This window comes from Seriola aureovittata, chromosome 14 (genome assembly GCF_021018895.1).
Source record: "Seriola aureovittata isolate HTS-2021-v1 ecotype China chromosome 14, ASM2101889v1, whole genome shotgun sequence".
Taxonomy (NCBI): domain Eukaryota; kingdom Metazoa; phylum Chordata; class Actinopteri; order Carangiformes; family Carangidae; genus Seriola; species Seriola aureovittata.
Genome location: NC_079377.1, coordinates 6,954,139 through 8,073,589, shown reverse-complemented (window position 1 = coordinate 8,073,589; position 1,119,451 = coordinate 6,954,139). Strand labels below are relative to the sequence as shown.

The 1,119,451-nt window shown below is 41.1% G+C and overlaps 36 protein-coding genes, 3 long non-coding RNA genes, 1 other non-coding gene and 1 pseudogene across 61 annotated transcripts; 20 read left to right on the top strand and 21 right to left on the bottom strand.

Annotated features, from left to right (window-relative positions):
* Window positions 1-2,817: 2,817 nt before the first annotated feature.
* ggps1 (geranylgeranyl diphosphate synthase 1) lies at window positions 2,818-14,118 on the bottom strand. 3 transcript variants are annotated; one of them, XM_056394708.1, is made up of 4 exons: window positions 13,982-14,118; window positions 11,092-11,189; window positions 9,976-10,046; window positions 2,818-4,529 (listed from the first exon to the last, which is right to left on the bottom strand). In XM_056394708.1, the coding sequence occupies exons 1-4, from the start codon at window positions 14,050-14,052 to the stop codon at window positions 3,726-3,728; spliced, it is 1,044 nt and encodes a 347-aa protein (XP_056250683.1). In that variant the 5' UTR covers window positions 14,053-14,118; the 3' UTR covers window positions 2,818-3,725. The 3 variants fall into 3 exon arrangements, with proteins under 3 accessions (XP_056250683.1, XP_056250684.1, XP_056250685.1); XM_056394709.1 differs by lacking the exon at window positions 13,982-14,118 and adding an exon at window positions 13,540-13,923; XM_056394710.1 differs by lacking the exon at window positions 13,982-14,118 and adding an exon at window positions 13,540-13,923 and having other exon boundaries at window positions 11,092-11,184.
* Window positions 14,119-14,283: 165 nt separating this feature from the next.
* arid4b (AT-rich interaction domain 4B) lies at window positions 14,284-57,529 on the top strand. Of its 3 annotated transcripts, none has more exons than XM_056394706.1 (24): window positions 14,284-14,487; window positions 16,750-16,798; window positions 26,839-26,949; window positions 30,608-30,673; window positions 31,046-31,136; window positions 33,600-33,679; window positions 34,027-34,118; window positions 37,576-37,717; window positions 39,113-39,192; window positions 42,380-42,456; window positions 44,797-44,945; window positions 45,042-45,114; window positions 45,852-45,946; window positions 46,082-46,179; window positions 46,477-46,675; window positions 46,814-47,016; window positions 50,153-50,335; window positions 51,349-51,433; window positions 51,523-51,658; window positions 51,872-53,104; window positions 53,260-53,370; window positions 53,583-53,807; window positions 54,134-54,280; window positions 55,239-57,529. In XM_056394706.1, exons 2-24 carry the CDS (start codon window positions 16,793-16,795, stop codon window positions 55,391-55,393), a joined length of 3,837 nt encoding a protein of 1,278 aa, XP_056250681.1. In that variant the 5' UTR covers window positions 14,284-14,487; window positions 16,750-16,792; the 3' UTR covers window positions 55,394-57,529. The 3 variants fall into 3 exon arrangements, with proteins under 3 accessions (XP_056250681.1, XP_056250680.1, XP_056250682.1); XM_056394705.1 differs by having other exon boundaries at window positions 14,285-14,487; window positions 51,523-51,730; XM_056394707.1 differs by lacking the exon at window positions 50,153-50,335 and having other exon boundaries at window positions 14,286-14,487; window positions 51,523-51,730.
* Window positions 57,530-58,367: 838 nt separating this feature from the next.
* On the top strand, window positions 58,368-60,290 carry tomm20a (translocase of outer mitochondrial membrane 20). The gene is made up of 5 exons (XM_056395626.1): window positions 58,368-58,554; window positions 58,893-58,939; window positions 59,037-59,118; window positions 59,214-59,356; window positions 59,678-60,290. Exons 1-5 carry the CDS (start codon window positions 58,431-58,433, stop codon window positions 59,720-59,722), a joined length of 441 nt encoding a protein of 146 aa, XP_056251601.1. The 5' UTR covers window positions 58,368-58,430; the 3' UTR covers window positions 59,723-60,290.
* Window positions 59,418-59,552, top strand: LOC130181915 (small nucleolar RNA SNORA14). The gene has a single exon (XR_008829641.1). It is a non-coding gene; the product is annotated as a small nucleolar RNA SNORA14 (small nucleolar RNA).
* A 25,127-nt stretch (window positions 60,291-85,417) lies between the features above and the next one.
* Window positions 85,418-88,018, top strand: irf2bp2a (interferon regulatory factor 2 binding protein 2a). Its single transcript, XM_056395901.1, has 2 exons — window positions 85,418-86,582; window positions 86,899-88,018. The coding sequence occupies exons 1-2, from the start codon at window positions 85,748-85,750 to the stop codon at window positions 87,615-87,617; spliced, it is 1,554 nt and encodes a 517-aa protein (XP_056251876.1). The 5' UTR covers window positions 85,418-85,747; the 3' UTR covers window positions 87,618-88,018.
* Window positions 88,019-158,790: 70,772 nt separating this feature from the next.
* On the bottom strand, window positions 158,791-174,753 carry LOC130181665 (uncharacterized; annotated as a pseudogene).
* A 1,573-nt stretch (window positions 174,754-176,326) lies between these two features.
* On the bottom strand, window positions 176,327-183,990 carry LOC130181000 (interferon-induced, double-stranded RNA-activated protein kinase-like). The gene is made up of 17 exons (XM_056394720.1): window positions 183,723-183,990; window positions 182,498-182,636; window positions 182,234-182,388; window positions 181,929-182,147; window positions 181,678-181,810; window positions 181,318-181,385; window positions 181,148-181,238; window positions 180,741-180,805; window positions 180,555-180,645; window positions 180,268-180,326; window positions 179,992-180,111; window positions 179,760-179,888; window positions 179,451-179,655; window positions 178,949-179,092; window positions 177,696-177,797; window positions 177,309-177,371; window positions 176,327-177,014 (listed from the first exon to the last, which is right to left on the bottom strand). Exons 1-17 carry the CDS (start codon window positions 183,830-183,832, stop codon window positions 176,880-176,882), a joined length of 2,028 nt encoding a protein of 675 aa, XP_056250695.1. The 5' UTR covers window positions 183,833-183,990; the 3' UTR covers window positions 176,327-176,879.
* A 1,050-nt stretch (window positions 183,991-185,040) lies between these two features.
* Window positions 185,041-193,937, bottom strand: eif2ak2 (eukaryotic translation initiation factor 2-alpha kinase 2). 2 transcript variants are annotated; one of them, XM_056394719.1, is made up of 19 exons: window positions 193,659-193,931; window positions 192,639-192,765; window positions 192,367-192,521; window positions 192,159-192,282; window positions 191,935-192,008; window positions 191,698-191,847; window positions 191,471-191,603; window positions 190,637-190,704; window positions 190,461-190,551; window positions 189,986-190,029; window positions 189,865-189,907; window positions 189,694-189,770; window positions 189,455-189,574; window positions 189,196-189,324; window positions 188,904-189,120; window positions 188,585-188,728; window positions 186,719-186,820; window positions 186,405-186,467; window positions 185,041-186,028 (listed from the first exon to the last, which is right to left on the bottom strand). In XM_056394719.1, exons 1-19 carry the CDS (start codon window positions 193,763-193,765, stop codon window positions 185,891-185,893), a joined length of 2,106 nt encoding a protein of 701 aa, XP_056250694.1. In that variant the 5' UTR covers window positions 193,766-193,931; the 3' UTR covers window positions 185,041-185,890. The 2 variants fall into 2 exon arrangements, with proteins under 2 accessions (XP_056250694.1, XP_056250693.1); XM_056394718.1 differs by having other exon boundaries at window positions 192,367-192,765; window positions 193,659-193,937.
* A 766-nt stretch (window positions 193,938-194,703) lies between these two features.
* On the bottom strand, window positions 194,704-196,882 carry gpatch11 (G patch domain containing 11). Its single transcript, XM_056395726.1, has 8 exons — window positions 196,734-196,882; window positions 196,331-196,557; window positions 196,203-196,244; window positions 195,984-196,104; window positions 195,808-195,898; window positions 195,534-195,659; window positions 195,175-195,256; window positions 194,704-195,060 (listed from the first exon to the last, which is right to left on the bottom strand). The coding sequence occupies exons 1-8, from the start codon at window positions 196,781-196,783 to the stop codon at window positions 195,005-195,007; spliced, it is 795 nt and encodes a 264-aa protein (XP_056251701.1). The 5' UTR covers window positions 196,784-196,882; the 3' UTR covers window positions 194,704-195,004.
* Window positions 196,883-197,102: 220 nt separating this feature from the next.
* On the top strand, window positions 197,103-216,081 carry heatr5b (HEAT repeat containing 5B). 3 transcript variants are annotated; one of them, XM_056395610.1, is made up of 36 exons: window positions 197,103-197,140; window positions 197,659-197,823; window positions 197,911-198,122; window positions 198,679-198,787; window positions 198,920-199,069; window positions 199,775-199,946; window positions 200,036-200,193; window positions 200,284-200,578; window positions 202,853-203,008; window positions 203,289-203,539; window positions 203,665-203,776; window positions 203,877-204,029; window positions 204,118-204,217; window positions 204,410-204,519; window positions 204,607-204,770; window positions 204,963-205,138; window positions 205,333-205,438; window positions 205,548-205,738; window positions 206,026-206,185; window positions 206,448-206,637; window positions 206,853-207,022; window positions 207,114-207,261; window positions 207,362-207,541; window positions 207,686-207,940; window positions 208,732-208,913; window positions 209,022-209,090; window positions 210,127-210,306; window positions 210,400-210,640; window positions 210,992-211,228; window positions 211,413-211,540; window positions 212,229-212,373; window positions 212,598-212,870; window positions 213,235-213,459; window positions 213,587-213,738; window positions 213,875-214,088; window positions 214,801-216,081. In XM_056395610.1, exons 2-36 carry the CDS (start codon window positions 197,698-197,700, stop codon window positions 215,106-215,108), a joined length of 6,198 nt encoding a protein of 2,065 aa, XP_056251585.1. In that variant the 5' UTR covers window positions 197,103-197,140; window positions 197,659-197,697; the 3' UTR covers window positions 215,109-216,081. The 3 variants fall into 3 exon arrangements, with proteins under 3 accessions (XP_056251585.1, XP_056251587.1, XP_056251584.1); XM_056395612.1 differs by lacking the exon at window positions 197,103-197,140 and adding an exon at window positions 197,199-197,375 and having other exon boundaries at window positions 200,284-200,533; XM_056395609.1 differs by lacking the exon at window positions 197,103-197,140 and adding an exon at window positions 197,199-197,375.
* Window positions 216,082-216,307: 226 nt separating this feature from the next.
* LOC130181416 (striatin-like) lies at window positions 216,308-242,751 on the top strand. Of its 2 annotated transcripts, XM_056395629.1 has the most exons (17): window positions 216,308-216,655; window positions 228,223-228,326; window positions 230,901-230,974; window positions 233,225-233,303; window positions 234,127-234,291; window positions 234,873-235,008; window positions 235,099-235,261; window positions 236,149-236,259; window positions 237,595-237,732; window positions 237,841-237,977; window positions 238,663-238,838; window positions 239,460-239,507; window positions 239,604-239,725; window positions 239,816-239,983; window positions 240,077-240,217; window positions 240,787-240,975; window positions 241,163-242,751. In XM_056395629.1, the coding sequence occupies exons 1-17, from the start codon at window positions 216,443-216,445 to the stop codon at window positions 241,330-241,332; spliced, it is 2,334 nt and encodes a 777-aa protein (XP_056251604.1). In that variant the 5' UTR covers window positions 216,308-216,442; the 3' UTR covers window positions 241,333-242,751. The 2 variants fall into 2 exon arrangements, with proteins under 2 accessions (XP_056251604.1, XP_056251605.1); XM_056395630.1 differs by lacking the exon at window positions 236,149-236,259 and having other exon boundaries at window positions 216,309-216,655.
* A 705-nt stretch (window positions 242,752-243,456) lies between these two features.
* vit (vitrin) lies at window positions 243,457-263,754 on the bottom strand. 6 transcript variants are annotated; one of them, XM_056395919.1, is made up of 23 exons: window positions 263,045-263,752; window positions 258,560-258,642; window positions 258,262-258,327; window positions 257,373-257,529; window positions 257,155-257,288; window positions 256,996-257,073; window positions 256,264-256,464; window positions 255,552-255,590; window positions 255,089-255,127; window positions 254,941-254,991; window positions 254,236-254,298; window positions 253,648-253,710; window positions 251,450-251,524; window positions 251,065-251,130; window positions 250,567-250,629; window positions 248,962-249,024; window positions 248,632-248,679; window positions 247,993-248,058; window positions 247,224-247,371; window positions 247,036-247,139; window positions 245,940-246,166; window positions 245,346-245,859; window positions 243,457-245,006 (listed from the first exon to the last, which is right to left on the bottom strand). In XM_056395919.1, the coding sequence occupies exons 2-23, from the start codon at window positions 258,591-258,593 to the stop codon at window positions 244,828-244,830; spliced, it is 2,478 nt and encodes an 825-aa protein (XP_056251894.1). In that variant the 5' UTR covers window positions 258,594-258,642; window positions 263,045-263,752; the 3' UTR covers window positions 243,457-244,827. The 6 variants fall into 6 exon arrangements, with proteins under 6 accessions (XP_056251894.1, XP_056251896.1, XP_056251895.1 ...); XM_056395921.1 differs by lacking the exon at window positions 250,567-250,629 and having other exon boundaries at window positions 263,045-263,754; XM_056395920.1 differs by lacking the exon at window positions 255,552-255,590.
* An 839-nt stretch (window positions 263,755-264,593) lies between these two features.
* On the bottom strand, window positions 264,594-271,561 carry LOC130181636 (opsin-5-like). The gene is made up of 6 exons (XM_056395994.1): window positions 271,414-271,561; window positions 268,846-269,051; window positions 266,725-266,824; window positions 265,620-265,724; window positions 265,310-265,533; window positions 264,594-265,189 (listed from the first exon to the last, which is right to left on the bottom strand). Exons 1-6 carry the CDS (start codon window positions 271,550-271,552, stop codon window positions 264,719-264,721), a joined length of 1,245 nt encoding a protein of 414 aa, XP_056251969.1. The 5' UTR covers window positions 271,553-271,561; the 3' UTR covers window positions 264,594-264,718.
* A 13,022-nt stretch (window positions 271,562-284,583) lies between these two features.
* On the bottom strand, window positions 284,584-288,878 carry spast (spastin). Of its 2 annotated transcripts, none has more exons than XM_056396319.1 (16): window positions 288,591-288,878; window positions 288,420-288,503; window positions 288,249-288,332; window positions 288,023-288,147; window positions 287,768-287,901; window positions 287,562-287,655; window positions 287,407-287,481; window positions 287,200-287,271; window positions 287,018-287,093; window positions 286,826-286,917; window positions 286,639-286,718; window positions 286,489-286,531; window positions 286,294-286,373; window positions 286,137-286,207; window positions 285,995-286,035; window positions 284,584-285,881 (listed from the first exon to the last, which is right to left on the bottom strand). In XM_056396319.1, the coding sequence occupies exons 1-16, from the start codon at window positions 288,706-288,708 to the stop codon at window positions 285,756-285,758; spliced, it is 1,395 nt and encodes a 464-aa protein (XP_056252294.1). In that variant the 5' UTR covers window positions 288,709-288,878; the 3' UTR covers window positions 284,584-285,755. The 2 variants fall into 2 exon arrangements, with proteins under 2 accessions (XP_056252294.1, XP_056252295.1); XM_056396320.1 differs by having other exon boundaries at window positions 288,249-288,329.
* Window positions 288,879-291,108: 2,230 nt separating this feature from the next.
* memo1 (mediator of cell motility 1) lies at window positions 291,109-298,863 on the top strand. Its single transcript, XM_056396267.1, has 9 exons — window positions 291,109-291,569; window positions 292,909-292,990; window positions 293,090-293,158; window positions 293,329-293,441; window positions 293,947-294,058; window positions 294,554-294,696; window positions 294,860-294,936; window positions 295,512-295,616; window positions 296,186-298,863. Exons 1-9 carry the CDS (start codon window positions 291,509-291,511, stop codon window positions 296,315-296,317), a joined length of 894 nt encoding a protein of 297 aa, XP_056252242.1. The 5' UTR covers window positions 291,109-291,508; the 3' UTR covers window positions 296,318-298,863.
* A 102-nt stretch (window positions 298,864-298,965) lies between these two features.
* On the top strand, window positions 298,966-303,089 carry srd5a2b (steroid-5-alpha-reductase, alpha polypeptide 2b). 2 transcript variants are annotated; one of them, XM_056396269.1, is made up of 5 exons: window positions 298,966-300,769; window positions 301,667-301,830; window positions 301,928-302,029; window positions 302,113-302,263; window positions 302,391-303,089. In XM_056396269.1, exons 1-5 carry the CDS (start codon window positions 300,495-300,497, stop codon window positions 302,455-302,457), a joined length of 759 nt encoding a protein of 252 aa, XP_056252244.1. In that variant the 5' UTR covers window positions 298,966-300,494; the 3' UTR covers window positions 302,458-303,089. The 2 variants fall into 2 exon arrangements, with proteins under 2 accessions (XP_056252244.1, XP_056252243.1); XM_056396268.1 differs by having other exon boundaries at window positions 302,113-303,089.
* A 127-nt stretch (window positions 303,090-303,216) lies between these two features.
* mkks (MKKS centrosomal shuttling protein) lies at window positions 303,217-306,147 on the bottom strand. The gene is made up of 4 exons (XM_056396264.1): window positions 304,972-306,147; window positions 304,430-304,611; window positions 303,950-304,060; window positions 303,217-303,851 (listed from the first exon to the last, which is right to left on the bottom strand). Exons 1-4 carry the CDS (start codon window positions 305,954-305,956, stop codon window positions 303,423-303,425), a joined length of 1,707 nt encoding a protein of 568 aa, XP_056252239.1. The 5' UTR covers window positions 305,957-306,147; the 3' UTR covers window positions 303,217-303,422.
* Window positions 306,148-306,418: 271 nt separating this feature from the next.
* slx4ip (SLX4 interacting protein) lies at window positions 306,419-338,308 on the top strand. The gene is made up of 8 exons (XM_056396265.1): window positions 306,419-306,658; window positions 307,284-307,342; window positions 314,077-314,166; window positions 314,503-314,629; window positions 325,453-325,530; window positions 327,419-327,507; window positions 335,440-335,546; window positions 335,642-338,308. The coding sequence occupies exons 2-8, from the start codon at window positions 307,316-307,318 to the stop codon at window positions 336,411-336,413; spliced, it is 1,290 nt and encodes a 429-aa protein (XP_056252240.1). The 5' UTR covers window positions 306,419-306,658; window positions 307,284-307,315; the 3' UTR covers window positions 336,414-338,308.
* Window positions 338,100-365,599, bottom strand: jag1b (jagged canonical Notch ligand 1b). The gene is made up of 26 exons (XM_056396263.1): window positions 365,273-365,599; window positions 364,668-364,973; window positions 357,755-357,806; window positions 355,116-355,373; window positions 354,622-354,682; window positions 352,222-352,352; window positions 352,006-352,125; window positions 350,255-350,368; window positions 350,053-350,166; window positions 349,845-349,958; window positions 349,364-349,410; window positions 348,678-348,851; window positions 348,053-348,203; window positions 346,917-347,081; window positions 346,655-346,768; window positions 346,435-346,548; window positions 346,147-346,260; window positions 345,615-345,731; window positions 344,786-344,813; window positions 344,246-344,331; window positions 343,535-343,648; window positions 343,336-343,445; window positions 341,770-342,009; window positions 341,031-341,162; window positions 340,614-340,755; window positions 338,100-340,020 (listed from the first exon to the last, which is right to left on the bottom strand). Exons 1-26 carry the CDS (start codon window positions 365,327-365,329, stop codon window positions 339,545-339,547), a joined length of 3,651 nt encoding a protein of 1,216 aa, XP_056252238.1. The 5' UTR covers window positions 365,330-365,599; the 3' UTR covers window positions 338,100-339,544.
* A 75,228-nt stretch (window positions 365,600-440,827) lies between these two features.
* LOC130181066 (uncharacterized) lies at window positions 440,828-441,357 on the top strand. Its single transcript, XM_056394818.1, has 2 exons — window positions 440,828-440,991; window positions 441,189-441,357. Exons 1-2 carry the CDS (start codon window positions 440,846-440,848, stop codon window positions 441,334-441,336), a joined length of 294 nt encoding a protein of 97 aa, XP_056250793.1. The 5' UTR covers window positions 440,828-440,845; the 3' UTR covers window positions 441,337-441,357.
* Window positions 441,358-443,224: 1,867 nt separating this feature from the next.
* On the bottom strand, window positions 443,225-534,402 carry LOC130181514 (uncharacterized). 2 transcript variants are annotated; one of them, XR_008829582.1, is made up of 6 exons: window positions 533,619-534,402; window positions 531,534-531,608; window positions 523,589-523,744; window positions 511,952-512,106; window positions 509,703-509,784; window positions 443,225-443,339 (listed from the first exon to the last, which is right to left on the bottom strand). It is a non-coding gene; the product is annotated as an uncharacterized LOC130181514 (long non-coding RNA). The 2 variants fall into 2 exon arrangements; XR_008829583.1 differs by lacking the exon at window positions 443,225-443,339 and adding an exon at window positions 498,256-498,392.
* On the top strand, window positions 475,257-482,992 carry LOC130181513 (BTB/POZ domain-containing protein 3). Its single transcript, XM_056395779.1, has 4 exons — window positions 475,257-476,211; window positions 477,619-477,709; window positions 479,755-479,873; window positions 480,609-482,992. The coding sequence occupies exons 1-4, from the start codon at window positions 475,901-475,903 to the stop codon at window positions 481,639-481,641; spliced, it is 1,554 nt and encodes a 517-aa protein (XP_056251754.1). The 5' UTR covers window positions 475,257-475,900; the 3' UTR covers window positions 481,642-482,992.
* sptlc3 (serine palmitoyltransferase, long chain base subunit 3) lies at window positions 532,273-553,668 on the top strand. Its single transcript, XM_056395778.1, has 12 exons — window positions 532,273-532,572; window positions 534,424-534,615; window positions 535,452-535,606; window positions 536,668-536,816; window positions 540,253-540,377; window positions 542,271-542,364; window positions 544,592-544,697; window positions 546,061-546,280; window positions 548,985-549,111; window positions 550,959-551,094; window positions 552,696-552,825; window positions 552,986-553,668. The coding sequence occupies exons 1-12, from the start codon at window positions 532,471-532,473 to the stop codon at window positions 553,097-553,099; spliced, it is 1,650 nt and encodes a 549-aa protein (XP_056251753.1). The 5' UTR covers window positions 532,273-532,470; the 3' UTR covers window positions 553,100-553,668.
* Window positions 553,669-557,347: 3,679 nt separating this feature from the next.
* On the top strand, window positions 557,348-569,328 carry ism1 (isthmin 1). The gene is made up of 6 exons (XM_056394576.1): window positions 557,348-558,365; window positions 564,266-564,469; window positions 565,326-565,605; window positions 567,212-567,355; window positions 567,437-567,526; window positions 567,876-569,328. Exons 1-6 carry the CDS (start codon window positions 558,234-558,236, stop codon window positions 568,391-568,393), a joined length of 1,368 nt encoding a protein of 455 aa, XP_056250551.1. The 5' UTR covers window positions 557,348-558,233; the 3' UTR covers window positions 568,394-569,328.
* A 4,354-nt stretch (window positions 569,329-573,682) lies between these two features.
* tasp1 (taspase, threonine aspartase, 1) lies at window positions 573,683-601,331 on the bottom strand. The gene is made up of 14 exons (XM_056396075.1): window positions 601,148-601,331; window positions 599,982-600,186; window positions 599,790-599,857; window positions 598,490-598,558; window positions 597,792-597,912; window positions 596,996-597,080; window positions 596,841-596,920; window positions 596,592-596,698; window positions 593,047-593,166; window positions 591,129-591,207; window positions 585,591-585,701; window positions 583,149-583,256; window positions 581,985-582,058; window positions 573,683-574,955 (listed from the first exon to the last, which is right to left on the bottom strand). The coding sequence occupies exons 2-14, from the start codon at window positions 600,142-600,144 to the stop codon at window positions 574,863-574,865; spliced, it is 1,278 nt and encodes a 425-aa protein (XP_056252050.1). The 5' UTR covers window positions 600,145-600,186; window positions 601,148-601,331; the 3' UTR covers window positions 573,683-574,862.
* Window positions 601,332-608,853: 7,522 nt separating this feature from the next.
* Window positions 608,854-1,005,117, top strand: macrod2 (mono-ADP ribosylhydrolase 2). Of its 2 annotated transcripts, XM_056395623.1 has the most exons (18): window positions 608,854-609,056; window positions 612,763-612,864; window positions 615,733-615,846; window positions 725,506-725,535; window positions 768,541-768,657; window positions 879,969-880,090; window positions 906,735-906,765; window positions 917,827-917,900; window positions 967,798-967,876; window positions 975,102-975,140; window positions 976,828-976,887; window positions 982,036-982,074; window positions 982,497-982,544; window positions 983,945-984,091; window positions 984,774-984,848; window positions 998,610-998,648; window positions 998,999-999,070; window positions 1,003,763-1,005,117. In XM_056395623.1, the coding sequence occupies exons 1-18, from the start codon at window positions 609,020-609,022 to the stop codon at window positions 1,003,783-1,003,785; spliced, it is 1,248 nt and encodes a 415-aa protein (XP_056251598.1). In that variant the 5' UTR covers window positions 608,854-609,019; the 3' UTR covers window positions 1,003,786-1,005,117. The 2 variants fall into 2 exon arrangements, with proteins under 2 accessions (XP_056251598.1, XP_056251599.1); XM_056395624.1 differs by lacking the exon at window positions 998,999-999,070.
* Window positions 675,927-686,707, bottom strand: flrt3 (fibronectin leucine rich transmembrane 3). The gene is made up of 3 exons (XM_056395622.1): window positions 686,343-686,707; window positions 680,384-681,102; window positions 675,927-679,087 (listed from the first exon to the last, which is right to left on the bottom strand). Exon 3 carries the CDS (start codon window positions 679,043-679,045, stop codon window positions 677,093-677,095), a length of 1,953 nt encoding a protein of 650 aa, XP_056251597.1. The 5' UTR covers window positions 679,046-679,087; window positions 680,384-681,102; window positions 686,343-686,707; the 3' UTR covers window positions 675,927-677,092.
* LOC130181412 (uncharacterized) lies at window positions 880,202-886,956 on the bottom strand. The gene is made up of 3 exons (XR_008829568.1): window positions 886,824-886,956; window positions 880,755-880,839; window positions 880,202-880,667 (listed from the first exon to the last, which is right to left on the bottom strand). It is a non-coding gene; the product is annotated as an uncharacterized LOC130181412 (long non-coding RNA).
* A 12,778-nt stretch (window positions 1,005,118-1,017,895) lies between the features above and the next one.
* LOC130181411 (uncharacterized) lies at window positions 1,017,896-1,019,326 on the bottom strand. Its single transcript, XR_008829567.1, has 2 exons — window positions 1,019,230-1,019,326; window positions 1,017,896-1,018,360 (listed from the first exon to the last, which is right to left on the bottom strand). It is a non-coding gene; the product is annotated as an uncharacterized LOC130181411 (long non-coding RNA).
* Window positions 1,019,327-1,026,062: 6,736 nt separating this feature from the next.
* Window positions 1,026,063-1,051,123, bottom strand: kif16bb (kinesin family member 16Bb). The gene is made up of 20 exons (XM_056396029.1): window positions 1,051,077-1,051,123; window positions 1,050,931-1,050,994; window positions 1,050,724-1,050,834; window positions 1,050,485-1,050,601; window positions 1,049,613-1,049,710; window positions 1,047,837-1,047,952; window positions 1,047,594-1,047,736; window positions 1,047,100-1,047,268; window positions 1,046,309-1,046,437; window positions 1,045,935-1,046,110; window positions 1,045,750-1,045,815; window positions 1,045,604-1,045,663; window positions 1,039,392-1,039,511; window positions 1,039,177-1,039,228; window positions 1,038,938-1,039,075; window positions 1,037,530-1,037,612; window positions 1,035,161-1,035,249; window positions 1,030,515-1,030,688; window positions 1,029,605-1,029,695; window positions 1,026,063-1,028,866 (listed from the first exon to the last, which is right to left on the bottom strand). Exons 1-20 carry the CDS (start codon window positions 1,051,121-1,051,123, stop codon window positions 1,026,620-1,026,622), a joined length of 4,290 nt encoding a protein of 1,429 aa, XP_056252004.1. The 3' UTR covers window positions 1,026,063-1,026,619.
* Window positions 1,051,124-1,052,076: 953 nt separating this feature from the next.
* Window positions 1,052,077-1,054,550, top strand: mad2l1bp (MAD2L1 binding protein). The gene is made up of 3 exons (XM_056396100.1): window positions 1,052,077-1,052,440; window positions 1,053,311-1,053,594; window positions 1,053,698-1,054,550. The coding sequence occupies exons 1-3, from the start codon at window positions 1,052,086-1,052,088 to the stop codon at window positions 1,054,223-1,054,225; spliced, it is 1,167 nt and encodes a 388-aa protein (XP_056252075.1). The 5' UTR covers window positions 1,052,077-1,052,085; the 3' UTR covers window positions 1,054,226-1,054,550.
* Window positions 1,054,551-1,054,592: 42 nt separating this feature from the next.
* ephx5 (epoxide hydrolase 5) lies at window positions 1,054,593-1,057,760 on the bottom strand. Its single transcript, XM_056396099.1, has 10 exons — window positions 1,057,628-1,057,760; window positions 1,057,459-1,057,526; window positions 1,057,131-1,057,344; window positions 1,056,829-1,057,009; window positions 1,056,495-1,056,704; window positions 1,056,291-1,056,420; window positions 1,055,759-1,055,970; window positions 1,055,456-1,055,564; window positions 1,055,203-1,055,328; window positions 1,054,593-1,055,089 (listed from the first exon to the last, which is right to left on the bottom strand). Exons 2-10 carry the CDS (start codon window positions 1,057,479-1,057,481, stop codon window positions 1,054,873-1,054,875), a joined length of 1,422 nt encoding a protein of 473 aa, XP_056252074.1. The 5' UTR covers window positions 1,057,482-1,057,526; window positions 1,057,628-1,057,760; the 3' UTR covers window positions 1,054,593-1,054,872.
* Window positions 1,057,761-1,057,841: 81 nt separating this feature from the next.
* On the top strand, window positions 1,057,842-1,059,906 carry cst3 (cystatin C (amyloid angiopathy and cerebral hemorrhage)). Its single transcript, XM_056396101.1, has 3 exons — window positions 1,057,842-1,058,108; window positions 1,058,850-1,058,960; window positions 1,059,499-1,059,906. The coding sequence occupies exons 1-3, from the start codon at window positions 1,057,911-1,057,913 to the stop codon at window positions 1,059,571-1,059,573; spliced, it is 384 nt and encodes a 127-aa protein (XP_056252076.1). The 5' UTR covers window positions 1,057,842-1,057,910; the 3' UTR covers window positions 1,059,574-1,059,906.
* Window positions 1,059,907-1,060,431: 525 nt separating this feature from the next.
* On the top strand, window positions 1,060,432-1,062,463 carry LOC130181787 (glycine N-acyltransferase-like protein 3). 2 transcript variants are annotated; one of them, XM_056396202.1, is made up of 5 exons: window positions 1,060,432-1,060,672; window positions 1,060,767-1,060,847; window positions 1,060,966-1,061,086; window positions 1,061,715-1,061,847; window positions 1,061,967-1,062,463. In XM_056396202.1, the coding sequence occupies exons 1-5, from the start codon at window positions 1,060,598-1,060,600 to the stop codon at window positions 1,062,364-1,062,366; spliced, it is 810 nt and encodes a 269-aa protein (XP_056252177.1). In that variant the 5' UTR covers window positions 1,060,432-1,060,597; the 3' UTR covers window positions 1,062,367-1,062,463. The 2 variants fall into 2 exon arrangements, with proteins under 2 accessions (XP_056252177.1, XP_056252176.1); XM_056396201.1 differs by having other exon boundaries at window positions 1,060,433-1,060,672; window positions 1,060,767-1,060,874.
* A 137-nt stretch (window positions 1,062,464-1,062,600) lies between these two features.
* Window positions 1,062,601-1,065,139, top strand: si:dkey-76k16.6 (uncharacterized protein LOC566817 homolog). Of its 2 annotated transcripts, XM_056396203.1 has the most exons (4): window positions 1,062,601-1,063,417; window positions 1,063,510-1,063,618; window positions 1,064,482-1,064,608; window positions 1,064,723-1,065,139. In XM_056396203.1, the coding sequence occupies exons 2-4, from the start codon at window positions 1,063,558-1,063,560 to the stop codon at window positions 1,065,126-1,065,128; spliced, it is 594 nt and encodes a 197-aa protein (XP_056252178.1). In that variant the 5' UTR covers window positions 1,062,601-1,063,417; window positions 1,063,510-1,063,557; the 3' UTR covers window positions 1,065,129-1,065,139. The 2 variants fall into 2 exon arrangements, with proteins under 2 accessions (XP_056252178.1, XP_056252179.1); XM_056396204.1 differs by lacking the exons at window positions 1,062,601-1,063,417; window positions 1,063,510-1,063,618 and having other exon boundaries at window positions 1,063,637-1,064,608.
* A 157-nt stretch (window positions 1,065,140-1,065,296) lies between these two features.
* Window positions 1,065,297-1,067,433, bottom strand: mgme1 (mitochondrial genome maintenance exonuclease 1). Its single transcript, XM_056396200.1, has 5 exons — window positions 1,066,749-1,067,433; window positions 1,066,398-1,066,635; window positions 1,066,162-1,066,294; window positions 1,065,823-1,065,953; window positions 1,065,297-1,065,434 (listed from the first exon to the last, which is right to left on the bottom strand). Exons 1-5 carry the CDS (start codon window positions 1,067,266-1,067,268, stop codon window positions 1,065,395-1,065,397), a joined length of 1,062 nt encoding a protein of 353 aa, XP_056252175.1. The 5' UTR covers window positions 1,067,269-1,067,433; the 3' UTR covers window positions 1,065,297-1,065,394.
* A 398-nt stretch (window positions 1,067,434-1,067,831) lies between these two features.
* On the top strand, window positions 1,067,832-1,076,787 carry snx5 (sorting nexin 5). The gene is made up of 13 exons (XM_056396084.1): window positions 1,067,832-1,067,999; window positions 1,069,554-1,069,658; window positions 1,069,782-1,069,892; window positions 1,070,163-1,070,284; window positions 1,070,401-1,070,524; window positions 1,070,927-1,071,022; window positions 1,071,132-1,071,237; window positions 1,071,397-1,071,472; window positions 1,071,659-1,071,698; window positions 1,071,801-1,071,887; window positions 1,072,455-1,072,614; window positions 1,072,706-1,072,791; window positions 1,075,371-1,076,787. Exons 1-13 carry the CDS (start codon window positions 1,067,964-1,067,966, stop codon window positions 1,075,419-1,075,421), a joined length of 1,200 nt encoding a protein of 399 aa, XP_056252059.1. The 5' UTR covers window positions 1,067,832-1,067,963; the 3' UTR covers window positions 1,075,422-1,076,787.
* A 4,135-nt stretch (window positions 1,076,788-1,080,922) lies between these two features.
* rrbp1a (ribosome binding protein 1a) lies at window positions 1,080,923-1,095,343 on the top strand. 3 transcript variants are annotated; one of them, XM_056395327.1, is made up of 27 exons: window positions 1,080,923-1,081,115; window positions 1,083,911-1,084,952; window positions 1,086,112-1,086,266; window positions 1,086,390-1,086,512; window positions 1,087,311-1,087,463; window positions 1,087,713-1,087,831; window positions 1,088,022-1,088,175; window positions 1,089,344-1,089,482; window positions 1,089,647-1,089,831; window positions 1,089,925-1,089,965; window positions 1,090,064-1,090,139; window positions 1,090,293-1,090,330; window positions 1,090,439-1,090,520; window positions 1,090,608-1,090,648; window positions 1,090,742-1,090,811; window positions 1,090,905-1,090,994; window positions 1,091,092-1,091,178; window positions 1,091,264-1,091,353; window positions 1,091,486-1,091,578; window positions 1,091,693-1,091,743; window positions 1,091,829-1,091,909; window positions 1,092,365-1,092,448; window positions 1,092,692-1,092,769; window positions 1,093,432-1,093,515; window positions 1,093,645-1,093,743; window positions 1,094,560-1,094,703; window positions 1,094,814-1,095,343. In XM_056395327.1, the coding sequence occupies exons 2-27, from the start codon at window positions 1,083,929-1,083,931 to the stop codon at window positions 1,094,850-1,094,852; spliced, it is 3,420 nt and encodes a 1,139-aa protein (XP_056251302.1). In that variant the 5' UTR covers window positions 1,080,923-1,081,115; window positions 1,083,911-1,083,928; the 3' UTR covers window positions 1,094,853-1,095,343. The 3 variants fall into 3 exon arrangements, with proteins under 3 accessions (XP_056251302.1, XP_056251301.1, XP_056251303.1); XM_056395326.1 differs by having other exon boundaries at window positions 1,090,902-1,090,994; XM_056395328.1 differs by lacking the exon at window positions 1,092,692-1,092,769 and having other exon boundaries at window positions 1,090,902-1,090,994.
* A 1,460-nt stretch (window positions 1,095,344-1,096,803) lies between these two features.
* cfl1l (cofilin 1 (non-muscle), like) lies at window positions 1,096,804-1,099,404 on the bottom strand. The gene is made up of 4 exons (XM_056395329.1): window positions 1,099,261-1,099,404; window positions 1,097,846-1,098,132; window positions 1,097,582-1,097,658; window positions 1,096,804-1,097,437 (listed from the first exon to the last, which is right to left on the bottom strand). The coding sequence occupies exons 1-4, from the start codon at window positions 1,099,360-1,099,362 to the stop codon at window positions 1,097,301-1,097,303; spliced, it is 603 nt and encodes a 200-aa protein (XP_056251304.1). The 5' UTR covers window positions 1,099,363-1,099,404; the 3' UTR covers window positions 1,096,804-1,097,300.
* A 3,889-nt stretch (window positions 1,099,405-1,103,293) lies between these two features.
* On the bottom strand, window positions 1,103,294-1,109,799 carry LOC130181717 (calpain-2 catalytic subunit-like). The gene is made up of 21 exons (XM_056396096.1): window positions 1,109,460-1,109,799; window positions 1,109,125-1,109,194; window positions 1,108,440-1,108,558; window positions 1,108,217-1,108,350; window positions 1,107,966-1,108,134; window positions 1,107,779-1,107,862; window positions 1,107,478-1,107,563; window positions 1,106,572-1,106,646; window positions 1,106,084-1,106,244; window positions 1,105,825-1,105,994; window positions 1,105,700-1,105,711; window positions 1,105,341-1,105,552; window positions 1,105,224-1,105,260; window positions 1,105,068-1,105,133; window positions 1,104,923-1,104,980; window positions 1,104,756-1,104,820; window positions 1,104,253-1,104,321; window positions 1,104,065-1,104,143; window positions 1,103,823-1,103,939; window positions 1,103,673-1,103,731; window positions 1,103,294-1,103,582 (listed from the first exon to the last, which is right to left on the bottom strand). The coding sequence occupies exons 1-21, from the start codon at window positions 1,109,772-1,109,774 to the stop codon at window positions 1,103,559-1,103,561; spliced, it is 2,181 nt and encodes a 726-aa protein (XP_056252071.1). The 5' UTR covers window positions 1,109,775-1,109,799; the 3' UTR covers window positions 1,103,294-1,103,558.
* A 354-nt stretch (window positions 1,109,800-1,110,153) lies between these two features.
* LOC130181718 (calpain-2 catalytic subunit-like) lies at window positions 1,110,154-1,116,715 on the bottom strand. Its single transcript, XM_056396097.1, has 21 exons — window positions 1,116,377-1,116,715; window positions 1,115,662-1,115,731; window positions 1,115,340-1,115,458; window positions 1,114,876-1,115,009; window positions 1,114,602-1,114,770; window positions 1,114,409-1,114,492; window positions 1,114,246-1,114,331; window positions 1,114,080-1,114,154; window positions 1,113,762-1,113,922; window positions 1,113,506-1,113,675; window positions 1,113,384-1,113,395; window positions 1,112,997-1,113,208; window positions 1,112,770-1,112,806; window positions 1,112,020-1,112,085; window positions 1,111,866-1,111,923; window positions 1,111,710-1,111,774; window positions 1,111,439-1,111,507; window positions 1,111,275-1,111,353; window positions 1,110,662-1,110,778; window positions 1,110,487-1,110,545; window positions 1,110,154-1,110,401 (listed from the first exon to the last, which is right to left on the bottom strand). Exons 1-21 carry the CDS (start codon window positions 1,116,611-1,116,613, stop codon window positions 1,110,378-1,110,380), a joined length of 2,103 nt encoding a protein of 700 aa, XP_056252072.1. The 5' UTR covers window positions 1,116,614-1,116,715; the 3' UTR covers window positions 1,110,154-1,110,377.
* Between the last annotated feature and the right edge of the window lie 2,736 nt (window positions 1,116,716-1,119,451).

Genomic DNA, 1,119,451 nt, shown 5'->3' with positions numbered 1-1,119,451 from the left:
TGCAGATAATCACACACGTCTTTGACAAAGTGATGCAACCAGAGTGAATCATGGAGCTTCATAAGCTCACTTGACCCTTGCTGCAGCATCATGGCAGATTTACTATGATACTATTTGTGAGAGATAATTAGCGCAGTCATTACCGAACCATTACTGACAATTATTCTGTCTTAAGAGGATCATGAATTAGCTCATCGGCCTGATGATGAGATTCTTGGAAACCACTCAGTCATTCGGTGTAACCTGATGCAACACCATAAATAGAGGAAATGTCACGATGTCAGTGAAATGAATGCAGTTGCCCTCGGTTCAACATTCAAGGATTACTCCAGAAATGTAATATTGCACTTGCACAAGGTTGGAAGACTCACAAGAGGCAGATTAAAAAAAAAAAAAAAAGAATTGATGCAGCAAAAGACGAGACGTAGTATGGGTCAAGCTCCAAAAACACTGGAGCCTACATTTCCCATAATGCAGCTCAATCAGGGTTATTTTCTCAGACTTTTGAAAGCTTGCTCTAGAGCTACAGATAATATTGTCCACAGGCTGTGTAGCACCTCCCATGATGAATAAACTGAACTACAAGTGTAAAATAGCTGGAGTGTCCTTTAATCAGTTTACAGTCAGAAGACGGTTTCATGAAGGCTTCAATGATCGCAGGTAGAAACAAGTGAGTACTTTGTTATTCCTCTTTATCCCCAATGGGACATGAGGGCGCACTGAGGTTTTTACAGATACCTGAGTGCCGGCAGAATTATGCATGAGAACGTGTTGTTCTGGGAACACTGACATGAATCTGATAACCACACTGGCATGAATATTGTAAAGTGAAGGAAGCTTTTCATGAAGCCCAGGCTTCAAGTCATATTACAGGATAATACATTTTGATTTTCAACAACAAATGCTATGAAAAGACCAAATCAACAATGAAACAAGAACTGTCTGTGTATCCAACATCCTACTGCCACTGATGCTAGTGCACCACATCTGGGACTGAAAATAGTATCCAACAAGTGTCCAGCTGTTTTAGGAGTTACTCAAAGAAAGAAAGTATATATTTGTGACCCACTTAAATAATATCATTAGGAATGAATGAGTGTGGACGGTTAACAGCATACAGGCAGGGGAAGTTGTAAAGTGTTAAGGGAGGGACCAAAGTGACAAAAGTATAGAGTATAACCTGCCGCCTAATCTGTAAATGTAGCTGGGAACAAATGAGTGATTCTGTCCACATCTTTCCTGGAACATGGTTCAATATGTAGACCAGTTTAAGTCACAGTGAAAGGGAGTTTTGTTGGTGGTTTTCTGCAGAGGATCTTGTAAATCAATAAAATATCCTGCCAGTTGCTCCAGTGGAGCGTCTCAGCAGCCCCACAGTAAAGGACTGCATTTGTTCTCGCAGCTCTGAGGTGTAAATGTGTAAAACTGTACATCAGTCAAACAAGGTGCACCTGAAAAAAAAAACATCAGTCTCAAAAAACTTTACCCAAGTAAGTAGTTTTAAAAATGTAACTGACTCAAGAAAGTGAAATTTCAGTTCAGCAGAATCACCAAAAGGACAGAAATCAGTGAAGGTGTACAAACACAGCAGCATCTATTTACATTCTCATCAATTTTGTTGTTGCCACAAGAATATTTATGAAATATCCACTGGAGTGCTACCAAGAAACACAAATGTGTAAAGCGCAGCCCAGTGATAAATAATCCAAAGCTTGCAGAGGATGAGGGAGACAGTGAGTGAGCCATGTCGCTCTTCACACAAAAGCTATTCTGTTTTGCTCTCAAACAGAACTCAGACACTGTGGGTGGAGAAAATCAATCTTGTCAACCTAGAGAGTGGGAGAGAAGAAATGAGAACCGTGAGAGGCTTTGATTATTGTGATGGACTTAAGTCAGCTCTGCAAGAGCCACTTCATACGTCTCGCGCTGTTTATCAAATCAGAAATGCATTTGCACCGTATTTCCCTGCACTTGTGGCTGCTTAGACGGAAAATTAGTGAAAGAACCGGTCCCCTAGATTTTCAAGAATTTGACATTTTGATGAATAGATGTATTTTCAGCGAAGCCACAATTCAATCCAACAGACACACAATTAATTGAATTGCAGCTGTCAAGAGCAAGAGCTTCAGTGAGTCAACAGCGCTGTCTGGGACAGATAGCCTCTGTCCGCAGGGCTGCGCCTCTTTTCAGCAGCTGAGGAAAAACTCACAATAGTATTAACAGAAGAAGCAGATAATACAGGATTTAGATGACTGGTGCCCTGTATTTCAGTCCAAAGTCGCAGCACAGACACCAACCGCATCCTTAGCAACCACCCTGTGTGAGTATTCAGTCAAGGTTCCTCAAAACAAAACGCAGGCAATTCTGTAATAACTTGCATCATTCTCGCCTCGCCTCTGCGCCTGTACTGATCAAGATGCAGTTGCAAAAGTATCACACACGGCTCTGGTGCAACAGGAGCTTATGATTAAATATACTACACATAATGATGGCTCAGGGTTTTGCAATGGTAGGGCCATGTGTGTATGTGGAGGGTAAATGTTTAGGAGTCTGATCCTACATAAGACATCAGGTCCAGTTTAGGAAGACGCCCATAACTACAGTAAACAGGCAGAAAAACACTCATACAAACAACTTTGTGTTGGTCATTTCTTGATTTTTGGTTACACCCATGTGCTCAGTAGATGGTGCTGCTCCCCGGAGAAGAGTCCCTCCTTCCCCCCCATCACGTTAAACGTGCTCATTTCAAAACAACCACACCAGCCTTGCCACAGGCAGGTGTGGAGTTTTGTTTCAGAAGTGCGACAAGCCCAGAGGTTATCCTTAAAGGTTTTTTTATTCGATAAATCCAAATGAGTTCATAAGTGCAGCACAGTGTCTACCTCCAAATATCAAAACTGAGTCAGCGAAATAAAATATTACAGACGTGACGAGCTGTGCTGATTCTGAACCAGATGGAAACACTGTCTGCAACAAACCAAAGCATCAACACAGTATTCATATACAGCCGAGCATAAACAACGTGAGTGCTACTTTGCATATAATACCAGCATGTTACATAAGAAGTGGACAAGTGAGTTGCAGAAGTCTTTTCTGTAGGATTGGCACTCTGGCAGCTTAATGATTAATCACACACTCGAGACAGACATCCACATCTTATTTTAAATAGGGACTTCAGAAATAACACCCAGCTTTCACACGGCCCTAGATAAAATAATACATTTCAATGTGGTAGCAAAACATAAAAAAATACATTTATATGCACCGTATCACACATCAAAAGGAAGGCTTTTAAGCTTTTTTTGCCATCTTGTTATTTTTTCATTTTCACAAAAGCAAACCTTAAATCAGAACAATTTTCCATTTTCCACTTTCTATTTTAATTCATTTCTTCCACTGACTGCACAGATACACCGAGATACAAAAATTGGTAATGTGTACTTTGTTTAAGCAACACTTGAAGAAAGCCATCTAGCACACAAAAGATAAAGGCGACATTTGGGGCTGCTTTGCTGTATCACAGCTGCTAAATGCAGTCAAAGCTGTCTACCAGAATTCAAGTATTCACGTTCAATGATGAATTGTGCCTCATTAAAGTGGTTCGTGATTGTAACATACAGTTTGTGTGTTGTCCTTTTTGAGAAATGTGTACGTCTGCATCAGTATTATTAGCAAAGCTTCTGTGTTAGTAAGAGTGTGCAGGGCGAGTGTGCAGGTGGATGAGGTCAGTGGTTTTGGCTGGAGTGTGGCTCAGTACTGGACTCTGCCGTGGCTTCAGCCTTTTTATGCATTTCGCTGAGGTGTTTGATCAGGTTCTCCAGTTGAGGGTTTCCCCCCAAGTCCGCGATGAGATGGTAGGCATCTTTCTCCAGGTCACGCAGAGTCTGGCGGGTGTAGGCAAAGGAGCCAACTTTCTCCAAGTAGTCCACACAGTATCGTTTGATGTCTATGTTCTCTGTGCGCTGCCTCAAGATGTTCTGCACCTGGGTGCTCTCCGGACGCACCCATATGGCATGAATGGTGATGAAAGAGAACTTGCCCTCAGTAAGGTCCTCGCAGAAGCTTTTGTTCTCACTGTACTCAAGGGAATGCAGGTTGCAGTAGTCGTCTCGGATCTGGAAGAAGAGACCCAGCGTGTCCAGAAGGGGTTTCAGGTCCTGTTTCCAATCGGAGAAGAGCTGCATCAGACCCACAGCCAAGCCAAAGAGCCCTCCGGTTTTCTGCAGCACCATGTTGCGGTACTCCTGCTCAGTGGGACAGGTGTAGCTGTCCCTCCAGTGGATGTCCATGCCCTGGCCACGGTGCAGCTCCAGCAGCTGCCGGGTAAAAACCTGCACAGCCTCGGGGTGCTCTAGGGTCAGCACCTTCTCTAAACCCAAGAAATAGACGTAGTTGGCTGAGTTGATAACAGAGGGAATACCGTAGATGCTGTGGGCCACAGGGAAGCCTCGCCGCAGCTTGGAGCTGTCCTCAATGTCATCTATGAGCAAGCTGGCGTTGTGCAGCATCTCAGTCACCTCGATGATCACCTGAACATGACACAAACAAATCCATGAATAAAAACATGTAGGCTTTTTTTAAATGTTACGATTACTAACATTATTGTCAAGGCCATCAAAATCAAAGCAAAAGAAATACTTTAAAAAGGAAGAAACTTACTTTCATTACTCATGAACTAGTAACAGACACGGTAACAGGTTCTTGGGAGCTCTGTGTAAATTATGCATTACAACTTGCATACAGCAGAGGGTGCCATGTCTACACTCTTGTTCCACTAGTAAGTCTTCCTCAGCAGTCAAAATAGTTGTAGAAACAAACCCGACACGTCTATCAGGTCCACCCTAAAACTCAACACTAAAAAGTGTTGTGCCAGAGAGAGAGAGAAACTGTGGCTTGATGAGCTCAGAGGAAGTGTAGTTACATGGTTGACACTGTAAAGCTTAGTGCACTTTCACCTCCTCTAAAGACAGCATGACAAGGGCTGAGGACTTAACCTTACAGCCATGATGATACGTGTACTGACAAACCCCAACAGCTTTCAAACAATATGAGCCTGTATCAACCATAACACACATGCACATGCTTTGAGTCATGGGTATTGTACAAAAACATGTGGTACACGGATACTCTGCCTGCTGAACTGATATCAGATAACTGCGGTAGTCATTCAACAGTGACGCAAACGGCCATCGTTTGCCATCTTCAATCTGATAACCAAAAATGGCTTCGTTTCAGGCCCATGTTTGACACAAAACACCCAGGGTTGCCCATCAGGTGTCCGCTGTCCTGAGTTGGCAGTGCAGCCTGCTGGAGTGGCTCTGCTGATTTAAAAGACAAGTGGTGTGGCCTGGTAATGAAAGCTGTTTGTATGGGGCTGGGGAGCACAAAGAGAGGCTCAGTGGGTCAGGCAGATGGCCAAGGCTGGGCCAGTTGAGCAGTTTATCCGCCAAACACAACCTTTCCCTCGGCAGGGTCCCGACACTCGCTCACCCTGCAACCTCAGTGAGCCACTCACAAGAGAGGGGGGTTGTTAGCTACCATGAATACTCACATGAATGAGAAAGTGGAATATTACATAGACAAAAACACACTTGAGGATTCACAGGTCTAACAGACAAACAAGCAAACAGAAGTCTTTGAGAATTACAATTTCCTGGCAGGGGAAGGGAACAAGGGCACAATCAAGACAAGATTTGAAATTCACATCAACAACAGTCTCAGATCATAACAACAGCAGCTATCAAACCCAAACACAGGCACCAACAGTTTTCAAGTTTTGGACTTTGTGTCTGGGTCCTCCAAGGAATCTAATTAGTCGGCCTGTTGCTGTATAATGCTGCTGTTTCAGTGCTGAGTGCCTTCACTGCTTTGCAAGACTTCATTGATTATCACCAGAGGTTATTGACACAGAAACTCACTCTGTTTGCCAAAGCTACAATCAGTGATCCATTGAGAATGCAGAGACTCCTTCACAACAAACGAGTGTACTGAGTCCAATATAATGAGGGGAAATAACTCTGAAACAGACAAGTCAGTTATGCGCACGCATAAGTCTGTCTCAGTTAGAGGGACTACAGTAGATGCTAACCACCACAGGCATACCCAAGTCAGATGGCAGGACTGTTGAAGTCTGGCCAAGGGTTTAAAATGGTCATGCATGCGATCACACAACACACCTACTGGATTCATTCAAAATTTCTGTCTCATTCATGTGGGACAGCAGTTCTGGTGAGCAAATATAAGAAACTATGACAGATGTCCCACCAGTTTTTGTAAAACTCTCAGGAAGCCACATCATAATCTTAATCTGGGATTTATGTTTTGTGTGTTTGTTTTTTAATGTCGTTTGTTGATGCCCTAGTCCTGCTCTTTGTCTTCATCAATTGTCTTGCATTGTTTTTGTCACAATGTGGATAATGGAGCTCCTACCTAATAAACTAATTGACAATGTGGGGTTTTGTAGTGGAGATGTGTCAGCTCACTGGAAACAAACATCATCTTCACTGTCATCATGAAAAAATACACTTTTATGAAATAAAATATTAATATTTAGAGAGGAAAACAGAGGAGCTATTTCATACAGCAGAGCTCATATATCTAATGAGTGTGACTGTTGCTTAGGCCGTCATCAACTAACTAATGTGATCACAAGATGACATGTGTCAGGATCTGTCAGGCTAACTACTGCAGCTAAACTATTTTCCTGGGGAAAACCCCTACAATACAAATGTATTACAAATGTACTGTCTAGCTTGATCCAGCCTTCACTGCAACACAATCTGCTGCTGTCACAACTTCTTATCTGCTCCATGTGATGATAATCCTCTACCAAATTTCAGGTTTTATGCAGGAATCTGACCTTATTACAGTGTCCAGTAGTTACGAGTTGCTACACATCATATTTAATACGCTAACCTGCCACTCATAACCTAGTTATATTCCCATGGAGGCAGCAACATTATAGTCTCACCCTGCATTAGTCACATTAAAACCTACAAGAAGCCCTGAGCTCGAGGCAGCAGACATTCTCATGAATGGCACATGTTGTTAAAATAAGAGACAGAAGACTGTAAATAAAAGCTAACCTTTCTGCATTGTCAGAGAGAACAAGAGGGAGACAGCCAGCTAAAGGTTGCAAGGCAACTGATGTGTACAAGGGGAATTTCCCAAACCTCCACCTGTGCTGTACTACACAGCACAGAAGCACATATGGGGCCTGATAAAAAATGCACTGCCAAATGAATGAGACAGTGTGCCACTGTCGCTGCCTCCTTCTATCTGAAGGCATGGTTGTTTCCATGGCGGCGACTTCTTGGCAGCAGTGTGCTAATGATGATGAGAGGAGTGCTCTCAGTCTGCATGATGGGTTCAGCAGGAGTTTACAGAGCTGCTACACAGAGAGGGAGAGAGCGGGGGAGACAGAGGAAGCCACGGGGGGAGACAGTTCTTTGATATGTGAGGTAGATTAAACCTCAACTACCTGCTGTACAATAACAAGGAAATTCTGTCTGAAGTGAAATTATCAGGAGAACAAAAGTAGATTTGGACACAATCTGCATATGAATGTAGGCAACAAATCTACATCAAAAAACTGATCAGTCAAACTCCAGGGTAACATGTCGTTGTAGCCTCAAGGAGCACATGCACTCCTTAATTGAAAATGTCAGCATTTCAGTCAAGAAACGCAGCTGCATGTAATGTCAAAATAATAAAAAATGCCACTTGAGTCGCGCCTTTTTAATTTTTTGCAAACTGAATTCACTCATTTGAAGACATACAACCCACTGTGGGGATGAAATGACCAAAGGAGAGGGATCATAAAATATTCAGGGAGACCTGTTGAACATCAAACCTAATGAGACCTGACAGACTCAGCACTTAGCATGCTGCACCGTGAAAGTTATGTACATTCAGAAAACACAGAAAACACAGATTAGTCCTCATATCATCATCAGTGGACAAGGGACCAGTCACTACAATGCTTATGCTATCAGTATAATAAGGGGATATTGGCAAGGGTCCTGTTCAATAAAATAAATAAATCCTAAATCTTTAAATTTGAAATGAATATGACTGAGGAAAAGCAGGAATGTCAGTCATCCTGCTATCTGTATATGTGCTTCAATATGTCTGTTACAATATTGTCAGGCAGCCTCCAAGAATATATTAAAAGATGGTAATGGATGAGTGGAGGTGTAGATGTGAATCATGCTAATCACAAGAAGCTGAAAAAGCAGTAGTCCCTCAATGGAGATTAATGTGGGTGCAGTATATCTTAAATACAAAACAAATAATCCATCAATGCTTTCAAATATTTCATTCTCACAACCATTTACATGCCCCATCTGGAATATGGTGTATAGTAAAACAATTAACTACCATTTTCATTTACCCATTTTCATTCAATGCATAAAGTAAGAATGGTCCAATATTGTATAAAGCGAGATTTCCATGTTTTTTCATTATAAAGCAAGTCAAGGTTTTATATTAATACTGTGAAAGTATCAAAGCCTCAGTCCACAGAGAAATGCACACAGCCTGTATTCAGAAACTGAGCCTTAAAACAAGCTGGCAGGACTTCTTGAACTTTGTGATGTCACATGACCGGCATGCAGACAAACCCATAAAGACACAGACGTGTCCAGAATGTGAGCATCAAAGCAGGACACAGAAACTGATGAGAGTGAAAATACAGTGGAGTGAATTCAGTAAATAAAGCCCTAAACATTATGGCATGCAAGCTCTTATCTACACATAGTGATGTTTTCATTTTTTTAATGATGACAATTGAAAATTAATTTTGATAGCTTTTGACCTTATTCTGTTGTATAGTACTTCATTTTAGACAATAATTGCACTGTCACTGTTTTACTTTCCCTTTGTTTTACTATGTTTTAACATAATTTTGAGAAATGCTCTTAATGATATTATTAAGTAAAGTTATCATTAATGTGCCACCACTGAGCAACTTGAAAGCCGTGTATGAGTAGACACCTTGAAATGAAACAGTAGATATAACAGCTACCTTGTCAGAAAGGGCCTTTTCAAAATTAAGAAAAAAGAACAAACAGTGTTCAGTGTGATAGTTTGAATAATCATAATACTAATGATTTAGGATTTAGGAAGCAAAACACATCAGTTTCCCAATTAGTGACTTTTCTGACAATATAAACGACAGACATTTTGACATTTCATTCAGTCTGAAGCTGCAATTTTATGTAAATTGTTCCTTAATCTTTTTTCAAGTTTAATAGGAGCTCTCTGTGCTGTACTGGAGGTGGGGGCTGCATCATAAAAATGGTCTGGTAAAATACTAAAGAAATGATAACAAAACACAACACAAGATGCCCTGATCTGACACAGCTCAGCATTGTGAAGTCACTTCAACCTAAGTCCAAACACCCAAAATGTCTGATGGGCTCACTTGTTCCCCAACAGCCATTCACCAGAGCAACACCAGAGCTTTCTGAATCGCTCACAATCATCTCTTAAAACTGCTTATCTAATGACTACATGTAATGTAAACGGGTCAGCTAGCAGTGACAAACCTACGAATTACTGTATCACCAAACTCTGCACCATAAACACCATCTACACAGGCAAATCCCACTTCAATGATTCAAGATATCATCAATAAGGGAAAGCTGCTGTTTTAACCTGGAGATCAAACAAACATAGAAAAGGGAAACTATTTTTGGAAGTGTTGCTCCGCCTTTTTAATTTCATTTCACTTGATCCTCAGCCACATTAACAACCTCCTGTGATAAATCATGGATGCTCTGAGCTATACACCCAAGTTTTACATTTACAATCAGTTAGGAACAACTCACTCTGACAAAACACTCTGGCTGCATTACAAAATAAATTGCCTGTTTGAGATGAGCAGGGCATCATTTCACCTTCCTGCACCCATCTGCAACAATAAACATCGGATGAGTCTGAATGTTAAGAGGCTTGAAATGGCAGATTTCTCACCTGCAGTTTGTCCTCTGGAACATTGAGCCAGTGGTTAAATGCCTGGGCGAGTTTTTTCCTCACCTGCTTTCCTGAGAAGGGAGCAGAAAACAAAAGTTCAGTCATTTTAATAATCATACATATGTACTATAGTATGCAAATGAAAGGGAAAAAGATAACCTGCAATTGCATCCTCCACAATGACTATTGTTGCAAATCATAAGCTCATTCTATGTTAAAAAAAAAAAAGGGTCTTACTGTGGAAGCTTTATAGTTATAACTATACGTATTACTAAACTATGACAAAAAATCCCAGTAGTTTCTTTTAATAAAAATGTCTGTTGCAAGACATCAAAATGATCATGTGTTATGAGCCTGAATGACACAGTGACACTGCTACAAAGGAAACATTACCAGACTCCATGGACTTGTCCCATTTACTCAGTTGAAATTGTGCTGTTAGGTCACTCACTTCTCCACTGACAAAAAATGACTGAAAAACTGAGGAAACAAATAAAGATGGCCTCCTAACAGAAGCTAATGAGCGGTTGGTCAAGAGAAATTAGACTCAACAACACTGGGATGTTAAACACGCACAGAGCTATGCACAGCTTATTGATGGGTATTAGAACTCTAATTTCTCAATACTATAAATACAAAAATTATATTTTATATTATTTGGATTTAGTCATTTTCAAATCATTGCCTACAGTTTCTATAGTGAAATGTTAAAATGAAAACCACATAATTTAGGCCTTGACAACATAATATCTGTAACATATTGAAACCATACGCTGCTGTCAAAATACAGATTTGAAATTTAAGCACCACTTTAGTCAGTCATGTTTGCATTTCAAATGTACAATGAAAAACAAAATGTAGTTTAGTTCAAACTGAACTAAATGTGTTACAATGGATGAATTTAATGCCCTTAAATTTCAAGTTGTTTTTTCTCTGTGATTTGTGTACAGCCCTTCATCATTTTAGGAATAATGTCAATGCCCTGACATGGTGTGACTAACAGGAAGTGAGCTCTAGGGATTTATCAGCAGCATACATGTATTTTGATGACCTCTCAGCTGCATGTCTGTATGTCTCCACCTCTTCCTGCTGTCAGTGACAATGAAAAAGACTCACCTGGCAGTTGCAACAAGTACTTGTACGGCTCCAGCAGAATTCGCTCGGTGGCTGCTTCTGAGTCCCCCTCCATTGCTTCAAATTTACACAAATCTATACTGGAGGACAAAGATAACAAAAAGTGTTGTTTGTCAGTATGTGTATATCCTGTGTTTTGCAGCCTCATTGACTTTTTATAACACTGTCCAATATAAAGTAGATCTAGGAAGGCAATTTGTTTTGAAGATGTCAGACTCTTTTAAATGCCCTTTTGATTGTTTTTAATGTTTTACAAAGATGTATTAATTCACATATGGCAATTGACTGGTTCATAGAAAGTGAAAGAAATTAATTGTATTCAGTTTCACACATCTGGAGCTACAAAATAGAAATATTTGTCTAGGTGTGAAACACCTAGACGAATATTACAAAAAAATACTATATGAGGCCACATGTGTTCTGTAGTTTTCTAGTTTGAAGGAAATGTAAGAAAATTGAAAAACTATTAAGAGGCTATTTGAAAGTTTTCTCTGCCACCAAACAGGGTTTTTGTAAGGGTTAAAAGATTTTCAACATCCATTTTACATCTTCAAGATGTCTTTTTTATGTATATTCACATAACAGAAAAACATCACTACCCAAAAATATGAACCATCAAAAAATTGACAACCCCACACCCTAAAGTAAGAGATCAGATAATGTAAGAGAACACAGGTGGCTTTCTGATCTGGTGTAGTCAGTCATCCCTCTAGCCTATCAGAAATAGATAGAAATAATGGCAATATTATTGTTCTCTGGTGTTTAAAAGTTTGGTAAAAACTTGAGAATACAAAAGTACTGAAGAAATATATTAGTCTAATTGATGCCTGTGTTATTTGGCAGCTCCAAAAGTAAAGCTGGCCCTTCACTGACAGATTGGGGAACCAGTGTTAAGTAGACAGAGCTGTTATAGAAGAAATAGCAGGAATGTGTGTGAACATGACAGGAACAATGTCAGACTCGAAGGCCAGCTCGGGGTAAGTGACATCCGATATATAACTGCAAGATCCTGCTACACACTTAGCAGCATAATACACCAAAACTCTGCGGATATCATTTGCGAGTAATACTTTTGCCCACTTTGCATTTTTCCTTTAAATAACCATATAATTGAGATACAGGGAACGCAAAAACTTATGTGCCGCTTATAAAGCTTTACATTAATAAAACTAGGTCAAAACCTTGTATATGGCTGGACTGCATATGCTCAATGTGTGAAATTCAGGATGCATTTAAAAACTGTTGCTGAATCGCTGTAAACACATCATGTCATATTTGCATTCTGCATACTGTCAGTTGGTTTCAGCCCTTTGTTTGCTTCTCTCTTTGGAAACTCCAACTTAGTCACATGGCATTCAAATGACCAATGGTGGAACTTTGACCACACAAATCTATCACTCAGTCAGTCAGGGACATTTGTGATTATAGGGCTGGTCCTGCTGGTGTGGTCCAGCCAAAAATGCTCTAATTCATCTAAACCAAACAAGAAAATGAAAGGTTTAGACAAATCTTATGAAACACTTCCATGGCGTAATAAACTGCGTGCCTGATGTATGTGCAGAGCAATGAAATCTGCTTGCGCATGGTTACACACTAATCACATGACTGGATAAGTTAAAACAGTCACATTGCTGGTGAATCACAGAGAAGTGTAGCAATAAGAACAGCAAGGTTTGGTTGTCCGTGGCAGCTACTGATCATAATATTCACAGTCAAAAAATCCTCTACTCTTTACACAGGATGGCAATTTAGGTTTAATTTCATAAAATTACAAAACACATAATTTACATCCAGTCACATGAGACCTGTAAGCCTATCAAACTGATCTATCTTGAAAAAAATCATATTAGGGAATTAGATTCACTGCCTGTAATGAAAGGCTAATGCACAGCTATATCATCATTAAATTATCAGACTGGCATGACATTTTCTATAAAATAACACAATGTGGTATTCAATTTCCACCAAGTTACAGTACAGAGGCACTGATCCCTTGTTGGGTAATATTATTTACTGAGTCATTGCTTTTGAAAAGCTAGATAAAGAGTTACTAGATTAATAGGTACTATCCAACACAGTCCTGCAGTAAACTTCATATATTAGTAATGTGGTGTGCAATATAACTCAATCATGCTGAACATTATTTGTTGAAAAACAAACTGTGAATCTGAAAAAGGCTGAGACCATTTTCCCATTCGCACAAAATTACGAGGGTCAAGGTTTTGAAAAAAGACGCTTCAAGTGTTTGTAGTGTGTTTTTCCATCATGTAGACAATGTGCATCCCTTTAAGTGGAAACTTAAAAGACAATGTTAATGAAGTTTGATTTATAGTGACCCAAATTCAACATACATAGCAAAGCTTTAAAAAATTAAAATGCGTCTGTGACAAGCTGCCAATTTCCTTCCTTTCCTTCCTTAACTCCACCCACCTTTGCTGCGTTATGTCGGTCGCTGACTAGCCGGTCCTGTATTCCTGTTAGCCAGGCTGCTACTTAGCTAGCGTTAGCAGGCTAACATAAACGCACTGGTATACCACCGCTGAGCATTTCTTTCTTTCTTTTTCAAATTAAAAACTTCTTCTTTAACGCTGGTCATCCGAGGCACACCATATTAATGTCATATCCACACTTTCATATCATTTTTAGGTCCTTGTGTTACTGGCCAACTCAACGGATGCTATGCTAGGCAACGACGGTTACTGCTGTTCACTGTACAGACACTTTTCAGTACAAGCTAGTTTTGATGAGGCACATATATATGCTTCAGCTTCATTACAGAGCAGGCGCAGAGTAGGTGCGGAATGTAACATGGGTGCCTCGGACACTGTGTGTTGCAGTTATATTTCATCATGGCCCGGTAAACTCTCCCTACCTGTTTGGAAAACGGAAAAACGCGGCTCCGTGTTGTCGGGTCAGTCTGTGAAACATATCGAACACACCCATGTGTTCTAAAGCTAGGGTTGTAGTTTTTCAGCATTTTTTCTCTCGGTATTGTGACAACCACCCAGTAAGATTACTTCGTACACTTCACCATACATATTTTACTCCCAGATCAGCCAATCCTGTGCTGCTAAGGCGGTTCCCTTCACTGTGCCATCCAATAGGCGAGTGTGCCTTTGGGAGAGGTGGGGTTAATCTGGCCGTCAATCACTCTCAGGAGGCGGGGAAAGGATCACAGAAAGAGCTAGGCTAGAGGAGCTACTCAACAAGACAAACAGCAGCGCTCTGCGAAAACGACTTTTACCCATCCGCATCCAACATCAACCGGGGGCTAACGGACGACGTTAAAACCTGTCAGATTTCTCACATAAATGTTCCTATGGATTACTAATACACTTTCGTCGAAAAACAGAAGTGTTTCTCAACTTGACGGCATAGGTAAGCCTGCTTTTGTTCCGCAAAGCCATCGCTATTTTGAACATTTTTACTAGCTTGCTTCCCTGCTGCTACCAAGCCAACCTTGACGTTAGCTAACTTGTTAACTAATGCTGTGATGTGTTTAGGGGGGATTTAAGGAAATGAATGAATTAGGCTGCTGGGCAGCAAAAAGCTGACGGTCGAGAATACAGGGTAAACTTGGTCAGCTCAATAACAAAGTTATGCTGTAGCCAGCCAAATTAAGCTGATGAGCACAGTGAAAGGTTATGCTACTCCTGGGTTGAATAGTTTCAACCCTGCTGGACGAGCACCGGGGTGTTGTGTTGTTGAGCGGAGGAATCCTCGGAGAGGTTGTCGTCGAGCAGCGCCTGTCATGGTGATCCTTAATAGCCGTCAAAAGTGATATTACACGAAGCCATTGGCGACCTGTATAAGCTTGACATCGCTGCGGGATGTGATTTATCGAGCAGCGACTGATCGGTGTAGTTTCACAGGTAAATTGCATTGTCAGGCTTTTCTTTTGTGCCACCAGTATCGTTAGCTTCTCTCGATTGACTTGTCCAGTCTAGGTTGGAGCAGATGGGCTACCTTGTGTCAAGATCTCACCCGTTTGATCAGTTGTGGTATTATAACCAAATGCGAGGTGGACTATTTTCCTTCTGCTGGAGAGGACTTGTGTTATTCTCAGTGTTGTGCGTGCGTGACCAGTATTTTGCACATTTCCGTAACAGGCAACATCCCCGATGATAAACTGACTAGGCAGGAATCATTACTGAAGATGTTTAAATGGGTTGAATGCTTTAGTTAACCGCGGTAGCAGCATTTAGCACTAGAGGAAAGACGGCCGATGCTCGGGCTGTTTGTGTGCATATTGTTGCTGGTGGTCAGTCACTCACTTGCAGCGGCTGGTCTAGCAAATTGTGTGGGGCGGATGACATTGTATCCTCCGTGATCATTCGCTGTGACTAAGAGCCACAAATGAGGGCTGCGACCTTGGCTTATCTTATAACAATAAAATGTTGTAGGTATTAATGCGATGTCGCTGCGTTACAGGTCTTCCTCTAGCTTGACCTTGTTGCGAACCGTTCCGTCGACTTGTTTCTTTGTCAGAGGCAACCTCACTCAGCGTTACTCAGTGAACAGTCAGCGAAATGCCAGACCAGTCGATAAAGAGAACATTTTGTGTAGGAAGAAAGTGACTTTCAGTGGGGCTGCACGGTCGATCCCTCACTTCGTTCAACTTGACGCTGTTACCACGCCACGGCTTTAACGTGTCATTCCTCTAAAGGTCTGGTTTGGTGGCTGTGTTGTCTGCCCATAAGCAAGTGTTATTATCGCTCTATTTTTGCTGTCGAGTGTACTCTCCGCAGAGAGCAGCGCACCGAGACAAGGGAGAGAAGCGAAAACGAAATTGAACGATCTCGGAGCAGTTTTTCTGTAAAAAGAAAAAAAAGAAACATAAATAAAAAAAACCAAGAGATTCGTCTCCGACAGAGAAATGGCTCAAACATGGGCAGGTGAATTGCGACCACCGATCCCGCAATTTACAGTGTTTGTGCGCTGGAGTGTTCTCCTTCTTAGCCGACTGTCAGCTACAGAAATGGCGTCATCCTCTGCTGTAGTGTTGCTATAGTCAGTGCAGTGCAGACAGCGGGCACACCACGCTGCCGTACTCAAAAGACCCGGGCCCCGTGCGGGTTTTGCAGGACACTTCATCCTATACTGCTACATTATCCGTGTATTTGTGTCGCCCGAGAGAGGAAGTCGTCTCACTGGCCAGCGACTAGTTACTTTGTGTTTGCTCGCCCTTCGTAGCCACAAGCCAAGTCTGGCTGCTGACTGACTGACTACAGCACACTGGGCATTACATAAACGGCTTTGAGGGCTCTGCGAATGAGAGTGATCAGCCTGCCACGGTTTACTTTACAACACGGATATTGTTGGGAATGTGGCTCGAAAGCTCGAGCACACACACCATTAGCCTTTTGTATTAGTTGGGATTATTTAAGCAAATGGCCTTTAAACTTTTCTTTAATCAAGTAAAGCTTCAATTCTGGAGGAAACCCGCAATCCCTGAGAGGAGATTTCTTGTGTTTTTTTCCCAAGCAATGTAAAGAGTGCATCTACCGCCCAGCTTTTTCATGGCATCCAGCAGTGTAGCAGAAGAAGTGATGTCATCATAACATAAACGTGTCTTGTTGTGGCAGACTGAAGTTGGCACTATCTGTGATGCCTAACAGCTTCTTCAACCTCTGTTTTCAGCCTCAGCTTCGTTACACTGGTCACCTAGAGGACTCATTGAGAGATGAAGGTATGTTCATTCATTTTTTTCTTGCATGTGTTTAATGCCACAGGAAACTCAGTCACTCCATCACTTCTGCTTCTGCATATCCAGTCTCTGCTCATTTTCATCTAACTCCTGTATAAACATGCCTCATCAAGGCAAATCAAACATAAATGTTGAATGTAATATCAATATTTTATATGCAGGGTTTCATCCGTTTGTTCTCATGAATAAGGCTAGTGTGAACTTGTACTAAGTGTCAATTTTGATCTGTTCAAACAAAGGGAGGCAAGTGTCTTGGACATAAGCCAAAGTAATAGGTTCATTTGATAAGCATGACACTCAGCTGTATTTGCAAATACAATTTGGGAACTGTAATTTTGATATTATGCTTTTTGGTTTATGCTCTGTTATTGAATTAAATGCTGAGATAAGGCCTGGGCATGTTTTGATATATCTGACTTCCATTTTAAAGACTGCTTCATAGAGAGTGTCTGATGTTAATACATGGTAAAAGTATGGTGCATAGTAATATAAGAATAAATGAGCTGTGAAATTCACAAAATATTCAAAAGCTCTGGCGTTGTTTCCTTCACCCTTATTCAATTTGTAAAAGTCACAGCTGTCATATTTTTTTGGGAAATAGGCTGTGATGCAAGCTGTTTATTCTTTTCTTATAGTTTGAATGGATCACAGTTGTGACTGTTGCTATTCCTGCAGGCTGTTGTGTCTTAATTTGTTGTTTGTTGCCATGTATATAGAGTCATAACTTTGCAAAGTTGTTTCACTTTTAAATTAATTGGTGTGATGTACAGAAATTTAGACAAGAGCGTGTAGTTTTAGTCACATTTTTTACTGAGCAACCATTGCATGTAGTTTAACAGGATCCTGGGGAAAAGAATAAAGCGAGTAGAAGATGTGAGGTGGTTTGATAAGCTATGTGATTGGAGAGTTGGTATTAGACAAATTAAAAGCGGCTCTGGTAATGATTTGTAGTCTGCCACTTTTCCTCTAATGGTGTTATGCTTATTGTGGTTAATCAAACTATACCACTGCCCATTAATAGACATGCTAGCAGTCTACCAAAATATCCAATTAAATAGTGCAAAATTGCACCTCAACACATCATGTGATGTGAAAATAACTGCCAACATTTTATTTATTTGTTTATTAGCTACATTATAAATGTGGTCCAAACCAAGTAAGATGAGGAAATCTGGTACAAAGCTTTACTTTTTCTCGACTTCAGAACCATTTCTGTGGCCTGCATTAATACTTGTCATACTAGTAATGATGACTTGAACTGCATGATGATTTGTGGTTATGCAATGAGTTGTTTGTTTCACAGAAAGGCAATGACATTCTGATTGTCGTGGCTAGAAATGCATTTCAATGAACAGAGCATCCAAGGCAAAGAAAAAAAAAAGGGGTTAGCAGACACCTTCTAATTCACACCTTATCCTGCCTGTGCTGCTTTAATTTCCTACAAGTGTCTACTTGAATAAAGCTTAATATATGAAAATTCATTAAACAGTTTCTGTTAGTGCCTGTGACCCTTTAGCAGTTATTATTCTCTCCAGATGAATTGCAGTAACCTTATATTAGATGATTATTAGGCTTGCATTGGCTTATCCACATAACCGCTGACAGGAGTGAAGCACTCCCATTTACATTTCTGGTTTAATGTTGTAGCATTTGTTGTTTTCATACCGCTCTGAGTCGCCTGTCTCCACTGATGCTTGAGGGGTGCTCACTCATTTTACTACTCCTACTATATAGGAGCATCTGCTCAATATATAAAACTGTAAATCATTCTGTAACTAGGACAGCTTTTCATTATATTCACTTGCATTTCATGTCTCTTTGGCTTAAGGTCCACAGCTTTTCTTCATCAACTGCAAACACTGTTTATAGTATGTGCTGGATAAAACACTTTCACATAAGACACCATAAAAGTGGACAATATCATGTAGATGCTTTATATGCTGGAATAAAGAAAGTTCTGAATTGAGCAGAAGTAATCTGATGCACTCAACTGTCGCGCTCTGTCTATGACCTTGGTAACCTAGACAAGATTTAATTAAAACGTCTCAAGTCTCAAGACCAGCAGTCCAAGCCCATACTAAATATTCTACCATTTCAGATTCAAGCACAGTCTCCTAATGTCCATGGCATCTGTCCACTCTATCCATTCATTAATAACATAATAGCTAAGTCCACATGCATGAAATTGTGTGCTAAGACGGTGTCACTTCCCATTAATACTCAAAACAAAACCATACACAACAACAACCAGAATTTTGACTTACCTTATACACAGGGGTTACAAATTAAGGAATTTAAATAAAGAAAAGCCCAACATAAAGTGCCCTTATAAGGTGTTGGATCACCACCAGAACAGCTTGAATCCTTGAATCAATGAAACCGTGCCATTGATTCTCCGAACTCTACTGGAGGGATGAACACCATTCTTCCAAAAGCCATTCCCTCATTTGGTGTTTTGATGCTGGTAGTGGAGAGCGCTGTCTCACACATTGGTCCAAAATCTCCCATAGGTGTTCAATTGGGTTGAGATCTGGTGACTGTAAAGCCTATAGGATATGATTCAGATAATTTTAATATTCATCAAACCATTCAGTGACCCCTAGTGAACCTTCCCTCTAAGGGTACAAGTGGACGCAAACTGTGCCAGCCAAATGCCCCGCCACTGCATAACAGACCCACCAGATCCCGTCACCGTAGGGGTCAAGAATCCAGGCCTGTACTGTTCTCTTGGTGCATGCCACACAAGCAGTCACCCACTTGTGGAAAGTATGGTGAAGGATGACTCATCTGACCGTATCACTTTTTTCCACATCTCTGTAGACCAGTGTCTATGGTTTTTGCCTCACTCTCACTTGTGCATTCATCTTTGTAATGAGGGGTTTATGCACTGCAACCCTACTATAATATCCCTCTTTATGTAATTGTCAACACACTGTTCTTGCTGACACAGCTTGATCACGTTGTTGCATTGACATTTTCAGTCACCGGAGGATGAGTTGACTGTTTTTGTTTATCCTTACCTATCACGCCGATGCACAAGCATCACAGTCCTCAAATGTGCCATGTCAACCACATTTTCCATTCCTGTTTAATGACGTCTTTCCCATAGATCTAAATACAGGTGTCACTTTAGTCACTGGTTCCGCTGAAACACTGGCCTGTTGAGCCGTCTTTGTGACTGAAACTCCTGCCATCTGTGCCCCAACAATGAACCCTCTTTCAAAGTCACTTAGATCTTTTCCTCTTTCCTTCCTTTTGATACAGAATGAAAATGAACTGTGCCTGCTCAGCACTTTTATACCTACCACAGAGCATGATGGGATGTTAACTGCTTAATTGTACCACACAGTGCACCTGTGTGGAAGTTGTATACATTATGTTTTTCCACTTATTTATTCAGGTTTTTCTTGAATTTGTCACCCATCTGGTTTGACTACAGTATGCTGTGTTGTAGTTAAATTAAAGGGGCACTCCACAGATTTTACCCATGAAGTTTAGTGTACTTGTCATGAGGAGTACTAGTACTAGCATGCAGAAACATTTGTATAATATCTTCTGTGGCTTTAGAGGAAAAATAACCCTGATGATGTCATCAGAGTTATCTTAGCTTAGACTTCAATTTAAAACACAAAGCGTGAGTTACAAACTGCAGCTGTGAAGTTTGTAAGAATTTAGAAAGCATGGGCGGTCTACTGAAAGAGTGGCAAGAGTAGGAAATCAGTATTTCTGGAGCTTAACCCATGCTAGAGACTAAAATTCACGATATCTCGGCCTCTGCTGCTTCAATTGACCATTCTGTTCATAATGTGTGTCTTATGAATTCCCCTGGCATATGGTAGAGCATTACTAAAGTGCAGGGGTGCTCTTTTAAGCAATTGCCTATCCAGAGCTGCTACCTGTAGAACTGTGAAATACATGCTTGAAGTGAGGAGATAAGTTCTCAGTCCATTTACCTGCTGGCTGAATTGTAGATATTTCATTGGTGTTGGATGTTCAAGCCATCAAAGGTAACATAATAGTATTTAAATGTCAATTAAAAGAAAGTACCGAGGCCACATTGCAAGAAAGAGAGAGCTGCAACTCATTCAGAAGGCATATGCAACTTGAGTCATGGAGTTATCCACGAGTCTGAGGCCACATGTTTAGTAAACGATCAGGATTGCTTGTTCAAAAGTTGTTATCATCATTCAAAATTCAAACGTGGAATTTTTATTAAAATCTTTTAAAGTTCTGCGCTCAGGTGTTATTGATCCTGCAGGAGGAGTGGATTTGTTGGACTGCCCTAAATATTGGGGAACAAGTGCGTAAACAAAAGGTATTAAGATTGTTATTTTTTTTTCTTCTTGTTTAAAGCTGCCATGGCATTGCCAAGGCAACTCCTGCTGAAGCCCCAGTCACTGGAATTGTGGTGACTCTGGTTTGGACAAAGAGGTGATTCACAGCAGGATTATTGTACATGTGAGCCAGGCTGGGAGGGAGCTTAATTCTTTCCTGCATGCCTCTTGCATGTTCCTTTGTTCGGCCTACAAGCCTATTCATTATAACACAATATAATGGTCAAAAACTATTGTTTATAATATTTCAGTAATGCTGCCCAGTGTCTGAATGGTCTTCTTAAAAGGTGCACTTTTACATGCTTATGCAGATATCAGTAATTCTCACAATGAAAACAATGAAAATCATTTGTGACACAGAAAGCTAGTACACTTGGTTTTATTTTTTTGATTTAGACTGAGTTATGTCAACCTGTTTCCACCACCCTAACCTGGTAAAACTGCTGTATATTTGTTATTTTTATAACATTATCTAGCATTGTTGTGTAACTTTAAACATACCAACATGCGATAGTGACTGCATGTGTGTCATTTTAGCTTTAAGAAGACTGGATTCAATTCTGGGCAAAAGCAACGGTAAAACAGGAAACGCAGATTTTTTTAAAACTAAGAATGCAGTGAGGTGAATTGTTGGTGTGAAAATAATACACAAACCGAAAATAGCAAGGTGCGGATGGTAGCGAGCTTTCCCTGTAATTTCAGTTGTGTGTTGGCTGTTAATCTTATCTGCTTTTACATCATCTCTGCATCAGCTCTGAGTTATGCTAATTATTAGTTATTAGCAGCTGTGGAAGAAGTAGTCAGATGCTTTGAAATAGCAATACTCCAGTAAAAATGCAGCCGTTTATTCCAAATATACAAGTACTATAAGAAAAATGTACTTAAAATATCAAAAGTAAAAGTACTCATTATGCAGAGTGAATCCTGTCAGATGTTATGTTTTCGCATATTGATTTCTTATTACTGACACATTCAAATATAAGCAGCATTTTAAGTACATGCAGAACAAATTCCAACTCGCTGCTATGCTGGAGTTTCATCAATAGTAGTGTGTCATTATATAAAGTGATCATATAAGTGCCTGCACACCCCAAGTCCACCCACACATACTTATGATGCTGAAGTGAACCTCTTCTCAGGTCAGTGTGGGCGTGTACAAAATGTGCTTGATTGACATCTATCTAACCCTTCTTTTCATTTAGTTGTTCCTGCCACATTATCATTTTAATTAGTGCATAGACTTTGACAAAATTACTTAATCCCCTGCATAGCTACACCTAACTCACACCATAACATGTCTGATGAAGATCATCTGGAAATGACAATCTGAACAATTGCAGGCTGTAAACAGGCACGAGACTCATCGTGATAATATTGTTACTACTCTATGGCCATGCAAATTTGTATGCCGGAGTTCGGCAAGTGGGAACTTGTGAATCAGCTGGAGCCGGTCGCACTGGAAACGTTGAATGTGACAGTCACATTGGCAGTGAGTGAGAGGCAGGAGAAATCTTTGCAGAGACTGGTGCAAGTGTGAAACGGCCTCTGGTCTGTTGAACAAATGACCAGCGATTCCTTGAGCCCCTCCCTGATGACAGATATAAAATGAGGCCATACACTATTGTGAATTACAATCCACGGTTTACACATAGTACGCCACAACTGTTCCATCAGTGCTTTTTTTTTTTATCCTGCAGCTTTAACCTTTTGATGGTTGCCAGGAAATGCCTTTTTTTACTGAGCTTTGGAATAAAAATGCTATAGTCACTCAGGCTGTCCAAGAAATGCTCTATAAGCAGCAGCTTATTTTCAACTAGCGCTCTGTAGAGTTGGCTGTTAAATTTTTCATGACCTGAGAGTCTTTGTTGAACAGAAACGGATCTCATTCTGCTGTTGCCAGTGTCACTCCAGTATATTTTGTTTTGGTAAAGCTGGAATGATTTCAAAGCTCTGACTGAATGTGGCAGCCTCGCCTGTTTTGTTCCTCGGACTAGAAAGGCTTAAATACTGAGTAGGCTTTGGATCACTTGTAATCAGTGAGGTGCTAGTACTGTTTAAATTGTCTGTGATCTAACAGCCAGGGCAGACGCACTTTATGGCCAACAAACCTGCTGCGCCATCAGCTCTGGCACTTGTTTTAGTTGGTTCCTTTGAGGTGAGGGAAAAGGCTTTTATAGCATGAATAAATTTCAGTGTTATCTCATGTGATAGCTGTGCATGTTAGACTGATATCCAAGTAGATCATCCTTTTAATTACTACACGTACTTTTTTTTTTTCTTCTCTCAGATGTGATGCATTTAATCCAAGTCGAGCTACAGTTTTTTGGACAGTTTAGGTTTGTTTCTTTCCATGCCAGCTGCAGGTGCGTTTTGTCACCCTGTGCCAAGTCACATTTGTATGTGTTTAATCAAGCACGTGTGCCTGGAGAGTATTTTCCACATCACTGGCACGAGGTGAATAGCCAGAAAGCTGGTCTTGATTGTACTACTCCTATTACCATTTCATTGACTTTAGCATGCAGTAGCAGAATTGGCACCTGAGGCTTTTGATAGATACTGCTCTGCTCTTTTTATGACAGAATCTTAGGTGAGCGCAGCCCTTGTTAAGTGCATGGTGTTATTTGGAGATGGCGGAAAGGATGTTACACTTCCCACGGGCACAGAAATTCCAGTTCTCTGACCTTAGTCATCTTGATTGGTTGGTTTTTTTATTTTATTTTATTTTTTTTTGGGTGTGGGGGGAAACTGTCTGTCGCTCAGTGCCAGCAGGAGCAATGAAAATAAGAAGTAGCCAATGTTTTGCTGCAGACAGCTGTAGGCGAAATGGCAATCCAATCCAAAGAATGGAATCTTCTTTCATAGTTTTAGCTGAATGCGGGGAGGCGGGGCATTATCAGTGGAAACAACAATCCCTCCTCTATTTGTGTTGGCATGTGAGCGTGACAAATGTAAATCTGGCCACAGTAGTGAGTTATCACCCCTGCCTTGTTAAGTTGGCGTGGTTTGGCAGCCACAGCTGTCAAGATAACCCAAGCTGCCCTTTCTAACTCACTGGTGGGACTCCTCTTTTCAGTAGAAGGAATGAACAGGCTTAGAGTCCTGGAAGCAAAGGGAGACAAGGACCAGTATGAAAGAGGAGCTGGAACAGCGGTTTACACAGCGGCGGTCCAGCTTTGTGTTGCGGCCATGACTGCCAAGAGCGTTGGTTAGCCGGTCGAAATGGCTGCTGCGTCATGTAAACCTGGTCTGGCGAGGGCAGCTAGTGCTGAGGCCAGACTGCGCTAAAGACTAATGAGGTGTTTATCTGAGAGGCAGGGAGGCTGAAGTGAGCTGGACCCTGCTCCTGAGTCCCATCTGTCAGAATCCCAGAGACGGTGGAGATGAGGCACGCTGTCGTGGCTTGACTGTGACGAGCTCATGGCCCTCTTAACACAGAGGATGCAATTTGTCGACCTGTTAACAAACACGTTTGTGTGCTGTTTTTTGTATTTGTAGTCAGTTTGAGTTAGGTTTTCAATGGATTAGTGTTTGCGTAGTGCACAGAGCTCCACATCAGCAGGAGTTAAGTGTACAAAGACTTTTCACAGCACAAGATAAAATGTGAACAATGAAGAAAACAGAGAATCCCAACAATTCTTTTTTCCACAGAGCTGGGCTGGATTACGGTTGGCAAGAAACCATACTTATTTTTAGTACTGAGCTCTGTAGATACTTCTACTTTTTGATATCAGTTGGAGGATCCTAGTTGCAAGGCAGCCAGACTCTGGTTGTCCTGCATCATAATTTGGCAGACAGTGAATGTAGTAGTAGTCGTCATCTGCCTATCCAGATAATCTTCACCTCTGTTGATGTTTCAAAATGAAATATTATCACATTCTTTAGCGTGTGGCCCAAAATTGCCATATGCTTTATTTGTCTGTCAGATAAGATTAATGAGGGATATGAAACCCTCGTGTTTTTAATCATATTGCTATTCCACCCATTACTCCAGTTTATCAGGAAGGGCATCATTTTGCCCCTGCATGTGCAGGGAATTTAATGTCCTTAATGTTACAGTGTGTGTAGTAGAGAGAGGAGTGTCGGTGTGAACAGCCTCTATCTTCAAGTTCACATGCAGTATCCAGTCAGTGGATTGGATACTGTGCGAGAGGTGTCTTGCACTTGCAAAATGTATCTGAAATAGAGGTAAATAAGCTATTTGTCTTTTTTTTCCCTCCAGAGCTACTTTGCTTCTGCTGATACACTCCATCAATGTGGAACTCCTCTATAAAACTGTTGGCTGCTGTTTATAGTTTTTTTTTTTTTTTTTTTCATGCCACTCAAGGGTTAGCTCATGTGCAATAAGACATTAGGAACAGTTTTCAAGTGTTTGCACGAAGGCGGTAGGTCATATTGACAGCTGGCGTACCCCCTGGGTTGCAATAAATAAAAGACCTGACTTGGATAAGGAGTTGTGAAGTTGATAAAACCAGCCACAGGAGCGGACTGCTTTTTGGCAAACAAAAATGTTAAACCTGCAAACAGTTAAAACACGACAAACGTCTCGTATTCACACGTGGACTTTTCAGTCCTTCAAGTTGTTTGGTCATGGCACAAGTATGTGCCACGAAGGCCTACAGCAGCTGGTGTCAGTGATTAGTTCCCCCTCACTGATCTGAGTGCTGCTCAACGCTGGTGTTGTTTTTAGTTGGAATGGCAACCTGCACACTCTTTGCCCTCCTTGTGGGAACAGTGAGCAGATATTATGAATGTAGACACGCCCCCTAAGATTTGTGATTGTAAAAAAAACATGCTAGAGTTGACATATTTTAGTGAGTCTTACAAGTAACAAACTCTCATCTCTCTGTAGTGATTTTGTAGATAATCTGATGTTGAATTGTTAAGGAGCTTATTCATTGCACTGGGCATTACTACATTTCATTCATTTATCCAGAAAGTAAGAATATGTGTTTTCTTGTTCAGCGCACTGCAAAAAAAAAAACTGTAGTTTAGCACATGAGAGGAGGAGCTGAAGTTTTCCTCAACTAACACTTGATTTAAAACCTGCAGTCAGAAGTCTGGGCCAAGTGCACATATGACATATTGCAGCTGGTCTTGATGTGTCCTGTCAGCAGGAAGTGTGGCCCACTTTGGCTCTTATTCTAGAAAGATGTCTAAATATACCACTGTTAGATTAGGTTTTCTCTCCAGCCTCAGTCAAAACCTCTCAGTAAATTCATCTCTGCACTACATGAACCTCAAACATCGTCTGCCCTCACCCACACACTGAAAGTCTGTTTTCTCTGTGTACCCTACCCTCTGCAAATCTGTTCTTGAGGGTGGGGGGGTTGATAAACATCCAATGATGACACAAGATGGTGCTATGTGTTTCGGATAGCTTCTTCTTTGTAGTCATCAAAGCAGTAGTGAAGTGGCCTTTTTGTTTGCTCCCTCAGAGGCTTGTTTTCCAATACCCAGAGCAGATGGTATGTGTTTTCCATGGATGAATCACTGAGCCGGGTGGGTTTTGCGTTGCTGGCCTAGACGATGTGAAGCTTGTATGTGTGTCCTCCTACTTTAGCCCTTGAGAATACACCTGTGTCAGTAATATATATATATATGTATATATGTATATATATGTATGTATGTATAAAATAAAAAAGCTTTGAACTCACTGGTTTTGTGTTTTGTTTTCTTTTATTTCCTCAGACTCTGGAGGAGCCCCCCTACTTGACAGTAGGGACTGATGTGAGTGCCAAGTACAGAGGGGCTTTCTGCGAGGCCAAGATTAAGACTGCCAAGAGGCTAGTCAAGGCCAAGGTAAGTGACATTTCAAAGTGCTCATGATCCAAAATTAAAAATGTATTGTCTGTCTGTATTATGTGTGAAGTGGAATGCAGCGGGGCCGGGGGCTCTTGTCTTTGTTTGATCACACAGCTCAGCTTTATTGTACGTCTGGAGCGGTTCGATCGGAAATGGCCACATTTCAAAGACACTGTCCAAAACATTCCTGTAGAGACCGGGCTGTTGGGATGATTAGAAGGTGTTCATATCAGAATTATTCAGAAAATGTGCTTTTAAATTATTTTATTGTCTCTGATGTTGCCAAAAATCCAGCTGTGTCACTCACACGCTGGAGCACTACCAACAGGTTTAGGTTGTCAGTACTGCTCATACAGTTAAAACACTGATCAGGAGCTCCAGCTGTGACAGTTGCAGGGTCTGGCTTATCCCACCAGGTACCCATCATGTCCTCAGGCGCCCCCCTTGCCCGCAGCGTCCACATTTCCCCATTGGTTTTATGCCTTGCTGATGAAGGCATTGCATGGTGCACGTAGTACAGTATCTCATTTCCCAGTGGGACCGGAGCATCTGGATAATACAATAGAGACAGATCGCTTGTCTCTCGTTCTGCTAGTGTGTGTGGGAGGAACAAAGATTGGATGCTGGCTTTTTCACTGAGTCAGTGCACTATAGTTCCCCCTGTAGAGACAAAAGAGCAGCGATGTTCTGCCATTCCGGCTCACCAGCTGAAATCATCAAATGATGTGCCGTTTTGTCTCATGGACAAACAACATGACAAAATATACCATGTGATGTTTTTAGTTTAAATAATATGGGCTAAAATGAAGCTAACAGGACAGTCTTGGCTCATAAATTAGTTACCATACTAATTGGCTGAGTGTGCGGTTTGTTTTTGAGTAGCTGTAATGTGAGTGTGAGCTCTGTTACACAAACGTTGAAACATGGCAATTATTCAGTTGTTGTTGTGAATCTTCCACTGTAATGAATTCCTCTTTAGATCTTTGCTTCATTAATCCCCGTCTGCTTGTTTAACAAAGTTGAAGGTTGCAGCATATGGGGCTCGTCTCTTTTGAGTGATTTTAAGACTGTGAAAAGATCTGTGTGATATTGTTAATTATGATGATGATCTATACAAGAGGACCTGTCACTTACCACCGTGTCTGCATCGCTTACTGTGAAAGGTTCAGCACACTTATATTATGATCAGTCATGACTACCCTGTGGCAGAGTAACAAGCATAGTGTCAAAACATGAATGCTGCATGTCAGGCCCAAAATGCTACATGTTGATTGTGCAATTTTAGTAGGTTTTCCTGCAGAATGCCTGTGTTAAAAAAAAAAAAAAATCTCTTAAATGAACATTGAAAAGTACAATCCTATTTTCAAAAAGCAGATCTCTGTCTGCATGAAACTAAATTTAAGGAATTAATTTAATTGTTAGAGCCTCTGCTGCTTCACCAGGTGACTTCAGATTTGTTATTGTGGTAATGTTAATACTGAGGTAATGTTGTGTTTTCCAAAAGGCAGCAAGCAGCTGCACCTTTAAGTTTTCCATCCGTGGCAATGAATTCCAAATGCTTCCATATGTTATTTCTCAGATGGTTTAGTGTCATTATAATCCGCTGAGCTCAAATGCTAGTTTCCTCCATTTTGCATGATGTGAAACTTTGAATTGGGTCAGATCATTACAAATCAAATATTATCTTTTTTTTTATGCTCAAGCACTAGTTCACTTAAAGCAAATGGAGTAAATTGTGTTTTGAATTTTCAACTAGACAGCATGTGAAATCAGAGCAGGAGAAAGCTTCATTATGTGAGGTAGAAAGGAAACTGCAGTTGCTGTTTATTTTTGTCTGAGCTGTCACAAATGCAGTCGGTGCTTGTTGTTAGCTGGGGATCACGTCCTTTCACTGTTTATTGCCAGAGTACACCTCTGCTGTCAAATTTGCTTGAATAAATCAAGATCGCAGTTCACTTTACATCGCTGTATTAAATAAACAGAAACATAACAGTCCCGCGTTTTCAGATTGTAAAAATACTCAGTAACCATTTTGAATTTAGTCTAGTGAAACAACCTGCAGCTCAGTAATATTTTTAGGCTTTTCATAAGAGGGAATCTTGTGATATAATGGGCTGTGAGCTCCCGATAAAAACCCATTTACATCACATAAAATGCTTGACTACAGCCCTCTTTTATCAGAAATATGGTTTCATATCTTATTCCAATATTTGTTGTTAGGTCTAAGTGGTTGTACAGTTTGTGTGTACAGTTACAGACCCCTGCAGGAACCAAGCTCACAGTTAGGAGGTGTTGATGCTCTGTAGCTGGGTCTCTGGATAGCTAGAGTCACCCTCCCTCTGTGTGTGGAGCCTCCTGCCTGTCCCCGTGAGGAAAGGGATTCCTTTATTCCACCGGGCAGGAATGTCATTATCTCCATAACTGACGAAACGCTGCCTCCGGATGCTTTTTTATTCCTTTCTCTTCCCCTCTTATTTTATGACCCAACAATCCAGCGGCATCTTACAATATGTATTTCTTTCATTCATTGTCTTGATCCTGCCATCACAGCGAGACTTTGATTGGTGTTTCTGCTGTTGTTATATTTGAAACTGACTCGAGAGAGCGTCGTCTGAATTCGTCACCTGCGGGCTTGTTCTCTGAGATGGGGTGCTTAACATCTTTTTGTGCCCTTGTATAGTGGTTGAATTCTAAAGTAAATCACAGTCAATAAAAGTGAAGCCATTTCTCCATTATAATTATGTTACTATTTTACTAGCACACATTCTCAAAAATTACTTTAATTTCCCTCAGGAAAGAAAAAAGAAGCACATGAGCACTTTGATATATAAAGCAGGGAGGGGCATTTGTAATACTAAACAGCTTCTGTGCTCCTGGCTGCTTTGACACTTTTCACACATGCTTCCTTGGAAAATCTGTGACACTAAATGGCTGCAAGTGTGTGTGTGTGTGTGTGTGTGTGTTTGTGTGTTTGTGTGTGTGTGTGTGTGTGTGTGTGTGTGTGTGTGTGTGTGTGTGTGTGTGTGTGTGTGTGTGTGTGTGTGTGTGTGTGTGTTTGTGTGTATATATATGTGTGTGTGTGTGTGTGTGTGTGTGTGTGTGTGTGTGTATATATATATGTGTGTATATATGTGTGTGTGTGTGTGTGTGTGTGTGCAAGTCTGCCTTGTGGTGTTTTCTGTCACTCAGTGTTGCCAGGTCGCCATGCAGATGCAAGATTACCACAGCGTGATCAGATTATGATCTACCATGGCTCACTCAGGGGAGGCTGCAGATGCAGAGAGAGAGGGGGGATGGTCAGTTAGTGTAGCCCCAAACATTCACAACAGAAATCCACCACAGTTGGTTGCCAGCAGTCGCTAGTTGGTGGTGCCAGAAATGAACCATAGTATTTAATATTGGCACACATGCCTGCTGTCTGATGACACCGAGAACTCTTTTACTCGCATGTTATCTCAAACCTGTAACAAACCCGTCTGGCTGAAAGAGTCCATCACTGTAATCAGTGTATCACAGTTATAAAGTCCAGCAGCGTTAGCAGGGACAGGCTTCCCCTGTGAAGTGGAAGATTGATGTGGCCCGGTCAGGCCTGTGGGGAGTTGTTTGTTTATTCTCATTACTGATTCTCCTCCCCTGTTGCCTCCCCCTTCCACAGGTGACCTTTAAACCAGATCTCTCCACAGCTGAGGTCCATGATGAAAACATCAAAGGACCCCTAAAGGTAAGGCAGGAAAGATGGCAGAGATTGATGTTGTGCTACAGTTAGATGGAGTTGTCATAACAGACGTATTGGCATTTATTACACTTAATTATATTGTTATTTGTAATTTTGTCTAAGTCACATTTATTTTTCTTTAGTTCTGCTTAATTTTGTATCAAATCTAATCACCTCCTGCTCTAACAGAGTGAATGCAGAAAAAGCTCAAGAGCACTGGTCAATGAAGCATTCGCTCTGAAATTTAATTTCAGTCAATAAGGGTTTTCGTAGCAGCAATATGATCGCCTCGTTACTTGAAAAAAAAAAACATCATTAGGAATTAATAAAAGTTAGCATAGTGGCATGCCAGATAACAGCAGTGAATCTGTCCAACAGGTAGGTGCTGTTGTGGAGGTGAAGAATCAGGATGGAGTTTACCAGGAGGCCACAATCAACAAGCTGACCGATGCCAGTATATATACTGTCGGTAAGTCAACAACAAACCGCCTGCTCTTCCTCCTCTCTCATAGACTTGTGCTCTCCCTACAGATAGCTTGTAAAAACATGTTTGTGTACAATGAAAATTCCAAAGGGTTTTCAGGGTTTGTGTTTTCCTTTGCTGAAGCATTATACGTTATGTTGTTGCAAGGACCATCTTCCATAGTTGATATCTCACAGCGCACTGTTTGTTGTGGGGGTGTGTGGATGGGGGGCGTGGTGGTGTATGCTGTTCAGGTTGTGAAGCCTCTTGAGGTAAATTTGTGATTTGTGATACTGAAACACAGAAACACTGTGCTGAGCCTTACCTGCCCAGATTCATCAAACCATCAATCCAGACCATTTCTGTTGTTTGTTTGTTTGTTTGTTTATTTAAATGTACACTGCACAGACATTATGTTGCCATGTAAATATTTTTCAAAATACCCTCCAGTCCAAAGCAACTAACACTGAAGTAATGGACAAGACAAACTAATAAAACCATTTAATAAAGAACAAATGATGAGTTTTAAAAATACTTAAACGCAACAGTCCTGGTGAACAACAAAAAAGTTCATTTTGTTTTGTTTGGGGTTTTTTTTTTGCAGTTTTTTTCTTCAGAATTTAACTTGAGCCAACTTTAGAGGTTGATTGGGCTATACCAGAAGACTGTTAGTCATGCCGCCACAGGGGGGTGTGGAGGGAAAGTTCCTGTGAATATCATTATCCCTGATGTCCATCACAAATAAACATCAATAAATCTGCTCAGGAATCATAGAATTAAGCTCCTCATTACTGCAGAATTGCCTGAATTGACATCACATTTTTCAGGTTTTCTTCAGTATCAAAGGATATCCATGGGCACAGTGCAAACGCGAACAGCTTATAACAAATCCAGCATGCTTTTAGTGGTGCAGGTTAGCCAAAGTGTAAAGAAATATATGTTGTCCTCCCTGTTTACATTCCCTAAAAGTCGCTGTTCTAAATCTTAGAGCATGATTATTCCCTCAAATATATATTTTTGACTGTAATAACTAGGGCTGAACAATTAATTGCCACAACATACCATAAATGAAGCAATGTAGTGCTGCAGAGATGCCCTCAAGGGAACATGCTATTTTGATACATGACACAACAAAAATCACATCATCATCATTTTTATATTTATTTTTAGGTGAAAGGGAAAATACAAAAAATACCATTTCAACTGAAATTATGACTCATATCTCAATATCTGCCAAAAATAATCGCAATAAGATTTTCTTTGCAAATCGTTCCGCCCTTGTAATGAGGCTCAGAATGTCCCGTTCACATATACAGATGTTTATAGTTTTGTTTGAAATGGGGACCCACAGCGGCAGACACTGAAAACCCCTGTGCTAGACTATGATATGTCACAAGTAAGCAGTGCTGGTAAATTCTGCATGCAGTGCTGCAGCTAATGATAATTTTAGCTGCGCCCCTTATCATTATTTATTTTTTTTTTTAAATAATGGATTAATCGTTTGGTCTGTGAAATGTCGAAGAAAAAAAAAAAGTGAAAAAATGCAGATCACAGTTCCCCAGAGCCCAAGGTGACATCCTCAAGTTGCTTGTATTGTCAATAACATTTCAATCCTCAGAGATATTCAGTTTGCTATTACAAAGATTAAAGCAGCAAATAGTCATTTTTGAGAAGCTGGAACCAGCAAAGTTGTGGGATTTTTTTTTTTTGTTTTTTTTTCGAAAAATGAAATTGAGTATTAAAACTGCTCTACTTTCAAATGTACACAGTCACTGTGTTGGATAATCCAAAGCATTCAGTGTAGAGGCTGCCGCTCAGATCTGCAGTCTCTCAGCACCTGTTTGTCGCTTGCGAGTGCCCATGGGGGTTTCCCCTGTCTCGAAAACACTCGTCTTTTCATTCATCAGTGAAAAAAAAAAAAACATAAGTCACCGCTGAAGGTACCTCAAGTGTTTTCCCCTCGTCGTTGTCGCCGATCACATTTGAGCAATGAGGAATGCAATTTAAGGATGTGCACATCTGGGTTAGTCCTTGGGAGCGATGTGGCTGTTCAAGTGAAAGGAAGGTTCATTGAGTTCCTTTAATATGATATATATTAATATTATTATCATTATATAAAGTGTTATTTGATGTGGGTGCTTATTGTAAACATCTGTGGAAATTTAATATCAGTTTATGCATCAGATGCTTCCCCATGTCCCTTTATTTTTAGTCTCTGTCTCACAGAGGATCCTTGAAGCTCTAACAGAGCTGTGAGCTGCAGCGACTCTGTCACTGCCTGCTGGAGTTTCTATCTAAGCCTTAAAAGACGAGCATAATTTGTTTTTAACATATCATAAAGAGAGCAGACATTTTGTAACTGAGTGAGTGTGTGTGTGTGTGTGTGTGTGTGTGTGTGTGTGTGTGTGTGTGTTGGTGGACTCCTGGCCTACATACAGCAGCCTAATAGTTTCTCTCTCATCTCTGCAGTGTTTGACGATGGCGATGAGAAGACCCTGAGGCGTTCCTCTCTCTGCCTGAAAGGAGCGCGTCACTTTGCAGAGAGCGAGGCGAGTATTGTGCTGTCCTGCAGTTCTCGCAGCTTTCTAGGGAAACGATTCTCATTTTATAGTTTTTATTTAGTCACCAGCAGTCTCACATCTCTACTCACTGTCCTCAAATTAACATGCTGCTTATGAATGGCCCCATATTAGCATTGAGCAGTTAGCTGTGAAATATTTCCAGGAAATGTAAACTGATATCACAGCAAAGTGCTGGGTGTATCCCTCTGTTTGTAACTGATGAAATCCCATGAAAGGAATTTCTTCAAGGTGTACTGTATAAATCTTTTGTCTTCCAATTTAGTGTCTGACAAGGTGGCACTGAGGTTCTTTGCTGTTGTTTGTCTCCCCCGCAGACACTCGACAGACTCCCCCTCACCAACCCCGAGCACTTTGGCACACCTGTCATGGGCAAGAAGGGAAACCGCGGCCGACGATCAAACCCGATGTGAGTATCGTCCTCCGCCTCTGTACGTCCTGCAGGGCTCATATCAAACTTAATATATGAGAGGTCTGTGAAGCCGGCGGGGAGGGATTTTCTCTGCCGATCCACAGTCATCAGTAACAGGCTCCCCCATTTCTAAGTGTGCTGACAGCAGTTGAACTGAAAGATTTACTCTCATCTCATCCCCTCATAAACAGCCCCTGAGGCCGAGGAGAGGACGGCCTACTCACTTCTTTCAGTTCCTTAATCACACCGGGCTTGGTTGTGTGTGTGTGTGTGTGTGTGTGTGTGTGTGTGTGTGTGTGTGTGTGTGTGTGTGTGTGTGTGTGTGTGTGTGTGTGTGTGTGTGTGTGTGTGTGTGTGTACTGGAGAGTAAAGTGTGAGCACGACATGGTCCTGCTGAATGTTATCTCTTTTTTTTTTTTTTTTTTTTTTTTACCTCTCCTTTGACTCAAATGTTCCAGTGGGTGTTTTATGTTCTGATGTGCCTACTCCTGGTAGACTGCAGAGTTTTCATCAGGGAATAAGAACTGCTGAAGGTTTTTTTTGGCACTGGATATAATTGTGGCTTCACTCTGTTATAAAGAGGACACTCTGCTGCATAATCTCATTCTCTGACACCCATTGCTAATGGCACTCAGAGAAAAGTCAATATTACTCTAAACATTGATGCAATATTGACTTGGAGCATTCCCAGCTGCACATTAGCACCTTGGACCAGTTGTCTTCCTGTGCACTAATAGTCTTAACTGTTGAATAACAAGGACTGACAGTGCGGCACAGATTGAGATTAAAACAGCTACATTTCTTGTTGTTATCGTTGTCTTCTGTTTAAAGGAATTTTGGGAATTATACTAATTTGCTTCCTTGATGAGAGTTAGATGTGTGATCTGATGTCTGAATCGTGAAGACAGGAAACAGGGAGAGACAGGTAGCCTGCTTCTGCCAAGAGGTAACACATTATATCTTGTTTGTCAATCGTGAGGTTGCCAGGCAACCAGCAGAGAGACCAAGAAGTCGCTGCTCCAGGCCAAAAAATAGTCCCAACAGATAACCCAACATGTCTTTTTTTGTACTTATTAAACAAATGACATATCACATGTTGATTACTGAGCTTTAGAGGTGCTGGTTGGGGAGGTTTTTTTTTACCTTGTGGATAAAGTCAGACTTGCTGTATCCCCCTGTTTCCAGTCTTCATGCTAAGCTAAGCTAACCACCTGCCGCCTAGGGCTGGACGATGTGGCCAAAAAAATGTTATCACGATAAATTTTGATAGGGATGATAATTGATCGTTTTTGATAAAGACCAAGAGAAAAATAGATGTTTTGTCATACAGTGTTGTTGCTGAGTACCTCTCCATCGTGGGCTGCCTGTGGGTTGTTCCTTGAGATGCAGCAGTTGTTGGTCATGACTGATGACATGTTGCGTAATCCGAAGGGTGGAAGCAGCTATGAGGATACAATATGTTTGTTGTATTCCCGCTCTTGGTCAGGGCCGTTTGCCTGCCCAGTTTACACACAATGTTGTTCTGATATTGATTAGACTTAAAGAAAAAAACTGCCAAACTGGTCAGCTGACCCGTCCTTTTTGATAACGGTTTCCTCAGCAGCTGCATTCCTTTTTCTCACTCCACGCTTCTGTTGTTGTTGGTGCAGCCAAACAACACACCTGCTGAATGATTGGTTGTTTGTCACTCATAGCACGCTCCATTATCAGGGGATATGATAGGCTGTGTTTGTGAGCCAGGCAGGGAGCACACTTGGGATTTATTCATACAACCGATAAGATATCCGACTTTCTATTAAATAATTCTCATCTTGCTATTGATGAAGTGTCTATAGCCGGTACATACCACTATCATTTCATCGCTGCCTCTGGCTTCATAGTTAACATACAGACATGGGTGGTATCAATCTTTTCATCTAGAAAGTGAATAAGTATATTCCTCAAAATGTCAAACTGTGCTTTTAATTTACTGTCGTAAAGTAAGGGTAACTGTTCAATACTCATTCCTCGTTAAGTTGCTACAGTACTTTGTTTATGTCTTTGATTCACATCACAGCTTTGTTGTTGTTGTTGTTGTTCTTGTAGTAGTAGTAGCAGCCTGGCTGATTTACTGCTCTTGAGTTGTGCCAGACAGTGTGTGTGTGTGTGTGTGTGTGTGTGTGTGTGTGTGTGTGTGTGTGTGTGTGTGTGTGTGTGTGTGTGTGTGTGTGTGTGTGTGTGTGTGTGTGTGTGTGTGTGTGTGTGTGTGTGTGTGTGTGTGTGTGTGTGTGTGTGTGTGTGTGTGTGTGTGTGTGTGTGTGTGTGTGTGTGTGTGTGTGTGTGTGTGTGTGTGTGTGTGTGTGTGTGTGTGTGTGTGTGTGTGTGTGTGTGTGTGTGTGTGTGTGTGTGTGTGTGTGTGTGTGTGTGTGTGTGTGTGTGTGTGTGTGTGTGTGTACATATATGCACATAGAGCTGTTCTCAGAACAGGACTAGCGAGGCATAAAAAGAGGACAGAGGATCTGTTTGCCTGCTGGTGCTGCTTGCATGATCGCTGGCTGTCTGTCTCCTCACCGTAGTCGGGGCTCTGCCTCAGCATTAGGATGACTGTCAGGCAGCAGAGATTGAGCCGGCTCATCAATACACTGATCCTAATGAGTGAGCTTATCAGTAGAGCGGACCTTATGTTTTACTGTGCTACATAATGATAAGACTAGAAGCTTTTCAGATGGTTTTGTTGTTAGTTGGAGACCTTTGATGTTTTCTAGCTAACGGCAGTTAAATGAAAAGATGATTGGTCAGTGGAAATCTGTATTGAGAAAACCGGCACACAGAATTTTGTTTCCCTAACCCGGTTATATATGAGTGTGGATTTAATATGAAAAGCCAATATCTTTGCAGCGCTGTGAGCAACCAGAATATTTTTCTTTCTTTCCACTACACTCCTGTGTAAAAATGGAGATAAGTTGGCAGCACTTTTCACAGTCTAATGTCAATACTTTCAACATTAAATGTGATTATGTTCAGGGACATCAACCAGTCCCCATTGTTGGAGAACAGATTTTGATGACATTTAATAGTTTATAACTAACTGCAGCTGGAGACTGGCACAGGTTTGTGTTCATCCAGCAACTATGAATTGACTCAACCACTTTCATACATTATTATGAAATGGAGTGGTGTCTATTTTTACCAGGGCTACAACTAATGAATATAAAATATATAAAATATTATAAAAATATTACAATTTCATAAAGCCCAAAGGGGACCGAAAACCCACAGACAAGAACCTAAAAATAATGTTTTAAATCACATTAGAAAAGCAGCAAATTCTCACAACTGTGAAACTGCAACTAAGGAACGTTTCACACGGTGATAGCTTATTGCACTAAACTCTGTATGAAATGAACTGAATGAAAAAGTATCTATACCTTTCAAAAGTGCAGTCCGTCAGGTAAACTGTCCTTTTCTCCCACAGTCAAGAAGAAGAGTTGTCATCATCTTCCAGTGAGGAAGAGGAGAGCGATCAGCGGCAGAATGAGGATCTGTTCGGCAAAGTGGTCTGTGTGGAGGGGGTCGCCACCGGCGACAAAAAGAAGACCACGTGGTATCCTGCTCTGGTGAGCTAAAAGTCTCCCTTCCTTCACTGCTCTCGGCTCCATCACTGTGGAAAAACAGGGAGCACTGCTGCTGGTCTTCTAGTACACTCACAGCATTGTGCCGTTTCATCTAAACGCCTGCTTATGTAACCTCAGCACACTGCAGGATTACTGTATTGCATTTCATCCACCATGAAATGCTGCAAATATGCATGTTGTTGCAGTTACAATAGCTGGTTTCTATAAATAAGAGAAACTTTCTGCAGCAGCTGCCTGACTTCTGTAGATTGAAGAATTTCAGAGAGCAGCTCGACTCTTATTTTAGAGGGGAATGATATGACTTGTTTTCCCTGATGTGTGCAACAGTGCTGCACAAACACTGGTTAGATGTTTTCAGTCTGTTCCAACCCATTTCTCTCCACCCAGCCTTAACTCTCAGCCACTGTTCGCACACAATGAAATGGTGACAGGCGTTGTTTGTTTATGTAAGTGTTAAAAGTATAACTGAGAGAATGGGAGAGGGTGGGGAAAGCTGTCCCTTTAACAGTGTAGTCAGCAGGGCCCCGCCTCCAGGGTTTGTTGTTCTTGGCTGGCTGTGGACTGAGCTCCATGCTGCCTCCCTGTGACAGCCCAGAGAAGTACATTACACAGTAGCCTGTCATTGTTTACACTGTGACCATATGGCAGAGGGGTGGAGTAGTACTCTGGTAGATGTTTCACATCTGTAACAAACTGTGTGCTCTGTTCTTAAATGTCCTAATTAAACAAAAGTCAAAGGAAACAGGTCTGTCTGTGTGAGCTCAGTGCTTTCATTTGCAGCTCAGCATATGCGTCAAAAAGGGAAATGATGTCACAGAGCAAACGTGAGTCATAGCGGTCAAGTAAAAGCATCATCCACCCTGCCTGTGTGTGTGTGTGTGTGTGTGTGTGTGTGTGTGTGTGTGTGTGTGTGTGTGTGTGTGTGTGTGTGTGTGTGTGTGTGTGTGTGTGTGTGTGTGTGTGTGTGCAGCATACACAGAGAGAGTGTGAGCAAGAAGGCAGAGTCCTGTTGGAAATCAGATCTCCATAACGGCAGTGCTGCCTCCTCTGGGTTAGACCCTGGCACTGGAACTGGAACAAGTCTCGTTGTTGTGTTCCTCAACTCCAGTAAATAGCAGCAGCACATGCTGCCTGCCCCCCCACCCCCACCCCGCACACATCACTCCTCATCTCTCCCGCCTCTTTGTCTTTGTTTCGTAGACACCATATTTTGTAATCCATCAGCGTGGCCTTTTGCTGAAACTACTTCAGTCATTGACTCATACTCTGACACCCCCCTCCCCTCCCTTCCCCTCACACACACACTCACATATACACACATACACACAGTACCACCCCGTCTGACCTATTAACTGTCTCTTGTTTCTATGCAACAAGGTTATCTCCCCGGACTGTCATGAAGACGTGACTATGAAGAAGGACAACATCTTCGTCCGTTCTTTCAAGGATGGAAAATTGTGAGTCATTACTAATGTGCTAAAAAACACTTTTGTGAAGCAGCGCTGCATTAATGATTATCAGTAGGTTTTTGTATTGTAATATTGACATGATTAATAAATTAATAAATGATGTTTTCCGCTAAATATTAATCAGTAAAGGTCTGATTTGTGCTCACTGATTTGTGATTTGTAGCCAAGAAAAAAAAAAAAATAAGTGGAATTCAATTCACAGCAAGGGGAAAAACAAGCAATCTTTTGATAAAAAACATACACAGCAAATGATTGGCGTCTTCACTGATAAATAACCTAAGTTGTCCCTTGATTATTTTTCTTTAAATCTATTAATCAACCTCTCATTTAGTACCAGTGTAAAACATCCCCCTTAGGAGTCTTTGAATAAGTGGTTTTTAATGGGATACATGTGCAGTGAACCTTTGCATGAGGATGAAGCACATGCACAGGGAAATGCTTGTGCACTCTATTACACACAATATGCATGATATGAGGATAATATTTGCAAATATATTAGACAATTTTATTTATTTATTTATTTTGCTTCTCCTTGCCTTTTTATATATTAATACTTCCAGTATTGTAATGTGGTTCCCACTCATAACAAACGTCTGTTTTACAACTATTCTGACTAACTTGACTAATTAATAGTGCATGTTTAAAAAACGTATTAAAATATCTATGGTACACTTATAGAATATAAACTCTCCGAACAAGAGTTGAGATGTGCTGGGTTTTGTTGTTTTTATTTGTCCTCGGGCTGTTAGTTACTGGTGAGGTAAGGTGTGTTGCTTCCCCGCAGCCTGCCCACGGCGTGGAACCACACAGCCGGATTGTTTTATCTGTGGCAAAGATACGAATAAATCCAGTCAGGAGTCTGCGCTCAGCTGGTCGTTTAGAAGCAGGCCGTAGCCCACACTCAAATTAATCTGGTGTTTGCTCGCCGCTCCAAAGGACTACCTTACTGTCTGTTTGAATTCCACTGGCGATATAGCAGCCTTGAGTCTGCGTTCCTTTTATAGATATCCAGCGTAACTCATCAGCATGACCCTTAATCTGCAGCTGGGGACGTATTCGTAGCACAGGAAGTCTTATCGCTTGTATTTTGGCTAATAGTCAGGTGAAGGGTATAGTCGATGAGGCGGATAAGATAAAGAATGATGAATCAGAGAAGAAGCGGGAGTCATATACTAGTTAAGTATTTCCTCTCTGGTGCCCTGTGATGGTTTTTGTTGCAAATTAAATCACTCGGTAGCCTTAGTCTTCCTTTCTGCTTTGTAGCAATTTGATTTCACTCGGTGAAATCAGCATAGTGTATCCAAGAGTGGACGCAAGAAATAATCATTTAAGACGTCGGAAAATCCATATCATTGTTAATGAGATTTTCAGGTTTGTTTTTGCTCCAATCCTTTGGCTTTTATGTGGATGGAATAACAAAGATGAGAAAGGCTGATCATTACTGTTACCCGTGTGTGATGTGATGTATCACTCTGATCCATCAGGCATGTCTCTTTGTGTAATGTGACAGTTCGATCAATCACAGATCTTGCAAGGGGTCCATGCAGAGACAAATTTATAGTAAGACAGAACACAGCTTTTTAACACAGTTCACCACATGTATAGTTTTTCACATGCGTCAACACCAACTCCAGACTGTCTATACCCTCTTTTCAGCAATGTTACAGCTCCATTCCCTTCAGCCTTTTGTGTGCATACACTGTTTTCAAGTGCTTTTCCACACAGACCCACACACACAGACTCCACTTGTCATTGTTTGTTATTGTACTTTTTATCATTTATGTCAGCCTCTTCTTGTCTATTATTACCAAGTTATTCTAACTCACTGCTCCCTGTGTGATTTTTGTTTATTGAAGAGGGGTCACATCCATAAGCCATGTGACCTCTGCTGCACCGCGCCGGGATCAGCGTGTTCACTTTCCTCTCGAGAGCGTGGTATTGTTAGTGATAACCATTCAGCGTGCCTTTCAAAAACAATGGCTTCGGAAAACTTTTTTTATTTATTTATTTTTTAAGGGATAACAAGGTCATATCCAGAGGGGAGACGGGAGTTGTCAGGAAGTGGTTATTCTTATTTAGTCAGATCTGGTTACCGTAGTAACAATGGAAACAGACGCTGTTGCTGTTTTGTTTTTTTTGGCTGGCTGGCAAACTTGTCAGTGCCATTGACGTGCACAGAAAAAAATACAGCTCGATCATTGTGTGAGGGTTTGTAACTCAGACTTTCAGAATCAGCGAAACAAAACGAGGCTCCAAACTGCATGTCCGTGTCATGTTTACAGCTGAAACAATTAGTTGAGTCATTGATTAAATAATAATTAAACTCTGACCCATGCTAGCAGCATGGCTTTAGGGATGACAACGCTGGATGTTGAGTCAGTTGTGTGTGTGTGTGTGTGTGTACATACATGTACATGCACAGAGTGGGTCCAAAAGTCTGAGACCACTTCCCCATTCAGCTTCAGCTCTTTTAGTGCTAATTCACTCTTATTCTTGTTCATCTTTTTGGAAAATAATCTTTGCACCATTTGTATACACACAAGTGCGTTGGTGAACCAGTGGCACGCTAATAACACACCCAACACAATTGTAGAAATTTATAGGAAATATCATTGGATCAAGCTGTTTGTTTTCTATGAGCTGGATTAGCTACAATGAACTGTTGATTTAAATTCACTTCATGGCAAATCTAGTCATTGGATCAGCTCAGCTGCCTACAGATCCCACAGAAAATCGTCTCTCTGGCACAGCAGCCAACTGCTTTCAGCTTACAAGCTCCACTGATCCATCTATCTGCCAAATCACCGACACTTTGCCCAGCTGCTGCAGAGATGTTGCAAGAAAATGGGCTGTGAATGCAGTGATGACTGTTCATGTCTGCTCACATTTTGAGGTTGTTGTTGGTGCTGTGCTGTAACTTTAGAAAGTTCAAGGGCACATCTGTCTCTGATGTGTGTTTGAATTAACAAGATTTTAGGGTGGTTTGTCTTTGCTGCTGCATATTTTACTTTTATAATTGTCCTTTTGATTCAGGAAAACAAAATTCTGCATAGATTTTTGCTTGCGAACTACTTTTACTTACAGTCATAGAACCTTGGTGTAGGAACATTCAGTACACTATCATCCACACTATCATTTTTGAACACATTTTAATCAGAGTGTCTGTGTTTTGCAGTTACATGGTGCTGCGAAAGGACGTCCGCGAGATGAACAGCGATTGTCCTCCAAAAGCCGATGCAGGGCTCAAACCAGGTGAGTTCACAGTAAAGCTTTGAGAGGTGAATCTTACAGCATGGGTGCATCGCGAGTATCTAGTCTCCAACATCTGTGAGTTGGTCTGGGTGTTGACACACTTGGCAGGAAACGCTCAGAGAGTGGGTTACAGCGAGGCAGACTGGAGAAAGAGAAGTTTTGTTTTTGTTCTGGGGAATGCAGCGGTGGAGAGTGTCTGTCACTGTGGAGTCTATTTTTGTTTGAAGTCCTCATCAGGCTTTTTATATAGTGCCCCCGTTTTTCTGCTGCAGTACTCTTACTCTCTCATAATTACAGTTAGGAGACAGCTTTGTGTTATCCCAGTCTTGGTATTCACAGGTGGTTGACTCACAACTCTGATATTTTCCGCATTACAAAAGCGTAAAACAAGCATCTGCCAAGGTGGTTAGATGCTACTTAAACCCACCTGTGACATTGTGGCTGAATGCTTCTGCTGCTCTGCATCAATGCAAATGCTCCTGACAGATTTCCATGCTGCTTTCTTCCATTGCTGCTTTTTTTCATGTTTATGTCAAACTGTGTTTTTGTATACAGGTCTATTACTTTCAGAGGTTAAACAATAACAGTTGTATTAACTTCTCTTTAGCAAAGGAGTGTTTATAAAGCAGTACTCATTGACGGTTTTAATATTTAGTATTCAGACCCCTTTCCTTTTTTCACATTTTTTTTGCAGCCTCATGCTAAAATTGCTTCAAAAAATGCTTAATTTTTTCTCTCATCAATCTACACTCAATATCCTACAATGACAAAGTAAAAACAGAACTTTATAAATGTTATAAGTTATTGATGTTATAACATTGACATAAGTATTCAGACGCTTTGGTGCGACACTTTAGCCCAGGTGCCTCCCATTTCTCTTGATCATCTTTGAGATGTTTGTACACCTTGATTGGAGTCCACCTGTGGTCAGTTCATCTGATTGGACATGATTTGGAAAGATATACATCTGTCGATATAAGGTCAAAGGAACTGCCTGCAGAGCTCAGAGACAGGGTTGTGTCGAGGCACGGATCTGGGGAAGGATACAAAAAGTTTCTGTTGCATTGAAAGAGCACAGTGACCTCCATAATTTCTTAATGGAAGAAGTTTGGAACAACCAAGCCTCTTCCTAGTGCCGGCCGCCTGGCGATTGTGAGTAATTGGGGAGAAGGGCCTTGGTCAGAGAGGTGACCAAGAACCTGACAGTCACTCTGGCTGAGCTCCTGTGTGGAGATGGAGTGACTGCGGTGATGGTTGCCCCTCTGGAAGTTTCTTCCAACGATCTGGGCTTTATGGCAGAGTGGCCAGTGGCCTCAGGTCTAAGTGTCATGTCTGGAGGAAACCAGGCACCGGTCATCATCTGCCCAGCACCGTCCTGACGATGAAACGTGGTGGGCGATCGTGCTGTGGGGTTGTTTTTCAGCGGCAGGGAGTTTGAGACTGGTCAGGGTTCAGGGATATCTGAAAGGAGCAAAAATACACAGATATCCTTAGTGAAAACCTGGTGCAGAGCACCACCTCAGACTGCGCCATAGGTTCACCTTCCAACGGGACAATGACTCTAAGCCCACAGCCAAGACAATGCAGGCTTGGCTCCGGGACAACTCTGAATGTCCTCAAGTGGCCTAGCCAGAACCCTGACTTGAACCCAATCAAACATCTCTGGAGAGACCTGAAAATGGTCTGTCTCCAACCAACCTGAAAGACAGAAACGACAACCTGCAGAGAAAAATGGCAGAAACTCCTCAAATCCAGGTCTGCAAAGCTCATCGCATCACACCCAAGAAAACTCGAGGCTGTAATTGCTGTGAAAGGTGCTTCAACTATGTACTGACTAAAGAGTCTGAATACTTAATACTCAACGGGATATTTCACTTTTTAACTTCAATTTGCTAAAATTCAGTTTTTGCTTTGTCATTATGGGATATTGAGAGTAGATTGATTGTTTGATTGGGTCACTACTGGGATCACACCCCACACCAGTGGCAGATGTTATGAGGTTTAAATAAAAGAAGGAAAGCCTTATATTTAGAATATCAACCTTGAGTTCTGTTGATTCATCACATCGTTTATACTTCATGTGCAAGATGTGAAGAGCGATCTGATTCAAAAATCTTATCTGTGTTTACTTAGCCTGGAAATGATTCTGTCTTTGAAAAATGATCCGGCTTGAGTTTTACAAGCTCAGTTTTCTAGATAACAGCGGCAGGGAATGATGGGCAGCGCTTACTGTGTGTGGTTAACATGTTATAATGCATTTTCTGTGTGTATGTGTGTGTGTGTGTGTGTGTGTGTGCGTGTGTGCGTGTGTGCGTGTGTGCGTGCGTGTGTGTGTGACAGCGCTGGACGCAGCCCTCGAGTTCCAGCAGCAGCTGGTCGTTCCCAGCACCTGGAAGACAGAAGTCAAAGAGGAAAGTTCGAGCAGTGAGGAGGATGATGAGGATGAAGAGGAGGAGCAGGAGGAAGATGCCAGCGGAGAAGAGGAGGAGGTAATGGTGTGAGCCGTGCACATGCTCTTATCTCTTCAACCTCAGAGTAAAAAAAAAAAAAAAGCTCCTCAAACTGTCCTGTTTCCTCTCTTGCAGGAGGAAGTGGAGCCGTTCCCAGAGGAGAGGGAGAACTTTCTGCAGCAGCTCTACAAGTTCATGGAGGACAGGGGTGAGTCCACAGAGCCGATGTTTACGGACACATTTCATTCCTCTTAAACGTGTCTTTAAATGCAGTACGTTTAGGGCTTTGCTTTAGGTGCAGCTTTGAAATGAAATACAGTGACAAATTCTTCACACTCAAGAGAAAAAAAAATCTGTATTTTCTGCCTTTTATGCCACATCTCTTACAATCCCAAGTCTGTACCCATATCTCATTGAGCTCTACAGCCTTTCAGTTGTCTAGATAACTCTAATATTGATCATGTGTAGTTTCATAACTTGAAGAGCAATGATGGAAAGTAGAAATACTCAGCTCAAGAAATCTGAGGTACCTTTACTTGACTTGAGTATTTCTTTTTCATGCTACTTCATAAATATGATGAACTGTTATTAAACTGTTGATAGAAATCAAATTAAAAGTACAAAAAATAGTTACAATTAGCCCATTTATATTTATATATTTAAAATTAATTTAAATATATATGATGTAATATAAAATATATTCGTATAAAGATTTATATTTATTATGTATTGTATTTTATTTTTTAAATTTATATAAAATGAATATTTTTCCTGCATTATGAGAACTTTTACTTTTGATACATTTTGCTAATAATACTTGCAGACTGAATTTATTCCATCACTGTTGAAAATCAGTTCCATGTAGCTTTATAAAAAATTCAGCACTGCCTCACTCCGTCTAATTGTATCTACCATGTCAACCCGCTCTGCGTATCTCCTGCTCAGGAACCCCCATCAACAAGCGGCCTGTCCTGGGCTACAGGAACCTGAACCTGTTCAAGCTCTACAGGCTGGTGCACAAGCTGGGAGGCTTTGACAACGTGAGTGCCGCTTTGACAGCAATTCCTCTTAGTGTGGCTCCATGCTAAGAGGAATTGTCTCTTAGTGTCAAAACTCGTCTCGTTTGACGTTGACTGACTGCAGAACTGTCTTCTTCTGTGTCCATGTTTGAGCAGATTGAAAGTGGCTCCGTTTGGAAGCAAGTCTATCAGGATCTGGGGATCCCTGTGCTTAACTCAGCCGCTGGCTACAATGTCAAATGTGCTTACCGCAAGTACGTACAGGTGCTGCCTCCACAGCTCCTCAAAGCTTTTATCTCAGTCTGGCAGATTGTTTTGTTTCTGTAGTTTTTTTTGACCAAAACTGACATACTGTTTGTACCTGCTTTACTTTTTAATGGCCATTTTTAATACATTGCTTCCTTCTTTTAGCAAACTCTTCAAGAACAAATTGACTTTTTATCTTTGCATTAACTCTTAGCAGTGCAGGTGTGTTTGATGTTTGAGAGGAGCAGTGAAGTTACACAGGGCGCTCTTCTGGCTATGTTGACGAGGAATGTGTTATCATGCAGGTACTTGTATGGATTTGAGGAATACTGCACTTCCACTGCCATCACCTTCAGGATGGACCTCCCTTTGAAGCAGGCTCCCAAGGGGGAGGTGAAGCCTGAGGGGGAGGCAGGAGGAGCAGCTCCCGCGTCCTCCAGCTCAGAGGAGCAGAAAGCCCAGGCGGACGGAGAGCCTTGCAGTGCTCAGTCTGTAGTCTGCAAGGTGCATTCCCCTAATTTTTTATAATTATTTAAAAAAATAAACTGTGCTTTTCTTATGTTTACCCAAACCTTTACTTTAAAGTAATTACTGCAGACCACCCATATATGTGTTTATATTAAAAGCATCCCTCTCCCTTAGGAGGAGAAACCCGATTTGACCCGAAACAAAATGGAGTCGGAACCATCAAAAACGGAGGGAAAGGACAGCACGAACGACGAGGACGACGAAGAGGACGCTGCCCACAAGGGAGATGCAGACGAGGGCTCATCGACAGCTCACCTCGGAGCTGAGAACATGAAACAGGAGTGTGACGAGGAGCAAGAGAGCAAGGACAACTCTGGGTAGGTGGTCTGAAAGGATGGTCCCTCCACCAGGGTGGTAAAAAAAAAGAAATGTATGTGTGTATATGTATATGTATATGTATATATATATATATATAATATATATATATATATATATATATATATATATATATGTATACACATATATCCTCATGGCATAAACGCAAGCTCCATGCAGGGCCCCCTGCAGGGCCCCTCATGGTGAAGCTGTGTTGATATTTAATCTGGCCTTCAGTATTTCAAAAGTTGCTCCAGACAAAAAGACCTGAGGCGTTCACTTTCCTTGGTGGCTGTAAAAACCTAAAAGACCATTGGCAGATGAGAAGCAGTGATCCTTCTGACCTTAATGATACTAATACGCAATATACCCACAATCCACCTCTACCTGCTAACCAGAGAGAGGCAAGCGCTCCTCTCTCTCTCTCTTCTAACTAAGCTCTTACCCACTGCCCTCTGTGCTATTATTATTTCTTGCGGCTTAGTCGGCATCAGCTGGCAGAGACATCTTAGAGCACCAAAGCCTGACTGCTACCTTTCACCTGGCATGTCATGCTGTGCTCTCTCTCTCTGTCTCTCTCTCTGTCTCTCTCTCCCCCTGTCTCTCTCTCTCTCTCTCTCTTTCCCTCTCCCTCTCTGTCTGTCTGTCTCTCTCCCTGGCTGGGACTGTTTGACCGTGGCCAGCCTCAGCTCATTCAATGCACACAACATGGCTGTGCTCTTCTTGATTTCTCCCCTTTCCTGAATTCTTTATCTCTGTCTCTCTGACCCCTCTTCCTGTCTTCTCTCTCATTTTTTGGCTTTTTGATGTTCAGCTTTATTAAATGTTCCATGTGTGTGTGTGTGAGTGAGTGAGTGAGTGAGAGAGTGAGTGTGTGTGTGTATGTGTGTGTGTTGTCACTGATGCATTAGCACACTAGATGCAAGATAGTGCTTCAGAGGCAGTAACCTTTTAGAGGAAAAAAGGAACTTAATGTGTTGATACATGTTTGTTCTGGGTAGTTGAATTGTTTGGTCTCAGTTAGATGTCGCTTTCCCCCCCCGACTGTTTCCTGTCTGGAGCTTCTAAGCCAGTGTTCTCTGTTGAGTTTAGCGCTGTGTTTGTTCACCCTCCAGTTTGACACTGTGTGTTGAGGTTGTTTGTGGTACTGGGGACCGGCTCGAAGCCGTCATTCTTAGTTTGCTGCTTACTGCTCTACTGTTTTTTGTTTTGTTTTTTTTGTTGTTTTTTTGTGTGTGTGTCGAACTGAAGGATCCTCCAACCTTACAATATCCTGATCATACGTCATTGCTCTTAGTATCCCTCTCTGTGTAGTCTTTTTTTTTTTTTATCACCCATGGCTGCGGGCACACATACCGTAGGATGCCGATCACCATCACATGAGGACTCTCTGACAGAGGTTCCCCGATCCTTTGGTTTGTCGGCATGAGTGGTCCTCGCAGATGACGTGAGGGTTTACAGATTCACACAGGCTGGTGTGATCTGATCTAATCTGAGCTTTCCTCATGATTTCAAACCTGTTTGACGTCTATAGCCTGTTCCCTGGATCACATTTTCATTCCAGCGGCGGACTCTGTGTGCAGCCGATGAGAGCTAGTTTACAGTGCGCTTAAATGAGAAAATTATGTTTTAATTCATATTAATGATGGTAATTAATTATATAGAGAGAAACTTGTTCTGCAGCAATTGTTAAACTACTGCCTGAGTGCTATTTACGTTTTACCTTTTTTCTCTTGATGAAGCGCACTCAGCTCCAGCTGTGTTGAAAAAACTCCACAGCCTTTCTTTGTGGCTTCTCGGTGCATATTGATACGAGTAGATTAAGTTTCATTACTCTGGTTCTGAGGAATTTATAGGTCTGGATATAAGTGATGCTTTTGGATCATTTCTGTTGGGCTTAGACAGACTGACGTTTATTTTCATTATTGATTAATCTGCTGGGGTTTTTTTTATTTTTTAATTAATCGATGAATCGTGTTTTCTATAGAAAACACCAGAAACGCCCATCAAAAGCTCCAAGAGCCTCAGGTGGCTTCATCAGATGTGGTGTTTTGTCCAAACCCCAAAAAAATAAATGTAAAGACACATGTGAGAACCAGGAAGCAACTAACATTTGGTTGAAAATCACTTAAATGAGTAATAAATTATAAAAAAAAAAAAAAAAAAAAAAAGATTATCTTCTGACTAATTTACGCAGCTCTAAATTAGTTCTATCTCTGTGTGTGTGTTATAACCTATCTGTGCTCATTTGTGTTTCATGGCCATATTGTCACTGCGGGGTGGAGATGGTCTATGAAACTGATCACGTGCAGTGTGTCTTCAACATCAGTTGCCTTTTAGTCGTGAGGGTGGTCCCAGTTTCTCCAGCTGTCACACTTGGACGGCAGCACAGATGAGTGCACCTCCCTCAGTGCGGCCCGTTGAAAATGAGCTGTCGGCAGAAAAGCACGCGCTCTGAGGAGCAGTTTAGGTATGAGAGGGCTCGTGTGGGGCACTGTGACCAAATTGGATCTCGCAGCCATGCTTCCTCTCAACGCTGTGGCCTCGCTTTAAGTTGCCGCCCTGCCTGCCAAGTTGTGCTTTGCCGTGCTAACCTGCCCCTGTGGCCCCTGCGCCTAAACCACTTACTGGCACTACTGCACCGCCCGTACACCCTCCAGCTTCGACATCTCCTGACTGTTTCCCACTAGCTCCTCCTTGTGGCTGCTTTGTTTCTTACAGTGTGTGTGTGTGAATGAGAATCCCAAGTATGTTGTTGTGTGGATACGGGGTTAGATAGAATAACAGTAGTGTTATTTCCCATGCAAGATGATTGATTTTTGCCATGAAAGAATGATGTTTTATCTGCTGAAACACTGCACTGTTCTTTGTCTGGCTTACTGTTAATGATTCAGTTGTTTATCCTGCAGTTTGCTGTAGGTTACACTGGTCTAGGACAAAAAAGGAAAGTTTATGTTTCTGTATAGTTAAGGGCCTAGTGTTGTAACGGGATATGGCAGGCAAGGGTGGAGCAAATTAATTAGAAAACAGGCCTTCAAGCAGCAGGCAGTGAGTTGGGTGGGTGGCTGTGGGTGGGGCTCTGTGGTGTTCAATGGGGGCAGCCTAGGGCCAGGAAGTGCTGAACTGTTTTTCTTGCAGGGATGACAGCAGTCAGGAGGGGGAGGAGGGGGAGGAGTTTGAGTGTTACCCCCCGGGGATGAAGGTGCAGGTGAGGTATGGGCGAGGCCGCAATCTGAAGACGTACGAGGCCACTGTGAAAGAGGCAGACGTGGAGGGGGGAGAGGTGCTCTACCTGGTGCACTACTGTGGCTGGAACGTCAGGTAAGACAGGACCTGGGGAGAAATCACCTAACGTCTATATTCACCCTAAAAAAAAAAAAAAAAGAAAAGAAAAGAAAAAAAAAAAAGAAAAAGACATCTCTTAACCTTCAATTCAGCTCACGGGATCACCGCTACATGGGTATCCCCGCAGCAGTAACACATCCCTTCCTCACAATTCTGCTTCATCTAATCCAGTCCCATGGTCAGCACTCTGATTATGGAGAGCACTGGGCCATCTAGTGGCAGAAACAGAACTGAGTTTTGGGTCGGTGTGGATCACTCCTCAGCTTCCCTCACTCAGTTTTGACTGAATCCCCTGTCTGTCTGTCCCCCAGCTGTCTGTCTCTCTACCAAAAATCTGCAGACAGGCTGAGCTTTTACCAATTTAACTCTGGAGTTAACCAACCACTGGTTCTGGTTAAGCAATTTTTTTAGATCCTGCACTATGGTATTTGAATGTGAGCTACCCTTCTCTGAATTCTCTGAAAGGCCAACCAAAGTGCTGCTACACTCACCTCTACCTCTCAACCCTCTCCCCCCTCCCCAGTGGGTCAGGGTTAATGCAGTGTTAAGTAGAGTGTTAGGGTACCATGACACAGAGGTTAACTAGTGCAATCAGCATTTCATTGTCTCAATGTTGTTGTGTGGTCCTCTAGCACTCTATAAAAGACAGTGGGATGTTCTCTGCATTGTGTCTGTCGTGTGTGATGTCGTGAAACTTTTCATTTTCCTCATACGACACAAGTAGCACCCTTGGTACTGTCGGAACTTTGTTGAATATGATTTGTGTGGTGGTCGGTGTTAATATTGTTTCTTTCTTCATCGTAAAGGTTTGTCTTTTTCCACATAACACCATGGGATTTCTTCCTTTGCTGTTGAGGCTTATTGTGTCACAGCAACATGTTGGGGTCAGACAGTAGAGGTGTCTGTGTGGTGGGTGGTGTGAGAGACTTTAAGCTCCTTTCAAAGTCCTGAATGATGAAATTGTCTCTTGTCTTTGTACTTGATTTTAGATATGATGAATGGATCAAAGCAGACAAGATTGTGCGCCCCGCCAATAAGAATGTACCAAAAATAAAGCACCGCAAAAAAATAAAGGTACGAGTTTTGTGGAGTTGCAACTTTTTCAGCTTAAGCCTGGTTCAGTGTTATGACGTGAATGACTGACTGTGTTGAAATTCTGACAGAACAAAGCTGAGAGGGAGCGAGACAGGTTGGAGAGGCTGAATGACAGAGAAGTCCTCGGCCCGTCGGCCAACACCAACCGCGTCCCACGCTCCAAATGTGGCCTGAGTCAGGATGTCTTTTCCAAGATGGACGAGGGTGAGGACAAAGGGACTCAGCAGTCTCCAGTCAAGTCTATAGAAATTACTTCTATCCTCAATGGCCTGCAAGGTAGCAACACTCATTAGCGTGTAGTCCTCATGCACACTTACAGCAGATTAGGACTGTTTGACTCTGACTGTTTGAAGTGGTTTATTTATGTCGGTTAATATCCTGCTGAAACTAACAGACACTCTGTCTTGTTTGCCTCAGCGTCTGAGATGTCCACAGATGAAAGTGAGCATGAGGATGAGGAGGGAGAGCATAATGAAGAGGATCGCCCAGGTTGCAGAGGCAGCCTCAGAAAGACCCCACCAGAGCCGGCGCAAACATCAGAGCGTTGGGAGAGCGGGACTCCACCTGCAGGATCCAAATCTTCTCCGGTCTCGGGAAAGAGCCAGGATTCAGCGAGTGCAGAGAGCGCCGACGTCGCAAAACGCAGAAGTCAACCTGAGTTAGAGGGAGAGGTGAGCACCAGGAAGAGAAAGTCTGACGGTGCAGCAGAGAGGACCCCAAAGGGCCAATCCAAAGCTAAGACGAGGACCACCAGGAGTGCTGACTGGTTACCTGGAGGCTCTCCCAGGAAGCTGGAGGAAAGAGCGGCCGGGCCCGGGGACGAGAGGGGGGCGTCGTCAAACAGCAGTTCAGACGAAGAGGGTGCAGCGCAGGCCGAGTCCCAGGCTGAGGAAGGTCAGCGAAGTCGCCCAAAAACCAAAGGTTCCCCTTCTAAGAAGTACAACGGGATGAAGGAGAAGACCAAAACTGGCAGACAAGCGGGGTTCTGGGAGATTCCTGAAAAGAGGGCCAAGACGTCTGGGAACGCAGAGGAAAGGCCGGCTGTCCGCTCTAAAGGACAAAAGGATGTGTGGTCCAGCATCCAGGCCCAGTGGCCAAAGAAAACTCTGAAAGAGTTGTTCTCTGACTCGGACACAGAGGCCGCCAATTCTCCTCCCCCACCTGTACCCTCATGTCTGGAGGAGCCGAGTGTCGAACAGGACGCGGGACCTGAGGACGAAGCGTCAGAGGAGCCGATGGAGAACGACAAACTACAGGAGTTTCCGAGCAGTGGCAGTAACTCTGTACTCAACACGCCACCAACGACGCCCGAGTCCCCCTTGGGAGGAGGCAGCGCTGTGGAAGACTCGGGTCAAGCGCAGCCTTCCTCCCCGCCGCCGTCCACACCCCCCGCCTTGCCTTCAGAGCCGGTTTCTGACGCTCTTCCCCCAGGACCCATACAGGAGGAGGTGGCGGGTGGGCGCAGTGAGACGGACAGCAGCACGGTAGAAGTGGAGAGTCTGGGTGGGGAGCTGCAAGACCTCCCTCAGGATGAAGGGGCAGGTTCCCCCTCAAAGGTGTTTGACGTCAGCCTCTCTTGCAACAGCAGCAGCAGCTGCAGCTTAGAGCTGAGCAGCAGCAGCCAACAGGAGAGCGAGCAGAAGTCCAAAGGTACAAATAATAGCAAATGTTACTCTATCAAGGGTTTTTCAAAGAGAGAATTCATTATTTTTTTTCAGGATGGAATACTACAGAAATACACATCGACAACTCACTCATTTCACAGTCTGCCTGTTCCCTCACCATTTTTCCCTTTTCCTTTGTAGCGTCTGTGAGTCAAAAGCGGCAGAAAGAATCACAGACAGGTGGAGCCTCAAAGAAACACAAGCCAAACCGCAAGAGCCTAGGTGTGCCTCCCAAAAAGAATAGGAAAACAGGTGAGGAGAGCTGCAGAAAGAATTGCTGACACCCTGCTAGCCTTCCTGTTTCCAATCCCAGCAGCACCGTTATCAGCTGTGGGATTTCTGTTTCATATTTACTCATTTCCTGACATGGTGTCACAGGCTTCGGGTGGAAAAGGAAATTAGATTTTACCCGATCATTGTCCATCATTGTCCATCTTTTTCCAATCTTTGTTGTCTTCTCTCAGCCAACAGCAGTGACAGTGAAGACCAGTCTGTTGTTGAGGGCGCTGCCAAATCAACTGCCTCTAAGAGCAACGCATCAGACGTGAAGGCCGCCACCTCGCCCAAGTGTCACGGACGATCCCCCCCCTCGAGCCATAAGTACCACAAGCAGGGCGACGCCGACCACGGCCAGCACCGAGACACCCATGGAAGATCGCCACGTGTGTACAAGTGGAGCTTCCAGATGTGTAAGTGTCACATGGCCAAGTCATCTTTTATTCCACTTTGAAAACACCAGACAATTTGACTTTTTCATCAGGTCCCATTCAAATAGTCAAAGTCAGGATCTTCTTTCAGTCTAATTAAAAAGTTGAACAACTTTTTTTTTTTTACTTTGTGTTAATTTTTTTAAAAGTTGACTTGGGTGTACTGCGCCTTTAATTTAGCACCTCTTTTCCATTCTGTTGACTAAAGTTGAATTTTATCTACGTTTTTTGTCATCAGTGTGTAAATGTGTTTCTGCCCTATTTACACTAAAACCCTAAAAAACACCCATCATTTGTGTTGCACCTAGCTGACCTGGAGAAGATGAGCAGTCTGGAGAGGATTTCGTTTCTTCAGGAGAAGCTGCAGGACATCAGGAACCACTACCTCTCCCTCAAGTCTGAGGTTGCCTCTATTGACAGACGACGAAAACGCATGAAGAAGAAGGAACGGGAAAGTGAGTGAGCTCTTTGTTACCTTGCCATTACAGATAACTAGGATTGAGCTGCACCACCTATCATTAACTCCATTCTTAATTTTGTGTATCAGCGCCTTCCTATGTTTTTAGTAACTGTGAGCCAATTCCATACTAGTGATTTACTGAATCTGGTTGCACCATTAAAGGCTAGTAAATACCATATAATATAGTATAAAATATGTGTTTGCAGAGTTAGTGATTGTGCAGTTTACAATGAGTGTCAAATATCAGATTATGCAAACCTAGCAAATGTTACTTGATTTGTGATTGCCATAACGTTTTTGTATTATGCAGTATGTTGGTGCTAATTTAGAATATATATATCTTTGTCTTATGTTTGGGGGATAGTCATGCTCTAGGATTTGGAACCAGGGTTCCCATAATGCCCGGTTTACATCCCACAAACCAGTACCAGTTACACTTTGGGAAATTGGCACTATTAAAGCTATGCCGAATGAGCTATTAGCAGTTCCACTTGTATGTACAGACAACTGTCACAGGATTACTTTGATACTTAAGAAAACTTAAAAATATGATGATTCTCAGGCAACTTCTGAGAGCATCTTTTTTGTAAGAGTTTATAGATTTGTGGATGTTTATTCACAGTGCACTTTGAGTATAATGGTGTCTTCAGAAAGTGTAAGTTATTCTGAATTTTTAACAGTGTCTGTGTGCTCAGGTTTGACTGAGTTATATTCAGAGTGGGAGACTATGTTCAGCCCCCCTGGCTGCTCTGATCTATGTAACAGTTGCACCTGATGGGTACTGGGTGTAAATATTTAGCAACAACTCATCTGTTAGTAACAACTAATTTGGATTGTGCAACCAATCACTTGCATTATAACGAGTGTAAGATTAAACTTGAAAAGACCTGTGTGCTCTCTCCATCTACATGCCTCAAAACTGAACCCAACCAAATCTTGATTGTGTTTCCCAGGCACGGTGGCTGCGTCCTCTTCATCCTCCTCCTCCTCCTCCTCACCGTCCTCCAGCTCACTGACTGCTGCAGTCATGCTGACACTGGCCGACCCACCGGTGTCGTCCTCATCCTCCTCCTCTCAGAACTCTGGGGTATCAGTGGAGTGCAGGTGACAGGACAAACCAGCAAGGAACCACCGCACCAAGCACTTAACCAGCACCCTGGGGTCGCCGCCCCCATTCCCTTCCAACAGAACGGACAACTCAACCTACATACTGTAACTACTGGGGCACAAAAACCAGACCAGAGACAAAAAAAAACAAAACAAGAAACAAGCACTATTTTCTATTGACAACTGTTTCCTTGGCAAGCTAATGGCACTTAAGTGCACTTTTATGAAGATTGTGTAGGGGGATGAAATTTGTCAAAAAATATTCAAAATTGTCTTTTGCGCTCTCCTTAATTGAACATTTATAAGAATTGTTTTTGCAAGCAATAATTGTTTCCATTTGATAAAGCTGTACTGGTAAGGGATGATTTCCAGTGAAGACCCCTCTGTGCTCTGTCCTCATAGCTCAGCATGGTGCTGCCTGTGCTCGCCATGTTATCATGGGGAATTAAGAGGAACACTGCCACATTGGCATTAAGGGTGTGTGAAATGTAACTTTGCCACGTTTCTCTGTCCACCCTCATTAAAAAGGCCTTTGTGTGGTTAAACCTCAAGCGGTTGATGACGCTCTTCTCATGTACAGGCTCCGAGGTCCTGTACATGTTTCCATTGATTCATATATGTGGTGTTAGAGAGGGTTTCAGACCATCATAGGTCCACTGACAGCCTCAGTGGATGAATATGGAATGATACTGTAGTGCCTTTTTGTTCTTTTCCATGGGGCACTTTGAGAAAGGACAGCACTTTTGTTCCTGATCCTCTTCTCAAATGAGAGGGTCAGCTGGAATAATGTGTCCCTTACAAAAGACTGGAGAATGCTGTATGAGTGAGCAGGCAGTGAAGGGCTGAGTCTGACAGATAATGGTGGTTTTTATCAGCATATGGTAATATTTAAGAATTGTAAAAGCAAGAACTCCTAAACTGGAACACCTGTAATCTACTACTGAATACTCATCCAGCTTGGTTACAACTATTGAGTTTGGCAGTATAAAATGTGCAATGATGAAGCTGGTGAATGCAATGGTCACATTACTTCACTTCATCAGCCTTTTAAAAGCCCATCTGCTTTATTTTTATTATGTTTTCATCACCCATACAACCCCCTCCCCCCAGTCCCATCGTCTTCACTGAAGATTTGATGGTGCAAATCTGCAACTGGATCAAGTTAACTTGAAGGTCGCCACAGGAGGTATTTACAGCATCAATTCAGTACTGCAGAACACATGAATGAAGCTGAATTCCACGTTTGCAGTGTTTCACACAACATGACATGTTATTTAACTCCATTAAGCTCCATTAAAGAAAACAACGCATCACTTTCTAATTCTCCTCATGATCAATAATGACATGCCAGCTTCTTCTCATACTCATCCCTACCAAAAACGTTTGGTTCTGTTTCCTGTACTATGACCAGATTAAAGGTAAAGATATTGTAAATGTGCATTTATATCATAAAGTGACGTATGCGTATACATTTCTGAAGACATCTCCAGTGTTTCCTTTGTATAGACCCCCTACTGTATGATAACCTGAAGTTGCGTTTTGTTTGGCACTTGTATGTAATTGTATGCTTTTGTTATACATTTGTATATTGAGAAGTGTTTTGAGTCAAGCTATTTAATATCTTGCACTGTTAATAACATGTACTTTTCTGTACAGACAGTTTTACGGTTTTAACTGTAGTTTGAGTGTAAATACTGAGGGTTACAGCATGTTTGTTCTCCCCCTTTGTCCTCATTCTTTTCTCTTGTAGGAACAGATTTCTTTGAGTTTGTTTATGTCGTTCTGTTCTGCCTCTTTCATCAGTTTCAGTAGTCATTTATTTTTCTTTCTTCCTCTTTTTTTTAATTTCATGTTTTGCTTTAGTTTGTATTCTGTTTTGTTTTTCTATAGCTTACGCTTGTAAGAGGAGAATGGTGGTTTTTGGATGTGGCTGATCTATGGCCTGAAGCTAAAGCTGTATGAACCTGTATATGGAAAATGGTCTGATCATAGATAAAGAGAAAGTAATGGAGCTTATTGAAAAATGCTCAATAGTATTTATTAGGCTCATCTGATGATGGTCATTGTGTAATTTATTGTAAAAATGTAAGCAAAGCAGAAGCCTCTGTTTGAAATAAATGCCATAGTTTGTGAAGTACTCAGTGTGTCTGCTGCCATCAGTGGGGAAACCTTTACTCAAGCACTGTACTGAGGTATTTTTTTATTTTACTTGAATATTGCTAGTTTATTATACTTCTACTTTTGCTCTTACTACTTTACAGCAGGAATATATTGAACTTTTGACTCCACTACCTTTATTCGACTAATATATTTACAGTATAGTGAAATAATGTAATTATTTTGCAGATAGTTTCTACATATAAAACATGAAAAGTTTATAAAATGTGATGTATTGTTAAAGATTAACGACCCAACAGTACATATAAAGTAAAGTTCGCAACTACAAGTAGTTGAAATGATCTCCACCTTGACCAAACATAATATTAAAATCCTGCCGGCACATCGTAGAATTCAGAATTAGAACTGCTTTTGTTTTTGATAATTAAAGTGCATTTTGTTCATGATACTTTTGTGTTTAAACACATATTCGAGATAAAATATTATACTGTACTACTAGCACTCCATGAATCCCACGTTACCGCCATCTCTGAGCCCTATTATTGTGGGTAATTAAAGGTTTGATGTGTGGTAAAATTTGATTAAACAAATTAATTTGGGAATAAACACCGTGTAAGCACAGTATTAGCTAAAGTAATTATGCTGTTAACGCGGGGCACTTTGACACAGACCCTCTTCAACATAGTGAAACTGCTTTTAGTCAATGCTGTGTTATTTTGTGAGTGTGTGAATGGTATTTATTCATATTTACCAGTGAAAAATATGATTCTCATCATATTAATACAGAATATCTGGATGTGACGCTTGTAAACGTCGACATTACGTCTTGCGTCATGATTACGTACTTCCTTTGCAATGTGCTAGCTGCTAGCTGGCTAGCCTTCCCTGCTGCGTGCCGTGTCCATGAGTAGTTTCCAGGTATGATGAGCGGCAAGACGAGCGCGGTAGTTGCCGGGGTGTGCGGAGCCCTTTTCGTCGCATACTGTATTTATTTTGACAGAAAGCGACGGAGCGACCCTCACTTCAAGGAAAAGCTACGTGAACGTAAGTGTGTGAGCCTGAGGGAGCAGGGAAAGTGTTAGTTCAGCAGTCCAGTCACAGCAGCGGGAGCATGTTAGCTTCCTCCATGTGGCACACACATAACCCGGACATTTTATCAAACACTATACTGAATGATATATCTTCTTTCTAATACACATAGCGTATAGAGTATTCATGTGTAAACTAAGTTAATTTTCCTCAGCTATGTCGCAGTTGATAGGTCAGTCGTGGATGGAGCGTGCTTTAGCTAGCAGCTCAACTTGTGACCATGTGTTTGTCGTTTGGTTCAACAGTTAACTAAACATACCAACATCATCTAAAACCACTTTTTTTCCACACAGGTAGACGAAAGCAAAAAGTTTCCAGTGACAGGTCTGGACTGGCAAAGGTAGGATGAAATGGCAAACCATTAATTTCAGATGATTTTTGTTTCTTCCTGAGGCCTAAGTGTGAATTTCTGACCCCGTGGTTTGTTGACTTTGAAGCTGCCTGACCTGAAGGACGCGGAAGCTGTTCAGAAATTCTTTCTGGAGGAAATCCAGCTGGGAGAGGAGCTTTTGTCACAAGGTTAGAGAAATTAAGCCAGCCAACGGTTCTTCTCATGATTTCCAGCCCCATGTTCTCCTTTTAAGGATTGTTTTCGAAAATGTTTTCTAATTCAGGTGAATTTGAGAAAGGAGTGGACCACTTGACCAATGCGATTGCAGTATGCGGTCAGCCTCAGCAGCTGCTTCAAGTTCTCCAGCAGACGCTGCCGCCTCCAGTCTTCCAGATGCTGCTCACCAAACTGCCCACCATCAGCCAGGTGAGGATATACCCTGCATCTCCTGTTTTATTTATAAATTTAGTGTGATGGTTTGGTGGCGGAGCATCCTTAGTAAACCCCCCAGTTGCGTTTTGTGGTCTCTGGGACAAGAAAGGGTGCAAGATCAATCTTAGAATTATCCAAAGCTGAGAGCCATGTGTCAGTAGCTCTTGGCTATTTCACCTCTAAGACAGAACATTACAAATAACAACTGCTTGTTGATTTGTTGAAACTGTCAGACATAAAGTTGCTGTTCTTAAATTGCTGCCATTAATTTTTTTGGCACAACCTCTGAAAGATCTTTTTTTTTCTGTTTTTCAGCGAATCATCAGCTCTCAGTCTTTAACAGAAGATGACGTCGAATGAATGTGTGTGGAAGCTATTACTATTCCGTAATGGGATTTCGGACACTGATATTTGTGCACTGTTTGGTACGTGTGACTGCTGGTGTGTGTGAGTTGTGAGCCTGATTTATCACACAGTTCTGTGGACATGGAGCCCCCTCTGTCACAGCACTCCGAGGTTGAAGAACTTTGTCAAGGTTACGTTTCTGGGAAATGTTAAATACATTCCATCTTTATTACATGGTTCCCACCACATCTCATGTTTTCTAGCATTCTGTTTATTCTATTTATTTCCCTAAAAAGTTATGATCTTTTTGGGGGTGTGGGCGGGGGGGGGGTTTGCTGATATGTTATGTACAAAATAAGAAAAACAGTATGTAGATGATTTGTTACATATTGCTGTGCAGTTGATATACATGTGAAATGTGTGTAAGACTCTCTACACTAAACAGAACACTTGTTTGTGGATTATTGCCATTAAGTTCTGACATTGTTCTTGTATGTCGGTTAAATGTTATTTTTATATTCCAGCCTTTCATAGCTGGACATATTTTTCTGTTTAAACTCCCACAATAAAACATGAAAACACAGTTGGAGGCTCTGAGTTTCCATTTGCCAGTAGATGGCAGTAGCAATGCACAAGAAAAAAAAATGCATGTACAGTTTTGAAATATGGAGTGTGGGCAGTTTTTATCTGCTTGGAGAGCTGGAGAATCATTTTGCTGAATGGAAAGCGTAATGTGCGTAATTCAAAAGTAAATATAGCTCACAACTTTTTTTCAATAGAAAAGAAATATCAAGATGTTAAATAACATGGAGGAAGGGAATGTAAACTAATCTCATGAGTCTTTATTGCCAGGAACCATACATGTAGGTATGTTAGATAAATTGGAGGAGAACAAAAAACCTTGAATCTTGACCTTCAACATGTTCATGAATCCTTGACACTGGTTAATAAAATACAGATACTGCTAAAACAAAGTTAAATTGCCATCCTGAGAGTATGGTATTTCTGTTTCCAACTAGTATTGAAACACATGAGACTGTGTGGGTGCACTAAGCCACGGTGTCTTCATTGTGAATGGCGTTATTGTGTTTGCAGGAGAGTGAAAGTGGAGCAGCTCGTAGGGGAAGGGAGTAGGTCTGCTTGAAAGTGTGTCTCTTGGAAGACAAATAGAGCTGTAATTATTTTTATCCCTGTCTGCAGCTGTTTTTCTAACGGCTCTGGCCCAAGCAGCCCGGGCCTTGAGGTTGCCAGGAATTGAGAGCAGGGGGAAAATAGTTTTTCTACATTAGGAATGAAAAATGAAAATTGAACAGGGGCCCAGAAATGTCGAGTGAAGACTAAATGGTAGACACTGTTCCATTTTCCATTAACTCATGCGCTCGCTCTGCAGTCTTTTCTTCAGCACTCCTGCTATTTTGCCATTTGGGGGAAATGGAGAAGCCTGACAAGAGGTCTGCAGAGTGGTCTGGCCTGGAGCGTGTGTGTGTGGGTGTGCACGTGCGCACGCGCACACCCACACACAGAAGAAGTGGCTCGTTGTTAATCTGGCCTTTGGGGAGGCAAAGGAGAAAAATAACAGACTATGTTGGAGGCCAGAAGCTGGAGCAGTGGTCTGCTGCTGGCACTGGAGGTAGGAACAGGTTCAGACCCCTCCACACACACACACACACACACACACACACACACACACACACACAGCGTATCACTGGCCTGCTTCTCCTGTAAATAAACACTCAGCTGCTGGCTGTGTGCTGTGTCCCCTGCAGACTGGAGAGAGCTGAGGGGTCACTGAAGGATTCCAGATCAGTGCTGCCTGCTCTGAATGCAGTAAACCAAGTGAAACACACTTTGACACAAGGCCATGACGTGCTTCATTTCAGCATGACACAGCAAATCTTTTGTTTTAGTCTAAGACAGAGCCTGCTCTGTGTCCCAAGTGCTCAGTAGAATCTTAATGTAGTCTATTAGGTGTTTGTTCTACTTCTTTTGACTTAACGTCATTCTTTTAATTGCATTCCTGCTCTATTTGAGTCTGTATGAATGGATTATGAGTCAGCTCTTCATATCTGATGAAGCAGACGGGAAGAAAATGGGGAAAATAGAGAATCTCCCTCCTCTTGTGCAGTAGGGGGCACTGTGGCTCCAGGCAGTATTTGCAGACTCCTATGCTCTTCCACTGAAGGACAACTGAATGGAGTGAGCTGAGAGACTAACAGTTCCAGTTGACAGCAATAACAATGGCTGTGCCTGCAGCACAGCGACCATGTGCTCGGGAGAAACGATTTTTTAACAGTTTGTAATCCTTTTTTCCTAATGTGCTCGCGATGACAGATGCACCCTGTTAATTCATTACAGGTGCAGGAAATAACCCGTTACTGGAGGAAACATTAAAATCCCAGGATGTAGGCATAGAGACCAGCTAGGACCAAAGGAGTCTGACTGCCATTGTAATTTGTTTGCATGGATTGTGACTGTATGTCAAATGTTGTATTGGGAATATTATAATCAGTTGAGCTTCACAACTCATTACTGGAAATCCTGTCAACAAATGATCCACAGCAATAATAACCTTTATTTTGTTATCACAGTTTGTGAGTTTGAATGTCAAAGCTTTATTGCTGCTCTGTATACCAAGTGCATATACACAGATTGGGTATGTGACCGGTGGACTTGTCTTGTTATGTAGGAGCAGCTGTGTTTGAGAGTTTAAAGCAGCCAGAAATAACTGTGTTGTATGTGGTTGCTATGGCAGCTTCACGTAGCTCTGCAAAGCAGCAGACTCTCTGCTGCACTGGTCCACATTTGAGATCCTCCGAGTGTTACCTCTGAGCAGTAACTTCGCAGGGAGGCATTTGTAGCTCGTATAGCTTCCTGATCACTGGATCATCAGGTGGAGGCGTCCACAGAGGCCTGTGAGTCCTCTTGTGTCCTTGTTTTGGAACATGTTTTCTCACCGCCTGATGATGCTTAGAGTCGCACTGTCTGTGCCCTGTTGCTGATGTCATGGCTGTGGTGCCAGAGTCTGCAGCCTACTGTATGTTGTCATGGAGAGGGCAGGCTGGGGAGAAATATGAGACATGTCCAGACTGTGCCAGCAGCTATAATAAAGACTGCTGCTCTCTTCTGCACTGCCACTTGTGTGCACAGCAGCAACACAGTATATTAATTACCCAGCGTCTCCTCTGTGTCATTCACCAGTGAGGGAAAGAAGGAGAAAAATTTCCAAAGCACGTCCTAAAAATAAAGCAGCACTGTACGTGCTCAGAGTATTAACTTCCACACAGATGACCCATTTTTCCATCTCAAAGGGTCTGTGGATGGGTGGAAAAAAAGAGAGGGGGGGGCGAAGAGAGAGGGGAGGCAGCAGTGGAGCCAATCACGTGAATCTAAAGCAGGCTACACATCCTGGCGGCTTTCTCTTCCTCTTTGGGGCAATGCCTTACTGTCTTTTGTTTTTCCATTCCTCTGCTGCTCCCGTGGTAATTGAACTTGTACCGCTGCCCTTCCTCCATGCAGGTTTCGTCCCTCCCCCATGTGTAGCCTAACCAGTTGCTAAGCTACACAGCTCTGTTGTTTACATTCCCTGTGTGTGTGAGCTACAGGGTGTGGACAGCACCCCCCCCCCCCCCCCCCCCCGCACCCGCCCCCAACCACCCTGACTGCTTCTCTCTAATGTCATCCTGCCCCCCCACCCTGCCCACAGTCTCCACCTATCTCCTCATCACTAGATCCCTGATTAGGCTGAAATTCAATAGCCCTACTCTGCCAGAGAGAAGTAAGTGCATCACATGACCTGTGAATTCCTGTTTACGTTGGATGGTTTTGATATTTTGGTCTTGTAACGAGCGTGTCTGCAGGGGGGAGGGTGCAGAGTATAATAGCAGCAGAGCTGAATGAGAGAAAAAAAATATATCACTCAGCATCAGTTCTCATCCTGTCATCTGTCATCAGCATTATCTGTGCAATGTAGGCTAGGAGTGAAACTAGAAGAGGGAAGTGACATAAACACTGAACAGGAGGGCGAAGTAGGGGTTAACCAAGCAGACTGTGTGCACAGTTATTTTTTCCCCCACTCTCTCTCTCTCTCTCTCTCTCTCTCTCTCTGATCTGCCTTCCTGTCTCAAAGGCAGTGCAGTGCAGTGGCTTTGAAAATCATGAGAGAGTCAGACAGGCTTGTTTTGCATACTGTAGGTCTCCTGCATTGACTTGTAGCAAATCCCTGCCCTCGGGAGGCATGTCAGAGGGGATTAATGGGAGGGCCGGGGCCTCACAGAGTTTCCCATTGACGCAGCCTAGCCCTGCACTGTATTCTCATCCCGCAGAGTGAGAAAAGAACAAGCAGGTGGGGTGGTGGTGGTGGTGGTGGTGGAGGGGAGGATTTAGCTTGTGTGTGCAATGTGTGTGTCAGTGTGCGGGGGGTGGGGGGTGGGGGGGTATTATACAGTGGTGTTATGTCCCTCTGCCCTGATTCTTTTGAGCTGAGCTGCAGGGAGGGGAGGAGAGTGTAAATAATGTATTTGGAGCGGTGGGGTAGAGGGAGCTGGAGCTTGACCGAGCTCAGAGCAGGGAAGGGAAGGAACGGGTTGAGCGGCCATGCTGCTGCGCAGGAAACCGGGGGCTGGAGGGGGTGTACAATGAGGGATGGGGGGGGCAGTACAAGCTACAACAACCCTGCTGTAGTGCTCTGGGGAATGTGGAGCCTCCGCAAGAATGAAGCAATCCTCTACTTCCGCTCTGCTCTCTCAGTTTTACCAAGACAAGTAGTTTGCTTCTGCAGATTGCCATTAATAATGCAATATTAATAATAATGTGGTAATTTGAAATGCTACTTCACAGCAGGCCTGGAGCTGGTAGAGATTTGGATGAGCAAAGCAAGCTGGAAACTGGAAATCAGTCCTCAGGCTGCAGAACAGGACAACATATAGAAGTCTCCACACAGTAATCCGGGCTGAAATGTGCTTTTTAAACTAATAGGTTCAACATTTTGGGAAATACATTTACTTGATTTGAAACTAAACAGCAGCAGGTTAGCTTAGCTTAGCATAAAACTAGCCAGCTAGCCTGAGTCTGTCCAAAAGTTACCAAACAGAAAATAAAGTATATTTTTGTATTGCATCATTTGCAGAAATTTAACTGCTGAATGATTTGTGTTTATATGCTCCAAACTTTCAATGTACCAACTGTATAGACATTAGCTGTAAGCTAGCAATGCACGCACCAACTATGCTTGTGGCAGTGTGTCTGCATCCAGCTCAGCTCCTGACTGAACTTCAGTTATCTCCCTCCAATCTCTCTCATTTTTATTTCACTTTCCATTTTCCTGTGTGTTTATGAAGCTGATTCATAGATGGAAAATTTTCACTCAAGTTGAACCATTATCAGCCTCAGAGGACGCGTCAGTTTGTGGTGCCCTGTGCAAATCAGCATCAAATTGTGTCATTCCCTAGATTTTCTGCCTTCTTCTCTGAGCATGCAGTTAAGCGCACTAATTAACATGATATATATGGTTTGTTCACCGAAGCCAAAGTATGAAAATGCCATGTCTATGGCGGTTGTGTACTGGATTATATAATGACTGTATAGTGCTGTGTTGAAGTCTATTTCTACTATGAACCTGAACCCAAACCCAAACCCAAAACTTTAACCCTTGGTGCTGATAGACTGATTTTACTCATTTTGTATGGAGCCAGGTTAGCTGTTTGTGCTAAGCTAAGCTAACCAGTTGCTGCCTGTAGCCTCATATTGGGAGTACAGACATGTGAGTGGTATCAATCTTCTCATCAAACTCTTGGTAAGAAAGCAAATAATAATATTTCCTAAAATGTTGAACTATCCCTCTATGGCTCCCCTCCTTGTGATGAAACCGTTCACTTACATTACTATACCATCAGCCTTTAATTTCTCTCCTTATCTCCCCGTGTTGTTCTCTGCTCCCTCTCCCCTGGTGTTCCAGCTTTTTTCTTTCTCCCACACCTGCTATGTTTTATGGGAACGATAAAGGGGACCTCAACCTTGAAACATGATAGAGCAACCCCAACTCCCACAACTACAATCATCTGAAAAAGAAAAATAAGATCACTGCTTCTCTCCTTTTCACACAATGTAACCTTGGTGTAACTTTTGTATTTTATCATCTTTTATTGGGCTCGCACAACTCTGTTGCCGTATCACCCTGTGTAGCTCGGCAGCTACAGCCCACTCGTTCACCCGAGAACTACAAAGTGGGTTTGACGCCTTGCATCTTGTGTAACCACGGTCTTTGAAGACTTTGGCTTTGAGCTCTGTGTCTCATCAATTCCCTACGCAAAGATAAATTTGAATCTGAGGCGAGCACATAAGGGGGTAGCTTATCTGCCCCACTCGTTTAATGTTATTCATTCATGCACACTATTTTTATGACAGGCCGTGCATGCAGAACTATTTTACATTTTTTTGTTGTTTATGTAACCATCTTCCGTCTGCAGCATGGATGTGTGTGTGTGTGTGCATGCTTAGAGGCAGTACAGCAACTTCTTAACTTCACATGAGAGACAGGAAGCACTGCTTGCTTTTGTAGGATGCATGAAGAGTGAGGGACCCCTTGATACATTAAAGCCATAGTTTGTAATGTTCTGCATGAAAGTTAAAAGCTGTCATAGGGGGGGGGGGGAAACAGATCACAAGTCTGGCCAGTCCTGGGTCTTTCTGGGTCGTGCTTTGATGTTAATTCACGCCTCAACGTGAGGGAGAGCATCATGCAGAAAATAGAGTGAAACAGATACCACCCCCCCACCCCCACCCCCCCATTTCTAGCCGCACCATAAAGTGAGTGGTACTTATCACAGCAAATTCCTGACTTATTTGTCATCTGGGGCTGTGGATTTGTCACATCAAATCTGCTTTTCTCAATGAACTGGGGAGGGAGATTACAGACTCATAGTCAGCGAGATAATAACGGCGAGTCGCGTTTTGACTCTCAAATGAAAGTCCTCAAGAGGATGATGCAGAGAATAGAGCCACGTCGTACGCGGCATCTGATTCTCACGCTACGACTGAAGCTCTTTCTCTGTCCATCTGGAAATATGATTTTCTTCTGCCCCCAATCCATCTGAAATACCGGTCGGCCTTGCAATTGTTCGGTGAACCTAAGCTGCCGAGCCACACCACTCTTTCCAATTCTTCGGCCCAGCCAGAAAATCCTCTTCAAGCCTGGCTGATCCACCGTGCAGCTCAATTCACTATCAGTGTAAGATGAGAGCAAGGAACCAGTTGTTAGTCCCTTCTCTCTGTCTGATCACCTTACACGTAATTGATTGGACTGTTCGCACAATGTTTCCCCCATTTCATCTTTTACATTTCAGTCCTCAGTTATTATTATTATTTCAGCATCGTGCCATGTGAGCTCACAGTAACAGATTCCTAGTTTGCTTAGAGATTCAACTGAGCTACATCTAATATCCTCCATATGACCTATTTTACACTAAAGCCTTGATCTCCCTCCATGTTTGTTTTTTGAGTCTATTTGCAGCTCCTCTGATGATTTGATATTATTCCCTAAAATATGAGCGACTTGTTATGTTTGTTTTCAAACCACAGCTCTACTTTCATTAGCATATAAAAGGCTTTTTTGATATCCTTATCCAGTTTGAGGTATTTCTCTCCATAAATTATTTCACAGGGAAGGGGAGTCAATCAGACTGATAAGTTCTTTACCATTTAGTTTCACCCAGAAAGCACGCATTCTTGGACTTGATTTGAATTTAATGGTCCTGTAGATGATTAATGAATCAATTATTGGATACAGCATCTGATCTCTGGGTGGTTGCAGCAGAGACACTGACAGCTTTTCAAATTGAAAGAAGCATAATCGTTATGGAGAGTCGCCCACTGCCAACTCAATGTGCTCCTGTAATTATAAATGCATGAAATAATTAACAAACAACTCCACGGTTGAAGTTGTTACATGTCGGGTCATTTAGGGTCAGCAGCAAGTGACTGGAGGAGAGTGGAGCTCGCAGATGATAGCACTTTGTCTGATAAGGGCGGCAACACAGATTGAGTTAATCTTGTAGCGAGAAATGCATTGTAGGCTTTTAGTGCGGATGACGCTCAGTGTGAGGCCTCTCACTCATATAGCTCAGTGAAAAGCTCACTGAAAGCACACACCACCACCACTACCATCCACCCACCCCCACCCCCCCAGCTCCATTCTTCCAGAGGGACAGCTTGTTGACATCCATTAGGAGGTTTCCCAGCACTGAGCCAGGCCAGGAAAGAGGGCTAATGATGTAATTCCCTGAGAGATGACATTAAAATGTCAAAGTGCCGCAGCTGACATCATCCATTTAGCACACATTTTCCAATAATATACATTTGTCTTCCTTTTTTCCTTCCCTCAGCTTTCCTTCCTAGAAACTGGAGCTCCCCACCCATCCCAGTGCCTCCAGGCTCTACTTAGGTGTGCAGCCACACGATGGAGGACAGACTGGAATAAGGGGGATATCATCAAACCATCAAACCGTGTCTTCCCCCGCAGCTATAAATGCCCTGCTCCAGAAAACAATGTTTTGAGCAGGCTATGTGTGTCGTGTTTCATTTATCCCTACCCTTTTTTTTAAGCTTCAGCCGATGCCAATTCATCTTGTCTGCACAACAAAGACCCTCACGCTCGCAATGCTCATTCCTCCACCTCTTTTACGATTCCTTCCACATGTGGGATTGGCCTCTGGGTGATTTTAAGGTTAGCTATCTGTATTTATTCTCTAAAAAGTGTGATCCCATCTGATTTTAATAGTTTTAAGATGTGTAACAGAATGAAGAGAACATCTTGTACAAATTGCATTACCTACCTGCCAGCACGCTGCAAGAACCGTGTCGTTCACACTGGTCAACAAACATGCTGTTTTTCAGAGAAAATGTAGAATCTGAATTATATTTCTAGCAGGGAGACTTGACAGCCCTCTATTCTTCAGCCCAGTAAGTGGGCAGGCTTAGACTTCAATAATGGATGCTTGAAGGCAGAGTAAGTAGACGTGAACTGGAAGCAGAGAAGGGGGCTGCACCTCACTCAATAATGAATCAATTGATCCCCCTGCAGATGATGGATCAGGTTGCTATGACGACAGATGCACTGTTATCCGGAGCATGGAGAAGTGGTTTGTTTCCCAGAGCTATACACTGGAGGCTGTGAGTGGATCTTGGCTGTAAATGTATGGTGAAGCAGGATGTGATTAATAAAAGAAGCGAATAAACAGAAAAAATATTAAGAGGTGGATTAATGCAGCCAGATGGATTTTCTCCCATGAGGAATTACTGTGCAGATCAGAAATCCGTCATATCATGGTGTACAATTCCAAATCTATTTTCCTCTATTTTTTATTTTATTTCATTATTTTTACCACGAACACAGATGTAAAGATGCCGCAGGTGCATTTGATTATATTGGCAATCAGTCCCTCGTTGATTAACCGGGGGCGTTCCTCCTTTGACGGATGTCTTAGCGCCGAGTCGGAGCTGAATACACATGTGGGTTTTATTGTGCATGTAGCGCTGCCTTCTGAAAAACCAACATGTTTACCGTGTCTGCATATGTGCGTTCTGTTGCCGTGGCAACGTGGCTGATGCTGGGTCCAGCTGGGACCGTGTTGCCAAGTAACAGCTGAGTTATGAGAGTGGAAGAGAGGAGCGTGGGCACTGTTAGGGGGGTGGGGGGGGGGGGGGGGTAGTGGGTGGAAGGAGCAACGAGGAGGATACAAGGACTTCTACAAAGACGGCAGCGAGCAACAAAGACTGGAAGCAGGAGGGGGAAAACATCTCTGAGGGTAAAAAGGGGAAAAAAAGTGTTTATTTAGGTTAGAGCTCTGGGTTGAAAAATAAGATGTTTTTCATCTCATTCTGCGCCTTCCTGCCAGAGAATATTAATACTTGGGTGCAGCACAAAGCATCTCTAGTCTTTGGAAAAGGCACACAGACAAATTAATCCATGCCAGGAACATAAGCGATGTGCTCCATGCTAAACAGCAGCAGCAGCAGCAGCATCTCTGATGATTCCTTTCATGAACAGAAAATTGGAGTAATGAGTGCAGCGTTGTGTGTGCAGAGGCCTGGCTGTGCTGACCCTGCCTCTAACATGACTACACAGAAGGCACGTTGCCTGTAATGACTCACAAGCAGGCAGAAATATCGGAAACAGTCCAGCTCCAAAGCCCTCAGCTGTAAACGATCGTGTGTCCTTGTAGTCCAGGAGGCTCAGGCGTGGAGCTGCAGCGAGTGGCCTGCTGTTGAGTCAGCACTGGTTTAGCATACATCCAGACAGGGAAGGTTACAATGAACTCACTCCAGAGTTTCATGGTTGTGCTGCAGAAATACGGCCTGTAATCCATTAAGTTGAATGAACGGTTAATGGTTTGTGATAACAGCAGCTGGTCTTGTTTTTCAGCTGCTGTGAGGATTGACAGGTGACACCCATGAAATCCCATCTGTGTGTAAGATGATTAAAGGCAACGGATCACAGTATGTTCTTACTATCTCCTCATCTGACCTGCTCATTCACGCAGATTTCCTCTCATGAATCATTTTGGACCCGACCTTAAATCTGCTCCCTCGTCCCGCTCACAACATGATTATGCAGTTTTGCCGTCATATCAGTGTTGTCTCAGGCTCCTGGCTCAAATTATTTTGTCCGTGCTCATTAAGAACACATTTTTCTGTCTTCCACCGGCTGAGCAGTCTGATTTGTTGTCATGGAAACTGATCATGAAGTGCCTCGGTGCTTCATTTGGGACTAATTGTCATCCCCAAACAAACACGCATGCTCTCAGCCTCACACGCTCGCTGCTGAAATCACAGAATTTGTCGCTCTCTTTGTTATAATATTCTCATGCTCCAGTACTTCTCAACAATAAACCTAAACCACAAAAGCCCCTGAAATCCTGCACAGGAGTGAGTGGAATAGCTGAAAACAACAATCTCTACCAAACAACACAGCTATTGAAGTCCCTGGAACCGTTCCCTCGCTGCTTGCTTCAAATATGCTTGATGAATTTTCCACCACATCACTCTGGGAGATGTGAAATTTGACGCTCGGTGCATGACTGACACATTCAGTCCTCAGCTAAAGGGTGCGTTAAGTGAGATGTCAAAGATCAGAAGACATTGTGTCCTTCCAGATTTGTGCAGTTCAGGAATTACAGGTGGAAACAGGGCGAACCAGAAAAACAAAAACAATGGAGCCAACGTGGCCTCGTGCTTTATATAACAGAGCTTGCCTGTGGCGATTGTGCAATGCGGTGCAGTTGTCTGGGCTGATGTAAACAGAGCCTTAGTGCCTCTGGAGGCTCAGCCATGTGCCTTGATGCAGCAGTTATGGGCACATGCCCTACTTTCATAAATCAGAGCTGGAAAAAAAAAAAAGAAAAAAGGAAACAGCGTGAGGGGAGAGGAGGGAGGAGGAGTGGTGAGAGGAGATGCCGAGTGAGCAGGAGAGGGAGGGAGAAAGAGATTTTTTGAGGGAGGGGGGGGGGGGGGTGGTGGTGGCTGAACAAGGCTCATATTGATGTTCCAAACACAGCTGCAAGCGTCAGCTGACTAGCTGGCCTGGAAGCAGCCCCAAGCTCTCCCTCCTGCCTTTATCAGCTTACACTGTGACCTTTCTCTCTCCACTGGAATAGATCCCCACCCCACTCCCTCCACTCCCCCCACTCCCTCCATATCTGGCCCTTTACCACGCACTGTCCACACAGCCCTGATGACTCCGGACCCTGTCTGTCCTCTCTGACATCTGACTTCTGCCGAGGTTTTTTTTTTTTTTGTATCTGCGTGCCTCCAGAAACACTGGCTCTTTTTTCGGCGCATCAGCACTTTCATTTGTCTCACATGGCTTGGTTTTCAAGCCTCACCCCTAGCTCTTACACAACTCACCATGAAGTCACTGTTACTCCTCACGTCCGCGCCCGATGGTGGAGGATAAAGAGAGAGTGATGATGAAGGGCTCGGTTACTTTGCAAATACATGTCAGTTCAGCAGGATTGTGAGGCAACGTGCAGTCCTCCTGTGTCAGATTTCAGCAAAGTGTTCCTCGAAACAAACACAGAAAGGAGGATTTGGATGCTGCGCTTAAGCTGACAGCTCAGGTTTAGACATATTTAGTGAACCTGAAGTTAGCAACAGTTCGGGGTGAGTTTGAAGCAGCAGCTGTCGTCGAGAGTCTGTCCCTTAGGGGCAGTAATCAGCAGAGGTAACTGTCAATCACAGGTCTGCAGGCCTCATGGGCTTTTTCTCAGAAAGACGCCCCCTCGTTGCACACACACACACACACATAACACATAACACACCTCCCCTTGATGACGCTGTTCAAGTGTTACTGGATAGTGTTTCTATGAGAGCTGTCCACCCACACACACACACACTCACATACACACACACAGCAGTGCCTCTTTCCCCTCCCCTCCCAACTGTTTGCAGGAAACACTCATCCTTCTCTGGAGATGTCGCTCGCGGCGTCTCATGCACTCATAAATCCTCGGCTCCTTTCTGGGAAACGAAGGGCTTGAAAGACACATACATACACACACTGGGAAGGGAGAAGTGGTGGGGTAAGGGAGGGAGGAAGGGAGGTGGTGGTGGGGGACACAAAACACAGCTTGCCAAGTATATCTCTGCTGGAGAGGTTGGATTGAGTGTCTGCCTTCTGTGGGAGGCAAATAAGGAGCATATTCTTCGCTTCCACGGTTACTGTGTGAGAATCCGAGACACTGCGGTATCCAGGCAGACCTCAGCGATACCCAAAACATCACAGGAATGAGAAGTGTTTGGCGGTGGAGGACAAAGAGGGACGGATGGAGGGAGCAAATAAGAGGGAAGGCAAAGAGAAAGAATAGAGGCGTTTAAAGGCAGCCATCGCAGGCTTCAAATGTCAGTCAGCTCCCGGTTAGACAATGGAACACAGCTGTTGCTGAGCTTTGAACTGCAGCTGTCTGTCTTTTGTTGGCAATATTTCTGTGTACATGTGGTCACGGGTTGTGTTTGAACATGGGGCTGCTATAAAGTATTACAGAGAGATTAGTGTGTACAATATTCAAATGCAAGAGGGTGGATCGAGGTCACGGGGCGTCGCAGAGAGACACATGAGTAGCTGGCGTGTATGTCTGATGTTCCTTATTTAGACACCCTCAAGCAAGAAGCAGAGATGAGCAGGGGTGGGGTGGCAGAGAGGCTGCGCTGCCCAGTCTGGAGTGGGCTGTAATGGTTTGGGGTTGAGGGTCAAACAGGGGGAGGGAGATGAAGGACAAAGCTGCGAAAGGACATCTCACTCACTACAAAAAAAGAAAAAAAAAATCTGCATCTGATAGAGGGTTGAGAGACAAATCTGGAAATGAAATTCGATTGCCTCTCTTGGCGGGTTCGTGACTGGGACGGCCGCAGTGCCCGTCACGCCTGAAAACTCCTTCAAGTGCCTCATTATCAGTGTCATCTGTGGATCATTGGAGAACATCTCATCCTCATCTCAGCTTCTTTTTGATCATCCTCCAGACAATGCGCCATTAGGCCTGGGCTGATTTTCTAAAGCACAGCTCAATTACTCAAGGGTGGACTCATTATCATATCAGAAAGCACAGGCGTGACTCTGCAAATAAAAGAACACATTAAGACTCTCCCTCCGAACTCCCCCCTCCACAATATGTTTCAATTATTCATATAATGTAAGAGTGTAGCAGATAAAACATAATCATACCTTGATTTGCGCTCAGCCAAGAAAATTAACTTTTTTTTTTCTCACTTGAACACACTGTTCTTTTTTTCGTTTTACTCGAGCTGGTGGAATAAGTGAGCTCACCAGCTTTGTCGCACACAGACCATTAAGTGGCCCGACAACACGCCTCAGCATCAATATGCCTTAAATGTCACTTTTCACGCTACACCATTTTGTCACAGTAGTTAAGTGTGCCACCCTGGGTGCCTAGTCAGCGCCTGCTCAACTATACAAGGCAAGGCTCCTCAATTATTCATAAGAGGGAAAACACACACACACACACATGTGGTCTCACTTTGCATGTGTGTGTGTGTGTGTGTGTGTTTGTGTGTGTGTGTTTGTGTGACTATCCGGAGACAGATGATATCATTCCCCCAGAAATGGTGCTTCTTGTTTTGGCTTTTATAGTGAAACAGGGTTGATGAACTATCACACAGTTCAACAATGAAAATGTCAGTCAGCGCCGTTCATCCTTAAAAAATGCCACCAGCAGCCATCACGATAAATCAAGGCACCTCAGCCCGTGTGGATCAGATGAGTCAGCACTACATTACAGGAATTTGGATGGAGGAAAGGAACCAGAATATAAGCTCTTCTGCTTTCAAGTGTTGCGTGCGGCGAGGTTAGAAGATGAGGAGTTGTAAACTTCAGCTGGACTAGGGAGGGAGTTTCCCTGAATAATATATCAGCTCTTGGATTCAACCTCTGTCTTACTATTTTTTTGCATGCATGAGTAAATTCCTATGCGTGCCTGTCTGCCTGCTGCAGTGTAGGGCTCTGTGTCGCTGCTCTACATAAAGAATGTGTGAATATGTGTGTATGTGTGTGTGTGTGTGTCAGCCGCTGACTTTGTGTTCATTCCACAGTAAATTGATCTGGCTGCTCACTAGACTGGATGGAAAAGGGCCCGGGGCGAGAAGTGCACACTGCATCAGCAGATGGGAGAGCCCACTGTGTTGCCATCACACGGCATTCCTCCTCACTGGGCATGCTCAGTGGGCCACGCCCCACACACACACACACACACACACACACACACACAACACACACACACACACACACACACACACACACACACCCCAACCCCTTCCCTCCCTCCCTCCCAGGGCCTGTTTGAACCAGTCAGTCGGAGGTGGCGGTGGCGGCTCTCTCTCTTGTTTCTCATCTGACCTTCAAAGCCAGGCATGGGGACAGTAGGTTGACAGGGGAGGAAGGGAGGAGGGGTGGTGTTTTTTTTTTTTTTTGTTTTTTTTTAAAAAGCTCTTTGGGTATCAGGGCTGATCTGTCACTCATTATTTCCACTCTGTGCTTTTGCCCTGTCATGGCCCTCTGAGAAGCATGCAACAAGCCAGGGCCTTGCACACAGAGCTCGCAGAGGCTTCATAATGGGTAGCTATCAGACCAGATAACACAATCTAACACAACCTATCAACAGCTTATAGGTGTCATGACCCAAAGTTGTGAATTTCAGGAAGTGGAATCATTTTAGTCACTGTGCGATTCACTTACGTAAGCTGTGCAAGCTGATAAAATAAAAACAGTCATTTATTTAAATTAAGTCTTGCATATTAAACAGGTGTATAATTAGAAGGTGCAGAAATCCTGTGAGACGTTTTCAGCTGAAAAGTGTAAATAAATGCAGGAGCTTGGTTCCTGAACTCATACCAGCAGTAGTCTAATATCTCAAGTTGTGCCAGGATCTCATTCACAACAAACTGGATGTGAATAAAAAATATAAAACCACTGCACATACGGAATATCACTGTGAGTATAGTTTATGAGTTGCATCATTTTGTGGTGTCCCACACCCCCTGAAAACACCATAGGTTACACATCATCAACATTATCATTGCACACAGCCTGCTGACAATGCAGAGAACTGAATCACAAGCCTCCATGAGTCACATGGCATGCTACAAACAGAGAGACCTTTTTTTTTTTTTTTTTTTTTTCTCTCTCAAATCTAAATCCCTCAGGCTTTTTACACACTCTGTCTTTGTCTTGCTACCACATTCTGCTTGTCTCTGGTCCTTCCGTCTTTGTTCGCTCCCCTCTCTGACTTGCACAGCCGGCTTCCTGTTTATGTCAGGCGAGCATCAAGCCAATCAGCTGTGAAGGCTGTGATCCTCCTCGTAGCTATTTACTACCCTGTGGTCTGTTTTAAAAAAAGACTGAAAACGAGCTAAACTTGGTGCAGGCTGCTGAGTAAGCAGACACGCAAAGCTCTAATCAGAGTCCACAGCTGACCTATATACATCTCTGCCCCTCTGCTTGTGAAAGTGTGCATCTCTGCCGGTGTGTTTTTGTGTTTCTGAGCTGCGCTGCTGCTGCTCACTCGGTGAAGTATTCGTCTATTTGCTTATCGTGTTTCTCACAGCGCAGCAGGATCTGCACGCTGACACTTTTTTGTTGCCGCTGAGGGCTGGAATGTGCTGGTTTGCAACTTTTGAAGATAACAAAGCAGCGTGAGGCGGCGGCGTGTAAACTTTGGATGAGGTCACGGTCCGCCAACACAGCACGCTGTGACATGAGAGGGGATTTTGTTCTGGATTCTCCCTCCGTGGTGTCATACCTTTGCTCTGTTTCTCTGTTGCCTTGTTTGCTCCGTGCGCATTTCACATTACAATTGCAGGTTATCAAAACTGCCAGCCTTAGCTCACGTCGGTTATTATATGGTTGGAGTGCGGTGTAGACTGTATTCGAAAACAACAGGAATAGACTATGTGGAGCGTGCAGAGGCCTGCTCATGAGTCCAGCCTGTGCCAGCTTTCTCGCAGTTCACAGAGCACTATAAATCTGTTAGACAGGGAGAAAATATAATCAGGGCTTTGCTGGGGCATTCGAGTTCACTGCAGGCATTACATGAGTACTAATGCCTGATTCAACACTGGCTCTGGCAAACATGCCTGACATTCAGTGTTTACACCCCTCAATGAAAGCTGCTAGTCAGACAGTCTGATAGCTCGGCCTGGAAATTAGATTCAGGAAGTCATGAGATTTCCAGGTGGCTTGGCTTTCCTAGAATTGTTAAGCAGGGATTTTTCAAAGCGTTGCCAACACACATTAAAGCGAAGACACCCTTCTGTAAAGAATTACACAGATATGTTTCCTATTCTCATAGCACATGGCAACGTCTAAATCCAAGAAACAAATGGAGAACACTTTTTAAAATGCAGCCCTGCTGAGCACATGAATAAATACGCCTCCTCTCAAATGATATTACTGGCAAAGAAAAAAAAAAAACCACATCTGAGTCAAAATAGTAGAAGAAGACTGGAGACCTTTTCAGAGAGAAGAGGTTTCTTGGTACCATCATTTGGAGCAGAGAAATGCATGAATAATGAATCTGTGCTGAACTCCTGCTGAACCCTCTGCACCAGCACCAAGCTCAGAGATCAGCACCACATGACATCCAACACACACGCACGTACGCATGCACGAACGCACGCACCCAGTGACCTCTGCAAAGCTCCAAACATGCGAGGCAACCTGCTGTGGAGTATTGTGTCTGCTGTGTGAATCATTACATTGTACTGCACCTGGCTGCAGTTAGAGAGAGAGAGAGAGGGGGCTTCTCCTTTGATAAACCTGACGACTGTTGGGAGGCCGAGGAGGATGCAGTCAGTCGAAGTGGAAAGATAAATACAAACTGCCGACCAACCGGTGCTGGAGCGGTTAAAGCTCCCGCCCTTTTGGCAGCTGAAGTGTGTCTGTGTGTATGTGTGTGTGTGTGTGTGTGTGTTTTTGTGCAAGCGGTTCAATGTTTAACCCTTGTGTCAACAGCTTGCATGTGTCACAACAGCATTCCTGTGAGGCGCTCGTCTTGTGACAGAGCAGTTTCATAATGGGAGCACTGCTCTGCTCCGACGGCCCGCATGCATTGCTTTGTGGCAGGAGCTTTGTGCTGGGTGTAGGATGACATGTGGCCTGACGAGTTTCGCGTCCCGGCATGTTGTGTGTTTGTGTGTTAATGGGAAGAGAGGTGAGGCGGTGAATAGCTGCGTTAACTACTTTAAACACACACACCCTGTTTACCCAGAATCAGACTCTCCCTCTTCCTCTCTGCTGTAAATGGTTAACTTGGCAAGGATCATGTGAGAGCTGGAGCTTTTTTTTTTTTTTTTTTCTGTAGTTACATGAGAGGTGAACTTTGCTCTTCTTGTTGTTAGGCAACAGCATTTTTGATCAGAGCGATTTTATCATGTGAGGAGAAACGGAGAGTACAGAGCACGTCACACAGAGCAGGAAGCAGGACATAAATAAGCTCTCGGCTAAGATGAGCAAAGTAGATAGTGTACATGTGAGTGTGGAAATAGGGGAAGGTGGTGTGTTCAGGGCAACCCTGGGTGTAGCATGAGTTGTCTGTCAGTGTGAAACCATTTCCGCTTCAAGGCTGTCTGGCCCCTCCCTCCCATTGTGTGGCAACACAGTGTAGGTGAACTTTATCCTGCTTAGTTGAGAGAAAGAGCATTCAAATGAGCACAGAGCAAGGTCATGTTACACATCTGTGTGCCTGCTCAACAATCTGGGTCCCATCACCTACCAGAGGGAGGGGGGGGGGGAAGTAATCACAACCTTTCATATGGTAAAACAGCTTGAAAGCAGCCTCTGCCCAAACCTGTCTGTTGACTGTGTAGAACAACCCCAATATACACCCAGTGTCACATTACCATCACAAACTGAAATCACAAAGATAACACAGGCCACACCCAGCTCAACGTGCCCTTTGGTCAGACAGGTTTTCCTGCAAACACACGGTGTGAGATGGCTTCCTATCAGCAGCGTGCTTGTAGTCGTTACAAATTTGCACAATACATCATATCACCTCATGCTTATCAGGCTTCTTCAAGGGCACTGAACTTTCCCACCACGCTGCCTCCGCTCTGTCCTTCTGTATCCCTCTGGGACTTTGCTGTTGCGTCAAGGCTCTCCTATTCATCCTGTGTACTTCCCACAGTATTACTTTGCCACTTCAGCAGAGCTTGTTGTGGTGACTATGACTAAACTATCCACAATGTGCCTGTTGGGCATAATGAGTGTGTGTATGACAACATCTATCATTTTCTTTGTTGCAAAACTAGTGTGAGGTAATGTGATCTTAAGTTCCTAAATAAAGGCTGTCACCACTTTCATTTGTATTAAAAAAAAAGGGCTCAAATGTATAAAAACACTGGGATATATTTAATATGTTTAAGGATAATTCCATGTGTCTTATTTTTGGAGTTTCCATCATTCCTATCAGTAGCTAAAAATAACATTTTACTCACAAGGGCTGTCAAAAGAAATCTTTGAACAAAGTTGAACTAGCACATAATTTGTTTGAATGAATTCAAACGCAGCCTACGCATAAAATAAACTGTAGATGTAATGTTGCTCTCTCTATTCGTGGTGTCTCGGATCATCCAAATGACAAGCTAACATTACCCTAAAGTAGGGAGTTGCATTTTACGAAGACAGCAAACTTACTTATTTTTATCCACAGTCTTTCCATCTACTGTGCTGAATCCAAATCGCTTCTCTCTGATGGTTTGTTGTTGTTTTTCTACTTTCTGGTTTTCTCCATTTCGCGTTAGTAAAGACAACAGGGTTGTAATGGGTCAGATGGGGCACAGCCTGCTACACCTAAAGTACACACTGAGAGTTTTAAATGTGAATAGTTCACTGCAGATTGAATCCTTTTTTTTTTTTTTTTTAAGTTTAACCAAATGTATTTGGGGACAACATTGACAAATAGGGAAAAAACAAACATTAACACAACAAAAATGACCATTATTGCTTCAAACTGAACATCCAACACGACCAGCTTCTTGGTTCAGCTTTGAGCTAATGTACCTGTCAAAGTTGTGAATATAGAGATCATCTCTGACAGTATCAGTACTCTCACTTTCGATTTTGCATTCAAATATAATCTTACAGATGATCTGGATATGCAAATTTTGACTAGTTTTCAGCCTGTTTGACTGCTAACCGCTTTCCCTGTCAGACTTTGTTGCAGCAATGTCGCCATGTTCCAGACTTGAGCGATTACTGTTGTGAGAGCAGTGTTATCAAAACAGATAGATACCAATGAAAATATGACACAAGTTGCAATAAACTATGATTATTATCCTTTACCGTCTCTTGGCTGCCCTTGAATTCACATACACAGAGTTGTACTTGTGATTGCAGCTCTATTTTCTATTTCAGCTCTTCACATGGAGCTGTTTTCTGACAAGAAAGGGATGTGAGGCATCATGTGCCCAGATGCGTAGACACTGTTGTTAAGGGGACTTTATCACACAAGATAAGGGTGGGGGTGGGGGGTCGGGGGGTGTGGCGGCACTCCTCATCTTCTTCCTTCCCGTCTTTTGCCGCGGCAGGAGGCTGAATGTGACAACTGATGCTCCCCAGCTGCTCAGGAGCCAGGCCCGCAAAACCACAGGCGGATAATGAATGCCACACCATCGTGACAACTTGCACTTTTATGGAAAGGGAAGGAAGGACATCTCTGGCACAGATGCTCGCAGTGTACGATGAAACATCCTCCATAAACCAGAAAATCAAAGAGAGGGCAGTGAAGCATCTGTGGAATCTGTGACAGGAACCTTGGCTAATTTATGGCCACTACCAAAAAAGGCCTGTTTCCAAGTAAATGTTTTCAGGCTTAATTGCGGGAAATCTGCAGAAATATCACTTTCCGAACGTAACCAGAACATTACAGCTGCTTTAATCTATGATCCTCCTCATCTGAATTAGCCACATGTTATCTATGAACATGTTTCCCCCAAAATGAGGTTTTCCAATTAGGTCACTGTTTGCTATTCTTGGTTTCCCTTCCTCTCACAGCCATGTTATTTTGTATTCTATACCTCACAGAAATTACTCTGTATATCCTTCTTGCTTTCAAGGCAAACGTTACTAGAAAAGGAGCCGCTTTGATCTCCTTCCAACAGCAACCCCAAAATATCTTCTAAGTGAAGGAGTAATAAATATGCATGTTCACACACACTTGTATGTATTATTTAACAGGGTTTTATGCAACTGTTTGGCTGAGAGAATTAATATATACAAAGGAGTTGATACAAATCACGTGGGCACTGACAGAAAAGGACAGCAGGAATGTGAAAATGAAAAATGCCCACACTTGAATATAGTATGGCATCCTCTGCACCAGCAAACTGAGCCTGAACGCTGTGTTAACTGCTGTGCCTGGGATGTCAGAGTCCATTTTCTAGCGAGGCAGCTCAAAAATAAACAGGAGCTCCGGCAATAAATAAGCCTACTTTGGGGAAAGGTTTTATTTTGGCTCAGAGGAAGAGGTTACATAACACATAAAATACTCCTCATTCTTTTTGGTTCAACTAGAAAAAGGAAAGAAATATAACCTCTGTTGAATAGAGATGCTGGGGGAAGAAAAAAAAACCTTGCAATGTGTCCAAATATAAATATCCCTCTAACACATATTCACACTTACTGTACATACATATTCATACAATGTATTACAAAGAGCTTCGTGATGTCTCGGGTCCCTCTGCGGTTTGCATGAGGATCAATCAAGGTGTAAGAAGAGAAGAGCTGTACAGAAACTAGTGCTGTAGGAGTTGTTCTGGACGACGCTGTCCTTCTGGGAATTATGAATATATGTGAGACAAGGCAGCTGAATGACATTTAGAAAATTTCATCTGAGTCGCTCACAAAGCTGGAATGACTGCACAGTTCAGTTCGGCATGCTAAACATAACAAGTATGAGTCAGGCGTGAAATGGCCTTTTATGGACAATAAATAAGATGCCATTTATACGTGCAGGTAATGATATGCATACTAATAGTAGCTTATGAATTGGACCACCCACCATCAAATACACCTATCAAACCACTATATGGGTTGTTATTGCTACAGAAAACGTCAGTGTCTGGCTGGGGCTGCACATATATGTAAATATATATATATATATATATATATATATATATATATATATATATATGAATACATGTGTATATATATAGGCTACATAGACGGGGGTTTCCACCGGACAGGAAATGATGTCACCACCTCACAATGCATGCATGCTCACGTAAGTGCAACATTACAGAAGCAAAGTTCAGGTCTTTCTGTTCCTGGTTGCCAAAATTGAATCTGTGCTGCAAGCCACTGAAACTACCTTCTGTTTAAAAATGGATGTGAAAACAATTGCATTCATTTACATTTTTTTCTGTGGGGATTTTTTATTTTTTTTTCCTCCACTTTCCCCTCTCAGCCCTCTGCTATTTACTTAAGTCGTCTGTCCCTTGACAAGCCCGGCAGATTAAGGGGATATGTTGCCATTTTGTTTTTTTTCTAAATGGATACACATGTGGCACATCTGGGTCCAAGCCTGACTCATTACTCACTTTTTTATGTTCCATTCTCTGCAGCCATGGCAACTGCTGCATGTTTGGCAGAAAGCTTTTGAAGGCAGTGGAAAAAGAGAGAGAGAAAGAGAGAGAGAGAGCGCGAGAGAGAGAGCCAAGGGAGGGAACATAAAGGGAGAGCGAGAGAGGGAGGGAGAGCGAGCAAGCTCTCAGTAGTTGGCCTACATCCAGTGTAATCATGCCATGGAGCCGAAATGAGGCCTTTGGCAGCACACCAGGTTTCTGAGAACAAAGATGTGAGCTTCTAATGTTGGCGGTGGGGCCTGCTTGGCATCCTTTGCCATTTCCCAGCAGCCCTTGCCTTGGCCGACTGCCAACACCACCACCACCCCCACCCCCACCCTCACCCCCCCCACCCCCCTGCTGGGACTGCAAAGAGGATCAGAATAAAGAGAGAGACTTGTTTTTCACTCGCCTCTTGCTCTGGCCCAATGACATCACCTCTGCAGCCTCCAGCCCCCAGATTCCAGCCGCCCAGCACATTTTTCCCTTTCGCCGGAGACCCTCCATTTTATTTGAATTCCACCATTTTATACCTACATCAAAGTCGACTCCTTACAATCCCAGTTTGTATGTTTTCATTTGAGCCTTTTGTGCACATGCTGCTCATAATTCCCCCTGCTCTGCACACTCTGCAACCAGAACAGAAAATCAATCCATTCAGAAAATCAATAAATCATATCGAGGCTAACGTTTCATTAAAAAACAGGAAGCAGCTAAAATGACAGATGGAAGCTTTGACATTATCTTTCTGAGCTCCCAAAATTTTATCTGAGCTCTAATCCACACGGTGCAAATCTGTGGCTATAAATAGCACCGTAAACAGGATATATATGGTAGTTGGGGTACAGTGATAATCTCCATGGTTACCTCTCCCTGTTACATATACAGGGACTCTCTAAAGTGTGCACATTAGTCCTTACATTCACTCTCGTCTGCCACTGTGCTCAGCTATTAATCTCAAAAGTAGGTCACTACGGCAGATGCTTAACTTCACTTATACGTCCTCACACTGTCCTGTTATAACCTCCTTTTATGTCCGTGCAACATGTTACAGTCTAGTTCGGTGCTCGCCTCAGCACTTGTTCTAAAGAGGTTATATAACATAAATATTGGTGGGGAGAAAGAGAGAAAAGACTCGGAAAACATCCAGTGATGTGGGCCGCTTAGGCAGAAAACTTCAGAGAGAATTTGTAATGGTTCACTTCCATGAATAAAAGATGGCCAATATAAAATTTAACAGACTCAGAAAGCGATAGAACAAAAATAACGTCATCTCATCAGGCCTGTGAGGCTGTCACTTGCTGGGTATTCCCCTGGCCGTCACCTACCTCTCACTCTTTATTTAGCTATACTGCTCGTCTCAATTTACATACCCTTCCGAAAAAAAAAGTTCAGAGAGCAGCATTATACAGATACTCCATCTGGTTTAGTGGCTACACTTAAATGAGATGGCCGTCAGCTGGGTCACACTGTGGTGATTTTACTGTATACATGGTTCATATTGCCAATCAGAGCCATCTGTGCATGTCTGGCTTCCTGTCAGACCTTTGTCGCCTCTGTTCACAACAACTCTGCCTTTGCTTTGAAGCCACTGCGGCATTTTTTTTTCTTCCTTTTTTTAATCAATGGATCTTCCTATTATAGAATCAGGTCATTTAGGATTTAATTGAATCTCAGCATGCCTCCGTCTTGCATAATAGTGTGTAGCTATTTGCTTGCACAAACATCAGCTGAGTGGAAACCAAAGGATCAAAGCATTAGGCAACTGTTTCCCACCAATCTTAAGCAAAGAATCTGTTTATTTTGCCCCTCATAACAGTCACTTCCTAACTGTGTCATAAAGCCTAACAGCACTTCCTAGTGTTGTTCGCCCACCAAGGACTGAGACTGAGAGAAAGCAGTGATGGGAAACGGTGTGTTAATACAGTAGTTTACAGTCAGATAAAGACTGAGGGCGTTAAAACCTTGTGACGTCTGTGGATGTTCTACAGGGACTGTTATTGTCTAGTATTGTCAGGTGTTCTCATTCATGTGTTGGTTGCGTTACAACAATAATCATGTAATATCTTATGGCAACTGTACAATAATTATATGTGCTTGGTGGCAACGGGTGAGCAATGTAACTGCTTTACTTTGTTGTTGGAAAGAAGAAAAGCCTCATGCCACAGTGCGTGATCACAGCCGCGGGCAGGGAGCCAAGTGGCCTGATGTCCCCTAGAAGGGTGAGGCGGATGAGGGTACGTGACTAAACATCTTGCTTCCTCTTTCCAACATCACATGGACTTGCACAAACATATCCTGCTTTGTGTCTGCAGGTTTCAGACGCATTGCCTCACCCAAAGCCCGAGGCTGAGCTGCAATGAGTTGGAATGAGACCAGATGAGAGGGAGGAATCTGAACTACTGGGACACTCCTCCAGTTCAAACCTACACTTTTACTTCAGGGGATTTTGGCAGGGTTTTTGCTATACGACCTGTTTTCCATCATGTAAAACACACAACACGAGAGTGCAGTCATTAATCTTACTACACCTCTCAGACTAACACTTCTTATTGTGCTTTCATTTGGAGCTGCTTGATTGTTAATTTACTTTTTTTTTTTTTTTTTATAGTGTGTGAATGGCTGATTCATCCCGGTGTCATTTCAGTTAGTGGGTGACTGACTGTTCAGTGCACTAGAATAAAATGTGGGCAGAGCTATATTCATGCTGTTACCCCGATCCATTCAAGTTTACAACACACTGGCTGGAAATCCCCACCTCATGACAGAGCTTCCTGGTTACAGGCTAATGGAGGCGCCTTTTTTCTTTCCTTTTTATATTAACACTGCAAGGAAAATATTATCTAACCGCTGCTAAAACCCCTGGTCAGTACATGATGACTTCATGCTGGCAAACTGACACACAAAATGAGCAGCAGCGAAAAAATGTGGGCAGTAAAAACCCTCTGTTAATCCTAAAATATTCCCCATAAATAATTTTTACGCCTCTATAACAAAAAAAGATGTTGTCTATTAGTGCTGCACCACATTTTTTTTAAAGATTATATTTCTACAAATTGCCATTGGATTACAGTAGCCTAGTTATTTTTCCTAGGGTCGACCCACCTCATTCATTGCACAGCAGTAGTAGTAGCAGCTCATGGCGTCGAGGCGCTGTGCATTGAGAAAAACAAGCTGCAGCGAGCGTTTTTCAGCCTGAGCCGCTCTGAATTTAGGACAAAGCAGCAGTCAACTGGAGGAGCTGGAGAGTCTCTTTTTATTATTATTCCCCTGGCGGTCTGTTGCCAACCTACAGCCACATTTTTTTTCTTAAATAAAAAGCTCTTACTAGTCGCTGGTATCGACGGACCCGGAGTCATATTTTTTGCAGGTTTGATGAGAATAATAATAATAATACTGAGAGCTGTGGGTTATTCCCTTCGGTCGGAGGCGGCGGTGAGGCTGAAGTGGGCGCAGTTTTGGCAGAGGTTCAAGTGATTAAATTAAAATTAAATAAATAAATAAATAAAAAAAAGCCGTGAGTGACAGAGGCTGCAGTAAACTGGGGGGAGAGGACGGAGGAGGCGGAGGAGGAGGAGGGGGGGTGTCTGTCGAAGAAATCAAGTCAATAGAAACTGAAGTGGAAGCAGGCGTTTAGAGCTCCGTGGTGACGTCACTGCTCCACATTGAGCCAGTAGTAGAGAGTCAGTGGAGATAGATAGAGGAGCGCCGTAGTAAAGTACACACTGACATGAACTTCTCCCTCTAAAACTTCAACCGTGTTGCTCTAAAAGTCGGGAGAGGACGAGTTGGTGTGTGTTTTTTTTTTTCGACGAACGGAACTTGCTCTTTATTCGCTTTTAAAGGGAGCCCGGAGGAAAAGCAGGAGAAGGAAGACAACATTTTGGGTTTCTTTTCGGGGGGTCGACGACGAGCGCTATGTCGTCCGCGGCGGTCGCTGCTTCTTCCAGGAGGCAGTCGTGTTATTTATGCGACTTGCCCCGCATGCCGTGGGCCATGATCTGGGATTTTACCGAGCCCGTCTGCAGGGGATGTGTCAACTACGAAGGAGCAGACCGCATTGAGTTTGTCATCGAGACGGCCCGGCAGCTCAAGAGGGCTCACGGGTTTCAGGAGGGCAGATCTCCCGGGCCGGGGAAGTCGCAGCTCTCCGGGAAAGAGATCCAGGCGATTAACCACGCTGCGGCGGGAGACCCCGGTTCCCGGCCGCCGCAGCCCCTGGACCGCTACCCGCTCTCCTCCGACCGCCCGCCCAGGCTGGGTCCTGAGTATCAGTCTGGCAGGCAGGCGAACGGCATTCCCGTCCCCAATGGATTTCCTAAGCCTGACGAGCCACCGGAGCTGAACCGGCAGAGCCCCAACCCGCGCAGGAATAGCACGGTGCCCCCGAATCTAGTGCCTTTGGTTAACGGGAACATGCCCCCGGTGCACGCCGTCAACGGTAGACCGGGCCAGATGGGGCTTCCCTCCGCACTGGCGGCAGGTAGTCCCGCCGACCTGGGCAAGAGACCCGCCTCGGTCTCCAGCACCGAGCACGACAGAGAGGTGAAGGAGAAGCACAGACCGGACAGTCTCACGCCGGAGATCTCCGAGAGCCACAAAAACAGGGCAGACCCGGACTGGATGGGCAAGGGCAAAACGGTGAGGGACCTGATGGCTCTGCACACTTTCGACAACAGGTTCAAGAAAGACCATGCGGCCATGCAACAAAGGGTTATGAGCTATGAGGCCAGCGCCACGGCTTCCAAGTCAGGTAAGCATCCAGCAGTGTTTAAATTCAAGGATATATTTTTTTTGCAGTTTTCATTTTTTCCTGTAATCTTTTTTTAACCGAGTCAAGCTCAGGGAGGGGTTAATAATGAACAAAATATAAACGTAGTATCATGTCTGCAACATCTAAGCTGAATAAATTATTTTTTTTACTTAGTTGTTGTGTTTGTTATTATTGCTTCGTAGCCTGTGGTGCAGCAGGGAGCAGCAAAAATGCATGTCTCCCTTCCAGTGTAATTGTTGATCCTTGTCTGAGCTGTGCAACTCAACTATTTTGTTTAACCCTTTCCCACCTCCAGACAGAGGAAAACACCCCCGCAGCATGAAGAGAAAAGCTTCTCCTGAACCAGAGGGAGAGGGGACAGCTGCCAAGCTCAATGGAGAAGGACAGCAGTGGTTACCAGCACCTACTGATGGACTGAAATTGCCTTCAGTTCCCCCGCCAAGCTTTGCCTCTCCCCCCTCCACTATATCCCCCCACTCTCGCACCACCCCACCTGAGGCAGCCCAGAATGGCCAGTCCCCCATGGCTGCACTCATCATGGCGGCAGACAATGCAGGTGGGAACAGCTCCCCCAAGGACGGCAACCAAGTCCACTCCACCACCCGGAGGAACAGCAGCAGTCCCCTGTCGCCGTCCTCCATGAATCAGAGGAGGCTGGCGCAGAGAGATGCATCTGGTGCAGGTACCCCCCACGTGCCAGGCATGGACCAAGTGCACCCCCAAAGCATTCCGGACTCCTCGGTACCCGGCAGCATACCCCTGTGCTGCACGCTGTGCCACGAGCGTTTGGAGGACACACACTTTGTTCAGTGCCCGTCTGTGCCCTCTCACAAGTTCTGCTTCCCGTGCTCGAGGGAAAGCATAAAGCAGCAAGGTGCCACAGGTGAAGTGTACTGTCCCAGTGGAGAGAAATGTCCCCTGGTTGGCTCGAACGTACCATGGGCTTTCATGCAAGGAGAAATCGCCACCATCCTTGCAGGAGATGTCAAAGTAAAAAAGGAGAGGGACCCTTGATTTTGTTTGAACACTTCTTTGGGGAGGGGAAGCAAAAATATGAGTATAAATATATAAATATCACATACATACCATTCAAACAAACTAACGGACTTGTACATATTGGACCCAAGGGAAGAGTATACTTCGTAAACATGGTTGTATAATTTTTGATTTTTGAATACATTGTGTTTCTATATTTTTGAAGATAAAGGTATGTACTCATTATAATGGACTACGTTCCTCTTTGTTGATGTTTAACAAAACTCTTGATGTACTTCTAGGTCTGGTGGCAGTTCCTGTTTAACGTAGAATGTGACTAATGCTACTCTACGAGCACTTGGCAAAACTGAAATGCTTTTAGCTGTACTTGTATGCACTTGTTTAAAAATTGCCAAATACAATTTCTGATCTTGTATGAACTTATTGTCTGAGCTTGCTTCATTTGAGTGATTAAGTTACACAGGACTGTGGACAGATGATGAGATAGGGCTCTCTGCTCTGATATGCAGGCTTGTTGTGACGGCTCAGGAGACTTGATTTACGCTGCACAACATAAGTAGGCTACTGTTTCAAAGCTGCAGAACGGCAGCTTCTCTGCACACAAGATCTCTCATGATTCGTGGAAAAGCATGGTTGGGGGGGGCTGGGGGGGGGGCACAAACACATTGTTCCCAATTTGCTCCAGTATGTGCATCACTGTAACTGATTGCAGCGGACAGAGAGAGAGGTGCCAAGTCATGTTCAGTCAGCTGGAATCTTGTTGAGTCAGTAATGTGAGAAAGTGCATGATTGTCAACATGATACCATAGTGTAACCATGTTGTGTAACCTCAAATTAGGACTTTTGCTGAAATTAGCCAGTCTGAATAACATGCTCAGTTTTTATACTGGCGCCACATATTTTGTGAACTGTGTTCTGACGTTATAAATGTGTGAAGGTTTTTATTTCAGGCAAACCGAAATCATACTTTTGATTCACTAAGCAGTCGATCAAATCACAAATTATGAATAAAGTCGGTGTTACAAACTATCTCTCAGCATGAAGTAGGTACATCAGCACTGCAGCAACACCCCCTAAGCTTTCAGTTTGTGACACTATCGCTGATACGACAACACTCTCCCACATGCTAAGAGCAGGTTTTCTGCCTCGGTATGCAACGTGTGCTCCTGTTGGAGTAAACAATAACACTGTTGCTGCCTTAAATACCAACCTCGGCCCATATCTCTTCAGATGCAAATTTAATTGTTGCAGATTCATGGCGGCACAGCCATAAAAACAGCAATTCTGTCTCCGTAATGGCTAGCAGGGAGCCAGACTCATCTCTACAAGCGATGAGCGCCTTATGGGGTCGTTAAGTGACAAATTGCAGTTACTGTGTCTGCAAAAGAGAAGCAATCTAAAGACTGTTTTTTTTTTTTGTTGGTTTTTTTTGTTTTTTTTTGCTTCGGTCAGACAAACAACTCTCACTCCCTTGCAGCAAGTGGAGGATAATATCTAGTAAAGAGGGGGACTCGGTGTAGTAGCCGGTTGCGTAATTATTGGAGGCATAATCTGCTTCCTGCCCATGTTTTATCAGGCTGTCAGTGCATCCCCTAAAATTCAGCAAGAGCTCGCATCCAAAAGCAGAGTAGTCTGTTTTTTTTTTTTTTGGGGTAATGAAAGGCCCACAGTGGCTCTCTTGGTGGCCATGAAATCTGTTCATCAGCTGGGGATTTATTGGCCTCACTGCACTGACAGATGCGTTTTAAATGTATTTTAATAGGCACCTCAAAGTCTTGACAGGGAGTACCCACTCTTTAATAAGCTATGTGGTGTCCTGATTAACTGATTGATTCATAATGTTGAATGGAAACATAACCTTTGCACCCCACTGTTTAGCCAACTGAGAGGGGCACGGATAATTATTGTCTCCTAATTGAGAAGGCTATAAAAGGGAGTCATGGACAAAATGAACTCCTAACAAAACATTCAGAGCGAATAACAGCTTCTCCTATGTGGTTTGAAAGCTGATAGCCTTTGACTGACACAAACCTGTTTTTCATGAGTGCACATTTTGAAGACAGCTGTTTGTTTGTAATGCTTTTCCGTTCTCTGGAAAGTTATCTTATCAGTTGGACTTTAAAACGAGAAACGCAGCCCAGTTTGATCAAGGGTAACACTTTGCTGTGCTCGTTTACAACACACCCACTCCATATTCCATCTTACATACTGTTCTGAGATTTTTTTTTTATTATTAGTCGGCTCTTTGACCTACTTGTTCCTTATGACAGTGTCCTGGGAGCCAAATTGAGATTGCTTCATCTGAGGATGTCAGAGACCAGAGCCAGAGTTTTCGTAACCTGACATAAAGTTATGATGCACTCAGGCACAAAAGGACATTTCTCTCTCTCCTCATAAAGATTCATCACAGCACTGCCAATACCTGTTTGTTCAGTGCTGACTAAAATAGCCTGCGTCCGTATCTAATACAGCGATAATGTGTCCCTGGAAGTGGCTCTGTCATAACACAACGCTCTGGTGTTGCATAGTTACCGGGGAAATCGGTGCACAGCAGATGCTCCGGTGCAGCAAGTCGATTCATATGCAGGAGATAACATTATGGAGAGATCTCGGTAAACAACCAGCTTGCGAAGACAAGGTCACACAGAGTTGATGGCACAAAGTTCAGCTTTAATTTTTCGGATTATATATTTTTTTGTTTATATTGCTACTTGAGTGAAACGTCTCCTCTGTTTCCAGTATAATCATGTAAGAGCCATTTGTGGTTAATGACTCACAGGCTTTCATTTTGTTTACTTATAAGAACCTTCAGGGACTTTTAATGGTTAAGCTTCTTCTTATGGGACAAACATTGTTTGACTTTGATGTGCTCTTACCCTGGAACTATTTTATAGAAAACCTCGTAAGACATGTCATCTGAGGCTGAGCCAGGTGAAGTCCAGGTGAAACTGATATCACCTCAGGCAAAGATTCATTTTGATCTCTCCACCTTCCGCTTTTTGATTAGAGTAGTTTTTATTTCTAAAGCTACAGTACAGTCTAGTTTACAGTCACATGTAGTCTGCAGGATTAAATCCAAGTATTTGATGTTCCAGTTGTGAAATATCTCTCCACCCCAGACTTTGCTTATCAGACTGCTGCTGCAACACACTGACTAATCAATGGTCATAATGAAAATCCCTCATTGACTGACTGATTTACTTGACATAGTGCTGTTAATCAAGCTAAGTGAAAGGCAATAACAGATAGGTGAAGATGGAAGTTTAATGGTTAACTCAACTGACGGCTGGTATGCGGCGTTACACAAAGATGTGATAGTAAAGCCATAATTGGGTTGGTCAGAGTTCATATTTGTTGTCTTTGGAGCATGAAGCTAGTTTTCTCTAGGACCCGCCTGCTCAGTAAGCATGTGTTTGATGTTTCTGGTTCAGTTACGCTGCCTCAGTATTGATAATATTAAGAAATACTGTCTATAAACGATAACTGCATTTACAGACAGTAATTTCTCCAGCAAACCGTGACACTTATGCTGACAGCATCTACACTGAGGAGCGCTCGAAAATTCTAATCCTTAGGCATTTATTTTACATTAACATGTTGAATACAGTCCAGTGGGTGGGTGGGTGGGTGGGTGGAGGGAAGGCCTGTGTGGGAGACAGAGAAGCACTCAGTGTAGCCAGCTGTTTCACTAATGAATCTATGTTTAGCACAATAAATCAAAAGGCATACTCGTGCTGCTGTAATCCCCCTGAAAGCAAGCGGAGACAGGGACGCGCCAAAAGGAGAATCTGGTCCACATTTCTCCGCTCCCCAGTATAACTGATCCGCTTGGTTAATTTTAGACCTGTCAGGGAAAACAAGGTCACAGCAAATGTTGTATTGAGGACACGCTCGGATCTGCCTCTTTTTCTTTTCATCAATCAAAGTTTCCCTTTGGAGTTGGGCTCGGGCTCCTGTGAGACTAGTAATGACGGTTTCTCTTCTCAGCGCTGGGGGAGAAGCTGGAGCTCCAACCAGCAATTAGGAGGAGCACAGCTGAATCCGCAGGATGTGTAAAATTTCCCTTCTGATTCTTGGCTTGGTCCAGAGAGGGGGGTTTACATCTGACTGGCCTGGCCTGTTTACCATGAAGGCCTGCAAAGTTAAGATGATTACAATGCTGAGTGCCAGATTTGCCTTCTCTCAGACTGGTATGAGACCCAATTACTGCAGAAGGCCTATGAAGTGTTTTGTGCTTTCTCTGCTGGAGTTCAGCGAGTTTGGATCTTTTTTATATTGCAGTTTAGTAGTTTTCTGTGTAGAGCATTGAACAGACACAAAAACAGTGTGTTTAAGAGGTTGCACAAACACAATGAATATTTTCACTGTGTTTTTAACATATTTTAGAGACATTTCTTTTCTTTTTTTTCCCCCTTTTTTCCCCCTTTTCCATCACCTTGTCCTTAATGTTTGCCTCTGCATCTCTTTTAATGTACCGCCATCATACTTAGTGAACCTGATTTTCCATTTTCTCTTGCGATCGAAGATCTGGGTCTGCCTTATCTTTCCATCCTTCCCTTTTTCTCTCTGACTGGCGGTTACGCTCACCCTCTCAATATTCCTGTATTCCTCCTCTCTGCTGTGGTGTTGCTGTGAATCAAGTCTGTGAAATGGAAATGAGGACTCTCTCGCTCTCTCACTCTCAGCCTCCCTCTCTTTCCAGACATCAAAACGAGGCTATGCCTCCAATGTTTTTCTCAGATCTTGGAGTGCTGCCAAATCTTATAAGTGGAGCAGAGAGAGAGAGAGAGAGAGAGAGAGGTGGAGGAAGAGAGTGAGCAGAATGCAGAGGAAGGAGAGGGGGCGCAGGACAAAAAGATGAAAGGAGAGGGGATGAAAAATGAACGAGGGAAAGAGGCAATGTGAGAGATGAGGACAAAGCATGTGACTGATCCAAGAGCATTTGGGCTTTTTTTCATATTATAGCCGAGCCCAGCACAATCCCTCTTTTTTCTGCTGAGCAACTACTCCTAGCTTCTGGCTCAGGATCAGCTGATAAGATGGCGTGCTGCTAGTGGGCTAAATGAAAAATAGGAGGTGAGAGAGGGGAGTGTTGTCTCCTGCAATCGAGGATATTCGCATTCGGTAGATAACAATGTGGATGTAGAATACGGCCCATGAGGGGCTCTACATTTGTGAAATTTGTCATCTAAAAATATAGAGAGATTGAATTGTGTTAAATAATAGTCATGACTTCCCTTTTTCTCTGGCTGAACTCCCTCCAGACGTATATTTTGGGCCTCTGGGAGGGGCATGCCAGTCACAGTAGTAAGAAGCTTGTTGCCACCTCTGACATGCCGAGCTAAAGTTAGATTTAGCTGTCAATATGAGCCGTGCTAAAAGTAAACATGCGAGCAGCGAGCACAGCTTTGCTCTGGAAGGATCCTCAGCCAGCTGCTCTGCTGTAGACCGGCAAATCACAAATGAAATACAGCTCATCAACATGCAGTGTGTACTCAGAAAGACAGTCAGACAGACCTTTTCAAAAACACTGATGCAATCATTGTGATTGACTGTCTGCTGGTGTGCTGCTCAGAAATGCTATCTTCCTCTGTACGGTCGGTGAATGGGCCTTTGGCTGAGCTGTCAGCTTCATGGTGGTTGTTGTGTGTGTAGCGTATGTGTGTAATGTCATGGGGTGGGGGGTGGGGGGGTAGCAGGTGACTGTCTGTCCCTCTGCACCCCCGAGGTGCTTGTTTAGTCAGCTGAGAGCCTGGATTCAAATGGATGTGATGGCTCGTGAGGGCCATCTGTGCACAACCCTTTTAAGCTGAATAACAACACAAAGCCCATGTAGGGAAAATGCAGAATGTGCCTGAAGTCACGATACGGGGGTTAAGCAGATCATTTAAAATAATGGGCTGGTACAGAGATTCATGTTAGGATAAAAAAGGAAACAAAACAGCCACAGTGAAACGATGCAGTAAAAATGTTTTAGCTGACCATCTGAATGCGGAAACTATCTTTGCTTTGCTGGTGTGTGTCTGTGAAGGGCCGGACGAGGGGACGGGCTGGTGGGCTGATGAATGGCTCGGTTTCTGGGGTGTGTCAGCAAATCTGCGGTGATGTATTATGGGATGCTCATTTCCTCCTGTCCCTGTCTGTTCTTCACTCGCTCCTCCGTAGGGCCTCAGTCACGGACAATTATCATCAGTTCAAGCTGGGACACAGCGCTCAGTGTCTGCATGCAAAGAAATCAGCTGCCTCCACACCACAACCGCACAATTAAACTTTCACCATCACGTTGCCAAACAACAGAGCACCACAAAAAAAATAAAGAAATAAAGAAATGTCTGAGACAACTTTTATGTGCCGCATGGATCCAGGATTCCACAGAGATCCTCATTGTGTTTTACATCACCTTTCATCTCCTTGAAGGCATACAGTTGTCAGAAGATAAGAACAACACTTAGATATTCTGTCACTTTTGTTTTTATCTGGGAATACGTTGTGTGTGCATCCCCCCCCCCCCCCCCCCCACACACACACACACACACATAAGCACATGCACACTAATACCCATCCACAAACCCTGCTGTAGTTTCTTTGTATGTTACATAACTGTGAGTGGGAGCTATTTCTCCTCTGAGTGCTAATGTTGTTGTCAATCAAGGCTTTATAGTGGCAGCCACTGCACAATCTCTACAGAGGCAGAATAAAGCTTTTATCGCCTTTGTTCACTCTCCCTTGCCAGTCAAAGTCTTCCATTCTCCAGTTTCTACCTCCACCACCTTGTTCCTCCCTCTCTTTGTGTCTACGTTTTTTTTTCTTTCTTTCTTTCTTTCTTTTTTTTTTTTTTGGAAATAATTTTCTTGAGAAGTGTTTACGTTGTCCTCCAGCCATGGAACATTTGAGTTGGAGTTATGGAGCGAGAGGAGGTCAGGTCAGCAGAGAGAACAAGCAGGGACTGTGTTTGACAGGTGTGTGCTATTATTGGAGCCGGTGACTTCGAGTGTATTACACAACCGTGTTGCTCGGACAGGTTTATTTAGACCGTTAGCAGAGCTTTCGGAGTATCTGATAACTCAGGCAGAGCATGTCACAACAGGTGTCAGGGGGATAATGGTACAGTAAATAAGAGAAGGGGTTTTTTTATAGCTCAAGGTTGATCGCAAATTTGGAGCGCTCGGAGAAAGCAATTTAATTCTGCGGTACTGGCACAAAGGCGATCCAGTTGGTTGGATCCAACAAAAGCACGCTTGTATTTAGCCATCATCAAATAAAGTATGCTAATGACAGGTTGTGTTTGATATACTGTATACATGTCTGCTGCTCTGTAATGATATAATCACAGAGCAGAGGCAGCAGCCGCTCCCCTCCCTTGTCCTCCTCTTTGGCTGGAATGTGCAGGGGTAGAAAAATGATCCAGTGTCATCCGGAGTGATGGAAGCTTCTCTGTTGAGCCAGAGGGATATGTTCAGAGGAGGGAAGGGAGGAGGGGGGTGGTGGGGGGGGGAGCGGATATTTCTGGTTGAGTGTGAGTTTGAGTAAGTCCGGGCACCAAGCCAAGCATGCCGATGGAGGGGAAGGGAGGGGCGGGAGGGTTTCGGAGAGAGAAAGGAGAGAGATAGAAACCCTTTTGGGCTGGCACACTGTCAGCCTCACTAGCACACAGCTGCTTCTGGAAAATTCTGCACCCTGCCCTACTAAACCACCAGGCATGACATGAATAACAAGAATGGCCTAGCCGTCAACAGCGGATACTTTTTCTTTTGACGTGGGCCCAACAGACTGGTACAAATGCCCTGGTCTTGCACATAGTGGAAAAGTCAACAATGAAGGGGACACCGGGGCACAATGTGGAAATGAAATCCCGGGTTTAGAAGGCTTTGTCTGGACAAGGACGCGGTTGACACAGACCCTGAGGGCTTTGGAAAAGGCTGTGTAACAAAATGCCAACTGATGTGTTTTGATGGGGTTACTTGCTCACCAGCCAGTCACTAATTGGAGAGTAAGAACCCACTAAATTTCTTTCAGTCAGCATGGTGCTTTTGCAAATTTCCTTTCCGAGCAGCATGTGTCATTTATGTCCTTGTGCGAAGACAGCACTTGAGAAGGCACATACTAGCTGGTATGAGTTGCCATGTTTCTAACATGGTCAGTCAACACCTGCCCCAGGTCTAAGTACAGCCTTACCGGCAGTGTGTGAGTGTTGCTCTGCAGATGAGATAATGCTAGCCCTTATCCGTCCATGAGGTTGTTAGCCATGCACAGCCCTCCCTGGTGTTGACATTTCCCTGCCCAACCTGTCTGAACACATAGGGCCATTGAAGCTCCTCTCAGGCTGTCTGTATCCATGGCTGATAAAGAGGTGAGTCACCCGCTCATCTATCCCGCTCTCCTCCTCCTCTGCCTGGCAATACTCTTAGTCTTAACCCCCATCATCCTCGTTCACAAGGCCTTATGTGTACATCCAGCACATGGTGGATTGTATAAATAGCAGCGACCGCATGGCTCGCCGCTGACACCTGACATTTTCATGCCCCAGCAAGCCGCTGATACATTTGGCGCTTGGCACGCATTCTTCTCCCGGGTTTATCCATCTGTTGATGTAGAGCCCAACCCCCCAGCCACTACTATGTTCTCGTAACATAACACGAGGCTCGCCTTTCCCTCTATTCATCTTAACATGCGAGCATTGCATGGCACAGACTTCGCCCCTCCCTCCTCCATGTTTTTCTCTGCCTCTTACTCGCTCTCCTTCCCCGTCGTGCTGTCTTTCTTTCCCTCTCTCTGCCTAACACCCCCCCCGACAAACACACACACACACACACACACACACACACACACACACACACACACACACACACACGCACACCACACAATCCACCCAAGTCATTAGTCTTCAGATTGGCGTTCAGCTGGTCTCAGAAACCCACCAAGATGGAGAACAAGAAAATGAAATGGGAATTGCGTGAAGCTGGAGTGATAGTGCTGGCAAAAGACAGAATGTGAGATTGTGTGCAGGCAGGGTGCTTCCTGGCTGCCTGCCAACTTCCAGCAGCAGCACTGCAGCATGTCAATATGCCCGTTGCCAGGGAAACAGGGAGAGCACACACAGTAACAGCCCATAGAAAACCTTATCGTTACACTTTGTTCCCTTTTCTTTTGCATCTAAAATGCTCAATAAAATTGTATTCCTCTCCTGTCCAGCGGACAGTGTCATCAGGAGGGCATGATTCAGATGGAGTTCATGTTAAACCCCCCGTCCCCCTGTACAGAGACCTGAGCCAACCAGTAGGAGTCGCTAGTAGTACAACGACATAGAAATGATCCCTCACCGGGTTCCCACCATCACAGCCACTTGTGTTCACAGAACACAAAATCAAACCCTAAGTGTTGTTACGGACAAATTGATTTTTGGTCTTTACAGTAACAGCCTGAAAGGTTCCACAGTCACAGGTTCTGTATTTTCAGCCATGTAGGAGTTAGTTCCGGGGGAAAAAGGAGCCTCCAAAAGCAAATGTTATTCTTAGAGGTCATGCACACCATTACCATACATACATTGTTTAAAAAAGAAAATTCATTAATGTCTTTGACAGAATAAATACACGTAATTTCCTTATTTAAACACAAGTCTCTTCATAATAAAAACATGTCCTTCATAGGCTTTGCAGGGTGTGAATATCTGTGTCCTCACTGCACATGTTATCAGGTTGGTGACTGTACCCTGCAGCAAACATCCTGGCTGTGAGTTATTACTGGCAGGTCTATACTCCTCCATCAGGCATTGTGAAAGAATGACCTCAGATACATCAGGCAGCGCAGTGGCACTGTTGCAAAGTCACTACTTGCAACATAATTCATGTGTTTTAGTCTGTTGAGCCACAGAGCAACACAGCAACCTAATAAGTCTGTCTGAAGCTATGACCTTGATCAAAGATGCCTGCACTATGTCTTTGCAGATACAATCATTATTTGTATTTTTCATTTAATAAATAGAAAGTTAAAAAATATACAGTATATGTCACTGTTTCATTTGTGCTGTGATATAATCATTCCTTAAACGCCTATATTGGACTCCATTGAAAGCAAATACTTTGAAACACAAGGTGTCCAAAGTGACACGAGCAAGAAATTGCAAGCCTTTTATCTCTCTACATGCTCTCAGCTCTATGTGTATTGTGGCTCTTTACCGATAGGCCATGATTTTCAAATAAATGAATGAATACAAAATGAATGTTATGTGTCTCATGGGTATACATTGTAAAAATGTAAATATGTTTGAACATAGCATTTCACAATTTAATAACCCGATAGTAACCTAATACACACATATTACAGTGTCTTTTTTCGTTCGGGTGAGTATTTCTGTGTAGCAGAAGGACAGCTAAAGGACAACTGTCAGCCACACCTAGCCTGGCACTCTTATCCAAGTCTGGCTCCGTCTGTGTTCGTATCACTGGAGGGGAAAGGGGGTGTGCCAACTATAGCACCTTAGTACTTTTCAGAACTCTATCTGTGCCTGTGAGTGGCCTAACAGCTGCTGCTGCAGTGTCTGAGCTTGCTCGGGGATGCAGATGAAAGTGCTGATGTGTCCTGTTATTTTGGGTTGTGTGGTGCCCTGGGGGCCAAGGAATTTTTGGAGGAGACTGGGCAAGATTGTTGGGGGGGGTGGGGCTGTGCCCAGAGGGGATCTTAACCGAGAGTTTCTCCCAGAATGCAATGTGACCCTCATTGCCACATGGCACTGTGGGAATCCTGAGGGGGTGTGGAATTGCTGACAGTACCAAGCTGAGCGATGGGCACAGACATGAGCACAAAGATTGGACGTGCTCTCTGTGATGATTGGCGGTATTTCTGGCTGTCTTTTGTACTTGATGGGAAGGGCTGCTGATGGCCTGTCATACTTGGAGGATAAGTTTTACCCATTATTTGATCCTAGCTACACTTTATCTTGAGTTTCAAAACTCATTCTTGACACTGAAGACAAAAGTAATTCACCTCAAAGTGAATTTAGTAATCCATTACCACATAATCTTCATCAGCAGATGGAGTTTGAACACTGAATACGAACATGGAGGAGCAATAGAATCTTGTATAACAAGGCTATCAATATTACTGCAATTTTATACTAGCCCTGCAATTGAATTAGCGTGATTGTTATTGTGATTACCATATTCAAGATTCAGAGATATGAAAATAGCAATATATAAGTACCAGAATATGCAAAACAACAACATAAAATATACTGTATGCACAACCTACATACTGGTAACAATAATAGATAATATGAAACTCAATTAGAAGTAAAACTTAATGGGCCAACAGGCTGGGGCTAGCTGTTTAGCAAGCTATCTTCAGTAGAAGTAATGAAGTGATAGGAATAGGAACAAAAGAGGATGGTTGCTTTCCACAACTGGAGACAGCTCTAGGTGAGTAAAGGAATGAAGTTTGATGAAGCTGACATCATAGGCTGTGTAGCAATAGCAAAACTTACAAATAGCTACTTTAAAGTTAAAGCATTGTTTACAAAATGATTCACTGAACTATACAGTGTATTTCCTCAGGCAAGTTACAGTGGGCGGTCTGTAATTGTGCCACTTTTATATCATTAGTTGGTTCCTCAACTTGCTCCCTTAAATAAAAATAGAAATTTAAGAAATTCCTCATCTTATGTGACATTTCTCAGTGACTGATGATATACAAATATCTGAGGAACAAAGAAATGCTTTTCACAGGCTATTGTGGCGGCAGTACTGTTACTGTGACAGTCTGTCTTATTGACTTGTAATGCTGGTATTACAGGAATTTTAACTCATTCTGCTCGATCTAACTTACTCTACATCTGTTAGAAGCAGCTGCTACATGCCTGAAATGTTAATGTCAAATATCATACCACCATTAACACTCTCTGCTGGCTGCAAATGTTATCATAGATCTTTGCACAGACATTACGCTCCCCACTTCCATTCACCTCACACGTGGGAGTAATCTTGCAACCCGTTTGGCTTGGCATATGAGAGAAAGATGCCATGTCATTTACTTAATTACACATCCCCCGTGGCTCACACCTTGAAAACTACTTGATTTATTTGGTTGCCACTTACTGGAAATTGTCCAGGATTCCCAGTGTCTTCTCGTTCTGTACTTCATCAGGAAAGCCTCATCCATGTACAATATGACACTATATTAATTAAGAGGGATACTCACAGATTGCTCCATAAATCATTTTCCCCACACATTTTCATGCTTGGTCTAACATTGCAATTTGCATCTTGTTCCCCTCATAACAGTGAAAAGGCAGTAGACGTGTGAAGGCAACAGCTTCATTGTCATGTTATCCTCAAAGGAGTTTGACCATAACCTTCGAAGGATGGATAACTGTGCTGACTCACTGATGTTGTTTTCCCCGACATCTGGGATATTAAAGAGGCAGTTATTGAAAATGAAAGTCATGATGCAAATTTCTACCTCTAACTAAATCCCAAAGAGTCACTTTAAGTTCTTTCCACAGCAGACCTGTATAGGACATATTGATCAGTTTTTTTATTTGATTTGTGCACGAATAAAATACATTAATTAATCTTGTGAATAGAGATGCCTTTACCCATATAGTCTGTGTTTGTGTGTGTGTGTGTGTGTGTGTGAGTGTGTGTGTGTCTGTGTGTTTGTGTGTTTGTGCTTGTGTGTGTGCGTGTGCATTAAGCGCATTAAGCATTGTGATTTCAGCACTGGGACATAAAGCCTAATTTTCTCCTTCAATCAGATGACAAAGCTTTGGTTACAATATTGCTTATTATATTGTGTCAATGTCGGTTCAGTTCAGTGGAGATCTGAATCACGTGACTGTATGTAGACAAAGGCCCGAATCAGACCACTTTGTTATTTTAGCCGTTCATGTGATCAGCACTCCAACACCAAAGAGCCACTCTCGGTCTCACCCCCCACCTCCAGTCCTCTGCAGACCGGCACAGAGAGAGTCTGTTACCAGAGAAACAAAGGTCAGTGTACTGTGTCGTCACATTTTCAACTCACAGGACGAGTCTTGAAAGAGAAAAAAAAGGCTGCAAACAAACATCCTTTGTCTTTGGCAAAATAAGACAGCGTTTGTTGTTGCGCTCCAGGCTGTGATGTCATTGTCATGGTTCATCCTCTCTGTGACCTCTGGGCCGATGATTCTCAAATAGCTTTATCACAACCCACAAATGCAAACATGCATGCATTCATCTAATATCACAAAAATAGATCAGTGAGTTCACTGTTCTCTGAATCTGGTCTTTTTTCCCCAGTGGGAAGCTGTGCTACATAGACTCTCTGCTTGCTGGAGCTGCACAAAACTCTATGATCTGTGCGGTATTGTCTGGAGTACCCTCATTATCTGAGGCAGAGGAGAAGCCGAGAGACATAAAACTGATTATATTGCAAGAAAGTACTTTGACATTTTACAGTTAACTCTTTAAATCACAGTGTGCCTGTAGACTGCAACAGCTCTTTCACACAGGAAACTGTGAACTCCTAATGCAGCCGACCTTTTATGATGTAAGAGATGTAATCCTCATGATAGATGCATCAGGCTTTGGCCTTGGGCTGCTCTGAATGTTCTACTCCCTTAAGGCCTAGCAGGCTAAACGGGCCAAAGCAGGCCCCATCAATACACAACCCAGCAACACTCTGGATCACCCCGACCGCTGCAATTAATCTTGGCCTTGTAACAAGTTGACAGGCCTTTATCTGAACGACAAACAAAACAGGCACTTTACCGCCTGACGACGATGGTGGGGGCCAGATGTTAATTTGGCTGTAGTTCTGCAGTTATTATCCTAATAAGTGAGGTTGCACATTGCCTTTACCTGAGATTAAAAATTCAAATGCAGTGTGATCAAAGTGGGATTACTCTGCTAAACTTGGTGCAACAAGAGAAGGGGTGGAATGAATGTTGGAAAAAATATGTATATTCACCTCCTTCTTTAAGGCTTGTTAATGTAATTCATTCAGGAAAGGATGTTTTTTGTTGACCTTATTATCATGCTAGTCAGTTTTAATTTACAGCAAACACTTAGGGTGAAAACGACCTGAAAGAGGTTTGTAACATCACAATCACAGAATAAAACTGACTTCCTTTTTCTGAAAGGCATAATCACACATTTTGGAAAATATGCTTATTTGCTTTCTTGCCCAGTGCTAGATGAAAAGATTGTTACACGTCTGACGTCTGTATGTTAAATATGAATACAGTCAGAAGACAGTTAGCTTAATTTAGCACAATGACTAAAAGCAAAGGAAAACAGCTAGCCTGGCTCTGTGTAAAGCTAGAAAAAGCCTATCAGCACCACTAAAGTTCACATATTAACTCACTAATTTACTTGTTTGTTTAATCTTTACAAAAAACAAAGTATAAAATAACAACTTGCAGTTTCACTGTGGGTTGTGTGTATTTCTTGGGTGGGAGCAGTGACTTTCTGGACAGAGCCATGCTAGCTGTTTCTCCCTGCTTTCATTCTTTATGCTAAACTAAGCTAACCGTCTGATATAGGCTACAGTAAGAGCAGCATCAATCTCTTCATCTAACTCGTGGCAAGAAAGCGACAAAAGTGTATTTTCGAAAATGTCAAACTATTCTTTTAAGTCTTTGAATTTGAATACTTGATAACTCAGTGGCTAGTTAGCTAGCAAGCTTAGCTCCCTGAACAAGTTTTAAGGAAACAAGTGGAAATACTGTGGTTATGTAAAAATGTCTACCTGACACAGTCAAATGCTGCTGACCAGCAGTGGTGGCCAAGGAGCTAGACCTTTATGGATGACAGAGGCAGCTGTATCTGACACATCCTAAACTATATCTTCACTACCTTTATCATATCTGGCAAAGTCGAGTCACGTCAGCTGAAGGATTGCATGACTTTGAAAAGTCACATTTATTGAAGTAGGCTGTGCCATTTAAAGTAACCCTTCCAGTTTTATGTAAATCAGATTTTTAAATTAGCTCCCACAATGAGCTGCCATCAGACTGGAGAACAGCCCATGACCTGCTTTGAATACAGTACAATTCAATGCAATGGGGCTTAATTGTGCATTGTTTCCTGGATTCATACTATGCTTTGAACTCATTAAAATGTGATTCGCTGTAATGGGTGCCACGTCTAGCGCATAATCAGCTGAGTACACTATGATTCAAGAGATTGCATAACCTCTGTATTTCATGAGACGTCTTAGGTATTGCCTCATTCTTGTGTGTTTACAGAGGGAGTGTATGAGGAATGCAGCCGTGAGTCAGCACAGAGGAATGGCAGCGAAAGTCAGGATGAGACAGAGGTTGAATTATACAAGAGGATGTTTGAAAGAAAGAGTTAACGTCATAGGTCCAGTATGTTCTAATAAATTCCCAATGGATGCCTTAGGGCTGTTATGTAGCTTTGCTCTCTGTCATGAAGAAAGCTGTGTTGATTTGCTAAAATTGACCATGTGTGCAGTTCATAAATTGTGTGCAGGTAAGAAATAATAGCTCTCATATTAACAGGCATTGAGAGAGATTGATAAAATCCCCACAAGCAGTCTGATGGCCTTTATTATGTACCCATAAATGGGTTGGCCCCTTGTAATGCTAATCTTGAGCTATGCAGCATTAATTTGATCTGTCTTGAATGAGGCAGATCAAAATCAAAACTGGAGAACAAAAAAGAGCAGCAGTGGTCATCAGGATACAGTCCAGTTGTGTTATTACTGAGGGGCTGAAACCATGAGCGACACATTTAGCTGACATGGACATCTTATTTTCTGCATTATTATTTCCTTCAAACGCAATGTACTGTTGGATATCTCCAACTGGGGATTGAGAATTATGTCATCCTGTCATATTACTGCAAGCCAGATCTATTTTTGACAAAACAATCCAAACTCACGGTTCACTAATCTGCGCTGGAGCTTTCTACTGTATCACATGGACTTCATCAGTTTGCTCAGTTGTCATGGAGATGGACCAGCTCAGTAGCTTCTAATAATGATGTCAAGTAAAGATCAGACTACAGTCAATAACAGTTACTGAGCTCGCATGCCAAAACATCTATCTTCAACAATTGAATGAAAACTATTTCATATGGTTGAAAGCTATGGACTAAGCTGGTAAGTAGACCTTTAGTTGTTATTGTTTTCTCAAATTTGCACGGTCAAGAAGCGTGGAGGTTTAGCCTGCTAATTATGAGTAAATGTAATTAATTATGACCGCTTTCTATTCACATTTCAAGCATTTTGTACATGTATCTTTGTTTTCTTTTTGATATTATGTAAGATATATTTATTGCTTTTTCTTTATTTTTGACTATTTTGCAGTATACTCCTACACTTATGAATCTGTGGCACTTGTGGGGCTAATGTAACATTATGGGTTTGCTCTCTTATTAAAATGCATGATCATGTTCACTTGAAACAAGGGGATTCAGCAGCTGTATAATCATAACACACTATATATGCATAAATATTTGTTTTTGAATCTTTAATCGATTTTGTGTGTACTGGTAATGCTGTTTTGTTGAAATTGTTGTTATGGTGTTTAAATGTCAGTAAAAGTGACTACAGCACAGTACAAATAGGACAAAATGAAAAGAACTTGTCCTTATGAGACTGTTGTGACCACAAGGCTAGTGCAGCCACATCAAGTACAAAGACAGAAAACTTACCTTCATCTTGCTGCCCTCAACACGACAAAATAGTGTTATGTCAGCGCTCAGAGAAATAGCAGTAAATTGGGAAGCAGAGAGGTACAAAGGGGGGGGGGGGGGGGGGGGGGGGGGGCTCTGAGATTCAGGCTGTACCTGAGGCATGGAGGGGTACATCATTATTCAGAGCAGCGCTTTGATGTTGAGGCTGGGTGGATCCCAGGGAGCAGGCAAGAAGCAGTTCTAATTAAAACAGTAACAATGCAGCCCGAGTCGCCCTGCAGAAACGGGGTCTTTGAAGAGTCACTGAATGCCCCATTTAGTGCCGGCTGCCCATAGATAACAGCAGATATTACACTGACGGACTCTTAGGCCTCTGTCGCAAAATGTGTATTTTTTGCCACATTTTATAAGGAATTTTCCTCTGCGTGTGTGTGTGTGCGCGTGCCCGGTGAGTTCTCGGTGTCCTACTTTCTGGTTTCTTTGGTGGCGTTGTGGGCCTGACAGGAGTGACAGATTGAGATGGGCTGCTGGTACTCAGAGGCCAGGCGAAGACAGGAAAGCCTGGGGGATCTTGGTATGACAGGTAGACAGAGGAGAGACAGAACTTCATTATAACTGTAGCAGAGGGGAGAGGTTGAATATCAAATTAGTGTCCCCAATCAACACTAGAAAGATGTTTCTGCTTTCATATTTTTTATTCTAATACATTCTACTCATAAAAACCCAAAATTCAGATTCAACAAAGCCCAATATAATCCAAAATTTCCCTCATCTCATCATGTTGATAGTGCTGTTTCCCGGCTTGTATAACTCAGATTTTCCCCTTGTCCGCCAAGCATGTTTACGTCTCTCCTCATATCTACAGAGGCATATTGCAGTGAAAGGCACAAGTGGGCTGTAGAGAGAGCTGAGTGATGCTCTGAGACAGCAGCAGTTCAAAGAGACTGTCTGCATAGAGAGAAGGGTCTAATTTTAACTTGGAGACAGAGGGGCTCATGAAACAGCTCTTCGTCTGACTACAGCTCAATTATTCATCAACACAAGAAGTCTCTCAACTAAAAAGCCTGACACGTTATTCATTCCCCCTCTTCTCCCATGCTGTTTCATTCAGACACAATACCAGCCACCCACACACAGACAAAAGCTACCCACCCTACCCTCATCTTGAACCATACAGTGCCCTCCAGAAATGCAGGCATGCTTTGCTGAAGATGAGTCAAAAACACACATAATGAGGTGTGTGCTGCGCTGAGGAATTTTACAAATTCATGTTTTCAAAATGCAAAGGCAGTACTTCATAAAAGTGAACTTGTATTTTGAAAGTCAAAATAAAATAATGTCATAAGCCTCAACTGCAACCACATTTATTCCCACAAATTTCAACAGATTTTTTTTTATTTGTTTCCAAATCAGTTTGGTTTATTCTTTACTCTGGTTCATTGTGAATTATTCTGTTGACTAAATAATGTCAAGCTGTTGATGGTGGCTGTAACCTTGAAAGCATAAACACAAGCCTACCCCTCTCTATTTTTGTAACTCTAAACAAAGATCTATCATTTTCACAAGTGATCAGGATATGTAACCAAAGTCAGAGTTAAGGAAGTGCTTTAGGTGTGGGTGCTTTGCCTGATGACTCATTTTCTGTTTTGAACAAGTAGCAGCAGGCATCATCTCTGACAGATGACCAGTAATGTGACTCCAAGCTGACTCCACCATAACTTGTCATGTAATAGGAGAAATTACATAACGAAGCAAAGTTTCCAATCACTCAGTTGTCTTTTTCCAGAGTCCTGAGTATTAAAGCTTGGGCTGTCATAAATTGTCTGTTGCTACTGGAGTAGTGACACTCTGGAGGATACAGCTGAGCAGTATTTTCTTATCTCCGTAACGGCAAATCAGAGAGGCCATAAATCATTTCACTAATATAAATTTGGTCTTCTGTGCTAAGTTGCAGCTTTTAAAATCCCACCAGGCTTCAAACCAGATTCCCTCCAGTTATACTTGTTGAGTTCTCTAAAGTTACAGAAAACACTCCAGACCTATTTCTGATTATTCAACATGGAGGTTAAAAGCATCAACTATGCCAGGTCCTATGACTGCAGCTGCACATAAATAAGTGCTGTGTGACAGGGCTGTGACCGATTTGGAAATAACTTGTTGACCTTCACCCAAACAGCTAAAGATTCCTGGTCAGCACAAGCAACAGCTCGTCCCTAAGCCCTCTGACTGGTGTGCCGATGCAGCAGTCTGAACCTGTTGAATGTTGGTAATAAGTTTATGGCTTTGGAAGTCGTTGGGTGGCCTTAGGTAAGCAGTGCAACCCCAGGCAATCTGGGAGGGGATTTGAGCCTGCTGTGATAATGACACCATTTTAAGACCCATCCAGACAAGCTGACAAATTAATGCTGAAGCTGTGTGTTCATGTTGACTAGCGACTCTAAGGCAAACACTGATAAACACATGACTCTGCCTCTCTAATGGACAGTGACAGAATGATGATGTGTGTGAATTTATGTTTCATTTTAAGAGCTAATACCATACCCAGTGAGGACTGAAGAGGCTTTGTGTAAATATCTCACTCACTATGCCAGACATATTTTATTTGTTTTCAGCAACAGACAACAAATCCAAGTGTGGGTGCATAAATCTGCAGGATCAATAGAGAAAATACAATAACCCATCCTCAGTATTATTGCTCTGCAGTAAGTACTTCCCTGAACATTTTTCATCATGAAAACAGATTTATCATCCATTTCCCTGCCATCGCAATTTATAATACTGCTGAACTTTGCGGTGTGTTTGCGTTAATGTGGACAGCCTGGCTGGATTTAGAATGACCTAAGTCTATCTGTGACAGGCAGCAGGTGCTGTATATCATGTAGCGAGGGAGATAGGGCTAGCTAAAGACAGTCAGGTGTGGTGCTGTTTGTAGATAAGGCCACAGAGGCTAACATTAGCATCTGACACGAGGAAAGAAAAACTGTGGTTTCTGTTGCTCTGGAACATTGGCTGTGGAGATTGAGGTGATTTCCGAAACTTATCTGCTCTGGATATATATGTCAGCTTTAATACAGGTGGTCAAAAAGTCAGGAAAACACTTACATTTGATAGTTCTCCCTCAAAAAGGGATGGGTTGTTGGAGTTTGGAGGATAGTCTTTCCAAAATCAAAACAGCTGATACTGGAAGCTATCAAACTTTAGGCTAACATTAGCATCTGTGTCTTTTAATTGAATTTGAGGATGTTTACATTGAAGCAGCCTCAGCAAACAGTGAACGTTAGTTTTCATCCTAAAAGCCTTTGGTCTGTAACATTAAAAACTCAAAATAAAATATATTACTCCCATATAATAACTAGGACGAACTAGCGTCTACGTGCTTTTTCCTTATTTACATGTCCTCGACATTAGCTGGTAAGGATGGCTTTTGCCCGTCTTTGCACAATAGTATGTATGTAGCCATTAAGTGCATATTTACGATGTCTTTAACAAGATTTGTAAATTCATTTTAAATTAGTGAGCTGTTGAAAAGTCAGCCAGAGGCACAATTTCACCAACTCATGGAGCTAATGTTAACTTAATTAGCATGTTAACTACAGCTGATAAAATCTGTAGTTGTCATTTCAGCCGGTAAAATTAATGTTTGCTGGATATAAATTAGGAGCTGGCTTTAGTCTACCTCTGACTGAAATCGAAGAGCCATTAAAAACAAAATGCTACTGATTAGTTTTGTGTGGTATATTGGCCACCATTTGTAAACTGCGCTTGCGCCGTAGCCGAACAAAAAACAAATGGTCATTTGTAACATCTCCATCATCTGGAAAGCTGAGGTCATGAATAATGTCCCTTCTTATCTTGCCACTTTGAGATGGTGTGGGTGGATACCGTTTTTTTTTCCGAGCAGGAAGCAGATAGACTGCGGGACATTGTGACAGGGATGGACCACAGAACACTCCAAAGTTTCCTGGCAGCATGGAAACAGCAGGGCACCCCCGCTCTTCCCAGCTTCGAGTCGCTATCTGCTGTCTGTCTCTCTGGTGGCCTGGATAAACGTGTCACGGCACGGAAGACTCTGCCAACACCCTTCAGCCTCACAGCCACCTCCACCTACTAAATTGTGTGTTCTCCTGACAAGAATATGTCATCTCACATGCTGATGACACGATTTCGCCTCGCAGATATTAACGTTTGTGAGCGTCATAAAATGACTTTGATGTCTCACCCCCCATTTGCAGCACGACAGGAGTTCATCCGTAGTTTTGTTCCCGCACAAGTTTGTTTTTCCTGTGTCGAATCCTATGTGATGGTTTGGCAAAAAAAAAAAAAAAAAAAAAAAACTCTGAGCAATGCATCATCCCTTTAGAAGCTGAATGCAGTGCCAGGCAAGCTAAGTATTTGGCCGTAGGCAGTAAAGGCAAGAAACTTCTTTTTTGCTTAGTGAAATAAGCAAACTCAAAAGACACAGCATTAATTATTCACCCTCCCTACCAGTCTGGCATTCTGATTGTGACTGGAGGTGGTTACAGGGTATCAGTAAGGTTGCAGAATAGTATTTTTATATAGTTGTTGCTATAATATCTTTGCTGCCAAGAAATATGGGCCTCTATGATGTGTAAACCGCCTGCAGGGCATCAAAATGAATGGTAATAATTCTTGTGGAGAGAATGCAGCCTATTTCATGAGCCACTCCCCTGGAAGGAAAGACAAGGAAATTACTGGTCTCATTATTTTGTGAATGACATTGATGGTCATTTTGTTTCCCTACTTAAATTAAGTAGCGCAGGACTGATTACTGGGTAAGGCTAGAGATGGTTTGCACTATCCGTGCACTTATTTAACTAAGAGACAGAAATACAGAGATAGAGATGTAGAGACTGATACTTGAAAGAAGGGCGTTGGCCTTTCTGGTTTGATTACAGGTGAGCTGGTTTGTCAGTCTCCCTGCCAAAACAAGCAGCTTTGAACTCCCGAGGGCTGAGCTTGGAAAGCTACCAGTGACTGATCACACTTTGTGGAACTGTGCTTGTGGCGTGGTTGTGAGCCAGCCCAACACAGTCATCTTTGTTTTGTTGGTGCACAACATTAAAATACCATTGTACGCTAGTCATATTATTGCTGCGGTATTACTGCAGCGAAACATCAGAATGTGATCTAGTGCAACAGCTGCCGTGACACAGTTTGTGGAGGGCAGAGTTGACTCACTCCACAGCCAAGGTGGACTTGATTGAATTATAAAAGCTATTTACAGCCTTCAATGACAGTAACAACCTAAGGCAAATAATGAGCTTATCCACTATTCCACGGCTCACACAGGCATAGTTTTTCAGGACAGGGCCAGACAAATACACATCCCATTGGTAAAACGTTGCAGCAGCACTTCCAGCAGAATCAGTTCAAGACTTTCCTGTGGTGTGGAGGTGTCGGTAGTATTGGCAGGCCTGCACAGAGAGGGGTGCACTGTGAAAACTGGCATGTTGACGCTTTCATGCCACTGTCACGCTGTTCACAAGGTGCCCAGGAGGAGTGTCACAACGCATTCTTCTCACTTAGTAGAGCATGTCCCTGTCACACTCTGGGTTGCCGTACTCAGACGGCATTCCCCTCCTGCCATCTGTCGCTGGTATTATAGTCGCATGCGATAGTTATTCAAGTCACCCAGGTTCAAGCTTTTCCCGGAAGTGGCTACATGCTTTACTGTGGTATGCTGATTCCACAAAAACAACAGTAATCTTCTCTTTGATATTAAATGCGTATGACCAGATTATTTTTTGGGGCGGAGGTAGTGGACATGTGTCCAAAATATCTTTGGTTTTAACTCAATCCACCAAACATCCTGAATGTGGTTATGATGAAAAATGCCAGCTGGAAGTCATGATAAGAAACACAAACAAGCTCCAGCACTTGATGGTCTCAAACCACCAACTTCATAATAATCTGTACAAGAACAGTCTCAAAAGGATAATAATGTTTTCCTATTAACAGGTTACTTATCATTGACTCCAGTTAAAACACTGGAGGGGACAAAGAGGAAGTCCTTGTATAGTAGTTAATGTGTCAACCCACAGTGACTGAGTGCCGCCTGGCACTGGCTTTTGTGACAGTGTTATTAGCACAACGTTTGTCATGTTACGGTTTCTTAACCAATGTGTTTCAACCCCTTGACCCCTCCACCCCCACCCGCCCAAACAGTCTCAGAAGCTGTTGAGAAGAAGGCACCACATGGTACGCTACACACAGCACATGGTTTCAGTTACGACCAAGCTGTACCATAGTTTTTAGGATAAGCTGCATACGCAACCTCTACAATGCCATATCATAAATATAAGCAGGGTGAAAGGTATGAAAATCCTCCACATCTTATACCAGTGTTTCATGCGGTCACACAGATGCTGTTTCCATTCATTTGCAAATGGTTGGTTGTGTTTGGTGATGTGATCTGCTCATGTGACACGGTTATGTGAGTCACAGGAAGTGGGTAAAGGGTGAAATTTAGTGCCAAGAACTTTAATTATCACAGAATCATTACTGTCAGAGTGAGAGATGTCAACATAAATACTCTTAACTGAAACTGAATGTGTGCACTTTAATTTCATGCCACACAAGTTACCTGAAGTCTACATCATTAAATTTCAAATATACATTATAAATATTAGTTCACATGGGACCAATTAAGGCATAATTCCATTTCTTGTACAAAGACAAGGAGATATTTTTTTATTTATGTTGCAATCCCTCGCCTGTTTTGTCGGTCTGACACGTCAGCTGCAGCAGAACATTGGTTAGCTATACACACCACACATAAAAGCAAAGTGTATATACAAAGCCTAATTGCAATGAGGACTTAAAAGGCTGCAGCTCAGTGGAGATGGCAGAATATATGATGTGATGGGTGCATAAATCAGAGATAGAGAAAATGCATTATGCCCAGTTCAGAGAGGATGGACATCATTTGTCTACTTCCATTTGGAGTCCAGGCACTCAAGGCAATTTGACTGTAGTGTTTCTCTTCAGAGAGCATCCATTAGTTATTGGCAGAATAGCTCCGGGCCAATAAAACACATTGACTTCCACCTTTGCATCCTATTTCCTCTCCTGTCCGAACCTTTTGATGGTTCATGCTCTTCTATTACATTTTATTTCATTCGGCATGAAACCAGGAGGGGTGTTTTCTGTGGAGCTTTTGGTAGTGTTTAAAGCGAACACAAACCACATCTGGGACTGCTGCTAAAGTGTTCATGAGTGGCTTTTTGGATGGTAAAAAAGAATAATTTGATGTGTCACCTTGAAGATGGCAGTTGACAGCTGTTCCATGCACGAGCTGGGCTTAATTGGTGGGAAAATTAGCCTGACCTTGACTGCGGCGGCGCGGCCGACGAGTCTGCCTGCCACTTGAAATGACATTGTTGTAATTTTCGACAGCAGCGAGCAAACACTCTGAGCATTAATTATATGGTGGAATGTGCCGTGGTGCAACGGACGCACACAGTGAATACTTATGTAAGCTGTCGCTCCAGTCTCCATAGTAACCCGCAGCATTCTAACACATGCCTCCTCCGATCTACCTCCCCTGAAGTGGGCTGTTTCCATAGAAACCAGGCAGCTGCCTTTGATGATGGCTCTCATGAAATGACACCCGCTGATAACGCTGGCTCCTCCGAGTCTCCGAGAGGGAGGATGGATGGATGGATGGGCGGATGGGTGGCGGTGGTGCTGGGATTGCAGAGAGAAATTATGTAGAAAGAGAAAGTGAAAGACAATTATTTCTTACAGAAACTGAGTCACATAACCACAGCATAGCTCGCTTCTCTTTCCCAGCTGGAGTGGTTTACCTGGCAGCAGAGCAGACAGTGACAGGAACACCAGGAACCAGATGAGGCAAAGCAGAGACGGCTCTCAGCCACACCACGACTGGCATGAAGCTCTTCATGCCTCAAGTTGATTCATGTGTCATAAAATAAAATAAAAAAAGTGTCATCAAATTTTTGTTCCTTGGCTGCAGGGTAAGGGAAATGATTCAAGTGAGGTTCATGCACCACCATCTACCTCACTCTTTTATCTACTTCTTCAAACATACAAGTGTCTGAGTGTCAGAATACTTTCCTCCTCCTCTTTGCATCCGTGCCATTTTCTCTGCAGGCATTTGGCAGAGGCAATACAACCCACATTATCCATTGCAACGCTTTTTGACCCTCCTTTTATATGAGTGTACCTATCATGGGCGAGAGATCCTGTTGCATCAGCAGCAAACTGTTTGTGGTTAGAAGTGACTGTTATTCATTACTGTTTTGCAACATCCTTGAATAACCAGATACCGTTTCGTGGCAATCCTAACTGAAATTGGCACTGAATCGACTCCTCCTCCCGTTAGCTGTAAACCTTGCAGCATGGGTTTAGCAGGCGCAGTCTGTGTGTCAGTGGGCAGATGAAATTCTAACCTGAATGTGTGTCTCCTGCCTGTAGGCTAATGCAGCCTGCACGCTGTTCGCTGGGTGTAGAAAATAGCTTTGGCACCGGCAAGCAGATCAAAGTGATCAGACAAGTAATCCCCCATGAGTCAGAAGGGAACCAGCTTGGGGGAGGGGATGTGTGTGTGTCTATGTGTGTGTCTATGTATGTGAGAGGGGGGGGGAGGCCAGAGCAGCTTTCTTATTTCATCACTCTCCCTTATTCACATGGACAGATAAGAGGCAAGTGCCTGTGTGTATTTTTGTTTATAAGTGTTCAGACACATGAAGTCCTCCTCCAGTATTTCAATTTGATCTTCCTGTAAGGTAACTTTGAAGTTAAAGGGTATTTTCGCTTTGACTGGATCAGAAAATCACCCACTGAACACTGTAATTTCCCCTTGTGATGAGAGCCAGCTGTGTCACTACATGTCTCACTCTGAGCCAGGGCATATTCAGCAACTGCGCGTCGCTCGTTTCAAACATGAATCTAATGGGCCCGATTATCTTGTGTTTCTGAAACTGAGATCTATCACTCTCACAAGCCAAATGGTCTAACCGCAGTGACACAGACGTTACCAGTTTGTGGTAATGCATCATGATGGAGATCAAATGTACACCCCCGAGAGAGAACGAAAGGAAAAAAGAAAGAAAAAGCAAGAAAACAAATCCGAGCATGTAAGAACAAGAGCAATAACTCACCAACACAAAAAATGTGATTTAGATTTAAGCTTGGCTACATATCTTCACCACACACTGCGTTCAGTCAACTTTCATTAACGCCGTCAAGCAGAAGGCAGCACTCAGCGCTGCCCTCTCGACTGATATGTCACTGATATTTAAGATGTATGGCTTCTCTCTTCGCTCGGAGATGATTGTAAACTTGTGAAATTTTAATAGTGAGGCTGAGACACTTTCTAATAATTAAAAAAAAAAAAAAAAGGTTTCTGAGAGTCCTCTGTTGTTCCTTTGTGTCTGGATTAGCTGGTAATGAAGAAATGTCATTAGCCAGTCGACTCACTGGGAATTTCACAGCGCGCGTGTGTGTGTGTGACAGAGAGAGAGAGAAAGAGAGAGATTGTGTGACTTCAGGTCTCAGCATTTTGAGGGAAGTGTTTTGATGTTTGGTATGACTCACATTTCCCTCAATATATCACACTCAGTGGGTGTACTCGCTTTCCCTCAGCAATAACTAGTCAGACATTGAGGGCGGTTTAAAGCACAGGTGCAAGTGAAAGTATTATCCAGACAGCAGCAGAGCCAGTCAGGGTAGGATGATGTTTGTTGGGGCTTTATGCCAAAGAGGAAGTTATTCTGCTCTCGAAGGCATGGTTGTGAAAATACAGTACACTTACACAGATGGCCACGATGAGTCATGTCACAAGGCTTCCTCCTTTTCTGCAAGATAATCCTCATCAATTAGCTCTATTGTCAGCCGGCTTTCCACACTGCTGAAATTGATGCCTGAGCACTCGGCGGCAGAGAATCTGGGCCTCTTTTTCCTTTGAACGGTGACTCACCCGTCGGGGAAGAAAAATCTTTGATTGTTGGAGCTTTTCTCTTCAGTGAGTTTAGATGATTTATTTACGAAGCCGCAGGCATTCGCAGCTAAACCCTCCCACCGTGTACTGTCATGAATAAAGACGCAGTTGCATCACAGTGGTTTTCATCAGTTAAAAGGCACACCCAAAGGGGTATAAAAACTGCACTTGTGGGAAAGACGGTGAACGGGCTCTTACCTGTCCTTGTCCTGTTTTTAGTGTTTGAATCAGGCTTTGCCTTTATGGTATCAGTGACAGGAACTGGATACAGCCACAGATATTCTGAGGCAGATGTGCTGCTGGAAACGTTATCCCTGTCTCCAGCACATACAAAGACACACACTAGTTCAAATACAAAAGGAGCTCAGTGAAAAAAGACTCAACAGCGAGCCTAATATATCATTTCCTGTACTAAATTTTACCTTTGAACCTAATGTGTAGTGATACGTCTGACTGGTGTGCTACAGAAAGGTCAGAAAAACAATACAATTAGACAATGTGTCACTCACATGACATGTTTTCACAAGATTTCTACCTCATGACCCCATCGCCAAGAACTGGCACAAAGTGTTACTAAATGTTTGTTTATATCGCAAATCTTTCCTTTTCTGGTCTATTTCACCTACTTTAAGTCAAGTTGTGCAACTGTTTTCATAAATCAATATTTTTCATGAAAACTTAAGATGTATAATGTGAGACATATTGCTTATAGTGATGAAACCCACAATTGAATTATCACCCGACTGTGTTGTTCCCCCGCAGCTCAACAGTGGGTTTTAGTGTCTTTGAGCTCATTGTTTTGGTTTTTATGGCACACAGCTTTTGTTTTGGTTCACTTTCACTTCATTAGCCTTGTTTTCCAGATGTTTCCAGCTGTTTTCACAGTAAAGGCTCTGATGAATGGCAGACAACAGACAAAGTTAGTGGAAATTGGAATGATAAATTTGTTAGATGTTGAGACACACAAATAATGCTAATGTAGCTGTCTGCTGGATGTGTAAATGTGTCAACTGTTCATCAAGGTGATCATGTGTCAGTTGTACTGTTTACAACAAAAGTGGCCAAAAGAAAAAAAAAAGTTGAAGCTTTAAGCTTTGTCTTTTGCTAGAAGTTTTTGTCCCTGAGCACATACAGGAACAACAAAAAGAAATGTTGAATATGCAAAACAACAACAAAACTTTAAATAAAAAGTCAGACTGTGGTAGTGGTAAAGGGGAGAGAACACAGTTTAAACACAGTTGATTATGAATAAGTAGGAATTCATCAACGTGACTGAAGCTATGGTATGAAACTGGAATGAGGTTTGGGAGGATGAGACCAAATTTTAAAATGGAAAGACGACAGCACCCTCTTCCTCTTTGTTAATCATAATTGCAGTGTACTGCATTTGTAAATATTCCTGCAGGGGTAGGTGTGTAATTCATTGTGACTTATAGTCTGTCTCTGCTATGGAATCTGTGAATGGTACAAATGCATGTGTTGTTGTGGTGTGAATAACACTTACATCATGATGTAGGTGTGTGACAGAGAAGAGCTTTGCTATACAAGAAATGAGGACACTGCATCTGTTCACTGCTGAAAGTGGGACAGCTTCAATAACTTAGTGCATGCATGATATCAGGCTGCGTTTTCTCCTCAGGCAGCACAATTTTTTTTTTTTTTGAGCACAACTTCTTGTCTGCTTCATATGTACAGAAGCCTTGAAAATAATCTGCAGGGCACAGGAACGATGTCGAATTTCTGAGGGTTGTTTCTGTTGATTCAGGGGAAAATCCATTTTACAGCATGTGCAGCCAGCCAAGTGTCCAATTAGTGCTATAAGAATTTTTTTTTTCCTCATCGAGGCAGAATTGGAATTACATTCTGTGAATTCTGGAGCCGTCCTTGCCAAGGTCTGACACGAGGGAATCAATGACTTCACTGAAATATCAAACTGTGTCATAAATTATAGTGTTTTATTGCCTACAACCTTGATCCGGCGGAGTGAGGCAATTTCACCATCTTTGCTGTTGAAGATGAGCCGCGGCACTCAGCTGCACTCCTGCGGATATTCAAATAATTGCCCTCAGCTCTGTGTGAAAGAGAGAATGAATTTGAATAATGTATTGCAATGGGAGTGAGGCCACAAGGCCTCCGAGGTCGTAAATTCTGCTGCTACATCAGCTCAGCCCACGGGAACGGGAGGCACACAGGGTTGTTTATAAAATGCCCTTGGAAAAATGAGTCTAATCCCCAGCCAAACCGTAAGCCATGGGGAGAGCATTAGATAACCCACAAGCTGCAGAGTAATGAGAGTAATGAGGGAGATGGAGAAGCAGAGCCAGGACAGAGAGAATGCATCCATTTATTGGCTGTATGCTCTGATTGCCCAGACCATTTGAGACAAACTGGAGCCTGACACAGTGCTGGAGTCCATTTCGTCTGATCAGCAGCAATAAGCGCTTTCCACAGCCAGTGAGTGCTCCAGGCCTGCCGCAGCCATACATCATGCACATTGTCTAACCACTCGAATTATGTCTGTTTATCCAGCATCAACATCAGTGATCCATTGTGACTGCAAGTGTATACATGTTGACTTTCAAACATGACAGTCTTGACCCACAGATATCAGATTCTAACTACAAATGTAGCTGTAACACTGATACTAACGTCGTTTTTGGAAGATATAACAGCAGTGAAAGTGAAAGTGTGCTTTCCCTTAGACGACAGAAATAAATAGAAACAAAAAAAATTAATTGTTTCCTGTTTCCCAAAATGTGTCTCCTGTTACCACCCAACCTCTGTTTTCACACTGCCAACAGCTCTATCCCCCTGCTAGGTGAGCGCTAGCTGCAATGCAAATGATGCTGCCGTGATAGCTTACACATCTAACAGTGTTAGAACGTGATCCGGTGCTGAGGTCGATGACGCACACGAGCTCAACTGCAGCCAACTTTTCTGTTCAAACACAACATTTCTTTTATTTTGTAAAGGATAAATGTACTTTCAGCATATTATTCCTCACATAGCTTGTGGTGTAAACCACAGTACTACTCCATCACAAGAGAGTACAGAAAAGCAAACAAAGCCTTCTTACTCTTTCTCTCTCTCTCACAGACACACACACACACACACACACACACACGCACGGCATAACAGACCGACCTACCAGACCCAGATTCCCCAGCTCCCCTTGATGTCTCATTAGAAGCAAAAGCAAGCTTCCTCCTATTTAGCCAAAAATGAGAGGGGATGGGGGCGTGTGTGCTTTTTTGGATAGGGTTGTCCTAAAGGGTACTTTTGCAGAGTGCAAGTGAGCCGTGGGGCTGGCTGGCTGGCTGGCTGCAGTGTTATTGTCTCCAGAAGGGTTCCTGTAAATGAGGGCTGCCTGCCGCTGTATCCCCCCCAGCCTTCTTCTGGCAGCCCTCCCCATAAAGCCTGGGTGACGGAGCAGGTAATAAAGGGCCTGAACGCAATGAGTCAGCACTTTAGCCTCCATTTAATTTCATCTGAATGCAGCGCTGACCCCCTCTCCCCCCCATGCACTCCTCTCCCTTCCCTCTCTGCAGTAGACTTAACCCATTCCTGCCTCCTGTGTCAGGCTTAAATTATATAGTAGCCCTGTCAAACCTGCAGAGCAAACACTGTCTCATGGCCATGTGGTTTTTTTATAAACTGCATCCCCCCGTCACCTCCAAAAAAATGCCGGTAAATCAGTTCCATCCTTTGTTGTTCTTGGTATGTAAACCTCACCATGCTGACAGTGAGTGTTGGTGTTGGAGAAGCAGAGGCGGGGTCTAGGAAGGGAATGTAGGCTACACATTCCTTTCCTAGGAGCTGTCTGAGCACAAGCAAACACTGCTGCACAATCAGACCAGGATTTCCGCCATTCCACAGCGTGCGCCAGACTCTTTGAGTTTTCCTCTCACTTCGCACGAACCCCCAGCTCTGATCCCCGCTGACGCTCGCAGCTCCCAGTCTTGCATGACGTGCGACTTTCCACCCCTAAAACTGATCCATCTCCTTCCATTAAAATGATTGCCTGGCCGCTGCACTTTGTTCTGCATCTGAATGATGAATCTTTCCAGACCAGATGCTATTCAGAATGTGAGTCACGCCTAAATATGCACACTCAGTCAAACTTACAGTGTTTGTTTTTACGTCCAACATCCTGCACCTACAGTCTGCGGATACTTTTACAATGTGGGTGTGTTCCAGTTCCAGTTTTTACTCTATACAACACTTGCATAGATCCTTCGTCATCCAATGTCTAATTATGGTTTGTCCCTGTGCTGTTCCCTGTTCTGCTCCACTGGGCTCTCTCATTTTTACTTATTGTTTGTACTGTTTCCTGGGAAGGAGGGATGACATTGTCCAGACCTCCTCTCTCTCTCTTCTCTCTTCCCGCTTCTCCGCCTTCCATGATAACTCTCTTTTTCTCTTTCTCTCTCCCTCTCTTCTTCCTCCTCCCCATTTCCAGCTCTCTGCCTTTGTGTCTCATGCAGCTGCAGTACAATAACAGTGTTTGAGTGCAACAGTCCAGACAGGACTTTAGTTTAAATAAGCACCCCCGGGGCAATGTAATAACCCAACAACCCCCTGTCCCACTCTCCCAGTCAGTCCTTCAGCACTGGGGCCTGCTCCACAATACATTCCTCCTCATGCACCCTGCCAGCCGTTCAGCCAGCCAGTCAGCCAGGCAGCCAAACCACCATAGGAAAAATACAGAGCATGGAACTGTGATTCACAGCCCTGATATAGAATATCACCTCCTCCCTTCTCCCGAGTCCAACAGCTGGTTTCCTGGAAGCAGACTTGTGCGGTGGGAGTTCGGGTCAGGGAGGGAAGACAGTGGAATCAAGGAGGCCCCGACTGTGCTCCATCAAAGGCCTCTCTTTTCACATCTGCAGCTCCCCGCCGCAGTGTTGCAACATCCTCACGAGTAGCATGTGTTTATACAAAGGGGAAAACATGCATTGTAGAAAAACAAGGTTTGACGTAAGGCAGGTTATCTCATAATGACATCAGTTAAGGTCTTGGTTTTCACATCCCTGAAAGCTTGTAGGTGAAAAGGTGAAATGGAGGTGGGTGTGTTTCTTTCTCCAGCTGTCAGAGATACATGACTTATGCCGTTAGAGAGATGCACACAAGGTTGCCCGTATTGTTGGTGATCTGGAAATTATTAGCTTATCAATGACTACGACCATCAACTACATGTCTAAATTGTCATTGTAATTGCTAGCATCTAACCGTGACAATATATCCCTCTGACAATAAACCCTAATTTATCCAAACCCCCCAGGGATCTATGTCATCCATGACAATAAAAGAATCATTTCACTTAAATAGGCCACAGAGTCATTTTTCCTTTGATACATGGTTTAAAAAGTGTTCCTCTGCAATTTTTATATTTGCAAGAAGAGTGCCCTTAACCTACTTTAGAGAGCATGTCAAGTCATATGTCTCTGTGGCCTTTCCTGTCTACACAATGACCCTTGAGTAGAGGAGAAGAATAGGAGCAGGGCTCACTTCCCTCCTGTGCATGAACAGCCTAATTTAGGAAAGCGTGTCAGTGTGAACCTTTGTCACATTGCCGGGCTCAGAATACCCATTGTTCCCTTGATAGAGTCATTCCACTTAGAAAGGGCTTTTAAGAGTGCAAAGAATATCTTGCATCCTGCGCCCGCACAGACACATCTGCATTTGTATTCATGCACCGGGCGAATTAGTGCACACATACTGGCGGGACCACTCGCTCATACCCGCACACACATGCATGATATAGGGAGATTAAGAATGGAAGTAGGCTAGCATGAGATCATGCATGCTCTGGCTCATTAGGTACATTTAATATAGTCTGCCTGGAAAGCCATCTGTTCCAGGCGGATGGTGCCAGATATGATGTGATGCTGGCAGCCATAGTTGTTCCTGTTTACCATTTTAAAAGATGGTTGTTATGTGGTAAGGCTAGACTATAGTCTGAAAACTCCTCTCATAAAAAGATTCAATAGGGAATCCAAGGTTTCTATCCCCCAAATCAAGGAGCGTTTTGTTGCATAAAAGTTTTATTAGATTTGTGCAGAAAATAAGCAATAAGAAGTAAGAAATATGCTATATACTTCCTGGAGTTTTCATTGGTTTGCCAAATTGTCAATAGACAGGCTAGATCCTTCCCTGTTTCCAGTCTTTATGCTAAGCTAAGCAAAGGTAAACTAACCAGCTTTTGACAATAACTACATATTTTCCATACAGACATGAGAGTGGTATCAATCATCTCATGTAACGCTACTCCTATAAACCGCTAGCAGAGAGGAGAGCTACACTCCTGTGTCTCGGAAGTCTGAAGTAACTCAATTTCAGCTAACCCAGGTAAAACTGTTTTATTTTGACATTTCTCTTGTTTTGTATCTGTGTATGTTTCTTTAGCGTGAATGTTGAAAAAGAGAATATGTGTGTGATTTTAATTATGCTCTAACGTGTCAGTAATATGTCAGTTTAGTTAAAGCTAACTGTTAGCTAGCCAATTAGTTAACCCTCTAAATTACTGAGGTGAAAATTTCAAGCTTCCTGCAGTGTTAGTATAATATAAATAAACTAGGTTGGGCACCAACCAGCATATGGTTGTGCTGTAGAAATGGCTTCATGATTGTGACATGTTTTATTTCAGTAAAGTGGCTCGGCTAACACTGATGCTAGCTAACAATAGCGGTACCGGTAAGCTAGCCAAGGTGGGAGCTGAGAGGGCTATCTCTTATTGTATTCATGTTAGATGTGTAATGTTACTAAAAGTTATTCAAATAAGATGCATTTTGCTAACTCTCTTTGAAACATACCAAATATGAATGTATGGACTATAAATGCTGTGTAAACAAAGCTGGCCAAACATGTTTCAGTTAATTTAAGTACATCCTCTATGTATGAGTTCTAAGATACACTGTATATATTTAAATACAAATATCAAATTGAGTTTGGTCAGCGCATCAGGAGGTGTTTCATATCTCTGAAAGTCTGTGTGTTGTCTGTATGGCTGTATTTTTGTGTGTGTGTGTGTCACTGCAGCAGGATAAGTGTGTGTGCTTGCGAATCCGCAGAGACAGAAAGCCCCCGTGCCGCTTTGCAGTTGCCAGTAGCCCCCCTCTTCTCATCTCTGGCTGGGAGGGTCTTGGGGATTAACTTTCCACTTCTCTGATCCACTTTTCCACAGAGCCAATAGCTATGCAGGTCTGGAAATGTGTTATGTGGCTGGGTGAGACAAAAATCAAGGCCAATTCCAAAATAATTTATGACCCCTGTCTCAAGGTTATTTCTGTTCTTTACCTTTGCTGCCTATTCATTTGGATGACCTCATCTCCATTATGAGTCTTGCCGTAAACAAGGACATCATTTAAATTCAGAGGACGTTTGTTATTATACAGATAACGTGACTTTGCTTCACAAATACAGTCATCCAACATATTTCCGAGTTTCTCACTGTTCCTCGCATTAAAATTCATCTCGTATTTATTACATAAGCATGTTTTGCATATTTCCATTAGGTTTTTGTTTTCACGCTCCATTCCAAATCACAGTAATTGCTTCCTCTTCTTGTCTTTTTGAGTCTGAAGAGATTACGCTCTGCAGCTGCAAATGATTTTGTTTTACAATTGGAAGGGGAATCCAAAATTAGGATGGATGAATACATAGTGACAAAACTGAAGTTTCATACTACATTTTCACCTCAAGCTACGACAGCACTTAATGCACTGCGGTTTATTAGCACAGTATATCTCGGATTTCAGGGAGCACTGTAAGATTTCAGGAGAGCGTCATTCAAACCGCAGGGTAGAGATATAAAATGGTGAGTCCTTTAGGAGACAGGATTGAAAGCCTCCATCAAGGCAGCCAGAGAGGAGGGAGCTGAGGTATTCCTTTGAAGTGGGTGGCTCAGATATTAAATAATTGAGTTGTAGGAGATTAAAGTTTCAGAAGCTAATTTGGCCCCCTCCGCGTCCTGTCACTCAGGGGCTCGAAGAGTCTGCAGCCTGCAGACGACTGGTGAATAAGTGTGACTCACTTCCTGTGTGTGGCTAGGCTGGAGAAACCCTATATCTGTGGCAGAGTGAAACAGGAAGTTCATCCAGGGCACACTCTGTGTCTCTGACTCAGAGTGAGGGTGACGCCATTTTTGCTGTCCGAGTTTTCAGGAATCCAATCCTCCATGTGCTCCAGCAACAAAGCGGCACAGAGAGGTTTCACTTCCCCTCGTTTTTTTTCTCCCCCTCACAAACACTATAGTTGCTGACAGCTGAACTGTTATGTGGAAAGAAGTTCATTTGCTGATGCAAGAGGAATACGTTGCTTGTGTAAGCCTGGATTTCAGTGTTATTTAGATGCAAGGGTTTCGGTTTCTGTCACTGCGTGCTGACGGAGAGGCTGAACAGCCTTGAGGTGAAAGCTCCGTTATTTTTGTCTTGAATGTGCCTCTCAGCTGACATTGAAACCTAATTTTCAAGCACCTTGAGGATGACACTGCCCAAGTGGTAAAGTAATTGATATGTATGAGGGCATATAAACACAAGCACATTGTCTTTGAGGACAAACAACAGACTCTGTTGAAGGAGGTGTAAGGACATAGTGGTGAATTACCTCTCCAGCTTTCTTTTCTGTCTGTCTCTGTGTGACTTAATGCTAGTGCAGTGGCGCCACAGCAGGCCAGAAGCCTTCCACAATGACTCAAACCCCTGCAGCGATAATGAAAAAGAACAACTCCATCTTCTTGCACCTATAAATTGGCTGGATAATGCCTCGGTGTGAGTGGCTGTAGATTTGTTTTCCTGAGTCTTTAACCTTGCAAAGATGTCAAGATGAATCAGACTTACAGTAGATGTGGCCCAACTGAGGCCTGACTTGTCTCTATGGCTTTGAAATATGAGACTCAAACGTCTGGTTCTGCAGCTCTATCCATGGCCCTGAGCTCATACTCCCAGCACTTTTGTTTACATGTCCTCTTTGGAAAATTGTTCAACAAACCAAATATGTGGTATCCACTCACCTTGTATATTCAAATCTCCTCCAGTGACATCATGTTAGTTCAACAGTCAGTGTGAACACTTATAGCATCCTACCCCTGGAGTATTTGTATTGCTTGGTGTAAAGCTCCTGTCACCTGGGCCAATAATATGTTTTGACTGTCAAGGGTCAGAGTTAGCTCAGGGCGGTGTTGCTATGTTGCAGGGAAAAACAGGCCTCCCGTTGTCATGTGGGCCAGAGGGCTGCTGGGATGGAGAGCCAAAGCCCTGCGGTGAGATCAGTTTATGGAGGAGGACTATGTTTAAGAATGAGCCCCTGTGGGCTGTTTACGCCGTGCTGAACCAGCATTACTCTCATCTAGCTGGAGGAAAAACAAATAAAGCTTATAAACTGAAGCAAAAAAACACATTATTACGGCTGTCTCGCTGTATTATTGCTAGTTGCTGTCAGTTGCATCATATACAAGACAAAGTGCATGTCACTTTGTATTTTGTAAGTGTGTTTACAATTTGACAGAACCAAATATGCTATGGAGGTATTTTATTGTGTTTCTGCATATTAATTGGAATTTAAAGCCTTTATTGAAATTATAGGAGATGTTTTGGCGTGTGTGTGAATAGATGTGCAACATTCTTTTAGAAATTTACACAAATCCATTGAAAAAAATCAATTCAAGAACTCATGATCTCACATTCAGTCTTAGAGCTCTTAAAACTATTATATTAAACTATCAAGTATTAAACTAATGAATGACCTCTTTAATCTGTTTTTTTTTTTATATCCAACTTCTACTAATATTAAAGGCCCAATATCAGAGCCATGAGAAATGTATATATGCATTGAAATGCTTTTATGAACAAAACCAGGTTCAATAAATACACACACAAACACAGAGGAAATTGGCAAATAGCTCCAGACATTTATTCATTTTCTGCCCAAAATGCCACTGATGAAACAGCAGAGCTGTCGAATATCAGTCACCAAGGAAATGTAAGCATCAGCTCCAGATAAACACACAATATTATGACTAAAACAACAATACTAACAACAAACACAGGGGTAGCCTTCAGCGAGGAGCCACGGCCCCTCACCTGCATCCCCCTTCTGTTCATCTTGAAAACTTTACTGCGCCTCACGAAAAAAGAAAAACAGCCAAAGGGCTCCTGTGTTGTTTTCAGCAAGGCACTTAAAACTACCTCTGTCACTTTACCTCTCGCGTTTACTCCACTGAGATAATGTTTTCTCTGCCTCCAGGGATGATCTCTAGGTTGAACCCTACAGATGAAAGAGAGCAGTGTGACGACAGGTGAGAAAAAAAGAAGAGCAAACACGACTTGGCGGGGAGTTTTTAGTGGTGGCAGCTAAACAAAAGGCCCACAGCAACGTAGATCCCTCCCTCCTCTGGTATGGTGGCCAGGCATGCTGGAGCTCTGTCTGCGTCTGTGCTCCTGTGCAGACTAGCTCCACTTTAGCTGCAGGCTAAGAGGGAGCAACGGTGGACAGGGTGTGTCTGCTTACCATGGAAGCAGGTGGGCAGACTGCACTCAGAGGTGGGGAGGGGGGAGGGAGTGAAGAAGAGCAGGTGGTGTGGTGCCACTGGCTTGCTCCAAGCAGCCACGGAGTGCAGGGTTGACGTGACACCACCGCTACATGGCCACATTTAGTCAAGCCCCTCACCTCTTCAACAGGGGAGACAATGTCCAAATATGTCCTTTCAAAGCTACTATGAGTATAACCTCTTTCAGGTATATCTGGGTTGTGTAACCATCTGTACTGTTACACATTCAAAATTTTACTTGAGTTAAAGTACAGAAGTCTAATGAGCAAACTGTACTTACAGTATATATGTATGGATACTGGATTTTACTGTTGTCGTTTGTTGAGGACCTAGTTTTACTTTATATTAAGTCCATTGGCTCCAACCTAAGGGTCGGGTCCCCTTCCAAAGGATAACAAGATAAATCTGAGGGATCATGAGATGATAAATGGGAGGTAAAAAGAAAAAAACAAAGTTTTGAAAAGCATATTTCCTTTTTTCGGGAAATAGTTTGGTCATTTTATCTGTTTGGGAATGAAACAATTATCTAAATGAAGCCATCTGAGAAGTTCAAAGAAGAAATGTCTCAATGCTAAAAACTCATAGCCTTGTGAAACTATCAGGGCCCAAAAGAAAGATGGGAAATAAATGAACAGAATTGTTTTAATCTTTAACAATGTATTGTATCTCTGAAGATCATCCAATGTTTTGTATGTCAAATCTTAATGTTAAAAGTAACTATTAAATTAAGTGTTACATAAGTGTAGATGAGCTAAAAGTATTATATTTCCCTCTGACATGTAGGTGTCAAAACATGGAAATACAAGTACATTATAATTGTCATTAAGTAAATGTATTTAGTTATTTTTCACTACCTCATATGAATCCTTGCAGATTTAAGAACATATCCTGTATATTTTTCAAGGTAATGCTTCCCCTTTGGTCACTTTATACGAGACATTTTTTTTTCCAGAGGTTGTCCCAGATATCTGGCAATGTTTGATCTAGGCCAGCTCCACAGCAGGGTAGCCAAGGGGAAACCAGGGAGCCAAGTTAACTAGTTCATGTCAGTCATCAACTTATTTTAACAGATATAGGCTGCATTTACTGTGGAAAAAAAAAAAAGAAATAAGGCTGCTACTTCCATGAAGAGTTTCTAGTTAAAAACACTTCATGACCTGTTTTCAATAAGACACTCTCACATTGCAGAACGATTTTTCTGACACTAAGCAGCTTACTTTGTATATATTCATTTACATTCATTTTTCCGTGGCGTTTGCCAGGTCAAGAAAAAAAGATAGTGAAGTTCAGGCTGGGGCTAAACAAAGCAGCCGCTGTCATAAGCCATCAAATTCTAATAAGGCATAACCTAGTCCTGGGTGGGCGAGGGAAGCCGCTGTTTTTCTGCTATTTCCATTTATAGACTGCACCAACAAGCCCCCTGGGAGATTGCTCGCCATGACTCATGTCTCCAGTGCTTCTGGTCCAGACTGTACCCCCGCCTTTGAGCACCACTGCATTTTTTTTTCTTTTTTTACCCTGTAGCTCGCTTTGTGTTTATCTCAAGTTTCTTATTTTCATTATTTGTTCAGTATTTTTCTGCCTTTGCTTTCATTCATGCCAGATAAAGCCTTTTAAGCCTGCACAGAGAATCTGACAAAAAGAGAAAGAGAGGAGGGAATAAATGGGAGGAGCGAAGCGAGAGGGTCAGACCAGCCACGGTAGCTGATGATGAAAGCGATAAGTGGGCTAAATCAGTCCCATGTAAATAGAAGCTATACAGTACAGACGGCGGCCATTTCCCAGAACTGTTGTTGTGGTGAAACGGCAGCGTCAATATGGGGGGATGTCTCTGTCTGCCTTTCCCAGCACAGCAGCCTGCAGGCTTTTCACTATCACGTGGTGTGCTTGTCGTCCCCCCCACCCCCACCCCCCAACCCCTCCTCTCTTTGGTTTTATTCCAGTCACGGCAACCCTCCCCCTCACCACCACCACCACCCCTCTCTCCCTCCATCCCGCCCCACCCCTTCTGTGCTCTGTCAGGTCACCCGCCTTGTTTGTTCAGATGGAACAGAAGAGGAAATGAAAGCTCTGAGTCCACTGTTAACCCATTCCTGGGACTCTTTGCCCCAGTATTGTGTGCATTCCTGCTATTTTTCACCTTGTTGTTTCCCTTCTTTTATGATGATTTGCATCTATATCAGGACACAGTAATCACCTTTGTTTCTTCTCTAGTACGGTATGGGGGAAAATAACCTGCACAGTTGATGCAGCTAAAAATACAAGCAAATCTCAGCTGCTCCAAAGAGGATAGGGTGAAAAAGCTGCACCACATTCAAAGATAATAACTGTGGTCTACTTAATATGCAGCTTGCAATATTCATGCATGTATGACTTCACTGGAAAACTGCTGCGTCAGTGTCTAGCTGAAGATAAAGTCATATCCCTCCCTTGTTCTGTTTGTTACGGTTCACACTTCCTCAAATATGACCTGCCCTGTTCGTACACTGTAATAACATGTGTGCGGGGATGCATGTGTGAGCCTCATGTTTATCCTCGGGTCTGCCACGTTCTTGCTTGGTTACTATGCAACCAAGTCAGAACAACATGGACACCACAGTAGCTGAATGGCCATTTTGGGTAAAAGCTCTCTGCAATAATAAACAGCTTCTGGCACAGAGAGGTTGTTTTCCAGCTGCTGATCGGTGCCAAAATACAGAATTAACTGCAATACCATTTACTGCTGTGGAAAAACATCAGCCGTCCAAACCCACATACCTTCAGAGGCTTTGAACAGCTTGTAATCCCTCAGCAGCTAGATGGCTCTCAGAAACAAGCCTGCCGAAGCTCCTGCCAAAGAAATTACTGCACAGTTATAGTGTTACGTTCCTATAAACTAAAGTGTTCTCTCCTCACTCTGTTGGAGAGCGTTTTTCAGAGGACAGAAAAGTAATTGCGTGAGCTTAAATTTCTGCTTTTTATCTCAACTTGGCCACAGCTGGCTATTGTGTTCGCTGGGAGCCCGGAGATGTCTTTACATGGGGAAGATAAGCCGTAGAAGCATAAAACAGCTGCCTTGGATTTTTACAATGCTGGGGCAGGAATGCTTCATGCTTATTTTGAAGTGGCTCCAAAGATATTTGGAGCGATTTGAGGCGAGATCAACTGAACTTTACCCTCTCTCAGAGGAAGGGAAGAGAAACAGAGACCCCGCTGCTGCCAGAATCTGTGAGGCTCAAATGAATTTAGAATTAGACAAAGTGAGGCTGTATGGTCAAACATTACCGTCCTGTGGGTCGCTCGTTTATTCACGTGTTTCATCTTAAACCACCAGTTATGTTCTGCCAATTATCTCTTATGGGCTTGAATCAGTGAAAGCATATGTGAGTGCAGCTTGTGCAAACTGTCAAGGCTACAGTTTGTGCTGAGTTGTGACTATAAGGGCCACGCTGTGTTAGCCTTGCGTTGACATGTCATCATCATGGCCTCCATGACCACTATGCCAGGTTTCTTGGAATCACTGGGAACATGACTATTTTTCCTGGCTGCAGGCCACGTTAAACAGATCAGTCACAGAGTGTGTATTGTAATTGAATCAAATAAACAGGATAAGCTGGTCGGTAAACAGTGGAAGGAGGGCAGGGCGTTGCAGGAGATCTCAGGCGTCTCAGGTGCTGTTGCACCCCCGCTGTCGAGGCAGGAAGTTTGTCTAGGTCGACCACGCTGCTGTCAGCGGGCCCCCGTCCACATGCACTGTAATGCACACAAGCTGAACAAGCAGCTTGGTGTTACACTTTCATACACGCACGTGCAAAGTTCTGATTCCGGTAAATACAAAAACATGTCGTGATATTACATAACAAATTGTATAATGTGATCACAACTGGCCTTCAAACAGTGGCACGGGTGTTACAACCTAAACGAAAGTACAGAAATGAGATTGGTATCAATCTTTTCATCTAACTCAACTTTCTAACTTGACAAGAAAAATCTCAAAATGCAAAAACTATCCCTTTAATAAAAACAGAAGAAGACACCGGGCACCTTCTAGACATTTAAAATATAGGCCTACTGTACATGCCAGTTTGACTCTAGTTAGCTTAAAATAGCATCAGGTTAGCTGCTCTTTGTCAGATTCCTACAGTTTACCCCAGTAAACATCACTCCTCTTGTGCTAATTACAGTATATTTAGCTGTAAGCTCTTGTCAGGTCTTAGAAATGGCTGTGAGTATTTTGAACAGAACCACTGCTTGTTACAGTCAAGTGTAGTCCCTGTTTGGATCTAATTTAGAGGCCTTTATGGTTGTTTTTGAGATGCCAGCTACTAATTTTGAAGTTAGTTGAGAGTATTGAACAAAAGGTTGGAGAAGTGAAGTGAAAATCCTTGATCTTACTGGACAGAATGGAAAGGGTCAGAGGTCATGATCCTGCCCGAGGGCACAGAGAAGGTCATCTTTGTGATTTGTGGATAAATACATGATGCCATTGTGCCCTGGGCTGCATCCAGGCAGGATTTCAATCTGCAGCCGCTCAACTTCCACCTCCTCAACCCCCCCCCCCCCCCCCTACCTCCTCAACCCCCACCCCCACCCCCACCCGGCCTCTGTGATCAGTGGGCCTGGGCTGTTGTGACTGGGCCAGTCTGACAGATAGACCATGATGAGAGTCAAGGCTGAAAGCCAGGCTCTGTGACTGCGGGGCCAGGCCAGGGATGATGCAGGCTCAGGGAAACAGAGAGCATTGTGGACAGCCCTGGCTCCGGCCCTGGGGCCCCCCCCAAGCCCCTCCTGTCCCTCGGAGCACTTCCTGCCTCTGTCATTCTACCAGCAAATCCAATCCCTGATCAAAGGCCAAGGAGAAAAAAGGGGAAGAGAAGAGAGAGGAGACAGAGAAGTGAAAAGGGCGAGGGAGATTGACGTGCGTGTTGGGGGGAAAAGGGAGAAAACAACAAGCCACTCTTTATCTGACAGGGGAGGCAGCTGCTCTGGCCGGGGCACCTGTGTGCCTGCTGCCTCCCAGGCTGACGCCAAGCTCCGCCCTAGCGCCCACCAGTGCCAGACCCATGAAAAGTTGCCATAGCAACCCCCCCAGCCCCCAGTCTGAAATAAACAACCTTTCAACCTCATCTGAGGAGGGTAACCTTTAGATGATCTGTGGGCAGGCTGAGGTTACGCTGGCATCACCAACATGAATAATTACACCTCTGCCAGGTTCACATGGCACCTCCTTTATGTGTAATATCTGTTTGTGGAAAATTAAAATTAGAAGTGCTCAGTTTCTGAAGGCAAAAGAGGGAACCCACCTGTTCCTGTGCCTGCCCGAGGCAACACAGAAATCCTGCAGGACTCAGGCAGCACCATTGTTTGAAGGCAATTACGCAGACCAGATTAAAAATCGGCTATCATTGAGCAGATGTCCGGGCTCTCTCTCCCTGTTCGGGGGGAAATCTTATTACATCTCACCAGCCAGGGTATGGACAGTGGAACCCTTTCCTTAGGATTGGATATGTCCTCTCTGTTTAGAGTCTACACACACACACACACACACACACACACACACACACACACACACACGCTCACCGGTGTAGAGGACAAGGCTTGTGGTTCTAAGCAGAAGTGACATCCCATTCATTTGAGCTGGTCAGGGTCTGATGTCCCCCATCTTATCTTACAAGGCTTAGCGCTGTGAAATGACATTGGCCCAGCTCCAGCAAAGACCAATGCAGTGGCTAGCATCGCTGAAGCTGGCTGACTTTGCACCGCGCACACACACACACACACACACACACACACACACCACACACACACACACACACGCTCACCGGTGTAGAGGACAAGGCTTGTGGTTCTAAGCAGAAGTGACATCCCATTCATTTGAGCTGGTCAGGGTCTGATGTCCCCCATCTTATCTTACAAGGCTTAGCGCTGTGAAATGACATTGGCCCAGCTCCAGCAAAGACCAATGCAGTGGCTAGCATCGCTGAAGCTGGCTGACTTTGCACCGCGCACACACACACACACACACACACACACACACACACACACACACACACACACCTACAGCGATGCTCGGCTGTCTGTCTGCAGCTTAAAACTGTGTTATGGTTAAATGCCGCCATTCAGTATCATTTCACAGCTGTTAATGTTCCGAAGCGGTCACTGTCTGTCATTGCTAAAAATACCCCTGACAAGAGCTCACACGTCACACATGAAGCTGAACTAGTCAAGTAATATGAGTTGATTGCTTGAGTTGATTGGTGATATGAAATTGAACAAGTACACTTCAAATGTTAACTTGATCAAGTGAATATAAAGCAGGCCAAGATTGCTGGGCTCACTTAGTTGATAAAAATTTTCCAGAAAATGAATTCGCCTGAATACGTACAGTTTGTTTTCTCAGCTCGTGTTGTTAGTGGTCACTTGCTGGTAATGATGCTGCAGGATGAGCAGACGGTCGTGATGGTAAACACACTCACAGCAGTTAGAATCTTTCATGTGCAGAACATGTGACACACTTGCCTTCATTAGTTTTCCTGTTAGGAATGAAAAGATGTGCAAATATATGGATGAAGACAGAGGATCCAGGCACATGCAGATACACAGTCATATTCACACAGTATGTACAGAATGATCACATCCACTTACTTTATGTATGGAGGCCATGTATACGCTTCCCGTGTGTGGATAGCTTGGGTGTGCACGCATTGAACAGTCTGTGAGGCAGAACACGAAACGGAGCGAGTAAAAACAGATGACATTTTAACAATATGTGGCGTGCTCACCAGCATCGCACCATATCATTTGACTGGAGGTAACACATGAAATCTTGTCGGTGCAGCCACACTTTAGCTTGCCCTCCATGTCAGCAGTGTCATCTGGCCGGCTTTGTCCGTGTCTGTTCGTTTTAAGATTTTACTCTTTCATCCCCCTTCATTTAATCTTCTCGCCCATCATGTTTCCATGCAGGGTGGGTTCACAGGGACGAGTGGAGTGTTGGAGAGAGGATGATTGATACCGGCGGTCTGGCAGCTCTTATACAATGTGGAGCAGTGAGCATGCGGCGCCAAAAGATGATAGAGGTGGCATATGATAAACGAACAGGTGATGAAATGAGGCCTTTGAAGGGAAACTATTTCTGTTCCTAACTCAACCCTTCATTATCTACTTTTTTTGTTTTAGAGGCCGAAAAACAATCTTCAAATGGTGTCGAGTGGGATTTCTCATTTGGTCCTAACATGAAGTAAAAGCTGTGAAAAGATGCTCACATAAAAACACCAAACCCAGTTTTACCCGTCTGAACATCACTGACAACACTGTTTGACTTTATTCACACTCACTCTTTGCTTCATCACATTCTCTTGATTGCTGAATAAATCTGCCTGGGCATTGCTTGTGCTCTGCGTAGTCCATTAATATTCCAATCATCTTCTATATCAGATAAAGGGGAGAGACAGACTCCTCTTCATCTCTCAAAACACCAGCTGTGCGAGAGCCGTGAGACATCCACACATGCACATAGAGCTGTAAACAGAGCGCTGCAGACACATTAATAGATTCATACATGCAGGCAAACTTATATAATTGAGGAGTTTGCAGGCAGTGGCATCAATTTTGCATGGTGTTCATCGTGCATGATTCACAACGTGCACAGGCTCTTGTTTCTTTCCTTAGATGAATTCACAAATTTCAACTCGAGGCACCTGCACACTATTGGAAAAGAGAAAAAACGGGGAGGAAGTGAGCGCCTACATGGGCAGATATCACCTCCTGCACTCAGATGGGTGTTGATATGCTGCTGGCACCCCCAACAGTCCCCTCTTTCATAGCCTACTCATCTCCCCCATCCTCCAGCCAACCCTTCATTTCTCAGAGTCTCTCTGTCACTCACGCTCCACACTATCCTTGTGTTTTCCCCCCTCAAATTCAAGTAACTGCAGTGGAGCAGTAGTTTTACCCCATGCCCCTGGGCTTTGCTGGTCCCTGCTCCTCTAAAGCGATTAGTCACTCAGGCATCGAGTGGACGAAGAGTCTGGAAGCTTCTGATAGAGGACCGCTCGCAGCCCGAGTGACAACCTCAAGGACGTTGTAGTGTTGTTGTTGCTGTTTGTTGCAGATGTTTATGTGGAGGGCTGCGTGAGAGTGTCCAGCTCCTGGGGGTCGAGTCGAGGCAGCGAGCCATGGTAATTACATGCCACTCGTCACAGTGCTTTCTCTCTCTGCCCCGGCCATCGCCAGCAAAAAGCTAACAGCTTGTGTGTTATCTTCGTAATGATTCACCCATCAGTTCACATGGACACAGCACTCTCCTGTCTCCCTGCACACCAAACACTCATCCCATGCTCTTGCATGAATTCACCCACTGCACAGCTAAATTTAAATACATGGATACAGCCTTGTATGTGCAGCTCAGTGTCAAAAATATTGGACTCCATTTCCCTTCTAAATTTTGATTTTCTGCACTCAAGTGCCTCATTTACTTATGTTTAAGATCAGCTAGACGAATCTGAAATACAAACCTATCGGAGTGCATCTTAGCACACACAGGGTAAATTGGTAAGGTTGCTGAGCAATACAGTGGGTTACCTTGTTTCCCAGGAAACAACAAAATCCAATTAAAGGAGTCCATGAACCATAGCAACATGTGGTAAACACAGCATGGCACCGCCGCGAGGTTGTTATTCAATCATCAGAAGTAAAACAAACAATTACTGCAGAGTGACCCTAATGCAGGAACAAATGAGAATTTATGCATGAGGAAGCGTGGGTTGGGAATGGAAGTGATTCATCCCTCATACACGTCGGCAAGAGACTGCTAGAGCTCCTTATTCACAAGAATAATGATAATACTGATGAGACAAGCATTGTGAGGAATTTATTATTTTGCTGTCTAAATGTCTTTCATGTTCAGGACAAAGCATTTCCAGTGGTTTTACATATCAAAGAGAATCCACTGTATTGTTGTTATCAGGATTGATGGAGGTATGTTACCCATGTTAATTAACTGATGCTAATTGTGTGGATGAATAAATTATAATCAAAAGGGCGACATCTTAGGGCTGATTCATTTTTCATAATACCTCATCTATTTCTTTTCTATGATATTTTATTTTTAAATGTTAAGGAGGTTTAACATCTTGGGGAGGACGGCTGACTGTAGGTGGACGGCAGATGTGGCAGCTATCATGAAATATCAACACCTGGAGAATTAGCTGATAAGAATTCATACATCCCCACCTCTTAAATGACACCCTCAGTATAGATCACCTACACAGGCGGATGTGTATTCTCATCACAGGCTGTGGTGGTGATGAGGAATCCATATGACTGGTAGAAATCACTGTAATTTTATGGAAGAATCACATTTCAAAGCTGGCTCACTCTCCCAGTTGCCATGGGAACAGTCTAACAGAGTAAGGGTTAGAAGACTGGATGGACGGACAGAATTAATCCAGGAAACATTTATCTATACTGCACGTTGCTTTGTTTCCCCTTTATTTAACATTCATGAGCAGAATATGAACACTTAATAAATGGTTTGTGACACTGTATAATGTGGTTGTAAACAGACATATGGACATTTTAAGCTCAGATTAAAAAAAAAAATTATAAAAGTGTTTGTCTGCAAGGAATTCAAAACTGATATATATTATATTTAACATTTGATTACTCTGTATAATGTAGCTGTGTGATTACAGACGTTAACAAATCTTATCCATGCAGTTAGCAGTATGCTACAGGAGCTTTTTGGGAAATAAGGATGAGGGGAGGACAACATGAAGAAGTGGGCTCGTAGTTAGCTTAGCAAACAAAGATAGGTTAGCATTAGCTAAAGTGTTACAGAGTTCAGCGACAGGCTTTGCTGTTTGTGGCTACAACAACAATCATGTTAAACTAAATTTGTAGCTTATTAAAGACTGAATGTAAACCAAAGAACAAAAAGGGCAAAATGTGCCCGACCTTATTACGACAGAAGCACTGATATTTTCATTTCAGAGCATTTTGTTTCAGACTGCTTCACCGTCAGCAGCAAAGGAATGAACAGAGCAGCTAAATTGTATCTTATCCAAGGCCGTCCTCCCATCCCTCAGCTGTAGAAGGCAGAGGTATGATCACATTATCCTGTTTAAGGGGGCACGTTATGTTCCCACAGAAAAAGAGTGTGTTATTATGGTGGCCCTGAGAGCTCAGCACACTGCAAAACAAACAAAACACACGAGATTAGACAAAACACAAGCAAATTCAGAAAACATCTTCACATGTGCTGCAAATACTCAGAAGACAAGCAAATACAGAAACGACAATGGAAGTGACCCAAGTGAGTCCCAGCCAGGTTCGTCACCTTTTTGTGTCCCTTCCGTTGCTGTTCTTGTGTTTTGTGTATTTGCATGTATTTTTTTAAGTTGCAGTGCGTTGTTCTCTCAGGGCCACCGTATGTTATATGTAGGAATTATATAGATATAGTGCATATCAGCACATTTGGAAGTGGAAGACTAAACATGGACAAACATCCTAAAAAGTACTGGTGAGCCAATATCTTGTGAAAATGCTGCACACTCATCATGTCATCATGTCATGATGCCCGCTACATATTTTCTGTATTTGGCTGATAGCATCGCTAGTGAGTTAGCAGCCAGATGGCCTGTGCGCCACTAGAGCTGACTCACAGTAACTGGTAGCGTAGGCTTTTCTCTCCACTACAGGCTGTTAATGGTGCTATTCAGAGCCACGGTCAGGTGCTTCTCCCTTTCCCCTGATATACCGAGTTTAGCAGAATGGCGGCGAGATGATTAAATCTTGTGTTGCAGAAATGTTGCACAGGGTAAGAGATTGCCTGTGTACAGCTGAGCTGATGCTGTGTGTGATTGAGTTGTCCTTGTGATTGGAACCCCCCCCCCCCCCCCCTTCATCTTGAGACTGGTTGTGGCTTGTAACCATGGCGACAGCTGGTCTTGTTACCTGCTTAGAGGGGGTAGGAGGGGAGCTCGTGACTTCGAAGATTGTGTTACTAGCCACGGCGGATGGAGAGCGGTCAAGTTGGGGGAAGGGGGGACTTCACACAAAGGCCATACTGTTCTCTGCACATCCATTCACTGCTCGAGCAGCCAGTGAGGGAAACCAGATCAATAGCATGAAGTAGTTGATTAAAGTAACTCAATATTATGACTTAAGTTTCCAGAGATGCTTTTAGGGCGAGCTGAGAGCTGCCATATCAGCTCTCTGTCTATCTCTCGTGTAAGCAGACGGAATCATTGCTAAGCTCCACAAACCATGGATAAACACAGGATTGACTTCATCGCTCCCAACGGGAATCCTAGTGACACACATTTACCTCAGCCTCATATAACCGTCATATAGCTTACATGGAGAGGGGGCAACAGAGTAGCAGGTTTCATTAATTGTACACATAAAAATTACAACGAGTCACAGCCTCAAACAAACCATCTTTGAATTGCTTTGGTGTTTTCTCTCATTAGGCTCACTAATTTTTCACTCATCTGTTTGTGGAGTCGCAGTATGTACCTCGCCCTGACTAGTCTGACTTCAAGGCCCCCTTTGGTCTTTATTTACACACTGACTTATTATTGAGAGGCTGCTTTACACAGAGAAGTAATTAATTTTTGACTAATGATGTGCCAGTTGCTTGACAACAGCAATTACATCTTAATGAGTGAAAAGCTTAGTGTCAAATGATTGAGATGCAGCTGGATTGGTGCTAAATAGCTTTTAAGCCCTCAGAAAAGCCAATAGTGACAACATGCGCGGGCTTAAATACACATTTCATCTTCAAACATTATCTTGTAGGGTTGTGATTTATGTGGAGGCACTAAAGTCTGCGCTCAGCGAGTTATGCATTATATAAATGATTGAAGAGCTGTGTTTAAAACCTGAAGCCTGAAGGACAGCAGACAGAGTAAAATCTTTAAGGACACAGTTTTCTGAGCTGTTCAAACGTGCTAGTAGGACTGTCGGAAGCTCACCTTTGTGTTTTCTGTGTGGTTTACTTTCAGCGGAGTGAGCTCAACACTGAACACTGAAACTGTACATTCACTCAGCGCTGAGCAGCTGCGCAAATGGCCTCAGGTTTCCCCTAGAAACAGGCCAACGCATTCCAGAGACGCATCAATGGGATTTGTTGTTATGATGGAGCGAGGCTGGCAGTGGCCAGATTTGGAAGGACTGTTGCCATGGAGACCACTCGAAGGGCCAAAAGCAGCTGTAGACAGTCAGCTGATGCCCTTTGGGTAAATCCTTTCAAACATGATTTGCTTACTTCTTTATTTATTTATTTCCCTTTCAGCTTAGAGAAAGCCCCTCACGATGCACAAATTGCCTCCGCCATTTTGTATCCAGTGAGAGGATGTAGGTGGAGAGCTGCAATGTGACACACTATCTGAATTTAACCAACAAGCTTCACATCAAAATATATGATTGTGGCGCATAAAAGTATGATACATCATTACAGAGCCGCAATAATTAGCTGATTAATCGATTACTCGCTCAACAGAGTCAATCCGTAAAAAAACTAAAAAACGAAAATTCATTGCTTGAGTCGCCTATGAAGTAAAAATGCCACACACTGGTTCCAGTTAAATGTGAGTATTTTGTGCTTTTCTCTGTTTTCAATCATTGTAAATTGATTATATGAAGTGAAATCTGAAGTTGTCACTTAAGGCGCTTTATAGACAAAACAATGACTCAATACTGAAAATAATTAGTTGCAGCCCTACATCACTACTCTTCCAGCCTCTGGAAAAAGAGGCCTTCTGTTTCCAAGCCCACTTCCTTGCGTTACACTCCACGATAATGTATTCAGCATGTCACCATGTGAGTCACATGTTGCGTGTGTTATACGGGCCGTCTCTGTCGAACAGGCCGGTGTCTGTGTGAGCGCTGGTGAATTGGACCCGTTTGAACAGATAATGCGGGCCAGCACGTCAAAGAGGACAACGTGATCTTTTCTGGTCCGGAAGAGAGTGTGTAACACTATCTGCAGCTTAAATGGAGCGAGACAAAGAGTCAGGGGATCGTCATGTATCACCACTGCCCCTATCCTGCAGGAGACAACAGTGGGTGTGTGTCATGGCTCGGTTTCCATTAGCTTTTTTGTGCAAGTCATGATATTCTTACACCATGTCATCCGACCTCGCCTTATTATCAGTGATTATCATGCTACAACCAAGATGGGAGCAATGTTATGTAGCCTTACAACCCACCTGCATTTTATTTCAGGAGCAGCCAGAATATTTTCCAACCTTCACGTCATGGCTGCAGGTGATCATTCTAAACAAAGTAGGGAAATTTTGCTGAGCATGTTTGAATGTTGGGGAGTTTACTCAGGTAATCCTCATTTGTTTATAGCTGGTGAAACTCAGGTCATCACAGGTGAGACATACATTGTCTGCCAGCAGCACTGTTTACTCTTCAAACACTGCGGTAAACAGGTGTGTCTCTGTGTAACTTCAGTTTTTGGGTCATTGTAGTTTGAAATGAAAGTTAATGTGTTTCTGACAAATGGTATCACATCAAACAATCCCACAAACCTCGTGGTCATCGCCTGGTCTATAGGAGAGGCATTTTAAACATATGACATTCGAACCTTACAGCAGTGAAAGGTTGACGTGTGTGTGGGTTTGTGCATGTGTGCACGTTTGCGCTGCAACTAATCCGGCTCTCCTTACCTCGCTCTACCAGTAATCGTGGGAAAGAATGCAGCTCCTCTACTGTACTTGTTTTCCTTTGTGTCGGAGGTGTGGCCGGGTCATTATGTGGAGCGCTGCCACTGCTTCTCATGACAGTCGTGCCTCCCAGGTGTCACCTCTCCAGATTATCGTGTTGATACTGTAATGGGGAAAGACTCCATAACAACTCGGAGCTGGAGTGACCTCATTTGCCTCAGGAGGTTCACAGCATACAGCTGTGGTTTCTCTTTACATTCATCATTGTGCTCCGAAACGATAATTAGCATGAAAGATGATTCAGATGGAGCTGGTCCAGCTTCCCTGTCAGTAACAGAAATTACTAGCATCTTATTGCTAGAACCTTTTTGTTGTTGGTTTAATGATGTAGATCATTAAACTGGAGCCAACCTGAACATACTGAGTGCATGAAATTGCTGATATTGATCCTGTTCATCAACAGCCCTTTTTTACACTGATTTCCTGCTGCTTTTATAAACATGACACAAAGTAAACCCATTTGAGGAGCGTGACACTACAATTCAAACACGTTTTTTAGTTTGTACAAGTGCTTTCGCAACTTGCTCTTCAGTTCTCTTCTGTACACATCAGCAAAAGGCCCCAGAAGGATAGATGCTGACCACTTGGCTGAGGTTTGGTAGGGCTCTGCCACATTTGGGCCCATTTAAAGCAATGTTTCCCAGTCCTCAGCAGCTGCTTTCCATCTAGTGGCATTTTCCTTGTCTACCCCCCCACCCCAACGCCATCCACCCTCCACCACCACTATCCCCTCTTTCTTCACGTCAAACTTGGCAGGCAAGTTTACACTCTGATTTTCAAAGCCGCCCTGTTCTCTGTCAAATGTTGCGTGGCAACATCAAACGCTCTGCCGGACAGAGCCTTCCTGGGATTCCAGCGTGGTGGGCGGATAATTGGAGGCAGGCCTCAGCGGATCTGGCAGATGTGTGATGAGTTTTACTGGAGCGTTGTTTTTTTTTTTTTTGGTGTGTATGTGTGCGTGGGGTGGGGGGGTGAGAGACGGGTTTTAGAGGGAAAACATAAGGGCTTTCTTTGTTGTTGTTCCCTGCTCCCCCCCCACCCCCTTATGTTGGCCACAGGGCCATCTTATTGGCCCAGTGGCCAAGTGAGGGCTGAGTGTGGCAGTAAACATTGCATACAGACACGATATCTGAACCCAGCATGTGGAATTTGATGTCTTAGGTCTGACTCACAAAGCCTTTAAGCCTCCAAACATTTCCACATGTCCTGTGCTTTTTCTCTCTTTCACTTTTTTTGGAAGCTGCTTTTTTTCTGTTAGTTTTGCAAGAAACACCCAGATAATTACTGGGCACTCTTGTCTGGGGGTTGACCGCAAGTTTGGATGAAGGTCACTGCAGTTGCTGTCAAACATATAGTGATTACAAAGACGCTCAGGAATTCCCCCCCTTTTCCCTCCACCCGCTCTCCCCACTGTAAAAGCAGGAATGCTGGACTTGGATTCTTAGCTTTCCCGTCCATCCATCATTGAGCAAGCATAACAGGGACCCAGACCAGCTCCTCCCAAGCCAAGGGTGGGCTTCCACTGAAAGTGCAAGAGGCCAGGGCTCAGTGGAGGGCTGCGGAGAGGGAAGAGAGGATGGGGGGGTCGCTGGGCTCGGGAAATTGTTAGACAGAGAGGGAAATGGACAAAGGGAAAAAAAGACATGCAGACAGAGTTCCAAGAAAAAAAAAGAATGAAACGCAGCCCTCCCATGTTTTTGTTCAGTCCCTCGGGCTCATGCAGACAGTATTAAGTTTAATTTTTTTTCTTTTAACACAGGAAGGCGGTGCAGATGTTCCTAAGAGCAGGCCTGCGGTTTCCCTGTTTTCCTTTTTCTAGTCTGTTCCTGGCTCTCCAGTGTTGCCAAGGCGCTCCCTTACTCGGTGCTGGCGTTTTTGTTTTTCCTGAGAGTGGGGCTCCAACAGGAGGGTCATCTCCAGGCCAGCTCCAAATGAGAAATAGTTGGCCAGCTGCCCTGGCGGCCGCTCAAATCCGCCCTTTTGAAAAGATTACTGTGCTGCTGCTGCCGCCGCCTCCTGTGGGGCATGCCAGATCTGCTGAGGGGAGAGGAATGTGCAGGAGGGCTGGAGGAGGGAGGGAGCGGAGAGGAGAGGAGGGTACCGGGGGGCCACATTTCATTCGACCTCTTTCAGAAAGTTTTTCTCATTACTTTTCTTCTCCCTCTCCTCCTCAAATGTTTCAATTTCTGCTGTGCAGAACAGGCCGTGGACTGTTCCCAAATAAAACCTGACAGGGTTTTTCCACCCAGCCAAGAGCTGTGTGACACAGTCCAGTTCTGCTGCCCCCCTCCCCTGGTTGTCTTTTGGCTGCTTGTTTTTGTTTCTTAGGGACTAGTGATGAATGATCGATTGATAGCGTTAAGGCCCACTGTGGGACTGCCGCAGGCTATCTCTGCTAAGCTGCTTTGCCTGATAGGCTGCTGACTGTGGAGACTCCAAAGCCAGAGCAATAAAAGTTGATTTGTGGGGGCATTGTGAGAAGCCCCAGACACTTAAGAGAGGTGTGCATGTCTCCTCTGGCCTGTCACAATCAATACTACCCCACCACCGCTGGACCTCTCTGTCTCCACCGTGTTTACTCTTAAATAATGCATCACACTCGCGCACAAATACCTTCCATTCACACTAGGGATGGAGGCCATTAGCCGTGGCCATGTGGAACAATGAAATACAGCCTCCGCGTCCTCTTTCTTTTTATACCACCAGCAGATAGAGCATTGAGTGCTTCTGCAAGGCATCATTTCAGTGCTGCCTGACCTAATTGAACAACCTCAACATCCAATCTTTTCAGGCTCAGATTACACACCCGCCTAGTTTCAGCTCGGATTAACCTCTGAAAAGAACTCTATAACAATTAGTGGAACAATGGAGATGAAAGGCCTAGCCGGAGCTAGGTTGTCTGAACCTGACATATTTTGCCCCTCTTAACAGTACGCCCCGAGAGGACACATGCTTCCATGTTGTATTTAGGAAAACAGTTATAACAGTATATAAAATGGTATGTTAACAAGCTGTCGAGCAAAAGGAAACACTTCTCTCCCATTATATATTACTGTTTATAATATTCTTAGCGATCGTGTTTCTGGAGACTTTGATAAATGCTGAGTAATTACATCAGTGCTGCGCTATAAGAATGTTGGAGCCTCCCCAGGGATCATTAACTGCTGACGGATTTGGAGTGATGAGGCCTTGGTGGGTGGTCCTTATCTGAGAGTCAGGAAACTGGGCCAGACCCATAAACACCCCACTCACCACAGAGGAAGCACCCGTGTATGGAGACCACACCCTAAGTTGCTGTAAACCTTGGCTGTGCCCAAAATATAAGAAAAAAGGGCTTGAAGCTTCGTCCAAATCTCCGACTCTCACGGCGCTCCTGGGAGCAGCCGAGGCAGAGAAAACAACAACCCAGCTTGGTTTAATTTGCGAGACTGGTCTGTTCCAGTAAACATCAGCGCGCATGCAGGCAGAGTCAGAGCACTGCTATCAGTGTGTCTGCTCCACGCTGACACTATAAGAAGAGCGGTGTGTGTGTGTGTTCCTGAGTCACATCATCTGCTTAGCAACACGCACGCTGGGGAGAGCAGGACAGAGCGATGTGATTGGGGGAGACCAGGACCCTCAGGACACCGAGCGTTAATTGCAAAGCTGTTTTTCTCCTCCATTTTTAACAGATGCAATACGCCAGCCACAGAAAAGAGGTTGCATAACAGGATTTTACAGTAGATACCCCTCCTCCTCTGTGGCTCTCCCTCCATTTCCATCCTTTTCGCCTCCCCCCACCCACCCACTTCCTACCAACTCCATCTCTTCCTCTCCATCCTCTCATAACAGCTAGAGCTGAGCCAGATGGTTCTGATGCCATTTTAAAGATTACAGACAAAAGAGGGAAATGTTCTGGTATTTTGTTTACACTGCAGCTGGTGTAGGAAATGCTTTCTTTTTGTGTGTGTGTGTGTATTTGTGACACAAATGAAAAATCCTTTGTTAATTGGTTTGGAGGCAGTGTTGTTGACCTGACTGGGGTCTTTGGCAGTCGTGACAAAGAGCTCAGTGTGGCCAGCCTTTGTGCTGCAGAGCTGGAAGAGCCGTTTCCATATTGGGACAATATGCGCCGCGACCTCTGACCCTGCTCAGAGGCGGCGGCTAGAGAGCACTTGGAGATTTGCTATCCAGAAAACACAAAGCATACCAGACTCACACACATCCACAAATAAGAGAAACAGAGAACATGTTGGCACAGGCAGACAAACGCACACATGCACACCAACTGTTACTTTTCGTTCGTCAACCCTCCGGGCCAAAAATGACACATGCAAGCGTTTTGCTGTCTGACGGGGGCAGGGCAGACTTGGCTGGGGGAGCTGAGAATATTTGCAACACATACACACACAGACTGGTGATCTCACTCTGTAAGGGAAGGCGAACATGAAATATTTGTTGCCACAGGGCCAAGAGAGAGAGAGAGCGTGTGTGTGTGTGTGTGTGTGTGTGTGTGTGTGTGTTGGGGGGGGGGCAATCAGCATGAGGGGGTGGGATTTGTTGTGCTTTGTGGGAGATGGGAGTGGGAATTAGACATAGCTGTTGTATGACTTTTTGTTCAGTACAGTTTCCACATCGGTCCCAGAGAAAACAAAGAAGAATTACGCAATGCTGTTACTCAACCCTAATTTCATGTGAGCACCAGGAAAAGGACTGTACTGTGTTCCAGGGCGTGCGTACATGAACAATGAATATACGAGCTATAAAGGACGTCTGCTTTAGCACAAAACATTTCCCTTGCTCGATCTGATTGGTGTGCGCCTCTACTGTGCTGCACTTTCACTTTGTGCACGCATGCATGTTCATGTGTGAGAGTGAGTGCATGTCCCCATATCAGAGGAACACTCTCTTATGCACTCTGCATGTTTGAATGACTACATCTGCCATCCACAATAACCCTTGCAGTGATGTCCAGTGCGCAGAGTTTGTTCTGATGTTTGTGTGCTTGCTGAGCGAGGGTGAGGGGAGGATAGTCCAGAAATAGAAACGTTTCATGAAAACATCAGAATGGAGAATCACTTCACTGTAAAGGCCAGTTTCATAAACGCCCTGGAGGAACCAAGGCTTGTCTGTTCCATTTGAGCTCCCTTTTTGCCCTAATTCATTTCTGCAACTCGAATGTATTTAACCCAATGTCAGTTTTGACTACCCTCGCTCTCTTATCCCAGCCTTTTCTCCTGTCAGGTCATGTTTGTTACAAAAGAATTGAGTGCTCTTTTTTTTTTTTTTTTTTTTTTTTTTTGCCTGGGAAGTGCTGTTAACATCAGAGCTATGATGGTGACTGAGTTACAGTAAGTGAGGCAGTAATCTTCTTGCTGTTGAGTGCCAGTCAGGAGAGGGGAGCACGGCCGTGAGTAAACAAGGTGTGGCTCTGTTGAGATGATTTTCCGAGGAAATTCATTTCCTCGTCCAATCAGTCTCTGACTCACTCTGTTTTTGAGGACTCTCCTAGGATTTGTGTGCAACACTGACAGCAGCCCGGTCTCAGAGCCTTTTCTGGCAGGATGCTTTGAAATAGACTTGTCAGGGCTCAGGGCACAACAGACAATGTTTATGTAAGTGGTCAAAAATAGGCAGCACATTTTGTCATGTCTAACGTTAGTCATGAGTTCACCAACGCTCTCAGCACAGCATCGAGCGACGTTTCAATGTGGCTGCTACTTTTTGTTTTCTGAATGACAAGACTAAGATTTACAGCCATGCTAGCAGCCCTGTGAGGCTGTGCTTAGGCATTCTGAGGCTATGAGCTAAATGCTAATATCAGCTTACTAACTTGCTCACAATGACAACGCTAACATGCTGATATTTAGCATGTTCACGGTCATATTAGCATTTGATAATTAGCACTAAACACGAAGTACACCAAAATATAGAGCACATAAGGATTCATCCTCAGGGGGCCACAGACATCTGTAATCTAGTGTGTGTCTACACCAGATTTCATGGCAATGCATCAAACAGTTGCAGAGATATTTCATACAAGACCACAAAAGTCAGTGGTGCTGGATGAAAAGTCAGAGGTTCAATATCGACAGTAGGATTCATCCTCTGGGGACCATGAATGTTTGTATCATATTTTACAGCAATCCATTCAATAGTTGTTGATATATTTCAAATCAGTGAACCAGCAAACCAAGACAGCCCTCACAAGAGCCACATTTAGCCACGCTAGCATAGCTACAAATGCACAGCATCCACCATATCCACTATTCCCTATATAATGTCCCATTTCACTTACTAAGCATTATGGCGGATACTGTGGTGAGTCAAGTGCAAAACTAGCACATATTTCGTAACATGAATGAACAGCAGCTTCTGACAAATTCACACGGGGCTTTATTATTGCACAGCCAGCCAGTAAATTCCACAGGGATGTCTCTGCTGACCTAACATAATGCCCCTTTCATCATATACATATATTGAATATGTAAACTGTCCCACGCCTACAATGCTCTGCATCTTGAATAATGTGAAAGCCATACACTGCGAGCAGTTAATCATTGGGATGTCCTCACTGGCATACAGACAGACAGGCACAACGACACAGATACAAGCCCTAACATATAAATGCACTGTCTGTGAGGTTTGGCATTGGCTGTGTACCTTATTGAGCCCATGTGTATTTGTTCCAAACTAGACACTAAACACTAGAGCTAAGCTAATCCTCATAGAGGACTCTGTGCTTTGTTAAATAGTGAATCCAAAACTGTCTCCACTCACCCTTTACCCACACAACCTGCTAACCCAGCTCGGCTCCAGCCTGAACACTGGATCAATGTATATACAGATCAATAGGCTTATTAGAGCTGCAGTTGAGTGGTGAACAAAGCCGATTAGCCGTGTCTCCACAGCATGCCCCCCCAGGTTGAAGAGAAACAGAGAAAAGGTCACCAGTCACAAGGTCGTTGCGCCCTGCGGCTGCTGGTTGTACATACTAAGGCGACCCTCACTCACTCAGCACATATGATTAATAGAATTAGACTCTGGGAAACATTGATCAGCACTCTCTGTGCTCGCTCTGATACATCCAAAACTCCCATTGATTTTTAATCATATTTAGCTCCCATTTGGAACAATGCTTGTACTGCTGCCAGCACTAATGTTTGAAGGAACCACTTGAACCCCAGATTTGCAGTTATATAAAAAGTAGTTAGAAAATAAGTCTACGTCTAGCTTTGTTCCTAGAGTTTCCCGTCAGTGTTTTAAAGGTCAATGAGTGCAATAAGCCTTCATTTGTGACTATTCCTGTAGACGCCTGAGGCTGAGCAGTGAGGTGCGAGTGGATGGCGTGTCTATGAAGAAAGTAATGTTCTCCAGTCAAAGGATATGCCATGAATGGAGTCGCAGCTTGGCTCATTTTTGTTACCTTTTTTTACCAAAGAACATGTGTGAAAACCTGACTGCCAAAAAGACACTCAGGACTTTGTGAGTTCTGTCTCTATAGGTGGTGTAAGACTGCATACATAGAGGGAATGAAAGAGGTGTATTCATGCCTTCAGGGTAATTTCATGATGATGGGAACCAGGGGCCTTATAAATCTTTTCAATCAGCAAATGGGCTTTCGGTGACTAACATGATCATTCTTTAGGATGTACACTGGATTACTTAACAGCTTATTTGTTTAAATTCAAGTGTACTTATTGATTAGATTGAATCAGGTATAAATTAAATTCTAAATAAATAGTTTGTAAGGTGGTTAACGTTCGAAAATAGACAAAATAAACACTGTGGCTTTCATGTGAAAACAGAGATGACTGTGTTTAATTGGAAAAGTAACTTTCCCAAGACTTTCACATGTGTAACTACTGCCCTAAGACTGAAAATGAATGGGCTGCTCTCTCTTCTTTTCCACAGAGATATAGGACTTGTGTTTTGATCCCCCCGCCTTGTGAATGGAAGCTCTCTGCAGTATACTCCGTATCCTGAAACCCAGTACTAATGGGGGGAGTAGAACTGTCTTGCTCGGCTCTGACCCCACACACAAAGGCCAGCTTTGACTGGGAGGCTTGTAATGAGTTGGAGGTGGGAGTGGAGCAGAGGCCAGGGGAATATCTGATGACTAAGAGGCTGTGAACGCCACTGTACATGACTGTGTGATTAATGAATGCAGCATCATCACAGATTGGCCTTCACCCAACGCTCTGAGATCATCACCTCCACTCAAGTCTCTGTGTTACAGTGTGGAATAGACCAGATTACTCTAAATAAGGAAATGTATACTTAAACATGTGGATTATTTCCTCCCAGTTAAGCAAACTTGCATGTTATCTGGATAGTTTTTAAATCAGTGAGGGGGGCTGTAGTCTGCGGATATTGATCTGGAGCCTTATGTCTTGTGTGCTGGCTCAGGGTTTATTTGCAGCTGCTGTTACTGGAAATGGATCCCTGGAGCGATCTGGATTCAGCTGATCCAATTAAACACTGTGAATAATTGATCTGACAGTGAAACTGAGCCCTGTCACATGGGAGCTGTGACATCATCATTTAAGGGTTGAAGCCCTTACTCCTGTGCAGCTGGACTGCCCCGGGTCGTTTGTTCCACAATCAGTCCACTGTATCTGATTACTGCCTGTGAAGGACACAAAGCAGACCATGAGGACAGAAGGGGAGGTTACACTGGCATTATCACGCTCAGCAAGACTGTACAAAGACAACAGACTCACTGATAGCCGGGGCCCGGAAACTCACAAGATTGTCACATGTTGTCATCTGCAAATCTGAACCCACTAAACTGAGAGGAATTAAGTTTTGATTTCATCTGGTTATAATGCTGAAGTTGAAGTTATTTTGTATTTTTAAAAGATCTTTCTTTGTTTCTTTTTACTGTCCTTATTTATCTCTCATTTAGGGTCTGCACAAGCTGGGCTGCATTGCGTGCTACAAAAGCCATTCCCAAACAAGACCTCCATGTGAACCAGATGGACTCTGCGTGGGTCGATTATCTTCCTGGCCATGAAATAAGGTGCAAATAGGAGCCATCTTTGACCCTGGCCTTGGAGGAAGCTTAGATTGTAATATCTAATGAAACCCCTCCAGAGAGCTCTGCTCCTGCCTCTCGCCACCTTTTCATCTAGATCTGCACCACAAATGAGAAAAGGAGGCTGTTGAACATCCAACATCTTGTCTGAATTAGACTCGAACCCTTGGGCAGGAACGGGGGGAGGCCCGCTCTCCATGTCTCCCCTCAGTTTCTCACGGAGGGAGGAAAGGGTGTGGGGTCCCGTTTATAGCTGACTCTCATTCTGCAAACATTTTGCTGGGTTGGCACTTCTGATTTGGTCATAATGAACTCATAGGCCTGATGAAATCATGTGTTTTCTCCACACATGGCCACACAGTCATTGTGCATCACTGTGTAATGTCCAGGTTTGTTAAGCGGCACTATTGTTGTAGGAAGTCTAGAGACTCATCAACTGAGTATGATTAAGACAAAAGCATGACTAGTTTGTCCACAGCAGGTGTTTGGTTGATGGTTCCACTATTATTCATTCAACTTATTCCTCTGGTCAAAAAGGACAATATTTTACTACTAAAATCATAAAAATGCTAGTGGCCCAACATGTTTGCATAAATATTAGTTTTGGGAAATATGCTTGTTCACTTCTGAGAGGAGTTAGATGAAAATATTGTTACATCTCTCTTGTCTTTGGCTGAAGTATGTAGCTAAAGTTAGCTAGCCTGATAATCAGACTGGAATGCCATTTCATTTCAGTTCTCTCATTCAGCATGGTATTGCATTCATGTTGGTCTTTTTCTTGTTTGGGATGAGGCGCTGGGATTTAGTTTTTTACTCTATCCAACCAATATCCATCCCACAGACCACAAACCAGTTATCTTCTTGATACCTAATCATAACCTCACACTAATCTAAACTCAGGAGCTGACCATCAAGTTGAGCTTCTAACCAGGGGCAGAGCCAGACACTTAAAATATTTGGGCTTATACCAAACTTTAGGGGCCTAAAATGAAACCATTACACCGAAAATAAAACCGTCACATTTTGTGTCAAGCCTGAAAGCTCCGCCAGTTGTCGGGCGACCTACGGGTGGCAATATTTCTCCAGTAGCTAGAAGAGCTCCATTGGTTTTGCCAGTCCAGTCAGAGAGACTGAGGGGAAATTAAACCAAGCTGAAGTTATATAATAAAATTAATGAAAGATGGGTTTGGGGAAAACATCCAGGGCTGGAGCCCTATAGTTCGCCCCTTTGCTCTGCCTATGCTTCTAACACTGATTATATGCAAATTCACAGCAATAACTACTTAAGCTTAAGCTACTAAATAAAAGCTAGCCAACAGCAGGAGTTTGCTGTTAAAATCGTCCTGGGTTGTCTCCACTCCAGTAAAACTGCCAATCTACCTGAAGAGCAGATGAACTCTATTCAAGTATGCTTAATTTTTCCTCTGTGGAGAAGATTGGAGATTGGCAAAAGCAAATATGGACGTGCCCACACATTTCCCCATGAATTGAGTCATTGGAACTTCATGCGGGCAATGAGGGGACCCTGTCAGTTAATTAGAAGAGGGTGGTGACGGCTCCATCCATCACCTTACGTTTTCTTTCACCCCGAGACCAAGTCCAGTTGGAACATTTCCCTCATCTGTCAAACCGGAGAACATTTCCAACTGCAAAGACCACCGTTGAGTGGAGACCTGGAATGAAATCTTTTGAGCAACACACTGACATGAGCTCGACCTCCCAGGAAAGGTCATGCAGAGTTTCCATGGCAACAGGGAACACCACCAGTATGTTAAAAAGCTAGTCAGGAGGGGTGTAAGGGGCGTCTAAACTGAATCCATGGCTGCGGAATTTCAGTGGGTGGGTGCGGACGCAAGTTGAATATTAAAATATTCTCTCTAAATGAAGTCGGAGTAGCTGTGCCTCTATTCATTACACCACTCTGATGTTCCATAACCATTAACATCTGTTAAAGCTCAATACGCACCACGACACATCCAGCTCTCTGGACAAGGAGGGTATTTTTAGACATGTACTCATTAGTGCTGAGAGATCATTTGTAATGAAGGACGGGAGGGGAGAAGGAGGCCAATAACACAGTGAAAAATGGTATCCATATTCAAATACCTGAGGAGCGAGTGGGTTTAACTGGTGGTGAAAAGAGCGGAGGTGAGATGTGAGGGGCAGGCCAATCAAAGATTTTGAGGAGAGCGATGCAATAAAATAGTCAGGGCAAGGTCAAGAAAATTATACAGCACATTACACATTATCTAAATGCTTCTAGCTCTGCTTCTAAAACATAGACAACATATGTAACCTCTAACTAATTACATATGCTAATAAAACTGCTATGTGCCCTGGACCGGGATCAGACCTATTGTTCTCGCAGGGATCAACATTCCTCCAGTAATTCAGCCATAATTCATATGAGCTCGTCAGTTCTATTAGCAGAGCGGCTATCATTCAGAATCACGCATAGTATCGATTAATGGACTCTCCTCACTGAGAACCATTCAGTTATTCCTCTTTGAAATGATATACATCCTGCAGTCAACATGTACCGTATTTCCTGTTTTGGTCATACAATGGAGGTATTGAATTGTGCGACTGTTATCTGTTTTTCTATAATGGGATTCTGATTTAATTCACTGCAGCAGCGAAAGTGCCATGCAATCCGTCTCCTTCTCCAGGTAGAGGTTAGATTGGATAAGAATATAGTGCCATTGTCTTACAAAGTGAGGACATAAACACAGATAGGGGTGGTAGACAGCCCACTTCCCTCCTCCTTTGGCTCTTAAAGTGGGGTGTAGCCTGATACAACAGTGCCCCCTAGAGGACACACTATAGATAGTCAATGTGTCTGTGTACTTGAAGCAAACCATGGGCAAATCCAGGTGTTTTTACAAACTGAAGATTATTTAGTATACAATGTTTATGTAATGTCATTAGCATGGTGCACTTAATTCAACATTTGTCTAATTACCAGATGCTGTGCTGAATGCTAAAAGTGTCAAAGTGAAATATAACCGAGCCAATAAAAAAAAAGCACAAAAGTGCAGGAAAAGCCATGCAGTCCAAATATGCTTCTGCGTGCCCCAGTCTTGTCCCACCAGGCTGGAGCTGTCAACGGCAAAACAGAAAAACACAATGGATTGATGGAGGAACTCATTTGCCAGAGCGGCCTTTGCTGCCACACAATTAGCAGCAGAACAGTGGGCGCACCAAATATCCAAGTGCCACTCCACAGGGATGCCAACTTGGTCTATGGCTCGAAATGGGGGTGGCCAATTTGGCCGGTGACTTCACTGGAGTGTGAGCCCAGTCATTGTCCTCACAGGCAGCCAGCAGATGGGGGAGAAACATAGCCAGGTGCTAAGAAGGACAGTCGCTGATGGAGTAATAATAACATAATATCAGTATTAATATTTATTCATGATTGGAAATGATAACATCTGATGAAATCCAGCTCGATCACCAGTGTGCAGTCTTCACTCTGCCAGCTCATGTTTTGACGCAGACTGTGTTTTGCCTTGGAAATATACATTAATATACAATATATATGTATAAATGTGTATATGTGTACATTGTATATTGCTCATCATCATTAGTATTTAACAACAAAAGTGAATGGTAGCAAAAAAGTGGACAGAATCTAGTTAGTCTGTTAAACTAGTTTTTTTCTATATGTATATACAGTATATAAATACATACATATATATATAAGGTATATATATATATATATATATATATATACACACACACACATATATATATGTATATATATATAAGGTGTATATATATAAGGTGTGTATATATATATGTGTGTGTGTATGTTTGTATGTATGTATATATATATTTGTTTTTGGTTTTTTGGGGGTTTTTTTCTTCTTCTTTTTTCATGTACTGTATGTGTATTAGCCTTCAAAGAGTAATTTGTCATTTTGGGAAGTGCACTTATTTGTTTTCCTGCTGAGGTTGAGTTTGTTACCTTTGAACAGAGCCAAGCGAGCTGTTTCATTCTTTCCAGTCTTAATGCTAAGCTAACTGGCTGCTGGCTCTAGCTATACAGATATGAGAGTGGTGTCCATCTTCATATCTACTTCTGAACTATTAAGCAGATATGCGTGCTTCCCAAAATGTTGAACTATAGATTTGAAAAACAACTATTGGTTGGGCAAAGAGATGTCATATGGTGAGCTCATGTGTTAAAAGAAGGTACAGATGCATTGGTCCTTGAAATACTATAAAGAAATGGATGTGATGTCAGGAATCAATAAGCCACCATCGATTACTGCATCTCCCAGCCATGAGATAATGTACAGCACGGGAAAAGCTCTTAGGGACGACATTATCTGTAATGTTCTCCGCAGAATGACATGCCTGTAATGCCAAAGCAGAGCATGTGCTCATAGGGAAAAAGAGTTGATAGTGCCTACAGACCGCGCTGAAAAAAAACCCAGAAAAAATGCAGATGACAGAATGGCAAGTGTGATTCAGACCTCAGGGTGTTGATTTCTGGGAAAGCGGCTCAGGAGGCTGGAAGTACGAAGACAGATGGCCACATGATGCACCGATTCCCCTATGAAGCTTCACACACAACATGAAATCCATTTATGAGATGGCTCTGTGAGCGTAATGCCACTAATTTGGGTCTGATGAAGAACACAGGAGCCGAGTGCCAGCAACTGGGACTTTAAACCATCCCTAAAAGGATTTTTGAGAGCCCAGATGTGCTGTGCATTGAATTTGATTCAACTGTGTTTATCCCCGCAGGGGCTTTTAAAAGGACATCTCATCAGGTTATATACAGTATACAGACAGTTTTTAGACAACAGAAATGTGAGTGATTGCACTATGTTAGTGAACCAGTAGCATGAAGCTTTGAAAATGCCCAAATATTCATTACATCAACCAAAAAGTACAGTATTGAGGTCCTTTGCTTGAACATTTCCATTTCTGCTACTTTACACTAAATTATTGTACTTTATAAATAAAATATAATCAACAAATAAGTTGATATATTAACATAGGTTGAGACTTTATTAATCTTCGATTAGAAATTCACAAGCTACCCCACAGTATATAACAACATTAGGCTCCCCTTGACCCGCTGCGACATTAAAGTGATGTACACATTTATGCATCAGTAATTGTAGTTTCATAATATAGTATAGCCTACGTTATTTTGAAATGGCCCATTCTGCACAACATCATAAGAAAACTTGCAATCAGGCACAACTGCCCTCTTGCTAACTGCTGACACACTGAACTTTATCTTACAAAGGATTCACTGACTTTGACTGGTATTGATTTTGTGGCGGTACCAGACAGAACAGGCTTCTTTCCAATAAGGATCAATACAGGTGTCTAGGGGAGGCATTTTCTATTAATGGAGCCGTGATGAAGCCCAACTCCCCAACCTCTCTCCTTGTAATGAATTCATTATATTGTGTTTTTACTCATACTCAAATATCCAGACTCAAATATCTCAGCAAAGTTCTGTTAAATAAATGGCTAATGTTAGCATGCTAACAGGCTAAACTAAGATTGGTTTACTTAAACATTTCAGCTACTTAGCATCATCATGTTAGCATTGTCACTGTGAGCATGTTAGCATACTAATGCTACCATTTAGCTTAGAAGTGCTGCCAAACAGCTGCTAGCATGTCTGTAAACGCTTAGTCTTCTTTCAAAAAACAATTAGCTCGAATTTTTGAGAAACATCCACAAGGTAGAAGGATTAACTTTATTTGTAAAGGATGAAAAAGATGAAAAAGATGTTCATGGCAAAAAGAGGACAAAATGGTGAACCATGTGACTGATGGACATTGATGATGAAATGCTTACATGTTTAAGCAGTCACATGTTTTCATGATACCCCACCAGGAAAGAGAAAATCCAGATTTAAAAAAAAAAGACCATTTAAAATTCATCTTTGAAACATGTAGCCTGAAGTGACCTTTCATTTAAATGCTACCAAACTCACTCAGGCAGAAAAGAGGTTTAACAGCTCTCAAACACAAGACAGGCGGGCTGATTGCAGAGAAGGAGGCAGAGTGTGTCTGCTTTTAGAGGCTGTGTTGGCTTGAGTGAAGCCAAACTGGACACAAATCATCTGGAGCACCATCCAGAGGGGTGGGCGTGAGGGTGGGTGGGAAAGCAGAGCAGATAAAACGAATCCTAAAAAGCTCCTGGCAGCTGAATAAAACAGCCCCAAAGGCTGTCTGTCATGGCATGGTGTTCAAGCGTTGGCCTCCTCTTTCTGTTTCTGGCTTTGTTCATGTCCTGGTTTCACAGCACTTTCATCTCCCACCCTATCCTCTCCCATAGGTGCCTGTGTAATTACTACTGACACAAAGAGGAAGAGGCAAACATGAAACCGCAAACATTACAAAAGTAATTAATTCCTGTCGATTCATTCTATCTTTCAGTTCATTTGCTGGTTTGATGCGTTTGCCTTTTTCTGTCTTATTTCTCTGCAGCCTTGCTAAAAAAAAAAACAGTGCTTTGGGCTCAGTTAATCACCACTGCCATCATACTGCATGAATTTACTGTCACTTATCATTTAAATTATGCAATGAAGTCACCTTGCCTGATCCTGCTGAATATTCTAATTTCTAGATTATAAACGCTCCACCATAGAGCCTCTAATAGCACACAGAGCATGAATCGTCTCTCGTAGCTTCAGTCTGCAGGAGCAGGTGTAGAAGTAGATGCCTCCTCCTGAATCATTTAAAAGCAATAAAAATTGTTACTTCACAGTCTTTCAGAGAACCGCCTGTTGCTTAGTATTTACTGTAATTATGATAACAGCAATGATGAGGGTGTTCAGATGTCTCTGTCCTTGATTTGATGATTTGGGGGTTGCAGTGAGTACATATTGTAACCCTCAGCTCTAAATCCTGTCACAGAGTAAGACAAACTCCGACACCAAGTGTGCAGTTTATATTTCTTCACAGAGCACCATGGGACCTGTTTAAGTGAATCCTTTTTTCTCTCTTACTTCTTTGTATTGCCTCCTGAGAGATCCGCACTAACATCATGATTGCATCACATCACATCTTTCCTGTGGGCATGAAATCGGCACAACAGCTGGGCTGTCAGAAGGTGTCATTTTTGCAAAAGAAAATAGGGGAATAACTGGCTGCAGAACATTTCAGACGATCCTCCTGAAACACTGCCGGCTCCCCTGCTGCTCTGCAATGAACTGCTGAACTCCGGATGGGGCTGACTCTTTGACTTATTAAAGATTTAGCAGGTGGGTCTGCTGTCGTGCCCTTGACCTTCAAAGCTGCAGGGTGCGGCCGTGACTATATGAAGACAGTGAGCGTTTGGGGATTTGAAGGGACAGAAAGCTGACAAACAACTTTGCTGGCTTTGCCAGTCGACAGCGTTGGCAGACTGTCAACAGAGAGAATGCAATATCATTTGTAGTAAATTACCAGCCCACACAAAGTGACACAAGGCAGCGTAAGTCAAGTTGTTCTGACAGCTACTTCAGCTGCCACACAGAGCACACATCTGCCAAGAAAAGTGCTCACACCCTCACACACATGCGTTTCGCTTACCCACATGTGCCAATAAATGAAAGAAAACACACCAACACAGAAATGTCAAATTTTCCCTCTTTTCTGTTGATGTAAGAAAACAACAATGCATTTGCATTGGACAAAATTTACACGTCATTTGAAAACAGAGTATTTCTTTATGGAATAATGGTTGGGAAATTTAATTTAAATTAATCATGTGGTTGCTACATTTGATCATATTTTAGCATGAACTTATGCTTGTAAAAATTTTCTTGAATCAAGTTAGAAACTGTAGTTTTGGCGTTCAAATGTTTAATTTTAATTTCTTTAAACAAATTATATTTTCTTGCATCAAATGGAGCCTCCTCCCTACTTTAATGAAATATACAATACAAGATAAATTTAAGATGAATGAGATTAAACATAGTGCCTTATCATAGAGGGAAATGTGTTTACATCAACTACATCAGTCAGACTGACAAGACAAACCAGGAGTGTCAGGAGAAAAAGTCTACCCGGCAGTGATAAACAACAGCAGCTAACCAAAGATCTTGTGATGTGAAAATATTATCTCTTCCGTCTGACAAGCCTATTCTCAAGAGACAGTGTTTTTTTGTTTTTTTTAAGGGAGTAAATATAAGTGAGAAAGAATATTGTAATATATGAACAAATATTTGGCTGACGTGGAGTAAAGTTAGCCAAGTCTCTTGTCTCTGATGTACAGTGCTATTAATGTAGAGCAGCTGGGAGCGAAATTAGTTTTATGTAACTAGAGTACAGGAGCCTGGGGGAGGATGCACAGTGTTGTGGAGAGGACCTGATCTCCTCTGCTGACTGGAGCTGAATCAGGTGGATCTGAGGAAACACAGCTCAGATACACAGGCTGAATTAAATTACAATGCCTTGACAGGGAAAGTGACAGCAGGTCTTTTTTTTTTCTTCCTCATAAGAAATTTGTTGCTGTTCATTTATATACAAAAAGTAACTTTCACAAGGCCAATCTATTTTAAACACTTAAACATTTTTTCAAAACATCTTGTTGTCACCACTAACATGTTGCTTCACAACTTTTAATTGGGGTGACCTTGTGATCAGAATGCAATAAAAATATCTGGGCTAACTGTGGATTTGACATCAGCACCACAACACACCACCAACCTCGGAAAATTGTGACAAGACACCAGATATAAAGTGTTTAATTTTGTCATGTTTCATAAGGCTGCCTGGAAATTAGAAAAGAAAATATCTGAAACTCTGAAATGGTGAGTCGTCATGTGAAGTTTAAAAATCGGTTAAAACATGTAAAATCACTGGTATAGTGGTCCTTTAAACAACACTGTCAGTGTTCCTCAGGCGGAGTGGACAGCGGCAGGATGTGGTTCTGGAGAAGTGGAAAGTCCAGAGTAAAAGCCAAGTGAGGCCTGCAGCGAGGCGCAGCATGTGGTCATGCTCCAGTAAACCGGAGTTCACTGGAGGTTAAGTGGGCTATAGCTTAACAACAGAAACTTCTGAGATCTATGCACAGCCAGGGAAAATACTCTCTGACAACTGACGTGTATTGCTGTCATTTCGATTTTGATGTCTGCTGGTGGGCCGTGGATTCAAGATTCAGGACCTTTTTTGTTACATGCAACATGCAACATAGTACAGGTGCAGTGAAATGTTTTGTCCCTGATAGCCTGTGCTAACTCTAAAAAGTAATAAGAGAACTAAACTATACAACCAGAAATGTGGAAGCAATAATAGAAGTAATATACTGTAACATGTATCTAACTGTCAGACAGAGTGATATCCCTGAGTGTACTGTAATAGATGGAGAGAGGAACATGTACCCTTTTCTGTTTAACAGTCTGATTGTGTGCGGACAGAAGCTCTTACAGAGTCTTTGATGCTGCAGAGTCGCCTGTCTGACTTCAGCAGCTAGAACAGTTTATTACTGGGGCGACCGGAGTCCCTGGGGACCCTGAGAGCCCTGACCAGACACTGCCTGGTGTAGATGTCTTGAAGGGCAGGGAGTTTAGTTTTGTCTCTGCAGCAAGGCTGATTCCTAAAGCACACGGAGCAGAGCAAACTCTGTCGCCGCTTCTGCAACGAGGCTACACACAGAGTAATCGTTTGCTCCGACCCCTGGGACGTCGGGGAGACACTCCACTGCTGTGCTCCTGACTGGCGAGTCCATTTTACCCTCGGCTACACGGTCCAGGCCACCGACTAAAGCACCGCTTCAGTGCCCACACTGCTCTCAGAGGAAGTGACCTCAATACATCCAATAACCCTGCTCGCACAAGCACGACAGCTGTGGTAGATTGGAAACACTCCCGGTTTCTTATCTTAGATGCTGCTAAAATGAGAGAGTACATTGTTTTGGTGGTGTAAATGTCAAGGGAAGAATGATTCAGAGTTTCTTCATGCAGTTTATATCTAGATGACATCTTCAAATAAAAAGCAGGCAAATGTTTGTAATTATTGAGGAAGTGAAATAATATTTAACCAAATTAAACTGAATTTTGACTATCACATAAATATAACCAAACTTGGCACACTTTGTCTCCGAAGAACTCTGAAAGAGCAGCAGGCTAAACCCACAAAATGTGTTCTGTATAGGGAGGATAAGGTTATCGTGGTAGTACAAGTGGTTTATTTCTGCAGCTTTTTCTCTCCTTACAGCTTCTGCCACCATCAGATTTTTACAGGGTGTCTAAGAGGCAGGGCCATGACTGATGAGACAAAAATCAACCAGTTTAATCAGTCTACATGAAGACTGTCAGTCCACCTACAGCCTCTATTCATGGAAAGTAGGCAAATGTTATGGCTCTTTGCAGTGATAGGTGAGTTACCATACTGAGCCACAGGAGCTGATTTGTGCTGATTATCGGGGCCTATGTGACTGCGTGCGCCACTGCCAGGTGATTGTGTGGGATCCTGCATTTGGCACTTGTTACTGTTGTTTTCCACAGAGATGCTAATCATCCAGCATGCGCCGGAGGCATGATTAAATGTCACACGGCTCCCTCGGTTTTGGCCCTCTCACTGTGAATAAACCTCTCACCCACAGGCTGAGTCTGGAGGGCTGGAGTCTGCAGCCACGCTCTGAGCAGCCTGAGCCACGCAGAGCCACAGCTCCCCCTACAGGTCACTGTAGGAAAGACAACAACAGCATGTCTCAGCATTTCAAACTGAGCGATTTATACATGGATGATACATTTGTTCTTTTAGTTTTTGATTTAATGAGTGTTGAAGAGTTTGTTTGGGAAATGGCAGATAAATTGTTGTTTCACTTGTACCTAAACGCAACTGTTTTTACTACTAAATTACTACCGGTATATTGTGTATTTCTCGTTTCTCTTACGATGTTACCTTTATCAAATAAGTCATCAGACAGCAATTTTGGGAAGCTGAATTGTGCCATAAACTGTACATAAAAAAAATGAAAAGGCGAGACTGCCCTCATGTGGTGAATCCAACTGTAAATCATGGGGCCATCTTGATCATGGGAAAACTGCGGCCTCAGAAGAGCCAAATTGTGCCTTTCTTTGTACTTAAAGTGAAAATATGTACATTTTCATCAGTGTATCTGTGCAACAGTTGGCGAGTAGGTTGGCAGATTTCAGGCCGTGTGCAATATTCTTGTGAAATGCTCACAGGAAAGCAGTGTATGAATTCTGGGAGTGTCAGAAAATGGACAGAATTGGGGAAGAAGGCTGAAGTGATATTATGATAAAGTGCCCATGGTGTGCATTATGCTGCATCTAAGTAACTTGACACAGGAAGCTATACAACATAGGCACTATCATTTTGACATCACATTTTAATCACAGTAACCAAGACGGAGTCAGGAGATTTATAAAAGACTCAGAGGCAACACATAACAAAACATAATGTAATAATAAAATCAGAAATTGCACATGTGGGCTGACAATACATGAGTTATATTACATAACTGCATAAATACATGAGTTATATTACATAACTCATGTATTGCAAATGGCAAAGCAAAGCAAACGGCAGTGCACATGTGTATGACAGATAAACATTTCATTTACTGATGGTAAGCCTTTAACAAATATAAACAAACACTGTACAGACAGGGATGTATTCATTTTAAGGATATGCTCAACATGACTACAATAATCAAAATGAATTTAATTCCAAACCTCATCAAACTACACATTTCTCATATTTAATTATCCAGTAACAAACTCCTAAAAAAACAAGAGCTAAGAAATCTCTATATACACAGGCAGTAAAGTCAACAACATTCATTCTTCAAGCTCCCTCTCACATCTTATTGGCAGACATGATAACTAACATATTCCAGTCACAGCACGTAATTCTGCTCAACTCCCAGCACATAATCAGCTATACTTTTCAGGGCTACTTTGTGCATGCACTTTGACTGGCAACACCCCCAGATCCTTGTAGTGTAATCCAAAAATCACACATACATGTGGTTTTAAAAAATTACATGCAAGAACTGTAGCATTTTCTTTTTTTTAAACAAATGCTTCAATTCTTCAAAAGAGCCTCCAGAGTCCAACCAGCAGACTCATCATCAAGTATTAAAAGAAAACTAAGCCAGCATGAAACATTTAATTTTCTTCTGAAATTCATGAGACAAGTTGTATCTTTATTTAGCCTCAGTCCCAACAGCATTGCACAATACTCAACGAACTGTAGAGATCCCTTTCAGACATTAAAACAGACCACCTACCAAGTACATGTATGGGACATGATATAAAATAAATTGCCATGATTTATTTATTTTTGTTCCTCTGTTGATCAGACAGTCCTGCTGCCGCGACGTGCTAAGGCTCGAGTGTTGAGTCTTTGAGTGCAGTGTTCCAGGTCTGTCTTGAGCCGATGTGCTTCAGGTCGGTCTTCTGGCTTCACACTCAGCATTAACCTTATGATGATGTACTGCAATAATAATAATAATAATAAAAAAATCATCATTATCATCATCAACATAGTAAAAATAAAGAACAGCCACAGAAAAAAACATCCAGATAGATAGATACTTTATTTTGACATTTTTAATAAATTAAATTTTAACGGCTGATTGCAATATTCCTCAAATACTGTCATATAATACATATTTTTTTCCATTACTGAAGCAACATTCCTGTTTTTGGCTCAACAGATGGAGAACTGTGATAGCAGTTCAAACACCAGTATGTCCCACCTGCCCTGTTAGTGAACATCGGCAGTAAACCGACACCCCCTTTACAAGCAGGTGAAGTAACCAGGTTACAGTCAGCTCTCCCCAGTAAGCTGATTTCTCATGTCACGTCATGTAAAAGACAAACCTGGTTTCTTTAAGTAGCGAAGGGGATTAGAGAAACAGTTTCCCCACTTTTAATATTTGTTGATCCAGGAAGATTTGAGTTGCGAGTGCTACAGCTCATACATTAATCAATTATTTCACTTTCTGAACATGAGGTGTTGATGTGATGCGCAGTAAAATTCTGATGTATTTTGATTGGCTGTCAGCGTTTCTATCATTCATCAAATCCCAAAAATATTGTTGTTGCCGTTACAGTGTGGACTCCGCCATGAGTGTCCTTGAGTGATGATTTTTAAACGATATATTTATGGTTATTGTTCTTGGTGTGGACGGCCCTTTGCTCCACCTCTAACCATAACCACTACTTGCCTAAACTTAAGCTTAACCTAACCTTAAAACATGTCTTCATCTTAAAGACAAGACACACATGATAAAGACGGAGCTGACACGCTCAGTAAACACACTCTCATTAACATACTGATGGTTCTACTGCAAGTACATTCACAAAATGTTGACATACCTCTTCAGGAAAGCTGCTTGAAAACTCTTGGGGAAGTTTCTGTCTTCTGGCGTCACCCCAAATCTGGAAGTCATGCAGCGACAAAAAGGGCTTGACACATCTGATACGTTGCTCAATTATTTCTTTAAATCATTTACAAAGATATCTAATGAAAATGCCTGGTACCATATAAATGAACTTAAACAATTAACAACATAGCCAGGTATTAATGACACACTAAGTTCAATTTTGTATTGTAAACAACTCACCAGCTCTCTTTCATGACCAGTGTAGATTTTCCAAAGAAGTTCAAAGAATATCAGCCCCAAAGCAAAAATGTCAACCTTTCGGTCATAAGTCGTCTCACTCTTCTGTCGTAAAACCAGAACACAGCACATTAACAAAAGGCACGAGGCAGCTTAATGTTTCTCCTTATTCACCATATGTTAAAAATAAGCACTTATAGGTCACTGTGTGCAAATAATCCAATAGGATTAACTAAATCAATACGAGTAGTTGCTGTGTTTTTCTTTTAAATTGTAAAGCACTTTGAGCTGCATTGTTTGCATGAAAGGTGCTATATAAATTAATTCATTCAATAGCTAATGGAGCCATTGCTGTATTTGTTTTAACGTCATTATATCACATTAAATCCAACCTAAAGACGGGCAAAAGTGATTAGAACCTTACTAAAAATTTATTTTTTCTTCAGTGAAGTTGCTATGAAAATGATAACACACTCCAAGGTGCGACATTTACTGCTACCTGCTTTCACCACAGGATACCTTTAATGTCCCCCTTTGACAACCAGTATTTAATAATACTGAGGAAACGAACATCCATACAGACTATCTCACCTGCTCAGGAGCCATGTAAGACGGGGTTCCTTTGTACACTGTTCTCTCCATCACGTTGTCAGCATCGTCATCATTCTCTGCAGTGACCAGACCAAAGTCTCCAATCTTCACTTTTCCATCTCGTCCAAACATGATGTTGGCAGGCTAACCAGAGGAAAGACATAGAAGAGACAATGATGTAGCTTCACGACTGATGGGATGTAATAAATTATTTTATCCACTTCCTCTCACCTTCAGGTCTCTGTGGATGAACAACTTGGAGTGAATGTACTCGACTCCACGGACTATTTGCAGAGCAATGGTCAGGCTTTCCTGTCTTCTCTTTGAGTTTCGCTGTTTCATGTTCCTCTCATTTATCCAGTCCTTAAGTGTTGTGGTCTCACACAACTCCATCTGAATATAGAGGAACTTTGTAGATGAATTACTGGAAGACCTAGAAAATTAAGAAAAGACATAAGTGCATTAACACACCTCATATAGTGAGTAAGGATTTTAAAGAGCAACTTAACACCTGTTGTAAATTTCATCTTAGTTTAACTTTTCACCTTGCTGTGGTGATGTACAGGTGAACCCCACAACCCCCTGATACACTTATCAGTGATGCTGGGTGTAACTTTCTACCATAGGTTCCTATGGGCTGTTCTATAAATGCGGATCTGTGTGCACGTCCCATCAAATGGATCCGTGTCAATGAAGCGTTTCAGAGATGAAGAGAACTTACTGTGCTTCTCCTGGACAGGTAACAGGCGCATACCACTTAGGCTCAGTCCTTACCTCAGTGGCCATGGGTTGGAAACGGCCCGTGGCCCTTTGCTGCATCTCATCCCCTCTCTCTCTCCCTGACCATCCAGTCACTCTCTGACTGCCCCTATCCAATTAAAGGCAAAAACTGCCCAAAAAGTAAGTATGAAGATCGGAAGATGGGCTCTTTTTACAATGGTTGCATGCTGGATCTATGTCTGGGAATCTCTCCGACAACTTCTCTTTAGTCCAGTGCAGTATTACACACCGTAATAGTCCATGCCTTGCACGTATAGAGGAGGTGTGGACTTGTTTTAATATAGTATCCCAACTTTTGTCTGTTATGTTCTCACCCAGGTCCTGCTCCCATCTATGTCTAATGGTGGTGAGGGAAGAATTTCTTAAGGCTTTAAGTTAGTCTTTAATAAGTAGATGAGACTTACTGTGATGTGCTGCAGCTGTCATCTGAATTGTCCAATTGGTACCCCGAATCCTCCACCCAACACGAGTAGAATCGGACGATGTTGTGGTGATGGAGGTCCGACAGTGCCCTCACCTCTCGTAGAGCTTTCTTGTTCCTGAGGAGTGAAGAAAACAGCTGTTAAAACCTCTTAACTTGTCTTGCACTGCATCTGAAATAGTTACATCACACGATAAAAAAACGTTGTATACTTGACTTACTCTTTACAGGGGACAATCTTTACAGCATAAAACTTCCCCAACAGTTTCTGTTTTGCCTTGAAGACACAACCAAAGGCTCCTCTGCCGATCCGCTCTATGGAGTCAAATTCTGACGTAAATGTTTTACTGTTGAAGGAAAAGATGAGAAGATAAATATATGCCATTCTGATTGTAGATCAATTTTTGGGATAGACCCAAAGTAAACATATTAACATGCTAATTTTAAAATCCAGTGTTTAAACTTTCCATACCTGGAGGTTTCTGATGACGTTGATGTCCTCTCACTCAGACCTGTTCCTGTGTTCATTTCTTCAGGAATCATCACATCCTTCATCAACAAAACAAATCATGATTTAGAGCTTATACTGTAGAAAAAAACTACTATACTATTGAATTGATTCCAATCCCCAGTAGTCACTATACCTGTTTGCTGTTCTGACTGGTGTTTTGAAAATCTGCTGCATATCTAAGAAGATATAAAAAATTATTAGCAGCAATAATATCATTTTGTGATCTTTGTGCCATAATATTTGGTGAAATATTATGTACTGTAACTTTAAGGTGAGTCTGATGATGGACTTACTCTCTTCTGGGCTTCACATCAGGATGTTCCTTTGTAATTGGAAGAAAAATGGTGCCAGTAAAAATTAAACAACATTTTAGAGACATACCAAGACAAATCAAAATGTCTTTATCATAAAAATAATCAAAAGTTTTGTTTGCTCTAAATAATCATTCCCATAATAATCTTCAACCACATGATATCATTTCATCTTATACAGAGAATAGTCTGAAGCATCAAATCATCATAATTACACATCAAGGGCTTAAACAAAACCCAGTGTTTAGCCCCTTTAGGGGAATGTAATCCTAGTGTTTTAACTTCCAGTATCATGTAGAGTGAAGATTAGAAAGTGAAGTGAACAGACCTGAACCATGCAATGGTTTGATGAATCGCTGAAAGCAACGCAGTCACTTGTAGTTGTTGCCACACTTTTTGATTTTGTGTCACAGAACTCCCTTTTGACGATACAAAGAGAGACATTAGTAAAATATGTGACATATGTTTGTCAAACCTGTTTGACTCTCACATTATTCAGTGTCTTACAGTTTAGTTTGTGGTGTGGAGCGCTTGGTTAGGGCACCGTCATCACATACAGAGCGACAGAGGGACACCTGAAACACATGGAGTCTTAAACTTCTGCATTGTTTTATTTTTCATAGTGGTTTTCAGAATAATATCTTGGTTTGTATATGTTACAAAAAGGAATTTCAAAATAAAAAGCTGAAGTTTTTAGGGTGTAGTTCTCTACAGCAACAAATTTGGTGGCTATTCTCAATTCTTCAGGAAAAAAAAATACAATGCGGATGTTGACAGATTACTAATGTGACCATAAAGCTTATGTGAATATATTAAAAGTACAGGAAATAGTCCAAGTTTAACTGTTCCTGTAGAACAGTCAGGCCAGCTGAGCTACATTTTGTTTGGCTTCGTACCCTCAGATATAGAGAATTATTATTTTTTCCTTTTTATTCTTGATTACTATTTAGTAGACTAAACTGTGGCCTGTATATTTTTGGTTCACGTCTTTACTTTGTTACAGACACCTTCATCATTTAGAACATCATAATCCACACAAGCACCTCAATGTTTACAATTTCTGCAATTTTCTAGTGCTTCATACAGTATATGCCAGGAGAGACTGGTGTGTATTACAACTCACCTCTGTAGCATATACATCACATACAAGGGGCGCTGCCTCCTCCTTGGCTTCCTTCTTGGTTTTCCCAGAGGCAGCCGTGTACTTATCACCAGCCACAAAGCTACAGCATTTAAAATTAGACAATCTTTTTTCAATACATTTTTGAGCGCAGACTAAACAAGTACAAAGTAATTAGGATGAATGTGGACACTTACGGAGTAGCATTATTTGGTCCTGGTCTTGATTTCACAGACTTCATAGGCACCATGCTCCTCTGACCATATTCATTGAGACAGGAAGGTTTAGCGATACTTTTCTGATAAACTTGTTCCGTAGGATTTTTTGCCACATTTTCTGATGCATTTTCACACTGAAAGAAAAAATAAAGTTTACTCTATTTAGCAACTACTGCAATCTTTCAGGATAAACAAACCGATTAATCAAACATGCTTCCGTTTATGGTTTTCCACATGTGACCATACAATTAAAAAAGATGAATATTCATACCATCGGCCTATGATTTTCTTTCTCACTCAAACCTCTCAGTGCACTTTTAGCTGCATTCTGCTTGGCTTTCTTTTTGCTCTCCCCCACACCATTAGGAAAGTCTTGGCCATTGACCACGGCCCTCAGGACGAAGCTGGTGAAGAGTTGTTCAAATCTGTAGTTATTGATGATGATGGTGACATGCGCGCGCACACACACACACACACACACACACACACACACACACACACACACACACACACACACACACACCACAGCTGTGTGCTACAGCTCTCTTTAGTGTTAGTGCTTTTCTATTTGTGGATTTTGTTTATTTTCCCGCATATTTACTTATCTCACTTTACATTTTATTGTTTGGATGTACTTTTATCTCTTTGTGTAACTGTAACATTACACAAAACTTCGTGCAGTTAATTATCACTGAAAAAACAGATGAAACTCCTACTACACCGTACAATCAAAACATGACTTATACTTTCTGATGACCAAACCAATATCTATTTTAAAACTGAAAATAAAATTGTCAGACATTTCACAAACTTTTCAGGAGTTTGTATGGAGTAAATCTTATATTGTCGTCACAGTCTGGTGCACCGGGCTCTCCCTGACCCTCTTCACCGGATGAAGTGCATGCTGCATGCAAACTCGCATAGACAGCCACCTACAACGACCATGCAGGTATGTAGGAACCGTACTGTGCTGTAGGAACCGTACTGTGCTGTAGGAACCGTACTGTGCTATAGGAACCGTACTGTGCTGTAGGAACCGTACTGTGCGGTAGGAACCGTACTGTGCTGTAGGAACCGATAAGCTGAACCGAATTTTTTTTTTTTTTTTTTTTCGGTTCCCGGTTCTTAGCATTTTGATACCGGTTGTAATTTGAAAAAGTGTTTTTAAACAGTATGTTTCTGGGGTTGCAGGAAAGAGAAGCTTAAAATATAACGAAGTTTAGCAGGTGCGTGTCTGGTAAACATCCGCTGGACATACTTCTGCATGAGGGACCGAGTGGGAAATTAAAATGGCCTCAACTCACCTTTGAGGACATTCCGGTCCCTCGGGGGCAGCGGCCTCAAACTTCAGCTCTGAGCCTGTTCGTCGTGCATGCTCCTTTAGTTTAGCTACATAGTTTTTTCTTCCCATCCCGAATCGTAAAAAACACCCTGAGTGCACAAACTGGTGAACGAGGCACAAGCACTAGTTGTGTCACTGCTGCAGTTCCTTCCGTCAGATTTAAAGTTCGCTCTTCTTTCTCTTTCGCCTCCCCCTCCTCCTTTCACTCACCATCTTCCTCTTCTTTTATTAGTGGTTGGCATTATCGCCCCCAACTGGTATGGAGTGTATGTGTTTATCAGACTGTCTAATCACACATAAAAAAAATAAAAACTCATATTTTTTCAATCAAATTAGTTACTCTAAGATACTGTTATATGATTCAATAACAATCATTCAAGTTCTTTTGTAGTAGATCTATTAAATCAAATCAATATTTTGAATCGTATGCCTTCTGTCTGACTCACATTTCTGACAGTGTAGGATAAAATGCCTGTTTCTTCGTGTCCACAGTAATCACGAAGAAACAGCCTGTATTTTTTCCTGCCTGTATTTTGTTTACCAGTTTAAAAAAGTATACTGTTTAGTCCAGTGTGTCCAAATCTGACTCTTGAAATTACTGTCTCATTCATCCTGGTCCTTCCTGCTCACCTCATCTCTCCCACTTTTCTTAGAGCTCTGTAAAACCATCGTCCTTTTCTTTCTTCATCCCATTTCTTTTGCCACCTTTCCTTCAATCTTTGCTTCATAATGCCCTTGATGTCTGACAGGCAGAAATCATTATGATTACGTTTTGTGGCCTCGTTTGCAACCTTATCTGACATTTGATTTCCTTTGATGCGAATATGTACCAATAACCACAAAAATATTACTGTAAACCCCCTCACTTGAATTCTGTATGTTTGCAGTATTGCCAGCTTTTCTCCAGTGTACATTAAACTTCCTTATTTATACTTTTTCCTACTCCTACTTTATTTATTAAACTCTGTGATGCATCTGTATTGATCTTGATGTAACTATGGTAACTATTCATATAAGCCTGTATGGTATGTGAATATAAACTCCTTACCGTTGTTCTTCCTTTCTAACAACGTAAAATCTACTGTGGTGTCTGGAAGTATCCAAGGTGGTATTGCTGGCCTGACCTTTAAAGTCATATATACTGACACTTAATGTTTTACTGATGAAGCTGTATGCTGCCTGTACAGAGCCAATGTGTCTACATACAAACTAGCAACTGTAAATAAAATACCATTTTTCCCAGGATAATCATTATTTTATTTTCCAGCTTCACATAGTCAATACAAAGCAAAGGCTGTATTGTGACATCACTTAAAATACATTTACACAACAAATAAAAACATTTAATAAAAAGTCAGCTGTTGACACTGAAATTACCCCCCACATGATTATTTAGAGCAAAGATGTTAATTAATGTAAAAGTCCCTTTTTAAAATCATGATACAATAGATTTTTATCTTTCATTGATGTTCCTGTCTACATGTTGAAGTGTCCCCAAACCGCCAACCATTACCATAGGTATGTGAGTATGTGTGAGTAACTGAACGTGAGGCCTTGTGAGGCGCTTTGTACAGATCTCAGGTTAAAGTGCTATAAAGCAAACATACATCATATCATTTCATGAAATAACAGACATCAGATGCGACAGATTTTCATCATCTTCTATGATTTCTTACTTGATTTATCTTTTGTGATTATCAGACAGTGACATTTTGCTGATGCATAGTTTTTAGTGCGTTGAGCCATTGATCCAGCTCTGCCTTCAGTCTACTTGCTTCAGGTCGGGTTTCTGGCCTCAGACTAAGCATTGATGTAATCATTCGTTTCTGCAAAAAACAGCAACAACATCATCATCTCCTGAGAGCAGGAAATGTTGCAGTCATACTGCAACATTTCTGAAAATCCACTACACAGAATTCCCCACACATGAACTTTGCTCAGTCAATGGACCAATGTAAATCTTTTTAAACTGAGATTGAAAGCATCAACATCAACATCAGTGTGCAGCTTGATATTTGACAATATCCACATACACAGCAACAGTTCTGTTCTGACTCCTCATACTTTGAGGCTTTAGAGATGGGTGACTGTTGTAACAGTGCAAACGCATGTACACCGCCCTGTGGGAAATACTCTTTCATGTGGCATGGAAGACAGTTAGGATAAAAAGTATATGAGTCACCTACCTCTTGGGGAAAAGTTATACCAAACTGTTTTGGGAACTTCTGAATTCTGGCATCCTTAAAAACCTGGTGTTTATGCAGTGATAAAAGGATGAAAGAACATGTTAGTTAGCTTGAGATACAATCATGATTCAAATCATGCTGTATTGAACATTGCAAATAAATACAAGAAAGATCAAATAAGACTTTAGATACACAACAAAGTTCCATCATATCTGATATATACACAGATTTTTGTAAGTACTATATTGAAAAGAAATCAGCCAGTGGTGTAAAGTTAGCTGCTTTTGTATATAACAGATATAACCGTGTAACATGGTAACTTTGTCGAGTCATTTGTCACACTTATACATACATACTTATACTTATACACACCACTACTCTTTCATGGCCAGAGGAGAGTTTCCAAAGAAGTTCAAAGTAAATCAGCCCCAAAGCAAATATGTCCACTTTTCGGTTGTAGGTCGTCTCACTCTCCTGTGATAAAATAAAAATGCAGTATTAACAAGTGTCACTACAGCAGCCTAATATGTCCCCTTAATGATCTCACATTAACAGATTAAACTCAATAGTTACTCTTATAAGGTAAATAAAGCTAACTCAGTGTCTCTGTTTGCATTTACAGTAACATTTTAAAATAAAGGCCTAAAGGCTGTAAACACTGCAACTACCACTGATATATAAAGTCAGTAAAGATGGGAATCACATTATTATTTTATAAATATACCAGCATATTTTACTAAAATGTGCTGTTGTAATACGATGTAATAGCTCTCAGTGCCCACAGTGAAGACAGGTGATGGGGAGACACACGGCGAGTGTTGAATTTGTTGTACAACAGAATAAGAACAGGAGAAGTTATGACTGGATAAGCAGTGAGAGAGAGAATTGGATGCTCTGGGTGGGAAACTGGGACAACTGATAAGTATGGTGGGCATAGATGGTAGTAGTAGGTTTGTAGACTACTAGTAACAGATAACTTAACCCAGCCTGTAAATGTAAGTGCAAGCACAAGCATTTAAAAACAATAATACAAAAGGATCAAATGCCAATGTCAACGTCTACCATCTCACTTGTTCAGGAGCCATGTAAGATAAGGTTCCTGTTTTATATGTCCTCTCCATCAGCTTTTCATCATCGTCATCAGCCTCAGCAGTGACTAGACCAAAGTCCCCAATCTTCACTTCTCCATCCCGTCCAAACATGATGTTAGGAGGCTAACCAGAGAAAGCAAAAGGGGCAATTAAAACTAATTGACACCAAGCTCCTTGAATGACGCACAATAAGAAATGATCTGGTCAGCTTAGTAACTGTTGGAAAATCAAAAATTCACCACTCATAAACCCAACATGACATGAATTTTGTCACAAAAATTAGACAAATTCATAAGTTTATTTAAGTGACTTCAGGTGGGGTTTCTTTCCATCCTGACTGAATTTATCAACAGAAAATGTTGGTGGTGAGAATCAACATTCATCAATAAACGGCAGCACACAGCAACACATCTTAAGTCGACTTTGTCTCACCTTCAGATCCCTGTGGATGAGATTTTTGGAGTGGATGTACTCGACTCCACTGACTATTTGTAGAGCAATGGTTAGACCTTCTTCTCCTCTCTTGGAGGCTTCCAGCGTCATCTCATTCCTCTCATGTATCCAGCCTTTAAGTGTTTTGTTGTCACATAATTCCATCATAATGTATAGGAACTGTGGCGATGAATTACTGACAGACCTAAAAAAGAAAAAATTGGTGAGATATCACACTTCTATTTTTAGTAAATAAGAATAGTAACATATTAAGTGTGGATGAGACTTACTGAGAACTGTTTGTTGAACTGTGGTCTTTGTACTCTGTATCCTCTGTCCAACAATGGTAGTATCGAACAATGTTCTGGTGTTGAAACTCTGATAATGCCTTCACCTCTCGCAGAGCTTTTCTGATCAAAGAATTGCATGAAAATTAGTTAATAAAACTATCCTGCAATGCATCTGTTACTGAAATGTCACTGTACTTGTACAAATAAATGCTGAAATGTACACTGAAAAGTTGCACTGCATCTTGCACAGACTTACTCATTACTACGGACAATCTTGATGGCGTAATACTTGTTCGACAGTTTTTGTCTTACTTTGTAAACACAACCAAAGCCTCCTTTGCCAAGACCCTTTATGCTATCAAAGTCTGATGTAAATCTGTAGAAGTTGACAAAATAGTTTAGACATGAAGGTAAAAAGAAGCAAGGAAAACAATAATGTCTTGTACACAACCTGCAAAAGTGTACATATGTTTGTACACTCACACACACACACACACACACACATATACTGTACATACTGTGTGTGTGTGTGTATAAATACACACACACACACTTTTGCAGGTTGTTATAAATAAGCTAGTATTGTAGTTTTTTCATACCTTGACTGGATTGATGTATTACCCATACTCCTGTTTTCGACAGCAGCCTTAGAGAATAAAATAAATACATGATATGGATTTACTATGTTGAAAAAAACTCCATCTGAATTACTAAGAATAGCTGGCCTGCAGTCTTGTGCCCTGCTCTGACTATAAGGTTGGATGTAGACATTTCATCCATGTCAAGTTGCTACAGCGACTGTCTTTTAGAGCAACTCTCTGCATATTACAAGTAGTTGTTAGTATTGCATTTACAAGAACTTAAAGAAAGGTCCACACTCTGTAACTACTTTATGCAGTTTTAATGAGATATCCACCAGTGATGTTTCAAGCTCCATATTCTTGGAGGATGAACTTTTCTTTTAACTGTCAGTTCGTTATGATTTTAGAGAAATAACAGACCTGATCCTCAGTTGGGTTTGATAAATCTGTGATTGCAGAGTCATTTCTACTCGATGCCACGCTTGGTGACTCCCTTGAAGAAAACAATGAGAGACACAATTTGCTTTGCTTTACTATAAATTCTAAAATCTGCTTAAATACTAGTGTCATTGAGGAGACTTACAGTGAAGATGGTGCTGATGAACTGGTTGGTGCATCACTTCCAGACCCAGTTGACCATAAGGGCTCCTACAGCACACAAAATGTGTTTGGTTGTTACAATGTAAATGCTCCAAAGATAATGGTGTACAGTACACTGTTTAATGTCAGACATAATTAATTAGTTAATATTATATTTCACCTTAATAGAAAAATTTTAATTTTTCATCATGGTAAATGACAGATACAGTATGCAAAAGCAGCTGGTGATAGAATCTGCTGCACCACTGTTAGTATGAGCCAATATTATTAACTACACTCTTTCTCTCTCACAGCAAAAAAGAACAAATGACCACTGACTGGTTTAAATGTTTTTGTGATAAGGGCTTTTAAAATATAAGCATGCATGCTGTGGTGACTGTGCTGAGACACCTGACTCAACAACTGCTGCAGAAAGCCAGTCTGAGCAACACAGACCCAAACCAAACTTTCTCGCTTTATAAATAGTGCTCGTTATGAGTGTAGGCTTAATCATGAGAGAACAAACCTGAGCCCTGGAAGGGTTCGATGAATCTCTGAATACTATTGATTCACTTGTACTGATTGGCTCGCTTAGTGATGATGATTCACTGGGGTCCCTGGCAGAATACAATGACGGACATAGGGACAGACTTCTCAGTATTTAGTACATTGATAGTACAGGTATACAGTTCTGCTCTCCTACCAATGTCACTGAGTGCTTACTGTGTAGTTGATGGGGCAGAGGCAGATGGTGCACCATCTTCGGACACTGCGGACCTGAAGGACACCTAAAATGCACAGAAAAGGTGTTTAACGTAATGTTAAAAATAATCATTTAATGTGAATTTCACCTCAGTGAAACCATTTCATTCAAGTGAAGCTGGTTTTGAGGTGGGCTGCTGCCATTGCTAATATGAGCCATTACCACTAACTATAGTTTTCTGAAGAAAAATCTTCTATTATTCTGCCGAATTATATTTTGATGACACAGAGGGAGTAGAAAATATTAAATACCTGGCTGTCCCAGTCAGACTGTTCTTGAAGAGCAGACCAGGCCAGCTGAGCTGCATTTTGTTTGGCTTCCTTGATACCCTTACCCTCAGCCACAGGGTACTCCTTGTTGTCGATCACTAATTTGTAGAAAAATCTGTGCAGGCAGAGAGGAAATGTTTACACCATTTTTTTAAGATTTCTCTCTCACATCTATCAAGGGTTTTCATACAGTGTCTCTAGTGTCTATTCAGGTTACAGTGATTCAGTCGTACTCACTGGGGGCTATGTGGTGGACCGCATCTTCTCTCTAAGATGTAATCATGGGAACGCTTTGTTTTCTGACAGTAGTGGTTGACAATTCCAATGAAATTTGTCTTTGTAAAGCTGCTGTCTTTGGAGTTCACACTCAGGCCTCTTGTCTTAGTACTGTAATAAACAAGTAACATTTCACATTGATGGAGACATCAAAATTAAACCATGCATTGCCTTTGTGATACACTCACCAGATATCAGAAACATCCTGAGTTAATGCCTCATGTTGCTGACCAGATGTACTGTTGTAATTCTCATCTGCAGTCTGGGGAAAAAATGTGCAATTTTGAGATGGTTCACAGTAGACTGTGGCCTGCTGAGTATGTCACACATTGTAACACAGTATGTTTTTACTGTAGGTCTATGATTCAGTACTGGTGTGTATCAATATTAACTCACCTCTGTAGTTTTACTGCCATGTATCACATCATATACAAGCTTTGCTGCTTCCTCCTTGGCTTCCCTCTTTGTACTTCCAGAGACAGCTGGGTACTCCTTATCACCAACCACAAAGCTGCAACATCTAATATGACCAAAAACTTTTATTTAATGCATCTTTAAATGCTAACAAAATACCTAAGAATTTGGATGTAGTTTGCATGCTTACTGAACAGTATTATTTGGTCCCGGTCTGGTTGACTCCACAGCCCTTATAGTCAGCCTGTTCTTCTGACCATATTGATTGAGCCAACATATATAGTTGATGTTACTGATACTTGTCTGAAGAACTGGTGCAGTGGAAGCTTCTGTTCCATTTGTCTGTCAAAATAATAGCAAATATACATCAAGGAGACATATGCCACAAATTAGTCTTTTCCTTTTTAATACCTACAATTCAACACGCTCTAAGAGGAACAATAATCTTACTAAGTCCGCTGAGTCCTGGTGTTTGTTCTCCAACAAGCAGTTCAGGGCATTTTTAGCAGCATTTTGCTTTGCTTCTTTCTTGCTCTTCCCCACACCGTCTGGGTAGCCTTTACCGTTTAAGACTGCCCTCTTGCTGAATCTGTGGAGCAATCGTCACATCAGCTGGGGAGTGGTTTAAATTACATAAATCAGCACATTGCCAGTTTCAGCCTGTAGGAAGTAACATTTGAAGTCATCATCTAGGGATGTTCAAACAGCCTTGTTCAGTTATATCTATAGAGTAACTATAACACTGCTTTTATTCAAACTTTTGCTCAAGTCTTTCCATTTTGTGCAATTTTATACCTCTCCTCTGTCACCTGACAATTTACTATGCACATTACAAATAAACATTTTACAGAGCACATATTATCCCAGCCATGTTATCTGTTGCTATAAGAGACACATTAACGTACATGGAAAAAATCTCTTATTGCTGTGAGTACAAAGTTGTGAGAATCCTACATTACTTCATACATTTGTTGTATATTTAGTTTCAAGATATTTTAAGAGTTTTCTAATGTACCAGGCCTCCTGCTGAAATGTAATGAAGATTAGCTGCTTTGCTGTGGGTATCATGCCACCCAGAGAGACTCACCATATTGGTGGAGCATGACTACGGCAGAATAATGTTCTTAGATATGTATAACACGGATACAGGCATGTATTCAACTTACGTTTTAGCATGGTCAGGACCAAAAGAGCCAACGTCGTCATAGTGCAGTTCATAGCCTCTTCTCTGTGCATGCTCGTTTAGCTTAGCTACGTGGTCTCCAGTTGCCATTATAAATGACGCAGCAGATTTTACGCTTAAATTACATTAAAAAAATGGACGAACAAAGTACAGAGCTCAGTGCTCCCGTCTCTCCCCTTCCCTCGTCCGTCTGACTCCTCGGTCTGCGCACATATACGGCTCCTCTTTCGGTTCAGCTGACTTCAGACACCTTTAAGTTTCGATTCCTTCATAATTCACGGAGATGGCTCAACTGTATCAGAACTATCGAAACTGAAACTGGGAAAAATGGAGGAAATGTATCAGTATGTGTTATCAATAATGTCCCTTCAATAATTTTATTATATGTTGAAAGAAATTAAATGTCCAGTGGTGTGTACAGAATATGTCATGGTCGGGGGGCAACGTTTTGAAGAGGGGCACCTCCTCAGGGTACAGCAAAGTCCCAGCAGGGCTGAACTTCCACTGAAGCCATGGGTGCACCCAGTGTGGGTGAAAGGTGAAAGGTGCAGAAACACTTATATTTCATATTTTGACAGGTGTCATGTACAGAGTCATGTTAACCTACTTATAATTATATTTTATTATAACATTGCATTCTGCAGTTAGCTATATGTACTAGTGTGGTAATGGTAGTGTTTATTAGCCTACTACTTATTTATATTATTATGGTGGTTAACATTAGCCAATTTATTTGCCACTGTAGGTTGAAATTGACAGTTATAATGTTGTGATGAGATGGGGGTTTAAAGTCTAATGGTTATTAAAGGTAATCCTGACCATAAGTCTCTATGGTAGTAGTGGGGGCCAAATTCTCTGACCAACTATATGAACTAAAATCAGGGTTAAAAAGATATTGAGCTTGTAAAGTGATGCTCACAAATAATACCAAAGTTGTAAATCAGCCTTTGTAAACCTGTTAATTAAATATACATGAGAAATGTAAGTTTGTTCATGTGTAGAAAAGTTTTTGTAAAAAAAAAAAGAAAAGAAAAGAAAAAAAGACTCAATAAGTGAACAACTGCTGCTGATTCTGTGATTGTGACTGGTTGTAATTGTGATTAGACTATGGGCATGGCTGCAAATATGGGCACTGCTGTTGCTGAGTATGTGTGTGGTTGTTGCTGTGGTTGTTTTGATTAGCAAGGCTGACAGGTTTTTCATGTAACGAACCTACATGCCAGTATCCATTGATATGGTTGAGTAGGCTGAACATTATGGTAATGCTATTGCTCAACTCCTGTGTATTTTATCACATGTATCATATGTGACAGAAGCACCAGGTTCAGATCCTGGGTGTACTGGATTTTACAATGCTGACTTGGCCACTGTTACTAAATGTAGTAAGAGTAACCAGCAAGTCACAGCCACAACTACCCTAGCAATTGCGATTAGCCACGACAATAGCTACAGCCACGGTTAGCCACAGCCACGACATTAACTACAACCATAACCACAGTAATAGCCGTGTGCCCACTTTTTCTGTGGTTGCAATCAGTGGCTGCAGTCATAGCACAGCTTTCCTCCTGTTGACCAACCATGGGGCATGGCACTTAAACTGGACAAACAAAGGCACAGAAGTGTCCCATTAAGACACACACCTATTCTGGGTAAATAGATATGATGTCACCCTCTGCTGTTCTCTCATGGAGTAATTTCTGTTGACATTTCCTCGGCATTTGTAGCTGTTGCCAGAGGAGTACAAGTCGAGTTGCAAAGTCCTATGTGCAAGTCCTCATTTTTGTGACTGGAATCCAATTCAAGTCCAGGTCTCAAGTCTACAGCTTTGGAGCTCTGGTAATATACAGAGCTCAGCACATCTACTAACAGCTCACCCAAGGCCTGAGTTTTGTATACACATGTAAATCCCATATACATAATAATGATAAGGTAATATGATTTATTTTTTTGAAAGACAACATTCATATTGTATTGGATGGTACATAAATGCTGCAGTGTCATCTTTGAACATTCTGGCGTACCGTGGAATTGTACACCTGCAGCAGAAACTCTCAAGCAGCTGTATGCCACCTGTAGAACAGGCTGCCAGGCTGTCTACATACAAAGTAATAACTGTAAATAAATTACCATTTTGGAGAAATCGAAATCATCTTAGTGTTTGATTTCATGTTTCATTCCATGATTATAAAACCCATTACATTAGCATTTCTTTTGACATGGTCCATTATTCACAGGTTTAATGATACGACCCTGTGTCTGGAGTTTGAAGTGTCCTTTAGAAAAACACAGGATGCCAAGCTGCCATCCATGGCCATCGGTCAGGGTACAGCTTTATGTTAAGTGTAGTACATTAAAGATTTTATAAGGAAATGATATTAAAAACAGTTTATCACATAATTCCATGAAAATACAGACATCAGAAGAGACAGATTTCCAGAATTGCCTATGACGTATCACAAGCCTTGGTGATAATCAGACAATTACTTTTTCCTGACACATATGTTGAGCATTGAGCGTCTGAGCCCACTTTTCCAGGTCGGCCTTTAGTGCACTTGCTTCAGGTCGCTCCTCTGGCTTCACACACAACATTGACATGATTATTTGGTTCTGAAAAAAAAACATAAGAAGAACAGCTAATGAGAGCTCTTTACTATTAATAATAAATGCAATACACTGCAAAATTTTTGAAGCTTTTGAAATTGAGACTGCTGTTTTCTCAAATCATTATCATCTGTTCTACTTGACATTTGACCAACAATTGTAAAAGTGCAAACCCGTGCCTCAAACTCTCCACAGCCTTTTTCAAATAAAGACTGGCACTGGGACTCAGTGGTAAATACTGCCTCATATGGCAAATAAATCAGTTGTTATAATACGAATATCAGAAGAACATAATGGTACCTCTTGAGGAAACTTCAATGAAAACTCTTCAGGAAGCATCTGACTTCTGGCATTACTCAAAATCTAGTATGATAGTATGATAAAATGAAGAGATAAAGTATTAGTTGGCTTGAAAAAACAAACAAACAAACAAAAACTAATAATTGCAACAGCGCTGTTGCAATTGAATACAAGAAATATTAAGAAAGACAGAAAAACAGTAAGTGCAATCTATCCTGTGCTTTTGATACTTACTGAAAAGACATTAAACTCTAATAAATAGCAGGTTTCTTATGTGTATGCAACTGACAGAAGCCTACAGTATAATGCTAACATTGTAATGGCAGGTTGCAAGTGAACCTTTTATACAGTTTACAGCATATTGTTACATTCTGTATAAACGCTCACCACTCCTCTTTCATGGCCAGTAGAGAGGTTCCAAAGTAGTTCAAAGTATATCAATCCCAAAGCAAATATGTCCACTTTCCGGTCATACATTGTATTGCTCCTCTGTCATAAAACAAGAACACAGTATAAAAATAGGCACTTCAGAAACCTTACATATACCCTAAATCAGCATCATAGTTTAAATGAACTAGTTATACTTAGATTTCACAGTTAAACTAAAATGATGTCCTATTGGCCTAAAAGCTGTAAAGACAAGCACCATTTGGGATGAGGGGTTTATGCAACTTTCCAAGATTGTAGTATTATCATACACCAACTTATTTTTCACACTGTATGGAAGCTCTTTCTTCCAGGGGTTGTATTCACAAAACATCCTAAGGCTAAAAGTAGCTCCTACCTGGGTGAGGTAGCAGAAACTCCCAAAACTGAGGGGCATGTCAGGCTGAGGGGATTACATATGCTGAATCACTAGGACCTGCTCACTATCAGTCAGCTGATGCAGGTGTGTCTTGTTGCACCAGTGTTTTGGAATAAAACAATGATGGATAGCTTTTAAAAGCATATTCGATGATCGAGGTAATTAAGATCCAATCGGCTCACCAACAAATCAAAACGATCCATCAACACCTGAGATGATGGTTCGCTCAACTCTACACTGCTTCAATACTTGCTTGTTGCCCTGTGTATTAATAAATGGTAACTACACCGGTCACCTGTCAACCAATCACTGTAGACATAGTGATTAAGTTAATTCATTAAACATGATGTCATTTATAGCAACAGGGTCAGCCCCACACTTTCTCATAGGACTTCTCTCAGTCCTAAAGCAAAAGTGACACTGTAATTTAGTCTTAATATTTCTAAAGTTTAAACTCTTATGAACTTATTTAGGAGGACTCCTAGAGGTAAGATCAGGTCTTTTGTGAATACGGCCCCTTGCATTTAAGTGCCTACTTAAGGATGCAGATGAGACAAAGTGTAATCAGCCAGACGAAAAGGTGGAACTATTGCAATCTGGCACCGTTTGAGTTTGTGATGATGGGGAAAACATTTTCAAACATAGAGGAATGTGTTTTTTAACAGGAAAACAGGAGATTTTGTGACTTGAAAGAATGTCGGGAGAGGTCCGTGAACCTTGTTATAATTAGGGAAAACCAGGACCAGTGGTGGGCATAAGGTAGCACCGAGGGTATTAAAAGAAAAAAAAATAATATAGAAGAATCAAAAGTGAATGCCAACAAAGACAATCTCACTTGTTCAGGAGCCATGTAAGATATGGTTCCTGTTTCATCTGTTCTCTCAGTCTGGTTTTCATCGTCGTCATCAGCCTCTGCAGTGACCAGACCAAAGTCTCCAATCTTCACTTTTCCATCCCGTCCAAACATGATGTTAGCAGGCTAACCATTGAAAAACAAAAGAAGCAGTGATTTTAAATATAAATCCAAGCTCAATAGTATGTGACCCACCCCACAATGAGGAATACTACTATAGTAATGTGTAATAAATGAGTCATTGTAGGGTTAAAGAGTGGGAGTTAAATTCGTCTCTGTTTTAGGAACTTAAATCTCAGTTTCCCTCAGCTCAAGGTTAACAAACTCAGTTTTAACTAAACCTGTGTTCTGGTAGACATGAACAAAAGTTTGAGCAGAAGTTACTACACGGTAAGATAAATATCTAAATTGTCAGTATGTACCAGAGTGAACTAGCCCAATACACTGGATCAACCTTGTCATGGCCTGTACTCTTGGGTCTCACCTTCAGGTCTCTGTGGATGAGCTTCTTGGAGTGAATGCATTCGACTCCACTGACAATTTGCTGGACAATGGGTAGACTTTCTTCTCTTCTCTTTGACTCTTGTACAGTTTCCTCATTCTTCTCATTTATCCAGTCTTTCAGTGTGTTGGTCTCACACAACTCCATCTTAATATAGAGGAACTTGTGTGATGAATTAGTGCTAGACCTAGAAAAGTAAGATTAGAAATCTCGTAAGATCACATTAAATTCATACAATATTTAGTAAATAAATGCAGTAGAGCAAAGATTTAAACAAGCAGACAGACTTACTGAGTAGTGCTGCAACTGCCAACTGTACTGTCCCAATGATATTCTGAGTCCTCCAACCAACAATTGTAGTATCTAACAATATTACAGTGAAGGATGTCTTCTAATGCAGTCACCTCTCGTAGAGCTTTTCTGATCAAAAGAAGTACAAAAAAATGGCTCAGTTATTGATGCATTACTTACACAAAATTTGCTGGAGTGCACACTGAAAACTTACTGAGCATACATGACTTACTCTTTACTGCGGACAACCTTTACAGCATAACACTTGTCCATCAGTTTTTCTCTTGCTTTGTAAACATGACCAAAACCTCCTTTAGCAAGACACTCTATAGAGTCGAAGTCTGAAGACAACCTGTTAGGATTAACACATCTGTTTGGATAAAAATGTAAAACAAAAATGTCCTCGTGGTTGTACCTGAGTTATTGTGAGAAACTCTAGAAACTACAATTATGTAAAATTTTGACCATATAAATATAAGTATAAAAACATGTTAAAATTGTTCAATACCTTGACAGGGTTGTCGTCTCATTTGGTTTGTTTTCAATATTTTTGTTTTCGACAGCATCCTGAAAAAATTTAATAAAAAGATGACTTCACGCTCCACCACTTTTCCACTTTTACAGCAATTTGGAATTTTATATATTTCTTGACTGCATGAACTTAAATTTCTTGCTCCTATGACACTACTTATTCGATGGGTCTTTCTACACACATAAAAAGCAGAATATACTGAAGAAGGTTGTTTATGTTTGAATTTTGTCAGAGTTGCTAGGATAATAAGCAAAATTACAAACCTGTTCTTTGGAAGGATTTGAAGAATCTGTAAAGATTACTGATTCACTTGTACCCGTTGGCATGCTTTGTGATGATGTTTCAAGAGACTCCCTTAGAGAATACAATGAGGGACATGAGTACAGCTTTCTTTGTAATGACCTCAACCACCTGCTTTAATAGGCTACTAGTATCAATAAGTGACTTACAGTGAAGATGGTGCCGACAACCTGGTTGGTGGACTGTCAACGGACACAGCTGACCTGAGGGGCATCTAAAATACAAAACAATGAAATAAAGTAAAATTCAACTTTTATAATGTAGCATGTTCCAAAGTATATTATTCACCCTGTAGCAGCCCTGCTTGACAATAACGTCACTTCAGAAAAACAAGTTTCATTTTTTTTCATGTCAAACCACAGATATGCAAAAGTAGCTGGTCTTAGGATCTGCTGCCACCACTATAGATACAGTTTTCTCTTATTAATATGGTGGCACAAGAACATAAAAGAAAAAAGCACTGCAAAAGTAGATACACCCTGATCCCTGACTATTCACTGCAAAAAGCCAGTGCCATGTTTTATTCTGAAAACAAAGAACATAAAAATGAAGAGACCTGAGCTTCAGGGGGGTTCGATGAATCCGTGAATATTGCTGATTCACTTGTACTCCTTGAAATGATTTGGGATGATGCGTTAGTGGACTCCCTTGGAATTACAAAGAAAGAAGTTAGATCAGAACAGTATTAAACTACCATCTGCTCTGTGTGTGTCAGTGTGTGCTTACAGTGTCATTGTTGGTGATGGCATCATTGTTGCTGCACTATCTTCTGACACTGTTGACCTGAAGGACACCTAAAATGAACAAAATAAGTGCTACTATTAATGAGTTGAGATAATTTCAATCCTATGAAAAGAGAAAAGAGCTGCTTGAAGGGCTTTCAAAATAAGATTAGGTACAGTAGTGAATATGTTTCAAACAAACATAGTCAACAGTCTACATTCTGCTTCAGTGACATATACAAACTGTATTTAATGTTTAAAAAAGGAATACAACATTAATCTTATGCATATTGAAAATCAACTTAAGTGATATACTAAAAAACATATTTTAACATTTAAAAAAAGAACAGAAACTATGAAGTACCTTGCCATCCCAGTCTGACTGTTCCTGAAGAGCAAACCAGGCCAGCTGAGCTGCAGTTTGTCTGGCCTCCGTGATAGTCTTTCCTTTACCCACAGGGTAATCCTTGCCATTGATCATTAATTTGTAAAAAAATCTGTGTAGGCAGGAAGGAAAATTAAGGATCTGAATAATGTACACTCTTATATCACTCAAAAGTCAGTGAAGTGTGCCTGTAGCTTATAATCACGGTGCAGAAGTTCAATTATACTTACTCAGGGAGTTCTGGACCGCTTCTTTTCTCTTCAATAAAATTGTAGATTCGGCGTGTTTTCTGACAGTATTCGATGACTAATGAAATGAAATTTGTCCCTCTGTTTTTAGGCTTCACTCCTAAGCTCAGACACACAAGCTTGGCTGCTTTCTTCTTAGCCTCCTTCTTGGTTCTCGCAGATGCAGCTGGGTACTCCTTATCACCAACCTTGAACCTACATCTAATATCATAAAAAACTTGATTAATCTTAAAATGGAAACAAAAATAGATTAAATAAATTATTTACAATGCAATGTAGAGACTTACAGAAACCAGGTACTTGATTGCACTGCTATTGACTCCGTAGACTCTATAGTGACCTTGTTCTTAAGCCCATACTCATAGAGCAGGCCTATGTAGTCGGTATCAGAGATACTTGTCTGATAAAGTAATGAAGTAGTATTTTCAGCAGCATTTTCTGTCTGTCAAGAAAACAACAAAACCATCAATGAGATTTGCACTATAAACTGGCCTTTTGATTACAGACAATCCAATATGGTGTAGTTCAGCAAAGAGAGATGATAATCTTACAGATTCAGCCGGGTCCTGTTGTTGTGTCCTCGACAAATATCTCAGGGTAATTTCAGCTGCATTCTTTTTGGCTTCCTTCTTACTCTTCCCTTCGGCATTCCCATAGACTTTACCATTCAGGACTGCTGTTATGATAAATCTGAAGAGGAATTGTCAAAAGGTTTGGTTATACATGGAGATTGACTTGCGGTGATGTTGGCGGTGGTGCTACACCACTTACAGTAAGAGTTGGTACTATCATATTACTTTATATTTCTCCTCTGCTACACACTGTATGGAAGCCTATAAGGGACTATATTCAAATGATAATATAAACTTGAAAATGAAAATGTAATTCCAAAATAGCATTATAATTTTCCACGCATGTATGTGGTATTTCAGTAAAAATGAAAATGCAAATTAGATTATTGCATTTTTATTTTGAATATAGTCCCTTATAGGCTTCAACACTACATAGAACAAACAAACAATGGAGATTTAAAAAACAAGGAGTCATGGAATCTTCTTCTAATGTACATTTTTGACTCATCTAGCAGCCGAACATATTTGAGATGTTCTTTCTGCAATGGAAACCAAATATTGTTCACTAAGTTCGTCCCAACACTGTTGTGAAAGTTCCCACAGATTATTGTGTAGCACTTGCAGGTTGCTTTGCATTCACCTTCTGTCCAGGTCATCCCACACCAGCTCCATGGGGTTCAAGTCTGGGGACTGTGCTGTTCTTCCACCAACTTAAAGCCACTGTCTAGTTTTGGTCTTGCAATGTCTTGGGTCATTATCATCATTACATTTACTGTTACTGCTGCTATACTTTATGAACACACATGGTCACGAATGTGGCCTTATGGCACTTATGCTTAAACGTTCTTACTTTCGCTGGTTAGTATTATTTTGTGCAATTGTGAAAACCTGAAAATCTAGTGGATGGGTATGTGCGTTAAATATATCATACAGTAACCTCTTTTTTACTATTGTGGTATAAAGTAATTCGATTTTAAAGTATCAACTTAACAGTACAGCTGCATGGTTTTTGTTTGTTTATTTCATAGCCTATGTTTACTGTGGCTGTTATATTCAATCATCACCACCCGCAGTATCACCAAGCCAAGTTCAGAGACCTCTGACCCACTCACTTCTTAGCAGGTGAAGCACGATTATGGCAGGATAAACATCGTTTATGTGTAAAGCTTAGTGAAGTTAGTACCAAAACTCTTATCCGACTTACGTTTTATCATGGTCAGGGCCATAAGAGCGAATCTCGTCAAATCTCAGCAACGAGCGTGTTCTCCGCGCATGATCGTGAAGTTCAGAAACGAAATCTCTCGTTTCCATCATAAATGGCGAAATGACGAAGTTCAAAACTACATAAAAATTACATATCTGAAAGAAAAGCTTACATTACTCCTCCCTTCCTGGTTTCTATCTAAACCTTGCTTCGAAGCCCGCGTCACTGCGCAATTTTTTCTAATTCATCTGCGTCTACCAATCTTAAGTTTCGATTTCTCTGAATGACGGTCATGACCACACCTTCATTATTCATAAACCACGGACACGGAAACTGCACTGTCAAACTCAAACGTCTAACAAGTGGAAATCACATTGGTTAAATTAGTTATTAAAAAGGTGTTAAGCATTATGAAGGTATGAAAACAACATTGACTTCAGAGCGATTAATATGCTCCCCTTTCTGACAGGCTGAAAAAAAAATTATTATTATTTTGCTAGTCGTCCATTTCTGCTATGGCATGTACAGAATTTCTCTGGGGCAAGGAAAAACATTTTAAAAAGGTGGCATCTCAAATGCGTGGTTAGGGAGGGTTCACTTTCACCCCAAGGTGCTGTCCTTTGGGCCAAAGGGGCACTGGCATTTGACTTGAGGCAGCAAAAATTAACCACAGGGATGTCCCATTCATGCTTTTGTTGAGAAAAGTTGATAACATGTTACAAGATGGCACATCATTGATTCATTAAACGCTGCCTACCATGTGAATATACCTGGGTTTCCTGCTCTGGGGCCCATCGAAGACTCAAGTCCTTGTTTGGCTGAGCTGACTTCCTGCTGACACCCCACAAGATTTGACTCAAGCCAAGTGGCCCCATCAGAGTCTCAAACCTAATTGTTATGGAAGTAGACCAATTTTTTCTTTCCGTTTAGTAAAGTATATGCACAGCACAGGACACAGACTACCTGAATTCCAGCAAGTGTCTCCCACAGTGTCTTCTTACTCCAAGCGTCACTGGTCTGTTGGCAACTATTTACTGAAAGCTCACAGCTTTGTGTTGGTGTTTAATTAGGTTCACATATAAATACAGACAAATGTGCAGCACACCAACCTCCTTGCTTTCAGGTTTCATTTCCATCTCAGGCATTGGCCCCTAACACAAATAACCATGGTTTTGGACTTACTTGATTATACCAATAGTGTTAAACAGTAAAATAACAAAGGTCGTCAGTTTTCAGTTACTGTATGCCGAGCCAGTTGATCTCGGTGTATTTACAGTTTCAATCATAACAATTGGAGAAGAAAAAGGGAAAACTTCAGTGTCATTTAACATTTAATGAGAAACCAGCCTGATCAAATACAAGGTAGCCCAACTGGGTCGACAACCGACACAACGCACCCTGTACACATGAATGGCACAAAAATAATTTACTCAAGGGGCTGGTCAAGAATTTCGATTGGACATGATGGCTCACATTGTGACAAAGGCCCTGTTCACACATGGCAGTAACAGGTGTCTTAAGTGATCCGATCACAAGTGGACAGCTTGTGTGTGAGTGTGAATGAACCCGACACATTGAGGTCCGAGTGCATATGGCTACATTCTTTTAGTAGTGTGTACTTGAATGTGTCTTGGGCCACATTGAAGGACCACCTACTCAAATGACATCTCATTTGTCTCTCTATAGTTTCATAATGAAACAAAAATATTTTTACATTTCTGTGTGTTTCCCATACATTGATTTTCTGTGTGGCGCCCATTTGTTTTTAACTATTTCAAATGGCTAAAACCTCATTTCATTGTAGAGCTGTGCACAGCACATTGATTTGCTCAGCCCCTCCTTGCCCTGCTCTTGCTCACAAACACATTGACAACTGACCAATCTGTCATAGTACTAATCCAAGACATGGGATTTTATTAAAACTGAATGTGGAGATAATTCAATTTGTTTAATTCACTGATTATAAAATGAACTACTTTATGTGCCTTTTCCCATCAAGTTTCCATAATCATGATTAATAATGTCCCATTAAATCATTAAAACACAATTCTTAAAAGAGACCGATACAAATTAATGTATGAATTGTTATGTATTATGTAACATAACACTAAATAAATAGTCAAGCTTGTGACAACTGATGCGTTTGTTTCTAACCCTCCCTGTAACAATCAGACACTCTTACTGTCTCGTTGCATATTTTTTAACTCATGGAGTACATGACCGTACTCTTCCAGGTCTGACTTTAGTTTACTTGCTTCAGGTCGTTCTTCTGGCTTCACATGCAGCATTGACTTTATAATTTGGTTCTGCAATGAAACAAAAACAAAATCTACATAAGAGATCATCATAATATCAATTCATGCTTTTGTTGTTTACTAAAGATCCAATCTACAGTATTTCCTGCATTTGGACAACTAAGCAATGCAAATCTTTTAAACTGAGATTACCTCTTTCCCCCAAAACTATCAACAGTCCTGCTTGATATTTTACATGATTGACATACAACATTAAACAGTCCTGTTTTTCCCCTTTGAGGTTCTACAGATGGGTGAATGATAATAATAATGCAAATCCCTGCACCTCAATCTCAGTTCTGTCCGATTAGGTTCAATTACAAGTGACCTTCACCCTATGGGAAATACTGTTTCATGTTTCAAGTAAATTAAAAAAATATTGATGTACCTCTTTGGGAAAATTGTGTGAAAACCCTTGAGGAAGTTTCTGGCTTCTGGCATCGTCCCAAATCTGGTAATTATGAAATGGTAAAAAATGAGGAAGAACATGTAACAGGCCTTACAAAAACTGATAAGATGTCCAGTAGTTTTCTTTTGAAATTTACAATTTAATAAATAATATTAACCAACAAGATAAACACTCCCCTGGTATCTGATAAAATGCCCGGTGTTGTACCAACGTTTGAAACAACAACAATTATTAACATAGCAATTTATTGACATTTACAGCAGAACTTTGGATTGTGTCTGGGAAAAACTCACCACTTTCCTCTCATGGCCAGTAGAGAGGTTCCAGAGAAGTTCAAAATATATCAGCCCCAAAGCAAATATGTCCACTTTTCGGTCATAGGTGCTCTTGCTCTTCTGTCATAAAACAAGAACACAATATCTGTGCAGTGAAACCTGCATCCTTCACATTCACTTCTTCCATTAACTATGGCAATCAAAGAGAATTCATGGAGCCATGGTTAAGTTTGTAAGTACACTTTGTTTCAATCTTCATGACTGCCAGAAAATGTATCAATTTGTTTTACAGAATGGGGAGATTTTCATCCAAGTTACGATACACAACGAACACAATCTGTTCAAACTAATAACGCACAAATCTTTGTACTGTTCTTGTCCATATTGAAATTGTAATTCAAACATTCACAGTGGAGGTTGGAAAAAGTATGTGAAACCCTCGGCGAATGGCATTAACAAAAGCTAATTGGAGTCAGGAGTTATCAAACTTGGAGTCCAACCAAACAAACCAGATTGGAGGTGTGGGTTAGAGCTACTTTGACTTATAAAAAACACTTAAGCATTTTGAGTTTGCTATTCACAAGAAACATCTGTTGAAATGAAATATGCCTCGCAAATGAGAGATCTCACAAGACTTATGATTAAGAACTGTTGATTTGCATAAAGTTGAGAGGGTAACAGTCATCTCAAAGAGCTCAGATATTCATCAGTCCACAGTTAAATACAAACTGTATATAAATGGAGATGATGTAGTTCTCTGGACACTCGGCCTACAAGTGGACAAGTAGTAATCTGGGAAAACTGGGAAAAGGAGTTGACTTTGAGGGACAGAAGTTCATCATGTGTCTCTCTTTTGTTTTTGTTTTTTTTTACACAGGAAAACACCTTGTGTTACCTTATGGCATCTAAAACCTGAAGGAGAGCTGATTGAAGGCATTCCCAAAAGGGCAAAAGCTGCCTCAGAACTGTTATTTCTATTCTGATGAAACCAACCAAGTGGTCTTCTTTGAAAGTGGCTTTGAGCTGCAGTCAGTACAAGCATTATCGGACAGTCCCTGGCACAGGTGTTCAATTCCAGGGCAAGTGGGACATTCATCGCAAATATCATCTAGTCGATTGTGACTTCATCTAAGGTTGCGTATCTGTGGCCCTTTTCAGATCAGGTATTAACATGTTAATATGTTCACACCTGCCTTTAAAATGCGTCTCCACATGCGTCTCGATTGACCACTTGTGATCGGATTTCACTTCCCTGCTTTATATGCAAATAAAAACGTATGTGTTGCTGTTTTTAGCTAATTGACAGACGGGTCCATTATCAGTGTGCTTGCATGTATGTGTATGTGAGTGAGAAAGAGTGAGAGAAAGCGCTTGTGAATGAGAGAGACAGAGAGCGGGGCATGTAGGGGTTGAGCGAATTAATGCGCTGTGCACAGGTCTAATAATAAAATAAAGTTTTATCCATTTGAAACACAAAAATACTTTCTGTTCATTATGAAACTTTGACGGGACTAAACTGTACAACAGTAAACAGTAGGCGGTCCTTCAATGTGGCCAGCACACATTTGCGTTCACACTGCTAAAAGTTTGTGGACATGTGGCCCAGACCATCTCTGAATGTGTTGTGAGTGATGGGATCTCAAATGCGTCCTCAATGCAGCTTGGGTGCGTTCACACCTGTACTTAGAGCTGTCCACTTGAATCACCCGAGACAAATTTTAATGCCAGGTCTCAACAGGGCCTCTGACAGTCAGGAAGACTGAAACAAAAACCAGCTTAATAAAGCAGTGCTGTACATCACCATGAGTGCTCAAGAAGGGGTACCTTACCAACCGATATTTGATAGGACAGAAGAAACTAAAATTTACACCAGTTTAGACTCACCTGCTCAGGAGCCATGTAAGACGGGGTTCCTTTGTACACTGATCTCTCCATCACGTTCTCAGCATCGTCATCATTCTCTGCAGTCACCAGACCAAAGTCTCCAATCTTCACTTCTCCACCTCGCCCAAACATGATGTTGGCAGGCTAACCAGAGGAAAGACGTATTTATTCATTTATTTATTTGGATCCCCATTAGCCACTACCAAGGCAGCAACTACTACTACTCTTCCTGGGGTCCACTCAAATAAACATTACACCATAACACCAAACAATAATGTAATTAAGGTAATAAATTATGATTTTATCCACTTCCTCTCACCTTCAGGTCTCTATGGATGAACATCCTGGAGTGAATGTAGTCGACTCCACAGACTATTTGCTGAGCAATGGTCAGACTGTCTTCTCTTCTTTTGGAGTCTCGCCGAGATTTTTTCACATTCTGAATGTTCCTCTCATCTATCCACACTCTGAGTGTTCTGAGGTCACACAACTCCATCTGAATATAGAGGAACTTTGCAGATGAATTACTGGTCGACCTAGAAAAGAAAATAAGAATGATATACCTCCAGTAAAGTAAACAGAACAGAGCACAGTAGAGAAAAGAGACTTACTGTGAAGTACTGCCACTGTCAGCTGTATCGTCCCATTGGTACTCTGAATCTTCCATCCAACATGTGAAGTATCGAACAATATTGCAGTGATGGAGGTCAGATAATGCTCCCACCTCTCGTAGAGCTTTTCTGATCCAATGAAAAACAAGAACTTGGCTCACTTAGTAATACTTTATACATATCTTGCACTGCATCTGAAATTATTTTTTCATAAAAACACTATGCAATGCTCATCAAAAAAGATAAATACTGGACTTACTCTTTGCAGCGGACAATCTTTACAGCATAAAACTTCCCCAGCAGTTTTTGTTTTGCCTTGAAAACACGACCAAAGGCTCCTTTGCCGAGGCGCTCTATGGAGTCAAATTCTGATGTAAATCTGAGATAAAGATAAAGTGTTGTTGGGGCAAGAAGTTGAAAATATAATACGACTTTCTGACTGTATATAGACCACACACAAACTAAAAGCAACAAAAGCACTGAAAACATTTTCCATACCTTGAGATTACTGACTGGGTGGTTGTTTTCTCACTCAGACTATTTCCTGCATTCTTGCCACTGAAATTGACTATTTCCTTAATTAATAAAATAAAGACATGAGATAGAGATTAAAAGGACAAACAAAAACCAACAAAATGACCTGGCATCATTTGTATCTTCTTACTTTACCTCTTTGCTGTGTTTGCGGGCATTTGGGAAATTTGCTGCGAGTCTAACAAGACAACAACGATTATAATGAGCAATAACATCAGGTAAAATGTGTACTGCAGCTTTACAGTGGATGGCTTACCTTATTTTGGGCTTCACATCAGGACTTTGATCCTTCCTTTGATCCTGATAGAGTCAGTTATACAGTATTTTAGCATACGTGCTTTCAGAATCCATTATATGAGGCCAACAGTCCTCCTCAACCATTTAAAGAGCTCAGAGTGCAATGCAAAAAAAGTGATTTGTTTTAGAGGTGCGCAGAGAACAAGAGTAACTTGGATGACATTACTGATACACTCTTGGTCTTTTAACACCTGCTTCCTTGTTTGTCTCTCATCCAATACATGTATAATCCTCAAGTTACTGACGGTTACTTTTTTCTGGTAATTTATTAATCAATTTATGGCATTGGAATAAACAAGGCCAGATAAGTAAAACTGATTTGACTTTAAGAGTGAATTAAAGCAACTTGATATACAATGACTTCTGCACTAACCTGAGCATTACACACTGACCAACCAGGAGGGGATTAGAGGATTACAAAGGGAATAACAGACCTTATCCTTGAGAAGATTCGATGGACTGGTGAAAACAGCTGAGTCACTTGTAATTGGCGGTATGCCTTTTGATTGTGCATCACGAGACTCCCTTGGAGAATACAGTAAGACAAATTAGTAGAATATTCTCTACATTAAACATTACCATGTGTTGTACTCTTCAGGCAGTGCCTTACGGTGTGCTTGGTAGTGTGGGCGGTTTGGCTGGTCCGCCATCATCAGACACAGCTGACCAGAAAGTTATCTGAAAGCACAAAGGAAGTGTTCAGCTGTTACACAGTGCCATGTTTTATAGTAATTGATGCTCCCGGGAATGAGGTGCAACAGTGGTGTAGCATTAATAGGATATTATGAACAATCTTTATTTTTTTATGAAATCAAACCACAGATATCTTAAAGAACCTCACTGCATGACTGAATCTAGGAACCGCCTCTTTAAAAGTGTTTTTTTTTTACTAAAGTGTTGGTCATTATTTCTTTCATCACACGGTAACATTGAATTATTTTATACAAAGCAGTAGTTCCAATACTAAAAATAAATCCACAGCACCCATTCATAAAGAATTTTTTCATGGCCAGCTCATCTCAGCTTCTGTTGGGGACTCTTCTTAAAAATTCACAATAAAAGAATTGAAGTATGCGAATCCTGCTGCACCCTTGGCTCATCCTTACGGTACCTCAGAGTGATTATGATCAACACCTGCATTGTGAAACTATGGTACGTGTAGTTTGCAAAATGACAGTTACAACATAGCATAGGTAAGTGATTTAAATGGTCACACAGCTTTAAATGCTTCACCAGACCGCAACAATCATGCTGACGTATGTGACACATGTTGTAAAAATTTTTGAATTTGGCGGAAGGGTTAGATAAGAGAAAACAGAAAAACACGTAAGCGTTGGTAAAAGTAGGTAAGAGCCTCTGGAGAAACATGACACAAACAAACATACTAGGTGGCATATTAAAAACCATAATTCATCATACAAAAACAACAAAAAATATCAAATACCTTGCTGTCCCAATCAGACTGTTCTTGAAGAGCAGACCAGGCCAGCTGAGCTGCATTTTGTTTGGCTTCCTTGATACTCTTACCCTCAGCCACAGGGTACTCCTTGTCGTTGATCACTAATTTGTAGAAAAATCTGTGCAGGCAGAGAGGAAATGTTTACACCATTTTGTCAAGATTTCTCTCTCACATCTATCAAGGGTTTTCATACAGTGTACAGTCGTACTCACTGGGGGCTATGTGATGGACCACATCTTCTCTCTAAGATGTAATCATGGGAGCGCTTTGTTTTCTGACAATAGTGGTTGACAATTCCAATGAAATTAGTCTCTGAAAAGCTTCCACCTTCTGTCTTTACACTCAAGTCTTTTGTCTTATCACTGTAATGCCAAGACAAATTAGACATTAATTAAAAATTGTAAGAACCAAACAAAATGAAATCATACATTGCCACTGTTTGTTCTCACCAGATTTCTGACACATTTTGTTTCAAATCCTCCCTTTGCTGATTTGACGTGGCACTGCATTTCTCATCTTCAGTCTTCAAAACAAAAAAATATGGTTTTATTATGATTCAGTGATTGGAGTGTGGCCAACATTGGAAAAATCTACTGGAACAATTATTACAATTATCTGAACTTTTCCAGTGCTTTGATGAGGGAGGGAGAAACTAGCATGTATTACAACTCACCTCTATAGTTTTACTGCCATGTATCACATCATGTACAAGCTTTGCTGCTTCCTCCTTGGCTTCCCTCCTTGTATTTCCAGAGACAGCTGGGTACTCCTTATCACCAACCACAAAGCTGCAACATCTAATATGACAAAAAACCTTTATTTAATGCATCTTTAAATGGTAACAAAATACCTAAGAATATGGATGTAGTTTGGATGCTTACTGAATAGCATTACTTGGTCCCAGTCTGGTTGACTCCACAGCCCTTATAGTCAGCCTGTTCTTCTGACCATATTCATTGAGCCAACATATATAGTTGGTGTTACTGATACTCGTCTGAAGAACTGTTGAAGTGGCCGTTTCTGCTACATTTTCTGTCTGTCGAGAAAACAACAAACGTATCAAGGAGACATGCGATGTGAGTTTGTCTTCTATACTGTAGAATACAAAAATCGACACATGCAGCAGATACATAAAGCGGTACATTAATCTTACAAAGTCAGATGGTTCCTCCAGCAGGCCTCTTAGGGCATTTTTAGCTGCGTTCTGTTTGGCTTCCTTCTTGTTCTTCCCCACGCCATCAGGATACACCTTCCCATTCAAGACCGCTCTCACGGTGAATCTGTGGAGAAATTATAAGATGTTATATGATGCTAGAATGTAGTGTGATGGAGGATGCATTACAAAGACATAAAGCTGCACACTTAGTTAATATGTCCAAAGGTAAAGTTATAAACTTGACATAGTTCGCGACTCCCTTAGGCCCTCATTGGGAAACCAGAGAGGCAGCAATGCTGGTATGAAGTCATTTATTTTATTTTATGTGAACAATACATGTGTGTATTACTATTGAATGCATTTTCTTTTCAGCAAAGGACATGGTTACCGTCTGAAAATTTTAACTACTGGTGTCAATACAATGCCTGAGCTCTTTTTCAATATTTAAGTTCAGTCAATACTCAATAATACTGAGGCTCACAACCCTTGCATCTATTACAGCCTGTTTTTGAAGTGGTGTTGCAACCAAACCCTATTCCTCAACTTTTTCCTATTGCTTTTTATTCCACAGAGATTTTCAATGTGCAGAAAGTAATAACTATTGTCTCAGTGCAATTTTGATGAAATATAATGTAACTTGGTGTTACATCAACTGCATGAGTGCTTTAAATGTGGTAACAGATTCGTGGGAACACACTGAGAAAGTATAAACATACTGTATCTGGGTAAACTGAATTACCTGAAATCAACATATAGAAAACACCTATGATATGATAATCACATATATATGCACACATACATGTCAGTATGTACGTGACATTGTGCATCGAAATGTTAAGATGCTATCCATTTATTCAACAGGGGTCTGTTCTATTCAAGCCCCCGCCGATCTTTTCTATAGACCCCCCATGAGCTGTGTCCTTAATAAGGATTGAACTGAATTGAAATAATAAGTTTGTGCCGTTCATGCATGAATTTGCAGGTCGTGAATCCCAGCAGACAATTGATTAAACTCACGTTCTGATGTGGTCAGGGCCAACAGCTCCAACGTCCTCAAAAATCAGCAGCGAGCGTGTTCTCTGTGCAAACTCGTTTAGTTTGGCTACGCAGTTTTCCGTTGCCATTGTAAACAGACAAACTCAAATTACATAATGTATGGAAATGTCAGAATAGTACATCTTTTCCGTTTTCGTCTCACTCTACCTCCATGTTTTCGTAAGGCTGGGCCCGCTTTCGATGAAGTCTACGCCAGCAGTTAAGTTTCGTTTTCACGGTAAACGTCACAAAACATGGTGCCTTCAAATGATGTCTGAAATATCAAAACTGGTTCAGCAAACGTGAATGCCGCCGCCATAGATAAAATATAACACTACAACATAACACTAAAATGTGTGTCGTAAAGAAATGGAGACCTTTTAGTATAACTAAGTTAGCTAAGTTAGCTTCTGGCTGGTAGCCATTAACTCACTATATAGCAATTTGGTAAGAAACTAATTCTGTCAATAATTATTTTTGATTTATATTTTAAATAACGTTTAACTAACATCTTATCAAATGTATGTTTTTCTGGCTGCTTGAAATGTCTGTAGTTTGAATAAAATATGCGCCTACCTGTTCCTGATCAATACGCTTATTTTGATGGTATTCAACAACTACAGTTCCCAGAAAGCTTAATTATTGCGCCTACCAGTAAGACTCATGGGAGGTGTAGTTAATGATACAAAACGCTTGTTTCATGTTTTAGCACTTCAGAGACGCAAATGAAATAAACTAACTAATTTAAGTGGTATCTAATGTTTGACGAAGAAACTTTCAAACTAACTAAAAGGCAGCCATAGTGCATTTATCAGATACAAGATATTCTCATTTTCTGCTATGAACAATGTTACTGAAATCCAGTGATGACACCAGAGGATATTGAAATTAGTAATAATTGTAAGACTCACAACTATGTTGGAGTTAAAACTTATAATGGCATCTTGTATTTGGTTAGTAATTCAAACCCAATGTGTTTTACTGTATAATAAGTTGCTAAAATAAAACATTACATAAGGTAACAAGGTAGAAGTCTTAAAACATTTAATGAAAACACAGCTTTTAGAAATATAAATACTAAAAAGGTATCATGAATTTCCCACAGGATTTCTTAATGAAAAAAATGAAGACAACACACCCACAAACAGCATGTTCTTCCAGAGACAGACAGCAGATTCAAATGGGATGATTAATCAATCTTCCTCCAATTCTGATCACTTTATTGCCTTTGCTGCTTTTTATAGTATAATGAGCCTGTTGTAAAATGCTGTCTGCATATTTGTAACTGCGTTTTCACTAGTTGGTACTACATATGCTTTTTATCAAGTTCAGTCGTGATCTGCTGCTGTATCCCCAGGACAGTTAGAGCACAGGTCGTCTTCATCTGTAAAAAAAAACAACAACCAAAAAACAAAACTAAATCCAAAATTATACAAAATATACCAGCAAAGGCAATAAAACAACAATAAAACTATGGCCATGTTGTTGTCACTCTTACCATTATAGGTGGTCCCACACCATATGCAGTAAAAATGGATTCCTCTCAAATACGATGTCAAAATTTGCAGTTTATCAAAGGACTGTAATAGAGAGGAACATATTATACTGGATTAATCATCACTGACATCTACTGAATTTCTTGCATGATATGCCAGTATACTGCATATTCTATACTAGCAGAATCTGCTATTATACACAAGTCCCCCCCCTTTAAAAAAATTTTACAAATTCATATCACACAAAATGTAAATGAAATTAAATATTATAAGATTATATACTTATTTCCTATACTTGCCAATATGAAAACATGAGAAAGATACAATAAATCATTAAAGACAAACAAAACTTAATACTCACGGTTAATTCCACAATCTCCTTTTCTTCTTCTTCTTCCTCCTCCTCCTCCTCCTCATCGTGACTAGCTTCTTCGTCATCAGCATCTTCTTTTGGCCAGTACCAGTATTCTCTGGGGACAGTGATGCCCTGAAATATAAAGAGAAAACCAATCTCTCTTCTGTGATATTGTTTCTGTATTAATCTATGGTAATTTTCCTGGCATGTTTTTGTTAATTCCCATTGCAGAGTACTGTGATGTCCTGATGAGTCTGTGCTATGTCAAAATCCTTCGAACCTTCTGACTGTCAAGCTGCTCACAGGCTCGCTGACTCCTTCTGAGATCTCCTTCAATCTTACGCTCCTCTCTCTCTGACCTTACTCTTGACCTGGAATAAAAAAAACCTGAAGATTACACACACTGACTATGAAACATCTGGTATAGTGCATTTCACAGACAGCTGCAAACTTCACCTAAAGTCTTCCAGAGATTGGGTCTCATTCTGTTGTTTGACTTGTACTTTCTGTCGATAGTGTTCAAGTTCCTCCTCTGCTTTTCTTTTCTTCACCTCTTCCATTCCAATGCCACCTCTGTCTGATTCAGCATACACAGAAAAGTACATGGTAAGCCATTGATTGGATTGCATGTTCTTACCAAACACTTTAAATAAAAAAAACAAATATATTTCCCACCAGTTTTGATGTTTAGAGGAATGGGATCGACCCTCCCAGCTCCTGAAGAGGTAGCACAGATTAACATTAATAAATGCAAGTAGTGCAAAACATGAAAAATTAGACACATCAGTAAGCCAGAAACTTGCCCTTCTTCCCGAGTCCTTGGCCAGCTTTGTAGCCCATTTTCTGCAGAAGTGCAAATCCCTTGTTCTCATTGCTGATTGAGCTCTGTAAAGCTGCTTCTCGACTTTCCGTCTCTTGCTCCTTGTAGGTTTTCTGTCGGTTTTTAATGTTCTTCTCCTTTGCCTGCGTCTCCCTCTTCATTGCTGCTTTTACCCGCCTCACCATGCTGACTCCTGGTTTCACATCTTGTCTGACAGACAGAGAAACATTGGGAGAGTAATTGGGATAACAATACAGTGATAGCTATTCTGAAAGTAAACTTCTACTCTTATATTTTCATAGCTGACACCACAGGACTGTAAACTCCATCACAATTTCGACATCCCCGGGTTTTAATACAGAACTGTAGAAACATAAAACACTTACATTTTACTGAGAAAAGCATCAGACATATAGTCCTCTTCCTCATCAGACATTATGGCCGCGCCAAAAGAGGTGAAAGTATAGAAAACAACACCTGCAGCTAATACTTAACTATCCGGTTGAGCCGTTTTAATTGCTTCTCTTATGTTTGGTTCGTTCAAAGATACATTCCGTGTAGCTACAAGGTACACATAAAGTCTGAAGTTCCGGAAAATAATTCAGAAGAAAGTATGTAATTTGAGTGCACATAGACAAGTAGAAAAAAATGTTACCCATAATGTGTCACAATTTTTGTTTGTTATATTAAAGCTGCATTTTTTGCGTATTATTTCATTGGTTTCACATCGGAATGACTTTAATGCGACACCGCCGATACTCGTCGTCATTCATCCTGGGTTATCGAGACACAGGTAGGATGAACAGTTTGGCTACGTATATCCCGTAGTTCAGGAAGGTGTTGTTGTGGAGGTGGTTTTGAACATTTGAATGTTTTAAAATATGACGATAGATGGCTGACGTTCAGTCTGGATGAGAGTGTGTAGTCGGAGTTCAGCTTGTTCCTCGTAGGAACTAGCTAGCTTAGTTTGCTAACTCGCTCGCCTATCAACAGCTGGAAGGAGGCAGCTGTCAACACAGAACAGCAAGGTGTTAACGCTATCCAGCTTTAACGTTTCAGTTTGTGACATTTTAAAAGATAAATTAGTCTGGGGTTAATAACGTTTAAACCACTGACAGCTGCTGTAACTTTGTAACTATTTGTGTCTTTGCACAAACCTTATAAAGTCATTGTAAGGACGGCAAATGTCCACAGAGCTTTAGTAACTCAAATATTGTTACAATTCTTTCTAGGTGATAGCTAATCTCATAGGAAGGGGCGAATATTAGAGACATGTACTGACAAGGCACATCCCCTAATGTAACATTACAGAGGCGAGGTTGTACAGCACTGTGTCAAAAGGTCTTCGCCATGGAGCTGGCTCACAGTCTGCTGCTCAATGAAGATGCCTTGGCCCAGATCACTGAAGCAAAGAGGCCTGTCTTCATCTTTGAGTGGCTCCGCTTCTTGGATAAAGTGCTTGTTGCTGCAAATAAGGTGACTGTTCGGATTTTTAGCTTAGTTTTTCTGAGTGAGTTTCATGGGAAGTAGTTTGTAACTTTATTTTGTGTGTGTGGCTGGCAGGTGGATGTGAAAGAGAAGCAGAAGAAGCTGGTTGAGCAGCTGACAGGACTTATCAGCAGTGCCCCTGGACCACCAACAAGAAAACTGTTGGCCAAAAATCTTGCCACCCTTTACAGCATCGGCGATACCTTCACAGTTTTCCAGACTCTGGACAAATGCAATGACATCATCAAAAGCAAAGATGACACACCTGCATACTTGCCAACAAAACTGTAAGATCCCATAATCACAGCTGTATGTTTTTACATAGGCTTTTTGAAAAATTGAGTATATATAAGATTATACACATTTGCGTATATATAAGCTGATCACCACTGCTTTCAGAGTTGCAGGCATACACTGTAGGCCCACCTTCAAGGTTATCAGGGTTAAACCAAAGGTTAATCTGCAGAATGACATTTCATATTTAAAGGGGGGGATTAAGGATACATGAGCAGATATTATGCTGTTTTTCAGTGGCTGAAGCAGCATAAGTGTTGTCCTGCAGGGTTTTATCCATCATTCATTTATACCTGCTTGTTTCTACACAGACAGAGGTAGACTGTGAGGCAATATGGGGCACATACAGGTGTCAGTACCTCCTTGCTAAACCCTAAGACACAGTGTTTTAGTATAGATGATAATGTGTTTGAAGCTTTGAGGTTAAATCTAACTCATGATGCAGATGGTTGATTTTGAGTTCTCATTTGGTTATTTCATTGCATTTTTTATCAAATAATTTGAAGTGATCTGTAATTGTTTTAAAGCATACAGTAACTTTTCTTACAGTGCTGCAGTGGCATGTGTTGGAGCTTTTTATGAGAAGATGGGCAGGATGCTGGGAAGCTCCTTTCCGGACACAATTAATAATCTTTTGAAGGCATTAAAGAGTGCAGAGGTAAGACTTGTGCAAAATTAGGAAATGGAACTGATGTAGGAAGAATAAAGGATAACAAGAGATTTCCTATTCAGAAACTGGTGTGACATCTATTTTAATACTCTTATTTTCATCTTTACTTTGTTGATCTAGTCTCAAGGCAGAGGAGAGATCCTCCTCAGCCTGCAGAAGGTGCTCAGTGGTCTGGGCGGGGCTGCAGCTTCATGTCACAGAGATATCTACAAGAATGCCCGCTCTCTACTCACAGACAGGTCCATGGCTGTACGCTGTATGGTAGCAAAGGTTGGTCTCAGAAAAATGTCTAAATTGAGATTTAAAGGATTTAACAACAAGTACAGTAGAATTAGTAGGTGTGGTCATTATTATGCTCCATACTGTGAAGGTTCCTTGCACTGGTGGAGGATTCTTACAAAGCCTAGAAGCAAGCTCAGACCTTTTCTCTCAAAAACAAACGTTACTCCAAAAATGAGGATCTTTTATGTTCCTAATGTGTTGAGACCCTTTTAGGGGATTGTACTGCAATATCCAAGACTCCACTTCATGCTCCTCTCATAAAGATGAAGGGACCAGGTGATATCTTGAGCTCATTGTTTTGGCAACCTTTAGGTTAATTCCTGTAGGAAATAAGTAAAGCCATGTCATTCTGAGCACAAAAATACCTTTGACTTGAACTGTAGGTTTGTGCTGTGTCATTCGTGTTGACCAAACTCAGATGTGTTGCACAAAGACAATTTCCTGTTTAGAAAACATGACACCAATTGTACCGTATAAATGTGACTGCGCCCTGTATATGTAATGATATGTAGAGTGTGAACTGAGCATCTACATTGTTTGTATGCATCATTGGTATATGTATATTATGTAAAATCAGTCAATCATTTTATTTGCTCTTAAAGGACAGTTGGTTGTGCAGCAGTGAAACAAAAAAGATGTTTCCTGTACACACGCAATGTAAATGTTAATGAACTTTATTCTCCTCTTGGTTAGTGCCTGTTGGAGCTGCAGAATGAGGCAGTATTCATGTGGACCACAGAACTGGAGAACATGGCCACGTTGTGTTTTAAGGCCTTGGAAGGATCCAACTATGGCGTTCGGGTAGCAGTGGCCAAACTGCTGGGGACAGTCATGGCTACTGCTTTGATGCCCAAACAAGCAGCTGGTAGGTTAAACAGTTGATTTGTGTCTTTCATGTCAGGTAGATTAGCTCACCACTTTTGTTCTTCACTATCTCAAATCTGTTTTCCTCAGTGATGCGTCAGAATGTGAAGCGGGCCACTCTGGAGGAGGTGCTGGAGCTAATGGCCACTGGATTTCTGCGTGGTGGATCTGGCTTCCTCAAGAGTGGAGGGGAGATGTTGAAGGGGGGAGGCTCCGTCAGCAGGGAGGTGCGGGTGGGCGTCACACAGGTGAGCGGATTTCTCAAAAATAAATGAAAACCTGATCCCGCATTGTCTGACTCAACCACTTCACACAAAATCTTTCTTCATCCTCCTCAGGCCTACGTTGTGTTTGTGACCACACTTGGTGGTCAGTGGCTGGAGCGCAACTTTGCCACATTCCTGTCCCACGTTTTGGACCTGGTCTCTCACCCGCGGGCCACGCAGACACACGTTGAGGCTGTGTACTCACGCCGCTGTGTCTCCTTCATGCTTCGTGCCACCCTGGGGGGCTTACTTGGAGAGAAAGCACAAATTGCAGCCGGCAAAGAAATCTGCCAAGCAATCAGCAAGCAAATGAGGGCTGTGGGTAAGGAGGATGGGGGGGAAATATCACGGTTCAGAGCATTGCAGAGTAAGTACTCATCCATTATTATCACTTTTAATTCACCCTTCATTCAGTTTCTAAAATTCTTGCATGGTTTTACGCTTGTGCTGTATATGGAGATGGGTTTTATTTCCTGTCTTGTGTTGTGTGAGGAGATGGCTTCTCCTTTTTCTGCTTTCTTTCTTTCTTTCTTTCTTTCTGCTCTTGCTTCTTTCTTCATATCTCTTTTTAACCACAGGCAGCATCATAATGTCAGTAACATTTCCATCGCCAGCTCAGCATTTGAGTTACCCATGCTTGCATTATTGCATACCCTTCATAGCTGTTTGCCTGTGAATTTATTTTTTGTTATTGCATTACAATCCCTGAGGAGCAGAAAACATAACTCTTTCTGACTGTTGACATGTGGCTGACACCAGCAGAAAAACTGCATGTGCCACTATACTCACAGACACATAGTAGGAAGAAGCCATTTCCCCCTTACAGCATTAACAAATAATATTTACTCCTTATGTTTGTCTATCATTTATTTTAGTTCCACTTTTTCTGCTCCACAACAACGCATCAATCATTTTACAATCACCTTTATCTCATTCATAAGGGATGATTCTTACTCTGATTTGCTTTGCAACCTTTAAACTATCGTACATTTTGTTAAAACTACATTCTTTTGTTCTCATTGATGTTAACACTGAATTTGAAATAGATGTTGAATGTTGGTGTCTCTCAAGACATGGTCCTGGGCACTTCATCGTTCACTCTGTACTTACTGCACTTCGTAGCTTTTCCAACCAGCTGGATCTATGAGACTTCTTGAAATGAGAAATGTCAGATTTCCAAGTCACTAAAAGTGACTTGGTCACTTGGTAAAAGTGTCAATAAAAGTGACTTGGAAAATGTTTTCCTGGTGCCACAATGGAAGTGGGACGTCCTAGTGTATGTTCCCCTCTGTATTCTACAGTCAGATCCCTGTATGCAAAGTTGTGTGGGAAAAAAAACATGACTGCCACAGTTCAAGAAGCAGCTTTAAATCTCTTCCTAAAGTCATTTAATCCACGTTTTCCTTATGTGTGATCTCTCTTGACTGTTTAGAGCTCTGAGGATTTCAGTTCTTCAAAAACAGTCTCATCAGCAATTTTATTAACTTTCGTACATTTTTTCTATAAAAAGAATCCTCAGAGCTCTGAGTTTTTGGTGCATACACTACCAGGCGAAAGTTTAAGAACACCCCCATTTTTCAAGTCCAGTGAATGTAAACTTCATAGAAAAGAGGCCTTTTCAGGGATTAACAAATTGGTTAACATACAGCAAACAAATCCTACAGGTGCCCAAACTTTTGCCTTACAAACCCTCTGTCTGGAACAAACTGTGTTACTACATCCTCAGGACAATACACTACTGCTTGAAGTAGTTTCTATAACTTTGTATTAGTGATGAGAAAAAGACGAGTAACAAAGGAAGACAGACTGGTTGGTCAGGGGTCGATCCTACAGCAAGATAATGACCCCAGACAATAGAATAAAAGAACCAGATTGTGGCTTCAAATGATGGAAGACCAGCAAAGTGTCCAGACTTAAAAACCCCATGGAGATGGTTTGGGATGAACTGGACAGAAGTCGAAAATTAAGCAACCTACAAGTGCAAGACATTTGTGGGAACTATTGCGACTTCTAGGATGAACTTCCTGAACAATGTTTGAACGCCACAAATGTGTTCGGCTGCTAGGTGTGTCAAAAAAATCAGATTAAATTTAGAAGATTCTATGATTTTTTGCTTTTAAAATCTTCAATTATTTATTTGTTCTACGCTTTAATTTCAGGAACACTGAGACATTGAATTATGTAAATTCAAGGAACAGCTGGGAGAATGAAGGTGTTCTGAAACCTTTCACTGGCAGTGTAAAGCAGCTTCTGTATTGTGACGTAGTTCTGTAGTTGATGATGATGTGTGACAGCAATGCATGGCCTAGTGTGGTCAGTCAGTTATGCAATTACAAGCCACAGTTTATTATTAAACTAATAGATCCTGAAGATAATAGTTGTTACCTTTCTATGTTTTTGAGAAAATATCAATCTGAGTTACTATTGACTGCTGCCTACCTTATCCATCAATGCTGCACACATTCTGAATCATGAGTTAAGTAACAAATGATTATACTTCAAAAGTGTGAAACTTAGTAATGACTTGGAAAACATTTGAAGCTTATTAATAACTTATCAATAAATTGTTGCCAGGATTTTTGATGTTGTTCAACTGCATTTTATTCTTGCATGTTTCTCTCTTTGTGCTTCGTTCTTCCAGAGGCAGTTGTGAATGACATCAGTGGAGAGAACAAGGCAGGGGCAGCTGACGTCTCTGCCAGTCAGCATGTTATGGTGTGCGCATTGAAAGAACTGGGCAGTCTAGTTCAGAGTTTGAGTGCCACAGCTTCACCGCTCATCCAGGAGCCTTCTATAGGTGAGACACATAAGATATGAAATAGGTAAAAATAGGACATGCTTTTCATTGCTCTTAAGTTTCTATACACACAAGCTGGGTTTACACAGATGACAATACTTCTAATTTGCTCACTTAATCAACATAATTGACATCCGAACATCTTTTGTAACTTCGGTAATGTGTAAATCTAACATCCACCTCTTTTACCAACTGAAAGGATAAAGTACTCACTACAGTTGGAAGCTGGAAGACTGAATTCATTCATAACTTAAAACGTATTTCATATTCTTTCCCCCAGGACTTCTTGAGACTGTGACTTCAGTGCTGCTGCACCCAAGCATGGCAGCTCGTTTGGCGGCTGCATGGTGCCTGCGCTGCGTTGCCGTGGCCCTGCCCTATCAGTTGACCCCACTGCTGGACCGCTGCGCAGAGAGAATTAACAACCTGAAGAGTTCACCTGAAGCTGTGAGCGGCTACAGCTTTGCGATGGCCGCTCTGCTGGGAGGCGTACACCAGTGCCCGCTCGGTATCCCCCACTCCAAGGGCAAGGTGTGTAGCCTCTAATGAGACTCTGATCAATAACTGAATCACTTCTCTGTTTAGTTTCTGTTTATCACCCTTTGACTGACTTCTTGTACCAGCCTCACTGATTTCCCTGTGTTGTTTTCTTGTAGTTGGTGGTGAGTATAGCTGAAGACCTCCTGCGGACAGCAGCTCAGAACAGTCGACTATCCCTGCAGCGCACTCAGGCTGGATGGCTTCTGTTAGGGGCCCTCATGACTCTGGGTGAGCCTCCCAGACATTGCTTATCTCTTGGCTTTGATTTGTCAGCATTTCTGTCTCCCTCTCGCCACCAACATGGTCGCTACATTGTGTTTGTGCCTAGGTCCCGCCCTCGTTCGCTATCACCTCCCGAAGATGCTGCTGCTGTGGAGGAATGTGTTTCCTCGCTCCCAGAAGGAGCTGGAGGCAGAAAAGGCCAGAGGAGACTCCTTCACCTGGCAGGTCACCCTGGAGGGCCGAGCTGGAGCGCTGTGCGGTACGTAAACACCTTCCTGTTTACCTTCACGCTCTGTAATGTCAGCAGACACAGTTTTGACCAACTCTCCTGTTCCTTTGGTCTGTAGCCATGCGCAGCTTTGTGGCCCACTGTCCTGAGCTTCTCACAGAAGATGTGATCCGTAGACTGATGACTCCCATTGAATGTGCCATGACCATGATGTCTCAGTGAGTGTGATGCTTTTAATCATGACGGTCTGTTACAGATATAAAAACAGAGGTATTTCGTGTTTGTTTGCAGGATTTCACAATTTTCGTAGACAGTTCATCAATCCTGTCATGCGATAAGTATTTTCTGCTTTTCTTTCATTGTTGTGTGATTATACATCTAATGATTGTTATTATTTAATCCTCTGTCAGTGTCCCTGCCATCATTAAGGTCCATGGTGCTCATCTGAAAGCAAGTGCGGCGATGGTGAGGCTCAGGTTGTACGACATTTTGGCTCTACTGCCTCCCAAGACCTACGAAGGTAACAGAGTAACTTCAGCATTTTTTTCCCACAGATGTTCAGAACATTTATAAAAGGTTTTTGAAACCCTGTAATTTTCTTGTGTAGGCAGTTTCAATGCCCTCCTGAGGGAGCTGGTGGCTGAGTTCACGTTGACTGACAACTCAGCAAACACCACCACCTCTTTGCTGCGCTCTCTCTGTCACTATGACGACAGTGTGCTCATGGGCTCCTGGCTACAGGAGACTGACCACAAGTCCATAGAGGATCAAGTAAGTAAAAACCTCTAAATAAATGTAGATTATTTTTGTGTGTGGTTGTGTTTGTACAAAGGATATTTGGACAGAAATCCTGATTATCTTGTGTTAATTGGTTAACAACAACGATCTCCACTATTATTATCTAATTTTCTGTTTGGTCTGTGCTATTGTTGTTAATATTACTACATTACTGTTCCCAAACAGCTGCAGCCCAACAGTGCGTCTGGCAGCGGAGCTCTGGAACATGATCCCTCCTCCATCTACCTGCGTGTCCCCGTAGGCGAGGCCATCCCAGGGCCTCTCCCTTTGGGTGTGTCTGTCATCGACGCCTCTGTGGCTCTGTTCGGTGTGGTTTTCCCCCATGTCTCCTTCAAACACAGGTGAGAAGTTTAGTTGAAATTTTAAAAAGTAGTTTATCTTTATATTTGCAACATGGCAAACATTTCGCAGTATTTCATCGTGATTTCTTTGTTCTCATGTTGGTTTATTGTTTATTTATAGTCCCTGCTGCACTATGAATCTTTGTGCCATGCTTGTTTGTAATAAATTCTTCCTGACTTTGTGTGTGATTCAGGCTGCAGATGCTCGACCACTTTGCAGAGTGTATAAAGCAGGCTAAAGGTGTTCGACAGCAGGCGGTCCAACTGAACATCTTTACTGCAGTGCTTAGTGCCCTCAAGGTGAGAAAAGTTACTTTACACCCTCTTAGGACAGGAATTTCACATTTTATGGTTCAGTTAATATATACAATGAGAAATAATTTATCTCTTTCGTTCTTCCTGACTGAAGGGTTTGGCCGAGAACAAGAGTACTCTGGGGCCAGAGGAGGTGCGTAAGTCGGCCCTAGCCCTGGTGATGGGAGCTTTGGACAATCCTAATCCCATCCTGCGCTGTGCTGCTGGGGAGGCCCTGGGTAGGATGGCTCAGGTGGTGGGAGAGGCTACCTTCATCGCCAGAATGGCACAGACCAGCTTTGACAAGTAGGCATTTCATATTTGCATTACGTGTTTGTTTTTGTTGTTGTTTTTTTATCTCTGTTTTTTCTGTTACTTCTTCTGTTAAGATCAAGGAAGACTTGGTCAACTCACCCTCATTTTAATCAGTAAAACAGTAAAAAACTGTTTTTTAAATGTTTTATTGGAGGTCAAATATGTTTTCAGGAAGATAATAGTTTCAGTCGTTGATTGTTATTACTCTATATTGAACTACCTCTCTGTCCTTGACTTTAACCATATGATCCATATCTCTCCTCCTCCTCTATTTCCAGACTGAAGTCGGCCCGTGATGTAGTTTCAAGGACAGGCCATTCATTGGCTCTCGGCTGCCTGCATCGATATGTTGGAGGAATTGGCTCAGGCCAGCACTTAAAGACCAGTGTCAGCATCCTATTGGCTCTGGCTCAGGATGGGTCCTCTCATGAAGTGCAGGTACAGTGAATTACTCGGGAGAAATGTTAGAATCCACTCACAGTTATAAAAATAGAGTTGAGTTGTAGCGGTTTGAATTATCTTTTTGTCCCTTAGCTTCCTCTGTCGAAACTGGATTATAATTTGGTTAACTTGGATGTTGTTTTTTTGTATTGTATTTAATTTCTAAGCATCATTACATAAAAAAACCATCAGGCTTTGTTTCATCATTCATACTTTAAATGTTACTAATTCAGATATTGTCTACACTTTGTTTTGTCAGACATGGGCTTTGCACTCTCTGGCTCTGATCGTGGACTCCAGTGGTCCCATGTACAGAGGCTACGTGGAGCCCACACTGTCCCTGGTGCTCACTCTCCTCCTCACTGTGCCCCCATCTCACACAGAGGTGCACCAGTGTTTGGGCCGCTGCCTGGGAGCTCTCATCACCACTGTGGGACCAGAATTACAGGGTAACTGTGGCAGAAACAACATCACTGTATCACTGACTCTCTCATTTGACTCCTATGTGCCATGTAAATGTACCCTTTCCTGGCCAGCAGATGGCAATGTAACACACTACAGGCAACTGAAGCAGAATTAGAAACATACTGTGTATCCCCTAACTGCTAAAAAATGCTGTTTCATTTTTGTCTCTCCTGCTAATCTGTGTTCCTGGCATTGCTAGGAAATGGAGCCACTATCTCCACCATCCGCTCGTCCTGCCTGGTTGGTTGTGCCATAATGCAGGACCACTCTGACTCCCTTGTGCAGGCAGCTGCCATATCATGTCTGCAACAGCTGCACATGTTTGCTCCACGCCATGTCAACCTGTCCAGCCTGGTGCCCTGTCTCTGTGTAAGAGATGAGTTTCAAACTACAAGCATGGTACTTATAGTTTGTCTTAATCTTTATCATAATTTCCTACTGTGCTATGGGATCCCTGCAGGTGCACCTGTGCAGCTCTCACCTGTTGCTGCGTCGTGCTGCTGTGGCCTGCCTGAGACAGCTCGCCCAGAGAGAGGCTGCGGAGGTCTGTGAGTACGCCATGAGCCTGGCGAAGAGAGCAGGAGACAGCAAAGACAACACTGCAATCAGTGAGTACAAATTGTGAACCAGACAAGAGCATTGTGTTTAGTTCTTATACCTCAATGAGACACGGTCACTCTTCCGTTGTTGTCTTTGTCCCTGGTTCAGATCTGAACATCACAGAGACCGGGCTGGAGGGTGTTCTGTTTGGCATGCTGGATCGGGAGACCGACAGGAAGCTGTGTTCTGATATCCATGACACACTGGGCCACATGCTGTCATCTCTTGCTGTGGAAAAGCTTTCTCATTGGCTGAAACTCTGCAAGGATGTGCTGGCAGCAACTACAGGTAAATCTACAAAGCAACAAAATATGATGCATTACCATTTTCTATCTCTGAGGAAATTAAGACTGGAACAGAAAAGAAAGTTAAGTAGAAGATGAGTCAAGTCGGTGACAGCCCATCCAAACAACAGTCCATCTTCTCATTCAGATGTAGGCGGAGCTGTTGCATTTGAGGTGGAAAAGGATGAGGAAGACTCCGAGAAGAAAGACGAGATGGACGATGACACCATGTTCACAGGCCTGGGTGAAGACGACAAGTCCAAGCCTTCGGTGGCTCCACGCTGGGTGACACGGGTGTTTGCCGCCGACTGCTTGTGCCGCATCATCCTGCTGTGTGAGAATGCAGACAAAACCCACTTCGACCTGGCAGCTGCCCGCTCTGCACAAGCCAAGAACCCCAAAGGTACCACTCACCGTGCTGCCAGAACAGAGTAGCTCGGAGTTCACTTAAGGATTTGTGATTGATTTATGCCACCTGTGATCTTTTGTTGGTCCAACAAAATGAGGTTTATTTTTTGGGTTGAGTTTATACAGTCTATCTTTTTGCAATCCCCAGGCAGTTCTAGTGTCAGCTCCTGAAGAAGCTCATTCATGTGCTTTTATGTAAAGATAGAACCAAGCTAGAGATGAATCAGCAATAGAGGGAGGGATTTTTTTCACAGTGACAGATAAAGGAGCCAGTATTTATATAAGCTCCTTGGAAATAAGGAAGCATTTTACAGGCTAGACAGTAAGAGCACAGTCTAGTGATTTTGCAGCTCTGAAAGGAGCTAAGCCAAATTTAGTGACTGGGATTGAGTGGATGGTTGGTCTGCAGGTTGGTGTGTCCAACTAATCCCCTGAAAGGTGCACTTCAGCTAAAACTCAATTAAAACTCAGCCTCAAGGTCGATATCCGGTTTCTTTTGAATCACTGCAAGCACACTCTGGAAACTGAGTTGGCGTGTCCATCTGTATTTAATCTTCAATTCATCATTCTCACTAAGAGGAAGCAAACACAAAGACCTTGGAGGCAATAATTGTACCTTCTTGTAAGGATTACTAAAGCAAATATTAAACAATGAATGTCAAATGTTGAACACAATTTTTACTTTCTGATTGTGTAATGTGGCTGCTCACCCAGGTCACAATCTTTATAATGATTAGATATGTTTTTCTATTTCTCACACAATGTGTTTTTTTCCCGCCCATCCAGGAGATCTGTTGGTGATCCATTTGTCTGACCTCATCCGCATGGCCTTCATGGCGGCGACAGACCACAGTAACCAGCTGAGGATGGCTGGCCTGCAGGCCCTGGAGGACATAATTAAAAAGTTTGCATCCGTACCAGAGCCTGAGTTCCCGGGGCACGTTATCCTGGAACAATACCAGGCCAATGTGAGTCAAGAACACATCAAATTGCATTATGGTGCAAAACTGATAGTGACAGAGCAAGTGTGAAACAAACTGAAAAAGTGAACTTTTGCCAATCATGTATGCATTTAGGTCGGAGCTGCCCTCAGACCTGCATTTTCACCTGATACACCGTCTGACATAACAGCTAAGGCGTGCCAGGTAAGACAAAAATATTAAGAGGAGAATTTTACAACTAAATTTGTTCACACTTCTCCTTTGATGTTCATTGAAAAAACTCTGTCTGAAGTGTGCACTACAGAAATGCAAAGACGCCATTAGCACCCAGCAACTAGATGTTTGGGCAGTAACATTCATGCATTAGAACAGCTGCCTTTGCATATTATCCATATATTCTGATGATGTTGGAGGCCTTTTGTAGCAGCAAGACTACAATAGCAGTTAATTACCACTGTACAGTGAGTCATCGCCCCCTTAGAACCCAGCAGTGTCAAATGTTCTGCCTTAACACTCTTTGACTTATCTGACTGATATGAAGAATGAGTGACAGGGGGAAATAACAAACATGCCTGTCAGCAGTATTATTAAAAACCGTTCTCTCTTTGACATTCCCCTTCGTGTCTCTGGCTGGGAGTTTGTGCCCCTTGAAACTATTTCTGGTCTTTCTGAAGGCCAAAAGCGTGATCTCAGAGTTAGAATGATTAACTCAAGAGAAAAACAAAATAAATATCCATAACACCGTGTATCCTCAAGGTGTGTGTTAAAAGCAGATATACACAACTAAAACACTATTTTACATGTACCGATGGAACTGTAGAGTTATATGACATTAGGTACTGAGAGATGTGAATATAATTTGAATGAGCAAATAGGTAGTAAGGTGTCTTAAGTATATTTCCATCATCACACATTTGTAATTCTCCTGAAAGACTCAGACTCCTGCCCTTGGCCATCTGTCACTCTAGTAGCAGTTCTTCTCAAATGCATGTAATCTTATAAATGTGTGCTCCATTTGTGCAGCCCTGACATGTCAATCCTCTTTATTAATATCTGTTCCTTGACACCGCCACCTCTTTTAATGGCATGTGTGATGGCTAATCAACCTTGAGTGCTCTGTTATATAATTTAGATTTTTTAATGTTTCTCAAGAGCTGGAAGAGAGGTAATCACTAAAAGGTCTGAAAGGCAATTAGTTACATAATTATGTATTACCTTGACCCTTTTTTTGTGACTACAGGTGTGTAGTACGTGGATTGGTAGTGGCGTAGTCAGTGACCTCAATGACCTGCGGCGGGTCCACAACCTGCTTGTGTCATCGCTGGACAAGGTGCAGGCTGGGAAAGGTTCATCCAGTCAGCTGTACAGTGAGAGTGCCACCACGATGGAGAAACTGGCTGTGCTGAAAGCGTGGGCTGAGGTGAGACTGAGGACCCTGATCAGAGCACTGTCCCACATTTGTTACACTGCATATGATGTACACTATTTTACACACACTGGCTTCCTTTCTCAGGTGTACGTGGTGGCGATGAAGATCAAGAAAGAGGCCGAGTCTAAGCCTGCCAAGCCACTCCGAAGCGGGGACGACGATGAGGATGAGGAGGATCTGGGCGCTGGCGTGCTTCCACCCGACAGTCTCATTACATTGGTGCAGCCAGAGCTGCCCTCACTGAGCCGCCTGTGGCTGGCCATGCTGCGAGACTACGCTCTGCTCACTCTGCCTGCTGAGTTCTCCAGTCAGCTGCCTGCCGACGGTACAAGACAGATTTTCGCCTACCAAATACTGAATATAACTTAGAAATGTTTAATTTTAAACTAGACATTTTCCAATTTTCTATGTTTTATTTGATATCTGAATCAAATCTTTTTATATGTTTGGACATGTGTAGATCACATGATGTACGCTTGCAGTATTTCTAATAGAACATGGCTCACACAAGCAGAGTTCTTTGCTCTACTTTTGGTCCTATAAAATTGGAGATTATATTCTCCAGAAAACTACTACTACTCCTGGAGTATTGTCAAGTAGACATTTGGATTACATGTAGATTATATATTTGTACAAATGTAAAAGTATTTTCCTGCTATTGTGTGTCTGTGTTCAGGTGGAGCTTTTTATACTCCTGAGACTATAGACACAGCAAGGCTCCACTACCGCAGCTCTTGGGCCCCTGTCCTGCATGCCGTGGCCCTTTGGCTGAGCAGCACCGGGTTTGGAGTTGGTGAAGAGAAGGAACAGGTCCCATCAGCTCTCTCCAAGGCTCCTGCCCTCGCTCAAGGAGCCCCCTCCACCACAAAGAACTTTGAGGAGTCGGTCAAAGACAGGATGCATCTAATGTTGGGTAAAGAGACACATAGCCGTCATTTGTGGTGTAGAGCAGTAACAGTATTTTGCTGTGCTCAGGAGGAGCACCTAATATACACAGACTTAAAACAAGCAAAGAGGAGCTGAGGGTGTAAGCAGATGAGAGCAATAAAGAAAATAGCATGAACACACCCAAAGTGTTTTTGTGTTCTGTCTCTCAGGTGTCAGTATAGAGTTTCTTTGCTTCCCCCGACCCGAGGAGCCCATGGAACACGTGATGTCCTGCCTGCAGGCGCTGTACACTTTGCTAGAATCTCCTTGTGCTAAGACCCATATCGCAGAGGACCAGGTAAAGACAAGTCAGAGTGCAGAAATTACAGATGTAAAGAAGAGAGATTTGAATTTTGTTTTAAAATGTATACAACATTACACATTTAATATTCAATAGTCAATTTGTGTCTGTATTTTAGGAAATACAATTTGTATTTGCTTATTTCGATTTTGGAATCTGTTTTTTCAAACCTGTTAGTTTAGTTTAGTTTACTATTAAGAACAGTATTACTGTCATATGTTGACCAAAGTTCAAACACTGCATGAACCAAAATCACAAATTCAGCTGGCAGAGCACACATTTCAAGCATTGTTGATTGCAGATTTGCTTTTACAAAATATCAAATAAGACACAGCAGATTTTATGTATGTCCTCGGTTATTTACACCGTGCAGTAATTATTTCATCTAGTCTAGTTCAAGTGAATGGGAAAGTGGTCTCTGACTTTTGGACACTGTATTTACCAGCAACTGATCACCATCCCAATGCATTATCTGGTGAATATGACAAACACATTTACTTTGTTTGATTAAATTATTGACGGCCGCATAAGGGATAATGGGATACTGAAGGCTTCAAAAGACACGTGTGGTTGCGCTCTACAAATTTGTAAAAAAAAAAAAGAAGGTTGTATTTCTCAGCTGCATTTGAATATCAGTGTTCACATTCTCACAGTGACATTGCTGTAATTATTATTTCTGTTGTAGCTGTTGGCAGTGGAGCTCCTGAACGTACTCCACAGGCTGCTGTTGACCCGGGACCCTCCTGCTGTCCAGCTCCAGGTCACTGCTGTTGTACAGGAGACCATCAGGGCTGCACAGGACCATCTGCAGCAACAGAGGACCAGCAAGGGTCAGCAACTTACACATCCTACATGATACTGCATTACATTACAATTAAATACTGTTATATTCTGAAAACACAAACTCACCATGGTGTTTTGCGTCATCTAAAAGATGACCTAATAAAAGAGTGTCAATATAAATATAAAGTGATTTAAATATTTTATTCATAGTACAGTTGTTTCAGATATTTGGCTGTTTGAGTGAACTGGGTCACTGTGATATTTCGCCCAGGCAAAGAGGAAGAAGGCGAGAAAGACTCAAAGTCCAGTCTAGGGGAAGGAGGAGACACAGGGGAGCTCGTCCCTGGCAAGTCTCTAGTGTTTGCAGCAATGGAGCTGCTCGTGTTCATCCTGGTCCGGCACTTACCACAGCTTAATACACGTGTGAAGGAGTCACCCAGCCATGTGCCGCTAAGGCCTCAGCGACTACCCGACGAAAGCGCACGCCTGGTGGCAAACACAGTTTCCATCTTGGCAGAACTGCCCTCGCTCTGCTCTCCTGCTGGTGAGGCCCGAGGCAAACTGCAGCCACACACTCACACCATGCAAAATATGCAACAAAAGACAAATAGAAGAGATTATCCTCTTTTCATCTTTTCTGTACAATCACAGTACATAATAATACCAAGTCTGCCCCAGCTTTGATAAATTTTTAGAGCAATTTGACTTCCTGTTCTGCACTGAGTGTCACTAAAAAACCTTGTTCTACTGTGGTTTCTTTGTGCCTTTCAATTCTCAGATGGTATTATAAACTGCTATATGCATTTGTATGAGATTAAGAGTAAGTATGAATATTATTAGCATAGCAATGTGGTGTTCACTGAAATGATAGCCCAATTCTCACTGTTTTTTTTTCTCCATCTTTACAGGAAGCATGACTATCTTACCTACGGTGCTCTTCCTAATCACCGGGGTGCTGAGGGAAACTGCAGTTAAGACTTCTGACAACTCGGTGCCTTTGCCTGTGTCAGCTGCCCTGCAGGGCATCAAGACCATCATCACCTCCCCACTGGCGCGGGTTGAGAGCATGCAGACACAGTGGACTGGCCTTGTGAGGAGCAGCCTGGCATCTGTGCTGGAGTACTCGCAGCCAGGTAAGCAAAAAACAAGCAGATATTTGACCGTGACCTCTGGCCTTTCTGTGGAGGAGACGAGAAACAGAAAAAAGTATTGTTTCATTACTCACTCATAGTACGCTTGCGTGTTTGTGTATTTCTGCAGATGAGTCCAGGCCTGACATGGATGAGGTCAGTATGTTGACAGCGATTACACTCTTCCTGCTGTCTGCTGGCAGTGAACTTGTAGGAGTGACGGTCCTGCAGAAGGGCTGCATGGACCGCTTCCGAAACGGCCTGAACTCTAGTGATCCAGGGGTAAGCACCTATGTGTACAAATGACAGTGAGAGAGACTGAGAATCTCAACCTGGGCAAATTTTAATTGCCTAAAAAAGGTGTACTAAGATGTGTGTTGCCAATGTAAATGAGTGATTTCATTTTTTTTTGCCACAGGTTCAGGCCCGGTGTTACCAGCTGCTGTTGTCAGTATTTCAGCACTCCAGCCGTGCCCTGTCGACCCCGTACATCCACGCTCTGGCTCCACTCATGGTGGAGAAGCTCAAGGCAGTGGAGCGCAGTCGGCCAGGGACTGCTGCCGAGCTGCAGGCTGTGCAGGAGGGCATCAGGGTCCTGGAGAATCTGGTGGGCATGGGTGAAGAGCAGAACCGTAAGTATGCCTCTGCCTAATGGACCACTAAAGCACCGTATGTGTTCCATCAAAGTGTTTTGCTCCATTAAAGTAGGTCTCTTAAAGTATATAGCTCAGTGCCTTTGATTGTGTGCTGTCAAAGATCAGAACAATTGTGCATTAAATGCTAAATTTAGAATCCCTGTACTGGTTTACTGTTAATATTGATCACATTATGCTATCTTATATATGCAATATTATGTACTGACATTTAAAAAAAATATTTTTTGTTTCCCCAGTTACCTTGTTGTTGCTTTTTCATGTTTTCTTGTTTTTATAATAAAGCAAGTAGCACTGCATACTTACACAAACTGTAGTTAATATTTGTGTTTCATTAAGTGGAGGTGGACTGTAGTTCATTCTAGGTTTGTTATTCAAACAATTTTGTGGTTATTTGAGGTGCAGCTGGTGGTTAGGTATGATTAAGCTCTGATGAGTTTCGGAGAAGTACTCTCACATATTGTAGCTGTGTTGCTTTGTTGTTACCTTGACTTATTCAGAGAAATGACATGACATTGAGATGAAATTTGAAAATGTGTTGAATTGATCTGCCAGAGCCTTTTGCTGACCACTGTCTCATTTAGAGTGGTGCCTCATGCATCTGGTGTAGGAGTATTGGGTTAGATATGAGGCCCCAGTTCAGTTCAGCTCAGTCTTTTCTAACGTCTCATTGTCTTTATGTGTTTAATAGGGGTGCAGTTGCTGGCTCTTCTTGTACCAACTCTCGTCTCCTACCTTTTGGATGAAAACGCCATCTCCTCTGCGCCCCAAGTCTCCAAAGGTCTGCATGATTTTGCCCTTCAAAATTTAATGCGGATTGGCCCCCTCTATCCAGCTGCCTTCAAGATAGTAATTGGTGCAGCACCTGAGCTTAAAACCCGTCTGGAATCTGCTATACGGGCCAACCAGGCCAGCAGCAAAGCCAAAGCTGCAGCCAGGCAAGCTCAGCCAACTGTGCAAGCCGCACCAACCATCAAACTCAAGACGAGTTTCTTCTGAACACTCCAAAAATGCACTGTACACTCTCACAGCCTAATTTAAAGTTGTCTTTTATTGGTTTATTGTACTTTCTGTCAACAGAATTCCACATGCCACATCTGTAACAACTGCATTTTCATAAATGTATTTATTTATTCTACATCTCATCTTTGTGTTTGATGAATGGGAACTCTTTCTGAAGTCAAGGAGGCAATTATGTAAATATCATTGAAAAGCCTTTGAATGTTCACTATAAAAAACCTCACTTTAAAATCCGTAGGAATTATTGATTGTGTGAATGTATCATTTAAAGACTTGATGCACATTTATAAAGGGACACAATTTACATTTTTGTTTTTCCCGTAGGCTCTTTTCTTTTTCCTGATCTTGTTTTTTTTTTGTCTGGTCATCATCCCTCACTATCCAAAAGTTGATGTTTATTGTGCCATTTTCCTCTTTGTATCACCATGAGCATAACAGTTATTTTATTCCAATCATGGTGTTTGTGTAATGGAGCTGGTTTAGTATATGGCCTTAGGGTCTGCTAATTGTTACTTATGGGTGTTTCTTTCTTTCTTTTTGTTTGTTTTGAAAAGGTGTTTTGCTCTTAAATTATGTTGTAAACATTCCCACCACGTTATCTAAAACAAAACTGGAAATTAGTTTTGATCATTATTTTTGAGCCCAAAATGAGATTTTATTAAAACCAATTAAATATTAAAATCATCAGGCTTTTCAAATTGCTTTTAAGCAGAAATCTTCTCCCAGAGACAGTTAATTTGTCTACTGATAAATGGAGGAATACTACATCACTTAGTGTATGAGCTGCATATCATACTGTTAGTTGTTTTGCTTTTAAGTGATTATGATCCATAGATATGTGTAATAGCTTGAGCATCAGCCGCCACCACAAATTGGAAGATTTGTTGAAATGGCCCTATGTCATATTCCACTCTCATTTCTTTGACATGTGAATAAAGTTACTTTGAACTCACTCTGCTGTTGCTTGTAATTGGTTGCACATTTTTAGCCGATGGTTGAACCCATTTTCTGGAATAAATACCGATGCAGCATCTGCAACAGAATGCTCAGCTGATGTTTCCTGTCCGGGTAAAATAAACAAGGAGAGTGTTCCTCCGGCGAGTCTGGGTGCCTGAATCGAGCGCCCCCAGCAAACATGCTGTGGGCGTGGCCGTTGATACTGACGTCATTCAATGACAGCTAGCTGTCAGAAAGTGAGTTCATTCCCCCGAGCCGAGCAGACGGAACGCCGTCGATAGGTTTTTGCCCTTCCGTTGATATCTAGCACCCCGGCTCAGCGAGACAACGGACAGACCTTTCCACCGAGCCCGGCCATGGACGAACAGGCGGGGCCCGGCGTGTTCTTCAACAACAATAACAACTCCGTTTTACCCGGCGGTGGGAAAGGACCGCTGCCCGATGGCGACGCTGGGGAGGCGGCTAGGGCGCAGTACAGTATCCCGGGGATCTTGCACTTCCTGCAGCACGAATGGGCCCGCTTCGAAGTCGAGAGAGCACAATGGGAGGTGGAGCGGGCCGAATTACAGGTAAAACCCACCACATTTAATGTATACAGGACCACATATTAATGGCACTACCGGGGCCTTTCTAGTAACTCGCGTTGAGTTTCTGTGTTTGATTGTTCGGGTTACCAGGCTAGCTTGTTAGCTTTAGCTCAGGAGCTAAAGCAGCTGCAGCGCCCCCGACCCGACTGCACGACGACTGTTTGAGACCTCTTTACAGTGACTGAAACCACTAAACTTGCTTGCTGCCTTGAGCAGTTTAAAGAAAGACTATTTTAGCATGATTATACAATAACGGGTGTGATTAAACGTCCAACCGATAGCTACAATTATTAGCAGAGTAGTTTAAGTGCAGTGCAACAGCGTTGTGTGAAAAAACACAAAACGGCTAACCTTACCTGCCTACTTATAGCTAAATGTATAGCACCCCGCCTTGATTTTTTTAGTGCACTTTATCTCTAAATCCAGAAAAAAATGTGGTGGAGGAAAAGTAGTAGTTTTCTTAAAAGCTTTGGCCTCTTGAGAGCTCTCGTTGCTGACAAACAGCATACATCACAAACGAGACTGTGGACTCATTATGTCTTGTTTATGAATGTGATCATAAGCTAGCTGCTATGTCACTGCCACTCCTGGATAAAAGAAAATGAAAAATGCTGTCGTGTCTGTTATGGTCACAGTGCTTTACTTTGTCTTATTAATTGGTCCACTCTTTTGATAGTATATCTGACCCTTTCCTGATTGCCAAACAACTCAAATATTCAGCTATTAATGCGCTTTAAGAGGGCAACAGGTTTAACTGCTGCCAACTACAATTTTCTAAAGCTGACAAAAACTGGAGCCAAAAACATTAAACTGGAGCGCTTAATGCATGTTTAGTTTGCTTAACTATGAGTTCATGTCTATTCACTTTGAAATCCTTGTTTTGTTGTGGTTACTAGTCCTTCAAGAATTGCAACTTTCTCTCCATCAAGTTTTAATTTGATTTGAGCTTTATTCTTACCCCTTGTATGATGATGATTGTAATCTTGTACTGATCATATTGTAGGTGAATATGTTATCCCCTGGTGGCTTTTCTTTTGGATCAATGTTTACAATATTTGAAGCCCTGTGATTTTTATGTTTGTGGATGTAGCTAATCCTAAATTGAGAAAGAAACTGTCATCAATAGCCTACATAACAGATTCTTTGTACTCTAAATATCTACAGTTTTTTTTTTTTTTCGTTCCATCATTTTAACCCAGTTGTAGGGCCACTGTTGTTGGATCACAGAGAAGAGCCAACACTGACTTTCGGGGTTTGATAGCAGGCAGCTCCATTGACAGACTGACCTCAGCTAACAAAGAGACGGGAGGGAGACACTGCATTGTTTTCGGATTGGTCATGTATACCCTGATCAGTGTAGTAGGGTTTTGACTCATCACTCTCATGCAGCACTTTCAGTCTGGCCTGTGTATTAAGCTTCCTGTCTGCTGTCATGAAGCAAGCTTATCAGCGAAGCAGCAGCAACTGCGGCAAAGCACAGTGAGGTTGCCAAATGGCTTATTGGGTGGTTTGTTTGTGGCGGCAAAATGGTGCGCGCTCAATTTGTGTTCTCATTTTTATTGCATCTAATCCTAAACGTGATGCTGGTTGATGTTTTGAAAATCCTTTGACCTCCAGTAGACTCTTTACTCATAATTGTACTCTCATCACTGGGGCACAGGAGTAGAACATCTTTCGGTGCTGTGCTGCACTTTGCCAGAGCAATAATGATGAATTAAGTGTTGAAAAGCTCTGAAAATGTACATGGGATTTAACCTTGTTATGTCCTTGTGGGATGTGTACATATGGCAGACATATCCAGTACTTTTACCTGTAGAGGGTATTGGATTAATGTACAGTAAAGAGACCACAATGAGGAAGAAATAGAGTCACTGAAATGAACATAAATAGGCATAAATGAAATGCTGTATGGGGCATAGAGCTTTAGGGGTGTTCATCATCATTTCCACACATGTGTTTTAATCACAGAATCAAAACTGGCATGTTTATATTGCATATTTTAAGGAGGTGCAATATATGCTTTCATTTAAAAGCCCTTTAAGAATGTACACAAAGCGATTTCACAACCCAGTGAATACTTAGTCTCCTCCCAGGATTTTTTTTCTCGTTAGTTGTACAGACATTGAATGGAAAACAGTTGAAGCTGTGTTTTATGTTGCTGTTTGGGAGGAAGGAGAACTCCAGGGCTTGTAGGAATGTCGTCCAGCCAGCCTGTTAGGTCATGCTCAGAGCCACTCCTCTCTACTGGAGCAGTACAGAAACTGTACTGTACATTCCCGACTTGTCCTGCTGATGTGCAGTGTCTGTGTAATGCATAGGCTGCTGTCATTCATGATTAGACTCCAGTGGAGTAGTCATTGACAATCAATTGATTGACTTAATCAAGCTGATTTGCTTAGCGAGTGATAGGTTACAGCTCTAGTCATTCTGTCACGTTATCTCGGTAATGAAAGTAACTAGGGCTCCAACTAACGATTATTTTATTAGCACTTATTCAGTTCATTCTTAATTGTTGAAAGAAAGAAAGAAAATAGTGGAAATGGCTTTTACACATCTTCACTTTGTTAGTATTGTCTGACGGTCTAAAACCAAAAGATATTCAGTTTACAATTATTAAACGAAACAACTGAAGCTAGAACAAGTGAATTTCTGTCATTTTTGCTTGATAAATGACTCATTCATTATTGATTAATTGAGTGATATCGCAGAATCACAGTTTCAGAGAAAACCAGCAAATATTCACATTTCCGAAGCTAAAAGCAGAAAGAGTAATTTTTGCTTAAGGAAAGACTTAAGCAATGAGAAGAAGGTATGATTATTTGTCAAAATAGCTGTTGATTACTTTTCTGTCAATCTACTGTTTCAATTAATTGACTCATCATTTCAGCTTTAATTAATTGATTATCAATATGGTTGTTGATTAATTTCCCATTGAATCCTTGAACAATTATTTTACTTATTAGTAACTGTATTTAGACGATAAAACTACGTGATGGGTCAGTCCAATTTGTTGGGGTTTCAGGTTTGATTAGGGCGAGTGTATTTATTTAATTAGCAGTATATGCACAGCATGCTGCAGTTAAACAGTATGTGTTTTTGCTTTACACGTCTGCAGAGATTTATGACTTAATATGTAACAGTGGAAGTCGGTACATTGTACCTAAGCGAAATTTGATTTTGTATACCTTTTGCCTTTTTGCAATGTATATCTATTAGAAGCACCCCTCATATGAATATTGTGATATTGATCTATTGATGTCACCCTGCCATTCTGATTAGCACATATCTTTTCTGGGCCTGATGACTGAGGTTGAGTCGAGTTACGCCCTGTGCAGGCCAGGCAGTGCTCCAGTGTGCTTCATCAGCCCTCCAGTTATGGGGAAATCCCTGCTCCATAGGGTATCTCCTTGCCAGAAGTATCTGTCAGCAGCCATAATTTGACACCGGGAGAAGGTTGAAGGTGACTCAGGGTGTAAGGTGGCTTCATGTTGGTGCACACTGAAACCTGGACCCAGTTATCTTCATGGGCTAGAAGCGTCCCTTGTATTTTTCTAAAGGAAAAGCTTTTAACAGGAACAAGATTATGTGGCCCATGTTATTCGATTACTTCTCTCCATGTCCAACTGTGGAGCAGCCTAGAATTATTCTGCCTCAGTTAGATGACTTATTACTGTGATCTCATGTTTACTTTCACTAATGGCAAAGCCTGAGGCATATTTAGCTCAATGGTGCAGCGAAAAGAAGGACGGAACCACGCACAAACATACACATACCGTGGCATTCAGCAATTCAGAAGTGGGAGTCACCGCCATTCTTCAGTCGATACTACATCGACCCCCATGCTGCAGTTATTTTTGCCTTCTCAGTGTGCACCTCAGAGTGGGAAAGTACAAAAAAGCTGAGCATACGCTTCCTCACCAAAAAATTTAAGATGTAGTTACTCACTCATCGTTGCTCTCAGGTAGTGACAAAGACATCAAGGGTCTAGAAATCTTAAAAAAATACCAATTCACATAGAGACTAATTGTACACAACAGCTCACATCCTTCCTCACGTAACCAGTGTGTACAGCACACCACAAAGAATCAGCCCTGTCCTCAGTCAGTGGTTTAAGGCAGACTGTATTAATGTTCAACAGAAACTCGACAAAGACAATTACTGCAGCTCAATCAAATATTCATTGTGTACAGATAATAGTAAGTAGTTGAAATGGGTTTGTGTTTTTCCTCTTAGAAAGCCTGGAGGGAGCCATGTTTATTAACTAAAGCTTGGTCCTCTGAGCTTTGCTCCACTGTCCCCATTGGACTCGCACCAGAGCCTCTCTGTGCTCTAGAGCTGCCTTGTCCGCCTGTTAATTCCCCTTTCCTTCCTCCATTCACACTTACAGCCTTCGTCTGTCTACGTGGGTGTGCGGGACAGCTGCCTGGTTGTGCCACAAAGTTGCCTGCCTCCCCCAGTTTTACAGTAAATCTGAGGTCGCCGGTCTGTCAGAGTTGTAAATTGGAGTACTCACCAGATCAAACTGCTGTTGTCTCAGTGTGATGTAATCTGGTTTGCTGGTATTCACACTTTGTGATGGCACAGCAGTGTTTTTTTTTTTGTTTTGTTTTGTTTTTTTTGCTTTAAAGTAAATGGATACTCCCATACTCCTACATATTCTATCCATCAACATGTCTACATGTTGTATGTAATTACACTGTGCAACTTTTCCTTTTTGGATATGACTGGATCATTTGGGAAAAAATATATATCAGCATCATACTAATTTTTTTCATTTCTAGTAATACAGTGTCTGCACAAATTATATAATTTTATTCTACACCATTATCAACATCTATAAAAATCAAAAAATGTGATGAAGATGGGTTAATGTTTACAAGACATGCCGCATAACAACGTCCTTGGTTGGAATCCAGCCATGGACCATTTTCTTGTCATACCATTCTCTCTCTCCCCCACATTTCCTGTCCCTCTCTTCACTCATAATTGTCCAATAAAGGCAAAACCATGACAAATAAATAATTAAATGAAAAGAGTCTAAAAATGTTAAGAATGATCTTTCTTATCTAGAGTTATCAGAATCAACACAAGGCCTCTTAATGCTGAAGATTTGATGCTTAGTTCTGCTCCTCTGTGGATGTGTTAAAAAAGTGAAATTATTCATTAAGACAGTCTGTGAGAAGAATTGATATGGTCACCTGAAGCCAAAAAGTGAAGTCAGAGTCCTGTTTGACAGGCCTGCCATGCCAGAGAGACAGGACAGGCCAAAGGGCGCCAGCTGCCTCCTTGCTGCCTCTCTTGGTGGTTGACCGCCTTTTATTGGAAGAAAATGTCTCTGTCTGCGCCTGTTCTGTTTCTCTGAATTCATATTCTGAAATAGAGCATTTTACTAGCTCTGTCTGAGATGCTTGCCCGCATCAATATAAATGCAGTCTGTTAATAAACTACACAAATGCACATTTTTGCGGATGCTGGCTCGTTACTGGGAGGATTTGATTTTGCACCAAACAGAAACAAACCTACCACATTTTTACAACATCAGACTTGTCATCTTTATAAATTATATTTCTCCCTTCTCCAGTAAAACTTTACTCTAGATTGGTAAGATGTTGTTTCATCATGGTTCTGCCAGGACCACACCTTACAGTCACACTAGCCGTTTGTCAGAGAAAATGCTGATGTTGAAAAATGTAGCTCTTTGCCTGCATATGTGAGTGTGTGCATGTGCGCCATGAGCCTTATGTAATATTAATGCAGCAACATGGGATGCAGCACCCTTGTCCTCAAGAAGCCCAACATAGTGCCTTTGTTTGCACCCCCTGTGAGGTAGCACCGCAGTGTCAACTTGATGCGAGCTGTGTGACGGCAGAGTGTAAAATGAAGCTCATGTGGAAACTCGTGATGAGATGAAAACAACAAATCTGTGTCTGTTAAAATTCAGGAAAAGAGAGATGATGTATTTTTGACTGGGAGGAATTTCCGGCCGTATAAGGGTTTTCTTTTGTTTTCTGTTTACTGTACAAGACGCAGCTTGGCTCAGTCCAGATAACCGAGCAGTAATCTTTACTAAATCACAGTTTGAGCAAATCACTGTTTCACCCTGACCCTCTGAGCAATCCTGAATCTGTGCCCGCGAACATGAGCTGCGTGGATGTGCAGCGTCTGCATTTGAAGGAATAAGCTCCAGCCATGATCACAGGTCCTCAGTATTTCACACTGTAACTCCCTGCCTCTGTGGCTCTGCAGGAGCAAAATGGAACAATGGACTAAACTTAGCAGCTTGTGTGATACCCAGACCCGACAGTCAGATGATTGTGTAGAATGTGAACATACAATCAGTATGGAGCCTTTTTTTCAGATGCTCTCCAAGACAGAATGTGGTTGTGGAAAGACGACCAGTTGTATTTAAGTGTAAACACTTAAATTAGCCCCACCATCTTGAGCAGGGGAGGAGGTCAAGAGACAGCTGGGTGTGAAACCAGAGTAGCTACTGAAGTTCCTCAAGGAGGGGGAAAAAGATAAAACACCTGAACTCAACCTTTTATTTACAAATCAGTCATCATAGTCACAATCAGCTCGGTGCAACTAAGGGTGGGCAGAATTATGTTTCATGTTACTGTGAGACAGTATAAATATGTGTACCATCAGAAATATTGCCCTACCATTGTTACTGTGGTTGCTGTTCCTTTAATATCTCTTGACGTGTTTGACCATTGCTGGCTATGTTGCAAATCAGTGAGTGGGTTTGCTATATGGCAGTATTGGATTTTATGGGGGGTTTTTTGCATCAGTGCAATGATGAACTGTGATTCTTCATGTATTTTATTTGCTGGGTTTGCCTCAATAAAGGCCTTGGAAAGTGTTAAAATTTACAAAGGTCTAATGTACAGTTCCAGTCAAAAGTCTGAACACACTTTGCCATTCACTTGAATGGTAAAGTTTTGACCTTCATACTTTTACACTTTGTGAAAAAGTATCAAAAAGTGAAGACCAGAAGTCCAGAAAATGTATTATATCAGGATATATACCAATGTTGTGATATAATATAACATTTATTGGGATTGAGGATTTTATTCATACCACCCAACCCTCAAATAATGTTTTCAGGCAGGTTCAAGCAGATTGAACAGAAAAGCAACAATCTCTTGAGACTGCTTGAATGCCTTAGTTAAATTTATTTCATTGTATGTAAAAAAAAACCCCAAAACTAATGAAATAGAACCAGGACAGTTTTCACAGCAACATATTATATGACCTTTAAGGAAACCCATATGTTTCCCTTCCCAATATTATTATTATTATTATTAGAATGATGATTACATACATTTATCAATGGTAATGTTGTTGTTTTGGCAAATATATTGTAAGTGGCCATATATATTCATGGTGAAACCTACCTGAAGTGAGCTTTTTTTTGCCAGAAAGAGGTTATATTGATCTGCAGTGATGTTTTCTATCAACAAATACACTGCTGTGTCCGTGTTACAGCAGTCTCCAGCACCTCAGTCTTGCTTCTGTTGTTTTGCTGCATTTTTTTCTGTTGCTTCTAGTGTAATGGCATGCGTGGAATGTACTTGGCTAGTTATCAGGTTGGCCATCATGGTGCTCATTGGTTTGTGGTAACTGTGAGAGTAAACCCGGTGTTCGCTGAAAGAAAGGTTGTTTGCATTGTAAATGTGGGATTTACACCAGTTCTTTCCCCACTTCGGCTCTGGCCACGGTCGAAGGCCCGGCGTGTGTGACCATTTTGTTTGTGTGTAGGCCCTGAGGTTGTATGAGTATCCGCTGAATTTCTTTTTCAAATGGAGTGAGCTCAGTCTTGCCGCTGAGACGTATTGGATTTTTCACAGTGTTCACTCTGTCTAGATTAAATGGCCTCATTGTGTTGTAGATGTCTTTGGCGATGATGCAGAACAAGTGTGGAAGAAAACATGTCTGGAATTCACAAATCTCAGACTGTAATGTCTTCGCTATGTATAAATAGCTGGGATATCGTTGATAGTCATCATACATTCATTGACTGGAAATTTGAATTGACAAGTTCCTGTGTAGTAATCCACTGCCAACAATGTGTGGTTAAATAGTCTGCATGTTAACTAAAAGATGAAAAAATAAACCTTTTCTCCTGCTTAGATTGAAACCCGGCAAACTTAAATGACATCGACCTAAATGGTGCGGAAAAGGACATAAAACTTTTAGCAGTTTTATGTGGTTGTCTGTGTTTCAGATTGTGGTTTAGTATCACTGGAAGCTGCTGTTAGTCCATTTTTCCGTTTACTAATTTAAATAAGAGTAGAAAATCGAATCCTAAACTAGAATTGACTATATGCCAAAGCAGAAGGTACTGTGACCAACTTTCTTACCTGATCTTACCAGAATTTTAGCCAGCGGCTGGAGTTTGTTTTCCTCCATAGCCTGTCTGTTCTGCCTCCTTTTCCTGTCTCTGAAAGGTCCTGCGCTCTGAGATGGATGCCCCATTCTACATGTCTCTTACTCAGGCGGACTAAGGAGCCCTTATCCAGCAGCCCAATAATGCAGTCAGTGTGAGGCTGGGAATTAAATGCTTCCTGTGTCTCTTTATGGCCCAAGTTGACTCACTGCATTCCTCCCAAGGTTAATGTTTGATGGAGGAGAGATGGTGAGCCAGAGATTCACAGAGCAGCACTCTTCTCTATCTCTGGCACCGCAGGACGCCGGGGCTCCCTGGGCCAGTGCTTCATGTGGATAAGGAAGTGAATGGGCGCTCACTATCTCAATCAACACAGATGTACAGTTTTCATCTACAGTGAAAAATGAGCCAGTGTGCAATCTCTGTTTTTGAAATGTGAGGTGCTAGACCGAGTGAGTCCAAAATAACAACCTATCAAGCTGTTCTTACACTTTGTCATTGTTGTGGATATGACATTCTTGAGGTAGGGCTTTAATGTGTGACCAGGCCTTCGCTCTCACTGTGGGAATAAGTGAGATGTTTTTCCTGTTGAAGAAATCGTGGCACTTTTCTGCTTAGCGATGTTTCAACATTCGATTCCAAAAGATCGACCGTGTTCAGCTTGACATAGAGACATTTAATGGAAAATAGCCCTGCAATTAGCCTAATGAGGTATCTTTAGGTTTTGCGGCCCAATTGCATGCAATACTGTGGCAGTGCCCCAAGGCAGTGGTCCTCACTGATATTTGGATTGGAGCCACTTTAGCCAGAGTAAGTTATTTTGGGAGCCGCACAGTCTGGCCCAATCCAAACAGTGATAATTTTCCATATGCAATATTTTCCTTAATGCCTTATTTGTGCCCCTCTATGTGCCTCCTCTGAGATCCTCCAAAGACAGCACAAAGTTAATTATAACTCAGTTGTCATCTACACCACTTTTTTCCTCCTGTCATGTCTAAAAACATTCTTTTTAATCCAGGACACATAGTCATTTTCTTCAGGTAAAAAGATTAATGGCTGACTCACTCACATGACGACTGGGGCTTTTGCCCTGCTCCACGTTACTGTAACTGAGCTTATAAATGCACCAAAGGCCTTTTCCTGAAGTTCAGCCTGTTTTGGGTTTGTGTGTTAACGCTCAATGACACAGGTTCTAGGATGTGGGAAGTTGGATGCATACTAAATGTTGTTAACAATGTTGTCAATCCTTAATGCATTAGTATAGATCCAGATCAGGGTAGATGCACATTAAGCAGGATAAATAAGGAATTGGAGAATATGTAGATGTAATAGGTAGCGTGATGTATGTGCTGTGCTGACCCACCGTTCAAGAGCATCAATAGTTGGCATCTACGCAGACTGTTAGCATATGACTGGTGCCAACTAAACTTGGTGATGGACCAGTACTCTAAATCCTAAGGGCACTGGAGCTATAGCAGGAAAGTTTCTCTGCGGAGAACTGTGTATGGTAAGAAATGCTGTTATTAATACGAGGCAGATTGAAGTACTGTTGTGACTCATAGTTGCAGGCACCAGCAGCGCTACTTGCTATCCGTGTGAAACTGTGATCCAGCCCACTCACACTCGCACCATCCTTTGCATGTAGAGTGAAAGGCAGGGAATCAAGTCAATATTCATTCCCCTTTTAAGATTTTAACTCATGGTTTTAGACCTTGACTCATACCCAAGAGAAATTTTCTTTTTCAAGTTAGACAGGAGCAGTTTGGCTTATCCTTTAACCTTATTTGAAATGAGTCTACCATCTCTCCACTGCTCTTCTGTGGTTCATAGTTTCGGTTTGTTTGCCATTTGTTTTAATCCAATCTATCCAGTTACTCTGTCATCTTCTACTAACGAACTACAGAGTGGCACATAGATTCACCTCTTATGCTCATTGTCTTGGTGGTAAATTTCAACAACTAAGATGGTCTCTAAGAGAGTGTAATTTTGATCAAGTGTGTAAATAGAAACAACAGCGTGCTTATCCTCCTTTCTGTAAACAACACAGCCTTAAGAGACTTTAGCAGCTTCTGCAGCCAGTCTTCACATCGGTGTAACCCTTAAAACACTGGATGGATTGTGGACAGATTTTGTTGTGTTTGATCTTGGTTTCTCTCTGACCCACATGTAGTGGATGACAACTTCATAAGCATGCAATACACTCTAAGGACAAATGTAAAGCTTCAAGCAAAACAAAAGTTATTTCATTTTTATTGTGCAACATAAAATATATGAAAATGGATAATTACTCGTTTGTTATTAGGTGATTTTTCTTTAGCACCACCTAAATTTAACCAGGATTTTACAGTACAAAGCCGCATAAAGCCAAAAGGTAGTAAATACATATTCGTTAATAATAGAGTTAAGACCAGAATCTGTTTTACCATACAACAATTATTATGCCATAGAAATTTATAATTTTCAAAAACAAAAAAGAGCAAAAAAACATGTACAATTTGCAAGAACTGCAAGTGACAATGGGCAGAGAAAATATTAAGACCAGATAAAGATTGTTTTTTTTGTTTGTTTGTTTTTTTTCATTTGTAAGATATAATACTTTTAATGCATGATCAATTTTTGCTCAATGTGTGATCCTCTCTGCACTGTATACTACACAGTGAGCTAACCTATACCACTCTCATTACAAGCGAGCATATGCATGCACACGCGCATGTATATGTATATGTATATGTGTGTGTGGTACTCAGCAATGTAATGTAATGCTGACTCAGACTGAATGCGTCAACAGCTGCTGCCTGTTACTGAGGAGAGACAGTGCTGTGCAGAGGGAAGGGATTTTGGAGGAGGGAGGGGCAGGGGACAGTTGATGTGTGGGAGAGTGAGTAGGTTAGATTAAAATAGAATAGTACAGATTGGCTTTTTATTTCCCATCATGCCACGCATATTGATTTGACATCATCCTATTTCAGTCTGAACAGAAGCACTTGTTCTTAGATGTTGCCTCATTGAGGTTGTCTTTTAAGTCAAATCTTTGTTGCTAGCTAGTTCAAATCTAAGATGCCAAAACACCGGAAACGCTGACTCTATTTATAAAAGCAACTACTGTAAGTCTCTTACTACTTTAAAATGTGACCTGACAATCCTATTTTTGTGTTTTCAGGCCCAAATCGCCTTCCTGCAGGGGGAGAGGAAAGGCCAGGAGAACTTGAAGAAAGACCTTGTGAGGAGGATCAAAATGCTGGAGTACGCGCTGAAGCAAGAGAGGTGAGTGCCTTTACTGCCCTCTGCTGCTGCAGCCCACCCACAGAGGACACAAAGACGCCACCTAGTCTGCAACATCTGTAGTGATTGCTCCTAAAAATAAATTCCTGCCTCTGAGAAATACAGAAATGGAGAATGTGGCAGTGTTAGATTCTTGCAGGTCAACAAATCAACATCTGCAGCAGCTACAAAGAGCTAGCACACTTCAGAGTGCAGCTCTCTGCACATCTCTACTATAATAAAGTTGCTAGCGTCGTTGCTCCGTCTTGTTTATGCTCTATGCGTACGAGTCAGATGTCTCAGCTGGTGTCAGCAGAGGCAGTAATGGAGTGAGAGTACCAGAGAGATTCCCCCGAGTCCAGCTTGTATGATGTCTCCGGACGAGAGCATGTGCTGGCAGGAAGGCTTTGTCTGCTGTGAGATGCTGATGACTCTGCAACCTCCTCAGTAGAAGGATGGGACAGGAAAGGAGGAGAGAGGAATCCTCCCTCCACCCGAGACGAGGTCACCGTCGCAGTTTGCTTTCTCCAGCAAACCAGAAGAATGACATTGTTCTCATACTCATGTTCACCGGCCCATCACCATCACACAAAATGTCCCAGTGGTAGTGGTGGTGATACATTTTGCCTTCCTCCTGGACGCATGGCTGCACCCTAGAACAGAGATATATTGGTGATTTAAACATGTCTCTGTTAATGTATCTCTAAGCCACTGAGCGTATCGTTCAAACAGACTCTGACAAAGTGGCCCTCTGCAAAACTGAGCAAATGATCATTTATTTTAGACACGTGAAGTATTTATGACAAGTGTTTCTATCAGCGTAGCTCAGGATGAATTATTAAAGGGTAATTCCAGATTATGGCACCTTGGGTCTTAATTATGTTGTGTACACAGTTTTCCTATGTAATGAGGGATTATTATTAACATTTCAGGTGTGATCACTGTCAGTTTTATCTCTAAATGAAGCTTGTAACTTGTGTTTCTTGCCAAGTCGGCGTTAACTTGTGATGAAACAGAATTATCCTTCTAATGTTAGTCAAATGTAGATGTTAGATGTAGCTCACACTTTGACCGCTCCCTTGTGTGATTTTAATGGTGTCTGTTTGTAACCGAGCTATCCAGTCACTGTCTCCTCCCTCAACACCAACCACAGAGGATACTTAAGATACTTAACTGCTCTGCGGCCGACAGGAGAAGAGTCTGGTTGTGATAGACAACTACAAGCTGGGAATGTGTGGAATTCTATGAATACAAAGCAAAGCATTGCTGAAATTAGCTCAAGCAATCAGCAGAGTCCTCCCTGAATAAGTGAAGGTTAAAAATAGAAAAACGAAAACTGGGATGAGTAAGAAATGAAAGTGAGTGGCTGCAGGTATTTAATTTGAGCTGGGAGATTGACTAGGATAATGAGAGCTTTAACACAACTGAGTTAGACAGGTGTCAAAATAGGTTAGTGCTCTGTCGTTCCTCCAGTCAGCTCAGCAGTTAGTTAAATTTTTCCCTCCTGTTCTCTGCGAGGAGCATCTTCATTAGGTTTGTTAAGTATGGAGTCTTCCTCTGGCTGTTTGTAGTGAATATTTTTCTACTTTTCTCCACTGAGGTCACTGCAGACTCTGCCTCAGGAGCAACACTCTTAACCCAGAATTACTACCACTTTCCCCAGTTGCTAAGCAACAGGTCATGTCTCCAAGGGTATCTGAAAGCAATATCAGAAATGGCTTTCTGTATGTAGGATGTACCCAATTTAAAAAGAATTTGGTTTTGATGGTGGTTGCTTCCTCTGGATCATGAGGGGAGCAGTGTGGTGGGGGATGTAGTGTGAGGAAGGTGTGTAAGCTCTCCTGGTGCCATATTGACTAATCACTCATATGGATCTGTGTGCAGCCGTTGAGAGAAACGGCATCTCAGTGTTGCAAAGGCTGAAACAGACAAAAGCCACACATTACTATTTTCTATATGTTGTATGTCATTTATATCAGTCTTCAAAATGCTGGTGAATTTTCTTTTTTAGAGAATCACCTTTAAATTGAATCATATTGTGACTGCATGTGTAATTACACTTTTCTTGTCTGAATTCATAATTCACGATTAAGCAAAATTTTAGTTTTTGTTTTTCATGTGTGATGAGTCTGATGATAAGTTTATTGCATGAGCATCAATTTGATGATCTTGTATGTGATGTTTCATACATTTGCTGCTACAGCTACAATGATCAACAGAAAATTAAATGTGAATATTTGCTAATTTTCTTAGTTTTCTATGACAGTAAATGTAATATCTTATCTGAATATCAAAAAATGATGAAATTAATTGCTAGTTGCAGTTCTGTTTTCTTTATAATGATGCATACTTCTATCTAGAAATATTCCTTTTAATGTTGTGATTTCAACCCTGAATCTGTCCAACAAGCTAGTGTGTTTGAAGTAGAAGTAGAGCAAGTTGCAGTTGTGATGACTTTCAACTCCTAAACAGATGCTGCTTATAATGAGTCTTTAAAATAGCTTCTTCTTGGACCTTTTTGATCAGCCCTGTTTGCTTATTTGTCGGCCTCCATCTTTTTTTTTTCTTTACTTCCAGAGCAAAGTACCACAAGTTAAAATATGGGACAGAGTTAAATCAAGGCGACATGAAGCCTCCGAGCTACGACTCTGGTAAGTCTATGGAGGTTCGAGCAGCCAACTCCACCTCTTCATACTAAATCACTGTGATTGTTGATTTCACATACCTCAAGTGACAGGACTGTTACACATGTGAAGGCTGCATTCATGTTGAATCTTGTTTGCTTCGATAGATTCTTCACAGTGTCCTTTCCCAAATGCTGAAAGAATACCATGGATGTTATGGATATACTGTACAAATATTAAGCTACTTGAAGAGTCAGCGAATAACAAGTGATCGAAGTGCTTTAAAATATTCAAGCATGCATGACAGTAGATGTGAGACACAAAAGTATGGTACATACCTTTCACTTTAATTACTGATGAAGACACCCACAATAAAGGGTTGGTTCACCCAAAATACAAATTTGTTTAACGTGCTACTAGTGGTATCTATCCACGGAGCCATGCAGGTAGTTATGCTCTATTTATCCAGGTCTTGGATATTTCTGTCTCCACCCAAATACAATGGAGATGAGTTGAATTTAAGAGAGTTCAACACAGCTGTTTCCAGAAAAGGTGTCCTTATTATTCCGTATAATCCACAGAGTTGTCAACATCTTTTTAAAGGGACTGTCTATTTTGTAGAAAGTAGTTCCAAAGAAAGCCATTGATCCAAGAAACAGGAGAGAAATATTATAGATTTTTATTGTAGTCAGTGAACAGAGAATGAATGAATTAACAATTTTTTAAAGCAAAAATGCCAAACATTTCCTGGTTCCAGCCTCTCAGTTGTGAGAATTTGCTGGTTTTGTTTTAGGTTTGAGGTAGTAAACTGAATCTCTTCGGGTTTCTGACAATTTAAGGACATCATTGGACTGTAGGAACACAGTTTCCCCATTTTCTGTTCTATAAACAAAATCCCATTCTGAACAATCAGAATCACGCTCTGAAACCTCCAGGTGGAAAGCAAATAAATGCAAGTTGTGGTGGGAGTGTTTTATCAAAAACTCTCTGCATGGCTATATACCACAAGTGGTAAAGTAGAGGTCAGACAGACACAAAGTCTGCTTAAATGCAGCTTGAACTACTTTATCCATTCAAATTTTAACGATGTAAACCATTGCTCTCACTCTTTAGTTTTCACCCTTTCCATTACAGTACCCTGTCTTACCCCAGTATCACTCCTGCATCAGTGCACTACATGTTCTTGGTTATATTATTGTAGTTTAATTGGCCTCTCATGTTCAAGTCCTCTGCCATCATTAAGTCAGATTGCGATATTTCCTCTCCTCTCTCCTCATCTCTATTCATGAAGGCTGTTCAAAGCACCCCAGCCCTTGAAGTGTTGATGAATGAGGGGAGGTGAGGGGGAGAGGTGTTAGGTGGAGGCGTTGGAAGAGGGGAAGACATGGAGTGGGAGGTGTTGCTCCTGTGGTGGCGCACCTGCCCGCTCCTCACCCTTTTGAATTAGACATGACCCACTTTTTGAGGCGCCCACGTCTCTCTGCCCCTCCAAATCAACCCCTCAACACACATACGCAAACACACACTCTCCCCCTATCTAAATCTTATTAACACGTCTCTCTGCCCCGTGCAAAATTCCCAGCTGAATCGCGAGTGGGGTGCTGACGTTGTTGGATATCAAAGTGAGCTTTGAATCCCATCATTGTTTGTTTTGTCAGAGCTGTAGACAGTCATAAAAAGTATGCGTTGTTCTGGATGCTGCAGGCACAGATGCACGTCCTTGCTCTTTTTAGTATGTCATGGGACACGGTCGGAGCAGAATCCAGCCATTTTGAAGGTGTTGGAATGCATCATTAAACATCAGATGTCTAGTTTTAGTATCAAGAACAAGCTGTTGCTAATGAGCTTTGAATCTCCTTTCTGTTTCTGTTGCTAGTGCTGTTGTTTACACAGTTTTATTGGGGTAATAATTACCCATTGGGATGTACATACTTGGATTGACGCTATTTATTAACGTTGCACATGTTGACAAGTAAAAACTCGGCTCAAAATCCAACCATGAACAACAGTAAAAGGTGACTGGAGTGAATGTACTATTAGTACCCGTGGACGCAGCTGTTGCAAAAATGTCACTGTCACAATTTAAAGAGAAGTAGTATGCTCCTCTATTTAACTCTAATCCACTGTTGACTTACTGGTAGCAGCTAAGCGCTGGTGTGTGGAGTTGCCGGGATGCTGTAATGCAGGAATGTTCTGGTCGTGTTTACAGAGTGGAAATAATGTCAGAGGCTTTGCTGTCTGTGGAGCCCTGATTTGTGTCCTTCTCTTCTCCTCCAGATGAGGCCAATGAGAATGAGACTTCTGGGTCACTCAACAATCAGCTGTCCTGGAAACAAGGCCGTCAGCTCCTCAGACAGTAAGTGGACATGTTTTTATCCTTGTGTGACAGTCTTCAATCCAGAAATCGAAACCGCTGCACTAAAAAGACCTGTATGAAATTACCAGTATGTTGACTTGCCCCTGGTTACATTCCTCTGCAGTAGTATTGTCACTTGTGTCAGAGTAACGGGTTTTGTGAACTGTGGCCCAAAAAAAACAGTGGGAAAGAGCTCCCTCACATGGGCAGTAGCAGTTATTACCTGCTCTCTGTTTTTTGCTTTGTATTTTTTTCTGGTGTACCCAGAAGGCTCAGGAAAGTTTGGTAATCATATCATCCTAGTCTTTAGTCAGTCTGCGTAAATAAACCAGGCTCCAACCTTTATCCCAGACACCATCAGACAGCCTCACACATCATCTGCCTCAACATGCCGGCTGATGAGGCTGCCAGTTTATTCTTGATTCTCTGTCAGGGGACAGATCAATAAAGTGCTAAGAAACCCCTCCCTTTCAGTCAGTCACCCACTCAGTTTGCTAGAGCTTCTTCTTGCATTCCTACTGGGTAGGTGTAATATTTGATGAGTAGCTCCTCTTGCCTCAGCAGAGCTGATACTGTTAACTAGACCAATGCCAGAGGACATGACACAATTCACAGTAACAAGTAATTGACTCCCCCTCATCTTTGATTCTATCAAAGTCTTGACAATAAATTTAATGCAGTAACTTAATTGTCTTTTTGCAACATCATTAAACTCCTCTACAATGCCTCTGCACTTTTTTGGCACATTTCACCACACAAATTAGACTTTAAATGTTTGATTAAGCCAATACAAGCTGGTTTGAGTTCATTTACCTTGTTCCAGGTACCTGCAGGAAGTGGGCTACACAGACACCATCTTAGATGTAAAGTCACAGCGGGTCCGAGCACTGCTAGGACTAGCCGGGGATGGAGGTGGGCGGACAGGTGAACGGACCAGTACTGAACCTTTGGTCAATGGGACAGACTCGAAGGGCATGGGCACCAGAGGGTGAGTACGCTCTTCTATGGGTGCCTGTAGACTGCAAAATTTCAAGATTACAGTCTGTGAGAGACTCTTTCAGGTTTTTCCTTTAATTGTGTGTCATCTAATGTCTTATTCTGATTTGTTGCTTTGTAAATATGAATCGTAACAGTCACTCTGTGGGGTTTTGGTCTTATATTTCTAACAATGTCGCACTTTGTCACAGCCCGTCTCTGATTCCTGAAGCTCTAAATCAGCTTTTTGTGGATGTGTATAACAGTCCAGTCTACGACCACCATTTGTGATTGACATCCAAAACTTTCACCACCCAAAATTCCACAAAGTGGCCTTAAAACACAAGCACACCAACCTTGTAAATGTGTGTTGCATTTAAGCGTGATGGATGAATCATTTAGGATACCACATGTTTTTTTTTTTTTTTTTTTTGTTTTTTTGTTTTTTAGTGATGCTGTAACATAACACACCGATGTGATGGTGGACAGAAAAAGCCTGAATTTGAAAAGTTGAAATACAGCATTGTAACAGCAGTTACATATGGTTAGTTATTGTTATTCGTGTATGTCAATGCCTTTGTCATTCCTCAACAGGAAAGCTGAGCTCTCTGACACGAGCGCTGTTCTTGAGGCCTTCAAGTTCATTGAGAATGCAGCTGCTGAGTTCAGTGATGAAGATGAGGAAGAGGATAGCGAGGGGAAAGACAGGACTCATGTGGAGTCCAGGACAGTAAGAAAAACCTTGCCTTCTGCGTTCACACAAAGTCCATTAAAAGTTGTTCCTGTACTATTAATAATGGCCTTCAATATTTTCCCCCAGATCTTGAGAAAGAAGACGCCGTCATCATCGTCGCCGGCCAGTATGGACACCACTGAGGACCCTGACACCGAGGAGGCACTGAAGGGCTTTGACTTCCTGTCCAGCCCTGACGAGATGGACACTTCGCCAGAGTCCAGAGGCACTGGGGATGGCACAGACTGGGGTGAGTCACAGACCAGTCGAGAACAGTGTTGGAATTGAATTAAAAGTACTATCTAGACACTACAGATACAGTTATAGCACCTACAATATCAAACTGTTAATTTATTTTCTCTTGCGCAATGATGAGCCTGTTTTTTTCTACAAATACAATATGTAACTGTTAGAGCAGTGTAAGTACACCGAAAAGCTTGCTAATTATTTGATGCTGTAATGTTCCTGTTTCTCTAAATTTGGCTTCTCATAGTTTGGTGACTGTTCATGGAGTACTCGTCATTCATATATCATGCTGTGGTCATAAATCATGATGTTTGGAGTTTCTCTGTTTAACCCATAGTGTGTTATCTCTTCCACTGTGTGTTCCCATAGCCAGCCCGTGACCACAATGTCTCTTCCACTCCTGTGTGTCGTCAAATCAACCTGATTCCCTTTGAGTCTTAGACTAAAGCGAGAAAAAATGGGTTTAATATCATGCTGAGGCTTGTTTTTGTATTTGAACGTGGGTTTGAGGGTCTGAGTCATGTGTATACAAAAATCTGACGATCACAAAGATTTCATGGTGAGGATTTTATGATTGGATTTTTCATGCCTCAGAATCCAAATGTTCAAATGAAAGAACTCCCCACATGGTATTAACTTCCCTCCCACCACTCTTCCAGTAGAAAAGAAATCTTGTACAGATTAAATGAGATGGCTGTGATTGCTGCTCCCAATAATAATGAGTCTAATATCACTGAGGTGGTGAAAGAAGCCTACAGCTCTCCTTGAGGCTTGAGAAACCTCCAGGAGAGTAGGAGTCTGAGAGAGGTCTCCACCCTGCCAGGCCACTCAGGCCTCGACCAGGGCAGTTCCTCAACAGCCTCTCGGTCTGGTTTTGTTCCCCCTGTGTAGAGAAGGACGAGCAAGGTCCCATTTCTGAGGCCTGGGACGTGGACCCGGGCCTGATAACCAAACTCAAGGAGCAGTACAGAAAGGAGCGCAAGGGGAAAAAGGGGGTGAAGAGTAAGTCCTGTCAGGCGCTGCTGCCTCCCTCCCTCCTCCTCCTCCTCCTCTCTCTGTAGAGCCTGACTTTCAGCCAAAAGGCCTCAAATCAAAAACAAAACATTTTCACTGTGTTTCTCATCTCCTTCTCTAGCTGCTCCTTATTATGCCTCTGTCCTCTTGTCTGTCACTTCATACTCAGTGTGTCTTGTTTTCTGCTGCAATGTACTGCACAGACAAAATCTGTCACCATTATCGTCGCTTGATGCATGTTTTTCTTTTCATGTTTAAATGTTTTCATTTATATTCACTCCATCTTGTCCACACTGTCAAAAGATTAATGTGAAAGTTAGTCATGATGACTCGTCCATCTGTGTCCCATCTGGGCTAGCTCTGGTCTACACAGTCATCTGTTTCCTACATCAATATCTTCTCCAGTCACAATGAGATAATTATCATTATCTCCATCCTCATCTGTCAACCATGTTGATACTACAGTAATAAGTATTTTTCTGCAGTTGTAAAGTGATTGCAATTAAAAGCTTTTACAGTGACTCAGTGAAGTGACTCAGCTGAATACTACTGCTCTCAGAATAACAGCCCACTTCAGACTCATTCAGCGGCTGAGGGCTCTTAGATTCTACATTTACGAGGCCCAAGCTCTGCGTTACTGCTGCTTTTTTTTATTCTTACTGTGATTGAGTCAGTCTCATCTCACTTTCTTCTTTTTACACCTCACTTCCTCCTCCTTCTCTGGTTTTATCTATTTTGGTTCTTCACGCTGGATTGGTGGTTTATCGCTGTTGTGGGTGTGTGGAGGAGATCATCAGGAGATGTGTTTGGGATTTTATTTATTTATTTATTTTCAGGCTTTGTACCTTTCGTGTACTGTATTTCTTTGCACTGGGGTTAAGGTTTTATTCGAAGGGCCCACATGTTAAAATGCTTGGAATAAAAAGATAAACATCCACAGTCACATCATATGCTGGTTAAGTGAATGATTCAGCCTGGGCTCAGAAAATCAGAAAATCAGAAAATCCAGCTCCAGCTGCTGAATTGCTCTCTCCACGCAGCCCACACCAAGAGATAAACCTTTTCTGCCTCTTGAACTCACCTAACAAGGATTCTGCTGCTGACCTCCCTTAATTTTCTTTTCTTTTACATCTATAATTTATTAATTTACTTTCTTCCCTTTCAGTGCTGCTTTCCGTCCATATGCTTTCTGTTTTCTCTTTTTCAGCTCGTACTCAGTTAATAAAATATTATATTATTTCAATACTTTTTGCTTCTTTTTTTCCCCTCCGCTCTCCATCGCTGTATGCCTGTTTGGTAACACTTTTGACCTGACTTAAATAGGGCCAAACCGGTCCAAGCTGCAGGACATGCTGGCTAACCTGAGAGATGCAGAGGACTTGTCCCACATGCAGCCTCCATCCACCCCCCAATCCCGGCCCAACGTGGTCCGCGAGCACGACGGGAACCGACCAGATGAAGGTGCTCGCGCGAAAATACCAGCAGATTGAAACAATGACATGAACTCTTTGTTAGACTGTCGACAGTGGTTGTGTATTTAGTTATTTTACATACTTGCTCTGTCCCCAGTTGAGGCGCTGACCTTCCCACCCACCTCAGGGAAGTCTTTCATCATGGGCACAGATGAGGCCATGGAGAGCGAGCTGGGCCTGGGGGAGCTGGCTGGACTCACCGTGGCCAACGAGGCTGACAGCCTGGCATACGATGTGAGTAGGGAAAGGCGGAATATATTTTAAAAGCCACGGGACCATTTCTCTAAAGGAAAACTGTTTTTGTTCATGTTATCATTGGAGCCTTATGAGAAGCAACCATCCCACCTCCCTCCTCTAATCCACAACAATTTTACCACAGTCACATCATATGCTGGAAACTTGCCATTTGTGTCTCAAACAGCTATTTTTATAGTCGTGTCACAGGAAGCGGCTTTGAAAAGGTAGCACTGGGAGATATCAGTTATTTTTTGATATCATATTAACAACAGTAATGTCACATGGCTAAAAAAATACACCTGACTAGGTTGTGGCGTGCTTTTTTAAACAAGGCTTATTTTGGTGTGATGGCAGGCTTTTACAGAAAAGTAGTTAAAGGGTCGAAGGAATTAGCACTAATGAAGAATTGGTATTAAATAAGTCATAAAAATCCTTCCTTTTTAATCACTAAAAGACAGAAAATTTTAATCTCACTTTTCCCAACGTTATGATCCATTAATGTATTATGTTGTACTATTTTGTTACTATTGAAAATTAACACCAGCTCACTAAGTACTAAACCTGGTATCTGAGTCAGAACTTAGCTGAACATTGTGCTGTAGCTCAGTTCAGAACTACTGATCACTTGTATTAAAGCTGCTGAAGACGGATGTTGAGCTCTGATGAGGTGTCCTCTCCCCAGATTGGCAACAATAAAGATGCCATGAGAAAAACGTGGAATCCCAAATTTACTCTGCGGAGCCATTTTGATGGGATTCGTGCTCTGGTCTTCCACCCAGTGGAGCCCGTCCTGGTCACCGCCTCGGAGGACCACACGCTTAAGATGTGGAACCTGCAAAAGACCGCTCCTGCCAAAAAGTAAGAATATCTTCACACTCAATGAACACCTCCAAGGATGTTTTCAAAACACACTACTCCTGATCTCTTATTGATTTCTACTGTCAGTTTCATTTTTGTTTTTCGAAAGCAAAACGACAATTTTAGACTTACTACTGTATCGACTAGGTGTCCAATCCTCCGTCATCTTCTCTGTTAGAGACACTAACAGACAGCAGGGTAGTGTGTGTAGTGTGTGTAATGTATAGTGAGCATCAGTGGAAAGAAAATCTCTGTCGTTTGATTGCACCCGTAAGTATTATAGCTCATTTTGTTGCTGCGCTGTCACACGATTCAGCTACAGGAAACTGTCCCCATGTGACAAAGAACTGAGAAAACTGCTTCACAAGACTCATTATGTCACATCACAACTCTGCAGCCTGCACACCATCTGTAGTGATGGGTTTATTTTTAGAGCCTGGAGTCATTTTAAAGTTAAGGGTATTGTGACTATAACAATAAAAAGGCAATTAATGGAACAGTGGTCAACAAATTGTCCATCCATTTATAGCTTTATTCAGTTTAATTACTTTGAAACACAAGAATTAGGTTCTGCTTTTTGGTTTTGTATGTTAGATTAATGAACATGCTCTTTGCCCACAGGAGTACATCATTAGATGTTGAGCCCATCTACACTTTCAGGGCCCACAGGTAAAAACATTGCACATATATAAGACAGTTTTTTCTGTTTTACTTTTGGTTTAATAGACGAGATATTATGATAATTCATCATTATTTAAACCACAGGGGGGCTGTACTGAGCGTGGTGATGAGCAGTACAGGGGAGCAGTGTTTCAGCGGAGGGGTTGACGGAACTATTCAGTGCTGGAACACCCCCAATCCCAACATCGACCCCTACGACTCCTACGGTAACAGTTTAAGGTCATGTGTTTTGTTTACATCTGGGGATTTTCGAATCGAACCGACTGACTTGAGTTTTCTTGTGTTTTCTGTGACAGACCCATCAGTGCTGCGTGGAGCGCTGAGTGGACACACTGACTCTGTTTGGGGTTTGGTGTACAGCAGCGCCCACCAGCGCCTCCTCTCCTGCTCTGCAGACGGGACTGTGAGACTGTGGGACGCCAACACCACCTCCCCCGCCCTCGCAGTATTCAACGAAAACAAAAGTACTGACTTGAGTCATGTGTCCTGATTTTTCATTTTTCAAAATGGTAAATGATTCGTGGAGCATAAATTTCTCTGTTTTTTCTCTGCATTAGAACTAGGAGTTCCCTCCTCTGTAGACCTGGTGTGCAGTGAACCAGCCCACCTGGTCACATCCTTCACAAACGGGCAGATCGGCCTTTTCAACATGGAGACCCGCCAGCTGGTCCTCAGTCTGGAGTCCAATTTAGAGCCAGGTAGGTTGATCAGTGGATCACTAACAGTGGCTAAACTGGGTTAAACCTAATGCTTTTCGGTGAACTGCAGTGCTGCTTGAACTGAGAAACTGAAAGAACTGAAAAACACCCAGAAGCAGCAGTCAGACATCTCCTTTGATTTCCAGACTAACAATCGTAAAACATGTTCAACACTTGTTGAATTCAGTCATAATGCTGAAGTAGAGTCAGTTGGTGCTGTCAGAAGACTTGAGTAAAATGTAGCAGCAGCTGTGGTAAAGAAAATAATCATTAGCTGACACATTCTCTTAACCAATGTTTCCATTTTCCATTTGTTTGGAGATTCGATTCACAAATTCCAGGTCAGCTCACTGATGCAGTTCTCAAGTTTTAAGACTTAATGCTGCGTGTCATAACAATGTTTAGCTTATCTGTCCATTGTTAGTAACTTGTTTACCAGAACATACTCATCATCAGGGGTTGCCACAAAGTTATCCACACATGGAATATAATATTTCCACAGATGAGATATTTGGTGATAGTCACTACCCGTTATGTGAAGGCTTATGTGCTTGTCTGTTTTTCACCAGGCACTCCCTGTCAGATCAATAAGGTCCTCAGCCACCCGACTCTTCCCATCACCATCACAGCTCAGGAGGACAGACACATCAAGTTCTTTGACAACAACAGCGGGAAGCTGATTCACTCCATGGTGGCTCACCTGGACGCTGTCACCAGCTTAGCTGTAGATCCCAATGGTCTTTATCTCATGTCGGGCAGTAAGTATCTCTTTTAACCAGCTTAACAGCAGTTCATTGATAGATGTCCACATCTTAATCTTCCATGCTGGTTTTTATATCCACTTGGGCATTGTTCTTCTGAATACTACAAACTACCTCTTTTTTTCCATGTTCCATGAATTGCAGTTCTCCTTGTGCCACTTACAACTGCCCATCTCCTCCACAGGTCATGACTGCTCTATCCGCCTGTGGAACCTGGAGAGTAAAACCTGCATCCAGGAGTTCACAGCTCACAGAAAGAAGTTTGAGGAGTCGATCCATGATGTTGCGTTTCATCCGTCTAAATGCTACATCGCCAGCGCCGGCGCAGACGCTCTCGCCAAGGTGTTTGTATGACGCGGAGCTGCGTCTCTCCCTGCAGCCCCGCTCTCTGACTCAGCCTCCCATGATCAGGGACCAATAGAGACACAGCAGGGGAAGGGCCTTCAGGCATGGGTCCAGTCCCACCTCACACAGCCCACTGGTTTCCTGTCGGACTGGCAGACTATGTAGCCGCTAGCCTCAAACAGGACATGACTCTCCATAGAAAGGGTCGGCAGGGAGGCCAGTCAGGAGGAGAACTGTTCTCTAGTCCCCCATCTACCATCCAGGCAGGCCTGGGTGTGACAGGCTACAGCGCCCCCTGCTGACAGACTAAAACTTAACCTCCATAGCTAGGAGGCTCAGGACAAGTGTTAAAGAGTGTGGAGTGGAGAAATGAGGTTTCAAGCCGGTCTTCTGCCCCTGTAACTTCACGCTCACCCCAAATCCCTCGGGCCCTCGACCTTCCCTCTCAGACAAACCAAGGTGCGGGCCCTTAACTCCAAGTCAGGTTTTGTGTTGTGTTGTTCCAGAAACGTGGGGTACTGAAGGCTTCCTGGAGCTGTCGTGGAAGCCTCTCACTTCTTCTTCTCTGCTTCCCAGACTGACTCTGCTTGCTGGCCTGCCTTTATTTTCCTTTTTAAAACACGTATTGACAAATGTGCCTTTGCTTTAAAAGGTCTTGAAATTGTTATTTTAACAAGCTTGTTTTGGGGAACAGGGAGGGAGGGGACAGCGGAGAAATGGAGCTGGTTGTCACAATGTTGTCAATTTTAACATTGGATGTAAAATTACAAATGCTTATAATAAACAAAATATATATTCAGTCTTAAAAAATTACTGTGCAGCGTGAGTTTGAGTGCTCCTTTTTCATAAGTGTGGTTGGGGAATCAATTTTGTGCATATCAAGGCAAAGCTGGTAGATACAGACCATTAACTATAATGCCTGTTTGTTAGATTCAAGTAATTGTACACTTCAGAAGTAAGATTACAAACATATGTGTCCAAAGTAAACCATCTTGGTTATATAATTACAATTCAGACTTGGTTCTAGATGTCCATTTTAGGAATAACTAATTGATTTTGGCCAGTTTGCTCTTGTTTGAATTGAATGGCTTGTACTGTATGTAGTTTTCCCCAATTGTGTGGACATGCTTGACTACAGTGTGATGTATCATGTCCAGATATTTACAGTAGTCCAGTGTTTAGCAGGAAATTAGTGCAGTACTGTAAGACTGTTTGAAACAATGAGTTAAGCATCCAACATGGAGGGAAGAGAAATGTCCTGCAGATTCCAGTTTATTGTAAACTGTGTGAGGAGGAAACGATCCTGGGTGAAAAAACAAATCAATCAAGATATTGTACATGTAGAGTACAGCTTCAAATGAGCCATTTTCTCAGTCACTGGTTTGTATATGAAAGTATGTTCAAAATAAAACCTGCTGTAAAATATTACCTGGGCTCTGAGGTTGGTCATTTGACAATTGTGGCAGCTGTTTGCAACTCTGCAGAAAACAAACGTGATCATCAATCATGGATTTAGTGAGTTACGCTGTGGGCTATAACCTGACACCTATATTTTAACGCTTCCGCACTGTCGGCAGTCAGGGCCGGAGGCATTATTTTTTCGGGTTGTACGTCCATACGTCCATCTCATTCTTGTGTGTGATATCTCAGTAACGCCTCAAGGATGAACTGATGAGAATTTGGTGTTCAAAGGTCAAAAGGTCAATGTCCCTGTGACATTGTAATGTTCTGCAAAAACACTTCTGGTCATTATTCAACACTTACTCCGGACGGAGTGATTGTGGCCACATTTCCTGAGTTGTGGTCGGCTGTTAGAGGCGTACAACTGTGACGTGGTAATTCTAGTTTAGCCTTTATTTGTTTACTTATTTGTTTTATTTGTTTATTTTAGCACGCTGGTATTAAAGATATGCTGAATTAGCTATTAGCAGCTCCTGTTTGCACTGTACCCAAAGATAAACAGGCATTGCATTGCATTACTTTGACACTGAAGATAACCTTTGACACTATGGACAACTTTCGCAATGGACATAATATAATGAAATCCTCTGTCACACTGAATCTAAAAGATGTGCATCATGTCTCTTAGCAACTGGACAGACAAAATATTCAGGAGAAAACAGACACTTTAAGTTCTCTTAATTTTCTTTATTTTATTAAAAATTGCAAAAAAAAAATATTGATCAATTATCTGAACATTATTAGCGAAAGGCTTTTAATATGCATATGTACAAACAGGACATAACAGAGAAAATCATAAATACTCTTTAAACAAAACAGAAATGCCTGCAATGTTAGAAGCAACCACTCAATTAGAAAACCAGAGCGACTAGATGAATTGCTTTCATTCCTGAGAAGCAAGTTTAACATCCGCCATCACTCTGTTCAAAGATATCCAAGCTCCTCTTTCCTCACTTCTAACACAAGTCCACTTCCTTGTTGCTGACTTGAGCTTCGTTTTTACCTTCCACTAACATACAGCTCCATTATCATAGAGAGGAACTTTAACAATGTCCCTACTAACAAATCTCTCCTATTAGGAAGATCAAAATGCACCGTTTCTAAGAAAGTATATCCTCTTGACAGAGAATTGTATATAAAGCACCGTATTATTAAGTTTATGAAGTATGTTAAGCCAAAAGAGGAAGTGCTAGGCATGCTTTAAATCTACATCTCTCTGCAAGCACCATATCCCAGTAAGGCAGCTTTATATTTGTTAATCAGTCTGGTCCCACGTCCTAGTAAGGCACCCTTTATGAAGCTTCTAAAAGTTGCACGTAAGGGATTTATTAATGCAAATAAATCATTTACTTTAAGTATGAAGTTGCCAAGTTGTGAGAAATTTCCCTTTGGCTCCTCCAGCATGTCTCTTGCTTTTACCAGCTTCTAGATACAAATTCAATCAATCAAATATGTAGTTAGTGAACACTGACAAGTTGTTAACAGATTAATTTTGGTCCAGATGTTCTGCAGTTCCTTTCCAGAAGGTCAGAGGTCAAACAGTACATTGGTAATTTGCATGATAAAAAAGAAATTCAAAATGAGGATTAACACTATATAAATGACTTAAAACTGATCTTCAAAGCAATAGTGAATTATTTTTAAAACTCTTATTTACAACTTGCCTTTTAAAAGGTGACTTAATAGAAAGTGGTACCATCATTTTAAATGACTAGGAATACTCTGTTCTCTTTATGGCACCAACAGAGAACAACTGGCGCCACATGAGATGTCAGTATGTCACTGTGTTATGCAAACCCTTTACTACTAGCACCATTTGTATATTTGGGACCAGATGCTGATTGACTTAAAGATTTGATTTGTCCAAACCCACAATCCTCACGTAAATTCAGAACCCCTCCCTGCTCAAATACGGGGGGGCTGCAGCCAATCCAGCACCACCATCTGTTTCAACAGAGTGAGTAAATTTACAATCAGCGCTCTGTTGAGACGGCCCTCGATCAAGATGTCCCTCTTTACACCTCCCCCTCCACACGTCCGTCCTCAGTTTCTGGGCTGGGAATTGAATTCCTGGCAGATGTTGTGGATGATCTTGGGTACAAATTTGTAGAGGTTGTCAAACTCGTCCACAAAGAAAGAGTGCTCCTTGTCGGGGTCGGTGGCGATGTACTCCAGCTCGTCCTGGGCTGCCCAGGCGATGCCGATGGAGTAGGCGATCACACCTGGATCACAGGGAGGGACAGCAGATTACACACACACACACACACACACACACACACACACACACACACACACACACACACACACACACAGGCTTCACATGTGTTTGTCACATCAAACACACACTGCATGACACCTCACTGTGGACTGACAAAATCAAGACGTAACTTCAAAGTGTTAAGGGGCTAAAACACAAGTTTTTAGATTATTATCATTTATTTTACTTTGTTCAGTGAGGTTTGAAAATGATTTTTAGATGTAGGACAGGGTCAGTGCTTGACTTGACCATATCTGCCTAAAATCCCCTTGTTTTTCAGATTGTGTTGTGGTTGACCTCTTACCTTGGCTGTGGACAGCCAGGGCAGGTGCCTTGACGTCATCATAGGAGCGGCCGTCTGTAATGACAATCATGATCTTGCGTTTGTTGGGTTTGGATTTGCTGAAGAGCTGCTCTGCGGCGTAAGTGATGGCAGCACCAGTGCTGGTCCCACCGCTCCAGTAGTTGATGCGTTTGATGGCGTTCAGCAGCTCGGCCTTGTTGTTGTACTGGCCGAAGGCAAACTCCAGCCTCTGCTCGTAGGTGTACTGCACAGCTCCCACCCGCGTGTCCGTGTCAGAGATCTCAAACTCCCGTGTGACGTTGGCCACAAACTGCAGCACGGTGCGGAAGTTGCCGGTTCCCACACTGCTGGAGCCATCGATGACAAAGGCGATGTCGTTGGCGTTGAGGCAGGTTTTGCTGCACATCAGGCGGTCTGTGTCGCACACTCTCTTCACCAGGGGCTGCACGGTCTTCCTCAGGGCAAACCAGCTGGTCACAGGCAGGGAATAGAAGCCGTTTGTCCGACACACAGCCTGTGGGATGAAAGACACACTGTGTTTCACACTGGCACGTTTTAATGAAGCACTCACACATCTCTGTGATAATACTCCACCTTGTCAACAAAGTTGGCCTCAACCAGGTTCTGTTTCTCATTGTCGTCAGGGCCCTCGATGGTGACAAAGAATATGTTGATGCCAGACTCCCGAGCGAGCCGAGACGCCTCCTCCACCTTGTCTGTGGGCCAGCCGTCCACCAGCACCACGGCCACGTTAGGAGCTCCCCCTCGGTTTCCATTGGCATCACTGAAGTACTGCTTATTGATGTAGGAGAGGGCCTTTCCTGTCAGGACACCAGAGGGCAGCAGGGAGACAGTTACACTTCATGAACAGGTCAGTGGTTGAAACACAGACATAAGAGGTAAGACAAGTAGAGCCAGTCTGTTATTCACAAAGTTGTTACTGAACATATGAATAAAAATACACATGGACTGCAGAATATGAAATTAAACAAAAAGGCATTTGAAAAATGTATACTTTTAGTGATCGTGTGATCGTTACATACATTCAGTGGACTGAGATGTTTTTCCTGACCAACATACATAATGTGTTATTCTAAAAAAAAACTACTGTATGCAACACAAAACTTGACATTGTAGCCTGTGTCTCTATGTAAAGTGAAATGTTTTATTTGTATACTGTCACAGAAACAGTGCATCCCTATCATTTAGCCCGTCATAGTTTTGTTGGTGGTCTAAACAATGGCAGAACAGGAGAGTCTCTGTTGGGGACTATAGAAGATTTTGCAACCACTCACACTGTCGTATGATTAGAAAGCGCTTCAAGGAAAACACAAATAACACATATTTGTATCAGTATGCAAAATTTAGCAAGTCATAAAGACACATGTGGCAGTGGGTGCATGCTGACGCACTAACCAACGCAGAAAAACAGCACTTGTCGTCTGAAAGTTGGCCCCCGTGGGCTGGTAAAACCAAGAGCTATTTGGTCAGAGCAGAGGAAAAACATGGCTTACAGAAGCAGGACTGTAATTTAGCTAGCAGTGTCTCGCGGCAAATTTAGATTTAATTCTATCCTAGCATGTGAAAATGTGCCTGGGTAGTAAACCATGCGATAATTGCACCCCTTTCCCTTTCACACTTGTGTTTGTAGGCATTTACAGTAGCTGGCAGCTAACAGCGGGTCACTCACCCACATTGGAAAGGCCTCCCTTCTGCACAATCTTATCTATGGCTGACTTCAGCTCTCTGGAGTTGGAGTGACTCCTCAGACTGATCTCTGTCACAGGGTCATCCCTTCAGACAAAACAAGAGGCAATCACATTATGTTTTCCTATCTAAAAATGGTACATAATAACACAACAAGAAAATTGAGGTTACCCATATTGGATGATGCCCATCATGGGTCCGGCCATGCCCACGTTGATGGTCTGAGCCACCTCAGCCAGGAAGTCCTTCTGAATCTTAAAACGCCGCTTCCCAATGCTCCAGCTCCCGTCCATCAGGAAGGCCAGGTCCACCTTACAATCTGCAGAAACACAACACACCACAAGGTTACTGCAGTTTCAGTCACGTGTTTGCTATTGCATTTGTCATCACTTGAATACCTAATACGTGAAATCTGAACATTTTAAACTTTGAACTTTGACAATCTGCAGCAGTAGTAGCAAAAAAGTAAATGCAAAAATTGAAGGTACCATGTAGAGTTTTTGTAGCAGTTTTTGCCAGTGGGCCACATTTTGTTTATGTTGTACAAACACATGATACATTTCTGCCAGAGTTATCATGCTCCTCCACTGATTGACTTATGTAAAATGTAAACAACGCAATTTAATGCAATTCAAAAAAAGCGTCTTTTCAAATGTTTTATGAGGAATTAAATCTATTTAACACAATATGTAAGCCTCAGTGATACATACAATGTGTTTCAGTGAGAAGGAAAGAAACTAAATTTAGTTTTTTGTTTACAGAAAAAAATTTACAGGGTACCTTTAATGCATGCCAGAGATCTTGTCGTGGGGACACTGAAATGAATACTCCACCTTCCACCAGGATTGTCAAAATCTTGCAATAATTCATCATCTAAAAGCTGCAATAATGAAATATAAATTCTACACATAGTAGCTCTAAATTTGTATGTGGGACATACTTGTGTTTCCCTGTGACACAGGCTCAGGTGATCTGGGTACAGGCTCTTGCTCCTTCAAACTGAAGCCTGAAAATGGAGAAACACATAAATCTTTAAAGCAGAAATCAGCTGAAATGTATGTCTTTAGTTTTCATACTGTAAAGAAAAAATTTAATACATTTTACTGGACATTTTGTGTCCTTTAATATTCCCACCAACAGTTTCTATATGCAATGGTGGACAGAAAGTTCAATTGTAATTACCTTTTCACCATCTAAGGCACTTTAATCATTACTGTCATGGAAATATATCCTGCTACATTTTCTACTGTCTTACTACAAATGAGGAAAAAAGGTCGACGTTGGCAGAAGCAAATTGAAAGAAATTTGCGGCTGCCCACTTTGCAAGGATCCCAAACGTCAGCCAGTATTTGTTGTGGCAAAAATTATGGCGAACAGGAACTGATTTTACCCTCAAGCAACCATGCCATTTGGTTTTAACTTCAAATCCCTTCAATTACAGGCTGGGCAGAAACCCACATGCTTTTCCTTGGATAGCCTTGGTTTGGTTTGTACTTACAGTCAGAAATTAAGAGTTACTGGCAAAGTGTCTGTTTTGGGGGCCGGAAAGAGTAGCATATTGCAGCGCAAGCTATCTTACCTGATTCATAAAGGTTTGCCTCTGGCTTCCAGGCATCCACTGGCTCCACTGCGTAGATAATACCATAAAAGCTCAGCGTTAGCACATTCCTCCCACAAAGCAGCAAGTAGCTACCGACACTCACCATGGTAACTACGCAAAAAGTTTGATTTCTTTGTCATAAATTGAAAATACTGCAACTTTTTTTGTAAGCTCTACTCTACTCTACTAGGCAGCTGAAGAGAAATAAAAAAAAAAAAAGGATTGCTTTAAAGATGCTGTTTGGCGTGTCCAAGCTGACGCCTTCCTGGATACAAACAGGTGTTAGTAGCCATAGTAACCACTGCTCACCTCGAGTATGGGTTGTGTCCAGTGGCGTCTTACGGTTGACATCTGAGTCAGTGGATCGGGGCGCTAAAAGTGAAGACACTATCAACACACACTGACACACGACACATGTGAAACAAATGTAAACATAGGCCATCAAGGGATTACAACCTGCTCCCATTGACTGCAAGTTTCATTTGGGTGGATGTGTGGTGGTATTTTTGTGGTGCAGGTTTGAAATGGCGCAACCACTTGGTTTTTCAAACCATGTCCTTCTGCTTGGATTTGGATTCTCTGTCGTGTCATCAAACACATGGCACCATGGCCTATAATCTGCTTTTTGCATGGCCTTTTGTGTCTTGTCAGTGGGCCATATTGTAGTGGTTTGTATTTTTTCAGTGTGGAGGCTGTGACTAAAGATAAATCAAATGCCTTTCTTTCCAGAGTAGGCTATTTAGATGAATAGTTTTGGGAAATACAGTTGTTTGCTGTTTTGCATAGAGTTAGATGATAGCACTCTCAAGCCCTTGTACTGAGTAAGGAGCGAGGACTAGGATCTGATTAACCTAGTTTAGCATAGAGACTTGAACCAGGAGGCAAGAGCTACTGTGGCTTTGTCCAGCAACCTCTACTCAGTCTAGACGCCCCATATTGACTTGCAGTCGCTTTGGACTGACCCAAAGCACATTTTTACATTTCAACTGTTGAACACTGGTAACTGCAGTGATTGAGCTGACACAAAAGCATGACCTCTACTTCAGTAGTGTGCCTGGAAGCATCCCATGAAGTCATAAACAGAGCAATTAGCTAAAGCTGCTGCTGCATTGCTGTTTGTGTAGACATTGTGTAAAGCTCACTGATAAACTCTTTGTATCTCTTAATCTGTACAGAAAAACCAACGTGTAAAGACAATAAGTAATGGGCAGCTGTGGTTTAGGAAGTAGAGCGGGTTGTCCACTAATTAGAAGGTCTGTGGTTCGATCCCCGGCTCCTCCAGGCTGCATGTCGAAGTGTCCTTGGGCAAGATACTGAACCCCACATTGCCCCTGATGGCTGTTCCAACAGTGTATGAATGGGTGAATGTGGCAAGTATTTGAGTGGTCAGTAAGACTAGAAAAGCGCTGTATAAGTGCAAGTCCATTTACCAAAAGTAGGCAGACCTTTGGACCGAGCCATGCTAGCTGTTTCCCCCTGGTTCCAGTCTTGGTGCTGGCTGTAACTCATTTAACTCTTGGCAATCAGATAAGCAAATTTACCATACTGCCAAACTATTCCTTTAATCGTCATGGCCCAATTCTCAACTAGCTAGAATGGATAGATTCCTTCTTATTAGTGTTAGGGCATATTCTCCATATCTAACAGCATTAGACAATGGACAGGAAAGAAGTCAAATCAAAAGTCAAAATGGCACAATTTGTGTTTTTAATTTAATTTAAACACTAAATGAAACAGGAAAAACAAATAAAACTAGTCCTGTGTCAGAAAACATAAGGATGTGGTCATGTCTGGGAAGTGTTGCGTCACTGGGAAAAAAAAACAGTTTTACATCTACAACCCACACATATGACACATAAAGCCTGGAGCCCAGGACCTGTTAGTTCCCAGTAAAGAGAATAGGAAAACACTTACGGTACGGTCCAAAGTTATAATACCAGCGCTCATACTCTGAGATATCAGGCCTGTGATCGGGAGCTAGAGGAGGATGTTTTGAAACCTGTTAGTATTCCCACAATGAACTTGAGAGAGAAAAGCACATGTTTCCATGGTTGTGATTGGTCACATGTGTTTCCCAACCAATCCCACACCAGTGAAAGCAACGGCTTTTGTGCAGAATTATCAGAGCCTCTCTCACATGCCACCTACATTACGCTCATTTGTTCCACACTTCACAGCAATTTCTCATATGGCAGGCAGATGGCATGTAAACACAATGTCCTGGGAGACAGTGCATGTACTTACATATGGCACCAATTCAACACATATACAGTACATGTTCAGCAGATACCAAACTGTATCAACCATGCACATGCAACTTGAATGGATACAAGGTGTAGTAACCTTCCACAGTGAATGGGGGCAGTACACACCAAACTGTCATGTGCTTGTCCGGGAGGGAGTTTGACTTACCTGTGATCTCAGGAGTGTCTGTCTCGCTCCACGTGTATCCTGAGTCTGGAACTGCATAACTAATATCTGGATGTACAGCAGAGAAGGTGGAGGCATCAGCAACTACAAGGGTTAAATTTAGGGTGCTGAAATTTTCAAAGTAGCTCTTATTGATCCCCATAGGCAAAGCAAACTCTATTCATAAGGCCACATTGTTGGCATCGGATTATTAAATTAAAGGCTTAGATTGAGTGAAACCTGGAAAGCTTTTAGAAAAGAAAACCTTTCATCACAAATCTTGCAGCCATATCAGATTTACCTTAGTTCATCTGAGCATTAATCAAATACCTTGCGTTATTGATGCGTTTAAGATTTGCTAAAAGAATGATGAGCGATTCTTTGATACCTGCTGGTCGTCGAGCTCCAGGGAACCAATCAGGTCGAGGAAAGGAGGGGGGCGCCCAATCCCTTCTGGGAAAAGCTGTGCAGGGGAAGATTAGAAAGCTGCGTTCAGGACAAGCACCAAGGAGAATCATACTTGTGACCTCCACTCAACCTGCCACGTTGTTAGTGGGGTATGCACAAGATGTTCGGCCTTGAGTCAGACACTAAACATACAGTCGACTAAAGGTTTTTTTAGTGAAGCCTTTCTCTTTCTACCTGAATGGTAGAGAGACAGAGGAAGGAGGTCAACTCTCTGGGTAAATGTAAATGCGTTTCTCACTTTACTGATTTCTACCTGCTGCAGTCAGATTCCATCAGGCAGTTTAATCGACCAGACTCTCGCACGGCAAGAGGTTAATTGAAATGTGATTGAAGTGTAGAAGCCCAAACAGCTGAGCAAAACCATAACAGTGCATTGCATCTGTCTAAACTGACTGAGCCATGACAACACACTTCTGTTAACCCCTCCCCGCGGTGGATGGGTAGTTACACAAACACACAGCCTGTGCTCTGAGGTTCCCATCGAGTGGCAGCTAGCGAGCAGGGCCTTTGTTGACTGGGACGGGCTGGAAGAGCGCAGCCAGCCGCCCAGTCAAGCGTGGGAGTATTATTCTAAAGTTGGTGTCAAACCAGGGACAGTGTAGATAGTAGGACGCAGAGATTAGTCTAATCTGCTGCTGGTCAAAGGCGCAGCGCCATAGAGCAGACAGCAGTGTTGTTTTTTTTCTGATGAAACAGGTGCTTTAAAAGGATTGAGTTTAACTCTCCCAATCATAGCCACTTCAGTGATCACTGCGGGCACAAGGTCAGACTGGGAATGGGGACACTGATCCTCACCTTGGGTTGGAGCTCACGCTACAATATGTCTGCAGGAGTGTATGCAGTCTCTCTGAAGTTTATATAAAACCAAATTTGTACTCTTACACCAACACAGAGAACCAACGATCCGAATCTGGACACTTTTTACGTAGGCTTTTGTGGTTGTCAAGTAAGCATATCCCATCACAAATGCGAGGCTAAACAGGATCGTAACATTTCCAGAAAGCTGAGCAATAACTTTGAACATCTGTTTGGGGCAGCCGGGTGGCAAAGCAACAGGGGATAAAACCCCTCATCTCATAAATCAGAGTTCATGACACTGACGTCTCCAAGCATCCACTCTGCTGGAGTGTCCTTGAGAGAGACACTGAATCGCTGCCGGCTCCAGGGGCGCTGCTGTGTAGCTGATCCTGACCTGTAACCTGTGACCTCAAGCATAAAGAATTTCCCTGAGGGCATCAATAAAGTATCACATTATCATCCACAAGCCGCAGATCTGAGTGGCTGTTCTCAGCGCTGATCAGACATTACTATGACACATGTCTTGACAGTAACTGGTCAGTCAGATAAATGATGCACTGGCTTAAACAGCTCACACTGTATTTTAGGAATCATATCATACAATCAAGCATCATTGAAACGGATATGTTTCTGTCTTATTTTAGGGATCCATGGTTTTGCATTCCACAGAAGCAAAAACAGAAGCGCATTCCTCAGTGAGCCAAACCTCGCCTGGTTTGAATGGCTACAGCTTTCTATTCCTGACAGGACCCAGATCCTGCAGCACTGTGGACTGGATCATGCGTCTCTCTGGGAGCAACACAGGGCCACTTGGTGCTGCTGCTTTCATCTCATTCTCTGCAAGCATTTACAAGGGAGGGGAAGAGGCCAGACCAGATGGGATCTGTCATAAGATGTTATTACAGTACTGACAGAGCGCGTTTCTCATCGTGGCCTTATCTAAAAGAGAAAGTTGAGAGCCCTTTGCTGTCTCAGACATAGTGGAGATGTGGCACAAGATGAATTCTGGATAATAATATCACATCGTCCCTCGTCTTTGAGGCATATCGACATACTTACTACTCAATTTATCACGTCGGCTACAGTGAAAGTTGAGTATCTTCTTGTATTTCCGCCTGTCGTTTATAGAGGGCCGACTATGCATTGAACCAAAGCATCCCACAGAAGGTAAACATTAGTGCAGCTTTATAAAACATTTCAACCAGGGTTTTATTGCCCTAGTTGTTCCCCTGTTTGATCAGACCCGTCTACTTCTCTACGTCAGTGAGTGTGTCTGCTTGTGCAGTGTGAGCACTCCCACCAGGATCTGGAGATACTTACCGGGGTTGGACTGGCTCATGGTTGGAGTCCGCTCGGGCGGGGCCGGCTGAACCCTGTTAAAAGCTGTTTGTAGCAATGAGAAACAGGCAGATAGGAATAGAGGGGAAAAAGAAGAGAGAGGGGGGGCAAAAGAGAGCTTCAGGTCTGGGGCTCCATCCGCAAATGCAGCCCAGCTGTTTTGCTTTGAGAGGAGCTGAAGGCATTTTGTCCGCAGCATGATATCAAAAACAAACGGATATATGCTGGGCGTATTTACAGGCCTTAACTCGGCTTCATTTGCCTCTTTTCATCTCGGAAAATGAAAACATGAATAAGAGGATGTGCTTGATGACAGAGAACAGCGATCATCGTGAAAGGAATGTGAAATGGATTAGTGGTGACCCTGGGGTGACGATCACAGGGGCTTATGGGTGTGGACACGAGGGGTCAGACTTACAGCGGCTACGTCTCCTGGATTCTTGTTCCAACAAAGACTAAAAACAAAAATCTGTCCCCCTCTTCTGCCCTTGACCCGCATTCCCTCTCAGTCCCACCTCATCTGCCTGTTAGTTACTCTCTTTGCTGGTGTGTGTTAATGATGAGGCTGACCTGGGCCTACTGGAGAGGATAGCTGTCTCCTCATAGCCGACCCTGCCTCTGGTCTGCGCAGACCTGGGACCAAAGTTTGGGAAACAGTGATATTATGAGATATTATGAAATAACATTCAGCAGTTTACTTTCACTGACATATGAAAAAAGAATATATTATCTATTGTGTGATGACCATAACACAGTGCACAGTGATATAATGTGTACGTTTTATAACGGCAGACAGCCGACACACTCGAGTATTGATGAACATATGACGTGTAGGACAAAACTATAAAATCAGATCTGTGCATCAAATAAGATCAGTGACAACGTTAGGATTAACAAGCTTCTAAGTTAGTGTAGACAGATTTAAGGACCACACAGGCAGCGTTATCAGTGTGGCCACCTCTTCGGTCCAGACGGAATCTCTACAGGTAATAAATGCTCGACAATACAGAGCGAATACAGTTGAATCCTGTATTTCAGGGATGTTATACTCTAAACAGAACTTGGGCTTCTCCAGAACATTCTGGTCTGGCCCTGTGTTAGCAGACTAGCAACATGTTGTTTAAAGCAGCTGCGCACAAACAGAACAGAGATGCCATGCAGAGTTTATGTACATGAGTAGAGGGAAGAAAAAAAAAAAGAAAAGAACAGTAGGAAATTTCTGGCAATCAAAAGTTAGAACGGAAAAGGACACATGAAGATGAAAGCTCGGTTTACCTGCACTGGTTCGATGTGGGAATCTATTCGGAAAGGCACTTCCTCTGAATACTTTGAAGAAATGCCATGGTTTAGTTCAACGTGAATTGTTGTATTTGGTGTAAAGGACTTTCCGAGAGCTGCAGAATCAGTGAGCGTGTTGACATACCTTGGCTGGGACTCTTTCCTTGACCATTTTGTGACTGTCCTATACCAATAACACAATGTGGGCAAATTTAGACAAAAATCTTTGTTTACATGTAAAGTTGCTACAAAAAAATAGCAAATTCAACATAAGTTTTGGTTTAAGCATAAACCAATAGCCCAGGTCATGGCCTTACTGTTTTAAGTTTTTTTTTTTGCTTAAAACAAGTGAGCTGAACTGATTTCACTTACTAAAATACACAAGTTGTGTCGGTAATAATGACAAACTTGCTTTGAAAACAGGACCAGCGATACCTTTAATACAGAATACATGCTGAATCCTGATGCGCACTATTCCCAAAGGACCGATGTGAAGCAAAACACCCCACATATTCCTGCACACCCCGAGTGTTAAGCAACACCACGGCACCCCTTCATGCCACCAAGAAAACCCCTGTGTTGATCCCTGTTCGCATCGCTTCACTTACTTGCAGCTGCCACAGAGGCAAGGTACGGGTGACTGCTGCCTAGATAGAAGAAAGAGAAATGGAGTGCCAATATGGAGAGGAGAGAGATAATGTTACAGAGACAGAATGGTTGGGCGGTTGTCCGGCACACAGCCCATCTCATTTACACACATACCTTAAGATACTGCAGCATTGTCTACTCCCTGTAGCTGCATTTCATCCAAAACGGGACAGATGATTACAGTCTGATAATGTCCTCATTTAATAAGAGTGATGAAAGGTCTGGTGATCACGCGTACAAGTTAAATCAGTCAGTCGAGCAACTGAACACCAACGTACCGTCATTTCATCACAGAGCGGCTGTAATTTGTTATAATTGCAGCTGTGACTTGTAATTACCAGCCACAATTTACCGGCCACAATCATTCATCTTCATCACTCTTCATCAAGCGTTCATTTTCACACAAATGAACGCTTGTCCTGGCAAAAAAAAAAACAGTGATTCAAGTTACGAGATCCCAATGTTGTTAGTTCGACATCAGCGAGGCGGCACACTGGCTGCAGTGGATCTTCTGTGTGGATTGGTTTTACTGGATCATTAACAGCAGCTAGCATCCAAGTAAACACACAATCCTCTACATAACATACATGGATCCACTGGCTTAGAAGAAAGACTCAGCTGTTTGTACATGTATGTATGTATGTATGTATGTGAAAAGGAGGTTTAAATCACCTGCATCCCTGACTTTGTGCAGAGCAGCTCGAGCTTTGGCAGTGGTGGGTGGTGGTGGAGGTGTGTTGGTGGTGGTGGTGGGAGCTGGTGTGGTGGTGGAAGTGGTGGTGGTGGGTTCAGGTGTTGTAGTTGTGGTGGGTTCGGGTGCGGTTGCTGTTGGCAGCACCGTGGTAACCACGGGGGATTTGGCCTCCTTTTGACCTGTAAGGAGACGACAGGTGAAGGCGGACGTGTAGAAGATGAATGGGCGAGGAGGAAGAGCGTCTTCAGTTACCGCTCTGTCGTAATGCATTCTTCACATTCTTCACTAGAATACAGTGCACCGACTCCTCATTCAACCTGAGTGAAGTTCAACATGCAGGAGTCAAGAACAGGGATGTCTATCTAGTAACCTTTTGTCCCCAGAAAAGCTGGTAGTGTCTAGATGTCTAGGTCTGGATCGTCTTTCTCTGAATATATTTCAGTTTGAAATAGAAGTCCTAAATACATGTCGACATATAGTGATTGAAATGCTGTTAAAATAACAATTATATACAGTCTAGACATCCAAAGGTTTTGCTCAGTTTGAACCAAGAATCAACAAATCGGTGCGTATTGGGCCCTAATCAGAAAGATCTTATCATCGTGAAACACTGGGCATCTGCGGACCCACTCCATGACAAAGTGATGCACCACAATCCATATTCACATAAAAAAACAAATGTGGGAGTGTAAGAACAACCCTCCTCTCACTTGTCTTCACGTAGGTTGGTCTTGAAGGGACGTAGTCCAGGGCAGATGGGTAGATGACTCCTTTCTTGGGCTTCCCCACTGAAACAGAAACAGAGCCATCTGTTGGAGGGCTACTTCTGAAGAACTGTGCTTCACATTGTTCACGTCATCATTTAATACCTGAGACGACAAATGACTCCCTCCACTTCGGCAGAGACAGAGAGCGCACCCCGTTGGAGTTACTGCCTTTGTAGATATTCTGCCCGGCCATCTTCCTCACGATCACCTTTCCGCCCGTGTTGGTGATGACGCCACTACGGACACAAAACTTTTCATCAGATACATCCCTGGAGAGACTCACACAAGCTCTATCTCATGTCCACCTCTCCACTGTTTACCTGTGGATGGCTGCATTGCAGATGCTGGAGATGGAGGCGAACACTCCTGTCCCATAAACCTGCTGTTTTGTCTCTTTACAGTGTGCAGGACATCTGACTATGAACTCTGGGAGGTTGATCTTTCCCGCTCTGACATCGCACTCTATGTCTGGAACAGCTGTGGAGGGAGGGGGAAGAAGAGCAACGTGGTTCAACACAGGTCAAGAAACTACAACCACAACTATGGTGATAATCAAATAATTGTTTAAGTTATTTTCCAAGCAAAAATGCTGAACATGCTCAAGGTCCAATCAGTGGACAGTCTCCGAATGTGTCCAGTTATAAATATATCAATAGTCAGGCGGATAAAACAAGCAATTAAGTTATATCACTTTGGGCTTTGGGAAATAATTAAAAGCCTTAACGGGGTTTCAGCATGTCGTTATGAACTTCTTCGGCCTGCCAATCAATTATATATATATATATATATATATATATATATATATATATATATATATATATATGTATATATTTATACATATACATATATATATATATACACTGTTGCTCATAAAGTTGGAATAAAATATTTTTTACCTCTTTCCATGAAATGATTGTGACAATGTGATTTATTCTTGACAGATAAAGTGTATATCTTCTCAAAACTTTAGAAGTCAATCTCTTCCAAAGTGATTTCTGATGCATTTAAATAGGAATAAACAGAGGATTGTGTCTGAAAACAAAATAATTCCAACTTTATGGGCAACAGTGTGTATATATATATATATATATTTTTTGTAAGCTTTTGCATTGTGGTTTTAGAGAGAGTCGCCTGCAGTGGAGAGAGCCGGTGGAGACAATAATACTGGGACTGTCGGAGATTACAGGCTTGCATGTTGATGTTGTCTACCTTGCTTTGGCTTCTTGTTCTTTGATCCGTTAGGCTTGGCCCAGCAAGCACAGGACAGGAGGAGCGCTGCGGGTGAGGCAGAGGGAATTTCACATAATAGCAGACAAAGTAACATAATCATCAGAGTGTTTACTGTACACACAGGACTTCTACGCTGCTGTTTGATGGTGTGAATGTAGAGAAAATTGATTCTGAAGGAGACTGCACCCAGAGTATTTTGGAAATATAACACATTGTAGTCAGGGGTCATATATTTAAAAGCAGCGTACTCCTGCAGTGACACAGACGGGCTGCTCACCGAGGCAGATGGCTGTGACTGATGCTCTGATCATGATGGGTGGTGCGCTGGTTCAGCAGGTCGGCCAGATGTCCTTGTACAACCTCAGATAGAGAGAGAGAGAGAGAGAGAGAGGGAGAGAGAGAGAGAGCAGAATTTCATCTCATGAAACCCATTTCCTGCTTCCTGCTTACTCGCTGAAAGTAACGCTGGACATTTTTGTCAACATTTCTGAGAGTGACAAGTGTTGTTGAGTCAGCTGGAAACAAGACAGAGTAAACTTGTGCCACTGGGATACACTTTCCAGAGATTTCGGGATAAACAGCAGGCAGGCAGTGAACAGGGAACCACACAAAGGGCTGCATGACTCATCTGGTGAATGTGGCCAATTAAATACATAGAAAAAATTTTCAGCGGCACACATTGTTGTGTTGATTGTTTGGGTCAATGTCTCTTGTTCCACTTGAGTTACAAAAGGGTGAAAGAGTTTGCCAGAAGCTCAACAGTGAACATCTGGACTCCGAGACAAAACTGTATGTCAAAGTCCTCCCACTAATATCTGTGGATCTGTGGAGTCAGACTCAATTAGAGAGCACACACAGACATAATTTAATGTGTAAGGAATGGGGAACTGGGTCAGATGGTCCCTTTGTTTGACACCAACAACCACATCAAGCTGGATCCGAGTTGAAATACAGTCTGTTTACAGTAGACAGAACATTTCTTTCTTTGCCTGTCATTCAGAGTCAAAAGTTGTACCCATGTAAACATATAAATCAAAGTGGAACCCTGTGTTAACAAGAACGCAAGTGGGTCGGCGAGATGTCATTCCAGACGCCGCAGGTCTGTCCTGGTAATGAGGAGAACGCTGGTGAGAACTAGAACAGCACAGTCTGAATTAAAAGTCTTATTACACAGACTGGAGGATGAACTACTCATGTGTGAGCCACTCCAGTCCCTGCTGAGGGACGGAGCTCCTGACTGGGGAGGTGATGACTGAGGCCTCCCTGTTAACAGAGGAATGCTGCACCTCCCACGACGGCGGCGTCATGTCGCTGTCACTGCCGCCACACGCCAGCAGGTTTAATGTGATAAAGTGGGAACATGTGATCATACAGTGACCTCTGATCTCTGACTGACATTTACTTCTTCACTTTCAGTACCACTCTCATGTCCGTGCAGTAAATATGAAGCCAATTGAAGCTACAGCCACCAGCCAGTTTGGTTATTATATTATTATGGATATTATGAATTATTATGACCCGGCCAAATTCACTCAATTAATGAAAGAGGGAGAGGCTGTTTAGGAAAAAAAAAAGTCATATTAACAGAAAACAACAGCAGCTAGCCTGGCTCTGTCCATGGGTAACACAATCCGCCTGAGCTGTGCTTCAGTCATGAGAGAGGTGTCAATCTTCTCATCTAACTTTTGCAAGAAAACGAGAGATATTTCCCAAAATGTGAAAACTGTTCTTTAAAAATCAAGAGTGAATCACCAACTGTTTCCTGAACAATAGCATCCTGTGCGGCATCTCCTTCGTATTGGTATAAAGTGCCACAGTTCTGCTGGTAAACATTAGTGTGTGGTTTAATGATGTAACTTAAGAGGATTTGGGGGGATCACTTATGTCCCTGCACAGTTCTCAATTGTAACTTCCAACTTTATGAAAACACAGTGCAAACACAAAATATCATGTTAAGGTAAAAAAAATGAAATACAACAGCAGTTGGTGGTGATAGGACTTTCCCCGCTGCAGCTCTACATTTTTATCTGACATTCATGAGCACTGACATGATTTTTCCACAGTGTTGTGCTTTGACAGGCAGGGAGATCACTGCTGCACAGTCAGGACTACAATTTGTCCTCGCGGGGGAAGAAAGCTGAGGTTGGGAACAAGCCGGGACAGATATGTACATCTACAGTAGAAGAGACAGACCTGCAGCATAGGAGAGGTGAGTCAGCATGCTCCACCGGATAAAGCAAACTACAAAGCTGATCTGTCATTCACCTGCGAGGAAACCTTAACTGTTAACACCATGTTCTCCGGTGTAGAGCTGCTTTCAGCAGGCAAATACTGCAAAAGAAGTCTTTGTTTATAACGACCACTGAGGCCTTTAAGAGAGGTTTGACATCACTGTAGGAAAAACTGAAATGTGCAAAAAAAAAAAAAAAAAAAAGACAATAATTTAAGACCTCTTAATTTGTGTTCTCAGCTTGAGCCTCTAAATGCCTCTTTCTCCAAGAAATGAAACGCAGGGCAAATGATATCCTTTGACAAACACTGTGGGGAGTTTCCTGTACAGTAGATAATAGATCCTGAGGGGACTTGCAGAAACACACACACACACACACACACCACACACACACACACACACACACACACACACACACACACACACCAAACATCCAACCAAAGTAACCAAAAATAAACAGAGATCTGGGATAACTTATCACATGCTCAGATAGCTTTGAAAAATGCCTCGGTATGTGAAGGCTTTCAGACTCACCACTTACCACCCCCATGAATCACAGACGGGGGCGGGTTACTTGCTGTGTAGGTGTTGTATATTTTGCATACACCTGTGTTAAACTTTAGATAAGGCGTGGGTTGTACCTATAGCACAGCTCCGGCTCGCCTCTGTGATGATATCTGCTATATTTTCCACCGTACTGAGCATCTAGAACATCTAATTTACAGCAGGGTGGGGTCACAAATCAAACAAACCGACAACATGCTGAGAGTTAACTGTGAGAACCCGTATATAAAAAAATGAGTCAAGTGATTTCACAGCCACTGCAAAAGATGAAAGGTTTTTTTTGCAGGGACCTCAGTCACTTTGTGGAGACCCCAGCAGCTCAGACAGGTCACATAGTTCTAGGAATTAAAACGCAACTCAATTCAGGATAACATTCTCACTACAACGTGGATTACACACACAAAACAATGTTAACTACGATTACACAAGGCCAAGCTGTCTTGCACAAAGGAGCCTACAGCGAAATGAACATTTTCAGCCCCTGCGGGCAAATTGTTTCTGATGCATAAGCACCAGAAATCTGATAATGGCGGATGAGAATCCCACCTGGAAGGAGTGTCACAGGTATAGAGTGGCTATAATGCAAACAGGATGTACAGTGGCTGCCTGTGCCTATTTCAAAGGCCAGCACACTGTGGGTTCTCAAAGCATGGGCAGACCACACACACTTGTGACTGCTGCACCCTAGTCTGAGAGGTTCTTAAGAGCAGTCTCAAATAAGCACTGATAATACGCTGAAGTATAACATTATTTCACATTTTTACCCCTAAAATGTTTTGCTTCCATCAAGCTCCCTGCATTTCAGCAGCACATACACACACACATTCCTTGTCTGGGGTGGCCACTGTAAATGCAATGAGGCAAAGAACTGAAGGGGACTGAGGCTTTATTTGAGTATCATAACCAGCTGTGAGCTTTGTTTCGCCTTGGTCCGGAGAGATGGCGTGCCTGAAGCGAGACAGTGTTTACACACACCCTGTGCCAGGGAGTGTTAAATCCCAGCTTTCACAGGTGTCAGAGTCATACTGTAAGCACGGTAGATGTGCCAAATGTTATAACAAGCCAACTAAAGAACCACTGGAGAGATCAGACACAGGAGAGCCAACATGTCTCTACAAGGTCAGTCCCATAACCTTTTTGCTGCTGCTGGGACACTATTTGTTTATCAAGCACAGAACAGGCTGAATTGCTTTAATTCTTGGCACCAGCTTCAGTGCAAGCCAGAGCCTGTAGTCTGCTGCTGGACATATTGTATGTACACCACCTGTGCTTAATTAGGCTCTTTCAAACCATACAGTAATGTCAGGGAGAATACACAGAAAATGTCAAACATAATGTACAAGAAATTAAAGCCAAAGTGGAGGAATTCAACTCTAGGGCTTCCTGCTTAGTACACTGGGAAAATGAGACATTTCAAAATAAAGGCTTAGGCAACCTGATGGAAAAGCTGGCTAATTGTCCACGGATCATTTTTTTTTTTTTTTTTTTAATCAGAAGTACCCTACAGCATGAATGAGTATGACAAGACCAAATTCATTCAGAGAAATCCTTCACTTAAGGAAAGAGGAAGGCGCTGTTTACTAAAAAGGAAAAAAAAAAAAGTTAAATAAACAGAAAGTTAAACAAACACTGAATATAAGCAACAGTGCGCTTGTTTGATCAGCCTGTCACATCTCACAAGCTCAGCTGAAATGAACCAGAGCCATACATTTTTAAAAGAAAAAAGAGAACTAAAAGTAAAAACGCAAAATCCTAATGTGGCGTTGATTAAAATTCCCCACACCCCTGACCATTAAAACTAAAATGCGCTTATACGCCATGGACACCAATTACGCGCAATTACGCATCATTTAAAAAGTGAATAATTCATTCACGCCACGCAGCAGCAAACACAAAATCCTCCAGTTCACGTGAGGAGCTTCTCTGCTCAGAACCATCATCTCCGTGAGGCAGTGAAGGTGAACTTACCTGAGAAGGGAAAATAATCCTCCAGGCGTTAGAAAAAAGTAATTCCCTGCGCAGTTTCTCCTCACTCTTTCATTGAAAGCAGCACGGACCAGGGTGTGTGTGTGTGCGAGCACTGAGCTGTTCCACCTGGACTTTTACTCCTGCATGATCGGAGCGCTCATTAAAAGTGGAGAACGGGACGGGGCCAGAGTTTCCCCTCTTTGCCCGTCCCACTTCAGACTCCCAGCTCTTCACCCAGGCAGAAGAAGATCAGTACCCCGGGGCCATCAGGAGAGGATGCAAGGAGCTGGCACATTGTAGCGGAGCGGTGCAAACATATTTGTGTGTGTTTTTTTATGATAGAAAAAGCCAACACACACTTTCATATTGTTTAGTATGTCCAAAAGAAAGATAAGCTTCACATTGGTACTTTAAGCTGCATCTTTTCTGTTATGTAAGGGAGGAAAAACAAGCTATGGTTCTGTTTATCTGCTCTGCAACTCACTCATCCCATCCTCTGACTGAGGAATAAAACAACCAAGTCTCTCAAGTCAACTCTCTCCACAGCAATCACTCCTCCTCCACCAAATAAACCAATAAACACCTGTTTGGGAAACAGACACTGCAAGTCACATCCACTGTCACTTTGGGGTTTGTGGCTTTTGTCTGCTGCTGCTGTGGTCTACAGTACATGTGCACCCCCCACAGCCTCTCCTAATACACACACACACACACACACACATGCACACAACCACAACCACAATCCTACTTCCACCTCTGCTACTCTTACAGGGAGAGCCTGTTGGTTTATGCAGATTGGCACCCAAGCTGCTGCTATTATCCACTATGTGGATGGTTCTGCTGAAGCTGCCTGCCATTTTGATTTAAAGGTCTTAAGGGCTGCTGTAAAAGGAGCTCATTGTGTGTGCGATTATGGTCTTTGTAGAAAAGCAAAAAAAAAAAAAAAAACTCACCTCAGGAACTTTTTTAAAGCTTAAACCTTCATGGCTCAAGTAGATAATTGCCTATTGATGTTGCTTGAAAAAAAAAGATCAGGTGCTATTTCAGGGTTGCTCATTTTTCTTTCAACAGTGCCCTTAGCCTGAAAGCTTGTCGAGAGAGAAAAGTTGCCCTGATTTAGCACACCCATGAACTGATGGAAGAGTTTTCACAGTTTTCAGTAAAAAAAAATAAAGCTGCCTCGCTGCCACTGCTCCTGCCTGCTTTTCACTGACCAGCCTGATGGATGAAGATGTAAAATGACCCATTTCTACAGTCTGCCAATGTGGGATATGCGGGAGATCTGATGGCATGAGCGCTCTCATGGGCGGCAGGGGAAATGGCAGAAATCTGTGCCATCACACGCTTCAGCTGAGTCAAGGACATTTCAGCATTTCCAGATGTTATTGTGAATCTCTAGTCTCGCTACATCACTGACTGCACATTTCATCAGCTAGATACACTCTGACAAGATTCAGACATCGCACTGCTCCACACTATACAGTATGTTGCCGTTACTAATTCGGATTGTATGAGTCTTTGTAAGAGCTGGAAATGAAAACTCTTTTCAACACATGTGAAACAGAAAATAATTTATTAACACAGGTCACACGTAAAGTTCATTAACATGGGTAAGACCAAAAAATACAAAAATACTCTCAATCTCCCCTTGTAATTCCAGTATGGGAACAGTCCTCATAGCCTGTCACACCAGTACTCTGATGTCTCGATGTGTGAGGGCACATTGATGTGGAAGACCCCCTGTGTGTTGGATGGAGGGGTCTGAGGGGGGCTGTTGACCCCTGAGTCACTGTCAGGATTCGATTTGTTCAGCTCTCCCACTGCGTATTTCGCCTCCAGCTTCTTCACCGGAAGTGCTGCGGGTGAGGGCGTGGCCTCGGCCTTGGGTTTGATGTTTTTAAAGTGCTGCAGACGCACCACCTCCCTGCGCTCTCTCGTGCACGGCAGCAGCACAGAGATGTCCTGGCGGAATTTGGAGCTCATGCCGAAGTAGATGAGCGGGTTGTAGAAGCTGGCAGACTTGGCGAAGAGACGGGTGATGATGCTGGTTGTGCTTGGCACATGGAAGCCCCAGGCCGACCACATAGACACCACTGCATATGGCGACCAGGCCATGATGAAAGCAGTGCAGATTACAATGGAAATCTAGAGAGGAACATGAGGGAACACTTGTTAGGAGTGGCATTACGTCTCATTTTACTTTTACAATCAAGTCTTTCCAATAACAACCTCAGAAATCAACTTTTTTCTCTCCTAGTCGCCTACCCTTGTGACATCTCTCTCCACCTTCCTTTGGCGGGTGGTGAGGAAACCGTCAGCTGACATGGCATTAGTGCTTTTCACTGTCTTGATGATGGAGACGTAGGAGAAGAGCATGATCATCACAGGGATGAAAAAGCAAAAGATGAGGATGGAGATGATGTAGGACTTGTAGATGGTGGAGTAATTGGCTTTGGACCAGTCCACCTCGCAGGTGCCGTAACCTCGATCTAAGGAAGAGAAGACACAGAAGTCAGACCAAAAGCTGTAAGTCTTCTACTTCTGTCCTCTATTTGGTCAGTGTTTGAGAACAGACCTGTGTAGCTGCCCCAGCCCAGCAGTGGAGCAGCAGACCAAAACATCGCTCCAGTCCAAATGCAGATGAGTGACACAGCGATGGTGTTTATGCTGATGCAGAAAGCTGCATGAACACACAACAAGGAACATGAATACAATATAATATTCCCATATTCCTGAAACAGCTGTTTGATTGTCTTCACTTTAAAAAGGTTAAGTGTTCTGACTTTGGCAAACACGGGACAGAAAAAGTGAGAGGCACTTAAAGATCCAGCATTCTTGACTTGTTATGAATGTCAAGACTGTGACATTCATTGAACAATGAGGTCTTTTCTTATATTGACAGCCTTTGAGAACTTCTGTGACTGAAAAGAACCTCTATTGACAAAGTACACATAGCTTTGTGTTCACGGCACGAAAAAAAAAAAAATCAGTCAGTCTGCTCTATTTCCAAGGACTGCTGGCATATCTTATGTCAATATAACATACACTACGTGCTGTACAAGGATGACAGCCAGTATACAATACCTTTGTTGCTATGGGTTACTAGCTGCTTTACCTTAGTATTGCTTTACCTGCACTGGTTAACCTGAAGGTTTTACTGGCCTTAATTAATTTAATTTGGACCTAAAACCAACACAGCAATTTCTTCTGCATGTGGATCAATATCTGTTGCCATCTGCAGTAGTTGCAACAGTTAATGATACCCCACGTCCCACCGATGTTCATGTTTAACTGCCAATGTAAAAAAAACAACCTACACAGCTTTATATAGTTTGTGTTTTATGAAAAACCACAAACATGGTAAACATTCTTCTCACACACTGACAACAGACACAGTTGCTCAACCTAATTTCCATATAATTAAGACATTCCTGTTGCACCCAAAATAGAAAATGTCACCTCAAATTAACTTAATGACATGTTGGTGAAATGTAAATGAAATTGCTGGAGACAAGTGGTAGTTATTTCCACAGCTGAAGTCAGTAATAAGGTTTCATTAGCACTGAAAAACACACTTTTTTCTGTCAGATAAGAGCTGCTGGAATGTGAGGAAGGCAGAAACGCTGGTCTGACGTTTGCTTTATGTTCTCTCACTTGAATTCACGGGGGTTCGGTCTGACCTTTGTTTGGGTGGCATCCCTTTATGTATCTGGTGACGCTGATAACGGTCAAGGTGTTGATGCTCGCGAGGCCGAAGAGCAGCGTGAAGAAGCCGTCTACCTGGAAGCAGACACAGAGAGAGAGAGAAGGAATGAGAGAGAGAGAGTGGTGAATCATGACGTGACATCTTTAAAATGTCAATCAAGCCTCAGGGTGTGTATTGATTGCCTGCCTAATTGTTCCAGACCTTTGTCTGTTCCGTTTGCTTTGCCTTGGACTTTATCAGATAGAGACGAGATGGAGAGCTCTTCCTGCCTTCTGGCCAATATGTTCCTGCCCAAAAGCATTTCCCTTTATTTAAAAAACAAAACTTGCATTAAAATGGAAACTCACTAAAGCTGTTGATAGATTTTACTTTGAATGACTGCCTAATACGTTAAACCAGGAAGCCTTTTAGCATTCAGTTCATTATTTGGGAAGACAAGCTTTTAATACCAGCTCTCCTTAAAGGGAATTATACTGCTTTGTTTCATTCTGGCTCCAACTGTGTGACACCCAGCTCCCTGCTGTGCCGTTTCCAGGTGACATGCATCACTTAAGGTCTCTCACTGATTACTTTCTTGAGCTTCCTTAGTCCTTAATCCTATTACTGTCACTCATCACGTTTTTTCGCCCTCACATTTGGCAGATTACTGGACTGCCAATGTCTAGATCAATATGATTTTGAATTCAGCACTCGTCTATCGTACATTTTCTGTTCTCATAAGAATTTAGGACTAGGCACAAAAAGACGACGACTTTTTTGAAATGATGTGATTTGCTCTTCACGGCTCATCTTGCAGAATAGTGTTTCACCTCTGCCTCTGGCTTGGCTCACAGAAAAGGACGTGGATTTTGAACAAGCATCAGAAAAGAAGAAGAGTATATTTATACACCTTGTACACTGGTTTGGCAGTTCTCTTTCTGTATTCCCCTTTGCAACATCAAAGGGTTGCATAAGGCTCTATCATATTCAATAATATCCTGTCCCATAGGGTGCAAAACACCAGGATCTGGCCCAACTTGCAACTGTTCGTGTCCCATCATGCTCTGTGCAGTAATCTGCTAATGCTTCTCACATGCCTGTCTCCTTCGCCTTTCTTTTCCTTCCCTCCTCTATTTCTGTCACTTCTCACTTTTCCCTCATTTACTTCCCTCCCTCTCTCAGAAGAAGGTGAAATGAGAGGGACGTAGTACTATCCCAATATCTCTCCTTCACCTGAGATTGGATGTCTGAGAGATGAGATCACCTCAGTTGGTGTACTGAAGTCTAAGAGCGGCAGAGCTCCGTTTACAGTGTCTCGACCGCTCAGATTTTGGGGTTTCGCTTCTGAGACTGAAAGTGTTTTGGTTACACCAGCTTGTTTTCGCATGATTCCTCAGAGAGTTCACTGACTGCAGCACGGATATCACGGTTTCCACCACAGCTAGCCTTGAGCAAGAAAAATACCCTGGATGAATTCCAAGCTCAAGTATGACAACTATTTCATTTCAAGCTGAGGCTGCAGGAGGAGGAAAACAGAAATGAACAGTACATCTTAGGAATTACACACAATAGCTCATCTTTGAATTTAATGCAAATTATATGTTATAAATCAGCAACATATGAGCATCTGATTAAATAATGCAACAAATTTCTGACCTGCAGCTCTTATTTGATTCCTGTTTGGATGTTGACAGGTGCCACGCTGCTAGTTTCTCCCATTTAAAGGCCTCCACAGTGGTAATCTTATTATAGATTTAACCTCCAGCCCACATGGCTTCCAGCATAATCCCTTGCAGATACACATTCACACGCATACTCACTTTACTGTGAGACTTCCACAGATTCTTTTAATGTACTTCAGTAATTGGGATTGGCCAAAGAGAGCAGATGCATAGCTACATGCATGTTTTTTGCAACTCTGCACCGTCATCACTTTCAAACCTTTTCAAACCAACATTACTGGGATTTGATTAATTATTAATGCTGCAAATTGTACCACAGTTTAAGATTTGGTGGGAAATGTGATAGGATATATACAATATTATTAAAAAGTAAACAAATGACTCTTTTAAATGAAATTCTTTTACATCAAGTATTGTCTTGGTGTGGCTTTTACCTGGCAGGTCCAGATCCAGGTGATCAAATATCCATCATCCTTGAAGATATTGAATATTTCTAGGATCCCTCTGGAGTAGCCGAATACTGAGATACTGGCATCAGAGATGGCAAGATTTAAAGTGAGGAAGTCTGTTGGCTGAAGTGAGGCTCGCTGTCTGTACAGCACAAACATCACCAAACTGTTTCCAAACCAGGACAGCCATCCTATGGAGAGACATACACACAGACCACACATTTCATATCAGCAGAGATGTCATCTTATGTTATGTTATGTTAGTAATAGTAGTGCTATAAGAGTAAGTATAGTATAGTAGATTGTAGCAGTGTGAACCACATCATTTTAAAGTTTAGTATTCACGAGTGGAATCTATCATATAGTGTCATTTAGTAAAGTATAGTATAGTATAGTATAGTAAAGTATAGTATAGTATAGTATAGTAAAGTATAGTATAGTATAGTATAGTATAGTATAGTATAGTATAGTATAGTAAAGTACAGTATAGTATAGTATAGTATAGTATAGTATAGTATAGTATAAGTATAGTATAGTATAGTATAGTATAGTAAAGTACAGTATAGTATAGTATAGTATAGTACAGTATAGTACAGTATAGTAAAGTATAGTATAGTAAAGTATAGTAAAGTATAGTATAGTATAGTACAGTATAGTACAGTATAGTATAGTATAGTAAGGTATAGTATAGTAAAGTATAGTATAGTATAGTACAGTATAGTACAGTATAGTATAGTATAGTATAGTACAGTATAGTACAGTATAGTATAGTATAGTATAGTATAGTATAATATAGTAAAGTATAGTAAAGTATAGTATAGTATAGTACAGTATAGTACAGTATAGTACAGTATAGTACAGTATAGTATAGTATAGTATAAGTATAGTAAAGTATAGTATAGTATAGTATAAGTATAGTATAGTATAGTATAGTAAAGTACAGTATAGTATAGTATAGTATAGTATAGTATAGTAAAGTATAGTATAGTATAGTATAGTATAGTATAGTAAAGTACAGTATAGTATAGTATAGTATAGTACAGTATAGTACAGTATAGTAAAGTATAGTATAGTAAAGTATAGTAAAGTATAGTATAGTATAGTACAGTATAGTACAGTATAGTATAGTATAGTAAGGTATAGTATAGTAAAGTATAGTAATAGTATAGTACAGTATAGTACAGTATAGTATAGTATAGTATAGTACAGTATAGTACAGTATAGTATAGTATAGTATAGTATAATATAGTAAAGTATAGTAAAGTATAGTATAGTATAGTACAGTATAGTACAGTATAGTACAGTATAGTATAGTATAGTATAGTATAGTAAAGTATAGTAAAGTATAGTATAGTATAGTATAGTATAGTACAGTATAGTACAGTATAGTATAGTATAGCATAGTATAGTATAGTATAGTAAGATATAGTAAAGTATAGTATAGTATAGTAAAGTATAGTATAGTATAGTATAGTATAGTATAGTACAGTATAGTATAGTATAGTATAGTACAGTATAGTACAGTATAGTATAGTATAGCATAGTATAGTATAGTATAGTAAGATATAGTAAAGTATAGTATAGTATAGTAAAGTATAGTATAGTATAGTATAGTATAGTATAGTATAGTACAGTATAGTATAGTATAGTATAGTATAGTAGTACAGAGCAGATAGTATTGTGGATGGTATAGTAAAGTCAACAGAGTGGAGTGTAGTAGAGGAGAGTGCAGCACAGTTCAGCAGTAGAGAAGATTAGAGTAGCACAGTAGAGCAGAGGTGAGCAGTACAGGTGAGTGGTAGAGTAGAATATAGTAGAGAAGAGAAAAGCATTTTAAATTACAGAGTGTTATAAGGTGTTGGGTTGTACTGTTGCTGGTTCCTGATCTTGATCATTGTGCTAGCTGCTAAAGTACTGGGCAAAATGTAATAATAATAGTACAGAGACTAGAATAGAGTAAGTTCAGAGTTAAATCATCTTTCTCTGGAGTTAGATAACAGTGGCAATAAGCCAAGAGAATACCTTCCCCTTTTATAACTCAGTGTGTGTTACTGACTGATTCCCACGACTGCATTGGGCCGACAGAGAAACAGTGTCACCAACACAAACCAAACTGTCTGAGTGAGCGGTGGACTGGCCTTTGGAAACAGGAGGAACAACAGCTGTTTTTGTTGACAAGACTTAAACAATGTGTGACTTTTTCCTGTTACTATTTGACCTTAGGGATTTAAAGGACAAATTCATTTCCGAGGGTGTATTGTTATTTTTCACTACAGAGTTTTGGAAGTCAGAACAATTTTGAGGGGCACTATTTCAAGTATTTTGTCAGTAGTCCATGTACAGTATGGCATTCCACCGTTTGCAGTGGTATAAATGGATGTTATAATGTTTTTGACATGGTCATTCTCAAGGAGAATTCAGACGTTATTCCTTATATTCCCATGTGTGCACTACAATATTTCTCCTCCAAAGTATAGTAAAATTATGAAAATGCAACACTCCAACCCTACAATTCAAGTTTTACTGCAGTCCAGTATATGATGGTCGACTTACCCAACACTAACAGGTAGACTCCAATGATAGTCTCTCCTTGTTCGGACAGAGGAGGGTCTGTATGCAGAGTACTGAGGTTATTATTCCTCCATGGAATATTCACAACCTTCAGAGGAAAACCCTTCAATGTTATTTCCATGGCCTGAGTTTCGATGCATGAATCCTTGCTGTCGTCTACAGTGGCTCTGCTCTCTTCGGCTCTCGACAGACACTCCTGTTACACCAGTAGGGATGACCGGTCACTTCATGTTAAATCCAGCTTAGACACAGTCACTAATACCCCACAACTCACTGTCCAAATGATTGCAGCTGTAATCCTATCTATTTCTTAACAACTAAGCAGATAGAGATTTTGGGTGGAAATCCTAACCAACAGGGAAATGTCCAGTCAGCTAATGGAAATCATTTTTGGAGGGGTTTCATTTAGCTCAAATTAAATAATGTCCTATACGACTCATCTCATATGAAGACACCATAGGGCTCTCGGCAGAGTCCAAAACAACTACTACACTACTAAATATGTCACTAAGTTTCATTCTCTTATTTCACTGGAACATTTTAAAAGGTTGTACTTATGTAATAGCAATCACACTTGCAAACACTTTTCTTAATGTAAAAAAATATAATCTATGTCTGTGAATTATCTGGATCTGTGCTTAAACTTTATATGTTTTTTTTTCACTCAGGTCTCTTGAAAAAAAGATCCCGATCTCAATGAGACTACCTGTTTCAATACAGGATTCACACAAAAATTATGGAAGCATGTGTGCAGTGTTGCTGTACTATATATGGTCTGGCAACAATTTACATCATCCTAGCCGTTCAAAAAATATCCCTTTGTACTTTGAACATAACTCCTGCACCAATGACAGTGAGCCGGCACCTCCTCTCCAGAGACATGTTCTAGTTTTCACTAATCACTTCCATTTAGAAAAGGTCATGCAGGTGATTACTTCAGTCCTGACTGCACTTAGCTTCAATGCAAAGCTCATTCGTCTAACTGCACACTGAGGCCAGAGGTATCATATTAAGTATAATTAAGTTAGTGACCTAATGTGTGCACTGACATTTTCACTGTGCTCTGATGCCAGTGTGAGAGCATCTGGCACTTTTACAGTGTCCAATATGATTTACAGTAGAACACGCAGGAACAAAGAAGGCCAACTAAGAAATAGGAGGGTTTATGGGAATTGTGGCAACACATGTTGATACAATTTTATTAATTATAATCCTTTTGTTCTGTGTAAATGTACACTAGCACAACACCCCCCTTCCTCCATCCCTCTCCTCTTCACAGTGAGCTTTTCTGTGGCAACACACCTACTGAAGGGGTAACCCGAACCGCCCCCCTCAGTCTGTGTTTAGATCACAGTGTGCACCTTGTTTCTCTCCTCTGGCTGCCACAGAGCCGCTCTGCTGGCCCTCAGGATGTGGAGGGAAGGGTTGCTCCTGCTGCCAGATGCCTCGGTGCTTCCGAGTCCTCCTCATCAAGCCCTTTCTTTCAGCCTCTGAAAGCCAGTCCGGAGAGAGAGAGAGAGAGAGAGGGAAAGAGAGAGACGAAGCTGAGGGAAAAGTGAACCCCTGACCTCAACTGTCACCCGTCCAGCAGCAAACACTGAACCCAGTCATCGCTCACCCCCACCTTCATCCCAGAGACGCCACATAACGCAGGTTCGGCTCAGCAGTGAGCCCTGTGTGTGCTGCCCACAGTGACACAGAGGTTTTCTGATGCCTCTGTGGTATGAGTCTTCTGGTTAAAGCAAAATAATGTGATAATGGTTGTGGGAGGCATCATGCAGAAACGTCACGGTACAATGACGCTGCTCACAAGCGATAGTGCCAGATGTTGAGGTGTTAGTCTTCGCTGCATGACAGGTTTTATTGTTTGTAATGCAAAGTCTTGAAATTGTTGTTAATGTAATTTTCATGAATGGTCTTCATACCTACAGGAATCTGGCATGCCATCATCTCACAGAGAAAGTTAGGAGATTAGACTGTTTGGCAGCACGCGAGCAGCGTTTGTCGTGCTGTCAGTGTTGAGGACAGCTGCTACTGAGATTACACTGCGGCTAAGCTAACTGGTCGAAGGCCAGATAAGAACCTGCATTCAGCAGGTCTGTGACGAGCCGACATGAGAAAATGCAGCCTTACACATTTTTACATTATGAGGTTTGCTCAGCTAAGTGTAAAGCAGTGACGTGTACTGCACACTGTACAACGCTCAGGTGTCAACACATTACAGGAAGACATCAAGATTGGCTTAGTTCTTGCTCGTATGCTTTGGCATGTATGTGTGTGAAGCTTGGCGATCACGGTGCAGCCACAGTAGGCCACTGTATCATTAGGCTTATGATGATTACACTTTCCTTCTCTCTCTCTCTCTCTCTCGCACTCTCTCTCTGTGTCAAGTGAAGTCTGGGATGTGAGGTCAAAAGCTCACAATTTTCCAAATGGAAAATCACAGACACAGATACTATTATGGAGGTGTGTGTTAAAGGCTACGAGCTGTCTGAGGGCAACAAAGCCTCTCTTCACAGAGGACATACACCAGGTCAAGAGACCAATACAGAATCTGCTTTAAAAAAGGTCTACACACTTTCTCTCTCCCTGTCACTGAGCGAGAGGCACAGGGACCACTTGTATGAAGGCTCTACACAGTGTGGAGGTAAATGGCTTGCCTGTCATTTTTTGGGTCAATCTGTGCATGATTTTGGTAAAGGACGTCTCTCACAGCAATGCATTTTTCTATGCCTCCTTGTAGCCATTACAGCTATTGAAAGACACAGAATGTCAGCCAACTTAGTCCACAGTTGTCTACAGGAAATTTGACATGAATCTGGCTTTTAGTATGCTGTTCCGGAAATAGCTGGTGAACGTTAACAATACACTCATCAACTTTTTGCTCATTTTTATAAACAGGGAAGCTAATTTCAACAAGGAACGTCCAGCTGGCCGACAGGTGAACACGGCAAAGGTCCAGTAACAAAACTCTATAAACCACCTCTGCCTGCCTACAACATGTTCACACCTCCTTCTCAAAGGGTTTGAAACTCTTTGGGCTATCAGTTCACAATAGTGAGGAATTCATTGTTATTCACCACAGGACAACCTTTCATGTTACTGTGTAAGCTTGATGATACATCATAGCACATTGGAGGTCCACAGGAAAACTCCACATTCCTGTGAGCTGATGGGTCTGCAGATATAATTTGAATGAGATGGATATTAAACACCAACATTGTCAAGTAAGACCAGGACAGTGTGATAACTCCACTCCACAGATTCGTGGTACAGCTCTTGGACTTGTGAAATGTTCCTCGTGAGGCAAAGTTTTCTGAAATCCCTCAGTGAAGCCCACAGTTCATGCAGTGACTTTACCACAGGTACAAAGACTGGACTGTTTTTCCTCTTCCCTCTTGCACCAAAACAGTTCTGTGCCTTGACAAGGAAAGCTTGCAGTCACAGAGATTGTTGCTTAAATATAATTATTTAAAAGCAAGTGCGCGGCATTACAGAGCTTTAGTTTTTCTGTCCAGTTGAGCTTTATGAAATTGCTCACAGGAAAAGAGCACTTTATATTACTGGTCTTATCTGCAACTATTATATTCAGGAGAAAGGGGCTGCACTGTTGTTTGAAATGCTTTTTGGATAATACCTTATAATAAACCCCATAGGAACAGAAGATGAATGGTTCAGTATGCATTTAAAAGCAAATGAACACAGCCTCTGTGTCGAGCGATGTGGATTGGTTTTGTGGCTCAAGATCTTTGGCTCAGAACCACTTGCAAACATTTATTTGGGCACTGGGTCCACTTTGCAATTTCTCCTCCAGAGTGTGTTTGTTTAAGCAGGTAACTTATGTAAGTAGGTCTCATTTAGGGTTGAATACACACCTTTCCCGCAGGGGTCTGCACATCAGTCTTGACATGAGGAGATATTTTGCCAAAATATAGATGCGGAAATGTAAAATCCGCAAATAAAACACTACATCCTGTTGGGATATGGACACAATCGGATGCAGAAAAAATTGATCGTTTGCAAGGGCAAACTAAAGCACACTCACACCTTCCAAGGATTTCCAAGGATCTTTAAATTGACACCCTTTCTGCCTGGCCAACTGTCTGATGTCTAGTCTGTGGCTTTTGCTTCCAGTGGAGCTTACCTGAAGTAGCTGGCAGCCTTAAAGCACTGTTTGGCACAGTTGGGAGAGTATAGATAGCTCTTAGCTCTGGCCTCTTTGGTTTGAGTGAAAGGTTTGTGCTCTGACACTGGACCCTGGATATACTCCTCAGGCCTTCCGGGGACTGAGGAGATTAGTGACCTTGCTCCTCTGAGAAGCTACAGCTGCAGGAGCCTGACAAACTGACAACCTATCACACTGCAGCTCTCTTTGGACATCTCGAGGGAAGTCCACCTGTCCCCCAACCTGATGTGTTGCAACACATGGGGGCGTCTCTGCCGATGGTGGAAAGGAGTAAACAAGCTTGAAACTGTCAGTCAGGATCAAAGTCACATCAAACGAGCATTTCAAATCCCCTTAAAAAAGCGTGACCCCATTAACAGCAAAGATGTTATGTGCTGTCCTGACACACTATCAGGGTCGGTGAGGTGACCCGAGTGTGACAGGAGGTTAGTGGGCTGCGCCATCATCCTCTCCCTCGGCAAAAACTTGTTATCCTTAACGATAACACTCTCTCACTACTCCTGATGACCCATGACACATGCTCGTTTGGGCCTCATTAAGAAGGAAGAAGGCAACTTTTAAAATGACCTGCTGCCCGCTGGCTGAATGTGGCCCCTTCAAGGCCCCTTTAAAGCCCTTGGTTATCAGTTATTGAATTTCAGATGTAGTTTTAAATGTTTCAGGGATGTAGAACATTATGAAATGTGAATGCACTAGACCAACTGAATCCCCTCACTCATGCTACTGGAAAGTCCATTGAATTATGCATTGCACTTATCATGCACATATCCCTGCATGCTTTAGATGTCAGGCAGCAAATCCCTGATTAACACAGGTTGCTACTCATAACAACAGGTGATTTAAAGCAATAGCTCAACATTTTAGGAGACATACTAATACACTTTCTTTCTGAGAACTTTTATATCTTTTTGGTAAATATGAATCTATTGCCAGCAGCTGGTTAGCTTATTAGCTTAGCATAAAGAGTGGAAACAGTCATCTTAGCACTGTCCTAAGATAAATAGTTGCCAGACAATCAGTGGACCCTCAACAAAGTTATTATTCCCAGCCAAGATATAGTGTGGCACAAAACCCCCTCATATGTCGTTGATTTTGCACTTTTTTGTAAAGATTAAATAAATGACATATAATGTGTTAATTTGTGAACTTAAGAGGTGCTGGTTGGCAGATTTATTTCGTCCTCGAAGCAACTCAGGCTAGCTGTTTCCCTCTGTTTCCAGTCTTTATCCTAAGCTAAGATAGCTTCATATTTACACAGGCATGAGAGAAATATCTTCTCATGTAACCTTCACCAAGGAAATGAATGAGCTTATATCCCAAAATGTCAGACTTTTCTACGTTTTAATCGTCTAGCAAATGAAAATCAGGACATACAAATCATGAGGCCATTGTGCCGCATCATGGAAAACCCAATACATGTTGCCTACTGTTTATTGATTTCACAAAGCTCTACTGATCCCCCTGGATAAAATAGGTCATTGCAGTGACAGAGATAGATAGTAGAGGGATACAGACCAGTGCAGAAAAAGTGCATTCAAGGCTGCAGCACTAGCTGTTCACATTGTGACTGGCTTTATGGAGTATCACATACTATATACAATACTTACTAGATGTCTTAAAGCTTTAGTCATGAAAATGTGTTTAAACATGGATGTAAGATTACTTTTCAGTATGTCCTTGCTCATGTTGTATGTCCTTAAAAACAAGTTAAAAATGCGCATGATGCACAGAGATGGACAGATGCCCAGAGTCAAAGTCTTTTCTCGCCAACTCAGCTCTATGTGTGGGAGTTCAACCTTCTGAGGCCTGCTCTCACTTAAATTGAAGGGTTTCCCTGACCACCTGGACAACATACCAGACAGTCCGTATAGTGACTCACTCAGCCGTTCAACGTCCAGCTGCAGAACACCTGGCAAGATCTGGGCTTCCACTTAAAATACCAGTCACATGGTAGTGTATGTTAACAGTGTGTGTGCTTCATACAACAGCTGAGCCAATAGATAAAAACAGACACTGTGCTGATCCCCCCTATCTCAATTAAAATCTGTCTAACCGTCTCTCATTACAGTCTGTTTTGAAATGCAGCAAAAATTTACCTGTCTCATTAATCAGGGAAGCAACACCACATAAAAACCTGGACTGCCATAAATCTGAGTGATAAAAGGAGAGTGAGGAATGAAACAATAAATTTACTCATCCTTTGAGGATGCCGGTGACATGTCCCATAAATAACGCTTCCTGATATTACATCACACTAATCTGATCATAGGTTAGCAACTTATTCTCTTTGTTTCTCCTAGCATTGCACATGTGAAAGAGTGATAGCAGCATGCTAACAGCTTGAGCCTGGGTGCAATAGAGGGCAATTAGCTGCTGCAGCTTCTTAAACCTGCAATAACTGAATTTAGGCCACTTACTGAGTAACATTATCATCCGTTTGGAGTCATGCTTCTGGACACCTAGCGAATATTAGCTCTCTTATAGTTCTTTTTTTTGTCTCTTGCCACTCCTGAGGGAAATATCTGACTCTTTAGCTGCTAAATGCGCCACTATGTTCACCAGCTACATACAAACTGTGTCTGCTGTTTCGTGCTGAGCAGTTGATGTAGAAAGGGTTTGGAGCTTTTTCGCTATTTGCAACACTGTGAGAGCAGTGAGAGAGGTTCAAACAATGAGCTGAAAGACTCTGTGTAGCTCCATGAAGCCAGCTGTAGATTCTGGTGATGAATCTCAGGTTGTTCATCACTGCAAGCGACGCCTATTCAAACTGTCACATTGTTAAAGGTGTTAAAAATATCCTCATTAATAAAGTTAATCTAATCTAATCTAATCTAATCTAATTATCACAGAAAATAGCCACACATGACACAAGCGTTCCCTCTTCCATGTTTTTTAATGCTGTAATAACACGTTTTGTGGCTTCCAAGCTTGGATGGCTGTGCAATATGATGTCAGTTATCAGTAGCAGCGCCGGTTGCATTGCAGCAGTTAATTAATAACACTCTACTGTAAATTATACAGTGATTTACACAGGATGCTGCAATGGTGCACATTAAACTTTATAACCCTTGGTGCTGTGCTACCCTATGATATCTCAAAATCTCCATCTGAAGCATCTAATAATCACTGCAGTCATTTACTGGCCCAGGTTTTCTTCCTGCTCTGTATGAGGTAATTTCTCAAATGGCATCAATTTGAAAGTAATTTCCAGATGCAGCTTTTCCTGTGAGTCAGTGCTCGTACATTTCTGTTCAGTGACATACAGTATGTGTTCAGTTTTCTCCCTGACATATGCAGCGCAGGAGAAATTCAGTGTTTCTCAGAAAATCACCATGTAAGTTGATGTGATGGATTTCCAAAACACCATCCTCAAAGTGACACCCCCTTGCCCGTCCCATCCCCCCAGCAGACTCATCATGGTCGTGTGCTGTGAATAAGGAGACCTCTGTTTTACAGGTCATGTGACAGAGGTCAAGGTCTGCTCCTTGACTGGGCGCTCCTAGGGAACAAGAACAGCTTCAAGGCCCCGGCTACATCACAGTATGATCCAGCAGTAAGACTTTCTATTATGGCATCCAGTCCTGGTAATACAAGTTCTTCAAAGCAGTGGGGCCAGGAATATAAATATGTTTGCATGTGTAAGTCATGAATGTTGACCCCAAGAGAATCGTCTTAATAACTTCAAGTGAGAGCCACGAAATGCAACAGGATACCACAAAGTAAAGATTTACAAAACACCACAAATTGTGTGATGTGTGTGTTATGTCGTGAGTAGTGCTGTGAGACCCTGCGAGATGCTGTAGGACACAGAGAGATGAAAGAGCTCCGGGCCTGTTCCTGGGCGTGTGGCCAAGAAAATCTGTTTTGAAACATCCTGATGGAACTAAACCTCCCAGTAAACTCATTTCATCAGGACGTCTTTGATAGATTTTGATTTTCCACAAAAATGGATCAAAAGCTTCATAACAAGATAAACAGGGACACATGACATCTTCCAGTGACATTAAAATTGGCTTCTATCAGAGGGAATACACAGTGTTAAAAGTCTGAGCTTCTGTGTCTTTGTTCTTAAGGTTTTATTGATGTTAATTTCATTGAAGCGAAGTTGTATTGCACATTTCACATGTATAAATAAGCTCCCTAAGTACAGTATGTTTTATTCAAGTCGCTGAAGGAGGCTTACAGAGTGCACGTCAACATGTTCAGATCTGCAAACCTGTGACTCTGCAAACTGCTTTAGTCCTTTCAGGTCTATTGCTAATACCAAGGCAGGAATGTGTGTTTTAAATGTGTGCTTAACGCTCTCAATACCTGCCACAGCAAATTATATTCAAAAGACCTACATTTAATTGCTTTCATCTTTGTACACATACCTATCCCACCACATACAAAAGCGTGTTTTGATAAGAGCAGCTGTGCGTGTTTTGTGATCCTAAGTTTATAGACTTAGAAACACATTAGCAAGGATCTCAAGATATTATTTTGTCAAGAAGAGCAGATTTGTTTATTGATGGTGCTTCTGTTCCAGCTCAGTCAGTTTGGTGTGATCAGGTTCAGTTTTTAGCCATGGTAGCTTTGCGGCTCTAGGGACGGCAACATCAGTTGGTTGGTCCACTACTGTGGTCCTGATTGACAACCATTGAGTCAGTGACTATTAAATATTGATTCACATGAGGTTTTATAGAGGCATTCATGGTCCCTAGAGGCCCTGATCTTTCCTCGTGTGCCTTCATAAGGTTGATATTTTTGGTTTTCAGTGAAATATCTTGACATTAGATTAGATTAGATTAGATTAGATTAGATTAGATTAGATAAACTTTATTTATCCCACAACTGGGAAATTCATTTACCACAGCAGAAAAATAAACATCTATAGAATAAAACATCTATGGAAATATATGAAATATACAACAAAAGTATACCAAATATACACTAATAAATACATCTACACAATAAATTCTAATGACTTTGATGATCCTTTTCATCTAGTGCTATCATCAGGCCAACATTTCAATTTGTCCAATCATTTGATTTATGAATACCTGCAGTGATAACATTTTAGCCTTACTTTGTGTTTAGTGATCATTAGCGAATGTCACTGTTAACTCAGATGGCGAACATGGTGAGCATTACCTGCTAAACGGTGGCATTTTAGCACTGTTTTTGTGAGCATGTTCTCACAGTCTGGCCTTTTAGTGCTTTAAGTGGACATGGCTATAAAGAGGTGATAATTTGGGACTCTTGGCACTGTCCTGTGTGAGTTCACTAAAAGTGCAACTGAAGGTCATCATCACTGTCAGTTGAACACACCTGCCAAGTGACTATAACAAAGGCTATGACAAACACCACCTATAATATAATATATAATATGATCATCATCCGATCACCTTTTTTGAAGTATTAAATGTAATCCTGGACTCTAAGGGCAGGGTTTACACTAATCAAGAAGTGTGAGACAGGAATGGGCCGGTTGTCTGCACAGTGAACCTGACCGGGGTCAGAGGTGGAGCTTAACCACCACTCTTGTCCTCACATGAATGACCCAAGGGAAGGGCAAAAAAGAGATAAAAAGGGGAGGACAAGGTTAGTGGGGAAGCAGAATGACAAACAGACAGACATTATTCTTGTGAAAACTCAGTCCTCACTGCACTTTCACTTTTCATCAAGTGTTTTGGCTGCACATGAGTTGAAGGAATGCACCGCGGGGCAGCCTGCAGCTCACCCTGACAGCGCACCATTCCCCTCAGCATCGTCTCTCTACCCCTCCCCGCATCAAGACCACGTCCTAACATGTACACCTCAGTCCAAATTCAATATGTATCCTGAGCATCATCTAAGGAGGATATTTGCCCATCAATGTTCTCCTCCATTAATAGATGCATGTTGCCTTATTTAGTTTTTTACGCAAATCATATGTGATGTTTTGTCTAGAGGGCCATCCAGATGTGAGACGTTTTTAGAGACATGTTGATGAACTGAATTGACTGATGTCAAGTCTAATACATCTGCACAATATCTATGAAGTCAAAGACAAGGGCTTGGCTCCTGTAACCTCAAGGAGGTAACTGAGATGAATGGCTTTGCAGGTCATGTGCAGGCTTGACAGAGTTCACTCTCCTCTGTCCACCTCTGTCTTTTACAGCTTTGTGGCTGCAGGCTACAATGGGAGAGAAATACATGAGCTTAACTTGGTTCATTTCAAGGCATGCAGACATAAGATAAATCTGCAAAGAGCATTTAAAGAGAAAAAAAAGCCCCACTTTATCCAAAATCCCCCATGGGCTCAAGCAACCTTATCCCTCTGTTGATCAATCATCTACATACATGCTACAACCTTTTTTAAAACTGCTGCTTTTCCGCAAGCTGTTTCCTTCCTACACCTTGTGAAAAAGGTGTTGGCCTCCCAAATTAGATAGTGAAGCTGTAAGACCAGCTATTACTGACCTTACCACAGACCTATCTCTCTGCTAGAATGAAAATTTAACAGTCAGGTGGTTACCGTAAACGCTTTCCACGAATACAAATAGGAAGCAAAAACAAACATCTCCTCGGGGCTCCTCATGAGCCAGATGCATGTATACTACTCTCATTTTAGCTTCACTAGATTGCCTCGTGAGCTGAGAGTGGATGGCATACTTTCACAATTCCCATTGCTTACACGTCTCACATCTGACCATCATTTCGATTTAAAATTATGTAGCACTAGCTAAGAGCACTAACTAAAGCCCACTGATTAAGTGATAAAAAAAAAAAAGTAATGAGAGTCTGCTAACTTCCTCAGGAATATGATGATGTCAATGATTTTAGACAAAGAGCTGTGTGATACTTTTGGGGAAAAGCTGAATGAGAAGATTGACTACACTCTCATGTCTGTACAGTTAACCATCCTTTGTTTAGCATTAAGATGGGAAAACCCCCCAAAAATGAAATGAAACAACAACATGTTGTTTTACAGTGTTACCTTTGGACAGAGCCAGGCTAGCTGTTTCCCTCAGGATACAGGCTCTATACTGAGCTAATCTAACCGGCTGCTGGCTGTAGCGTCATATTTACTGAACAGACATGACAGTGGTAATGATGTTCTTGTCAAACTCTTGGCAAGAAAGCGAAAGAGCTTATTTTCCAAAACACTGAACTATTCCTATAAACCTTCCTCAAAGCTGAGGCTGATCCAGCAACAAGCCCATGTTCACATACATATATATGTACATATATGAATACCAACACCCCATTTTTTCCACTCACACACACCCACTGATACACACACCCTAAATAAACAGTGAGTAAGAAAAATAAATTTGCTCATAAAAGACAGATGTTGCCATTGGATACATGATTAGACTTGGCTTCTTGCCTCCCATGAGAGAGAAAGATAACACTCCCATGGTAAATGAACTTATGTACTGGGTGTGCAGGCCAGTGGAACAGTAGCAGCCAGTGCTGGAAAGTGGACCCAACTCAACCCTGAAGGCTTTCCACTGTGTAAGCCCTGAATAACATATTTAAACCAAGGGTGATAAAAGGGCCAAATCCCAAATTTTGAAGGAAATCCCTTTCCACCAGCTCAACAATTTACAATCAGGCTTTTCTTAAAAATACTTAAGCTGCAGAGCCAATCTCCAACATGGTGCTGCACACAGTCAGTGCAGTGTCTTTTGGTCTTTTACCATCTAATGTAACACTGTAAGGTAGAACAACTCACAAATTATATCCAGTTTACAATTAATACCCCCACAAACTCAAAGAATAATCCCTGCAGCCTTAAAGTGAGACACGTGCGCTCAGTATAACAAAACCCTCTCATCCACATACTGTTTTCATAATGGGCCACTTGAAGAAACACTCACAGACTGTTTGCTCAGTCAGTGAGAGGTCTTCACTGTGTTGACTATTATTTTACTCTCTACAGGGTGGGCTATTTCACTGGAGGTATCAAATGATCACCTATTCTGTTTTCCCTTGAGTGGATGTAGTGGTCAGAGCATCAATGAGCCACTGTGGAGGTGCAGGACTCTGACACGCAACCAAAAAGGGAAGCTGTCAATCAAAAACAAGGTTTGAACCACCTCAATAATACTGTCTTCTGTCAGTTATAAAATTTAATGCACATTGTGTACATATGATAAGTAATCTTGACTGTAATTACAGGTTGTATTAAAAGAAATTGCTTGTAAGAATGCTGATATGAGGTGATTAGTTCACTTTACCACCTGTAGGCACATATTTTATACTCAGACATGTAAGGTGAAAGGTGGGAAAATAACATGACTAAATAAATGGCCTGTCATAAAGACCATTTGTTGACTGTGCAGGATGCGTTCAGTCAGGAGCAAACAGAGAAAAAAAAGGTGATGACTAAACCCTAACCCCTAACACTCTCCATTCCTGTCTGGCGTCATGAAAGAGACTCTTCAGTCGTGACAAGTTAAAAAACACACTCCAGCCAACATCTCTCCCCTGAGGGAAAGAGAGTAGTCCTAGGTGTGGTTGCAGCTCCGGGATAGAGACTTTTTTCTTTATTTATTCTCGTGATAACTTCAAGCTTGGAGGACAAGCTTGAAAAACTTTAATTGCAGAAAATGTTTGCATCTGCAGAGTCTGTAAACATCTGTAGGAACAGATGATGCAGCTGCTGGGCCACATAAACCACAGGCAACACCACCAGCTGACCATAGGAAGGGCCTTTGGAGAAGAGGTGGAATTTCAGTGAAATTTTTTAGTGCACTGAAATAAAGATGAATGACTGACCAGAAGCATTCACTAAGCTTGAATTACCCATGCCCCGACAGCTGGTGACCCCTGTCCGAGCTGAGTCTCCGACCTTGACCATAGTGCTGCATAATGTAACTTCACTTATCAACGCTGTGACTTTTTTCCCCGAGGCTCTGACTAACCCCAACCCTCACTACCATGACATACTCAAAACTTCAAACTTAATTTAATCGATCATTCAACTTGACAGTCAACACAGCAGAACACAGCCTTTATTTTCATTAATAGCAATTTATTGCATTACACACATCTGTGGTTGCAGGCTAAATAACTCTTAAAAAAAATAAAAAATAAATAAATCTTCAACTTGAAGCCACAGGAAGTGCACATGAAATGCAAAACCCACACTGCAGCACCATCTGCCTACAAGAGTGAACGAGTCAGAGAAACACCAAGTCTTCCCAGGTCTGTCCCAGATGTAAATTAGGAAATATGTGTTTTGGAACTTTCTTTTTCTCTCTAAAAAAATGTTTATCTTGTATGTGTTTGTCTTTATCAAAAGCAAATGAGAATATACTCATAGAGCTTTTCTTCTTTCTTTTCTGGGATACCTCAAAGCGACAACCCTTACCAATATTATTTTATGGGAATAGCAATAAAAGTAGCCATTAAGTGTACACTTTAATGAGTTCATTTATTGATGCATGAGGAAACTGGGAGATCATTACTTCTGCTCAATGAAATACTTTTAACTAAATGTCATAATTATTTCTGAAAAAAAAATGAGGTAACAATAATTAGTTCCAACTTTCAAATACAAGTTTTTGTATCTACAAACAAGGAGTGCAAATGGAAAAACCTTTATAATACAAAAGCACCATATGGCAAATATTCTCCCAATTATTGTCACTCTTGCATGTGTACAAGTACAGAGAGCACTTGGTGATCAATACCATCAACAAGTCATTACATCAGGTAATGAATGGATGTGTGAAGTAATCTAAACCGGTGAGGTTATGTCAGGATTTACAGAAACTTGCTGCCCTCTTGAGGCAAGAGAAAGATGATTTGGAAATTTTGCAGGACATTCTTGAGAATAAATAATGTAATTTCAAGTAGAAAGACAGTGTTTTAGGAGTTCAATAATACAGTAAAGAAACGTATTAGCAAAGCCTTTCCAGAAAAGAGGAAATTTACCCATAATGCTTTCAAATGTCATAATATTTATACATTATATCCATAAGGCTTTACCAACCGACAAAGGGTTCGAAAAATTTAATTTATTGGTCCCAAATTGGGACGTGAAAATTTTATTTTCGTGCGACCCTAATCCTTTCCCATATAAAAGATAGGAATCCACTTATTGATTTATTTTCAGTGTTTTTTTGTTCGTTTGTTTTTTTAAATAGTCGATGAACAATAAAGTTCAAAAAGCTGTTGTGTCACCAAAATCTTTGTTCCATTTAGTATACATGCTAAGAGTAGCTGGGTTAACACTGGGCTTGATGCGCTTCAGGGAATCCTCAAAGTCTTTCATCTTTATGTTACGCATCTGTGAATGAACACAAGAGCATAATTATATGGATAACACAATTAAATAATGGTAAATGAGTATAAAGGAGATATATCTGCAATACTGCGAGTAATTTATCGGCATTATCTCACCTCATTAGCAGCCATATACCGGACTTGGTCTGGTCCCAACTCTGTGAGAGATTTCACAATAAAAATCAATCCGATCGAGCCCATCATGGAGGCCAAAGTATGAGTACATGATCAATACAATAATGTGACAAATAGATCGTACCTCTAATCGGCCCGAGTGCAGCATCTTTGGCTAATGAGGTCAAATCACTTCCTGAGTATCCTGCAGTCAGTCTGTCAAGTTGCATATCCAGGAATTAATGCAAAGTCACATTAAAATGACTTTGTAAAGGCTGTGTGGTGTGTAAATATGAACTCACTTTGCAAGACTGGACAGCTCATTTTTGCTCAGTGGATTCCCATGCTTTCCCAAAAGATTTTTCATCAGTGTGAATCTTGTCTGGAGGAACAAGAGTTACATAATATAACTTAATGAAATGGGATAAAAATAGGGAAAGATCACATTTCGAAGCTAACAAAAGACTGTAGTGTATTAAATCCTCTACAGTAAATACCTGCTCATCTGGCAATCCCACATAGACTCTCTTTGCAAAGCGCCTGTAGATAGAAACAAGAGGAAAATGGTGGTAACCTTGTATAAAAAAACAAAACAAAAAACAATGACTGTATTGTTACTACTATGCATGTAGGATGGTATAATATACCTCAGTACTGCTTCATCGAGCTCCTGAGGCCTGTTGGTTGCGCCCATTACGAGGACCCTTTCATCCCCCCCTGACTGCACCTAAAACCAAGAGGTACTGTTGTGAAAACACCACCAGTGCTCTATGAAATAAGTGACTTACACACCTCAAAGATGGTTCATTATCAGATTTCAGAGGCTGCACTTACCCCATCAAACTCAATGAGGAACTCAGTTTTTAGTCGACGAGAGGCATCATTTTCTCCCTCCCTCCTTTCACAAAGCAAGCTGTCCACTTCATCTGAGTGTCAAATAAAAATTGAGAGGTCTCTTTATGAGCTGAAATCCGGGGGTAAATTACTGTTTGGGGCACATCTACTCTATAATAGAGTCATACAAACCGATAAAGATGACAGAGGGCTGTAATTCTCTGGCAACTGCAAAAAGTGCTCGTACAAGCTTTTCACCTTCTCCCACCTGTGATGGAGATCACAAGAAAGGTTAAAAAAAACACACACACACACACACACACAACACTAAATTTAGTGTAGTGTCAAGACCTAAAGAGAAAGTGTTTTCTTACATATTTAGAGGTCAAACTGGCAGCGCTGATGTTGAAGAATGTTGCATTTGACTCAGCGGCAACTGCTCTGGCCTTGTAAGAGGAAGAAAAGGCCGTGATTCAGTCGATATCACTGAGACAAGACTATCAAGAGCTATAGGCAAATGATAAAGCACAGTTTGGTCTGAGTGAAGTGGTTTGTTGTGTTGGAAAGAATGCTCAACTTACCAGCATGGTTTTCCCATTTCCAGGTGGGCCAAATAAAAGCAAACCACGTGCCGGAGCTCTCAGGCCAGTAAAGAGCTAAAAGGCAAATGGCATGTGAATAACAGTATAACAGGAAAATCTGAAATAGCAGGGACAAAATTTTTATAAGTGATCACCTCTGGTCTTAAGGCAGGTAGGATCACAATCTCTTGTAATGCTTGCTTGGCCAGATCCTGTCCAGCAATGTCTCCAAAGGATACAGACGCTCCACTACAATGAACAGAGCAAACTTCTTTAACTGCAGCACGTTTCTTTCTTTTTTTTTTTTCCACATGTCAATGATGGCAGAATTTACAAGAGTTACAGTATTGCTTTTAAATACCTGTCAACAATTTCATTCAGAATCAAGTTGGCCAGTTTGCTGTCCACATTCTTGAAGTTTTTCAAATCCCTCTTTGGTGGCTGTTTCGCCGCTGCAGGTTTTCCATTTTGAACCTTTGACATTCGTGGGGTCACCTTCGCAGGAACAAAAATATCCCCAAAGCATTATACACTTCAGCAGAAGCAGACATCTTGAAAGAACATACAACTGGACAAGAAGATGCGCACACACACACACACACACACACACACACACCTTTGGATCAGTGGATCTAGGTCTGACAGCAGAGGAGGGCCTGATGTTACCAGGTACTGCAGGCTGGCTTTTAGGTACAGGTTTTGGTTGTGGATTATTCCTCCTTTTAGATGCAAGTGTTGCCTCTGTGAAACAAGGACAGTATTGATATCCCCAGTTTGTATGACATGAACAACACTAATGTGGTCTAGACTTTAAGATGTCAGACAACCAAGATGCCACCTACCTAAAAGGGCGAGCCTGTCTTTTGCCATGGTGAGATTGTTGACCATTTTGTCTTGAAGTCTCTTTGCTCGCTCTCGATCTCCTACTAACAAAACATGGAGAATTGGGCTAAGGCATGTCAACAGTGCACATCATATACATCTGGGTGTTTTGTTGTTGTTTTTTTTGTTACCTTGTGGCGTGATCTCCACTGCAATACCCTTTTCAAGCTCAGAAATACCTCTCTTGTACCACTGCACAGCCTCCTCCTTCTCACCTGTCATCAGAGGGGACGGGGTGTTTATGAAGAGCTGTCACACACAACAACACATCGGCTAATCGCTCAGAAACGCAGCAAACAAACCTGTATCATCTTCGTCGATCCTTAATGCTTTCGATATATATTCAAACGCCTGCTTATGGTAGTTTCTGATAACTTCGCCGCTGTCTTTGCCTTTACTTGCGTTCATTTTGACCGACATCGCGATACTGTCTCCTTATTCTCAGAGTAAGCCACCTATAAAAAAAGGATACGGTGAAATGTACCTAGTCAGTCTTTTTGTCACATATGTAACAATAATAATGGCTCCTCATCACTACACAAACATTTCCAACGCCAACTTCCGCAATTCCGTGTGTTCGCCGTACGCTCGATGACAGTCTTCTTGTTTGAGGTTTAATGGCGGTGAGCAAACAATGAACAGTTGCATTACCGCCACCAACTGGTGTGGAGTGTGAATCACAATGTCTAATATTTACAATATAAAGGGGGGGGGGGGGGGGGGGGGGGGGGGAATATGGAAAATGATTTGACTCAGCCGCTTTGGTTCTGCCTCATATTCCTGAGTATAACATGCTCTACTGTTTCTTCTTGCCCACAGTCACAAACGCCTGTATTATGTTTACTGTTTTATATTTGAATAGTGTACTGTTTAGTCCAGTGTGTCCAAATCTAAGTCTTGATATAATGGTCTCATCTCTCCTGGGCCTTCCTACACACTTCATTTCTCCCACTTTTCTTTGACCTCTATAAAATTACCATCCTTTCCCCTCCTCCTCCTTTCAGTCCACTGCATCGCTTTGTGTTGGGTGATCATGACTATATGGTCTTGTAAATGAACCCAGTAATTCAGTGATAGCTGTGTCCTCATTTCCAATGGTGCTTGCTGCTGATCTCACACCACACAACCATAATATAATATTGATCCAATTAATCCACTGTATATGGCCTTCAAAGCAGTTCCATCTGCTCTAGTAATTTCGTACATTTGTCAACAACTTTCTGAACATGTACAACCCATGAAATTTCTTTGATTAAACCATATCTCTGAAAAGAGTGTTTCTTGGTAACGCTCCCTAACCTCTCTCCCTGAAGAGTACCTGGCTGCAGACACCATGGCAGGCAGCCACAACAGGCACTGCTGTCACTGCCTGAGCCGTACCGGAAACCTGCAGGAAATCATATGACCTCAGCAGGTCTTAGTCTTTTTCTGTGAAGTAGCACCACATGGATTTAAAAAAAAAAAAAATGTATATGACTCTCAGCACTTACACTGCATCCTCTGTTGCCAAAAATCTAAATTAACCTAGATATTGTGTTAGAATACAGACATCTTTCATGTTCAGGTGCACAGGCAGACAGAGGTGCAGGCAAACTAGTCCAGAAGGGCTGGACAAAGGTTAGGTCAAAAGAAACTAAAGAAGTAAGTAAACCACAAGTACTAACATTGGAGGAGATGTGACTGGAAGACACACAAGGGCTGGAAATGGTGATGTGAAACGACAGGAGAGTTAAGTGAAAAATAAATAAAACAGGAAATACCGCAATAATTTATTTTGCACAAATGAACACCAGGAGACATGGTTTTCTAAGAAACAGACAGTAACAAATATTCACTTTTACACAATGCAGAAAAATCTTTTTTGGGGATCAGAGGTCCTCCCCTATTTAAACAGTTCATTGTCTATGGCACTTGACAACTTCCTTCTCCCAACACTATTCTTTGTACAGCAAAGAAAAACACAAGGGACTAAGACAGTGCTCCAAAATGATGAGTGAAAAGCATAAAACATTTATATAGACACAAAAGGCAAACTGTGGTCTTCTCCCATGTAAAAAAAAAAAAAACAACTGCCACATAAGATAGCCTTATTAGTGTGTTTTTAGACTTTTGGTCTATGATGTTTTGCAGTGGGAAGTTGTGGAGTTGTGTGACTCAGCCTTGTCCACAATAAAGTGGACTGGAATAACCCTTGAAAAGTTATAATTTTCTGGAACAGATTTGCATTAAATAATAGAACCCCCATCTACTAAAATGATCGGTGATAATATATTGACCATCTCTATAGAGATTTGACATATAGTGGGCCTTTGACTGTTATGTTTTCCTATCTCACTTTTCCCATCCTAGTTTATAAGTTTTTTGTGTATTGCAAAAAGATCGATTTCGAATAATCACAGTTAATATGTTCATAGATTACAAAGAATAAACTGTGAGGAAAGATTTTCATTTTCAACGATGTTAAAAGATGATTAATGGTCTTTCTAAATAGAGAAAACAAGGGCTTAGTTGTCCGGCTACTCAGTACTAAGTTGCTTCTGTCATCATTTTAATGTAATGGCAAACACCACTTTTCTCTTGTGAGAGGAGCACGCAGATGACATTTGGTTGACAGCACACGGACAGCCCTGCTTCCATTGGCAGACTGTACCCGCTCACCTGGCGGGCAGAGCAATTTCATGACCAAACTATCATCTTAGTAACGGCCACGCCTCCTGGATTTTTAAACGAATCAATTTGTGTTTGCTAATCCAACAACCAATCAAAACGCTCTGACGTGACTGTGATTACCGTATCAGAGACGCCCCATACCTGGCTCGACAGACAACCCAGTAATCCTCAGATCTGGCTGTGACAGCTACTGCTCTTGGTTTTGCTCTCCTGGCTGTTCAGTGTTAGCACATTACAATATTTGTAGTTTGTGCCTTTTCAAATTTGCATGATACCTTTGCCAGTGTCTAACTGTCTAACAAACTCACCGTTAGCTGCTCTCTCTGGCTAACTTCATAACCGGTAACAACACAGAAGCCAGCTGACGGAGCACTGATCTTGTTAGCCTGCTTTCCCAGCTGTCTCTCCAGTCGGACTGCCCTTTGTCTTTACAAGCAAGTGAGCTGGCAGGCGTTGTTTCTTCTCTGGGTTAGCGAACGCCGGCTCTTGCAATTTTATTTTTCGCCTGACAAGGGTTAAGCAGACCAAGATAGGCGGCTTGGGAACCAAGATGTCGAACCGAGCTGTGTGCAGAGAAGCAAGTCACGCCGGGAGCTGGTACTCTGCTTCGGGTAACTGTCAACAGAGCACCGTCGGCGTTAGCACGCTGTATGCTAGCTGGCTGGTGTTTTTTCTCATGGCAGTGTATTGAATTGTTTTTGTTGTTTTTATTTTGTATAACCTTCATTATCTTGAGATGAAAAACGGTCGAGTTCATGTCTTGCCATAGGGGACGGTGATAACAAACGTTAGGGTTGTAACGGTAATCCAGTTGATGAAAAGTCGGCTAGCTAAAATATAGCTTGTATTGACTGCCTCGTCTGTTATCCCATTTGGTGCAGGGTTGGTTTGAGCTTATTCAGCTTTTCCTCCTCGGGTAGTCGATTGAAATGTTTCTAAACAAACTGACATCTGCTGCTCAGCATTTTTGACAAGCAATCATCTCAACAATAGCTAACTTGGCTAATAATGCAGAACTTCCTGGCCTACCTGCTGTCTGACCAGATTATACATTTCCGTAACAGCTTGACAGGAACTGTTTTAACTGAAGCTGCCATTATTGTTATGGTCTTCTTGGTGGTCTCTGACCCTGACTCTCCTTAGTGTAGAAATACTACCTGCCATGAAACAAAGGACTGAGTAGGGCAGGGCAGAAAATTGGTTCGTGTTGCACCCCTTCCCCCATTTCACTGGCTAGCCGCTAGTTTCTTTCTTTTAAACCCTGCAAGGCTGTCTGGCTGTCATTTATAAGCTTACCTCACGGCATTGTTAGTAAAAATCGTTTTCAACAGACCACATACATTAGTTAAAACACTACAGAAAGCTTTATATAAACAATAATATGTCCATAAACTCATCTAAAGGTTGCGCTAACGTAACCTCCCCCCCTCGATGTCCTTGTTCATTTTTTTTTTTTTTTTTTTTTTTTTACAACACTAATTATATCAGTTGTTTGTTTTTCCTTCAGATTTAATTATAGAATCATAAAGCTACCTTTGATTGATGTTGACATAATGTCAGCAGCTGTGGACACTGGTAGAGAGTAACACTGGTGGTTTGTACAGTAAAACCGGGCAGTGTGTTCCATTACAACCACAGTAGCATGTTTATAATCTCACTCCATTGGAATTATTACAGTGACATAATGATACCAAAATTACCTTGATCTTAGTGTTCTATGCTTGTGGCTGTCCTGTATCTATCAAATCCTATTTGTATTGATCAGACAATTATGTTTTTAGTGTTATTGGTTAGTGCTGACCCACTATGTCATTCTTAGTCTTGTGGGGAGGCGTAGAGAGAGCAGTATGAGTTGCTGGCTCATCTTTAATAACCTTTAATGATCAGAAATAAAATTATTTTTTAAATTGTTTTTTTTGTTTGTTTTCTTTTTAAATTCTACCTATTCAGGATCCCAGCTGAATGCACAACTAGAGGGCTGGCTGTCCCAAGCACAGTCCACGATCAGACCTGCTAGAGCCATCATAGCGCCGTAAGCACATGTTGACAATTGGAAGGAAAGATAAAATGAGCATGTCAAATGACATCTGTGATGCCATCTCATTCCACTTTGACATGTTTATGTTTGCAGACATGCTGGTTATACCTACTGTGGTGCTTGTGCAGCATATGCCTACAAGCAGGTTGATCCTTCTATTACGTGAGTCATTCTGTTTTTTGTCTCTTTTCCTTACTCAAGAAAATGCTTTGTGTGACTGTTTCTTATCTTACATTAACTTCCACAGAATGAACAGATGTTAGTTTAGATAGTAGAATATAGTACCAGCGGTGTTTCTGAAAGGAGTGAGATAAAGTCCTGTTGCCCTTCAGTCGTAGGGTGTTCATCCTGGGACCTTCACACCATGTGCCCCTCTCCCGCTGTGCCCTGTCACCTGCAGACATCTATAGAACACCTCTCTATGACCTGAGAATCGACCAGAAGGGTATTTACTGTTTTCACTCCTTGCAATTTGATTTTTACTTTTTTCTGTGTTTGTTGCTCAGTCCCACATGTAAACACATTATAACCGGTCAGTTATTTAGGAGGGTATTTCAATTGTGATGTGAGGGAGTGACATAACCACAGTTCGGTCTAGGTTTTAGTGTTTTTCAGTCATTTTAGAACCCTGTACTTAAAAAAGGTGTAAAAATACAACCATAGAGGTTTGTTAGGCCCTTTCTTTATCTTGATTGTTCTAGTCTAGCCTGAATAGAGCTCTAACATGCTGACCTCAAGCAGTCTTGGGAGGTGATACACTTTTAATGATCCTCGAGGGACCAGACAGTTCCCTGACTCTTAGGATAAAAGGCTTTCTCAATGATGAGGTTTCACTCAGCTAGGCACTTGTCAGGATTCCCAATTTAAATGATCTCCAAAAGGGTCTTTATCAGAAGACATGGCCATGATAACATGCAAAAATTAAAGTGAAACTCACCTGTGTTTTACAGTTTATGCTGACCTCTGGAAAACTGGGTTGTTTGAGCGGATGACTCTGCAGACAGATGAAGATGAGCACAGTATTGAAATGCACTTGCCTTACACTGCTAAAGCCATGGAGAGGTAATGCACATAGGAGTGAAACTATACACTTACTATAAACTGGTTTCACAGAATGAAGCTTTTATCATTATCATTGACCAAACAAGAAAACAGTGCAAAAGATCTTTCTATACATTCTGTAAACCCATACTGGTGCAGGGACTCATAGAAAGTATGATATGCATAATTGATATAGCCTTCTGTTAGGTTGGAAGGAGTCAGAGGCAATTTCTTGGTTCAGAAAAGCAGGGATGAGGTAATATGAGGTGAAGTTCATTAGCTCAAGACATATTGTCCTTACGACTTTCACTAAAACCCGTTGAAAAACATTAGTAATGTAGATGTATGAAGGGTATAAAGGTGCAACTCACTAGTGAGTTTTCCCATTACTTTTCACTGATGGATGCTCTTATTGTATTAATGCTGATTTTATTTCCACCTGTGCCCCTTGGACACAATTTTGACAGAGAGGTGCAGTTGTACCATAGTTTTTAATTCAATAATCTGATGTTGCAGCCACAAAGACGAGTTTAGCATCGTCCCTGTGCTTGTGGGAGCCCTGAGCGAATCTAAGGAACAGGAATATGGGAAGCTGCTCAGCAAGTATCTGGCAGACCCCTCCAACCTTTTCATCATCTCATCTGACTTCTGCCACTGGGGTAGGTACTGATGAATAAAAATCAATGAAAATAACACCCACTCTCTGAGATTATCCTGTTAATAAAAGTATAGTTTGTGATCTCAGGATAATTCTGCCCCAAATGTCATAAATGTGACATACCTGTGTCCAGCTTTGTTCTGATGTCCATTTCTCTTTTGAAGGTCAACGGTTCCGTTACACATACTACGATGAATCTCAAGGGGAGATCTACAGGTCTATTGAGCATCTTGATAAAATGGTAACCACAGAGATATGTGTGACTGTCATCAGCCACATGCACAACTGTTATGATAATGCAGTGCAGGACATATTAATATGACATTAATGTTACCATGACACCCATAATACTTGTACGAACAATAGCATTGGCATTTTAAATACTTCGTGTGCCCTTAATGTGACTGTATACTTCAATGTAGCTGCTACAAATATATAATTTTTCAGGAAGTTTAAAATACAGAGAGGCACAGAGAAAATGTGATTATTATAATTCTTGTGATAAGGCTTTTTTTCTTGAACACACAGCTTCCAGGAAGTACTGCTATTATATTACAAAATACTTGAATGTAAAGTAAACATAAATTCATTGACACATGCAATATAACAACAAAACAGTTTTAAAACATGGGAAGTAGTTGTCCTCCTTTATCTATAATGGCATAGAACAGCAGATTCAAAATTTGAAAAATAATTAGTTTTAATGTAATTTCTCTTTGAAAATAACCTACCTATAAAATAATAAGTTTTAGGATAGTCATGTCTTTATCTAAGATATATAAATGTTTGTTCCACTTTTTCTCTCTGCTTGTGAAGGGGATGGGTATTATAGAGCAGCTGGATCCCATGTCTTTCACCAACTACTTGAAGAAGTACCGCAACACCATCTGTGGGCGTCACCCAATTGGAGTGCTGCTAAATGTACGTACCACAGAAGAAGAGACTGTTGTTTATAAGTACTTAACATGGTTGATGGTGGTTCAGTTGACTGAACGTAGTAACTAAGTTGCTAGGCTTCAGCATCAAGCCTTCTGTTCTCATACAGTGCAAAAGCTTGTAATGACAACGGTGGCATATTGAACACCCAGAATTATTTGTAATTTTCGATACAACGGGTCCTTGATTTCAGACGGTGGTCAAAAAAAGCAGCTTCTTGTTTACTTCTCTCATTTCTGTCATTTGGCTGGCAGAAATGACAGCTGTTGCAAGATTATTCTTCCATCTGTAACATTCACTACATTCTGCTAAAAGACTGAGGCTAAAGCTGCATGTCCAAAGCAAAAAATAAAGAATTAGAATTGATCATGTATTTCAATGTATAGTTAGTTAGTCCTAGTATTTTAAGTATGAAAAGGAAACTGTTATTTTATTTAAGATAACCTGTAACCTGTGTCATGACAATGGGACGCTGTCCTTATCTGTGTGTGTAATTACGCTTGGCGTGACACAAGGTATGAATCAATGACCAAGTGGATGTTTTTATTTTGCAGGCTGTGGCTGAGCTGAGGAAGTCTGGTTTAGAAATGAACTTCACTTTCCTGAACTACGCCCAGTCAAGTGAGTGCAGGAACTGGCAGGACAGCTCTGTGAGTTACGCTGCCGGGGCACTCATCGTTCATTGAGGTTGACATTGAGGCAGGGGCCACAGCAGCGCCACCGCCATGTCCTTACTATCTATCGCCATAACCTGACCCAGACACCATCCCTCTCACCCAACCCCAAGTTACGCCCACTATTTGCAGGAAGGACCTAGACACTCGAAGCCAATACAGTCTTCTTTCTCTGTCTCTCCCTCAACTCTCCTCCGCCTTTCTCCACCCTCCTCTCGGTTTGAAGTGTGTCTCAGAGCTTTTGGTTGATACATTTTGCTTGAAGTGCAGTTTTGAGAGTATGTTGGAGCAAATGGTTTGAGGAGATAGGACGAGTGCGCATTCATTTGGCTCAGCGTATGCGTCGGGAAGGGGAAATCTTATTGGGGTTTTTGCAAGGACTGTAGCTGTCCTCTTAGTCCCTTTTTGTTTTTCCTGACAAACGATGGATTTGAGTTGTAATGCAATCTTTACGTTTGGACTCTTGGCAATTTGTGCTCATGTAATTCGCCTCAGAAAAGGAAAGAAAAATAAAACTGCAGATCTTGATGGAGAATACTGAAATGTTGCCAGATGAAAATGAAATGAGTGTTTTGATTGATTGCTTTAAGCTACATGCAATTAAAATTTTGAGAACAGTGTCATACTACCGTCGCTAACATATATTGTAGTTGCTAACAAAGGGCTACACCCAACAACGTTCACTAACCCCCTGTACAAAACCAAAAACATTATTACTCTTATATTAGTTTATTAAATATTATCTTTTATTCATATTCTGTTCCTTTTTATTTCTCCCTTTAGTAGTGTTATTATACTTGATAGTATTTACTCAAGTAGTGTGTAGATTTGAACAGAAGCAGTGTTGTCAGTTAAGCTCGAAAGCCAGTAACATGGTTTGCCTGTTAAATTAGTGTATGCAACACTGCTCCCAGATTCCAGTTATGTGCTTGTAGCATTATAGATATGTTTTGCTGGGGCTAGACTGCAGTTATGGGTGCCACAGAAATGTAATCTAAGCTGGATACTGTGTAAATGACTAACACTTTAGTCTTTGTTTACACCACCACCATGAATCCCTGTAGTTATTGAATTGTCAGTATAGAAGACTGATGCTAGACTGGTAGAAAATGTCTTTTGTTACACATTCAGTTCTGTGAGAGCAAGTTTTGGGTTTTTTTTTTTTTTTTTTTGTTTTTTGGTGGTAAAGGCCTAGATGGTCTGCTTAAATGGTAGGAACTGTTACTAAATCTATTCACTTGGGAGTAATTTACAGCTCTTTTTGTTAATATGTTTTGAAGAATGCCAAATGTTATTGGGAAGATTTAAGCCTTCATCCTTATTTACAGGTTTGTTCCCCAGTTTTGTTACTTCTCTGTGAATGAGAATTCACTTCAAAATTATGGTTGGCAGTAGGATGATTAATTAGATGAGGTGAGCTAGAGATGGCCCATGTTTTAAGATCAGCACAAAGTCATAATGATTTAAGGTTTGATTATCTACCCAGAAAAGTGACAGATGTTGCTCCTTGCTCTATTTTGGATTAAATGGATGTGAATATGTTAAGAAACATTAATATTTCCATTATGAAATGTCAAGCAAAAAAATTGCAGTTATTAACAAAAGAAAAGAAAATTTTACTGTCTTTTTCCAAGTTATTTGCTGTGTAGTACGCTGCCTGAAATACTCCTGTAATATGTGTGATGATGATGTACAAAACCTGAATGCAAAAACCTGATGATTCATAGTGGCAGTATAGGCTTTCGGTGACAGTATGATATAGGCAGCACACGATGTCTGCTGTCCTGTCGTTTGAGATTTGAACATCACTTATCACTGACTGACTTTTGCTGCTGAATACAAGTATTCCCATTGAAATGATGCAGTCCTTTAACATCGGTCCCCCTCTCTTGGCACCATAAGCATTAAGCAACTGTTAATATCTGGTTGCATCGAGTGAGCACAGACTGAAAGATGAATCCCCGACTCACTTGACCTCTGACGTTAATTTAAAGGAAACTAGTAAAGCATGACACACTGTGCTATTGTGCCTTTTATCACTGTTGCACATATACATTTAAAACGTATTCTCACTTTTAGTCTTATTTTAGAATGTGTACTTTCAGTTCTTTGTTTTTCCACATGTACCCTCTCCCTTGCCGAGTACCCAACAATGTCTCCAGCTCACCCAGCACTCCAGGAGTGTGTGACCTGTCCCTCATCTGTTGGTCTGAAATGGCACCAACTGTTATCTCCTTTCTCCAGCAGGGAGTGGTGTTCAGTTTTCTCCACCTCACCTCATTCCTGTAGAGAGAGAGAGAGACAAAGGCTGAACCTCAACACTGTTCATTTTGTGTTTATGGATCTTTGTTTGTCTTTTAGAAATGGTTTTTGTATTATCTTCTTTTTTCTTGCTTAGAGAATGGGAACTTACACGTCACAAACCTAAAATATACTACTTAACTACTCCCTAAATGGAGTTGTTTTGATCTCAGGTTCCACTGACAAAGCATCCCAAAAGGCTCTTCAGATAAGGCCGAGGATTCATGTTACAAAACAAGTAAAATGTACTGAAAGCATGTGTGCTCTGGTGTCTTGTTCTTCAAGTATTTACAATCACACAAAATATTGACTTGGTTTTTAATCACTGTCTTCAATCAATATGTTTACTCCTCTAAAGGTGCAAAAGATTAATAACCAAATATATTTTTTAGCACTGCAGAAGTTGGGACATGGGCGTTTGGTTGTAAACAGTGCAGTGCTGCATATTGTATACTGCTAAAGTAGACATCCTGGTTAGGATAAATATTTACTATTTTTATCCAGTGTCAATTTACAGTGGAGACACAGTGGAAACATCACCAGCAGAGGGAGCTTCGTGGCTGGAGGAATATTGGTTTTTATTATTTATTATTAGGTACACCTAGCTAATATTAATGCAGGCTAATACAACAGTCCTGCAATAAGTCCTCCCTTCATGAAGATTATAATGTTCAGTTTTTGTTGCAACTATTTTAGAGAAGTGTTGACTCAACTGTATGGTCATTTTGGAGGATGTTGTTTACAGTGCTGTTGATCTGTGTTATACGGAGAGGAGTTTGTAATTTTGTCTACCCCATCTATATCAGTGAGGGTAAATATCACAAACAAGCTGAATCAACACCTTTACAAACAGTTTATTTCATCTCTTAAAAAAATTAAATCTGACCACTGACATCAAATAACAATCAGTATAACTGACTTCTGTGTATTGCAACTGACAATAATGAATTTGGACGCTGGGACATCCATACATAAGGATACAATACACAATAAGTCCACCCAAATGCCGCTGCCTTCAAAATGACTTTCTCTCTTCAGACAGACCAGCATCAGCTGGAGGCAGGAGGCTGTATAAGCTGAGGTTGACAAGAAAAACTCAAAAAGGAAAAAAAAAAAATCAATAAAATAGTTCAGTTTGTTTTCATATAATGCATAAACACAGGTCACAAGATACAGAATCTCCCTGTAGTAATTATCAGATTGTTACAAATGCCTGTACATTCATTGTTCAATCTATATTCAGTTGCTGTGTAATGTTTTCAGTGAGTCATCCAGGAAAGGCAGTGCTCAGATCAGGAAGAACAGGTTACTGTCTTGATGAGTAAAGCTAATAGTTTTGCCTTTACTGTGGCCCAATTTGACTGAATCACATTCATTTCACTATTGTACTCCCAATTACACTGGGTTGTACATTTCAAACCACAAAGAAATTAAAGAACTTGTTTGAGCACTGTACCAAACAATTATCTATGGATTATGTAGTACATGCACATGCATGTGCACATGCAAATCTATTGACAAGTAAAGCCACACAGTTTGATATTGGTGCAGATGCTGCTGTGTGTCTGTAAACAAGATTGACAGGCAGAGCAGGTATGTAGCAACGGACTATGGCTCCGATTGTAGGGAAATTCAGTATTTGCATCAGGGCTTGCATTACAAGGTGGAGAAGATAATCATAACCTCACCTCTCTCAGTATTAGTACCAAGGCTGTGACAAAGAGAGCAGTCTCATGTTTCAGCAGGCTGACACTCCTCTCTCTTTGCTTTGGGAGGAGTCAGAGAGGCTTTTTAGAGCCATTTAACTTTATACAGACGCTTAAAGATTAGTTTATGAGCAGAAGAAATCACTGCAACACTCACTGGCCCTGAGGCGAGGACCTGCAAGATGCACTGCTATGAGGACTTGGTCAACTGTCTCAGCTGTGGGATCATCCTGATAGGACTCGGGCACTTGGTCCATCACAGGAAGACGCAAACCTCCTATGGGCGCCATATGGTACTCTCTCCTCCAGCAAGGACAGTCCCAGCCAGACTAGCCTGGTTCCTCCAGGAGATACCAGCTCTCCTGGCGCCCCTACTTTTAATGTTTACCTCACACAAACCCTCCATTACGGGGAAGCACCTGCTGCTTGGGACCTTTTGCACGCACTACTTTCAAAGGTAAACGCAGAGACATGAGCCTGGGGTTGGGGTGGTTTGATGTGTATGTGAAGGGAAGTGTGATAATGTACTTTAAGATACATGAGAGTGATCAGTGTTTTTGGAGTTATGCACACCCCCCATTCAATCAAAATACAAAAGAAAGATTAAAATGTCCGGTTTTTCACATTTGACTTACAAATTTCATTTTGCTGTTTCAGTTTAACGCACTGATTTGATGAGGTTCATAGTTTTTCTCATTTATTGATGTATTTAGCTTTATATTGTCTTGTGCCTACACAATAATATCATACATATTTCAGATTGAGTTATTTTGTTATATTTGTCTTAAATTTACTCAGCCTGTTTGAGTACAGGGTATTGTATTGTTTGGCTACTGTTCACTGTATTCATATATTTATTTATTGATCCACCAGTGTAACATGAAACAAACTATACATTTTCTTAGTTATAACTCCTATTTTTAATGGACAGTTGCAGTCCATCATTTTGTGTTTCTGACAGAAAACAACAAAATGTGTTACTACCATCTTTTATCATTATTCTGCCAGTGTACCTACAGCTACTAGATGTAGCCTATTCAGCCACTTTTTAAGTGAAAGCAAGAGCCAAACACTTTCAGGTGGCCACTGGAAAAAGGAGCTTTGAAAATGAGATCTCCTGTTGTTATAATCTGAAGGCTAAAGTGCTGTGAGGAATGCATTCGTAACCACCCATGACGAGTTGGGCTTAATGGAACCTTTTTGCCTGCACTTAAATGCAAAACGATTTTTTCAGAATACCTCCACCTGGTTGTAAAATATGTTCTTTGCCAATGCTATAGAGCATAGGAGGAAAAGCACAATTATTCTGTCCTCTTACCACCTACTGTACCTACTATTTCCTTTCCAATCATAGGACATTTGTCTATTCCCTACTGACCAGAGGAAGGCCTTTCCCACTGGGTGTGATGGTGGCAGCAGGTTTCTTCTGCACTCTGAATGGTTTCCTGCAGGGACACTACCTGCTGCACTGTGCTCACTTTGATGAAGAATGGTCAGCTGACTATCGCTGTAAAACTGGTAGGAGCAGTATCTATTCTTTCCAGAGGAACTGTTTCAGTCCATTTGTGTGCTTTATACATTAAGCCAGCCATGTACAAGTCAGTGTTTCTTCTAGGTTTAGTGCTGTTTTACGTTGGAATGGCCATCAATATACACAGTGACTATATTCTTCGTAACCTGAGGAAACCAGGAGAAGTAAGTTACAAGATTCCTACAGGTAAGAAACCAGAGATGACACATCAGTTAACTTCCATTGGTTCTGTACTCATAGTGACCTGCGGTCTTCTTCCTCTCCTGCAGGAGGTCTGTTTGAATATGTGTCTGGTGCCAACTACTTAGGAGAGATCGTGGAGTGGTTTGGCTTTGCTGTGGCCACCTGGTCTCTTCCAGCCCTCTCATTTGCTGTCTTTAGCCTGAGTTTCATTGGACCAAGAGCCTATTACCATCACAGGTGCCTAAGACATTCCCAAAACGCTGAGCAGTCCTGTCACAGTACATTAATACTCCCCTGTCAAACTTATCCAACTTTGCCATATTCAATTTCTGAGTGATAGTTTTCATCTCCCCCTCTGTTACAGGTTTTATCAAAAGAAATTCAAAGACTATCCCAAGTTACGAAAGGCTTTAATTCCATTCATCTTCTGAGAGAAAAAGCACCTGGCGGTCATCTTGTAAGGGCAGACAATGATTGAACCAACAGCAGAAGGAATCTGCACTCATTTTACTTCTCACTTGGTGAACTTGGTGCACACAAGAAGAGATTGTGTGAGGAGAAATAAAGTTATCCAAATAGTAGATGTGCAATAATCAAAGTAACATATATAACAAATAACACATCTCTGTACAGTGACTGTAAGTTGGTTCAGAAATCACCAGATGTGGTCTGTCACAGTGTCTACACCATGTCATAGAGCACTGTGAACAGTTATGGTGTTAGGGTGGAACATTTGATTGCCTGTGGTTAGACTTTTTATTTACATAGCTGTTTATCTGTCAGTTTATCTTACCAGTCAGCAAGTTCAGACTGGTCATTTTTTGGATTCAGCAAAATGTAATGGAAAAAAAGGGCGGAAAATTCCAACAGAAAAATGCTGGTAGTTTGTTGGTGCTGTACTGGCAACAAAATATGTGTCAGCATCTGTTGCAGCACCCCCTGGTGCTGAACAAAGGCCACTGCAGCAGAAACATTCTGACTTGTAATGGTGAAGGGTTGATGAATTGTTCCATAGAAGCTGAAGTCTTTTGATTCATTACACTTGCATACTCCCTCAGAAATCATTTAAAGGTAATTTTAAATTGTTAAAGTGTAATTGGTTGGCAGTGTAGATGAGATGAGTGGTGAATTAGAAATGTAGTTTTGGATAGCCTGTATCGACTACCAAATTCACAAAACAGTGACAGTAATCAGTGAATAGAAATCTGCATTTATTAGTAACATTACTGACAAAATGGTCAGTGACTTAACATAAAGGTTAAGCATAAGACCACACCAAAGGATAGAGACAAGACATTCCCAGTGGCTACTGTCTAATCTGTATTATGCCTTTGAAAAGTAAAACAGCATTCATTCCCCTCTTTAAACCCAAATCCATCACTAGACAAAATTTCTACTAGTTCACATCTTGAATTATATATCTTACATCTAGTGCAAGATTAGCAGTTTCTACAGCCACTTGCAACGCATTGAGTTTAGCTGTGAAGGAGTCCAGCACACACGGCTGCACAGTAGTGTCTCTACACAGGGATGCAGGTGAGAACTCTGAGTATTTAGTGTTTAGATAAGTCCACTTCTTACTTGGGCTACTTTCCATCAGGCCACAGCCACAGAAGCCCAAGCTATCCTCCACGCATCCTGTCATGGCATCTGCAGGGAGGGTCCAGTGATGAGCATAAATCAGATCGATTAAAGAACTCTCGCCATTGTGCTCCAGCGCTTTGGCTACAGACTCCAGAGAGCGGCAGAATCCCTCCATGCCACGAAGGTACTCTGTCTGTGTGCATCCTAATACCGATGCTGTCTCTGTTACTTCATTCACGCTCTAAGATGAAAATATTGCATAATCAAGACACGTTATAATGAGATTGCTGTGAAAATATGTGAAATCAATAAATTCAGACTGGTTTTATTGGATCTCACCTTGTGTCTGACGTAAGCAGCTAAGTGGGTCTCGGTACACCCACCTCCAAGTAATGCAGAGGGCTCCCTTAGGGTGAGCCTCAACACATGTTCCGTCTTCTGGCACACCACCTTTAACAGACACATAAATGGACATTACGCATTAATGGACATTGCAAGCTGATATCTGTGTGTAATAATTCCCCCGTGGGGACAAATAAAGTTTATTGAATTGACAAGCATTTGTAGGCGTTTTAAAATACGTTTAAAAAATATCTGAGGCAAGTTGATGGATGCTTTTATCAAAAATGCTGTAGAAGAATGTAATCTCTTCTTCCCCTGGTTCAGTTAGTTAAAGACTTCACCAACTGTGCTTTATGGGGCCATATATTATTAATTATATTTCATCTTTACTGAATAATATTTGGTGCAGATAGTAGATTTTAGTGGGAAGGAGATACACATGATGATATGAATTGAATACTCCACACTTTATTTTACCTTCAGCTCACTTAGCATTGTCTCGTTCCTGTGGCAGAGGACCATTGTGCAGATTGCTGACTCCCCAGGAGCATGTAAATGCAGCATTGTCTTGGATCCAAACTGCCTAATAGTGAGATCCCTCACTTTCCCGTACGCCTTGGCTGGGAGTGTGGCATGTAATGTGGCCACAGGTTGAGCACCTATTTGTTAAAATAGATATGAAACACGATCTCAGATACAGAGCAGAGTAATTAAAGTACAAGTTAGACTATACTCATGTAGCACACATTCCCCTCAAGTAGCTTCAAAGTTGGAAAATTCTTTTACATTGATATAACATTTGCTTATTCCAGTGTTTCCTTGGCTAAAGTTAATGTTCATCACACATATATAAAGTGAAATAACTATTTTCATTGCTGTAATATTACATCAGATAAATTACTGCAACATTATACTCTTTGTAATGACCTTGACCACTATTACAAATTAACTTTTGTCTTTACAACATGAATCTGCAATGATAAATCTGCTGACAGGTTGATGCCTACATGGAGGCCTACCTGTCAGCTGAATAAGTGGCTCCATGAGAGTGATTCCCAGTCTCTCTATCACAATGATGCCTTGACTCCTCAAGTATTGCTGTAGGACTGGGTGGATGACCTTCTGGCATACAAAGAGCTTCACCTCATCTTTAACCACCTGCTTGCCGAGCTCCAGGAGTTGATCCAGGATCAGTGAGTCTGTGTCTGCTCCCAAATGCACCTCAATTATCCCATCTCCTAGTTCAGAAAGGTCTCCGGCAAGGGATGCACTGAACAACACTGTACACAGTGGATTTGCATTCAGGTTCTCTGCCTTGTTGAGGCAAAGCACATCCGTAATGTCCAACAGTAAACCTGGAAACACTGTAGAGTTTAGCACAGAATGGCCTTCAACAGAGACAGTCACTGTCTTGCCCAGTGTGACTGTACCTGGGCTGCCACAAGGAACTGTGAGCAAAAAAGCTTGCACAGCCAACTTGCTGATGTGAAGTGTCTCCTGCTGTGTTAACACACATGCTGGTTTGCTGGATATAATACTGCGAGCTAATGTGACCAGGTTCTGGCTGCTGCAGAAGTCAAGCTTCACTTTGCAACCACAGTCGTCTTCTTGTAGGTAACTGACGCACAGACCCAGCAAGTGCTTGTTCAGTCTGATAGCCACATTTCCTCTGATACCAGATTGCTTTGCTTGCTCAATAAGAGCCAAACAAAGAACAGCAGCAAATAAACCACAGTCACTGAAACGAGAAACGTGGTTGAGAATCGAGGTTTTTATCAGATTGACAAAAGGCTGTGAGGAGGAGATGGCTGGAAGGAGAACTGAGGAGGACGAGGTGGTAACGACGTGCCCTCCGATGTTGTTATGAACCTGTTTTAGTCTACCTGTCGGACCAAAGCAAGATGTCAGAAGCTTCCTCAGCAAATTAAGTTTGTTACAAATATCAGTGTTGTCCAGTGGTAGATCCGTACAAAGAGATGGAGATTTCTTGACAAGTCGAGACATCACTTACGCAGTAATTTCCTGAAGCAATGGCAAAGCAGGTTCAGTTTTGGAGCATTTTAAATCGCTTGGCATGACGTTAAACACTGAGTTTACTTGAAACGAAATATAAGCGACCATGGTGTCATTTTGGAATCTTCTGCGAAATTCGATAGAAAACGCTACGTTTGGTGCTTCAATGTTAAGCGCCTTTGCTCGCCAACACTCTGATAGTGATACTTACACCATTGCCTGACCAAAATGACACACTTTTATTCACATTAAACCTATATGTAGTATAATAAAACAAACCAATCAATATTAATTTCATTTATAGTAGCTATTGTTCGCTGAAGTAATATTTAGGTACGATTCGGCAACGTATAATTTCGAGATTAATACAGGCTTTTTCAATATGCAACTCGTTTCCATGGTAGTGGTCAGAGCGTTCGGTCCTAGCGGGGGCCTATTCAATCAAGAGTCGCATTCTCTCACAAATCTCTAGAAATTGTTGCTGTCAAGACAGAAAACCAAAAACTTTATAACTTCAGGCTCCAGATGGACGACAAATTCACAACTCAGTGTTTCTGAAGTATTTTTTGACAGAAGCCTGCCGCTGAAAGCTCCGACTCAGACTTGGGGGCTTTGCAGTTGTAGGACTACAAACGGAATGTGACGTCATCTCCTGCAACCCTCTCGCTTGACAAACATTCAAAACTCTTGGCGGTATGAAAAGTCTTTTTAATTTTAATGAACTTACACAACGATATACCGAACATAGTTGTATATAATGCTATTGTAGTGTAATTGATGTGGCATTTGTGTCTTAACGTTAGCGCTACCCTGGTGTTTCTTAGCAGTAAATCAAGCTCAGCTGTTAAGATGACTGCTAAACTTCTCGATACTATTAAAACATCACGTAGCAACAACCATTTAAATCATGTCGATCCGCTCAACTTGTCTATAGTAGAGTGAAGTAATGTCAAAGCATATTATGTTAACATTAACTAACAATTGTTAGCTGATAATTGTTTCACCATCAAAATGACTAACATTACAGTATATTGCGTTTAGAAGAACCCTAATAAATACCTATGAGAAACTGAATACTGTGTCCTACTAAGTAATTAATGCAACATATGAATATAAAGGTAAGATCGCTATTAACTAGGTTAAGTGTGGAGCACCACAGACACTGCATATGTGTCTATGATAAACCAGAGAGTGTTATTTTCTTAGCAGGGCGGTAAACTAAGTCTCCAATTATTATATGTTGCCTTTGATGAATGATCATTGGAGAGAGTTGTTTGTAGGCTACCATGTGTAATCCATGACTATACTCTTGTTTCAGGTGAAACTCAGACTGCTGTGTTCTTCGCAGGGATGGCTCCTCTCAAAGTTGTCATTAAGGTAAGTGAAAACGAGTCCCTTGGCCCTTGTAATGCAGTGTTGTATTAGATTCATATACGGTGTATCATAGTGTTAAATAGTATTGTGTTATATTAAAACGTTCGATATGTATCCAAGAAAATATGTTGAGTTATCATATTTAACATATTTGTCTTTTTGAAGTGTTTTGGACAAGTTCTGTAAGACTTTTAAGTTTTCCAAGCTGTACCCTTGTTACCTCATAAAACCCGGTGTTAAGTTAGAGTTATTTAGCTATTCCAGTTTGGCATGGCCACATCCAGCAAAGGGGGATGGTCTAATCACACAAAAAATGTTGACTTAACAAGAGTAAAAGCTTATCATCCAAACATCTGTTAATCATATTCTTTAGTATCTTGTGAACATGTACATATGTCATATGCTATAAAATATCTTGTGTCTGAGCAAATGGGGCTTTTGGGTGCCTTTAACTGACCACAAAACCTCATAATTACTTTTAAGAAAAATGTTTTACCACTTACGCACAAGATGCTGAAGAATAAAGAGTAAGATGAATCTGCATTTCATTAAGGCTTTTCAGCTTCTATTTTCAGCATTCATGATAAACAAGTATGTTTGTGCTTCTCCCAGACAGTAGAACTGCTTCACACACTACTTCCTGCAAGTTATTATGGTCTTAAAACTCTGAAAAGCTGTTGTGCAGTTGGGGAATATATGCTTGCTTCTGTAACATTTACAGTGTTGCCTATCTTCATGCTTTTGTCCTCCTCAGTAGCAAATGATTTGGCCACTAGGGGGAGGTACAGACACGTGTCAACTGTCTTACCTCCACATTCTAATGTTGTTATTCATCCTTTAGAAGACGTTTCTAGTCACCTTTTGCAAATCTCGACTGACTGCCTCCCTCAGAGCCTTTTGTCAATGGACGCTGACACAGAACAGAGGAAACTCATTCTATTAAAAAGCCAAGCTGTTCATCCTGAGTCTGATGCTCTGTCAGGAATAATGCACATCAGATGTTTTTGTTAAGTGCAGGGAAAGCCGCTGGTCTCTCTTTTGTTGATGTTTCATTTATTGAGAGTTTTGGACGAGGGCTGCAGACATTTGCGCTGATCTCTCACATCCTCCATAATGCCATGTGTGCCTAGTTGACCAGATATTGCATTCACTCCCTTTATTTGTTTCATATGCATGCCTTCATACAGGCTACTACACCAACCCCCTCAGTTGGTTGTGGGAGAGTAAAACCCTGGAGGTTCACGGAAGGTTCCTTCCCACTGGGCACATAATGATACTGTTGTGTCACGCTGCCTGAGAAAATGCACACAGCCTCTACCATGTTTAACCAGCTAACCACAAACAATTATGTTAGAAGGGATCATTCCAAACAATTGCATTTAAGGCGCTACCCTGGGCTCGTCTTTTGCAAAACAAACACCACCATCCCCCATGTTTTGTAATGAATGAATTAACTTCTCAGAATATTGAGGAACAGAAATTTGCACAGAAACACTGATGTCACAAAGACATGTTGCAAATTGTGTTTGCCAGCTTACACAGGGAGCGAGGATTATTAAAGCAATTATGAGTAATGTTTTTGGATTCACCATGCCATGTTTAGTAGGCTGTGCAGCAGTTTGTTTTATGATCCTTTCTCCTAAAATGTTTTCAAAGCAGCTCCCTCCCTGTTCTGTGGAACTGCAGGAGGTGCTGGTATGCTCCTTCTTAAATAGGCTTAGACTGTATAGTGACCTGCCACTTCTCAGACCTCCTGAAAAGGGCCCGCAGGCTAAAACACTGATCCACTGAAGCGCTTGCTTTCTGCCAAGACATTACCGCTGCAGACCCCTGCAATCTGCCTTCTATTAGCAACATGCACTGCTGACTTTCTAACCATCTAATGTTGTAGGCTGAGACAGAGACCAAAGTGTTTTTTAAGAATAAAAAGTTTTGAGGTATCACAGAGCAGTTTAATGTCAGAGGTTTATGTGCTGTTTAGTGTTGTTGTCACTCTGTAGATGAGCTCATATCGGACCACACATCATGCTTCTGTACAAAATCATTGCAGTCTGATTAGAAGCATTTTGACACTTTCCAACTTGGGGAATCTTTCACATGAGTAGGTGACGGGTGTAAAAAAAGAAAATCTCCCTTTCATGTCAGCTCTGCCCTACATTGGCATACAGAATTCACATTTCCTAATGAGGCCAAACACTTCTCAAGCCTGCTATTTCTGACTGTCTACCAGTTTCTCAAGGGTTGGACCGCCTGAGTTTTGTTTGCCGTGTGTTACCTGGAGATATTCCTGTCTGTTCTTGCTGCTGGAATTCCTCTCCTGGGTTGTGTCTCTTTTTTTATCATCAAATAAAGAAGACTCAGGTGTGCTAACATTCACCTGAATGAAGGGAGCTTTGCACAAAAAACACTTCCGCGCACTATCTGTAAATAACATTCGCCTCAGTAATAATCAAGTCTCAAGCTTCACTGCTCAGTGTCTGGCAGTTTGAAAAATTGGAAAACAGAAATGTCTTTTTTTTTTTTTTTAAAGGGGAAACCCAGGTGACTCACAGCACAGAGAGAGCAGGGAACGAGGCAAATAAAGCCTGAGAGCAAGGTTGTCACACCCACAGAACTAAAGAGCTCCCCTGGGTTCTTTGCAGACTTGCAGGAAAGAGAGAAAGTCAGAAAAAGAGAGAGACAAAGGGAGAGTGGGAGAGATGCAAGTTTTATTGAGTGAGACCGCATCTGCTGCCCCTTCTCTCCCAATGTAAACATCTGTGGCTGGTTAGTGTTAGCCTCTGAGCTAAGTGCAGTCCGAGCAGGTCTGGTTCTTATACGGCGCGATAGCAATGGCAAAGGGCAGCGAGGTGGGGAGGCGGGTGAAGCTCCTCATATAGTTTGGGCCCCGTGCCCAACTTGGAGCAGCACAGGCGGGAGGATGGAGAGCTGGGTCTGGGAGAGAGATAAGGGAAGGTAGAGAGTGTTTTGGGAACTGAGAGTGATATAGACCAGAGCTCTGAAGACCAGAAAAGGAAAAGAAGCCATCAGTGAGTCTGAGTCAGGAGTTGCTTATTTGCAGACAGGCAATATAAAGTATATATAGAGGATTATTTTAATGTGCTGTGGATTGTGGGCAACTTCTCTCTCAAAATGTTTTTGTCTTTGTTAACCCTTTTTTTTTTTTTTTTTTTTTTTTTTTTACTGCAGGCCATAGTGATCGGAGTGGGGCAGTGGGGAGAATTAGGATAGAGAAGTTGAGCTTAGCCTGCAGGAAGACTCAGTCCCATTCATTCAGTGTGTGACAGCACACAAAAGATGGCACAATAAAGGATTTGGTATTAAGTAGCACTCCTTGCTGCCTCTCATTCAGCCTTCAGCTTCTGTTCATAACTCTAAAAGCCCTGTGCAAGACGGAGAACAAAACAGTGCTGGCCCACTTTACTATGTATGAAAAGAATAACTTCCTCTAGAACTTGGCCCTTTATCAAACCTTTCTTTCCAACAACAGCGACAGTTGCTCAGAGTATCGCCTTAAATGTGTCAAAGTAAAGTACACAAAATAGGATAGCTTCAATGAGCACACTGGATTTTTAGATACTTTCAGATTACTTTGCTCAAGGAAGACAGGGTTCTTGTGGTCTGTATTGCTGCCTCTACAAAGTATTAGGCCGCCTGCAGAGATCTCACTAAAGAGGGACCATAGCTGGGCTATATGGGGGGGATACGAGGAGGTCATAGTTCATGGCAGAGTTCAGCTTAGAGATCCACTGGTCACTCTTTGTGCTGGGAGTTGACGAATTTAGACCACATGATGTGAATGTGGTCAGAGCCTTTGTGTAAAATTAGATTCTCCTGCTTTTTTTGTCTTATCTGCCACACTCGACACATATGGCCTTTGTAAAAGCTCTGGTAGCTGCACCTAAACAGCACAGCCTGGACTCGAGGATTGACACTTTAGAGGGAAATTTGCACCTCCAGCAAGCTGCGAATTTTGCTGGGCAAATTAATTGTTTTCTCATTAGTGTGATTGCATTACTTTGCATTCCTGACAAAATTCCCCATTCCCGGGAAGCTCAGGGCATCACATGCTGTTTTTGGGGCAGACCAATGTTTGTCATTTAGGTTCCGTTCCCAGTCGAGTCTTGTCTGCTGTTCTAATGTGATAAAAGGAAGTTAGTCTAAGGCTCGCTAGATGTCTGGCTTTCAGCCCAAAGCACACTCAATCAGAAGCTCAGAAACCACTTCAGGAGATTCACCCTGCTGTGCCTCTCCGTAAGGACCGCGCTCTAAACCTTATACTGCCCCCTTTGTTCCAAGATACTGATCAAATTAACCTTGTGTTGCTCTTCAGAGCTCCCATTAGGTTGTGTAATTGTGAGCCATGTACAGTACCCTCGAAGACTGATCTTGTGGTCAGGATTTTCACGCATGTTGGGAGCAGAATATTAGAAACGGCCCTCACTGTAGTCAGATGCCACACCACCGTTACCGATGACTACATATTCACCGTGGAAGTGAATTAACCTTTCCCCGACACACTGTCGACCAAAACTGAACATTACAAGTTAAGGATTCATCGTAGGGGTCATTATACCTGATGAACTGGTAACTCAGGCACAGTGGTATATTTCCTATATCCATCTGTAAAGCCATTCTTAGGTCCCAAAAGACAAAAACTCAAGTCAGGATACCAACACACATCCAGCATGTGTCAAGTCCAACCCCAAGAAACCACTGTGGGGGCTTGTCTTTTTATTCGTCCCTGTTTGGATTGACAAGGTCTTGACCCTCTGTTGCTAGGCTTTCCCACACACTGGTAATTGTTGGAGGCAGTCAGCTGAGGCCACCAGTCATCCGTGGACTGAAGTGAGACAAAGGGCAGGAGGATGGAGAGAATACTTATAAGGATGAGCTGATACTGACAGGCAACATGCACATATTTTATACACGAGGAGCTGGCGCATAAAGGGGGGCTCTGTTCTGGTCCTTGCCATTTCTGCTTTTGTGAAAATGTTTTTGTACAACAATGTTTGCAATTCTTTCCTTTACAATAATCTTTACGCAAAGTGCCACTGTGTTTTGTACAGAGAATATTTACTGTTAAGCAATTTTTCTATTTTTGTGGTTAACGCATCTTGATTGTTTGGACTTTTGGACTCTTGTAATCTCTTGACTCATTCTCACATAAGGGACAGATGAGTCAGAGGATCACAGACTAATGCATTGTTTTCGTAAGAGACTTAGAATAACATTAATTTCCCATTAGTCTTGGTGACACTGATGCTGAGACATACTTTAGTATAAGTTGACACACATTAGCTGGTGAGGACTTGACATGTTCTGCAGAAAAGGCTGGGACTAAAATTGACTGAAACATTCCCTCATCAGTCATATGGTGGCGCCCTCTCCTCTAGTTGACCTGCAAGTAGAAGCAAGGAAGCAGCTTCACTTCAATTATTATTTACAGAAAGACAATGAGAAAGGGAAATGCTTTTATGGGAGAAAAAAAAATGATTTGCTCTGAGCCAGCACATAGGTTTTTAATGTCAGTGAACAGTTATTAAAACCTTTAATGTCCTGCTTTAAAAGAAGGAGCTAAGCTAACTCATTCCAAAGATGAGGGGCAGACATCTGGACAGTTTTTGGATTTGGGAGGTATAGACTTGTGTCCAGAATTAGGACCTAAGTAGCAGCGGCCTTTCCCTACACACCCTGTTCATTCATTCTCTCGTGTCATCCTCAGAGCGAGGCCGTAGGAACGTCCCTCAAGTCTGGGTTGTAGAATTTAGTCATTCTGTCTGTAATACTTCAGCCCAGGGGACGAGACTCAAAACAAAGCTTTTAGTGTGTATAAGTATTCCCTATTACTAAATGAATAACCCCTTCTGTTTGTACACCCTCTATTCCAGTTCTACACTGTGAGCCTGAAATCAGTGTCTGGCTTTGTCTTTGTAAGACTCTGTGTTTTTTGCCCCATTCAGTTGAATGCTTTTTGGTTCATTATCACTCTGGGTTTTTGGGCAGTACTTGTTGCTCCTCTGTGTCATGTTGTGGGTGGTCTCAGTCCATCCATTACTTCCTTGTCCAGGGAGAGGCGAAGTTCACACGAGACCCACATCCATTTGCTCTCTGCAGCGGGCAGCTTTTGCACTCATGTGTAAACCATAATCAGGCTAGCCTGAGAAAGATGTAACAGCAACTTAACCAGCCACGGCATTTCTGGCCTCCCTGTCCCTTGTAGCTTATTGTCGCTGACACGATGACGTAGTGCTTCAGGAATCCACTCTGCAGCTACTCAGCTTTCTACACCACTCAAAAGTTGTAGTGCAGAAGTGCAGAGGCATGGAGTGCTTTAGGGTAGATCTGAGTTTTATCACTTCTCTTGTACAAAGTGGCATAATCCTCATTTATGTGGTACATCTCTAGACTTTTTTTGTGCAGCCTGATGTGACCTGAGGGCAGTGATTGCATCGCAAAGCTTATAGAACAAGAAAATACTTTTTACGCTGAGAGAGGGGAAATGTGAGGAGACAGGCAGGACCATACTATTTTGTAAAGAGATTGGTAGAAAGATGGCTAGACAGAGGAACAGGAGGGAGGGGACTTGCTGTGAGAGGCCTGGGGTGATGTTTGGGGACATAGGGGGTCGTTGCGGTTTGTCTCGCTGTCAATCACCCACACTCTGATTTCCTTTGTTGTCTTTGAGCTCAATGCCCCTCAGCAACCTGTGGCTGTCCTTCCTCTTTGTGTTACAGTGTGGGAACTTTGCTGTGCTGGTGGATCTCCACGTTCTGCCCCTGGGCGGCCAAGAGGACGCCAGCTGGTTTACTACGGGCCACATCGAGGTACAGACACAGGCAGAAGGGCGTGTGTGTGAATAAGTGTGTGAGTGAATATATGGCTTCTGTTCTGCTGGGGGCCTTTTCAAAAGACAGCAATAGCGTGGAATCTAAAATGACTTTGAGCTTTCTGTCTTTTCTTCTTAGGGGGTTTCATTGTTGCAAAACTGTTCCCATCTCTCCACCTAGCCACTTGTGGAGTTAGTTGCCTTACAAGGACTTGTCCTGTTGTTTTCCTGTGCTCATCATTAATATTTATTTTTAAAGTCAGATCAAAGCTTTTGTTCTCTTAACGGTCCAACAACATGTCACTGTACTGAAATATCTCCACACTGTTTGTAGGAGGTTACAGCCCTGGTTCGAGATGCTGTTGACCAGAGGGTTAAGCAGTACACAGAGTCCCTCCACAATAGAAGACAGCTCAAACAGAAGAAGGAGCTGGCACCTGCCTCAGCCTTTTTTGTGAAAGGTAACACACCATCTTGTGACCCCCATTACACTGCACCAGAGCCAAGTATTCTGGGTATTTATTGTGATATGCTTTATTTCTGTGTGATCCATTATTGTGTATAACATTGGCTTCTCTGTGTGTTTACTTGAAGCATTAATTCAAATTGTTATTTGGTAATGACTACAAGTTATGTTTATTCTGTTTTGAATTCCCTGTTGCTCATTCCTGTGGAATGCAGTCATCTTTGTCTCCCCTTTCCTTGTCTTAGGTGTGTCTGTCATCAACTCCTGAATAAGTAAAATGATTTACTTTGGCTATGAACTCAAAACCATTATTTATTCACTTGGCAGTCAGTGCAGAGATATGGCTGTGTGCATGGAGTTGAGCCATTGAGCTCTGTGAGCAGGATGGGAATGGAGTTATAAAACGGTCAAAAAAATATTTCAAGGCTACCTTTTTGAGGGGAGTGTGGGTGGAAAGACAACAGAACTAGTTGGGACATGGTGACTATCTACGCCCAGGGTGTGGCCTGTGACGCCAAGAGTTGATACAGGTTTTCATATTGTGTTGCACTGTTAAACTTGGCACGTCTTGGATTCATTTGTACATGCAAATATTGTTAATGTTTGTTACGCTTCCAGTTAATATGGTGTTGGCACACCTGTGTTGATCTGCACTTGTGCTCAACTGGATGACACTAAAAAAAAGTTGCCCTGACACATACACACATACACACATGCAACCAATACACACACAGAGAAATATCAATACATTAGGTGCCAGTGGGAATAAGTTGATTGAATTTTTTATTTATTTATTTATTTTATTTGTCCAATAAGAGCACATTCCCCAGCCACCCACACACATGTCTTTGAAGCACTGTAAGCCTAGTTTCACAGGAACCCCCAGCTGTGTGTTGTAAGGCAGAAAGGTTTGTCACAGGTAGCACTTAAGGGCAGTTAAACTGGGCCCACTCAGCGGGGCAGGCCTGACTGTGAGAGTGGGATTACAGGGCAGTCGGCCTCATAAAGTTTCTCCTATGGCTGCAGCTCTGCCTCTCACGCTACTCCCCTCCACTTAAGTCCTCTCATCCTCTTAAACAGTGTATTCCAATTTTTACTTCATACACAGATGCACTTATACACGTTACCCAACTTTTGTCATTTTCTTAATAAACAAATAGTCAATATAAGCGGGTACACATGCATGAAAGCAGGGGCTCATGCACATCCGAACCAGTGAGAATCAAAAGGAGCGATAGTGTGTTGGAGGGATATATCCTCCCCTTGGGCTAGGTGTGAACAGGCTGACAGTGTAAGGTTACTGAAAAGCCTGACGCATATTCCCCATGACAGACTGAGGATAGACAGACATCTCTAATGATGGAGATCACAGACTGAGGCTCCACATACACACTTACACGCACACATACACATACACTCCACTGCTGCATGAACAAGGGGACTATCAGTGTTTCAGCAGTGAAATATGCATGTAAAAATGATTAAGCTCCTTGCAACTCTGCCAAAAGGAATGTAACCAGTGGAACATGACTCCATACCATATCGATGAAATTTCCCCCTCTCAGAACATGAAAAGGTATAGTGCCTCAAACAGGCCTACACAGTTCATGTGCTGTAGTCCTATTAAAGTCTTAAGTGAGTGTAATGACATTCTTGGTCTTTTCATTGTCCCATGTGAGGGAGGCAGCAGAGCAGTAAAGGTGGAGACTGTGACTGTGAGAAGAGAGCAGGCAGGCAGGCAGGAGCCATAAAAAGAGGAGGACAGACTATAGGCTTAGGGAGGGAAGCACAGCAAACCTCAGGGTGGGTATTAAGTATTGGGGTCATCTGTTCTGCAAGCAGGTCAAATGCTAACCTGCTAATCCTCACAGGACTTTCAGACTGTCCATAGCAGTGAGTGGAAGCTGGCTTTCTGCATGTATCTGCTTCGACAGAAGACCTTTTTGCATCTGTGTGTCTGTGTGCAGCTTTATGTTATTTGAGAGCAGAATAAAGCTGGATATCCTGGAGAGAGACGTGCATGTGCTGGAACACGTGTATATTGTTGCATATAGAGAAAGGTGTCAGGCAGGGTACTGCTGGTTGTCTAGGCCAAGAATAGGCGGATGGAGTGTGGTGCTATGTGTGGGATGGTATGGGAGGGGGACTGTGGGTCTTGAATGAGGCGGTGTTTGAGCTGGTGCCAGTGTGAAATCACAGGGGCTTCCGCCAACAGACAGCCGTAAGAACAGCGTAACAGCCTCAGCTGTTGGCACTTCAAATGAGCCATCAACAGCTTTTAACATTCCAAGGCCCTTCAGTGCAAGTGTTTGTATCTGAGTTATCTCTATGGGTTATTGTATTTATGTACTTATGGTGTGTTGGGTGTATATGTGTGTGTATAGCACCCAGTGAACATGTCAGAGATGGGCTTATCCCATGTCTTCTGCCAACATAAATCCAAGTCATTTCTTCAAATCTTAGCTGCAGAGGCCAATTTCCAACTGTCAGCCCCGAACCCCCCCCTCTAATTTTTTTTTTTTACCCAGGCTACTTGAGACTTCATGATTAGCTCATAGTGATGTGATTTATTTATGTTTTTAGAGAGATGAACAGAGGGAACTTTTCCCACCAAATATTTTGGCTCTGGACAAGCAGAGTGGACATGCTAGACTTTAGAAGCTTGGGAGAGGCCTCTTGCATTCTCCCTGGTAGACCGTGTTGAACACACCCACATTTCTCAGAGTAATTACAGATTGAAAATAAGCGGATAATAGGTTCTCTGTGCTTTGACAAATATACATTTTATCCTTTACGACAAAAAGAGTGTCACAGTTATCTTCTTGAAAAGGCCAGTGCTCTGCAGAAGACCTGTTCATGTCAGACACGGTCCTCTTGGACAACACAACATGCTGCACAGGCTGCCCAAGAGATTGTTGTTTATTGTGTATGTTGTTAGACATTACCAGTATACTTTTGATTTTTGCATTAGATTAGCTCTTGTGTATTTCCAGTGCTGATTGTGCACTATCTTGATTTTAATTTGCTCTAGTGTTGCTTTAACTCGAGGAGAAATTAATATGGCAGTTCATAATGGGCTATATATTTGTGTGTATGTGTAGAGTGTAAACTGAGAAGGTCCATTTTACATGGATTTAGTTAACATGCCATTTCAAACTGCCAAAGCACATTACCAGATGTCTTACGTCTACTGTTGGTATTGATACAGCCACATGGATCTCTCCATCTTATGCTGAGCTTGGGTATTGTTGAACCTGGGTTTTGAGAGTCCTCCTACCAGTCAAGAGTTAGAGGAGCCCTGGCGAAGTGGTACCTAGAGTCCATTTTAGCCCATGGCAGAGTTGGTTCCTTCTTCCTCTCCCTGCACAGGTGCCAGGGCTTAGAGGGAGGGAACACCTGCCAGCCTGTTTCCCCATGGCCACGGCAGGCTGGAGAGGCATTTTCCCAGGCTCCCCAGATGAATGGTCACTAATAGCCGTGGGAGAGGGCTTTGCGAGTGCTGCACAGTGTACCACTGACTCCTCTTGGCAGCCCCATGAAGGGGGCTTAAGGCAGCCTGGCCATGGCCATTGCGGGAAAAGCACAAGTGTTGCTGGATTGCTTTACTGTTGGAGAATGTGTTTACGAATGACCATCTCCCTCCCAATGAAGAATGCGGAGGATGTGTAGAGACTAAAAGGGAGATGGTTAATTTTTGCTTTGCCCTGTCATAGATTTAGCTTTGTTTGGCTTCTCTGGCACTTTGAGGGCCTGCAGCCCCAGGCTAAAACAGTTTATCAAATTTGGAAAAGCTTTTCAGTCGAAATGCGAATGAGTCTTTCTGTGTACAAAACACACAAACATATAAACCATTACATTACATTTTAGGGAGAATCAATTATGGCAACTTTTCAGCCTCCTGTTGTGACAGTTCACAGCAACTTTCTGATCATTTTGTAGTGACAACCTGTATTAACCCACCTTGTTCCTTCTCAGTGCTACCGTAGCTATTCCTATTTATGAGAGTGGCTGTTATGTGGGGACTGATCTGTAAATAGAGAGGCATGCCTGTGGCAGAGTTACCTGCCCTGCTCTGTGTTACTGGGCGTGAGGCAGGCTGGGATTAAGGCGAGTGGGAAATGGAGACCTGTGACAGGAACAAAGGAATTCCAAGGCCCAGGCTGGAAATGGATCCTGATCAGAGTAGCCGCTCCAGCCAGCCTGCCCCTCTCCCTGCTCGCCCTCCCTCCCCTTGCCCCTGCTGGGCAACCCCCTACCCCCTGGTGCTTTGTGGTGTTGCTGTGGCTCTTTAAATCCTTGCTGTAAGCCCCCGTCCTTACTCAGCAGCAACACATAGGACAGTCTGACTCCACTGTTAACCCCCCTTCTCTTTTTTGTCCTTTACATTTTTGCGCATTTATGCACCCTCTCCTCTCCTCTCCTCTCCTTTCCTCTCCTCTCTTCTCCTCTCCTTTCCTCTCTCCTCTCTCCTCTCCTCTCCTCTCCTCTCCTCTCCTCTCTCCACTCTCCTCTCCTCTCCTGTGTCCTCCATGTCTGCTCGTCTCTGCTCTCCTCATGTCGTCTCTTCATGTTTTCTCACTTTCTCTCCTTCTCCCTCTCCGCAGGGTCAGCTGCAGTCTCTTAGGACACAACCGCAATCCCCGCCATAGCTGTCACACCACACTCTGTTCCCATATAATTAGGGCCTCAGCCTGAGCCTGAGCACGGATCACATTCATGTGACTGTTCCCCTTTACCACAATCTGGTCTGGGAGACGGCACACACTCTCTTGAACTCATGCTAAGTGTTCAGCATGACCAGAGTGCCTTGTTTCAGGAATTACTGAAACATTTCCGAGGATATTGTTGTTTTTCTCTGCCCTTTCCTTCACTTCAAAAGAAATGGGCCTTTGTCACATGCTCTTGTGAGCTGTATGGTTTTCCTGTGGGCAGGTGTCATCCTAGTGCAGACTGCCAAATTTGCCTTGTGTTGTCAGGAAAGGCCTAGGAAGGCAACAAAAGCAGCACAGTTTAATTGTAGTCATTAATGTTTTCCAGGCCTTTTGTTTGCACAAGGACAGTGTGTTACATCTTTTAAAAATAACAATAAAATTCCGAACTTTTTTTCCCTCTTTTCCTCATCGTCTTACTCGCCCATTATTATTAGACACAGGTAGCAAAACCTAGATAGAATCGCCATGTGTGCCATGGTTCATGTGTTTGGATTTATAAACACAGGCTAGCAGATTTACAGAGGACCCAGCAAGCAGAGACAGCCTGCTTCCAATGAGACATCTGAGTTTTAAAGGGCCAGCACAGTGCATAGCTCAAGTCCACAAACTGCTCTGCATTACATTAATCCAAAGGAGCTCAATGCAGAATAAGCAGTTTGCATCTTCCTCATTCTGATTGTTCTTTAATATAAACAGAGGCAGCACTTTGAGAGAGAGATTTGTGGCCTCTTGGGCTAATTAAGATATAATGATGATTGAATGTGACATTTTGTATTGTGACTGCATTTTCTCTCATCAGATTATGTTTCTGAGAAATAGATTTTTTTCCCTTGATAATTGTTCTGCGCTCCAAAATGCTCCCCACCACTTTAGTCACATGCTGCATTATGGGTTGGCCTGAGCTACCATGCTGCGGCGTATTTTGTAACTGCGATGAAGGGGTCACCCAAATGTTAAATTGAACACTCATGTGCAAATATTGTTTCAGGTGGACGTTGTGCAGGATGATAAGGCACAGTGCTCTGCTACGGCCGTAGTTACAGTTACACACAGAGAGTGATGTCCTTCCAGGAAAGCCCCCACTTACATATGGGTAACTTCCTCATGCTCTCTCATCCTTCACCACTCCACCCCTCTCTCTCGCTCTAAGCCCCAACTCTCCACCCACACTTGAGGACAGAGGGAGGGGGTCCACATCAAAGCAGAGATGTCAAAAGAGCAGAAGTCTCAGGCACTGATGTCTGACTGTCCTGCTGATTCGACTCCTGTTCATAAAGGGGTTTGCGTGGGAATTGCACTTCTCCTGACATACAGTCACCACATTTACATGCACACTAGAAGCACGGTTAATGAGAGAAGTCAGGTTACTGCAGGAAATTGGAGAATGCCTTACATGCACTGCAATAACCCGGTTACAGTAAAGTCTGCGTTTACATGCAGCTGGTGGGTAATCAGATTTCTCCTCTTGTTTTCTCGCCATGTTTTTGAACCAGTGTTGCCATAATTTTTGTGTAATAATGATATATAATACTACTGCTGAGTTTTTTTTTTTTTTTTTTTTTTCATTTTTGGTGGAAACATTTGGACTAACTGAGTGAAAGGCCTCTCATTTTTTCCTTATTGTGCACAAGCCTAAATTTGAAAAAGAATCCTCTGTTCATCTGTGGAAACTGTCTTATTTAGACTTATTTACTGCAGTTTTGATTTTAGTCAGACTTTGGATTTAACTATATTGTATACAAGGAGACATGGCTGCAAGTTATCATCTTTCCCTGCACTGTGTTAAACTGGTTTCTTTTCATACCTTACCCCTATTATAGAAATCTGATTTCTCTTTGACATGACTTCAATGAAATCAGGTTACTACTTAGTTAGCTTAAGCTTAGGGTAACAAGGTAACTTAAGTGCGTATAAAAGCACGGAGAGAACACCTCGTTTAGTTACCACCTCTGTGGTCAGACCTCTCCATGGCCGGGACCTGCGTAAGTCAGAGCAGAAATGCTTATGGATTCCTGCATGAGTCACAACAGCACAGGCCGTCAGGAATGCAGGTTGTGAGAGGTTCTGTTTTCTATAGCTTTTTTAATGATCTCCTCAGGATATGACTGAAGTTAATGAAGTCTTTTCCATGGGGACTTACCTTTGACCCTGGTCTGAATGCTTCTCACCCCTGTCTTTTCCATTTTACAGTTCTAGTCACTCTGGATGCCTTTTGGTTTGTTGACTTTTCTTTCCTCTCATTGTTTTCCCAGGAAGTGGTGAAAGCTGCAGGGATGTGTGTGTGTGTGTGCGTGTGTGTGTGTCTCTCAAAAGTACAGTATTCCAGCCTTGGCACCAGCCCTCTGGAGTTTCTTTTTTCTATAGTTGTATTTTACAAGATCGTAGAAGTCACTCTATATAAGCAGTTACAATATTATCTACCACATTTCTGAAAACATGGCGAGCTAGCTTGTTTACTGTTTGATTTGACCTGTCATAATATTGTTGTGCATTGGGTTTCAAAGCAATTAAGCAGGAACATCCTCTCTTGAAGGTAATACAAATGAAACTCTTGAAAGTCTCTTCTCTGCAGATTTGTGTATTGCACCACTGTGGGCCACAGTTGCCACAGAAAGGGGCCACTCATTCCCAGGGGAGGCACCGGCAAACTGTTTGTTAGAGAGAAACATGAATGTAAGCTTAGCACGAGAGAACCTGGGCAGAGGGCCAAGAGCAACTCTGCGCTGTGCAGGACGTTATAAAGTTGGAGCAACAGCTGATGTCTCAGGCCATGGTGTTGCACTGGTTCCCAACTCTGTATCCAGACATCCCTGTCAAAGTTGTCCTGGGAATTGGCAGGCTCAACCCACCAGGGAAAGCAATGAGAATAGTTGTAGAGCTAAATATGAGGCTAAAGAGTCCAACAGACTAAATCAAAGCTTCTAAAAACATAGAAAGCCATGAGTGTGCAATGAAAGATGCTGGATTCCTGCACTAGAATGGGCAGGGAATACAAAACAGAGATACGGATCTGCATTCCTCTCTGGGTAGACATCCAGAATGGACGATAGATGACCACTGCTTTGCTATTTAAAGAATGACAAAATATCGAAATGTTTTTCCAATAAAGGAATGCTGCTATTGTTAACTACAACCATGCTCTACATACCAATAAAGTGTGTTTGTGCAATTTCCCTTTGGGATTAATGAAGCAATCTATTTGAAGCTTGTTGGCTTTTCCATTATTATAACATACTTCATGTACATCAAGTATTAATGGGACAAAACTCCAAAGACCCCAGCTCTGAAGACAGACCAGTGAGGTGCTACAGTAATAAATGTGCTCATTAACGTTAACATGCGTCTCCTGGTCCATCCTGTCCAGTGCATTAAAATGACAACCTTTTAGTTGTTTTGTCTCTGTAATCCAATACATTGGATCTGTAGTAAAATAATGACCATGAACTTAAAGTACCAACATACAGCTTTAAATTCAAGGTGTTTACATCCAGCTTAGAACAACTGTATAGTAATTGTAGCCACTTTACACTTACTACCCCCCAGTTTTACGGGGTCAAACTAATTTTGTAATTGGCTGCTCAAATGTGTCTTGAGAAATTGCGTTTCATTTGATTGTTTTTTTGCACACTGCGAACAAAAGTTAATGATTTTACATCTGCTGTTGTTGGTCATCCTGCAGCAGGACATTGATCTTAAACTTACAGCCAAACAACCTAAGGGTGGTTTTTAGAGCTTAACAGTGGAATGTTTATGAGTGGCCATGTCAATCACCTGACCTCATTCCAACATGTGTCTCACTCGCTGAAGACAAGACTTAAGCCCCCAAAGCCCACCAAACAACCAAAAACTGAAGATGGGTGCATTAGGGGCTTGAAGAGCTTCACTATGGAAGGTACTAAGTTGATTTCAGTGTCTAATACCCTTCAGGTAACACTGACTGCAACGGATTTGTTACCAAAATACTAAAAACACGAATCAAACATGGATGTAAACACCCTCAAATTTAAGCTGAGAGTTAGAACTTTATCATCATAATCATTGTTTTCTTGCAAATCCATTTTGATGGGGTACAACAAAAAATGTGTCATTGTTATTATCTGTGCAGACTGCGCTGTACTTACAGACTTACAGGGATACCTGGCGCCTCGTTTGACAAAACACTTTTATTCATAACATAATTATTCTTGTTTCCCATTTATCATCCACCAAACACTGTCACGTGGCCCCTCTGTTGCAAGACAGGGGATCTTAATCCCAGGCCACAGCTCTTGGAGCCAGACTGATTTTCTGCCGTCACAACTGGTTAAATGCTTTGATTTTATATCCCAGGCATAATAATTAGCCCCTACAATTGAAAATAATAGGACCTGAAGAAGAAGACTAACAGTCACTGACAAGCACTGTTACCGTTCGTGATGTGTCTTGCTGGAAGATTTTAATGTATGCTCACAAATCTTGACAAAACTGTTGAACTTGTCAATTTTGCCAGAGGCTAAAAGTGTTACAGCCTCTCACTTGGGTAAAAGTACTAATCCTATAAGCTTCACAAAAACGTTGATTGTAATTGATAGTGGCATAGAAGCAAACAGGTATCCATATTTCAAAAGCCTTTCATTTTAATGGAGTTTAGGATGTATCCTTACTTGAGTGACTGATTGTTTCATTAATTCATTTGTTCATTCATTTATGTTTGCAGCTATTTTGTTAACTGAAATATTGACCCTGGTAGCGAATTCAGCCACAAGAACAGAGAAAACAAAAGCAGCGATGGTGCCATTAATCACTGGTCAGTGAACTTAACTGTATACCTGTGACAGTTTTGTGGCAAACCGTCTCTGTAATTGCATGTCATTATCCAAGGAATCACAAGACGGCTCCTTTTTGAAGACGATAATTAGATGCTTCGAGTTGAAGTTGAGATGACATCAGCGAACAGAGAAAGGGGAAAAAATTCACACAAGCACCTTCACACTTGTTCTGCTCTGTGTGGTCTACGTTCACCTGAACACACCACATACTCGTCCCAGTTATAGATCAACTTTTGGAGGAGACTTTTGCAAAGTTTTTTTGTGTCTTGTCAGTGTTGTTGCCAATGGGTGAAAACCTCCCCTCTTCCAAAATGTCAGCTTTTCAAAAACCAAGACAGACTTGTCTTTGACTTGATGACAGTTTACATCTGACATTATCCAGGAAGTTCTGAAAGAGCCTTGAGTGCAAGAGGTCAGGATGTTCTCAAACTATGGATGACATGTAATCCTTTAATTGAAGTTAAATACAAAAAATCCCCATAGTTAGCATTTAATGAGGTGTTCACATGACAACAGCAATATGAGAACACCAAATAAGAATAAGAAATAATAGAAAGGTGGTTAAGTCATGTATAGTTTTACAGTCACTGTATCAAGAAGAGGAAAAAGGTACAAAAAAGGTACCAATGGGTGAGCAGGCTCTGTCAGCTTCCCAGCACTGTTGTCTTGTTTACAAAGAACAACTCGATAGCGTGTTAGCCAGACCCTTGCTTTTAGTCAACAAATTCCTACCAGATTAGGCAACAGGCCACTTCTTCTGCCCAGCACATCTGACATACCATGACAAACATTCCATGACAAACAGAGCAGAGGCTCGGGCCATAGTTTCTCTGCTTGCGTCAAACTGGGAGGTCAGTTAAATTAAAACAGAACGAACAGTTTCTCACTCTATAAACCAGTTAGCTGCTTTTGTAGTATGCAGGGCCCTTACCATGAACATTCAGCTGTCAGTATGTCTGTCCTGCTTCTGCAGTATGTGGTGGAGTGCCAGTGCTGGAACTCACATGAAGGGCTTTATACTGGATCAAAATATTTGCATACTGTGCCCTTTGATTAACCACTTTATCTCATGTAGGAATAACATTTGCATGACCAGAAAATGATTTGAATGGCAACAGCGGCTGTTTTGTGTCATGATGGTAAATTGAATAAATTGTAATCAGTGTATCAGGGAATGACAGTGGACACAGTGTCTGTGGTGGCACTGATTAAGCCTTTGAAATGGTGTCACATGTACAGCTCTTCCTGCTCTTCCTCACTGCCATCTGTATTTCTGTTTTGTTGGGGGTTTTTTTTAGGGAAAAAGTTCAACCTGGTTGCCAATTTTCTGAAGCGGCACTACAACCTCAGATGTATTGTCAAGCAGCTCTATGGAGGTATGTAACCTACATGTTTTCAGTGAATCAATTCCCAGTAAAATGAATCAGAAATAGACATCTCTATGGCTCATACTCAGCCAAATTTCCCACAGAAAGAGCAAGTCATCTGTGGTTTGCATGTTGATTTTTCTCCCCCTCACTTGTTTTTATGTCCTGTCCCTACCTGCTCGGGGTGTTGTTGAGAACAGGCAGCCATTAAGTGGTTCCCTTGAGAGGCTACTGAGAGTGGGAGAGAGAGAGATTGGAGGGCTGTCTATGGAGGGCAGTGAGAATCTATCTCCATGGCCCATCTAGTGCCTGTGACCCTTGGCCACCTTTTCATGGGACCAACATGGCTCCCTTCCTGTCAGTAAAGTTAATATCTGCTCCCTGGGGGCCTGGATGTTAAAGCAATGCTGACCTGCTGCAGACTGAGATGATGGCTTCTCTCAGCAGGTCCGTTACACATCAAATTAGACCCAGTCTCCTGGGGACAAAGGTTGTGTAATGTGGTCCACTGAGTTAACAGTACGTAGTGGTCAGGTCATGTAAAAATTTAAAAAGCAATAAAACGGATCTTTATTCTAATTGGCCAGTTATATATTTCAGATGTTTTAAGACTACAAGGCTAAAACACAATGGGACTTTTAAAAACTTTTTTATTATGGTCAGAATACTGGTTTATTATCTGATTTATCTTATTTTCATTTCACCTCAAAACAAAATGTTGAAAGAAATGAACAAAACTCGAGTAGTTTTTCTGTTCTCACTCCATAACTAATGGGGCAGAAAACTGTAAAGTTTGTTCTGAGGCCAACTACAAAAAGGGCCACTGTTTTATCAAGATCAAAACAGTTAATACAATTTGGTGGTTACATCTGCCCATTAGATTATGAGATCTAATTTGTGTAAACTCGTGTAAAGCATGAATTTGCTAAGTATATTATATTGCAGCCTTCTGTGAGGTTTCTATGTATTTTTAAGTGTAAGAGTGAAAAGTGTGGTCTGATAGTGGCCTGAGAATTCATCTTCAGAGGCCAAGAATTTCCACAGTAAATTCCATCTGTCAAGTAGTTGTTGAACAATCAGTCACCATCCACACCCACCCAGTGACACAGACATCTGTAGTCTTCTTCGTTACATGCTACGCACAAGGTATACATACATTAATACAAGTGTGTGGTGAGTTGTGTGCATGCATTGGCTGTGTTTATAAACCACTAATCCACACAACTGAACCAAAACCAGTGTATTTAAAAAAAATGGCCACTGTGGAGGAATATGAGCTTTTACAGACTAAAGTCAACACTGCTGCAAAACCTTTGAAGTGGTTCAAGGATGCAAGATGAAGTGTTTTCGTATTTTGACAATGTTCCTGTTCGCTTGGTCATGCAGGAAGTTACTTCTTCATCAGTAGTTTCTACTGCATCAGTATTTTTCATGAAGTGAAATTAAATTTTGGATTTGTTTTCTTTACACATACGAGTCTATGTAACAGGCCATAGGTCAGATATTGGCCAGTGTGGTTGTCCAGTTGAGATGATGTGTTGAGCTCAGTTCATCTGGAGAGTTTACGGATTATTAGATTTATTACAATAATTTAATCCTTTTATTGTTGTAAATGATCCTTGCTTTTGAACCCGATGAAACAGTCATTCTTCCCAGGAGCCATTGTTAATATAAAATTTTGGAATATTTCATGGTGTTTACACGGCTCATAAAGGTCAGCAGTTATCTGTAAATGGCCATTTTCTTTCTTGGTCTGAGGGATAGTAAATACTTGGTGTTTGTAGATGTATTGTCAATCCTCCACCACAAATCCCTCTGTCTGATTTTGATTCATAATTAGAGGTGAGCCCACGTTATTAACTAGCATGGCCTGTACTGTTTCTTTGCCTGCCTTCAGATTTGCACGTGTTTCCTGAGCGATATGTTGTGTGTGTGAGCTGTCCAGAGGATGCCTCAGCACACCATGGAAACCCGAGCCTGGCCGCAGTGAGTGCTGTTTATACTCCTCTATTTCCTCTTCCAGTCGCCTGGCAAAAAGTCCTGCATGGGTCTGTGTGTTATTATAGGGATGTGTTGCCAAATTGTGCTCTCACTGTATATATGCTGATCCTCTTTATGTGAGGGGGTGGGCGCCTAGTGAGTGAGAGGGAAAGAGGATGACAGGGGGCTGGGTCGACTGAGGTGGGGTCCAAAGCTGCAGAGTCACCCTCTGCTCCCAGATTCTCCAAATTCACCCCAGCTATAGTTTTAGTAGTTTTTTATTTGTCAAACTCAAACATTGGATTGTTGTAAACCTCAGTTATTGATTAGACAGAAAATTTAGCCAAGAGTTATTTTGTACACTTTAGCTCTGGGGAAAGTCCAGATACTTCTAGAAGTTTCACACACTCAAGATCAGTTTTGAAAAGATGTGGCAGGAAACAGCAAAAAGCAGATTTTTTCCTACATTTATATAAGCTCATTGTGGCTTATATTAAAGTCATGGTTTTGTCTGATCTTTAACCACCTCACTCTACATGTAAACACAATATACGGTTAATGTAATATATCATTAATATATCATAATCTCCATTACACAGCATTTCATCGTTCAAGAAAACTACAACACTCTTCATCATTTTGTTTTAAGTTCATTGTTTGGGTTTTTAATATGTTTGTTTGCTGTCAGATGTCATAAGCCTTGATTTATTGGATAAAGTTGGGGTCAGTGGGTATTTCCCTCTAAGAGTCCTTGCTGTGTATATCATGCTGTATTCTTGCCCATGGCATAAGACCTACTACTGTAGTTCTTTTTTCTCCTTCCATATTACAGACAACTATCCTTTGGTCAGTGCTCACTTGATCCCAAACTCCCAAGAGTATTCTGGGAAATAGTGGTGGAGCCTCTCACCTTGGCACTCACATCAAGGACAGACAACTCTCCCATCACATCCCATGATCAGTGACCCGCTGTTTTTCTATGGGGTTTTAGCTATTGTTTCCCTTTGAAATGTCTCTGCACTCTCCACAGTTTGGCTTCCAATGAAAGCAGCGATTGTAATATTTTTAGTGGAGCAACACAGTCGTCAGTGAAAAGTTCAGATTGTGTAACCAATTTTCCAGTTCAAGGAGGCATTGCTGTCGATTGCGTTCCTCTCCTCAGGATGTGGTTCTTTGGGCTCATACAGTACAAGCACTGGGAATTGGAGGGTGGGAGTCTTGCGGTGGAGCTCTCACTAGCCCAGCCTCGAGCGCGGTTTGTAAGGGAAAGATACCAGACGGCAAGGCTGAAGTTTTTCACATGACAAAAACAATTATTTGTTTACATCCCTTGCTCTGTTTTAATTTGTCAGTTAGGGAGTTTTTGCCATTTTAATGTTGCCAAGAAAGTCAGAAATCTAAATGAAAAAAGTTTATGGTGAGTCACAGCTGATGTAAGTCATAATAATGTTGCTGTCTAAAAATAATGGGGTTTTTGGAGTTCTTTGTCAAAGTTGGTCATATGTTAAAGAAGGGGTCTTTTATCCCACAAGTCTTGACAGCACGAGCCTGCTAGTCCCAGCAAAATGCCACGTTTCCCTGTATTTAGGGAGGTTTCGGTTTTGTTGTTAGGATTCAGTTTGTGTGACTTGTTGAACAAAAATTCTTAACCGCAGTGGAAATGTAGACTCATCAAATTAGCACTTCTTATAAGGTCAAGGGGTTATGTTGTGAGGGAACTAAGGTGACATCATGGTTGGCCTTATGTCCTGTGAAAACCAGTGTCTCACTCCCACACTTGAGTGTGCTGTATGTTTCTTGTATACTGTGTTCCCTTATTAGTCATATTTTCAGCTGTGGTTTAGTTAGAAGAGGAGATGGTGAGATTTAGTCATTTCCAGTACAGAGTGTAGAAGGAACTAGGATGACATTTATTATTGAGTTGCAATACTTAAAGTCAATACACAAAGTTACATATTGGTGTTGAGACTACAGTTTATACGGTAGATGTTTTGTGCAGATTTACCACATCTCATCTGAAACAGCATTAAAGGATCTATTTGTAAGTTTTGCAATTGCAACATAGCCTGCGTTAGCATTAACAGCTGTTTAGTTACTAGTCTAGATGAAACATTGGAGGTTCAACGTCAAACTTCAACACAAATGTTAACTCTTAGCAAAACTCTTAGAAAGTTAGCATGCTAACCAGCTAGCCCTGGCCCGTCTCATAACTTTCCTATAGCGACTCACTGTAGCCTCCAGTCTGTCCTAAAGACATAGTGCTGCTTAAAGGGCGTTTTATAACCTCTTGTCTTGTAAACGCAACAATGACTGAAACTCTTGTAAGGCGACAATCACCACCACCTCCTGGCAAGAAACCATGTTCAGTGGCAGAGACAACTTAGAAATAGCCCCTTTAAGAACCATCAAATTAAAATGAAACTCTGAATGCTAACACAGAGCAATCGAATTTGTCGTTACAATTAATTATTTTTGTTTCAATCATCAAATGAACACCTGTAATGTGTGGGGGGTTGCTCACCCAACTCTGCAGTACCCCTCAACTCTACAAAGTATTTGTCTGATGAAGTGTTTTCAGCACATTGTTTTGGTTTTATTTCTCACAGCTTTCATCAGTGCCATTTTCAGCATTATAACTGTTATAATATATATATATATATATATATATATATATATATATATATATCTGCCTGATGTTCTTGGTCTTTTACAACCTAGAAACCTAGAACTGACTGCTGGTCTGCAGAGGTAAGGCCATTTAAACTACTATGTTTGCATGAGACAGTGGGAAGCAAACAAAAGGCATCTCTTAGGCAATGTTATCTTTTTTTCTTGACATTTGAAGATTCGTGTCCTTCATAAAAAGCTGCTCCTACTGCGAGTCAGCACCAACAGTGAGGAGGGCAGCATGGGAAGGAAGAGCTAGTGTTTAGGATTGTGGCCGTTGTTTTCTAGTCAGGCACAGAGTGGGCAGCTGAGGTGAGTGGCGTGCTGGGCCGCAGAAGTTTGGATCAAAGGCAGAGCAGATGTGTTTCCAGTCCCCCCCCCCCCTTCTGAGATCTGGACAAGCCTGTGTGTTTACTCATGACCTCAGCACGCCTCTGTTCTTCACAGCTCGCAACAGCTAGCAGCAGCGCTTTCCCAAGCGTCCAGTGTGTCTGCTGATCTCCCCTGCACCTAGGCCAAATACATGGCTATAATCTCTTACACTACATGATCATGTCCCTTCACTACAACCTGTTTTAAGCTGCTTTCACTCATTTGCATGAACTGAGTCAAAACAGTCAACAGCTTGTCTTAATCCTTACACATGGGTGGATCCAAAGACTTTTGTCATTGGTCATGGATAAGAACTCTTGTCTATTTTAGACAAGTATGTGCCCATGCATGTTTGTTGACTTTGTTGCAGGGAAGATGTGGTGAGCTTAGACAAACAGGGCATGTTTCCTCTGTGGGAGTAGGGTGGTTGGAGGGTGAGGGGTGGAATTTGTGGACTCGTTTCACGAACATCTCTGCAGGAGGTATTTCAGTCCTGACAGTTAAATAGAGTTGCTTTTTTTGGTGCCTGTTAGAGGGTTTTTTATACTTAGTTATGCCATCATAAAGCTGTTCAAAGGCTTTTGAGTGGAAAGAATTATTCTATTTGTTATAACTTGAGTAGTTTGAGGGATTCAAGCATTTCAAGTGGTATAAATCATTATTTTTGTGACAGATGAATGAATAACCGGCTTGATGGCATCTCACTGGCTTTGTGAGTTAGGTGAGATACAAAGTCATAAGTATTAGGAGTAATCCAAGAACAAACAATCCGACTTCTACTGTGGCAGCAAATATGAGTTGATGGTTGATTGGAGCTTTCCCTATTGACATTTTCAATTAAAAGTTTGCAGTCTCCATGATGGGTTGAGAAAGGTCTCTGACCTTTTTTGGCTTTTGAAAATCCTTGCAAAACCCATTGGATAAACTGAAAAATGCATGGTCATTAAACTGCAAAAAGCTTTTTTTCTTCTTGATTCTTTAAAAAAACAGAATGTTTTCACTCACAAGAGTTGTTATTGTTTTATAGATTTTATATGGAAAAACTCCACTATATGCCAATATAGCTTAAGATAGTAAAATACAGTAAACAATGTCTTAAAGAGAGTCTGTCATCCTGCAAAAGTGGAGTATTTTAGACCACTCAGAGACCGTTTGGCTGTATCATTGCATTACTTTCAAGTACAGCTGCATTAAAAGATAACCTACATAATCTTCCTATCTGTGTTCATTCCCTGTATTTTATGGAGCCTGTAGTTGGTTATCTTTTTGAAGTTGTTTCCAGGAGTCATTCAGAGTTGGGGCAAGCTATGAGATTCTGTACTGGTATCCTCTTAAACCAGATGATTCATTCTCTCTGTTCTTTCTGCCCTTATGCCAGGCTTATCTCTATAATCTGACATCCAGATGTGCTGTCTTGTTGCAGCTCCTGTGGTGGAACCATGTTGTTTTGGAGGCTCCGGAGCTGGGGAGGGCACTGTTAGTCTACTCTACATGTTGCATCATGAGAAGTGTTTTGCAGCTTTGTGTGGGGGCGAGCAGACTGACTGGCGGTGGGGGGGTTAAATCCTCGTAGCTGAGGGAGAGGTGGTAGCGGTGGTGGGTAGACGTTCTTATTTACCACCATCCCTCCCTCCTTTTCCATGGGACTTTCTCCAGCCAGTTGCAGTTTGCATCATTCTGCACAAGATTAGGCCACCTCGTTCCCACACAATACTTACTGTTTTATCCACATAGCTTGTGATAATACTAATGTTCATACACCGCCTCTCTTTCTCCCCCTCTCTATCATCAATCCCTCAACTTTCTTCTCTGGTCGCTATACACAGAATGTCCGACCTCTGGACCCCTGGACCCCCGGACCCCCCAATGATAATAATTTATGCAACATCGCGTTCTATCTATATTTCTTTTTCTACTAGCTATGCATGTCCAGCCTCTTCCTTTCTCCATGCTTACAACTTTCCATCCCTCTGTTCCTTCACTCTCTTTTTCACTCTTTTGAAGTTGTGCCGACAGGGACAGAAAGGAACTAAACTTTCCCAGAGAACCTCCCATCGGCTTCTTGTTGATTTTTCTTTCAAGTTCATTTTCAAACAGCATTTATTCATATTAAGCAGATGAAAAATACATCTCAAGGCATTACAATGCAAATGAATGGCACCCACATCTTTCACAGAATTGTTGTCTTTGGGGTGGGTGTGTGACTGCGTAGGCAAATGCAAGTTTGTATGTGTGTCACTGTCCCAATTCCAAATCCACGGCCAGCTGTAGCTCTGGGTATAACAGAGTAAAGACTGAACCTCTGCCCACACTGGAGCGTGACTCCATCTCTACACAAAGGGCGGCCTGTGGAGGACTTCCTGTGTGAGGATTCTTGTGTTTGTGGGCATGCTGGAGAGACCGTTGAGGTCAGGCAATATGACACTGGGGGGTACCTCCTCTTTTGTTGTGCTCCCCCCTAAACGCTTTCTCTTATTCATTCTGTAGTATCTTGTCCCTTGTTTCTTGTCGTCTCCGCCTCCTTCCCTGCTGCCCAGCCTCCTTATTCACTCCCCTCCCTTAGTCTGGCCTCTTTATCCGTCCACCACACCACAGACCAGAGTGCTGTTTCTACGTCTCAACACCCAGCGCAAAGCCACAATACCCCAGCTTGCCCTTGCAGCTTGGGACAATTACTCCTTCCGCCTTGTGTGTCGGGTCATGCGTTGTCACTGGTATCATGACATGCGGGAGAGGATATTAATGATTTTTTTCCTCTGTGTTCACAGCAACTGGTGGATGCCAGAACTTACCACATTGGCTTTCCCTGACTTAGAGTACACATTGATCATTTTACCAACCAGTTTATAGAATAGTAATGATCTGAAAAATGGCTGATATTAAATAAACATAGTGGCCACAGCCTCGAATTTTCCAAGATTTAACTTCTGTCTGGTTGTATTTTCCCACTGCAGCAGTCTATAGAGTTTTTAGCCATGCTAGCGGCATGGCTCTATGGACGGCAGTGTCATTCAGTTCACTTTGATTCAGATTGAAATATCTTAACAACTACTGGGGTGATTGGCACAGAATTTGGTATACACATTCATGGTGGCCAGAGGATGATTAGGATTCACTTTAGTGAACCCCTGACCTTTCATCTCGCACCACCAGCAGGTCAGAGTTTTCACTTATCAGTGAAATATCACAACATCTACATTATGGATTGGAACAATCTTTTGTACAGACACTCAAGTCCTCAGAGTATGAATCCTACAAACAAAGTGGTGCTGGCCTCACTTCTTCCAGCTGCACCATGACGTTGATATTTGAGTGAACTGTCTCAATAACTATGGGATAGATTGCCATGAAACTTAGTATACACGTTCATGTCCTCCTCAGAGTGAACTAAAAATGCCTTGACTTTTCACCTAGTGATCAGGTCAAAATTTCAGTTTGTCCAACACATTGGTCCATGGCCAAATCCCTTCAAAACTAGTGACATTTACACAAGCCTCAGCTGTAACATTGCGTTCAGTGCCAATTAGTGTGCTAACGTGCTAATGATAGTTACATTAGTAAACACCATGCCTGCTAAACATCAGCATGTTAGTGTTGTCATTGTGAGCATGTTAGCATGCTGATGCCCACCACTATGTTTCAGTACAGCTTGAGCATAGAGCTGCTAGCATCACTGTAGAGTCTTCAGTCATGACGCTCTTCACCTGTATGCTGCTCATGCTGTTTAAAGTGTACTTTGACTTCGGCTCAGTCTCTGAACCAGAACTACCCTGAAACTGCCCCAGCAACTTTTTGATGCAGTTAATTTACAATAAATTGGCAGACTCTCAACCTTTAGGTTCTGCTCAATTGACCACCAGCGTCTCTTGTTCTCTCATAAACCCAGAGTCTGTTCTAGGTCTGCCAAGGAAAAGACCTGTGATTAACCTTCGTTAGTGGCCTGTTGAGGGCACACGTTGGTGAGATCCAATCTTTTGCCTGTTCCTCGTTCTGCCTCAGAGGCTCCCGTTAATATGTGTCTGTGTTGAAATTTCAACCATATTAGCTGACTTGCTTTTTTCACAGAAGCTTAAGTGTATAGTGGCATATGGAGTAAAGCTTTTACACCTCGATGATGATGTTCAATGACATTGTCAGAATGGTGGTTGTTGAGAGTGAAGCGAGGGATTCTTCCTGTCCAGATTTTTCCAGTCTATTTGTGTGTAAACCAGTGAACCTGCAACTCAAAGTGCTGCTGCAGTCTACCAACCATGAGGCTACTTCCACTAACTTGTTTATATCTTGTCCGTAGTCCTCTGAGATGCTTCTTACTCTATTTTTGCATGTTTCCATTCCCATGCCTCCACTGCATTTTTCCTCTGCTTTGCTCCATCGTCTTAATAATGAGCCTTCTTTAATCACTGTTTTAACTTGTCAACGTGGTTTCACCGTTTAGTAATTCTGCCTCAGGCTGAAAGCATCACTCCAAGCGTCAGACAGCAGTGACTATGAAACACACATCACACTATGACAAGTCGGTGATTATTTTCTGAAGCCTTTGAGGTGGTTGCTCTGGATAGTATTAAGTGGGGGACTAATTCTTTGCACCATCTGGGGAGTAACTAAGTGTCTCTGATTCATTATAAGAAGCATTCTTCTTGTACTGTCTCATAGTTCAAATAGGGGGGGCAATCACTATATAGAATTCAGGAGAGTCAGAAAAGAATAAATGTATATCACTATCAAATTTTAACTTTTAAATGTATTGATTATAGTATGATTTTTACAGCAGTGTGGGGATTGTTTTTTAATGTTTAGTAATGCTAGATGATGACAGCAGTCTGCTGTGGATCCAAACCTTTGCATCGGATGCCAGGAATAATATTTTTTGTTTACACCGATTCTGTTTGTCCTCTCCAGACTGAGCTGAGTGAACTAAGCAGATCAGAATATTTTTCCAGAGTGGGAGAAACCCAAGAGGCTTTAAACAGCCCCACAAAAACAAAGAAGACTGTGCTTCAAAAGATGTAAGTATGATCTAATGCAGAACTTTCCAGCCCCACCAGTCAGAGAGGACACTCAAGTATCTGTTCATATCCGCTTCTCCTTTTAACTTTTTCAGAGCCAAACAAGCTAGTGTCCAGCAAGAGCTCCGTGGTTCCAGTATGGGGGAGCAGCAAATTGACCAGAGAGCCTGTCCCAAAGACCAAAGAGGGGAACTTAAAGCTGAATCAACCCCAACAGAGTCCAGTTCTGGACAGAAGCCCCCCCCAGAGGCAGACTACGAGGTGCCTTGTCCCAGTGCCTTAGCTGAAGCCATGGCTCAGATTAGGACTACTCGAAAGCATGGCCTGACGCAGGAGCAGCAGACTGAGAATAGTCCTCCAGACAACATCAACCCAAATGGGGCCTCAGCAGTTTTCTGGCAACAAGAAATCAGTCAGGAGACCAGCAAGAGGTGCAAGCTGAGCAACGCAGGGGAAGACCCTCACCCACAGAGGGCCAACGGGACGTGCCTTGGAAGACCTCCAGCCACAATGCAAACTCACTCCACCGAGTGCTCCACACAAACATCCAAGCATGACCTTCTTCCTCCGCCGCCCCTTCCTCCAGTCGAAGCCAAGGCTGAGTCCAAGGCTTTCCCAGTCTCCAAGTGTAAGAAAACCACACTGGAAGTAGAGCTGCTTACTCCAGGGAAACGGGCCCAGAGGCTCCCCCTCACAAGCAATAACACGGCACAGACAAACCAAAACAGGCTGGCCGCAAGTCTGAGGGGCCTATCTGTCAACCCTGCATCCTCAGGCTCCTCTATTAGTTCCAGATCCACACTCGGAGAGGAGGGGAGAGAAAATGTGCCCAGAACCTCTAGATTACGACGGCTGAAGAGGTCCTGAGGGGGAGAGACGAGCTACAGTAAAGATGCCTGACGCCACACAGATAGAGATGATATTGTGTCAGGCTACATGTTTACCCCATGCAGACTCCTCAGATGACTTGCATTTGTACATGTCACATTTTACTACAATATCTGGTGTTTTCACATGTGCTGTGTACACACACGCACGCACGCACACACACACACACACACACACACACACACACACACACACACACACACACACACACACACACACACACACACACACACACACACACACACACACACACGGAGAGATCAAATGAACACATATTATGGCAATTGATACACAAGCGTTTGAGTTACGCTTTGTCAAATACTTGAAACAGACTTTGCCTCCACCCATAAGTAGTGGTGGTCAAGAGAGGCTCGCAAATGAAAGTCAAAAACCTTTAATTGGAGTTTAGATTTGGTTTTGTGTTAAAGATTGGGGATTTCAGACAGGCAGGAGCCATGCAGTACGTCATGGCTTTCAGTCTGAAATACTGGCTCCTATGTGTCTGAAAACTGTCCAGTTTCCCCACTGAAGCTCTGGTGTGATTGATTGCTGTTTCCAGATTTATTTCATCACTCTGTTCTCAAATATGTCTTTTCGTAGTTAGATTTCATTCATATGCAATTTGCTCAATGCTTAGTCGCTAAGTACCTGAAATGTATATTTAAATTTGAGGCTATTATGCAGCTTTTATATTGAACTTGAACCAAATATGTGTGGGTATATGAGCAGCATTGAAGTATTAGTGGTTTTATCCGGGACGTCTACAGTATCACAGGTTAAAGTGGAGCTGCTGTCGTCGCCCCAACACTCGACGGGGCTGTTCTCGTCTCTCAGCTGGCCCAGGCCTGGAGAGAGTATGGGGCAACTAGGGGCCAACAATCATTTGTAGGATGATGTATGATAACATAATGTTGCCTGAATACATGAATCCTAGTTTATTTTTTATTTTACTGAGAAGACATTTTATCATATAAATAAATGTTTTTTTTCCCAGGAAAAAAAAAAATCTCTGAATATTTGTGGAAATATGAAAACAGGCTGAAGACTCTGGAAGCAGCCAGCATGAAGTAACATGTAGATCCCCGAGCATTGTTTTTTTCATACAGTCCAGACTGGCTGATGACAGTGAAAGTCTGTCCAACAAGTGATGTTTCTAATAAATCAGCTCATCATCATAGTAACCTGAGATGAGTCCCCGCTGAAGCCAGTTCTGTTCTTATCAAGGCAGGGACAATATGGTGGATTCTTGAAACTGACCCCAATGTTTTAAGTCCTAATATGTTTAAGGTCAGTCTCAAGAGGTGTTGATAACCTCCTGCATTGGCTCTAATCCTTTTTAACAGATTCTGCAGAAGAGTACATCTTAAAATCAGTTCAACTCCACAACTTGAAAGGTTTTAGTTAAGCCTGCTACTTAAACCAGACCAAACAAGGGAAACATTGTCTGTGCATCATGAGGAGAAACAGTATTTTTGTCTCCTGGATTGACTTAATATGAGGACGGCTTGCTACAATGTAATTAGCTGTAAACACATTTGGACAGAGACCTTGCTCAAGTCTATGATGCCTCTCCAGCAGCAGTTCCCACGCCAGCTGCATGAGAAACCTTTCAAATGCTCAGACATGTTTGGCTTGATGTGTCACAGACAGACTCTGCACTCGCTCTCCAGAACAAAGACAACTTTAATTCTCTTTTCATACAAAATATTTAATAAATATGACTTTCAAAAATATATTGCCAGATCAACACATAATTCTCAAGTTCATAACACAAAGTCAAAAATAGGACAAAATGTTGCCATGATCTCAAAGGGTTTACAAATGAGATAAAACATGTTTGTCTTTAAGAGCCTCATTTTTTTTTTTTTTTTAAAGAAACAAATGTGCACAGAAACAGAGCAGACTCTTGCAGAGCAAGGCAGTGTATATTGTCTGATTCTACAGTGTTCCCATTGCCCCCCTACTGTTTCAAGTACTCATGGTCTAGCTTATGATAGTACGCTGACTAAAGCAGATGGGAATTTTGGCGTGTCTGTATTGATGTGACTTGCATTGCAAGTTGGTGGATTGTGACAGCCTTTGAAATGTCAATGGGTTAAACTGAAGCTGCTGAAGGATTTTTGTTCCCTTACGTGTTTATCCATTAGTGGCAAGCAATATGTCTGCCACCATGTCCATCCCTCGCAGCAGCCGTGATCTTTTGTTGTCCTAACCTCACTTGCCTTCAATCAAGGTCCTGGCAACAAGTAATGAAATGTCAAATGTGTGGAAAACAAACAAAAGGATTTCTTTCAGGCCCCAAGTGCCTATCTTTTGTCTTCTTTGAAATTTGGCTTTTATAAAATGTGTTGGAAAAAAAAAAGAATTAAGTCACTGAAAGAAATGGTAGGCTTCCACAGCTATCAAAACCTTCAAACTAGACATAAATAAAAAGGAATGATATCTTAAGGCTCTTGATTATTAAGTTAATAAATCAAATATACACAATGATTAATAAAAAAAAATGTACATATCTACACGTTCTAAATCGACACATAAATTCTTCATATCGGCAGCAACTGCTGACATTGAACCCTTCCCTCCCCCTCCCCCACCCCACCCAAAAAATAAAAATAAATAATAAAGTTGATCTTTTTTTCTCATTTGACAGTTGCTGAAGTCTAAAGCTGAAAAGGCACTTTCTCCAAACGGAACTAGAAAGAATTCAAACACATACTAAAAATAATTAGCTCTAGTGTTGAACACGTCGGGTAGTTTTAGTCATTGTACAACAATTACACCAGGAGCCCCTTCCATGTGTCCACTAATTTAAAAAAAAAAGAGAAAAAAAAAGAAAAAGGGAAATGAAATGCATAGGAAGACACTTTTGCAGCTAGTTCTACAGTGAAATGTATACCAGTGCCTTGTGTTTCCAGCCAACCAAAGCAACTGTCACTGCCAGTGTAAGCCAGCTTGTCAAAACTTAAATTAACACGGGGAATATCTGAAAATACTGTGGGGTCTCGACTGACATGACAGTTTACTAACTACACATGCCAAAGCTCCCCTGTTTCACCCACCACCGGGGTGTGAAGGCGTAAGGCTTGGTTGCACAGCAACACAGCTGTCTGCTATACAATGTAGTCCATCCTGTTTATGCTGTTTGCTGTCTCCAAGTCTCTGTTGTCCTGTTTATTAGTCCAATTAGGATGTTTGGATGTGGAGTTGGGGTTGGAGATGGGCGTCTTCTCGTCCCTCTCCACCAGTGTGTATGCTGGCTGTTTGGCAAAGCGGCCCTTCTGCAAGTGCCTCTCCTTGTCGTCCTCATCCCCCTCGGGATGATTTGTCCTTATTTTGGCAATGATGGAGTTCTTGTTTTCGTAGTCTTTGATGGCCACCGTGAGACCCACGTGCTTCTCTATAGGGTTCTTGATCTGGTTGAGCTGCTCCCGCACGTTGTTGGTCGTGTTGTCCTCTGAGCCAGCGGGCGACGTCCCGTTGTGGTTGCTCTGTTTCCGCCGGCGGCGCATGCACCACAGCAAAATGGAGACCAGCACGAGGACCCAGATGACAATAAAGACGGAGCTGAGGAGGGGCACAAGGTAGTCTGATGGAAGAAGACAGTCACAGGTTAAAGAGATGCCTCAAATGGAAAAGAATTAGGCCCCAGTTATACAATTCACAATAGGTTTTATTATATTACTACGTCAAGCTTGCTAAGTCATTAGCATGCTTTTGCCAGTGCAACCTGACCTCTGAGCCCTGAACAAGGGAGGAGGCTGCTTCTATTTGGCCGTGGCGGCAGTCTGCTGTCACCGTGTTGATGAATGGCGGACACATGCGGGAGTCATACTAAGAGTCCAGCCAGTCTCAGTACGAGCCAATCTGAAGCCACGTAGCCAAGCAGCTCTGCTCTTTTCCATTGAATTCCTGGCTCGGCTCTTTTTAAGCTCCATTGCAACTGCCATGAGATGGCAGACCTGGACGGCCCGATTTGTGTGGGAGGGTTAGGAATTATTTTTCATACATGCATATTTTTCTTTGGTGCTTTTCTGTCGTTTTCAGGCCTTGGCTCTATCTCATCTGATCCTTTCAAAAGCGGAAAAAAAGCAAATCCTCCCACCTATTTCTACTCATGCAAGTGTGTGCAAGTCTGGAAAACTTCAAAAGCAGCAACCAGAGTTTGGAGGTGGTTCATACCAGTTTTGCTGGGGCTTGGCACGCGCACTTCTGCAATGGCGGAGATGATGGTGTTGTTCCCGTTGCGTTTGCTAACAAGGTCGATTATCCTGTCTGTGATCTCTTTAATGGGGCTCCGGTCCAAGCGACGGTCGTCAGTGGACTGGAAGTGCCAGGAAGAAAGAGAGGTTCGAAATGTCAAATCAGATTTGGTTCAAGTTGCATCTCGTCTGCCACTGATTGTGTTTACATGCTGTCAAACTGATGACACAAAACATCCAAACCTAAATCACCACATATCACTTATTAGAGCACGTCTTAGTGCTGCTAAGACTGCACGCTGCAGGCTATAAATCAACAAGGAATTTTTTTCTTTGAGTGAGCATTAATAGCGGCAGACAAACACATGGCAGACTGAGTGAGGGAGGAGGCACTTACGATGCAGACGTGGATCTCGTTGCTGGCTGAGAATGAGGGGTCACAGGCTATGGACACAGAATGCTCCAAGGAGAAATTCTTCACTACGTACAAGTGCCTCAGCTGCTTGCACACTTCCTCCACAGTCAGGCCCTGGACAGGAAGAAGAAATGAAGCAAATGTTAGCACACATGGAAAAATGGAGAGCAATCAAGGAGAAAAAGGAAGAGCTAGGACTGGATTTTGGCAGAAGGTTTAACATGCTATCTGGTTTGGGATCCACCTCATTTAGATTAAAGACCACAGGCTCTTATGCTTGTCACTATCTGCTGTCATGCTTGTTAAGCAACTGGCGAGTGGTGATCCTGTGCGGCGACAGAGTCGCCAGTGGTCCTGTTTAGCTCAAATCCATATGATCTTCAAATTAATCTCGCAGTGCGGTGGGGTTAAGAGGGGGTTGGCATGAGCTGCGAAGTCATGAATGCATGATTTTCAGGAAGACCAAAACTTGGATGCAGACAGAAATATCCACCATTTTTTCATCCTGGAGCACATTTAAATACATGAGTGAATTGTTTCAGAGACAAGGAGACAAGAAATCTTTTAGCCCAGGAGAGACGGTTGAGCACGTCTGAGGACCTGATCATTCACAGTTTGATGCTCCCATACATTTCAGGGTGGTGGTGGAGGAGAGGCATGAAAAATGACCCCAGGACCCCTTTAATTCAACTTCCCCCTTCCTGGTGCCTAGGTAACTCACTCGAGGCATGATCTCCTTGTTGAAGGTGAAGGTGATGTTGGCGCAGCTGTTGTCCTGGTAACTGGAGCTAGGGTGGCATTTGGTGGGAGTCGGGGGAGGGTTGGAGCGCCAGCACTCTCCAAAGTCGGGGCAGGGCTTCACAAAGCAGTGGCTCTCCTTGATGGGGATGCAGCTCTGACCTGAAGGACACCCGCCTCGACCTTTGGCACCCAGTTTGCATGACGTAGGGCCACACCACATCTGGAGAGAAACACATAACAGTGTTGAGATAATGTCACAGACTGTTCTTTAAATGAAACAAAAACAAACAGGACTAGGGGCTGATGATACTCTTAAGCCTTCTAACAGCGTGGCTCTAGAGATGCCACTTTGGTCCAGACTAAAATATCTCAACAGCTAAGGAATTGATTTCCATAGAATTTTGTGCAGACATTCATGGTTCCCACAGGATAATTCACAGTGGTGATTGTTAGTGATGCCTTGACTTCTGTTGGGATTGGGATTCTGTTTGCCCCATTCTTTGGTTGATGATGAAATACCTCTTAAACTAAAATGCTAAATTAAATAGCGCTAGCATGTTAGCAAAGTCAGTGCTGACGTTAGCATTTACTTCAAAGCACCAGTGTCTAATTACATTCCCTCAGTCCCACTGGCATGGCTGTGGACACTTGTCATGTTCTGACAAATAAAGAAGCCACACAACGATTTACTGTACATACAAATCAGTTAGTAGCTGTTGTGTGTTGTTGATTATTATCTGTCAACTCATGAAAATCTGCAGCCAAACACATTAAAATCTTCGACACTCTCACACACACTCATTTGTCCAGACGTTTAAAACCAGATTTTGGCATTTGATAGTTCACACTTCTATGGTACCAACTGACATGTGTCTGTAGCACTGAGCACCAGAGTTTAACAACCCTAGCCCTGAACAGGACTGTTGACTGGAATGGAATCAGTGACACCAGTTTTTCCCAGTCAAGGATATTAGAAGCTTTGTAAAGATTCATTTTTCTCTTCTGACAGTATGGCAAAACCCACATATGTTTGTTCCCATATCAGACTATGTTTAGCATGGCAGCCTACACCTTACAGGACTAGATCATTTTCACCCCATGAAAGCCTTTTCTTCCTGGGGGAGCTGTATCAGTGAGGCCCCATTGTTCATCTGGTGGGTTAAACAAGCATGATAATGACAGCACTACTTCAGGCCTTTACTGTATCTCATCTTCAATGCGACTTCTGAGCCGGCCTCTGACCCCTATTTTCACACAGTGTCATTGTGTTTCTTTTCAAAACAAATTGCATCATGTCAGTACAGAATTTGACTCCACCCTGTGACGTGTGTTGTGGCCCAACATGGCCCTACCTGAGATCTGGATTTAGGAGTCTAATACGCAACCACCCACGCAGCCATTGAGTCTGTCGCTGTTTGTTACAGTTATTCTCCACAGCCCTACTCCCATTAGTAAACAATGACATCATGTGCTTCACAGCTGTACAGAGCCATCATAAACACTTCACTTTTGCAGTAATACATTTAGTTAGTTCGTTTAGACAAACCTTTGTGCACACAACTTTCCCATTGGAACAGTGGCAAGTGTTGCAGTCTTCGTCCCATTTGACTCCATCAAGCCTGAATTGTCCGTTGACAGAGCAAGGTCTTCTTGTCACTGTTAAATACAACCACAGTGTTAGAAATATACCAGAAATGGTGTGTTTGTTATCAGGGTGTCCCATATGGACTCTTGAGGACTTGTACCTTCTTGACAGTGGGGCCCCGTCCTGTCTGATGGACACAAGCAGCGATATCCGTTGATCTCATCCACACAAGTGGAGCCAAAGGCACATGGAGAGGACTGGCACTCATTAATATCTGTCAGGGGGAGAGCGAGAGGTAAGAAATGGCTCCTTTATGAAATAAAGAGCACAGCCAGACAGCACACAAATATTGGGTTAAGCAGTCAGCACACAAATCTAATTCCTGGGCTAAATTCACTGAGGTCATGTGTCATTTGAACAGTGCGTACACATACGCACCAGTTAATAAAAAACAAGCAAACATGCTTTAAATCAGCCCTGGACATTTTGCCCCATGCAGCTTTATTAAAAGCAGCATCATTAGCAGGTATGCAGGAGCTAAAGGCTGGACTTAGCAGAACAAAGGGTTTGCAATGGGAAAGAATGTGGCCATCTGAAAGCCTTTAAGAGGGAAAACAATCTGTGTAATCAGTGTCAGAGAGCATGGCTGATTAGCTGTTGGCCTGCTAAGCCGGTTTCCCCCGGGGACAGCAGCAGGGCCCAGTGAGGTGACACCGAAATGGCTCGGCCTGGCCCGCAGCCCAGTGCACAGATAATTGGCTGACTAGACCTTCCATTTAGAGCGACTGGGACGGTCCCGCGGCCCAGGCCTGCTCTAACTGACGGCTCAAACAGGGATCAGGGAGGAGCGGGAGGCAGGGTTAATACTCACTGATCCGACAGTCTGGACCCGCGAAGCCTGGGGCGCACTCGCAGCGGTACCAGTTATCCCCATCCACGCATGTTCCGCTGTTGTAGCTGCAGGAAGAAAAAGAAAAAGAAAAAAGAGAGAGCGAGACTTCAGTTTGTATCTCAGGATACCCCCCGGCTTACAGACTGACGTCTATCCATGTTTTTTTGTTTATTTTTTATATCGAGCCATTTCAGGCTGGAATTTTCTCACCAGTCAACATATAATGACCATTCTCAAAGGCAATTAAGGCAATCAGACTTGTTCTTTTTATTGGACAAGTTTGTATGGGGTTGGGAGTGAGCTCCAGTGGTGTGTGGTTAAATAGGAGTGAAGCCTGGGAGTTCACAAAAGAGGGTTAGCTGATTGCATCCCAGGAATGACATGGAAGGGCGTGTGCCTGGTTCTCAGCAGAGAGCCGCTGAGAGAGAAAGCCTGCAGGTGAGAAACCACGACGCAGGAGGAGAAGCCTGTTTACATGTATCTAACTAAATCTACAGGAAATGTTAAGCTTCCACTTACCATGGGTGGGGACTGCAGTCATTGGTATCTGAAAGAGAAAAAAAAAAAAAAGAGAGAAAGAGACAGAGAGTAGTCAGTGTGTGTGTTTTCTCTCTCATGTATGAGTGTTTAGTGCAGATGACAGCACAGAGCACGTCTGAGCTTGCGTGTGCAGAGGCGTGTTGGGCTGGTCAGGCCTGGACTGATTACTCTGCCTTATTAACAACACAGAGCAGACAACCGAGTCAACTTGCACTCTTTATATTAAAAAAAAAAAAAAAAAAAAAAAGAAAGAAGAAAGAGTTCCAGCCCCCCCCACAACCACCATCACCCCTGCCGCCCCCACCTACAACACCTCCACACCCACATTCCCGGCCTCGGTGTTTCTCCCTTAAAAAAGTCGGGGGAATTTATGTTTTGGAGTACATGTGTACAGGGCAGGGATCCCAGTGAAGCCAGGGAAATGGAGGAGGGCTGTAGAACAAGCCGACATGTCACTGTTTGGACAGGAATGTGACGACGAGAGGGGAGAGAGGGGTGTGTGTTGGATGAAGAGGAGAAGGAGGAGGAGTAGGAGGAGGAGTGGGGAGGGGGGAAACATCTGTCTCCACTTTCCTGAGCCCCTTTCTCCCTCCTCCTCCTCCTCCTCTCATGGCCGGCAGGGAGAAAAGAAATAAAAAAAAAAAAAAATAAAAAAAAAAAAGGTACAGATTCAAGAAAGGATGAGAGTCAGATTTAATCAGATGCAGGACTTCACCTCTGCACTAGGTAGCAAGACGTTTATCATCATTTAATAGCCATAACTGTCCACTGTTATCCTTTCTATCACTCTCCCTTAAAGAGCACTTACTCTGGGTGCACGTGGGACCCTCCCAGCCTTCCTTGCACACACAGGTGAACGACTCCCCGGCCACCACACAGGTACCGCCGTTCTCACACGGGTTCGGCAGACAGCTGGAGTTTTTGGCTGAGAGAGAGAAAGAGAGAAACAGAAAAGTATAGCTTTTGTCAGTGACTTTTCTCCAGCATTGCAGAGAATTATCAGCGCAATAAGAAACCTTAAAAAATAGCCACAGGAGACGGCTGTTGGTTTGGCTTTTGGATTTCCGCTTCCTCCAAGGAGGATCTGCATTCCACGACTTGCAAGTGCATTGTCAGTGCAATCAGTAATTTTAAGTGGATATCTGTCAGCGCTCACAGGAGAGGGAGAAATGGGTGAGGAGGGAGCGCTGACAGACTGAAGGGATAAAAACTGTTTACGGACCTCATGGATCTGACAGATCTGATTAATATCTGAGACAAGACGAGGGCTCTCCCACAAAGTTATTTTCTGTGTGTATATATGAAAGATTGAACCAAAACAGTGACAGTGTGTGACTCACCTATGTTACACGTTGTACCCTCCCACCCTGGAGAACATGTGCACTGGAATGTGTCGACTTCATCGTGGCAGGTGCCTCCATTGTTGCATGTGGCTTCATCGCACTGACTTTCGCCTGGGAGGGACAATTTGAAATCTTAGGGTTGTTTCAAATGTGCACTCACGTGACTCTTAATAAACACACACTATATAGAGGATTGGGTAATTATATACAGCACATACCATCAGCCTGCACAGACAGACTACACATGTGAAAAAAAAAAAAAAAAGGAAAAAATTAATCTCTTACGGGAGTGGCACGTCTTTCCCTTCCAGCCATTCTTGCACTCGCAGAAGAAATCAGTCACCAGGTCTCGACACGTCCCTCCATTATGACAGGGGTTGGTGCTGCAGTCATCAATGTCTGGTGGAGACATGGTTGGGTGATTTACACATCACATATCAAACACTTTTATGACTGATGTTGGAGCATGGATTGAACAGAGCCGTGAAGCAGCAGTCCTACTCACTGATCTCGCAGTGGTCGCCCTCCCAGCCGTCCCCGCAAATGCACTGGTACACACTGACTTTGTCGATGCAGGTGCCTCCATTGTGGCATGGGTTACTCTCACAGTCGTTGATGTCTGAAATTATTTTTTGTAAAAAAAAAAAAAAAAAAAAAAAAAAAAAAAGGAGGGCGGAAGAGACGAGAAAGATGTAAGATTGAGAATGTTTCTTGATATATCGTGATCAGTTGTGCCTTGTATTCTGTACTGTGTGTGAAATACTTACTCTCATGACAGTAGGTGCCTCTGAAACCCTCCTGGCATTCGCAGCTGAACTGGCCTCCGGCCTGGCTCCGGCACCGGCCGTGAGGTCCACACACATTCGACGAAATGTAGCGCTCTCCTCCCGGCGTGCTGTTGGATGCCACTGCAACTGTGCAGCTGTCAATCACTGCGGAAATAAGAGGCAGTTACAAACAACTGGTGAAGCCTGTTTGTAAAAACACTTTCCAAATCATAAACTGCGGTTTGTGTCTTCCAGATGATAAGTAGGAATGGGAATGTAGCTCATTGCTTGTATTCAAATTAAGAGTTATGCAACAATCTACTTGTCAATACTAAATAAGGAGCATAATAGACAAACAGTGAGCAAGAGAGAGGATGAGTAAAAGTCCTTTACAGATAATAATGCCAACAAGTCAGTGAAAACTTCCCATTCCCTGAGGAAAACAGTATCGGTGTAAGAATGTGAAAAAACATTGAATGATAGGATAAACAGTGATATGCTGTTATGCTTTCATAAGCAATTCAGAGCGATCTTTTTCACTCTGCACTGAAATCCCTTCCTTTCCCCCTGTCTGATCAGGTTAACAGCGCAGGGTGAATTTTCTCCCCTGTAATCACTTAATTCTTGCCAAGAGCAGAGAGAATCTCACCGTCTGGTATATCTGACTCCGTGGTTGGTCCACTCACTCAGTTACACACACACACACACACACACACACACACACACACACACACACACACAAAAATGTGCGCACTCATTGAGGGGGAAAAAGAAAAGGTAGCCCACCAAGTCATTACCAAGAACACACACAGTGCTATCAGCCTTTTGCCAGATTTTCAGCGAACTCAGAGGAGGGGAGAATCACTGGAAAAGCTTTGCTGAGGAGATGGAGGGGGGCATTCTTCAAGGGAGCTACACTCAAAAAAAACTGTTCACCTTGGCCAAGAAACTTCAGCGCACAAAACTAAAATATAGGTATCGCCCTCATGGGAAAAGTGTGGGCAAAATGCTCAGGGAAACGGTGAAGACCTGGGCTTATTCAGCATTTCACTACAGCACGCAGCACAGATCACCTTTCAGAAAATGTTCTGGAAAAAGAGTGAAAAGCTTGTGGTTGCTGCCTGCAGGAGACGTACCTTTACACGTGGTGGTGCGACAGTGGTCTTTGAGGTGAGAGCAGTTTTTGCCCTCGTAGTCCTCCGGGCAAGCGCAGTAGTAGTCAGTGGCCAGGTTGAAGCAGGGTGCGCCATTCTGACACGGGTTGGGCGAGCAGTAATCGATATCCAGCTAGGGCAGAAAGGTATTGAATAGAGAGAGTGAACCTGATAGCTGACATAGTTTCAGCTACACTAAACAGAGCAGAACCCACAGCATCCTCCCTACAGGCTGTGCCAGGAAATAACACACGCACAGTGCTTGGAGGAAGGGGAAAAACAAGGCAGAGACATAGGAGCCGTCCTCTGAGTCTGGGCTTCAGCACTGAGGAATGTATCCCGCTGCAGCCAGGAGCAGCTTCAACAAAGCACTCCCTTTTAAGAAGGAAGACTGTGGAACAACAGCGATTTAAGAGGGTGGGGCAGGGAAACTTTACAACGAACCCAAAGATACAGCAATGCTGGCAGACAGGGAGCTGGCGGTGGTGGGGTGGGGGTAAGGGCTGAAGATGCTAAACGATAGCAGGGAGGATGCATGAATGTGTCCTTAATTATGTGTGGGATGGTGGGGTGGGGTGGGGTGGGGTGGGGGGAGATCGTGTCTCACCTGGCAGAGATTTCCTGAGAAGCCGGCAAGACACAGGCACTGGAAGCCGTTCACTTCGTCCTGACAGCGGCCGCCGTTCAGACATGGCGAGCTCGCACACTCATCGATATCTCTTTCACAGTGCTCGCCGGAGAAGCCAGGGGGGCACATGCAACGGTAGCCGTTTACCAAGTCCTGGGAGGGAGGGAGGGAGGAAGGGAGGGAGAGAAAGAGAGAGAGAGGAACCAGGGTTAACCTCATGCAGCCACAAATTTAATTAACGGTTTTGACAGGGTGGGGTCCAAACAATAACTGTCAAACCAGGGAACAGAACGAAGAGTGAGGCTGAGAGAGGGGGGGTGGGGGGGTGCGACAAGTTATCACAGCTTTGCATTTATTTCAACACATTTTCCTGGCACGGGCTCAACACAATAATGTTTATGGTAATTTAATCTGGTGTGGTCAAAGAACTTGTGTGTCCCTCCCTTAGAAACCCCTCTGAACCCACTCCCCTCAGATTTGATTTCAGAGAGGAATTCCACAACAACTCCTCTATCAGTTTGCAGGGAACAGTTTACTGCAGCTATTTATACAACCGCTGTAAATGTCTCAGACTTCAACAACAACAAAAGAAAAAGAACACAATTAAGCAAACAAACAAGCAGTGATACCAGATAAAGCTGGTCGGTTTTTGACCCGACACGTACCTTGCAAGTTCCCCCATTCTGGCACTGGTCCTTGCAGTCGTTTATATCTGCACGGGAAAACAAATCTGAGGATTAATTCTGAACAGCTTGACTAAATAGTCTGTCTTTGAAAACAAGTCTGTGCTTTATGTTTCCCATGCTAGGGGCCTTTAAAAACATTGTCGGAGCTAGAGAGCGCCCTGCAAGATTTGGATAACGTGGCTGCAGAATCAGTGCAACAGAGTATTGAGCAATCCTGTCTGCTGCCAAGTGAAACTAGTGCTGGGATTGTTTTGAACCGCCTCTAATCACCACAGCTTGGCCACACACAGGGCTAATAATGATACAGCAGATTCGTCCAACTTGTTTGCTTTACGTCTTCATGTTACAGGCTTTAATTCAGGCTGCACTGAAAGGACACAAAGAAGGCAACGAAATAAAAGGAGGCTGGAGCCGGACAGGTGTCCCGCTCCACAGCTGCTGCTGATGGCCTTCAACTCACTGATGTCGCAGTTCTGCCCCGTCCAACCAGGGACGCACTCACAGAAGTATCCACCAATCAGGTTGCGGCACGAGTTGGCATTGACACAGGGCTTGCTATCACACTCATTGGCATCTAGAGAGGGAGAGAAGAGGGTTAGCGGCATTTGCGGCATTTGCATGAGCGGTTGACGGACGGGACGTGGTGGGAAATGGTCGGGGTGGCTCACCTATCAAACATGTCTTCCCTGTCCACTGCGAGGGACAGTGACACCGGTAACTGTTGACCTGATCCTGGCAGGTGCCTCCGTGGTTACAGGGGTTTGGAGAGCAGTCGTCAACATCTGTGCGAGAGAATTCAACCGTGGTTATTCAATATATTTTCTATGAGAGTGCTGACATTTAATGGGTGCAGGTTGAGTCGATTCTTACTGATAGTGCAGGACGGGCCGCTCCACCCAGGCGCACACTGACATTCGTAGCCTTGACTTGTTTCTGAGCAGCTCCCTCCATTAGAGCATGGATTTGACAGACAGGCATGTTCCGCTGGAACGAGAAAGACAGTTTTACAAACAGATCATGCACACACAACCTCGAGAGTCATTTTAAGAAGGAAAAACCGCTCTTGGATAATGCTGTCACTTATTTCGTGATTAAATCTTAACTACAAAACATATCTTGTGTTGAACAAACTGCCTGACATTTGCCTTACTCTTCACAAGAAAACAAAATCAGATGTAAGAATGCATTTCAGCTTCCGACTCATCCCTGGAAGAAGCTCTCATTCCTCTCCCCGGGACCACTCTGTCGGCAGAACACACCAAGGGGTCAACTCCTCAACTCCTTCCCTCACCCATCACCCCCCCCCCCTCCTTCTCCTCTACCCAAAAGCCCGCTCAAATCCCCCCCCCCCCCCCCACTCGCATTACCCGCCCGGAAGACCACACCACCAGGAAATCATCTTTCATGCTAAGTTGACCTGACCAACGCACCGTGACTTCCCTCTGACTCCCCGCCATTCTTCTTCTGAGAGGCGGCACAAGATGAGAGAGTGGCGGGAGGGAGAGGGAAAGGGGGGGGGGGGGGGCTCAGCATTGGAGTTTCTCCTTTATGGATGAGTCAAGGATGAGTGGGTCCCAAATGAATCAAAAATGAATGATTGACTGGGAATAAGTGGGCGGTTGGAGGTGATCGGTGGACAGCTCTTTGTATGCCATGGGGAGGAGGGGAGCGGAGAGGATGCAGCGCTGCACCCTGGGGCCTCTGTGTTACAATAGCCCAGCGTATCCCCTGGTCTGCAGACCTCCTGTTACGAAGGGCACGGTTTCCTGACATCTCTGCAGTTAAGCTGTCAGCACCATGCGAGGCTCAGATTTAATGAGGAAAAAACCATCATCTCCATGGCAAGTGTTCGCAGCAGCTGAACCTTAGCACCACACCCATATGTCTGGAGTGCCTGAGGAGTGAAGGGATGACCTGCCCCTGGAGATCAAATTGGTGGATTACCTGACTTGGGGGCCACTCATGCTGGAGTGGAAACCGATTATTGCCAAGTTACCACCTCCTCTGATTACAAACTGAAGGCACCTCTGACCTTTTGTCTGCTGCCTCAGTGAGCCCTCGACCATACTGCAAGCATGAGTTTGGGAATCTTGGAGCTGCTTTGCTTCATTTTGTTTGACAAAAATTATTCAAACTAAGATTCAGCCTTAGCCACTTGAATTCCTCCGGTCACTGACCTAAAAATTCAAGTAGCCTTAACGGGGTAGACTGACAATTTAGTGTTGCACTTCAACAAATGTGGGGACTTGCGGTGGGCAGTTAAAACAAAGAATGGTCAAAAGTGAAGCAGCAGTGGCCAAAATATCCTGACTTTTATTCCATTTTATGAGTCAAGCTCATTGGATCCTATACTTCCCACAATGCACCTCAATAGCATCTTGTACTAAACCCTCCACAACTGGGATTTGGAGTTGGAAAGTTCAACTCCAAATCGCAGTTCATTAAAGACTTAAAGCTTTAAGATCAATCCGAGATATTAAACAAATCATGCTCCTCATGATGAGTAAACTGAACTTCATCTGTAAAATTAAGTGCCTTTTTAAAGAGCAATAACAATAGCAATAACTTAGCATGGAAAAAGAGAGCTAGGAGTTATCTTACTGAGCATCACTGCCACTCACCTCTCTCACAGTTGGCACCAGAGTAACCTTCAGCGCAGGTACATTGGTATTTGTCAGGTCCTGTGTTGATACATGTCCCTCCATTCAGGCATGGCTGGTGAGTGCCACAGTAGTTCAGATCTGGGAAAGGAGTGTTTCACAAAGCTTTAGTTTGTTTTGACACAACACGGGCCACTCCTACACCGACAGCAACTGAAATAAGAGAAAGGAATGAACCTTTATCACAAAGGTGGCCGCCCCAGTTGGTGTCGCACAGGCACTGCCAGGGCTCTACACAGGTGCCATGTACACAGCCTGGGTGGGGGATGCACTTGTCACAGTACTGGCCCTGCCAGCCATAGAGACACCTGGAAGACACAGAGAGAGCCAAGCCATCAGCCACAGAAGTGGGTCTTTAATTAAAATTGAGCCCAAATACAAAAACACACTCCACAGTGACACGTGCACAACATTCAGGATAATTCACAACAAAAAAGACTGAAGTCTGATAATCCCCGTGGTATCTGAAAATGCTAATATCTTAATCTTCTGTTTATTCCAAATTCCTTCACAAGCAGTACAGCGATAATCTGAACTTAATGAAGTACACATCGGTGTATACAGCATGGTGCTGCACAAATGAAACAAACAAAGAGGCAGTATTCTTGCACTCAACTGGGCTGCATCTTAAAAGACCACAAATGAATCTTAAGTAGCAGGGTGTTTATGCAACAGCTTTTAAACAATACTCGGGGACAGGGAAACAGAGGAGTATTTAGCATTTTACCAAACAAAAAAAAACAAAACACTAAATTACAGTTCCAATGGGACCTTTAGCACGGCTAACATTAGCATGCGGCCAGACGCTCCCTTTAACAACACTCTGCCTGTGGCTTGGCACTGGCAACATCCTTGCAGAGAGGAGTGTTCAGCCCTCCTCTCAGCTATTACACTGCTGATCATCCTGGTTCCCATGAGGCAAGAGTCAGGCCTGTGCCCCAAGGCCGAGGAGGGGAACACAGCCTGCTGACCACCGAAATGTCCAGGTCCATAATTACACTGATAATGCTGCCCTTTTCTTCCTGGGCTCCATAATTAGGACGGCAATCCAGCCTGACTGATAAGTCTGCTCTTTAAAAGGTGGTGAAGTGGCGATACAGTTGCTGCTGTGGAGCCGAGCGACAGGAAACATAGTGTCCCTCTGGGGGAGCAGCAGGCTGATTAGCCCCAAGAAACGGATGGACTGTAAAAATAAACGCGGTGGTTAAGTAAACCTCAGTCTGTGATTAAAGAGGCTATTCTTAAAAGTGTGCTAATCCCTTCCATGAGAAGCAGAGCAAGATTCCCCAGCAGGATCCCAAATCATTTACAGTTATTACACAGCCAAATTACTGGGGAATGTGACATTACATTGTGCAGCACTGCTGATGCACATAAAGATTTTAACCCTCAATATGAAAACAGGCCTCTTTTAAAAATCTGTATGTTGTGGCTGTGCAGTTAATGCTTTTCAATGCAGGTCTCTACTGTGGCAATCCTGGTCCACAGGTGCACTGTTATTACTCTATTAGTAAAAATGAAAGCTGTGGCCAACATTAAAAACTGCAGCTAAAAAAGGAAATCCCACGGTGCATCATTAGCTGTGGTTCTGCTGCCATAAAGTCAGCAGAGGCTCGGCTAGGCTGCCCTAGCATGCAGCCAACGTTGCCATGTACTGCTGTTGTTTAAAACACAACAGCCCAATGATGGGAAAGTACTCACTGACTACAACAGTAGCAGAGCTTGCTTGGAGAGTTTGTTGGCACACAACATATAAACAGTTAAACCCAGAGCTTTAAATATAGCCACACCTGTGCAGAGACTAAAGCAATTCAACCTCTTGTTCTGCCAGTGGCCACACAAGCACTTACAAGAAACCTGATGATGTCAAAAGCTTGGGAAAAAAAACAAAGCTGGTGCACAGAATGAACAAACCTGATCGTCCTTGTGCTTGATTTATGGCCAAATCAGACAACTAAGAAAGCAACCAAAGCCTGAGCTGTGGGAAGAGTCGGACAGTGCAGGACCTGCTCCAGGATGAGGAAGAGATACAACCGTGACTGCACACAATGCCCCAACTCTGATATCCATCTACGCCTGGCTTTTCCTCTGGCTGTGTGCATAAACAGCATTAGGAAGCCATTAGCTGCACAAACAATACACTTTAAGGCTCATCCGTATGTTACACACGATTTGACTGATAACGCTCGCCTCATTGGAGGGAAACGCATAGGCTACATTTCAAAACATGGAGCCTTGGCAGTATGAGCCTCTCCTTTCTCCAGACTGGCAGCTCCAGTCAAAAGCCCCACAAGAGATTTACAAGCAGCTCAGACTGCATCTCTGCTGAAGCCTGCATGCTGATAAGTCTCTTGGCCAGTAAGCCAAGCACGTACAGGGAAAGATCTGTGCCATGACAGAAACGGTGCTTGGACACAAACACTACATATCTGAATGATCCACACCACAGGCTTCTGGCACTGGCCTCCATAGTAAGTGAAGGCACTTGAATAAAGCATGTTTGACATTTCACGGGATAAAAATACAATAAAACCATTGATACCAGACTAATAAATCATACAGAGCAGCCTCACTTACTTGCATCCACCTGGCTCCTTACATGAACCATGTTCAGTGCTGCAGCCTTGTCGACATATAGCTAGAAGAGGAAGAAGAAGAATTTTACTGCCTGGTAACTAGATTCAAACTTAGCTCCGTTTTCTAGCACATTTTAATTATAGCAGTAAATGATATAATTACTACCCTCTATGACATTTCAGCCTGTGAGAATAAATACAGCTGGTGACAAACAAAGAAGCTGGCCCCGCCATAAAACACAGTAAAATATTTAAGAAGCTGAGGCCCTGTTGATGATGGTTTCTTCTAGGTCACACAGGCAATGAGATTTATTTGAATGGAAAGGGAAAGAGGAAAACATGAGAGTTCAGAGACAAAGTCTTCCATTCAATGCAAAACACACGACAGACACTGTATCAGCATGAATCACAGATTACAGTCTGGCTAGAAGACTCACTCGTACTCATAAATACTCAGACTGTCTCAAACGGATCTGTGGTCTCAGCAGGGCTTACCTGTGTTGCAGTCAGGTCCGGACCAGCCTTCCAGACAGGTCTTGTTTCCATTGTAGTCGCATGTGTAATGGCCAAAGAACTCATCCCTGGGCCGGCAAAACTTGTTGCAGCCGAAGCCATAGTAGTGCTCGTCACAGCTGACACGGATCTGGTACTCAAACTGGCCCACGGGGCCGTTGTGAGTCAGCTTCTGCCAGTGTGGGCTGGGGTTGATCATGCCAGAATGAGAGGCTTTCTCTATCAACTTCCCATCTGCACCTGAAACATCAGAGATCAAAGAACAAGATCAACCTTCTCTGTAAAAATTCTTTTAAGAAATCAGAAATTTTTGTAGAAAGTTTGAGCTGGGGAGAGGAGAGTGGAATGCAGCATCCTACATTGCACATTTGGGAGTTGCGATGTTCTCCATGATCATACAGTGGGAACCAAAAAATGCTTACACAAATTGCAGAAGATCTCTGAGATAGCACATTGTATATAATTAAAATCAACTTTGTGTGCAAGAGAGGAAGAAAAGTACAAGGAGGAAATGCAGAAAAAAGGATAAGACTGCCTGTAATGAGCACTCTGAACTGCTTTTTTTCTCACGCTCCCTCTCCAACTCTCCCTGGATGGCTTCTGATTCTCAGGTTTACAGCTTGAGGACATTACTGGTCTCAGATGCTGCCTTTCGCATCTGCTCAGGCGAGGACAGAACCGCAGCCACCATAAATTACACTGTGTGGACACCGATGCCACAGTCACTGCTGGGAAGCCTGCCAGTGTGCCATCAGCACTTTTTTTTCAAGCTGCCTTTCTCACATACATTCTTGTACTAACAGCAAGTCAACTCTTTGTCACACACTCACAAGAATCTATCTACACTTCAGAAGGGGAGCAAAGGCCCAGCTGACGCTGTGATTGTGCAACACTTACACTTACAAACACACAGACTTGGACCCAGAAACAGACTTATTTTCATGTCAAACATGAAGAGGTCAAGCCTCTGTCAAATGGGCAAGGACTGACCTGGGAGCCAAGGCCTGTAATGAGCTTCACACACAGAGCAAACACACTCGAACTGAGCAAACACGCTCAGCCCAATCTCCAGACACTACACTGTTCACATACATACATACATACAAGCCCTGCGCTTTAACACCACTCATTCACCCGCACATGTAGCACTCGCTACTTGATATCTAAATCTTCCACCTGGGAGAGAATGAAAAATGTGTCACAGCCGTTATTTACTGTGCTGACACGAGCAGAGGTGGCTGACCGTTGGGTGAATCGCTCCTCTGTGTAGTATGATGCAATGCAATGCAGTACGGGATGGACCCGCTGTCATTTATTTACTGTGCTGTGGTGTGTAAAGAGGGGTTGGGGGGGGCACTGAAATCACAGTGCCTGGTAACTTTTCGCAGTGGTCTGGAATCCAGATCTGAACTGTGTAGCATTTCTCTACCAACTGCTGGCCTGCAGTGTCAGGAGTAGCACATCCTTACTACCTGCTGCCGAGCTCGGGGCTAAACATAAATCAGACGAGCTTTACAGAGATCAGAGAGGTCATCGTCAAGCATTAAATTAATTTTATACAGAGAAAATCCAAACTTTTAAGCCGCACAAAAGGGACTACTTTTCTCGAACACTGGACAGACACTGATAAAGTATTCTGGAGCAGAACTTCAAAAATGTTGGGGCTTGCGAATTTACAACTAAAGTATAAAAAACTAAAACCAGGCTTTTTACTTTGATGAGGAGTCAAAGTAAATCAAATATCAGTCAGGATGGTCACAACATATAAAAGGTAGCAAAGCTGTGAGCTAGCCTGGTGGAGCTCAGAGGGGCTTAACCAGCATTGACTGTGTACATTCAGGGGGCTTTTCACACCAATGCCCTAATAGCTCTCTGGGGAGCGGCAAATACAGCAGAAAAGGCCGAAACCTTGCTGACCTCGAACAGACCTGCATAAACAAGCATGGGATAAGGCCCTCCCTCAGCTGGAATCATCGTGCTGTCGCCAATCGGAGCACCGACCAGCAGGAACCCCGGCATAGTTAAGGGTAGAAACCAAACCTGGCAACCAGAATTTAGATTCAGCATGTTGCCACCATGTTCTCCCCACATTCATGGCCAGTCTTCAAACAGTAACCTAAAATGTCTTCCACCGCACAGACTGTGAGCTCAGACTGCAGCCCACCTGTACCAGAGGTGGCTTTAACCTAAGGGACAGCATGGCGCAGAGGCTGCAGCACCCCGCATTGTGACAGCAGGCTGGTTGCAGGGTCGGGCGGGGCGGCCGGATGAACTCTGTGTTTCACGCTTCAGTGACAGTGAGACGGTGTGACCCCGACCCCGGCTGGCAGCACCTGCCATCAGTCATCGGCCAAATGAAAACATTTTCATAGTCCTCTACCTCGCCAGACTTCCTTCTCTCTGTCTGCCCCGCCACCCGTCTTCCCTGTCCCCACTTCTGCTGCTTCTTCCTCCCCTTCACTTCCATGTCCTGCTCTCCCGCCTTACAGGCACCTGTCAACAGGAAGAATAAACTTCCTTTTCTGACCCTCAACACTACTCCTCCCAGACGTTGCCTTGAAGAAGGGGGAAGGAGAAAAGAGAGGTGAAGGCAGGATGGAGATGCCACACTCAATACTCACCACTGGTTTCATTGTTGAAGTCCAAGGCTTCCACTATCAATGTGTAGGATCTCTGAGGAAGACAAGGCAGAAGTGTTAGCCAAGAGCAGGATCATCAAGCAATCACTGCATCATAAAACAAAACTACAAACATTAACAGTCAATGATTAGGTGATAAATATTCTGTAAAACTTATTGACTGTGCAGAGAACTGCAGTTGACAGTCCATTGTTTGTTAGGAACAATGCAAACTAACTTGTAGGGGGTTCTCGCACATGTTTCCCCTTTAACAAATATCACATAAACATAAATCACCTTATCAACAGTCAGACTTGCTGTTTAACGAGCAAAGGGAAGAGCTTATTTTCCTAGTTTTCAATACTTTAAGCCACAGGAAAAAAAAAAAAAAAAAAAAAAAAAGAGAATACAAAGCCAAGACTTTCCCCCCTTTCCAGTGACTTCACCAGCGTTGCCAATGAGGTTTCATCTCCCTCTCATTGAGTTAGCTTACAATAAGGCCTAGCATAGGAGCTGCTAACTGTTAACCTATAACAATGGTCCCGTTGATCTGATTAAGAGAGGATAAGCTTGCGGTGGGGCAGAGGTCTCTGCATCGCAGCGATTAGGATGACAGACATGGGCAGTGGTGTGGTCTAGCTGGACACCCACCCAGCAGGAGGGCGTCTGATGCACAGAAAAACGAGGCTAGCAGAGCGGGCCTGCACAGGGCAGACTGTCGAGTAATGACTGGAATAAGTCAAAATAAAGAATAGCACATAGAAAAGGATACTTTCACCCCACAATGCCAAAAATGTGTCTTCATCTCAGCCATGGTAACCTTGCGCTCTTTAGAAACAGCTTTCCCTCCCAATACAGTTTTTCCACATGTTTAGAAAATGTGGCGAGTGAAGTCGGTGGATGATTTCCAATGTTCTGAGAAAGCACATAGTTGGTTTTTGTTTTGCAATGTATATGGGATTTTCAATTTCACGCTAATTTATAAACCTCTAACTGAGTGCTATGAATGCTGTGAACAGTTCAGGCGGCTCAAGTGCCTTTTAGGCAAACTCAAGACGGGCAGAAGAAAAAGAACAGGAGTGTATGTGACGGATGGTGAGACAGAATAAAATTTGCGGGAAAGGAGAGACAGCGAGAGACTGAATGAGTGCTACACTCTGGAGGGCCTGTCTTGATTTCAGCACTCCCGAAAACGCTTTGTCTGATTCAGGGTCGGTAGCGCTCACACCAATATCAGCTTACACATTCACAGTGGCCTGTGCCACAGTCATGAGGGAGCGAACAATGTGTCTGCGAGCGCGAACGACGGACTCAGAGGGAAAGTATGCGATTGTGAGAAAGTGTAATCCACTTACAGTGTTGGAGCATCCACTAGAAACACCTAGCAGCACTGCTTGGAGGCATTTCAGAAATTCTGCATTGCTCCTGTGCCACTCTTCACTGCGATGGCTTCATGGTAAACAAATCTGCTCAAAAGGAAAACCCCTGTTCGCTTTCTACAGAAAGAATGAGGAGGGTATGACTCACTCCTGAAGCTTTTTTTTTCATGGCTTTACCTTGTTTTGTCAGCCATCTTCCCAGGAACTATTTGTCTCATCCTGTGCCAGGACTTCACTGCAATCAGGGAAGCTATTATTTGAAATGCAGTGCTCATCACCAACACAGGCAGGGAAGTAGATTCTCACTCAGAAATGGCTGCAATCACTTGACATGGAACTTAAGTCAGTGGTAATGTGATACCTAATCATCTATTACTAAAACCCAACCTACAGCTAGTTATATTAATACTAGGATCAAGAGTCCATTAAGCAGTATCATGTTAATGCTTTGGTGTTTTTCCAGCTTGTACAACTGCACTTGAATGCATCACCCTAGTATCTGCACTCCCAACTGCATGTCCACTTAGACTTTTGAAACATTTTTGTTTGGGGCAAATCTATTTGAGAAAAAAAACCCCACATATATGTCACAGAGCGGTTTCAGCCACGAGCTAATCCAAAAAATAGGAACTCAAATGCAACATCACTGTGGTCACATGAACTCAGTGTATTATCTTTCTCTTAAAATGTCTTAAATTAGTCATCAATGCAACATTTCATTGAAATGGTTGTGACTAATATGAGAAACTAAGTAAAAAAAACAAACCACAAAAACAACTTATAACTGCTAGAATTTGTACTCTACTCCAGTTAAATCACCCTTCAGTGACCTCTTGAACAATCGGAACATTTTTGAACAGAACATTATCATTTAACAGGCGGCTACAATAAGACAACAAGTCTGGTCCACCTGCTACACAGCAAGACTTCACACTGTGTCCAGGACTGGTGGGGAAAAAACAATCACTAAATCACTTTGTGGTGGATTGTTGTCAAGAGGGATAAAGTTTAATGAGTTATTGGCCGATTCCTATAAAAGTAGATCTACAAAAACACAACAACACACCCATTTCTTGCATGATTTGGACTTGCCTCAACATGGAAGCTATTGCAGCACTGTGATCATCATCGCCACTGACTAATCATGCATTTGTCCCATATTCCCATGATTAAAGGACCACACCAAAGAACATAAAAAAAGACTGGCACACTCAATGTTCCTGTATCACAGGACATCAAGTAAAATGTCATAATGGCTTGATCTAACAAGTAGCCTCGCCATTATTGGGATGTTTAGTTCCAGACCAAATAACTGCTCCCAGAGAGTGAGATACTGCCCGACTCCTCATTCACTAACACTCCATAACTCCTCTGCAGTTATCAACTTGGAAACGTCTGCCACTGCCAGGTTCACTTTTCCCAGGCTCCCAGCTGACTCACAACTTCTCTTTGAACTACAGAGCACATTCTCACACACTCTCCCACACACACACACACGCACATGTGCACGAGCACGCACGCACACACACACGTCCAAGTGCAATAAGTGTGGCCATATGTCTTCTTATCTTTCTTGGCCAAGTAGACACTGTCCAACAGACAAGCAACATAAGCGATAAAGATCATTCCAGTTCGAATCACAATGACTTGCCAAAAAACACTACTGAATCTTCTCAGTAGGGGAATTTTCCCAATACACACACACACACACACACACACACACACACACACACACACACACGCTTCTCAGCCTGCCCTCAAATGAAAATGGAGCCCTCTGATGTATCATTACAAGGAAATCTTACAAAATAAAAGGAGAGGTATGTCTCACAGAATAACAGGCAAAAGCCAAAGGTCTAAATAAAGGCAAGGCACAACAGATTAGACCGGTGTAGGCCTCCACTCAGCACAGAGGAAATGTAAACAGTCTAGTCAAAGAGATGTTGACCTTCTGTATCAGTTTTCCTGAGTCAATCACTTCAATAGTATCAAACTGAGATCTATCCAATGATTGGGAGAGCTAAGTAGCACACCCTGTTTGCCATAAAACCCGAGGCTCAGTCACGAAAAGACGACTCACACAATCACCTTCAAACCCACTTAATGCAATGATGGACTGGAAGGAAGCATTGCAGTGTTTGCCAAGAGATTTCCATCTCAACACGAGCTGAAGAAAGACTGTTGTACAATCAACAGCTTATTAAATATCCTGTAAAAGGTACATCAGCCTGTGATACAACAGAACCTCAGCCCGAGGAAAGAATCTCACCTTTTGCCAACTAAAACAAAAGACAAAGCAAACAGATTTTGGATCTCTCACAAGGCAAACAAGATCAAAACATGAACCCGGGACCAGGAATGAAAGTCATATCAAGCATTTAACTAAACAAGCAGCCAGTCATCTGTGCCTTGCAAGGGTCACTGGCCATTAAGGGAAACAAAAACAAGGCACAGGTGATCCCAATTAAATGTATTTTCGATGCATGTCACGTTTCCATAGAGCTTGAAACAACTCTGATAAGCAGCAAAGCATGAGAACATTATGTAACGTCACACTGACACAACAAGTACACTGAGAAAGTTCTTGTTAAAGCAGAAGACAGACAGAGAGAGAGAGAGAGAGAGAACACATTTCTTTTCCCTTTCACTGAAGTAATTTGCACTTAACTGCCACATCAGAGGAGACTATATAAAACAAACATGTCATTACTCCCGCAGCTGCCGGCAGCGCTTACCCTCAAGGCTGAGCTGACTATTGTTCTGCGACTCACCTGATCCAAGTTCTCAGACAGCTCCGACTTGTCAACAAATCAATCATTCCAACACATCCCGGGTCAGAGAGGACATGCCAGCATTGTGTTAAGGGAAAGATGGAGGAAAGTAATGCTATAAAACAGAGGCATAATGAAATCAGATACGGGGATAGTTAGGCTGCCAGATCAACTAAAGCTTGAGATGAATTGCCCAAGAAAGAGGATAGTTGTCAAGGGAGCAGATTAGTGCTTATAAAGGATCGACCCGATCCAATTAAAAAAAGGTCTTCTCTTTTCTTGTATCGGTGTGACATGGGCAAATATGCTGAGGTGGCCACAGAGGCTAGGTCACAGCTTGCCCGAGAGCCAACTTCATCAGTGCTGAGTCTACTACAACTGCTTCCTGTTGCTTGCCCTGCACTGGCATTACAGCTGCACTGCCTCTATTATGCTCTGTAATCCTCACTGTAGTCACTGAGGGCACACTATTGTCCCTGCTTGATACACTGTGTGAGCCTGGGTAGCTGGGCCCTCACTTCTCTGTGGAATAAAAGCACGAAGCAGACGGTTGAATCCATACAGCGCTCTAAAACGCAGATGTGCTCATGTTAAAGATGCCCCCAGCCGACGGCATTCGGCTAGACGCCGGGCTCTTGCCCTACCTGATCTAAGCACATGTGTGTAGCCTCATTAAGTGCAGCAGTTACTGTGGGTGGCAAGGTTAAAGCGATGAAATGCCTGGGGTCCAACCGAGCGTGACTTAAACAAAGCCCTTGGCCTGGACAAGAGGCCAACTTCATGCAGCTCACAAGAGAGGATGGTGGGGGGGGGGGGCTTCATGAACTCGGAGTACCCAACAACCCAGTTGCACCACACTGCCATCTGTCCACAACAGCCAATCAACTTATGAAAAGGACAAAGAGTGATATCATACCTAACCTGACGATTGTTAATGTGCACTGAAGTAAAGCACTTGGAGTGAAGGATGAGAGAACTTAACGAGCGGCTCTGTCTTTTACCAAATCCCAGCCTGGGCCCGGCACTTGTATTAAAATGAGTTCATCTAAACCTGAGATATCTTAGCTGACCCACTAACTAAACAGAAGTTGAACAGAAAAAATGTAATGCTGCAAAACTTTTACTATATTTCATTGGCTAGTTTCAATGCATCTGCTGTTGACAATAACATTCTTCACTGGCTTAAAGGCCATTTTTAGAGGGAAGTATCCAAATTATCAGCGTGTAAGAAAAGACATCTGAGTGAAGCTAGAACAGACCTCAAACTTGAAATGGCACCAGTTTTCATTTCAATGTCAACAAGTGCTGTTTTCAAGTAGGAATGATTTTCAACCCAATAAGATGAAACTAATCTGGCTGTGAGCGTTCATGCCAACTTAGTGTTGCCATAGTGTGAACATAAACAGAAACCTTTGTCTTTTAAAAAAGGTGTGAGGCGCCAGTGTCTAAGTGGAGGGTAAATAAAAAATATGGACCATATCAAATTGCATGCTACCCTGCTGAGAACATTGTTTTACTGGCTATCAGATCATAGGGAAAACACAAATCCAAATGATCTACTCTGCCCCACAGGTAACAAAAGTAACACACACAGAGAGAGAGAGAGAGAGAGAGAGAGAGAGAGAGAGAGAGAGAGAGAGAGAGAGAGAGAGAGAGAGAGAGAGAGAGAGAAATGTATGATGTGAAAGGAAATTATGATCTTCCAGTTCTTTCACTTATTCTGGCTGTTTGAAGCCATCGCTGCAAAAGAACTTCCATCAAGATTGAGGTAAAAATAGCCTTGATGTAATTGGACACACACATACCAGTAGACTGTGCCTTTCACCCATCAGGCACAGTGGAGGAGTTTGCGGGCCAAGCTGTGGGGCCAGTCAGTCTGTGCACAGTCCTACTTTTTTCACTCCATCGAAATGTGCTCCAGCACGACAAATCATATCTCTTGCAGAGCTACAACACTCCCACAGGCCTGTCCGGCCAATTTATTTACTCTATGAAGAAGAGCTGACACTTGAGGAAACCAGAAAGTAGGGTTTCGCTTTGGAGTTACTGTACTGTGCAACATGAGCAGCTGCCAGGGAGGCAGAGGAGGAGAAAGTCTGTGAGACTGCAGCTCATCCAACTTTTTATCTGTTGAATCGTGCCAGGCAAGGGGAAAATATTTATGGAGGAACATTTCAAGAAGGCTTTGTATAAAGCAGTATCCAACCAATTTATACAAGATAATGGAGTTTTTAAAGGGGAACGAACTAAAAATGTATCTCTCGAAAATATTTGATTTTATTGAAACTGATCGGTTTCTGGTGGTTTAAATTAAATGTAGCTCATAATTTACCCACTTTTTTTTTTCTTTTTTTCCATTGCATGGTTACACAAGCCTATTTCTGAGAACTGAGGTTTTACAATGATTAAATATGTATGCAGAGTAGTTTCAGCACATTATTTAGACAGAACAGACAGCTCTGGGTCTGATGGAGAAAAATACCTGCAGCTGGTTAATTGGCGCAGATAATGAGGAGATCAGGGGGTCCTCCCTCAAAAGGATAATTCACAGAGAGCTAACAACCAAAAGAGAAACGCATTCTTTCTTTGTTGTGCTTTCTATCCGCGTTTTGGGGGGCGAGAATGACTGACGGACAGTAATTGCACAGAATTGCCCTGCAAACAGACATTTTCTCTCATTTTTTTTTCCATTTGGAGAAGCGCGTCGGGAATAACAGAAAGTTGTTTTTTTTTTTGTTTTTTTTTTTTTCTAACTCTCCAACTCACCGGCCAGGCAAAACTGAAGGGCAAAACTATCCTGGATTTGTCATTCCTGACAGAGCTCTTGAAAGAAAAGGTATTCCCTCCCAGGACAGGCGTAGATCCCATTCCGAAGCTGCAGGGCCCTGCAGCAGAAACTCTCGACTGGTATTCCTTCAGGCAAACTTTAAAAAACGTATCGCACTCGTCCTGTGTGCATTTTCTATCCGCCGTGTTCCGTGAGCCGTCACAACACATGCCGTTCAGCAACCCTCCGTTCACATTGTGCATCGATAAGATTTGCAGCTCGAATTGTCCAGATCCCTCTGACACCTGTTGGAGAAAGAACAGTGAATGCAATGAACAACTTTGACCTCATTATATTATAGATATATATAGATATTTTTTTTAAATAATGTTTAATATTACAGGGGCTGTTTTGCCGCTGGTCACTCTACATTATTTGCACTTGCAACAGGCTAACTGTGGACACAACTTTGCATGAGGCAGGGTTACATGTAACGTTAGCATAGCCGTGCACATACAACGCGGCACACATGTAATCAAAGTACATCCAGACAGCTGAAGAGAGCGACCCTTCCCGCCGCTTCCCCCCCATGTAGTCCACGTACCTTCACGAGAAAGCAGAGTAAAAAGGCAGCAACGACTGAGCCCCGTCTCAAAATCATGCCTCCGGACTGCTGTTGCCACTCGTTTGTACTAGTCGTCTGGCCGACACACGGCACCAGAGCTCTCCTCTGCTTTAAACATGCACGAGTGGGAAACAACACTTTGATCAGCGGAGCACAGGTTCCCGATTCATAGGAGACCTCTTCCTCGTATGTCCCGCAACCTCTCCGAGCGTCTGCTCTTCTTCCTTATCCGACAGTTTCCACTTGTTGCTGAAGAAAGTTTACACAGTAGCCATGCGGCAGCGGAGCCCACTGCTGACTGACTGACTGACTGACTGACTGACTGTTGGGCCGAGCAGGAGCTGGCTACACAAGTTCAACAGAGAGGGGAGTGTCTCCGGAGCCATGTGCCTCCATATTCATGAGCAGAGCGCAGTGAGCCCGCCCCTCTCACGATATGAGGATAATCATCATACTCTCAAGATTGCTTTCTAAAGACTCTTTGGCAGTGATGTGTTGGAAAATAACAGTGGAACTAAACTATGGCCTGCAGTCATATTGATAATCATAAGTCATCACAACCACAAACCCAAACATAAATGAATTATATTTTCAGACAAGCATCAATTTATACCTCTCCCCTCCTTTAAGAGATCCCATCATCCTGCATCCTGCATTAGTTGCATACTATACTCACCACAATTTATACTATTGTTTTACCTCATAAAGATTTATGGCAGCTTAAAAGGTTGATAGACCAAGTGTAACGGGTTTTACTCTCCTCTACATTTGTGCCATTGGGTAACGCTCTAAATCATCTAGATTACAAAATGAGCTTGCATCAAGGCCAGTCGCTGAGCCAAGGGCATTTAGTCAAATGCATGGTATGTTAGACATCTTTCTTCATGTAGTGCAAGCCTTGGAGAATGAGCATTAAATTCCAGAGTCAAGAATGTTCAGTATATCTACACATTGTCTGCATATTTTTTCTGATTTAAAAATGTTTATTATTTTATTTTAATCTATTTTTTTTTATATCTGAAATCTAAATACACTCTGAATGTGAAAGCCAACAACATGATGGTGTCAGGAGTGCACACAACAGTGCCCCAGAGTGGCAGCCCTGCAGGTTTTATGCCTGCTTGAGGAATGTCACGCATTTTAAATGACTTGCAATCTACTGCCGTTTCCAACAATCAACCTCTAGTTTATGGTTAAACATAATGGATGTACCAGGTCTGATGTTGGTGTGAGTGAAAGCCCTGCAGACCAGATTATTTTATTGATGTGGCCACAGAAAATACACTGACAGACTGCTGAAAGATATTATTTCCCCCAGTATCCTTATGGTGTCGAAGGGCAATTGCGACCAGGTGTATCTCTGCAAGAAGGTAATCTGTGAAGTGGATCAGCGACTGCACACACACATTCACAGGAGAGGATGAGAACCGCCCTCAGCCCCTGTGGTTAGTGATTTGTGTGGACCAATTACACAGGTCATTCAATGGGTCACAATCAAGGAAACACAGTCGGGAACTGCGGCACTGTAGAAAGAGGAGTGTATCAATCAGTAACTATGTAACGTTTCACCATCACACTTTAATTGCCGTTTATGAGGCTGTCACACGTCTCACTTGTATGCATTTGAATCGGATAAGCAGCTCACTATTTTTGTTAGAAGCCATATAAGCAACTAAGGTGCAGTTCGTTTTTTTTCCACTGAAGCAGCAAAGCTTATCTTATCTTTAGCTCAGGCGCCTCAGTGACACCAAGATGTGGATGGTAACTTCTGCAGGGATAGCTCAGATTGTTTAGTAGATGTAGTAGTAGGTGTAGTATTAGGGTAAAGTGTATTCATATTCAAAGAGGGAAGCTACTGAGTGTTATTTCCACCATCTTAAATCACTGCTGTCAAAATTCAGACGTCACGTTTCCTGTGGTTGAACTTCAAGATGAAAGGTACCGCTTCCTCCCCGCCCGCCTCAGCCGCTGAACTGATAGGGATCTCAGGTTACAGGCCTCACTGAAATGCTCTCTCTGGGTAATTAGGGTTAATTGGAGAATTTTTTAACCCAAGGGAGCATTTTTTTTGTTGCCTTGATGGCAAAAGCTAAAATTGAGTCTAGAGATTGTAGATGCTTTGGGGTGGGGGGATGTGAAAGGATCCCGTCTGCCGTGCCCCCATGACCTGCCCAGAGGTGATGCTTGTGTTGAGAAGATGACTGAGGTGGGGGAGAGCAGTCGTGGTACTGAAGTTCAATGAAAAGAAACCATGAGATAGATATATGATCCAAATGGATTATTCTAATCAAGAGAACAAATAATTTTTATGTCATGTTTTTCTGAGGGAAAATGTCCATATGTCCGTGTTTACACATGATGTCCATAACGTGCACACAAATTAAAATGTGTTTTAAGACAGATATCCTCTGTCTATATCTTTGGAAAAACCTTATTTTGCATTTGCAGATAACATGTTGTCTAGGATAGGCTAAGGACGGATGCCTCCATGCTTTATGCAGCTCTTCCCCTTGATTCTCCCTGTCTATCGTACAGCTAATAGGTATCTAAGCAGCGTGTTCACTGTTCCCTATAAGCATGACCTATAGTTGTCATGGAGCACAGACAGGGTTTCTCCTCTGAGGCCATGGTGCTAATCTCCTGCAGCCTTAATGTGATTATGGTAATGATCACACAAATGACCCCTTGGCTTTGGGGGATCCATGGTTCACACATTCTCACACACAGGCTGCACAGGCACTGTGACTCCACTGGCCTGCATACGAGACCACCAGACTGAGCCAGTCCTGGTGGCCTGCTCCTGTTCTTCTGTCCTCGCTGGGCTTGGAAGAGTGGAGTGAATGACCAAATAAATTCCAGCCGCCAACAAAAGAGCTGAACGGCCATGAGAGAGATGGATATCTTTTGTTGTCTGACACCCAATGCCGTATTCCAATCCAATTACCTCAGCCTTTTGCAACCCCTGCTATCGCAGTGCATGGCATTGAAGCCTGCCTGAATTCAGACTCGGACCCCTAACAAGAATGTGGTGGATTAGGTGCTTAGTGAGAGCATTCCCTTCCCCCCTACATTTACTAAACTCTGTGGAGCACTCTCCCCTAAAAAGATTTAGAACTACCAGCCATCTATTTAAAATCTTATCCCATTTGTTTTAATGTCATTACTGTCTGGTTCCCAAAGACAGAGAACAGAACAAATTTCCCACTGCATTCTTGTATGGCCAAAAGTGACGTGGTTGTGTTGTTTCAACAAGGACTTCTATTGTGGACAGTCAACAGCGAGAGACTAGAAAGCACCGTGTGACAGAGTAAAGATGGATTTACTCTTCTGCGTCAGGGCGTGGCGGAAGTGACGTATGTATCAGCCGCCACACCTTTTCAAAAATGTATCCACACATCAGGGCGACCACAGGAGCTGTGGTCCGTCAGCTGGGGCCACTTGAGTATTCTCCTACTTGTTTCTGCTTCCGGTTGAGGTTGTTGATAGTGAAGACAATGTGGAGCTAGTTTAAAGTCTGCCTCCAATCAGAAATGTGGTTTGCTTATTGTTGTTTCATCTGGATGTTTGACCTTCACTGTGCACAATAATGTGTGCAGAGTTTGACACTAGAAGGCTGTTTTCACATGCATCTGCTGAAGTTTATCTGTGCTCACCTTAAAGGAGCTATTTGTAAGTTTTTGCTGTTACAACATAGCCAACATTAGCGTTAACAACTGTTTTCTTACCAGTCTAGAAGAAATGTTACAAGTTCTCTATCAAACTTCATTCCTTTACTTGCCAAGAGCAGCCTCTACCACTGCTCTTGTTTTGCTTCTATTTCTATCACTTCTTTTCTTCTACTGAAGTTAGCATGCTAACCAGCTAGCTCCAGCCTGGTCTGCCTGTCTCATCACTTTTCAATCATAGTGTCCAGTCTGCCGCGAAGAAGTAGCACTGCTCTGAGGACGTGTTATAACCTCCTGTAAACGCAACAATGGCTGTAGCTCTTGGCAAGACTGGTAAGTGAACAGCTGTTAATGCTAACATTAAAAAATTCAAAATATTGCTAAAATAATGTATAAAATACAATGTGTTGTTAAAAAGTAAACAAGTAGTTCTCAAGTTAGTTAGGAGACATTTTCCCTCTAAACTTCTCTCTACATGGTTTCATTTAAATTATTATTTGAGGCCTAAAGGGTAAAAGTCTAAATATTATTTAAAAAACTAAGGTTAGAGAAAAGTCCAAAAAATAAAAACAGATTACTTACAGTTACTTTCCACTTGTTTTCTCCACTTTCATCTCCCATTAATCATCTCATGTCAGATTCATCTTGACCCTTTGGAGGGGCCCAACCCCCAAGTTGTGAACCACTGGACTAAACTACTCTGTGTATACAGTACTTAAAACTAGCTCCACCAACTACAACGGTAAAATGCTGCATACACATTGATATATTGGTATTAATAATGTAATTTATTGCAATGCATCATGGGCAAATTTACTGAGTAGTTTTACTTTTAACACTTTAAGTAAATTTAGCTGATAATACTTATGTACTTTTACTTAGCAGGACTTTAAATACAACATTTTTACTTTTAATGGCATATTTTTTTACAATGTAAAATTAGTACTTCTACTGAAGTGAAGCAAATACACGGTATATTTTGTGATTTTGTGACATTTCCAGTGAAAGCTCCATCCTCACCACATTTGCATCTCTCAATCACAAAGCGAATGAAAGCATGTAAAGCTTTACAGTGAATGCACTCGGCCCTGTACTGTTCAACTCATCTATCTGGTGCTGTGGTGGCGCTACGGCGATGGACCGCTACACAGCCGGAAAGCCAGAGATGTGTGAGCATAAAAAAAAAATATGATGAGTTAATGAATTTACAAAGTAAAGCTTGTCTATCTGTGTGTGAGTGAACGACGTGTGGGATGAAAAAGCACATGTGAGGAGGAGATGGGTGTTCAAGCCACTACGGAGCAGAAAGGGAGGATTTCAGTGTACAGTCCATTTAAGAGTATCACAGTGTTTACACGGTGTGTTTATGGGAGCTGCTTTTACAGAACGTGTTACAGATGGTATCAACAATCGTCACTCGGATAAATATTATTTTCTGCTGTTAAAGGTGGCCGCTTTGTTATTTTCAACATTTATTCGAAAGCCTGTACTGTGAGGTGATGGTATTTTGATGTCTGAGTGTGGATGTGGAAAGTACCTCAATGTGGTTAGTGCACAGGGAGTCCAGCTGCTATGTGGAGGTTAAGTAAAAATTGGATTATAGAGGGTTAGGTTGAGAGCATGGGTTTTGATTTTCATTGGTTCAAACTGTGCTTAATTGCTGTGGTGATGCTGTGGGTGACTCATTTATGTCATGTTTATTCTAGTTGTCTTTCTTTCTTTCTTTTTTTTCTTCCCAAAGTGGTGCTGTGTATGTCAGTGACACCGAGGAGCTACAGGGATTTGTACACGGTTACTTTTCACGTCAACAGCATCATAAGAACCGACTGGACCAGCACTCTGAGAAAGCGCACATGTGTCAGGTTAAGAAGCTGTGAATGGATCATCAGTCTGTGTGTGTCCTCGCACATCCTTAATGGCCAGGGAGGTGTTTGATCCTCTGAGGGGAGGGGAGGCCTGAGGGCTGCAGTCAGTGAAACAAATCAGATTATCCCTGCTTAGGCTAGTAGCCTACTACTCATCAGCGTAGCATTTCCACCTGGCTAACAATACCAGGTCTCATACTGCTGAGCTGTCCCTTGTGATCATGTGATTAAGTGATTTGTGTGTAAGTGTACAATATGTCATAGCGGAGGAGAGTCAGATCTGTGTTTGATTAGATTTGTCCTCGCAGTGGAAAAGGTACTCTGAGACTAAAGTGGAATGGTGAGGAATGTTTACAGCTTAAATCATTGATCAACGAGACAATCTCTCAGGTGGGAGGATGTAAACTATTCAGGCAGGGAGATTAGATCCTTTGCCCATCACAACATCCGAGGTGGTCTCCCAAAGTTAGGAGGGCCTCAGGATCAGTGAGTTAGAACAGTGCTCTCCTCAAAGAGGATATTGGCCCTCACTAGAGGTGAGTGTGGCTAATTACCTGAACTTCCTATGTGGAGGAGGTGACACTGATAAAACTCTTCCTCTCTTTTGTCCCTGTTTGTTGATCACATTACACTGTATCATGGATACATACACCGGATCATGCAGGCGAGTGTCAGAGGAAAGAAAGAGAGACGATCATTCCTCTTATTGCAAACTCTCAGAAGAATGACCTGTAGACTTGAAGAAGAGAACAAGTCCATAAGCCCAGTCAAAACCATGTCCATTGCCAGCCTTGAAGGAAAATATTGATGCTGGCAAAGTCTTGACGTCCCTTGCACCATGACGTAGCGGTTTTTCCATGACACATTTGATGATTGCTTCCAAATGGGCCTGTCAGTTTTAATATAGGCGACCCTGCATTTCACTTTCCTCTAAAGTAAACAAAATCCACCAGCTCTCCCACACACACACACACACACACACACACAGAATGTGTGATCACACACCAGGAATGAGTCTTGAGATAGAACAGGCATTTGCTCGCTGATATATGTTTTCATGTTCAATCTTCTCACTCTTAAATGAGGCAGTTTGAATTGATGTGGTTTTTGTAAGTTTGCAGATTGTAGGCCACAGTGTTATTTCAGGAAACTGGATGTAATTCCATGATATGACAGTAAAAACTAGTATTTGGTGGTAGGAAAAAAAAAGATGAACAATATGAGTTTTAAATTCAATAGAAGAGGCCTGTCAGAATGTTTACTTTACACTTTTCCTCACGGTAATAAATTAAAACATAGTCCAAGTGTGCTTTGTTAATTTTATACGACAATAAACCTTTTTTCTTGTCATATTTAGTGCTGGGCTTAGACCCAATGCCAACATTTAGTGAGTCAATATACTGACAATTAGATTATACAGTGTCAACTAACAAGGGAAGGACAATATTCAGTTTGTTTATAGACATGTGTGTGACTGCGCTGCAGGAGAAGGGGAACAGGCACACAGAGTGGAAATATGTGGGAACAGCTCACTTACAAGACACACGGCAAAGCTGAATATTGGACGGGTCCACTTCACTGGAGCATGTCAACTACCTGTTAATGTTGAACTAATGAGTCTACTTTCATTCCCATTGTGGCTGTGCTGCTAGTTTAAAAGATCTGACACATGATGTAAATCACCATGTGTAACACTTTTTTTTTTTCATTCTATTTTGTGTCTGCACACACACGCACACACACACACACACACACACACACACACACACACACACACACACACAAGGGTGAGCTATTAAACAAACTTGCAGCTGAATTGATATGCAGCCTCGGCCAAGTTTTAGAAAGCTGCAATACTAACATGTGACTGTTAATTTTTTTGGCTTGAGCTGATAGACTTTAACTTCATCCTGCATTGTAGACAAATTACATATTTTTCAGACAGTTTGTAAAGACAAAGAAAATGTTACGCTTCTGTTCTGTCTGTACAAAAGGAGCAGTGACACATGATCAATGATAAACCTCAGTATGGTTAAATTTCACTATGGTTTAATAGGCAGCAGGAGTGTTTTATTGCCATCCCTTTTTTTTTTTCTTGGCCGTGACTCTCAATATGCTGTGTGAAGTAGTCATAAAGCTGTCAGTAGGAGAAATATTTTCCACACAGCACGATGATAAAAAGCATGTAGGCAATGTATGCGTGGGTGTCATACAGACAACATACTGTAACGTGTAATACTTTTTCAAATTATCAGTTTGGCTCATTGGATCCAAAACTGAAGGCTGCTTGTGTTGTCGGTGTGGAAATGTAGAAAAGTAACAAATAAACAAATGATCTCGTTAGACTGCATGGAGGATTACACTTCTACAGTTTTCTTGCTGTTGTCTTCCTGTTTTTGTTTATCTGAGCTAAACCTGAATAGAGTCAAAGGTTTTAGTCAGTCAGTTACACACAAGTTGAGTTCAAAAGGCATGTGCTCAAAGAGCTATTTAGATGTTAATATAACTAGGTAAACAGAAGATACTGGGGAAAAAACAATCTGCACAATGAAGAATAAAAAAATTATCCCCCCGCTCCTATCTTGTTACCAGTTCTTCTTTGGCTTTAACTCTCACTCTTGAAGTATTTTGAAACCCTCCATGTTGTCTGCAGCTGAACATGTTGGCGTCATGATTTTGTTTCCTACATCACGTGAAGGCAGGGAAATTCTGTGCACAACAGCACTGCCTCCAAGAAATCAGGAAAAGTGAGAAATGGGGATGTTCAGGCTCATAATTTCCTTCTTCTTATACCTCAGGGCATTCCAGTGGTTGTGGGTGGGAATAAAGTAGACACCCAGAAAAGAAGCTGGTTAGGCTGCCTACACAGGTACAAAAAAAAAAAAAAAAGGTGGAGAGCTGCAAAGTTTGCCAATATCCTGCTCTCTTGAATTAAGCCAAATATAGACACTTGAATGTGTTTAAAAGCCTGAAACATGTTGCTATTTCTTTATTTATAGCACTGTCAGACTAAACATCCAATCAGCTTTAAGTGTGAGAACAAGTCTTGCCTTTTGAACTCAGGTCAGAAAGAGGATACCTCTGCATGGTTGGCAGACCCGTGGCCCTTTGAAGAGGTGTCGGTTTGCAACAAACTGGCATCTCTGCCTGGTTCAGTCCTCTTGCTGTTACTCCACATTAAATGATCCAAAACAACAAAGCAAAATGTTCCCAAAAAAAAAATATATTAAACTATTGATAAGCAGAAATAACAGTCAGCAAATTCAAAATCTGACAAGTCTGGACCTACTAATAGGATGATTCAAAGTTTCAGGTTACGCACATTAAACTTTTAAGTGAAAGTAGTTTTGGGAAGAGAAGCTAAAAGATGGGGGCTGTAGATCACATAGAGGACAGTGCATGGAGGAGCTTCACAAACCATTTAACAGTGTAAATATATGACTTCTGAAAAGGCTTGGCTGCTGTAATGCCCTACACTGATGAGACATATTGCTCTTTTAATATATTGCATATGTTTTCATACACATATACGTGAACAATGTCGAGTGTGACAGTGTAGCTGTGGCTTACTGCATGATGTCTGGGGCTATAGCCAGGCTGGCAGAGGCAGACAGTGTTTTGACATGAGGGTGCCTGTCTGTCACTGGCTGAGTCGACTTGTGCTGAAAGAGAGCGAACCGCTGGCAAGTCTCGCTGGATCTGTGAATCAAGGTCAGCACAGCAGAAGGGGCCCAGTGTTTTCTTGATTCACTGACAGACACAGCTAACTCTGTTTATGATGACGGCTAAACAAAAACAGTCTGGAAACCATAGACTCCAAATCTTGTTTTAATTATTTTTATTTGATAATGTTTTTCATTGTGACCCAATCAGAATCCCTGAATACATTTTAATGTGGTGTGCAAATCTCCCTCGGTGCATTATGCTTTATGTAAATCAAGGAGGGAAAAAAAAGGAGATCTTTTGTGTCAGCACATCTGACACTCCTTTGTGCTAACTTAAAGGCTTGTCTCGTGAAATCATGCTTCACCGCTATTGTGGACATGTGGCTTGTACACGTTCATTATGAGGAGCTTGCGAGTGACATGATGTTAGCTCTTAGGGTTGAAAGTGAGAGGTTGTGCTCATTAGCAGGCTTAGAATGAGTCCCGCTCTGGGACCAGTCTGTCCAGTCCTGACACTAAGCCTTCACAATCCTGTCTGCCATGCAAAAAATAAATGAATTAAGGACAACATGAGCATTTAGTCATGGCAACTGGACGCTACTAGCAAGTTTCCTTGCCAACTTATAAAAAAAAAAAAAAACACACACACACAAAAACTTCATATTAATTCTGGCTCAATTAATACAGAGTGCATTCATGTTAACCAGCAATCATTACGCTCCAATGATCTAAAGGCCATTGTCAGACAGGCACTTGAAGAAGTCTTTTGTGTAACAGAAGAATGGCAAAGTGACCCCCGGCAGAGCAGAGCAAGGCCAGGAAGACGTTTCTTCAGCCCCACCGCCCGCTCCCCTCAGCAGCCTGGAGTAAAATTTCAGGGTCCAAGTGGCCATGAGTGTTGCTGAGTGATAGGCAGAGAGAGCAGACCCTAAACCCAATAGCTTTGATGATTGAAACAAAACACAGAGTCCCCCCAGACTATAGCCTGCAGGGCTGTGACTAAGCACGCCGTCATGCTTGCATGAGGGTTGCAGCCTCCAAAGTTTGAGTATACTGTATGTGCACCTTTTCTTACCCTGCGTGTTTAGTCTAGATTTGTGTACTTAGAAACTAGAAAACTGGAAACTTGACAGGCTCTAATATAGAGTCCACTATCATCAATCAACATTAGCTGCAGTTGCCTCATTGACAACGAGGAGAAGACCAGACAGTCTTGACGATGACAGTGATTTTGCGAGGCCAAAGGTGAATCTGCTGGGTCACAATTATTTGACCTTCTATGAAATAAAATGCTCTTTTTGTGAATCAGCTCCATCATCTCCATTCATTCCTTGTCTCCTCTCCAATCCAGGGAGTGTGGTGTTCTTATACCCACAGAATCCATAGTGAGGTGGTGCAAATCACTATGACACAGGTGGCTGGGGTTGGTGCCTTGTGTTGCCACGTGCTGTTAAGTTTAGTTTAAGCTAAAAAGGTTAGTCATGCGTCAAATCAGTGTTGATGTTTTTTCTATTTAACCAAGACCATGATCTTTCCCTAACCATAACCAAGTGCGTAAACCAAGTCATTAAAACCTTAGTTAGGGAAAGAATGTAACACAATTTGCAAGCTTACTGTGAAAGTTTCAGTCCAACAAAACAGGTCCCTTAAAAGCAGGATGATAATTTGTCAGTTTCAGTTACTTCATGACAGCAACAGATTGTCATGATGCACCAGAGTTAGAGAAAACTAATATGATGATCTTTTGTAATTTTGTTGCAACTCCCTCTGAATATTTAACAGTATAGTTGATGCATTTTTTTGGCCAGTGAAATATTTGTTTACCCAACACATGGATGTGAATAATGTTTTCAATATTTTGAGCCATAAACCATGTCCTGTGGGTGTGTTTCCCATAGGTGTGGCGACCAGTAGTCAGCTGGTTGTGGCTGTTGAGGCAAGTGGCTGCAATGTTTGGAAATCATAACACCATAATAAAAGCATTACCAAGAAAAAGCAGTACCGAGAAAAAAAAAAAAGCAGTGTTGCATGTCTTTACCTCTGACTCATGCTGCATGTTCATTCAAAGTATACACCTTATCCACATAGGTGGAAGGGGGAGGGGGGAGACATAATGGTAATAGTGATAAGGATCTTGCTGACTCACAGTGAAAAGTTGAATATTCTTTATGTTGAGCAGTCTCAAAAAACAATTGTGTTCCCTACAGAAAAAAGACACTTTTACTTTACTTTTATCATTTTTTGGTCATGTAAGGTAGAAAAAAGACACAATATAACAGTGTTGAGACCTCAAGATTGCATTTGATCTTTACAGAGATTATTTATATGACTGTTTTATGATCTGCCATCATTACATTTAAGCTTTGGTGAGCTTTGAGTTTAAAGGGGCTAATTGTACGTTTTCTCTGCTGCCGGGAGTGGTGGTGATGGTCGCTTGACAAGAGCTTCAGCCATCGTTGTCTTTATAATACAAGAGGTTATAATATGCCCTCTGAGCAGCGCTTTGTCTTCAGGGCAGATTGGAGGCTGCAGTGGGTCGCTATCGGAAAGTGACGAGACAGGGCTAGCTGGTTAGCGTGCTAACTTCTGTAGAAGAAAAGACCTGATAGAGACAAGAGTTAACATCGGTGGTGCTTTCCACCAATGGAGACAGCTCTTGGTGAGTAAAGGAATGAAGTTTGATGCTGAACTCGAACATTTCTTCTAGACCAGTAAATAAACAGCTGTTAATGCTAACGTTGGCTTTATAGCAATCGCAAAACTTACAAATAGCTCCTTTAAAAAAAACCCAACTTGGTTAAAGTTAGTAATGGACTGAGAACAATGCCTATCTTAAGGCAAAGGTTGACTGTTGGTAGTCAGTCAGTTGGTTGAAAATTCAGTGTTGGAAGTGAACAGTTCGCAGATGTTTTCAATATAAATGCTTCCTTGTTATGTGAATAAAAGAAACATCTGGGCAGCATGATGTTTGTGCAAACAAATGATATCAACACAATTTTTCTCAAAGGTATCACCAATCTGAATTTTGCTTTTCTGAATTGTAACTCTTTGACATGGTTGCAGTATATGCCCTGTTATTAAATGACTAATGTTCTAATGTTCAATATCAAAGGTTCAACAAATCTGGATCTCTTTGATGGTTAAAGAGAAAAAAGAGAATGACACTTTCAACTTCACGTCTTCAGGAAGTAAGAGAGAGAGAAAACACTGGATGGCAAAATGTTCCAGGTTCATGGGATGTGTGTTAATCTGCTGTTGCTCAGTCAAAGAGCAGATAGCGGCTACCTCTCATTTTATTACCCTTTTGAAACATGCTCAAGAGTATTATGTTATCAAACTGGGAAAAGGGAGGGAGTGCACCGACAGCTGAACAAAGGCAATGCAAACAGCTGTGCCAGTGCAAACAACAGTCAGATTATTTGCGAGTGAAAAGTTAGGCAGGCTGCGCTAACATAATACTGCCATCAAATCATAGCAGCCATAAAGTGCTCTCCAGCTGTGTCTCTATATAGATTTGGTATTTTTATTCTTCTTCTGCATTTTTCAAGAGTTGACAGTTGTATTGGATTGAGATTGTTCATTAAACCAGATTGTAGTCCTCGGTAACAAACCCTGATTAGTTGAATATCCCACTCAGCTGAATGACAATGGCTTTGCCTCATGTCTGCTCAAATGCACTCAGAGGACGGTTTGCAGAGTCGATAGTTTCTCACTTGAGGTGGCTGGCTGCAGTAGGAGGATCAGTGTTGATACAGCTGATCTCTGTTATTCCAAGTGAAATATATGGCCCTGTTTGTTTTCAGAGATAGACCCAATGCTTTGCTTCAAGTTTATATTTATCTATCGAGGGAAATATGTCAGTGCAGATCCAGTTTGTACTTTTTACACAGCCGCTTCTCCTCATTCTGCTACTAAAAAAGAATGAACCTGCATGTGTTTTTATTACATTCAAAGGTTTAGCTAAGTGCCATTCTTCTTAATGAAAAGGATTATATATCACATTCTGTTCAAACATCTTTCTTCACATTATTTAAGGTAAAAACAGAGCAAAAGCGCCTTAATTACACACAGTTATCTCCCTGTGAACTGCATATGATTAGAGGTGCTGGATTTTATGAGCCATGTTCCAAAGATATGATCATATAACCTACAGTGTTCTGCGCTGTATAAAAATGACACCCCTCGACACCCTGAAGGTGTTGAAAAAGTGCCAGTAACAGTAGAAAGCAGTAATTTTAGAGTTGCGTGCAAGAGACAATACCTTGTGGGGCTGCTGCTCACCCATGTGATGGATTTCCCCTCAAGAAGGTTTGATTGGTATCTATTAGTGGGGAAAACACGAAAATGACTAAAAGCATTGTTCAATACTCTTGGCAGGAATCAAGGTAAAGCTTTCTGCTGGAGAACTCTCAGCAGACTAATGTTACAACCAGAGAAAATGCTGTTGAGATGTATTCAGATGCAACGATAAAGAATTATGGGAATATTATTGCTTTGAAATTTCATAGGACAAATTGGTCTTTGCATTTACTCGCACACAATGTGGTTTGCACACTTAACACGATATTCAGGTTAGATCTTGGAGCATGTGGTTGAAGTAATGGTATTACCTCAGTGGTGCATGAGGCAATACAGTATTCCTCTACGTCTTTGGAGGGAAGGGGAAGTCCCCACGTCTGTGTGCTGTTTGACTGGACTGGTTGAGTAATGCAGCCTGGGATTAGGTGGAGCAGCCTCACAGCAGCAAACCCTCCCTCACACTGATCTGTCTGGACCCATACAAGTGAACGGCTGGATCAGAACCACAGCTGGCCTGTGTCCGTCCACTGTGTAAAACCATTCATACACCAGTGTTAAAGCTGGAACATTCATGTGTTAAGTAGTTATACATGAACAAATAAACAAGATTTACTATACATCATCAACCCTTGCCAAATATATACGAGAAAACATGTTTTTGTCATCTGATTTATGTTCACTGGCAATGTTTTGCTCTCATGCAGGAGGAGGTAACATTCATATACCACTGAGAATTCAGCATGACAATAAAACGTGTAATTGCAGTGTTGCCAGGATAAAACGCCAATGCAAATTAGATGGTTATGAACAAAATTTTAAGGAGACTTGACATTAATGCCTCGTGCCTCAGTGTGTACATTTCTAATTCCCCTGTCAGCCACAACATGGCTTTTGAATGAGCAAGTTTCCACCTGTTTTATGAGCTTTTTAAATTTTTTGTAAGAAAACTTGACTGGAAATGCCATTCAGGTTGCGAGGATAAGAAATCTGCATTTGCAAAAACAAAGATTTGCAGAATGTAAGATCTTCATTCCAAAGTCACAGCAAAGCTAGTGGTGCTCATTTTGTCAATTTTGTTGCAGGAGCCTCTGAATGTTTTTTTTTTTTTTTTTAAAGTATATTTTTTTGGGCTTTTTTTTTATGCCTTTATTTGACAGGACAGTAGAGAGACAGGAAATGGGGAGGCAGAGAGGGGGAATGACATGCAGTAAAGGCCGTCCGATGCGGGACTCGAGCTGGGGCCGACTGCAGCGAGGATTGTAGCCTCTACACATGGGGCGCCTGCTTAGACCACTACGCCACACGACGCCCCAGCCTCTGAATGTTTAACGGAAGTTGATGGATTTTTTTTTGGCCAGTGAAATATTTGTTTACCCGACACACGGATGTGAAGAATGCTTTCACATTTTGAGGTATAAACCATGTCCTGTGGCTGGATTTCCTATAGGTGTGGTGACCAGCAGACAGATGGGTTGTGGCTGTTGAGGCTAGTGGCCGCAATGTTGGGAAATCATAGCACAGTAACACATGCAGAAAGCAGTGTGAAGCAAAAAAGAAAAAACAGCAATGACCGGCGTTTCTTTAACATGAGGCCTCATGCCTCATGCTAATTCAAGGTTGACAGCTTATCAAGATAAGCGGGACGTTGGGGTGGGAAAGAAGAGGAGGAGAACTAATGATAATAATGATAAGGATCTTGCTGATGGACAGTCAAAAATTGGACATTCTTACGTCTTACTAAGCAGCTTATCATTATGTTTCATATAAATAAAAAGTACTTTGCTACAAAGATTTTGAATATAACTTTACACATTTTAGTACATTAAAACACAAAAACCAACCTCCCCATTATTGTGACTGCAAACATATTTTAGTGCACTGACTTTCCAGACGCACTCCACACAGAATGTGCCCGAGCTCCACCATATCAAATCTAATACGACATGGAGCACTAATTTGGTTAAAATGAATTACAATGCTTCATTGCATCAAAGCATCAGAATATATCAGTGGCAGAAAAACAAGTCACTATGTAATATGTCAACATTAAATCATTAGACAGATGTTGAGGGTGGCAGTTTAAAAGCACACTTAAAAAATGATTAATGCTGGGATGTGTCAGCATGAGAATTAATGAGCAATCCAATCATATACGTGGTTAAACAACCCGCCAAAGACCTAGAACACCCCTCATTTAGTGTTGAAAGTCAGCAGCAAATATGTGACAGCTCCCTCCCATCTTCATTGCTATCTTGCAACATCTCAATGAGAAAACTAATCAAGCTGTAATTTACAAATGCGCAATTGTGTATACGAAGAACTGTGATTAATGTGTGACACAAAGAAGGGGCGAGGAGCAAACTATGCAGAGCATCTCGATAAAACCTTCTTTGATTGTATATACTGTACAACTGGGACTTGTCACAAACTGTATTTTTCATGAAGTAGGTGGACACTGAAGGAGGCGTGAACTACTCCACTAACTCTGCACCAATCGGCTGTATGTTACTGGGTGGAAATTGGCTGTATATTATCAAAAGATTACAATCTAAGCTGTGCGGTGTGTGCGTGTAATTCATGCCATATCCTGCGAGGGCCTCAAGTTAAACAGGCAGACTTAAGCTACATGAGGGAGACTTCAGTCACTGTGAGGCACCATCAAGATACAGAGGAGAATTCGCTGCTGGCAGTCGTTCGTGAATGACATTAGTTTAGACGGACGTGGAGCAGCAATTATTGAGAAAATGTGTTCGTTACAGTTTGTGGGGTTTTCGGTTTGAGAGGTGTTTGGATTAAGAAATCACATTGTTATTAAAGATTTTAGTGTAGTGTAGACTGAGGTGATGGATTGGGTGTGTGTGGCACACAGCTGGTTGGTGTGTTTCCTAAGGCAGCAGCGGCAGCCTCTCTGGGGTGTCTACGGTCTAGTGTCCTTGGAAAGGCTCAGCTGGACTCCCACATTCATGCCCAGGCCTCAGTCCCAGCATGCAGCAGTGTGGAGTGACAGATTGAAATGCTGAGGAAAGTGTTTAACCCCTGCCACCCCTCAAATGAACCACCTTGTGTCCCATTTCCTAAAGGATCTTGAGAACATATTTATTGGAGTGGGGCTTTATTTGGGCTCAGTCACAGTGTTTAGCTGGATGGTTTAGGATAGGGTAGGGTTTAGGTTTCAATCTTCAGGTTTGGGCTAGTAAAGAAAAGAAAAACTTAACCCCTTAATTGTCATCACTTTTTAAGTAAGACAATATAAACAATAATGATAGTGCAACTATATTTTTTGCATTTTTCAAAACAGTATAAAACTGTTTTTGGACATATTTGTGGAAACAGCTTCTAAGATTTATGCTTTACATCTGGAGGTTGATGTTGCTAGGAGACACACTGTCTACTTTCATGGTGTTATGCTGACTGGACAATGCTATAATATCTACCCTATGAATGCTGATATAAGATGTTTTGCCAACAAACACACATAGCATTGGCTATCAGCCTTTTAAAATCATTACCATTTAAAACGTCTGTCCCTCTACAACATTAAACACACCCAAGAGATAAGACCAGAGCACAGGCAGAGTAGCTATGGGAACTACCTTCCTCCTGAGCTGGTGGACAGCCAAAACATCCATTAAGTTTTTGCAAGTACCGACTCCATCAGTGTCTTTACTGTTTCCTTCAGTGTCACTTGTGCGGCTGGTCCCAGCGGATAAGTCGAAACCTGAATTTCTTTCCCAGTCACTGTGTGGGAACTCAGCTTGAACCGGAACTGTCTTTTCTCCTCGTTGATGTGTAAGTAACACATCATGTTGCGATCGCTAGCTGGCTTATGGAAAGCATTGGCGTCATGCATATCATGGCAAAGTGGAAGCCAGCAATCTAGGCTAACTAGCATCCCGTCAGTGCACATTATTACTGATTCCCACTAGATATTACTTTTTGTTTGTATAAGTGAATTTTAATTTCATTCTGACTTTAAAGAAACATAAAACAGTAAATGACAGATGCACCTTCTCCCCCGGGTGTTGCTGAACAACACAGGATAAGGATGAAACTACATCTTTGACCTGATCTTAGTGCCAACCCTAACCAGAAAAGGAGGAAATGCACTGTTGTTCAGGGATAATGACCCTTTTCTCTACAGATTTTCAGATCTCTTAAAGGCTCCCAAGCTGCCAATCAGCACCTGATTAACACCAAAGGCCTCTCCATTTCCCCTCCCTGCTTTCATCTCTACAGTCATCTACCCTCTGAGTGAAATGGAGACTGTGGACTTGTCAAAACCGAGTCTGTGGACAGTCTGCATCTTGTTATTAGCACCTCAACAGGTTTTACTGAAGCCAAGAAGGAATAAAACTTAGGCGTGCTCAGTCGTCTGTGTTTTCTTCCCCCCATTTCTCCTCAAAGCTCACAGCGGCAAGGAAATGATCATCATGCTTCATCATAACCCCATTGTGGTTCTTTTGAAAAACATTCAAACCAGCTCTTAAATTCGGTTATTTTTTTTGACCTTTCTATCTACTCAACATGATTGCTTTGAACTTGATTGTCAAAAAAAGAGAAATTGAATCTGATCCACTCAAATGCTTTTCACTGACAACTGAAGAAAATCCTCCCAGGTTAATGATAGGTCAGCACTGAATGAGGAACTTAGGCCTATACATTTACAGAGTCCCGAGAGAGGGGCTATCTGATGGTTCATCTGGCTAGCAGGTATAATAGGACTGGGTCACAGGTGAGCCACAGATGGTACATGCTTGTGTATCAGTGTGTCTAGATCTTAATGGTCCCAGTGATTCATAAACTACTGTTGAAGTTCTGGAGGCTTATATTTCACAGAAACAGGTGACTTACAGTTCTTAACTTTCTTAATTTCCACATGGACCATACATTGTTTATGATTGCAGAGTTCCAGCTAATTTTAAAGTAAAACACACAACCCTAATCAGATTTAGATTCTGATTTAAATGCTTATATGGAATTCATACAACTCTTACATGCAGCCCATAAATGAGAAGTTGATTTGTCTGATCTCAAAGGTGAAAGGTTTTCAGTGTCTCTGATATCTGTGGTGCCTTGGAGAGAAAAAGAGATACTAAAACCATTGCCCTAGTCAACAAAAATCTGTGTCATTCTTCTTCCAAAGCCGCATTGAAATGGTCCTTAAAGCAAGAATGTAACTTTTCCTGAACAGCAGCCACTACAGTAACAAGTGGCAATCATGTGATAATGCTAAATGCTAAAACCTACAGTAACGGTAGCACAAGTGGAGAAGAGTTACACTGCAATATCTGTCTAAAGTTTGCTAACAGTTGCCACCATTAGCTAACAGTCATACAAGGCCATGTAAGGCTGTAGATGCACCCATGAGTTCATTAAATTGATCAAAGGTGCGTTTTATTACTTATGAATTAAACTTTTCATCTGTAAGAGGAAGAATGTTTTGTTTCTTCTTTCAAATTTTACATGGTTTCACTTTAAAGCTAAAAAGCTAAACAATAGATCAGAGCTACTATGGTCAAATTTCAGTGGCTCAATATTAATTACAGATTTGTTTATGCAGCCCCATGTAACCAAAGTCACTTCAAAAGTTAAAAACACACATTTTTGAAGAAAGATGTCATGTTTTTTATGTTGTCTGTATTGCAGTATTACCATATGTGATGTCTGCTCCATAAAAACCTTGTCAAAGTATGTGCAAAGATGTAGGACCACAGAAAAACTCACACAAACTGAGTGATATTTCTGATGACAAGGCACTTTCTGTAGGTTTCCCACATTCAGCTGTATTAGGAGCATGTTTATTTGAGTCCAGCTCAACAACACATACATACAGTATTTTATTACTAAGGCATCGCCATAGGACTTTCAGGGGAGATTTGGGGTGTGCTTTCAGGAAAACACAACCACTTATTAAAGTCTAGACGCAACATAAAACCATCAGAAGTCTTGGAGTAAGCACTCACAGGCTCTCATGGACAGGACTGTCAGTGTCTGCTCAGCCACGTTGCTTTTCTGCTGCTTTGGAAGCATAAAACAACTTTTTTTGAGGCTTGCCCAAGTTGACTTGTGCTATTTACAACTCTTAACGCATAGTTTTTTACTGATAATTTACTTCGCAGCAGAGCCAAGACATTCCACAATATCCAGAGGTCTCCCACCTGCAGCACCGTGAAGCTATCCAAGCTAGATTTACAAGCTCTGAAACTGCATTTTCATGGCTAAACCTGCATGCAGAGAAAAATAAACCTGCAGGCAGGGTTCAAGGGAGAAAGAAACCTTTGGTTTTAAAATAATTTCCTGTCCCACCATCTCCTACAGGTGAGGGCACGGAGAGCTGTATCCTCCGCACAACGGATTCTCTCAGAGTTTAAACAGATCATCCTAATATCATTAGAATTAGTCCAGAAAGGAGGAGCTTATTTCGGAGTCTCAGGAAACGCTGCAGTAATTAATTTGTGAGCTTCTTATGTAATGTAAATGCTTGTCAACTTTTTGATGATGTTGTCACATTCGAACCTGAAGTTCACCTTACAAAAGAGAAAAGAGATTATTCTACAAATAAAGTGCATCTGACGAGTCCGTGAGTACGAGTCTTCGGAGTTCGACTCGCCATGGTGATAACCATGACTTTGTGACCTTGAACAAAAGGGGGAGAAACTTTGAGGGCTGTTTGCCTCAGCTTCAGCCCATATCTTGACATTCAAAGAGAAATCGTGAGCACTTTTGGAATGAAAGCATTTCTCTAATCTTTTAGCAAGACATTGAGATAGAGAACATAGCAAGGTGAAAGGAATGGGGCTGCCTGTGTCTGTGCACAGGAACAGGTCTCAGGAGTCCGGAGGTCTGGCCCACTCTTCAAATGGCACAGTGTTTGTTGGGGAATGTGCAATTATGGAGGCCAGGCCTTTGATCCAGGTTTTCCATCAGGGCTAAATTGTCCTCACATTGAGCGCTGCAGTGTATCCTTGGGCACTCCTTTATATTCTGCTGCTCTTTCATGTGCACCCCTCTGGAACTCAAAGCATCCCCTCTTGAAAAGTGAGCTTGGGCCCGTCCATGCTCCAGTGCGGTAAGGGAAAAAACTGGCCATTACATCTATGTGTGTGCAAATGACCATACGCTATGTAAAGAGTCATCTTATAGAAAGAGTTAGGGGTTTGTTTGCAAAATCAAATTCCACCAAACTGGAAGAATCTCGCTCAGGCTCGAAAGATGGTCTTAAAACATACAAGAAGCCCCTCTGTACTGCCAGAGCAGCGTATTACTCATCGTTAATAGACGAAAATAAAAATCGCCCTCAGTTTCTTATCAGCACTTTGGCCAGGCTGAAAAAAGAGTGATAGCTCTATTGCTCCATGTATTCCTATAGCTCACAGTAGTAATGACTTCAATGAGCTTCTTTAATGATAAAATTCTATGAGACAAAATTCTGCCCTCAACTGGCACTGTTTTATCTTCGAACACAGGAACCTTAGATAGAGCTGTAAAACCAGATATATATTTAGACAGTTTTTCTCCCATCGACCTTCATGAACTAACTTCAACGATTTCCTCATTTAAATCCTCAAGCTGTCTCTTAGGCCCCATGATAACAAGGCTGTTAAAGGAAGTTTTACCCTTAGTTAGCACCTCTTTACGAGATTGATCAATCTGTCTTTATTAACAAGCTGTGTTCCACAGTCCTTTGAAGTAGCTGTAATTAAACCTGCTCTTAAAAAGCCAATTATTGATCCAGGAGGTTTAGCCAACTATAGGCCTATATCTAACCTTCCCTTTCTATCTAAGATCCTTGAGAAAATAGTGGCCAATCAGATGTGTTACTTTCCACAGAACAATCAGCCAGGATTTAGGGTGCATCAGCGCACAGAGACAGCATTGGTGAAAGTTAAAAATGACCTCCTAATTTTGTCGGACAAAGGACTTGTCTCTGCACTTGTCCTCTTAAATCTTAGTGCTGCATTTGATACCATTGACCATCACATCCTATTAAAGAGACTGGAACATTTAATTGGCATTAAAGGAACTGCACTAAGCTGGTTTAAGTCCTATTTATCAGATCGTTTTCAGTTTGTACACATAAACTGTGAATCCTCCATGCACGCAAAAGTTAGTCACAGAGCTTTGCAGGGTTCTAGTCACGATATATATGCTTCCTTTAGGCAATGTTATTAGGAAACACTCAATAAACTTCCATTGTTATGCAGATGATGCGGAACTATGTTAATCAATGAAGCCAGACTAAACCAATAAGTTATGTTAAATTCAAGTATGCATTACCGACATAAAGACCTGGATTACCCACATTTTTCTGTTATTAAACTCATGCAAAACTGAACTTATTGAACTTGGTCCCAGAAACAAATTATGTTACAGTATAATGACTCGGCTTGCCCTCCAGCACAACCGTAAGGAATCTGCGAGTTATATCATATCAGGATGTGTCCTTTAATTTGCACATAAAACTTTTTTCACCTATCTAACACTGTGAAAATCAGGCATATCCTGTCTCAAAAAGATGCAGAAAAACTAGAGCATTTGTTACTTCCAGGCTGGATTATTGCAATTCCTTATTGTCAGGCTGCTTCAACAAGTCTCTCGAGACTCTCCATCTGATCCAGGATGCTGCTGCATGTATTCACAGGAGCTAGGAAAAGAGATCATATTTCTCCCATATTAACTTCTCTGTTATTGGCTCCCTGTAAAACCCAGAATAGAATTCAAAATCCCTTCTCCTCACCTACAAAGCCCTCATATCTTAAAGAGCTCATAGTACACTGTTACCCACTATGCAGGCTGACTTCTAAAGTCTCAAACAGTAGAAAAGGCTGCAGAGCCTTCAGCTGTCAGGAACTCTCTCTGTAACCATCTTCCAGTTTGGAAGACAGTTTTTCCACGTTGAAGATAAGCCTTAAAACTTCTCTTCTTGATAAAGCTTATAGTTCGGGCCGTCTGAGGCTTGTCTTGAACCATCCTTTAGTTCTGCTGCTAACGACCTAGACGGTCAGGTGACTTCCCATGATGCACAGAGCTCCTTCCTCCTCCTCTCCATCTCCATCCCATTAACAGATGTTACTAACTTGGCTTCTCCTGTCTCCTGTAATGTTGTGTTTTCTCCTCTCTCTCGCTTCATGTTGCATTCTGCAGGTATTTCTGCCTCTCGATCCATGACTGCAGGCCACCTACTGCCCCCATGATCCTGCCCAACACCCACTGCTACAAGTTTACTCTTATTATTATTTCTACACAATTCTATGTGGAACTTGCATTGTGTTATGTTTTCTTTCCTCCCGCTCTCTCTCTCTCTCTTTCTCCACCCAAACACCCAGAGCCCAGTTCTGCTTGAGGTTTCTTCCCGTTGAAAGGAAGTTTTTTCTTGCTACTGTCACCAAGTGCTTGCTCATAGTGGAATGTTGGGTCTCTGTAAATAATACTGCAAAGAGTTCAGAATGCCTGCTCTATATGAAAAGTTTGTTATGTCAGTTTCAATTTGGCACTATATAAATAAAATTGACGTGACATGACTTGTGTAGGAGGCGAGTTGTGTGGTAAAACAGATTATATAAATGCTGGTGTACATGGTTATGTTTGGATGGATTGAATTTCATATTGCATGTGTTTAAGTATGTGGAAGAAATGTTTGTGACAGGAAGTTTGTGTGCCTGCACTTGCGTGTGTTTGAGTCTTTGATTGTGATTCTTTCCACATGCTCTCATGTGTTATCTGTCCTCCTCGTAATAACTACCACCTCTGTCAGATTAACTACAGGGACTTTCTCTCCTTCTTTTTTCCTCTAGTGACCTTAGTTACTCCTTTTTCTGCTAACATCAAGGTTGAATGCCTCTTATGCTTTCTTCTAAAGGATTCTTTCACACACTTAATGTACTTTGAATTCATATGAGGAATCATCAAGACTATTAAAAGCCTGTGGACACACCAGATCATTAGATTGGTTCCCTAACAAGATGGAGATTATGTACTCTCCTCTCTGTGCGTCCACATGTGACTTAATCGTGTGACATGACACTACAAGTAATGCTCTATAATAATCAACTGCAAAGTGAGACCAGATGTTTTATAAGGAAGTAAAATAACAGTGCCTGTAGAGGTGTTTCACTGGAATGTTTTTCACATGAGTGTTGTACGCTTTCATTTAGAGTCATTTGCGGTCTAAACTTGCTGTAACTGTGTGTACGTTGGAAAACTTTACTCTGAAGTCTACATGCATCTGCAGAGGAATAAAAACATTTCTTGAGTCCATCAAACCGTGAATAATGCAGAGTTTGATCCAAAGCGTCCCTGAGAGAAATTAAGTATTGGTGTCTTTTCTGCACAAAAACAGTTCAGAGGAATGATTTAGTCTTTCAGGAAAACTGGCCAAAAGTAATAGCTCTTTAAGTGTTGAACTTAAAATTGTACTGTCTCCAGACATGCATCATCATCACAGCAAAAGCAATGAATCTAAAACTAAGGCATCGTCCCACTGAAGATATTTTAAGTCTTATGTTTGACAACCCATGCTAGTGGCATAGCTCAGTATAGGTCTGTCTGTCTATTAGATGGATTGCCATGAAATTTCGTACAGACAATCCTGGTCCCAGGAGCGTAAATCCCAACGATCGCAGTGGTCCCCCGACATTATCTTTAGCACCACCGTGAGCTTGTATTTTTTTGCTTTTTTGCAAAAGCTATTAGTCACAGCCATCGATTGGATGAATTGCCATGAAATTTGGTACAGACATTAATATCCCCCTCAGGATGAGCCGTAATAACTTGGTGATCTCTTAAATTTTGATCTAGGCCCATCATCAGTTAAAAATTTCAATTTGCTCAATATTTTAATTTCTAACCAAACACCTGCAAAACTAATGACATCATCACTTTGTGGTTGGTAACAATTAGTAAATGTTACCATGCCAACACTTTAAAATGAAATGATGAGCATGGTAAACATTATGCCTTTACCATGCTAGCATGGCTGTAGACTCTTGAACTTGTGTCTTTATTAAGAAACACTATGCTGGGATGCCCTGGTGGCTCACCTAGTAGAGCGCATATCACATAAGCTTGGTCCTTGCCACAGTGACATGGGTTTGAATCCAGCCCGGGCCTTTTGATGCATGTCTTCTACTCTCTCTCGCCAACTTTCCTGTCAATCGCTCACTGTTTCTATCACAATAAAGGCAAAAACTGCCCCAAAAAATGACTTAAATAAAAAAAGAAAAGAGAAACAACATGCCCATTCATGAAGCTGTACATAGCTTAACTGAGGCATCTGTTTGTCTGAGGCGTTACTGTGGCACTGTCCTCTAAAAAAAGAACACAAATGAGTGAATCATGATGTTTTTCTATAGGTGTGTCAATGTACTGTACATAGCTGAAAGCTGAGTACACATGGCTCCAAATGTGACAGGCTTCTACTTGTTATACACATAAGCGTTTTATTATTTTATTCGTATTACTTACCTCTGCAATTTTAAGGATGAGGACACCATGTGCCAGAGGGATGGCTTCTTGGTTTGTAATCATAGTTTCTACTGATAATAAGCCACTGTGCCCCTCTGTTTTTCCCCACATGATGTTTCTTTCAAGCCTTTGTAATGAGCTGACAGTGATAACTAATGGTGTCCAAAGAATTAAAGTTTTAAGAGTTTAGCTAGAATACCTACGGAGGAACTCACAGCTCAACAGAAGGTTTGGGGAAATTACTAGGTTTCATATTTCATCTACTTCCTGTGGTTAAGGTAATAGCTTAATCCCAGAGTCCCCCACACTGTATCAGGCCCCTGCACCCCGACCCCAACCAGTTCAACTGCTCTTGCAGTTTGGAAGACCTCAGCTATTGAGCTGTGTTGAGCTGCTGTGTTAAATAGCTGCAGGAATGTGTTTTAAGTGGTCTGTGCGTTTTGGATGAGGCCAGGCCAGGCTCCGCACTTAAACCCCCCACCCTCTTCCATCTCCACTGGCGAGGTGCCAGGCTCTGCTACAGGGTGGTGGGTCCCCTCTGAAGGTGATGGTGTGAGAGTGTGGGTGCGTTACGAGCATGTTGGTGAGGTCGACCATTCGTTAGTGGCTCGCATTGTGGTGAGGAGCGCTCTGACGTGATGTCTCCTGTCTCTGAAGTCTGGGCCCTTGTGCTGTGTTCACTGTCACTCAACTCCAAAATAAACATGTACAGTATCTTCTGTACACCCAGAGACCGCGGGTAACCTGCACCATGTCTCAGAATATCCACTTGGCCCTTTAATAGATTTTTACTGTGCTTTATCTACCGCCAGCTGCTCATTACACTCTCCAGACAGTATACTGCAACAGAGGAGTCAAGATGGAGAACTTTACGTTTTATCACTCAGGGGAACAAGCCACCATGAGTATTAAATAACAATTAAATGAGTCAGACATCCCTTTTTGTCGCACAAACTTCAGTTGACAGTGAGACAGTCTCATCTTGTTTGAATTTACCATTGCAGCCGCAGACCAAAAGAAATCCTTGATGCCTCTGCTGTTGCACTGAAGGTTTTAGGAAGCGTGAGTAGAAAGGGATATTTCAATCCTATGAGACACATTCCCTTCTGATAAAAATGTATTACCACAGACAAAGGGAGGTGCTTGGTAGAATTAGATCGGACTGGGACTGGTGCCGATGAGAGCTTGGCTGGCTGCCCTGGAAAGCCACACATGAGTGTATTTAATTGCCAGACAGACCAGAATAATTCTTCCATAATCTGAATTTATACAGTTACTTGAGTGGGGCCATAACACGCTGACAGTGTGTGTTGGATATCAAGACAGAGTGCCTGGTGCACATCAGTAGATGCAGAGAAAAAGAAAGACAGATAATGTGGGTATTGTCAAGTCAAAGGGACCCATCACTGCACCAGTGACTGTAATAGCCGTGAACAAGCACTCCTTCAGAGCCGACCTTCCACGTCTCCGTGAGACAGCGTCAGGGAGACATAAAAACGTCCCTCAGCCCTTGACAGAGCGCACTTGTCTGGGGACAGCTTTTCAATCTGGTTATCTAGTGAAATGCAGACGTGCGAGGGCCTCTCTGTGCCCTGCAAAGTCAGTGGTAGGAGTGAGAGTGGCCTTGCTTCCTCTCAAGGGTCTTCTGAGAGTCACATTCATTTGAGACCTCCTGTCATGAAAAGAGGATAGACAAGTGTGTATGTGTGTGTGTGTGTGTGTGTGGGGGGGGGGGTTATTTCTTTGTGCATGTTAGGGCATCTGTATATATGTGTGTGTGTGTGTGTGTGCATGTGTGTCTGGGTTATTTCTTTTTGCATGTTAGGGCATCTGTATATGTGTGTGTGTGTGTGTGTGTGTGTGTGCATGTGTGTGTGTGTGTGTGTGTGTGCATGTGTGTGTGTGTGTGTGTGTGTGTCTGGTAAAGTGTCAACATCTTCAGTGAATGATAGATACCTCCAGTAAAGTCAACACTCCCCCACCCCCAAAGTGTCCCTGTGTTTTTCCTTGACCCTTTCAAGAGGTCGCCTTGCCTTGTTGCATCTGTCCCACTCTGGAGACACTCAAGGAGAGCGAGTGCTTTTTAAAAGGCAGGGAGCAAGGCTAGGCTTCTCTTCCAGTTGTAGATCTTTTATGCCTGCATGGCTCCGGCCTTGAAGAGCCATGAAGGATTATTCTGTGTGGTCCAAACTTTCCCTGATGACAAGTCTGTCAATGCAACCTTAATCTGTAAGTTCCTTCAAGTCCATCTAAACATGATTCTTGGGGCAAAATTTTTAAAACTATTTAAATTAATGGTTGGCTAAAAGAACATGTTCCTCATTTAGATTAGATGATATTCAGTGATAGTCAGAATCCCACCTTCTGGCACTTCCGAAATCCTCAAAGACTTCTCAGAGCGACTTGGAAAGTATTTTATTTCCTTTTTAACTTCAGTTATTTACATAAAGAGCTGCAGGAGGACATTTATATTAGTTTTAGTTTGTTATGTATTTCATTTTCTTTGAGCAAGCTGAAAGAAAAGAAAGTGGTTTAAATATTGCATAGATTACTGTAATTTGATTTCAGTTTCCCTTGCGCATATCTGTGATGCAGGTTAGGTTTTCATCTTAAATCTAGTGGCCACAGACTTTGGCAGAATGAATTTGTCTTATATCATTTAGCCTGCCATCTTCCAAATGTAATTTTACTAAACATGGGTTGCTTCGCTGTGAAATTGAGAGTTTTGAATCTGTGGGTAAGTCTTGTCATCTGGAAAGTACATAATAGAAGTCCATCTGCAGGTCCATCTGCTATCTACATCCAGCCCATGCACGACATTAGATACTATCTTCCGGATGAGGTGGATGTGTTTTTGGTTTGGAGGCAATCTGATGATTTTTTGACTTATTGAATGTATTCTCTCCTTGACCACGGGGTATGTTTTCATCCGTCTGTCTTTTCTGTGTGATGAGTGGTCTGGCCCCAAGTGAGCAGTAAGTTCTTGTCATTGCTGAAGGCGATGCACGGTACATACAGCAGAGCCAAGTCTAGCTGTTATTGCCAAACAACAGCTATTCTACAGTCTGTATGTTCAACTGAAGGTGAAGGATACACAAGCACGCATATATGCCTCCCCCCTCATGCATTTTCAGTACCAATCTCTCCCCTGAGTATCAGTCCTAATTAGAGCTCACTACCTCAGGTGGCAAATCAGTAACATAATCCCATCCAGAATCACGACTAATTGAAGTTGGGTGACCAGGGGTGACTCTGAAGCTGAGCTTTTCCAATACAAATTGATTTAGCCCACCATCAGGCAATTGCATAATAAGAAACACAACCTTGCCAGTTCAATAACAAATTCAATTGCAAGCTTCCCATCTCCAAAACACTAATGATACAACTCTGGAAATATCAAATATACTAGATATTCTTATTATTCTATTATTATGGTTAGCCATGAAATTGCAAACTGTAACACAGAATTTTCCAGGGTTGTATAAGTACATGATAAATGTGGATGACACATACAATAGCTTGGATCTTGGAAACTTGCAGCATGGAGCAGAAACTTGATGCCTCAGTTGTGAAGTGATGGGCTGGACGCTGCAGAGGAACCCCCTGCTTGGAAGCAATTTAGGCTGAAGAGATGCACTCAAAGTCATCTGTCTGTGGCCCGCAACAAAGGCGGAATGGGCTTAGCAGCGATAGCCTTTCAGACTACTAACCCTCTCGTCCCTGCAGAAATGTTACTGACTTTCTTTCTTAAGCTAATGATGACACAAAGAGATTTATTTCTTCTCTGAATTCAGACTGTGTCATAAGGCTGTGTGTAGTCTGTATGAGTCAGGAGAATTATTCATGTCGCTAGACGATAAAGGGATTTCCAAATACACAATGCAATTCTCATCTGCGATGAGACTAATACCTTCTGTTTGCGTGGTTGAATTATAAAAGGGCAAGGACAAGAAGCAACAGCACATGAAGGCAAACATAACACATAAAGGATTGTGGAATGTTTTAATTACAGTAATTTGGATGAGGAATTACATGCGGCTACTGTGCTCTGGGTGAAATGTACTGTATGCACTCCATGGCTGGGCTATCATTAGTGAATGCGTGGGAGAACCTTCTCAGCACGGAGCTGACCTCACACTGTAATCAAATGGATCCATAGGTTAATAAATATTCACTGCCTGGGAGCAAAACAAAGGCGGTTCGCAACCTTCTAAAGCTACTTCTAAATCCCTGCTTTATTATCATGGAAACTGTTTGTGCTTTGTCTGCTGTAATAGTTTTGCCACAGTGTCTGGCAGCCCTGATGTGTTGTATGACAGTGTCAGAGTTTAAAATCGGTCACAGGATGTCGGGCTGTGAGAAATCTGCCTATGAGAGAATACATGAAAGCGAAGGAGGGTACTGTGGTTGACAAAACTACATATTGTGATAGAGATTGAGAGAATGAGGACACGATCGAGGAAACGGGAGAGAGGAGGGGAGAGTTCAACAGTGAGGGAGTTAGTGGGGAGGGCAGAGGGAGGGATAAAAGCAGGAGGCCCAGACAGGCTAGAACAAGAAAGCAAAGAAAAATATCTAATTGGAATCAAGTATCCTGACAGAGTGCGTGGGCGACTGAATTCCGCAAAGCGTGCTGCTTTTCCACTTGCAAAAAAGAAGTGCGAGTGTTAGACAGAAAGGAGGAACAAAAATAATTGAAAATCCCCTTTGCATTTGAGTAATTGTATTTCTGGGCGGGTTCGGTTAAGACAAATGATAGAAGGGTGTGGAGGTCAGCCACAACAGCATTTCCATTTCAGACTCCTCTTCGCTAACAGGCGTTAGAAACCATACTGCCTGTGTGGTTGGCTTTCACAGAGGAAATGCTACCCGATGACAAACTGAAACAACTAATTAAATTTCCAATTTCTAATGAATCCTAACTGGAGTGTGTGTTTCCGTGTGTGTCTGGAAGTGTGTTCCTGCGAGGAAGGATGGAAGGGGTCAAAGGGCACTGCTGCCTTTTAAGGGGTCAGTTTCTGAGACTGCTTTCTCTGATTCTATAGTCTCTGCTGTTCATCTGGAAAAATACTGAGGTTTGATTTGTAGGGTTATTCCTGAGCACATATATCTTTGGATTCAATTCATGACTCCAAGTGGGGGAGACTATTTAAATGATGTGAAAAAAGAAGCACTTGACCAGAACGTTGGAGGTGAATCATAACTCATTGCATTCTAAACTACTTACTTAAAGGAATAACTCCACATTTTGGCAAATGCGCTTATTTGCTTTCTTCTCGAGCAACAAGTCCTATAAACTGAGCAACCATATACAGTAGGTCGTTTGTTCCAACCCTCTGAAACGACCCATAGGAATATCTCCTGAAATAGTGGCCGTAGGTGACCCTAGTCACCATGGTTACCATAATAAATGGTCATGGCTTGGTTAGGTTAAGGCACAATCATGAATTGGTTAGGTTTAGGAAAAGATCGTGGTTTGGGTTAAAATAAGTACTTCCTTAAGATTAGATGAATTTTGTTGTCATGGTTACAATAATAACAACATAATAACAACCTTTACGGTCATGGATAAAAGACACAACATAAACTGCTGGTTTTACATGGGAATTGAACACTGGGCTCCTGTGTGAAATTAATTTGTTCCGTTGATCCGTCCATCCATCCCAACCTCATAACATGAACTTTGTCACTCTGTGTTTTACGTCAGCAGATTTTTTTCTTTGCTCCTGTCATGATTACTACGGCCGCTAGATGATTGATACCACTCTCATGTCTTTCCACTAAATATAAAGCTAGTGACTATAACTTTAGACTTATCTGACAGACATGAGAGTCAAGAACGTGAGAGAAAATTTTGCAAGAACTCACAGCCTCATTTCTGTTTTGACCTGTATGCGCATGTATACCGTAGATGATCATTGCTGAGCTTATGATCCTGCATGGCACATTCATATCTCTTCACACATTCCCTCATGTGGTTAAAAGTAGATCAAGGAAACGATATCTCAGCCAAAGGAATGATCTACTCTCTGTCCGTTGACCTTTGCGTGTCCAAGGTAAAAGCTTGCAGTTTGCTTCCAAGACTTGGTGAGGGACTTGGGGCCCCCGCAGACACTCTGCCTGACCACCAGGCAGAACCACAGGATATAGCTTTACACATGACATATCGCGAAGGAAGCTGGCCAGATTTAAGCATGATATGCATGTCAGTGTTTTTCTTTTTTTTTCCTGGGTTTCTGTTATAACTGATGAAAATCAATCCGTGGATGTTTTCCCATCACACTGTACTGTGCTGTTATTCCTGCTGTGTGGGCTTCCCCTTCAGAGTCCTCTGGTGGAGCACCATGGTTCTCTGGTTTAGGAGTTGAGACACAATGCGCTCTCTCTCTCTCTCTGTCTCTTACTCGTTTTCTTTCTTGTTCTCTTGAACACAAAGCTCCTTGAGAGGGAAGTTTGTGTTCTACTTTGGTGGCTTGCTGCACCCCCACCCCACCAAATAACACATGTAATACAGATGAGTGTGGAGAGAGAAAAGGGTGGGTGGGACTTTGCAATATTAATGTATGACCCCCCCCAAAGCATTTTGGGGCCACCCGGGCAAATACCAACCGCAAGGTGACAGAAACTGAAAGTGTTTAAGCAGTTTAGTTGGAATGATTGAAGCTGTGTCAATATTCAAGATAGCAACTGCTTTAACTTTTGCAAAGGTTATAAACATCATGAAAATTAGTATGAATCTTTGCCCCAAGTTCTATATTTACAATATACTGTAATGTGTGAAGTGCAGTATAATGGCAGCCAACTGTATTTCTACTTTGGTTATATTATGTCTTAATTAGTCCCACTACTGCTGTAATTAGTGGTTGGAAGAGCAGAGACATTGTTAGTTCGGAGTGACGTTGGTGCAGTAGGAGTCACATCTGTAACCATAAAACATTCCAAACAAATAAGGCTCAGAGTAATTTTTTCCCACATATTTCTTAAATGGAACACCAGGTCTTGCCCCCCCACATACATCCCACCACCTGTGACAGGGGGGAGTGATCGGGGACCACTTTGAGAGTGTAATTGAAAACCTAAGGCTCTCTCTGCGGTGGACACGCTATTTGAGACTCACAGGGCACAGAGGGAAACTTAACTCCAGTTATTGTTCGCTGTATAACCATAATCACGGGAACACCCTTTCTCACTATAAAGTCAAAAATAGTGGTATGAAGTGAGAGTCCTCTGCTGGTAAAAATGCATTACATGGAATATAGAGTTATTTGTGGACCTTGTGGTTAGTTGGTAAAAACAAAGAAAAAAAAAAACTGACTGGAAACCTAGTGTATTGCAGCAGCTCTGTGGGGCCACTTGTGCCCCAGCTGCAGACAGGAGGACATTTTTCATTAGAGACAGTGTTGTTGCTGCATTGTTCTGCAGCGTATCTACACTTGACATTCAACTCTAGCCGCGAGGCAGGGTGTACCTCCCTTTCTCTCAAAGCATCTCAGCCGAACACTCTCATCCTGACACACCCCTTAAAGCATAAACATTAGGAGATTCCAGGCTGATAGCTAGACAGTCCTTTTCTGGAAAGGCCATCCCTCACAGTCCATTCATCCTGTTCAGTCAAAGGTGAATGCAAAGCCTTTGGATGCCGGTTGTAAGTCATGGCGTGGCTGGGAGACATAAAGGCACTTAACAACTCATTTAATCCCTTTTTGTTAAATACTCTACCTGTACAATAGAGTACATGACTCTGGTGCAGATTTACTTTTGATCAATTACTATCTTTTCTTTCAGTCTCTGAACACCAATGATTTTATTTTTGTAAGCCACAAAAAATATTTTCTTGACACATGGATTATTAGCAATAATGCTAATAACATGCTGACCTACCCACTGACCACAATAGATAGTAGACAGTAGTACTTTAGCCCCCTGAAAAATAGTCATATTTCACTGGAAATTCAGATAGAATGCATAGAAAATCTTGCTTTTGTAAACATCTATAAATCCATTATATAATATAATACAGTCTCAATAGAGATATTAGGATCTAGTGATCTTTTGACACTGACTCAAGACACAGCCATTCAGCCTTTTATGCCCATGTGGCCACCCAAAATGTGCCCTCAAGGCATGCATAGCAGCAGACCACAGCTCCATGCAGTGTTAAATAATGTCACCTGTGCTGTGATGACACATCATTGACCAGTCCATGTTTTCCATCTGCTACGATGGGAAAGAGAATATTTTTGTGGGATGATCATCAGATGTGTTACACTTAAACAGAAAAACCTGCCTGATGTTTCTTGTGAATGCCCTCGTCCCTTACAGTGTAAATAGAAACCCTGCTGCTGATCATTCCTCTGTGGTATGCCAGTCTCAATTCTACTGGTTTATTATGATGTTTTTTCAGTCTACACCTTTCTCATGATGAATATTTTAGTGGCATAAAATAAAGTGACTTTTGGGTCAGTTGCATTGGGACTGAATTTAAAGGAGCTATTTGCAAGTTTTGCTATTGCTCCATAGCCATTGTTAGCATCAACAGCTGTTTACTCACCAGTCTAAAAGAAACATTGTGAGTTCAGTATCAAACTTCATTCCTTTACTCACCAAGAGTTATCTGCAGCAGTGGAAACAAGCGCCAGTGTTAACTCTGTTCTTGTCTTCTAGCACGCTAACCAGCTAGCCCAGTCCAGTCTGCCCTGAAGAAGTGGCACTGCTCAGACAGCGTATTGTCCCCTCTTGCCTTGTAAACGCAACAGTGGCCAAAGCTCTTATCAAGCAACAATCACCACCATCCGCTCCCGGCATGAAACCACATTCAATGGCAGAGAAAACTTATATAAATAAAAATATTAATTAAATAGCCCCTTTAAATATGTGACAGAAGACACAGCCTCTCAGTCAGGATGCTGGATTTTCGGTTTTTAAAATTGGCAATACTATGAAATTATAGCATCATTGCTGTATAAAACGTATTGGCGGACCTACGTACAGCCTAATATACTGTATTCCTGAACATAAACACAATATGTTATACACTATGTGATCTAATAGACTATCTAGCTTTATGGAAGAGCAACTATATTTTTATGAGCAGAAAGGGCTGTTTGTAGCTTTTTAAACCGTCCCCTACATTTAATACAACTTTGTCCAAGCTCATTGAACAGTCACGCATCACCTCTTGAAAATTGTTAACCGAGAAGTACTCATCGTGCCATGGCACATAAACAAGTATAATGTTTGTTTTCTGACCTCTGAGGAGAGCTCACGGTGTCTGTTACTGTAACTAATGGCAAAGAACTCGCTCTGCCTTTGCCCCTAACCCTGTCCAGATGGGACGTCTGAACGTTGGTTTGGAAAAGTTAAAAATAGTCCACAAAGTAACACTTCATCTATCATTCTCAGCATTTACAGAGATGTTGTTTTCTTTTTTGTGGAGCAAAGAAAAAGAAATTCTTCAAACATTTAATTCAGACCATTCCTCTTTTAAAATGTCAGATTCAAGCAAGTACAACACAGAAGCATTTTCTCCAGCACAGTGCAGTGGACTAATTCATTACATCCAACATGGAGCTGGGATAATTCTACTTTGCTGTTCACACTAACAGCTTTTCGGAAGAAGCACTGCTGCCAAAATTATTATATTTAAGTAACAGTTAAATTACATGATATTCTAAAAGGGAAAGTGAATCAGGACCATTTTTGTCCTGGACTTGGCTTGTACACTGTTTCAATCAGGGGAGTGTGTTCACAGGAGTTTCACAGAGGCTCTGCTTCTGCTCAGGTGTTGTGGTGATATGTGCCTCAGGCCTACAAGTATGTTATTTTCAGCAGCGTGCATGTTGTGACATATTTGTGGTACAAGGCTGGTTGGTTGTACATGCAAAACGGCTGTTGCAGGTGTGTATGTGTTTTAACGTGTTATCTTGCAGGGGAGGAGAAAGGAGGACGAGAAAAAGGAAGTGAGAGAGGAAAAGCCAGAGTCAGATCAAGCTCAACACGGTTCACCACAGATGGTTATTGTTTAGAATTCCAGGGTCATGATCTCATGCTGCGCTCTCCCTCTATCTCACAGACCCTGTAGGCTATGAATTAATCAAACGAAACACTAGCCTTGATATTGTAAGTACTCTCCTATCAGATTACCAACTACAGCCCCTGTCAACAGAAATCGGATTACTTCAGCAATAGGCAGAGACACTTGTGATTATAGTTGTAGCCAGCAGCGCCTTGGAGGAGAACACCAGCCCTGCCAAAGTTCAGGAACTAATCTTTTATACATCGCAGGACATCTGCAAGCACCTCACCTCGAGTCTGTGTGACAGAGGTAGACTTCCTTTCTCTCTCTTTCCACTGTGTTTACTTTGCTGTTAACCACAGGGGATATCCTGTCAGTGCACACTCTCTTTCTTCTTTCTCTGTCTCCTCAGCCAATCACAGTCACGGGTGCACTGAGGATGTCAGCAGGAGAAGCCTCTGATAGATAACGCTCCGAAAAAGCCTCTTTGTTTGCACAAGACGACCGGCAAAAAAGCCTTTGATGGGATGAAGTGCCCCGCCTGTCACCCACCGCCTCACACCTCCCATTATCTCCGTCTCCTCCTCCCTTCGTGTGATCCCCGTGCACAGCGACGCAGGGCTGAAGCATTTAGCTGCTGTCAGTCAGCGAGAACAGGACTGCGGAAGAGGACATAGAGGAGCTGTCTTGGCTGACTGCTGGCAAACGAGCCACAGAGGCCCCATTACTTTCCCTGCTTGTCAGGAAGGAGTTAACCCCATGGGGGGGAGGCCAAACATTAGGCTCAATGGTAACTGAGTGTGTAATTAATGCCGCAATGTGTCCAGTCCCCAGGACCTTCTCAACCTCGGGACTCTTTCTCAGAGTCTGGAAGAGAGGGAGAGGTCAGCAGGAGGAGAGGGGGGCATCCGGGCCCCCCTTATGCCACTGCATCTGTCCAGAGAGGGGATATAGTCTCTGTTGGGGCCTCAGGCAAATGACCCTTGTCAGCCATGAAGTTATGGGAGACAACAGATTGGTCTCTGATGACGGATGAGTGGAAGGAGAGGGCATTTCATAGTCCCATGATTTACATAGACTTTTTCCTAAATTATTGATGTTTGGTGGAAAAGTGATTTAACGGCTTGACCACAGAATAACTGACCCAATTAAATCACTTTGATAATTGTTTTCTTCTTGTTGCTTGTGAAACAATTTTTACATTCCAGCTTGTGTATTATTGATGCCAGTGTTTAATGAGCTCTGTTTCAAAAAGCTGTTTAAGGAATCTGAAAATGTCCGCTTACAGTATGAATAATAGACCCATATAAACATTTTTGGCACAATTGCTGAGGGTAACAAATGACTTTGGCTCTCTCTCTCTTGACTATCGATATTAAAATAACAGACGGCCCAATCACTGCAACATCAGTCAGGATGAATGTTTTTCTTTTTGGTAGAGAGGCTGCTATAAAACAGTTTCTGCTATGCATCAATTAACACATCGTACATATTGTAGACATTGTTGTAGATATTGTCTGACTTGTTTGATGGAGTAGATGAGTTTGGACATGTTAAAGTCTGTTATGGCTTAGGAAGGACAGGTCACGTCCTGTCCAGTTACATCAAAGTATGAGAAGAGAGCAAACTCAAGAAGATTGTGTGCGGATAGCTGGTGGGCTTTGTGTCTGCGGGTGTTGTTAGTCTAGCTGGTTCTGGGTTCAAACGTCTTATTAATTAATGATTAATGTCTTTACAGCTAAGACTGATATTATCGTGGCTCATATTTTGTTTGGATCTACAGTCCGATTCCTAAACTTCCTTACATGCTCATTTTTTGGCCAAATCCTGAACTGCAGACAAAGACAGTTACGTCTGAGTTAACTTCGGCCTCACGGAGGCTGTGAGAGAATTTCTGAGTTGTATAAATAAATATGGAAAGACGTTCATAGAATTACACTTGATCTGGGAAATGTTGCTGTCAGCCATGTCATTCCATGTTTGTTTCAGATGCTGGTAACTGGTGATTAAGTGCATTTTTGGCCCCAACCAAGATCAGTCAGCCAGTAAACAATAGTGTAATTGGTTGCTTCGTCAGAGTTTGGAGTAAACAAATAACACGCTTTACTAAGAGACTTGAGCCATAAAGGAAACTGGCATCAGCAACCACGGCCTCAATTCTTGAAGTCGAACGGCCTCCTATGTAGCTCTCCCCACCAGGAATCTTGATGACCAAAAGCCATCTAACTCTCTTGTCAATGGTGGTGAGAGCCGCTCCACCACATGTGAGCATTCCTGGGGCACCACGGCCTCGCCACAAGCTCATATTTATCGTGTGTGGTTGAAACACCACAGAGGAGCCCACAGCCAACACATAGCTCAAGGAACACACACACACACACACACACACACACACACACACACACACATGCTGTATGCTGTCTGGCCTCGCTCTGCAATGTCTGTCCAGCTCCTCTCCTCTATAACATATTGTAGACAGAATCAGCAATATTGTCAATGTCAGCAGTCCAGCCCCTGTAAAAGAGAGTCTGCAAAGACGTCTGGCAGCCATGAAGTCACGATATGAGCAGCATCCCATCAAGATCAGTGTGCTGGAACTCTCTTAAAGGGTGACCTACCAGGCTGGCACAGGGTAATTACTAGTCTTCTAAGTCTTTTGTGTTTTAATTAACCCAAAGTTAATGGAGTTTAATCACTAACACCGAAAAAGTTCCCTCTCTTTACAGTGTATGTAGTGTGTGTTATAGGAGATATAACGACTGTCAGATTGGTTGTCTCTGACACACACAGGCCATTAGCAGCCAGTAAGAAGTGCGGGGAGTCCTTCCTCTGGGCCCTTTGATTGTGGACTGTCTTAGTAGTTTTAGTGGTGCTCGGCTATTATCATCCTCCAAGGTAACATGCAACGGTGCTTTTATGTCTTCCATGAACTTTGGACCCAGCTGGATGTGTTTAGAACTGTTATAATGTAACAGAGGTTCAAAAGATTTCACTACCTTCCATTTAGCTCTCCTGCTGACACTGTTGGGCCACTTTAATATGCTTCCACACAGGGTCTGGATCTCATCAAGGCCATATGAGGGAAGGGAGAAAGGTGGGTGGGTTGACAGGGGGGCTGGCTTTACAAGGAGAATCAATGTGATAAAGTACGGATCCATTAGCCGCAGTGGTGGTGAAGCCTGACAGATACAACTGGCTTGTGGGTTGATTAGCACAAGTCAAGAGGGTGGCATTACATGAGGGACATTATGTTGTGATAATTGCTATCGGGCCACAGTCCTTTGTTTTGACTGTATTTTAGCAGCTTACATCTGCTTTTAAGGTGTGACATTTGACAACGCTTACATTTGGAGTTGTTTCAAAGAAAAGCGACAATTGAAAGCCACACTTTCACAGCTTCAAGATACCTCACAGCCCCCGACTCTACCACGCCAGAGTGTCAGCCCAGGCATGAGTACAGAGTATTTTCCTAGGCTATGGCGTCACTTTCCCCTGGCCTCTCTGGAGAGTGTGGTGGGACGCTGTAAAACTTTACTGAGGGGAGTAGTGCGACATGGGAGTGTCTCACCTCCATTAAAGTCCTTGCCAGGGTGCTGTGGCATTTAAACACTCATAAATAAATAACGGTGAGATCTACAAACCCCTAACATGGAGTTTCCCACTCTGAGGGGCAATAGCACGGGGGGAACGCATGGGGTACAACAGAGAGGGAAGGGTCAGTGAAGGCATGCTGGTCTAATACCAAACTAAATGAGACTCAAAAAAACTTTACACTAACCACTAATACCCACTGGCCCTGTGTAGTCGCACAGAGCCTCAGCCAAGCCTCTGCTCCCGGGAGAACGAGGCCACCAATATAGTCATCATAACCAGGGTGTTTTTCTTACTCTTGTTTTACAGGCAAGGGGTTAAGTCACCAGCATCTGGAGGCCCATGCTGCAATTGAGGGAAGGTCAGCGCAGGAGCAGGCTTTTTCAATACTGTGAAATAAATAGCTAAAACCAAAGAGTAACGTTGGAGTGGGTGAGGGCAGCTTACACAAAGTAAATTTCAGTCAGGTGTGACATTAATAGGCTATATCCTGCTCTTGGCAGTGCGAGTCTGTGCCTGTTGTTGGGAAAGTGATGAGTGTGTGGTGGGGAGCCATGGATTAATCTGCTGGCAGGACTTCCATACAGAGTGAGAGGGAGAGTTGGGAGAAAGAAAGTGGCAAAAAGCTGTTAGCACCAGAGCAGGCTGACATCACCAGAGCTGATACAATCAAAGTTCTGGTTGTAAACGAGCCCTCCAGTCCAGAGCGGAGGGGCTGGGCTATGTCAGCCTCCTGAGGTAATACGCAGCGCTGCGAGTCCTGCTTGCTCTGCACGAGGAGGATTTGGAGGGATTTTGGGTGGGCCTTTCGTTGTGGCGTCCCTCTGCTGTCTAGATGGACAGTGCTGGTGAAGTCAGATTGATCTGCGGTTGGAGCCGAGCCCTGTGAGCCTGACAGTGAGCAGAATGAAGAATGAAGACAAATAAAGGCCCCTGCATCAGCCAGTGATCTTCATTGGTTACACTGAGAGACAGAGAGCGAACAGGACAAGAGCATGTGTTTACCCAGGTGTGTGTTGTAGCTGGCCAGCTGCTGTGGAACAATTTTTGAAAGCAGACCAAAAGCTTAGCTGTATGTACAAACCTGAGCAAGAAGAGTGTGTCCTTCACAAAAATGGCTTGGTTTATTATTTTGAGGGCAAATCAAGGCTGGGCTCTACCTCAGAAACATACCTTTCTAAAAAACCCTTTCTAATCTAAGAAAAGGAAATCTTGTGATATGTATCTTAGAAAATGAATTACAGTAAGTTTAGTCTAACTGCATGAAACCTCACACAGGCTGCTTTCAAAGTATTCACAGGGGTGACATAAATGAATTGAAATGGCAATTAATCCAAGCAGTTTGGCCCCTTTTTGTTTAGAAATGCTCCGACTATGTTCTACTTTTCCACAGAACATGTATTAACACTTAAAGCTGTTCAGTGAGTTAAATGGGAGCAGAAATGCAGAGGTGGTTTTGCAGAAAAGTTTCTGGCTTGTCTCCTTAGTGTATATCTGTAACACTGTGGATTCATATTCCCAACCCCAAATTTTCACTCTGCAAGAGAGAAGTATTGCAACAGCTATTGGCAAAGGAGTCCGACTACAAGCTCTTTTTTCACTTCAGTGTATGAAAGTATTAGTATGGTAGTCATGCCAGGAAAAGTAAATCCTCCAAAGCTCTGTGCATGCACGTACAAATGTGTGCATGTACATGTGCACATGCATAAGTGTGTACTTAAAGATGTGCGTGCGCAGACGGAGACAAAATCAATCTCATCAATCCAGTGGGGTATTTCCAGCGAGTCCACTGCTTCTAATTACAATAGACCTTGCAGTCATTGTCTATGCTCTCTTTCTTTCATTCGTCTGCCATCAGCTTCATATGGTTGTAGTTTGCATTAATTCATATGTGGTCCACATTTGTGTTTGTAGCCTCAGTAGTTTAATCTCAGCCCAATCACAACAGAGAGGTATGTTCCGGATGCTTCTAAGAGTGATCCCATCCCTGCCCTCTGGATGTAGAAGACTAGCTATATTCTCACATGCCTATGCAATAAATAGCGTTGCTCAGTGTGGCACAGCATAATCATCAGCACCCCGTGCCAGAACACACACACACACACACGCACAGACACATACACTCTTTGCGCTTGAAATGAGAGCACTTATGGTTTGCAAAGTATCCATATGGTCCATGGATGCTTTCTTTATGCTAAAGAAAACAATGTACAGAATGATTTGCATTACAGGGGGTTTTGAAAGCTGCACACATGGAAGGAGGTCACGCCATTTGCATTCAAAGGAAGCTACAAATTAAAAACAAACTTCGGTGGAGGCCGTTTAAAATATTATTTCTTAAAGCACTGAACTGTATATCTACTGTATTTGGAGTGTGGTGTCCATAGTAAGTCTTCCATATCCCTGCACACAGTATGTGAGGTCCTGTTGTCCTTGTTCTACTGTTATGTCTGTCAGTATGTTCTGTTAAACTCTGTATATTGTCCATCTGCCTCTGCACTAATAGCGCCAAGAAATATTCCTGTACATTTATTTGTCTTGGCAATTAAAGCCCCTTTGCTCCTTTATTCAGAAAGTGGAAGTCATTGCAGCGTGGGCCAAAAATGGAATTAATCCTCTGGCCAACAATCGAATCTGACATTGAAAAGAAAATGCAATATCTGTATGATTGGTGGGATCGTAGGGAATCAGTTCATGTTATTGCTCTCCTAATGAGGGCCAATCAGGGCAATAATGATTGTTACTGGAGCTGGTGTGGTGCCACGCGCTGCAAATGTGACAAATTGGCTCTCGTAGTCAGTGCGGTTTTCCACAGAGCTGATCTGACTTGACATTTGAGGGGTATTCCTCCTTTGGCAGGGACTGTGGAAGATAATGGCAGCCATATTACATCAACATAGTGCCATGCCAACTGCTCAACTGATGACACATCCCATGATGCAAAGCTTTAATGCGCTTCCCGTCAATGGTTGTCATACGGCTCTCAGTACTGGTTATTTCTCAATCTGTGTCGTAACAGATAGTTGCACAATGATTCTATTTTGACATGCACACAACGGGCTCCAAAAGGGATTATAGACATTAGTAAGCATTTCAATTCGAATTTGTCTTTATTAAAACGTATCAATAATAATATGTGAACCTCCTATGACACGGTCTGCACATCAGATTATCTCATGTGTGGATCAAAATGAAAAAGAAACATTAACAATGACAGACCCAAAACATTTATCTAACTAAACCGAAATCAGGAGAGAATCTGTATTTTGCTGCTGATGTTTTGACTCATCGCTTCAGACAGAGAAGTATCCACACCATTGACAAAGATATCATGCCAGATACAGCGGTGGGTGTGTGGTTTTTCAAGTGGGAGAATGACACGCTCCTCTCTCTCATAGTCCCACTTTATGGTTTAGAAAAAAGTAAAGTTTTTTCATATTAAAGTGATGACAGTGAAGTTTATCGCTAATCACCGTACCTGTAAAGTCTCCTCATCTGTTGCTGCATCTTAAACTGTGACCTTGTTCTTGATTCAAGTCATACTTGATTTTAAAAGCAAGTGAAGCACGAACGAGGAACGCTAGTTAGAGATTATGTAACAATATACATTTTAAATTGCCTGTATCTACTACAAAGTCCTTGCCAGATAAAAACTAAGCAGAAAAGTCCTGCGCTTTATTGTATAGTAACTGCACTGCTGTAACGTGGGTGAACAGAATCAGTGTAGAAGAGAGTTTATTCGAGGTCTTGTTCCACCAGGAGAACTATGCAAGAAGAAGATTATTCTATTTACTTAACCACATTAATCATCCCTGAGCCCCTGTTGGATTTATGCTCCTGGAAACTATCTGTCGATCAGCATTTTTTCTCCCCATGTGAGCCAGACCGCCATATATTGTTTACTATTGTTAGAGCAAAAATATCCCTCAAACTCTGTGGTGAGTTGTTAAATAGGTATCCTGACTTTTCAAGATTGTGTAAAAATCAAAAAGCAAATCCCTGTTCACTTAATGCCTGCCTTTTTTTTTTTATTGGATATTACTCTGGATTGTCAGGTGTGGGTGGGCTTGGCTGTTCTTCAGCCTATTAGCTTCAAGCCACAGACTCTCATCTTGCCAGTTTATAAGTCACAGCAAGCCAAGACAAGGTGGTGGTCTAGATTTCCAGAAATCAAAGCAGATTGTTGTAAATCGTGATCATCACTTCCTTTCTGCATCCAAGGAAAGCATTTTGGAGGTGGTAGGAGATTATTCTACCAGACGCTGGTGTAATGTAGTATGTTTGGCTTTACCTATCCATCTGGAACACATTAAACATCACAAGGTACACTGTGTCATGGCAACATGGGCAACATAGTCCCAGGACCGCAGCCAGATCATCGATGTCGACGTTCAAAGAAAACAACTGATGTCACTCAAAGTGTTGAGCAGAGACGTCAGGTACATTTTAAATTAGTGAGAAGATCAGCACTTGTGCACCATGTTGTCCTCTACATGCTCGCACAGTGGATGCATGAAAGTACTGCACAGTTGCACATACTAGTGACCACAGAGTCTTTTAGCTCAGTGGCTGTGGTGAGCAGACTCCCTGCTGGGTGCTGTTGGGAAGGGGCCACTCTGTGGTTAATTAGCGGGCAGTGATTTGGCCCCAAGAGGGGCAGGTCGGCCCACCAGTGAGCTCACTTCCCCTCGTCTTCACACTCACATGCACGGCCGCTCCCCAGCTATGAGTCAGCCCATGGAGAGCGAGAGGGAGAACGAGAGACAGGAAGTCATTTTACCCGCATCGGGCCCATCTCCAGTCTCATCGCCTGCCAACTCTGAGTAGTGTGATTACAGGCGAAACTGATTAAAACAAAACAACTTAGCCTTGAACCCCCCTCCTCCACCACACATATACAGTGTACACGGACTGTGACACCCCCCCACCCCTTACACACACACACACACACACACACACACACAGAAACACACGGAGTCAGGAGAAACAGGATGTTAGCAGGATCCTGGACGCGATCTTTTTAGACTCTAATGGCATCCTGATGGAACACAGGTGCCTCCTGAGAGTTGCAGCACTTACGCTGAATACACAAGATGACTCAGTGCCTGCTTCCCTGGTTTAATCATTTAATGATTATTATGTCTTTAGGTATTTCCTCATGCTCATGCTTTGGTACCGCTCAGGAGCTTCAGTCTGGTTTCTTACAGACAGAGTTAAAAGACTTGATAATAAAGTGATGAGAAAGCAGGTCTCTGTGGAAGCCACATAAACTGCCTCCGACTTTAAAAGGATTTTCCCTGAGACATCGGATGCAGGTGCTCCACCGAGATCAAAGAGGCCAAGTAAAACCGACTTAGTTTGAGAATTCCAAGAGAGCTGATTAATTCAGCCGGTCCCACTGTTAAAATGTCCTGTAGTTTGGTCGAGAACCTCCAGTTAATGATGTTGTGATGTATTCCTTCTGAGCAGTTAAACAGGATGATGAATTTTCTTTCACTGTAAAGAAAAAAAATCCAGTGGGGAATCTGCTGCTCACCTCCTGATGGATTTTTTTGTTTTTAATGGCTGAGTATGGAATGCACCATAATTTTGGGCATCAGATCTGATACCTTCTTCTTTAAAAAATACAGTGCATCATGGCACACATGATTTTCATTATAGGCTGTGACTTGGGGAATGCATACTTATCATTACCATGAGCATAAGGCTTGGGAATATTGCATCTTGGAAAGTTAAAGGAATGCACTCAGTGAGCGCAAAAAATGTCACATTGTGTCTCCAAGGACCCAGCCACACCAGCTACATTATGTTGTTTTTAATATGGCAGTTAGGCTAACGCTGTAGACCGGAGAATTGGGACAGAGATGGAACGTTTCCAAAACGCAGTGAACATTTGCTGTTCGCTCATCAAATTCACCGAACATGTGAGTCCAACCCAAGGCAGTGAACCAGTGAGGGTGAGGAAGCCATCCGGCAAACAAATAAGGCTTTCACTGTAGAGCCTCTCCATTGCCATGGGAACTGTGTTTTTTACTGAACAAATCAAACATAATAAAGTATAATAAAGTGGGTTATTACAAGTGTACAGTACTGCAGTAGAACAGAGTGAATCAGAGCAGGGCAGAGAAGGGGCAAGAAGAGCCATAAGAGTTTGGGTTTCAGTGCAAAGTCATAGCAACTTCACCCAAGCTGAAGATGTATAACACTGACAACATAGTAAAGCAGAAATCCATGTGCATAGGTGCCACTTTTGCATAAAAGTGCATGTCCAGCTTGCTGTGCAGTTGCATCTATTGTGTTATGAAAACAACCAGCCCTTGTTGAAAACCTCTGCCTAATGTTCCCTGAGAAGGTTGACAAATAAAAATATGACGTGAACGCAACTAACCTTACTCATCAAAAGTACCCTGAAGTTAAAATGCCTGAAAGTAATTGCGTCATATAACGAACATCTGTTACTCTGTCCCATCCCTGGGGTGAATTTGTCATGCCAGTAGTGACTGAAGTTTTGGCAAAAGCTAATATGCAAGAATTTTTGATCTGTCAATACTTGCTTGATTTTCCACTGAATCAGTTGATTTATCATCTGATTGCGTCATAGGCATTGGGATGGCAGAGCGTTTAGCAGCAATAGCAATCCATGATGGTACATGGCCCTGCTGAACTTATTTTTGACCAGGGCACTGAAACTCAAAACTCTAAAAAGCTACAGGCGTGATGATGGCCACCTTATTTCTGGGCTGCATGCACTATTTTCCCTTCATTGTGATGTCCTTATGTTTGCTTTTTCCATGACTACATGCTCTCAACCAACTGCTCATTCACAAGCTTTCTGTTTAAAGTGAGCATTCGGTGTTCCTTAAAATATACCAAACCGTGTTTCTCAATCTCTGCAAAAGAAAAACCCTCTCACTGCGATGTTAAGCAACCTTTTGAACTAGGATTTATCCTCTTGCTATGTTTATGCCAAGTACTTGGCTTCTGTGTGAACAGTTCCTGTATGAGCATCTGTCAAAGTGGCCATAAAACATTTATTCAGCACTGACACAGCTTCTCCTCCTGGCAGCTTCCAGGAGAAGATACAGCACATGCTGTACACAAACTCATAACTTTGAAACAGTGGCACGTACAAACATATGAACAAACACACGTGGCATGCACACACACATGTTCGCTTGTATTTCTACTTTCACCTGTGTGATCTCCACCCAACACTGTGCTGGCACATTTCACTCAGTGTGCTCACAAATCTAGATACACCCTTCTTCTCATATCTGTATAGTAGCGATAATGAAGCTGGACAGATTCCAGACGCTCCTTCAACAATGCTTGATATTGTACCCAGCGCTACTATAGAGCGCAGTCGAGAGCATAAGGATCACAGACCTAAACGCTGCAAACATAAATGAGATCAGTCCCTATGGATGACATGCACCCAGTCATTATGGAGCTTAAGGATCAGAGCTTTGGCTTTGTTCCCTTGTCATGGTGTTTTCAGGCTGAAATCCTCAGGACTGTGAGTTGAGACTACTGATGAGGCCGCCTCACCTCAAACACCACCCAGTCCTATATCATGTCAACATACCACATTTAATGGTCACCTCAGGGATGAGTGGATTTTCTGCCTGGTTTGTCCCCAATGCAGCCTCCTGTAACTGCTTGTATCCCAGCTGAGTGAATGTTTCACAGAAATCCTCGTAGGGATTGGAAACAGGATGACACAGAGCTCGTACTACAACACAAAACTGTTTTACAAGGAAGGGCCAACCAGAGGTGAAGCGCTGCTGGGAGCAAGAGAGGTAAACAGGGGACACAAAGCAGCAGCAATCAGTGCAAATATAGCGATGAGAAGGAGGGGAGGCTCGCAGGACCATTGAACTTCTTGTTTTGACAAGCACAATACACACCCCAGAAACGAATAATGGAGACATGAGGGCAATGGTGAAAGATGGAGTCACTGAGGACCTCCATGTACAGTCACCTGAATATACACCCAAAACCCTCTACAGAGTATTCAGTAGCCATTTATTTATTGTTTATTGTCTTTCTTCTACTTTATGGTCACACTGTATAAGTTCATGAAGGTTCCAGTGCTACGACGCAAATTGAGACCAGATACTGTATATGTTTTTGTTCCGACTATGTTCGCAAACCATGAAGAGACATCAGCTGATGATTATCATGTAATACAACTGAAAGGTCAAGAACAGCTACTAAATCAACCTTGAGGTGAGACTCTTTTTTCAACTGCCGTTTCAAGGGGAAAATGACCTCTGAAGCTCAACTTTTAAGTCACTGGCCGCTGACCATTTGTCATTCCCCGTCTTTCTCTCCTCAATAGTTATATAGTATGACTATCAATTGAAGCTTAAAATTCCCCCAAAAATGAGGATATATCATTTAGAAAAATGGGGTTTATCCCTCCTGTAGAGCGCCAGAGACATGGCAATGGTCAATGGAAGCTGCTCTGGAGGCTCACGGTGGCCCAACACCTTACTAAGACACTACATGTTGCTTTTTCCTTTAATTTGTAATCCCTCTCTATGTTTATACGGTAATAACTACCTGTTGTCATATACAGCATGTAACTTCTGTAATACTACTATCACCTTATCCCACGGTGACATGTTATATGGTGTATCAAATGCAACAATGTAGTTGCACTGTCCCCTCGGCACTAATGTTGTCATGTTCAGTCACAAGCAGTGTCAAGTCACATTGCCTGTATATGTGTACTTGCAAAACGCAAATATAGGTGATTCTGATTCTGTATCTAATGAATTAAACTTGTAATGTTTTGTAACCAGATTGCTGCAATCCAGTTATGTTAACTTCACAACTCCGAGAATGAGAATAAAGGGGACTTTATGGCCTGAGTAACTAGTGGCGTCAAATGGGTAGTGTAATGACAAACACTCAAGCTTGTTTTTTGTGAAACACAGATCCTGAGGATGCAGAGTCCAGGCCTAATAGCTAAAGAGACTGGCTTGGCCACAGCCACTAATTTGTAGTATAGTGGTCATTACTGAGAGACAGCAGCCAGCTGTGGCATACTGCTGCTTATCTGGAGGTAATGAGAGGTAACATGGGTGTTATGCGGTTCCATGCACACATATTTGTCTCCACATCCAGAACGTCTCTTGACTCTCCCTCTCTCTCCTTTCTCCCTCTGTCAAATAAATCCTCTGTGGCTGTTTTGAAAAATCCCTCCACCTTTTTTTTTTCCTGCCAAGCATTCTTTCTCCCTCTCTTTCTCCTATTCCTCATTAAACTCACGAAGAAGAAAGCGTGTTTAGTGCAAGCCTAGGGGCCCCCCGGCTCAGTTGTGGGAAGGGAACTGTAATGCTTAATGGAGGGAGGTCTCACCCAGGGAGAGAAGACACACACATTCAACACACACACACACACACACACACAGATCAGAGAGCGGCAAAGTTTGTCGGTTGATGTCCATGGTAGCAGATGAACAGAACATGTCTCATGGAGCAGCGGGAATCCTGGTGGGACTCAGGTGATGGAGGGGAGAAGGAGAGAGGAATTGCCCAAGGAGACATGGCGCTTGTCTGGCCTGTTTCCCGGCCTCCCGTGTTGGAGCATGAAAAGGAGCAGGTCGTTTACACCCCAGTGAAAAAAGCCACCGTAGCCACAGCAGCACCTGGATGTTATTTGGGCTAATGGACTCGGGGCTTACTCAATAGTAATCAACTTGGGGGGGCTTGTCGCTTTGTTTCATGCGCCACCTTTCTCCAGCACTCCCTTTCTTTGTCTTGCACAACTTTTCTCTCCTCCTCCTACCTGCTCCCACTGGCTCCCTGTCCTTATCTCTCCCCACCCTCTCCTTTCTGCCTTTCGTATGTTTATTTTATTTTGCGGAGAGCTGTGTTATGACAAAGACTTCACTCCCCGGATGTATGCAGTGCTTGTGTCATGCCCTTATGAGGTATGGGGGCCCTCACATGCTCTGCCAGCCCCACCCGTCCTGCCCTTCCCAGGCAGAGAGTGCTGGGAGGAGGGGCTGGGCAAGGGTGGAGGGGGTGACTCCTGTCCACACCCTGTCCCGTCCCGCCTGGTGATGATAGAAGCTTCACACACGCAGCCACATAAACAGATAGAGCATCATTAGACTCATGAAGTAAGATTATAATATTTTCTCTCTCTTTTGTTCTCATAGACAGTTGAAAATGCTGACATGAGACTTCCTGGCACAGTCTATTGTCCTCTCTCTCTGCTATTACCTCATTCATACAAGCTCCAGTACGATTCAGGATTGTTTACCATCCATCACTAAATCCCAGAGGGCTAAAACCTTTAGCTGGAGTCATGTAAGGCTCGATAGCCGCATAGCATTCTTTATGCAGCAGACTCATTTATCCTGGCACTTTCCATTCAAATCACCAGAGGGTTATTTTTGAGTGAGAATGCATGCCTACACTGTGTGAGTGTTTTTTATTACAGCGGTTCACTCTTGATGCGTATTTCTTTCATCCTCCTTGACAAAAAATGACAAACACGTTTCTTTGTTCACCATGAAATTTACTTCATTTGTCATATCATGTAGGAATCTCTCACCCCAAGACACAAAGAGCAAAGAAAAGGGGGATTTCTGGTCTTTGCAAACAGCAGCTCATGATTTGAGTCAAATGGAAAGTTGGGGTGAAATAAAGATAGAATAAATTCGGCTGTGAAAATATTTTGTTTCTCACATCATCTTCACTTTGCTGGTGAGACAACTGGTTGATCTCAAAACCAAAGATGCCACCCAAGACATACCACTTAACACAGACTCTGCAGAGAGCTGTTTAAGAGGAAAAAATTTGACTGTACATTAAAAATAAGCCCAGTATGATAAAAGTTGTCAAATGTGTTTCCATCAGTCTCATCTTCTCTCCCTTTTCTAACAGTTTGAAAGTGAAAAAAGCCTTAAGCAAAATGTTACATTTCATCATTTTTCCATTCTTTAATTTTCACCGCAAAGCCTGACATGTTTTAAGAGGTGCAACCTAATATTGCCTGAACTCCAGGACCTACCACAAAGATCTCTGGGTAAATGGGAGGGAAGGAAGTGCACAGACAGGAGGATGGGCGTGGATGGAAAAGTGCGCAGTAACTTGGCTGCAGCACACCCTTAAGTAACAACACATGGCAGTGGAGGAATTCCTCATTCGCGGACACTCTGCATGAGCAAGGATGGGAAAGGCTGTCCAGTGCGCTCGCACCGAGCTGCCGGCCGGTTCCGAATGGGAAGCTGATAAGGCTCTGCCATACCTAATTCCTTTCCATGTTCTCATCCTGAGTAGGCATCACAATGGGCATGATTCATGGGGGTAATTCCGCCAGCTACTGACTTGGCTCCTGCCTGCATTTGGGAAGAATGTGACCTCACAATACGGCTCTTTCAGGCCCATCCCTGTCTGACTTCGACCAGCCTCTCCTTGAAGCCCTCTTCTGTTAAAGACTGCAGAGTGAGGACAAGGGAATGTAGCAGAAAGGCAAGGAAGAGAGGCTGAGTTGAGGGGAAAAAATCTCACAAACATACTCCTCCTTCCCCATCTTCCCTCTTCCTACATCACTCTCTCCCCTCCTTGTCTAATAACTAAATGATGTGCAGTGAGGAGGGGAATTTAAAACAATGAACTTGAAAGTCAACCACCGTGACGACCACAGAGACGAGCCCTGATTGCGCAGGGGAAGTTGTAGGTGTGATGCCTGTTTTATGTTTCCATATATCAGCCACAGCGACTACCACAAGTCTGGCCTAAGTGATGATCTGAACAAGAGCACGTGATGCAAAACGGTGTTTTGTAACATGAGACCTCTGAAGCACTCTCTATCTAGTGCTTAAACAAACTGCAATCATCGTGGGTAATTATTTAGCTGTATTAGGCCATTTGAAGCTCTGTTAATTCCAGGTTACATTCCATCTGTCACAGACACAAAGGCCCTTGTCTTTATCTGCAGTCTGTGCTGAAATATAAATTACACTGCAGAGCGGCTCAGGCAAAAGTAAGCTTGCAATGGATGGAGCATAAGGGAGTATAATCACAATCATGGCCAACAGTGAGTTAATAAAACATGTGGTTTACATAGGCTTTAAAAACGATAAGGATATAATAGTATTCTTTAATGTCCTACACCAGCGCATTCTTCATCTCTAACGAGGTTAATTGAGCAGCCACAGGACATGATAAGTGGAACAAGGTATACGTTTTGTCTTTTAATTGTATCAAGGCTTTAACTCTGAGCGTGAGGCAAACACAAGCAAACTAATTTAAACTCAAAAAAAAAAAGGGGGCAAGAATATGTCTTAGCTAGGGGAAGTTAGATCCTCTAATGCAGAATGTATGTAATTCGCAAACACATTAGGCATAACCCTTGTCATCCTCGGCTCTTTCTTGGATGTTCTCCCTTTATATGAGTTATTCTAACTCTTTAAAAAGTTCAGAGAAAATAGAATAGTGCCTCAGTGGACTAATAAATCTCTTTCTTATTCAAGCAATTCACCCCTACCCCATTTAACTTCGCTGCAGAGGAAAATGACTTTACAGACCTGCACCATCATCAAACACTGAACACACATGATCATAAACACATACAATCTGGCGCAAGTAATACCATGCCCACACTGGCACACGCACTCTCACACCACTCACATAAAAAGGGCGTTGACACATACATGTTCATAAGAGGAGGTGGTTTTTGTCCTGTCACCCTCTAACATCCTGCTGCACACTGCCTCATAGGAGGAGAAAATATAGTGTGATGTCACCTCTGGCATGGCCGCGGTGTCTGAAAACTTTTCATGCACCGCCCCAATGAATGAGAGGCAGACATTACTCAGAATAAGAGTGGAGTCTATCTGTTCTCCACAGTTAAAGCTGGTATTTGTTAGCGTGGACCGCTGCCAGAGCCGGGCCACTGTCTGTTGACTGCAGTTCAACACAATGCAGGATCAGATCATTCAGACTCCACAAAACATCCTCAGTATGTAGCTGTGCCACTCACAAGTCTTCCCTGTCACTCACACTGGCAGGGTCATGCTGCTCCACCAGCACCACTTGCACTGTTAAAGCAGCCTGGCGGCACCGTCTGAGAACCGCCAAGTGGGGTTAGTCATAATAGAGCTTCATCTTGGCCATCAATCTTCATGCTCTCCCCCTGTGAGCAGCACGGACTGCGTCTTGTGTTGCAGTTAAAAGCTTTGGCATTGCTCTACCAGGCCTGTGATAAATTGATTGCTCTATGAAGCCTGTGGAGAATGTTCGGAGATCCCGATCCATCCTCGCCGTTTGTCACTGTGCATTAGCAGTGAATAAGGGGATTCCTGAACCCTGACTCATAAGCTCCCTAGGCAAGCACCTTTCAAATAAAATTTAGCAAAAAAACTGGAAACCTGGAAATGTAAATTGCACAGCCATTTAGAACCTTTGATATTTTAGTGAAAAACAAAAGACAGAGGCATTTTGGGCAAACAGTGTGTGAGCAGTTAAAAGAAATAGACTGCTGAAGGACCAATAAAATAATAGATTTTGGGCAATTTATCAAATGCACACACTCCCTGCTTTTCATCACTGGGAGAAGCAAAGGAGAATGCTCACTAAAGTCTGCTCATTTCTCTTCTTTCTTCTTCCAACTATTGTTCCGCAGCTAAGTAAATTTTGTATTTGGCAAAAATACTCCCACGTTGACAAAAAAAATGTGGCAACATTACAATTGCCCCAGTTCTCTGATAACATGTGCCGACTTTCCAAAATGTCACTGGATTATTTATTTTTTTACGATCATTTTAAACCTTTATTTGTGAGTTTATGTGAACTTTGTCTTTGCTTAAATATGTCAATACAAATTAACATAACTCTTTTTACCCTCAATAAATATCTCAGCTCAGTCTTCCATGCGTGCCTTCAAATCTAGATCAGATATCATTGTTATCTCACCCGTCCTTATGGCTGTATCAACATTCCTATTCCAGCTGACAGGTCAGTTGAACTGTGAAGTCAAACAACAGAATGGGAGAGCGCTTTTTTTTTTCCCACTCATGAGAAAGTACACTCATCCTGTGGGTAAGACAGAGTTGACACTCAGCTAAATCCATGCAGTGTTTCTATTTTTGTGCGACGTCTAGACAAAAAAAAACATTTTACTAGAGACCAAAAGCCACAGCTGGGTTCTCCAAAGCTGGACTAGACTTGGACTGGCCAGAAAACACTGTACGACATGTTGGGAAAAAGTAAGTGTAAGCTATTGGTTTTCTGCCAAACACCTTGCACCGTGTATATTTCAATTATAGAGATACTACAAGATAGATGATGAAATCATGTGTTTACTTCCTATGATGTCTTTGTGCTGGGGAAAAGATTGTCTGCAGTCATAAAACGTTTATATTAGTGTCTTTTATGGGATGTTCCTTGTATATATAATTGTTCGCAGCATCATAAAAAACTAGGCCGACAAAGTGCAAATTAAGGGGTTTGTGGGGGTACTGACCACCTATTTTCCACACTCTAAGTCACAACATCTGTAAACAAAGTAAATGTGTTCAACCATCAGCACACGCCCAAAAGTGGGACCACAAATGATGTCATTCCAGGCTAATGAACATTTGGAGTCCAGTAACAAAGGCTTTGTATTCAATAAAAGATAAGCTTTCTTATTCATTTTATTTAAAACCTTTGTCTCCATGAAATGTATTATTGTCAGAATAAACAAAATCTGCCAAGTCTCAGAAAACCCCACTGCAGTAATTTAACTTCTAATTGTAGCATCGATGAAATTTACACAGTTAAAAGTGATGATGAAATAGTTTGGGAGCTTTTTTTTTTTTAACAGCCCTTGTGAATTACCAGTCTGATTGTGCCAACTGCATCACTTCCCTTTTGGTGATTCTTCTGCTTCCTGCAGCTGCTGAATGAATCTCAAACGTTAGCATCCTCTGAGCCTTTACTTCAATACACACTCCCATACGCATTCATAAAGTGGCACCATTCATGCCTGATATGGGCCATGATAGAGGGAGGAGCACGCGAACATGGCAGGGCCACGATTGGCTTCAAATTAAATGTGCACGCACACACCCTTCTAACACTGGACTGGACTTCCTTCCCGAGCTCTTTTTTTCATTCTTTACGCAGCTACATCCTTCACATTTGGTGCATACATGGGGGAGAGACTGTCCAAAAGTGTCCAACCTGATCCCTATGATTCACTGTGTTGACACATGTAAGACAAGCAAAAACCACAGAGTGTGATGGCAGGCTTTTCAAACTGTCTTTGTTTCAAGCATAGGAAATACGAAAATGACCAAAAACAAGTATATTTTAGTGATTTTTAGAATTGTTTTGCATGAAAAATGTTCATGTGATGATGGTGCTGAACTAAAGGTTTAGGGATTTCCAAAGTTATTACATTTCATCCTGACGGGGACATGAGTGTCTGTACCTAATTTTATGGTAATCAATCCAATAGAAGACATTTCACTCAAAACCACATGGTGGCACCGGAAAAAGTCAGGGGATCACCAAAGTTATTAAGACACATCATCTGAGAACCACAAGTGTTGAAAATATCGTGAGATAAATATGAGAAAATATCAGAGCAATCCATTCCGCACTTGAGATATTTAATTTTGGACAGATGGCCATTACTAGCAGCACTTAAAAACTACTTCATAATTCAAATGGAAGGTTCTTCTAAATGTTGTAGTTTCTGTGTTTAACAGGGCCAGTGCTGTTGTCCAAACTCGGGACCTGAAAAATAAACAAATTATTAGTGGGTCTCTACTGCTGTATTTAACATCAAACGCAATTTGTTCTAATGTTGAGGAAACATATTGGTGTAAGCAATCTGTTTCAGCACAACAATAATGACTGAAAGTCCCGTCTTGATTAAAAAAGGCTAAATTAAGCCAAACTCTGATACAGTAACTGGGAACAAAAAAAAAACACAAAGAGTCAGCAGGAAGAAAGGGCCTCCATTAGCCTTCACCATAGCCCACTGATGATTGATATGATAGCAAGCCCATTCAAACTGCAAATTTTACACATGATTGAGGCTCTATTGGATGTAATGAAATGGCCTTCCTGAATACTGCACTTGAGTGACTGTGTGACCACCAGCACAATAGCTGCTATTATGCTTTTGGGCCCTCAACCCATTTTTTATTGTACCAGGTCCACTATGTTATTATTGCAGAACTCAGAGTGAACCCGAGGCTTTAGTTTCTTGCTGTTACGGATGTGACCGTTCTCTCCACCAGGAGCAATTCACAGAGTGTTAATTGACCACCGCAATCACTCAACAGATTTATGGAAAGTCTGAAGGGTCACAGGAGACTTCCAGGGGAGGCCGTCCAGGGAGCAGGGCTGGCCCCGGAGCTGCGACTGGGGAATTTCTGGCCTTTGTAACCACACTGCAGGTTCATAAACTCCCTGCTTTCCTATAATGACCTCAGAGGAAATGTACAATATATAGAAAAATGATATTCGAATGAGCCACAGAGGAAAACTAAATCATCTTGTGGGTGTCATTGTGTGGGGTTTTGCGTTGATTAACCTGTAATCACACTAATAGTTCCACAGCAATGATCATGATGCATACATCTGAAAAAACACACACTACACTCACAAAATCTCACCTATTATCTTACATACAGACATGACCCAGTTTGTGGCTCTTTGTCAGCCACTCATACAGATGTGTCTCATTCGCTGGGGGAGGAGTTGTAGCACAGACAGACCCTGGGCACTGGGGTCCATCTGGCCGATTATAATCAGCTTTAAACAGCAGCGCTACAGGCAAGGAAACGGGTACAAAGGCGCATGTGTAAAAACAGAGATTTCACTGTTAGCATTAACTACCATACAGTAGCTAGCATTTAATTATCTTCATTTACATGTATTGATTTGTGAACACACGGAACGCAAACACTCATGTGATACAGTCACGATGGGTGCTGGTGCTGAATGATGAGATAATGATGATGATGGTTGTGATCATTGTTTATCCCCCAGCCCAGTGTGTCAGTATGTCATAGTATTAGTTTGAACGACTGTGCATGTGGCCCTGCATCTGGACACTCTTAATACTGTTTAATCCCTTCCTGTCAGCCAGCCAGGCTTGTCCTCATGCCAACATACTATCTACAGTGTGTCACTTATCTTCAAACAGAGAAAGTGAGCATCCACTAATGTCTTCACTTTAACTGTACGCAGCTGGAATAATGATGCTCTAGGACCTTTTTGTGTTAAGGTAAGCATGAACCTTCCTTTCCACATTAATAATACATTCACCTTTTAATCCAACCTTGACACGCAGTATTGTTAACAAAGGATGCGTGTGGAGTGCTTTGAGAATAGGAGGCCAAACAATGCAGCCGCTTTTCTAAAGAAGGGTGAAGACAGTGCACTTCTCCTTATAACAATTTACAAACACTGGCATCATTCTGAATTTAATGGATCGTTTTTGTGGACAGAATGGTTAGGAAATTGCTCCTACAGTTTAACATGAACCAGTTGAAAATAATTGCTTTAGGCATGCCAATAATTTTACAGTGATTATGTGATAAGCTGTATCATTTCTTTTGATGAAATGTGTAACTGCCTTTTTGTGCAAGTTGCCCAGACCTGATGATTTACGAGGGCTGTAAGACTGTGTTTTGCTGCATGGAGCCTGCATGGAGCATGGAGACTAAATGCCATGCTCGCTTACACAGCAACGCAGCACTAATGGGTTTGTGTTACATTGCTAAATCAACTCGAGCTGTGAAGCGGCTCCCAGCAAACCTTTATGATCCATTAACCACCAGGCATGGTTTTGCCAGGGTGCTTGTGCCAGCTGGCAGAAACTGACAAGCCTGTATCATGAGCAGCCTCCGCCAGCGATAGCTTTACTGAGGTTTACAGAATTCCCCCCGTTCTCTCGAGCTGATTACATACATGTTGTTTTCTCATTAGTCGAGGCTCCTCGTGGTCCTGTCTTGTGGAAACGGTTGATGGAACGAAGGTAAACGCAGTGTGTACAATATGGTAGACTTGATGTCTGCAGACAGCTCGGGAAGAGAGACAAGTCTGTGGAGTGGTTTGAGTTTGGGTGGAGACAGCAGCATTTACTGTAGAACTGCAGACAAATATGCATGGACCCCACCCTAGGCTAGTGATCAACTCCTCTGTCATCAGTGTCTGTATCACACAGACAGAGATTGATATCCAAGGATCCGATTCCTCGGGATTCTTCTTGCAAAAGAAGTCCCATTTTTCAAACATTTGGAAACTTGAAAGTTTTCTGCGGCGCTGTTTGACTGTTTTATTGTGTTATTCATGAAGGCTGGCAGCACTCCGCAAGATCTACACACAAATAAGCTCCCGATTTTCCGAGCTGCCTTTCGACAGTTGTCAGTGCATGGCATATTTCTGAAAATTTTATGACATTTTTTGCAACCTTGTAGTTACGAGGCTGTTATTGTTAAATATTTCAATCCTATTTACCCAGCTTTTCTCCTGAGTACACTTCTATCTAAGCTCTTTGTGGATGACTAATTGTCTCATGTTTCATGGCTCATGTTTAATGGGTGAGTAAAGGCGCGGAGAAAAGACAACTGAACTACCAAAGGCATGTATGCAAAGAATGAGTGAATTTATAGGCTTTTCTTTACATTGTAATCGCTAATCATTTGGATTAGATTTAATCCAACTGTTGAAATATTTAATCCCTAATCCTGCTTCTTCCTCAGATCTACCTACACACCCATGGTTTTCAAACTGCACTTGTTTATGACTCTGCAGTCAGATGGATGTAGGGGAAATTCCGAGTAGAAATTTATCAGATTAAAAACACTAGCGAGCCAGCATGAAGGCTGTTAAATCTACATGGACACAGTTATCTAGGTCACAGGTAGATGAGATAGACAGATCAGAAATTTCCTCTTCCTCTAGAATGAGGCACTTTCACTAGGTTGGATAGTAGGCGAGATATCAGGAGCAGGGGAGGAGCACAGGGTCGTGGTGGGCATGAGCAATAGCGAGAAAGAGACTAACAATAGTTCAAAGCTTCTCGGTTTGTATTTGATCCATTGTCCCCGCTGGTCTTTAGAGACCACCACCAACAAGGCATCGTCTTACTCAGGTTGACAGGGTTTTGTATAGCTAAGATGCTCTGGGAGATTAGGTTCAGGTGAAGCTCAGGTTTAGAGAGGAGTGGGAGGAACGGTATTTCATCATTGTTTTAGGCTGTTTCTGTGAGAAAAGAAGACAGTTTGGTGAGACTGCACTCGTTCAAATGATAGATTTTTAAGTTTTATCTGCAACAGAAGCTGTAATTACGTACATCACTTTGTTAAAGAATGTGTGTTATGAGAAAAAAGCCAGATAAGCAAATGACTGTTCTTTATCTGATAGGGATTTTAACGCCCTCTTGGAGTGTTTTCACAGCGTCCCATTTTATTCCTCATCAGATTTCCCTCCTGTGTAATTACCATTTGCCTCTATCTCTCTCTCAGTGGCAAAATTGATGGGTGGAATATCTTGAGAAATATGCAAGTAAAAGCCAGAGAGGGAAACATCTCAGAGCCACACCACAATGAATGAGAATTCAGAGGATGCTAATTAAACAATGTCATGATTTATTGTCAGTAACAAAACATTTACTGTTTCAATCCCAAAGGCTTGGCTTCCTGGAAAATTATCATTTGGTCACAGCTTCCTTACTTCAGTTCTGGTTATAACTGAGGGTTTAGAAAGTCAAGACCTCCAATATGTGTCAGGGGACCATGTATATTTATTTAAACAAAAAACTACAAGATAAATTATAGCTTCTAGGTATGCCTTTGCCCTTTCTCTATTAGTAACCTTTATCCTGAGGTTGTGTTTGGATGTTGAAAAATCATCAAAAATTAATCAGCAGCCACAGAAATCCAGACCAGTTTAAACAGCCAAAGAGTCAAGAAAGATTTCTCATATTTCCAAACTCTGAACTTGTTACTATCGGTAAAACCTTTGTCTAGTGTCACATATTTTAATTGAAAAGACTTCCTAGAAAGCTTCTCTACATCAACATGTGCAGCACCCCGGCTGCAGGACACAGGCTTTTGGCCGGCTCATGAATGGATGGGACAGAGATGTTATCTGTCCTTAGGGAGGATGTTTGGAGAGTGGGAGTGGAAGGCAGTGGGGCTTCAGCGTGCTAATGCAGCTAACAGCCAGGAAGGCAGAGTGTTGACTCTGCAGATTTCAGCCCGCTACTGATGACTATGGGGCTAAATACTGACCCCATGGACTAATAAAGAAAATCACCTCAGGCACGAGCCGCAGGGGTCAGAGGTAACGGCATGGCTGGGAAAAACACAGGCCGTGGCTTTCGATCACTACTCTGCCTAATTGAAATGACAGTTGAAGACTGGTGGGGGTAACAGTGTTTATTTACGTCTTTGTTACGCGGTGAGCAAGCACAAAGATATGCCTGGCCCGGCCAGGGATGACATCGCTCCCGTATGCTGTCTGGCTCCGGGATCTCTGCACTAGTACAATAAGGACTTCCTGTCTGCCATCAGATTCCCCTGCATTCCACCCGGTCCCGGGATGAGGCGAGGGGGCTGCTGGGGACGTGGTTTTGTGAAAGAGTATGAGTCCTAATCAAACTGACAATATGGACCTCTTCCCTTCTTTTCACCCGCAAGCTGACCCTGGGTCTGAGCTGCTGTCTGTCAGGGAGCTGGTATAGGCTGTGATTTGCTGAATCTGCGGTGAGGTTGTTTTCTTGTGTTTAAACAGATGCATAGAGATGGCCTTAGGGAGACGCTGGGTCTGACTGTCAACACCCTGTTTCACTGTGCTGATACCAGCTATTTCTGTAACAGCTCTGCACTCAGTCATGTTGCACAGTGCAGTACAGCATAATGGTAGACATTAATAAAAGTACATTTAACAACAATTTAAATAGCAATTTATGATTTTTTTGTCTGTTAATGTGTATAAACACAAGGTCAAATTAATATTTCTAATATTAATATTTAGCATCTTTTCGACACGATATTATTTTAACTGATGATCAAATGAAAAATGCTCTTTGTTCATGAACAAAGAGCATTTTATACATCATGGAACTATGTGGGTAGATTTTTTTTTTCCAAGTGCCATGCAAGGAATGACTTGGTGGCAATGAGCACATGCTCCCAGTAGCTCTTAATGATCCAAACGTATATTGCTGATACAACAAACAGTGCAATATAAGAGGGCTGCACTGACCCAGAGGCTTAACCCCCGCTTTCAATAACAACCAGGGAAAACAGAGAGAAGAAGCAAAGGATAAAAAAGGAAAGAACAAAAAATAATCTGAAACGACACATATGCAGAGATAATGGGATTCTATTGAATACACAGAAACAGTTGCTTTCCGGTTGACAATACTGGTGAAAAAAAAAAAACCCTGATGTTGCTATTTGAGGAAATGGGGGAAGATACTATTCAAGCTCTCCTGTTTCAGTGGGGTCAAGGTGAGAGAGCAACCTTCAGCAACCTGAGTAACGAAACAGCCTGCTGCTGTCTGGCGGGACTAGACATTCGGCGTTAATGGCCTCCGGAGAGGACCATCAGCACAGGCGGAAAAGAACACAAATACTTCCCTCTCACACCCCTGCAGCACAGAGGATAAAGGAGATTATATATGTGTGACAGCACACTACAAGAATGTGGTTTAAAGGATTACACCGATTTTAGATCCACTGTCAATTCATTCTTAAAATTAGAGCACAGACACCAAAGTGATCCACGTCTCCAAGGTAGATCACTGACCTAGATTCTCCACAGAAACTCTCTAACAGAACCTATTATCATACAATGTTTAGTGTTAATGGTTTCTCACACGAAAGATAAACCTGGATGTGATAAGTTAATGGTACTGAATTAATAAACCATCAGACAATGTATTTACGGGGATAGTAATTTCCTGTGTGAAATGACAGGAATGTCATTTCTACAAATAGGACATTACAAGTTCCTAACAGGAACAGCCCTTTGTGTCATGCAAATTGTGGTAATGATAAGAAGATGAATAAGCCAGTGGTCAACTCAGAAGTCTATTCAGAGCAGGAAATGAGCAACTATTGTGCTGCCTTTTTCTAATTTAGCCGCTGAGAGGTTTCCGGTTCCATCGATACCTCATTCTGTGAAATTAAAGGATCACTGCTTTGGTTTCTCAAATGCTGGCGACGTGACAGTTACTGCGTGACTGCTGACAGGTGTCACAGGTGATTAACAAGAATACAGTACATTTGATCCCATTGTGTTTTCAGGTTTTTGTCAAAGCCATTCTAGGTGCTGATTACTGACATTATGTTCTCAGAGGTGGCCTTTGTGCCATCAGGCATCCGCACGGCCAGACCTTCAATAAATAGTTTTCAGTGAGAGATGGAGGGGAGGGAGAGAAATTACGTGAGTGAGTATGTGTGTGTGTGCGTGTGTGTGTGTGTGTGTGTGTGTGTGTGTGTGTGTGTGTGTGTGTGTGTGTCCCTTTCCTATTCAGTGACTTATCAAATACAGATTTAATACAGTCTTTTGTTTGTTTTTTTTCAGTGTTGACTGCACTTCCCTCATCCTGAGATATATGCAGATAAGCACACACATGCACACACTACAGCAGTGTGTGTGTGTGTGTGTGTGTGTGTGTGTGTGTGTGCGAGCCTAGTAATGTGCCAGAGAGGAAAGGTACATTAACATATGAGGCGTCACTGCACATGCTGTATTAAATGATAGAGCATGTATCATATAGCACCAAACAGACAAGTTGGTACAGTGAAGTAAACAGGCATAAACTGGCTCAAACAACTTCCCGACATAGTGAGTTTATTTTTAGATCTGGTCTGATTTCCCTTACATGTGAACAAAACAGTTCATTCATCATTTTGACTGTAACCACTCTTCTCTCACACTGTGGTGTACAACATGCGCACACATTTCAATGGTATCATTCATGTTCAGATTATTAAAAATTACCTGCACAACACAGATTATTCTAAATCATATTCTCAATAGACTGTTTTTCCTAATTAAGTGCTTAGACATGAAGACTTCATCATGAAGTGGACTGCCAACACGTGCAGGCAGAGAGAAGGAGAATATTTTAGCCTTTTTCTTTGATATCCCTGTCATCTGCAACAATAAGCATTAGACTGAAGACTGGTGCACAGGCAACTGTTTATATTTCAGCCACTGTTTATTACTCAAAGTTTTGGCCTCATGTTTAAAGACATGCCAAAGGCAAAGGGAACTCTACTGTTACAGCAGAGCTAAACACAGTATAATAGCTGCTTTATAAACGACTGTAACTCACTTTGAAAGTCTTGTAGATAGCTTGTCTGTGAGTGAATCTTTTTTTTTTTTACTTCTTATACAACAAAACAGTTTCAGGATTTCTCCCTGGTCCCTTTTGTTTAATTCATGGCTATTTCCAAAAAGTAAACACATTCCCTTCTCACTCAGCCATGGCATGAATCTAATTAGAAGTTTAGCCTGTGCTCCCAAAAAGGGTCACCAATCCTCCAAAAGATCAGATTTATGTACCCTTACATGGATGTGATTTATTTGTGTTAAAAAACTTGTTCGTCATTCAAATTTGGTTCTCACTCTGCTCCCATAGTGGTAGCCAGCAGACAAAAACTCAGACTTGGATCCAAGTCTTTGTCTTCTTAAGGTTCTCCCATGAACTGTATAAACTCCAAATTAGACATCTCATGTCCTGATCAAAAACAATCACAAACTCTTGTTGACTTGTAACTGGGTAGCCAGTATTTACATTCCTTTGGATTACAATTCAGAGCATGACAGAGGATCGGACTGGACTACATGCAGATATAGCATAAATGCTGGATGACCATGTCAATACTTGTTTAACATGGAAAGATATGCAGTAAAGGAAGCTAAGAGACACTAAGCACATTTTCTGTACAAAAAAATCACTCTCTCACGAATCAAACTGACCAAATGTAAGCAGACAAAGCAAATCTTTTATGGTGTCAGGAGGAGTTTATATAAAATATTCTGACGCTTTGGGCCTCTGTCATGTCTTTAATGCCATTGACCTGTTGGCAAGTTTCACCTCCTAGTGCTAATTCTTCAATGAAAACCTCATGAGGCCACGGTAAATTTATCTCAAAGAAAAGACGTCTATGAACAGTGCTGATTGTGGTGAGGCCTGTGACTATTGTTGCCATCTGCTCACGATTTCCTTCTGCAAGGAAGATAATTGAATCTGAAATCACTTTTCTCTCTTGGTTTAAGAGTGAGGGTCATGTTTGTCACTGAAGTCTCCACCACAATAGTTTGGGCCCTTGTTTGTATTCTTTATAGAGTTATTTCCCCCTGGTTGTCTCTTGCAACATCTGCCCCTAACCCTCCAGATCAATACGGACCATCTAATAACCTGCCACACTTAATTAAAACCCCATCACTGCCTTTATGAGAGGCATCAAAGGGCACTGTGCCCAAAGGGGGTCATGCAGATAAGACTTCAATGGTGTGCTTTGCAGGGCCTCTGCACAATAGAGGAAGCTAAAAATCTTTAAGCTGGTTTGGTGAAAATAGGTCAGTGTTGGCAGCTGTGGGTAATGTGTCCCAGGCCTGGCCTGTGGTCCACCATGCTGCTCGCCATATTTAACACCCTTTGTGCCATCCTCTCGGCACTAATCTGTCTTTTCACTGAGTGTTAAAATTAATTTGTAGTGATTTCTATGAGGGCACAGGAATCGTTAGGAGACCTCAAAGGGGCTACCAAGTGGACAAGTTGCCAATAGTGGGCCTTTGTCTTTGTTCTGCCCCTTTCTAAATGCCCATGACAGCAGCTTTGAAATGCCTGCCTGATGAGGCTCAGATGCTCTGGCTGTGGACATCACAGTGACCATACTTGTCTGGCTGTGAAAAACATCTCATGACAAAGACAAATCCAGCACGGCAAACAATACCACAGCCCGGGTTCCAAAACTGCCCGAGTCAGAGTCCAGCCTGCATTGCTCAGTGGTGTATCCTGATAATCCTTGTTGGCTCTGAAATTACAGATAAAACTTAATTTGATTTGACTTTATTTCATCAAAGCTATCTCAACAGTGCAAATCCCTAAGGAGAACATCAGTGAGAAGAGATAACCATATCATTTCAGAGTGCTTGGCATATACACAAACTTGTGTTCCCATGGGAAAATTGTAGACACAACTGTTTGGTTAAAGCTTTACAGTGGTGCTTATAACACCAATAATTCTGTGCAGGGAGAGTTGGAGAAAGGACTTGACATGGAGAGCCTCAGAGGCAGCCACATCTTGTAAAGCAGGTTTGTGTGAGCCTGCTGCAGTCTGCTGTGTTGTATGGAGTAAGAGCTTCTCTGGCGCATATCTTCTATCTTTTATTCTGTCTTTGTCTTTTATCTTCCTTTATTTAATCTTTCTCTCCGTGCATATCTCTCTCACTCTCTCCCCCTCACACATAAACTGCCTCTCGCTGTCATGCCCCCGACCATTAAACAAGAGGGGAGAATTAATGACACAAACATTTCTGACGTCTGCAGGAGTGTGGGCCCCTTTCCTCCGTCAGCCTCACTCTCACTGTATAAAAAAAGATAAACCTATAAACTTAAAAGAGAGAGAAGGAAGACTGAGACATGGAGAGAAAAAGAAAGCAAATGAATAAAAGTGAGAGGAGGGCAGTTGTGGGTGGGTGTGGTGGGAGAGTTCCTCGCATCAAATTAAACTTCCATCACCGTCAAAGACATACTCGGATTCCAGCAAGCCAATCAGCCAATCTAAGACAAATGATTTTGTTGAGCTTTCCTGCCACACTGGGCGTGGGAACGGCACAGATTCTCATAAAAAAAAAAAGAGCCTGTAAATTATTTCCCTCCTGCTTCAAAGACCTGAACAACAAAAAAGGTTTGTGTTTATGTGTGGTGTTTCTGCGTTGTTGTCTTAGAGCCCGTCGGTCTCGGCTGGTTTCTACTGTGCATGCGCGAATGTAAACAATATTTGGGCTCTACAGCTGTCTGCTCACATGTGACAGTCTGAGAGACAAAATACAAAAGGTTGCCGTCTTTCATTCTCATAGATAAATAAAACTCTTCAAGGTTCATTTAAACCAGGGGGATCCTGTTGCATTTTGCTTTTCTCCAGGCAGCGTTTTGATCAAAGCCGTTTGTAGCACTGCTTTCCTCTCCTTACCCCCACACGCCACCCTCCTAGCCTCCTACATCCCACACTCCTACCCCCAGACCACGTCTGCCTTGCTGCTGCTAATCATTGGTGGTCTCCTGACTGCCAACAGTAATTGATTAGGGAGCGGAGGACTGGCGGGTGAGGGAGGGGCGGAGGTGAAAGTTCACCGCAGAAGTTCTCAAGGTCACTGCCCTTCTCCCTCCCCCCACTAAACTCCTTTTCTCATGCTATTAGGTATCAGCCACAGGGGAAACTGCAAATATTTGGCACACTCGGCCCAACTTCCAAGAGGTTTGGTGGTGGCGTGCACAAACAGGAAGATCTGTGTAAGCAAAATGGATGCATCTGTTTAAGAGAAACTCTGTGGTGAAAAGGCTCGATTCGTGATGTGTTGATTTATCTGTTGAATCAGGAACTCAACATCCTCAGTTGAATATGCTTATTTTTGCAGACCCCCCTCGCTGCTCTAAGAATGCCGCCGTGTTGTTTGGCCCGCTGCGGTTGCTCAACATCCTCGACAATATAAAGAGGGTTGTGGATGTTATTCTGAAGTAATAACTCCCTCCATTCGTCCTGGTTTCACAGGAAGAGGTGACATTCCTTGCCTCTGGAAAGTGACTCATGCTGCTGTCTTGTTTAGTAAATGCAATTACAGACTGGTTGAAGCATTCTCCTCTTCTGTGAATTAGAGCAGAGAAAAAGCCTCTATTACTTTCTTTTTTGTGAGTGTGTGTGTGCCTGTGTGAGTTCTCCAAACAGGGTCATGTTCACCACAGGACTACCTACTAGTCCAGCCCATAGTCTGACTATGGACGAGACCCAGATTCTTGATGCCTATGGAAACATGACTGTCACAGGAAATGTTCAACATGTTTCACAGTGCTGCAACTGAGAAGAGGTGAGGGTGTTTTAGAAAGGAGCCCTCCCAGAGCTGAGGGCTGGTGTTGATGTTGGCTGCACAGCCGTCTGGGGGCTGTCCAGCATCTACCACTCTCTGGTTGTGGGACCAGTAAAAACACACTCAAAAGCATGCTCAGATACCCATAGACCTATGTCTGGACATGTAGACTAACTCACTAAGTGCAATGAAGTCCGGTGATGTAACTTCACGAACGCACGTAAAAAAAAATTACAGAAACCCAAGGGGCAAAGTTAAAGATAAATAATTGGGATAGAGTTTAAAATGTACATCGTCACTCAGAGAGTGGAGACTTGCGGGTTTCAATGTCTGTCTCAGTCACCTCTCCCACAAATGGCCCCTGGCTATGGCAGCTGTGAAGCATTCATCTTTGTCTGCTCTGTCACTTACACTGTCTCTCAACATTTATCATAAGGAACTCGTTTTTCATAAATCTGCCAGTAAGGTCACAGATTTTCAGCTAATTTCAAACATAACCCGTAGAACGCAGATGGAACCTTAATCCTACATATATCTTTTCGTTCCCCTACCGCTTATGTATATTCAAACAACATGTAAAAGGGATTATGACAAAACTTGATATTGTTGCAAATACCAGATCAAGATATCATGAAAGCCGGCCTCATTGGCTGCGAATGAAAAGCACTTGTGTGGTTTAACTTTATCCAGACTTGAGAATACCAGAGGAGGTTGTTCTAAGAAGTGGTGGGTTCTGTTTTATGTCCTGTTGTGTTGTGCATCCGCTCTATACTGCCCCCCTTTGTTGGACACATAGTATTGACCAGGATTATGTCACAGACCCCTACTTTCAAACTTCCCCTCATGCTGTACTACACTTAACAATGCAAACAAAATCATTTCATTTACATACATTATATATATATATATGGTTTGCAGCTGTTTTTAAGAGGAGGGCAAGTTTCTTTTTTCTGATGCATGCTTTCCTCACCTCTCTAAATGTACTGTAACTCACAGCCTGCACCCTGGCTTTTTAGCTTTGCTGTGTCAAATCTGAGGTAAACTGAAACCAAATAGTTTCGCATCTGCCACTACATGTTGTTCACTTCATATCACCTTTTCTCCCAGTGGGAACCTTCATGTGGGACTCTGAGTGATATGGGTATAAAAGCACTTTTCACTCTACTACAAAATCCTCATCCCTGCTCTAATGTCAGTAGTCAACGGGCCTCCCACTGAAATCACCTTGATGTGCTGTAGTTTGTGCCTAGCAACAAAGTCTCTCTGGAACTTTACCACCTGGAAAGCTCGGGGTAGCTAGAAAAACAGAATGCTCTACTTTCGCCTCTATCTGCTGCCAGTGAGCAGAAATCATGCTACTGCACGCCAACAAATTGTTTAGCCTAATTTGAGATATTTATTGTGTCTGAGGTCAGCTTTTATTTGGGAAAAAATAGTCACTGTTGTTAAAACCCCAATTAAAGCAACCTTTGTGGTAAGATTTTAATTTAAACATAGAGCTGAGTTTTCCATACGAATGTGGGTAATGTAATACATAGGCACTTACTTTTATGGCTGAAGAAAGATATGTTGAATCATTTTAAAACCCCAGGAAGTTAATCTGGATTTCATACAGTGTAGGCAGGTAAACATCTTGCCTTTTTTAAAACTTGATTGTAAACATGGGAGCTAAAATTCTTAAAGGGGAGAACCAGGGGGGTGGGGAAGACATGGAGGAAACTGAGTATGTAATGGCAGAGTTAAAGAAACAAACAGTAGCAGCTTCCTTTTCACTCCAAAGAGAGAAGGCACAGTGAGACATGGATACTGCCTGAGGAGCAATTATTCCTCTCAATCTACTGTCACTTTTGGGCGTGAGAACAAAACCATGGATATCATCTTTTCATACAAGCCCTCAATGTGGGTGGTGTGGCCAAATGGTTTTAAGCTGATGCCGGATGACTTATCATGCGGCAGAGAACAGGACCGGGCCTGTGGAATGAAGGCAATGTTATCCGATGCTATAGGGGTAGTATGAACCAAGCATCCGCCAGCCCATATTCTCACCTGTTTCCAAACATGCTGTAAGTTCCCCACAGATGAACCATGAAAGGAACTGAACACTGACTTGTAATATTATAATCACATGGCCTGACACATGCACTAACACACACCTACACACACACACACACACACACACACACACACACACACACGCTATATAATCATACAAATGCAAGACTGATTCTATTTCTAGCAATTTACCTATCTTGTTATTATCTTCATTACATACTGTGTATGCCAAGATTTTATTTTGGCAGGGTATAGCTGCCTTATTACAGCCCCTTGAATCCAGAGCTGTATCTTCACTGATGCTGCTTATCATATCAAAGCATGCTGATTAAGCCCAGCATTCATTTCAAGTGTTCACCTGACCCTGCGAGCATGAATTGGTCAATTTTTTCACTCCTCTCCTAAGCAACACATGTAGCAGATGAGTGTTTGTGTCGTGTGCAGATGCTGTGGCTTCGATTGCAGTTTTTTTTTTTTTCTATCCCAAAGGAGTGGATGGTTGTTTATCTTCTCCTCAGTCTGCAGAGATTTATCTGATCCCGCTGAAGAATGACGTGTTTAGCAGTATAGCTAGTGTATGGTCGGACAGCCACTGCTATGGCAAGTGCTAATGCAGAGAAACAGCGGCCTCGTAGACACCCATGGAGAAAGAGCTCTCAGCGTCTTTCACGCAGGCTGTTCTGCTGCTCGTGTTTGCGAGGTGAGGAGGAGGATCCTCTGCAGGAGCAGGAAATGAAGATTAATGGGGGCCCTCAGCATCCACACTTGGATCAACGGGGATCAGGTGAGAAGGAGGCTATCCAGATTACAGTGGAGGATCTGGGGATAGTTAACAGCGGCTTCAGCCTGCTTGACGAGGGCCCCCTGACCCAGAGAAACAGCATGGGCCGCTCAGCCAGCTCTGTGTCCGCCTGCCCGAGGGCTCTGAAAAAGAAACGACTAAAGCCTCTGTCTTCACTCCCTCTACAGCCTCAAGCCAAATCAGCCATCACTTCCACCAGCAGAGAAGATGAGGACGAAGAGGAGGAAGACCCACTGCTGTATGAAAGTGACACTCATAGCACGCCAGTTTTCCTGGCAACACCCGTCATTAATCTGATCCCCCCCACTCCCTCTGACGTCGTTGATGATGATCAGTTCTTTGACATTAACTCAGAGGAAAGTGTGGCGCACACTTCCGGCAGTGATGGAAGCTTAGCTGCTGGTGACCAGGAGAGCTACGAGGAGAAGATAGAAAGCATGGAGGCAGAGGAGTCAAATGAGGGATTCACACTAGATGAGAACAGGGTTGGTGCTGATGGTGCAGCTGAGCCTGAAGAGGGCCTACGTGATCAGTTCGGAGAAGAAAGAGATGCTGTGCCGAGGAAAGAGGGCGATGAAGAGAAAACAATGCCCTGGTTCTTGCGTAGCGCCTACCATGTGGCTCCTCTTCCTGAGCACCCTCAGAGAAGTGAGTGTAACACTGATAACATCTCCAGTGCTGTTTCACTGAAATTCACACTTAACACAAGACTCTGATATTCTAGGAAATGCAGCCGTTCGCTTTCTTACTGGGAAATACATAAGAAGTTTAATGTCAAAAGCTTCTGAGTGTTCAATAGTGAGGTAGCTCTGTGATGGTTAGCCAAGTGCAATTAGGCCAATTAGGACAATTAAGACATTTTGACATATGATAATAGGAAAAGCACAGGTACAAATAATGAAATCATTCATGTCTGAATTCCATTTAGCTGCTTCAGTTTCACACCTGTGTTTTTCCTCTGTGACGGGTTAAAATCTTTGCTTACGAAGAAGTCCCATCTCTTGACTGAAGACACATAAGGATAAATTTGAGAATGTTTTTTGATTTCAGGTAAAAAAAGAAAACAATTGTATTTACCAAAAGATTGTTTTTTTTTTATTTCAAAGGAACTTGTCACAGTGGTTGTCTTGGTGTCTTTCTCTATGCAGGGAGCTTCCACACTGGAATAAATTTCTTGTCATTTACTGAGCACAACTTGGGTGAGTTTTCTTGAGGTAAATTAGCAAAGGGTTTGAATTTTAAACCTCTCTGTTTCCATTTAGGGAAACTCTAGGTGAGAGGTAAATGGCACCAGATGATGGTTCACTTCATCCAGCTGTTGAGCTCATGTGTTGCCTCTTCGTTTTGATCTCAGTCCCCATTCAGATGAAATTGCAGTCATTATGTGACATGGCTACAGTACCTCGAACGTCTCCTTTGGGAGTTGCAGAAGTTCCCCTTTGTTGGAATCCCTTTTTAGCCATTGTGTGTATTCCCAGTGCGTGGCTGGGCAGGCAGTTCCCAGGTTTAGGGTTCCTGTGACTCAGCATGCTCTCCTCCCTCATTCGTCTTTCAAAGAGCTTACTTTCTTTTCAAACCAGAGGAGGACAATAATACTGGAAACGATAAGCATCACATTTGCCTATCCATTACATAAATGTGCTGAAAAGTTCTGACTCTAAAGCTCTGCTTTGTCATTAACCCTGTGTGTGTCTGTGTGCATAGTTGTCAAACTTTGTCACGCACAAAAACCGAGGTTGCTCAGTCTATATGAATATGTGTGCGTGCAGGGATGCAATGTGTTTGTGCTAACCAGTTGAGGGTGAGGGAGCTCGCTCATGCTTTGACTTGTCCTGACTGAGTCAACTCAGTCTGGGAACAATGTCCATCTCTCCGTTACTGGTGATTTCACCCTTTAAGGCAACATCAGACTATGTCCCTGAGCCTGCCCTAAATTTCCTGTCCTTCTTTGTTTTGATTGGGCTTTTCCTGGACATGGCTGTGGTAGGGTGGGTGTACCGCTACCCTCCATTACCATTCTCAGACAGCTCTCCATCTTGTGTCCCTTCTCCCATGCATGGTGAAAAAAAGTCACGGACCGACTGGAAGTTATTTTCTCAGAATTTCAAAGAGGTGATGAAGAGAGTGCCAGCTCACGGCCCCCCTCCTTCTACTCCACTGTCTCTCCAGGACCCAGACAAGATTCCACTGCTGACACACATAAACCAATTACACTGTCTTATCTGATTCTGACTCCATCTAAACTCCCATCCATGTCAAACCAGCCTTTCAGAAACAGGCCCCTGAAATGAAAAACATGTGTTTAAGAAATTAGGCAGAATTTTTTTGCTTGTAAACTATTTGAACGGTAAAGGGGGTCCTGATGCTTCAATTTGTGATGGTATAAACGTTAAAGTAGTTAGAGCTGAGACATTGCTCAGTGACACCGATGTTGCAGTGAACTGCAAACATTCCAACATGTATCACGATCACATAACAGCGCTGTGTTGCCTGAGAAAGCCGGGGCCTAGCTTGGATGCCATATTCTCAGCCTCATTCGTCTTGCTTGTTATGATAGCAGAAAAAAAGATATCTGCTCGCTGACCAAATGACATTTGGAAAATGTAAGAATATGTGCTTTCTGTGGGAAAGAACTCGGATTGTCAGGGAAGTATGTCATCAACCAGACGAACGTTAGTGTGTCTGACAGGTTGCCAAGCAACCCCATCTAGCCGCGTCCAGTATCAGCACCGGCTAATACGCTGCAAATAGACCTGGTGACCTGCAGGCCAGAAAAAGGCAGTTAAGGCCTAAAATCATAAGAACAGAGTGGCTTAAAATGGTGAGAACGAGGACTTCATGGAAAAGTTTATTTTAACATACTAACTAAAAGCTATAACTAGGATGTATTTGTTGACTTATTTTCTCTATTACCGTGCAGATGACCTGAGCAACAGAGATGTGGGCTGCTCCGACATGCTGAAGGCTGAAGGCCTGCTTCCTCACGCTGCCAACATGGACGCATTTACTCAGGAAAGGGTATAAAGACCATGCAATGAACATTTTTGACGAAAAGGTTTTCTCATGATCTCTTCATACTGTATATCACATGCTCTATTTATGGCCAACAAGGCCCACACATGCACCTTTAATGTATTTAAAGTTATCTACAAAGAGTCACTACACATTCCTGGAATTAATGCACTTTATCTGATTTAGACTGTGACTGTGTATTATGACTCAGGAAGTTAAAAATACTGACTGACTATAAATTGATTAGACTGGGCTGGTTTCTAGCCTAATGTTGATTGAAACCTGTATTACGTGACAGAGACCGATAATTCGCTCCTGCAGTCTTGGGGACGCATTGACCAGGAGTGCTACCTTCCATTCTTTAACCCATACCACAGATCAGAAAGAGGAGGGGTCGCCAAGACAACGACGCATAACTGTTGGTGAGTCTGGTATATTATATTATGGACAAACAAAACTGTTCTAATAATACTACTGTTATGTAGCTGTTTGATATTTTCAAAAACTACTTGTTTTTCTTTGTGCTCCTTTCATGCAGCATCATATATGCCTCAGTCTAAGGATCAGAATGGAAACTTCCCAGAGAAGGTACTATAAACCATCAAAGCAGGGCCTTCAGGGTGGCATCAGCACACAGCCCAGAGCTGCTGCAATTACAGAATATGCTGTTTATATTTCCCAGCTCCCTTGATCTGTCAAAGCAATGACTCTGCAAATAGTCTCAGGATTTTTGTCTTTGTGTCCAGGATTTGCTAAGCAAGATTGCTCGTATCCTTAGCGATCCGTGTGTTAGCTGAAACACAAAACGGAAAGAAAAAGAAAACTTTTTTTAAAGGCAAATTACTCACGTCTTGCACTTATTATCTCCATGCATTATCAGCTGTCTTATTTTCCTCTGGTACCCCTGAGTCATTTATGCAACATGTATCCTAAGCAGCCCCGCCTCGCTCCACACTGGGACTCCAAATTAGACGAAATGACTTAAACTATGGATTATTTATGTGGTTTTGGTGAATTATGATCTAATAGGGTTTTTTCTAAAAGTCTCTCTGTCTTATAATGTAATAGTGAAATACCTAAGACAAGGAAAACCTCTCACCCCAATTTATCTAATCACTCCACAGTCACCTTGTAAACCCTCTACTGGCAGCAGGGAACTCTAGTTTTCTTCCCAGGAACATCATAAACAGAGAATCTATGACTAAGGCAACAATTACATAGAAACCTCTGTTTAGGGTCCCTGCTAAAGTAAACATTTCTTTGTCTTTTTTTAAACATTTGTTTATGACTAAACACACAAATGAGTTTATTTGCTGTAATATGTTGAAGCATGGATATCCAACACAGCCATACTTTCTTTGACTGAATCAGCAACAGACAATGAGGAATTGCCTTGGAATTTAATCATGTTTTATCTTGATGTCATGCCGCCTACGAAATGGGTTTTTGCATTCAGCAGTTTGAATATGAATCATCCTTGGGCATTACGTCCCACTCTCTTTGCAATTCCCAGGTAATTAAAAAATACATACATACTGTATGCTACTGTAGCACATCACAAAACAATCCTTTGAAGAGCATGTTGCTTGTGTATAGAGAACTATGATGAAAAGACATAGGACATAATACACATTTTAGTGTGGTGTGGTGTTAAAAAAACGAAAAACTGAAAAACTGTTTTTCCCCATGGCACTTGCTTCATGCCCATGCAGAATGTGGTATAAGCAGCAGGTATGTAACCGCTCCTTCTCCCCAGGACGTGGACAGGCAAGTGGCCAAATCTCTCGGGGAGCTGAGCACAGATGAAGTCTGCCAGTGGTTTACCAATATTGGACTGGAGAAATGCCTCCCACTCATCAGAGGTAAAACACATTCTTCTGTCTCCTCTCCCAGCCCTGTGGCTACACAATAAAGGTAGATATTGCCAATTTAATATATCTTTAGCGCACATCAAATGATCTGTTCCTAATTTTTTTAATGAACATCAATAAGTTAAGAGGATGATGAGGAGATGAGGATGATGTAAAATTTAAACTGACACCTGCATTAGCGTAAATCACTTCCAGTCTATGCTTTGTTTTAAAATTCCCTTTATACTACACATTACATATTCTACACAGTCCAGTTCTATTGTGACAAATTCCTGATTATATGTATTGTCTTACTGTCTTAGTAATACTGACACAGGCAGGCGCCAAGGTTTAGAAGTAAATTCACTCTTATTACATCTTATTCATTTCTACAAAGGCAATCAAGTGGCCTGAAAAGAAAAAAAAACTGAGATTATTTCGTAAACTTGCTTAAAGCTAATATAAAGCTGTGAAACTTGGAAAAACTGCCTTCTTTATGTTTGTCGGCTCTTGTTCATTACGAATTATATTTCACTGGCTACAGTACATCTTTCAGATTTCTTGTTGTGTCCTGTAGGTGTGTGATTTAATTAAGTTTTAATTTAAGTTTCTCTTTCAGGAGCTAAACTGCGTGGTACAGACATAGCCTCAGTAGATGTGAACACTTTGGACATCCTCCATATCACCACACTGGAAGACAGAGAGCAGCTGCTGTCAGCTATTTATAATGAGCTGCACCCTCCCAGCACCATCACCCAGAGACTCGACTCTCTGCTCGGTACACTTTTACCTTACAACACCACAAATAAACATTTTCTAGGTATTGTACAAATGAAGAATGTTAAATGTTTACTGGTGTTTCTTTTTTCGGTAATAGATTCCTTAGGGCCCAATAATGTTGAGACATTCACTGCAACATTGGTGTCAATGAGCAAGTCTAAGTCCTCTCCTCATGTGAGCTGCCTGAGCATGAATCGCCGTTCCCTGAAACTCAGGTATAGCCTCCACATATACCGAACGTCTCAAACAAATAACGAAGTCAATCACATTTTAATCTTTTGACTTTTTCCATTAAAGAAACAACAGCAACAACATCGTACAGAAGAGTTCTCAGCTAATAGAAATCACTATTAATGGTGAGTAAAGTTTAAAAGTATAAGAAAAAATAATAGAAATCCATGTTCATTTACATGATATGGTGGATGTGAACATTAATGGGAGTGTAATGGACTTTTTACATACTGTTTTTGCAGCAATCTGTGTGAACATAGGTTTGCATTGTATTCAAATATTCACTTATTGTACATATGGTTATACCATACACCTTCAAGCCTGTGGGACAGGTGTAGCTTGTATGATCATGATGGACACATACTGTATGGCAGGCTAGCACTTATGGCCTCTACATTACTTCTCACTGTCATCCTGACGTTTCAGCGTCAGAGCGGATAGTTCATCTCAGAACACCAAAGGAAACAACGGTAGGAAAAATCATGGAATCGTGTATGAAAATGCTGGGAACGACAGAAGACAAAAGTCTTTTCACACTGAAAGAAAAGCAAGGTGTGTAGTACATGATTTACACCACATAATGTAGTCTTTATCACACAGGAGGAAATACTGTATACGGCACATATGCTTTGATTTCAAGGTTCTTCAGAGGAGCTCTCACCAGATCAGCAGATTGCAAGTCTACTGACATTGACGTCAGAGAACCGACAGTTGGAGCTGCACTTGTGTAAAACAGTACGGACTACTTAAACATATAAACTGTAGACAATTATACTGCATTCTAGATACCAACCCACATAACAAAGAAGCTTTCTGCATGCTCTTGCATCATAGGAGAAACCAACAACTACTGCCTCCCAAAACAGCCCAGACGTCAACAGCTCCAATGAAAATGGTAATATCAACAAAAATGTCCAGGGGAACCAGCCAGCTAAAGAAGAGAGGATTAGGGAGCTCAACCAACAGGTGGACTCACTACAAAATGTCATCTTGCAGGTCACTATCTCTGCTAAACTACATCTAGAACTATATGCAATAGATTGACATTTGCACTACAGCTAAAAATTCACTTTTTATTGATTTAATAAAATAAAAAAGTACAATGATATAAAGTTGACCTCTTTGACCCCAAAGGTCCAGGAGCTCCACCACAGCCTGGTAGCATTTTGTTCAGAGTTAAAGAACATGGATGGAGATGTGAATGTAGACAAGCTTGGCCCTGCCGAACTGAAGCAGAGGCTGGAGTTGGTCAAAGGCCGCCTGAACGACAAGAGGCAGAACCTGCAGACCCTCAGAGGCAACATTAACCACTCAGCTGCTCACAAGAAGAAGTAGGTGGACTGTCTCTGTTAATTAGTAGCTTGTTCAACATTACATAAAACTTTTCTTTCACCTTTCATTAAGACATTAAAGGCAGACTCCAAAATGCCAACTGCTCTGAATATAAATGTACAAACATGAATACAAACTTCACAAACCATGTTTTATGTCTTTGACCTTTTCTAAAATATGGCCTCTTGCCTTTCAGACAGTTGGAGGTTCGTCTCTTGGAAAAGATGAAGCTGAACTGCCAAGTGTTCAAGGAGGAAATTTCCATGGTACATCTCAACCGACAGGTGGCCCACCTACAAAATGCTTTGCAGGAAAGCAAGGTAGTATTGATCAAATTAAAGTGATTAAACATCTTTCACAGATTACTTGCCCCACTGGCAGACTTGAACTCACACGTTGAGGGTCTGGAGCTCAGTCAGCAGAGTTTAATCAACAGCATGTGAAACACAGTTACACCAAAATGTGGGAAAGCTGCACGGTCTGAGTCAGAGAATGTTTTGGTTGCTAAAAATACACAATGAGAAACTAAGATTTGCACCAAAACAACGCCAGTTATTGAGAGAAGCATGTGTGGTATGGGCTACTAAAATCCTACTTCAGAAGAAAGAATAGTCAAATTTGGTGTTTTTGGCCCACAATGCCAGAGCAAACGCTGTTCCGCCTCTGCCTTTAACCATATCAGAACAACTTGGGTAATATAAACAGTACAACTACAATCTTCCTCTCTAATGAAAGCCTCATTGTAGGGGCTAAATTGATCTACAGAGCATGTTAAGTTCACATATTTGTTCTTTTAATTGTTCTACAGTAGAATTAACACCCACTGAGAAAGGTGGTAACAGCTTCCTGATGTGGTAGGCCATTACTTGACACCATTATGTCAATCATCTTTGATCTTTTCTTCACTGTTCGCCTGATTGACAACACAATGCTCCTTTCAGTTACTCTGTTTCGTTAAGCTGTGCAGTTAGCTCCGTTGTGAGAGTGGGTATACAAGGCTGAGTGAAGTCCTTTGGATGAACATGCACTTTTTCTGAGAAAATGATGTTTAGCGCTGACATCCGAGAGCCTGTGACCATACCAACAATGGAATGCGTGTGACAAAAGCCACTGGGAGAGTCCAATGGAGAAATGGGCCAGCATGTGTAAGACTATCTGCATCTATCCCCGGAGGAGCCCACTTCTTTTTTAATGTGGCTCTTTTATCCCGTTGGAGAAGCCCTAACGAGTTGCCATGAAAGGACACACGCGGCTTCAGCTTTGAAAGGTGCCCCGTGTCACGTTGCCGCCCCGGGGCCACACTTTTTTAGGTGCTGAGTTTGTGGGAAAAGCAGCAGTGGTAATGTTTATCATATGACCTAATCAGAGTTAACACACAGGTCAAAGCTGAGGAGCAGTCTGGGAACTGATGGAGCTGCTGCTCTAATAAGGAGCAGACCGCCCTGTGTTTGGTCTTGTAGGCTGCCCCGCATTACAGACAATAAGGAAATATTTCATCATCGGCAGTCTAATCTCTAGGATCTATTGCAACTGGAGAGCATCAATAAAGCAGTTGAGAGAGAAGGAGAAAGAGAAACAGAGGCAGAGAGTGAAGGGAGGAGGGGAAGGACAACAAATGGCGGAAATGATTTTAAATAAGTGGTTTAGCTTGGACAAGTGAAAACTTCAGACAGACTATTAAAGAGGGGAAATTGGGAGAATTATTGTTTCACCCACTCTTTAGTCTCACATGGTCTTAAAGGACGGATTGCGGTTTGAAGGTTTGAGAAAAATCTGCCACCTCTTTGCCATGGCATGCCCCTGAGTTTAAGCGGAGGATAGGGTGTCTCCACTTTTTATATAGAAACAGCCATGATACGAGTTGTGGTTGATCGGTGTGGTCAAATTGTCTCCCATTACCCTGTCCTCCATTTTCTACCCCAAGGTTGATTGTGTTAAAGATCTCTGCTGTTAGAGCAGCCCAGGCGTCCACATTCAGAGTGACAGCACTGATTTCAGAACAACTAACACCCACCGTTGTAACTGAAATGCAATCCCTTCCACTTAGCATCTATGCTGTCTGGCCTGTCAGAGAATCATTCCTCACACCGAGCGAAACAAAGTCTTTTCACAGATCTTGTTGTAGCTTCTTATGATAGAGGAAAATAATTCTCTTTAAGGGGGGGGGGGGGGGGGGGTAACCAAACTCTTTTGAGTGAACTTCTATTCACTTTTACCCTCCTGAGTGATGACTTCTTTCTTGTCTGACCTTCATGATCTTCAGTAGCGGTGGTTTAACTGCCCACAATCAGTCCACTAGGATATGTGCCCTGTGTCTGGCCCAGGTAGGTTCGGATTTGACCAGATCCTGTGGATAAACAAGAAGAATATGAAGAGAAAATTCCTTGGGCTCCTGGCGTGTGTCCAACATTGAGGCAAACTAAAAGGGAAAATGATGTGTATTAGAGTGGGTTTCTCAAGGGTCTTCAGCTGCGTTTCCGTAGATATATCCTGTCTGGCCCACTCGTCTGAGCAGAGAGAAGCCTTAGCTTTGACCTCTGACCCTAGCAAGGCGGCATCTATTGCTGCAAGGCATTCACACGCCATTCAGAGGGAGAAGGGGTGGGGGGCTGGGGGGTGGGGGGTTGTGCCAAGAGGCTGGATAAGGGAACATTGGAATTCAGTGGTCAGACTCACAAGTTATTTCTGATCCCTGCAAGCTACTTGTGGTGTGATCTCTTCCAAAGCTAATCATTAAATCTTGGTGGTCTCCTGGCTTTGACGCAGCCTCAGTCTTATCTCTTGGGGCATAGTGGTATCTGTCATCTGTATGGCTTCATTCTAAGAAATATGATAACTAGGTTAGTTTCAAGTTTAACAGGTATTGAAACATAACTTTGAAAGTTTGAAAGATCCTTTGACTCAACAGGGTTGTGATAAAAACAACAACTGCACCTGGCTACTTTTGAATTTCAATAACTATTTGCCACTGACCTTAATGGAAGGGCTTGACATTTTTGTAAATAATTAAATTAAACATAATAGATAAGTTTTAATCATTGAGCATAAGAGGTGCTGATAGGTGGATATTTTTATTTGAGCCAGTCTAGCAGTTTCCCGTCTCTCAGCAAGAAAATAAAAAGGTGTATTTCAAAAAAAGGCAAACTATTCTTTTAACTTTACTTTACTTACTGCAAATAGGTATTACTTAGTGTAGGTAACATTTTACTACATAAGTTAGGAGTCTCTGACTTCATTTGGACTAGCATGAAATGGGTTTATAACAATACTACATCTTGTGTCACACAGTGTATTTTAATAAAAATTAAATAAACCCAATACATATGGCATTTGCCTTAAAGTCAGAAGCATTTGCATTTAAGCAGTCTGTGCCCTTGCATTTATGAATGTGTGCCTGTGTTGTTTCTTTTGCTGAATTCAGGAGAAAGCCCAGAAAAAGAGTGTGGCCATTGGTAGCCTGAGCCAGCTGGTGTCACTGCAGTGTCCGGCCATGCTGCTCATTGTACAGGAGAACCAAGGCCCTGATGGCCATTATGGCTTTGAATGTCGCTACAGAGAAGGCAGCGGACTGGTGGTGGTCAAGGTGGACAACACTCACCTCTGTTTAGATGACAGGTAACACATGAACACGTGCAAAAAAAAAAACAAAAAAAAAATTCAAAGCAAGTAATTTATCTAGGCTTGATGACAAAAACTTTGTTAGTGTTCACAGAGACCAATTAATGAGAGCAGTATTCAGTGTCTCACTCATCACACCCATGTCTTTCATCGCTCTATTTTTCTATGCTTGGTAGCTATGGAAACTCATCAGATATTGGCCCCAAAACAAGCAAACACTGTAATGTAATACTTGGATGCAGAAGAGAGTGAAATGGAGCAGATAAAAGAGCTTCATATAATTAAGCAATTACTACATTACAACAAGTACTTACTTAGATACCCAGCCCTCACACACACACACACTCACTTGTCTATGTTTGTGGGGACCTGTCATTGACATAATACATTCCATAGCCCCTTACTCTAATCCTAACCATTACAGCTGAATACCTAACCCCTAACCCTAAAACCAAGACCAAGCAGTTTGGTCCCTACAAAAGCTGAACCTCACAAGAATAATCGGCTCCTCGTTTTTGGACCCCACAAATATAGTCAAACAAGTTCCCACACACTTAAAGCCTCGGTGTGTGTTCACATATCGCACCTGTGCCAATGCTCCTTACACAGCTAATGAAAAAATACAAAGGTTTGTTATTTCCCTGTCAGCTTTATCTGGGCGGCTATAAATAAAAACTAATGAAGGGAATTTTTTAATGAGCTCTGCGGAAAGGTGATGCTTTTAATATTTCATGCTCTGTGATTTGTGAATTCTTTGATATTGTTTGGTGCTTGTTAAAAAAGCATTATGGAGGTCCTGCCTTTACCTGCAGCGATAGTGCTGGCAAATAAACATTTGATACTTTGAAGGAGTTGAGAGAGAATTTCCCCATCAGCTTTTCATAAACAAGTACAATACATTCTGTACGTTATCAAAGAAAAACTCAGAAGAATTTCCTTTTTCTGACTTCATAAATCAGAACAAGACGATGATGGATTTTATTGGTGAATATTTAATGCTTGCTGTTTCTACACAACCTGACATATGGATGTACGTTTGGATGTGTGTGTATCTGGCCTTGTAGACTGGTGGAGGTGAATGGTGTACCGGTGGTCAACTCTACACAGGAAGAGCTGACTGCCCTCCTGCTGCAGGGACCCAGCGCTCAAATTGTTGTCCTTCGCCAGCCCCCGCCCACCCTCACCTCCCAGCAGGACCCTCTGCTCCTTCAGCACATGGTTAACCCTGATCCCATGCAAACAATCTGCCCAGAAAGGGATGTGGTCACCATGGAAACCGCTCCGCGACGGAGAGTGATGGCCATCTGATGACACAGCTGAGAGAAATAAAGTGACAACCAGTTACACCAACTGAGACTTAAAAATGTTGTCTGTCTATAGAATGACCAATAATGTGAAATACCAGGTCATCTTTTGTTATTTAGTTATATACCTCCATATGTGAACATGGTTTTTCCGTTGATAAAATGTTTGCATAAATTGTTAACACATGCCTTTTAGTTAGGGAATGTCAAATAGTAATGTGTTTGTTTTTACTTAACTTTCTTCTATTTCAAAGCTTCACCGTATGTACATCGCTTTGTTCTTGGTAGATAGTAGCAATGTGTAATCTGTACTGTTTCAATGTCAGCATTGTTCACAGAAGGCAATGTTTTGGAAAAACAGGAAGGAACACAAAGACTACATTCACTTCTTTTTTTCTATTTGGATATCTCCCTGTTTTACATCATATTTGTGGCATGAGGAAAAATGAAAAGGAAAGAGAAGAAACACGGAGGCAGATAGAGGCTTTGCTCCACCGCATATGTGATAAGCATTCAGCAACAATATAAGCCTGATTAGGACTCTGCATGCCTCACCTTTTTAAAGCACAGACAGAACTGGATAGAATCCAGTAGTGTAAAGACACGCCTGCAAGTTTTCTCTTTGCAGATTAGACACTAAGACGGTCTGGAACATTGTTCAGCGCAGAAGATTTCTTTAAAAAATGAGTAACGTCTCCCTTTTGTAAGTTGTAATGTAATCCACTGTGCTGTAGGAATAAACCCTTGGGCCCGGAAATGCCTCATTTCTCAGCCTTGTTCTCCCTCGTTAAGTGGCAGTGGATCATGCAAGTCTGACAGAGAAAACAGCACAAACGCTACCAAACCCTGACCCAGACCCCTGAGGTCCAAAGAGCCTGAGAGGAGAAGTGATGAGACCAGTTTGCGTTGTCAGTTGATGAGAAAGGTCACAGGTCAGTCACCAACACATTTGTGCATTAATGGTTTTGAAATCAAAGGCAAATGAGCTCCATATAATCCAGATGAGATGAGAGAGATGGTATTATCTGGTTGCCAAACAGACACACGGGGAGGGAGGCGTATGATACTGGCAAGCTGGAGATTTGAGAGGCTTAGTCGCAGACATGGGAAATTGAAGTCAGCCATGCCACAACATATTCATTTACCCACTGACACAGATAAACCATAATGACATACCTCAGGGAGTTTAACAATATAGTGATAAGTTATCCAAAACTGCAAAATAATGCAATAGCAGGGTATACACATGTAGAGCTTCAGAGAGGGAAACAGACAGAAGAGACATGGAGAGGAGGAGACGGAGAGAAATTTACTACGATGATCATGCTCATTGTCAAAATAACCATGCAGCAGGGACTGAGGTCAATCCGGTCTATTCTTCCATTCAGCACAGAGAGAGACAGGGAGAGAAATTCATAGCTCAGCAAAGTCAAGCCACATAGAGACAGAAGGCAGAGGAGAGAATGTGTCATGGCTGCCTTTATGGAAATAAATTAACACTGGAGAAAATGAGACAAAATCCTATAAACACTGCCGCTGGCAAGAGTAGAAAGACACCGTGGGATTCCCAGTGACGAACACACCCCAGAACACACACCAACAGGCTTTGATACTCCAACTATAAACCACTGCAAGTTGTCAATCTAAAAAGCAGAAGAAATCCATCAGGCTGAGTAATTGTAGTGACACCATGAAACCTTCAAAACTTTTCAAATATGCTGTCAAGTCAAGAGGATTAACCGCAGGACCCAACACTCTACTGTATGTTAGAGAGGAACATCTGCAGTGAGTTTGAACTCTACAGTGGCCTCTTCCTATACTTCCAAGGCGCCTCAGGTTGACCCAAGCTGTACCTGACACATAGTGGCACAGAGCGAGCTACACTGCATCTGGTTTGCCTTAGCAGCCTCTGTAAAGCTACATCTAGCACACACTGATAAGCTCGGAGGCCAGCCCGGTGTGGCTGGATTTCTCTCCTTCGCCCTGTGAGCCTCAGCTTCTCACTGCTCAGTCCCCCTCCCTCCCACCTCCTTCAACTCTCTAACCACCCCATGACATTTAAGGGTGCCTGGCATCCGTTTGAAGTGGGAGAGGGGGCATTAGCTCTGGTTTCCTGCCCAAATCCCACACAAGCCAATAAAAAGCGTGCAGGTCTAAAGCGAACCAAAGGAATTCCTGTCCACTAAACGTTAAACAAACAGGATTGTCATTTAGTCTTATATTACACTGTACAATGTAAAGGATTGTTGCCTGATGCAGAAACCATTGTATTTTCCTGTCGTAATAATCCCTTTGTGTATTTGTGACTGACTGTCTGCTCCATGAGACTCTAAATCAATGTTAATTAGAACATAATAGTTATTAATACATGTAAATCATCTCACATTTGGATTTTCATGTAGCTTCGTGCTGTAAAGCATTATGTAGTTACTACAGCCGCACACCTTCTAGCCTCTTATATTTCAGTAATCACTCAGCAGCAGTGGGAGCGGGAAGGTCAGAGTCAAATCCCAGGGGCTTCTGATTTCATTTTGCTGAGGTGGAAATGGGACTTCTGCCTTTTCCTCTGGCAAATCTCACACTAAGAAGCGGCACTAGGCACTTGAGAAAGTCCCCAGAGATATTTATGTGTTGACCCTCTCCTGGTCAAAACTGCTGTGTTATTTGACCTTTGTCCCTGGTATATTCTCACTGCACTCGCCGCCAGGTCAGACAAGCTGAGGAAGTACTGCCATCTACTGGCAGTCTCACAAACTTCATGCCATTGTCTTGAATATGTGTGTACAGATGAGAATGCCTTTTGGGGTTGATTATGAAGTGATTCTGATTAGATCGTGTTATCCATACAGAGCAGGCAATGTATAGCAATTATCTTCCATGTCTGGATAAATACTGACAAGATTGAAAAAATCACATTCTTCCAACTACAGGCAGTGATGTAATCCTGTGGTAGATTTATCCGATCAGTGTGCAAAGCACACACATCTTTCTTGTCAAGGTGCTGAGTCTGAAAAATGTCACTATAATTCCTTCCTTTAAATTTTCTGCTTCATTACAGGAAAGGTATGACATGTTGAAATTGGCTCTTCCTGGGAATGCGATTTATCTGATCTCAGTTTTTACAGTCATTTCAAGTGTCATAACCCTAACATGACAATAAATCTGTTTTTACAATCTCAAATCTCACAAGTCAACAGTGTACAAATCTACCTACAGGTGCAAATAAAGTAACCTGAACCTGAACCATATGTCCAAACAATCTAGCAAGCACTCAGCTGGTATTCATTGTATGTGATGTGTTTTACACTCTTTGTACTAAATGATAGCATTTTATAATGAGATTGTTAAAATCTTGTTCTTAATGTAATTGTATTCATCTTCTTCCAACCCTGTGGTACACACATGGCTGATATGTAAATGGTTAGCCAGGCCCTTTTTCATTTAGCAAGTTATTTACTATGTCACACAGTGAGATTAAGAAAATGGGGAGAACATGCATGATTAATGATGTTAATGTGGGTTTAACTACCCCAAATTAATGTGTATAAGCTGGGACTGACATGGGGCTGAGAGACATTTTAACACTTTATATGCTGCTCAATTAAAAGGCTAATGAAAAGGCTGTTAGGATTAAGTCTAAGGTGTGCATTGGATGAGATAAATGTGTTAATGAAATTGCTCTGCATAGCCTTGCCAGCAGCCAGCGATTGAGAAAGGTCAGCATAAGGTATTAGTCATTTTCCAATCCATTCTCTCTGAAATATAGAGAGCATAATGGCCCGTGTCTCTGTCCAATAAAGGGTTTAATTAAAGCAAGATGAAAATGGTGATTAGACGAATCATTGTGGAACACAATCTGCAAATAGTGGTTGGGATATTTTGAACTGTGTGGTAGAAGCATAGACAGACTACAAAGGAAGAAAAATTCATAACAAGAGGAAGAAATCAAATGGAAAAATGAGGTGGATAATACATCAAAAGGGTTTTAAGCCTCTGATGATCCTTGGCTTTCTCTCTTTCTTTTTTTTTGGTAGCGGGTGTTGGGTTTACTTGTATAATAAAAAGAAAAATCTTCCCACACTCTGAACAACAAGTAGTTCATTTATAAACCTCTGGGCAATGTCTGGCACCAGGAACTGTTCTGGCATTACCTCTTTGCTGTGTGGAGTGGGCTCGTCTAGGAAGGAGGCGGAGAAGCAAAAGCAGAGAAGGGAAAAGTCCACAAAAGACAAAAGAATGCTGGAGTAAATATTGCAATCAGTATATTTCAAATAAATAAATGAGAACATGGGGAAACGATAAGTTGTGACCTATGAAGTGAACATATACAGTTGAGCTATGTTGTTTGATGTATTACATGGAAATCATTTGGTGATATAAACATTATTAACCACACCGCTTTCTCACATGAACTACCTGCGATTCCACTGTAGATGGCAGTATAAGTCTCAGTATTCTTCCTGTCAGCTACATTCAACACTCTTGAAAGTCTCTCAGTGAAACCAAGCACTTGTAGAAAAGGATGTTTCGCAAGCATCCACGTTTGAGAGACTGCCAGGCAAATCCTCAGCTCGGGCTGATTATTTGCTCCTCGATGGTTTGGAAAGTAGGCCAAGGCACCGCTGAATCTGATTTGCAATAAGGGTTTGACACAAGCAACTGACACAAAATGTATCCTGTTGTAGAAAAAAACATAAATGTTACAGCCTGTTTTGTTTTGGTGTTTCCAATTTCAAGCTGCAGCTTGATCAACTGATTGACAAGCACCTGTGCTGAGCCGATATAACCAGACCCTTTGTTCAGCTCTCTGTCTCTCTGTACCAGCAGCAGCACCTTTGTGCTGCTTGGTATCTGCTTTTCATTTCATTTATTCATGTTTTCAATAAACCCTCATGCAGATAACTTGGTGTTGTGTCCATTATTATATTTGGTGTTCCAGCCAACCATAACACAGGAACATCAACAACATCGTGTCAATTCAGGATATTCCATTTGATGCAATGTTTGTGGGAAATGAGAATTAATATGTCACATGCAGCATAAATGCTCTTCATCCTCTTGCTCCACTAATTTATTCTAGAGACATTGCCAGCTAATGGAGCAGCTAAGAGTACAGTAAATGCTGTTTGCCCATTTTTGGATAACATATTCAGTAGCACTCAAATTAGCAAAAGGAAGAAGCTACTACAAGCAGCAGATGTTAAGTTATCTACAGTGAGATACTTGTTGCCTCCAACACATGATGCATAAAATAATAAATAAAACCATAATTTGTTTTGGCATGAAAATGTGACAGTTATATTACCCAGCTCTGGTTATTTTAAACTGACATCGCAACCCATTTCACCTCACAGCGCACACAGTGTCGCATCCTTTTCGTGAGATACCACATACAGTCACACTGACACACAAACACACATGTAAACAATATGTAGAAGCATTTTACATGTGATACTATGCATACCCGTTCCTATATACGACACACTGAGGCACAAACACACACTCACAGACAGAAAGGGTTTATGGAGAGTGGTTGACGGCGAGTGAACAGGCCAGAGGAGATGGAAGAAGCACACCGGGGGGAATGATGAGAGGAAATGATGCGCATGATGAGTGCTGAATGGTTGGCCAGTGGGACAGACCCTGTTAGACTGTCTGCTGAAGGGGTGGAAGACAGACAGAGAGATGACTGCAGAGAGGACAAGAAAGAGATAGAGCATGAGAGAGCAGGAGAAAAATGATGATCAGTGTCAAAATACTATTACCCCGTGACAGCTAAGGTTTTCCCTGTCTTGTGCTTCATGACCGCTGCACTTCTTAGTGGCTGCGCTGCCACGCAGCTATAGCCCACCAATGGATGATTACTAACTTGAAGGGTTCAGATATAGAAAAGCGGGCCAGCAGCATGTTTTATTCAGCTCTTATTACATAAATTCTGTGGTGCTGTTCCGAATCCTCCTTTGCATGAGTATTTCTGTAGCCCAGAAATGTCTAAGGCTCCCGGTGCTGTATTGAGCATCGTTTGCTCCTCTTGTCTTCAAGCTTTTCATCTGCAGAGCGGGCCCTCACACAGAAACAATGATGACCCAGTTCTGAGTTTGTCTCTGTCTTACAGCCAGTTCTCTTCTGTCCTAATCATAGTCCCTTAGCTCCGATAGCTGCGGCGCTACCAAGACAGAGGAGAGAGAGAGAGAGAGGGGGAGGAGAAGACAAGGAGAGATAAAAAAGAGAGAGCGAGAGAGACAGAAAGAAAGTCGGCATGAGAGGGAGGAAAGAGAGCTAATCTCCAAGGAGAAAGAAGAGAAAGGATGACAAAATATAAGGATGGATAGATACATTCACAGATAGAAATAGAAAGAGAAAGACAGAGAAGGTTAAACCACTGCACCTTCTCTGATTCAGTCCCTATAGGGAGCACATCTAAAGGCAAGATTGATTCCATGACAGGTTGTGGAAGAAGGGAAATGGAGGCCTGATGCACCGCGCTCCTTCATCTGCACAGATGTCTCTGGAGATACAGGAAATCAGGTCATTCTGTTCATCATCAGGTGTGACTATACGTTTGCTAGCAGGGTTGAGGAACCCTGTTGTGCTTATGTAATATATGGTATAGGACTACATGTTTCCATTAGCATACCTGAATATCAAATAAGGAAATGCAGCTATGCACACAGATTGTTTTTTTTCCTGATGCACTGATCTTATGAAATTGAAAATAAAGATGCTGGAGTGACATTAAAGGTTGAAACATTATAACCGGCTGATTGAAATCACTGGATTACGGCTTTTCCTGGAAGCATTTAGTGAGAAACACTGCGTCTTCAATGAGCTAATTTCACAGTTTTGTATCTCTATAATCTGCTTAGATGGGTTATATACAGTGTAATAAGTCTTTGCTAATTTCACTGACATTTATTTCAAACACGCCTGTGAACAATGTGGAGAGAAGCAGGGTTCTAACACTCCTCTGTTAATAAGCTGCGATGTATTGAAACATTTGGCAAGTGAGAAGATGCAAATCAACAAGTGCACTTCCAATTCCCAATTTGTGTTTCAGAACTTCAGAGTCAAAATACATTTGTAAAGTGATGACTTTCTAGCTGTTCTTGGGGTTACGGCTTGGTTTTACAGCTAACAGAGTAGTTAGTTAGTCCAGAATGTAACCCTCTTTAAAACCACAACTGTCATTACATAATTCAGCTTCGGTGCATGGTGAAAAAAAAAGTCTAATGAGTTCAAAACTCACTCGCAACACTTAACAGTGTACAGCAGAACTTTATTATTAGACCAATGTGCATCATAATGCAGCTTTGGTACAGTTTAGTACTTTGGACACAGCCAAGCTAGCTGCTTACCCATGCTACCAATCTTCATGCTAAGCTAAGCGATCTTCTCATCTAATTTTCAAATAAGCATAACTCCCAAACTATTCCTTTGACACAATTTTGTTCATGATAAGGTTACAGCTGGGTTTAAGTTGGAGTGGTGACTGTTAAAGTTAGAGAATGAATATTGATTATATCCATGAAATGTCCTTGTAATACAAAGACACTACTGCACGTGTGTACATGCTATTGCTGCACATGTATCTTGAGAAATCATGTGTGCATTATGTGCAGAATTTGGGAGAGGATTTTCAAGTCTTACCAAGAAAAGAAAGCAATAGCATTCTGTGACAGTGGCTTCATGTTTATGTCACTCTGGTCGACTGTCGGTGATGCAAATGGACAGGACAGTAAACACTGGACAAATTGTGCATCCAGCCTGAAAACGTCTCCCTCTCCCAAACACCCTTGTCACTGGGGTTAGTGCCAGCTGGGGACTATGGGGATGGATTTGACCTTGTCTGTCTCTCTATATCTGGCAAAGTTCTCAGTGAAAAGGTGATATTTGATGAGCATAGAAAAATTGGTTTATTGGTGGAAAAAAGATGAAAAAAAGTGAGTAACTCAGTTTGAGAATGATGCACTTTGTCCCCTTGCATAGCCCTTCTATCATTAGTACACGTAATGTCACCAGACAGGGTGGTTGAAGTTGATGTGAACTATACACTGCCTCACTGTATCCTCTGTGTCTGGGGGAGGGGAGGTGTGAATGAGAGAGTCAACGGTCAAGGGTGCCAAAGCTGGAGAAGCACAGAGTTGGCATTGTGCTGGCAACGAGCTGGTATGGAGGGGGTGGGGGATTCCTTGCCTGGCAGCGTCTGTCTATAGGAGTAGAGGGACCACATCTCGATGACTCCTAAGCCGTCTGTATTATGCTAAGACATGTATCCTTGAGGGAGCATGGCTTGGAGTTCAATGTCACACAAGGACGGAGATTTAGCAGGGCCAATAAGAAGATGCCAGCTACATGTCCTGGATGACACGCAGCTCTGCATCTGCATACATTTTCTTTGATTAGGTATGTTTATTTTGGTTGGATATAGTTTCATCTTTTTGACAAATAACAAATCAATATTAGATTATACTTTTTATACTGCTGAAGTGAAAAGTGAAATTTACAACAATATATGATTTACAGCAATAAACATAGAATTGACAGACTTTACATGCATGGTCTAATAGGCTCATAAATATAGACATCTGTGCTATGTTTGTGTTTGCTTTATCTGCGAGTTTAACTGAATGTGCTTCGATTTCCACTGTGTGATATATATCTCTGACATGAAGAGATGAATTACACCCTCAGCTCATTTCCTCCTCCTTCAAAACCTTTACACAAGGTGACCTTGCATGTAACATAATTTACAACTGAATGACATGTTTGCTGTTCATACGGCTGCCAAGCTGCATCAACAGTGCTAGTGTTGTGACACATTGCTTAGCCGCTCTGTAGCACTAAATGCTACAATTCAATGAGGGGGGAAATGTCTTTCCTTCCATATGCCTTCCATCTGCTTTGCTTACACTGATCCTTTCTTTCTACAATGAGACTGCAAACAGTTATGGCATGTATGGGTGGATAAACAAAGCACAGATGTCATTTCATTGTGATCAACAACCTCCAACTCATCTTCCTGTAAACTGTGAGCTGAACAGCCGCAGAGCACAGTGACTGAATGTGGATTTAGCACTGAAACAGAAAATGCTCCACAGTGATACCTGGCTTTTGGGCACCTCTACAATTCTTATTGTACAAGTGTAAGATGCAGCCACTAAGCTCTAACTGGACTTCCTTGACTTCTCTTGCAAATCACTGACAGTATTGGCCACACCTCGTCATCCTGTCCCCATGCTCCACCAACCAGTGGCTGATGATGTGAAATATTGATTTGCATGTCCACCCATATCACCACGCGTTGGCTTTGCTGTCAAGTTCATTTAGATGAAGCCTCTTTAATGGCCTCTTTGATGCCAAGCTTGTGGCAGTAGCCAGAGCAGAGGTGGAGAAAGAGGGGGAGGAAGCCCCTAACACGATGCACACAAGACAACAAAAAAAAAAACAGCATAATGCGTAGAAATTCTCATAATCTAGCACTGGGTTTAAAATGAAAAATACACTGGCTACTGTGGTATAAGAAGCTACACATAAGTAAGGTATTTAGGGCATAAACCTGAAGTTATTCATGCAAAGGGAATAAGTTGCTTGGTGCATCAAATGAGGTTGTACACTATATTTCCCAATTAGTCATTTCAGCATGGATACACTCTTCTGCTTCATATAAACAGCCAACAGCCTTGCCTGAACTCAGACACAGAGAGACAGATACACGCATAAATGGATACACACAGGCGCATACACTCAGAGGGTAAGAAATGCTGGTTTATGAGTTGCTTTAGAGACAGAATGGCCTTTGCAGAAAACATGAGGTAAAAGGTTACTCTCCCATCACAGAGTGCGGGTCAGTGTTACATTCCTGGTTCGGTGGTCTATGGACAGATTTCTGGCTGAAAACTAATGCCACAGGAGACCATGTGAGGGATAACAAGGTGACCTTTTCATGCACAGGATCTAAATGACAAATTGATGTTAATGCCTTGACTCTTCTTGCAAACAGCCAGAGTTTTGGGTTTAATTTCTCTTAACAAGAACGACTGCTGCAGCTCAGGCTGAACAACTCAGCCGGCGAAAGTTTCACACAAATCAGTTGCTGTTGATAGTTGATGGGTTTGTTTTTTTTTCTCTCTGAGTGAATTTCAGAGGCTGCTTCAGTCAGACAACGACAGTTCATCATGAAGCGAGAGAAACCAGTGGCCTTTATTCTGACTGCCACGGTCCCTGACATCGTCTGAATGGCAGAGTGAAGAAGAAATCAACTGAGACAACAGAGGGAGGCAGACAGAGGGGGGTGGGGGGGTGCGGCTTGACATGGGTTAGGGACAGAATGAATGAGGAAGGCCACATCACCGTCCATGAGACAAAGACTCCAAAAGCCACCTTGTGTCAATGTCCCGGTGCCTGAAATACACACCACTACATGAAAGCAAAAGTATTCTCTGTGCTCGGCGAAAGTGTGCAGAGAGAGGTGAGTCACGGCAGTATACACTTGAACTAGACGAGGTCAATTCATGCCATGCTGGAACAGATAGGCGGCATTGTGGGATAGTATGATTATGGGGGTAGAGGAAAGGAGTAGGTGAGGGAATGAGTAAGACAGGATTGGTCTCCATTACATTCTCAGTGTGAAATCCAAAGTCTTTATTGTTATAATGTCATTAGCTCACTCTGTGTCCCACTTCTGAAGATTTGCATCATCCTCCCTAAACCCCTGTTTATTTATTTATTTTCACTGAAAATATAGGTCATGCATTCATACAGACCATACATTTTTAATAGTTTTGCAGCTTTAATTCAAATGTCTGCAATCTGCCCCTGTGAGCCAATCTGCTGCAGACGCTGAGTATGAATTAAGCACAAACAACACACACAATGCGCAGCAGTGCAGGTCGTCTTTTCAGAAGCCTGAGGTATTTAGAAATACCCCTGCTAATACGTCTGTGGCATGATTAAAAACATCCTCTTTTCAAAATGCACGCTCTGATATTCAAGGTGAAGCGAGGAGAGAAACCTCGGCTCATAACTGTGGCTGATGAACAAGCCGAGCATTCTTGCTCCACGCTGGATGTGTTGCACATTGTGAGTGACTCTGGATGACAACATCAGGCCAGGCTATATCCTACAAACCTAGCAATAACCCAGTGATCACCTGCACCAAAAGACATGGCTATAGACTTAACAAGCACAATTTTGGGACACAGCCACAGAGTATTTGATCTGTGTTTCTGTTGATCAGTCTAGCTCCAGGCATAGAGGAGCCCAGAGGCTGAAACTGGCCTTTTACCCTCCCACAGCACGCTCTGTCATTTCCACTCTTCTATCTATCACTGATGAGAAATGAAGAAAGGGCACTCTGTCTTCATCTTCAGTACTAATCACCACCACTGTGATTATAAGAGTCTAACATGGATGCTCAGTCAAATAAGCACTCCGAATGTGCCAAGCTAATAAATCTCTGAAGACAGTGTGTAGTGTAGAGGACAAGTTATCTTTGAATGTGATTCAAAATGTGATTATTAAAATCCTGAAAGTCATGCAGACTTCTTCAGCCAAGGGGTTCAGGAACAGTGTCCATGTCAAACATAAAGTACAAGTAAGGGCAAGAAGCAAAATGCACTAACCAACTCCATGTGGTTGATCAGACAAGATAACAGCTTAAGTGTGTAGAATATGAGCGGTTTGGATGTTGTAGTAGCACTGGAGTGCTGCTACCACAGCAACATTTCTGTGGTATTTTAGCGGAAAGAAAGAAGCAGGATTGATATTGTGGTTCCACTGGTTCATTTTACATCCATTTAAATGTGATTAGACTGTGATCAGTGCCCCTCTGTCTGAGAATACGAGAATAATGTCTTTGCTTTTAAACAAGGTTTCCTCTGGGAGGCAACTAAACGTTAACTGTGTCTTGGATCATAACAGGAGAAAAACGACAGTGAGAAGATGTTAAGAACTATCTGATTGTTCATTTATTACTTTTCTCACATCAGCAGTTTGCCAAATGACACTGCATTTCAATTACCATCATTTTCCCCTATGGTTAAATCCCATTGCTTTAAATGTCTGCCAAATTACCATTGTCTGCCACGTTTGTTCCTTTTGATCTCAGTGGACTGGTATTGCATCTGTTTAAAACCTGTTTACACCAGTGTGTATTCTAATCCTTATTGATTATATTTAACTGCAAATAAAGGGATGATAAAGGGGCAATTCATGCACAGGGGTGCAAACTCATCAGGGACGAGAGCCAGGAGCTTTTTTTTTTTTTAACAGTCAGAAGGTGTGATCCTCATTTCCCCATGACAGACCCAGACCCCTCCCCCTTACCCCACCTCAAACTCATCAGATCTACACAAATCACACAAATGACCTACTTTGGATACAAAATGGTGATTTGCACTGAAAGGTGACAAGTTTGTACCCCACATGCAAGCTTTAAAGTCACACATAACATATAGTTGTAGTGTAGTGTACATTAACAATTCAATAGGCTCTCTGGCGTCTTTATGCAGAGGCATGCAACCATAATCCAACTGTAGCAACAACGCTCGAAATGAAATGTAAGCTGTTATTTTATGCTTGATAAGATAAAGATAGACAGGTTCCTCAGCTGAGTGGATCCGCAGCATTATATCTTGAATGCATTAAATGGGAAAAATCAATAAATGTCTACACTGTCAGCCTGCCAGACCGGAAAAACACATTTTTTTATTTCACGCTCTGTCTAAAAATGAAATTGCCAAGAAAACAGAATTTAACCATGGTTAAGACATTAGAAATGGTTACTTTCACTGTGTGGACACGCTCTCTGCCCACCAGTCCTCTGATTACAGCCTCCGGCTCACATCTTAGAAGCACATAAGAGGAAAAATGTGATCACAAAACATCACAATTGCAATTGATTACTTTGATTACTTTCAAATACACAGTATAGAGCATCAACCGTCGCAACTATTAGGGAAAAATTTGCAATCTGACAAAGAGCCAGCAGTCAGAAATAGCACTGAGCACTGTGGTATTTACTCAAGAACATGTTTTTCTCTCTGGGCAAACAGTGTTATTTAATCATTTAATCATGTTGTTATCATCAATTACTCACTAAAGAAGAATTATATACTTTGTTTGTTTTCATGCTTTGCTCCAGCAGCATGGTGGATGCCCAGTACATGGAGCATCCCAACCGTTGTAAAAAGCAAAATCACGTTCAGCCAGCTGTGTTCACAATTTATCAGGTTACAGTATAATGTCATTATATCATAAGTTAGCGGGAGCAGCTGGAGAGGGGACATCAAGAAAAGGGTAGAGGGAGATTGCACTGATGAAACACAACACTGATGCTCTGGTGAGTCAGTGCTCTGATTGTGTGTGTTCTCAGTCTGAAACATGAACAGAGCACCAACTTGTAAAACGTCCTCCAAGTCCTGCGCCTCAAACTGCTTTTAACTTTCATTATATATTTCATGTGCAACTTACAAAGTAAGTGAATTTGAGAGAAGGTATTGTTTGGTGTGTATTATAAAACTAGTGGGGAATTTTTGAAATCATAAAAATAAACAAACCAAACACCTGGTATGCAAAATGTGGGATTCCTATCATGGAACATCCAGACTGTATGTGCGAAGAATCATTGTGTGGGTATTAAAAGGCAATGTGGAAAGCAAAGGATAAAGTGTAAAAATTGTAATTTTCATATTGATCCTGGTCTTAATAAAGCTATTACTGTCTTTCTGATATTATACAAACATAATCATAATTTATTGAATGTTGAAAATCATCATGAATGGCCTGATTTTGTCAGACTATTTTGGTAAAACAAGATTCCTCCTGCTGCATGTTAATGTATCATTAGATCTGGCTATGACCGGACCATGTTGGTTCAAGGGTAGTCAGTATTTCATTATTTTATCCTTGCAACTGCAAAAACTATGATTGCAGATCTGTATTCAAGACAAAACTGGGAGAGAAAATGATGTATTTCATTTGGTGATTTTGCATTTGTGGGAGCATTTGTGTCAGCGTGTGTGTAGGCAAGTATACGTGTGTATATGTTTTCATCTTGGTGAGCGCTGCAGTAAAACAGCGGAGCCGACAAGCACACCATCGGCCCTCTGTGGCACATCAGGGACAGCTGGATGTTGTCAGGCAGCCATAACACTGATGGAAATGGGCTGATCGCAGCTCACGGGCCCCTCCCTATTATAAATCAGCTTCACAGCACTCAGGGGTGGAATACAGCAGCGACAGGCTGCACCACACCTACTGTACAGTGCAGGAAACCCTGCAGCAAACAGTATGTGCAAATGTTTGTTTTACTCTTCTGGCAGACAGGTGGGAGTTACTGCATCAAGGTAGTTTTAGTGGAGTTGTACTTTGGCAGTTAAAATACCATACATTACACTTTGTTTTCGGCACTTGATATGTTCTCTTCTGTTAAAAAACAGTTATATCATAAAATATAAATGAAAAATTACATGCAAATCTCTTTGAATTCCATCCTGTATTGTATGTGATGAAATCTCATGTAGTATGTTATTTGCTTTGTTGGTTTATTACTGGATGTACGCCCTTTTAGGCTGGAAAAAAAAGACATGAAGCTTATCCTCAAGGATTGACAACAAATAATAAATAAATAAATAAATATCCTGTACCATCTCATACTGTGAAGATGTTCTCTTATAATAAGTATGTGCAGTCTTTTCTCTTGGCATGGTGAATATGAGCTGCCAGGCATTTACACCACCCACATGGGCTGCACCACTGTCAGACAAATCTGAAATTAGAAAGCAAAACTGTAGCATGCAGCTCCAAAAGCAGAATCATTCTAATTAGTCACCTTTCCATTCAAAATAAATGAAGATGTGAAAGGTCTGAATAGATTGTTTTGTACCCATAGTGGTATTCGATTTGACTGACATTAGCACTTTTGAGAATATAAAAGGTTTTACAAACCACAAATATGACAATGCTTCAGGGTAATATCACTTGTTATCCCTTGTATCTAAATTGGTTTGAAGTCAAGAGTATAAAGGAGTGTTTTAACGTGCATCAGTGCAGTCACTCATACCTAAGTGACATGCATACAGCATTAGCAAATAGATCCATCCATCCATTAGTTATACTGCTTATCCTTCAGGGTTGCGGGGAGGCTGGAGTCAATCCCAGCTGACACCAGGCAAAAGGCAGTGTACACCCCGGACAGGTTGCTAGTCTATCACATGGCTGACATATGGAGACAAACAACCATTCACACCCACATATACCCTGCATATCATTAAACCGCAAAGGTTCTCCTGCAGGGGAAACTGGAACACCTGGAGGAAACCCACGCAAGAATGAGGAGAACTGCTTCCTGTCAGCTGGCAGGTTCTGACCCAGAACCTTCTAGCTGTGAGGTGACAGTGCTAACCACTGCATCACAACTGCATCAATAGATCCAGACTATTTAAAATCTCCTGCAAGTCAAAAAAGATGGTTAAAAAGAAGCTTTGCATTTGTGTTGACTCACTATCTCACTTTGATCTCACAGAAAAAAAAAAAAAATCTTAATTAAAACAAGCCATAATCCATCATTCACTGCTGACCTTTTAAGAAAGTTTACTCAAATTAATTGTGCTGAGAAATTACCAGATGCCCAGGGGCTTAGCACACACAACAAAACAGAAAAGAACACAGAATCCTTCAGTTGGCAGTCTAATTGGCACTGTGCATATGTTTGATTTGCATGCATGTAAAGGTTAGACTCCAACTGTCCACAGTGACACTGTTACCTGTGTTGTTATAGGGGGTTGGGCTTCCTGGGCCAGGGAACAGTATACAGGTTGGGTTGAGGTGTCAGGAAATATGAGACTACCTCGCCAGAAAAACAGCATCACTGATTATTTGTCCTAATGCCTCAAATAACAAATGTTTACTTGTACTTGACAAGACAAATCTCTTTTAACCATTACGTCAATATCACCCTAACCTGCTCAAATAGTTTTGTGCCTAAGCCCAAACCAACTTTCACCATAGAGATGGTTGCTCAGAAAACATGGTCACCTGACATCATATGAATCCTTTTTATAGCAAACATATGCATTTTTGGAAGACACTGACAAAGATGTTGTCCTTCCGATAAGGACACAAAATGACATATTACCTATTTTAGCGTTTCGTCTGGAGGACTTGTTGCTGTTATTGTTGTTGTTGGACTTGTTCTCCATCTGTGCAGTTGGCCCTCAGGACTGATTAAGTGGCTTTAATAACCTTTGTTTCCACTCCTCCCTCCAGTCCTCCACAAACTGTTTTGTTTACAGTAATTCAATGTTTTATTCAGCCACACAGTCTTTATAACTGACTGACCACCTTGGTTAATAACTTATTCTAGTAAATAAGTTACTAATAATAACTACAAAATTCCAGGGAAATTTTGAGTGCCACGGGGACTACTGCCGGGATGAGTACATGATTTATTTCCAGTGTTCAAAAGTCACCCTGATCATACTCTGGTTTTGAGAAATGTCTTGATATAAAAGACTCTTTTATAAAACAATGTCACATCCCTCCATCATGTATTATGTGGGAAATATCTCATATTCTGTGTTTTTTTTTTTTTATAAAACAAGAGGCAACATGTCTTCAAACTGGCATTTAAAGGGTTAAAATCCTGAAAACTAATAAACATTTGGTAGGTTTGAGCAGAACTGAAGTGGTTTAAGAGATTTATGCAAAAAAAAGCAGAAAAAAATATTGATATATGATGATTTTATAGCATTTTCTTTGTGTGTCCTTTTTTGGACGCGAGGAACCCCAGAGGGTACAAAATGTGTTACCAGTGTATAATAGACCTGTAACAGTAACTGACATTAGATTTTAAAAATATGTCAAAAAAGACACTTTCTTGCAGAAATTCATACCTTCAGCTGTAACACAGCCAAAATGATCAGCAAATCAAAAAAGAAAAGTGAAGAAAATGTCCAAAAAAGGACAGAGGGACCCCTGAGGGTTAATAAATCCCATGAACCGCTATTTAAATTACCACTATTATGTTTTTTTCTGTGCTAAATTTAACATTACTGGGGAGGAGAGCAACACGACTAGAAGTGACAGCGAGAGAGGGCTAGTAGCTTCTCCTCTCCTCTGTCTCAGCGGAGACCGTCACAACTTCATTCACTCTTTTAACAAAACAAAAAAAAAGCAACAAAGGAAGCAGTAAATGGACTTACATATTTAAGACCTAACTAAATGTAATTTAAGACCTAACATGCGGCTAATGTAAAGCTAGCGGAGCTTGGAGAGTTGGTTATCTGGTTGCTAGGCGCACGCACGCACGCACACAGGTCAGGAGCTGCCGTTGCCATGGCAATGTGAAAATCTGCCCAGAATTTGGCTTCTACATGGCTTCAAACAACTGCAAATTATGAGAAAACCGTTACTTCTTTTCAAAAACCGAAAAGACCATGACAGACACTGAAGCCAGAAGTTTCTACAGTCTCTATTTTATTCAGATATTCCTTAAAATGAGTGAGTAAGCTCAGTGCGAAGACAGAGTGAGATTCTTTTGAAAAAAAAAGACGATTACATTAGGTGTCAATGAGAGTGAGACAGGTATTGCTGCCGGACTCGGCACCCCCGTTTAAATTTTGTGCAGACCCTGCCTGTCAAAGTTACATTTTATGAATCCCAACAACTATGTCTACATTTTCAGAAAGAATTATTTGTCTCCTTTCTACGGTTTGGCCGCGAGCTCGAGTTAAAAATAAAAATAAAGGTTATTTTTTTACTGCTTCATGCACTCTAGCCAACTGACGCTTTCACTCTAACTTTGAAGAAAAAGTGATTTCCTCTCCTCCTTTGAGTGCTCACAGTTTGAAAAGTTTACATGTTATGTAAAAACAGTTCCTGTCTTTTTGAGAGAGCAGAAGTTTTCCTCCGTTTTATAGTTTGAATAACATTTCTACGTGCAGGTATGAGAGAGCTGGGTGACTCAGAAAAAAGGTGCAATTTTGTAGAAAAAAGGTGGGTTTCTAAAGAAAATTGCAATGCATTTCTAATGCATTATTTATTCCCAGTTTTTTGGGAATAACTTTGGGAAAAATTGGAATTTTAACACCAAAAGTCATAGCACCCCTTTCGGGATCAATACGCACGTTTTGATGTATATATTACCAGGGTTTTCTCAAAGCTGCGGGACGAGTTACGCGCCGAAATTTGGCGGAAGAATAATAAACCCGAGGCACTCCTCTCAGCTATTCTAGCTGTAGAGGAGTGCCTCGGAGCTGAGCACCCGTGGCACTAATAATAAAATTCCTTAAAAACTCATTCAAACTTGTATGGCTTCTCTTCTGTCACTCACCTCAGGTCTTTTTGTGAAACTGTCACATGCAGCATGGCTCTCAAAGGCACAAAAGTGCTTTTGTCTCAAATAGCCTTTATTTTGTCCCTTCCAGGGGCAACAAACCAAAAGCTGTCTTAAAGCTACCACCGTGTGGCTGGAGTGACAGACAAATGAACAAAAGTTCACAATCTTCCACAGCAATCTCTGCAACAGGTTTAATGCTTCAGCTGTTCAAACCCAGTGAATACAACACACTGGTCGACAGCCAGAGAACAAGTTTGAGACAAAAACCCTACAAGGCAAACAGGAACATGTATTAAAAATACATTTATTGGCATATTGTCATCTATCGCTATAAATTGAAATGGAATGAAATGCTGTTTAAAGGTGCCAGCACATTACCCTGATTAGTGTCATTTTGTTTGTGATGCTGATAATAAAATTGGAAAAGGTCAGATTTTGCCCCTGTGGGGCTGCAGTGCAGCTTTGGAGAAATCATGAGAAATTAGCTGTGAGAAGGTTAAACCATCCACTCCCATCCCAGCAGTAGGTAATTAGTATAAATGAATAAATCAAGGTGGTCGTGGTGTACACTAGATTCAAATTGCTGTGAAAAATTTAAATGTTAATGCAGTGTCAGAGATTAAACTGAGGGAAGGAGAAGGGAGGAGGTCTGGGGTAGAAAAGGGATTAAGAATCAGCTTTGAAGGGCTTTTCCCGTGTGCTCCACAGAACCATATCTCACTTTTTGCTTTTCCACGCCTTTCTATAGGGACTGTTTTCACTCAGTTCAGAAAACCCAATCTCCTCTCTGACCTTCTCCTGCCCAGCAGTTTCTGTTGATTAACACTCACACATACACACACACACACACTCACTCACACACATAAACACGAACCCATGTACAATTTCATGTTGCAATACAGATTATTGGGGTCACCCAAGCATCCATAGTGCAACAACCTACAGCATCTGAGTACAATGCTACAGCACCTCAACAGCATCATTTCAGTGTGAAGCTAAATAAGATGTAGTTGTCAACATTGTAATATGTTTAACTGTGTTTACATGTTATTCTTTTACACCACTCTAGCTCCCTTTCTCTCACCCGCTCTCTTTGTATAAATGCCATGGATATGATCTAGACAGCTGAGCACATCATTACCGTTATCCCGCTGCCATTCTCCCTTCTGCTTTGTTAAGACAGTAAGGAGACGTCCCCTCCTCTCTCGACAAAAGGACCCTCATTACAAACTGTCTCTATATCTCTTTTCCATCTGTCTGTTCCCTCTCTCGCTCCTCCCCTCTCTCTCTCTTTGTTTTCTCCATGCCTGTATGTGCGTGGTCAGCACTCTGCTCCTCTGGGGCTCCTTTGGCACAGCTTGAACACATAAGGAGTCTGTTTAGATACTCATATGCATATTTATCACAGTCCAAGACAACACAAGTCCTATGGTAATATGCGGTTCAAAAATGTATACGCCGAAGCCACAGTAAGGTGTACGTTATGACACAGACGTCCTGTGTAAATACACTGGTTCCTGCATCTGCATGCGATACAGACATGTTAAATCACATCAGAAGACGAACCATATGGCCAGTCTCTCCAGCATCAGTGGGACTCATGCCAACCCTGAAACAGCTTTGTCAACACCTTGCTTTCCATATTTTAAATACAGTGGAGCATGGTGCTGTGCTGCAGGGATAGGCAACTATGTGCCTCAGAGCATGCAGGCTTTAGCTCCTAAAGATCACTAAGCTGCAGATTTTAGATGACAAACACCTTCTGTCTGGTTGACGTTATGCTAATCAATGAAATCACCTGGTGTGATGTTTGGTTAGAATGCAGACCTGCTTGATTACCCCGTCACTGACTCAAATATTTCAAGATTTAACAACCGAGTGATGGTGCAGATGAGTTGATGCAGGTGAGATGACAAGAAAGAAGTCTGTGAAATCTGAGGCTGAGCCAGCAGAGGTCTTTGATGCTCATGTGGTGGCCCCAGCCCCTCCCCAACACCCAATGATATGATGATAAACACATGAGGATACAGCATATAAATATTTGACTGCAACTGAAACAGATCTGGCACCAACTTTGAATAAGCTTTACTGAAAGCTGAATATTTTAAGGCAGCGTGTTAAAAGTGCTGGGTAGCTCCCTGTAGCTGCCCCAGCACCCACACATCAGTAGCATCTCCTCTTGGAGATGTCAGGGAACACAGACTTGTACATCAAAACTCATATCCACAGAACATTAAGTATTTCCACTGCAGGGCTTTGCAACCTCAGTGCCTCACCGATCTATGTAAAGGAGATAAGCTGTGTCCACACTGGAGTAGAATCACAGGATAATCAATGTTGGTTATGTAATTTAGTACATTCCACGTCAGTGATTTTAATGAACGATATGAGCTCATAAAGTAGTGGTTTATTACGCTTATAAATTTGTGAAGAAGCATATCCTGCTGCCAGAAGTGTTTGTAATTTATGAATCACATATTGATCTTAATGGTATTAGAATTTAAAAAGAGGAAAAGAGAGATCCTAGTATTTCCTGTGTGGGAATCTAAAATGTAATAATCACAAATAATCTTGAGCTTCACAGGACTAAACTCACTGAAAATCACCAATAAAAGTCCACACAGCTGGATATTCCTGCTAGCACTAAATGCTATTCAGAGAGGGCTTTTCAGTAACTTCTGGCTACAGCGCTCCTTAATGAGTAGCGTTTGTCAGGATTTGTTCAAAGTTTACGTTTCGCATTTTAAAAATGTCCCCAGACAAATTTTCAGCATTTCCCCATCTCCACTGAGCAATATCCTCCCTCCTACAATGCTTTGCAAGAACCTTTTAGGGGATCAGAAATCAGAAACTAAAAATAATTTTCCATTACCTCTCTGAACTCCACTCACAGCTGAGCTGTCACTTCTGTAACAGCAGGTGCTTTGGTCTCTGTGGTTTGCCTGTTCCTGTGTGTTGAACCAATGCAAACCAGAACCAGATAGCCGTCATCGCATCTTGGCATCTCTAGATGCTGGATTTCAGTAAAAGACTAAAAGACAGGTCGGATATTTTGGAAAGGGGTTGTTCTGATCTGATGTCCTCAACCTCCTGCACGATACAAGATCTGATCTGATTCAGATCCATAACCTCGACCATATCCTAACCTAACTTACCACAATTTAAACTTGTTCACTACCTACCACCACAATCTGATACAACTCATCACCGGGTCTTCATCAGCCAACTGCCCACTTAATTACTGTTGCCATGCCTCTCAAGCTTTCTGTTCACGCACAGCACACATGCAGGTTATAGTGATAACAGTGGCAGATTTACCACTTGATGTCAAGCTAAAAGCCAGCATGCTCACCAGCTAATGAGAGTGTATGAGACATGTAAATAAAGGAGCAGCATTTTCTTGTACTGCATTAATAATATGTACAGTGTGATAATGGACAATATTGACAGTTATTTCAGTTATGTCATAACCTTGTTAGGATACTTAGTGCTGGGTTATAATAGAAAATAAATGATTTATATGACATGTTGTCTGACTACATCAGATAGTGTTTATACCTGATTGAATCTGTCACACTCAAAGGTAGAGTGACACCTGTCCTTCACGGGAGGGGAGGGGACAAAATATTGTTAACAATGGGGATAACAGCACTAATTTTCAGTCTCTCTTGAAAACATTCATAGTGTTGCACTTGGTTGTTCACACAAAAAGTGGCAGACATAGTTGTGTGTTACACAGAATAGGTGTGAGGGGAGGGGGTTTCCAAAGCTATTTAACCAACTGACAAGCAATTACAGCAGTTTAGCTCAGAGAAAACCATACATGCTGATGTGTGCATCTTACACTATGGCAGACAAACACTTTCTAATCCATTCCTTACACTGTAAGCTCTCGTGTTTTCCACCTGCAAAGGCTGAAATAACTTGAGTATCTTACCACAGCCCCTACAGTACAATGTTTCAGCCTACACAGACCTGCCAGACCTAGTTACAGTTGTTAAACTGTGGTTTTAGTGAACACTCAGTAATGATGATGGACTGGATGATCATCAACCTTAGGTCAAAGTTTTCCATTTCTAAGTCATGAACCTCTTTGCACCTGCACATGCGATTGGTTACAATATCTTTAAAAAAAGGTATTGTAACATGCAGTAAAAGTTGTAATCTCTCAATTCGCGGTCTACAGCAAAACTGATAAATGGTTGATCAATATCTCTAAAATGTGAACTAATTAAAAATCCTATCTGTTTACAGTTTTGTTTTTAGTAAAGCCCAAGAAAAGGAAGCAAGTTGACTTGGTAACAGAAATGTTTGACTAATTAATCTGTTATGTAGAATCCATATTTAAAACTGCAGCAGAAGTCAGCGCATCCTTAATTAGTGAGATTTCGTTCTTTTTATATATATATTTTTTTTTTTTGAATGTCCGCCTTTATTTTCATGACAGATTTGATCCCTCTGGGCATAAATGGTACCAGTCTCACACAATTATTCACAAATTACTCTTCAGCTTTTTTTTGCTGGAGGGTGTTTGTTGCTCTGCCTTTCACTTTAAAATACTCCAAACATGTTCTACTAGATTATAGTGAAGAGATGCAGGTCATAGTTTTCCCTTTTTTTCTTCTTTACAAACTCTTGTGTGTGATTTTTTTTCCAGTGTGTTTGGAAGCACACCTCCACAAAAGCTTCTTGACACTTGGAGTCAATTCACTATTTGGTATACAAACTTGCATACATAAGTTCCATCTATAAAGGTCACTGTTTGCACTCATGCAGCCCCATGTCAACACACTGCTACCTCCATGTTTCACGGTCGCCACGATGTAGTCACTGTGGTTGTCCTGGCCAGGTCCAGCCAAACATGCTGGACCATATCCGATCCAAACAAATTCATTTTGGTTTCAACTGACCAAAGAATGTGCTGCCAACATTCATCAGGCTTCATTTCATGTTCTTTGGCTTAATCTTGCTGTTTTTGTGCTGTTTTGTGTTTTCTTCTTGGACGCCGTCTGTAGAGCTCCACTTCATGCAATGTCCTTTATACTGAATGTATGAGCATTTACTGAAAGACCCATTTCCACAGATAATCCTTGTGCCAAGTCAGGGGCACTTACCCGTCTGTTTTTCAATGCAAGGCTGCGTAAATAGCGAATTGTGTGTGGCATCACTTTTCATGGATGGCTACTGCGCCTTCTGTTATTGGTAGTACGGCTCTTCCTATACTTCCTAACCAGTGCTGGAACTGTGTTTCGGCTGATGTTCAATAGCCTATTGATCCTCTTGTACTCTCTCCCATCTTTATTTAATCAAAAAATTGTAATCAAATTTGCTGCAACAATCACAAGTAAACTGACGTGTTGCAGCGGTCACAAAGGTAATGGCTTATGTTGCACTGAGGCTGTATTTTCATTGTACTCTAGCTAACCTGTTTGTTTTTAATTATACATCAAATACCCTATAGTTCAACATAAAAATAATACCATTATTGTAAGATGGTACGTTTTTAAATCATTGAAGCACACGGGTACACTTCGTTTTGTTGTATACTGTAAATATAGAGTTAAAAGGTGAAGTACCATTAGGTGTGTAGGCACATACAAACCGAGACCAGGCTCAGACAATAACTCCCACAGTTAATGGTCTACACTGAACCCTCTACCACAAAAGAACTCTCAATTCTTTAGGAGGGCACCAAACTAGACTCAAAACAAAGAAACCGAATTAACCGCAGTGCAGAGTATGTAATGCATTTGCAAAGACCGCGTCATACCACGCGTGAAACATTTAATCACACTGAAAATTAGGGCTATCAACTTCTATATGACAGCAGAGAGAGGGTGAAGAGTGAGCAACGGTAGAAAGTGCGTGGGAGTCGGCGTGTGAACATGTGGTGGGCTGGGGTTGTAAGGTCTTCTCTACACTGTCATTATTGTGTCCACGCACTCAGCAGCACCCATACACACATACACACGTATATATGCAGCTGCAGGATTGACAGAGAGAAAGACTGACATACATAGACAGACGGATACGTAGATGCAACAATAGATAGATACTGTATGTGTGGGGTAAACTTTAAAATGGCTGCTCTTGTGCATGTAATCCAGAGAGGCTTGTGACTCTTGCAGCCATCCTACACTCTGGCTTCTCTGTGCTCTCGAGGCAAGTAAAATTACCCCCATACATCTTCTGACTGTGACATATTGATTGTAAGCCAAAGGAGAGGCTATCATCTCATCTACTGTGTTAAACCATTCGTTGGAAATTGACATTGTTAAAAATTCATACCAAACAATACATGATGGGTTTTTTGAATTAAATGTTTATCTTGACATTGTTAAAAGTTGTTATTCAATTCAAATTTTGACAAGCTGATTATGCAACTGAAGCTAAATCTGAGATGACTGGCAAAATTACTGCTGTGATGGTTTTTGTGAACATGCAGAAAAGAAAAACGGAGACACAGTTCAGTGTCAGAAAGAGGACCTGGCTACACCACAAGTTTCAGTTTCATAAAATGCATTAACTTGCATATTGGCATTTACTTTCACTCAAACAGACACACACACACACACACACACACACACACACACACACACACACACACACACACACACAAACGTCACACTGTTCTTGTGCATGACTGCAGGCTCTCTCCCAGACCCCGCTGACTAACAGTTCTCTTTTTCAGGAGTTCTAAGCCCCGTCTCTGGGCAGACGCCATCACTTCCGCCCTTTCCACCTGTCGGGTGCCCTTGCCTGCTTTAATGGTGGCAGAGGAGGAGCGTGTGTGTGTGTGTGTGTTGTGAGGGAGGTTGTGTGGGGTGAGGGTGAGGGGGTTTCCACTGGACGAGCTGCTGGAACCTGTCCCTGCCTCCATGTGCCAGGCCTGCATCACAGTTCATTTCCCATCCTCCTCTCTCCGCCGCTGTGCTCAGCCAAGCCTCTCAGCAGGTGTCTCTCTGCAGAAGAGTTCTGCCACTACACAGGGCTGCATCTCTGTGCTCCAACTAAGAATGGCAAGCAGTCACCTCCACAACATAACTACTGACTTCAGTATTCAGTGGGTTTCAAAGCAAATTTTTTGTTAAAATTTCAAATTGTTGTGTGGCAGGTCATTGTGAGCACAGGCCGGTCATTGCAATATACTGTCTGAAAGCCACTAAAAGTATATTTCTTTAATTCTGATAAGACAATACAATATAATTATCTAATTATTTATGAACCATGCATTTATATTGCAATTTGATATGTTGTCTTTGTTCACACATTAATTAATGGAAACTCCTTGAGCGTTTTGACAAAATCTACTATGTGCTGGTGTAAACAACCACAGATACAGAGTAACTTGATTTATTTCAGGTACTTTACTATTTCTACTATTTCCACCTTTTCTGGCTCGTATTATTTCGCGATGACTGAAGTTACTTCTTAAAAGATGAAGGTGTCCTGGTATAACTACTTTGAAGATAAAGGTGCTGCACTGAGTACTGTCATCAAGAAGCAATCAACAAAGGCGCTGGTGGATTTCTGCTGCTTTTTAACTTCACCTTTTGAAGTTAATACACTGAGGCTGGGGTTTTGCCAAGCACCGAAATATGAGGGAAACATTTAAACTGTGAACTATGTACAGAAATTAAATTATCTAATAGTCTCTACAGCGCGTTATCTCAAAAACATACGAAAAAAAGAAAAATTGCATTTGAGGTATGTTGAGGTTGTTAGGTATGTTATATCAAAATGGTTAATAAATATTTCTCAAATTTTTGTGCACTCTTACATCAGCTTATATTTTAGTTAATTCTTACCATTGTTTACCATTACCAGCATTTATTTTAATCAGTGATTATCTAAGGACTGTCGGCCTTTGTCGATCATAATGCAGATTTCTGTGCCACTACTGTCGTGCTAATGTTTTCCTTTTCTGTGAAAATGTGTGACTGCATGACGACAGTGTGAGACAAAGGTGATGTTGACGCTGTGACAACACCATCATTACTTCCTGCTCTCGCTCCTACCTCTGAATGTGTGAATAACAAGATTACATTTTCTGCTGATGAATGGAGAGAAAATGCAATTAAAGAAAGCAGGAAGCCATTTACGGTAATATAGACTGGCATCCTATTTATCATATTGGCTGCTAGACCACGATGCCAGATAAATCGCAGAACTGTTGGTTTATCATGTGCACTCTATCACCAGTTATCAATGTTGCTTTTTAAACATTACAGTTTCAGTTTAGTGGTTAGTAAGGGCACTGGTTGACTGTAAAATAAAATTCACAACACAAATACATCTCTAAATTAAGACTACTTACAGTTCACTGTGACATAAATAATAGTTAATAGCTGCAGAGTAATATTAGACCTTCTCCTGTACTACTTTCATTGTTTTTATGTCTGTATACTACATTTCTATCCCGCTGTTGCTTGTGGATTTGGTTACCAAGGTAACATCTCTAGTGGCCTGCAATTTGAGAGTATGGTGCCCTGTAATGTTGCCTTCATGTTACCATAGCAAATTTCTCTGTTCTACAGCACACACTGTATGAGGAGGCTTAGTGTGCTAATGCTCCTCAGTGCAACAAACACTACAGTTAATTAGGGTTTATGGAAAAATCAATATTGTGACAGTGGTTCAAGGAAGACTTTCTAATTTCACCTCATTCTGCTCTTTTTGCCAGTTAGATTTTCAATCTTAATAAATAAAGATATAATACTCAAATAATTGATTACTATTACTATTAACAATAGAAATAGTGCTACTTAATGTACTACTATTATCAATGCAAGGTGCACAATAGTAGTCATAATATTAAAGGTCCAGTGTGCAGGATTTAGATTGATCTACCAGCAGAAATGGAATATAATATTCATAATTATGTTTAATTACCAGAAACTAAGAATCATTGTGTCTTATTTAGCTCAGAGTGAGCCCTTCACATCTCAACCAGGAGCAGCTCCTCTTCCACAGAGCCCGCCATGTTGCACAGCCATGTTTCTACATTAGCCCAGAGCGGACAAATCAAACACTGGTTCTTCTGATTGGCTGACAGTTTTCTGAGTGCTGTATGGCCAGACCAACCACAGCTAGCTTGGTAAAACTCACCTGTTATGGCGATGGTCAATCAGAACTAAAATGTGCCAAACAGACCGTCAAATTCACACACTGAAATCATCCAGCTGGATTTTGTGTGGAGCTATGCAGTGGAGGTCCAATGCAGGAGTGGCAGAACATGCGGCCCCTGCATCCAGTTCACTCTCCTTGGCTGCTAGACCAGTACAGGGCCAGTGTGCATGCAGAACCTGAGACCATCTGGGACATTAGGGAGGTGCATGATTGGGCAGCTAGGACAGCAACAGTGGAATATGGCAAGTGGATTACAAGGAGAAGGGGAAGGAGCAGTCTACCCTTTTCGTAGCGGCCAGAACATGTGGAGTTTTGAAAGGGATTTATTGGCACTGCAGACGAGAGACCAGCAGCAACATTAAGGCGCATGCATGGAAGGAACGTCTACTGGTGGTGGCGTGGCGGCATGACGGCAGTGCTTATAGGGTAATTATGGCGGAAGTATGCTTTGCCTGGGGTATGCTTTGCCAGCAGCTATGGAGACAAAGCCGTCAAGCAGCTTATCTTTTTTTCAGTGCTGTGACTCGAGGCTGTGGATATCATCCCTTAACTGTGAGTAAGCAAGTTTGCAGTCCACACAGAGACAGCCAGAAAATAGCTGATTTTCAATCCAACTGTAACTCATAAAACATTACATAAAATAATTGCGACATTGGTAGAAGAATAGTGTTAAAAAGTTCAAAAGCTGAAAAGACCCTTGGAGAGGCCAAACAAAACACTAAGTGACTTTAATAGTAATCAAATAAAAACATTGCAGATTTCAGGTAAACACTTGGAGAAACCAAATCCTGCAAGGTTGGACAGTAGGTCAAGGTGGGTCATAATGGGGGCATAGCTGAGGGTGGTGACTGTTTTCTTGCGACATCACAAACTTATGGAAGTCCTGTCGGCTTGTTTCTGAATACAGGCTGTGTGCATTTCTCCGTGGACTTTGATACTTTCACAGTATTTATATAGCACCTGGACCAGTTCCATAATGAAAAAAGACATGGAAATCTCACCTTCTACAATATGGGACCTTTAAATAGAATACCCAGTGTGCACAGGCCCAACTAGACAAGAAGAGAAAAGGAACTGTATGCATTATACATTGTGCAAAGAGTGCATTACATTTATAGCCCCATGTATTCTCCTGAAGAGATGACTTAACAAGAAAGCTTAAGTACAAGCACATTCTTGGTTGGAACTGGAAGCAGTTGGTTTTTCAAAAGAAACTCCATGGTATTACACAGCAGTTTTACGAATTTGAAATGCAAAAATCTGGATGTTAATTCAAAAAAAAAAAAATGTTAAAAAGATACAGAAATATCAGCACACTGCAATATGCTACATTATCAAATTCTAGTAGTATAAAAAAAGCTTGTGTATTGTGTATATGATGTTCAGTTTGATGTGGACTTGCATCTAAAAAGGTTTTTAACTGGCAAAACAGTTAAGAGGTCAGAAGTCCAATCAAAGTAGCAAAGAACAATGAATTGCAAGTTTGTATACATTTATGCAAAGCTCATTAAAAAAGAACTATGACTGTCAGAAGATGCATGAATTAAGCAAATTCTGCCCTTAAAAGAGCATATATATTTGCATTGCCCTTTTGAATTACAGCATGGAGTCTATGTTTGCTGTAGTGAAAACCTAATGCTGTGGTTCCAGGTAAAGCAAACAGAGGAAGTAAAACTGTGGATGAGTAAATCATTCTTATGGAGCGTGGCTGTCACTTTAATTGAGACGTTGACTATTGCATATTCAAGTATGTGCTGCACTAAGCTGCTTTAGCCAATCATGAACGCTGTGCGCTGCCATTGGCTGAGCTCCGGAGAGAGCTGTGTACTGTGCTGTGAGGGGTGGGGGTGGGGGGTTCTCTAGCTCCTCTGCACTCTCCCATTCAACCTCTGTAGTCAGCAGAACGAGTAGCTGAGCAGAGCAACACAGCATCCACGGCTACAGCATCCTGCAGATGACTCCGCTCCATGGAGGAGAGGGAGGGGGAAAAAAAGGAACAAGTGTTGGAGAGAAAGAGGGAGATCCACAGATGAAGAGAGACTGAGAGAAGCACAGAGGGAGTAAGAGTGGGAAATGAAAGGAATTGAGTAAACACCGCTGGCCGCCTGAGGACCACTGCAGCTGTACTAAATCTGGGGCTGTCAGGCCAACCCTCAGCAGAGCAGTAAGTGAGAGAAGCAAGGGAGCAAGGGAGAAAAAGAAGTGATTTGAAGAGCTGATCACATCATTCTGGACAAGCAGGAATGGGAACCCCAAGAGCCTCTCCGTCAGCAGATCAAACTTCACACAGGAAAAGTGCCTTCAGATCACCGGTCTGAACCTGCCTCTTCAGAAGAGCGAAGAAAACGGGCAAAACAAGAGAGTTATCCTGTTAGTTCCCGAAAGGTATCACACAGGATCTGAGTTCAGCTCAAGTCTGTGCTCTTTCCAAGTCCCCCCTTGGTCGTCCCTCGCACCTGCCTGCTCCAGGTGAATGTCTTCTTTGCATGCACTCCCACTGCTCGGCAGTTGAACACACTCATGGTCGATGCCAAGGGAAGGAACATGAAATGTCTGACTTTCTTCTTAATGCTTCCCGAGTCAGTGAAAAGCAAGTCAAGTAAAAGCTCCAAAAAAGGGAATGCCAGTGGCAGCTCCAAGCTGCCCCCAGTCTGTTATGAGATAATCACTCTGAGGAGCAAGAAGAAGAAGAAGATGGCAGCGGATATTTTTCCCACCAAAAAGCCGGCATCCACCACCACAGTGCAACTGTATCAGCAGCAGAACCTCAACAACAACAACACCATACAGAACTGTAACTGGCAGGGACTCTACTCCACTATAAGAGAAAGGTAGGTACAACCAAGTCTCTGCACACACTAGCAATTGTTATTGTTGAGCCAACAATTTTTAAATCAACATTACATTCAGGGGAGATGAATTTGAAATTGTAATCTGAAAATTTCTCATAAAGTTCAACTGTATGTTCATTACACAATACAAAATTTTATGAACGGAATCCCTGGTGAATGTAAAAATTTATCACAAAACACTTAGTCTGGGTAACTACTCATGTATATTGAGTTCTGTGTTAGTTTAAATGTGGTGCCTGCTTGCCTGCTTGCCTGCTTGCCTGCTTGCCTGCGTGTGTGTGTGTGTGTGTGTGTGTATGTGTGTCATAAGCTACTTTTGGGGAAAAATTTCAGACTAAAAACCAGTGAATTGGGGACGGCTTGTTCACTAGGGAAAAAGCAGATTTTTGGGTCAAGTGGGGAAAGTTAAGGTTAGGTTATGTTTAGGGGTAAGGGAAATGAATGTAAGTCCATGTAATGTCCCTAAAAGTGACCTATGACAACTTGTAAGTGTGTGTGTGTGTGTGTGTGTGTGTGTGTGTGTGTGTGTGTGTGTGTGTGTGTGTGTGTGTGTGTGTGTGTGTGTGTGTGTGTGTGTGTGTGTGTGTGTGTGTGTGTGTGGTTCCCTCTGCCCTGCCCTCAATCTGCTGGAGGTATCTCTGTTTACACCCTCTCCTGCTCCTGCAGACTTTGTCGCTCTGACATAACAGAGGGCGAACAGGCACTGGGTGCGTTTGACATGCACAACAGGCAGAGGCTGCTCTGTACTAAAAGCAAAATATTTACCTTGGCCTATCAGTAAAAGACCCCAGCTGTCCAGAGCAAAATGTGTTCTTTGCGACCTGGCTTTGTTGTCTCTCCAGAACATCATGGGGCTGTTTACACACCCCTGTGACATGTTCCACTACTCAATAATATATGAACGCAGCTTTATTGTTGGTCCCATTCTTTCACAGTGGGGATTTTCCATTCAGTTCATTGTCTCGTTTGTCTTTCTTTATGGAGATATAAAGAGTTTAAGCTAAAAATGGTTAAGCTATGATATAATTTAGCTGATTTCGCTATGAAATACATAAGTGTGCTACGTAATACTTTAAAAACCAGTTCTCAAGTAATTTGGACACTTTATCCAATCATAAAACTTTTCTTTTTAGAAGAGCAAAAAAATGTAAAAATACATGAAAGTTACTATTTTTGCTTGCACTTCTGCTAAACACTCTCACCACTAATTAATCTGACTTTCATTTACATAAAATACATAAACGTGGATTTATGTGCATTGATTCTCCTCTAATCTCATCTCCAATATTGTCAAGATATGCTTTTTGTGTCTTACCTTCTTCTTGTACAGAATAATAAATGTAAAATTCATTTTCAACTGTTTTTTGTGCTTCTTTCCCTTCTTAGAAATTCAGTAATGTTCAACAATGAGCTGATGGCAGATGTGCACTTTGTGGTGGGTCAGCCTGGGAGAACCCAGCGGCTGCCAGGACACAGAGTAAGAATTTCATCAACCAGTAAAATCACAGTAGCAGGGAGGAAATTAACAAACAAGCAATCAGCCAGCCCAGTCCATTGTTGTTCATATCATATCAGGATAAAAATTATCTTCCTCATTGCCAGCAGTAATGGAACTGAAATCCTTTGTGCTCCATTCTCACTTCCGCACCATGTGTCTTTTTGAGACAGTCCTCAATTATTTATGTAAATGAGGCTGAAAGATAGAGGCAGAGAGTGAGCGAAGGAGGAAGGGATATCCTCTTCAGCAGTCATATCACACAGGATGGATCGTCTTTGTCTCTGCTTTAGCTCAGCCTTTTTAAAAAAAAAAAACCCCACTTCAATTACTCAACCTGTAATCAAACACATCCAACAGAACACAGTTACAATGATAAAGCATAGAGTAAGGTACATTCAACTCTGCATCTCACATCCTAGAAATACTTTTGTGCTCACTTACTTGATTAGCTTTTGGATTTTGGAATGACAGTAAAATGAATTTACTATAAATAGCTTTGATTATTATAATTGGGCCCATATTCAACCTGTTTATCCCAACAGTCACCTGCAGGTTTACACCCTCTGTCTTCTTTGTTTAGTTCACCTTCTGACCTCATTGCTCTTTCAAGGTGTTCACATAAATGATTGATTACGGTTTATAGTTGCCTGGACCACATGCCTCATCTAAAAGCACATCATGATGTCGACTTTATTTGAATATGATTATAACATTCACATTATATTTGGTAAGTGATTTTGTAGCCATAGCTTTGGCTCAGCTATCTATTCCACATCTACACTGTCAGATGAGCCCTGTATGGGTCATCTTTTTTGTTCTTTTTATGGGGCCCAAATGTATTATCTATGATTGGTAACTGCAGTGCACTTTGTGCATTTATAGAATGCAGTTATGGAAGGGCATTGTGGATCACTTGACTGCACTTTATGTTGAGACATTATGCCAATGGGATATAATGACGTTCAGCACAGCAATCTTTCTTGTGACCATTTGGCAGCAAGTCAGATAACAAAGTTATATCCCTCCAAGATGGAGGATGCAACCATCAGCTAAAAACAGTAATGTATGAGAACATCTGAAAAAGAACAACAAAACAACAACAAAAAAACCAAAAAAAACAACAACAATGGGCTAAGAGATGGGATTAATTTTATTCTAAGATATATGTATATATATATCTATATATATATATAGATATATATATAGATATAGATATATATATCGTCTCTAAATCCACATAAAAGAGCAGGCGTATTTCAACTGACCTCTCTTTATGAAAAAAAGAAACATGAATGTCAGTGTGTACAACAATAACATCATTGTTTTCAGAAACCCATATTGGCAAGCTTTACTTTAGAATAGGTTCACTGCAATTTAATCACCTAAGAGAAAGTCTATGTGCCTTTTTTGGGAAGATTTATACCACCCACACACCCACCTACACATACTCGTGGTGTGCACATACACACAAAAACCTACAACATGAAATGTTCTCGAGTATGATTAGGATTCACAGTCTTGTATAAAATGCTTATTACTGAAATTATTAGTGGCCTTGTGTTGCATCTGATTTCATCACAAGTTCAGATAAGTCATTAATTTCAGTAAATTGAACTTCTGTTGCACTCTGTTCAGTTGCTTTATTAGGATTTTGTTTTTTGTTTTTTTTGTATTTTTATCAGAGGCAATCTTGTTCATTAGAAATCTGCCTCCCTGTCTTCAGGGGAAACAGTAAATGGTTGAGCACTGCTCATTATGTGAGAAACTCAACAGGGTCAATCTCTCCAGTGATTAGAATTGAAGCATAGCTCAATATCCACAAAGAGATTTGTGTTTTCATGTAAAGAGAAGGAGCCACATGTGAACAAATTAGATTTAGTGCAATTCCCTTTTTTGCAATATTTCTGTTTTCCCACTTTGTTACTACATGTCATGTGGTTTCCAGTGAAGACACAGAAAAACTATGGCATATTTTCATTTCTCTTTTCCCTGTGTCATTTTGCTTTCTCTTCTTATTCCAACAGTATGTTTTGGCCGTTGGGAGCTCAGTGTTCCACGCAATGTTTTATGGTGAACTTGCTGAAAACAAGGATGAAATCCATATTCCAGATGTGGAACCAGCAGCCTTTCTGGCAATGTTGAAGTAAGGATTCTCCACTGTCTAAACTTTTCAACACTCTGTTCCTCCTTTGACTGGCCCTGTTCTTGTGATCTTTGAATGCCTTTGTTTAACAAATGTCCTCTTTGTACATAACTGCTATATGATAAAACTGCTCTATATCTATCTCTGACACGTCTTGGACAAAGCTGTTCATCACTTACCCTGTCATACAATTGAACTGAAATGAGTTCTTTCCTGTATCTCAAAGACAGAATCTATATCTGTCTTTTTTCATTTCATTATAAATTCCACTTTCCATTCTGAATCAGTCCATATTGTTCTCTACCTCCTGCTTCCTGTTCCTCCATCACTTTTATGTATGAGTTTTGTTTTCTGTATCCTTGCAAGCAGGCTACAGTAGGTGGGAGGAATATTATTTTGTTGGCTAGTTTGATTAGTTTGCACAGTGATTTCACTGTGTTTAAAATCCCATTTCATGTCTTCCAACATAGTTTTGAACAGATGCTGTGATTGATGCAGTATTCCTTAAATATCAGTCAGTTTCAACTTTAGTCATCTAAAGTATTTTTTGATGTGTGTGTATATATATATATATATATATATATATATATATATAAATATATATACACACACACACAGACACACACATATATCATTTTAACAAATATTTGTCCACCATGTCGCTTTGCATGACATTTCTTTGATGTTTGATCTGGTATCTATAAAGCTGACAAAGTCACATTTTTATGTCAACAGGTATATTTACTGTGATGAGATTGACTTGAGTGCTGACACAGTGTTGGCCACTCTTTATGCTGCCAAGAAGTACATTGTCCCTCACCTGGCACGTGCCTGCGTCAACTTCCTGGAGACCAGCCTGAGCGCCAAAAATGCCTGCGTGTTACTCTCCCAGAGCTGCCTGTTCGAGGAGCCGGAGCTGACACAGCGCTGCTGGGAGGTGATTGATGCCCAGGCCGAGCTGGCGTTACGCTCAGAGGGCTTCTGTGACATCGACGCACAGACCCTGGAGAGTATCCTACAGCGAGAGACACTCAACGCTAAAGAGATAGTAGTATTTGAGGCAGCGCTCAGCTGGGCTGAGGCTGAGTGTCAGAGACAGGAGCTCACCTCTTCAACTGACAACAAGCGTAAGGTTTTGGGCAAGGCCATGTACCTGATACGTATCCCTACAATGGCTCTGGATGATTTTGCCAATGGAGCAGCCCAGTCGGGCGTGTTGACGCTTAATGAGACCAATGACATCTTCCTGTGGTACACAGCAGCCAAGAAACCTGAGCTGCAGTTTGTCAGCCAGCCCAGGAAAGGCCTAACACCCCAGCGTTGCCACAGATTCCAGTCCTGTGCCTACAGAAGCAATCAGTGGCGCTATCGGGGCCGCTGTGACAGTATACAGTTCGCAGTGGATAAAAGAGTTTTCATTGCTGGGTTTGGACTGTACGGATCTAGCTGTGGCTCAGCAGAGTACAGTGCCAAGATTGAGTTGAAACGTCAAGGAGTACTGCTGGGACAAAACCTCAGCAAATACTTCTCTGATGGTTCCAGCAACACCTTCCCAGCGTGGTTTGAGTACCCAGTCCAGATCGAGCCTGATACATTCTACACTGCCAGTGTGGTTCTGGATGGAAATGAGCTGAGCTACTTTGGACAGGAAGGGATGACAGAGGTGCAGTGTGGGAAAGTGACATTTCAGTTCCAGTGCTCCTCAGACAGCACTAACGGCACAGGGGTGCAGGGGGGACAGATTCCTGAGCTTATCTTCTACGCTTGACAAGCCCTGTGCACATATTTGACTGATTTTCAATGCATTTATGGAAAATAGAAAATGATCACTTTGTGCATAGTGTCACTTTCTGTTATCTATTTTTGTCACTACTGTGCAAAACAAAATCTGGTCTCAAACCTTTGAAAGGGTCTTATGTGGTTTTAATTTTAGTAAATGGTCCACTTGAGTAGGACCAGATCCATTTCAAGATGTTGGATTGTGAAAATACGCTGATGAACAAAAGTTCTAAAAGATTAAAAATATCTTGCACTAAATGTGCCTGTATATATGAATATATGTAAATTCTGAAATGTATATGATGCCACCAATTGTGGCCAATGCTGGCCACAAAGATATCTTATATGATGAATATGCTACAGTAGGTTTATTATGTCTATTCTTGCATAGAATGCACATATAGAGCAGCAATACTTCACATTCTATATTCTACGATGAACATTTCCTGTCATGACTCAGTCTGGACCATCAGCATTATACGTCAAAAAAGCTGTATGATACTTAAAGCAACTTTTCAAGTTATGATTACAGTCAAAAACACTGTTTGTCCTATTGTAGTGTGTAAACCCCATTAGGCATTTGTATTTGAGTGGTTTCAATTGAATCTGCAGCTTTTTGATACTTTGAATCTAGTAACAGGGCACTTAGAGAGGGCTTGAGGGGTCTTAGATTAGGGAGCACTGAATATAATGAGACACACAACCCCTACAGTATCTCTCTGTAGCATGTTGCTCTGCACCTACACAAATCTCAGTCACTCCAGTGAGGTATCATTTACATCAGTGTCATTATGTTTACAGTGAAAATGAACTTAAAGTGATCACCATTCACCACTACAGGGTGGAGTGAAAGATTTCTTTGGTTTTCCCTTGGATTCTGTCTGCATTGCAGTACTGACGTGTGCTACTAATTGTTATTGCATCTTGGTTTTGTTTACAGCAAAAAAATCAACAATTGATTCAGTGTTAGAAGCTGTTTATCTTATGGACATTTACTTCTCTTTGTTAACAACCCTGTGCACTCTGAACTGCTGAGCACTCCCTCCCAATGTGATCATTCAGTATCAGTATTTGCAGAAGCATAATGTTTATGCTACAGAATTGCACTGATGTTGGTTTGTAATTGAATTTGTTTCATTATTTTTATGAGTCAGATTTTTTATTTATTTAATGTGATACTGAATATTCTTTCTGGTGTAGGATAAACATCCACAGGCTTGTCTGCCGGTGACAATAGATGGGAAAACTGGTGTTCATGTCCTGTGTTTACGTGCTACAGTGCTGGGAGACCAACGAATGTGTATGATTGTTGATGATGCAAATAAACAAAACAAATGGTACATATTGATTGTGTACACCATCTGTGGAAAACAGCGCTATCACATGCTACATACTCTGACTGAAATTTGGAGATGGGGACAGATGATGCCCTTCGGCACTGCAGTGATTTACAATGCCAAGGAGAGCTGTCTGCTGTTTGATGATCCCTGTCTTGATGCCACTTATACACCCTGCTTTTTGTCTGTCAAACTCTAACTCTATCTGCATCCTACTGAGCTATGCAAGACTACGCTTCCCCCTCCCTAATGAGAATTTTAATAGCCTACAACTCTAAAGTATGGCTTTTTGATGTGCAACCTCTACAACCTTGAATTTTCACAGACTGCAGTCATAAAGAATGGCTTGACATGACCATCGCATGTTTTCAAGTTTCACGAGATAGAGAAAGAATGATATTATAATCTCAAATGTCTAAAAACCCTGAAGTGTTGAATTCCCAGGATACCACACTGGCTGTTTGACCCATGGCTGATCTTGATGTGTCTGTCTGCTGATAAGAAAAAGACAGTAAGTCTCTAAAGTGGATTTCAACTCCTGTTCATATCTTTGTCTTGCAGACAGTCTTCAGAAGTTGTGCACTTGTATAGTAGATGAAGTTAAAAAATTCCAGTCACTGATACAATTGCCCATACACTGACAAAACAATGAATTAGCAAAGACATTTTATAGATTTCTGAGTTTAACTTTATCTGAGCGGCTGATATGCTGTAAAACTCAAAAACAAGAGGAGTCATTTACTGAATCTCAAGACAAATCATATCTGTTCGTGAACTGTATGTTCAAAAAGATAATCACTCCTGGGAGCTTATGGCAGGTACTTGATTACCAAGGCACTCAATAATGTTGAGACCAAGTTTGACATCGCCAATGAGCATGAAGCCCTTGATGAATTGAACTCAATATGTTGGGGGACTTGGTGCTTCAACGCGATTTTTCATGATTGTGGCGCTAATGTTGTAAGCAAGATCATTAATTGCACCGGAGGCAGCAGGGGACTACAATGTGCCAGGAGTCAGAGGCACGTCTGCTTTCCACAGACACACACTCACGTTTTCATTTTGCAAATGTAACCGATCTACAGCTGTAAAATCACATTGCAGGTACAGCTCAGATACAGTGAGACGTAAAAGAAGGACACACTTTCCCTAATTTTACTCTCCGAGAAAAATCCCTTCTCACATCTATTGACCTGACATTTTTTTGGTGTTGGTCACAGTCAGTTCAGAAAGCAGTAGTATTGCCAGAGGCTAACAGCTCACTGCCAGAAAGATGGCGGGAACAGCTCTGCTCTTCATGGAGCACATTACCAAAAAAACACTGTTGAATCAATACCAAGACTTCAATCTGCAGATGAGCTGGAAGCTCTAATTACTTGTTATTGCAAAGTAGTATTCATCTTCTAAACCCTCTAAGACACAAATCTATCATTGACCCATTATGTGATGAGGCTATACTTAATGAAAACATAGTATTTTTTTTTATTCTATAAGCGGTGACAATTATTGTGGCAAACCATTTTAATTGAATAAATCAAATGCAATTAAATTCTAGAGGGCTAAAAATAAAATGCATGATGAGGCATCTAAATTAAGATTGGTTTGTCAGAGAAGGAGCTATAAAGAGAAGCCATGTATTACTAATGAGGAAGTCATCCAAACACTAAATGTAACTGATAAATATCTCCTGCAATTTTTAGAATTGCTCGCTCACATATACAGTGCTGGCATCCAGTTTGATTTTAGCACTGAAATTTCAAATATATAATTCAAAGTGTTTACAGTCTTACATCTGTTTATCAGAGTATAGAGGAAATTACATGTAATATTCATAATCATAAATGCGGCTGTGAATTCTTGACAGACAAACCGTGGAATAAACATATGATTTAGCATTGGAAGGGAAAAGGGGAAAAACAGAGTTGGTGGATACCGAGTCAGACTGGGCACATATTGCGCAGGAGAATCGCATTGAGGTTTTATTTACTGTTCAATAAGAATTAAGGATGAAAAGATTCGGTCGGACTTGAGGGAGGACTGTGGATTACTACTGATCAACATTCCTAATGCTCTCTAAGATTGATTGTTGAGGTGCAGATAAGTCTGTGAAGAGAACCAAAAGATCTTCTGTATCTAAGAGAGAAGGTGTTGTTTCTTTACTCCAGGGTTAACATAATGCACAAACAATCACATGACTGACTACTTTTCATATTAATGTGATGTAGGGTTAATTGGGATAGAAATGTCTACTAAATTCACGCAACTGCAAAACACCACAGTTCACAACCACAAGGGGAAAGAAAATGGTGAGAGGAATCTCATTCTGTTTTTACCATATTAAACATCAGTCTATTCACTGCAGGCAATCACATACCCACTCCTCAACATCCTGATTATTTCCATCCAAGCAAAATGTCAATGAATTAATAATGGCCAAAGAGAGGAGGGAAACACAGCTGTGGGTTTAAAGAATTCATCAAAGAAAATAATTTTAAAAATGTTTTTTAATTCAACAAATCTCAAAGGGAATCTCAAAGCCCTTTTCCCCTACCTCCTCTTAAACCATATGTTTCCTCTAAAGGTTTACATGTATCTGTACAACAGTCCTGAGAGCACAGGTTATGTTTCATAGTGTACTGGTGTATTCTAAGTGCAAAACTGTCCAGTAAGTGTTATGAGAGCATCTGGCAAGGGCTGCTGAAGGTTAAAATGAATTGCTGTAATCCAGACAGATGTACGGGTGTCTGAGCCCCCCCCCCCCCCAAACTACTCCTATGGCAGTAACCTCAGTCTACTGGCAGCCAGTCAAGCAGGAACAAGGCAGGGGGTGAGAGGAGAATGGAAAGGGGGAGGCAGAGGTAAGTGGCAAGTCTGGTTTGAGTAACATTCAGGTGACGCAGCCATTCCCTTGATAATTATCACACAGATTATTAGTGGACAGCCAAAGTAGCAATTAATCACATGTGAGTATAGCGAAAGGTCGCAAGGTTCAGATACAAGGTGCAGGTAGAGGCAAGGAGAAGACAGGAGTTTGACTGATAATCACTACCCTCCCTTCTCCGTCATCCCCATTCCCAACCCTGTGGCACTAAAGACCTGCAAAATTTAAAGGATATTATTTCAAATAATCTCCTATCTCAGAGCTGTTGCCTCCAGTCGCATGCGGTTGGGATGCTCTGCAGGATCAAGCCCGTGATTGTGTGTCTCATTTATCTATTTATTTATTCATTGCTACCAGGCAGAACTAAATCGTTTCAACAGGCTGGGGCATTGAGAGGCCAGCTTTTATGTTAGATTAGCCTGTTTATAGCGATGTCGCTCGGCTCCAGATGGATCAATATGGCTAGGATTTCTGGAGGTAAGCGCTCCGAGTATCAGGTGAATTATGATTGCTGAAAAGAGAGGAAATACGCTTTTGGTGGACAAAGGACGCTACAGAGCCTATTCAAAGCAGCCAAAACACACACAACATAGTGACAGAGCATCATGCACAAAGTGGAAGTAAATTATATTACCTTCCAACGGTGCAGAGGTAAATACCCTGTTTACATAATTGTGTTTTTGTCCTATGAAATACAATCCCAGAAGGTATATGAATGCTGCACTCAGGCAAAAAGTAGTTCTTTCACACACTCTGAAAACTGAATTTGATGGTGATGCATTATGCTAATCAAGCTATTTATTCCCACAACTATGGTCTCGTATACCTGTCACCCACAGCCATTACGGCAAGGCTTGATCAAAACCTTGAATGTTGGCAGCTTCCCACTGAGAGGGGTGATGAGGGCTGGGCATGCTACTTTTTGTATATACTCTAGAGCCTCTATTCATACTGAAGCATGTCCTCTAAGGCAGCTCCATGGCTTTGATAGTATGGAGTGAGAGGTCCCTTCTCTCCCCAGGGTCTGATATAATGAGAGAGAGCTTACTAAACATGATCTGCTCTCTCTCAAATTCGCTACTTGAAACAGCTCGAGCCTGAAACAGTACAACAAACAGCACTGATTCATTTGTACACATGCTCCTTCTCACTCCCACTCTCTCTCTCTCTCTCTCTGAGCTATAGAAGGGGGTGGGGTGGGGGGTGGGGGGTGGGGGGGTTAATGTGTTTTAATGTGTGATAGAGAGTGATACAGAGATGGGGAAAGAACAGAGAGGCATCAGAGTCTAGGTTTATGTCCATTCATTCAGAACTCCAACACAGGAAATCTGGTTTCCTAGTTTGCAAGCACGAAGAAAATGTGATGTGGCAGATTTTAAATGATTGCATTCATGGTTTGCATTTGTACAAATGTGAATAGAAATGTACTATATGGTTATTGCCACAATAATGGTTTAACTGTGCCATTTCTCATATTCAGTCATTATCTGCTCTAGGATCTTATCACATAGCAGCAGGGAAATCAACAGAGACATTATACTGGCAACAAGGTATTTCTTTTGTCAAACAAATCAGAAATATCAACTAGACTGAGAGTCAGCACAATTTAACAGTGCTACAAGAATGTATTTCCTGTCCATGAATACAAATCTACAAGAGTGAATTTTATTTGCTGAATGCCCATTTTCTCTCTATTTAACCTTTAAGTGCCTGAACATTTTCCAACACTAGCAATTTCTGTCTGAATTAAGTATAATAACACCTATAGCAGTGATACTGCGCCTGACTTCTTTGAAATCCAACTGAGCTCTACGAGCCTGTTTTTCTGGCCTAATTTAAGAAGTGGAGCACTGTCTCTCGTTCCTCTGCCCTTGTTTATGTCCTGCTTACCACAGGGAAAACCAGTTACTATGTCTAAAAGTCCACACAATTAGCACCATTCAAAAAGCATTTCCTAGGCAATTCAGTCCAAAAGCGTACTGTTAAAAGTTAGTGTCACAAAGTTCATTATAACTTTGAAGCAGAGAATCCATGTTCAATCAAAGAGGGATGGAGAGTAATACACCTGCATTCACATCAGCTCCACGATTCTACAATCTGTCTGCATAAACATCCCCACAGCTGCACGATCCAGGCCTAATTGTCAAGCTGATGATGAATCCGATGTTGGCGAAGCAAAGAATCTTTTCTCATCTTACCATTAACTCAGATAATTAGCCACAGCTGCCTCAACTGTCAAAAAGAAAACCAGTTTCAAAGTTGTTCTAAAATATCAGAAGCTATTTCTTGATGTTGAATCAGAAAAGAGGAAATACCAGTCAGGGTTTAAATGTGCAGTAACGTCAAGTGATTGCACTTTTTCTGATTGCACAATTAAGTATAAGACAGATAGCTTGTGTAATTGGCAGGTGAGGGTGGGAATTCAATGTTCTGCACCTTTAGATCATTTCAAAGATTTATAGCAGCTGCTATCTGACCTAACTAAAACTCTTTCTGCCTATGCTTTTTTGAGGAAAGCCACACACTATTCCCTCACTGCCCTCAATAATGGCCTCAATTTAAGCTTTACTGTGCCTTACCTTCCCCTTATTTTCGCTTTCCTTTGAGATACCAAAGCTTTTCTCGCTCTGAGCTGCTGGAAATAATCACAGGACATGAGATGAATAAAAGGGTTGTGTTTTGTGGAAGTTTTCTGGGTTTGACTTGAAATCCTGCGCAGGCAGTCAAGCTCTAACTCAATGTATTAAAACATGCTTTGTACAGAGAAAAGCCAGGTGACAGCTCTGATAAATGCAGCTGCCTGTACTGTAGGTGCTATATAAATAATGAAATTATGTGTAAATGATAGATAAAAACAGCATCAGACCTTTATTTGAAGCGCTCGACCCCAAAAAAAGGCTGCTGTCTGTTTGACTGTGAGTAATGTGCGTTTATACTGGCAGGCAGTCATACAGTCTGGGGAGGTGGAATATATGCTTTATATGTTTTTCCATATGGTTATAAAGGATGGAGAATCCTACACGATGACATGATTGGCAATGTGTGGGCAGATGTCATTTCAGTGGCATTTCCAATGGACCCGTGATGCTGTCATGTATATCTAGTAGATAGTAGTAGAGGGATGAAAGGTAAAATAATATAATAATAGAACCATGTTTGCTGTGACATATTTCCAACTTTGACTAGAACAAAATCTTGGCTTGACATATTTGATGCCGACATATTTAGATTTTAATTTCAATGTGATTCATTTGTTTCTGTTTAACAATCTATGAGAGCTTGAGAGCAATAGAGAGAGAATAAAACAGGATGAATCTTTTGGATTCTCTGACAGATAACTTGTATTGTGGAAGATCTTGACCACCCTAAGGCAACAAAGTACCAACAGAGAGATGTAATATCAACCAACCAGTAATGCATCCTATTCCAACATATTTTCTTTAGCTATCAATCATTATGTTGTCACCCAAGGCAGCACTAAAGCAAACCGAGCAAGAACAGAACATTTGCAAGCGCCCACTACTAAAACACAACTGTTTGCAATTCTTGCAGAATTAGTATTCATGAATAAAGGTGGAACAATAGAAAGTATTTAAATATGCTCAAAATGTGCAAGGTCAGGAAATGTGCACTGGTACAATATGCAAGACACTATGTGAATAATTAATATCTTTCATCATCAAGTACCAACAGTGGGTTCATTGAGAAGGCACATCCTGTAGTCTCTCCTCTCACTTACACATCCACAGTATTCTCAGTTTACTAGGAAAATAAATTGGTTTGAATACGGGGGTTGCCGGTTCTGAACAACCACCACCCCCATCAGCATCTCCCTGCCCATCCCTCTATTGCATCGAAGAGGCACATAAAATATCAAAAGGCCAAGTACGTCAGAGCTCAACAAGATTGGAGTGGAGGGGATTTTCCGCCAGTGTGCAGAGCTGCACCTCCAGCAACACTCATGACCGTGGGGAGGAGGAGGAGCAGCTGGAATTCCATTTCTCAATGATGAAATTCTTTTCATCATGCCTCTTTTGCATAACAAAAGGTGCATAAAAAGCATTATATACAGCAACGTGTAACTGTAAACCGTCACAAGAAGCTTGTCTTTCCAACACAGTCCTCTAGTTTCCAGGAATAGAAGCAAACTCTGCCGTTGCCTTAAAGAGGTTAAAAAATATCACCTCCCACCACCATCTCAACACGACAAATGTGCACGAGTCACTAACCATACATTTAATCAGATTAGAGTGCTCATGTAATTTCAAAAGTAATTTGTCCAATGACTACAATATGTGGGGATTGCAGGCACTCTGCTATTTCCTGATGTTATTCATTCCTATTTGAATACATCCTTTTAAATTGCTATATCATTAAAGTCTCATGAACCAATGACTTGTTTCTTTCGACCCCACACATAGTTCAGTGAAGCACACGAGAGGAAATGTAGGTTTGTAATATTTAATCAGAGGTCTATTATGCTGATAAAAGGGATGGGATGAGAAGAAGGGCCATTACAGCTGAGGATCCATGCCAGGTGTCACTCTAATTTAATCGAGCCACTAAAGACAAAGAGGCGGCCTGAGGGAAGCCTCTCAATAACAGGCCTGACTGCAGATGACAAGTGGCACAGTAACCGGTGATTGAAGGGACAGACAGGAGGCTCCAGGGCAGCTTCGCCCTGCACAAATGACTAGACCTGGTGGATTAAGGAGCTCAGACACAAAATGTGTTTTTTTTCTGAATAACTATCAATTAGAAATAAAATTTTCAAAATGACAGATTTGCACTTGAAAAATGTATCAAGCAAGACGATGTAGATTTGTTATTGTCTCTGAAATCAGCACATGCAGTGTCACCGCTTCTAAACAAAGAGAAGAGGCAGTTTGTTTTCATGATAAACATTAGGGCTGTGGGAGGTAGAGCATATGTGCCTGTTTCGCTCAGCTCTTGATAAAGGAGGTATTTCATTTTCTCTGTGCCGTATTGGATCTGTCTGTGGCTGAACCAACTGTGATCAATAGCTTTAGATGTTTCTCTATCTGCAGCTGTGTATCATTACTATTTAGATCAAACTAATCCCTGATAAGGTCTGAACAGATCAGAGAAGCGCAGGAAACAATAGTCTTGGCAAGCAGCAGATAAAGCAACACAGGCTCAAAGTTTTTGTGCCAAGGCTTCAGTGGGCACTGCAGCTAAATATATCTTGATGGGAGAAAGGTCGACTGATCTTGAAAAATCACTGGGCACTAGTGAGAATGAATGTGGACACAGGCAGATGCATTACATAAATTATGCTTAAGCAGTGCTATCCGAGTCATTCAGATATTCAATACAGCACTTCAGGACCTCAAGAAGATTTGCAGGATTAGAGGTTGTAAGCCAGGCCAGCTCGATATATTGATCCCCCCCCTCACTGAGAGCTGCATTCAATTTCCCAACAATTAGATACACCTGAAGGTTAATATGGTGCGTTGTTAATCTGTTGTGTGTTGTATAGTCTAAAACTAACCCTCTCTCTGTCTTATCCTGTTTGTTTTTTCTGCATATGCTGGCGCCTCTCTGTCAATCTACTTGGCTGAAAGGCTCAAATCTCTGGCATACTGGTTTCACAGAGGTTGTTTAGTAATTAGGAATGGCATGATACTAATGTATTAGAGGGAGGCTTCCTCTCACAATACTGCTAGGTAAGTACTCTAGATCATTTTCTAGGCAACATTACTGGCCTGAGTGAATTAGGTTGGCCCTCGCTGTGACCTTGTAACCACACTAACTCCTCCCATGACCGCAGTATGTTTTTAATAGGGATGCCTCTTATACCCAGTGGCAATTTTGTTTTCATCCGTTCCTGCTGGCAGATTTCATATTCTGAGAATGTTGCAGGACTTACGGCCATGTGAGAATGAGAATTCTCTCATGGGATCTGGGGGATATTTCACTGGTTTGGCATACAATGGGCTCCCAGAAAGTAGAAATGACAGCAATATTACATGGTTGAAATGAAACCCCCATAATGTTATCCATTTTTATTCATAAGAAGCTATGACATGCCTGTCATTGGTTTCTGTGTATGAATGCAGTGCGCTGGAGGGAATTTTGTAGCAATTCTGTAGCAATTCTCAATGATAAATCATGGACAACTGAGAATTATGAGGTCAACAGAAATATAAAGTGATAGCGTGTCCGTGGACGTGTAGCACACATGGCCTGATAGAAGGCTCACATGTGTTCATTTTATACAACTATAGCCACAGCCAGCCCAATGAATTCATACATCCTAATCTCTGCTGAAAGTGAGCGGCGGAGCGAGGAAGGGGGCTGATACTGACCAACTAGGAAGGAGATTAGCTACAGAGGATTTTGCTGCCGTCTGCTATTTTAGGGGGAAAGTAATGGCGACTGGAAAGGAAAACAATGACTCCAGATCTGGCTTAAAAGTAGCTGAAGCGGATGTGGGGGAAAAAAAGTCCTTCATTCAATTCCTTTCCAGGTGAAAAGGTAAGATAATGCTTGTAGTTACTGTCACAAATGCAGGGGTCTATAATTCTTGTTCTGGGTACATTATTACCATTAAGCCTTGCTTTTCCATCAAATAGCCCTTTTCCTTCAAAGCTGATATTTTAAGCAGTTGGGACTAACAGAGTGCAATAATTGACTTTTCAAACTGTTCGAACACAGTAAAAGGGTTTCACATAGCAGCCATGCAGTCATCGGGCATTTCCTTGCCAGCTGTGCAAGCCAGGAAATAGTGAAAAAATTAGGCCTGATGGAAAATATATTATAAAAGCAATCAATGTTTTTGTTCTTAAAAGCCTCGGTTTTAGAATTACTACTATTCATGCCCTCTCATTCTGCTCAAAAACACAGCTTCAGTGGTCAATCATTGTGAACTGCTTACCTCATCCAGAAGTGACAGTACTGCTAACTGGTACAGCTAGTATTCATGATGTTCCCCGCCCCCCAGAACAACATTAACCTCCACTCCAATCGGAGTGAAAAGGTGACAGTAAATCCAAATCACTCGTCCACTCTCCCTGCCAGGTTTCAGTCATTTTCACCTGCACCATCGTCCCCTCAGCACCATCATATTGTCACCTCTGCTACAGCTGATTCTGCAAAACTGAGAAATGAGATAGGGTGTGAGGGTGCTTTTACTGCATGTGTGTATGTCTGTGTACTTATGTGGTAGTATTTTAGAGTGTGAGTATATTGCTGCAGATGTTACAAACTGAAATGTCTCTAATCAGTCAATATTTCAATAAGATTGATCCTACCGCTTTGCCATTTAAAGGCCACTGTCCTCACTGATGACTGATAATCCATGAGGTAGTCAATGACTCATACAGAGAAGTGTAAATCCTACGTGAATGTATGACATCTATATTTTCCCTCAAGGATACTGATTCACTCTCTATCCTGCTGTAGCTGATGTCACACTGCCATTTTTAAAGGAGCACAGTGCATGTGAGAGGTCCCCTCAGGGAAATATCTGCTGCAACATATGTTTGTCCATGTGCATCAGGCTGGCAGTAAGAACAAGGGTAGATAAAAGCAAGCTCTCTACTGTCACTGTAATGTATATATAGCAGGAGCTACAATGCAGATATCCCTCACCTTCAATTTTACGCTCCCCTGTAGAACTGCTAATTTAAACCATTAATTCAAACTCACACTGTTCTCAGAATGCTTCCATTTTCTCATCCCCTCACACACCCTCCTACTTTGCCTGCTGGTGGCGGATGTAGAAGCAGTTGGGGGTACTGCCTCAGTAATTGGAGAAACCTTCTGAAACATGCAGATGAAGCAGGGTGAGAAGGAGAAGAGTGAAAAGTGGAAAAGGAAATAGACCAGATTCCTAATTATCCAGCCTTTTTCTCTGATTCCCTCTTTCTTTGCTCTGACAGGGTTGGAGTCATACATGGAGGCTCCTTATACTTCTCGTGCTGGCCTCAGCATAATTAGGCGTACTGTACAGGGCTGAACTGGGTTTGATGCTCACATAAAGGCCCGAGTGAGGAGGGGGTTCAGAGGAAAGCTGGGGCTTTGATGAGAGGGTTAAGAGCACTGTCAGCACACTCACTCTTACACATGTTACGATGAAACACCCTGTCAGCTGACACACAAGCTTCCTTACATGAAACTTGGACACAGTCACAAATGAAATGTGTATACTAAACATGCAGCATGCACTGAATATGGTCTGAAACATCAAATACATTTTTGCATTAAGAGACCTAAGGGTAATCAAAGGCCAGTGCTGTTCAGTGCATTTTCAAAATGGGGGAAGAAAAGGTAGCCCCAAATAGCAAATAGACATCTGAAATAATATTACTCCTGTGCAATGAAAGAGAGCCAATTTCAATGAGGTGACATTCATTTCCTTTCAGGTGGTGAGAGGAGGATGAGATAGGCTGTCTGCTTTTAATATATCTAACAGTGTCAGAGCCCCTGGTAGCACACGGCAGAGGCAAGCACATAGAGAGATATACTGTCGTCGACTGTATTTTTCAAAGCACAGCGCTAAAATGGTTGCTATTTGCATAAACAAAGTACAATGTGGATAAATATAACATTTTGGGTCAGATGATTGTGTTTCTGTTAGTGTGTTTTGATGTTTGTGTGCTCAAATTAGTGTGTACAAAATCTACTCATGCATATTTAAGTGAATGTTAAATTCAGGATGTAAATTTTCTTTTGCCTTAAGACAAGCAGCATGTACCAGCTGTTGCTACAGGAGCTTAAATTGTATATAAAGATGGACGTAGCCTCCATGATGTCACCCATAGGTGTCTGAAGAGCGGTTCTGAAGCTCAGACTGAGCTGCTCCGCCGTCACAATTTAATTTTCTAGCTAATTAGCTAGTTAACAAGCTAAGCTAAGAAGCCAGGTATAGTATGGCGAGTGTAGACACCGATACCTGCTGATTCATGCTAACATATAAATAACACTAGAATTTCACTCACCTTAACAAACAGGAGCACAGACTTCCTATTCAATTATCAACACAACAACCCATATCATTTGTCGAATATTTGAATGAAGACTCTCCAAAAGGCACCAACGCCACAAACACAGCCAAGCTGTCACACTCAGTGACTCGAATTAGCTGACATAGCACTTAGCAGACAGCTAGTGGCTAGACACCGAGTGGCTAGCAAACTGCAACGGCAGTCACTCGTCACTCAAAACTCCCATGCCCTCAATTATGCATAACTTTTAGCCTCAATAAAATTTAAACAGGTGAGTTACATAAAAATTCATATACCGTTGTCATGAAGGGAGAAATTACTTATAGAGACTAAAACCGTTTTTTGTACCAAGCTGTAAACAAGTTTATTTCTGCTATAAAGTTGAGCATTTTTTACATGGGAGTCTAGCCTCAAGTGGTCATTCAAGGAACTGCAGTTTTTGGCACCTCCATGTTGGCTTCATTTTTCAACCCCCAGGGGTAGGGATGTGAAATAGGCTTCAACTTAACTCTCATTCTTTAGTATGATATTGCATTGTTCTTTTTCCTACAATTTAAAATGCAGTTCTGTTGTCTCTACAGATGTCCTTTATTTCCTGCCTATTTTTATCTTAATGTTAATTTCAATGTTTCTTATGCTACAAATGATTTGACAGCCATATTCTGGTTAATTTTTCTCCAGGCAATTCCATCTTTAATAAACATACACCCCTCTTTGCAAAAGCTACTTCTCACTAAAATGATGAGAGCAAAAGCTCTGTAGACCATTCTTCCCATGATTAAACCACCTACCGCAGCTAAAGGAGGCTCAGCAATACACCTCTTGCAGGGTGCCTAGCTGCTCTTATCGCCCCACCACGAGGCTGTAGAGGGGTAATAGGATTGTGACTCCTAGAGAAAGTGCCATGCTCACCAAGTAGGGGAGGGCTGAGGCACAAGTGTGAAGGGCCTCTGCGGCTGTCCAGCATCATGAAAGCAGAGAGGAGCAGGCAGGGAGGATGTGTTCTCCTCGCTCTATAAATAACCCTGCTAAATTGCAGGCTTTGGAGGGTCAGTGGGACACTGGTCTGCCAGTGTATATCTGAAGGCCTGGATATAACCAGTAATCCTGCAGCCCAGAAAACCAACAGCACAGCATTTACAGCAAAATGTCTTTTCTGCAAAATGGAAGGAGGCCTGTTTATGAGCTTGGAGAGAGAGAGAGAGAGAGAGAGAGAGAGGGAGAGAGAGAGAGAGAGAGAATATGAAAGAACAGAGAGTGAGAGAGAGTCGAGGCTGGGTGGGGGTGATTTTATAGTTTGTAGTCAGTGTCTGAGTGGTAGACTCCTTCCTTAGCTGGCTGGGTCCCAGCAGCAGCACAGCATTCACTTTATACTCGGAGGAGGAAGATGAAAGCATCACTGGGTCAAATAGGAATGGAAGGGGTGGGGGAGGAAAGGCAGATGCAAGGGGGGTGCATTATTTTATAGACAGCCGGATCACTTTGGTTTCGGATGCCAGCTGGGTGTGACTGTTACCATTCAGTAAGAACTCCCGGGGTTAAGCAAGCATTCAAAGATTAAATACTGACTTTAAAAGTTGCGCTGATTCTCTGTGATAATTAGAAATCAGAATCCTTGGGCACCAAAGTGAAAAATATTTTTTTTCTGTCTGCCCCTCAACAGTGCGTTCAGTGCTGCAGGGAAAACCATTCCACCTGTTGGCAGTTAGGTGAGTGGGCGTGTGTTTTAGTTACATTAACAGCCCTACGCTCATGGGAAGGAAGGTAAAAGGCACTGCAGGTGGTGGAACACCGAGATGGCCATGCTGGTTGTTTTGATAGAATATAAGTGGCCTGAGGCAGTGAGCAGTGGATGGAGGGCTACAGTGAAGATTTAGGGTTATTACTGAGAGGCAGGCATGGTGGAACACTCAACACTCAAAGATGCACACAGATATCTCTATGAGACAGGTGAGATAGGTGTCCTCCCTTGCAGGACTGATTACTTTATCTGGAGGTTTATACAGCATACAACAGATAAAGACACTGAAGAGTATAGTAATAAATCTGACCTACACCAACATCGATTTTTACTACTGCAAATAAATGTTTATATCTATTTATATTATATTTTCTTATATTTATTTAATATTTGGTCACTCTTGCTTTGCTGTACCAGATAAGTATGATTAGAATAAATTGGAAGGGATTGGCAATTAGGAACATGTACAAACACTGGCATGCAGTAGCGTATTCATGGGCAGACAAGCAAGTGAGTTTTTGATTATGCTGAAGTGCCCTCTCATCTGCATGCCGTATTATGCCATAAGCTGTTGCATTGCCTGTCTTATTTTGTTTGATTGATGGTACTGTTTACTGCTCACACTCCCATCAGAACAGTTTCATTCCTATCACACACGCTGGATGATGGCAAGTCACTAGCTGATGCTCAGAAAGCTAAAATCAATGTCTAGATATTCCTGTCCTCACAGACTAAGGACTTTTTTGTTTTTCTGAAGGACTGTACAAAACACCTCTCCCACAGAGTGGCTGAATAAACTGGATTTGTAAATGGAGACAAGGACTGAAAGACTTTCACCCCTGCTCATCTGTACTGGAGTAATTGAGTACAGCAGAAACTCCCCCCGATGACTAACATGTTCAACACCTTCAGACATGTCTGACAACTGAACACTATAAGGTAAGTGTTCAGTTATCAGACATGTCATGAGACATGAGTTTAAGGATCACCTTGACTTGTAGGTGCCTGTGGTTTGACTCCAACATTGAAGGACACTAATAATCCATTACCTTTTGACAACTGCTTGCATACCATAACCCTCTGATCTGATGGCTTTCTCAATGCAAACTATTACTATTTGACCTATTATGGACAGTTTTAACCACACCTTCTCTGCTTCCTAAATCTGACTTCAAGGGATCAGGGATCCAATGTTTCATGAGGACCATTTTAAACTGGAAAGGATTTTTGGTTTAATCTTTAATTTCCCTAAATCTGAAATATTTTCATAAAACTAATGACTAAAAATCAATAGTTTACAAAATAAAAGAAATAAAGTTTCTTTAAAATAGTCAACAGCTATATTCACTACTATCATTACTGTAAAATTTGATCAGTGATCCCCAATCAGTTTCTCCTTTCAGTTCCTCAGCTGTTAAATTAAATCACAGTGGGAATTACATTTGTAATGTGTATCACATCAACATCACATCTCATCATAATGTGAAAGGCAACAGCAATATATTATCAAACCAGAGCTGTGCATCAAACTGTAATTAATCTCAAAATGCACATGAATGACATTATCAAGACAAAACAAGACTGTCAGCCAATGTCATGTGCACCACAAAGGACACGGCTTCTGTTCTCCTTGCGTTAGCTATACTCCACTTTATTTCTTGACAGGCTTGATGAGATAGAAGTGATGAGTGGTAGGAGATGGTTGTCAGGAGGAGACAGGGTCTTTCTTCTGGCTCTCTATTGGTGGCTATCAGGGCTTCTGATCTGGCTGAGAGCATGCCTGTCACACTGAGATGGTGAATAGTCCTCACCCTGCAACAAAATAGCTTTTTGTTCTGTGACTGACACTGACTGTCCACACACATAATTGGTGTTAAGTGTTTAAATGTCTTAATGGGGAAAAAAGGATTTTACCTACTGTGGATGACTGAAAAAAAATAAATAAATACACTTAAAGAGCAAGCTGAGCTGGAAATGCATTATATATATATATATATATATATATATATGTGTATATTTATATATATAAGGTTAACTGGGAGATGGCAATCAATGTGACAATGGTAAAATAGGTAATATTAAAAGCTACACCAGTGTGTGTGATGAAAACACTGATTCAGATGAAGCCTGAGAGCTTTCACTGTTATCTACTAACACACATGTAGTTGTACGACAGGACCTCCAACACTGTGCACGCAGAAAGACAAGCCTCATGTATATGAAGTATCATAACAAAAATCTGCACGGCTACTGGTGGAATTTATAGATGCAATTACCAGTAAGCCCACGAAAGCAAAATGTGTCAGTGTGTGTTTATATGTATATTTTGGATGTTTAAATGATAAGCCGTCATGTGGTATCTACTGTCACACACTGCCTTTCAATATTCAAATGGACCAAAGTTTACTAGTTTTACTGCATGAAATTTCCATCCCAATTCTGTTTCTATTTTGCACACCTGGCAGTTGTTGTTGGTCACTTGACAACAGGACATATCTTTTTGTCATCAAAGGACTCGGCTCTCTTTGCACAAAGATTTTGTCTCTGCTATTATTATGTATGGATACATTTTCTCTTTTCATTTACGTCTCCCAACTTGTCACATGAAAGGACGTTATCTCTTCCTCTTCTAAAGTTTCTAATGTCTAATGTCTGGATGATCCACATGGTCTGATCCACAGAGTTACAGTATGACTTTGATATCCTTTGTACAATGGGATATTTGCTTTTTATAGTGAGGTTTCTCTCAATATACCACATGTTGTATTCATTTTCCTCTTCCTCCTTGTGGTTTTCTTTCCTTGTCTACCCCCCTGTTTCCCTCTCTTCTCTCTTATGTGCAAGAAGAAGACATACTGTACTTTGTCATTGGGTGAGCTTATGCTTCAAGTCACACAATCCTGTTAGGAATTGGCACAGCTATGTCCATTTTATGCCAGTCAAAATATTACAGTCTGTTCACCAATATAATGAGCTATGGACATGCAACCCATAATGAGGCTTGTTTATATGTCTACTTGGTGCAGTATGCATTGGAACAATGCCATATTGGTTAAGCACCCAAATCTGTTTACCTTGTTTCACACTTTTGAGTGTTTTCGAGCATGTGTGTATGTGCATGGGTGTTTGAACCTCAGCGGCAAGACGCGGATACTATCATGTCAAAGTGATGGGCTTTACTAATATGAGCCAACAGTCTGATCGGGATTCAGCAGGTGTTCTGCATAGAGGAGACTGACGTCTGCTTGGGACCATCCATCAGAGCTAAATGGCAGATGGTCCTCTCTGTGGCCAGGCAGGAAGTGCACTAACACAATCGCTGCAGAAACACAGGGAGCACTCTACCTGCTGATAATCCACTTACGCAGAGACAAAGCTGCTTTAATCTGCCCGCTCCTTTCCTGCACACCCCCTCGCCACACGACAAGGCCAGGCTCCATGCTGGAGAATCACCACTGATCCACTGCACACATGTACAGTCTGAGCTCTGACAGGCCATGTTATAATAGATCCCTAATCATTCTCATATGTGACGGGAGGATCAGAGACAATTAACAGAAAGGAAAAGAAAATAATCAGAAGATTGCAACTGAAGTTTTACTTGATGCGTAATTAATTCATTTTCAAGTAATTGAGGAACTGATTGTAGAGACAGATTTAATCCATTTTGACTAACGAGATGAGAAAAGGAGTAGAAGCAAAGGAAGGAATCAGGTACAGCATATATTGTGAATTAAACCCTGAATTAACTGTCCTTCTGCTGTATGCAAGCAGTAGACTCGCACATAAAAGATCATTTGAAAACTACATTTATCATTACAAAGGTTGATGCTTATTGTGCAAGGAAGCTGGAGTAATACTGAACAATGCTTGTGCTTATGCAGTGCTTGTGGCACCAGCATACATAATGGAAAACATTGTCTGTGTAATTTGAGCATAACTCAAATTATTTAGTTCATTATTAATGGCCACAGAGGAAAAAGCGGTGTACAACATACATGTTGTTTAGTCAAGCACTGACCGAAAAGTATTGTAAACGGAATATTGCTTGGACATAATATCTTTATTGGATCATGTATTATACGTTTGTACTGTTACATCTATTCAACTAACTAAGGTGATGATGTTGTGTTGCAATAAAGGTTTCATAAGATACTTCTGATGGTTAATGTGAAAATATTTCCAAGACTGATTGTTTCATGTCAACAATTAAAATGTGTAGTTTGAAAAATAATGTGGGTCTTTAAATATTCTGTCACATGGAAACACTGAGAGATTACTGAGGGAACAGGTACATTTAACACAAGCAGCCACAAACACTGTGTAATAATTCAAACATGTTACCCTAGTAATATGTCACAATAAATCCCCCCTTTTGATAATCAATACTAATTGATTATAATCCTGAAATGAGATATTTAATATCCATACACTACAATTACTTACAGTGCACTGTCATTAAATGAACAGCCCACTGTACTATAATCAAAGTGTAAATAAAAGGATGGCCTGCACCATTTGATCAGAAACTGAAATGATCAAAGTCTGCAGCTGAACAGACAACTTTTAAATTGTTCTTGAAGCACGTAGCGTACAACCAAATCAAGCACATTTTGTGTACTTTATTGTGCTTGTGTATTTTTCTGATTTTGTGTCCTTTAATTAGTACAGATTGCCACTTCATATTTGGGCGCAGGATGATTATTGGAAAAGCCAGTCTTGCAGTTGGACTCTGAGGAGCATCAGGCCAAGACCTGGAAGTCCCAGAGGGAGTCATTAGACAGGAAGATGAAGTTTGATTGAAATCTTTTGCCAGGTTGTTCGTGCTGATTGTCCTTCATTAAACACCACACACTTACTGAGGCTGAGCAGGAGGATGTTACGTTTATCCGTTCTACCATCAGAAAGTTCTGCAGCACTCAAACTGTCCAGAACAAAAAGGATTTATAGAGGATGTCAGTGTTTCTGTATCCCAGGGTGCATAGCTGTTCTTGCTTATGAACTCATCTGTTTAACAGTTTGAATAACGAGTTGTCCTCTTTTCTCATGGCATGAGCATAGGAGCTCTGCAGGGAGGAGGTGTCAGAGTGGAATAAGAGGGAGAGAAGGAATGAACAATTAGTGTGGAGCGGTGGAGCGGTGGAATAGTTCCACAAGGAGGCAGAGGCGAAGGGGGGAGGGAGCCCTGAAAGAGGCCAGGTGCAATATCGCATCCTTCCTGTCAGAGGGCTTAAAAGGAGAGCAGAGGAAGAGCATTTAGCTCCAGGGGACGCATGTAGAATGCTGACCACAGGTTGGGAGAATCGACTATTCAGAGAGCGTCTCTTCCATGTGCCCTATCGAGTCGGGGAGGTATCTGCCAAGTAAAAACTGTTGCCAGCGTCTTCTGAGGTGCTTGGAATACCGACAAGGAAAATCAGGTCTGGAGGATGAGAGCTGACCTTGATCACAGCAACTGTGATACTCTGCTGGGACTGCATGCTAGTCAAAAGAAGCAGACACCATGAATTTGCCAGTTTTCTTTTGGTGCTTTATATCAAGAGAATGTCTTTAAGGAGAATCTTTCTTTCTTCCATACTGGTCTCTCCTCAGCGGTTGTTTCTTTGTGTGACCACTCCTGCTTTATTGCACTGCATTTCATAAAAATCAATACAAATTACAATTCTAGTATGTCAGCAGATACGCTGTAAATGTTTTTTCATGGCAGTCAAATAATGAGGACATATATTGAGGTCTTTTAATGCATCCATGAAACCTGTCACCTGCCCGTCATGGCGCTGTTAAACCAGAAACACCGCGGTTACACCTTTCGGCTGGAGGGCTGCACTCCATAACTTTTAGAAACACACAATCACAGACCAAAGTGTCTAACAACGAGGCTCCAACACTTACAGTAGCACCAACCTGGGGATGAGACATGACAGATCTGCTTTACCAGTCCCCTACATCTGTTTGTGCTCTATGTGATGACATGGCTCCCTTGTGTCTGTGTCCTGTCAGTATGAACAGAAAGGTAAATCTGCTTATATGTGCTAATTTTGGTGTAATAAGGGTATAAGTCTCTGCTTCCTGACAGACATATCATGATTCATGATGCAACATTTGTTTCCTTGAGGGAAATGTTATTGTGTTATTTTATACATTATATGAAATATGAATTGAATGTTGGTGTAACATATTCAAGAATAAGTCATTCACGTAGTTCCTGAATATCTTTAAAACAACCCATAGATAGTGAATTTTGAAATGTGGCAACAAAGGAAGATCAGAGGGGAGGGTGTGAGTAAACAGAACGCAATAGACATAGATGGAAGGCTTTTTACAGCATCTGGTGAGTCAGACCAGAAATCTTTGATTAGATATTACTTCCACTTGCCTCCAAATCAGGACAATTGTTTGCCTGATTATATATTATATATCTCCTTGAGTTAGAGCTGGCCTATTGTTTCTTGTTTTATGCTTTGTTCATGTATTGTAAAAAAAAAAAAAAAGTTGTGTCCTCATTCAGCTCTTTCTTATTTGTGATATTAGAGTGTCTCTAATACGCTCATATGCCAGCAGTTCATGTAATACATAAATTTCAAATCAACAATTATTCTGTGACTTTTCATAGAGATTAAAAAGCACTTTGAAAACCTGACTAAAACATTCTTTATAACATTTCCCATAAAACTGTACCTCACTGGCAGACTTTAAATCTCTCTCCTATCCACTCTGCCATGGCCATGAGTCCAAGTAAAGGCTAAAACATAATGGTCTTTTAATTTCAGATTGCCTGTCTCTTTGATTGGCCTTAAGTGCTACCCAATCTACTTTCAGTGGTGATTACTGTGGGAACTTGTCAGACTGGTTAATTGGTTCTATTAGGAGACTTTTTCTTGAGAAGGCTTCCTATTTCTCCCAAGGGCAGCAGGTGTTCAAGGAACAACACTTTAGCCCCTTGATGCTAGGAGGACCGCTCCAAATTACACTAAATTCTCAATTGTACAATTACAGCAATTCAAATATAAGGACACTTACTTAATTACATGCTATTAAAGAACTCAAGCAAATTTGAGATTAGTTTTAAAAAAACCAAGTCAAACTCGCTGCCACTATAGAGTTTTAATTGTACTCTCAAGCTGGGAGAAAATTTGAAAAGATTTATAAGACTTGTCCCTTGAATGACATAGCAGTAGTTTTCCTTTTTAATCATCAATGTGCTCTAAATTGTCAGTGACATCTTTTGTTTCTGTTCAGATAGAGACCACAGGATGTCCTTGCTCGGTCCTTTTCTGAAGCAGAGCAAAGTCCCTGCTGAGAATTTGTGGTGTTTGTCCCTCATTGATTAGGAGGTCTGTTAACAGCGTGCACTAACATCTCAATTCTCTGGTGATATGAGTGCCAGGTTCAATAACCACCCTCATGCTCTCATAGCGTCTTTTTTCTTTGTCACAAGTATGCAGAGCAATGTCTTTCAGTCTTCATTGACATTTTTATTCCAAAGTCAATATCAGCCACTTATTCACTCAGTCACAAGTACAGCACATGTCTTCTGGGTAAAGAGAAAAAAAAAGAAAAAAAAAGCAAGGACACAATGTTCTTTAAAAGTTTTGCCTTTTAAGGCAGCTGAACAGTTAACAGTTACTAAAAAAGCTTTTCTCCTTCCAAACAATCTAGGGTGAAAAACAGAGAACACTGGTACTTTCTATAAGAAACGTCAGTTTCATGGCACACGACAACTGCAGAAATAACAAGAGAGCGACAGATTAGTCTTGCCAAGTGAGAAAGTATACCAATTTGCACAGCTACTAATCCAAACAGACCCTTTATTCTATTGATCAGGATGGAGAGCTCAACCAATTCACCAGTGGGGACTGACAAGGCAGAGGACGTGTTCTCGGATCAGACACTGAAGGACACATACATCTAGCCTTAATGCATCTCATTAAGGCACTATTTTGGACAACAAATGTACCGTCTGGGACGCCTCTGGGTGGCCTTGTTTGTCCTTGAAGGACTTTCTCCTTACATTGCTTTTAAAGTGCAACACACCGAAAGCTCCTAAGTTAGGAGGGATGAACTGCGGCACATTAAGACACTGAGCATATATTTAAACTAATGACCACATTGACTTGAGGTGGGACAAAATCAAAGCCTGGCTTTTTTTGACTGATGGCTCCTGGTTTTGGGGAGAGCTTCATGTATCTAGCCTCGTGTTAAGAACTGTTTCTTGTTTTTTGTTTTTTTTGAGAAAGCAGGACAAAGCTTGGACATAATGGGTAAAGATGTAGATGTGTAAAGCTCAGTTATGCAGTTGTAGTGACTGAGCAGAAAGAGAGAGCACTTCATATCCTCTGCAGGTAAATGCCTTTACAAAAACTGAAGAAAATACACTGTTGCTGTAAAGCATCAAGGGTGTTCAGTGAGTATCAAGGAGAAATATGGCCCACTATTGAACAAAAAAAAAAAAACTGCAATGTCCATCAAAAACAGCAGTTTTTGTCTCTGCAGTGATTCCACTGCGAAAACGGAATATGTGATACAACTCAGGTGTCATTTGGTACTGGATTTAATGAGCAGGAAAACATATGAGACTATTTTTTTCAGCAGCAATTGAGGTGTCCATGGATGTTCTTTAGGTCTCTCTAATGAATGAATGGTCAGGCAAATTCAGCTTGACTTAGGAACATGCTGCTATCCGGCTCCACAGTTAAAAGCCCAAAGTGAGATTAATCACTGCTGCTGAGGGGGATGATGTTCTTTGTTTCTGTTAATTTATGGTCTCTTTACAACCGAGATCCTGAACCAACATCATGCCTCTCACATACTGTATGTACTCCGCCACTAATCATCAACAGCTCCTTAGGCACCTTTTTAGCAAATTTACACAGCAACAACAAGATGAGTTGTACATAAACAAGATATCGGGGCTAATACAATGTTGCTTCCATGACAATAAAAGGTGCTTGCAGCTGTTATTCTGCCATCTTGCTATCTCTTTATCCATCTGTCTGCACTATCCTTTCCCTCACCCATTCGGGATTTCTCCAACACAAGGTAAGAACTAGTCAATGTTGATGTAAGTTGGAAAGACCAAAGGCCAGCATGGTATGACAGGAAAAGGAGTAGCTTTGCATGCTTGGCATGGGGAGAGACAGCTTTTAGTCAAGAGGCCCAGCAGAGGATCAAAGTGAAAAGTGACTCCTCTTAGCCAGGTCTGATCTGGGAACAGGATAGTCAAGCGAAGCTCTCCTTGCAGTCTGAACATTACTCATGGTATGGTGAATATTTCATGGCAGGCGTCACAGAGCTGACAGTAGTGCTGGCCACAGGGCAGCTCTGATAGACAGAAGAAAGTGTGTACAGTGGGGTTTTTGGGGGGGGGGGGATTAGTATTCAGAGGGATGAATCTGCCCCACATACTGTATGAACACAAATGTGTTTGCACCATATGGAGTGTAGATAGTCAAACTCAACTATGTAACACACAATAGTACACACAATCAGACAACTTAGTTTCTTTCCCGTCTTCATAAGGCAGCTGGGACATTGAGTAGTGATGTACTGACATACAAAATTCCCCCTCAGGCCTATTAAAGAGCTTCTCCTGACAACATTCCTCCTCTTGATGCAGAGCACACGCTTTAAACATTGTATAACACAAATATATGCCATATTTTTTTGGCTAATGACGCGCTTGTTATGTACTATTTAATTGTCACCCACACATTTTCATTTTTGTTTAACACAGAGCTTACATAACTGCACAGCCTTAAGCAAATCCATTAAATGCATTGTTGGTCTTCCAATAGTTTTAGAGGGCAGCGTTCAGCATTGACTGTGCTGTGACAGCCTCTCTGGAGAGGTGAAATCATGTAGTCTTATTATAGAGGAGACAAATCAAGTGTACCAAAACCCTCCCCTCCAGCCCTACTTTCTCAAGGTTATTTTCAAAGATAGCTCATGTCTTGGTACAGTATGTGGGTTGGGCTTTAAGTAAGCCCTGCCACTAGAGACATGGTGTAACCCTATGCTGTAAAAGTGAGGGGGCTTCAGAGGCCACAGAGAGACAGGGGTGGGACTAATTTAAACCCCTGGGAGGCCTGGATGGGCACTGGCTTTTGTCCCCGCAGAATAAAGTCAGGCCACTTTAGATCTGGGCGCGTTGTGCTTCACACACAGCAAAGTCACTGTCGACTTGCATGTCAGCATTGTAGCACTTAAAGGTAATGAGATTTAGGCTTTCTGCATCATAAAGTATGACCGCCTTGAGAAACCCTTGAGACAATGGTGCCTGTGTTCTGCCTAGGAGCACAAAACAGACTTACATCATATCAGAATCGCCACATTCCACAGTGAAATATGATTATGGACTCTAGAGAGGCATGTTCCTTCTGTCAGTGATATTGCAGCCATCCCACAGTATATCTCTCAACAGCATACTGACTACTTCACTCCGCTTCACTTCCGCTTGCGGGAAGGAATACCACTTTTACAGTCCACTGAATTCTAAGAGATGAATCTCTGCAAACACCCTGCCCACTCTGATAAGGATGTTCTTATTTACTCAATTCAGGAGCATACATCAGTAATATCTCTTAATAAAAACAGTCACATTCTCTATTTTTAAACATATTGTACTGTAGACGTGAAAGTGAGCAGACTGCTGCAGAAATGTATCCCTTTCGGTGGGAAGCCAGGCATCACTAACACTGATTTCTTTTATTTTATAGTGCAGTATAATGAGCTACCTTCAGTTAAGACCTGTCACCATGCATTACTGTCTGACCACACCAAATGAAAGCTAGAAACCTAGATGACTACATGCTGGAAAACAGGCAAAGTGTTCATGCCGCTTGCATTTGTTCATTCTCTGTTTCTTCATCTCATGTGATCAAGGTATATGTTTGTTCTGTCTTATTCATTCCATATAACATGTATAAAGAGCTATTTTGAGAGGAAAACAAAGATAAAGTGTAGCACCTGAGGGCAAGATGTACATGAATGTCCCGTTTCCAATATAACATCACAACTTTCGCTGTGGGGCCGAGCCTGACTTCAGTCCTGTTGGAATCATCTTTTCTCTGAACACATAATACAACCCTACAGTGGCATGAAAATGTTGAGATGTGAATCTATTCACTCTTTAAAGTTTAGTAACACATTATTATCCGATTCCCTCATTCATTTTTTAAAGTTTGCTTCTTTCCCTTCAGTGAGAGGACATAATTCTCCTTTCCTTTCTCAAGAAATTACTTCATCAAAGACTACAGTGATGAAGCTGCAATAGTTGTAAGAGCTAGAGGACAAAATACATGTGGCCTAGAGAAAGGTGCATGCATTAGCATGTCATCAAAGGAAGCAACACCAGCTTGGCAAATCTGAATCTGAAATATTAAGAACATGACTTTGTGCAGAAGAGCTTACTTTTCATAAGTACAGTTCAGACTGTAAATATTTGGATACTTGCACCTTTTTTGATATTCAGGCTCTGAAGAACATCCCTTTTCCTCAAAAGAGCTCACACTTGGCTCAGAACTGACTGAGAAATGAGAGTTGTCATTTAGATTGAGATTGAAGAAGATGATAATGAAGCCAAAAAAAAGAGATACCAAAGGTAGCAGGTTTGCCAAAATCAACAGCTGGGTACATTCTAAAAAACAAGAAAACTTGAAAATGGCAAACAACCTAGACCAAGTCTAGTCTTGTGGATGACAGGAAAATCATTCGCATACCATACCATAGCATAACCTCAGAGGATTCACCACAAAATACAAACCCCTGCTAAGCCTTATACACAGAAAGGTCACGCTGCACATACAAAAAGAGTGGAACAAAATTCTATGGACTGATGACAACCTCTGTCAAAATGATGGAAAGAGGAAAGTGTGGAGAAAAAAAGAAAGACCTCATGACCCAAAGCCACCACCTAATCTGTCAAACAGGGTGCAGGGTTTGTTATGGCTTTGCCATGTATGGCTGCCAGTGGAACTGGCACACTGGCATTTATTGATGATTTCACTGCTGACAGAAGCAACAGGATGAATGCAGAGGTGTACAGGAGCATTCTGTGTGCTCACATTCAGCCAAATACTTCAAAACACATTCGACAACATTTCATAATTCAAAAAGAGAACAATCTTAAACATACAGCAATAGCAACCAAAGAGCTTTTCAGAGTGAAGAGGCCTGTCTTGCTTAATAATGATGCCACTTGGACATACAGTATCAATTATAATGCAACTACCAACTAAATCTGCTTCTCAGATCACAATCACACTTACAGAGCGCCTGCTGTTCTCAATTTGATGCATTACCTCCAGGATCTTACATGTACCATTATTAGGTATTTTAATAAACATATACAGTAAAATATACTATGTTAAAACAATATGACACATATGGATCATATTTATATTTGTTCCAGAATCTACTGAATTATACAGTCAGGAAAAAGTAACAACAAAGAAGACATACATGAGCTGCAGCATGTCTAATGGCAGTTGATACTGGTGTGTGTGGTACACTTGTGTACTGAGGACTTGCAGCAGATGCACCGGCCTCTTCACGTGTATGCACAAGCAGGAGTAAAGAATCGTCATCCAGGCAGGTAATTGGCTGCTGTTTACATTGCCGTTGGCATACCCCTCCTCCCCTGCTTGACACATCTGTAGTGTTCATTAGAGCCAAGGAGCTCTGTGCTACACTATGTTATCAAATCTGCCGTCTCAGGCTGTTCACTTTGCAGTGCTCAGTGCTCAAATTCATGATGGGAAAATTTTATATTTTAGTTAAATAGACCTTTAGAGTAGTTTTAGAAAATCAATCAATGTAAATAAATTAAGATGTAAGATATTGTGCAATTCAGACTTTTCCTGAATGCAAGATTTCTGTTGAACCTATTCGGAAATAGTTACCAGAAACCTTGTGTGTTTTTCTGTTTGTTTGTTTGTTGTTGGGTTTTTCTTTTCAATATGTTAATGGTTTGGTTGAAATCAATGCAGGGGGGTTGGGAACTAGAGGATAGTGGAGTTGCAGAAGAAGAAGAAAATAAAAACAAAGCGTGCAATAATGGAAAATCGGCTTACACAGGGAGACGTTGGAAAGGCAGGGAAAAGCAGTTTATAGAGGAAGGCTTACCCCAGGTGCTCTAATGCCAGATGGAGAAACAGCTGAATCAAATCCAAGGAAATTGACTCATCATCAGTTCCAGCCTCGAAATCTTCATTAAAACCCAAACCAAAGTGAGACAGAGACAAAATAAGGGTGAAGATGTAAACGCTAACAACAGCTCTTGAAACAACAAATTAAAATTCTAAGTGGTTTCATGGCAGAGTGATTTGACTCTGAAATTCAAGGCTTAATAGATTAAATCTTTGAATTATGTGCATGCCAACCTTTCTATTTATTACTGATTTCAAAACATATTAATTACACAACCACAGTGTATGTGTGTGCAGTAATTTGAAGAGAATGGGATGAGTGCTCTTTATTATATTCATTATGGAAGTTAGAATATCATCAGCAAATGCACCCTTTAATGAATTACCGTATGTTTATCATATGATTAGGGGAATATGTCACACCACACTCCATCTTGCCTCTTAGAGACTGCATATGATGACACTTAAGCCACAGATGCGGCAGTAATTCACTTATGAAGACAGTGAGAGGATTTAGTTTTAATCATATTAAGTTTGTACACTAGGCAACTTCACTATTTGTAGTTTGTAGTTAATTATATTGCAATTTACCTTTATTTATGGTTTAATTTAAGATTAAATGGATTCCTGGACATATGTCTTTCATGCTTACTGCAGTTTATGTGAGCCTCCTGCCCGCAGGCTGCTCACCATGATTATTATCACCACAAAGGTGATGCAAACGGTATGCAATGCATACAGGTGGTATTGAATATATTAGCAGTGATATACAGTTACAACAACACAAGACGGGAAAAAAAAAGTTATACAAGATGCAAAATAGATCTGTCCAGTAACTATAATGTTGCTACTACGCACCACATAGCAACTAATCAAGCATGGATAGTATAACTTAGTACAATTTCTCTGCATGATTGAAATTCTTTAACTGCTTCTTTTAATAAAATGATGCACATATTTAACTCAGGCATTTAAATCAGCCATTAACATTACATTCTGTCACCAGGTCATACAGTAAATCTTAATGCATACTGAAAATTTTCCCACATACACAACACAACACATTTAGTGCTGCACTTTTTCTTCTCTAATAAATAATCCTTTACCACTAACAATGACAACTTTGTCTCATTTGCTTCCCGTCTATATGTATCTGTGGTATTTCGTTAGTATCTGTGCTACCTGGCGGCATCCCTCAACATTTTGAATGTGTGATCATATTATTAATGTATCTTCAATGCACTTACATTCTCTCTCTCTCCAATTTCAGCAAAATTATACGCAACAGGCTAGTGGGAAATCATTTCACTTGTGGCTCTGGGAACACAACAATGGACTGTAATAACACATGACCTGCAAGGTGTGAGGTGACAGCGCAAACCCCCTCCAAGGATGGCCAGCCACAGCCAAATCAGCAGGTGTGAGTGTGTGTGCAGGAATCCAGGAGAGAAAAAATAGAAAAGAGAGATTGTCATTTTGTATTTAGAAGGCATCGAGTGGAGTTTTAATTATAAGCCGCCATGGTTCTCTTCTCATGCAACATTTTTCACAAAAATGCATTGCCTGTATCTTGACGGCCTAACAAACCTGTTGAAGGCACTTCTTCCCTCATAAAGCAAAGCCTTTGTTTTTGAATGCCCTAAATTCCTCTTCTGGTGTAAGGCTACTCTTCACACACATTACTGACACAAACTGTTAACACACTTTGCAGCTGGCAGAAATGTGCATCTTATTGTCCCATGATCATGGTGTGCACATGCATTCTTGTAAACACACTGACGGAAGAGATGATACAAACAATAAATGTCAAAATATACTGTTCTCAGTAACAGAAACCACCATGCTTTTGATGCCAGAATATTGTTGCTTGCCTGCAGATGTCTGTATTTCAATGAATGTAGCCATCTGTAATGCATATCAAGTGTAACTAGTGTATGTTCAAATTTGATCATGTATGCTACGGTCATAATGACATGCACCAAATGAGCAGATTTCTGAAGCCACATTTGATACTACCCTGTAGACATAACAACTTATTTCATAACAAGTGTGTGCGAGAAAGGACACGTCAAATACCGTCCCTGAAAGTCGGTCACAGTCTGGCCCCATCACTGCTATGTCAGGGCCTGAACAGCCCCACTCAGGGACCTCGTGCTCATTCTATTGCCTTCCTGATTGCCATGGGAGAGCTGACCTCAGGGCCTGAGAGGAGCTAGTATTACTCACCTTGACCGTGCCCCCTCTGCTCTGCAGTTTCCAATCAGAACTGGTGCCAAGCTCCTATTCCCCAGCAACCTCAGTTGGAGGTCATGGTTCTCTGAAACATCTGCTGTGACAAATAGCTGCTGGATGGTTGGCCCATGGAGACACAAGGAGAGGGTCTGTGTAATGGAGAAAAGGTACAGTATATGAACAGGACAGGCCTACTGAGCGGAGAGCCCCCAGGCAGGGGAACGATCCTCCTGGCACCCCTTGTGCAAAGTGCTAAAAAATAGGAGACAATGTCACAATTGCATAAAATCACACTGACTCTCAGAGAGTGTCAAAGTAAAAAGTGAAATGCAGGGTGCTAATTAAGTTGTACTTTTTGTTCAGTTGCTATAATCATCTAATATAATTTTTTGAGGGTTGTGGGGGTGGGGTTGAGAAATTAAATGGTTTTACACCAAGCAAACAGGCCTATAATTTCAATAACATCAACATCTTCTCTATGGTCTATCCTCCTGACTCTGAAATGCAATGCATGCATGAGCAAACACTCTTGAGAATTTCTGGTATAGGCCTTTCTGATTATCTCTTACCTTCAATTCACTTCAAAACTTCAGAAAACACACTTACAGAAGGAAGCAGAAAGAGAAAGACAAAGAGGGTGAGAGAGAGTGATGGCAAGTCCAAAGATGTTTTAAACATGAGCAGGTTTGGTTGCCTGTGTTTTGCTCTCAGCCATAATTAAATTCTTAATTAGTGAGCCCTGTGGAAGAAATACATGAAGATGGAATTCAATTTAGAGCCCTAACTCATTTGGCCAACAGTAAAGGAAAAGAGAGAGGGGAAGTGATGGTGCAGAGGTAAATAGGCAAACCCAGAAGCAACAAATGAGTGAACCGTTTTAACTTTAACTCGCTGCATTAATGCTTCTCCTGCAAATAAAGTTGTATCTACTATATTCTGATGAAAAGCTGATTGAACCTCTGCTGCCCATATCGCCTCCATCTACACCAGCCTGAGGAGGGATGGAAGACAGACTGGGAGGATGTCATTATTAATTTGTTGGTCTTGATCTTATGTGTCATTACAGTGCTGTCTGGATGGTTTACTTGCTGTGCACCAGGACTGTCCTGGTGTACTTCAGACTACATAGACAGAGAACATGGTGAAGATAGCTTTTTCAGAAAATGAACTTCAGGAGGAAAAAAAAAAAAGTGGGATTCTGAAGAAGTGTTGCACTTAAAATTCATTCATCACATCTACCCTGTCATGCACATCTTATGATCCAGATCATCTCTCTTCTTAACCCTACGAGTTACCATGCCATGCTGGACCAGGAAACTATCAAGCTCTACCCACGGGCTGGCCTGACAACTTTAACTCATCGAAGTGGGAAATAGAGAATCCATTTTTTAATACGTCTGCTAAGGTCTTTAGTCATGCCTGGCCTCTCACTGCGCCTCTCTGGCCTACCCCAAGAACGGCTGTGACATAGCTGTGAGGCTCCGAGGAGGAGTGTGGATTTGCCGCAGCCCTTTGATGTGTCAGCAGTGCGTTGGCGGCACACCTCTGTGCAATATTGAAATGTGATGCAATGACGATAGGTGAGGGTGAAGAACTGCCAGCGGCTAATTGAATATGCTCTGCCCTGCACGATATTCCTTGGCTCCAGGTCCGCAATTCACCCCTTGAAATTGCAGATGTGTTGTGTGTTTGTGTGTGTGTGTGTGTGTGTGTGTGTGTGTGTGTGTGTGTGTGTGTGTGTGTGTGTGTGTGTGCGCCAATCCAAGTATGTGGGAATTCAAGTGCAATGAGAAAAACACTAACTCCAACTGTTGTTCTGACCTGTTTTTCATCTAAAAATAATCTGATACATAAAAATAGATACATTCATTTTGAAAAATCCTCACTCCAGTCAGAATGCCTCCATGAACTGATGGTGAGCTAGAGGGTCAACTCCCAGGTGATAGTGTGTACTGGGAGGCAAGCTGACAAATTTGCTCATGGTGCGACCTTCGCAGGCGCTGCAGAGCTCTGCTGATCTGGAAGTAAGCAGCCGGCTTCCTGGGAGAACGGAGGCCTCATTGCCGGTGGAGTGGAGCTGCGAATAACGGGGATGATTGTGCAGTCAGATCAGCTCTGCAGAGGCAAGGGTTTAGAGGCTTTAACGTGTACGCAGCACATGTAATCCCCAAGCCCCAGGGTAGGAATGTGTGCCAGTAGGATTCTCAGCAGCGATGCCATTCTGACGAGGTCTGAGCAAAGATATTTTATGATAAATATATTCACGTACTTAATTGTTGTTGGATGAGTTTTCTTCTTTTTTTACTCTCAACAAAGTCCAAGAGACTCAGGGCTCCGATATTTATGTTTCAGCTATATAATAAAATGCGGCTGGATTAGGAAGTACAGTTTGTCAATTTGCATCTCTCCTACAAACAGGTTTGCCTTGATTCATCAAACAAAATCAGCAGGTTTAATGAGTGTGTGTGGTGGTCCTGCTATAAACACAGTCTGCAGCTCTGCTTGATAACTCCATCATCTAATCAGCCTATTAGAAATACTATTCGGAACACCATGAGTATTGGATTATTAATGCTTCTTTTCTTCTACTAAAACCGAAAAACCTGATCTCCAGAACAAGAAGATCAGGATGTTTGGCTTATTGAAGTTCACTGCCTTCTGTGTTCTCCGCCTCCTCTTTCTCCTGTCTCTACCCTTCCCTTCCCTTAGTTCACACCTCCCATAGGGAGGGTGAGGAAACCACGCATCAGCAATGCCGCATTGTGCAGGAAAAAAAATAAAGGCTCTTTGCAAAATATTGCAGTCTTGTAAGACACAAGCACGGGAAGAATTAGTCATTATTCTGAGCAGAATCTGTGACCAAAAAAGACAAATCTGCTACTAAGTGCATTTGTTTGGTGCTTAGAAACAACTGCCACAGGGTTAAATTGGAGCAGGGCATGCCCAAAAAAATCACAAATAATAGTCACAACTTTGACCTTGAGTTCAATGCAATGCAATTTATGTTACATGCTGTACATGGACAGAAAATTCTATATTCATCTCAGTACTTCAGTAAATTAAACATGTTAAAAGACCTGATTGTAATAGTCTACTTAATAGTCTAAAAATGTGCCCTTTTCCACCTACCCACGTCTAATACAACAATATTCTAAAAACTGAGCCAATCAGCCCCCTGGCCTCATTCATTTTATATTTGTTGTGTAAAACTAAGTGAGAATTTAAGATGCCTAATAGCAACTGAGAGTGCTGCTTGAAATCCTCTGAATTTTACCTTCTTAAGTGTGATTAATCATTGCGAGGAGATGATCATTTCCTTTTCAAAGTAGCATTAGTTCTCCGCGTGTAATCATATCAATCATCATTTCATGTCCTTGAATTCATTTTCGCCTTTTTCTGACTAAGCAGCCACTTCATGACATATTGTGAGCATGTGAGCAACAGATGATCTAACTCATAATTTATGCAATCAGATACATGCATGAGCTACTAAGAGGATCTTGATCTTCTAAGAGGTCGTCAGAGGAAATCAATCACATGAGAATGTGAAAAACATGACTGATCTGATCAGATAGAATACACACTGGTTAATGTTGGATTATTATCATAATAACTACAGCATCCATAAGTCACCCTGCCATTTTGAAGAAAATGGATTGAACACATACTGTATTCCCACACTGATGTGCATCAACAAATGAACAGCCAAATTATAATCAGATTATTAGATTAAAGGCAAAGTGAAATCAGGATCTTGCGCACTGCTGAAGATCTTTAAAAGCCGTGTGTGATGTGGGTGCTCATTTAGCGAAAAGGAGAAAATGGAAGTCGTTTAGCCAACGGAATATTACACCTTATGATGTCTTACAAGTGGCTGAGCAAGAATAAATGAAATGTGAATTCCTCTCAAGCACCTGTGTGTTGTGCTGCCACAGAAAATTCGGGTTCGGGGCATTAATTGTTTCTCTGCTATTCAATAAGTGATACTCATTTCAACTAGAGAAGCTCTTATTTTCTAAAATTCATGTGTTTCGTGCGAAAGTGCCTGTCAGCCATGAGACTGCCTTGAGACAAGCTTATTTATTCCATCACCTGTCTACTACATTTCTCTGAGCGCTTGCTTGTGTGCCGCCAGCTTGACATACTGCAGGAAGTCTATGATATCTCCCTCTATTAGGAACCTGAGTTTTACATAGGGAGCAGCTCCATGCTGACATGCAGAGCAGACTGATGGGCGCTGTGCTACTTTTAAACACAATTTTCTGCTGGTTTGAGGGGGTTAATTATATCTAGGTCACTGTTTTTTGATGAGATCTAAGGATGTGTACCAGCCGACACAAGCAAAAAAAAAAAGAAAAAGCTGCATATAAGCAACAAAAAAATTTGCATGTGTGTGCATACAAAGACAACAGACATTAACACATTTGTGCACATGTGCACAAACACAAATACATACACAGCGCATAGTGAATTCACAAATCCTACATTCAGAAGCCTCCAGAGCAACTAAGCCACTGGATGGATGCCTGGAAACTGGGTCATCTAAATCCTTAAATGCAGTCTTTTTTTAAATTCCAAGTAATTCATTTAATCTTCAACATCTTGCATTTGCATTCGCATTCGTGTTCGATGCTGGAGAATATGTTCAGCAGTGCAACAAGCAAAGACTGCCCCAGATTTCAGTCAGGGCTGAACTGTTGGCCGTGCCCCACAACAGTGTCACACTGTGTGTCAGAACATCCTGACCAAGCAAAAATCTGATCAAACTGTTACCAGTAAAGTGCAGCTCAAGATCACAATGCAAGGTACAGCCAGTGGAAAATTAACAGCATCTACTGTAAGTCTACATCATCCTCTGAGTACTGCAAAGCAATCCAAAAATACTCTCTATAAAAAGGCTAAAAGAGCAATCTGAAGGGACACAAGTGGTATGACCCCTCATGCTGTGGCTGTCTAACATCTCCACCTCTCCATGGTCAGTTAATTAGGTCATTGTCAGTGGGGGTTGTTATTGTAACCCTTGATACTGTCATACTGTGTAAGATTAATACTTGCAATCGTTAGTTTTATGTTAACCCCTTTCAGTCTACATTCATAAACAGTGTTACATTGTATTGAACTCTTTTCTGTGGCGTGCTCCCTTTCTGAACAATCTGGACACAAGTATGCACTGTATGATCTCTGCTGTATAACTTGCACTGTCCTCTTGAGATTAATGTTGCTTACTGTTGTTGCTACACAATAAAAAATTGAAAAAAATAAAAAACATGTTTTATTAGACTTTGTGGGCTATTGCTATGTTCTTGCACTGATGTCACCTAGATAAATCCAAGTACATTGAGTCATTTTTAAAGAAAGCCTCCCCAAGTGAGCAATTTTTAGACATAAGAGTAATGAATAAAAAGATATGAAACACCTTCACCCATTTTATTGTGTGAGAAAACCATGCCAACATACATTATGTTTGGCACTGCTTGTGGTGGTAAAGGAAAGGTTATGTTTACTGGATTTTTTTTTTTTTAATTCTTCTTCTAAATAATTTTATAATGCCTCAAAAAGCACCTCTCAGAGACACCAAAGCATCTGTGGTTCAGTTTGTTGTGAGTCCAAATATAATCAGAACCATTAGGAAATGAGCTCATTAGGAGAGCCCTTTAAGCACAAGCTGTTATGGATATTCTGAGACAATAGACAGATAGCCAGCAGCTCCCAATGTTTGGAAAACGTAGAATACAAAAATTTGCCAAAAGCCAACTTCAAGTGCCTTCTCAATATATAGCACAGGCTGAGTATGCCAAGGAGTACATTTGCAAACTCCCTGAAAGTGCTTAACTGGCATGAACAGCGCAGAAGGTTAATTGAGAGTGCAGACAAATCATTTTATCGCCTTTAACCACAGTTTGGTCCAAACAAAACAAACTGTAAGCATGATTCAGCCATTAGAGAGGTAAAGTCATACATTCATTCATCCCTCACAGAAACATCTCAGCATTTAACTAAACAGCGATGGTGGCCATTTCACAAATACTGATCACCAACTTCATCAGCTGGAACATCATTATGCAGATACTGTTCTGAATCCCTATCTGCAATTTGCAGAGACACCCTAGAGTGTTGCATTATTAGGTTGCTGCTCTGATTTATTCTCACTGATGCTGTAGATCAATCTAAATGATGCCTTTCATTTCATGGGTTGTTTGGAATGATGCATGTTACCGCTCTTTAATTGAGATGTTCAGCCCTTCCCCGGTGTCCCATTCCTGACATTTACTGGGGGATCCGATGAAAAAGAGAATTTGCATATCAAACACTGGTTAAACTATTCTCCTGGGAAATGCTTTTTTTTCCATATAGCACTGTTATTTTATCTGTTGTTTGTTAATTTATTATTTTTCGCATCATGATTATTTGATTATTTTAAAGTGAATGTGTCACGAATGTTTACAGCATGACGCTGGGAGACATGAAGATCCAGGATGATCTGACGGTTGCCGTTTTGAAGTTCACTTAACAGTGTGCGTTAGGACGAGGTCCCTATTTGAGTCCAAAGTCAGAGGTAGAATTTAAAATCTACATCATAATATCTGAAAGGACAGGTAATACACTGAGAGCGCAAATTACTCAAAAGAGACTGTCCTCAAACAAAAAATGTCTAATTGGCAAATTGGGTGCCTCAGCACATGACTGTACAGTTTGTGCACTGGTCAGATTAGAGCCGCAACAGCTAAAAAGTATTTTCTCTTACAGTAAAAATGCTCCATCACATGTGGCAATATCCCTCTCTTTTCTCCCATCACCGCCACTAGCCTTCATAAATAATTAAAGATTTAATCTGTGATATTTTCAAAAGGTCAGATGCACAACAAAGAAAAAGAAATGCCAGTCCCTCCTCTGCAGAAGCACATTCGGTAATCACTCCACACTGGGTTTATGTTTTCACCTGAAACCTCTATCAAGGGGGTCAGCAGATATGATGATGTGTGTGGAGCGGCGAGGAGCAGAGTGGAGTGAAGAAGAAAAGGTGGGGAGGCCCTCCATAACCAAACAATGTTGAATCTGCCATTGTCGTAAAGACACCTCATGAATATTTCATCCTTTTGTCTGGAACTGGGCAGGACTGATGTCTAGGGGAGCCACTGTGTCCCTGAGACCTGAGCCACTGTACTCGGTGACAACCTGGAGAGGACAGCCCCTACTTAGCTTGCCCACAGGTTCAGAGTGAGAGGCCACAGGCACTTTCATGCATAAATGTCTGCTCCATGCATTAAATGGATGTGGTCTTGATGGATTTCTTCTCCTGATGCATTATCAATGAGACCCACTCTCTGCATCATAGCCCCAGTCGAGACTGAAAGGGCTCTATCTTCTATTTCCCTCTTCAGTGCTTCTCTCACCTGAGAAGCAATGGAAGTTTAAACAGACGCCTCTAGGTGAGGTTTGAATCTTTAAGTAGTGAGGCATTATTGAGGCAGTTTAGGGTCCTATATGTTTGTCGATTGTTTTGCCCATTTCAGCTAATAATTAGAACTATATCTGCCACTTCATCATAATGTGTATAACATACATCACCAAAAACATAAATAACTGAATGAAAAACATAAGAATCTTATCCTCTTATTACTGTTTCCCTTCCTTTAGTTATACATACAGTACATTATGCTAAAGTTGCAAACTTGTCAAAATGAGTGATCAGACTTGGACTCACTGAATATGCAGGAGCTCTTCAGTAGAGAGTCTTTTTTTGTTTTTTTTTAAATCGTATTCATATGCCGTCCACTCTTGTTAGTGCAGCTGACTTATCTGCTTGTTCTTTCCTTCAGATTTCAGCTCAGACCCGGAGGTTTCATCTCGTCATGCCACCCTGGCATAAAAATGTTAAGACTTCACTAGAGTAAAAGTTTCCCTTCACTTCCATGGTGCTGACGGTAGCCTTAGTCTCTCTGTCACTCTCTCTCACATTTTGTCTCTCACGCATTCGCACTTCATGACTCGCTTGACTCGTATTCCTTTTGTGCTGTCTCCTTCATAAAGCTGGGAGAGTGGGATGCTGTCAGACAGATATGAGAAGCTGATTGTGTTTATCTTGCAAACAGAGAGTAAAAGACTTTGATTTGATGTTGTTTGTGCATTAATAGTCAAACAAGGCATCAGCAAACTGGTGGAGTTTTGTTTCAGTGATATGATGCACAATATCATTTTTTTTCTTTTATAAACCAGGTAATTTTTTAAAAACACATTACTGTCCTACAAAACCAACGCTTCTCCTCCACACATTTTCTGAGTGCAATCTCAGTTCACTGTCAAACCCAATTATGTTTCCCCAACTTCTTTTAATATTATCACTTATTTCTGAAAACTGCTTATTGTTACTGCCTTCTTTTGTCTTTATTTCAAGGCGTTTTGTGAATAGAGCATATATTATAGTGGTAGGTAAGAAAAACAAACAGACAGAAAAGGTGTCAGTGGATGCAGGTTGTGGGCTACACTGTAAAGAAGACACTGCCGCAATGACACCAACAGAAAATCCTGTTTCTCCTGTTCTCCGTACAAAGTCCCTCTCTCATTCTCTACTTCGCCCATGCCTTTTCACTGCCTGAGCTTGTTATTTGTCATCCTAGCTATCTAGATATCTATCCAAGGTTATTTAGTGATATCTGATGGTATTAATTAATATAATATGGGTCACAGTGCTTGTAAGGTCGAAGATCCATTTCAAAGAGATAAAATGTGAGATCAAGACGTGTGCGTGTGAGAGAGACAAAGCAAGAGTGGGAGTTCGATTGCATCTGTCTGCATAATTGTATGCCTCCCTCATCTAATACTCACCTGCTTACTGTGGGTCTGAGGGGTGTCTACTTGTCAGAGATTGTGTTTTGTGTCCTCTGTTTGTAGCACCCACTGTTTTTAACCTCCACTCTGCCTTTGAGTTAGTATGATTCTGTCAGGCTGCAAACCTAGCTTGGCAGGCCCAAAACAGCCAGCCTTTCCATTAAACATTCATGAACTGCAGTGCAGTGGCACCAATGCAGAAAGGTCACTCAAGAATAATCGGTTTAGTCAGGTATAGCTCCGCACATCAACGCGCCTGCCTATAATAAATAAATATGTTCCCTACAGACCTGCACCTGGTAGCCTGCGCCTTTCATAATAGAAAAAGAAAATCTCATTCTTGCATGTTGCTGCTACTGAATATGGTACTAGAGCAAATAATTTCATGCAGTCAAATGCTGCTAGAGAAAGAGATCATATGTCTCCCGTTAGTTTCTCTGCATTGGCTCCCTGTAAAATCTTCCTCCGTAAGTACAAATTACTTAATGACCAACCTCCATCAACCTCCCCTAAACCTCATAGAACCCTAACTCTTCGCTTTCAAAATGCAGGCTTGTGGTTCCTAGAGTTTAGAGTTGAATGGGAGGCAGAGCCTTCAGCTATCTGGCTCCTCCCCCCACCGGTTTGGGTTCAGGAGGCAGGCACCCTCTCTACATTTAAGATTAAGCTTAAAACTTTCCTCTTTGATAAAGGCTGGCTCAGGTGAGCACTGAACATTCAATTAGTTATGCTGCTATAGGCTAAGGCTGCTGGGGGAACTCCCATTAAGCACCTCTTCTCTCTCGCCATGCATTTATATCACACTACTGCATGTCATTAACTTTGTGTTTTCTCTCTCAAGCAAGCTTTTCCCCTGGCTTTTTCTCTCTGTCCTCATTCTGTAGGTATCTCTGACTCTGGAGCAGCAGGATCTGGACCTGTCACTACCACTTCACACTCACAAACAACTGTTCCTGGTCTCTCTCTCTTCTCTTTCCCCCATTTCTTCTTCTCTCAACCCCATCGGTTGAGGCATCCACTCTGAGTCTGGTTCTGTCAGAGGTTTCTTCCTGTTAAAAGGGAGTTTTTCCTCCCCACACTCGCTCATGGTGGGAACTGTTGGGTTTCTCTGTACAATACTGTGAGGTCTTGACCACACTCTGTAAAGTTTTGATTTAGCACCATATAAATAAAAGTGAATTGCATTGAAATATAAGTTACTCACTCTAACCCAACATGTGTGTCTCTTAAAGAGGAGGCCAATTATTGTGCCATTAAAGAGCCGGTTCACCCAAAACTCAAAAGGAACTTATAATGCAATCCATATAGCATTGGTGTGATTTGTTTGAAGATACTGGCTATTGTTTGTTTTATTTTGAAATGACTTACTGCCATTTGATTTATGGCAATCAAAAGTCCTAAAATATGCATTTGTAAATTCCAATATCAGTGTGCCAACAAAATTTCTGAAATACGCAATACGCAATATTATGTGCAGTGAATGACAGTGAGTGATGGCTACAGGTACTTAATGAAATGAAAGAGATGACTCTTGCAGTGTATGTCCTACAAGGAAAAGTCTGTGCACTTCTCCCACCTATGTTGGTTGCTTTTGTTTGAGTAATTATGCAAGTAAAGAAATATGGATGTGTACCAGAAGCAAATGGTATGGCACCAGCATCACCCCTGTGGCTCTGCATGTTTGAAAACAGTCATTGTATTTAAGGACAGTTCTCTTAAGTAAACTGCAGTGGTGCTGTAAAGACAGACTGTTTAAATGGTTATTCACTTTGCATAGTGTCATTGCAGCATTAACCTTATCATTTTATCTTCGGCAGTTGCAGGTTGTTTAAAGCACACAGAGGTAGCTGAGGCCATTAGAGAGTAATCACAGGGGATCTGATTCAATGGACTGGGTAAGGCTGTTGGAAGGACCAGCAAAACAAATCACATTACACCTCAATTAACACCAGTGAGGCCTCTGGAGTCCAGTTTCATTCTCAGCAATAAAACTCTGTCTCTCTCTCTAACACACTGTCCACATGCAAATAACCTACATACCATACATCTGATGAAATGACAGTAAGAGAAAACAGACTACAGAAAGACATTTGCTGTACACGTACGTTCACGGCTTCAGCAGAGCTAGTTACAGTACAGAACTGCAGAGTCTCACTTGGTTAATTATGAAATGCTGCATCTGGCACAGAGGGCAGCGAGCTGATAAGTCCGCCCTGTGGAGCAGCCGGTGTCCCCATCACAAGACAAGGACAGTCCAACAGAGTGCCCACTGTACAGCTCAGGGCCAATTACCCACCTGCTTCATGACTGCGGCTCATGGGTGTCACTTCATGCTAATACCAGTCCCATAATTGCTGTTGTTTTCCCAGTTAGAGGGTTATGGAAATGAGATCTTAGCAGGTTTTAAAAGCCACTCAAATTAGACCATACAACTGATTGGCTTTATTCGGATCGTTAGATTCAAGAGCAGGAATTACTGATAAGAGACACTGCCAACTGCTAGTATTAAATAGTCATTAAAAAGAGACTGGAAATTTTTGAAGGCATATAAATCCAATTATCTGGTAAATTAAGCTTAATTATACCTGCTGAAACTTTGCAGCTATTTGAAAGCAACGTTTAATTTGTATGAGAAAAAAAAACAAGAATAATTCATTATGTAAAATTAAATTATCTTGTCATAGAACTACAATCATTAACTGCAGCTACAATGTGATCCCACTGCTCTAGTCAGAGTAGAATACAAGTGAAGAAAGTAGTAAATACATACAACAGTAGGAAGAGCACTTACTATTTTATTACCTGCTTTGTTATCGCTGTCACTATCTGTTTTTCACACTGGTTAGGCAGCATGCTGGAATAACGTGCCTCCCATTAATTTCACAGTCAGTTCCAGAAGCTGCATCCTGCTCCCCTTCTCTTTGGCGTTATTTCCCTCAGGACATCACATGAGGGGTTCTGAAAGAAGGGAACAACTCAAGGTCAGAGAAAAATTGTAGATGCCGGAAGGCCAAGACCTGTATTTTATTTTGACCATCATAACAATCCATGACATTGCTATTTTTACAGAAGTGATTAACTTGGATGTGTGCAAAAGAGAAAAAAATATCAGTCTATATCAAGCCTTGGTCTCACAGGGTTGCTCTCTAAAACTGCCTTGCAAATTAAATATACAGATGCTCAATAATTAAAGCAGACATTTTTGTGTTCAGCGGCACAGTGTGGTACCAATCTTATCAGTACAAGAGCTCCGTCCAAAAAATTATTTTTTGAGTGGAAATGCAGCCTTTCCCCGACTTTTATGACTAATCAGTCAGTTCTATGCTTCAGCTGGCTTTTGCCTCCAAACATATTAGTGAAGATGATGATGAGTGACATGAACTTTTACATCTCGCCCCAATTAGCGAGGCACTCTTGTCCCCCCTCAACATTTACTATAGGAGGAGGGTTGACACATGCCCGTCAGTCACTCACCTCTCCTTTTTCCCCTCCTTTCGCCTGCACACAACCCTCCCCCCTTGCCTCTAGACAAACAAGCCTGTTGCCACCAGTGTCACAGCCAGCTGCCATCCCTCTCAGTGCCTCTTGTCCCTTTTTCAACTGCAGACTGAGACTCAGCAAAGAGAAATCATGAGTGTAAAAGCCACCACAAGTGAGAGTCCAATCAGCACTTTTAATGGAATATACTGGAAATGTTTTTATTCATTAGGTTGTTTACAAATGCTTCTGCTACATCTATTCAGTCTTCCCTCACCATTGAATAGGTCGGAGAAGTTCTGAACTTATATGGTTTCCAGCCCTCCGAAAACAAAAAGACAAACCGAACAAAAGTTATTATTATAGTTTGGTATGGCAATAGTTATATCAGTACAGCACTACAAGGACCATCAGAATATTGTCTCAATCAACATTTTCAACCACAAAATGTGTGTGTGTAGCCATCCAGCAGATACCCACAGTGATGGCAACATGAGCAGACACACTGCAGGAACGTTTTTATTTCTCCTGTCTGAGCACGAAATGGGACATTACTCAGTAAAACTGTGCGGTTTTTAGCACTCCAGCTTTTAGCACCAAATCAGAGGCAAGATTTTGAAAACTGTCGCCTAATGGTGTGAATTTTTACTACTGTAGCTGTGACATGAAACACTGTAAACCACTGAAGAGTGATGTGATCAGGGGGAGGAGAATGTTGTGTTTTTTTTCCATGGTGTAGTTGACTGTGAAAGCTGCAAAGAAAACATTTTTAACTAATTCAAACTGGTAGACATACTTCACACACTGATGCCATCAAGCTCATCCCCTACTCTCTTTTGTGATTTTTAAGGACATGCCAGACATTTGAGAAATATTGTGTTAAACGCATCCATTTGTTTTATTGATCTCGCTTTCACGGGGTGAAAGTGAACCATTAACTACTTCTTTGCTCTAAGAGTCTCCTGTATTGACCTGCTCTTGTTTGGGATTCGTCCAAAGAGAGAGTTCTGACAGTGAAGCGAACAGTAAACAGTCCATAGACGAGCAGAAGCCTCAGAGAAGACAAAGAATTTCATGTCTGTGTTTAACCAAAAAAAAAAGAAAAAAAAATCTAAAATAAACGTCTATTTGGCTGTCTGCCACTTATAAAGGAAATGAGACTAGCTGATGTGACTGGCCTTTATTGAAGCCCATCAGAACTTGAGAACTTGAAGCACACCTGCTGATACTGTCTTCTTCCTAATAATAAAGCCATCCTGCTCCGGCATCCTCTCCACATTGCAAAGATTGCAATAATAACTTGGTTTCAAGCTTGCGCCCCCAGTTTGCACTACGTCGTACGTTGGATTTACACCCAGTTTTAGGAAAATAAGAGGCATGAGAGTCAAGCTCTCACCGTGTGTTGCCTCACACAAGCAAGGATAAAACCTGCAGTGCAGTGACAAGGAGTCAAAGCTCTGCATAGCTTATAAGGCTTATTAACATTCCTCTCCAACTCAAGCTGGAAGAATAACAAATATTGAATGTGACTTTTAAATACAGTAACTGTGATATTCCCATTTGAGGACTGGCAGCGTGTTGTAAATGAGTGGAACGGCAGTGTGTCGTAATGTGGATTGATACTCTCATAACAACTGTGCTCAACTAAGCAGGCTTTCAAAAAAAAAGCCCCTTCGGCTATCTGTCTTTCTTGCTCTTTTTATTTCTCTTTCACTTTTCGTAGTAAATTTGATAGCATGGCAGACCAGCTCAAAGCACAACTGGTCCCTCTTTTCTTGTGGACTGGTACACTGCTATGCATGGTGGTGAAAAGCTGTACATAATGAATTTTACTGTATATGCTTTATCATGTTTTCATACGTGTATTTGTGCATATTGTGCTCAGTGTCACTTTACTGTCATGTTTTAATCAACTTTGGTTGAACTCACAATAGCAGTGTATCACATAACCAACAGCCATTTTCAAACCTATTAAGTCTGATTATTTCATCTGTTTCAAAAGCCATGCACTAATTTGAAATGTGTGTAATTTATTTTTGGAAAACAAACTAATATTTCACACTAAAAGCCCCTCAGAAAATGAACACATTTCATCATCAGCCCCTCTCAGCCTGTAACAAAGCTCAATTAAATGTTTTAAATCTTATTAATTCATGTCCTGTAAAAAAATAAATAAATAAAGATTTTCAACATAAAGGATGCACAAACTCCAAAACATCCTTGTAACAATAAACTGAAACGTTTGCTAGTAGAATTCTCAGTCAATCAGCTGTCTACTTCAAAACCATACTGAACACTTGTCACTTTAAATGACTGGAAACAAATGGAATGTGAAACACCCACCTACCCATCAGTCACAGCGATTGTTGATGTTGACTCTATTGTCCTTTGTTCCAATTTTTACTTTTTCCAAGTTTTTTGTATGAATAAACCACCTGAAACTCCATTTGCTGTTGCTGTATTAATTATGTCTTCCTGGCAAAAGAATCATAGATCAAACTAGTTATAATATATACAGCACCTTTACTCACAAAACACATGCAAAAGTACAATGCTGAACATCTGAGGTGTCACTAACACCTTCCTCCACGTATCCTTATTTATTCCTTTTCTTGACAGTCCAGTTCCTATAAACTCCTTACTTTTACAGCAGGAAAATGGCTGTCTGCGCCACTGTGTGTCTCATCAGCTGTGTGTCCAAAACACAACATTTTCTCCACCCTATCCTGAACACGGCAAACTCCCATCTATCCTCCCGGACACATTTGCCCAGTGTGACAATGACTTCACAAGGCCCTAGTACGGGAGGAAAGACCATCCGTTAAAATCAGCCCACGTCAGTCCATGCATCAAACACCCTGGAAAGGAGCTCGCTTCCAGGAGGCCCTGCCTTTTCCTGGTTGTCCAGTTACCTATCTGGATGGCTGACTGACAACATCAAGGAGATTTAGTGCAGCCTCTCAGTGGGCCCTGGTAGGGACAATCTCAGTAGATAGGAGACAGTAATTACAGCTCGGGGGGGGGCGGCACACTGGGATTCTGTAGCCTTGCAGAGATACGATGTCATAAGGCCAATAGATTCTTGGGTGCCTGGAACAAATGGTTGCCTCAGTTGTCAGAGCAGAAAAAAGAGCTTCAGATATGGGCAAATTTGACTTCAGAGGAGGTGATTTACTGGTTTAGCTGCCTGCTTAGTGACATAATTCTACCAAGATGGGAATATTAAGACTTTGAGTTCAAATTCTGACTTATGTATGAGAAATTCAACATTAATAATGCTTCAGCAAAGCCCATTTCACTTAAACTATGCTGATATGCTGGACTATGCTAATAACCTCAGCTACCTATATTATTTCTGCAGCAAATAAATATTTTAAATCTTCTCATGGTATTAATAATCTGCTTTTAGGATCAGGACAGTAAAGTAATGCTTATACAGAGAGAAGGATAGATGAACAATGGACATATAAAAAAGAAGGACATACCCTGGGAAGAAATTTTCTCTAGCCCTTCAGTGACTCATTCACAATATCTGCAGGACATAATTAGAGTCAGCACAGATGATAAAGTGCCGACCTTACCTAAAGAGACATACATTCACAGCAGGGTACACATGGCCACTGGTGATGACTGCAACATCATCCATTTCTAAATCTTCTTGCTTCATCTTTATTCTCCACCATCACCCCGTTTCTCCCAACCACTCCATCATTCTCCTCTGTCATTCTGTCGCTCCCTCTTACTTTAACCTTTCAAGCCACAATCTCACTTTCTCCCACTCTCTCTATAAATATCTGTCTCTGAGTCTCTTTTCCCCCCTCTCTCACTTCTGAGGAGAGCAGGGGAATCTTCCATCCCCCATGGATGCAAACACCCACTCAAGGTTAGGAGTGCTGCAGCTGCAGGGGCTAACAGACCAGGGTTTCTACTGTCACACAGGACGAACTGAAAACATTTGTAGAGTCCACAGCATTAATAGCCCACACTGTCAAACACAAATTCACTTATCTGATAAAAGAATCCAAAGCTTAATTGAATTTTACGGTCTATAAGACTCTAATACAAAGTGATGTTTCAGTGTGTTCCCTCTTTCCCCAAAATACTACAGAGAAACACAATTAAAGTTTTATAACCTATTTAGCTGACAGGAAAACACTTTCTGCAGTCTTATCCCCCAGCAAAGCAAAAAAAACAACAATGAAACCATCTTATGCATGAACCTTTTATGGTTCTCTCATTTCTCATGGTGGTCCAAATGGATTGAGAGCTCTGCAAAACTATACATAGCCACCCTTTTTAACTCTCCCTCCTGGCAGCCAACCCAAACAAATACACGCTCGTATCACAGTACAGAATATCACGCTCCTGCCAGTCAAACATCCAAACGTAAGGAATCTGAGCTTATTCTGCTTGTAAGTCTCACATGCTAAGAATGTTTGAAAGGGGCTTAAATGTAAAATGTAAATTCAAGATAGCACAGCAGATACAAAATTCAATATTCCTTTTTTAATGTTTCTTCTTAATGCTGTCTGATGTGGGTATTAAAATGAGGTCAGCCAGGCCTGACGAAGAAATTACATGATTTAATGGCACCCCAGGGGAAGTTTAAATATAGCTCTGCATTACAACTGGCCTCCAATAGCACAGCATGACATGGGTTCATCCATAAACACTTAAATCCTGGATGGGTCCCGGTCTAAGCACAAGTATTACAGTGAACAAATACTACAAGTCAGTGAAGACCTGCCAGTCTGCTGAAGCAAACACATTTGCTTATAATGAAATATCCCAGTATAGGGAAAACATGGGTGGGGTGGAGGAAGTGGGGATGGGGCTGTGTGTTTAATTGTTGACTGAGTTGCTGTGCCCTGCACTGCCACTAGGTGGAGGGACAATCCATACCTACTCATCAAAAACTTGTCATTGGTGTGGCCATTCTAGACTCTTAAAGAGTTTTCTAAACACACATAACCTTGTTCTTAATTCAATAAACATCCAAACATGGAAATAAATTCATGGGGGACACAAATTCATTAAAAAAAATCATCCGGGCTGGAAAAATTGTGAATATAAGCATCAAAAATATGCAAGCAGATCAAATATGGATTAGTATTCGTCTTGTATTAGAAAAGGAAAGTCCATTTTACACAACACTCACATGAAAGCAATGTAGATGGAGACATCCCACTGGGAGCTGCAGGCTGCTTATTCCCTATATAAACCGTTTCACCATTCATCTGCATTCAAGGTAGGAAATCTCTTTCATGGAGGCTTCAAAATAAGTTCCCTCATCATATCTCAAAAGGGAAACTGCGTCTAATAACATCAAATGCAGAGAAGCAAAGCTCAGGTGAGAAATACAAGGATCAATCCTATTAAGAAATTAAAACATCAATCAATATCAAACAAGATAAATTTTAAGCAAAGAAATGAAGTCAGATGTTCAGTCGCACTGAGAAACATGAAAGATGCTTGCTGAAGTGTAAAATGGAGAATTTCCCTGCAGAGATTAGCCTAATTTTGTGATCCCCCTTAAAGACTGATCAACTTTAGTTAAACTCACAATGGCAGTTTGTTCTAACACAAGTTAAAGTATGACTTCAAGCTCAGTGCTGGAAACATCAAATTGTAAGTCGTAATTAAATATGGAAACTGAATAGACAATTTAACAAAAAAAAAAAAAACATTTGTGAAGCCAGAATGAACTGTGCTATCCAGATTGACATAGCTAATGAAGCCTGGCAGATGTAGGTTACATCTGGTCCCACTGGTAGAAAGCAATCCTGTAGTGAAGGCAGGGAGGCACCAGCCGCTGTGACAGCTCCATTCAAGACTCCAAGCTCAGCTAAGAGGAGGTGAGAGCTGTGAATACCTTTAATTAACTAAGACTGCAATATGCTACCCTCCATTCAATCGTTCTCTCTGCAACAGTTAGATGCAGACCAGCTAATCCGGATTCACAATATGACATTTTCTCTCTGCTTCACTCAAAATGCCATACCCATGATCTCCCAGCACTCTTCAGTACAGTCAGTCAGCCTTCTTAGTTTCCCTCATTCAAGTGTCAGCCTGCGTTCACCCCTCCCTCCCTGACAAGGGTCTTGAGTTATTAGACAACACCAACCCTCATCAGTTAGTGTGAAGTGAAGGCAGCTCTGAAGTGATGGCAGATGACACATGTCATCCCACAGGGCCTGAGTGTTTTCAGCCAAAACATCACACAATGCATTCAAAGAAGGCCTGTTTCTACCAGCTTTGCAATTTAAATGAAGACTTAAGACCTTTAGACACATGTCAAAGAGACAGCACAATTTCCGATTGGAATGTGTTGGGAAAGGAGGAAATGATGTCTGTCAAATGGTGAATAGTTGTGAAGGATAGTCTCGTACCTATAGTGATAAATGAATTGCGGTAAAATTGCATGGAGATGGAGGATATCAGACAGGTTGTAAAATGTCCCATATTGCAGCTCTTCAATCAAATGTGCACCCTGTCCATACACACACACCAGCAGAACAGCCCAACAGAAAGTAAGTAGAGAGTGTAGGCTATAGCAGATACTGTCATGCAAACCATCTCATAATCTCACAGCATAATGTTAAAACATGCGCTCGCGTTCCAAACTCCAGCTTCCCCTGAACATTATTCCGTATCCTATCTGCTTCTCATATTCTAGTTGTGAACGCCCACCAAGAGACAAGCTCTCCAAAACTGCAATAGGTCAATGTCAATATGTTAAGAAAACCCTCATTACACTAACAGTCACAACACCGTGCATATTCCGATTTACTGTGCACCCACAAACTCAGCGCACCACAAGACCACTGAGTAGGCGTTGACCTTTTACTAACAAACAATCTCTCTGTGTTTGCCCAGAAGGGAAAATTTCAACAATGCCGCAGACACCAAATTGTCAACAGCCTGCATATAGGAGTAAGTTTACAAGCCTTTTTGATTTGACCTATGCCAATAACAGTGTATCTGATTTATGACAATACAGTAAATCATCAACTAGAGAGACTAACTGCAGCAACTGCAAAATGAGCACACTTTTGTGCTCTAAAATAGGCATGTCTCTGTGCAAAGACAATGCCACAGTAGCTGGAGGATGTGTAAAGAGCTAGACTGTTACACACATTACTTCTTAAAGCTGTAACATGAAACATAATCAATTTGGCTGTATGTGCATGCAGGCAATAATATTTTGTTTTTACTAACTGTGCATTTAGGATACCAGTGCACCACATTGAACATGAGTTCAAGCCCTTACATTAGTCCTGAGGAGTCCTTGAGCCGGATACTGACACCCTCTCAGGTACAGATGTGGCTGAGCCTGACCTCTGACCTGTGCATGCACAAAGACAAGTTCTGCATCAAGAACAAGACAAGTACCACATTAAATCATATTGTATAGCTCAATTTTCAGCATCAAAACATGGACATTGCTGATGATGCATTTTAGTGTGTACTGCTACTGTATCACCACTGGAGTGATCATACTCAAAGATAAGGACAAGGCTACAATAAATCACATCTGCAAACAACTCATGAATTCAGTAGGTTTTCTACACTCCCCAACCATTTATTGTTTAGTAGCCTGATTTGAAATTAGGTGTACAAATGACAATATGAAATTTTACTTTCTGACACATTTGTACATCAGTGTAAATATACTCAAGTACAAGTAAAAGTCCTAAACAAAATGTACTTTAAGTGCCACAAATAAAAGTTCTTGTTAAGCAGGAAACTGGTGGGTACTACTTTAAATTTATACATGCTATATATTTATATTTTAACTAACACTGTAGTTGGCTGAAGTGTCGCTATTTATAACAAAATATATTGTCTGGTAGCTGTACAACAATGCATCATATTTAATGAGCTCATATGTTTTGTTTTAATCTGCTTGCAACAAGTGACTAAAGGTGTCCGGTATAAAATGGCAGTAAATTGAAGCGTTTTACAGTGCTCAGAGAGTTTCACGTTGGGATAAAGGAGAAGAGGAAGTTGACACATTTACACCATATCGAAACAGATAACTGAAGCGAGACTTTCACAAGGCTTAACGCGATTTTCAAACAACAATTCACAGGAGGCTGAACCGTAGCAACAGAAGGAGGAAGTCACCTTTCTAAAGTTCAGTAAAGCACACCGGCTACACCTGGTAGTAAAGTAGAGGAGGCAGTCGCTGCTGTGCTTTCAGGAAAATGTCAAGAACTGCTGCTAACGGCAACTCAAAAACACATTTGAACCAGAATGGACTGAAAAGCGAAGACATCAAGAAAAATGGCTATCACAACAAGAGAGAGGTATGTCTGTCAGCGACGGAATTTATTTACAAAATTATGTGTACCACAGTACGCCTGCTTTATGGTCCCCGGAGTATTTTACCGCTTCCTTTTGAATAGACAATCCTAAATGTTGTATGACAACATTAGTTTCATTGGGGCTCTTTACCTGAATCGACCTCTGTGACGTAGGCAAACTTTGTAACCCACAGAGGTTGTTTACCTACTGAATAAACAGCAACAATTAACATCTATATAGTACTCACTGTGTTTGACGATATGCACGTAAAAGTTAATCATGTCATTGTGCTCTTGATCTCATATAGCAGTTGTAGAACGTACTAATAACTGGTTTGTGATATGGCTACCTAATAATAAAATAAAATAAAACCTCAAACACAAACTATATGACGTTCTTTTTACAGAAGATAGGATTGTTCCCCTAAAAAGAACAACATAAACAGCAATAAAAGAGCCAACGACCCCGCCCTGAAATTTTTCCTTTTCCTCAAAGCAGGTTATCTCTGACCTCAGGCTGGTTAGGTGAAGAAGGTGTAGTCTGCCTGCTTCTGTTTAACATTTTTCTCTGTACATTGAAGCCTATGCACACTTTCAGTTGATGAGTTACTTATTAGTTAGATGTAACAGGTGGTCTTTACAAATTACTTGTCCATTCTGTTCTAGTTCTCTTTTGTATGAATTTTAATGTCACACAATCTCCAACTAGCTGTAATAAAATGCAACATCACCTGTAGCTTTGTCAGTTAGCCCAGCAAATTATGTTTTCATTTGTACTTTTTTTTTAATACACCTGACATTCAGAATCCAGACAGGATAGATTTACTTAAAAACAACCCCAGCCTGATATTTATGTAATTGTAACATATAAGGGGGTATAGTGCATTTGCATCCGAGCCGTATTAGGTGTCCACCATCTTCACCAGTTTTATCCTTTCACATGCTAACTGCAGCTTTTTACGGGCTAACTGTTAGCATCTTCGTACACGCTAGCTAAGCTTTAAATGGTGATATTTCAAACCTGAGCAGTTACATTAAGTAACACTTACCGCTACTTAAAGGTGGAATTTCTGTATAAATGTTTTAAAGGAAAAGTACTTCGTTCGCTTCACAAGAACCGAGATTTTAATCAAGCATCCAAGGCCCTGTTGTTATACCAATCAAACATGGCAGCCGGAAATTACATGGCAAACGCATTAATGCTCTTAAATTTTGGAAATATCTTCATAAAACCAGTAAGTAATTCAAGCAACAATCAAGCAAAAATGTATCTCTCTGAAAAACAGTTGCTAATTCTGTGACTCCTATGCAAACATCTCACTGTAAAAAAAAAAAAAAAAAAAAAAAAACTGGGGTTACCGACCCACTCATCTGGAAATCTGCTCCCTTGAATAGCACAGGGAATTCTTTGTAATTTCTTGTGCAAGTTGCATCATTTCAACTGTTAGTTTAAATTGTAATGGCAGCCAAGAATTTCAAATGCACATTTAAGGCCTTTCACAATATAAAGTATTTTACAGTCTTTGTAACTTGCTCATGCTGACTCGTAGGTAAATTCTGCTTCCCAGAGACGGACTATGCTTGCTTTTGTAATTATTTGAACCTTTTCAATGCAAAATGCAAATCTTTTATTTGGTGTAACATCACTGTGCAAAGTCCTCCTTTTTTCTTTCTATTTTTGCTTCAGCTTTGTATTACTTACATCTGTGCACCAGTAGGCTGCTGTTTGTCTCCTTTTTTTATTCAGGTTAATTGGTGTGTTAACCACCACCCTTCGCTTTTATTCAAGCAGTATTGTTTTCTCTTGTTTCATCTGCAATGTAAGACAGCTTATGTGGGCCTCTTGTTGTATAGAAAAATGGCCCAGGGACTAGTGTTGCCTCCAGGCAGCACAGACAGGAGTCCTTTGAACAGGCGCCCATGTACGTGGCTGTCATGACATACCTGGGCTTTGGCATCGTCACCCTATTTGGCTACCTCAGAGATTTCCTCAGAGCTGTGGGCTTAGAGAAGTGCCACCTTGCCCAGGAAAGAGAGGAACAGAAGGTAGGTAAAACATGCAATCAGCACAAACATAAGCATATTGTAGGGCATACACACATACTGTAGACACACACATGCACGCAGTTGTAGGAGAAGAGCATGCTTGCCTGGGGTGTTAACACATTTTGTTTTCCCCTAATTATTTCAATTTTTGCTCTTAAGCTCTCCCTCAGCCTTCCTCCTTCATGTTCTTCTGCACTACAGTGTTGCCATGGGTGAGACAGGACACCACAGAGAATATCTGCTGAAGACCTAATTAAATCTCAGAGGATTCAAGTTCTTTCTTTGTTACTGTGCTTTAGATTCTAGATAAGGCCTGAACAGTGCCACATAAGAGCCATTGTGTTGCCATAGATTTCGATTCTTAAATTCAAAAATTGCAGTTAAGATAAGTTGGTAGTAGTTAATGATTTGTTTTGTGCAGCTCATGTTAAAAAAAAAAAAAGCTATAACCTTAAAAAAGGCAAAGGCTCTAATAGTCTTGGTTGACACCGTTGTCAGGGGATCAATGTGAAAATTGCCTTGAAGTATTATGAAAATATACAGTACCTGTAAAAGCTACAGTACTGTAGATCTAACTCCCCTGCCAAGGTAACAGCTGAATTGGTGGATTGAAAGATTATAGCAGAATAACAAAAGTCACCTGCCTTGATGTAGTTCAGAGGTGGACACAATATAATGGAAAACTTTATGGTCTTAGAGGGTTGCTTTGTTCTAGTGTTCAAGAAGCTCTTAGTGCGATCAATGTGATCAGAATTCAAGAGGTCACTTTTTCTACTCTTATTGCTCCACCACTCTGTGACATCCTAGTAGTTGAAACTGTTTCTCTCTGACTTCAGGATTTTGTACCACTTTATCAAGATTTCGAGAACTTCTACACTCGAAACCTGTACATGAGGGTACGAGACAACTGGAACCGTCCCGTATGCAGCCTGCCAGGGCCTGTGTTTGACCTGATGGAGAGGGTGTCTGATGACTACAACTGGACATTCAGGTAAAGTAATCGAGTCATCTGTGATAGACATACTGTAGATGAGACATACTGTTGGCTCATAATCATTTATACTACTCAACTTTATCATTTACAAGTGTTATTCCCAGCTTCAGACAGGGCAGAAAATGTTTTGAGCACAATTATCTCTCTTGTAAAGCAAGAAACTAGACAACCAAGATTTAATTAGATGAATCAAGCTCCTCTGCAATGAACTAATAGAGGAAGGTAGAAAATAAAATACATGGGTATTTCTCAGGAAGGATATGTCAGTCCTGAGTTTGTGGACCACAGTTGTGATTCCTCTGTGCTGCACAGCAGGGTCAGGGAATGTATTATGAATAGGAATATGAACAGAGCCACGGGGAGGGGAACTGACATTATGAATCAGGAAAGAGGGGTAAGCATGGATTACATGTTTAAAGAGGTTTAATGTGACTGGAAAAAGTAGAAATGGGGCAGTCAGTTTGTCTTTTGTATTGATGTGTGGTGAATGGGTAAAGAGACATGCAGATGGGTTTTGTAGCGGTTTGCAGGTTTACACGGGCAACGAGAAGAAGTAGGTCGGTTGACGAAAGGGCGCAGCTCCCTTAAAATACTTCTAAGCTCCGATGATGTACAGCAGGGATCTACGCTGTTAACTGACCATGTGAATTTAGATGATGTTTACCTGAAATTGTTTCACTCGAACTCTACATCTACTCCCAGTTCACTCACTATGGAGTTACATGTGTACTTGCATATTATAGTGGAGAATAATCTCTTGATTCTGGCTGAAATGAGTTGTGGATGTGTGATTAGGTGCTTAAAAAAATACCTAAGGAAATGAAAATAACAAATACTGCTTTACATGAAGTCACTGCTGTTTACATTAGATAAACATTGTTATAATTGCACTTCTTATGAGCAAAACTCCACTGATGAAGTAACAAGTTTGTGATTAGCAGTTATATTTAATTGAATTTGGATTACTTTTTATAGCATCTAATTAATTCTCTGAGTGCTCATATGTGTAGAAACAATAGAAAAAGGCTAATTGATTCCTGATGTTTACATGCTTGCAGGTTTACTGGGAGGACAATACACAATGCCGTCAACATGGGCTCTTACAACTACCTCGGTTTTGCTGAGAACAAAGCTGATTTCCTGAAAACTGTGGCAGACAAAATCCACCAGTATGGAGTTGGGGTTTGCAGCACAAGGCAGGAAATAGGTGAGGTTGTGGTTGTCAATTTAACACTGTACACATGAGAATAAAATGTGTGCCACTTGCCCTCTTAAGATAGTTTCAGTAAGAGCAATCATTTTATCTTGAGCAAAATGTCCACTTCACAATTGAAGTCAGTCGTATTGGCAGTGTCTCTTTTATTTAATCTTACAGTGCTTCAAATTTCTGACATGTGCATCTATTTTAAAAAATCTCTGACAGACCCCAGTGACACTGAATAGGTTGAGTATCAAACTGGAAATGAAACTCCTCATCACATATGCCATCATTTATTATCTTTCTCGTGAATTATACTGCCCACATATTTAATTATCTTTCAGTGGCTGCAATGTAATATGAATTATTAAACCTTTGTTAAATTATGTACCGTTTGGGCATAAGCTGAGATCATTACATACTGGTACACACTGCGGAGTGCTGGAAATGATATCACAGTGGAATGTAACATTATGAAACACCCTGGACATTAGGAAGGATGCAAAAATAACATATGTGATGGAAGTGTTAAGCAGCAAGGATCAGAGCCTGGGATCTGTGGCTTCAGATTAATTTTGAATGGTGTTTTATCCTCTGAACTTCAACCCTGCCTCTGATGGTGTTTAAGTGGCTGTGCATGCCAGGATCTCATGTTGCAGTACAGCAATGGTGCAGCAGTGAACTCTAATAATTGGCCATCAATTGTATGTTTTTTTCTTTCAAAGGAAACTACAAAATTTGCTGAGTGATTAACATCATGAAGCTCATTGAACAGGCCGCACGCAAAGTTTCCTCAAGAAAAGTAGTTCCTTTTCTCTCTGTCAGTGATGTTTACTTTTGTTTTTGTTTATTTCTGACACCAGTATCTACTGACTGCAAGCTAGCAAAAGGTGAGCTGACGAGTTGAGTCACTCCGTAGTTCTGAATGATATCAGCAGTTTGACAAGAACAGAGAAAACCAGAGGAATTAAAGGGCATGTGATCATTAGTTATACGTATGTTTGTCAGAGTACAAGTACACCCCACACACACACACAGAAACACTCTACACCATCCATTATTCATTTGTGTGATTTATTTATATGTTTATTTCTCTTTCAAAATGGGACTGTTTTTCCCTGGGTTTGTAATCTGCGTTTCAGCTGGCTCACTGAGAGGGTTAAGGAATAACAAGCATGTCTCCCATGAGACTTTATGAAGCATCAATTATTAAAGACCTCAGTGTCTCTGCAGTAGAAGTGACACCATCATCACCAGTGGCTTAGTTCACATGCAGCAATTTGTATCAGGGAAAATCTTCAAAATCCAAATTTCCTGGAAGTCTTTCTATTGAATTTACCAGCACTCACTTTCTTCAAAACAAAAATCTGATTCAAAAAATAATTCTTCTTTCACACTCTGTGCCTCTGACATCCTCCCAAGGTCGAGTTCAATTCAGTCACGTTGAGTTCAGAAGTTAGCAAAAACGTATGAATAATTTTCCTACAACTACACTGTATGTGTGTAAGTACACAGAGAGCACAATAGGAGATGTTACTTTTTTTTTAAATAGGCATTAGTAAGTAGATACAAAGTGCACTGAAAGCACACCTTGAGAATAAACACACGTCAAACATTCATGGATTTGTATTAATGGATAGCTCACTGTTTCCAACTCTCCTGCAATCATTAACATACAGTAAATTAGATAATGATGTCATGCTTTTAAATGAATGGCAAATTACTGAGAAATACTAAGTAACTATTTACCCATAATACATACACGTGCAGTATATACTGATATAATTGGGCTATTTAAAACAAAGCCATATGTGCTGCCGTATTTGTCTAATGATTAACTCTCCTTTTTTTGTCTTGTTGTAAAGGCTTTGAAGACAAACCTCAGTCACAGGTTCATAATGAAAGTGACAAATTTAGCCATGAGCACACTCCTTATTGTCTCTCCACATTAACACTTTCCAACCCTGGCAATAGTAATTTAGCTTTCTCATCAACAAGCTTTGATGATTGTGGTGTCAGGAAGGTGACCTTCAGAGGACAGGTGACCACATTTAATATGATTTTATTCAGTCAGATCTATTAAGGAGTCTTACTTACCTGAAGAGCATGCGGACCTACAACAGCCTTATGAGGTTAGCATGTCAATAAGAAGGCAGGGCATGCCTATGAAGCCACAGCTAGGTAAAATGTTCTGTAGAGAGAGCAAATGTTCATTGCAGTCTGATTAAAAAAGCTGCATGAGGCAGCAAGGGCTGTGAGTCTGAGTGGTTGAGGAAATGTATGAATCGATTTGACTTGGCGTAAGGCCTGATGGAAAGCACTGAACAGGAATCACCATAAAGACAGAGCTGCTTCACTGCATTATGGTTTTAAACACATCACTCAATATCCATTTTCCAGTCTTTCCTGAAACATTCAGTCTGTTTGAACTTTTTAATGCCTGCTCTCGTTGGTTACTGATTCTTATCGATTATGACTACAGTGGTAAGTATCCCATGTATATTCAATTAATGCACCATTTTCTTATGAGGATTGAATTAATGACATCACCCCTCTATACCAGGAATAATTTTCATTCACAGTGCTGATGGTATCTGAATAAATGTGTTTCCATCTTGCAGGTTTTCAAAGAAATATGCTTCATTAAATATCTTTTTACTGACAGTATTACTTTTGTGATGTGGGCAACTGTGTCTTTACAGTAACAGAACACAAATGAGTTTTAAGTGTTTGTATTTTATTTAACTTTGAGTCTACACTGTAGTGACTAGTAACTACTATAGCATGGTATAGCAAGTATAGAGTGAATTAAAATTTATGGAGCTCATACAGTATGTTATAGTATATTTCTACCAGAGCCAGCAGAAATAAAATACAGTATATATGAACCTTTCACTGCCTTTCTCTCTGTAGCACACAATTATGATAGTAATTCTTTTTTTATCAACTGACCAGAAGGGCAGTACTAAAGCACCCCGGAGATACCTGAAAATCCCACTTTTATTGCACAAAATAGAAAAACACCATGTCAGGTGAATCAATTTTCTAAACGAATTCTGGTCCCCATCTGTCACATTGGGTTATAACCAACTGCCTCAGTCCCGAAATGTGCTGCAGAACCATTTTAGACCTTGCAGGACTTGCCTTGATATTACCTGGGATGAAAAAGGGTAGTTGAACTAAATTACAAATTTACCACATCTTGAATCTTTATAAAGCTGTTAAAATCCCCAGAGAGCGAGAAGGTGCTGACACTCTGTGTGCTGGTAGTCCACACTTTTGCCTGTGGGTCTCTTGTTTTTTATCAGGAAGCATTTATCTCTGCCAAAAGTTGTGATTGGATGCCAAAGAACAGCAGAACCCACGGACTAAACCAATAGATAAACCACCAGGTAGAGTGATCTTGTCACAGGGTGACTCATCCTTTGTGATCTCTGTCTTGTAGGTAACCTGAGCATCCATGAAGAGCTGGAGAAACTTGTGGCCAGTTTCCTTAGAGTAGAGTCCTCCATGACTTTTGGGATGGGTTTCGCCACCAACTCAATGAACATTCCTGCACTTGTTGGCAAGGTATGTGATTTTACATAGTAAATGGCACATGCCGTATATAGGAAATACTATTGCATATGTGTGTAATTTTCACAGTGCTGCAGAAATTAATCTAATTAGCTTAGCTTTTGTTCCTTTCTTGCATATAGCCTAAATTAATGAATAACAGTCAAGTAAACTCAGCTGCGAACAACTCCTGATCCACCCCCATTAATTAAAATCATAATTAAACATTACAGTAGCCAGGAGGACGAGGCTCTGGGCATACATAGCTGCTTTCAGACACATAGACAAGGAAGGGCAGGTTTTGTTAAGAGCACCACTCAAGGGGATGATTACCCATACTCTGGCCTGTTGGCACACCAGCCTGGCTCACACAGACAGCCATGGGTTACCAGGGGCAACACACAGCATGAATATATGTGATTGGACTGGACAGGAGGAAGGGGAGGCTGATGGTTTAAGTGATGAGAATGGGGTCATTTATGCAGCTCAAGAGGTGTAGCAGCCCCTTAGGCTGCAGCCCCCACAGTAACCCTGCTGGGGCTGGGGTCAACCCACACTGCCAACTCTGTCCTACAGGGACAGACTGTGCCAGGACAGGCCTTGCTGTGCAGGCAGAGTGACAGCTGCTGGTAGACCAGGGACCAGGCCAGCTGCACCCCAGGCCAAACCGAGGGTATCTGTCACTGAGACGGTGTCAACATACCCTCTACAAGGGTTCATTCAAACTAATGCAGTCAAATGCTTGGAGCTTCAGTGTTAAATATGTTAATGTACTAGAGAATAGCTGAATTCATTTGCATGCTGATTTCTATGGAATGTGAAGTACCATATTCTCTATTATTAAGAGTATGATGAGTCTTCTGGCTGAAACAGACATGATAGAAGTGAAAAACAATTATCATGTACATTAGATGCAACTACTAACATACATAGATTTAAGTGTGAATGGGAGCAGAGTAGGAGGAATGGGCTGCCAGATAATTGGCCAGGTGGATCTTTTTACAGTGCCAACTAGCATACATTACATTATTCAGGACAGAGAATAAAAGCACAAAATTCATGTTGAAATACACAAAACTAGGCAGTTTTTCAGAAAACAAATAAAATCATATGGGTGGGTAGTATATACTGCAATTATTTTCATCCATATACAGTCATACTGGTGAAAGTGTTTACTGTTTACAAGCTAACTATATTTTTCTGTACCCAAGGGGAGAATCTAATTGGCTTCTTCACCAAACATAGACCACTAAATCCAAAATGCCATCATACACTATCTGTTCTACGGTGGCCCTTAGAGCTCAACGCACTGCAACTTAAGCAAACACATGCAAATAGAGAAAACAAACAAATTCAGAAAACATCTTCATCAATTTGACTACACGTGCTGCAAATATACACAGCACAACCAAATACAGAAACACGCTGCACATACTCACAACACAAGCAAATACACAAACGTGCTGCAAACATTCACAACACAACAGAATGGTTTCCAGGGGACACAAAAAAGTGATGAACCTGGCTGGGACGCACTTGCATGCATGTATTATAATGCATTCATGCACACTTTTTTTCAATGCTTTTAAGATCAAAAATCACAAAGCATTGAACAACAAGTGCATCCCAACCGGGTTAATCACTTTTTAGTGTCCCCTGGAAACACCTCCGTTGTGTTTCAGCGTGTTTTTTGTATTTGCTTGTGGTGTGAGTATTTGCAGTGCATGTGTTGTCAAGAAGAAGTTTTCTGAATTTGCTTTGTGTTTTGTCTATTTGCATGTGTTTTCTTAAGTTGCACTTTGTTGAGCTCTCAGGGCCACTATACTGTTCTATCTGGGTGTTACACTGGAATTGAAAAGATTTCTTAGGGACATTTGAACAAAGTCTTTTCTCTCTGCTGGTTTTCAGGGCTGTTTGATACTGAGCGATGAGCTCAATCATACATCTCTCATCTTAGGGGCCAGACTGTCGGGAGCAACCATCCGGGTGTTTAAACACAACAGTAAGTCCAGGAACTATTTCATTTTGAATATGAGTCATAGTGCTTCTGTTTAATAATACACAGCATTTACAATGTTACAAACAGTGAGAGACATTTTGTTTCAGTTTTATAACATTTGTGGTGCTTAACAATCCTGCCCTGTACCTGCCAGAGCATCAAGCTCTATGTCTGTTCTGTCCTGAGATTATCTGCTGATGAAATTTGAATATCTCTCTGTGCATCCACAGTGAATACTGCAGCTCGCAGAAGCCAGTTTTTCTCTTCAGTTATTCATCCCAAACTTTTGCTAGTGCAAGAAACGCATTACTCTCTGTGCGGTACAGGATTTGCCTTAGGAAAGACCTACTTAATATTCTGTGTTTAGAGCAGCAAATGTAAAGGCTTTAATGAAACAGGTTCAGTTTACAGTCACACCTGTGTTTTATCCGTCCGCAACAGAGCATGAAAACAAGTTTTTTGTTGTTTTTTTTACATGAAAATGTCATCTTACTTAAGCTTCCTGTTCTCTTGTAATATCAAATCACATATTGTGAATAGATAAAGGAGAATTATTAAGCATGAATGATACAGCATTCATTGTGCTAGCACTGGAAACATCACCTGCTCTTTATGGAGACAGGACAAATGAACCAGTCCTCTAGCAGCAAATGTGTCCTGACAGGTACAAGCAGAGTCAGTTATGGGTCCTCCAAGCAGATCCCAAAGGCCTGTCTAAAGGCAAAGAGCCCTCAGGCACCTGAGCAGTTGACCCCTCCCTGCCTTATACTTCCAGCACCAGACGCTTACACTCTTTTATCAGCACAAAGCCAATATTTACTAAAGGGGTTATACCAGTTAACTTAGCCGCAACATAAGATAAATAAGAAAATAAATATTTAGTGATTGCAATGATGTAATGATAGTGATGCAATGTTTAATAATGTAGTCTCTCTAAAAGTTCTGGGATACCTCATTTATGATTTGAAATGTGTAAGGTTTTAAGTGGCCGAATCTCATACCAGACGGAAGATGAACCGGTTTGTCCAGTCTAGCCTATGTAAGGCGTGTCAGGCTTGTTTTTTGGAAATACTTCAAGAAGAAGAACGGACGCTCCTTTTGAGGATTAGCATTGTTATCCTTTCAAATTTTATTCTTTGTGTATTAAGCTAGTAGCATTTCTACAACGTGAGTGTCAGTGCAAAGATAGGATGAAAACATTTCATGGATTCACATGTCGTGTGTAGAAGCAAAGCCTGCCAACCTTCTCATCACAGTCATAGAGTGTCTCATATTCGAACATGTTTTATCTTTCACTCATTCTTGTCTTTGCACAAAGCAAGTCACTGTGGATTCCTTTTTCACTGTCAGGCTTCTCCCAATGCTGGCATTAGTAACATTAGGTGAGTTATGTTCTGTTGAGCTTCAGGAAGTGATTTAATCAGAAGAGCATCGTCTGCCTCTTAAGCAAAACTTGTTTTTGTGTCGTGGCAGCCATATCAATCATCCATGACAGATTATAAGTTTTGACAGGTTAACTCGCTGCTCAGCTGGTTGGATTGCAGTCACACTCTGAATAATACTCCTTATTAGCTACAGCTATTCAATACTGCCATCTGCTGGCGTGCAGATGAGGATCATTAATTGTGTCACCCATACCTGTTAAAAACTCCACATGCCACTGGGAAATGATTTTATTGAAGCCAAAATTTCAATCATAATCTTAAACAACCATGCAGACTTAGCTGAACATACCTTTGGCCCAAGCCATATTTAGCTCAGTTTGTAATCCTCTCTGATACAGATTTTGCAGGTGCGCATTAAAATCAGAGTGCAGAGGTATTTACTGTGTGTAGTTTGTGGAAGGTGTTTCTGCCAGATAAAATAGTGCCTTATGTACTCTGCCCTGCCCAGTGGAAATTATTACTCAACGCACTGTTGTTTGGTTTAATTCAGTGTTCCTTGTATACTTTGATTTGATTATTGCTACACTCTACTGTATATGTACAAGCCTGAACTTCTACTTCATACGTTACTGTGCATTAAATTCTTTGTTTTTTCCCTTAACAAGCTGTGCATTTCAATTTGATTGCTGTGTTCTTCCCTGCTTTAATACTCCCTTTCTCACTCTCCTGTGTGTGTGTGTGTGTGTGTGTGTGTGTGTGTGTGTGTGTGTGTGTGTGTGTGTGTGTGTGTGTGTGTGTGTGTGCGTGTGTGCGTGTGTGTGGGTGTGGGTGTGGGTGTCTGTCAGACATGCACAGTCTTGAAAAGATGCTAAGAGAGGCGGTTTGCTCAGGGCAGCCTCGGACTCACAGGCCCTGGAGGAAGATCCTCATCATGGTGGAAGGCATCTATAGGTCAGTTGTTGTTCTTATACAACCCACATACACCTTAGAATAGTCTCTCCCTCACAGACACATATCTTGGGTCAGTTGAGCTATTGTATCAGTCTTTATTAGTATGGGCTTCCAGGTGGTTTTGAGCAGCTTTCCACAGCCAGACTCAGGCAGAAATCTTAATTTGTAACCTGAGCAGAGCGTTCAGCCTGTGTTTAGCAGTCCCTGTAATGGTCTCTTTTTCAATTGCTTCCCTTTCCACCCTTGAATAATAGATTGTGTGTGTGTGTGTGTGTGTGTGTGTGTGTGTGTGTGTGTGTGTGTGTGTGTGTGTGTGTGTGTGTGTGTGTGTGTGTGTGTGTGTGTATGGTTGGGTACTGTTTGATTACTGGAGAGAGGAGGAAGGTATTGTGTGTCTGTCCCGGCAGTGAGCTATCCCGAGTCTTAGTGACCCTCTCCATCTGCTCATTAGCTCCAAATCAAGGCCAAGTGAAGCCACAGAGATTGACTTGGCTACACCCCCAGCTCCAACTGTTTATCACGGCCATTTTCTTTTCTCCTTTCTTCCCTCTCTTTGCCCTCTATCTCGCCTTACATTTCAGGTTTTCTTAACAAAAACATGACATATTCATTGTGCTTTATGTCATTGTTATTTTTTTCCTCAAGACATTTTATCACATTCAGTCAGCTGTGAAGTTAACCTGTTAATAACCTGGCATCGAAAACCTTCAGTTGGTATTAATACAATAATTAGTTGTAACAACAGTCCTGCTAATTTGAGAGACAACTTAATTGCACCTCATCAGACTGCCTTTATCAGGGAATAATGTCTAATGCCGAGCTCAGACATTAGAGAGAAATGCTGCCTTTCGGTACGGCGCTGAAAGAGCTAATGCTCCATCTAACATCTCCCGTTAACATCAAAAAGCTTGGATAAGGAGTAAGCATGCTTTAGCTAGATCCTGGGCCTGCCTTTGATGTCCTCATCGGTCCTGGTGAAATCCTGTCTTATGTCATTTGGGCTGCAGACGTTCTCAGCCATAGCTTGGATAGCAGGTCTGGGATTGCTCCATTCCCCAGCAGTATACTCTCTCATGCTGTCTATTTGTAGCCTTAAAAGGCTTGCATCAGAGGGGAGGAAGAGATGGGAGAGAGGTGGGAGTAAAGCAGAAGAGGCCAGCAGAAAGATTCTTGGAAGACTGTGGCATGTCAAATTATGTAGTATGCATTTGCAGAAGCTCTGCAGTGGATAACGTGAAGTTGGGGTCAAATTCTTTTCCTTTGAAATTTGATCATATTAAGAGTTTATAAATGATGAAATGCGTGTGCCCGTGTTGTCCCTTTTGTAAATGTATTCTCAGATTGTGTGACTCTCTGTCATTAGCATGGAAGGATCAGTGGTGCGACTTCCAGAGATCATCGCTCTGAAGCAGAAGTATAAAGCGTATCTATACCTGGATGAAGCCCACAGTATCGGAGCAGTGGGACCATCAGGTCGGGGTGTGACCGAGCTGTTTGATGTGAACCCAGCTGATGTGGATGTGATGATGGGCACCTTCACCAAGAGCTTTGGGGCTGCTGGAGGCTATATTGCAGGAAAAAAGGTTCTTGTGGATCTTTGGATTTTCTATTTCAGTTTAATCTGCCTTCTAGTCAGTATTTCATATATGTGTCCAGTTGATCCAAATATCTGAAATTTCCTTTTGATTTAGTTTTTGTTTTGTTTTTTTGTTTCCATTATATGTACATATAATTCTTTTATACCTGAGAATTTTTTAACAATTAATTTTCTTACACATATTTATTATCAAGGCAGGGCTACTCAAGTTTTCTTGTTTAATAAGATTATAGATTATTATTAGATAACATGATTACATGAGGAGAGAGAGAAGCAAGGCAGGACAAATATACATATACTGAATAACCCTTCTAAAAGAGTCAAATAAAAAAAGAGGATAAAAATAAGCTAGAATTGATAAAAACTCCTGCTCTAGTTGGAGCAGACCTCCAGAGAGTGGGGGGGGGGTGACATGCAGTAAAGGTCCTCAAGCAGAACACTACTAGGGGAGTCGCAGTGTGAAGGCCAGGACCCCCCAGACATTTCCACCAAATGCTGCCAACTTAACACACTGACATGTAACAGCAACTATCTTCTCATAGAAGAGGTGCTGTATTCTTTTTTTTTTTTAACTCTTTTGCTACACTTACAGTATTAACAACCCTGCCTTACTTAAATTATAATACCATCTATCATCACTATTTTCATTTGCCTCCATATCACCAGCTCATAGCCAACCTGTAAAACTCTGAACTTGTAAACTCTGCAGTAGACCAGTCAGGCAGAAACTAGTGGATGCAAAATTAATCCTCCTGGACCAAAACAGGGTCAAGATAAATTTCAAGATAAACATCAGTGGGATTAATCGCATTGAAACAGTTCCAGAGAGCCGTGGGTAAATTGCCATTCTTAGAAAGTCAAACGACCGAGCTGGCTCTCTGATACTTTCCAGACATTGTTTGAACAACCTGGCAACCACCAACTGTGTAACAACATTAACTTATTTAGCTCCAAAGCAAGTTAAAATACATCATACAATATTTTACCCAGGTCCGTTTTTAAAGATGTTTGAGACTCAGTCATATATCCCACCTCTCTCATAGCTCTCATGTGTCCAACAAATGTTCCGCAGGCTCTGACTCCGGGCCTTTGTAATTCTTTTTTACTCCATTAAAAAGTACACTTTAGTACATAACCACATCGGTTTTGTGGCAGTTGATTAGAAAGCAACAGAGGAAACGGCCATGTTGTTTGAATTAGGTATTCAGAGAGGGACCCTTCCTGCTGTTGCCTTATGCTGGTTCAGCCCCGCTCTGCCATAATAAGAAGGTAAAGCTGGCAGAGGGCCAGCCCCTTCTTGTGGCAGGCGTCGGAACTGCGTTCCAGATTTAACAGGATGACTTTTAACAAGCATGATAATGTTTGAAGTATGAACACTCTGCCTGGTTTGACAGCTGGCTGTAGTAAACTCCTGAAAGGAACAGGCAGGAAAGGAGAGAGAAAGCCTTTAGATTTGACGTTTTGTTGTTGTGGCGAAATCCCCCAAATCTTACATTAAGTAGATTCGGGTTGACCGACAAAAAAACTCAGCAGATGTGTTCTGGAAAACAGTCATGTTATAGCTATTTTATGGGAGTGCCAAAAATAAATACCCCAATAAATACACTCCAAGCTCCTTCTAATTCACTTCAACCTTGCATGAAGGAGATGTTAGTCATTCACCCTTTACTTAAAGCCTGGATCGCACTGAAATAAGGTTATTAAATACATCCACTGAGGAACCAAGTATGTGCAAGTGTGTGTGCAGCTCTGGCACAGCTCCAGCTCTGTGGCATTGTGGACATGTATCACCACATGAGTATTGCGGCCACAGCGTGGTTGAGGAAACACTCTGAGCTGTCACTCCACGCCCCAGACGCGAGATGGATTTCGGACATGTTCTCTTAACTGGTTTATCTTGGTCGCACCGAAATCCTGCAGGGCCCTAAAGCGGTGAAAATCCCCTGCCTTAAACGAAAACAGATGTCAGGTTGTTTCAGGGTTCTTATCCTACGTTTGAGCATTTCCCCTAAAATCCCTTCCCCTTACGTGTTTGAGGAAGCCACAGCCGCCGCCCAGTGGGGACAGATGGCAGTGAGTGGAAATGGTGGCCAGACAGCATCTCCGGCTACGTGTCATCACCCCGCACCCACTGGCCACCACGCAGCCACCGAGCAGCAGCCCATCACAGCTCCAGGCCCGCTCCCAACCTCAGACCACTTACACACACATGCTCTAGGGACCCATGACCGAATCAGTTTCCTGAAATCCTGCTCTTCTCTTGACAACCACTAGCAGAATTAATCCCCTGCTGACATTTAGGAATAATGAGCATGACAGTCCTTATTCTGGCTCATTTCAGCATCGGTTCTTTTTCAAATTAGTGCACTGGCTCCCTCAGAGTGGAGAGCAGGAAAGGATCCAGAGCTTTTTTATAGTCGATGCCAAGATTGTCATAGTGACTGAGAAATGACTTGAGGTATTTTAATTGATTCTCAGGTGTTCACTATACGTGAGCTCTATCTAGTGGTTCTAAAAGAAAAGTGCAGGGACCACACTTCTGTTTCAGAGAAGATCTCAAATTAACAGTTTTTTGTCTGTACGTACACACACTATCAGATTTTTCTCAGTCTTTTAACAAAAATACATTGTAAACATATTGTTTATTATCTCTGCTAATTATCTGAGTGACACTCTGTGCTGTATTGCAGGAGCTGGTGGACTACCTGCGCAGTCATTCTCACAGTGCAGTATACGCCTCAGCCATGTCCCCTCCGGTCACTGAGCAGATCATACGTGCCATAAGGTGCATCATGGGAAAGGACGGGAGCACAGAGGGTGAGTATCTGAGCACGCTCTCCATCCAGTGAATGTCATCCTCAATCTCAGTCTTATTATCCACATACTCATCAAGCCTAATGTTCTTCACACAGACAAATATTATGTCTGGCTTATAAAAATTCTTACACCTTTAAATAATCTTTATGGAAACAACAGCAAACCAAATCCAGAGGACAGTACCAATGTTAACATTAGGACTAAGTCCAGACCTGCAAGGAAAGACAAACAGCTGCTTGGTCAGAAAATGTGGTAGCAATTACAGGGGTCTGCAGCGGTAGAGAGAGGGGGGACGTGCAGTCCCTGAACACACGTGACCCTAACACAGAGGAAATCATTTACATGTGTGTGTTGTGAGGAACACTGTACCTCTGAAAAGTTTCTGCTTTAATGGCATCAGACACAAGGGCAGGGAAGTAGTCATTACCGGCCTAGTCCTGATACCGCCAGCACAATTCTTCTTGAGTTATTGTAGTTGTAGCTGTAATACAAGGAGTATCACCTGTTGTAACATTAGTTCACTTTAGCCAAACCTGTGGGACTTAAAGTATACACCAAAGGTGAACATATGCAGCCATGTAAACTGTGTGGCATGCAGAAATACAGAACACGCCGAGTGCTGTAATGGGTTAATTACTCGAAGGACTAAAGCCTGGTGTCTTACGGTACATTGTACATTGTAGTTTCATCCACAGATGAGTAACTTTCTCCTCTGACTCTGAAGCAGACATGCTTTGGATCTGACGTAGCCCCGTCAAATATCTGTTGTGGAAAAATCAGTCTTGACCTGTGTGATAGAGGGGAGCGACACAGCAAACAGTGCAGCCTTTCAAAACATCAGCTCCAGGGCCCATCAAAACACTATAAAAGCCCACTCTGACAAGAAACGTCACGTTACTATTTGCATATATGCCTGATGAGTTCTTATTCCTCGTTCTCTCAGTCTTCCACTGTGCTCTTCATCTTTCTCTTTGATGTTGAATTTCGCGCTTTAAAGCAAACTGGTGGCAACGGCTCTGAAATAGGGAAAAGCTCAGAGACACAGTAACATCCACACATTCTCACATACTCATATGATTTGTGTCTGACAGCAGGTTTTTGACCTCCATGCCCTCTATCTTAGGAGAGAGGAATAATTTACAAAATGGGGCCTGTGCTTTTTGGCAGATGCCCGAATGTTATGGTTTTTTTCCCCTCTCTCTCTGCTGAGATAAGGGGATTTAAAGTGCTCTCTTACATCCCTTTGAAAGAACTGCCAATCTGTTCCCAGGTAATCAAAGGGAAACAGAGCTGTGTTCCAAGGCTGGGCCATGCCAAACTCTGCTGCAGCAACAGAGCAACCAGGTTCCCCAGTGATTCACATTGTTAGGGAACACAGGGGGCTAACAATACACACCCCCTCTGCTGACTTTGATTTGTTTTCTAATGTATGTGAAATATCTGTAATACATGTGATGCTTAAGCATAGTTTGTCTCAGTCATGGCTATGCTCCAGTGGCAGTCCACAGTCACTCATTTTGTGCAAACTCCATTGTATCCAATTTGCAAACGCTCATCTTGGCAACGTGCAAGTGCATATACCATGCCGTCAGGCAGACAAAACTGAACCATCTGCTGGTGCAGCTGAGATGTAATCATGAGCAAGTTCATGGTGGAGGCTGGAATGGCCCAGATGGAGGTGCAGGACTCAGGATGAGATGGCACCGCAAAGAACACTACACACTACATTAGCCGCCACTGACAGGTGACGTCCCTCTGTGCAGGGGACAGTGGAAATATGTGGAAAAACAGCAGTGAGTTGGTGCTTTGCTCATGTACATCTGGTGCTGTCCTTTTTTTAATTGGAGGCATTAGACGGATCCGCCAGCTGGCAGAGAACACGAGATACTTCAGGGCCAGACTGAAGGAGATGGGCTTCATTATCTATGGCAATGATGACTCACCAGTGGTTCCAATCCTGCTCTACATGCCAGGCAAAGTGGTGTAAGTACATTTAAACTTTCACCAAAAACACTCACCGCTTTTAGAGTAAAATTAACTGAATAGTTATTGTACATAGACTAATCAATGCTAATCAATAATATTAACTTGACTATTTGTTGTTGTCATAAGAAATTTCATGTCAGCTCAGTGTGTATCATCTCTGAGTGATCCGGATGGCTGACATCTTACACACTCCAAAGTTTCCATGATTCAGTAGTGTAGACCTTGTGGACAGTGTAGATTGGGTAACTGTCTGTAATCTGTTACCACTTAAGGGAAAACACAAGGTATTGATTAGTTATAACCAAGGATTGTTTGCGCCACTCAAGTATAATCAATTGGGTATAAAGTGTCTTTCAATGCCAGTCACCATTTATATCCTTGGAAAGGCCATTCCAGCCCAGAAACTACCATAATCAGAAGCTGCTATCGTATTTAACCACAGTAGCAGTTTATGGTTTCACATCGGTTTACATGGGAAACTGGAAAAAAGTTGAATTTCACCAGGTGTATCCTTAAATATTATTTGGAAAAACAGACATTTCTAAAACAATTATAGTGTTACCTCTTGTTATTTCATGATTTTGTTAATGACATTTCAAAATCTATGGAATTTTAGTCCTGTAACACTGACTTGTATTTCTTATGCAATTGTATGAGAGTAATGTGTCTGTAGCTGCTCTATATTAAATCTTCTTCTGGCCTTTACTTTGTTAGTCTTTTTGGATTCCTGCCATTGTCCTAATGACATAGAGAGCTCTTAAAGATGCTGGTGTTAGATTGAGGTTCTGCACCAGCATCTGTACAGAGCACTAGACACATCAACAAGTCATCCAGAAAATTGAAAACCATCTTAACCATTTTCAGAACTCGTTTTAAGGTCTGAACTCTCCAAGCTGTCCACAGGAATCATTCTTTGTTCGGCCTCAGTGACGTAAAAGGCATCAGTGATGTTGCTGCTTCAACCACATAGAACTGATAGCTACGTGTCTGTGTTGTGTGTGTGTGTGTCTGTGTGTTATTATTATTTATCGTGCTTTACAGAAATTATCACAAGTCATTCTTACCGCACATCCCAACCACATGATTAAGGATTTGGAAGGGCCAGAAAGAGCAACATTCCTCATGATTTTTAATGTGATGAGGCGAAGCAGCTCATTCTGAGGTGACTCGTGGGGTCACTGCAGATTTTAAGGCTTCAAACCTTAAAAATATGAGAAATATGTGAGAAATGTGAGATAAAATATTGCATAGTTTTGTATTCTGTGTTTAGCTCTTCATGTCGATTTTTTCTGCACTAATCCAGTTCAGTAGTCAGCTGGTGTGTAGTGCAGATGCATGAGCACCAGGGACTTCATAGGTCAGTGGTGTCACTGTTGTTGGTGAGAGGTGGCATTTGTAATTCTGAAAAGACATAAACAGGAGAAACAGTTCAGTGTGTTTAATATTGCAATTTAGCATCTGATGTTCCAGATATTTTGATTCCGAAGTTTCAAGGAATTTAATGTTACAAAAATATAGATTACTGTATTTCCTTCAATTGATTCTTGTGCTTTTGTGTACTAAAACATCTTCTTCTTTTTTTTTTTTTTGCTGACCAGGGCTTTCGCTCGAGAAATGCTGGAGAGGAAAATTGCTGTAGTGGTTGTTGGCTTTCCAGCCACGCCGATTACAGAGGCCCGAGCTCGCTTCTGTTTGTCTGCAGCACACACCAGAGCCATGCTGGACCAGGTACACATACACACAGACACAGACACACACACACACACACATACACACACACACAGGGAGAGAGAAATTTACTAACATGAAATTCCTCTCTGTGGCCTAAGGACAATTTTTTCACCTGAATCAAACATATAATTTCCCTATACTTTCCCTTTGTCCTCAGGTGCTGCACCATCTGAACGAGGTGGGAGACGCTCTCTGTCTGAAGTTCTCACGGCGAAAATATTCCTTTCGGCCTGACCTCTGTGATGAGACAGACTTTGAGCTGGACAGCTGATATGACCCCTGACACCTTCACTTCACAGTGTCAAAACTAAGTCTAAGGGGCTAAATGTTTGGCAGCTGCTTTTTATATGTTTGTAAAACATTGTGATTTAATAGAACACTTATTTGAAATACTTTTATTACACATATTTAATTATTGCACAAGAATTGCTGCATTGGTCTCAAATCTTGAGCTATTTATCTTTTTATAGAGAGAAATCACATATTGTTAGTTCGGTTCATCTGCACATTTGAAGACATTTTAGATCAAAAGAGGGCACATCCTTTTGTATAAAGTTATTGTGATTACTCGTCTATATTTAGACGTTGAAAACTTTTAGGAAGCATTTTTTGCTTCTCATAAATTAATATCAGCCGTCATTTATTAAAAAAGCTGGTGGTAGTTATTATTAGAGAGTAATGCACATTGAGATGCAAGGATTCCATTTACTTCCCTAGCACAAACAAGTAGTTTTGTAAATTTCCCCCTCTGGTGTAAAGCTACGTTACTAAAATTTTGAGTCTGCTGATTTTCATTTTTTCTTTTATTTTCCAATAAAACACAAATACCACACATGAAAACTTCCTGTATGTGTTTTTGATAGGAAGGTTGATTAATTATTCCAATGACAGGCTTCCGAAAATCCCAGACCGTCCCTCTGGAGCTGTGCTCGTTTCCTGACACATGATTATTTACACTATTCATGGCTGATGTGATTGAGAAAAAAGATGACAAAGATAACTTTATTGCGTTCCATGGTGATCTGTTTTTATAAAAATTGTCCTCAGTACAACACCACTTTCATCTCCACAGTAAATGATAACCTTCCTGTAACTAATAGATCATACAGCAATTACGTCTCTGACAAGCCTTTAAATCGCAACAACTCCTGCGCAGAGTGAAAAAGGTGTTATGGCCTGTTTTGTGGCGAGACTGCTCATATTCACAGAGTCTTAACAGCTTAATTCTTGATGTTTTAAAGACCCGCTGTTCTCTTTCACACACAAAGTGTGTAACAGTTTTGAAGGTAAGCATGCATAGTATGCAGCACCTGAGCCAACAGAAACCTAACCTAGCAATTAGCACCGAACTCTAAATTCCTGTGGTATGGGGTAATCATTTGATTAACACAGAGAGGATTATAGATGGATGATGAATGTGTTTTCACAATGTGTCAGTTTGGGTCTAGTTGACACTTGTTTGCCTGCAGGACATTACCATGTTTGTGTTTATACCTCCTTATAAACAACATGGTGACTTTACGTTTTACATGATGGAGTTAAACTGCAATATGCAATCCTTTGGAAAAAGCATGGTAGATGAAGTGCAGACACAAATGTAGTGGAAAATAAGTTAAGAAAAGTTACAAAAGAAAAAACAAAAACCTTCTTTTCCCCTAAAGGAGAAAACAATTGAAATCTGTGCTCTATATTGGATCACTTTGTTCTGTAAGTGAATATTCACATCTGGCTTCTATAGCCAGAAACAATACAAAACAGTCTCTTTAATCCTCAAATCTGTGATGTCATTCCAGTGTACTGTTCCATACAGATCTGGAGGAGATGGGGAAAGGTGGCCTCAAATGTTGCATTGAGGTGCACCGCCGCCCTCAGGATATCTGTTCTTAATTCGTGTTTACTTTCACCTTTAGTCTAACTGTGAACATTGTTAAATTCATTGCAGGTTCACAGCAGAGGACAGATGTGTGTAGAGAGAAACTCCAAAGCTTGAATTCATTCTCAAACATAACTCAGGGTGTTACAGACACAGAGTGTTGAAATACTAAGCTCCACTGTGATTATGCAGAAAGGCAAACTCTAACTTGCTAAGATTTACCAGCAACATTTTTTCTATGGTTGCACAGACGTAAAAATGCTGGTTCTAGGAATCTCATATTTGAGAATCAGCTGTGAGGATGAAATTAGGTTTGAAGAAGATATCATATTGGTGTTTATTTTAACACCACTTTTTGGTTTAGACAGTATTCAGATTTAAAATGTAAGTAACTGAATCACAATGAATTCTGGAGGATGAATCTATGGTTCAGCTAATGGACGCCTTATATAACCCTAAACCTCAAGAACTCAGACCTTATCTAGTTCAGTGGTTGTCAGCAGACACGAAACAGATAAAATTGGTCAAATACTGTGTATCTTTATCCATACAGACCCTGCATATTGTAGGAAATCATGGTGGCATTTCAACCATTTCAGTCTTTGAAGAAACTATGTAAGACATTATTTTTTTCCGATTGATTATTAAAGGTGCAGGTAGCGACAAAGTACAGTAATACACACTGACTGTCAGGCAAGGTGGGAAGCACATGTCTGGCCAAACTTGCCTCCAGTCACTTCTAGCTGCCCCCCAGTTTCAGCAGAAGCGGCAAATGGTCTGCGCTGGCATTCAAAACATCTGTGCAGTCAGACTACTGGTGGCAAGGCCCCAGAGACCTGCCTGCATGCACCAGCCTCTTTTGAACTGCAGATCCAAATACACTGCGCTTATTGGAATGGCATGTAACTGCAATTCTGAAGGGGGATCCTCCACTACGCCTTTGATGTCCACCACTGTGTCCAAAGCAGGCAAGCCATTCTCAGTGCTCGCTGTTTTCCATTTAGGCCGAGATTTTTCTATTCTGGAAAGGGATTTTTGAAGTGAGGCAGACAAAAGACAGATTTACATGGTTTGGACAGCTATGCTGTGACTGGAGCAAGACTGTAACTGAAGATTGCAATAAAGCTCTATACTGGGAACCACTTGTTAACATGGAGCATAATGAATGTATGTTTCATTAGTGCAGCAGATGACTGGGAGCATTTATTTGGATATTTTTTAAAGTAATTCAGACATGTGAGCAGGCATTAATAGATATTTGTGAGATGGCGTTTTATTCAATAGAAGTATTAATAACTGAATGAAATATGATGTTAATCAAATGTGTTGAATTGCTCCATCCTGCTCAACACTATCTGCTGCCACTGTCACTGACTGTCTGTGGGGTAAAACTGAGCTGCCACTCAGACCAAGTTTACTCAACGTGCTTCCTGGCACAAATGGGCATCAGAGGGGCACATGGGAGTTTTATCTCACCCGAAGTAAATCCAGGATCTGAGTTCATCTGAGTGGTCAGAATAGTGCTTGAAACTTATATTAGCCCGATGCTGTAAAATTAAATAAATGATGATCGTTTGAGGGTTTTATCTGGCTTGTATTAGATATATTCAACACACTGGTTGGTTGGTTGGTTGATATAGAAACTACGCAACAAGGAGAAAATAATATCAGATGCAAAACGTATACACCTCACTTATTCGTTTCAAAGTTTATTTGGTTTGTAATGTAAATAGTCTAATCTGGGTGACGCTCTGGTTCTGCTGCTGCTTCACTGGCATGATCCTGCCAGAGCTGTGCGTTACGCGCCGTTTGGCATCAAGGATCATGCATATGCGCACAACACAACCAAATGATCAGTATGTTTATTCTGTGGATTTGAATGTGTCCTCAACGTATCTTTTTAAAGAAACAATTCTGTGCGCTGACAAACAACCTATGACTCAAAGTAATAAGATCTTGTCAGCAGTCAGTAACATTATTGTTCCACTTGTGCCCAAACTGAATGTGTTGACTTCAAAGGTGATAAATGACATCAGAGGCACGGTCGGTCTTTTTTCAAGCCTCGGGGCTCCAGTGAACTCACCCATGCTGAAGCTGCAGCATCCCCGCTTGGTGCATAATTTGACACAGCGACCTGTCCTTTGAAGCGGACAATAAAAAGTCTCAGGAGGGCTAATCACATTACGCACCATTTGTCTTGCTTAAGTGAAGTGTCACAGCACCTTCCGTAGTAGTGTTTTAGTCACAGTCTGAGACAAGAGTGCTGCTGTACACATGTCAGGAGGAAACGCAGACCTCCTGTAAAGAGCCTCCGGGTGTCTTCCTCTGCGCTGTGTGCCCAGTGCGCCTCCGGGGACCACCAAGGTTACTTGAGGTCGTGTCCTTATTGTGCCAATATAGTGGCATTTTTCAATATTAATGCAGGATGACATAATCAGCATTCATCAGTGGATTAATGTCTATTAAAATGAAGAAATTATGTTTTGTAATTTCTAAAGATCATATCATTTTGATCCTGTGACTTGAAATGACTTCAGAGTCTCATCTGCAATGGGAATTGAAGCATAATAGTTTCGGGGTGTTCCTCACTCGAACTTCCTCAAGCATGTCTGGTGTTAGACCCGGTTGGACTCCAGTTTGGGGAGGACCGGTTGAGAGGGACGAAAGAGTTAACCAGGGGGAGGGCGCCTGCACAGGGGCGTATAGTATAAAACCACCTCAAGAGCGCACAACAACAACAGCGTGTGTGTGTTAGTAATCCGCAGATTGATATGGTTTGACTTTTATTTCCTCCAGGAGGACTTCTCACAGACGCACGCCAGCCCCGCGTCTTGCTCTTGGTGGGCTCACAGTCCACAGCAGAATGGATGGATACTGTTTTTAAGGCAGAACTCCCCCGTGAAGTCTTAACTGGGAAGATACGTTTTTAACTACCTGTACTTTTTTTTCGCCTAAGGTAATCTCGTCGAACAGCGCGTTGGATGGTGCATAATGTGGACAAAACCAGAAATGCGTAAAGCGGCTGAAGTGGAAGTGAGGAAAAGTGAAGTGTGAGGCTGAGAATGTGGCGGGGACACCACGGGGCAACTGGGCTGCAAGTTTCCTGAGCTTGGAGATTTGGCGAGGGCGCAACAAGAGCGGAAAGTGTTAATGCTGCGCGCTGGATAAGCCCTGCACTTTTCACTGCACTGGATCAGCACATGAACTCATCTCATATTTGGCTTAGATTCAAACTATATGATCAATCTGTTAAAGGGGATACATCTTAATTTAGGACAAACCCACCGTTTAAAAAGAAAATCCACTGGGTCCAAATTCAACTAGGCAACAGCACTTCTTTCAAATTATTCGACTTCCCTCCTCCAATCCTTTTCCCTTCATTTTTGCAATTCTGATTCCCGAAGTGGCTCCGAAGTGGTGTTGCGGCTCCTCGTCCCCGGCGGATCCGGAGATTGGAGTCTCTGCACCGGGAGGAGGCGGAGTCGGACCTCCGGCCACACCGCAGGCTCCCAAGAGCGGCCGCGTCAAAAGGATGGTGCGACTGGTGGCGGAACTGCTGCTGCTCCTGGGACTTCTACTCCTTACCTTGCACATCACAGTGCTGCGGAGCAGTCCGCTGCCCCAGGGGAATGTAACTCTGAGTCTGGACTCAGCATTTACAGAGGTGAGTTAGGAAACCTATTAGTGGTGAGGTGCTTTCCATGAGGGGGATTTCTTGGGGGAAATTTGATGCAAAAATGTGAAGCCTACGTGAGGGGTCTCATTTGGTCACAGATGGGTTTGATAAAATGCTCATATGAGCCTATGGCCCAGGTAATATAAATCGCCCATTCCTGTGAGTCTTAAGAGATTGTTGACATACACACGGATGTGGTCTCCCCAGGGTGCCCCCCCCCCTCACCTCACCCCACCCCCCAGGGAGTGGCAGGGAGCCAGCATAGGGACAGAAGATGAGGCAGGGTCAGAGATCAGCCCCCTACACCAGACACACCTCCCTATTGTTGAGGGTTAAATGCTAGCTGCAGGCACTTCTCTGTCATCATGGGCTCATCACTGTCATCCAAGTTTTCAGTTGATGGGGCTGAGGGTCAGAGCTGAAACTCTGTCGGTGCCCACCCCACCCCGCCTCACCCCCACCACTATCACCAACACACATTCCCCAGAGCTGTGCTTGGAGAAGGTTCTGGCACATTACTGATTTCAGATCAAGCCTTTAAAACCCAACTTGTTTTATTTGAACCTGCACTCACATGTGCTCACATGTGTGGACAAGGCCACATGAAAAGATCAGATTGGCCTATCAGTGTTCAGTGAGAAGGAGAAATGATAAATTGAAGAATATAAGTAAATATAATGACTTGGAAATCTTTTGACATTCGTGTAGTCTGGACAAAATGTAGTTTTTAATGACACCTTTGTGTTGGTTGTGGCCCAGTTTAGAAAAGTGCTGCAACAGAATTTCACAAGGGAGACATTTGTCAACATGACACCACTTAAGACAGGTTTAATCGTTTAACTGCCCATTTTAACATCAATATAAAGCACACAGACTCCAGCAGAGCCCCAAATTCTGACCCGAGGGTTAAGACGGGTCTGGGATCAACAGGCTTTTTTAGAGAGTGCTGAGCATCCTTCAGCTGCTTTTTGATGTATATTTAGCATGCTACTGAAATGCTGTCTTCATGTCCCAGTGATAAATGGGTATTTATGTCAACTCCCTTCATAAATGTTTTTATTGGGGCTTGGGGGGGGGGGGGGGGGGGGGTGAATGGAAAGAATTTTTACATTAACAGAGGATGGTGAGGGTAATTTCGCTTATCTCCATTCCGACTACCATCACTGTAGACTGACCTGCGCATATGCAACAGCAAGCCTGTGTTCGGTCGGATATTAGGGCATGCAAAGCTGAGGAAGTATTCCAGGTATTTATCGAATATTTGTCACACAGCCAAATGCTGGATCAGACAAGCAGGGTGAGGACCAGGAGGTAGTTTCTCCTGAGGAATCACAGTGAAAAATGCTGAACGCATGCCACCCATTCCAGCCTCCACGCCGCTTTTGTCATAAATTCACATTTACATAGAGATTCTGGCCTGCGATGAAAGAGCCCAACATTGCCACCCATGCCCCATGTTGAGGCAAGCGCTGAATGGTTTTTTCTGCTGGTGAATGCTCTGACTATGTGCAGATATGCTTCACTGGTCCGCCACTGAAGACAGTGATGTCATCTTTCAGCCGGGCTTGTCACGGCCCAGGGGGTGTATTGTCATCCCAAGGTGTCATATTTAAAATGGCATTCACAGAAACACAAATGACAGGATGCGGCTCCATGCACCTGTAGCGGAGAGAGAAAACTCATTATCATCACAGACCCAGGAAGGGAGATTCATCCACTGGACAAGAACATACAACTATTCAAAAAAAAAAGTTGTGATTAATAATGTGCTGAATAATTAATTATGGTTTTTAACTTTTTCTTTTTTTTTTTTTTTTGTCTTGTCTAAACAGTTCCATTTTGAGCTCATACCTGCTTTTCTCAGCTGGATCATGTAAATAAACACATACGTACGCCCTTGTATGAGAAGGGTGACAGGGGAAGGATAGTTTTCTCTTCCACCTACGTAAGTGTAGTGCTGAAAAGCATCTGGCACAATGTGCACTGCCTTCATTTCCTGCCAGCGTCCCTGGGGGAAGGACCCCTGAGTTGCTCCCAATTGAAAATGGAGTCATGCCCCTTTAAGCAGCCCTCACAAAGTGAAAAAGGGGGAAGCGGGAAAAGAAGAGGAGATACTGTGAGGAGGGAGAAGGGGGTGGCTTGTGTATGCAAGTGTTCATTCATGGCTTTTGAGAGTAGGGGGTGACATCCTGGGAGGCCCCAGATGAACTGAGGAATGGTGTGTCACTTTTGATCTCCAAATTAAAGCATTCTCCTCGTTGAGGAAGATCTCAGATGAGTGACTGTAAAGCAGCCGGCCATCAAAGAGGAACACTGCTGATTTTTCCTTTAACATTTAAATGAGTTGCTCCTATTGCACCGTTACAGTCTCAGCAGTATTAGAGAAAACTTCATGTTTTTCTCATTACGTTGTGTTAAAAAGCTCCACTCAGAGTCATTTGGAAAAGACAGAGCGCGGTGTTTATGTCGACATTAGGAACGGACAGACTTTACACAACTGATACACAACTGCCATTCCTTCCTGATGAGTAATTCCTATGTTCCCTGTGCATTCTTTCCATTATCCTCAACTCAACTGACTGTCTTCAATCACTCTGCTGAAATACTGATTGAGATTGAAACTGTGGACGTATAAAATTTCGTGGTTTGTCCTTCACACTGCTAAGCTCCCAGATGGAAAATATAGATTTAGTGAAATCTCAGTGCTCATGGGGAAAAAGCAGCTTAGATTTCCCTCTTTCTGTCCAGTTGGTGGTTTTGAGCAGCACTATCTCAAGGCTTTAATCAACAGCGTGTTATTTAAGGCTGATATTTTTCCGTGGATTGGCAAGATTTTGATGTGTTTCCTACAGGGAGAAAATCAGCATCAGCGTCTTGTTGGCACCAGAGAAAGCGAGACAATAAACTGAATGTCAGTTCTCTGTAGACATTCTTGTGTCATCTATTGTCTAAGCTTCGGCTGTTTGGTGGCTGAAAATTAAATTTGTTGATTTGACATAACAAATTGATGTAGAGACAAGTAAAATTATTGTTCTCTGAGGTACACTGTGGATGATGCTGGTTTATAGATTAGTTACTAATTAGAGTTTAAATTCAGAATCAGGTGGGTAGTTCTAGGTGAGGAAAGTAAATGAAAGTTTCCAACTCACCTGAATGTAGCTACACTTGGCAGCTAGCAATATGGCCCGTTACTAAGTGATAACTGGTGATTGCATCACCTTTTTCAGTTTTTTTTTAAGACATCATAAATGTCATTAGACATTACCTGAGCTGATCATGGATCAGTTTGTAACCTGTGTAGCTTTTTACAGCTGACAGCCCAAAGCAAATTGTCCACGTTGATAAAACCTGTTGTCAGCATAACACAATCCCTCGATATCAGAGTTTAACATGAAACTCACTGCAGGTACGTTTTAGGTGGTGACAGTGGACAGTGCTTAATTTGTGTTTTTAGTTCCTAAGCAGTTTAATATTTTATTGTTACCACTGGTTTTGTTCAAACTTGCAGCACTACTGGAATATTCAGTGTATATTTTTGTTTATAAACTACATTCCTATCCCTCTATCTGCTGGATAATCTATACCCTTAACATAAATCAAATCCCTAGATTCCTGCATTTGCCCATAAACTGACAAATTCCCTGCATTTACATCCGGGCTTCAGCTCCCCATGCTGAATGAAACACCATCACAAGTGCTGCTCTGGGATTAATCAGAATACTTTGAATTTGATTTTAAATAAACCAAATTTATGTCAGGATTAGATTATCTGCCTGCCATGTGTAATACAGCATAATATGACACAACAGAAGATTCAGATAGGATTAGACTGGATAACGGAGGATTAATCTGCTTGCAAACACTGTGACTGGGTTTCATGACCCAACAGATCGCATGTTCTGAAACATTTGTGTTGGCATCTGCTTTCTCTTATTAGACCAACTCATGGAGAAAGTTGTAAAGTCATTACTCAATAACTCAGTTATTGTTTGTATTTATTTTTTAATCAGTAGCCTGAGCATCTCTGGAGGAATTTCCTTGAATGACAGGTGTTGTAGATGAAAAAACGTCACTGCCTTTCGACGGCAAAACAAGAGAAATTGTTAGTTACATGTTTTCCGGCAGTGGATTTAAATGACTATCTGTGGTATCAATATCATCAAACAGTAATGTCTGGACTGAAGATCAACTTGTGTGGTCTGAGGTTAAATATAATCCACCCAGGTGAGATCAACCACACCATACTTTAATTACAAATATATGTACCCTATGTTTTTACATTGCGACTGAACCTGTAAGGGTTGTGTTGGGGCTGCTTCCTCAGTGGAGCTCAGTTACAGCCACTGAGTGACTTCTGAAGGCTGGGAACTTGAAAGGCAGGGTTATCACATGGTCATCTCAAAGCCCAAGTACTTGCGATAGAACCAAAGAGGGTCCTGTGATGTTCACATAAAGGGTCGATAGCTGATGCACAATCTATGCTGCTGAAATGATCTCTCTGTGTACTGAGCTCGCAGCCATAATTGTTCAGTTTGTGGTTTTAATTGGAATCTGTTTTTTTTCTCCCTCAAATTTTATGATTTTTTAACATGGATTCTCATAAAAACTCATCATATCTACAGTAACCTCTCCCTTTTGCAGACCAGTCTCCTCTTCTTCCTCAAAATTATGGGCAATTGTATAATCATTGTAATTATGGCAGTTGCTCACATTGAAAAATTTGATGTGAAAGTTTTTACATTCTTTGAAATGCGTCATATTATCACTCTAACTCCATTTGGTCTCTGCAGTAGTAAGGAGTAGCCCTAACTGGACAGGGAAGTCTTTCTTTGCAGCCAGCCGCTGTCCCCTCTGTGGTTGAATTCAAGTTACATGTACATTTATAATCCTTCCTCCCGTGCTGTGCAGCTCCATTTACAGCGCCTATATTGTCCCAGAGTGCACCTTGGCTGGACACAAACAGCTCCACTGGGGGCTTTTATTCCCACCACAATGTGGCTGAGCTGACACTTTGTCTGTGACTGGCCACCGCAACTGTATAGCACTGCTGCCATATTCTCAGGCCTCAGCCCAACCACAAAAACACTAGGGAGGAAGAAAGGGGACATGAAAAAAGAAAACAAGGAACAGGATTGATGGCTTTCTTTGATCTTATTTTCTGCCAACCCAGAATGGATGATTGCTGACTACTTTTGGCTATCTGTCCAGTTGAGGAGTAATTGTTCCTTCTGTGCGTACCTGACAGGGGACATATGCCCCAATTGTCCTTTTGGGACAAATTTACAACCCCCCCTGACAGAAGACCAAATGTTTTTTTCTGTCTACAAGAGGACAGATGTAATTATTTTGCACTGTTTGCTTAGGTTTCTCTATATAACCTCAGTGCAGGAAAACCATCAGTCTCACATACTGTAGCTCTTTTCTCCCAGCCAGTAACAGAACATACTATAAATGCCCACATCATATTGCTATGGTAAATCAGCAGCATACTGCCAGGCTGTTAAAAATGGAAACATATACAGCCTTACTGTGAGACTGGCTGTGGATGCAGGCTGTAGTCGTGTTATATTTTGGTGGAAGCAGACAGACGCCTCAGTTTGCCTCAATGTGTCATCGGCTCCTTCTTTCTGGGCTCCGAGTAGTCGAGAGTCCAGTGTCTGCAGGATTCATGACAGGGGTCACAGCCACAACAACCTCTGTCAACATGCAAGATCAATCTGTTGATGTTGCTGGATGTGCCAACTCTGTAGAAGTGACATACAGGGCCATTAGTCTTTATATTAACACAGAATATTTTTATTTGGTTTTCATTTTATATCCGTTCTAATCTTCTATCATGAATGTACACACCAATAATAGATTAATATTATGTTCCTGTCTCTCCACAGCAGAACAACATAAATGCAAAAAGCAGCTCCTCTGTCCAGCTGGCTCCTGAAGACCGGAGGTCTGGTCCAGAACACCGGCTGGCTCTGCCCTGGGCGAAAGGCAGCAACGTACACAGGGACGGACCTGGTACTTTCCTGCTAGATCTGCACAATTTCCCCGACCTCTCCAAAGCCGATATCAATGGACAGAATCCCAACATACAGGTGATGATGTGTGTCTGTGCACCTGCCAGTGCGCTTTGATGCTTTCACTCACTTGTAAGACATGGCTACTCAAGCACATAGGACAGGAAGAGCAAACAGGAAGAAGGAGAATAGTTTGGTGCACATCACTACCCCCTTTTTCTCCCCCTTGTCGCCTTTCACACTTCCTGGCTCATAGTGAAGCTTTAGATAGATACTGAGGTCTCACGTCCATCATAATGACAGCTAAAAGGCAGACACTAACCAGCAGTGCCTCACTACTAACCCATATGCAGGAAGACAGACGGCAGCTTATGTAAATGTGTGGCAAACCCTTGCCCATAAGTCCCTCAGTGGTGCAGATGGCCGAGTAACCGCTGCCATGTTTAAATCATTCTCCTGTCTAATCCAGCGAGGGGGTCTTTCCATTTCTGAGAGCATCACTGCTAAATCCGAGCACGAACAAAGTGTATTAACATCTCAAGATGTGGGAAGAGAGCAGAGCAACCAATTGAGCAAGGGCGTGAGGCTGTGGGAGAAGGGGAGGAAGGGGGGGGGGTGTCTTTGATCCTGGGATTCATCTGGCTTTCATGGTCTGGAGGAGGCTGAGTAGCCCTTTGAACTTTGTGTTTAGGTGGAGAGGGCCCGAGAGGTGGGAGGGTGGCTGTGGGGCAGGGGTGGTGGTCTCCCCTCATCTGGGAGGCACATGTGTTAGGACAGAAAGGGGGAGGGGGTAATATTGTGTGAAGGGGTATCAGAAAGTGTCACCTCACAGCACCCGATTGATCGACTCTGTCCTAAAATGTTATTGAAGCATCTCCTTTGATGAGTCTGTATTGAATATCGACTTTAAATTGACTTGTGTTCTTTCATACAGGTGACCATAGAAGTGGTGGATGGACTGGAGGGCCATGAGCCGGAGAAAGGCCTCCGCAAGGAAAGCAAACCCAACTGGGCTTCTCCTAACTGGAGAAACTGGTGGCCTCATACTTCTTCTTCATCCTCCTCCTCCTCCTCCTCCTCCACCACTCATCAAACGGAGGATCACGATCGCTCATACGGGACCAACAGTGAAGACAGCAACTTCCTCAGGCCACCGCCAGACTGGGACAGAAGAGGAGGCACTGGGGGAGGGAGCAAAGCTCAAACTGAATATGGTGAGAATGACAGGAGGGTGGTGTTTGCAAGGGAACGAGTTCACGATGCATACTGTAGAATATTTAGCAGGATCCATAGGCTCTTATTTGAGCACTAGTCCATCGTTTCCACAGATGCTCATAGTCTGATGTGGAATCTGTAATTTGCAGATTTGCTGATTTAAGCTGTCACCATAATAAGTGCAGTCATCCCAGGCGAGCCTTTGGGAGCCCCTGATTGAAGCCTTTAACACTCTTTTATGAGATGGATTCCTCTGCGGTGTGGAGCTAGCTACGTGACACAGTTTAAACGCCTGGCGACATCAAAGTTCAGCAGCAGGAATGGGGCCAGGAGCACTGTTCGGCTGCCACACCATTCTCACAACACTCTCCAAAAGTATCCCCGCAGATAAATCTGCCGTGGAAGAATTTACACTCACTGTCATACAGTGTGCGTCGGGCCCATGTTGTAGCATGCCCAAACCAACATGGTCGAACAGGAATGCGTGTGCTGTGGAAAATGTCATTTCATCCACTTGCACTTGCACTGCAGTGGTTAGGAAGGCGATTTTATAATCTTTTTTTTTGTCAAACCATAGCCCGTGTTTAATGTTCGGGGCTTATCGCTGCGGTCAGCTCTCACTCATACCACACTAATAGACAAGGAAATATTTTATCATCATTACTGTCCTGGTTTTAGACCTAATAATCATAATTGTGGACAAGCGGTGAGGGTCATCCATCACAATCCCTTCATAATTTATTCACTTGTGGGCTGAGGGCAGGTTATTATCAAGTTTTCTAAATTCTGAGTTTTGTCTGAGTGGCCACCAGCTCTCTGTAATAAGCTATGGAAGGGGGACAGGAGCAGTGTTAGACAGCTATCTGGCCTTTATTCATATAAAATGCTCATAATGAAGGGCAGATGGCAGCTGGGGGAATTACTTCCATCCCAACATGCCCACATTAATTCTCCTCATTGATGGAGTACTGCTTTCAAGATGTGTGTGTGTGTGTGTGTGTGTGTGTGTGTGGTGTGTGTGTGTGTGTGTGTGTGTGTGTGTGTGTGTAGTATTGATGGCGGTGGTGGGCTGAGGTGGTCGTAGAGCCTGGTGTAACTGTTTCCATGTATACCCATTACAGCGATCTGCTCAAAGATAATTGGAGTTAAAGAGGATTTCTCGCCATTTCACTTCCCATTTTCAAACCAATGAATCACAGATAGAGCAGCCGAATGGTGTCCTGTGCCACTGAGCCACTGATACTCAGGCGGCACAGAAAATGTATATTTGTAAATTGCCTGCTGGATCCCGTGGGGCTTTGTTGGAATTTGCAAAATGCCGCCACGTTACTTCACTTTCTGAACACAGTGAACAGAGTGAACATGTTAACATTAACAACATAGTGTATGCATGTGTGTGTGTGTGTGTGTGTGTGTGTGTACGCAGGCTTGCGAGGTATATGCTTTTGTGGGGCAGAGTCAAAGACAACTTGGAGCTCCCCTACTTCCCCTTTCATGTCCTCCCCCCACTTATTATTAGTGAGGCATGCTAACAGGCCTGAGTAGGTTCAGCATCTGGCCTGCATCAGAGCTGAGGATCTCTCTCACTCTTTCTCTCTGATCCAGACTATATGGATGGAGAGGGGGACTGGAGTAACTGGTCAGCGTGCAGTGTGACCTGTGGAAATGGCAACCAGAAGAGGACCAGGTCTTGCGGTTACGCCTGCACAGCCACGGAATCCAGGACCTGTGATATGCCCAACTGTCCAGGTAAAGTCTTGACCTTGGATCACAGAACAAAAAATAGAAATCTTTTGATCCACCTTACACTGTTAATCCATCTCTCTAAAGGTATCGAGGATGCCTTCAAGACTGCAGCGACTGAAGTCAGCCTGTTAGCTGGAACAGATGAGTTCAATGCCACAGAGCTCTTTGGTGTTGGTAAGATTCTGCCTGCTCTTGTCTTACTGCAGACTATCCCTCATTCAGATGTTCTTACATTATCAAAGGCAGTTCATCCATCTGGCAGCAGAGTTCCTGCACACACTTAGCATTCCTCATGCTCGGGCTGCGGCCCATTACTGTGCAGAGATGAAAATGTGCAGCAGGGCAGGAAGAGCACAGTATGCCACTGCCCACTCTGTCTTCATCTGTCTGTTCTTAATCAGCCCAGTGAAAACACACCTTCATGTTAAACATTACACCCTCATACACTTCTGGTTTCATATTCTAGTGCTGGTGTGTGTCAGGGAAGAGATGTAGCACTAAATAGTGTCTCCATTCCTTCCAGACACAGACAGCTGCGAGCGATGGATGAACTGCAAAAGCGACTTCTTGAAGAAGTACATGACCAAGGTGGCAAACGACCTTCCCAGCTGCCCTTGCTCTTACCCAACTGAGGTGGCGTACAGCACGGCAGACGTACACGACGCTCCCACGCGCCGGGATTTCCGTTGGAAAGACGCCAGCGGGCCAAAAGAGAAGCTGGAGATCTACAAGCCCACGGCCCGTTACTGCATTCGCTCCATGCTGACGCTGGAGTCCACCACGCTGGCCGCACAGCACTGCTGCTACGACGACAACATGAAGCTCATCACTCGCGGCAAAGGGGCCGGCACACCCAACCTCATCAGCACAGAGTTCTCAGCCGACCTGCACTATAAGGTGGACATCCTGCCCTGGATCATCTGCAAAGGGGACTGGAGCCGCTACAACCAGGCCAGGCCGCCAAACAACGGGCAGAAATGTCCTGACAACCCCCAGGACGAGGACTACTACAAACAGTTTGAAGAAGCAAGGGAATTCTAGCCCTCTGTAGAATGAAAGGAGAGAAAAAAAACACACACTGCTTAAATATTCAGCTAAACCTCAAAAATGGTGCTGAACCATTTTTCATTCTGTTTTAGGTCAAATAACAAATGAACTTTTAGGCTCTGAGGAACAAGACTTACTGCTCCAAGAGGAATGAAAATCCAACAGAGTCTGAACCCTCACTTGGTCAACGAACATTTCTTGACTTAAACAAAAACAGGCACAAAATGTTGCTTTGTTTTTAATTTTTCTTTTTTTTTTTAATAAAACATGCCTCTGAAATTGCGCCAGTAATTATAACTCTGGCAGATTTGGTCACTAAAGGGAGAACTGACTTTGTATTGTTAAAAGGGAAAATTGTTATTTTAGGAATGTCCATTTAGATTGTGTCCGTGTTCGTCTCCCTAGATTGTTTTGGTTTGTTTTGTGAATCTGAGAGGCCTGTGATAATACAATAATGAGATCCTCCAGGAATGTGTCGGGGTGGGGGTGGGGGTGGGGGTGGGGGCTTGGGGACAGAGGACAGGATATAAAACTTATCCCCCCCCCCCCCGTTTTGTCAATTGCAATATCCAGGTTCTCATGTAAGCTTGTGAGTATGTTTATTCAGCATGCACATTTTAAAAATTTCTACCAGTAATTTACCACCGTGTCCATTGTGTCTCTGAGGCAGATCTCCATTGTAAAAAGCCTGCATTATTTTTGTAAAGTATTTATTAAGCTGTAGCTGCGTCTGAGTTGGGTGTCTATGACTGTGGTTTCGGATTCACAGACTGTATGGCTGAATGCTAACTTGAGATTCCTCCCCAGCTCAAACTCCACCATCCCTGTCTCAAGTTAGGATTAAACCGTAATAGACCGTAAAGAATGTGTGAATTCAAATGTATGGAAAGATTTTTGAAATATAAATCTATAAATAAAATTTTAAAAATGCCATTGAATGTGTTGCTATAAAAAGAATTAAAAAAAAAATCTTTGCATGCATGATCTTCAAAATACAATTTCATGCAAAGTTTCATCAGGAACTATTAGATTTCCCTCCTGCTGTCAGAGGAAATTCATCAGTAGTTAAAAAAAAACAAAAAACACAGCTCATCAGTTAAACTCCTCCACCAGGCTTAAGCCAGCGCACAAGTCTTCCATTAGTTCCATCCAGTGTGGCTCTCCGGCCAAGCCTTTTGATGGGATTGTGATATTTCTTCAGAGGGCGAGGAGGGTAAGATTCCCTTGAATGCGACTCAAATTATTTGTCTTTGGCATGTATCCTTGCATTCCTGAGTAATTTCTCAGTGTACACACGCACTCACACACTCACACACACACACTCAAAGCTGCCTGTCCATTGCAGGGACCTCTGACCATTCCCTCTCTGCTGAGTGCTGCAGTCATTGTCACACAGAGAAAGCCATTCATGGTGCCCTCATTCCTGCAGTCTTGTGTGCGGCACAGCTGCCTGGGTGCAGGGCTTGTCTTTATAATGAAGCAGGCCCCAGCACGTTCCACACCCCTGAGGCGCTACTCGCAACCGCCTAGTTGCTTCACTAGTCATACAAAATTCCTCCACACACGTCCTTCGACCCATTTATCCCAAAAAAAAAAGCCTTTTATCAACAACCCACCCTCAAACGCTCACTGTAAATCACTGATATTCTTTTAAACTGCAGATATATGTCTCCCTCAGTATTATCAGACCCACAGTATGTAAAAGCTGTCTTCTGTCCATCTCTCCAGTAAAAGCATGGTTCAGGGCTAAGATTACAGTAACGGGTATAGATCGTTATCGTAGTAGACCGTCTGCTGAACAGGCCATGAAGATCAAAGCAAGGTGTTCGTCTTTATTCTGAAACATTAAGGCCGAGCTCAAATTGATGACACCCCAGGCCCCCAACTCCCCTCTCCGAGCCCGGTATCTCTTCTCCAGACAGGCTCCACGTGTCTCGAGAGCACGCAATTACTCATATCCCCTCCTCACTTTTCATATCTCATCTCTTCTCCCCTCCCCTAGAAACTCTAGCACAGCCTGCAATGTGATTCCTGTGCCAGGGCGCAGGTAGGAATACAGACACACGATTTAGAGGCTGTATGTAATCGGTGTTAAATGCACGAGACTGCAGACATACTGTAGACCAGCGAGTACAGAGAGTACCGGGAAAGCTTGTTGCGTTGGCTGTGGGACGTCTATGAGGCCTCGCTTTTGTGTTACTATTTCCAGGACCCTACTTTGGTATGTTTCAAAGGATGCAAAGCACCATATTAGTGGTATATTGTCAAGGATCCGAAAGGGCTCATTAAGCATCACCAAGATATGATTGTTGGTATTTTGCCTCTATTTTTGTTATGAGAAGGAAATTATGTCCAACGTACTTACACTGTTTTAGACCAAGTTTGACAGCGCTGGCTCTGGGATTTCTCAGTAGATCTCCACACAAGCGCTAACTGTGGGAATATGAAAACAAGAGGAGTTAAAAAGGAGAATAAAGCAGTGGAAACTTGGATGAGTTAATGTTGTAATAAATGAAGCGAAAGCTCAGCTGTTCCCCACCTCTTTTCTCTACAAATATTTCACATTAAAGCGAGTCCAGGTGGTTTGTTGTCCATGCTGGAGCTCACTGTGAGGATCTTTGTGAGTGAATAACCAGGGTGCATGGTGGCAATCAGGCATGTCTTTGTTTTGTGGCGTGGTGCAGATGTGGCAGAACCGTTTTTAGCCTCACTCCCTCACTTTCTTTCTCTCACTCCCTCTACTCCCGCTACTTTATGGGTGGTGTAGCACAATGCAGGAAGTGTCTGGGCCGCAATACCACAGGGCTCAAACTGCACGGCAAACCTAATTAAAAGGTTTTTCTTTGGTCTTCTAATCTGGAATAGCTGACCTGGAGCAGGAGACTGCTTATCTAGCCGTACTGTCCCTCCCTCTCAACCTTCACCCCCAGTGTCCTACCAGCAAAAACAGGGGCAGGGCCGCTGGCATTCTGCTTACCTTTGGCTCACATCTTTGGCACAGCAAGTCAGGGGAGGAGGAGGAGGTGGTGGGGGCAAACATGTGCCTGAGTGTGCAGCTGAACAAACAGGTCAAGTAGCTGTGGAGCATCTGAGAGGGCAGACTGCCTTACTTAACCCCTGCTGCCAGGACATGGCTGAGGTGCTGCAGGGATCTGTAGCCACACCATCTATGGCAGAACAGTGACAAAGAACATAACTAAAGGCTCCAATTCACTTGGATGTATAGCATCACCATTCAATAGTCTTGTTAGATGGCCCTCATGGCCTTGAGAGGTACCTGCCCCTGGCTCATGTCGTCTATGTCAGTTCAAACAAAAGCTAAAATAACACGCACCCGCTCATAAATTCACACACTCAGAGCTGTCACATTAATGAGGACAGCAGAGGAAAAGGGATCTGCTTTGCCCCCTCATAAAAGAGTTATTATATTCAGTCATGCTTTTCATTGAGCTAAACTTATGACTAATGCACCACCAGATTTTATACGCTCTGCTAGCATCATGTGTTAATAGAAGTGAGTGGAAATCAGTTTGACTCAAATGCAAATGGACTTTTAAAGAGGCAGACATTATTTCAAATCTAACGGATCATTACATAGAAAAATAACATCCGTTTTCAGTCACCAAACACATACACAAGATCATTGATTTCATTGTAAGAGAGAAAGCAAATGCAGCCACGGTGAAATCCTGCACCGTGTCCTGAGACTATGATACTGAAATGCTCCACTGCTTGGCTCCGAACACGCTATCAGCAGATCCTGATGTGGATAACGGTGAGTGAAGTCTGGCGGTGAGTGAAGTCTGGCTCCTCTGTTTCCTCAGGGTACGCTCAGGGTACGCTCTTGCTTCGTCTGACAAAGGCAGCTCCATACATTGTCTGGTTTTACCCCATGAGTAAGAACTGATGTCAGACAGCAGCACAGAGGGCTGTAGCGGTGTCGAAGGGGTTGGTGGCTCTGAGGTGGTGGTTTTGGGGGTGGGGGGGGGGGGGGGGGGGGGGGGTGTCAGCATGAGCATGGAAGCTGCATGGCCGTGATTCACTGTGACAGCACTGCTTGGCATGTGAGGACAGCAGGCCAGGCAGGCAAGGCTGCTGCCTTTGATCTTTATTTGCTTCACCGTCTGTTTTGCATTTAAGAGCCTTGCTGAGCGCGAGGCATTGGATACACCTTGAATGGCTCAGGACCCCGTCCACTTTTTTAAAGACCCAGGATCCTTTTTCAAAGCAAAGGGGATCCAGGACAGAGAGAGATGATGTTTGAAGGGGAAGGTCCTGTGCTGAATAGGGCAGCGAGGGTCTCCCAGCAACACAGATTAGCTCTGAGAAAAAAAAAGAAAAAAGAGCGCTCTGTAATAACACATAATCAAGCTAATGGAGAATGGTGTGAGTGTGGGTGAGGGGCAAGGTAACCTACGTCTCCTTTTAGATGGACCCTCAAGATCAAACCAGGGGTCATGGGGCTGTGGAACAAAAACAAACACGCACAGCACCTCCCCAACCAACCTTCTGCTGCTCCTCCTGACCTGTCAGATTCATTTTGCGCATTAGTGATATCGAGAGACTGTGACATCTTACACCTGAGAAGCAAACCGGCTGGATATCTTCAATACCACACACTACTACCACACAACCGAACATGATACGCTGACAGGGAGGCATCCCTCTCTTCAAACAGTGAATATATTTATCTTCTTGAACATCTCTATTGCACGTTCCTCCCAGACACTACCATGGCCATGATCCAGAGCCAGCAGCTGGGCAAACTCTTGCCCTTGAGACTGAAACAATTGATATAAATAACTGCCCGCTCTAATCAGAGCCTTTAAAAGTATATTTATGTGGAATCAAAGCAAGACAAGAAGAAAACACTGGAGAATAGAACATTTTGAAGATGAAATGTCAAAAAACAATAGCTCAGAAAAAGAGCATCTTTTGTGTTTGTGTGTGTGTGTGTGTGTGTGATGCAGAGACGCACAGCAGGCATGTTCCTCAACAAACACAAACTTCATTCATTTCCCCACTCATATTGTAATGTTTTAGCATGATCACAAGTCCTCCTGCAGAATTCTTTCTCCACTCTAGTTACTGTCCAGCATGTAATTTATTTCCAGACTATACATTTTTGGCAGTCCACAGCTCAGATGAGGATATTTATGCTGCCTGTCATGGTTTACACAAACTGCTCTCCAAATAGCAATGCATGTCTTTTTTGGAAAAGGTACAGATGGAAGAATATGTCTCATGTGATGGAGTCGAAAAGACTAAAGATAAATGCAGAAATGTAGCAACATAGATTTTATTTACTTTCTGAGCACTGTAGACGGATGTGCACATATTTACCATTTTCATAGCTTATACCATTTTATATTAGTTGCATTTTCAAGTAAAGTAATATTTGTGGAGACTCTTAGTAGTAACTGAGTGAAACAGCAAAACCAGAGAAACTGATTATCCCAACAGAAGTATCAATTCAGGCCATTTCTCCTTTCAAGTACAATTCTCAACAGCACCATTTCATGGGCTTGATGCATAAATTAGTTCTTAGCTGTCTGTTTTTTTTAGCAAGAAAATACATGTCTATGTCAGTGTGACGATACAAATATAGATTGTTATCTTTAAATGATGACTAACAGTCATGTTTGGCGGTGGGGTCAGATGCTGCTACCTGAGCACTATATATATATATATACACACACACACACATATATATATATATATATATATATGCCTGTCAAAGAACAGAAAGTGGCTTACTGTAGATTTTGTACATGCAATATCTATGCATTCACATTTAAAAACAATCAAAGAAAAGCATTCTATGGCTGAAATGGTTATAAAATTCATCATGAGATTCTAAGATGCACATTATGCTACATTATACAGTATGCTGTAGGATTAATAACAATAGGCCTGCAGGAGTACATGAATTCATAACAATTATGTTGAGTAGCAGGCATTCCACAAGGTGCAATCTGACATCTTTTTAAACATGAAAAGTATTTTAAGAACAAAATAAGGTCTTGCATTTGAAATTACTAAAAGTTTGAAAATAGTCACATCTGTTCAGCAATACAAAATGAAATGAACATCCACCCTGTTTTCCTAAATCATAGCTTATATACAAAAGAGAGGATGCCACTTTTAGTTTGAAAAGAGTAACAAAGAAAAAAATGGTGCATCAAGTCTAGTCCAGGTGACACTGGAGAGCCTGGGGGGTAAATTGGCATAGAGTACATGCTGGAGGCAGACAGTGGCAAAGGGAAGTCCTGTAAGTGCACTAAGTAGAAGCTAACACCCTTCCGTCCTTCCTGGACACCTGTTAAAACAGCTCAAGCTCATTACTTCTGGCATCAAAAAGGTGGTGGGCCGATGAGGGTGGTGTATGTGTGTGTTTGCGAGTGGGTGGAAGGGTATGTATTGGAGTATTGCTGAAGAAGCCCAGAAGAAGGGTGAATGCGGCTCACTCCACTACGCTCATCAGTCGACATACTCCTCCCTCAATGGCCAAAGACTGTCCAGGAACAGTTCCGGGTGGTAATCTGGATATGTGTGTCTGAAGGCAATAAAAGAACACACACAGGACACGTACACAATGAGAAAAACATCCAAGGACAGATACACATAACAGAGGCAGGGCTACACGGGAAAAAGGAAAAATTAACAGGGTGTTGATCTCTTTTCTGATTTTCACATCATATGTAGAGTACATGTAGGAAAATGAAGGCATGGATAATGAGTATGATTTTTATTATTATAAATCATGAAAGCAAAAAATAGCAAATTGTATAAAAGTGCTGCAATGGTGTAGATGTTACCAAAGAAAAGATAAATATGAGCCAGTAAATAAAAGCCAATAAATCCATTAAATATAAGGTTCATCACATGCACTTCCCAGCAACTATGAGACTGGATTTTTTAACTATTCAGGGACAAGAACAATTAATTTCTACATTGGGAATCTAACACTACTACGTTATGCATAGATAAATGTAAAGGAAGGGATGTATACCAATCACATTTCAAACTGTTTTTTTATTTTATTTTATTTTTTTACAGTATTTAAAATCTACATTCCTTGAGCTAACTTACCCACAAAAGAAATTCAACAGTACAACTACAAAGTCAACCATTAAATTTTGGTCCAACATGTTCTGGAACCAAGTACACTTGTGATCTAACTTGTCCAAATGTGGCATTATGCTCAGTCCATGGCTAGTACAGGAAGTCTAGTAACAAGCTAGTGATCAGGTTCTGATCAGGCTGGCTGTTCTGGCATTAAGCAGAGCTATGGAGTCATATCTCCAGGAAACTCCCAACTGGGAGATTTTTGTGTCTGACACCACACAGCTCACAGGGGCTTATGGAGCCACCTAAACCCCACAACCACAATGAACATTTTAACTGCTTGCTTGGTAGATATATTTTTCAGAAAGGATGAATCTCAGTTAAAACTATTCAAATCTAATTTCAATAATATCATGGATGAGGGTGATAGATACAATGCAACCAGAAAACATGCATAGATAGGACTACTGCTGCTGCATCGTCAGAGTATACAAGTATGAAGATGCCAAGTGAGTATTTATAGAGAGAGGGAGAGAGGGTAAGTGGAGAAAGAGAACACACTGCTTATGTGTTGTGTTTGACCAGAGATAGAGAGGAGTAGTAAGAGGAGGAGGGCAGGGGCAAACACAGCTGTGAAGACGGGAGTGATACTTCCACTGGGAGATCAAAGGTGACTGACTCTCCCTGTGCCAATAATGGCTGTCATCCTCTTTCCTCTCTCTCCACAGAGGCCAGCACTGGCTCCAGCCTTGGGGAAAGAGTCCATCCACTTATCGACTAGACCACTGAACTGGCCTGACATCACTCTTTTACTTGCAGGAGACTTCATCTCCACTGAACTTATTTTTGCGTAGGCCTGAACTATGGCCCCTGGCACCCCAAGGGCAACTGCTGTCACTACAATGGGACAACAGCCAGACAAGGGCGTGCACACATGGCAGCACTCTCAGGGGCTATTATGCCTGCAGTACTGGTTCCAGTATTCATCTTCTCGCCTTCATCTTCTACAGATGAGGTTAAAGAAAGGCCTTGTTTAAACTGTTTTGAATGAAGGTCCATAGCTGAGTCATAATCGACTAATGGTGACATGCTAAATTTTTTCCTTCTGATGTCTGGGGAAAAAAACTTTGCAATGTTCTTTTAAATTCCTACTGCATTGAATACACAGCTGAAAATACAATAGGCAAAATGAGCGGTTAGCTGTATGACTTGACATATATTTTGTAAGAAAACTGTTTCTGACAGTGACACCAATGCACCCTGAACCTCTAAGACCTTAATTTTTGTTTCAATCTTGACAGAATGGACAATGTGAATGAACAGGTGGGAAGAGTTAAGGGCTTACTAAACCAAACAAGTGAGTAAACACGCCGCCGCAGCGCTAACAGCATCGAGTGCCTCTCACATGCCGTGGTGCTGGTTCATAAGGCACAGAGCAGTGAGGATGAGCAGCCTCAGAAGTCACACAACAGATGTCCTAACACTTCTGTGACACCACACAGTCTGGTCAGCATCAGACAAATAACTCCACAGCCTCACATGTAAACACTAAATAACAAATTATCCATACAGTTTTTATGTCTATGGTGCCAACCTTTACTGTCGCTCTGAGTTCATGCTTGGATTATTAGTCTGCAGCTGTTTTGGATTGCATGAAGAAAAATCTTTTGATGATTCTGCTCAATGTGATCAACAATACAATACAGTTCAGTGCCAAAGTACTTAGACTGAAACTTTGTTGTGGTCTCTGTGCTCATCCCAATAAGTAGGCACTGACATAAAAGGCAGCTTTTTGGTTATTTCAGTGGGTAATGGTGTCCAAAGAATTATTAGCACCCCAATCACAAACATGATCTGAGTATTTGAACACCAGTTTATAAGGATTTTAAGATTGTCTGTTGGGGGCTGCATCTCCTTTACAATGTACCATATCATATCCTGTGTTATCATTTTCTTGCTTAATGAATCCTTGTCATGGAATCCATGTTTACAGAAGCAATGTAAAATAATTATAACTTCAGCGAGGTAGAAAGAGGAGGAAAGAAATGTAGAATTAAATGATAGTTGGGCTAGATCGACAGAAATAACAAAAAAAGAAGTCACGAAAATCTACAGTGAGGCCATTGTCAGCTTGTTACCCAGTGATTGAAGTGACCACATGACAGGACTACAGCTGAGTCAAAACATAACGTGAAAAACACAGTTCCATTGTATCTTTCAAAGAAAAACAACATTCTTTGGTGATATGAATGTGTTTAGGAGCTGGAGAAGCCACACATTAACACCACAGTGTAGGCCAACGGACAATTTTAGCTCTATGACTATGCTGCCGTTTTTGTGTTGTGGTTTTGAAATTCTTTTCTTTAAAAAACAAAAAAAACAATTATATGCTATTTATTCTCCACACGAGATGGATAATAAAAACAAAATGTCCCATAATAAAAAGCATTTTTCGTGTAACATACACAGCAGACAATAACCAGGAGGACTGAATTGCATGCCATTTGATTTTCTCTGGCCTTACACTATTTGACCATCATAAGCTTTATAGTGGTAATGATGAGAGAACTGAGCCATGGAGCCAGTGCTGTGTGTCCTACACTTCTTTTTCATCTGTCCAATCATGACAAACAATAAAACAATAGTACAACTGTTTCAGAAGTGCGAGAAAACACGGCTTGATGTTCTGATGTCCTATCCAATGCAGACACAGGTGACTGAATAAAACCAGACGCTCTTCCTCTGCAGCACTGCGGCTTTATATATACATATATACAGTGCTCCTATTTTACAGTAATGTCAAAAGGATTAGGACACAGACTCAACTTTCCCAAGAAATAACATCTGACTGAAAAGTAAGAAAGAACTGAGAAGAGCTGCCAGTACAGTCTGTTTGGAAAAACTGACATCCAACACATTTTTGACTGAGCTGCATGCTTCAGTATTCCCCTGGATTTATATTGTCAGAAAAAATATATACAAACAAATCTGAGACTTAAAACACTGTGAAAGAGAAGTAGATCTGCTTCAATACAAATCCAGTCTGACCTCTGTCCTACATACTCTCGCTACTGTGTATCAGTCCTTTTATGTTCTTATCACAGAAAAGCAGTGGAAGATGGACTCTGACTGGCTGGGTAGAAACGCCCAGTGGGATGCTAATAGGAATGGGAGGAATGTCTGTGGAATAGCAGCTGAAGCGCTGGATGACTCTGGGGCTATATGCTTTGCAATCTCTGCAACTCAGTGTGCTGAAAATTTGTACATGCTTGAATGTGAATGAATTATTCAGACAGCATATTAATGTGCAATGGGAACACTAACCTTATCAAGTTTTGTTCAGCAAGTGTTTATGACAACATAATCAAGGAAGTCCTCACTAGAAGAACTTGTTAAATACTGCCTGTTCATCTGCAGCCTAGTTACCAGCATCACCCCTCATGTGCACTGGTCCCAGAGAGACTGTGAAAGATGGCGAGATGACAGAGACTTAAAGCTTCTCAGGAGGAGTGAAGATGGCACCACAAAATCTGCCCAGAGCCTCCATGGCACACATACCACTTTCTAGACGGCAGGACATAGATGCATTAAGGTTCCAATCTCTGGATTATTGACTAAAGAGAGAAAGCAGATGCTCTCCTATAGCATCCCCTCATATGTTGGCAGTAAGCAGAGGCCTACTCTGGGCCCACCTGGGGAGCAGTGGGTAAAACCTTGTTTTGTATCAAGTCTAGAGGAATGAAGGACAGAATAGCCAGATTCTCTAGTATGCAGACGGTGAGAGCCACAGAGGCACACAGGGGCTTCGCAGCCTCAGCCCCACAACTAGCTGCTCAGTCTCTGATGCAGTGTGAGGTTTGGTAAAGCAGCTGTGTTCTTGGCTGCACTCTCCAATATCACTGTGTCACCAGTGTCCCCCCCCCCCCCCCCACACACACACACACACACACACACACACACACAAGAGGAAGTGGATACCCTATCCCAGGAGATCCAGAAACTGATCTCAAACCAGTGGGAACATTAATTTTATAAAGAACATTGTGCATGCACATCTTAATGAAGTGATGTTGGGCGACTTCCACAATAGAGGCACTCACTTTAATGCTTCTGTGTTGCCTCGACTCGAGGTGTTTCTGCAGTTTAAATTTAGAGGGACAGCTTGCAAGTGCTATAGATTGCTGGATTGCTGCTCCCTAGTTCTTTACACTATATCTGTGAGTCTGTGGACAGAAGAGCCTGAGTCACTGTGGCAAAAAGTACATTTCAGAAAAGTGGAATTACTGTTTAGTTCATAAACAGGTGACCAAGCTCTCCACTACTATCTAGGTCTGGTTAATATCCCAATATCGTCTGCTACACCGGTTACAGGATGTTATAGCACTTAGATACCACTATACTCCTGTATTTTTCACTGAGTCAATTATAAATGCAGTTGCACGTCCACAGTGAGGCTCCATGATGGTATTAGGTTTTTCAGAAAGTAGGCATCATGGAGAAAGTGACATAATAGGTTTGTGTCTACTATATACCGCAAGTAATACCACCCTCTGCTCATGCCTGTTAAACCTCCAACTGTATATACATTATATAAGAATGTAAACAAAACAAAAAATTACAAACAAACGATTGAAATTGCCCCTTGAACTGAATACAGTTCCCTGTGTTGTCCTCACCACTTTACATTGGCACAGGCGTGAAAGGAGAGCTTGCACGCTCACATTCCACCACAAAGCCCAATACACAGAGCACATCAGAAAAATATGCAGATTGATACCGATATCCCCGGTGGGCATGACTTTCACTAAACTTTATGGTACTTTATGACCAGGTAGGGCCAGAGAGGGGGAGTGACGATAGAGAAAGACCAAGAGAATGGGTGAGGGGGCGGGGAGACGGGAGCTAGGGCAAAGACTTTGAAATCTGAACCAGGCTTGAATAACAGTGCCCTCTCTTCATACCGAGTGACAGCGATACATTAGCCAACAAATCAGTCTGAGTTGAGACTCCATGTAGAGCTGGGAGACCAGATTATTAAGTTCTCTTGCTTAAGAAGACACAGTCTGCTTCCAATCATACTATTTCTGTAGTTAGAAGTTTTTTTTGTAAGTTAAAGCCAACCTCAAATATCCATAATGTAATAATTTATTTATCACACCACTGTAAATGTAATGTCTACTTAAAAGACTTCTGCAAAGATTTTCAGTCTCATAATCTAAAAGCCAAGGTCATCAGCACATTACATGCCAAACAAGAAAGCAAGCACAGGAGGTGCAAGGGAAAAATTCTTGCCTACAACCACAGGGAACTGGGGTTTGTCTTGGTTGTGCCTTCAAGTGACACAAAAACCTTCAGTGTTTGCAGGAGAGAAGACTGGTGGTGACTGATATAGCACTTCATGTGCACTAGATACACTAGCAACTCCTACTGGTTGGAAGTGTGATCTGATGGAGATAGCGTGAACCTGCACATTAAACCCTCTTGGTAAAACCCATCGCTAACAGGTGAGAAGCAGCAGCTGCACCCTGTGTATCATGGGAGGCAGTAATCTCTAGGATAGATACTCTCACCAGGTCAACAGGTCTCAACAGGGGAGTCAGCAGGGACAGGGCCTGCAGTTTACCAGGAAGGTGAAGGAGACAGGACATAGACGACAATCTAAATCTCTTATGTAATAGGTGAATAAAGAATGAGTAAGTTGCCAACACATTGGCAGCGACTATTAAATCAACATAAACTCTGACTTGTGCATGAACTAAGTTGAATGAAACAATTACCACAAAACTGGATTTTAAATAAACAAATTATGATTGCATATATCTTTTCTAGGATTTTTTTGCTCGACACACTACATGTTAGGTACATGTCAGAAGTATAATGGAGTGAAACAGAAGCTAACAGGCCTCTGGAGAGAAAAAGAGAATTAAAGTAAGCTGACAACTTCACAAATCAAATCGCTAGCGTATGAGTCTTAATTTTGATACTGGTCCAGATAAAAATGAAATTTACTGTCCATGACAGGTGACCTGACCAATATATCACACATCCTTATATGACAAATTGAATAATTTCTTAAGAGGAACTGTCAAACAACAGCCAGGAGTCTCACTCTAATACACAGAATTATACTTCTGCAGTCTGGCAGAGAATACAAATCTGTCATGTTATTGAAACCAGGATTTCTAAATGATGTTTTTCGTATTAACATTGTTCATCCTGGAAAATATGATGTAAAGCAGTCTTCATAAAAGTCAAATCTATGACTTTAGCTGTAGGTGAAAAAGGGAGACAAACTAGTGCCCATAAATTACCCAAGGAGCAGATTCAATTTCAAGCTACTGGCACTGGTCAGTGATGCATAAATATCATACAATGCATTTAATAAACTCTGTAATATGAGCCTACACCCATGTACTGTGTTACAGTTTTGTTAATGAGGTAAGGATGTCTATATTCCTATATCACCTCTGTGTATTTAAAACTCAGTTGAAGACATTTTGCTAATTGGGAAGCTCACCTTTGCTTTGCTATCTTGGGCAGACATGTAGCCAACACACATGCTCTCTGTGGTGTGACTCCATAGGAACTCCACTGTGAAAACATACAGATAAAAAAGTTCATTACAGAATGAAAAGGAGAAAATTAATTACAAATATACATGCATATAAATGTATTAGTATAAATAAAAAGATCATGCAGCCAGAGGGACAGATGGGGAGGGAACAGACTATGTAGCTTCACTAAAGTTCAGTCTTTCCATCTGCCAGAAGAAAAAGTTTGGCAGGTGACTCAGCGTGCTAAACTGCAGTAAACTCTGAGCATGCCCATTATTATGAAAATATATGACTTGCAGTTGTGACATAACTGCAGAGGAAGTTAGAACTTGTGGGTTGGATGAGAAACTCAATTACAGTACCAAAAGGATGTGGCTGACATACTGTTTATTCTTGTAAATCAACACAGAGCCCTTTGCAGTCCACAGTAATCTGAGGTAGTCCACAGTCTGCACAAAGGCTACGCTCCGTAAACAGGAGCATCAAACAGGGTCTGTACATCACTGAGGAAGCAGCACTTTGGAAAATTTTATTATTCAGGCTGACATAATACACAACATAAATAGCGTTTCACTTCACATTTGCCATCATGTTTAATTTGAAATCAAGATGTCATCCCCTCCTACACTGGGGAAACATCTGCTCTACTTTGTCTGTGAACTTCAACTCATCCACTGGTTTCTTTGGAGCTGAGGGTTCGATACACATCATGTTAAAATTAACGCAAAGGGCAAAGGCCACTAGCAAGTCATATGGCCTCAAATTCCATGATGGTGGCTTTGAGAAGCGAAGGAGTGTTCTCATAAGCTCCAGGTAGAGAAATCACATCTACCAATACAATCAGCCAAACTGGGCAGCGTTCAGAAGGCCTCCACTTGTCTGAAGATTAGTGGTTGATTCCATAGTGGGAGGTCCCTGTTTGAATCTGAGATGAAGGGTGTGAAACCAGAGCCTGATTGTGCAAGTTAAAACACAGACCACCCGCAAAGAAAGCCGCAGTGCCTCCTCCCCCTCCTCCTGACTATCTGAGGGAGGATTTTGAAATATTAACAGCAAAATCTCTGACTACCATCAGCTGTAGCATGAACGTTTGAGAGTGATCAGGCTTGAGATGATTAATGTCTTACCCAGTATACCCTGAATATTTTGAGAAGGCTGAGCCTCCACACATCTGCAGCACCGCAAGACAATTACTCCACCCAAAACACGATCCTCGCTGGCCAGAAAGGGTGAACCTGGATACAAAGAAAACACAACAGTTTAGATTATTAGAAATGGCATAAATATGGTAAAATGACAACTCTTCTCAATCAATGAAATCTCTAGTATACGTTTAGCTCTCCACTGTAACACACTGAACCAAGGATAACACGTGAAAAGACCAGACAAAACACAGCCCCATCAAATGAAGGTGATCAATGAGAAACAAAAACCTTCCATTCAAGTTGTTTGCCTTTTTTGGCCAAGTTAAACAACTGAAAGCAATTATTCTATCCTGATATATTTATCTTATTTAGCAGACTGTTAAATTAAAATATTTCACTCCATCTGTATGGGCAGGTTTTTAGCACATAATAGGTTAATGACAGGTAGTGTCATTTTTAATCTCTGCACTATACTCACCAGTCTAACACAACATTTCATTTAAAAATAGTTAAAAATAGAAAAAGACCTTAAAGCTTGCTTTAAAAAAAAAAAACAGCAGAAAAACTCATTGTGTGGAGTGAGAAACTTTCTTCCTCCCTGACTAAACTTCAGAAGAAGCAAACTTGAATGAGGTGTTGTGTATACAAAAAAAAACTCGGATTGGCTGATTACTGTGAGCAATAAAAGAAAAGAGGGTTTGGTTTGGAAAAGAACAAACTAAAAACAGCTCCAACATGTTTTGAAATGTCTCCTCAGAGCAAGTAAAAAAGAACACAGGACCAGTTGATGAAAATATTGTTGTGTCTGCATGCCATTGTTTCTCTGCTGTATTTCGCAGATTTTGGTTCCATGTTGTAATGTTCCCTTCACTCTATAAAACACTTTTTTTAGTGTAGCTTGGACAACATTCACACAAAATCCTGGTATTTGTTCTACATTTTAAAAAGGCTCTTAACTTTCTTTTGTTAAATATTCCATAACAACTCAGACATACACTCACCAAGCACTTTATTAGGAACACCAAACTAATACTGGACAGGGCATCCTTTTGCTCTTAAAACAGCCTCAGGTCTTCGTGGCATAGATTCCACAAGACGTTGGAAACATTTCTTTGATATTCTGCTCCATGTTGACATGATTGCATCATATCATTTCTGCAGATCTGTCAGCTGCACATTCATGCTGCCAATCTTCTGTTCTACCAAATCCCAAAGGTGTTCAACTGGATTCAGATGCCTGCTTCAGCACAAATCTGAAAGGTTTTTCCCCCATCTTCAACTGTCTAGTTTTGGTGAGCCTGTGATTTCTGTTCTTGGCTGACAGGAGGTGAACCTGACGTGGTCTCTGCTGTTGTATCAAATCTAAAATTCTTTCCTCACTCTGATGTTTGATGTGAACATTAACTGAAGCTCCTGACCTCTATCTGCATGTTTTTATATGCTGCACTGCTGCTGTATGATTGGCTGATTGGATAATTGCTTGAATAAGCAGGTGTACAGGGGTTCCTGATAAAGTGCTTAGAGGGTGTATATGCCTGATGTAAACATGACAGTAGTTCAGTTATTGCCTTAATGTTCACCATCATCTTACCCATAAAAATAAAATAAGGATAAATTATTGAGTATGTTGGTGTGTGTGTGTGTGTATCTCTTTGGCAGGTGTTTCAATACAAAATTACACAAACAGATATATAAGTACTGATGGCATTTTCATTTAAGATATTCTATTTAGAGAACCTGACTTGAATGAAGGTGGAGTGAGCAGCCTCCACATCAGAGACACTATCATCAGTGCGCCTGCTAAGGCAGGATTTATGGAGCTTTGTTTAACTTAATGTGCACCTTGAAAGGAAACAACAGAAGAATTAACTTTTAAATTGACTTGATCCAGCCTGTCCAAATGTCTTGGTGTTACAGATGTCCATGACAAAGCCAAACTGGGGCGGACTTCTAAAGGAGGCCAGAAGAAGGCAGAAACCACCACATGTTTCCACATGTCCTTTCTTCCTCTGCTGTCTTCTCTGAACTATCCAGTGGTCATTCACAGGCGCAGCAAACACAGTTAACAAGACTTTCTAAAACTGACCACTTCTGAGAATATGGCAAAAAAAAATTACATCTTCACATGAACTTTCAACAAAACAACTGACAGCCACAAAATTATCTGTGGCTGTCAGCTATAATGTGTGGAACATTTGAAGGCCCTGTTTAAAGGGTGAAAAAGATCCATAAATCAAAAGCCGTTTCTTCTGTACTGTTATTTCCAATGTTTCCAGTTGTTAGCTCATTCCTTATGTTATGCAACATCTGTTTATTCGTTTTATTCCCTCTGTGCATAAGTATGTTTGTCGCAAACACGTTCTTGGCAGAAAAATCTACGCATACGGAAAGGAGTGGGAATCGGGCTACATGTGGGTCACTCACTGATGAACTTGTTTTGCATAGCCTCCAACAGTGCTTGGTGGGCATCTTCAGACTGCATGGCAGCAGAGCATTCCCGTGCCAGCATGGTGCGAATCAGATGCTCTCCACAGCCTGGCAAAAGACATACAGACACACCTGAATCTGTAACATTAACTTGTATTAATTCCCTTTGTTGTTGCAGGAACGCATGCCTCAATCAGAACTGTACAAAGTCTCCAGTGAGTTAGCTTTGAGAGAGTTGTAGCACATGTAGTACAAACCATTCACGCCCAAGAATCTGAGGCACATTAAAAAAAAAAAAAAAAAAACAGAAAAAAAAGTTTTAAACCTTCAGTTGTGTAAGGTATTAATCATATTTTGATGTTTCACATCTTGATGTTTAAGTGAATTTTGAACAGACCAGTATGCACAAGCACTTCTTGATTACCATTTGTAATAATATGCTTTGATATTAGAAACCCATTAAAAAGATCACATTTTTCCAATATATCTTGTCATTAAGTTACATAATGGAAAATATTGGAAAATGAAAGGATTTGCTTTTTCAGCTTATACAACACATTTAGTGCTACTGCAGTCATTTTGGCACCTTCTCTGTGTAATTAAGTTTTATTATTTCAGGTAAAGTTGACAGCCCCTGGGGGCTGCCAAACACAGCTGCCTTGCTCAAGGGCACACTGACAGTAATTGCCGAAGGAGGGTTTAGGTTTCACATTCAGTTCTCCTGCCCAGATTCCCAGCTGGTCTGGGAATTTGAAATAGCAACCATCCAGTATTACTCTCTAAACTCTGTGCTCTAGCTGGCTCTCTGCATAACTGCAGTGGGTGCGTGCATACCTGCAACATTTATGCATTAATGTTAATAGGATTGACATTTATATGTTACCATAATATGTGTTTGTGATTTTCACAGTTTGGCTTAAATGGCCAAACACCAAAAATATGTGGCAGGTAAACAAGAAGAAACTATTTTTATACTGACTAACTGTGGGGAGTAAAGACATGAAACTGTGGTGGGATATAAGTGACTGCATGCCAAATGTAAAAGAATTTCTTACAGTACACAGAAACAAAACTGCATATAGTGTAGGAGTGTAGCGTAGAAGTTGTGTGCATGAACATTATATTCATGCTAAAACCCAATTCTATGAATTCATTCAAATGAAATCAAAGAGGTCCCAGCAGAGTGTGCTCCAGTGGACCCTCACCCCCTGAATCTGTCTGATGCCTTTCAGTTATGCTGCATGTGGTATACAGAAAAGCCCAAGGAGAGAAAATATTAAAACAAACCAGGAACCATAAAAAGAATGGGCAGTTTGTACATATGTCTCACCTCGCCCTCTTCCACTTCCAAGTCAAAACACAGCAGGTGTGCTTTTTTATATCTTAGATAATGTGCTATGTAATGCTTGAAGGACTAATATTAAATCCAAAACCTTGCTGTTGCTGCAAAGGAAATGACAGATATTGAATACATGCTGCATGCTTACAAAATGATCTCTCTCATTTGTAAACTCTGCCCATACTCAGGAAAAACACAAGAAATCTAAAAGTAAAAACAAAACACATCTGGCAAAAGGTCTTGTGAAAACCCATAAAGACTTGTTGTTTCTATAAACACAAATGAAGGCCTCATAAAATATCAGGTAACTACAACAAAACTGAATGCAGGTCGGTAACTGTGGAGATCAGATGCCTTGAGCAATTTGAAGTTCTTTTTTAATGAGAGCAGAATATCAGACTGGCCAGGTACTGTGCCTTTTGCACTGTGTTTACCATAACCCACTTGTCCCAGGGGAACTGGATATTATGGCACCACAAACACAGTTGAGGTGGAACCGCAGCAAGAAGCCAAGACTAAGTCAGAGAGGCAACAGAAGAGAAATGTAAAAATAAAGAGGCCAACAAGCGGAGATACAGTATGTGACAGCCAACAGCACCAAGAGTAAACAGTGAAGTTAATGGGCTGTTCTCTGACTGGCCACAGCAAAGAAAAGGCCAGATGAAGCAGTCAACGCATATAAAACACAGACCCACATGAGCTGAATATTACAAAACAGACGAGAATGAGGGGTGGGAGGTGGGGTGGTGGGGTGGTGGGAGGTGGGGTGGAGGGGTGGTGGGGCGAAGGGAAGAAAGAGTGACACACAGGGTGAGGATCATACTCCTCATGTCAGAATGAAAATCATTGTTTTTCAGTTTCTTTTGATGAGAATGCCTTTCATGTTAGGAAATTAAAAACAGGTGCTGCACTGGAACACACATTATGCTCCCCATACCCATAAGGAAATCATCTTTTTTTTTGTAACATCAAAGGTAAAGCCACAATATAGGAAGAGAGGATGAGATGAAAATACTTACAGAGCAAATATCTACACTTCATCTACTCGAATAATTGATGAGCAGTAGACTATTACCAAGACAGCGGTCTTATACTGCTTGTTTAGTATAATAAATGCAGGATAGATCAGTTGAAATTAGGCCAGACTACGTAAGTGACAGACCTTTATATTTCATAGATACAAATGTACAGAACTAAATTCAAATCACTATTTACAACACTATTTACTACCGAGTCAAACCATCTGGATGTAAACAATACGTTAAAAGATTGGTTGCCTTTTCTTGTTTAAATTAAATGTGCCAGAGAGTATTCATGCACTGAGGCATACATTTTTTAGGGCCTTCAGGATAGCACACACTGTTTTGGGCCTTTTAGAACTACAGTTGTGGTTACAGTAAAAAATTCGTTTCCTAAGCATTGTATATATTAAATAATAGGTTTGGTGTGCCTGTTTTTGTTGTTACACATGCCTAGATTTCTCACTGATTGCTCATCATATGAACAGGCAAGCTTTATGGTGCAAAACGCTGGCGATATTAGTGGTACGTATGACTCAAACTTTAGCGTGTCTGATCAAATCAGCTCATCTGCACTGAGATGCATTATGCTTCAGATCCACATCAAAAGATTTTAATGTTCCCCAGAAGCTATGTCGCAAATGCCTACACATCTTAAAGAAGTGGGCTAATATACTGTAGCCTCTCTGCCTCACAAAATCGTATAGTTCAAAACCAGCAGTGTTGCTTTCAGCTAAAAGAGATATGCAGTTTCATCTTTAGAAACACTACGGCATGGTTGTATACATTGTATAAAAACTTTCAAGAAGAACACAAGATGTTTTTGAAATGGTAGATTGGTCCTGGAAGCAAGGGATGTCTTTGTCCAATTGACTCTCTATATCAGTTTAAATCCCAAAGGGCCAGTGCTTCAAGAGATACCCTCCATGCTCCTGTGTGTGCTGTCAATGCAGATTGTTTTCTCCAGGGCTATTGTCACACACATACATTCAGTAAGGTCAAAGATTTTGAAAGGTCTGTTATTTTTCACTTTTAAAGATAGTTCTTACAGCTATCTTTTCATCTTCTTCTAACATCCCAATGTAACAGTGATGGATGGAATTTAATGGATGTAACAGAAACATCAACGTGTTTTCAATCCAATCATCGGCCCCCAACACGGCTCAACTTTGTATTAATTTTCACTTCAAAATCTTCTGCGCTACAATTGTTTACATTTATGTAAAATACCAGGGATTTTACAGACAGACACTGGTATTATAGCATTAAGACGAACATCTCACGCCCGCAGAGACGCTGACAATATACTTCCTGTTACTCAATAAAGTTTGAATCATGTTATGATGTTAGCCAGATGTTATGGTATGTCTACATGTCACTATCTTTAATTAACAATTAAATGAATTACACAACCAAATACTCTAATGGCCTACTTTACTTTTGAGATGATTCTGGGCTAAATTTGTTGGATACATTTTTATTTTCTCAAGAAGTCTTAAAAGTCTCAAAAACAGACTTTAAAAGTTAAAAATGTCCCCTGAAATTGATTATTTGCTTGCTGTAGCTTTGAATACATCCTGACATTTTAGGTAATTTTCATAAAGACTGATAAAAGACTAAAATGTATGAGGTTATAGTGCATCTCAAAGGGACTTTGAAATGAATCTTTCTATCTTTAAATATGAACTTTAAAATTGTTCTGTGTGATAAACATGATAAATCAAAATCTAAGGTATCCAGGGCTGTCTAAAGAGCTGTGATAAATTATTGACAAGCTTTATCAGATTGTAAAAGCTTAAACCCTGTTGACCACTACTACTCACAATAGAAAACCAGCATGCCAGTTGGATTAGTTCAGCTCTTCTGCATGAAGAGAAACAATAGCAACCACCTACTTCCTCCCACTCCTCTTCCTGAAGCTGACACAGCAGAAAGACAGAAAAGGGAGGAGGACAAGCAGTATCTGACAGGTGACAGCTATAAATCACCACCATGGCACAATGTGTCTCGGGTGTGGGGTTGTGAGGTCAGTATAAGAGGCTGTCTACAAATGAAACAGAGAGACAGTGCCAAAAATCTGAGTTATACACTTACTATACGTGTACTGTACTTAATATACAGTTAGATATTGCAATTGTTAGTAAAATCAGAAAAGAAAATACCGTTGAATGCAGATCTGAGTGAGAACATTTCAAAAGCTCAATAAAAGTTTTTTTTCTATCGCTTCTAAACTTTGTATTGGCAGAAGCAACTTGTTAACCGTCTTTTTGAAGCAAAACATCTGTTTACTGTAAATTGCAGTCAACAATATCCAGAGGCAGCAAAGAACAGAAGCTTTTGATACTGTAAAATCTGCATGAAGTTTAAATTTGTATATTTAGTTTTAAAAATTGTTTTCAGTTTGGATTATATTAAGATTTATAGCTCCTCATATTGGTAGAATGTTGGTAGAATTGTATCTCCCTTACACACCCACAAAAAACCTGGTGGTGTCACAACTTGCTCACAATGGCACACTGTGGCACATGTTTAATTATTTTAAAATATCTTAAAACATAAATAACAAAGACTGATGATGGCCAGCTAATATACATGCATCACTCTTCTTAGTTTAACCATAAACATTAAATAATTATTGAAAGGCGAAGTGAATTTTGTGACACAGAAAGAAAATACTACATAAACTTTACATAACCAACTTCTAACAGATTTAATTGCCTTGTATAATACCATCACTTATACCAGAGAAATTATGATCTGGATCCAGATAACTGCACTTGAAGTTTGCAAATGTACAATCTTTCTGCTGCGCTCACAGCAGTTCCCCTTCCATCATATCTACAGCAGGTGTCCCATGTCAAATGTCATTGCAAATCCAAAGAGCTTTGCAATGCACCTGGCATGTAGCTGACCAACAAAGAGTGGGGAATGATGACTCAATCACCAGAGGAAGTGACTGATGAGGATCACGCAGCAGGAATGGTTGGAGGTCATTGGAAAGTATTTCGAAGCTTTTTGAAGCTTGACTCACTGTGGCTAAATAAGAGGCTCACATTAAATATCTGTCTCTGATTCATATCATCTCCAAAACAAAAACGCAGGCTGGTGGTAAACATTAATGGTGAGAGGAAAGTCACGTACTGCAAAGTCGGTTGTAGAGAGTGTGCTGGAGTATACCTGAGGTACTCACTGCTGTAGAGTAAGGGTTCATGTTACAGGCATTTTCAGCCCAGCAGCCACATCCATAATGAGCAGCCTGAGAAAAGAGAGAACGTTTTAGATACAACACAGTTATACTGTTGTTTAATATTTGTTTTTTAGCAAAAAATCTCAAATAATAACTGGGAGTAGGGCATGCTCTTGTACAAATAAAAACACTTCAAATCCTATAATAAAGTCTGGAGTGGTCATTTCAGCCTAATTTACATTTCCACATCATTAACTACACTGAACAGCATGCCATACTCACTACTGTATTGCTCTGAGCCTCAGGTTTTTTAACATTAAAAGTGTTAATGAGGTTAAGGCAGTAAATCCTGTTGGTTCACTCATTCTATTCAGCCCCCATTGTTAAGCTGCTGATTTTTTTTTTTTTTCCAGTTAAGTTACTGTTAATGCAAACTCATAACTTCCTGCAGCTGCCTCTACGTAAAAGACTTCCAGCACAGAAATGTTTTACTGGGGTTGTTGGGTTTGCATCACCATTAAAAAATGGGGCACACGACATGAGGATGATCAGAGTGAATTCTACTGTGGTAGATAAAAAAGTTCAGCTCTGTTAATTACATCAAACAGCAGCAATAGCAGAAAAACACAGCAAAGGGAAAATAAAGCTGGTGTGCTTCTTTTGGTAACACATGCTTGCTGGCAACTCTTATCGGCTGCTTTCATCCTGTCTAAAGCTTCACTGATAAGTTCATTTTTGGCCACTAGAAAGCATAAGACTCCATAACACACAGTCCTGGCACATTATCACCTTCATAAGTTGTTAGTGTTTAATGTGCTGGCAAGAAATTGCCAACAACTTTTTTCACTAGCATTGTGTTTTTATGGCCCCTTGAAGACAATCCACATACCAAGCTTTTTTTTTGAAGCATTTTTGACATTCAACACTTGCTTGTATCATGGATACGCTTTTGTTTAATCAAATGTATCAATCCATACTGACTCCAATACATGCACGTCACCACAGGGCCCCCGTTCATTTACACTAATCATTTTTTCCTCTGGCACGCTTCATACAGTGTGATCTACACAGACAGCTGTTGAAATTACACAAATCTTCTGTAGTTGATATGTTGTCTACTTCCCTCTTCCCAGTAAAACCAATACATGGTGGCTTTTTAGCTCCGTTTTGGTTTCCACCAACACCTAAGAAAAACAGCTGCTGTCTATAGATGCTGAGATGTTTCACTCTATTCACCAACTAATCAAACATTTTCTGTCTGCTGTCGGCAGTTCATTGTCTGCTATTCCTTGAAATCTTCTGTTTTTTGCTTAAAATGGCTGCCTGAGGAAAACAGCAGCAAAAAAGCAGAGCAGGCTAGAAGCAGAGTTGAGTGACAATTCAACAATTCAAGATTGACAATTCAATTCAAGGTCCATCAAGATAAGCAATCATTTAACTCAGCTTTTAAGTCAAAACTATTGATCAGTGCTGTTTTCAGCAGCATTTAGTGCCTGTTGTGTATTGTGCTGATGTGTTTTTCCACCTGTCGATAAGCAGGGCCATAGATTCAGATCATTTAGGGAGGGAAAAACTGTTTTTTAGTTTTCAGCTGCAATTATTCTGAGCAGTATATCATTAGAATTTGACACAAACTACATGTAGGTGCACATTAATAATTTGTTCTCATAATACAGCACTGTATAGGCTGTGTTCACAGAATAAATAAGAAATTATACATTGTGTTACTAAATATATTCAAATAAAAAAGGAAACACTGAAATAATGACATGACATACGTTTCCAGTGATAGTGGTCTCAAACAAAGGCCTAGTTTGATCTTTACTTGAGTCACATAAAAATTTACTATTTAATGAAGTTGTTATGAGGATAAAGACATGGACAGAGAAAAAAAGAGGGTCTGACTACCTGGCCAACCCTGCCGGAATGTTTCATGGCCAGGCCTCCGCTGGACACCGCTGCAGCTACATTCCCTTCCAGGTCTACCACCACGGCTCCCACAGTGTCAAGACACCCTGAACCATTTTCCTACATCACAGTAGGTAGAGGAGTCACATGAACAGAAAAACAATGCATATATACAAATAGGCATTTTCAAATGGAAAATGTTCTCATGTGAGAATTCAGGCAAAACAGAGGAGCAGAAATCCAAACATTCACATTCTGAAGCAGAAATATCTTCTCTGACTAAGGACATTTCCAAAACTAGAATTACTGCCTGGTTGTTGTGTGCCTCCACAAGTGGTCAAGTTGCGGGAAATATGATCGCAATCCCCCCCTTCTACTCCTGAGTTACAGTGTTGAATAATGGCCAGGAAATCAAATGTTTGTGTTAAATTGTGTCAAATAAGCAAATGAATTCTTCAATTATGGCCAAAAAAAGTGTTTTAAATTCAAACTGACATTGACCTTTGACCAATCTCTAATCAGGTCATCCAAGTAAGTCCAAGTCAAAGTAAACGTTGATACCAGATGTAATGAAATTTCCTCCAGGTGTTCCTGATATATTGCATTCACAAGAATGTGACAAACATGCGGTCACAGTGACCTTGACCTTTTAAAACAAAAATCTAATCAGTTCATTCTTGAGTCCACGTGAACATTTGTACCAAATTTGAAGAAATTCCTTCAAGGCGTTCCTGAGATATCACATTCACGAGATGGAGGAACAGCCTGAAGACATAATGCTGTAAACAGCCCTGGGCTGTCGCCAACGCAGAGGCATAATTTACTATGTACTGCAGGAATTTATGTGTCACTCTTACTTGTCCTTCATATTTCATCGAAAAAATGTGCTTTTGTGATTTCAATCAGCTGTTTTCATTCCCTGATTGCAGTTTGCTTTGGAAGTGACTTGTTTGTGAACCATCATGACTCAGACTACATGATAAATTCAGTTCTACAGGGTAAATGTGTAAAATGCCATCATGATACATGATCAGAGCTCCACTCCTACCAGTAACTGAGGAAGTTCATTGAACCTTGGACTGAAGAGGCAGACAAAAAAAAAGAAACAGCATTTCTCATCTGTTGTATGCTCCCCTAAATCAGTCCTGTCTCCAAGATTATGAGGTAAAAATGAACCGGAGCCAGCCATTTCGAAATGCTAAAGACTTCTTGTCACTCCGTATCATTGTCCTTGAATGAAAAAATCCACAGTAAATAATGACTGTGAAACTTAAGGGCATTTTGGAATTATAATGATATGCTTTCAATTTTCCTAAACAATACAGCAAAGATACACCATCATGAGACAGGTGCTTATATTGCACCAAAAAAAAAGAATGGAAAGATTTTATTGCTTGGCAAAAAGACAAAGGCATATAAAAGAACACTGCGTATGATAATTATAACCAGATTTGATGCAGTAAGGTTTTTTGTTGATTCCACAAGTAAAAGCCATTCTTGATACAAAAAATTGGTTATTTCCTCTTGACTAGTAAAAATGAACAATAAGGATGATGCCAAAGTCCTGTTAAATACCCTGAAACTCTGATCAGGGCATGCATGTGAACACTCATGGTCTGAGTATCAGATATGTCCATGTCAGTGTTAGCTTAACTGCACAAATGGTCACATATTAACCTTTAATGGGTCAAGCAGTTCTTTGTAAACATGTAAGAGACAAATGAGAACAGAGGGCAAGTCAAACCTTAAACTCTCATTTGGCAAACTCACCATTTGACACAAAAATCAATCATGTATTACTTGAACATGCCTAAGTCAACAAACAGTCCAGCTTAGTTGTTAGTCTTTGTTTTTATGGATATATCATTAATATTGAGGATTGATGTGACTGAACTAAATAAACAATAATTCTGTTCAAAAACAGGTCCAATGAAGCATTACAGGCTTTGGCCATTTACACGTTTTACTCCATTTAACACAACTCACATCTGAACCAAGACAAACTCTCCCACCCTCTGCCGTGCTGCTGCCACTGCTAGGGACTTTCAACTCAGCTCATCATCAAGCCACTCTCTACTTCTGCTGCTCAGGGCACTAACACATTGCACTACCTCTTGTCAACACTTTAGTTGTTTCTGGGAACCATCTGTGCAACCTGGTAATGCCATTTCATGACCCTGTGAAAAGTGAGATCATAACTGTCAAAATATATCTTGATATCTTAGATGTGGAGAGTTGTTTAATTCCTTTCTTGTATAAAATACCATATTCTATTTGATATTGAGTTTGTGATGAAGTTAAACCATTGGTCGCTAATTACCATGCTAATTAGGGTATGTCTCTTCCTCAATTTTGTCCCTTGACCATACACGGTCCAGTCATATATTAGGTTTTAACCTAGTCTTGTTAAATTCAGTCTAAAGACATATTTCCTCATACAAAACTTAGAATCTGGTTAAGAACCTGTTGAATGGGCTGCAAGCATTATAAAACTGACTTAAGGAGCACACCAATTTCATCACTAATAACAGCCTCGACAGACTGAGTAATGCAGCCACAGTCATGTTGAATTTTGAGTGAGGCATGTGTAACCCTTACTCTTACTGTTGCTACTGCTGTCCCTTCTCACCTTTGTAGGACTTAAGTCTGAAGTCTGATTTTATATGACAAACTTTTAAACACCTAATACCTCTGGTTTCTTCTCAGCACATCGTCTCTTTTAGTGTTTGTTGCATTATTGCATTACTGTTACAGTTATTACATTCTCTTTGTTTTGTTCTTTTCTAAGGATCAGTGTAGAGGTGCAAGTCATCTACGCTTGCTGAAAGAACTGTTACTTGATTTGCAGGAGTTGCCTTTCAACCTAACTATATATTGAGATTGGAGCTGAAGGCATTTTTATGAAGAGTAGCGGAGGGATTAGCTGAATATTGGTTGTCTAGGTCTCAGATCGCATCTGATATTTCTGTCAATTTGGATTGCTGCGATTTCTTAAAATGGAAGGCAAAAGAAATAATCTGTCTGCAAAGTTAAGCCTTGAAGGACTCTGATGTATATCACTGCCAATATCTGGTGAGTTGTTTATTTCAAAGAAAAACTGAACTTGTGTAATAAAAAGATCTTTGCATTTGGATTCAGGTAACAAGTATGAGTCAATTGTCCAAAATTTAGAGAGTGGTCTACCATGGGGAAAGCTGATTTCTTTGGCGCAATGGTCGAAGTTTGGTTCTTTTCTGCACTCAGTGTATTCAGTAGAACTTACCTTAATTAACTTATTTACCAGAGAGACCAAAATTTTGGTGCAAGGCCAGATTCGGCCAACTATTTGCTGACCACTAGTACAGAAATTTTTGTTTAGCACAAGTGATGCCCCTGGTAAGCTGGTCAGAACTATGCCTATTAAAAAGCATGATGTTGACTGCGAAGAATACAACTTCAAAATCAGCAGGAAGAGATGGGTTCATTCTTACTGAAGTGATGTAGTTGAGAAAGAATACACTTAATGCTGTTAAAATAAGCGTTCTTACTCACAACATAGTACTCACATTTTCACTTGATTGTCTTCTTTTCTTTGTCTGATTATGTCCCATGTCCATTTTCTCTGCCAGTTCCATCTTTCTCTTGTTCCTCTTGTACGCAGATAAACTGAACTCTGTGTGTGACAAAATAATCTCTTTCTCATGCATCCACATAAGTTTATGTTTTTTAAACACAGTGTTTTGATTCATTTTTGCAGCTACAGATAATGCATTTTAGATGGAAAATTATTTCTGAATCAGTGTGCCAATACTTACTGGTGGCCATTTTCTCTGAAGGGCACGGTGGTATTCCATGGCTGACAGCCCAGTCATGTGCTCCTAGCCCCACTAAAAAGCTAAAAAAAGAAAAAAAATTAACATGTGGATATAGTCACATCAATACAACAATAATTAATAACCATGATAATCACCAGGGTGGTATTCTGCCAGCTGATAGTTTCCCTTTCTGTGCTTCACTCAGTAGACGATTTGCAACTAACACTGGGTTCTTAATACCTGAAGGAAAAGTCAGAATTATCACAGAGCTAGCGGTTCATTCCATATGATTATTTTACAGTGTAAACAAATATGGGGAACATAATGGATTTTCTTAACTTTCTATGTATGCTGCGTTTGATGCTGTCGGTGAACTGAATACGATTTTCATTTTTGTAATACATATATAGTTATTTTCACAGGCAGTGTATTCACAGAGTTTACTACGTAGTATTGCACATTTTCCTTTTTTGCCACTGTCACACAAGCATACCTATAAGTGCTAGTTTGCTTTTAGCCTACTTACATACATCCATACAAAACACACGTTTAAGTATACATTTCTAAACCAACAAAGTTTCATTCATTTCATTCAATGCTGCCTTAACTCCTGGGTTGTTGTTTGGAATAAATACAAAGTTCTTTTGAAAGCCTTCATGGAAAAGTAACCGTGAGTATGACAATATGAGTATAACACATTATTAATTAATTAAATTATTTATTTATTGGTTGCCCTCAAGGTAAAAAATGGGTGGTCCCCCATTGTAAGGATTTATGATGCCAATTCTCTCCAGCGATCTCTTTTTGACTTTGAGAGAGTAGAATATAAATCAGTAAAACCTATGACAGATAGAGGCTTGGCTCATTGCCATTACTTCCAGCTGACTGAAGTTCACAGCCACAACAACATAGCAGCCTTATATAAATATCAACACATATGTAGTAACTCACCACTAATAGCGCCTACAGCTCCATAATGCAGTGACTTCCCGTCCATGATGCTTGCATCACATTCAATTTCTCCAGACAAATTAAGGTTGGAACCCATGCCCGCGTTTGTAAAAGGAGAATCCTGAGAACAATTAAGACATGCAGAATCTAGAATAAATCTTTATTTGCGATGAGCCATATTGTCAATGTTAATATACTGAAGGAATGTCATTCCTTTGTAGACAGTTTAACCAAGACAAAAAGGATCACTAAGGTCCTTAGTCTTAATGTAACGGCATTTTCCCCACACAATACAGAGTCTGTGCTGTAGTTATAACTTTTTTACACAACACTTGTTCTCAATCTGCCTGGGTGCAGAGACTGCACAACAGAGCATATGGTTATTCTAATCTTGTTTAACCTTAATTGATATCTTAGAAAAACACTTCTACACTGCACGTCTGTACATTTTTACAGCTGCAGAGTTTGTCAGAGTCATTATTTCTTATTCCAACCCTGTCTTTAGGTAAACACCTTCACATGTCAAATGAAGCTTCTCATCCTTACTGAACACTTTTGGGATGTTGTCTTTTTAAGTCCAATCTGGGCCTAAAATAATTGTTCTATATTCTGTATGTGGATTGGTATTACATTTAGTTAAAAAAAAAGTCAATAGAGGTTGACTTCATATCATCAAGCGTGGATCATAATCAACCCACCTCAAGTTCAACCAGTGCTGCTGCCACTGCTTCAACTGCAAGTGCCCCAGCTTTGAGCTGGTCCACAGCCTGTGAAAGACAGATGGAGACATCTTGTTGAAAGCACAACAGCTTACCTGTCAAAACACCAAATACACCCTCATGCTCATTTCAGTATTTATACAGTACTTTCATCAAAGTCAGTTATGTAACACTGTGATAAGATACGGACAGAAATTAATTATTTAACTTTTTCCATGGCACTACTTTGTTGTTTTCTAGCCCCTACGTAATCACACTACAATGCATTTACTGGATTACCTATATTTCCTGCTACTCACGAATACAAAAATCTATACCTGAAAACATAAACTCCATGGGAGAGGTAAGGAGGATTTAACATTTATCAAAAGCTCAAACTATTGTAAAGCAAGGGTGATGGCAGTACCATGGGGTTATTTTTCTGTTGTAAGGAAGTAAGGAACTTGAAAGGATGGAAGGAACAATGAATGAAATTGAATACAAGTAAATTCTTGATAAGAACATACTTTAGAGTCCAATAGAACAAAGAATTCCCTTCCAAAAGCAAAAATTATTTCAATACAGCCAAATGAAAACTGGAATAACTTTAAAACAAGAACATGGAAGTGCTTCAGTGGTACAGCCAATACACAGATTGGAATCCCACTGAAAATTTACAGAATGACAGCTGTTCACAGATGCCCCTCATCCATCATTTGCAAAACATTTGACACGTGTCAGGAAAAACTACACACTTTCTGAAGACACTGGACCCATTGATAGAACAAGAGCAGACCACATCTGTGTGCAAAAATGTAGCAGAGAAAAGTTTAAACACACTTCAGTATTTAGCGACTTTCAGTTACCTAATTGGTTGTGACATCTGACCAAATTCTATGGTCAGAGCAAGTAAATTAACTAACTGGGTTGACTTCTTTTTATGGATGGAAGCATATTTATTCCATATTTACGACATAAAGAAAAAAACATTTATTTCTGTTTGATACTTGGGTCACAGCAGAATTCTTTGGTAATAATATTTTGCATTAATTTAAGCTAAATTTACATTTAAATACAATGTTAAAACAACGTTATTGTATTCTTTAAGGAACGCTCCAAAATGCTACTTTAATTGTTGACCAGTGTCATTTCATGCTGTTGCTCTGCATTCAGAAAATATTTAAAAGATTGAATACTGGGAAGAACCAAATTATTTGGATTGAAATAAATCATATTTTACTGACATTCCATACACATACATATACAAGTTATTATGGTAATATCCATAAAGTAAACTTACTCGCTGGCAGGCTCTTTTGCACACATGCTTGTACTCCTTGGCCTTAGATTCAGAATGGTATCCTGCTCCTGAGAGCAAATAATGGGGAAAAGTTGTTTGACCATTCATAAAGTGATGATAGTTGTCCTCCTCAAAGAAGGATGCTTACTATTTCTCTTCATTCTATTTGTTAAGTAAAGCATGCACACTTACCAGCATGCACTAAAACAAATCCACCAACACCTTTTGTTTTTTGATTCTTGCTTGAGTCCTGTTTTTTGGACCATGCGTTGGCCAGGGGAGAGGAGGGTTGCTGTTCTTCAGCAGAATTCATTACACTTTCCATAACCCCTGCATAACTTGATAAGCCTATCATGGCCTATCAGACAGTGGTAAGAAAATCATTTTCATGGCACACCTGTGACATAAAAGGAAATACAAACATTACACCTCAGGAATAAAAAAGACATTTTTGATTGATTTGCAATATGAAAAGAGACTCTTGCAAAGCAACATGGTGGTTCTTAGCCAATGTTGTATGCAAAAATTTGGGCAAAATTTGATAAATTACATACGTTGTTGTTTTTGAAGTGAATAGAGCTAAATACCCCTGCAGCAAAAAGACATTAAAATGAATCTTTTTTTACTTAAAATTAAAAATAACTACTTCGCAACACCCCAACCCGAGCCCTCAAAATCCACCAAGAACTACTTCAAGAAACTCAAACTGAACCTTTGGAGGAGTCCTCCCAGTCCCTAATCCTGAACAACACTGAAAAAATGTGGTTGGAAGCTAAACATGCTGTTTGTGTCAGGCAGGCTGAAATATCTCAGAACTTGAAGTGATCTGCAGGGTAGAGTGGGTGAATATTATCAAATCAAACATTAGTGGCTACAAAAAGCATTTGCAAGCTGTGATACTTAATAACAGGCTACATTTACTAATATACAACATTACATTCACGTAGTAACATTCAAGCACTAACTAACAAGTACAAAGACCATGTAACTAACGGCCAACCTTGTAGCTAATGTCATCTGACAACATGATATTTATGGTCCACAACATTACAATTCAAAGCTAGCACCTAATATTATTTACTTAAACATTAATGATATCATCCATCTCGTTAACGTAATTTGACGTTATCAACTTTCCAAACAATTTCTGTTGGACAGAATGTGTCATTGCGCATGTCACTTTACAATTTGTGCTATTAAACAAGCCTTACTTAGTTTTTGTTACGTCTTTACTTAACGAATAAAGAATGATATTATATATAAGACAAATAAGTTATCTCAAGTCAAGCTAACAGTCTTGTGGTGTCGTTAGCTTGTTAGCTAACAGCTCGCTAACAAACAAAACCATCTCAACTTACACTTTTCACTCCTCTCCTCTCAGCGACACAACCGCCCGCTAACCACGACGTAACCTGGCATATGTTAAACACACACGAACGGTAGCCGGACTCATAAATCAAACTAAGACAAACTTTGCTGTCACACACTTTCAGTCCACTGTGCTATCCATAGCTAGTTAGCTACAGCATACATAAGTACTTCCTGGTTCAGATACACGTTGCTAAGGAAGTGCGTTCAATGCAAACATTGGTACACGTGGATGAAGCTGCACAAAAACTTAGATATTGTTGGAAAAAATTAAATTGAAATACGTTTGCAAGTGCAAGGACATGCATACACAAAATGCATACACACAAAAACGAATAAATTGGATTGAAAACGTACATGATTCAGGAATTTAAAAACGATTTGACATTTCCTTTTTTATTAATTAAGAAGTATATAGGCCATTGTTATACAACATTTCATGAGATCTCCACTGAATTCTCATGTGGCTATCATATCTCACTCTTAGAAGACAATCATTGTCCAGAACATTTTTGATCAAGTTTTAACCCGGGTTTTTAACAAGCTTTAATATTAACTAGCCTACACTAAAATGAAAGGGCCAGTTAACTAAATTAGAAAGAAATATATTTTCATTTACCAGCTTCTGAGATATCTGTCTTCTCTGATGTGGGGTGGATACAGTATAGTGTTTGTGGTGGTCACAGCATGCAAAATTTACATTATTTTTACCTATTTATTTTATTCTTCTTTTACACCAACATATCTTTCCATAAATTACGCCCTGTTACTCTAGATTATCCACAGACCTTGTTGTGGACACTCTCATTGGAATTAGTTTCATCTTTTTTATTATTTAGTTACTGACATCTTACTGAATGTGGTTCCAGACAGTTTAGATAGGGAAACCATGAAACAGTGGGGGACTTTTCCAGGATTGTCTCTAGCTGTACTATAGAAACCCTATACTAGGGTTTATAGGTTTATATAAAAAACATGAAATAATAGCCTACTTATTGACCATACCTATGGTCAGTATGATTCTGTATGTGAAAAATATCTCAGTAATATTAACTGACTTGCTACAAAAGTGTGCATTTGCTGGAAAAGCTTATGTTATGAAATGATATGACAAAATGTCTGCAGACTAGTGGCTAGTGGCAGTGAAGAAATTAGTGTCCCTTACATGGTTCTATAGCAGATTTCTCTCTGTTTGACTGCTTGGAATCTAACACCTTTTTCTCAGTTGTGTTTTGCTGCAAATTTCTGGACAAGTACAAACTCTCTATTGGGTTAAATAACAGAATATTTAATCAGAGGCCATTTTCTGCTCAAGAGATATTTTTAGTACATGTTTAGGTCTCACGGCTGCAAATCAAGTCCACAATAATCACTGCTGTCTTTCTTTCTTCAGGGAAAAGAATGGGAACATATGGGCATTCTGAAATTTTGTCAGGCAGCAAAAATGACTCAGTATATTGCCTAAACACAGATAAAAGGGTAAGATACAGAGTAGTTCTCAGTATTGTTGGATATATATAGAGATTATTGCTCCCCCATGAGATTCTTAAATGACATAAAAATCTTAACTGAAGATCTTTCACTGATATTCTCTTATGTACCTTCATGTTATCATACTTTCTATCACAGAAACTGTAATAAAAAGAAGCTTTCCTACTTCAAAATTTGAGTTACTATTGGTTTAATCCACATTGGGAAATATCCCTACAAAATGCAAAGTAATGTAAATGTATATATTCAGCTCATACCTCCTGATCATCTAGAATCAACACTAAACCTATATCATTATTGATCTGAAACAGGCGCTTTTAATATAAGGCCCAAGCAGAAGTTGTATGGGGGGACCAAACCAAGCACATTGTTTAATCATAATGTGCAGCGTAATGTTATTTGTTTTGGATCAAGTTAAAGGAGATGAAAGAGTGCTGTTGAGCAATTAATGGAGAGAGAGCTGGGGCCAGGGTGCAGAGTGCTGAAGAGGGGCCAGCAAGCCTTTAGGGGGTGGCTTTAGTATCGCATGCCATCAAATCTCTGTGGAAACTTCTCCTTGCTGTTGTTAATGGTGTGCAGAGGAAAAGTGCCAGTTCAACTTTAATAGACGTGTTATCTGTTATGACCACACAGGCGGCAGACATGATTCATTTGAGGCCCCTCCACTTCATCTGGAGACAAATTTACCCTTGTATAGGCTATTTGTGAACTGAGACAGGCTACACTGTAGCGATAAAACTGACCCCATCGTTAGTTTCAGAGTGCTACATAACCTGATGTGTTAAGATATCATGAGAAAATACATTCATTATCCTCCCACTAAGGAAGGGTTAGAACTGAAATGCCTCTGAAAACATTTTTAACCTATAATGGGCAGATTGCTGAAGCATAGGGTCATTGTGTTGTGTTGTGTTGTGTTGTGTTGTGTTGTGTTGTGTTGTGTTGTGTTGTGTTGTAGTGTGGTGTTTTGGCATGGATAGAAGCAGAAAAAAGAGGTCAATAATCCAAGACTTCTGCAGCATTAAGCATGAGCAATATAATTTCTGTGATAGCATTTTCCTGTGGAGTTTCAAATATTCTGCTCTGGCATCTGGCAGACAAGGTAGTTGCTTATTTGGATGAGTAACTCTGTCTGTGAGTATTATGTATAGTCAGAGGGAGCATGTGATGTTTTGATTTGTTTCAGAACACTTCAGCAATGGATTAAAGAGATTTCCACCTTTCTGTTAATGCTTTAATCTTTTGTTTAATTAAAAAAAAGGAAAATGTCAAAGTTAAAAACACTAAGGAGTTATATATAAAGGAATTATTGTGCTGGAAAAAAGCAAATGTAGTGCAACAGACCAACACTGTATAAGCAGAATTATCCTGCAAAGAAAATTGTTGATACGTAGAAGCCACAACAGTTTGGATCACTTTTCTGCATATGCTTTGAACATCTGAACATCTATCCACACTAAATCTATTCAGCTTGAGTTCAGCCAGCGATCAGGGAGGAATTCCTGCTGCTTTGAGCAGGCAGAAAGCAGGCGTGCTCTGGTGTGAAGAGACATGCTGGATGGGGGCTTTATTAAATAGACTAAAATAAACAGAGGGAGCAGTTGCAACACATTTTGCCAAAGCTACAACCCACAGGAATCCTGCAGGAAAAGAATACTCACAGTGTGATGCTTTTTTAATCCAACCCCAAACCCATTCTGAGGATGTAGACTAAACAAAGTACCATTCTGTAAACCACTATATTCACATCAATACATCACAATGCATCTCATGACAAATTGCTCTTACAGTTGAATTACAGACTAGTGAAGAGTGTGAACTACAACAAAAAAATTGTAAATAAAACACATGTCAAAGCCAGAAATAAGAAATGCTCTTGAAAATGAGAAATATAAGATGATTATGTCTAATTGTGAGATACAGGACAGTAGCCAAAACAACATAAAAACAGGAAAACAGAACAAAATAAAATGAAAAAAGTAAATATTGTGTGAGCCAAAAAATGTAAAATGGTAAAAAGAAAAAAAAAAAGTAAAATATGTCACACCCGTTCATGTTTATCAGCTGTTTAATTTTGTAAGTTACTGGAGCTTTTGTTTGGTCTAAAATTAATAACATCAAATTCTATTGATTATTCCCTTTCCAGATGAGTCAGAGCACAGGTGCACGCTGTACAACATCACCCTCACCCTCGTTATTTCATATATTTGTAAAAGACACTTGAAGTTGAAATTACAAAATTTTGAGTAGAAGAAAACAATGATATTTTACACAGGTCATTAATAAAGTTAATTTGATTTAATTTAATTTAAAACAAGTTAATTCATATATATATATCAATTAACCTGAAAACCTTTTCAATGGTTTTGTTTTGTTCTGCAAAGTAGATAATGAACTCTTAACATAATGTCTGCAGACAGATGTGCATCAGAATATGTCTACGAACACATGTTTCTATAGAGTTACTTGATCAAAGTTTTTGGCTCTTTTTGATCAGAATAGTGAGCCGCTGTTCACATCTGTGGAACAGATGAGCATAATATATGGCAGGACACAATGAATGACATGGGCAGACAAATGTCTGATTGAGAAGGTTGAAAAGAACCCACACAGACCACCACACTATACAGTGTTTTCATGTTCAGGGTAGTGCAAAGTGATCACAGCAAAGTTTCTCTGACAGAGTGGCATCGCTACAAAACTATTTCCCCCTTTGTTGACTGTAAATTAGAACTATTATGCAAAGTTTGTTTATGAAGTCATGTGGAAAACTATCTACATGTGAGTGTATGCAGCTTGGCTGAGGAATTGTTTTGATTCCTGGAAATCACCTTTACAAACCCTCAACAGGCTTTAACATGCGTTCTGTGCATGTACACTGTCAAACCTTATCTTAGGCTTTCAGTAAGAGATGTTTCCTGTAACTTTTTATTGTCATTGGCAAGATATGACAAATGTCTGTAAACATTAAATATCTCAAGACCACTGCTAAAGCCTCAACTGCACATAAATGGCTTAAGCCCAGTTTTTCATCAGAGATCCCCGTAGAGTAGAATTATTTAGTCTACGCTTGAGGCTTGAGCTACGACTGTGAAACAATCGATTATTGTACTAAACAAATCGTGTGTTTTATCATTAGATACTGACTGAGAACAGACATGAAGATATAATTCCTTCACAGAAATGTACCAACCAAGTAGTAACCATCAAAGGGCTTACAGATATTGACATAAGAACACATAGAAACAACAGTTGTCATAATTATATAGCTTCTGGGCACACTTTAAGTTAGGGATAATTTTGTGTATTTCTCTGTAGATAATTGCATTGCTTGCTGTAATTATGTTGCTATGATCATAAGTGGTACGTGAAAAACATATGTATCAAGCCAAGAACAGATTAGACTCCTAGCTCTTACTAGTGACTTGTACATACAGCCACTGACATAATCTCCTTGTGCTGTAACCATGACAATAACAATTGCCTACACAGGCTTACACAAATAGATCCTCCTCAGTTTGGAATATACAGATTGCCCTGTAGAAAACCACTATTCACTAGGAATAGCCAGCCAAGTTTTATATTTTTGCTGCTCAGACATCAGAACAATGACTGAGCCACAATGATGAAATAATTACATACAGTATCTAGCAAATGCAAATGACAATGTATGTATAGCTATTTCCACCTCAAGTGAAACAACAGGCTATACAGTCCAGACAATACAGTATCATTGTTAGTTGATTTGTCATTGGAGAACAAATCACAAACACACACAAAAAAAAATATCATGATTCCTGAACCCATGAATTCACAACACAGCATTTAACAACACTTTAAGACCCTCTACATGCACACAGGTGTTTTCACTTACTCTGGCTTATTAGACCTCTAGTCAGGTTAAGCTACAATATATTTGGAATAATGTGATGCCACAGAACTTTATGGACCAATAGGAATGATAGCAGGGTACACTGATCCACCCTAACAGGTGCAACAACAGGAGAATGAGGCAGTGTCACTGAAGGCTGGATTGTACACAGTCCCAAGAAAAGCCAACATAAGTGAAAACACCTGTGTGAGTGGACAATGGGTGTGTAGGAGTTTTGAGCTCATAACTAAAATTATGGTGTAGTAGTATAATTGATTTCAGTAGCCTATTAGTCATAACAAGTAGTCAAGCTTCAAGTTTTCAATTTTGTTAAGTGTTCCAAAGCCTAATGCGAGGTCATAATAAGAGGTCAGAGGTCAAGGTCACACACTTTGGATTCAGAATGTTGTCTTAAATGAGTTTGAACCTGGGTCGTCTGATTAATATACCTCCTACTAATATAAAAATATCAGACAAAGTAGATTGGATTATTTACTTATGAATTACTAATTTGGCTAAAAATAGCACCCCCTAAATGCCTCATTAAAATGTAACCCAATTATTATAAGATTAGTCTTGATTCATAATCTTCTTCCATGATATTATATGTGATACCAACTATGATCATTGGTTATGACCCAACCAGTCTCTAAACAGAATCATCCTCGCTGTACACTGCTGCTTATAATGTCGCAAGATCGACATCTAGTGGTTTGGTTTGAATAGTACAAGGGAAAACTGCTATGACAACTTCATTCAAATCACACCTTGTTTAGATACTGGTCAAGACGGTTTAGAGTGTGCATTTTAATGGCTCTAGCTCTACAAGAAAAATGACAGTAAATATCAAATTTTGGTTTTTAACTAGAGTAAATGTTGATACATTTTTCTAATATCTTGTTAATCCGAATTAGGTGGTTAAAGTGAAAACTAATTAACATATTACAAGGACAAATTATGAATTTTTGTGCCAGATTTCAGAGCTGATTACCTTGTTTTAATTTCCTTAAAAAGGGCAGCAGCTCAATGAGATAAAGATCTTTAATTTGACTGGAATAAGGGGTGTCTGAGGAACACTGTAAGTGAATTTTCCCACCATGATCCAAATTATAAATCTTTTTGCCCTTTGTATTATGAGTTTTAGATATAAAACTGTTAAAGTAATTTATGTATCTATGTATACATTTTCACTCAGTTATAGTCGCTGAACTGTTTCAGTAAAATAATCCTCAATTTTAAAAATCTGGATCTGGATCATAGTACAGCTTGGATGAAAGACATTTTCCACTCTCAGATAATGTCAGTGGTTTTAGGAGCAGATGGGTCTGGACCAGAGCAGAGCTCACACAACAGATGACAGACGGTGGTCTCTGGAAGCAGGCTCATACATATGACAGCCTGACTTACTAGTCTGATCCGGTCTATCCTGTGAGTTACTGTATTGTATTCACAATTATTAAAGTCACACAGTAATAGTTATCTCAGATAGTACTGGCCATAGCTATCATCAAAATTATCCTCATGTTGCTAAAATCCAAACAGTTACACAATTATAGGTCAAGGTTTCAGTGTATTATCAACAAATACCCCATCATGAAAATTTGGATATTGCGCGACTAAACCTATCTTACCATGAGAGTTCTTACAAACAGTGAGCATTTTAGTTGTTATAGAGTCAGTCAAAAAGGTTTCTACTAAAGGCCAATAACTCTTAATGGCTCCTCTTTGATTATGGGTAATTTCAAATGAATGGCCACAATATTTCTTGGATAATATTTCCATTTTGTCATTCTATCTTTTATGTATCATTAAGTTAAGGAATAGTAAGAGGTATGAGATTTAAAAAGATTATAAATAAATTCTTATTATATAAAATAATTATTTTATTTTATTTTATATATTATATATATATATATAATATATATAAAATAAAATAAAATAATTATTTTCACTGTATGCACCTGTGTCCTACACTTTCCCCTGCAACAGGATCAAAATTTCACTCAAAATATTGCAAAACACACACGGTGATTATCAGCAAAGATAAACCTATTAAAATTTAATTTCTTTAAAATCTACAGGACTGTTTCTGTGCAGTGACACAAAGTTGACTCGTACATACAGTTTGCATCCGACTGGCCCGGCGTTACTAGCCCACTACCTCACACGCCAGGCTGATGACCCGCCGGAAACAGCCTACCCTGCTTCCCCAGTCTATGGACCTCGTGTGATTGACTTGTTAGCTGGACCAATTGCACGCCGATGTCTCCGTTCTCACCAGCCAATCATTTCGCCACGATTTGTACACATAATTTACGGCGCAATCACGGTAGGTTGAGCCGACTGAGGTCCATAGAAATTTGACAGCTTCACAGGTGAGACAACCGTCCAGAGGCTGTTTCACTTTACATTTCAGTTTTTTCCCGGAACACTATTCACTGTGAGCCTGGGGTTGCCACAGTCAAAAAACAACCTTTCGAAGTCTAATCACTCCGGCAGCATGAGCAAAAAGAAAAAGGACTGGAAGACTGAAAAAGGTAAGGCTTGTTTTGGGGGGGAATGAGGCTATCATCATCTCCATGGCAGACAGCATGAATTCTAAGCATGCCAGTAGACTGACAGCCACTCTGTCTGTTTTCTCCATATCACTGTGATACAACTTACTCTCCAGACTGTTAATAATCCCACACAGTCACTGTACAAATGTTAAAATTATGTTGCGACTCTGTTAGGCAGCCGTAATGCATGTTTGACATTCGCAACAACACTGTTCACATAGTGCCCCTTGCCTGCTTATTAGCTTGCATTTAAGGTGCTAACTGATTTTTCCCGAGTCCTCATTCACCTGTTAGGCTAGCCTGCTCCTAACTAACATGTCCTACCTTCCACCTGTGTGATAGCTTACTTCTCTGGAACTAAATATCCGTGTAGCCAAACAGCAGTCACACCTCAGCAACACAAAGGAGCGGAGTGTCTAATAGTTTTAAACGTGGTTATTCATAATTTATTAGAAGACAAATAGCGGCGGTTTCTGTGTCTCAAACGCACAGTGAAAGTTGCATGTAATGCTAGTCTTGTCTGCTAGACGTGTCTATTTGACTCTCAAGTGCTTTGGGTTTCAGGACAGGATGGACCTGCTGTGCGCAAAACAAATACATATAAACCCTATAATGTTATTCATAGGTCATTGATTTCTTCACACAGTAGTAGCTTTTTCATGCTAAAGGTTTTCACTTGCCATAGCAGGTACAGCACAGGTGTAATTAATCACATTAATTAGTGATGGCTCCATTCCATTAAGGCCACCATATGCATTTATGTCAGAGTGAGAATGCTATACCTGAACCTGGAAACTAGTAAACCTAATTGGAATGCAGCCATCATTAATGATATTCACCACACCTGTGGTCTTTCTGCTTTGACATGTCAAACTGTCTATTGGTTGTGTATTTAGGTTGTGAATATAGTACCACTTTTGGCCTAAAACCTTACTAACAGAAACAGGTCTGTTTGTGATTAAATTGTGTTCCTTGTTATATCACATTGGCTCAAGTGGACTACTGGTTCAGACAAATTTTGATCCCTGACCTCAGGGATGTGGTCTTAATTAATAACTGGAACAAAGTTTATTTGTAATCATTGATATTGTTTGTGAGCTTTATTTTGAATTTTATGGTGGTTCTCCTTTTGTGAAATAAAGTCAGTGTCTAGTCCCCGATTTCGCTGACTCACGACTTATTGGAGTATATGGGAAACTTTTTAATGGTTATTAAAAATCTCTGAGCAGACATAATAATTAATCTTAGCTAGTCATTTGCAGTTTTAGCAGGTACCAGCACAGAACGAACATCAGAAAATCAGATTTCATATTCTGAGCATATACCCCTCTAGCTCAAATTGCTTTAAGAGGAGATCAAGGCGAGTCAAAATGTGACAGAAATTCTGAAACTTAAGGAATTTAATATAATTATTTTTTGAAATAGCGGTTTGGCCCAGGGCTAGACTGTAGGGTGAAACTGTAATATGTAGTACTGCCAAAGATTGATTGTTGTAAGTCATGTTGGCACCTGGTTTATTCTTTGGCAAAATCAGCCTGATTTCAAAATGAGCAAAAAATGCTGAATTTTACCAGGTGGGGAGTATTGTGAGGGGAGGGAACTTTCTTAAATAAAATGACTTAAATAACAAAACAAGACTGTTCTGAGGTTCAAAAAAGACTCCATTAAATTAGATTTTATGTGACAGTAGAATTTGGTTCAGGGATGTCAGCAGCATGTAGTGATAGAACTTCCCATCCAGAACTCATCAAGTATAGCAAAATTATACAGGCTCCAGACACAACTTTGTATGTGGAGGCTCATATTTAATAAAGCACATTTTGAGCCCATCCTGTTCTCATGGCAGCTAAGCTAAGCTATGAGATTCCTCAATGACCAAAAGTTCAGCAGAGTAACGAAGCACTTTAGTGTAGTCCAGAGAGCTTTGTTGTGTTCAACCTCAGAACTGCCTTTTTATTCATCCATGTAGAATAAAAGCAGCCTTGGGAATGACAGGAGTGGGCAAGAGGAAGAGAAAATACAGGAGGGATACAATAGATACCCCCCGAAATACCGTTGATATAAACCTGACCTACTGTGAGATGTTACTAAAAGTTACCTAAGGAACCTCGTATTTTTCACCAAAATATAGTAATTCCCTACTGCCTGAATATTTTAGGCTTTCATTTGCGTTAGAGCCAAACCTGATATCTCAAGCCCCTTTGAGAAAGAGAGTACAGAGTTCCTATGATGGAGGGTATTGTTATATACTAAGCAACAAATCCTTGTTGTAGAAAGAGCCTAGTTTAGTAAACTATTATTCTGCTTTGTGGTGTTAAATCACATCCAGTTTATGTTTTAATTGACCAAAGTCTTCACTGTGAGCACCGGGGTATTATATGGTGAAGATTTCACAATGGAGCACATAATTAGGATGAAGCTTGTTTTGCAGAACAGCCTGGTGCTGTCTGGAGAAACAGTAGCAAGCTGAGGATCTTTTGCAGTCAGTGAGGATGAACATGAGGACACAAGCTGTGAGGATTAAAGAGTGATACAGCAGTGCAGGTTAAGCATCAGCTGTGCGATCTACGAAAGTCAATCAATTATGTTGGAGTTTGTTGTTAAAGTACTTAGGCTGCACAGTTCAGTTCAGGTAACAAGGAGCTTAAATGTAGTTATAATTGTTATGACAAAGTAAGTTTCTCAATGTTCAATACTTAACAAGACACAGTGCAAAAAGTGGGTCACTGTAAGATTTCAACAACAACACTCCTATCAAACCTATCAAACTATTGGTAATATAATCACAGAGCAACACAGAGTTGTAACAATGAAGGACAAACAGTTCAGAATGCAACGAAGCTTAGATAACATGGTGACCACAGTGCAGTGGTTCTCAGCTGAGAGTCATGGAGAACCAGGGGTATTCACATTTTCATTCCAGCCAATCTTAACAACAGCCAGTTTCAGTAATTAACAAGAACAGCCAAAGATGAGGAACTAATGAGTGATATCAGCAGTTGGTGTCTGATTGGAAGGAGAACCTGCATTGTTTTGGGCCTCCATGGCACATGGCTGAGAACGCTGATGTTGTAAGCAGAGTAGACCATCATTCAATCACGGTACATGTGTTCAAACATCTTGAATGACGAGCAGCTATCTTAATGAAGTGTGTTTGAGCAAAACTCAGAATCCCTACCAGCTCCAGGGGTGGTCTTATATTGCTGATCCTATACTTTGACCATGGAAGCCAAAAGAGGATTTTAATGCATGAAGAAGGATCATATTATCAATGATCACATTATTAAGGATCAGATTTTTCATAAAGTAATTTAGAGAGCCAGGGAGGGGTGGAGCAGAAAAAGTGAGGAGCAGTACATGACTGATGAAAATGATGGCTGTACCAGTTGAGTGGCAGAGGATGAGTGTGGTTGGGGGCAAGACCTGCAACTGACTAACGCTTATATGGATGGTGGTCATTTAAAAGAAAGGAAAGGCACTGGGAGACAGGTTGTTGTGACATTAAGAGAAGAAAATAAACAGATCATTCAATTAATAGTGTAATGAATGTTACACTATTTATTTCCATTCTAGTCTATTTTAATTCTAGTACCAAGTTCATTTCCCTCTTTCCTATAGTTTTCATTCTTCAGTAAGGTGTACTAGTGTTATTCTTGCTAAAATTTATGATTACTTTCCTCGACAGAGAGACTGCTCCGTCTAGAACGGGAGGAGAGACGCAAGGAGTATCGTCGTCAAGATTTTATATCTCTGGACAAGATTCCAACCTGGAGAGAGGAAAACAGAGGTATGAAAGCTCAGTGTTTGAGTGTATAGTGTCTATATAACAATTTTGTGTTTCATCTGAAGTATTTTGCCCATTCTTGTGCATTTAACCACACTTTCTTACCATGTGAAATTTCAAGCAAACCATGCTAAGGACCTCCAGACTCTGGTCAAAGGGAGAGAACCAATAGAGGTAGTTGTGTTCTGTGTCAGAAAGACTGAACAAGGCTTATATTGATCTCAGATCTGTCTTAAATGGATGTGAGGTGATTCCCCAAGTTCCTCAGGAAATGAGGCAATGAACACAGAGGAAAGGAATTAGAGAAGTGTCACAGGACAGCACAATCCACATATAAATATGAACAAGAGTATAACAGACAAAACTAATGTGTCTTGGTCATAAATTTCTCTAGACAAGAAAACAGCATATATGGTAAAAAACATTAAATACAGGAAACATTTTTAAATAGCCCTCAAAACAAACCTAACCTTGTGAGTGATGTTTTTTCTGCAGAAAAACATTGCCTTCTATTATGTTTATATCCTCTAGCTTGCTAATCATATATCAAGGACATTAGTAGATTATGTACATTTGTTTAACTCAGGAGACCTACAATGTAATTTTGGGGTAAAAAAGAAAAGAAAATACAGAGAGTGTATTCAGACCTTTTTCACATTTTGTTATGTAACAGCCTCATGCTAAAATCATTAAAATACATTTTTTCCTTCATCAATCTACAATCACTACTGCATTATGACAAAGCAAAAACAGTACATTAGAAATTTAGCACATTTATTAAAAAGGTAAACTAAAATACCAAAATGACATAAGTATTCAGACACTTTGCTATGACACTTGAAATTTAGCTCAGGTGCCTTCCATTTCTCTTGGTCATCTTTGAGATGTTTCGACACCTTGATTGGAGTCCACCTGTGGTCAGTTTAGCTGATTGGACATGATTTGGAAACGCACACACCTAAGGTCTCATAGCTGACAATGTGTATCAGAGCAAAAACAAAGCCATGAGGTCAAAGGAACTGCCTACAAAGCTTAGATACTGTATTTTTTTATTGGTGGAATAACAAAACAAGGAGTGGAGACACAGATCTGGGGAGGGCTACAAAAAAATTCTGTTGCATTAAAAGTTCCCAAGAGCACAGTGACCTCCATAATTCTTAAGACAGAAGTTTGGAACAACCAGGACTCTTCCTAGTGCTGGCCGCCTGGCCGTACTGAGCAATTGGGGAGAAGGGCCTTGGTCAGAGAGGTGACCAAGAATCTGAAAGGGAGAAACTTCCAGAAGGACAGACATCACTGCAGCACTCCACTGTCTGGGCATTATGGAAGAGTGACCAGATGAAGCATCACCTAAGTGAAGGTTTGCAGAATAGCACCTAAAGGACTCTCAGACTGTGAGAAACAAGATTCTCTGGTCTGATGAAACCAAGATTGAACTGTCTGGAGGAAATCAGCATGGTGGTGGGAGCATCATGCTGTGGAGGTGTTCTTCAGTGGCTGGGACAGGGAGACATGTGAGATATCCTTAATGAAAACCTGGTGCAGAGCACTCAGCACCTCAGACTCTGCCATAGGTTCACCTTCCAACAGGACGATGACTCTAAGCCCACAGCCAAGACACTGCAGGCGTGACTTTGGGACAACTCAGAAAATCCCCAAATCCAGGTCTGCAAAGCTCATCGCATCACACCCAAGAAAACTCGAGGCTGTAATTGCTGCGAAAGGTGCTTCAACTATGTACTGACTAAAAAGTCTGAATACTTATGTCAATGTGATATTTCAGTTTTTACCTTTTTAATCAATTTGCAAAAAAATCTAAAATTCAGTTTTTGCTTTGTCATTATGGGGTATTGAGTGTAAGTTGATTGGGAAAAAAATGTATTTAAACAATTTTAGTTTAAGGCTGCAACAAAACAAAATGTGGCTGCAAAGATGAATGCACTGTATGTGTTTTATTCACCTGTGTGCAGGTACATGTGTAATGTTTGTAATACATTTCTAAAGTTGAGACCAGATTATGGTGTATCTGTATTTTATGAACACTAACATTCAGTAGAAATACCAAATTATTATAAGTTATTATTTACTTTCTTGTGTTTTTTACCAACATTGTGATGGTGAACTTTGATAAGCAAGATTTATTAAAAAAAAAAAAAAAAAATATATGACATGATATATTGTTCACCAAAGCAATATTGTTTTCTAATTTATTGGAGAACAAAGCCTAAACCCTGTATATTTAAAGTTGAATGAAAGGCAAGTGTTGTTGTTGTTATTAAGGGTGCATGCAAGAAGAAAGTCTTAACACAGTAACAAAAACAAACGTGTAATATGAGAACTCTGATATAAAACCAGCACAGGCTACAATTGATGTTCAGTGAAGTGAGGTAGACTGGCAAATTGTTTAGGAGTGCTTGGTGATGACATCTACTGTAGTGTTTCTCCACATTGAATTAAACAAGGTATAATAACTTCATGTGGGAGGCTCTTAGCTGACAGTCTTCTTGGCTCAATCCTCAATAGATGAAGTATACAAAATCGCCATAGTAAAACTGGCTTGTTATACACAGTACTTACTGACTAATAAATTGGTGGCTCATATTTCAACACACAATTCGATTTTTTTTTTCACTACATGAAAGGAGTAGGATACATATATAAATGACCAATTTAAATTCACAGTATCCATGTAAATGCTATCTGGACCATCACATTATCACATTTAATCTTTTCAAGTACATGTGAGAACCTTTCATTAATGTACTGTCTCTATTCAAAGGAACAAGATAGTGTATATTTATTGAGTGACACTTCCATATGTTTATGTTCTTTCTTAATGCAACAAGTCAAAGTTGTTGTTTTCTTTTTCAGTGAATGACAATGAGGAAGGGCAGGAGCTGACAGGTGGAGGTGGGCTGAGTGATAAAGTGGCTCTCTACAAAGGAGATATTACTGTCTTGGAGGTGGATGCCATAGTCAATGCTGGTAAGAATTCTGTTCTTTAACCTTTGGGAGCTGTTGGATGTGTTTGCTGCTTCCATGCAGCTCTGCTATTAAATTGTACTTGGCTGCCCTCTACTGTTAAGATTCAGAAAGACTGCTCATTGACTGAAATCCAGTGAATATTCAGATTATGTTCTGAAATTCTTCTTGCCTATCTTTTAAAGTTGTTTGCAGTTCCAGCTCTTTCTGCTACCTTGTGTCAGTGAAACACAAGGTTGATGGGTAAATTCATTTTGATTTGGTTTACAGTTCTATTAATCTCATTTGTCAATAATGTGGCCTGCTTGTGCTATAATGATCAGTGGTCATATATCCAATGCTGCTGTTAGGGAAAACTTGGTAAAGATATGTTGTGAGAAAAAGAGAGGATGTAGAAGCAGAGAGGGTTAGCAGAAATGCCTTTTTCAGAGATTTGTGCTACTGTTATGTAATTTTCTGCAGTCTGCACAACCTACACACATAGTCAGAGGTGCTAAAAGATTTCTTCACCTGTTGCTTCTGCAGCTGATGCCCAGGACCATTTTGCAGCTAATGTATAGAGTTGACAATCCCACACCATAGCTGCATGGTAGCAGTATATTATACCTCTGCTTTCTGCAAGTGCTTCACAACTTTTCCTTCACCATGCAGTATTTTTAAACACACAAATACACACTGCCACTGAGGCAGTGTGCATCTGGTGTGGAATTAAAGCTCTGTAATTTATGCAAGATTAATAGATGTGAAAAACAGCCTGCTCTGTTGGATAAGGCTAATGAATTTAATCTATTATGTAAATACCCATCCTGCTGAGGACAGGGTGACATGACATTCTGAATCATCATCAGCATCATGAAAAAGACAAATGTGGTGTAGTACACTTAACAGACACCTGAAACACACCTAAATGTCATGACAATTGTTTCACTATATCAACATTTTGACCTTTTTATAAATGAAACACTTGTAGCAGTTATTATGCAGTTTTAAGTAGTTTGTTGTTTGCACTGAGTTTTCTGATAACTGCTACATGTCTGAAATGTATTGTTGTATGCATGCTCTATAGAGTGCATTCGCAAAGTATTCAGACCCCTACAGTTTTTTCACATTTTGTTATGTTGCAGCCTTATGCTAAAATCAAAAATATTAATTTTATCCTCCTCAATCTATACTCAATGTCCCATAAAGAAAAAGTGAAAACATTTGCAAATTTATTTAAAAAGAAGAACTGAAATATCACGTATTTAGACACTCTGCTATGACAGTTTATTTACATTTGGCTCAGGTGCCTCCCATTTCTCTCTCATTTATCTTTGAGATGTTTCTGCACCTTGATTGGACATGTGATAAATTGAGCTGATTGGATATGATTTCTTAAAGGCACACACCTGTTTATATAAGGTATCACAGCTGAACAAGACATGAGGTCAAAGGAACTGCCTGCAGAGCAGAGAAAGGATTGTGTTGAGGCACAGATCTGGCACTACAAAAAATGTCTGCAGCATTGGGGACTTTGGAACAACCAGGACTCTTCCTAGAGTCAGCCACCCGGCCGAACTGAATAGTCAGGGGAGAGGTGACCAAGAACCTGATGGTCACTCTGGCTGAGCTCCTGAGATCCCATGTGAAGATTTGAGAAACTTTCAGAGGGACATCCAATTCAGTGTCTGGTTTTGTCAAAACTTGAAGCCAGGCAATTCTATCTTGGTTTCATCAGACCAGATAATCTCCTTTAGGTGCCTTTTTGCAAACTTTGACTCCTTCCAGCCACTTTGCCACAAAGGCCAGATCAGTGGTGTTGCAGTGATGGTTGTCCTTCTGGAAGTTTCTCCCTGGTGTTATAGTGTCTGTTCCTAGTATAGTATAGACTGAAAAGCATGAAACCCTCTTTAATTGCACTTTTCCACAATTTTATTCCAAAAATATATGAGGTCCTTGTCAGACAATATTTTATACAAATCAAGGTTAAGGCGCAGTGGGTAAGGTGAGCAGTGTTTCTATTAAGTGACTATAGAAATTGGGCGTATGAGAATGGAAATGAGGTTCGGGAGGGAACATTGCAGGTTTTTGTTTTAAACTATTGAATACTATTGTAGCACATGCAGGCAGTTTACTTAAGGAGTTAAGGCTGCCAGACATCCAGGCTGTGATTGAGCTACATATTAGCCACGAGGCAATTCGTTCTGTTTAGCAGGCTGTCAGAGGGTCTCAAAGGTTGAAAGAACTGCTGAAGCCTTTTATAATTTTCAGAAAATCTCAGCACTGCTTCTCTATTCATACTGCAGGAATAGTTGTCTTTGTGGTTGGACTGATAAGAACATATAGTAATAGACTTTGTTGCCCAGTGTTACAGTGTGACAGCTCTGTTCAACAGCAGTAGTATGTTGTGAATATGAAGTTGTGATGTGAATGGAATAATCCAGGCCATGTTTTTTTGGGTCAATGGTAACAAAACCTTTGATTTTAGAATATGGCACTATGTTACATGAATTATGGTTACAAACATTGCTCTTAACTATTTGTTAAATTGGCATGCTCTGGCTGTAGTGGCTCTTGTCCAAGTTTTAGTGACTAACACAGTTGTGAGCTGCATGTGAACAAACATTGCGGATGTTGAGCAACGTACACAGATAAGATCTTTGGATAGTTTGTTCAACTTCTTTCTTTTCATCTATTCACTGTTTCCAATCTCTAGCCTGCAGTACTTCCATTTTCTCATGCTGTTTTTCATTTACGCCTGGCACCAGGGGACTGCTGTGTATGAAGTGTGGGACTTTTTTTTAGCACTGTGAAAGCATTAGTTCTGAGCTTAATAAACTGTCAGAATGCCTTTTCTCACGAGTCCAACATGAACTGCAGGCATACTAATCATGCATATTGCAGGTAAATGTGAAGGTTGGCATGTTAAATGTATGGAAATGAAGGACTCTTTTCCGCTTTTTACATATATTGTACCCTGCATGTGTTCAGTGGACATGAATTGAATAACAACCACAGGAGCAGGTTGCCAGTATAATCCTGTGCTGGCTTACCTACTGGCAGTTAGCACTGGTTTAGCCTGTTTGGTCCTGCTGTTGAACAAGGTAATTCAATATATGGATATAATAGTGATACTTCAATGTGAGACAGAATATCGAAATTTTTGTCACGATGTATTATTACATAGCTTACTGCATTAGCATTATTGTTTTCCAGATGCACTTAGTTTAGCTCATTGGAGTGAGCATCGACTACAAAATGTCACCTCTTTAGGTAATAAGAAAATCTGCGTTGCTTCTGTTTGTAGCTGACATATTTTTTTTATTCATTTATTTTATTTTATCCCATAACAAACACGCATTGAAAATGTTCACAACAGGGGTTTTCTGTGACAGCACAGGTTTCAAAGGAAAAATGTCCTTAATTTTAGGGCCAGATCAGTACTGCTGTTCTGGTGGCTGCCTATAGCTTTTAGAGGATGTCAAGTTGCTTTATGTCCTCCATTAAAGTTTAATTATTAGGCTCATTGAGTTTTTAATTCTTCCTTAATTCTGTTTGGCTGGAGGTTGGAGAGGAGGTGCTCAAACTGTCACCTGAGTGAAAGCCTGGAGAGAGCAGGACAGGAGGGGCTGTGGTGACAATCAGTAAGCTGCAGGGGTAGAGGGCAGGATGGCCATTTCACAAGAAGGTGGCTTTGGTGGCTGCATCCAGCGCCAGCAGATGGTCTGATTCAGCCTACTGTTTTGAACGAGCCTGTAATCGTCTGCCGCCGCTCTGCATAAAATGTTAGACCCACCCTACTCATGCTCTCTGTCTTCCTACTGTTTTTAAAGGATGAAAGCAACAGGAAAACAGCAACTCTTTTGTCCTGGTTATTGATTTCCTAAGTATGGAAGACTTTCTGCCAAGATATTTATTACAAGGTGCATTTTTCTCTTTTGTATAATACTGTGCTGTTCTGTAACCTTTACAAATACCCAGCATTTTCCCTCATTGCTAATTCATAGACTCTAGTAGCCCATGTCTTTAGCAGGTATCATTGAATTGGTATCGGACAATGATACATGGAAAGAGCAGACTATCACTGTTAATCAAGATATTTTTCTGCAGGGTTCACTAAAAGTTGAAAGGACACTCAAACTAGGTTTTAAATTTTATGTATGTCATTACTGTTGCTTTTGCATGGCAAACACAAGATAATGTCTTCCATTTTTCACTTTGTCTTTGTGCGTGGAGTTCATGCGAGTGTCACCATCCCTTTCAGATCAGAATGAGGTCATAAAGATAGCAGTGAGAAGTGGAGAGGACTTCTCTTATCATGATGACTGTGGTAATTATGCAGAGGGGTTGACTCCTAATCCATTACCTGCTGTAAACCTTTCCCATCTTTCTGTATTAGATCATTTTTTACAGGAGCCAATTTAGTGTGCACAGGGAATCTGGTTATGAACACTATAAAGAACCTGAAGGGGAGTTGAGTGTGAGAGAGGAAATTGGTATTCAGTTGTATGGGGTCACTCGTACTGCAGTCATCACAGTTGTGATGAGAGCGTTGACCCTTGGAGGGCAGAATAACATGATTCAGTACAGACTGACTTTTATAAGTTTTCTGATATGCAGTCAATTAAAACAGTATTTGCCTGCAGGGTTTCTTGGCACACAGGCAGCATTGTTTACCTTCATAGTCATTCATGCATAATGTACAGGACAGAAGGCTATATGCCCTGGTCTAGTAAACACTGATTAGAATACATTATTCTGTGGTCAGAGCAAAGTAACATGTAGACACACAAATGTTTATTATGTTTCTGGGTAATGTCAGTCATAATATTCAATATTAAATCATGACCAATTTATTAGCCTCGTGTAATGTGGGTTAAAGGAAACAAAATTGGCTTCTAAATCTTCATGCTATGCTGTTTAATAACTTGTGTAAATGAAACCAGAACATGACATTGAATTTGTTGTCATGTTGTTTGAAATAAGACTTGAATAAGATGAACAAATGGAAAAATGGTACATGTAAGCATCTCTGAAGGTTACTTTCTTTTAAGGGAAGTACAAGGTGGTTCTGGTTCATCCTCACTCGCTTATTGAAAATCTCAGTAGTTGTGGCAGCAACAGTGTGGGATAATGGTGTGTAATGTCCAGAGAATATTATGTGGTTCTGTGGTCACAAGCCTTAATGGAGAGCATTGCCTTATTTATTAGGGAATGACTCTCTGAGTGCTCTGGTAATATTTTAGCTTGCAATGCAGAAGGCTTTTCAGAATGAAAAGTAGATATGGCATTTTTATTCTCGTGCTGAGCTCTTGGTCTATAGACAGACGCTAAAAGACAGACTTTTCTTTGTCACTCTTCCCAACTTTAGAGTACTTTTAAAGGTCTAGTTGTAATATATGACAACATATTCTCCTTTTCTACTTTGTGAAACCGATACTCTCTTGTGAAATTGATTTGCTGTCCAAATCCTTATTTTACTGCATCAGTCTAAAATGTTTTTAGGACACTACATTGCTGTTAAGAAACGGGGAGATTATCTAATTATTACTGAATAGGTTGTCTCAATAAAAGGCCATACGGGTGAACACCTGCCTCTGTCATGACATATAAAAGAAAAAAAAAATTTTAAATTTACTTTATACTTCTTCATTTCCCTTAGTGATTGATAAACCCTATGGCTTTTGGTTTTGCTTCCTACTGTTTGGGGATCTTGTCAGCATTGGCTCTTCATTAGATTTTCTGTCAGGCCATGGATGTGCTGCACAACACACTCAGCCCCTGGAGAGTCTGGCTCGATGGATCTATATGTCGCTGCAGATTCACACCCTGTGCCATAACCTCCCTGAGTGATGCAGCCATGCTCCCAGTAATATGACTGCAATTCAGGGGCTCTCACTTTCTCTCTGTTCTCTCTTTCTCTCTGCTGCCAGTTGTGTATACATGCAAGTATACACACACACACACACACACACACACACACACACACACACACAGAGTACATTAGAAACCATGACAGAGGACTGGTAACTTCTTGAGCAAACTTGTGATTGTTGCTCTGTCACACCAAGAATGAAAATCAATGCCCCTGGCTGAGAGAACTTACTGCTCTGTTGAACAGTGAAATGACTCCGGTGAGTGTGTTGCATTGGGTCCTGCACTAAAAGGTCCAGTTAATCGTATCAGCTCTGAGAGAGATACAGCACAAGGACAGAGTTTTCCCTGCCATCAGGGTGTAAATGTGAACTGAGTTGACAAACCAGCTGGAGAGCTTCCCCTTCTACTGATTTCAGCTCGATTTCTCCCCTTCCAGTGTCCAGATTGTGAGCAGCCTTGCAGCCTCCATCAGTGTTTGGTCAACGTCAAAGTTGTTTACCTAATCTCCTTGGCCTACATAGTGCCAACATGACCAAATAGAAATAATTTTTCACGAGGTGTGGCTAATGGAAAGTAATCATGGGAGTCTTTGCTGTCAGTGTGTATCCGGCTGGCACTTACAAAAATATCTCCCATTGCTTGCACTGCTAATGGTCTATGACCATATTGAGTGTTTTGGAGAATGAGCCTCCTCTTCCTTCACGGTCACGCATTTTGTGACCCAGCCGACACCCTCGCTCTCTTTCCAACACTCACACTAGAAAACGTAAACGCCGCACACACCCACACAAAGTGGTGTTTATGCCGTGAAACTGACTCTGTGTTTTTGGAGAGAGGTGCCATTGCTAATGAAGAGGCCTGTCATTCAGGTCAGGTCCTCACTCGTCTCCCCAGTCGGCAGAGAACTTAAGCCATTGTTGTCAAGGTCAGAAAGTCGCTGTTTGCATCCCTGTTTTTTTTCCTGGCCCCTTCCTCTCATCTCTGTTCCGCCGCCCCCTCCTTGTCCGAAAGAAACATTTCAAAACACTCTGCCTTATGCTGCACACACGCCAGATCCCATCCATCAGGCCTGTGAGTAATTGAGAGGGTAAATGGGAACATTTGGAAAGAGTCTTTCACCACCTTCTGTTTCTCTTTTCTTTTGTCTCATACAAGTTGATGACCTTTGATAACAATAAAAACTGTAGACGTCACTTATAAAACATCAAAAGAAAAATTAGATGTTAAAACAAATAGTTGGTAGTGTTATCTTTTCGGGTTGGCCATCCATCCGATTCTTGTGAACCTGATATCTCACAAACATTCACTTAGACTCAAGGATGAATTGATTAGAATTTGGTGGTCAAAGGTCAAGGTCAGTGTGACCATGCATACAGTATGAGAAGGTGTGTGTGTGTGTGTGTGTGTGTGTGTGTGTGTGTGTGTGTGTGTGTGTGTGTCTGTGTGTCTGTGTGTGTGTGTGTGTGTGGTAAGGGTGGTAAGGGTATGATCCTCTCAAGCTGATGAATAAAACTTTTTGTAGCAGTATAAAGCAGGTAAAGCTTTCATTTACCAGGTAACATAGGCAGAGCATCAGATGAACAGATCCAATGCTCATAAGTCTTGTTTATCTATTGACCTGTAGGGGGCACTGTGGCTCCACCTAAGTATCACTGACATCTCTGATAGCGGAGTACGTTTGAGAAGTGGGATGACTGAGCTGGTTCTGCATTTCAGATGGATAAATTCCTTTTTTCTGCCTCCTCTTCACAGATGTTTCTTTAGAGCTGTTTGCGGTGACAACTGAAAATTCCAAGGCATCTTATAGATTGTCAGCATCTGCCTCTCAAGTAGCTTAGAAAAATGTCTGAAAAATATTGTGCTGTTTTTGGAACAAAATTAAACAGTTTAAAAGAAACACATGCTGATTTTGGAGCTCAGTACAACGTTTCAGATGTTACGGTATTATTAGCATAGAAGAAGTGCTTTGTCCTTCAGTTTTAGCTGAAGATGTGGAGATGCTGTTGTGTAGTTGTATGCGCAAAATGGGGAGTGAGCTCTTTTATCTGTAAGAGAATGTGGGGAGATGCTGGTTGAGACTAGCCCTTTACTAACAGAGTGAAGCACGGGGGGAAAGGAGAAGGTTGGAGAAATCAACCCTTGACTGCTGACTGTATCTCTGCACAGTCCCCAGGCAGTGTATTCTGCATGGTCGTCAGCAGGCGATTCACTAGTCTTCAACACAACCCACTTTGAACACCATTTGCCCTGCGTCTGTTTCCTCCAATGTTTTCTCCCGTTCCTTCATTTCCCTCATTTTTCAGTTTGTCTCAGTTTATCTCCAGTCCACCAAATATTGTAAACCTTTGTGGAAACAAACAAATGCAAGCCATGTACACAGAGAACCTGGAAAAGTGTGCACCTTAGCAGAAATACTGATGAGCTACTCGGTTACAAGCCTGCAGTGGCAAGGTTTTCTATAATGGTTTCCTATGTATAATGGCTAGGTAATGGTAATGATGCAAGTAATGAGCAACATAATGTTACAAGTAAGTAAAGGAATATAAAGCACACATTTTGGCAAGGGCCTTTTATTTGAAGGATGTAATTTTCTTTCACCAGACACTCCATTTGATAATTTTATGCTTTAGCTTCACAGTACCCATTTCTTCAGAGGGGATGCAGTGGTTAAAATAAATTCATACTTCTGGAACATGAAGTTGTGTTGAAGCAGAAATGAAATAATCCAGTGCAGCAAAGTCTTTTCACCTAGAACGTCAGTGCTTTATGGAGATATGAAATTATGTCCTCCCCACTAGTTTCCTGTTTGCTAAACACAAAAGTCACCCCATATAAGAAGACCTCTAAGCTACTGAAATGAAAGACTGTGATGTTTGCTGAGTAGCTTTAAATGAGAATACAATTCCTATAACCCAGGGCAGTTCATTCAATATTTGTGAGCATGTTCAAGTTTGTCTCAAAGCTGAGGAACCAGGGGCTATGTTCATAAAAGTATCTCTCAACTGGCCATTTTGAATGCATTTTAAAATAACTGATGTTTCTCTCCTAGTTTTAAAAGTTTTATTTAAGAGTAATTCTCAGAGGAATATGGTGCTGTTATATTTCCAGAAGCGTATTCATAAGTCCTTCTAAGGCGAAGGTTTGCCTCTAACTAGGCAATTGGGGAATACACACTAAGAGGAGATGCCATTTCACTTCTAAACTTATATTTCTCTCAAATAATTTTGAAGAGAGTGACATTTTGTGTGTGTGTTTAACAATAATCATGATGCTCAGAGGCCTTAAGTTGATGTGGTTAACTGGGAAGAATCATGCCAAAATTAATCTGTCCCATAAATCTCAACAATATTCAGTTAACAAGAGAGCACCTTTTCTCTGAGTATTTTCTATATTTAAAGAAAGAGTTTAACACGAGAATATTTCTTAGCTGGCTTCAGGGAGGGAGGGGTGTCGATGTTGTAGTAATTGGGATCATTGAGCTTCCAGGTTAATGTCCGCTCCAAAGCCAGAATCTATTTGAGCTTCTTCCAGGTCCTGTGTGTGTGTGTGTGTGTGTGTGTGTGTGTGTGTGTGTGTGTGTGTGTGTGTGTGTGTCCATGTACTGTTCAAATTAAGCTAATTGCTGCATAATATAATGTCATGCAGCAGATATAATGTTGATAGACTCTTATTATATTAGACTTTTGATTCCCAAATTATGTTTTATAGAAACACTTGCAGTACCAAACCAGAAAACATACACATTTTTTAGAAAATCACCCTAAGACCTTTTCCATCTTCTGTAATGAACCTGGTTCATAACAACAGCAGCCTTTCCTAGATTGAAAAAAGATGGTATAAATTCAAAACAACATAACTTTTGAAACCTTGCAAAATATAATAAATGTGAGAAGGAAATTTGTTGTAATTCTTTTTGGGAAACTGTCAGCTTGTTGACAGTGACAAAAAGCTCTCTGTGGTAATGGTCCTGACCTTAAAGAACAGTGCTGCTGAAGGCTCCTTAATAGAAGTTAGATTGTCCCAAGGAAAACATGCTGACAGTTAGTGGTTTTTATATGTACATGAGTACGTATACAACTAAACGATTCTTGATCTTAATTTCTGGAAGTAATGTGAATCTTCACAAGACACAATAAGTTACACAAACATAACAGTACCCTAACCTTCCCTGTGTGACTGCAATCTGTAGTAGTATGTTGTGGTGTTGGAGAACTGGTGTGATGCAATATGTCATAGTGATGAACTGACCTGTGATTATGTTTTAATTGAGCATCCTTTATCTATTGTGCAGTCATAATGAAAATACTCTTGGCAAACATACTGACTGACAAATGTACTCTTTGAGGCTTCGTGGCTGCACAGTTGTTGCCCTTGTGTATGGTAATGAAGCACTGACTGGACATCCTGATGAAATGGATTTCCCTTTTGTTGACACAAGTGATTGTGTGGTTACTGTAAGGCTTAGGGAGTGTGAACTCATTATAGACAAAGACCTCCGTTCAGTGGAATAGTAATGAAAGTGAGGCGAGGTCCTCTTGGCTATGATGAACGGTAAGCTGTATGTGAAATGTCTGGGAGATGGGATTCCATTAGGCATGATGGAGTTATTTTTTTGACAGGTGTTACAGCTTACAAGTCAGTGTTTAATGTAGCTACCATGCAGACAATGAGTACTAATGAACTCCAAAACCACAACCCATTTGGGCTCATTTATGACAAACTGATATCAACACTGTTCATTGTATTACAGAAGGTACTGTATAATATAGGATTTTATTTCATCCGTTGATCATTTAACACTGTTATTAAGGTAGCAATGCTTTATTCATTGAGAGTATTCAGTTAGATGTTTGACATGTCATACTGTGTTACCAATTCCCCAGAAGAACAAATAGATTTTAGGTTGACCAAGAAGTTAGTTCGATTTTAGTTCAATAAGGGACTGCTACATGGGAAGGAATTTTCAATAAGAGTAGAGAACAAAAGACTGAAAAGAGAATGATTATGTCTTGAGTGCCAGTGAGTGAAGAGGTGGTTAATGCAGCAGGGTTCAGGGGGTTGCTTATATAGAGTAGTTATAGACAAGATGATGATTTGTTGTGATGTACAGGGGGAGAGCAGTGAGACCTGACTTGGAGATTGTGTGACCTCAAACAAACTGCATTTGTTTAACCTCGCTCAGCTGTGGAGCTATAATGGGATGATGGCTTCTGCCATTAGCATGATGAAATGGACAAATAAGTGACTTTAGCGAAACCCACTCAAGTAAGGGCTGCAATTTGGTTGGCCTTTGATGCTTCACTTGGCTATAGAAACAATTTAATCTCTTTAATAGAATTTTAGCCCCCTCCCCACCATCACCACCACCACCACCACCACCACATGCACAAACAAAGCAGATTAAGGTTCCCAATAAGGCGAAGCCGAAGCAGTTTTTGTGATGGAACAGAATTCCCAATAATGTGGGTGGTATTGGGGTTTTTGTCTGCCGCATATAAACACTGGCGAGAAACACCCTCAACACAAACCAATGCTGCAGTTTTGCTTAAGCAGGGTTATGTTTGTGGATCCATTTTACGAGGGAGACCCCAGGACAACAGCAGCACATCATGCTTTAAATAAAGCTATAGCGAGACCAATAAATTGATATATGGGTAGAACAAAAGACAGTTGGGGTGAAAGATGGATAGAAAGAAATATATAGATAGGACATAAAATATATAAAACATGAAGTAGATTCATACACAGATAAAATAAGACATATTACCTTGCCTGCAGAGCAATGAAATCTCCCTGTACTATAAGCTATATCTAGGTTACTGCATTATTGTGTTGTGCTTTAGCTAATTATATCTCAAGTGGCTGAAATTCAGGCTGTTGTAAATAGTCATCTCCTAAGCAGCTACCACACAGTCCTGTCTTTTGATATGAGCACTAAGCACTACCTGCCATGAGCAGGTGTTGATTGATTTAGAAGAATATAATTTGCCGTGGATGGATGTGGAAGACGAAAAAGTAGAGTAAAGGAGAAAATCTTGTGTTTGTCATCTGAGTTTTTTTTTTCATGGGTTGTGCCACTTAGACAAACATGAAGACAAGGTGCAAAGACACTGTATATTTATAGGTATACTTTGAAAAGCTGACAGGTGAGGGGAAAGAACAGGAAGGGAGAAGGAAGTTATAACTGGCAGAAGACTCAGAGGAGAATGTTGTGTACTCTCAGCAGATTTAATTTCCCATATTCCCTGGGTAATCACATACCACATGGCCAACCTCCAGCCACCACAGTCCCCCAGGGGCTGTGCCATGTTGTTGATGAAACACATCACATTACAGTTGTAGGTGCATTTGTCATGGGTGGGTGTCTTATGAGTGGTGGTAAAACAAGTTAGCTTCATACTATATGTCCAAAGGCTTGTAAAACTTTTTGCCGCTAGACACAATTACGATGCTACATATATATAGTGTGTGTGTGTGTGTGTGTGTTTGTGTGTGTGTGTGTGTGTAGCACATAAGTATATCTGCAGGTTAATATGATTTTTCATTAACTGCACTGACTAATCCTTTCATCAGCTGCCAATATTTTTAGCTTTTGCAACTTTATATATCTATCATCCTTCTCCACTTGTACTCTCTTTCACAGTTTTCTTTCATAGCACAATAATGGAAAACCATTGAGCCAAAGCTAAAATGCACTGCTGTCAAGCCTAAACAGAATATGACAAAGCTGTATTATTATTTTAACATTGAACTTCATGATGTATAAGCTGTTGTGTCTTTTTGTGTACATTTTTGTTGGATCTCTGTTCTAATGAGCTTCCTTGTTTGCCTCTGTTTTTTTTTAAGTGTGACTTTATTGCATATGTCTATTATAGATATAGCTCTAGGGAGTTGCCAGGTTGAGAGGGTGACATATGGGCTGCTGTGTGAGGATGAAGTGAATTATAAAACATTGCATTCAGTGTTTGTATGACAATAGTTTTTGAATACATTTAACAACAATAACAACCTCATTTTTGAATGCAAGATTCCAGGTGTGTGTGTGTGTGTGTGTGTGTGTGTGTGTGTGTGTGTATGTGTATAACTAATTTAAATGTTTGGATAGGTGCAATAAGATAGTTATTCCTAGCACTCAGCTCTTTCCACATTCATAGCTGTAGGACAGGACGTGGGCATTTAATTAGTCGCTTAGTACACACTGCATACACAATCCACACTACAGCAAAATATAATTCAACAGACCACAAAAACAACTTATCACAAGGAGAGTATATCATAACCCTTGGAGTACAATTTCATGTATTCATAGCAAAAAGCAATTACTTCACCTCACTTTTTAAAATATATTTCACTACTCACTGTAGGCTTTGTTAATCTCGCTAATTGTCATATCACTGTACTCTCTCAATTACTCATGAATTACAAATTGAAATGTAACAAAACACAGGGTAAAACATTTTACCTGTCTTGTGTTTAGCAAAATAACTTTTCAGAGCTTACCATCTGATGCAAGGCATTGCACATAGTTACAGAACAGGTAAACATATGTAGGAGGGTTTATCAAACTTGACTGCCCTTTGAGCTTGAATATTGCAAATGAACGACTCTGACATCTCCCCTCCTCTCTTCCTTTATCCTTCTTGAGATGGTCCCATACTTGTAAGTCTATGCAAAACAGAAGAGAATATCAGTGTGTGTGTGTGGAAGAAAATCATAGTGCCATGAATCATTATAAAGGTTACTTAAGTAATGCAGTCATCAGATTTTAAGAGCTGTTTTTGCTTCTTACTGTAGTCATATTGGCCAGTTGTGTAACTCAATGCTCAAGCACTAAATTTCAAGTTTACAATCTTAATACGTCCAGTAGAACAGCAGTAGTGCTCATTTGGCACCATTGTTGTATTTGATTGAATTATATTGAGATGCAATTCTTAGCATATCATGTCCACTAATGCAAGTAAATGGATGTAGATAAAACACTACAAACGGAGCGGACATAAGATGGACATAGTAACCTGTGATGATTGTTTCTGTAAGTGTTTTACATCACACAGGAACAATAGTATGTTAACGGAGCGAAGTCCTCAAAACAGCTGCACAGTGATTTCCATTTAGGAGACAACTCAATTAACTGTTAGCCAATTAATGCTGCCAGTGCTCCTGAAATTAATGAGGAGGCATGTCGGCGCAGACCAGCAGGATGGAAGGAGAAGGAGAAGGTCAAGCAGTATTTTCATTGATGATTTTGTCCTGTGTGATACTTCGTCCAAACTAAGTAGGAAATTTCTGATTACTTCTAAGCAGGACATGTTGAAAGGGAATCTAACGGGTCGGAATGTCTGTGATACAATAAGGTAACCCTGTTTTTCTAAATATGTGCTTCCTCTATTTCTGTGAAATATATCAATTCACACTGACTCCAACAGAAGGGCAAGAGGGATGAAAATAACATGACTTAAAAACAAACATCCCTTCTTTTTACCAGTAATAATTGTAACTTTTTGCTTTGTTTTTATGCGAAGTGTGTGAAACAGGATTCCACTGTTTGCCTGAGGCAGCTGATTGCTTAAAAACAGACTTGCTGACTCTTCTGTGAGATACTGTTTGGGATTTTCCAGTATGAAAAACCCGAGATCTGGATTTTGTGTCCTGGGACGTTATAGCTTTTAGGCATTTTAAAATTTGCTGTAAGAAGCTAGATTTGACTGACTTGCAGGCTATCCCCCAAATGAGAGACTTGGTTTTGGGTGTCTTAAACCCTGTGATGAAATAGACCTGAAGTGGAGAAATACAGCAGTCAGAGTTGAGAAGCAAGTGGAGGTTGTCAGCTGGCAAAAGATTGATGTGATTCAAAAAGTCCACCGTCCTTTTTTGGCAAGTCAGCACAGCCTAGATTCAAAGTGTGAGGGTTAGAGTTATGGGATGCTGTCATTAAGTAGAAAGAGGAGTAGGGCACCATAATTTTTTCAACACATACTGTGATTCTTGCTGTTAGCGTTAATAAACGCATTTTAATTTATATTGTTTTAATTTTAAGTTTCTTGGAACAAGAAGCAAGCTATAAACAATATCCAACAGAGAGGGGGCAAAATTATGTTTACCAATCCTCAGATAGTTTGGCACTCCAAAACACAGATTTTTTTGTTGTTTTGTTAGACTCATGGAAGTTGGCATAAATCATCAATAAATTATTATTTTTTTTTTTTGTTGGGCATTCTCAAGCTGTGTAAACACACCCAGTGCCACTTTGTAGTAGCGACCAGGGAGATCTTGTGTTTGTCCCAAAAATCCATGTGCGTATGTTTGAGGTTTGGAAATGTTAAGAAGCCAAGTCAAACAGCATGGCATGAGGAGTGTATTGCCTCCCTCTGAGAGCTTCATTATGGTAAACTAGGTTTAGGCTTTCACTCTAAACACCAGCTGGTGTCTCAGTCACAACCGTCTGCTGTGGTATGTCAACATATTTAGATGTTAACAGTTCCTTTTTATGACAGTTTCTTTCAAGACAGGAAATTCCTGGTACAGAGGATGGAGTTTGATCTGCCTTACAGGTATTTTTGGGAGATTATAGTTTTGTATACTCGTGTATTATTAGATTATTTAAAATTTTAACTATTTGTTAGGAGAAGTAGTCGGTGTCAACAGTAATTGTTTGTTTCTATACGACTTTGGCTCATTATTTACTATTACATTTTCTCAAAACTCCAGGCAGCACCATTGACAATTCTCCTGATGTTGTTAATGCCTGAATCAGCACAATTACTCCTGCACTGTGAAGCCAATTATCTTGTATGCCATCGAAAGCAAACCGTAGCACAATCCAATTTCAGTTGATATCCCTCATTTATTCATGGTTTTTCTGTCACTTGAGGTCAAATAGACATCTGTTAGTGCTGTGCATGCTACAACACTGTCAAGATTAGCCCGTTTGCTCTCATTTGACCCAGAGATGTGGAGCTCCTGGCAGTCATGGAATGAGCAATGGTGAAAGAAGTCATCTGATGTTGGTTCTGCTGAAGACAGTAAAGCTGTTGTTGGGATGAAAGTCCTTTTCAGTCTCGTATCCTGCTTTTTTTGAAAGCTCCCACGATGATGGGTGAAATCCTACAGAATTTTTATGGTTCCTAACTTTATGGTAATTTTCCATTTAAGTGTTTCTCATCAAAACTTTTTTTGATGTTTTCAACTTAGCTCCTGGGCTGTATGTATCCCATTTTTTTTTTCCTTAAAAGAAGCAGGGATGTTTTAAGAGGTAGAGCACATGAATAGCCTAGATGAAATTTTGTTTTCACTTTTACTCCATCTCTCAAATCTGTGTTTGCTCCTCTCCTCCATGAAGAATCTACTTAAGAGCCTTGTCCTTGTCTGAGACATGTTCTTCTTTCATAGAAGGGTGTTAGGTGTGAGGAGGGAGAAGATGCATGTGCACACATTGTTTTTCAGGCTCATTCCTGAGATCCTCCAACCAGAGAGTTGATGGAGAGGTCTTGAAAACCTGTGTGCTTGGAGATTAATCATCATAAGGGACAACAGGCCTGTGCTTCATACTGCCAAATGGTGCATGGGACAATGCACCACTCCTGTCTGCATTCCTTGGGTGCATGTTTCATCCACTTCTTTTCCATTCCTACAGCAAAGCATTTGTAAAAACAGCTTTGTGGGTTTCAAAGTTATGTTAATATTCAAAAGAGAGGAATATGTTGGCATCTCACACCAACAGCTACAAAGGCCAAGCATACGTTCACATGTGTCCACACAATATTTTGCCCATAGGCAAACATTAGGGTCAGGTCTGGGCTTCATTAGGGAAATGCACTCGATTGCAATTAGTGGTGAACATATTCTTCCGTGCACTTACCCTTTGATTGCATTGTTATTGCACAAAGGCAAGATAGATGGCTGTATATTTGACGCTGTGTACTTTTTCAATTAGCAAAGTTTTCTGGGTCTATGGCTATGTGTCCCACGGGCACAGTACACGAAGCAGACAACCTGAATAGAGCAAAGCTGGGTTTGAGTTCATTAACAATTAGCTGAACTAAAAACACATTGGATGTTACAAATGGAGATTGGATGGTACAAATGGAGGATTTTGTGGTTTCTTGCAGTCACTTTAGTACCAAATTCACCATCTTGCTATATAACCAGCATCCAGGTCTGAATAATTTAATATACAGACTTGTCCTTCAAGAGACTGCAGTGAAGTGGCAAATGTGACAGTTTTTGACAAATGTGACATAATTATTTCATCTTCCAGAGCATGGGAAGCAAAAAGAATTCAATATTAAGCGATTTCAGTGGTGGCAGTGCTAATAAAACAATTTGTTGCAGTAGTGGTGGATCGACAGGAGGTTTTACCCATTCATTTGTACATTTATGACTGTGAGGCAGTGTCCTCCCAGTCAGGGCCACAGCAAGAGGCCAGGAGGCGGAAGATGAATACCTGATAGCTACACTCCCCAGATATTACTAAATGAGCAAACTGGCAGTTTACAGCTACCTCTCAATGTAACCTGCATGTTTTATAGATGAGAAGAATCTCACTAACTGTCAGAGAATGAAAGCACATCTCAGGATGGAACCATAATGGCCTCTCACTAAAATGAGACAGGGCTTTATGGGTGTTTATCATTGCACATTTCACCAACTTTCTTTTACGGCCCAAAAGGAGATGACAACAAAGCTAGAGAGAACGTTGGAGCTTTTATTTCATTAGCCAATATGTCAGATTGATCAGAGAGCACAAGAAATGTTCCGGTGCTTCATCATTCAGACAGCAATTAAAGTGAAAGCACTACTGTAAAAAGATCAAGTAAATACCTGCTGGTGTCTACTAACTGCTCCATTCCCCACAGGACTTTTAATGTTATGCTTGTTTCATGTGCTGTTTACGTGTTCGTGATGAGGAGCCTTGGTGTCTTTCTGTTTATATTGTGTTTATCAACCCTGTCATCCCTCACTTGACTTTGCATATACTGGTTATGAGCAACAATATTAGTGTGCAAGCAGCATTGGTTTTTAAAGGGTGATGCTAATAAATGTGTTTTAAGACTAAATTCAAAGTTTTGTGTCAGTAATTGAAATCTTTTAATTCTACTATTTGCATGTCAAATATGCATATTTAGTCTCTGAGCTATTTTCTTGTCAGGGCTTGAGACAAAACAATGATGAGCTCTGTCAGACCAAACAAATTAAATTCTTTTATGGTTAGCAGCTTCTTAAGGCAAGGTGTTTTTTAAAAGAACTGTTTTACAGAAACAGTATAAACCAGTTATACCAATGAATAATATGTGAAAAGGAAATCTAATTTTACTTAAGGTTTTCAAGATAGGGGTAGATAAGTTAAGGTTTTCAAGATAGTGAAATTGAATTTGAGACATAAGTGTCTTACATAATTTACCATAGAGCTTTAACCTCTCATATGTCGCTGTCTGTTTTAGAAACAATGCTCAACGTATACAAACGTTACAGGATACATGGTCACAAGTTTTCAAATCAAAAAGTTTCCTTACATTTTTCTTCTGACCACTGGGAGGTCATCAGGAGCTCATATGCCTGAAAGTGCTGAATTAGCGTTGAGTGGACAAAGATGGAGACTCGCAAGGAATTAGCAAGCAGGTAGAACAAAAGGGCTTTCTTGGAAGCTAACAGGGCTCATCAGTTTTCTCAATTAGTTGGCTGCTAGGAGACAGCGACCGAAACGACTTTGGCAAAGAGAGTTTATTAAAGTTACTTGGAATGGATGGCCAAGAAGCTGCAGTCTTAATAATTCCCATATTATTTGATTGTGGTGTAATAAAAGCTTAATCGGTAATCAGTTTGATGGTATTGCTGTATTCCAGCATGTGTAGCATCTAAGCAGCAAACGTTATGCAGATTTTGTGTGCTATACATTTGTATGAAATTGTAGTCTTCTAATTGTCGTCATCCTAAATTTACATCTCTGGGTTTAACTCTACTTTCTAACATTTAGCTCTTTTCTTTATCTTTTTTAGAGTTCACCCGCTTAGGCAGTACAGTTCAGGATCTTTCTCCTAGTGTTAGTGGTAGTCTTGCGTGTGAAGACTGAGATTTTGATCTACAGTAGTCCTTAACTGTTGTCTTGAGTCAGGTGTGAGAGGGCAGATGTCACACGCCTGATACAGACCAGGCACCGGTGGGAGCTGCTGGCCCTCTTATTGCTTTACTAATGCCTCAGGCCATCAAGCAAATGTGCACCCATCACAGTAACTCAATAGCTCTCTCCACACCACTCTTCAGTGTCTCAACACCTTTCCAAGGTTGAAAAATGCCTTACACCAGTTAGCTCCCCAGGATGTTGACCCGGCAGTGCAGGTCATCACTCTGAGACAAAGAGATTCTTATCAGACCAGTCGCCCTCTCTTCACCCACCTCTATCCCCTGCCCCTCACACTGTGAGCAATGACTTCTCTGAAACTTAATATCAGTGATATCATCAAGGTGCTTCTTTACCCCTCTCTTAGGACTGAGAGGGGTGTTGTGAAAAAAATACCATCAGGCAATTGGCTGATGAAGGGTGCCTCCAGGGAGTGTCGGTCAGTTTGGTGCCATTAAGTGGTGTGTAATACAAGACTGAGAGAGAGACAGAGAGAGAGAGAGGAGGCGGTGGGATAATTGTGAATGAGGAGGTTAATGCTCCATAACTCATTTTCCTCTTTTCTCCCCCCAGTAATTCAACTGCAAGGAGAAATTACAAGTGGTCCAATCCATTATGTTTCTCTTTGAAACTATTTTGCATTTTTAGCAAAATGCCTCGTCCTCCCACTCTTTTTAAAGCAAAAAAAATGGATATGTGCATGTTTCATAAGGAGTTTCCCATATTGCATTAGGTGAAATCCTGTATATTATCCAAACAACTGCAGAGCATATGTGCTTCAATGGTAGCTGTGTTTTCTTTCTCACAGTATTTGGGATTGCTACTAAGGATTTCACTCAAACATATTCCTGTACATGATTGAACAAAGTTGTCAGCATATTACCATGAGATGTTACCAGGGAAATCAAATTGTGCTCATCATAAAACACAACAGTAATTGGACTTAAGTGTTTATATGCCTGAGTATACCAGATAATATCCCCACTCTTATATTCAGGCTTCTGGCAACTGGGATATGATCTTAACTGGGTTATTATAAACAGGACGTGATGGTTGGCATACGTGAGCATCCTACATATTATGGAAACTCTGCCATACATGTAAATGTATCCACAAAGACTTCAATTAAATAGCATATTTACAGGGATTTTCCCCCCCGTGGTAATGCTAAAATGAAATTATTTCAGTTGGATTATTATTGTGCATGACTGAGAAGAATATGTGTGGATAAAGAAAATCTTTTGATGTTGATAGTGATGAATTCTACTGCTGTGAAGAAAGGATTTATTTTTAGTGGGGACAATGCACTAAACTCATTTGTTGTTCATTGGTAGCAAAATGCATAAGATAAGATGTGCAGGTTCACTGCCACAGGACAGTCACATGTCTTTGTTTAACAACTAAATATTGTATTTTCATCTTCTTACACCAATTAAAACTGAAGTTTGCTCTTTGAGCAATCCAGATGATGTAATCGTGTTAATAGCAGGATAATATGCAAAAACAGGGCAAATATTATCCAACAATATTTGTACTGTGATGCATTTGCTTGCCTCCACTGTGTACTACCTCTGCAGAATATGCACATTTATATTCAGTCCCTCAGAGTGTATTCATAAAGTTTTCATGAGGGGTGAATTAATTTGATCCCTGAATGCTTAGCTATTACAACTCGTATTGTGGCTGTCAACATGCATCGAAAGCCCAGACAGAGGAGATGTCTAAGACCCAGACAACCTCACTACAAACCGCTGAGAGCTCCATTCAGAAATATTGTTTTTATTGCAGTCATTCTCACTCACAGTAAGAGACTCATGGTTTTTTACGCAATGTTCCAAAATGTGAAAATGATTTGATAATAAATCACTGAGATCGTCAACTAGTGGCTCATCATAAGATCAAAATGAGTTCTGTTTTTTCATCCCTGTTCACAACCACTCGCCTAATCTGATGAATCCACTGTCTTCTAGTCAATCAGCTGAGCTCAAACAGATTGTGTGCCCAATATCCACTCTGCTTATCAACTAATCACAACAGAGTGCTATAATCAAATAATCAATGGGCCATTTGACCAGAGACACTATCCCACCTTCCAAAGCTGTCAATTTAGGTTTCCATTTATCAGCCTGATCTGACATTTAGGTCAATAGAACATCCCTTTATACTATATAGCCTAATTATGTGATCAGTTTGTTTAATCCAGCTATGTCTGCTAAATGGATAACTGTCATTATGTGACCAATTTGCTCTCTGGAGAGCTTGGAAAATGGACAGTGTGTTAAAATTGACAGACTTTCCTATTTGGTTACCATTTACCCCCTTAGGAGCAGTGTAATGTGTGGAAAGGAGGCAGAATGGACGTTTACATTTCTGGCATTTGGCTGTCACACTTATCTAGAGTGACATACATTGAGGAAAATGAATGTCTTGTTTACCAACATTATGAACAGTGCAGTGTTATTAGAGAGCAATGGTCAAAGTTACAGCCCACAAACTATAGATCTAACACATATCTGTGTTGCAATATTCATGTTTAATAGTACAGGGGGAATAAATAAGGGCCAGGCAGAAAAGTGATGTTATTTCTTTTCTTTTATCTGTGGTGATGGAGAGAAAAGTGGTACAGGACATCAAACACATGGCTATTATGTCCCTGAGGCTGTAGACAGCTCTGAAATTGAGGAAAAATAGCAGGCTCCTCATCTCTGAGAGCTAGCGTTGGCTGTCTTTTCACATGGCAGGTCTTGACATTGGGTTGCGTCCACTCCCTCGTAATGAACACAGCTTTCTGTTTTGGTTGCGGGCCAGGGGTGGTGTGGCATGTATTGGGAGCCGGTTTCATTAGCAGGGGTGAATAGCCAGATTTTAGGTCTCTGATGAACTGTGACATGGTAGGCTGAGTTTTTCTTTTGGGCAGTACACGGTCTGAACCCTGTGGAACTAAGCTGCTGTCAGTCCAGATGGGGTCTGGCCACAGAAGATTACCACTCCTTCACTAGAATGCTATTGGCTCTGAAGAATTATTCAGAAAGTAATACAGTGTAATCCCTCACTTCACCATGACATTTGCCATTCATGGCACACAATCCCTTTGACACCTGTCAACAGCCCCCAAAACATGGCATCATTGTACAGAATTCAGATTTTAAGATGGATGTTTTTAATTGTGTGGGTAGTGGTACAGAAAATACAGAAAGCAGTAACGACTAATACAATTTTGATAGATTTTATAACAACAAAGACTTTTTAATTTCAGGACAGGTAGAAATAGAAGGTGGGAAAGACTCAAATTAGTTTCCTGTAGTCGTCTTCCCAATGTGAGTTAACAGTGGCAGATAAGGATAATAAAAGTACGGCTTTGGAAAAATGACTCACATGATAGAAATAGCCTTTTTTTATTTAAATGAAGTAGCGATTTTATCTAAATGATGACACATAAGCACACGCTGAATGTACAGTTTTGTTACTTGCGAGTCAGAGAAGACTCACCATATTTAACCCTTTGTTTACAGAGCAACATAATGTTTGTTTCTCAGGTTTACATGATCACTGTAGCATTACTGCACCACTCACATGCCACTGGCTTAGCCAGTATATTGCTGGGTTCTAGTTTTTTGGTTGAGTAGCTCATCAGGGAAACTCCCACTACCCCAGATGGTCCGTTCACCCCTATTCAGTACAAAGTGAAACAGGAATTTTGAGACATATGGCTCCTGTGTAGTAAATGCACTAAGCAAAGATTGAGGCAAGAGCTGGACATGCCTCATTGTAAATGGTCCTTGTTTGGTTTTCTTCTTGTCACTAAACACATCCAGACAGTGGAAGACTGTTTGAGGTTAAGCTCTTCAAAACAGATGGCTGAAATCTGCTCAACTCTAGGGTTAAATACCCTCTTTATTTCCTCAGGTACTCTAAGTGGTTTTTGTGTTTTACAGAAAGCTAGTGACATCAGGGTCAAACTATTGATGAGTTGGGTGCTTGTAAATACCTTGCTGCCTCAACTTAATCTTGGCATTTATTTCCACATCTCTGTGTTCCTGGAGCCATATGGCTAGGGAGAAGCATCTGAACTAAAGCCACATAAATAAGTTTGAGGATGCCTTGTACACTGAATAAATACCACCCATAGTCTTGTGATAGTACACATCTTCAGGGAATTGTGGGAAAGCATCTCTTCTTTACACAGGAGGGGAGCACGGAAGGGTGAGCAGCTCAGAGAGCCAGAATGGGAATTGGTTAAGGGGGTTAGTGCACAAGGGAGGAGGGAAGTAATGGAGGGCGTGGATGGACTTTTACACAGCCTGGGCTTAGAGAAAAGAACCTGGAGGATTTCAAAGAAGCTCCTCCACATTGAGCGGTTCACTGCCTCTCACTGCATCTCCTTGTCATTCACACAGCAGAGCAACTCGATGGACAGCTGGGCTTCAGCTCAACCAGTGGCTGGGAATGAGATGGGCTGTGAAAGTGATGGGCTGAGTCCAAGTCATGCTGCAGGACTGGGAAGAAAGGGAAGATGAGTAGAAGAATCAGAGGATTTGTCAGTGTGGCTATTAAGCCCAATTGAACCTTTAGTTTGTCAATAATCATGATTACTGGCTGGACCCTCGAGCAGTGTGGAGTGACGGGGCCATGACCTGCTCAGACTCCCCGTCCAGCATGAGTGGCATCAAGGGAAGATGGTGCTCCATCAAAAAAAAAAAAATGTTTAGACTTCCTATAATAATGAACTATATATTTTATATATTGTTTAGTTTTTTCCTTGCATATAAGCAGGGTAGGTTTGTAGAGCACTAATGCTCTTTTTAGCAACACCCTTGTCCACTTTTACAATTGCACACATTCACACCTAGAAGCAGCAAAGTAAAACCACTTGGTTGACCACTGAGCAGTTTGGGGATTAAGTGAACAATAGTGTTAATCCTTGCCTAGATTTATCCTTCCAGACTGGGATCAAACCAGTTACCTTTTGGCCACAAGCCCACTTCTTTAACCAGTTCGCCACTGAATGTCACATAAGTATGTCTGAGAAGGCTGCATGCTGTTAAAAAAAGCAAACTTGCTTTGTGGTTTTAAGTGAGATCCTAGAATCAGATTGATAACCGTAAATGTCCCAGTGAGTTGTGTTTTTGTGTTTTAATGCATGTTTATTCTTTCGTACATGTGTGTTTGCGTTATTCATTCACAATTTGTCCATCACATACAGTATGTCAGTAGCATAAGTGTGATGCTAATGCTTATCCCCCTGATCAAAGCCGACCCAAGAGAGCGACGTGAATGATGCAGGAAAGTAGTCTGTCATGAAACATACATCATGTCCAGTATGGTCCTGACGAATGTCAGACTAGCAGAGCTCTAGTGGGAGAAGTAAAAGGTTGTCAGGAAAGGTCTCTGCTCGGTGAATTAAATAAATGTTTCATGAATTTTAAACAGCTTGCTGTTTGTCCGCCTGCAGTTTTAAAAGACCAAAGGTTTAGAAAAAAAACAGAGTACAGGCTGATAGAAGGAATCTGCATAAATTTGCATTCATTTTGCAACACGTTAATTTGCCTCCTTCTCTTAGAAGTGCATTTACAGTGCATGTGTCTCTTGTGCGTCTTTCTCCACCTTGCTTCTATATTGGAACAAAATAGTCTTTCTAGCATGTCATTTCCGTCTCTTAATCTCAGATCTTTTAATGTGTTGAGAAAATGGAATCTCTACTCTGACTTTTATTTAGCTGTTTTTGAAAATTTAGCTTTCTCTTTCAGTCAAGGTAAAATCCTGGTTTGGTCATGGAGGAGGCGAGAGAGTCTAGTGCAAATTCATTTAGTTGTCTTCTGTCTCATTCTTTATAATTGGTTTATTATTATGTTTTATAATATCAGATTCAGCCGTCATGAGAAATTGACTGTAATTGGTCTCAGTTGATAATTACAAATACTTGTTATGCGCTCAAGTCTTTCATCTGAAACCGTGATGGAATTGTAAAAACCTAATGCACTGTTCTGTGGGTTACAGGTACCATACAGACTACCAGTGACTCATTAGACAAAGAAACAGATGCTACTGAACTTTACGCTTTGTGCTTACACCCATGGCCTCCTCCATCTTACTTGTCCTGGCCTTTTTCTTTTTTTTTTCTTTTTCTTTTTTTTTTTTTGAGCTTCCCATCTCACCTTTGAGGAATTCGAGCTCAGTGACCCAGTTTAGTTTGAAACATTGCCTGTCAGTGGAGTGTTATTTCCCCTTTAATTCTGAGGCTCTATTCTTGGATACTTAGTTTAGCCATTCATTTACTTTCTTAATGGTGGGAGCTAATTAGATTTTTTTATGTTATTGTAAAATTACTAAATGAACTAAGAACGGTTGGATAGAGAGTAGGGAAACCTGGGTTCATATCCGCAAGTGTTTGCGTTGCTTAAGGTATCCCTCAGTAACCACATCTCTACAGGCTGCAGAGATGCTGTTTTGAAGCTCACCTTTCACTGTTTCAGTTTGGAGTGGACAGTTAAAACCTGAATAAACGCTAATAGCTATATTAAATCAGTATGTTAGAAAAAGTGATTGCATGAAAAGTCACATCATTATATATGTAAGACAGTGTGTATTTTATTACTACCAGTGGCAATGACTCCTTTCCATGTTCTGTAGTAGTCAGATGAGTGGGCATGACCATATTGACAGCAGGGAGGGGCAGGTCTTTGCAGAGTTTATACTGATTGCTCCTTGATTATAAGACCTGCAGCAGGTGCAGATGAGAGTGCTCATTTTCTGCTTACGTGAGTCACCCCAGAAACTGTTTTAATCCACAATAGCTATATTTACATGCACAGAGGATTCAGATCTTTAATCTGTTACTTTATTAGGATGCATTTTTGGTCTACACATGGAAACTTGTAAGTGTTGTAAGTTGGTTTTTGGACTTCATATACTGTTACACCACACAGCAGAAGAATTCATTCTTTTTTTGTGAGGTTGGAGGAAGAAAAAATAATAAACATCCCCTCATTGGCTCTGGTTTCTGGAAGCTATGCCAGCTACACTTATACTGCATGAACACAGTCAGGTTCCAGAAACACTTACTAAGTTATTACTGTTGCCGTATTGTTGTCTTTGGCAGTGGTTGTTTCTTTTGTTTAATCTTTGAAAAACACTTCAGGTTCCTCTACGTTCCTCTGCTCTGGCATCAGCAGTAGAATATGACATAAAATTTGAGACTGCTAGATTGGAAGTGTTTGTAAGGGTAAGATAACTGAATTAGATGATAAAAGACAATATGCTGCTACTCCTGGACAGAGAAAACTGTGGACATACCTCCCACACTACCAATACACAAAGGACTGAAGGACTGAAATTGGAGAAATGCTCTCTTTAGAATATACTGTACTGATGAGAAACCAGACAAAGTAGCTTGACTTTGTTCTTTGCTAAGTTGAGTGTGACGTGAACAATTGCAAATGCAAAAGGTGAAATCATGTTAACATGACAAAACATTACCTTGGACTGTCAGAGGCACAGCGTGTCCTCACTTGTAGTCATAATGCCTTAGAAACATTCATGTGCATGGCGTTCTTAAATTGAGCTTCTGCCCTTTGCTAAGTTTATTCATCAGATAAGATAGAACAATAATTCACCTTTTTATAGTGAAATTAAATTGAAACTAAAATTGCCTCATATGAGCTCATAGGCTGGTTTGATTTAAACTCTCATTCTTATCCATGTCTTTCCCCCTGCTCAATGGACAAAGGATAAGGCAGAGCCAGCCACACTGAACCCTGACACGTCTTACTCTTATTGGGTAATGGCTTGAGACAGGCCTTATTGACCTGCTTGACTGATGCAGCTCCACAAGGTTTTCATTACAAACCTTCCAACTTACTAAAAGGGCTTTTATATTAGCTGAGACTCTATCTGTATTTGAGAGACATACTTGTAATAAGTATTTTTTGGGGAAATAACATTGCTTTATTGAACCATGGGTTAATTCAATAATCCATTGTTGACAGAACCTGTAACTCCTGTATTGGCTGATGACCTCAGACTGAATATGCTCTAATGCCAGCCTGCAAGAATTGATAATGTAGTAGTGCAGGAAGTAGTTACCCGTCTTTGTTTGTCTTTTGATCACATAAATTCTGTTGTACATTACACATTATTAGATTCACTCAGGTTGTGTCTCAGCACATATCCTCCAGTGGATTCTTGGAGAGGCAAACTTGTCAGGACTCAATAAGTTTCAATTCAGCTATCTCTCATAGAGATGAAATATGATGTGATGCATTACATCATGATTTAGTTAAAGGTGTCCCGCGCAACTTGTACTCACATACTCTTTTTTTCAAATGTTTCCACTGTCATATTGCAGTGCGGACCAGTAGACAGTGCCCAGTTGTTAACAAAAACTGCTATGGCCAAACAGTGAGCAAATTTACTATCCATCTGTATTGTTACTGGCCAGGTGTATCTGTTCATCTTATTTTAAATTATACAGTACAAAGCCAACGACCTCAGACAACAGTACACATACATTTTTGTTGTAATTTGTGTTACCATTCAAACATGGCACTTTTGAGAACATCCGTAATTAATTTCATTTTTAATAAGAAATAATTTAAAAGTCATTAAGCAAACGAATACAACTGAGTATTTGATGTTTACAACAAATTTTGCTCTTCAGCATTAAACTGTATTTGTTTCTTTAGGCCTGACACAATATTTCATTTGTCAGTTTGTTTTTTATTATTTCTAGTGTTGAAGTTAATTCAAAATTATGAGATTAACTTAATGCACATAGGGCTATTTATTATCAAATGTTTTTGTCGATGTTGAAACTGAGCACGCTTTGGCATCCCCACTCTATTTAATTTTGCAAAGGAGTAGACTGTTTCTTCAGTTCAAGGAGATTCAAAAGATTAAAGTAAAATTGACTTCTGGGGCTCATAGTATAGAAACTCTACAGATGTGAGAAAGGATAACAGCGCAGTACATTCTCAGTGCAAGTATGTGTGTTAGTTTGAAAGCTGTAGTGGAGGAGCTTGGGGTATTATACCCAAATGCATAGTTCAATAATGTCTGCTGTAGTGTTGGTAAGGCTGATAACCAACTGTCCATGTGATTTCAACTTATCTATTTGTGACATTCCTTTTGTCATGTGCAAAATATACCCTCATTTGCTTTAGTTGAAATAAATTATTTCTGATGTGTACCTAAATAAGCTGTGAAACAGTACCTTCAAATGTGTGTTTTTTTTTTTTTTTTTTTTTTTTCCTTTTCAGGATTATCTTGTGATATTGCTTGATCTCAGAATATTTACAACTGGCTGCAGCACTGCCCACTTTACACAGTTCCCCCAGAAACCTAGTGCCAGACTGATGATCAGACTGATTCATCATTTAAATTCATCTTGTGCATATGAATATTTTTCTTTTTTTTTCTTTTTTCAATTTAATTGAAATGCATGTATAAATTAAAGCGTCTCAAGCACCACAATAATGTAAAATTCTCAAACCTGTGCAGTCACATTTTAGTTTAAATGCTTTGTATCATGCTAGATGTATCAACGACAAAGACCATTCAAACATATGCACAGATTTATGGAAGTTGTTTTCTCTTTAGTCGCTGTGTTTTGCTCATTTCATCTGCTTCATAGGAAAATGGTCTGTTCACAAGTCTTATATATAAAGACTTGTGAATAAAAATAAACCATTAATCATTGCTTTTGTATACAACACACACAATAGAACAGAGATAAGTGAGAGATAGCTACACACAGTTAAATATAGAATCTTGGACACATCTCCAATGGCCTACCTGAAACAAAATGTTTAAAATCTCTTGGACTTTGCTAAACATTGTCTCTTAAGTGAATAGCTTGGAAGATTATAGACGTCAGAAAGTACTCTTTTCAATGAGTTAGAGTAGCACTTGCCCTGTTATGGGTTACAACCCTCAGCACAGCATGAAAAGATTGGAAACTGCAGTCACTGAGTTTTTCTTGGGAAGAACTGGTACAACAGGAGACACTGTTTTAAGGCCCATTTGATAATAAAGGTGAGAGACAGCAGGTGTTAATGAGACAGAAATGTGTCTTGTCTCATTTGCCTCTCAGCGGCGTAATTGTAGGAGGCCTTTTGTTGACAATCCCCAGAGGAAAACTGCAGGCACTCTCTGACGCCTGGGCAGTCTGATCCTATTACCTGACTCCATGCTAACATCAGCTTCAATCAGCAGGTAGAGCACTACCACATACTCCCCTTATTTGGCTGCTATTTTGTCTGAAAGGTCTGATATTCTGTACAGAGTTATAGCAATAGCCTACTATTAAATCACACCCCACAAAACCCGTAGCTAGAGGTTTTACACAATTAGGCATCATTGATTTCCCTCTTGTGTGTATTTTTGCACTTGTAATACAATTTCAAGTAATAATTCATGTGTTTTCTAAACCCACAATTTTCACCTAATTCCTGATATTTGCAAAATGTGTATTGAACAATGATGACAAGAACCAAATGTCTTGCCAAGCTTAAATTCAAAAGCAATAAACTGATAACTTAAAGTATACTCGATTTCCTGATAATTGAGTCAAAATCTTGCAGTTCTCATTGCAGTCTGGAGCAGCTAACCTATGTTCCTAAGTTGCTTGGTGTAGCTTAATATAAAAATAATCAAGGATGACTAATACATTGCCTCAAATATTCTCATACAAACTCCTTTTGGCTCTTAAAAATGTTTTTAGATGGTATCTTAGATGATCCTATTTTCTGAGAGTTGTCCACTTTGTCGTCTTAAGATTTGTTGGATAGGAAAGTTAGAGAAGTTACTCAGTTGCAGGACTGAATAACTGCGTTAGATGACAGTTTTTCCTTATTTTCTCCCCAAACTGCCACGTTTGATTTGTCAGAATGCTCAAGAAAAAAAAAATCTCAAAACACTCTTTCACTCACGTTATGTAAAGCTTATATAATAGAGGGATGGGAGAGGCTTGTCAGAGAAGGTGACTCTGCTTTGGGATGGGGAACAATTTAAATGTCCCTCCTTACGACTCTTCCAAATCCCTCTATTAATCATGAACTCCCTTCTATGAAATATTAAATCTGGATATAGTTGTGAGTGTTGAAGCAGAACTGTCTGGCTTTCCCTTGGCCCTCTCCTTTGTTATCTAGTGCTTACTAGGCATAGACGTCCAAGATGGTTCAAGACAAATGGACCAAGAGGGAGGCCAAGTAATCAGCCATGAATTTCAGGTTTGAAAGAGTGAGTTCTAATTAAATTTGACTTGGCCTGATAAGAAGTTTAAGTCCAAGGTTGGCATGAAGAATGAATGGACCAAAATAAAAACTAAATTTCTCCCTAAAGCAAAAGGCAAATTTGAATACAACTATTAGAGGTGTGAAAGGGCATTTTTCTTCTCATCCCATTAGATATTTTCAAAGATGATGATAACAGCAATGTAATGAGCTAGATTCACCCCACATTTGTTTTTAAGCATATTGTTGATAAAACACCTTCTGTTGACCATGTGTACACATGCAAAGGCCCAGTCAGCCATGAAACAAATAGCTGCCTTGCAGTTATTAGCTAGACACAGTGCTGTATGTCATGTGAAAATGCATTTCTCAGATGGGTTGCCTTGGAAATATATGGCTTCTTTCTCTTTGTGCAGCGATGAGTCAGTTAGAACAGTAATGAAGTTATTTTTCCACAGAGTGAGAAATGGGAGAAAGAAAGGGAAATCAATAGTGATATCTTGAAGCTAGAGTCTGCCATCTAATCTCTCAGTGGTACTGGAAGTGCTTCATTTGGCCTTTTTGATGCTTCCCCACCCACACTCTGCTCACAAAACACCTACTCCCCAGTGTTTCTTATAAGTAAACATGCATAAATGGACCTCATACAAGTTTGAAATATCATCTTACCCATGCAGTAGAAATTTAGGGAAGTGGAGACAAGTTTCAAATGGAAGTGCTGTAAGAATTCAGCACAGACTGGGTGCTAAAATATGAATTCTTTTTTCTCCTCTGTTAATCATATTTTATTCATTTGCAATGTTTCCACTTTATACGTCTTGGTGCCCAGCTTCAAACTTACTTATGTTGTATTATCAAAGGATTTTTACACACTCAGGAAAAGGGTGCCGAGAAGTTTGACAGCAGAAGTAAATGACCTAGCACAAACATGTAGGTCCTGTCTGCTGTATGTTTATTAACCCCTTCCCGCACATATTATTGGCTGCTTTTGAAGAATCTGCCCAGCTCCGTTTACAGCACTGTGTTAGCTGAGGAATGCAAATCAGGAGTAATGGATGAGGGCCCATAAAAGCACCTGCACATGCGATGTTAATGCTCTGCTTCACATGATCCAGCATCTGAAAGGGTGAATCTAAAGGCCATGAATAAATCACACGCTTTCCGGCAAGCAGATCTTTTGCTTTTCACATTTTCTGGCCTTTTTCATTGCAAGAACAGGCAGAGTTGTTTTGGTTCTCCACCTTCACGCAAACCATAAAGCGGAACCACAGTCTTGGTGTGAATGTCTGGGTTGAGTTGAGGCAGACAGCCAGCACCAATGTAGCCTTTAAGTAACATGACACGAAAGACTAGCAGATCTTCTTTTAATCTTTGTGGCAGGGGTGGCTCTGGTGTTGGAGGACATCAACCACCATATCATAATAAGAAAGCTTTCTGAGAGGCTCTTGAAAAAACATCCCTATTTTCCAGGCTTCCCTTTCCACTCAGACACTTCTATCTCTAAATTTCACTCTCAAGTTGAAATCATTACAACTATGTAGCGCAGTGGCGCATCATTTGGCCCCCACTGCACAAATAAAAACAACCATAGTTCTGCATCTATTTTAATCATGTTACAAGTATAAAGGTACTTTTGACTGCTCCCCTGGATTCTGGAGTCTTGATGTCAATTCACTTCATTCCTCACCTGAAACACTAAAATCATGAGAGCTCATCAAGTAATTCCATTTTTAATATTATCTTTATAATGCTTTTTGTCTGGGTCATAGAGACCTCTACCTGAAAGTTTCTTTTTGTACATTGGCACAAATAGAGGAGAAGTGAAAATATAGTAGAATGTGGTAAGTCAGAGAGCGGGTTTGAAAGGAATCTTTCTCTTCTGTCTGCTGACACTGGAAAATAGGACAGTGGTTTATTCATTTGTGGCGAGCCAATGGGTACCTGTGCCAAACTGTGTCCTGCCCATGAGTGGTGAATGACCCAGACATCCAACCCCAGTCTAAACCTTCCTATTGCCACAACAGTTTTGGATGTACATTCCTCTCTCTGCTGGATCTGGAGAAACAGACACTACTGGTCTTAAAAAGGCACCACTGATAATGTTTACCTGTAGTTTAGCTACAGAAAAGTTGTTAATTAATGTAGACCACTTACTTGTTTTCAAATAGTATTGGTAGATCATGCAACGATCATCATGTCCTTTCTCTATTTACCATGTACACGGTACAAATACAAAGTGGACAATTTGTTGTCTCTCAGTATGTTTAGTACACAGTTAAGAAACTGCTCCAGGAACCCAAAGTGAGGTGCTTTTCGTTATTTTGTTATGTGGAATAGAAAGAATATAAAGCTCCTTTTTGTGCTTCAAGGTAAACCCAACAATCAAGAAAACCAAACAACCTCTGATGAAAACATTATTTATAGACATAGAGAAACCCATCTTGTGTTTATTATTGCTCTCCTCAAGGTGTTGTTCGTGTGAAGTAGTCGACTCTCGTCATCTGTTTCTCACCTTATTGTTAACCTAACAAGAAAGACAGATCTTAAAGGCAACTGGAAGGTGTCTGTAGACAAGGAGGATTTTATCTGCTATGATATATTGAACTGAACTAGAACCGTGTGACTAATTGGCGACAGAGACAGTTGGTGTCCACTCATTCATCAGAGGGAGAGCAACACAAGTGAATGATATCAACCCGAACCAAGATTACTCAGCTCAGAGGGGGCGTACTCCAATCAGAACAAAGGCAGCCTCCTCATTATTGGTTAGGTCCACAAGCTGTCGGCTACATGTTTTTTCTTTTCGGAGGAGGGGAGGGTGGGTCAGTGTTCACATCAGGGCCAGACTAATATTTGCTATTAATCCAGTGACTAATAAATTTGTTAACCACACTTAATGGAATTATCATAATGTTTAAATGATTCTGTTACAATTACTGGAATGAAAAAGGATTTTTTTTCATATTGGTTAAGCAAGTTGGCAAAGCAGTCAGCTTGACAGCTTTATTCTGGCACTTACTGCCCAAGCTAACTTATTAACTTATTTAGAGGAGGAAAGGCTGTCAGATCTTTCTGTACCTGTCCTATAAATCTGTCATATCCTGCTCATCATTACTGAGCCTACGCTTTTCTCAAATTGTCAGGCCTTGTTTTCAAGTCTTAGAGACGCGTCAGTGGCAGAGAAGCTCTTACCTACTACAAATAAATCAAACAGAAGAAATGACTAGAGTGTATAGCTGAATACTGCACTTTACTGTGTGCTGGTTCTCAGTTAAAACTCCACACCCAAGGGGAGATTTCAGAGACTCACATGACCCTTTCTTCTCAAGCTCCCTCCCTCCCTCCCTCCCCCTCCTTTGCCGTCTTTCTTCTGAATTTTTCACCCACTCCATCTCTTTTCTTTTCTGGTTGCTCGCTGTCATAAAGTCCTCAGATTCAGGTTGGAAGGAGCTGACAGTCTGCCTTTAGCAGCTATTATAGTATGGTTCAAAGTCCATCTTGGGCTCTCATTAGATAGGTGTTGTTAGCAATCAGGATATAATTGTTTAAATGCTTTGACCCCCAGAGTTAAAATATTTCAAGCTTTAAACTCTACATTTCTCCTAACACTTCCAACCCAGTGGACTATACATTTGAATGTCATTATAGTCTGATCCACTGAGCTCCACATCCCCGTCTCCTAGGGGCTATATCCTTTAACTGGGGTTCTTGAGGACTTTACCTCTCTACCCACGGGACCGAGGTGACTCCTTCTTCGGGACTGAGGTGAATTCTTCTTCTTTTCCTTCAGGCCACATGTTAACTCAACCTCTCTATCTGACTAAACTCAATTTCCTCCTCCACTGCCTTGAACTGCATCATCAGAATAGGGCGCAGCAGAGCCAAAGCATATTCCCAATGGCCAGATTTGCATACGTGCCACTGTACAAAAATCCACTCTCTCTGAGAGTCGTTTCAGAGGCATGTACCTCTGCTTCTTTCATTCCACTAAGCTGTCTTTTTCCTTTGCGCCTTCATTTCCCATGTCTACAGATTTATCTTATGGGTAGCAGATTGTGAGCTTGCGTTTATAAGTTTTTGGATCTGAAGCCAGTCCATGACTACATTGCAATGACTACCATAACAGGAAGGAGACCGGCAAGTAAACAGCAAAACAGGATGTAAGCCAATATGAGTATAGTTTTTGCAGGTGCCACATTAGACTGAGAATGTCTGCTGGCTGCATGCCTGGGAAAGCCCCAATTAACAGCTATGTTTTGTGTGAGCCTCAAAGTGACTAAAGTCGACAGGCCTTTCATGGAACAAAAGAAGGCCAGGTCACTACCAAAAGCAGCCTCATAGACTAACTGATTCCCTTAAATACAGTCCTTGTAAGACCAAGCTGCACACACTGTGGAGTTGATCTGACAGCTGAAGCTGAAAAAAACTTCAACTTAATCTTGATGGATCATTACAGTAAAGTCTGTTTTAATAAGGTTTTAATGGTCAGGAGATGACTATCAGAATAGATGGACAGCTTTTCTGTTGTCAATGTCCTCTCACCTGTATACTGCACGTGTGTGATATCATTTCAAAAAGGACAATGCCTTTCCGAGAGGCAAAGAGGTACCCTTTGAGGCAAAATAAAATTTGATAGAGCATAAAGGGTAATATGATTTCTCCTCAGGAGCTATCAATTGTGTTCATCTCTTTGGAGTCCTGGTAGCTTTGAGCACCCTTTCAATGGCTGAAGCAGAGATCTCCAAATAAAAAGGCATGCATTGTATTTGTGACAGCACAGAATGTCCCTGGGAAGCTTTGAGTATCCAGATGAGCACATGAGTGATGTTTGGGGTCCTTGATGTTAGACCTCACAGAGTGAATGTATATCTATATGCAGAAGTAGAGAGGAGGGGGTGGTGATGGGATATGAAGAAGGCAGCAATGGGATCAATCTTTGACTACCACACACACACACACACACACACACACACACACACACACACACACACACACACACACACACACACACACACACACACAGTGCTCACTGCATGGGTGGCAGTCCCCGGCACACTCATATTTTTACAGCTGGACCCACATCCCATGGCTTCCACAGATGCTTCAAAGCACTTTTCAAAGCCTCTGTTCAGGACACAATTGCATGTTTCACTGAAGGGACATATTTCGCCCAAGCCACGTAACAAACTCAGCCTGGATGTGTATCATTTTCTTTGTTAATTGCTGAATATGGACTGTGAAAATACACAAAATCCTGTCTATTGCCTGAATTGATGTGTGCATGAATCTCATGTGAAACAAATACTTAAGCAACTGGCTAAAGGCTATTTTATTTAGTTACATTTAAATTGCTTAGCATGCAACTTGGAAGGACACATTTGAGCTTAGACTCGCTCATTGATTCCCCTGAATAATTATGCTGCATCAGGCTCTATGTGTTTCCTGATATCCGAGTGTGAGTATGTACCTGGATGTGGCCTGTTGCATTTAACAAACTCCCAGGCTCTCCCTCAATGGGATTTGAGTGCAGACAGGGGAGACTGAGATATGAGCTCATAAGAGATTAAAGTTTAGTATATTTGATTGTTTCTCTTGTGTGGTGGGGTTTTTACAATGGGTCTGGCCAGACGATTCAGTCTGAATTAGCCTTAGCAGGAGGGAGAGAAGGGCTGCTGAGAGGGGCCACAGCTAATCCCAGGATATTGAGCAGGATTCCTAGGATGAGGCTTCGCTCCTTTGCTTTCCCAAGTGTGACGATGGGGAGTGCAGGGGGATGAGGGAAGACGGTGGATTTGGGGTCTCTTTCTCTCCTCAGTCCCTATTGTGCAGAGAGTTTTCACAGTTTAGGGGCACAGTGTTTAGGATTCTCTGTCCACTGAAGTGAGTCTTTTTTGGGGGGAAACTGCCAGGCATTGCCGGCCTCTGAGGATTAGGCCCACTGGGATAATCAGGATCAGTTCACAGTGTCCTCGAAGGGGGTCTTAGTCAATGTCCAACAGAGTAGGAGAAGGGACGCCACTGTCCTGTGTAGTTGCTGGCTTTGCCCACATCCCCCTCACACCCTAATGACATCTGCTTCCCTCTTTTCCCCTTCACTGTGTCCAACTCTACAACAGCAACTGTTCAGATTCTGCATGAAAACAAATGTGCTTTAGATTTATAATTAATGTTAGACCAAGTCTTTTTAAATACAGGAGTTATCCATTTTGTGTAGAAAAAGAACACAACTGTCATGTTATGATTGAGGTAAATAGAGTTTTGGACGTTCAGAAATGGACATCCTGTCCTTTCCTCTGATTGTGATATATGTTCATTTTCTCTGGAACTTGTGCATTATATGTACTTGACTTGACCTAAAAACAAAAAGAAGTTGCAAGAGTAAAAGATGCCATTTTGTTGGACAGCCACATCTGTTTTTCATATTTATCCATACCTTTACATATCTTCTGTGAAAAACTCTACTCGAACAAAAGCACAGGAAATGGGCAGAACTGAACAAGACAGTCACCCAGCCTGTACAATAAAGGGAACACTGATGCAAACAGATACCCAGGTGGTGCAACCATTTCCCTTCATGTAGCACGGATATCTAGAAATAAAGCAGGAAAGTACACCTTTTTGTATAGCACCATTGTTTGTTGTTCTAACCTGAATTTTAAACACACTTCAAACTTGCAAACTTCACAAAACTTTGTATTTACAGCGGCTCTCTAACATTTTATTATCATTTTTATTTTACTCTGAGATAGAAAGCAAGCTCAGTTCTTTGACTCTGTCATCCTCTATTATTTCTACAGTAAGGTCCTCTGCAAATGCTGCTTGTCTTGTGCTGTTACTAAGATACGAGTTTGAACAACTGCAAGCATGTGGGTGACTGGTGAGCAACTCCAGCACGCGCACTGACAGAGCAGTTCGCTGCACAAAGGCCAACAAATAAGTGCTTTCATATCTACCCTCCCCCTCGTCTTTGGGACAGTTGAGGGGTTGAATGGAAAGCAGGGTTCGGGGTGTGGGGGGTCATTGGGTAGTATAGGCAAAGCAGTGTTAGGAACATTGTGTTGTTGGATTTCATGGCTCTGCGTTCATCTTCTCTCTTTGGTTGCATCTCTATAACGATTAAATCAAGTTGTCTGTGAAGTCTTGTTTATCTGTTGTACATCTTTCAAGGCATTCAGTTGCCACCATTATTCAGTGTTAATCATCTTTTTTCCAAACTCAGCGAGTTAACGTCTTCATTCTCAAATGTGTTGTTTCTATGTGAGGTTGACAACACTCAAGACACATGTGACATTTTGTGGTTGTTCTTATGACTCCCATTTCCATAGCAACAGTCATGCTGTAGTTAATGCTGTAGTCTGGTTTGTATTGTATTTTTACTCAAAGCCCCAATCGTGTACATCAGTTTCACCTTTAGACTTTAGAGTGTAGATGTGTTGGAGGATCTTTCAGTTTATTCAGATTTTTGTTAATAGAAATATCACACAATCCCAGTAAAGACTGGTGCATTGAGGAATCTTACTCATGGTGTCACGGTTTGGGTTTAGGAACACTCATTTACACAACTCAGAAACACTAGTAAAAGTTAGACAGTTTGCCTTTTTTTAAACGCAGGTAGGTGAAGTCAGGGTGTGGCCAGTGGTCAGTAACAGCCAGAGAGGCAAAAGGTGAAATCCAGAAATGGGCAGGTTGTCAAAAACAGGCAGGCAAAACCAGGGATAATGGGTCAGAAAGCCTGGAAAGCTACTGGGCTAAAAGCGCAGTAGACACACTGGCAGGGAATGAGTGGAAATGAGGCGGTATATATACTAAGAGCTGATTAGGGAATTGGGAACAGGTAGTAGGTGAGCGTGGAGGAGTCGGGTGGCAGAAAGGCGGAAAGCTGGGGTTACTGCAGGGCGAGGGAGTGACAAGGGCTGAAAAGACAGGAGAGTCAGTAATATGGAAAAGGCAGGCAGAGAATAAATGAATGCATGAAAAAATTGTGGCTTTAGGCAAAATCGATGCTGCATCTTTATCTACATATACATCTAAATCAAAATTGTATATGAATCTAAATATAACTAAATCTAAAAGACATCTAAACACATAAAAAAGTAAAGGTTTTCCATCTATTTGTAATTTATACATAGTATATCACGTAAGTGCACAACTTGTTGCCCCTGTCAGTTTGTGGTGCGCTGTGCTAAAATGTTGCAACAGCACATCTTGTGGTGTAATTTCATAGCAGTATGGCTATCCTTTGGGGCAGGTGTAACAATATAAGCAGAAATGGCAGCACACTATTAGTCTTATGCTCTTCTGGCAGGCACTCTGTCTCAATAGACCCCACTGCAGTCAGACAGTGTAGCTTATGCAGCACTGAGAAAAGGGTTGGTGCTCCTGTAACGCACCACATCTATTCTGTTCCCTCTGCTCCCAAGACCAGACCCACTTGCTGGATCTTGTCAGACCCACAACTCAGACCATTGCAAATTTTTGAATGTGGTACTTTTTCATACTTTTGTGTAATTTCATGATAAATGACACTGCCATGGGATTTAAAGTAAAACATTACATGTATAATGTATTACTTTACTTTAACTGTAATAAATTGAAATACATTAACTGTTGTTCCTTAGGACAAGTATTTGCTTCTTTACTTAGAACTTTACCTAGAACTCATACAATATGCTATTGTTCCTACATGTTGCAGATTCAAAATACTGTTACATACCTGCACCATTCACTTGCTATCACTGCAATTTCTCGTCCTTTTCATCTCATTGTCTCTCATGTCTTGTTCACATCCTGTGTTGTTTGTGCATGTGTAAACGGGAATAAGATAAAAGGAAAGCACAGCCTCCATGAAAGTATTTTTTTCCACATCATTTTGAAAGCAGTAAAAATTGTTAAAATTCTGAATCTACAGAACAAACCAATAGCATATCGAAATTAGTCTGTAGCTGTAATGTGATGGAGCTACTGAAATTCAAACAGTAAAACCTTTCATGACTCCACTCCAGAAAAATAACACATTTACATGTTCTTCTTTGTGTCATGTTACCGCCCTACACTGATAATAACTCTCATCACCACAATAAATATAAACCTTATATTTTCTTCTCCCTGCCTCCCATTTCTTATTTTTGTATCACTTATTCCTCACATAATATATTTTCAAATCATGTGTGTGGTGTTGGTGTCCTCTCTTGCTGAGTACATACTGCCAGCAGCATGTTTGCTACATTTCATCTTGTAAAAGCAGTTGTGGTTTGTCATCCCCGTCCTTTCTCCCACAGTGGAAATAACAGAGAGGGCCAGCTTCAGCGTTGGCTGGTCTGTGATGCACAGCTGCTGTACTGCCGCTTTATTAATGGGATTCAGGAGCTCATCTGAGTGTTCCAATAATGGAACAATGGAGGACCCTGCTTTGACAATCCTTCATCTCTGAGATGCAACAATTGATCACCAATTCAATTGCTAACTGTAGAAAATTGAATTTCTAGCCCTAACATTGTTCGTTAACCACGGTGCCGATGAGATGGCCATCCAGATTAATGATAATGGGAGGCTGAGATGGCTTCTGAGACAGCCTGTGAATTTGATTAGCTCCAGACGGCTGTGGAGACAAAGAGCAGCCAGTCAGACTCTTATGTGGAAGTACTTAATGAAAACCCTGCATGGAAGGTAATTGGGAAATGTTTGTCTGGCTGCACGCTTCTCAACTTACTGTACACAGTCTTTAAACCTATCTCGCTTCAATCTCGCTCTGACTGTTGCTTTTAAACACACACATACACACACAATTCGTCTTGCTTATTAAAATGAAGACAACACTTTGAAAATAATACTGCACAAACAAAATGGTCCAGTTTTTTTAAGCTCTGGTGCTGTCGATGATTTTGGTTTTCATGCCAGATTAATTATAGGTGCTATTAAAATGGATTCACCAATATCAAGATCTCATCTTTTACAAACTTGTTTTTCATTCACATTTTAAATGGAACTATAAAGCAACTGGTATATTAACAATAAACTTTTTCAAGTCATATTTTCCCTCTTTATTGATATTCAATAAGAATTAACTGATTTTTTTCATGTTTTTAAAAAAAATTTTTAATACTTTTTTCCACCCCAGTCTAAGGTTTTTCTATCTCTCAAGCATGGTCGTCTTTGTCACTGCTAACTCCCACTGTTTGCCTGGGGATGACCACTTTCCTCCTCCTACACGTGGAGCTACCAGCGACAAACATGTATACCATGTATATAATGCCTCTTGTTCAGGGGTTATACAGTGCAGCCCTGGTTAGTGGGTCAGTGTTGCGTCCTCTAAATTAGGTCAAAGAATCAAACAACAAGTCAAACAAATGTTACTATTGACAAATAAATTAATCAACCTATATTTATACCTCTCGTTATTAGCTTGTTTTACTGAATATTTGCATATTTTATTACATTTGTTTGTTTTGCTCATGTAATACATAATTGTCTGTATTAATATATTCTTTTTTCAACCTTTACTTGTAGATTATACTTATTAAGAAAGTTCTTTGGAGTGTCTCCGTGCTGCAGTTTAAGAAAAGCACTATTTTGCGTATTTGTTTAATTTCTATAGGTACCCTTGCACTGCACTGGATGGACAGTAAGGGCAGATAATAAAGTTTTCTTTGTATACATTTTTATATCTGTGGGAGTGCAATATTCCCAACTGTGGGAGGGACTCTGGAGCCAAGTTAATATGATTGAAAAACTGATCAAACTAATAGCTTTGAACAGACACGTAGGAAACAAATATGCACCAAAGTGTGCCAACACACACATCTACACTGCAACTTCAAGACAGTTGTTCATCTTGTACTCTGTAAACTCACTGACTTCAGCATATATAATAGGTCTAAACTGCTTCACAATTTGTTGTGAGGTCCCTCTAAAAACAAGCCATTTCTGGCATTTTCAAGTTACACTTATTTAATTTGCATCTGTGTGTAAGACAAAGATGAGTGACTCGTGACCGAAACACACTTACCCTGTCTTCTTGACAGTCGTGTCTCACCACTGACTGCTCTCCCGTGGTGTCAGCGGTGCTAGTTAAACACTGCTAATTAAGCAGTGGTAGAAATGGCTCACATTCCCTTCCCCTCTAATCAAAATGAGACTGACGCATTTAGACTATTGTACAGAAGGATAGTGTTTAATATGGTAATTTGTACCTCTGTGTTTGACAGGGTACAGCAGATATCTCCAGTGTTTTGATGTGATCTCAGTGGAGTACCATTTCATGGTTTTGATAGTTTTCTTTTTTTTTTTTTTTTGGGGGGGGGGGGGCAGCTATGATCAATTACCCTTTGATGTTAGAGACACATCTATACTTCATTTAAGTACATACCTATATATAGGTTATAGGTTATATATATATATATATATCGTCACCTTCCTAAAATAATGGCCTAAGTCATGTTTTGACAAAAATGTTTTTTTTGCCTAAATCACCCCCTCATGATGCTGGCCACCTCTGGTAAAATCGCCTGAATCCTCAGTTGAGGGGAACATGCAATTCTACCCCCGGTTGTATAATGGCCTATGTCAAAAGTGTGACTCTTTTGTTGAGTTTTTTGTGTTTCCTGAAAAACCTGAAAAAATGACTTAGGCCATTATTTTAAGAGGGTGTCGATATATATATATATATATATATATATATATATATATAAAACCACAAACCCTATATATATATATATATATATATATATATATATATAGGGTTTGTGGTTTTATATATATATATATATATATAGGGTTTGTGGTTTTATATATATATATATATATATATATATATATATATATATATATATATATATAAAACCACAAACCCTATATAGAATAATGACATTGAATATATATTAGCAGAGATAAACAAGTTCACAGCCGTGATACATGCTTCTCTGACCCCACGACTGTAGATTCTTAGGATTGGAGATTAATTGTTTTGTTTAATTACACCTTGGTTATTAGAGGAGGGAGGGAGTGAAATCCCTGTTGCTGAATCTGAATAATGTATGCCCCTTCAAAGTCGAAGCCTGTATTTTCAAGGATACCATCCCCTTAAATCTGCACTTAATGGACAGGGACAAGGCTGCAGTCAGCACCTCTGAGGAGCATGCAAGTGTGACAAGTAGCATGTGGGTTTGAGTTTGTTTGTATGACTGTGGGTTAACTTTGTGTTCTGATGTAAATGGTCATTGCAGAGGGAGGTGAGGTAAGAGAAGGAGAGGGTGGTGCAGCTGTGCAGCAGAGACCCCTCACTGATGATGAATGCCTGTGGATAAATGGGCTTTGTCTACTGAGTGCGATTCACTCATTGTGGGCATCTCTTAAGATGGGACACACTGTACATTGTTGCTGTTCTCACTGTTACAACTGTGTCCATTTCCGCTGATACAGGCTGCACACAAGCTGTGTTTTGACCACTGGGTCATTCGATCCAGGGGCAAAACCGATCTGTGTCCTGACAGTCTCTGAGAAAGGTGTCTTGTGGTTTTGAGATAAGTGTTCAGCTACTGTGTAAGCAAGGCACAACTCATGTTGAGCGTCTTTCTTCTCTAAGCTTGTGAATAGTGTTGTAGAGCCAAAATTGATTACAAACCTGTTACAGTTTTGGGTGCAGAAGGCAGCCAAGGTTAATTTACTGGATGAGGAGGCCGTTATATCCCTCCCTTTTGAAAGTCTCTTCATTGGCCTATTTTAAATCCCCCCTGAAAACAGGAGTTAATTAGGAACACCAACAGAAGAGAAATCCAAGGCAGGACACCAGCTTTTATTTCTGACTGAAAAAGCACAAATGTGTTTGCATCCACACTCAATTACTTGCCAATACATTTTGAAGTGTCTGCCCTGGACAGTGTGTTTTTGTGCTAATTCATTTACATGGGGGCAATATTATTAAAAGTAAACACAATAGAAGCTCTTTGTGAGGTTAAACCTGCTTCTAATTAACAAAGAGCAAATTTGAAACGGGAATTAGTCTGTGAAAGGGAGCTTGTTAATGAAGTGTGTGAATAGAATGAAAGAAGAAAGCACGTGGCCTTCCCTGCTGGAAAAAGGTTAATGACTCTATGGAGCAGACCAGGAGTGTCTTTCCTCTCACTGTGCTCTGGGTCCTTACCCTCAGGGCCTCCCTTCTTGTTGAATCTTTGTTCTGCATGAAACACGGTTTCAAAACATCCCACTGTGTACAGTTACTATCATCTCTATATTAATAGCGTGGCTTCATGATTAAATTCTATTTGCTGTGCTGTTTTATATGCCTGTGTTATCATGACATGCTGGCAAACATGCAGTACTATAAATGGAATGTACATCTGTGTTTGTGTGTGCTCAAACAGCTGTCCTAAGGACAAAACACCACATACTCTGTGTTGTCGGCCATGTTAGCAGTGGGGCTCTATGGATGGCAACGTTGGTTGGCTCTTTACTTTGAGCCCCCTGAAATATCTCAGCAACTACTGAATGAATTGGCACGGAATTTTTTTTTTTTTTTTTTACCACCATAAGGTTAATATTTTAGTTTTTTGATAACTATTGGTTGGATTGCCAGAAATTTGATAAAATCATGGATGAATGGTAATGACTTGATCAATCCTTCACTTTTCGTGTAGTGCCCTCATGAGGTCAGATTTTTAATTAGTCCTTTACTTTGGTCTGTGCCCAAATACCTGCAAAACTAACAGCTGCACTTAATGTTTAGTGTTAACTAGCAAATATTTGTCTGCTAATGCTCTAAGTAAGATGTTGAACATGGTAAACATTATACCTACATCAACCTCAATGTGACCATGTTAGCATGCTGGTGTCAGCATATAGCTCAAAAGAGTGCTGCACAGCCTCACAGAGGCACAAGTGTGGCTGTAGAATCTTTGTCTTGTTTTGTGTATGAACTTCTGATAGAAACAGAGATGAGACAGAAACCTGTGACTGTCTGAGACTGTTTGAATCCAAACAGCAGCTGTCAGCTTTTAATACGCTCCCATCCACATCACTATATCAGTCTTGCTTCACGTACTCACATTCACTTCATGACGCAAGAATGATCAGACACACTCACACTCCCTTCAGTTCATTATGCTTGTTTTAGCCAATAACAAATTGTTATAAGATAAATCTGGATTTCTAAAAGTATGAAAGTTCATAATATTGTCAAACCTTGTGAATAATACCAGCATCATGAATAAATTACCTAATGGTTCTTGCAGATATAATGAAACACTTTATGAGGCAAACTGTAGTAACACTGCTTCTCCCCTGTTGTTACCTCCTTCAAATACTTGGGCTGATAAACGGTGAAAGACCCATGGTTAGATTTGGAGCTGCATATGAGCAGTGGCCCTGAGAATGATCTTCCTTGCTGTCACCTAGAGAGACTAATTGGGTGACTGGGAAGGGAAACAAGAGACTGTTTTTGTTTTTGTTTTTTTTTGCTTTTTTTTGTTTTTTAGTGATAGAGCCAGTAGAGAGAGACAGGAAAAGCAGGGGAGAGTGTAGGGATGAAATGTTGGAAGGGACCCAAGATAGATTCGAACCCAGGCCTCTGTGGCAATGATTCAGCCTTGATATATGTTATGCACTTAACTATGTTTGATACCGGTGCGCCCTGTGATAAGATTTTTCGATGTCTTCTTGATGGCAAGATAGGTGTTGCAATTTCCACGAATATAAAAATCATATCATGGTTCATACATCAACCTATTCCCCATCTACTGTATTAATTCTACATTGCTTATTAAGTTGTTACAGTGAGTGTTTTTAATGAATCCTTACTGTCAAAACTTTGCTCATTTGACTCCACATTGTCTGAAGTCATGCCGATTGATTTTAATTGTCCCTGACTCAGAGATGAAGCTGAACACAGACAAAGTATTGAATTTTCATCTTTCATTTCTAACAATGTAGAGCCACTGGGTGTAGTTTTCATTAGGGTGGGGATTGATTAAAGCCAGGTACCACAGGCATAGGCAATGACTTTAATTCTTCTTTTGCATATTTCACTAATTTAAACTGGACACAGAGTGGTTTATGTGAATAACCAGCAATACTTTAAAAACACGAACTCATCCCTCAGTTTTAGAACGGCCTCTGTAAGCTTATTATTTTGTACATCCAAATTACATAATTAGCAAGTTCATACGCTGTATTAGAATGACAATACCATTTCATTATTCACTTGTTGCACCTCTGCTAAAGGATAGCTTATTGATTATTTTAAATCTTTCATGATTACATGGAAAAATTTAGGAAATCATGTCCTCTTCAAAAAAATAAATGCAAATTTATAGAATGCAATGCTGGAAAAAATGTTGAAAATTTTAGACAGTGATTTCAACTTGGGACATAAAGTAGTAAGTTCCAGTAAAGTACCCCTGATAGAAGCAGCACCGCTGTTATTTTTTTATTGTGCATTTGCCAGCAGGCCCAAATATTTCAATTTAACAGATGTCAGTACAAGACATTCTTGCCCATTCTCATCATCCCCTGATGATAGATTAGTCCTTTACTGGTATTTTACATTTTTTTTGTCTTGTTTAACATCGTACTGCCAAAGCCTCTTTTGGATTTTATCCATGTAAAGAATTTTTCAAATCTTCATTTTGGCAACTTGTAGCCCTGAGCTTAGTGTCTTGTCAGTTTGAGTTTGATGTGCGTAGCCAGTCACTGTAGACTTATTACCAAGGATATTGTAGCCTATGCTGATGTGATCATAATACTTTCAGAAGAGTAATGCACTCTTTAGTTGAAAGGATGATTTAAGGGTTTTTGAACCCATCAAAGAGCCCTTTAAGGACATGGCAGAGATTTCATCTTGAAATTGGCAGTCTCGTGTTTGTATTTGTTAGTACAGCTTTCCTGCTGCATTCATGCTATTCCCACTCACCCAAATGCTATGCATGTGAAAAGTCATAGTGTTAGAGGGAACACCTGTAAAGCTTTGCTCTGGGTTTTTTATCCGTCCTCTCCATCCAGCTGACCTTGAGGCCCTTGCTGAGGCCAGGCACACTCTCATCCCGTTTTTCCGTGTTGGCACGAACTTCTTGCTTCTTGCTTAGGCGAATACACTCTTAAACTACGGCTTCTGGGGCTCAAAGCCTCTGAGGTTTCACTTGCATCTTGGCCAACCTCCTCATCAACCCCCTTGCAAACCAAAATAGACTTCATAATTCATCCCAGCCAATCCAGGAAGAATGTAAATAAAGAACAAAAGTTGCCTGTTCTACACATATCAGAGGGCCTCTCTGGGAATAGAGCTTTCTTAAAACTGATCCTGTTGCAGGACTGACCCTAGCCATTTCTCTCCACTCCATTTTTTACAGCAACAGTGCAGGGCAGTGCGCCATAGTCTCTGTGCTGTCCTTATCTCACATTGGCAGACACAGGGTCTCCCCATAGTCTGGATTTCCGTCTGAGCCTGAGCTCTTGTGGCCTGACTGTTCTCTCTCATCTGCATGGCCATCTCCTCTTTCAATCTGCCTCAAACTAATTGACTTTAATTTGTCTTTTTTGCCCTCCTACAGCGAAGTGTACCTTATGAATTTGTCAGTCGTAGCAAGTGTCAATTAAAAAGGCATCACCCAATAAAATCTGTGAACAACTGATATTAATTAATATCTGAGGTTTATGGTGTGTGGCACAGGTCCTGGCATGGCTCTTAGCACTTGATAACCATTTGGCCATGCAGGTTGAGTCCCATTTTGGAGGCTGAGACTAATGAAGCTTGTCAGCTAACATGCAGCCAGACTATGAAATGGCCTCATCAGGTACATAATCTTAACCCAATTAGAGTATTAGCACCTTCATTTGGACACAGTCTCACTCTCACTTTTTGACCGCCATCAAAATCACAGAGCCCACATTAATAATGAAAATACAAAGACTGCCCATGGAATCTGCATTAAACATTTTCCAGATTTAATGTAGGAGTACTGACTGCTTGATGTAATAAATTAAATAGGTATTCATAGTGACTTATTTAGTCCTACATTTCTCTGTCTGGTTAGTGTCCTAAATGTCCTATTTCCTGATATTTGCTGTTGGGTGCTGCAAATTGTCCAATGATAATGATACAAATACCACTACTACTACTACTACTACTACTACTACTACTACTACTACTACTAACAATTGAAAATAATAATGATAATCTGTGTTATACTAAACACACTCCCAAACTCTGATGTTACACTATTAATGCAACACTTCCTGAAGCAATTCATAATATCGTAAAAAGCATATGTCAAATAATACATAGTATATTGTTAGAATTACTGCCAGTGGTGGACATGCTCTAAGGTGGAAGCTTGACAAAGAAATCAGTAAGAGAATTCAATCTGCTGCTTGTATTAAATAAATGAAAGACTCCCTCACTGGTTTACACTAATATACTACACTAATATTAAACCAGTTAAACAGTTAATCAAGAAACAAACTGTCACAAAAATGATAATGCATACTTGTACTTTCAAGTATCTTGGTAGGTGTTTCAATTTTCAGTATTTTGAATTTATAGTTTGTATTGATTAACACTTTTTGATTTAGTATCAAGTAGACAAGCTGAGCAGGCCACACTTTTCATCAGCTTGTTTCATACTTTCTATTACAATATAATCCAGAAAGAACTTGACCCATTTATTTTTCTTTCCTTAAGACAGAATCTTTTGGTTGTATTTCCAAGATGGCACTATATTTTGTAATATATTGTTAAATATAATGTATGTGTGTTTCCCAGCATTCATTATTTACCAAATGAAACACTGCTGCATTTCTTTGTAAATATATTTTATACGATTGGACTACAAATTTTGAACAAGCGATATACAAAAAAGATTTGAAAATAACAGACATACTTATACTGTAATTTTTAATAGAACTGAAATCCTAATGTCTGCAGTCTTGTCAACCGTCGGTCTGATTCAATAATGTCAAACTTTTGAAAATGTATTGAAATTTATTTTAAGAGTATTAGTAGTTCTATTTTAGTAGTAGTATTTTAAGAGTATAATGCTACTAGCTTCATAGCCATGACTGAACTACTTGGTGCAGCTGGTGCTATAGATAGTACTCATGTTCAAACAACACAACACCTTAATAGTGAATACGGCAGCAGTAATTATATGTTTCATTACTCTTAGATTATTATGATGAATTATGAATGAGTCACTGAGAGCATAATGAGTGAGTACTTTCATGAAGCACAATGTCATCCATAGAAACAAGGTCAACTGTTTCTCTTAGCTTAGACCTCTTTTCAATCTCTAGTAAAAGGTGATCTCAGCATCTCTTGAATAGGTCAGAACATAGAGGAATAATAGAGGGATAAAAGAGGAAACTCTTAGCTAGGAACTTGCCATTTAGGCGAACTCCTAGTGGTAAGATAAACCCCTGGAGTTTAATGTATTACCAGCTTAACATTTTGAAGGGTGCATGCCTGGAGGGTGAAGCCAGAATGACCATCACTAGGGACATGTGGTCCTGTTTCCATTATTCCTTGATTTAATGTATCACTCTTTGCTTGTTGGGCACATAACCATGTGTGCTTTCACAGGTTTATATAAATGCTGTATTGCAGCCATTTTTCACCACTGGGGCGTATGATTGTCACAGTATCCATATTATTCCTTCCCTTTCTGTATGTGGCGGCTGCCATGACTGCTCTCATCTGCTAGCATCTTTTGTCATCCTTTCTCCCTGAGCTGAGTGTGAGCTCACTTGTGTATTTTCACACAAACACACCCACGCAAAATGCATGTACACAAACATCCCTTGGTAGGTTGTACATAGTCTCTCTTCTTGACAGGTAGAGTCAGGAAGGGAGGCTTTGCATGGTTGTAAAACTAAATACTCACATCTCCTTCTCTCAATTGTTCTTTTTTCATTTTATTCTTGGTATGCTGTTTGCAAGCTTTGTCTGCACTATTTACGGTCAGACAAAGATGGTTTCCTCAAGAAAGAAACAGCAGTCTGTGTCATTTTGATTTTAAAACATGGACAATGGGCTGTGTCTAATAATGTTTAATATCACTAATAACAAAATGGTGAGTCTTTATGACTTAGCTGATTGCATACCATCATTATCAGATGGGTAGTTGGCAGCGTGCTTGGTACAATAGCTGTGACTTACCACCAGCTGTGTAACAAGTAATTTAATATCCCAGTAAATGTGGGGAAAAATGGTATAATGGCTTTTCACATAATCTGACATACCATATACCTATAACCACAACAAACCACACAACTTTTTCCAAAACTCGCTACAACAAGTTTACCTATTATTTATTGGCTGTCCTTGCAGTACCCCAACAACAAGCAACTTCATCATTTCTGGGAACTATTTTCATGTAGAAACAACATTTTTGGCACAAACTAGTCTTGTTTAAGTTTAATTTACAGGAAATAAATCCAATTTCATTTTCACTCCCAAAATTGGATGAATTGCAATTAGATGTTTCCTCAAGTCTCTGCGGCCCATACCACTTATGCACAAATTAGCCTCTTTGGATTTGCACTCATTCTCTTTGTTTGATGGTCTGTCACTGTGTCTGTTTCCCTTTCTGACAATTAATTTCTTTTCTTTTCTAATCTCTCCTATGTCCATCTTGTGCTTGGTCTCTACCTTTTCCTATTCTTCTGATTCTGCTAATAATATGATCTTGTGCTAGTAGTCTGGAAGAAGCACTCTCACAATATTGTAAACTCGAGCACCTAAGCCTTAGAACAAAAGATGCCTCACTCTGTGTGGTGCTCATATCACAGCTGCCAGGTGAGGAACCATGCTCGTTTTCCGCAGCCTTTGTGATCTGCGATAAAACCTGCTAATTGCTGTCTCTTAAATGACAAGCATCCAATGAAGCCCTTTGTCCCAGTTGAGCATTCAGCCAATGCTTCAGCCATTTGTTCTGCTGATTGGCACTCTCTAGGAATGTTGCCATATGCCCTGTAATATTGATGTATTTTTCTGTTATAATATCTGGCCTCATTGCACTTGACCCATGTATATTTCAAATTGAGACTAAAAGCCAGACGGACAACAGCCTTGAGGGCTGGAGGGCAGATGTTATACATTTGAGTACCCAATGTATTTTTGAGAAAAAAGGCAATGGCATTCATGCACTCTGTCGTAATCGTGCTGCTGTTGGGCAGATAAGGCATAAGAAAAGTGCAGAAACACTTCACAGTAAGGTTAATATTATTGTGCATAGGTCCACAGTGGATGAGGTCCTGTTGACCTTACACTGTGTCTGTATGTGCTGTGAAACCTTGCAATTTCTCATTTCTCCTCACAGAAATTTGTCACCAAGACGAATTCCTCTGTATTTATTGGATTTATCGATTAAAGACATTGTCATTTTGACTCTGAAATACAATTTTCTCATTGGGACGTGGTCACACTGTTCACCTTCACAGTGTTTAGTATTGTGGCTAGACATGATTAAGCATGGACAAGCCAGCCCACAGTTTCACCGCCAACGTGTGCAGTCACCTACTCTGGCCCACTCCAGGGCATGAAACAATGTCCGCCATATTAAAAGTTTCAATTAATCATCCTCAAAGAAAGTTAGCATTTCTCAAGGATTTCTTTAGATGGTTTAAATGTATGGCCAACTTTATATTCAAATCACACTTTGTGTGAAAGAGCTGAAATGGTCATTGAAATGACAAATTTCACTAAGCAAAGAAACCAATGGTGATAATACATCTTCTACGCTCTGTCAAATACACATTAAAGCTGCTCAAAGTAACTGCACCTCGGGACAAGACCAGGAACCAGGGAAATGAACAGGCAATATAAGCAAACCACCAACTGGTAAATTTCTTACTTTCAATAGAAGAGGCTAAAATATAAGTAAATGTTTGGTTTTATTCTATTCATTAGAAATTCATAACAATATCCAGAGTCAACTCCGGCCATGTGTTTCTCCATTTCTGGCCATGTGGGTCGGATTTGTGTTGACAGACGGTGGCTTTGTGTGGTTAGGGAGTTGGCGGGTGACCCCAGAAGGAGCACCTGTCCAAGAGTGGACCTGCTGCTCACTGTGTTATGCCTTTGGGTGGGTTTGGCATTAACCCCACTGTCATGTTCCTCTCTCCTTACTACCCTCTCACCCCAGCCCTAAGACATACATAACCTGCCAGAGCCACTCTGTCATCATGGGATTAATTAAAATGCTACACACCAAAGGCACTGGAGCACTTTGGGGCTGTGGTATATGCATGAATGACATACACACATGTAAGTGCCCACATGCACACAAAGTCCTGTTTGACATATAGTGCAAGGGGTTTTGTGTTTAGTCACATCAGGGGACATATAGCCAAATGATCACCTCCGGTGATGGATGGACAGATCTCACCTCAGCATCCCTTTTTCATGTGTAGTCCAATAATGCATTGGCCATATTTATAATGGGAGACATTATTTATGCCTGACTAAGTGAATTTGCCCAAAACTATGACCATCTGGCTCATGCTGATGATTTGCATTTGCATAGTTTTTCTTGCAGTGGCAGCTATGTCGTCAGAGGTTCCAAATTACCTACTTTCGTTGTTGTGTTTAATTCATGCCTCTCTCACAAGGCACGCTATTCATTTGAAGGGATTCAAATAAATTGAGAAGAAAAGGGGTTACTTATTTATCCCAGACCCCAGTGATGCCCCAGCAGAGAGACAATAGAGGTGAGGGATGAACTCAGTTGTCCTGTGTGCTATCCTCGGCTATCAACATAATTTGATTAGTGACCTGGTAACTATGAATGGGTGGGACCTCTTCATTCAAGTCCATTGGGGCTCCCAGGGCAAGAGTCCATGTTACAGGGCTCAACCCCCTTCCATTGCAACCCTGCCCTCGTGTCATGTATGCGCACAACTGGGCGACTGGGTGATTAATGACCAAGCTCGTGGTGCCATTGACAACTTCTGGTGACTCTACACAAAAGCCATCACCCTTGTCACATTAGCACCAGTCTGGGAACATTTGGCCGTATGCTGCTGCCCTGTAACACAGGAAATATGCGGTAGACAGATGTACGAATAAAGAGTGTGTGTGCCTCAAGCTCAGCAATGTCATAGTAAAAATAAATAACATGGTAAATTCTTTCATTATTTCAGCATCTTTTGTATTTTCCAGCAAATTCTTGAGCTCCAAGTTTGCCTCTGCACCACAAACGGTAGAATCCTTTTATAATAACATCAGCTGCTCAACATGAATTTCCTGGCATCTCCTGATTTCATTAGTGCACTCCTTCCATCAATGTATGTCTTCTTCGTCAGTTGTGTCTCTAGCTAATAATAATCCAGCATAATTAGAAAATGAAGAATGGGCCTGCCAGCATTCCCAGCAGTGTTTTCTGAAACTGGAAACTTTCCTCTTCTGCCTAAGTTTTTGTTTAAATGAAATGTCTGCATATTAAAGAAGATGAATAATTAGTAGCCTTAAAGCTTCTGGTTGTATTAAATTTTCATCTGACTCCTGAAGAGCTTTAATTTGTGAGGTGCTCACAATCTTTGGTTTGTTAGGTAGTGGAGGGAAACAGTCTCACAAGTGAGGAAAAAAGTGGATATCATTTAGTGATTGTGATTATTTTTCCCTGATTAAACAGCTACCAAACTGAGATCAAGTACATGCACATGCTGTCTACTTTCCAAGCTCCAAGTGTTTTCAGATCTATCTGCCTTTTTACAGGAAGCATGAAGTGTGAATTAATAAGCACAATTGCTGTCTTCCTCATCTACAGTATCCTGTTTTCACTGCAGCTATCACCTTTTAATAAGAATTGTTGTTAATGACATCTGTGGCTGTGGTGTAACCTTTAGCACTCCAACCTGTCTGCTGTATGTCTCACTCTGACAACACTAAGAACAGGTGGGATGTCTTTTGAAATTTCCCAAGACATTTTTATTTTACTTTTCAACCGCGCCCTAACTGCATTCACTGAGTCTCAACTCCTCAAAGAAATGCAGCCAGAAGAGCTGGAATCAACACGGACAACACAGCATATGGCTGACATGTATTGTCAGCTGGCTGCTTCACCTGTCTGTAAGGAGAACGTAAAGTCTGTTTTACAGAGTGTAAACATTGGTTTACTGGCAACATGAGGATTATGTACTGCCTCACAAAAATCATGCATTTTTCAATACTGTATGTACTACTCTCTAATGCTACATGACAATGAGCCATTTTGACAGGTAGCTAGGTAGCAGCTGAAAAACATGTTGAAATTCTAATAATCATGCAAGCATTATTCCTATATAGAAAATAAGCAACCCTGGCTGTTTTGAACTTGTTCAACATTATTATTAATTATGCCATTCCCCTGGTTGCATGGCTTTATAGGAACTGTGTAGCCTTATATAAGAACATATAGCTTATACTGTGGATGATATAGGGATGCAACTAATAATTGTTGTCATTATCGATTAATCTTTAATCTTAAATCTTTAATTTTTGACAGAAAAGCAGCAAATCTTCTCATTTGAGGTGCTGGAGCCAGAGAATATGTGGCCTTTTTGCTTGAAAAATTATTTAAATTGTTAACTGATTTTTAGAATTGTTGATATTTTGTGATTTACTAATTGTTTCAATATATTGTTTACAACAAAGAGATTGTTGAACATCCCAAGAAATAAGTGGAAAGTATATGGTAACATTGCCAGATGTTAGTTTAAGCTGCATGAGTGTGATAGTGTCTATAGACACACACACATCACCCTGTTAACTTGAGCAGGTTTTAAGCAGCTGCAAGCTTAGGATTACAGTGGCTTAGATCCTTTGACCTCCCCCTCCCACCATCCCAGTGTACCACTCGATTGAAATAGATTCAGTAGACTTTTATTCAAAAACAAAGGAATTTCTCCTCATCCTTCTTCCCCATCCCTGCTCTTTCCTCTTTCCTTTTGGATTCTCAAATTCCTCTAAATGAAAAATGATTCACTCTTTCTTGGTATTTTGTACAACAGACGGTCCCATTTTGCTCCCCCCCTCAGTGGGGAGGAAATGAGTTGTGGGAGCAGATTCTTCTCACACAGAGATCTCCGTAATCGTGTGGCTGCGTGTCACTCGCACACCACAGTGACAGCAGCTTTTAATTAATCCCACATCCCACCACCCTGCCCTGCCCATTGGTGGCTTCTCCCCCAAACTTTTCCCTCTTAACTTTCTTTCTGTTTTTGACTATGTGTTTGGATGCTGCAGTTGCGGGGAATTTTCTGACTGCAGTCCCTCAACCCACTGCAGTGTTGTGTGCAGAATTTGTATAGTTACAGGATGACATTGCTGTCACTTTTCCACACTTCTGAAAGTGGGAGATAGCCTACTTAGTGTGTTCACGTGTTTAAACCCTCTGATGTCAGCTCGACCAACTCTGTCTCCAAGAGTTTGGTAACTGACTGAAAACTATGTGAGTACACCAAGTCCACATGAGATGTTAATAACCTTTTGTTGGCCTACACCGGGTCAAGGATGTTACTTCTTTGCTGCACTGCAGTGATCTTATGTCAAGGTGCTTGAGTACAGCAAAATAATGAGGCCTTGAAGTGTCTGCGTTCTCCTTCTGGTGCCCTGATAAATGGTGACAGGTTGTATTTACAATCCTAAAAGGCGCTGACATTGCTGAATTCTGCATCTCTTGGAGAAGTACCAAAACATTGCTAAAGTTGAGCAAAGGTATATGTGTTAGCCCTGGCTGTGGTGTGGAGGCGGCTGTCTGAGTGAATGAGGGTTATGATAGACTTCTCTGGAGAGATGGACTGAGCTTTCGCCTGAAGGTCAGGCTGTCAAAAGGGTAATATCAGACCTGCTGAGGTAGAGTTCTGCCCTGCTCAGTCTTCATCCTCGAAACATCTTTGGAGACCAAAGTCAGGCGTGTGAGCAGGAGAATCACTGCCTCAGCATTTAATTGATATAATTTATACTGATCTCCTTGTTACATCAGTGATATGTAGTAGACTTGGTTAAGACGTGCTGTTTGATGGTCAGCATGGAAGGTTTCCTATCATTACTGATCAGCTGATTATGCAAACTTACTGCATTTTCTGTGTTTTCCTCCTGATAGCCAAAGTGAATAAGACAGCTGCAGACAAACACTGCAGATACAAGCCTTGGCTTGCTGTTCAGTATGACTTGGCTGTAGCAACCATTAGGTTAGCAAAGTGGGCTAAACTTGCATGCGATTAGGCTGTCAACATCTGAAAATAATGAGCTGCAGACAGAGCCACACTGGCATGCAAATACTGCACTGACATTTAAAGCTGGCTTAACATAAATGAGAGAAGAGAATGGATCGAAGAGGAGCTTTGGCCTCCCACTACAGAGCTAGAGGTCTGCTGGGGGTAATGGACAAGTTGGACCCTTCAGAACCTTTAGGGATGAAATAATTATTCCCCTCCATCAGACTTCATGGACAAATGGGACTGAGGGTCGATTAAGTTCTAAGGGGGACGTGGTGTTGATCTCATAAAGGGCATCAGGAGATGTATGGCCTCTTACAAGATCATTTAAACCACTTAATGGAGGACAGGAATTAATGGCTGCCATAGAGCTGAGTCAATTATATAGATATTTTCATAACATATTGTGTATAATTCATAGTGTAATGGCATAGACACCAATCAGCCCCTTTGCTTTTGTTTTGGTTATAGCCTGTTTTAAATGAGATTATTGACTCTGTATTTTGGGGTGTAGAATAAGTTGCTGTCTTCATACAGTGATATAGATGCACTGTCATTGTCTGCCATGTGGGGTGGCACAGTCTTGATGGTGGTGGCTCTTGTTAATTTGTATTAATGTCAGATAATTTAGAGTTGCCATGGATGTATGTGCACGCCTTGTGCTCTCAGGCAAAAAATTGGATTCATTAAGAAGATGGAGGAGCTGGTTAGATTTTTTTTTTGTCCCCGTGGTTTCAGGTCACTGAGTAATGTGAAGAGATGGAGAGGGTCCTGGCCTGGTGGATGGGGGGAGCTGGTCAGAGACAGAGGGGAGAGGACAACACCCCCACACAGGAGCACATCACTCACACTGACACATCTCTCATCGGACGCACTGTTTTCGGCTCTGTGCTCTTTTACAGTTAGAACAGACTGTGCTTGTGACTGAAAGCGACAAAGTCACATGACAGTCTTAGGACAACTGTATGAAGGAAGTGGGGTGATGGCTTTTGGTGACTGCTTGCATGCATATCAGTCAGTATAATTATCTGTTTGTGTTAATTACATGTGTTGACAATGTGCACCGGTTCACATGAATGAACAAGTAATTATAACTGCTATAATATTCATAATTACACATAGTTGGACAAAGCACACTCACAAGCAGACCTTTGCATGTGTTAGCATGAGCCTTGTCAAATGCAATCATGAATGTGCGATGAGTTGCAAAATTCTACAGGAATAGTCAAATGGCTACCTCCCCAATCTATAGTTCCCAGCATAGATACTCATTTGCATGCATCTCAGTGACCACACCTAGACATTCACAAGCACGTTTGAATTGATAACAGCATGTTTGAAGTATAAATATAAAGAGCCAAAGAGATTAAGATGTATGTGAATGAACCATACACACGATGCCAAAGGATAAACGTTAAAGAGCAAGTACTTCACATCAGATCATAAACAGTCATAGTTTCTTTTCTTTTTTATACCTCATTCACACACACACACACACACACACACACACACACACACACACACACACACACACACACAAATACACACACACACAAATACACACACACACAAATACACAAATACACACACACACACAAATACACACACACACACAAATACACACACACACACATACACAGTAAATACAAATTTTACATACTGGCAAACCTGCAGACTTTGTGTGAGGCCCTGAGCCTTGGTTTGGCGTCTGACCTCAGCACTGCTCTGCTCAGCATTTCAAAGCCATTAAATCATGGGTCTGTTTGATGTACAAGCCGTGTGCAACAGGATGTGAGGGAGAGGGAACAGCAAGCTCCCCTTTTATTAATGTTTTGAATGTGTGGTTGTTTTTGGCATACTAGTCTATGTGTTGATGAAGCAAACTTTTTTACAAGAGTTTGAAAAGAATGGGCTTTTATTCTGTGTTAAACCCTTTTTAGAACAAAATGTTCAATATAATTAGTTTTTTGTAAGACAATTTCCCTTTGACTGTACATTATGAGTAATTGCACCCTTGCCTAGCATCCCTAATCAAGTTGATAAACCATATCACCTGAAAATCGCAAAGAGAAAAACTCAAATTGGTCCTCTCTGTATCAACCCATTGGCTTAACCTTATGCTGTGAGCCTTTTGTGTGGTTCCGAAGGCAATTAAGCCATTAGCTAAACATCTGACCTTTTCTTCAAAGTGTTTTTCCCCATAATGTCTGCCGTTCCCTCGAATAATGCTCTGTAATGAATGCCAGGGGGTTTCTCCTGAGCAGAGCATCCTTATGATGGACAGGTTGCCTATCAGAGTCTCTGATGGCTATATTTTGCAGGTGTTGATATGCATCCGTTTTTCATCTCTTGAGATCTTTGAACTGAGTATGACCTGACTTCACTGACCTCTAATCAGTCATAGGGTCACATGGCCTGTGCTTTTTTTTTTTCTAATGGTGCTGACGGAGAAGAACTGTGCCCAGCTACTGGCCACAGTGAGGTCATCCAGGAGTGCTTTGATACGAGCATCTATAGGAATGCAAATGTGACTGGCTGCCCGACCAGTACATTACAATAGGAATAACAGCAGCCTGGGGCAGACAGTGCAGCTGCCCCCATTAGTTTTAATCTGTGGGTTACATAAAAGACAAACATAATTAGGTTCTGTGTGTGTCACACAGGAGACAAATGCTTGTAGCATCTTGGGTTGTTTAAAGACTTGTCTGACCCCAGTGAGAACATAAGAGTGATTAAGGAATTGTGTAAAGGGACTGATGGGTCAAGGGTCATGAGTGATAAGTGAGGTCACACAGGGTCGTCAGCAGTCTGGTTCATCAATTTTGCCTCATACGTGGGTCAGCCAAAATGCACAAAGCTGCTCTGTTTAATGTATTACTCTCAGTGAAAGTCACAACAATAGCATGCTCCTTTCAGCATTTGGGTAAACTATAATTTATCAAACAGGTGAGAGAATGTGTGAGAGCAGCTTGCTCGTTCTCAGAGCTTTAGAGTGGTCAGCATACTTCAATTACTACAATCCCATGTGAGTAATTTACTTTATCCTGAAAGCCCACTAATGACACATAAAACATTTTTGTCTTATTTTAAGAAATTAAAGTGATCTAATTGATACAGTGTATATCAAAAATAACACTTGATACATTTTAGAAATTCTTGCTGTTGCTGGACATGGATGTTGTGCTCAAGAAATGGAGCACTTATCCATCTCTCACCATTGGTAGAGCGACCTCAGTCATCAGCTAGAAGCTTACACTATGAAACTAGCGGAGATCTCTGCTTACACATTTTCAGCTAGGTTTAAAATATCATTAAGAAAACTGAAACAGGCTTTTGTTTTGTTTAATTTACCTAAAACGGAGAGTAGCACATTATTTAGTTTCCTTTATGTTTCTGTAGAAGGCCACCATAGAAAGTGCGATAAATATTATCTCTGAGGAGGATGCTTTGCTTACTTCAGCGCAATAAAATAAAAATGACAGACATTTAAAAATTTTATCATGTAATTTCCTTTTTTGCCCTCAAGATTCTTTAATCAAATAAGATTAAGGCTGAACAGTCAAAGAATAAAAAAAAAAAAACTGTTGACAGCGTTCATGTGGAAACTATCACTTTTCAGTATTCTAAAAGTAGACCCTCTGTTTACTTTAATTCCAAGTTAATGTGATATATATTTAGTGTTTGGGGCAGGGTTAGTGTATACTTAAGGTTTGGATCACTTGTGCAGCTTTTAGCGGCTCCCCTTACTGTAATTAAAGCTTTCACTGTGTTAAGAGGTTGTGGGTGTGTGAAAGTGGGTATGCGATACTTTTTGTGATCCATGCTGAATACTTTTATGTGCTTTTGTGTAGGAGTATGGTCAATGCTAGAGTCTAAAGAGTATAATCTGAAATGCATTAAGTTTATGTTAGCTTTCATTTGATATTCTGTTGGATGCATTTGTAAAATGGGGTAACAGGCTATTTTACCACTTTTGCATGTGTACCTTTTCGTGGGCCCTTGCCTGAGTGAACTGCAACCATGTCATTAAGTGTGCCGCCTGGAGCCCAGAGCAGTGTATATATACTCTGCCCTCTGCAGGGACGGGCATCCCCAGCAGGGTCTGCCTGTACCACCCTCCATATGGTTGCTCGTCATTAGTTTTCTGTTGCCCTGGTGCCTGGGAGGTTCATCAAACCCTAGAGTCCAATCTCTCCACAGCCCTATTTCTACGCTACTGTGATATTTCTCTCTCTGGCCAATCGGATAAGTCACACATGGCTTCACTGCACGAAAGAACAACAGCAGCCTCAAGCAGATGTTGCTCTGCAGACTGCTCATGGAGTGGAAAACTGGGTTTCAAGATCAGTATCTGAGTTATTGTTAAAGAGTTCACTGTGTCTTGAAAGGGGAGTTGTGGTTTTAAGGCTATGAGCTACGGCCTCAGAGTTCAGATCTTTGTTAAGGATAAATATGCAGTAGGTTATGTTTTCATCTCCAAGCATTTTTAGATGCTAGACAGTAATTTGAGATATGAGTGAATAAAACACGTCGCCAGCAGCCTTTTCTTTTACTCCACGGCAGTTCACATTTGTACAAAGATAGAATTCTCTTGAGTAGCAAAAACTAAATTGAGCAATCACAGCAAAGCATGATGGGATAATAGTAATTGAACAGAACAATAGAGGTATTGTTTTGGGTGGGGTAAGAAAGAGCAAAGCTATTTTTGTCCACTTTTATTCTGTAATATGACCAATATTTTTCATATTCAAGTGTGTATGAAAAAAAGTCACTGGTTTCTTAAAAAGCTAAATACAATAAGCATTGGATCAAGGCACATACAAGACTGGCCAAAGGGCATACAATGCACTTTGGTTTTCAATTGTAAAGAACAGTTAACTTCAAATTGTGGCAACATAAAAGTGTGTTCATTTGAAAAATAATACAAAATAATACTCATTAACAAGGAGTTACTGGTCTGGTGGTAATTCTAATGAAAGCCAACATGTCTCGTCTTTTTGGCCTGGTGACTAGAATGACGTATGGTACATGGTACTAAAGAATGCCGCCATTGTCATTTGGCCTTTGTTGGCTCGTACAAATAGAAATAGTGGGGGGTCCTCTGTGTCAGCCTGTCCAGTCTACTTGTTTTGAGGAGCAGAGAACTCCTTAAGGTCGGTGTGCTTTATCTGCCCTGTGCTGTGGCCTACAGTCCTATCAGAAACACTGGAACCCTGCTTGGGCCTCTTTGCTGTGTGTCTCCTTGCAAACAGAAAAAAATCACACACTGAACAAAGCAGAGAAATAAAGCATGGCACCTCATCTTTAGTTATTTGAACTCAATACCAGGTGAATACTTGGTCTGTAGTATGTGGAGACAGCTACTGACTGCTCATTTTAGAGGGCAACATGCCTGCTTTGCAAATTAGTCAACTGTGCCTTAGTTTATGTCATGTCATTTTTTTGCCTTTTTGTTTTTCAGACAGCCACAAAGTTAAAAGAATGACCTGTGCTTATACTACAAGGTTTTCTAAAGTCTGATTGTTCAACACAGCAATGAAAACCCACTTTCACAGTTGACAAGTCATCATATCTCAGTAGAACACAGAGTTTCTTTTAGTTGGTCGATAACCTTAAGCAAAGGAAATACAGTACAAATTACTACAAATCCCTAAAATATAGAATTGCAGTTAGTTACAATACCCACTGATGATTCAGTGATGGCCTGCAACTGGAACGTTCTCCGTCTTCATAAAATGTCCTTAAATATAAATTATATGGCAAATGTACAGAACATTGCTTCCTTAGTCTTATAGATCCAGTGTTTTGTGAAAGTCTTGCCACTCTGTTTAAGTAACGCACTCATCACGAATGTCCATGCGAAATATCATGAATGGGAATGGTCTGAATCTGGTATTCCACTGTCTCTGTAGCTCCTGTTGTTAATACTGTTCTCGCTATGTGGACTTTTGTATAAACTCAGACCATTAGGTGGGAAAATCGTGTGTATCACAAACTCCTCCTTGGACACAGGCAGGTGATTTATAGGTATCATTTGAAAAGAAGTCTCTCGTATTTCTAGGATGGAGTTGTCTTTCTTAGTGCCAGCCTCAGCATAGTCATCCTTTCTCCGACGGCCTTTGTTGTAGGTGCAGTTCCTGGAAAAAATTGACCCGTTCCTGTGGACATACCAGCACACCAGTGCCAACATGATTATTGCCAAAAGAGCCACAGCCCCTCCAATTATAGCAGCCAAAGGCAGACTAGAATTTTTGTAAGGCTCTTTCTCCTGCTCTCTGTTTAAAGTTGTAGTTGGGTTGTATGATTTATGAGAACCAGTCTCTGTCTCTATGCAAACTGGGGTCTCGTCTGACAGGTAAAGGTTGCTGGTCTCCATGGGAACCATGCATATCCTATAGGAAGATTCTGGCTCCAGAGCAGTGAGCAGGTACTCCGTCCTCTCCCCTTGCACAATGGTTTCAGTGATGGAGCCAAAGGCAGGGCTGTGTCCCAGCTTTAGCCAGCTAAGCCGTAGGGCAGTCATGGGTTGTGACACCCTCCATGATATGTGTATTGTATCTGTGCTACTTGACTTCACGCTGATGGTGATAATCTTTCTGCCTGAAGAGGTGGTAGTGCTATGGTAATTTTTACCAATGTCAGGCCCTTTTACTACAGGCCTTTTAGTCACAAACAAGGGCCACTGGGGCTGTGAGGGGCGTAAAGTGTTGGAGACTGTGCTTGTCTCAAGTGTGGGGATGAATTCTGAGTCTGTGCAGTCAAACATGTCTGTAGTTAGGTCTTTAATTGCCATGCCTTTGACCTTATCAGGACCCTGGCACATGAAGCCACGTACATTCACCTTAGACGGCAACGACCGCAACCAGTCACGCACCCATTTCATCCTGCAAGTGCATTGCCAGGGGTTGTTGCGTAGCAGTAGCTGTGTAAGATTGTCCAGATCTTCAAATACACCCTGTGGGAGGCTGCTCAGGTTGTTACCAGACAGGTCCAGGCGATACAACTGCCGTAGGAAGGCAAACGCCCCAGGTGGGACCCGATTAATGTGATTTTCTTGTAGCTGCAGCTTCTCCAAACTCGTGCCTGGCAAGTTGGCTGGCGGCGATGTCAGGGAGTTTCTCACTAGTGAGAGCTCAGTCAAGTTGATCAGGTTGATGAAAGCCATCTCCCCAATCCCTCGGTTGTTGAGCAGGTTACCATCCAGGATTAGTCGCTTTAGGTTGATGAGATCTTGCAGTGATTGCTCTGAGATGGAGGAGATGCGGTTGTCATCAAAGCGCAGCTCCTCAATGCTCATGGGTAGGCCTGAAGGGATGGTACTTAGGTGGTTTCTGGAGAGAAAAAGCAGTCTGAGGTGATTACTGTCCCTGAAGGCCCCCTCCTCTATGCTGACTGCTGATACAGAGTTATCATCAAGATGCAGCTCCTCAATGTAGGGAATTTGAGCTAAAGAGGCATGGGTAATCATCCGAATGTTGTTCTCTTGAAGGTGGAGCTCTTTTAGCCCAAGAGGAAGGTTAGTGGGGAACTCATCCAGATTGTTGCAGTAAAGGTAGATCTTCTCCACAAATGTGAGCCTGCGGAGCTCTGCAGGAATACCTGAACTCTTAATGCGATTGTTTTGCAGAAAGAGCACTGTAGCATCCAGGGGTATACCAGTAGGGATGGAAGTCAGGCCACGGTCATTACAGTAGATGAAGGTCCCATCACAGCGGCAAGCTGAGGGACATGAGGCGGAGGTCACCAGGGGGTTAGCAAGACCAAGCAACAGCCCGACCCTGATGAGGAAGAGGATAAAGTCCTTGCATTGACACACCATCTTGAAACTGTGTAGTCTGGCAGTCTAATCACTCAAGAGCCCCTGGGGAGAAGACAGAAGGGTACATTTAATGCACAAGGCCTTTAAAGGAGAGCCAAATTCCTGTTCTCATAATTGCTGGGTGTTTGAAATGCTGCCTGCAATAACTCCTGAAAGAATTCAGTTGGAATTCCTCCCATTACATTGATATGAACTGATCATTTGGATTACCAGACAATAGTTTTTTTTTTTTTTTTTTTAAGATAAACTGCTTGCTTCAAAGATAGCTTTACATTATCCACCAGTTTATAGATTTTCTACGAGTAGAGGTTTAAAAAATAACCTGCATTACAAAAGGAGTGCCTTTTTTGTTTTCCTCTTTTTTTTTTTTAAGTATATTTTTTTGGGCTTTTATGCCTTTAATGGACAGCACAGTGGAGAGTGACAGGAAACAGGGAGGCAGAGAGAGGGGGAATGACATGCAGTGAAAGGCCGTCCGATGCGGGATTCGAACCGGGGCCGACTGCAGCGAGGACTGTAGCCTCTACACATGGGGCGCCTGCTTAAACCACTACGCTACACGACGCCCCGTTTTCCTCTTTTTGATAAGAAATTTTCCAACTTCTGAAATCTGTGAATTGAATATTGTGCTTTTTGGCCCTGACATATAAAATGTTATAACATTCCCTGGTTGTTTTACACGTTTCTGTATCTCAAGGCTGCCATTCATAGCTACAGACGACGAGGGTGAACATAGTCAGGCTTTGTCGATGAACTGTTGTGGAACTGACATGCTCTTAAGTCCTCCTGGATCATTACCCATGCTTTTTGCCATTCAAATTCTGGGGTTTAACTGGCTTCTTACAAGGTAGTGAAGAAATATCTCTGCTCACAGAAGAGGTTTGATAAAAAGTCTTTTGCATAAAGATCCAAGAAGGACATGTTTTTGGGAGTCATTTTTCTGAGGCTATGAGATAAAATTTGTGATCCTCATCCATTCATTCATGCATAGCACTGCCATTGATATTTGCTGTAATTGTGGTGTGTTAAAACATTTGAAAATGTACTTTAAATGTTTTTAATGAATAATTTCAATTAACTATATATTGAATTTCACAATTCATAAACTTACAGCAGATGGCCTTAAAATGAACAAAACTGTGGTGAGAAGCAGAAGGTGCCAACTGGTTGTCTGTCTCTTTCTTCACTATCAGTGTGTAGTTCCCTTTTAATTAGGCTAATACTGATTTATTGCTTTAATTATGCATTCCTGCCATGACCTCTTCCTGCACGTCTCATTAGAAATTGTGGTTTGGTCAGCGGAGTGGAAAGAAGTAAAGCCATCCGTATTTGTCATACCTGATTTATACGATGTGGTAAATCCTTTCCAGCCACCAAAAATCCAATCAAGATTTCCTCTTGAATTTGCTCTTATCCTTTCTGAAAGAAAAAGTTTGTCCAAGGGGTTTCTAGTGATATCCTGACCTGGTCAGTGTTTGCTGAGCTGATCCTTGTTTGGACGATGACCTCCTCTGTGTTGTCAGAGGCTCATGCTTTCAATGCCTTTACCATGGCAGATAAGCTTGTAGAAGAAGCATCCCCTCTCACTGACAAAGCATGCCCTCTCAGGTAATATTAAAAATCCTAATGGGTGTTGAAATTGTCAAGCTCAACAGCCATAACCGCAAATTAGATTTTTTTGGATGTTGTATAGTGATCCGTGTGAGGATGGGGTGAGCTTTAGCAAGGGCTCCTTTCTGCAATCAGGCCCGACAGGCATGATGAGTTGACACAAAGCTGGTCTGAGCCATGCCAATCCCCTGTGCCACAGGCTCAATCCAGGCCTGTTCACTTGTGTACTCCAGGTCTACAGGTAACCCAGAATCCTCTGCTCCCTTGTCGAGCCTGTATACACATTAATCCAGGGCTTTGGTCCCTTTTCCTGAAGCAGATAACCAGTGTTCTCTTCTCCTCTAAGGGGCAAAACGGGGCAAGGCGCTTATCCTTCTGGGCCCAGCCTCCTTCACGCATCTGCAGCTTGACTCATACTGCGCCCTCTACACACCTGGGATTGTGTTCTGAAAAATAAGCAGAGACAAATATATTTAGTGCCCACATTCAGTTATTACAAAATCACCACCAGGTAACAGAGAGTCATGTCTCAAGATAAATACAAGACATTTACTTTATATTTAAGTAATTACCAGGCGTAATGTTGAAATTTCATTTTTCATCATTTTGTTTTAAATCGGCGCACCCCTGATTGGTTTTATTAGGAAACTTGATGTTGATACTGGGGAAATCTATAAATCTAGGAATGCTTTCTACTTAACTCAGACCTCTATTACTTTGTGAATACTTATTTTGAAATACCCTTTCTTCTAGGGCCTGATTTAGCCCGTTGACCTTTTGCAGCCCGTAACTTTAACGGACCACATTTCTTTTCTATAGTGATACAAGAAAGAATGTCTATGCATACGAAAGACAACAGTGATCTAGGCCCTGACACAATGGCTGAGGGTGGAGCCCCTATGCCCTTCTCCGTCCAGTTCACCGCTTGCTAAGGAGTTTTTGGTGTTTTACAAGGGAACTAGTCCTGTGATTTAAAAAAAAAAAAAAAAAAAAATGCAGTCTGTGCTAGTTTAAAAATGAGGCTCGTCCAGATTCCACACGGGAGAGGAAAAACAGATCCGCTCAGTGCTTACTGAATTACTCGCATTGTTAAAAAAAAGCACTCATGACAAATGAGGTCCATTTGAATTTCGTATGGAGAAGAGGATGGGTGTTGCATACATCTGCCACTCCCAACTCCTCTCTCTGTGACCCCTAACCCCAACCCCATCCTCTCTTTACATTATGACTGCTGTTTCTGTTTGTAAAAATAGAATTTCCTTTGTCAAAGAAAATGTTATTCTTCCTCCTACAACACAATAGCTTTGTGTCCTTATATGTAACCATCCATGTGACCTGCTGGCAGCCATGGCGTGCTGTAAAACATGGAAAGGTAAATTAGGAACAAAGGGCCCAGCCATTTAACAGTTGTAGTCCATGACAAGGAGAAGATTAGGGAATTGAGAGGCTTGTAACTCGATTACAACTCCTGAGATGCTGTCTAATAATAACGCCCCCCTCCCTTCTGTTCCATCTAAACACGGGCCCTCAGTCCAGTATTACATTAGTAGTAGATTAGAGTCTGGGGAAAAAGCACCAGATGTGACCTCTACCAACTTCTGGAATAAAGGAGTCTGACAAGGGAAAAAAGGATGAAATTCAGTAATGGAGTTTTATAAAATGGCAGGATGATGGAGGGATATGTGCTATCTGTCTGTTGGAATGAACTTTTAATGCAGCACTTAGTCAAGCTATTTCAATTTTAAATAGCCCTTTTCACCTCATTTTGTAAAGTTCTCCATCCTCTGTATATTGTTAAGTATGTAGTCTTGATTTGAATCCTTTAATTCTTAACATTACATAAAAGGGGGTAATTGTCTCTGCATTTCTGTATTATATTATCGAGAGAACCAAGCAAGAACTAGCTGCACTCCATACATGATATGGTCCAACATTTCCAGTTAGTTTGCCTGTCTTTGGCCAACACAATATTCATTTATGAACGCTGCTGTAAATAAAGTCAGAAAGAAAAAATTGTCGCATATTGTATGATAGGCCTCGGTGTGTTATATTATATTGTGGATGATTTATCAGAAGTCTGCTTTGAACTAAGCACAATGCTTACTTTACGAGGAGCATAGTCGGCTAAGATGCTTTGCTATTTTTTTCTCCTTTTCTTTTTCCACGCTCATCGGATTTCAGGAGAGTGGCCCCTCTCTATTGTTTGCTACAAGGCAAGCATGTGGACCTTTTAGCCTCGGCAGAGGGGGTTTAGGTATTAAAATGTTTTATTCAGGCAATTTAAAAATTCCTCTACTTTACACAGTTGGTTTTGCAAGACTTTTCTATTGCATTTACTACTAATAATGTATACCACTGCAAACCCACCAACACACACATACTATGTTCATGTGCACACAATCATTTTGAGAGCAGCGGGGGCTGAGTTAAACATTTTTAGTGATGGATGTCTTTCTCCATCGTTCTAATAAGCTCCGCCGGCCAGACAGGAGATTTCTTTAGCAGTCAAAGTGGCTTCTGCTTCATTTAATCTGAACTGGCAAAGTTAAATTGAGCATCCTGGTAAAATTGTGTGTGTGTGTGTACAGCTAGTTACCTTTCAGTGAAGAGTGTGGGAGGCTCACACAAAGCTGGACACTGATAGCCATTGTGAGCTCAACACGCATAAATGCACATTTAGTCAGCAATAACAGAGCCTAAGACTTTGTGCCCCCTAGTCATACACTGCACAAGAGAGGCTTTGGAAAATCTCAAATAGAAACAATTTCATGCCTGTCAAAAGTATTGCAGATTATAATGACTTTTAGTTCCGTAAATACAGAATAATATTACATGGGCTGCATTTAGGGGAAAGAGCTGTAGAAGTAGTAATGGCTGGCTGTTAAATTATTCATGAGCCTTGAATTAATTTTGAACCACAGTATTGTTCTCCATTGGGAAATCAATGCTGTTTGTATCTGCTGTTGATTATTCCTTCAAATTCATAATATAGTTTTGAATTGTGATTGATTGCACACAACACAGTTGTGTATTTTATTTTTTCAGATTTATGTCTGAAAAAGTGTATTTTGTCTGCCACATCATAATTTGGTTAGGGTTTAACCAAACACTCAAATAAGACCTGAAAACATAAATGTTTTAGGTTGTACGATCGTGCATATAAGTGTACCTAGCTAATATGATACGAAAGCAAGAAGTAGTGTCTTTTTGTAATTTCTTGTATTTAGATTTTTTTGTTCCATGATTTTCTGCTCTTAACTGAAGTGAGTTTTTGTAAATTTTTGTATGCAATGAAACCTTGTGTCTGCCATTCATTCACATATTAGTAAGTTGTATGTCAGGACATCGGGCAGCGGCCTGCTGTGGTGCTGAGACACAATGGAACATTCATGGTCACATCTGACTTCACAGGGACACAGAACATGTTTCAGGCAAATAGAAAATGGGCAAAAATCTCTCATAGTTTCACAGATTTGGTATGTGGCCTCCTGGCGCTGTCTTTAGATGGGCTGAACGGATGATACATTTGCTGGCCCATTTAGAGCATAGAGAGGCCTGGGACAGACGGGGGTCTCTCTTTTGTAATGGCCTGAAAGGAGAGATCTATAGCAGCTGCAGTGGTTTTTCCCCACATGGGGGTGGTAGGCACTACAGTTTTTTCCTGAGTCATATCACTTGCAAAGGTTTTTCCTGCAGTGTTTATGCTTTGCAGCCATGTTTACACCTTTACTTTCAGTAACCAATCTGAAATTATTTGTCTGTTAAAGCTTGGAATAGATGGTAAAAAGACAATGCTTTGTGGCCAAATAAATTATGAATAGAAGTGAATAAGGCCTCCTCAAAGTACAGTGTTGAATATGAAAAGTGTCTTGGTAGTTATGAATGTCTTATTATTGCCTTTTTCCTCACATGTCATTCATATTTTATGCTTCACTGTTTCTGCCAGTAGAAGCTTCTCTCTGTAGTGACCTGGTTAGTTGTTAATCTGCAATGTGAATTCCCTCTGAAAGCAATTGACTGGGGACTTTTGCCTCAGGCAGTCATCAGTGAAGACAATTGGGTCTGTCCTCATGTCTGCCATGTTTAACCGGCTATTTATGTTTTGTCTGTCAAACATACTGAACAACAAAGAGCTATACTACAAAGCCTGATAACTGAAGTCAGGTTTGCTTCCATTATTAGTGATTTACTGAAATCAGGCTGTAGCTTGTGTATATCAGTCAATATTTAAAGCCTGGGTGACCTTATCATTTCATGGAGATAAAGGGCTGCGTTAAATTGGATTAAAAACGGTCCCTGGCCTGGTGTTGCCACTAACACATACAGCTTAAATACTCTGCGTGAGAACTGCAAGCGCCCACTCTATTGCATTGATCTAATGGGATAAATATCAGGTTTGTATGGCGAAACGAACAGAAGACTTTGATTCATTCGCATCATATAGATTACATTGGAGGGGACGTTCTGCTGTCAGTCGGCCATATGAGCAGAAGGTATTATCTTACTGTAAACCGCGTTTATTTCTGGACGCTTATTAATACGACAGTAGCTAAAACTGCATAGAAATGTCAGATATTTGTTTTGAGGCGTTGCTGATGTAACGTACAGCATGTTGTGTGCGTGAAATGAGCCGCTGCTTGTGTGCGAACTCATGCGTGTGAAACTTACATGGATTTTATTTTGTGCGTTTTTTGGGGGACCTTCATGACTGTGCCCCTGCAGCACATAGCTCTCACAACATATGACGGTTGATGGTTTTTTTTTGGGTGAACGTCCGTATTATCGGCAGACAGGCTTACAGTTGCACACAGTAAATTTCATTGTGGTATGACATGAATAGGAGCTGTTTCGAGTCGTGCAGACAGTGACGCTGGAGACGCATTTAGCGGAGTTTCTCCAGCTGCCCCTTCATGTCCAACTCCGCGGGATCTGCGCTGCAATTTCAGCTGCACGCCGGGGTGTCTTCTCAGGCTGCGACACCGAGACTAAATCACACAGTCCCCTAATCCTATCAAGTTTGCGTATTTGCCTCTGTTTATTTTCCCACTGCTTTAAGAATATCGAAAGCTGAAACAAGGAATTAGAAGATTTTAGATTTTCCCTGTTGCCCTCTGAGTGCTTCAACACATGTTTTGACATGTACCGAGTATAAATGTGATCGAGAAGAAAATTTAGCGTATGCCCGCAAGAGATTCATCTCTACAGACAGACTGGAAAAACGGGAGAGGGAAAACAGATCTGGTGTTTGTGGTCTCTGTTAGACACACGCAGAATAAAGAGGGAGGCAGCAGAGGATCGAAGCAGCAAGTTGAAGACATGAGAGGCTTGAGATGACGAGACAGATGAGCAGTCTCTTTAAGTCTGATTTTTATCTGCCAGGCTGAGCAGAATGATTTGCCGTGCATAAACTCAGGGAAGAGCTGAATTTGGTTATCTGAAAGGAAAGTACACTCACGGTCTCTGTGTTACTGTCGCTTAAAGCGTCACTAACCCTGTGAAACAACCACCTCAGAGAAACCCACTAATTTTCGGCTGGGCCGAGTATTAAAAATTAAAGAAAGGGAAAATGTAACTAATTACAAGCAACTCCCGAGGATTCCACATGACTTTAAATTCCAGAAAGAAGATCCAAAAAGATGAAAAGGATGCATTCCCAACAGGAGTGTACCAGCAAAAACACACTTACCTCTATAATCAACCAAAAAAAAAAAAAAAAGGAAAGTAACAGGTATCCTCTTAAAGTGGGGTTCACAACGGGGGAAAAATAATAATCCAATCCAGGCTATGAGGATTTAAATTCAGATCCAAAAAAGCGCCTCTCACTCACTTGGCTATAGAGCTATTTGGAGTTTATCTGCAGCAGCACTGCTATGTTTGCTGGTGACCCCCCCTCACACACACACAATCTGTAGGCTGTGGAAGGACATAGGTGCACGGGTAGATCTCAATACAAATGTGGAGTTGTGTATGCCTCTAGCTTTGCTTCAATAGAGCACTGATGTCATCTGGAGGAGGGGTCTCTCTCTCTCTCTCTCTCTCTCTCTCTCTCTCTCTCTCTCTCTCTCTCTCTCTCTCTCTCTCTCTCTCTCTCTCTCTCTCTCTCTGAGTGATGCACAGGAAAGTTGCAGTGTTGAATGGATACACTAGGGGGAGTGGAGGAAAGGAGAAAGGCACTCACATCCTTGTCAGATGTGTGCACTTAAGATGAGTGAGCAGTCACTGTTTGGGAAGCAATGCTCACTGGCAGAAAAACAGGGAGAGGAAAAAAGTCGAAATGTACAGTATGTTTGTGCATGTTGTTAGGAGAGAGCGACACAAAAATGTTTCTTGTAATGTTTTCTTTTTGGCGGCATGTGGTTTGGTTAAATTATCATTTGCATATTTGTTTGAGATGTGTCCGAATAATTTATGATTTGTTTTTTGGCATCAGGAGCTTCAGCTTCAGCTATCAGTTATCTCTGTTGCAGGTGCTCTTTTTCATCTAGACAGAATGTTTTTTCTTTTCTGAAAGGAAGAATGAAATCCAGAGTTTCGCAATTGTAAACCAAAACGGTTTTCATAGATCTAAAATTCTAACAAAAAGTTTGCCTTTGTGTGAAGCACATACCAGACAGTCTTTTTTAACTTTAACAGGTAATGAATGTTTGATGATGATGTCACAGTGAACCAGAGTCATTTTCAACAAGATTTTGGAGTTGTGCTAATCCCTAATATGTGTTTCTCTGTGTGTGTCTGCAGACGTGTATATATATATATGTACAGCATGCTTGTGTGTGTGTGTGTGTGTGTGTGTGTGTGTGTGTGTGTGTGTGTGTGTGTGTGTGTGTGTGTGTGCATGTGTGTGTGCGTGCGTGTGTGTGTGTGCGTGCGTGTGTGTCTGTGTGGTGATAGAGGATAGACATGTGAGTCGCTCTGACATACCTGAACCATTATGACTTTTACCCCTCATGTTTTCTGTTTGACCCTCTTTAGTTTCATGTTTAAACGAAGCCAAACAGTGGGTTTGCTCCCTACTAGACCCAAAGCAGCAGTGAGTCACCCTGTTAGTCAAACAGTTGTACAGCAGATCTGACCCAGCCGACACTCTCTCCTGCTCTGCGTCATCTCCAGTGTCTCCCCCTCCGGCTACCCGACAGGGCAGACACCACAGCCCGGCACGCTGAGCTGCAATGGAGCAGCTCTGTTTATCTGTTGTTGAGTATCAGCTTCCTGTTGATGCCAGTGGGTCAATGATCAGATCTGTGTGACGTATGCGGCTGTCTGTGTAATGTGTAGACTTCTCTCTCACATGTCATTCACTACTGCAATACTACTTTTTGATAATTACATCAATCCTGTTATGCTATTCAGTTGTGAATGCCTGGAGGGTGTGCATTCATTTTCAGTAAACTAGCAGGTTTGTTAGAGAAGTATTATTCACTTGTTCTGGGGTTAGTAAAATATGGAGCTGAAGTTGATCATGTTTTCTGTTGGTGGAGAGAGAGCAGCTGCCCTGTAATAACTTAATGACAGTTAAAAAAGCAAAAGACCACATTTTGTCAGTAAACTACAAAATGAAAAAGTAAGTGAACCCTTTGGCATTAACTTCATTTTTGTACAAATTTGTCTTAAAATAAGGTCAGATCTTCATCCATTACAATTATGAACAACACAATCTATCTTTATTAATAACACACAAATCTTTGTACTGTTCTTGTCCATATTGAAATTGTAATTCAAACATTCACAGTGGAGGTTGGAAAAAGTATGTGAAACCCTCGGCGAATGGCATTAACAAAAGCTAATTGGAGTCAGGAGTTATCAAACTTGGAGTCCAACCAAACAAACCAGATTGGAGGTGTGGGTTAGAGCTACTTTGACTTATAAAAAACACTTAAGCATTTTGAGTTTGCTATTCACAAGAAACATCTGTTGAAATGAAATATGCCTCGCAAATGAGAGATCTCAGTAGACTTATGATTAAGAACTGTTGATTTGCATAAAGTTGAGAGGGTAACAGTCATCTCAAAGAGCTCAGATATTCATCAGTCCACAGTTAAACACAAACTGTATATAAATGGAGATGACGTAGTTCTCTGGACACTCTGCCTAGAAGTGGGCCACAGTATGACTCCAAAAGCACAATGCAAAGTAGTAACAGCCTCAGAACCTCAGAGTAACAGCCAAAGGCTTAAAGGAATCGCTGGAGATGGTTAAAATCTTGCTTCATGAGTGTATCATAAGCAAATCATGGAGTAGGTGTCCTGCCATGGACACCACAGAGACAGCTACTGCTCACATTGCTGCATGTCCAAAGTTTGCCAAAGAGCACCTTCACAGTTCACAAGGCTACACTGGGAAAATGTTTTATGGACTGACGAAACTAAGGTTGAGTTGTTTGGGAAGAACATGCAGCACTGTGGATGGTGCAAAAAGGGCACTAGATAAACACTGTCCCAAAGGTGAAGTAAGGTGGAGGGAGCATCATGATTTTGGACTTTGCTCAGTCAGGGCCTAGTCAGCTTGCCATCATCAAATGGAAAATGAATTCCTGAGTGTATCAAGGTCTCTCATAGAATAATGTCAGGGTGGCTTCACCTGCTGAAGCTCAGTAGATACTGGGTGATGCAGCAGGACAATGCTAAACATCAAAGTAAATCTACTACAGAATGACTTCAAACAAAGAAAATCCACCAGTGGTCCAGTCAGAGCCCAGACCTTAATCCAGTAGAGATGCTGTGGAATGACCTGGTGAGAAGCGATCACACCATACATCTCAAGAATATGTCTGATCTGAAGCAGCTTTGTAGGAAGAATGGTCTGGAATTCCTCCTGAAGACACAAACTGTTAAAATTGTTTGTGTGATATTAGCTTAGGGACATTGTGTTTAGCATTAGCAACCCCAAGAACATTTTACTGAATGGAAAAGCCAGACTGCAAATGACCCAGTTTACACAGTAATATAATTTATCATGCTTAACGCAAATGACGACCATACATGTAACCTCCCGACATACAAACAGCACAACTCATTTAATATCCCTATTTACTCACCATATCTGTTTCTAAACTCTGATCCATTATTGTTTGCTTGTGGGCTGATATGAACCTTTACTCTTAGCAATTGTTATGAACTCATTAGAATGGTGTGTAGTATGCAAGAGTGACTGTCTGAGAATATCTGACCACCACTGACATCTCATTCCCAGTTCATGTGCCAGGACAGAACGTCATCCAACTCCAGCCTCAACTCATCAGCACACAGTTAAACCATGATTGTCATCTCAACTGGAGTGTCTAATTGAACAGACACTTAAGCTTAGAGCATCTGCCAAAACTACTTAGACCTCCAGAGGAGTTTTCAGATTTGTTTGCGTTCCAGCTGGAGTGGCTCTCACTTTTGTTCGAAATCCATTGGGTTTCCTAGACAAATATAAATTGCCTGTATACTGTTCATTTGGAGGCAAATCAGTGTAAAATAACATTTCTGTTGTGTTGTGAAGTTTTCAATAATGCTTGTCGTAAGTATAAGTCCAGGTGTTGTATGCTAAAGACTGCAAGGTGGGAAAAGGTCAGTCTTGGACATCCTGACTTGATCCTTGTCTTCTCTCCAGAGAAACAGAGCAGAGAAACCTGTGCCTGACCTCACCGTGGCTTCCTTTCCTAAATCAACTGCAGACACATCTGTCAGCGGCTTCTGATTGACCCTCTCTCAGACATACAAAGAGCCCCACTGGAGGACAACGGTGTTGGGTTTCTGTTATCTCAAGACCAGGGAAAATCTGTTGCCCTGTTCATCTTTTGTTCAAAGGGATAGGCGCTCTCCTTTGCCAAGGATGCACTCCAGTCTGTCTGGCCAATTTCACTGTGACAACAGACAGGTTGTTTCCTACTCTGTTGTGTGTGTTTGCAAAGAGGGACAGCACAGCTAAATATATTAAGCCACTTGATTTTGCTAAGTGCTAGCTAAAGTGCCTTTTGGCTCTGGTGGCAACAAAACAACTGTTAAGTGTGCACTTGGTCTTGTTCTATATCAAACTCTCCTGCGCCCAGTTTTGGTCTCTCATGACAGACATTCGACCAGATAATTGATTTACTTATTTGCTCTCGCTGTGGTCAATAGATGGGGCTTACAGTTGGCAGGCTGTGGTGCCCTACTTTCTGAACCGTTTGCCAAAACACGCAGACCCAGTCTGATTGGTGCTATGTAAGCTAGGTGTTATGGATACTATTTTATCTTGCTCAATTTTCCGTTTATCTGTCACTTAAGCTTAGTGTGCGTTCGCTGAAAAGCTGTGAAATACAATAGGCCCCAAAACTGCTCAGGGGCTCACAGGGGAAAAATGGAGTCTGATTTCCTCTCATGTCTCCTTCCTAGCTCTGACTGGAATTCATTATTGATAGACTCTCCATGTTCTTAACCAATGCCAAATTAAGGGGAACATGTAAAAGACTGCTGCCAAAATCCCCGCTTTGTTTTTCATTTACCTTCTGCTTTATTTGCATATTCATCCTCTACAGGCAATCAGGAGTGATCTTTGCTGTGGGCCTTTCATCTCCGCTCTGCCATCCTGACAGGCAGCTTTTCAGTATCACAACAGTTTAACTAACTATGATTTGTGGATGAGAGGTGCTGTTGGTTATGCTAGAGTATTCACATTTTTGATTTGCAGAAGATGTAATGTGTGTGACGGGGATAGAAAGAGGGTTTATAGAAAGAATATAAAACAGTGATTGGGAAAATATGTCGACGGATGATGGATTTCATTAGTGTGGGTTTGTATAAATGTAAATGTAGGTAGGCATCATGGCATTGCCTAAAATGGAAAGCTTTGACTGATGCTCACTGATGTGATCTTTATGCATATGAATGCAGATGTCAGTTATGTGAAGCATGGTCTTGCTGAAGGCATGATTGCTGTAAGGCCATGCAGTAAGGTACTAGTCTTTTCTGATGCAGATCCCAGATGTTGAGGGATAGGTTGACCCTATTCGTCTCTTGGGACTAGGGTGCAGCCCAGAGAAAGAAAAGAGCCAACTACAACAGAGACTAAAGGGGCCGGCATCCTGCTGCTTAGGCAAGCCGAGGGGCCTCGGTCAGTAGTCATTTTGGCCATGTGTTTGTGGAAGAATGACAAGCCATGCAAATAGCTCCGTCGGCTGTTTTTCCCCTCGTCTTTTGTTTTCTTTGGTTGTTTTTGTGGTTGCTGTTGTGTTGTCTGTAGAGACAGAGGAACTCAGGGATGAGCGAGTTTCATAAAAAAAGGTAGAGGGGGTGGGAGCTGACTTGTCAACCTTAGGACCTCCCATAGGTTAATGACCCCGAACACAATGCTCTGTGATCAGATTAGATAGAGCACTCTCCCCCCACTGCACTAATCAGCACAATAAAGGAGATAAAAGATAGAATTACCATACAGTGTTTTCACAGTCCAGCATACATCTCTAATGTTAGCTAATTGAAGTCCTCCTCTCTTGCTTTGTTACTGGTTTACTATTCCTGCACTAAATCTGTAATTAGCCAACTTAGCATCTTTTCTCCAGCCTTAGTTAAATGGTAGCATTTATCTTTACAATAGACTCAACATGCTTGTGTAAGCGTCGACAGAACCTTAAAGACAAATTTGCTGCTTTCTGATTCCTTAACTCAGCAGCACATTCCTTCACTATATGGGTGAATTTAGTCCTTTGAGATCAGGATTTTGAGGGTCTTGTGAAAGGGTCAGTCAGGGTTTAGTGCCATAAGGAGAGGAAGTCAGGGCTAATGTTATCTCATAAAACAAACCAAGTATTTGCTTCTCTAAATAAGATAAGATAGATTATACAATAGCTCAAGGTCCTTAATGGCCCTGTTGATTGGAACACATACAGGAAGTATGGTATTTAGGCAACAGCATTTTGGGTTAAGAAAAGGGGGGACAACTACAGAAAAGCTTTGTTGTCACACAGACCTGCCATCATCGTGATCAAAGTGTTCACTTATCTGTGTCAAACACTAACTCTGACTTTGTTTTCTCTATGATCTGGATGACTTTGTTTATTCTCATGAGTCATATCTAAAAATTACCCCGTTTTAAATGATTTCTCAACTCTTTCACACACAACAAATAACTGCTCAGAAAGTACAAAAGCAATGGCAGATTTTTATATGTTCATGCATTTTAGAGCAAACTTGGTAGCATCAGTGTTCTCAACTCGGAGCCAATGTTTCAATCACTTGCTTAAAATACATTCTCATTTTTCAGTTCCACACTTGTATATGGTTGTCTAGAGTGATATACTCCAGTTTGCATCATTATATTATCTGTCAAAGCTGGGTAGAGTTATGTTGATATTTTGTCACTGTAGTGGTGAGAAGTGTCTTCAGTTTAAACTATTGTGAAAGCCGGAGGAGTTGGAGCCACTTAATTGGCATTAAACTCTACTTGAAGGTGTTTTTAGGTAACACCTCCAACCATCCCAATAACAGGAAGGTGTCTGCCGCTCAGCGTCTGACACCAATGCTTCAGCTGTGATCCTGAGTGACTTGGATATCAGATATCTTATTCCTCTGCAGCTGGGAGCCACATTCAAAGGAAACCTATAGGGAGTGATGATGGGGGAATAAAGGACTGTTCGAGATGAGAGGACGTTTATGACTTTCCTGAAAGAAGTGTTCGTAGACTGCCCGCCCACCTATTAGCACAAGAGTGTAAGGTGCTTGTGGTGGAGTTGTGAATGAAATGTTTTAGGTAAAACTGGATGTAACTGGAGTAGACCCTCTTTATCCCACTGTGTTGCTGGGGTGTTTCTGAGGTTAACCCTCAACAGGATGAGGTGCATATGTGTGTAGGTGTGTATTACATCAGCGGTAATGGGGATATGAGGTGTGGGAGGATCTCAGTGTGTTGGATTGTGAGTGTTTATGTTTATCTTGGACATTGACATGCTCTTCTATGTGCTTAAAATTACTGAAACATTGGACCTAGTTATTGTCATTACTGCCATGTGAATGCCATGTGAATAATAAATATCACGATACATTTTATAATATTACATTTTTTTAACAAGAGTTTATATAAACACCTTAAAGGCAAGAGTCACAAAACACCTCCTCATTCCCATTTTAAAATGAACAAAGAAAAATACCCTTTCACACGAGAGGTGGAGGAAAACCTTGCGAGGGCTTACCTCACTTGAATGCTGATAGGTGTCAGTGTCACAGCATGACAAAAACCAGATCACTGATATAAATTAAACATGAACCTGTATCATTTAGTGATAATCAACATTAAGAATATTTATTGCTTATGAATACAAAACATGTTTTCAAATGTTCAAATTCTGCGTTTCTTCTCACAGATCATAACCTTGAAATATGTCTTTCTATGCTTCAATTTCACAAATGAACAATAAAGGCAAAGCTGTGACATTTCACAGGCCAGTAAGAACTCCTTTAAGCTGACCCATCAAAGACAACCAGTAAACATAGGGGAAGTCAACCAGCAAATCACAGACAGAGGAGATGGGTATGTGCATTTGGTAAATAGAAGTAGTGTCATCATAACCAACATCAATCACACAGGCAATAACAAAGATGTGAATTTATACGCAGCGATAAGGGAAAACAATGGAGGCAGGAGCTGCCAGACTTTGGCGGCCACTGACGCTGTGTCAGTCTTGGTGTGAAAATGGCTGTGATTTGAAATGGTTCCTTTCGCTGGCAAGTGTTATTGGTGAGCAGTCTTTCTGCTAATTGAATTGTATCTGCCTGCATCAAGATCCTGCATAACATTGCTATATGCTCTCAAAAACACATTCCTGTCTTTGTAAAGGTCACTGTTAATGCATAAAATGCCAGCATTTCCTCTTTGGAAACATTCATCACTGTGACTGTATCATTTGCAAAAGCTATTCTTTCTATACCTATTTAAGCAGTTTACAGTCCACTTTCCACTTCTTTTTTATGATCATGTGAGCTTACACATTTTTGTGCAGCTGCACACAATCTTCTTCATTGTTTCATATACAGTAACTAATAGCCCGAACGGCTGCAAACATAGCTATTTGCCAAATTCTTTGACTATGTTACATCTTCTACCCTGCAACACAGTTACAGAATTATTATTTTTTCTACTGCAGTGCTCCAACCACGCTCTTATTGTACTCTTCTTAATGTGAATTGTTTTACATTTAATTCTCTGTACTTTTTTTGTTTTTATGTAAAACTATTTCTGCTGCTCCAGTGACCCAATTTCCCCACTGTGTTCATTAAAATTTCATTATCATTATCACCATCAGCAGCAATTCTCTTATTCATGCCTATCACCTGACTATCTGCCATGGGAAGCCTTGAAAGTAAGCAGATACAAACCCCACATGAATTGTTTTTAAGAATGTTAAATGTTTGAATGTTGCATTACGGAATTTTGAGCTTGAATTCATTTGCATAGTTTGTAAAAGTTGTGCCAAAATTCTGCTAAATACATTAAAGTTCAGTGTACGCTGCAGCAGCAGCCGCCCCCAGCTCTCTCAGGATAGGGAAACCCAGAGGAGGCTCCATTTAACCCCTAAGGATTAGTGCTCATGCCTACTTTAGCATTGGTAAAAGGGAAAATGTCTCAGCACATTGAGTCAATAGGGATTCAGGCCCGCTCTACTGGCTTCCCACACAAAAACGGACAAAGAAAAAAAAAAAAAAAAGTGAAGCTTCAACTCAGAATTCAATAGGGCTAGATGTTTGCCCAGCCTGCTTTACCATTTGCCCTTCCGCTGCCTTCACAGTACATTACCAGACCAAAAATACGAGGCTGTAATCTCAACAATATATTCAACGCCAGTACCTGCAGCTTGCCTTGAATATTTTGTCTGCATCAGTTATTCCGCTAAAAATGGAAGGAAGATTTCTAATTGTGTTGTTTTTTAATACCGGCAGAGTATGGAAATGGACATATTCTAGTTGTACTTGTTCAGTGGTGTGTTTGGACAGTGTCTACCCCCGGCCTTCTATAATCCTGTATGCTGAGCTGACTCGCCTCTGCTTAGAAGAAAAAAAAAAAGAAAAAAGGAAGAAAGAAAGAAAAAAAAAAAAACAGCCCGGTGGTGCTTCTTTATGAGCTTGTATTTAGTCTCCTCTCTGTCTTCCTCCCTCTCTCTGTCTCATAATTTACATTCTCCTCACATGTCTTTATACTGTATCAGAGAATACGTTTGTCCCTGTGTTGAGTCTTCTTCTGTGTTGCTGGTGAAGGATGGTGGAGAAACCGTCCGGTGCAGTGTCAGAGGGCGTGGCCTCTCTCACAGGGATCCCTGGCAGAGTCGAGGCTCTGTCTGTTGACTTTAGTCCTCGGTTGACATTCCCTTGTGTTTGTCTAAGCTTTCATCACGGCTCCGTTCAAACAAGCGCCAGCAACTGATAAAACACATGCTCTCACTAACTCACATTGAAGCACTCACTCACACACACACACACACACACACTCACACACACACACACATATACACACACACACACACGACGACACATGGACAGACTTCGATTTGACTTCATAGCAACAGGTGATGCCCCAAAATGGATAGCAGCTGTATTGTGTGTTTCCAGGGCAGTTCTTGTAAAAATGACATTGTACTTTTAAGTGTGAAAGCATTAACAGCTGTTCATAATGTGGCATGATATCTGTCTCCAGCAGTGTCGCCTGCTGCCAGAATACAGTAGCTAGATGTTTTTGCTTGTAAATTTGATTCTGGAGAGTGCAAGAGTAAAATATCAGAGGACTGGTTATGTCTTTCATTCTCAAAGAGGGAAAAAAACAACTGTTCTCACTTTTGGCCCTGTACTCTGCCTTGTATATTTTTTCTGTCTGAGTCAAAGAGTTGGAGCCAACCAACAGGAATTTATCTGCCAGTCAAGCAGGAAGAAAGTCTTCTCCTGGTGTGGATTGCCGTCTGTTCTCTTGTGTGGATGGCTTCCCACCCTGCTAAATTTCACGCCTGGAACCGGTGCCTTGGAGGTGCAGTAGGAGGAGCAGAGAACACAGGGTGCTGAGTTGGTAGCAGTAGGGGTGTGGGCCGAGAGTGATGTCACAGCCGCAGAAAGGGAGAGTGTTATCATCCCAGTGGAGAGACTTGGAGAAGCGAGGGTTTCAGAATCCAGGTGCAACCCACACCTGCTTGTACTCCTTCCACCTTCTGTAATTAGAGTTCAGCGTCCTCCTAATAAATATTCTTGCTCTTCTCTCTTGTGTGTGTGTGTATGTGGGTGGGGGCCGATGGGCTCAATTGGGAATTATCAAGGATTCCCTGGAGAAAGCCTCTTTTTCCTCCTCTCTGTTTATCCACAAGAGCATACTCACTGCTGAGTTCGCCGTACAGACTCAATAGCCCATTACTGATCTCCTGATCTATTGTTTGAATTGATTCTGTGTGAATGTCTGCATGTTTCCTCTTAATCTTACTATTCTTGTTAAAAACCTTATGTAATCTCAGACTACTCACATACTGAGTGAGTAATTAATGCCTGGCATAAGTGATTTACAGTTGCGTAGTCAAAGTGCTTTGACTGTTGTTTGCTGTGCCAGCAGGAGATTCTTATTCCTGCACTAACGCGAGTGCAGAGAGAAACAGTTCTTTTCTGTCACCAGATCTGTCAGCGGGTTGTCAGGGATCAGATCACATCATTCGTCAGATCTGAAGCTGAATGTGGCAGAAGTAATAGAAGAGTATTCATTTTTCCCCTTACTGCTGTGCAGTCATCTGCTGGGTTATAATTGGGGCTAAGGCTGCTGAACCCCTGCATGGATCTTCTGAATGCAGTGATATAGAATACTCCATAGAGACAGAGTGTGTGATTTTTCTCATAGTCTGACAGGCATTTGAAGCTTCTCACATATCCAGCAGTCAGTTTACCTGAGCCACTCTTTACGTCTGCACGTCTGTTTTTGTCATTGTGAGACTTGTGTATGTGTGTGGGGATACAAGTGTCAAGCATCAGTTTACGCCACCTAAGGTCTGCAAGGTGCTCTGCTCAACTACAACAAAAGAAAAGTTTTCTCACAGTGGCTCCCCAGCTCACATTCAGTCACAGCAACATAAGCTTGTGATGTCAAAGGAGTTCTTTTATTGGTTTTATGCAACCAGTCTTCCCCTCCACCCTCTACCACTGATCACTGCCACTACTACCCACATCACATGGCCAGCTGACCTTGCCCCCGCCATGTTTAACAAACTCTCTGCCTTTGTTCATTCAGCCATGTTTCCATGGTGACCAAGCTGAGTCAACCCAAACAGCATGGTCAGGCAGCCTCAGAAGGACTAGATGGCCTAGAAAAAGCCCATGGTTTCACAATATTCTTGGGAAATTGTATGAACGTGCTCGGGATGAAACGCATCAAAGCCTTGTAGCACAGTCTAACAGCACCGAGGAGTCTTTGAGATATCCTTGTGCTTTTGATTGCTGTCTGGAGACTAATATGATGGTCAGTGATGTTGTGAGAGAAAGAAGAGTGAAAACCAGTTGTTTTTATGGTTCACCAAGTGAGCAATTGCCAAGCTGTTTGCTTAGAATGCTGGCCACTTCTTTGTAAGCCAGGGTTGCTTTGGTCATTTGAATGGTGCCTCATGGAATATGAAATGGATTGCAGTATGAATTTAGAACCCCACTGGCTCATCTATTCACCCACTGCCAGTGGGCTCTTTCAGTCACGTTGAAACACACAGCAGTCTGGGTTTCTCCTGAGCTGGAGCTCCAGGTGCTAAATGAGGTGTTAGCTGAGGCCGGGGACCTGTCAGGGGAGCAGACTGTTGTTGTAAAGGCCCTGATATACTCAAAAATAGACATGACCATGGATATTAGATGTACACTTAGTCCTGTTTATACTACTTTTGCAGTCTTCATAAGCAGATATGCACACACATGTTCACTCAGCAAATATGGATTGTATGGTCATAAATTGTAGGCTGTGGACCCTTGCAAACATGGGCAGATAACAAAATTTATGTCATGCACACCCTCGTGACTATGTGGACATGGAAGGTAATTTAAGCTTAGTGCCCCTTTGAGACATGCTCCCTAAATGCACCGGCAACTTCATAATACAACTTTGCATCATGTTTGAAAAACATTGAGTCATTTTTTTTCTTTTTTTCTTTCATATAAGTAGTCTGACATGCAAGGACTTTTCCACTTCAACACAGCTCAAGGCTCAATTGACACATTAACAGAAAGGCTACAGGATGCACAAGATTAAAGAGAGATATTTAAAAGGCTAGTTTTGCCATCATGCCACAGCACTGTGATAAATTTCTCATTTGTTATCATTTGGAATTAAAATCAGTTTAATAAACCATGAAATACTAAAAGCGAGCCAATTTTAAATTGTAGAGAAGTTCCTCTTGCATCAGGTGAACCCATTTTTAAAAATGTCATTTGACTTTTTTCCCCCTTTTGTAAAAATGGAAAAGAAAAAAAACCCCTCACATTAATCATTACCCAAGTGCTCCCAAATATCTCTCTTTTTATATACAGTGTGTGAGCAAATATAGAAATTCATGCAGAGCCATAAACTACGCTTGAGCACTGTTGGATTTTGTAAAATGGGCTACAGAATTATAAATGTCATAACTAATAAATGATGAGAAAATGTATTAGGGGATCCACATGCTCACTCAGAGTGTGAAGAGGTGAGAGCCTCCTGTAGTGCTGACACTGATTGTTGTTCATGGAGATAAACAGTAAGACACTCCAGCTCACTGCTGTTCTCCATCAGTGCTCCCACCACAGTGAGGGCAGAAGGGGATTTAGATCTCTTCCTCACATGTTAGATGCCACATATCATGTACGCACTGCAGCACTCTTAGCTTCCAGCAGAGTTGCAGATTCTACGGCTTTGTGAGTTACAATTTAGTCTACATCTGGATCCTTCTGTTTTCCCCTCTCTCAAACTAAGTCACTAAATAAAGAGGCCAGTTCCATGGACAATGTACTACGTAGTGGTGATCAATGAATAAAGCTGAAGCCACTTTTGAATGTCATGACAAATAAAACAATTTGAATAAATATAATAAAAATAATTGAATAATATACAGTCATGCTAAATAGTAGTGACATCAGTCCACTTATATACATTAAGGGGCACCAAACTATGTTTAAGTCAAAAACATGTATCAAATGTAGCCAAATTTATACATATATACATTATTTATTATTCAGTCTAACAAAATAAGTTTAAAATGAAATTATTAAAGGAATAATCAAATTGTCAGTAATGTATTTTAGATATGTATATAGTCAACATTATACACTGCTCACGTTCAGTCATAAGTTAAACTGCCCTCTAAAATTGTAGTCTTTCTTCCTTCTCTGCCATTAAAGGTGATTAAAGATCCCAGTTGAAGAGTTTTCTTTGCTTTAATTTCAAGTTATTTAACAATGTTGAAAGACAAAGCTAGATAGATTCAATAAGGGATTTTAACATATTTAGATTTGATAAGCTGATTCAATAGTGGATTCAGATTTGATAAAATGCTATTGAAGCCCTAGCCTTATACTTCCCCCGCTGCACTGAATCAGTTGACAGTATGATGACTTTTGCTATAAGAAACTGATTTTGCATGATGTGTTCTGAGATATACAGCCTCTGCTGATAGACCATTTAGTGTTCAGCAATCATTCCAATTTTACACTTTTGATTGTGTTACCTGTCCGCTTTAATTCCACTAGGTTTCACATGGAAATAGCAGATGAGACACTTTTTCTCATTAGCTTGTCGGAGTTTGTGCACCACTAAACTTGCTTTTTGTTTGTGGCACTTCTGCAGGTGTGTCTTTGGCTTCACGGTGGCCATGGTGAGATTGGCTGTGTGAATGTAATTACTAATTTAGCTAAAGTGCGGGGAAAACAAACAGAGTAGGAAAAGCTGGAATGATCAGACGATAGCTCTCTCCAGCTGCCTCCAGCTCTAATCTGCTCAGGTAATTCTCCTCAAACCCATTGATTCCATGCAAGAGATTGAATTTCAATGCATCTCTGATGAGATGGTGGGGAAAAAAAGACAACCTACCTGAGCACTCAGATGGATTGGCAAGCAGATGCTCGGTCAAAGTGACAGGTGATAAGTGCTTTGGCAAGCTTTAAGTGAAATCTTTATGCATGTCTTGGTGTATGTAGCCGTGCTGTCACTGCCTATCTCTCATATGGTCCCTCTCATTTGCAGTACCTCTCAGAGCATTTTCTCAGCTACAGAGCAAGCAGCCCTCACAGTCTGATAAGCACCTGTGACCTTTCAGATGAAGTGTTCTATTTATTTAAGTGACTACTTCACAACTGTTTACTTCACAAGGCTGTGTGTAGAGAAATGAAATAAGCAACACCACTACTCCTGGTACTTCAGCAGTATTGACCCTACTGGCCTCATATGGTAATTTCTTGTTGAAATGGATTTTAATGTATAATTTTCATGCAAAGGTAATAATACTAATCAAAGCCTGTAGCATGCAGTTGCTGTCAGATTGAATGGAAAAAGTACAGTTGGATTTGAAGTTGTTGTGTTGGTGCCAGGGGTGAATATACTGTAAAGGCCAATTCATGGTTTCTGCATGTGCATGCAGCCCACATTTTGAGTTCATGTGGCCTGTCCGCACTGCGAGTGTGCCGACTGTGCATGTGCCAGACTAGTAAACTGGACACTAGTTTTATGCAACACAATATATATACTGTTTATTTCCCATCCTAAGTCCTTTTCTTGTTCAGGGGTCACACACACTGTTATGTTGTTTTGACTTTTTCATGTTGTTCAGCCAAATACTACACACAAAGAAGCATTTCTTCTTGTTATCAGGAGGTCACTATCATGTTTTCTAGTGCTCATTTGTGGAACGTGTCAGCGTACACATAACCCCAATTGTAGTGTGAGGGCAAGCAGAAACCATGAACTGGCCTTTATATTATCAAGCTAATAATTCAGTAATCAGAAAGGTTCATGGGACTTGTCTTCATGTAGCAACTACAAAGCTTTTTTACTACCAACAGCTTCTGGCCAAATTATTCCTACAAAACCAACAACCTTCATTTGTAGGTGCCCTGACTTTTATTTACTACAAGGGGTAAATTCAGTCCTTTATCTTGTACTGGTGCGGCTTTGCTGCTTGTGCATACACTGTACAGTATGTTTCACACTCTGCCTCAGGACTACGTGTGGAACAGGCTGCGTTTTATCCTAACTGCTGCATCCTTTTCATTATAATGCAGAGCACCTGCCAAATTTTACACCTCTTATAGTACAGTGGTCAGTTAAGATAACACTTCCTCTGGAAAATAAACAACCATACACATTTACTTATTGGCACGCCAGCTTTAATCTTTGAAGTGTAATGTGCTGTAGTGTATGTACTCAAATAACCAGACGTCTAATAAACGGTGTTCTTCCTGTCGTCTTTAACCATTACTTTTCCTTTTATCTGTGCTTCCCCTGGTTGTGGTAATAGTAAAGCGTTTCAAATAACACCACTACCAAAAGGCTCATTCTGAAACACTTAATCACCTATCTTACTGTATTTGCCATGGAACCAGCAGGCTATGCAGCACTTGCAGAGAAGCTTAAAATGCTTTGGCCTGTATTTAGCCTGTTGTGTATAGCAATTTAAAGCCCCCCTAATTGGAGTCCAGGGGAGAATCTCTGGGAGTGCTCTCTAAGCATTGCCCCACAATTGTCTGCAGGTCAGAGGGCAGCTTGGAGATTTGCATGAAGTTCCATGCCAGAAACCGCGTTTAAGCCAAGCGTTTCATTTAAAGCAGCAGCCGAAGCAGTTGGAATGCAGTGCAATAGCTCTTCATTCCCCACACGAAATGGCCTCAGCCACCTTCATTTATTTCCCTCCTCACTTCATCTCACTGTATGCGTTTTTCATCTGTGTGGATCAGGAGCAGTCGCTGCTTTCAACTGGAGACCCCCACACCAGTCATATCACAACAGATCTCTGCAAAATGGACAACTCACGACGCTGTCTCAACATCTGAAATTGATGGCAATCAGCAAGTTGCTGTCTTATGTGCAGTGGTAATGCATTAGTAATGGGTTGTGATCATAACCACAGAGCTGTGGATCAGAGTAGCTAAGCTTATTGTCTCTAAGGACAAAGCAAGGGTTGGAGCAGGCATGGGTGACTATTCTAACTCCTTTCAAAGTTGAAATTCGCTGATCCAAGGGTCTAATCCCCCTTTTCCCAGTCTACCTCTCATTCAGTCAGCCATCAGGCCTTCTCTTTCTCTCTGTGGACACTTGCGCTTGCCTAGCATCATTAGCTGAGGCTCAGTCCTGCCCTGTCTTTAGCCCCCTATGTAGTCCCCATTGCTCTTTTTAGGAACGGCCACTGTTTCCAGCAACATTAAGTCTTTGGCTGTTGGACTGTAAAACTCTAATACCAGCATCTTAAGGTGTTTTTAATCCTCTTGAGCAAACTGCCTACATCCACTACTGTAGCAGCACCATTATTAAGAAGCAATGAAAACCTTCAAAGTTATTTGTTTTTCATGTTTAAAATAAGAATTTCACTGTTTCTTTAACCTGTGTACTGTTACAAGACAAAATCTGATCTATTCACAATACATTAACACTACTGTTAATTTTGTTTTTCTTTCAACAAAAGGCAGGAGGAAATTGTCAGTCTATTATTGTTGAGTGCTTGTGTACCTTTTTGGGAAAAGGACTGTTATCATAGGAGTCTTCATTTATGCAGGGTATTTGTTTTAAACATTTTTGGGTCAAAAACATCAAAAATATCATCATTAATAGCTACAGTGTATCAGATTGCATGATACTAATGGTTACCATCAAATTTAGACTGATGGAAAACTCATGTAATGTTTCCATAGAAAAAAACAAACACTATATCTCACACACTTTTGATCTGCTCTGGATTTGTCTCTGTGGCTGTAATGTTCTTCACAGCAGAAAGACAGGAGCTCTCAGAGGGCATTAATGCTAAATAGAAATTGGATTTAACAGCAACACATATACGTTCTTTCAGGACGATTAGGGCTGCAGCCAGGCATGGTGTCCTTCTACACTTGCCTGTTTAGTGAGCAGGCAAGTGCTTAAGCCACTCAAAACCTGCACATTCACGTTTTCTTCCTCCACCAGAGTGTTTTTGGAACACCTCCCCTTCCCTTTACGAAGGGGTGGGGTCATTAAGGAGCATGATGCTATCCAAATGAGAGTAGGAATGAAAAGTGCTGTGCAGAACACACAAGGGCTCCTCTAAGTTTAAAGCTGCTTCTCTTGAATTCAGTTATCAGATTTAGGCACTTTGCAAAGTGATACTCTTAAAAGCTGAGAGGGGTCACGAGAGATATTCTTATTTGATATAACAAAGTAGTCATTCATTTAATGGTTACTAGTATCTCTCTGGTTTGTTCGTCTGCCTTCAGGATTGGTCAGGGAGCTTTTTTCAGTAAAATCTTTGTGAGTCTAGTTTTACACATTTACTTTCAGTAAATGAGTTTTTACTGGTGCCAAGAGCCTTTACTTCAATACTGTGGTTGTGAACACGAGTAGTTTTCATGAGGTGGCACTGGTCACATTTTTGCATCTGTTAAGGACTTAAACTGTGAAGGTGATGCATTTACAGTGAGCTTAGCTGTAAAAAGCCTGCTCATATTGGAGGTGGAACAAACATCCTGTTGTACTTGTCGTACTAATTCACAATCTGGCCTTAAGCATTATTTATGTAATGTAATCATTTGGGAAACAAGGATATGGAGCATGCGGGTGACTGCAAAACTGTTAGCCACACAAATAATCAGAATAATATGGCAGAAGTTATTTAGCAAGAAGTTTTGAAAAATCAATGGGATATTTTAACGATTTGACAAATCAAATTTTTGAATGAAATATGAAATGAGATAAAGCTAAATGAACACAGTCTGATTTATTGTAGTAATCTGGACAGATTGGGACACAGCATACATATTATGTTAAGCCTAATGTATACGTTTTTTTTTTTTTTAATTCTGTACATCTATTGCATAAATACGCCTGCATTGTTTTGTGTCTTATTGTACAGTTTACTATCACATCTTATATCCATGAAAGGAAAAGGAAAAGCAACACAAACAACCATTTATTCAAGAGATGATATGTTGATTACTGAATGGCTCCATGGTCTAATTTCCATCTAAATACAACCATCTGCACATGGACATACCACAAATAACAACACTATTGCTTGTACAACAAAGTTGATACATTGTGCATTTCCACAATTTGCCATAAAAATGTGTCCTTTTGCATACAGTAGGCTGCTGTGGACTGTTTTTTAAAAAATGTGTAAAGGTTTCTTATTACCAGAGTAACCATCCCTCTGCCGTTCTGTAATAAAGTGATTACATAAAATAAACAACCACACTACACTCAATTTTCTTCCTGCTTTTCCATAGAGGACCAGTAATATGGTTCTGTAGTTTCCTACACTGAGTAGAGTAAAGGCAAACACCTCTCTTGCCCATCTTACTTCTGTGCTTGTGATGGAAAATAATTTAAGTGCTGGGTTTTACCCTGATGCTTTCAAGCATGAGCCCTGCTCCATCTCCAAACAGACCTTGAGCCAGTGTGTATTTCAAAAGTTGAACATGATACAAGGGGAACAGTAAGGAGAGTGAAAATACCTCCCATGTCGCCCCATTTTGTCAAAATTCCGTCATGATTTAGGAGGCAATTAATCTCAGAGGAAATAATTGAGCTCGTTCTGCCAAAAATACTCAAGCAGGACTTGAAAGATGACACAGCTTGCTGGAGATAACGTTCCACAGAGTAGGGTAAACATGGACGCTGATGGCTTGTATAGTCATTAATTAGGCAAGGTATTCTTATTTTTCAAAAGCTGAAGGCATCTTACTGAAAACAAAGTGACATTACTTTTTTTTTTTTTTTTTTTTTGATTTTGATATCTGAGAGTGACTATCTCAAAACAACAAACAGATGACAAATCTAGGTAAAGATCAACATAGCACCCTGTCATAGCTTTAACACATTTCAGCCTTTTTCTCAGCCAGTGCCTACATACTAGATTAGGTTGTCATCCAGAATTCATTGAACTGTAGTTGCTACATAGGTAACTCTTGTTTTAATGTGACTTAAGTCTCCTGAGTCTTTGTATGAGCTGATGGCCAACAAGGTGGTTTGGAGTCACTGGAATTAATAAGTTTCTGTAGATGCAGAAAAGGCAGTGGAGAGTGACAGAATAGTGGATGTGAATGTGTAAGTGTAAGGCAGGGTGTAAATTTACCCCAGACTCTGTAACACTGATTAATACTTTAAGACTGAGACTTGTCTACAGTGAATGATTGAATGAATATTCCCGTCACTCATTGAATTATCCTGACACATTAGTAAACAGTAGGTCAAATATCCATGTCTTGTGTTGAAGTCTGTTCTGCCCTCAGATAGTGTTTGCCTTCTGTTAGGATAGTGTTTCCTGTTGCACCACCCTCCATGATTGGGTTTAGGTTTTAGGTTAGGTAATGGTTAGGTGTAGCAGAGATTGGATTGGATCAGAGATGGGTTGGGGTTAGAGTAAGGTTGGGGTCAGGTTAAGCATCTGCGAAAGTGACCTGGGTTATTCATAATATTAGATTCAGGTTAAGATAGGAGAAACACATTGATGGGGAACGGACTTTGATACAACACTGGTATGGAAACCCATCAGCATCTAACAGCACAATATACTGACCGTATGCAAATATGAGCCTACATATAATGTCTCAGGAGATCTCCAACTATGGAAATTAGATAAATATATAAACACAAGGTCGCAGAATTAGTAGAAGGAGTGGTGCATTGTAGTTTGGGGGCATGATGTACCTGACAGCATTTCTTTTATTTTTGGTGGGTTACCAAACAGAATTACTGATTTTTCTCAGTAAAAGGACAAATAGCATATGTTGTAATGAAGATAAGATTATAAACTTGGACGAGATCAAATGCTAATGTAATAAAGTGACTGCACACAGTTCACTAACTGAAAAGTGAAAAAAAGAAAGTGAATTAGTTGACAGTACACCTTATGCTTTGCTAAAATGCCTTACATAAACATAATAACGCTGCATCACATGGTTGGTTCAGGGCTGTTTTCTATGCATTGGTGGGGAAAGTAATACTAGAGTAATGCATATTGTTAACCTTTGCCTCGCTGAGGGCAACGTAGAGATGGTTGGAAACCATTAAATGCTGTGCAGACATGGGATCTTACTATGTTAACCATTGGTTGGCTCTTGGCCAAATGTTTTGGAGTCACACAGTAGGCCTGTAAACAATGAAAAATCTGGAATTAGCTCTTCAGAGTATATCTGTGATCATACCATCTCAACAGGGTCCTTGTTTACCAGTAAATAGTTATTCAGTTAATACCCCTGCTAATGAGCACAATTTTACCAATCTGAGGAAATGTTTAGCAGAGAGATAATGATCTGCTGATATTCAGGATTCCTGTGTTTCTACAAACTATAATTATTGACTTGGTGTCAGATTCACCCATTCCTAGAAGCTACAGCTTATTTCCCTCCTCTAAAAAACAGGATGTTGAGTTACAGAGAGTGAGTGCCTATAGAAATTATGGCAAATATTAATAACTCTAAATTCCAGCCACTTTGTCTTGGGCAATTTGATGCCATATTTCTAATTTTAGAGATACAGTAGTGACCAGGACAAGTTGCACCAACTCTTTCACTCCTTCAACCTCCAAATTCATTAACTTGGTATTAGTTTGTTGTGTCCACAATGTCTTTTAAATGCTACATTTTGGTATATTTTGTGTTTTATATACAGGCCATGAATCAGGCCCAAACATATGGAGATTGCAGGTTTGTGTACTTGATAAACTTGATTACCAATACTTCTTCCCTAATGTGGGCTACTTGAAAGCTGCTGAGCATGCAAACTGACCAGCTGCTTTCTGCTGTTGTTTTTGATGAGTCGGTGCATGCGTACAGCTGTGATAAATCAGGCCTATATATTTGATAATGGTCTCTACACATTAACTTGAATTACAGGCACTTACAAAGAAAATTATTTTTGTTTGAGTTAAGCATGTATAGAAATCTGGAATTACTGTATGTATTGTTACAGTGTGCTTGCTACATTGTCAATGAAACTGAAGCTGGGGAAAATAAATCCTTGTTCATACAAGGAGCTGATAGAGGATGGATTTCTTTTCAAGTCACCTGAAAATGATTCATCTTATTGTCACAGCTGTTGCAACTTCTCAAGGTTCAAGATTGAAATAATATGAAAACAGTAGAATGGAAAGAAAGCAGCACAAGCCCACATGTAAAAAGTTAAATCAATTACATGAAATTGTCAACCCGTGGCAGACAATGGTCTGTCTGGAAATAGTGAATGACTTTGAGGCTTTTTTCAATAACAAACCAACCATTTTGCCAGTGAGTACACAAGTTTGGATTTCGTTTTACAATACGCTTTGAAATAACCGTGAATAACCACAAAAAAAGTCACAAGTTAAGACACTACTGCTTCATTAATAACAGGACAGATCCTTGGGGAGTTCAGAGAACAGAATATGCCACACTCCGGTATACTGCAATAATAATATTGTTTGTCATTTTCTTTTTTTTTCGGCTTGAAATCGTATTGTGTCCTCAGTTGTGTTGAGATTGAGTGTGTGTGTGTGAGGATGCCAAACACTAACACGTAGCATCACACAAGAGTAGTTGGAAGTCTTTTTGGGAGCGAGTTTTTGGGAGTTAGATGGGGAATCAGGCGTGTTTTGAAAATACAATTTGTAAGGAATGTTTGTGCCCAAACAGAGAAAGGTCTGGAAAGTGCATTTTAAAAAGCTCTGCAGCTCTGCAAGTCTCTCCAGCTGGCAAAGTAATCATTTGTCACTGGTATTGATCAGCAACTCCATCAAGCCCCTCAATATATTATCAGATATAAAACGCATCAGAGATATATTTTAATTGCCCTCATGCATGGAGTTCTAAAGTCTCCCACAAGTCTCCTTTAATTGTGATGTTTCAATATGTTAACAATCGAAAAAATGGTTCTACACACAAAGTGACCATTGGTGTGTACTTTATTATAAAATAACTTCATTGAGACATTACATAATCACTGTTTACAGCTCATTTTGACAGGAGTGATGAACATTCATGGGCGTACTTCCTGTTGAAAGCCACTGAACAATGGAATTATCTGATCAGATTTGCTTAAGTGAACATCCTTCCCCTGTCTTCCTAAACAAATGTCATTTCATTTTTTACTGGACCTCCTGCTCTCTCACTTGGCAGCCCATTTCCTGGCTGCATGCACTGCTGTTTCCTGTTCCTTGAATCAGAACGAACAGTAGTGTGTTTCTGTTGGACCGACTGCAGAGAGATCTAAAAGGAAGCTACAGGCTACCGGTCCTGAGAAGTTAAACAAGTGAAATCAAATCACAGCTGAGTTCATTTTAATAGCTTGGGGAATCACACATGCTCATACACATGATTAACTCGGGCTCTCTTTGGTCATTCCTGCTCAGCATATCAGTTTGTTTTAAAGTTTGTGTCCCAGATGACTTCAGAATTTTTAAAACCTCAGCACGTATTATTTACATGTTGAAATCAATTAATTATATACACCATAGTGTAGGTTATTAACAACCAAAAAACTGTAATCATCTAATTCAATCACCCTTCACTGTGATTTGGACAATGAAATGTTTCAAGCCAGACATAATTATTATTGCTGCTGAATAACACTTTGATTTAATGTTTTGAGATCAGTGGCTGCTTTTTTCCATATACTTTTATGTTAACTGAGCGCCTTGTACCTCCTGTGGTTTTAGAGTTAAGTGTCTGCAATTTCAATGTTGAAATCAATTAATTTAATAAATCATTAAAAATCATCTTGTTGGCTTCCTACAAAATTCACTAAACATTTAAAGTCAAAAGTGTCTCTTGACTTGAACGAAACGGTTTGAGTGTCAGACGATTGTGTGAGTCGTGGACAGAGTGTTGCTGCAACCCTCCAGATGGGCAGGGTTGTATCTGCTGTTAGTGGGCTCGGAGGCATGAGGCCTGCGTGGAGCGTAAACAGATGCTGCTCTTTAAAAGAGACTTCTGACATTAACAGCGGTTAGTGCACTCCTGTGAGGCCTCCCTTTACAGCTGTTCTGAGGCCATTTCGTCTTTTAATTGGGATGGGAGAGATCATAGATTACATTAGTCGAGCAGGAGACACTGTGGGCCAATGGACTCCCACAATGGGAACCCTCCCTTTTTTCTTGTCCTTTGGGCCGCTAGCTTGAACGTAGGCTGCTTAATCAGCCATCCATATGGAGCATTGGCCCTCACAGACCAACAGAACTGTTAGCGTACAAGAGACAACTGTATGAGAAGGTTTTTCAGGGAGAGCTTGTCTGTTCGCTCTGTATGTATGTGATTGTTGGCAAGAGGAGAATATGTGTGTTTGTTTTAAAAACGTATCATTGGAATCAGTTCTCTATTCCCTCCATATTTATGTTACAAAATGTCACCCTAAAAGAGAAAATACATAAATACATATCATTTTTCTCAAAGCTAGTATGCCGCCTGTCTAGACTGGGTGGCTGTAACCAATACCTGCTGTCTGGCCAGAAGTGACATATTATATATTTCCAGGAGACAATCCCTGTATTTATGTATGAGTTAAATATGCCCAAGAGACATCACCCGAGATTACATATCTGCAACCAGAGTGCTAGAAAAGATTGACACACGGCTGTTAACTCGATTCAAACTTGATTAGGCCAAATTGAAGAATGAATGCTCCCTCTCTTTGAGCAACAAGGGGGAGGAAAGGCAAAGAGAGGTATTGACAGGGTATCGGTGCTCCCTGAGCAGCACACAGAGTTGAAGAGATTATATTCTTATACCTCAAAGGCTTTTTGGAAGGGGGTTAGTCTTTGTAACCAGAACATAGTTGTAGAGGATGTAGAGCAAAGGGTTGTTCACCCTGTTAGTCGAAAAAAAACAAAAAACATCCAAAAAACAAAAACATATCAGGATATCAAATCCCATCAGTCCAAAGTGTTTCTTTCCTAGTCCTCTTTCACATGGTGCCAGGGAGAAGTGCACACCTCTAAACAGACAGCTAACACAACAGGGAACACTGACCAGTGAACAGAGGACAATGAATTTGGGCCAATCCATTTCATTTAAGCACAGGGTGCGTGGAGAGGTTAATCCTACACTTCTGGCATTGCTCTTGAGTTTCCACCTCCCCTGTCTGTTTTCTCGTTCTGCTTGAGTTAGTGCTTTCTCTCTGACACAGCTAACCACAAAAAATAATTTGGTGCAGTCCTAATGGTTTGTGTATATCACGCTATCACACAGCATCTATTGCATTACTATGTGCAGCTTGGTGGGCCTGCATTGTGTTCTAGCTAGCAGCTACCACAGGATCCTGCTTCATCCTGCATCAGATCTCATTAAAGATGGAAGTGAAGATTAAACCACATCCTCTTTTGCACTCTGCAGCACTGGGCAGGAGGCATCCACTTTCCTTCTATTACTCATAAATAAGATTGAACAGGCAGTTCCTGCAGTGGCAAAAATAATACTTATTTGCCACACCAGTGAAAGGTTTATTTCATCAAACAAGCTGACAGATGGTCTGGACACCATTATCAGGACTTTACTGTAGCAACCCAGGAGTACAGTACATTTTTCACAATGACATAGTATGAGTCAGTGATATAAGCTTTTGGTGGGAATCATATGAAGACTGCATTTGAAAGCTTTTCGAGAGGTATCATGCATATTGCACCAACTCCCTAAATCACACTGGCCTGGGCCTTAATAAGATTTTTTGCTGTCTGCCACCTTATGTTTTAATGAATGAGGCTTTCTTCAGTCAAAAATGAATATAATGTGAACCATCCTGTCTTGCTGATTTATAAGGTATGTGACTCTGCAGAGTGACACAGACTTATGTGGGTTTGTCAGCCAGTGTTCCTTTGAATGGGTCTGAAGCCATGTGTCTTTTGTGCTTCTGTGCAGCAGAGGAAGAGATAAGCCAATTAACTACTTTGGGTAGAAACTGTAGTCCAGCTTCATAAATGATGGATGCTGCGAGAGCTAGCACTGGTCCTTTACTGGTGGCTGCTCAGTAATTAGAACTTCCATTAATGATCACAAAGTCCCTCTTCTTTGAAGTGGTGCCTTAATCTAGACAGTGTCACATTCTTTCAGCATATTTCAGGGAGAAAGCTCAAAGACGCTAATCTGATGCCAAATCTGAGTTTAGCAGTGTGACGGTTATTATGCCTCCGTCTTGGCATTTAATTAAAAAGACTGAGAGAATCTGGCTCTGCTTTCAATAATCTTGTCAGGTTTCGTTAATATTTTGTGGTTTCTGTTTGTACCCAAACTCTGCATGTACAATGCAAAATCTGTGCACAGTAATTGTAGTTTTGGTTACAATCATCTGTTTAACTTCTTTTCAGTTTTTTAACTGGTGACAACTGTGATACTGTGGGACAAATCAAAACCCTTTGATCTACACCAGTTTAGTCAAACTTACTCTACCTGTGCAGCTGCCGATTCCATTTAGGTCATTCATCCATCTCACCCTCCTAACTGAATTGCATTTTAATCATGTATGCTTTCAGCCATCTGCGCTTTCAGTTTTCTCTCTTCTCCACAATGCACTCACATTTACTATTTGGAGACACATGGACAGGAGCCCTTTTGCTCACTGGACTGCCTCATGGTTGAGGTAACCTTGGAATACAGATAGATCTCTGCCTCTAATAGAGGTCACAGAGACATTTCCATTCTTCACGTTTCCGAAAAAGACTTTTTCAAACAAATGTTTCACAATTAGATTGTATTTGTCAAACATGTGGCTGACTGACCTGTGAGATCTTTCAAGCAATTTGTCATGTTTGCCTCTTGCCCTACGAACTGGTGAAGGTACCGTAAGCAGACCAAGAAGTGCTATGTATTTGTGTGGCGGGACTTGGGACCTGTCCCTACTCATACTCTCTGATTGGTCGGTGACAGGAAAGACTAGCTGAGGTTAATTCTGGAAAAAGGATATATCACAGCATTGTGGCACCCAATGCATTTCAAATGATGTGTCCTTGGGATGCAAGGTTACTGCTGAGTCCTTCTCTCACTCGGAGCAGCCTGTGTAACTATAGGTATTATTGAATGGGCCTGACAATGAAAAGGTCTTGTTGACTTGTGCAGAGTGTGTGGTTACATAGAAGGTCTGTCTGCCCTCTGACATTATTGTTGGGTTGAATTTTCCAAAGCTCATTTCTGTGTAGTGATTCACCTCATTAAGACTTCCACTGCAATAGCTTTCATGTTCCCTATAACAACTTTCAGAGCAATAGCCTTTGGGACAGTTGGTTGCTTTGGCTTCTTTGGCCATATTAAATACTGGGGAAGGACTGAATGGTCCAGTAGTTTTTTTTTTTTAATTTTTTTTTAGCAAAATCATAATCATATCCATAATCAAATCTGTTTCATGCCTTATGTTTCACTTCATCCTAGCTGTCTTTAGGTTTTACCTGCCTAATTTGTCACTGTCTCTTTGATCTTATGTTGCGTCACACTGTATAACAAAATTACGTGTTGCAGTAGTTTATTTTTCTTGTAAGTTGTTCAAAAAAAACTTTGCACGGTATATTTTATTCTCATGGAGTTCTTCTCAGTAACACAGGAGAATTAATCCTCTGCCTCTGTCAGTTTCTTTCCTTCCATTTTTGGCCTTCCAATCTGAATTACAAACAAATCCCCTACACCTCTCCCAGTTTTTATTTTATCACTTCTTGTTTGATTTTATGCAGAATTTGTTAACAGGCTGTCTGGTGCTGTCATTTCATCCCTTCCTGCATTTGCTGCTTTTTCAGACCAGATACAGGTTTTTCTCCACTTCCAGACTACCACCTGCCAGAGATTTGCGTTAGCCTGGTGTGAGGGTGATGGTGGTTATTCATATTATTTGACACAAAGATCCATGTCTTCAGGAAATGTCCAGTCAAGGCCATTAAAATTGAGCGTTAATGTTGGACCGTTTATGCTGATGTCACGTAGCATGCTCTGGCACTTCTCCATCTATTACACTAAGTGCAAGAAAAAGGAAGTGTAAAGAGTAGTGAGTTAAATTAATGTATGAGAGGAACCTCCTCGTGTTTTGTTCTCCTTTAACATTCAGCTCTACAGTCAGCCTTATAGTTAGTCTCAGTTTGTGTGCCTCAAAAAACCTTTCTTTCTTCAGCAAGTGTAAAAGCCATATAAGTTGGCTCTGTTGCAGTGACGAGCCTCTCACAATGTAACTAGTGTGCTAGCGTGATTTAGTGTTTGATTGGTGTTTTGGAGCTGCCAAAGTGAAGCAGCTCTCTGTTCACTGCCCCACCTCCCATTGTAGAGACTCTAACACAGGAACATTAAAGCTGACAGGCTCATGTAAAACTGGCATTGTTTGGTTACAAGTACCACAGGGTTTGCTTCTCGTCATTATCCATATTCTTTGGCTGCTCACCTCTAATAGTAGTTGTTAACTATTGAGTCGGTGCTATTTGAGAAGGACACATTGAAGTACTTTACTGGACCTTCCTGACAAAACTACTGTCATCTGTTTGTCACTTAAGCTTTGGTGGTGGGAAAGCTAGTGGCTTTCAGAGGGGGTTTTATGGACCAGCCGGGAATCCTAAAGCCACAACAACACCAGTTAATTTATTTTCCACACATTAGTTAATATACATCGTTTTCATCAGTACAGCAGTAGGAGAAAATCTTGCAAATCTTGACTTTGGCACATAACCCAACATTAAGATGGCTACAGGGAGTGTGTGTATGGGGTTCAGATATAAAATAAAGAGCTTTGACGCAAGCCAATTAACGGCGGCAATTAAGCAACACTGCAAAGTTCAGCAGGAGGACGGCAATAGTATTTAGAGAGATATAACCATTGTCAATCTATTCCCCTAGATAAGTATCCTTAAGATAACTATTTCCATCTGTCTGCAACACATCTATCAATTATTTAGTTTGATGTGGTTAATTATGTGTCCTGTTCTCTGTGCGTATGGAAGAGGAACACCTTCTGATACAAGAACTGGTACAAGATTTATGCGCTGAAGTGAACAATATATGTATAAAAAAGCTGTGGTAGGCTTACCTGCTTTATACAGTAAAAATGATTAGCAATTATCCATGTCTGGGTCACACCTAGTTTTTCAAACACTTGATAAGTATGGCAAATACATACAATAGATTTCAGTTGTTCAGGCAAATGTGGATAAAAAGAGACTTCACATTATCTTTAGTTAGACTTAGGGAGGTTTTGTTAAGCCAAACCAAGATTAAGTATCATCAAAAGGTAGTCAAAGGATGACTTCCAACTGGATGATGAAACAAGGAGAGGTTCTAACACAAATGAGTGTCAGCCAGGCGGGATATTTTCAGACCAGTGAGAAGTACTGTAAAGCTGATTTGACAAGACTGATGGATCGAATCACTTCAGTTGACATAAACTGAATGAGTCTTCAAGCAGAACATCAAGAACCCCAGAGGAAGAATCCTGGAAGATAGAATATTTAACTCTATTTTGCTCTTCATTTCGCCAATTTGATGTTTTATTCAAGCTCAGATTTATTTGGTGACACTGCCAAAAGGAAAACACTCTGTCTGTCTGATTGTATAATTCTCATGGTGTCAGAACTGTGCCTTACTATTTCATAGGGTGTGTTTTTTTATTTTTGTATTTTTTTTAAATCTTCTCGAATAAGCAATTGAAACAGGTTGGCTTTTTGTTTTGTTGTGACAAAGGCCGCAGATACCAGTGAGCAGGAGATTATCTGCTGGGATTTTGTGTGAATGTGTCTGCAGAAAAAAAAAAAACAGATGCTGTTTGATGATACCCTGAAGTGAACATCGTGTGATCCATATGCGATACAAAAGAAAGAAGCTCAAAACACTCAAAACAATATTACACTATTATTGTTGCAGACCATGACATTTCTGTATTGAAGCTAATTCCAATGTTGTTCGAAAGAAAGGGACCGAGGTAAATATTTGAAAACTGCATTTTGCTTTTAGTGTGATTGTATATACTGTATAAACTGTGAAATCTTACAGATATGCAATAGAGAATAATAATAGTATTCAGTCCAATCTCTTATTTTTGAGCTTTTATGATTGTATGGCTGGAAAGCAATAATAATAACAGCTCCAACTTACATTCAAAAAGCTGTTCGTAGGACTACACTTTTTCTGTTAAAGTTTCTGAGCCTGATAATGTGGCCTGTAATTTAGGACAACTGTGACTTAGAGCTGGAACAACGGAAAATGTCTTTGAGGTGCAAAACGGTTTTATTTCCATTACAAAGTATAGGAAATAAATAACCGTCTCAAAGTAAATACCTCCCATTATGATCAAACCATTACAACTGTCGCTATTAATATTAATACAGGGATGATTATTTATGAGATCATCTCTCATCTAAGAAGGATTGGCCTATCTTTGTAAGAGCTTTCATCATGCACTTCAGTGGACTGGACTGACGTGTCTTCATTTAGACTCTGTTACACATGATTTAGGAGCAGTTTCTACAAGTGCTGTGTATTTAGGCTAAAGGAATGTCTGATATTTTTTGCGTTAACCTCACTATATCCAGCCCTCTATCATTTATACAGTAATCAGGTTCTCTGTTATATACCGTAAAATAGTTATCTCTCATTGTACATTACTGAATTACCTGATCTCTCCGAATTGTGTGCATTAACAGTGGTATGTTCTGTAGAAAGAAATGTACATACAAGCTGTAGAAATATAACAGCCTTCACGTCTTTTCTCGCCATGGTAACGTGTTTATCTCCTGGACGTATGATTGAGATGCTCCAGCCTGACCGCTGTTGCCGCTCCAGGGAGATGAGTCTGTGACATAAACGTAGTACTCTTGGAGCCAGGGCTCACTTCACACATCACCTCAACACTTAGACCACTGTGATCAAATAGACGCTGGTGGGAATGCATTCTCTTAAGTGCCGGTTAAGTGCATTTTGCTAAGGAAGTAAGAGAAGTTAAAATACATTTAGTGTTAAAAAAGACAATGCACTCTTCCTTAATGCAATGTTCTGCACTTAAACCATATAGACTCTAACCTCTAAAAGAGTATATATACCTTGGCCTGACCATCAAGGGCAAGAACCTCATTTCCAGACTTCTATTTTCTGCGAAGAGAAAGCAGTGATATGTAAAAAGGAAGTCGATTCAGAAACCACACTTCAGTTACTGAGGATCTCCAATTTAATGCTGGCCTGGCTCTTCCGTCTGGAGAAATCCCAGCCATGTTATTTTGGATATAGTGAGGGGAACTGTCTGGGCGCCTGGCGGGTACCTAGCTGGGGGAAGTGGACTGTGAAGGCCCTGAGGAGCCATGCAGGTCTTTACCATACCAACAGGCCTGATCACCAGTAAGGAAGAGGCTACATTAACACAGGCTGATAAATCCAGGAATGAGACTGGATAAATCCGTAATATGCAGCTGCTGGCCCAAATCCTGCCAGTGCGCCACAGTGACACTGGGCCCTGTGAAGTTCGCAGATAACCTATTTCATCTCAACCAGAAAATGACGGAGCCTCTTCAAAGTTGGCACACATGCTCGGAGTTGGTGAATATCAGTTGAAATATCTTGGTGTCTTATATAACTTAGTACATATTAACATTTTGCAGATAACCTATTTCATCTCAACCAGAAAATGACTCTTCAAAATTGGCACACATGCGCATATTTGCTTGCTGTGTTACGTAACATTGTGCATATTAAAACTGCATTTTGCCCAAGCCTCGATATGCATTAGTCATCAACAATTACATACTGTAAATACCTATGGTCTGTGGGCAATGAGGTGTGTTGAGATGTCAACACATACAATAAAATGTGTGAGAATATGCTAATGTCAACATCTACATGTGTGATTAACTGGCTTTATTTGTATACTTTAATCTCACTATTTGTTTGGATATTTGTGGCACTTTGCAATCTCCACTAGGCATTGATATTATGAGTTAAGATGTCAGTGATTTCCTCGCAGGGCTCTAGACAGCACTGCTTTATTGATAACACGTGGAGCTCAGTTTCATGTTTCCAAATTCTCTAAATTCAACTAGAGTCCTACTGTGGCTGAAATATAATAGACCAAATGAATAATCTAATGTGATGTTTTTCTGAGGTTGTACTTGTGGTTTCTCACAAAGTGATATTTTTCTGTTGTTGTCAACCACAGTGCATTTGTTATGAAAACAGTGGCAACGGATTGAAACAACTTCATTAATGATCCCTGCTCTCTCTGCTGCCCCCCTGCAAGGTGCCTTCACATACCTTGCAGTGAGTCTTTCTTCTTGATGTTAGTAGGCTCTGTCTTTAGTGTTGAAAACAATTATTAAGTAACACTTCAGTCATTAGAAAGTTGTTTTCTCTGTCTAACTTTGGTGGCATTGACTTTCCCTCGGTGTCGACTTCAGAAGAAATACAAACTTGCGCTTTGCAGAGCCCACCTACAGCTTTATTTTCTTGTAATTTCTCCAAGCTCCCTTCTTTGGATTGGGGGTTGAGCAGATGCAGGTAGATGTATATTTATGAGGGGGATGTGTATTTCAGGGAGAAACAGTGTTGTGAAAGGTGACCTTGTTAGATAAAAGGAGGGCTCGGAAGCCAAATGATGAAAGAGAATGGGATCATCCTGGGCTCATTAATGTGGATTTGAAGGTCAGGTAATTATAACAATAGACGTGTGGGCTGGCTTTGGCATCTGGTATTGTTGCTTTGTTATGAAGGTGACAAGCCTGTGGAGGAAAGGGATTAATCACTGTGACACCAGCCTGTTGTCACATTGATACATTCAGACATCATAACACTACTGCTGTAGTTCTTGAAAGAAGCTGCGAAAACAACATAATTTCAGCTAGTCAGTCAAGTACTGTTAAAAACATGAATAGGTTTAAGAAGCCACCCACAGTCTCCTGATATTGTAATGAGTATTTCAAAGTGAAATCAAACCAAAATAGAGTTCAGATTATTCTTATTGCATCGATTTTAATCAGTTAAGCCTTGGGTTTTTGACACACAAACAAGCCTCTAGCAAAGCTCCAGTCAAATGCTGCTTCACACAACAACAAATCCACATGGCTGAGGTTGCAATGGTAACGCACAAACTATTGTATTCAGCAGTGAAAGTAACCAAGGAATCGCACAGCCCTCAAGTGTCTGAGCCAGATGAGTTTTGAAATGAAAATACTACAGAGCAGCTGAAAATTGAACCCATCATGTAACTTAGTTGAAGTTTTGTTTATGCTGGAAGCTGACAGTGTCAATGCACATGAAAGATGAATGAACGGCAAAAAAGATTTGCAACAAGTTTACAAAGCAGAAAACCCTGTGAATTACTGTAAGCTGGTGTGGAAGACGGGGGGTATAGGGCTTGCAGTACACTCTAAATTAAATTTAGTATGTTCCACTGTCAAACATAATATAACTCCATTTACAAGTTTTCCTGTAACAGCAGAAACAGAAAGAACTTGCAAGTTCTTGAAAGCAAGGAAGGTAGAAATAGATTAAACTATAGAATTCACATCATGTGAGCACTCAGACATTTTCTTCTCACACATATAGCCTAGATTAAAATAACCAGATGATGTGACTAAACAAAAATATGATAACTGAAATCAATCATGTCCAACTGCTCAACCTGCACACACTAGATATTAAAGCCAAATATAGTGCTTCTCCTTGGTTGCACACTCACCATTTTTTTCATTGCTGAAATGCTGAATTCAATTTGTTCGCAGTAGACTTTAAGATTTATGCTGTCACACTTTTTTTTAATTTGCTGTAAAAGCTCTTAATCAATGAAACTGGAAACTAAAGTCATTTCAAAGGAACGTGGTTAATATTTCAGTAAATACTTTGACATGTCAATATTGAGATAATGCTGCTTCCAGTGTGGGACACAGCCTTGCTTTCTTGTTTCTGCCACAGTTACATCATTTTGACACCGCTGCATTTTATTTCACATGAAGCATGAGCCAGGCTTTAGGCTTTTTTGTGTGTTTGAATGTGCTGCTGGGATTGTGCCACCTCTACCACAAGTTTGTCTGGCTCAGTTAGGCTCCTCAGGGACCACTAGAAGCTATAAAGAACAAAAATGCCAACTGGTATTATCAGGCAAGGCAGCATGTGTGGTGTAGCATGCATTTTTAATGCGCCACAAATAAGAAATACCATTGTTGCCTCTCCTCTCTCGTCCCACAACTGGTGGCTCGTTTAAGTTTTATTTCTATTTGTGCGAATTTCGGCAGCTACTAAAAGAAAAAGGAGCCTCCACTGTTAAAGGTTAGAACAGCCTCCATTTAACATAGAGCTCTAAAGACATGAGATCGGCTGCTCTTGATATCAAAGCCTAGCCTGAATATTTCCAGTTGTGTTGTGTAAGTGTGCATGTGATTGTGTGTGTGTGTGTGTGTGTGTTTATACACAGGCAGTAGCAATGCTTGTTAGGAAGGCTGTTGAAGTGGAAAAGTGTCTTTGTGTAGAGCAGCACATTATTCCACTCAAAAAGAATTTGCCAAAGTCTCTAACTCCACTGACTCTTTGAACATTGACATTCAGAGCTGACATGTTAGACATCAAAACACTATGAAGAGAAACATCTAATCACCATCTAAGTGTCAACCAAGTCTACAAATGATCGTCGTTTTGTTTCTCTCAACTGTTGTCTTCATTATTTCAGGCCTGCCATTTGCAGTTCATTGTGCAGTAGATGCTAATTTGTGCCACTCAAGCTGTGAATGTGAGTTTTAATTAAAGCAGAATAATAGAGGGAAAAAGAGATGACTTATAAAGAGCAGCTCTGGTGACCTAGTTTGTGCGTTTATTTGGGACAGTTTGTATGTTTAAAAAAATCTGAATTCCATTATTCCGGATGGGTAAGACGCTTGAAAAGCGAGTGATACAGAAATCTGCTGATATGAAGCCACCATACAACAAAGCACAGGTAGTCCCCATCACAGTTAAATTGACTCAGGTATATTTACTGAAAATCCTGCTAAAACACCTCCAAGATTTCTAGACACAGATACGCTGGTAGCATTATATAGCAGTGGCAGCCCTGGTTGATTTGAAAAATTGACACAAGATTTTTTTTTTTGACTCAGCAACCTATCTATTTGCAACAGAGCAGGCAACCTGAACCATAAAACTTTTTTATTAGTTTCTGTGCTACACCTTTCATTCCAGAGTCACAGCGGAGTACACTATTAACCTCTGAGCTTATTGAGAAGCATGTGAGAGTCCACTAAGGATAAGGTGATATATTTAAAAAGCTCAGTTTAGGTGGCAGGGACCAGAAGGTAGACAGTGGGTCTGTTTACTGCCTTGAGGTTTTGTGGTTATGCACTAACACTTCCCATTTAACTGCATGATCTAGGGCTCTGCTGACGACACCAAACACGCAACCCAGATCCATGCCTCACTGCCTTCTGCATACACAGGGCTCACACACTGAAGTGCACACAAGCCACTTTTATGAATGCTCGGCAAATATATGGTCACACTGAGACAAGAGGGTGGTTTCATCACTCCTTTCCACTGTGTTTGTGTCTGTGCTGGCTTCTTGACGCAGTGCCACGATTCATAAACTGTGGCTGTCACACTCTCTGGCTAGGGTTCTGTTATCAATATTTTCTGGCTGTGAAAATACACAGTAGTAGCCCCACTGCATTGTCATTGGCAGAGGGATATATGCGGTTGCTGTGGGAGTTGAGAGTTCAAAGGGCAGGCAGGAAGTGGGTGTCCTGGCAGTGACAGTGCAGGCATGTGTTTAATGGGCCAGCCTAATGCCGTGGACCAGCAGTTCCTAATGACCTGCCATCTCTGGGCCGTCTGGGGAGCCCTTCCACTGAGATTTATGGCCCATGTTGTGGTTACTACTGGGACGACTCTCAGCAGCACTCTAACAAACTCCAAGTCATAGCCTACTCCTTTGGTTTTCTTCTTTCCTCTCATTAACTGGGTCATTGGCAAACCTTCAAGGCTCATCTTTACTACTACAAGAAATATTCTGGTTCTCTGAAATATTAAAACTCAAAGCTCGCTGCAGTGTTTTGTCTAAAGTGATAGGATCCTTGTAGTTGTTTTAGAGGTGGAGATGTGGTCTATTCTGCCCTCGAAGAAAAAATGATTCATGAAATTCTCTCAGGGTCACATGCTGACAGACATTAGAAAGAGGATGGCAATGTCAAAAACCCATTAAACACATATTCAAAGGGACAACTCCACATGTAGGCGCTCAGCCGCTGTAGAAGAAACAGATAATGGTCTTCTGATAATACTAATTGTTGGCTCTCCTACTGTTTCCCTAAAGGCAGAAATGTGTTGATCCACCACAAGATAGCCAGACTGAGCCCAGGGCAGGCACAAACAGCAAGGAGAGCTAGTTTATAATTAATACACACTATAAAATATGCATCACTCAGGATAATTGAAGCACTTTTCAGGCAAAGACATACAGACTAACCTCACAACCTTTGGTAACAAGAGTGTGGTGCTGCTGCTGCTGCTGTAGGTTAGTTCTTGTAGCAGCCGTTTCTTATTTGTCTCACACTTAAAGACAGATTGTTAAAGTAAGTCTCCAGACATTTTGGGATTTTAATGTCTCACATGATATGAATCTCTGTGGGCTGAACTCACTGACTCTGTAGGTTATAGATATTTTGTGTGCATAAGCAGCACAGTGTGCCTAAAGATAAACTGCCAAAACATGTGTCATGACAGTCTGATCATTAAAGGAGAGGATGCAAGGGGAGAGGAAATGAAAAGGTATAAAGCAGCATTTTTTACCCATCCCCAGTTCCATATTTATCCATCGCACCGCAGAAATGAGATGACTGTCAAATGCTCTTCATCTCCCAGTGGGCAAATGCCGTGATCACACCAAGTCACATGTGGTTAGAAAGCATCTAACATCTCAACCTACAAACTACCCTGTTCTCCACTACCCCACCTTACACACATACACACACACAGGAGAGTTGTGTCAGACTGATTAGGAACCACATCTCCAATCTCTGATTAGGTGTGGAGTAAATGAAGCGCCCCCCTCAGGTATACATTTCCATAATGTCAGGTAATTAAACCCCAGTGTTTTAATAGCTCAGGAATAGGAAGACTCCCCAGGAGACTAGACAATGATGATAGACTTTGCTGAAAACTAGCATACTATTAGCTTGCTTTGAACTGGCACCGAAACTATTACTTTCATTGTACTGATAATAGATAGATGACAACAAGCTTAACAGACAATAAAAATACTGTTGGCTCTTACCTTCAAATCAAATGTATCTGTTGGTAATAAAGTGTAAAAAATGTCACTACATTATCCAACCTGTTTATAAAAGGCTGTTCTGGAGATGATGCACATTTGAGGTATGTGCTTGTTGTTGATAGCTGACAGATTCCAGAGCTAAACAAAGGCTGGGAGAGCATCTTTTTCATCACAGAAAAACCTGGAGAGGTGCTATTGTAAACATGACAGTGGATTGTCAGTACACCCCTGTTTTGAGTTGCTGTTTTTTGTGTGTGCATGTTATGCTCATACTGTATGTGTGTACACATACACACAGGCATAACAAAAGCCCTTTGATGAAACAAATGCTGCAGTGGGAAAGCTTTCTTTGTCCCTGTGCCCACTCATATATGTGGTGCTCAAATGAGAACAATGCAAAGCCATAATGGTGCCACAGAAAGGTGTGGAAAAACTGAGTGAACCCCAGAAGGTCCCCTTCTACACATAATCATGCAAAAAATAATAACAGCCACAGGACTGCACTGTGATTGGAGAGCCCTCAGTCATACTACACGTTCACTATTTGTTGCTTGTGCACCAAAACGTTCTCGAGAAATAATACGTTTTTAACAGGGACAGTGCTCACTGCTAATGATAGCCAATGCTGTTGCTGGGACTGAAGATCATTAAAGGCGTGTTGCAGTGTATGATTCTTACAATGTCCTCTGTTTGAACTACACTTCAAACACATAGGATACCTACTTTTCAGTAATACTGAAATTAACAGCTGTATTTTAAATCCCTTCTAATCTCTCTCCTCTTATGTGCGATGGATGTCTCTAACTGTCAGAACAAAATGAAAATTGTTTCATTTTTAATGATGAAGCCTCCACTTAGGGTAGCAGTCTGACGTTACCTTCTGTTGAACCGGTAAACTGTGGTTAACGCTGGAGATATACTATACAGGGCTAAGACATATAAGGAGTGTTTGCGAACTACAGTGCATTTGGAAAGTATTCAGATCCATTCACTTTGTTCACATTTTATGTTGCAGCCTTAAGCTAAAAACATCCCTCATCAATCTACACTCAGTAGAATTTTATACATTTTTGCAAAAGTATTAAAAAGGAAAAACTGAAATATGACATTGACATACTGTAAGTTTTCAGATGCTTTTCTATGAGCCTTGATATTTAGCTCAGGTGCCTTCCATTTCTCTTGGTCATCTTTGAGATGTTCCTACACCTCGGTTGGAGTCCACCTGTGGTAAATTTAATTGATTGGACATGATCTGGAAAGGCACACACCTGTTTATATAAGGTCTCACAGCTGACAAAACAAGAGCACAATGGCCTCCATCATTATTACTGTGGAACAACCAGGACTCTTCCTAGACCTGACCAAACTGATCAATTGGGAAGAAGGGCCTTGGTAAGAGAGGTGAACAAGAACCCGATGGTCACTCTGGCTGAGCTCTAGAGATCCTGTGTGGAGATGGGTTAAACTTCCAGAAGGACAACCATTTCTGCAGCACTCCACTGATTTGGGAAATGTTTTTGTAGCCCTCCCCAGATCTGTGCCTCGACACAATCCTGTCTCTGAGCTCTGCAGGCAGTTTCTTTGACCTCATGGCTTGTTTTTTGCTCTGATATACATTGTCAGCTGTGAGACAGTGTGCTGTGTGCTTTTCCAAATCATGTCCAATCAATTGAATTCACCACAAGAGGACTCCTATCACGGTGTAGAAATATCACAGTAAGCGTCTTACAGCTGACAACAGAATAACAGTGAGCTAGGCTTTACTCTGAGGGTGTTCTACATATCTGTGTCACATGTGAGAATGAAGCCTTACTGTGGAGCTTCTCTCAGATCATGTTCACTGGTTTGTGTGACATATTTCCATAAAGAAACAACCAGACTCCACAAAGCCACGGTGGAATCTGGATTTCCCTGTTGTACAGCAGTAGACACAACTGTCTCAAACTACGGGCCACTGTTAATTGTTTTTAATGAACCACATGTGTTATTGAGCATAACCTTTGTCATGTTGCCAAGGAAGAAATCTGCCAAGGAGTGTATATTTAAATTAGCTGCTGACTCACGCGTTTGTTGCCAACTTGCTAATTTAATATTCAGAGAAAAACACTGCCACACACACACTGTGATCACTTCTGTGTATTGGAGTTGTGATAAACAAAGTATTGGATGACGTGCTTGTTACTTCTTACTGTTGGATGACGGTGGTGTTGTTGGAAGCTACCAACAAAATGCTTAATCTTGTATTTCTGTTTTGTGCTTGTTCATGAATCATTATTTTCTGTTGTCGATATCAGTGACTTTTTTCAGTGATAGCTTTATTCAGTAGGTGATATAACTGACATTTGATAAATTATGTCTACAGGTTTAAATATAAACAGGTGTATTTATGAAAAATCTGACTTATGGAGTGCAGTTAAAGAATCCAAACTAAAATGGCCAGATATTGCTGACTCTATTGAATTATCCATATATAGTTACTCTTTGAAGTTTGAAGTACTGACTCTTTTTTTCTCTCTTTTCAGCAAACTCCAGTCTTCTGGGAGGAGGGGGAGGTGAGTGAGCATTGTTTTTCACTATATCATCCCATTATTTGTTCTATGACATTAAAGCAATTAAAGTTGCATTTGTCAGGTCTGGCATATGGCACAGATACATTCTTCTGTGGGTTTATGGAAGAATTTAGTGACTATTTAGTGTCAAATGTCTTTGTTAAATGTGGCTGAACATGAGGCCAAAACATTAGAGCGTAGTGCAGAGCAACCTTGCACTGTGCCACACTGAGAGATGGTCATTACTTTAGCGGCCTGCCGAAGAACATTATCATCAAAGCAACGGAGGAAATCTGAGGCAGCCGACCGTGGTGTGGGAATAATGGGCAGGGAACTCCAGTAGAATACTCTTGCTCCTGTTCTTCTTTTCTCAAATTTGACTTTTAGAGTGACATGATTGAAATAATCATTCTTCACCACAGTAAGATGAATTGGGGTAAAATGCACCCAGTTAGATGTGGAATGTTAATTTCTAGTCTATTGGGGAATAATTGATGATATGTGAGAAAGGCATGACAGTGAAATAAGGTCACTGCTTCGGCCGTATCTGTTTATTCGCCTGTGTTGGCTGTCACTTTGAATGTGCCACTGTCACCTGACAGCCCTCAGCTGCACAGGGTGATCCCAACAGCCACATTAGAAGTTGGTACATCTATTTATCTAATACATCTTATCTGTCTAATATAATCCATATATCTATGAAAACTTATTTAGAGTGTGTGTTGTAGGTCTCTATCGGAATTTTTATTTTAGGAGTTTAAGAGACATTTTGTAGCTTTCCTGTATTAATTTAGTCATAGTTGTTTGTTTTTTGTTTTTTTTTCAATCACAGAGCTAAGAAATAGATAAGGATTTGGGCGGTTGGTTAAGATGTTAATGTGTATCATTTTATTCATCACATTTTTGTTTAAAATCACCTAATACTTCTATACAGTGCTATTTAGTATTTTTTTTTTTTTTTTTTTACAATACAACAGTATGATAGGACAGAATTACAGACATCACTGGATGGCATTTCTTTCTGTATGTATTTATTTATCCGGGTTATCAAGATGTGAACACCTGGCATGAAATATGAGTCATCAGAGGCAAGAGAGCATAAAGCAATATCAAAACCACAGCATAGTTAACTGCTCTGTGCGCATAGCGTCCATTAGAGTGTACACAGAGCTGTTGAAATCTTATTCATATCTAATCATGGAGCCTGGAGTGGCCCTCATCTTGTCTGGAGACATGGTTCTGACTACAAACTTTCCAGCCGTTACTGCATAGCGGTGCAGCATCCCAATCTGAATAAGTGACATAGAGAGGCCCTCAGCGCACAACCATCTAAAGAACTACTGTGATTGAGATCAGAGGTCACGAACATGCGTCTCCATAACCAAACCAGGCCCTGTAAAACAGGGTATACTGTCCATCTGATTTGGTATTTGTCTCTGCTGCAGTCAACACCCTGTATTGATTTTCCACATACAGAGAAACACAAGAAGCAATTGTCTTTGCTATTATGTTTTCATTATTGTTATTTTGTGGCAAATCACCTTTTTACAGTTCTCTGAATCTTAGACACACGCAGCCTTGATGATTGATCCAGGTTCATCTTCAGCTGATAATAGGTGTTAGGGTATTACAGGTTGCTCCGTTTCAACACAGCAGCAACAGAAATATTGTTGAATTTGTGGCTGTCAACAGTGGAGCACGCGATCTCATGCGTCAATTAATGTCATACTTAGCAAGAAAACATTTCAGTTGATTGTGACCTGCAGCTGTGCTTATTAACTCCAGAGGAATTCTAATTGTAGCTAGTGCCATTTTTTGAGAGCAAAGCCTCCTTTCCTTCTTAATTGACTTCCAGCGATGCTATTCCTGCCAAGTTACTGGCACAAGATACAAGGTCAATTAACTCTAAAACGTTAGGACTCATTTTCTCGTGTTAATAATGACCACAACAAATGTGTGCTATTTTATTATTTCTTATGTGTGTATTCTTGTGCAGCTTGTTTTTGTTATTTTGTCCATGCTAAAGAATGAGGAGATGATTATAACCAGGGAGAGATAACTACTATCTACCAGAGAGCTGAAAATGTTATTTTTTCCCCAAAACAAAGCTCTACACAGTTTCTTTTATCTGCACGGGGCCAAGAGGAGTTTTATCTTCCAGTGTCTTTATCACTCGAAGGTGGCTGCTAAACCTGCAAAACTGTTCTCTGTGTTCTCACCCTGGCCCTCCCACTACCTCTATCTGTGGTTTGGCATGTGAAGACCTCCTGCCTTGGTGGCAGCGAGGATCGATGTGAAGAGGAGATGTGCTCTCATATAGGGCCCTCCTTATCTCCCAGCTGTCTTCTCAGGGCTCTGCAGAGGGGCAGCTTCACAACAGGATGATCCATCATGCTGGCCTAACGCACCTGAGCCATGTTTAGTTCTCACAGCTCTGGAGGTGGGCCTCTCGCCAGTGTGTGAAAAATGGACAAAGTCTTTAGTTTATGTATGGAAAGTTAGTTTACCACCTACTTACTTTTGGAAGGTCTCCTGACTTTACATGGCTTTGAGGAAATATTTGTTATTCCGTCATATGTGTGGGTATCTTTTGAGAGAAAAGTTTCACTTTTCTGCATATCTTATCATAAATTCAACTGATAAGTAATATGTTGTCACAGTATAGCAGTAAAGTCTTTTGTGGGCTTTCAGCCACAGCAGCGTGAGTATTGTGGAAATAAGTGAAAATATAAAGCCCTGAGTGAGATTTGTCCTGCACCCCCCCAAAAAAACCCAGATTATATTCCTAGCATTAGTTATGGAGACAAAAAAAGATTGTTATGCCCTGATGCTCTATTAAATCCTTAGAAATCACTGATAGGAATTCTCTCAGGGTTGTCTGTCTTCAGTGTGTACGCATTGGGGTTAACTAAAATAGCACTGTTATCAGTGTTAGACATGTTGGTCTCACTGGGATTCCATACACACATAGAGGGAAATAACAATGATCTCTGATAATAGCTAAATGAGGCCTTTGTGGATAGAGGGTAATTACGAATGGTACCAGGTTGCTCATGTGATGTGTGTCACTGCATGGCTGGATGGTGGCACAATCCCAAAAGAATAGACCTAATGTAAACATCATGTTGTCTGTGTGTGCGCCCCCCCCCCCCCCCCCCCCCATTTTCCTCTTTCTCACACACCCATTGACACACGTGTGCAGACACAAACACAAGCATGCAAGCACACATTGAGCCATGTAATGATACCATGAAGCCCTGTGTAGCTATAGAGAGAGGGAGCTCCACTTGCCTTTGATGTCTCCATCCAGGAGGGGAATTGGCTCATTAGCATTCTAACCAGAGCCATTGCCCATTTAGCACTAGGCTTTAACTAGACCACCCAAACAAATCGTTCACCCCAGGTTGGGCTTCCTTTCCCTGCTCCAGTCAAGCAGCGGGGAACATGCATGGTTGTTTTGTACACCCTGACTCGGGCTAATTTAGCCACGGGCTGCTAAAGCTCACTGAACTCACCAGCCTTTGTCATTGCTTACATAACATAGGCTGTAGCGCTATGTGCCCCCAGCTCTACTCCCTCATAAGTTTCCTAAACAGTGGTGTGAGTCATAGCAAGTACCAACACATACTAATATATGGGATTAATTATGCTTGCTGTGATTAGGCCTGGCTGTGGTGGTGCTCATGCGGTTCTTTGCCCCAACTGAAGACGTCATTGAATGTAGAGTCACAGTTACATGACAAGGCAATGCTTAGTGGCTCTGCTGAGAAAATGCTTGTAAATTACAGATCTAATTAACAGGAGTATAAAGTCCTAGCTGTGACCTCTGGGTGAAATGTGAGAACTTGTTTATAGTAAATTTATCTGACCATAGAACCACAGCATCAGCATTTCAATATAAGCAGACCTACGCAGTAGCTGCTGGACTGGCTCTTACTGCAAACAAAGTTCTCCACCATGCTAAACAAAAGAAAATGTATCCAGTTTTGGACATATGGGTAATCCGTTATCAAGATTCCTAAGTGCTTCACTGTGCTTATCTCTTTAGCCATTCGTTATGCAAAGAGCTCTGTTTTCTTTTCCTGTCACCTCCAGGTGAACCATTATCCTCTGTCTGGCTCCTGCCCGAGGCTTGTTTATTGAGTAGATTGGAGGGGGTGGAGGCATGGTGCTCTGTGCAGGGGGAGGGGAGGTCGAGATATAGGACAGTATAAGGGCTGTCCTAGGTTTAGGCTAGGTGGCCTTTTGTCCCTATGACAGCCATCTCGGCTCTCTGGAAGCACCAGAACTCCCCTGTATGATTAATCACTCAAAGATGACGTATTATTCTCATAACTCATAGATTGCACACTATGTCTGACTGATGGTCCTCAGTTCACAGATGGTAGTAACAGTCATTAGCATAACTTATGACAGAGATAGCGTATTTCCCAGTGGAGTAGGCTAAATAATGTAAAATGATAAATTGAATGCAAAGATTCCCCAGTCAGCACGATACCCATGGGATTTATTTATATCCTCATATTTAGCAGGCAGTTAGTGACACTCTGATCTAGGTCCACCTTGTATTTGTACTCTAATGTTTTGTGTGTTTTTTTTAAGTGTGTTTGAGATGGCACTAATATAAATGTGTGTCTGTCCTCTTTGGGATTAACCCTGCTGTTAGGAAATATTTATGAGGTACACTCACAGCATAAATACATTTGTATTCTCCCTCTCTGTCTTTGACTTTGGCATTTAAAGTAAATATATTTACCACTCATTTCAGCATGTTGTGTTCAGGTCAGGGTTTTTGCAATTGTGTTCTTCATGGTTGTTTTTCATACTGCCATCCAAATATGGCGGTGTGTCCTTGCATTAGCTTGAGCCACTGATATTCATTTAAATAATAAAACAAAAAAATCCTTATTTAGCCTCGTTGTTGCATAAACAAAGAAGTCATTTTGCAAATTAAGCTTACTTAGTTAAATTATAAAACAACTTAACGCTACACATCCCAAGTGTAATGCAATTCTAAGCGGGTTCATGCATTAACACTTCACTGTAGTGTTGCCTTGCCTTTGTTAAATATGTAACCCAGTTTACTGACTGTATGATATGCAAGAAAGCATATCTTTCACAAGTTGATCTATTTTCAACAAAAGTTCATTCTATGTTTTACCGGACTATAACATTGGTTGCATTTTAATGGAGGGTGGTGAAAAGTGCCCATTACTATATATGCATTTATGTCAAGCACAGTGACATCTTGGTGGATAGCTAAAGGGAAACATCAGTCTTCATATTGAAAAATGATTATGTGGGAAGAACCCCAATGCTGTCAGACCATTTCACCCAATTATTACAGAGATGACGTAATTTAGAGGGCATTCCACTGAAATTAGCAGGACAAGGTCATCGAGTGGACTGCAGTGTGCGGTACCTAAATAGTGATGGAAATTGCATTTCAGCGTGAAAGTGCTGCCACCGCAGAGAACAGTCACACATACACACACATACGCACACCCCAAAATCAGCAGTGATGGATGGACTAATTGATGCAGAAAGAGTGGGCCATTCATTTTTCCATATTTAGGATTAGCATTGTATTATAATGGGAAGGGAAGAAGAAACGGTCAGGGAGTCAATGAACACAAGAGGGAAAGAGGGACAGTGTGAGGAAGAGGTATAAAAAAATGTGGAGACAAAAGGAGGTAGAGAGAAAGATTATGAGCAGTGGTAACAGGACTGGTCAGTTGTGTAATGCTAAGCTTATGAGACATAAGAGAGTGCTCCAAGGGATTTATGGAGAGGTGTGTATCTGAACAAGTGCGAGCGAGAAGGGCATATAGCTGCCACATGTCCTGGTATCCCTCTCTTAGCCTATGAATCATTCATCGCCGTCCCCATGTATAAATCAAGCTGCCGGCCATTGCCTGCGGCAGTCATGTCATTAGGTAGTTGACGGCATCACTTGATCTCTGGCACTGCAGTGTGGGTGAGGGCCTAACTTTAAGCAGCACACATATCAGCATATCAAACTGCGTGTAGCTCTGTGTCTGGCTGTGCTGTAGCAAGCTTTGTGGGGCTAACCAGGACCACACAGAAACATGCTTACTCAAAAAGACATTTCTCCTCTGACACTCACAGTTGCACTTTGCTGTCAAATGGACAGTTTCCTGGAATCCACTCTAGAGAATGTGTCTGTATACTGTAATGCACATTGTGTTTTAATTTGTTGTTGATTGTACTTGACAGTTGAATTTTCCTGCATGCGCAAAACTGTTTTTTTTACACTATAATTTGAATGAATTAGTGATAATGTGTATTCCAAGTGCTTTTGATTTTAACTACAAGGTTGCTATTGACAGAGTAAATGTCCATTTTTTCCCTTAGGCTTAGAGCATCTTGAAAAGATGCCGTTCTCAGCCTGTCTTAGCTTGTTGTGAGGGGAAAAAGGGGTTGTATCTCTGTGATTGAGAATTGCACCAGACATTCTCAGTACCCTACACACCTATTTTCAGTATAATTTTCAGACTGACACAGAGTCTCACTTCCTTTTGCCACTGAGGGGTCATTTGAGGTGGAGGACTTCACTCCTCTAGAATCTCTCCCATCATATATTGAACCAGAGGAGTGAGAAAGTCTGGAGCCTTATCAGTTTGAAATGCAAGCTCTGTCAGCTGCAGCTCAAAACCTCGGGGCAATAGCCAAGCCTCGAGGCAGCTGAGGCTAGGGAGTCTCTGAGTGCTGTAACATCTTGGCATACTGTCTAGGTACAAAGTACAAAGACTTTAAAATGATAATAAATCTATTGTATGAACAATTTTTCGTTGTTTTGACAGTTCTAGTATGTATATTTATGCATGCATTTTTCTGCTCATGCACATGTTTTCAAGTTTGCCTGCAAGGGAACAACACACTTACACAGTAGGCCATCTTGACTTCTCAGAATCATTTAGTTGAGAATAAATATATGTGATATTGCAGTCAGGTCCTCCCCTTCCTTCAGGGCTGCTGTTATAAACATATTGCAGCTGCTTGTTTTCCTTTGTGTTTGACCTCTGAAGCGTCTCTCTCTGCGTTTTGTGCTCTCTCTCCTGATCCCTGAAAGGAAATAAAGATGGCCTTTGACTTAAGTTAGGGGACGAGAAGAGTGATATTCTGCAATCCCACATCACTCCTATGTGTATATGAGCCACTTTGGAATTCACTTTTTGTACACCATAGGACTGGCACCCCAGTTTAAGGATTTTCCACCTTATTCTGTCTCTCCTCATTGTACACAAAGTGAGAATACCACCACAGGGCTTGAGAAGTGGGCAAGAAAGCGTCAATTTAGTTCTCTTCCACATTGCATCACACATGACCCCCTCCCACCCCACCAATCCCTTTCTGCACCAGGATTTCTGGGTCAGTTGTTGAGATTTTAGACAACTCAAAGCATTACCAACTCCAGTGTCAGAGCACATTTGTGTCCAACAAGGCTTTGTTGTGGCTCTTTGGGGGTAGATCGTGCATTTGGTCTGTCCATTTTCTTTTGCATGCGTTTGTCTGTGTGTGTTAAGAATATGTGTGCATGTGACTGTGTGTTTGCATGCCAGTGAATGTGAGTGTAAACATGACTGTGCATGCATTTGCTCGCGTGATGGCTTGTCTGTCTGAATTGAAAAGTTAGTGTGCATGTGCGTGCGTGCATGTGTGTGTGTGTGTGTGTGATTCTTATTCTGGGATAACTGGATGCTGAGCTGTCTTGTCAGTTGACTCAGTGGTCAGTTTTGGTCCCGCTGCCCCCAGCAATGCAGGATGGAGTGATGAGATCTGACAGACGGGGACAGTTCTTAGCAGGGCACTACCCCATCCTAAAGTCTCACCAATCATAGCAAGGACATCACAAGAGGCTCAGAGAGCCTAGCCACATGCTCACAAACGATTCAGAGGCTACTGACATACCAATATACCAATCATATGATGACCTCATTATTTTCAAAATGTTTACTCAGATTGGACTCTAGAGAAATTCTTGTACACTATATATTAGGAAGATAGGAGGCTTCCAGTAACAGGCAGGCAGACAGGACATAAGGTAAACAGAAACTGAGAACCACACACAATCCATCATTTAACAAAATCTAGATTTCCAGTTTACAACCTTAACTGATGCCTGAAACTCTATGAAATGTGAAGAAGTTTAGCATCAAAACTTGTGGTCCTGTTTGCTTTGCTGTGAAGTTAAATAGAATTTAATTCCTTAACACAGGGGTTCCCCCCATCCCTCCACTCTGTATATCTAACAGTGGTGAAGGTAATTGAGGAACCAGTAGAGATCAATGGAAGAAATTAGCAGGACATTGCCATTAAGCAGAGCCATTAAATCAATAAACAGCCACCAGGCCAGGCGGAATAACCTTGTTGCAGCAGCCATTTAGTTTGGACAAACAAATAATTTAACTGTTTTTAAGAATATTGCATGTGGTTAATACACTCACACATTGCCATTTATTATTAGATAATTATTAGATTAATTAGACATGTGCAAGAGTTGCTTACTTTGGACTCAGTGAACTAGTTCTCTGCTTTACTTGAGACCACACACAATTAGTGGGAGGGAGGAAGGCAGCTACTCTGACTGTTAACACCACATAGGTGTGGTAGCACATGCTTGGTTTTAATTACAACAATTACTAAATTGCTGAGTTTGATTTTACTGTAAATGTACCATGTACCATTCTGGTATGTTAACTATAGCTTGCTTCACAGCAGAGGTAGATGTTCACACTTCAAGGCTCTCGGGGTTTTGTGCTGTCTAAACAGTGCGTGCCATAATTCCACTCAGCACTAGGCATCACAAAAGCAGAAATGAACAATCACACAGAGTGCTGATTGCTCTCAAGTAGCTAATATTTATGTTACTGTATATAGATGTGAGGCTTGAGTATGTGGAAGTGCACTGATAATAATGGGTCTTTGAACTTGCAGTGAGTGGAGGGGCAGGAGAATATTCACGTGAGCATCTCTAAAGAGCTGGTTGGTGGCTGATTAGTGGCACTTCTCTGACATTTTCTGTGCAGACACTGACCTGTTATGGTGGCCTTTCGCCAACTAGTAACAAACTGTCAAGCTTTCTGCATCTCTCATGGGGCAGCCTAGTTAGCTGTGTCTGACAGGCCACTTCCCTACAAGTGAGGTTTCAGCCCAGAGAGGGCAGAGCAAGCTCCAGAGGAAAGCTGTCATCTTTTTGTCAGACCACAGGGAAAGGGAGGAGTTTCTCGCTCCCTCTCTTCTTGCGTCTCTCTCTCTCACCCTCTATCTATCCTTCTGTCTGTGTCAGCCTGTTCCCCTGGTGAAGATCTTCACTTTCCCAGTGTCTGTTATGCTCCTCTCAGCCTGGCTGTGCAGAATAAACAGGCGGGTGTCAGAGGATGAAACGCCAAGCGTCCCCAAGGAGCTGGGCGCGTCGTTGCGTTAACCCCCTCACTGTTGCCTCCTGAGGGCCACAGCAGCCATCCCAGTATGCTAGCTGAAAGTGACACAGAGACAGCCAGTTGGACTGAGGTGAAAGACGCTTCAAGTGTCCTTCCTGAGGGAGAGATGAGCGTTTATACCGCAGGGATGATGCCCACCACTCCACCTAATCCTCTTTTCCCAGCCACTTCATTATCACTCACAGTCTGCAGCTGCAGTATGTGTGTGAAGAAAGATCTCAGAGGAGAACCACAGTATCTCACGTAAAGGTGGAGAGAGAGGAAAGAGTATTGAAGAAGTGGGGAAAAAGGCGAGGAAAAATGAGGGACGAGGAAGGTGCTATGAAGGGACAGAGGGATACGCAGAGTAAAAACTATGGTGGAGGTGGAGAACAGATGTCTGACATAGTGGGTGTTAGTGAGAGGAACAGTTTGCGTAATGTCTTCTAATTTTCCTTTGCATATTCATGTATTTTCACGACAGAAGCAAGTAGCCGGCAAAACTGAAAAGAAATAAGGGGAACACAGATCCTCTCATCATCAAACAGCACACTTAATCAAATACAGATACACAGGCCGTTTTGTTGATTGGATAGCTTTACAGTTAAATAATAAGCATGTTTGTAGGGACATGCTGTGTGTTTGTAGAGTCCTGTGTATTCAGGATGCAAATCTTTAGGAAAAGAGGCTCCAGAAATTGAGTTGTTTTCGGTTTACACAATGCTGGTATATGTTTTCCTTCCTGCGTTGGGCATGTGCAGAGGTGACTGCTGGGAAGAAGATTAATTTCTGAGTGGGAGAGTGCAGCAAAGCTATTTGAGCCCACTGAAACATGTTGGCTCTCTACTGTGAGACTCGCATTAGCACATGCCATAATTGATGGAGGAGCATACTTAGCAGTAATAATTGGCATTATAGGGTGTGGTATCAAGACATCATTTTCAGAAAGCTCTAATTAAGCTTTTTGCTGTGGCTTTGGCGTAGCAATGACTGTCCAGTATCATTGGGAACGCTTTCTAAGCCTCTGATAAACACACTGCTTGCCAATCAGTTTGTTCTGGGCCTCCCATGTGCAGGGAAAAATAAACAAGTTCATCAAACAGTGAGAGACAGAGCTCCTCTCCACTGACTCCAGTCCTGGCCCTGATGAAACAGCAATCAGCTCAGTACCATAGGGAGCCATTGTGTTTACAGTCGGTGGGTGGATAGACTGCTGCTTGCTAGGGGAGTTTAGACCTTTGAGACCAGCTGGGACATTCCCACCACCAGCCAGTCCCACCTGTGAAATTGCAAGCAAGACCCTGTCCCTTCCCATCAACCTCCAAGGCCGTTGGAGTGATCAACACCACACTGACACTTTCCCAAGGCACTCCAATCAAGTATTCAGGGGGTTGGTGGCGCAAATAAGATAGAGGGCTGGGATACATGTGGGCATGTGACTCTCTTGGCGGTATAAGGATGACAAAGCACACACAGCTGTAGTGCTGATCTCTGTTTGTCTCTAAAGGTCGAGATGTGGGTGGGATTGGAGTAAAGCAGAAGAAACAGTTAACCTTAATGCCACTTCTGAAACAACTGTGTCTTCACCTCCAAGGTTCAGTTCCTCCTTTGATAATTATTTGAAATTCTGCATTAGCTTCTTCAAATTTCACTGGCAGCAGCCCAAAGATTAGGCACACGTTATTCCACAGTAGCTGTTTTTATACACTGTGTTCTGTGTACCACATGAAAAAGTAAGCCTGAAGGAAATACTGTAGGATAGAGTGTGAATGCGAGCCTCAGCTGACAGCCCCTGGAACATGTTTCTCCCTCTCGGTGGGCAGTGGAGAAAACCTCACCAAGCGTGACAATAACAGAACGCCAAAACATGGATTGGGCCAAATGAGCTGTGAACGCAAACAAAGTAGCGAATTTGTACTGTGGCGTTTGGGGTGGACATGTGTCCCCTCAGCATGTTAAATACTGCACACAGTCTTACAGACAGGCAGGCAGTGAAAAAGGAAGAATAATTAAGGAGAGATAAAAGACGAGGCAGAAAGACGGAAGGTAAAGAAAGCAAAACAAAGCAGTAATGACGATGTCTTCCCAAGGATGTGTATGTTAATCATTCTAGCGCTGCAGTATTTGAGAACTTTTGTGTAGGAATGCTATCTGTCTGGATCCCATCTGAGATTTGTCATGCCTTATGGTAAATTTTTGAAGCGTGACCTACACGAGTGGAATAGCTGTTCTGTTTCGTTGTCCCCCTGAGAATCTGTTTTTTTTTTTTTTTTGGTCTGTTTATAACTTCGCATTAATTTATGAGTATTAATATAAGTTTGTATATGATTTGTCTTTGAGTATCTGTGTTTCTGTGAGCTCTGTGTTATTCCTGGACCCGGCAGTGTACCCAACACGGTCTCTGCAATCCTAAGTCTAGCGCAGCTGTTAAATGTTTTATTTACTGAGCCTTGATGAGATAAGAGCCGAGTGTTTTGGAATGTCTGTCTGAGGACATCAGCATGCCTCTCTCTGTGTGTGTATGCGCCTTTTATGTGCTGATTGGTCATTTGGCATCCGTCCCCCAACACCTAAATGGACTCTTAGAGCAACTCAGGAAGGCCATAAACATAAGCAGCTGATGGCAAAGCTAGTCTGAAAGAAAAAAAAAAATCCTAATAATACATGCACTTTTTTGAAGCGTTCCGCTGGGTTATTCTACAAATGGATTTTCAAACTTTTAAGTGTGTGGCTATTTAGCTTGAAGCTTCACATTTTTAAGGGCTGGATTGTTGTGTATTGTGTATATTGAATTGTTTTACTCTCCCTCTTCCTCCATTTGAGACTGAGGTAGACCAGTTCAAGAATCAAGAGGGCCAAACTGCATGGAAAATGGATCTGTGCTGGGTGGCTTGTTAATTCCCCAGCGTGCCTCCTGAGGTGAATCGCTCTCGATGCGGACGCTGCCTTTGATCATTCACAAAGCATGTCGCAGCAAGGTCTGCTCCGGCACCCAACAGATGGTCATTAAATCATGCGTTTTATTTTACTGGAGCTTTTTACATTCCTGCAAGATCTGTTTGCTTTTATTGCTGCCATTTAGGATGTCTACCATGCTGATTAGAAACATGCAGAGGCTTTTTGTGAGTATGCCAATAGACCTGATGGAAAAACAATGAGCATACTAACATTTCATTAATTCTGACTCAACACTCAATTGCAGGGTTATTTCACTTGCAAAGCACACAGAGGCAGAGGTGTTAGACAGGATTAGCCTGTGATTTTTTTTTTATTAATTACAGGAGGTGCTCTAAGTACTTTAGTATGAGTTGTTAAGATTTTTCGGTTGGGTATGTGTGAAAATGTGTTTAAGGTCTACACTTAATGTAAGCTGTATGAAGTGCAGTGTGGTCTGCACCAGTTTCAGTGCCATCGAACCCCTTCAGAACCTAGTTCATCATCTCTGCAATAACGAGAGATTTCTCACCTCCAGTCAACTGTGGTCCACAAGCCTGTTAATCTTAGTGTCGGTCAGCGTCATGGAGACAGAAATGCCTATTTACCTTTGCATGATTGGCTACTGAGCAGAAAAGGAAATCCACCCTTATGATTTATGTCATCTGGTAGGCATTTAAAACCCTGACCTCCACTGGCCACTTCAGTAAGGAATGAAACAAATGATCAAATGTCCTTAAGTCAATTATGGTTTGGGTCTGTAGACGGAGAAGTGGAAAACTTGAGAATATAACTAGGACAGTTATAGGAAATAATTAAAAAATGTTGATACAGAAGTTATATCTGCAAACTGAGCCAGTGGGTTTGTGGTTTAGTGGGATTTTGGTGCTTATAGGATCACAGCTATGTTTCTTCAACATAGCTGTTTATCTCAGCATATATCCAAAGATTTGTTTTCATCTGCTCCTGACTGTAATGGCAAAGCAGAATTTTTGGCTTTTCATTTTCTGTCATCTATTCACAAGGTATTTGAAATATTTAGCATTGGCACTTTGCATTCTTGCTCATCTAAAGGCAGACACATGTGTGCCTCCCTCTTTTATCCCGCTTCATTTTGAATATGCATTCATTTGCATCAAATGTAAATCTTTATTGCAATTCAAACTGTTGCAAATGAAATGCTCTGAAGCAAACACCCACACAAACTCCTACATCAAATCATATTGTTGTTATTTTGCAGCGAGAATTGAGCTGCACTATATACCCTTTGGAACTCCTTTTATATTAACAGGCGAGATGAGGGACAAAGGCTGTGTATTATATTGGCATGAGGGCCAAAGTTCCTGACATGGCAATTTGCTATCTTTTCTTTTGGGTGAGTGGTGACAATAGGCCGCTGTAGGCTCATTCGGGTCCCTGTGTACTGCAGTGTGAAAGCGGCATGGCTTTTTGGCCCAAGGGTCAGTGTGGGGATCTCTAACACCACGACTGATGAGCACTAATCTGGCCTCCTCAGCAAACACAGGCCTTTCTCTGTAACCTTCAAGCCGTGAAACACAATTTACAGAGGTGGCGGGGGGTCGAGGAGACCATGATGTCAACAAGCAAATGGGGGAGGGGTTTTAGAGTGTACACAACACCCAGTGCTTACATGAACTAGCGATCAGATGATTTCCTGCTTTCAACGGTAATCTATTTAAAAAAAATATGGATGTAAATGACAAACATTTTTTCTCCTTTTTTCTGGTTATGGTTTTAGGAAGTAACTTGGATATATCTTTAATAGTTTGATTTGGAGAAACCTGTTTATCTGGCCATAAACTCGTAACTGGTTGCTCTCACATTTTAAGTATTTACATTTTCATATAAAAGATGTGTTGGAAAGTTACTTTGTTGTGGATAAACAATTAGCAATATTTTAAAAGTGTTTGCTAGTGGTTGCTGATAACTTAATAATAATTGTTACAGAGGATAAGCAGCAACAGAGGAACATGTAAAGTCTTGTCCAGTTCAATACAATCACCCTGCAATGAACACTAATTTGTAAATGGGATCCAGTCTTGTTAATCCATTTTTTTTAAACTATCACAAAGATGTTGGTTCATCTGAGGTTGTAGCTGATGTTGAAGCTGTATTGTATCACCTTATATTGTAAAACATTTCTAATATTCTCTCGCTGTGCATATGCAAATGTGGGTGAACAAACTAGAAACAACTTAACCTAACAGTAAAGTGTAATTCAATACAGTCCCATTTATATTATAAGCTTCACAAATGTAGAGGTTGTTTATGGTCTTTTGCATTAGTTTTTATCCCTATTGTGAACCGCGAATGGTATATACAGTCTGTTGTGTAAAGAATTTCTTTTACCAGTGTCAAGTAAATAACACATTGAATCAGAAGGAAATGGAGCAAATAGTGTAACTGCAAATATGAGTAAGTAATGTTTCTGAGGGTTCTGCAGATGTTCTGTAAAGAAACTTCATAGTTATTTTTTTATCTTTTTTGAAATAAAATGTATCATTAAAATGCCAATGGTTACATGTTTGGAGAAACATTAATCAAAGATAAAAATGTTAAAATGTTCATTTTCTAGGTTTTACTATTGTTATGCCAATAGATAATCTCCATCATGTTATCAGAAGTTTAATATTAATCATGTCTGTTTGGTGTTTTCCATAGTAACCACTTTGGTAAGGGCTTTGTGTTAACCCCTTATTTGATATTCATGGAAATGTCTGCACCTGGATATATCTGATAGGAGCAGCACTCCCCTCATGCAGCTAATACAGAAGTTGATTAAAGAATTTAAATGGTCCATTTAACCCCTAACACAGGCGAGGCCTACCTGTGTGATAGTACTATTACTTTGCAGTAATTCCTGCAGGCGGCAGCTCGAATTGATCCCCTCTCAGCCATCAGGAAGTTTTAATGCTGCTATGTGTGTGTTCAAAGCCCAGTTTAATAAAGCTAGCTGGTCACGAGCCGTTAAAGCAGTGGAGAATAATAAATAAGCAGACCTGCTCTGTCCTGCTCTGCTCGTTCCCCCCACTTCCTTCTTCACTACACCTACATCCAACTACAGAGGATTTGCTCCATGTGGAGTTCAAAATCTCGTCATGACTGGCTTACAGCTGGAGGCAGGCACTGAACCCCTAAGTGCTAGCATTCGGATATAACAGCAGGGTTCTCACCCTGGGCTGGATTGTCTGCCTTCAGAAGCAGGCACACATTATTTTTTATAATAAAATGTTTTTTTTAATGTTCTAAAATGACATGCTGCATAGAACATCAATGTTTTTATTAATATGCATAAGCAGGGTAGTAGGAATGTGTTATGAGACTGCCTCCACCACACAGGCCATCAGCAAGGCAGATTGATGTTGAGGGGCCTGGCCGATGGAGATAGAGTTTATCTGCTGCAGGCTGGGATATGAAATCTAATCACATGAGTGCCAGGTGAGGAAGTGCAGCCACAGATGAGCCACTAACGCACACCATCACCCTTGTATTCAACAAATGGTAAGGAATTTCTCTCTGCGGGGTTGAGACAGGCGATAAGACAGCCGCAGACAAGAACTCTCTCGCTCAGTAGATCTATCTTTCAGGGACAGCAAAGAGAAATGGAATGAAAGAAGACGGTGAGAGAAAGCATTAAAGACAGAGCAGGATTGAGAAAAGGTTAGCTATGGTAAATGCAAAACAAATTTTTTGAAATCAGAACACTTAAAAATACTATGAGCAGCCCAACTCTTTTTGCATTTCTGATTCTTCACATGGTGATTTGAATGCTCATCTGATGATCAGTTTTTCTTTGTGCTCGGCTGTGGTCAGTGAGTGGCTTCCAAAATCACAACATTGTGTAAGATAAGTGAGAGTTATAAAACACTCTTCGTTGTTGAATAATGGATTTTTGTTTTGCATAGTACATCCTCTCGACAAACACACAAAGCTGCCTTTACATATGCGATAACCCAAGGTTCACCCACAGCTCAGCACCACTGGAGCTGGAAGGGATACAGTCCTGTGCACTTCAGACTAGTCTAGCCTACTCATATATTATTTGGATCAAACAATTGGAATCCTCTGTTTTTCTAATGATATGCACTCTGCTACATCTTTATTTGAAAGCCACTGTAACATCTTAACTGCAATACTTTTTATTAGGGTGTAATCCAGTCATGCATAACACTAAAGGAATTGGTTAGATTTGTGAAATAAGGTGATATGTGTTACTAACTGATTTTGGACAGAAATGAACAGCACATAGGGACAAGTCATAAAAACTGTCCATGAATTGAGATTTCTAGAGAGGTCCTAAAGCGTCCAGATCTCACTGCACAAGTGCTCTGACCAACCAGTGAGAGATGCAGTGAAATGCCAAGGGCATGATCCCTTGCTGGCTTCCCACCCACAGACACTGCCAACTCTGTTTGATGGAAGACCTAGAGCCAGAGGCAACAAACCCTGTCTTAACCGCTGATCCTTAGTTATCCTCTCAAACCTCTCTGTACCTTGAAACTTGGTTATTTTCAAGCATGCCGGTTTATTACCACATACTGCAGCCCCCTCCCTTATAAACTTGATAGTGAGGCCTGACAGGAAAGTAAAGCATTGAAAACACAACAAAGACATTCTGTTCTCTTGTGGATGGTTAAAAAAATTGTTGCCAAAATGTTTTGATAGTTGTCCTTGTGTGCTGTTACTCATTTGTGCTTGACAAGTTAATTTGGAGATTACTTAACAAAGCACTGCCCATCTGTCTCCTATCAATAAATGGATATGATTAATGGCCAGTAACCTGTATCTTCTCATAGAAAAAAAAAAACTGTACTTAAAGTATCCTTTTATTTAGTTACATAATATACCGGAGTCTTACGTCATCAACATATTTTGATATATTTTGGTATTTTGATAATGCAATAGACTATTGTGTGAAACGTGTAGCTTTTCACTAAACACCACTATTGTACCCCTAACCACAATGACATGAACACCTTCTCATTAGTGCAGTAAATCACTGTCAAATAGCCCTCAGTAATTTGATTTTTAACCAAGAGATGGCACATTATTCTGAATTGTAAATATGCCTGGAGATTACAAGATTACAAATAACGAAATACATAGTAAACAAGCATCTCCTTATGTGTTGGACACGTATTATCTGTCGTATTTTGAACCTCGTCTTTATTGTGATCTAACAATAACACCACTATATATACAGAGGCTCAAGAAAAACCAAGGAGCACCCATTATAGCCAAACATATTTCCATTCAGTAAATTCATCTCTCACTCAGGTTACTACTTAACAGGTTTTGAATGTGATCCCATGAATATTATAGTAGGCCTATTTATAGGTGGACCGTGAGGCTATCAAAATGGTGGAAAGCACTTATTTAAATGAAATTGGGCGAAGAAATTGATAGCTAAGGACGGAGGTTTTCAAAAACTTAGCACTGGCTGGTGAATAGTTAGCTACTGGGCTGCAGAGATGCGATAAATTCAGACTACTCAGTTAATGAGAGTAATCATTTGGGCAGGACTTTCAGACAGAGACAGGCAGGAAGAGCGAGAGATACAACGTTGAGAGAAAGATTGAGGAAATCAGCAATTTTAATTTATCTCTTGACCTGTAATTTCACCATGAAGCTTTGTGGTTTTTAGTCTTGATGACATTTCTAAATGAAGAATACATGCAAAAGGAATAATATCAGTAAGTTCAGGATTGTTGAAAAGCTATTCTAAAACTAAAATAGGAATTTCAGTGAAGTAACTGCTGTGCCTTGCTGTGAGTTGTGATGTTCATGCTGTATGTGGAGCCCTCTTCCCTCTTTGTTACCTCCTGCTCAGCAGTGCTATGAGCACAGTTGTAAATCTTTAGAGACAAAAAATTTTTAGAGCCCCTAATATATTTGTCAGAATGTGTAGTAACATGCTATGCTGTGTACTAGCTGCTAAGTGTTAAATCCCACTTGTCCTAAGTTACTGTATATAGAGTGTACAAAGTGAGGGAGTGTTAGAGGGCATGAGAGTGACGATGACCTCTTCACCTGGTACGAGATAGAGCCATCTGATCTCTTTAGGGAAAACCTGCTGGACACGTCTCTATCGCCTCTGCCTGTCCAGCATTCCTGCCCTTCACCACCCGTCCACACATCCTCTGGGCTCCCGCTGAACTGACGACCCCAGAGCCGGGCTGCTATGCCATGCATTTGCCAACAGCGATATTGTTTTTCAGCCCTTGAAATTTTAGCCCAGAAGATCAATGTTGCAGCTGGCTTGAGAGTTCAGGGCACAGAGGGCCAGAGGGGAGCAAGGTCAGGGTCTTCTTCTTGGCTCCCTGTGGTGTGTTTAGGGAAAGATAGGAAACTCTGGAACCAGTCTTTGCGCTGACAGCTGTGGTTTAGTCTTCAACCAGTTTGATACTCTTAGATCCTTGTAGCTATCAACTGTTAGCTATAAATATTGGCTCATGAACAACACAGATGACATTTTACCATGTGTATTGTCTTGGATAGCTTGGATAGTTAATATAAAGATTTTTTTCTGTGCTTAGGCAGGGTAATTCCCAAACTACAACACTGATGTTCCCCGCCCCTTCTCATTAACTAAACTGTGTAGTCAAAGGGGATAAAATTGGAGAATCTGAATTTGCTAGGCCCTCAAACACCCTCACCCGGCACCCATCCCCCACATACACACACACACACACACACACATTTTATCTGCAATTATAAAACTGGACTGAAGCAGAGCGATTTCATGCTTTTAGCTTAGTAATGGCATTATGCAAAATACCATTACACTGGAAAGGACACTCCAAACTGTGGAAGCAGGTCAGGTGCTCATTTTAAAAGAGGGAATCTGTGGAGTTGTACAAAACAACGCAAACAGCCATGTCTTCTTACTCTCAGCTTTAAGAGCCATTTAGGAGGGGGGGCATTTAGAATGATGGTGAGCAAAGGTTTCTTGTGACTAATGGTCATTGTTAGTTTTGTTTAAAAAGCACACTAGATGGAAACTTCTAGAGCTCCCATACAATATTTCCCTTTCTTCTTTCACTCTGCACCCTTCTCTCAGTCTCACACTCTCAGCTTGTAAAGGTGTTGTCGAGATTTTGCTGAATATGGCATAATGGAAGCTCTTTGTTTGCTCAGGTGCCGATCCTTCACAATGGGTGGATAATTGAGGAACACTTTAGAGACAGATGTTCCCTTTTCATCACACTCCTCAGTGTGACCCTCTTAGGAAGCAAAGGGAGGGGAAACAGAGCACAAGATCACTTTAACCAGCTAGGCTGTCCTCAGTCTTTTTGCACTAAAATTAGCTGTTTACATGTGGAAAATTTAATCTGATGTGGTTGTTTACATTTCCTGAAGGACCAAGGGACCTTAAAATGGCATAAGACTGCCTTTTGGTCATGTCGATCGCATTTGCTTAAATCAATCAACCTTTGTTTGTTACAGCAAATGAAAGGTATCCCCCTTGCTCGATGAATGTTCAATAACTAAGCATAAGCAGAAGCAGCCGTGGACCCAGACAGCAAACAGAGACATGTTTTTAGGTTGCTTCATGGCACACTTTTCCAGGAGTGTTTATTAGTTATGGGTCACCTTGAAGGCAGAAGAGTGGATGGAGGGCAATCAATAGCTAAGCCAATAAGGAAGCAAGAGGCTAAGGTTAAGAGGGTAATCCTTGATGGTAAAGCAGGAAATCTATAAAATAAATGATTTCTCCACTCCTGCAGGGTGGAGGAGGCTATTTATTGGAACAAGTTTGGGCACACACACACTGGGTTACACCAAAGTGAAAACGAAATAGACAAAAACCGTGCAATTCAACCTGAACACCTGGCAATTTGCAGGAAGCAATACAAAAACCATTACACCATGTCTTTCTAAATCTTTCACAAAAGTTTCAACAACAGCCATAAGATAGTCAGATAGCTGAAACTGGAGGGATGTTGCCTAGGGTGGTTTGATGTAGGAGACATTGTCTGTGATTCGCGAGGTAACAATTTCAAGCTGCGTGTCAGCTTAGTTGCTTTCCACTAGACAGAAGTATCACCATGAAAAAATAAAAAAGTTTTTCTATTTGTGAAGCAAAACATTGAACCTGATCTGCCTCTTAACTTGAATCTTAGCCACAGTTTTTGTAAATTAATAAATGGACGATTACTTACAAGTATAAAAAAAATCTGTGTAACTGCAGTATAAACTATATCAATGCTGGAAATAGTCGTTTTAATTTTAAGTGGCTTTAATTGATATTTTAATAATAATGATATATTGATTCTGCAGCTCCCCTCGGCTTTATAGAGCCAGTGAGTTTCAGCTCATTGTTTAAATGCCTACCCGCAACTTCCCTGTTTCTCATCGCTTTCATAGCTTTGTTTTTGGCCTCTGACCTTGAAACTGCTGCCTGCCATGCTCTAACAGTTGCTTTCCAATGCTTTTAATCCCCTACGAGAAATAGTTTTTAAAGGCAGCATGAGTATATGTTTTACAGAAAATTAGCAGCAACTGATTATGTCTTACAAAAACCGGTCTCTGGTCCCAAAGTAAGGTGTTTTCTTTTTTCCTAGTAAGGATGTTGTTATACTGAGTTTTTAATTGAGGAGCTGGGATGAGGCACTAATGTTTTTTTCAGCAGCCGCATACGTTAAGTGTCTCAGCATTTGAAGTCTGACCTGTCAGTGAAAGCAACAGGGCAACATTTTCCTCAGTAAATAATTAACATCACCATTCTCCCTTTCGCTGTGCTCGATGCATATTGATACAGGCAATTTGTTCCCTCATCTAAGCACTCAGGTTTCTTCTGTTACAAGAACACATGGCATACTCGATGCATAATGGCCACAGCAATTGCTTGTTAGAGTAGCTAAAGAACCCGTTTCCCCTGTTATCTTATACAACACTTTTGCAAACGGTCTGTGACAAGTGGATATTGCAACCTTTATTACTTCAGTCTAGAAATAACAATTTTAACTGTGTCTGGACAAGCTTTGTGCTAACAGCGTTGATGTGTATTGACCACAGGATGACTAAAAATGTGTTTCCAAGTACACAGAGAGACATCATGAGTCACAGCAGCTCATGGCTGGTTGAATTATCAAAACAGCACAAAGAATGCCATATCTGGACATATCAACGCAGGCACACCAGACGCAGAGTCCTGGACGTCAGAAATGATTCATTTCCTTTGATAGGGATGTGCAAAGTGTAATCTACAGCACTTTTTCCTATTTTTTTTTTTTTTTTTTTTTACATCTTATCCTGTCAAAGGCATGCAATGGCACTCTGCGAATTACTTGTGCCATTGACATATCCTGTAGCTGAAAGAAATCATTAGATAGTACCAGCATGCTGGCATCGATTTCAGTTCTCTGGATAGTAATTAACAACTCTGAAATTACAACTGTGGCACAAAAGAACTGCAGCTTTCTTCTGTCTTTGTCAGACGTCCATGACAGATGCTAGACAGGCCTTGTCCCTCAGTCGTTTAAAAATTTTTGCTGTCTTTCTCGCCAGTCGCATGTGTTTTCCATTGTGTTTCTAGAGTAGTGTTTTGTCCAGCAGGCTGAGTGGCCAGTCTAGAGCTGACTGTCAGCTCGTGTCAGTCACAGCATCACTGAGTGACTGGGTGTCTTTTCGTGCTCCAGTCATCTCACTGTCTGAGATGGCTGCTTCCACTCCACAAAGCCTAAGCTGTCAAACATCCCATTAGCACCTGCTAAGTCAACCTGAAACTTTTTGAGGCCAGTCTGACTTTGTGCATGTAATTACTCTCTCTCTTGCTGTTTAAACCCAAAGACCTCTTATTCCCTGTAAAGGCAATTGGTTAGGTCATTGAAGATTACTGACTTAACTTTCCCTCACATTCATTAGCAAAGTCATTCAAATGATACAATGCCTTACACTTAAGGCAGGCAGTACTTCTTATTTTATTTTCCCAGTCACTCTATTTCTAAAAATTCTGTGTTTGATTTATTCAAACAGGTTATCTCCTGCTTCCACAGCTTAAAGCTTAAATATAAACACTGTGAGGTGTTCATCAGGATACCTAAGATGTTGTGTCGACTTGTTCACTGATATCTTTTAGTTATGTCGCTCCTTTGTAGCACTTTAGTCGAATATCTTCCTCTCTGCAGACCCTAGGGATTTGTACCTGTCAAATCAGCCTCTCTGTCAATTGAAAAATGGTAAGAATGCACCTCGCAATGCAGCAATAGCAGACATTTGTACTGCATAGGATACGCAGGATCTGAAGTTGTCATTGTTAATATTTTACAACAACTGACAACCCAGATTGTGACGTAACTTGCTCTCATTAAATAATAACAGATATTTAGTTAAATGTTGTCCAAATAAGATTGTTAATAATAAAATAGAATTCATTAATTTAATAAAATTCACTGAACAGCACTGTGGTACTACAATTCAACGTTTTTGCATGCATTTTCTCCATTAAGCTGTTGGACTGCTCAGTTCATGTGAAGGAAATTTGCAAGGAAGTTATATTTTCACCCTTTCTCTCCTGGATGTCCTTGTGTGCTTGGGAACCACCAATCTACTTGTCACGGCTCATTTTTCCCCAATTCTAGTCTTATTGAAAAAATGCTTGCCAGATGCTAGCTGTCTTTTGACACATGATTTCAAATGATGCTAAATGGCCTCATGGGCTGATGTGTCCAGGGGTTAAGCAGGGTTGTCCTGATCAACCTCTGACACCGGGGTCATTCATAAGGTTATGCTCCAGGCACAGCTCCATTGATAAGGGTCACTGAAAGGGTCATCCTCCCTCTCTCTTTAGTTCTATCCAGTTAAAGCATCAGTGCCTGGTGGTCATTGGAACATTAATTGTGCTCATTGATTGGCATGCAGTTCAACTAAGTGTCCTCTGAGCGCCACACAATGACAGACTTGTTTTCTGATATTGGCCAACAGTTCTGTTGTCAGCTTTGATGTGAAGGCTTGTAACATGGGTACACTCTAAAACTACACTCTAAATCAGGTGGGCGTCCGTCACTGCGAAATGTGAGGACGCATTCAGCTTTTCCTGTGTGCCTTTGGCCTACTATTAGACTCTATATCCTGGCTGTGGTACATTCTTCAGTGCAGGTGAGGGGTTGTCTGGCATCCCTTTGGAGCGATTTCCAATCATCCACTCGATTTACAGGCCATGGGAGAGGCACAACCTGTTATTGTGCTCTTCACTGGAGCACATATTGAGGAAGAAAACAAGAAGTATAGTCTGTATTTTTTGTTAGCACTTGTTCAGCCATTTTTGAAATTTTTTTCAAAAATACTGACTGATTTATGGATTTCTATTTATTATAGTATATCCCATTAAATTTGCATCCTGAGTATGTCCCTATCATTGCCCGAAAATTATTATGTTTTTCTGTTCTTTGAATGAATGCCAGGAAGGATTTGCTTGCACATGTCTATTTTTTCCGTTGGGCTGTGTTGTTTGTAGCTGGAGAGAATGTGAACTATTAAAAAAGAATTGATATTATAACCTTGATTTTTATTTTGTATCTCATTGTTCATGCAGATGGGTTTCAGCTTGTTTTGCCTCACACTTCTCAAGCTTATTAAAATGCACAGTTATTATGTATTTTAGAGTAGCCTATGCACCGAGCTTTTAAATGCAACTTCACAAAGACTGTTCAGTTTCAGAACTGGGACAACACCCCCACCCGTTTGAAAATCTAATTAAACTAAACTAGTTTTTATCTGTTCTAAATGACTTCAGAGAAGCCATTCATTATGCCTGCCCTCCAGTCCTGTCACAAATATACTCCAATATTACATTTATTTAATAAATAGGTTACTAAATGTTTTTCCCCTTTTTCTTTTTTGTTGTCATCTCTTGTGCATGCCTTATTGCACTGAATAAGATATTTCAGCCATTATAAGGACATGGGAAGTTACCATTTTTATAGAACCTTTTAATCTAGCTTGTTTTGAGGCCTCCGATCCAAACATATTTCACCTTAACCACAAGAAATGATGAAAGTATAACCAAGTGATCAGTGATGGGATTTACACTTTACCTCCCATTTTTTTCCACTGCACTGCAACCATAGCAACGTGACCAGGATAAATCTACTATTTAGTGAAACGACACAAGAATCACCCTTGGATTTGATCTGTTGCTTTGCTCTATTCCTCTTTTTCCCATCTGCCAGGCTTCAGCAGAAATGATCTGAGAGACAGATTGGAGAAAAAGAGAAATGAATTGCATGCTTCATACCTGGCTTTAGTAAATGCAATGTGAATAGAAATAGGAATGATTACATTTAGCCTGTAACCAGGAAGCCTAGCTCATCTTTAGCTCTGCTGAGATTGAGGAGGGCATGCACATCATTTCTTAGGATAAAAATACTACAGTGGGATTCAGGGCAGGTGCTTTAACTTTGTTGTGAGGCAACCACACATAATATCCCATGAAGCGATGAATGAGATGATCATGAGAGGCTAATAAAGTGTTGTGTTAAGTGAAAATATATATTTATTTATTACATTTTACTGAATAGCAAAACTATAATAATAATAATATAAAAGATTGTTTAGATTTTGAAAACCAAAAGCTTAAGTCGAACAGTTGTTCGGACTCCTGACTTGTCTGCTGCAGCACAGTGTGGTAACTGTCAGTTTATATGAATCTGGTTTGCTGTGTGTTGAGCAGTGTACACTTAATTCAGGCATTCGAAAGTCATAACTACATACATTATACAGTAAATACTCATGTCATAGTCAATGATACCACATATTGCACTTTTTTTTCAATTACTGAAGCAGTACACGGATGTTTGGTTGTGGTTGAACTTCATACAAATTTCCTGTTGTTTTATATATAATCACATATAAATAATGGTCCTGAGCATGTATGAAATATACTGGCATATTGCTAACAAATGAATCGCTAACTTTACCAAGTAAACTGAGTAGGCTGCTGGTACTACTACTAAGTCTTGTTAATGTCAGTGTCATTGCAACCATTGTGTGATTGTCCAAAATCTGCACCAGTAAATTTTCAAAGCCATGGTCCATTACATTTGTACCTGAATGTAATGAAATTATAAATATGTTTCCTGATGGTTGGTGAGTAGTTCTTATTAAAAGTATGGCCCAGCCATCTCTGATCTCATATTCAACATGGTGTCTATCATCTGTTTTAAAAAAAAAAAAAACGTACTAATAAGAAGTCAACGTTTACAACTGATTGAGATGACTGCATATTGGTGTTCCTGTCTTCCATCACGCTGCCTGCTCCGGGGATACCCGTCTAATTAGAGCGATAGCGATGAGATGGCCATGGCATCTGACAGAGAAGGATGGCTACTCAGGAAAAAAGAGATTATTTCAACACCGACTGCTCACAGTCAGGCTGTTCTGCAGTGCTGCTGCACTGGCCACACACTGTTGATTGATTTGCATTGCAGATTGCATAGACTTTGAGAGGACCTGGCTAGCTTTCCTGGCTGTCGCTGTCTTAAACCCACCATAATCCCTGGCTGGAGGCCCAGTATGTTGCTCACCCTTTCATTAACATGGGAGTGCCATACACCTGGCCACCAGACAAACATTTAAAACAGCCGCAAACGAAGTAAATCAGTCATGGTGTCTCACTTCTGACAGGTGACATTTGTTGTCCACTGTTTGTTTTGTTAGTCTCCACAGTAATCATTTTGCTGTAACTTATCCAAAGTTATACGGAGGGTGGCATAATTATTGGCTACAACCTCACAACACAACTTGTCTTGATATACTGCTACCACCACTACTTCTTCTACTACTAGTTTTCAAAAAGCAGTGTTCAAGAGAAAGTTATTCTACACTCAATTCTGTTAGCCTTTTTCAGTATACAAGTTCATCTTAACAATAACAATATGTGAACATATCTCAACATTTTTAGAAAAACAAAATAGTAAGTTGCAGATCACAGAGTTGTAGGAGAGGAAAACAAAAAATATATAGGTTGTAGATTGTGATAAATAGATGTATTTTAGGCAGATTTTTAGGTTTAGGTTTGGTTTGTGTGAAGTGGGCTGTCCAGGGCTAGGAGAGATAGGAAGGGAGATATTCCTGGAGAATGCATGATCAGTAACAGTATCTTTAGTCTGTATACAGTAAGGAATACGAATCTGTCTGTGTATATACACTTAATATAGACTTATAATAGAATTATTAAAAGAGCAGTGCCAAACTACTCATTGTATCTTTTGTCTGATATACAAATGCTGATAGTTGGAGAGAACAACTAGTGCTCATTAGGACGTGCTGTAAAGCAGTGGAATTGCAATGAGATGGATATTTTTGTGTCAGTGTTCCTTATTACACTTATTTCAGCATTTTATTAGTTTGTAATTGTAATAATAGCTAAGTACTGCTTTGGCCTAATTTGTTATTTTCTGAGTGAAGGAAAGAAAATTAAAAATACAAAAGAAATGTCAGACAAATAAACAACTGTGACACATCAAATGCTTTATTTCCATTTTTGAGCACTATACTAAAGCATGCTGTCATCTTTAAGCAGTGAAGCTGACAGGGTTAATTTCATGTTATTTTTAAGCAATTTTGGTGTAAATTTTTACTTTTTATCCTTTTCTCTTATAAATGAATAAATATAAAGCAGATTATATACTAACACCTCAGACATACAGTATGTGATGGTCACAGCACTCCTGTCTTCAAGTCAAAGAGAAAGGCCAAAGAGTGGGGGATCTCTTATTGACCATGGTTTAATCCAATTAATGGTTTTTGCAAAACATTTGCTAATTTCATAATTAATTTGATGCCTAGAAATTACTTTTATGCAATTTTATAAATAGTGATATGTTTTGAAGGAATTATGATTGTGATTCCTGTTAACGTAATGAGGATATGTTGTTAATTTATATATTTGGTAAGATGCAGAAATGTTTATACTGAATTAGTCACTAAAATGTTCACATCTTAAATTACAAATGTAATCACAACGTAATCATGAAAACAATTTAGTTGTAAATTAACGTAATTTCCAGGAGACATGGTTGAGTATGACAAGACAGTTGCTCGTAGTGATCCCTTGTGGGTGTCATTTTGTGTGTCCAGGTTTTATTGTGTTAGTCAGTGTGTTCAGGAAAATAAATGTGCCCATATATCAAGCAGAGATAGGAATAATGTATAAATGTGTGCACAGATTGAGTTATAAAACAACATAATGCATATATTGGAAAATATTTTTCTCTCTCTAGAAATATCACTGTATAAAATGTAGGCAATTTCCCCCAATTACGAAAACTGCACCAATTTTGAGTCATAGCTGTCTAAAATTTAGGTTTATTTTCTGTCTAATTTGACGGCCTAAAGCCGGCCAGAGTTTCTTGCTTTCCTCTGCACATTGACTAATATAATAGCAGAGAGGCTTGATATCAGCATTCTGTTGCTACTGCAAAGTGCTATTGTTGGGCTTTCATTCACACTGACTAATTAACTTTACAGCTAACATCTCTGGAGTCTGTGCCATGTTGAAGTGACTGAGACATGATGTGTGGAAGCTGTTCCACCTTCAGTGTCCTTGCAGGGGATCAAAGTTTATCTGAGTCTGTGCCCATCCAGGAATTATTTGTTAAGGCACATTCCTCTGAGTTTTGTTCATGCTCTGCTTCATATGGCCTGTTGTGAGATATCTCAAAGATGTGTTGCCATGTAATTAGTGTAAAGTTGGCCAACACCTCATTATGTTTGACTCAAAGCCCAATTTTTGAGCTGTAAAGCTCATATGCAGGTGGTCACAGAATCTCATAATACAAGCTTGTTTGGGCATGACCAACAGATTTAGATGATTTTGTGATCAGAGATTTTGTGTAGCTCAGGTGCACCTGCAGTGAGAGGTTGGATATCAGGTGGTGTTGTAGTGTCTGCCATCAATTATGACCAATCAAATTACATCCAGTCGTGCCCTTCAAAATCAGGACACTCACCAGTCCAAGGTATCATCTCTCAAGTGCTTATTTTGTAGGAACAGCGGTTTAAAAAGGTTGAGGTATTAGATTTACAATTTGCATTATTCTTCTTGAATACTGCACTATATTATGAGACTCAGACGAGAGAGAGAGAGAGAGAGAGAGAGAGAGAGAGAGAGAGAGAGAGAGAGAGAGAGAGAGAGAGAGAGAGAGAGAGAGAGAGAGAGAGAGAGAGAGAGAGAGAGAGAGAGAGAGAGAGAGAGAGAGAGAGAGAGAGAGAGAGAGAGAGAGAGAGAGAGAGAGAGAGAGAGAGAGAACCTCTGGTCTCTGTCTGTGAGCTGCACCAGCACTTCCAACCTGATTGGTGTTTACCAAGGCTGTGCCAGGTCTCTGTGCTGGCCAGCTTTCTGTTTGCCCCTTTCTCTATTGACTAAATCCTCAGTTGTAACGCTAAATGCCAAGATCATGCAGTGTAAAGGCTCATTGCCTTTGCTATAAGAGGCAAAGCCACTATGCTACAGAGTACTACACATGGATTTTATTGTAAGGAAACTGAATTAAGAATCCAATTACAGCAGGGCACATTACTATTGTCTGTCCCAAATGTGATGCTTTGAGATGCAAATGGAGATAGGTTACAGTTCCACATCATTGTTCTGTTTTCATGTGGTTTGTGTGGTGCATTAGAGATCACATACTGGATTGATTTATTATATACCTATTGTAATGTTGTTGTTGTTAATGCAAGGTTAAAGCCTTTTATATTATTCAAACTGCTGGATTACGTCCAGGGGTTGTCTGGTTTATATCTACCTAGAAACCTGTCAAGTGTATTCACTCATGTGAAGTGTGTTTGTCTTTGTGTAGAAAATATCATTCAAGAAGCAAAAATCTCATGACTCATTCAGAAGTTTGTCATCCACTCAGCTACTGTTTACATCCAGCACTATTCTCCCCCACTATAGCTACAATAGAAAATGGAAGTAACAACGGCTTTGCCTCTTGTTTTCAAGTACACGCTTGACATCATCTTGGCTAGTGTTCAAGTGCTCACCTCATCTGTCAATGTTGCCTGTTCGTCTTCATCACCTGCTTGCCCAAGTTTTAGTAAAGCGTGACCAAAGCCAATTTGGGCATCAGGTCACATTGCCACAGCAGCAGATGCAAAATATCAGATGGTAGTACACAGCGGTGATTACAAGTTGATCGTTGTCCAAACAATACATTTGGATACAGATAGTATTTCGATGCCAGATCTGAGTAGTGCCAAACCCATCTTTTATGTCCCTCACACCTACATTGAGTAAGTATACTGGCAGTCTTGAATTCTGGCTTCTGGTTGGATTACACCTCATTGACCAGAGATCTTTACAACCAAATATATGGCAAAAACACTTTGCAATGCAACGGCATGTCTACACCCAAAAACACGCAATCAGCTCATCAATGTTTCCCTTTTTTTTCCTTCCCTGTGTGTGTCTTATTTTTGAGGTACAGTCAGCCTTGATATGCAAAATAATCAGATTTTAATAATATCTTAAGCTTCTTCTTTAATGGAATCAGCAATTATGCCATAAATGGATTTAATATATCCTGTCTTAGTATAAGACATGAAAAATGGATCATAACCTGCTTAAGAGGCTGTAAGGAAATCATCAGATTAGCTCCAAAACAAAGAATGTATCCCGCTATTCATTTCACATCCATCACAGCTGCTCTAGCGCTTAGATGACATATATGCTGACCTGAGAGATTTAAAGTCAGAATTGATAACTAATATTCTCAGAGGTGACAGTGCACTGTATTGTAAGTCCACATATCATCTCTGGAAGGTCAGTGGCTTCTATCCTAGCCTCAGTAACTGATATTCAGCTCTGCCAGTTTGTGATACAGAAAATGGTGCATTATGGTGTGTTTTTTTTTTTTCAAATCTTCTGTAATCCATAAAGTCTTGATATGGAATGGTTTGTTTTTTATTTAGCTTTTCGCTAGATTGAGAGTAAGTATTTGTACTCAAGCAGAGAGCGAAATAAGAAATTATATTTGACTCCAAATGACCATATCCACTGCTATTTCTTCTTCCTGGTGTACATCATAAAAACATTTTGGATTGTGTTGGAGGGGGGTTTAAAATGAATGGGGAGTAAGCCAAGCTGTGAACAAGCAGCTATCTTGATGTCACCTTAGAGGCCATTATACCGTTCCATTTGAATTATAAAACCTCTCCAGAGCAAGGTGGGTGCTGCATGGGTGCGTGACTGCCCACAGGATAGCAGAGATAGGTCCCTTCGTTCGTTTCGAAATGGTTGAATGGGAGGGTGACCAGGCATTTTCCTTGTTATGAGACTTGTCACTGTCACTCACAAAGGTGTGAGTGACAGAAGACCCTATTATCCTCCAAGATTCAACGTTATCCTTCCGAGACAGGGCAGCTTTTATAGTCGTAACGGAGGTGGGGGAGACAAAGAAAAACACTTCAGCGCTTGCATTAACATAACCCCCCGCCGATTAATATTAGTTGCTGTCACATGCAACACTGGCATACTCACAAATGTGATATTTTTTTTATTAATTCAAACAATTAATAGTCTTTAGGAAGAAGATCTTTGCCACAGTTCTGAGAAAAGTCCGCTTTTGAAATAGCCGGTAAGTATGTTAAAGCTGGTCTTCCCCAGAGAAAAATTATCTACTTAATTAAAAGGACCAGCAGGAAAGGCCTGGAATCATGACGGTATAATTATAAAAGCCCCATTTCTGTTAATCCTTGGCTCTGCAGCAAGGAGCCTCACATGGTGGAGCCAGGCCATGGCCACTAGTTAAGCACTGAGACCACACAGGGCTTTTACAAGTGGAGGCAGTGGGAGGACGACAGGCCTTTAACTGAGGATATGGGGAGCTGAGAGCGAGCCCAGAGGTCTACTCGAAGCTTTTATTGCAACAGAGCCTGGGGAGAAAAGCACAGCAAGATCATTTATGAAGGACAGGGAGTCAAGAGGTAAATCATAGACATGCTTATAAGTCAAGTCTATGAATAGTGTGCCAAGTGCTGATGCATTGTTTGACCCATAGGGGAACAGAACTGAACTACTGCAGTTGTGATAGTTGCAGATCTATAAAGCAAAGCAAATATTCTCTTACATCACCCAATACATTGAATTTGATCTGAATCATCAGTAAAGTGTCAAAATCTTCCGATTTGGTTAACAGTCTTGATCAGGCATAATACTAGAGATATTTGCCGGTTAATCATGGCGGGACATTAGTGCTGAGCTTCGTGTCTGTGTGGAGGTGGGCTCTGTGTTGTGCCGGTTGGTCTCAGTGCTGGGGCCTTTGATTTGTGTCTCACAGCTGGGCCTGGGGAAGACGTTTCAGTGGGCAGCTGCGGACGCTTAATCTCCCCTGTGCTGACACAGGCTCAATTAATAGATAGCACACTTTAGGAGTCTGCAAGAAAGTTGTCAGGGCCCCGTCAGATAAATCACTGGAGAGGATTTCACGCTGGCAATCGCAAGCTCTGGCCCCAGTGGCCTGTTTCCCTTTGTTTGCCTACTTTGAGGTACAGAAGGGTAATGATTTTATAGCAGTGAGGCACACTGGGGCTTTTTTTTTTTGTTTTTACAAGTGCTTTGATTTCCCTGAATTATAGGCTACAGTTCAGGGAATCTCCATAATTATGTTTTTGTTTTTGATGCAAAAACAATCAGTGTAATTGCTGAATAACTTGAGAACTTAATACATTTTGAATTTAAACTTTCATATAGTCATTTTAGGCTTTCATACCTCAGAAGTCAACATATAAATCCACAGGGATCATAAAATCCACTCATTCCTGAAATACCTTTACTTGAGGATCACAAGACAAATGATTATTTGTACCCACCAGCAGTTTTCACTGGTTTTATTCAATTTTCACTCCTTTTAATCATCTTGTTTACAGTTTCACCATAATGGAAAATGGATAATCATCTGGAGAACTCTGGTAATCTCCTTTTGAAAGAAAAGAAAAACACTTACCGATGATTGTATTGATTTCTGAGGCTTAACCCTAATTCTTTCAGGCTTCTTCCTTTTTCAGGCAGACATCACAGTGATGTTTACAACGAAAGGCCCACATAATTTAACATCCAGTTTCTTTCCCTACTGGCTATGCAGATAAAATGTATTTAAAGCTACAGCCACACATAACAACTAAATAGATATGAGAAGCGTTCAGGAAACTGCAGTCCACTGCTTCATGTGTATCTTGTGTATTCTCATGTTCTCTCAGATTGATTTAACTAGCATTACATGAACATATTTATTGTTTTTTTTGAAGTGGGATAGACTGTGCTTCTTTTTCTCCTCATATTATGTGTATCATACTGTATGTGTCTGTCTTAAATCTTCAAAATGTATAACTGATTGTACAGCTGATATTGCTGAGTTATTTAACTTGGCCGAAACAAGATACCAAATCGCCCTCATCTCCAGTTTAGACAGCTCTGGCATTAGCTCTTCTCTCAGACAGGTATATTGGCCAGACTTTACAGTGTCCTGTTACAATAAACTCTCTAGAGGCAGATATTTCATCAATTTAAGAATTTACTAAAGACAGCCAACTGACTGATTGTACAGATATACAATTTTTGGAAAACTGTGCAGCAAGAAGTAATAAAAGAATTAAATATACTTAAAAATACATGAAGCAAATAAAGAGTCAAAGTTAACATACATTTACCACTGCTTTGAAAAATGTCTTCTACTGTAGAAGCAGTTATCAGTAACCTAACTTACACTGGGTACTACCACAGGCATGTCAAACATGCACAGCTTAGCAAGAACCTAATGAATATTAAGACAATCTTTTAGTGACATCAGCAAACATAATTGTTTGTTCTGGTAATTATGAAAGTAATTAATAATGAATTTTGATAACATATGAAATGTAAAGGCTGTGATATCAGCCTGTACTTTATCATCATGTTATCTTCAGCTTGTTGTATACTACTGTTTCAGTAATGCATTTGTATGACACTGTTGTATGTTATATACGGTTTATGATAAGCAGACAGATGTGATGAGAGTAACTAGAGTGTATGCTTACGTATTAATCCTGTAGGCTATTCCATACGTTCAGTGCCAACAGTCAAGAGCAAATAGCATCGTTATAAAAATCCTATTTGGTTTTTACTGTTGTCCAAATGTTTATTGCTCCTGGTTTAACAGCTGTAGAAATAACCATAACCATAGTTCAGTCATATTGCCATAGTCCTTTATTTGCTGCACTTGAACAGAATAAAAAAATCCACAACCTCTGTTTTCACAGATGAATGATCAAGAAATACAACAATACAAAACTATGATGACCTTTCTATTCCATCGCTCTCTGTGGTTTTGACGTGCTTCGTGTGCTGCTCTGCAAATGTTAATGTATTGTACAAGGCTATGAGCTTTGCTGAAGAAGCGCCTTGCACCACCAAACCCAAAGAACCATGCATAATGGCAACAGCTGTTCATGCATTTTAATCCAAAGCAATGGTCTTTCATTGAACGGTTCCATCTTTCTTCATTTCCGCAATTACGGACTTGCCAGAGAGTTTGGCCTGAAGATCCAAGAGTCTGAAGCAGCAGCTATACTTGCTCTCTCTCTTCGCCAGCCTTAAAGCTTGCTATTCAGATTGCTCAATAATTACATGCATTTGTCTAATCCTGTCCACAGTTGTTGCTTCTCAGAGCAGCGCATGCATTGAACAAAGCGCTTCTGTTCCAACTCTCACCTCTAGCCAGGTTGTTCTTAGAAAAGCCATTCTTTACCATCATGCAGCAGGCTCTCTTGGGTGACTCAAAGATCAACTTTGTGCAGGGAAGTAATTTATGATGAAAATGGCCAGCATCCGCTATGGGGGATGTGTTTTCTCAACATTAGTGTGTCCCTTATTAGCTGAATTTCTCAATTATTATTTCAGGAGGAGGCATTTAATTAAGTCCGGATGAAAATATGTGTGTTCTCTATTGATTCCAGAGCTTCCCATACGTTGGGGACAAAAAGATGCATGTGACTGATACAACTTCCTATCATTAATATAATGCTATAAACACACAGAAACATGAAAGGCAGCAGTAGTGATTGAAGTGGTAGGTCTTCATTAATGTTAAGTAAAAACATGATGTTTCTAATCAATAATTCACGTGTGCTTCTGACTCTTGATCTAGTCCAAGGGGAGCCCTTAGTGGTCAGCAGCAGGATTGTACTTTGAAATTAGGAAAAAAGCACATTTCATTTTATCTTCTCTGGCAGCTCATTTGCCCCTCACCCACTGAGATAGGCGGCAACCTTATTAATAGGAGACGCTTCCTGGTGGTGGGGGGTTACATGTTGACTACCTGTGTACCAGATATGTACTGCTCTGGTAAACCCTTGCCGTGAGAGCTCTTTGATGTCAGAATCCCTCACAGAGAGGAATTAACCGCATGTCATGTTGTTCTTGTTAATAATGTTTCAAGTTGTTCAGAAACGCTTTGATTCGTCCCATGAACACAAAGAACCAATGGAAATTCGTTTAATTTTATAAACAATTGAACTTCTAGACAATTATGACATGAAACACACAAATGAGAATTTTTTCTTTTTTGTTTTCATTGCGGTATGATGCTGCTTTTAGAGGAACTTTAATAGGATACCCTGCAATCAAGAAACACACATACACAAACGCAAAGACACATGTTACGTTACACCTCAGATTGGTTTTTCTGAAGGAAAAAGATCTGAGTCTCTCATACCACACTGTCTACTGAGGCTCCCCTTCACTCTATCTCGTTCCTTTGGCAGTAATAGTAAAGCTGGGGTGCCAAAGGTAATCTAACCTAGGAGACGAGCCGATAATAGCCACATTGACAGAGTGCCTGTTTGTAATGAGAGACTGGATGAGGAGTCAAAGGTGAAAAATGAGTGTGATATTGAAGGAGGGAGAGGAAGCTGTAACAGGAGGTTTGTGTTTATCTGTGATTATTAGGGCACCTCAGAGCCAGAAATGAAAGAAGGCTGTGAGACCCAGATAGAGTAGTGGAACACACAAATGGTGGATTTCCATTAGACAGGAAACCATTCTGTAAGCAGCTGGGATCACAATCTGTGATATGGGGACGATGCCAAGCGTGTTTCCAAATGACACGACTGATATCTTGAAAGATGTTACTAACAGTGGTAGTTTGATGATGTGCTGGCACCCTTTTGCTGGTCACTTGTATGTCCACAGATATTGTCAAGTCATATTTATACAGTCTAGTTTAAGGCAGAGAACATCATGCATTCATGTCCGTTTTGTTCTGTACAGTTTCCATGTGCTGCGAGGATATACAAATCATTATAGCTAAGGCATGCAAACTACAAATTAGACCTGGAAACCAAACTGGGGAGCTTATCACACTTAATTTTGATAATCCTTTGCTGATATTCCATGTCCTATCAGCTCAATGCAATTTGTCACTAAAACATCTATAGAATTTAAAGTGAAACTCATAATGGTGTGTGTACATAGTCAATGTCTGGATTCGTTTTAGGCTTGGATTTAGGATTTAAAGTGGTGTCAAGTTTATTAGTTTCGGTGGAAAAACTTTTATTTGATATCTTAACACAGGGAAATCAGCATTGGCCTATCCAAATGCAGTTTTGCTAACCTGCCTGGAGTTGCTCAGAAGAATAAACAGTCCTCATGTCATGTAAAGAATGCAGACAGTGTACTTAAGGTTGTCTATTGGACAGAATGACACCACTACCTCAGACAGAGAATCCTCCAACAACAAGACAGAGCCGTTAAAACAACATCTTTAAATGTGAGGTCCAGAACCAACACAATTGTCCCAGGGACTTCAGCACGGCTGGGGTCTGGCACCGAGTCGTCCGCAGCTGTCGGCCTCCAGGTTTCCAACGACAGTGTCATATGAGCTGTGGTAACCTAACCTGGGATTCCTTTACGGCCCTGGGAACAACAGCATGAAGACTGCATGTTACTAATATATCTAACTTCAGCCCCTGCCCCTCAAAGCCAACTCTAGTGCAGATAACTAACATGAATACAGTCATGAATATCAGTATTTTCAAGCCTCACTGTCCATTATTCCTATGAATGGTAAATATATTTCATTTTTTGAGTTAAATCTGTCTACAGTGAGCTGAATGCTTGAAGGCTTAATCTCAGCATGATCAACAGATCTACATATAGCATGAAGTGCAGTTTAGAGAGGGTTATTAAATAGGTGCCATGGTAACATTAACACAATTACCTTTTAATTTTATTTCAAACTAACTGTGTTATGGTACACTGAAATAAATCCTGACTAACACTCAATCTGAGAATTAGTGTCAGCAGGAGGTGAAAAGGGGCTGTGAGTGCCTTCAGGAACTGTTTTTAAACAACTGCAATAACCCTGGCTGTTTCAGTCTACTATATCTAGGATATAATGTAGGAGACATGGAATCAAAGCCAAGAATTGTCATGAACTGTGAATATAATAATCTTTATTTTTTTAAAGCTTGTGGGGAAATGCAGCCTAATTACAATCACCTTTGAGGGTTGGTTTTTTAGGTCGTTGTGGGTCTCTCTCTCAATCATCAATTTTAAGCTCATATATTCTTTCTTCGGATGTGACCTGTTGGTACTCATAAAATTAGACACATTTACTGCTGAGAGGCGTGCAGTACAGTCCTCTACAGTGGGTTACTATGCTGCTTCATTAAGCAGCTGAAGATTTACTGCCTTGCTTAAGGGCAACTCAGCAGTGGTTTCCCTTTCACTGCTTACGATACAGTTTCTTTCTTATATGTTACTGTATGTTGTTATAATTAAATCTGAAACTGTAACCTACTGTGTTTCTTTAAGCCATTTCGGAGAAATCACTTACAATCTTAGCTGACATATTTGTCAAATTGGGCGAACAATAATAACAACAGGTTTTCTAGTGTGTTGTAGTGGAACCTGTGATTATGTCATTTATTCTGGTTCCTGCTTACATACTGGTGTCAGGGGAATTTGTGAGTCATGTAAGCCTGAGGTATTTTATGTCACTTTGGAGAGTACCATCTGTGACTATCTGCCTGGCATTCTATTAGTCGAAATCCCCTGTTTACCTGGGTATTACAGGTAAAATGGAGATTATTATCCATTTCCTGGGAACTTGGTTACAGTAAAGAGTCAGCTCTGGCTCCTGTTGCATCCAAAATTACCGTGATTAGGACACATAATCCAGTATCACAAGGGAGTAACCACAATAGTTTGAACATATTCCACCTGACATTTAGTTCAGCCAGATCTCTGATTGGCACTTGATTAGCAACTAATCCATGTCATTATCTCCTTCACTGAAATTAGTTGAGTAGAAAATGCTGTCGTAAATCACAGAGGTGGAATTGTGGAGGGGTTTTGATCAGTGTACAGCTCTGAAAGTGCTCTGAGGAGAGAGGAAATATGTTGTTGCCATGGATACTACAAAAAATAGGTGAAAGGGAATATATGGCTTAATAGTTTCAGGGATATGTTTGCTTTTGTGTGGAAACCACAACTCTCAGTATGAGAGTAAAACTTTTGGTTCCTACTGCTTGACCTGCCCACAAGAAGAGTTGTATGAGAGCTCAGTGGTTCAGCAGGTAATGCCCACATAGGTTAAAGTTTAGGCCTACCTTGATATACATGACTCCCTATTCCCCTTTGTTAGATTATGGACTGATATTCAGACTTCTCCATATCCAGCCAGGTAGAATCCAGCTCAGCCCTCCCCCCTCCCTCCTTCCCACCCCGTGCTGCCTCCTCTGGCTCCAGTCCTGAACCTAACCCTCAGAGGAGCGGAAAATAATTAGGAGAGAAAATTGCAGCTGACACTATTTCTGAAAAGCAGGGTATTGTAATGAGAGCAGAGCAGGTATTCATTGTGTCTGAGGGAGCGATTGAAAGCCCTTGGTTTTCGGGCTGCCTGGGAGAAGCCCAGGGAGAGTAAGCAGAGCTTTGCTGAGTCCCTTAATGCATGTGGGAACGGAGCCTTGAGAGGACGAGGCAGAGGTGTCTTCAACAATGGCAGGAGCCAAGGTTACAGCTGAGTAACTAATTCAAACTGCTCTAGACTGACACACACACTCACACACACACACACACACACACACTCGTCTTCTTTGTCTCTCTCAATATGTCTCTCTCTGTGTCTCTTTCTCTCTTTCTCTCTCTCTCCTTGTTCCCATTATGAGTACAGAGGGATACCGTCCAGCCACCGCTCAAAGTTATCTTCATTAGCCGTGCAGACTTGCTGGAGTGGCTGCTCGGGGAAGCTTTCTCTGAGCAAGGCACTCGGAGAAGATGAATAAATGTTTTGTCCCACATAGGCCCAGCCTAAAGCAGTGGCAGGGTGCAAGGAGAGATAGATGAGGTATTAACTGTTATATTTTTCAACGGGGGCTGAGGAAGCCTAGTACTGGGGTGGACAGAAGCAGATGTTACCGCCTGAATATTAAGCCTGTTAAATGAAATGTCCTCCATAAAGAACAGGAGTTGAATTATAGCACTGGGCACCCCTGATTGTGCATCAGATTGCCGAGCACATGTTCATCTTAGGGCTTCTGTTTGACATGTGACTCAGGCTGAAAGCTAGGAGATGAGAGAGAGGTCGCTTTGATCGCCTTTCAGTACTGTGATGTTTTTTTTTTTGTGCATTTGAATATGATTGTTGCTTCTAAGTATAATGGAATAGGGACACATGCATAATAGTGTTCAGGGGTCCTTCTGAAACTCAAACACATGGGGATATGGATGATAACAAAACTGCAAAATTTTAACAATTTCAACAATGTTAATGTGAAAATGGGGATATCTTTGCCAATGATTAGAATTAAATAAGAAACTTGATGAAACGTTAAGTTGGCTTTCTTTGGTTCAGTGTAAACGAGCAAGGCTGGCATAATGAAGGATCCTCTTAACGGTAATATAACGAGATCTCTGTTTAAAAAGAGGCTCCAGTGTGAATCAGAGGCATGACGTGTCTGTCCCTGTTACGCCATTCCAGCTCTCCCTTTTACACAGACATCGATCTGGCTCTGTGACTGCTTCTGCTGGCAGCTTAATGGCAGAACAATGGGAACCCCCCCCTCCATTTAGTGTTCATACATACAGAACGGAGAGGCAGAATAACATTGCAACATTCCTTCCTTGAATGGGCTGTATAAAAGGGGCTTTAGTTAATGAGAATCTGAGGCTGCGTTTGTAATATTGCAGGCATCTATAATGTGGAAATCTGCAGGGAATAATGCTGAAATCCTACTTGAACAAGAAAATAAATTGATGGCCAAATTGCATCTGGGTCATATCTCCACTTATGGGAACTCGGATCTGCTTTTATTTGCCTAATAATGGACATGGAAAAATGTTTTCACAATCAAATTTTGATTGCTTCACAAAATTGAAATTGCAAAGTACATCTGAAACTTCTCTGTGTGCTTCCCTACCCCTCTCTATACCTCTTTCTCAAACAAACAGAAAGACACATGTTTTACCCACAATGCATCTTTTGCACACCACCCATTTTGCGAAGCAGTCTAAGAAAAGCAGGTAAATTAAATCTGTAGCAGCAGCATCCAAGACTCTGGCAATCAGCCAGATCAGTTCAGCATCTCCATCTCTGTTTACGGGCACTGTGAACAAATTCCCAGGCTTGTAGGGACTTGCTGACACTAGATGCACAGTGACACACACACCATCAGAAAAAGAGCTTCACAGTCACAGTGGGTTATGCAACCATGAACAGTAGGAGCAGCAAAATGGAAGCTGAAACTATTATCTACAATCTCAGTCTTCAGCTACTGAGATGAAACACAGAACCCCATATGCTTTTGCTGGCTGGGTTCCTAAGGTGCTCATAGGTAAGAGATCAGCCATGCTTGGTAATGATGAGAGAAAATGTCTGGGGAGGATGGACTCCTGTGGGAACACTGCAAACTGGAGGAGGGTATTATTAAATTTTCCTAACCTGGCTGGCTTTATATGACCATGAAAAGATCATAGTTTACTTTCCACCCGTTCGAGGGAAGGATTGAGGGTATTTTCCTGCTCTTGAACTGTCTCTGCTGCCTGATTGTAACAAAGTATTTTTCAAAGGAACTTACTTACTACTTACATACACACTTGCATATTACATATTGCATATTGCATATATATTACATTAATATGACATATTTCTTTCTTTTTTTCAACAATATATTTTCCTGCTCCACCGGTATGTTGCAGCCCACTCTTCTATATATTCTTATTTTCACATTAGTACACCTAAATGACAGGATGCCAATTTTGTTGAGAGACTGAATCTAGTTGCCGTGTTTGGCGCGGATGAGTTGGCTAGCTCAGCCAATAAAAGTACTGAGGATCACAAAGCAATTAGCTCTTTAAAAGAGCCAAATCTGCGGTGCAGCAGCCATGGGATATGCAAACTTTAGTGTCTCATTTTTTCATTTTACTTTCTGGTTTTGCTCCAGTTTAGTGGTCAAAATGTCCAGAAAATACAAGATGTACTTGCTCACAGGAGCAAGTGTCTGCAAAATCACTTTTCAAAATGTTACAAAGTGCTACGACCCACAGTACAGGTACATGTTATAGCTTCATTCTGGCCCTTATGTGAACTTTCTGTTTAGTGCCTTGGGTCTCTTTTTCAATGTTCTGTATCACACTAGGAAGGGAAATGCATTTATATGATATATTCAGAAGCACAAAAAGCTAAACTCCAAATGCTTTTACATAGATTATATACCAAAAAATTATTATACATTTATTATTCAAAGATTATGCATAAAACAGACACACAGAAAGGCAAGCATTTATGAAAGAAAATTTTAATTCAAATTTCCTTCACATGAAGGCTCAAAGTTTAGTCACAGCAAAACTCTGGGGAGGTGTACCTGTACCTGTCTGCAGGAATGGAGGTATTAGAAGATACTGACCGCCCTATCAGTGCTGTGGTACACATGCATTATCAGGTGACCACATTTAGGTGCTCAGGTCTTATTAATTCAGTGCTGTAATAAAACACAGTGGAAAAAGGGTTTGTTCTATGGGAGGAGCGACTTTATGTGAACATAAATAAAACGCAAGCTTATAGTCCCCGAACTTTCAGTTGAGCCTGTGCATTTAGCAATTCATGTTTGTGAGATGTTAAGAAGCAATTATGATGCAAATAAGTGTGGCTGATGATCATGGACAATCTTGTTTGCACAGTGGATATTATAAAAATGCCAAGCCTACAGCCAGCACTACATCCGCTCTGTGTTGTGTTAAGTAGCTTTCATTGTCACCAGAGCGATCCCTCCTCATATCCACATCACTGTCAGACTCATGTTACTTTTTCGAAAAGCCATCAGGATTCGTCTCTGTCAACTGCCTGTCCCTCAGTCCATTAAAGATGATTGATAGAGCTAGAAAATCTTCCGCCCAGCTGTTGTCGTTGACGCATCCCTGGGAAATTGAAAGGAGCTCAGAAAAGGACCATCTCTCATGAAAAGACCTTTTGTCTGTGCTGATGATGTGAAGCAAAGTACATTTGTGAAGATAGTGTATAAGCAATCTACAGCCTTTTTTCACAGTTTTGTGTTTCCTGGCTCCGTATGTGAATAATTATTACATTACAGATGAAGACAATGATTAGAGTCTCATTTTGTCTTTTATCAGGAAAATAAATTCAGATTATTTTATTTTTATCTGTTTCTTTGCTCTTTTCTTTCATCAGTTCAGAATATGCAAACATTGGTTATCCTGCAGGCATCTTAAATCTCAACCACTTTATCTTTGACGGATAAACCTAGTTCTCTCCATTGGCCGAGCCATTACAAAGAGAAACCAAAGAAAAGACACGTCTGTTTGTCCAACTGCTACTGTTCCTCCTCCTGGCTCTGTTATCCTCTAATGGCTTGTGAGGATTTTTACAGGACAACTTGAGGAGGATTTTATGATGTTTCGGTGTGATTGATAACATGCTCTTGGAGGGATGTCAGGCTTTCAGAGAAGGATAATGTGGATTTCTATCTCTCTGCCTCCTTGTGTAAGACGTGCCATCAATCAAGTGTATCGTGGCCTTAACCCGGTAAAATTAAAACCTTAGGGGGGGCGGGGGCTCGGGGTCTCCGTAGAACCAGGACACACACATCAATACGGTGTGCGACAGAATCAGAACACAGATCCACATCATAACAGGCTCACCACAGAGAACAGGGCAGATATAAGATTCCCACCAGCGGGCAGCAAATACAGTTAATGATCTGTCTGTATATTGCTGTTGACAGTGGAGAGGGATTACAGGAAGAACAGTCTCATTTTCATTGTGTGTGGAGGCGGCATTAGATCCTAGCCCAGCTAATTTCATTCCTAAGCTTGTCAATATTTACCAGCAACAGGCGCAGCACACTATGGCAGTCCCAATCTCCCTACAGAGAGAAGATACAGAGCTGGGGAGATAATTTGAGAATGTAGAGATTCAATAACCAGAACCAGATCATGAAAATAATTTTCAGCTTGTTCTTGGTCCTGCTCCTGTCAATGGTTGTCTGTTTTGACATGATAAAGCACACAAACCGCTAATTAGCCCAGCTGGTAAGAGATATGTCATGTGCCTGCTTTTGTATGGTGCTCCTCACATAGCCCTTACCTCTCTCTGTACATCTGTTTGTGTTTCAGTCGATGGCTGCATACACAAAGCGGCAGGGTCCTGTCTGTATGATGAGTGCCACTCTCTAAATGGCTGTGACACCGGCAAAGCCAAGATCACCTGCGGCTATGATCTCCCTGCAAGATGTGAGTATCAGTAATTAATATGTTTTTTGTTTGTTCTGTGATATGTGCACCAGGCCCTTGCAGGAATGTTCTCTAATCAAAACTGCTGTCATAGAGGGACATCACCTGACCTGTTAGTGAGCAGTGAAACACTGTATAATCCAGCATTAATCTGTATTATTTTTTATGGAATAGCCTCATCTATTCAAAAATCTATGCTCCTGAACCAGCCGGTGGACTGCACTAGCATTGCATTGATGCAGAAAATTGGTATTGGAAAATATATTTAGTTTTTAAAGAGGATTACAATTCATGTGTGCACATGCACCATATTATGAATTGAGGAAATACTTTCTATGAAGTTCGGATGAACATGATCAAATTGCAAATGAAACTCACAAGTCTACACACACATGCCCACACATACTTTGACACCTGCACGTGATGACTGAGGTCATTGGCGCCAATCCAACAGAGTTGGGTGCTTTTAATGTCCAAAATAAAAACATTTTAATCATAATTTATTAGTTCTGAAAAACTCATTTGTAATAAATGGGGAGTTGTTATTGGGAGGATAATTAATATGTTTGGTGCTTGCTGTATGGCTGGATGGGAGTGTCATCTGCACACAAACAAAGACATTAAGAGAGCTATTAGTTGCCTAATTTGATTGATTTTTCATCCCTGATTTATTCCGTAAACAGATCACATAACTCTTACTGTCACGCTATAAATGATCAGAAGAGGGACTTCACTGTTGTCTTTGTTTTCTGTCTGTCATGGATGTAATGTTTTGTCATCAAGTCTCAGAAAGTTAGTGGTGTGTGTGCGTATGTGTGTCACCTCCTCTCAGAATTTAACAATTTTTGTAATACAAATTTCCTGAGCTAATTACTTTTGGTTATTGTCAGTAATACATGTGTCACTTTTAAAGTTTGACACAAGCTCCTTCCCATGCAAACTTGAAATGGAAAACATGATGGGATGGAAGAAATGTCACTTGGTGTAATTCGGTCGAGACAAACGTCCCAGCAGTCCTAACCTAACCCTGAAGGATTTCCAGGAGACAGCCAAGAGAAGACATTGAGGCCCAGATGAAATTAGGTTGTGTTAATACGGTATGTCGTAAAGATGTCAAACAAATGGAGCAGATAAACTGTGAGTCAGTCTTGTGGGCAGCCAGTTCAAGTGTCTGCTGCGCCAAAACAGGGTGCACCATGACAATTTAATAACCTGCAATGTCACCTGGGAGCAATCACACTGCCACTGGGTACTGTTATTGTAATTATCTCTGGGCAAAACACCTTCTCTGTGCCGATAACTTGTTATAGATTGTGTAGTTCTTCACTGGGAACAGTCAGTTCTTTTTTGTGAACGTGATGTTATTTCATATTAGAGCTATCTTTGCTCCCAGCCAGTATCATCTTCTTATCATCCAACTCTGATCACTGTCATCATCAGTATTGTCTCTCTCGTCTGCTCTTGGAAACTGACAGCCGCTTGACTTTTCTCTGTTAGTGCTCGGCTCTGACGAGAGATCTCACTTGTTCCCAAACTCTATCCACTGTTTGGATTTTATTCTTTTTCCATTAATTTCCGTCTCTGACTTTTTTGTTCCACCTACACACATTATAAAGCTGCCGTGACTGCAAACAACAATCTACTTGGTTTATGAAATCTCAAATAATAGTCTTTGTCCACCCCCTTACCACTGAACAAAGTAAACAAACGAGACAACAGGCAATTTTCACATTCTGAATTTCCCTAAATTCAGGGATGTTACATGTAGGTGTAACGAGAAAGGTTAAAAGCTTGTAGTGAAATGGCAGTTTACATTCGATTCATTGAAAGTTAATGTTATGCTAAGGGCCCTTTGCTGTGGCTAAAGCTAAATGCATTAAATGATTAAAATTGACATAAAATTAATTTTGATATTCAGAGTAGATGGATTACCATGAAAACTGACAGAGGTGAGTATTGAAACTATGCAAAGTAATGTTGTATTCATAACAAGCAATTAAAAAGCTATGAAGCAGCTTTTCTAATCATAAACAGGAATTGAATATGCTTTGAAAAAATCACTGTCTAAATTGGGAGCTATATCCACAGTTGCTTGTGGAGTTGGTTTTCACATCTCATTGTTTTGTCTGTCAAAAGAGTTAGACAGCTCAAATATTATTATGGTCATAGTGGGTGTTTGGAAAATAAAACATTTGGTGATGTTATTACTGCTTTCACACAGATTGATTTCTGTGGGCTGTCAGATGTCAAACGCAAAGACTTTTAAATTGTTAAACGGTACTACCAAACCGTGAAGTGTCTTGATTGGTCTGTTGATGAGACAAATAACAGCTGGACCAACTTGGTCTTGTGCAAGAAATGTTATAAAAATGGATAATGTTACTTACTAGGATACATTTTTACACTTCCAACAAAAAAGAGGATTTTTTTTATGTATACATGCGATGTATACGTGTCTGCAGGCCACTGTGTGCTCATTGTCATTGCATGCAAAATTGCTTCTTCTGACGCATATTTGCAGATGGTGGCTCATCTACTCTTCCAGGAGTGAGAAGAACACAGCCAGATGGACCATTTACTGTTTACATCTTGGCAAAGCCCAATATTTCCAATGTGGGCATTCACTTTCCAGTTTAGCCTGAACATTAGGCCGCTTCTCACAATTTTCTATAAACACATAAATCTCTCAGAGGACAGCACTCTTCTTTGGGGACCCCACTTTCTGGAATCCATTCCATTGCTTATAATTGGAAATAAGTAAGTCTAAACCCAGAATAATGCAGAACAAGCTGTAAATCATTTTGCTTTTAATTAAATTTTAGGGATATGGGTTGGGCTTCATACTGTACTGTACCTCCAGCAGTCATCTTATGACTTTGCCAACAATGCGTGAAAATAAGCCATCCATCACGTTACGAACTCAGCCATTTCTCTTGATCATCCAGGGTTTTTGGAGTCTTAAGTGTTATTTGAAAATATCACCCACAGCGTATTATATGTCACTCAACAAAGGATTGTGCTGGTAGGTTTTGTTATTTTTGTAAGAAACAGAGAAATTGCAATTTAAACCTAATACTCAAAATAACTGGTAAGCAATAAAACGCTTCCTTGCGTCCTGGAAAACTACTTACTGCCCACAGGGAAAAGAGCAGTTGATCTGAAATCAGAGTTGTCCTTGTTAGGAGATTTGATGTGCTGAGGCAATGGAAAATGACCCACCCCATCTCAGCCTTTTTTTTCTCTCAAGACAAGAAAATTGCTCTCCATTACATCCCACTAAGCAGTTTAGGCTGTGAATCCCAGTGGCAAATGAGCTTTTCCTTTAAGAGGGCCAAGCACATGTGGGACTGATTATTATGGGGCTGGCCCAGGATTATTAATCAATGACAGTAATTACCCACCTACCATAGTGGAAAGACTCAAAAAAAAAAAAAAAGAAAACTGTCTGTTCTATCAATCTGACAAGGAAATTGTCTATTTGCCCTCATGTTAGACAAGTTACTCATCTGTTCATAGATTAATGATCAAATGAAAATACAATGTCAAGTGTAACAAGCTAAGTCATATATTTATGACTTGACTACTGCAGGATGTGTTGCAACATTGCCCATGATTGTTTCATTATCACCACTCCAAGTTTTTAACATGAACTGTTTCTAAAAAAGTGACCAAAGGATACATTAAGATGGGATTTTCCTACCAAATCACAAAAGTGCACAACGCAAGAGTGGAAATCACACCAGATAGCAAAGAAAGGTACTGACTGAGGTTCTGTCCAGTTCAGCTTTCAAAATAAGATCATTTGAAAGGCTGAAATGCAATAGGTGTTGTACCAACCACATTACATCACATTACGCCAGGACGAGTGACTGCCTTACCCTCCATGTCCCCCGAGTTCATACTGAGCTTGAAAGAACTGCTTTTGGCTTCTTTGCACCATCCACCTGGAACTCACTACAAAACACTTTCAAAATTAATTCTTTGGTACCTCTTGGTCATTTTAAATTCTTAATCTCTAACCTTTAAATTTCTGTTTGTACCTGCTTTAATTGATTTTTGTTGTTACATTATTTATTAATTGTATTTAAACATTAGTTTTAATTGATGTTCTTTGACTTTACCTACAATGATTTTCCAGTTTGAATAAAAACTCAGTATGATTCAGTCTAACAGACTGCCTTAGCCAGGTATTAAAGTATGTTTTTCTGTCAAAGAATAGTCTTTCCTCCAATGTTGTGGCTGTCTACAGCACATACGCTTGTCTCTTTACCACCTGCAGTTGTTTTTTGCCATTTAAACTGCTTAAATCTTTATAATAGTTTTCATTTTACTGTGGCTCTATATTCTTGTGCTTGTAGATACATCGTCTCACCTGTGAACATTTGCTATAGACCAGGTTTGATAAGTTTTATAAAGCACTTAGGTAGTGCTGCATCTTGCGAAAAGATATCCAATAGTTCAAATAGCATCTTTATAGCTCTCACCTTATAAGATGCAATGAATAAGCTGTGTGAATGACTGTCTGCGAGAACTGTCCAATATGGTACCTTTGCTGGCTCGATACTTTAAAAGCGCAAAAACATTTTGCATGACGTTTATATTTGGGGCATTATTTCCATTATGTGTTTTCAGGCCAGGCATTAAAGGCCATTTAACAAAGGGGGAAAGTGAGCATGTTGATAGTGTGTATCACGGCATCCAGCATTTTCCTGGAAGGAAAGTAAAGTAGAATCTAAAGAACCCTTTGGATTTTTTATTTTCCACATAATCATCCTGAATATCAACATAGATTTGAGCCTCTGGAAGTTATTGGATGATACTAAACATGGCTCCTGTCATACACACTATATTTGTTTTCATTGTACTTTTTAATTACAAAGCACCAATAAATACCTCAACACTTATTTAGAATAATACAGCTTAAATCCTCTGCAAACAAAGGTGGTTTAAGCCTTTAGGCAGAGGCTGAATAAGAAAAGCTTGTCTCTTTCCCAATGATAACATACAGTATCAGTCACTGAACAATAATAATCTTAATTTGTATTCTTGATCTTGTTTACTGTACATAGTAAAACACTTTATTTGCTGTGTGTGACAAAGTGTTGTTGTAATTCGAATGTGTGACACATGTGAGGATGATCTGCAGTGACTGAACCCTACAATGGAGTCGTCTGAATCTAATCGTTATTATGCTGGTCCACAGGTCCACACTAATAACGTTTAGCAAAGACCTTGCAGGTTAATCTGCATTTGCACATTTCAGCCCTAGCTGTCACAGTAGACCTAGAAGGTATTTAGAGTTCAAAATAGAGGTCTGCTTGAGAAAGTTAATATCCCAGAGGAACTTTTAGATAGACGTCAGTTGTTTTCACTCCACAGTTTCATCTGAAATCTTCTACCCAGTTTTGTTTTGCTCCCTAGGGCTACTTTAGATTGACAGTTCAAAACGTTTGTACTGTTTATTGTTTGTGTTGCTTCTCTCCCTCCTACACATTATCGCTTGAGTTCTAAGTTTATGCTTTAAATAATGAATCATATTTGGATACAAGAAAGAAGGGCTAACATTTTTGTTTTATCATGTTGCTGTCATAACAGTGTCTTCTTTCCATTTTAAGCTTTATTAATTACATTGGAATTTTTGTTCTTGAGCTCCAACCTTGCAGTTATAAGAAAGAATCAGCTATACCTTCACATGTATGAATCAATTTCTTTCATATGTACTGCATGAATAGTGGGCTCATTTTTATCTCATAAATGTTTTCTAATCTCATTGAGCAGAGAAAATATTATAGTCTGCTGTTTTACTAACTGGTCCCTTCAGAGAAATTGCGCTCATTGGGATTCATATGGAACTGCTTTCCACATCGACTTATCGGGTGTAAGGTTATAGATTTCAGCCTTTGGAGTATTGCCTCCACCCAGCACACTTTGATAGTGTGGAGACACAACCTCATCCATGCAGCATCGAACCACTAGCAGACTCTTTGATTACTCTCTAATCTAAAACTGGATGTTAACCGTTTTGAGCACACTCTACTGGCTCTCTGTCTCTACAATGACCAGGCACTTCCCTGCACTTCTCCAATGTGCACTCAGTAGAACAACACACACCTTAGTCATTTATTTATTTTTGGTTGGACTGCAACAGTGGGGCCACCTGTATGTCCATGACTGACTGATAGAGTTGAATGATCATAGTTCCGCCATTGGTCAGCCGAATGCCACATGACTGAGTTGGAATTTCCCCATTGGCCATTGCTCTTTTAAAATGAATGGGTGAAGTTTCTGTAAGGATGGTATGTACAACCTGTACTATACTAGGTCAAAACCTAGTATATGGCTGGATATGCAGCCACACAAGCTTGCAGGCCTCCTGGATCTAGTGAATCCTTACATTGTCTATAACTCCCATTGTTACAATTAGGGGTGTTTACCATTTAATAACATCAGATATCTCTGCTTAACAATGTGCACAAGACATATAATATATTCAGAGGTTAATGGATGTTATAGGTTTAAGCTCTAATTAAGCAGAAATAGGTATATATTGCATATTTATCTCCTTGAGAGAGACTACAACATATAAACTAAGTGCATATGTCTTGTGTATTTTAAGGGAGTCATTGTAATAGATGGTATACTGTTTTCTTCAGATTTCTTTGCTGAAACAGTTGCCTGCTTACTAAACCTATCAAGCTAAAATTAAGGTTATCAGTGTAATCAATCAAATTCATGCAAATACTCTCAAAGTAAGTGATCTATTATTGAATGAGTATCACAAGACCTTATGATATCAGATTTATCGGGTTCATTTTCATAATTTTATTGAGCAGCAGGCTGTTTGACATTTCTTAGGATATGATTCTTGAGTCATCATAACATCGTCATTCTTCAACCTAATAACTCTTGACCTAAATGATAATAAAAAAGTACAAAAGTAAAAAAGATAGGTACTTTTTATTTTTGGTATCCCTATTCCTGGTTCTCCTATGAATTACTGCCACAATAGATGATAGTGGCTAATCAGCCTGGTGACAGAGCTGAATAGCTTTTATAAATATGGCAGAGATCCAGAGTTGTTAGTGCAGCAAACTTTGTGATAGCACCTTCAAGTGTTTGTTTCAGCATCAGATTTTCAGTACTTTTGGTTGCACGCTCCAGTGGAACTGATGGGACCATAGTTAGACAAAACACCTTTGGGAGATGCACCGTAGTTCAGCTCACCTCCTTCTTTATGTGCTGCTCCCTTTCAGTACAAAATGGGAGTCTCTGGTGTTTACTGTAACTGCACCTGTGCTAATAATACTAATCATCAGCCTGTGATAAATTCTTTCTCCCTGATAGCATGAAGAATCTTTCCCATGCCCTATTTAATCTGGGAGACCAGGCCGTCTGTTCCGTCTCTCTCCACTCAGCAAACACAGATAAATCACAGCAAAGTACCCACTATTAGTAAGTGACATATAGCTCATTCTGATTAAATTACCCCGAGAACATTATCATTCTGCAGAGCTTGTTTATCAAAGCAGTCTCCGCCCCATCACATACAGCGGGGCCATCGGACAACCCATAATTTGTTAATTTGGGTAAAATTTGTTGTCTACAAGGAAGGATTTAGTCCTGCAGAGGAACTGCTTTAACAAAGATGTTTCACTATTTTGCAACAAGTTTGGATTTCATTGTGTTAATATATTTGAATGCGTCCTGCAGCATTAGCAACAGAAACAATTAAAAGTCTGAATTTTTTCTGCTGTTTTATTCTTGTAAGTTTCATCACTATTAACACCTTTTTTTTTTTTTTTTTTAGATTGCCCACCATATATTTTATACTTTGAATAGGGTTTAAAAGGGTCCTGTAATCCCAGGAGTTCATTTGATTTTCTTAGTACACAGGACTGTAATCCTTCAAAACTAAAATGTGAAGAAAAATACATTTTATGAGATTTTTGTTCACCAGCAGTGCATTGTTAACATTGTTATCCTTGCTTTTCACAAATGAAATGGCTAAAATGGCAGACAGCTGAACAGACTGTACTTTATCTCAACATAATGGATCAAACAAGCATAGTGTGACTGTTACAAGGTGTTTTTTTCCCTCATTTTGGATTCAAGGCTAGAGTGAAAGAAATCCTTTGTTGTAGTAGATAAATTAGTGGGGCTTAACTCAACCCTGGTGGCCATCACAGTTTCAACCACACACACAGTGCTAAATCAACATCTTCTCTACTGCTCACTGTTAGCACTCACATCATAAATGTCACTTCATCACTTCATGCTCACCCCATTTACCAGACGGTGTCTACCTCAGACTTTCTCAGACAGTTTTGATTGTTTTAGTGTTTTTGTCTGGTACCTCAGTCCCGCAGTCTGTCTATCAGTTATTATAGTATTAAGTAGTATTAGTTTTAAATATAAAAGTTGTACTTTCTGTTGCAATTTAATGATAATCTTTCATCTTTATCATTAAAATTGCAGATCAAATCAAACAAAGAATTAATTAGAAGAAAGGTGAGCAACATTTCTCAAATGAAAATAATGAAACTTGGATGCATAATAGATAATGGTCAGACCTTGCTTTTGGGATGAAATTTTAAGCTGTTTGTGATTATACTCTCCAAGATGAATTAATGATTGAATAAATTGAGTATGAAAAGGAAGATCGGATATCAAGAAGAGGCCAGATGTTTTTTAACATTATTTATGAGAGTAAAACAGCCTCTGCTTCTCCAGACTAATCAACTCCCTCTCTGGCTTCTCACTGGCTGTAATGGGTGCACTCTTAAGGAACAGAACAAACCTAATTTCACTACTTGTCTGTGAAGGCCCAAGTAGTCCTCTATGTTCCTCTCTTTTCAGATATTTGTGTTTCTTTTGTTGGCTGGCCTGTCAGTCTTCCAGGCCTCTTGAGGACTGGAGTAATTTGGTAATTTTGCCTAAACGGTGATACTGTAATTATGTGGCATCAGCTGCCTAGCTGTCAGTGAGACGGCCAACGGTCATTCATCACCAGGAAACTAGAAGGGGGGGTGGCATTGTGAGTGATTGTGTAAACACCAGCAGAAAGAAAGTGTGGTGGTCTTACCCAAAAAATGGCAAAAAATAAGAGGTGAGAGGCCTTTGGAATAATGGGGTGCAGGAGCAGCTACAGCCTGTGTGGCGGGTTGGTTGTTTGGTTGAGACAGGAAGGCAGCAAGGTGTGCCTGAGCTTTAGAATGACAGTGATGCATCAGGAGGGGGCTTGTGGGTGGCAGATGAAGTGGGACCACTGGAAGGTCAGGTTTGAAGTAGAATGTGGCATCAGCTCTAATGCATTCCTGCTTTCCCATCACACACAGCTCCCATCTGTCCACGACGAAGCCTGGCCTAATGAAGGCTGTCGTTATAAAGGGCTCATCACCCAGTGGTGGCACATTTAGAGAGAGAACCATCACTGCTGAAGTGATGTGGCTGCCAAATCTGTCCTTTTTTTTTTTTTCTTTTTTTTTTTTACTTTTGATTTAATATTAAATTGTGTTGTTTGATGACACAGTAACAGGACACATTCTCGTTAGACCATGGTTGTAGATGGATGGAACAGTTTTGCAAATATCTGCGTAATCTTACCTCAACACAGGTGCAAAGGGCTAATTTTCACCTGATTTTCAACTTAACAGTTCCAAATTCTACAATGGTTGAGGCAGGGCTTCTAATCTAACTTTAATAATGTGTCATTTGAAATGGATGTGAAATACTTACTATCTAAAATCAATCTAGTCAGTGTATTCTAGACTGTGTTTATTATGTCAAGTAAGACAAAAGAAAATAGTTTGCACTTTGACCTTAAAGAGATATTTCAGTTTTATTCGACATTTTGTTCATAGCCTCATAGGAGTTGCTCAGCAATTTGATGTTAAATCGATCAATAGTGATGTCTTTCACAAATGGCTGCTGAGTCAGGAATTATAATGTGACGTTGCTCCAGAAATAAACATTCAGACCAATGTGGTTGCACAGTTTATTCACAGTTTATATTGGTGGATGAAGACTGAGGCCAGACACCCTGAAAAAGGATTAATTTTTCTCTTTTTAGGTGTCTCAGTATCTTGCTGTCTTTAATCATATTTAATTAAATGCTCTATTTTGACAATTGAGTGTCTTGCTAGAACAACAGCATTGTGGTGTTGAGCAGGGCTTCAGCCTTGCTGAATGAGACCAGTACCAAACACTGCCACTCATTCTGCAGGGATAATTGTGCTCAGTTTATGGGTAACACTAGCATGTCTCCACCATTGACAGTGTTGTTGTCTCAGGAAGAAAAGCAAAGTTTCAATCTGATGGCTTTGTTTACCTTTCATCTAAGACTAAGGATAAAAACTAATTAAGAACAGGGAGTAACAAACTCCTGTAGTGCCATTTTCACAGCTAATTATGCATGAATACAGCCTGCCTAAATAGTTGCTCCCTAGTCTTTGATGTTCTTTTCACTAAATTGCTATGGTTACTTCTGCTCATTAGGCTTTTAAGATTGTAAACGTTGACAGGTTTTGTCTCCTTTTTTTTTTTCCTCTTCCCATCTGAGATTGCCTCTGCGCAAGATACAAGGGTATAGACACTGGTAGCCAGTTAGTAAACTATGTGTTACTTTATTCTTAAATATATTCATGTGACCTGTGTATATCCCAGGTTGCCATTCTTCGGTTTAATGCTGTAGATTTAGATCAGCACTGCGGTCCTTAAAATCCATTAACCTTCCCATAAAAGTGCAAATGGCTCTCTATAAACCCTAATGGGGAATGGGACCAACACACAGGAGCATGTGTGTGCTTACAGGGGCACCACTTTTAAGAAATACGGAAATGAGACTCTATAAAAAGGCAAATAAAACTTCTTTTTGATAACATTATGGTGTTGGGGGTGTTCCCAGATTTCTGTCCACTTCCAATCAATATGTTCCAACGAAATTAAAATCTATATACCAGTGTGTAGAATTTATGGTCCGAATTTCTAACCTTTAAATAATTTCTTTAATAATCCTCACCCTATTATTGTTCACACCACACTGAAATAAAACTGGTTTACATCTGTACAGCTGTATGTCTTGAAGTAATTTGGTTTTCAGAGTAATTAAGTAATTTTTCTCTATGATCATTTAGCGCTGCACCTTAACAACAAAACATAGCATGGGAAACATGATGAAGTTTTACTGATGACTGTGTATTGTAAATGTGTAGTATCATTCTTTCTTATTAAGTGGTTAAAATAGATTAGATTTCATATCGGGCAATATTGAGAGATAGAGTGTTATGTAGGTTGTTTAATCACATTTAACAATATTCAAGGGAAAATTGAGAAAAATAATCAATTTTTGAAGTTGATTCTTTGCCTAGAGCAATTAAACTTGTAATTGTTTCTATATATAATCACATATATCAAGGATTTATTTTGCAATGACTTTAAACTGACTATAAACCAGGACATGTTTGCTCAAGGCCAGCAAAAGTCATAAAAACATATGTTTTCCTGGTGTTCTTGTCATCATGTTGCCTCTGTTTCCCAGGTTGTTTTAAAGGCATTGCAAGGTGAGAAATGGCCCTGTGGCAAGTAGTTTTATGGTGATCACCTTGTTCGTTGCTCTGGCCAGGAGACCAGTGAGTGTAATGGATCTGTTGGGAGCCCTCAGTATGGATTTATGAAAGTGCAGGGCTGGAGGGAAGGATCAGTCACCTGCCTCTGTTTTCCACAGACCAAGAGACAGCAATGAATAACATCAGAAAGCTAATCCAAGATGACAAGCTTTTGACAAACAATACACATGGATTGTTTCTGGCAGTTGTTACTGATCTACAAAGTTTACTTATCCAGCACTTCTCTGAGCTTTTAAAAGTCCAAAGCATAAGATGCTAAATTTTTAATTGGGAACAAACCACTGCTACTGCAGCACTGTCTGAGACGTGATCTCCCCATGAAAGTTTGCCATCTCCATTCCAAATAATTGTGCACACAGATACACACACCCGCAATTCATCGTGCTTTGCAGCACATGACTGTGCACTGTAGGGAACCAGGACGTGTCTGTAAAGGTCCCCTCCATGTGTGTGGTGGTTAGGTTGGCAGGGCAAGCAGGGGCGCGTCCGGATCAAGTTTCCCCCTCCTGCTGTCTAATTATTGACCCATCTGGTATTGTCTTTTCAATTGTTTCAATTATGATGGCACTGGTGTTGCTCAGCACCCTGGCGTCAAGGCATGCATAATTCATGTGCAACACCCTGGACTCCACTCAGAGCTGTGGGTTTGAGCTGAATGTCAATACTGCCTCGTGCCCCCAGTGAAGCAGAGGGTTGTCTGTATTGACAGCAGGGCAGATAAGGAGAGCAAAAGCAAGTGCAGCAAAAGACAGTGGATAGTGATGCTATCATGGAGTGTATAAGTAAAATTTCTTCTTCTCTGTGTGTGTGTGTATGTGTGTGTGTGTGTGTGTTTCTGTCATAAGCTATCTTTGGAGACAAATTTCAGACTATAGACCAGTTAATTGGGGATGGCTTGTCCAATTTTAAAAAAGCTGATTTTTGGGTCAGTGATTAAGGTCAGGGTTAGGTTGAGGATAGGATTAGTAAGTGGTAAGTAGTGGTTAGGGTTAAGGTAAGAGTGTAGGAAATGAATGCAAGTCTGTGTAATGTCCCCAAAAATGAGAGAGCGAATTATGTGTGTGTCTGTCATCAAAAAGTAAGCTGTCTTCACAGCTTGTGTTTGCTGTCGCCTGATATGTGACCTCATTATCGCCACCCCCAGACCTTAGAATCAATAGTGTTCAATTACTCATGAACCACAGACACAGCACTGTTTACTAGGAAATCAGAGCCAACCAAGGGTTAACTCTGTCATCATGGATGTGACTTCAGTGCTCAAACCCTCCGACCCCCCCACCCCCATCACAATACTGTACAGAGGCTGAGAAAAGGTAAAAGTCAATCAAGAAGAAAAGGTTCATGGAGTGTGACTGTTCATTAAGAGGTGTGAAGATGAAAGAGAGAAGGGGTCACATTTTTGACAACCTGCTGTAATGGAGGTGCTTCTGGGAAGGCAGTGCATGACATCTGTAAAATGTGTCATTATTGGATGGCACTGGCAGTTGTTTACCCACAGATTGGAGCTCAGCAGATGATCAAAAGAACCATATATTGTTCACAGTAGCAGGCTTATCCACCACTGTATTCTGACCAGACATTTTGTCATGACTCATGGAAGTATTCATGTTTATGCAGTCTGCATGAGCGCTCAAGATGGCCACCACCATCTGTATTGCTTTTAGAATATTATTTAACAGCTTAGAATTATAAGATTATTATTTTTTTCTCCAGTTAAATTGAAGTTTCTCAATTTAACTGCAGGCGCCCCATATGTAGAGGCTACAGTCCTCACTGCAGTCGGCCCTGGTTTGAGTCCCGCATCAGACGGCCTTTGCTGCATGTCATTCCCCCTCTCTCTCTGCCTCCCCATTTCCTGTCTCTCTACTGTACTATCAAATAAAGGCAGAAAAAAAAAAAAAAAATATATATATATATATACTTAAAAAAAAAAAAAAAGAGGTTTCTTTGCATATCCATTTCCATCATCATAGTCGTGAAAGACTGTGATTCAGTGCTTGTGGACCTATGTGGCTCATTCAGTATTCATACAGTGACCTCTCACAACAACTCACCTTCAATTGCAGAGGTGCTCTCATTCACACTGGCCTACTGGCCTTCAACTCCGTCTCTGGTCCCTCTGTAGCCACGGTGGATGTGCGCAGAATAAGCTGTCAGAGCCATAACAAGACAGAGATTTCACTCTGCTAAATGCATCTCTCAAGAGCTCAGCCTGCAAGAGCTAAATGATGCCCCTGCCTTTAGGGGACAACTCCACATGGGGAATATTAACCCTCCGCACCTCATTCAAGGACATTTGTTTAAGTGAAAAATTCATTTTCTAGTGTGCTGACAATCAACAGACACTGGTGTCAGAGATAATGGATATAAGGTATGCAAGTTAATGCATTTCATCCTATAGTAAAAGGTTCCTGCTGTTATAAAATATTCAACAATCATGAGATTTTAAAAATATTTTTTATTTTCTGTAACAGCACATCCCAGTTGACACCAACTATATAATTAATAAGGATAATGAATTGCAATCATAGGATTTGTTCATTTAAAATGGATAATGTGATAATTATTTTTCATCTCCTCAGTTGTTTCACTGTTTGTTACACAAGCTGCCCATTTTGCCTATTGGGCCTTTTTGGCCACAACTGTACAGTCATGTCAGGGACCCTGTCGCCCTGAATTAAACCTCTCCAGCAGCTGTTACTCCCAAGCTGTTGGCTGGTGGAGGCGATTCACAGCCTGGGAGGAAGTGCTGCCTGAGAGGCTCAACTCTGGGCAAACGTTTTCTGTATAGTGTACTGTCCAAGAAGCACTTTAGTTTGAAAAGTGAGAGCACCCAGACTGAAGCAGTGCCATGACAAGGAGATTGTTTAGAGAGGTAACATTGTCCAAGGTAGTGTCACTTTGATGCTGCTGGATAGCTCATAGCAGGTCTTTGTGCAGATGACATTCGGCATGTGGATCCTGTGGATAAAACCTTAACCTTTTTTTTTTTTAATTATGAATTAAGCTGTAAGGTGTTTCCATATTTGATTTGTGTTCATCTTAGTTAGGTAGACTCCAAAAGCCTTAAATATGACTCAGTTGTGGCAGTTTTCCACACATGCTCATAGATAAAAAAAAATCCTCCTCTTTTGACATTGATTTGTGGTGTGAGATGTCATTATCAGAGCTTTGTCTTTTGAGTTGTACTCACTGATGTATCGAAGTTTTGATGTCGGCAAGAGCTAATAAGTGTCAATTTTTCTAGATTAAACTGACTATCAGTCTGTGTATTCTCTGACTCAGAGGGTTGTCCTGTTTGAATTTGAGGCGGTATGTTGAATGAATTGTAACAAGGGAGGCATATTTTTGTCTTTCCCTGTATCTGAAAATTTCCCTGTGATATTTAGGATGTTTCCAGCAAGGCTTTTTCATAGATATGCGAAAGACACATAATTTAGTTGGTGTGACATTTACTATATGGACTGTGTGTACGTGGAAGAAATGTCAGGAAAACATCCTGCGTGTGACGGAAGCCTCTGAGTAGATCTAGCAGTGAAGACTCTAATAAGCTTTACCTCAGTAGTTACTCGTGACAGCGAGGCTCAGACACCCTACAGGAAGGCAGAAATAGATAAAGTGTGGAGACAAGACAACCATTCCTCAAACCATTGTGCTCACTCCTGTGGAAACATTATTTGTCTGTTGATGTAGGACACAAAGCCAGGCTGTTGTCACCCTCTTCTGGCATGGCGACACACACACACAGCTGCACACCCCACCCCTTTCCTCATCCGCCTCCTGCTCCGGGGCCATCGATCCGGAGCTGTCATGCTCTTGGGGGGGAAATTGTATGGGCTCCTTCCCTGGCACAGCACTGCCCTTCCTAGGTAGAGTCGCAGAGCGGCAGGGGGGCAAGGGGAATGGAGGCTGCAGTGTGTTGTTGGGGTGGAAAGGGGAGTGTGGTGGGGGCGGGTGGGGAGTGGTGAGCAGCTGCTTTCCTATGGATCACCTCATTAATATCTCAGGGCAGAAATTTGAGGGGCCGCTGCAGACTAATTAGCCCTGTCTGACCCTCGCGTCTCAGAGAGGTCGCTCCTCTCCAGTTCCTGCAGAAGCAATCCAAAGCCTTGCAACCCCCGACAACCCACCCTATACCCATTCACCGTCACTGTCAGTATTATTATTATTTTTTTTTTTTTTAAATACGGTACAGAAACTGAATAGTATACCCCACCATTGTGTGCTGCATTACAGCCTGTTGGAAGTTACATTTTTTGGATGCCTCTTGTTTCATGGTGAAGCATCAAATACTCAAATATTTATCATGCTGTTAAACTGTCCCATGTCACAGCTTACCTGTCTTTGTCCATCACTCTGTGTGTGTGTGTGTGTGTGTGTGTGTGTGTGTGTGTGTGTGTGTGTGTGTGTGTGTGTGTGTGTGTGTGTGAGATGAGTGGTGTCTGTGACTCCCAGGGGGCAGTAGGGACAGTGTAGCACAATGGGAGCAGTGTGTGTGTTTGGTGCCAGGAGACAAGGAGCCATCCCTCATTAGTATCATCTGTTTTCCCAGATGGCAGGGTCAGGGTAAGAGGGAAGCTTGATGAAAGGACTTGTCCTGCAGGGTGACACTCATTCTGCTGCGCAACACTCACTACGGCTCCTGAAGCCAAGTTCCCAGCTCTCACAGGTGATACTAGGGCTTTAGTGGGATTCACAGTCAGAGAGAAAGAAAGCTTCATGTTCTCAATCCGGCTGTACAGCCTTGTGCCCATGCTGCAACCTGATGAGTTTAACAGAGAGATACTGAGAAGAAGACAAAAGTTAACTCAAGAAGGTGACATTTCAACTTGTTACTTGAAAAGTGAAAAAAGTGTGGGGAAAAAAGGATGCAGTTACTTTGGCACCTGCTATTCTCAAACACAACTTTACTTCTCACCTAAAATATTTCCCTCTAACATGCTGTAATGATTTTTTTCAATGGCTCATTATAGTGGAGCCTGGGTCCAACAAAGAGCAAGGAAGCCTTGTGTCATGGCTCAATACTGTGAATGAAGGCGGAATCTATCTCTGCTATGACCTGCAAGGCAGCAGCAGCTTCTGCAAGAACGAAAGGATAATGAGTGCTTTCACTTTTTAGCTTGAAAACTCACCAAATGGCCCTTATACCAATTAAGAGATTGTTTTCCACTGGAGTGGCCATTATCAAATCTGACCTTCCAATTATTTCTCTCATTTTCCTCCTGATTCTGTCACCCCAGTGTGCCTGGTCGGCCCTCACAGCCTTAGAGGATGGACAAGGAATGGGTAATGGTTCTCCAAGCTGAGATCCAAAGACCCCAGACACAGAGGCTCTGTCACTGTGGTGCTGCTATCTCCCTGCCTTGTTATCTTTATGTCCTCGCTATTGTCAATTGAAAACACACTTGACTTATTTTTAACACAGTCTATGCTTGTAAATGTTGGATTGATTTTTTTTTTTTTTTTGTCCCATTAATTTTGATATGTTGAGCTTAACTCAAGGTTTGGCTTAAAGGTTTGGAAAAGCCACACTCAAAGTCAAATGTAGAGTTCTCTTATAACTGTTGGAAATGATTTCATCGTGTGCAGGCAATGGGATTAATGGACATTTTAGAATGGGTAGTGAAATGTACAGGCCAGACCCTCTTGTTTGTTTCAATCTACATATTTTTTTTCATGTAAGTCTTGTATCTGGACTCATGTTGGTGTGCTCACCTGACAGTTGTTGAACAGCTGCAGCAGGGTCACAAATCCTCTTATCTGTCATCGGATACTCCCTCCTAGCCTCCATTGCTTGAAAACAGAATAATGCACATGACTCTACATGTTGGCCTTGACCGAGAGGAGGCAGTGGGAAGAGAAAATTGTTTATAGTAAATAGGGTTAAAGACTTAATGGTTAAATGCAGGCAGTGCAGGGATTGTTGTTATTTCGCAAAGTTTTTATTTAAATATTAATTTGATCAAATGACACACTGATCAATGCAGGGTGTCATGCTGAGGCTTGATGCCACCTTTTCATCTCTAGTTACCACTTCTGTCAATCTTATAATGACATCCCCAGTTATTTAGTTATTTATTTCTTTATTTTAGAATTGTGAAAAACAAAATAGAAATATGTGAAACTTTACAGAAGAGCAGTTATTTCAGAATCATCTGAATGTACGGGGATTTTGATCTTACAGTGAAATAAACCTAACACATAAATGATACCATTTGGCAAGGTTAGGGTTACTGTATTCTTCATCACTAGTTTTAGTGTATGACTTTTTCACAGATTTAATGACTTTGTTTCCGAGCTCCTTGTATGTGACATTCATGTAGGGATGCATAGACATATGAGATGTATAGAAGTTGAAAATGTCACTGACATGATGTCATCTCCATAGAAGGTATACACCGTGCTTTGAATGTGACGTGTGGGTTGATGTATAAGAAGAATAATGATTAAATGTCGCCACAGAATGAGATGAAATTGAAGTGAATATATTCAAAGATCAGTTCAATACAAAATCAGCCATTTAAACAAGGCTGTGAGAACTCTATAGGGAATGACAGTAAGCCAGTAATGACTAGGCTGTTTTTCAAAAGCTGCGATTAAAACCCAACCACAAAGACTTTTATAAAGCTACACTAACCACCCCCTGTTTAATTCAGATTAAGACACAGAACTTTTCAACTACTCTGTCACCCTGCTTTGTGAAATAAAATGGTAAATTTGAACTTAGATGAGCATTTGACCCCTGACTGTGTTTCTAATGCTTCAGAGGTCATCTCAAGTCCCGCTACAAGAGAAGACATTGTTTAATTCATCATCCCTGGAACATTGTTTCTGTCAGACTGCAAGTAATGGCTCCATTAGCATTTTCAGCAGAGCAGCAGATACAATCTGGGACCAAAAGCATAAAACTGAGATTCTGCAAAACGACACAGTAATAATTAAGTCTACAAAACAGCCTGCAAGAAAATGGAAACAGCCATTATAAACAAAAACACAATGTGAATGTGGGAATTGGAATAGATCAAATAAAACAAGCTATCATGTGCAGTATTGTGGACATTCTGACTGAACAGTATGTGCAGAGTTTCACTGAATAAATTAAGTTTTGAATCAAGTTTAGTGTCACTGAGCATTAAGAATGACAAAGGACTTCAAGTACTGCATAATCTCTCTGCACACATTGTCACAGGATGTAATTAGCTTTTGTCAAATAGCCATTCACATCATGATTCACAAACAAGCAGCAAAGCACTGAACATAATTTTAGGGTTCAAATCCTACCATATTATTGGCTGTATAGCTCAATAAATACATATTATACAGAAGTCTCTCTACATGAAAGATAATCTGTTTTTTCAACCAACTAAACTTTCATCCAAATCCTATGGAGCCTCATTTAAACCATTTATATGTAAAATGTCCTGAGGAAATGCTGCAAGAAAAGGTCTCAATGACTCTTTTCATGTAGTGTTACATTGTGATTGGTGTCAATCATAAATATTCTTTACAGATTACGTCATTATGTCTCAAGTCCGAGGCAAATGTTGTCTCATTCTCAAACTGTGTCTACTCCAAGATAAAATCAGCATTCTGAATTTCAGATTCCTTATTCATATGGCCTTTAAGGAAGATAATATTTTTTTTTTTCATCAAGTTGCTCATCACAGGAAATCTGAAAGCACTGAATCCAGGCAGGTAATGGAATTAAAGATACAGTCAAGAGATGTCAATACTGTGTAAGGACTGTAAAAACTAGAGTCCAGTGGCTAAATGCAGATTGGAAAAGAATCAAGCAGCAGCTGGTGAGATGACTCCCCACAGTTCTGATTGTGGTGTGTGGGATGAGGAGGAGATTAAATGAAAAGATCTGAGGGTATTGTCAGACATGTATGCTTGAAGAAGTTCCTAGAGGTATTTATATTGATTTCTCTCAATGTGTGGAGAAGTTTCATTGTGCATGGTTACTTGCACTGACTGTGAGACAGTGTTGGAAATTTAGGATGGGCAATATTTCTTTTTTGTTGATCCAGAGCAGAACTTTAATAAGAGCTGAGCTCTGTGTGTATATTTTTTTGTGTCACTCTTTCTGCCATGCACACTGCTCCGGGAAATTACAGTATACAGTTAAAGACGCTTCACTCATCCTAGTCATGCCACCACTTGAACATTCAGGACACTTGTTTGCATTGTACATACCAAAGAAGTATAAAGGGAATGCAGAAGTTAGTCTAAGCTATATGATTGCACTGTTATACAATAGCACTTATCATAGTGTTTAGTTAAACACATGCAGGCAAAAATAAATGCAGATCAGATGGATGAACAGCAGCAGCAGCTGAGCTTGTTCTGTTGTATTTTTAAGGAAGTAATACACCAGCTCCTCTCTGGAAACCATTCAATGTGAACCATCTGCTGTAGCAAAAGTATCAGAGAATAAAGAGACATTGATGGTACATGTGTTAGGAGGACAAAATAATCATCCTAGTTGGAAGGAGGTTCATTGCATTCCCAATTTATTAGCTTATTTTTGTTTCATTTTTGCATTTGACAAAATCCCAGTGCATTATTTTTGATTAACACTTGAAATATTTAAAGCTCAGCGCCCAGATTTCGCCAGCTTTATAATTCTGTTGCATATGCAACAGAATTCCAATTCAGTGGAGTACATTATGAAACAGATGGTCCCTCAGCAACCAGGCACTTTGATGTTAGATGATGTCTGGTCTCTGTCTAGCTATGTCATTTCAATGAATCTACTGATGTAAAATGCACCGGGGCCCCCTTAACTACCTCATTCTGAGTGATTGTACCTTCTTTTTGACTGAGAGAATAAGTAACTCATAGCCAGAGAATAGATGTGCACACTGCTCATAATTACTCTTACAGTATTAGTGTATATTTACAGTCAAAATTGCTCATTTGCAGGTATCATGAGGAGGAAATTAATATAACAAATCAGGTCAAAAAATGTTAGAGTTGTAGTTCTACTCTTGTTAAGGGCCTGGTTTTAGTAGTAGTGGAAGTAGTGGAAACCACAAAAAACGCAGTGAAATGAAATACTGTAGCAGTGTTTTCAGTACAGTGTGTAAAGACTAAAAATGTGCAAATAAAAAAAACATCATATACTTTATGAAGCATATCAGTTATTATGGTGTTTACATTTCATAGCATTGTGCCAGGATAGTACATGTCAACATTTTTACATCCAACAAAAATAATTTTCGGGCATGTTTTCATTGAGACCTCCATTTTAATAAGTGTGTAATAAAATAAAATTTCAAAGTGATGCTCAGTATTGATTCTTTTAAAAGACCATTTTATTTGTAATATCATCCAAATTGATATTTTGTGCCACTGAACTGGCCAGCAGCCAGTGTGGAGGAATTGTTCCAAGGTGAAATACTCCAGGTGGCCCTCAGCTTGTCAAGTATTTAGCAGTGACAACATTACCCTCTTTAGTAAAGCAGGTGGATTGAGATCAACAGTCAACACACTTCTCTAGAACTGTTATTTCATTTCCGTTCAGTGTTATTGTGTTATCGATGGAATTATATGAAAGCAATATCACTGCCTGACTCCTTGTGCGGTCTTTGTGAAAGATGAGATTCTGGCATTAAACCCACCTGTTTCGTCTCAAGTCAGCAGAGTGTGTGTGGTGTGGGTGTGTGCTTTCTCCGCACACACACATGCATGTGCATATATTTGTATGTTAGTGGACATTATAGCAGGCGTGAGTGTGAAATTGACCTCAGCCACAGGGAGCTCAGTGTGGATTATTTGCCCCTAGAGAGATGGAGTGGCCACCCGCACATCAGCCAACTTCACTGTGTGTATTTAGCTGACAACAAAATTAGCTGTTTAGCTTCATTCTTTGACTCAACACATCCACTTTGCCCCTACCTTATTATTGGTTTCGGATTGCTATTGTTAGAAGGGTTTATTTGTTTAGACTTCACTATTTATTTTTTTTATGTGCGTATTTTTGGATTGTGCTTTTTTTTTTCTCCTTCTCATCTTTCACAGGCTTGTCTTTGTTGTATTGTTTTTCAATTAACTCCATTGATGAGACATTTGTAGGCTTCTAAAATTGCATCAGAAAAAGCAGGAGTGAAGAGTTTGAAGTATGAATAATAATTAATTTGCCCAGTCACTCCCATGGTACAGTTTACGCTTATTCATAAACAGAGCCAATCCTATATAGATGCGTAAAGAAACAAGCATGCCAACCTGAAATGTCTAAGTAGAAAAAAAGCTGTTCATGTCTCGTGCTTATTTGACCGTGCTTTGTTGCCCTTTGTTTTCTCACCATTCTGTTGCCCCGGCTCGACGTAGACAAAACTGACATCGAATGGATTTCTTTCATTTATTAGTAGAGAGCCTCAGTCTGGATTGACAGGTGGTGGATGGCTTGATTATACGTTTGAAGCACTTTCTAAGTGGAATTAAAGGAATAATGTCTCACCCGCAAGTTTGCCTTCCTATGCAAAAGGTCTCCAGTGTAGAGACCTTTGAAGCTGGTCAGAATGATCAATCGACTGCAGTCTGTTGTTACTATAGCTGTTAATAATAATTGTAAGTGACGTGTTATAGTTAATGTTACATTCCCTCTCTCTTATAGATGATACCTGTGTCTATTTAAATTGAAATAGCAGTCTATTAAGATACTCTGAAAGCACCACTAGCACGTGTGGATTAATGTGAAACGTGTGCAGGAAAGTCAGTGTCTTCAGTCACAGCGGCTCACTGGAGGTGTGTATCTGTTGTCTCTGTGTTGATTGCATGTGATATTCATCAACTGTTAATGAGATGGTGTTGACCTTTCATTAATACCTGAAATTAAACATTTTACCTCAAGTGGTAGGTGTGGCCTCAAGCAGATCATTGTAGTTTTAATGTTAATTTATTAATTCAAAGTGAAGCTGCTGTTATACCAAATTGGGTATATTGAATTGGGTGGGTCACACACACACACACACACACACACACACACACACACACACACAAACACACACACAACTTCACAACTGTGTTACATGAGGAAGAGTTTTACCAACGGCTCCAGTGAGTGATTCAATAATTCATCATCTTGAATGTGCCTGAAGCAGGGTTACATTCTCATTTAGAGAGTATTCATGTTCGCTTCATATTTATTTGCATCTGCATGCATACGTGTGTGTGTTTGTGTGTGTGTGTGCTTGAATATTAACTACACAATACAAATGTGATTTAAAAACTTCTATCGCATTTCCATTTTGTTTCATATGATTTATGTGTTCAATTATTTATGCATGAGTGTTTCAGATATGTGTTCCTCTCACTTCCATATTGCACATTTCTCACCCACTTCAATTTTGTGGCTACCCTGAGTTAACAAAGCTCTTTACAATTTTGATGGAATTTATTTCATTGCTTTCCATTGCAGTGTGAACAAAGGCCAACTTCGTATTCGTCACTGTAGTGAGTTTTACGACAGCTGACTAGTTTGAGTCTGACACTTGATGTCTGGCCTTGGTAATTCATTGAAATTCTTAACTCAGTTTTCATCTGTATCACTTTTAAAATTACATAACGGGTCGTCATTGTTGGGCACAGGATATCATCGCCAATAGGAAGAGGTATTCAGCTAGCTATATTTCTGGTAGATTGCCATGAAGATTATATATTTTTCATCAGCAGCTCTCATGGAGCATATTAAGGCAATATCCCAGAGGGGTGGAATTGCTTATTTCTCTGATGCTATTTTGAACACAGTAGGATTGGACACGTGGCATGTTGCTGGTTAAAGAGGCGGATTACCCGTGGAGGTATTTCTGTGTTGATTTCTCCTCCATGAGAAGCCATTAGCCTCCGGGGGCAGCGACGAGGTCTGCCCATTATTCAGGGACAAGGTGGTGGAAATGGAGAAGGATAAGACACAATGTGCTCAGGGCCAAGCTGCTCACTTCCCTGACCTGCTTCTCAAATGGCTTTTCCACACTCTCATAAAAGCCATTGCGCTGCATTTTAAAGAATAATAGAATCACTGCCTCCTCCCTGAGAAACTATTTTAGCTTTGTAATTCCTTGGCACTGGGGCATTTCTTTGAAGGTGACTTCACAGCAAGTTTTCTTTTAACACCTCACAAATGCCTATAAGAAAAATCAAATGCTCCCTTAAACAAGGGCAGTGTGAGCATTGCTGCTTTTGTCACTACATCAAGCTATGAGAATGAAGCTGTGGAGAGAACGAATTGTGTCGATGTCTTTGAAACACAGAGGTCTGTGAGGGCCATGTAGAGGAGTCTCTGCATCTTTGGGGTGCTTTCATCACTATTGCACTTTGTCTCTCAGTACCCTGTGCACTTCAACACGTTTAATTCATGCTATCTTAACCAATCCTCATTTTACTTCAAGGTGCAAGAAAAAATCCAAAGAAGCACAATTAATCTGAATTGTTTTTTTGGGGGACTTATATAAGATATGATTTAAAGCTAAGCAAGATTTCAGTTCACCAGGTTACATTTAGCAACACAGTTTTTCCAATCTTAACTGTGTTACTGAACAGTGATTTAGCAACATGTACAACTAGACACCATCTTGTGATGGGATCACCCCAACCGCAACACCTGTCAACATCTTGACAAGCCAACACATGAGTACTCAGTTTTCATTACTACATTATTAATACATTATTACATGTACTCAGTACTCTGTGGCAGTTCTGTGGTAGTTCCAGCTACATTAGGTGTCTCCAGGACCACATTTTGCCATGATGAGAGACACACACACACACACACACACACACACACACACACACACACACACACACATTCTCTCTGCTCAGCTGCTGCTGTGTCATGATCTGTACATGTGTTCCTTTGTGTTGTATGCTTTATATATATTATTCTGTTAAATGGTGCTTTGTATGTAAAAGGTTCGCCAAATCAGAAAACCTAATTTCCCACATGACTGGCTGGCCACAGTTAGAACAGTATATATAGCCCACCAATGCATAAACTGTGTGAGCCATTCCTGTTGGAAAGAATAACATTTGATCTTTGCCAATTTCATGGCATCATCTCCTGCGACTACTACTGACCTGAACTGGTCTGCTCAGGAGAGTGCAGGAGAGTTGGATTTTTTTGTCACCACAGGACTATGTGAGGGAGAGAGTGTCAGAGAGTATTGAGGGTTATCTGATACTGAAGCTCAGTCTCAGTCTCGCTGTCTTTCCCACACACTCACATACCTTCTCACAAACATGCAAGCTAATTCTCTGCCTTCTGGTAATTCATTATTCAGAAATTAAAGGGGACACATTTGATAGTTGCACTGGTGTGTCTCTATAAAATTTAGTTGCACCATCTCCATGATTAATCTCAAAATGTGAACCAGTTGTTACACTCTGGGGCTATGTGAAGAAATATTGCTATTCATCAAGCATCTTATACCTGAGTGAAAGGTCTCATACTTGGTGGAATTTACTGTCAAGTACAGTTTCTTCTCAACCCGTTCTTGACCATGGAGATATGTTTTCTTATTTATTGAGAAATTATTGTGAAATCCTCGCCCCCTTAAGCTGGAGGCACTGGGATAAGGAGCTTAGGCAAATATCACCTGCTGCTTTCCCTCCTTCTTTCTATTCTAAGTAGCACACTCACTGTGTTTATAACAGAAAACACACCACTCCTTTTTTTCCCCTCTAATACCAGGGGACCCTGAAATTGCTCTTATTAATCAGAGCAGTGATAATGAGCAGTGAATAATAACCATGGGTGGAGGCCTACTGAATGCAATGAGATGGAAAAAAAGGGAGGAAAAAACCTCACTCCCCTAGAGAGGTGTTTATTTGAGATTTGAGGATTTGAATGTTTCTGCGGTTGTCCCTAGAGACTCAGTGTGGGTATTTCTGCCACTGACCTTATCCCTCACAAGTGTAGAACCAGCTGCCATTCCCCTCCTCCCCCTGTCCTCCCACCTTTGCATCTTCTGTAATGCAATTTCTTTACTCCTGTACTGGAAAAAGTAAGTTAAAGGGTTTTACAGTAATACTTTCATGCCTTTAACCTTTTAGCCTTGATACGCCTGAAAGCAGGAAAGCAGAAAGCAAGGTGTGGAAATAAAAAAAAAAAACAAAAAAAAAAAACTCAATACGCTAAGTATAGCTCATACATACAGTAAGAGATAGTGAAAATAGTTTTTAGCGCATTGCATGATCAGGATCTATCTTATTTAGGCGCTGCTAAGAAGAAACTGCACCTAAACAAATTACAATGTAAAAATTAGGCAACATCTACACTGCAAAAATATATACCTGAGAATTTTAAATGTGCTGTGCTATGAACACAATACTATATATATATATATATATATATATATGTGTGTGTGTGTGTGTGTATAGTGTTCACCCACTTAATATTAGTGTATAGTGTAATAATATGATGTTTCAACATTTTTTATAATTATGATGATAAAGAAATGTTCCAAATGTGGGTGCTTTTCCTATTTCTCCCCTGCATTGTAATTATTGTTTTCTATTGTTTCATTACATCAGTCATAGCATTGTCATCAAACAAGCAGTCTACAACTATGAATGTACTTTCTCACTGAAAGGAATAATGAGTCCCTGCTGTTTATGTTAATAGTATGATTAATAATAAGACTTGATGTGTCCAGTGTTACCCATGATGTATGAGGCAAACTTTGGCCTTCACCATCGCAGGTTGCCCTTATGCCAGATTTCCTCACTAAGGGATTTATCAGTGTGGAGTTTACTTGGCTGCAGAGTTCAGGGGCACTTCCTGAGTTTGTGGAATAATTGTGTTACTTATGGATGATGTTTGTTTCTGGTTCCTGTGGTTTCAAAGCAAAAACATATTATCCTCTCACTATCCAGCTCAATGTGAGTGGGTGAGTGGACTTGTCAATTCCTTTTTTTACTGTCCACTGTTTTTTTGACTTTCATTGTAAAAGAACAGAAGTCAAAATTGAGAAAGCCCTGCCCACAATGTTTTCATATGGTTGGAGTAAGAGGGGCAGAAAGAGAGTCATACAGTACTCTTGTCTAAACCATTCTAGCAGACCTTTGCTGGAGTTTCCCTCCTTCCCCCTCTCCTCTCCTCCAGATTGGAGCTTTACAGATAGTAATTGTTATAATAGCCACTTTGAGCAGCGGTAGTCATGAACTTTGAGAACTACTGGAATCCGTGGCTTTTGACTGAATTTACTATTTCTACACGCTGCACACATGTACAGTCTGATGTAGTCCAATACAACAGCTCTGCAATCACACTGTATCTTTCTTTATGAAGCTCATGATGTCCAGATTTTGGTGACATTGTTGGATATGTGTAAATTCAGTTACATGTTTGTTATTGATAAACATGGTGTTTAGTGGGCTGCTTTATATTGAGAGTATTTTTCTCTCTCAGTAACTGTGACCTCAGTTCTCAAACATATAATTTATTATGGGATATATGTGGCAGCATACGTGCTTGTCATATGATCAGTTGAGAGAGTGACTAGCAGCACGCAGGCACACATGCACACACCACAGACAATATTGCTATCCTTCAATAGGGCTCTTTTGGTATATTTTATATGTTATATATACTGTGTATTAATTTTATTCTATTTTATTTTATTCAGTATTTTTATTTAGTACTTTCTCCTATACTGTTTCTATGTTTAGTACTCTGCATTTGGGTCTTGTCATTTTAATATAGGTTAGTTTATTTTTGTCTGTTTATTTTGGCATGAGCTCCTCGTGCTTTTTTTCCCGTTCTTTTTCTCACCTGCAGAGTATTGTTCTTTATAACTGAATTTCATCAGTGTATGCGCTTCTTATCTCTTTGCTCCAGCACTTTATCCCCACAAATAAACTAGAACTGAAAGTTTATCAGAAATGTAGAAATATGTGTTTCATATGCTCATTTCCTTTTATGTTCTACTCATCCAGTCGTCTGCCTTGATCCACTGTCGCCTAAACGGCTTCATTCCACTGACTGCAATGATGAGGTTTAGTAAACTGTAGTTGCTCTGTGGAGAGCTGTCTTTACTCAGGCAGCCTATTTGTTTTTGATAGCACATGATTAAACTTAGTTCAGATTTGCACCAAGTCTCCCTCCTTTCACCTTTCCCTCCAAGAGCCAAGGAGTGCGTGAGGCTTTTTTAGATGCAAGTTGTGATTGATGAGCTTTTGATTGGAATCGCGAATGAGACACTTTCATTACTGTCTGTCGAAGTGCATCCTCTTAGGGGCAGTAAAGTCTATGGATGCCTGTGTGTGTGTGTGTGTGTGTGTGTGTGTGTGTGTGTGTGTGCGTGTGTGCGTGCGTGCGTGCGTGCGTGCGTGCGTGCGTGCGTGCGTGCGTGCGTGTGTGTTTGTTAGTGTGTGTGTGGGAGAGAGAGAGAGAGAGAATGGCATCACTTGATGATGAGACCCACTTAATGACATTTCTCATTTGGTTTCTACCAAAGCCATGACTGCTCAGAGCCTGGGGATCTGGAGGCCCAGATCACTTTCGTAAATGAGACGTCTGATGACTGAGTTCTGACTAGCTTTTCCTCTCACTTTTATAGACAGAATCTGGCCAATAATCTCCCCTTCACTCACACTGAAAAAAACTATTAGTCAAAACTGTATGCACAACAGGTGGATGGGTGGATACTGGGTCTGTATGCTGGTTGTGCAGATGTGCTGAAAGGCTAAACAGCAGATTACAGTAAAGGGTATTGTGAAGTCAGAACATCTTAACGTGTTGTTACCCTAACTATGTTAGAAATCTGTTTTTCACTCAGCTTCCTTTCTGAGGAGTCAAGTGAGTTTATTTTCACTCACAGGGACCAAGTTGCATGACCATGTATAAAAGTAAGAATTGAGCAACTGTAATAAGATGGGTTACTTTTCAGGTCTAATTTGACTGTGCTTTGAAATTAAATTAAGCTTAATGCAAAGGTCCCTTGATATACTTCTCAGTTTGTGTAAAGCATTTATTATGCTCCCTGCTGTGATCAATTAGGTTGTCAAGACAAATTTTATGAGATGTTCTCGCATCATAATCACCTCTACAGGAAACTGTTTGCATCTGCTCGCTCATCTATTCAGAGACCGGAGTTGCTAGTTAGCAAAGACACAAATGCATTGTGGGAAAGCTATTGATTGTTTTCCACATTTTTAATAGTAGTGGTGCCAGATTTATTTGCAAAATAGTGCTCATCATTTCCTCATATTGAGGAAGTGTGACAGGCCATTTTGTTCCTGGCAGCGTCCCTATTTCATGTCACATTATTTCGTGTTTTGTTCAGGTCACCTTGGCACTAAACAGCGAAGCAGTGCCTGCAGCAGCTGTGATTAGAAAAATGTTTATCAGCAAATGATGTTTCTTCAACAGAAACAAACGGCACATCACGATTACTGCTCAATTAGCGGGATCCAGCTCATTTATTTTCAGGTTTAGCCTCAGGTTCTCTTCTTCGTCTAAGTCGCTTATTAAAAAAAGAGAACAAAAGGCTACAACCAGTTTAAGAAGGCAATGAGTGTGTCCCAACTCCATGCTATAAGTTAATACCATAAAGTATCATCATTCTTTGTGCTAATCTCCATTTTGGCAGTTAGTATCCAAGAAATTAACCTATAACCTACTGATCTGTAACAGGAACTGATGCAATAATGTACTGTCAAACTCAATACCAAGCAAAACAGATTTTATTGAAACATTACCACAATATAATTATCTGTCCTGCAACAGTCAGTGGGTTTAACGAAGTAATTTAGTTCATTTGCTGATATACTAGCTAAATTACCTGCCAAGTTGAATTTGGCTCGATTTAAAAAAAAAAAAAAAAAAAAAAAAAAAAAAGAAGAAGAAATTCCTCTATTTTGAAATGTGGGAGAGTGTCCACTAACTTCAATCAAAAAAATCTGGCAATTTCATTAGTAGTCATTTTAGCATTTACTTCTTTCTCCCTTTCTGGTGCTTAAATGCCACATCATCATTACATGTTAATATTAACACAGATGCCGGTTGCTGTCAAGTGCATGATATGCTCAGTGCTGTGCCTGAACGCGTTTGTTCATTGAACACATTCATATTTTTAGTGAACGCTGAATTGAACGAATCAATTTACAAATGATGAACGTGAACTCTCGCTGGAGTGAACGGCACGCCGCATGACGTCTGCATAGCCGGTACAGACACATCTACTACTGCTGAAGCCAGTTTGTTTGAGCATTTGAAGCGGTTTTATAAACAAACAAGTGAATAACCAGACAGATTTTCATCTGTATGAACTGAACTTTGAACTAGTTCTTTTCAAGTGTGAACTGGCACAACACTGGATATGCTAACATGGAGTAAAATAAACCTGATTCTCAATTGTCGTGTGACCACGATCTGATAGAGACTGTCTCTCCTTTAACAGTTACTCAGTTAATAGTTGTCACTGTCTGATGTGACTCATCTCTGTTGTGAAAAGCAACAAATCTTTTGTTCAGAAGTGGGAAAAACCAGCAACAGTAGCAGCGCATTTGTGCCTTTTCAGTTTAGGCGGTATTGACAGTTGGGTTTGAAGCTTACATCAGCAAGTTGGCGCCAATCAACAGAAGATTACACATCGGAAAGGCACAGTGCACTTATTGCTAAATGATACCTGCAGCATGATTGGATCTGTTGATTTAGATTAAACTAATCCTCTGGTTCAGATTACACACACACACACACACACACTTGCATATATATAATATATCCAAGCACACGAACTCACACCGCTCCACCCTGCGATTCATGTGAAAATGAAATGGTAAAATATGACTGACATTTTCATCTTGACATTCCCTCAGCCCGCTCTCATCCTGTTTCATGAAGTAGGTTTTCCAGACAAAGGCAGTGCACTAAGTGTGTGTGTGTGTGTGTGTGTGTGTGTGTGTGTGTGTGTGTGTGTGTGTGTGTGTGTGTGTGTGTGTGTGTGTGTGTGTGTGTGTGTGTGTGTGTGTGTGTGTGTGTGTGTGTGTGTGTGAGAGAGAGAAAGAGAAACAACATGCATTATTTAAACTGGATTTGTGAACTTGGCATCCTGCCATGTTTGTCTGTATCGGATGCAAAAGTGTTTGGGGGGATTTGGTGATTCATTTTGTCAAAGGGTGCAGTGCACGACCTGTATCCTGTGTCTGCAAAACACAAGCAGCATCCCAGTGGTTGTCTCATCCCTGCCTGTTCTCTGCGCTCAAAAATGAAGGCACATCTCTCCCGCTATCACTCCACAATGACAGAGCATAAGGTAATCCCTGTTCATGAATGCTAGATCCCCTTGCGTCATGTGCATAAAAATGATTTCATTCTCCATTTTTCCCTACCTTTCGCCTCTGATGAGTTGTATGACTGCAGGCTTCTATATCTGCCTCTTGTCATGTTGGAGTGATGCAATTAGGTTTGTATTCTCTCTGGTCTCTGTTCTTTTGCAGAAGAAGATTGCCTATAAAATACCTGTCTGTGGAAGCTGCTTGTTTTGTGTTACGCGCTGACACCGGTGTTGGTCTTAGCAAAGGTTGCTTTTTAGCAAATAAGATGTCTCAGTAACAGATTATTTGCATATCTTTCAGTAAAAATATAGTGGGGATGTTTGGTTTGGGTTGGATGGATAACAGATAATAACAAGATCATAAATACTTGCAGCTGCTCCTAGAAAACTCAAATCCACTAAATTCTCAATATAACTGTTTCCCTTCCCTGCCCCCTGCCTTAACAATGTGTGGAGGGCCCCTAAACTAGCCTTATCAGAAGCATCCTGCCGGTGGAGGTCAGGGCTGAGGGGGCAGAGTGCCAGAGTTTAACTAGCTCATGTCCTAATGGGTCTTCTCTGTGACATGACCTTAGAGTTTTGGTGTGTTTAGCATTCCCTGAATGTTGGGAACAAATCCACCTCCAGAGCCAAACAGGCAGTGCAGTTAAAAAGACAGAGTGTGCTGTCAAAGCAGTGCAGGGTCACCAGCGACATCAGTGTGTAGAGATCGGATGCTTGCAGATTACTCTGTAAATAGCTGATGACAAGACATAGCTCCTGACAAGTAATGATGACTGAAAGACAACTGTTTTTAAATGTCTTCAGAGGTTATGAGTTCACCTCCACAGTGGCTTTGTTAAATGCCAGCTTTGACTGCTGGTGCAGCATTATTTCTTGACTGATCTGTAGCACAGCAACAGCACGACTAGAGTTGTCACATTCTACCTGAACTGGCAAGAACAAACATTTTCTTTTTTTCTTTTACCAAGTGGTGATGTATTATACAACAAGAACAGCATTTGTGCCCCTGCTGATTTTTCCCTATGACTCTAATTCTTCAGATCTACAGGAGGTTGGCGCCCACTGTGAACTCTCTCATGCATGGGAACTTTCTCTCGCATGTGTCCTCTGCCTCCCTCTCCCCTCTTTCCTCTCACTCTATCCATCTCTCTACATTGATCTCTTTCTCCTCACCTGTATGTAGCACAGTCTTTCTCTTGCTTCATCGCACCTTGTCTGTGGGTGTTTCAGATGCATCAAAATCCTATTGAGTATAGTGTTGTACAGTGTGAGTCATCAGTTTCTTGCCTGTACATGGCTGAGTTTGTACAGTTGCTTAAACTGAATTAATACTAACATTAATACCCTCTTGATAATCTAAACTAAAGTATATACTTTTTATCTTTCCCATTTCTGAGCTACAATCTGAACATCTGCTTTATAGTTCATAGTTGTAGTAGATACTTCTTTACTGTCTACATTAAAGAATAAACCCATGACACATATCTCCTAAGCTGGCTCCTTCTTTCTATCTGATATTAAAGGCTTTTGCTCCAAAACCATCCTTGATAGTGTTGATTCCCCCAATCCTCCAAATGATATCATCTTGACCGGCCCTTTTACAACCTTTTTCTCCTGGTCAGCACATTGCTCTTTGCCCAGAGTGGAAGAAGCCATTCTGTTGGCTGTCACCTCACAGACAGATTCTCTGCTGCTCTTGTCTGGATGATGGATCTGGAGTAGTCAAAGAGTGCTGACTCCTCACTGACCACCTCTCCCTCACCACCGCATGTCGGCTCCCTAGCCCACCAGCAAGGGTCGCCATGATGGATAGGACATCCATCGCTCAGCCAACCCCCCCACAACATCCTGCAGGGCCTTTGTCAGTCAGGCCTCTGGTGGCAGCTCACAGCTTGACACGGCAGAAAAAGACAGACAGGTAAACACAGCAACCATATTGTTCTCAGTTTAGTCATCCTTCTGAGGTCATTTACAGTTTACTAGTCCGTTCACAGAGAGAATTACAGATGCCTGATGATGGACGCAGTTTTCCTTCTTTTCTTGTGTGTATCTTTCATTAACTTTCTAATGATAAGACTCTTAAAAGGATTCCTATTAGTTTTATATTATGTCTCTGATTTAAACCATGTTTAGATAGAAGGCTTAATGAATTTGCATCAGAGGTCTTCTGCCCTTGTCGTGCCCTTAAAATGAGCTCAGTCCCAACATCAGTTCTATTAGGATCAAACTTTTTTCTTTAATGTCTCTTTCTTACCAACCCTAACCCACCCAGCAACACATCAAACACTTGATAGCATGCTAGATGGTAAATTAATTCAGGTTGTTCCATCAGGAAAATCGGAAGAGGCAAAACACCAACAGAGGCCTAGATGAAACAAACCTGGAGCAATTAAGTGCTGCCAGTGGCCTGATAAGCTTGTTGAAGTGGCTGATTTCCATTGGAATTGGAAAAGACCAGCAGCTATCACAGTGTTTGTAACAACTGAGTAGATAATTTGTGTATTTTCCTCACACACTGTTGCTAAGAGGAACTTTGATACAATAGCTGTTCTCTATTGGTCTATCTGTTGAATTCATGGACATGGGAGGCAGCATTCACTGTTGTCTTACAGAGAACCTTCCTTGAATCTCAGTTCTGCTCCTGTTGTGTTTGCACATTTCCTCTCTGTTCCCTATTTTCCTCCCATATGAGTGCACGTGTGTTTATCTAAATGTCAGGCATAAAATGCATTTGATCATACTACTCGAATGTAATCACATTTTGATACCTACCATATTATTGTTGTATTAAGTCTCCTCCAGCCCCTTTTGAGTGTGTTCTCATATTGTTTTCTGCCATGGCTTCAGAGAGTATTAGTAGGCAGCTGTTCATGTGGACAGGTGAGGCTGTACATGTGAGCTGATTTTACATGAGTCTGTCTGTGCTGCAGCCAGACTGTAGATCTGCCAGCAGTTGATGGAATCATGAAATAGAATTTCAACTAGTCCACATGGTATCGACATCTTTCAATGCATGGAATAAAAAATGTAATTACCTCTCTCTGGTTATGTGGTATTGTGGCCCTGTTCAGAGATGGTTATTTTTGGCAGAGTAGCTACGGGAAGCTTCCTCTCGCTGGTTAAAAACAACAGTGCATTTGGCTTCGCAAACAGGAATTATGTATGTGTACAAATGGTCACTTGAGACACCTGTGGAGACGTATTCTAATGTCAGGTGTGAACTGACATACTTAGAGTTGTTCACCAGTGATCAGATCACGCTGATGATCATGCCAGGTGTGAACAGGGCCTAAGATACAACTATTAAGATGCGCATGGGGATATGCTTTCAGTCTTACCACATGACCGTGGTAATGAATGGGTTGGTTTCCAGTTGTCTGGCCCTCAGTTGAATTAAACTTGGCCCTGTAATGACCACTGGATGCTGGGGTACTATAGACTAAACTACTATGAAAAGATGAGGATCAGTCTTCAGCAAGATCAGACATTTTAGTAATGCATCTTATATGCACTTGAGATGTGTCCCATTTATAGTGTTAAGATGGTAGCATGAAGCAGAATGTCCTTTTCACTTTAGCTGGAGCCCCTCCAGAGCATCTTTGCAAGAGATGTTTTTCTGCCAAGACAAGGTAATTTTCACTTGTAGCACATCCAGTCTCTTGGTTTAATACAGACAGCCAGCCACATTGGTTATTGAACACTCAGGAGCTATCCCTCTGAAATTATTATTTAAAATTATAAAAAAAAAAAAAGAACTAATTTGTAAGTTAAAGTGACACTTTACAGATCTGCTATACCTAACTCCCAATTTATAGCAGTCAGCGTCAATTACAAGGCAAGAATTAAGATTGATCTCTTTGATTTTTTAGTGAAACCGCCAATGACTTTTACATTTTTCTTTTTCTGAGATTTTTTGAGAGGCACCATCCCAGTCCAGTAGACACACAAGGAGAACATGTAGTACAACATCAGTAGAATTACAACATGTACAAAACTTTTTGTTGAAGAATTGCGCCAGAGATCTTGAAATAAACATTATAATACTGAAGTAAAGTAGCTGTTGCACAGACATAATTAGTCCCATAGTTAAAGACTTAAAGAATAAATCTTGGTGTTTTCAGCCTGGATTTTATTGTCCTAGTTTTTGTAGTCATGCTAATAGGGTTCAGTGCATTCAGTTTGTTAACTTTAAAATTGTATAGCTCTGCTGCTCTGCAGCTGCTGTTGCTCTCCAGCATACACCCACCGTGTTAATGTAGATTTCACCATTTTGCTTTACAGTGAAGTTAGTGATGAAATGCTGAATACAATTAACAAGATGATGATAAATTCAACAAAATCAGACAGAGTTTGATTATATGATTTAAGGAAAGTAACCTCTAATATTTAGGTCAGTTTAGTGACAAATTAACTTCTGATAATCTATCAGTCCTTTACATTTAGATTTGTCTTTTCTGGGTTACCAGGCCACAGCAAATCTAGCCTTAAGCTGTGCAAGGGGGAGGAAGTAGAGAGATAATGATAGGCAGAAAGACGATTTGCAAACTCATCAGTATTAAAAAACAAACAAACATTTAACCAGTTTATATTTGATGAGAAAAAAATCAAACTTCAAACCACCTCAACATCTGATATTGAGTAAATTACTCCCCCTTTCAACTTCACCAACTGTTCTTTTGAGGAAAAGGCAATCCATTTAATACTAGATATAAAGCCAACCCTTCAAAATACAGATCTATATTCACTGCAGTCCTTTGAAAACTGAGTGGAGCCCAGTTGATGATATCCAAAAGAACACTTATTTGTTAGTTGTGCTGTATTTGCAGTATGTTTACTGTTACCTTGGAAAGAAACTAAACAAAAAAAATGTATCATAATGTATCATATCATACTTTTATTCAAGAAAGTTATTGGAAGAATAAAATCATCCAATAAAATGAAATGCTTTCTGATGACATTGGCGGTCTGCAACAACAATGTTTGTAGGTTGTTTTGGAGTTGCCCTGGTTATCCCAATCAGAGACAGTAACATTGGAAGCTGAAAAAGTCTATGAAGTGTGTAATGAGGTGACACCTGATATTCTCTTGGGTCTGTGTTGCATCGGGCTGTAAGGCCTCCATCTGTCAGGGGCCACCAGTGGCTAATCTCCCCCTGCATACGAGGAACTGATCCCACTCACCTCCAACCTGAATTATTCATTATTCACACACAGACTTTAGCCCACACTGAACTCTATTTAGTCAGAGGAAAATGTCCTGCTCTGCAAGACAAACAGGAAGACTTACTTAAGTGTGAGGTAGCTGTTCGGGCTGTCCGTGTCTCACTGCACCTCTTTACTTCTCTTTGATAATTCACACCTTCTGCTGCTCCTTTGTGCTGTTCAGATGACTAAGTGGGGAAATGGGCTGTGGAAGATGATCATCAATGCAGCTGGCCCGCTGACAAGAAAGGAACATTTTCTCTTCTGCTCTTAAGAAAAGGAACATCCATTCAAGCCCTGCACGATTCATTGCGCTCTTATTCATTATATGCTTCTCTCTACAATTGCTTAGATTTCCAAAGATTTGGTGTTTTTTTGTCATTGCATTTTTGGTCACTTTATGCACGCTTTTTTTTTGTTTGCTTTGCTGGCTTTAATAATAATAATGCTTCATTACGTGTTCAGAGACGTGTACAATGCAATAGTTTTCTGAATCATGGCAAAAATACAAACTGTCGAGTTACTCTGGCATATAAATCATGCATTTCTGGTGCCCCACTGGATTTTTCCCTCCAGCTCTTCATGAGAAATTCCACATGAATATACATCCTGTCCATTTTATTCACAGATCCCATAGCTGGTGATTGGGCAGTGGTGTTGAGGGTGTTATGGAACCACAGTTATGCTGCTGCTGCTGCTGCTGCTGCTGTTCCTTACCAGAAACAAAAGGAGCAATTTAAAATGATAATGAAGCGTTTATTGTCTTATGGGGTTGGGAAATGTGGCGTGTGGTACGCGCTGGCTCGTAAATCTCTGCATGTCACCCGCAGCGTGTAGATGGATCTCCTCTCCTGTGCTTGTCTGCGGCACCATAGAGCGCAACTTCGGCAGACTAATGAACACAGAGAGCCTTGAGAATAGTAAACAAGTGCCTGATTAATTGACCCTCAGCTTCCATTATTTTAGCAGTGGAATGCAAAATGTCCTGCAATGGACCATTTCCGATCAGTTTTCATTTCTTGTTATATGTATCTGCGATACTCCTCTGGAAACGCGGGTGGCTTCTCTGTAAAGTACTGTGTCCCAGTACACTCTGCCCCACTCAAGAGAATGGAAAATACACTCAAACTATTTCCATTAGATTGCATTACTAGAGCAGCATTGGCATTTTAGACTGTATGAAACTTACCCCACTTAGAAAAACAAGCAATCTCAGAAAACAAGCAATCTGTTATAGCTCATTTTTCAGGAGTCCTTTAATCAGTTCTAGCGGTTTTTTTTCAAAGGCAGCTCTTGTTACTAAATTAAGCAATGAAGAAATATGTGAACCCTGAAATGTCCACCGCAATTAATTAATATATCAGTCAAGCACAGCAACTTTGAAACAGTTGACAGAGTGATCAAAAGATGAGCCACACTGCATGTCTTTGGCTGTCAGAAAACTCAGCATCATGATTTATTGAATTATCTTTTGATTTTCATCTCATGAAAAATGTTGTGTGACTATCTCTTTTTGCTAAAAAATCCAGACTTTGCCTTGTAGTGCTTAAATATATATATATATATATATATATATATATGCACATACAGATGCACATATACCTAGACATTCTCAGCAGTTGGTAAACTAGCATATTCCACCCAGGCGTCCATGTCTTGCTCCCTTATCAGTAATTTGGATGACTTCGGATGCTGCGACTTCCCTTCAGACATCAGGTTGCAGAGGTGAATACTGTGCCTGCCAAGACCTCGATGCTCCAACTGCTGCTTTAGTTTACTGAAATTTTAAAAAGGCCCAAAGAGCTTGAGCTCTTGGCTGCCTCTTCCCACACTGCTTGCTGAATCATTGAAGGACCATTGGATTATAAATGCATGAGAAAGTCCTCAGTACCAGCACTTTAGAGAAAGCCTTGAAAAAATCATTCAATATCCAAACAAGTATGATTCCACTGAATGTGTCTCCAAGAATATAAGTGTACTTCTGTGAGCTTTAAGGGTGCTTCTGTGTCACAGTGATCTGACAGCTCCTGTCAGTGCAAAGCCAACATCACACAGATATTATTCCAGTCATTTCTTGGAAGTGCACCTTCATGTTATTTGTCCTTGGTTATTCTTTAAATGTTATTGTTTTTGTTTCTACACAGACCTCGGTTACAGTAAATTATTGATTAGTTTAACCTGTAGTTTATTTTGGTTTTGGTGTATTGGATGGTGATGTTAAGGCCTCTGCAGACAGTTGAGGTGAATCGGCATGAACTTTCATTAGCTGCCTACTTGGCTGCAACAGGTGGTCGAGGCTGACCTCTCTGCACTACCTCAAAATGTTATGTCTTCATCTCTGATTGAAAGAGAATGTGAGCCTCTCCAGACAGATCATTTTTCAGCTTTGTGTCTTGACATTCTAGAAAGTGAGTAATTCTCTTTCATATGGACATGTGAACTCTAAATCTCTTTTTTTTCCCATTCAGCAAAAGCAGCTGCACCATTGTAAATACTTAACAGGTTGTCTGTGGTACAAAGGATTGATGTTGAAAGAAATAATGATCAAAATGCAGGCTTGTGTTCAAACCTCTCATATTAATTTTGGCAAGAATATTTTGGCACAGAGGAGACATTGTGTTCTGAATGTGCTGCTCCCCCTTAACATTATTACACACTGTTGCAAAAATCCACACAATGCTCCCCCTCTAAACCCCCATCCCATCCCCCACCCCCCTGTTGTTTGCAAAGAGTGCTCTACCTCTTTTGATTATCAGGCGTTTCATCCAATCGAAGGAGCAAAGAATGAACATTAGTTTGGTTTAAACAAGTAGCTTTTCACCACAGTGATCCACTGTGGCGTGAAGCCTGCATTTTTATCTCCTATACCTCTTACTGCAAAAGCACTGCGGACAGGCTATGTATATCGAATGTATCCAGCATACCCTAACAAAATAATACATCTTCCTCAGGCTTGTAGATAGGTCTAGTTAGACAGCAGTTTGAATTCATTTTGTCTAGGGACCCATCCGTCTTCAACGTACCTTGCCATGTCTCTATTATACTGAAGACTTCCTTGTTCACAGGGAGTTAAACATATTGTAAAACACTGATTGTTTTGTGAACTCCTGGTGATTCTGTGAGGTTGAGAGATCTGCTTGGTATACCACACAGCTCAACAAAGCCAGCAGAAGGACTTTTTGAATATGTATGGTTGTTCTGTTGGGATTACTCTTATCTTTTGTAGAACCACAGAAACATATTCCTCAGGGTATCTGTCTTTTCATGATCACAAACCAACATCTGAATGTGACACTGTATGAAAAGGTGAAGTCTGACTGTAATGCAGCGTTTTTGTAGTAGATATCTTGCCTGGCACTTCTCGGCAAGCACAGTTTGCGGCTGCCGAACATCTCTGATGGATGGAGAACAGAAGGTTGAATTTCTCTCTTGCTTCCTCACTCTTTTTCTGAGAGTTTGTGAGCAATGTTTGTAATGCAAATAAGGACATTTCAAAGAATGGCTTATTAGCATTTTCAATGGGAGAAATGTTCCATTGTGTGTAAAATTCGATGATTCATTTTTTTCTGTATGAAGCTTGTGTTTTCATTTTGCCTGTGAATCTGTCTGAGACATGTAGTATGTGACTTGGTTGAATGTTCGATATTTGACATTGTTAACGCTTATCTCATTACTTTGCTCATGCACGAGCATTGGTGCAGCAGGGATAATCAGCCATGGCTGATGTGGTAGCACAGAGATTGATTGGTGCTGTGTTTTACTCAGTGTTTTGGCACCTCAGGCCATGTCTCTCCCTTTGTGCTGAGGGATACGGCAGCTGGGCTTAGTATCATTATTCAGTTCTATATTAAGACTATTGATTACACTGTAACTGAGGCAGTGAGGCTGAAGCAAGTGACAGGCTGGTGGTGTTATTGTTTTTGTTTTTTTTTTGGTCAGGCATCCTTACTCTACACATCTGGTGGGTGAGCACATAGAAACCTTCCCTAGTACTCCAGTTTTCTGTAAGTGTGACGTTTGTGTGACACTATTGTATATAAAATATACAATAATGTCACATAGCAGTCTGCAGTCATTCCCTCTCAAACCACCAGGAGTGAACCAAATAACTCAAACATTTTGTGTAATTGCGATGATCTGTGTGGAATATTGTGCAATGACAGTGATGTCTCGTCCGCCTGTGCTGAGCAGATGCCGATATTCCCTGCAGCCCCGTTGATTATGACTGGTATCATGGTAATAGAGTTGCTGCCTGTCACTCTGTTGCCTATGCTGAACTGCACGGCCTGACTGGAGCCCGCTCTGTCAGAGAACCTTGGGCAGGGGGGTGACAGCTGACGGAAAGACCAGAGAAACCACAGCGGCACATCAAAGAGCGCCAATTAGGCTCTTGTGAAACATTTATGATCCCTATTGTTTTCTGAGGAAGCTGGAAAAGTCCACACAAACACTTCACATCCTCTCCACTGCATTTTTTTTCCTTCCCCAAGTTTAACCTGGCTGCTGCTTCTAGGAGAGGCCTGCAGGAAAAATGTCATCCACAACATTTATGCTGAGCTTCTCTCTTGTCCCTCAAACAGGTGCCTGCGAGTGAGTCACCCCTCTTGTGTGCTAGAACAAATTTTGAGGAGGCAATAATGGCTGTTAAGAGCTTCACAAACATATGCAATGCAATTATGCTCAATTATGGGTGATCAGCATTTGCATAATCTTTATCCCAGCTACTCCTTAAAAACCAATCAGCTGTTGTTTTTCAGCATGAAAGTGACATGAATAATTTATATCAGTAAAATATATCTATTCTGTGAGTCTCAGTGATCTCAGTGGCTAGTCGCCTCCTCAGTCATCTATCATTTATGATGGAGAGGGTTAGGAAGGCTCCCTGATTGAACTAATGAATGCAAATGCACTGTGAGTCTAGCATGGGTCAGTAGCCACACTCCGTTCTCCCCGTACCTGTTTTCTTCACTATCAATTCACTCCGAGCCCATAAACAAATCTGGCATGTCATTTACTGTGGCTGTGAAACGATTAATTTTCATAAAGAAGGGAAGAAATGGCCATCTCTTAGGTACTTGGGGCACCTGATTGTGTTTTGACAGTGATGATGAGCGTACATGGCAGCTCAATTACGTTCTCAACACTCGTTTTCGGTTTTATTTAGGCAATGGGAATCCTCTCTGTGAGCAACCATTGCAGTTAAATACATGAAAAGCTGCTTTTATGGTAGCACCTGTGCTATTGCTTTTTTTCATTTGGCACCCTAGTGTGTCACATGACACCGTGGTGTTCGCCCACATACATAAAGAACATCTATAATAAATGGAAGCCACATGGACATGCTGCACCGCAGGAAGCCTCATGCATATATGCTGTCATGTGTCTGTTTATGTAGTTGCCATGTTTCACAGACGAAATCCAGGAAAAACAGGATCACAAAAACAAATAAGAAAATACATTGCCATAAAACAAATAGGTATAAAAAACAATATATAATCTTTTTTTGAAAATAATAATTATAAATCTTTTTTAGAGCTGTGTGTTAGCTGCCTGTCATTAACTTAGAACAAACTTTTTCTGATGCGAAATGGATTTCTTATTAAGAGTTCATAGGTTTTAATAATAATTACATAAATTACAGTTAAAATCAACATAAATTAAAATGCATGCATCACAATACACACTGTTCAGGACAATTTCACTTTCAAAAGAAAACTTTCTGCATGAGTTGTTTGGGTCTTATACATTACCCCCTTTTGTCTGTTTAGCATTCGATTTTTGAAGTATGTGCTGCCCGTTCAACTTGTTCTGTTTGTTTATATGGAACACATCTGTTGTCGCTGCATTACTTGGTGTTAGATCCCACTCGTCTAAAAGCTTAAGTTTTGATTTTGTCCTTTTTATGAAAGAGTGGTTCTCTTCTTGTTTGTTCTGCGCTATCCCAGTGATCTCAACTGCTGATTATGAACAGGAAGACGAACTATTGTGTCAGTAATTGGAAGAACTGTTATTGATCTCAGTCTCAGGTGAAAATAAGGAAGATGATATTTCTTATCTTTGTCAACATCTTTATCTACTGATTGGTGGTTGAGTTTTTGAAACCAAAGAGAAAATCCTAAAAGCCCACTGGACATCTGCCTGGTGCTTCCTTGTGTCTTGTGCTACCTGCATTATATTATGTGCTAGTATGGTAGTGCACAGACTGTGTCTAATTGTTATGCCATTTACCCATTGATACAGTAACAGATGGTTGTGGCACTCAAGACGATGCAGTTTGTGCCAGTTCCTTTAGTTGCCAGAAAGTAAACTACTATAAATTCATTTTCATATGCTTTATTGTTCTTATTTAAACTTTGGCACTTTGTTTGGTGTTGTATTACCCTCTGTGTCAAATAACACACAGGCTGAATCAAAGCTTAACATGGGGTGACCCAGGTCTTGTTGTGAAATTGCATCTCAGATGGTAGATTCTCTGTGGAATTTGGACAGTGAGATAAGACTCAGTCCTGACCATTACCTCCCATAATGCTGTCACTACAGTAATATGCCTCATGTCTGTTTAATATAGGAATGATCATCGCAAGCTTTGAGGTAATGTCTACTGTCCTTCATCTCGATCTTTGATTTAGATCAAAGGAATGATCAGAGAATCAAAAGCTTTGTCTGGTACAGCGAACACACGTCTAGAGGCTTCTAATGGACAGTGTCTTTTCAGCACACTGGAGTGACTGGTTTTATTCTTCCTGCTTAATAGGGTAAGGACATATGATAGACAACTCAAGGGCATTATTCTTCCAGTCTACACTTCAGCGCTTTTGTGCACCATATTCATGTATTTTAGCCAGCGCTGAAACACCCGTTCCTAAACACAAAGACAGTGACATTATCTGCTGGCAGTAGTTATATGCTTTTTTTTACATAACAAGCTTCCACAGCTTTGACAGCACAAAGCACCCCCACTCTACTCAAAAAACACACACATACACACACTACCACCTCCTTTTTCACACGTCCAAATGTGAAGCTCTACCAGGGTTGTCAACTATTGCCAACATGGCCCTACTTTTTTTTCCTCGGCAGGCAGCCGTCAGAGCCTGTTCTGACAGCTCTGCTTTTGATATTTATATTTCCTCTGAATTTTAATTACTTTGTGCTTCATCTTTCATGTCTCTCCATTGTTAACGTGTCCATGGCCACGTGAAGTTGTGCTGTTTTACATTGTGGCTCCCAGACACTGACTTTTTCATTTTCCGACACATGCGTCCCTTTCTAGGTGCTTTCCCAAGGGCATTAGCACGTTGTGTTCACCCGGCTAACAGGACGATGCATGGTTTACCGCAGACGTAACACGCGCAGCTTGCTCTTTGACATTTTCGTTTTTTACTTTTACTGTAGAAGCTGCTACCGCTGTAGGTGAAGTGCAGACACTGTTTGGAGAAGCAGTTTTTACGTCTATTTTTATTTATTTATTTATTTATTCTGCTTTGTTGTTTGTTGGTCAGGGACCGACTTAGAACTTTGGATGTACATTGCTGCTTTAAGAAACAGATAATCCACAACAAGGTTTACATTGATTGCACAATGCAAAGAGCCAAAAAAACATCCAGTGTGAAGCAGAGTGGGGTTCTTCAAGTGAGTTATCCAGTATTATATCTTTGAGTGCATTATTTAATCTTTTACACATGTCTGGGTTATCCCACTTAAACCCAGGTCACTTGGCCAAAACCAAATATATATATATATATATATATATATATATAAAAGGAAACAGTGTTTCTTCACACTGGAAAAATCACACATTTAACACACATCCACTCTCACTATCCATCAGTTACTATTGTGTATAGACAAATTCATTTCTGATATGTGTGACATGGAAATATCAGTAAACCTTAAATTTGCTTGTTACTGTTTTATCATGTTGCTATGGTTACACATGATGACTAGTAGCTTAATGGCCCATATATGAATTGAAAAAAGTGATTAAATTTAAACAACCACACACTCGCAGCCAATCAAATACAAATTCAGTTCTAGGTCATGGTTGAAGGTGGATTTCCTTTTTCCTCTGCACAGACACATTTATGTCCAAGGGACATCCATGACACATGGCAATGTTATGCAACACACAATATGCCATGAAGAATGCTCCAACGTTCTTAGGGCTGTGTTGTAATGTTCCACTTGACTTATCCAAACAGCTAAAGCGCATTTTCAACTCGAGTGTATGCGTGTTGTGCACCCGCCTGTGTAGGCGCACATGACTCTCTTGCAAATGTGCTCTTAAAATAACAGTGTCATTGAATTCAGACCAGGTTTTTGTTGGTCAATCTGACAATGGCTTTCTGCAGCCTAAAGATAGCAATGTGCCTGACCACCCTTCATTTTAAGTCCAACACGCCCATGGGTGCTCACCCATAATAGCCTGTGTTTCAGTCACTATTTCAAAATTATTCCATTGTCTGACAACAGAAACAAGAAACAGGTAAATGAGAACAGCTTTATTGGAAATTCGGCTGTATCAAACTAGTCTGTATGTGTGCAGAGAGAGTGGGAGAGAAGCTAACAGAAAAAGGGCTGAAACCTGTGACACTAGGCAGAATGCAAATAGGACCCAATGATGTCAGTTGTTTACAGCGGTTCCAAAACAGTTTTTCTTTCCTTTTTTTTGTGTTGTTTTGTTTGGCTTGTTGTCGTTGTCAGCTCAGTTTGACAAAACTGATTGTGAAGTAGTAGTTGTAGTAGTAGAAAATACATTTATTGGTGGTTTCGGTCCTTCTGGGGAATTGTTGGTAAAACATAGAATGATAAAATAAAGCCAGCATCAACCAGTGTCAGAAGATGAAAGCGAGGCATGCAAAATTGTAACAGACATACACGTCATATATGAATAATACTGTCTTTGTTTGCAAAAAAACAAACAAACAAATAAAAAAACACGTAAACACAACACCAATAAGAAAATACTGGCAAGACTTTAATTTTAGGTTTATTTTGATTGCTTCACTTAACTGTTAATATGCAGTTTACAGTTTTATGAATTCAGCTCCGTGTTTTCAATAATTGCAACAAACTGTAATCACAACAAGCCAATTTATGATTTTTCTCAGCTGCCTGTGTGCCGATGTGATCAATCTTTGCTCTTCATTAATGAGTGAAAAACAAACAAGATTGAACCAAAACTTGAGGAGCACATCAATCTATGTACCTAGCCATCCTGTGAGAAACCACTTCATCAGCCCCAAATATTTTCATATTTCATCACCTGTCATTTATTCTTTGTAAATTTCAGTTGGTTAAAGTGTAATCTAGTTTTTAACATTGTCATTGTATCATTTATGTTGCACCCTTGTCTTCTCCATCCACAGTCCTCAGTGAGAATCTGTTTAAAAATGTAAAAGGTGGGCAGATAAGGTGAACTATATTTTCATTTGAACGTAAAGTGTCTCCCAAGAGAGAGACTAATGCGCTGCTTTTCTCAAAACTGTTTTGTATAATATATAGTAAGTCAGCATTAAGTAATCATGAGTAGAAAGTATGAGTGACGTTTTTCAATTGAGCTCATTTGCTTTCACATAGACTAATATATGGTGTAAAATGGAAGAAAAATGTCTACTTGATACACGTATGGGGATTAAGCTGTGTTAAAGGCTTTAAAACAGTATTTATCTAATCATATGCACAGTTTAGAAATATGATAAGCTTGTCAGCCAGTCCTGATGTGATGGTTTTTTTTTAGATCCCAAGTTTCCTGACAACCCTGTGGGTGGACGTAACAGGCACTCAGACTAGGCGTGCATAGTATCAGGTCTGTCATGTCTGAGTACATTGTTTGTGGCAGCTCAGAGACGGACTCTCACTCCACTTCCCCTCGTGGCCAAACTCTATCCTTCACTGAGTCCCAGGTGAAATGCTCCTCCTGCAGTCTCAGGCTGCCTCCCATGGGAAAACTATCAGGAGAATGTTCAGCTTTTCCATGGAGCTGCATTCTTGTTGAACGCCGGCAATCTGTAGTCCTGATTGTGTTACTATACTTGCTTCTACCTCCTTGTTTATTTTGCATGTGACCCGTGAAATTATGTAAATGCTAATTGAGGTATTTCCACAGATGTAATATCGTCTCTTGTTTTATTTAACTTTGCTTTTTTAAAACTGTAATTCTATCCAGCAAACTTTAATTTTCTTCAGATCCTTGTCATCAGGTCATGATTAACTTCAGCAGCAGATATCACTTCATCCAGGAGACATATTTGTCCTGTGATCACGGTGTCCTGCAGGAACTTTAAGCAAGTCTCTGCTTGGTAGCTGGACTCAAGGTGATGAGAACAAGATGGCTATCTCGGACATCACTTTGATAGAGCTTCATGCAGAGAGAGGCACTCTGTATTAGTGCTTTAGCATCAGGAGTATAAGTGAAGCCATTTTCTCTTTCCCTGACAACTTAAGCAGAAACATTAAAGATTCATTAACTACTGTCAACTTGCAGCTTATTTTAGAGTGGCACTCTGATGTGTCTCTGTACAGCTTCATTTTGAAACCAATTCATATTCTCTTCTGTTCCTCTGTATCGTGGATTGAAATAATACTGTACAGTAGCAGCATACTGAGAACCAGATGCATTGCACTCTACACAGCAATGTGATAAAACGCTAATCAACCAAAATGTATTCTGCACATCAAGTCCATTTACACTGTACATACAGATGGTGTGCAATTACCTACCCCACGTAAATGATTTATTCAGGGCCTTTTTGTGTTCATCCACGTGACAGTTTAAATATATGGGATAACTACACTGGAGCAGTCAAATACACATGCAGTTTGATAAAGAGGATGTCTTTGATAGGAGGTGTGTTCAGAAACAAGAAACTTGTGTTATTGCATCTCCATAACCTCACGTCCTTCAAAAGTTATTTAGAAATTCTAAGCATGCATAAGCACTGCTTTTAATCGCAGTTGAAAACTTTCTTTTTGATTCATGCAACCAGCTATGGTCAAGATCTTCTCATTATTCAGACAAATGAGGATTTGGATTCAGAGAGCTGCTTTTTTATCTTACTGGCAGTGCTACCAGCCTCCATCATGTTTACCTTCTGTATAGATAAAGCTTTAGAAAGCTTTTTGATTCTCTTTTTCAAAGTCTTAACTTGTCTTCAGCTTTTATCCCTCACACGGATAATGAATGAAACTTTTTTTTTTAATATTTGTGTTGAAAATCAAAAAAGGCTTTGCTGTATCAGGCTATTAATTAAAATTTACTTGAAATAGGAAGAGTTTAGGTCCAAGTCCACAACAAAATCCTTATTCTATTCTTTGGGATGAGCTTTTTTATCCCCTGAGATATTTGAGTGTCAGAGAATGAAAAAGCCACAAGATTTCAAATAAAGAAAAGCAGACTAATAATTGTACATATACAGTGAATTTTATTTCAAATTATATATTTGTTTATGTTTTCTAACAGCTACACATTCAATAAGCCACTCTTTTCTACATTGCATCTATGGAAAGCACAGACGTCATCAACACCTCACAATGTGGAAAAAGGAAACATGGAAAGACTTTTGTGGCAAAACATCTCATCAGCTGTTCCCTGTCATCCAAGTCATTTTTTTTGCATCTAGGGCCTCTCGGTGCGCAGGAGAACACACTTTGCATTATTTAGATGGGCAATCAGTCAGAAATCCCTCTGTGTTTGGCCCAGCAGAGGAGCACGGGTCTAAAAATATCACCTCAGCAATGTGTGATTTTCTGTGTCATATCAATGGGACCTCCAGGTATGTACATTGTCTCTGAAGCCATATTTCAATGTGAAGGTGGCAAAGGGATAAATGTCTGAGAAGATTTGCGCTGTAGGTTTCCTCAGGAGGTGTCCTAGATTCCCCACTCTACTGCAGTCATTTGTTTGATGGGCAGAAAGACAATTATCTTTGAAAGAATAGTCAAAATCGTTGACGCTGGTAGACGCAATCATTTGCGCCAGGTCAGCATTATCACACGATCATCACCGTAATTCACTATCAGTCTTTTGAAGAGAAGAATGAAACTGAAAAATAGCGTCCCAGATATGTAAGCGCAAGATAATTTGGGAAAAAGTATGCACTACAGCTAAATGTCAAGGGCTGCATATTCACTCAAGAATTTATTATCCTCATCAGCATCATCATCACAAAGCCATTTTCCTGGCATATTTGAATGCACTTATGTCGCAAGTACTAATAACTTGGCAGGGTAAGTCGCACAAGTAGACCAAAATTCATGATGTTTCCCAGTGTCGTCTGTAATTCATTACCATGGAAACACTCTAATCCAAACCCTTCAGGAATTAAAGCTGTTTGAGCTGGATGAGTTCAGATAAATTGCTGGTTATATCATTTATCAACAAAAAAGTTCCAGCTTTTGAAGAAAATGAAATGAAATTTTTTTTTTTTCTTTTTCATTTCCATACTTCCTGTTTGGTCATTCATTTCAATTGTTTGTTTAGTGTAGAGGCAATTTTGCTCTAAGGTGAGGAAAGCAGACAACAATGAGTCTGTCGAGATTCAAAGAATTATTACTGAACAATATGTCAAATTAGAATGAACAACCAGCAATCAACACAATGATCATAAGCAGAGGCAAAGATCACACACATTACTATTTGGCCAAATAGGGTGCAGTCTCTCTCCACCACAACGGTATCAAGAGTCTGGACACCCTCCAATCTCTAACTTAGCTCTTTTATACAGTGACTATCAAATACACATGTTTAAGCAGAAAGTTCAAATTTCATCCAGGGTACAAAGTAGGTTTATCTTGCTTAATCATTAAGTGTACATTTATTTGCGGAGATCAGTTCCTACGGTTTGTTCATACATTAAAAGAAAACATCGAGTGTGATTAGAAGAAAACGTTACATGAAATGGAGGAAAACAGTTTTTTCTCATTACATTTAGAAAAAATGCTTATTTTTCTAAGAGGGAATGGTAATTAGTTACTTTCTGAAATAAAACTTTCATGCCGTTAAGATGGTACTTTCCTAAATATATTAGGTATTCTAGGTCCCACATAATCAAGGAATGGAACCATATACGATAAAATATACTAAAAACATCAGGTACTCCATAAGATGATACAAACTTTTTTTAGATTTCCAGTATAAGTGACATAGGAGGATGAACAGAGCTCGCTGAAGCAGAAGTATGCGTGGGTTTAGAAAGAAGCATGTAGCCCCTTCTGAGTTGTGTTTTTTACATGCATAACAAGCTCCACAACCATGAGGACCACATCTCCAGACACTGTGGAGGCTTTCAAAGAACAACCATCTCCTTTCCCCCCCCTGAGCCCAATCTGGCCTTAGTCGTCAAGACATGTTTCAGCAACATACCCTCTGGCAGGTCCCCTGCTGCTTCAGCCCCCTGCCAGCTCAATGGAGCCGTAGCCACTGTCTTCCACTTGAGCGTTTGAAAATAAGGAGGAAAATGCAAAGGGAATGACTGTGTATGCAAGACGGAGTGGAAAAGAAAGACAAAATGATCATCAGTCAGAAAGATTTGAAATAAACAACATCATTATGACTCCCTTGGCTCTGGCCTTGTGAACCGGTCCAAAGTTTTTGTGCAGATGGTTTTTGTGGTTGTTACTATAGTGTTTAGACAAGGTAATTATGGCACACAGCTACAAAGTTAGTTGAGAAATCTCCCACCTAGTGCGCGGTCTTGGTGAAAGCAGAAGCAGAAGAGGACGTTCTAGTTTACAAACACGTTTAATGCCTGAGCAGCATGATGGTACAAATTAACACGTTTCAGTGCACAGACATCAACCGTGCCGCCGATGATGGCTGTGCACTGAAACATGAATTTCTCCTTATGCTGCTCCAGTTTTTACTGTATCTTTCTGTCATTTATCATCAACAAAAGTCTGAAGCTACATTGTCTCGTAAACAAATAACAAGGGGTGTGTCTACATAGCTTTTGGCCACAGAGAAATGCATATTTTTCAATTTCTCAGACAGAAATTGGGCTAGAAAAAATGCTAACCTTACACAAAAATGACAGCAGCCCTCAGAGAGGTTAGAGTGCAGAGGCAGTGAAGAGCAATGCCCTCGCAGCAAGAAAAGCTTCGGAGTCTTTGCCAGAAGTTATTTCACAGGGATGGTTTCTTTTACCACAGAACAATCATGAAAAAATAACCAGATAAAACATATATCGTGTAAAAAATTAATTTTTCTTACAAAACACAATTATTAGCTCAGTATTGTTTTCACTGTACAGCTGCTCCAGGCTGTGCTAATGTATCTTATTTTTTCCACCAGGGAAAGATGAGGCAGATGCATCTGATCCCCCACATCTCATCTGGGGCCACACTAAGATATTCTTCTGTCTATGGGTCACAATTACCATACTAACACTCCTCGAGCCCCTTGGCGTGGGTGGGCCAGTTTAATGTGACTTTTTAATTAACACAGGCATTCATGGATCTGCTTAACATTTTGAGTGCACTGTTCAGGATGCAACTTGCTGCCTCTTTCTTACCCCTCGGCCACCAGGCAGATGGTCAGTTATTAGCAGTAATTAAAACTCCATCATTGATCATGGTTTGTAATTGTATTTAATTTGAAATGTATTAATGATTAAAAGCTGCAGCTGCATGGTGTGAATGTTAATGGGGTTGGGGACTAACAGAGGGATACAAAGTGTCAGTGGAAACATCTCATAGGGCTCACCCACTCTGTTACCAGCAGACTATTCCAATTACATGTGCAGGTAGTCCTGCACATGGCATTACTTCTGTGTCAGAGACAGCTAAACTTGTTAGCCAAAGCTCGTTTCATCGCTCCTCATTTGTTTATTTGTGTAGCTGATTTGGAATTAAGGCGGTAAACACATTGTAAACAAAGCTAATATCATTGGGAGGCAAACTGCACGCAATGACATTTTCTGGATCTAATGAAGACAAAATGGTGTCTTTGTTGTGGAAGGGTTCTTGAGGGAGCCGCGAGACCTTACAGAGAATAAAGTAGGTCAGCCGGCTGACATAGGGTGCCTGTGGACATATTCTTTATGCTGCTACTGCTTTGCACACAGCAGCCTTGCACAGAAAAGAAGGAACGGAACCATTGTTAACATTGGTAACAGCTTGTCATTAGCAGAGAATAGCCCGAAGGTATTTATTTGATCATCTGAGTGGATCTTGTCCATCACATTGTAGAGTAATACAGATATTACGACAATGTGCTGAATCGGTAATGGTGAAGTTGTCAGTTGTCTTCAGTTCAAGATGAAATTATTCCTGAACAACATTGGTTTTATGGTTATTTGTATCCCAGAGGCTCTTGTTTATTTTCAATGCAAATTTTATTTTCATCAATAATGGGGCAAGACATCAGCCCTGGACTGCCTAGAATTAGTCTGGAGGTCTCGCTCTGTCTCTCTGGAAACAACAACAGCAACAAAAACAAAGATTTCTAACCTTTTTGGCCTTGTGATGGATATTTTAAATTAAGTTTGTGCAGCTGAATGAAAATATATCTGGTAAAATGAAATATACCAACGAACTAACTTTTTACTATGTTGAGTAATCCTAGATGTCATGGTTATTTCTTGGATTGTGAGAAGTTTAAGCAGCAAGTTAAAAAGCTTAAGATTCTACCACCGAATGTATCTTGTTGCCACTGACAGTGGGAGGAATCATGAACAGGGCTTATTCAAAGAAAAGACAGATTGACAGCTACAGTTAATGGCAGGAAATCTCTCCTTCTGCTCAGACTCTTGTTTATTGATTTGTTGTCAAGAATATTATAAAGGAATCTGCAAAATCCTAGTGTTACTGTTGACCGCATGCTATGAGTGACAGTCAATTAAAATAGGAATACGATCCTTGGAGCGACACCATCCAGATGAAGGCTCTGTGTGCCAAGAGCAACAGTCTCCAGAGTCAACAGTAAAACGGATACTTGGACTCTGTCTGAAACCGTTACAAGAAAAGAGCTTCATTCCTCACCAATAGAAATATGGGGAATGTATTCATTATTACTGCATGGTAAACACTGATTCCTCTCAGTATTATTTTATTGCTCTCTCTACTCAACCTGAATTTAAGATTTAGATTGACATAGATAGACCAGGGCTCATATTGATTGTGAAATGTATTATTATGCCGTACACAAATCAAAGATGTTAGGGAATTATTACCTTGTTTTTGGGACTATTTTTGCATCTGTACAGAAAGAGAGGGAGCTGTGTCAGCAGCAGGTTGTCTGTATGCTAACACCAACTGTCAACATTCACGCACTTTAAGTGCTCAGCAATGGAGTTTGGTGGGGAAAGCAAAGTATCCTTTCACCCTCGTGGATTTCTGAGGAGAGGGAAGGCAAACGTAATGCAAGCCTTTTCTCGTCTTCTGATATCTCTAACAGCCACATGTTTGTATTGAAAATTATTCGTTTTTTTTTTTTTTCCCTTTCTCAAAACACTTGCTTCTGAAAAGCAGCAATCCCCTTTACAGCCTAGTTTTCCACAGTGCAGCACTAGTGCTTTTGTGTGTCGATAAGAGTTTGTGAGTGCATGCGTCTTTGATCTGCCCTACCGGAGAAGATGTTGACGGTTTAGTGGAGAGATGCCGGTGTTTACTGTTGAGCTTAGATATCACCCCCCTGCGTACTCCACATGGAGCGGCTCTGTGCGCTGCTGTACTGTGGTTAGCCCTTTTCAAGCATGCCTCCAAATTCTGTCGACTAGCTTGTTCTCTTTTAAAGAGAAGGCTTTAAACACAGGCAGGCACATCATGAGAATAAAATGATTCAATGCAAAGTAATACCCCTTGGTAATTGAAAAGTGATGAGCCTTTTCCAGCTGGCTCTGCAGGGATGCCGGTCAGTGAACTTTGAAAGCAGAGACACGACCACAGAAGTCCTGATTTCACACAAGGATATTAATATCTATTTTGCTGTTTTCTATAATTGTTTACAAAGAAATGACAAACTATGAAAATAAAGCATAATTAATGGTTCTGAGTAAAATTCATTTGATCTGCCAGTGAATGTACGAGAATCCTTAGTGGGCATACAGAGGCTCATTGACAACAACAACAGGAGCTCACAGAGACCATTGTGGAGGCTTCAGGGGATAAATACCTGGCTGTTTGATTTGATTGCCGCCTACAGTCAACTACTATTTAAATATGGCAACAATTCCACCCAGTTACTCATGGGGGTTATACTGTATTGATTTCCATTGATAATTTCCTTGCGTTCCCTGTGGTTTGCACCGCGTGACCTTTGGACGATTCAGGCACACACAAAGACAAAGGGCACGTCACAGCAAATGAGATATAGATTCTTTGCAAATGTGCGCAGCAAAGCATAGATTATTGAAGCATTGTGGATCATGTAGTTATAGTTCTCATGTCCATTTTTGTGGGAAGATTACTGACCACCAGTGAATGTGACCTTCACAAGGATTACAGAATGAGGGGATCAATTCCACCAGTTTGAGAAGTCAGTTGGCTTATTGTGATTAATATAGCCCTGTGCCAACAGCGAGATATGTGGGATATGAGGAGCTCTCATTACAGTTATGTCAAGGTCCCTATGAACTTACCAACAAGTAAATAATGTCTGATAAGTTGTAGCTTCCATCTCTCACCTTGACCCTGTAACTAGTGTCATCAATTAGTGGCGGTAGTGTTACTCTCCACGTTAGGTACTCCATTTTCCTGCCTTTTGAGGTTTACAGATAAAGAGAGAGAGAGGATGCAGCGAACTTCTTTTGCACTCATTTTTGCTGTGCCCATGATAATCATTGCAAAGAAGCCTCAGTAGTTAAAAAGTGTGCCCATCTGGTAAGGAAACTGGGACAAAGTGTACTTTAGAGGGAACAGAGGATAACTCTCCTGCCCTTTAGGGCTGGAGCTAGGGAAAGCCAATTGCTCTGAAATAGTTAGGTAAAGATGCTTATTTTTTCATTCTTTTTTATTTTTAGATATTCCTTGGGGAGGTTGCATTTGTGTGGTTGCAAAGGTCATCAGTTTAAGTTTCCCTTTTACTTATTAATGAATGCTTGCACTGTGAAGAGATCTGTAGCATATCTGTGGACAAGATGTGGCGACAATTCTTGAGAGGCTGTACAGGTTGTGGCTGGATGTCAACAGTGTTCAATACTAATGACATCTTGGTGTCAAGAGAGGAGTCCACAAATTGGCTTTTCAACTTCCAGCCCAGTCCTGAACTCCCTCTCTTGCAATGCCCAATCTCCCAGGATTCGGGCCATCCCAGCTGAAGCGTTCAGAGCATCATTATTCTCGCATCTCTTATCTAGAGATGGGATCAATAAATCTATGGATCTTGCCCTGACTGGACTCTGGTGTCCACCAGCCTCCTATTTTTCCTCTTGTCAATCCACAAGAACACTTATCTGCTGGAACACACTGATGCATTGTGTGACGCCTTGGCGAATGTTCATTAAGTTGTTTTTCAATGAGGAGCAGGGATCAATAGCAGACCGTGGTGATTCATGCATACCTAGCCCTATGCATCTGTGCCAATCTCTCCTAAGGATTAGCATGCCGGAAGACAAAGATAATATGGAGTCAATTAGCAGCTCATGAAATATAAATGATTATGAAGGTAAAAGCTAAAATTGCTCTTAGAATTTTTCCCAATTGCAATTAAAAGTTTCTTATCCAAGGGCGTGTATAGCACTATCGTAATAATCTTGCACTTACAATTTTAAAAGTGCTTGTTTGTATGTTTATTGATAACTACTGTATCCTAATGTGTTATAAATGGAATAAGCCTTTGAAACCCACATCTCTTTCTTTGTTGTGACCAGCTTGTTGTAAGCTCCTAAACAATATTCAGCTTCTGCTGCTATCAAATGTCTACACAGAAATATAGTGGACAGTTAATTCACAGTCTTGGCAGGCTTAACAGGGTTGTCTCCCTATGTTATAAACACATCACAGACCCATGGGACTTTGAATCAAAATACCCGCATCCTGCGGTTTTTCCCTGTCTCTCTCCCTTCTTCTTTTTTTTTTTTTTTCCAAATTTGAAACATTTGAAACGTTATAAAGGAGAACCAATCAATACTTTGCCAACTCTCTTTTCAAATAATAAAATGTAAATTTGTGTATATGTATCTGTTCAGACTGACTCACCTGTAGCTTGCATACATTGCCATGGGGAATATTGGTTTGTCATCAAAGCAAACAGCATTACAACCTCATTACATCAGCCTCGAGATGCACTTCTTTTAACCTCCCACAGTCAGTCTTTTCACTGCACCAACACGATCAACATCCAGATAGATACAGTATGTCTCAGTTTTCTAGCTGGAGAATAAGCCTCTCTGTCAGTTGTTGTACAAGTGCCACTGACAGTCACATGTGGCGTTTTCAGTTTAGCCTGGTTCATAAAGCTCAAGTTTGCAACGCTCAAAATCTTAATCCTAAATAAATGAGTTTAGCAGCAATCTGATTCCATTTTTTTCTATGTATGTGCTGTGATTGTAACAGCACATAAGCAGTAAAGCATCTAGAGCTACATTGTGAGTCTACTTAATTGTTGTATTCAGGACAAATAACTGTTCTTTATTACACTGGTAAGCTGTGGTTTTGTATTGCTTTTATGGAAGCCCACATTATAATTGAATAGGTACTCTATATTTGTTTTATTGTTGCGAGTCACTGTAGCTTAGAAAACAGCAAACAACATTTTTCATGCTGGGATTTGATTGGTAATTTGTTAGAAAAACAACAGTTATATGGAGCTGTTTTCCTGTGTCATTTGACTTTGGCTGATATTATCCCATATTCAGCACGAGTATGCACATGGTGTACATGGTTGGAAATACCCTCATTATGGAGCGATGCCAGTTGCAATGTGTGTATTTTTCAGAGGAGGGTTTACTCCATCTGTCAAATTGCATGAATCTGAGGCGGTCTGCTTGCCTCGTGGTCTGGGGCGCATACTGTGAGGTGGAGAGTTCGGATCAGGCCATGAACCTTTGGCATATGTCATCCCAGTCTCTGATTTTCCATGTTTGCCGTAGCCTACCTAGCCACTGTCAGCCAGCCAAGGCAAACACCATGAAAATAATCTTCAAAATGCAATCACTCTTAATAAATGTTTTCTGTGCACATGTCTTGTATACAGTATTCATATTATCTTGTACATATGACTATCATGATACAAAAGTGTGGGAATATTTAGAAAACATTTACTTGACTTTCTTATATAATAGTAAACTGGTTACTTGTTTTTTCTTTTACAATATTACATCATTTTACAGGAATTTACAGCATCGTATTGATGTTGACTTCTTCTTGTAAAAGGATTGAATTAATCCTGCTATTAACTGTATATACAAACAATTGTGATCTATTAATACTGCAGATATGTCTGGGTGTGTTGATGGTTTGTTATCTTGTATTTGTCATTGCACAGGTTTACCAGTACGACCACATTCACTGGAAATTGTTGTGGCTGAGGTGTGGAAGGACGTATAGTACACCCTTAGATATAAACATTTCTGTAGTACACCCTTGCATGTAATCATCCCTGTAATGACCAAAAGCCCTAACCAGAAATGTGCTCAAAATGCAGCTGGACTTTGTTCTTTCTTCGTTCTTCATTCTTCTCTGGCTCCTCATTCAATTCCGGTGCTGGGTCCCGGTGTGATGGACCTGGAAGGTGGTGATGAATGGCAGTAGTGAGGCTGCTGGAACAGATGGGCCGTCTGTATAGTATAATGGACCAGTGGGGTGGAGATCTACAGATTCCTCTTTGTTTCAACATGGGCGTGGAACTTCCTAATCTAGTGTAACTGATAACAGAAGACATCTTCCTCAGCTGCTCTTTCTCAAGGGCTTATCATTTGCTCCTTCCCTGGATCAATCACCTGTGAGTCAGGCCATTTGGTCATGCCTACATACCTCCCATGGTGTCTCCAACTGTACTACATTTTACTGTATGTGGTCTTCCACATAAATCCTATATCCGTCCACCACATGGTGCGTTTAAATCTATGTGGTTTCATGCTGAACAGAACACACGACAGAATGGCAAAATGGGAAGAAAGAGAACAGCAGGTGGAAGTTAAAGAGTTCACAGTTAATATTAGTTTCACTTATATCCTGCTTAACAATGAAGATGTAGGATAACCCATTGTCTGATCGGCTCTGCTGTGGTCGTGTTTCCTATTCATGCGCTAATTTGTACACCCCACTTACCTCTGGCTCAGTTTAGCAGGAACAGGAAATGATCGACCTCCCATTGCTAATCCTGTGGGACACTGCTGACCACAGCACTCAGTACTAACCGGCATTACAAAGACATCATTACAAACAGCATATGTGTGACTGATGGAGCCCAACTGCCTTTTCACAAAAGAAATATCAACATGGACAACAGAGAGCGTCTTTGAAGCAACTTTGTAGTTATGCGACAGTTGCCGAGGCCCTCTGGGGCAACCCGAAAGTGCTTTTAAGTGAAAGGGATGAATAGAAGGGAAAGGGGGAGAAAAGGACATAGACTTGACAGTATGATCTAATGCTCCGTCAATTTATGGATCTGGCTTTAATGGAAAAGCTTGACTTTTTTTTTTAATCTCACAGTCAGGGTAACCATACAAATAGCTGTTTTTAACGGTGATTACATTTATGTACCAGTGGCATTTTTATGTGTTGCAGAGCAGAGGGAGGGACTGTGAGAAACTGCAATATGGAGTGTAACCTTTGAATGAGAACCTCCTTGCCTGCTTGCAGGTGGCTGTTTAAGATTTATGAGGTCTCTCACGAATCTTGTTCATCATGAGTAGTTACTGACTCTCAGAGTGAGTGCCAGCAGAGCGAGTGCGGCTTTTGGACTGCAGCTTGAGAGGGCTGTCATTTTGTAAATAATTTGTAGTAGCTGACATCTGATGAAATGTATTATTAGGGCTGTCTCCAGTGACAAAGAATAATCTGCTCCTTTTCAGTGTTTTAAACTGACTACATCATCTTTACACTTTAAAATAAAAGCGATGTTTACTGTACTTCATGTTCAAAAAAATCAAACAGAAATGTTTGGCTTATTCATGTATGTGGGTTTTTATTTGAACCCGCTTGCCTCTGCTCTTGCAAAAACACAATGCTATTAGAAAAATTAATATTTTGTCTCAGTGCAATGTCCTGGCCTCAATCAATGAGGTCTTTTTCTGGAATCACTCAGCGTATTGGAAATGTCAAATCCATCTTGGTGGCCTCTGTAATGAGTAGAGGGGTGCTGGCTTAAGTCATTCATTTTGTTTTATTGACCATTGAATTCCATAAGGAAAATCACACTCTGAGGCCTCAGTCACATGTTAATGAAAACACGGTGGACCTTGAATATATTGCTAGAGGTCCTTCCAGAGTCATAGACATAGAGCATATTTGGACATGGCTGAGCTAAATCAAATCATCAGCAATGTCATGTAGGCTACCGGCCGTATACAGTTGGTTTGCACAGAAATCATTTGACTGCCCCCCCCCTGTGATTTTCCTCTTGGATTCCACCTCCAGTGTAACCATTTCACTGTCTGCTGGGACATGAATCCGTACTCCCTCGTGTTAGGTATGAGTCAGAACCCAAATGTTAAATATGAGGAAACTGAGTGCGATTGAGTGGCACTGCAGTAATTCTGCTATCTTTCCTAAAGGGATTCTGTAAGAAATAAAATAGAAAGGTTATATAAGTAGTTATTACCTAATGATTACAATATTGTCACTGTTTTGAAAAGTTATCCATGTAGCTAAACCAGTTTCTTTGATGTAATGTACTTCTGGTCGTCTACTATTTATTTAACTTGCGCATAAAAGCTTGATTATCAGCAATTCCAACCATGTCTAGAAATGTTGTTTCTATGCAATAAACTAAAACACCAAATACATTTTGTAGGACACATAGTCATGGAGGTGCCAGGGGGTGGTTGGTGTGGATGGTGGGCGTACACATTGCAGGACCAAAAAACGCAAGAGATCAGGGCTCACATCCAGAGTCTTGTCTGTGGTTAGCTGTAGGCAACAAAAGCACTTGGTTAAGGTTAGAGAAAGATTGTGGTTTAGGATAAATGTAAATAATCATGTTGAAGCCGCTGTGGACTTTTTTTTGTATTAAACTAGACCACAATCTTTCCCTAACCAAGTGCTGTGAGCACCTAAACATGCATGAAACTGGTGAAGTGACTACAAGTGGATATTATACTGCAAAAACAATACATTGACTGTGAACATTTTACTTATATGTATTGGTTTCAACATATTCGCAAATTGCCAAATACGTAAATAGCAGCATATCTTATGTTAATAGAAGATTTCGTACTGTTACAATTAGGTTTCCTACAAAACATATTTGCCTTTGTAGTTTAGTTGTATAGACACTAATAATTTAAGGAGAAAGGGTTCATGGTTCATATGTGGGCCTTCTCTCCACAGAGGCTTGATTAAAGGTAAATATACTTAAGTGGCCCCTGGGCCAAGGACTTCATTGGACCAAAGGGTACACTTTTCTAAAGCTCACTGTTGGACCAGCATATGGTTTTGGCATGTGGAGAAAAGAAGAGACATGCACACAATGAAAGAGCCGGGTAATTCCATTTGCAATTGGACGTAACACTTTGCAACAAGATACATGGGCAGAGAGGGGATTGAGTGTGTATTCAGCAATACTGCTGGAGGGGGGTGTGGGGGTGTGTGTGTGTGTGTGTGTGTGTGTGTGTGTGTGTGTGTGTGTGTGTGTGTGTGTGGTGTGTGTGTGTGTGTGTGTGTGTGTGTGTGTGTGTGTGTGTGTGTGTGTGTGTGTGTGTGTGTGTGTGTGTGTGTGTGTGTGTGTGTGTGTGTGTGTGTGTGTGTGTGTGTGTGTGGTGTGTGTGTGTGTGTGTGTGTGTGTGTGTGTGTGTGTGTGTGGGGTGGTGGTGGGGGGCGCGCAAGAGGACTCAAGCTGTGCAATTACCAGAAGAAAGAAACAACACAGGACTCTTCACATCTGCACAGAACAGCGCAGTTATTTCTTAATTTCCTAATTCAGCACAACAAGCAAGCTCAGTGTGCCCTGAAAGAAGACTTTCCTTCTGGCTGAATCATTGCTGTATGTGCTTGTCACTCTGTGAAGCCTCCAGCTGTATGCTAGATAGGTGATTTGATATGCTGTATGTACGGCATGTTGATTGAGTTCTGCTTCATTTAGTGCACATCCCGCTTCTGTTTGAGGGAAGTTTGTGTAGCTTTTAATGCTCAGCCAGCTATGTGGCAGGTAAACAACTGTGTTGTCGTTTGCCTTTTCCAGTGACCCTGTTTTCTGTAGCCTGAAGCGAAACCCAGGCTGTCCCTTAGATTTGATTTTCCCACAAAGGAGTCTAGTCAGGAACCTGGGACCCGGAGGGGAAGCAGGCAGCGAGGCCTAATGATGAGAGGAGGGGATCTGTGGCCAGCAGTATCAACACTACCCCCTTATAACACACACATGCACACATCTTTGTGTAGCAGCATGGTGACAGTAGGAAGGCCCTGGAGTGTCAACCCAGTTGTCTCTGAAGTGTGTCTACAGAGCCATGGCTACTGTATACAGGTCAACATGGCGGCTGCAGTTGCACTCATGACCAATGCTCCTTATCAGGCAAAACTGAATCTGTGTAAAGGACAGTGATGAAAATATAATACAGGAGCTACATCCAAGTGTTTTAACTTTCACTATAGTACAAAATTTAAGAAGCCAGCCAGTTAAACATTATACAATTAAATAAAATTATTACACCATATAACATGAAACTATAGTGAAAATCTGTCATTGTGAACCAACAGCTACAGCATATGCATTTACCAATAAAACAGCCCTTTCTTCATTTCATAGTATCTACCTAAAATAAACAGAAATTATCAATATCCAATATTATCTGATTTTTCCACTCAACACACAGGCCTGGGGCTTCAGCTACTGGTTGTATTTATGATACAGCCCGGCTCTTAGACTGCAACAAAAAAACAGGAGACACATGGGTAAACTAAATAACAAAGCAATTTATTCATAACAGAATTATCAAAACAAACACAAAGAAGTATATCGTCACCTTCCTAAAATAATGGCCTAAGTCATTTTTTGACAAAAATGTTTTTTTTGCCTAAATCACCCCCTCATGATGCTGGCCACCTCTGGTAAAATCGCCTGAATCCTCAGTTGAGGGGAACATGCAATTCTACCCCTGTTGTATAATGGCCTATGTCAAAAGTGTGACTTAGGCCATATTATTTTTGCCTAAGTCAAAAGACAATGTGATTTAGGCAATTTTACAAGCTTTTCAAAATGGCGACTGCTTCAAAAAAAATGAAACGCTACTCAGCCACTGACTTTATTTCGATCATTCAGGGCTCATCCCCTACTTGTAAGTGATGAGGATTACTACAATTTAGGCTACGCTTTAAATATTACAGTTATTTAGTATTTAAATTCAGTCTTTTAGTCAGCTTTTTTGTCAGCAAAGTAACTACATCTTTTTGGTAGGAGATGCACTTGACAAAGCTGACACTAATTAGGCCTCATTTACTGAAACTGATGAGACTGCTGTTGAAGAGATGGAGCAGCATATTACAGACCAAGACTCTGTTACTGAAGGTGCAGACAATACCTTAAACACTCCTGATAAAGTTGTTGAAGATGTCAAGCTGACACACCTTGAAGAGGACATTTATGACGATGACAGTGATGTTGATAATGGTGATGATGTCGTCATCGATCCAGACTATACCCCACCTTGTGATGAGTCCTCTGCCCCTGAACATGAAGATAGCCTAACCATGGTTTCAACTACTCCAGAACAGCAGGATGAGGAGGAAGTTTTAGACAATATGGGCAAAAGGAAAAGAAACAAATGCCTCAGTACAGGAACATGGAAGCAAAATGAATCCAAGGAAAAACGTCTGAAAGGAATGTCATACAAGGGCAAAGGTGGAAAAGAGATAAATGCAAAGACTATGGGTCCTCCCTGCATCTCCAAGTTCTGTCAGCGCGTCTCAACTCGTGGCTGCCAAGTAATTACAGAAGAGCAGAGGCAGTGGATATTTCAGAAGTTATGGGCAATGAAGACCTGGGAAGAACGTCGGTTATATGTCACCACTTTAGCCAAAAAGGTTGACATCAAGCAAAAGAAAGTTGCTGAGGGATCCCGACGCAAGTTCTCATTGTCCTTCCAACTGAAGCTTCAGGATGGAACGAGTCTCAAAGTGTGCAAATCACTTTTTTCCTCTACACTTGGTCTCCCTGAAAGAACCATTACACACTGGCTGAACAAAGACACAACTGACCATGACAAAGAAGTGGCATCTAAAAGTGGACCTAAAAGTGGCAAGCATGCAAAGCTTGAACCTGAAGTCAAGGATTTCCTTAAAGACTGGTTGAGGGACCTACCTACTGTTGATTCACACTACTGCAGAAGCACAAACACCTACAAAGACAAGAAGTTCCTTCACCCAGGCACAACCATCTCCCAACTACATCGGGAATATCAACAGGCAGCTGCAACTGCTGGATTGAGGGCCGTTGGGATACGACATTTTACAGATGTGTTCCATGAAGAGAACTATTCTGTATTCATTCCACGAAAAGATCAGTGTGATGTTTGTGTTTCATTCAAGCACAGAAATATAAGTAAGGCTGAATATGATGCACATATCATCCAGAAAGATGAAGCGAGGCAAGAGAAGTCCCGTGACAAGGATTCTGCAAATGATGAGAAGTCGGTTTGGTCAATGGACTTGCAAGCTGTGCTGCTGTGTCCAAGAACTCAAGCCAGCAGCCTATATTACAAAACAAAACTGCAGGTCCATAACTTTACCTTCTTCAACCTGAGATCAAAGGAAGGGTACTGCTACATTTGGGATGAAACGGAGGGCACCCTGAGTAGTCAGGTATTTGCCCACCTTCAATACTGCCATTTTGAAGGTGTGATCCAAAACCATCCAGAACTCAAGGAGATCATCGTGTGGAGTGATGGCTGTGGTTATCAGAACCGCAATGTGTGTGTGTCAAATGCATTCTCTGAGCTTGCAAGGAAATATGGGGTACTAATAACACAGAAATACCTTGTTGCAGGGCACACACAAATGGAGTGTGATAGCATGCATAGTACCATTGAACGCAAAATAGTTGCAGATATCTTCACCCCGAGAGACTACGTCGTCATACTTCAGACTGCAAGAATCAAGCCATCACCTTACCATGTGAAGGTGCTCAAGCATGATGCGTTTCTGAAAATGAGTGGATCTTACTTCAGTAGCATCAGACCAGGCAAAAGAGCTGGAGATCCAACTGTGCATGAGTTGCGGGCTCTTCAGTTCAGCAGTGAAGGCATGATCCAGTTCAAGCTGTCCTTTTCAGAGGACTCTGCGTGGGAAGCATTGCCACAGAGGGTAGCGATGCCAAATGAACCAATATCATGGATAAGAATGTTTCCGTGTGCTCTGCCAATTAAGGAGAGAAAGTTCCAGGACCTCCAGTCAATGAAACATGTGATGCCAGTGGAGTGTCATCACTTCTTTGACAATTTGCCACATTAATAGGCATCAGTAGAGAATCCAGAAAAGTGGGGCTAGAGGGAGGAGTGAGGAGATGTGCATGCCTCCTCAGCATAATTCTTAGTTGCTTTGTTAGTTGAGCTTTATTGTTGCCAGAGTTAAAGGGTATTTTTGCCTAAGTCACAAAGGCATGTTCAAAAATTTGCCTAAGTCATTTATTGCTCTTGTGTTACATAATTGGCATACACTGTTATTAGCATGTCAACAGTCATCTATTGTAATGACCTTTTTGAGTGAAATCATTAATAAATGTTATATATTCAATATTTTGTTGAGTTTTTTGTGTTTCCTGAAAAACCTGAAAAAATGACTTAGGCCATTATTTTAAGAGGGTGTCGATATGTGAGGAATCTATAATGTCAGTGGTGTAGGGAGTGGCTGAGTGAAAATGTGCTGCATGGGTATTGGCGGTGTAAAAGCAAAGAGAAAAAATGCCCATACAGACATCTGTCCACAGACTGACTGCTGCTCTGGCTTATATGCATGGGGCATGCGAGGTGCAGGTGTGTCCCATTAAGCTCCTGATTGGTCTGCAGGCCGAGACACAGAAAGCACAACAACAGCAGGGTGAACCAAGCAGAGGGGGCTGCTGCTTGTGTCTGAGACAGACAGAAAGTTAACAAAGTGAAAGATGATGAAGGCTTAAAGCAGTCTGGCTCTGTATAATGGAGCACTGACATAATATGAATATCTACTATTAATAGTCTGTAAATATTTATTTGTATCCATCAACTTCATTTTCATTAAGTCATCAGTGTATCTGTTGTTTTAACAGAAATATTTTAGAAGGAAAGCCTTAATTCTTTACATGGCCGATATTTGTTGCCCAATTTGAATTATGTACTCAAAAAAAACTAAACAAAATAGATAAAGATAACATATTTTAGGACACGGTAACTCCAAATGAGATTATGCACAATACATAAATCTCAAATCGGCCTGTTTTTTGTTTCACGCAGGATATGTGTATCCCCCACCCAATGTCTTATCCAAATGCTAAAAAACGACTGTAAAACCACAAAATAAATAAATAAATAAAAATACCATCTTTTGTCTATCTTGAAGAAAGAGGAGTGCGATTTTGATGCTTTTGCTTACCAGAGATTTAGCACAGCAATAAACAGAAATGTTTGTCTATGTCTATAAAATGATGATTTATTTAGTCGGGTGATTGTGAATCTTAGGCTGGAGATGGTTTTATATAGAATACTATAGTAATAAAACGGACACAGCAGTATGAGTTGTTCGTATGTTAATGTCGTGTTGCCAAAAGGAAGAGTCTATTCATACTGTATATAATAAAATTTTATTGGGCATCTCACCAACTTTTTCGGGGTTAAGATATCACCTTTGTGACATATGTGGGCTGGAAGTTTAGGTTTCTTTTGATTTTTGATTTTTTTTTTGGCTGAGCCTTTGTAATCAGCATTATCTATGTTGTTATAATCCCCAAATGAAAGTAACAGTTATCAACAATTATCTTAATATTCCCATGATTAAATTGAGCAATACTTTTCCTCTGCATTGGGATTATACTAGTTAACAGGCAAGAACATGCAAGAATTCTTTGTTTCACATCACTGCCACTCTTATTCCTCCAGGCAGTTTGACAGCATCTTAGTGTCAGGATTTCGAGAGTCCCTGGCTTTTAACCATCTTAGCTGACAATACCTACATTTCTTGACAGCTTAAATTCATCCATCCCGTTGCCGTGTGACAGTAGGAATTTTCTCCTGCCTCTTTCTTTTGCCTTTCTTCTCCTGCATTGTCATACCTTTCTATATTCTACAATCAATTGTCTTTAATGGCATTTGATGGGCAAAATGATGCATGTCAGAAAATGTTGAATCACTTCCATTTTTTACTGTAATTTCATCTAATTCCAACTGCATACTGGAAAGAGTTCAAGTTTGAGCTGTCACCAAGGAGGGACAAGGTGGGATTTGGAGGATGGCAGGCGTGGAAGCATTATTATGATTAAAGTCCTTACAGAAGCTTTCCTGCCTATCTGTGGACTACAGTTTTAATACAGGCTCTGGCAGTTAGTATTGTGCTCACACAAAATGACTCACTTGGCACCGGAAACAAATGGCCACTGCTGGTAATGTGTAGTGGTGAGAAAATATTCCTCTACTCCCTCTTTTCACCTCAGCTTGGTTCATCTGCTGACACTTTTCTGTCCATCATTAAAGCTCAGAGCCTCTCTCTCTCTCTCTCTCCCTGCCGCTGGGGGTGTATAATATTCATTGATGGCACAGGAATTGTATTTTGAATATTGCCTACAAAATGGAATGCCGTGCGGTGTCAATATTGCTTTTCAGGTGAAGAAGAGAGTGCGAGCTTCCCTGCAGATCCACGTCTAATTGGCTCCCTCCATAGTTTGTCGAGTCCTGTCCTGTGGCTGTTCTTCAGTGTCCATTCACACCTTTCCCCAGCATCCCCGCAGGTGGAGTGTGAAATCCATTTGTTTCAAGGCAGGAACCAAAGCACTCTCTGCCCTGTGACAGACCATTTTGTCTGCAGCCCCAGACAGTTCCTATTGAGCTAAACAGGTATAATTCAACGGTATAAGTCAGGCGGCTAATAGTGAGTCATTAGAGAAACTTCAACCTGAACCTGAAGTGAGATTTTCTGCCTTAGTGCAATGGCCACCCATTGTTCCCATGTTGTTCCGGTGATAAGCAGACAATTAGTGGTTCGACTAGGCATCAGCAGGGGTCATGAATCATGAAGTCGCATCATGTCAACCTGTTTCAGCCTGGGCAGTACAAAATTAACCCCTTAAGAAGCCAGTTTATTAGCAGTGCTTCCATTGTGCCTTGGCTTTTTAGGAACTCCGCCATTAGAACTGACATAAATAGGTCTTTACCCAACAGTGAAGAAGGGGCACTTAAGCGGTGCTCTGTTCTTATGGCATGGTTAATGACTGACCTTTTGAAAGTGTGTACAGGGATAGCCCTGAGAAATGAGTCTGCCATGCAGAACCACTGATAACCTGCAAGCTGACCTTGACTGCAGGTAAACACCAGGTTTGTTTGTGACTTTTTGTAATAGCCCCCTCCATTAGCATGTTTTGAAGGCATTTGGGATCTGCCGTTCCTTAGAGTTTCTGTGTGAAGATTTAGTGCCTAGTGCACCAAAGTTTACTTCCTAACTGAGGAATAGTACAGGCTTAATGAGAATGAGGAATTCAAAATGCTAAATCACCACAGTTAGGGCACCACCTGTCTCTGGTGTGCCCTGGTAATTATCTTGCATCACTACTTTCTCATTTCTGCCCACCGAGATGACATTAGCATAAAACAGGAATGGCTCTGCATACGCTAGATGAGGCACTTGGCTGATTGCATGCCTGTCCTGACCCCCATGTCCAACACACAACTAGCGGAAGCTCTCCAGATCATAATGAACCCATAGGATGTTTTTCTGGCCTCTCACAAATAAACAAAGGGCTCAAATGTTAGACTTTGTATAAATTAGCATTAATGACTTCATTATGTTTCTGGACACTGTTCTGTTGTCACAATCAGCACTTCATTAAGTGTTGTTGGACAATTAATTGAAGTTCCTGTTCTGTTTAAATGGTAGTTTGACCCTCTCACTTAATGTCTGTTTGTCTATAGCCAGTGGGAGGAATCTGAGATTGCAGGTGGGAAGGGTTAATGGGTTGGTGAAGGTTGGGTGGGAGTTGATGGAAGTCAGGGTTGGTTCATGTTCTTGTTATTGTTTATATGTCTCGTCTGTCAAATCAGAGACCAGTTCATTCTGACATCTTGGATATGTCATTGTTTATTGTCTGCAATACTGGTGTAAAATCAATGGAAAAGTTTTGAGAAAGAAAAGGTAGTTTGACAAGTTGCACAAGTCAACACCTGGCCCCATTGAGAGAAGGCATAACAGATAAATGTTTATGAGCACCATGTGTCCACTTAATTAGCTTGAACCAAGGTTAAGTCTTTTAGCTCAATTTAAAATGAGTTTTGTAATCTTATAATATACTTTTTTGATGTTGATTACAGTGTTTTGTGTGTGTGTGTGTGTGTGTGTGTGTGTGTGTGTGTGTGTGTGTGTGTGTGTGTGTGTGTGTGTGTGTGTGTGTGTGTGTCTGTCTGTGTCTGTGTGTGTGTTTCATCCAAGGTATTCTTGAAGTAGCCAAAGACACAGTGACTTGCCTGAAGACTGACTGATTACAGATTAGATTTTGATCTGTCTTTGAAATAGATGATATTTAAAGGTGTTTCAGCTTTGAAGATGTGTAAAATTAGCCTGGGTGCTATATTCAATGCTGAGCACCATTACATCATGTATGTGTAGACTATTTTTGTACAGTGTTCGTCTTGGCTATCTTTGCTTTTGACTAGAAAAGAGCATGAAGGTTAGGGTATGCTTAGGGATTGTCAGATATTTCAGTGTGGACTGCCTTGTTTTGCAGCCTGCCAGTGGTTTTGGCATTAGCTGTCAACATTAGGAAGTTGTCAATCTCAAACCACTGTGAAACAAATCACTGTGTGATGGTGAGACAGCAGAGGAGTGAGGTAGAGATGATTATATGAACAACTGTGATCAGAATACATTATTTAACAAGATGTATAAATAGTGCAATAGATGAGTAGTGATACAACACATCACAGCATCATGTGTCGAGAATGAAATGATGGGAAAAAAAAAAAAGTAAAGCTTTTAAGATTTCATCACAACTACTGTATATACTGTAACATTATTACCTCTCTCTTTGTTCTAAAATAATATTCACATTTCATGACAAGCTGCACACATTTACACGTTTGGCTGCTGTCAGAAGATTCTACAGAAGATTCTGCAGCAAAGGAGAATGAAACAGGCTCTGTTGCTATGGAATAGGCAGCTCTACGCCACCAAGACGATTAATATTTGTCTATTATTTATCCTGTGTTGACTCTGAATGAATTACCGAGACATTTTTTCGGCCTCTTTAGTCTTTCCTGGGCCTGAGTTCTGTCAGATGTGCCTTAGGGACTTGGACCTAATAGCCTTTATCGATTTAGGCAATAGCTGTATGAAAACCTGCTTTTCCCAGGTCTCATTTTAATGTGGCTTTTGCACCTATGCCCACCAAACTGTCAATTGGTTTCTGCCTCTTTATGGAGCTGTAGGGGTGAGTTAGTTAATGATATCACCACAGTGTGAAGATTAGAACTTAATTATCTGCCTGTGCCATGGACCTGGTTTCTGGCCCAACATATTAATCATATTTCTTGATAGAGTTGCAGTAAGGTGGAAATGAAGCTCACATCCACATGAGAGAGGAACCGCTGTGCAGGGAAGAATATATGGTGGAGAAGACAAACTTCACAGTTCTATCTTTTGCTTTTTTCTAGCGTTCTGTATTTCCCTTCTTACATTGTTGCATACATACTGACATTCATTAGTTTTTAACTCCTGTCCTTGGCAATTCAGGCTTTAGGATCAAAAGCTTTCAATTACTGTAAATCGTCTCATGAACCTGTGTGAACTAATTGAGCCCTGTAGTCAATATATGAAGTTTCATTTTAAAATTAAAATCTCTAAACTGTCCTGCTGCTCCTCATATAGTTAATTTACATTAGAGTTGTGTTTTGAAACGAGTCTGAGAATAGAAATTCACCACTTTTCAAAGCAAGCTTAAACAGCACTTGCTCTGATGAACTAAACAGTAACATGTGAGTTGTGATGTACCAGGGGATACAGTCCCTGTGGATGTTTTCCTGGAGCACTGCAAAAAATGTATTTTATCCAATAATTTACAGTAACACATTCTTTGACTTCCAAAAAGTTTTTTTTTTTCGACAAGGATAAGTCTGCTGTTTGAGTGGAATGATAATTTCATCTGTTTTCAATACAAATCAAGCTGAGAATTTAGGTTTTTGCAGAATGAAATGTAATTTTCTCTGTGTGAATGCAGAAAACATGCTTTATCCTGTCTTTGCTTCAAGATATATTGGCTGTTTAAAAAAAAGCAAACCTGGGAACTAGTGGAATTAACTCACCCCACTGGCTGAGTTTTCTCTTATCTTTAGGAAATTTTGTTTAATGGCAGTATATTGTATTAAAGGGCTTGCTAACATGTATTTTTGCAATTAATACTAATTGATATAATAGTAAGCCATGGTTAAAACTGAAAACATTTAACTTTTTTTTTTTTATTGCACCATTTCAGTAAATATTGCTGAAATTCATGTAAAACAGTGTTCAACATACTGTACAGTAGTGCAATGGTTTGAAAAGGAGCATGCTACTGAATAAATGTTACAATATTTTATAAAGATATTTTATTTTTGCAGGACTTTGCAGAGTAATATACTCCTTTTTATTATGGAGTAAACAGAGGCAACAGAAGCAGAGAAACACAAAAACTTTTTTCAACATAAATTTGGATTTCTAATCTAGCTATGTTGATATCTTTCTCATTCCACCTCTGGGGATGCCTTCACCTTGTTTTTTCTTTAATCATTAAGGATCATGTAGAAAACCTTCATATCTTCAGAAGGTCAGTATCTGTAGCAGTCTGCAGTCAGAGGCTGCATAATAGAGGTAGGTTTCATCAGAGGACTCCTGTACTTCCTGCGAGGCACATACAAGATGCACTTTTGATGTGGTTTTCTTTTGAGAAAAATACAAGACTGGTGATAGTAATGACATCGCCTGCAGTCCGCCGCGGACACTGATTGAAGAGTCTATTTTGGCTTCAGGAGCTCTGTCAGTGGGACACACGCTCCTGGAGCAGGTCACTGTGATCTTTCTGGCAACCGCTGGAGCTCACAAATAGGCCCCCCTCCCAGTCTTCTGCCACATGCCCCGGTAGAGGGATGTGAGTCCCCAAGGGAGACTTCTTCCCAGCCAGATGCCAGCCAACGCTGCCTCCTACTGCTGCAGCACCTTCATTAACATACTGGCAGAACTGACAAGGATTACAGAGCTTTATAAAGCAATCATCCTACTCTAGACACCAACACAATTGCTTCTGTTGAGCCTCAACAATTCCAGTATTACATTACTTTTTCTGATGTTTTCTTTCTGATGTGTCCACCCTGCCTCCCTTCCTCTGTGGCTGTGATGAGATCAGACAGGAAAATCAATAAAGAAAACATTGTGGTTTGACAGTGACATGAAACACCCAAACTCATGCACGTCTGTAAAAGTGCCAGTTGTCAGAAGAGCTTTGGTTGATAAAGTAGCTGTTTTTTATTTGCTTTTTGGAGGAACAAGTCTTGTTTAGCCAATCGCAGTGAGTCACAGATCATCAGCGATGTTTAGGTCAAATAGGGATTGATTATGTCTCAGATATAATAAAAGAAATGTAGAGCTTTGAAAAAACACTACAACACTGCAACAATGCATGACAAGAACAGTGACACTTTGACAATTACATTATGCTTTACATATATGCAGCTGTCAACATCCAGGGCATGTCACATCACCCATATCCTTCATGCCTACAGTGTTGATCTGTATTTACAGATTTGTGTGCCCCTGCCTGTTTGTTAAACTACACACCAAGAACCAAAATGCTCTGACTGATTAGCATTTTTGTCTTGTTCTAACAGGTATGCAGCGAACTGCGGTGTTACCAACAAAGAAAGTAAAAGCTTCCCACCCACACAACAGGGTGACTTTCAGACCCACATTGCTTTGAAGTCAGATTCAAAGCATTAAACACAGAGGTTGGGAAAAGATAAGGAAATGATTTCCCCTATTTTTCAACCATCCTTTCTCTTTGTGAGTGTGTGCAAGTTCACTCTCTTTGTGGTCAGAGCAAGTTCATTTTTCATCACAAAGCCACCGTTCTCTCTCATCTGCCAGTGTGGAAAAAATACGGTTAATATGGAAAAATATGGAACCAGTAGCACAGTTTGCGATTTGATTCAGGATTTTCTAACTGTCAATAACGTTGTGCTTTTTTTGACTAGAAGTCCACAGATAATGCACTTTTACTCTGAATCAAGTGATGTACGGAAAATGTGAGTGCTGCACACTTGCTTTAACGCATTGTCCAGCTTGAATTCTGTCTGCCCATCTAGCACTCGCATGGTGGTGGTTTATATTCAGCTGAGTGGCTGAGTGCCTCTGTGTCAGGAGGTGAGGACAGTAAGAGGTTTGTCGGGAGGAGAGCACCTGTAAATAATTTAACTAGTCAGGGAGGAAAGGGTCATGACTCCTGCATACATTGTAAGATTGTGAAGACACTGTCGGGGCTGCGGGTGGGCGTCATACTTTTAGACTTGCCTGAGATACCTAGACTGAGAAGTGTTTTTCACAGACACAAACTCACACGCAGATTTGTGTTTTTGTTTTCCCATCATCCCCACAGAATCAGATTTTTGAACTGATCGAACATGTTGGCATGTCTGTCAGGGTAAAGTTAAGGTCAGGTTTAAATTTTATATCTGCAGATTTAGGTTTGGTTCTTCAAGCACGCTGATGTGAAAGGCTTTTTCAAACTAAATCATGTTCAGTGTTTTTTATGCTGCATCCAGTTTCCTATCGATGCAAAACTACTGATGTCTCCATTATCTGAGCAATTACTTTAGATGTACATGTTTAATCAACACATTGTTGCAGAAAGCCTTTTGAAGGCTATTATTAGACAGCTATAGTTTACATTAGTGGCATCTGTTATCCCAATGCTCTCATGCTACTATCTATGCAGGCTAATAAATCACATAGCATTCTACAGCATCGTGCCTCAGGCAGGGGTATAACAACACCAGTGTTGATACAGACACACCTATGTAGCAAGCTCCAGCTCCCTATGATCTCTTTCATTTCACTCCAAACCTCTACCCTGCAGCACTCAGGCTTACACAGAGGAGACGAGTGCGAGCACATATATTTAGGAAATGCTGCAGTGTTCAGTGCTGTGGCAAATTGGTATTGTTATAGTTCCTCATTTTAGTCTGCTCTGCTTCACTGTGCCATTGCCCTGGTGGACTTTGATGGTGGAAAAGAAAGGATGAGGCTGGGATTAGTTTAATGCTACTAATTAACAAAAGACAGAGGAGAGGAACATACTATCTGGTGCTGGATGTCATGCAGCCCTTCAGCACCTCCGCTGCTGTTAATTACCTCTGGCGTTTCCCTATCTCTCCCAGGAATGGACAGCGCTTGCATCTCTTGAGCTGCTGCCTGTATGGTCATTAGAAAGAATAGATTTATCTCAACCACTGTGTTGCACATGTGTTGTCCTGTTGGCTGTCAGCATTAAGATGAGTGTCAGTTCCTGTGGTGGCCTGTTTGAAAGTGAAAAAAAGGAAATCTCTAATTATTGTTATTTGTTTTTCTGTTTTTTTTTTTATGTGATTTTTCTTTGAAGTTTCAGATTTTTATCCTGTTAGTAGTATACTTATGGGTTATGTGATGTCCTTTGACAGAGAATGTCTACACATGCCCATTATTTTCAACTTCATTATTTTAGTGCCAGCCATGACAATTACTCCATTTCTTATCAATGTCCCACACATTTATTAAATGGGTGATCTATCAGGTGCTTGATATCCAATTAAGATAGCAATTGTATGGGACCAGATAGTGTTAAGAAGTCAGCCTTTCCACAGTGGAAGCAGCAGCAGACCTTTTTTGTTGTCTAGCAGGGCAAATTTAAGTCCTGCTATTCAGTATTTCAGCTATGTCGGAGGCTATAATGCTACTTCTCTCTCCTGCTGGTTAACCAAATGGAACTATTCTCCGATAGCATTTTGTCTATCTATCCTTTAACAATGCTCCAAAGGCAACAGACAACTGCTTATATAGATAAGGTAGCAAAGAACACATTCCTGGAGTAAGTTTCTACATAACTGTGACAATCATTTGGGCACAAATATGCTTCAGTTTGTACCTCTTTTAGTATGTGTTTCCATAAACCGGATGTAAATTACCAGTAGTTGTTAATAGCTGCCATATTGTTTGACAAAGTCAAGACTTTAAAATAGTGTTTGTGTTAATTGGTGGTTGAGGAATTTGCATCTGTTTCTAAGCCTCATCTGTTGTGCCAAGAACAGGAGCATCTGACTTTAAATAATTAGTGCAAAACTTTCTAATCACCACCTTCAGAAGTTTTCTTTGAAGGTGTCAAACATCCTTGGCAATATGATGCCAGTGTTTCACAGCTCTGACTCATATTTCTGTGACAATGAATTCTGTGCTTGCTGACCTCCAGAGAATACCGTGTGGCCAGAGGGCCTAATCCAGTTACAATGTGTGCATCAACCGTACTTTATCACAGTCAACAGTATCTACCGCTCCTCAGGCTGTGAGACCACACTCTTGAGAAAAGATGCCTCCAAGCTCTACTGCAGTCTTGGATCACGTTGTCCTAATCCATTCCAAAGCGTAACCACTACATCCTAGGAAAACAAAACTTGCCCTTGGCCAGAGCTGAGGGGTAGCTCACACCTGTCTTCTTGGTATGGTCTCTGTTCTTGTGTGTTTCCAGAAGGGGAACTAAATAAACAAAAGACACGTCATTTCTCCTTGACTCTGCCAGTTTGCCTGCGGAATTGATTCAACACTAGATTCATCTTTCTTGTACCTGTGAGAACCACAGAAACAACTGGTGATTATTTTAAAGAAGGGTTTAATAAAGGAAATACCTGCGTATCTCATCTGTCACTCTATGATTTTTTTTTTCATACTCTTTAACAGATGAAAAGAAAGTGTTATACATGTAATAGAAAGTTCTGCCATCATAGTAGAAGCAGGCATGGCTAACCATCAGTGTAGGTGTGTATTTTTAAAGCTCATATGTTTCATGATGAAATACATTATACTAAATCTTACTGTCCTTGTTATTTCATAACTTTCACTTGTCCTACTGTACTGAAACTTTAGTGTTGTCTTGGATAAAAGCGTTTGCTAAATGTAAATGTATTTTAGTTTTGGTTTGGTTAAATAATTATTTTGTATTTTCTGTATTGTAAAAACTATTTCTATACTGTTTTTTTATGTTCTTATTGATCACACTTCAACTTCTTGATTTAGCTTATTGAATGTTCTGTAACACAGAAATCAGCGTGCATGGAAAATAAGTCCCTATTTAAAACCTAGACTGGTCTCAGGTAACAGGAAACTATTGGAAATTAAGGTCAAAAAGTCTGATTATTCCTCCATCTGTGTTGAATTTATCGCTTATCACAGTGGACGTTGATGTCAGTGTCTGTGCAAGCCAGACACTGTGGGGTGGATGGTACTTAATCAGATAGGCTCATTTGGGGATTTGTTTTTCCTCCCTCGGGCATCTGGTGCCAATTTTCAGAAGGCTTTGGACCAAATTGTGGCTGGAATGTGGATTATCATTCAGTGTGCACTTATCTGGCCATACGTGTCCCAAAAAACAGCTATGTACAGTAAATACTGAAATCTTTTTCCTCTGGAGCTTATTTAAAACATTGCTCTAATGTTTAGTATGTTTCACACATTCCTAATAACCACTCGCAGCCCACCTTCCTTAGCTTTTATAGGTAACACAGAGACTACAAAGGACCATATCCGGAGAAAAAAAACACTTTCCTCATTCTTCTTCAGTGTCACTAATGTCTGTCCTTTTCTTTTCTTTCATGTTGTCGTCCGTTCGGCCCAATCAACTCTTGTCTGCTATAATACCTTTCAGGTAAGTCATACATTAGCTGCAGTTTCTATTTGTTAGAGTTTTTGATGTCATATGAAAATAATCGGAGGAACAGCTCATATCCTCGAGCTGTCCTTAGCAGGTTGAAACAATCACTTCTTTTGCTTCTTCATGGCTCCTTTTTATCGATTGAGTGTCTGTATGATTCCCTGCTCTGCACTCAAAAATTACCTGGGCTTGAAGATATAGATAAATTAAAGGCCTGGTGTTTTAGTAATGCAGTTGCAGGGGAAAGCGAAAGACCTCTTCTCTCCTCTTCTCTCCTCTCCTCTCCTCTCCTTTCCTTTCCTTTCCTTTCCTTTCCTTTCATTTCCTTCCTTTCCGTTCCTTTCCTTTCCTCCTCTCCTCTCCTCTCTTTTCTGCTCCAGTGAAGTTTTGTAATTAGATTGTCATAGCACAGACTGCTCTTGGGCTTGCCACTGTTTTAAATGCAGATGACTCAAATGATTTGTCTCATGATTTCATTGTCCCTGTTTACTTGACTTTGACGATGTTGATGTGACAGTGTTGTGGCTCAGGAGGTAAGAAAGGCTTAGGGGAAGAGCAAGTCAGAAAAATAAACGGTGTTTACACGAGAGTGCTCTTGATGAATAATTAGTCCTTTTTGTGTTCTTGGAAGATAATCCAATTAGAGTATCCAATAATGATTAACTCACTGTATATTAATCAGTTGCTGACACAATGGCACTCCAATTCGTAAATTGATTGCCTTTGGGACTTGTAACATATCACTGTGATATATGTGATGTGACTGTGGAAGAGTTGAAACTATCATTTCATGAGATATACTGTATGAGTCAACTTTTATTCCATCGTGTATACTCAACTAAATGTCCTTACTTGTACATTCATGCTCCTGTTATATTATCAGAGAGAAGCATCAGATGCGCAGTTCTCCAGGGGAAGGTCAGAAATAGAGTTTATGTGCTGTAAATATCGTGGGAATGACCTTTTCTCTATGTTTTAACCATCCCACTGTCCAAAGCCCAGAATTCCGGTTCCATTCCCACATTTAATTGCTGCCGACAGTACTTACAGAAAAGTCCTGTGTAAAGTGGTCTGGCTGCTGTACAAGCGTGTTTGCTAAACCCTGGCCAGATCTGTGCTGTGGTCCAGAGGAGTGCGCCAAAACCAACAGATGGGTAGAGCAGAGGAAACGCTGCTGCAGTGTTTGTCCCGAACACCATGCCGAGCGGGTGTCCCTCCTCAGAGACTGACCACTTGGCCCTACATCCACTGGGTTGATGCCAAGAGAATCAGAGAAAGAAGGAGAGAGCGGGAGCAAGGGGCAAATAATGGGGAAAGTAAAATGAGAGGTGACCTCAGACCTCAGCTAGGGTAGATAACCTTGTGGGTAACCTCTCTAACTGTCCACACCTGCAAAAATATGCAGACATGTGCAGACACAGACACACACATCTCCAGTCAAACAAGGTGCAGATTTTTCCCAGAGGCATTCACTCACTGATGTAACGACGCAGCCTCTGAGATAGTGTGTGTCATTCTTGTTCCACCTTCCACAGCCTACTGTTAGCCAAAGTCTGCAGGTCAGTGCTGAGCCAGGGGCATGCTACGCTGTCAGCGAGTGGGTGGAAGTACAGTGCAAGGGGAGCGCTAATGCTTAATATGAGCTGCCTCCCTTATCCCTGTAAACAGGATATAATATCTGCTCTTCATTAATGATGCAGGGCCCAGCCCCGTGCAGCAGAATGCAATAGAGCTTTAATCAGCAGATATGATTGCTTTGTACTCCGTCTGACTGCACTAGGGGGCCTCGTGGGGGTTTTGGTGGCGGTTTATGACAACTAGCTGTCAACAGAAGAAATGAAAAGAAATAAAGGGGTTTAATGATATTCAATCCGACAGCGCCTTAGAATGGTTTTAAAGGGGGAATATAATCTTGTTTTTTTTCTTCTTCCCATAACTTTTGGATTTCAATGCAAGGGTGTGAAGAATTGCTTAGTCAGGACTAGCATCTGTTTATTTCCTTCACTGGTAGGTGTTCCACTATTTTGGCCTGAGAAATCAGAATTCATTCCAACAGCAATAAAAAGATGACAGAAAGAGTGAGTGGACCCTTAGTTGTGTCTTCATGACTCCTCCCAACTTACCCATGTAGCTACGTCCTGCTTGATTTTTAAACCACATTTAATCCTTCTTCTTATTTTTATTTTTCCTACCATTAATTTTCATGCCAAAATAATCAAACAAATATTTCTCCTCAGCTCCCTGGGAGCAGCCTTGTCACTAATTAGAGATAGTTTCTTGGATGTTAAGAATCCAACAAGGGACAGGATTTTTTTTTCCCTTTTGGGATTTATCTAATTTCCGCTGTTATTCTTGTATGGCATGCACACTGAAGGATGACTTTGATATGTTTTTTTTCTGGCCAAAATGTGCCCCAGCTGTCTTCGATGTATATATTAGACAGTATCTATATCATATGTTCTCTCCAGCATTTGGAGCATTACTATCCCTTGTTATAGGGTTTGACGTCTGTTTCCAGATGCTCTTATATGTGAGCAGGTGATAAAATGCAATGGGTGAAAAAAAAAAAACTGGCTCCTAGGCACCACTGTGTTTTTAGAGTACATCACCACCCGGCACCTCATGTGGTTGTTTTTATTCACTGCTTGGTAACTGCAGAGCTAACATTTGATTGACACGTGCTTTGGAGTAACTACCCAAGTGTCTGAAACAAGGAAATCAACATTTTACTAGGTTTAAGTGGGTCTTTTTTAAACTGCAATTTAGTAAGGAGTTTTCAGTCTGCCTGTAACACACATCTTCCTATAATTGGCTTGTGCAGACAAACCTCCAAAGATTGCATGAAGTGTGCTCTCTGTTTATTTAAATTGATTTATGCTTTAATTTTTACTACCATTTCCCTTTCTGCTATGACAAAGTTAGATGGGTTCTACAAAAAAATATTCAGTAAAGGATTTTCAAACCATGTCTGCATGATACTTACTTGTAAGATATCTTAAACGTTTTATCCTGGATACGACAGGAAATTACTTTTATAACATGTCCAACAACATAACATGTCAAACTGAAAATGAATTAGGATAAGTGTTGAAGTAGAAGTCCTCTATTTCTCCCATATTCAAAAAGGTATGTACACACACACACAGGCAAATCATGCACTGTGTGTGTGATTCATATTATTATGGACCAGACAAACACTATTATGAATCTGCCATCTGCTGAATGTGTGGGGATACTCTCATCGTCATCACTCTTGAATCCCAGTCAAAAAGACTGGTTATGCAGGCGTTTTGGCACACTTGTGTCCTGGCGTGAAAAAACTGCTGAAACAGTGAACTGAGTCAGAATGTATCTCACCAGACTGGGGTGTAAAGCCTCAGTCCAAGGTGACGGATCAGAGCTGCCAAATGTGGAGCTTGTGCACGTCATATCAGTCTTAACACAGATCAACCTCGCCTTAACCCTGTCAGTACACTTCCTTTCCTTCCTATATTGTCTTCATACCTACCACTCCTTTTACACCATTTTAGTGGAAACCCATTTCTTTGAATTCAAAGGATATATATTATAAAATCTGGAGCCCATCTGAATTGAAGCATTATACATGTCTATTGATTCTCAGTAATGAATGGAATAACATGTAATACAATCTCTGATTTTCTATGTTCCGAATGCACTGTAATTTGAGAGACTTGTATCACGACGGTGGCCACCTAGTATTGTATTAGTATAGTATTGTCCTGTACTAATATAAGACTATTGCCAGATTGGAGACTATAAAAAAAGACTATCTTCCAGAGTTTATTTTAAAAAGATGCCTGAGCCATTTAAAACGTTGTTAAAATTTTTATATCTGAAAAATCACTCTGTTATTTCAAGTGGTATGAGAAAGAAAAGTATAACTCTGTCCAGAGGAGATTCCTTATCGTTACCACACAATGTACAGTAACAATTTTTTATCATCAAAAGATATGTACAGTCACTGACAGTGCAGACATCTTTTTCAAATTAGATAATCCAATGAACAACAAGCCATCATATGATGGCTGAATACAAGTAAAGTGCATGTAGCCTGAATTTTGGTAAAAATGTGAAGTCACGGTTACAATCTCATTTATCAATCTTAGAGAATACTTTTGATGGCTTCATTCTGAGGGGAAGTCTTCACCACCACAGGATTAACACAAATATTCATCATCTGTAAACTGATTTAGTGTCAGCTGGAGATCCATTGTATCCAGAGGCTGTGATTGTGTATTTGTTTAATCTGTTGGTATTGGATGGCTCACAGTGGGTAATTTCAATCATCTTGGTAAACTGAGACAATCTGTTCTCTATCTTCCACTCTATCAGGACTTCTCACCTACTGTATAACAATATTAACCATAACCATACTTCAGTGATTACAGTCCTCACTGTAGCTGAAGGTATTACTGGTATGACTTTAAGCTGTGGCTATCAAACTTTTTTAAATTTCTGGTAAATCACATGTAAGTTTTTAGATTATTTTTCCATTTGAAACAGATCTTACTGTATCATTATAATTGAAGGCATTCACAAAAAGTAGCCTTAGCACGGAAAACAAGGCTCACTCCACACTTGAAGATGAATGGTGATTTGTATTTATACCGCCCCTACCTTAGACATTTGGAATAAGGTACAGGATTTCCTTTTCTTGATCTCTTTTAGGATGAAAATTCCTCAGAGTGGCTGTTTTGATTCACTGCACATGCAGGTCTTAATCCATGTCAAGAAGCTGTATAGGTCAAGACACTAATGCCCTCTGCTCTATTGTGTAGGACATGCTTCATATTGAGATATCACCCACAGGTGAGGTAATAGCCCCTCAAGGCACCCCTCTTAAAACTTCCTTACTTCCTGCTGTCAAGCCTGTGGCTTTAATAGCACTTCTCGACAAGATTCATAAAACACCCCTGAAGTTGTTTCATTGGAATCATTATGTTGCAGTGTCCTGACCTCACTGTGGTTGTCCTTTCAGGTGACCACTGAAGGTATGAGGTGCAGAAGTAGAAGTTAAGTGCATTAATGCCTCGTACTGTGTATGATAAGGCAGAATTAATATTGGTCATACACCTGCATTGTTTTAGCTCAGTGATGTCAGTTAGCCCTTTACAGAGGTGGCAATTTGCCTGGCAACATAAAACTGTGTTTGTTTAAGAGCTCATCTGGGATTATTGGCTGTTATTATGTCAGTGGAAATCATCAGCCGCGTGTGGAAATTGCTTAAATAGATTTTGTGCTTTAGGCATCATGGGGGATTTATGAAGTTGATATTTGATAGGTATGGTCAACACAATTTTAACCTGTCTTATTAGAGAGCTGCCTGTTCAGACTTCAGACAGCAGTTAACATGGAAATCCCTCTCTTGTCCATGTTCCCCTATCTTTTGTGTTTTCTTTGTTTTCCTTCTAAGCCGTCTTGTAGCCTTTTTGCAGACAGGGCTGGGCTTTTACTGTTTGTTGTCATGAGGGTATCTAATTAATTGTGACAGCTTGGGTCTGTCTCTGTACGTGATGGTGATTTGGCCTGGGGAGGTTACAGTGTCTGCTGACTGCCTGTGCCTTTCTTTATTGTAGCACCACCGGCCTCTGTCAGATGTGCATCCATGCTGAATGTGATGTGACACTCGCTTTCTAGTGGGGAACTTAATGAAGGCATGTGAGTTCCCTGCTCTCAGGGTTGGGGGGAAAAAACAAAAAAACAACTAATGGATTAGTTCTATAAACCCAAATAATGTATGACGCCTGCCTCCTACAGATTATCCAGAATGGTAATGTGTAGTAAAGTGTGGTTCAAACTGCTTTCTGCCACAGGAAGAAGCCAGACCCTGTTGAAGGCTTTAACACTGAAATAGGTTTCACTCTATGTGCCCGTGGCGTCTTCTAATACCCTGCCAATCAAATTGAAGGAAACACGTTCCTAAATAGGGGTTTGAGCTTCAACGGTATGGGTCACTAATAACAGGCTCTTATGAGTTGGTACAGGGCCAGGTAGCACCATGCCCTCCCTGTAATACACCTGCAGAGGCCGAGCAGAGAGCTGACTCCTTGCTTCATGACGTCAGACCTTTGACTGACAGGGAGATGTACTGATGTGGAGCTATAGCCAGAATAAACAGGTGCAGCTCACTGAACACTTGAAGCCGTGCAGGCCTTTCCACATACAGAGGAATGAGTGTCAATCATTTTGTCAATTTAAAAATCCTCAGTATTAAAAAAATGCCTTTGGAGCCCCCCTCCTGTTTGCTGTAATACAAGCACCCGAGAGCAAGCTATCTCTGTCTCTCTTTTACGCACACACATACACAGACACAGACACACACACACACACACACACACACACACACACACACACACACACACACACACAGTATTGTACAGTGCTGTATTTTATTTATTTCTGTTTACGAGACTCCTCTGTCTTGCTGAATGCTAAATGTAGATAAGCTAATTTTCCTGAGCTGATTATCAGCTTCAGAAACAAGTGGGCAGACCACAGCGAACATTCAAACAGAGAATAAATTGAAAGAGCAGTAGAGAGGGGAAGAGGACTGTTTAGTTCCCCTCCTACGTAGCTGGAAATGGATCTCAGCAGTGGCATTTCTCTCTGGCTCAGTCCTGAGATCCGCCTTTAAGAGAAGCTGTTGTTTGCCATACTAAATGCCCAGAAATTCATTTGTCCTATAACTCAATAGGAACACAGCAGATATGATGGCTTTTAGAGAATTTCATTGTAAACAACAGTGAAGTCCTCTCTTTGTTGGGATTTGGGCAGTAACCTCAGCTGCTTGGATCAACAGCCAGTTCCTCTTCTGCATGCTTTATGCTACTGGATAGGTACTCTGTTTATGTATGTAAACCATTAGACTGTTGTTGTTGAGCAAATGTTTTTATAGCTTGTGTATACAACACAATTTCCAGTCTGTAGAGTCTAAAACTTGTAAGGCAACACAAGAATATTTCCCCTAACACGGCTTATTAGATTAGGCATGAATGAAATGTTAGACTTTACTTTGACGGTTGTCATACAGTTCTCTGTAAAGAGGCTTTTATGTCAACTGCCTATCTTTGCGCTGCTCCTCCTGAACTTTGTGACAGAGTTTTTCGCACGAGGTAAGCTAAGCACTATAACATATATTGCCTGGAGGTCGTCATGACCTTCAACTACTTTTGCAGAGTAGGTATTCAAATCTATGCAGCACGGACGCAAATATGAGTCAAAATGGCTACGCTTGCCTGTTTTCCTGTCACAGCAAGGGTATGCCTGACGATGACTTCATCCAGGGGACATTTACATTAGTAAATAGCACAAAACTGACAGGCTCTTCTATAAATGAGCTAGGATGCTGTCCTATCAAACGGCAGGATGGCTGCTGGTGGGGAAATGGGACGTGTTAGGGGCATATGAACTGTATATGCCTGCTGACAATGATGAATGTTGGCTCCAAAATACTGTATAAGTGATTTTCTTGGCTTTATTTATTTATTTACCCACTGAAATTGGGGCCGTTTTTGACCAATCTGAATAAGAGGCTACCGTATGTGAAAGGGGGGGGGGGGGGGGGAGCAGCGTCGAAGGACACTTGCCTCATGTAATAGGTCTTTTACAAATGGATATTGGCTTCTGTTGGACTGCGTCTAACAGCACTAGTAAAGTGTAAACAGTGACCCTCTGCACCACCAGGCAAACTCCTCCAGAGTTATTACATGAAAAACGTTGAGTGCTGAGACACTGTTAAACTGTGCCGACTCCCAGTGAAGAGAATAATAACCAAATGTGGTGTGTCCAAAAATGATTTAGAGAAGGACATTAATACACATAAATCAACATTCTCACATTCATGCAAATGTATGTATCTATAACATGTGATCATTAATCAGTGTTAAGACATCCAGACTAACAATTCTCCAGTGTAAACAGGTTTCTGCTGTGGATATCTAAAAGTTGTCTCAGCCCTGTTATCCTGCTCTGATGGAGGTAGAAGCAATAGGCACGTCATACATTTTAGGAGCCATAGTACAAAACCCGTAAAGTTGCCTCTTTACTTCATAAAAGTGGTTTATAGGCCCTGATGTTTTAATGGTGTTTACAAGGTTTGGATTCTGTCAGAGACACATGGCTGGTGTTGCTGAGCTGTCGCAGTCTGGCACTCAACTTTCTTCAAACCTGGTTTATGCCTTGATAAAACATAGCAATTATTCACGTGTTGTGCAGTTTGAGAGAGTTTGCAGCCAAAACAGAGCAGTGAGGAAGCTGCATTACGGAGAGGTTGAGGGTGTTGTGAATTAAAATATCTTCTTCCACAATCCATTCTCATTTGCGTTCCATGGAGGCGTGTTATTTGCTTGTTAATCTAATGACAAAAAGGTTTCGGTTTCCCTTCAGATTTCCACTGTGGAATGTTTGTTGTATTTGTAAAAGACTAATTATCAGTAATCACTCTTTTTTTCTTATTTTTATTTTAGGTAAATTTAAAAATTAAATAATGAAAACTAAAATGATTCATTGACTCTAACAGGAAGGTCATCACCTTAATCTACTGTGATTTTCAATTATTTAAATCTATTTAATCATTTTTTAATTAATTACCAATCACTGTAATTGTGTGCAGGAATTTCTTTTAACATGACTAATTATAACTGACAAACAAAAGCTCCTTTTACACAACCTGTTCAAGACGGGAATGTTTGCGTCTCTATTCCACCTCACCGATGTGAATAAAAGGTACAAATCCAAAATGGAGGCGGGGCATTGTTGCTCCGCCTTCAAGCCGGCAGTGGAGATAGATAGGGCAGGGTAGTCACAGAGCCACTGAGCCAGCAGCATGGCAGGACAGACGCCAAAAACAACCAAGAGCAGCATAATGAAGTGTCTTCTTAACAGCAGTATAGCTGGATCTCTGTGTGAAAGGACCAAATGATTTTGTAACCAACTTTGTGACTTTATTGTGTTTGTTTATATCAGAAAAAAACACTGCAGCAGGCACCAAGACAGCAGGCATGCACCGATAATGGCATAGCTTCAGATACTAGATAGCTCACTGTTACTATGCAAGAGGGTCCTCCCTATTTTGACATGTTTGGTAGCCACTTTTTGCCTGAGAAATACTCAAACCAAGAATTCAAGTGAACGCTATGCTTATGTGGCAAATAAGTCCAAATAAGTTTGTTTAACTCTAAGGAGATTTAATGTTTTGCTGTGAATAAGATTGCACATTTTGAGCAATATTTATTTACAAGTATGCCATGCACATTGTAAAAGTTTTATACGTAAATGCACCTGCACATTTATGTGAAATGCGCAGGTGCAGTACTTTTTGTTTTTGGAATGGATGAATAATGATAATAAATGAGCAATAGAGCAAAAATAATTGCTATTATCATTACATCCACATCCATGCAGTGTTCATTTTTATATTTTCTTTTGGGCCAAACTAGTCATTTATTGGACCTGTATTTTCTGATACTTTCTCACAATAAAGCATCTACAAACCTGTCCACAGATGATTCGAATATCCTTTGAAGTCCTCCTTGTTTGGTCGGGCAGAACAATCCTGCTTTAAAATCAGACCAGGTGTCTTTATGCCTTCAGGCTTTGTTTAATATAACATTACTTCCTTTGTGTCTGAGCTGCTCATATTGTCCCAGTCAGTGTCTGTTTTACCTTAATGACACCTACAGGCATTCACGTTAACCTCCAATATGTCATACTGATCGATTCTGATGGCCTTAACATTTTCATTCAAACTCTCCTGATTTATGTAGCCGTGGGGTGGTTAGGGGGGGTAACATGGTTGTAGTATCATTTGAGGAAGTCAATATACATCCTCTATATTTGAGGAATGTAAATTAAATGAATATTTATCAAGCCTTAGCCAGCTGTGTGCTATTTTGTGTGAAAGTTTAAATGTTGCACTATTAATCATTGTGTCAGAGTTGCTACGTCTGTTTTTGGAACAAAATGGTAAAAGTACACACACTGTTCTTAACCTCTCTCACCTGTCTCAATCCCTGTTTTCCTACTGTGCCATATTAATGTTTGTGAAGTGCGTCACCAGTGGCCTATTCATCCTTTAACAGAGGCTGACACTAGGCCCTGTGTTTATATACATCCAAAACGCTGTCAGTCTCATTGATGATGTGTTGTGCTGCTCTGAGAGACTGCCATGGAGCATATCCATCCTTGGTATGGGGCTCCATACCTGGGATGGATATGCTCCATAGGCCCAGTCCATTAACACATCCACCACTGATCCATAAATCACTGCCCAAGGCCTCCTCAGACATCCCCAGCCTGTTGGAACATTCTGGCCTCCTCTACTATTCACATATGAACCACTGCAGATAAATCAGATCCTGCTCTGCAACAACTTTCATTCTTTCTCCCCTCCTATTTTTTATCTCCTCTCCTCATCTTCTCTGACTGGCAGATTTTTATTTTCCCACGGAACATGATTAAAGTCTATTACTTATTTTTTTATTTTTTTGCTTCACAGTCTTTGTTTTGCTTGCCTGTGCTAACATGAGATACTGAGGCAAATGCCATGGCTGGTCTTCTGAGGAAGCTGATTCATTAAAAAACACACTTTGACTTAACCCTTAATCAAGTCATTTCTAAGTTTGAACATTTACACATGGTTTGCTAAAAGAAGCGTGGAGATAATCTGCACGATCGGCTTATTGTGGCTCACAGACCACCATCTCAATGAGGCCAGAAATGAGTATTCAGTCTCCAGCATCTCTGCTTTTGCCTCTGCAAAGAAAGCAGGATGTAGTTAATTACTGCACAAGGTTCACACTCCCAGTGTCAGCATGTCTCTTGAAGTGCTACACATTGGCTTCGCAGACACTGAGGCTGCCGGACTCTCTTACACTCATGAGGAGGCAGTCAGCCAGCCATTCCCCGAAGTCTGCTCTCCCTGTCAAAGAGATGGAGTCGTTGTGGTCCGTGTGATGGAGCTTTATCCCATCCCCTCGACAAATTAACTCATTAATGATTGATTTAGATTGAACATGTATGAAGAAACCATTCATCTATTCATGGAATCTCATTTGTCCTGTTTTATGGAGTGATGCTTTTGACAGGAAGTAGCAAAATGGAAAAACCCAATCGTGCAGGAGAGATAGGCTTTTTTATTAATGCCATTCTCTTCACCTGCCTTACAATCCTCCAACACAAAGAATTAATTTTAGTTTTTTACAGCACAAAAATGATGATGGGTTCTGATTAGAACTATTCTTGTACTTAAATTGAAATGCAAGATATGCCATTTTCTATGATTATCTTTTTTACATATTCACAGGTCTGTGAACCCCAAATTCACTTCTTAAGCTTTTATTCACTCCATTGTTACCCCCACTAAAATGTAATTTTTTTCTTGCATACCTCATACCTTTGGCGTGGAATGTGGGACAGTGAATGTTAGCGCAGAGAATGTGAAGTACTGTGGTAGAAAATGTTTCTTGATAGCAAAGGATAGTAGTGTTCCTCAGTCCCTTCTGGAGCACTGTGAATGCCAGCAGGAAGAGCATTGGATGAGGAAGAAAAAGAGAAACAAGAAAAAGCGAGTGCGGGCATGGAGGGAAAGTGATGGAGTGGAGTAGTTTGTGTGTGGGGGGGGGATTGGATATAAAAATTGAAAGAAAAGATGCCAGCTCATTAAACATGTACGGGTGAGAGACAGAGAGTGAAGAAGGGGGTAAGAAAAGGGAATAGAAAGATTTTTCTCTCCTGGGCTTTGAAGCAGCCAGCCTGGGTATGGCTGTACCCCCTTGGCCTCATGCAGAGCAACAACCCTCTGTTCTGTCAACACGAGTACACAGCATGTCATCACTGATAAACCCTCAGTGAAAACGAATACAGTCTAGTTCACAGGGAAAACCGATAATGTGGTGGTGGCAAGATCAGAGAAGAAAAGGCTCAGATTTAGAGTGTTTTCATGCAGTGGCACTGATTACTTTTCTCCTCTCATGTGTTTCTAAAACATACATTAACAAGAAATGCTGTAGCATTTGGATGTGGTCTTTAATGGAGAGGACCCCATTATTTCTTTTTACAGAGGCAATGTGAGATAATATCAGCTATTACATTTTCTCAGAAGTCATAGAGGCCTCTGCACAAAGAAAAGTGCCTCCTTTTTGCAGCCTGTGAGTGTGTCTGTAAGGGTGTTATTGTGCAGTCTTGGTCTTCACAGCAGTGGTAGCAGCAGATGGGAAAGCTACATAAAAAGATTTGGTTTATATGGAGGTTACGGGATTTAAAACAGTTTCATAATTCTTCCAGTTTGTTAATAGTCATTTTCTTTGTCTTTCATTTATCCTCCTTCACTCTAAATTCATCAGAGTAGTATTAGTGTTATGTGTTCTCTGATAGTTTGCAAGGACAAGTTGATCATTATAATTTTGAGGGTTTAAGCTTGATGGCTGTGACAGTCTGAAGCCAGTTTAATGGCTTATTCAGAGAAGGGAACAGGATCTTTGTGAAGCAAAATGTGTTCTCATAAGTCTGTGAAATAACTGCCCTGATAGGACTGTAATTACATTACAGAGCCATTATCAGCTGGCAGGTTTCCTAAGCAAGCAACTGCCCAATGATATGATGCCCTGTATTCCACCAAGCTCGGTGTTGTGCTTGGTGGAATACAGTGTGGCAAACATTACATCACTGAACTGCATAGATAAGTGTTCTCGTCAGACCAGTGTAACAGGGATCAAATGTTGTCAGCAGTTATTAATGTTATAAGGGTCTGATGTCATTAGTTACCCTCAAAGCACTTTTCCTTCTGCAGTAACCAGATCAGTGAATGCTTCTGCATACTGGAAGTAAAAGCAAACAAACAACAAAAAGAAAACTTAGTGTGTATCAGGGTGAGTGTATATTATGGCAGTCGCAGCAAAAAAGTCCTGGAGTTGTGTTTTTTGGATCTTTTTGATCTTTTTGATGTGTTCCGAGTTTTCTGTGTTTTTCTCCCATATTCCAAACACATCTGGATCAGGTGAACTGAAGGCACCAGAGTATCCACAGTTGAGTGTACGATGTGTCTTTCTTTGTCTGTGTTCTTGCCGTGTGATGGACAGGGTGTTTTCCTGCCTTTTACATAATTCATGTTGAGGTAGGCTCCAGTCCTCCCATGACCCGTGATGAGCAAGTTGCTGCCATGCTGACTGACTGCTATCATCTATATCTGCATTTCTGGCACTGGCGTCTCCCTCCTCTTGTGCTGTTTCTGTGCTTATCATAATGAAGGAATGAGCAGGAGACAGGATCCCTTGTATCCTTGTTTAAGCGTGATATGCGGCTGCATGGGCTGAAGAATGTGTGTTAGAATGAGTTTTGACATTCGCTTTGCTGCATGTCCAAACTGGTACCACAGTGCATTATTCACTCATAATGCACTCTTTGTGTAATGCTAATGCCTTCTCCCTGTTCCAAATGCCAACAACATTTTAGCACACTTGTCACTGCATAACCCAATTTAATGCCAGTCGACTTGCCAAATACGAATGACAGTCAAAATGTTGTTGCTCTCTTGCAAAAGAAATTGTTGCTCATAACATTAATATGTCTGTGTGTGTGTGTGCGTGCGTGCGTGCGTGCGTGCGTGCGTGCGTGCGTGCGTGCGTGCGTGCGTGTGTGTGCGCACTGTTTTTTTCGTGTATCTGGGAGAAAACACTAAAAACTTTAGAGTAAATATCCATAAACATTCCTTGATAAACTCTTCTAGAGAAGTAAACATCCCTGACTTTCCACTATCTTCCTGAGAATTTCTGTGACACATCTTTTGCTTTTCATTACATCTGTGGCAGTTTCCAGTAAGAAATGTTAACCATGGGACATAAAGTTTCATTCCTGACTGATTGCTAGGTCAATGACAGCTATGCAGGGAGCTGCAAACAGATGCTTGGCTAAGAAAAGGAGCCAAGGATTTAGTGGCCAGAAAACACTAGGATCTCACATTGTGAGGAAAAGACTTGCTCTCACATTATCAGCATTCACATTACAGGCTCATTAACAAGAATAATGGAGCTCAATAAAAGCAATCAGGCTCTGAAATAAACTACAATTAAACAACCTTATTTTTCCCCATTAGAGGAGGAGCACCCCTCTGGGCTGAAGAAGAAGGACATTGCTTCAGTCTTTTCCCATCTGCTGCAGACTGACATTATTGCTGTGCACCCATGACAGCCGCATACTGTAAACATCAGACGAAAGCAAACAGGACAAAGAGGATTTTTGAATGTTCCTGTTGTTTGAAGGCTCCATAACGCTTCAGCCACACTAAACAAACACATCCCAGAGCTTTTAATGTCTAGTTACCCTGCACAAACACATTGTGTACTGTTGTCTTTCTGCAGAGTATCATTCCCTCCGTAAATCCATCCGAAGCCCCAGCATGAAGTGCAGACTGTAGTGCGCAAACATGTCGCAGGGATTTGCTTTCGGAGCTGCAGCGCCAGGAAAGGCCTGTCTGCTTAGGAGCTATAATTTAATTGAGGGATTAGCATTACTGTGCAGGATATAATATACTTCTTTCAGCACCTGCCATTTAACCTTGCTGGTGGTGAGCAGGACTTGCAGGAACAGAGAGAGGGGTTAGCTTTAATCGTCAACATGCTGGAGCCCTGAACGGCGGCTGGGGGTTTCAAGCCCCCCTTATTGATTCCAACAGATGGCAGAACCAGAGAGAGAGAGAGAGTTTTTCCGCTGACTCGATGCCCAGATGAACAGCAGTGGAGAGCTTGCCATGGCTTCATTAAATATTCACTCGCAGCGACATTAAGCACACACAGACATGACACAAAAGATCCACAATAAAAGTGCCACTGTGCAGATATCTGAACAGAACATAGAGCCATATCCAAGGAAAAAGACATTTACCTCATTCCATGTCTTTTGAAATACTGAATAGTCAGCAACAATGACTTCCATAACTCAGAAAGCTTGATAACACTAGTTGGAATTATATTAAATATTCATTCTGAACTTCTTGGTTATCTTTTTTTCTTTTAGAATACTTCCTATGTTTCTACTTGGGAGGGATCATACATTTGCCATCATGTTTCCAATAATTATCATTATCAATCAGTCTTTCAATCATGCTGTTTGAGAAAAACTGTCATTTAGCGCTTCATGAAGCGGCAATGGAACAAGTTGTGACGAGCCTTGGGAGAATTTGACAGTCGTTTAGTCTTTGCAGTGAGACTGCCGTTATGCATGCAAAACATTCCCTATGAACTTGGACCACCTGAGGATTTGTTTATGTTCGCAATTAACTGGAGGAAAGATGATTGTTGGGCAGGTCAGGGAAATAATTACAGGGCTTAGGCAATGTCAGGCATCACATTAGGCCACATCAAGACCTGTCTCTGCTGTCCAGAATTAAATATGAAAACATGCAAATGAGACTTCAACGCTTTGCAGGGATGCACTTCCTGTAGCACTGCCAAACTCATTGGAATGCGGTGCCACTCGCATGTGATAGCTGCTATTTCTTCTTGCAAAATGCCTATTTTAATATGGACTGAGATTTCTAGACCTGCTTACTCTGAGGTGGCAAAATGGTGTGAAAGCACAAAAAGGTTTATGTTGCAGTAATTATTTGCAATCTTATGTGGTTTGGTCGAGATCAAAGAAACAGAGTTTTACATTGCAAGTTTACTGTGGTGAGAGTGGCCGCATGTGTTTTATACTGTAACTGAATAGCATAGCATTAACACCATAGGTTAACAGTTTGATTCCTGCTTGATCCATGCATGTTGAGCATTTATTCACTTACAGTGTAATAAAGCACACCAGGTGAGGCCACCAACCAAATAGCATATGACATAATGTGAGTATTCACAGTGAGGGCTTTCCCACAGATGAATACCCAGTATTACTCCAATAATGCTATTCTTAACATTAGAGAACAGCATGTCCTTGAACCTAATTTTCTATTCAGTGATCTTATGGGGACAGGAAGATGTAAAGTTGAAATTTTATGGGTCATGTTTTTTAATGTCTTTTATTTGGCAGATGCGGTTAAACAGAGCTCAGAGCTAATTTAATTGTGCATATCTGTTCATGCTTGATTTTCAGTGTGTGTGTTGAGGGAGAGAGAGCTTTAGGAGATGCAAGCTTTGTAAACACATACAGCTGTATCCTCTTAAAGCAGGCCCCGTGGCCGTCCCCTCTTCTTCTCTGTGTGTAAGCTATCATGTACTTCTGTCATAAGGGGCAATGAAACTCAGGCCTTGAACAGCAAATACTTGTTATGTTCCACCATTTCCTGTCTGTCTTGCCCTCTATTTCTGTCTCTCCTCTATTTGTTTGTTTGAGGAAGAAGCATCTTTATACACCATCATTGTGGTTGAGGCTGGATGTGATTAGTTTCTGTTTTGGGTTCTGTTTCCCCGAAGTAGATTTAGTTTCTCCTTAAATTCATTGAGCTGCAAGAGCAAAAACTAGACCCAGACCCACAAATCAATATGTTATATTGAAATGCCCTGTTGATGGTTATTGTTTGATGCTCATTATTTTGAGTTGTGTCTCTCTGTGCTTATTCAAAGCCAGGACTTTGTCATGCTGTACTGGATTCCGTACAAGCAGCGTCAGTCTTAGGATAGTGTTCCTCTCTTTCTCTCTTTATCTTTGTTTGGATGTCTCCCTCTCCAGGATCACCAGACTGTGCAGCATAAATCTGACTGGCAATGCATCACTGCAGCAAAGTGTTTTTCTTTCACGCAGAGATACTTAGTGTAAACCGCTAACAGAGACACATTGAAATGGCAAATTTGAGGAAAGAGATGGAAAGAAATGTTAGAATTAGTGGGGATTCTTTGAAAACAGTTGCTCCATTCACTGTTGTCAAATATTGGATGTTAACTTTTTGCTTTAGCTCTTTCCACGGTGTGAGACAAGATCAACACAACATTTACTCAGGAAGTCAGCTCAAAGACCTCAAAGATCAAAACTACAAGCGCTGCATCCACTGTGCCGTGGTTTCACAAATTTTAACAGCTAACAGTGAGTCATTTTTAAAGTTGTTTTAAGCAATTCTGAAGTGAAAAACAAAATTTTGGCAACAGAGCTTTTGTTACACAATGGATTTATTAAGTTGGTATCACCATCCTGTTGGCGTCTGGCAGATAGAGAGCAATTTGCTTTAGCCCACTGTCATGTCAAATGATGAATGTAAGTGTAGTATTAACTTTCTGCTCAGTGAAGTTAAAATCTTCAGATAACAGGTAATTTATTAATTTCTAACTTATAGTCATGTCAGGCCCAATAAATTTATTTTATGTAGCCTAAAATCACAAATTTGCCATAATGGACTTTACAATCTGTAAAACACAGGACACCTATCTTTTGACCCTGGATTGTGTGTGCTGTAGCGACTGTGGCAGATTTTGTCTTACAGACATGTCCTCTGTGAAGGCTTCTCTGTGCTTGTCCACTATATTCTCCTGGGTGATTAAGCCCCCAACAGAACCCAACATAGGTACTTTTTTGCATGAGATCCAATTGTCTAACACTTCTTTTCTTTTTTTTTTCTTTTTTTTTTATCCTGGCTTAAATAGAGAGATGGTGTCCTCTTTTTCAACGCTTCATTTGTCCTAATGCTCTTTTAAATAGGCTCCAGCTATAGAGATGGACAAGTATTCTTGTGGAACTGCTATGCGCGATAAGTAGCCTCTCATTTGACCGCCCTTGCAGGCCAATTATAAAGCTGTAACAGGGCAACACCTCTTCAGTTTTTCAGTTATTGAACCTCTCTGGTATCACCCTCAGTTTCACTTTTTGTCTCTGTCATTTCGCCTCCTTTCCTTTCCCTCTCTGTCTTTTTCTCTCTCTCTCTCTCTCTCTCCCTGAGGCAAAGAGTAGAGAGGGCAGGCGTGGTGATGGCCAGCCCTAGTGTCCTTTAGTGTCCGATAACAGAGCCTTCCCATCAGCTGCCTGCCTCAGCCAAGCAAGGCCTGGCTAATGGATTTGGCTGGCAGGCATACATCCCTTCATCCCAATTCAGCCACCATGCTCTCTCCCACACCTCTCAATTATTCAGTTTCCACTTCTATGCAAATGGTTTCCTATTGAGGAAAAACCTGCCATCATTTTCATCTGGTTGTTATGTGTGCTGATGCGTGGGACTCCGGAGACTTGTCGACTGTGACATATGGTATAGCTGGTGAGATGGAGCATGCTGCCTGCTTGCCGATCCCTCATCTCCTTCTAGGCGAAGCTCCATCAGACCTTAACCATTAGAGGCTGATATATCGAAGCGCCATTCACAAGTGGTAACACTCTCTAGCAGTTCCCTAGCAACCGCCGCAAGCGCTGGTCTCTTTCACTGTAATGCTCAGTTGCTTAGCTACAGAGGCTGACAAAACTACACATGGCTGATCTCCCCATGGAGTCAAGGGCCAAAAATCGGTGGTATCATTCAGAAACTGGATCAATGAATGGGGCGCACCGGAATAGATGTCACAACACACCATTCTCTAGCTGTCTGAGAAATTTCAGTCTGGATATTACCAACACGTTGGATATTCTCTGTAGTTGAAATGCCACCAACTTTTTCATATCGCTGTGTTAAACTGTATTAACTCAACACCTGACATTTGAATTGAACTGATTACGTGGTGGAAAGCTAGTATGTGCCTGATTGCATTTATGTGTGTGTGTGGTTCCTTGGAGTCAGAGGGTGAATGAAGGGCAGTGGGTGCAGGGAAAGAAAAGATGGGGGTGAAGGTTTTGGAGGACTGTGTAATTAAAGCACATAAAACAGCCAGCCTCCGTGGCAGCAGGAAGGTGTGCTGCTGATTTAGCCCTTCCCCTCCATGCTGGCCACCTGTTAAAGGATTTATTTCCCAGGTCAGTGGTGGGCGCCTGCCATCATCAGGCAACCTGCTTCTTCCCTTGGCACAGTGGGAGGCCAGCAGAAGAGAGGGAGAAGAAAGAGGTTATACTTACTTATGGCAAGAAAACCTAAAGCAGTTACCTTTGTTTTCCACCTTTTGTCATTTGGGGCTGCGACTAGCAGTTGAGGGCAGACTTCGGAAAACAAACAATTTTTGTCTTGAGAAACATTTTGAGAGGTGTTTTAGGAAATATATTGATTCCCACTGCTCTTTTGCGATTGTGTGGAGAGCAATGTGTGAGAGAAACTTCCCCCTTAAGTCACCTGGGAGACATTGTGCCCTTCCTGTAGCCTACCTCAGCAATGTCACACCCCACCTTAGCAGATGCTTAAAGAAAACACCAGCAAGTGCATTTACCCCCATTTCACACTCTCATATTTCATTTTCACGTCCGCTGAGGTTACCTTTCCATTTTCTTCTCCACTGCAGATACCGGATAGCGAAAATGGTATGTTTTCTCTTTATTTATGAGGACTGCAGTAAGGGCAATCTATTTACCATAGCCACAGATCTGTGTGTATTTCGAAGACGTCTCAGAGGTAATTTCATGAATCTGTAGTTAGGTTTATGCTAACAAGGCCGGGGCAGACACACCCCCAGATGGCGGCATGTCTCTGCCCCCCTGAGAGGTAGGCACCGCTGGGCACCACCAGGCAGTGGCAGGGCCTGCTACAGCCAAAAATAATTAAGCACGCTGTCACAGCCTTTTTGCTGTATTTGCACAAAATTTTCATCCAAGTCTCAACATGGGAGAAGGCCCTGCCTCCAGTCTTTTCTTTTCCATTGACTTACACACACACACACACAAACACCCACTGCAGCACTCACTGTTTACACATGATGTCACTGCGAGTGCAGAAGAAGTAGTCTTTGATCAAGTCTCTCAGAGGAACGATACTTTGTAAACAACTAATAAGATTAGATCCTCATAGGGCTGTAATACCTCATTTATAATTGTATACTTTATCAGACGCTGCATAGTAATAGAAATTATGATTATACTTGCTCAACCTGCGAGTGCTGAACAGATAGTACAATTCATATTAATGTACATGTATATATGTATGTGTTTACTTGTGTACAGTTGAATCCTTGCAGCTTCCTTCATGCAGTTCTAAATTAACGATTACAACCCACATGAGGTATGAACCCCATTCTTAGTTGTATTTCGGCAAACTATGATTTCTGTGGCCACTGTTTCTATGACAACATGGTAATCAGTACGGAATAGATCATGCAGTTTAATGCTGAGCAGGTATACGTTGACATGTAATATTTATCTTGATTTTAAATATTCGCCCTATTAACTGTGATGTGTGCGATGGCTATAATAAGTAATTGCAGCAGAGGAAACAGGAAACAGCCGTTGCCTCTGCAATAGCTTCTATACTGAACAGGTGAAGGCTGCCTCAAGCCTGTGGATTTATCTTCATTGCTTATGCTGCATTTTTTTATTGTTTAAAGACGATACAGTGCCACACATATTCCATGTTGACATCAAATAGCCTAAGGCGAACCTCCACAGTTCTCATCACTCATGATAAGAATGTCTAATTTGTGCTGTTCCAAACACAGAGCAATAAAACATGATACAGCAAAGATACTGAGTAAAACATGTGGCTGAGGATAGACACCCAGAATATTCCTCATAGGTAGACAGATGCTTTGACATGCTGAGCTTTGGAATATGCTGCAGCTATCCCACAGACAATTTACACTGCCAGCAACTCTTAGAGTTTAATGAAGTTAAAAATGTATCCATAGCTTACCCCTTGCATCATCTCTGCCTCACATTACTGGGTTATATAATTGTCAGCTGCGAGGCTTTGGAGTGTAAAACTCATCTGTATCCATCATTTATCCTGAAGTGTACAGGCAGGCCGACATTTGCTGTCCATCCTTTAGATTCTCTCCGTCTCTTCAGTCAGGTGAGGAGAACTATTTTCAGCTCTGTCTGAGCGGCAGCACTGATGTGTGCAATGTTTTTCACCTGCTCTTCATCATTTCATTTCATATCCTGAGCAGGCTTACTTTGAAGAAGTGCTATCTGGCTGATGTGTCTGTGTGTTTTTGGCTGCTATGCAGTGGATTTAAGAGGTTGTTTTTATGTTTGTGCCTCTCTGCTAAAAGAGAATCCTCTCTGCCTCTTCTCTTCCATACGGCCTGACTGGCCAGACGTACCCGAATGGAAAACAGTTTGGTCTGATACATGAAAAAAATAAAGGTTTTTATAAACTGCTGTGGTACTGTTTGGAAAGGAAAAAAATTTGTTAACAACATGAATCTCAATTGATTATCCCTGGATAAGAACAGCAGTGATAGCTGTGCAACTGTATCTCCTGGATTATTTTGGTATTTTTTTTTTTTTTTTTTTTGGATCTTTCATTTCTCTTTCTCTGTACTTATCTGTATTGGTGGCTCTTTATGTTGGGCTTAAAACTGAAATCAGATGGTGAGGCATATTTTAAAGGTCATTATGGTAGTAACAGTCATCTGCTAGATCTGGCAGAAAGGGAGACCTGCTTGTGTGCTTCAAGGCTAAATGATTTCTCTTAGCTGGGGTGAAACTGATGGCTGATTGCTCAGCTCACCTTGTGCCACCTGGTTGTAAAAAACATTTCCCGTTAGTCCTACTGTGTCTTCCATCCACCGCCGGGTCCTGTGATAATTTCTCTTGCTGTACTGTGTTTGCGTCAGCTAAAAGAGCCAGCCTGTGCCATTTATTGCGCACAACTAACAAGCTCTCATACCCCTGACCTGTTCTCTGCTTGTGTAGAGACCACACATTGAAGCTCTTCTGCCACGTCAGTCTAGCATCGTACCCCAAATTACCTCATTAAGCCCACATTTTTGTGAAAGTAAGATAAATGTTCATGCAGCATGTGGCTCTGATTGCCAAAATACTCTGAAGAACAAGAGACTGTTGTGCAAAAGGCTGGACTGCTATGAATTATAGGGGCTGGGGGAGGGAGCAGGGATAGTCTCCCGTCCATCATTCTGCTGCACTCAGGCCAACTGTGCTCAAAGTTCTTGTGTGACCCAGCTATACAGGGCCTCCAATGTTTGTTGAACATATGGAAACATCACCCAGCTGCCTGTGTCATCAAAAGCTCACCCTAAAGTGCACTGTGCCATTAGTAGCATTAATGCAGGCCTGCTGAGAGATCTAGCGGCACTCTCTTATCTCCTGTTTGCTTTCCTTATCTGATGGCTCTGCCTGGTGCAGCTGAAAGGCCAACAAGTTGCTGCCCCCTTCTCTTCGCCAACGATGAGACCACTCTAGCAAATGTTTCCCTTCTAAACTTCTCAGCCAAACTCCATTTTTATGAAATCTAATCTTTTATATTTTTTATGTAATGTACCCTGTCTGATGACATGACCAGATATCCAAGCCACTCCTAGGAACTGGAAGAAGAGCATTAATTATCCATTGTTTAAAACAGTCACCTCAGCATTTTTGAAAAGCCTGTGCAAAGCAGTGGCAAGGTCAAACTCTGGAGTTTAGTGTGTAGCGCTCAGAAACAGACCCCATAAATGTATGTATTTCAGCATTTCCCATGCCACTAAAAGGCACGAGTTTATACGTGCTCTACTAAAGGCTTCTCCCTGGTGAGGCATTTCTGTCGGCGGTAACAAAGTGCGCGTATGCACAGAGTGGCACAGCCCTCAGTGCAGAAATGGCTGCATATGTGATAAACACACACGGCAAACAAATTGCACTAAAGCAGGTGGGGAGCCGGCCGATGCTACACATGACCTTGCGTTTTCTAGACATAAACCTTTGCTAAATTCAGCAGTTCAACAGATTTCATTTACAACACCACTGAGAGACAGATAGACAGAGATACAGGAAACATTGGAGGGAAGGAAGAGAAAGAGAGACTGACAAAGGCAAAAAGACAAAAAGGAAGGAGAACTGAAAAAGAGACAGTGCTGGGCCAGGTTCCAACACAGCCCCTAATGAGATTTTACTATACCATCAATCCAAAGCATCAGCACTCAGCGCACGTGTACTCACCGTGTAGTAACTTCAACTGTTTTCCAGATTGTTTGATCTGTGCTGCACCATGTGGCCATGTGAGTAATGTATTCCCATAAGAGTATGTTTCTTATACCTTTTGGTCGTGTTGCACAAGCAGCCATTCAGCACACTGTGTATGTGTGTTCTCTGTCCTTTGAAGTAGGCTTATTATGTGGCAGGTGTACCACTGCTTGGTAGGTGCTTTTTTTTTTTTTTCTCTGTCGGGTCTGCCTCCCTGGAGGAGTTTGGTTGCAGTTCTTCTTCATCCACATGGGTCCCTGAAACTGTCTCCGTGGGTGTTTGGAGGGAGGGGTGAGGAGGGCTGAGAGAAGAGAGGAGTGTGAGAATGACCTCTATTTATTTTGATGGGGCCCTCTCACAGAAGTTGTCAGTACTGCCTCACACTGATGGGCAAGTTTTGATGCTGTTGTAGATAATTCGTCTTTGAATGTTAGAGTGTGAGTGCATGGAGGAGTGTACCTTCAGGGACCCAGGTCCTGTGAGACTGCACTGGCTGGATGGCTACTTGTCACAGCTTCTTTAGTGGAGGTACCTGAAACAGGCACAGATAAGAGGATGCTCTGGTGGAGCAGTAATAGGACTATACCCCAGTTCCACTGACTGAACTCTCTGGGAAAAATAAGACTGCCATAGTCATTCTTCTGTCATTACTGGGAGGTCGTACTTTGAACTAGCCAAAGTGTCCACAAAAGATAAACACAATTTTTTTGAATGCTGTTATTATGGTGGGTTGGTGGTTAGCTGCTTCCTTCAAGCAGAACTGAAGCTTGACTCCCAGTCCTATCAGTATGGAGTTTTTTAATGTCATTGTCCTAGTATTTACATTGGTTTCTTTTGACCTTTGCCGTTTTCCTGCAAACTGACCAATGTTGTGAAATTTTGTGGTTATTATAAACCAGTGAGGAATTGTCAACTTGGTTTCTTTCTGGCTAATACACAGAGAAATTGCATGGATGGTTTTGCTTCTCTTGATATGTTTTGACATTGTTAGTCAATATTAGATAATACATAGAATCAAATTCCATGTAGCTGCAGTGGTGATCCTGAAGAAAACAGCAAACATCGAACTGATTAGCTGCATTGAATCCCTCAGGCCCGCAGCTGGTTCAGTAGTGAAGGAGATAGTTTGTTGTGATTAGTCTTGTAATTAAACTGCAGAGGCTATGAATACATGAGTAATGAGTGGCACCATGGATGTGAAATGAGTTGATAAGTGGGCTGTCTATTTGGTGGAGCTTCGGGCTGAGAGGAACCTAAGCGTCACACACTCCTGACAGACAGGGTGCAGGAAATAGGAAAAGGGCTGACCGTCTTGTTTTGACTCAAATGTTACTCTTGAAGGTCACTGCCCACTGCCTCCATGTGACACACTTAACTGTGCTTTTTTTTTTATTGTGAGATTGGACACATCTTAGCAAATGCAAGGAGCTGTATTTTAGCCCAGAACACAAATAACAGCTATATTACCACTAATTGATACTGATTGATAAATAGATTTTTATGGTTCCAAAATCTATGAACAGATGAATTTATCAATAAACTACAAGTGCGTCTTCTAAAAGACAACAAACATATTCGTAATGTATCCCACTCCTTTCTCTGCTGGTTCACACAAAACTAACAAGTATAAAAAAAACGTTGATATTTATACAGAGAACATGCTCGAGTACTTTCCGGAACACGGCCAGATTAAATAACCATTTCACATTCACATGAAGACAGGCCTCAGTCCAGCCCCAGGGAGAGAGCAGCTCTTTCAGCATGAGATGATGCAGCCCCCTGCAGTTTTTTCTTATTGCAGCCTCATGAATGTCAGCATGTTAGCAACTGTCTGACAATTTTTTTTTTATACGTAGTAACAAGATTTTCAAAGGCCTTGTGGCATTATCATATTACTTTGAACTCCAAAAATAAAAGAAAGCAAAAAAATGTCCCCCTTCCCAGTGCTTCAAGGCCACACTTAGGTCTACACTTGCCAAGACTGTAGAGTTCATCATTCATGTGAAGGAGCAGAACGTCAAAAGTTATTATCTGATTAACAAAAATATTTATTTGCTTCAGGCTATAATATAAAGCATCCCACTTTTTCAAGTCTTTAAGGAGCAAATGGAAGAGAGAAGTCAACAGCGTGGAAAGCACAATAACGACAGCACAAGCTGGTGATCATTTTTATAAATTTTAAGCTCCATTTTGTACTTGTAAACATTGGAAAAATACACAGGGTAATTTCCAGTTGTTATCAAGCTGTCTACACATGCACACATGCACACAGTAATTTTCCTTGCATAACCACTGGATAACATCCATAAGTTAACTTCAGATTTTCACTGCTCTTTAGGAAACATACAAAAACATGTTCTAACAAAACAAACTTCTAAAAGTTTTCTGGTGTTGACACAGACAGAAAGAAGAGGCTTTATTTGTCTGTGTTTCAAAATGCATGGTTTCAGCTTTAGCTGAGATTTTCATTTATATTTTCACACAGACTTTTATTTTCTGGCTGTTACCACTCAACTGTCATCTGTTGTCATTATTATTGTCTTGTAATTTTATTTATTTATTTATATTTTCTCACCCATTTATTCAAAGTAAACACACACACACACACACACACACACACACACACAGCAAAGCCACAGCACATTACCTTACATTTAATCAATGATCCTCAGTGTGTTAAGCAGCGCAATATTGAAATATCAAGTAAAAAGTCTATGCATAAGTCTTTGAATCACACATATGGTACTGTACAGTGATTCATAGGGACAGTAAAAGTGCTTTCCTTGTTTTGTAGGAGTTTTCAGGATTAGAGCAAATCTCCTTAACGAATTAACAAAACTTGCAGCTTGATTGTTCACTGGTCCTGTGTCTGTTGGTAAGGGTGAAATATACTATAGCCAGACAATACTATTTATTCCCATTTCCTAACCCTTACTTACCCAAACACAGACTTGAATTTGGCTTTGTAATTACTGTCATTAGGATAATTTGGAGAGCGTGTGGCACATGTTGCTGGAATGAGAGAGTGCTTAATCTCTCCACCCGCAGTGTCTTTCTCCATCAAATCCACATCGGGCGCATATGTCTTAATTGAAATGACGGGTAATAGCATCTGTGAAGGCCGCATCATTTTCAGTCTCCGTGCAGCTGTGCCTCCACAACTGCGTGCATGAATGTGTACAAGTGTGTGAATATGTGTGTGTGTGTGTGTGTGTGTGTGTGTGTGTGTGTGTGTGTGTGTGTGTGTGTGTGTGTGTGTGTGTGTGTGTGTGTGTGTGTGTGTGTGTGTGTGTTTGTGTGTGTGTGTGTGTGTGTGTGTGTGTGCAAACCTTCCTGACATTTGAAAGATTCATGAGGCTCAGCTCACCAGCTCAAGGACCTGCTTGCACAGACCCCTGTAGAATTAAGATGTACTACCCCGGCTATTTGATACCCTCATCAGAGAAATGATGAGATGAAGTTGAAGTCAGGTAACAAGATCACAGTCTAATGTTCAGTGGCAAAGATGAAAGGCTGTATTGAAGCTGTATGTGGTATATTTTTGACATTTAATACGAACAAACAGAGCTTTAAAGGCAGGTTGCTTTTAAAGCTCTGCCATAACAGGGCGCCTTGCACTATTGGAACTGAAAAGTAAACAACAAATATAGTAGATCTCTACTGTGGGTTGCTCTCAAATGTGTTTATAAAGGGTTCAGTGTTATACAGGAAAATCCAAAATTGTATTTTCCTCACAACATGAATGCAGTTTATGTTACCCAGCAGGTCTACGTCCTCTTACACAATAGTGTCATTGCACGCTGGTTCTGCACTACATTACCACATATGTAGCCATGTCATGCCTGCAGAGATGCTACAACCAGATTGAGACCCGTGATGCTGTGGCTGTCGCTCATGTAACAGTTTAGCTTCAGTATGTTCACTCACAGAAGCTCTGACGACATGTCAGTTGTGAAAAGTAAATCCGTCCATTCTCTTATAATGTTACATATATATCATGTGGTTTGTGTGTGTGTGTGTGTGTGTGTGTGTGTGTGTGTGTGTGTGTGTGTGTGTGTGTGTGTGTGTGTGTGTGCGCGCAATGGTCATGTTTTCATTTTTCCTTTAAAACTAAGAGGCACGTCTATATTTTTTTTCACATTCATATTTTGACCATATCAACTCATACAGTATGATACAGGATATACGCTACTCGCTTGATACCCGTGTACTTTAGCACATGTTGAATAGCATTGTCTTGGTGTACTCTGTAAGTCTACAAATTGTGGGTGCATGACTTGTTTTGTGCATCCACAGTTTCACTTCAGGCGTGGCAAAGCTATTCTCATACTCACCCTGTATTCAAAACATTCAGAAAATGCTTTGAAAAACTGGAATAAGAGCAAGTGGCAGAACTAGCGAGCTCTATTGAGAGCAGTGTCACCTGGCAGCTCATTCAGGCTTAGAGGAATGTTATAGAAAGCCCAGAGCAGTGGAAACAGCTGGCGGTGCTGCTCAATGACTTTCTCCCCCTGTCTTTACCCTGGGCCCGTCGTCCCTGTAGACACTACCAGGGCCATTCTTACAGCATGTGTACAGCAAAACAATCATCACACCCCCAATGTTCCTGTCCTTCAGCATGGGACCATTGCACACACACACACACACACACAGACATACACACGCACACACACACACAGAGATACACACACACACACCCACACCTCACCTTCTGTTCAGTACTGTAAAAATGTGTGCCAGCAGGCTGAGAGATGGCTTTTCAATTAAGTGATCTTTTCTTTCACTCGAAGAGCTTCTTGACATTTGAAGGCAGCATTGCACTGTACTTTATGCCTGTCTGGGTGTTTGCATGTCTGCACTGTGCTTCATGTCATGCCTCCTCTCACAGTGGAAAAAAAGGTACTTTAGAGAGGCTCCAGTATCCTGCACATCAAATCTGATTAATTTATGTAACGTACAGTAAGATCTATGTATAAAACATAGAGAAATTTTAGCTATTCTGTGTCTGTGTGAACTCTCGTATTAAAAAATGATCGGTCACAATCAGCAGAAAGATTCTTGTGATATTGCATGTGTGCATGATGCTCTGCCATCATCCTTTGTAACTGCTCCTCTCGTGCTCTTTACCCCTTAGCCTGTTTCAAGTGTGACAGAATCTCAGTGACACTCACAATGGAAAAGCTCTTTGAAAGCCAAGTGTATGAATAATCACTAAGATACCCTTAATCCATTTTTAAAGGGAATATTAATGCATTAACAACTGTATCTGCTCGGCGTGAGGCAGATGATTCCAGGTCTGCAAAAAGCCCCCTCTTTCAGACTGGAGCTTCAGCGAGCATTAGGGGATCACTCTGCACTCTCTGTCACCATGACAACACCAGTTTCCATGTCCGAGTGGGTGTACACACTTCATTTAGTAATCCTCAGCGACCAACATGGTAACAGCTGTGTGCATGCTGAGAGGGTCCAGACTAGCAATCACGTCGAAATACACTTAATTACTGGAAATGTGATCAGTCTTGTGGGCATTATGGAAGTAAAGTTTGAGTGGCAGTGGCTGGCATCTACTGTATACAGTAACATCCAGTTTTATTGGGAAGTTTTTTTTATTGAGTCATACTAGTAGTTATTTGCCTTTTACAGTTTATACAAAGAGCAGAGCCATGTACAAATACACTCACCTGGATACATTTGAAATCTTTTACAAGTGAGCCATCAAAGCCCTTAGTGCCAAGACTTCAACTCTGTCACCCACACAACCCCCTGAAACTCACACATATTCTGTCCTCCCCCTTACAGTTTACTTACACTATTACAGTTTACTTGTAACGTGTCACTCACAACCTTCTTTCAGTTTGCGATACTGATACTGTATAAAATTCATACAGTTTTAAATCTTTATGTTAACACTGGAGCCCAACTGTGCCAATGTCTTGTTTATCTTTTTAAACCTGGCAGAGTTAAGTAATTTAGTAGAATGAAATATTACCTCTCACCAACCTTTTACCCCTGTTCTCTCTCAGACTGTTCATACTGTTGTATTTCTAAGTTGCACAGTAAGTGAAGAGAACCCTAAACTGATGCACTCAGTTTGGGTCGCTCTGTAAATCTCCATCAGAGTTGTATCCCCGGTGTTTATGGATGGTCTTTACGTTGGAATGTGTACGGATCAGACATATGTATATATGTGTGTATTTATTTATTTGTGTGTGTTTCAAATTCTGTATTTAGTTCTGTGCTGGGCATAAATTTACTGCTGCAGTCTGGGACATGTGCTGCTCCATTATTTATCAGAAAGTACAACAAATCCCTTACACAACCCACAAATGGAGCACTTTTTATCATATAATTAATTAATGTATTAATTTATCATATAACAGTTTTATTTCAGTCTTGAAATTCTCCATCATTAATTTATCTCTTTTAGCTAAGAAATGAAGACCACAAGGAAACGCTGGCATCCATACACCTTCCAACAAACAGCCAATCATAATGTGTTACATCATCTGTAAACACAGGCCCGAGCATTATCTGGTGCCTACACCGTGTACAACTCTGAAACACTGACAGTGAGTTACATGCAGAGACGAAGGAATGAGAACTGCTGGAGAGCTCTTTGAAGCAAGATGCCATCTCTCAATTCTTTTTTCCATGGACCATTGAACACTTTGAAGAGACAGCTTCATGATTGACTAAAGATAGACAAGTCCCCTCGGCTCGCAATGACTGGCACTTATTTGCTGTCATGTTAAGATATGTGGAAGGAGTCATTAATCAAAACCGGCATGTATACAAAAGTTAAAAGATTAATTTTTTACTTTGACTGGTTGGCAATGCAAAGCAAGAGCAAGTGTTTAACATGATCATGAACTCATACAACACTGTATTGAAGATAAATACCATGCTACTACTACTACTACTACTACTAATGATAATAATAATGATAATAATGATAATAATAATAGATACATCTTCACATCTTAATCTCTTTGTGCTTTATAGTTAAAAGGTAAAGATAGATTAGGGTGTGGCTGGAAGTGAAACATTAGACAGCAGCATAGCAACAGATTTATATATGTATTCTTTAAATATGGGGGGGGGGTTCAATGTTATTAATATCAATATTGATGGCACACATTATAGATTTACAAAATTTAGAGTTACTTTATTTACCTTCTTTCTTAAATTTTGTCTTATGCATTACACTGTAGTGTCCCTCTAAATCACAACACAAAGCACCTTCTCCAGAAATATCCCATGCCCTGCCATCCCAGCCAGCTGCAGTTCACTTTCCCCAGGGACCCTTTTCATAACAGACCCAGCATTAATTTTGATGGTGCTTTTACTGATATTATTATGCAAAGAACCTTTTCTCTTAATTAGGAAACTATATATAACAATATATTTAAATTGAACCAGTGTTTTCATTGTGCTGTTCCACCCTTAGAAATGGGAATTAGATAGTGACTGAGCTAACTATTGACTTAAAAATAATTTGAAAACGGCTCGGCCACCACAGTGAAATCAAGAGTGCAGTGAATACAGTGCAGTTGCTGATTTTCAGCATCAGTCATAGAACTTTAGAGGGACACTTAATTCTATTACCAAGGCCCTCACAAACTAATAAGCCTATACAGTCCACTCTCCATACAAAATCTGGCTTAACCCCTAATAATGGTGACTACGTTTAAATTCAGTTCTGGCTGAATTCCTCAATTAGCTGTAAGTCATTACGTGCTTTGTTGATTCTTAAGTGTAGAAGGTAATTGCCATGGGCAGCACAAAACCGGTTTGATTATTATCTGATAGCTCTTGTGAATTATAATAGATGAAGCTCCCATATCTAGATATCTGTTTGGTACTCATGCTGTTGATACTGTACTTCTAGGGTTGTTTGCAAGAATGTGAGAATTCAGGAGTGGCCACACTATAGTAAACGTGTTCAAGCATTTTCAGCCTTTTGGAATTGTTATTACGTGGAATGCTAAAGCCTCAAAGTCAGTACGGGCAAGTTAAAATGAAAGATTGATTAGGCGGTGGAGTGCTGGTCCCTCTCTGAAATACCACAGCACTTCTCTTCTAAATGAAGTCTAGATATTTCAAAAGAGTTTTTAGTTGCTAAGAAAGTGGCGTCTTTGAAGTGAGCATGTCCCCTTGGTAGTTATTCCTCAGCTTTCCCAGAGCTGAGGAATATTTTATTAGGCTCATCTAAGATGTTCACACACTTGCTCTACACTTGGTGTGTTAAGGGGTCATTTTGTGTCCAGTCCATCCTGAACAGCCCAGACATACTGAAAATCACTTGCCACTAGAAATGTCTCGCTCAGAATTTTTTTTTCATCTTATTTTTTGCTTTAGGTTTTCCTCCTGATCTGAGCTTTTTACTATTAAGAATGTGCCAATATTGAGTCCACATGTGATATTCATATTTTCTTACATAATGCAGCCGTACAGTGCAAAGTTAGCCCCTTGCAATTTGAAGGAATATGTCAAGATATTTTAGACATCTGAATAGGTCTGTATAACGAAATTATAGCTTGCATTTAAGTTTTCTAATGGTTTCCTATAGTGTTTTGTATAATATCCTCAGCATTTTTGTATATGTCAATCTGAAACAGTCTTGAACAGGTCATGGACATCTTACCTTTTTTTCCAGCATGAACAAGATGCTCTAGTGCAGTTTTAAACCAAGACAGAGACAATACCACCCTTTTTTCTTTTCAACCAAAATAGAGCTTTGGTGCATCTTCTGAAAGTGAAACTGTGAAATGGATCAGTTCTACATAATGTGTCTTTCCCATGCACGTTCGCTGACTGAACCAAACCAAATTTTTGTCACAATGTAATGTGTCGATTATTAACATTAATTCTTATTATTGTCACCAGCTTCCCTGTGTGGTGGTTTCTAACGTTCAACAGCGGTTTACAGTTATTAGGGTTAGGAGAACAACACGATCACGCCCCGAATTAAATTTACTTCTGGTTTACACAAAGTTTTATTATCAGTCTGACTTGAGAAGTGCATGTGAGAATTATGTCTTACACTTGCACTTGTGTTGTTATCATAGCACTCGATGGATAAATACTTAAAAGCATCTTTTCCGTTATACAGTTATTTGCCTCATTATTCTCCAGGGTCCCTCACTGTTACAGAAATATGACGCCCTCCCTTACAAACTGAAGGAAAAGATAAGTTGCACACTCTGGTGCTTAGGGTATTCAAGCAAAGGCTGTGTGGATTCTGAATTTTGTGTCTTTTTAATTGTATCCAGTAATGCATTTTTGCGGTCATTTCTTTCAAGGCTGATTGAACTCAAAAAACAGTAGAAACATCAAAAGTAGTTTCTATAACATATGTATGCATAAAGCTGTTTTTTTTTTTTTGCTTGAATAGGATTTGAGAATATGTCACCAAATAAGTTGTTTGTGTGATAGTCCTGAATTTAAAAAAAAAAAAAAAAGATAAAAAAACAACAATTTTCTGTTGACTTTGCAACTTGCTACATGTTTCTCCATTTCAGTTCTTTTTATTGACTCTCTAGAATTGATGGGAGAAATGTGCTAATCAGGGTACATTAGAAGTCCACAACAGGCAGCATAATGCAAGCACTATGGCATATTTCCTCCATTCAAATGAAAAAGATTGAAGACAATTAAAAGACTCTGCAGTCTCTCTGTTAAAAGTTAAATGTAGTTTATAGCATATCTGTCCATGCTGAGTGGTCATAGTAACAGAGAGGATAAACATTCAAACATTCTGAGGGAAGTAGTTAGGTCATGTTTCCCTCAGTATTGAGGGTTGCATACAGAACACAAAGTAAGTAGAGTGTCATCACACCACAATAGATATGGTCAGTCAATACGAGTGTGGTTGAGTCCTCACACCTTCAACTTTTATTTTTATAAAGAATAAACTTGCGAGATTATTTAGTTTTGTTGTTGGTTTTGTTTGTTTGTCTTTGCAGAGCCTATAGGCTCACAGGGAAAGAATACATGGTTTGAATGGCAATCATCAGTCTTTTCTTTTATTGACCCTGTAGCCCCAAGCAAGGGACTGCAATAAACAAATCCAGTGGACACATTGGTGGAAAAGCTGCAAAAAAAACATTGCTTGGAATGAAGCTCATTAACTAGTGGTGAAATTGGCAAGGCGACGGTCTTGAAGGAAGTGTGTGCAGCGGGGATTGATAAAGAATAGTTCCTTAATGACTTATTTTGTATGCTGAGAGCAAACTAGATGCTCTACCATGTCTAGTAATTTAGCCTCTGTAGTTCTGTTCTGTTTCTTTACAGGTTAATGTCGACATTACAGGCCTTTTATTTCCTAGTCATCTCCATATTTCTTTATTTTTCACAAGTGAATTCCTCTTTCTCATTTTTGGTGTGAGGATTTGAAATTTTCCGATATTGACTGACTCCTTTCCTCTCAACATACAAAACAGAGCTTCCCTTTTACATATTTCATCAGGACATTTCTCTTGATGTTTTCTGCATCCGTTATCATCCCTGCAATCAAGCCCAACCCCCGCATTGCAAGAGAACCGCTAGTAATCTTTTCAGCCCCTCTGAGATAGAGATTTATGTGCCTCTTGTTCGAAGGTTGCACAGAGATAATGATAAACATATGTCGGTATGTGTTTCTCAATAACGAAAAAACACTGATACACTTAAATGTGTCTGTCAGCTAATGGATATAAATTATAATAAAAGCTGAGGGCTTCCAGGAGAAAAACAACAATGATGATAAAGACCCATGTTGGATGGATTATCTGCCAGAGCTTTTCAAACTCTTATTGCAAAGAGCATCTTTGTATAATTTATGTATTAAAAAACCGTGTGGTCATAAATAATCATTTCCTCAGTCTTCAAACACTGAAAAATCATGTATTTTCATATATTTAGAGCATTTTCCTGAAGGCAAGAGTATCTTCAAGGTTAACCTGTCTATAGCTAAAGCACTATACTGACGAGGTTAAATTTGTTCGTATTACTAAACTAATTATTTAAATTTGTACTTAGGTATCTCTGCAGAGGACTGGACTAGATTTTTTCAGTAGATACAAGTCTTGAAAATTATGATAAAAAAAAATCCTGATAATTTTACTGCAGCTTAATGGCCTGTAACATCTCACTGCAAATAATCATTGGATTGTTTTGGGTCTACAAAACAATTGTGCCGTTCGTCTGAACAAAATAAATAACCTCAATTCCTCCAAGTCCAAGGGTAGAGGGGTCATTTGTGTTTAAGTTTACAGAGATATTGAAGCAGCTGTTGGAGGGTTTTGAGCTCTACCGCAACTGACTGTCCTTCCTGTAATATCCCTCCTTAGTTACAAAGTGAGATATGTCTTTCGCCTTACAGAAACACAGCTGTATAAATATTTATTTGATGTGGAAGTTGTGAGGATGCGAGTAGAGACATCGGTACTGGTGAGATAAGAACTGTTTAAAATTTCATGAATTCACCAGTAGTCAGGTTTTTGGCGCTTACCCACACTCTAATTGGCGTGTTGCCGTTCTTGTAGTGAAAAACTTCATGAATTATGCACAAAAAACAACTCACCACGTGTCCCATTATAACCACATTGTGCTATGCAATTTTCAGCCTGCTATTCTGGAAAAAGACAATACTTCAGACAGCTCCATTCTCATTACAGCCCAACCTCAGCCTGGCTGGGGATCACTCAAACCCCTTGTTTCTTAACTTTCCCAAACACAAAATCTCCCCCTTTGAGCAATACCAGTGAAAGCCACTTGATTATAGCAGTTCCCCATGCATTTTATCATTCTGACCTATTAAGCAACCAGACATACAACTAGAGAACTAAATTTAATCTATAAATGATTTATGGTGAAGTGGAGTAGTAATATGGCTTACATTTATTCTGTGGGAAAGTGAAGCTAAGTGTTTTACATTAGAAGTAAATGGTGAGGTTATGTGTAAGAAAACACATGAGGTTAGAGCATTTTAAAACACAGGCTGTTTGGTTGTCCTTGCATGTCCCCACCTGAACCAGGTCTGAATTCTCAGTAGTCATACTTAAACAGGGTTTAATATTTCACTGCACAGAAATGCAGACTTGATGTGTTAAACTAAAAATGTATGAGTCATGCTTGATCTATATTTGATGGGCCATGAATTGAGATTTACCAGCCACGGTTGCTGAATGAAGTAGAAGACATTTATTTGGACTCTGAAACTGACTGCTTTTAAATAAACAGAAAAACATGCATCAATCATGGCTTCATGGCTTAAAGTTCACAGGATATTGCACCAAACCTTAATGAACTTTTTGAGGAATTATCAGGTGTACATAGTAGCATATTTTCATACACATAGAGAAGTGTTATTACTGCAGTCATTGATATTTGCTCTCTTATTAAAAAATATTAATTTCCTTTTTACTGTGTCATTGAATGCGACACCTGTGGGGAACCACTCTGCAATGATCTGTGGGTGATGCAGTAGTTCTTGTGTGTTGATTTTGACCTGTCCTGTCCACCATTGAGAAGGCCAAGGGTAGTTAGGAAGAATGCAGAAGATTTCTGTCTCTGTCAAGTCACTGCTTACATTCTCTTATTTTCCTGTCATCAATCCTATGATTCAATTAAGAAGCTGCATTCCTCAGTCTGGGCATGCCAGACAAGGAGACCAATGATTGACAGGTAAAGACATTACTATGCGAAGGGAAAGAGAGTACAGGGAGAGGTATGAATATTTGAGTAGATGGCATAAAAGAATCTTGTAATTGATTTTCTATCTAAGCTGCCGTTTCATTTACTGAATAAATGCATTCATTTCAGACAGTGGGTTGTTATTGCTGTACCCTTTGTCTCATTGTGAGGACGAACTTTATCGTATTTTGTATTTGATGATGATTTTGCAGATTCTGAAAACTTTGGCTCAACTGCTCAGCTGCATGGCAGACAACTAAAAGGTTTTACAGCATTGTACTTATCCCCAGGCTCCATTGCACTACTAGAAATACTGCCAACCGTGTAACCTTGCCAGAAGTAGGCTGTGCTGAAATGAGCTTTGTGTGTTGTCCCCTTCCGACAGATGTGATCCACACCGTGGGCCCAGTGGCCAGAGGTCATGTGGGCCCTACCGAGACCAATGACCTCACATCCTGCTACCAGAACTCCCTCAGGCTGATGAAGGAGCATGGCTTGAGCACTGTGGTGAGTACAGTACGCTAACTCACACTTATCTGAGGAGAAATTTGTCTCTGTTATGTGCAGCTTGAAAGAAATAAATTATATGCTTCTGTGTTTTTGTTTGACAGTGAATAAGCCTTCAGTGAGAAAAGCTGTTTTTGAATTTTTTAGGAAATTGGGAAAAGGTACAAGAACAAAAGGATTTAGCATCTTTCATTTTAGATACAGCTCTGAAAAAAACCTTAATCTTCTTTATTTAAACAAAAGCAACAGAGAACACAACAAAATGGTAATGTTTCATGTTTGTCAAATGAAGGCTTTTCATGTAGACCACTTTGGCTTGTGATTAAATGAAAGGCAGGTCTTGGTATCCACTTCTCCATATTGCCACAATGAATAACTACGCAGGTTTTCCTTTGTCATTGTTCGGGAAACCATTTTAAGGTTGGAAAATGGTGACCTTGCTTAAATTCTGCAAAGGCTTTGATGTAAATGTGCCATTTATTCTTTTTTTATTTTCAAGAAATTAGCACCAGAAAGTATTTTCAGATGTTTTGATTCTTGGGTATGTCTCCGCCACCTCTTCAAGAAGCATTTTCATCTTGAAAACACATAAAAACACAAGGTTTAGTTAATTGTTGCTGAATCATAAGGGCTTTATATGAAACAATACCCACAAAATACCCACAGCTGGCAGCAGGCGATCATTCACACACTCTCCCAGCTTCTGGACTGAATGTTTCAGTCTGGTCCATGTGATATATGGATTTGCCCTGCCCACAGAGGGTAAACAAATCAGTATCACACCAAATAGCCACAAATCACATTTTCTGCACCAACCTACTGCCAATCAATGGAAGTACTTACCAATAGAGAGAGGAGACATAGATGAGTGCCAGTTTCATTAAAGATAATTGTAAGAAATTCCTGCTCTAGTGGCAACTTATTATAAGTGCAACGGACACCTCTGGGTAGGAATTAAATGGATTGTGACTGAAGTAGTTATGGTAAGTGTTTTGAAGTTATATCAAAATCAGCAGCATGCCTGCTGATCTTTAAACTTCCCTAATAACTGTTGTGTCCACTAAGATATGATGAGACACAATGATACTAATTACTTTAGACTGTCATTTGCACAGTGGAATAATTTACTCTGGTGGGCTTGAGGCGTCACCGGGCCTTCTGGGCCTCAATGCAGGAACCAGCTTGTCTGCTTTGCTTTGTTTCTGGCACATTACAGAGATTTATTTAGTTTAGGCCTATCTCTTGATTTATTTATCCAATAGTCTATATATTTATAAGAGACAGAGTTTCTGTTTTTACAGGGAGCAGGCTGGATCCTGTCTGATGTATTTATACAGCTGAGAAGGCCTTCAGTGAAAACAGTGGTGTTCTGCGATGGACTGGCCTTGTAGGCTGAACCTAGACATTACATTATCTTAGCCACAGTCCATTTCGTCTCTCCTTGCTGCAAGGACAACAGAAAACCTTTTTACCACAAGTAAAAGGGAAATAGCTGTTTCTTTCTTCAAGCAAGGATGTGGCCTTGATTTGGTTTACTCTAGCCTGCCTTGATATGCAAGACTTACTCTAAGGCTCTAAGGGTTCTCTGGTCCCAATTCTTTGTTAACAGACAGTCTTGCAGTCTCTTGGTGCAGAGCACAAAGAGTCCAAGTTTTTGGTTAGCTGATCAGCACTAAGCTCATTTTGACTCATCTGAAAGGGTCTCACTATGAGCTTTGCTATGTGAGAGAAACAAGAGATCCCACGGAAGACGGGCTCCCCGCCAAGTGGGTCTACAAAGTGGGCGAAAGAGGGGTGCTACATTTAGGAATCCTAGACAGCTGGCTCACTAATGGGGATTCCAGGGCATTATAGAGGAATAGGAGTCAAAACAAAGCCTAACACAAAATAAACTTGAGCATGAAAGATTAAAAAGAAGCAGAGCCTGGTAGTTAATCCCTGTTTCTTAAAGCTCAAAGACACCCTTTAGGCTATGAAACAGTACAGCTACCACAGTCATCACATCAAAATCTTCTTGTGACTGTAGCATGTCAAGACAGAGAGTTTACAGGCAATACTACTGAGTTTCAGCACTGAATTGCATTTCCTTTACCTTAGGGTAACTCACTGTGTATGACAGAACATTTACTATTATCCCCAGCAGTCAGAAATTTGATAGAAGAGCTTTTCCTGTCCCTAAGTAATGTTGCACTGATTCATAGCTCCACTGGGGCAGAACTGGGGAAGACAGAAAATGTGACTTTTAGACAACCTAAGGCGATTCCTGGCTGAGTTTTGGGGTTGTTTCTGAGTTTCTAGGTTGTATTCTTACCATTACCATAAAATAACTCATTGGGAAATAACAGCTTGAGTGAATGTCCATAAAGTCTATAAAGTCATAAAGTCTCCATTATGGGGCAGCTCAGACAGTGGCTCATGAGGGCATTAATATCAGACCCCTGTTTCCTTGTTTTAGTTTTGAGAGATAATTGGGTAAAATTTCTTGCTAAGTTATGCAAACTGTCCAAGGCCTCTTGTCTTTTTAGATAATGTTCAACAAGGCATTAAATGTTGCATAAGAAAAAAATAACCATCTCTACACAGCACTGTAGTGGCTTATTGTTTATCTAAAGTCATAAAACTCATGCTGGACTTTTTGCCAAGCCCATATTGGCTGAAATGTAAAGGCAGATGTGCACATTTTGTTTATATGACTACCCATGGCCCACAGGGCAAACTGTAAGTATTGGATGCCGTTCTAAGCTTTAGTGAGGGATGGCCTTCAGATGAAAAATGACGATCAACCTGAGCCAGGAAACCTGCCGTTTAACCCCCACACTGTAGTTGAGAGCTATCTGGAACAGTCCAGACTTTAACACACTCACTCTGTCTTAGTCTCTGGATAAAATCAGATGGCTGGATGGCCTGCTGAGTTGTGTTTTCCAAATCATTTGGCAGCAGTGCATGCTGGAAAGTTATAGCGTGTATTTATGCCCATGTGCATACATACACTATGTCTTTTATGTGAGTTCTTCCTTTGGCATATGTGAATGTGCCACTGTTTTTGCAATGTTCTTTGCTCATTTCTTCTCTGCCTAGTGGGCTCTTACGCTTCAGTGCCCCCCCCCTCTTTTTTTTTTTTTTTTTTTCTTTTTGGGTGCGGCTGAAAGAGCAGCAGGCTGTCACGGCTCCCTGGGCTCTGACTGACCACAGCCCACAGCCAGAATGCCAGCATTGCCGGCTGGGCTTTGCAACATCACACAGGGGAGCCGTGGGAGCTGTGCAGCCTGTAAGTAGAGTTGCAGCTCTGGGCTGATGAGCAGCCCGTTGTCAAACAGCCCCCTCCTCTGCTCACTGCTTGTTATACTACAGTATGTTGTGTGCCTTTAAAGGAGGCTCAGGTGACGAGCCGAAAAGGAAATACAGCCAGGAAAATAGATTTTTGGTGGATTGATTCTAGACATGAATTGTGATAATAACGCTGCATTGCCGGTCAGTACAATTGAAGATGCTCTAGCAGACTACCAATATTTGCTTGAGCTAGGACATATTAAATATGTCTAATCATGGTTGCACTGATATATGAACCATGCCATATTGTATTTGGAAAGTTTCAATGGACAACAGACAAAAAAAAAATAATTCCTGTAATTAGTTTGTGTGTTAAGGTGGCATGCAGTGCTGAAAACATGCATATTCGTTACCACTGAGTGAGACCTGACAATCACATTATCTTGTGATTGAAAGAATCATTTCTTGCATCAACGATTGGGTTTTTAGTATCTGGTGAAGTTTAATTATTCACCTGTGTGTCTGTGCATTTTAGCGATGCACTCTTGGGTATGTGTATACTGTATCTGTGTACAGTCAGACCCTGGGGGACCTCCTCACTAAAGAGCTGAAAAGCCATACAGTACATGAGGCCGAGAAGATGGTTAATGCAGGTCCCCTGTCTTGGTTAGTCATGGAAGGCTGTTCAGATTCTTCCCCGGAAGCAAGTGCAGCATCTGTCAGGCAGAAACAGACAGACTGTGTGGAGGGGGACGCCACCATCTGGAAGCCATTCAGCCTTACTCTGTTTCGTTTTAGAGACCATATTAAACAACCCTTAGACTGTGACCTTTTAGAATAAAAGAATAGCCATGTTTACCCCAAACATCATTATTGTTTCATTTAATTTAGCCTTCCTTTTGAGTCTTTGGGGAGTGTTTGGTTGAGACGAAATAACAAGCATTTCAGTCTCAAGGGGATATGGCATCAAGATACAGCGAGCAGTTTAGTTGTTGACTAATGATCTTATGGCCAACTGAGCCTCCTTTTTGTTCCTAATTTGACGCTGACAGGCCACAATTTGATGCTTTCCGAAACTATCTGTCATTAAGCTATTTCTGGCAGCACGCAGTGGGCTGGCAGCTGTCAGTGTGGACAGTGACAGGGTCGCAGACTGCATTTAGTGGCCTCCTCTCTGACTCCCAGGCAGCCCTGGAAGTGTTTTGTAGTCATAACACACTGGCTTTGAGGAGATCCAGCAGGGAAGCCACAAATTGCCCGTTGAGAAAAATGCTGAAAGCCAAGTGGATTGGAGATGAATGGTGTAGAATGATAGGATTAGCCACCCTTCTCTGTGGGCTCATTCCAAGGCTGCTAGGAGCATTAGCTTCCATTCCTTTTGCCCGACAGCGTTCCCAAAAAGCATAGCATAGCCCCTACGAGATGATCTGTTTGACATGACAAGGACAGCAAGTGAAGAACAAAGGGATAAGCTACCATGCCCCGAGGTGTCTTTGAGAGAGACAACACACTGAGCTTTGGGTGGCAAAATTGACTTAAATCTCGTCTTACATTGTGTTTTGGCCGACCATTTTTAAAGCACCTCCTCTGTCCTCAGGAATAATATAAGATACGCTATAAATAACTTTTACTGTTCCACCTTTATTAATGTAGGTCATTGGTGATATTTGAAAATGTGTTTTTACTGCTGTCTTTAAGTGGACTAGGGGGTCTTTGTCATTATTTATGTTTCCAAATGCCACCATATCAAACTTAACAACTTTGTACTCCACCCTATTCCATCTTGGTATGCCGACTCCCCAAGTGATTAATTAATTCTCATTTATGTACTGAACAGATCGTGTGCAAACTTTTCCTCTATCCACTTCTCTCCCCTTTCTCATAAATTATTGTCCACAAGTGCAAGCGACTCCAGATTTAATTATATAATGGCTGAGAGAAGTATAGAGGGTTGATTGTGCATGTACTTGGCTTCTGATCATAGCAAAGTAAACTGTGCCATTAATTGGGATAGAAGAATGAGAGGCTCCCCGCGGATCTGCTTACAGAACGCAGTTGGTCTTTTGTCTCTATATCACACAGTATTTCATTTAGTTCCTACTTTGAATTCCTCTATAATATAATCCAAGATCCTATTCTTTATGACAATATTTGGTGAACTTAATTTGCAGCGAACTGCAGGTCAGCTGCACTTATGTAGTGAGGAAAAAAGATGATTCGAGTAGAGTATATTTTTAAGATTCTACCAAATAGCAGTTTTTAGCAGTCTGCCTCTTCTGCCATACATCTTTGGCTGCTGTACTATGCAGCATGCACCTGTGCTTTATAAAGATAAAGCCCCATATGTCACAAAAGAGTATGATGGCTAAATGCTGTGACAGAGAGAGATAATACTAAAACTACTTTCCTCTAATGTCAGGTGAATGTGTTTTTCTTAAACCCATCTTTTTGTCTCACATCTAAAAGTGAGAATATTGCCAGTACATTTTTATTGCCCCTCTCTGTGCTAGGAGATATTGTTTATTTATAAATTTGAAATTTACTCTGTTCTACCTGGGTATAAATTGTGCCTTCTAGCAGTGTTTATCACAGTGTTAATCCAACTGGAGATCTAGAGTAAAACCAGACACCTCACTCAAATGAGAGGAATAAAATCCAGTACAGAGGATTTCACCGGGTGTCATTCCCCAATCAGTAATTACCTACAATATGTGATTATAACCCGGCCCTGTCTGTGGCCAGTGGTTGCTCGTAACCCACTTCCACATACAGTACCTGCATGCATCGACAAAGGTTAATTAGAGTGAAGCTTTCAAAAGGTCACGCCACCATTTAAATTAGTCAATGCTGTTTGTCTGATCCGAGTCATTGGCAACACTAGGCCAATTAGATCCAATTACACTGATAGTGCTTGTCGTGGTCTGCCACCTAGTCTAAGTTAATGACCACTGAAACCCCAGTTACCCCAGTGCCCTGATTAGGAAAGGAGGAAACCATGGCAGGAGGAGGAGCTTCAGGTCTGGGCCCTGCTACATCATCTTCCCTTGACATTCCCCTCACTCCAGAGAAGACTGCCAAACTTCATGCGAGGTGAAATATTAGGATATGTAAAATGTGACATTTCTACACACCTCGAGAGGGGTAATCACAGTTGATGGGGATTGAAGCAGTAATCTCCAGAGTGTCCATGTGGAGTGGGCTGATGTGAGCATGCCAGTGTCTTGATTACAAGCACAGGAAGGCCATAGCAATCATCAGAAAGACTAAACCCTGTCTCCCACAAAGGCTACTCTACCTAGATGTTCTGTGAGGGAAATGGCAGCAGTTTCATTCTAGATTAATGTGCTCTGACAATAATAAAGGCTCTTCAAATAATTTAAGTACTAAAGCACAGTCAAGCAGTATAAGACTCAGGCTCAACACTCAGGCTGCTTTCACTTCTTCTTTTTCTCTGCTGCTGTACCTGGCTGTGAGGAGCTCCTGGAGACGACTTCCTGAATTTCTATGAGGCTCATATCCCTCTGCGGTACCATCTGAGAATAGAAGCGACAGCTCACACCCAACTGAGGGACTGTCAGAGGAAGTTGTTGATTAAACAGACGTCTTTCCTGCCATTCGCCATGAGACAAGAACACCATAATAAACATGCATTATTTAAGCATACCTGAAGAATGTGGGCAATACAGAAGAACAAAAGCCGTTGCTGTCTATCTATGTCTCTGCTTCACAACAGGAATGAGAAAGTGACTCATTTCTTACCTCAGGTTTGACTAACAGAGCGAACAGTAGAAAAGCTTAGGGATCTACACAAGGAAACAATTGTTAGTGACAATTAGTTCTGATTAGCAACATCTCATTTGGATAAACTGTGGTGTTAGAATGAGTCATTTGCAACAATGCTGATTTTCAAAGAAAGTTTCAAGTCCTTTGCCTCAGGGAGGCCACCTTTGAATCGCATTGTTTCCGACAAGAGAAAAACTGAACTAGAGACAGTACATGGACGGTGGTGTCTTGTTTGCTTTGAAGCCTTCTTAGCTAAACCAATACGTACAAAACATCAACAAAAATAACCTAGTCCTTGTTGTACACCTGAAAGTATGTTTTTCCTCTACCAGGTTCCCATCTTTTTAGAGTTGTGCTCTAGTCTGAAACACTACACTGTCATCAAACATTTCCCCCAGCACCTGATAAATGCCTCTGCTTTAATCTAAGGAGCTGAGCAGGAAAGAAGGATGTGAAATACATTACATGCAAAGCAGGCCTCTCTCATAACTCGACAGTTGCTCTTCAACTGAGTAAATCTCAGCAATCTCACAGATACTGTAACAGATTGCTGTTCATCGGGAGCGGACATTGGTGGAATGAGTTCTTGTTTACATCATTATGGTTAATTACCATGCAGATTCAGCCCAGCCAACTGTGTGTGTGTGTGTGTGTGTGTGTGTGCGTGCGTGCATGCGTGCGTGCGTGCGCAGGGAAGCCAGACAGAGCTGTCACACACTCAGTCATCTCATTACTAATGCAGCACTGTCTCCAGTGTAACAACTCATGCTGCTCTAGAATGTTTGGTCATTCTTATGATCCCTTTGAGTGTATGCCAGTGGATGGGACTATTCCCCACAGTGTATATAAATGAATAACCAAAAAAACCCTTACACCCTAGACATGTACAAATCATCCAGTCATTGTCTACCTCTAACTGCTCCGCAAATCTTGGCGGAACATTGCTGCAATTGTGACACGCCTGGCAACATTTTCAATTTAACACTCATAGATGGGTATTTTAATATTATCGAATGAATAATAATGACTATGCCACATTCCTCTTAAAGCACTTGATTGAAATTACAAGGTGAGACATTTAACATGAGGACGATTATGTATTAAGAAAAATACAACATGATAAAGCATGCAGTTATTGTGAAGTGTGATGTATTTGGACTAATCAGGTTAGTAACTCTACTACATGTTTGAATCCTAGTTTCACTTCAGTGTTGAATCAAGGTCCTTGGCCTCTCAGTCTTTCACACACAGGTGTTGAACCCAGTGTTGACCTTGCCGGGCTTGTGTCCATGAAACTGGAATTTCCTAGTCTATCACAGGGTTCCATTTCAACAAGCTTGCACGCAGTTTTCCTTCAATCATAGTCCCCAGTCCTACAGATGTGTTTAGTCAGAGTACAAGGTCTCTGTCGTAATTTGAAATACAGGGGACGTTCTCTCTTGCTCTGGCTGTACACATGAAATGTTTTCAAGGGAAGAAGTCAGATACCATCTCAGATTAAAATGAATGTCACCCAAAGAATTATTTATTTGCTTATTTGTAGCTTTTAGACTGGATAAGTAGCAATTATGACAATTATGAGCATGGCACTGAACACGAAGATACAGCAGGGTATATTACATTAACACATTTAGACATACAAATTACTAGTCTGTCAGGCTGCTAAAGGGTGTGCTAACTGTAAGACCCTTTTCAATGTTGCTCTTTTTTCCCAATGTTTTGTTTATGCATAATAGACATTCAAGGGAATAAAAACCACAAGATCCTCAAGCTTAGGTCCCCTATGCACTGACATTAATTGCTACCCCCTTCTAATTAATCACAAGGTAGCTATTGCTTTTACACAAATAAAAACCTTTGTCATGATGGTAACACTATTAAACACGAACGGTCACGGTTTGATTAAGTTTAGGCACAAAAACTACTTGGTTATGTTTAACGTTTGGTTTCAAACAGGGAACAAGTGAAAGTCCTGTGTTTTGTTGAACTATCCATCCACCTCAACCCCCTCCCAACTCTAACTTTGTCACCCTATACTTCCCTATAACTTCCTCCTTTTCTCCGGTCATAATTACATAATTAAAGAGTTGCCCATAAATAAAACGTAACTATGGGTCATAATAAGCTGCCTGCACAGATGACCTATGGTGTGGGACAGGACAGTGTCATGTTTTGTTAGTGTTGAGCAATGACAGAATGATTTAACTCAAAGAAAATGAGGGAACAGAATTGTCTCTTTCCAGAGCTTTCACAACAGCAAAGTTGTCTCTTTGTTCCCCTTTGAAAATAGATGAGGTAATGTTATGTTCAACCATATCGCCATAAATAATTTTTAATCCTCTTAAACGTTATCTTGTAGTTGGCATTTTATTCTTTCTAAATTATTTTGACTCGGTTTTCTTTTTTTTAATTGTCTTTCTTTTTTGTAGCTTATTTTTCCTTATGCACAAACAGCTAGTTCTCTGCGCTGAGATTAAGTTTTTCACTGCAGGTTTTCTTCAGATTTTTATAGCAAGTCTTTTCCTCCCCTAAAAACACACTGAGCACAACTCTTTCCTGTGTTTTGTTAATGCATTGGTTCCCGTGTGTTTTATCAAAGAGAATGCATAAGGAAGAGAGCTGACAGGTATTGGGAGCCTCGGGAATGTTTGTAGTTCTTTGTGTGGTTCAGAAGTGCACAACTGCATGTCTACATCCAGGATATGTATAAATTCAGAAATGAATATTTATAATAGTCCCCATCTGCTTGGCACATATTTATGATCAGCTTTGTTTGGTTTGACGACAGCAAACTGGGAACAGTTCATGCTTTGTTGACCAATTCACCAGCCCATATTTATGCATATACATGAGAACATCAGGACAGCTATGAGACTCAGTACAAAGTTCTTAAGACTTAAACTGTATACACAAATGTACACAAGTTACAAGCCTTGCCCCCCTCATCATTTTGTTATCGAAACCGCAGCAGTCTTCCCGCAGGCTTAGGTGAATGATTGTGCACATTGGCAGACACGCCAGTGTTTATGCTCTCCTACATAATTCTTTAATCACGGTGCTATTACCCCACACATACACCCAGTTTAGTGCCATTATTATCTCCCAAGGTCAAAGCAAACGAGGGATGATGCACTGTGCCTGGCCTGAGCTGATTGACTCACAATTTCAAACTGGCTCAATCTAGGCCTACTCAGCAATTCAGGAGGCAATGCAGCACCTTGCACAGGTTTATGAGAGAAATATATTAGCTCTAACACTGCAGGCTTGTCTTCTTTGATGCTGGAGATTGCCACAGAAGTATAAGATGCTTCTTTTTGGCCCAGCAAATGTTTTATCCCATGTACTGGCAATGACATTTGTGTTCGGACTGAGATTATTTTGCTGGTTATTAGTATTGTGGATAAAAAAACAGTGTGGCCTTGTTGTCGACCTTACGCATAACATTTACTTGGATGATGTGCAGTGTGCAAGAAACAAGCCATTTCTCCCTGGGCTTGTATTTTGTTATTGTTTTTTGTGATTTAATGTGTGATAGAGAGAAAGCATTTAGCAGCTGAATATCAGACCACTGATTTTTGAATGTGCAGCTATTCCTTGAGTTACACCCCCACCTTCCACATTTTTCTCCTGTTCCAAGTTAATTAAAAATTATACACCATGTTAGCAATAAATCATTATGAAGTAGGCCTACTGAAGTAATCATTTCATGGGGTAATTTAGCAGATTAAACATTTCTTTCATTGTCAACCAGTGACCTTAATATTATAAACGTCACACTCGCCTTTTATGAATGATACCACAACTGTCAGGGCCATAGAACAGATTTGAATTTAAATCAGCTATTACTGTACCTGTATCTACCTTATTCCTTTCACGTACAGATGAATCTAGAAAGCCCAAAGATTTAGTCACCATGCCACATGCTGAATGAAGTGCCTGCCAGAGCGAACACAGGGGTGAATCCTGTTTCATGGTTTGACTTTTCGCTCACAGCTTGGAATGCCAGATAACCTCCAAATCTCACTCAGCTTAATATCTAATGTCACATCCATAAACCCCTGGTAATGACAATATGCATGGAATAAAATCTGAGGCTCTTTATCATTAAGGTCTTAGCCCCCTCTCAGGAGAGCAAAGAGTGCGAGATGGAGAACATGGAACAAAACAAATGTCCTTCTAATCACTTTTAGATATGTGTAGTGGAGTGCTAAAAGTAAATGTTTAAGGTGTGTTTTTGTATGTTTGTGTGTACAGTATTGTAGCACAGAGGTGGACATAGTGGGTAGAATGCACTTTTTGATCAGGAGAGCATCAAACTCTCTGGAGCAACGCCAGAGGACACCAATCAATTTGGATATTGAGAAAGCACTTCATCTGATAAATTCCCTTACAGGAAGTTTTCTTTTTTATCTGGACTCAGCACAGCAAAGTCACTGAGCAATTAAAAGAACAAGCATACTACAGGATTTCCCATTCAGTGATGCAGTGAAGAGGCTCTATTATGAAATTGAAGAGAAGTGATTTGAGATAAGTGTACACATCAGATCGCTTTGGCTTAATCAAGGCCATCATGGCTCCGGATTCCTAACGTGAGGACTTAATGGCTCCCAACCGGGGCCCAGTTCTGCAAGAGTCATTGGCTTTTCCAGAAAGACGCTGAGTCATAAGAAAATGTGTATGTGTTTGGCATAGACCTCTGTCAGGCATAGTGATGATGACCTACATGATGGTCTCTTCCCCAAGCCTCAATGTGATCCACTAATCAGGCCTCTGTGAGTTGCTTGTGCTTTTCTTACATTATTGATAAAGAGATGTTATAGAAAAACAGACCCTAGTCTTCTCCAGTGTTTTCTCTTTCCTCTTTATTTCCTGAGTGACAGAATTGTTTGGTTCCATTAATAATTGCAGTGGAATATGAATCCACTCTCCGATAAAGTGATGCAGTACATTTTTGCTCCAAAAACATGTGATGTATTTGGTGCAGAGAAAATGGTTTTCCAGTTTTAGTAACTAATTAATGCTTTATCAATATTCATGATGAACTCCACATTTAGAAAGCTGTAATTAGCTATATTATCCTCTGGCCATTTGTGAAAATGTTATCCATATAGTTCAAATCAAACCACAGCAACAACTCGAGTTTCTGACCAACTGATATACTCTACAGTTGGTTATTACCTAGCATGGAAATCAGAAGTCATTCCAGAGGCAAACAGCACATGACAGAGCCTCTTAGTCTGCATGGAAGATAGAAAGAGTTGGACGGACGGTGTCATAATTCACCTTTGCCACGTGGTGATTCCCTCAGTCACCTTCCTGTTTCCTCTCAGCCAGCTGCTCCCTCTACTCCCAATCAATCTGCAGTGCCACTGCCGCTGCAATTCACCATGACCTTGAGTGGCATGTCCCTTCTTCTTTGTTCGGCATTTGTTGGTGGGCTTCGGGTCCTTTCTCATTCCTCCTCATTTAGAGTTGCACCTGTGCTCATACCAAGATAGAACCACTTTGCAATGCCGCTCTGGGATTTGACTGCATTTAACAAAAAATCTCATATACACAGTCAGTATTTCTGCCTCGTGCATACACAGTATTAACAGTATTTGAGTAAAAGTAAAATATTCAAAAGATAAAACATACATGGTTACTTGTAGAAACCAGGATACATAGTAGTGTTCAATATAAGTATTAGCTTTGATATTTCTAATAATAATCATTATTTTGCAGCTAGATTTTGTGCCTAAATTCTCTCTCTGAGTCTTTCTTTTTTGTTATTGTTTTTGTTGAAGTCTGGAGGAGGTGGGGGATTTGTTGTTCTGCTTGGTTGAACATAGACATGTATAGTCTGGGCCAGGCAGGGCTGGCAGGATGGCTCCCTTCAAGGCCCCAGTGTGACAGAACTGTCTCTACATGAAGGTGACCCTCTCTCTGGATCCTCCACTCTGCCCAGCTTGCCTGTCAGGTCCTACAGGCGACATGGTCTATTAAGCACCTTAATGATGACCACAGCTTCATGCACTCACACACTAGACCCTTACTCCTTCATATCTTTGTGTATATTCTGAATGCTAAATGTATCTGAGTGTGTCAGTATGTTTTCTCTCTAGCAACATCTTTGTACAAAGCAGTCTAACTTGTATCCAGCTAGTGTCTGAGGGGAGATTTTGATTAGACCTGGACGCTCGGTGAAATAAATCTCCTTTGGGATTTAAAGGTGGATACTTTGAACAGGCAATCCTTCACAGGGCTTTTACACTCAATAAATCCACTAACGCCCCAATGTTTCAAAACACTGCTTTTACAGCCTCATGCTTTATATCCATATCCTGCACTGTGGTGGAAAAGTGACAGGACTACTTGAAGATGGCAACAAGCCTTAGGGAGTACTCCTACCAACACTTTCACATCTGTTGATCCCCCATATCCCTGTACCTGCCATGAATAAAGGAACTTTCCGACGTGACAAGGCAGATATATTATGGACTCTCCCCTCGAGCTTGGCAAGAAGAGGCTGCCACTGGGCTCGATGTGTGTAGATTTTCAGATCAGGGAAAATGTGGGGACGGGGGGATGAGATTAGGTCTCCTAGGGCATCCTCGCTGCAGCTTATCCCATCGTAATTACCTTCATGCAGTGTTTACATGCAGTGACCACTGGGAGTGTACGTCCTCTTGATTCTCAAACAGGGTGGATTAAGAGCAGGTGGGGAACAGGGCAGTAGTGTCACCTTAATGATGTTGCAGTCCCATAAATTTAAGTATTCTTACCACAACCAGTAGCACAATTAAACAGTAACAGTGAAACCCCATGTACTGCAGTCTTAAAAAACACAGCACTCCATGCTACTGTGTCTTCTGTGGCATCAGGTCATTTCTATGTCATTGCACAGAGAATTTAAAATAATCCTCCATGGTAACCTATTTCTGTAGGACATCATTAACATTATATTTTGCTGACACTCGGACCACACAGTGGCAAAGCTGTACTGTGACTAATATTATATTGCTCTTATATAAATCACAATTATGTCTATCAGCTAAAGCTAACATTGATTAATAAAACGCATTGCCCACGGGCTAATAGCTAGGTAGCCACTGCCATATGTACATTACGATTCCATAACAGTAGCTGAGCAGACATTTCAAGGAAATTATGTTTAATTTTGATGATTAGCTTAATAATCAACTTCAAAGTTGCTGAGGAGCAGAACGTGTCAGTGCTGCTGAGAATGTAATAAATGCACTCAACAAGCATGTTTTTTTTTAAGTATTTATTCTTGTTACATTCCTTATCACCTTGCATAAAATATGTCTGCATTATTGAATTCATGTTTAATCTGTCATGATAATGATTTCTGAGACAGCTCTGCTATTATGTAGCTTCATATGGTTCTAGACAAGCAGGGCTAAAAGCTCATCAAAGAACTACACACAAATCTGAAATGTGCATTCACATTGACACCTTTCAAGAGCCTTTTCATATGGAGACAAAGAGATGCAAGGCCCTTTGTTTTTGCCGTAGGTGTGAATATCATTAGCTCTACTGTGAGTGCAATAAATGCGAGTAGGTGCAGTAGCCTTTGCCCATGAGACAATAAAACACATATGGAAATGAGCCGACAGCATGACTAATAGCTTGCAGTTTGAACCACGCCACCACCTCAGCAAAATGCCTGTTCTCTCAAAGTGAGCCATTATACAGTTATCAATGAGCCTGCTTCCCCTTTGATCTCTCTTTTTAAGTGTTGAGGATTTTACAGCCAAAAAAAGAACACCTTAGAGAAGCCATTGGTTTGCATGCTGTCTGCTGTTATGCCCAAAATGAGGATAAAATGAATACAAAGGAAGCTGTCACTCTCCATGTCCCTCCTGTCCCTAATCCCTCTACTCCTGAGTCTGCCTGCCACACCATCATCAGAGCTCAGATCAAAGTGTGAGAGAATGGCCCAAAGGTTTGCACAGGGGGAGAGCTGACCTCCTCAGAGCTTACTATGTCCTTGGACCAAAGTCCTTTTAAGGGCTGGACATATTCATTGAAAACCGATTCTGCGCAGTGGGCCTAAATTGAGCTTTACTTTGGATCAGTGATCTTGCTTTATGGACATTCCCTGAGGCAGTCATCGTATCTATAGTGTCAGTCGTATAAAGACAGTTTAGTCGTCTCATTTGAAAGCCCGCGTGTTTATACAGCTGGAATAAACTGAGGTTGGAAACATGCATTATTGCATACAGTGAATGTATTTGTACTCATGCCCATGGTTTACTGTAAGCTTAAGTCTTTATTACTTGAAACGCACCAGACCAGTATGGACTGTAAATTGAAAAATAGTGTTTTCTCACGCTAATACGACACAGGCCTTGACCTCTCATCCCGCTTCTGTTAATTAGTGTTGGTTGCTCTTACCTCTGGGCAAGCTCAGATTTATGGCTTCATGTTGGGCAGAGCTTTAAAGTGAAAGTGTGCTGTTGGTGCCTAGTCTGCCCACGGACTTCATAGATAAACAGACTTTCATACTCTGAACCAATGCTCTGGTGTACATGTGGATACCTTAACTGCATATGCGTGTGCTGTGTGTTATTGAAATATACCTGCAGTTTAACAAATAGGTCACAAATAAGATAATGTATTTTGACACTGATTATATGATCACGTCCTTGTGTTGTAGTGTAATATAGATTTTATAGATATGGTAGTATTACTGCTAGTTTTGTGCTGTACTTCTGTACAATCCAAGCTCCTATATATTTTAATACATTATAATCTACTGTAAGATTTATTCAATCTTTAAAGGGATGCTTAGGCATTTTGGATTATTTGCTGATTTACCAAGCATTACATAAGACGATCAATATCAATTTCATTCCTTCACATTCAATACAGAGATAGATCAGTCACATGTTTAGCCTACCCTAGCACAAAAATTGGCAGCAGCGGGAAGTAGCTAGCCTCCAACAGAAGTTATTCTGTTCAAGTTATCTATCTGTCTATAGCTTCAGCATTTATTTTCTCGTGCCTATTCATCTCACCCCAGTCTACCTTGGCTCACCAACATGTAGCAGCCTGCCTTTTATTTCCCCACAACACTGCATCGCAGGAGTTCACACAGGCTATGTATCACTGGAGTTGTGCAAATGGGATGAGTTATCATAAGCGTTGCGGAACCTAGTTCGATGAAGGCAATCACAGAGCACCCTGAGCTTCCGTTAACAAAGAGAGTTCATTAAGTCCATTAAATTCCCAGTTGACAAAAACATCCCAGGCTTCAAGTCTTGGAGTAATTATTCCTAAAGCACAAGGTCGATGAAGAAATCAGAAGAAACAGACTTAGCCAATGCTGTACTGTATGTTTTGACTTACAGTATACAGGAAAAACACAAACATTCATTCTTCTAATTGGAAAATGTGTCCCTATGATTCAATAATAATTATGTACTTACCATGCTTCCAAGGGGTCACTGCTGCACCAGTACAGAGCGCTCAGTTCGATTTGCAGTTAATGAGGTTGGGTCTCTTAACGAATGTTAGTTTTTATTTTGTATGTAGTGCTTTGGGAAATGCGGTTATGGCCTATTTTATCATCCCTTTTGATTCTGTGCAGAGCTCCCATCTATATTCATTTGGGTAATATTTATCTTAGCTTTTCCATTTTATACCATTGCACACTGAATAAAAGTCCAACTAAAATAAGTTATGGAGTTTCTTAATTAGCTGTAATGTAAGGTTCACAACTCTGTATAATTACTGAGAATCATTCTTATTTAAACAAACTTATCTGTTGTGTTAATGGAATATGAATTTGTCATTGCTCGATCAGTCAGCCTTCCAAGGCTGTATAAAGCTGTGACTGTGGGGATGACCTGGAGTTCATATCTATTGGGATTTCAGTGTTCATATCCAAAGTCCTGATTTTAGTGATGAATACCCTTCAGTGACTTCTCTCCACTGTCCTGGGTGATCATGGGACTTTAGCTAAGAATAATCTCAACTTTCACATACACCATATTAATTCCCACCACCCTGCTGACCACATGCTAACGCCGCTTCTCTGTTTTACATTGATACTGACTCCACAGTAACAACTGCACAATAGCTCTCACCCCACTATGACTACTCCCGAAACATTAGCATACCTTTAACTACACTCATCAATAAACCTTTAATGCTATAAATAATGCGGGGAAAGAAAATAAAGGTCGATTAAAATCATCAATCATCCGTGCTCTCTTTAAATGGCAGCGGTGGTTGCAGCAGACATGATTTTTGTCTCACACTGGTTCTGCCACAAAGACAGAGGCCATGCAGCTAGTCACTTGCCCTCATATGTATGCTCTTTCTGTCACGTCAAAATTCAGAGTGGGGTTTTGACTTTGAAGCCTCTTTGATATGGTGCTTTTGAAATGTTGAAGGACGCCTTGAAAGAAAAAAAAAAAGTTTAATTAGTAGCCTTACATTGGAAGGGTACCATAGGCTGGCTTTCACATTGCAAGACCAGAACCCCTTTTTTTCCTTTCTCTGATTAAATGTGCCATTGAAGTTAATTTATGAATGGAAATTAAAGTAATGTCTCATGAAAAATGCTCCCTAATTACTATTTTACTTTCATTTAGATCAACCACGTGTGAATCTTCTGCTCTTGTGGTACAAATCATGAGCTATATTTTAGGATTACTGATAATTCTAACCTCGCAGCTCCATATGCTGCTAATCTCTACAGAGACTGTGTGACATGGCAAAAGGATATTTAAGAATCCATACATGGCCTGGTTTTACCTTCCATTGAGGGATATGTGGCTTGTCTTGTCTCTTTTGCTCCATTTTATCTTCAGCATTTCAGACGCTTTCTCACTTTGAATTAGCTCATGAAACAGCAGTTTGATAGATTCATACTGAATCCTCCTGTTCCCTGCTTTGATCATTTTCTTTAGGCCCACCTGTAATTCAGGCCTCCAAAATGCAAATGACTTTTGATGCTACACAGTATGCACATGCGCTCTACATTTCTTAAGCACTCATTGGAATAATCACAGGCTTTAAAGGCCCTGAGGCATATTGAATGATGTCTTCTACACCGCTGAGTATTGAGGTTCAAATATTCAAATCAAACATTTTGCTCCGGATTACCACAGATACATTTCTCCTTTATTTGCTGCTTTCTTTGCTGCCATCCTGGGATTCAATCAAAATGCCTCCAACAGTTTATAATGTCATGGCTCTTGTGATAAATGCAATAAAAAATTCATAAGACCATCATAATCATCTCAGGGTGAGGATCTTAATCAAAGTAAAGTTCAAGGCCTTAAAGGAAGCCGATGTTAGATACTGTAAATTGTCAAATAAAAGCTGGTTTTCAAATTATAGTTGAAGCTGTGGTCTATTGGAACAAATAAAGTTTGGTCACCAATAAAGGGGAAAAAAAGAAATGACCTGTGCTATGATGGCTCATGTGGCATTTGCTGGATAATATGCATTTTTTTCAGCAATATTTCCACCAATACAACATAGTCATGATGTACTTTCCATTTTTTGTATTTTTTAACATAAATATTTTTCATGGTCGGTCAATGTTTGCATTAACAGCAAATTTCCACAGCAAACAGGAACAAGAAGACTAGACTAAAAAGTATGATAGAATAGACATTAGACAGTAGATGAGATATAAAGGTCTATGTCTAATAACAGCCTGTCTCAAATAAAGTCCTGGTTAATCCCTTCAGTTAGGGTAAATAAAGGCAGCGGCCACTATTTGTGAATGTACTGTATTTCACGATGATTCGTGATCAGACAACAAAACCACAGGTCTATTATCTCAACTGTCAGTCTGAGGCTCTCTCCACTCCACAGCCTTTCAGAGCAGCCCTGCAGACCAGTCTTGATTTCACCTACCACAAGCATTCTACGCTAATCAATAAGTTCTATTTTGAAAAACAGAAAATATCTAACCAGAAGTCTGCCTGCCGACTGTACAGAGTAGTGGTTGAGTAGCAGGAATACATTTTGTTATTGAGTTTAGCTGACATGTTCCTCGCCTACTCATTTGAATTCTGTCAGTCATGTGCGGGTCATGGAGCGGTCAGTCAGTTTGTCTCACCAATGTGGATTTCTTTCTTTTGTCTTTGCCTCTCTGTTGCTCAGTGGTCAGTGATATAATTTCAACAGATATTGAGCAGGAGCTCTCATACATAAATATGAGCAGGCGTCTGGTTGTATGTGCCCTCAGTTCAGAGCACTATCATTTCCATGCCGGTCTAAATGCTCTCTCTTTAACACTAAAAGAATCAGTGTCACCAGCAGACCTCTGTGGGAGCTCACGTTGATATGAATAATAAAAGAGAACAATTTCAAACCGCAAGTCTATGGTAGTTATGCATTCAATGTATAATACTTTAGTCTTGCAAGCACTACACGTTAGCATGTTGTAGCTTTGCAGTTTTCAAAGTTGCATTCTAGTTCCCCATGAAATGTTGTATTCACAAAAGCTTCTTAGTGTAACTGCGCACTGCAGCTTTGGGCTTCAGGCTGAACTGTGCTTGATCAACCATACTGCTGGTCATGGACCAATGAATCAAGCAGCCATCAGTTCAGTATCTGCTTGTATTTGCTCCACTGCTCTGCCCTATCCACAGGCTGCAGCATTTACACCTTTTTCTGCCCATTCATCCCACCCCTGTCACATGTTTGGCCGACGGACATGCTGCAGCCTTTCTTTTTCCCCCTCCAACACTGCATCCAGTGCATGCGCACATGGAATCAGTACTGTGGGACTGACAATCATAGAGCATTCTGAGCTTCATTATATGCAAAGAGACTTAATTATGTCTATCTACAGTTATAGCTTTTGGTCCAATCCCAATGCATGTCCTTGTGGACTGACAAACTTACATTTCCGATAAGTCAGCAAGGGCTCAGGGTTGTCTCGCTGTAAAAGTGGCAAGTGCTTAAAGGCTCTTGTGAAGCTTTTGAGCCATTTATGGACCCCTACAGTCATACTGAGTGCTTGACCAAATAACCTGTTATTTTTAACATTAGACTATAACAGAAGTTGAAACAAGGATGACAGCGTCGCCAGAAAACAAACACTACACACCACTTCATCTTGAAACATCCTTCAAACCTCTTATTTATCAAATTGTGCACATTGCCAGTATATCCCAAAGTTTGTTTACATGCCCAGAGAACACTGATAATACTTGCTCTTTAAAATGACCCATTTTCACATAATATTTGGATGAGAGTAACCCAGTAAACCTCACACTGCGTTCACAAAAGGACAGGTTAAGATGGCAGACATAATTCAGCATTAGTTATTTTACTGTGTGAAGGGAACGTCTCACCCATTCTACAGTTTGTCTTCATTGCTGCTTCAGACTAGCACAGCACAATAGATACTTTTTGATGTCAACAAAAACATAGTTGTAAGCACAATGTACAATTTCTAAAGTCTGGATTGTCAATTCTCTTTCATTTATTAGATGTCACCTACTGTTGCTTAGGGGAAGGATTTACTTGGTGGTGGCACATTTCATACTTTATTGCAGACAAGACCCTTGAGGGGGATAGGAATGTTCTGTTCTGGTTTATTCATAACAACACGGATTTTCCATCACAGAGGAGCAAAGGTGTATGCAAACATCTTAAACTAAATAAGCTGTTTTCCAGAGCGTCATGGCCTGTAAATTACTCCCCTGCATGTAAACAGAGCCAGTGCTGTTGAGTCCTTAATGGACACTCAGATATTATTGTGATAATAGTTACACTTCATCACAGCAGATATAAAAATGGGTGGTGGGACTCAGGCCATTAGGTTCCAGGTTTTCTCACCCTGTGCATTTCTCCATCCTCCATTTAGCATAATGACACTCAAACAATCAGCGCTCACATTAGAATATGGAGTGTGGCATTATGCAGAATAAAAGGGTGTTAACGTGTCATATTTTAATATCCTGATCTGTAACCATGACATGCTCTTCCCAGCAGCAGCAGGTAGCTGATTCAGACAGAGAGACCAGGCATGACCTACATGCTTAAAGAATTACAGCAGTCAACAAAGAGGATTGTCTTGGATTCATGTTCTGATACTATGATGTAAGCCCACACTGTGGCAACAGTGGTGAATAATAACATACTTCTGGTCGCATTTGCACAAGGTCTCCCCTCGCTGCTGTGATTTATAAGCATAGCTTCCATCTGCAAACAGGCTAGGAGGCTTCAAGCTACGGGGGCAGCACCCCGGGTCCAGTGCTATTTACTCAGCCAGCCGAGACGAGGTTCTCCCTCGGCAGGATCCTGCAGTCACTGTGCCCATGCATGGTTTTCTTACCTTAACCTGACTGCTCATGGCTACTCTGTAGTTGCTGCAGCTTGGGAATGTGACAGCTTCAGCAGGACAGCCGCATCTTGCCACAGGTTGAGCCATCTTTACTGTGTCATTTCCTGCTGCTTAACAAATGAATGAAAGCTGCGGGCTACCGGGATCTCAGTGGAGTAACAGTGAATTAGTTTTATGAGCGCTGTCTTTGTGAAACTCTAGTCACACTTTCAAGTCAATAAATCATTGTTTTAATAAGCTGTTAAAAAAAATTCATATGCAATTTCATATGTAAATATTACAGTAAATGCATATGAATTATAATTAATATCATATTCATTAAAAAGATGAATTAATGTAACAGAATTATAGTTTTTCCAACAAAAGACACTGTAGCCAGTTTGTGCTGTATTTAATATACTGCGAGCTGAATAAGTGTGTAGAGATGCTGAGAGGAAAGGTGCTCCACTTTAAAGCTATGTGATAGATTAGGGAGGAGTTCCAGCAACAGAATAATTTCCCTGGTGACCAATTTCTGAACACTCCCTAAGCAAAGAAAATCAGCAACAAGCCAACATGTCAGGCACAGCAGCATGCCAGGGTGCAGGCGGACATGCTGACTCACTTCTAATGAGCAGCCAGAAATAATAACCTAAATTAGGAATCATAGGTCATGACTGCATATATACCGCTGACTGTCCTAATTAACACTAGACCTTTTACAGTGTAAGCCGATGTACAGGTATGTACGCTAACAACCATCAAAATAGCTTCTACGGTGGCCCAGTGTTGATGGTGGAAGAAGAAGAAAAATAGGCTATGCTTTACTAGGCTTACAGAGTTGCATGCTGTGGCTGCTTTTGAAATCCGCTAGAGCTGTTTTACTACACTCACTTGGAGTATTCCCGCCTTACATGCTGTCATAACAAATTATAAGACACTGGCAATCATTTGTTTTTTTGTCTTTAAAAGAGCTGCAACTTGATTTGACGATGAACAGTTCCAGTGGGACTGACCATCACTACTCATCTACTCTGAATGTGAATAATTGCATCGCTGAAGCAGGTACCACAGTAAGGCAAGGCATGGCAATGCACATTTATTTGTATAGCACTTTATCATACACAGAGGTCATTCAATGTGCTTAACAAAAATAAAAGAAGCATAAAAATAGAAGTAAAAAAGCACGATAAGAAAATAAAATAAAAACAGATTATAAAATAGGCAAAGTGCAAGATTAAAATTTCAATGAAGGAAAATAGAGCAATTTTTAGCTTCTTTTTAAAGTCAGTGACAGTTTGGGCAGATTTGATCTCCAGAGGAAGCTGGTTCCAGCAGTGGATAACATAATGTCTGAAAGCCATTTCACTCTGTTTAGTTTTAACTCTAGGCACCACTAACTGACCAGCTCCTGCTGATCTTAGAGACCTATTTGGCTCATATACATGAAACATTTCTGAAATGCATTTAGGGCCCAGGGCATTAAGTGACTTATAGACAATAAGTAAAAATTTTATGTCCGGTAAACAATAGTCCTATAGTCCTCCCCACGCTCACCTTTACATTAGGAAAGTTGCATATTTAACATCTAAAGTCTTTAATGATTTTAACAAAACTTGAAGCTTATGAATAAAATGAACATATTGATATTTACAGATATGAATTGGCTGTTAGGTGTATAATTTGTGCACACTTTAGTGTAATTTATTGCAGCTGATTTATAGCTGAAAAGGAGATGTGTGTGCCAAGATGCTCTCAGGCCTCTACAGTTTTATTGGATATTTCTCTTTACTTTTGGCTATAACTGTCCTTTAAACAAGTAAGTGATATCTGCATGTGCCACAAAGGCGTCAGATCTTTACAGCATCCCGTTAAGTGATTACCTGATGCATTTTCACACTGGATCAATACTCCTTAATGGATCAGCCAGGGAACTAATAAAAAAGATTCTAATTGATTATGCTGATGGCATGTCATTGCCACAACCTGTGATGTGTTAAGGTTTAGTTGCAGTCAGAGCAGAAGTTCAAATTGAAGAGACTGACATCATGGCCTTTCAGCTGGGAGAGGATAACAAGGCTTCTGGCTCAGGATCAGTTCGGCAGCTGAGACTGGCTGGAGTCACTGACAGGAAAAAATGCTCATCTTATCTGAAGATTCAATTCATTTACTTTTCTTCTTATTATAATACAGCTTTAAATAGATTCCTCCTTTTAAAGAAAATGTTGATGCCTATTTCTGTTGAATGTTGCCAAATGTAAAACTGGATCATTTAGAGAACACCGAAAAGTATTGGATTCTCACTGGACTAAATTCCAAGATGCTGCTAATGAGTCCATGGATTAGAATTACACTTTTATGAAGCACTACATTTCATTGCTGCAGATGTTCAGATGTCCTTTGGGTATCAAATACAAACTTGTTTGTATCTAACATTAGATTTGCACTGCTATTATTCATTTCTTATATTAATTCTCTGTTTCAGATATTTAAGCTTTTTGTGTCTCAGTCTCAGTATGCCTCTGTGTGTGCCATGGGCAGAGCTTGGCACAGGACTAAAAATGGTCATGCTTTTCCACGCTTCATCATCTATGGTTTGTGTCAGACCCAGACAGTCATCTGGAAAGGTCAGAGCTCTTTGGTAAAAGATTTAAATCACCCTACAGAAGAAAGATTCACCTTGACAGGCGGAACCTGAAAACTAGTAAATAAGAATACAAACAGAGACTCATTTCTCTTTGCTTAAAGCAAGGACAAAGCGCCCGTTGCATTTCAAAGCAGGTGTCATAGGTTGTGATGTGTTAGGAAAAAAAATTGCATAATTTATCAGTATTCAGTTAATTAATTACTATCTTAATATTAGAATTATGTTTATTTCCTCTGTCAGTTGAAAAGATTAGAGCCACACAAGATTAGAACTCTGACTACTTGTTTGTATAATTATATGAGGTGACATGTATTTGCTATCTATCTCTTTTAGGTCTATTAATTGTGTTTGCAGTTCTAAAATGAAATGATCTTGGCACAGCTGCTAGCAACAGCATGTTTCTAAATACAACTTGACAGGGTCAGTGTGGCAAAACAAACTGTTGGGCTTAGTTTTGGCACCGGGAGAATCTGACATATGAGTGTTGTTCTTTGATGAATCTCTTTGTTGTTCTATATTCATCCTGTTGTGAGCTGCTACAGGAAATGTTTTCCTTTTTTTACATTTGTCATCTCACGATATTAATGTTGTAGCCACGCCTTTTGATGAATGCGGGAACTAAAGCACGTATTCAGCTGCTTTTGAGGACAAATGGGACCTTTGAAAAAAAATCTTTCTCTTTACTGTTTATTAATATACTTAAAAAGATGAATGTGAAATAGGGAAACTTACAACAAGGCCTATGTATCATAATATATTTGCTCACACAAGTAAAGAATAATGAAACTATTTTCTGCTATAAAGCCATGCTTGAATAATATGTCTGCTGCAAAGCGCTACAAAGCAAGAGCTATTACAAGGTGGTTACTTTTTATAATCTTTTTGGAAAAGACAGCCATAAATACATGTAGGATTTTGCTCTTAAGCTCATGAACATATGTATAATATTTATTCTGATTCTCCGTTATGTCTGTTTGGTTTTATGTATGTGTGTCCCTGCGCTTTGGTGGTTGGTGGGATATTATTGAGTTCTCCTATTGATCCACATGTGGCAGCAATGACTGTGAGCTTGTGTTTAGTTTTCTCATCATTTGAATCAAATGCACTGAAAAGCCCCCTGCTGTGATGTCCGTGTCGTTATTGAGACACAGCAGAGTCCCCGTTGGCAGTTTGCATCAACTTTACACAGAATGAAATCTATCTAGACAACAAAATACATTAAGTTGAAGACATGTATCAATGGGCTGAAACAAAATTTGATGAGTGGCATAGCCTCTGCCCTTGGTTAAGGTCCATAAACATTGATAGAAGAGAACGGCTGCGTCTAAGTTTGGGCTGTAGGCAAAAAGACAGGATCAATCGACCTCATTTGGATATTCATGTGCTGCAGATTATTAAGCAGCGAGCTCTAGATGTACCTATGAATTCACCACAGTTCCCTCAGGCAACATATGCAAACTACGACTGTTATGGACATCAAGTACGGGCATTAAGTACTAATAGAGCATCTCGTTCATTTGGGCAACAGTACATGATAGAATTTAGTCCGGCAGCCTCCTCAACACCACAGTGTGATCATGATAATATATCTAATGTGTGTGTAAACAGGGGTGTTCAAGTGCAGGATGGATTTAATGTGTCTGTTTTTGGAAGTCAGCAGAAAAGTGCACAGTACATAAATGTGTGTTTGTGTGTCTGCATTGTATATGAGAGCTGGAGTATGGTTTACAGTGCAGTGGTGCATTAGCATTGCAGGGTTTTGGGCAAATGGTATTGCAAATTGCTCCTCTTGGGAATGAATAAGTGAAGCAGTAGAGATAAACGACAAACATACAAAGGTGAAGAGTAGGTGTCCCACAATGGCTATAGTTTAATGCAGAGATATGCTATATTTACTTTCAGTCGTTGGTGTTTGAATTGCTCTGCTTTGGATTTTATTATATCTTGTTAAATAAAAATCACAGGTGGAGTGTGCTTTACTGTGAAAGGAAATGTAATAACAGACTCACAAAAAGGCTGATAGGATTTCAACGACCTGGGTGGAGAGAAAAGACTGTTGTTTATTTATCACTTCTCAGCACACATTCATTTCTTAATGAGACTGATAGAAGTTACTTTTGTGATCTATGATGTACGTCACATCTCCACACCTGCCCATACACTTAGATCATCCTCTTCCATTAATCAGGCTGCACCCCCTGCCTGTCTGACTACCATGAGGTTCAGAGCCTTCAGCTGTGTTGCCCCTCGCCTCAGGAACTCACTCCCACAAGACATCTGTAATATTGACTCTCTTGCTACCTCAAAACACACCTCTTCAACTTGCCTATTCTGTTTGACTTCAGCATTCACATTCTATACAATCATATTTATCTCATCCAATTATATGTATTCTAACTTATTTTGTATTTCATGCCTTGTTGGACGACTGTCTGCTGCTACAGTATATTTGATTTCTCTAACTGTGTTTTGTAAGGTGTCCTTGAGTGCCTTGAAAGGTGTCTGTAAAATGTATTAATATTTTTGTTATTATTATCATTATTATTGTTGTTGTTGTAATTATTATTATTTTGTCACATTTTACTTGTGATCATGGTTTGACCGTTATCGCTCTCTCTCTCTCTCTTGTTTTTTTTGCACAGGCCTTCCCATGTATATCCACAGGCATCTATGGTAAGCTCAATCTCTCTTATTTTATTTATTTTACTTTATTCTTGAATTTATTGCTTTTCACTGTAAATAATGTTTTATGATGTGTTCACATTATCACTCTATACATACCTCTTGTTGCTAATCTGATTCCACTGACTGCAGTATATGTTCAAAATTCTGCATCAAGGGAAGCAGGTACACAAAATAATGTAACTAGATTTACAAAGCTATGACTTTGAAGACGAGTACAGTACGGAGAAACAAACCAACAAGTTCACCTCACACCGTGTTGCACAAAGACACAACCTAGTATAAGGTGAGCAAAATGTAGACCCTGAACAATGCTTGTGTTCCCTTGTGGGACCAGGCCTGATATGCAGCAAGGCATCGCTGGCAAAGAGCTGGTGTGCTCATTAGTCTTAAATAAAGTCACATTGAAAACATGCAAAACTTGTTGACAGGCTTTGAAGTTTTGATGGTAAAAGATGTGGGAGGCAGGGAAACTGGATTTTATAGAAAATATAGGTTCCCATTACTGAGATGATAAACATATTTTTTCACAGTACTGTTTAATGTTTTAACATGATAACCTCTGCTGGCTGTCAGAGACAGTAAGTCACCGGGAGTGTGGTTCCATATAAACACAACTCTTATGAATAGTTATGAATAATTTCAAAATTATGTATTTTGTGTACCACCATGCTTTTGCCATGGTTACAACAAAGGCTAGTGTAAGCCAGTAACTGTTAAACACGATCATAGATCTGTAATTGTTTGGGCAGTCATCTCATGAGAGTCGTTCGCTCCTCTGATCACTTTCTAAGAGCATATAACCAGGAAGTCAAGAAAATTAAGACCATTTTACAAGACCAGGTTCTCCCTGTGGTGCAAACAGTGTTTCCTCAAAATTTTCCCATATACATGTAGAAGGGTTATAACGCCCCTGTGTACAATGTAAAAACAAATTCAAAAGTGCTTTCTTAAACTCTAAAGTGATTCCATAACCCTTCCGTGGCCGCCCGAATGACCAGAACTTAACATTAAACCTTTACATGGTCTCCATCAGGAAAGAGATGATGTAATTTACCTCCTAAAACACATTAGGACACAAACCAAAGAGGTTTGAAGGTTCTGGAGCCAAAAGGTGATCCTAACTCTGCTCACACGGTTGACAGTGAATATCATTCTACCATGTTTCTTTTGTTTTGTTCACCTTTGCATGTTTCTGAGCTGTATTTTCGATTCTGTAGTTACTTCTAGCACAGTACTTCATAGTAGATACCAGATGTTATGACATCCTTCACTTGTGAAATTGTTGAGGTTTTGTTCTATACAGGGTTGGCAGCCTTTTATAAAATGTAATACCTTGGGCTAAATTTACTAAACCTACTGCAAATTAGAGTCATGGCTGCAGATTTTTGCATCACTGCATGTTTTTAATTTAACTGGGTGCTTTCCAACACTGATAGTGTACGGTAAAGGAGCACAACTACAGTTGAGTTATTTAAATGCACTGCCGCTAATTAAGACCTGATGCTGGTCTGTTTAACTTTACATGCAGACATCTGCAGCTGAACTGAAAACTGCAAGCGATGCATTGACCATATGGGATTTTCCTTTGATTTTTCCAAATACCATACATGGCATGCAACTTTGCCTCTGTGAGTTGTATTTCTCCTTCTGGCTGAAAAAATAGTACTGTAGCTTATTTCTGTGATGCATCTAGCCAGTCACAGCCCAACGTGAAACAAAACTGCAGTCTGTTTATGAAAAATAATTGGAAATCAGTGGCAGTTGAACACCTGACTAGTGGTTTGTTGTGCATTTCAGCCACACATGTCTGCACAGTGCTGAAAGATGCGCCTTGCTTATATCTGCAAATGTTCTACTGCTAGACATGATATATTGGTTAGAGGAACTTAAAAACATATTTTGGAAATGTAATCATGCACTCCTCTTCCGACAAGGAGGAGGTAAAACAAGGCTTTCAACTCAAAAACAGGTTGTGCACAGGAAACACACACACACACTGCTATACCTCAGTACTGATAGCATATATGAAATTAGACAGACAGCTGGTGTAAAGATTCATTATATTACATTTCTGTTAATTATATGAAGAAACTTTTACTCATTTGTTAACTGTGTATGCAAAAGTTAAAAACATACAACACTTATTCAGCCACAGGGAAACATCTTTGCACACACACTAGTGAGGCAGTTTGCATCCAAAGCCATCACACTTCCTCCTTTATCAACCCTGTATTAATAGTAACTGGCAGCTGTCACCAAGTTGCACACTGAAATATTAAACATCCCAACATACAGTTCCCGATTAGAATGCACTGATTATGGAACTTGATCAACTTTTGCTGTGCTCATTAAACCAACTGAACACACACTAACAGAGTAATTTCCCTTAAATAATGTTTTTCTTTCCTCACCAGATTCTGGGCAAAAAGCGCCCACCACATTATTAAAATCCAGGGTGCTGATCTGATCTCTAAATGAGTGGAGATGTAGCTGAGACAGTAAAAAAAAAAAAAAAGAATAACTAATTATGGTTTAATAGTGAGGAGTTCACCAGGCTGTCCATTTGTTCATTGAAAACCACACAGCTGCAGATCTGTGCACAAATTCCCAGTCAGCACAGTTAAACTTCCATGCCAGTCAATGGGTAAGTGTCTAAGCATCCTGATATACAGCACATAGCATACAGTTGTTAGTGAAGCCCAGTGTGTGTAGTAAAAGGAGGCTTTGTGCATATAAATCACTAGATGTTTATAATTATGCACTCTGTGCTGGATGGAACACGTCCTCTTGGGATATTGAACATTTTCCAGCCATCACTTTTGTAATTCGCACAGTTTACTGCACAACAGCTCCTCATCATTTCCTCTCACCCTTCTCTCTGCAGTATTGTCTGTTTTCTGCCACCTGTCTATACACGCATCTCAAAATGGCTATTACTGAAGTGTTAATGACACAAAGGGCTGAAATTGTAAATTCTTTCTTACTCTTCTCCTCTCATCCTCTCTCTGTCTTTCCCTTGCTGGTTATTTCACTGCAGAATTTTCAGTGGGCGATGATAAGTTCAGCAGTTATTTCTGTTAAATGAATTTCCTCTTCTCATATTTTCCTGTCTTGCATAGGAATTTCCAACTACTCATTTTGCATTAATCTGATTATTTTCACCCCATAGTAATTATAAGTGATTAGTTACTCATTAGTGCTTAACTTAGAGACTCTCATAAATCCTCAGTAAATTAACTTAACTAATTATGATGGACAGACCAAAGTTCCAGTATTTTTTGTTTATCAAAGTTAATTTGTTTGTCAGCCATGATGAGACTTTTTACAGGTTGAATTAAAGAAATAAAATGAAGAATGTCAGCTAATGGATTCATACAGGTCTATTTTCAAAATGGATTTATGTAATTTTGCAGTAAAACAGCTCTGTTGTAGCGTCACAGAGGTTGCCCGAATACATGCAAGAGGGAGGGGGTGGTCACTGTTTGTACTGTATGCCGCTGATGAGGCCACTGCTTATTGCTGTTCGCTGTGGTGCCGTGTGCTGCATTGCCAGTGGGAGCCCATCATAGCACTCCACCAGCAGCCCCTCACATCAAAGGGATAGGCTGTGCAGAGACAAGCATGCAGCGGGGGGAGGGGGGGGGGGAATTAAACAGCCTGTTCAATAAATAAACAGCTTAGCGCTTCCCATAACCTCATCTCCATAGAACAATACAGCTGATTAAGACTGAAGATCTTCACACAGCAGAGGGCAAATAGAGGGGGGACTTTCAAAGGAACTACACTATAGTACAGTGCTATGATGTTATTCTGTATGACTCGTCCCTGTGCCCCCTGAGTACTGCCATGTTCTGAAAGGGGCCCTGCTCTCTTGTCAGGCGTTTTGACATTTTCTGTACATTTTAGATAACCTTTAAGGTCAGCCTCCATTTCAGAAAAGTAAACAAAAGCTTTTTAGTGTGAAAGGCACATCTTCCCAGTCTCTCTCTCTCTCTCTTTCTCTCTCTTTCTATCTGTCTTCCTGTGTGTCTCTTTCTATTTCTCTGTAGAATACACACAGATATAGCCTTTGTTTTATAAATATGTACATGGTCATGCACCCAGGTATTACACGTATGCACATGTGCTTGACCCATTTCCACACTTGTAGAGCAGTAGGGACAAATCCTGTGGCCCTAACATTGTGACAGAGAGGAATCAGGAACAAGTTATCCAAGTCCTTTGTGGAAAGAAAAACAGATTTGTCAGGAAAGCTAATGCTAATTGACACTCTCTCTCACGCCTCCATATTCCAGGAGACTCAGTCACCATTGACAGATGATGGCAGAGCAGGGAGGTTGGGTGTAGAGGGGGTGCACAAGGGGGTACCTTAGACGCTTGAAAAGAAAAATGAGGGCTCACACTGTGCTGACAGTCCAATCCCTCAGTCCAACCCATTAGCCACAACAGAATTTCTGCACGGATAGTGTGTCGGAGGTACCACCCATAAACAAACTGGTGCCCACCGTGGGCCATGAGGTCACCCAGCATGATAGAGGTTATTAAGTGCTACTCCTGTTTGCACATCAATCACAGCCATGCGACCCAGGTTTAAATGGATTATTCCTTCCAAGGAGGAGACACCTCTCAATGTCTCACAAGATCAGTGCCAAGACTCCAACTACCTCGACTTAGAGAGGTCATTTTCTCCTTTTGTATCCTTTTCTCTCATGTCTTCCCTCCCATACATCCTCTTGTCTCTCGCAGGTCTTTTTCTCCCTCGCGCGTCTTTCTCACACTTCGACACACACATTCGTGCTCACACACAGGCAGAGACACTTGCTCAAGCAAAGCAAAGCAAAAATCCCATTTCGTGATGCATTGTGGACAATTTAGCCTTGTGGAGATCACATCTTTGCTAGCGCTGAAAGAGCACTTTCCAACAGCATTGTAATGAGTTGTACAGTTTAGGAGTAGTCTGCCGAGATCAATCTTAGCACGGAGCAGAGGGCTCACTGGCACGATGCAAAAGCAAGGACATGAACATTAAGTCTACTATTTACCTGACAGATGCCATCGAATACATGCATTTATAACCCTATCAAAACAATCAGAGGCCCTGAACACAGCAATGCAGCAGCTCTTACGACAAATATCTCCCCGTCTACTGCTCACCTATCCCCTTTAGCTCACGTGTCTCTGTAACTGATCCGAGGATTGTTGACAGAGGAGTTTTAGCACTGACTGGTGGCTATGGGAGATATGCGGATGTAATCCACCCAGGCTCTACTGGTATGTCCACACTGCCATTCTACTGTACTGTCCAGATCAAAGGTGTCAAGCAGCTAAGAATTTTTTTCCTCCAGCCAGCATCATGCTCTGGCTCTCTTCATCCCTGTCCGGGATTAGGAAGGTTGGAGACATTTATGGCACCTTATCTCTTGACAGTGATGGCTTCCCGGTAGTAAGCCAGAGATGGCCTGGGCAAGTTCCTCCTTCTCTTAAAACCTAGGTTTACCACAGGGAGCTTAGCCCAGCTGGTTTAGGAATTTCAAGGTACATAGGAGTAACGTGCTGTATCAGTGGGCAGCAGAGTGTGTGCTCAGAGCGAACAGGGGCTTCGTAGCCCATTTAACTGAGTCACACAGTGTGCATTGTACTCAACACTAGCCTTGCACTACCATTTTCATGGATGATAAGCCAAATGTAAAAATACTTCCCACCCACAGGACAATAGATTTAGGCCTTTGAGAAACTCGGTTGAGCATTAAACTTTTGCATATCATACACTCCTCAGGATGTTTTTAAAAAGTGAAATGTCAGGTGTTAATTTTAGCATGTAGGACAAAGCATGGCATCACCTATATGGAACGTTTCCAACGAAGGTCATCATCTGTTGTGCCACGGAGGCTGCTCTCTTTCTTCCTACATCTTTTTCTGCCTGTCTTCCTCACAACGCACCCTCCCATCCCTCTTTGTCTCTGTCTCCTTCTGTGGGCTGCAAAGTCGGTCATGGTCACAGCCCTGCCGTGTCCCAGTGTTGGTGTAGGGAGGAGCTCCGGGCCATTTGACACCCACGCTTTGGCATCTAGAGTCCTGGGGCGCTCCTCTGTCCTCCACCCCAGGTCACCTCACCTCTCCTCTGGGCCCTGATGGGGTGACAACCCCCTCCCTTTCCAGACAAAAACATAGCACTGCTGCCCTCAACTAGAGCAGACTGTGCTACACTTAATGACTCCCTTCTGCTGCCCAACACACACTCAGCTACTCTACTTTGTATTCTAAAGTACTTGAATGATTCTACCTGTCGTTTATAACAGTGGTCTTTGGGGCAACAGTCATATTCTCTGTGCCCTATCAACATTTTATAAATAAGGAAAAAACACCACATACAAAACATTTCTTTAGAAAAATACTTTAAAGACATTTCTGAACGACATTTGTAAAAAAAAAAAAAAAAAGTATGCATTTGAAATATTGTGAGGCTAAATGTTAAAGGCCTTTCAAAAACAGACAAACATTAGCATTTCATATTCATTTTATATTGCCATTTTTTCTCTATAGCAGATTTCCTATGTTTACCGCTCCCTCTCAACACCTCTGGTGAATTTACAAGTGCCAGATACCTGAGCCTCGGGCTATACGCTACTTCAAGGTAGACAGCTCATCAGAATGAATGACGAGTGTTGAGATGTGAACTTTACCAGCTACAACTGAGGGGAAGGAGAGTATGACCAACAATACGATTCTTGCCTCCAGGGCAGAAAAGCTCTACCTTGTATTTTACAAGAATTCAGTCAGCATATGTTTATCAAACCTCAGCCACATGCCCCCACAACCTATCATTATGTGCTTTAAAAAAAAAAAAGGAAATGGTAGAAATGATAAAACCCTTAGATAACAGCATGTTGTGGTGCACAATATAAGCCCACTCAGGGAAAACAAAACCGGTGTGGTCTGCAGTATGTGCCTACCCATATATTTGCAAACAAAGAATGGGAATCCATCATATCACAGACATGTATTCAACTTGTTGACTTACCTCTACTTGCTTTATCAGGTGATGCAGCTACTTCTCACTCTGTCTCACCAGAGAAAAACACCTTAGCTACACAAGTTTGTTGTGAAAGTTCACTCTGTAAATTTAGGATATGAAAGAGTTGCCATGTTGGCAAAAGAGAGAGCAATGGGCTTTGCTTGTTCTTAAAGCAAAAATTCCCCCTAAGGCAGAGTGCACATTTATATTATTTTTCCTACGCTCCAGTTCAGTGGATATTTTTGAACATGAACTTCTCTTTCCAGCTTTCACAGAGTCGATGTAATGTTGTTTATAATGTAAACTGGGAGCTGTTTCATTATGAGCTGAATAAATGTGTATTTCTGAGCTTCATCCAAACAGTGGCTTTCCTCTGGTTTCTAGATTCGTATAAAATACATAAAACCATATTCCTTAAAAGTCACCCAGGGTCCTGTACAAGTGTTCCTAAAGGTGTTTTGCATATGAGTAAGAGAGGGACCAGAGTCTGTGTCTCTGGGTTGCATCAGAGATTAGAGAGGGCTCTCTTTTTCTTCATATTAACAAAGGTCCTACATGCCCGAGATCATAGGAATAAAATATGTGAATTCTGTTTTAAGATGAATCTTCCCTTTGGCATAACTCACTGTGCTGACATGGAGACATGGCTGAAAATGTACTTTTCATTTAAAAAGGAAATTAAACCAAGTCATCTTTTTCATATAATTCAATCATGCTTTTTAATTGTGGCTTAAAATGAGTCATATGAATGAAATGATTGGAAGACCACTAATGGAAAAGACCTGGCTCCCAGTCTTCCCAGGTCAGATTCTGTGATTATCTAACGTAATTCTCCCTTGTCACGAGTCCAAATTTGTTGTGGTGACTGAACCCATAACTGCTATTGCCTTCAACTTCACTGGATGTACTATGCAAATGTTATGTAAGCACATTGCGCCACCGTAACCCTTTGTTCACATGGCACGTGCCAAAGTCTCACCCACCCCCCACCCCCACCCCCCCACTCCCTCTCTCTGGATGCTGTGCTCTGCCTGGTGATGAAGTAGAGGAGCCTTCAGCAGAAATAACACTGCACCACCTGAGTCCTCATCAGCAGCACTGCGCTGCACATATCCCATCAGAGCGCCTCACTAAGACAAATCTCCCTGAGCCGACCATGTTCCCAGCATGAGAGAGAACCAAGCCAAGCAGTGCAGGGACCCTGGAGGGCCCACCATCACTGCGCCTGACGCCAGCTCTCCACCTCCTGACAGATTAGCTTTCGTTGAACCCTCCACACAGCAAATGGAGCAAAAGAGAATGAGGAGGGGATGTTGAGAGGAGTCGATGTAGAAGTAACGCACTGAACTTTTTCATGTTGTGTGTACTTGAGCATAAAAAAGTCGCCTCGCTCAGTCCTTTTTGAAAGATTAGTTTTCTGAACAAGTGGATTGTATTAACTGTACTGCCAATGGCTCTCTGGCCAAGAGCTGGTGCATGGGATGATTGAGAGTATTGTATTGTATCTGTTTTTCTGCATATAAACATATTTGGCCGAGCTGACAGGGACAGAGAGGCACTGAGAAGAGATGTTAGGAGAGCTCAAGGTAGAGGATACTGTGAAGGAGACAAATGATTAGAGAGAGCTGCTGATGCACTTGAGCTGCTGCTGTTGACCTTGGGCCACTGATGTTGCTGTCGAGCAGCGTTTCTCCGGCGGGCTGCCCCTAGCTGCACTGACCCCTTTTTCCCAGCTTTCCATCTAACTCTCTTTCTTTTGTATGTATCTATCATTGCACTTCCCTGCTGTGTTTTTCACTGTTTCTATAGCTCACCTCTTTTCCCACTCTCTCTCCTTTTCAGATCTGCTATGATTAATAGGTTTTGCTCTCAAATCAATAGAGCATTTGTAGAAACTCTACACTGAACAGATTAAATGTACTCAATGCCATCTAACCACTGATGGGGATCAGAACGTCCTATTATTATGATTAAGACTTGTTTTCTAATGTGCCTCACTTCATCTCAGTTAAGATGACACAGTGAGAGCACAAAGGCGGGTCCTCACTTCTTTAACAATTTACTAATTTATTTCATTTGTTTATGTGCTTATTCCTCTGACACCTCTCCCATTGTGCGCACTCTTCCTTAACAGCTGCTCCTATCTTCGTGGATCTATTTCTCTTCTTCGTCTTCCGCACTTCTGTTTGCCTACGTTACCCGATGTGTGAGTTGGAGTGTCGGTACACCTGCATATGTGTGCAAACGGATTTCAAAAAGGAAACATCACCAGACAAAGTGATATCACTGAAAAGGTTAAGTGTGTTTGGGAGACAAGAGGAGTCAGGTGACCTGCAAACTGATTTGGCATGCTGGATTAGGTTCTGAGCACACAGCTCTTGGGGCAGCTTTTGAAGGGCAGAAGCCGTGAACGGGCCATGCACTGTCTGCAGACATTGCCTAACAGAGCCGTAGGAGCAGACTGGCTGTCACTGCCGGCTGGTATGCAGCTCACATCTCGCTTCACCCAGGGCTTGAACAGGAGCTCAGCTCAGCTCAGCCCCTCTCCTCTCCTCAGTGTAACTCAGCCGCTCCTGTCAGGCTGAAAAGGGGGAGGAGAAGAAAAACAGGAAGAGAGAGACATCAATAGTAGTCAGATGGGTGAGAGTGGTGGGGATGAGGCTACATACGGTATATCCTAACTGCCAAACCAGTTGATTTAGAATATTTACAGAATAGTTATTGAGAGTCTTTGACAGCAGGTGGTCTGAAATGAAAGAATTCAGGAAATGTACGGCTAGATCCTTGTGGCTATTCACTTTCCTTTACATGCGGCTTTAAGGGTAGAGGTCGTTGCAGTACTTGTAAGCCTGTTACATAGGTCATAGAACATTATGGTTGTGGCAATGACCCAGGAAAAGAAAAATATTTGAGAATGTGACCCATGCAATAACCAACAGGTTACAACTGTGGCATGGCCCTTGTATCAGTTGATGTGGGTTGAAATTGAGGTCTTGACCTCTGTCGTTAGAGGAAGACATTGTCTGTTGCAACCTGTGGTCCCTTGTGAATGTCAAGGGTTATAATATGGAACAGCGACGAGTTTTAAATCCTGAACCAGGTCAGTCATGACTGAAAAAACGGGCCATGTTTGTTTGCTGGATTCTGGTCTTAACTTTGCATAGGGCTCGCAGTGTGAAGGTTATACTTGTAAGGCCACTTCAAACTTGCTCTAGGATTTTTACAGAGGCTTTAGAGTAAAATGCTGTCGTCAAGTTTTGTGAAAGGCACAGAAGACCAGACTCAACTATAATTACTTTGAAATGAAGACAACTGAAACACTACTCTGTGACACAGTAGCCGATTGTCAGCGCTTTTGGTAATGGCATATATACTCTCCAGTTATAGCAAGGCTGGCCCAAGGTCTTTTATAGTCAATAGTTCACTCTAAGTGTTGGGTCTTTGGAAGTTCTCTACTATGGCTGAAAATGATCTTGAGATTAGCATCCAGCAGTCTTTCCTTAGCTGGACTTATTAAAAATTAAGTATGTTGTGTTCATGCATTAGGGTTCCTGAATTGACACAACTGTTGTGATTAACTCAGTCGTTAGCCATGTTGCCTCTTAGCCACACTAGCTTTTCTATGTTTTCATTCTGTGAAACTGATAAAATATCAAGAGTAACTTACCCCATAAAGGCAAAATATTATATATAATATATAATTCTGCGTTGGTAATGAGCAAGGTTGTAATTACAGCTGTTTATTTATATACGTAGTTCATATGAACACTTTGTTCTCCTGAAATATGTCTGTATGTCTGTGTATTTTCCGATTAGAGTGCATCTGGCAACTCACGTCTACAGCAGTTTATCAGACAGCTGGTCTCATCTACCAGACACAAGCAGGCTGTGCTGCTTTCCATTGATTTAGGAGAAATGCTATTACCTGTGGAAATATCGGTTTGTCTGTCTGTTCGCCTGTCTGTTTTTGTCTCCCTCTTGCATCTGCATGTTGGATGAAACTGATATTGACAGATGTTTTTTTTCTCCACTAGGCTTTCCCAATGAGCCCGCAGCTGACATTGCTCTGAACACGGTAAAGAGCTGGATCGAAGAGAATCCTGATAAGGTAGGACATGCCAGGGTCATGCATGTTAAAAAAAACAAACTGTCAATCTGAAGCTACTTATGCATTTTGTGCTTTTGTTGATTTGTTTTGACGGGAGATTATTGGAACCCGGCAGAAACACAGAACACTAATTCCCATGCTTCTCCGTATCAGACAGGCATCTGATATGGACACCTGCCTCGCTTGATCAACCATTTAGTTTGAGATCTGCATGCATATCAAATTAAAAGCCAGTCTGAGACTAATCAGGCCTTAAATGGTCGGTTGACTGTTTAATTGGTCTATGCTGGGGAGAGCTAATAAACCCAGAAGAACATAAACACATCAGATGAAATATTCAGAAATTGTTTTTTGTGTAAAATGAAGTGTAATCTTGCTTTCTGAGGACTGAAGGCTCATATAGTCTACAAATTTCCAGTCATTAATGCTTGCTGATCCATTGTGCAACCTCAATTTATTTGGTGAAAAACATACATAAACACAGTCATCTTGAAGTGAAAAGGAGAAGAAATGGTATAATCTGACAAAGAGACAATCATCTTCAATTTTAGTTATTAGGTGAGTAGCAAAATAGTCATCATTTGAAATAACTGTCACAAAGAGATAATATACCCATGTCCCCTGTGGGAAACTGAAATGGATGTGGACATTTTAATTTCAAAGCCACTTTTGCTGAAGATTGAGCTGCATGCTGCTGTAATGATCTTTACCAGAGTGAAGCCAGCATTACTGTCTTATTAACCAGAGAGAAAAACAAACACTGGTGTGCTACTTTACAAAGCTACTTCTTTATACTGGTTTCAGTATGACCTTGATGTCAGGTTAGGTCCGATTATGAAGTATTTCTCTGAAGCTGTTTGTGTCATCACCTTTATATGTGACGGTCTTGTAATGTAATTGACCAGGTTAAACTCCATGTGTTAAAATGACCAAATTAAAGCTAGGGCTAATTTTAATACTGTCAATTAGTAGTTCGTAACATAAAGCTTTCACAGCTGCATTATTATATGTAACATATGTAAAAAGAGTTTATCACCTTGATGTATTTTCATTAGCAGTTCATGAAAACAGAATTTTGTGCAGTTGTCAGGAGGCAGTTTAAAGCTGTACACAGCATTTATCAGTTTGTGAGTCAGTGAGTGATGGTAACCTTCAGGGGTCATCTCTGTTTACTGTGGCACTGTTTATATCTGTCACTGTGGATTGAGGTGTTTTATAAAGCTCACAGCTTGATGTGCTACAGTATCCCTCAGCTGGTGTTATGGATGTTGTGAACAGAAAGCCAAATGATACCGAGCTGCTGGATTACTTTGCAGTTGATGTGCTATGTTTGCCGCACTTGTTCTCTGCCTGATGATTGCTGTAACATGTACTTGGGGAATCCATCAACACTCTGGCGTAAAAGAAGGTTTTATATAGCTTATTGCTCACAGTAAATAACAAGCTAATGTGCAAAGCTGACTTTTGTGGTTGTGTTGTTCAACATCCAGGATTGCTACTCGCCATACTGAGGCTGCACTGTCTCACATAAGAGACGACTTTTTGACGTGCTGACTGATAGCATTCTCTGGCGTGGGTAGATCAAGTGGAAAGTATTACAATTTATGGAGTGGGGTAGACGTCTACGGAGGCTTCCCTGAATACTGTTTGGCAAAGCTCCGCCAGCACAAACAGTGGGTCCTCAACTTTAACTAGACCAAGAGTGAGTAAGCTTTTAATAAGATCAGAGAGAATAAAGTGATGCATTTTACCCAGAAGCGCAGCGGTATTTCCCTTACATTGGAAAGTCTTCCAATCAAACCGCAGAACAACATACACTGAAGCACGAGGTCTTCTCTCCAATTTTCACTTCATTCACTGTTGCTTGGTGCTTAGTGACTCTTGGTTTTTCCCGAAAAGGATTCATGATAGAAAAAAAAATCCTTTTGTAAGTAATTATGTCAGTTTAGTTTTTACCAGAGAGAAATGGAGAATTTAAGCAGAATTTAAATAAATGTGTAATTTCATAATGCCTGAAGGAACAGTATGATGCCTTTCCTCTCAGCTGTTTTAGCATTTCATTGCACATTAAATGTTAATATAAATGCCCCCTGCTTTGTCTGATATGTTTAGAAATCTAATTTATGACTGCAGCATTTATGTGATTGACACACTGAGCATGATTCATAACTGACTACTCATAGGAAATTTATCAGCTGACAATTGTTAACTGCATGTTCTGCTCTTACCGAGAGCTTATAATCAATAAAGACATCCAGAATAGAGGCCTTGAGTGTACAGTGTTGTGCAAGTGGATGTTGCACACTATGCCATCAAAAAGCTTGCAAAAGTTTTGTATTGCTGCAGTGGCTCATATCACAGATTGCACACAGCTTCCCAAAGATAGACAGAGAATGAGAGGTTTGAAGCCCAGTTTATCATGCATAGAACAATAGGACTAGATTGCTCCGCTCGCTCACCTCCAGATCTGTGCGCTCAGCCCCGAGGAGTCTGTGTTGTGGGCGTCCACAGAGGCGATTCATTTCGGGGCCATGATAAGGGCTCTGCTTTGGGGAAGATACTGTGCTATTGTGGCTGAATTTCAGCACAATGGGCTGGCTGAGGATCTAACACACTGGGGTGGCAGAGTACAGGCCACAGCCCCCCTCCGCAACCCTCTCCAGGGACACACACACACTCTGACATGATAGCATTGTCTGTGGTATGTCCATCTGTTAATGTGTGCATGTGTGGTATGTAGTTGAGATACATGTGAATCTGGCGGGGTGTAGCAGCACACACAGCAATTGGAACTGTAATCGTCCATTGATTGAAATGTGCTCACAAGAGGGTCTGAGGACACTGTTGCATCAAATAGCAGAGGGCTTTGTGTGTATAGTATGTGTGTGTGCAAGACAGGGAGAGAGGATGGAGAGGAAAGAAGAGGACACTGTGTGATTGATTAGCAGTGAGTTTATCTCCCAGGCCAGCACACTGTAGCCCTGATACACTCACCAATGCTCAAAGGGCCCCAATGCCAGCATGAAATTCACTCTTAAAAGCACCTCGACTTCCATTGTGGGAGAATAAACAGCCTCACCGTGGTCAAGGAGAACAGATCCTTTAATCTAGAGAGCAGGAATTATCCTTCAGATCACAATAGATGAAAGAATAAGAGAGGTCAGCCTCTGCTTCCCTGTATCCCCTGTCAGCCTCCGCTTCCCTGTATCCCCCACACGAATAAATGAAATAGAATATGTGGGTGTGTGTAAACAACAGACCAGAGGGCTCTAATCTCTTCAAAAATGCATAAGCAGTTGCAGACACAGAGGCACTGACAAACCAACACAACCAGTTTTCCATATGGTATTGGAGCAGTTTCCTCCTGGTCACGCCACCCGCCCCTCTGCTCATCTGGCTTTGGTTTATTTCTCATTTTCAGATCTAATTTGGTTTAATTCGGACTTACATAGGTTTAATCTGCAGATGAAAAATGCGGTCTGACACTTTATTTGGCTGCCACGGATGTGCTCTGGATGGCCAAGCTTTTTAATGAAGCGTTTCGAGGGCCAGGCAGCCCAGCATTACTGACACAGACTGAACACTTGAGACAGATTGGGAGTCTGTAATAAGCTCTGTTGCGCTGTGGTGCTCAGGACAAAATTGATGTGTAGAGATTTCACCTTTCAACATCACTCTGGCTTGGGCTTTAGTATTAAGCACTCCACTGTGCTGATGACGTTCCCAAAACAGGTGTTTACATCCCCGTTCCTGCTCTGTAAATGATCTGTTTACCTTTGTTGCATTTGTCATTTAAGACGCCTGATAATAAATTCCATCCCAAGCCAAGGCTGGAGACTTAACAGTGATTTGTGACAAATGTCAAGTGACTATTAAGAATAAATATATTTTATGGTGTATGTTTTGTATGATTGTGTTTTTCTGTGTGAATGGATATCAGTTTAGGACGCTGTCTGGGTTTTGGCAGATGGAACTACAACATGACAACATTGAGGCATTCATTGTCATACACCTGAATAAGATGGATGGTTGCTGTTATCATGGCTATATTGTGCAGTTCACCTTTAGAAAATCTGAAATACATTTTTTGTGGATTGTGACCAGGTTTATCTCACATGCATGTCAAGCACTACACATGTGCTCCCTATGCTTGGTTATCACCTACTATACATGGTGGTTAAAATGATGAATTGCCTCGGAGACCACAAAGAGAAAAGAGGTTCAAAGTCCCACCACTTTTTTAAACCCAGTCTTTGTACTTTTGGCCTCATCCAGACGGGGTATTTTCAATTAAAGGTTTATTATATTGGTCTTTCCAAAAGGCAGAAACATAATAATTATGTTCTTAAATGAACACAATTACAGTAATAGATATTATGCTGCATTGCACCAGAAAATGTCTATTTAGTCTCTAGATTACATCTATAAAGCACTGTCTTTGAATCAGTGGCTGTAAACATTAACAAAAACTATTCCATTTGATGAGTGTTCTTCAGCTCTTACAGACATACTTTTCTAATTTCACAAAATATAATGTATTTTATTCGGTGAAACAGTTGGATCTACAGTACAGGGCTGCATCCAAACATTATCAGTTCATCTGTCGATTATTTACTTGATTGACATTTTATGGAAGAAATGATTAATTGATCAGAGAAAAGTTGAAAATAAATTGAATATAGTTAGTTGTGGAGCATATAAGACAAGCAAAACCAACAAATATTCACATCTGAGAATCAGGAAAGAGAGAATTTTTGCTTTAAGAAGTATTTGAATGATTATCAAAATAGTTTCTGATTTGTTTTCTTACTTTCTATATACTATACTTTCTATATAGTGTTCAGATATTTGGTGATTCTTCCTTCCTTTATTCCTTTATTTTTTTAGTTGTAGTAGTTGTATATTTGTTCTGATGGGTGTATATTTGTTCTGATGGGTGTACCATTGTTTTAACTTGGTTAGTGGGGACTGAAAACCCCAGTAAGTTCAGTTTACACTGATGAAAGAAGCCTTCTGTTGGAAAAACCGACAGCTACTGGAACAGAGGCTAACACTAAGTGAGGCAGTACTTCAGCTCTCTGTTGCTGCGTTGCCTCTTCATGGTGTTTTTGTTGTCTAGTATCCAGTGAAAAGACTTTGCCAAGTGTTGCATCTGCAGCCGAGAGAGGCACAAATTTGCTCCACGCATGCCTCGAGGATGCTGATGTGCCGCTGATGGTTTGTGCGACTGGCATGGTGTTCAAAGCCAGCACTGGTCTTTTGAAGTCAGTGTCTAGCCTCTTTGAATCGTTTGCTGTGACTGAGAGCATCAGGGAGATACGGGCTGATCAGGAGCTGAGAGCATGACTAAACGCTCGGCTCTTCATCCACATACTGTATTGTCTAGTGTAGATGGAGACGCACAGATTGACCTCAGAGAACTGTATTCTGTCTCCAGACTCTGTCACACACTGGCAGATTTGGCTATAGAAATGGTTTGGAGAGAGTGTGTGAGGTGCCCTCTTAGTTTTCTCTGTCAGAAAATTACTTTCCTGGCCCAGGTGCTAATACATGCTATGTAGTCTAATACATTAGTGGCAGCCATTTGGCCCAAAGCAGCAGAATGGGAATTTTATGACTTTTATGATCTGAGGATTTTATTATCTGGCTCACTCTGGCTAATATGATGTGTGCTATTTGATTCCCTTGACCTCAGGTTGGTGTAGTTAAATACTACTAGTTTCAGTGTTTAAAGAGATTTAAGATGATATGGATCCAATTTCTGAATTGACACAAGTGAAACTTATTTCTTAAATGTTTAACTTTTAGCACTTTATGTTATCTGCAGAAGGAAAAGCAGTTTTGATTAAGCGCTCATGCCTTCAACGATAAAGAGTTTATCATGAGCAGCAAATGCTACAGTATTTTCAATGTTTATCTGAATGATTTGATTGAGCTCTTGCCCTCAGAGAGAAATCTTCTCTGCGCGAATGGGGATTAAGCCTATCATCTCTCTATCTTGTCCAACAACCAAGGTGTTGCTTTAGTCCTGGTAATTGCAGAGTGATCACCTTATTCTTTGATGTAAGGTGACTTTGAGTCCTCTGTTCTGAGGGGGGTGAATACTGAATGCTCTCTTCATGCTTTGTCCCCACTTGGAATGAAAAGAATTAATAAAGGAGCAAATAAAACTCTCTTCACAGGATTGATTACAGAAATAAATGGAAGATGCGTGTGATTACAGGGTAGAGTACTAATATAAAGCTTTGGATGTAAAAATTGTGGCTGTTATTGAGGATTACAGAGCCAACTAAGAAATACCAAACACCTTATGAAATAATGCATGGCTTATGGTTAATACAGATTTCTGGCGCTTGCTTGACACGATGTTAAACACTTTTTTGTGGTGAGAAAGACCTTGATGTTTAGTTGTTAGAAACTGCTGTCTCCCATATCCAGGTGCTCTTGTACACATGCACTGAGCCCACCAGTAAGTACAGCCTACCGCACTTTAACACATGCAGACCGAGATATGATGCCCTTTGCGTTCAGCTCTTTCCGTTCGTACAGATACTGTAGTCCCACCTCCATGCTTACTGTGCTGGAACAAGCTATCTTAATGACATGCTAATTGATTTAGTGTAGCACAGATAGCGCTGGGCTGGCACACCGTGATAAAGCAGGAGTGGGTCGAGCTATTGGTTCAGAAGAAGACAGGAGACTCATCAAACTCCAACCAGCTCATTTACTCTATTTGAGCACAATTTTACACTGCAGTACCCCATGCTGAAGCATGGACACCTTTACTGTGGCATGTTTTGTCTGTGTATAGTATGTGTGTGTTCAGACCGTTAAGTGTTTGATCTTATAAATACAGTACATGACGCAGTAAGCTCATTTGAAAACTGCCGCAAGTTCGGACAGCACACACACACACACACACACACACACACACACAACACACACACACACACACACACACACACGCACTTACACAAGCACTTACACAACACACAAAATCCTTTGCTGTGTTGTCACAAGAACATTCATCACAGCCATTAATTATGTAGTCTATCTATGGCCTGCAGAAACAGATAGGGAAGAAAAACATTATGACCACTCCACTGTCCTCTCACTCACTTGTGCTGACATTAAGTCATAAAGTCTGGGACACGCAAATAACCTTGGCTAGTATAGAACTTCTTCTTGAATGATACAGCAAAAGGAAAACAGTCATTTATGAACTGAACATGTACAGTTAAGTATAGCCTCTATATCAGGATGTAAATTTGGCTTTCAATAATAATTCATTACATCATGAACCAGAAGTTAAGCTTTTTGTATACCCTATTGAACACATTTAAGTATCGATTTTCACAGTTTTAAGTGAAAAATGTTAAGAAATAACATATACTGATAGATTAGTAACATTTCATCCTGTGTAACTGTATTCTGCAAGGAGAGAGAATGTTTTGGCATTTAGCAGGGACAGTACTTAACAAAAATTATGCTAAGACACAGGTGTTTATGTTGCATTCACACAGTATGCAAAGTGATTACCACATAACCAGAAGTCTATTTAATGTACAGCTTAGTAACCACAAAAAGATAGTTAAAGAAAAAAGAAAAAAGATAGTGTAGTCAATGAGTTTGTTAGTTACTGCAGTTTTCTTGTTCCCCTCCCAGTGTTTTGTTTTCCACAAACAAAAGCTCTGTCTAGCACCTGCAAAATAAATAAGGGGTTGAATACAGTCCCAGTTTTCTAATTCCCTGCAAGTCTAATTCAAAAAGTTGCAGGAAGAAATATCTCAAAAATAAAGCACAAGATTGTCTGCATCCACCATGTGGGCAACATATGGGACAATGGACTCATAACATAATGAAAGGCAATACCTAAGCAGAAAAAATGCTCGACCCCCCTGTTCAAATATTTGCAGCTGCATGAGGTCACCATTCATGCAGTGGCGCCATTACAACATTTGTTCATTATCGCCTCGCCTCATCAACACACTTACAGTGTAAATATTTGGCTATGGTGCTACAGGCTACAGTATGTCTGTTGCTGTAGCACATATTCAGGACTTCCCAGTGCTACTGATGTTGTAGGATTGAGGCTTGATTCAAGAAGGACGGGTGGAGGCCACTGTAGTGATTACTTTAGCTGTTGCTGTGTGATTGCATGGTCTCTGACATGTGATTAGGGGGAATGGGCCGTATCGCTCACCATCTCAAAGGGGGATCAAATCAGCCTCAAAGCCATGGCTTTAGGCAGTGACACATTTGAAAGTCAATGTTTTATTTCCAAGCACAAATCAAGCACCTTTTGCCCAAGGTTGTATTCAGAAGTATGGGTTGTCACAGTGAGAGGGGTGAAAGAGGGTCATGTCAGGTCACCCAAGTTTTATTTCAGCATGAATTTTAAAAATTGTCCAGAATTTCACACAAACACAGAGCATTTTGCCTGTGCTCTTGGTCACTTGCTTTTCCAAAAAGATTCCATTTTTAAATCTGCATTAAACCATATAACAAGCTATCAAAATTTGCTATAGTGTTTGCACAAACCAGCAGTATGAAGAGAGCTATTCAAGATGAGACGAAGATACTCATATTTCCAGTGGTAGCCAGATGATTCGGTGAACCATAAAAGGGTGTAAATGCTCTTCAAAGTTGTGTTAAAGGTTAAAGCTGTGGTTCGGTTCAAGTCATGCTGAGTTCTGAAGAGCTAATCCCCCATGCAGTTTGCGTTACCTGTGAGAGCTTTCTACTCAGCTGAAGGACGAGAGATGTTTAAAGTCAGCATGCGTCATTACCAGATGTGATTATGGACACACATAAGCAAGGCTGTCTCTCACCACCCTTGCCTTACCACTCCTGTGTCTAATAATCCTTTAAATGATATCATTGTTTGAGTGTTATCTTATACTTTACTGATGATCGTCACAGGGGTGACTGACGAGGGCGCACAGCCAGCAAGGCCAGTATGGTAGGACTGGTACATGTTGTAACTCAACAGGGCTTCAGAGAGACGGCTGGGCTCTGTTGTCAGCTACATGGTAGAGCAGGCTCATGGGTACAGCAGGAGACACTCGCTGTGTGAAGTCTGGAGGGCTAGAATTTGGATAGTAGATGCTTTAGTTTTTAGGATACTTACTATTCTTAGTCTTAGTGAGGAGACAAATGTAACTGAAAAAATACATCCTTACAGTCCAACTCATGCTGTCACCTACTGTATGAAAAGCTTTCAGCTCTGTTAATTGTCATATTGTCTGTACAAATGTAATATTAAGTGTGCAGCTGAGGTTGGTAAAGTTGGTAAAGCTGTAAGCAGGGGGTGACATGGCCTAGAGACAGCTGTGTATGTTTATGCTGCATTACTATGCAAATGCAAAAATAATTAAGCAAAGCGGCTTACTTTTTCTGATGTTTGTAATGGCTATGTATGTTAACAATGTGACCCAAGCTTGAACCTTCATCAGAGCTGTCTCCTCTTCGCCTTGTGCGACGGTCCTGGCCTGGATGCTATCTGCTGACCTGCTGCATCCCCAGGCTGTCTGAAGTAATCAAAGGAGGGCAGCATTAATTGCTTGACCCTGGCAGGAAGCCAGGTGGTCCAGGATGGGTCTTCACCTGCCCGGGGAAAGGTCGCCCCTCTTCCTCTCATCACCCAACCTACTTTCTTTTCTTTCCCTTCACCGTCTGCCACAACCAACCACCAGGAAGTTACAGTCCATTCTCTGAGGGGATGCTGCAAAGTCACCCCAACCAAATGCCCATCTTATTTTCCAAGCAGCAATGCATCTAACCTAAAAGAATAATAACATTCCATTTGAAATAATAGCTAGAATTGGAATTGAGCCTGCCCGCTTTCCATAAACCTATTTCAGACAATGGTCCTATTCCTATTGCACAATGTCTGTCTCTATACCCTGGCATAAACATCTTAGAAGGTGCTGTTCCAGGAAGGGCAGGGGTTTGTCTGACTTATGGCTGATACATTCATCAAGCTCGTGCCAAGCCAATATCACACTGTCAGAAAGGACCATGTGGCATTCTATCACCATGAGAGGCTGTGACAGAACAAGTCCTTTTCCATTACACTCTCTCAGGGCAATCTCTGATATTGCCTCTCTGCTCCTCTGTAATGCTGTTTATTTCAGTTGTTTGTGCTGGTGGATTTCATATTGCTGGGTTTCCCTCTTTGGGCTCTAACCGGTGTGAATCTAACTGAATTTGAGCATTACTATGTCAGTAAGGTATTGAAGGGTGTGGAGCCGTTCCCCTAAATTTTGGTCTAAATAACAGCTATGTTGCATATTTCTTTATTATTTCCTATGTTTCAGTGTGAAATGTTTTAATAGGATAATAAACTGCATTTCTATTTCAAATTGATAAATGGGCCCACATAAATTCTTGTACACTCACCTGCTTTCTCATTACAGGCAGACTGCAGTGCAGGGCTTAAGGTTCTTCGATCTGTAACTGCCTAAATTTCTCTTTCTCGTTTAATAGGCTGACAAAGGGTTCCTTATCCTAGACATATTAAAGAGAGCAGCTGATGCGTCCAGCCTTTTCTATCGCTCTGTATTCTCTGTATTTCCTATTTTTTATTCAGTGGAGGCTGTTAAGAAGCTGTCGTCCTGTAGAGTGGTCCCCAGTACGCTCCTGTGTTCTCCTCGCCTGGAGCACTGAATTACTATTTATGTGCTGAACTTTGACAGTACACCAGAGTCTGTCCCTGCTCAACCAGCATAGCTAAAGCTGTGTTGCTATGAAGTTTTACTTGTCTACTCCTTTTATGAATTCCTCTTGGCTGAGCAAAAAGTGGACTGGAGTAGAGTGGGGTAGAGTAAACTGTAAGACAATATCGTTATCAAACATTATCGGAGGCTTTGGATGTGACAGAATAGTCTCTCACACACACCATCCGTTTGCCATCCACAACAGTTTTCAACCACTCACTCCCGTATGTCGTGTTCCTGCATTACGTGTTAATACAAACTTCCTGCGATCATTTTCAATTAAAAGCCCACTAGTGTTTTAGTTTACAGAAACACGTCATTTATTAACAGGGCTTTTATTGTTTTGCTGATGTGCTGCAGTAAGTGAATTGTCTCATTTCTGGTTGCTAGTGGTTCTGTTTTGTTTACATACTGTTAAGATCTGCTAGTTTCTTTAGCTTAGCCATTACCGATGACTTTCTCTCTCCCTCCCTCTCTCCTGCTCTCTCTGCTCAGTGTGTCTTATGTTTAGTTATTCTTCTGCCTCCTTTAGTAATAATGATACATGTGATGAAAAATAGTTAATATGCCGTAACGGAGGCAAGGCTCAGTGAATTGGAAGCGTTACTCCATTTCCCTGCAGTTCCCAAGCAGCCAGGAAACCAGAGCGGCTTGTTAGACTCTCCATAACAAGGGGTATAGCCCTAAGCCCAAGGTTGGCATCCATACACAGGCCAGATATACTAGGTGTATACCCAGTCTTGTTTGGCCAATGGCATTCAGCTGACCAATGGTGGATTATGATTACTCAACTATGATCACTCACTCACTCACTCACTCACCCACTCGCGGACATTTGTGATTATATGGCTGGCCCTGCTGTTGCGGTCCAGCCAAAAATCTATTTTTAATACGTCCTCAACTTTCTCCCAATTCCTTTTATAGGGTTAGATAATCTTTAAATCTGAAGTCCTGGGGAAGCTTGTTTCTTCAACTGATAACATCAATAGGATTTGTGTCTATATTTTAATCACTGTTAACAGTCTCTCCTGAGTGCTGAAATGAAAATGTACCCCTTCATGAAGTCATCGGATTAGATTTGTTCACAGTTATGTGATAAAAACCACTCTCAGTCTGTAATGTGAACACCACAGATAGAGTTTTTCATAAAAGCTTTGATGGACATCAAATCTAATCTCAAGGATACAGAGCCAAAGTATTCTGGCAAATCTGGTAAGATTTTCTGCCTTTGATGCACAGTAATTCTGCTTTCTCATCTGAAGAGGGCAAACCTCAAACTGAACAGACAAAGAATGAGGTTATACTGCAGACGTTGATTCTCCAGTGAAAACTCTATTGATTATCTCACATGTCTGTCTGGCAATGGGTTTTTTCAGCACTTCTATACCAGAGTTTTCAGTCAGATATTTGTCCTTAATCATAAAACCAAGAAAGTTCATGTTGTAAGTTGAATGTTGATTGCTTGCTGTGGTCCATTAATGCAAGATGGCAGAAAGCCATATTTTTTATTCAGCTGTCTCATAAATTTCTGAAATGTCACAAAAAATAAAATGTAAATGAGATTAATTCCGCTCAGCTGCATTAAAACGAATGGAAAGACCCTTTAAACATGAGAAATCACAACCTTTGTGAAAATGGCAGTCTTTGAAGAAAATATATTCTATTAATTGCATTGGGGAGGCTTTTAATGATGTTTGAATGTGTGTTCATTTACATGCGTCCCATCAGAATTCCCAAAGACACGTTGTATCTATTCTGCATTGTGATTTTATTTTTAATTATGATCGTAACTATAATTGTTCTTAAAAGACTGTTTTGAAAAATGAGAAGGATTTTTTGCCAACAGTAGTGAAAGGAGTAAGGTAGAAAAAGACATTTTCTGTGATCATTGTTTTGCTGTAAATTGTTAGACGAAAGGATTGTGCTACACTGCAGGCACACCAGAGTAACACGTTTTAGATAAAGCAGGCTCATCATGAAAAACAAAGGCAGTTGTTAAATGGACTCCACTGAGCCAGTTGGGATGATGAGTTATCTTTGATGTATTGATATTCATACTGATAGTGAGAATTGAAATATTAATTCATTAGTAGGCCCGGTGGTACCTGTAGTCAGCAGGCAAACACCAACTGTAAAGATGGTATGCTTATACAGTAAAGTCAGTAGCTACCAGTGCTGCATTATAATGTGACTGATGTCAATGAGAAGTGTAGTCAGCCATACGCCTGAGTCTTATATTGTTATTGAAGTGTAGTGAAGATCCCTGTCAATGTCTGTGCTGTTGCTTGTGAGCATCCTGGTCTAATGGCTTCTTAATCCAAACTGACGAAATGCTCTATCAGGTTTAGCTTAGTCTGGCTTCTGGCAGGGAGGCTGAATGCAGCCTGTGCTGTAGTTGAAAGCATAACAATTATTAGATATGCTGTCAGCCAGGCTCTCACACTCACAGCTAAGCTGTTGGTCAGATATGTTTTCCTGTACATCATAAAACAAGATGGGATATAATGAAGATCGACAGACTGTCTGAGCCATGACCTTCAGAGCACCCAGAGTACACTTGAGCTTGCTTCAGTCTCCAAACACTGTTTAGAAGGGTTCTTCTCCCTGTCTCTGACACATCCTCTTGGCATCTAGTATCCTCAGATGTTTTCAAATCATGCTGTTTATGTAACACTGGCTCCAGACTGTAGAGAAACAATTTACACAAGCCTTTTTTTTTTTTTTTTGGAAAAAGACTACAATGCCAAATAATTACCCACTTGGTGTCTGCCGCTGTCAAGGCAAACTGAATGACATTAAACTATGAGCACTGGGTAGCCTCAGCATTGGCACTTTTCATCCTCATCTGACAGACAGATTGAGAGAGATCTCTGGAAGGCTTTGTGCTTTTTTGCCATTTCAGTTCTCTCAACACGACCTGATAAGACCCCATTCATCCTCTCTCCCTTCATCAGCCAGCCAGGGGTTTGGACCAAAACCAGATTCAGCCTGTCACATCATCACCGAGACTTCAGACATGCTATTGTCTAAATGTGCCTCTGACAGAGTGCTCAGTGACATGTCGTGGTCTGGTTTTAGCAGGGAGATGATTTCTTAATGGAGCTTACAAAGACATCTTTCAAGGTTAGGGTTAAATATGGCTTGTGTCTGCATGTAAAGTATGCACGTGTGTGTGCGTGTTGGTGCGCCTATGCTTGTCTATGTACAATACAGCAGGATAATGCTGTATTACATTACATGGCATTTATTGATCTCCAATTGCACTAGGAGTCGATTCTAAATTGGTTCAAGCTAGTGCCGCGTCAGTTTGAGTCATACAAACAAATTGTTTCTTTCTGGGTGCATGCTGGCCTTTGTGTTGTGGGCCAGAGAGGGCTGCATCATCTGACAGCTTTGTGGTTTTTTCTGACAGACTTCTGAGTAGACTTATTTATGTCTCTCATCCTCTGTGCAGCCTCTCTGAAGGCCCATGCAACAAACCACAGAGACTGCACAGCTTTTGACAGGGTATCACACTACAAAGCCCTCGCATACATTTTTGACTGGCAGCAGCCACCCTCCGATTTCCGTGTTTCTGCCGCCATGGAATCTGCCTCTTAGCAGGTTCTCGACATGTTTGATGTGGGGATTTTATGGTTGTATTATGAGTGTGCAACTAGTGGGGACTAATGTTCCAGTCTGTGCCCTTGAATTCAGCATTGGTTCTGTGGACCAGCAGGGGATATTTCTTTCTAATTTAAATTTGCAAATATGCTTTTTAATTTAATTTTTCTTCTAATGTTGACTTTAGAGCAAGGAGAAAAACAGCGGAAGTAACACTGCGTTCTTTGGTGCACCAGGGTATTACTATATGATTCAATATTTGTAGATACAGTGAGTATTGGCTGATATGGGTATCACAGTCTAATATTTCAGACAAAACATTGGATTTGTTGAACTGTTGTATATTCCTCTAATGATGGTGTCATAAAAGGGCTCCAAGATGACACACTGAACGACTTAAGAATAATAACATTCGTCTCAGTCACACCTCAGTCCACTATTCATCTTTGGGTTGCAATTCCGGCAGGGGTTTTTGAGGAGAAAATTAAAAAGAAAATTGAAAGAATTTCAATTAAGTGATTTGCTGAATTGGAGGGAAAATGGCAGTGATGTGGAAAAGGCTTTTAATCTTGGTGAGCCACCTCTTGTTCCATTAAGCTCATATCCCCTGCTTATCTCACTAATCATTCCTCCCAATGCCAGCAGTCTTGATTTTTAATGAACCCATTATGTCCTGATTCAGTCCACCAGGACTGGCAGGCACACCATACACTCATGAAATGGGCTGGAAACAATCAAAGTACAATCAGGCCCTCGCAATGATGCTATGGCCCAGTTAGAGATGGAGAAAAATTACACAAGAAATGCCCAGCGTGGCTCTTGGGAGGTCAAAAAGCCTGCAGCCAGGACAAGAAAAATAAATACAGCACTAAGAAAACTCTAGAGTTCCTCTGTCTGTGAGAGGAGGCATGGCCTCCAAGTCATTTATGTCAAGCTGTTTGCATCATTACAACATTGTTACTGGAAGATTGTCGGTGCTAGAGAGGCTGTGGTGAATCATCTCTGTGAGTGAAAAAGACATGAGTGCAAGACAGTAGATCGGAAGCACAAAGAGAAAACTCCGACTAAATGTAGCCTTCAGTCCAGTACTGCCCCTAACTGTATAAAAATAGTTTAGTGTGTCATGTAGATATGGGCAGAGCAGAGATAACAGTAATACTACTGAAGGAAAGAAAGAAAAAGGATTGGCTGCTGTTACTGGTTGAGAGTCAGGGGAGAAGGTACTTCATACTTTAAACTGCAGAATTTACATCAATGCAAATGTAGATGATTCAGGCATCTAGTTAGAATAACAAAGTGCTGAAAGTCAGGGTTGTGTTTAGTGATGACATCCAAGACTCCAGCATCTGTCTGTCAGTTTACTGCACAAGTCTTTTTCAGCATCACACCTCCCAGAAAAAATATTCACATGAGAAACATCATGTATTCCAAGAAGAAACTCAGAATAAAGTCATAAATTTACAAGAAAAAAACTCACAAATTTATTAGAAAAACTTGAATATTTCTGAGAAAAACCTCAGAAAATGTGCTGTGTCTTATGCCTGCAGTGGAGGTCCTAATCAAATTATACTTTGCAATCAGATTTAGCAATGAGAAAATAGCCTACTCGTGAGTTTCACCCAGAATCAACACATTATCATTGGCATCCGGACGGAAGATATTTTGCCATTGAGAAGAAAACAGCAAATTGAGTTGTGTGTGAGTGTGTGTGTGTGTGTGTGTGTGTGTGTGTGTGTGTGTGTGTGTTGTGTGTGTGTGTGTGTGTGTGTGTGTGTTTCTAATATTTTTCCTTGTGTATGAAAAACATCCACAATCACACAGCCCTAATGCTGATATTTACTCTTACTTGTTACTGTTACTTATTGTTGAGCATAGTTTGTATATATTATCAGTCAGATTGTGAACAACCTTTAAACTAGGGCTTTACATATGCTCTACTCTCAGCTTATGGTACAGTATTTATTATATTTGTATAATATATTAAATGTCAGTGTCCATGTATTTCCCATAATTTCATTCTCTCTCCATAATATACCTACTGGTTGTTGGCACAAATTAGCTCGACAAAGATACTCTAATAAAGGATGATAACACATTATAAGCAGCACCAATAGGATGAAAATGGAACAGTTCCTGTATCCTAACTGAGAAGCTACACAGCAGCCATCAGGCATCCAATATTGACACTGAGCGGCAGCCATCAATACAACACCCCCTTTAAAGTCAACTGAACTACACAACCCGTGTCACGACCGATAGCCGCATCCAGAAAGCACCCAGCGTCAACATTCACTTTGAACCGATTTCTCTATGCTGAGGCTGAGGCAGGCTGTTTGTGAAAGGAAGAAACAGCCTCTAGCCTGCCCAGTCAATCTATTGACACTGTTTTACCTTGGATGTTTATGATAACCCACCTAATATGCTGAGGTAGATTTCAATAGATGGCACAAGTCAGAAGGCTTCAGATGATGCCAACTGTCTTGACAGCGCAAGCAAGGACACATATCCACTCAGTAATGAAGGAGGGAAATAAAGGCAAAGGAAAAGATAAAGCTGTGCATATGATGCCGCAAGTGTTCTCACCTCATGAACCTCCGGCTGGTATTTTAATAACCGAGAGTATACAGTATATGCATGTGTGCACAATATGTAGGAGCAAACCCAAAGGGAGCCTGTGTAAAAGTTGATATTTTATTATTAAAATGGACAAACCTGGGCGACAATAATTTTGTGCTGTTAGAAAACATGTTTCCTTGTCAAAAGTCTCATTTCAAAGGTGACTGGACTCAGGTCCTTGAGTTACACATATTTTCCTCACTCACAGCTACTGTTCCACATTAACTCCTCTCTCCCTCATGAGTTAAATGACTTGAGACCACATTACACGGGAAAATTTATTTGTATATTCAAATATTATTTCTGATCATCGACATTCAACAAGGCCATTAAACTGCTACAAATGTTAAAAAATAATCGCATGTACAGTGATCCAGCATGTGGTGCACCGGAGTGGTTATTTGCTGTGCCACATATTGAGATTGATATGCTTTTCGAGCTGTGATAAGAAGTGGTGCTGCGCCTTTTGTCATTATTCACGGTTCCCAATCGATTCTCCACTATCCCATCCAATCGGTTGACTTGACTTTTATTCATAATTAAAGCTATCTAGATGCAAATCAGGGAAAGTCAGAGGGCATATTGTGCTATATGCATATCAAGTCTTACTATCCAAGGGTGCATCATTTTTTAATTTTTGTTGCAAATGAATACTAATAAAACATGCATATGCACTCATAGACACAAATGCACTCAAAGCCCATTTACATTATTGTCAAGAAATCAAACAATCATTGCACTGATTAAGACTTAATGTAAATTGCAAATGTTAATGTGATTATTTTTTTATGTTAATGTTCTATTTTTCTTTCACATTTCCATGTTAAGTGTTAGTTTAAACATTCTCTCAGTAATTTGCGAGGTGTTTCAAGGGGTTTCCCTGTTTATCAACACACAGTTCTATTATGGTAAATATTATTAGTGTTAACTATGCTTGTGCCGCTTCTGTGATAGGAAATGACAGTGAATTTAGTCAACCAAATTTGACGTCTGCTGGCCCCTATAGGAAAAATTTGTGGATTGAATTAGTCAATTCCAAAATAGATCTCTGTATAGACACACTCAGTTGGTACCAAGATAAAACTAATGCAGCCTAATCCTACAGTCCTAGAATAAACCCTCCTTCATGAAGGTTATGAGTTTTAGTTCTTGTTCAAACTATTTTAGAGAGTTGTTGATTCAACTTACTGATCATTCCGGAGGATGAGGTTTGTGGTACTGTTGAAGTGTATTGCATTATACAAAAAGGTATTTCTGTTATTTATTATTCAGTGTACTGCAGAACAAACTTGATTTACCAATCAGCCAAGTGTGACTAGCAAATAATAACCCTGCACGTGCCAAATCATGCAGTTGTGTCAATCCCAAACAAGATTGATTATTGATTATGTATACAGTTATGATGTTTCACACAGAGAATATTCTGCCTTCCTAAAGGATAATGAGACACCTACCATTCTGTATGTATCAGCTTCCAAACACCAGCTCCATTTCAATGTGTCTCTCTCACATGAAAAACATGTTCTCAGTCACAGTATGATACAACTTGTGAAGTGACAGCTGTGTTTTCAGTTTCCACGTCAGTGAAAAATGCTGACCAACATGTTGATGGGGGACTGTTTACAGCAATACTGAACAGTGATGAGCTATAGTGCTGACATCATAGACATGTTTGGAGGCTTACTTAAGATATTTAAAACTTTAATTTGATACTTTCATATTTTGATGTAAAAACTAATCTTGTAATGAGGAGAAAAGTAATTGGTTTTCCTGCTCATGATCTTATAATGGAGTCGAGGGAATAGAAACCTGGAACCTTTGAAACATCTCTATTGTTCCCAGTCCAATATAGTCGCTGTGTTACCTCAGTAGTTTATTGTGTGATCTGTATCTTCCAGGGTGTGTGTGTGAATTTTTTATATTTTTATTTGTTTGTCTGCCTTATCAAGTGTTTACTGTCTGCTCTATCCATATTAATTTTTGGTTGCTGTTATTGCAGCTCATTTGAGATTGAGTGTGGCAGGAGGGACGGTGCAGAAAGCAGTTGGCTAAAAATGTATGAAATGCACGTGTGTGTGTGTGTGTGTGTGTGTGTGTGTGTGTGTGTGTGTGTGTGTGTGTGTGTGTGTGTGTGTGTGTGTGTGTGTGTAGCTCTCATATCAAATTTTTGTCTGCTCGCAACACATACATCATTAGAAGCATCCAAATAGCACAAAATGAGTGCAGAAAAGACTATCATTACGTGTGAGACATGAATGGATTAATGAGTCATGTTTCCTTGCCATTGAGGTAGTCTAATTATTGTGTCAATTTGAAACCTGTCCTCACTCAAAACTCCTTTCACACGCACACACGTGAGCACTCATCCACACTTGACAGGGTAGAAAGGAAATATGCGCCACCAAGCAATGAATACAGTGCTCTTTTGTTCATTCATTTTAAAGAAACAGTGGGTGCTTGTTACCGCTTGATTTCTGTCCACACCACATCAGTGTTTTCACCAACTGCAAAACTAGTGTGAAGAAATGTTCTAAGGGGTCTCTGACCTGAGATGAATAGCTATGAGGGCCTGAATTAAAAAGGCAAAGGTTAATGTTATTGTAATTTTCAGTGTGGAGTCTTACGGGAATGATTTCCTCATCACTGGAGAGGCTGTGTGATCACATCTAATGCATTAGAGTAATAATTAGATTCAAACGCTGCCTTTTTCATACTTTATTAATACCGTTGCCACCCAGTTTGTCATTGCTATGCCTATTTCAGGGGTCAACGATGGAATCAGTCAGCTAAATGGGAATTGAGTAATGACAGACACATCAACACAGATGCATCAACATGCATGCAGAAGCGCTGTGCTTACTTAACAGTTTCCCTGCAGCTTGTTGAGTCACACATAATTATCATGCATGGTTTGTCTCATCAGGCCAAGGTGTCGAGGTGTAAAAATGGCCTTCGGTGAGACATAGCAGTGAGGCCGAGTTTTCCCAATTGCCCTAGGGAAGATGGAGAGCAACTAGAATTGTTGTCCAACACAATGCATCATCTAGTTATGTTTACCTATCACCTATAACCAGTGGCTGTGGTTTAAGACAAACCAGAATCACATTCGGGAGTATAATGGGATGTTCGTGGACATCTCTGTCACTGCAAAGTGTTTACAGCAAGGAGTTCTTTTAAAGGTAACTGTACGAGATGGAATTACACTTCGATAAGCCTGTCTTTTCTCAAGCAAGAACAATACCAGAGGTACATATATATATATATATGTATATATATATATATATATATATATATGTGTGTGTGACTGGCCCCTCTGGCACTGCCCACTCTCTGCTACTGACTACAGCCAGATGGGCGATGTGTGTTCGTCAGGAGTGTTTCTGTCAGGGAGGCTCGGAGTGTGTTTGCAGCAGATGTCCTGACTGGTGCGTCCATCATCGCCTCCCCTCCCTGTGGGCAATTTAAAATGCAGAGCCTGCAGAAAAAAACCCCTGCTCTGATCCAGAGGTCCAGACACAAGCAGCTGTGATGAATGAGGCCTGGGGGCCTAAAACCTCAGTAGTGACCAAGTCCAGGCCGTTGCTCTGGACCTGCTACTGGTATTCTGCAACTGGCCTAAAAGTGGATGAAGTGTGTGTGTGTGTGTGTGTGTGTGTGTGTGTGTGTGTGTGTGTGTGTGTGTGTGTGTGTGTGTGTGTGTGTGTGTGTGTGTGTGTGTGTGGTGTGTGTGTGTGTGTGTGTGTGTGTGTGTGTGTGTGTGTGTGTGTGTGTGTGTGTGTGTTGTGTGTGTGTGTGTGTGTGTGTGTGTGTGTGTGTGTGTGTGTGTGTGTGTGTGTGTGTGTGTGTGTGGTGTGTGTGTGTGTGTGTGTGTGTGTGTGTGTGTGTGTGTGTGTGTGTGTGTGTGTGTGTGTGTGTGTGTGTGTGTGTGTGTGTGTGTGTGTGTGTGTGTGTGTGTGTGTGTGTGTGTGTGTGTGTGTGTGTGTGTGTGTGTGTGTGTGTGTGTGTGTGTGTGTGTGTGTGTGTGTGTGTGTGTGTGTGTGTGTGTGTGTGTGTGTGTGTGTGTGTGTGTGTGTGTGTGTGTGTGTGAATTCAAATCAGGATTTCACTTATGTGTGATGGAGTGTCAGAAAGTATATTTGCTATTAGACAACAATCCTATTAACAGGCACCTCACCAAGCATCTATCAGTACAGTAGCTCTGAGAAATTTCTGTTCAGCTAAAATGTATTGGTTCATAATTCAGTGGAGGGGCTACACTATAGTGAAAATAATCTCATACACTGTTTTAATTTGCCTCACGCTGGGATTTGTCACTGTTACAGATGATGCTGTGTGAAACCACCAGAGCCTTGTTAGGTAGAGTTGTGTGAGGGCTGACATGATTTGCATTATTCAGAGCATGCCGCATAAGTGTGTGTAAGCTCCTGTCACTCCATGACGGCCCAAGGTGCTCTCCCACAGTGCACAGGGGGTTCCCTGTGAAGAGCCTCCACCAAGGCCAACTCTGCTCCGGTGGACAATTAGAGATGGCTACTGTTGCCCATGGAGGGGGAAGTTCAATTCCCCTGCTTCTTACAGTCCTTCTCCATGTCACTGAAAGGTTGGATGGAAGAGAAAACCCATGGGTGAATCCTGCCCTCAGCGCTGCTTTCATTTCTATGTTGCCTCATCATAGAAAGTGATTTCCACCTGCTCGTTTGAGCCTACTAAATATTAGAAATGAAGCTAATGGCAAAGTGCAATTGTTTCATCATATCACAATTATATTTCTCTTCCAGAAGAAAAAAGTAAAGGGGAAAGGCACTGTTGGCATCAACCACTCTGTCTTTTCTAATTGGATCACTACATTAGCAGGACATTAGCAGCCAGCTTTTTTTTTCACCTCAAAGACAAAGCAGTGACAGAAGAAGGGGCTGGTGGAGCTCAAGCTGTCGGTGAAAATTGTGCTATTAACCAATCCCAGCCTCTCATCACCATGACCCAGATGTCAGCGGTGGCCCTGAGGCTGATCAGACCTGGGTTAGTCCCAAGATTGTGACAGAAGGTGCTGTCTCTACCTTGCTGCGTATCTAGCCATTGACACCATCTTCTGCTCCACCTGTTCACACTCCTGGCCATAGCAGGAACATATGCCAAATCACATCCCTGCAAATTTGGTGAGAAACGGAACCGATCAGGAGGTGTGCGTGTGTGTGTGTTTGTATGTGTGTGTACGTGTGAGAGAGATCTTGGGTTGGTCCTTTTTCCACCATGACGCTTACCTACTCAGCGTGACTAAATTAAAACAGGAACCAGAGCGGAGTGCCCTCCTTGATGTGACTCGCAATTGATAGTCATAATTACAACGACTAGAAATCAATTAGTGCAAATGAAAGTGATTTGTTGCTACCTTTGCCTCACTAATTGCATTGTTAAAAGGCAAGGATCCAGCCAACATAAGCATTAACCCCTCTTTGAAGAAAATCTATACAGCTATCAGAGGAAATAGGTTAAGGCAAACATGTCTTTCATCATTAGTGTGGCATCAGCTTTTCTTTCTTGGTGTTTTAGCAGAAGCATCTGTGTATAGATTCTCTAAGGAGTTAACACAGCTGCTAATGATTCATTTACCAACGATTCTTCTGAACTAGAGCTGGCAGTGAAAAACATCTCATGATGCCCCATGTGTCCAGACAAAGGTTAGAAGTTGACTAAGGTCACTCCCTTGTGAAATTCTACTGTGTGTATAGAGTTTGTTTGTTTGAATTTACACATACTTTAAAGTGACTTTACTGTATCAACCTGGCATTAGCATCATAGTTTCTTCTTTCCTGAACTTCCTCAGTCATCATCTAGGTCTCTCACCCTGACACGGGGGGGGGGGGGGGGGGGGGGCTTAAAGCACTGCTGTTTATAATTGGGCGACTAATCGAATGTCACTGTGGAACGCCACAAAGAGCTGGATGGATTAAACTGTCCAGGACACAGGTGAGACTGAGATAAAGAGAGGATGGCTACCGTGGCAGCAACACCTGCAGGCCTGCGCTTGTCTTGTCTTTTACTGTTACTTGTACTGTCTCCAGCACAGAGTGCAGAATAGTGCTACCTGAATGCTTTTAGTTTACACAGTGTCGAACGAGCTGAAACTACACTGGCTTCACAAATCTCTCACTGAACCTGCTGCTTCTTAAAAAACGTTTCCATGTTCATGCACTGCAGTCGGTGTGTGTCCTCACCTCAAATGGCCTTTGTGCTTCATCCTAAACTGCCTCACAGCTCAACTGTCATTGACTGTAGACCAACTAACATGATACAGTCATCACACATAATACAGTAATTTTAAACAATATCAAAAACATTTGTACACAATCGGGGAGTGACTTTGATTTACCTCTGAACATTATTTGCATTATTTTATAATATACTTAATACAATTCATAGCATTAGAATTTAAAAACAATGGATTAGTGCAATCATAGTAACCAGCCTTATTGATAATATGAATGGCTATTTTTTGTAGTAAAACTATTGAATTTATACTTGTTTTAAAGGTCGACCCCATGTGTCTGCACAATAAGTTATACAGGGAAGTATAAGTGAGCAGTAAATTAAATACCTCCATAGATTTATGCAGAATAGCTATTGGCCTGGATTTTTTTAAATATATATAATTAATATGTTGTTTGCATTTTATGCAATTGATTAAAAATATATTAATAATAATATTTTTAAAAATTATCTGTTTAAAAATTATCTTGTTATGAATCTTTTGTCTGCATCTAAAACTAAACAGAATAAGATGAAGTTAAGGGTTAGTGAGAAACAGAAAAAAACTACATTCACTGCTCTAAAAACAAGAGCAGGAACTGACGAATGCTGATGATTATTACTATTACTATTTATTATTATTTAAATCCTGTTTCCATTTGAGAACAGTGTCTAATACATATTCAGCAAAGTTCACACATGAGCAAACGTGTTTGTTCCTACAGTTTTTACGAACGTGTATTTTTGCAAATGGAGTATTTGTACAACAGTGACTAGAAATAAGTCATTTTGCACTGAATGTAACAACATATTGTATGATGAATTGGATTTGCGGTCATGTTTCCCTGCCAAGTACTGAGTGTGTGAAGTCCTGTTTAGAATACAGCACACACTACATTACTGCATCTCTAGTGCATGTGTTCATGAGATTATGCCCTGGTTTACCAGTCACTTCTCTTTGAATATGCACGGAACATGCCTGTAGACATGATGTTATTTTACACAACCACTTGACACCATGCCGGTCTGATTTTCATTCCACTTTCACTTAATTTAATGGGCAAATTGGGCAGAGTGGAAAGCATATAAAAGTCAGTCACTTAGTTGAATGTCAAGAGTGACAAATGTGATTTAAAATATCATATCCTGCCTTCATCACAGTAAATCATTTTCCTGTGAATGTCATTTTATTCCCAAACTTTGCCTTTCGTGCAGCGTGACTTGACCAAAGCGATTAATTTTGCACTCTTGTTTTCCTCGCTGCCACTCCCTGTTGCCCTGGCACACAGAGTGGCAGTTCAACTGTCTGGGGAGCTGGGTCTCTCCATCAGCCAGTACATTCATCCCTGAGCTGGAGAGTCTGTTCAGTCAGCATTACTGCTGATAACTGTATCAGAGCCACAAGAACTGCTGCTTAATCACAGCAATGTCGGAGATAGAGTGACAGACAACATATTTCACTGTCGCCCTTTGTAGCTACACAACATGTGATATAGCGTGAACGAGTCTCATCTGCCGTCGTTGACAGGATACAGTTGTTTTTCCCTTTCTATCTAGATAGACAGGAAATAATAACTGCCAAAAAACTTCCACTAACACTTTGTTTCTTGATGACTTTTCTTTTTTTTTTTTACCAAGTGCATCGCAGGTAAACCCAGAGTATAAAGACACCTCTTGCAGCTCAAATGCTCATGGTAAAATGCAGGAGAATGCTGAACTACCCTTGACCAGAAATCATAACTGAAAGAAGCATCTGAAAAATTTAAAGTTTTTCTTAGAATTTGGTGCCGTTCTGAAAAAAATTGAGTTGTATTTGAGAAGGAAAAGGGAAGGGACCTTTAGAGACAGTGTTTCTCAGATGTCGATTTTCCTGACATTGTAATTGCAACTGCTAAATCCAAATACAGAATAAAACAGAGCTGGCTGAATATTTTTTTATACATAGTTCAACATGAATTCGACAAGACCACTGTTAATTGTTTTGTTCTAGTTAAACAAAGCATCGAAAAATTTAAAACAGCAGCTGAACTACTGTATAACTGAGAAAATGTTATGTAACTCCAGCAGTATTACAGTATCATCGGAGCTGACCCAAAGCAATAATTCTCCAACCCTCCACAGCTACAAGACATTAACAAGCAAACAGTGTCTCCAGTTCAAACCACATACTGTGGTTCAGACTTAATATTCTAGCTACCACACAAAAGCATAGATGTGTGCAGGTTTGTAAGTGTTGTCTGTTTCTTCTAAATGTTTATGTAGCTGTTTTTGTGCTGATAGAATGATGGACTGAGAGGGATTTTGGGTTTTGTTCAAATAACGTGAAGATATTCATAATGTTTTTGCGTTCATAACTGATTACAGCACTATTACTACTAGTCATGCTGTAAGCACCTGTTTAAAGTAATATACTACAAATAAAAGCTCAGTGATACAGAGTATGAGCCACAGATTCTTTCTTGTGACTAATATTATGAATTACAGCCAGTCTCCTCTGCCCTGCCTCCATGTTAGTGGTTCGGCATGAGGAGCCTCTTTGGCCCCAGCACAGTTACAGATGAGCTTTAACCACAGCGATCAAGGGACCAGATACTTGGTCCTGCTGCGGTGCCCAGGGCGACATGGCAGTGATGACAGCCCCTTCAGCAGTGGCAGCTCAGCTGGGGACCAGTTTGCCCGCCATCCCCTGGACAGTCCACACTAGTGGCTGGCACTGCCCTCTCCCTCAGAGGGGAAGGAGAGAAGAGAAAGAGGCTCCTCAGGCAGGACAGGCCCTGGTGAGCATGTGGTAGAAAGTGGGGCAATGTGGTCACATCTGCAAGAGTCACTCTGCCTACTAATGTCCCATGTTTATCCTCTCCTGCAGTGGTGATCACAGCTCAGTGTCAGGACAATAACAAAAAACTGACTATAACGGCAGATATTCAATACAGTTCAGTGAAATCAGACTGCTCCCTTCTAGCTCCAGCTCTGTGACAATCCCAGTGCTCTCATCACCACTTCACCAATTCAAAGGTGCAGAGGAAGAAGTAGGGATGATTCATCCCTTCTGTGCCGCATTGTTGCTGTCCTCTGGCGAGCAGTCCTGTCAGAGGGTTGTAAATCTGTGACAGCAGGGAAGGGTGTTTTTTCTCTTTTGGATTTTGTTCAGGCTGACCAGCCAGGGCTGTGGACTGTGCTTGGGTGTTGATATGTTCCTGAATGACGGAATGACCAGGGCCAGAAGGAGTAAATCAGGAGGTCACCATCACTGTGAGGGGACACTAGACCATTGCCTAGTGGGCAGGAACACATTCTGACAAGCCTTTTTTGGGGTATGTTCAGTTCAACTGTAATTTTCTTGATATAATCAATTTATTTCTGGTGGCTATTGTGCTTGGACTGGAGTAAAGATCACAGCCTGAGGACAAATAGAAAGTCAAACCATCTACAATGAAACATATCATTGTGAAGTGTGTACACTCAGAGCCTCACAAAAGAGTGTTTTGATCCTGTGTGTCTTTCACATACACACAAATATATAAAAACACAGCCATCCTACGGAGAGGGAATTGCTTGCTGTCGCAGTCACATCCCCCTGAAGGTCAGCGAAATTGGTACAGATGGCCTCTTGCACTAAATCAGCAACTTTTCCAAAGTGTGGTCCGACAGTCACACATGGAGTTGATTCACACAATAACCCACTTACACTTTCTCTGAACATCATGTCCAGCCATACACGTATATCAAGAGACCCTGAATAACACATAAACACACCCATGAACGCACAACCTCACACAGGCCTTTGGTTTTCTGAATCTCATCAGGATTTTTTAATCACAAACACAGTGACAGTTTTCATGGGACCACATTTAAAAGATTTCATTTTAGAATAAGACTATTAAAAAAAAATGCTGATAAAAAATTAACTAATTACAAATGAGTGCTCCCATGATATTTACTTTTAGTTAAAATGCACATTTGAGGCCATATTCATGTTTTACCTATTTTTTGAATAAAATATATAATTCTTTGCAGCTATGGCCACAGGTAATTCTTCTGATTATCAGCAGGTGTCAGTTAAATTTCTAAAGATTCAAATTAAATTAAAATCAGGACACCTCAAACATTTCCTGCATGTCAGCCACTTGATATTGTGCACTATATTGAAATCAGTAAGAATATTCTAATGATTTAGAAGATTGAACAGTTTCTTTGTCACTTGTCATGGAATTCTCATGAGGATGTGATAAAAGGATATGTGTAATAATATCTATCAGAATAAGAGAAAAAGAAGAGGGATAAAATTTACAAAATAAAAAAATCATAAATAAATAATATGTTATAAAATGTTAGATAATAATGTAATTTTTTTTTTTTTTAAATTGAATCAGTATGTTTTTGTGCTTCATATTGTGAAGACATGCCTTACCCCTTTTCTTATTAGGGTCCAATAATACTGTTCTAACCTGTATAGCGCACAGATGATGTGTGAATCAAAGAAGCATACTAAATTATGTTTCGAATACACACCTGAGTGAAGGTTCCTCTGTTCCTCTGTAGCGTGTTGTCGGTCTGTGTCTCAGGCCCCACCCATCTGCCACGTAATTATGATTAAACAAACCAAAGAACTGTGAGCGCTATTTCCCCCAAGCTTGATTGTCTCTCCGTCAGCAGAGTGACATGGGTGTATATAATCAAGTGGTTTTGATTTAAACATGCTCAGGTCTTGCGAGGCCTGCAGGTGAGGAGCCGAGGCGCTGCGGTTGAGTGCCAGTGTCAGGGGAGAAAGCGTCATGGCATCATGGTGGTGAAGTGAGGTGAAGAAGTGGAGTGTGACTGGGTGGATATGACAGAAAAACTGTCACCTGGGTCCCTGAGGCCCAGCTGCTCCACAGCCGGAGTTTAGAAGACAGAAACAGTCATTAACCCTGTCACAATGATTCAGCTCTGTTAGCTTGTTTCTTCTGACCCATACTGTGGAATAAAGCGACTGAAGTGCTGTAATGATATCCTCTTTACTGTTGCTGCAGTGTCTAAGCACTGTTTTGCTCAGTGTGCTTGTTTATTGTGTCATCAAAAGCCCAATATATGGTGTTTTGTTGTTACTGTGACATATTTGATTTTCTCCTCCCTGCATGGCTGCTCAACTGCGTTTTGATTTTCTGACACCTGGGATTGTTAGGAAATACTGATAGAAACCAATGTTGTGTGATAATGAACGAATGTGCTGCCAGTCAGCGTCAGATCTTTCCACTTTTGTTGTATTATATGTCAGTCAGGATGTGTGCAGACACACAAATGCACACACAAGAAAACACATTTGTGCTTCCTCTCTCTCAGTCTACAGCTTTCCTTATATTTTGAGGATGCTCTCCATTCTTTCTACCTCTTCGTCTCGCTCCGTCTTCACATGCTGTTTGTTCATCAGACAAGCCATCTGCTGAAATTGTGTGTTTTTCTCTGCACGCCGTCCCCTCGGCACACTGCTTCACGTGGTGGTGCTCTACCAATTATCTGATGCGCGCGGGATGCCCAGCGTGGGCCAATGCCCACTGCACGGGCATGAAGTCTGTGTGTTCACACCAGGCAGCCTCTCTGCACGTCGCCGGATAATGGGGAGAGCGAGGGGGAGTCTTCAATTCAGCACTCCTCATCATTCATTTGGTGAGCTGATTAGCCTCTCTCTGTGACCAGCAATAATCTACAGTCCTGTGTATTTCATGGCCCATTTCAGAATTAGTGCATCTTTATATGTTCAAGCCAATCTACACTTGCAGCAGTGTTGCTCTCTGTAATAAGTATTGCCCCTTTGTGCAGTGTAGCATGTAAAACAATAAGGCTGGAGCTGTGAGCAGTTGTAGTTACACTCATTCCTTGTTGTTTTATTGTGTAACGTTTGGGTGATTTCAGTAATATTATATGAGAGGAAATTTGGCTGAGTTTAATGAAAATAAAACGATCAGAAGACTCTTCAGGTCATTGATTTATAGTGAATAATAATAGGAAAGTAAATACATTGATGTGCGGCAGTCTAGCTCAACCCGATCCAATAGACAAAAACAATTAATTTCTTCATAAAGAATTCATATGCCAATGTTTAGATCTCTCTCTCTGTCTGTCTGTCTGACTGCAGTCAAACAGCGCAGCAGACTTTCATAGATTCCTTTGTGTCAGAAAATTTAAAAAACATCTCTGCTTTATCATCTGCTGCGATACTTTCTTATGCCCTGTGTATCAGTCACCTCCTTTTCCCCCAACCCAATCCTTATCAATACTTGATCTAAATTGATTTAGATTTTGCTTTCAAGCTGTGACAGTGTGTTGTGTCAAGGCTGCCGTACACCATGTCAGCAATACTTTTTGGGGTGATCTTTTATTTAGTAATAATTGAAGGACTTGAATAGGGGAGATAAGCATGGCCGTGTTTTACAGAGGCTTTATCTGGTGCGCAGTGCGGCCCCAGTCAGTGCACATGTGGTAAGAGTTAGAGGAGTGAACCCATGCAGTCTACTGAACACTGACTGAAACATACAAGTGTTCCTTCAGGGGATGGGGGATATTAGAAAAAGCCTGAAATTGAGAAATGTGATATGGGGAGCTCTGTGGAAGAAAAACAAAGTTATTTAAGCTGCAAGCCTTTCCTCTTATTAAAATAGTATCAAGCTCTTATTGAATTTAACATGTTTATGGTAGGGGCAACATAAGCGGCCTGTGTGAGTCTGGATTTAGCTGCACCTCTGAGATAGTCATCTTTATCACATTTTCATGCAAAATGTGACTTACCTAGTGTGGGTGTGCATTTATGACTTTGCCGTAGTCTGAAAGTGTGTGAACATAAGTTTGTCTTTCCCCCTCTCATACAGACGGATTTTAGTGCAGTGTTCCTACTATTTGTTGGCATTTTTGAAGGTGTTAACAGTGAGCCCTTTCTTTGGCACTCCATTCTCACTCTGTATCTAATAATCTTGTCATTTTCCACCACATTTCCTCTGCTAAGCAGTCAATTAGTGATGCAATACTTAGCCGCCTTCAAAATCCTCTGAAAACCGTGTTTAAAAAGGTTAATGTAATTTCAAAAGCATAAAGTGGATGGAATAGCCTGGATGTAAGTGTGTCTTACTCATTAGAGTTCCTCTCCAGAACTGACTATCCCAGACTGGAATCTGATTGAAAACAGCCATTGAAGGAGTCAAACTAGTGTGAACTAGATAGCGTTTGACCCATGCATAATTTATATTCAGAGTAATTAAAAAAATATGGATCTGAACTGTGGATTGTAAAAATGCATGTAGCTGTGGCAGTCAACTTGTGCTCTGGCTCCCTCTCATCTTGTTGGGATGTTGTGTTGTTTCAGCAGAGCCTGAGCGACTGCAGCCATTATGTTCTTTGCAGTTTATGTGACATTTATCAGCATCATATCTGACAATAAAAGTTGAAATGTTATGAGGATATATAATTGAAAGGTTATGAGGTAACACACAAGAGAACCCGTGTCTCATATCTTATTTGGAAGTATCTATCAGCAGTGTGATATCCCTGCCGGCTGCTACAGTTTACAGTAAAAGCTTTGGGTCCCTGAAGTCTCTGTGTCTGTATTTGTTATTTTTAAATTGGCACAGTTGCTTTAACCAAGAGGGACCATAGATTCAGTTTCCATGAAGAAAGATGTTTATTCTTTTCCATTGCAGCAGCCTTGTTTTGCTCTCTGCAGTATTTGTAAATGTTGGCAGATTCAGTGTAATGTCAAGAATGTCAGTCAGTCTTCAGACAGTCCAGATTGTCAGATACAGTCAGGCCCATCACACAGGATTAACTGCTACATCCAGAGACCACACATAGGTTGTAATTATCCGAGTCTTGTGCAGTGACACCTTGGACCATTCCAGTCACTTCATTTTGTCGAAGAGCACTTATAAGAGTTCATATAGAGAGCACTTGTTTAAATGTTTTTCAGATGGCGAATGCACTTTTCAAGAGGTTAACTTTCAAACTGAGTTTAAAAAGGTTATTTTCATAGAAATCCATACTGTACCGTGCGAGCTGCACAGAATGAACAAAACCACATGAGCAGCCAGCTGCACATATTTACATCAGGTTTCCCCACAATCCACTTCTAAAGACTGTGCTCACGGCCATAGCATACAGGAGGGATCTAAAGGACAACTTAAACATTTCAGTTACAGGCAGAGAACAGAGGCAGAGCTTCCCCTTAATCTTTGGAGTCACTGCTTTATGTCTGAATGTGACAGGTCACAGAGCCTGGACCCAAGCTGACTCACTGCATCCAGCTCATATTATCATCAGTATTGATTCATCTCCATGTGTGTGTCTTTGTATTCTCCTGCCAGCCCACTGGCTCAAGGGTACATCCTATTATCCACTGCTAGCAAGAGAATAAATATTTTCATCCTCTGGGCTCACATGCATATCCAAACAGTAGAGATAAAGGCATAACATTGGTGATAGGTTTATAAAGTTTCAGACAAAAACTGATAATAAAACAAACTTGCATTTGGCACGGTTTAAATGTATCTTAAACCTTTGACTCATTGAAGCACTCCTCCTACCTCCCTTACTGGAGAAGAGCGATAAAATGTCTCATTTCCGCTTACCTTTCAGCTTTATTCATCGTTTTGTAAGTTTGTTCCCGATGCATCCTCAATATGTCCGTGCCTTTTCTGTATTTTTGCTTTTCTCTTTGGAATTATACTGACAGAAATTTGAAATACAGCTGCTTAGTTAAATTATACAAAGAGCAGGATATTACAAAGCACACCACTTGGCTGTATATCAGTGAATCAGTTGGTATCATCAGACATCTCTACCACATGTTAGACCGTCCTGGATACCAATTAACCTTGTAACCTGAGTTACTGGGCGGGGCAGGGTGGCGCTGGAGGCATGGATATCACACAGATGTTTCCCTGAAGGGATGCTGAGTTTTTGGTTTGAACGCCTGCCATCTTAATGAGTTCCCTGATGTACTTGTGTCCAACCAGATGAAAGAGGCGACACTTTAGGTTGTCCTGGTTGGTTGTCCTGCAGTAGCACAAACCCAAATTCAGACTGCCACTGACAGTTTGAGTTTTATTTCTCAGTACTTTTCATATCAGAGCTGGATGTTCAGCTTATTAGTATTTCTTCTCAGATTGAAGAGAAACATCAAAAAGTAGTTCCATTTTGATCTCATGCCTACTGCAGCGAGTCGCTGAAGCAGGCACGTGGGGGTTGCTCTCTCCTCAATGGAGCAGTAAAGACTTGTGTTACATCCATGAGGCGTATATACTGATATGAGGCAGAAAGCCATCCCAGATAAATTAGATCCCAAATTAACCCATGTAGTGTTCACACTGGATGTGTGATTGATGTGATCGCAGGTCTGACTTCTGACCCCCTAAGCCTGAGGTTGTTGTGGGGACTGGGGCTGTAGATAGGATGTCTACCTCTCATCAGCAGACCGCCAATCAGAGGGAGAGAGCCAGCATCAGTCCCCGCCTGGCACACCTCATTCTAAAACAGCATGGTGGTTCTTTTATTAGCTTTTTAACAGATTATAATTGTCTGCTAAGTACTTGTCTGTCCGTCACGCAGATGGAATTTGAACCTTAATCCTCGTTCTGGATGCTTTCCTGCAGTTTTAGGTGGAGAGGTTTTCATACACGTTTACTTGTCTTTTCATGAAAACTTCCAAATCCTCTTTTGCCTCACAAAGCCAGTTGGAGTCCAGTAAATGTCTCCTGACACCTGGATAGCTGGGCATTTTTATAACTGGCCGTAACCTGGGATGTTTTAATGACACTGTCCAAAGCACATCAACCATCAACTTTGGAAATGCCTTACAGATGTCTGTTTTTTTTCTCGGGAATGTTGGCAAGTGAATCCACTAAGCGCCAAGGCTGAACAACTCTGAAGTGTAAAACATGTGAGACGATTTATTATTCCTACAAAACACACACAGTCTCACATATGGGCTCGTAGCCTTGTGCCGATGGGACATCCACAGCTCTTTGCACTTAATCTGAGCCTCTCATATAAACCAGCTAATTAGAATTAGTTTGACTACACTTAAGCTCGTGAAAAGCATATCATGGACGTTTATCCGATGCTTAATTGACACAGTAAAAAAAAATACATATTCATAAACACACACCACTGACTGCTCAAAGCTGCCTCATACAGAATGTCAAATTTAATTGGGACATGCTGAAAGATAGATGTGCCTGCTGATTTGAAATATAGTATATCCTATGGTAGTATTGTGCATTCATATTCATACAGTTGCCACAGATTACTAAACTGTGCCAATTATAGCATACCATTGAGGAAAGATGAATTTCAATGAGTAAAAAAAAATGTAAATTTGTGCTATCATTCAAGGTAGTGAGAATTTATACTGCTTCAGCTCTAATGCATTTTCTTATTCATGGCATAGTCAAGTTTCTTTCTCCCTCAATGTTGGGATTACGCTTGCAGCCCCCACACACGGCCTACTATATATACAGACGTTACTTTTATCCATTTCCTTTTGGTTTTACAAATACCACCTCACCCATGTCTTTGTCAATTTAGCGTGTTTTATAGGTGTTTTACTTCTTCAAAGTGAATATTCTAAGGAAAGCAGGGATTTTTCAATCTCTGCTGAGCAGCGCAGAGGAAGAGGTGAGAAACTGTGTTTCTGGTTTTAAAGATGAAGAGAAACTAAATTCCTTCCTGATGGTTGCCCTCATGTTCACAAAAGCTCAGTTTCATTTTGCAGTAGGCTGGTGCTACAAAAACAAAAGGACTTCAACATGTCATACTGAATCTCAATTAGAAAAAAAATACAGTGAAAAACAAAGGGATGTTATCCACCAAAACCCATTAAAGCTCAATCAAATGAAATAAGCAAGTGGCAGAAATGAAAGTGCTGTCAGGCTCAGCGCCTTATCTGGGTAAGTGAAAGCAGGAGAGATATACCTCTGGGTCTGCGTTCCCCCTGTGCTGCTGTGATCTTTTCTCAGCTGCTTTTTCAATATGTCTTGGTGATAAAAGAGTGACCCACTCTCTTCCTGTGTGCGCAGCATGGGCTACAATCGCAAAGCTGTCTGTTGACCCTGCCGACCCGCAGTCAACGCAAAGCAGGAAGTGAAGTCTACTTGAAATTCTCACATGCTGCCATCTGCCTCCATTTTTAAAATGCACCTAACCCCACCAAACTGTCTTACACCTCCATATCAACACCCCTCACCCCTCCACCCTTGTCAGACAGGCAGCCATCGGCCAAAACACGGCGCGGACCCAGCACAGACACAGACACAACACATGAATTAAAGATTTGGTCACAGCACACAGGATAGGATGCGCACCGGACAGGACGCACAAAGGACGGCATGTTTCCGCTGTGTGTGCACTATTGTCAACATGCGCCTCTGTATGTTCAGGTCGCAAAGACAGTAGGACACTGATACACTGTATGTCAGAACAGAGCCACAGCCACATCCCTGCGGAGAGAGACATATCACAACTAGCCACTGTTACTCTGAGCTATAAATATCTGATACGGAGATGTGCTGCAGTCATTTTATGCCCGTCGGAGTTCCACTGTTTATTTAACCTACTTAAGTTTTCTAGAAACCTCTGTTTTTAATCATTAAAATGGAATTGCATTGGGTTCCCGTCTTGGAAGAATTAACAATAAGATTGGAGTGGAGATGAGCAGATGAGATAGGGCAGGCAAAACAAAACCATTCCAGGAGAGAAAGGATATCAGACCGCAGATGCATTTGTGGAAATAATTCCATTTTCCCAGTGCACACAGATAAAGCGAGAGAGTCTTTAGACTACAAATGTGTCATAGCCCTCTCATTAGCTTGCCATGGTTCCAGTAAGTATCTTAATTAGATTATTGGAGGAATTACGGGGAACTTGTGGCTCTGTTTGCCTTGGGCCTCTTTACTCTTGGTTACAGAGTGTTTCCAGCTAATTGTTTTGTTTTGTTGCTAAATCAGAGCTGTCTGATATGATGTCAGCTGTAGCTTAGAAACAAAATATATTTTAACTGTTTTATTTGCTCATATGAAAGTGCTATTCATTTTGAAGGAAGTTGTTGTGTATGGACACTGATGCTCTGTGGCACTGGAACCACAGTTGGTCGACCGTATTTGTTCACAGCACACCAGGGTAGTGGGCTGGGGGCTGGCAGTAGAGGTGTTCGTTGGATAATTGCTACACATGTAATAATAGATATTCATTGATGCTCCTGCATTACAGCCTTTCCTGAAGCCCCTGTTGCTCCAAAGGCCCTTGTTACCTGTCATCTTGACAGCTTCATTCGTAATCTGAAAACATGAAAAGATTGGAAGCTGAAAGGTTGTGCTCTTAGTGTAGACTTTCAGGTTAACCCTTTATACTCAGGCCTTACTGTTGGCTTCAGAACCAATCTTGCTGTCAGCACTCTGTCAGTATTTCAGGTTTTAGGGTTCACATCATTTTCAATAGTCAGGAATTCAGTTTGACAGAATCTGCATGATGTTCATGAGAAATAATTACAAATGCAAATGTAATAAACAGTGACAGTTCAAAGAAAAAAAAAGAAATGACACAGCCCCATTGTAATCAGCAAGCAGTCATGGCCTATATTAGCTCAGCCTTGTGTTTCAATGGCCCAGCAGAGACATATCACAGACTGATTAAACTTTAAGTGGCTGCTGAATACCATTTTCACCTCACAAAGCAGCCACGCGATAGGCTTCCTTTTCAAAGATCCCTCAAACCAATCATGCCTAAAAAGCTTTTCAAAGCACCAAGTGGAGGAGCACTTGAGTTTGAGGAAGGGTTATGTTCTTCATGAAGCAGGTAGAACAGAGTGGTGTGGCAAGCAGTGATAAATATGGTTCTTTTAATACAATAGCTTTGTAGGTCACTCTGTGGAGAGGCAAGGTGCGCTCAGTCCGCCGGCTGCTCCAGCAGAGCCCTCGCAGCCCACAGACACAGGAACACGCAACCTTTAAAGAGGGATTTGAAAAGGTCAAAGCACAGACATGTAGAATGGTAATATAGAAGTGCTCCTCCAGAGGTCACAGGGTCAATGTGGGTTCCTCTCATCCTGGCAAAATGGCTTTGTGGAGTATATTAGCACCATTAGCTAACGCTGAGCCAAGTTTTGTGTGGTCACAAACACAACAGCGTCCTCCTCGTCTGCATTATATTATGTATCTCCTTGAGAGCTTTTTTCCCCTCCTGTGTTAGTTGACCCAATTCTGAGGATCTGGCACTGAAGCGAGAGTCCACCTGGACCTGGTTAGAGGTGTGGTTAAGACAGGCTTACTGGGGGCTGGTGTGTCCCCTCACTCCCTCCAAGGCCCTGTCCCTGCTCCTCTTCACAGCTCAGATGCTGTTTTAAGTGGCCGTTTGCCACGTAAAGACGAATCACATTTCATTTATTCTGCATCTGGCTTTTCTGCTGGTTGTTACTTATGGATCTCAAGGTATTATATTAGCCCTTGGTTTCCTCTTGATGGAGCAGGGAGGATTTCCTTAAGACTGAGTCAGCTGGGTCTCCACCACATGACAGAGTGGGTGCTCTCCCTCTTTACTCGACAGTCCCATGTGATATCACTGCATGCATAGCGACTTTTCTTCCACTGATCTAATTAGTCCCTTGACACATCTTTAACGGTGCGTATTTATCAGGAACATTAATTAGTACCTAGACTGGATATATTACTTGAAAATAGTGGATGTCCTTGTTTATTAAAGTATTAACAACAGGGGGGAAATACTCTCTCTTATCCCCTGGCATTAGTCACTTAGTGAGCCTGCTCATTCATCATACCCATTCTACAGTGTGTTTTCCTCTCCTACTTATCCTTGTTTGTCTTTTTCTAAGAGCACATATAAAGTGATGTTGGATTAGTATTATTAATTACAGCAGCACTCCGTGCACCATGTTACACAGTTGTCGCATTAAGAAAGTGTCACCCATCTCTTGTGGATAGTCACTTCAGTAGGAGGCTGTGAGATATCTAGCTCTTGCTTTGGTTCCAGTCAGGTTGAGGGAAGCTTACAAGAGACCGTGTGGAAAACAGTGCTAGAAATAGAGGGAGGCCATTGATTTTCTAAGCGACAGCTAGACCGAAACAGATACTGTATTGACTGGACACTTCCTTGGGACAGTAGTAGAAAGCTGGAGAAGAGTTCGGAGGCTGGGAAACAGTACTCTGTGGAGCTGTGCTGTATGACCGTCCATCATGCGTGACACAGACTACCTCAGCACCTTCTGCTAATGTGGTTGCTGTATAGATGTAAAGCATATTCTGCTCCACAGCTCTTCTCCCTCCAGTAAAAGTATTTTGCTATACTGTAGTTCATTTGCATGAATTTTTTTTCAAAAGGTCATTGTGTCTCTCAAGATGAATCTTCCAACATAACACAAAATGATGCCATGTCCAACAAAATGGAATAATATTGTTGACTATTTTCAGCAGACATCTGCAGCAGCTCTCATCACCTTGTTTAATTTTTTAATATTAGCCCACAGTTATCACACTAAAGTCAACAAGTCATTGGATATTTTTTTGATTTTTTGATGCTTTTATTTGATCTGCCAACAAGTGAAATAATTTGATTCATATTCAAGAGTGGAGTGCAAAGCTTCCTTCTACTAACCATGCTAATTAGACCCACTTTAGCAATTTTATTGTTACTCGGGGGGATCTTTTGAGATGCTTTTTTTTTTTGTTGTGGATTGGTGTTTGAAAAGCGCAGCGCTGCCTATTTTAGTAACACCCCACACTTATGAGCTCTCTGATCAGTCTGACTGAATTGTGTCTCTGGCGTGAATGACCTGAAAGGCCCTCATAGGGATCCCTTCTTGTTTTTAAATGGCCTTCACTGTGGGTTATTAGCATCTAGCTCTACCCTTTGGTGCAGCACAGCAAACATGCATAAGGACACTGACACTAATATAGATATATTACAGTGTTTCTCAGTGAAATCATGCAAATCAGGGAGACTGGGGAGAATTACCCCTCTCCCCCCTCCCTGCTGCATTGTTACGACTCTGCTAGACTGGAGATGATGACAAAATCTTGCCTTTTGTGTTAAAGTCTTCCTACTATAAGGTCATGTAGTACAGTGGGATGTGTTTTGTTCCCATTATTTCCATCAAGCCAAAAGCTTTTTGAGTTTTATGGGGTTTTTTTATATGTAGTTTTATAAGTAGAAACTGAGCTTGACAGCACTCTGGTCTTCTCTTGTAGCAGGGCTTGGCTAATTAGAAGTCTTCCTCCTCCCACAACAAACCTTAATCCTTATTTAGATGATCTTCCCCGTGCATGTGTTTTGATCCTTGTTGCACCTTGCATCAACACCAAAATGGGTAATCAGATTATACTCGGATAGAGCAAAGACGCAGCAAATCCGTGAATGAGATGAAGCTTGATCTAGAGGCTGCCAGTGACACATTTGGTTATATTGAAAAGAACCTCCAAATTACATTTAATAGCACCTGTATCTAACCCTACTATTAAGCTTTCACATGTAAATCAAGCAGGAGGCAGGGAGAGTGGGCAGTAATGTTGTCATAGAAAGCTCATAGGGATAAACACAGAAAGGGAAGAACTAGAAAGGACATAGGGAATAAATATTATCAGAGGAAATTAGCCTTCAGCGATCCGTGTTATGCTAAGAGAAAGGTATATCAGATTTCAGAGTACGTGTTGGAGTGGAATTTTTATTTCAGGTTTACTATAAATGGACTCCAGATATTCAGATGTGAGATGTGCGTGTTAAGGCCAGCTGTTGTGTCACGATAATATAACCGTCCATAACTGTGCCTTTGACTAGCTCCACTATTCCACAGCTGTTTGTCATCAGAAAAGAAAGACTTCCGTGGGTGACACTCATTTACGCAAATCTTCATGGTTTAACTCTCCTTTAGTTCATTTACCTGCCATAAACCTTGAGTCTCTTACATGTACAATATCTAATCAGCCTCCCATCTCCTGAGCAAACACCTTCAGGCACCTCCTATCGGTCTGCTGCTGCCAGTCAGTGCAACACAGAGGAAACCAAAACCAGAGAATTTTATCTTAATCACTGATTTCAAAGTCTCTGTTTTGGGCACTTTCTGTGAGAACAGAATTTTATTAACAGTCCACGTACAACATCAACATCCGTCTGTCTACTGTGGTTGTTGACATAAGTTTCAACATTTTTACTTTTTAACTGAGAAGTGATACTGGCCATTTGACATGTTGTAGTTCACAGCAAATATTCTGCTATCTCTATTTATGAATGATTTATGCATTATGCGATGTTTAACTATTTTCTCTACTTTCATGGTAATCCTAATCCGCTTGCCCCTCGAAAAGCATTTTACCATCTGCCATTCTCTCATGATAAATAAATAGCCCTGACACTCTCTACAATTCACATTGAATGAAAGAATGTAAATTTGCTTGATGCATCTGACAAAGTCCAGATCAGATCTTCATTCCACTTTGTAAGTTATGTCAAACAGCACCTCTGCTTTGAGGCCTGCTTCCCTGTTTGATGTCACCCACACAGCCATATGGTATCGCTCTCACGATCAGTTTTTCTGTTTTTTATTTCCTGCTGTTACACTCATCCTGTGCTGCATTCAGCAGTGTGTAAATCTGCCATAACCCAACAGTGGCTATTGTGGCATTTTAGTGTGAAAAGGCTCACCTTTCTCATTGTAACACATGTTCATTGATATTTATCTTTTAATTTTGTGAGTGTTTCTTTATCCTTTTTTGATGCTTGTAGACACCTAAAACCTCCAGTAACTATTCATGGCATCACAGGATGGTTTTATTAGTATAATGAGAGGATTTGGATTTTGAATGTGGGTCTATATGGCAAAAAACAAATAAGTCCACTTCTAAACTTGAGATGAAATAATGAGAAGTACTCAGCTGATTGTGTCGCTGTTTGGATTTGAAAGCAAAAAGGGCTTTAATGAACCTTTTCTCTGAGGTTTTGGTGCCAGCCCTAATGCAGACAGTGGATAAGCAGGAAGGAAAAAATATTAATATTTCTGCCTGAACATTTTGTTGGCATCTTGTAGAACTCTGTTATAAAAGTAACAAAGGGGTAATAGCTTTAGCTCGAAGAAAGTGTATGAAGCAGAGTACTTTCTAATGAGTGTTCCTCCTGACCTTATGGCATGAAGCTCCACAAGAAAAAAAAACACCACATGCAGGAAAAACCTTAGCGAACTGACAAAGTTATTAGCATTTACGTGTAGTGAGGGTTAGCACAGCCCACACACATTCTCACTCATCTGCATTATCATGTTCAAGAACTGGCTTGGTTACAAGGCTGGAGATCATGGTTAATAAGAGCGCACAGGACAAAGACACGGCTTGAAGGCCAGCAGCTGTAGCACATCCACTCTCCTGAAGAAATGTGGACGTGTTTGTTAGATGAATTGCAGGTCACCAGTGCCTCTTCTGTGTCTCTACATGGCTCCTGTGGTCTTTACATACATGACAGCCAGATCCATGGCTTGTATGCAGTTAGGCAATTTTGCTATGGGAAGCTGTGATTGGATTCCCTCTCATCTGGCAGCTTTTGTGAAATACTCAAATTGGAGAGGACCTGGCTGGATCACATCACATATTTCCTCCCAGGAAACCCCCCCGAGAACCAGTCAAGCCCAGGCAGGGCAAACATGCAGCTGTTGTGTGAAGACTGTTTCTATCTGAAAAATAACACACATTGTATAATGACTTCATCAACATGAGCTGCGCATAACAGGTTCAGCTTAGAGAATGTCTATAACTGGCTGCACACCACCAACCCTCAGATAGGGCTGAGTTGGCTGGCCTGCTCCCAGAGACTGAGCAGCTTTTGACTAAATAGGAAAAGGAAAAATGAAAATATTAGTGGATTTAACAACCAAGCAGGGTAACCCTGGCATGATCCTGGAGAGCGGATGAGCAGACACAGAGCCTGACACATCCACACGAAGCAGCAATCCTTCAACTTGACATGTAATACTGCCTATTGGCGGTCAATATGGGAATTGGGAGTGCAGCAAAGGTGTCAGAGGCCAGTTGTTGCTTTAAAGGTGCTCAACAGGGGAGATTAACTCACATAGGAGGAAGACTGCTATATCTTAACATGCAGAAAATATTGCAATGTGTTAGCATACAACATTCCTGGTTTGATTAGAGTTTATTTTTATCATACGCAACAGATTTCAGTTTCTAAACTTAGTTTGGTTCATGAGAAACTGTTTTGATGAGGGAGTCCCCATATTAACAACAAGATCAAGAGGACACACATACACACCCTGAGGATGTGGTAACATGCTAACATTGCTGCCAAATAGTCTAATTTGGAGTAGATGTCACGGTCACATCACTGCAGTACCGAGCACATTGTGGTGACAGAAAAACAGCAGAAACTAGTAGAGTGAAAAGGGCGAGATCTGTAGAAATAGGAAAAAAAATGTCTTGTGTGGTTTGATGTCAGGATAGGAATGTAAATAGATGACCTTCATGTTTTTAGAACACCGTCATCGAAGATGCTATTTGAAGTTAAACGCAGTGTTTATGGTTGCAAACTATGAAACAGACAGACTGGACTGATGAAATCTCCACTGTTTATCACACACCACAGCAAAATCAATGATGTAGTTAATAATGCTAAATTAACAACAGCTGCAACCACAAAGCTGGCAATCTCAGTAGGCTATTTCATAAAGGTAAACACCATTGACCAATGTTAGCAACATCAACATGTAAACAGAAGTAGCTATTAAACAAACCAAATTGCTCATAGCCGGTTTAGCTATTACATCACTCAGTATTTCTGGAAGCATTTAATGAATGAATGGGGCAAACAGTAATATTATGTCTGTGATATAACGTTCACATTATACCATGACTGAGCACAAACTTAGCTAAGCCTAGTGACCACACATTGTCATTGGCGTTACAACGTAATGACTGAGGATGTCTTAAGGGGAGGCATCAGGAGATACAGCGGGTCGTCCACTAATTAGAAGGTCGGTGGTTCGATCCCCGGCTCGTCCAGGCCGCATGTTAAGTGTTCTTGGGCAAGATACTGAACCCCACATTGCCCCTGATGGCTGTTCTATCAGCATATGACTGTGATGTATGAATGTGTGAGTGATTGGGTGAATGTGGCAAGTATTTTAAAGCGCTTTCAGTGGTCAGTAAGACTAGAAAAGTGCTATATAAGTGCAAGTCCATTTACCATTTACCATTTACCATCCATGGATCCAGAGAGTCCAGATTATGTTGCCTCATTGTTCACTTATCCACTTATTTAACCGTCTTCTGCTGGCAGACCATTAAAATGTTTGGAGAAGGAATCAGGTTGATCCATATTCCAATGTTTTAATATGACACCTGACACCAATAACAGTTTCTGCCACCACTTTGGCTCCATCCAGAAAACACATCATCACTGTTTACAAACACAAAAAAGATCTATGCAGAAAGACATAATATATTAACAGTTGGTGGGCCATAAAAGCAAGAAATGAACCAATAAATGAGTAGAAAAGGACTGCAAGATCTCAGAACATCCAAACAAAGGTTTTATGAGGTAGGAAATGCATTCAACATGTTTATCCCCTTAGGGAGACAAACAATACATTTTAGTGAGAAATGTTGAATGCGCACAAAAGTAGGATTGTTGAAAACTCCACAGGATACCTTTACCTAGAAGCAGACAAACTCGGTGATGACATTTTCACGTCTCTGCATGCAGTTTAAAGGTTGATACAAGCCTCAATAACATAGCTCAGCTACTGTTTGATCAAGTAGCAAGATCTCTTAAAGGCAAGAAATAGACTACTACATTTCTCTGCAAATCGAGGTTTACTATTTCTGGACTTCTTAGAGGATTTCCTCGTCATTCTAGAAACATGAGTTAAGATGAGTTAATTAAGCTCAGCATTCAACACAGTTTAAAATGCTCACAGATACAGAAGATAAGCATCCATGAGTTTATCTGAAAGAGCAGGAAGGAAAATACTGTATTTCTAACTGACGTCTCTTGTATATTAAAAGAAGCTATCACATTATCCCTCCACACATACACACATGCACAAATACTCTGCCTCATCAGCAGAGGTTGTTATAGACCAGTGGCTGTCCAGAGGTCAGATCATTACCAATGCAGCCATGGATCATAGATACAGCCCTTATAGTAGTCCTTCCTTCATCATTCCCCTCTGACCTCGTCCACAGCTGCACTACCTCTCATCTTTATGATCAGAAAATGGCCTAATCCTTCTCCTTCACACTCACACTATTCCCCATAGACTTGACACAAGTATTCAATCATTATAATTATTTGACCATCCATATTAATTGACAAATTTGTCAGTGGAGTCTATTGCATCATTTGTCATTCACTGTAAAGATGCTGTAATACTGTGAACCTAAAATCTCTGGAGGCACACGTGGGAGTGACATTTCCCTGAGAACACCTCCAAGGGACTTCCGAGTCCTCTTGTTGTTAGGGAAGGATTTTCATTACTGTCATTGGTTATGTACTACTAAACATTTAGTTGCAGTCAAGTGATGTCACTTACTGTTCCTGTGGGAGATTATTGACATTTTACTTTACTCTGGTGGGGCAGAGTTCGCTGTGACAAAATAGCTACCTTTGAATATTTTTCAGCCACTGTGTTTGGTGCACTTATTGGAAGAATTTAAAGTCCATAAAGTCTGCCCTTCTCTTTCAGAAAGATAAAATATGAAAACCATACAAAATACAGGGGATGAATTATGAGTTTTTCCTGCTGAAATTGTGTCTGTCTTTCTTTTTTTTTTTTTTTTTTTTTTTTAATCAGATAGCACAGTGCCTCTGCTGCTGGCAACGGAAACTGGCAGGAACCGCTCAAAGCCTGTGAAAGTCAAATGCTGTGTTTTTCAGTTTTAGAGAACAATTTTTGAAAATGTGAGCTAAAATGCAAGATGCCTCAAGGATGCTGTACTCCAATTTTTGTCTACAGTACCATGGAGCAATGAAGCCTGAATAATACAGTATGAACTATTTGTTCAGCTCTAATGTGTAAAAAAGGTGAGGCATACGCAGCATTTGTTGAATTAACATACAAATTGCTGATATATTATCTTATGGATTTTTCAAAATCTCACAAGACAGCATTTTCCTGTCAAAATGTTTTATATTCTGCACTGCATACAGCCTCAGAAGCAGCACGGTGATGTTTTACACTGATGAAATAACCAGGCAGCTTACCAGAATGTTATCACTTCTATTTAGTCACACTGTGCTGAGCATTCATACATAATAGTGTACATAACCATTTACTAAAATCTGTTGTCTGTTTTGCAATATTAATCAGACTCCATTGACTATTTTATTGCTCTTATCATGATATGCTATAGTGGGCGTCTAATTTTGACCAGCTTTTGAAAGTAAGAATTTGAGCTCAGCACTTTCTTCCAGGCTTTGGTTGTTACCATGCCTTCTCAAAGACTAGTGTCAGGCTTCTCCTTTGATGTATGGATGGAGGTGTTTTGTTCAAAGGCATAACCTTTTCTGGGCACTTCTTTGAAATGATAATTCACCAGCTTGCTGCAGGTGGAGCTGCAGCTCTCTCCGCAGACAGGGTCAATCAAAGTCAAATGGAGGAGCCGCTCACAGCTTCACCCGAGTAGCCGGCACCAGTGTCTGGCTGTTGCTGTCAGCCCCGCCGCCGACATAATCTCTACCTCTGCTAAAGACAGAAGACACAAGGGATGTCACAGTGATGAGCACGTTTTAAGCAGCAGAATGTGGACTTCGCAGCTGTGCTGTCCCGGTGACGAAGGATCAAGGATATGTTTATGTGTTTGAGTGTGTACACAGCTCTGACTCTAGATACATGTCCGACCTAAGATGAGGTTTTTGCTGCTTTTCCAAGCTGCAGGCTCTGTGTACTCGTGGTGAGGGGGACGCAGGTGTGTGTAATTACATCAGTAATAAGGCCTGGATATGGTCCACCTGCCTCAAAGTGAACCCTCTATCCAGTCCAGCGCCGCTGACAACAAAGGAGACAGGCGCTCGCTGATTATGGCTTTGATGGTGCAGCTAGAAGCCTGTGTTTTATGGGGAGATATTTCTGGCTCTGGAATATTTGCTGGAATTATTCAATCTGTCTCGAACAATGACATCTACTATCAGTGTATGATCACACACAGCACTCATATGTCATATATCATATATCAGAGGTGAATAAATCCTAAACAAAACAAACACAATATGTTTTTACTTTGTGTACATGTGAGTGTATGATATACTGTATACAATTCATTATGGCCAGCCACTGTGATGGATTGGTGACCTGCATAGGCTTCCTTCCATCCAGTGCATACTGGTGTTTACTCACTATGACATTGAATATGAGCAAATAAAGCGAATGAATGAATCATTTCAGCCAGTGTTAATATTGTATATCCGTCTCCTGTCGCTGTCGTCCATCTGGATGCAACCATTCAGGATCCTGCATCAGCCGGTGGCTCTTTAACGAGGCAGCACAGGACACATATACACAGATCTCCCTTGGGTTCGGGCTCCAGCTGGAGCAGACTTGCTAGGGCAACCTGTCCCTATTATTGTTTGTGACAGAATCAAGAAGGAAATGCAAGTATAAAAAGTGCGTGTGTTGTGCCTGCACGTCAGATTCTGCTGGCAGTGCCCCCAATGTAATTATGGGCATGGGTGGCCAGCTATGACAGCTCATCTGTTAGCCAGCCAGTAGGAGTCTGGGGCACCTGGTGAGCCCTGCACTAGAATGATGAGCCACAGATACACACAAATTAAAAATCACATGAAGTACTTTGTGAAACAAGAAATGTGAGTAAAGGATGCTTTCATATCGCGGCATGCTGCTCATTAACACTGTGGCACTTGCATCTACCCCAGACTGACAGAGCTGGCCACTCCCACATCTTGTTTGTCTCCATGTCATGTCTCTTGCAAATGAGTTACAAAGGCATAGGTTGAACCCCTGGCATTATCATTTTAATTAGTCTCATTTTATCATATATTCAGAACTTAATTACAACTAAGAAGCATTGGTTTTGAATTGATTAGGCTAGATGAGCAAAGTGTTCTGCAGAGGATTTAAATGAAATAATTGAAATGAGATATTTAACCTGCATCATTAAATATTTCACAGTGCAGCATTAGTGTTGACAAATAATGTCTGCAACATAAATGAATGTCTTTATAGTGTAATATACCCTCATCACACTGCTGAAACTCAGGTCTTCATGGATGAAATAATTAATTGGAAATATTTTAAAATATCATTTTGATTTGTATTTAATTAAAGGAGTGCATATTCTCCCCTGACTATCATATTAATAAGCTGATGTACAATGTCTGAATAATGCAGTTTATACATTTTAAAGGTCTTTTTTTGAGGAAACACACTGTTCACTGTCAAAAACTTTTGAGTCCACTGAACTCTTAGCTTTTCCCCAAGTTGGGAGGGTCTCCACCAAATACAGATCAAAGAGCGACAGGTCAAGCCAGCTACAGAGTCTCACATCTTATCGTGCAGAACACGTTTCTGTCAAGACGGCCATCCTTCCCATATGCAACCAGAGGACCCAATCATATTGTCCTCACCCTTTGGCAAAGGCCCTCCAATCAGGGATGAGTAATGACTAGGCAGGCTAGCATGCAGTGATCCCAGCTTTCTAATTAGTCTTCCATTAACTTTTTCAACCTTGGCGGCTGCGGGGTGCACACTAAACACACACACACACACACACACACACACACATATCTCACAGCCTCAGACCAAAATATTAGGCCTCCTCTCCAAAATCTAAAATCTAAAATAAAGTATTTAGTAACATCTTCTACTCCGCAGTGCTCATTTAAATCATGCTCCCTCTCAGCCTAATTGGCCAGAAGAGTATGTTCTGTTTTGTTCGTTTTTTCATGTGTTACTAGTCTACTGTATATCTTCCATATTCAAATATAATTACATTCATACAGCATAATGCCATTTTGTGTATCATCTTTTCTCTCTGTTTGTAATCATGCAAAAATACATCAATATAAAGCTTGTGTGACAGATAATGTTTTAGTTGAAAATGAACTAGTGTTCAGTAAAATGCTTTACAACTATGACTTTCTATATGTGTGCATATGCATACAGGAGATAAGTTGTCTCTCGTTGACATCGAAAGAACAAGGTATTTTAAGTACAGACTAGTGGAATTTACTTTTCCAAAGAAAAGTCACAGATCACCTTCTCTGTTGTATTTGATTTATTTTACAATGGTATGAAGCCTTGGCCAACAGTGTTTGTTTGGATACAGACAGAATGTCAATGTTCTACGCTGGCACTGGTTTCATTTGGCATCCTGGTCTGGCTGATATCTGTCAAAGACCATACGATGTCTTTCTGATCTGTGGAATAAAAGAAGTTGCCCAAGCCTTCTGCAGAATGTGGAAGTGCTGTAAAAGAAACTAGACAAAGAGATTGACAGAGGAAGAGGGAGCCAGAGAGAAGAGTCTACATGACTTGGATACTAAGATTTTCTGTTTGGTTGCGTTTTAGCACAAGTTGTCAGATAAATCAGAGAAATGTTTCTCCTTTGCTTTATCACATCAATACACAGCTTAGAAATGTAATCATCATCAGTGGTATCTGTGTATGTGTGTGTGAACGCTGTGTGTTTCAGTGGAAGGCATGAATTCATGATTCATCCTGTTTCACAGTGGGCAGTCAGTTTCAGAATGGAGCTCCATAAAAGAGTAATGGAAATTCCTGGGGAGCTGATGTCCTGTGGCCTTCCAGCACCCAGTGGTATGCACTATCTTGGTGCATTATCACTTTTCACACAATCTGTTTGTCAGTGAGCCCATGACTTAAAAGGAGACTTAAAGCTTTCTTTCATTTACTGTCGGAGTTGAGGGGTTGAGAGAGTCAGTCTACATTTTATGAACAAAGCCCCCCCAGACATCTAGCTCAATGAAATGTTACCGTCCTGGATGCAGCTCCTAACATTTACTCCAAAGCATGGATCATAAACTATTAATAGATATATGTCTGTATGAGCACCAGAAGGGTGCCTCTTTGAATCGGATCCTTGTGTTGGGCAGGGTCAGTAATGGGGCTAAAGCTGGTGAGCTGTCTTTATTCCCCCATAACATCACTATCTTGCGTGTAGTACGATGGTGGGCAGATAGCTGCCATTATGGCTGTTGGGTAAAATTGCCATTATTCAGTCAAGCGATTATCTGCTGCCGTGGTGTGTAATGCATCTTTGTGACTGTGACTGATGTCTGCACATCTAAGACTCCACTGGAGAAGAGTGAAAGTGAAAGAGGTGACCTCCTTCTCTGCAGTCTTTCAACAGCTCAGAGTTCAACACATTATTACAGTATGGAAAGTGCATATTGCTAATGTACAGTATGAACAAACAACAGTTTTGTTATCTATATGATTTGCTTGGTCACTGTTTGGTTTTGATCAAATCAGTGGCATGTTTACGCATCATTTAAATGTTTGGAATATGTCTATATTACTAAAAGCACTAGAGACCATGATGCTGTCCAGCTTTATCATCCTCTTGTGCAGGATTCGGTTTAGTATGTAAGGGATATATTTTCCCAGAGGGTGAAAAACACAATGGTTGTCAGACATCAACTGAGCCAAAGAATAGAAGTCGAATAATTCAAATATGCTGGAAGTTAATTCATATTTAATAATTTGTCATTATAAAGTCCTTGTTAAGTCTCAGTTCACTCAGAGTTTTATTTACTGTTGTTTGTGTTCATCAGACAGAAAGACCTTCTTCACAGTTGTTGCAGGCAGACTCCTAATTTGATTTAGCAGCTGTGCAGTTTACAATACATCAGTTTATATATATAATATATATAATAACATATATATATTGTTTAATGTTTGTTTCCAGAGTTGTCACTGACATCAGTTACTGTCACACTCCTTCACAGCTATGAAGACGAGATGTAATCTAAGGACATAAAATGATAATTGCCCAGCGGTAGTTTCTGTATTGTTTGTATTTTGTGAACTTGAATCAAATCTTCTTTTTTTTTCTTTTTTTACAGCTATTTGATTCCAAAAGCACAAAGATATATTAATTCCATCATAGCTGTTGTTTGTTATGCCACTGAAACAGAAAATATGTCAATTTCTTGTTTTGTATTGAAAGTTTTCAATTTCATAAATTGTCATTATGATAGTTGTTTGAGGTTTCAATATCAAATCTACTTATTCTGTGTTGTTTTTCTTTCAATATCTAATTCTGACTTTATTATCCTTAGTGCTAGGGTAAAATCATTCCTTTGCCATTTTCTCTTGTAATTTTCAATTTGGGCAAAAGTATTTTCCATTGCTCATCATTAATGTTGCAATTTCATGTCGTTGCACTTTGTGTGATACTGAGGCGTATTGCTCTGCTCTAACCAATGCAGCCATTCAATAATGCTTATTCTGATGTAACGTGCCGTAATATTCTCTAAAAGCTGTCTCAGAGGGTATCATTTGGGTGGTCCTGACTGGGAGGGTAACAAATTACATTTTTAGATTTCTGAGTGGCTATGACTGTGTCCTGCTGATGCAGATTGCTACTGTCACATCAAAACATGTCCTGTAAGTTTTCTGTCGTGTAGTTCACCAGAGAGACCTTTTTGCAATGAGCTTGTACAATAATTGCTTTTCCATCTTTCTTTTTTTTTCTTTTACTTTGCAGATTACTCGGGTCATTTTCTGCGTCTTCCTGGAGACTGACTTTGCCATCTACAAGAAGAAAATGTCTGTCATTTTTCAAGGTATGTGTGTTTACTTCCAGATGACTCTGCTGCATAACACTAATGCTGTATCATTACACTTTCTCCGTTACCCTTTGCTGTTTTGAGTTGAACTAGCTAATGGATTAATGAATGATTAATATGCTGTGTTTCTCTGAGGCCTCCTTCCAAAGATCTTGTGTATTATGTGATGTCACCACCTACTTAATTGACCATCTGTATAGAGGCAGCGAGGCAGCTTTGCCTCCTTGTGTATCCCGGGAAACATCTGCAGCAAGAGATATGTTGTTCCTTGAAGCAGTAGTATAAGGACCTGTCGGGCCCGGGTTACACCTACAAGTGTAAACAAAATCAATGCACCTGCGCAACGATTTGGGAGATTAACAGTGAGAATTTACGCTGACAGTTGGTATAACAAGTTTCAGGTTCTCGACGGATTTGCTTTAATAGGATTGGAATAGTTAGACTTCTTGTCAGTGAACTAGCAAGCTGATCTTTTACATAATTTTTGATATTCTGATGAGACTTAAATGTCAAATTTGATTGACTGTAATAATGGTCCTCTGCAGCGAATGTCTTCTGCAAGAACTAAAAAATTCATGGATGCATAGCAACCACTGATCATCCTTGGTTACTGCTCTTCAATTCTGTATGCGAAATAAACAAACATCCATTATCTTCAACTCCCACTCTCCTTTCTGTCTGTCGCTTTCTCTCTCAATTCCCTCCCCCCTTTCATGTCATCATCTTTTTTCGGGGGCCAGGAGCAGTCACCAGCTCTGATGGGGGCTCCACGGAGGATTGAGTTGAATAGCCGGGGAGCTGAAAGAGGCTGGCTGGTTTCACCATCCTAGCATTACCTCCCATTTACCTCACTTTTCCCTCCCCACTCCCCAATGGAATACCAGCTCTCAGGCCTTCATCTCGCTGCTCCCAGATGGAGAATGTTTTGTTCCCCCTGCACTCCTGTCATCTGTCCCGCTCCCCGCCCAGGCTCTTCCCTGAAAGATTACATTCTAGGGAGAGACCTTAATTATATTGCCTGCCCCCATGCACCCAGCACCCGTCTCATCATATTAGTGCTCTGAGATGAGAATCTGGAGCTGTTGTTCTCCAGTTATCACTCTCGCCATTTACAAGTGCTGTCAGTGGATAAATGCCCTACATCTCTCCGTGGCTGGGAACGGGGACGAAACAAAACAACAGGCTCTGCGTGTGTCACAAAGGGAAAGCAGAAAACTTTTGAGTTGCATTATTAGAAGATAAGTCCTTAAAAACTATTGTTTACCAACATGCAATGAGTTGCTAATGAGGATGCCTGAGGTCAGTATTTGATTAAATATGGGGTCGTTCCAGAAGGCTACCACAGCACACACGGAGATGCTAGCCAAAGTGCTTTTCCTCATCACAGTGTCTCGCCTGTCACATGCCCTTTGACTTCAGGAGTCAGGGCCACCTTTATCACTGTTCTGTGTGTATGAGTTGGCTGGAGACGATATTAATCCCATTATAGACCAAGTGCCTAAATAAGTGTGATATTGCGACTCAGGGTCGTTGTTTGGAGTGCGGCAGACACATTTTTTTTACACAACGCCCACCTACACCAGCTCCAGTCTTTCAACTCCTGTGCATGTTCAAAGCTTTTACCATACCGTATGAAAAAAAACACTATTTTATGCTGTTCCACAAGGAAGTATCTAAAGATAGCATAATTACTGGTGATGTGATTGTAGACTAGATTCTCAGGCAAGTTAGGCGAGTGAATTCATACGTTTTACTCAGCCGGGCTACATCATGTAGATGAGTTTAACAGTAGTTGATACATGTGCTTTAAAGGAAGAAATGCTGATTTGTATGATTGCACCATTAAGGGAATGCATAACCTTGTGGTGTGAAAAGACTTGCATTTAGCCTGCACAGAATGGTAAGAGTAAATCAGAAGCTGTGAATTAGCTCTGCAGGTGTGCTCCAGCGCGTTCAGAACATCTCATCATCCTCACTGCTAGATACCGACAGTCAGGTAGATCTTGTGGCAACACTGAAAGCATCACACAGAGGCCTCAACCCATTCTATCTCCTGCAACATCCTCTCGCTTTCAATAACCCTCTGTCACGCCCCCCCCCGCCCCCCCATTCCTCACTCATTCTCACTTGTTCCCATGCCACCCATTACCTCATCCCTCCACTTTCTATCATTCTTCATCATTATATCAAGGAGGAGCTTCTCCATCACCTACTCTATCAGTAGGCTGCTATGGAGCTGTTGTGAATTGTGACCTTGATTTTTCTGTAATGTGTGAGTGTGTGTGTCTGGTCATGTTAAACTCGTAATCTTCCCTGTGAGATCAGTTTCAAACATATTTAGAGCTGAGAATAGGCACAATAGATTCTTTATTGAAGTCTTACTATTCTCATTTTTCATTGTATAGCTGCTACCCTCATATTCAAGCAATATGTCAAGTGACAATGACTGGAGAAGGAACATGTAAACAGGACATTTGCATACAGGAAATTGCTCTATCACAATGTGCATTCCCACAAGCTGTCACTATGAGAGAACCAAAGCATGGTTACATCCCTGCAGATGGAGGAAACTGAAAAATAGCCCGTGCAACCAGAATACTCTAATACCTGCATACAGGCACATCAACCATATAACACCTACATATAAAACAGGAAGTTGCATGGAGTATTTAATATTAAAATACTGACATCACAACGAAACATTAGAGCAAGTGACTGCAGATTTGCAGACTCTGCAGGGGCTTCATGTAGAAATGTTGCATACGTCATCTTTCACACTCACTGACAAACAGGCCGTATTGCAAACAATAACACATCCGCAGGTATGCAATTACTGTAAATAAGTGCACATAAAAAGCATGCACAAAAGGATGCAATACACACGCTAATAACAATGACAGCTTTGACCTTATTAGACGACATAGTGAATGGCAGAATTAGAAGCGAATGGGTGTTTAGAAACCAAGCACATTTTTTTGGACCATAATGATGACCGGCTTATCAGCTGTTTGAGATTTCTTAGAGCCGTCCTCCTGGAACAGTCTGCTGAGTTGGGTCCAGCTTTGGAGAATGACATGGTGAGGAGTCATGCTGACCACTCTGGGTTTCAGGGGGAAATCCACACCATGCCAGCTGTATGGGAAGGGATCATCCATGTGTCAGCCATGTATATAAAGTTCCCATGTAATGTGGTTGACCAGCCTAACATTTAAGTATGATTTGCAGCCAGAGCCGGTTTCCCTCATGTAATCGGAGCTATCAGCTACACACACACTGCTACAAAGGCACCATCACAGGGACAAATTTGTCCATGTTAATAGAAAGCATTTTCATTCCATCAACGTGCAAATAATATGTGATGCACAAATGTGACTGACTAATATTGTGGCCAGGTGGCGTGGGTCAAGCCACAATTAAATTATCCAAACCAACAACATGGTTAGGAACAGGCCACAAGCCGGCAGGGTGCATGATGGGTGCAATTCATTTATAAGTTAAATTAATTCAAAATCAACTCCTCTGAAGCAGGATTATATACGCCCCCAAATATCATGCAGTCTTTAGTGCGTCGTTACTCCTCAGTGGTTTCAGCGAGAGACATGTGTATACCATAGTGTATGGTATAGTGTATGCTATGGGAAATAAAGCAAATACTACTGAAACCTATATTAGTCATTTCAATCAAGAGAAAGAAGAGAAAGAAGCATCTGCCTATCCCACTCAAAATACCAGACAAAAGAGTGCTAAATAAAATAGTTTTATTCACCTCCACCTCACACTCACTGAAACTGCTTTGTTTGGCTGATTTGCCACTTGGTTTTGCCATTTTTCCTAATTCTGAAAGGAGGGGTGGCCCATGAGTATTTATATTAATTAGCATATTACATTTAGGGCAGAGAGCGGAGTGTGGTGCTCGTGAATGTGAGCTCAATTTCACATTGATTGGGGTGTAGAATCCTGCATGCGCACAGTTTCGTACATCTAAATTTTTTTTTTTTTCTTTACACTGCTTTCCAGCATTGTGCTAGCACTACGTTTCAGGATTAATTCTGTGCAAAGCTTTATACATTAGGCCCCGTAGGAGAAGCTGTTTAATGAGTGGTGACAGAGTTCTCACAAAGGTATTTTTATGTAGCGCCAGCTCGAGGAGCACTTCAGTTGTTTGGAGTCATATATTTTGTAAAGGAGGCCACTCAAACACACGTGCAAATAGACAAACAAGCTAAAACATACAGCAGCTATACGTTAAGAGTTTTGCCTCTGTCGTACCATTCATCATTCATAATTCACCTCGCCAACTGAGCTCATAACCAGTGATATAATGACCTATTCATTACTTTGAAAAGCCATAAACTGTACATATCTCAAAGGTGCTATGACAGTCTTGCTATCTGGTTGAGAGAACCATCAGTGTTTGCATCTTTGAAGGAATACGCCCCCACAGAAACAGTAACCAGAAAATTTCACAAAGTTACCATGGTTGTACTTTTAGAAATATAAAGTAAGTGAAACCATTAATTGATTAACATATAGAGCTCAATCAATGCAATTAATTATATGACATGATTCTATTAAGTATTCAGATTGGTTCATAGATCATGATTGACCACATGCTTGCCTTGGCACATATTATTTGCAAGCATGGGAGCAGTCAGGCAGCTGTGGTTGTAGAGAGTAAAAGCATGTTGAAATTGATTCTGGGTACACTCCTCCACTAATATGATCCGGGTGGCTGCCCACAAGCTGGGCTCCATCTCTTCTTCTCCTCAATCAGCCACAGTGCTGACAATATTAACACAGCCCGCAGATCTACAGGGGCTGCTCCATTCTCTCCAACTGTTTCACTGACTTTCCAATTGACATTTATTTACATGCCGCTTAATACACTCCATACTCCCAACCCCCCAACCCACATACCTACCACCAAATGTCTAGTATAGAAGCATCCTCTCAACCCCCCCACTGCTCTAGAAGATGTAAAGCTGTGGTATGCACAAGCTTCTATCACACACACATGTAATTTGTTGACAGAGGATATGAATGGCTACAGGAACCCTGTGAGGGGTGAAAATGAAGTCTGTGTTGGTTATCCCTTGGGGCAGGGAAATGAGGAGACCATGGTGTGTTAGTGTTGTGATTGCCAGAAAGCAAACTGGCTCAGAGTCTCTCTGTCAGCTTCAGCAGACATGCGGATCAGCTTTAGCTGGTCACATGTAAAGATGTTCACGTTTGTGCATAAATCACAGATGTGTAGAAAATGTGCAAATACATATCTTGACTACCTGCTTATCAACATGTACAGCACTGGCCAGGCATAGGTCCTTTTTGATAAGTTAAAGGTTTAGGACTTAAGGCTGTAATGCAATTCAGTTCAAAACTTCAAATCTAACAATGTCCACTCCACCCCTCACATACTAGCAAGCTATTCCAACATGTAAGTGAAAAATGTGCCCAAAAGGGTTAGGGTTTCACTTTCTTGTCAAGAAACATCAGTACTTTAAGTTTTACCGGTATCTCTAAAGCTCACTAATAAACACATTATATCATATGTTTATTTCATACAAAACCTTAAACTCAAGTTATGGTTTTACATGGGTTTGTGAGCTGGACAATTTTATTAGTCAGGTGGAAAGACTCTGGGTCATATAGCCTGTTAATTAATGGTGTTTAAATCAGTGCTGGTAGCTGTTTTTTACCTTTGGACACTGATACCAGTCTTTATGCTAAGCTACACACACATATCCTGGCTATAGTTTATTATTTCACGCATAAATATGAGAGTGGTATCGATCCTCTCATTTACCCCTCAGACAGACAGCAAATGAGAATTCCCAGTATGTCAAACTATGATAGCTGATAGTTTCTTATCTGTTTTGTATAATAAGTCATGAGAGAATCTTTTGTGTGAATTTAACCCTGGTGTTGTCTTTACCCCGAGGAAGAAAGAAGGAAAGAAAGAAAGGTGTCATATATTGTTAGTATTGACCACATCACATACATTGGAATGCACTCTTGTGCAGTGGTATAAATGTTATAGGACATGGCAGTAGCTTAGACACCCCATGTTTCCACCCATGTTTCCATTCTTGTGCCATTGTTATACAGTATCAGTGGGCCTTTCCTTTGTTTCCCCAAGCAGGGTTAGATTAATGTACTGTACCCTTTTATTCAGTGTTATACAAAAGAAAAGCCTGTCGCTGGATCCACAGGGAGCTCTGATGGTTACAATTCTACAGAACAGATGACAACAGCTTTTCATCAAGCTAACACTTGCTTTTGCTTGTTAACCACAGTGCAATCATTGCTCAGACTCATGCACAGCCATATACACATATATATCATACATGTGCCCACACACATACAGAGTATTCCATTCATACAGTATGAACTATGCGCATTAAAGCACACACGTACTGTACATATAGTGGCATGACTCAAAGCATTTTAAGGCATGCTGAGCTGTGCGAGGTCTGAGCGTATCAGTGTGTTTGTGTGATGGGATTCAGGAGCTGCGAGCAGGCACCCACAGTTTCTCCCTCCCCATCTTTCACTCTGCAGTTCTTCCTGAAGCAGCATCCAAAGCCTCCTTCTCATCTCACACTGTGCAACTCAACTCATACACCCAGAAACACCTCTAGTTCACTCTTACAATAGACGTATAGAGAAAAGGAGAGAAAATCAAAGGTTTTTTTTTTTTTTTTTTTTGGTCCACCCCAGCCTTCAGTCCTTGTAATTTGAGGAAATGGGAGGTTTTGTGTCATTTATGCCGAGCATACCAGTATAGATTTAATTGAAACAGAATGTCCCATGAAACACACACTCCCACATACACAGTCATTTGGCATAATAACTCTCTAGATCCAAGGCCGTCTGCTGGGGGAATTGAGGGAGGCTGTGAAGGTTGTTGGTATGATTTTGGAGCATGGCAGCTGGTGTGATGAGGAGGGAGGAGGTGAAAAAGTTTCAACAGCCGGCTTTTGGACATGTGAATGGACTGGGGTTTTTTTCTTCTCCTAAAATAAAACTCATATTTCAATCACATTCTGAGGAAACACTGTAGGTTCTGCCTTCACTGTTGACTGGTTCAAGCAGACAGAGTACACAGCAGCAAGGAATACTGTGCTCTAACATTTTAATCAAGGAGACATGTTGTGATGACTCATTGTATCATACATTATAAAATAGCATGGTTTGACACGCTGTCTTTTCCCCCCTCTGCCAGACAATGACATGGAGGTTACAGAGGACCAGCTGAAGGGAGGTGAGTGACAGAATATTTCATGGTTGCCTTTTCACCTTAACACCTCCATTAAAGCTCACAGAGGCTGAGTGAGTGGCGTAGCTTCAGCTCGTGACAGTGATTTGCTAGGTTTTATGCAGCCGATGAAACTGAATGTTTAGTCATTCGGTGACAAGTTGAATCCCGGGTCTGACACATCACAGTTAAAAATACTTCATGTGAGTACATTACATTACAAGAGATTATATCCACAGCTAATTCCCAACACCATTCTCTCCATCTGGCTTACGGGCACAATGCCTTCAGCCACCTAAAGTGAGTGACAAAGAAACAGCAGAGCAACGTCCCTGCGCAGCATGCGCCAGACGATGACACAAACACAACTGTCACCGCATAATGCTTTTATCACCGCTCCATCTTGGCACACGGCCTGAAACTCCCAGATACTGCTTATCGGGATAAACTATTGACATTTGTCTGTGCACTGATGTCCTGAATAAGCAATAACACGGACAGAAAACCTCATGGAAGTGTGTGTATTGTTTGAATAGCAGGAACAATAGATCCAAAAGAGAGGCAGCAGTTGCTTTATTTCTCCTCGGTCAACAAAAAATGTCATTTTTATGAAATGTTTGATAAAATGTACTGCCTCTAGCAGTTTTCTCTAAGGTACAGTAGGTCTTGGAAAGCACTTGATGGCAAGTTTTCTTTCCGAGTACAAAGGGATTCAGACCAGTGGCTTTCCAGGGTCTAACTGCTTCGTCCCTCGAAGACGTCACAGTACACGTGCAACCAACTAAGCAGAGAACAATGTTAGTTTTACTGTCTGTCGAAGGAAGTGTTCAGATTACCATAGATGTAGAACGCAGGGTACTATCAAAATGTTTTTCCTCCCAAAGTCACCCCCATGATTTGCCAATTACACGCATCTGTGTTTCCAATGAGATTCTATTTTAGGTGAACATAAAAGGGCTGTTTTATAAGTGCACAGTAAAATGTGATATTCCAGAGTGAAACAATGTGCACGTAATGGCTAAATCATAAAGGCTTGGCTAGGAGGAACAGCATTTGTGTGTTTGCCCTATTGTTAGCGCCTGAGCGACTATGTTGTTTTCTGTCATGTTCCTCACCAGCTATTTTACACTGCATACAGTATAATAACATAGCACCAGACCGTATCAAGCCAACCGAAATAACCCTGATAATTCCTAGCTCTGTTGTGTCATCATGCCAGCCCTGCCCTGGTCCAGTTTGGCCTTGTTTGATGGGCCTCTGCGCCAGTGCCAAGAACTGGCCTTTTATTCTGCTCCATCAGCCAGAGTTTGAATCAGTACAGCCTGGAGCCTATTCAAAGGTTCAAACGCCTACCATTCTCACATGGAATAGTGCTTTTGTCCCAGACTGAGCTCTGGAGTTGGTCTCAAAGCCTCGCATTCTTCCCCTTTCTCTCACAGGAGTCATTTTTTTTTCTCAGGCAGGTATAAAACCAAACAACGCAAGAGCCATGGAGTTCTCCCACAGGCTTTTGTAGTGTGGTCAGTTGAGACAGAACGGCCAAGTTAGAATAAGAACTGCTACCATGGGTTTGGCATGCCAAAAGCCCTCTTCACTCACACCATTTCCCAGCTAACAGTTCAAACTGACAACACGGAACGCCCTTTGCATCCTAAGTGGTGTAAATGACCATTTTTTTTTTGTCTGTTTATAGATAACACACCTCCATCTACGAAATCCACAACCAAGGAGGAAAGTGAAGATAACAACAGAGGTATGCCTTCATTAGTGCGTGTGTGTGTGTGTGTGTGTGTGTGTGTGTGTGTGTGTGTGTGTGTGTGTGTGTGTTCTAATGTTATTAATGAGGATTGCTTGTTTACAACATGTCGAACACCGTTACTGGCAGAGGGAACATTGTATATTGATATGTGTGTACAGAAATATTTGTTTTGGGTGTATGAAGTAATGGAGTGTGTTCTTGGTCAGTAATCTCTTGCTCTCTGGTGCCAAGTTCCTCTTTGGGGAAATGAATACAAGATGAAGCTTGGTCTTTTTTAAAAGAATGTTTTCTTAGAGGCAAACTTGTTTAAGAAGCCATTATCTGGCTATTCTGCAGTTTCAGCCCCTTTGGATGTGTAATATTGAAACAATTATAGGCTTCTCCGATACGATGGACCAAAGATAATTAGATTCTTACACTGGAGGGTGTTAGTAGGCAATTAAAATCGTACACCATCCATTTGTCTTCAAGCCTTAAGGTTGCAGGGAATTTTTGAAGATAGCAGTCACGGTTGTTTTCTTTAGGGAAACGGCTCCTCTCGCTGATTGAGAGAGGCTGGACTAGATAGCGCAGTCACTTCAAGGACGTCAATACATACTGTGTTGTTAAACAAAGCACAATAAGTCATTTCTTCCCGCCTATTCAACATACCTTTCCATAATCCGAAGCAGTAATTCAATATGATTCACAAATTCAATCACCAGCATTAGGAGGGCATAAGTATTTTGTAATAATCTTTATAAATCCTAATTTATCAGGCCCGGCAGCTTAATAGTAACTAATCCATTCACAAAAGGCCTTGGCACAGCTTTCTAGCATGGGAACACTCAGTCCTTGAGACAACCTCTCTCACAGGAGGAGAATGAAATGATTTTGTACTGCCTGCACTGTAAAGGTTAGGACTGGTTCGATATAGCACATAGGACGGATTAATCATAGACAACACTCAGATGTCAAGATAGCAAAGTCTAGAGGAAACGCGAGCTGCAAAACCACACTGTCAGCTACTGTACGTGAGGCGGACATTATAAGACGCTCGAGAGTCTGATACCACATCTGTAAAGCTGTGTAAGATCCCGTTTCAACAAAAACACGCCATATTTCACCATCGTGTCTAAAGAGCCAGCAAAGCAGGTCATCTATTTGTGATAGTCAATATGTGGAGCACTTTTTAGAATAAATTACACTGCAGTGGAGTTGGTGGAGTGTGTCTGTCAATGTGCCTCAGTGTGATCCATCACATCCATCAAACTCCTCAGGGGATTCACTCTCCCCAGTCCATGGGTCAGGCATGAGGGGCTTTTAGCCACAGCACTGATAAAGAGAGAGCATTAAGCCTTTCTCTACTGTTGTTCCACAATAAATACACTGGTTACAGTGGACTGGAGGTAATTATAGGGCTACTCTGTCCCACACGCAACAATTGCTAGTGAAAAGCACAAAATTAACACAAACACCCTACTGGATAAAAGAGCACATAACCTGTGGTACAACTAAGCAATCAAGCAACACAGCAACCTCTCTGTCTTCTCTCGAACATCAGACAACATCAAAACACATTCACATCATACTTTGTGTGACTGTGTTAAATTTATTTTATCTAATTCTATTTTTTTAAATGTCATTTCACTGTTTTTTTTGTTGTTTTTTTTAGTTTTATCATTTTTTCTTGTCATCTTTTCTATGCACTTAGTGTCTCATTCATGTCTAATAAATGTTCCTCATTCACAAAACATTCCTGTCAATGTTAAATTGCTGTAAAATCAAAGTTAAAATTTGAAAACAAATGTAGCTGGTGAACAGGGGAGTATTTCAGATTTGAAAAACAGCATATCCACTCTTCTTCAAAAGAGGAAGAAAAATCACAATCAACTACAAATAACCCCGAAGTGTATTTGTAAACCAGGGTCATAGATTAACGCTCTGTGTGTGTGTGTGTGTGTGTGTGTGTGTGTGTGTGTGTGTGTGTGTGTGTGTGTGTGTGTGTGTGTGTGTGTGTGTGTGTGTGTGTGTGTGTGTCTGTGTGTGTGTGTCTGTGTGTGTGTGTGTGTGTGAGTGTATGTGTGTGTGTGTGTGTGTGTGTGTGTGTGTGTGTGTGTGTGTGTGTGTGTGTGTGTGTGTGTGTGTGTGTGTGTGTGTGTGTGTGTGTGTGTGTGTGTGTGTGAGAGATGAGCTATGTGTGTGGTGCTGTGATGTAATCCACATGAAACAGAAGCACAGCATGCAGATGCTGTGAGCCATAGAAAGAAAAAGAGACAGAGAGGGAGGGGTGAGACATGGAGTTGAATGCTGGCATAAAGGTCCAGGTTGGAGTGTGGCCTCTTTAAAGCACACCTGAGTTGGCAAGCAGCCCCACAGTGTCTATTATTTGATATCAGATTGGTATTAGTGAGATTAGTGGATGTCACAGGGCACAGTAAAATGTGAACATTGAGCCAGAAATCAATGCCTGGCTGGGTCGGTTTGCCTGGCATGCTTGAGCTTTTTCTGGGAAAGACCTGAAGAAGAGAGGGGGAGATGGTGAGAGATGGCACAGAGCGGCGATGGACTTTCAGAGTAATAACCCTATGTGTGGACAGACAGTTAGCTTCTCCATGGGATGCCATCCTTTACACCTTGGCACACCGTCAAGCATCGCTCACAAACACACTTGCACTGTGCTTGCCAACACACATTTTACATGCAAAAGGTCTTTGAATGGTAGCTGTTGGTCATCTCTGAGCCCTTTTTTCTTTACACGTGTCTCATGAATTTTTCAAATTCACCCTTTTTTTTTTTAATTTCTTTTTTGTCCTTTGCTCCACTTGGCTTTAATGGAAGGAATAAGAGAGGCAGGGCTGGGGGAAGAGATAGCATAACTAGACTGTGTGGGTGTGTGAGTAAGTGAGAGTGTGTGTGCGTGTGCAAGTTAACTTGTTCACATTTCTATTCAGCCCTGAATATGAAATTCTGCTTTTACTTCCTACAAAATAGAAATAGAAAATATTATCTGAAGCTGATGTTTACTCGACGGTCATGCAAGTAGGACACACAGGGAAGGTTGAATATCAGCATCTAAATTGTTAAAGACTTTGTGATACTGTACCTCTGGATCTGATGTTTATATAAATAAATTATTCATGTGTGTGTGAGACTAAGATTTTATTCAACACACTACAGTACTGTCATTCATTCAACTCGAGGGCAGGTTAATACCTGAAATGTCCTGTTTTCTCGCCATATTTCTGAAAGTGGAATTCATGGGAGATTTGACACCAACAGTGCTGCGGTGTGGACTTTGGCTGGAGCCCCTCTGTGTGAAGTATGTCAGACTCTGATTCATGGTGAAGACAGTTTAGTACAGTGAGTATCAGGTAGAGTAAAGCTGTGACAATGCTGCCACCTGCTGTTTATAGCACCTGAGTGAGCGGGCCGGTGGAGAGGCTGGTTGGGTTTTTACTTCATGGACAGACAATGTTCTAATTGAACTTAACTTGAAGCCATTATAAATCACATCTGCCCTACATAGAATCTTTTGTTGTCTGCTTTGTGCGTGTATCAGTGTGTTTACCCACAATCTGTCCCTTATAGCATCCTTTATCACAAATTGAATACTGTTCCATTCAATAAGCCAAATACGAATGATCAAATAACAGGGAGGAAATTACATTCAGCCTTTTGTCGTATCTGATATATTGTTGTTTGGGATCACTTTAGACAGATTCAACAGCCACGCATAATTTTTAAACGCGGAAGAAAGGTTTAGGGTGACCTCATGGCCAGCGAAGCATTAATCTTAACTTGTTTTTCCCAATGAAGTATTCTTTTCAGCCCCATGTCTGTGGCTCCATCTCAAAATGCCAGTCATGATTAATAGAAAGGATTGCCATCTACTGTGTGTCACCAGCATTCTCTGTGATGGACAGAGGCACTTGAGACAAACATGCAGCACTGGTAGAACTGGCCTTTTTCCCATTTAATAGAGGCTGGCATTTTTATTGTTCTGAGTGCAGGGCAAAATTGCATAGATATGAAAAAATGGTTTCTCTCTGCAGCTTGTTAAAAAAGCAATTATGGAAGCTGCACAATAGCCATTGTAGAGCATGTTCTCTTATTGGTGTCATGGCTTTCATTTACTCAATTTGTCCCAAATGTCATCGTTTTTGTGTGTGCATGTGTGTGTGTGTGCGTGTGCACGTGTTCGTGCATAAGAATTTCTGAGAGCGACAATAATGTTGAATAGGGTGGGGGTAACAGATATGATGCATGGATTAAAGTTGTTTGATGTCACTTCTAAAATCTGTCTTTTGTGCATAATTTAGATAAATTTTGCTATAGTGTTGTACAGTAGGTGGGTAGTTGAAGTTGGGCAGATGCTGTCCTGACTCTAAATTTGATGTTACGTCTGTATGTTTCATAGTATCATAGTGATACTACCTAGTATATACTATACTAACTTCAGCTGAACTTTTTGTTCAATACAAGTTAGCAAGATTAGCATGTTTACACTGTGAATTACAAGGGTGATCATGTTAACACATAATAATACCTTTTAGCATAATGCTACCTTTTAACTGTGTGTATGTTAGGATGCCAATGTTAACATTTAACTCGAAGCACCGTTAAACCTAATGACAGCCTGACAGTGCTGCTAGCATGACTATAGACTGGCTCTATAAGTATCCCCTGCTGCACACCTGTTCACTGTAACAAGAATATACTGTAACAATGATCAGTTTGTAATCCTTAAAAAAATGAAGCATAAAGCTGATTATGTCTAACCCTAACAAAGCTAACAAATTAGCTGTTGCATTTTAAATAAAATAAGGGTTTGTCCAAATGTTATTAGTTAGAGCAGTAGTTTGTTTCCTTACCCATAACATGGACAGAAAAACCCATCATCATGTTTGAGCTTCCCTGATTGATAACTGAATGAAAACTCCTCTATATAAAAGCACATTTTGAAAGTGAGGCTACCGAAACAGGAGGACGTTGCTGTTTTAAAATGTGATGCCAGCTCTCACAAGATGAATCTTTTGTCTAGAGTTGAACAGTTTGTGATCATTAGTATTACTGGTAGCTTTGTTTTTCAGAATTAATGACTGGCATTATCCCCATGCATGTTTGTGTTTGGTTGATGATTCCTTTCCCTCCCTTTTTCAGGTAAAGAGGAAACAGGTGATGAAGAAGAGGGTGACAATGGTAATGTAGCTCTACGGACCATTAACACATGTTCTGAGCCTCTCGGCGCTACCAGTGCTTCTTGATGTCATTTGTCATCAAAAATTGAATTTTCTATTCGCTCCAGTTCAGTCTTTCCATCCTGTATGCCACTACTCTAACTAAAGAAAAGTACTCTTATCACAGAGGCTTGGAACAAAGAAATCCCTCAATTATGTATGGCTTTAGAAGTGACATTCTTTTCCCCTTCTTTTCTGTCACTTAATTTATGCATGTCTTTGTGGTTCCATTGCTCTCATACTGCAGTACAAAGACAAAGCTACACAAAGAGATAGAATGAAAAGGCTGTTTGAGGTGATATCAAAAGCCAAGTCAATTCAACTCCAGGCTCTAGCAATGAACTCAAATGTTTTCCACTCTTTTGAATTCTTCTGTTTTTCTAGATGCTTGGGGAAAAGAAGAAGACGTGGAGATGGCAAGTCAAAACCCAGGTACAGTTACAAGTCAAGGCTCCAGCATGGATGGGGGGTGTGATTTTGGGTTACTGTTAGTGTGTAGTTTGTCACTACTCTACACATCGCTCGCTACCGAGAGGGAAGGAGCGCAGATTGATCTGACTCTTATCTGTAGATGAGATGGGAATAGTAGGAGCTGAGCGACGTGCAGCTCATTGCTCTGGTTTTCACTTGAGCTCAGAGTTTGATTAAAGATCTACCCCGATCAGTGTTGTTAGCAGTAAAGGAATAACTAGTATAAAAAAATTCTAAATGCATCAGTATAACAGATCCCAAGACTCTGATGTGTTTTATTGTGCTGACAGAGAGAGCCTTAAGTGAACTGTGTGTGTTGCAAAGGGGCAACCATTAACTTGGAGCTAGAACCATTTTTCTTTTTCCGAATATCCTCTATGCTGCTGGTATATAATTAAGATTCTGAATTTGCATACTGGCAGTGAGCAGTGCCTCGCCTCTCCTCTCCTCTGTTTTTGTTTTATTCAAATCCCATCCCATTGACAAAGATTTGACAGATAGAGCCTCTCTGAACATGAATTTTGTAGATATTCTATGAGAGAGTTATAGCAAATGCAGCCCTGGGATGCAATCCAAGACCTGAGATATGTAATTACTTTCTCATGAGACACAAACATAGAGGTATCACCTAGGAGGAGCAAAGATATACAGTTTAAAAACAACACCTGCTGGCTAATTCTGCCAAAAAATGCAACAGTTGCATTGTGTGTGTGTGTGTGTGTGTGTGTGTGTGTGTGTGTGTGTGTGTGTGTGTGTGTGCGTGTGTATTGCAGGTGAAAACAGATCAATATGTTGTTCAATTATGTGGCCTTGGTTACTTTGTAAAATATAACCTTATAACCTAACCTGCACACACCTTTATTAGCATGTTTATTTACAGATTACTCTGCTCCTCCACATTCTGCTTTGTGCTATTCCTTTTATGTTCAATTTGTTTCTTTAACTACTAATACCTAGAATATACAGCTATTATAGCAAAATAACTAGAATTTGTCTTCAGACTTTAGAGACCACACCCTAGCAAATACAGGTTGGCAATAACCAAATGACACCTTTATAACACCAATCATTACAAGTAATATACATTTAAACTTGCATTTACTGCCTAAGTCAAGCACTTGTTCTTCAGAAAAATGTTGTGTCTGAGCGTTTTTCCTTCTGTTTTGACAAGATCAATGCCTTTCAAAGAGGAAACAAAGCACTTGTTGGTGTGAAAATGTTTCTGAGAGATTTCTGTCAGCAGTAATAAAGTACAGAATTGTTTTTCTGCCACGTGTTACAGGATTTAATGTGAAGGTTTGAACTCCCTATGCCTGAATGCTTCTGAACTTTTTTATATTTCAATGTTTGTGTGCCTACAGAAGAGAATTTAGGAGACGAGGAGCCAGATCAAGAGAAGGCTGCGGAGGACCAAGAGAACCAAGAGAAACAGGAAGATATGGACATCAATAATGACAGAGCTGAAGATAAAGACATCGACAAAGATGAAAATAAAGAGGAAGACAAAGGTACTTACATAAGAGTACATGTGTTTGTTGTTATCCTTACATCCAAATGTGTGAAGTACGTAAGTTTTCAATCACAGATATTAATCTTTAATTGAAAAGGATTCAGGTGATTCTCTGATGATTTCTTATTGTATGTGGCAAAATATTCACTGGGCACAGAGGCAGACAGATATGAGCAAGACAGTTTAATTCATGAAACCCGGATGGTTGATTTAATGACAGAATAACAAAATGAAAACATAGATGTTTGCGTTTTTTTGGGGTTACCAGCCAGTCTTAAATTACATGGTTGGGAGATGGAACACTATAAATGCACAATAAGGGTTTTCCATGCTGAAGTGTTTTTTATTTCTTCCTGTCAGTGTTTTGAATATATGCAAATTTATCTCTCAGCACAGAATAAGCAGAACAGCAGTGAGGAGAAATTGGGACTGAGATTGTGTGCCGTATTACAGATTGGACATACAATGTTATCACTGGAGCCTCACAGTCCACAGCACATACACACACTGAGGCAACCATACTCACACGTAAACACATTAACAACGCTGATCTAACCGAAGACAGCAGGTCAGCCTTCTTTTTTGCAGACGGGTGGGTGTGATCACCTGTCTGCAAAGACACTGATGTCATGTCAATTTGTAGTTTAACAAGCATCACAGCTTCGCTTTCCTTTTTCCAGCAAAGGAAGAGCAACCTGCTACAAAGAAAGAAGAAGACGACGACAACGCAGCCAAGTCCACTGCGGAGATGGAAGGCAAGATCTGATTTGCTTGGATTTGATTTGATTTGATATGATTTGATTTGACCTGATTGAGAGTCTGACTGACTGGTGTTCAATCGTGATGCTCTTCGTCCAGTTTAGTGTATTTGTATACTTGTGTATTGAATTAGTGTGGTCAGCGTTGTTTTTGTTGTCTGCTGTCTGCCAAACTAGATTTCCTCTGGAATCAGTTGCTGGCTCAGTCCATAGGATCTACTTTATCACATATGCATCACTTTGAACAGGCAGTCCTCAGGCATGGAAGGGAGCCTCCAGTGGCCTAACACATGCTGGAGGCCATGATGGAGGAGTTGATAGCAGCCACAGTTCATTCTAACATTAACATTTTTGACATATGTGCCCAGTGAGAAATTTTCATGGGACTGAAAGGGACACCTTCTGTGAACGTGGTATCCACTTCTCCTTAATACATCCATGCTCATACCTTTTAACCCAAATATGCCAGTGTAGCTGTGTAGCTATTTCCCCCAAATCAAACTGTTGTTTTTACTTATGAATACATCTGAGTTGCACCTGAACTAGCTTAACATAGTGAGTGGCTAGAGTTAGTAGCAGCTGTTTGTGCTTCAAAACAGCTTTGTAAATAATAAGGCTAATATTCTATATTTTTTTGTTGTCAACAAATGCCTTGAAAAGCATTATCTTTGTATTCCAAAGCCTAACATATCATACTCCTCTGTGCTGTCGACATCCACTGTTACCCAAAGCTTTAACACATCAGTGAGCCAAACCATTGCACTCTGTGACATGTTCCATCATGAATGAACATGGGCACCGTAGTTTATTTTGCATCAATCCCATATACACCTTCCTGCTGCTGTAAATACTCACTGTTGCACCAAATGTGTGATAATCTGCAGCTGAAAATAGTCCCCAACAAATTCACTTTTTCTTGTATGAGTAATATTTGTTGAAGACTGAAGTGCCCAGCTGTTTAAGGGAATTACTTTTACTTAGACTGTATATTTGTGACCCGTTTTTAAAACGTTTTCAGTGGGAACACACTGGCCACAGGCTCGGTAAGTTGGATGTGCTTACACATTTTTGGTCTCTGCTTTGTTCACAATAAGAAAAATATTGTATTATTCGGACTAAAGAAAACACAATATTTAGAGGAAAAATACCCTTTAAAACAGACATTTAATTTTTATGTTTCTCTCTTTTAATTGGGCTGTCATATCTTTAGCCTTTACTCATATTCACTCTCTCCAATTGAGCTCCATTATGAAGCCAGCCATTTCAATATACACTAACCTCTGCTCTTGGTGCAAAGTCCTCATTTATGTTTTTCCGTTGACCGCGTGGAATAATCTGTCTTTATAATCCCCATATTTCTCTGGCTCACACCGTCACTGATTAAGGCTGTTCTCTGGAGAAGTTGAGGGCTTGATTTGTGAACCCCAGCCTCTCCCACCACTGCACTAACACAAAGGTCTAAGTCACTCTCTCACCTCTATTTCACTTTCTCTTTTACTGACATTCAATTAATTTAGGGTGAGAGTGAGCATTCCAGATAGATCTATCTGAGATAGCCTTCTCCATCCTCTGTGAAAAGCCACTGGAATATGTCCTGCAAACACTACAGGCTTTCCATCACTGGAAAGCTTCACTCCAGCCTGTTGATTGTGTCTTGCCTGCGCCCACCAGTGCCTGTCACTGTCTAGGGTTACCACGGGCCGTGTGCTGTGTGGTGGCACTGTCAAGCGGTAAACAGCAGTGTCGTTCCTGATTGCAGGCAGATTGCATTTTGTATAGAGGAGCGGGGCCTTGGACAGAGTGCAGACCCAAACCGTCTCGGATATTGAATCTCATGCAGGCCAACACTGCCCGGCTTAGCCATGCATAACCAGTTATTCACAGTACAAGACCCAATGATTCCAGAGCCAATACCCATTATTAGAAATAATAACTGTAATCAGACTGCCTGCTCATGGCCATAGAGGTTAAATCTGCTTCATTGAAAGGAGTAATAAAATGGCTCATAATGATGGGAGGAATAAGTAATGATTCAAACAATCTGAGGACAGCTGAATATGAGTTTGCTACACACATACACACGTGCATACACCTACTCATGAGTGTATGTGTTTCTTCTACACTCAGTCTTACTCGCTACCTTATTTTTGTATACATTTTGACAATGTATTATATTAAAAAACAAGTAGTAATTTGCAAACACAAGTGACCGAGAGATGGTGATGTAAGTTTTGGATTAATTCTTTCATTTTGTTTTCTTCTCTTCACACCCTCTTAGCAGTCTGATGTTGTCTCTACGGGAACAGGATGGGGGGGGGGGGGGGGGGGGGGTTCTGATTGCAGGCAACAAAAAAATTATATATTTGAGCAAAATGTTGCCAATCATTCAATTTAATTATAGATCTTTGATATACTGAATTATTTTTCCCTTCTGTGTCAAGGGCAGACTCCTCACCTCAGACATCACCATTTTAGAAATGAGCTAACGTTGCCAACATGCTAACAGTGGCCAAAAGGAAAGATAAATCTGATGCTATGATCTGAGCAAAAAAGGAGTTTGCTGCCTCTTGTAGTCTGTTCTCTTTAATCCTGCAGTAAATTCTGCTAGATTAATGTTTTCTAATTTGTTATTTGGTTAATTATTCAGTCAGGTTGTTCAGCCATGAACTGTAGGCCTCTGAGCAGCATGTAATGTACTGTAGCATATATCGAACCAGCTATACTGCACCTGTGGCTGTGGACGCATTTGATTTCAAAATTACCAGCTTGATACCTTCCAGTCCTCTGAACATTGTCATAGCAGGAGGCTTCACTGATTAACCTCGTGATGAACACTGTACATATTAGTGATCCCACATTGCAGGATGTGATATTGATAGCCACGTGTCTACATTCCTCTCCAATATCATCCTTTGCATTTGCACATTTATATCCACGTGCTCCCAGTTGTCTGCGATGTCTGTTGACACCCTGCTGTTCTCACGTAGTTCAGTATTGCACATGTGGAAGTGTGTTTCACAGCTAAGCATCTCAGTCCCAGTTCAGTCGCGCAAAATAACATAACACAAAGCTAAGGAAAACAGCTTTATGTTTTATTCATATTCACGCTCGTCATCATTATAACTTGTTAATGTAATAATTTATTCTGTCTACACACGTGTCCTGATTATAGATATAGGTCTTATTACCAAACTATGCCATCTGTTGTTTACATCGCAGGTCTGTTTATATAAATACGCTTATTTTTTAAATATTTAGTAATTAATACAGTTATAAGCAACCGAGAGCAATAGGATCCACACAATGTATAACAAACGCTATATTCTAGGGATTTTATTTACCTCTCTAGAATGTCTTTGTGCTGTAGAGATATGTGAGGAGGTAGTCAGAGGAGAGATTTTGTATTTTAAATCAGGCTGCGCCTCCACTAAATGAATCATATGTATTAGATATCTCTCTGAACAGGCAATTCTCTGATATTTGGGATGTTATAAAGGCTCCCCAAATTGAAATAGGAATCCAAGCAGCCTTTACTTATGAATATTCATAACCTACTTGGAAATGGAAATAGAGGCTACAATATATTGTTATTGTATTTGAAATATCTGTCTAGCAAGCCTGATTCTGGTGACTTGAGACTGGGCACCCGCTTCAGTAAGCTCACGGAACACCCATAAATTAAAATACGACCGTCTTTGCCTAAAGCTACGAATAAATAAATCTGAGTTGTGAACAGAAATTGTTTTTCCTTCATGCAGTGTGATTCAGGAGTCGATAGCTATTGTCTTAGCTCCAAAGGTAAGATTTAATGGCTGCACAGATTCAATGCCACTGAGTAAACAGCAGCTCTTCCTTCTCTCCAATCAAATTTGGAGGAAGTTTCGACTGCTGAGCATTCGCCATGTCATGCAATGCACCAACACAAACCTGAATAAAGTTTGTGACGTGCATGACTGTTCTGTGATGGGATTTCCTATTCCACTGCCAGTCAGCTTAGTATGTGCCGATTGTCCACACGGCCTTTTTTTAAATATGGCCTAAAGACAGTCCTGTTCCAATGATGCTACTCCTCGATGTACAAGTACGCCTGAATATACAGCACAGGCGACTTTGCAACTTAACGAGCCTGAATCTTCACTATATCCCTGTTTCTTATATTTTTCTGCCTTTGATAAAGCCCGCCTCTGCTAGAGGTTGGCTGTGGGATGAAAGCAGCACCTTGACTATGGAAAGACGCTACAGAGAATACTTTAGAGGGGTGGTCTCTGCCTGAACATGGCTGGGTGCAGACCTGCAGAGCAGACAGAGGAGTAGGGGGCAGACTGTAATAGCATACTAAAGCCAGGCAGGAGGAACCCTGCAGGGGAGATGGAGAGAAAGAGGATGGAGAGACAGACAGACCCAGCAGGCCATCACAACAATCTCAGTCTCAACACAGCAGAGAGACAAGCCACCATTACATCAGCCCAGAGGCTGCTGGAGCTGACACTCCCACTGCTCATCTCTCCCTTGATTTTTTCTTTGTTTCCTTTTCCCTCCTTAGACCTGTTGTGAAAAAAACATTACAGCAGCTCAAGTAAACTTCAGTTCATCCTCATTATCCAAGAGTCTTCACTGCTTTATGGTTACATGATTGTCTTAAATTATATTGCTTTCTATCTCCAAATGTTTTTTTACCCTGGTGGCCAGGATGTGTTAAGTATTGATGGCTGCAACTGCTTTATTTAGCACTGTGACTCTGTCACAACTGCTTGCAGCTCGCTGTATGTGAGGCTCTGAGCAGAAAACCCAGCTGCATCCACAAGTGCCATATGGTGCCCAGACACCACATGCATGTCGTGTACCCACCTTCTTTTATTCATCTTCTTTTAAGATCCACAAACTATAAAATAAAAAACATCAAAATGAAGGTGCAACCAATCCCCTTCGTACATGATATGAGATCATGAGAATTTGTTTTATTCTGTTATTTGCAAGTGTTATCAGAGGATGTTATTGATTTCTATGTATTTTACTCCCCCAGTGGTACAACGTGTGTGTATGTGTGTGTGAACACGCTGACACAAATGGTTCTTCTGAAATATAGCGGACTTGCCATTGGCAATGTGAAGGTACTCACAGAACTATCACAGCATGGTGACCCTGTGTGGTCGCTGATTTGTTAAAGCATCAAGTACAGAGTGGAATTTTTTATTAATCCACTGCAAATCAAAAGAGTTTTTTCTTCTTCTTTTTAGCATCTTGAATAATTTATCCCAGATTTCATTGGTCTGTTCCATTCAGAATTTGTTGTTGTTGAAGTGCGGTTTGCATTTATATTCTTTCATTTAAAATTGCAAAGAGGATTTGAAGCTTTGCTTAATTGGTTGTTTTGTGCCCTTTTGTCTTGGTCTTTTGTGAACAATGGAATACTGGTGGTGTAAATCTTATTCTGGAGAGCAATGCGGTCTTTCCTGTGGCTATGAGTTGTCAGCACACAATTAACTTTTGGCATAACATTGTATACTGTAACACTGAGTGGCTCCTTGGGGAGCAAGCTGCCACTGGCTGAAGACATTAGGCTATGCTTGTGTTTTATAGCCTTTTACGCTGACTGTGAAAGTCCAGGAACAGCAGTTACACCAATCACAACCCTGCTGAGGCATTGTGTGTGAATGCCAAGAGGAGACTACTTATATTTATCTCTATTAATGCAGCTTTCATTGTTGAATTCCATTTGGCTTTGCTCCTCATACTTAAACTCAACTTGACTCCTTGTTTTGACTTGTTTTGTTAAGTTTGGGTCAGTGGGTATCAAATGGAGCCTGTTTCCTGGTGATTTCGATATGAAAAAGTTTCACTTTTGAAAATGTATTTTCTCAGTCTGTTGATCCCTTGGAGTCTGAGTGAATTTGATTCTTTGCCATCATTCCTCAGCACATCCATCATTTTGTAACGTTTTCCTACTGATGAGAGACTCATTTAGCTGGAGATGCAGAATGGACCAACAATGTGCACAATGTCCATTATGTTGGTCACCTCTGGCCCAGAAGCCAGCTTCAAAGACAGGGGCCTCATCCCACAGACTAGAAGGGACACACTTTTTCTGTGCTCCTTTGAAGTTCCTCTTTTGATCAGCTCTCTTCTCCTGTCTCCACCCCTCTGTTTGGTTCACAAAAACAGCAAATGAATCAACTCTGAGCAGAGTGAGAATTTGTCAGCCAGCAGAGATACAACAAATGCGTGTTTGAAAAGTCTCAAACACATTTTTGTCTCCATCTCTCTCTCTCACACATACACACACAACCTTTGAAAACACACACAGACAATGTCTGAGTGATGAGTGATCTCTGTACAGGTTGCCTGTCTCTGGGTGGCAGTGAAGAAGATTTGATGGCAGCGACGCTTCAGTCTGAAACAGAAGCAAACCCAGGCGGGATGCTGACTACAATAGTCTTTGAGACTAAGACATGACAACTGGGACTATGAGTCTTTAACTCTTTAGTCTGCAAATGTCATTGTGTGCCTTACTCACTAGAATTGTTCAAATATTGACCCCTTTCTCTCCCCTCTCCAAATTCACTCAGAATCCAAAGAGGCTATAATGCAACAATGCATGATATTAGAGCTGCAATAATTAGTCCATAAATTGATTAGTAGATCAGCAAAAATGTGCCAAATATGTTATGTTTCCAGCTTTATGTTTATGCTGTGGCTTGAGCGAAACCCGAAACTCGCCCCCAATGTATCGTGTGTGATAGAGAAGCACTATATATAGAGAGAGAGCGCATGTGAATGGGTGTAGATGGCTTTTAGTGTAAAGCACTTTGAGTGGTCAATAAGACTAGAAAAGTACAATATAAGTGCAGTCCATTAGACCAATTAAAATACTCATTAGTTGTAGCTCTAACAGTATGACACAGTTCAGTACATTATCTCATGCTCTGACTACAGTTAGAAAGTGATACATCAGAATAAGTCATCAGAGAAAACGCTGTATTGGACAACAACTGGGCAAATAATCAGCAAACAAAGGGGAAGTGAGATCAGGTTAAAGTGTCATGATAGTAATATCAGATGTAACTTCTTCATTCTCCATAATTATATCTCCATTAGCCCGACAGCGCACACACCTCTCTCTCTCTCACACACACACACACACACACACACACACACACACACACAGCTTCTACTGAGGTCTACCAATCAAGCTGCTCTCTAGCTGACCTTTAAATAATAGACAGCTGCTCTGCCTGGTTTTCACTGCAGTCTAGCTCTGTGATTATATTGACTGGTCCAATCCATGATCTCCTGTGGAAAACCTTGAGCTGCCCAGAAGAGGCATCACTTCATAACTGCAAATCTGTCAGCTGGCCTGAGCCGTGTCCTTGGTGACACAAAAACATCCAGGCCTTCCTCTATAAACATGCTGCTTCTACACCTCCCTCAGCTGTGGTGTGTCCCATTTTAATGTATCGCGGTGGGGGGTGGGGGTGGGGGGTCAGATTCACCAGTCCTCTGCAAGACTGTCTGTCTGTGCCTTGATATAGTAAACCACAATAGGTATTGAAGACAGCGGCAGGGCAGCTTCCTGCAGCAGGCCCGCTAGCAGCACAGAGAGAGTCTAAAGATTATGTAAAGTAATTCAGCGAGTGATGAGAGAGGAGCAGTCCACCACTGACAGGTTTAGCAGGTATGTAGGTCACACAGGGGGAGGCCTCTTTTGCATTTTTTCCCTTCCATGTCTATTTTTATGTTGTCTCCATTTCTCACTTCTTAACTTAATCAGTTATTCACTTACTCCTTTCATCTCCGCATATCTCAGTGTTCTCGCTCTTCTCTTATCTTCTGACAGACCACGGTGACCGTCTCACACTACCTTGGACAAAGTGGGGAATATAAAAAGACTAAAAAGACAGATCAAGCGTAGGACACATTGCCAGTGGAGACAACTTTTTTTTCTTTTTCTTTTTTTTTTATACTGGCTTTGCTGTTTCTTTCAACCCTATGTCTTATCAAAGGTTTGCCAGTGGTCATTTTCCCTTCATTTTTTGCAACATATGTTGTCAACTGTGCCCTCTCTTTTCTCTTGCCATCCCTCCCTGCCTCTAATCATCTTCAGTTTCTCTTGAGTTGTAGCTTAACCCCAAAGCAGATGGTGTCCTGTTCTCTGTTCAGTCATTCAGAGTACTTTGTGTTTTCTCATCTTGTCAAGCATAGCCCAGGCCTGTGTAATGAGCTTGGGCCTTTTCAGTGTTTAGAGAACCCTGACCCAACGCGGAGTTGCCCCACCGCGTCCACCACTGCAAGGTTACCCAAACCCGCAGGGGAGCACAATGCTACTTAGTGTCCACAACCCCTCGGCCTTTTCTTAGGGAGAAGAAAGGCGGAATATTAATGAAGACTCTTGGCTTTTCAGGAGGATAGCAGTAGAGAGGGGCGGTCACTGTGTTTACTGAGCAGGCTTGTTTTCGTCTCCCTAGCCTGCAGGTCACAGCTCAATGCTCTTTAATTGGCTCAGATTGTCAGACACTGTTCCATCTCATAGTAAAGAAAACTCTGGCTATCAATTGCTGACCCACCCCTCCTCACAAAATCCTTTTTTCCCCTGTTTTTTAGAGTGGCAGCTCATGCAGCTAAGGTATTTCCACAAGCCTGTACTATAAATTTAACATTAACATATGAAAATGGGCTGCTTTCCACATTTACCAGCTCATTAGTTCTTTTGGTCGGGAACTTGTTGAGGTCCACCCGCTCTTGTTTTGCTCGAGCAGGGAGATGTCTTTAATTATCTTTGCACTAGGCATATCAGGCCCAAAGCTATTAGTCCATGCAAAGTTCAATGAGGGGCTCTTTGATACTTGTTTAATATACATGGCCCAATGCAGACCAGGCCCAAGTCCCTCATAGACCACCCAGTTTGTACTCTGAAATTAATTCTGTTCTCATCTTCTGAAAGGAGATGGAGCTTCTTAATAGATACTGTTACTGACCTTGACATTTTCCTATCCTATTCTCTCAAGATGAAGTGCTGTTGAGCGAGCAGTGGCCCTCCATCAGCTTCATAAAAGCCACAGAAACGAAAGACCTTTACCAGATACTTGATCAACTCAAGCAAAATAGAAATACTCAATGCAATAAGCAGAAGAGATTCAGTCAGTAAATGTTTTTCACTTATGATGTATTCAATTTGGGCATTTCACAGAAGATACTGCGCAGCTGTGGGGAAGTGAGAGTTGTTGTGGTAGCTCCTGAACAGAGACTGTGATAGGTCACGTCCATTGTTTGAGTGGGAGCAGCTGGACACCTGTGTGTTGGCTGAGATCAAAGCTCCAGGACCTGTTCAGACACAGAAGACCAGCTCTCCACGCTACGGTTTGGGGATCAAATGAACAGGAGAAATCCTCCTGGGGAACTGACACTGTACGGCACACACACTTCTGCACCTCCGTCGATTTTTTTATTCTTCCACTGCTCAAGAAAAGAGAGAGATGAATGAAAGACGGAGAGATGTCCCGTGGCTGAGGGACAAAAGGAACCTCCTGTTCTGCTCAAGGCTCCTGTCTGGAACATTAAGCAGAGACGGTTCCCATGCTGCTGTGTGGGTGACCCACAGGGAAGGCAGTCCCTGTAGGCTGACTGAGCCGGAATAACAAGAACAGTAATATTGGTGCGGAAGCAGAACTGCTGTAGATTGTGACAAACGCTGTTCAAGAATGATGCAAAATAATGAGAAAACGTATCATACAAAAGCTACAGCTGTTCAAATATCTATATCATGTTTTAAAATCTTAACTCACCATTGCTGCTCAGTTCAAACACATTTCCCTCTCATGGCTGAATACTGTGCTGCAGTACACTAATGCTGACCAACAAAACGCTAACTACCTCTTGTCTAATAAATGAATTGAAGGTGGGGGGGATGTAATTTTCTGCTTGTCTGCATACAAGGGTGACTTATGCCCAACTCTCTTCCTTCCTCTCCCCTCTCTTATGTGTAGAAATGTGATCACACACACACACACACATATTTTCTCATCCTCCCTCTTGATGGGTTTTCTCTCAGGGATGTTTTCACTGAGAGGCTGAAATGACGAGAAAAGTTAAAGAATGTGAAAGTTTGACAAACGTATTCAATGTTTTCCATCTCCGGCGTGACCTCTGTTCACTTGTGAAATTAATCTGTCGCCACTGAAATATGATAACTTGAAGGATAACAAAGATAAACTGATTACTGCTCTTAGATGCGAAAGAAATGCAGATTAGGTACCCATTTAAAACATTGATTACCACTCACCCTTGCTGATGTTGCCTATAGAAATGTAATGCAATTAGTGTAAGCCAGTTTTATTCCTGCTTTCTCTAGACCTCCACAATAACCCATACCATGTAAAAATTCTCCTACCATTCATACTGATAAACATACATACCAACAGGAGGGTGGGAGACACTGTCAAGGCCCCCTCAGGCCCCTTGGTCCCGGCTTTAAGAACCACTGGTGTAAGCTGTCTAGTTTCCTGCTGAGGGAGTCAATTCAGTCTATTGTTTTTCTCCTCTTTTCCTCATCAGCTCTCTGTGGACTCTCTCTCCTTCACCAGAACCTTGAGACAGCCCTGTTTTTCTCTCTCCCCCCATCTTGTTTATTTGTTTACCACAGCACACGCACACCCTCCCCTAAATGATAGCCCCTCCACTGTCAGCACACAGGAGTCAAATTAGAGAGGGAGACAGACCATTGGTGCTGTACCCTCTGAGCTCCAGGCAGGGGCTGCAATCAATTGAAATTCCAAGCTTTTGGCTTTGTTTTGATCAGTGCTGGATATTAGAGGAAGAGGATGGCACCCCAGCACCAAGACTGTGTTGTTATTACCAGAGAGAGAGAGAGAGAGAGAGAGAGAGAGAGAAGAGAGAGAGAGAGAGAGAGAGAGAGAGAGAGAGAGAGAGAGGAGAGAGAGAGAGAGAGAGAGAGAGAGAGAGAGAGAGAGAGAGAGAGAGAGAGAGAGAGAGAGAGAGAGAGAGAGAGAGAGAGAGAGAGAGAGAGAGAGAGAAATCTGGAATGAGGCCAGTGCTTCAGTGAGCTCCTGCTGCTACACACAGCCATGCTATGCTAGCTCGTTTAAAAAGGCAGACATGATGAAGGCTCTGTTCCAACACAAGTCATAACATCCGGCACATTTCACATGTCCCGCCATCAGCTTCAATATCCACAAGGTAATTATGTGGAAAAGTGTTAATGCCTTGCATTTCACGGGTATGCATAATTTATTGCATCACTATTGATGGCAAACACCTGCCTCTTGTACATATGTGGTACAATATGTTTGTAGAGTAGGAGTAGTAGGAGTAGAATGAAAGTATATTTCATAGAGCTGACTGTTCTGTGGGAGGCCTTAGTTGAAGAAGCATATGAAAGGAAAAAGCTCAGGTATGCAGAGTTAGGGGCAGAAGCAGAGCAGCGAGGATGGAAAGTTAGGATTTGTCCAGTGGAAGTAGGATGTAGAGGATTTGTAGCAAGGTCTGTTGTCTCTTTGGTAAGGGAGTTAGGAGCAAGTGGACAGAGTGTGAGGAAAATTGTAAAGGACATGTCAGATGAGGCAGCAAGATCCAGTCAGTGGATTTGGATGAGAAGGAGTAATGGTAGCTGGGGGCCCAGCAGGGGGAGCACTTAGGATAGACAGACTCTTAGGAGAAGCAAGGAAGAAATCCAGGAAGAGGAAGTGTTTTTAAGTGGGGGTGTGGCCTGTGTGAGCCTCTTTGAGACCATGCGGTTAGTCCAGGTGAGGTGGCCTGTATTGTTTGCTTGTATTGAATTGGTTTGTAGTGTGTGGCTGTTTAGGTGAGTTTGATTGTTTGTTTGTTTGTTTGATGTCTTGGAGAGTGGGGGAGTGGGGGGGGGGGGGGGTAGAGCACAGCCTAACCCGGCGGGGGAGAGTTTAGCTCAAAAGGCATCTCTCCTTGACTCTACCTCCCTCATTCAAAATGGCTGCCACTTTCTCCAACTGTTTAGGGGATTTTGTTTGCTGAATCTGCTTAATCTGTTAGTGTGTTTTGTCAGAGTTGATGATGGTGTTGTTTGTGGTAGCATAGGCAAGATAAAGAAAATAGTCGTGGCGTGAGGAGCAGTGATGGCTGGCATTAGGGGAGTGACTCTGGGACGCCAGTGATCACTGTCTAGCCTCCTGGAGGTGTCGTGGGACCAACTAGACGAAACGCTGGTGAAAGGAGGTTCCCACCTGATGACCCCAAAGACATGTTAGTTATCACTGCTCATTAGTCTGTATAGCTAAATTAATAGTTATCATAGGACATGTTAAGCTTAGGGAGCTATTCACTGAGTCTGGTCCATTTTCTGTAGCACAAGCTTTGTGTTTATCTTAAATTGTAATGGAATAAATTGTCAGGAAATACACAATGAAGAGCTGGATGTGGTGGGGATAGTTCCTAGGTTTTACAATCTGTTAATTATTCACATGGTTTTGGCCATTTCTGTCAGTTATGATAAAAGTCACTGCTGAGCATACAATGGCATCGCAACAACAGCAGGGCAAGAAACACATAAATTACAAACAAGTTTAGTTAAAACAGATTAAACTGATATTATTTGGAGGTAAAAGCAAAAGTCATTGCAGTTGTCTGTAATAATCCCTCATTGCAGAGGAAAGCTCTCAACTGAACCAAGTAAGACAGCTCTCTAAACTCTGTTTATACCGACAGTTTTGACATTTCTTGCCCCACTGGACTTCCAATTAGCTTGGTGAGGATAATGTTATTATTGATAGAAAAATAAGATCCACGTTGTAAATAACCTGAATTATCCTTTAAATACTTATGGACTTATGATTCTATGCCTCAGATCAAAAGCTAATAAAAAAATTTAATGTTTTTAAAAACAATAATAATAAAAAAAAAAAAAAAGCTAAATAATGAGGGTGAGATCGTTTTTGCTTCATCCTTCCTGCTTTTCACCAGTCCTCGAGTCCCAGAGGCGTCTCAGGGTGGAGAAATTTCCTTCCAAAATGTTGCAACAGATTAAATCAGTATTATGTTGAAGGAGCAGTGTGAAGTATATGTTCTCTATAGGTGGCAGTCTACAGGTCCAAATTGAAGCAAAGGTAATAAGTAAGAACCTCTGCAACCTGACACGTTGATCCAAACCTGCAATTACTACCAGGGAACCGGTGTTGCTGTAAGGGATTAAATGACCTTGTCAGCAGACTTGTTGCTGTAAATATACAGAACAGTGAAACCATTTTGGATTCCACACGTTCTTCCATCATGCCTAAGCAGTTGTATTTGTTTACATCATCACTGGATCGCCTGGGGAGAGCGGTTATTTTTATGGTGTGCTTTGTTTGGATGATTGTTGTTGGGTTGAGGGGCGGGGGTGTCTCAGGCTGCCTTACAGGGCTAGCAGTCTGTAATTAATTTTGCATGCGTCTCTCCCTTCTCGCGTTTGTTTTGTTCTTTTTTGAAGTATAACTCTTTAGGAAGGCGCCGTATTTCCAGGCATGAGAGACTGTTCTACATCACCATAGATGCAAATGTGAGGCCACGAGTATGACGCTGCTTAAATTCCCTGGACTGGTTTCGGGAGGACCTTTTTTTAGCATAATGTATTTTTATAAAAAAAGAAAACTAAGAGTGGAACAATAAAAAAAGCAAAATAATCTTGCACAAATGATTACTTTTACTAATACCTAAGCCTTTTATCCACTGCATGTGCATGTGTGAATTGACTTTCAAGATGAATAACATATCTATGTCTGATCCGCATTACAGATGCCTCTGAGATCAACGACACTGGCACCAGCAATGGAGGTGAGTAAAGATCATGTTTTTCACCCCACTCTCGACACTGTGACGCATCAGGGAAACTTGTCACTTAACAGAAACCTCTCTGCTGTCCTCATCCTTTCCTCCATTTCCTGCTTGTGCTACTTACGGGTGGATATTTCTGTCAACATACCTGCTTACATTCATTAAATATCACAGTACATATTTGTATATGTGCTATATTGTAACTATTATAAACTCTTGGCTTGGCAGAGCAGAGAGATTGTTTAAGTAAATTGATGCTTTACTACATAGGATGAGGGGGCAACAGATTGATTATCATTGCCTCTCCCTCTCGATTCTTTTCTTTTTCCCCTCGCCCTACACTTGTCTAGAGGAGATGAAAGATCATGTCGAGAGCTCAGGAGAACCTGATTCAATTCCAACTGACAGCATTCAGTCCAAAGGTAAGGGCGTGGAGGAAGCACTCACACCATGCACTTATCTCGCACTCATCTCTATTTATAAGCAGATTCTTATTAGTGGCCACAGCTGCTGAATTAAAATTCACTTCATCTGGAGAATCCTAAACACTGTGCAGCCGAGTGTTACCCAGCTTCACCCTCCTTGTCTCAGTTTTTTCCCCCATCTTTCTCCATCTCCTCTTCTCTGCAGGGGCAGGTGGCAGGCAGGCCGTTTATATGTGCTCCTCCGGGGCCAAATGCATTTGTAAATCCTCGCTACCCATTTCAGGGCTGCAGCTATGACCCTGATATTTTGGAATAAACGTGTCAGCGTGTCTTTGGAGATTGAGTGTGATGAATTACCCGCAAACTCAACTATCAGACATTTAATAAATCAAGTGTGTAATGCGTATTATTTTAATATGCAGCCAAAGACGGTAGGGGCAATAATCATGCCAATAAATCATATTTGATAAGGATACCTCATTGTTGTTATTCTCAGGTCTCCGTTGAGATTTAGAGTAATAAGACGGCGTGTAATTTGAAAGTAGACATCTGTAGAGAGAGCGATGAATTTCCATGTCTGCGTTTGTTCTCTGTGTGGTTCTATAGAGTTGTTGAGCCAAAGAATGGGATTTAGATTTGGGTATCGTACAGTTTCCAGGTAGAAAAAATTCATTAAGCAACTGTTGTGAACAGATTGTCAGGGTTGAATAAACAGGACAGGCTAGCAGCACATTAAATAACTTGGCAGAGACTAACGGCTTGGTGTAGAAAGGAGAGAGCTTAAACAACGCCAGACAAATCACCAGAGAAGAAGCAGCTTGTTGTTGAACGACCGTGTGGCTTAGGGCAGGCGTGGTGTTGTGGGTGGGCCTAAAGCACCTGGGCCCATCCATTTGTACAACTGGCCTATCTTAAATGACTGGGAGAACATTTCTTACCTTTTATTTTTATTATTAAAATAAACATTTAAATACAAAAAATATTTCCCTTTGTAAAAAAGTAAAAGAAAATATTTAGTGGGCTACTAGCATGTCTCAAGTCTGAACCAATCACAACAGGCCATTTTACACTGCCACGCACACATGTGACAGTATAGAGGTTGTTGATGAAAAATCTACCCAATATTGGAAAATGCAAATGCAGTTTCTACTGAGACTGGAAGAAAACAATGTAGGCAGGATGGGAGGTAGAGCTGAAAATTCCTGCCCGACTTGATTGTCTCTATATTGCCTTGAAAGAATAGACCACTTCTGTTGAGACGAGCTTATGAAATGGCATTGGCCCACTCCCTCTCTTGTTAAAAGTCAATGTTGCTCACTCAGCAGTTGATCTCTCACCCTGCAATCAACTTAAAGAGGACCCATTATGGCCATTTTCAGTGTTAATCATTTAATTCTTGGTGTTTACTAAAATAGATTACATGCTTTAATGTTCTGAAAAGACTTTATTTTTCTTCTTCTGTACATCTCTTACTGTCCTCTATTCACCCTTTGTCTGAAACACTCTGTTCCCTCTGAAGTTGACCAATCAGAGCCCAGTGTGCTCTGATTACTCACTTTGCCGGCAACTACCATGGCAATGAAACGTTTCGCACGTTTTGTGTTTTTTAAAAAAAAAAGTTGTGGCAGCTTTGGTCCCATTTATAGTTTTGAGCCAGAGTTAGATTCTGAACCACAATATGACAGACCTGATCACCTTCACAAGCTGGACTTGACCAGAAAACAAGCGTACCCACTGTCAGGCAGCTGGAAGGAGGGAAAAATATCAAGAGTGCTGCGAATCAAGACGCTGGACAGTCAGCAAACACTTCGGGTGGCATTATTCATAACTTGGAATATTTTTATAAGAAACCCTTTTAGGATTTTTTTTATGTGTGGACACTTCCGGACTAAAGGAATATAAATAATGGAGGACCAGACAGACAGTCGACAGGTCGGGAGTCTCCACTGCTTCACCTCCTGCTGGTTTACGATACCGGTAGATCTGAATGAATTTAACGTTAAGTGTGCATATTTACTGAAAAAAGAACTCAGTTAAACTGTGGATAATTTATATGAGCTAAGGAGGTACAGCATGTCAACACTGACAAGCCTTTAAGCATTTATATCTTTGCTTTGCTGCTTCTTACTAACGTGATCAGGTTGCGGTAACGTGGTTAACATCACAAATCCACAATAACAATGCAGACTGACAAGCTGTGAGCTTGAGTGTGAAGTGCGAATTACATTAAGTGTGAATTACAGAAATAACCGTTGTGAAAATGAAGTGTCTAACTGTGCATGGTTTCTGAAGCAGTCCTCCTTGATTTGCTGGCTCACACTCTAATATTTGGAGCAGTGGAGAACCGTGGAAAAATAAAGCAGATTTCTGCAGGCAGTTGAGAACATGGTGTCTTTTCGGCATGGCTACAAAACTAGATAAAACTCTTCATTCTAAGTAGTTTTGTGGGGCGTGCCAAGCTTGCAGGTGGGCAGCACCAAGAGAAGTATTGACGTCAATAGGACTCCCAACAAGGTGTTTCATACAAAAGAGAAAATTGGGTTTTTACCTTGACAGAGTGACTCTGGAGACCATTTACATGCACAAAACCACTATAAGTAAGGAACAATTAGCATAAATAGCATAATAGGTCCCCCTTAAACAAATAATAATCACACCAGATCAACCAAACAAGATGCTATTTCCTTGATGTACTGGTCTATAACAAAAAAATAAACATAGTAGATAGATTTTGCACAATTTGAGCAGTATAGCTACCTGTGTGTGCCACTTGCATAATATATAAATAGTGATGGGTAAATGATAAGCTATGTCAGCACTGAGAGTGTTTTAGAAAAAGATTACAAGTGCCATAATCAACCAAACGTGCTAGTCACTCCACAGCATATCACGAAATTCAATATAAAAGCAAAAAGTAGAAAACAAAAGAGGCTGCTGTGCACAATGTCTGCTAACATATACACACAAACACACATGTTCCACTATACCTTTGGAGACACTCATTGATATAATCTATTCCCTAGCCCCTTACCCTAACTTTAACCATCACAAGTAAATGCCTAACGCCAACGTAAACCTTATTTTGACCTGAATCCTAAAACCAAGTCTTAACCCTCAAAAAGCCGTCTCTACCTGTGGGGACCTGAAATCCCCACAGTGCCACAAGTCCCCATGGGATAGCGTGTATTCAGGTTAAAGTCCTCACTAGGATATAACGATAAGAGTACACACACACCTCCATATAGTCAGTGTGCAGTCAGTAGTTTAGGTTGAATGACGTAGTGTGAAAATATTCATTTGAAAAGTCAGTGTTATAGTTTGACAGAGAGGTAATGACAGTAGCCTGCCAATGTTATGATCTATCGCTGCATTGGCCTAAACAAGATGGCAGCTGTCACAGTTCAGATAAGTTTGAGGCTTGTCCTGCTTTTGTGTGCAATTCTCTGACACCATTTGCATACTGTCTTCTAGTTGTCTATAACTTGTCCATGATATCCATCTCAAAGGCAAAGTATCTCCTTAGCACCCCACCCCCAAGTCACTGCAGACCTGTCACACACACTTGTCGCCACGTGTTGTTGTTATAGTTGTAAGAGTTAGTTGTCTGTCTCTGGTACCTACAGTGCAGTAGAAAACTTCATGTTTTCATTGGGCAACAAATATTTGATAAAACAAATGTTTTCTGAACAAAGATGGTGGATTGGATTAAAGATACACATTGAGACTGATCCATGTTTTCTGTTGAGATTTCATAGCGAGTAACAGTTTCCAGATATCTTTTCATCCTCTGTGTCACAGAGACTTTCTTGAACATCACAGATTGGTACAATTTGTCTACTGTGTCCACTGCAAAATGTCTTGCTGTGGAACAAATCTCAATTGATTAGATTTCCATGAAATTTGGTAAAGATGTTCTTGGTCCCACAGAGAGGTTGAGGTGACCTTGGTTATCGGGTCAAACATTTCCAACCTTTACCAAGTTTTTTGGTCCATGACAAAGTCAAAATCTCTGGAGTTTCATGAAATTTGCAGATATTCATAATATTCATGGTTTTCAGACGGATGAATTCCAATGTTTTCAGTGACCTCACTGAACCGTCTTCTACAGCCAGCAATATACGAATATTTCCACTGCTGCACTAGAACTGATGCCACCCTCCGGCAAAAATGGTCGTATATTTCCGAGTCTATAGAACGATAACTATGAAATATCATGACCATATTCATGAATCCAACAGGAAAAATTCCCTGTGATTTAATGACCCAGGGTCTTTCTCTTAAGACAACATTAGAATAAACCTGAGAATAGCAGGGTCATATATTGTTTCTGCAACTAACAGTTACTGTCACTTATTATTCCTTTGGTCTATAAAATGTCAGAAAAAGTTGAAAAGTTCTCATCCAAATTTCTTAAAGCCGAAGGCGGTGTCATTATATTGTTCCTTATATCTGAGCAACAGTCTAAACCTTTAAGATTTTCAGTTTGCTGTCACATGACAAAGAGAGCAAAAGCAGCAAATCCTTTTCATTTTGTGGGTATAATGATCATTTCAGCAGAGCAGAGCTTGTTCTAATCTTCATTTCACACTAATCTCTTCTGCAGAAGTCTAGATGTGATATTAATTCTTGAACCAGTATTTCAAACGTGCAAAATCTTAATTCAGACTGTGGATTTGTTTTTCCATCCAGACACTGTTGAGAAGAAAGAATGACCAGCTGAGGGACAGGACAATCAACCTCATCTGACAGCCAGCAAACTGTGCGAAGGCCAACCACACTGGTGTCAGACTGGCCCATGTCAGTATGGGCTCTGACACTGGCCCAGGGCAACCAGTTACTCACAAGATGCTCACATTCCCAATTTTATTTTGCCTTTTCCTTCTTAGTTAAGAAACTACTCATCCCTGAAGTATGTATGTACTGTATGTATATGTATGTATGTACAAAACCTTACTATAGGACTTGAACATATCAATCAGAAAAGATGAGCCATACCTCACTGTGTGTTAGAGTCATACATCATTTAGCCAGCTGGGTGTGAGGAGATAAACCAGGTTCAAGTCTCTTTGTTTGATCTAAACCCACTGTGAGAGCATGGTGAAGCTGTCAGAGGACAACAGCCACAGCTCCTTCATGTTGACACTCCAGGCTGGGTGATGCTTAACATCAACCATCCTTTTGTTCTTACAACTCAAATACCACCGCCACAGTCATGATGACATCCAACAGTGGAATACCTGACGACACCCTGCATTTGTAAGCCTCTTTGGAGTGCAACACACTGACACCTGCCATGTCTCCTCACGCGCCACCGCAGCTCGAGCTCCATTGTTTAGTTAAATCAGCCAATACAATGATTCAGTAAGGCGATGTGCCACTCCCAGTCAGTCATCTATCTAACATCACTAATAATGTCCCATGTCTGCCGCTGCTCTAACTGCAGCTTAACTGCTTTTACCAGGAAACTGTTCATCAGCACCCATGCACACTAAAGAGGATGTGTGTCTTTTAACCAATCAAACCCCCCCCCCTTCCCCCCTCCCCCCTCCCTTTTTCTTTGCCACTTCCAGTGCATGCCAGAAAATTGCTTTGAACTTCACCAACATAAAACAGGAAAAACAGTCCCCTTGGCTTCCGCTTGTCTCCTATCCAGATTGTCTATAATTGTATCGAGGGAATCTGCCTTATTTCGTAACAAACTTCAAAATCACAATCACAGACCTAAGGAGGTGATCCAAGTATGAATTCTTGGTTGTGTATTGCTTGCTGATGATTAGTAATTTTAGGTACATCATGTAATGGCTAATACCTGTTGTCAATGGTTTCTTGTTTTTTTTCCTCGGTTGATTTTAAAAATGGTTTTGGTTTATTTTAAATGTCGGTATGATTCATGAATTATTTTTCAGTGGTGCCATACTGCAGATCAGATGAATTAAAGTTCTATGAAATGATGCCTTCATACTTTGATGTTTGCTTTGCTAAACTATAACAGAAACAACTAATAAAGTTTAAGGTGGAAGCCATGTCTCAGCTTTTAATGTGGATTGTCGTGTGTCTGGTTTTTACTTGTGTCGTGACAGAAGCTCGTATTTTATGTCATTCTAGTAGCAGCTGGTACAGTTAATTTCCCCTCAGTTCATACGTGTGAAATTGAACAACTGTAACAGAACGATCAGTCACGTGTCTCAGGGTAGACAGAAACAATTAGTGTGTCCTGTGATCTCCAGCATGCTGCCTCTCTGGCCCTCAGGCTCCCTCCTGTATCAAATGAGAGGAGATATCTGGCAGACGCTCTCACCCCAGAGCCCTCCCTCCCTCTCTCTGAGTAACTCACTAATGGCCAGAGACCTCACAAGCAGTTTTTTTATCAAAGACTCAGCAGCTCTGCAGACCAGAACCTCTCTATCACTCACCTCCCTTATCAGTGACGAAAATGTTATCTTAGCCACTTTTTAAATCTGATGAATGTTTTCTTCCGTTCCTAACTCCTTGAGTCAAACTCCATGAGTTGAACTGCCACCTGTCACAAAACTACTGTACATATTTTAACAATCAGTCATTAAAAGGAATGTATACAAGTTGGCACCCTCTGTGGCAGTGATAAAAACAAAAACAACACCTGGCACGAGGTTTGTCTCATCTGTCAACAAACAAAAATGCCTCCATCAGAACAAAGCTGGAACCTGAAGATGAGCCAAACCATACGACAACTTTTCACACCGACAGAGATGTTTTCAGTCTTTACAGCCAGAAAGGAGCACATATTCAACATATGATGTAAATATTGAGGCAACACACTGGCGGTATGTAGCCTATCATTACAGATGTGTTGCCAGGCAACCACCATATTCCTGAGGACACAAATTCATGTGTGGTCCTTTACTAAACAGACATGGACATTCATCAGAAAGAGTTTGCTTCCCTGATTTACACCAACGCCACAATGTGGATGAGATGGTGGATGGAGAGAGAGCAGCAACACCTGAACTAAACTTTAACTACTACTACTACTACTACTACTACACTAGATCCCCATTTGCTCAATCTTTATGTAATTATTCTCTCGCTTAAAAGGCGTGATATACAGTATATGATAAATATGAAACATGTTTAAAATGATTGTAGTGAGTTGAGAAGCATCTAGACCAGAAGGCAAACAATTAGAGGCCCATTAGAGCTGTAGAAGCTCACTGGATCCTTCTTCTCCAGACTTTCAACAACGAATGACCCAGACTGGAAAAGGCTCGCGCCAACCAATCGTCAAACCCAAATCATATTTTTTAATCAGTCATCATGTGTGTCCTCACTTACACATTTAAGATGCTTTAAGATTTTTTCTGAGCCTGCTGTAGGGCAATCAAGGAGTAAAGTTTGAACAGTGAACAATTTTTGACCAAGTCGTCCGTCTTTGTTTGATAGCTGATAGATGATGTAGAGATGGACAGGTGACATGGGAGCGAGAGGGGGAGGTCCAACACAAAATGAATGAGATCAAACCGGGGGAGTCGTGGTTATATGATCTGTATTTTAACCAGAGGACTTCTAACTCGTAACACTGCAAAATCCGTCCAATACAGACGAGAAAAATTATTCTGAACATGTTTCTGTTCATCCCAACACAGGAAAATTATTTCTTTTCACCAAAGGAACATCATTCACATACAGAAACAGGTGTTTTAAACTTCACCACACCGTTTATAATTGGATTATAAAGAACAACATTCAGGCCTTGTTATCAGTTTTGGATAACATAATGGCAAAAAAAAGAATCGACAACAGGTTTCTCATCTGTTCGTGTGAAAAGCCAATGAAAAACAAGTTTTGCATTGCTTTAGCAGCTCCCATGTTTACCTTCCATTAACTTGTCGCATGCCAAGCGGATGTCAGGAGTGATTGTCCCTGGAATGGAGACGGTTTAAATTTTAATGACTTCATTTAAATGTTGCATGTCAGAGCGGTGGGTTCCCTGAACCTGAGCATTAGGTAGTATCAGGGGAAACAGCTTCATCACACAGGCATGCTGCTCTGCACCGGCTCCTTGGCATACAAAAACACTTTGCTGCTGAAATAACAAACCGCCTATTCCACAAAAACAGCCTGCCATCCTAGTTTACACCTAACGATGTTGGATTTTCTGGCTTACTTCAGAGTTATGAGGCTGAAATTGCTCACTCACACTCCCTAACAGCACTGCAACAACAACATCTCACAGTATGTTCATACTACACAATAACAATACACATGACAGAGTATTTATGTATGTGACAGTAGTACTGATTGACCTGTGTAGTAGCCATGTTTTTGTCACTGTCTATCTGACAGGTATGAGGCAGCTGTGAGCTGATATGACGCGATGTGCTGCGTTTATTCAATTTTCCAGATGAAAGCCCCGTGGACCGGTTCTTATATAAACATGCATTACCATGTTCACTGCTCTCCTGATGCTAACTCCTCCCACTTTCTTCCACCCTCCTGCCACACCACGGCGACCTGGCGCCACACACGCTGTTAACACAGCTCTGACAAATTGGAGAAAAATAATTCCAGCTCTAGAGCTTTAAATCCCAGAGCTAGATAAGCTGTTTTTATCTGAAGTACAGTGTTTGTCCTTCATGAAAATTCATCTCTCCCACAAGAGGCAAAGGCAACACTATAGGTGAACTGAGCCGAGATAAACACTCTAATTGGGATGAAAATTGACGCCATTCATTATGGATGCTTGTCTTCAAAGGCAGCGAGAGCCACTGAAATGTTGAAAGGAAACTGACTCGCAGCATTGCTGGTTCGCTTTGAACAAGTGAGGATACGTCGATTAAACTAGCACAAGACGGTTATGCAGATTACATTTGTTGTCTGACTAAAAAAGCACGTTTGTCTCATGCTGATGGCCCCTCATGACAAGAGAGCTGAAGAGAAGGAGGACTAATAAACTACTTTTATCTCTCCCGCTCTCTGTTCTTGCTCTAATTATCAGCTTGATAATGTGCTTATTCAGGTGATATGGCAAATTCTCATCATCATTGTAGCTATAGTACAGATAAGGCCAGATGGAAACTGTTTAGTGTCTTTAACATACAGCATGAAGTTATCAAAGTCTGCCTCTTTTTTCTTTTTTAATCACTGAGCTGTAAATTAGGGTTGAGGAGAGCAGTTCTCTAATGTTTTTTTCCCCATCAGCTTGCTCAGAATAACAACTTAGAGATAATTCACATGAGTGACATCCACACCTGAATTCATTTCACTGCTGCTTTCAAAACAAAACTCAGTTTGCTTCAGTGTAAAATAAGAAATTTCAATGGCTTATGAAACTAATATGTTGTGCAGTGGCTGTGTAGCAGTAAACTTATTTTGCTGCTTTATGGGTTGAACTGCTTATCACCAAGACTGATAAAGAGCAGCTGGAGTAAATACAAGGTCCTGCATTTATTTTAGTTGGAGAGCCATCAACGACATCTGTTGATAAAGCTCAGTTAAATTGGCACCATTAGTGCTGAACTGTCCTCGTTATTTATTATTACAGGTCGGAGCTTTTATGTGAATGAACGAGCCTCCATTTGGATTACACCTAAATAAATGCAAACAGTGAAGAAATAAAGACTCAACATGTTTCTCCCCTTGTTAATGAATTTACTTCAGAAATAATTAAAATTTTTCCGTGTTGTTTTAGCAACAGAAGAAAACCCCCTAAAAGCCTAATGAAAGAAAATGAAAAGCAACGGCTCTAAAATGCTCAGTAATTAAATTCGACATTAATAAATGCATTTGCCTTATTTAGCTGTAACTTTGTGAGTATTTCACTTATGCCAATGTTCTCCAACTTATTAAAGCAAAATGAAATGTCACCTCTTTAGTTTCCAGGGTTTCTGGGAATGAATCAGCAATGCATTTAAAGATCAAGAACTTACAAGTCAAGCTGAGTGGAGTGCAAGGTTTCTCCTGGAGCCCTGCTGCTTTTCACTGCAGCCGTCTAATTTGAATGCACTTAACTACAAATACTGAGCAGAAGAGAACAGTAGCAGAGCAGTGGGGAAGCTGGGGTCAATTGTAAAAAGGTCTTCCAATTTTTTTTTTATAAAATCAGTTGGAGACTCTTTTTAAGTAAATGGCAGATGTAAAGATGCAAAATAGAATATGCACTTGTAAAACATTGTAACCTGCCAGAGGGTAACAGTGCAAGTACTCAATCTTTCAACACACATATCATTAAGTATAATTTCAACTAGATGACCATTAGCTGTTAAATGATGCTTAATTCTGTGTAACAGAAAAGTATACTTTCTCTCTGGCTTTCTCTCACACTGATAATATACTGTTGAAAGACATGCCAACAGTTTGTTACCACATGAAAAAACAATTAACGACTTTATTAATTACTTATTAAAAGGCAGGAGTTCCTCTAATACTTTCTCGCACTTCAGTGATGAGGTTTCTCTACCTCTTTCTGACTATGCTGAAAATACGTTCAGTTTTACCGTGTCGGCCATGATAAATCATGTGCCTGCTAATCATAACTTACTATATCACTCATTTCTGCCTCTTTTTGATTGATGTCCATGCACCTCTACATCCTCATGTCAAGGTGCAGCACTCCTCATCCACTCGGTCTTCAGCAGTACAAACGTGACTGGATTGAGGGCTTCACCTGTGATCAGATGGGCAGTTCGAATATGTGACTATCATTGTATTTACTCTCACAGGCTTCGTTTCCAGCATCTCTGGACAATCAGTTGAGCTGTCTGCTCTCACCTGTTCCTGAGGACGAGTCTGACCTTTCTCCTGGGGAATAAACACAACAAGCCCCCAGACCTGAATCAAACCGTCCAACATCATGACTTAGCCTCCTGTTCTTTCTTTCCTATTTTGGCTCCCTGCACATTCGTTTATGTACACGCGTGCTACCAGAAACCAGTATGAACAGATGTTTACGCGTGAGTTTCTTCTGTTATTGTCATTTGTGGTCATCTATGAGTTACAGCATGTACAGTATGTTTTTTTTACTGGCCTTGATTTCAGGGGGGTTTTTCTCTAGCAAATCAAAAATAGTCAATAAGCACTCTGAGCATCATGGGAATTTAATTCCCATCTATTTGGCAACACTATATTCCACTAAGTGCTTCTCAGCTGTCACAAGTTAAGAAATAGGGTTTTAATGGATCCTATATTTGCCAAAGCTCCATAATTTGCCAGGAACCCTCTGGATATGACTCATATTGTCCTGAGCTTCATGAGTATTTTTAATCAAATTAGCGTTTGCTTAACGATCAGCGTGTTTTATTTACTGCAAGATTCTTATAGGAGAACCCTTTGATGCAGTGGCCATGTTAAATAAAGCATCACTAGTTTGATTGCATGAGTGTTTGCTGGATTAATATTATTTGTTTTGTTGCAGACGGGCAAACTCACAGCACTAATCAACAAAATGAGTCACTGTCTTAAGAGCTATTCAAATGAATCCTGGCAGCAACCTCTGCCTGTGTGATTAACCTAGACTCTCTAGGCAACTTCTTGGCCACTCTGACTAATCACTGTTGTCAAAAAAGTTGCCACTAACTTAAAGTGACAAATGTGCTGAAATTCAATACTGTTTCCTGCGCATTATGTCATATAAAATCTTGATAAAAAGCTGATAATCTGCTGGTAGGTTTGCCACTGTTGTGAACATTTACATCTGCTTGATTATTTTCCCAAACAAATGTGAGATCCCATCTTCACGAGAAAAGAGATAGATAAGCTTGATTGCTTTTGTATTTCTGCATCTTGCCTGTCAGTGTCAACGGAGCCTTTGGCGTCCTCGAGTGCTTTGTAGAACTGTTGCTGTAGCAACAAGCTGTACTAAGTGAGGCCCCGTTTGCATTCAAAAGCAGGTGAATGGAGTTTAGCCACTGAACAGAGCAAAGTGAACGGACCATCCCAACTACTGTTCAATAATGACTGCTGAGGAAATGTCTGAGGTCAGGTTGATGAGTTGACTTAACGATAAAATATTTTACAACATAAGATAAAAAAAAAAATGTTTAAAGCGCAGCTGTGATGGTGGACTGCAGAAATTTCGCATTCCACAGGTAAGCTATGGTACAGTTATGTCTCCTCCAGCTGATTGTAGTAATGGCAGCTGCTGGTTAGTCTTTTTACTTGACCGTTGTGAGGCAGAGTATGGATATCAGACCATTAGATGGTTCAGGTGACACGCTGCTTTCAAAATCCTCCGCCTGCAGAACGCCTTTCTGTTACACATGTGCCATTACATCCATTTCTCACTAAGGAATGGCTTCAGTTAACTATGGGGAACAGCCATCAAGTGTGGTAAGTGTGTGTTGCAGTTCACGTGGTGTGACCCTCAGGTGCAAACTGTATGTGTGTTTATTAATTCACAGATAAGGGTGGAGAGCACTGCTGCTCCTCACCAGGATTCATTATTTTCTGTTCTGAACTCCTGCTGCTTATGTTAATGTATCATGAATTTCCATAACAAAATAGGCATCAAGGTAGGCAGGAAAATCACTTCAACACAGCATGCAATTTAAATGCGCCATTTCACAACCAATCATTCAGCAGTGAATTTAGGGATGGTTACAGACAGACACGCTAGTCGTCTCTGCAAGCTACTGCAGGGCAGGTGGAGGGTAAAGGACATGTAAGGAGATCTGTTTGACTCATCAGTGCCTCTGCTTTGTCCTTTTTATACCCTTCTTTCTCACTAAGCTGAATAACTCAATGTATTCTTCACAATTCATTAAAATGGAGGATTTCTACTTTTGTTTACAGTGACAGTAATGGGCCAACAGTTCAGAACACATAACAGCAGTGGTAATTTATGTTGATGAATCATAGCTGTATGAACTCCATTAATAAATACGATTCATTTAGCATCATTGTCAAATTGCCTGAGCCTGCTGGAAAGGTGTTAACAACTCAAACGAGCTGATAGAGACGATTAAAATGACACCGAGAAACACTTTTTAGGTTTTCCTGTCACAATTTGCCACAGCCTCTCTTCAAGATGCAACTCACGAAACACCTCAGACTGTAACATACAGGGAGATTTTCTCATTCACTGTTAATTGGCTCATTTATTCCTGCGTGCAGTGAAAAAAGAAGCTTTGTTGAGCTTAAACTTGACTAACAAAGTTTCAGAGTGTGTCTGAGAAGAGTTGTTTGGATTGGAACAGACACTGACGTTAATGGAGAGAGGCTAGAGCGTCTGCAGACAGTCCATGCCACCCGTCTGTCTTCTCTCCAGGCTAAACGCCTCTTGTCACAGCTGACAACTCCTGCAATTGATTAAGTCAGTCTCGTTGACAGGAAGACACGAGGTCACAATTATGATGAATGCTCTGTTGATTCTTTTGATATCAGGGAAAAAAAAAAAAGACTTCAATTTACTTTTGCTGAGCTTAAAATAATTAGATTGGCCAGTCAACATGGAAAAATACTGATGCTGGGAGTGAAGTTAAAAATTGACTCCTGTGAGATTCACTTGGATGAATCTCAGACACGTCACTGAACATTGCAGCAACTTTTCCCACCGGCTGTAGCAAAAAGGAATTGAAATTCAATTTCTGGGCCTGAATCAGTTTATTCATCACACCATTCCATTGTGCATCTATCATTTCACCGATCTATTAATGTAGCCTGTGAGATCTAAGCTGAGGTGCTTCTCACCTTCAGCGTCTGAGCACCTCAATATCTCCCATCTCTCCAGCTCTTCACGGCTCAATACTCTCTGCTCTAATATATATGACCGATCCTTTCAGAAGCCAATTCAGAAGCTAACCACCACATTCCGGACTTCTATCAGGCCCTGATAACGCAAGGTTTGACCATCTGTCAGCACTGTGACTGTTGGCTATAAACTTCACACTCTGTCTTTTTATTCATCTGTTTTTTTTTTTTTTCAGAGGAGAGATGCAGCCTGAAGAGCCACGGGCGGAATCGGAGGGGAGAGAGAAATCAATTACTGTCTTTGCCTTCTGCCTAAAACAAGCCGTGTCGAAGACCATCTACAAAAAAGGAGGACAAAAGGGGGCTGGTGGCCCCTCAACCTCCCAAACCTCTGGAGACACAGCAGAGAGCATCCTGTCATGAGCTCTGACACGCAGCCATCACTGCCACCAGTGCAAAATAGGCCCCTGTCACACCTCAAAATGGGATCCAGCCACTTCATGTGCAATCAGGCCTTCATCAGTGATTGATGAGCACAAAGTGGAATATGAGGAAAGACAGCAGAGAAGTGGCCAAGGCAAAAAAAGACAATTTTGAGTAGTAAGCCCAGAGCCCAGACACTTCAGGATCCTTCATAGTACAATGGTTAATCGAAACTTTCTGAACTGAAACAAGTGACTTGGACAATAAATAAAGTAAAAAAGTAATATGCTGGAATGAGAGAAATCTATATGGTTGTGTGCGTGCAGTGTCTCTCTCACATGACCAATCATGTGTTTAATAATTTAGGCTACAACACATGTGCCTTTCTGATAGCCAATTATTGTTTTTCATTCCAAAGATAATTCTCAAGCAGAGTTTGACATTTTATTTGTCAGGCAGTAAGAGCTTTTTCATGACATCAGTGACTCTTCTGGCAAGTTTTGTATTACATAACATGTGATGTCTCTGCGAGTCCCTGAACTGCAGGTGAGGAAGTTGCAACCATCTAAAAACAGATGAAGCCATTAGAGAGAGAAAATAATCTTCCTCACTGAAAATAATCTCTCAAACTCATGAAATGACTTTGGGCTGTCGCTATTTACTGAAAGACTTTCCCATATCATATTCCAGTGAGTGATAATGAATGCTAAGTGAGTGAGTATGAAGCCAGAATGCAGAACTATTTCAATAAGACAAGAAAACCAAGAAATCAAGAAAGTGAATACTCTTATTTCACAGTCACTGGCAAGCCCCGATTGCTCAAGTCATATTGAATGATACCTGATTCCTCCTGCCACCTTGTCTCTAAAGCCAGAAAGTGCTTTGAGAGGGTTTGACTGAAGCAGAGTTGTCCTCCCTATAGTTCAACCACTGAGATGTGAACTCGATAACAGACTGCTTTATTTTCTCCGGCCATTTGGTCCAAACCAGCTGGAGAGGCCGGAGACAACACAGCATCTGGCAGGGGAGAATGTGGACCCGTCACCACGGCTCGCATGTGTGTTTGTCTGTTTTGGTATGTGTAGATGCAGTAGAATGGATCTGTGTGCGTGGCGCCCGCAGAGAGACGACGTGTCACAAATCGCTGCTTCCATCCCACGCGCCAGGGACAGTGTGCCCATCAGCTTGGCATGATTATGGGCGTGAGAGAGGCTCTGATTGTGGGATGCTGGAGCGTGAAGCCACTGGAGAGGAACAGAGAGGGATGTGGCAGGGCCAGAGAGGAGGGAATGAAGAATGGAAGGGAAGCCCAGCTGGCGGCTGCTTCTAATTGGGCTGAGCAGGTTTCCATGGCTGACCAGACCCATATGCAATGTGGAGCTAAAGAGAGAGCGAGAGAGGGCCACAAGCAAAGTAGCAGGGCAGGCCAGGCTGCAGGGGTGGAGGGGGGGGGTGGGAGGCGGGCAGGCAGGCGAGAGGCTGGTCACACTCCAGCAGTCACAGCCTCTTTGTGACAGGGGGCAGAGAGAGCCAGCTGTCACCCCCTGACAGGGGTACGCACACTCCTCCATGTGTACTGATAACACAGGCTCAGTGAACACACAAAAACAGACGCATAACAAAAAAGACACTTATGAAACAACTACTTTAATCAAGGCTTTCGGCTCTCGCTGAGGGAGGGAATGAATGGGCCAAAAAAAAAAAACAAACAACAACAAGCATGAAAGACAGAAAGGGACCTGATGAGAAGAACCAGGGGGAAGAGAGTGTATTGCATTCTTCCCGCTAGATATTTTCTGCGTGCCATTGGAAACAATTAGAGGTGATTAAAAGGTGAACTGACAAGGGGAGTGTAGATTCCCCCAGCACCAACCCAGCTACCCCCACCATGCCTGTTAGATGGGGGTGTTAGTGCGTGTCGTGCTCAGGGGGCGAATCGATTCACTTCACACTCTCGGCAGCATTAATTAATGATCTGTTCTCTCTATTGTACAGTGACTGGCTGTCACACTACACTTTCTTTCCAAACTTCACTCCATCCTTTCATGCACAAGTCTCCTGAGTCCTGGCTTCCTTGTACGCCCTCCTTTCATTTTACAAACACATAACACGACACAGATGCACTTCAACATAAATGCTGACACAAACAGTAAATGTACCAATAAGGATTATAATATTGAAACAGAATATATGTTTGCATGCAACATAAATTCTTGGAGCGTCATTCATAGGCCTCTGTTTTTATTTATTCATTGCATTTACAACCGAGCAGATGTCTGGAGGGCAGACCACAATCCTGTTTATGAGAAAAGAGCGAGGGAGAACAGAAAGGTAGGAAGTCAAACCTGATGTTCAGTGCTCGACCCGTGGCTCACTGCTGCCCCCTACTGTGTAAACATTAGCATTCCACACCTAACGCACTACACAGGTTTACCCTCAAAGAAGCTTTAAGGCTGTCAGCAGGACAAAAAAAAGTTGTATTGTTCATACTTTCTTAAAGCCTCAGGTCTCATGTTTGATTTCTCTGTGGACATACGCGTCTACATTTCTTAGTGTGTGCACAAACTACACATCCAGAGAACATGCACACTAACAGCAGTCCCTGGACTTACTTCTGTCTGCATCGTGCAGCAGTTTGAGATTTTCATTGTGATTCTTTAAATATCAATTTTTACACGATTACTCAAGAAGCTTAATTATATGTGAAACATCTGTACTACATTATCCTCATGCCCACTCACACAGACATGTCTGTGCAGGCGGAGAGTTAGAAAGATTGGAGTGACTGCAGGAGCCCCCAGGGGGCTGAGAGAGACAGTAAACTAAGCCATGAAAAAAAAAATCAGATCACCTTGAATTTGCATAAACAGCCTTCAAATGGCTGCGCAGAGGGTGTAAGTGTTAGCAATCCAAGCCTGAATAACTCCCAGCCGCGGATTAGTATTGGGTTCACCCAGGTCATTTAACACTTAAGACAGTCTCCAGGGAGCCTATTCATGTTGGACAAATTGTTTTGCCTTTACGGCAGCTCTGCTCTGCACAGGGGTGTTAGGGAGTTCTGAGGAGTAATTTGCCGCCTGTAGTGAGGGACACTTTGCACCCTGTTCCTTCCGTTCAGAAAGCAGGGCCATATCAAAAATACTAAATGGCAACAGTAGCAACATGAGTACCAATTACATGGAAATAGTCCCTGTCTGGGTTAAGGTCCCGAGGATAGGCTAAAGATGTGGGGGGATAATGAGCGAATACTCTTCTTTTAGCTTCAAGCAGAACAGGCACACAGATGAAATGTGGAACACACAACTCTGTGAACCGGAAATATAAAAACTTTGCAAAGGCGGGCATAGCTTGTCAAGTTATGAAGGGAGTCAGAAGGTTATCAAGAAACTCAGCGTGTATGTGTGTGTTTGTGTGAGAGACCTAGAGAAAATTGCTTTTGTTGGCGAGGAGTCAGTTGAGTCTGCCTTTATGGCACTGAAGAAGAGAGCAGGGGCAGACCTCCCTACAGCATCCTGCCAAATGGATTCTCCGAGTGTAAACATCCTTCCTGTACACGACGCAGTCATTTACACGCAAAGGACGTCTGAGGGATGAAAGAGATGCCGGTCAACAAAGTGTTATCCTATTTCTCTGCTTTGCAGTGGCTCCGGCGAGGCTTCAAACTATTCTCTGGTCTCACTTGCATCAGGTGAGCCAGCACCACCTCTGGTCCAAAGCAGTGATTATTATCCCTGCAGAAAAGCAATTGGAGCAAAATGCATCCCCAACTGAATACAGTATGACTGTAAAATAGATTTGTTGCTAACTAATTATGCATTTCCCATGCAATTTATAACACAGCAATGCCTCCAGTAACACTTAACTTCTGGAGCTTGATTAATGACACCATGCTAGAAGCTGGAAGCCTAGAAATAGGAGGTGGGGAGAAGGAGCTCACATCGCCAGCATCAGCAGTCTGGACCCGCTCCGTCTGTCACCGCTCTCGCCCGCTTCCCATAAAAGTAAAATGCAGCAGGTTTGGAAAACAGCCTTGTCCTGTTTGTCAGAGAGCTTGTTGTAAATATCGTGTTTCTCAAGCCCCAGAGGTGAAAGCTTTGGTGATAGCACTCATCACCACCCTGGCACTTCATCTGCTGGTGCCAGCCACACTAAGTGCAAAGCATTGTTTCAGATAACACTAATCTTTTGAGCCACAAAGTGATAATCATTTACCTACAGCTTCAATGAGTTACTTTTTTTTTTTCAGTCCTACAGCACAGATGACTCTGCTGTATCAACAGTGCTTGGATAGAGCTGTTGATCAATAGCAATTATGAATGATTACATTTGGTTCTGGGATTTTTATAAGTCACTCTGTAATTCAACATATTCACCTGTTCAGCGATGGAGGACGGTGCCACAGAGCAAGCCAACAATCAGCATCACGAGGCATTTTGTCAAGCTAAATGACAAAGTGTTATTATTACAGTATACTGCATTTGTGATACATTGCCTCCATTTCTCTTGGCTCTAATTAAGTAGCTTACTCATCTCCAGGGGTGGACTGGGACAAAAATTCAGCCCTGGCATTTTCTGTCCAGACCAGCCCACTACATTATCAGCGGACACTACATAGAAGTCCACTAATCTCGCGGCATCTTCTCTCATGCATACTACAAAGGAGAGTCATACTCCTTGATAGCAGTTAACAAATAAAGCACTTAACTATGAACTCAAGGACTAAAATTGACAGCTATAGCAATCAATCAATCAATCTTTATTCATTATAGTGTCAAATCACAACAGAAGTTATGTCATGACAAGGGGTGGGACGAGACTAAGGGGAAGAACCCTTATGCTCCCCTTTCAGTTTTTAGTCTGTGACTGTGAAAATCTTTTGGTGTAAGCCCAGCATTAGTTAAAACCAGACTCGGACAATAATAACAAAAAAATATCCTGTCAAATAATCTAAATAGAAACATATTACAGACAGTAGCAGCATTAGAGCTGAAACTCACTCACTCAACGGTGACTCAGTCATTATGAAACCATAAATAGAGAATTGGAAAAAAATATATATATATAGCTGTGTGAAAAAGTCTAAGACATGGGTTACAGGTGTGAATAGATATGCATTCTCGTATACGTGTATGTGCACAAGTATGTATTGCCCTACTTCCTCGTCCGCAGCCAGCCAGCTCCGCTCCTCACCAAATTCATGACCTGCAAGAAACAGCAAACAGAACTCGTACTCAGTATCTGTGTACTGACAAGTATATGTAGCCTTTTTGTGACGTAGTGTCACTTGGTGAACAAAATTTATCTGTCATGAAGGATGACTTAAGTCTCAAAAGAGCCCTAACTCAAAACCACAGAATAATGTACAAGATAAAAGATTAGTTCATATTGAACGAAACGTTCGCGAGCGTAACAACACTAGTGGCTTTGCCATGTTTTCATTATGACACTTACTAGTGTTTTCCAATGCAAAAAAGTCAGATCTTTGTGACAATACCTGAAAATGCTCAAGACAGCACTATACACAGCCATTTGAAAACTACAGTAAAAGTAACACATTTACACAGAAATTAAAGTTACACACAAATTATGAAATAGTTATCACCTCAGTAAACAATAAATGAATTGAAAGATTACAATAAATTCAATGGCAAATATTGCAAATTAAACTAATTATTTCCTATAGGTTTACTTGTATTTTGTGCTAAAATTCAAAGTATCTCATCTGTATTTACAATACAGCTTGATTCTGCATCTCTACTTACAGCTCATTGGTCCATGTGAATGTTTACTGTTGCTATGGCAACAAGAGACCGCTGACGTTAGCAGCTCTTAGCTAGCTTAGCTAAATCATCTGAACAATAATAACCCATAATATCACAATTCGGCATATTTAAACAAAATCAACCACAACTACCAACATTCACAGCCCTTCAAATCTGGGCTAACATGTTGTCACAAGTAGGACTATGCATTTAATTAGGTCACATCATTCAATGTAAAAACGTTTTCTACTTTGTTTTGGACACGTCTCAAAAATGTAGCCTAGCCAGCCGCATGCTAACGTTACTTACCGTGTATGCCTCCACTCGCTCGTCTCCCGGCGCGGCAGCACCTGCTGGGGTGGTGACCCCGGCACCAGATAGGTCCGTCAATTTAGAACATTTAGCAGCAGCCACCTCCAGAGACTTCAGCTTTTTAAGTCGCAGTTTTTCAGCGCCACCCGGGCGTTTCTTCCGCTTCTCCGTCTTCAGCTCAGCAGCAGCCCGTCTCACGACTCCCGCCCATGGCATGAGGTCCCGCCCACCCTGGTTTGTGTTGTGATTGACAGCACTGTCAGGGCTCTCTGAGCCTGTCAGCCCATGATTGATTGACAATGACAAACAATAGACCGATAATATGTGTCGATGCTGGCAACACACTGCTAGCCCTCTGTAGCCGATTGGCCCAAATGGAGGGAATTTAGAGAAGAAAAACAAAACAAAAAAAAACATAGAGGACCGGACCGGCCCACATTGTTTCAACGGCCCACCGGGACGATGCCCGGTATGCCAGATGGCCAGTCCACCCCTGCTCATCTCTATGGTGAATATATGGCTTTGTTATTTGTTTCAATTACAGGACTATGAGCCATGGCAGAGATTTATATGTGTTGTTGCAATTTGTTGGTGTCTGGGTGATTATGATTTTTTTTTCAGATATAATAAAAGTGTTCTCATGTACTATTGTGAACCCTGCACATGTTGTACTGGGAGCAGGCCTGATGCTGACCTGGTCATATAATCAGTCCTATGTTACCTTCATGCTTCTACACTCATATGTAACATAATGAGATAACGAGAACTGAAGAAGGCTCTGATTGTTAGTGAAGAGAGGACAGCTTAGACTATTCTTATGGACACTTCTAACTTCACTGTGCTCCACACTTGAGCCAAGAGTGAATAAGCATTAGCATGACAAACGTTGAAACCCAGCTGCTGCTAAACCAGTTTTTCAGACACGTATGTTCTAAGTGAACTATGCTGAGATGAGGAGCATATACAAGTAGCAACACCATTTGACTATCAATCATAGTCTATTTATCATTCACTAGTCCCTCAGCCTATTTATAATGAGCCAACTTTTTGACTGGAGACCCAGTCTCCAACAGTCCAGAGACTGAGGTTTACTGATGGGCACACTCATACAAAATATTAACATATTCCAGCTGGTACCAATCCACAAAACCTGCACAAGTCAAGAGCATTTTATGATTGATGTAAACCAATATGATTCACCGAAACACTGCATGGTTCTTATTTGCACAATATGTGGTCTTTAACTCCTTTACAAGTTTATTTTGAGGAATATGTAGAAAGCTCTTCCATTAAGCACCACTCATGAATATTTGAAGTTGCATCCTTTTCTCCAACTTTTATGGGAGTCTTAAGAAAATCATGTAAAAGCACATCCACTTGCAACAGCTCCTCGTCTGTGCGACCTGCAGCAAAGCACCCCTGTCTCCTTTTATTAGAATGTGATCAGAAATACTTGAGGTCTCAAAGGACTGCGGTACATTGCCAGCAGCACAAATATGAGCTGGGCTGCTTTTTTCAAGGCGTTAGCTTGTGAGCTGCACATTCATTAATGAATCAAAGAATTAACCACACAAAAAGCAGCCGCATAGGCAAGTATTAAGTTGAACGCTAATTAGCAGTGAGTGTCATCGAAACAAATAAAGGTAACTAACAGAGCAATTTAAAAAATGATATAATTGAATATCTTAACTAAGAATATTCAAAGTCATTCTTCAGTATTCCTCCTCCACTCCATCATCACTTCCTCTTCTATACATTTATACATTTTATCATCACCCTGTTATCCCATCAGAATTCATTAGACATCGCCTTCATATCATCAAATCAAATAAAGTTGAAAATCTAACTCCCTATTACCCACAGGAGCCATCAGTGGGATTTTTATTAAACCAATCAGCGACTCACATGCAACAGCTTACCCCCACAAGGAAAACACCCAATCACCAGCACCTGCATCAAGACTCCCTCTACAATCAGTGCAGTGATGGCCAAGCTGGGGCATGCATCTGGTATAGAGATAAAAGCGTTTTCCCCCATAATCAGTGTGCATCATAACTCCAACAATATTGCCTCCATACACACTGATAAACAACTTCAACAGCCGTTTCACAGAAATCAAGAGGAAATCAAATGTCTTCACTCACCTGCCAATTTTCCAGACTTAAAACATTACATTCGAAAGTTCAGGAGTGCAAACTGAAATAGAGACTTTAACAAAGTTTAAACAATCCAGTGAGAACTGGAGCTAATCTGAAGATTAAAGGTTGATTGTGACAAAAAAACAAAGTTTGATATCTAACAACTACAGTAACTTCCTACCTCAAAGATTCTAGGACAATTTTCTTTCCCTTCATTTCTTGTGTAGATATCAGAATTGTCATAGGACTGTTAGCAAGGGCAGGAAGGCAGCCTCTTATGGAAGTGCTGGGTACAGTCACAATCAACAGATGGTGAGCACTGCTTCTTTCCCCCCCCCAGGGCAACAGTAAAACTGAGCTTGTGAAATCTGTCACAATCCATGGTGGTAAATGTCTCGCAGTTCCTGCAAATGCTAATGAAGCTCAAGTGAGGTCCAAAACTGAGCAGGGGTGGGCAGGGAGAGATGGAGTCCAATTTAAAAATGACACTGTGTGACAAACTCATCCTTTCAGAGGGCAGAGAGTTTTCTCTGGCCTGCAGTCAGACATTCACAAATGAGTGCTGCTCAAAGATGCCACTGACATTAAGGTTGCCATTGTGTCCATCTCCTTTGAGGCCCGCTCCCAACACGTTCCATCAGAGGCCTGGATGAAACTTGCCATTGCTGGCAAACACTAGCCTTCATTAGATGGGTTATAGTAAGAAAGTTAATTATAATGTGCTGCTTTTGAGTGAAATGAGTTTAAAACAGTGGGGGTGCACATACTGGACATTCAAAAGACCTCCACTCAGCTGGAACTCAATTTGAAAAAGTGCCCTTGACATGAAGCCTTCAGAAGGAGAGTACTGATGTGACATTGGTTTTTATCTGCTAATGAACACATCCAGAAGTCCCTCTGTTTCACTTCACACATACACACAGTCAAATCTTTGGTAATTAGCAGTGTTTCACTCACTAGTTCAAAGTTTCAGATTAATGCAGCACAGTTGATTGAATCCTGTACGTAAACACAATCTACACCATGACTGAGTAACAGAGTGTGCAATGTAAATGTGATGCATTTATATCAGATATAACAGATTATTATGGAAATATGTTCAGAGTTGACACCTGCTCACTCGCTTGCTCACCAACTATATGGCCTGATGTCATTCCCCACAAAAAAAAAAAAAAAAAAAAAAAAACATCTCACTTTGCACAACAGAGATTAGGAAGTGAAAATTAAAACGTTCACCCCAAAACCCTGCATTAGATGCAGAGTCTGATCACAACTATAGTGTGTAATCTATGTGAGGCTGGGTCCATTCCTCTTCTAGGCACCTCCAAACTACTAGGTGAATATTGCATCTAGTGAGATGAGGAGTAAACCTAAACCCAAACAATCCAAATTATATGCAGGGTACATCAGCAGGTACTTACAGTATTTACTAGCAGGTATTTAAAATAAATAAATAAATAAAATCACAAATTAATGGGCTGGAACATATAATTTCTTCTTGTGAAAGGTTATGTTGCGTGATAAACAGATAACCATAAGTACATGGGAATATATCCTTACATTGGTAATGGGTGCAGCTGAGTGTGGCAGCGGCAGAGACCACAGAACAGGAGCTCAGCAGTTTAGGTGTAAGTGAGGTACGTGGACGAAATGTGAATATAACTACCTGTCGTCCGTGACAAAAGCCATGATGACTTCACCATGTAAGTACAGGAAAATGATTATATCAGTGGCTTCTCACGTTACATAACAGCCTCCAAAATCAGCCTTCAGAGGAAATGCAGAACGTCACCAAACCACCGCAGAGGCCCATAATACTCAGTCATGAGAGCACACATTTAACTACTACACAAGAGTCATACACATCACAAGGCACAAGCCCGAGAACCTCCAAAAGAAAATGACTCGCAGGAAGTCACGATCAATATCATCAGCAGCATTGCACCTGGCTAACTGGACAGAAAGTAGCAGACGACAAGCAAACACGCGGGGCGGCAGTAACACACGCAGCAGCTGAGCAGGTGTGTTTGATTACAAGATGAAGTTGAAAACTGTGGCCAACAGAGTGTAAGACTGGATTGTGTAAGTGGGACAACAACAGACCTGTTTCTTGGCAGAGCATGTCTTTCCTTTCAGTCCTTTGGGTTCACAAAAAGAAAAAGAAAAAATGCTACGAGGCTACGTGTGCTGGCTTAGTGGCGTAACTCACCGGGGGACTTCCAGTGAACTGAGCAATCAATGACGTTATTAAATACACCTGTGCTTTTCCTGCAGTGATGAGTGGAAGTCCGGCAGGTGACCTGAGCAGCTACGGGGCAGGAAGCAATCACACACAGAGGAGAACTAAGTCATCTCTGCACAGTTTGAACAGTACAGCAACCAGCTTGGCAAAGTGAGAGGAGAAGCTGAATTACTGCTGCTATGTTATTGTTGTTTTCCAAGATGTTCAAGACCTATTAAAAACAGAAAATGTTGCGTATAGCCTATATAAAATCTCAAACTAGTGTGACAGTGAGGAAAGAGGAGCGGTAGGCTACATACAATTTCAACAAATTCACAGATGACCACAACTTTGTCTTAGTATCTCAAACTTTAAATTAATTGAGTTTCAAATTGGTGGTTTTCAAACTTTGAAAATCAGTCCACATAATCACTGCAGTATTTGGTCCAGCATTTTACAAATTACTTTTATCCACACATTGGTTTGCCTTTGCAATTTAGGGCAAACTCACCACCTGCATTATAAATGTTCTGTGCTGATCTGCTGGCCTCTTTTCCAAAGGCCTTGCATTACGGTTAAATTGAGAAACCGGCTTCTCTGAAAGATTATTTCTTGACTTAACAAGATGTTTTTTATTGTAAAGCCAAGCTTAATTTGTAACCAGGAAACTGACTCCAAGCAAAAGAAACAAAAGGAAATGGGATACTTTTAAGTTTGCATGTCAAAAAGTGATTTAATTATGAAACATTATATAAACATCGCCAGGGCCAATTTGCTCCTATGGACGGGTTGTGGATTAGCCTTCAAAACCTAAAGAAAACATAAATAAAATCACTGCATTTTTGTGATTACTACAGGCTGCCAGAATGATCAAGATTGACATAAAAAAGATTTAGCCCATCCACAGCTAAGCAATGAGAGAACTGACTAGGTCACGTTCACATGCTTCCAAAGGAGGAGGTAAACAAATTATCTTGTTATATGCCGTCAATGGCTGTGGGTATTAGGGCCGGAGAACCCAGTGGGAAATCACACAGAGTAATGATTAGAGATTCAGAGCCTGCCAGTGGGTATTTATATCTGCAGTCTGAGAGTGAGCACTTCCCCTTAACCAGGCTGCGCCTAACAAGAGCTTGGGTTTATTTCAGTCATAAACCAGTCAGTGAACTCAACATGAGAATCAGCAGTTTTCCCATTTCAACAGAAAAATAAATTCAGAAGCCGAGATTTACTTCAGTTAATATATAATTTAACACTAGTATCAAAGATTACTCAATACCCCAAAATTTGCAGTCCCAAAGGATCCAAAGGATTGGAAACAACACACTGAAAGTGTCGCATATGTTTCAGAAGAAGCAGAAAGGTTATTGAGATGTTGGCCAACTGCCTCAAGGAGGAACTCTCCAGCCCCCCGTCCCACATGGCAGCGGAACAATCACTAAAACTTCTAAATCACTAATAATCATGGTCTTATGATATTGGATGGAGAAACATGCCGAACTCTCTGTTTCCAAATACTGCCAGAATCTACAGATTTATCTGCCAGATGACACTTGCAGTCTCTCATTTTGCCATTGATATTAAACTATTCATAACCTGCAAAAATATTTGCAATACATTGTCCTTGATGTAATCGGAAAATGTGGAAATCAACCCACGGAAAATTAAATCCATAATTCTAACCTCTTTCCCCCGCAGACTACTGTGTTCATTTCAATGTATCTGGTTATGATTTGTCTGTCTTTTGTGCTTTATTCACAGGAAGGCATGATACACAGTCGCTGCCTTGAATGCTAATTAACTGTCTCGAGCAAAAGAGAAAAACAACCCTTTCACATCCCTGAGCTTTCATCCTGGCTCAAACCTCACCGCTACCAGGTGTGATGTGTTTCTTCACTCAAGGCCAAATCTCCATCCTTCATGCTGGAGCAGACAAGAGAACTGATTGCGCTATATTGCCCCTGTAATTTTGCGGGCTGGATGGGGTCACTCAGTCAAGAAAAGGAGCAGACAGTCTCCAGCTCCAACTCTTGAGATGTGAATCAAACTCCAGTCCTTTCTCAGATGCAGCATGATCAACCTATCCAAAATTTAAAGCAGCTGCTGGAGTGAACAATGCTGACTGGCAGCAGTAAATCCACTGAGCCGATGTGCAGATAGTAACGGTGTAGTGGAGGTTCAGCTTGACCTCAGACACTAAAAGTCTTTCTAGTGGAGAGTTCAGTACTGCGAGTGGAATACAGATTCATGCAGAGACCTAGACAGTCATGAAAAGGCTGAAAGTAAAAAAGGCACCTATGCAAAAGCTAACATCAGAGAGGAGGGGAGAGAGAGGATGCCTGACGGAGATGATAGGAAGACAAAATATTAGACATTAGAGAAAGCAGTGAAATGCATCAGACTCTGAATTCTTTGTTTTTCCATCTTAAAAGCTCAACTATCTGCTCATCTGCATTCTAAGTGGTAAACAACACTCCTGAGCAGCAGTGGATTCACCTTCCTTTTATTTTTACAAATATAATCAGTTCAAAACAGATATTTTTAGATAAAATATTTGAAATTGGCAACAACTTGACATACATATGGCTTACATGATATACAGCGATAATTTGGTCACATCTAAAATACTATATAAATATTACAAAATATTTTTTAATCCTCAGTGCTGAACCTCCAGCCCTTAATTGTTTAAAACATTACAAATGAAACAGACAACTCTGACAAAAATAATAATGGAGGTGGGGGATGGGGGTGGGGGGGTGTAGCGGGTGAAGAACAAAAACAATGCAAGAACAAAGAAATTGTTTTAAAGATAAAATATCCAAGTACTAAAGCCATGCAGCATTAAAATGACCAAAACTTCTAGAGGAACGAATCAATACGGAAACTTCAAAGTCAGTCATAGTTTTCTCTGTCATTTACCAGTAGAGCTTTTCCTATGAACTGTCTGGGATGCACTTTTGCCATTGCTCCCTGTGAGTGAGAGTTTTCAAGCTGGGCTGTTCATTACTGGCTGTTCAGTTCTTGATCAGACATTTGACAAGTGATTAATCAGGCAGGCGGCCTCAGCGGAGCAACTGAAAGTTAATTTCCACACTTCTGCATGCAGGGATGAATTTGAAGCATGTGCAGGCAGGGTAGCTGCCTTAGTCACGCTTTCAGGGTGACCCCTGCCCCTCACGTTTGCTAGAATTACATCCAGTCTGACAGCTCCACGCTTGTCTTCATCATGCACCAGCACGCAGCGCACATCTGAGCGCTGGCGAAGAGTTAAGTTGTGGAATAGGGGACGGCAGGGCGCTATGGTGACAGAGCGTGGAGTCGGGTGAAAGACAGCATCCTCCTGCACCAGGCCAAGGTGGGTATCAGTAAGTAAAAGCTGGGCAAGAGGCTCAGTGTGTGTGCTGGGGCTGATGCACACCCCTACACTTGTGTAGAGTAGGAGCTGTACCTCTCCCAGAGTGACTGTTTTTTGATCCATGTTACAATGAAGAAGGTAAACCAGATCAGCAAGACTCTTCTGGAACTGGCAGCAAACCCTAAAACCAGCATCCAGCAGCAGGTCAGGTACATAAGCCTGCCAGTCTAGAGACATCATCATCAAATCTTCATGAAGCAGCGGGTGCTGAGACACCCTGCTGTCCCCAGGGCAGATTAACCCAATTATGGCCCAGCACAGCTCTCTGGTAAGCTTCTGGCTGTGGGTGTAGACACCCAGGATGCTCTCCTCTGTAGCGCCCATCAAACGCAAACTGTGGCCTGCTAAGCCTATCTGCACCTCCTTCAGCTGGAACAAGGGGAGGTGATGGAACAAAACCAGGTCCCCAGAGTGAGCGGCCAGGGTATAGAGGCCGGTCTCTGCCAGGATCAGAAGGGCAGGACAGGGCTCCGGTTGGCTGCATTTAGCCACGTTCAGCCAACAGAGAGCTACAATCTTGTGGGAGGTGATCGCTGCGATGGAGATAATAGAGCGTAAAGCATCCATCAGGTCGAGTAATGGCAGAGTTTGAAGGTTCAAAAGCAAATCAGGAAATTCTATCAACGTTTGACTTAAGATTTTGACATCCTCTTTGTTTTGCAGAGCCCTCCAGTTCTCCTGATCTTTGTCTTCAGAAGCATGGGCGACCTCCAGCTCACTGATGTGTTTCACTGACAACAGCTCTGTGATCTGTTTGGTGCCTTGTTTTACATGAACACCAGTAATGTCTTGCTCTTGTGGCAGATCCCCAGTACTCTTATTCCTGGTCCAGATATCTTCTGGGATTAGTGGCATGTCGTCATCTGGCAATTCTTCTGCTTTGGTAAAGATTTGGGTTGGTGTCAGGACTGGGAGTTGTGTGGTGCAGCCCTGAATCATTTGAGCTGCCTCCTCGGACTGATGGTGTTGAGTTATCTCCATCTGAATCTGCTGTATGAGTGGTAGTTCTTTCACTGTGGAAAAAATGCGACTATCCTTGATCAGAGAGAAGACGAAGCTCCCTTTAACCATGGAGAAGACCTGGCTGTCCTTCACCACTGACACAACATTACTTTCTCTGACCAGAGACACAACATGACTGGACCAGCGGGCCCCAACAGGCTGCAGTCCCTCCTCCCTGACCTGCTGCAATACTGTGCGAGAGCTCCACAGGAGACGCCCTGCATCCTGGACCATCCAAGAAACTCTGCTGACCAAAGAGCCCAGCCCTGAATTTTGAGCCGTGGCTTCAACGGTCTCTGTAACACACACTCCTGGAAACTCCTCCAGACCTCCAGATTCATTCATCTCTCCACAGCTGAACTGGCCCTCAAAGGAAGTTTCCTCAGGTGGACAGCAGGGCACCCGACTAGTGAGAGGCTTTTTGTCGAGCTGAGAGCAAGTGCTGGTCTGTGTGAGGACAGACATGGAGCCTGTTCCTCCGCTGCTCTGCAGGTGGGACATGCGGCCTAATGAGCTCCCACCAGAGCCAGGTCTCCTCTTGTAGCAGTCAGCCACGACACCTTGGATCTCGTTAGCATTCCCCTCTGGCTTCATGCCACATCCATCACGCGGGCCCAGGACACTTGTCTGCTGGAGGCCGGCATCCCCTGACCAAACCCCTTCTGTCTTATAACTTGCAACTCGAGCCCCACTCTGACGTTTTCTCCACGGCCTCTCAGACATGAGCCCTGGCCTTGATTTATGACACGAGTCCCTCTCCTGGTCATGGCCATCCCTGGTGTTTACTCCGCCCTGTAGTGCATCTCCATCCAACTCAAAAGTAGAGTGAGGGACAGGACATTTTCCAGGCATGACCTAGTTTACATTGTGTAGGTGGATGAGAAAAGGAGAAACAATGAGAGGAAATAAACCTCAAAGTGCAACATTTTATGCAGAGTAATTTAAAGATCCTGTTGTTTTATTGAATTTACTACAAAATAATTAAGGCCACTGCTGAGAAGGAGCAGAAAATAACAACTTCACACAGCTGCCTTTTAAAAACATAAGTTCATTTATGTATTCAGTTATGTTTGAATACATAAACACATGCACAGCAAAATGGAGTGAAGAATATCAAGGTACATGTATAAACAGAAATATTTCAAAATTGCTCTCATTGCAATATGCTTGCACAAAATGAATGTCATTTCTTTCGAAACCCCTACAGGAAAGTGTAATAGGGTTTAAATATGTGCATAATAAACAAACAGAACAAGCCAAGGGAAAAGTATTTCATGCCTCATAAAAATCTGTATGGGCCTGGCTGGAGAGGGGGGGGGGGGGGGGGGGGGGGGGGGTAGGTACTGACATTTGCTCTGGTTTGCAAAGACAAACGCCATTAATGCTTCAGTTGCATTGTGTCTCCAAGAAAAACTGTAGCGCAAAGTCTCACTGTATGCATGCTGTGTTTTGGCTTTTTAGCTTCAATCTCTTAAAAACAATTAAATCTTTATACTTAACTATACCCATAGCTCATTGATTAAATCCTTATTTGTGATATTTTTAAATCAAGAGTGATTTATTGTAGTCACTGTAAAAAACATGCATACATACTGTAGTCATGAGTCTCTCTGATGTGGCAGAAGTGAGACAGCTGCTTGGCGCTGCGGACTCCACTGTGTCTGCAGCCAGCATATCCATCAGACTGCAAAAAGGACACAGCGAAGACACAAGAAATAATAATACATTTCATAATATATCAGAAAAGAAAAATTGCGTCTCGATACGAGGAGGGGTTTGCACAATACAGCTATGGTTATATGCTTATGCATACTGCCAGGCTCTTTGTTTTCAAAAGCAAATTTAATTATTTGCTGTGGTGTGACACTGGAGACTTCAAACAGTTTTCAGCCAAAAGGCAAGACTGCAATAACCCCCAGCCCCCCCTTCACAAATCCATCCATTAGATTTGAAAAGCAAACAGCCCAAATGGCTGGATGAGATTAGAGCCACTCTACTAGCTGTGAAATTAAATAGAATCTGTGCATGTTGATTTGAGGATTTACATACAATACTCGGCACTCTGGAGGGGGGAGCCGAAACCAAATATACAGCTCAGAATGATTTCTGACAGTAAACAGCGGCTTTGGCTGAGCTTTGTGCGTTGCAACAGGTTGACGAGGGGGGAAAGCGGGAGCACTAAAGCATTAACATCATCAACAAGAGGGACACAGTGCAGGTCCTTGTGACGCTTAAAAGGATTTTTGCAGATCCTGAAGATCAGTGGAGAGGACTCGGCAATGTTTGTCTCCTCGCATGAGTAAATGGAGAATCACTGATCTGGGATTCCCAATCTAAGAAGCTGACCAAATTTTCTTAATACCATGTTTTTCTGTGGCACACATTACTCACATGCAGAGGTTTACAGTGTTCTTGCTGCAGAATGACTGAACAAAACTGGTACACAAACAAAGGATTCATATACATCACCACAGAGAGCACAGTTCGCCTCCCTCTCACGTACCCATTACCAGTCTCTTCCATCTCTGCCCCCTTCGTCTTCTCCTCTGCTCTCTGTTGATGGGGAGCCCCACTGCTTTCCTCTGGAAGTCTTTTGATGTCCCAGTTGCGTCTGTTCAGGCTTTCTTGGACCTGATGCCATGCCACCTCCTGCTGGTTGAGCTTCTCTTCCATCCTCCTAGTCATCACATCACACACACACATATCCACAGATTGTACAGAACTTATGAGATATGCCATAAAAATGATAGAGCTCCTTTCATACACACCCTTTATCACATCCTTCCGTACTTTCAAACAATTCCAATTCATTTTGTGGCTGTTTTAAGAAACTTCTTGACATTCTAAAGAGACACCTGGAATGATGAGTAGAAAGAACAGCTTAAAGTAAAGTGACACAAAAATCCTTCAGAGCTAGATAAGTTTCTAAGTAAGATCTTTGTAACGGCACTAAAACTTGTGGTAGGAGGCGTCATGGGAGCTCCTAGAGTGATGGATGTTAAGCAGTGTAAAAACACTATTTCAGGAGACATAAGCTCCTAATAACAGCCTTTTGGTGGTCGGAGGAGGTAAATAGTATAGTTACCACTTGGCCTTCTGGCCAGACATGGGACGTCAGATGAGGCACTTTCAGAGCTGAGGGTGGCAATTAAAAGCAGCACGGATCAAACACCAGCTGACCTGCTCCGGAGTTTCAAACTTGCTGGGTTTGAAAGAGCTGCATTTTAACATACTGTCTATAGAATGACTCACACACAGTGGGCTACCTTTTAGTTAAAGGTAAAAAACTAGGTCTTGTGGACAGTCATGAAATAATACGCAATACAATAGCATGGGACTCAGCCATAGCAGAGAAAGTCATTTCTTGCTCGGAGTATCCATCTTGGAAGTTTCCAAACTAAAAGCTCAGTGATTGATGCTAATTATTTAATATTTTCCTATATGTCTTTACCATAAACCAATCAAATTCATGGGAGAATTGACCAGTGAAATTCTGCATGGTACATCATGACTGAGTAAAACATCCACCCCATATTTAAAAGCTCTCTTTGAATATGAACTTTAATGTTATTACATTACATTGTATCAACGTTATGTTCAGAGGCAAGGCCAGGTGAGAAAATCTGCATTCAGTTGAAACAATTGCACTTGAACATCACATCCACACAAATTGAATCAAAGATCTGGATAAATATAAAAATTGTTAAGGGATCCCATGCCCTAAGAGCAGGTCAGCCTTTTGATAATGCAGTTAGCCTCTTCCTGTCAGAACTCTCAAGTGAGAAATGTTTTGATCCGACTGATGTAGCTGATAATGGGCAGGTTGCTTTTGTTGCTATGGAGCATCCCCTCAAGCAACTGAAGGTCAGCTCATTGATATCTTGTGTCGCTCCCAGAGCTGAGCAGATATCCACAGCCACTGTTAGAATTCAAATTATGTGCTTGTATTTACTACTGAGAGTTATTTTTAAGATGATTGGGAAATTTTAAGATTAATCTGTCCTTGCTGTGAGGGAGTACTTGCTATGTGAACAACAAGCTGAACAAGGATGGAATACATATCTAAGCAACAGATGCGACCCCCCCCCCACCCCCCACCCCACTGCCTTGAGTTCCTCAACAGATGCTGGTGCGAGGTAAGAAGAGGTCAAAAAACAAACCAAAAAAAAAAAAAAAACACAAGTATCAGCTGAATGCACATTTAGTATTTTATGATGCATGTTGAGTTAGAATTTAGACCCACAGAGGAATCAAATAAAGTGTATTTTGCAATGTACTGTGCCGCTGTATTTGACTGTGTATTATGCAGACAGGTGACAAATTAAAAAAGGAAAAACCTGAATAAAGGAGGAGAAACATAACAAAAGCAGATGCTTCCACACAGAGGCACTGCATGGTATAAGTCAGCAATTAACATCCAATCACGCTCTGTGGCAGGTATAAAAATGCTGAGCAGGCCCAGTGGATTCTGATCTTGTATCGAGGTGGCCTGTTAATACCTGGCATTAACATGCATTTTGGGTAATCGGATCACAAGTGGACAGCTTGTACAGGTGTGAATGTACTACAGATGCATTGAGGACACAAAGGCCCGATGGCTCAGACCTCAGTTGGAGGTGGTCTGGGTCGAATATGGCCACACTCTTGTGTGTGTACACAAACGTGTCGCGGGCCACACTGAAGGACCGCCTACTGACATCAGTCTAATTAATCCTGCTACAGTTTCATTATGAATCAAAAATATTTACTACTTCAGTGTTTCCTAGGCATTGATTTATTTGTGGCCACTTGCCACACAGACCACAAAATGATGATTTTCTTTCTTACTATACACTCTCTCTCTCACTCAAACACATTGATAACAGATCAATCTGTCATAGTTGAACTTGCTAAAAACAACAATGCATTTCGTCTTTGCAAACACAAATGACGTACTGTGGGGTCCAAAAGGCTGTGACTATCTGCATATAGAGTGGGAAGTGAGATCCGATCACAAGCGGTCACTTGAGACACATGCTAATGCCAGGTGTGAACTGACATGCTTAGAGTTGATCAGATCACCCAACAGGCATACTGACTGACCTGGGCCAAAGACTGCTCTACTGGCTACTGTTTCAATAGAAACTGTGAATAAAGTGACATTTAGATCTGTGAGAAACACGTCAGAAAATGGGGCCAAAATTGTGGTCGACAGCGCACATTTGATGAGCGTGATGCTCGTGCATTATTGTGATAGGTAAGGAAAAACAGCCATCAACATCAGCCCCTCCTCAGGGGGCTGAGAATGTCAATGCAGGACGTGATCAAGCTGCATCAGCAAGAACAGTATGTCGACGATTACATAAAGAGGGATATTATAGTAAGGTTGCAGTGCATAAACCCCTCATTACAAAGATGGATGCACGTTTGAGAGTACAGTGGTGCAAAACCCATAGGCACTGTTCTACAGAGACGTGGAAAAAAGTGATACGGTCAGATGAGTTGTCATCCACCATATTTTCCACAAGTGGGTGACTGCATTTGTGGCGAAAACCCAAGAGAACAGTACAGGCCTGAATGCTTCACCACTACAGTGGAGAGGATCCGGTGGCTGTTAGGCTCTCATGGTTTGGGTTCACTTGTTCCCTTAGAACAACTTTGTATCGATTTGCAGTGACCCTTCCCTCTGAGTGATCAACTTTATCCTGTGAAGAAACATTTATATACTGATGGGAGAGGTCTGGCCAAGGAGCAGTGAAACCTTTCTGGCAGCACATGGTGGCCCAACACCTCACTAAAGACACTTTAAGTTGGTCCTTCAGTTTGTCACCCATCGGTTTTCTGTACTGTGAAGGAACTGTTGACAGTCCTGCTGCTGATCTGTCATTAACGCCTACAGAAGCTCAGTCTCTGTCCACCTCTTCTTCATCTTCCAGCTACTCTGTAAGATCACTTTCAGCTGTTAGCTGTGTAGTTGACTAATAGTAGCAATCCTCTATTTACCCAAACACCTGTATTCACCCTTTTATATCTACACAGCACCGGGGTTGCAGGTGTCAGACTGAAAGCAGTATGAACCATCTGAGCCAAAGCATTGCTTTTTGGCACTACAGCACTGAGGGAAATTACATGTCAGACAGCTCCTCATGCTATAAAACATCAGGGTTTTCATATCATGAGCGAACATGGGTTTGTCTCAAATTGCTCACGACTACTTCAGTAGGTGGTGAATCACTAGAACGTGAATTGGATTTTGGACACTAATTCAAAGAACACTGGGACACTGACAGATCAACGACCTGTCACACGGTTCCAAGGCAGTGGCAGGGTATAAAGATGTGACATTAGCATAATGTCCCTCAGAGTCTGGTAGGCTATAGTGCACAGTGTCTTTTAAATTATACCGATGGCACATTTTTATAGAAAAATTAGATAATCCAGGAGAAACCGCTGCAGTCTGTTTTGTTTTCAGTCCATTTATCATCAGTGTTGTACAGTGGTTCAAACTGACCTAAAACCTAAACCAACTTACATAAATTAAATTTAGCCATTATATTAATCAGCTGCAGCAGTGTCTACATGCTGTGACTGAAGGTCTTTCTCAGCGCAGAACTTTGAATTTGCATCCTTGAGGGTTTGAACCTCAACATTTTTGTATACACCTACTGTGTGACAAAATAACCTCAATTCAAAGTTCACTTTTACAGAGCTTTCAACTGTGAGATGCACTCAACAGGCACAGTTGTAATCTTCATTATAATGCACATTTACTATAAAACAATTTAATATACACTACACTGCCTCTCTTTAAATCAGTGCATTGTGGGAATTTTCTGGGGAGCAGAACTTCAGGTGCACTGCAGTGTTTTTGGAAATGGAACACGGGGCAGTTCACTACCTTCTGAACCAGGGGCCGATTTGGGACATGCCCTCAGCTGTAGGAGAAATGCCTGCTGTTGATTTTCACTGGCTCAGCATGAAGCACTTCAGAATGGCTTTTTGCATGTTCCCACCTCTCCTCCCAGAAATGCTGCCATGATTTATGGCTTTGATTTGGTCTACGTGTCCAATGAATGCTGCTCAGTAAGCAGGCATATTGTGGAGATTGAGGTGGAGTAGGTTCAGTCGTGCTTGGGTCACAGAGTGCACACGTGTCTGCGTAAGTCTCACCCTGGATTCTGCAGCATCACCTCGGACAGATTCTCTGCAGATTTGGACATGTCAGTCAAGGACAAGCTGAAGGCAGACGACAGCCTGCTCTGCAGACAACAGAATGAGACAGCACTGTGAAATGAAAATCTGTGCAACAGTGTAGGAAATGAGTGACAGCTGCCTATGGAACATTTGCAATTATACAATGGTTTAATTATAGTTTATACTGTATGTCTTCAGTATTCTCGACACTGTTTTGTGAAAGATATTGACAACATTTTAAGAATTAGTCAAAATCTCTCTGGAATAATCACATTACATTATAAGTGATTATTATTTTTAAAAAATGGGGATAAGCAGCATAAAACTATTATACATTCCTAAAATGAAAGGGTCATATATACATAGGCTGGCAAGAAAGCAGCTGCGATGTACAACATGGTCCATTTTTGTGGTTCCATGTAGTTTTTACAGTTTATCTTTAGCACCGTTCTTTCCACATTTTCACTCGGTAACTAAGAGAGAATTGTAATACAATGTGCTTCTGTTGAAATAGACCATTTTAAAATCCAGTTTTTACAAAACAGTTACACACTGTACTCTGGGTGTGCTAGCTCATATTCAGACTGAGCGGATTTGTAACTCCTGAGACCATCTCATTTGGAATCTATGTTAAAAATGAATGGCAAAGACTCTTCCTAGAGCCACAGCAGGGCTTGAATGTCTGTACTTTACTTGGCTGTAATAATGTGCACTTTTCAATAATGCAAAGAGCAGAAACCTGTCAAAAACCAGAAGTACAGCTATGTTTATACATTGGTGTGTGAATCCATTTTACTACATAAAATGTTATGACGCACAGAAATAAATGCTTAAACGGGACTTAATTTAAGTTGCAGGCTTTATAGTCTTTTTCTTTCACATGCTACAATAAATATGCATAACAATTTATTTTCCTGAAAATGTATCTAAGACCAGAACTTAATTTTAAAGGAGAGAGCATTATAGCAGTAGACTGTCGTTATCAATGTTTGTTCTGAGAAACCAGTTAACTCAGTATAGTCACTTCATTAAGAGAGTTTTTAAAACATTACATTTGATCTGAATATGTGTTTATGAATTTCTTCAACAGCAACTTTCCCTCTACCATATAACTGACTAGTGACGCGCCCTGAACAGTATTTGTATGCAGTGTTTAACATCTCAGGAACAGAAGCCTGTAGCTCTCTCACAGAGTTCACAGAGTCTACTCACATACCATTCTGTCTTGCTCTATGCATATTTACAGCTGTCCAAGATTTTGCATTCTTTATTATCAACCATACCGTACTTTGTACTCTTGTAGGAAATTAGGAAACTGTTGCTATGAAACTCACAAAGCAGCAGTTACAGCTAACAGATATATATGCAACACACATTTAGCTTACATTGCAACTTCAGCTTAAACATTTTTGACATGATCTGTCAAAAAATCAAATATCTGTGATTTGATATTTTAAAACAATAAAACATGTCCAAGGGGGTGATTACTTTTTATAGCCTCAGACAGTTCATTGTTGAGGGAGCCTCTGTATGAATTTACTGACTAATAAATGCATATCTCTGTAGATATGGGTGGATACGACAGGAAAAGGAAATATATGTAAAAAGTGCAGTAAACTTGCCATTTTCTACTTCATATATTTGACATTTTCAGGCAATATTTACGCATTTTAAAATGACTTAATTCTTCCCAGAACATAAAGACTTCAGGGGTTTTTTTTTCCCTAACACACACTCAGTACTTAAACCTGAACATTATTGGAGAGAGAAACAGGCTGTGGTGTCTTTAGGAGAAAGGGTGCACTCACACAATGCCTCTTTAAAAACACATGTAAGTTAATGAAAGCCAAGAGGGATCTGTTACAAGATGGACGAAAAGCAGACAGTTTTGAAAGCTACACCTGGCCTCTCAGAGACGGCAGAGAGCTTCCCCAAGGTTGAAAACAGTCTCCTTGTGCTAGTGTGCTGCTTTTTTGTGAGCCAGTTAATCAGAGTTTCATGCTCAACAGGCAAAAACGAGCAGTAGCAGCTGAGGGGCGGGCAGAAGTTCTTACTCTCATCAGAATGAATCTGCATGGATCACACCGTTACGGTTTGTGGAGTTTTTTGATGTGGAGTGAAATTTGAATGAGAGTTCAACATGAGCAATGTTTGCTGAAGGAAGCAGGTATTACAGCTGGTGGTTATGGAAAAAATGTGTGATGCTGCTGTTTTTACAAAATTACCAGCTGAAAATGCAGTCGAGGCAGTGTCTTCTCTGAAAGACGCTCCCTCAGCTTCACAAAAACAGCACAACAGTGTAAGAACACAATAAGGCTCGTCTGTAGTGGTGGCACCGTCTGTACCTGGCGTTTCACTCTCAGCTGGGCAGCTTCAGTTGGGTGGTTAAACCTCAGTATGGCTCCTCTTCCAAGCTGTATGGTGGTACCTAGAGCAAACCGAAGACGTAAACCATGAAAAAAAGATGCAAACCACTAACTTACTTACCAGCTTCAACTTTGCCATTTGGTATAAATGCTACAGCAACCACTGAATTATGCATTACACTGTGAGAAAGACTGGCAGAGGCAAAATGTGATGCGTTTTTGAAGTGACAGTAATGGTGCTGAAAGTCTGCCAGGAAGGCTTTGTGGGTGTGGCACAGTATCTATAATGTATGAAAAGGTGAAGAGCAAAATAGTCTGACCATGGGAATCTTCCCCTCATCGTGGGATTGCAGGGAACTTGGGGAAACTTGACAAATAGCACAAAAGTTCTCCAACATTCCTCTACTGAAGTAGAGGAGGAACACAAACCTCAATGTGATTGGCAGTGACCTGGGCCAGAAGGATGGTTTACCAGAGAAAATGGTCCAAGGAATCTTCTGAAGTCTTGTAAGGCTATAGAACTGAAGTGATATTGGAGTTTATATCACACTCATGCTCATATTGCCATATCCACAGATTTTCTCGTGGTTTCTCTCCATTCTCCACCTCCTCTCTCAGCACAGCAAATACTAATCTTGCTGCTACTAATGACTTCTGACGAGTGACAAAGCACCTGAGAGGGCAGTCTGTGATGGATTCCAGCTGCTTTTGGACTGAAAATTACTATCATTTGTTCAAGAAAATAGCTTCAGATGCAGCCGTTTCTGAAGGGGATATTGGATAAATTGAAATGGTTAGAAAAGAGACTAGCGTGGCCCAGCCCTGCGCTGCCTGGCTCTGTGTGCAGTTTTTATCTCTGGAAAAGCAAAGCAGCGTGGATGAGGAGGCAGTGAAAGCTCCCAGCCCCGGCAAGCAGGGTCGACTCAGGGGGGCAGGAGTTTCAGCTCGGCTTGGCTCTGTCCTTTGAAAGGTTAATGATCTGGCCCACTTCAAACCTGTCGGCCCTATCAACTCCATCTGCCAATTAAATGGAGGGCCTGGGGCTTTGTCTGGAGCTTTGTCCAGAGCCTCTCGCCCTTCAAAATGTTTAGTAAGAGAAATGGCATCTGCCCTGTGGAGAGCTGTGTTCACAATCCACTCATGTCCTGAGTGCGCTGCCATTGGGGAACCAGGGACATAAAGTGGATTTCATTTGCAGATGTGACGCAGTGATCTCCTATAACGGCATTCAAAACGGATGGAAGTGTTATTGCCTCCCACTAGCAAAATAATTGTGAATCTGAGAGACAAATCCTCATCCTTCTTCATCATTACAGATTTTACTTGCTCTCTCCCGCCCGTTCATTAAGGAACCTCACAAGCATATTTTCTTTGCACAAATTCTTACCCTGATTCAGCTGGCAAGGACCAGTGACCACAGAGCCATTGACTGAACACAGTGCACCATCCTGAGGGATCAGAGTCACGGTCCCAGCATGGTTCTCGAGCACACAATGTTCGCCGAGGAGACCAGGCCCATGATGCACTACAATGCAATTAAATATGAAGGCACACAAAGAAATTGTTTATTTTCAGTTTGGTTGACAACACAGCAGCTGGGAATACACTGTAGTAACCTTGACTCACCGATATCCTGGCTGTATGATACTTTGTCACTCCCAATCAGGGTTCTCCCCTCCTACAGAAGAGATTCAAAGGTCATAATACAATATGCAAGGTGTTGTTTGACAATCAGAGTAATTGACAGAGGCAGCGGACCTAGGCTGGTAATGATTTCTGGGAGAAAAAAAAAAAAAATCGACTAATGTGTGAAATATATCAAGTTCAAATGCTGTATTTACTTTCAAATAATAGAGGATGATGCCAGTGCTGAGTAGATCTTTCTCAATGCCAATCAGATGAGGTAACTGGCAGTCCAGGACCACGCCACTCCCCTCCTTCCTCAGAGCCACAGTCTCCTCCTATAGGAGACAAGAGAATATAGAGGGAAGGGGTTAAAAAAAAAAAAAAAAAAAAAAAAATCTCTCAATAGCCTGTAGCTGGAATGGCACACAATAAAAAATAAAAATGCTGACAGACATTTAATGGCAACCAGCAGAAAACTGAATTCTTTATGACTGCTCTTCCTTGCCTGAAGGCCACGCAGAATAGCGGCGTTCCAACCATGTGTCACCATGAAGCAGTAGAGTGGCTAACGGCAAGAGAGACACCATAAATCATTCAGATTATCGTGGTGAGAGTCAAACTGTACATTGTGTTCAGCGAGCGAAACAGACGCAGTGCCACCACCCACACACAGGTGGGTTGTATACCACGCACCATTGCCTTTATTGATACATAGCTATCAACACTGTATGTTGCTATTAAAATACTCCCGAGCTTGTAAAGTATGCCAACTTCAACAGCAACAAACTTCAGCTAGCTCGATGTCATCTAGAATGTGTCTGAAAGAAGTATTGCGTTGAAGGTCAAACGACAGTGAATTCCTGGCTCCTTATACACACACACATTAAGTGGACAGCATGCTACAGCTTAAACGTAAAGGAACAGGGCATTTTGTTTCCCATAAATAGTGAGGAAAGTCAATAAATGTGGTGAAATGAATCATTAAAAGACCATTTCATAGGTTTTCAGTTTTTTTGTTTACATAAATGCCAAATCTTAGCACACAAACTGTCTATTTCACACTTAAGCTATTGATTATTACTGCACTGTAGTGACACATTACAGTTAGATCACTCAAAAGTAAAAAAACAAACAAAAAAAACAAACAAACTTTGTGCTTGTCCAGAAATCTCTGCTAAATATGTATTTAATGGTGTTACAGCAGCTCTCCACAGAAAAGCGATAAGAGGTAGAGAAATTGATTTAATCCCTGAAAGCCATTTCTAAAGCACAGGTCGGCTACACTTAAACCTCTGATCTGCTCCATATACCGCTTCACTGCCTCCAACAATTGTTGCTGAGGAAATTTAAAGCAAGAGTCACACTGCCTTACATCATGTGTGTCTGTCAAGGGCCGATGTTCATTTAACTTTGTATAAAATGTCATTTTAGTTTTATTTCATTTCTAACTTAACTAAAAAGGGAAAGAGTCAAGCTTAAAAAAAAAAAAAAGAAAGAAAAAAGGCCAGACGAGCTGCAGACAGAATGAGTTTGTTGAGCATTTGCCAATTATTCAGCAAGAAATTAAACACTTAGCCTTGGATGACCTGCGAGGTTCAAAAGACATACTGAATTAAAGCCATACGGGGAAACTTAACTCTGTTTAAGGCCAGTAACCTTTTCCTCCCAGGGCAATGGCTGCGGTTCAATAACCCAGAGCCTACCCAAGTATGAGTGGTCCTATCAGAAGTATTCTTCCTGTTAAGCTGGTGGACTAATGCCTCACATTGCCATGGATTATCTTAAGTACCTCCCCAAGAGGCAGAGCAGAAAATCTCACATATGGAGGATTCAGAACCAGCACGCTGCATAAACTAGTTCCCCTTTCTTTCAACCTCCTCCTGCCCTCTTTCGTATAGATTGGGACTGTGAAGTGAGAGATGTGTCCACCACCAGCACCACCTCACTCATTGTGAGATAGGAGAAATCCTTTTTCTAATGAAGAAGGAGAGGTATCGACCCCAGCCCCTGTACTTAATTAAAAGGGATTTTTCACAGACTTCATTAGAGGTGAGGAGCAGCCTGGCAGATTAATGCACTGTGTCACTTTCCTCAGACACCAGGAACAGATGAGATCCTCTTATTTTCTCCCCACATTCACACACATCCCAGAGAAACTTGCTCTTCACCACACCCCGTCAGTCAGGGAGTGTGTGTGTGTGTGTGTGTGTGTGTGTGTGTGTGTGTGTCATGAGGACAAAAAGAAGTTTGCTTTCAGATTGAGGCAGCTGGTGAACATACTGTAATTAACTGTGGCCTAGACCAGCAGCCAGGCTCAGGCAGCATTTAGGCTTCCATTAAAAGCCATCATCTGTGGTTGGCCAGAATTTTTAATGGATTTTTCCTCAGTGCTTTGACAGTTCAGGTTCCCGACTTGGTTTCAAAATACTGCATTACTAGGCCAATCAATGACTCTTTCCCGACTGCCAATCAGCCTTGTCAAGTCGAGCAACCTGCCAACCAAATGGATACGCAGGTACTGAATCCAGAACAAGAGAAAAACTTCTGCATATGAATCGCTCCATTACAATAAAAAGGTTCATTTCCTTGAAAGCTGTATTTATATCACAGATTACTGCTCTTTATAAAAGTTGAAAGAATAATGCATAAAAGACAAAAGGCAATTACATGGCCAGTTTTCAAAATGGTATGATGCCTTTTGTTTGAAGTGATTCGTCATATTCCAGTGAAGAAAAGAACTGGAATCTTATTAACAGTCGTTTCTGCTTTTTACCCTCCACTTTGTTACTTGCGCTTGAGCTACATGTAAAAACAGGTTCTCAACCAGAAGGTTGTTCTTCTGGTTGTAATATGAACATGTTGTGTAATTAGCTTCATATGCACTCCAGCAAATCAGCAACAGGATGCAACTTGTGGTTGAAAGCTAGAGAGGGATTCAACCTGATGAAAGCACTTGTGGAGCTCTTCTCCTGCTACGTGTCCCATTGCAACTCGTGTCAATTAATGGTTGTCATTTTGCACAGGTTCGATATGTATGGTGCAATTTCACATATTCTTATTATTTGTGTCATTTATTTAAAGAATGTGAAAATCAACTGGACCAAACACTCCTACCGGCACCGTTATTTTTAGGGCCTAAGCAAGAAGATTTTAGTCCTAGATGTGCACAAATGATACCTATAACACATGTGCTCACCATGTGTTTCAAACACCTTAGAATCATTTTTCATTTTTGTGAATTAAATTGAGCAAAGAAAGTTCAAGTTTTGGAGCCAAAACTTAGATTCTGGCATGTGAAGAATCAAAGGCAAGAATATGTCAAATTAAATGGTATAATGACTATGATGTATAACTGCTGACAGTATGAGGTAAATTGACATTAAACAGAACAAGGCTCAGAGCATTCAGAGCTTAAATTGTGCCTTTGTGCTGATTGTAGCATGTTTGGGGAAATACAAAGACTACCAGGATCAAAGAAACACTGTGGTTCATTTTAACTTAGTCAAATGGAGGTTCCTCCCACCACGCTGTGTTACATGGGGACCTGAGAGGGTGGCTCGGGGAGCAGAATGCAACTCGTGAAATAAAACTACTCACAAATCTGTGTGTGTGTGACATTAACTATGTATATTATTTCATTTTTATCATATTATATATAAAAACACACACACACGCATATACACACACACCCCTGCAGTAGAACAACATTTCACTTTACCCTCTTCCTGCCTTTTTTGTTCTCTCAATCTGTTGCCGTCTCTGTCTGGTAAGAGGCTGCTCTGGAATCCATCTTATATTAATTACTTTCTCTTCCCCACATGCCCTGTAACCAATCTGGGAAGCTGACGATGAATAACTTTGCATTCTAAATCTGCTTTGAATACAGAATTCAAAATTCTGTTTACACCGCTCTTGGTCAGCTCGTCTCCGTACTTCTCTCCTTACAGCCCGAGCAGAAAATTTCATCTAGCTCTGAGCAACAGAATCCACTGAATTAAACACAAAATATATGAGACTTGAAGCGTTAGAGAAGACTGCTCTCGATTTAAAAAAAAAAAATAGGAAAAAAAAAGCAAGTGCTAGAGACGGAGAACACGCAGTGAGTGTAACGAACACTTAAGGTGGAGGCTAGATTTTATATCAGCACCATTCCTTTTAAACAAAACATGTTGCAGGCCATTTGTTTAAAAAAAAAAAAAAAAAAACTACTTTAAATAAACGGCTCCAATTGATCAGGCTTTTGTATGTCAAGTACATGTGCAGAATGCGTTGTGCTTCTCTGTACTGAACTGAGTAAAGACACCACCTCTAATGTCTGTGCACCATTCCATGCAGGAATCCCACTTATCATTTTTCACCCAGGCAGAATGCAAATGCACAGGAAGACAAATGTCAAATCCATAAAGTCATTCATCAAACACTTCAGTTCCGGCAACATCAGTGTGCCTGCTGGTCACCAGTATGGTGGCCTTTTAGCCTAGGTGTCAAATTGAATCATGCATCATAACAGGTGCATTTACATGGATGGGCACAGGTCTAAATAAGGCATATTTGTCAGCTCTGCCAGCGGAGATGGACGATGTTGCTGCTGAGCATAAAGTCATCACCGCCTGGACACGCAAACAGATTTACAATACAGTAACTCTAATTAATATGCCGGACAGTCAGAAACGAAAGTGCCATATGTCAATAATCAAGACCTCTTAATTAGGAGCAGTGACAGCTGGTAATGAGTTCCAATACACTGTCATGAATAAAGGGCCGTCAAGCCAGTAAATGTCACCTGCTAACCATCATACAGAGCAGAATGTTAATTACCCAACAAGCACATATAACAAACTTTCATGTATAGTGTATTTAAAATTCCTACACAATGTCTTAAACTTATAGCTTCACAAAACCAATCTGACAACTAACGCTGGTAATCTGGTACAAGGTCAAAACACAAACCTATTAAGAGACATCTTTCAAAGGCCACATCAACACAACAGTTTAACACTGATGTAGGAAATGTACTGCTAGCATGTATAATGGAGACAAAAAGTCAACTCCATGCTCTTCATGACTGGCACGCTTCACAGTTCAATGCATAATGCAACAGGCTACTTGGCTGAACACGATGAGTCCCAAACAGATGACATTTGGTGTTATTTGGGAGGTTGGGCACAAATTCAACAGAGAAAAAGTGTTCGGTGTAAACTCGGTGCTGGAAAACTCTGGCATTTTTCTGTTGCAGCTTGGGGTCTTGTAGGGATGCTGCCACCCTGTCCCAGCCTCAGAGAAACCATATTGGGTTGGAGGAGGAGGCATATCTGTTCTGTCTCTCTTTGTCACACTCCCCAAATACTGTAACACAATAACTTCACAGTCAAGACAAGAACACTGCTTTTGGATGCCATTTAAATCTGAATAGATGGAAAATTAAAAATTAAATGCCAGGTCGACTCTACTACTCATTACCATTTCCAGTCCATGAAGCAGCTGTGGCTGTTCACAAGACTTGCAGTGACACCAGCTGGTAGGATGTCTATACTGCAAGCAGCAACATATGCCAAAACTGCTGCTGGGAGCTTGCCGTTTTGTTGATTGTTAGTGTTAAAATTAATGAAGCCTCCACAGTCTGTGTACTCAGTGGCCTTCTATTTTACTTGTCCTTCTGTACCGAGCTTCAAGTTGCATATTTTTGCATCATTATTCAAATACAACTGTGGATGTTGGACTTGAAAATGAAACACAAATTCCTTACTAAATTGATACTTGTGGCACAGAAAACAAGGTAGGCAACACAAACATAAGGGAAAAAAAGCACCTCACAAACTATTGTCTTGTCTAGAAACAACAAAGCTCCAAAGACTGTAACTATAACTAACTAAAGCCACCACACACTATTATGAAATGTTTATCCAACCCTGAACATAAGAGTTAAACCACAGGGTTATACTATGAATCTTTATAATATTATCTGATTAAATTAAAGAACTACAACAAGCTGGATCAGTGGAACCGGGCAGTTCAAACACTTCTCTCCAGTTACAGTCTTATCCTCTAGCTCATGTCCAAGAATCAGTACAAACATACAGTACCAGGCCTCTGTGAGCCAAACCAATCAATGTTAAATTGGCTCCAGGATATTTACACAAAAGCTCACTTGGGCTTTTCATCAATGTATTGTAAGAATAGTTGGTTTTTACAAACTGGCAGATCAAACTCCTATTGCTCCTGGCTAAAAGTATTGTGGAGGTTGCTGGATGACACCACAGGCTGGAGCACATGTAAGTCAGAGAGACAAACAGAAAGCAAGAAAGACATCACAATTATTCAGACGAAGAAGTGTGATTGCTCTTTCAATGTGCAGTGGTGTGTTTTTTTGTGTAAGGCAGTGTCCGATTATACTAAGTTTAAAAAGGGTTATAAAGATTTGTTGTACCTGCAGAATACTCTGAGTCTCACCCCATTTGCTGGTCCACTTCTTGGTCAGTGCGAGAACCTGAGGGGAATCGCAGAAGTAACAGGTGTATTATTTACAAAGAAGAACATCAAAACACCTGTTCTGTTTGACAGAGGATGACTCACCTTTTCCTCATTGTGATGCAACTCCTCCTCTACTTTCACAGAGGAAGGCAGCTCCCCACGGGAGACCTGGAGTAGTATTGAAAAGACAGCCCAACCTACGATATAACCTTTGGATAAAAGACTGTCAACATATATATTGTAGCATCCTTGATGGCCTTTTATGTGAGCTTGAATGTATGCAGGACCTGACTGGTTTCTTCTAGTAGCCTTCGGAGCCTGGTAACCTCTGCCTGCAGCTCTCTGACAACCTTCACACTTCCATCTTCATTCACGGTGGGAGAGTTCACTATGTTCTTAGCTCGGCTGGCATAGCGCAAAGTGCTCAGGGTCTCCCCGTAATTCACATCAGCAGGAGAAACAGCTGCCATGCGAGATTGTCAGGAAGAAATATACCCAGGTTCACGACAAGTGGTGGAATATTATATGAAAAACAATGAAGGGTTATGTGGTTAACATTATCTTCATTTTAAAAAAAAAAAAAAACATTTTCAAGGAAGCAGGAATAAAGAGGCAACAAACGTTCTCTGGAAACAGCCTGAACTGTCTTTACAGTACATACTCGCTATCATTGTAGTCATAGAGTTTCCACCCAGGCTGTCTTTTAGTAGCCATGTCAGCACAGAGTCTCTGTAAGGAATGAAGATCTGCTTCTTCTTATTTGTTGACTGTCCTCCTACACCAAGGTCAGCTGGGAGGTCACACGGAAAGAAAAGTTCATTTTTTCTTTGTTAGTTATTTTTATTTTTTCCCCCCACACACACAGGAAATTTGACCTCTGCATTTAACCCATCTGTGAGCAGTGAGCACACACAGACAGGAGCAGTGGGCAGCCACAGTGCAGCACCCAGGCAGGGAGCAGATTGGGGATGGGGATGGGGATGGGGATGGGGGGTGCCGCGTAAGATATGAAATATTTCATCCTAAAGCTCTGTAGACCCATTTTGACAGAAAAAGGGTCACAAACCAATATTAGTGCTTATCAAATATCATTAATTTGCACTAAGGCCTTGAGTTTGCTAAGTACCTAAAGAAAAAAATCCAACAGTGAGATTAATTCCAGCCATAATTTTATCTGATTTTTTTTTTTTTTCCTTCAAATGACCCAAAACCAATTTGGAATAGAACCAAACATCAAATTGCAAAATCTGTAATAAAAATGTAAGTGCTGTAAAACAGACAAACTAGAAAAATAACACCCATACAGTGTCTATTTTTGAAATAAACTACAAGATAAACAAAATCACCATCCCCACATAGAATACAGTCATATTTCCATCTATTATTGAGCTATCACATAACTAGATAAAGATATGGTGTCATCTTCTGTCAGTATCTGTAACTGTCATTTACCCAAAGCTGAGATCACACTGCCCAGGGTGACCAGGGATTTGTTGATGTTGGCACCTTCCTTCAGCCTGGTGCCTGTGGTGCGTGTGGCATCAGCCCTCTCACTGCCTGCCAGGTCTACCAGGTGGATCTTACTCAGCGTCTCACGTGGCAACTCTGCATCAAACCACGCCTGTGGCATAAAAAAAAAAAAAACATTACTGAGAAATCCTCGTTTAGTTCAAAAGAGGTAACATCACAGAGGAATACTTAGGCAATATGACGACAAAAAGTGCTACTTAAGATGGAAAAAATGAAAAAGCCTTTGAAGATGAAAAGACGTGTTAAAAATTACCACTCCACAAAACGGATACACAGGGCTAATTAAAGCTCTTGAGGAATGGCCTTTACTAACACCCAAAGAGTTTTCAGGGACACTTTGAAAGAATATTTACTCCAATTCAAACTGACAACATGAGACATGGCAGCAAGGACAACTTCTTAGCACTGCATTTCACCTGTGTGAAGCTGATGGTTAAGATGGCGTGGGAGCGGCTGCTTAAGTCATTCATGCCCGTGCTGGCTGTGGTGCGGTTGGCATTGCCGAGAATAATCAGGTCCTCCATGTCTCTGTGGTTATATATCAAGTGCTTGGACAGATCTACACATAAGTGGTAGTTTTCTATGTTAGATTTTCATATAGCACAACATTTCATATGAACACATTTCATATTTAAAAAAAAAGAAAAGAAGAAGCTTACTCTCAACATAGGGCCCGTCTCTGGGGTGCTCTCTCACTCTCAAGCATCCACCATCTGTAGCTGTAGTTCTCTTGTTCAGAAGGTCCTGCACACGTTCATTATAGATCTCTAAATAGCTGGCACCAAGACAGAAATAGAAATATAGAATCTGATCCAAGATTGCACCAAGACTACAAAGGCACAAATTAATGAAGGGTTTCAGTGTTGATATGTGAATGGCACAGCACCAGATGACAACAAAACAAGTTGCTATTCACTGTGAAAAGAGATTCACAGCAGGTTTACAGCCAAATTCTTGTGCTTGCATTGTTCTGCTTGCAGTGACAATGAATCAACAAACATGTAAAGGTTTTGGCAGAGAACTTCAATTGTACAGTGGTGGGTGTGTGTGCAAAAAGCAAAAGTACTAGTTTGAGTGTCTGATTCAAAGGTAATGCAAGGCATGGAGCAATTAGGCTTTACAAGAGCATGACAGTAATGAAATGGCAGGGACCATATCCTGTGGATGTAGCCATGCAGGTTGTTTTCTGGCAACAGAGGTGAGAACTCAAACAGGTTACAATATTAGATGGTTTCTAAATGACTAGAGGCATAACGATCATAATTACACTAACAAAATAGGGAGGATTATTAAGCCAGTTACATATGATATCCAACTATCATAACCTCATTACAGAATACAAAATGTATGATGATGTTTTACAATGTGGCGATGAAATGCTTCAAGAAAGCTACCCACACAACTAGCACAAACTAAAGTCCTTATTCCTGGAAGCAGTGGAAACCATGACCTTAAGACATGACAGAAAAACCTGACAGTAGGCGATGAACCATATTGTTCTACACACACAGTAGAACTGTGTGTGTGTGTGAGAGTGTGTGTGTGTGTGTGTGTGTGTGTGTATGTATGTATATATATATAAAAAACACTACACAAACAGTTTAATACCAAGAATTTTACATACACATTCCCTACAAATATTCCTATCAGTTTTATTTTTAATTGATCAAAATCATTATAAAAGCTACCACCTTAACATCAACTTGGAAGCCCAGGAGGATTTAACTGATGAAATAATAAAGGAAACCATACTGTATGAAACTATAATCTATGTTGTGTGCATAAGGAATTTTAATGCATTTTTAATAATTACCATCTTTACCATCTACTTGAACAAAAAACTGAATTTTTGTGTTTTTCATGTTGTTTGCAAGTAAAAGGTGTTTCTTGTAACACTGACAATAATACTTTGATTTCAGTAATGATAAACACATGTAAAATTTATTTGGAATGTGTAAGTCACATTGCAATTCCAATAATTCCAATACAAATTTGTCAAAAGCTATTGCTCACTCATTTTCAAGATATTCAACATTTCTATAGCAAAGCCTGGCAGCCCTTGTCAAATAAAAACCCAATTCTAGAGTTGAATTAAACCCAAATAATGTGCCAGCAGCACAGATTATACCAAATGGCTGAATAATGGTTTCACAGTAGCTTGACAGGCTGAAAATCCTCAATTTTATCTCCGAACATAATCATCTAAGAGCAGAGCTGAGACATGAAATGGATATTGATGTGACTAGATACCATTTTGGACTTCAATTATTATTATTTGATTATAGAAATAAAGCCTTCATTTTTTCTTTTTCTGGTTTTAAAAAGGACTAAATTACAGTTAGGCAAAAACAGAACAACAAAACTAACAGTCTGCAGGACTTTTTTCCTGACTTAAGATGAAAAGAAGTATCACTGTATGTAAGCTGCTTCCTTACCTGACCTCTGTACGGAATGACACAGCATCACTCTTACTTCTTTGAGATATCTCCCAGAACAAGCCTTCACAGATGCGTGGGATTAAACCTTTATCTTCCTAATGCATCAAAAGGAGAAAATGGCGTATTTAGAACTCTTATTACAGAATGATACACATAGTGTACTTTTAAATGACAATTTCATTTTCCGCTCATTATGTTCTCTTAATTTGAGTGCCTATGCTATGCTGTGACCACAATTCAGCACATGGAAAGACTGCTGAACAACACAAACAACAGCTCATCTGATATGGAGTTACTGAAGCATAAAAGCAATTCCACTCTGAGCTGCATGCCCTCTTGTTTTAATTACAAAGTAACAGATAGTAAGCATTAAGAGGCATATATAATTATCAGGGATGTTGACAGAAGCTCTGCTGATGACCTTGCACAAGTCTCCTGGTAGACAAGCAGAAACCTCATTGGTAATGTGAAATTTCCATTGCTGTGCAAGGTGAGGAAAAAAAAGCTTTGGGTTGCTGCCCTCATCACATTTTCGGATTAGTTGGGAGAAACATGGAGATAAATGAAGAGAAGGGGAGGGACCTCTGATGAGGCTGCCATCAGTCAGTTTCTAATGTGGTCTGTAGCTTGTGCTATGCGCACACTGGGTTAGCACTACTGGGGTATTCTGCAATGCAAGCTTGACAATGTTGGGAATATTTTAATATCCTGCATGATAATGCATGATAGAGGGGCGCATTTACAGGGCACGCTTGACATTCAAGTTAGAAGTAATCTAACTATGTTTATAGTACAGCTACCCTAGAGGATAAATTAAAAATTGCACTTTAACCATACAGTGCTGAGAAATCTGACAAGGCCTTACTTACTGTGTCACCCATCATGGTGTAAGACTTTCCTGAGCCTGTCTGGCCATAGGCAAACATACAGGCATTGAAACCATCAAATGCAGCTTTCAGTACATCAGACCCCAAGTCATGAAAAATCTAAATCAGCAGAGGAAAGGGTTGGTATAAATATCAGGTAAAAAAACAAACAAAAAAAAAAAACACTGTATAAAACACACTGGACTCTGAGGATAAAACGAAAACCGGAAGAAGTCGAATACCCTCTCCTGGGATGCAAATATAGGGCTTCCTCTGTCAGTTGAATCATATGAGAAGTCAAAAGAAAAGGTTTTCCCTCTGTTCTTCAGCTCCTCCCCTCGAACAGGTGAAGGCTGGAATTACAATATTATAAATAATATAAAATCTAGCTCTTGATAAAAACTTCATGATCTGCAGTGTAGTGCATTTTTATTTTAGTAATAAAATACCTTGTGAATAGATGTAGTGCTGCCGTTCACACGAATTATCACCCTCGAGGATAGCTGCTTTTCTCTGTGGGAACGTGAACGTCACCATCAAAATTACGTGTTTCTTTTGAAAACTTGAAAAAAATAAAAGCAGTCATACTACCTACCTTTTGTTCAGCGGGCGAACTCGGACCGCTACTCTCACTGAAGCCATTGTTAATCAAAATCAGACAGAACACATCTAACAGCCAGTTCTCCTGGCCTGTTTCTCCTTCTTTGAAAAAGAAGTGTGCCTACACATGAAGGCGTTCGCGTGAACATCAATGCAAAGCACTTCACACCTAATTACCACACCTGGGGCCTGTCCTCACTTTCTCAATGCACTAGACAGACTACCCGCTGGGTTGTATTAAGAATTGATAACCTGTACTCCAAACAAAACATCTTATTTTTTTGTTTTGTTTAAATAGCAGTGACTTTGAATGCAGCCTGGTGATATTCTACAAGAATAAAGTGCAGGTAGATGTCTTAGGTTTTTGTCAATTTAATTACTCGCCAAATATCATATCCTCTTATGGAAATGAAAAGAGACTTGCCCAAACATTAAACATTTTATGACATTTATGTGACTTCAAATCATATTCTGAGTTGCTAATCAATAAACCCATGCCAGTAAAATCCATGTGTTTATGATTTGAATGTTTGTGTCAATATGATGCATTTGCGTCACACGGGAAAAACACACCAGTTAATGGTTAAACTGATTATAGGACGTGTTAGTAGTCAGGCCTATCTGAAAAGTTTAGTTATTTTATTGTATTTCTGATTTCTTCTCACATTCACGAAACACACCTTTAATGCAAGATCCAGTGCTAATTAGTATGTTGAGTTGTTACGAAATGACACTATCAAAGCACTTAATTAAACGTTACAACAAGTGACGTTCAAAATTAAGCAAGCTGTAAAAATCGTGGGTCACCTACAAACCCAGCCGTCATGTCCGCAAGAATGAATTAATTTTAATGTATTCATTAGCATACAATAGTCGGACGAGCAGCATTTTCTGAGGGAAGTCCGATTTCCGAATCTTCCTGTGTAACGTGAAAGCTTCATTGAAGTCGATTCGGGTTTCCCATGATGCAATGCGGTAAAGAGCCGGCGGGGACATTCAAAACTATGGCAGAAGTTTCGTCGAACTCAGAAGAAGCTGAAAAAGCGTCCAATATTAACAGCGGAGACAATGGGATACAAAGGCGCCTCTCGTTTTCGTCAGAAAAAGATATTAGCACACTGGACACGTGTGACGTCTCAACATTACAAAGTGTTCCTGACAACTCGAGTTCATGCCTACCCTCTGCGGACATCGCCGAGCAGCTCTCACCACAGGCCGTAAACACATGTTTAAAGGTGAAAAATGTCATTGAAATAAAAGATCTCTCTCTTGAATGTCGTCTACATTCTAAACAGCACAATGTAAAGCACACTGAAGACAAGGAAAACTCCACAACGCCCTCTACAACCATCACTACAGGTAGGAAATGCTAGGACAACCGGTGTGTCCTCATTTATTCGCAACGGGAAGCATTATAGCAAAGAAGATGAGTATGAAGCATCGGCTGTTGCATTGTAAAAACAAACTGTATTTCACAGGGAAATATTACACTTTTTACTTCACCACATTTATTTAACAGCAATAGTTTAAAACTGAAACAATTAGTCCATTAATCGATGGCAACGATGATCAACGAATAGTGGTTTGAAGTCATTTATGAAGCAAAAGCTCCAACCACTGTCTGATTCCAGTATCTTAATGTGTTTGATGGCTTGCAGCTTTTCTATGGTTTTTAATTTTTGTACATGTACATTTTTGTGTTTTTTTAAACATCTGAATATGTTTATTGGTTGCTATTCTCTAGCCCCTCTAGTTTCTTTGGAGATAGTTTTTTTTAAAGGTCAACATTCACATTAAGATCAACACAGAAAAATATGATTCTTTGATTAAACTAATCAGCATTATAGAAAGTAGTTCAAATTAGCCTTCACCTTGACTAGTTGCATTAAAATGCTGCTTACACTTTAAAGAATCAGTTATTTTAATCCAGTAGTACAATATATGACTCTGAAAAGAACGATTCTGAATTATGAGTACTTTTGTTTTGATGCATTGAATACATTTTGCTGATAATATGTATATACTTCTTTTGCTTAAGCAAAAGGATAATTGTAATTCTTCTACCACAGCCAGACAGTAGTAATATTTGAGGTTTAATAGGAAAACGGGGACAATGGCTTCATTGGGAAACTGGCCTTGCTAGATTTCATTAACATTTAACCAGCTAAATTTGAGCCAGACAGATCCCTTGCTCATTTTAATGACATTACTCTGGTCCATGTTTGTCAGAAAATACCCAAGGAGAAGACACTTCTGGTCAGAGAAGTTTGCCAGATTCCAATGTGACTGCCAGTAAACAACACGGTGACACAGAGGACAGTGATGCTGAGGTGGTGAGAAGAGCACAGGAGGAAGGCTGTGTGAATGTCGTCTTTCCAGGCACTCTGACTCAGGAGGGCTGCTGCCGCTTCGTCAGCGAGATCCTCAAGTGCATTCTCTATCAGAGACAGCAACTACCCATGACATATGACCAGCTGGTGTATTCCCAAAAGAAACAACAGGCCTCAATGCAGGTGATTTGGAAATATTATAGTACTGCAAATCAAATGTTCATAAACAAAGAAATGTTGTTGATTTGAGTTAAACTAAGTGTTTGATGAATGTTTTGCTTTTCAGGACAAAGACATGGTGAGTCGGAGGCCGGTGAAGTCTGCAGACATGGATTGGCGGAAGTGTCAGCAAACCCTTCAGGAGCTAGAGGAAGTGCTGCAGCAGCTGGAGGTGCTATTTTCCCTTAGCAGGGTGCCCCGTGTGCTGCTCCTACTGGGTGGCTCCCTCATCCTGCCAAAAGAGCTGTATGAGATCAACATGGAGGCGCTGGTGTTGGCTGGTGGAGATCAGTGTCTACGGGTATCCTCATGCCTAAGGCAGCTTTTCCGCACTCTTTTTGTGGCTGACATTTTGTCTGACACCAGACCTGTTCGGTTAATGTCCACCACAGTCTTAGTGCTGGCTCACAGGGATTGTGGCGTAGGTTGGTTTCGCCCAAAACTACAATTTAAAGTACCAGCTCGTGTTAAGAACAAAGTTATTGCTCTGTCTACTGATCCCAGCACTTTTGAGGAACCAAGAGCAGAGGGGTCAGAGTGGCAGGATTATGTGTGGTTTCAGGCACCCATGACTATCAAGGGCTTCAGCAACTAACCCATAAAGTTGGGGAGTGCACAGTAGAGATTGGAGGTCTCTTTCTGTACCACAGTGAAATTTTAATGGCAGTACAAGTGAATCTTGAACTGTATATATTTTAATGAATTATGAGTTTCATTTTTACTACTTGTGATTAAAAGTATGTAGATTCAAACAATAGTGGCTTTATTGACACAAGCAGTATGGCGTATTATCCTTTTTTTTTTTTTATCATCTAAAATTTTGGGAAACTGTTCTGAAGATGCTTTGTTGGCACGTATTGAAATCTGTTTTGAGAACATAGTTTCTTATTTATATTTATAAAGAATGTTTTACATAAAATATCACTCATTACTAAGCACATTAAACACAACAACACACAATATTGGTGTAATATATTTTTAATGAACATAAATTGAGAGGTTTGATGCATTATATTACTTTCTTTAATCCACCCTGTGGACACATTGGACAGGATCATCTTTGTGTATGTTTAGAAAACCTTAGACTTTAATGATTTCAGCAGTGTAGGCACATCAAGCAATAAGAAGAATTGTAGTGTGAGAGAGATGATAGAAACAAGAATTTGTATACATGTCCCATTTGGAGTGATCACTAAAAATCAAACAACAGCAATCATAAAAAAAAAAAAAAAAATACCATAATTACATTGATGTTCTGCAGAACTTCTCCACTTTTCTGACAAACTGAACAAGGTCACTGGCCAGCAGCTGAGGCTCCTCGAAGGCAGCAAAGTGACCACCTCGAGGCATGAAAGTGTAGGAGTAGATGTTTCTATACCTAATTTGTGCCCACGATTTAGGGCAGTGCATTGGCTCCCCAGGGAAGGCAGCCAGTCCAGTGGGCACAAATATCCCTGTCCTAAATCAAAACAGCAAAATTTTATTAGGGTCAGCATGATGGGATAAAAGGGGTTGTCAGGTATGCAAAATACAAGTTGTGAGTTTTGACAGTATGAGCACTTGGGCACATACTTTGCATCCGGTCTTTTTTCAGGATTACTCTTTAAGTTCTCTTTGTAGAAGCGCATGGAGGAGACTATGGAGCCTGTGGTCCAGTAGATCATGACATTTGTCAAGAGGTCATCCAGACTGAACTTCCTGTACAAATGCAGTCATTTATAATTCATTAGAGACAATAACAATCACACAATCCTTGTTGAAACTAACCCCATATAATTTATATGATGATAATACTAGAAGGGTGAGAAGGAACGCCTTCTTGTACCTCTCCAGTCCACCATCGGCCAGATCTCTGTTCCCAAGATCAGTCCAGGTGGAGAATTTCTCCAGAATGTAGGCAGCCAGACCCACAGGAGAGTCATTAACTCCACAACCTGTGAACACCATTTAAACTATATTAACAGCTGAAATAATAATGAGACCACAAAATATTTGTAACACTTGGATTTTTTTAGGTAGCTTCTCATAAAAAGCTTTGAAAAACAGTGAGTTTGTTTTTAATCCATCAGCAATGTCAATATGATGATCAGAATCAGTGAGTTTATTTCCTGGGTATGTATGCCCCTACCTGCAGTGTCTGGTTTAGTGGCCTGAATGTGAAGGTAGCCTGTTTCCCTCAGGATGTCCCAGACATTCTTCTCAAAGAAAGGGAACAACCGGTGGACATCTTCCCGACTGAAGCCCACCAGGAAGGGCAGATAAGGACCAATCATGAGGGACAACAGCACTTTGAACCCCGTACTGGACGAAAACATGTTTAAGTGGAGACCTTTCACGCACCTGGGAAGATAGTTTGTGAAGCAGATTACTAAAAAATATAATTTTTATCTAAGATTATAGACAATTTTAATCTGTATTAAGTATCAATGTATAGCTATAAATGTTTGTGTATTTCTTGTGGTAAAATATCCTTCATTTATTCATGTCTACTGGAATTTGTAGTGTCACTGGTTTTGGTCATTGTTGCACTTTGTACACTGCAAACACTTTCACAACTGATGAATGTCACAATGCTCGCTTTAGAAAACAAGTTGGTAGTGGAAATTCCACTGCAGTGATGACTTGTTTTCAGTAAGGGCTTGTTTTGCTGACTGTCTTACTGAGGCTTCATCTGTGCCATGTTGGTAGTGATGAGGGAGCCCCAGTCTCCTCCCTGCAGATAGAACTGGGAGAAACCTAAACGCTCCATCAGTGTCAGGAAAACTCGGGCAGCAGCGAGACTGTCAAATCCTGAGAAAATACAGGAGGCACATCTGTAGACATCTGTTGCTCAAGCTGACCCGCATGTATTTAGAATCACCTACCTTGTTTATGAGGGGCTTCTGAGAAACCGTAGCCAGGAATAGATGGGCATATGACCTCAAAAACAACACCATCCTGGTTCTCTGTGAGAAGTGGCAGAATTCTGTAGAACTCGTAGAAGGAGCCAGGCCAGCCGTGAACGAGCATGAGAGGCAGAACCTTCTGATTCTCACGGTGTGGTGGCCGCACATGGATGAAATGCACATCCAAACCTGAATTAAAGCAAACGCATTGGAAGCACAGAAAAGAAAGAAATAGTGTGTGTGGACTGACAATCCAAATTATTAGGAATTACTGCAAGTAAACCATGTTGATTCAGTGTGAGGCAGGGTGTACCTTCTATTTTAGTTTTGAAGTGTGGATACTTGTTAAGCACTACCACCTGACTTTTCCAGTCAAATTCATGTCTCCAGTAGGAAACCACTTTCTTCAGATAAGTGGAACTGAAACCATAGTGAAAGCCACTATCTTCTAAAGGATCCGTATATCGGGTTCTGTCAATGCGCTCATGAAGGTCCTGTTCAATAAGAGCACAGCTGATTACGTCACATGAACACCTTACTGTCTTATTATTGGAACTTTTATTACTTTTAGTTTGGTCATTAGTGATCAAAGTGTAATTTATAGATAAAAATTACCTCAATCTCTTTATCTGAGGTTTGCACATGAAAGGGGTAGATTTTATCATCCTCTATCAGCGGTTTCTCCTCTGTTCCCCACCACCCTTCACCAAGTGGAATACTTTTGACATGTCTTCTTTGGTGTACTATGTATGCAAGTATCCCGCCTGCTGCCGCAGCTGTCCCTATTACAAGCTGCTGTTGGGCAGCATTCAAGCCAAAGAAAGTTTCCCTGCAAAGTGTAGAAAAATTAGATCAAATAATTGCAGATAATTACAGCTCTGATCTCACCACAAAGATTTTAATCCTGATAAAATTAAAGTGTTAGTGGTAAAAGTCTACTTACTTCAAAACCTGCAGCCTTAGCATTGTGTCCAAAGGTGAGCGCCAACAGGTGTTTTTTTTTTTTTAGACCTGCAACAGGACAGAGGTCAAAAATGTTTCATTCACCGCACTGCACTTAAAACGTTGTGTACACGCACGCAAAAATTCATCTATCATGCATTTCAACATACCTTTTTGCTTGTTTTATAGTGTGCCTGTAAAATGTTCTACCAACAGGACTACGGGATTTAGCGGTGTGCAAAATCAACACACACTCGGTTGAGTAGTGAAGTGGAAACCCAAATCAGATATGGTTTTGCCTTGCAGAGATTGTTCATTGACTGCGAGATTACAAGTAGTTTACCTTCTCGCGAGATTTGGCACTTCGAGTGCACAAAAGCGGTTACGTAGTTGTTTATATAATAGGGAGGCGACTGTTTGTCCACGGCAGAGATTTGAGTCGACAGAGACACAATGTGGAAGCTTGTATTTCCAGTTCTTGCGGCTGTTTTCGCCGTCGGATTAGGTAGTCTTGTGGGGGGGCCTCAAGACATAGATATCAATCAGGAAGGGGCACGAGAAGCCCTGGACTTCGCCGTCGTCCAACACAACAGAGGCACTAACGACCTGTTCCTGAGCCAAGTGGCGAAAGTGGTTAAGGTCCAAAGACAGGTCAGTAACGTTTGATCTGGACTTGTGAGGGTCTACAGACTGTTGTAGGGAAACGGACAGTCACTTGGTAAAGTAAACGTAATCCATCGTATATTTCGGCCTCGGTGTGACAAACAGTTGGGCCGTTACGCCTGTACCCGTTTAAGATTTAATTTCCAGCCCTAAACTGCATGAAGTCACTTTAACATGCGTTTATATGTACAGTGTTATATCTATGCACAGTGTGTACGGATCCTTAAAGCTAAATCAATGGCTGGCAGTGAAGTAACGTCGGCCCGAATACAAACAACATCTTGTTAAATCCCATCTTGTCTGTCAAGCTTTACTATTTGTGTATCTTGTCTGTCTCTACACTATGTCGAGGCAGCTGCAGGTCCCTCCCAGGTTTTTCCAAACAAATAAATGAGCTGGCAACCTACTCTTTAGACACGAATGAAGGCCAATAAAAGGAAGCTGAAAAGAAACACTAATTTAGTTATTTTTGGTATTTGTTGTGCCGTTCGTCGAACTGCAGAAGAGGGTTAACGTGGAGCTACGTCAGATCATTTATGTTGGTGTGAACTTCATTTGACTGACACAAGCTGATAATTGCAAATGTTGGTATTTAAGGTATGTGTTCTGTTAAAGTGAAACTTGATGGCAGGGAAGTCCTGAAGTCTGCTGTAGGATTGCTACAGTGCTTATTATTACGATTTACCATGATCAGTATTTCCAGTAGTTCTCACCCACTTCTCCCTACAGGTGGTTGCTGGCAGCAAGTACATCATAACTGTGAAAATGGGGAAGACCCCCTGCAGAAAGGACAGTGCAAATGAACTGTGTGCCGTCCACACAGACGAGGCACTGGCTCGGGTAATGACAACTGCAGCTTCTGGGGGGAAAATAAATGCCATTTATTTATTTTTTTACATTAGGAGTTATTATACACAATGTTTAAACATCATACAGTAGACTTGCTCTGAAACACTTCAACAGTAGATCACAATGTGTTTCAACAGATTGCGAAATAGCTGCATACTTCCCCTCTGACCAATCAAGCTTTGTTTGTTGTTGTTACCATACAGAGAGGCAGTGGAATGAAACTATAGGGAGTGAATCAGATGGACTTAGCTCACAACTTGCATCAAAAACATCACACCAAAATATGACAATACACCAATCATCTTACATGATTGCATTGGGTGTATAATTAGTCATATGTATTTCTTTGATGACAATTATGATGTTAAACTACATTTATTTTTAACTAGATTTTTAAGTTAAACATATAATTAATTCAACACTTGTTTATTAATAATGATCATGAATTGTTAGTGGAACATATTTATATATTTAAATAAATTAAATAATTTAATGAAATCTTATGTGTTTCCAAAATTTTTCCCCACAGCCTTACCAGTGCACATTTACCGTGTGGAGTCGCCCATGGATCAATGACATCAGGATGCTGGATGAGAAATGCTAGACGGAGAACTATGTGGGAAATCTTGAGTTTTGCAACAGCTGTCTCTCAGTCTTGAGATTTGCAAAATAATTTTAACACAGAAGCAATATGTGTTTTCTTGAAGACCAACCACAAAGTATTAACCTTTCCATTTTTACCCATGCTGTTTCACTGTATGCTAAATTGAATAACCTCTTAAAATCACTATGTTTCAGACTTCAGAATAACCCATGCATTATTGTAATGCAATAAAAGGAGATGTGCTTTATTAATTTCATATACTTTACACATTTGAATTGTTAAATGGTGGTTAAAATGAAATTAAAATTAAAGTAGTACTTAAACATCAATAAATGTGTCCATGTGTCAACTTGTTTTTCAGACCTTACTGTTGGTACATTCATACAAGTGTAAAGTTCAGATGTTGGTCTTAAATGTTACTGTTTTGTTCTATCTCTGTCATCTGACATCGACCAAAATGGTTTGAATGCAGTGAAGGGTATGATTTGGGAAGGAAAAACTACATTTTCATAAGTAGGGTAATTACAACTGTTTTTTTGTTAAAAAGCAAAAAAAAATCTCTTATGTCGTATCGTATTTCATTCATTATTCATTTTTTCAATAACTTTAGTGTAAACTTCCAAGACAGATTTTTACACAAACTATGAGCTGGCATCTGTAACAAAATAATAATAATAAATAATGAATAAATAATTTTTTTCGATCGGGAGAGAGAGATAAATTGTATTTCCTTCCCGTTATGACTTGTAGACGTGGTCGTCTTTACGGATTTTATTTTGAAAGTCCATATGTGTGTATATTTCTAAATATAGCTCTTATTTTTAAATTTCAGACAGGAAGTAACCAACTACTTACTTTGAGCAGACGTGAAACGATAGTATAGGATATGCACAACATGAACGGCGACGACCGACTGTCAATGATTTATAAAGGCTGACCCATTGAAAAAGTTTTATTGGGACACATGAGTTTAAAGGACAGGAGGTAATAAAGTGTGTCAGTCAGGAAGCTCCACTGCCCAAACATGAAGGTCCTACACAAAGATGAGCTGCAGATTGCTGAAGGAGTTCTGCTAAAACACTTACCGAAGAGTTTTAAGGTAAACGGCTGCAACCTATTTCAAACAGACTCTTCATTATGGCAGCATTATCCATTGCCTAAACAATTGTACTTCCAATTTTTCGTGTTTTAAGGTCTACGGATTCCTATATGGTATCAACAGAAACAAACCCAGTACACTGGAAATAGTCGTTGATGAGTGGCCTGATTTTAAGGTAATCATTTGCCGACCACATCGAGAGGTGAGTTCACATCCTGTTAGATAATTGTTGCTGTAGCAGACTGAAATTTTAATGTGCCACATGATTGTTGAATTTTGTGCTTACCCCACAGAACAAGCACGCCTTGGAATTTAGGAAAAAGGTGGCATACTACAGCACGGATGAACAGATTTTAAGGAAAATGCTGACAGAGCAGGATGCAGTTGACTGGAGTTCTTCTTTCCTAGTCGGAGGTGAATTTAGAGAACTGCACAGAACAAGTGGTTTAATATTCAGTCATGATGGGACTTGACGACAACACAGGTTCATTGTTGGTGTGTAACTCAATACATGTAGCTATATATATTTACCCAAGAGATGTCCTGTCCTAGAACTGTACTTTATCGTAGTATTTGTATTTCATGCCATACAGTTCAGCGGTAAAGATTGTACCTTTTACTTCACTACCGGTAAATAACAGCTGTAGTTACTACTTTATTACAAGATTTTGCACTGGAATCATCTAGAATGGTAAGCTTATAAAATACGATGCATTATTTTAACTGTAAAGTGATAGTTATAAATAATGCATTAGTTATAATAATGTATATAACATAATATTTAATAGTTTAATATTCATAGGGACCATTTTTCTGCATTGAGTACTTTTATTTTTGCTACCTTAAGTACATTTAACAACAATATTGTTTATGTTTTTCCATTTTCATGCAGGTCTTTAACAGTAATGGAGTGTTTTTGCAGTATGGTTTTGCTATATTTTTTACTGAGTTAGAGATGTGAATATTTCCTTCACTACTAGTGCAACCCCTTGCAGAGACTATATAGAATAGCATTAACATGTGAATCATTTTTGTCCCACAGGTTTGGACATTTCCCATGCCGCCATGCTCAAAGAAGTGTCTTCTGAAAGAGAGGTTAATAACAGATGCTTTACTTTGGTGAATCTTCTGTATTTGCCAGACAGCAGCCATGTTCTCGTGCCAAAAGTGGACAGGTATGTTCAGATAATTAAAATGCACTTGAAAGGATATACTTGAATCTGCATCAGAGAAAAGTAAAATATTTTTTCTCATCTCAGATGCAATAATGTGTGAATAATGTTTTTCTCTATAGTGAGCTTGAATCAAGGATTTCATCTCTGAACCTTTCCCATGTTGACGTGGTGAATAAAACCTGGAAGTTTGGAGGGGATGAGCAAGGTTACAATACCATTAAAAACCTCATCAGCAACTTCCCGTCATGCTGCATCACTGACGACCAGGGTCAGCCCGTGTCCTGGATTCTGGTGTATGATTACTGTGCCATGGGGATGTTGTACACTCTGCCAGAGCACAGAGGAAAAGGCTACGCCAAAGTCCTGGTAGGCACCATGGCCAAAAGACTCCATGCTGAGGGCTACCCAGTCTACTGCTTCATAGAGGAGGATAATGTGGTCTCCTACAGACTCTTTAAAAACCTGGGCTTCACTGAGGACCCCTCATACAGGGCGGCATGGTTTGAATTCAACTTTTGATTTTGTAACTGCCGTGAAGTTTAAGATGGATGGATGAATGGATAAAAATATGGATGACGTGTAATGTAACCAAAATTAAAGGTAATTAATAACACTAGTCTGTCATTGCTGTGACACAAGTTTTCTTTGCTTGCACATTTTAAACATTTTAAAGTAATTGTAATCTTATTGGTCATATATTGATAGTGCATTGTCGCATTTTAATATGTGCTATTACAGAGTCCAAATTTTACAGGCTCTCCAAATCAGATAAATAGATAGATAGATAGATAGATAGATAGATAGATAGATAGATAGATAGATAGATAGATAGATAGATAGATAGATAGATTGATTGATTGATTGATTATTGGAGAAAAGACATCAGTAATTACATTGAATGAAGATAATCGCCTTTTTAATAATGACAAATAATGTCGAAAAATGTTGACAAATCTGGAAAGGGCCTACAATATTTTGACGTGGTGGTGAACTAGAATAAGCATTAGAAAATATGGAGGAGACTTTCTTCCCCTCTTCAAGTTTGCCTTCAACTCACGTGACGAAAGTGCGAATCGAAAGCCAACGACAGTCGGCTGCACAGTTTTGTTTCTTACAGGAGCAGACTTCCATGATCGATCCTCCAATCCATGAACTGGTCTTCTTAAGTGCTTCTTCTTGATATTTCATACTGAAGAAATATCACCAAACATTACGAACCTCGGAGCTGACTGGGGAGCAGCTGAAAACGGCAGAGACCCTGTTGAAAAGATATTTACCGCGGTCACAGCCGGCGTGTAAACTCGTACAATATTGTAAACAGACTAATGCAAATCGATGATCGCTACAATTGACTTTTATGTCGTCGGCGTCACTTTTGAAAGTACACTGCCTCACTAATAACTGATCAAACTATTAGTTGTATTAGTTGTATATGTAAGTTATTTGTTTCATTTTTAAGGTTTACGGTACTTTGGTCCTCAGAAACAGAGTCAGATCAGACCCTGTAAAGGTTTTAGTGGACAGATGGCCAGAGTTCAATGTTATCCTCAGCAAACCACAATATGAACAGGTAACTGTATATGTGTATTAAAAATAATATATATACTGTATATCCTTCCTCTGTATGTCTGCGTACAGTATCTTATCTCATTTTTCTTACAGGAGGGTGATCTCTTCAAAGACGTACTGGTTTTTGCAAACGATGAAGTTATGCTCAAGGAAACCATAAGGAAGTCGTCTGTTATTGATTGGACCTTGTTCCTTTGTGTTGGTAATGGAAAGCACTTTTGTTGTTCTCACCGTTTCTCCAATAGTAACGGAAGTCAGTTCATTTAATTCTTATTTTGTTCCTTTCTTTGCACATTTCTCTTCGATAACGGCTTTATATGGTAATTGAAATACTACCATGTCATTAATACACTAATCTTTGCACTCCCATTATTCAGCTCTATTTTTTTAATGAAGGAATTTTCCATTAAATGATAATTCCTTCAAAACGTAATGACAAGATATAAAGGAAAGGAAGTTACATAACCCAGATATCTGATAGTAGATCTTGATTTTTGTACTGCAGCCATTAATATAAAAATATAGCTGTGTTTTGAACTTAAACCTATTATTTCATTGTGTTCAAAGTCCTCCCATTGTTGGTGGCATATCATTTAGTGATCCAAGACAGATATGACATAATTTTATTTCATATTCCTACACCACAAAAGCTTATGAGGGCAAAGATCAGTAAAAGCAAAGCACTGGGGAATAAAACAGGTAAATAAGAAAGGAAGAAATTAGGAGAAAAGAGGTCATGATTGAGGATTCATATCATAAGGGAACAGAAAACCTTTATTCCAAGATGGCTATGTAAAACAGTATTTATTAACTTTTTGTTATATCATAGCAACAATATTACTTGATCTTTTTGTTACAAATATATCACCCTTTGCACATTTAAGGTTTCAAAGCAAGGTGGAAATAATTTCTGACACCGGAATTTCTAATCCTGTTTAAATACAGCATACAGTTTCTCAGTAGGCTACTCAAAAGAAATACGAATAGTACATTAAGTTTCACACATTGGTTAATACCTTTTCCATTAAAAAAAAAAAGAAGAAACTTTTTTTCCTTCTGTCCAAGGAATTGATCTTCGCCATGCAGAGATATTCACAGCTGTGGCATCAGAAAAAAACGCACCCAGCAAAAAAAGGGCCGTGTGTCACATGATGATTCTAGAGGATGTATCCAAGCTTCCCTCTCTAGACAGGTAAAGCCTGTCCATACAGCTATATCTTAATTCTAGTGCGAGTCAAAACCATTATTTCAAGGTTTGATAGGTCCTTAATAATACAGGATTCTGCTCTTTCTCCTCTCTGTTCAGCATCAACCCAGGGATCTGCCTAAGTTGTCTGGATGAATCTCACATTGGCTTAGTGAATCAGACATGGAAGTTTGGAAAGAATGAGGCTGCTATGAGGATGATGCACAACATGACTGCAAACTTCCCCTCCTGCTGTGTGCTGGATGCAGAGAGAAAGCCTGTGTCCTGGATCCTGACCTATTCGTCGTGTGCCATGGGGATGTTGTACACTCTGCCAGAGCACAGAGGGAAAGGCTACGCCAAAGTCCTGGTCGGCACCATGGCCAGAAGACTCCTTGCTGAGGGCTACCCAGTCTACTGCTTCATAGAGGAGGAGAACACGGTCTCCTACAGGCTCTTTAAAAACTTGGGCTTTACTGAAAATCCCTCGTACAGGGAAACCTGGTTTGCATTCAATGATATTTAGATACTTCAATAAAGGCTAATATTGAAGTGCAGGTTTCTAATTAACTAGGCCCATATATTAACAAGTAAGATCCAGAATGTGAGCTAATTAATTTGCATTTGTAGCACAGAAAAGGGCTGTGATGAAATGAAAATGCTAGTGAAAAATGAGGGTAAAAAAGCTCCTACTGCATTGGAGCATGTTACACTTTCACTCCAGGTTAGGTCGCCTTGAACTGAAAAAACCTGCTCAGTGGACATGCCTTTGCAGATGTCTTTTCAAACATCTCATCTCTTTTCTGAAAAAGCACTTGACACATGACTGGGTCTGAAATGAAAAGAAGAAATCTTAATGTAAATTATGTACCTATTTATTACCCTATGTTTAAGAAAGGGGAAATAGTGGGCAATTTTAGTCAAAAGATTATTTATTATCCAGACTTCTCTGGTGCTGGGAGCAAATTAAATTAAAACTTGTGGTATATATGGTTTATAAAAGGTCAAATATAATGAGAAATTGCAGTAACAAGTAACTATAGTGACTCCAAACTACTACCTCGTTAATCAACTGTTAGTTTGATTTGAAATTCCTCTTGATTCATCAAATTATTTGTCAACGTAACATTTTAGTTTCACTAGTTCATGAAGGAGCAAAGTGGAAATGGAATTGTAATTATTTTGAAAGGAATAGGAAAAAACTGTTCTAAATGCGTCACCTCTGTTCTGTGAACTCTTCAAGGCGTAGCAACCAAGTTTTCCAGTACTCTAGCATCAGCTCTGAGCTCAGCTGATGAGCGTGGGCAGGTGAACCGTCTTTGTAGGCCACGACAATGAGCCCATTTTCAACCTGCAGTGAGAAGAGATCAGTTGCTTATGAAGTTTTGCCTATGTGTGACACACAGTGGCAGAAAGAGTTATCACTAAGACCGATGATTACTTTTCTATAATCTATCCTATAAGTTAGGAATCTGACTTCAGGCTGAGAGACAGTTCTACAATCTGGGTGAAAATCAGTGAAGTAGAAGGTCACCACAACATTTATCTCAATAGAACACCTGGTATTTGTAGTTGTCGTCACTATTCAAAGCTCCAGCGTAGGCTGCCACTTGAATAGGGTTGTCATATGTGTTTCTCAGGAATGGTTTGGGCTTTTCTGAAGTCTTCCAGTCAATAACGCACAGTACGCCTCTGTGGACAAAAACAGGCAGAGTGTAGTGAATGTTGTATGAAAAGTCAAGTCTCGTACGGAAAATGCACAGTCTACCTGTGTCTGCAGATTCAGCATATTTACCTGTAGTGAGCAACACAGTCTACAATTCCCAGATAGTTCAGGGTGTCATGTTGTACTGTACTTTCAGTAGCTCTCACTGCAGTGACATCCTCCAGTATGTGAGATATGCTCTCCATGTATCCCTGTACTTCAGGTGGATACTCTGGTGTCTCTGGAGGATGTGTTTCCTCCCATGTTTCACCTGACATCAGAACATCCTCCAAAACGGAATGGAAGATCTTCCCTTGTCTAAATAAATCTGTTTGAAAAACAATATTGGGTCACTTGAGAATCTCACCTGTAAGCACGAATATCAAGAATACACAACTAACACATGATAGTAGCATGTTCCAATCATGTTCCAAAACTTACTCTGTGTGTATTCTTTGAAGCCATCCTCTCCAAGCTCTGCGACCATCCTCTTCTTCCATCTCTCCAGGTAGAAGATCTGCTCTGGGGAAAGCGTCTGCTGAAGTATGCGGCTCACACTCGGTACGATAGTCCTTCCTGGGCTCCTGTCAAACAAAATCCGGACTGGAAGTCCTGACTCAGGCTCCTCCGTTTCGAGAGTCTTTTCACAGTTTAAGAAGGGATGAAAGGTTCTAGGTTCTCTCATCTCTGGTCTTGAGGAGGGTGTTTGCCCTTTGACGATAGGTCCATAAATGTGGTCGTCTTCCGCTTGGAGGGTCTCTGGGGTTTGGGAACTGACCCTGGAGGACATGACAGACTTCAAAAGAGAAGAGTAGCGCTCACTGTTCGATGGGCTGTATGGGCTGTTTCGTTTGGGGTATCTTAGGCAATGACAGGCAAGTGACAAGTTCCTCACAAGGAGGGAGGTGCACTGAGGGACCATGCTGCCTCCAACAGACACCACGAGTTTAAGAATGAACATTCAGGCGGCTTTCACTCAACACACTTGAAATATGAAAAATAATAACTTATCAACTAGCTAACTACGTATAACAAAAGCAGTTTCGATGTTCTTACAGTACATTACTGCAACGGTCCATGCCCCAACATGTCCCAGAGTAACTCGTCCAAATGCACACAACTGTTTCTAAACGACGCGCCTTTTTGGTTGCACAAACTTCCGTACCTGGAAATTGAAGTTCCGGGTGGATTCATGACTGTATTTGAAACAGTAGAAACTACATTACCCATAAGGTGCAGTGTATCATTGAAATACATCCGTATTGTCATTGCCTAGGCGGCGGGGTTTAGTTTAGTTACTTTCATTTACTTTTTTTGCTCCTAACAACTCATCTGTTTGTTAACGGAAACAAACGGTCACATTACCATTTAAAAACAAGTTATCATAAAGATCATAATATGTCAATCCAAAGGGTACAAAAATGTGATATGACTGATTGGGATAAAACCCAATCGTAGCTTTAGCAAATTTGACATTGTCCAGTCAAATTCACTGTAGGCGGGATTTAATCTTTCATCACCAGGATGGGGGCGAAAAAAGCGATTTGACAGCTCGTCAGGCAGCTAACCATTCCGCGGAGGAAGAGCTTCCTGCATATAGTTTTGTTATTTGGGTTGTTGGCCTGTTCTTGCCATTCCGTCGATTTCAGCCCCATCATGACATCCACCTTAGACGAAAACAGCAAGGAAAAGGTAAAGTAAATGGGTCTTGACATATAAACTGCACCAAAAGTCAGCCCTAGTAGCATAAAGGTTGCTAACAATAACGGTTGCTTTCTGGCAAGTTATTACCGCTAACTTTTCTGCCTACACAACGCTAGCCTCTGGCTAAAGCTAGCTAACGTTTTATCGGTACAGCTATCAATAGGTGTGTTACCGTAAACGTTAATGTTAACTGAGTAGTGTCAGTCTGCATGTATGCAAACAAGTGTTGTTTGCTAACGTTACCTAACTTACTGGACGTGTTTAAACGTGTCACAGTTAACGTCAATTGTTCACTGAAACATAACGTTAAAGTTACAGAAAACTAACATGGCTTGTATAACATTGAGGTGTCTCTTAAACTACGTTGTTACTCCATTAAACTACTGTATTGCAGAGCTTTGCAGCACTCTGGCCTGTGACAGCTTAGTGGACTGAGCTAAAATTATTAGCATTCTAACCAATGTTAAGACAAGTTAACTATAACATGACCTTAATTTGATTTAGCAGTTTTAAAGACTTCAACTTCGTGGCCATTTTGGAGTATATTGCCAAAGGTGCTTTTGAGCTTAATTGTTATACTGGGACGAGTTTCTTAAATTTTGTCCATCCCTTGTCTGTCAATGAGATATCAACACCTCTCTAACACAGTTACAATAAAATCTGCACAGTATAACCTTCATGGTGGTTGTACCCATTAAAATGGCAACTGAATGTAAGGTTTGCCCTTTACCCAGCAAGAGAGTAAATAGTAAAGATTATATTTATTTCTTATGTCATAATATAACAGATCAACTAGGGTGTGTAGACTAGCTCTAACTGCCAAAGGACTAGAGGCTCTACTTACTGTTAGATCCAATACTTAACTCCATCCAGACATTTTACCCAGCAACACACAGGCACCTGAAGCTCTAAACTCATGGAAGAATTATTTTCAGTGCTGCAGTTTTGTGCATTTCAGAATTCTGAGGGCCACTGTGCAAGTTAGGATTTTTTTTTTTAAGTTTTTATGAGATCCTAGGATTGAGACTGAGTTCTGTGATTTGAGACTGTTCATGGTCTGATATGTTTTCCTTTTGTACTTTCTAACTGTCAGTATTGTAGATGCTAACACAACTTTCCTATGAACTGTCTTGTCAAGCTAGGAAAGACTCCAGTCACTGAGGATTTGTATTGCTGCCTTACTGGCTAAGATTTTGCTGATACTGTTACATCTGTGAAATATGAATACTGACCTATAATTATAGAACCAATATTCAAAATGCCGTAGATGCAAGCTGAGAATAGTGTTTTGGCTACATGCAGTCCCACTTTTACATGGGATTCCACAGAAACACCAAGGCAAACAAGAGCCAAGTCTGTAGATAAACTGTCAAATCAAATCAAACCAGTGAATCAAATGGCATTCATGATATAGTCCAGAATGATGACTAGATGACAGACCTGTTGGATATTTCTGAAGAACAATTGTATATGAGATGGGATATTTTTTGTCTTTACACATAAGAATCTTTTGGATAACCCTGGTTTATTCTTTCTCTTTAGATGCGCTCTGTGTCTGTGGATCTAAACAACGATGCCTCTCTTCTCATTGACATTCCTGATGCACTCTGTGAAAGGGACAAAGTCAAGTTCACTGTCCATACAAAAGTAAAGAGTTGTTTGTACCCTTCCACCAAACTTACTAGTAATCTTAAAAATATTTCTAAGGGTATTTGCTGATATGTTGAAAGTTTTCCTTACAAAATTCTATTCATGTAACTCTGTTCCCAGACCACTCTTAGCTCTTTCCAGAAGCCAGAGTTCTCTGTTCCTAGGCAGCATGAAGACTTCATCTGGCTACATGACACTCTGGTTGAGACAGAGGACTACGCTGGCCTGATAGTGAGTTGGACTACTTGCAGACATGACTTGCAGATGTAAACAGAGGCCATAATACCACTATTTGTCTTTGGTGTCTGTGCACTCACTGAAGAAAGGAGAAGTTAAAAGACAGCCACACAGTTTTTTTGCTCTGCGTATATTCCAAAAGAATCAAGCAGTTATCCTTTTGAAACTTATTTTTCCAAATTTATAATTGTACATTACACATTAAGGCCTTTTAACCTGTCATTAATCTTTAAAGTAATTTATATCCTGCTTTACCTTTCATAGATTCCCCCAGCACCCCCAAAGCCTGACTTTGAGAGCCCAAGAGAAAAGATGCACAAACTGGGGGAAGGTGAAGCCACTATGACCAAAGAGGAGTATGCTAAAATGAAGCAGGAGCTGGAGGCGTGAGTGTGATGCTCAAAAACAAAATATAAATAAATTGTATTCTATCCTTTAGATAATGTACTGTTACAAAAGCTGCTTCATCTGTATAATCCATGGTGTTTTCTTTTCTTTTCAGTGAATACCTGGCTGTTTTCAAGAAGACTGTCCAAGTGCACGAAATCTTCCTGCAGAGATTGTCCTCTCACCCCATTTTAAGCAAAGACAGAAACTTCCAGATTTTCTTAGAGTATGACCAGGATGTGAGTTCCTCATAATGCTGACTTCCTTTCCCCCGAGTTGTCTGTTGGAAAGAGAGGAAGTAGAGTTTACTGGACACTTGTGACACATGGCTTACATCCTGCTGTGATCAGCAGTTATGCTTATCAATGTACTCTTTGTCAGTCAGTAGCAGTGGTGTTTGTTTGCAGAACTCAGCTAAGAGTTAACACTTTATATATTTAGGTAGCAGTGTGATAAAAGAGCACAGGCCACATGTATTTGTGGAGCATACTGTGGCACATAATGATAAAAAAAAAAAAAAGGAACCAATAACACAAGCACAAATGTTACTGAAGTTGCAATCACAGAAAAAAGTTTTAACAAATAAATCCTCTTCCTCTCATGGATTTCATATCTATCCTTTCTGAATTCTGTCATTTTAGCTGAGTGTGAGAAGAAAGAATGCCAAGGAAATGTTTGGAGGATTCTTTAAAAACATGGTGAAGTCAGCTGATGAGGTCCTTATCTCAGGAGTAAAGGTGTGGCTTCTGCATGATCTGTTCACAGAATTTGTATGACAGCATTACATTTGCAGTTTTGCAGCCCCTTCCACAATAACCTTTGTTTCTGTGTTTTTTTCCCACACAGGAAGTCGATGACTTTTTTGAGCAGGAGAAGACATTCCTGCTTGACTACTACAGCAAGATAAAAGATTCCACTGCTAAAGCAGAGAAAATGACCCGCGCCCACAAAAGTATTAAAGACATTTTTACATTTACCCTATTGAACTCGACTTTGAGTTGTACAAAACTCTTCAAACTGAACCTAACATAAGGAGATCTGTGTTGTTGGAATGAATTAATTCATATTTGGAATTTTGTTTAGTTTTGATTGATAATTCCTGTTATTACAGATATTGCGGATGATTATATTCACATCTCTGCCACTCTGAACAGTATCTCTGGGGACGATAGTACAGCAAATAAGAAGTGAGTGTAATATGTATAATTTAATGTTTTTTTTGTTTGTTTGTACTTGGTGTTGAAGATTATAAGAAATGTTTTTCATTTGGCCTCGTCTTGTGGACAAAGTCATTTTCAAGATGTTGGGTTGTGATAATAATTGCATGCTGTTTGTATTCACATACTTCATCATGTCTGTAATTGTTTTCTCAGACACCTGGAGAAGTTGTCAGACCTGTTTGAGAAGCTTAGAGTAAGTAGAATCTCTTTTTAAAGTGTCCTATATCTAATACATTGTCCTGATTTATTAGTACATTATGGTAGCTACTATATGTCTTTATTAATTTCTCTGCAGAAAGTGGAGGGAAGAGTAGCATCTGACCAGGAGCTGAAACTGACAGAGTTGCTAAGATACTACATGAGAGACATCCAGGCTGCTAAGGTGAAACATGTTTATCTTCTGCCTTCATACAAAATTCTCACACTCACAACTATGCTGCTTGTTTATGCAGTTCACACATCACTGTGTTTCAAGCGCAGACATAATAGAACACATTGTAATAACAAATGCTGTGCTATTTATCACAGATCAGGGCTCGGTATTAATCCTTATTAATTTTTATAAATAAATCTGAATGATTGAAGGGTAAAGATAAAGAGAAAATCATTTGCATTAGCAGCAAGCCAGCTATTTTACAATCATCATATTATGAGAGATATTCATTTTTGTTATGTTCAGCATGAGACCCAAATTAGTATTTATTAAAATTTGAATATTGCATTTGAGGAGCAGTAAGAAACCCTGGTATACAAGACAGAAGTGCATGTATTTTTCGATGACTGTTATTTCCAGTTCAGCACATCTTCTGTTAAAATCTGTCTTTTGCAAACATGAAATTAGATGTTGAGCTCAGTGGATTGGTAGTTGTAGTACTTCAAATTGCAATTTCTCTTTAAGCTCCCCATTCTTTTATTTCTCATTTTTAATTATCTGAATTGTGTCTGTTAGGACCTTTTGTACAGGCGAGCTCGGGCATTAGCTGACTATGAGAACTCTAACAAGGCTTTGGATAAGGCCCGACTGAAAAGCAAGGACATACCCCAGGCAGAGGAGCACCAGCAGCACTGCCTGCAGAAATTTGACAGGCTTTCAGAGTCTGGGAAGAAAGGTTTGTGCATCCATTCTGTACTTGTTTCTTTCTGTGTAAATGGTATGCACTACGTGAGTCCTTTTTATACTGCATAATGTTTTCCTCATAGAGCTCACCGGTTTCAAGGGCAGGCGTGTTGTGGCCTTCAGGAAGAACCTCATAGAGATGGCTGAGCTGGAGATAAAACATGCCAAGGTGAGCAGCACAAAGAGACAGGCAACCGTCCTTAGATCACTTTGTGATATAGTATGTTGACATTTACAGTAATGACTAATACTTTCATCACATTCCTATGGGGACATGCACTCACCAAGCACTTAAGAACACCAAACTAATACTTGGCAGAGCCTCCCTTTGCTCTCAAAACAGCTTCAAGTCGTCATGGCATAGGTTCCACAAGATGTTGGATAAATTTCTCTAAGATTCTGCTCCATGTTGTCATGATTGCATCACATCATTTCTGCAGATTTGTCAACTGCACATTCATGCTGCCAATTTTCTGTTGTATCTATTAGATTCAGATCTGGGGCCTCATTTATAAAATAGTGCGTTGGATCCATACTAAAAGTGTACATGCGCATAAAAGCCGAAAATGGCATAAGCAAAAAAGTAATCAGATTTATAAAACTGTGCACCTCCACACCGTTTCCCTTTTATAAAGCACAGTCATCTTGAAAATATGCTTGCTTTGGTGAGCCACATGCTCTGCCCAAAACACAATTAACCTTAAATGGTCAATGCAAGTCTCTCCTGAGTATTGATATATATATTGTTCCTGTGCAGAATGGAGACAGTGTTACAAACAAAACAAAGTTTGAGAGGCTAATGGCTGCAACAACCATTAATGCAACAAACAAGACAATTTCTGAGAATAAACAAAGTGATCAGACATGGAGGTGGATGCCTTGAATGATTTGTTGCACACCCATCAGATTGTGGACTGACTAGCAGAGGCACAGAGACAGCATTTTTTAAAGCATCTATAGACTATAGACTTGGCAGATATTGTGATTGTGATATGTTATTGCGATTACAGTTGGAATAGTTGTTCTAGCATTTCATTTTCACTGAAAACAAAAAATGCTGATGTGATTCTTATTGAGTTTTGTACCGAACAATCATGATCCTTTACGTCTGGAGAATATGATTTGTAGGCCAGGGCATCTCTGTAGCAACGCTTATGGTGCTAACAATACACAACAATATTGTGACACATTTTATCTTTATCAGAAAAATTGCTCCTGCGATTTGGATATTGCACTTGGCCGTATTGCGATTTCGATTATTTTTCGATTAATTGTGCAGCCTTACTATATACTATAGACATGTAGTTGATGAAATCACAGGCTAAATATCCACTGGATTTAATTTCAAAATCCAGCTTATCTCCAGTTTCTCTCATTGTCACAGTTGATTGTAAATGCAGGTGGTGTTGTCTGAGACGGCTGTGTTGAGTGCAGCAATTTTACACACAAAATCTGTATGAAAACTAAAATCGTACTTCTACGATATATGCACATTTCTGCATTTTTAATGGCATTTGGTGTTATGTTGGATTTCTGATAATTTAATCAGGTAGGCTAGTGGTTGATGCAAAAAAGACTTAATATGGTCATATGTAATATCGGGCAAAAGGCAACTAAACCTTTCATGAATCTTGCCACATCCTGGCATCATCCGTGCATTTCAACATCCATGGTTGCTCCACAACTGACCATGATTGTCAGTAGCTACAGTCCACCCCTCTCCTCTGCACTCCCAGGGTGGGAAGTGTGATGGTGAGACAGTGTTGATGAAATTATTTGATTTGAGATGTAAGTTGAGTTTACAATTGAAAGGTGCTTATGGAATAGTTATGGCTCACTGGCACAAGCACAAAGAACACTACTGGTACGTTTATGATGAAGTGGATCTAAAAGTAATGTTAAATTAATTTCTACAATCAATTTCTACAATTTCCAAAGTGAGTCACAAGTGAGGGACATCACTAAAGCCTCTTGGCTGACAGGAGTGTAGCCCATCCACCTCAAGGCTCAATATGTTGTACACTCTGAGATGGTTCTCTGCTCACCACAGTTGTAAAGAGTGGTTATATGAGTAACCATAGCCTTTCAGTCAGCTCCAGCCAGTCTGGTCATTCTCCTCTGACCTCTCTCAACAACAAGGGGTTTCTGTCCTCAGAACTGCAGCTCACTGGATGTTTTTTGTTTTTGAGTAAAAACTTTAGAGACTGTTGTGTGTGAAGATCTCAGGAAATCAGTAGTTTCACAATTACTCAAACCAGCCTGGCACCAACAGTTACGTGACAATTAAAGTCATGGAGATCACATTTTTCCCTCACTCTGGTGTAGGATGTGAACAGTAACTGAGTTTCCTGATCTGTATGCATTGTATTGCTGCCACATAATTGGCTGACTGGATAATTGCATGAATAAGCAAGTATACAAGTTTTCCTAATAAAGTGCTTGGTGAGTGTACAAGCATATTCACTGTTTCAAAATCAGGATACCTTTATAACTGACAAATTATAACTGACTGGGTTACAAGTGTGGATGTAGATGTTGTATTTGGCAAGAGATTAGTTGGAATTTAAAGAAAAACATACACCACAATGTAAACAGTTGATTATTTTAAGTCTTAAAACATGAAGAGACAGAAACTCTGTTTAAAAGAGAATACAGTAATAACACTTGGCTAGTCTGGACCCTCTGACAATAATGTGATATATAGTATATAGTTAGGGTTATTAATACTGTTTCCTCCTGTCTCCACAGAACAATGTGACTCTACTGCAGGGATGCATTGATCTGCTCAAGAGCAACTGACATGTTTCCACATGTTCCTTTCCTACCATCACCAAGTGACCAGTCATAACAAATGGAAATCTGGCGTCCCCAGGGCCTTGCATGGACATGAATCTAAGCCCTATCTCTGCTCCCACCCAGGGGTCTGATGCCACTTTAAAACCCTGCACGAGACCAAGTGTCTTGTAAGCAGAATGTCTTCATGTTTACAGAGTCCTTGTCCTCTGGTCTGTGGTCCATCCTTTTCCATTATTTATGGAAGTCACACTCGGTGTGAATGCCTTCAGAGAATGAGGCTGCCAACATTAAGGTCTTCCATATTTTTTCAGCACCGACAGAGGTGACTTCTCTTTTTTGGTAATTTCTTTGATTTCTCATTACTACATTATGCACATAGTAAAAACCTTGCCTTTTTGATCATGTTTCTGCCTCCATAAATTTCGACTCTAACATCCTCCCTATTGTAAATACCTTTTTAAAAAGGCTTAGAGAATGTTTTTTTCCACATAGCCATAATGTAAGTTTTATTTCATATGCTTAATCTGTTGGGGCTTTTACGTTTGCTAATGGAACAGTTTTACAGAAGCAAAACTAGTGCCTGGAAAAAAAAATCCTCATGCTCTGCATTCCTGGGCTCTGAGATTAGTGTGCAACCAAACCAACCCTCTAGTAATGAAACTCATGACTGACTTCGAAGACAAGACAGATGATTTTCATGTGTTCAAAAATAGCTGCACTTCACCTCAGGAATGGACAGTTGGATGAGTCCCAATATTCTTGTTTGTCAGAAGTGGCCTCAGATCCCACAGTTCTCAAAGACGCATGTTAGGTTTGCAAATATGGATGAATCATAGAAGATTTCATCAAGAGATTGGTGAGAAGAATAAGTCAAACTAAAGGCTATTTGAGTATTAGCATTTTCATTTAAGTCAACATTAGTAATGGTAATGGTTTTATTTGCACAGGGCACCCATAACACCCCTGCACTACATGTATTATGTTCTCAGCAGCTTCTTCACCCCAACCGATTCATGCTTTCCTTTTCAGTGTGAAATTATTGTTGTTTTTCTTTATTATTTTTTGCCCTAAATTCCTCTTTGTTATTGACAGGCTCTCATGTACAAGACCCAATATATTTGACCAGATCCTCTAAGCTGTTTATTTCAAACAGTCAGAGGAAGGTGCACTAAAAAGATGAAAAATACTTTACAATCGTGACCAGGCTCAGTGGAGTGTTAAAATGCATTATAGTTTTTTAAGAAATTGAATGTATTTCTAATGGATTCCAACTGTGTGAATTCTTTACATGATGCTTTTCTTACAGATCATTAGCATTTTATAAATTTGTAATAATGGCATTGAATAAATCCTACTTTCCCAAGTTTGATCTTTGCCATTCTGTATTTGTTTTAAGGGTGTGTAGCTTATCCGTCACTCCTTACAAAAAATTAACAGTATTCGTATTTTAAAGAGCCACCCATTATACCACTAGGTGGCAGTATCCATCTATCCGTTACACCCTGTTTTCACTAAGTTTTAGTGTGTGGGCCCTTGAATTTAAACACAGCTGTATGCATGTTTGTGTTAAATCCATTGACCACAGAGAATCCTGGAGAGGGACTGTGTGGTGTATTAGGTAAGCTTTGAGGAAATGCCAGAGCGCTCATGGGAATCACCACCACCAAAATGCACATTTCATGTCCTACTTTATGAGCAGCACTAAGCAACATGACCTAACAAATAATCTGCAGCGAAACACTACAGCCCTTGTGTAACTAATATCTGAATAGCTAAACATTTTTTTTTTTGTGTATCAGGTTATCCATCATATATTTCATGCTAGTCTCTGCATTATAGTCAATTTATAATTATCTATGATAAGTATATAAAGACCATTAACAGCACTTAAATAATTCCACACATGGCAGTGAAAGGTTACACCTGAATGAGACATGAAGGAAAAGGAAACATTTAATGATCATGTGCATACACAGAATATACCGTACCTGCCCTAATATATTTGTCAATACTGACATCACCAGTCAAGCAGACACAGTGCTCTGTAGGGTTTGCTCGATTCACCGATTGGATGAAACTGCGGACTACAGCCAATGAGATCATAACACACTATCAGTACAAACAGATTAGTTTGCCAACTGCGATCAGAGCAAACAGGATTTGAAAGCATGGCATGAAAGAACTGGAGGATCCAAAGAAAAACGGCCTCTTTTTGGAACATGAAGAGGAATGTGAAATAAAAGGCCCAGACTTTAACCTGAGGTGTCTGTTTTAAGGTGCCACGTTCTAGGCATTTACCGACAGAGAGCTTATTTCTCTTCATTGTCCAGATACTGATCACAGCTTATCAGTGTGAAACAGAAAAATATCAGTCCCTAATTTAGTCTTTTTCGTGTTCCTTTTGCATGGCTGCTGTATTTTTGTGATAAAGAATTTCCTCAGCTCTTGCTTTAATTGCAGAAATAAAACTTCTGAGGCAATGATGCACTGTGTGAAATTTGTCTGCAATGGTGTAAGGCACCAAAACCTGCTTGGTTCAGAGTCTTATTTTGCTTTGTGATTTTATGAATTTCCTCATCTCCCCAAAGGCACACTTAGATAGATATGATGTACAGGCTTTAAATGCATGATAAGAGGTGAATTTTACAAATTCTGAGAGCTTCTGGAGACATTATCACTGATTGACCATTCATAATTAATTCTACAATGTCTTCATGATCCCAAATCTTTTTACTATTGTGTCAAAATCCTCAGTCATACACACACTGGTCTTGGATAAACAGGCCCAGGAATTTGTGAATGTATAATGGAAGGCAATAACAAAAAGGACTGAGCAAAAAGGCATGAGTTCACATGTACTTTCTTCTGCTGTGTTATGTCCTAATTGTCTTAAGTGTTTCTGAGCCTTTGGTTGTGGTCATGGTTAGGTGAACTGCAAAGAGTCAACTTATTTATGCTGACTGAGCCGGTGAAAGCACCTGCCTCATGTCCCACAGCTCTATCACTGTTCAACTGGAAAGTCATGATAAGTGCAGACAGAAGCCTTTGAGAAGGATTGGAGGCATAAAGCATGAAGTCTTCCTCAAATAGAAACTGTGTTGTCTGACTCTCTATAGAAAAGTGCACCTGCGTTTCTTGCTGGTGTAACTGAATTGTCAGCACTTCATTAGTGAAACAGAACAGGATGCTACTTCCTGGTACCCATCAGGTCTAATTTGCACAGATACAGGTTTTGAATTCCTTTTCCTCTTTGTTTCTACCTCCTGATTGACAGTGAATGTTAAGACACACCTCCAGCTCTGAGGCTTTGGGCTCATACAGTATATCCCTCTGACAACCCTTTCTGCCTGGAGACATACAACACAAGTGTTTCTTTCAAGTATTGTCCTTTATAGGTGAGGAATGTTGCAGATTCAAACTAGCAGAAAACAAATCATAATGCTCTCCATGAGGGCCTTTGGGTCAGTTGCAGTATTCAGGATTTAGCAAACAGCAGCTGCATCATGACTGTGAGTTAAGATATCTACATATGGGAACATATTTAATGATAACATAATTCAGATTCTCACTGATTCTCGCAGTAATTTCATGACCACTCAATGTTTTTTCTTTCTTGAATAATGCAGTTCTGTCATTAACACAAGGCTAAAAAGTTCAAAGCACCAGAAGGTTTTCTAAGTTGTGTTGGCCGAACATTTCCTAGGTTAGTGTGCCCTGCCCTGTTCAGCCAGGTATTTACTTTTATGCACACAATACAAATACATAAACTCAAAGTCTGAGTAATCCATGACAAGTATTTTACCTCATCACACAACAGATCTATAGTTCACCCCTGTTTTATCCTATGCTGTAAAAGGCTAATTGTCATAGTCATTATGACATCATACAAATACTAAAGCAAGAGAGAGCTGAGGGAGCAAATTTTGCCAGCAATGTACTTTGGGTAGCTGAGAAAAGGAAGAGTCAGTGTGAGAAAAGGGAGTGAAAATGTCACACATCAGTTACAGCAGCAATGCAAAGTGAAGGCAAAAATAACTGACTCTGGTTCGTGTGCATTAGATCAGAATCACCAGCTTTAAGCTTAGAGAAAGAATTGATTTGGTTGGTTTCACAGTTGGCTGTCAGCAATATATATTGGTATAGCAGTACACAGGAACCCACACTTGTTTGCACATACTATAAATGAGGCTTATTAATTTTAATATTTACCGAAGTCACTTTAAAAAACATTTTTGCAGTCATAGATCTCATACTGGAAATTGGAAAGAAACATTTAGTACATTGCATTATTTTTCTGACGTGTTGTGTTTTTTTATGGTTAATATGAGATTATTTACTAATTTGTTGAAGTCTGATATCTGTAACTAGACTTGAGCAACAGGTGTCTCCACTTAACAAACAATTGTATTAAGCAGTTAGAGGAGAGGTTGTGTCAAGAACGCCTCTAAAAACAGTTTTCAAATGAGTGACCTGGGGTGTGGACAGAGTAATTTTCCATTATTATAGTTACAGAACTCTTATTAATCAATTAAAGAGGCACACATTGTGTTGATGCGTTAGATGAATACAACGTCATTATAATTTTCCCTTTATAGTTTCTTGGGTGTCAAAATATAATGGAGGGTGTGATAAACAATCCTTCCAAGGAGTGTCTGAACTTTAATGTCAACTAATGCTAACAATGTTATCCAGCAACTTGCCGGTGACCTTTCAGGTGTAGCTAATGATGGCAGTTTCTGGGATGCCTGTAGCCTTACTTGAGGCTATTTAATATATTAGAAAATAGTAATTAAAGCAGAAGTCTTGTTTCCATCAAATTGCTAGGGTAAAAACAGATGTCATTTTGGTAAGTACAGTATGCATCAGACTTATTGTAAAGGATGTCCCCATAATGTTGTGCAGTCAAGTATTGTTCAAATCCACAATGAGGATACTGAACCACATACCCCATATTTGATCATTTCCATTTGATGAAATGTGGCAAACCATTAAAAACTCATGGGGTTTGCATTTTTCTCTCAGTGTAAACATTATATAGCTCCAAAGAGCTGGAACAGAACTGATACATAATATGCATATATGATACAAGCAGTTTTTAATAATATGATTTAACAACCTTGAGGTTAATGAAGAGAAAACAATGGGGGGAAACCATATGGTTTTTGCAAACAAAAACTGTTTGGCTACTAAAAAAATGCAGCCTTCTCTTTTCAATGTATGACGCCCAATGTCTCCAAAACTGCTAAAAACTCTAAAGAAAAAGTTCGGTTGTTGAATTTACTTCAGTGCTTTACTATAGTAACTGTACTTATTTACTTTCCTTTTCAAACACACCACTTTTGTTTGACTGGAAACTATCCGACTCAATAAGCCTTTTCAGGCAAATAGAAGACTACAACTCCCAGTGTAATCATTTCCGTCTTGGATACCTTCCAACCAATCAGAAGCCTTCTGGGTCCATGGTAGCTATCTGGGGCACGGGGCCAGCACGTCTAGCCAGCTCGAAGTGCCACGACTTCACAGCGGACCACGGATTCTCCAGTGGAGTGAGGGGGAGAGCACTCGAAAAAACAACTTGGCTACATAGCTGGATAAATAGGTAGCTTTGCTCAGAAGTCACTTCATCTACAACCCAAAGCTTTTTGCCCTCTCTCCATTCCCTTTGAAGCAAACAGACGCAGCTACATCACCAGCGAGGTAAGTCTGGGAATCTTGGAATTTTTTATTCATTGAGCCAGCGTTAGCTAGCTTGGAAAGCTAACTCCTGCTAACTATTAGTACAGAAAGACAGCCGATTAAAGTTATCAACAATTATTTTAGATTTTTTTCAGCATTAGCTGTTCAGTTTCCAGTTTTATTACAGCCTTTGCAGCGCAGTTTTGTTAGGTAAAACGACACTTTATTCTCCAATGTGCAGGACGTTAGCCAAGTTAATTGATTCATAATGTTAGCTCCACTGCTAGCTTGCAAGTAATGATTAAAAGCATATCACATAAAGATAATTGCAGAATTACACTCTCTCTGTATGTTTTAATGCATTTTTGAAGGGGTGAGGATGTAAAGTATCCATGATGTCTCATGAATCTTCAAGGCCTGCTTCAGTTGTAGTCTCGGTATAATAAATTTAGTATTAGCTTGACATTAAATAAACTATCAAGGAAGTTCTTGGAAGACAATGCCTTTGTATTAAAGTATATAATGAAAAGTGGGTGATTTTGTTAAAATATTTCTTATCCTTACAGTATGTCTAACACCAAGCGTAATGATAGAGTACCCCCTTTAAAGGAAAGAAAATATGGTCGTTTACATATTTACCTCCACGGCTAAGCAAAGTCAATACATTTTCATTTTAGCTGACGGGTATCATACATCCTAATGCAGCCCCCGTATGCGTCCCATTGCCTATGAATGAAAACCAGATATTTTAATTTTAAGTGCCGTACAAGTCGTAATAGTTACACAATAGTAAGTTTCATCTTATAGCTCCATCTCTTATGGACCTTGAGATACACGTTCATCTTCAGAGAGTCACCTAAAGCCAGTTTTCTTGAAGTTATCTTTCTCAGTTCAGTCTGAGTGGAGATGCAGTGACGTGTGACATCACAGATTAGGAGGCAGTACAAACTCTTCCCTTTCGCTTCTACCTTTTAGACCCTGCTATGAACAGGGACTCTGGACTCGTCTCAGTTATACTATAGCAGCTCAGCAGTTTTCCTCTACCACGTCATAGTATTGGTTTGTTGTAAAACAATAAAGCTCCACATTGTATATTTACTGATAGGATAACATCCTCGTCCATAATATAAACAAGGATATAACTGATAGTGCTGCAAAAAAGAAAGAAAGAAAAAAAAGATCGAAGAGGTTTTAGTGTCCCTCCTCTGTCATCTTCTCTCAGCCGACTTTCCTCTCCTGCAGGCTACACATTCTCCTCCTATGACAGGAGCCTTTAAGGGCTTTAAAGGGATCGTTGAAATGGCCTTTAAGATATGTTTTTTTGGTTTTTTTTTTTTTTGCAGGGCAGGAAATTAACAATAACCACCAGCCAACTGCTGGAAACTTTGGCAGTTGCTTGTAACTTTGTGTACTTTATTAACTTTTGTCTGTAACCCTTTCTGCGTCTATGGTTTGGGTTTCTATTTTTGATTTTTTGTTTAACCTCCTAAGACCTGAGCTCTATTCTTTGCTATATAGGCTGATTGGGACCTGAGAAAAATGATGTCCACATACCAGGACATTAGTTTTAAATTTCGATTACTGAGTGGCAGTATAATATCCTCATATGTGGTCACCAGGCCCTTGTTGAGAAAAAGTTAGTATTGTGGGCTAGAGAACCCAAAATGTGAGGTCCACATATGTGGACGCCAGGTCCTAGGAGGTTAATACTGTAAGCAGTTGATGTACCTTAACCCCGTTTCACACATGCACCTAATTTCGTAATAGCTCTGATAATTTTAGCATCAAATGTGAAAAAGTAACGGGAGTCATTTCTGTGGAATAGTTGCTCTGGCAGTTTGCTGACACAGGATCTGCTGACCTTTCCATAACTCTTTGTGGATGGTTGAATATGAATTATATCGGCAAAAATAGCAGAAAAGGCAGTCATGATTTTTGTATATGTTAATAAATTATAACCAATATTACCAATAATAACCAATAATAATATGTTTTTGATTTGTTTTCTAAAAATATTTTTGGCACATTTCCAATTGTATAACCAAACTAATGATGAGTAAGATTATTTTCATATAGGACCACTCCATTCTAGTTCATCTTGTGCCACTTTGCAACAGCAAAGTATCGTTTTGATGTGCAAAGAAATGAAATCTGGTCTGTTAAGTGAGTCCATTTTGACAAAAAATACTGTGAATTACATGTTTCATGTTTCTGCAAATCATACTTTTAAAGAAATGTTTTCTGGAGGATTTTCTTAATTGTATATTTCAGGTAAGGGGGTTCTCAGCATGGAGTTGGTCTTAAATTTGTGTTTACTTTGGCTTAGTGTATTTCACTCCTTGTACTACAGAAAGGTCAGTGCTGGACTTTAAAATTAAGCAGTGTATGAGATTTAACTTGGTGACTTTGAGCTGTACATGAACACATGTTTTACCATTGTTGGAAAGCCATATGAGGCTTGAGTTTGACCAGCTGCTATTTGCCACACAGTTTGCTGATAAGTTGTGCTGTTCTGCATTATGTAGTCAGCCTCAAGGCAAGAAGTTTATGGGGAGAACAGAGACACCTTGAGGCTGTTGAAGGTAAAGGCTGTGGTTGTGCAGCATTCATCAAAATTCTCTCTCATCTGTTGCTCTTACTACAGCAGCTGTGACTTATTGAAATATTGTTGTTAGTATTGCAGTTTAGGTTCACCTATGAATTACTATATCAACTTCTTTCTCCTCTCATAGAAATTCCTGCTCTTTGGTTGTTCATAGTAAGCTGTTCCATTTTTTTTTTGTTAGTTGTTGACAAGTCTTCCACTCTCTTTTTAGGTTAACTGAAATTGAGCAATGGATATCTACGACCCCCAGACCCTTGGGATAATGGTGTTTGGTGGATTCATGGTGATCTCGGCTGTCGGGATTGTTCTTGTCTCCACCTTCTCCATGAAGGAGACCTCTTATGAGGAGGCCCTAGCTAAACAACGCAGAGAGTTGGGCAAAATACAATCTGTTCGCACTGAGAAAAAGAAGAAGGACAAAGTGTCTGAGAAGAAGAGCCGTGGAAAGAAAAAAGACGAAAAGCCCAATGGAAAGATCCCAGAGCAGGAGAAAATGGAAGTGGCTGCTGAAGCTGACATAGTCATTGAGTCTGCCGCTGCCCCAGTCGTAGCTGCTGCTCCTGCTCCTGTCCCTGAGCCTGTCCCTGCTTTTGAGGCTAAGCCAACTGCAGCCCCACCACCAGCAGACACCCAGCCCAAGACTGCTGCTGAACCGAGCCCTGCTGCCGAGCCCTCACCTGCGCCCTCACCGAAAGAGAAGAAGAAGAAGAAGGTGGCTAAGGTTGAGCCAGCCTCAACCCAGGCAGCTCCACTTGTGTCTGCCCCTGCACCAGTCAAGTCCTCCTCAGTCCCTGCATCAACCCAGGCCCCTGTCTCTGCCCCAGCTAAGGCAACTGCCCCATCGTCTACACCTGCCCCAGCTAAGGCTGCCCCTGCATCATCTAAGGCCACCCCTGCATCAGCTAAGTCTGCTCCTGCATCAGCTAAGTCTGCTCCTGCATCAGCTAAGTCTGCTCCTGCCCCTGCATCAGGCAAGTCTGCCTCTGCATCAGCCAAATCTGCCCCTTCCACTGCTCCTGCATCAGCTAAGTCTGTCCCTGCCCCAGCCAAATCTGCCCCAACACCAGCGAAGGCTGCAGCAGTCCCAGCCAAGTCTACACCAGCTCCATCCAAGACGGCCCCAGTGCTGGAGGCTGTCACTAAAGATGTCCCAGTGATGGCAGTGCCCCCTGTGGGATCACAGCAGGCTCCTGCTGTTGCAGCAAAGGCACTGGAGCCCAAGAAGAAGTCCTCCAAGAAAAAGACTGAGCCTGGTAAGCAGATATGTTTTGCCATTGCAACTGTACTTTTTTTTTTTTTTTCAATTAATTTTATTTTATAATTTCTGTGGTTATGAAAGATGACAGTGCAGCCAGAATTTTGAAATGAACATATAACCTCAGTCTTAAGATCCCAGTCTGTTGTGTGCTCAACCAGGACTCTGAAGGGTATCACAGCTGCCATTTCCACTGGACATCACAGCACAGCTCTACACTATCTTTAGGTTCTTGGTAACTTTCCCTCTGTCTATATGTATTCTTATTCTGATTAATGGTGCTTTTTAAACTAATAATTTTACTGCATTAAACAAAAAAAACAAAAAAAAAGATGAAAGATGCCTGTTGATTGGTCTTGGCTAACCCTGCTATTCTTTCCTGTTAAAACACTCATTGTTTGTTTGAGGGACAAGATTATTTAGTTGACACCTTCTGCAAGTCTTTGCAAACTACACTTACCTATAACCCCTCCTCTGCATATCAAGGATCAAAGCCAGGATAGTCTATGAATATGTTGTTACACTAGAACCATCATTGTTAAAATTAGCCTTCTGCGTTGAATTGATGGAAGTGGCTGTCTAGGCAGGAACTACGTTAGCCATAACACTGGGGATAGTAGTTAGACTTGAATGTTTGTAGGTAAAATGGGGGCATGTCTGTACAGTTGAGTTGCACACACATATACTCTCAATCTAAGGCAGTAATACCCTGTCAGTACTGATGAACTTCGAGCTGTGTACCAGTGGAAAGTCGTGCCAATGGCAGTGGTGGGTAATGTCTGGCACTCAAGCTCTGGAGGGCATAGAGCAAGCCAGCCTGTCCAAACACCGCTGCCCTGTTTTGTTAACTGACAAAGGCTCTCAGTGCCCTGACAATGGGCAGGGAAGGGGAAGGGAGGGGGGTTCTCCCTTGCCTGAGGCTTGTCTCCGACTGGTGCCACAGTGCCCCATCATTTTGCCATCCGAAGCTGCCCAGGGCCCCAGACCCAAAGGATAAGTCGCAACCTTGTACTTTTCCTGAAGCCATGTGGGAATTCAGACTTCACTGTGACAGCCTAATGAGCCTTAAAACTATCTGTCTTTTAGTTTTAAACATGAAATCATCTCTGAATTCACTGCCTGTGTGTTCCATTGAACTGTTTTGTTTGTCTCTTTAGTGGCAGTGGTGGATTCTGCTGATGCTCCGCTGTACCTTCCCTACAAGGCTCTGGTATCCACTATCAGTAGCATGGTGTTCAGTGAGGGAGAGGCTCACAGGCTCATCGAGATCCTATCTGAGAAGGTTGGCATCATTCAGGACACCTGGCACATGGTACGAGATACTTCTGTCAATGATAAGGACACCTGCTAGGCTAGCTGAGTGCACAGGCACTAAAGTTCATTGAATACATTTGAGCTCTGAAAGGAGATTTCACTCTGTCGTTTATGTTTTCAGGCCACTCAGAAAGGAGACCCAGTGGCTGTGCTGAAGAAACAACTGGAGGAGAGGGAGAAACAGCTGGCGGCAGAACAAGAGGACGCTTCTGCAGCAAAGAACCGTCTGAGAGAACTCAACAAGGTAAGACTCTGAAGTGTTGCAGATGTTGCCAAATTCCCATCACAACACATCATCTGGTGCAAGGCCATGCTGGCAGCCCTGTGAGACTGCGATACTTATTTCAGCAAAAAACAAAATTGTTGGATAGATGAAAATCTTACTGCCAATGAGGCAAAAAGTGTAGAATGGCCTGAAGGTGGCAGCAGAGTAAAAAAAGTCATGTTGTTGCCCAAATTAAAAGGGTTAAATCTCTGTTGAGAATGAATGTGTACAGACATTCCCGATGCAGTCTTCTTTTATCTTTTGTCCTTAAGGTGGCACTAAAAGAAAAAACGTGATCATAATACATCCACCAAGAAGTATAGGCTTACTCAATTCATGGCATCCCACCCGTTACATAAACATGTTACATTTACAATCTCATGCAGTATCTATGTCCACCTATGGGTGGCAATAGATGAAAGGTCATAGTCCATCCCTAGGCTAGCATGATTATGCTCAGCAAATGTCACAGCAGCCTGTTCTGTATATTTTAAGATACCGTGTATACAAAGTAAACACAAAGGGTGGTGCTCAAGGAAAGGCCAGAAGGGTTATAGTGTGGCCTTATCCTGAATGGTGTGTGTGTGTGTGTGTGTGTGTGTGTGTGTGTGTGAGAAGTGTTAAATATTGTGTCATTGAGGTGGCACTAGAGGAGCAGCCTTCTGTACTAAAAATTCATGACAATAGTTGTGAGGATATTTCACTCTGTAAAGGCTCTTGTCAGACACATGACAGCACAGTCAGAGAGCAGATTCAGACTCACTGTTTGTTTATCAGGAGCTGTCTGCTGAGAAGTCCAAGGTGGCCAGTGTTGAGACGAGGCTGAGTTCCCAGCTGAGTAAGAGGGAACAAGAAATGATTGCTCTGCAAGCTCGCATGCAGGCCAGTTACCAGGACCATGTTGCCCAGACCCAGAGGCTCAATGGAAAGGTTAGTTTTCATATACAAGTATTACATGTTCTTAATATGCAATTCAGATTAGTACACTTTTCATTTTGTTCTTGTGTTGCCCTCTTGGTGATCTGGATTACAATTAGAACTAAAGATGCAGTTTTTCTTTTTCTTTTTTAATTCATTGTTCTTGACAGAGATTGAATGCAGAGCAGCCATCCAAGGTGAAAAAGTCCAATATGTCTACTTTATTAAAAAAAAAAAAAAATGTGACTCTTGCTCTTCCAGATCCTCAGCCTGCAGGACCAGCTGGAAAAAGGTCCCAATGCTCAACTTGCACGTCTACAGCAGGAGAACTCTATTCTCCGCGATGCCCTCAACCAAGCCACTAGTCAGGCTGAGAGCAAGTGAGTCAGTCCCTGTAACAATAGATGACAAGCAGTGATGCATGATGACATGCTTTCAGCTCTTTACATTGATATTAAAATTACATGCAAATCGAGTACAGTGTGTACAAATTCTGAGTAACATGTTTGTGAGGCATGTGTCCTGACTTCTTCTCGCCGTGTGTTTCTCTCTCTTTCACTCTGTCCACAGACAAAATGCGGAGCTGGCCAAGCTGCGTCAGGAATGCACAAAGTTAACCAAGGAACTTGGAGAGAAGACAGAGAGTCTCCTTGCTGATGAGCAGATCAGGAAAGGACTGGAGGCCAAGGTCTCCGCTGCTGAGAAGCAAGTCACCCTGCTGCAGGTTGGCCTGGTCTATGGGAACACCACATCATCTCCATTATAAATTACACTGGATATAATCAGGTTTCCACACGGAAACAAACGTATTAGATTTTTCTTTTTTAAATGCTGTTTCTTCTTTGAGCAGCCATTTAGTCTTTACAAAATGCAAGTCTAGACCTTTCCCACCTATCCCCCGACCCTCTAATGTTATGGGAAGTTTAATTGCCTTGTAATCACAGAGCCCAGGGCTGGGCTGGAATGCAGCCATACAATAATGGGGCTGCAGGGAAAATGCTTCACAGCACCAGCTGGAATGTGTGTGTGTGTCTGAACATCTCTCCTCTCCAGGCTTCTATAATTGGCTGTAAAAGAGCAGGAGCAGTCTGATGCTATTTACAACACGTGACTTTCAGACACGTAGTACTTCCCTGTCTTTCATTATCTGTAAGAACAAGGATATTTTACACTGTTCTCACATATACACTGTCAGTCTACGTAGTCTCTTACTGATGGAATGCTGTTGGTCTGTTTATTACTGGTTATGTGGAGCGAGTGAGTCAGCACTTCCTGACAGTCAAGTGCTCATTTAGTTAAATCATTTACTAATACCCCCTCCAGTTTAACAAGTTATGCAATAGCTCAGGCCACCAGTCAATACACAGTCAACATGCTCAAATTATAAGAGATTATTTTTTTTCCTCCTAATTTCTTTGATTTGACATTAGTTTCGCTGTCTTTGTGAAATTTGTATGTGTTGACTAGACTGTGACCAGTGTTCAGTCGTCAACAGCAATTAGCTGCTTTGACGGAATCTTTCACAGCCGCACAGGCAGAGTAATCATTTCACAAATCCCCTCAAGTTCAAAGCACTTCCTACAAAACACTTCCTTAGACAAATAAAAACTAATTGCTTGACATGTTGTTAAAATGTATATTTTTATTTTCTGTTACACAACCTCAAGCCAGAGGATTTTCTGGTTGTCCCATTGGTGGATTATCTGTGACTATACTATTATGTCTTTTTCTCTGAATGTGTGGAAATATGATGTTTTTAAGGATTCTTTAGAGAAATGCGACTGGATCACATGCACTGTTATTGCCTTGTGAATTAATGCTTTATGTAGGATAATTTAGTGAGTCTTTGCTGCCCTCTGCTGACACATTTTGATCACTTTTTTTATTTCCAGGCCAGCCACACAGAGACTGATCAGGCATTACAGAGGAGGCTGGAGGAGGCGTGTGAGGAGCTCAGAACAGCACAGAGTAGAAACAGCAGTCTGCAGGCTACCTTGGACAAGGCCCAACAAGACAGCAGCACACTCTCAGGTGAGAGACAGGAGGAATAGGTTCTTAATGGTTACCACATATTAGTAATTTTGCATCAATAGTAAAAATGAAAACATTTATGGCACTTTTCTGGGACCAGTAGCTGCGTCCCAGAATATAAAATATGGAATAAGTTGTTAGTGTTGCTTTTTCTGTCCCTGCAGAATTTCAAGCACGTACAGGGAAATTGGAGGCTGAGATTAAGGAGCGCTCTGCTCAGGTAGATGCTCTGACTGCCCAGCTGGAGGAAACACAGGCAGAGAAAAGCCAGCTTGTACAGCAGGTGGCCTCCATAAACTCACTGCTGGAAGCCAGTCAGAACAAAAAGGAGGAGGAGGATAACAGTCAGGTAGGACATACTTTATCACGTAGACTTTTCTGAAATGGCTCGAAAGCTGAGACCCCACGCAGTCACCCCTAAAGATTTTTGTCAATTCCACAGGTGCAGGTGAATGGTGCAGAACTGGAACAACTAAAGCTCAGGTAAGTGTTTGATCTTCCTTTCATCAGCGTTAACATCAGATACAGAGCTGTTACATTTATTGATTTTTTTTTTTTTTTTTTTTTTTTCCCTCCTGCAGCCTTCAGGAGAGAGACAGCCAGCTGAACGCGCTTCATGAGGAACTGAAGCAACTGCAGATGAAGCAGGAAGCTGCAGTAAGTGTTGCAAACACACATGGGTTAAATATATTAACAATTAGTATCACTTCCCGGTTGCTTCCTGATTTTGTTTTGTTTTATTTAATTATTGTTCATACAAAGACATAGACAGTGTCACTGCTAATCACAAATAATCCTCTGTTCTAACAGGAGAACACTATTGTTGAGCTTGAGCAAAGAAATAAGAGGTATGTTACTTTTTTACTATCCATCTACCAGGCTCAAATCTTACACATTTGTGGTGTTTCTCAATTTTTATATTTTTCTATCTATATATAAATTGTGTGTCCCTTTAGTGAGGATGACAGCCTTATCAAGTCACTTCAGGATGAACTTAAAAACCTCAAGGAAGAGATGGTGCAACTTAAGATCACACCAGTAAGTCTACCTCCATATGTGTTGAATGATTCTGCTTCTACTAAAGAATTATCTTTGAGACTCATTTGCATGTCGACTCTGTTTCAGCAATCAGATAGCGCCGCAGAGCTCGGACAGCTACAGAACAGGTAAATGAGTGTGACAGATGAAAAGAACAGTCTCGCATATTGTTAGGTCTGTTATTTAAATCACTGTCTTGTATCTTTTGGTTCGGTGCTCAGTCTGACTGAGAAGGATGCCCTTGTCACATCACTACAAGAGCAGCTGAGAGAAAAGATGACCACTGATGCAGTAAGAGTCTCTTTACACACTAGTGGCTTATCAATTGAGGCCTGCTTATGCTCTTAATCACCTTATTGATCATGTCATCCATTGTTTTAGCAGAACACTATGGCACAACTGACAGCTTTACAAACTGAAACCAAAGAGACTCTCCAGACACTCTTCCCACAGATACCCCTAGAGACAGAGCAGGTAAGAAAAGGGCTGAGTTGCTCAGTGTGATGATTATTCTTATTCTGTAGAATAAAACTCACCTGATTGATTTATATCTGTGTTTCTCTTCACTTAGTCCAACTGGTTACAAGTATTTACACAGAAAGCTCAGGAGGCTCTCAGCCAGCAGAGCCAAGAGTCCCAGTCAAGCACGGCGTCACCGGTAAGCCATCATGTTATACTGTTACCATATACTGGTTTCAATCAGCCTGGCAGAGGAAGATCTGAATGAGTTGTGTTTGTTTCAGGAGTTGCTTGAGAAACTGAAGGAGGCTGAGGAGAGCCATGGCTCCCTGCAGGCTGAATGTGAACAGTACAGGACAGTCCTGGCTGAAACGGTAAGTGACTGAGATATTAATATAATGTAATATGAAAAACTCTTGTTCTTAGTAAGATGGTAGAATATGTGAGCTGTGTGAATATGGGGTAATTTTATACAACTTTTTATTCCTGGTTCCCTTCTACCTCAGGAAGGAATGCTGAAACATCTGCAGAAGAGTGTGGAAGAGGAGGAGCTGGTCTGGAAGTCCAAGATGACTAACTCAGAGGAACAGCTGAGGGTGGTAAGTTATAATATCTCCTTGAAATCACTATGACTTTGATATTTGTTTCACCATGTGTCCATCCCCCTGCATTATTTTCAAAACTTAACAAAAGTCCCTCTCACACACTACCAGGCTTTGGAGAAAGTCAGCAAGCTGGAAGCAGAAAACCAAAGTGTAGAACAGGTGGGGATATTTTTTTCATACACACAAGCTCAAGTAGCTCCTAGAGGTAAGCTAACAGGTTAGTAACTTTTTTTGTTCTCTGTAGTTGAAGGAGCAGATGATGCTTCTGGAAGCCCAGCTGGAGAAGCAGTCAGACAACCAGGGGACCTCAGAGGGGGAGGAGCAGGTACATGAGCAGGTCTAATCTACAGTTTACAGCAACCTCACTGAAACTGGCATTGCTGCTCATTTTTCATGTTGTTATTTTATGTACAAGTTCACTTGTTAAGGAGGTGAACTATCATATTATTGGAATTTTAGCCTTGTGTTTGAAAAAAAATGTTCATAAGGTGTAAATTTAATTATTTTCTATATTTGTATTTATTCTTATGATGATATTTCAACATTACAAAGTAATGTTTTTTAATGTAATGTCTCTTAAAATATTTTGTGTTTAATTAATGAAATGTCATAGAAATAGTGTAGAGAATTAGCAATCTGTATTCGATAAAACCTTCTTTGAGTTTACTATGAATTCCTAGAAACACATTTCACATGTTTAAAGCTTTCAACCTCTTGTGCTGCATTTAAAACAATGCCTGTCTGACATCTGTTCATTCCCGTGTCCTGCTCTGTATTCAGCTGAAGCTGCAGCTGTCAGAGTGTCAGACCCAGCTGGATTTGGCCCAGAAGGAATCCCAGGCACAGAAGGAGGAGCTGGCACAGGTGACCTTAGACTTAAGTTGCTTTCCCATTCACCAGGCTTTAATATTTACTCATTCATACACCAGTGTAACTGAGGTAAGATGGAGACATTTTATGTGTGAGATATCACATATTGAAGAATTTGTTTAAAACCCTCCTAAACCCACACAGCCAGCAAAGTAAGGTGTCAGTGACATGTAACACAAAGGGGATTCATGGATGGAGGTTATGCAACCAATGACTAGCGACGGCTTCCTGTTTCAGGTCAGAGAGCAGCTGGGCGAGATCACGATGCGGGCTCAGCGCGAACAGAATGGCCCAGCTGAGGCTCAACCCAGTCAGGTCAGGGTGCAGAGGTCACAGGGCACCCTTAGCTTCCTGTCAGAGAGCACTGGACAGTGACTAGGACACTTCTCCAAAGATCTCCTTTGATTTGTTTCATTTTGAGTTATTTCTCAAACATTTTGGTTCAATTCAATAGAAAATTGAAATGATACATTTGTTATTGACTTGCACCTTATTGATTAAAACAGGTTCTTTGTGATCTGGCTTTTAGAAGCAGCACGCAGTCAAAGCCATGTCCTAAATCAAGGATGTGGCCATGATACACGGATACTGAGTAAAAGATGATAAAGAAGTGCTGTATTTCCAGTCTGTCCAGTTCTCCTCTGACAGAAGCTGTTTATGCTAACCTTTATTTGAATTGACTGAGTGGATAGAACTCTAACACGGCTCTTTCTCACCTTTTTCGGCATGCTCACCTCTCCTCATTTGTTTTCAGATATGCGTTTGTAGGATTCTTAACAGCAGCAGAAACTCTGCGTTTGACTTGAGCTTTCCACCTGAAATAGTCTGAGAGGAGACTAACTTCGCTCGCAGGCCGAGCAGCTTGTGTGTGGGTGTGTGCAGTGCTCCTGCTTTGGAACAAGAATGCTTGCATACACGCATGCATGTTTTAACCATTGGTCTGTGAGTATGTTCATTGTGTGTTTGTCTACCATCAGGTCCAGAATGAGTTGAGTCAGACATCTGAGAAACTGCAGGGCGAGGCGGCTCAGAGGCAGCAGCTCTCAGAAGAGTTTGAGCAGGTAGCAGCCATCAATGTTGTGCTCTTTTTTTTTTTTTTTTTTTTTTTTTTTTTTTTTAGCCTTGTCACACCAGACGTTTACTAATAAATTCTTGGTGGATGACGTCACTGTGTGTTGTCAAACCTCCAGGCCCAGAAAACTGTCACAGAACTTCAGGCTCAGCTGGATCTTGTGAAAGCTTCTGGAGAGTCACCACAAACTGACACGGAGGATGTTGCTCAGCTCAAGGTTTGTTCACAAGTAACACAGAAAATCAATGCCTGACTGTGATTGATGCTTTTGTTTTTTGTTTTTTTTGTCAGTGCTGGATTATGATAAATTTCTAACCCAGCAGAGTTTGTCAGAGCAACAGGCGGTCCTGCTCCAATCAAGAACCAAGTGTACCTCTCAGTTTCACATGAAGATCACATTGATGAAAGCTTTTGTTTTCCTCCAGGAGTTCATCACTAAAGTACATGTCCTCACTTGGTTTATGGAGAACCAAGTTCAATATTAATTAAATTACACATTATAAAATAATCATATGAATAAATATAGATAAAATGTATTACCAACAACTGGAGCGAGATTGATTAAATTTAATTGAAGCAGTTCCTTTTTTTTTAATTTTTTACCTCACATTATTTTCCCCAGTGACAACAGTTATATTTCGTAATGCCATTCAGCTGGTACTTTGGTCTGAATGAGTGGGCAGCTGGTTACATAACTGACTCTGCCATGTTTGTCTTGATTGACAGATGAGACTTTGGGATGAAAAGTGGGATTATGAAATACAGTAAATTGTTACTGGGAAAAATAGCGGTGAGAAATATAGGCATTTGAAAAAACTAAATCTGGGTCCTGTTGTGAAAAGACACAGGATGAAGGAACATTTCATAATAATGAGCTGAGTTTTACAAGATCACTGAATTATTTCACAATATTGGGGGTGTAGTTTCATGTTACTCATTTTGTATCTTTATTTAATATTGAACACATTGGGTCTCCACATTGAGTGTCATTTTTGCTTTGAAGTAACGTTTGCTGCTGCTGTTGTCACAACAGGAGCGCCTGGAGAAGGAGAAGAAGCTGTCCAAAGACTTGGGCCAGGCAGCCACCAAGCTCCAGCAGCTTCTCAAAGCCACTCAGGAGCAGCTGACCAAAGAGAGAGACACCGTGAGAACACTACAGGAGCACCTGGAAGGCAAGGTGAGACAACTTGCACACCAGTAAGACTACTCGTACACAATCTAAACCCAAATTATTTTAACATGCTTGTGTATTTTGACATTAATCTTTCTCTTATTTCTGTTTTCAAGGGAGATTATGTCGAGCTGAAGGAAGGAACGTCCGTCTGACAGGAAGTTTACTGCGGACACTACACAAAACTGCCAAATATGCCTTATGATTACCATAGTTATGCATTCCAAAACAATTTCTTTCTTGTACTGTAGTATATTGCATTTGTTGCAACTGTAGGAATCATGTTTGATAATATGTACATTTCAAAATAAGATTAGAGGAGAGAATCCTGCTGCAATCTTTACTGAAACGCATTCCATCAGCGATTCTGGCTATGTCAGAAGTTACTTATCCCCCTGCCTTATATTCCAAACATTTCCCCATAGTTCAGTGTTAAAAGGGAAACCGATTGTACGTCAAACGTACATCAACCTGTGCAATTACTTTGTATGTCTTTTCTATGTGGTTGAATGATGGAGACATTTTATGGTTCAATGATGCAGTACCTTTGTGGGCCTGCTTTCCTCCGTAGCTGGCTGCCAGTAACACACATCAAATTTGAATTTGTATGAATGAATAAACTACAGTGTCACTCTGTCATTCCTGACCAGTGTCTGTGTCATACTTGCTGTAAAGGAACAATGAATGTGGACAGGAAGCAAAGGAAAAACTGGCTATCGCTAGAGTATTCTCTTTTGACATAGTTTCAGATCCGGTGTGAATCAAGCAGCAAATCCGGAAGTAATGGCACCGGCTCAGTCAGTCATTTTTAATACTTAAGCCATCCTCCACAGAAACCTGTTACATCTCTGCTGTGTAAAGAACAGTCCTGGTTTCTGACAGGAAGTATTACTACACAGCAACATCCTCACAGTATATCACCATACAGCAAAATGGAGGGTTATGAATTCTCCCCATAGCACATACAATAGTCTAGTCTAGTCTAGCACATACAATAGTCCCTCTAGTCTCATTATCCTTATAAACATGACTAGGTGTTTTGTAAAGTGTGTCCGGAAACAGAATGCGTAAATGTGTAAATCGTAATGCTTTACACACAGTAATGTTCAGGTTGCATCAAAGGTTAAGACACCAGGAAGTATTGTACAAGGTGGAGTTTTTCAAAGGCCATGTTTGGCTTTGTTTCTGGGATGATCTGTCTTTCACTCCTCCCAAACGCATGCACACTACTGTGAGAGGCGAGGGTGAGCAAAAAAGCTAATCTAAACAGAGATTGAATCTTAAATTTCATTTGGTCCTCATTTCATTGTGGCTGCTTGCAAAATTAAGCAGAGCTGTCAGGTAGTGGGCCCAGATTTCACTAACAGAGGCAGACAAATGTCACGGTGCAGCTGTGAAACATAGGAGGAGGATACGCTGCATCTGGGCTGATTTTCACGTGCTGTGTCCACACGGCTTCCAAATTTGGCATTGATTAGATGACATTTCAAACTTAAGTAAACGTTGACAAAGTAAAATATTTGGGGTGGTAAAAGTAAAGTAAAAAAAATGCTAGGTCATATTAAGCAAGAGAAAAGTGAAAGAGACAAATAAACTTGGTAGTGATAGAGAAAAAATAATAACGGACAAAACTTACAGAAAGCAATTCACTTTGGTATTGGTGTAACATTTGGCTTCATATGTGCAGAATTGTGCAGGTAATGTGTATTTCCAAACACACACACATATATAAATTCAAATGCATTAGTATGGACAGCATCACCTGCAGTACTTGGTTTAACTCAAGCTCAACCTTACAACCTGGGTTGAGTCCAGGATCATTTGGGTAACCAAGTAAATCTGGCCTGTAAGTCTGACACCCAAAATTTTCCTGAATGGAGGCAGAAACCTTGTAGCATACATGCACGTGCTTCGACCACCCCCCAGCTATCTGTTAATTATAACCTCCATCCATACTTGTCTCTTGAAAGGCACCAGCAGTAAATACGGGTTGTAATGTTTGAGATGTCAGTCTCATGGTGCTGATTAAAGCCAGAGTACCAGTAACATTCTGTCTTCTAAAAACTGAAAAGAGATTTGATTTAAAAAAGAAACAAAGTAAACAGCTGATTGCATTGAATTTATTTGACAATACTCAGACAGTGCACCGACTGCTGCATTTTCATTGAAACATTTGTTTTTTTTTTCTTTGCAAAAGTCTTTACAGGTTTCCATCAAAGTGTAACAGTCTAGAAAAACACATTTATCGAACTTATAGGCCCAGCTATTTTTGACCCAGTAAACTTTTCAAACAGCATGTATGTACATAAAAACAGCAAATTACTGATATGAGAAGTCTAAATGTACCAAGAGTCACATGACACAAAATAGTATCAGTGTATATGGATATGTCAAATAATGAATACAATTAAATCTGAATGAGATTGATTTCACAGCCAAACTGGTGCTGACTGGACATTAAACATTAAAGGTTTGTGTTACAGGAATCTAATCCCATCCAGAGCCCAACTCTTCTCTTTAAGCTTTTTTTTTTTTTTTTTTTTTTTGGATTGGTTCAAAGCAAAATTGGTTTGGAAACTTTGGTGTTATCATCTCAAATCCTCTTAACTTGACTTTGATTTAGAGGCAGGCTGCACAGCGTGGCCCTCAAGCGTGACTATATCTTTCCCCATTTCTGCTGCAAACGAATCCCTGTTGGACAAATCTGCAAGGTCATTTACCTGCAGCTGATGTTTGATACCTGTTGAAGACATAAGCGTTAGTTAAAAAGAGGGATCAGTATTCTACCAATTAATACAGTTAATGTGATTGTTGCATTTTAAACTGTGGTGCTTCTACTAGAATTAAGATTTGATCAAATTTAACAAAGTGGAAAAACATTTACCTGTCAAGATCTTCCTCATGGATTCTTTTGAGCTAGCGTAGTTCATTTTTTCTTTGACAGGTGCATTTTCAGGCGCCCTGGCATGAAGAAAAATCATAATCCCTTTGTCATTAAGTCTGGCACACTGGGACTGTATACTGTAACAGGATTATTCTCATATACACATAAGATTATGTATCCTCAGCATAAGATTGGCTCTCGTTGCAGATGCAGTTGGAAAAATAAATATAGTAGTTATGCTTTAGTGACAATACAAGGACTTACCACATCACAAAGACCAGTTCTTCCTTTTTAAGTGATTCCTTGGTTTCAAAGTGGCAGTCATACAGCATGTAGCGGCACTCATCCGGCTTCAGCAGACCCACAAAGAACTTGAATACATCTGTGTCCTCCATTTCCTTTTGCCGGAAAATTTTCTCCATGTCAATGAGACCGTTGCCGATTTTAAATACCACCAGTCTTATACGATCCATCTGATCAGCATCATTTTTCACTACTTTCATCTCATTGTAGAGGTCCTTCACTTGATCAGCGACTTTTACTCCAGATGCCTGTTATGAGAAAACACAAAACATTACATGTCCATATTTAGTAAAAAAGAAAAGAAAAAGAAAAAGAAAAGTCAAACATGTTTTGTCGATACAATATTTTGTTGGTGTGCTCCTTTAGAAGGTAGTAACCCCACAGGTCACGTCATTGAGCTAAAGAAAGTCAGGGTCTATCTAAATCTCATGTTCCACATACTAATGCTTTAAGACGGATCGAAAGAGAACACACACAAAGACAAAAAAAACCCCAACTATAATTGCATTTGTAACTTACATTTACTTAAATTGTTCAATTGCAATTGTAAGATCTTGTATTTGAAAAGTTTGCGTAAAGAGGAGGTGCAAATGGTTGAATTTCATTCATTTCATACAAAATTTAAAAAAAAAAGGGGAGAAAGCAAACACTACTTCCTTGTCATTTTTAATCATGAGATTTACTAAGTTCAGCACCAAGCCTAATGTGCCAGGTAAGAGTATAAATTCTCATCAGATGAGAAGAATGATGAAAGTACATCACAGTAGGAACACTGTGGGAAGATTTGGGCCTTGGCTTATACTCGAGCAGATGATGTTCATTCGTACTTTGGTTTTGAGACAGAAAGCAGAACTGAAAGATGAAGAAACAGGAAGTTCTTCAAAACTAGACTATGGAGAGAAGTTTTAAATGTTATTTAGGCAGCTCAATGTGCAGATACTCTACAAGCTTGTTTAGCAGTCGCACACCATGAGTGGAGCTTCCCTATGAATTTTCATGGCCTTGGCTCTGTCACATTCCAGTCATTGTGGAACAAGTTCGCACAAGAAAGACCGCCCCAAGGGATTCTCTCAGAACAGATTTCAAGAACGAACAAAGCTCCCTCCATTTTGGAGGCAAAACCACACCTTGAATAACCTCTTGCAAACACCAAAAGCCTCCTTTTACTCAGCAAACCTTTTTTTCTAAAAACAGCAAACATCAATCCAAGACAACATCTGAGTTTACACATTTTTTTCCCCTAAAATATCGTTAAAATGAGGATATGACATTTTAAATCACCTCAATCACCTCTAGATTACATGTTCAGTGCTGCACACACATCACAACGAAGAAGTTGTTAACTGACAGCCAAATTCTTTGAGAAAGCTACTCACCATTTTGCTTGTGATCTGTGAAGGAGCAGGCAGCAGAGAAAAAATGGCAGCAGCAGTCAAAATGCTGAGGGGGTCATAAGGAAGGAGAGCAGGTTGACTCATGTAGGAGGGGCTGTGGTAAATGAGCACACCTCCAAAAGTAGGTCCACCCCCGTCTTCCCAGGTGTGACAGTTTCAGATTCAACCTCAGCATACGCATTTAATCACATTACATTTGAAGCCTAAATCACAATAAATATAGTATGTACATCATTGTCTGGCGCAGTACAAACATTTTTCTCAACCTGCCCCTCTGCTTTAGTTTGACAGAGGAACAGATCTTCCTTTTTTTTAGGCAGAAGCCCCAGGTGAGCCTGAGCCAGTCATGGGTGGGTGCAGCACATAACACCCTTATATGGAGAACATACCTGTCCATATTTTGAACTCATCTGCTGCTGAGATGCAGTTCAATGACCTTATAAGGTAAAAGGTAGGATGACTGCACAGATGTGCCAAAAGGATTTATCCGTCTACCTGTTGAAAGAGAGCTGGTAGGTCTCCATCAGATTCCAGTAGTCAGTAGTCAGACGTACAACAACATGATTCCTTTCTATCCAGTTCGACACTGAACACAGCAAATGTTACACATATTTACCACCAAATAACTTGAAGATGTGAACTTCAAGTGTAAATTTTCAACCGTTGTTTCAGTTTCATAGATGTTTTTCTCCAGTTAGCTTCTGTGAGGAGTCAGTGCAGTTAATATGACTCGCAGACCCAGTCGCAGAGCTGTTCGTCTCTAGAGTGGAAATGTACATAGGTGACACCCATGTTGAAAAAAGACTGCACTGATTCAAAGTTTGATGTCAGTCACGTCTTCATCAGGTCAAAAGAAGAAAACAAGAAACAAAAAGTAAATGTATTCATATAGGGCCATTTGACATTGTAGTTTTCCATGTTTGTCTTTAGAATAATAAAATCTGAAACTTCTCCTTAAAGTCCAGGAGTGTAGCTGGGAATTAGGGGCCCATGTCACAGGAGGGGAACCATGCCCCCCCTGCCACTTTGTCTGGTCCCAGACCATGCCTTCTCCAATGGTGGAAAGCAACTAAGTACATTTATGCAAGTGCAATGCTTACATGCAATTTTGAGGTACTTGTATGTCGCTGAGCAGTTCCATTTTCTGCTGCTTTATACTTTTACTCCATTGTGTTTATATTATAACTTTAGTTACTCAACCTTGTGAGGCAGGTGGATTTCTCACAAGCCAGAATCCATCTTGGCGAGGTCCAAGCTGTTCACTTGTGGAAGTATCGCCGTGTTTCGGACCAATCAGCGTCCTATGAGAGAGGAAGTGCTGGCAGCTGCAGGCGTGACTCAGGTGTGCTATAGCGTCAGTTATACTTCTATATCTTCTTGTAACAGAGTATTTGTATACAGTGATATTTCTGTATTTACTTAAGCAAATGATCTGAATTACAGTCTTGCAATTTGGAAAAAAAAGATTCATAATACCTTATAGTCCTGTTTCCAGTCTGTAAGTGGAGGAGAGTTTTGCACAAGTACAACTATGCCAAATTTCATTTCATTTTCTTTTTTTTAACTATCCCTGTGTTTTGCACTTTCTTGGCTGGTAGCACCCTGGCAAACCAAGTCGAGCCCATCCTCTCTGTATTATGCCCAAATCTTTGTTCTATCTTAAAATAGCTGAATTGCAGCATGTCAGTCAGTCATCGCTTGTGAGTAAAGATTATACAATATTTATGGATCTCACACACAGACACAAAGAATTTCTTCAGCGCTTTAATGAGACCAATTGAAAAATATGTCCAATGACAAAAAGAGTCATTTCCCATGTAAACTGCTGAACTGTCTTTTTGGCAAATGAGAAAATAACATTCTTCATCTTTTTTAGATGATACACGTAGTTTAGGTCCTTTTGTTGGAGAATTTAGTGCACAATAAACCCCTCCGCTCCTCTGAAGTGACTATTTTTAAATACAGATACTCTGCTTCAGCATCACAGTGGCCTTGCTTCCCCTGCGATGATTATTAGTTTACAGAGTCAGAGGCCCGTCCCACATCCTGTTCCAAAAAGCAGGGTGCCTAAATGCCAGCACATGTCAAGGTTTACCCTCAAACAATTGCATTGCAAGCACTGGAATCCGTGAGTGGCAACGGAAAGAAGAAAAGTCATCAATATACTATGTATGTCAAACTTTTGACAGTGTGTTTAGCAGTAGTATAATAGTTATCCACAGAAAGCTCTCGTTTGGTGGCTTGAGGGTTGATTTTTAGGTTTATTGCCATAACTGTGGTGAGGCCTGGCTTCGGCAGCTGGTAGCAGCTTTTCGGAGTAGTAAAAGGGGAAATACAACCCAGAACCACACAGGACAGGAAATGGCTGCTGCATAGCTCTGTGTGAGCTGAAAACTTCATGCTGCTGCAAGCACATTGCAGTTTTGACCACAACCCAGTCAGTGACGTCAAAGCAGAAAACCAAACTCTATGAGAACTCTGACCTCTACTGGTAAATTACTGAAGTACTATGGGACTGAATTTGCCATGTTAACACTTGCCTCCGAAGACCAGGGCAGGTGTGTATAAGGAGTTAGATGTGTGTTCCAAAGGAAAAACAATGAATAGGAAAATAAGTTCATAAGTACAGGAGTAAGGACAGGATTCGTTTTTCAGGTTGACTCCTGTTTTCTCTGTTTTGGAGAGAAACATCATTAATTAAATACGTATCTTATTAACAAATGAACATTTTAAAGAACCTCCACAGATAGTTTTTGAAATGGTTCCAAAGTCCTTCTTAAATTCACTTGAGATTTTTATGAATATTTTTCCATATAGACCCGTTGCACGCATCAAAGGATATTTAGCAAACACTGATATTGACTTTTAGTGAAACATCTATAAACCTTCCTCTTGCATGGTGCAGTGTATAGAAGCATATATAATTTGGATACAATGAACATAGAACAGTCTTATTCATGTCAAAGTGTGCATGAAGCTGAATTCGGAGGCCTGCTATTGGCTGAGTCACTGCAGTTGTCATTTTAGAAAGTTGTTTTAAGCTACTTGAACTTTTTGACTTACAGGTAAGAATGTTTTTCATGACCTTGTCTCGCAACATGACACCCTGCTTTCACCGTTCACACAGAGTTGGGTTGGTCTGTAAAGACCATTGGTTCGGACTTGGTTCAAGTTTCATGTCTGATGGAGTATTGTTGGGTGTGGTCAGTTATATTTACTCAGTTGACTGTTGAAAATGTGCCACTCAGAATAATGACCCGAAACAACAAGCTTAGAGGACAGTTTGCTTTGCAACAATTGTCTACAGAAAAAAATTAGCATGAGAGATATGTTGATGTGGTAAGTAGCTTTTTCAGTACACAGGTTTTATTGTTATTCTACCAAAGGAAAGGGAAGAGATGCCACACAGAGCTACGATATATTATCGCATTTCCACAATCCTTTTTCATTTCTTTGATCACAGATGTCGTCAGTGGCAGTAAGTTTATGCGAACATTAAAAGAGTCGTTGAACATTTCGGGGGAATATAATTTTTTTGCCATCTTGCTAAGAGTTACCTAAGAATATGACATGTCTGTATGGTAAATAGGAAGCTAGCACTGGTTAGCTTAGCTTAGCATACTGACTGGGATCAGCCTGGCTCTGTCCAAATGTAAAAAAAACAAACAAACAATAATCCTTCTATCGAATATACAATACACAACACACACAGTAAACACAATTTCACCACAGATGCAGTGATCCTGACATCAGTCTTGCACTGTGGTTATTGCACAACTAGACAAATGAGCTTGCCAGGTGCTGACAGAGGAATTTTGGTACCTGTTTGGACAGAGCAGGGCTAGCTGTTTCCCACTACTTATGCTAAGAGAAGCTTATTGGTTGCTGGCTGCATGTTCAAAATACTAATATGATGGTTTCGATCCTGTCACTTAACTCTCTGCAAGGAAGTGAATATTTGCCAAAATGTAAAACTAAGTCATTTAAGCTAGACCCTGAAAGAACAGACAACATACAATCTTTATATATTTTTTTATTGAGTACTGAATAAACACATTACCATTTGTGGGAGATTATGGCTTTAATTGTATTATTAAACTTTTATGTTTCTGAACAATCAAACCATCAGTAATTATTTTCTCTCAAAATTAGTATCCATTAATTAAATTGTACACAAGGCACAAACTGACATTCACTCGCAAACGTGTAGTAAAATATTCAGATATGACGACACTTCAACCCAAGTCTTGGTTCTTCAACTGTAAACAGTCAGAGCTCCTCTACACCATCGTCAGATTCAGCCACTGTGGATGAAAACACAGGCACAAGTCACTTTGTGGTCCTATAAACCATCACTTCATATTGTTGTTTCATTATCAAAAACAGGCTCTTACCTCCATAAAACTCAGCTCTATCTTACCAGAGCCATCCTTGTCCAGGGTCTTGAAGGTGTCTGTTGTAAATGAAAGTAGGCATCAGAACTCTACATGACATCTGCAGCATCAGTCGGATTAAAATATGTGCCGACAAGAACAAATACTCACTGAAGAGTGACTCTAAGCGGATCAGGCAGCACACAAAGTTGTCAAAGTCAATAGTGAGGTTTGGTTCACTGTAGCGGGCCACGATGATCTGATGCAGAGGGTTGTTGAGGGAGAAACCTGTGAGAGAAAAGCACACCACCGGCTGTTTCATGCAAACTCCCTCTTTACTCTCTTAAGTGTTAGAGGAACAAGTGTAGAGTGTTGAGAACACAAAAATATCATTTGTGAAAAAGACTTCTCACCAGCAGCCTCAACAGCCATCCGCATCTCAGAGGCGCTCATACACCCACTTTGGTCCATGTCTCTCTCTTTGTACAGATCCTAATGGAGAGCCCAACACATTTAATATGCACTATCATCATTCTACTAATAATCTACTGTATGTTACACATGGTATGTTAATGTCAATACAAACAAACAAGGAACACACCAGGAACTTCTCAATCTTTGTCCACAGGATCTTGAATTCTACCAGTCCCAGCTTGCCGCTTCCATCTTTCTTTGAAGAGCATGTTAAGGAAAATTGCAACATGCCCCCACACAGAGTAATGTGCGGCATGCACCGGCCCTCTGTCAGACATGACAGGGCTTGTGGGTCAGTCGGTAAACTCATGCTGTGCAGTTTACAAAGATACCAAATTTGTCAGGCAGGTTTTGCATTAATTTGTGAGCTTTGGAGGTTCTGTAAGTGAATTTAGTTATACATTTTGACACAGCCAGGCTAGCTGTTTCCCCTTGTTTTCAATGTTTACGTCAAGCTAAACTAACTGGCTGCTTGCCACTGTAGCTGTATACCACATTTTGTATAAGGCATCAACTTTCTATTCTTTTCAGGCAACATGAGGGAAAACAAAAGGAGGAAAACTTGAGGTTAATAGGTTAAAGATTTTGTCAATTTCTCCTGACATGGCTTAGAATAAGAAGGAAGGATACATCCAGCAGATTGACCATGTTGCGGCAAGTCACAAGGCTAAAGCCACTGGTTTTTATGTCATCTCCTGAGAATCAGTAAAACATAGGAATACATTGGTGTGAGGGTCAAGTGCACATTAATGCACATACTGAATACTCCTGAGAGAAAAAGAAATCATTTCTCTTACTCTTCACCATCACTCTGTTGAGGAGTCTCTGCAGCTCAAACACACAAATCTCCGTGTCCTACGAAGCACATGACACAGACGTGTAAACCATTGTAACAAAGACTGGAGACCATGAGGTGATGGATCAAATCTTAAGCTTACTCACATGTCCAGCGAGCTGTCCAAACAGTCTCTTGAATCTGTCACTGATGTCATCTTCATCAATATTAATCTGGAGATGACAAGGAAATCACTTTGTCTTCCTAAAATGTTAATATTAATATTCATTTTCAAAAGAATACATCAGGGGATGTGACTTTACCTGCTCAACATGGCAGTCCACGGGATCATCAATCTCTCTGAAAGCGAGAGGTCACACTTCTATGATCATTTTTAATGCTGTGATTATTGTGATTATGACATTGCACTTATTACATACTGGAAATCAGCCTGTTTCTCAGAGAACACTCGCACGTAGAAGTCTCCATTCTTGTTGGGCTCAAAGGTGGAGGGGATGATGAGGTATTCTCCAGGGGGAAGATTGAAGCGGTTGCACACTTCCCGCAGGTTGATGAAGGTCTCGGAGCGCGCCGCTGAACAGTTGGACAGGAAGAAGTTTTTCTTCAGGTGCACCTGCCTTTTGCCAGAGTACTGGAAAATGACACATATATAAGTGTAAATATCTGCATGACAGTTTGAATTTTGAGGGCTGAAAATTGAGCAATAATGCAACAGTCCAATACTCATTTGTCATGAAAAATGAAGGCTCATCAAGTGTCTTCATCTTTGCTTACATACCTCCTCCGGCAGCTAGAAAAATAGGAAAAATCAAAAATGTGAGAATATGTGAAAACGCAGCAAATACTGTCTCTACTGACGCAAGTGTTATCACTGACTTTGTCATCTTAAAGGCAGTTTCTTACCTCATAGATGGCAAAGCCGACGGTCTGCAAGTCCTCCCCCATTTTCCTCATACGGCGCCTGTTCTTCTGCATCAAGCCCACAATGAAGGTGCAGCCTTCCTCACCATCATCAGGGTCATCATCCACCTCATCCAGCTTTATGACAAACTGAGGATTCATCCAGAATGAATCTAGGAAAGGGGAGTAAGGGTTAGTTCATGACACATATGAGCCAGCACTGGATTCAAATCTGGAGGGAAGATGGTAAAAGTGGTTGTACTAGGATAGTTTCTGCAGCCGCCAGCTGAAACACCCCTTCTCCATGTGTCTTCAAACTCAGACTCTGCCCATTTCTTGTACTCGTCGCCTGTGAGAGCATCAGGGGTGAGGTTGCAGATCTCAAGGCGAGAGTATTGGCGCAGGAAGTCAGAAAATGACATCCTGTGGGAAAAACAGAATGAGGAAAATGGAAAAGTCACATCTTTTCTTGCTAGAAATCCAGGGATTTATTTGCTTGCTGGACATTGTGACCTTTGACCTTAACACTGCTTACTCTAATGTAATACAGGAACTTAGAAAAAGGTTCATGTCACTCAATAGTGATGGGTTTGCCCTTTAAAACATAATTTTAAAAATGGATACACTGAGAGTATTTCCCATTTACTGCTGCGTTGTTATTACAGGGGTATTTAGTAGATTAAACCATATTGTAAACCTCTGTTTGGTGTGTGGAGCTTGGTGAAGAAAAATGGTTTCAGTGAGATTTACCAGAACTCCCCGTCCTCAGAGCGGTTCGTCAGCCTCTGCCGATCATCAGAGCTCACATATCTCCATTCAGAAGAACTAGAAAAAAAAGAAAGATATTAAGGAGGTTTCCTACTGAGCGGTGTTGGAAACTTTGTGATTGTATGTGCAGGCTTTACTGAAAACTGAGATAACACTGTAAATCATCTGTGGAGTTGAGTTTGTTAGCCCTCGGGGCACCGAGCAGTGGCCTGCCTTGCCTGTTCACAAGCTTCACCTCTGCCCGTGGAGCTAAACACAGTCGGGAGTTATTTACCAACAGGCGGAAAGGCAGGCAGGCAGAGGCGGCCAAGAGCTTCAGTGAATGCCACCTCGAGCACAGAAGTAAGCTTTACAACCGGAGTCTGTGCAACAGGCTTATTTTACAACAGGATTTACCAGCCATTCCACTGGGTGTGTATGTATGTCTCTGTGTGTTGCATTCATGATGAAATAAACAAAGACTTAATAACCTTGAAACCCTAAAACAAATAGGTGTTTCAATTAGGCTGGGTCCTCTAACATGTATGAACAACGCAAGAGGTGTGAGATGAGAAAGACCATTTATAAGAAGCACCAATTTTCATGGCAATGAATTCAAATGTTGTAGAGATATTTCACTCAAAACCACAAATGAGGAGGGAGTCAGGGCATCACCAATGTCATTAGGATTAGGATAAGGATTCATCCTCTGGGCACCACGGATATCTGTGCCATATTTCAGCCTGGACCAACCCACACTGGCCTCCCTCGAGCCACGTGATGCTAACGGGGCTATAACCTCTCTGGAGTGGTTCCTAATAACTAATAGCTAATAACTTAGAGCTAATATGCGCATGTCTATTGTTTATGTCCTGCCATTAAAACTCCCAAAAAGTGCACAACACTCACTTGTCGCTCCAGGCTCCATTCCACTCCACCTGACCCCATGGGTTTCTGATCCTGATCAGCTTCTCCCTGCCTCCTCTGTACTCCACCTGCCGCAGAATGAGGGGTCAGAATAAAAGATAGAAAAGGGAAACTCTAAAAACAATATAAATATAATAAAAAGGGGTAGAACCATAGCACAGCTAAATGAAATTGTAGCATCTATCACAATATGCAGCATATTTATTTGCCACTGTGGCCACTGCGGCTTCACATGCACCTGGATGACCTGTGTGGTAAACAGTGGACAATCACATTAGCTCACCTGCTCCGCTCCTGTCACTGAATAGGCGTGGCCCTTCACCAGCTTGCGATATGTGACAGCCTCGGAGTCGGACGCACTGGTGATCTGGGACGGAGAGGATAAACTTGTGAGCTTGAAAACTACCAGATTCCAAAAAGAAAATCCCCAACCATGCTACATGAGAGTGAAACAAGAAGCCCAAACAAACATCAATGGAGCATCCCAGAAGGGAGCCTCTGTCCAAGGCCTTCTTAATGATTTTGAATAGATGGGGATCTGCCCTGCTCAGGTCATGCCTCTCAGCTATGCCTCCGGTGAAGTCCTCGAAACCTTCAGTGGTGCTGCCTCCAGAGAGAGCCTCATAGCATCCATTCAGCCTGAAGGGAAAAGGATTCATGAAAGATTAGAACACAAAGAGAAACCGACAGAAAGGTATCCAGATTTTCTGTAGCTCCATACTTGGCGTAGGCTTTCTCCAGCAGTGCACTCCAAAACTCTGAGCCCTCCTCTGAGTGAACAAACAGCAGCTTTCCATCTCTGGTGGGCAAACGGTCATCGACCACCACATCCACCCACTCACCAAACTGCCAGAACTGAGACGACACAACAAGTAAAATCAAAATTGTTCGTGCCACTTCACCTCTAGAACAAGGCAGCTGTGGAGCGTTTCACTGTGCTCTACCTCAAAATGAAAGATGCCGGCATAGTTCTCCTCGAAGCTTTGGTCATGGGGGACAACCCGAGACAGAACCTGTTTGTTGAGAGTCAATGAGGCGATAGCTGCCAGGAGCCAGCAGTCACCTGAGCACAAGCAAACAGTGTTAGAATAAAGGGGACTAAAATCTCATGTCACGCACACACACACACACACACACAGGAGATTCAATGCTCTAACATTTTATAATAATTTTAGTCATTGTGACTCATCTCCAAGATATTCAGTTTGCACAAGTATGCACACACACCTCAGCTGTGCAGAGTTACGACTCTCTCACATTGCTCAGCAGCTGCAAACACAACTCATTCTCACCCACACAGGCAGACTGGGTGTAGATGGAGAGGAGTTACTGAAGGAGATGTTATAAGGCGCTTTGTGAAAGCTCTTGTCAGTGCATGGGAATTTACTAAAAGGTTTATATGTCATTTCAATGTAAAATTAGAAAAAAGGATAAGTGAGGTGACAGTGAAAGACAGAGGGAAGTCAACATGAAGAGCTGTTACTGTGCTCATATCTTCTAACTATGATGTCTGAGATACACATGCAAAATGATTTGAATATTTTTGGAATGCCTGAGGATGGAAATATATGGAAATAGATACTGTAAATATCTGATTGTGTCATGAACATGCAATTGTGTGTGTCTCACCCAGTGCTCCTTGACAAATATCAGTCCTGGTCGCATTTTCAAATATGAATTTTGGATTGGAACATAACTCCTGAAGAAAATGAGGAGAAAAAAAAACCCTTTGAAACACTTTATTTGGTTTACAATTTGTCACCTCACTATGTTTTGCTGGATATCATAACAGTAGATTTTTTTTACTCATATAGCTAAGGTATGAAATGTAGCATCTTTTGGGTGCTGACACGTTGCAGGAAAACCGTGCATTGAATCACACCCATATTTAGGCTTTGACTAAACGAGACTGCAGTTATAATCTTTAAAAGATGCAGATGCTTCCATCTACCTACTGTACCCACCACGGGTCTCCTCCAGGTGATGCCCCGAACTTTGGCCGAATTTGGTCCCAGTTCATTGAAGCCTAAAGATGAGGGCAGAGCCTCAAAGCAGTCATCCTCAAACAGCTGTCCAGACTCCAGACAGCTTCTCCTCAGCGACTCATAGTCCTGGTTCAGGTATTTCACCGCGTGAGAGTTGGTTCCAATTCCATGTGCTCGCTCTCGGTTGTGCTGAAGCTTGGCTGCAATGCCTGACATTTTGGAGACTTGTACGACGTCCACTCTGTCTGCGACTGTGACTGGTATGTCTGTGTAGTTAGACAGGCTGTGTTTCATATATGCAGATCAACAGTCTCCACACCCTTGCCAGACCAGACAGTGTGCACTGGCTCACCTGTTTCATCCAGCCCTTTGTACATCTGGCTTTGATCGACCGCCTGTGATCGGCCAGGATGCAGCTCATATTCTTGTCCACAAGAAATTTGATCAGGCGGGTTAAATGTCTACAATATTTCTGCCTCATTTGGCCCCACTAAGCACCAGAGTTACTGTTACTGCATGAATAATTTCTTACCAACATTTAGAAAACAGTGAAGGGACAGTGAAGCACGACTTAATAGGAATATTTCAGATTTCAGATTATTCTTTATTTTAACCATTTAATTTGTGTGAACTGTGCAAGATTTTATAAATAAGAATAATAATCCAGAGTTCATAGTTTCTTAGTTTCTTTATTTTTCTTGACATTTTAACTTGACATAAGTTTCCCCATGTACATGTTTAGCAAATGTCATTTTAAGCATTTGGAAGATGCAGAGTATATGTGAAATGACTCGCTCATTGGGTTTACCTAATCTCTAAAATGAAATGTGAGTTGTAATGGATTGATAGCTGAACTTTGTCTTCCTGCTGAGGTCCTTGCTTGTGTTGTCTGCAGAGCTAGTAGATTGCCAGGCACAGCCACTGTAAAAATAAACACAATCACACAGTAAGATGTCTAAACAAGGAGTGCCAACAAACAGGCAGCTTTTGTTATCCTCTCACACACCTGTTGCATGTCCAGCTCAATCTTCCTCGAGTCAGCTTTTTCCAGAGCTTTAAACATTTCTGGTTGAGGGAGAGAAAGAAAATGTTGGTAATGTAAACACACCACAGCTCTTTGATACAGATTAATATGAGACACAATGTGTTGAAGTGGTGTTGGTGTATTTGCTGACACTTACTGAAGAGCATTTCCAGTTTAATGAGGCAGCCCACAAAGCTGTCAAAGTCTATGGCATACTGAGCATCAGCGTAGCGACCGACAATGGCCTGCAACACAACAGTGTTGACATGGAAACCTGTGGAAGAAAAAACAGCATCATCTCCTGCTTGTTTGTTTGTTTGTGCCAGTTTCATAGGTTTGGGTTATTTCTGATCCTGGGGAAGTTTTAGTTTGTAAAAAGGGTGTAAGATACTAGCTGTGTGATAATGGAAGAGCTTTGTTGCAAAGCCTCGCCCATGCTTGCTTTGTGTAGATGAATGGCATCTATGTGTAGGGAGGGAGTCCCCTAACTGGCTTATCCAGTCTGCTAGTAACAGGCCCCACATGTCCAATATGAGTCTGGTGAACAGTATTGCCAACTGTAGAGTCTGACTGCAATATTTCTACATAGCTACTTTTCTAACTAAATATTATCCCTGAATCTCAAGCCATATAACCGTTATCAAACTTTGCCAAAGGTGAAATGCAGCAGAGGATGATAGTTTGTCTTTTAAACAATCTAAATGACAAAATGGGAAAAAAATTGGTCAGATTTTATTGTATGAGATTACTCCTGTGATGATGTTTGTTACCTGCTTCGTTGGCAGCGCCTCTCATCTCGTGGGAGCTCATGGTGCCAGAGTTGTCTGTGTCGTGATTCTTGAAGATCTCCTACATCATCGAGGCAGCCATGAGTTGTGTGAACAGATCCAACGTGACTATAATTCATTTCAAACCATATTAAATCACAATTTACCAGATATTTCTGGATTTTGCTCCAAAGCAGGTGGAACTCCATCAGTCCCAACATGTTGCTTTCATCTTTCTGGGGAATGTTCAGGTTTATAAAAAGCTTACCATGTAAAGTCTTTGATTAGTCGTGTATTAGTCATTCATTAGTCCTCAAGGCTATAGTGCACCCAGACCAAGACGATGTCACAGTGGGAGGACATTTTCAGATTAGAGGCGATATTTCTCACCATAACAAAATCAGTATATCTTTCATTTTTCATATTTAAAGAGGATACATCCAGCAAGCTGACAATCAGCCGACCTGTCTCAAGGCTGAATCCATCTGTCTTGATATCAGACCCTGCAAGAAAGAGACAAAACATAACCAGCACCAAGACTTAAGTCAATGACGTGTCTAAATGAATCAAACTTTTCTTTCCTGAAGTACTCACGGTGAGAGACGACGTTGTTCAAAATTTTAACCAGCTCAAAGACAGAGACTTCCATGTCCTGTTTGATATTAGAATGTGAATTTTAATTTGTAATCCAGGTTTGGAGCTGTGTATGCATTTCATTTAGTGTCTGTTCTCATGTCCTTTTACCTACATTGCCAGCAATCTGCTTGAAGAGATGCTTGAAATGAGGATCCACATCACTCTCAGGTATCTCCTCCTGTGAGAGAAAGACACACGACAAGTCTGTGTCATTATTGTCAAATAAAATCACTTGTTCTTCAATTTTCAGGCCTTTTGAAATATTTTGTACATTAAATATAACATATAGTATATAAAGCATTTTCACATCAAAGGTCCCGTATTTTACACTTTCATTTGAAGTGTTGATCCATAAGAAGATATATTTGTTGTTTTAAGAGCCAAAAACCATCTCAATGTAGTTTTACATCTCCTCTCTCAGGCTTCTCTCTGGAGCTCTAGTAACAACAGGTCGGTGAGCCAATCAGAAGAGAGGAGGCTCTGAGTCTCTCTTCTGATTGGCTGGCTGTTTTCTAAGTGATCCAATAAAAAAATATAGCAGATTTCAATTAAAACATTCAGAGAAACCAAATCCTGCCAAGTTGGATGGTGGGTCCAGGTGGGCGGGTGGGCCATGTCTGATGGTGGTGACTGTTTTGTTGTCACATCACAAACAGCTGATATCACATCACTGACAGCTCGTCACTTTCTGAATACAGGCTGTGTGCATTTCTCTGTGGACTGAGTGCTTTGATACTTTCACAGTATAAATATAGAACCTAGACCTGCTTTATAATCAAACAACACATGGAAATCTCAATTTATAAAATGTGGGACCTTTAATGCAAGCAAGAGCAGTTTATCGTTCTGTTGATTTTCTTACCTCTTCTAATTTAGCATCAATGTCCTCCTCCAGTGGACTAAAAAAAAAATAGAAATGCACAGCTTGAGTTCTCTCTGTTGATGTGCACGGAAATAACGAGTAGTTGTGACTGTCAATTTGAGACTATACTGAGCTTTGTCCACTAGATGGCTGTATGAGCTAAAGCTCTGATGTCTACATTACCCTGCAAACATCAGTCAGTCTGCTTAGTACTGGAACACAGATACCTGGTTGCAGCCTGTTTCTCTGAGAACACCCTGAGAATGAAGCTGGCGTTCTTGTGAGGGTGGAAGGTTGAGGGAATGATGGCGTATTCCCCTGGAGGAAGTTTGAAGCGGTCACACACTTCACGTGTGTTGATGAAGTTGCTGCTCCTGGCCACAGGTCTCTGTCGCAGCAGGACATCAGGTCCGAGATGAACATTGCTGCGGCCTTTGTACTGAAGATTAGCAGGAGGAGACTTTTATTACAGGAATGTCAGACAGCAGCCCAGAAATTTACAGTACAATCAAGTGATCCTCTTAATGACATCTTGTAATGTCTATTTTGCATTTAAAATGTAATTTTTTAGAAAGGGATCATTACTGGAGCAGTGTACCAGTACAAATACAGACCTCATCTGGGACCTGTAAAAAGGAAACAGACAGTTTTTTAGAACATCAGTCAGTTATTCAAAAAAGTCAAGATACAGACTAGGTACTGATTTCATATGAAATATCAAATTATTCTGAGACACCTTATAAATGGCAAAGCCAATGCTCTCAAGCTCACGGTCGAGCCTCTTCTGCTGTCGTCCATTCTTCTGCATCAGCCCCACCAGAAATGTGCATCCATCCTCCCCATCCAGAGGATCATCATCCACATCCTCCAGACGCACCACAAACTGTGGGTTGGATGAGAATGTGGCTGGAACACATTATAAAAACGTGTCAACATTTAAATGAAGTAAAAGAACTTGCTCAGACATACAGTACGTATGGTTTCTCTCTTACCGGTATGATTGCGGCAGCCACCGGCAGTGGAGCCGATCCTCCACATCCCTTCAAACTGGTAATGATTCCAGTGGCCCACATTATCGCTCTTGAGTGAGTCTGGGGTCAAGTTGCAGATCTCCAGCCTGGAGAACTGCCTGATGAAGTCTGAGTAGGACATCCTGAGAAGAGAAACACAGTTCTCCTCAAAGAAAGTAATGTTATTGCTCACACATGAACTTCTAGTTGCTGTAGTGATTTAAGAGATTGTGATTAATCCATATTCTAGTATCAACAAAAAATATGATGTAACTGAACAGTTAAGGACAGTAGATTTACCAGAACTCTCCATCTTCAGCCACATGGTTCAGGTTTACTTTCTCATCTTCACTGATGTGTGTCCATTCACTGGATCTAATTTAGATAAACAATCATGATTTTAGGAAAATCTTGAAATGAACCACTGGTAGCCGATGGTTAATGGATATAGAATACAGTTACTTACCCGTCACTCCAAGGCCCCTTCCACTCCACCTGACCCCACGGGTTCCTGATGCGGACCAGCTGAACCAGCCGGCCTTGGTAATGAACCTGAAGGAGAAAGCAAGAGTTGGCAAGGTAACTCGCATTGCAGAAAAAAAAATAAGACAATAAAAGTTAAATTGTACCTCTTCTGCACCAGTGACTGAGTACGCATGTCCTTTCACAAGTTTGAGAGCAGTAACTGCCTCTGTCTCATAGGAACTGGTTATCTGAAAGCACCAACAACAAATATTTCAGTCTAATGCCATCAGTCCTAAACAATGGCTGCTGTGCTTGTTCACAGATTGGTATGCAAATCAGTAGGAAAAGCCGACTTACATCAATGGAGCAGCCCAGCAGTGAGCCCAGGCGCAGGGCTCTCCGTATGATTTGGAAGAGGTTTGCTGGAGCCTTGTCTAAAATGTAGATCTCTGCAATTCCTCCTGTGAAATCCTCAAAACCCTCAATAGTGTTTCCACCTGCCAGAGCTTCATAGCAGCCATTCACCCTGCCAGACACAGAGGGACGTGAAAAGATTCACCGGCTGTATTTATACATTCACACTGCATCAACGTTTTGATGAAACAAAGGATAGAATAAGAATAATCCATACTTAGCGTAGGCTTTCTCCAGCAGTGCAGTCCAAAACTCAGAGCCCTCGGCTGAATGAACAAACAGCAGCTTTCCATCCCTGGTGGGCAAACGGTCGTCGATCACCACATCCACCCACTCACCATACAGCCAGAACTGAGAGGAAAATATTCCCATCTGTTACCTTGGCATCAAATACTTCATAAACTGCCAATTTAATTCAACTGTCCTGTTTTACAACTCATGAGCAGCTATGTGATCCCTGGATTATCTGTCCTGTTCTCTGCATATAATGCCACAGGCGACATGGGGTAACTGCTTTAAAATTGGAGTCAAATGCATGCAAATGATCTACACTGTTTGACTGATTATAATCTACTGTAACGAAGATTTTTTCATGAAACAGTTTGTTGTATTTGGCACAGTTTGCTGGATTTTGGATACGAAACTCTACATGAGCTCAACTCAACAGCGTCCTTGTCTGACCTGGAAGTGAAAGATCCCGGCATAATCTTCGGTGAAACTTTGTCCTGGATGCACAACACGAGCCAGGATCCTGTGGTCGAGAGTCAGAGAGGCTATTGCAGCCAGAAGCCAGCAGTCACCTGCACAGTAAGAGCAGATACAGGCTCTTAGATTGGGCAGCAGCATGTGGTGCTCACCGCAGTGCAACAGTGCTGTAAACAGCATGTGCCAACAAAGCTCTTCCTTTTGCAATCTTCATGGCGAATGGGTGGAGGGTTTATTCCACAGATGTTTGCGGTCTCCTTCTAAAAAGCATCCACCCACCCTCTGTCCGCCCACTCACCTAGAGCTCCCTGGCAAATGTCCGTCCTTGTGGCTCCATCATCGATGAACTTCGGGTTGGAACAGAGCTCCTATAAAGAAGCACAAACAAGTTGAACATTTGATGGTAGTTTTGAGAGATATATTAATGGGAAGTATGAATAGATGCCTGGATGAAACACTGTAGATGCTGAATCCTATAAATGACTATTTTTGACTTAGAATCAGAAAAAAACAGGATCATTGCAAATGGATTTTCAAGTATCACACTACTGAGATAGAAGAATAGGAAGGACCATTTTATGATTTTTTTTATTTTGATGATATGTCTTTAAAATAAAAAAAATACACCCCTGAAGAGATTTTACACACACTTGAGTATCACTACGATCTGAACAAGAAATTAAGAGCCTAAAAATTCTTTTCCTTTTGTTCTGGATCCGTGAGCACTTATCTCCATCTAAATCAGCTTTGTTTAATCCTCACACAGAGCATGTAAGTAATCTTACACCACTGTGTACCACTCATAGCTTCTTTGATCACTTTGATTGAATCTACTCCAAGTGCTCTCATCCAGATGCAGTTAGAAATTAATTAGTCACAGCTCCTCTTTTTAAATTCCTTGTCTTCACCTCCTCTCCCACAATTCTTGCTTTGACAAGATGATAATACTACAGTAAAAACTATGTTACTTTTTTGTTTTCATTGCTTTGTGTCTCTTTTCAGTGGCTTCCTACCGTTGGCCTCTTCCAGACCACACCCCTGGTCTTGGATGAGTATGGTCCCAGCTCGTTGTAGCCCAGGGATTTGCTCTCAGCCGGAAAGCAGTTGTCCTTAAACAGTTGTCCACTCTCCAGACACTGCTGGCGCAAAGTTTTATAATCTTGATGGGAGAACTTCACTGCCTGCTGGTTGGTGCCAACGCCATGTTCCTTCTCCTTTTGACGGGCCAGTCGTGCTGCCGTGGAAGTCATCCTCAGCTCTCAGTTGTGCAGGATGTCGACTCCCTCTTTGTGAGCTGTGTTGAGTTGATTTGTGAGCTGATCCTCCACCAGCTGAACACAATCCAGACCTGTCTTTGTCTCGGCCTCATTTATAGCCGCTACAGGTGATGGGAAGACAGGGCGGGATCACAAACAGGGAGGGGCCTCCAATGGACAGGTGAGATGAACAGAGCAGACACCAGGAACCCTAAGCAAATCTGCAACGAGATGGTTGTGGCCACAGCTGAAATACAAACACGGACACACCTAAATGCAAATTGAAGGACCATTTTCATTGCCTCACTTGTTATGTTGGGTGTGTATATTTGTGCTGGGAAGTGTATTGTATTTATTGTCTTCCACTTTAAAAGCAAAGGGAACAAACAACTTGTTGGATTTATATTCGCATGAAACTTAGGTGTTGGGCCTTCTGTAACAATTTATAACAAAAACAGTAGAGGTGTTTTTTCTCCAAGGTCCTGTAAAGGATTACATTCAGTACACACAGCTGAGAGTTGAGCAAGGGAAGCTTAAATGCATGTAATGAAGCAATTGTTAAATTGAGCAAGACTAAGAGTGGGATATTAATGACATTGCAGCACTAAGCCTGGAGGATGTCTGCACAGAGTCAGCTCTGGAGCACACACATTATGCTCCAAAGTGTGATCTTGTATCCTTATTCTGTTCTTACATCCTCTATGCAAAGTAAAGCAAAGCTAATCCTTGGTCAAACAATTCTCAGAGTCAGTCTCATCAGCTGGTTCAATCAGAAGCAACACCGAGGAGCAGCACTGAAACAACAATGTTTGTTTTAAATGAAGAGTAATGAAGTTTCAGAAGTACCACAGACTCACACTCACAATAAATGAGGATATGCATAAAAGGTAGTGAATGGTAGTGAATCCACCCCTGTTTAAATGACCTATAGCTACATATAGAGGAGTCACTAAACTGCAGACCAGTGCTGGTGGTGCAGGGTGAGTGTCTGATCTTGTAGGCAGTTCATGTGTTGACATTAAAGAAACAGATCCTGTGGTGACAGTTGTCAGAACTTTTCTTGTTTGAAGAGCTGATTTCCTCTGAAGTATATTCTTCAGTGCCGAGCTGGTAGAAGGGTGGGTCATAAACCACTCAATGCTGTGTGTACACAGTATTGTTTGGGAACATTACACGACAAATGAGTGTCAATATTAACCATACCCCTCTGCTTTTCGGGCTTAGTTGTAATACTTGTGGAGAGTTTTATAGTAAGTATACTTCCGTACGCTGTGATCACTGATCTCTGTGTGTGGTGCTAAGTTGAAGTGGTAGTAAAATCAATTTACTGATTTGATTAAGCATAAAAGAAACCCTTTTGTTGTTTATTTCCTTGGTTATTGTTCAGCAATGATAACTACTCAGACAAGGACGGATAAAAGCATACAGTTGTAATGTCATTTAAACCATCCCAAGTGCAATCATGGTTAATGACTCTCCTTATTCTAGTAACTGATTCACTATGGCTATAATGAAATGCCAGTATTGATAGAATACATTATTACTGGACTTACATGGCATTACAAATGATTCATTATTCATTTACTGTTGCTTTTACTAAACAGCTAATAGACAGCATCCATTACTATTAAGTAAAAGCTAATGCAATATTGAATGCAACATTAATTTAACTTATATATTTGGTTCCTACTCTGAGCAGTTTTGGTTAAATTGACTGATACTGGACAAAGGAGAACATGTACGTTTTCGGTAAGGAGGTCCACCGAGGGCCCTGCTCTGCAAACTTTTAAGAATTTCTCTATAACATTGAAAATTCATGAGTAAACAAGCAACATAAAAATATTTGTTTATTAAGAGATTAACATAAAAAAAACTCTCAAATCTGCTTTATTAGGACTGTGTGGGTGTGGTTTGATGATAGTGACTTAACAATCCACCAACTGTTTGTTCTGATTCAAATTTTGCTAAATGCTAAATCCTGATTGATGCAGAGAAGTATGTGATTTATATGTTTTATTTCCATCTGATCTACTCCCACTTCACAATGGCCAGAAGAGCACAAAGAAAAAACAAGAAATACAGCCTTTGAACTGTGTTATCAAATTCATTATTTGGTCAATGGCAGGTTAAAATCTACGACCTAAAGACATCAGCATACACCTGGTAATGCCCAGCCAGGCCTATATGTTAAGGACATGTCACTTTAGTCCTGCAAAAGTGTTGGTCTTATTGTTTGTGTTAGAGGACGCTAGGCAGTAACATCAGAATTAGGATTTGGAGAAACTTAAGCTAACATTCACTTTTTCAGGTTGTGGGCCACATTATTTATTTAGTCATGTCAATCAGCTCCAAACTTGCTGAGATAAAGAGCCAGAAGAGTAGGATTGTCACTTTCCGGCTGATTCAATCAGTGTTTACATTCAATTTCAAGTTACATGCATAAATTTCATTTTCTGTCGCTGATAATATGCATACATTTCTTGATATAGCCTGTGGAGCAACATAAACCCTTGGCTACATTATGACCTAATATGGGACAATAGCATCTGTAAACTAGATTGGTTTCAGTCTGATCGATGTGGTGACTGGTGACCTTCAACCTTTTACTGCACATTATCTCTCAGGTGACTCACAACTGTTTCAGGTTGCGGGATTTATCAATATGATTGACATAGATGAGAGGTGGAGTTCACTCAGGTAACAGTTACATATGTGCAATGATTAACTTTTATAGTGATAATATCTTATATTCACCTGTCAACACTGTAGTTGCCACTTCAATTGACTAAAATTCCATTCTACATTATATTAGAAAAATATACATGATAAAAT

Excerpts from the sequence above, each read along its gene's own strand:
- ggps1 (XM_056394708.1), bottom strand. The coding sequence starts at position 14,052 with ATGGGTGTGTTCGATATGTTTCACAGACTGACCCGACAACACGGAGCC. Across the intron at positions 11,190-13,981 it reads TTTTTCCGTTTTCCAAACAG|TATAGATTTGTGTAAATTTG; the intron begins GTAGGGAGAGTT and ends TTTGTCCTCCAG. Across the intron at positions 10,047-11,091 it reads GTACTTGTTGCAACTGCCAG|GAAAGCAGGTGAGGAAAAAA; the intron begins GTGAGTCTTTTT and ends CTCCCTTCTCAG.
- arid4b (XM_056394705.1), top strand. Across the intron at positions 37,718-39,112 it reads CCACGTGGTATCCTGCTCTG|GTTATCTCCCCGGACTGTCA; the intron begins GTGAGCTAAAAG and ends CTATGCAACAAG. Across the intron at positions 47,017-50,152 it reads GAGAGCAAGGACAACTCTGG|GGATGACAGCAGTCAGGAGG; the intron begins GTAGGTGGTCTG and ends TTTTTCTTGCAG.
- tomm20a (XM_056395626.1), top strand. The coding sequence starts at position 58,431 with ATGATGAGCGGCAAGACGAGCGCGGTAGTTGCCGGGGTGTGCGGAGCC. Across the intron at positions 59,119-59,213 it reads AGAGGAGCTTTTGTCACAAG|GTGAATTTGAGAAAGGAGTG; the intron begins GTTAGAGAAATT and ends TTTCTAATTCAG. Across the intron at positions 59,357-59,677 it reads AACTGCCCACCATCAGCCAG|CGAATCATCAGCTCTCAGTC; the intron begins GTGAGGATATAC and ends TCTGTTTTTCAG.
- irf2bp2a (XM_056395901.1), top strand. The coding sequence starts at position 85,748 with ATGTCGTCCGCGGCGGTCGCTGCTTCTTCCAGGAGGCAGTCGTGTTAT. Across the intron at positions 86,583-86,898 it reads CGCCACGGCTTCCAAGTCAG|ACAGAGGAAAACACCCCCGC; the intron begins GTAAGCATCCAG and ends TCCCACCTCCAG.
- LOC130181000 (XM_056394720.1), bottom strand. The coding sequence starts at position 183,832 with ATGATGGAAACGAGAGATTTCGTTTCTGAACTTCACGATCATGCGCGG. Across the intron at positions 181,811-181,928 it reads AGCGGTCCAGAACTCCCTGA|ATTTTTTTACAAATTAATGA; the intron begins GTAAGTATAATT and ends CTGCCTACACAG. Across the intron at positions 179,889-179,991 it reads AAGGTTGTCCGCAGTAAAGA|AAAAGCTCTACGAGAGGTGA; the intron begins GTAAGTCATGTA and ends TCTTTTGATCAG.
- eif2ak2 (XM_056394718.1), bottom strand. The coding sequence starts at position 193,765 with ATGGCAACGGAAAACTGCGTAGCCAAACTAAACGAGTTTGCACAGAGA. Across the intron at positions 192,766-193,658 it reads GGCCCTGACCACATCAGAAC|ATTCACCGTGAGAGCGGTCT; the intron begins GTGAGTTTAATC and ends ATTTCTCCACAG. Across the intron at positions 189,575-189,693 it reads ACCCAGTCAGTAATCTCAAG|ATTTACATCAGAATTTGACT; the intron begins GTATGGAAAATG and ends TCTTTATCTCAG.
- gpatch11 (XM_056395726.1), bottom strand. The coding sequence starts at position 196,783 with ATGTCTGATGAGGAAGAGGACTATATGTCTGATGCTTTTCTCAGTAAA. Across the intron at positions 196,558-196,733 it reads GATGCTTTTCTCAGTAAAAT|ACAAGATGTGAAACCAGGAG; the intron begins GTAAGTGTTTTA and ends TCTGTCTGTCAG. Across the intron at positions 195,257-195,533 it reads AGGAGATTGTGGAATTAACC|TCCTTTGATAAACTGCAAAT; the intron begins GTGAGTATTAAG and ends TCTCTATTACAG.
- heatr5b (XM_056395610.1), top strand. The coding sequence starts at position 197,698 with ATGGAGCTGGCTCACAGTCTGCTGCTCAATGAAGATGCCTTGGCCCAG. Across the intron at positions 198,123-198,678 it reads GCATACTTGCCAACAAAACT|TGCTGCAGTGGCATGTGTTG; the intron begins GTAAGATCCCAT and ends CTTTTCTTACAG. Across the intron at positions 200,194-200,283 it reads TGCGGGTGGGCGTCACACAG|GCCTACGTTGTGTTTGTGAC; the intron begins GTGAGCGGATTT and ends CATCCTCCTCAG.
- LOC130181416 (XM_056395629.1), top strand. The coding sequence starts at position 216,443 with ATGGACGAACAGGCGGGGCCCGGCGTGTTCTTCAACAACAATAACAAC. Across the intron at positions 235,262-236,148 it reads TGGGGATGGCACAGACTGGG|AGAAGGACGAGCAAGGTCCC; the intron begins GTGAGTCACAGA and ends CCCCCTGTGTAG. Across the intron at positions 239,726-239,815 it reads CGACCCCTACGACTCCTACG|ACCCATCAGTGCTGCGTGGA; the intron begins GTAACAGTTTAA and ends TTTCTGTGACAG.
- vit (XM_056395919.1), bottom strand. The coding sequence starts at position 258,593 with ATGATCAGAGCATCAGTCACAGCCATCTGCCTCG. Across the intron at positions 255,591-256,263 it reads GCACAAAGTCAGGGATGCAG|GCAGCAGTCACCCGTACCTT; the intron begins GTGATTTAAACC and ends TCTTCTATCTAG. Across the intron at positions 251,131-251,449 it reads TGGAGCTCGACGACCAGCAG|ATATTAGTTATGCAGTTCCA; the intron begins GTATCAAAGAAT and ends CTGTACATCCAG.
- LOC130181636 (XM_056395994.1), bottom strand. The coding sequence starts at position 271,552 with ATGGAAATAACATTGAAGGGTTTTCCTCTGAAGGTTGTGAATATTCCA. Across the intron at positions 269,052-271,413 it reads AGTCTACCTGTTAGTGTTGG|GATGGCTGTCCTGGTTTGGA; the intron begins GTAAGTCGACCA and ends GTCTCTCCATAG. Across the intron at positions 265,725-266,724 it reads GGGATGCCACCCAAACAAAG|CTTTCTGCATCAGCATAAAC; the intron begins GTCAGACCGAAC and ends GTGTTCATGCAG.
- spast (XM_056396319.1), bottom strand. The coding sequence starts at position 288,708 with ATGTCGGTCAAAATGAACGCAAGTAAAGGCAAAGACAGCGGCGAAGTT. Across the intron at positions 288,333-288,419 it reads AGTGGAGATCACGCCACAAG|TAGGAGATCGAGAGCGAGCA; the intron begins GTAACAAAAAAA and ends ATGTTTTGTTAG. Across the intron at positions 288,148-288,248 it reads AGACAGGCTCGCCCTTTTAG|AGGCAACACTTGCATCTAAA; the intron begins GTAGGTGGCATC and ends CTTGTTTCACAG.
- memo1 (XM_056396267.1), top strand. The coding sequence starts at position 291,509 with ATGTCGAACCGAGCTGTGTGCAGAGAAGCAAGTCACGCCGGGAGCTGG. Across the intron at positions 293,442-293,946 it reads CCTGAGAATCGACCAGAAGG|TTTATGCTGACCTCTGGAAA; the intron begins GTATTTACTGTT and ends TGTGTTTTACAG. Across the intron at positions 294,059-294,553 it reads ACTGCTAAAGCCATGGAGAG|CCACAAAGACGAGTTTAGCA; the intron begins GTAATGCACATA and ends CTGATGTTGCAG.
- srd5a2b (XM_056396268.1), top strand. The coding sequence starts at position 300,495 with ATGCACTGCTATGAGGACTTGGTCAACTGTCTCAGCTGTGGGATCATC. Across the intron at positions 300,770-301,666 it reads TGCACGCACTACTTTCAAAG|GACATTTGTCTATTCCCTAC; the intron begins GTAAACGCAGAG and ends TTCCAATCATAG. Across the intron at positions 302,030-302,112 it reads AAGTTACAAGATTCCTACAG|GAGGTCTGTTTGAATATGTG; the intron begins GTAAGAAACCAG and ends CCTCTCCTGCAG.
- mkks (XM_056396264.1), bottom strand. The coding sequence starts at position 305,956 with ATGTCTCGACTTGTCAAGAAATCTCCATCTCTTTGTACGGATCTACCA. Across the intron at positions 304,612-304,971 it reads GCCACTTATTCAGCTGACAG|GTGCTCAACCTGTGGCCACA; the intron begins GTAGGCCTCCAT and ends TTTAACAAATAG. Across the intron at positions 303,852-303,949 it reads CTGCTTACGTCAGACACAAG|AGCGTGAATGAAGTAACAGA; the intron begins GTGAGATCCAAT and ends TTTTCATCTTAG.
- slx4ip (XM_056396265.1), top strand. The coding sequence starts at position 307,316 with ATGGCTCCTCTCAAAGTTGTCATTAAG. Across the intron at positions 314,630-325,452 it reads CTCAGCCTTTTTTGTGAAAG|GGAAAAAGTTCAACCTGGTT; the intron begins GTAACACACCAT and ends GGTTTTTTTTAG. Across the intron at positions 335,547-335,641 it reads AAGACTGTGCTTCAAAAGAT|AGCCAAACAAGCTAGTGTCC; the intron begins GTAAGTATGATC and ends TAACTTTTTCAG.
- jag1b (XM_056396263.1), bottom strand. The coding sequence starts at position 365,329 with ATGATTTTGAGACGGGGCTCAGTCGTTGCTGCCTTTTTACTCTGCTTT. Across the intron at positions 352,353-354,621 it reads AAGGAGCCAGGTGGATGCAA|GTGTCTCTATGGCTGGCAGG; the intron begins GTAAGTGAGGCT and ends TGTGTCTTCCAG. Across the intron at positions 346,261-346,434 it reads GGGAAAGACGTGCCACTCCC|GCGAAAGTCAGTGCGATGAA; the intron begins GTAAGAGATTAA and ends TGTCCCTCCCAG.
- LOC130181066 (XM_056394818.1), top strand. The coding sequence starts at position 440,846 with ATGGATGGAGATGTGAATGTAGACAAGCTTGGCCCTGCCGAACTGAAG. Across the intron at positions 440,992-441,188 it reads TCAGCTGCTCACAAGAAGAA|ACAGTTGGAGGTTCGTCTCT; the intron begins GTAGGTGGACTG and ends CTTGCCTTTCAG.
- LOC130181513 (XM_056395779.1), top strand. The coding sequence starts at position 475,901 with ATGGTCGATGCCAAGGGAAGGAACATGAAATGTCTGACTTTCTTCTTA. Across the intron at positions 476,212-477,618 it reads TACTCCACTATAAGAGAAAG|AAATTCAGTAATGTTCAACA; the intron begins GTAGGTACAACC and ends TTCCCTTCTTAG. Across the intron at positions 479,874-480,608 it reads GCCTTTCTGGCAATGTTGAA|GTATATTTACTGTGATGAGA; the intron begins GTAAGGATTCTC and ends TTATGTCAACAG.
- sptlc3 (XM_056395778.1), top strand. The coding sequence starts at position 532,471 with ATGTCAAGAACTGCTGCTAACGGCAACTCAAAAACACATTTGAACCAG. Across the intron at positions 542,365-544,591 it reads CCGGGTGTTTAAACACAACA|ACATGCACAGTCTTGAAAAG; the intron begins GTAAGTCCAGGA and ends GGTGTCTGTCAG. Across the intron at positions 546,281-548,984 it reads GCTATATTGCAGGAAAAAAG|GAGCTGGTGGACTACCTGCG; the intron begins GTTCTTGTGGAT and ends GCTGTATTGCAG.
- ism1 (XM_056394576.1), top strand. The coding sequence starts at position 558,234 with ATGGTGCGACTGGTGGCGGAACTGCTGCTGCTCCTGGGACTTCTACTC. Across the intron at positions 564,470-565,325 it reads GACAGAATCCCAACATACAG|GTGACCATAGAAGTGGTGGA; the intron begins GTGATGATGTGT and ends TCTTTCATACAG. Across the intron at positions 567,356-567,436 it reads TGATATGCCCAACTGTCCAG|GTATCGAGGATGCCTTCAAG; the intron begins GTAAAGTCTTGA and ends ATCTCTCTAAAG.
- tasp1 (XM_056396075.1), bottom strand. The coding sequence starts at position 600,144 with ATGATAGGCTTATCAAGTTATGCAGGGGTTATGGAAAGTGTAATGAAT. Across the intron at positions 597,913-598,489 it reads CAGCACTGGTTGAACTTGAG|GATTCTCCTTTTACAAACGC; the intron begins GTGGGTTGATTA and ends AATTGTTCTCAG. Across the intron at positions 585,702-591,128 it reads TACAGCAGTGAGTACCTCAG|GCTGTGGAGAGCATCTGATT; the intron begins GTATACTCCAGC and ends GTCTTTTGCCAG.
- macrod2 (XM_056395623.1), top strand. The coding sequence starts at position 609,020 with ATGAGCAAAAAGAAAAAGGACTGGAAGACTGAAAAAG. Across the intron at positions 609,057-612,762 it reads GGACTGGAAGACTGAAAAAG|AGAGACTGCTCCGTCTAGAA; the intron begins GTAAGGCTTGTT and ends TTTCCTCGACAG. Across the intron at positions 975,141-976,827 it reads AGAGGACCAGCTGAAGGGAG|ATAACACACCTCCATCTACG; the intron begins GTGAGTGACAGA and ends GTCTGTTTATAG.
- flrt3 (XM_056395622.1), bottom strand. The coding sequence starts at position 679,045 with ATGGTGTGTCAATGCAAGGACTTTATCCTCTTCCTCATCAGGGTCGGG.
- kif16bb (XM_056396029.1), bottom strand. The coding sequence starts at position 1,051,123 with ATGGCTTCAGTGAGAGTAGCGGTCCGAGTTCGCCCGCTGAACAAAAG. Across the intron at positions 1,050,995-1,051,076 it reads GTTCGCCCGCTGAACAAAAG|AGAAAAGCAGCTATCCTCGA; the intron begins GTAGGTAGTATG and ends ACGTTCCCACAG. Across the intron at positions 1,037,613-1,038,937 it reads TCCTTGCCAGCTGAATCAGG|GTACCACCATACAGCTTGGA; the intron begins GTAAGAATTTGT and ends GGTTTGCTCTAG.
- mad2l1bp (XM_056396100.1), top strand. The coding sequence starts at position 1,052,086 with ATGGCAGAAGTTTCGTCGAACTCAGAAGAAGCTGAAAAAGCGTCCAAT. Across the intron at positions 1,052,441-1,053,310 it reads CTCTACAACCATCACTACAG|AAAATACCCAAGGAGAAGAC; the intron begins GTAGGAAATGCT and ends CATGTTTGTCAG. Across the intron at positions 1,053,595-1,053,697 it reads AACAACAGGCCTCAATGCAG|GACAAAGACATGGTGAGTCG; the intron begins GTGATTTGGAAA and ends TTTGCTTTTCAG.
- ephx5 (XM_056396099.1), bottom strand. The coding sequence starts at position 1,057,481 with ATGCTAAGGCTGCAGGTTTTGAA. Across the intron at positions 1,057,345-1,057,458 it reads CTAAGGCTGCAGGTTTTGAA|GGAAACTTTCTTTGGCTTGA; the intron begins GTAAGTAGACTT and ends TACACTTTGCAG. Across the intron at positions 1,055,565-1,055,758 it reads CACTAAACCAGACACTGCAG|GTTGTGGAGTTAATGACTCT; the intron begins GTAGGGGCATAC and ends TGGTGTTCACAG.
- cst3 (XM_056396101.1), top strand. The coding sequence starts at position 1,057,911 with ATGTGGAAGCTTGTATTTCCAGTTCTTGCGGCTGTTTTCGCCGTCGGA. Across the intron at positions 1,058,109-1,058,849 it reads TGGTTAAGGTCCAAAGACAG|GTGGTTGCTGGCAGCAAGTA; the intron begins GTCAGTAACGTT and ends TTCTCCCTACAG. Across the intron at positions 1,058,961-1,059,498 it reads CAGACGAGGCACTGGCTCGG|CCTTACCAGTGCACATTTAC; the intron begins GTAATGACAACT and ends TTTTCCCCACAG.
- LOC130181787 (XM_056396201.1), top strand. The coding sequence starts at position 1,060,598 with ATGAAGGTCCTACACAAAGATGAGCTGCAGATTGCTGAAGGAGTTCTG. Across the intron at positions 1,060,673-1,060,766 it reads ACTTACCGAAGAGTTTTAAG|GTCTACGGATTCCTATATGG; the intron begins GTAAACGGCTGC and ends TCGTGTTTTAAG. Across the intron at positions 1,061,087-1,061,714 it reads TTCTTCTTTCCTAGTCGGAG|GTTTGGACATTTCCCATGCC; the intron begins GTGAATTTAGAG and ends TTTGTCCCACAG.
- si:dkey-76k16.6 (XM_056396203.1), top strand. The coding sequence starts at position 1,063,558 with ATGCTCAAGGAAACCATAAGGAAGTCGTCTGTTATTGATTGGACCTTG. Across the intron at positions 1,063,619-1,064,481 it reads GACCTTGTTCCTTTGTGTTG|GAATTGATCTTCGCCATGCA; the intron begins GTAATGGAAAGC and ends CTTCTGTCCAAG. Across the intron at positions 1,064,609-1,064,722 it reads AAGCTTCCCTCTCTAGACAG|CATCAACCCAGGGATCTGCC; the intron begins GTAAAGCCTGTC and ends CTCTCTGTTCAG.
- mgme1 (XM_056396200.1), bottom strand. The coding sequence starts at position 1,067,268 with ATGTTCATTCTTAAACTCGTGGTGTCTGTTGGAGGCAGCATGGTCCCT. Across the intron at positions 1,066,295-1,066,397 it reads GACTGTGTTGCTCACTACAG|AGGCGTACTGTGCGTTATTG; the intron begins GTAAATATGCTG and ends TTTTGTCCACAG. Across the intron at positions 1,065,435-1,065,822 it reads GAAGAGTTCACAGAACAGAG|ACCCAGTCATGTGTCAAGTG; the intron begins GTGACGCATTTA and ends TTTTCATTTCAG.
- snx5 (XM_056396084.1), top strand. The coding sequence starts at position 1,067,964 with ATGACATCCACCTTAGACGAAAACAGCAAGGAAAAG. Across the intron at positions 1,068,000-1,069,553 it reads ACGAAAACAGCAAGGAAAAG|ATGCGCTCTGTGTCTGTGGA; the intron begins GTAAAGTAAATG and ends CTTTCTCTTTAG. Across the intron at positions 1,071,238-1,071,396 it reads AATGACCCGCGCCCACAAAA|ATATTGCGGATGATTATATT; the intron begins GTATTAAAGACA and ends CTGTTATTACAG.
- rrbp1a (XM_056395326.1), top strand. The coding sequence starts at position 1,083,929 with ATGGATATCTACGACCCCCAGACCCTTGGGATAATGGTGTTTGGTGGA. Across the intron at positions 1,090,331-1,090,438 it reads CTTGAGCAAAGAAATAAGAG|TGAGGATGACAGCCTTATCA; the intron begins GTATGTTACTTT and ends GTGTCCCTTTAG. Across the intron at positions 1,093,744-1,094,559 it reads AGGATGTTGCTCAGCTCAAG|GAGCGCCTGGAGAAGGAGAA; the intron begins GTTTGTTCACAA and ends TTGTCACAACAG.
- cfl1l (XM_056395329.1), bottom strand. The coding sequence starts at position 1,099,362 with ATGAGTCAACCTGCTCTCCTTCCTTATGACCCCCTCAGCATTTTGACT. Across the intron at positions 1,098,133-1,099,260 it reads CACAGATCACAAGCAAAATG|GCATCTGGAGTAAAAGTCGC; the intron begins GTGAGTAGCTTT and ends TTCTCATAACAG. Across the intron at positions 1,097,438-1,097,581 it reads CATGAGGAAGATCTTGACAG|GTATCAAACATCAGCTGCAG; the intron begins GTAAATGTTTTT and ends TGTCTTCAACAG.
- LOC130181717 (XM_056396096.1), bottom strand. The coding sequence starts at position 1,109,774 with ATGAAACACAGCCTGTCTAACTACACAGACATACCAGTCACAGTCGCA. Across the intron at positions 1,106,647-1,107,477 it reads AATGGAGCCTGGAGCGACAA|TTCTTCTGAATGGAGATATG; the intron begins GTGAGTGTTGTG and ends TTTTTTTTCTAG. Across the intron at positions 1,104,144-1,104,252 it reads CAAAGATTGAGAAGTTCCTG|GATCTGTACAAAGAGAGAGA; the intron begins GTGTGTTCCTTG and ends GCTCTCCATTAG.
- LOC130181718 (XM_056396097.1), bottom strand. The coding sequence starts at position 1,116,613 with ATGACTTCCACGGCAGCACGACTGGCCCGTCAAAAGGAGAAGGAACAT. Across the intron at positions 1,113,676-1,113,761 it reads TGGCTGCCGCAATCATACCG|CCACATTCTCATCCAACCCA; the intron begins GTAAGAGAGAAA and ends AATGTGTTCCAG. Across the intron at positions 1,111,354-1,111,438 it reads GCAAAATCCAGAAATATCTG|GAGATCTTCAAGAATCACGA; the intron begins GTAAATTGTGAT and ends TCGATGATGTAG.